The sequence below is a fragment of the Paroedura picta genome, chromosome 1 (genome assembly GCF_049243985.1).
Source record: "Paroedura picta isolate Pp20150507F chromosome 1, Ppicta_v3.0, whole genome shotgun sequence".
Lineage (NCBI taxonomy): Eukaryota > Metazoa > Chordata > Lepidosauria > Squamata > Gekkonidae > Paroedura > Paroedura picta.
In genome coordinates this window covers 203,691,621-204,835,162 of record NC_135369.1, presented here as the reverse complement: position 1 = coordinate 204,835,162, position 1,143,542 = coordinate 203,691,621, and the positions used below count along the sequence as shown (strand labels likewise).

The 1,143,542-nt window shown below is 45.9% G+C and overlaps 5 protein-coding genes and 2 long non-coding RNA genes across 26 annotated transcripts; 2 read left to right on the top strand and 5 right to left on the bottom strand.

The window, feature by feature from the left end:
• Positions 1 to 45,498: 45,498 nt before the first annotated feature.
• Positions 45,499 to 70,328, bottom strand: LOC143823160 (uncharacterized). Its single transcript, XR_013226402.1, has 5 exons — positions 70,131 to 70,328; positions 69,409 to 69,454; positions 69,075 to 69,189; positions 46,154 to 46,299; positions 45,499 to 46,026 (listed from the first exon to the last, which is right to left on the bottom strand). It is a non-coding gene; the product is annotated as an uncharacterized LOC143823160 (long non-coding RNA).
• A 145,034-nt stretch (positions 70,329 to 215,362) lies between these two features.
• SUPT3H (SPT3 homolog, SAGA and STAGA complex component) lies at positions 215,363 to 586,052 on the bottom strand. Of its 6 annotated transcripts, none has more exons than XM_077317634.1 (12): positions 585,951 to 586,052; positions 560,322 to 560,426; positions 374,904 to 374,988; positions 336,776 to 336,862; positions 330,793 to 330,883; positions 326,966 to 327,111; positions 295,966 to 296,041; positions 290,819 to 290,931; positions 288,952 to 289,059; positions 285,452 to 285,637; positions 281,731 to 281,841; positions 215,363 to 215,545 (listed from the first exon to the last, which is right to left on the bottom strand). In XM_077317634.1, exons 2-12 carry the CDS (start codon positions 560,399 to 560,401, stop codon positions 215,504 to 215,506), a joined length of 1,125 nt encoding a protein of 374 aa, XP_077173749.1. In that variant the 5' UTR covers positions 560,402 to 560,426; positions 585,951 to 586,052; the 3' UTR covers positions 215,363 to 215,503. The 6 variants fall into 6 exon arrangements, with proteins under 6 accessions (XP_077173749.1, XP_077173732.1, XP_077173740.1 ...); XM_077317617.1 differs by lacking the exon at positions 215,363 to 215,545 and adding an exon at positions 241,442 to 242,244; XM_077317625.1 differs by lacking the exons at positions 215,363 to 215,545; positions 585,951 to 586,052 and adding exons at positions 241,442 to 242,244; positions 585,775 to 585,873.
• On the top strand, positions 515,741 to 832,818 carry RUNX2 (RUNX family transcription factor 2). 8 transcript variants are annotated; one of them, XM_077317537.1, is made up of 8 exons: positions 515,741 to 515,869; positions 516,117 to 516,240; positions 613,868 to 614,175; positions 629,362 to 629,518; positions 647,067 to 647,171; positions 706,406 to 706,579; positions 727,140 to 727,301; positions 831,706 to 832,818. In XM_077317537.1, exons 1-8 carry the CDS (start codon positions 515,825 to 515,827, stop codon positions 832,407 to 832,409), a joined length of 1,779 nt encoding a protein of 592 aa, XP_077173652.1. In that variant the 5' UTR covers positions 515,741 to 515,824; the 3' UTR covers positions 832,410 to 832,818. The 8 variants fall into 8 exon arrangements, with proteins under 8 accessions (XP_077173652.1, XP_077173667.1, XP_077173660.1 ...); XM_077317552.1 differs by having other exon boundaries at positions 515,748 to 515,873; XM_077317545.1 differs by lacking the exon at positions 706,406 to 706,579 and having other exon boundaries at positions 515,856 to 515,873.
• Positions 832,819 to 969,847: 137,029 nt separating this feature from the next.
• On the bottom strand, positions 969,848 to 980,163 carry LOC143827638 (uncharacterized). Its single transcript, XR_013227370.1, has 2 exons — positions 974,903 to 980,163; positions 969,848 to 974,493 (listed from the first exon to the last, which is right to left on the bottom strand). It is a non-coding gene; the product is annotated as an uncharacterized LOC143827638 (long non-coding RNA).
• A 480-nt stretch (positions 980,164 to 980,643) lies between these two features.
• Positions 980,644 to 1,094,678, bottom strand: CLIC5 (chloride intracellular channel 5). 4 transcript variants are annotated; one of them, XM_077317322.1, is made up of 7 exons: positions 1,060,627 to 1,060,764; positions 1,060,058 to 1,060,296; positions 1,025,349 to 1,025,458; positions 1,023,661 to 1,023,786; positions 1,020,460 to 1,020,566; positions 989,739 to 989,920; positions 980,644 to 984,498 (listed from the first exon to the last, which is right to left on the bottom strand). In XM_077317322.1, exons 2-7 carry the CDS (start codon positions 1,060,220 to 1,060,222, stop codon positions 984,331 to 984,333), a joined length of 858 nt encoding a protein of 285 aa, XP_077173437.1. In that variant the 5' UTR covers positions 1,060,223 to 1,060,296; positions 1,060,627 to 1,060,764; the 3' UTR covers positions 980,644 to 984,330. The 4 variants fall into 4 exon arrangements, with proteins under 4 accessions (XP_077173437.1, XP_077173455.1, XP_077173427.1 ...); XM_077317340.1 differs by having other exon boundaries at positions 1,060,583 to 1,060,679; XM_077317312.1 differs by lacking the exons at positions 1,060,058 to 1,060,296; positions 1,060,627 to 1,060,764 and adding an exon at positions 1,094,099 to 1,094,678.
• Positions 1,094,679 to 1,109,227: 14,549 nt separating this feature from the next.
• ENPP4 (ectonucleotide pyrophosphatase/phosphodiesterase 4) lies at positions 1,109,228 to 1,121,821 on the top strand. 2 transcript variants are annotated; one of them, XM_077317274.1, is made up of 5 exons: positions 1,109,228 to 1,109,346; positions 1,111,231 to 1,111,365; positions 1,114,529 to 1,115,391; positions 1,115,910 to 1,116,080; positions 1,119,111 to 1,121,821. In XM_077317274.1, exons 3-5 carry the CDS (start codon positions 1,114,569 to 1,114,571, stop codon positions 1,119,476 to 1,119,478), a joined length of 1,362 nt encoding a protein of 453 aa, XP_077173389.1. In that variant the 5' UTR covers positions 1,109,228 to 1,109,346; positions 1,111,231 to 1,111,365; positions 1,114,529 to 1,114,568; the 3' UTR covers positions 1,119,479 to 1,121,821. The 2 variants fall into 2 exon arrangements, with proteins under 2 accessions (XP_077173389.1, XP_077173379.1); XM_077317264.1 differs by lacking the exon at positions 1,109,228 to 1,109,346 and adding an exon at positions 1,109,400 to 1,109,521.
• A 6,347-nt stretch (positions 1,121,822 to 1,128,168) lies between these two features.
• On the bottom strand, positions 1,128,169 to 1,138,028 carry ENPP5 (ectonucleotide pyrophosphatase/phosphodiesterase family member 5). 4 transcript variants are annotated; one of them, XM_077317243.1, is made up of 4 exons: positions 1,137,883 to 1,138,028; positions 1,133,197 to 1,134,063; positions 1,130,852 to 1,131,028; positions 1,128,169 to 1,129,550 (listed from the first exon to the last, which is right to left on the bottom strand). In XM_077317243.1, exons 2-4 carry the CDS (start codon positions 1,134,023 to 1,134,025, stop codon positions 1,129,168 to 1,129,170), a joined length of 1,389 nt encoding a protein of 462 aa, XP_077173358.1. In that variant the 5' UTR covers positions 1,134,026 to 1,134,063; positions 1,137,883 to 1,138,028; the 3' UTR covers positions 1,128,169 to 1,129,167. The 4 variants fall into 4 exon arrangements, with proteins under 4 accessions (XP_077173358.1, XP_077173350.1, XP_077173351.1 ...); XM_077317235.1 differs by having other exon boundaries at positions 1,137,859 to 1,138,005; XM_077317236.1 differs by having other exon boundaries at positions 1,137,870 to 1,137,988.
• Between the last annotated feature and the right edge of the window lie 5,514 nt (positions 1,138,029 to 1,143,542).

Below are 1,143,542 nucleotides of genomic sequence, written 5' to 3'. Positions count from 1 at the left end.
TCCCTGAATTGGTGGGAATTAATTTTTAATATACTTAAGATTGTTAAACGTTTATTAGGTGATATGACCATGTATGGTCATGTCTACCCCCCTTCTTCCAAAATAGCCAATGATGGGCCAGGAGGGGAGGAGCCCCATGTCCACAGCTCTGCTTCCTAACCATATTCTGCACGATCGTGTCACTTCTGGGGTTTGTCAAAGCCTGAAGAACATTTCAGGGGGTTTTCAACAGTAAAAAAGCTGAGAAAAGCTGTTATAGAGCATCTGTGGTATCACTTCCTGGTTTTACCAAAAGTGGCCCGAGTGTGCCAGTGCAATATCTGGTGCCCTCTCCAAATCTCTCCAGTTTCCCATTCATCCCTTTCTCCTCCATTTCTGCCAGGCTCAATCCCAGACTTTGAAGGTATCTGAGGGGAAATTTACTGCAAGATCCAAGGCCTTTGAGGCCTGAAGGTCATTCTGTGAACCAGCCTGGAGACTTGGCAAGGGGCGGAAGCCTATCATTAGTGACTCAGGGACCCAATTCATGACAAGGGAGAATGCAAGGCCTTGCTTCATGCCTTTACCAGATATTATAGTGCTGGCAGGCTCTGCTTTGCTAATGTACCATTTGTCAAGCTTTCCTTCCAGGCCTTTAGACAGCCCACTGTGGTGTGCAACTGCATCTACGCATCTTCAAATTTTTTGGAATGCCTTCCAGGAGTCAAAGGAGAAAAGGGAAACTCAGACCATACATTTTGTTCTCTGGGACTCTAGAACAGCAATTCCGTTGCCTCTTGAGTTTTCCAGGGGCACTCTCACTGGTGGCCAACAGGAACCCAGCAACTATAGCCTTAGGGATGCCAGCTCCAGCCTCAGTGCCCATCAACGGAGGAACTTGGGGAAGGATTACATATAGAATCTATGATACACCGTAATGCCTGCCCTCTGAAGCTGCCACCTTCAGACTCATGTCTGTAGCCTGGAGATGTGTTGACCGTTCAGGAGTCCCTCAGACCCCAGCAGGAGGCTGACATGCTAAATGCACACAAGCTGACGGTACAAAACTTCCCTTTTAGTTTGCAAGGCACCTTAAGATTAATGGATGAATGATGCTTAGTGCAGTCAGACTTCGGACGCCCTTGGCAATATAAAGATGGACTTACATCCAGCTATAATCTATCCTTTTTCTGGAGTAAATCTTCAGATGAATGAAATTAGATGGTTCCTAATAAATGACAGCAGCGTTTTCAGCTAAGCAATGAGCAATAGGTGATGGGGGGCGGGGGGGATCACCTGCATCTGATTTAGCCAAACTTTAGCATAAGGGCACCCCTTTTTCTTCCCCTTCCCCATGATTTTTAAAGCATGCAGCTTTGTAGAAGTTTGCAGGAATCTCTTTCAGGCTAAAGTCAAAGGTTCAGGGTATATCGATTTAGACAGGGCCTGCCTCATTAGATCATTCTAATGCCTGCAGGTTAGAAGGAAAGATTCTGATATATTCAAATTACTTAAAGATCCCTCACAAGAGTCAGAAATAGTTCTTTTAAATCGCTTTGTCCATCTCTAGCATTTATGAATTGTGATGTCTGGGACTGGAGACAATATTTCTTATTGATTCAGTTCGTATGGTATGTGGAATCCCTGCCAAAAAACGCTTCAGGTAAATGCTTCACGGGGCCTTGGGTCAGTGTTCGTTCTTCTCCCTGACGCTCCCCCTCCTGCCAGCCCATGCACATGTGGGACATATTCTGTATCCCCATTGTTCTGGTAACCATCATTTAGTACAGGGGTAGTCAAACTGCGGCCCTCCAGATGTCCATGGACTACAATTCCCATGAACATGGGAATTGTAGTCCATGGACATCTGGAGGGCCGCAGTTTGACTACCCCTGCCTGTACTGTACTGTATCAGACCCTTGGTCTAGCAAAGTCAGTATTGACTCAACCCAGATGGACACTGACTCTCTAAAGTCTTAAGGGGAAGGCTTTCACACCATCTCCTGCCTGATCCTTTATGTGGAGATGTTGGAGATCGAACCAGGGATCTTCTGCATGCCAAGCAGATTCTCTATCACTGAGCCATAGTCATGCTGATTGAGTGGGACTGTCAGAGCCTGTGGGGCCAAGGCATTCAAGGTTCTGCCTGAGCTCCTGTTTTTACTGAAACAGAATATGGACAAATATGGACAACATCAGGGGAAGAAATCTAGTTAGGACCAATTGTATAATAGGCAATTTCTCAGCGCTACCGGAAGAGGGAGATTGGCATTTCCTTGGCTTCACCTCTCATGCCAGGTCTATTTTTATGTACATTTGTAGCTGGTTAGATGGCCTTGCTTTCTACTTCCTTCTAACATCCTCAGATGCTTTTGCTCATGATGCCAAAATGCATTTAAAGCACAAGAGCAAACTGTTTCCAGCTGGAAGCAGAGATAGACACTCAGCGGCCAGGATGGCCACTGCCAAAATTTTATTCCCAGTTCTGTAGAGATTTCAAAGCAGGCAACAGGTTCACGCCAAGCCTCTTGTGTTTCCTCAGCAGTCGCTGGAGCTTCACCAGATGCCCTGTAGAATAGGCTATAGTCGAGGAATGTTTCACCTCTCTGTGTCAGAATAAATCAGCAGAGAACAGTAATCGACAACAACGTTTGTTCTCTTGGCTTCTGCACCAACCCCTTGCAATGTTGCTGTAGCCAACACTAGGCCACACGTGCTATTGTCATGTTCCCACCAACTTCTCAATGAAACAGTCTTGGCATAGCAGCAAAAGGTAGTTTATTGAAACAGTGAGGGACAATCCATGAGGCTTCTTGTTGAAACTGATTCGCTAGCTATACATCATCCCAAATACCCCCAGTCACCCCCCAGTGACCGTCTATGAAATTGCATGTTGGGACCTCAAAAGAGGGAGGGCCTGTCTCTGCCCACTGTTTGCCACGAAAATTACTCGGAGATAATGCAAGACATTTATATTAACGACTGGGTCAGCTAACCTCTGCATCAAGGTCCCAGATAAAGGAATGCACTTTTTGTTCTGTAAACATTCTGCCATTTCCAGCAGTTAACATAACTCTTAGTAATTCTTGCAATATCTTGGAGGTAATATGCCATTTAAAAAATATTGTATACCAATTTTCTTTTAACATCTGACGTTCAATAAATTTCAGCTCGTTAATCCACAATCCTTCCCATTTTGTCTATATTCGCTCCAATATTTTGAGCCCGTTTTATCATATCATCTTTAACTTGTTCTGTTTCAAAGTCCTACTGTCATACTGCAATAGCACTTTGCAGATTTTACCTAACAAGTGTTTTATATCACCCGTTTTCAATATTTCATAGGCATTTTTTTTCTGGTGCCATTCTGTTAACATAACACCATCAATTCCTCTACGCAGCAGTTCTAAGGCACCAGAGAGAAGATTACACAGAGAATGTCTCTAGTCCTCCTTGGTAGCCAGGCCCAGTATGGTCACTGTAACAGGGTGACCTAGATCAGCCGTATGGCATGAGGTGTCTCGGGAGTGACCAGTCACTGTCTGAGCAATTCAAAGTAGCTCTTTCATGCAAAGCAAAGAGTAGACAATCTCCTTCCATTGGATGGCAACCCAGAGACATAATGTCAATCTACTTTTGAGAAAAGCCTAGGCCAGGGGTAGTCAAACTGCGGCCCTCCAGATGTCCATGGACTACAATTCCCATGAGCCCCTGCTGGCAGGGGCTCATGGGAATTGTAATCCACGGACATCTGGAGGGCCGCAGTTTGACTACCCCTGGCCTAGGTAAACTAAATAACACACACAAAGGACAATTTGGGCTACCTGTGGAAATTATGCAAAGAACGCAGACTCGGCTACGTCCATGATTCCACCCACGGCCTTCAAGGATCTCTTTGCAAACATAAAGCATCACAAGTTTTAGTTTTTAGGGATGCCAACCTCCAGATGGCTGAGGCAAAAGGAAGCAAAATATGTCAGTGTTTTATGAGTCGTTAGAAAAAACGATATTCTTCTGCAAAAAAGAGTATTTGACAAATCTATAATTTCATGAAAGATAATAAATGCCAACGACAATGAAGAGTCAGTCTAATGACCTCTGGTAATAGTCATTTTGGCCTTGATCAAGGCTTCACCAGGACTTGTGTGTCACTGCTTCCGTAGAAAATGTTCTTCTCAGGACCTACCAATTTATTTTTCTTCTTTTTTCTGCAAATGGTTTTTCCATGGCTTCACCTGCACCATTTGGCCCCTTTTTTCTTACAACCTCCAGGTGGTGGCTGGAGATCATGATTGATCTCCGGGCAATAGAGATCTCTTCACCTGGAGAAAATGGCTTCTTTGGAAGATGGTCTCTCTGGGTAATGCCATAGAGAAGATGGTCTGTTGTGGGGGGAGGAATGGGAAGGCCACTGTAAGCCGCTTTGAGACTCCTTTGGGTAGGGAAAAGCAGCATATAAGAACCAACTCTTCTTCAGTAATATCAGGGCTCTCAGCTTCACCCACCCCACAGGGTGTCTGTTGTGGGGAGAGGAATGTGAAGGCCACTGTAAGCCGCTTTGAGACTCCTTCGGGTAGGGGAAAGCGGCATATAAGAACCAACTCTTCTTCTTCAGTAATATCAGGGCTCTCTCAGCCTCACCCACCCCATAGGGTGTCTGTTGTGGGGAGAGGAATGGGAAGGCGATTGTAAGCCGCTTTGAGCCTCCTTCGGGTAGGGAAAAGTGGCATATAAGAACCAACTCTTCTTCTTCTTCTTCTTCTTCTTCTTCTTCTTCTTCTTCTTCTTCTTCTTCTTCTTCTTCTTCTTCTTCTTCTTCTTCTTCTTCTTCTTCTTTATAACCTATTGAAGTCCCTCCCCTCCCCAAACATCAGATGGATGCTTATCATTGTGGGTTTCCATCCCTTTGATGATTCCCTCCAACTATGAGGACTGGCATTGCAGTTGTTGGTGCCGTTCGATGTCGCATCTTCCCACAGACCCTCCAGTCTTCAGCAATGACAGCCACTGACATCGGTACGATGTTGGGGGCTCAGAGGCACCATTGGAACCAAACATTATGGAGGACAGAGACTCTGATGGGGATTCAGATGCATCTACTTTAACCGCTGCTGAAGACATTCTGGGAGAGCCCACAACACCCTCACCAACGGATGATTTGCGATTGTATTTGGAGCAGTTGAATAGAATGGATAAGGCCCTTAAGTTAGATTACTTCACCGCAGATCCACAAATTGATGATCCAATAATGGATATTCTCCAGGTTCTGGTCCGGTTTCCCTACCATTTATTAAAGGGATTCAGAAGGTTATTCTCCCCATATGGGAGTCACCCACCTCTGTACCAGCCTCCTCGAGGAAACTGGAGGCCATGTATAAAGTGCAGGATCAGGCCCAAGGCAAATTCCAGGGGCTTTCCGCACCGGGTTCCTTATAGCAAATTGTTTGCTGAACGAAAAATCGCCATTTAAAATAGTGGAATTCGTCATTATGCATACCTGACTTTGTAGTGGAATCCAGTTGTGTTTCCATCGTTTCCCACAAGCTTCCGGTCTCAGCAAAAATCGCTAGAAAGGAAGCGCTATTGCCAAGCTCGTCCCGCCCCTGGCTGTCAAGCAGCCAATGGGCAGCCGTTAGCATGCTCCCAAACAGCCCCTTTCCCTTTAAGAAAGGTTTTTTTTTTAAACATACCCATTGCAACGAATATGTGTTGATTCGTTGCAACGGAGAGACCCATCCAGCTGGCAGGTGTGTTTGATCTGTCGTTTCATCGTTGCCACGCTCCTCCCGAGTGAAAAAAAAATCCCCCCCCCTCACGGGCCCGATTTTCGGCCGAAAACAGTGTAAAAAATAAAGGGAAAATACATGAGCAAACGGGCTTCTCTGTTGTTTGTGCTTAGTGACTAAACAGCTCTGGGGAGGGACTGAAGCCGGGGAAGCCTCTAAACAGAGGCTCACTGGTGGGCTGAACTCCGCTCGCTCGGAGAAAAAAAAATGGCGATCGCTTCGCCGGAAGATCAGAGGAGAGAGCCAGGGGGAGGGACTTTGTAGAAACCACAACAATGGTAACGCACAGAACTTTCCCGCTAGTGTTGCAGATTGGTTGCAGGAGTGTAGCGCTTTCCGGAGGGTGAATCCACTTTTGGGGATTTCCCTGAAAGCGCTACAAGGAAGCGCTTTTTGCGGATCGGTTTCAGGTGTGTGGCAGATTGTCAACGACGTTGTGCATAATGGCAAATCAGTAGCGTTTTCAATTGGCAACCATTGTGCGATTTTGAAGGCGTGCGAAAAGCCCCCCATTGTTCCAACAGTCCTCCTGTCCATGGGACAAGCACCAGTGCATTTCTCACCTCAAGACAAGGAGGGAAGACAAATTGATCTGATAGCAAAGAAGGTGTATTCTTCTACTGCCATGGGGCTCCAGGTAGCTAATTATGAAGCTATTATGAGCCAGTACTATACTTTCTTATGGGAACGCATGACTCCCTTATTGGATTTGTTACCAGATACTCATAGATTTCAGGCTAAAGTGGTTATCAATGAGGCTTTACGATTGACGAAGCAGCAGTTGAACGCGGCCCAACACCAGGCAGACTGCCATGCCAGCTATGGCATCCGCTATAGTGCTCCACCGCCATGCTTGGGTTAGGTCTTCTACCCTCCAGAACGACACTAGGGCATGGGCAGAAAATCTTCCATTTGAAGGAAAGGAACTGTTTAGTTCCGAGACGGATGATACTTTACATACCATGAGAAAATACACCCTGACAGCTAAAACTCTGGGTATTAATTCTGGGTCCACTCAAAAACCTAACACTAAATATGGCCACTCACAGCATAAATATTTGGGGTATAAGCCATACCAATATTCGGACCGCAGACAATCTTTTCAACCAGTATCCTCAAGATGTTTCTCCAATAGGGGCCGGTGGTAGACCTCATAATGAAGGGTTCACCCCTAGAGGATACCAGGGAGGTTCTGCCTTGCAATGACTAGTTTCCTCTCCATTGTTTTGGAATAAATTGAGTTTGTTCTACACAGTTTGGTGTTTGATAGCTTCGAGTTCTTGGGTGATGGAAATAATAAAAGTTGGCTATTACATTGAGTTCCTTTCTCATCCAGGCTTTAATACCCTGCCAAGGAGAGGGGAACAACCTTCACCATCTCTGAATCAGGAGGTTTATTCTCTGATATTGAAGGGAGCAGTGTCTGACCTGGGGTATTCTCTTTCATCCCGAGGATACTAGTCCAAGTATTTTGCCATTGACAAAAAAGGGGGTGGAAAATGCCCTATTCTGGACCTCAGGGGCACTGAATAAATCAGTTAAGACACCTAAGTTCAGAATGCTGTCCATACAAGAGTACCAGTCTTAAACAGGAGTGCATGGTTTGCAACCTTAGACTTGAGGGATGCGTAGTTCCATATTTCTGTTCATCCTTCTCAGAGATTCCTTCATTTCACATATGTCTCTAGACATTTTGAGTATAATGTATTACCTTTTGGTTTGGTGTTTGTCAAGTGCACAGGTGTTGTAATAGCACATTTGAGAGCCATGGGTTATATGGTCTACCCACATCTTGATGACTAGTTGTTCGTGGGGGGACTCTCCTGCCCAGCTGCAGGATAATCTATATTTTGCCATGGGTCTCTCGGACAGGTTGGGGTTCATAGTTAATTTGGACAAGTCCAATCTCTGTCCCTCTAGGACAGTACAGTTTCTTGGGACACTCCTGGACTTTGAGAGATCAGCGGCCTTTCTTGCTCAAGATAGAGCGCATAGATTGGCCCGTATGCACTAGATACAGTGAGATCTCGTTCACAAAATCTTATAGTACAAGCAAATACAGACAAAAGGGATGGTTTGTAGTGTCCACAATCAAAAAGAGAGAAAAAAACCAATCCCAAGGCAATTAACTGTATTTTCAAAATTTATACCGAATAAAGAAAAGCAAAGTAAAAAGTCACTTCTTTCTATGTTGTTTTATTGTAGATCCAACTAGAATGGTTTCTAGATATCTCTCTTTTTCAAAGGGTAATTTTCCTCAGTGGGTGTCCTAAACATAAATGCTCAAAATTAATACCTTTTAACATTGAAATAAATTATACATCCTTCTCCATGGTTCTTCTATATATTTGTGAAACAGCCTGGGGGGTGGGACGTGCCCAGCTTTCCAAGTTGGAATAGGGCCAATCAGGGTGCAGCCAGCAATGCTAGCTGCACCCTGATTGGCCCTGCCCCTACAGCTCCGGCTCTCCCTCCCTGGATGCTAGCCACGTTCTTCTCAAACGCGCCAGAGACAGACACACAGACCCTTGCCAGACTGAACACGAGCCCTCATTCCTCCTATCACTTCTGCTGCGAGGGAGGCAGAGAGAGCTGCCCCAAGCTGCTGACAGAGACACAGAGAGAGCCAGCCGCTCCTGCTGCGACAGAGGGAGAGAGAGACAGAGAGAGCTGCCCCGAATTGCACACCAGCCTTTCTTCCCTCTTACAAACCAGCTGATTACCTGCTATTACCTGAGCTGTGAGGCACACCGAGGCACACAGCAGCAAGAGGGAGAGGGATAGAGAGACACAGAGAGAGCTGCCCCAAGCTGCTGACGGAGACACAGAGAGAGCCGCTCCTGCTGCGACAGAGGCAGAGAGAGACAGACAGAGAGAGCTGTCCCGAATTGCACACAAGCCCTCCTTCCTTCCTACAAACCAGCTGATTACCAGCTATTACCTGAGGCACACAGCAGCAAGAGGGAGAGGGATAGAGAGACACAGAGAGAGAAATCTGCACCTCCTGGTGTCCCCTGTGTCCTAGCGCCATTGCATTCCTGCTTGCAATGGGCGTTCTTGCTAGTATATAAATAAAGATATACTCTACCTCTCATTTGTAAGTAAATTGGTAATATAATAGAATGCTCCTAAATCTTGTATATACCTTACCTCAATTAAACCTATTAAATTGTTTAAAGTATACCCCGGCCTTTGACTCTACACTGTAGGGATGCTAGTGATCCAACTGCCCCTGATCATACCCTATCACCCTAGTAGTTTTATACATTCATTGTTAACACCTGCCTGCATGTGCCAACTCCTACTTACAGTTCCTGTTAAAGTTACAGTGAATTATATGTACTTAGAATTCCTCATAAGGTTACAATTGCTATCCAACAGGTATAGTTCACATTTCAGTTTATAAGAAGCAAGAAAAGACCAAGGTTGTGTTCAAACCTCTAGGGCTCATAGACTCCAATAAATTAATGTAAAAACATTCTCCTTGTCTGGGCAGTCTATTAAGGTCCGTTCTTTGGTGAGGCTGCTGTTGTAACTGTCCGAGGCCAAAACATTGAAGTTGATCCGATGTACATCCTGCTTCAATAAAATGACTGACAAGAGGACCATCTGGGACATGAAATCTGAGGCGGGACATATGCTCCTGGATTCTGGCCCTCAACTGGTGGCTGCTGATTCCAATGTACAATTTGTCACATGCACATCTAGTGCAGTAGATTACATTTTTACTTAGACAGTTTATATAGCTGTTAAACTTGACCTGAAATCCATTGTTAGGTTCTGTACATTCTTTGATAGTAATAAGTATTTACAAACAACACAAGCACCACACCTATAATTCCCTTTTGGGGGGTAGGATAGGTTTTTTCTCACAAAATCTTATGATAGAAAAAAATTGGGGTAGTGTATAATGTGTCTGAACACTCCTGCTTAAAACATAGTGATCCACGTTTTAGTGGCTCATAGTCTATTGATGAATATTTGCATGTCATTGTTTGTTGAAATAGGGATTACACTGAGATAGCCTCTCAAACACCTGTCATATTTAAAGAACCTGATTTACAGTCTTTATCATTGACCTACATGGCCCAGGTTAGCCCCATCTTGTCAGACCTTGGAAGGTAAGTTGGGTTGACCCCAGTTAGTACATGGTTGGGAGACCACTAAGGAAATCCAGGGGTTGCTACATGGAGGCAGGCAATGGTAAAACCACCTGTGATCATCTCTTGCCTTGAAAACCCTACAGCAGGGGTAGTCAAACGGCGGCCCTCCAGGTGTCCATGGACTACAATTCCCAGGAGCCCCTGCCAGCGTTTGCTGGCAGGGGCTCCTGGGAATTGTAGTCCATGGACATCTGGAGGGCCGCCGTTTGACTACCCCTGCCCTACAGGGTTGCCATAAATAAGCTGCAACTCAATGGCACGTTCCACCACCATCCAATGGTGAGGGGAAAGTTAAGATTTATTTATTGTATAGCTTATGTGGAATATAGCCAGGAAATCCAAGGATTGTCTGGCAGCTGGGCAAGGGTTGTTGGGAGGTGATTTGTTATTGCCTGCATCTTCATCATGATGCCTAGAGCTCCTTTATAGAAACTACCATCCAGGTCCTTGGAGGTCTCCCATCCCAATACGAACCAGGGTCAGCCTTGCTTAGCTTCTGAGATCTGATAGAATCGTCTGGGCGATCCAGATTAGGTTAACAAGAACACCTTTCTTCCTCTCACCTTTGTGACATGTGGTCATGAATGAAACAACCTAGGTTAGTTTCTGAGCAGCCTGGATAGCTTAGTCTATCAGAAGCTAAGCAGGGTCAGTTGTGCTTACTATGTGAACGTGGGACCACCAATGAATGCCTGGGTTGCTATGCAGAGGAATACAAGGGCAGACCACCTCTGCTAATCTCTTGCCCCGAACACCCCTTGAGGAGTTACCATGAATCAATTGTGAGTTGACAGCTATTTTTTTTAATTATTATTATTTATGATTTATTATCAGGATCATCAGGATCATCATTCTTTCAATCCATTCAGTGAATTTTGATCCATTTCCAAAACTTGGTCATTCTTTTGATGTGAAGCTTGTATGAGGTCATCGGCCCAGTATCATAAGGACCATCTACTCTAGAAAGTTAGGGAGCCTCTTGTGGCGCAGAGTGGTAAGGCAGCCGTCTGAAAGCTTTGCCCATGAGGCTGGGAGTTCAATCCCAGCAGCCGGCTCAAGGTTGACTCAGCCTTCCATCCTTCCGAGGTCGGTAAAATGAGTACCCAGCTTGCTGGGGGGTAAACGGTAATGACTGGGGAAGGCACTGGCAAACCACCCCGTATTGAGTCTGCCATGAAAACGCTGGAGGGCGTCACCCCAAGGGTCAGACATGACTCGGTGCTTGCACAGGGGATACCTTTACCTTTACCTTTTACTCTAGAAAGTTAGTGTGTTTCTTGGAACCACAATGATATTTACAGTCACAGTATACTACGTGTCTGCAGGTGGTGAGACTGAACCTTCCAAAGAAGGAAAAGGCACGTGTGTCCAGTCACCAGGTAGAAGAGTCTGGTCATAGTGGTGTGGTCATAATGCATATTGTAATGCTTACACAAGAGCCTCTTGTGGCGCAGAGTGGTAAGGCAGCTGTCTGAAAGCTTTGCCCATGAGGTTGGGAGTTCGATCCCAGCAGCCGGCTCAAGGTTGACTCAGCCTTCCATCCTTCTGAGGTCGGTAAAATGAGTACCCAGCTTGCTGGGGGGTAAACGGTAATGACTGGGGAAGGCACTGGCAAACCACCCCGCATTGAGTCTGCCATGAAAACGCTAGAGGGCGTCACCCCAAGGGTCAGACATGACTAGGTGCTTGCACAGGGGATACCTTTACCTTTACCTTTAATGCTTACACAAACATTCTTGGCAGTAGAGACATTGCTTCTCTATTCACACCATTGTATTTCGAGAGGGGGGAACCCTCCAGTGCAGGAGGAAGAACACCTCCTGCTGAATCGCTTGGCATGTGACATCCACAGCTAGTCTTCCTTTCCGTTCTCCCATCAAAGCACTGGATGGGCCAGGATCCCCTGCAAGATCCCCCAGAGGTCCCAGCGGAAGGCGGTACGGCCACAATGTGGAACTGTGCTGTAGGAGGCCATGACTAATTCATGATCAACTCATCTCCTCTCATAAAAGATGGCTTTTGACTGCTGTTCGATGCTCCGAGCACGCGGACCACAGCACTACAGTGATTTATTTTTATAACAGGGTTTGAACTGGTTTCAAACATTTTGAAGTTTGCATTTTTAAATATCCATTTCCTTGCCAAGGGTATATCCACATATTTGCTCAGCATACACTCTAGCTGTGACTTTGATTGATGACTGCCCCTCCCTTCCAAATCCACATTCAGAAAATGGCCCAGGACTTGGAGTTGGTTAAGCAAAATTCTCTGGTGGGGAGCAGTTCACTTGTTCACACACTATTGCCTTATTTTCCCCCCTACTCCAGTATTTCTTGAGTGGTTGTGGGAGGCCTGGTGAGAAACATACCAGCCTTTCATACACCAACACACATAAAGAGCTGGTGTGAAAAGGGGAAACCACAAAGCTTCTCTTGCCTTAGGAAGTTACACATGTCTGGATGTGTGTCTTCTACCCCCCCACCCCACCCTATTTCCATCTAGTTCCCTACAACTTACTGTACTTCCGCTCCCTACAAAGGACACTGCCATGCTTACTGAATTAGTTATATCAAATACCAGACCTCCCTGTTGATTCTGGGAAGGGGTGGGGAATACCCCATACCATCTCACGGAAGATCTGCAATGCAGACTGTGGAACATTTGGTGTCTGATCAGGAGATCATTAGGAGTAGGGCAGTGATTCTTAGTGCCTTGAAAGTAGGGTTGCTAGACATTGTCTTGACAACCAGAGGGAAATGGGGGGAGGCCAGGGAGAGCTAGCAGCACCAGGATGAAGTGATATCACACCACTCTAGGATTTACCAGAAACTCTATAGTAATAGAGCCTCTTGTGGCGCAGAGTGGTAAGGCAGCAGACATGCAGTCTGAAAGCTCTGCCCATGAGGCTGGGAGTTTGATCCCAGCAGCTGGCTCAAAGTTGACTCAGTCTTCCATCATTCCGAGGTCGGTACAATGAGTACCCAGCTTGCTCGGGGATAAATGGTCATGACTGGGGAAGGCACTGGCAAACCACCCCGTATTGAGTCTGCCATGAAAACGCTGGAGGGCGTCACCCCAAGGGTCAGACATGACTCTGAGCTTGCACAGGGGAAACCCTTACCTTTTACTATAGTAATATCATAGAGATCCCAACGATTCCTAGAAAGGACTGCGGTTTCTGGGTATTTGGGGGGTGAAAAAGGATAATATAATAAATAACTAAATAAGTAAATAAATAAGTAAATAAATAAGTAAATAAATAAATAAATAAATAAATAAATAAATAAATAATGTACATTTTAACAAAAATAAATGATGCTCAGGATGGCCTTTTTGGTTGTTAAAAACCAGTTGGATCCAACCCTATGACGTATGAAGGCTCCAGAGAGATTCACGTATCTCTATGCAGGGGGTACTACAGGTGGGGAAACAGCTAGCTACAAGTCCCTTTCTCAAGATTATGGATTCTCCCGTCCCCACAGCCACCTTTTGCCTCCCCTGCAATAACAGAGAAATATTTCTCAGACAGTCTTTACTTGTATGGCGGACTTGTTTCCTTAGAGCTTACTTCAACCTTTGATTATCTGGACAATCCCCACTCCCCCCCCTCCCCCAGCCTACTATATCCATAAATCACACAGTTAATGGCTGATATCCAACCATATGTTTTCCCCAACGAAACAGCATTCCTGTTGGCGAAAAGGGGCGGTGGCAGCAATTTCTGCCCATTTCTCCTCCCAATGTGGACTTCAAATGTGCTGTCCCCGAAGGACATCAGGCCCCCCCCCCTCCTCTGGACAAAACAGAGTGGGCTTAGTGGGGCAGGACAGAAGGGAGAAGAAGGAAAGTCCTGCTCCGGGAAGGCTGCAGATGGTTGGCTCTTTGCCAATCCCTTTGAATCTCCCCTTCAGTTTGCATATCTGTCTCCGATATCTACCTCCTGTTTACATATTCCGTCCATCTGGCAACACCTCGATCAAAGTCCCCGCTCCAAGGAACTCAAATAATTCTTTTCTTTCTGTCACATTTTATTTCCCTTGTTTCTTATTCTTTTACTGTCTTTAATCAGGCTCCTGAGGAGCCTCCCAGGCTGAAATTCATCCATTCTCCGCTATGTGATGCCCCCCCCCAATAATTCAGAGAGAAGGCCTTTTTAAATAAGGCCCTGCACCCCGAGATTCCAACCCCGTCCCCCCCCCCAACCACGGAAAGGGAATTTCACTTCAGGAGCCTGCCTGGAGTTTTGTAGCTGCCTTAGGAAAGAACATTCATTATACTGCATTTATAATGAGAAAATTATTCTCGATTGCCTTGGGGAACGGATGTGATTAGACTATTTGCCTCAACTTCCTCTCCTAAATTAAGCATCCCCCCCCCCCCGAAGAAAAAAAAAACCCAACCTGGAATGCAGTCAGAAAAGGATTTGGTAAATTCTCCAAGCGACTGGGGTGGAGGGGGTGGATAGGGAAGGAATTTTCGTTTTAAACCCATGGATCGAACACTTTTGGGCCATCACTTGATGCCAAGTTTGCGAGGGGCGTCGGAGGAGGAAGCGTTCTGTGGGGGCCTGCAAGTTCGTCGCTCCTTGGAAAGGCCTGCTTGGCGTTAATTGTGCCTATCTTGGCAGGGGCCTCAAACTCTTCCCTGTCAAGCTTAGGCGAGGCGTCAGAGGTCTGTCTCTTCAAGTAGACTGTGTTTCACGGGGTGGGGATGGGGTGGGTGGGTGGGGGATGCCCAGAGTCTCCTTCCCAATCTTCTACAGAATTCTTAATCCTTTTGAACTTTCCAGGCACAAACATGGCCAAGACGTTGAAATGCGATCCGGCCTCTTTCGTTGAATCGTTTTCATGCCCCCCGCATGCAAAGCAACATCTCATTCCAGCCTCTTTGGGGGCAAATGACCCCAAAATTGTCATCTAGGGTGCGCGGCTGAGTTTTTTGTCTTTAGAGGCGCCTCGTAATCTGAGCAGGGTTGCCAGCTCTGGGTTCGGAAATCCCTGGGGACTTTGGGGGCGGAGGTGGGAGCGGGTGGGTTTTGGGGTGGGGGAGGGACCTCAGTGGAGGATAATGCCCCTCCAAAGCAGCCCTTTTCTCCAGGGGAACTGATCTCTCTTGCCTGGAGAGGAGCGAATGCTGGCAGGGGCTCGTGGGAATTGTAGTCCATGGACATCTGGAGGGCCGCAGTTTGACTACCCCTGTTCTAGCGGATCCCCAAGTCCTACACGGAGGCTGACTTCCCCATTTGCCTGTAGGGTTGCCAGCTCTGAGTTGGGAAACACCTGCAGACTTTGGGGGTGGAGCCAGGCATGGGTAGGTTTTGGGACGTAGGGGGGGACCTCAGTGGAGCATAATGCTAAGGAGTCCACCTCCCAACGCAGCTATTTTCTCGAGGAGAAAGTCAAAGAGACCTGACAGACGGGCTACATCAGGGGTAGTCAAACTGCGGCCCTCCAGAGGTCCACGGACTACAATTCCCATGAGCCACGGGCATCTGGCGGGCCGCAGTTTGACTACCCCTGGGCTACATGGTAATGGAAAGAATAAATGTCTTTCATCCATATTGGTACTTGAAGCCAAAACGTGGACTGGTTAAAAACACATTTTCATACCTCTCCTTGGTGTCTTAATTATATAATTGCAATTTTTACACGGAACTGTCGAATACCTCTAGGTATAATCTATGATCTCTAAGAAGGAACAGTTACATTCAGAAAATCTTTTGAAAAGACTGAGTACGGTGACAGCCTACAAAGAACTTCCATTCTTCTTTCCCAGTGTATTTTAATGACCCCTCTTCTGCTCTGGGCTTGGGCTTTTTCTGTGTGAGGACCCCTGTCCCTGAGAGAGCTTGCGTAGTATGGTTCTTAAAAGCAGCGTCTACTAATCTGGATAGCCGGGTTTGATTCTGCACTCCTCCTCCTTTTGCAGCCAGCTGGGTGACCTTGGGCCAGTCACAGTCGCGTAAGAGCGATTCCCACAGAGCAATTCCTCTCAGAGCTCCTTCAGCCTCACCTCCCTCTCAGGGCGTCTGTTGTGGGGAGAGGAAGGGGAAGTGATTGTTGGCTGCTTTGAGACTCCTTCGGGCAGTAAAAAGCGGGATATAAAAATCAACCCTTCTTCTTCTTTGCTTCTTCTCCTGCTACTGCCATTTTTGTGGCTGCATCCACAGGCTCCAAACGTTGGGGATCCTTGCCCTAAACTGTAGTTCACTTACAGATACCTTGTATATTAATCCAGCTGAGAACCCTGGTGGGAAAACCCCCAGTGCAGAATCTTTGAGCCATGACCAGGTTTTAACATTGGTAAAGGGGGACACCATTGACCGGGGGAGGGTCTTGATTAAAATGTGGTCTATATCAGGGGTAGTCAACCTGTGGTCCTCCAGATGTCCATAGACTACAATTCCCACGAGCATTTTCTGACAGGGACTCATGGGAATTGTAGTCCATGGACATCTGGAGGACCACAGGTTGACTACCCCTGGTCTATATGGAGCAACAAAAAGTTTCATAGAACACATAGAACGCAAAAATAGTATTGTAATATATATTTTGTTAATTTCAACATAAGTCCAATTTGCCAGGTGCCCCTAGATGTCCCTCCAAAAATGGGACGATCTGGTCATCTTACTAGATCCCTGTTTCCTCCCAGCACTACTATTTTGCCCTCTTGCTTTTCTCCCATTCTCCTGAACTCCAGTGTGACTCAGGCTCTTCATCTTCTACTTTGTGACCTGAATGGGGCTTGGGACTTATGCAGAACAGTTAAGGACATACCATTGGGGACTTGCCTGCTTTGACTCTTGAAAGATTGCACCTGGAAAATCTTGTTTGTTTCTAGGGTGGTACTGGATTTAATTCTTTAAGTTATTGGATGAATTGTTCTTTTGCAGACCAACGTGGCTACTCTCTGAAACTTTACCATTAGGGAGACCAGTGGCAACAGTCCTGTGCCTTCACTGGCAAACCTATCAGCCATCTTAGGATTTTCAGTTACCCCTTGGTGACCAGTGGGGGAAGAAGAAGAGTTTTCTCTATCAGAAGAAGGAGTCCCAAAGTGGTTTATAATTGCCTTCCCATCCTCTCCCACAACAGACATCCTGTGAGGTTGGTGGGGCTGAGAGAACTGCTCTTTGAGAACAACACTATTAGGGCTGTGAGAAGACCAAGGTAACCAAGAAGAAGAAGAAGAAGAAGAAGAAGAAGAAGAAGAAGAAGAAGAAGAAGAAGAAGAAGAAGAAGAAGAAGAGTTGGTTCTTATATGCTGCTGTTCTCTACCCGAAGGAAGCTCAAAGCGGCTTATAGTCGCCTTCCCTTTCCTCTCCCACAACAGACACTCTGTGAGGTGGGTGAGGCTGAGAGAGCTCTGATATTACTGCTCGGTTAGAACAGTTTTATCAGTGCCGTGGCGAGCCCAAGGTCACCCAGCTGGCTGCATGTGTAGAGAATCAAACCCGGCATGCCAAATTAGAAGTCCGCACTCCTAACCACTACACCAAACTGGCTCTCTCCAAGCAGGCCGCATGTGGAGGAGTGGGGAATCAAACCCAGCTCACTGGATTAGAAGCCGTCACTCTTAACTGCTACACCAGGTGGTGCTGCCTACTGCTACACTGTAAGCAAACTGAGGCCTAGAAACCATTTTTACCATAGAGCTTTTGCCCAAATACCAGAGCGTCCCCATGCCACCAGCAATGTGATGAAGTCAGTTCTGACATATGCCAGAACTGACATCAGTGCATGGTCATGGCTTCAGCTTGCTGCCAGTCAATCCCCTCTCCCCATTATCTAGCTGATGCTGGATGAGGGTCCCCTAAGGAGGGGGGCCCCCACTCCGAGTAAAGGCCTGGGAACCCTAAAGGTTGCCCAGTAGAATTTTTCCTATAATGGAAGTGTTAGAAAGTGTTAGAAAGTTTCATCTGGACAATTTCTACATACCAGGTGTCTAAAAAGATTTGGAGCAGGAGAATCTAATTAGGAGTAGGGCCCTGTTTCCAAGCTACAAAATGCAGCATGGCTTCCCTCTCGCTTACAAAGCCAGGCTTAGAGTGTTGGCCTAGTTCTGCAGAGCCCTGGCTCAAATGCCCCCTTGGATATGAAGCTCTCTGGGTAGCCTTTGGCCGGAAGCCATCACTCGTCTTAAGCTGCCGTAGAAATGTAAGGGGCAATAGATACACTCTGGTGGACCTGAGCTCCTTTGCGTTGGAATAGGTACTGCACACAGAAGAAGTGAAGCCAATCCTGTAGGGCGGGGGTCGTCAACCCCCGGGTCGCTGCCCGGTAACGGGCCGTGAAGCCCTCAGTAATGGCCACACCTGCCTTTCCCCCCCACAGCGAGAAGCTCACCAGGCCACGAGAGAAGCGGCCGCCAAAGCAGCCGCTTCACTCGTGGCCTGGCTAGCTTCTTGCTGCTGGGGGGGGGGGGGAGAGGCAGCTCCGTGCATGCGCGTTTTCACCACCAGGAGGCGCTAATGCGCATGCGCAGCGCCCCCGCTTGCCGGCTCATCCTCACCCCCGGCTCCTCTGATTGGGCAGACGGACGAGAAGGACAGGGGAGCAAGCTGGCCTCTGTTTCTTTTCACGTTGGTCACTGAAGGCAGCGGGCAGGGACCTCGTTGCCGCGGAGTTGTGTGGGCTGCCCTGATCCTGACACCTGGGAATAAGGCGCTCCTGGACATGAGATGAGGGAGCCCTAGTCACAGCAGGAATGGAGAAGGGGAGCTTTGTGACCTGGACTTCTGCAAAGTTGGGTCGACGTTAGTGGGCTGAAGCACCTAACATCTTAGACAGAGCTGCGGCCCGGTACCGACTGATCTACGGACTGGTACTGGTCTCCAAACCAGAGGTTGGGGATCACTGAGCAATACAATGGAGTGGGGGAGAAGAAGCATAGCAATACCTGAGTCAGGCGGTACCTGTGATTCCCAACCTAGTGAAGGACAAGCTGAAGAAGGGGGTCCAAGATGGAGTCAGTCTCTAGCACTGTCGTGTCAGATTTTTACAGGGTCCGGCTTTGGCACAAGCCTAGACTATTGAGCAGTACTACTGGTTGTGGAAAAACAGTGTGCCAACCTGACCGTTTATGCACTGGGAACTTCACTGCTCCACCCTCCTATCAGGAGCACAGATAGGGGGTGGATGAGGTGCACTAGGCCAAATGCTCCCCCATGTGGGTGCAGGAAGAGGTAGGGCAACCTGCCATGACTAAAACTCCAGCCTGCAGCCCGGCATAAAACCTCCAGTGCATAAACGGTCCCTGTGAGGCAGGGGTTCTGTTGTACATAACAGTACACAATATGGACCCTATGGGCTGAATTTCTGGCTCAGTACAAGGCGACTTCATGTGTCCAAGGTGCTAGGAGGCAACATTAAGAGAAATATTTGACATCTATGCCACTTTCGTTGGCCAAGAAGAAGAGTTGGTTTTTATACCCCACTTTTCACTACTCAAAGCAGTTTACAATCGCCACCCCTTCCTCTCCCCACAACAGACACCCTGTGAGGTAGGTGGCCAGAGAGAGCTCTGAGAGAACTGTGACTGGCCCAAGGTCACCCAGCTGGCTGCATGTGGAGGAGGAGTGGGGAATCAAACCTGGCTCTCCAGATTATAGGCCACCACCCTTAACCACTACCCCAAGGACCATGGGGCTCTTCTTATGTTCTGAGATTTCATTTCTTGCTTCTAACTACCTTCCGATAATATGGGAAACACCCCCAGTGGTGTTTTGGCAGCTGAAGCCGCACAGATACTTCAAATGGATATGCAGGAATTTTGCTTTATCATTCCCTTGCCATCCCAGAATAAAGCCATGGATTTCACAGAAAAGGAAACATTTCTCTTAGATGAGCATCCCGGAGTTATATTAGCAAAATAACTTCCTTGCATGACAGGTGCATATAAAACCTGCAAAGATGGTCCTTGAATCACTGAGCCCTTGAGCTGAACCATTCTGACCTCACTTTGACAGGAGTACATTTGAAGCCGACCCTCCAGTGAAGCCTAAAGTCAGTGATTTCTTCTCTAACTAAGCTGGAAGGCTATATGATTCTTAGCTACTGGTCAGCCTGATCACGTCTGCCAAAAAGCTTTCAGAGAATTTTCTCACCATGTAACAAATTTTATGAGTCATATGCAAAACTGGGAAGTGGTTCAAGCAGCTGCCTCGAGTTGACTCGAAGACTTTTACAACACCTTCGTGCCCCATTGCTGATGGAAGCCTGCAGAATGGGTCCTTGTAACATCAGATGGGTCTCGCTCCAAGGACGCCTCTCCTCCTTCAAAACAGCAGCAAAACGTTCTCGACGCCAGCCAATACAAGCGCCAGCCACTACAGGTACGGGGAGCAAAAAAGGACAAAGAGAGCAACCGCATCTCTTCTGTCTGAATGCTGTGGTGTTGCTGGTTATTCGTAATAGGTATCGGCTGAGGGCCACAGCCCTAGAATCATAGAATCATAGAATCATAGAATCATAGAATCATAGAGTTGGAAGGGGCCACACAGGCCATCTAGTCCAACCCCCTGCTCAACGCAGAATCAGCCCTAAGCATCAAAGCATGCAAGAAAAGTGTGTATCCAACCTTTGCTTGAAGACTGCCAGTGAGGGGGAGCTCACCACCTCCTTAGGCAGCCTATTCCACTGCTGAACTACTCTGACTGTGAAAATTGTATTCCTGATATCTAGCCTATATCGTTGTACTTGTACTTTAAACCCATTACTGCGTGTCCTCTCCTCTGCAGCCAGCAGAAACAGCATCCTGCCCTCCTCCAAGTGACAACCTTTCAAATACTTAAAGAGGGCTATCACGTCCCCTGTCAACCTCCTTTTCTCCAGGCTGAACATTCCCAAGTCCCTCAACGTATCTTCATAGGGCTTGGTCCCTTGGCCCCAGATCATCTTCATCGCTCTCCTCTGTACCCTTTCAATTTTATCTACGTCCTTCTTGAAGTGAGGCCTCCAGAACTGAGCATATCAAAACATGGCCAGAGTGGGCCATTATTGGATTCATGAGGGCTACAAAGAGCCAGCTGTGAGAAATTCCGAACCCTCTCAATAACCAGACTTCATCTGAGTGGTTTATTGAAGAGAAACAATTAGCTCATCACAGGATCTTTGCCAAGACTGGGGATCCCTGAGCAAGGACCTCCTTAATAGCCCAGAGTGTTCAGCCCCTCCCAGCACCAAACAGTTCAGACCTGAAAACATATGTCAACGAATTAGTTCAATTCAAGGACCAAAAGAGATAGTAACCCTAGAAACAGGGCTAGAGCCTGGCTTTTCACACCCAGGGGCTGACTCAGGAAGAGACCATTTGTATTCCAGAGACGCAACTTCTGAAGAGCATCAGTCTACAAGGCAGTTATACTAAACAGGGTGCCCTAAAACTGATGACAAAGCAGAGGCATGGCAAACATCTAACATGCTTTTGACACCAGCGTGGTGCAGTGGTTAAAGTGTCAGACTAGGATCCGGGAGCGCCAGGTTGGAATCCCTATCTGCCATGGAAGCTTGCCGGAAGACTGTGGGCCAGTCAAATGCCTTCAGCTTAACCTACCTCACAGAATCATTGTGAGGATAAAATGGAGGAGAGGAGAAGGCTGTAAGCCACTTTGAGTCTCCATCGGGGAGAAAGATAAGGATATAAATACAGTAAGCAAACAAATAAAACAAACTTTTCTGGGCAGGAGGTGGAGACTCAACATCCATGCTTGGAATCCAGAAAGTGCAGAAAGTATCCCGAAGTTTCACTTGATCTGAGGCAGGTTGCCCACCACCATCTTTCCTGGTCCCTGCCATGTGATTAGACAGTGGGCAGGGCCAGGTGGGACATTTTCCCAGCAAGACTTCCCTGGCTGGCCATTGGAGATTTGATTCTGGGCAGATTTTTTTCAAAATGTTGATTTGGCAGCAGCTGCTACCACCATATGAAGCTGCTACCACCAGACAAGGGTTTTCACTGTATGGCTGAAAGTAAGTTGCGGCGGCCATGTTGTGGCTGGCTCCAGAGCCTGCAGCAGCCATTTTATGCCTGGGCCCATCACACTATGTCAGAATTCCATAGGCTCAAAAGGTTTGTGGGGTCCTGGTCCACGGCTTTAAGAGACTTGTGGAGTGCAAGGACAGCAGATGTCCGGGGAAATGAAAGATGGGTGGGAGGTAGCTGTCAATGACCCACAGTTCATATGAAGAGAGCTTTAGATAAGCACCACTAAGGATGAAGTCTGTAGTTGTTCAAACGCTTACCAGTTCAGCTCACACCCTGTTCACTGGTCACAAGTGAAGAACTGAGACATCATTGAGCAGTTCAGCCGCTTGTGAACAGTTTGAGCCTGTTTATTGGGTTAATTTTTACATAATAGTATAGTACAGCACACCCAAACTTGGATGGTCCAGGCTAGCCCGATCCTGCCAGATTTCAGAAGCTAAGCAGGGTCAGTCCTGGTCAGTACTTGGATGGGAGACCATCAGGGAAGTCCAGTGATGCTACGCAGAGCCAGGCAATGACAAGCCACCTCTGTTTAATTACTTGCCTTGAAAGCACTACAGCAAGAGTGGCCAAACGGTGACTCTCCAGATGTCATAGAATCATAGGGCCTTTTCGCACAGGGATCTTTGTTGCAAATTGTTTGCGGAATGAAAAATCGCCATTTAAAATAGTGGAATTCGTCGTTATGCATACCTGCCTTTGTAGTGGAATCAGTTGCGTTTTTTAGCGTTTCCCACAGGCTTCCGGTCTCGGCAGAAATCGCTAGAAAGGAAGCGCTATTGCCAAGCTCGTCCCGCCCCTGGCCGTCAAGCAGCCAATGGGCAGCCGTTAGCATGCTCCCAAACAGCCCCTTTCCCTTTAAGAAAGGTTTTTTTAAAAAAAAGACCCATAGCAACGAATCTAGGTAGATTCGTTGCTACGGAGAGACCCATCCAGCTGCCTAATGTGAGCTGTCGTTTGATTGTATGATCGTTTGCACGCTGCCTCGAGTGATAAACCCCCCCCCCCTCTCACGGGCCCGATTTTCGGCTGAATTTATTTGTAAAAAATAAAGGGACTTTATTTCAGCAAACGGGCTTTTCAGTGGTTTGTGCTTAGTGACTAAAGGTGAAGGACTGAAGCCAGGGAAGCCTCTAAACAGAAAGAGGCTCACCGGTGCGTTTATCCCCGCTCGCTCGGAGAAAAAAAAATGGCGATCGCTTCGCCGGAAGTTTGGAGGAGAGAGCCAGGGGGAGGGACTTTGAAGAACCAGCAACAATGGTAACGCACAGGTCTTTAGCGCTACTGTTGCAGATTGGTTGCAGGAGTGTATCGCTATCCGGAGGGTGAATCCACTTTTCTGGATTCCCCTGAAAGCGCCACAACGAAGCGCTTTTTGCTGATTGGTTTCAGGATTGTTGCAGATTGTCTACGACGTCGTGGGTTATGGCAAATTAGTAGCGTTTCCAAATAGCAACCATTGTGCTACTTTGAAGCCGTGCGAAATGGCCCATAGAGTTGGAAGGGGCCATACAGGCCATCTAGTCCAACCCCCTGCTCAATGCAGGATCAGCCCATAGACTATGTCCATAGACGATGATTCCCATGAGCCCCTGCCAACCTCTGGAGAGCCAGAGTTTGGCCGCTCCTGCCCTGCAGGGTCACTAGAAGTTGGCTGCAACTTGACAACACTTGACACACACATTGTGTAGTGCAGCTGGCGGCATTTCACACATGAGCATTCTCATGCTGCCAGATGAGTGTCTTGTTTTCTTCCTCCACTTCCCCCGGATACCTCATGTGGCCGCATGTTGCTTGGCAGCCAATGGTATTAAAAGAGGGCAAGTAGGGTTGGGTGCTTTGGCGCCCAAAGTGGCCATTCACTCCCACCGCAGCCAGCGCCGCACCGTGTGTGTGTGTGGGGGGGAGGTGCAGGCGCCAGCGAGCACACACACGCAGGCACCTGCATGTGTGCACCCACCGGTGTGCTGATGCCTGCGCCTCCTCCCCTCCCCCTGCGGTGCAGTGTGGCGCTGGCTGCGGTGGGAGCGAACGGCTGCTTCGGGCGCCGAAGCGCCCAACCCTGGTTCATAGCCAGCAATGAAAAATAAACTGTATTTCATTTAAGCCTTAACATTTGATTATCATTATTAACATTTGATTATGTTATTATGGGCATGCTCATGGTCATTTAGGCTTCTGGAAGACAGTCGGCCCTTCCTGTGTGACTCATGTGACCATGCCAGGACACTGGGAAGAATCCCCAACTTTTTTGGCTGTCAAGTCCCCGCTGACTTATGGCGGCCCCGTGGGGTTTTCAAGGCAAGAGCCATCCAGAGGTGGTTCGCCTGGGGATTTGGCTAGGGGAGGCACCTCAGCAGGGGACAATCACATGCAGTCCCCCTTCTAAAACAGCCATTTCTTCCAGGGGAACTGATATCTGTTGTTTGTAGGCCAGGTATAATTTTAAGAGATCTCCAACTATCACCTGGCAGTTGGAAATCCTAACAGCTGGTGCACCTAGGGTTGACGGACCTGGTGGGGACAGGGGTCATCCACTGCCAAGCCCCACCTCCCCACCACCAATCAACTAGCCTGCCCACCTCCCCTGAAAATGAGGGAGAACCATTGGACTTGCAGCAACATCTAGTGGACAAGTTGCTAAAAGCAGCAAAACCAGCTACCTGCTCTCTAGATCCATGTCCATCATGGCTGCTGAAAACATCCCACACTAGAGTAGTAGCCCCCTTCCGGGAAATAATCAACCTCTCCCTTTCAACAGGAGAATTCCCGGAGGATCTAAAAGAGGTAATGGTTCGCCTGATACTAAAAAAAACCTTCTCTAGATCCATGACAGCCATCCAACTGTTGCCCTGCCTTGCACTTAGCATTTCTGGGGAAATGCTTGAAAAAGCAGTCATGGACTTCGGTCCTATACTCATTCCAGTCTGGTTTCCAGCCAGGCAATGGGGTAGAAACAGTGCTGGTCGCCCTGATGGACAACCTCCGTCGCCGTTTGGACTGGGGCGGATCAGCGCTGCTTATATTATTTGATCTCTCAGCAGCATTCGACACAGTAGACTATGAGCTTCTAGCCCACCGCCTCGCTGATGCCGGGATCAGAGGGACTGCCCTTCAGTGGCTGATCTCCTTTCTCCAGAATTATGGACAGAGGGTAGTATTAGGAGAGAGCTCATCAAGCCGTCACCAACTGGCTTGCGGAGTCCCCCAGGAGGCAATACTCTCTCGAACTTTATTTAACATCTTTATGCGCCCTCTTGCCCAACTGGTGTGGAGGTTTGGGCTGGGTTGCCACCAATATGCTGATGACACCCAGCTCTTCCTCCTGATGGATGGCTACCCTGACTCTCCCCCTGAAACATTAGCCAGCTGCCTGGAAGCAGTGACAGGATGGCTTAAGCAGAGTCATCTGACGCTCAACCCTGCAAAGACGGAGGTCCTGTGGCTGGGCAGGAAAGGTCCAAGCGAGGAAGTGCGCCTTCCCAATCTGGATGGAGTGCAGCTAACAGTGACCCACTCCGCCAGGAATCTGGGAGTGATACTTGATGCCTCCTTCTTAATGGAGGCTCAGATCATGATGGTAGCGCGGCTGGCATTTTACCCCCTCCGCCAAGCCAAACTATTAGCACCGTACTTGGCCCTGGAACTCCTAGGTACAGTGATCCATGCAATGGTCACCTCTAGACTGGACTTCTGTAACTCACTCTATGCTGGCCTGCCCTTATCCTTGATCTGGAAACTGCGACTGGTCCAGAATGCAGCTGCCAGGGTCCTCAGAGCAACACCTCAGAGGTCCCACATCCAGCCCATCCTCCAGCAGCTGCGCTGGTTCCCGATTGAATTCCGGATAAGGTTTAAGGTTTTGGTTATCACCTTCAAAGCCTGGGCCCAGTATACCTGAGGGATCGCCTCTCTTTGCCTACACCCCTCAAAGAGCCTTGCGCTCTACCACCTCCAACCTCCTGATGGTCCCTGGCCCCAAGGAAGCCCGCTTGACCTCAACCAGGGCCAGAGCCTTTTCTATTCTGGTGGATTCTCGTTCCACCTGGTGGCACGAGCTCTCAGAGGAGATCAGGGCCCTGACAGAACTAAAGCAGTTCCACAGGGCCTGCAAAAGGGAGCTCCTCCACCAGGCATTTGGTTGAGGTCGACCTATCCATAGCTTCCAATTGGCCTCCCAAGCCTCCTCCCTCCTACCATGACTGTTAACAAATCCACCCAACCCCTGGGTCTCAGTACGAGTTGGGCTAAGGCTTTTTGCAGTTTCACCTTCCTTTAATATTATTGTTGTTATTGTTATTATGCTAATGTTACTGTTACCAGAATGATGTTACCTGTACCATTTTGTTGTTTTATGTAAACTGCCCTGAGCCTTCGGGGAGGGTGGTATATAAATTCAATAAAAATCAATCATTCAATCAATCAATCAATCAAAATCAAATAAACATGTCTATATCCCTGCCCTTGGGATCAAGATTGCAGGGAGAAATATCAACAACCTCAGATATGCAGATGATACCACTCTAATGGCAGAAAGTGAAGAGGAACTAAAGAGCCTGTTGATGCGGGTGAAGGAGGAGAGTGTAAAAGTTGGCTTGAAACTCAACATCAAGAAAACAAAGATCATGGCATCCGGCCCTCTCAATTCATGGCAAATGAATTGGAGAAGAAGAAATGGAGATAGTGACAGATTTTATTTTCCTGGGCTCCAAAATCACTGCAGATGGGGACTGCAGCAAAGAAATTAAAAGACGCTTGCTCCTGGGGAGGAAAGCTATGGCAAATCTAGACAGCATCCTAAAAAGCAGAGACATCACCCTGCCAACAAAAGTGCGTTTAGTCAAGGCTATGGTATTCCCAGTTGCAATGTATGGCTGCGAAAGTTGGACCATAAGGAAAGCTGAGCGTCAAAGAATTGAGGCTTTTGAACTCTGGTGCTGAAGAAGACTCTTGCGAGTCCCTTGGACTGCAAGGCGAACAAACCGGTTAGTCCTAGAGGAGATCAGCCCTGACTGCTCTTTAGAAGGCCAGATCCTGAAGATGAAACTCAAATACTTTGGCCACCTCATGAGAAGGAAGGACTCCCTGGAGAAGAGCCTAATGCTGGGAGCGATCGAGGGCAAAAGAAGAAGGGGGTGACAGAGAATGAGGTGGCTGGATGGAGTCACTGAAGCAGTAGGTGCTAACTTAAATGGACTCCGGGGAATGGTAGAGGACAGGAAGGCCTGGAGGATCATTGTCCATGGGGTCACGATGGGTCGGACACGACTTCGCACATAACAACATCAACATATCCCTGCCCACGTAACCTAAAAGTGTAATCATCACTTTTAAAATGTCAGGGAAATGCTCTGGAATTTTGGGGGAGAAGCTCTATGGTAGAAGCCAGATTTACCATAGAGGTTTAGCCCAAACTCTAGGTGTATCTGGTTTTTAAAAACATTAATCCCAAATGTTTGGTGGTCGATGGAGCCTGATGGATTTATAGGAAGGAGAAACCCACATGGCACTCCTGCCAGAAAATGTGCTTAGAATACTTTAATTTCCATATTCTGGTATATGTGAAGTTCTCAAAGGTTTAATGATATGGACCAGAACTGAAAGCCATTCCTTTTTTATTGGAGCAGAGGTGCTCTTCTGGAAGGCAGAACTTTAGAATGTGTGAAATCTCTGGTTATTTTTGTTGGAATCTTCTAGACCTGCAAAGTGTATAATTGAGCATAATATAAAGGGTGTCTTGAAAGGCATATCGGAGGGGAGCTATATTTAGCATAGACAGGATAGGAACTTCTCGATGTTTTCAAATTATCTCCTCCACAGTCTTGAATGGTTCAACAGGGGACTTCTTGCTTTTTGAGCACACAGCTGTTGAACAGAAAAATGACTGCAGACAACAGCTAGCTAATTCCCCTTTCTACTTTTTCTACTATTTTATTCTTTAAGCAGCCTGGTGCTCCACCCTTTCTGAAAATTCACATGTTGCCAACAATTTTAATGAATAAGAAGCAGTTTTTAAATGCACTGAGATTTTTTCTGTCATTGTGTTATAAACTATAATAGAATCATAGAATAATAGAGCTGAAAGGGACCGAATGGGTCATCTAGTCCAACCCCCTGCACTATGCAGGACACTCAGAACCCTATTGCTCATCCACTGTAACCTGCCACCCCTTTGCCCTCACAGAATCAGCCTCTCCGTCAGATGGCTCTCCAGCCTCTGTTTAAAAATCTCCAAAGATGGAGAACCCACCACCTCCCAAGGAAGCCTGTTCCCCCGAGAAACTACTCTAACCGTCAGGAACTTCTTCCGGATGTTTACACAGAATTTCTTTTGCATTAATTTCATGCCATTGGTTCTGGTCTGTCCCTCCGGGGCAAGAGAGAACAATTGTGCTGCATCCTCTATATGGCACCCTTTTAAATACTTGAAGATAGTTAGAAGAAGAAGTACATTTGGCAATTATTTTTCAAACATCTAACAGACGGGCCCAGACTGGCAAATACTCCCTGATCTTTGGCCTTCTCAAGTTAGGACACCAAAATGATGTTTTAATGTCTATTTCACCAGACGAAAGACAATATGCTATAGCCGTTTTAATGTCGGACTAGGGTAGGAAAAAAAACAAGTTCAACTTTTCAGTCTGCTATGGAAATTCACTGGATGACCTTGGGCTAGACCACAGCCTGATCAGGCCTTACAGGATTGATGTGGTGATAAAATGGAGGAAAGGAGAGTGATGTAAGTGTTCCCCAACCCCCGGACTGCGCCCGGTACTGGGCCGTAGAGCCCTCGGTACCGGGCCATGGCGGGGGGGGGGGAGGCTGCTGTCATTTCTGGGTTTTTCATGGCGGTGATGTCACATCACACTATTTACCGTATTTGCCGGCGTATAAGACTGGGCGTATAAGATGACCCCCCAACTTTTCCACTCAAAATATTGAGTTTGTTACATTACATTACAGTACCTGTCATTGTCACCATTGTACGGCCGCAGCGCAACCACAGCGCTTCCGGCCCGCCCCTGCCTCTCCCTGTGACCGGCACTAGTGCGCATGTGCGAGCTCTGCGTAGACAAGGGGCGGGCCGGAGCGCCGCTGCTTCCTGCCGAGCAGAACTGGCAGGTCACGCCAAAAAGGCTGGCTCCCCGTCTCGCTGCTGATGCTCCCCCCAGCCACGCTGATGACCCATCGCGGCCGCGCTGGATACTGCGCGATACTGGATGGTATCTAGAATGAGGTGGGCGGGCATCGGGAGGCCATTTTGGGTGGGCATCAGGAGGCCACTATGGGCAGTTATGTCTATCCCAACTGAAGTGCACCCGGCGTATAGGACGACCCCCCCCACTTGGAGGCATGTTTTTCAGGGGGGGAAAGTAGTCTTATACGCCAGCAAATACTGTAGTTTAATTTTCTCCTGTTGGCTGCAGCAGTGGCAACAGGAGCCAAGCAACCCCGGGGAATGTATACCTTCCCCTGTGGACTGATCTGTTTAACTTTGCAGTAAGGAATTGTTCTGCAACACAGGGAAAGAGAAACAACAACAGTGGCAGGGGCTACTAAAATCTCTGTTTGCGAGATTATTATTAGAATTAACAGTGGAGAAATAGACAGAAGTACTCCTGCCTAAAGAATATATGGTCCCATCTGTTCCTGCTTTGTTTATTTTATTTTTTTTGTGAATTCAGACATTGGCTAGGTCAGGGGGGGGAACAACCCCCCCCCCCGAACTTGAGATATCATTTTCATGCTGTCTGTAAACTCCATGAGGTTTTTGGCTAGACACTGGACTATACATGCCAACACATTGTGTGAAAGCTGTTATTGCAACAATTCTGGCTCAGCAGAAATCAGGAAGTACTAAAACTTTCAAAACAACCTCATCCAAAGCAATGTCCAGCATCGTTTTGCAGATGAAAAGAGCTGGGAAGAACGTCCGTGCTTATTTATGGGCATAAACTCTATATCCAACGGGGCCGCTCGTCCATAATTTCAAAGCCCTGACATAAAGAGTGAGGTGTTTTTTTTTGAGAGAGAGAGAGAGAGAGAGAGAGAATGAGAGAGAGAGAGACTATATAGGTCATGGGCGGAAATAATGCTTGGCAGTAGAGGAAAGAAACGACATTTATGAATGGGATCTCTGCTTCCACAAAATCCATGGCATACTACTCTGACGGAAGCCACCAGATGGTGCAAGAAGGCACACAAATGCTCTCAGTTGGCTGAGCACATGTTTTCTCTTTGAACAAAATGCTGGATTTCAGCCCATCCTTCCCCAGTAATGAAAAGAGTAACAAGAGACCTGTCCTAAAGGCACTAACTGGAGCTGAAGATTTATTCACTATCCATAGCTGCTTCTGTACACGTACTGTGTGGCCAATAATATGAAGGATCAGGCTTCCTTGGGAGGTGGTGGGTTCTCCTTCTTTGGAAGTTTTTAAGCAGAGGCTGGGTAGCCGCCGTCTGACGGAGAGGCTGATTCAGTGAACTCAGGCAGATTGTGAGTGGGTGGGCAGAAGGGACTGTCTCTGTGCTTGGGCTTGTGGTCCTTTCTGGCATGCCCTGGGAAATGTCGATCGCCATTTTGGGGTCAGCAGCCGAATTTCCTCCAGGCCAGACTAGCCAGGGATTCTGTTATTTGAGGGACGGGGAGTCAGTTGGACATGGAATTAGAGTCATTGTGGTTGGGCAGGTAGTTGTGAATTTCCAGCATTCTACAGGTGGTTGGACCTGATGAGCCTGGAAGTCCCTTCTAACCTTATGACTCTATGATTTTATGAGTACACATTTGTGCAGTCATCATGGGGAGGCTGCAGCATCAAGTGATAACATGCATATTTGACTATGTAATGACAGGCCCAGCCACACTCACAGCTTCAGGCGTGAACTGGAAGGTAAAATAGCTCTGGAATAAGGCAGGCAGGCTGGGACTTGCTGAATTAGAAACCAATGCTGCAAGGCCACACAGCTCAATGGTGCCACCTACAGACTGGTGGCAGCACAGGAGGAGGCAATGGGAGAGTTGACAGTGAATGATGCTTTCACTGGAAGGGACAAGCTAAATGGCCCCATTTGTCTGGGCTTGTTCCTCGCCTTCCTTGGCCCTCCAGGTCAATGGCCTACCAGGAAGTTTCCCTGTTAGTTCCATGGCCAGTCCGCCATTGTAGAACGTTCACATTACATCATGCACGATGCTTTTTAGTGAGGGCACATGTTCAGGTGTGAGACAGCAAAACTGTGTCTCCATGGAAGAGCCTCTGCTCCACATGAAGAAGGTCCCAGGTTCAATCCCTGGCATTGCCATTTTAAAGGACTAGGCAGTAGGTGATGTGAAATATCATTGCATATGATCTGAAGAGCTGTTTATTGTTAGTATTATTAATTCTATTTTTAGGCTCTCCTTCCCTGAAGGCACAGGGTGGGTAACAAGGTTAAACTTGGAAAGGAGACCACCATGAAAGACTCTCCAGAGGAAAGCAATAGCAAGCCATCTCTGCCTCTCATTTGCTTTGAAAACCCCTTTCTGGAGTCTCCAAAATTGGCTGCAACTTAATGGTATTTTACAAGCACAGAAAGAGAGTGTAGATAGATAAAATGTTTTCTTCCTCTCCCAAAATACTACTTAAGGACATCCAATGAAGTTGACAGACAGTAGATTCAGGATGGACAGAAGGCAATACTTCTTTTCTTGTTCTATTGTAACAGCCTTTTGCCAAATATAATAAATTTCTACCTGCCTACTCTCATCTGGTAGGATGATAATGCCAGGATGCCATAATCTTGCTCCCCCATGATGTGCTTTTCTACATTCTCATTTTTTTCAGGTATATTCCTGTTGCTGCAGGGTTTTTCCTTTTCAGCACACATTTTGTTCCCCCTAGTGGTCAATTCGATATTACACCTTTAACTGCTCCTGCAGTATTAAATAAAAGGGTAAGGCCACCTGGGGAGGAGTTAGGGCGGGCCCTGTCCAGGATAAAAACTCAGAGGGCCCAATCAGGGGGCCTTCTGAGTGTCCATCTAGGTACAAAAATCTGTTCTTCTAAGGCGCAACCATGAAAGAAGCATGTGGGCACATAACATTTTACCAACAGTGAAAACATGGGAGACAGAAGAAACAGGGTGGACACCTGTGTACTGTGACTACTCCATGTGTATTATGGCAGAGGGTCATTTCGGTGAATGTGGCCTAATTCACACAAGAAGGCAAATGACGCAGAACTGGGAGGAATTGGTTGCCATGTAATCTTCCCCTAAGAAGAGTCTCCAGTCTGATTTTCCCTTCACATATCTGAGGACATGGCTCTGGAAAGCTCATCTGTAACCACTATGCCAAAATTCCCAAAGCTCAGTCCTTTCCCACACTCAACGAACATTCCACACCACAGGTTCTTGACACCCATATCTCCACACTCATACCCTCATTTGCCACCATGCCACCACAACCTCCCACACAACACACACATTCAACCCCATGCCCTTACAGACTGGACAACTCCTCCCCTTCCTCTTCCCACTGCCAAGCTCTAGCGCCCGTTGTATTCTTGGATACAACGGGCTTTGCCCCTAGTTGCTTTATATCTGGCACAAAAACCTGCTGTTTAAATCTGCCCTTTGCCTCCACTGACTTCTGATGACCTATGTAGCAGCAAGAAAAATCATGGGGAAGAAAGTGATGTCATGTGTTGCTCCAATACTCTAGCAGCCCTCTAAAACTCTATGGTAAAACTAAAGAGATTTGGGGGATTGCCAGAGGACTGCATGATGCCTGACTTTACTACTGAAAGCTCCTGGTCATTCCCTTCTCTTTTTATCCTTAATCATTCATGCAAGGCAAGCTAAGGTGCCAAGATCCTCTTCCCCAGCATGTCTGCCAAGTACCTCCTGCAGCACAGATCAAAACATCCTGCCAATAGCTTTGTCAGTCGACAAGTGTTTTCACCTCAGAGAGAGGATGACTGAGAATATATGCCAATGCGCCTGCCATTCTTTCATGTTGCAGAGCTGAAACAGATGTTCAAAGATCATCCTCTAGCACTGGGGAAGTGTCTGTGAAGACCTGGACATGAGTCTTCTTGGCACACCCTTTTCAGATGGACTTGAGGGTTCTGTTGGGTGATCAGTTGCTGTCAGTTTGCAGAACAAATTTTGAGTTCAGTGGCACCTTTAAGACCAATAAATTTTTATTCAAGGTATAAGCTTTCATGTATGCGCACATGATGTCAGCTTGCAAACACTTAATGTTGTAGACTAGGCTTGAGGTGTACAAGTGAGCTCATGTAAGGGATATTATTTGCTAAGGCTTATTGTTGGTTGTGGCTGGAGGACCTGGTCTCTTTTGGGATTAGGGTTGCTTGACAGTTCTAACAGAAGCCTAGGGCAGGGGTAGTCAACCTGCAAGCAAAAGCTGGCAGGGGCTCATGGGAATTGTAGTCTGTGGACATCTGGAGGACCACAGGTTGACTACCCCTGGCCTAGAATCTTAAAAGTTATTTCTTACAAGGACACCTTAAGTGGGTCAGGATTAATGTTCTGATTAAGTAGTATTTCTAGAACAAAAACATTTTGCATTCCTTCAGTAGTTTGTCCAGCTATACTCAGGATGAAACTGAGGAGGTTCCATTGCAAATTTCACTGGTGGAGAAATCTATCAGCAGTTCAAGATCCACTCCCATTGGCCACTGTTTTCGAAATTTTTTCGAAAAGGTCTTGGTAACCACTTTTAAGGCCATATGCAGTCTGGGTCCAGTGTATCTGAGGGAATGCCTCACTGTCTATTCCTCCTATGTCCAACTGGCTGGTGATCCCTGGCCAGAGATTTGTCTGTCCTGGTCCCCACCTGGTGGAATAAGCTTTTCTTGGATGCTTTAGGATGCTTTGGGCTGATCCTGAGTTGAGCAGGGGGTTGGACTAGATGGCTTGTGTGGCCCCTTCCAGCTCTATGTTTCTATGATTCTAAGGCCGAGAGGTACCTCATTAGCAGGCCCTCCACCACGCCCCTATGCCCAGGGCCTTCTCCCCATACCTGCTGCTGACTCCAGGCACTGAGGCGCATCTGAGAGCAAAGAGGCTAGAGTCCAGGGATGTAGGGTGGGAGCTGCAGGGCCAGGGCCTATTCAAACTCGGACACCCAGGACACATTCCACCCCCTAGGCTGTTTCACAAATATTAAGAAGAACAATGGATAAGGATATGTTTATGTTATATCAGTTATGAATTATTATGCAACCAATGTTATTACTGTTGTTTATTTGATATTACTCTGAATTAGAATGTACTTACTTGTTTTCTATGTTATATATAAACCGCCCTGGCACTGCCAGTGCAGAATTGGTCTCTATTTTTATAAGGGCTGATTGTGTCAGAGTGATTGTTTTAAAGTTTTTAAAAACTATGTTCATTTTATGGATGTGACCTGAGCATCTCGAAGGTCAGGCTACATATCATCATCATCATCATCATCATCATCATCTTCTTCTTCTTCTTCTTCTTCTTCTTCTTCTTCTTCTTCTTCTTCTTCTTCTTCTTCTTCTTCTTCTTCTTCTTCCATTGATACAGATGAGAAATTCTTTGTGTGTCATTAATGGCACACAAAATTTGCAGGCCAAGGAAGCTGGTTTCTCTTCATGGTTTCTCTTGCTAGGACCATTCCTGGCCCCTCTGTGACCATCCATGTTAAGAACTAGAATGCAAGGCTCACCTGCTACGTTTGAGTCTCACTTCCTTTTTGTGGAAAGAAGTTTAAGATGTGTGTTTGGAGACTTACCATTCTTTGGAATCCCAGCGAGCTCATGAGAGAGCCACACAGGCCGAACTGTGGAACTTATCATTATCACAACATTACTCCCCTCGCTAATTGTGCTGTGGTGTTGTGCTTGGATGGGAATCAGCTCCACTTCAAGAACGGGCAGCCAAAAAAGCATGGAGGGGGGAAGTGTTTGTGGCCATCTACCCCATATGTTAATCATGAAATTAAACAGATGGCCCGTTCACTCATCAGTGAAAGTCCACTGGGGGTTGTAAGAGAGAAAGGGGATTTCCTATGCAACATAACAATTTGGACATCACAAGGTGTCCAGTTACAAGCTTTTCTTTATCCTCCACCTGAAACTTTTAAAGGATGGCACCAGGGAATTGCATCTGATCTTGGGATACTAATCTTGTTTTATGCCATTTTGATCAGTCTGTTAGGAGTTGGCAGCTCGCACAGGAGAGAATGCATCCTGAGCAACAGATGGACCATTCCTGTTTGGTGACATGGATCCATTGGGAGCTCACAAATCTTCCGTGTCCAGCGAAAGCCTTGCTTAGGAGCATCTCAGGGGGAAAAATAGATTCCTAAACTCTGCACTTGGTGTATCTATCATGCCACAGAACAATGTGGGCCGTGAACAAACAACAAAAGGAAGGGAAAACAAAAAACCCAACCTGAAAAACAGGTGAGGCCCAAAGAAGCTGAGAGACACAAAAGTATAAACATATATTAAATAAACAATTTGTTTGACAGCACTCAAGGTAATTATAAATATTTTAAAAACCATAAAATGGGAACATTTCCTTTCCCTACAGTTTAACATGTAGACCAAAAGTACAAATAAACTTTGGTGTAACACATTTCGATCTGTGAGATCTTCATCTTTCAACTAGGGAGCGTTATTTACTGGTTTGCCTGTTGAAATGAATAGGCTTCATTTTCTGACCAAGACCTCTTGGATAGGGTGGTAAGGGTGGCACATTGCAGATATTTTTGCCCAGGCTCCAAAAATCCCTGGCATTCACTCTACCCAAGATCCAGCAGATTATGGACGGTGGGGACAGGCTGTGTCTCAATGGCAGAACATCTGTTTGGATCTGACAGTAGATGACATGAAAGACCTCTGCCTGAGACCCTGGAGAGCTGCTGTCTATCTGAGTAGATTGATTGATTGACATTGATTTAGATTTCTATGCCACCCGTCCACATGGCTCTGGGTGGTATACTGACTTTTATGGACCAAGATTCAGTAAGAAGTGTTCATGTGGCACCACATGATCTCTAGAACCGCTATGAGCATCTGTGAACCCATATAAATACCTGGAATACAGTTCAATGGCTCCGAGAAACCCTGGAAGTGGCATGACCATGCAGAAAATGGTTGGGAAGCAGCGCTGTGTACTTGCCCACCTGGGGCCCCTCCCCTTCCCAGCCCCTCCAGGGCCATCAGTGGCCATTTTGGGACGAGGGAGGGGCAGGTCAGCATGACCATATACGGTCATATCACCCAATGCATGTTTAATTAACTCTCACCCATTTGGGAAATCCTTCTGTGGCCATCAACCCCAAAGTTTCATGAGATCCTAGTGGAGAAAGCCTGAGCTAGATCACTTCCGGGGAGCATGCTAGGGAGGCACGGCCAACTGAACATCACTTCTGGGGCTCCTCGAAACCTGGAAAAAAATGTCCATGGTTCAAAAAATTGGAAAAGGCTGACCAGCAGCCTGAAACTCTTGTTGTTCTCAGTGGTGCTACTGGGCTCAAATCGAGCTGTTCTACTGAAGAGCATCATGGCTGAAACTAGCACACAGTTGGTAGATGTATAGAATAAATTCACAGCTCTGATCTCATTTGGGCAACAAGTAGAAGTCTATTTCAGTGACCTGTTCCAAGCAACATATGGACTTAGTAATATTGATGGAACGTCAAGAGGCTTTCAATTGTTGTCACTCAGTGGATTTCATTCATTTTCATTTTCACACCCTACCTTTGAAAATCGACCAGTGACTGCACACTCTCAGGTAATGGAGACAGGAAACAGCTGTCGCACCTCCAGCACCACACATGAACCTTTATGTCACCATGGATCATCTTTGACACAGCCTTTTCCAGTGGAGTTCATACATTCAACTGGAAGTCATCAAGCAAGGGTAAAGTGGAGTCCAAACCCTTGCAAATCAGCCTTAATCTTGCTGCTCCAGAGATGCTGGCTTTCAGAAGCTGGAGAACAGGTTTGCTTATGTTGGCGGAAATGGCCTTCTTAGTGGCTTTGCCACCGCTGCCCCTCCCCCCCAAATCTTCTCATGGAAGCCTGAAAAGTGCTTCTCACTTTGCTCTGCAACTCTAATGACGTTGGGATAAATGGTGGGGATTATCCACCATCTGTGAGGATAGCAAACAGCTCACATGACAGCTGAGAAACATTAACTCCAACTGGCCATTAATCCCCAGAAACTGCCATGTACCAAGGGCATTATTGTTGGCAAAGGCTAAAATATATATATATATCGATTGCAAGATAAAATAGATGATGCTCCAATCTCTTTGTGTTCATCTCGCAGCAAGAAAATCACCCTTGGCAATTGCTTCTCTGCGTTTCTGAGAATACATCGGAATACATCACAGCCAACCAGCCGAGAGGAAGACATCCTGAGACACCCTGAACTTAACAGGAGCCTCATCAGGTTTTAAGAGTCAAATTGCGGCCCTCCAGATGTCCATGGACTACAATTCCCATGAGCCCCTGCCAGTAAAAGCTGGCAGGGGCTCATGGGAATTGTAGTCCATGGGCATCTGGAGGGCTGCAGTTTGCCTACCCCTGGGCTAAATCTTGCGATAAGACAGATAACATTACACTCTGCCAAGTTTGAGACTCCCTCTTTTTAGGGCAGTCAGTTATATTCATATATCTGCATGCTAGCAAAATCTGGATGCAAATGTCTTTTTGAAATACATAGAGTGGGGATTTCCGCATGGCGGCCAAAATGGCAGGACGCTTCCCGCCTGCAACAGCATGATAATTAATCACGCGATTCCCCCCTCCACACATTACACTCTCCCTAGGGCCCTTCAGATGTCCACGGACTACAATTCCTATGAACCCCTGCCAGTGCTGGCAGGGGCTCATGGGAATTGTAGTCTATGGACATCTGGAAAGTCACAGTTTAGCCACCCAGAATCTATTCTAGAGCATGTTCTTCTGAACTGCCCCTTTTATGCTAAGGCCTAAGCTAGGTTCATCTTCCCTCTGTCTGCATTTGGATCAGGGCAAATAGCAGTAAACAACACAGCCATAGTGTCCATCCAAGGCCAAGTGGCCAATGGGGAGCCGCGCTTTGCGCGGCTCCCCATTGGCCGCTTGCCCAAGCCTCGCTTGCCCTGGCTGGGGAGTCACCAGACAGAAGACGCTGCCTGCCTGGTGAGTCCTCCAGCCGCCCTCCTCCCACTAGGGAACAAACCGTTGTGTGATTAATCACTGGCAGTTACCAAATCAATAGTCTGTTGGGTAGTTTCTGTTGGGTAGTTCAGGGGTAGTCATTCTGTGGTCCTCCAGATGTTCATGGACTACAATTCCAGATGTTCATGGACTACAGTTCCCATGAGCCCCTGCCTTATGAAGGCTTCTATGTGAGACTTCTGCTGGACCATATGGACCACTGGTCTGATCCAGCAGGGCTCTTCTTAAAGGATGCTCTTGCAGCTGCAACCACAGCTGGAGGCAGAAGGCTTCCACGGCGATTATCCGCGGAGCGCAGCAGCCCAGGCATGGTGGCTGGAAATGGAAAAGAGAAAAACGTGCAAGTCATAAAGCTCAACGAAGAGGCTCTGCAAGCTATTAGATCATTAAGGGGAGTGAAAAATCCAAAGGCCTGCTTGCTGCTTCCAGGACGGGACTGGGCACGCTTCACTTTGGAAGCCTGATTGGATAAAGTATTTTTTTTTTATTAACTTCACATTTTGTTCCTCGTTTTCTTCTCCCTGCTTTTAATATCGCTGGGTTTGGAATTCCTCTGCGCCTGAAAGTGATGTTTATTAGTCATGGCAGTGGCAACACCCCTGCAGGCTTCCCACAGACAAATCCCAGTGTGCAGACCACAAAACCAGAGGAGCCTCATCTGTTGCTCTTGCTGGGAAATGGTTTCCCTTGTCATTTTGTCATTCGGTTCATCTGTGCACGGCGTGTCCCTGCCTCCAGAAGAACCCAGGTGACCTGCAGACATGCTCTCTGAGCATCGCAGATGCCGTCAGAAATCGAACGACAGGCAAAGCCCCCCCCTGGTTTTGTTGCTGCAAACAGCTCAGTCTTAACAAACGTTCGCAGAGTAGTTGTGAGAGAATCCTCTGCAACTCATATTGTTGGCTGCTAACCCTCAGCAAACGGCCCTCACGTTTTACACTGCCTTCAACTTTGCATCTATTCATGGTCCGAGCTCTGGATGCCGATCTCACAATTCAGAAAGTTCCACGCCAAAGCTTCTTCACCACTCAGGGACGCTCCTGAGCCTGGAGATCAAAATGCTCGGTCTGCCCTGAACAGTATTCTGAACGTGTTGGAAAAGGCACTTTCAATGTGCTTGTGCAGCTGGATTTCTCTGTGCGAAACAGGAAAATCTACTTCCAAAGTGCATTGAAAGTGCATTATTCAATATGTGCGGAATGGGTGTGAGAATCGTGTTGGGGAACATTGCATAATGCACTTTCGTTTTCTACTTCTAGCCGGAGCTTTCGGTGTTCCACAGGGCTTCCAAGACAGAGCTCTTCCGCCAACTCTACGGTTGAGGCCGGGGCATGGGAAGATCAGACGGGCTCCTTAGAAGGAATCACCACCGGGCCAGACCATCAATGCTGGTCTCCCATGGCAGCGGTAGTCAACGGGTGGTCCTCCAGATGTCCATGGACTACAATTCCCATGAGCCCCTGCCAGAAGTTGCTGGCTGGGGCTCATGGGAATTGTAGTCCATGGACATCTGGAGGACCACACATTGACTACCCCTGTCCTATGGCGCACGGAGAGGCAGCCTGCAATGTCCGTGGGGGTGGGAGATAGTTTTGCTGCCAGGATATATATTTTAATGGGGGTATTATATATGTGGGGTTTTATTGTGTAACCCGCCACAAGATGGCTTGCTGAGAGTGGTGGGAAATAAATCAAATAATTAATCAATCAATGTGCAGAAATGACACTGTGAGCCTAGGTAATCCTTGTGCTTGTTGGACAACTTGGGGAATGCTGTGAAGTTGTGTAGTCCTTGAGCTTGCCTGATCAAACTGAGGAATGCTCTCTGACCTCAAAGAGCTGCAGTTGATTACTCTAGCTCTGACCTCAGCCTCTTGGTGAAAGGCAACTTTTAGTCCCATGGACTCAGAGCAGACAAACCTTTGAGGCAATTCAGTGAGCCCTAGAAAGTAACCCGGTCAGCCTGAATGGTGTGCTGGGATGCATGTTCAGAATCTCATTTCATGTTCCAAGCTGGAGAGGAACGTCTCATAAAGAAGGGTTCTTGATTTATGAAATGAGCCAAACATATTTGTATACCAAAGCAAGAAAACCATATTTGTATTCCAGACCTCTGACATTGCTCGCCAAGCTTACACTGAGGTCATTTCTGCATTTGAGACATACCTTGCTTTAGCTGTGCTTTACATTACCATTGGATGTTGTGAGCTGACTCTTTGCTTTCTGCATTTGGGCTTTCCTTCCCTCATTTCCCAGGCTGAAATTTGCCGTATGTTTTCTGCATTGAGAGCTGGAAGGAGGCTGCCTCCCATGATGCTTTGCTCCCTTCCCCATTTCGAAAGTTTTGTTGTTGTTGTCACAAAAATGGTGCCTGATTGTATCTTTCTTAATTCCACCATTCTCCTCCTCCTTGATCTCCTCCATTGATCTCCTCCTCCTCGCCCCCCCCCCATTATATGGGATATGATTTTTTAAAAATAAGTTATCACATTACAACGCTGCCGCCTAATAAGCAAGACTGCCATTAGAAACAGCACCGTAATTTTGGGGACATAGGAAGGGAGATGTTGTAAGTAGACATCTAAACCATAATATGTGAATATGAGCAAGCTGTGTTGGCAAACATGTTTGCCAGGCAAATGCATGAGCACACTTGAAAGATAGCCCAAACTGGGAAAATGTAGAAGGGAATCAATACAAGTGGATAACATTTTAACAACAGGCAAACACTCCAGATGCCATGGGTGTACCTTGATTGCTTAAATCCGTTGTGTCCTCAAAATATTTCTGCTACATTATGCCTCAGTCTAGCCCAAAACCCCCATGGGCTGATAGCAGCTGTGATTCACAGCGCTGCTTTGCATGCCGAAGGTCCAGGGTTCAGCCCCCAACCAAATACCTGCAACAGGAAAGGGAAGAGAAGCTCAGCTTCGAATCTTACGCAGCTGGGCCCCACATTGGGAGAGGGCCAGCTGCCCATGGCTTCCCTCCTGAAGGGGAAGAAGAAGAGACCTGCTATGGTGAGGACCAGCCCTTGTTTGGCCCTGGTGGGATCTGGGTGGCAGGGGCCAGTCCTTCTGGGGCCATATTTGGAACTCTTGCTCAGTTCCAGGTTCACTAAGACTGCCCCTAGTGGTGATAGTCGATGGTGTTGCCCGAATTCATTCTTCTGACTCCCTTTTGCCTTGCAACTGTCCCATTAACACCTGCACTCTGCTTTTTTAATCTAAGTGTCTCTGAATATTGCAACGGAGAAGAAAGAATGTTTAACTTTGACTTCTAAAAAACGAGATGGCTGTCATTTTGGTTACCCTTGCCGGTGACCCAGCAGTATTGGGCAACAACTATAACAGGGGTGGCCAAATGATGGCTCTCCAGATGTCCCTGGACTACAATTCCCATGAAATCCTGCCAATTTGTGCTGTCAGGGACTCATGGGAATTGTACCCCATGGATATCCGGGGAGGCACAGTTTGTCCACCCCTGAACTATAATTGATTTCAGACTGGTCTTACTGTGGGGCGCAAAGACTGTCCCTGTGTTAGGGACATATACCTGCAAAAGGAAAGGGAAAAGAAGCTCAGCCTTTGACATTAAGACCGTTTACGCACTGGGAACTTCACTGCCCTAGCTTCTGTGCAGGATCACAGATTGGGGGCAGATGAGGGGCACTGGGCCAAATGCTTCCCAGTGTAGGTGCAGGAAGAGGTGAAGCAACCTGCCATGGCTAAAACTCCGGCCTGCAGCCCGCAATGAAACTCCAGTGCATAAACGGTCTAAGAGAGGCTTGTCACCTCCTCACGTGGGAACCATCTCACCCTGGAAACTTCTCAGGGTCATGGCAGCACATCCATCCAGTTATTCTTCAGCTCAGGGTGACGGCTGGAGCAGCTGCAGCAATTTGTTTGTCCTCAGCTGCCGTGGAGATCAATGCAGCACCAAGTCTCTGGTGGATTTTAAAGATGAGCAGACTGTCTGGCCGTGTCAGAAACACCAAACATCTGTTCAGGGGGGTGTTATAAGCTAGAGGTCGGTAGCATTTCCAGAGATTGGCAGCTACCTTCTCCCTTAACCAGCTTGGACCGCCTTTGACCAGTAGCTGAGTTTGCATCCACACAGCTTAACAGCTCAGAATGGTGTCGAATTAAACACAGGCATAATTATAGTCACTTATACCAAGGGTAGTCAACCTGTGGTCCTCCAGATGTCCATGGACTACAATTCCCATAAGCCCCTGCCAGCAAATGCTGGCAGGGGCTCATGGGAATTGTAGTCCATGGACATCTGGAGGACCACAGGTTGACTACTCCTGACTTATACCTACCTACCAAGTAGGGATGTGCAATTTGATTCAGATAAGCCTGAAAAAACTCAAAATCAATGCCTGTTGGGTGACTTGGGACGGTCACTGTTCTCTCAGAGCTCTCTCAGCCTCACTTGCCTCGCTTGTCTGTTGTGAGGAGAGGAACGGTAGGCAATTGCAAGCCACTTTGAGACTCCTTTGGGCAGTGAAAGGAGGGGTACAAAAAAAGGGTTCTTCTTCAGGGCTGTTCTGCTCCCTGCCCAGCCTACGCTGAGTTTTGTATTTGTCACCTTGTCATGCTCCAAAATCCGCCCTGCTGATGCACGGTCTGAGTTTGCATCTGTTTTCCCTTTGCCTCCGTCTCTCTTGCCTGGCTATTTACTTTTGTAAGCGAGCCGATGTTTTCCTTCCATTCCCCTTGGGGGTTTGCCCAGATTTCTTAGTGTTTTTCATATCTCTCAAGCTGCCCCCTTCTTTTAGTTACCTTCCATCCCGTAGCACCGTCTGGGGCCTGTTTCTAATTAGGGATGTTTTGTCTTGTTTACTAGAGGCCGCTTCCCCCATGCACTGGATGGCAGCTGCTTTTTCAGCTGGGTGGAGCTGACAGAAGCCAGAAAGGCCGAAAACATTTTCTACCATTTATGTCTTTTTAAGCCACTTGCTTATTTCTCTTTGCTCCTGAAACAGTCAGCGGCTACTCAGGCCTGTGAAACATTTAGTCAGGAATCTCCCTGATCTGGGGTCTAGGTAGGCTATGGAGAGGGATGCCAGTCTCCAGGTGGGACCTGGGGATCTCCTGGAATTACAGTTCGCCTCCAGACTACAGAGATCAGTTCCCTTGAAGAAAAGGGCTGCTTTGGCGGGTGGACTTCATGTCATTGTACTCCACCGAGGGCCCTGTTCTCCGCAGGCTCCAGCCCCAAATCTCCAGGAGTTTCCCAGGCTGCATCTGGCCACCTTAACCCCCACCTCCACCAGTAATACATTGCCCTGCCCCATACACCCTCCAGAGCAGCTTTTCTCAGCTTTTTTAAACATTGAGAACCCCTGAAACATTCTTCAGGCCTTGAGAAACCTCAGAAGTGGCGTGATTGTGCAGAATGTTGCTGAGAAGCAGAGCTGTGTACATGCCCACCCATGGTCAGTGGCCATTTTGGGAGAGGAGAGTGAGTCAACATGACCATATATATTCATATCACCCAATAAATGTTTAATATTTTTTTTAAAAAAATACATAAAAATTAATTAGCTTCCACCCATTTGTGAAACCCTTCCTGGACTGTCAAGAAACTCCAGGGTTCCATAAACCCCTGCTGGAGAAAGGATGCTCCAGAGTGTAACAGCACAGATGGCCTAAAGACACAGGATTAAGAACAAGGTCTAAGAGGTTCTTATAGTTTTATTTTTTTAATCATTTTTTCAGAGTTTATATTTATGGAAAAATTTTAAAATGTTGTACACTTTCCTAAGTCTGTTAGGGAGGAGCACCTTATAAATTTAATTAATTAACAACAACAACAACAACAACAACAACAACAACAACAACAACAATACTTTTCACACAAGGTCACATTATTTAAATTGCAGATCCAAGATAGCAATCTCTCTCTCTTTCTCTCTCTCTCCCCCCAACCCCTCCCCCCGAATTTTGAATGTTTGCAATGCCAATGCTATCTTAATGGATAGCTGAAACTTGTTCTCTCCTGGGTTATGTTACTAAAGAGTAAGAAGGTAAATGGATGTGACTTTCACAAATGCAAACTCTGGAATCTGTTTATGGAATCTTCTTTAGCATATGTATAAACAGGCATGTTTGAATGTGATGTCCTGGCAAGGAAGAGGAGGCAAATCAAACAATCAAGTTGGTTTTGTTGATGGCAAATTCATAAAATTAAAAGTTCATTTCAGGAGCAGCAGTGATACTTATTTGAATGTCTAGGTTTGCCAGCTACGGATGGGGAAATCCTTGGAGATTTAGCATTGGAGTCTGGAGAAGGTGGATTTCAGGGCAGGCGAGGGACCTCAGCAGAGTAGAATGCCTCAGAGGCAACAAAGAAGAATTGTTTTTTGTATGCCGCTTTTCTAAAGTGGCTTAATAAATAATAATAAACTTTACTCTTAAACCTCGCCCTTCCCTGGTAGGCTCGGGATGGGTAACAAAACAATCAAAATGTTGAAATACATTACTCCAATAAATAAACAAACATAAAATATAATCAAATAAATCTAACTGGCTTTTAAAAATTAATCAAATGAATTAATATCCGACTCTCCTTACCCTTAAAAGTCTTTTGAGGGGAAGGGCTTCTCCAAGGATCTGTCCTGGGGCCTGTGTTGTTCAACATATTTATAAATGATTTGGATGAGGGTTTAAGAGGGGGTAAAGCCGCCATGGGTAAAGCCGCCACGCATGGGACGCAAACAGGCATGCGTGGCAGGTCCGTGCCTGCATGTGTGTGCGGGGCTGCCGCGCATGCGCAGGACCCCGGGTCGCCCTCTCCCCCCACCCCTTGGCAATGGGCTTCAACCTGAAAAAGGTTGTGGACCGCTGTCCTACATAGTGCAGGGGGTTGGACTGGATGACCCAGGAGGTACCTTCCAACTCTATGATTCTATGATTCCTCTAGGATTGTGTGGGGAGAGGCAAAAAGAGCAAAACTTTTCCTCCTAGGGTATCCATCTCTGGATTAGGAAATTCCTGGAGATTTGGGGCTGGAGTTTGAGGAAGGTGGAGTTTTAGAAGAGGAAGGGTCAGGGCATAATGCCATGGAAAGCATAGCCTAAAAGCATCCATTTTCTGATCTCCATACTCTGGCAATCAGCTGTAATTTCAGGAGATTTCTGGGCCTCACCTGAAGTTTGCAAACTTATTTTCTTTTTGGAAATGGCATTCCACCTTTATTTGCTTTTACACTGCATTTTCCCCTTCCTTCCTTCCTTCCTTCCTTCCTTCCTTCCTTCCTTCCTTCCTTCCTTCCTTCCTTCCTTCCTTCCTTCCTTCCTTCCTTCCTTCCTTCCAACTCCCTGCCCCTACTACTTATATAAGTAGGAACATAAGAAGAGCTCTACTGGATCAGCCCGATGGTCCATCTATAGTCCAGCATCCTGTCTGGCACAGTAGCCAGCCAGTTCTTCTAAACGGCCCACAACAAGGCATGGCAGCTGAGGCCTTCCCCTGATAAGATCCCTCCTGGATCAGTCCAGCGGTCCATCTAGTCCAGCCTCCTGTCTCACACAATGGCTAGCCAGTTCCTCTGGAGGACCAACAACAGGGCCGAGAGGACAGGGCCTACCCCCTGATGTTGCTGCCTCACACTGATTCAGAGGCTGGCTGCCTCTGAACATGGAGGTTCCCTTTAATCTCCATGATTAGAAGCCATTGCTAGACCAAACTCCATCAATCTTTCTAATCCCCTGCCTAATTCAAAGCTGCCTATGCCTGTGGCTATCACTACAGCAAATTCCACATTTTAATCACTCTCTGTGCATAAAAGTATTTCCTTTTGCCCATCCTGAATCTACTGCCCATCAGCTTCCTTGGAAGTCAAGTTCTCCACATCTGACTCCTGGTTAAGGCGACTGGATAAGACTGGAAGACAGCCCTGTGGCAAAGAAGAAGAATTGTAATTATGATGATGCAACTCTGCTACCAATGTGAAGGGATCAGCCCATATGTGGAATTATCGACAAAAAAATGCAGTAATTGCTACTTTCCAAACCACACCTGACCTTTGACTCTGCTTCAGAGGTGGCCAAGGACGACGGCATCAGCAAATCGAGTGCACCGGACTTCCAGGCACTGCCCGTGGGAATTGCGTTGGAGAAGCATGTTGAGCCAGTGGCAGAAGGAAATGGAGACACATTTATAAAAAGATCTGAAAATAAAATGGATATGCCTCAGGAATGTTCTGACCATGGCAGAAGAGAGGACACACGCCAGTCAGGGAAACGTAGACCAACACACTGCGGATTTGACAATGGGAAATGACATCGTCGTGGCTTGGCAAGCTGCATGTGAAGATGACAGAGAATGAACTCCAACCGATATACAAAGCAAAAAGGGGAAAATCAATTTAATTATGACATTACATATAGGTTGAGCCTCTTGTGGCGCAGAGTGGTAAGGCAGCCGTCTGAAAGCTTTGCCCATGAGGCTGGGAGTTCAATCCCAGCAGCCGGCTCAAGGTTGACTCAGCCTTCCATCCTTCCAAGGTCGGTAAAATGAGTACCCAGCTTGCTGCTGGGGGGTAAACGGTAATGACTGGGGAAGGCACTGGCAAACCACCCCGTATTGAGTCTGCCATGAAAACGCTGGAGGGCGTCACCCCAAGGGTCAGACATGACTCGGTGCTTGCACAGGGGATACCTTTACCTTTACATATAGGTTATGGATATATTAACAGCGTTTTCCTGCATTAGAATGGCCCATAATAAAGACTGAGTATCAAACTGAAAGGTATTTAATTCATTTAAAATTATCTATATCTGTCTGTCACAGGTAACTGACAACATATACAGACAGCACAAAACATACTATTAAAATGACATTGCTGGGGCATAGTGGTTTGGTGAAAGCACCTATATTTTGCGTGCAGAACATCTCAGGCTAGCAACCCCAGGTGGGTCTTGGTCCCTTTACTGCCCACTTGACAAAAAATAATTGCCCTTCTTAATAAAAAAAACAATTCTGACTATGGGCCAGTTGGGTTGGTATTAAGTCTGCAAGTTTGGTAGACACAGACTCCACAGCTCTTTGAAAACACAGCCTTTTATTGAAGCAAACACCAACCAACACCGACAATACCAAACGAGGGACAGTGGGAAACCATACACTATAATTGGCCCACCAAAACTGGCCCTTAACGAAACCCTTTGAGGTTCTAGTCTATGATTAGTTGACTATCAAACCTTGATTTGCATAGTGGTTTGTATTAGCACTATTCTGTCGCCTCAAAGTAGAGTTGAAATTTTGGCTTTAAGCAGATATTATTGATCCCGTGAAGTCTGCCTAATGAACAGTCCCAGTTGTAACTGTATGGCTTTATGTGTCATGATTATAAACTGGCTGTAAACATGGCTTCCCAGCAGGAACAATAGCCTTATCCACCCAATTCAGAATCTTTTTGCTGCTATTCGCAAAGTTGAGAATTGAGTCGTGCCTTTCCGTGGCTCATGTCAGATCAAAATTCCAAGCAATATGTCACAATCAACACACGTGAAGAACCATTCAAATATCGTCATTGACCCCTTCAAACATTTTCTCCACCAGCTGTCTCTCAAAGGACTGTGAAATGACTGATTCAGGGGACCCCTAATATAACAGTGTAATTTGATGACATATCAGAGTCCACTTTCAAAATTAAGCAAGGAGATTAAAGGAGGAGGATGAAAGAAAGACAAAGCCTATTTGTTATTGAAGATAGACATTAGTCACACATGACATCCTCTGATGGGCAGAAGGAAAGCAATTTGAGAAAATGTGTGCCTAAGATTCTCTCTGAACTGAAAGTTTACCCACAGTTGTTAAATTAGTACAAGTTTTGCCTAACACTGATAGTGCTCTAAACTCTTAGCTTAAGAAAGTTTAAAAGTATCAAAGAAAAAGACAACAGGATTCTAAATTGGGGCTTCCAAGAACCATTGAAATCTTATAGACAAAGGCTCTGTATTGCTTGATGTTTGCTGATTACGCAACACCAGACAAAATAGGGTTACCTACCTTGAATGCAAACATTACACAAATGTAACGAAGTTTGAGTCCGGTGGTACTTTTAATACCAACAAAGTTTTATTCAAGGCCTTTGTGCATCTTAAAAGTACCACTGGACTTAAACTTAGTTCTGTTGCTTCAGTTCAACCTGGTAACCCACCTGAATTTATACAGGGAGTGCGAGTATCACCCTCTCTGATCTACCAACAAATTGCACTTCTAATATACTATGTATATGTCACCCAGCATCATAGCTGGTTTGAATTACAGAGGTGTGAACCATTTGGAGGGCTGGGTCGCTCTTCCTCCTGTTCCCAAAAACACATTCTCAGGGATTCATGTCTGATACAACTCCCCAGGAACTTTCACTGCTTTTGAAAAGCCCCAATGAACACTGATCAGAGAATACAACAGAAGATAAAACAGAACTCAGGAGTATATAATTTCCTCTGATCTTTGTCAAGAGGAGCGGAAGCCTACCAATAGTTCCTGAATTCTTGATGGAAGAGTCATTATTTTATTTATTTATTTATTTATTTATTTATTTATTTATTTATTTATTTATTTATTTATTTATTTATTTATTTATTTGATTTCTATACCGCCCTTCCATATGGCTCAGGGCGGTTTACATACCTCCCACCTGGTTTACCTCCCACCTGGTGGAATGAGTTCCTGGGAGAGCTGCGGGCCCTGAGGGACCTTTCAACGTTCCGCAGGGCCTGCAAGACGGAGCTATTCCACCAGGTCTATGGTTGAGGCTGGGGCTGCTGGGGTACATCGACTGCTCTCCCCCGGGCTTCTTCTTGAACATCGGTGACCTCCTTCTCCTCCACCCCCCCTTTTTTTTTGGGAAGGGGGGTAGGAAGGGGATCTTATTATTGTGCCACTATGCTGTGACATTTTAAAGTCTTTTAATGGGAGTTTTAATGGGGTTTTAAGACACTGTAACCCGCCACGAGCCATTTGGGAGTGGCGGGAAATAAATTGAAATAATAATAATAATAATAATAATAATAATAATAATAATAATAATAATAATAATAATAATAATAATAATAATAATAATAATACATGGGAGATACATGGAATGAATTATTACATAACATAACCTTAGTACATTAGGCAATATGCCTACATGGAAATCTGCTAGAGCTCTCCACTTGCTTATTTGCAAGAAGGGAGGTGAGACAGCTAGAGCGATTGTGGAGAAGACTTGCAATGAAGCGGCAAGAACATCTTATCGCACGCTTATGAGGGTGCATGAAATGGTGGTTAAGGCAGCTAAATGAGAGTTTGATGCTGCCTAAATCACATCTGTAAGCTCTCACCCAGCCCAGTTATTTAGGGTAGTGTAATCTTTGATCACCCTGAAGGAGGGGTACCAAAATACTAGTCAATTGGCACTTGGCTGTGAGGGATTAACAGGCTTTTTTGTGGATAAAGTCTTGTAGCTCCGCTGGGACTTTCCTGCCACTCTTGGTACAGAAAGGGAACTAGAGGCCCCTTGGCCGTCCCAGTGGGATACATTTGATGGCTTCAGGCAGCTCTTGGAAACTGGACAAATTTCTGGGGTTAGCAAGGGCAACCACCTGCGCCCTTGATCCCTGTCTGTCTTGGTTGCTCAAAACGAGGGACCGAATCTATCCAGTGGCTTAATTAAGCATAAGAAGATAAGGCTGTGAGCTCACATGACTCTTAACTGCAAACAAAGAGGGAGTGAGCAAGCAAGCGGAGGGCTGCGCGCCGGGCTGGCTGCGTGTGCTCTCTTCCTGACTCTCCATGATACAGGAGCATTTGCCTCATTATATTCAAATATTAACAAGGACGGACTCATTGCCACTGACGAAAGCCAGACTGAAAATGGAAAATAAATGAATCTAGAGACCGTTTTGGCAGAGTCAAAGCCTAAATAAATAACATAAGAGACTTTTTATCTTCTTATGCTTAATTAAGCCACTGGATAGATTCTGCTCTCCTTTGTCACTATTTTGGAATCGTCCATTTTTTCCATGCAAAACGAGGGACCAGCAGATTGGAGGCCCTCTGAGACATATTGTCAACCTCTCCCTGTCTACTGGGGAGTTCCCAGATGTGCTAAGGGAGGCGGTGATCCAACCCTTATTTTAAAAAGACCCATCGCTGGACCTGTAGGATCTGTTTTCACATCTTGCATTCCTGGGCAAGGTGCTTGAAAGGACCAGCTCCTGGCATACTTACCGTATTTACCGGCGTATAAGATGACTTTTGACCCCTAAAAAACTTGACTCCAAGTGGGGGGTCGTCTTATACGCCAGGTGCACTTCAGTAGCTGCCCATAGTGGCCTCCCGATGCTCGCCCAGTGCCCATAGTTTAAGGCAGGGGTAGTCAAACTGCGGCCCTCCAGATGTCCATGGACTACAATTTCCAGAAGCCCCTGCCAGCATGCAGGGGCTTCTGGGAATTGTAGTCCATGGACATCTGGAGGGCCGCAGTTTGACTACCCCTGGTTTAAGGTGACCAGAATTAAGGGACGCCGAGGCGGCGGTGGCGGCACTTCCCCCCCACTGGGTTCACCAACTCTGCTGCTGTCTTGTGAACTCCTCCCGGCTCGGAACTCGCTGGGCCCGCCAAACTTGTGCCTGCGTGCACGCCCCACCTCGCTACTGCAGCGACGGGCTCTCCCTCCCACAAAATACTCTGAAGCGGGAGGGGGGGGAGAGAGAGAGCTTCCGATGGGCCGGCCGGGTGAGCCAGTGGGAAAGGAGTGGAAAGGAGGAGGATGCTGGGGAGGGGGAGAGGTGCCAGCCTCTGCTCCCCTCCCACGGTTTCTGGTGTTTTGAAGCCGCCCTCATTCAGGAAGAGAGCACACGCAGCCAGCCCGGCGCGCAGCCCTCCGCTCGCTTGCTCACTCCCTCTTTGTTTGCAGTCAAGCTGTTTCAGTTCAGTGCACAGAGGCGCTGCCTCTGAGAGAGAGAGATGACCCTCCCTTTTTTTGGGGGGGAAGGGAGGTAATCACTAATCCGAACATAGTTTCTTGCTTTCTTTCATTTTTTTATGGCTCTCTCTCTTTCTCCCTCTCTCCTCCACTCCCCCCTTCTGATGCATTTTATTTGGTGTGTAGAAGAGGGGGTAGTCTTATACGTCGAGTATATAACAAACTCTATATTTTGAGTGGAAATGTTGGGGGGTGGTCTTATACGCCCAGTCGTCTTATATGCCGGCAAATACAGTAGATGAAACTTCGGGGCTCAACTCATATCAGTCAGGCTTCCATCCTGGCCACAAGGTAGAGACAGTGTGGGTTAACTTGATGGACAACCTCCCACCCGAGTTGGTTTGAGGCAATTTAGCCATACTCATGTTGCTTGATTTGTTGGCTGCGTTTGACATGGTTGACCATGAGTTGTTGGCTCACCAGCCCACTGGGGCCAGAATTTGGGGGACAGCCCTCAAATGGCTGCACTCCTTTCTCCAGAACCAGATACACAGGGTGCCTGTGGGGAGGAATTGTGAGGTCCAACAGGGAGCGGTACTCTCACCCACATTATTTGACATCTTTATGCGCCATCTGGCTCAACCGGTTGGGACTTACAGGCTGGGTTATTACCAGTATGTGGATGATACCCAGCTCTATCTCCTCATGGACAGCCACCCAGACTCCTCTTGGATACATTTGCCAGATGTTTGGAAGCAGTTGCTGGATGGTTAGTGCAGAGTTGCTTAAAACCCCTCCATGATGGAGGTCTTGTGGCTGAGCAGAAAGTTGGCAAAACAGGAAGCTCACTTACCCACCTTGGCTGGGGTGCAGCTTAACATTGCTCCCTCGGCCATGAATTCTGGATACCTCCATTTCAGTGGAGGCCCAGGACACAGATGTAGCCCGCACAGCATTCTACCACCTTCACCAGGCAAGGCAATTATGCCCTACCTGCCCTCGGACTGTCTGGCTACAGAGATCTATGCAACGGTCACCTCTAGATTAGACTTCTGTAACTTGCTCTACATGGGCCTACCTTTGTCTTTGACCCAGAAATTACAGCTGGTTCAAAATGCAGCTGCTAGGGTCCTCATAGGCACATCTTGGAGGGCCCATATCCAGGATGTACTGAGGCAGCTGCATTGGTTGCTAGTTGTAGCCCAGATCAGATTCAAGGTGTTGGTATTAACCTTCAAGGCCACACACGGCTTGGACCCTATGCCTATCTGAAGGACCATTTGTCTCCTTACACCCCTTGCAGGGCTCTCTGCTCTGTGGGTGCTAATCTGCTCATGGTCCCTGGCCCCCAAGAAGTACACCTGCCCTTGACCCAGGGCAGGGCCTTCTTATTTTATTTATTTATTATATTTTATCCCGCCACTCCCACAAGGCTTGTGGCGGCTAACAGCAAACATAAAAACCCCAATAAAACCCATTAGACAATTTAAAACAGTCGAAAAACCAACCAATCAACCTTAAAAACCTCCAGTGCTCAGCGGCAAGAAACCCAATTCTACTAATAAACCTCAGGGAGGACAGAGGGGCTGATCTTCTTTAATCTGCCCCCAGTAGCCAAATAGGCTTAATGGCAGGGTGGGGGGGGGGGTTCCAGATCTTCTTCTGTGTGCCGGCCTCAACCATAAACCTGGTGGAAGAACTCCATCTTGCAGGCCCTGCAGAACGCAGAAAGCTCCTGCAGGACGCATAGCTCTTCCGGGAGCTCATTCCACCAGGTGGGGGCCAGAACCGAAAAGGCCCTGGCCCTGGTTGAGGTCAGGTGCACTTCCCAGGGGCTGGAAATGACCAACAAATTTGTGCCCGCAGAGCGTAGGGCTCTGCGGGGGGCATAGGGCAAAAGGCAGTCCCTCAGGTATGTGGGTCCCAGACCGCGGACTGCCTTAAAGGTAAAAACCAGTACCTTAAATCAGATCTGGGCAGCAACCTGGCCACGACCTGGTGAAATGAGCTCCTGGAAGAGCTGAAGGCCCTAGCAGAGCTTTCTAAGTTCTGCAGGCCCTGCAAAATGGAGATCTTCCACCAAGTCTTTGGTTGAGGCCAGGATCAGGAACAACTGGGGCCCCTCCTCCCGACAAAGTTCTACATCAGGGGTAGTCAAACTGCGTCCCTCCAGATGTCCATGGACTACAATTCCCATGAGCCCCTACATCATACAAACCCCACTGATTTGGCTGACGATGGGGGAGGGTGGATGGGGATTATGCCGCCTTCTTATGTTTGTTTAATTGTAAGTCTAATTTTAAATTTGTTTTATATAATAACAAATTTAGACGGACAAAGTATCTATGATACGTGTGACTCTTAAACAACTTCACGTGCTTCTGGACCAAGGTGATGATCACACTTACCAGTGGACAATTAACAGACTATTAATGGTTCATAGTTGCCTGACTCAACCTGCTTTTCCCTACAAATATGAAAGGGTAGAGCTGCCAGCCTCCAGATGGGATCTGGGGATCCTTCAGACAGGTCCCTGCCCTTCCCAGGTGCCATCTCCAAAGTATCAGGAGTTTCCCAGCTTGGAGTTGGGAACCCTACTGATGGAGTTGGGGTTAAAACAATATTTTCTTAATTATTGTTTTGTAAAGAGAAGCTTGGTGTACCAGACTGTTTCATAACAGAAGGCCCAGAAACTTGTTCTTGACTGTATTTTGAAATGTTATCAAGGCTGATATTTTCTGTTCTCAAAACTGGATGCAATTGCTTATATTAACAAGAGAACTTTTGTAACCTTTTCCCGGTGACTTAGCATAATGGCAATGGGGGAGTCCTGTGGGATGTGCAAGAGGTGGAGACCCCAGGCTATTGGTTTGACCCAAAAAGCATCATCTTTCCCCGCCTTCAATGGAACATTATAAAGTCTCATGCAATCCTTTGTTCTGTACACAGTCTCTTTTGGGACAAACCCGCCTGTGTCTTTTTGTTCTTCTGCAGTTGAATAAAATCATAAAAGGTTTTCTAGCCTAGTGGTCACTCTATTTGGGTACTGCACACTAGGCAAATGATCCCAAAATGCCCAGACCAGGCCCTGGGCTATCACTACTCCCCCTTCCCTGGTGGCCAGCGAATATCTGGGAACCCTAGTTGTGACTCAGTAGACGAATCCTCTTTTTTTGCATGCAGAAGGTTCTAGGTTTCATTGCTGGCATATCCAGGCAGTAGTCATGGAAAAGACCTCTACCAGAACCCTGGAGAGCCACTGCCAGTGTAAACAGACAATGTTCACCTTAGTGGACCAATGGTCTGATTCAGTACAAGGCGGTGCCATGAGTGTATGTGAAGTAGATGAGCCATGATGTGTGTTGTAGGACTGTTTACAAGACAAGCCACAATCTTTCCACCACCAGCCCACTCCCCAACATCCCATCGTTGCAATGTACAAAAAGAAGGACCTCGTAAACTGGCCCTGTGGATGATGTGCAATGCTACCTTGACGGCCTCCAAGGAGGCACACAATCAGTTGACAAAGGAGACCTTTTCATTACAAAAAAAGAAGCTTGCTCTGTACCTCCAATATGGCTCTGCCATTAGGTACCTCTGGGGTGATTGTTTCTCCAGCGACAGGGAAAAGACTGGTTCATAGAATTTTGTAAGAATTCCTAAATCAGCTCAACAGGCCAAAAGACTCAAGTTGCTTATATCTAGTGCCCAATCTGGAACTCCCATTCCCAGACGTCTTATCCTTTATTTCAACAACAGCAAAAACTGGCAATGGAGTGAGGGGTAGGGGAGGAATCCTTTATAATTTTCTCATCAAAACAGAATATTATATTTTCTTTGTGCAGTTCTTTATTCTGATGAAGCCTCATTTTTTAGGGGTGGGGGAAAAAAAAAACCTTGGGTTGCAATAATGTGGATGCCCTTTGGATTTTTTTTTCTTTTTAAGACTGAAAAGACCACAATGCTAATGCAGCATGGCATGCATAATCTACACCATAGAGCTTCAGTTGAGGGAATTCATGGACCCCTGGCTCCAAGAGTCTTGAAGATAAGGAGGAATTCCATGCTGATTTAAAGCATTTGCCCACGTCGCATAATGGAACTGCTTCTGATTTGGAGGCATGAAAGAGAGATGAGGATCAGTTGCATGGATCCTGCCCTTGATGGATCTTTTAAGAGAGGAAGATCAGCAAGAATTGAAACAGACAAGTCCTTGGGAGGAGGAAGGGAGATGCAAAGATAATAGAGGCTGATTAAGATCCAAGGATGTTAAATATGGGTTAAAGCAAAGATTTCAGGGAGGATCTATAGAACGAGAGAGAGAGAGAGAGAGAGAGAGAGAGAGAGAGAGAGAGAGAGAGAGAGAGAGAGAGAGAGAGAGAGAGAGAGAGAGACATCATGCAAATGTTCTAAGAGGAAGTTCCAGGCATAAGGGAGATTGTGTAGAGATGTACTCTTGTTTTGTCTTATAACACAATGGGCTGTAATGCAATGGGCACTAGGTAGAGATTTGGCTTGTGTTCACAGGATAAGTAAAGTGTGGAGGAGGATTTGAACGGAGCATCCAAGGTGCCTAACTGCTGTTAGGTGCCCTGCCTGCTCCCTTTAAATGCTTGCCTCACCTTCGTAGGCAGCTTTGCTTGCAAAGGTGGAAGAAAGGGGTTTAAAGGGAGCAGGTGGCTGCCTAAGAATGACAGCTGTGCCGCCTACTCTCAGCTGGGGAGGAATTTAAAGGGAGTGTGTGGCATGGCTGTTATTGTCAGCTATTAGGTGGCCACCCATTCCTTTTAAATGTGTTCGTCTACATTCACAGACAACTGTGCTTTGGCTGGCTTGCTAAAGATTCCAAGCTTCCTCATGTTGGTAGGGCTTTTTCTAGAGGCTTTGGAACCTTCAGTATGTCTTTGTACACGAACCCCTTTATAGTATGGTATATATTATTACAGCCTCTTGTGGCACAGAGTGGTAAGGCAGCAGACATGCTGTCTGAAGCTGTCTGTCCATGAGGTTGGAAGTTCGATCCCAGCAGCCGGCTCAAGGTTGACTCAGCCTTCCATCCTTCCGAGGTCGGTAAAATGAGTACCCAGCTTGCTGGGGGGTAAACGGTAATGACTGGGGAAGGCACTGGCAAACCACCCCGTATTGAGTCTGCCAAGAAAACGCTAGAGGGCGTCACCCAAGGGTCTGGCATGACCTGGTGATTGCACAGGGGATACCTTTACCTTTACCTTTATATATTATTATCATTATTACTACTACTACTACTACTAATACTAAAGGAAGAGACTTGTAGAAGGCTGGGGATAAGATAGTTCAGAGGTCTCCGATACTGTGCCTGTGGGTGTCATAACACCCGCTGACACTGTTCCTGAGTGCTTTCAGAAAGTGGGTGGGATCAGGTGGGACTCTTGTTCCGCTTTTGATTGGCCCTTGGAGCTGTGCAGATTAATACAACCCTGCTTTGGTTCCATCTGCCACTACAGTGTTCTTATTCTCTTCCGTTGCTTTTGCTCAGTGTATTTTTTTTAATCGCCCCTCTCCTGCCCTACTCTTGCATGTTGGGGCGGGGATGTCTCCACCTTCTGTGGCAGCTATTTTTCTAGCTGCATCCTCCCGATTACGTCAAAAGTTCTCACAGCCTCAAAAAGGGTGAAGACCAATGGGATAGCTGAAGGAGTTAAATTTATAGCTATACAGGTCAATGACAGCAGAGAGGAATAGATGCCCTCAGTAGCAAAAAGTATATAGAATTACACTACAACGAGGCACTTCTTTGTTGTTGTTGTTGTTACCAGGTTTCAAATGGTACAATTCCGCTGTTTTCTGTTGTCTCTGCAGAACTCGTCACAGCCTCTCTACCAAGATTAGAACAGAAAACTCAGCCTGACCCTCTCAATGTTAACATTCAGTGGGGTGGGGGGAGAATCCACCCCATAGCTACAGTTTCTATCAACAATGTTCTGGAATGGTTTTGTTGATTGGAGATGATAGCTGAAGATTCAGAAGGAAAATTAAAGTCAAGCACAAGTATACTTAAGCATAATTACCTTAAAAAACCAAATAGGCAGTAATACAATCTGTGTTTTTGTTAGAAATGAAATGGTCCAGAAGACTGACTCCAGCGGGGAGACTGCAAAAGACACTGGAAACTCATTCAGAGTCCATGTGGACTTGATCCAGCCCAGCTGAAGCATTTTTCTAAGAATCAGACATGTCAATGGGGGAGTTACCTATTTAGATAGTTAAACCCCACTGAGATTGTCTACAAGTCAAAATGCTTAATTTTAGATGGATTATGCTCAGCATTGTTTGGACATTCTTGAAGATCAGAGAACCACAAGAATAAGGAGAACTTTAGGAACTGTTCTAGCATGGACCCTACCACTCATATTGGAAATATAAGTCTTGGATAATTCCATACAAATATATAAACCATCTTCCACTTAAAAATGTATCCGTTAAAACAAAAAACATGCTCCATGACTAAGGATCTAGGGATAGAGTGATTAACACCCAGTTTGGGGTGTGTATGGAGAAGGCAGAGGATCCCCTTTAGATGTCAGAGTATTGGCCTTGGTCTCAGCCATAAGCCCAGTGGAACAGTGCTGTTTTACAAGCCTTTTGGAACTTTGCTAGTTCTGAAGGTGCCCAGATATCTGTTGGAAACTCACTCCACCAGTGTCATATCCCGTCTCCTGGGTGGCTCAGGAAGGCTGGCTTAGGGCACAGTTGGGTCAGTTTGACCCCTGCTTCAACCTCCCTCCCCACCTGCACATTCTTGGTTCCCTTTCATCTGCAGTTTACAACAAGCTAACCCCATATTCCCATTCCCCCCAATGGGAACTCTGTCTTATCTATCAGTGTCCTTGGTTCACAGAGAGGTGACAAAACAGCCAGCTGTGGGCCATCTGGAATCCAGGGAAGGAGACTAGATGTCTTGAGAGTTTGCACCTAAAAGATCAAAGGCCTCCCCAGTGTGAACCCCTGTTCCCACTTGAACTCCCAGACCTATATAAGACTGGGGAGATCATGGTTCCATGTCTCTGTCCATGACTCCTGTACATATCTCTGTGTGTTCTGCTCTGCTCTGTGGATCCTCTTAATAAAGACTGCTTTCCTTAACACCCCATGGGGTCGTGTAGGATTTTTGTCTGAGAGAGGGTCTTTTCCATGCACCAGAATCCTTGGTTTGTGACAGTTTGACAGAGACTATAAACCCCCCGATTGCCCTCTGAAAAGTGTACGCCAGGGGTAGTCAAACTGCGGCCCTCCAGATGTCCATGGACTACAATTCCCAGGAGCCCCCTGCCAGCGAATGCTGGCAGGGGGCTCCTGGGAATTGTAATCCATGGACATCTGGAGGGCCGCAGTTTGACTACCCCTGGTGTACGCCTACCAACCATGGCAGCAGTGACAGGGCCTACCATCCCACCCGAGGGAAGCAACGACAGTGAATCTGTGGGTTCGAAGTTGCTCCCCAAGCAACCCTCAGTGCCCAAAGATTAAGTGGTTGAGGGATGCGTCCTGGTAGAAGGAAGTGCCGGACTAGTGTCCAGGCAAAAATGACAAACTGGGAGGGGTAGGACCCAGGTAATGAGGCACTGGGATACCAAGGTGGCAGTGCTGGAAGGCGAGGAGCAGGGCCCTGATGTGGAATCAGTATACCACTCATCGTCCAGCAGAGTGGAGGCCAGAAGCTCAGAACAGGAGCAAGAGAGCCCAGCACTGGACTGCGGGATCCAGATGGACTTTGATCTCGAGTGGAATGACTCCCTGGAATGGAGTAACTGGACCTTGCCCAGAGGGGGCATATGTCACAAAAACAGAGGACGATCCCGACTTTTCACCAAAGGTCCCGTATTCTGCCCATTGACAGAATGTTCCACGGCATCCGCCACCGCACTCAGAGGGCGACGGTGAGTCGGGGAGGGAGGGGGGAGACATCGTGCTGCTGCCGCGCTTGGAAGGCGATGGTGAGCCGGGGAGGGAGGGAAGGGAAGGAGGGGGCGCCGGCACCATGCTCAGAAGGTGATGGTGAGCCGGGGAGGAAGGGAGGGAAGGGAGGGGGTGCCGCTGCCACACTTGGGAGGCAACGGTGAGCTGGGGAGGGAGGGAGAGAAGGGCGGGGGGAGGAGGGGCGCTGCCATGCCACTGTCACACTCGAAAGGCATGGCAGTGCTTCAGGCAACGGTGAGGGGTGAGCGACGGTGAGCTGGGGAAGGAGTGAGGGAAGAGAGGGGGGAGGGGGCGGAGCTGCACCACCGCTTCCACACTCATGAGGCGACGGTGAGCCAGGGAGGGAGGGAGGGAAGGGAGGGGGAGGGGGGCGCCACCCTGCTGCAGCTGCAGCGATAGGGAGGGAGAGAGGGAAGGGAGGGGGTGCTGCTGCGGTGGTGGCGCATCCCGCTTTACCTCCCTCCAACTCTGGTCACTTCAGTATAAGTGTTAAGTTAAAGTTAAAAAGTTAAAGTTAAAAAGTTAAAGTTAAAGTTAAAGTTAAAGTTAAAGTTAAAGTTAAAGTTAAAGTTAAAGTTAAAGTTAAAGTTAAAGTTAAAGTTCCCTTCATCAAATACACATCCATAGAAAAGTTTGAAATGTATCTGACAAACGGATCTTTAACACTTGAAGGTTTATCCCAGCCCTTTTCAACTTTTTGAGAAACCATTGAAAAACCCCTTCAGGCTTCGTGAAACCCCAGAAGGGGCTCAATCATGCAGAATATTGTGGGGATGCAGAGCTGTGAACACACCCACCCGGGGCCCCTCCCCTTCCCACCGTCTGCAGGCTTATCATTGGCCGTTTTGGGAGGGGGATGGGGCAGGTTGACATGTCCATATATGGTCATATAACCCAATAAATATTTAATACATTTAAAGAATATATTTTAAAAATAATTAACTTGAATAAATCTTTGTTCGTCTTAAAGATGCTACTGGACTGTAGATAGATACATTTATTTCGGTCAACGACCAGTACAAAATACAAAACAGTAAAACACTATATAAGATTGATTAAAAGTTCATGTATTCAATACTGGACTCAGATTTTGTTTTGCTACTCCAGACCAACACGGCTGCCCCCTGAAAATCTTGTTGGACTTTGAGGTGCCCCTGGATTTGAGTCGAGTTCTGGTTGTTCTGTTGCAGACAAACTCAGCTGCCCCCTGATCCTTCAGCTTACAGGGAGTGCAGGGCCTATTCTGCATACAATAGATAATGCACTTTCAATGCACTTTAGAAGTACATTTTCCTGTTCCGCACAGGAAAATCCAGCTGCCAAAGCACATTGAAAGTGCATTATCCTATGTGTGAGGAATGGGTCGTGATTCCTCCCAAGGTATCTGAGTTCACTTCTTTTACAGCCGTCTCCCACACACAACACAACATTGAGTAAACTTTGTAACCCATATCACTGGAAGGGAAATAGTTACCAAAAATATGCAATGTTTGTTTTATGTATTATAAATATTTTCAGTTTGCTGTGATTTCACAGGAAATAAATCTTAAAAATACTTTGGGGAAAATCCTCTTTAACCCCAAAATGAATCAATGGATTGCATGAAAAATCACTGAATCATATTAGCTCCCATCACAAAATATTGTTTGTATTACACTAATGACTGTTCATGGTTATTTTATAAGTTGACAAAGCTTTTACTGACGTATTATGATTGTGGCTATCACTGACTTTTTGCTTTAGGCACCAACAATAAATTTGTTTTTAAAAGTTATTTAAAATATTGATACCCTGAGTAATCACATCAGACTCAATACTCAAAACGAATCTCTAGTATTACTAAGAGACCCTGACCTGGATTGCCCAGGACCACCCAATCTCATCAGATCTTGCTTAGTACTTGGATGGGAGACCATCAGGGAGCCATTACGTGGAGGCATATAATGGCAAACCAACCCTGCTCATCTCTTACCTTGAAAACCCCATTGGGATTGCTATCTATCAATGGCAATCTGATGGCACTTTCCACCACTCCTAAAGTTAGGATTAGCACCTTTCATAGGATCATAAGATCTTAGGGTTGGAAGGGACCTCTAGGGTCATCTAGTCCAACCCCCTGCACAATGCAGGAACTCACAACTACCTGCCCGCTCACAATGGCCCCAATGTCATGCCCAAATGTTTCAACCCACACACACACACACGCACCACAAATCTCCAAAATCCAGCCTGGCATGAAGGGAATTCACTTACCATCCCCCAGTGGCGATCAGCAATTTCCTGGGTATGCAAGGAAGGGCCACAAGAGACAAACACCGACACATCTCTTCCTACCCACCCACTGCTCTCAGATTTCCTTCTGCTCTCCGATTTTTCAGGGATCTGTGTAGCCCATCTGGTGTTTGAAAAGTGTTTAAGTAAACACTGATTATTCTTTTTCAACTGGGCACACACACCCCAATCCCAGAAGGCCAGGCTTGTCACGTCACACCCAACCAAATCTGCACAAGATTCTACACAGGAGACAGCCAAAGATCTCCAGATAATGGCCCAAAACATCTTTTTCTCCCCTTTTTCCTTTGAACAACCATCCCAATTAGGGTTGTGTGCGTCGGCGTCCGATTTGGCCATTCCAGGCCGACGCAGCCAGCTCTCCGCGGCGCGATGCTGCCTGTGTCAGCCTGGAACGGCTGATTTGGACGCCACCACACACAACCCTAAATTGAAAACTTCTGGAAAGCTCACACTTAGGGTTGCAGATCCAGGCTGGGAAATACCTGGATTAGGGGGGCATGGAGCCTGAGATGGGTAGGGTTTGGGGAAGGGAGTATAATTAAGGGGTATAATTAAGGATGACAGAGCCTGGAGAGTGGAGAAAGGACTGGGTTTGGGCAGGGGAGGGACCTTGGTAGAGCATGATGCCACAGAGTCTTCCTTCCAAAGTGTCCATTGTCATCAGGGGCCCAGGCCTCATCCTACTAGAAGGCTCTAGCAAATGAGATCACAGCCCAGCAGGCCTGGTTCAAATGGAGCTGTTCTGCAGGCGTAGGGTTCAGGACAAAATAACATCTGGAAGGACTGGCCTCCTGGCCGGAAATCCACCAAATTTACTCCAGCTAAAGGGTCATGACCCTCCCCCCGCCCCTTTTTTGTAGGGTAGTGAAAAATAGATTACAGTTGGTAGTGGTTTTGATTAACTCATTTAATTAAGTTTTAATATTGGGTTTCATTCTATTTGTATATTCGTGCTTTGTGGTAGCCCACCCTGAGATGCAGGAGAGAGGGCGGGTCATAAAAACAATACAAATACACCAGCGTAGTATAGCGACTTCTAATCTGGCATGCCGGGTTCGATTCTGTACTCCCTCACATGCAGCCAGATGGGTGACCTTGGGCTTGCTATGGCACTGATAAAGCTGTTTTCACCGAGTAGGAATATCAGGGCTGTCTCAGCCTCACCTCCCTCCCGGGGTGTCTGTTGCGGGGAGAGGAAAGGAAAGGTGATTGTAAGCTGCTTTGGGTAGAGAAAAGCAGCATATAAGAACCAACTCTTCTTCTTCTGTTCTGACCAAGCAGTGACATCAGGGCTGTCTCAGCCTCACCTCCCTCACAGGGTGTCTGTTGTGGGGAGAGAAAAGGGAAGGTGAATGTAAGCCTCTTTGAGACTCCTTTGGGTAGAGAAAAGCGGCATATAAGTACCAACTCTTCTTCTTCAGTAATCTCAGGGCTCTCTCAGCTTCACCTCCCTCACAGGGTGTCTGTTGTGGAGAGAGGAAAGGGAAGGCAATTGGAAACCGTTTTGAGAATCCTGTAGTGAAAAGTGGGATATGATAAACAACTCTTATATTAATCATCATCATTTCTTTTACCTGAAAATTGGATGTAATCCCCAGAGATCTCCAGCCACCACCTAAAGGTTGGCAAGTGTACTGCCTGTCGTGTGTCAGTCTGGCAATAACAGGCATTATGTGGCTTCGTTTTTTTCATTTCCCTCAATTTTGCGACATCTCGTTAACCCTCCTTTCTGTACTCACGTCCCCATGCAGATTTGGGGCTGGTGAACTGACTCTCACCGGGCCATAGACTAATGTTGTCCATTTCTTTTGCATTCCTCCTCAAACTGGAAACCTTCTTGGCACACCCACCTGTAAGCAGGCCTGGGCCTTGCCAGCAATTAATTGAGCGTAACCAGTTAATCAGGACCGAGGCTGAGTAATCAGAGGAAGACTTCCCCCCAAGCAGCCAGGCTTTCCCGAATGGCTCATTCAATTGCTCTTCACCACATTTGTGGGAAGCCAACTCTGAGCAATTCCATCTGGAACGCCCCTGGTCTGCACTAATTTCTTGGTGATGGTTGTTGTTAAGGTTTAATAGCCTCAATTAGGAATGCATAGCATCACTAGCCCGGTAAAGAGTATTCTTAACAACTTACAGTCTCTCTCCTCCCTTGATGGTATAGATGTCATAGTTTATTAATTTCCTGCAGGGGAATACTGAGTGGTCCACGTTTTTCTGCTTTGATACCAACAAGAGGGGGGAATGGAAGGAATGCCTTACTTCTCCGGAGCCACGATGCCGCGTGCTTGACGGTTGGAATCCAGACAGGAAAAGCCAAATTCCAACCCAATAAAATCTATCACCTGCTTGAGGATTACGAGACTAACCAGGAATGGTTCAGGCAAGGACAATGCATCCCGTCAGCAAATAAAAAGGGAGGACGGGAGAACAGGGTATGCTGTGTCTCTTCAGCGTATGTACACGCTTCGTGCCAGACAGACCTCAAGACAGACCACAATAATCCATGTATCTGCAGATTAGATACAGAAAAGGAAGCAGAATCTCCCTTTCGCCTTTTTATTTTTAACAGGCTGCTCGAAACCGCAGCCTGTTCCGCCGCTGACCCCTCCAGGAGCCAAATTTCCAGACCTCAGCATTAGCGTTATTTCCCACACAAAGGGAAGTCGGTTAGGCTACTTCAGGGCTCCGTTGACAGCAGACGCAGCTCTTCGCTTCAGGCCAGAGACGTCGGTGACTCAGTTTGCTTGAAAGGCCAATAGGGGCAACTTTAAAAAACAACAACAACTGGCTAAGGTTTTATTCTCCATGTTGAATACACACACTGGATCCACCCCAAATGAATGAGGATGGGGAGCAAAACCTATCCATGCACGCTGGGTTACTGATTCTGTGTCAGTTTTCTGGAGATTTGGAGGTGGAGCTTGGGGCAGGCAAGATTTGGAGAAAGGAAGGACCCTAGAGCAGGGGTAGTCAACCTGTGGTCCTCCAGATGTTCGTGGACTACAATTCCCATGAGCCCCTGCCAGCATATGCTGGCAGGGGCTAATGGGAATTGTAGTCCATGGACATCTGGAGGACCACAGGTTGACTATCCCTGCCCTAGAAGGAGTATAATGGCATAGATTCAACCTTCCAAAGCAGCCATTTTCTCCAAGGGAACTGATCTCTATAACAGACTTTCTCAACTTTTTTTACCATTGAGAAACCCCTGAAACATTCTTCAGGCTTGGAGAAACCCCAGAAGTGGCAGGATTGTGCAGAATGTCATTGGGGAGCATAGCTATGTACACACCCACCTCGGGCCCCTCTCCTTTCCACCCCCTCCAGGCCCATCATTGGCCAATTGGGGGGTGGGCAGGTTGACATGACCTTATATGGTCATCTCACCTGATAAATAGTTAACAATTTTTAAAAAAAATTATATTTAAATTTAAATAAATTTTAATTTAAATACATTCAGGACATTCTTCCTGGGACATCAAGAAACCTCAAGGTTTCAGAAAACCCTGCTTGAAAATGCCTACTCTATAGGCTAGAGATGAGTTATAATTCTAGAAGACCTCCAAGTTGATTAAAATTTGGTCTGTATGGAGCAACAAAAAAATATGGGGGCACCGGCAAATTGTACCTATGTTGAAATTAAAAAAATATATATTACAATACTATTTTTGCGTTCTATCCATTCTATGAAAATTTTTGTTGCTCCATATAGACCAAATTTTAATCAAGAACGCCCCTCCCCCAGTCAATGGTGTCCCGCTTTACCAATATTAAAATCTGGTCACCTTAATCTATAACCTTTTCAATTGGGGGCAGAGTGCCCCCCCCCCTAGTTTGGAGCCTTTCTCCCTATTTTAAGGTCTAAAACTGGGGGAATTTACCAGATGTGTGTGTGTGTGGGGGTGGGGACCAGGAAATAACCATGATGTCCATGTATTTCCCAGAAGTGATATAGGGGTGTTGGTAACATCAGGTGGAAGCTCTGGGTTTTGGGCAAAACTCTATGGTAAGAAGCTAATTCTACCATAGAGGTTTTGCCCACAAACCGGAATATTGCCCCTGACAACTGCAATGTGCTACATCACTTCCAGGTGATGCAAGGATACTGTGTTTACTTCCTAGTTCTTGCCTTCTGGCTCCAAGTAGGTTTCACCCAATCCCCTGCTGGCTGGTCCAACCAACCTGGCAACACCACCCTGAGCAATATTGGGAGGGCGGTATATATATTTAATAAATAATAATAACTCTTCAGATGCTCCAACATCACCTAAGATGCAGATAGGTTTGAAGGCAATACTAGAAGAGTGTGCATAGGACATGGACATTCCTGGAGATATGGGGGGGGGGGAGAGACTGGAGAGGGAGAGGCCTGAGTGAGATTTATTGCCTTAAAGTCCACCCTCCATGTCCACACTCTTCAGGAGAACTGACGTCTGAAATCTGGAGCTCAAATGTAATTCCATGAGCTCTCCAGCTCCCACCTGGAAGTGGGCAGCTCTATTACATCTACTGCTTCCCCCCCACACCCCTTCAGTCTTGTTTCTGATGAAATGGAAGGAAGGGCCATGGCTCAGTACTAAAGCATCTGCTTGGCTTGCTGAAGGATGCCAGATTCAGTCCCAAGCATCTATCGATAAAAAGGACCTGGTAGTAAATTATGTAGAAGACCTGCTTTGAAGACCCTGGAGAGCTAATGCCAGTCTGAATAGACAACACTGACTTGGACAGACCAAGGGTCTTATTCAGTAGAAGACATTTTCAGGTGATTATGTACATGTATTGCTATTTGGACTGGGATTCATTTGCTGTTCTTCAGCCATTTTGTTCCTGGAAACGCTCTGACATTTCCAACAATAATTTTTTAATGTATTGTTTTGTGTCTGGCCTATAACAAAAATATTGAGCATCAAATACAAACAAGCACCATCAAATATCAAGGTGGCTCTAATTTGACACGCAATCGCAACAACACAAACTTATCAAGGCACAAAATGCCTCACATTACACTCACATCGGACAAAGTATCTATGACACAAGGATGCACCAGTGCCTTGTCAGCCTGTGGAGCCCAACGATATGAAGAAGGAAGAGTCCCATGACTTACATCAGGGGTAGTTAAACTGCAGCCCTATATTGGATGCTCAGCGTTTTTCAACACCGTTCCACTGTATTTTGGCTTATGTACTATAACAAAAATATGTCAGCTTTCCTGAACTGCTGTGAATGTTTCCATGAAGGGGGAGAAAAATCAGTCCTCAACTTCCAGGCTGGTCTGCCCATAATAGCGCCCCCCCCCTTTGGTTCCCAGCCTACTCTAAGAAGCTGGATTGGGTTCAGATTGGGCCTTCTGCCTGAAAGGGACAGAGCCCTACAATTTATGATAGAGCAGAAGTATGGAAGGCCAAACAGCACACATTTGGGGTGCAATCTCTCTTCACTAGCAGCTGGCAGGAGACTGGAGAAGTAGGGACACAGAGGTGTCATCCCTCTGGTGATAGGACATCACTTCTGAAGAAGAGCTGGTGTTTATAGTCTGCTTTTCACTACTTGAAGAAGTCTCAAAGTGGTTTACAATTGCCTAACCAGGGTCAATGGAGACATTGGGGGTATTAATATGTGGATGACACCCAGCTATATCTGTTGATGGACAGCGACCCATCCCACCATCCAGAGTTTCTGGCCAGGCATCTGGAGGCCATGGTGGACTGATTCAAGCAGAGTTGGCTAAAGTTAAATCCAGCCAAATCGGAAATACTCTGGCTAAGCCAGCATGCCCCAAGTGAGACAGTGCTATCCCTGACTCTTGACAGGGTCCAATTAGCAACTTCGGTGACTGTCAGGAGTCTGGGAGATATTCCAAAAATGCCTCCTTATCCGTGGAGGCCCAGGTCTCCAGTGGTGCTTACCAGCACATGTCCTCAGGGGCGGGGGTCCTCAATCCCTGGTCCGCAGCCCGGTACCGGGCCATGAAGGCCATAGTGCCGGGCCGCCAGCGGCCGCACCTGCCTCCCCCCCGCAGTGAGAGGGGGGAAAAGAGGTAGGCGCGGCCTCCGGCATGCCAGCAACGCAAACGCGCATGCGTGGAGCTGCCGCACATGTGTGTTTGCGCCCCCTCCTGGCGAAAATGCGCACGTGCGGCAGCTCTGCGCATGCACATTAGCACCACCTAGTGGCGAAAACACGCATGCGCGGAAACTGCGCGTGCGCGTTTATGTGCAGCTGCGGCGGCCGGGCCACCGGCTCTCTCCCACCCTCAGAAGCGGTCCCCAACTACAAGAAGGTTGGGGATCGCTACTCAGGGGAACCCAACGGAGAGCACATATTCTACCACTGCTCTCCCAGCCGCACTGGCTCCAGATTGAAGACCAAATCACATCCAAGATTCTGGTTTTAACCTTTAAGGGCTGCCATATCTGCAGGAGATATCTGCAGTTCCTTAATCAGTTTCACAGGGCCTGTAAAATGGGGCCTCCCAGCCTGACCCCATCTAGTCAACTCAATTTGAGAGTTAACACCCCTATAAATTGTCCCACCTCTCTCCTCAGACAAAATGCCGAACTGAACAAGATGCAAAATCGGTTCAAGCAATGTCACATTTTATACCGTTGTAAAGTTTATACTTTATATTTTTAAAAGTTATGTATGATTTTATATGTCACTAGGGCCACTAGATTGGGTGGGGTGGGGTGGGGTAGAAGAACTCTGCAGATGGCCTCTCCCTCCCCCCAGGATCTGGAAAGGCTGCAGGCTGCAGGGTGCAGGGAATGTGCTGGCAGGCCTCTAAGCCTCGGAGGGAAGTGGAAGTAGGAGAGGGTGGTCAGGGGTGTGGGACGGAAGGCAATTGGCTGGCTGCTGGACAGGCAGGCATGCTGGTTGGAGGAGGAGGCACTCAGGGGAGGGAAATTAATTTGCATCTCTCTGACCATTTCCACATGGGGGGCTTTGCACTGGGCTGCACGCTGGAGGGCAGGTTGCTCCGCCTCTCCCTGCTCCCACACAGTGGAGCATTTGGCTTGCCCCAAATTTTTGCTCCCACACAGGAGTTATGGCATTTCATTTCCCAGTGTGGAAATGAACTCTGTATCAGTAGCATTGGGTTTATTAATTTTGCACATAGATAAAATGTTTTTTTCTCCCAATGCCTCCAACATTTCTGAAAACTTGACATTACTACTTTTGCTCCAACCAGCTATATGCATTCTATCAGTCAGATATGGTAGCCCACCAACGAAACTGGGATTTTCTGGGGTTTATCAATTTCCTGGAACTCCAGGTGAGGAGAATCATCAGGTACCTCACAGACCACAGTACAGGCCACATTCAGGTCATTTGGGAACCTTCCCTGGGTCTTTCCCATCATTTTGTAGAGAATGAAGCTCGCTTGCATGTGCTCTTCTTGCTTTGGAACCTCGTGACTGTGATGTGAAGGTGAAGATATCCCCTGTGCAAGCACCGGGTCATGTCTGACCCTTGGGGTGACGCCCTCCAGCGTTTTCATGGCAGACTCAATACGGGGTGGTTTGCCAGTGCCTTCCCCAGTCATGACCGTTTACCCCCCAGCAAGCTGGGTACTCATTTTACCGACCTCGGAAGGATGGAAGGCTGAGTCAACCTTGAGCCGGCTGCTGGGATCGAATTCCCAGCCTCATGGGCAGAGCTTTCAGACTGCATGTCGCTGCCTTACCACTCTGTGCCACAAGAGGCACAAGAGGCACAGAGTGACTGTGATGTGGCCCCTTCCCAAGTCACACTTCTGCTTTTGACTCACCTTCCAAGAGGGTTTGCAATTCCACGTGAGCGCATAATCACAGTTGTCTCCATAATCATCGAAGACTTTAAAAATATCTCACTGGACTCTTTATGTTCTTTGCCTCAATTATTTCCTGTGGGAGGGAATTCCTCAGGTTGATTATATGCCTCAAACACAAGTTATTTCCTCACATCCATTTTAAATTTGCTGCCTGTCAAACTGACTGGAACTTTGCCCCTTTAGTTCCTGGCTGATGGGGCAGAGTAAAAAGGAGCATCCGGTTGGTTTTTCTACAAACCAATCATTATAGTGGATTCCAGCTTTATAGGAAGGGGGGGGGAGGCCCACTTACGTAAACACAAGCATCCAAGAGGGCACCCAGCATCTTGGCTTCTCATCTGAAACAAAACAAATATCAACAGAAGTAGTTTTGCCAAATCAGCAGGTTCCTGAGTAACCAAAATGGCCACCTCATTCTCTTTGTGTCCTCAGAACGCAAATAGATTTTCCTAGGAGCCTGCATCCTGGGCCTTTTGGTGAGAGCCAGTTTGGTGTAGTGGTTAGGAGTGCGGACTTCTAATTTGGCATGCCAGGTTTGATTCTGCGCTCCCCCACATGCAGCCAGCTGGGTGACCTTGGGCTCGCCACGGCACTGATAGAACTGTTCTGACCGAGCAGTGATATCAGGGCTCTCTCAGCCTCACCCACCCCACAGGGTGTCTGTTGTGGGGAGAGGAAAGGGAAGGCGACTGTAAGCCCCTTTGAGCCTCCTTCGGGTAGGGAAAAGCGGCATATAAGAACCAACGCTTCTTCTTCTTCTTCTTCTTCTTCTTCTTCTTCTTCTTCTTCTTCTTCTTCTTCTTCTTCTTCTTCTTCTTCTTCTTCTTCTTCTTCTTCTTCTTTCCCAAATGGAAAGAAATTTCTTCCTCCCCTCCTCCCCACATGTCCTGTACCCTCTTGGAAATGGACTGAAATCCAGTGGAAATATTCTCCTGATGGGATTTCATTCTGGGGAAAAAGTCTGAATCAAGTTTGGAGGCATCTATCCTTACGACTTAAAAAAAAAAAACCCACCTTTCAAAAGGGACATATGTCTCCACCCAGTGTGCACTGTAATGTCTAGTCAGGTATTGTTGTTTTTTTGCCATCAGTAAGCTTGAGTGAATATTCAGCACACTGAAAGGACTGCGCCAGTCTCAGGTTTGCCCCAAGCACCCTTCAGCAAAGACATGACAACAGTTTGGGTTTATGCAAATGGCTCTGCATCATAATTAAAAAGGCAAACATGGGTTGTGCTAAGCAACCTGCCTGTGCATGCCTTCTTTGTTGGCAGTCACACTCTGACTGCCAACAAAGAGCAGGGGGTTGGACTAGATGGCCTGAATGGCCCCTTCCAACTCTATGATTCTATGATTCTATGGCTCCAAAGAGCTAACATCTTCTGCTGGGCTTGCTGATCGTCACCTGCACATTTTTCAACCTTTTGACCAGGGAGGAACCCCTGAAATATTTTTTTTCAGGCTTTGAGGAACCCTGGAAAGGGTGACGTTCCCCTTCAGAGAAGCAGGCACAGAGGTAAGATGCTGGAGCCAGCCAATCAGTCAATGTCATTTACTGTTTCCATTGTGGGGGTAGAGAAGAGGCCTGTAGAGTAACAGGGGAATTGGGCTCCAGTGACATTTAGTGATGTTGGTGGCCTTCTGAACTTCTGGAAAAGGCCACGTAACCCCTGAAGAGCTCTCACACCTGCACACAAGGTGCTGAGAGGTGTCCAACAGGAGCCCCTTGCCTGATGTGCCAACAGCCATTACCAGGTTTTGAAAGATGTTGCTCAGTTCTTCCAAGCTGCACCTGCCACACAGTCAAAGATGTGCTGTTTCAGGCATGCCGTCAACCCTTTGGATGGCTCCAAGTGCTCCTGATCAGCCCAGCCAATCCCTGCCAAATTAGTTATGGCCTAACCAGCCAACAATCAGGCCTATTTAACCAGCCTCAAGCATAGCAAAGGAGGCAAAAACAGTCACCCCAACTCGAGGAAACACTGTTGGTCCCAGTGACCAGCTAATCAAGGTCAGCTGGGTCAAATCCTGCTTGTGGGAGGGCTGGCTAGAATGTAACCTGGGCCTTTGTGCCTTTCTATTGGCTGCCACTCTTTTAAACACCCAATGGGGCCTTGAGCCTTCTTTGAATTTCCATTGGGCCGTTGCAAATGGCATTAATGCCAGGAATTCTACTTTTCCATAGGGATTCCCACATGTGAAAAATTCTTGGCAGGTAAATCACATCCACGGACAAAACTACTTCCATTGGGGGGAAAAACCCTAGGCAAAAGCACGATACGCCTCTGTGGTACACCAAGGTCGATTCTGCAGTTGTCTATATTCTCTGGAGCTTTCTCGTATTGGTCTCTGTGCAGGCAATTCGATTTTGCATCTTGCTGTCCACAATACTTGCCTCCAAAGGCAAATTCTGCAGATAGGCTTCGGTTCTTGCCCTTGGTATTGACCCTGGATGGGCGGTCCTCCTGGAGCCGCAGGAATGCTATCCCCGCCCCTTTTTTCTCTGCGCATGTGCACTAACGATTGATCTATCACAAATAATGGAAGGCAGAAGGAAAAGAGTTGCAAAGAAAGCATGGAATGGATTTTCTATTTCAATAAGACAGACTATTCAGGGCCTGGAATTACAGGTCCCGGAGTGGAATGGCAGCCTCTAGGAGTACCATGGGGGATCTAGGAATGGAATGACAGGCCCCAGGGTGGTAGTCCCAGAGGCTATCATTCCACTCTGAGGCCTGCCCTAAGTAGTCTGTCTTATGGTAATGGAACATCCATTCCATATTTTCTTTGCAACTCTTTTCCTACTGTAATATATTTCAATGTAGCCCACGCAAGTAAATTGGCATTTGTGCCTCCCATTATTTCCAGTGGGTCTTCCAGCGTCTCCCATTGTTTCCAATGGGCAATTTTGTCATTTGTTTAATTACATCTCATGAGGGCGGGAGATCTGTTTTTAAATCTTCAATGGAGCTTGGAAGCATGCATGTGTTGAGAACAAGTCAGGGCTTGTTTTTAAAAACAGGGTTCTGTTTATTATTATTATTATTATTATTATTAGAATTAGAATTAGAATTAGAATTAGAATTAGAATTAGAATTAGAATTAGAATTAGAATTAGAATTTATTTCCTGCTACTCTGGGCAGAGCTGGCTCGTGGCAGGTTACAAGATAAAAAATAAAGATACAAAGTCTCCTAAAAACCCAGCTAAAATTACAACAATTAAAAGATACAGATTCCAATAACAAGTGTGGCGGCAAACCAACCCCCCACCTACCCCTGCTGGGGACTGGGGGAGAATTGTTGGCCACCACTGTTAAAATGTGGTGGAATACCTTCCTTTGGGGGGCCCACAGATCTTCTCTCTGCACTGGCCTCAACCATAGACCAGGTGGAAGAGCTCCATCTTACAGGCCCTGGGAAAGGTTGAAAGCTTCCGCAGGACCCATAGCTCCTCTGGGAGCTCATTCCACCAGGTAGGAGCCAGAACCGAAAAGGCCCTGGCCCTGGTTGAGGCCAGGTGAGCTTCTTTGGGGCTGGGAACGACCAATACGTTGGAACCCGCAGAGTACAAATCCCTGTGGGGGACATAGGGCAACAGGCACCCACAGATATGTGGGTCCTAGACCGCGTAAGAAAACATTGCCACAAGATTGATCGATCTATCGCAGAGGTGAAAAGTTGAAGGTGATTATTCAAAGAACGGTGTCATCAATCCTATTCCCCATCACCCACAAATCTACGTAAGTAAAAGGATTTCCACAGCATATGAATGGTCCTTTGTTTCAAGCTCAGAAACCAGGAAGGGAAGAACTTTTGGTTTTATTGTGCGTTTTTTTTTTTTTAAGACTCAACCCCATCACAGGGAAGCGAGGGGGGAGGGGAATCTGTTTTAAAACCTTTGGGTTAGCAGTCTGATTAGCGACCGTTCATCCTAGCACAAAACGAAAAATGTTTTTTTTTAAAAAGGCATAAAGCTGGAGGAGCTTGGCGGACTTGCGCTTCAAAGGCAAGGCTGGGGAGAGAAGAGGAAAGCAAATTCAAATGCAGACCAAACTCAATGGATTGCCACAAATTGCCTCCCCAGTAGGGGAGACAATTCTTGTTTTTTTCCAGCTGCAAACAATGGTGAGAGAGCTCCTGATGGCTGGCAGTATTTTTGTCGGATCTGCGCCTGAGGAGCCCGATTAATATGCGGAGATGGATCATTTCTGCACTACTGAAAGAGCGCTGCCACAAAATCATCTGTCTCTGTGGAATCACTCTAACAAAAGCAAGCCTGTGGAATACAACAACAACAACAGCTACAACAACAACAACAACAACAACAACAACAACAACAAATTATTAATAATAATAATAATAATAATAATAATAATAATAATAATAATAATAATAATAATAATAATAATAATAATAATAATAATAATAATAATATGTTTGTAGCCTACCCTTCTTCTCAGTTGACTCAGGATGGGTAACATCAGAATAGATAGATATTATTACATAACAATTAAATTAAATGCTTAAATTACGAAAATATTAAAACTGCCTATTTTACCTTTTCAGATTTTCTGAGGGTCACAGATTAGATGGTTCGCAAGCAGGGTTGCCAGCTCCGAGTTGGAGAACTCCTGGAGATTTGAGGGGGCAGAGCTGGGGGGTGGGTTGGCTTTGGGGAGAGGAGGATGGCAATAGTATGTGATGCCACCAAATCCACCTTCCAGAGCAGCCATTCCCTCTAGAGCAGGGGTGGCCAAACTGTAGTTCTCTAGAGGCAGGGCCTCATGGGAATTGTAGTCCATGGACATCTGGAGAGGCACAGCTTGGCCACCCCTGCTCTAGAGGAACAGATCTCTGTAGCCTGGGGTGCAGTTCCAATTGCAGGAGGCCTCCAGGCCCCATCTGTAGGTTGGCATTCCTACTTTGTAATCACCACTCTAGGGGGGCATGATGCCCCAGAGCAAGTAGGAATGCTTGAACTGGTCAGTGGCTCCATAGGGTTTCTCTGTGGGCTGGTGGTAAGACAAACTGAGTCGGCTTGATGTAGTGGTTAAGAGCGGTAGTTTCTAATCTGGCAAGCCGGGTTTGATTCCCCATTCTTCCACTTTAGGCCAGTCACAGTTTTCTCAGAAATGACTCCTAGACAGAAGCAGAGGGTTTAAGGAGCCCAAGCTCTTTTCTCATGCAGGTCATTCACTGCAGTGTGATGTGGCAGTTAAGGCATCAGTCCAAATTTGGGAGACCCAGGTATGAATCCCTGTACTTTCATGAAGCCTGTTTGGAGACGTTGGGCCAATCAGCCTAGCCAATGTCCAAGGGTTGTTGTGAGATCAAATGGGATTGGGAAATAAACAGTCTGCACTAGCTACACCGAGACAGTTTGGTGTGTAGTAGTAAAGAGCAGTGGGCCTCTAATCTGGAGAGCCACTCCTCCTCCACAGGCAGCCAGCCGGGTGACCTTGGGCCAGTCCCAGTTCTCTCAGAGCTCTCTCAACCTCACCTACCTCACAGGGTGTCAGCTGTGGAAACAGGACGGGAAGCCGCTTTGAGACGCCTTCAGGAAGTGGGGAACAAAAAAGAGCTATTCTTCTCTTGAAGCATTTGGAGCAGGTTTTCTCAACCAGGGGTTCATGAGACCTTGGGGCTTCTTCGTGGCCCTGGAAGGGTTTCCCGAATGGATGGGAGTTAATTTTTAACAGACTTTTAAAATTTGTGAAACACTTTTCAGGTGATATGACCATATCTGGTCATGTCAGGCCCCCCTCCCCAGATGATCAGTGATGGGCCTAGAGGGGATGGGAAGAGAAGGGGCCCCAAGTGGGCATGTCCACAGCTGTGCTTCCCAACTATATTCTGCATGATCGCATGACGTCTGGGGATTCTCAAAGCCTGAAAAAATGTTTCAGGGGTTTCTCAACAGTGAAAAAGTGGAGAAAGGCTGCCTTGGAGGGAGAATGGGCTTTTAAAAAACGTGCTAGGCAAATAAATGCACATCAGATTAAGGAAATCTCACCAGGAATAGACCTGAAACCCATAATATCTGGGAGTTCTTTTGCAATGTGCCTATTTGCAATGCAAGATCTGAATCATGTCCAGATGAGGCAGAAGATCTCCTGGAATTACAGCTGATTTCTGGGTGAAAAGAGACCACTGCCCCTGCAGAAAAAGCCTGCTTCAGAAGGTCGGCTCTATGGAACCGTATCCTGCTGAGGTCCATCCTTCCCTCCCTCAAACCCCGCCCTCCCAAGTCTCCACCCCAAATCTCCAGCAATTCCCCAACACAGAGATGGCAATCACCTTCTCGGGAAGAAGAGTCCGGCAATTCCAAATGGGAAGGTTCTGCATCCTTTTAGCAACAGGAAGTCGGTGCCCTGCTTCTTGATCCTCTTGCCTTTAGTCCATAACTTCCATTTTTAAAAATTCCTACACTTACTCCCGGTAGGGGTCTGAACTGAACAAGAATTCTTCAGTGCTCTGAAGACACCTCTCGAACGCCCGATGCTGCGTCGTGTTCCCTTTGAGACGGTAAAGCTCCGGGCAGGCCACCGTCCCCCTTTTGATACGGACCATCATCAAGATATATGTCTTTAATCAAACTCTTGACAGGTAAAGACTGTGAAAAGAGGACAGCTTGTTCTCCCGAGCTGTTCCGCAGCTAAGCCCCCTGTTTATTTTGGAAGGGAATGAATAACATTGTGCTGGGAACGGAAATTAAAAAAGCAGAGTTGTAATTTACAGTAGAAAGGAGAACAGATTTAAGGGCTTTTTAATTTTCTCTCTCTCTCTCTCTCTCTCTCTCTCTCTCCTCTCATCTTTTCCCCACCTCTCTTCAACTGCTCTGGTTCCTAAGCTAAGCTTCCCGACATGTTACTGCCGAAAGAGAGTTCAAGCCTTCATTTACTGCTGGCGACAAAGAAGAAGGGGGAATTCACGATTGGCAGGCTCCATATGGCTGCCAAAGGAATGAACTGCTTCAAGGCAAAAAAGGGAAGAAAAAAAATCTCCAATCTACTTTTATCAAAACCAAATGCCACTGGAAATCAGGATGCTATAAAACTCGGTTCAAGATGTACACTGAGACGTATCCCAAGTGATGCCGAGAAAGGGGAGGGGAGGATTCTCTAATATCATATTTAAAATAAAACAATTGCACAGCAGCTAGGAATTCTTGTCTCTCTGGTTTTTATAAAACATTCTAAATTCTTTTTTTGTCCATAAGAAAACTCCCAGCCGTTTCCTTTGAAAACAGATACTGGCTGGGCCCCTGTCTTCCAAATGGCTCCGCGTTCTTCTAATGAGATGTGATGGGTGGTTTGGAGCAGAAGCCGATCCGAGCAAATGGGGCTACAGCTTCATTCTGCGTTTGTTTTTCTTCAGCAGTCTGGGCACTTCCTCGTCGCTACTTTTTGTAAGCCTTCTGTGGCGTCTTCCCAGCAAATGCTAGAAACCTAAGGCTGGCTTCCCTGAAAAGGCCTGAAAATTATCATGAAGAGTAATGCTTAGGTCAGCCTTGGATAGGCTAGGCTAGCCAGGGCCCATTCTGCACACAGAGGATAATGCACTTTCAATGTGCTTTGGCAGCTGGATTTTCCTGTGCAGAACAGGAAAATCTACTTCTAAAGTGCATTGAAAGTGCATTATCTATTGTGTGCAGAATAGGCCCTGATCTCATCAGGCTTCAGAAACTAAGCAGGGCCTTTCCTTGTTAATATTTGGATGGGAGAACTCCAAGGAGGACCATGGTCACAGTGCAGAGGCAAGCAAAGTTCATCTCTTGCCCTGACCGGGAAGGCCCAAGCTAGACTGATATCATCAGATCACACAAGTGAAGCAGGGTTGATTAGTACTTGGATGGGAGGCCACCAAGGAATCCAGGGTGGCGATGCAGAAGCAGGCGCTGGGAAACCAGCTCTGAGTGCCTCTTGGATAGCCATAAGTTCACAGAATCATAGAGTTGGAAGGGACCTCCAAGGTCATCTTTACTCCACCTTTCAAACTGACCCTGACTTCTTTGACAACAGAAGGCCACCTGTGCAGCACGTGGGCTAGAAACGAAAAGGAGAACACACACAAACACACAGGCAGGCTGTCAGGCATCCTGTTTTATTGTCATTTAAACTGGCTCCCTCAGCCTAGCAGCAGCAAGGTCTTTTCCCTGCCAGTAATAACAGCATTTCCATGATCCACACCTTGGAGACACGCTGGGGAGGAGAAGAAAGAGGCCAGTGCAACAGGTCCAGGATGTTTTCCTCTGGCCGTTCCCCTCTTCTCACTTCCTCGCCGGTCTGGTGATTCACAGGGGCACCGGCTCCAAGTAACATCTATCAATGTCCCCTGCAATCAAGCCTTCCAGACTACCACCTTAGAAAGTATGAGGCGAATGTTCTGGCCCGGGAGGTGGTGAGAGAACTTGTTCAGCCTGGAAATTCTCATGTCATTGGCCAAATAAGTAACGAAACTGCCAGAGTATCTGTTGTGGGGAGAGGAAGGGAAGGCAGTTGTAAACCTCTTGGAGAATCCTACAGGTAGTAAAAAGCAGGGCATAAAAACCAACTCTTCTACAACTAGTTAAGAACAGCAGTCTCTAATTTGGGGGACTGGGTTTGATTCCCCACTTTTTCAGAGCTCTCTCAGCCCCACCTGCCTCTCAGGGTGTCTGTTGTGGGGAGAGGAAAGGGAAGGCGATTGGAAGCCACTTTGAGACTCCTTCAGGGAGTGAAAAGCGGCATATAAGAACCAACACTTCTTCTTCTAGTAGTTAAGATCAGCTGCCTCTAGTCTGGAGAACTGGGTTTGATTTCCCTTTCTTTCGTATGTTCAGTCTGGGAATTCCTATATCATTGGCCAGAAAAGAAACGACGCTGCTCAAGTGTCGTGGGGAGAGGAAGGGAAGACAAGTGTACGTTTCTTGGAGACTCCTTCAGGTAGTGAAAAGCAGGGTATAGAGACCAAGTCTTCTTCTCTCACCTCTCCGCCTAGCTGGCTTTCTTCTGGCTTCTCCTTGCAGGGAAGTCAGAGAGTAGGATCTACTTCCCAGTCCTTTCGGACCAGGCCTGCAGTGGCAGGGAGAAATATAGCCTTCTGGGATGCTGTGGAGAGGTACGAATGGTATAGGGCAGGGGTGGTCAAACTGCGGCCCTCCAGATGTCCATGGACTACAATTCTCATGAGCCCCTGCCAGCATTCTCTGGCAGGGGCTCATGGGAATTGTAGTCCATGGACATCTGGAGGGCCGCAGTTTGACCACCCCTGGTATAGGGCTGCCAGCTCTGGGTTGAGAAATACCTGGAGACTTTGGGGGTGGAGCCAGGAGTGGGCAGGATTTAGGGCAGGGAGGGACTCAGTGGCGTGTTATACTATGGATTCCGCCCTCCAAAGCAACAGTTTTCTCCAGGGGAACTGATCTCTCTTGCCTGGAGAGGATCTCCCCCCCACCCCCCCTCAGAATTCAATCAATAAGCCACCCCCCTCAGAATCCCATCAACAAGCCCTGGACCTGTTTGTATTACGATTGTTTACTGTTATACTGTGTTGTGTTTGGTTGCAATTGTTGGTTATCGATGTACATGTTCTACAGTGTTCTATGTATGGTTCTCTGTTATAATGTAAACCGCCCTGAGCCTCCGGGGAGGGCGGTATAGAAGTATGATAAATAAACAAACAAACAAACAAACAAACAAACAAATAAATAAATAAATAAATAAATAAATAAATAATAAATAAATTTGTAATTCCAGGGGATCCCCATATCCTAGCTGGAGGCTGACATCCCTAGTTCAATGTTGCCACATCAGGACATGGCTGTCAAAGCATGTTTTCACAAAGAATGTATTTGGGGGGGGGGCTTCCTTTTTGTGGGTAGAATTGCTCGATCCCCCTGGATGTTGAGGGGCTGGGGTTGCCAGTTCCAGGTTGGGGAACTCCCGGTGTTTTAGGGATGGAGCCTTAGCAGGGAATAAAGCCATGGAGTTTACCCTCCAAATCAGCCAATTCCCCAGTTGGACCTGGTGGGAATATCCTTTTGTCTGCGCATGTATATAAGTTGGGATTTTTTTTGGGGGGGGGGAGTGATTTTCGGTTCAGTTTTGTCTCTTGTACCATCCTGTTGGAGCTGATTGAACTCCCTGTGTCCTGGCTTCCTTTGAATCCATGGATCTAACAGAATCTACCCTCCAGAGCAGCCATTTTCTCTAGGGCAACTGATCTCTGTAGTCCTTGTTGTGTATGCGAGGTAGCAGAGGGCTGAGCTTGGGGTCTGGAGCAGGATCCAAGAAGCCAATGAACTGCCAGGTTCCCAACTGCAGGGTCCAATGAGTTTAACTCAATCAGGCTCTGCTAATCCAATCAAGGCTCAGCCAAGGGGGTGACCACGCCTGCCCATGCGTATATATTTGGGGGCTTGTCCAGGCAAGTCCCCAGTCAGTCAGTGAACCTGGAATCACTTTAAGAAATAAAAGAGCTGTAATGCACGACTGTGCCTTGCTTATTCCCTATTGAAACCACTATACCCGGGGTAGTCAACCTGTGGTCCTCCAGATGTTCATGAACTACAGTTCCCATGAGCCCCTGCCAGCAAATGCTGGCAGGGGCTCATGGGAACTTTAGTTCATGAACATCTGGAGGACCACAGGTTGACTACCCCTGCACTATACAACAATCGTGAGATGAATTCTGAAGGATTCCCAGATTCTACCTGGGTGCAGTATGTATGTGTTGCCATACTGGATAGAATGTGTTTAATTACTTGAAAGCATTGAAATCCCGCATCCTCTCCAGAGATTCCAGGCAGCCCCATGTTTTAAGGATGCAAAAACAAAATGAGACCATAAAAGCCACAAGGTAGAAACACACAAAATCAAACAACCCATGCAAATTAAATCTAGGCATTGCTCTCACCTTGTAATAGCTAATTGAAGCATGCATTTTACTTTTTATTTAAAATGGGGCATTTTACACCTAAATGTCTTATTTCTTACAAAAGAAAGCACTGCCCAATTTGTCTCTCCAAGAATGATTGTGTTCTTGGCCAATCAAAGCCACTTTAAGGTAGGTGAGGCTGAGAGTGCTCTGGGGGAACTGCGACTAGCCCATGGTCACCCAGCTGGCTGCATGAGGATGAGAAGTAGGAAATCAAACCTGGTTCTCCAGCGTAGAGGCTGCCGATCTTAACCGCTGCATTAAACTGGCTCTCAAAGGGCAAGATATTTTTTTCCTGGTCTGGTGGCAGCCTCAGCAGTGTATAATTCCCAGCAGTGTATAATTCTCAGCAGTGTATAATTTCCTGGTCTGTTGGCAGCCTCAGCAGTGTAGAATTCCCACTCTACCATTTCCTTGATACATTGCCTTCCCTCTTGTACAAATTCCCACCTCTTCACTGACGTCAACAGACCCATCTCATCTATTTTCTTTAAACTAAAAGGTAAAGCTAAAGGTAAAGGTATCCCCCGTGCAAGCACTGAGTCATGTCTGACCCTTGGGGTGACGCCCTCTGGCGTTTTCATGGCAGACTCAATACGGGGTGGTTTGACAGTGCCTTCCCCAGTCATTACCGTTTTACCCCCAGCAAGCTGGGTACTCATTTACCGACCTCGGAAGGATGGAAGGCTGAGTTCAATCCCAGCCGGCTGCTGGGATTGAACTCCCAGCCTCATGGGCGGAGCTTTCAAACTGCATGTCTGCTACCTTACCACTCTTTGCCACAAGAGGCTCTTCTTCTTTAAACTAGAAGTGTTATATCCGTGGGTTCATGGAAGAGATGCCAGGACTAATGGCCAAGTGAACAGCTCTTTATTAGTGATCTCAGCAATGCATACATTGCTAAGCTAAGCAGGTGACAACAAGACCAAAGAACCCCCATGAAAACCCCAACATATATAAATGTGGCATACAAAAGAACCTCCCATGGGCACACATGATTGGCTAGACCAAACTTGATTGAGTTGAACTGATTGGATCCAGCAGATGGGATCCTTGCCACACACTGGCCAATTCCTTGTCTGCCTGGATCCTGCCTTGGACCTCAAGCTCAGTCCTCAGCAGATCCACGGACACAACAATAAGTACCTGAGATTTAGTGTCTGGAGAGCCATGGTTTAATTCTGTTCTGCTTTTAAAGGTAAAGGTATCCCCTGTGCAAGCACCGAGTCATGTCTGACCCTTGGGGTGACGCCCTCTAGCGTTTTCATGGCAGACTCAATACGGGGTGGTTTGCCAGTGCCTTCCCCAGTCATTACCGTTTACCCCCCAGCAGCAAGCTGGGTACTCATTTTACCGACCTCAGAAGGATGGAAGGCTGAGTCAACCTTGAGCCTGCTGCTGGGATCGAACTCACAGCCTCATGGGCAGAGCTTTCAGACGGCTGCCTTACCACTCTGCGCCACAAGAGGCTCATTGTTCTGCTTTTACAGGAAAGTAAATATGAGCATCTCAAACCTGCCCAGAGCTGCCTATTATGTTGGGGGAAATGCAAGTGTTTCCCTTGAACAACTTTGAGTAAAGCTGTCCTGTGGACTTGGTGTCGGATTGCAACATTAGATACCGTTGGACAAGATATTCTGTACATGACTGCGGAACAGCATCAGTTGGGTATAGTGGTCTGCACAATAGGTGATAATTATTCATGCAGACTTGCAAAATAGCTGGCTTGGACTCCAAGAACAGGGCAGGGACCTCTAAGCCTGCTCTGAACGGTGCTGGAGACAGCATTTGTCTACACCAATAGGTGGTGCTAGGACTCCATCTTGTGTGCAAGAACACTTTGTTGTTTGCTAGGGGGTTAGTTTTGTTCTGTTGTTTGTCCCACCATGTAACAGCACCTTGGTCCATGATTCAAGAGGTACAGCGCTTCTTGGGAACTCGGCTATCTTAAGAATGAGCTTTGTTCTAGGGATAACATCAATCCATCAAATTCCACTGGGGACAGAATTAGGTTTGTATGGTTCTTGAAGTTAAGGGTTGTTGTATTTTTTGAGAGGGGGTGTCTGTTTCTTCGTTTTAATTTCCTCTACAATAACAGAAGCAGCACCTGTGCCTTTAAGAAATGAATGCCCTCTACAGTGGCCATGGTGAGGGTTGCTAGGTAACCACAACAGTATTGGCAGCCTTCAACCTGGGTTTCTGCCAGTTAGAGGCAGAGAAAGTGATCTATGCTGGAATTGTTGGTACTGCCATTAGCAATGTATGGGGTAGATAAGGGTGGGGCTGTTGATACATGGAGCGAACTGCCCAAGAGGTTCATGCAGTACTGTAACTGAACATGAGGTGACGGACGTCACTCCTTGAGATTGTCTCCATGGCCCAGATCCATACCCAGCTGACCTTTCAAGGCTGCTATTACTGCAGGGGCTTCTTGAACACCAGTGGCTGTTTTAGGGTCCCAAATCCAGGGGAAGTAGGAAGAAGACAGGCTAGTTGAGGGGAAACAAAATCAGCCACTTGCAGCCTATTCCTCTTTTCAGTTCTTTCCCCAGCCTAGAGATCCTAGTTTGCCATGTCATTCATCTCCAAGCCTTGGCTCCAAGGAAAATTAGTGTTTAGCCTGTGTGAGGAGGACTGGGGGGGGGAGGTGAGTGAAAGGAGATGGTTTGAGGAAGAAGTGGGCATTCAGGCTCCGCTCCTACCCAGGTGCCAAGGCTGAAGTGTCCCTACTTCCTTCCTCCCTCTACGATAGGGGTAGTCAACCTGTGGTCCTCCAGATGTCCATGGACTACAATTCCCATGAGCCCCTGCCAGCAAACGCCAGCAAATGCTGGCAGGGGCTCATGGGAATTCTAGTCCATGGACATCTGGAGGACCACAGGTTGACTACCCCTGCTCTACGGTGTCACCATCTAATAGAGGCAAAACTTTGTTACTTGCCAGGCTGGGCGGCAGGTGATGATAAAGGGAGGGGGGAAAGGAGGAGGCTCTGCCGTCTCCTAGGCATCAGGGAGCCCTTGGTGATTTCTCATGACGCACAGGAGCTCCGGGGAGGAGCCCCAGTTGATAATCCCTGATATAGACTCTTATCTTGGATCAGTAAATCAGCTTGGGTTATATTACTGAGACTTAGGCCTAGTCTGCACACACAGGATAATGCACTTTCAATGTGCTTTGGCAGCTGGATTTTCCTGTGTGGAACAGGAAAATCTACTTCGAAAGTGCATTGAAAGTGCATTATCTATTGTGTGCAGACTAGGTCCTGATTGGGGTTAATCTGTTCCAAAGGTTCCCCTCTAAGGCTCTTATTTCAATAAGGGCTGCGACTAAGTATGTGGAAAGGTCATCAAAGTCTGTTCTATCTCCTTTTCCAGGTACCCAGTTGAGGAAATCTCCAAATGCTGACTGTTTGTGGCTAATATCCGGACTGGGGAAATACAAGGTGGTTTCTCTTGGTGTGCTGTCCATCTTACTTCAGGTGGGGTGGAAATAGTCTCACAGATGATATTGAGAGACACATACCCTGATATTCTTGGGAAGGCAACATCTATATCAAAGCCCCCGTTCTTTGTTCCTTAGGATGTATGACAACTTTGTATCTAGACCAGCTTTTGTCTATTCCAATATCAGGGGTAGGCCGTATATTCTGGGCAGAAAAATGTACGGGTGTGTACCAGGGGAAGTACTGACATGTGCCAGAGACAGTATGGGTGGGCACCACCATGGAGAACCCTGTTTTAATCAATTTCCATCTGTTACAAAGACCTCTTGGCAACTGCAGTTTCTTTTTCACTGTTGTTTTTCCCCTGCTGTACAAAGCGTGATGCTTCTACTTGGAAAGAGGATGTTTTGTGGTAGGGATGGGAATTTGGCTGGTGAATCTTGCCTTACAGCAGCCTTCCTCAACTTTTTTGCCATTGAGAAACCCCTAAAACATTTCCCATTGAGAAACCCCAGAAGGGGCGGAATTGTGCAGAACTTGGTTGGGAAGCATAGCTGTGGACATGCCCACTAGGGGACCCCTCCCCTTCATACCTCCTCGAGGCCCATCACTGGTCATTTTGGGAGGGAGCATGGCCATATATGATCATATCGCCCAATAAATGTTTAACGAAAAATTTTAAAATATATAAAAATTAATTAACTCCCACCCATTCAGGAAACCCTTCCAGGGCCATTCCCACCCATTCAAGAAACCCCAGGGTTTCATGAAACCCTGGTCAAGACTGCCTCCCTTACAGGATGGAATAGGTGATCCTCAGACCCTTTCCTAGCAATTGAATATTTGAATAAACCTAACTAGAGAGATCACTATTTTAAGAAAGCTAAATCTAGCTCGTTTGTTTGTTGTATTTAGTGAAATCAGGTTCAGGTGAGTGAACATTTGGAGACGTCACCACATCAAACCCTCCGGGCCATTTTGGTCTGATGTGTTCAAACAAACATCAACAAACCCTTGGCAAGGAATCCAGGTAAAAGATGCACAGTGACTTTGCCTTTGGAACTTGGATAGGCAGCTGGCTACTAAGTTCAAGATGTCGAGAGCATGCTGGACTTGCTCAGAAGTCTTTGCCAAGAGAGGGGACAGATGCCTTTTGGAATGATCAGCTACGCATCCATGCTCTTTATTTTTAAACCTTACTGTTTACACACCATCACACTTTGGGGTCCAGTAACCATGTCCAGCCTCTCATAAATCTGTCAGAACATAGAGACCAAAACAGCACAAATCCCAAAAGGTGGCGGGGGATGGCACAGTGTTGTGGTGTTTCTCCATAGCTATGGGGAAGTGTTAATTTCTTATTAAAATGCTTTAACGTTGTTGCTTTACCACATAGCAACGCGGAAGTGCACTTTTTAAAAAAACTGGGTCTCGGGGTTGAATTTGGAGTCCCTGAGACAACCATTGTGCTGTGATTGGTGGCTTGCTGTGATTGACAAGCTGAGGATCGTGGTGTGGGGGGAGAAGTTTTGACTTGTTTTCCCTTATCACCTCGTTGGAAGGCAAAAAGCTGCCATGAGGCAGTGGGAAAACACCGGAAGGGTCTCCTGTCAGGAAGCTTGCAAACACATGGCTTACAACCATGCATCTGCAAGCAGGAGGTAGCGCGAGTTTTGTGCCTCCATGGGGAATCGATCTGTGTCACACAATGGCCCAAACCCAGGTGTCATCAGGAGGTCAGAACTCAGGAATTCCTCCCACTGTTGCTTCCCAAACACCAAGAGTAGCATCACTGCCCCAGACAGTGTCCCAGCTATACCTTGTAGCTAATAACCCTCTGCTCAGTATGTTTCCTCAATGACCTCAGAAGAACATAAGACAAGCCATGTTGGACCAGCCCAATGGCCCATCCAGTCCAACACTCTGTGTCACCAAGTGGCCAAAAACCAGGTGCCATCAGGAGGTCCACCAGGAGGTCCAGAACTCCAGAGGCCCTACCAAGCACCAAGAATGCAGAGCATCACTGCCCCAGTCAGAAGACTAAATCAAGGAAGCTATTCCCTTCATTTTGTAAGGCCTGAGCAAAGCTGTCCACAGTAAGATGTTTTGGAGGTCATTAATTCAGAAGTGACTTGATGACTGTTAACACACACTTTGCTGCTTTTAATCCTCTCAAACCCCCAAAGTGCCAGATGTTTTCAGCTTGCCTCACAGGGCAGAGGGTTTCCAATCTCTTTGGTTGCCCTTTTCTGCATTTAGCCCCAGAGAAAACATCTCACTGCTGGGATTCTCACCTGGTGCTCATGAAACACAGTGAGCGTTAATCTATACACGCCCTTGGGCTGTTTGGCGTGATGCTCTCAGTGAGAAAAATCAGACCACATTTAGGGGATGAAGCTGTAAAAGGCAAAAAACGAGGTGATCCTCAGGGGTTAAAAGAAGATGGATGACATTGCATTTATGTGGAGTTGTAAAATTAGAAACTTGAAAAACAAAAGGGGAAAAAACCAACCCCTGCATCAACTCTGCAGATTATATACTAACCGGGCGAAGAATGTATACACTGCGGTCCTATAAGAGAAACGCATTTCGCTAACTCGGTTTTCCAGGGAGCATGTGGATTGGCATTTGGAGCATGCTGCGTGGAGGAGATTGAGGCTTGATTGTGGTTTCATATCTAGCATTCCTGAGTAAGTTGAGAACTGCAGGCCTTATTCATAATCATTGGGGGCTCCAAGTGGGGAGGGGGAGATGCTTCCAGTCAAACTCAATCTTCAATGGAGTTCTAAGGGATATTTTCCCTCCTGCTCATTAACCCTTTTAAAGCTGCCTCCTAATTGGACTATGCCACCATTGTGCCACGCAGCACGGTTGGGGATACATGAAAAGAGTATTATACATGACTGCACCAAAACAACAATCTTAGGAGTCTCGTTCATTTCATATATGCGTAGCTTTAAATACCCACATTTTTCATTGTCATTTTGGCAGCCCTTCGAATCTGTTTCCTTCTTTGCCATCCAAGGCTGGGACTCCCAGCACGGTTTCCCAAGAAGTTGGGCAGTGTTACCTGGAGTCTAAAAGAGCCATTTTGAATCCTCAAGCAGTTTCGGTGCAGTTTCGGAACTGATCCGTCCAGCCCAAACCAAGGAAGTCTCTCTAGCTCTGGGCTGAAGGGTTTTGTGCAGTTTTTGAATTAGTCCACAAAGACCTCGTTTGGGATGGGACTGAGTGAAATCTTGGGAAAGGACTTGGCACACTTCCTGACCACGGGGTTGTCTTAATGCATGGGCAAGCTGGGCAGTTGCCCAGGGGTTAGGGACAAGCATAGGGACCCCATGCTAGTCTATGTATGTATTGATAGTTTGTGATATGTGAAGGGACAAGCCATTGAAATTTTAACTTTTCAAGTTCAAGGCTCATGTTATATTGTCCAAAAGTATGTGTTGATATCACTGTACAGGATGGTTTTTAATGTTTAAACCTTGATTGTATTGGAGGTACTAATAAATAAAAGTTTAATATTATCGATAATTTATTGGTTTTATTTCAGTGAGTGGCTGTGTCGTCAGGGCCTCACTGTACCGCTTTGCCTGGGGGCCTATAATGCTGTTAAGACAGCCCTGCATGTCCACCAGCCCATATAGCCAAGCACAGGGCCAGGGGTAGAGCTGTGTAACCAAGGATGGATGTCAACTTTCCATCAAGTAGTCTTTGACTCTGGCAGCATAACACTGTGGCTAGGCCTTCAATGGCTGTTTTCTAACTCAGTTGCTGGCTTCAGATTGGGAAATAATTTGGACAGTTTGAGGGTGGAGCTTGAGGAGAGCGGGGTTCAGAGAGGGAGGGAGGGACTTCAATGGGATATAATGTCATTTACAGTCTACCTTTCAAAGTGGCTGTTTTCTGCAGGTGAGCCGATCCTTTACCTGGAGATCAGTTGTATTTCCAGAAGATCTCCAGGTGACAGATCCAGTTGAAGGCATGGAAATGGGCAACCTTCCTTCTAAGAACTGAGCCAAAACTTTGCACTCAGGTTCGGTACGTGAATTCAGAAGTCATACAGAATTGCATGTGTCATAAAGGGCAGCTGCTTTGAGCCCTTTGAGCCCCATTGATCAAGTAAAGGTGCCTCCAACTTGCTCGTAGTGACCTCCAGAAGCAGGGTGTTCTGGGCAAAAGACAAGCAGAGGCAGTTTGCCGCTGCCTTCCTCCATGTAGCTCCCCATTCTTCTTTGGTGGCCTCCCATCCAAGAGCTAGCTTTGGCCAACCCTGCTTAGTTTTGAAACTCTGATGAGCTCAGGCTAAGTTGGACTATTGGGATAGCGGGCCAAAGAAAAGGAAGATACATTAAAAAAAGGGGGTTAATAAACTATATTTTAACAATTGACCTTATCCAAGCCCATGTAGCCAAGAAAAGGCAGACCCCATGCTGGTCCGTACTTCAAAAGAAAAGAAAGCTGCCGACTCCTTGGACTGCTCTTCACATGAACCCTTGAACCTGCCTCCTACTGAATTAGATCCTTGGGCCATCAAAATCAGTATTGTCTACTCAGACTGGCAGGTGCTCTCCAGAGTCTAAGGCAGAACTCTTTCCCTCCACCTTCTACCAGATCTTTTCTTAACTGGAGATCCCATGGATCAGAGCAGGGAAGCAGATGCTTCACCATCCAGGCACAGACCCTTCATATCTTATCTTGATCCAAGATTTTATCTATACAATTGTGTATGTGGACTTTTCTGTGCTATGTAGAGCAGGCGGTAGTCAACCTGTGGTCCTCCAGATGTCCATGGACTACAATTCCCATGAGCCCCTGCCAGCAAACGCTGGCAGGGGCTCATGGGAATTGTAGTCCATGGACATCTGGAGGATCACAGGTTGACTACCCCTGAGCACTGTTTTATTCCACCTATGGAAAGGTTGATCTAATCTTATTTTGATCCAACAAGACATTTCTTAGTTTCTCATAGATTCCCCGGTGATCGGTTTTCAGGGCAATGAGACTGGCTGGCTTTCCTTTTGGTGTCATCTCGGTGACACAAACGCAAATGTGGAGCTTCGACAACCTCCAAAGAAAATTCCCGACTGAGCAATTGCCCAATTTGAATGTGAATCCAGGCAAATGTCTTCAGGGTTCAGGCTGGGATTTTGCATTTTTCAGAAGGCATTTCTGTGGGTGTTCAAAAATTCAAATCCAATTACTTTTAATCTGAATTGGTTTTTCTCACATCAGGCTCAGCTGCAATAATACTTTTCTCAGCAAGGCTTATGGTATTACAAGCTGATGCAAGTCACATGAGAGGAACTTAGTGCTTCCACAAGAACATTTAAAGGGAACCAAGGCACCCTATCGGCCATTATCCTGTGAACTTAGGCAGATTGCGAGTGAGTGAGCAGAAGGGTTGTGTCAGTGCTTGGCTCTTGTGGCCCTTTCTTGCATGCCCAGGAAATGTCCATAGCCACTTTTGGGGTGAGGAGATTAATTTCCTCCAGGCCACACTGACCAGGGATTCTGGTTTTGGGGGGGCAAGCATCATCTGAGCATGGACTTGGGGTCACTGTGGGTGGGCAGGTACTTGTGAGTTTCCTGCACTATGATGGGGTTGGACTAGATGATCCTGGGGGTACCTTCCAATTCTATGATTAACCTCTGCCCTTAAAGAAGGTTCACTAAGAAACTGGCCTATCACTCTTTTTATAAACATATATTAAAAATACATAGATTATTATATTATATTATATTATATTATATTATATTATATTATATTATATTATATTATATTATATTATATTATATTATATTATATTATATTATATTATATTATATTATATTATATTATATTATATTATATTATATTATATAATTTGGTGTTTGTAATAGTACTGTCATGCTGTCTCCTGTTTTACCCGGGAGCTCTGACGTACCCCTCTTGATTCTTGAGCCCTGTTGCTGCTTTCAGAAATTCCTTTGAAGCCCCCCCCCCCCACTTATCTGTCATCCTTGGAAGTGTGAATTTCATCTGGATTTATGCTGGGGAGTGCAGACTTTTAGTCTCTGGTTTTATGTTCTCAGTTTGATCAAAAGGGAATGTATGGGAACTGTGTTTTCCTGTGTTTTTCGTATGAGACATAAGCTCTGTCCCCCTCTTTGTTCCCTATCTTTGCCAATTTCTGTGCTCCGTGTAACTCCTGAAGATGTTTGCTCTGCTGTTATCCTCCGAATAAAGACTGTGCTACTTTTGACTGCATAGATTCGTGGTCTTACAAGGAGATTTGTCTGCGGACTGCCTTCCTACGATCCATGACAGTTTGGCAAATGCCCTTCTCTCCCTGTTAGCCTCTTTCCACCTGTCAGCCTCCCAACCATGTCAGTGGCTGCAGGAGCAGTCTCAGAGGAATATTTTATCCTTATGACTGATGGCCATGGTTCCCTGTGGTGCGAAGACTCACAGTGGCTTTGGAGTTTGTGGGGGGCTTGGACTCTGAGATTGCACTGCATGAAGTCCCCCCCCCCCGACACACAAACTCAGAGAATGGAATGTGGGTCTTTGGATTCTAAAGCTAGGTTGGGTGAACATACGAAAATGCAAAACGCTGTTTTAAAGAAGCAAACAGAATCTCCATTGAAGATAGCAGAAGTGTAGACTTTTCAGGATCTACCAAGAAGTGTATTAAGAAAGAGGAAAACCTTTGATTTCATGATCCTGCAAGCGACCTATTAGGCATGTCAGCAGCTACACTGGGCCGCCACTGTTCCGTTGTGGTAGGGCAAAAAGCCCCACCATTTCCCGTGTATGCATGAGGGAGGGACTCTCCTTCGCATGCTGGTTGCCCTGATGCAACGGCCCCGTGCATACAATGCGGGGCCAGAAGTGCTGGGAGCACTCTGCCACTGCAGAAGTGGGGATTGGGAGCATGGGACCCCCACTGCATGATGGTGGGGAACAGCATGCTGCTCTCCCACCATGGTGGGGTGGGGGTACGCCCCACCAGCTCTACAAAGCCAGCTGTGGGGTTGCCGTGTGGGGATGCCGTAGGTCAGGGGAGGAGCCGGGCCCGAAAGCCCAGCTCCTTTAATTATGCACAGGGCTAGCCCAGCCCATAGAAGAATCTGTGTTTTTTTAACGCAGTTCTTCTGAGGGCCTGGGTCGGGCTAGGGCTCATACGGCAGCGACATCATGCATAATCGGCGATTTTCCCTGAAGCCCTTTCGCCACCATCGCGGCCGTTCCAGTGCATAATCAATCAGAGAAGGGAATAAGATACTGTCCAGTCAAGAGACAAGTGGAATAAAAGTATTTTAGATGCAGCAATAATAGAAGGGCCTTTGTCATCTCCAAAAGGACATGAAACTTCTGTTGGTGAAACAGTGATCTGACACTGAGGCGAATCTTTTCCAAATCCAACAGAGTGCCCACAGAAATGATGACTTTGATAATCATGCAGAAGTGGAAGGCACGAGGGAGAGAAACCTTGTTTTGGAAAATAAGAAAAGAAACAAATTGGAGATCTTACTGAAACTAGGGAGACGGATGTGAGTGTTACTGTTACAAATGGGCTTCTCTCCTCCCACACAGAACATCTCAAAAGTGAAAAACATGTGTTTTTCCAAGAGGATGATGAGACGCATTGTCCTAATTAGAGAGTGAAAGTCTTCTCTTAAACCCTTAAAAGGGAGACTGTAATTCCAATCAAGGATTTTAATTCTAGAACATTGCAGAAAACAAAAACATCTGTGAAAAGGGGCACGTTAACAAAACCTCTGAAGTTGTTAAACTGAACGTCAAGGAGTTGGGGGGGGGGAGATTTTGCTGCATTTTGAAGATGGCAGATTGTCCTCAGGTCTTCATGTTGCATTCCTCGTTCCCTCGGAGTGGCTGTTTTGGGGTTTTTCAGGAGGATCCCGGCTTTCCACAGCAATCAGAGGGCTTTAGGAAGTGACAGAGGTGCTGACATCCCAAACGTTAGCCACCTGAAAGCCAGATGTTGGTGGAATGCTGATCCCATTGATTGCAGAGGCTATGAACATGTTAGCAGCATGTGCCTGAAGACAGTATCATGTTCTACCAGTGATGGTAGTTTCGGAAGCCAGTGAGACCTGGGCCTAGTCTGCACGCAATAGATAATGCACTTTCAGACTTTAGAAGTACTGCACAGGAAAATCCAGCTGCCAAAGCACATTGAAAGTGCATTATCCTATGTGTGCAGACTAGGCCCTGGTCACTCTTCTATGAGGCACTCACCTGTTATTTCGCTACTGGGGATGTGGTACAAAGGGCTGGCGAGGGAACTGAGCATGGGTGGTGAGAGGGCTTGCAAGCAGGCGAAGGATGTTTGGGGAGATGGGAGGCATACAAGTGGTGGGCAGAGGGAAAATAAGGCATAAGGGAGGCCCTGGTGGTGGCCAGAGGGGGGGGCATTGGGCTCTCTCCGACAAGGGCTTCCTCCAAACCTGGAACCGACCCTGGGTTCATATAGTGTGTCATGAGACAGATTGTGTAAGGAGAAAAATGAGACAGAACAAGCAGACTGATACTATTTATTGTTTCATATTGATGAGCTGTGTTTTAAATTGATATGAATGAATTTTAAATTTTACTTTTTAGATCTATCTTTAACCATGATAATACTTGATCTGCATGCAAATTGACGCACACCCTACCGGATTGGCCCTGAATGGGGGATATGTCACCATAGGGAGAGGCCACACCCCCACTGAGACCCAATCAACAGTCTTTCCTGCCTGCCCCTCCTCTTCCTCCTCCTCCTTTTCCTCTCTCCCACTTCTGGACACTTTGGAGGAGGAAGAGCCAGCAGAGGGGGGATGGGACTGGCCCAAAGGCTCAGCCCCCATGGCTAAGCCACTGCACCCCCTGGTCTCATTTTATGTCAATAAAGGTTTTCTGAATCTGAATGACTCCCAGGTTTCCTGGCTGCTGGTGAGCAGGGCAGGCTGCTGGTCTTTCTCCTCCATGTGTGCAGCTCCAGCCCTGCTGGCTCAGCCCCTGTGGCTGGGCTACCACACTCCCAGGCCTCTGGTTGCTGAGGAACAGGGGAAGCCACTGGCTGCACTCCACTGCAGGTGCGGCACTGACTGTGGTGTCCAAGCCCCAGTGGCTGGGCTGCCACACGCCCAGGTCTCCCGGCCACTGTGGAGAGGGGGAGGGTCGCCAGCTGTGTTCTGTGGTACCAGTTGCCCTCTCTGGGTGCCCTCCTGCCCGCCACCCCCTTCAAAACCTGTTTTTAAAATGGGCTTTAATACTAATTTCTACACATTGATGGTATGGTGTTTAAAATGTGTATGCCACCCTGAGTCTCCAAGGAAGAGCAGCATACAAGTACAAAAATAAATAAATGAAATATATAAATAGTAGAAAGGAGCAAGAGTCCAGTAGTACCTTAAAAATAACAAACTTTGAGGCAGCATCTGAGCTTTTATGAACCACTTCTTCAGATGTAGCTAGAATGGGAGTCCATCTGTCCTTATATCTTGAAAAGTGGGGAGGGGGGTTCAGATGCCAAATGACAATAGGAGTTAAATGCCAACAGCAGGTAAATGACAATAGCGGGCATTATTGAAGTAGGAATTTCAAAGGGAAATTAGAAAAAGAGACTGCTCAACTGCAACTGATGATGATGCTCAAGACAACGCATCCTCCCGGACTGAGTTGAGATCTTGGTTTCCTCTCTCATTACCAGTGCTTATGTCTCCATGCCTACTATCCCTCTGTATATCACAACAAATCCAATCCCACCTCCTATTGTCATTCATTTGCTATTGTCCTTTGCCTGCTGTCGTCATTTGGTATCTAAAATCACTCCACTCTTCAAGATATAAGGACAGAGAGACTCACATTCTAGTTGTATCTGAAGAAGTGAGCTGTGACTCATAAAAGTTCCTCCCCTGCCAGTGTTTAAGGTGCTCCTGAACGCTTGCTCTTTTCTGCTGCTACAGATAGACTAACCTGGCGGCCTATCTGAAGAAGAGTTGGTTCTTATATGCCGCTTTTCTCTATCAGGAGTCTCAAAGCGGCTTACAATCCCCTTCCCTTTCCTCTCCCTACAACAGACACCCTGTGAGGGAGGTGAGGCTGAGGGAGTCCTGATATTACTGCTCAGTCAGAACAGCTTTATCAGTACTGTGGTGAGCCCAAGGTCACCCAGCTGGCTGCATATGGCGGAGAGGAGCAGGGAATCAAACCCACCTCACCAGATTAGATGCTACTAACCAAAGCACCACGCTGGCTCTCAAAAGATCTTTTGGCTTCACAGAGAGTCAGATTCTTGTGTTCCAGTTTGGCTGTGGAAGTGGAAAGAAAGACAGCAGGATGGGCAATCATTTTTGTTCTCTGTTGACTGAAAGATATTTTAATTAACACTAGCAAAACTTGTGAGCAGCACAATGAGTGAAACCATGCTCCTCTTCCACAGCACCCCTGATGTTGCCTTCTTTTGTCACAAGCTCCCAGAAGTGTGCCACTGTCAAGGTGACACGGGTAGAAATGTATAACATAAAGGAGGTGTTATTCTACTGCAAACCTTTCTAATGCATTCAGTTTCTTTTGACATCCCAGAACCCTGATATAATTGAACCAGTTGCAAAGTTTTTATATCTTGCCATGAGAAATCGTGAATGTATCATGTCTTCCTCTAAAGCATGATCTTTGCCTTTGTTCTCACTAGCAGTGGATCCCTTTGCACTTTCCCTTCCTATATTGTACTTTTATATGCTATTAAAGGCTTGCTGTTGTTGTTGTTAATGCATTTTTATCCCACAATTCTTCTGAGTTCGGTATACCAGATTTGATGTCAGCTCATTTTGTACTCACAAGGACCCTGAGAGGTAGGTTATACTGAGAGAGAAGGGCCAGCCTAAGACAACCAAGAAAGCTTTGTGGCAGAGTGAGGATTTGAACCCAATTTTCCTAGGTCCCAGTTTGACTTACTAAACACTATGCCATATATGGGTTGGTACATCATGACTCATAATGAATTTAGGCAGATTGTAAGAGGGAGGGTAAGAAAGAATGAGCCAGAGTAATGCCAATCACCACTTTGGGGACAGGAAAGAATTTATCTCCAGGCCAAATTAGCCCAGGAATCCTGGAGTTTTTTTGTCTTTCTATGGGCATAGATCAGGAGGCATGGAGGTTACTGTGAATTACCTGCTGTGACATACTGCATTTTTAAAAGCTAAGAAAGGCTGTACAAACAGCTGAAGGACTGTGAAGGGTTATTTCTTCACAGAAACAGACAGCCTTGAGGGACATGCTGCTCCAAGCAATCTGACTGCTTAGCATGAGTTGAGCAGAGAGAAACTTAAAGCTGAATGCTGAGGAGGAAAATTCATTCAGAATTCAGCCCTGACCAAAAGCAGTTTAACACAGACAGGAGAACCGGGGAAAGTTGGCAAGGACAAGTGGGTAGTTAGACAGGGACTCCCATTTGGGCCAAGGAAAGGGGATAAAAATATTCCCTGCCCTGTCAAATAGGGAGTTAGCTCTAAAGGGTGCAGAGATCCTTGATCTGGTATGGTTAGAAAGTTCCTTTGGAGACCTTAGGAATCAGTTAAAAATTTAAGAGGAGTCACAGTGCTTCAAGAGAAGGGGTTTCGGTATGGGAAAGAGTATACCAGCCTTCTGAGAACTAAAAGAGTCACAGACTACTCAAAGATGGTGTGCTGGAGTGTTTGGAAAAAACTGTAACCAAAGACTTTCAACATAAAGATTTTAAGTAATTATGGATAGCACTAGGGGCCAAGCCCGGTGCATTCAGGAATACAATAGGTGCTAGATTGGGGGGGTGGAGTGGAAGAACTCTGCCGATAGCTTCCCCCTCCCCCCAGGACCTGGAAAGGCTGCAGGCAGCTGTTAGGGAATTCACTGGTAGGGGCAGCGCTCATGCAGCAGGGATCTGCAGCCTCCGAGCCTCAGAGGAAAGTGGAAGGAGGAGGGGTGGTCAGGGCTGGGGGACAGAAGGCTGGCCGCTGGACAGAGTAAATTAATCTGCAGGGGCAGGCAGGAGGAAGAGGCACTCAGGGGTGGGACAGCCGTCCTGAATGGGTGTTAAGCGCTGAGTGGCAATTAAGCCATGAGGCATGCTCCTCTTCCAAGGCCTTACCAGAAATATCTAGTGGAACAGATAAGAAACAATCATTAATCTGAAATACAAGAACTAAAATCTGTGCATGTACTGATTTTACCTGAGTTATCTATATTGTTACCACAGGAAATTTACCCTTGATTACTCTTTACCTTTCTCTTCTATATTCCCTGATATTCTATTTTGTTAATTTGGACATCTTGAGTCATATAAGTTAATGAGGGCTCCCATTGCTTCCTGCAGGTTCCTGGGCTGAGCAAACAGCCAAAATATTGTACTATGACAGGATGGGACAGTCAAAATTCTTCAAAAAGGGGAAAACAGATAACTAGGGCAGTTGAGACACAGAAGGAAAAGATAAACAGAGAGAAAACCTTGCCTTTGAGGGAGGTAAGTGAGTACAGGCCATCATACCTGCCTTGTTCAGGGAGTTGGACTAGATGACCCCTGTTTTCCCTTCCAGCTCTAGGGGGTTCCGTGTTTCTATGTATACTTGAGGTCTGCTGGGGCAGTTTGTCTGTATCTGGTCAGCCAAAGTGGACCACAGGATTGCACTGTTAATTCCCATAGTCCTAGAAGAATGTAGAAGCACTTCCATTGGGCTGCATCAAATTTAAAATGACACTGCTGTAATTGAAGAACAAGGCTGCCACATTTAGACTGAAATCCAGATTCACATGTGTACTATAAAGGCAATTTTCAGTTCCGGCTAGAAAAAAGAAGACAGTTGTAATGTCAGCTTGGATATATTCAGACACTACTCAGCAAGGCATTAGGGGGGAATTGTTGGTGTTGGGTCCACCTTCTTTTCTCCTGGTTTTCAGCAAGGCAGGGAAACCAAAATGGCTCACCCCAAGCACAGTTCCTGAGTGCATTGGCAGCTGTACGTTTGCATCCCCATGGCAGTGCCTAGTCCAAAACTGAGGAAGGCAGAGGGGTGGAAAACCAAACATTTTCAACCCCATAGAAAGTTTCAAGTTCGGTTCAGAACCTGGGTGCCAAATTTTGATCGACTCAGATTTGATGCAAACCGGAGTGCCCATCTGAACGGCAGCAGAGCATCTGGAAACGCTACAGTGAGGGCCTTGCCAGAGCTTTCATTATATAAACTGTCCTGTATGGAGGGTTTTGTAACTTTTCCTGAAAAAACAGAGGTGGGGGGGGGAGCTAAGAGCATAAGGACTGAAACTTAATCTCAAGGTTCTTAGCTAGGGAGCAATTTTCTCTGTGTTGCAATTTTGGAAGGAAATCAAATCAAGCCAGCGTTTTAAAATTACATGAGAATAAAAACAGCAGGCACAATCCAACCCAAGGCCAATGATGGGAAGCAATGAGTGACTCCAAGGTAAGTTCACTTGGATCAATGGCCTTTTACTAGAAGAAGAAGAAGAGTTGGTTCTTATATGCCGCTTTTCCCTACCCGAAGGAGGCTCAAAGCGGCTTACAGTTGCCTTCCCATTCCTCTCCCCACAACAGAGGCTGAGAGAGCCCTGCTATTCCTGCTCGGTCAGAACAGTTTTATCAGTGTTGTGGCGAGCCCAAGGTCACCCAGATAGTTGCATGTGGGGGAGCGCAGAATCGAACCCGGCATGCCAGATTAGAAGTCCACACTCCTAACCACTACACAAACTAGAGAGTAACTAGGGGTAGAATTGTACTATAATTACAATAGTTCAGTGGGTTTGTCCTTAACTCATGAGGAATTGTCTAACTTAAAATAATGCAATTCAAAAATGTTTAATTTTTACTTGCATTTTATTCCATCTATGGAGAGGAACCAATTTGATTTGAAGACGAGTTGGCTTTTATACCCCACTTTTCACTACCAGAAGGAGACTCAAAGCGGCTTGCAATCACCTTCCCTTCTTCTTTCCACAAGACACCCTGTGAAGTAGGTGAGGTCGAGAGAGATCTGAAAGAACTGCCGCGTGAGAACAGCTCTAACACGACTGTGACTAGCCCAGGGTCACCCAGCAGGCTGCATGTGGAGGAGTGGGGAATCAAACCAGGTTCTCCAGATTAGTGGCTGCTTATCTTAAACACTACAGTAATAAAACACACAAATCAGTTGTCTCTCCAAACACTATAAAGGGGAACAAATGTGAGATTAAAAGCCATTCATGTCACACACACACAAGGGAGGGCATTTTCTTAAATCAAAAATCATGTAAGTCAGGATGGGGGGAAAACACCTGTTTGAAAAAGCTTTATAGATGGAATACCTAAGCTATACAAACATCTATCATTTTAGTTGTAGCATAATCAGATATTAAATTTCGCGTTGAGGGGCACACCAATATATGAGGGGAGGAGCTGTGGGTCAGTGGAAGAGCCTCTACTTTGTATACTATAAGGTCCTAGGTTCAAATCCTCCAGTTTAAAGGATTAGATGGTAGATGTGAAAGACCTCTGCCTGAGATTCCAGAGAACTGCTGCGAGTCTGTGCTGGCAGTACTTAATAGACCAATGGTCTGATTCATTAAAAGTTAGTTTCATGTGGGCAATCATAATTAAACTAAGATGATATCTACAATAATATATTTTTTAAAAACTAAAATTTCCATTTGGTCAATTTGCCCCATGCTTTTAGACCATTATGTTCCTCATCAGTATCTTCAGATGGACAAGGCTTTCTAAACATAAATAAATAGAGCCTAGTTACTCAGATAATGAATTTATCCTGAATAACAAATAGAACAGATCTCCTACATTGATGCCTTTGGGGTGGGGAAGGTTGTCTCAACACCTTCATCAAATAGGGTTTAAAGTATTGTGGGGAATGTCAGTCAAAAAACATTCCCCTTTACAGAGCCGGTGGCCTATCTATATATAAAAATTGTTTGATAAGAGTATAAGGAATCAACCACTGAAGAAAAACTGTGACAACGGAGTATATCTACTCCGTTTTGGTTGGTCCTTAAAAAATTATCGATACATAAAATTTATTGTACCAATTGCCTTGGAAAGGTTCTGTTTTTCTCTGTATATGGTTTGAACCTTTCTTCCTTTTTCGTATTGAATATAGTTCAAAGCTGACTCCCCAAAGTTACCTTCGGGTGGGTAAATATGTTGGTCTGCAGTAAGACAAGAAGATTCAAATCCTACAACACTTAAGGACGAATCAGATTTCCAGGGAGAGTCAAAGCTCCCTTTGTCAGATTGGAATCATAGAATCATGGAGTAGGAAGAGGCCATATTTAGTCCCACCCCCCGCTCAAAGGATCAGCCTAAAGCATCAATGAGGAGGATCTGTCCAGCCATTGCTTAAAGACCTCCAGTGTGGGGGAGCTCACCACCTCCTTGGGCAGCCTGCTTATGGGGGTACTTATTAAATTTGCAGACGATACTAAACTTGAAGGGGTAGCAAACACAACCAAAGACAGAATCAGAATACAGGATGATCTTGAGAGTCTTGAGAAGTGGGCTAAACTGAATAAAATGAAGTTCTATAGGGACAAATGTAAAGTTCTGCATTTAGGTAGGAAAAACCATTTACACCAATATAGGATGGGGGAGACTTGTCTTGGCAGTAGCACGTGCCTCCCAACTCTATTATTCTGATTCTCTGATTCACTGCGGAATTACTCTGACTGTGACCATTTGCCCCCAGATATCTAGCTGGTACCATTCCATACATAGTTTAAACCCCTTACTGTAAGTCCTATCCTCTGCTGCCAACAGGAACCACTCCCTACCCTCTTACAGGTGATAACTTTTCAAATACTTAAAGAAAGTAAACACTTGCCCGCTCGACCTCTTCTCCAGACTGAACATTCCCAAGTCTCTGTCGTTCCTTGCAGGGCTTGGTCCCCAGGCCCCGAATCCTCCTCCTCTGAATCCTCTCTATTTTGTCCGCATCTTTTTTGAAATGAGACCTCCAGAACTGCATACAGGACTCCAGTTGTAGTCTGATCATAGAGCTGGACAATGTAAGAAAGGTCATGCCATCCAACCTCTGATCAATGCAGGATCAGCGCAAAGCATCCAGGATATGTATCTGTCCAGCTGCTGCTTAAGGACTTCCAATGAGGGGGAGCTCCCCACCTCCTTAGGCAGCCCATCCTACTGCTGAACTAGACTCACAGAATCCTAGAGTTGGAGTTGGGGAACACTACTCTAAAGTGTTCCTGGACTTGAATCTAACTGAATTTTTAAATAATTAAATTATACAAAACGACATTAATACTTGACAGTGCAACTCTCAACATACTCTTCTAAGCCTATTCGATTCAAGGGGCTGAGTAGGATCTGAATCAGTTTAGGACTGCACTGTGAGTGTCTTAACTGATCAGCCCTAGTCATGTTTGCTCACAAGCAAGTCCCATAGGCCTTATTCCCATGCATAGCTTCAAGGGCATAGCTTCAAGGGCAATGCATGCATAGCTTCAAGGGCATAGCTTCAAGGGCAATGAATGCATAGCTTCAAGGGCAATGGAGAACTGCAGAAGCTTGAACCTCTCTACCTACCTTTGACTGAGTTGTGCATGTTTGGAATACCAGAAGAAATGGTCTGGTTCGATGGCTAGACAATTAAAGAACCAAATCCACCTCAGCCTTGGGCTAGATGCCATATTTAAAATCTTGACGGCAGCCGTGAGAGAGTTTAATCAAGGCCGCACTCCTACACATTTGCTCCATTCAGGAAAAAGGGGTTGAAGAACATGGGAGGGCTGGCAACTGCATGCAACAAGTCCGGCTTCTGCTCTGTACATAATCGCCTTCCTATGATCTGACCTGTCCCCTATTAGCATTGCAGTCTGCTCCTAATCACCATCTGCATCCCGGGTTCATTCAAAGGAGGTGTCTTACACAATGCTTTCCAGGTCCGCCTACGCCATGATATGTATCAGGTCACCGTCTGATAGATTGCCAAATACCTTTGTGAAACCTGAGGAATTACTCTCAACATGTCACCCTTTTGTCGGTACTCTTCTTTATGTCCTCCAAAATTTCCATCAGATTTGTCAAAGAAGAGTTTTCCTTCCAGAAACCATGCCGGCTACTTTCTATCAGCTCATATTTTTCCAGATGTTTTGTGATCTCATCCCTCACTAATGACTCCAAGACCTTGCCTACTGTCAAAAGCAAACTGTATGGCAGATCTGCAATTCCTTGACATCATCTCAGTCCTTGTCTTATGGCATGGACTGCATTTACTTTATTCCAGTCCCTTGGCTCCTCTTTTCTTTCAAAGAAACTATTAAGGCTTCTCTACTGAACTGGTATAGATTCCATCTTCTCTTTGGAGAGACCTGGGGCTTTGAGAGCGACTAGCCAAGTTCAAAAGCTCACTCATTCTATTAAAAAACGAAAGAAACTCCCCAGAACCCTTAACTGTAATTTCTGCCATTATAAATTGGTTTGTTCTGATGAGCTCTCCGAGATCTACTTATCTAAGGTTCAGGGGAGGGGGGTGGGTAGCAGAAGGATTCAGTCCAGGCACTAAAAGAGGTCACGGATCTAATCTCCCGAGATTTGTATTTATTTATCATTATACTTATAGACTGACACTCTCAGCCTGGCCGGCTTGTGGCAGTTAACATTAAAACCTAAATTTAAAAACATAGGTCCCAATAAAACCCACAATACATCCAAATGGTGGCAGCAATCAACAATCTAAGATTCCCCTCCTCCCATACCCACACTCAACCATTCCACTAACATTCACCGTTACCCTGGTAGATGTTCTCAGGGAATGGTTAGTCTAGGGGGCCACAGGTATGAAGGCTGCCAAGGCTACAGAGGGAGGGACTCGATCTTACTACCCTGGACTCAACCAAATGCCTGGCAGAAGAGCTCCACCTTACAGGTCCTGTGGAACCCAGAGAGCTCCATCAGGGCCCTCAGCTCTCCCAGGAGCTCATCCTACCAGGTTAGGGCAAGGGCCGAAAAGGTCCTGGCCCTGTTCAAGGCCAGGCAAAGTTCCCGTGGGCCCAGAACCACCAGCAGACTCATACCCACAGAGTGAAGAGCCCTGCAGGGGGCATAAGGAGATAAGCAATCCCTCAGATAGGCAGGACCCAGGCTGCATATAACCTTAAAGGTTAAGACCAGTACCTTGAACCTGAGCTGGGAGCCAACCAGTAACCAAGGCAGCTGTCTCAGCATAGGCTGCACATGGGCCTTCCAAGATGACCTAGAAACAGCAGTCTATATCATATTCATATAGATTTTATTGTTTATAGCCAAAGGCCATCCTTATCCATGGTTCCTATATATATTTGTGAAACAGCCTGGGGGGTGGAATGTGTCCAGCTGTCCAAGTTGGAATAGGGCCGAGTTGGGTTGGCCCTGCCCCTGCAGCCCTCCGTCCCTGGACTAGCCTCTTTGCTCTCAGATGTGCCTCAGTGTCTGGAGCCAGCAGCAGGTAAGGGGAGAGGGCCCTGGGGAAAGGGTGGTGGTAGAGGGCATGCTAACAAAGGCCTCTTGGTCTGCTAAGCAGGGCCTGCTAAAGAGGGCCTCTTGGCCTGCTAGTCTGGGCCTGCTAACAAGGGCCTCCCGGCCTGCTGACTGTCTGCTAAGGAGTTCTGTTCCAGGCCTGCTAAAAAGCTGGCCAGCCCCCGCCCGCCCCACTTGAGCCGACTGTGAGATGGCAGCGGTGAACGGTGGGTGGCAGAGGTGAGTGGAGGCGGGCAGAGCCATGGCAATGGCCGCCTCAACGATACCTTGTTTGTTGTGCGCATGCATGTGCACTCACACACATGCACGCCACAACTGCTGCCACCAAAGTTGGGGTCGCCAGAAAGGTAAGGGTGAGAACCGCTGGTATAGGCTTAAGCCAAAGCCAAGACACTACTAAAGTCTGCCAGGCCAGGCCAGACCCCATCTTAGAAATCTTGCCCTCTGCCTTAGGTTCTGAATGACAGCCCCTGCCTGATCCAGGTGCCTCCTAGCTCAAAACTTGCTCTCCCCTCTACCCACGCCTCCCACTCCATTGTATTGATCGATGGACTGGATCCATCCTGTTTGCCCAGGGGCTCCTAGGCAAACTTCTTTGTCTTGTAACATTATCCATACTTGGCGCTTCTGCCAGGGGAAATCTCTTCCCTAAATGCTAGCTGCTAGACCTATTGAGACATGATGGCTCTCTTTCATAGACGCTAACACCTTTTTTAAGCCCATCTCCGGCCATCTCCAGACCCAGCCAGGGCATTGCCCAACATCCTGAGCCATAGAAAGTTCCATCATGTGCTCGCCTCACAGCCCTCTCCCCAAAATCCCATATAAACTGTGGCTTCACACAGCCACCCTGAGTGCCTTCCAACTCAGTACCCATTGGAACCTCGCTACACGTTGGATTGTGTTGCTTTGCTCTGACTCTCCATTCTTTGGATAGGTAAATATAACAAGCCTTCTCTTCCACCCTTCTCTCTCTTCTCTATACAACTGCTTGTTAGGTGTGTTAGCTGTTTTTATGCTTTCATTGTTTTATTTGCAATAAAGCCTATACTTATTGTTTGACCATTTACCAACGTGTCTGCCTTGAGTTCCCACGGGTGTAATCGACCCCGTAAACACAGGCAAATTGATCCTTTAATACTCATTACCCAAAGCTCTCGTAAATTTGGCTAATTTCCCTACAGTTCCAACATATGTGTTCCAGGACATGTGCAAGTGCAATTTGGGTAACACCAGATCCAGATTGGGAAGCTCCTAGAGATTTGGAGATGGGTCCTGTGGAGTACAGAGGTTTTATTGAGGTACAATGCCATAGGATCCACCCTCCAGTTTGCTGTAGTGGTTAGGAGTGTGGACTTTTAATCTGGCATGTCTGGTTCGATTCTGCACTTCCCCACATTCAGCCAGCTGGGTGACCTTGGGCTCACCACAACATTGATAAAACGGTTCTGACTGAGCAGTGGTATCAGGGCTCTCTCAGCCTCACCCACCTCACAGGGTGTCTGTTGTGGGGAGAGGAAAAGGAAGGAGATTGGAAGCCGCTTTGAGACTCCTTCGGGTAGAGAAAAGTGGCATATAAGAACCAATTCTTCTTCTTCTTCTTCTTCTTCTTCTTGTTCTTCTTCTTGTTCTTCTTCTTCTTGTTCTTCTTCTTCTTCTTCTTCTTCTTCTTCTTCTTCTCCTCCAGTGCATCTATTTTGTCCAGGGAAACTGATCACTGTAGTCTGGAGCTGTAATTCTGGGGGATTCCCAGGTTCTACCTGAACGCTGCCATCCTTAAGCATGGTTGCCACCCTAATTTGGAGTTGCAGTGAAGAAAAGCCTAGTGAACATTGACATTTTGGAGGCCTTCCTCCTGCCTTCCTGTATTATTTTACTGACCATGCAATTTAAGTGAGTCGCTTATGTAAGTTCTGGATTTTCACTATCCAATTTTCTCTGCCGCTTGTTCCTTCTTATGGGGCCACCCGAAGAATTGTTATGTTACACTTAGCATAATTGTGTCTTGAAAAGTCATTCCTAATGTTTAAAGGCATCGTTAAAGGAGAAACATGACAGCAACATACTGTTCTAACCAGCAAGAATGGTGCATATGCCAAAGATTGCCCAGAAGTGAGGGGAGGGGCTGAGGCTCATTGCGAGAGCCTCTGCTTGACTCACAGAAGGTCCCAGCTTCAATCCCCAGTAATTCCAGTTTAAAGGATGAGGCAGCAGGTGATGAAAAAAGCCAGAGACCATGGAGAGCTGCTACCAGTCTGAGTAGACAATACTGACCTTGATGGACCAATGATCTGCTTCGGAATAAGAGATCTGAAGACAGAGGTGGGCAAACTGTGGCCCTCCAGATGTCAATGGACTACAATTCTGGAGGGCCACGTTTTGCCCACCCCTGTCTTAAGGTGTCCAAAGTGAAATAGGGTACTACCACTATCACAGAGAAATAAGTTCCCGTTGTATCATAATAATAAAGACTGTAGCCAAAGACGTGGTGGTTGGTGTTAGACCTCTGAGACCAGGGTTCAGATCCCTACTCACCCTGGTGCCAGTCAGCCTGACCCACCGTACAGGGTTGTTTGGGAGGAGAAAGACCTATGGATGCTGCTTAAGGTTGCCGTTTCTGGGTTGGGAAATTCCTGGAGACTTGAGGAATGGAAAGGACAGGGGCCTCAGTGGGGTATAATGCCATAGAGTCCAGCCTCCAAAGCATCTATGGTATCTACGGGAACATAACCCTGCTGCCTGGAGGTTGATTATAACTCTGGTAGATTTTTGGGCCTCACCTGGAAGTTAGCAGCCCTAAATGCTGCCCCAAGCTTCTTGGTGAATATGGATGGATGGATCGACGGAAAATATAGTGACCGATTCCTCACTATATCGCAATTCCGCACTGACTTGTGATGCCTCCTGCTTGCAAACGTGAGGTTGTAAGCTACACTTTTGCAAGCTTCCTGACAGGAGACCCCTCCCGTGTTTCCCCCCTGCCTCATTGCAGCTTTTTGCTTCCTGATGAGGCAGCAAGGGAAAACAAGTCAAACTTCTTCCCCCCCCCCCACTCCTCGGCTAGTCAATCACAGCAAGCCACCAATCACAGCAAGTGGTTGTCTTGGGGACTTAAACGTCTGTCTCCCCCACCCCCAAATTCCCAAATTATTTTTTTATGTGCACTTCTACATTGGTATGTGGTAGTGCCACAATGTTAAAGCATTTTTAGTAAAAAAAATTAACATTTCCCATTGCTATAAAGAAATGCCACAACGATAAAGCATCCCCCTCCCCTTTTTGGGATTTTTGTTGTTTTAGTCTCTATGTTCTGGTAGATTTGTGAGAGGCTGGACATGGTAACTGGAACCCAAAGAAGTCCAGTAGCACCTTTAAGACCAACAAACAAAGGTGCTACTGGACTCTGATTTTATTGTTTTGGCAATTTCCCTCATCTTGAGGCAAATCTGCCTAAAATTCAAGGACAGCCTCAGGTTGCTGACAATGACATGTGGAAGCAGCACTAAACCTACCAGCAACCACCAGAGGCTGTCCAGAAACAGATTCCTCATGCAGAATCAGTCAGTGTTTCAATGAAAAGAGGTATAAGCATCTCAGACTGACCAGCTATGTTTGATCAGGAGTGTGAATGCTGGACTAGTGGGAGATAGGGCCAAATCTTCTTCAATGCTGTGATGCAATGGCATGCTCTTAAAAGTGATTGAGCTATGAAAAGATGACCACAACATTGATCCCTCCCAGTGTAGCAGTAGGAAGTCACCAACAGGACTGTCAACAGAAGTTCATTGGTTGAGTTTTTGTATCTTGCCAAGTTCTTTGCAGGCATTTCAATAAGCTTTTGGTTTTACCACAAAAGAAGCCACAGAGAGGTTAAATGGGGATAGCTAATTATTAGCAACTATTAGGTCTCTGGAGCCTGACCACAAACATATGAGGAATGAATTCTTGTGACAACAGTGCATGCTCCATTCATGCCATGCATATGTTCCCCCTGTAGAGAAAGTTGCACAGCAAAATTAACTATAAGAGCATTTCAGAAGAATCTCCCTGTTCTTCTAGGAGCTTTCGGTAGGTTTCCACTGACTTTCTCTTCGTATTTCAGCTTCCTGCAATGAGTAGAACAAGAACCTGTACCGAGAGCTCCTGCTGAAAATGGAATCCTTCTGCAAGTTTCCCTTCCTTTCCCTTATGACATGTAGCAATGGAAACCTGTGTTGTAAACTTGTTCATTTCACCCTACAAATGACTTCCCACAACATAGTGTGTCCGTGTGTAAAGTGTCGTCAAGTCAAAGCTGACCCCTGTGATGTCAGAGGTAGTTTGCCATTTTTAGCCTCTACATAGCAACCCTAGAGAGCCTCTTGTGGCGCAGAATGGTAAGGCAGCAGAAATGCTGTTTGAAGCTGTCTGCCCATGAGGTTGGGAGTTCGATCCCAGCAGCCGGCTCAAGGTTGACTCAGCCTTCCATCCTTCCGAGGTTGGTAAAATGAGTACCCAGCTTGCTGCTGGGGGGTAAACGGCAATGACTGGGGAAGGCACTGGCAAACCACCCCGTATTGAGTCTGCCATGAAAACGCTGGAGGGTGTCACCCCAAGGGTCAGACATGACTCGGTGCTTGCACAGGGGATACCTTTACCTTTTTAGCAACCCTAGACTTCTTTGGTGGTCTCCCATCCAAGCACTAACCAGGGCTGACTTGGCTTAGCTTCTGAGCTCTGATGCCACAGAGTCCACCCTTCATAGGAGCCATTTTCTCCAGGGGAATTGATCTCTGTCATCTGGAGATAAGTTGTAGAAGGTGGCTAGCTTGTTCAGAATCAGGTCCAGTTTTGCCAAAAAGAATTCTCGAGGGAAAATCGGGCCATGTTTGATAGTAGCATATACTGGGTGTTCAAGGGAAGATCCCAGTGTGATATACTGTTTAAGAGTGATGGACGTAGAGATTTGACTCCTTCACATGCAGCAGTTGGGGGACATTGAGTTAATCGCAGCTCCTTTTTATTTTGAAGGATGCAGTGGTCCCTAAAATTAAAACTGAAATGGCCCGTGCCACCCTGCAGTTTGGCAGAACCTTGATATCCCAGCTGCCTAGTATGGGGGCACATTAGGGTTGGGCGCTTCGGGCACCGAAGCGGCCGTTCCATCCCGAATCAGCCAGCACCGCAACGCTGGCTGCTTTGGGCTGGAACGGCCACTTTGGCGGCTGAAGCACCTAACCATAGCACAAATCTTGGGCAGGCTAGGTGCAGTGGGCCAAATGCTCCCCCATACAGAAGCAGGAAGCTTCAGGGCAACCTGCCCCGAACCTGAAGCCCAGCGGCAGTGCAGCGCACACCTCTGGTGTGGAATAACTAAGAGTGAGATACTTGGCCAAACAGACCAAACACATGGCAACTGATGGCAAAAACAGGCATGGATTTGACAAACAGGCCTTAGAGTATAATAGAGTTTGTACCTGGCAAGATAGCAAGATGACACACCCAATGCTTTCCACACCTGTTTAAGGAAGAGGGACAAGCCATGCAAACCTTCCTGAGGGCAGGAGAATTGTCAGCCACACAGAGATGTGGCACGAAACAGGGCAGGCTGCAGCCTCTTATGAAAGAATGCTAGTGACCATAAGACCATTAACCGGAACAGAGTTGTGGCTCATGTATATAATTCAAATTTCCACTCTGAAAGGTAAGGGTGTATAAGGGGAGGTGTTTAGGTTTCTTTCTTCTAAGAGGTTTCCTGTTCCCAGTCATCAAACTTTTGTTCTTTTCCCAGCAGTGTAATGCAAAGCTCAGAAGGTCAGCCCATGAAAACCTTTGTGGTCAGCCATGAAGGGTAATTAAAGGGGATTGTGGTAAAACCAGCAACTGAAAGCCCCATTAACAATTAATCACAGCTCTGGGTGGTTGTTCATTAACCATTACAGCTAATCCCAGAGTCTCAATAGAGAGATGGAGATATTGCTTACCTGTAACCGCTCTGCAGAAGCGATATAAATAAAACAATAAGGGAAAGGGGGCGGGCAGAGTCCGGGATGGGGAACGGAGCCCATTGGCCCCTTGCCCTGGCCTGACAAACAGAAGGCCCAATCGGCAGGCACAAAGTGAAATGCCTGCCGATTGGGCCCTCTGCTTGTCAGTCTGGGGACAAGGGGCCAATCAGTTGCTGATTGGCCCCTTGACCCCAGCCGGACGAGTTGGGAGGCGTGCAGCACCTCCCAACCCGCCCACCCACCAACCTTGGCCGCCTTCGGGCCACTACCGCCATTACGCTGCTGCCCACCGACACGCCAGGTAGGCATCCACCCAGGGCACTGTGATGCCGGCCGCGGCCCTGGGGGGCCTGCCTTCCCACCACGAAAAAGAGCCAGAGCATGCCGCGGGACATGGGAGGGGCTGGGGGGGCGAGGGCTGAGCCTTCCTGCCGGGGAAATGTGTCCTCCTCGTGGCCCGGCTCCGTATTCCCACTGCCAGAACTCCCAGCATCGCTGTGGGAGCCGCCCTTGCATCCCTGCCCTCTGCATCGCCTTCCCTTGCCCCTCTGATGCTGCCCCAGGAGCGGCCACCCCTGCCACAGACCCTTCCAGCCCCCTTAAAAGTGCAATGGGCTATATTTCTAGTTCAAAATAAAAAAGGTAATGAGAAAGCCCTAAAGACACAGAATTGTATAGCAATGCTTCTAAATCTCTGCAGACCTCTGCAGTGAAGCCATTTTTGAAAGGAATTGCATTCCAACTAGGTTTGCTGACTCCAGTTTGGGAAATTCTTGATTTTTTTGGGGGGGGGGTGTATGTGTGTGTGTGCGCGTTTGTATAGCTTGGGGGATGTTGGGTTTTAGGGAGGGGAGGGACATTATCAAAGTAAGCCAAAGAATACACCCTCAAAAGTAGCCATTTTCTCTTGATCCCTGTCATCTGGAGATCAGTTGCAGAATGTGGACCTGTCCAATCCTTATGGTGGCTCCTTGACATTGGTCTCTTGATGACTTCAATAAGGGATGTAATCCCATAGCTGAAACAGTTTTGTTGGATTCTAGCATTTTCCACTGAACCTGATTTCTGTGTGCAGTTGCTAGGTCAAAGGCTAATTTACACAATTAAAGATCAATGAAAGAGGGCAGAAGGTACCCAGAAGGCCTAGGGTGGAATTAAGGGCAGGTCTACCTTGCGTATGATTGCTGGGCCATTTGAGAGTTTTAGGGGCAGGGATAGATGGGCCCGATGTCCTGTATAGCAGGAAGCAGCAACAAGTAGCTCTAGGCATTGCTGGAATCACTAGAGAGTTTCTGGTCATTTCTAGAGTGACTCCCCCCCCCCCCAGGTCAAAATAAGGAAAATGTGCTCAAGCCTCTATAGCAGTGATCCCCAACCCCTGGTCCAGGGACCAGGACCAGTCCGTGGATCATTTGGTACTGGGCCGCGGCTCCTCATTGCCCTCCTCCCCAGCTGCTGCCTCGGGGGCTGCCCTGCCACTCTGCCGCTGGATCACATTTGGTGCTCTCCAGCAGCCACCATGGCTGGGGCTCACCCTCAGTGTGGCACTGCGCAGCTGCTGCTGGTAGCGCCCCTCCAGCAGATGGCAGGAAGTCAGGGGCGCCGGCAGTAAAGCAAGTGGAGCAGGGGCTCAGGCGGCGGCAAAGTCCCTCAGCAAAAGACTACCCCCCCCCCCCGGGCCTCAATAAAATGATCAAGCGTTGACTGGTCCGCAGTAATAAAAAGGTTGGGAACTACTGCTCTACAGGGTAGGACATGATGTAAAACTGAATATTAATATTTATTAAATTAAAAACCCAAGGCTTAAAGTATAACCCCATTAAAATCCATGTTTACAGTTTGGTGTAGTGCTTAGGAGTGCAGACTTCTAATCTGGCAAGCCGGGTTCGATTCTGCACTTCCCCACATGCAACCAGCTGGGTGACCTTGAGCTCGCCACAGCACTGATAAAGCTGTTCTGACCGGGCAGGAATATCAGGGCTCTCTCAGCCTCACCCACCTCACAGGGTGTCTGTTGTGGGGAAAGGAAAGGGAAGGAGATTGTAAGCTGCTTTGAGGCTCCTTTGGGTAGAGAAAAGCGGCATATAAGAACCAACTCTTCTTCTTCCTCAGTAATATCAGGGCTCTCTCAGCCTCACCCACCTCACAGGGTGTCTGTTGTGGGGAGAGGAAAGGGAAGGCGACTGTAAGCCGCTTTGAAACTCCTTCGGGTAGGGAAAAGCGGCATCTAAGAACCAACTCTTCTTCTTCCTCAGTAATATCAGGGCTCTCTCAGCCTCACCTCCCTCACAGGGTGTTTGTTGTGGAAACGATGGACACAGCTGCGGTGGCCAAGGATAAGAGCATGCTGAGTCCGTCTGGCGGCAGCAGCAGCTTCCAGGTGTACCGGCAGCGCTGGCTGGTGCTAGCCGCTGTCTACCTGCTCAGCTGGCACGGTAAGTGCCGGGGTGGGCGCCGTTTCCTATTGCGCATGCAGCCCTCTGCCGAGGCGAGGCCAGGGAATACAGCTCATCCTGTGCATGCCTCGGCCAAGGGCCATCTGCAACAGGTTTGCACTGGAGTTGTAAAGGATTGCAGGCTGCTCGGTTGCTGAAATCAGTGGAGGTCCTCTGGGAAATGTCTGGTGGTGCTCGCGTTGGCTGGGGATCAGAAGGGGCAGTGTCCACTCTGGCCAGCCCCTCCCCTGGACACCAAAGTGTCCCACTTTACAAATCTTAAAATCTGGTCGCCTGACTTTAGAAGTGTACATATGCAATTAATATTAGTTCTCATTCTTGTTTGGGGCTTGTCATGAATTGCCCTAGTCTGGATCAGGCTGAATGTCATACCCTCAATTGATCTATAGCCCATTCCGCACATGTTGGATAATGCACTTTTCAAAGTCCTTTTGCAGCCGGATTTTCCTCATTCTACGCACATTGGATAATGCACTTTTAATGCACTTTAGAAGTAGATTTTCCTGTTTCATACAGGAAACAGAGTTTCATACATGAACCCTATGTTTTCTGTGACGGGAATAAAACCCACATAATTGCAGGTCAGATTTTGGAACGGTATTTCTGACCTATCCAAGATATAGAGAGGCTGAAACTTCACAATCTTTGTTTCGATCCTGAGCACCAAAAGGTATGCCTGAAATACTGGCAAATGTAATTGTCTGTATGTGCTCTTCTTTTCCTCTTTGAAGATGATCAGGTGTATGAGAGAGCCAGTAAGGCCCACCAGAAATGTGTCTGACTTTTTTGGTTAGTTAATAACTTATTGTGGTCAAGGCAAGGGCACATTTCCCCAAACCCTTGTCCTCTAGCCAGTCAAGCATATTTTAAGCAGGGGTGGAGCAACTACTTCTGGGAGATTCAGCTACAGTTACTATACTTACTATCTACATCTTTGACTTTCAGAACAAACTGCTGTTAACTTGTATAAATGGTATTCCTGTCCCTTTCCCTCAAGTATTTCTAAAATACACCTATCTCCTTAGTATCTGAATGCTGAAGTTGGCTTGGAGGACAGTACAGTATTCATAATATCCAACTTCCATGACCGTATATTTTCTTAATTTCAACCCTGAATATAAAGATCTCACTTTCCATTTGGAATATTTTGAAACAATTTTTTTTTGTAGCTATGCTGCTTATCAAACTGCTTGGGACGGGGGAAGAAGGAATAACAAACCAGTATCCTTCCCAAGTTCCTCCACGCCTGCAAAAGTCCTTAAACAGGGATCAGCATAAACTGCATTTTGCAGTTCATTTTGATTCATGCTTTTTAGCCAAACCATGAACCTAACCACAAGCTAATATGAACTAGGACCTTGCTTTGCAAACTGGTTTGTATCAGTTTGTGAGCCCTACTTTTTCTTAGGAGCAGAAAGCAGGGGGGTTGAATGGCTCCGAGGTATTTAATCCCCTGCTTTCTGCTCCCTGCCACTCGGCTGGTTGTTTTGAAGAGCAGAAAGCAGGGGTTTAAATGATTCAGAGCCATTTAATCCCTGCTTTCTGCTCTTTACAAACTGCTACGAGCCACTGCAAACTGCCTTAAAATTCTTGGAAGTCTGTGGAGGCACTTCAGTTCACGAACTTCAGTTCATAAACCATGAACTGGCCCAAATCCATCATGAACTTTAGTCTGGTCCATGCAGGCTGACATTGTTTCATGTCTTTTTCTCGTATTGTTCTCTGTGTCAGCTTGAAACTGCATGCACCCAAGGTGGTTGAGACAATAGGGAAATGGGTGTTGATGGGCCTAGATGATGGCTCTGGATGGCTGTTAATGGCTTTGAAGAAAGGAAGCCATTGGGGCACAATGCCAGGGGAAGGTTCCAGTGGTTTCTAGAAGCTAGTTGGCAGGATGGGGGACAAGATGCCCTCCCTCCAGTTTGGCCATAGTGATGGGTAGCCATGTTGGTATGAAGCAGCAGAACATGGTTCTGGTTTTGACCTTTAAGGCCCTCCACAGTCTGGAACCCACATATCTGTGGGAATACATCTCACCTTATGCCCCTCGCAGAGTTTTATGCACTGTGGGTACCAACTTATCAGCCATCCCTGGCCCCAGGGAGGCATGCCGGGCCTCAACTAGGAACAGGGCCTTCTAGGTCCTGGGCCCTACATGGTGGAATGAGCTCCCAGAGGAACTGTGGACCCTGCGGAAACTTCCGTCATTCTGCAGGGCCTGCAAAATGGAGCTCTTCCGCCAGGTTTATGGTTGAGGATGGCGCGGCAAGGAAGATCTGATGGGCCTCCGGGTGCTAAGAGGGTACGTGATCTATGCTCCCTCTTTCCACTCCTCTGTGTAGATTTTTTTTGGGGGGGGTAGGGGGGTTGTATATCACCATGTGTGTTTTTAGGAGTCTGATTATGCTGTATGTTTATGTCCAGAGTTTTAATGGGGTTTTATATGGACAAATTGTACCCCGCCATGAGCCAGTTCCAGGAATGGCGGGTAATAAATCTAATGAATGAACGAACGAATGAACGAATGGTGTCTGGCTTGCCATGAGCCAGACTGATGGGAGATGCCACGGGTCATTGGGCACTGTGTGCCAGTCCAATGATAAGGGATTCCATCACACATAACAAAAATCACATAGAAGTCTTTAGCCTTTCCTCATAGAGAAGGTTCTCCAACTCCTTAATCATCTTACTCTCCCTTGTGAATATCTTTCCCAGCTCTGCAGCACCTTTTGGAGCGGTGTAGATGACATGATCATCCCTGCCAAAGCAATGCTCACCCCAGTACAATCTCAAATGGAGTTACACCGTCCTAAGGCCATTGTCTTCAATGGACTGAAAAGAGCATAGCTCACCTTAGGATTGTACTATATATCACCACCCTTTCCTACTTAACTTCCCCATTTAAACATAGCAGGAGTGGAGCTATGATTTTTTTACAACAAAGCACACGTTTGCCACAGTCCTCTGTCAGGCACATCATTTTCTTGCCCCGGAAAAGATCCTGCATTTCTTCTGACCGGGGAAAAATAGAGGTCCTCTTCTGGCCATGCCAGGGTATGACAAGAATTCCCTGACCCTTCAACTCCCTTCTTAGCCAGCTTGGTGTAGTGGTTAAGAGTGGCAGCTTCTAATCTGGCAAGCTGGGTTGGATTCCCTGCTCCTCCACATGCAGCCAGCTGGGTGACCTGAGGCTAGTCATTGTTCTGATAGTGCAGTTCTCACAGAGCAGTCCTGTCAAAGCTTTCTCAGCCCCACCCACCTCACAGGGTGTCTGTTGTGGGGAGAGGAAGGGAAGGTGACTTTAAGTTGCTTTGAGACTCCTTCAGGTAGTAAAAAGCAGGATATAAAAACCAATTCTTCTAACACAGTGGTTCTCAACCTGGGGGTTGGGACCCCTTTGGGGGTCAAACGACCTTTTCACAGAGGTCGTGGCAGGACTTGGCCGGGGTGTGTGTGATCTACACAACAGCCTTGTGGGGTAGATCGAGATAGTTCAAGGTAGTTTGTCTGTCTGGAGTAGTGGGAAAGAGCGATATTTGATTTTTTAAAATTGATACATCACAAATGACCGGGGAAGAAATTAACCAGCACCTCTAAAACCATTTAACCATCTACAGAGGGAGATGCAAAAAAACAGAACATTTAAATATCGCCAGTGTGTGCTCTCTGCCTTCCTATTCAACAATCCCATTTGGGAGAAACAAAAACTCTATTAAAAAAAACTGTCTTTGTGCTGGAAAAAAATGGATTTTTGCTGTATTTGTTGGAATAAACTTGGAAACTTCCGCAGAACGAAATGAAGAAAAAAAAATCTTATTGTACACTTATAGCAAGCCAAGTTCACAATTTCCTATTTTATTTTTTTTAGATTGCTCTCTCTCTCTCTCTCTCTCTCTCTCTCTATATATATATATATATATATATATATATAGTTATAGTTATAGTTATAGTTATAGTTATAGTTATAGTTATATATATAGTTATATATATATAGTTATATATATATATAGTTATATATATAGTTATATATATAGTTATATAGTTATTTTAACTTCTAATTTATGTCCTTCCTGACAACAGGTAGTCACAGTCGCATTCTTGAGGGAGGGGGGGGGAATTAAAAAGCATAGATGCAGGAAATAAAATTAATTTTAAAATATACGAAAACATTTATTCTGTGCATCGGCCCGAGAGAACAAACGGGGCTCTGACTGATACCCACCACAGGCTGCCGTTTCTTGAATTGATTGATTAATAGGACAGAAATGAGGAGGTGTGAATTTATTTTGGACTTGAACGGGGTTGAAAAAGGTTTGGCAAACTCAGTTGAGCTTCATCTGCATTTTGAAGCCTCTGAACTATGACCACCCGCCTGGCACCTTCTGGTGTGTCCAACCCCTGACAGAAAGGAAACATTCTGCTCTCAGGCCTCCTTTTGGCTCAGCCACCTCGATTTCTGAAGGGACTAAGATGGCAAAAACAAGACCATTTCCAATGAACAAACCACCCCTTCCTTCTGCCGGACTGGTTGAAAGGTATACCGGGGGGGGGGGGGGGAGACGAAATGGTCAAAGGGAAGTGGAAGGGAACAGGAACAATTCCCCATTGTTGATGCCGAACTTTTATGCTCCCTGAATATTTCTTCTCACTTCTAAAATAAAAAAAAAAAAATCTAATTCCACAGGGGTGCCTTTCACATGAAATGCAAGCTGCTCTTTGAACTGGGTTTTTAAAAAGGCAGCAAAGGGACAATAAATAACTTTTTTGGGGGGGTAGGGAAGAGGAAAATGCTGATACCTAGTGAATTTTATCTGCTCTGAGCTAAAAAAAAAAAAAAGAACAGCATCCAAGATCCAAAAAAGATCCTCGTATATTCTATAGTGAGGTTAATTAAAAACAACCTTTTCAAAACAACCCAGTTCTCTCTACCCAGTCTTTCCTTCGGTGCAAGAAGATATAAAATAATTGTAACTAGTAAAGACATATTCTCAGGGAAATTTTGACTCATAGTTTACTGCTTCAAATGCATTTTGCGAGGAAGACGTCCCACACCCAGGACAAGTCGGGAATTCATCGTTTTAGTGGTCATTTATCTTGTGATTATTTTTACAGCATCTACAATTAAATGCAGTTTTTTTTCCCCGTCAGCTCCCTGATTTTGACCGGATGGAAGACTTCGTGGCGGGGGGGGGGGGGTACACACACCGGGGGGGGGGAACTGTTTCCCTCAGAAATTATTATTTCCAGTCAAATTCATGCTGCCTGCCTTCTTTCTGTCTCTGTGATCACGACTGGCATTTTACTCACAGATCTCTGGATCATGTTTGCAAAAGAGAACAAAAATAAACGTGTTAAGGCAGTCTTGTTTTAACAAAGATAATACAATTTTTTGGCAAGGGAAACATTTCTCTCACACACACACACACACATGGAGCCATTTCCAGCCATAAATTACTACATGACCAACATGTCTAGAAACTCTGAGGATTTAATATTTTTTCAAACTGAATATGTAATGGTGATGCTTCCCTCGTGGTCTGCCCTACAGGTCTCATTCTAGCCTCCTTTGATGGAAAAAGCCATCAAGTCATGGCCCAATTATGGTGACCCCACTGCGTTTTCTTTCAAGAAATGAGAGGAACCAAGGTGGTTTGACATTGCCCGCCTCATGGTTGCAACCTTGGACCTCCTTGGTGGTCTCTCCTGCTAGTACTAAAAGGTATCCCCTGTGCAAGCACCGAGTCATGTCTGACCCTTGGGGTGACGCCCTCTAGCGTTTTCATGGCAGACTCAATACGGGGTGGTTTGCCAGTGCCTTCCCCAGTCATTACCGTTTACCCCCCAGCAAGCAAGCTGGGTACTCATTTTACCGACCTCGGAAGGATGGAAGGCTGAGTCAACCTTGAGCCGGCTGCTGGGATTGAACTCCCAGCCTCATGAGCAAAGTTTTCAGACGGCTGCCTTACCACTCTGCGCCACAAGAGGCCCCTGCTAGTACTAACTGAGGCTAAATCTGCTTAGCTTCTGAAGTAGCCAAGATCTCCTTATTCCTTCCACTGCAGTCAAACGACTTGGCCATGTAGTCTTGAACTGCCTCTAAATGCCAGGTCACTTGGGCAGCCTCAGATTTATTTTAAATGGCATGCTACCTTCTAATTGTGTGTTGCATGCTGCGTTTTTGTCAGTTCTGCCTTATGCAGCTGAGGCAATGACTAAAAGTCAAGTGGATCCAACTAATCTTCAAGAAGCTGTCTTCTGGCCCAGTGAGTCTTTCTCCACCTTGCCATTCAAGTTGAAGGAAGGCTTCTGGTCAGTGGTGTGGGTCTACCTCAGATTATGGAATCCTTTACCTCCCTTTATAGGCCACTGTCAGGACACTCCCGAGCCTCCTGGGCTTCCAGAGACCTTCTTGGATTCTGGGAGCTCCCAGGAGTTGTCCAACCCAACCCAAGTGGGGAGGGGCCAACAAAAGGAGAAAGGCCCACAGAGCAGTTTGGAACAGAGGAGCCCAATGAACTGAGCCTGATCCGTCCCCGGCCTTTCCCAGCATTTCGGGGTGCGGAGGAGGGCCAGAGCAAGGACAACGCGACCCGCAAAGGCTCCCCCGCCAGCCTCAACGTTGATACAGTTGCCGTGGTTGAGGCAAGAGCCTGAGGAAGAGACGCGGAGGTCTAAAAGATGATGCAACCTGCAAAGTCTCCCCCGTTGGCCCTGTCATCAGTGCCGTTGCCTCAGCAATCAAGCAGGACAACCTGGGCCAAGGGAGCAGGCAGCCAGGTGGGACCTCGGAGGGGGCTGCAGGGGAAGCACCATATCAGGGGAAAGGAAACAGGGGAGGCCAGAAGAGGGAGAGGACCAGGGAGAACCCGAACAAGGAGACTCCTCAGAGCCCTATACTTACCTGTTAAAGTACCCATGGGAGAGGCTCCATTAAGGTAGCTCTCGGTCGGGAGAGGGACCAGCCTGGGGGCAGCCCTGGGAAGGGAGCCTGGGGAGGCAGTGTCAGGAACCTCTGGTGTGGCTAACAAGGTGGGAGGAGACAAAGAGAGGAAGAGTGTAAAAAGGAGAGAAGGAAGGAAAATGGTTGGTGGTGAGATTGTGCTGATTGCGTAAGGCTATAAGAGAGAACCAGAAGGAGGAGGGCAGAGTAACACATACACACACACACACAAACACCCTGGGTGACTGCAGCAGTGGAGGGGAACCTTGGAGGAGGAAGACAGCTCAGAGAAATCCTCTTCAACCTCTTCTGGGAGTTCAACAGGGAGTGTCCAGTTCCAGCCTGATAAAAGACCTGCTGAGACTTTGCCAGTACCACTAAAAATAAAGGAAGACCCTTGGAGAAGATTCTCTAAGCCTATTCTGCATCTGTCTTTGTTTGTGGTTGGAGGAAGACAGGCCATTCAACCCGGAGGGGTTCAGTCAGCCCCTTACAGCTACTGGAAACACAAATTATGGAGAGGCAACCCAAGAATTAAATTCGGCTAAATCCAAACATTTGAGCAGATTCGGGACGGTGCTAGTGATCATACCCAAAGGGTTGACAAAATATGGGACATTCCACTGGCAATTTCAAAATGGCTGAGGAAGAGGAGAAAACACCACAGAGTGGGAGGTTTGCATATAGACCACTGGCAAATGGGAAGACAGAAGGATATGCATTCAAGAAAGAGCAGAATGAATCCTTCACAGAGCTGTCTGCAGCCACTCACCAGCCCAACCCAACATCCATGGCTGCATGATGTTGCTGATTCTGGATTGGGGGATTCTTGGATATTTGGGGAGTGGAGCTTGGGAATGGCAGAGGTTGGGGCAGGAAGGGACCTCAGCAGGGTACAATGCCATAAAGCAAGGATAGTCAAACTGCAGCCCTCCAGATGTCCATGGACTACAATTTCCATGAGCCCCTGCCAGCGTTTGCTGGCAGGGGCTCATGGGAATTGTAGTCCATGGACATCTGGAGGGCCGCAGTTTGACTACCCATGCCAAAAAGTGACAGGCCTTCCCTGGCCGCTGCGGGGAGGGGGGGATGGGATAAGATGGCCAGATCCAATTTCGGAAACTCATGGAGATTCGGGAAGGGAGCCTGGGGAGGACAGGGACTTGGGGGGGGGGGAATGCCATTGAATCCACCCTTCAAAGTGTTTATTTTGTCTATGGTGACTGATCTCTTTAGTCCGGAGGTGAGCTGTAATTCCAGAGGAAGACCAGGTCCCACTTGAAGTGAGTTCTGACAGGACTGCTCTGTGAGAACTGCACTATCAGGACTATAACAAGCCCAAGGTCCCCCAGCTGGCTGCATGTAGAGGGGATGGGAATCAAACCTAAAGCTGCTGCTCTTAACCACTACAGCAAGTCAGAAATATAGGATTGACAGACAGATAAAAGTATAGGCTAGAATATGGACAGGGAGGTCAGCTGGAATTATGATGTCCTTCATGCCTCAACCACAGGCTCTGTCTTACAGGCCCTTACAGTAACTGTTTAATGCCCTGCAGGACCCTTATATCACCAGGCATAGTATTCCACCAGAACAGTGATCCCCTCTAGGATTTCTGGTTCGTCTATAATCTCTGGCAGGCTTTTCCAGCTGGGTGACTGTAAGCCGCTTTGATCCTCCTTTGGGTAGAGAAGAGCGGCATATAAGAACCAACTCTTCTTCTTCTTCTTCTTCTTCTTCTTCTTCTTCTTCTAAACCAGGGATTTATGAAACCCTTCCAGGTCTTGACAGACCTGGAAGGATTTCCTAGATGAGTGGGAGTTAATTTTTAAATATTTTTTTATGCATTAAACATTTATTGGGTGATATGACCATATATGGTGATGTTGACCTGCCTTCCCCAAAAATAGCCAGTGATGGGCCTGGAGGGGTTGGGACTGGGAGGGGCCCTGGGTGGTTGTGTAGAGAGCTATGCTTCCCAACCATATTCTGCACAATTGCACCACTATTGTGGTTTCTCATGAATGGCTTTAAAGGTCAGTACCAGAACCTTGATCCGGAACATCACCAGTACCCAATGCAGCTCTTTCAGCACTGGCTGAATATGGGTCCTCCAAGAGGGCCGACGAGGACCCTCACACCACATCCAAGCAGGGGAGCTGGGTTCAATTCTGCACTCCTCCACAGGCAGCCAGCTGCGTGACCTTGGGCTCACCACAACACTGATAAAACTGTTCTGATTGAGCAGTGATATCAGGGCTTTCTCAGCCTCACCCACCTCACAGGGTGTCTCTTGTGGGGAAAGGAAAGTGAAGGTGAATGTAAGCCGCTTTGAACCTCCTTCGGGTAGATCAAGCAGCATATGACCGTTTATGCACTGGGAACTTTGCTGCCCCAGCTCCCATGCAGGAGCACAAATTGGGGGCAGATGAGGCACACCAGGCCAAATGCTCCCCCGGGTGGGTGAAAGAAGAGGTGGGGCAATTTGCCCTGACTAAAACTCTAGCCTGCAGCCTGGCATGAAACCTCCAGTGCGTAAACGGTCATATAAGAACCAACTCTTCTTCTTCTTCTTCTTCTTCCTGATCTGACCCTTTCCTTCCCAGCCACAAGACTTCCATCTTTTTGTTCTATCTCCTATGTGTTATTGTTGGTTCTGTATTTGCTGTATTATACAGTACAGACAATTGGGATTTTATTAACATTTTAAACTTTTATTATGTGCACAAATATTTTAATCAATATTTGTATTTGAAACAAAACAGTTGCTTTGCAGCTCAACCTTTAGGTTCCTAATGAACCCTCAAGTGACGCCATGATTTCCATATAGTGCCTGTATCTGATGAGGGGAGTTTTGACTCTCAACTTTCACCTAGTCTTTGGTTGGGGCCAATGACCTCATAACATTTATGGGCCCTCCCCGGCAAAACACTCCCCCCCCCCAATAGAGACACCCAGCCTGGAAAGATCCGCAGGTACTGACCAACAAACTGATGCAGCTACCGTTTCTAAAGGTTGCTAGTTTGCTAATAGGTTTTACATTGTTTAATGCTTAATGCTTTATTAAACTGATTTTAGATATTTGTTATTGATTGTATGATGTACAATGATGAGCCAGTTTCAGGAGGGCAGTATAGAAATTCAATACATAATAATAATGGCTTATATCCTAAAAGCCTTGTTGGTCTCTAATGAACTACTCAAATCTAGCTGTTCAAAAATGTCACCCATAAAATCTGGTTCCAATACACAGAGGAATACAGTGCCTTCCAGTGTCCAAATATTCTGAGTTGTCTATTTCAACATTTACCTGGTAAGTTATAAGTCCAGTCCATGCCTGACTGGTCGGCCAGTGTTCACCCAGGGTAGATCTTGTTTTCAGGAATCCCAGGAATGTTTAAAGCTTGCAATTTGTCCTCCCTGCAGTGGACACCCATAGCCTTAGCCAGAATCCCTAGCCCTTGAGATATCGAGGAACAGGAAATGGTGACACTCTAGGATTTTCCCAATTACTCCATGGTCTTTATCATAGAGATCAGAGAGATTTTCTAGAACATCACTTCAAAATGACATCACATCCTCCCAGAATCCCCCCCCCACTTCATCAGGCACCACTGTCAAAATATCCAAACATATGTCAAGGCAGTGTTTGCAACCGTAGAGGATGAGCTAATGCAGAAGAGCTCGTGAACATGGGCCACCGATTAATCACCCATAAGACTACACACCACAAATAAAAACTTTCAGGGAAGAGTTTGTATCTCTCAGGCACACGTGAATCTGGCACATTTCTTTCCAGAAGTGGGTAACTAATTGGAGATAATCCCTCTGAACACCTTCTGGTAGAAAAACATGGTCAGTGTAGCTAACTACATGAAGAAGAAGAAGGATGCTTAGGGCTGATCCTGCATAGAGCAGGGGGTTGGACTAGATGGCCTGTATGGCCCCTTCCAACTCTATGATTCTACTAGTAGTAGAGCCCGCTGAAACCAAAATTCAGTGGGCGCTAGGGGCCTGGGGAGCTTCCCCCCCCCCAATCTTGAAAAAAGCTCTCCAGACCCCGGGGAAGGCGATCCGCGGCTCGCAGAGCCACGTATTGCCTTCCCCGGGGCTTGGGGAGCTTTTTTCCTCCCCCCCCCGATCTGGAAAAAAGCTGTCATTTTGGGGACTGTATCCCAAGACTAAGAGCCTCTTGTGGCGCAGAGTGGTAAGACAGCCGTCTGAAAGCTTTGCCCATGAGGCTGGGAGTTCAATCCCAGCAGCCGGCTCAAGGTTGACTCAGCCTTCCATCCTTCCGAGGTCGGTAAAATGAGTACCCAGCTTGCTGGGGGGTAAACGGTAATGACTGGGGAAGGCACTGGCAAACCACCCCGTATTTAGTCTGCCATGAAAATGCTGGAGGGCGTCACCCCAAGGGTCAGACATGACTCGGTGCTTGCACAGGGGATACCTTTACCTTTTTTTATCCCAAGACTGCTTTTCCTACTCTCTTATTGATTATGAAGGCTACTCCATTTCTTCTGCGAGATTCTTGTCCACAGTAGTATACCTGATGGTCATCTGAATTTAATTCACCCATTCCTTTCCATTTTAGTTCACTGATTCCTAAAATGTCGATGTTCAGTCTTGTCATCTCTTGTTTGACCACGTCCAGCTTGCCTTGATTCATGGATCTGACGTTCCAGGTTCCTATGGAATAAAAATCTTTACAGCATCGGACTGTCTTTTCACCACCAGTTACTTCCACAACTGAGCGTCCTTTTGGCTTTGGCCCAGCCGCTTCATTCATTCTGGCACTACTCGTACTAGCCGTCTGCTCATCCCCAGTAGCATATTGGACACCTTCCGACCTGAGGGGCTCATCTTCCGGCGTCATATCGTTTTGCCTTTTGGAACTGTCCATTGGGTTTTCATGGCAAAGATACTGGAGTGGTTTGCCATTTCCTTCTCCAGTGGATCACCTTTTGTCAGAGCTCTCCGCTATAATCTGTCCGTCTTGGGTGGCCCTGCACGGCATAGCTCATAGCTTCACTGAGCTACGCAAGCCCCCTTGCCACAACAAGGCAGCGATCCTTGAAGGGGGACTGGATAAATATCACTTGGTAATTAACACTAGCTTCTGAGTTGCACAGATAGATCAAGATTTCAGAGTGTTCAGATGCTGAATGACAATAGCAGGCAAAGGACAATAGTTCTAGTCTCCGAGATAATAAAGACAGACGGACTCACATTCTAGCTGTATCTGAAGAAGGGAGCCGTTACACATGAAAGCTCCTACCCTGCCACAAATATTGTTAGTCTTTAAGATGATCCTGGACTCTTCCTCTTTTCTAGGACTCCACATGGAAGCTGATGGTGCATCTCCCACCCCGCCTCCCTCCCGGCACAGCACAGCCATTCCTTTTCTGGATCCTTGGAAAGCATCAACACAATCCACTGCTTTAAGAAGGAAGGAAGGGGGGGACAGCCGCATTGGTGCTTGTGCCACAAGGTGGCAACAGAGTTTTAGATCTGGGAGCAGGCTCCAAGGAACAGGGCTAGTTCACTACAAGCCCAAATCCCCTTTGGCATGCAGTCCATGCAAGAAAAACTATGCTCCTTTTCACCTTGTTATGTTTTCTAAACAAGCGATTTGTGTTTCTTTGAATTTTTAAAGAAAATGCTGCCAACTGCATATATCAGCACCATCACAAAGCACAAAGCACTTTAATGCACAAGAGGGTTTTACAGCTATTTCTGTTGCTTCTATTTAGCACAACTAGACCCAAAACATTGCATTCGATGCTGAGGGTTTTTTAGGTTCCTGATTTTGGTTCATGTCTCCTGGCTCAGATTGGACTCGACTTCTGAGCAATGTTACCAGAGTCAGGCCCCATCTTTTACTTATAGAGTTATGTGGTTCAGGTTGCAATTTATGCTTTTCTTGTTTAAAAATATATGATTGCTGGTTTCTTGTTTGGATCTTTGGTAGGGTTTGACCTTGGCCAATAGCAGCAAAGCCAGGGTTCAAATTGGAAGGGGGGTCCTCAAATCCTATATGTTTTGCCATAGACTCTTGAGAAGCTACGGTTGCCAACCGTAAGATAGAATCCTAGAATCATCACCACTACTCCAGGGAATTATACCCTATGGATCTCCTGAATGGAGAGGTGCCACCTCTTAGAATCATAGAATCATAGAGTTGGAAGGGACCTCCTGGGTCATCTAGTCCAACCCCAGTGCAGTATGCAGGACACTCACAACCCTATCGCTCATCCGCTGTAACCTGCCACCCCCTTGAGCTTTCACAGATTCAGCCTCTCTGTCAGATGGCTATCCAGCCTCTGTTTAAAAATCTCCAAAGATGGAGAACCCACCACCTCCCGAGGGAGCCTGTTCCACTGAGAAACCGTTCTAACTGTCAGGAACTTCTTCCTGAAGTTTAGACAGAATTTCTTTTAAATTAATTTCATCCCATTGGCTCTGGTCCGTCCCTCCAGGGCAAGAGAGAACAACTCTGCTCTGTACTGCAGCTTTTTAAATACTTGAAGATGGTTATCAGATCCCCTCTCAGTCACCTCCTCTACTAGGTGTTTATGGACTGCCCCCACAATGATCCTAGGCCACCATTCCCATCCCCCTGTTGTGATACGTTTTTGCCACATTGAACACTATTTCCCTCACAAGAGAAAACTGAAGAGAAATAAGAGTTAAACAGTTCAGCTCTCTCTTCATCATCTGTTATAATTTCACTTTCTTGTCCTCACAGTGGTCCTACAGAGTCCATTTCCTAAATGCCTCTGTTTTTATTCCTCAGATCCAGCTGCTTATGGAGCCACCTTGGTTTCCATCTTTTCTTCTCAAGGGAATTGTTTGAGCCTTCAGTATTACACTTTTAAGGAACTCCCAGCTCTCTTTGACTCCCATCTCTTTAAGTCTTTCTGACCCCGAGACTCTACCCAACATACTTTTAAGTCTGTTAAAACTTGCTTTCCTGAGTCTATATTCCAACTACGTAAAGATTGACTCTTTCCCACAACTGAAAATTCCAAAATCACATGGTCACTACTACCAAGTGAGGTTACTACTTCCACCTCATCTAGTAGTTCTTCCCTATTGATGAGAATCAAGTCTAAACTAGCAACCCCCCTGGTTCCTCTCTCTACTTTCTGGGGAAAGAACCTTCGGCAAGACAAGTTAAGAAGTTAATGGAGTTTGTATTTTTAGCAGAGTTGGTCTTCCAACAGATATTCAGGTAATTGAAGTCTCCCATGACCACTGTTTCCCCCCTCTTTGAGAATTGTGTAATTTGGTCTAGAAGTATCTCATCTAAGTCCTCTGACTGGCTTGGTAGTCTATAACAGACCCCCACAATAATAGCATTCTCATTTCCTACTCCTTTTATATTTACCCCAAAACACTCGACTGAACTTTCTTCACAAGTATAAAGATTCTTAACATATATTGCTACACCTCCCGTCTTCTTTACTTGTCTGTCCCTTTTGAATATATTGTACTCCTCAATTCTAATATTCCAGTTGTATTATACCACCAAGTTTCTGTGATTCCTATTAGGTCATAATCCCCTTCCTCTATTTGTACTAGTTCCTCCTGCTTGTTTCCCATACTCTGTACATTAGTGCAGAGACATCGCAATCCATCCTTTCTGTGCCCCGTGGTTTTGGTTTCTGAACTTTCTTGCAAGTTAGTAGTTCCCTGCCTATGTGCCATTCCCTCTAGATTTTCAGAAGAAGAAGAAGAGTTGGTTCTTATATGCCACTTTTCCCTACCCGAAGGAGGCTCAAAGCGGCTAACAGTCGCCTTCCCTTTCCCCTCCCCACGACACCCTGTGGCGTGGGTGAGGCCGAGAGAGCCCTGATATCACTGCCTGGTCAGAACAGTTTTATCATGCCATGGCAAGCCCAAGGTCACCCAGCTGGCTGCATGTGGGGAGTGCAGAATCGAACCTGGCATGCCAGATTAGAAGTCCACACTCCTAACCACTACATTAAACTGGCTCTCAATCTTCTCATCTTCATTTCTTGCCATCACACCAGGTTCTGAATTTACATCTCACTCCCCCTTTGGATATAGTTTAAAGCTCTCTTCACCAGGTGTGCAACGGTTCTCTAAAAAATACTTTTTCCATCCCTTGTGAGGTGCACACCATCTCACAATAACACTAACACTAACACTAACACTAACAAACACTAACACTAACAACCCCTCATATTGACATCGTAGATCATGATCCAGAAATCCAAATCTTTCCCGATGACAGATGAGGCTGTTATGTGGATGGTGCCCCCCCGGCGCCCCCCCAGCCAAGCTGCTTGCCCTGCCGCAACCCCCGTGAAAGGGCCATTCGACCCCCAAGGGGGTCCCAACCCCCAGGTTGAGAACCACTGCTCTAGAAAAAAGGTTTCCATTTCACAATAGACATTGAGGGGCCCATGCTGTTTTCCACTTATCCATGAATCAATGGGTATCCTTATGTTCAATATCTCCCTGCTTAATCCGTGTTTTTTCGTACAGTCAAGAGAAATTATATATTTTGGCAGCCCCTGAGCTTGTGGGAAAGACACGCATATAAACAGGATTCCTAAAACACATTTGTTTCAAAGCAGTCGTCCTTACATTGTTTATGATGCACCAAAGACATCCCTGCTTTCACTGAGGTATTTCTTGTTTTCTACAAAGTTGGTTCAGGCAACTTACATATCCACTATGGAGTTCTTTGAAATAACAGTACACACCTGCTGCAGGTGGTAGAAGAACTAAAGAAGATTTGGTTTTTATACCCCGCTTTTCTCTACCAGAAGGAGCCTCAAAGCGCCTGTATCTTCCACTGTCATAGATAGCTCTGAAAAGTAAGAGAACAAAGTTTGAGTCTAGTGGAACCCTTAAGACCAACAAGGTTTTACCTAAGTTATAAGCTTTTGGATGTGTTCACAGTTCTTCTGTCTCAAAGGTGCCATTGGATTCAAACTTTGTTCTGCTGCTTTGGACCAAAGCCTGAATCTTAAAAGCATCACCCAGATTTCCAAAGAATGTTCGTTCAGAATGTCGAGTTTTGCAGCATATAATCCATGCTATGGACTCCTAAACAGAGCTGCACACTTTAAAGCCCATTGACATCAATGCTATATTGCTTACAAATGGACTTTCTTTCACTCAAATAGGCACTCATAGCTTTGGAGATTTTTAAGGTTGGTTCACCAGTGCACAGCACCTGCTATTCCCAGGTGGTCTCCCACCAAGGACTAACCAAGCACTTGCTTTGTTTATTCCATTGTGGATTCTGCTGAATTCAGATTGATTTGAACTCAGGTCTTCCTCTATCCCCGCCCCCAACTGAAACAGAAAAGTGTTCTGCACATGATTACAGAAGCTCAGAAGGGGGGGGGGCAATTGCAGTAGGAGCCTCTTTCTTTTCTTGAATGGGTGTGGGGGGGGGGAGGATTGGAGACAGCAGAGGAGGGAAATAAATCCAAGAGGAAAATCTCTGCCGAGAGAAGTTAGGGCTTCTGGAGCTTCTTCTGAGAGAAGTTAGGGCTTCCCCTTTAAGGGAAACCTTGTAGCCTGGGAACGAGGAAGCCTTTGAACTGATGCTCTGGCCAATCAGGGCTTTTCTACAGCGTTGGAGGCTCCAGGCAGCAAGTTAGTTTGGAACAAGCAGAGAGTTGCTCCTTAACTCATGCCGATTTTTCCAAATATCGAGGGTAATATCTACTCCAGGATATCACAGGGAAAAGGTAGGGTCACTCCACTTGTTGCAGAAAGAAAATTTAAATTGGCCAAAATCGAAATGGAAATTGCATTCAGTGTGGACAGCAGGTACAGAATCGACCTGGGATTGGAATAAAAGCTCTGGGCAGATTCAGCCCAGGCCTGATGCTGGTTAGCTTCTGAGATCAGACAAGATCAGGCATGTTCAAGGTGGTATGGTATGAAAAGCCTCAGGTCTTTTTGCAGATGGTGAAACTCTGTGTGTTTGTGATTCAAACTCGTCAAAAGGACAAGAAATATATTGAAAAATCTGGAATTCTGAACTTTTACTCTCTTAAACTTTTAATTTTTTCTCTCTGTTAATTTCTCATAATGATATCGTTTAGTTCAGTCTTATATTAATACCTCCATAAATAGTTCTAAATGCTTGAGTATCAAAAGCATTCTGTTTTTTATGTTTTTGTATCTTGGTCTGATACTTTATAAATAAGTATGTGAACGCTGGCAGGGGCTCATGGGAATTGTAGTACATGGACATCTGGAGGGCCTCAGTTTGACTACCCCTGAAATAAATAAATGAAACCTAGGGAATGGTTCACCAGCCTGCCTGACACCAGTGCAAGTAGAAACCAGGTGGTTCTGGAGTGAAAAAATGTGCTCATGAAACAAATAAGGTGCCTACAACTTTGTGTTATCTCAGTTCCTGAATGCTGTTCAGCTGGGCAGCTATAGGCTTTCCTGCGTAGCTTTTTCAGCATCTCCTTTCTTCCGAATAAATTCACACATGAACGTACGTGAAGCTGCCTTATACTGAATCAGGCTCTTAGTCCATCAAGGTCAGTATTGTCCACTCAGGCAGGCAGCTGCTCTTCAGGTTCTCAGGTTGAAGGTCTTTCCCATTGCCTACTGCCTGGTCCTTTTAACTGGATATGTTGAGTATTGAAGTGGGGACCTCCTACATGCCAAGTAGATGCTCTATCACTGAGCCATGGCTCTTGTCCCATGGTCCCATGGCCACCAATATTTTAAAAAAAATAGACAAACATAAATTTGTATAAAGAGTTCTAGTACTGCAGCCATACAAATTATGGAATCACTCCCTATCATAATACATTCTTGTGGAAACTTAGATCATTGCAGATGATAATGGAATCTCAGACTTGTCAAGCTTAGCTAGTCATATCTGTTATTTTGGGTCCCACAGAAGCCTCCTTGGGTGAAACAACAAAAAGGCTCGTGGAAAAATTGCATCTAGATATCGTAGGATAGCAATTGGAGCTGGGGTCCCCAACCTTTTTGAGCCTGTGGGGTACCTTTGGCATTCTGACACAGTGTAGTGAGGCACAGCTGCAAAATGGCTGCCACAGCCTACCTACCATTATGCGATGAAGATCCCTGTGCTGGGACGGCAACGGCTGTCAAAGCAATGTATTTCTCAAAATCTACACAACTAACCACACTTCCAATCAGAAGCCTTGGCAGACAAAAGCCTCAACTGGCCACACCCACTTTATAAAAACACTTGGTCAACCCTCTAGAGGGCGCCGTGATTCCCATAGTTCCATGAGTTGGACGGTTGACCTAGGACTGGAGAACTCCAGCCAAGAAGTTCACTGGATGACCCTGGGCCACTCTCTCCAAATTATGTTGTGAGAATGAAATGGTAGATGGGAGGATCATGTCCCGCCTTGTCTAGAAAGGGCAGGATAAAAATGTCTTCTGTCTTATAATGACGTCACCGCTGTTATACACGGGAAGAATGAAAATACACAAAAATTCTATAGTATGTTATGAAAGATTAGGGGCCAGACTGGGAATACAAGTAGACTTTTGCCCTGTTTACTACACTAGGAACAGAGATTCTTTTTCTAGACTGCCAAAGACGCAGTCCTCTTTCACTTGGGGAAGTCAATAAATATCTCTTTTAGTCCATTATGGATTTGGATAAACAGGGAAGTCTTATCTGCTTTTAAAATTAAAACGGCAGGCTGGGCTCCTTTTCAATGGAAACAGCAGTAGGAATGGACCCTAAATTCACTTCTTGGCTGATCTGTCAGTCACTGTGTTGCATTTGTAAAGAAAAATGACTTATTACTATTATAATAATAAACTCCTTCCTTTTATGCTTCAAATCAAAATGAAAATCTGGTCTGTGGAAAGGCCGTTTCCCACTCCTCCTTCTCCTTCTCTTCTTCCTTTAAAACTGGTCTTCAAAACACAGGATCCAGATGCAAGCTGTTTTTCCTTGCCCGAAGGATCTAGCTTCTTGGCACATCTCCTCCAGCAGTTGTGTGGGTGGCTTAAGACTTCCCTCTGGGTCTGTCATGTGGTTAGAGCTTGTCTCGGCTGCTTTGAACTTCTGGACACCATTTTCCTTTGATTTTTTTTCGAAGAATTAAGTCAGGATTGTGCCTGTTTCCGCAGGACTGGGTGACAACATGCATCCTACCCAGGGGTTCATGCTGATTATCTGCCCATCGATGATCTCTCACTGCTCTCACTCTCTTCCCCATGAGATAACGCCTGCCAACAGTCTTTGAGTCTTTTCCAGCTAGGCAATGAAAAATGCATTGTCAAGTGTTCTTGGCCAAGGACGACTCAGCATCTTGTTTGACAAGGCCTCCCACCATACCTGGACTGAAGTCCAGCTTTCCTTTCTATTTGGCAGGAAGACTCTTTGAGATCCTAGAAGAAACTATCTTCCGATGAGCTGGCCCTGAATTTTTTGGCTGATATCCCTCTTCAGCTTCCAGTCACAGGAAAAAAAAATGTTAACTGTATCCTGTTTCCACAAAGGGGGATAGCACGATCTGAGCAGGGAAAGAATACGGAGAGGGACCCTAGTCAGGGCATGTGTATGTAGGAATTCTCAAATGATCTAGGGAAGAGGCTTTTCTGCACCACAATGACCTCCTTCTGCCTTCCACCACACCCACATATCACTTCTGGTAAAAAGTTGGAAGTGACATAGGATAGCTCTAGGAATCACTTGAAACTCTATGGTTTTACCACTAAGTTTCCAGTGGTTCCTAGAGCTACCTATGCTACTTTTTTACAGGAAGTAAAATGGTTAGGGTTGCAAGCCTCTAGACGGAGAATGCAACCTGTCAATGTTGCGGACAGACACACGAGGTCTGCAGGCTGAGTCCACAACTACTTGGTCCCCCAGATAATGATGTACTAAAGCTTATTAACTTCTGCGTAATTTCTTTTCAACTAAGACCACAATGCATACAGTTCTGTGTGAGTGAGAGACACTGCAACTTATTTTCTTATTTGATGACATTTATGCCACTGAAGAAAATCTCACTGAAAGCCTGTATTAACCGGTCTACATTTTGGCATGACATATCAACTGGAATAAAGATGAATCATTTGTAGGACTTCCAATAGTCCTGCGGTCCGTTTCCCTGGCTTTCAGCCTCTAGATCAGGGGTAGTCAAACTGTGGCCCTCCAGATGTCCATGGACTACAATTCCCATAATCCCCTGCCGGTGAATTGCTGCAGGGGCTCATGGGACTTGTAGTCCATTGACATCTGGAGAGCCGCAGTTTGACTACCCCTTCTCTAGATGGGTCCTTGAGATCTCCCAGAATTCCAAGTGATCTCCAGGCAACAGAAATCAATGCCCCTGGAGAAAATATGTATGTGTATGGTTTTATACTCTTCTGAGATATAATGCTCGGCATGATGTATTGGTTAAGAGTGACAGACTCTAGTCTAGAGAGTCGGGTTTGATTTCCCATTCCTTCTCCACATGAAGCTTGCTTATGATCTTGGGCCAGTCACCATTCTGTCTCTCTTCGAATTCTCAGCCTCACTTACCTCATGATGTGTCCTGTTGTAGGGAGAGGAAGGAAGGATGATTTTAAGCTGCTTTGAGGCAGCTTAGTGAAAAGCAGGGTATAAAGCTCAACTTTTCCTTTTTACATGAAGGTTCTTTGGTGACCCTTGGGCAGTCACTGCTCTGTTAGAACTTCTATTCCCATCTACCTCACAAGGTGCATCTTGGAGATGAGGAAGGGAGGTGAGGAAGCCACTTTGAGACTTCTTAGGGCCGACCAAAGGAGGGCATAACCTCCTTCTTCTACTCCTAATTCACTTGGTTCACACAATGAAGGAAAAAGAAATGCCCCTGGGCTATGAGCCCATGAAAAACTCCTGCACACAGTTGGGTGACTTTTCAAGGGTATTTACATAACCCTGAAGATACCATGTATTACAACCCAAATCTAACCTCATAGAAATTGGTTGGAGCATTCCTTCTAATATCTTCAATTGGCTTTAGTTCAAGAGCTTAAATAGTCTGTTGATTACATTCTGGAGAAGAAAACTTGCCCATGCTCATAAAAGGTAGGGTTGTCAGGTCCAGGTTGAGAAATTCCTGGAGATTTGGGAGTGGAGCTGGGATTTGCGAAAAGGGTGGGCCCTCAGTTGAGTATAATGCCATATAGCAGGGGTAGTCAACCTGTGGTCCTCCAGATGTTCATGGACTACAATTGTACAATAGACCACAGGTTGACTACCCTTGCCATAGAGTCCTCCCTCCAAAGCAGCCAAAGCATTTTCTCTGGGACATCTCTAGGTCCCACATGTAAGTTGGCAACCTCATTTTCAAATAGGCATAATTCCCCCCCCCTCCTTTGTGTGTGTGTGAGAGAGAGTGTGTGTTTGTGTGTGACCTTTCTCTCTCCCCTTTCAGGATGCCATAGAGATGTGGCATAAGACACTCAGTTAGGGCTGACAACTACCCCTTCCCACTCAGAGAATTCAACAAAGAAATAGATCCTTTTCTTGAAGTTTTACTTGAAGGTCTGATGATTTATGTTTACATTTTTTTGTTCGCTTGAATGATGTAAGAAGAAGTGACTCCGCAGCAGAAGTCAGTGAGCAAATGAAAGCATTTCCCCCTTGATCCAGTTTTGACATAATAACAAACAGCTCTCCAAAAGGCACTTAGACTTATGGACAGTTTATAAATTCATAGACGCTGATTTACAGATGTTGGCTTGGTCCAATATAAATATGATTTCTTTGCTATTAAAAATGCCCCTGTAGTAGATCAAGTTTTTTTTTTAAATATGCAGATGTTACAACTATGTTTGAGCTGTCCCCATGGCCTAGCAAACAGGGGATTCCACCCAGATTCGCAGGGGGTCCCTGGTTTGTTTAGGGAAGAACTGACATGGTTGGGTAGAATGCTGCAAGCCTTGGTTCAAATCCCCATGCCATGATGGGTGACCTGGGGCCCACCACTATCAGCCTAACCTTCCCTACAGGGATGTTGTGAGAATAAAACGGAAAGAGGAAGAAAGAATAATATGTTGTTATTGTTGTTAGGTGCGAAGTCGTGTCCGACCCATCGCGACCCGATGGACAATGATCCTCCAGGCCTTCCTGTCCTCTACCATTCCCCGGAGTCCATTTAAGCTCGCACCCATAGGTCCATTTATGCATGTCACATGCATGTCCAACTTTCATGTTATGTACTGTTAAGTCCTTCAATGATGCTCATGTGACTACCTTTCAAAGACATCTACACAAACTCCAAATGTTACATCAGAAACTAGTCTGATGAAGAGTGCTTGCACTCAAAAGCTCACACCTTTGAGTCCACCCTCCAAGCAGTCATTTTCTCCAGGGGATCTGATCTCTGTTGCTTGGAGATGAGCTGTATAAGCGAGGGGTTGCCAAGTCCCAACAGGGGACTGGCATCCCTAAGTAAGCTAGTATCTTACTCACAAGCCGTGCTCTGTCTGCTCTCACTTGCAGAGGTAAGACGTGGCAGAGACACATGTTGGAAAATGCACTTTCAGTGTGCTTTTGCAGCTGGATTTCCCTGTGTGAAACAGAAAAATCAATTTCTGAAGTGCATTATCCAATCTTTGTGAATACAGCCTTCCACATGATATTCATGTTGAAAAGTTGGTAAAATGTGGTATGGATCCTAATTCTGTCAGGTAGATGGATTATTGGTTGACAGATCATACCCAAAGGGTGCTTGTTAATGATTCAGAGTCCTCTTGGAGAAGAGTGTCAAGTGGAGTGCCCCAGGGATCTGTCCTAGGGCCTATATTGTCCAATGAGTTACTGGCATGATGCATTGGAGACACAGGGATCGGAGGAATGGCAGCAAAGATGATGATGAGTTTGGAGACCAAGACGTATGAGGAAAGATTGGGGGAGCTTGGTCTGTTTAGCCTGAAGAGGAGATGACTGAGAGGGGATTTGATAACCATCTTCAAGTATTTAAAAGGCTGGCTTTTAAGGGGATGGAGCAGAGTTGTTCTCTCTTGTCCCAGAGGGACGGACCAGAACCAATTGGATGAATTTAATGCTGAAGAAATTCTTTCTAAACATCCGGAAGAAGTTCCTGACAATGAGAGCGGTTCCTCAGTGGAACAGGCTTCCTTGGGAGGTGGTGGGTTCTCCATCGTTGGGAATTTCTAAGCAGAGGCTGGATAGCCATCTGATGGAGAAGCTGGTTCTGTGAAGTTTCAAGGGGTTGTCAGGTTACAGTGGATGAGCAATAGGGTTGTGAGTGTCCTGCATGGTGCAGGGGGTTGAACTAGATGACCCAGGAGGTCCCTTCCAACTCTATGGCACCTCTTGTGGAATACCCTTGAGGACATTCAGGACATCCCTAGGGTATAACGCCCTAGAGTAGGAGTGGCAGAAATGTAGCTCTCCTGATATGGGTGTACTACAATTACCATGAGCCCCTGCCAGCATGGCCAATTGGCAGGGGCTCATGGGAATTGTAGTCCATGTATATCTGAAGAGCCACAGTTTCACCAGCCCTCCAAAGCAGCCATTTTCTAACGGGGTACTGTTCTTTGTCATCTCAAGATAACTTGTAATTCCAAAAGATCTTTAGGTAAAGGTAAAGGTATCCCCTGTGCAAGCACCGAGTGATGTCTGACCCTTGGGGTGACGCCCTCCAGCGTTTTCATGGCAGACTCAATACGGGGTGGTTTGCCTGTGCCTTCCCCAGTCATTACCGTTTACCCCCCAGCAAGCTGGGTACTCATTTTACCAACCTCGGAAGGATGGAAGGCTGAGTCAACCTTGAGCCGGCTGCTGGGATCGAACTCCCAGCCTCATGGGCAGAGCTTTCAGACGGCTGCCTTACCACTCTGCACCATAAGAGGCTCTTAAAAGGTCTTTAGCCTCACCTAAAGGTTGGGAACTCTAATTACGTTGCCTCCTTTTAAGCTGTTCATTGTTGGATGCCATTCTGATATTCTGACTTTTAAAATGATTATCAATTTTTATGCTTTGATTTTGTAAGCTGCAGCTTCTCTGGAGTGGTGGTATAGAAATTCGCTAAAACAAACAATGGAGCCATAGGTTGAAATGGGGGGTCTGCATGCTCTGTTTCCCTCAGCCCAAAAGTATCTCTAAAGATGCCCTGTACTGACCCTTCTACATTGTTCATACTTTGCCTCCATAGATAAGGTTTCCAGCTCCAGGTTTCAAAAGGCCTGAAGATTTTGGGTGTGGAGGCTGAGGAATGTGGGTTTCGGGGAACGGAGGAGATCAGTAGGGCATAAAGCCACTGAATCTGTGACAAAAGAAAACCAGAAGTGGAACAAGTTGTAACTTCTTCAACAAAATTATTTGTTTCACTCCCTTTTGTAGCGAAAATGTAAGAGGAAAAGCCAGAAGATTTAAGTTTTTGACCAATAACTGGAATAGTTTTACTTTAAAAGCAAAGCTAACTTTTACACACAAGACTCTTCTCCCCTCTACCCTATCTTTTCTCCCTCTTTAGAATATCATTGGTGAAATGGATTTGAAAGGGGGGGGGACTCCTTCCCAAAACACGTGTTTCATTCCCCCCCCCCGACATTCATGTTCCAAATTTCAGCCTAGGGCCTTTCCCCCTTCAGAGCCAAATTATACACCCCGAAGGGGGAAAAAAAAGAGGCCTATACTATAATCATAACACTGAGAGTCCTTCTCCTGATCGTAATATGAATGGAAAGGGACATACACTAATAATGTCCAGAGACACAGCCGCAGTAGCGAAAAGTGAAGGGGCCCTTACTCAGCATGAGAAATTCTATATATCTTGGAAGCCTTTCTCCAACCTAAACATTATTGCTAAGAAAGGAATAAACAGTTTAAACTGCTATTGCTATTCATCCCCAGGCTCACACACCAAGGGATACACAAAGCTGCCCTCTGAAAGCTGGAGTGAAATATTCCAGACATAATTCTTTCTTACTTGGAGCTGGAAAGACTGCCGAACAGCTATTTGAAGAGCAGTTAGAGAATCCCCCACCCCACCCCTTCTGTTTTGGGAGGAGGTTTCAAAAGTGATGTGATTGGGTATGTTCCTCCACACATAACACAAACACAGTTGAATTTTGTAGTCACAACTACTCTCTTGTAGAGTCAGCATTATTATTCTGGTCAGATGCAGTTGTAAAAAAAATTTACAAGGCAAAAGGGAGCAAGCGGGCTGACAGGTACATCTGGTTTCCTCTACTTTAGATCCAGACTAAGGATGCTATTGATATCCTTATATCTAATGGCCAAGAACTGACCCCTGTGTGGATCAAAAAATCCATAGAAGAGGACAGCTGCTGTGTCTACAGTTCGGCAGAAAAAATCCAGTTGGGTACATAGAGACAGGACGCCCCCTACTTTCTTTTAAGAGTGATGTCTGCACATGTGCATGGAAAGCAAAGAGGGGCATGGTTTTCAAAGTCTCAAAGACTCGTGGCGGTTTACAATAAAAGAATCTGTAACCGCTCCCGCAGTATTAAATAAAAAGGTAAGGGCAATGTGGGAGGAGAAAGGGCGGGCTCTGTCCGGGATAAAAACTCGGAGGGCCGAATCAGGACCGCCTGGCCCGGCTGGGGAGTCACCACGCAGACACTGAGGGATGGCCGCATAGTGAGTCCTCTGCCCAAGTTCTCCTCCCACTGGGGAAAGGAGCAGGGACGCCGCGTCGAGGATGCAGCCTCCCTGCTCCTTTCCCACCCCAGGGCCCTTGCTCAGCAGCCTTCTGACGGCCCCAGGCCACCTTCGCAGCGTCCAGGACACTGCAAGGGTGCCCCTGGGACCACCAGAAGGCCGCCCTGCCCCCCACCGCCACATAGAGCCTTCTGCCAGGCCCAGCCACTTTCTCGCAGTGTCCTTGATGCTGCTAGGGAGCTACAGGGCCCGGCAGAAGACCACGCTGCCCCCCCCCCCCGCCCAAGAACCTTCTCCTGCCCCTCCCCCCAACTCCCCATCCCAAATCGCCCCCTCTCACGACTCTCCCCCTCACAGACTCTTCAAATACCCCCCTCCTTTTCCCCCACTCCCCTCCAAGTCCACCTACCTCCCTGGCTGCCTTCCTTCCTCCCTTGCTTCCTCTATCTCTTTATCTCTTCCCCCCAACTCCCCCTCCCAATTTGCACCCCCCTTCGTGACTCCCCCCTGTGCCCTCCAAGTCCACCTACCTCCATGGCTGCCTTCCTTCTTACTTCTTTCCTTCCTGACTTCCTCTACTTCTCTATCTACTTCCTGCCTATCTCTTTCTCCCTCTCACTTGCTCTCTAACACACTTCCTGCCTTCCTTCCTCTATTCCTTCTATTCATCCCTTCACCCACCCCTTTCCCTCCTTTCTCAATCCCATCCCTCCTTCCCTTTCTCAATCCCATCCCTCCTTCCCTCTGTTGTGGGGAGAGGAATGGGAAGGCGACTGTAAGCCACTTTGAGCCTCCTTCGGGTAGGGAAAAGTGGCATATAAGAACCAACTCTTCTTCTTCTTCTTCTTCTTCTTCTTCTTCTTCTTCTTCTTCTTCTTCAACCTTCCTTTCCTCCCTTATTCTTCCCTATGCTCTCAAGCACGGGTAGTCAACCTGTGGTCTTCCAGATGCCCATGGACTAACATTCCCATTAGCCCCTGCCAGCATTTGGAGGACCACAGCTTGACTACCCCTGCTCTAGCGCCTGCTGTATTTCAGCAACAGCAGGCTTAATTTCTAGTAAAACAATAACCCTTAAAAATCCCCAGACATAAAAGACAGCAATTCATTAAAATTTAATCCCCCTTCTCCTCCTGTGTCCACCATGCTGTCCTGAGCTCTTTCATTAGGAGCAAGGGTCCTGATCGCATTGGTTCTTGGGGATCCCCTGATGGTAGTTCCAGGACCACGGCCCGGACTCAACCATATGGCTGGCAGAAGAGCTCCATCTTACAGGCCTTGCAGAAAGCTGGTAACTCCAGCAGGGCCCTTAGCTCTTCTGGGAGCTAATTCCACTAGGTTGGGGCCAGGGCTGAAAAGGCCCTGTCCCTGGTTGAGGCCAGGCGAATTTCCTGGGGGCCCGGGACCACCAGCAGATTCATACCCGCAGAGCGGAGTGTCCTGCGGGGGGCATAGGCAAGCAGTCCTGCAGATAGGCCAGGCCCACGCTGTGTATAGCCTTAAAGTATAGTGACCAGACGCCCAGAAAACACTGGGATGGTCCCAGGTTTTCTCCCAATGTCCCACGTCCCGTGCCATTGGCAGAATATCCCATGGCATCCCATAGTGACCTGGGCTGAGCCAGGTCCTCTGTAGCCTGCTGCTCCCTGACCCGCTCGCTCTGTCCCCCCTGTGAGCCCGAGCACCGGCACAGCCGCCTCCACAGCCCGAGTCTCGCAGTCCAATCACCTTCCTTTCAAGCCTCCAACGCCTCCTCCCCCCCACCAGCACCGCTGCCATCTTAGGTCCGGGTTCCGGCCTGCCCATAGCCCAGCAGCCCTTGTGGCAGCTTCCTCAGCCGCTCTCCCCTCCCCTCCAGTGGACTGCGAGCCCAAGCAATGGCACAGCTGCCTGCCGCCTCCACAGCCGCCTGCCGGCACAGCCATGCCTCATCTCCAGCACAGGAGGAGGCATCGGGAGGCGACGGTGAGCTGAGGGGGGAGGGGGAGGGGCCATCGCCATGGTGGCGGCACGTCCCGCCTTCCCTATCTAAAAATCTGGTCACTTTACCTTAAAGGTTAAAACCAATACCTTAAACTTGATCTGGAAACAGACTGGTAACCAGTGCAGATGATGCAATGCCAGCTGAACGTGGGCCCTCCAAGCTGTACGAGTGAGGACCCTAGCAGCCTCATTTTGTACCAGCTATAACTTCTGTGTCAAAGCTAAGGGTAGGCTGTGCAGAGCAAGTTACAGTAGTCTAGCCTGGGTATGTTTGATGCTACAGTAGTTACAATAGTTTGATGCTACAGCATCTACAGTTAGGGTTGCTAAACTCTAGATAGGGTCCTCACCTGCTGGGGGCAGGAGATTTCCCTCCAACAGCTGTTGTCCACCAGGGAGAAAATAAACTGTCTTTGGTGTGACGGCACTTTTGATAAAACCCCAGAAATGACACCAGGAGCTGCATGGCGTTACCAGTTTCCTGCAATTCCAGCCTCCAAAGCAGCCCTTTCCTCCATATTCTAGAGCAGTGATCCCCAGCCCCCAGTCCGGTGACTGGTGCCGGTCCGTCAATCAGTCGGTACCAGGCCGCGGCTCCTCCTTGTCCTCCTCCCTGGCTGCTGCCTTTGGTGCTCTCTGGCGGCTGCCATGGCTGGGGCTCCCCCTCGTAGCTGCAGCTGGCAGCGCCCCCCAGCGGGGGGCGGGAAGTCAGGGGCACCGGTAGGAAAGCAAGTGGAGCAGGGGCTTAGGCGGCAGCGGCGACGTCGATCAGCAAAAGACTACCCCCCCCCCTCCGGGCCTCAGTAAAATTGTCAAGCATTGACCGGTCCCCGATGATAAAAAGGTTGGGGACCACTGGTCTGGAGTTCATCCATCCATCCATTCATTTGTTTTCTATACCACCCTTCCCAGGGGCTCAAGGTGGTTTACATCATATACATACATTGGATAAAGCATTTTCAGTCATAATCAGATAATACAGTTAAGTTTAAATTATTTAAATTATTTAAAACATTATTAAAAACAGTATGGGGCATTCCATTCTATATCAGAGGGTAGGGATGGTTGTTTGTTTATTAACATTGATACATATCTATTTGCACACATTTTATAGGCTTGTCTACATAGGTCAGACAGTTCCATTGGTGGTCTATGGCAGCGGTCCCCAACCTTTCTGAGATCAGGGACCGCCTCCGGGGGTAAGGGGAGAGCCAACGGCCTGGGTGCCGCGGACACGCGCAGCAGCTGCGTGCACATGCGCACGCGCAGTTGCCGCGTATACGCGTTTTTGCCACCAGGTGGCACTAACGTACATGCGCGCAGTTGCCGCTCGTGCACATATTCCCCACCAGGGGCGCAAATGCGCATGCGTGACAACTGCACACATTTGCATCGCTGGCGTGCCGGCGGCCGCACCTCCCTCTTCCCTTCCTTCTCGCTGTGTGTGGGGGGGGGGAGGCAGGCGCGGCTACTGGCTGCCCAGTACTGTGGCGGACCGGGGGTTGATGACCCCCAGTCTATGGGCCTCACAACAAAAAGGAGAATTTTAAAAATCCGAGCAGGAGTCCAGGAACCAAATAAGATTAACAAAAAGAGACATGTCTGTAGGCCTACTGGGAGTATACCATAAAGTTTTCAAAAATGGCTAAACTGGGCTGGGGCCTTGACCTCTGAGAGATATCCTCCTCAATTTCTGATTTCTTAAATAGCAATTTAAGGCTTGGGATTTGGATGGGAGAGCACCAAGGAAGGCTCTGCAGAGGACAGCAATGGCCAACTGCCTCTGCTTCTCACTGGCCTTGAAAGCCCCTTGCTGTGATCACTGTAAGTCAGTTGCATCTTGAGAGCACTTACATATGTACCTACAAAATGCCTAAAAATTATTCCACAGCAATGTATGTCTATTGTAGCCTCCACTACTCCATTGAGCAGAATTTATAGGCTGAAATTGGAATTCTTGCCAACGATCTGTAATCCAAGAGTTTGAAATGTCGAGGGCACAGCCCCAAAAAATTCACCAAGGATTAGCTGGGGGAGAATGAAGCCCAAATTTCCCTCCTGCTTCCTGAATTCAACCGCCGGGATATAAGCAGAGATCAAAGGGAATAAATGACTGGATATAGGCCTCTAATAATTATAGGATTTTCAGCTTCTGTACTATGATGTCATATAAAATTAGAGTGGTCTTGTAGGGGACAAAAATAGATCTTCCTTGCTTTTCATCCTAAAAAGTCTCTTTGGGCCTTCCCATACAATTTTAAAGACATCTACTTTCCTTTATGTTCTGCATTTTGTCCTGATTAGGTTTGAATTGTATATAATTGGACCTGCCTTAAAGCGGGGACTGAGGAGGGCAGAATGTGGGGGTGTCAAGGTGTTCAGCAGGGATATGATACCATGCAGCCCACCCTGTACAAAAGGCACCGTGTGAGGGAGGTGGGACTGAGAGAGCTCTGACAGAATAGTGACTAGCCCAAGGTCACCCAGCTGGTCACCCACCATGTGGAGGAGGAACGGGGAATCAAACCTGGGCCCATTCTGCACACAGAGGATAATGCACTTTCAATGGGCTTTGGCAGCTGGATTTTCCTGTGCAGAACAGGAAAATATACTTCTGAAGTGCATTGAAACTGCATTACCTATTGTGTGCAGACTAGGCCCAGGTTCTCCAGATTAGAAGTCACCATTCTTACCCACTACCCCACAACTGTCCGAAGGTGGGAAACAAGAACTCTACCAATATAAGATCCTACATTTCTTCTTTCTTCCACCTTTACTGGAAAAAAGAGGTTAATGTTTTCCGTGAAGCCTGCTGCTTGAAGAACACACAGCTAAGGGGGGTGGGGGGAAGATGAGTTTTAAGAAAGGGATTTGAAAGAAGGCAATGGCAAATCTATCATTGCCTCCCTAAGTGGAGGAACTTCATAAATCGGTTGCGATTCAGAGACACTTTACTCACAGAATGGATTTACGTCCCCTCTTCATGCCCAAAAGGAGACATATCAACTCAGCTTCAGCTTCTCCCACAAATGCTTGGCAGCGGTCTTCCCCTCCAGTTCTTCCACGGAATCTGAAGCAGAGAAATAGGAGGGAAAAGTAACCCCCTTCCAACTCACTCTTCAGTGTTGCCATATCCAGGAGAAATCAAGCGGCACTGTGAAGCTACTGGAAAAAATGACCCTGGCCTTAATTTCCACAGTTCAGTAATAAATTAAGGTTCAGTTTCAGACACTACATTCCCTTCCTCCATAGAATGCCTTCCCCCGTCCTCTTCTAAAGGCAACTCCTAGCCCCATTCTCAAAAGTTATTCTTGACACCGTCTGCAAGGACTGGAGGGGAGAGGAGCATAAATGTTCCGTCTCTGGCGACTTTATTTAACTTTCAGGAACAAACTCCAGGGGTAGTCAAACTGCGGCCCTCCAGATGTCCATGGACTACAATTCCCATGAGCCCCTGCCAGCAGGGGCTCATGGGAATTGTAGTCCATGGACATCTGGACAGCCGCAGGTTGACTACCCCTGAACTAGACAATTCTAGCCCAATGTGAACCAAAAGGCAAAGCCCCTTACAGTTCAAATGTTTTCCTTCCCTGCAGATTCCCACTAATTTTCTGGAATTGGACCACAATACGTTCTTTTGTTGATTTCACCATTCACACGTCTAGCGGTTTTCTGCAAAATGGCAGGAGAGAGAGGATGCATTTCTCTCTCTTCCTTGCCTCAAAACAGTTTTCCAAAGGCTGCATGCTTGTTATTGTGTATGGTGGGACCGAAAATCAATCCACGGGAGGGTGTTTGTAGCGGGTCTGAATCCACATCTTTGGCCTGATCTATTCGGAATGACCCATTCAGCTTGGAAGCTTTCCTTTTTTTAATTGCCTTTCGATTCCTTCTGTTTTAGCAAACTAGTTGCAGATGTACATTTTGCAAGGTAAAGCTCTTTCCCCTGAACACTTTTTCTTTGAGGGGGAGAGAAGTCTTTTTCCACCCCGAAATGCCCTTCAGCTTCTCAAGGCACCTGTTTTTAAAGGAACAGTACCAGCATTTTATTATATTTTTCTTTGTCCAGTCGCAATGCAGGGGAGTGGTGAATTGAGGGGGGGGGTGCAGGAGAGAAGAAGAGTGTTGTTATTTGTATAGAAGGGAGGGGGGTCTGGTTCTTGTCAACATGAGAGACACCCAGGTGTTTTCAAAGCAGCTCTGGCTCTGGGCCCATTTTGGAGCCGGTCCTGTTTGCCAAACTATGCTTTCAAGAGGTGTCAGGTACCGGGAAGGGTTTCTAGATGCCAAAGCAAGCATCAGAGGAGGGAATAAGGGGGAGGAAAGTCTGTGGAAAAGAGTGAGGGTAAAGTTCCTCTTGGATGTAAAAAAAGTCGTTCCAACTGGGTTCTTTCTTTCTTCCCTTTTTTTTTGAAATGATTAGTGTATAAAAACAGGTAAGTCTGTTCGATGTGGCGGAGACCTGGCAATTACACACACACACACACACACACTTTCCTTCCTCGTTTCAGTAAAAAAATTTGTGAACTATTAGTTCACAGGACAAGGGGGAGGAATTGTATCACGGTGACCCAGCTTGTAAGGTAAGCCATAATTTTTAAAACCAACATGACCCCTCAGTTAACCCTTTCACTCTAACCTTTACAAAAGCAGAGAGAGAGAGGCATGTTTACAAAACCGCTAGGATGGGAAGGGGGGGGGGGAGCTACCTGGCAAAATCTCCAGTTCTTCCCACACTGGTTTCCCCCTCAGCCATATGCAAACTGCTTGCTACGTTGACTGAATGTGGAGGCTCTTGGCTGGAGGGGAGGGCTGACTTCTTCATGAGTCACAAGATGATAAAAACTACAACTGTTCTAAGATGGGAAACAAAAGCCCGTAGAGCGCGTGCGTTCGGGGATTAGCAGACATTATAGGAATTCAACACTCCAGTTTTCGGAGCCGCCGTTCCTATAGTAACCGTAAAAATGCCCTCCCCCCCAATGATATTGTTGGAAACCCCCATTTCCTCTCAGTATGCCTCTCTTTCCTTGCCAGGAGGCCTCCGAATTCTTTCATTCAGCAGAGATGTTGAAGTTAAAGCCAGTTTAAATCCACTTCCTGCCGCAGCACTTCTGTAACCCTTCTTGGGGGCTACAAGCAAAGCACTTGAGTCAAAGGAAGGCGAAGGCCAACCCTTCCGCATAGGGCTGCCCTTCGCATCCCCTGAGGTGGCACAGCTGCCTAGGTCAGGCTTTCTCAGCCAGGGTTTCGTGAAACCCTGGGGTTTCTCTATGGCCCTGGAAAAGTTTCCCAAATGGGTGGGAGTTCATTCATGGTTCATACATTTTTAAATTTTGTTAAACATTTATTGGGTGATATGACCATCTATGGCCATGTTGACCCACCCACCACTCCCGAAATGGCCAATGATGGGTTTGGAGGGAGTGGGAAAGGGAGGTGCCCTTGGTGGTCGTATACGCAGCTATGCTTCCCAACCACATTCGGCACAATCGTGCCACTTCTGGGGTTTCTCAAAGCTTGAAGAATGTTTCAGGGGGTTCTCAGTGGTAAGAAAGGGGTCACTGCCACTGAGAAAGGGGTCCACTTGCCCTGCGGCCAACCTCCTGGGAGTAGCTGGAGATTCCCCCTTTATTACAACTGATCTCCAGGCAACAGAGATCAGTTCAGATGGAGAAACGTGTCTGTGGTGGAGAGACACCTCCAAGGGGACAAATACTTCTCTGCCGGCATTTGTACATAAATGGAGAGCCACCTAAGAAACCAATTCCCCAGCTAAGAAACAAGGGCACAGCTTCAGATGTTACGGCAAGGCAGAGAAAAACCTATCCATCCATCAGAAAGAAAGAACTGATTTGAAAATGCATCCTACTTTTGTGTTTGCATGGATTAATGTCAATAAAGAGGAGGTTAAGCAGTACTAAAGGGGGGCTGCACAGCCCCTGAGGCAGGCAAGGACAACACCCTCCCCACGCCACTGCTTCTCAAATATCCCAGTCCCCTCCTTCTCAGTTGGTCTCTGCAAAAGACAACAGTGCTTGGGAAAATTGAAGGGAACAGGAAAAGAGGCAGACCCAACACAAGAAGGATTGACTCAGTGAAGGGAGCCACGGAGCTCAATTTGCAAGACCTGCGCAGAGCTATAAACAAAAGGACGCTTTGGGTCACCATAAGTCGGAAGTGGCTTGATGGCGCTTAACACACCCAGTTTGATCTCCTCAGCTCTGGAACTTGCTGCATCACGGAGAGATGTTTGGCATCATTTTAAAACCCGACATGAGGACATGCTTCTCCTGTGGCATGATGAGAAAACAAACTTGTTTGATCAACTCCGAGACACAAAAGGAACTCAGAGAGCAGTGAGCCCCTTCATTCTGCTCTTTCTGCATCAGGAATATCCAAATAAGTGCCATATGTAGAGCCCCATGTTGGAAAGTTCCCTTTGCCACAGCACACTTAGGAGAATGGCTCCTTACGCCTATGACCCAGGGCATGAAGACTAGACATAAGCATTCGGAATCAGACCCCTCAAAGCATTGACCCAGCCTTCCTCAACTTTTCTACCATTGAGAAACTGCTGAAACATTCTCCATTATTTGAGAAAGCCCAGTAGTGCAGAATATGGCTGAAGATCATGGCTGTGTACATTCCCACTCTAGGCCCTTTCCTCCAGGCCCATCATTGGCCATTTTGGGAGGGGGGGGGGTAGGGTCAACAAAAAACCCTGATCGAGAAAGCCTGATTTAACCCTATAAAGCATTAACCCCCAAAGGGGAATTCATCTAAATGAGATTTCCTGTGACATTTGGAATCATTCTATGAAGGCCTGTTTCACACCAGGCTCGCTGATTCTATTTCAGTTCAGGGTGAAGGGCAGGAGAATAAGAAGAAAAACAGCATTGTCCAGAAGTTCTTGAACTAGACAAGATGCAGAAGGATGCAGATTTTGTGCTGAATGCATTTCACTGTCCAAAGTGCCATGTTCATATAAGACCACCTTGGATTGCTTGGTCTGATTATTTGGCCTTGGATAAATCAAACCTCTGCCAGAACATATGAACGTATGAAGGCGTTTTATACTGAAGCAGAACATTGGTCCATCAAGGGCAGGATTGTCTAATCAGACCGGCAGGTCTTTTCCAGGCTCTCCGGCTCTCCAGGGCAGAGTCTGCACTTACTTTCTTTATTCCATTGTCAATCCTGTTGAATTCAGATCGCTTTGAACTCGGATCTTCCTCTTCCCCCCCCCCATTGAAACAGGAAAGTCTTCTGCACATGGTTTAAGGTAGTTCAGAAGGCGGGGGGAGGGGGAGCCAAGCCTTTTTCTTTCTTTTCTTGAAGGGTGGGGGGAGAGAGCCTCTTTCTTTTCTTGGAGGGGGTGGGGGAGAAGATCAAAAAAGGCAGAGGAGGGAAGAAAAATCCAGGACCAACAGAAGTTGAGAGAAATTAGGGGCTTCTCCTTTAAGGCAAGCATGTCACATGACCAGGTATGGCCTATCAGAGGTTCTCTACCATGGAGTTTGCTTTCCCAATCCAGATTTTAAAATATATTGAGCATTAAAAGCAGTCTGAGATATCGCACAATAAAGGTAAGGTCACTCTGGATCAATCCTTCTTGCTGCAGAAGGAAATTTTAAATCGCCCCAAATGCAAACGGAAATCGCATTCTGTGTAGAGGGCAGGGACTGAATCAATCTGGGGTTGGAATAAAAGCTCCGTGCAGTTTACACCCTGGTCTCAGAGTCTACTGCCTGGCCCTGTTATCTCAGACTTTTCTCAACCAGGTTTTATTATTATTGTTGTTGTTATATTTGATTTATTTCCCGCCACTTCCGATACTGGCTTGTGGCGGCTGGCTTGTCTAGGGTTGGGTGCTTCAGCACCTGAAGCGGCCGGTCTCTCCCAGCGCAACCAGTGCGGGTGCGGGGGGAGGCATGGGCTCATGGATGCTTGAGGGGAAAACACAAAAGAATGAGCACCTTAGAATCCTTGAGTTGGAAGGGGCCATACAGGTCATCTAGTCCAACCCCCTACTCCATGTAAGATCGTCCTAAAGCATCCGTGAGAAGTATCATCTGTCTAGCCACTGCTTGAAGACTGCCAGTGAGGGGAATAACTCTGACTGTGAACATTTTTTGCTTGATATCTAGCTGATAGTGTTCTATGTGTAATTTAAATTCATTACTCCAGGTCCTATCCGCTGCTGCCTACAGGAACCTTTCTCTGCCCTCCTCTAAGTGACAACCCTTTAAAATACTTAAAGAGCAGTCATGTTCCTTCTCAAGTTTCTTACTGCAATGTATGCTAGTTAGGTGAACTGACTTCTGAGCTACGGTGAGAGGAAGGGGTGCAGGGGGAGATATCTCCTTTGCTGTGTGCAAAAAAGGAGAGTTTTGAGGCCAGCAAATAATATAACCACGTGAAGTTACCACCACATACCAAATCAGATATAGAAATATCTTTAAATGTGCAGTAGTACCACGAAATTGATGTGTGGTAGTGTAAAATAGCATATACTTTCTAAGCAAGATATCAATTACTTCTTTTAAGAGCTTTTTCACAGTGGGTTTAATATACATTGAAGCAGGCCATTGGTCCATCAGGGTCAGTACTATATCTACCCAGGCAGGCAGTGGCTCTCCAAGGTTTCAGGTGGAGGTCTTTCCCATCATCTGCTGCCTGGAGATGCCAAGGACTGAACCTGGGACCTTCTGCATGCCAAGCAGGAGCTCTGCCTCTGAGCCAGAGCCCCTCCCCTCCCCACAGGTATATAGATTCCAAGTAACTCTTGCAATGAATTTTAGAGGCTATTGAAGTTCCCTGAAATTTCCACCACCAAGAGCCTTCCAAGCTGCCATTTCAGGACAGCTTTGTCCCCCAACAACAAGATGCTGGTCACCACCAGTGGCATGATTCAGTGTTCACACTCCTGCTTTGGGTTTGTGCTGGCTTTCAGGCAGACCTTACATCAGCCGTTTAACTCAAAATTGCCAACAGATGACTAGATGACTGACTTGGAACTACAGTCAATCATGACATCACTCTTGTACCGAAATCCTGATGTTGGGCTCGAGGTCTGCATTCACATCCACGGCTGCCTGGTTTGGCTCCGAAACGACTGAGCTTACTCAGTTTCTCTGTCTTACCTAACAGGAGCAATTTTTACCGACATCCTCAGACTCTAAGATCAGCCGAAAGACTGACCATTCCAACATACTCATTCGTAATTGCAGGAATCCTCACGGTTCTCATCCAAAGGAAGGAGAGGAAAATCATTTTCTTCAAAGTGTTGGCAGCTCAAACCAGGTTAAAGAGATGTCTGGTTTTATTTCCTTTGCTGCTTAGGAAGCATTTTGTTAAGTGGTTTGTATGTGTGGCTGACCCCAGATGCATAACTCACAGTTTCAGTAGGATAACCGTGCTGGTTTGCAGTTGGAGAGCAAGATGTGAGGCCAGGAGTGCCGTAAGACAGGGGTAGTCAACCTGTGGTCCTCCAGATGTCCATGGACTACAATTCCCATGAGCCCCTGCCAGCATTTGCTGGCAGGGGCTCATGGGAATTGTAGTCCATGGGCATCTGGAGGACCACAGGTTGACTACCCCTGCCTTAAGAGACCAACAAGATATTGAGATTATAAGCTTTCAAGAGTCAACGTTGATAGCCCCAGAATCTTGTTGGTCTCTTTCATACCAGGCTTGATTATAACCCACTAAATCCATTAACTTCAGTAGGTTTGGAAAGATGGAAACCTGCCTAGGATTGCTCCGGAGTCAGACTCAGTCCATGGAAAATCATTATTAGGACCAACCCAATGAAAAACAGGGAGGGAAGTCGGCATAGTGTAGCTTGATCTCGTCAGATCTCAGAAGCAGGGTCAGCAGTACTTCGAGGGCAGACTACAAAGGAAGACTCTGAAGAGGAAGGAAATGGCCAACCACCTCTGCTTCTTACAGGCCTTGCTGGGATCTCCAGCAGTACTTGAATGGGAGACCACCCAGGAAGGCTCTGCAGAGGAAGGCAACGACATATCACCTCTGCTTCTCACTTGTCTTCAAAGTCCCTTGCTGGGGTCACCATAAGTTGGTTGCAACTTGATACGACTTTACACACACCCAGTGACCCATAACACTGTGCAAACCTTTGAGTTCCCCAGAACACTACATCAGGTCAGGCATCGCCAACTTTAAAAAAGAGGAAAGAAGATTCTTAGATGATTTTTCAGATCAAGGTGTTGAGAAGGCCTCATCTGTCTGTCTGTCTGTCTGTCTGTCTGTCTGTCTGTCTATCTCCCGCCACTCTCACAAGACTCGTGGCAGCTTACAATTATAAATTTTCATAAATCAATAAAGCCCCAATAAAACCACCAAGAAACCCTCCAAGATTGGTAGCTAAAATACCCCCTACCTCCCAAGCAGACTAAGCTAGGGGTGGGGTGCAGAGATATAATGCCCAGCCTGAGTAGGGATCATGTTGGTCTTGGCCCTGGATTCAACCCAGGATCTGGTGGAAGAGCTCCATTTTGCAGGCCCTGAAGAACTGTGATAGTTCCATCAAGGCCCTCAGCTCTCCCAGGAGCTCATTCCACCAGGTTGGGGCCAGGACTGAAAAAGCCCTGGCCCTAGTCGAGGCCAGGCATACTTCCCTAGAGCCAGGAACCTCCAACAGATTAGCTCTGCAGGGAGCATAAGGAGACAAGCAGTTCCTCAGATAGGTTGGGCCCAAGCTACAAATGGCCTTAAAGATCAATACCAAAATCTTGAACATGATCCAGGCCAGAACTGGCAACCAATGCTACTGCCTCAGCACAAGCTGGATATGGGCCCTCCACAGTGTCCTAGTAAGGATCCTGGCAGCTGCATTCTGTATCAGCTGGAGCTTCTGGGTCAAGGACAAGGGCAGGCCTGTGTAGAGTGAGTTGCAGAAGTCCAATCTAGACATGACCGTTGCATGGATCACTGTGGCCAAATCTCATCAGGTCTCAGAAGCTCAAAAGAGTCAGCCCTGGATTCCCCCCGCTCTCCCTGCCTCACCTTCAGTTTGCCCCGTCGCAGTGCCGCAGGGACCTTCGGGAGGCGGTAGGGGCAAGGGGAGAACAAGGCTGCCTTTCCTTCCTTCCTTCCTTCCTTCCTTCCTTCCTTCCTTCCTTCCTTCCTTCCTTCCTTCCTTCCTTCCTTCCTTCCTTCCTGTACCTGTTTCTTCTTTCTTCCTTCTTTCCCCCCTTCCTTCCCCCTCTTCCCTTCCTTCCTTCTTTCTCCCTGAACCTGTTTCTCCTTCCTTCCTTCCTTCCTTCCTTCCCTCCTTCCTTCCTTCCTTCCTTCCTTCCTTCCTTCCTTCCTTCCTTCCTTCCTTCCTTCCTTCCTTCCTTCTGTCTGCTTGTCTCCCCCCTACACTACCCCACTAATTCCTGACTGCAACGGGCTTTTTTTTTTACTAGTCCTCATATAATAGTGACACCTTAGTAGAATTTATGTTAAGGGATAAAGTTTCAACTACCTCTCATGTGTAGCAAAATTTCTTTATTTCTCCCCTGGAATAAAACTGGCAAGAATGCCTGAATGACAGTAGACTCAAGACTCAAAACCCTATTGATTATTCGAGTGAACAATCAGATCTCCTATTTCTGTAGTTATTACTTTATTTTCCTCTCCATATAGTATCCATTTTCTTTAATAGTGAATAAAGGGTCAGACATGACTCGGTGCTTGCACAGGGGATACCTTTATCTTTACCTTTAATATATTCTTTTTTTTTTTTTTTTTTTTAATAATGATTTTTTTTATTTTCATAAAGATAGAAATATAATCATCATTTAAGAATATACGACCCCACATTGACTCCACAGTGATATAAACTTTTGCCCAAAACTCTAAGAGCCATGAGTCTAAGAGCCATCCACATTTCCACTACATTAAAAAAAAGGCCTGTTTAGATATACAAAAGAAAAGTTATTATTAATCAACTTACTTGTGAGATCGTAGACCTCACATTAACTGCTTGATACAATCTAAGAGCTATCCTAGCAGATATTTCTAGGTTTGAGTTAGATGCTTAACATTAAACATTTCTTATAGCACAGTATGAGTTTTGGCCCTGTATCAATACCCTGATGAAGGGAGAGGAAAGTAGGGCTTTGCCTTAAAGATGTACAAAGAAAAAAATTACAAAAGGATTTCATAATTTCTCCTTATCCTTAATACAGATACATCTACAAACCATTTATACTTGACCCATTCTAAGAGCCATCCTGACAGGTATAAGTTGAGAGCTTTGCATTTTCTACAGATCAATATGAGCTTTGGCCCTGTAACAATACACCAATAAAAAAAAAATAATAATAAGGGGGGAAAGCCCCATTTTATATTTCCAACGCTAACGATTATATTACCTATATGCCTACTAAGAAAAAGAAACAAGAGAGAAAAAAGGCACTGCTTCCCCTTTTTCATAAAAATAGCAATGTAGGATACAGTATATGTTGTTAATACAGAGAATAATAAGATTTCCAGGTTTAGATTAAATGCTTAACATTAAACATAGAACAATATAAGCTTTCAGTCTTCTATAGCTTCTCCTTATCCTTGGTTCTGATACATCTACAAAACAATTTATGCTTGACCCATTCTAAGAACCATCCTGACAGATATATTTTCGGATTTAAGTTGAAAGCTTAACATTAAACATTTTCTACAAGTCAGTGTAGGCTTTAGTCCTAGGACAATACCCTAATAGAAGAAAGAAAAAATAAGGGGGGGAACCCCATTTTACATTTTCAGCACTAATGATTATATTACCTATATGCCTACAAAAGAAAAGAGACAAAAAAAAAAACAAGAGAGAAAGAGACACTGCTTCCCCTTTTTCATAAAAATGGAAATATAGAATACAGTATAACATTAAACATAAAACAATATGAGCTTTCGGTCTTCTTAAGGGGGTCTCATCTCGAGGCTTGCTACATCTTGTCGTTCCCGTAAAATTATATTCTGTCCCATTGGCCTTTGGCGTAGAAAGTGCAGTTGTACTCTTTCCCGCAGAATATGCATCGATAAATCTTGAGGCCGTTGCACCTCCTGGACTCCAGTATCAATACAATTTTCCCCCCAGAGAGATCCTTTAAATCGGTTACTTTCACTGCAGATCCATATTTCTTTTGATTGATTTTTGTACACTGTTGCTTTGAGATGGCTGTATGTCTTTTTAAAAAGGGTGTCCTTATCTGGGCTGCAGAACTCCGGCATCCCATTTTCCGTCTCCAGAATTTCAGATTTCTCTTCTACTGTTGGTTTTCCACCTTGTTTAGAGCTGTCATCAGCCACTGTTATTGATCCATTATTCCTGTTAAAGACGTCTTCCTTGGCATCTTGGATCTCCTTGAAGATATGAATTTCAGATTTCTCTTCTGCTGTTGGTTTTCCACCTTGTTTAAAGCTGTCATCAGTCACTGTTATTGATCCATCATTCCTATTGAAGACTTCTTCCTTGCCATCTTGGATCTCCTTGGAGATATTTTTGATCAATCCATCTAAAAATACTTTGTAATCTTGGGTTTGTATCTCTATTAGATGAGCCAATCTTTTTAACATAGACATGATTTTGACTTTAAAAAAAACCGGCCCCAAACAATTTTACAAGTGGCCAGTAGAGGTCCTCTGTTTTATCCTCTAATGTTCCGGCACAGGCATGTGACGTATTGAAGGCAGAGATTCTCGTGCTGGCACAGAGTTCTCGTGAGATTTTCCCATTCACAGCTTATCTTATCTTCGAAAACCAAAACAATTACAATAAGAGCTTTTGCCAATTAATTCGAGTTGATTTGAGTCCTTCTTCTACTTAGTTAGGAGAATTAGCCTGCCTCTTAACGAGGTGGCTTCGGGCAGAGCAGAGTAAGAGGAGGGGGGAAACAAAGGGCTTTGATGCAGGAAGAGAGACGGAGAAAAAAAAAGCGAGAGATACTTGCAGTAAATGATGTTTTGGAACTCAGCCGATGTCCTCCCCTCAGTTCAAAGCGTTCATTTGTGGTAAATCATCATGTAGGGTTGAAGCAGATACTTTAAGATTAAAGAAAGAAAAGAAAGTCCGAGGTAGAAAATGGCAGTCGTCCTCTGGACCTGGAACGCTGACAGCCTATAATCCAGGGAGATATACTCCCTAAAGGATTGGAGACGGCCCCAAGAACTTCCTGGGTAGAAAGGTGAGGTGGGGTTTGCGTACCCCTCCTCTTTTCTGCCAATTGCTTGCACAATTGACCCCTGTCAGGCTTCAGAGATAGCAGAGCAGATGCCCTGCCACCCTCTCAGGACGACATCTTTAGCCACACCTCTTTACCTTTAATATATTCTTAATTTTGGTCTCTGTTTTTAATATTCACATCTTGAACTGATTCGTGATGTTTTTATCTTACCATTTTTAAAAATGGTTTGCTAAATAACCTCACTGGTCTTAGTCCTTGTGTAAATATCAATTGCATGAGTCAAATGACTGAATAAATGAACTTGATTTGACAGGGGTAGTCAAACTGCGGCCCTCCAGATGTCCATGGACTACAATTCCCACGAGCCCCTGCCAGCATTCGCTGGCAGGGGCTCGTGGGAATTGTATTCCATGGACATCTGGAGGGCTGCAGTTTGACTACCCCTGGATGACAGCATGAGATGGTGTAACCTGTTGCATCTCTGAAACAAAGAGATTTGACTTCCCTCCCATTAAAGAGATGGCCTCAGCAATGTGAGCTACAGTGAAGTCAGTCTACTATGGTCATGAAGCTAGGGAGGAGTTTTATTCTGTCGCCATATTTCTTTTCTTTCTCTCTCTGTGATAGCCCAGCACCAACATCGTTTTGCATTATATTCCCTAAGCTGTCTATACAATCCACATTCCAGGTTTTTTTTTTAAATACAGATTTTAGGAATGATTTGATGTGGCTTGGAACAGGGACATGCTTATACATTTATAAGAAATCTGTTTTAAAAAGAGGAGGGAGGGAGAGGAGGGGGAAAAAATCTCCGCATGCACCCCTCCCATATTTCACTCTTTCTTCATTTCCAGCACATGAAATCATTTACTGGTCATTTTGGAACCCACAATGTCAAATTGTGGTTGTCCCAGAGGGAGGAAAAAAGACAGTTCAGCTCCACATTTCCTTCAAGTCAACGACTCTAAAGCAATCTTGACTAAGCTGAATGTAAAAACAAAAAAATGATGAGCTTTTAGCTTTGTTCCAGGAATGATAGGAGGGGGAAATGTGTCAGGAGCTTCATTGGCCATTCTTGAAAATGCCTCCTTCCCTGGCCAAGAATTGTACCAAAGTCAGAACTAAAAGAGGATGCCATTACAGCTCCTTTATTCCAATCAGGCAAAGTTGCGGTTTTCTCCCCCATTTTTAGAACTTGCAATTAGCTTGGTCTCCCAGCCCAGTCATCCCTGGTTTCGTTGGCAAGGATACTAAAGAGAGTGCCAGAAATTGCAATGAGACCTCTAATTCATTTCATATGAACTACCGTTGGGAGCTGCCAGGGCTAGAACCAGGGACCTTTGGATTTATGGTCTGCCACTTTTGTGGTAAGGCACTAAGGGCTGTAGATTGGAGAGCTCCCCAGGCTATGCTACCTTCCAAGTCTCCAGAGTGCCTTTACCTAGCTGGGGAACTCACTCTGGATGCTCCAGGTCCAAGTTTCAATCCCTGATATTCAGGAGAGCTGCTTAGGAAACCTAATCCGTAGAGCAGGGGTAATCAACCTGTGGTCCTCCAGATGTTCATAGACTACAATTCCCATGAGCCCCTGCCAGCAAACGCTATTTCATTATTCCATTGGAAACAATAAGGGGTGGGGGACCATGGAATTCTACCCCCAGTAGAGGAGAGCTGCCAGCATTTATGCTGCAAATCTGGTGTCTCTACCTCAATAAACAAGACCCTCCAGTCTCCCAAACAGATTTCCCACTGAGTACCATGGTCCCCATAATGGAGCCCAGGGGAAATCAGGATTCCTGAAAAATCCCAAATCTGAATACTAAACCAGTACTGGGATTTGAGATTGCTGGAAAATACCAATATTTCCCGGTCTAGTGCACCTGAACATTTTAAAAATGATTTTTTTTTGCAAAGTGCACAAGAGGGTTTACTTGTCTAAAGAAGAAGAAGAAGAAGAAGAAGAAGAAGAAGAAGAAGAAGAAGAAGAAGAAGAAGAAGAAGAAGAAGAAGAAGAAGAGTTGGTTCTTATATGCTGCTTTTCTCTACCCAAAGGAGGCTTACAGTTGCCTTCCCTTTCCTCTCCCCACAACAGACACCCTGTGAGGGAGGTGGGGCTGAGAGAGCCCTGATATCATTTCTCAGTCTGAACAGCTTTATCAATGCTGTGACGAGCCCAAGGTCACCCAGCTGGCTGCATGTGGGGGAGTGCAGAACCAAACCCGGCTCACCAGACTAAAGTCCACACCACTCCTCACCATTACACCAAACTGGTTCTCTTACAAGACAAGTAAGTGAGGACATGATAGAGGGTTATACAGTTATGCATGAAGGGGAGAACATGAATAGAGAAAACTTTTTCTTGCTCACATAATACTAGAACTTGCAAGCACCCAGTGGCAGTAACATTTAAAACTATCATGACGTGGGTATTATGTGTTGTACCTGCCCTCAGAACTCAAAGGTTAGGTGGCAACTGAATTGCCTTCAACCAACCCCAAACAGAGAATGAAATAAAAACGGAGGATGAGTCCAAATAGATTATGAATTATCAACTGAGTTTATGTATGAAAGATAAAATTTTATAGTCATCTTTTTTTTTTAAAACCCTACATTTTGATCAACAAACTATCGCTGTTGGTGAACTCACTTGGAAGCCATTCTGTAGGGCAGGAGTGGACAAACTGTGGCTTGCCAGATGTCCAAGGACAACAATCCCTATGATCCCCTGCCAGCACATGGGCTCATGAGAATTGTAACCCATGGACATCTGGAGACTCACAGTTTGGCCACCCCTGCTGCAGGGTATCTCAGTGTAAAAAAATGTCTAGTGTGAATTATTCTTTAGAGCTGGGGTAGTCAAACTGTGGCCCTCCAGATGTCCATGGACTACAATTTCCAGGAGCCCCTGCCAGCAAATGCTGGCAGGGGCTCCTGGGAATTGTAGTCCATGGACATCTGGAGGGCCACAGTTTGATTACCCCTGCTTTAGAGAGAGAGAGACAAAGACAGAGAGAGACAGAGAGGGAGACAGAGAGGGAGAGAGAGAGAGAGAGAGAGAGAGAGAGAGAGAGAGAGAGAGAGATGGGTGGGTGGATTTAGATGGATGGATGGGCGGGTGGGTGGATGGATGTGATCTTATACACTAATGGGTCATCCCTGTGATTTTCAGAACCACATTTGTTTCCATGACTTTAAAAAGTCTATTTAATGATCAAATAGTAACTTATTATCACCGATTAAGGTTTAACAGCCCAAAGCAAGTTTTGTGGGAGAATATAAAAGATGCATGTGTGCCATCAACTCTCTTCCAACTTAACAGTGGCCCTTTGAATTAATGACATATCATTAAAAGCCTTGCTCATGTCTTGCAAAGGTTGTGGCTTCCGTGACTGAGCCAATCATCTGTCAGGTCTTCCTCTTTTCCTGCTGCCTTCAACTTTTTCTAGCATTATTGCTTTTTCTGGTGAATCTCTTCTTCTTCTCATGTATGAGAAGCCTAAGTTTAGTTATTTTTTAGCTTCTGGGGCAGCCTTTTTCAACCTTTTGACCATGGAGGAGCTCCAAAAATAATTTTTCAGGCTTTGAGGACCCCCAGGTTTTTCAGGCTTTGAGGACCTCCCTGCCATGTCCCTGGAAGTTACATGCCATCAGAGGCGACATCACTCCCCACATTAACAGGCAGGCTCATTAACAGGCAGGAGGACTGGGGGGGGGGGAGAGAGAGGAGGTAGTTTAAGGCAGGAGTAGTCATGCAGTCTCTGCCCCATCCTAGGCCCAGGCAGAGAAACTGCAAGAGAACTCACTCATGCTCAGGAGGGGGAGAGGGGAAGCAGTGGAAGTGACTGGTTCCCTAGGTCAGGGGTAGTCAACCTGTGGTCCTCCAGATGCTCATGAACTACAATTCCCATGAGCCCCTGCCAGCAAACGCTGGCAGGGGCTCCTGGGAATTGTAGTTCATGAACATCTGGAGGACCACAGGTTGACTACCCCTGCCCTAGGTTGTGGCCAAGTCCATTAATGCAGGTGGGGAAAGGCCACAGATTCCCTCCAGAGCTCCTGTGGAACCCCAGGGTCTACAGACCCCCAGTTGGGAATCCCTGTTCTAGGGAGAGTTCAGGCTGGATTTGGTCTAGAACCCACTTTGTCTTTTTGGCAATCCATAGTATCCAGACAATTCTCTTCCAGCACCGCATTTCAAATCAATCGACTTTTGTTCTGTTAGCTTTCTTCACCGGCCACATAGAAAAGATACCTGTGATCAAACTAACAGAAGCTTTATGCCCTCTCTGTTTCTTCATCTTGTGCTCAAAAGCTGATGGTACACAAAGCTGCTTAATTTATCCCCCCAGCCAAACTAATGATCTCTTCAAGCAGAATTCAGCTATGCCTTAGTCAGACAGACTCCTTCGTTCATGGGGTCCCTGTAGGACACAAACTAGTTCCTGACTCGATAATCCTTTTCAGCCCTTCGTAAGTCAACAGCCACAGGCAGGTGGGAAGACAAGCTGGAAAGATAACATTGCCCCATACATACTCTTGGAAGGGGAGGGCTTACATACAAACCCCCAAAGACATTCCCAGTTGCCATAAAAGTGCTGTCACCTTCCACAAGATGGCTCCCCAGTGTCCTTCCCCTCCCCAGAAGGTCATGAGACCATGGTGTCATTTTCAGCACAAGAAAGATTTCTATTCTTCAGAACCTCACCTAAGACAGTGGCCACCGTGTCACTCTTGGGCAGGGTTTGCAGTTCTTCTACCTACAGAATTATGAAACCACATGGTTTCATTTTGATTTGTCAAGACATACCATAAATGCAGAAAATTATATGCCAAAAATATGTTATTTTAATCTGTGACATATGCAGGTCTTTTCAGATGGACACGGAGATAGGACACGGATATGTTAGCGTTCATATTTCTTTAACAGATTTCAAACGCTACCAATTCCACTTGTGCTTCAAAGTGTTTAGCAAAATCCACATATATGATAAACAATAGCAAAATAAAAAGCCACATAGTAGAGCAACAAACTTCAGCATTGATCTTGCAGAAATACAACCAATCTCCATATGACAGAGATTAGTTCCCATGAAAAAAATGGCTGTTCTGGGGGGAGGGTATACTCTATAGCAGGGGTAGTCAACCTGTGGTCCTCCAGATGCCCATGGACTACAATTCCCATGAGCCCCTGCCAGAAAATGCTGGCAAGGGTTCATGGGAATTGTAGTCCATGGGCATCTGGAGGACCACAGGTTGACTAACCCTGCTCTATGGCGTTATATCCCACTGGGATCAATCCCCTCATCAAAACCCACGTTCCCAGGCTGTACTCCCAAATCTCCAGAAAATTTCCAACCTGAAGCTGGCAACACTAAGCAGGGAGGTTCAGTTCCAGAACATCAGTTTTGTATGCAGAACATCCTGGCTTCAGTCCCAGGCATGGCCTCCTCTGCGGGTGATGTCGAAGACCTCTGCTTTGTACCCTGGTAGAGCTGCTATAAAAGAAGAAGAAGGAGAGTTGGTTCTTATATGCCGCTTTTCTCTATCTGGATGAGTCTCAAAGAGGCTTACAGTCGCGTTCCCTTTCCTCTCCCCACAACAGACACCCTGTGAGGGAGGGGAGGTTGAGAGAGCTCTGATATTACTGCTTGGTCAGAACAACTTTCTCAGTGCTGTAGCAAGCCCAAGGTCACCCAGCTTGTTACATGTGGAGGAGGAGTGGGGAATCAAACCCGGCTCACCAGATTAGAAGTCCACACTCCTAACCACTACACCAAGCTGGCTCTACACCAAGCTGTCAGTCAGAGTGGACAATGCTAACCTTGATAGACCAATAGTCAGTAGAAGGCAGCTTTGACTATGTTCAGATGACTATGGTTTGTCACATTTGTGTCCAAAATACACAAAACTGTAATTCCAGAATTTATTCATTTTTTAATGTATCACCTAAACCAGGGGTAGTCAAACTGTGGCCCTCCAGATGTCCATGGACTACAATTCCCAGGAGCCCCTGCCAGCGAATGCTGGCAGGGGCTCCTGGAAATTGTAGTCCATGGACATCTGGAGGGCCACAGTTTGACTACCCCTGACCTAAACTGTGCAACATGATTCTCTATAAATGCCACATTTCTCATAACCATTTTATACCAGGCTGAAGTTGTTGTTAATAATTGTTATGTGCCTAGTCTCTCACACCATGAAGCTTTAGTAAGACAACAACAGCCATTCAGCCCTTTTGAATATAACGTTACACAGAATGAGTAGAACTCTTATCATTCCTTCTGGTCGACCAACAACTCCCAACTTCTAATATAGAATACATATTCAAGTGACACCTGCAATGCATTATACCTCTAACCTGAATCTACTTGTGATGATGGATGGATGGATGGATGGATAGATGGATAGATGGATAGATGGATAGATGGATAGATGGATAGATGGATAGATGGATAGATAGATAGATAATGTATAAAAATTCTTGCAGTCTTGCATTTCAATCTGGCCCTGAAATTTGTGGGGTCCCAGAAACACCTGCCCTCTTTTTTTCTTTACTTTCTGGTGTTTAAAAATTCAAAAAACTGAAATTACTAACTGCTGGCGGCCGGGAGGGGCCAGGAGGGGGAGCCGCGGCCGCTGCGTACGCGGCAGTCCACGCATGCGAGTTTGTGCTGGGGCGCCGCGTGTGCGCGGGCCCCCAGGCCCCCCTCTCCCCCCACTCCGGAGCAGCGGTCCGCAGCAGCCGAAAGGTTGCGGACCGCTGCTCTAGAGGCAGGGTGGGGTAATATTCTGCCATGTTTCTCACTTTTTACTGTGATGGCATTTTGAGTTATCGTCCTTTTAATGGGGGTTTTAATGGCTTTTATGGGACTTCTGTAACCCACCACAAGCTGGCTCCAGGAGTGGTGGGGAATAACAACAACAACAATTATTATTATTATTGTCCTTATCCATTGTTGTTCCTCTACATATTTATGAAACAGCCTAGGAGGTGGGACGTGTCTGGCTGTCCAAGTTAAACTAGGGCCAATCAGGGTGCAGCCAGCTGTGCCCGGATTTGCCCTGCCCCTGCAGCTCCTGCCCTCTGTCCCTGGACTCTAGCCTCTTTGCTCTCAGACGCCTCAGTGCCTGGAGTCAGCAGCAGGTAAGGGGAGAGGGTCCTGGGCAAAGGGTCGTGGTGGAGGGCCTCTTGGCCTGCTGACAAAGACATCCCAACCTGCTGACTGCCTGCTAAGGAGCTCTGTCCTGGCCCTGCTAACGAGCTGCCCAGCCCCCGCCCACCCCATTTGATCTGGCTGCGAGCTGCAGCCCAAAACCACCTTAGGAACAGGCTTTGAAGCTAATAATGATAATGATAATGATAATGATAAAGAAAAATGGCATTTTGGGGGTATATCGGACCTAAAAAGCATCAATATTTGCCAGTATTTGACAGAGAGCTTGGTGTAATGATTAAGAGTGTATTGGCCCTTTTTGATGTGAAACATCAATTAGCGGGGAGGCAGGGGGAGGGAACAGGTAAAGAGCCAGCAGGGTGGGGGTGGGGGTGGAGGAGAGGAGAGGAGGGAGGGGGCAGGGAACAAAGATTCTCTCTCCTTGTGTAGATGTTTTACATAAGGGGTGAGAATCTTTGTCAGTAGATTTTTTTGTATTGGCCCTCTAACACTGCAGGTGGAAGCACGGAGCACCTTGCAGGAGTAAATGTCCTCCTATGACAAGATATGCTGCTGGATTTGAATATATTTCCTACTTGGGGGTATCCAAAATTCAGGAGATCTAGATAGATCTAATTGGTGCTCTATATCATTAAACCTTTGTTTAATTATTTGCCTTGCTTGATCTTTGCCCAGCTCAAGTACAGATACAACAGAGAACCCAAGACTCACAATTTTATTTTCTGTAAGTTGCTGCCATCTAGATTTAAAGCTGTCACAAATAATTAGTGGTAGCAATCCATTCATGAAGAAAGGAGCCTTTAGCCAGACCATAATAGACAACAAACCAATTCTGGCTTTGATCTTTGTTATGCCTAATTTCAGGCGACCCAGGTGTCTGTTGTGGGGGGATTAAAGTGGCTCACCATGTTGGTCTGAAGCAGCAGAACAAATTTAGAGTCCAGTAGCCCCACAACAGACACCTGGCATGATCTTTTGTGTGCACACACACATCTTCAGATGCAATGTCATTGTTGTGGGGAAAGGAAGGGCAGGCAATCGAAAGACACACTGGGACTCCTCCAGGTAGTAAAAAGCAGGGTACAAAAGCCCAGGTCTTCTTCTATCTCTGAATACCAATTACAGTATTCGGATTCGGGAATACTGAATGTAGTTTTTCCTTCATCATATCCTATGGGGCCATTAAAATCACTGGCAAATCTAGCGTGAGTCTCTTCAGTGGTCTGGTGGGGGCGGGGGGGGGGGTTGTGGCAGAGGCACCACATTTATAGTTTAGCTGCTGGAACTGCTCCTCAAATGAACCCCCAAGTTTCAAAAACAGTAGATAACAGGGTCCAGTTTTATGTGTGCCCAAAGAAGGCACACCCATAGTCCGTTGTTTCCAAAGGGGGGAAATATTTAGGTAGCAGTACAAGCCCAGTAGAATGTCCCAGAGATAATCTGCAGTGAAAATAAAGGGGCGGGAGCATTTTTGCAGCAGAAATAGTCAAAGATGCTCAGCAGAACCAGTGCCGCTGTGGATGTTGTTATTTGTTGTTAGGTGCGAAGTCGTGTCCAACCCATCATGACCCCATGGACAATGATCCTCCAGGCCTTCCTGTTCTCTACCATTCCCCGGAGTCCATTAAAGTTTGCACCTACTGCTTCAGTGACTCCATCCAGCCACCTCATTCTCTGTCATCCCCTTCTTCTTTTGCCCTCAATCTCTCCCAGCATTAGGCTCTTCTCCAGGGAGTCCTTCCTTCTCATGAGGTGGCCAAAATATTAGAGTTTCATCTTCAGGATCTGGCCTTCTAAGGAGCAGTCAGGGCTGATCTCCTCTAGGACTGACCGGTTTGTTCACCACTGTGGATAGACCAGTTGAAATGGCTGGCAGCCATTTTAGGCATCCATTTAGCTTCTCCCCCCCCCCCCTTATAAACAGAGGGAAGCAAAAAAGACTGTTGGAATATCTTGCAGCCGTCGGCTGAGGCTCAAGTTTTGGATCCCCCTCTTGGTCCGACATCTCGGCACAAGGAGGACGGTTGTGAGAACTGACTAACTGTCAAGGGCAGACCGACTAACAACGATACTCCTGGATTAATAGAAAGTTTTATTGCTAGCAGGTCAAGACACCTGAACGTTCATAGTCGATTCTGATCAATACACAGACAGCAAGCACTTTTACTGATTCTCTTTCCCGCCCAAAGCTGTGCAGTTTCCCAGAGAGCAAAAGCCCCCCTCCCATAGGTGCCAGCCTGGGCTCACTTCCAAGCAATAACCGGGCTTGGCTTTGGGTGCTAGACAATTCCTCTCCTCCACATAACACAGTCTAGTGAAAAATATTTGCAAACCTAAATCACAGCGCAAAGCAGACTGTTCAGGGTTACACAGAGGCTCTTACAATATCACACATTGATTCAAGATGGAGTCACTCAGGTCAAATACAAATCATGTTAGAGATCAGGGTGTCCGATCCTGACATTAGCAGGCATGGGGTGTGAAAAACAAGGTGCAAATGGCTGCCAGCCACTTAAGTGGCTGGCAGCCATTTACACCTTGCTTTTCACTCCCCATGCCAACTGCTGATGGGTTAAGCTTAAGCTGTTAAGTTTAAATGGCTGGCAGCTATTCCAGTGATCCCTTTCACTCCCTCCTGCTTCGAAGTATTGGAGGGGGTGTGTGAATTAAATATACAGCTGATCAGTATAGCTGTATATGCCCAAATAAAAGCTGGAAAAATTCTGCTTTTATTTGGGTCAGCTATATTGGTATCTGAAACAGATTAGAGAATCTGTATGCAGCTTAGCAGTACAAAAATAAATATTGGCAAATTATTCTTTTGGTATGTTGGGGGGTTTGAGTGAACCAAATGCACATGCCTAATCAGAAAGTGTGAGCTTTCCTACTCCAACAAACAGTACCAAGATGGTGGCTTCATTTTTCACTAGTTTCCAATGATACTTTGTCTGGAAACCTCTCACATATGCTACATCCTTCAGCTTCAGTGTAAATATGGAAATGTCCTTAAACCTGAGAAAGTTTTTGGTAGTATTCATTGCAAGAAGTATAACCAATTAGTGGATTTAATGCTGAGTCCAAATAGAATGATTAGAATCTCATCGAGGTAGTGTGACATAGTGGTTAAGATTGTTTGTCTAGGACAGGCTTTCTCAACTAGGGTTTGGTGAAACCCTGGGGTTTCTTGATGGCCCTGGAAGGTTTCCCGAATGAGTGGAAGTTAATGTTCTATATACATTTTAAATTTATTAAACATTTATTGGGTAATATGTCAACTCCTCCCAAAATGGCCAATGATGGGCCTGGATGAAGTGGGAAAGGGAGGGTCCCCAGATGGGTGAATCCACAACTATGCTTCCCCACCATATTCTGCACGATCACTCCTCTTCTGGGGTTTCTTGACACCTGAAGAATGTTCCAGAGGTTTCTCAATAGTAAACAAGTTGAGAAAGGCTGGTCTAGGATCTCGGTTACTGAAGCTCAAACCCTCCCACTGCCATGAAGTTTCCTGGATGATCCAGTACAAGTCTCTCATTCAGCCTCATCTAACACACAGGTGTATTGTGAAGAAAAATGAGTTCCATTTTGGGATCCCTGGGGGAAGGAAAGGATAAAAAACATACTAGAGTGATAGATAGCTTGTTGGAAATGTATGCTATTTTTTAGGTTGGGGTCGTAAGACTTTTTCACTTGGGCGTTTAGAATTCTTCAAAGCCGGAGCCGTTAAAGGACTGAAGCAGGTGCCCGCAAGATGAATAATCACATACCTCTAAAACTAGCACAGTGGGAATAATGGCAAATTTCCTCCCAAATGTACTTTCTCTCGATGGCTTTCCACAGCATGGTATCTTGTCACCACACATGGGAGGCAAATTTATTGAAGCCATTCATCCTCTGCTAATGTGGTTACCATCAATGCATTTCACTAGTGAAAAATAAACAGGCTGGAGAAACAGCATGTGAAGATGCTGCGGGAGATCAGCTTGGCAATTTTATTGCTACCTGGGAAGAATCATATCTCACAGTCATTCCTGCTTGCTAGTGATGTAAGCCTGTCCTCTTTCGCATTTCCTCAGCTATACAATCGCAAAAGCTGAGAAAGAGTCCATTGGCGCTATGGATATACTTTCTGCATGTGCCGGCAGTAATTGAAGGGATGGGGGAAATGCATCTTTTCCTGCCCACCTGTACTGGGATTAGTGCAATCACATTTGTATGGCTAGGCTGAAAAGTGCAACCCTTTTCAGGGCAAGGATTCCTGTTTCAATTTTGCTCACTGTGACAGTGTACCTCCTTCTGGGATGGCCCAGGAGTGGTTTAAGGATTCACACTGAGTACAATTAGAGCAGGAGCAGCCAGACTGGGGGTGGAGGACCCCCACACAATGGAAGGTGGTGTCACTCCAAATGTCTTTAAAGAGGGCCTACAGCCCTGATCCACATGAGGAGGCACCACTCAGGGCCACTAGAAGCATGGGGGCCATAGCACATGCAACTGGTCCTGGGATGGCCTACTTTGTGTATACCTGAGGTCAAAACATAAGGAATATGATTATGATTCCTTAACACATCTGCTAAAAATTAATGTTTATGTCTCCACAATTGGTGCCAAGTAAGTATCTGGACTTCTTTAGCCAAGGATGGATTGGACATTTTACTTACAAGGAAATTTCCCATTGGGCCCACTGCATTACAAAAAGCAGAGCCAAACCCCAGCAACTCCACCAGAGACTCAGGGGCCACTCAGGTTCAGACCTTCCACAGGCGATTAACTAGTCGCATGTCACCCCTGGCCTCCTCCCTCACCGCTGCCAGTTTGCAAAAGGAACCAACAGGTGCACCAGTGTTGGCTGCGATTGTCACAGAACTGCGTTCAGATTCCCAGGATATGCATGTGTAAACAACTCAAACAGTTAATATACCTAATCAAGGCATTTTAGGAAAGTCACAATGCAGAAATGACAGCATGACAAAATGACAAACTAGTTAACTGGGTTTGCCCAACTGGTCTACTTTCTATGTTATCTACGAGTTAGTTGGCTCCGATCTTCCCATTGTGGTCATGATTCCACCTCTTGGGATGCAGGTGCCGCCATCCAAGCAAAAGGGCATTTCCCCAACCCTCCCAGAAACTGACCAGATGACCGTATGGAACCAATGGAAAAAGCCAGAACCCAAATTGTACGCTTCTGCACCATCCGTCCTATCTTCAATGGCAACCCACCCAGCTGCTTTATGGCCTTGAATTGAGGTTTTGATGCCTCCCACATCTGGAGATGACCATAACACTCCCATAACACCATAACAAATAGTTGATTTCCATACCTAACAGCTTGCATTCCAAAGGAAGGGAGCAAAGATTTAAAAATTAATGTTAAATCCAAATGGCAGCCAAAAAAGTAATTTCTTTACAGCAACACTGAGCAGTCGGCAGTACTGTCTTGAAGAATGGTGGGGTAGGGAGACTCTACTCCTGGTCTTCCTTACTACTATCCACCAGCCCACTGAGAGCAAGTTGGAGAAATGGGTTTTGAAAATATCACCATGTTCCTTATTGTGACTACCCAGAAGTAATGTCACAACACCAGCATGATGTTGTTGTGACACTCTAGGATTTGGGCAAAACACAGAGAGTTTTGCCAAAATCCTAGAACATTGAATCAACATCATATTGGTGATGTGATGTTACTTCTGGGTATTTGCTGGAAGTTACATCCCATTGGTGCTATGACATCATCCCCCATGGTCCACACCCTTCCTGCCCTTGGCTGTAAACTCTAATTTAAAGGTCCACTCAGCCTTGCTTGCTCCAGGGCCATTTTCTCCTGATTTTAGTATCAGAAATGCAAAAGCTTGTTTGCCAACAAGTAGCAAATAGAAAGTGAGATGAAGTTTGGTTTCCAGCAAAATCTGTGGAGAGATTCATGTAATGTTTTGTTTTATTTTTAATCCAGCATGATTTATTTGTGTGTCTGTGTGTGTGTGTAGATTGAAGCTTGTTTCAGAAATCTCCACCTAAAACCCAACATTTCTAAAATAAAAGAAGTCTCAAAACTTGCCTCAGACCAGGTAGAGATGTTTTAACCATATCAGGATTTCATCAGTAGAAGCCACCGAGTTGAAAATTTAGACATATAGTACACCATGTTGGAATTTTAAAAATAGCATTACGCCAGCGAAATGGCTAAAAATAATTGCACCTCCGGCCATTCCTCACCTTCTGGCACTCTCACTTTTGTCTCCCACCTTCTTGCACTCCGTACACTCCACATGCCTGACTGAAATGGCAGAAGAGGGCAACATGCTTTACATGCAACTCTCTTCTGTCTGTCAATCAAGCTACGCAGCCAATCTCCTTTCACCATGCTTTAAAGGGCCCGTGGTGCCAGCTATTTTTTTTAAAGTAAGACTTCTCCATTGAAATGCCTATGAATCTAATCATAGTGCTTTTTATAATCCCACCCCTTATGGAATCACAAGTCTCTAATCTTTAAAAAATTAATCTCATTCCTGATTTTGGGGTGGGGGACTTTAGAGAGGCATATTTTGTTTTTAAACTGTGGGGGAATTTTTTTTTTGCTTTGCCTGCACGATTGAATGCCTATTTGTTGCTCCAGGCAGTTTGCTTAAAAAAAAGAAAAGTCCCCTGGAGAAGGGAGAGGGAGGCGAGTGCGCGGGAGGAACATTGGAGACGGAGATAGCTCTTCTTTGCCTCCACACATTTCTTTAGTGTGTGGCTTGCTGGGGAAGCCACTTTATGCGATTCCCCAGCTATCACTTTAAAATGGAGGATGTAGCTACCAGTTTGCTGCTTGGACTCAGAAAACCAGGTGTCTGCCTGTTTTCTGGGAAAGTAGGATCTTCTTCCATGGATGTCTTATATTCCATTTCTTTACCTCAGTGCCCTGCAATTACATGTACCTTTTCTCTTCATTCAGCTATTTGAAATAGTTCTTTGATGTAGAAGGATGCCTCTCCTTAATATTTGTTTACAAATATGTAAGGTTGCCACCATTTAGACCATGAATACAGCTAACCCCACTACAACACAGTCCTTCCCCCCACTCATCCATCATGTGGGGACAGGATATTATGCTACCGACTTTGGATTTGTCTCTAGTGCAAGTAGAACTTAAAGGAAAACAACCAGGTGTTTCCTGTCACCTGGAAAAGCCCCAGCCCCAACAGCTACATTAGAGAAGAACCTGGACTTGTACGACTGTTGAGTTCCTCATGCTCCCATAAGACCTGTTTCTTATAATGTGTGGATTGGCTCTAGAGAGATAACTTTTCAGATGTGAACGAGACTCCTGAGAATGTTCCATTCAAATAAGGCCATGAAAAGTTGCTCCCTGCCACCAAGGTGCTGTGCTGGGGCAGAACCAAAGTCCCTCCATGACATCACCAAGAGACCTGATGCTGTGACCGCAGGGGGCTGCTGTTTCTGCCTGAAGTCTCGATATCAACCCAGCTGTAATTGTTTCCGGCATATTTACAGTGAGATTAATTTCACAAAGAGCATAATTGCAGACACATTGACCCCACTGGTGCATTTGATCATGGACTTCTCTATCCATTTTGCTCCCTGGGTTTATGGGTTGGAATGAGTTATGTCTGCTGTACCTTGCATCTTGCCCAAAGCTCTTTAGCTGTCCAGCTCATCATGGAAAAGTCCCCCAAGAAAGATCCCTAGATGAAAAGCAATGGACGCTGCAATTTAACGCTCACTGCCATGTGCGGTAATTTATCAACGACACTTCTTCTGTAGAAGCCAGTGCACAGATCAGTTACAAGCTGCAGAGCTGGTAACCTGACCTGCCAGCCAGATAGATGGAGATCCCCACGGAGATTAAACAGACTGCACAAGAGAGAATAGACAGTCCTCTAGTGTTACGGCCAAGAAGAAGGACCCTGCCTTTGGGGTTTCGATTCAGACCAAGCTTAACAGAGACACACTTCCCTCCATCGGCAATATAATTTTTGTTAGGCCACCTTCCTTGAAACAATGATGTAAACAATCTATTAAAAATAACCTTAGGATGCTTGCTATTTCATCTGAACGGTCAAGTGGTGATAGCCATTGCTCCCACGGCCAACTTTTCAACAAGGAAAATGTGCCGGGTTCTTATACACACAGCATCTGCTCAGGAGAAGTAAATAGCCCAGGTCCACCCTTCACTGTGGCTGGTGAAAGGCCCCAAGTCCTGCACTTGAGGACATCCACCTGTTGCATCGACTGTGCCAATTTATATTACGTGTCGCTTCTCCTCAAAGGCCGATTTTATTCCAGGATGAAATACATTCTTCATCGGTGGCAGGCCAAATGTTTTATTGTGTTTGGGTCATGGCAAATCCTTGGTTTCCTACCCAGGTCTCTCTTCTCCTTATACTCCCACATCCCCCCAGCCTTCTATCTGTACCCCATGATTTTTGTAAGGTGAGATGCTGGCATAACGGTAAAGGTAAAGGTAAGCACTAGGTCATGTCTGACCCTTGGGGTGACGCCCTCCAGCGTTTTCATGGCAGACTCAATACGGGGTGGTTTGCCAGTGCCTTCCCCAGTCATTACCGTTTTACCCCCCAGCATTTTACCGACCTTGGAAGGATGGAAGGCTGAGTCAACCGTGAGCCAGCTGCTGGGATCAAACTCCCAGCCTTATGGGCAGAGTTTTCAGACTGCACGTCTGCTGCCTTACCACCCTGCGCCACAAGAGGCTCTTGAGATGCTGGCATAGAGCACATTAAAAGAATGCATACAAGAAGGCTAAAATTCACATGGGACACAAGACTGAGGTCTCATTCCCAAATTATTACTCAAATCTAGGTTTCCGGCACCAGTTTTGAGCAGCTTCATACAGTGAAAATGGAGCTTATATTTATTTATGTGTTTTTAAGTGCCGGTGGAAACGATTGTTTTATTATACCTCAGTTATTTCTAACATCCAATTCAGAATGAGAGGGTCTTAATGTACATCCTCTCAAATACTCTTTAGATGTAACAAGGGGCTGCAAAGTCATTTTGACAGAGAGGAAACAGAAGTTTTTTTTGGCAGGAAATTTGCTTGTCAGTCTTGCTACTTGGGGCCATCTTCCACAATGATTCATATGTAAGATTATTCTCCATACTCGTGGGGGGTGGGAGCAATTTATACAAGCAAGAAAATACAATGGTGTAAGCTTTCCTCAATAGGATTATGATAAGGTGCAGGTGGGGAAGGGATGGGTTTTTCAAATGCACCCTCATACGATAAGCACCGCAGACATACCCGCTATGCTTGTCAAGGGAAATAGTGCCCCTTGGTGTTTTCACAGTAGTGGTGGAACATGCCAGTAAGTTGCAAGCAACTTACAACAATCCTGTTGGGTTATCAAGGTAAGAGATTAATGGAGGTGGTATGTCATTGCCGGCCTCTGCACAGCAACTCTGGACGTCCTTGCACTGAGAACGAACCCTACTTAGTTTCCAAGAACTTTTGAGTTTGGGCAAGTCTGAGCCATCCAGGACAGGGCAAGAGAGGAAAAGAGGTGGTTTCTGTTACCAGATTCTGTAGAACACACCTGGACTTTCTTGCAGAGTTCCCCTCCAAGTATTAATCTAGGCTGATCCTGCTTAGCTTCTGATGTGAGTAGGGTAGCCTGGGCAATCCATGTCATTGCATGGATATGCTTTATTTTCAAGGTTCGCCCCCTTTAAATGTGGGACCTCCTACATGTCCAGGGAAATTGATCACTTGATTTTGCTAAATGCCTAAAGTGACCCTAAATGCATGTTTGGGAAGACTACCATCCATTAAAAAAAATCTCATTAATGTTGCTGAGGGTTGTAGTATAGGTTTCCTTAATGAAGGTCAACAGGCAAGTAGCAGGCTGTATCTCATGAGGGCTGGGGTCGGTTTTGTGTTTTGTGTTTGCATTTTGTGTTTGGCAAAAGACTGGTCTGGGACCCACATACTTGAGGGACCGCCCAGCGCCCTATGCCCCCCGCAGGGCCTTACGCTCTGCGGGGACAAATTTGTCAGTGATTCCCAGCCCCTGGGAGGCACGCCTGGCCTCAACCAGGGCCAGGGCCTTCTCAGTCCTGGCCCTTAACTGGTGGAATGAGCTCCCGGAAGAGCTATGGGTCTTGCGGGATTTACCATCTTTCCATGGGACCTGTAAAACGGAGCTCTTCTACCAGGCCTATGGTTTAGGCCGGCGCCTCCTTGTAAGGTCGGGCCCCCCTTCCCCTCTCAGGGCTATATATGCAGTGCTTCCTGGTCCCCTCCCTGGGAATGCCGCCGCTGTCGGGTTGGTTGGGTTGGACGGCGTATTTGTTTTTGTAGGATGTTTTTATGTATTAGGGGTTTTATGGGTTTTTATATGTTGTTACCCGCCACTCTCCTAAGGCTCGTGGCGGGCTATGAATCAAAGCAATAAATAAATAAATAAATAAATAAATACATAAATACATACATACATACATACATACATACATACATACATAAATACATGAATAAATAAATAAATAAATAAATAAATAAATAAATAAATAAATAAATAAATAAATAAATAAATAAATAAATGAAATTGGAAAACTTGATCCAGAGGAATTCAAACCAGGTCTTGCGGTGGCTGCCTTCTGTGGATTGGGAAATTCCTGGAGGTTCCAGAGTGTATCCTGGGAAGGGACTCAGTGGGGTATAATGCTATAGAGTTTACCTTTGAAAGTAGCCATTTTCTCCAGGGTAACTGATCTCTGTGGTCCAGAGTTCTCCAAGTCCCATAATATCTAGGGATGGGCACAAGTTGGGAAAATATAGTTTGTTTTGATTCATGGGTGTCTGGTTTGTGAGCTCTGAACCTTGAGAGCCCTAGAATCATAACCCTGTTTGGTTTGTAAGGTTCAAGACACACCTGAATGCCCCCCCCCAAAAAAAATTGTGCTAGAGATCACTTGGGATCTCTGGCTTACCTTTCTCTACCTGCTCTCCAAGTGTGATGAGGACTAGATTTATGGAGTCCAAGTTATAGACCCCTAAAGAAGGTGTATCTGCCATTGTTTCTAATGGAAAGGGGGAAAGCAAGGGCAAAAGAAGCCCAGCAGAACATAATCAAATTTCAAGAAAATGTCTGCAGTAAAAACTGAAGGGGGACATTTTACTAGCCCAGCAGAACCAATTCAATGAGCCCAACAGAAGCAGTCCCACTGTGGCAATGCAAACCTTACAGAGCTAACGTCAAACCAGAGAATCTCTCCAGTAGAAACCTCGGGGACATTTTTGCAAGCCCAGCAGAAGCAATGCCATACCAGTCCAATCACATATTTGCCAGCAGAACCCAATTAGTACCTTAAAACACTGAAAAACATATACATATATGAATAAAGCTATACTCTACCTCTCACTTGTAAATAAATTGGTACTTCAATACCTGAAAAGGATATAATCGTAAATCATTGAATGTTCTCTCACATAATATGCTGAAATGCTCCCAAATCTTGTATATATCTTACCTCTATGAAAATAAATTATTTAAAGTATACCCCGGCCTTTGACTCTGCACTGTAGGGATGCTAGTAATCCAACTGGCCCCGACCACACCCTGTCACCCTAGTAGTTTTATACATTCATTGTTAAAACCTGCCTGCATGTGCCAACTCCTACTTGCAGTTCCTGTTAAAGTTACAGTGAAAGATATGTACTATATAATTCCACTAAGGTTACAATTGTTGTCCAACAGGTATAGTTCACATTTCTATTTATAAAAAGCAAGAAAAGCCTAAGGTTGTGTTCAAACCTCTGGGGCTCATAGACTCCAATGAATGAATGTAAAAACATTCTCCTTGTCTGGGCAGTCTATTAAAGTCCATTCTTTGGTGAGGCTGCGGTTGTAACTGTCCGAGGCCAAAACATTGAAGTTGATCCGATGTATGTCCTGCTTCAATGAAATGACCGACAAGAGGAGCATCTGAGTCAGGACATATACCGGATCAACTCCAATTTTTTGGCATCAAACAGCTACAAGGAAGTAGGATTTTGCAAGCACAGTGCAAGAAAATGCGAAGTGAACACAAATATTCAAGACATATGAAGAAAGGTTGGGGGAGCTTGGTCTGTTTATCCTAGAGTGGAGATGACTGAGAGGGGATCTGATAAATATCTTCGAGTATTTAAAAGGCTGCCGTATAGAGGATGGAGCAGAGTTGTTCTCTCTTGCCTCGGAGGGACAGACCAGTTCCAATGGGATGAAATTAAAGGAAATTCGGTCTAAACATCCGGAAGAAGTTCCTGACAATTAGAGCGGTTTCTCAGTGGAACAGGCTTCCTCGGGAGGTGGTGGGTTCTCCATCTTTGGAAATTTTTAAACAGAGGCTAGATCACCATCTGACAGAGAGCCTGATTCTGTGAAGGCAAAGGGGTGGCAGGTTACAGTAGGTGAGCAATTGGGATGTTATTGTCCTGCATAGAGCAGGGGGTTGGACTAGATGACCCATATAGTCCCTTCCAACTCTATTATTCTATTACTAGAAATTAAGCCATCTGTAGCTGAAATACAGAAGGCGCTAGAGCAGGGGTAGTCAACCTGTGGTCCTCCAGATGTTCATGGACTACAATTCCCATGAGCCCCTGCAAGCAAACTCTAAGTGTGTTAGAGAGGAAGGGGGAAAGAGAGTAAGTGAGAGGGAGAAAGAGATAGGCAGGAAGTAGATGGAGAAGTAGAGGAAGTCAGGAAGGAAAGAAGGAAGGAAAGAAGGAAGGAAGGCAGGGAGGTAGGTGGACGGAGGGGACAGGGGTGTGTGTGAAGGGGGGGAATGGCGAGGGGGGGCGAATTGGGAGGGGGGAAGAAATCGAGAAATAGAGGAATGAAGGGAGAAGGTGGTCTGGGGCCGGCAGAAGGCTCCTGAGCAAGGGACGTCGAAGATGCGGTCTCCCTGTTCCTTTCCCTAGTGGAAGGAGAACCCGGGCGGAGGACTGATCGCGTGGCCATCCTCCTGTGTCTGCGTGGTGACTCCCCAGCTGGGCCAGGCGAAGCTGGGCCAAGCATTGGCTGCTTGGCCCTGGATGGACACACGGAGGGCCCAATCAGGCGGCTTCGCGGCTCCTGATTGGGCCCTCCGAGTTTTTATCCCGGACAGAGCCCGCCCTCTCTCCTCCCACATTGCCCTTACCCTTTTATTTAATACCGCATTACAGATTCTATGATTCTATGATTCTTAAAACTGACAAGACTAGTCTGAAACTGACAACAGTTTTTCTAAGGCTGGGGAATCCCCCTGCCCTGCTCAGCTGGATCACGAGCATCCCTACAGTGCAGAGCCAAAGTCCGGTGTATACTTTTAATAATTTAATAGAGGTATTGAAGTATCTATTTGGATTACCAATTTACTTAAAAGTGAGAGGACAACCACTGAGGAAAATTACCCTCTGAAAACGGGACATATCTAGAAACTGTTCTGGTTGGATCCCACAATAAAGAAACATAGAATGAAGAGACTTTTTACTTTACTTTATTCTGTACAAATTTTGAAAATACTATTAGTAACCTAGGGATAGGTTTCCCCCCCTCCTCTTCCTGCTTTGAAGTTTGGCAAACATTTTGTTTCAGCAGAGACTGTCTGGAAATCTATCCATTCCCCAACTTCCACGAACTTCTTGAAAGTTCATGGAAAATTTGTGCTGGTTGATCTGCCACGAATTTCAGTTCTTGAATCACAAACTGGACAAAATTCACCACAAACTTTAGTTTATTAGCCAGTTCATGCCAATCATGAATAATATCCATGATGTTGATGTTCAGTAATGGTCAGACTATGGGCAACAATCAAAATGAGTTTGAACTATGTAAACATAGATAGTAAACATGCGGGTAAGAATCTGCTGATGATCCCAGGACCCCGGGAGGCACGCCTGGCCTCGACAAGGGCCAGGGCCTTTTCGGTCCTGGCCCCTACCTGGTGGAATGAGCTCCCTGAAGAGCTGCGGGCCCTGTCGGAGCTCTCTGAGTTCCGCAGAGCCTGCAAAACGGAGCTCTTCCGCCAGGCGTTTGTCTAAGGCCGGGTGATGGCCCGGGGCTAAGATCGGACCCCTCTCCCCGGAGGGGGGAGGCCAGTACTAGACTGACCTGGTTCCCCAGAGTGTTCCATCCTATGCCCAATTATCCTCCGTTCCTTTCTGCTCATCCAGCGGGCCTGTATGGGAATAGTTTTTTTTTTTTTTTTAATCGCCATCATTGTGACTTAGTCATTGTTTTAATGGGGTTTTAATGGGGTTTTAATGGGGAATTTTTAATGGTTAATATATTGTATTTGTATTAAAATATTGTGAACCGCCGCGAGCCGGTTTCCGAGAGCGGCGGTCATACAAATCAAATAAATAAATAAATAAATAAATAAACTATAATTTTTTGGGATGACTCCGGTGCTTGGAATGTAGCAACTGAAGGACAGTCTCAACAGAGAAAGAAGCATCACATGTCAAAGGGGAGCATCATATGTTAAAAGTATGTACACCTGCAAAGCAATCGAAGGAAGTGAGGACAGCAACCTGGTGAAGAGCACCTGGATATATATAAATTATGAAAGACATAAAAACTGAGATTGTAATTGGTATCTACTACAGACTTCCAGAACCAAGGAGAGGATATGGCTGATGCTTCCCTTAAACAAATCACAGATGTTTTAAGGAAGCAAGGATTAGCAATAATGGGAGACTTCATCTTCCTTAATATCTTTTAGGAGACGTGCTACTAAGCATCAAGTGTCCACTGAATTCATGGCCAGCTGAACTTCCTGTTTCAGATGGATGAAGGAAAAGTGAGCAAATTGACTGTCCTTAACTTAATGCTGACCAATAAGGAAGACCAAGACCGTTTATGCACTGGGAACTTCACTGCCCCATCCCCCTATCAGGGGCAGGAAGAGGTGGGGCAACCTGCCATGACTAAAACTCCAGCCTGCAGCCCAGCATGAAACCTCCAGTGCATAAACGGTCCAAAAGATCAATAAAAAGCCTAACCATGACCTGAAAGTAAAAAAAAAATGGACCCAAGAAATGGAGAGACAAATATCTTGTGATATCTTTAGACAAGTTACCCTGGTGTTATGGGATTGTGAGCTAAAGCTGGCAGTGGTTGCTGAGAACAATAAAAGGGCTTTCTCAAGTATGTTTAAAAGAAGTGAAAAGGAAATGTATGCCTCTGCTCAGGGGAAGTGTGAAATCATAGTGGCTGAGGAGGGGAATGGCTCAAGTCCTCTTTTGCCACAATTTTCCCTGCAGAAGAGAATTCTGTGCAACTTCACAAAGCAGTGTGAATCCTGAGGGCAAGGATTTCAGCTCCAAGTTGATCAACTATGGTGTAAGGCAGGGGTAGTCAACCTGTGGTCCTCCAGATGTCCATGGACTACAATTCCCATGAGCCCCTGCCAGCAAATGCTGGCAGGGGCTCAAGGGAATTGTAGTCCATGGACATCTGGAGGACCACAGGTTGACTACCCCTGGTGTAAGGTACTAAAGGAACTTGCTGATGTACACTCAGAGCTTCTTTCTGCCATCTTGGAGAAACCCGGGAGGATGGGTGAGGATTTATGAGACTGGAGACAGGCAAATGTTGTCCCAGCCTTCAAAAGTAGCAAAAAGGAGGAACTAGAAATTTGTAGCCCTGTTACAATTGCACTGTACTATCAGGGAAAACAGAAAAAGAAGTTGGATTTTATACTCCACTTTTCACTACCCAAAGGAGTCTCAAAGCAGTTTACAATCACCTTCCCTTCTTCTCCCTCCCTGTGAGGTTGGTGGGGCTGAGAGATCTCTGATGGAACTGCTCTGTAAGAACAGCTCTAGCGGAACGCTGGTTCGCCCAAGGTCACCCAGATGCACGTGGAAGAGGAGGGGAGAATCAAACCCAGCTCTCGAGATAAGAGGCCTCCATTCTTAACCACTACACCAAGCTAGCTCTAGAACGGATTATAAAATAGTCAATCTGGTGAACCTCTCCGAAACAATGCAATGATTAATGAAAATTAACATTGTCTATTAACAGCTGCTGCCAGACAAATTCACATTACCATGGCTTTTCTCTACAGCTACATGCTTGGGATGGGGGGAGCTGACTAAATTGAGACCACGGCACAGGGTCAGGAGGGGGCTGAGAAAAAATGACAGACCTAAGGTCCCCTAAAGCAGTGGTCCCCAAACCCCGGTCTGGGGACCGGTACCAGTCCGTAGATCAGTCAGTACTGGGCCGCGGCTCCTCCTCGTCCTCCTTCCCAGCTGCTGCCTCAGGGGCTGTCCAGGGCCACCATGGCTGGGGCTCCCCCTCGGTGTGACACTGCACAGCTGCTGCTGGCAGCGCCCCCCAGCCGGCGGCGGGAAGTCAGGGGCGCCGGTGGGAAAGCAAGCGGAGCAGGGGCTCAGGCAGCGGCAACGACATTCCTCGGCAAAAGACTATCCCCCCCCCCCCCGGGCCTCAGTAAAATTGTCAAGCGTTGACAGGGATAAAAAGGTTGGGGACCACTGCCCTCCAGGATGTCATGTCAAAGTGGAGGTTTCCCCGTCAGTCTCCTGCCAGCTTCCAATCAAACCACCCAGGGCGAAGTTCCTGCTTTAAAATAATAAATACATCATTTTTATAACCCACTCTTCCTATGTAGTTCAGAGTGGGTGACAGCATTGTTAAAAACATAAAACCATCCTACAGTGTTTGGACACCATCGGGATGGACCCTGGCCAGGACACTGCACAGCTGAGGAAGGATCGGATATTACAGCGACAGACAAGATCCAGTAATACCTGATTTGGTATTCCTGCCCACCCCATTTATAACACCAGCAGATGCTTACCTCTGAATCTACCACTATATAGTTCTACCTGTCTCCTCCCCAAGAGATCCTTTACTTCATCCTCAAATCTTCTTGGTCTCAAATCTAGCAGTTCACATTTCCTTTGCCCTATGGCCATCATTTCACACTGTCACTCACCCACAAGGGAGGAGCTGCAATTGCATTTTCAGCAGTTTGCTTTATGGGAGACCACCAGTTGTGCTTTATGGCAGGCTTGCCCCACCCTGATTCCCGAACTTTCACCTAGCTTTGCTTTTAGGCAGCAGCTGCTCCTACAGTTGTTTAATTTTTTTTTTAGACTCGGAGGACGTGGGAAGGGGTCGAATTGATTGTGTTCCTGTACAGAGCCTGAAATATTATAGGTGCTTTTATAAATAATAAATAACAACAGTGCCTCAAAGATGAGCTGCGTTCAATGATGAGCAGAACGTTTAGCTATTTGGTTACATCAGTTTTGCTCTGAAACTTTCAGAGAGTTCTTGCAAATATTTCATTCCTGGCTATGCAGAGCTGGTTCATGTTGCGTCTGATTTTCAGAGTGCAATGGGGTGGGGGATCCTCCTACAGTAACTTCCCAAGAACATCAGAAGAGCCCTGCTGAATCAGACCAGTGGTCCAATAACCCGAGCATTTGTCAGAATCCATGGTATTTTGCCATGTGGTCTGTAACTGATTGCTGTGATTTATGTCTGAAGCTGTCTGTCCTGCCTGCCTTGGTTTGCACCTCAAGGCCGCATTCTCTAGCTTGCATTTTATGGCTTGAGCATCCCACAACAATGCTGCACTGAGATACCATCCTCCCTTTGACTCCCTTGGCCGCCTGCGCCTAGCACACCTACAGACTGTTTTATGTATTGTTCTCTGTTATGATGTAAACCGCCCTGAGCCTCCGGGGAGGGCGGTATATAAGTATGATAAATAAATAAATAAATAAATAAATAAATAAATAAATAAATAAATAAATAAATAAATAGCACCCTAGTCATCACCTTCCCATAGGAGGGAGGAAGCATTCTTCCATTGCTGACCATTTGCAATTCAAGATATAGCATTATCTTGTGGGGCTGGCAATCCAAAGCACAATATAGGACCAGAGCTGGGGACCCAACCCCAGTTCAAGCAAAGAGTGTGGTCATTTCTGCCTCAATGCAGATTTTGCAATCATGAGTCCCATTAGTACCTATGAGGAGCAATCCTTACAGGTGCCAAGGAAGTATGCACGACACTATGGTCTCAGGGCATAGAAAGGCACGTATCCTATGCAGTGCTTTAATTTAATGGCCTAACCATGCTTCCATTTGAGCACAAGCATAGTTGCATAGGTGAAATCACTTGCAAATATATTTATTTATTTATTCACATGGCATGCATGTAGTCTAACCAGGAGATCCTAGAATTGTCTGGCAGCCAGGCAAGGGATGTTTGAAGGTGGTTTGCTATTGCCTGCCCTCACGTCATGGCCCCTAGTGTTCCTTGGAGGTCTCCCATTCAAATATTAGCCAGGGCCAACTCTGCTTAGAAGAAGAATTGGTTTATATGCCTCACTTTTCACTACCCAAGGGAGTCTCCTAGCGGCTTACAATTGCTTTCCCTTCCTCTCCCCACAACAGACATCCAGTGAGGGAGGTGGGGCTGAGAGAATCCTGACAAGGTCTATGATGAGCCCAAGGTCCTCCAGCTGTCTGCATGTGGAGGAGCAGGGAGTCAAACCTAGCTCGCCAGATTAGAAGTTGCCGATCTTAACCATGACACCAAATTGGCTCCAAGATGTGTCTAGATCTGGCTTGCCTGGGCTACCCGGGTTTCATTCTCTCTTAGTGAAAGTTGCCACTGCCTTCACCACTTCTGAAATCACTAGCATGTATGGGGAACAGGCCCCGAACACAAAATCCTGTAAGCCGGGGGACCTCGGGCTTTTTGACCCAGTTAGCATTTTTAGGCATTCTAACACAATATGATGTGTACAGCCACAAAATGTCTATCACAGGAAGTGAAACCAGTCACAAAATGGCTGCCTTGTACTGAGGCGGCAGCTGCTGCCAAAATGATGTTTTCAAAAATCTGCACAGCCAGTAAAATCTCCATTGGCTGATCAGAAGCCATGCTTGCTTTATAAAAATATTTAGTGGGTGCTAGGGAAGGTGTCCATGGGTGCCATGACTCTCATGGGAACCACATTGGTGACCCTTGTGCTAAGCTCTTCAGCAGGGGTGGCCAAACTGAGGCTTTCCAGATGCTCATGGACTACAATTCCCAGGAGCCCCTGCTCTTGAGGGCTCCGACAATGAAAACCTGCTTGCACCAGGAGTCAGGGCGAAGCAGAACATTGCCCTAGGGACTAAGCCATAGAACTGCACACTGAAAGCCACTCTGCAGGGCCCAATAAGCACCACAGATATTCAACAAATGGTCAGTCAGAAGGCAACAGCTGTGAATGTGGGGGGGGGGGAGGTGAGGAGACATGTGACAGTGAGCCAACAGCATTGGGCTGCTCAGCTATTAATTCCCCATGGGAAGAAAGGCCATCTCCTGCCAGTCAAAAGAAACAATGAGTCAGGAGACTTGTAGACAAGCATAAGCTAAGCGGCATCCGACCACTTTGCCTTCTCTGTTATTGATTTTGCTTGTTTTGAAGCTAAGCGTATCCATAAAAGTGCTCCATCCCTCCTGGAGGCCAATCTCATAAGTTATATTTAAAAAAGAAAAGAAAAGAAGAGATTCTTTGGCAGCAATTACAATCTCAAATAACCTGCCTGGCGTTGAGACAGCGAGCCAGCAGCCACGGCAGAAATAGCTTCCATTCGGGATGTTTATTTTCCTATGCATTGTTTGACACTTCACTGCTGTGGAGGGGTGTTCGAACTGTCAAGTTCCATTAGATGCTGCGTCAGCTGCTTCCTGTTCTAGGCATGGGACGCCAGCGATTGCCCATCTCCCCGTCATCATATACGGTTTCTCCCACTGGTGCAAGAGGAAGACAACAAAGGCAAGCCTCTGCAGGGCTTGTGATGAGCTTCAACTGAGCTCCTTTCCACAAGCACTCCTCCACCCCAAATGAGGGGGTCGAACTTGTCCTGGCTGATTCACAGGCTTATGCAACTGAGCTTGGCCCTCACACTGCAAGGTTTACAGTATGTATCACCGATCACAGCCTACTCTGGGTTGGAAAATTACTGGAGATTTTGGGGTGCAACCTGGGGAGGCCAGGGTTTGAGGAAGGACCTTAGCTGGGTATAATGACAAAGAGCCCCCAGGCTCTCGATGGCCCGGGCAAACCCAATCTCATCACATCTCTGAAGTTAAGCAGGGTCGGCTTCGGTCAGTACTTGGTTGGGATATCATTAATGAAGTCCAGGGTTGCTAGGCAGAAGCAGACAATGGTACCTTCTCTTGCTTTGAAAATCCTACAGAGTTGCCATAAATCAGATGTGAGTTCATTGCAAAAATAAAGTCCTTGCCAGGGCTGGGTCCCTTTGGAGTGGAGAATATTGGAAATTTGTGGCATTTTTTATACATATAGTCATGTAGATAAAGCACAAGTGGATGCAAAGAGGCATATCTTCCACCTCACATCAAGTCAAACAGAAAGACAGATTTTGCACCCTAAAACATTTCAGTCACTTGGAAACAGAGTTTGGCCTTTTATGCACTGGTGTTTTCTTGTGCTTTTGCTGTGCATATCTGTTGAGTTTTCTTTTGTGTTTTTATCTCCCCTTGCTTTTAGTGCACTCATCCATTGGGTTTTCTTGTTTGTTCAGCATTGATTTTCCTCCCTTCATTTACATTGGGAAGGGGATTGACAAGCAGTATTAGTCTAGCGATATAACTTTATCACTAAACTTTGATTGCCGGGGTTGGTTTGCTGGAATTATTGACAAGGAAAGTTTTAAAGGTTTTGCAAGAGGTCGCATTGCCTTGCAATTCTTTGGTTACATGTGCCTCATATCCCTGTGCCTCGTATTTTTTGCAGTCTCTGAAATGGTGGAGGGAGGGGGAGGATCAAGACTGAACAGTCAAGTCCAGCAGAGAGTGTAGTGGCTGCCAGCCCTCAGCTATATGTGTATGTTTGAGTGCATGTGGCCACATACAAGACAAGCTAGCTTTCCAACAATATATGGTATTATTCTCCCTCCCATCTCAGCAACCCTCAGAAATCCCCCTCCCACCACTGATCCCCACAACTATCAACCATTAGTAAGTATCCAAAACATCAAATCACAATAATCACAGTGAAGACAGACGGAACCAACCAGTCTCAAGAATTTAGTTTGCAGCATAAGCCAATCAAAACAATATTGAAAATTCACACGTACAAATACATAATTTGAAGTTTCAAATCAATCGCCTACGGAATCTTATAAAAACGAAAACAAGGCCAGGTCACTATTAAGCCAGGAGCAGCTGAACAATCTAAAACAGGGGTAGTCAAACTGCGGCCCTCCAGATGTCGATGGACTACAATTCCCATGAGCCCCTGCCAGCGAACGCTGGCAGGGGCTCATGGGGATTGTAGTCCATGGACATCTGGAGGGCCGCAGTTTGACTACGCCTGATCTAAAACCTGGGGCCAGATTGCAAAAATCTTTCTGGTAGTATTACAATGAAAACAGAAGGACAAACCAATGTCAAGCCAGGTCCGGTCGAGCAATCCAACAATTGGAGCTGGGTTGCAAATCCCCTCCCAGTAAGTTGTTATAACAAGCGTAAAAACTAACACAGGAGGTCAGGTCGATGTCAAGCCAGGGCCAGTTGAGCAGCCCAAAACCTGGGGCCAGGTTGTAAAAATTCTCCTGGCGAGTTGTTTTTAAAAGACAGACAACTACAGTCCGCTTGGACTCCTGAAGCTTGTAATAAGTTGCAGAAACTGCCCCGAAGGTCTCCCAGGAGAAAGTGAAATAGCCTGCTGTGTAACAAGATCTATCACTCTATCATTTCACTGTTTCCTTTTTTTTCTTGGGGTGTGTGTGTGTGTGTGTGTGTGTGTGTGTGTGTGTGTGTGTGTGCGGAATAAGTAAATAAAATCCCACCACAGCCTGGCTGTACTTGCACCCATTCACTGAATAGAAGGGTTGAGTTTGGATTCCAGTATGCCCCCCTCCCCCCCACTCCCAACGCGGGGAAGTCGAATGATTAACTGATTTCCATCATCGTCTTGCACAGAAGTAGCAGCCCAGGCCGCTGTTTCAAGTTCTCGTCGACAAAGATTTCATTATACAAGGTCATAATTTTTAAGCGGGCTTGAGCAAAAAACGGTTTCGTCTCCAACGAGAATGAGGGCCATATGTTTTCGTGAAGGCACCACGAGGGAAGGGAGCTGGAGAGTGGGTCTATTTCAGGGGCTGAATAAACTCCCACCCACATCAGAGCACAAAGACACTCTGAACCGGGCTCCTTAACCCCTTATCTAAACAAAATAAATCAGAAAGGCTAGTTTTGATTGATGCCAAAGGATTTGCTTTCTTAGCCTGAAAGGCAATTTCAGACTCCTGGCCAGAGGAAAGCTCTCTTTTTTTTTTTACAGTCTTTGACTTCCAAGGCAGTTCGGCTCAGCTTCTCTGGCCCACCCCAATAAAATCACAATCGCTGGTAAAGTTTGCAGAGGTATTGGTTGAACGTGGAACAAACGTACGCTGCTACACAGAATTCTGAGCCAGGAGAAGAGTGTGATCTATCCTGCCTTTCCTGCAAGAAGGCTGAAACATACATGTGCTTCCTTGCCTTTATTTTATCCTCACGACAATCCTGAGAAGTAGGCTGAGCTGCAAGAGTGGCCTGTGGCAACCCAGGAAGTTTCATGAGAAAAGGAGGATTTGAACCAGGACTCCCAGATCCTAGTCCAGCACTTTAAGCCCTGCACCAAAAGTTGGCTTTCAGGAGATGCCCACAATGAAGGAGATGGACTGGGCAGAGTTATCCCCATTTTACCATGAAGAACCAGGACTGATTCTGCACTTACTTTGTTAATTCCGCTGTGAATCCTGTTAAATTCAGATCGATTTGAACTTGGATCTTCTTCCTCCCCCGTCCCCATTGGAACAGAAAAGTGTTCTGAACGTGATTAGGGAAACTCAGAAGGGGGTGGGGGAGACAAGTGCAGCAAGAGCCTCTTTCTTTCTTTTCTTAAAGGGTGGGGGGAGGAATGAAGACAGAAGAGGAGGGGGGAACCAAGAGGCAAATCTCTGCCGAGAGAAGTTAGGGCTTCTGGAACTTCTGCCGAGAGAAGTTGCAACCTGGGAACAAGGAAGCCTTTGACCTGACACCCTGGCCAATCAGGGCTTTTCTACAACGTTGGAGGCTCAGCAGCAAGTTAGTTAGGGAAAAACAGAGAGTTGCAACTTTACTCATGTCGATTTTTCAAACATTGATGGTTTGAATGTTTGAATGCTCCAGGATATCATGGGAGAGAGGTAGGGTCATTCCGGACTAATCATGCTTGTTGCAGATGAAGAATTTAAATTGCCCAAAATCAAAATGGAAATCACATTCAGTGTAGATGGCAGTGATTGACTCGACCTGGGATTGGAATAAAAGCTCCGTGTAGATTCCGCCCCGCCCCTCATGACCCCCCTTACCCAAGCCCAGATGGCCTGCCCTTCTCCTCTCCCTTTCCGTCCCCGGCAGGGCCACCGCTGCCACCACGCTTGCCACTTCCTTCCCTTCCCTGCACGCTCTCAACTGGCTTGCCGCCTGGCACCCAGCCTGCCTGTACCTCGCCTTGTGTCCCCTTGCCTGCCCTCCCCAGCTGGCCCTTGCTCACTGCCTGGCTGTCGAGCATGCAGCCGCCAGGCCACACAGTCATGCCGCCCTGCCCGCAGGGATCCCTGCGTCCGCTCGCCTGCCAATGAGAGCCACCACCCGGGCCTGCCCAGTCCACACCAGCCGGCAGAGCCCACCAGTCAGCCCCAGCCTCACAAGCCTGCTGGCCATGCTGCACCAATGCCTCCAAACACCTGCACATTTTCTGGGCCTTGGGGCTCCCCGGTGGGAGGGGGGACCGGATGGAGGGAGAGGTCTGAGGCCCTGATCCCCCCCCACCACCGACCTTGCCCACTAGAATCTTCCACTTCTCACTCACACCTGATAAGGAAGTAAGGAGAGATTACCTCCTCGACTGTGCCCTGACCAGCAGCACCCTCCCCCCTCCCCAAGCCAGATCCCTGCCTCCTCTGCTGTTCAGGGCCTGCCTGCCTGCCTCCCCCCCCTCCCCAGCACCCATTGCACCCCTCAATGCAACAGGCTTGCAGGCTACTAATTCAATAATTCTCTCCTGCATCGGAAGGCCATCTTTGTATGCACAAACAGCCAGAGAGGGGCTCCAAGATGCACTAAACAGTGTGCATTGTCCATACCTTCTTAATGGTCCAAATTGACATCCGCTATGAATAGAAGAGCTGTTTTTTGTACCCCACTTTGTACTACCTAAAGGACTCAAAGTGGCTTACAATTGCCTTCCCTTCCTCTCCCTAGAACAGACACCCTGTGAAACAGGTGAGGCTGGGAGAACTCTAAGAGCACTGTGACTGGCCCAAGGTCATCCAGCTAGCTTCCTGCGGAGGAGGAATGGGGAATCAAACCTGGTTCTCTAGATATGAGGCCATCGCTCTTAACCATGACACCAAGCTGGCTTCCAATGAGGCTCCAACATCAGGCTAGCCATGCAGATCCCTCAGGGTGAAATTGTGCTTAGGATGAAATTTGACTCCAGTAACACCTTAAAAACCAACACAATTTTTCAGGCTGTGGGTCAAAACTCTTTTTGTACATATTTCTCATTTGTATCCGAGAAAAGTGAGCTATGACTCACTGAAAAAACCCATTGTTGTGAAATTTGGCCCTTTTTCAAGTTGTTACTGGACTTGGAAATTTGTTCTAATACCAGAGTTTAAAATGGAAACTTGTCCTAAACTATGCTTCAGATAGTTTCAGAGGTTAGTCAAGTTGGTTTGCAGTAGAACTGCTAGACACAAGCCCAGCAGCACCATAGAGACCGACAAAATGTACGGTCCATGAGCTTTCTTTTGGCTCAAATCTGGCTCTGCTTTAGTTGGGCACGCAACGCGGATCGAATCATAGAATCATAGAATCATAGAATCATAGAGTTGGAAGGGGCCATACAGGCCATCTAGTCCAGCCCCCTGCTCAACGCAGGATCAGCCCAAAGCATCCTAAAGCATCCAAGAAAAGTGTGTATCCAACCTTTGCTTGAAGACTGCCAGTGAGGGGGAGCTCACCACCTCCTTAGGCAGCCTATGAATCAGATCAAAGTAGATCAGCAATGCCGATTCTGTGACTCCCTGTGAATTTTGTTAGAGCCAAGTTCAAGTCCAGCAGCACCAAGTTTTATTCAAGGGTATATATAAACCTTTGTGTGTATGCACACTTTTAGAGATGCTGTGCTTCCCGTGCATATTTAGGTAGACAGTGAGAGAAAGGGGTAAGCTAGTGCTTGGCTCTTGTGGCTCTTTCCCGAATCTTCTTCCAGGCTGGATTAGGTTTATCAGTGCTGGGCTGGAGAAGACCTGGAGGCTTTGGGGGTGGAGCTGGGAGTGGGTGGGATTTGGGGTAGAGAGGGATTTCAGTGCTAGGGAGTCCCCCCTTCAAAGCAGCCCTTTTCTCCAGGGGAGCTGATATCTTTAGTCTGGAGATGGGCGATAATTCCAGGGGATCCCCAGGTCCCACCTGAGGAATGGCATCCCTTGGCCAGATGAGTCCTAAGATCCTGGAAGCATTTTTGCCTTCCTCTGGCCATTGGACAGGGGATCCCTAGGGAAAGGAGTAGCGGTGAATTTCCAGCATTGTGCAGTGAGCGGGACTAGATGGCCATCAGGGTGCCTTCCAGCGCTACGTTTCTGTATCTACCACAGCCGTGACCCCCAATGCTTCCCGTCCTGGCCATCACAAGCTTGTTCTGCCAAGGCCGAATGGCCAACCCGCTTGCTGAACTGGAGGACACGTCTGCTGGGAACTCAACTCGCAGCCCTTTGTCGTAGGAAGACGCAGTCTTGCCAAAGCCTGACTCAAAGCACCATCTCCTCTGCCCTCATTCCCCAGCCCAGCCAGAGGAGCTGGATTTCCCATTATTAGTATTGGGTTGCAGCGTAAAATGACGAAAATGTAAAACACGGGAAAAAACATATTGCAAATCGCTTATTGGCAGGTCGGTTACCTCATTCTGACACAGAGAGATGTTCAAGCTCTTTGGAATTCCCAAAATTATAGCTCCCAGGACTTCGCTGAAGATAGACATTTTCTGCTGGCACGGGAGTATGTAAGTTAAACATCGGATGTAATGTTTATGCAGGCCCCGAGTCCAAACGGTAATAAAATTCCCCGTCGAATGATTTCTGTAAATGTGTGTCATTTTCCCCTTTGTCTTTTGGAAAAGCGATACGTGCAGGGAAGCCGAGGCCTTTCACTTTTCATTTGCATCACTGGTACGTTTATAATGGAAGAATCGAGATTACCGTGAACCCAAACAGAGTGACCACATCCTGGCATATTAGACATTGTTCTCGTTCCGCCGTTGAAGAGGCTCTTTGTAGAATCAAAGAGTTTGGAAGGGACCTCCTGGGTCATCTAGTCTAACCCCCTGCACTATGCAGGACACTCACATCCCTGTCGTTCATCTAACCTGCCACCCCCTTAAGCCTTTATAGAATCAGCCTCTCTGTCAGATGGCTATCCAGCCTCTGTTTAAAAATTTCCAAAACATGGAGAACCCACCACCTCCCGAGGAAGCCTGTTCCACTGGGAAACCACTCTAACTGTCAGGAACTTCTTCCGGATGTTTAGACAGAATGTATTTTGAATTAATTTCATCCCATTGGTTCTGGTCCCTCCCACTGGGGAAAGAGAGAACAATTCTGCTCCATCGTCTATATGACAGCTTTTTAAATACTTGAAGATGGTTATCAGATCCCCTCTGTCTTCTCTCTAGGCTAAACAGACCAAGCTCCCCCAACCTTTTCTTATAAGTCTTGGTCTCCAAACCCCTCACCATCTTTGTTGCCATCCTCTGGACATGCTCCAGTTTGTCTACATCCCTCTTCAACTGTGGTGCCCAAAACTGAACACAGTACTCCAAGTGGGGCCGAACCAGAGAAGAACAAAGAGGTACCATCACCTCCCATGATCTGGACATGATACTCCGTTTGATACAGCCCCAAATTCCATTTGCCTTTTTAGCCACCGAGTCATACTACTGACTCATGTTCAATGTATGGTCTACTAAGACTCCTAGATCCTTTTCACACATGCTACTGCCAAGACAAATCTCCCCCATCCTGTACTGGTGTAAATGTTTTTTTTCCTACCTAAAGGCATTTGTCCCTATTGAATTTCATCTGATTCAGTTTAGCCCACTTCTTGAGCCTATCAAGATCATCTTGTATTCTGATTCTGTCTTCTGTTGTGTTTGCTACCCCTCTCAGTTTAGTATTGTCTGTAAATTTAATAAGTATCCCCTCTAATCCCTCATCCAAATCATTTATATATTGAACAACACAGGCCCCAGGACAGATCCCTGGGGAACTCCACTTGTCACTCTTCTCCAAGAGGATGCTGAACCATTTACAAGCACCCTTTAGGTACAATATGTCAACCAGTTACCAATCCACCTGACAGAATTAGGATCCATATTGCATTTTACTAACTTGTCAACAAGAATATCATGTGGAACCTTATCAAATGCTTTACTGAAATCCAGATAAACTATGTCCACAGCATTCTCCTGATCCAGCAAGGTAGTCATTTTCTCAAAAAAAGAGTTAAGATTGCTCTGATATTCCTTGTTCTTGCAAAACCCATGCTGAGTCCTGGAAATCACAGCTCTCTGTTCCAGCTGCTCAAGGACTGACTGTTTGATGATTTGTTCCAAAATGTTGCTAGCTACAGATGTCAAGCTGACGGGTCGGTAGTTACCCAGATCCTCCTTTTTCCCTTTCTTGAAGATGGGGACAACATTCGTGCACCTCCAATCATCCGGCACCTCCAAGAAGTGTCAAAAATAATGGACAGAGGTTCAGAGATGACATCTGTAAGTTCTTTTAGTACCCTTGGATGCAATTAATCTGGCCCAGAAGACTTTGTTTCATTTAAAGAAACTAGGTGTTTATGGGCTGTGGCTCTCATTAGGACGAGCTGATTGTTAAGGATAGGGTAGAAGAATGATAATTTGTAATTGTATGTGTGTGTGTGTATGCATGAGTATGTGTATGCAGTGGAATTCAGTTTAGAAGAAGAGTTGTTTTTTATATCCAGCTTTTCACTGTCCAAAGGTGGCTCAAAGCACCTTACAGTTGCTTTCCCTCTGTCTCCCCACAACAGATACCCTGTGAGGTAGGTGAGGCTGAGAGAGCTCCAGAAGAACTGCTTTGTGAGAACAGCTCTAACAGAACTGACTAGCCCAAGATCACCCAACTGGCTGCATGGGGAGAAGTGGGGAGTCCAACCTGGCTCTTCAGATTAGAGGCCACTGTTCTTAAACACTACACCAAGCTGGCTCTAATAGTCTGCATAATTAGAGATAATTATCTCCTGCTGTGTTTCTGAAGGCGCTTAGTTAATTCGCATTCAGCTCTAGATAGATTCATACAGGGCTGATTCCAGGCTTTGGTGGCCTCTGGCCAGGCAGTGCCAAGAACTCCCTCTCTGCCCACCACTGGGACCCCCCTTGCACCTTCTTTTCACCCCCACACCTGCTTGTGCCTCCTTCTTCCAATTGCAAGTTGATCCACTGTTCATGTTCAATTCCCTGCACCATCTGCACAGTTTTTAAAATAATTTTGCTTTTGCATCTATTGGTCAATGACTGTGACTAAACCATTGATTGACTGATAAAAAAAATTAAAAATCAGTTCATTCTTTTTTGCTTTCCTTGGGTTTAACTTAAGTATGTTTGTCCAAACACTTCTTAACTTTGATGCTTACACCAAAGGTTTATCTCAGAATCTCTCTCCTAATTCACAAGTGTTTTTGCTGGTATAATGTAATCACACTGGAGTTTAGCTGCAGCATTTCAGAGGTCCCCCAACTTGTTTAACATTAAGGATACTGAGGATTTCACCATGGATATGTTTGAGAGTTGACTTGCCATGTTCAAAGGTGTCAGTCAGATGTAAGTCAATCACCCCATCGATTTGGTTCATGCTGAACAGCTGTGATGCCTGCTGAAATAGTTTGCACCAGGTTTTTGAAATGCCGGGCATGTGCAACAATGCATGATCAGGGGCCGTTAGCATCAATAAGGCCAAATTAACAAACTAAAACATACATAATAAAATCAGATTTTAACCCCCCCACACACACACACAAAGAACACACATCATTAAAACAGTTAAAAGCATATAGTAAAACATAAAAATAATAATAATACAATTTAAAACAGAGCTAAAACATTCCCCAAAGTCAAAAAATAGCAATACATTGGCAAATAAGGTAGATTCATTGAGGGAATGCCAAATAAACTGAAGAAATCTTCACCTGCCGGCAGAAAGTGGCAACAGAATCTCCTTGGGAAGAGAGTTCGAATTTCGGCGCCACAATCAAGGACACCCTTTTCCAGGATGTCACCCGCCTAATCTTAGAAGGCGAAGGCACCTGTAGCACAGCCAATGAAGATGACAGAGTAGCAGTCCTTCATTTGTGTTGCTTCCAAATCATATAGGGTTTTTAAGGTCCACAACACCGTGGCCAAGATTGGTGCTCAGAAGCAAACTGAAATGCAGCACTGGCGTATGACTGATTGATGATATCTGATTTGTGAGGGATCTAATTGTCTTTTGAAACAATTGGCTGGGGAGTGGAGGGGAGAAGCCACCTTTTGAGTATCTTTAGAATCTTTCACATTCAGAACATACTTCGTGTTTTGCCACAAGTACCAGTTTGCAGCTCTAGTCAACACAGGCAGGTGATGGCCTTTCTTTCATTTCTCAACACCCCCCCCCCTTACCAGGTGTACGGAGGTGAAGGAGGTCACAATCTCCTATACATCTGCCATCCTCTGAATATCCACCATCCTCCCAGAACTCCAAGATCACGATATTCATTTGTCTACATCAGTTTATGGAGCTGCTACAAAGAATTGTCTTTTTAAAAAAAACAATTTCAAAGTGCTCCTGAAATCTATCTCTCCGCTGCCTCATCGATTTATTAGCATTTGGTAGTATTTCCCTGCCTTCGCTTGCTAAAAGCCAGCTCCAGCTCTCCGAGCACCAGCTATACAGAGCTCTGAAACCGCATGTTTATTTTCCCCTGCTATAAAAAGTTTATAAGGGTAGCTGGTATTCTTATGAGCCACTGTACAGTGATTTGCTACTGCATTCCACTCGAATACAGAAAGGCCTGTGTGTTCCAGACCAGAGGGAAATCCTTGAGATATGGGGCTGTGCAGCAGCCAACTAGAGTACAGACACCTCTGAAATTCTGATTCCACCCCCCACAAACTGATCTATGAAACAGGAGAAAACTTTCCTTTTATGAGGAATCAATCAGGCTGAGGAGACCCAACTATATTTGTGGGTAGCAGGTGATATCATAATACATTTCTCTTTCTCTAACAGGTCAATGTGAGTGCGCTAAAAGTTGTGGTGAAAACCGACCCTGGTGCACCTTGCATCCTGTGGCTGATCATTTGCTATTACAAATTTGTCCAAGTTCCTTTTTGTATCGGCGCTGCTATACGAGGACCTATTCTGCAGGGCAGCAGCCGCAGTGGAAATTGCATCAGGACAGCATGCTCCGGCGCTTTCTGCATATGCATGGGGGAAGGAATCCCCTGGTGTAGCACGCGCTTATGCAAAATACTGTGGCTGGAAATCCCAGTATGCTGCCTGGGGGGGGGCAGCAGTGAGGGGGGAGCGAGGAGCATGGGGCCCCCACTGCAAGATGGGGGAGAGCGGCATGCCGTTCTCCCACCAAGGTGGGGGTGGGGTGGGCTCCCTGGCCAGCTCTGCAGCTCCGCAGAGCTGACAGGGGCATGCAATGTCCCTGCAGGGATACCATAGGTCAGGGGAAGAGGTGAGCCCAAAGGCCCAGCTCTGCCGATTATGCACAGTGCTGGCCTGACGTAGCCGCCACTAGCGCCCTCAGCATCCCAGGGGATGAGGGAAATTCCGCATCCCCTTACTGCGGGTCTTCTGGGGCTCTGTGCTGGATTAGGGCTGGGATGGTGGCACTGTTGTGCACAACTGGGGCTGCCCTGCTGCCGCCACCACCCCGGATTTCATGCCCTGTCAATAAGTTCACCCTTCAAGATGAGGGGACTTCTTCAGTGAACCACAGCAGAGGGAAATCTCAAACTGAAGATATCACACCAAGTTGCCCACAGGGCAAATAACTCAAGGACTCATGCAAGGGAACCAAGGCAGCCTTTCTCAGCGTTTTTACCCTTGAGAAGCCCCTGAAACATTATTCAGGCTTTAAGAAACCCCAGGATTAGCATGATCTTGCAGAATATGGTTGGGGAGCAGAGTTGTCTAGAAGCCCACCTGGGGCCCCTCCCTTTCCCCACCCCCTCCAGGCCCATCATTGGCCATTTTGGGAGGGGGGGGACTGACATGAGCCTATGTGGTCATATCACCCATATCACAGAGCAGTGCTCTGTGCCTGTGTGTGTGTGCGCTGGTTGGCGCATCGAAGCCTGTGCCTCCTCTCTCCCCCCCTACGATGTTGCGCTGGTTGAATCGCGTGTGAGCAGCTGTTTTGGACGCCGAAGTGGCCCGCCCTACTGGAGATTAATCAAAAGGTTTTTTATGGCAATTGTTGTATTTTATTCTTTTACCTTGATGTGAGATGCCTCAGGCCGACTACGTCGGGAGGGGTGGGGCATAAATTGAAATATAAATAAATTAGTAAAAAAGTCTGCTGCAATCAGGAATGCAGTGGGCACTAGTGGGGTTGTGGAGGGGGAGACAGACAGACAGAAAGAATGGCAGAAAGAAATACAGATAGAGAGAGAGAAAGACAGCCTCTGTCCTCCCCCTGGCCTCCCACAGGACCAAAAATGGTGCCGCAGCTGGGATCCAGGCCATGGCGCCATTCTAAAGTGACACGGAAAGCCGGGGGGAGGAGGGTTTGGTCCAAAGTCCTGAGTGGGCGTGACCTGTCTAAGGCAGGGCCCAATCGGGACATTCGACATGCAGTCTCCGCCCCCCCACCCTTTAGGCTGTTATTTTAATACGAGGTGCTTTTAAAGATAAATAAATAAAGCCAAATAAGCTCTTGGAACACGAGGACAACCTGGGCTCAGAGATTCATGAAGCTTTAGTAATTCATTTTGCTGAGCAATTAGAAATTGTATCCTCGGTACACAGTGTGTATACATTTACTTGCTCCCTGACTCTTCGAATGGAGAGCATTTCTGGTGACACTACTATTTGGATTAGTTCCTTTAGGGGAACTGAACATCACAGACACTGAACACCACAGCATTTCTCTTTCTGTATAATTGCTTTCTGTATAATTCTATGAGTAGGACTTCAGTAGAGGCAAACAGGTCCTCCAGCAAGACACCAGGAGAGAGAGATCCACCATTCTCAGCCATCTCACCGTCATCTGACCTGTTTCCTTTTCAGCCTTTCCCCAACAGAAACTTGCTCTTCCTTCACACACATTCCACCATGACCTTCGAGGGTCAGCCAAACTCTGATGGTAGCAGTTCTGGGAGCCCAGACTAGCCCAATCTCAGCTTAGCAAGGTTGATACTTGGTTAGGAGGCCATCAAGGAAGACCTCTGCTGCTCTCTTGCCCAAGAGTTGGAACTCCATGGGAACACCATGAGTTGGTTGAAATTTGGCAGCATGCTTGATCTTTTAAAACACTGATGGGTATCTGACAGAGGTCCCAGGAGACTATATCCTGAGAACAATTCCCTGCTCTGACATGCTCGACTGTACCACCTCCCCTCAAATGATGGCAGTCATGAGAGGTGGGGAGGGGAGGACTGGTGTGAGCATGGTTGAGATTTCTGGGAGTTGAATTGTTGTTATTGTAACGGTTGTTTTATTCCTAGGATATGTTTAAATGCTTGATTTATACGTCTTTGTATTGTTGGACATTTGTACACTGCCAAGAGCCTCTTGTGGCGCAGAGTGGTAAGGCAGCCAACACGCTGTCTGAAGCTCTGCAAGTTAGGCTGGGAGTTCGATCCCAGCAGCTGGCTCAGCCTTCCATCCTTCCGAAGTCGGTGAAATGAGTACCCAGCTTGCTGGGGGGTAAACGGTAATGACTGGGGAAGGCACTGGCAAACCACCCCGTATTGAGTCTGCCATGAAAACGCTAGAGGGCGTCATCCCAAGGGTCAGACATGACTCGGTGCTTGCACAGGGGATACCTTTACCTTTTTTATGTATGCATATATATTTTGATATATTTTAAAGGAGATACCTTTACCTTTCCCATTACACTGCCATGATTTGCTGGATTATGGTTTTGAGAGTTGTATGGATTGCGTAGCTGGCTTGGAGCCGTATTTTAATAAATCTGATCTACTATAATATGTAGCAAATGGCTGCGAGCCATCAGGCCAGGAGCAGCAGCCCAAAAATTGAACTAATATATATAAAAAATTAAAATAAAACGTACTATCCACTAAGCAGCATCAGAGCTCTTTTGTCAAAATTTTTTAGTTTCTACGCCATGTGACACTTTGGTTCCATAATAAGAGACCTGTTCCTGGTGATGTGACAGCAAAGCCACAAAGAGAAAGAAGAGAGGCCCTTATATCACATGGGAGCTTCTGGTCCTAGAACCAATATTTCAAAGAAAAGGACATTCTCTCTAATTCCGGCAGCATGCGCATTCCGCAATAATGTTTAACACATGGAAGTTCTATCAGCATGCATGCTGGCTTGTCATCTGCTGCTCTCCCCAGATGAAAGGCAGCCTTTGCCGAATGCAACACATCAGGCAAATTGTCGGTCTGTGGTGTAGGATGTAGCCCCATGCTAATATATGATTTTTTTTATTTTTTAGAAAAAGAGCTCCATTGGATTGTTTGACTTGAAGCATAAACATGTGTTTAAGGAAGACAAGCTTGACAGCCCAGGGACCTAATCTTTTCATTAGCAGCCTTCAGTGTCTATTAGCCTGTCTCCCTAGATTTCCTTTCGTGCCACGTCTCGAAACAACTTTTGCAACCGAACAAACAGGCATGTACAGAAATCTGCATTCGAGATATTTAAAAATGCTTCAAGATGTAGAAGCACAGGGGCGGCTTTCTCATACAGGGGGATCCCTGGGCTAATCAGCTCCTGCTCACAGTCAATTGCTAAGTGCCATGTCCTTCTGTCACTTAGATTTCGGTCTGCTCACAGGGCGATTCGGATCACAGGAGAAAGTTTGAGTACAATGGTACTGCATTCTTTCAAAGGCAAGGGAAGACACTCCCAAGAGTCGGCAAGTGAAGGCAGGGAAATGATTCCCATGACTATGGCAGGGATGTTCAAACGGTGGCTCTCCATATAACCATGGACTAGAAATACCATGAGCCCCTGGCAGTGGGACTGAAAGATCGCAATTGAAATAAGACATTTATGTTTGTTTTCTTTCAAAAACTGATAATATAATAAAAGGTAACAATGTTTTGCTGGTGACTCTTATGGCCGTCCGTTGTTTCTCCCTGATTCCTTCATTTTCTTCCATTAGTAGATTCTACCCAATGATTTCCCCCCTTATTTTAAATTCAGCAATATAATATTTGGTGCCCTTTTGGAAACAATCTTGTGAAGATGTAGGTTGTTTTGGAATCAATTGCTCAATCTGCTTTCCTTGGAAAAGTCCCTCCATCTGGATCCAACCCAAACCTAAAAACATACTTACATTTTCATCCAAAGTCTAGACCAGGGGTAGTCAAACTGCGGCCCTCCAGATGTCCATGGACTACATTCCCATGAGCCCTTGCCAGCAAAACCTAACAGAGGTAACTTGTGATGAACTCATAACTGAGCAAAAGTAAGGATCACAAGGGGCAGCATCATAATTAGCAAATAACTAATGGCTCCTCCAATGAAGCAACTAAGTGAATTCAGTCATGACCGATCACCTAGATCAGGGGTAGTCAACCTGTGGTCCTCCAGATGTCCATGGACTACAATTCCCATGAGCCCCTGCCAGCGTTTGCTGGCAGGGGCTCATGGGAATTGTAGTCCATGGACATCTGGAGGACCACAGGTTGACTACCCCTGACCTAGATCCTCACCCCTGATAGATCCTCACAAAGCAATTTGGCCAGTTTAATAAAAGAGCCTGTGAGGGGGGAAGACAGCACGCCAAACAGCTGATGTCATGCTCAGCTGCTTGGCGTGCCCTTTAAAGACCTCCCCCATCATCTCAGGCACTGGAAACACTCTCTGCTGCATAAGGAGACTGGGGAGGGGAGCATTTTGAAGGGTGCATCAAGCAGCTGATCATGACATTAGCTGTTTGACTCCCCCTTTAAATCCCCTGCACTTTCTCAGTCTGCGATGCTCTCAGCTGCCTGGGAAGGCAAAGGGGGCAGGGGCATGTACGCAGGCAAAAACACAGCACTTTTGGGATCTGGCTGAATCGGATCGGCAGAATCCAAACTAGTGAAGGGCGATTTGGATTTGGACTGATTCAATTTGAGCCAAATCCAGAACAGTCCAACCCCCTCCCCGTGCACATGCCTACTGGCACGGTTGGATCTATGAACATGGTAATGTCTAGTACAGGGGTAGTCAAACTGCGGCCCTCCAGATGTCCATGGACTACAATTCCCATGAGCCCCTGCCAGTGGATGCATTCGCTGGCAGGGGCTCATGGGAATTGTAGTCCATGGACATCTGGAGGGCTGCAGTTTGACTACTCCTGGTCTAAAGGGAAAGGTAAAGGTATCCCCTGTGCAAGCACCGAGTCATGTCTGACCCTTGGGGTGACGCCCTCCAGCGTTTTCATGGCAGACTCAATACGGGGTGGTTTGCCAGTGCCTTCCCCAGTCATTACCGTTTTCCCCCCAGCAGGCTGGGTACTCATTTTATCAACCTCGGAAGGATGGAAGGCTGAGTCAACCTTGAGCCGGCTGCTGGGATCGAACTCCCAGCCTCATGGGCAAAGCTTTCAGACTGTACGTCTGCTGCCTTACCACTCTGCGCCACAAGAGGCTCATACCCCTGGTCTAGTGTGTCCCTAAGATACAGGCAATTAGGGATGTTTGGGGGAAACACGTTATCTCTTCTCAAAGCCCGTTGTAATTATATTTGCAATTCCAGCTTCATTTGTGAGCCAGTTTGGTGTAGTGGTTAGGAGTGCGGACTTCTAATCTGGCATGCCGGGTTCGATTCTGCGCTCCCCCACATGCAGCCAGCTGGGTGACCTTGGGCTCGCCACGGCACTGATAAAACTGTTCCAACTGGGCAGTGATATCAGCGCTCTCTCAGCCTCACCCACATCACAGGGTGTCTGTTGTGGGGAGAGGAATGGGAAGGCGACTGTAAGCCGCTTTGAGCCTCCTTAAGGTAGGGAAAAGCGGCATATGAGAACCGACTTCTTCTTCTTCTTCTTGTGATATGCAGTTTCCTTTATAGAGCTTAGTGAGATATAAATCAGCCCTTAGTGAGATATAAATCAGATCCTGGATAGCCCAGGATCACCCAGTCTTGGAAGCTAACCAGGGTCAGCCCTGCTTAGTACTTGGATGGGAGACCACCAAGGAAGTCAAAGGCTGCTCCTCAGAGGCAGGCAATGGAAAACCACTTGCTTTGAAAAACCATATGGTTTTGCCATAGATCATATGCCATTTGATGGCCAAAATGTGGGAAAATCTAGTCTCTCTAAGACCAATTATGCATGGGACGGAATGCCCGTGATGGCGGTGACAAGGCTTCGGTGAAAATCCTCGATTATGCTTGACATTGCCGCCATCCAAAGCCTGGCCCGACCCAGACCCTCGGAAGACCCACGCTATCGAAATGCAGATCCTTCTGCAGGCCTGGGATCGCCGCAGGTGCAGGCGAGGGCTAGGTCGGCCTAGCCCTGTGCATAATTGGCGGAGCCAGGCTTTGAGGCCTGGCTCCTCCCCTAACCTACAACGTTCCTGCAGAGCTGGCAGGGAGATGACAGGGCATCCCCTCACCCCTACCATGATGGGAAAGCAGCATGCGGCTCCCAACCATTGGGCAGTGGGGGCCCCCGATCCCTCCCACCACCACCGCCACTTCGGAGCGCTCGGCACTTCCAGCTCCGTGTTGTGTGCACAGGGCCATTGTGCCGGGGCAGCCGGCATGTGCCAGGGGAGCTCTGCCCCCATGCATACCCGGGAGACAGCAGGGCTTTTTGCCCCGCCGCAACAGAATGGTGGCAGCCTGGTGAGACTGCCACCATGGATAATGAGTCTAAATCTAGAATCTGAAGTACTCACCCACACAAAACCTTGCAGTCAAAACAGAGGCCTCATAAATCTCTGAATACGTTTTAGGACGTGGAGTAATATCACTGCAAGAACCATGGTCTTACAAAAAACTCAGTGAAACAATTGAGGTTTTTCTGTTTAAATGATACAATGGAAGTTCATAAAGACAAGGGATTATGGACTGGCAATCTTGCTGCAGAGAGAGAGAGAGAGAGAGAGAGAGAGAGAGAGAGAGAGAGAGAGAGAGTCAATTTTCCTATGTTACTAAAAATGTTCTGAAGCTCAATAACCAAAACTATGCCCAGTATTAGGAGGGTTTTTTTGTGTTCCGAATTTATGAAGTGACATTATGATACAGATTCTGCATTAGGTTCCTTTCGACTAATGCATTCTAACACACTGCTAGTCTTTTTATATGCCACCGTATAATTTTTTTTGTTGATAGTGTCTCAGAGTTCTCTTTCGTAAGTAGTAATGGCCAAAAGAGAAGCCAGAATTATAAATATAGAAAGTGCATTTCCCCCTCTAATGGGTAGCACTTTGCTTCTAAAATTAATTTCCTTCTGTCATCTTCATGTTTTGAAGGTCCCAGTATCAAATGAAAGACAATACTCTGTCTCCCAACTAGAAATTTAAAAATATACAGATGATTGTAAGTCAAATATTCTGTAGATTTGTTTCTATGGTGAATGCAGAGACCATAGTCTTCTTTCCCAGGATAAGCATGCAGTATATGGATAGAGAAAAACACAGCATGTTCTTGGCCCTCTCCTCCCCTTGAACGGACTTTTTATTCTGAAAATCTTACTTCTCTTTGGCCTATTATGTATGGGTGCTTTCCATCACCTTCAACATGCATTGGGTTTTCTTTGTCATTCTATATTGATTTCCCGCCCTTCAGCACTCAGTTTGCTTTCTGGTCATTGTTTCCCTGGGTTTTCTGATAGTTCTTTTGTACCAGTTTTCTCCTAGTTTCACTTCGAAGCCAAAGGTAATTCAAAAGTATACAGATACCCTTGGATCCCCCCCTTGAAAGTCACTTTCCTGCCTAGAATCAAAGGCCACTTCCCCATCTACATTCGGGCTCGATCTGCCCATTCTGCACCTTCTGCCACCCTCACACCTTCATTGGTGTACAAGCTCAATTTCCCTTAATTTTAGATTTTAATGTTTTTACAAGCAGCATGAGTCTAGTGATATTAGACTATTGCTACTACCAGATTGCTGAATTAAAAATTTAAACAACAGGACAAAAGTTTAAAAGGGGCTGCATGAGGTTTAGTTCCCTGCTAGTATTGACTTAAAAGGGGGATCAGTCAAACTGCGGTTTTCCCAATGGGGAAAAGAAAAAGATTTCAGTGCTGTGTGCAAACAAAATAAAGGGGAGGGGAATTATCAGCACATAATGAAATTGTCATGACATATAAAGAGAGAGAGATAGATTTCATTCTATTACCCTGAATGGGTTTACTAAGGCAAAATGGCACAATTCCTTTTTTGGACATTTTAAATGGTATAAAGAGGTCAACAATGGTGACAAGTCATATCTATCCTGCAGTGCAAGCCCAGCTATGTTTCCTCAAAACTAAACTTCTATGAGACTTACTCACTGCTAGCATTGCAGCCTGACCCCATACATTCTCAGAATTAAGGGCCATTCTGCACCTGATATATATAGTGAAATGTTTACCTTATGAAGACACCATATTTTTGGTGTTTTGTACAACGTCGCCAACATCCATAATCCAAGCAGCAAACAGGCAGCTACACCTTCCATTTTAAAGCGCTAGCTGGTGAATCGCATAAAGTGGATTCCCCAAAGCAAACTGCCTGGAGCAATGAATAGGTGTTCAATAATGCAGGCAAAGCAAAAAAAAAAAAAAATCCCTGCAGTCTAAACACAAAGCATGCCTCTGTAAAGCCCCCCCCAAAAGGAACAAGATTAATTATTTAAAGATTACAGACTCGTGATTCCATAAGGAGTGGCATTATAAAAAGCACTATGCATCTATGATTAGATGCATAGGCGTTTCCATGGAGAAGTCTTACTTAAAAAAAATAGCTGGCACCTCAGGCCCTTTAAAGCATGGAGAAAGGGTATTGGCTGCCTGGTTTGAATGACAGGCGGAAGAGAGTCACGTATAAAGCATGTTGATCTCTTCCGCCATTTCAAGCAGGCATGCGGTGTGTAAGGAGTGCAAGGAGGTGGCAGACGAAAGCAAGAGAGCCAGAAGATGAGGAATGGCTGGAGGCGTGATAATTTTTAGCGCTACGCCATTTTACTGGCGTAACTCTATTTTTTAAATGTGCGGAATTGCCCTAAGCTCCCCAGAGTTCAGTGTGACTAATGTGCATTGGACCACAGCATTCATTGTGCACGTGAGGATTTATGGGGAGGATTGTGCAAGAGACATGCCACTGTCAAGCAAACAACTGCCTGACGATTGACTAAGCTGCAATTCAGCCTCTTGGAGCCAGTGCCATGTTTTTAAAAATACTTTACCACTTGGTTCCAAACGATTTTGTTTACTTTTTAAAAGCCTTCTGTTAATGCTCTCCTGGGCCTTGCCAAAGTATAGGGAGACGAGGCCACAGACACAACTTATTTCAAGAACAAGTAAGATATCGTCGATGACACTTCTGACAAGGAAGTAAACAGGAAGTTCACTTGGGCTCCAGGAAGAGTGAGGAGAAAGGCTCCATTTACAGAATGGGAGAGGACCAAGTGGGTATAGAAGAGTCAACTTTATTTCCAGCTTTGCTGAGGAGGGAAACAACAAATGAAAATATAATTTTGAATTCACTTCTGTGCCTCCAATACAGCTCGAGAACTGTATGGTATTGGATTCATCTTGTACTGTGTGAACTTACAGGCTCTTTCCACCAGTTAATACAGCAATGGTCTACATTATCCTTTGGGAGCTAAAAGGTACCTGCCAAGTCAGCAAGTCAAGAACGCAAAAGGTTTCACTACGGCCCTTCTCTTTGGTTAACTAAGGGTGGATCGGGTCCCCCACTGTCTGCTCTGGCATTAGGTGATCCGAGATCAAGTATGGGGCTTTCTCCCACTGCGGGGAAATTCCAACTCGTACAGGTATCACCGAACCAGGTTCTACATCGTGGTCCTAGCGTGATGCTTGTAGGAACCATGGTCCCCAAGAGTTGTGTTTAGAAAGAGGACAGGCTTCTTCTAATTAGCTTCTAGTTAGCCATGGGAGGCCTGATTGGCAAGGCAGATTAAAATAGCATTGTTTCAGTGGCCGCTGCCCCCAGAGTGGTTTCATTCTCTCTCCTCTTTCCTGATATATTTTAAAATCCCTCCCTTCTCCCCTACACTTGGGTTTCCTTTGTATGTATGGCTCTCCCTCACGTGGCGGCCATTTTGTGGTTGTGCCTACCATCCCGTGTCAGAATCCCATCCCGTGTCAGAATTCCAAGGGTGCTCATAGGCTCAAAAAGGTCGGGGCCTCCTGATATGCATATTTAAGATTGTTTACCACATTTGCAAATCCATCTGCTGCTGTTGTGATAATGTTAGCCATTCAGTTGAGTACGACTCTTTTCAATCCTATAGCTTGTGTCCACTTCGATTCTATCCGACCGCTGTGTTCTTTGTTGGCCTGCTTTCCTCTTACCACTGACCAGTCCTAGTATAATTGCTTTCCCCATTGAGTTGGATCAGAAGAAGAAGAAGAAGAAGAGTTGGTTCTTATATGCCGCTTTTCCCTACCCGAAGGAGGCTCAAAGCGGCTTACAGTCGCCTTCCCATTCCTCTCCCCACAACAGACACCCGGTGGGGTGGGTGAGGCTGAGAGAGCCCTGATATCACTGCCCGGTCAGAACAGTTTTATCAGTGCCATGGCGAGCCCAAGGTCACCCAGCTGGCTGCATGTGGGGGAGCGCAGAATCGAACCTGGCATGCCAGATTAGAAGTCTGCACTCCTAACCACTACACCAAACTGGCTCACGTGGTATGGCCAAAGTAAGTGAGACGGAGTTTTGTGATTTTGCCTACCAGTGATTTACTGGGTTTTATACACTGTAGTATGGGCTCTTGTGGCGCAGAGTGGTAAGGCAGCCGTCTGAAAGCTTTGCCCATGAGGCTGGGAGTTCAATCCCAGCAGCCGGCTCAAGGTTGACTCAGCCTTCCATCCTTCCGAGGTCGGTAAAATGAGTACCCAGCTTGCTGGGGGGTAAACGGTAATGACTGGGGAAGGCACTGGCAAACCACCCCGTATTGAGTTTGCCATGATAACGCTAGAGGGCGTCACCCCAAGGGTCAGACATGACCCGGTGCTTGTACAGGGGATACCTTTACCTTTATACACTGTAGTATTTCCTTCTAGTATTTCCTGCTAGAAGCCGAAATTCAAAAGGAATCTTCCAGGACACATTTAAATCTGCTGTTTAAACAAATGCCTTTTTCCGCTTTAGCCAGATACTGCAAACAACAGCAATGACAACAACTAAAAAACCCACAAAACCAGGGGAGAATCTCACTATCCCTTGGAATCTGTATTGCGCTGCCACATCACTTTACAACTGGTGGTGCCTTGGCTGTGGGCAATAATTGCAGGATATGGAGATTTGCCACCAAAAGAAGCATAGACTCACTGGGGGGGGGGGGAGGATTATGGTCATTGCTCCCACTGATAATCAGGCCTCCAACCTGAAAGCAGGATCAGACCCTGAAGCCACTTTGATTGAAATGGCCACATGGATAAAAAAAAAAAATGTCACCCTGCAAGATGGAATGTACAAATGACTTGCAAAATATGAGAACAAAGTTTGAGTCCATTGCCACCTTTAAGACCAACAAAGTTTACTCAAGGTACAAGCTTTTGCGCTGCATGTACATCTTCAGATACACGGAGATGTGATGATGAGAATCATAGAATCATAGAATCATAGAGTTTGAAGGGACCCCATGGGTCATCTAGTCCAACCCCCTGCACTATGCAGGACACTCACATCCCTCTCGCTCATTTACTGTAACCGGCAACCCCCTTGAGCCTTCACAGAATCAGCCTCTCCGTCAGATGGCTATCCAGCCTCTGTTTAAAAATTCCCAAAGGTGGAGAACCCACCACCTCCCGAGGAAGCCTGTTCCACTGAGAAACTGCTCTAACTGTCAGGAACTTCTTCCGGATATTTAGACAGAATTTCTTTTGAATTCCAGTTTGTCTGTTAGCCATTCAGTTGACTCTGACTCTTGATGTTCGTATGGCTCAACTGGAGCATGTCCAGAGGAGGGCAACAAAGAGGGTGAGGGGTTTGGAGACCAAGACGTATGAAGAAAGGTTGGGGGAGCTTGGTCTGTTTAGCCTGGAGAGGAGACGACTGAGAGGGGATCTGATAACCATCTTCAAGGATTTAAATGGCTGCCATATAGAGGATTAAGCAGAGTTGTTCTCTCTTGTCCCAGAGGGACGGATTAGAACCAATGGGATAAAATTAATTCAAAAGAAATTCTGTCTAAACATCTGGAAGAAGTTCCTGACAGTTAGAGAGGTTTCTTAGTGGAACAGGCTTCCTTGTTTCTTCATCTTTGGGGATTTTCAAGCAGAGGCTAGATAGCCATCTGATGGAGAGGCTGATTCTGTGAAGGTTCAAGGGGGTGGCAGGTGACACTGGATTAGCGATAGGGTTGTGAGAGTCCTGCAAAGTTCAGGGGGTTGGACTAGATGACCCAGGAGATCCCTTCCAACTCTATTATTCTATGCTTCTATGAACTGTCACCACGATTTTCAATCTAGCACTGTTTCTTTTAGTTGTATGCCTTCTGGCCTGAGGTCCCCACATAGAAATAGTTTGAAAGCCAGAGGATTTTATCAGCAAAACTTTTAAGAGGTAGGTTGCCAGGTCTTTCCTTAACGCTACGCATTTATCTGGATTAGGGGCATGGCGATGTGCATGCACCCAAAAGCTTATGCCTTGAATAAAACATCATTGGTCTTAAAGGTGCCACTGGACCCAAACTGGTGCCACGCTGATTCAGACCAACGTGGCTACCCACGTGAATCCATCTTGCATAATATGAGTACAATTCAGTCAAATTGCCTGTGATGGTGGAACATGCCATCAAGTTTAAGTTGACCTATGGTGACCCTGTAGGGTTTCAAGACAAGAGACATTCAGGGGTGGTTTGCCAGAGCCTGCCTCTGCATAGTGACCCTGGATTTCCTTGGTGGCCTCCCACCCAAGCACTACCCATGTTTGACACTGCTTAGTTTCCAAGATCTGGTGAGATCAGGCTAGCCTGGGTCATTGGTACCCTTTCAGCCCGAGATCCATGAGTATTGAAAATTCTGATATTCTGTTGGTCTAACTGATCTGTTTAGAAAGCAGGCCTAAGCAGGTCATGATGATATCCTCTACACCAGGGGTGGGCAAACGGTGGCCCTCCAGATGTCCATGGACTACAATTCCCATGAGCCCCTGCCAACTGGCAGGGGCTCATGGGAATTGTAGTCCATGGACATCTGGAGGGCCACCGTTTGCCCATCCCTGCTCTACACATTTCCCCTCCCCGCAGCAAATTTTCCCTCTAAAAAGAAACTTTTGGGAGCACGTAGAGCCTTCTTCTCTTAAACCCCTGACAAAGAATGGCACTGAGGCATTTCTGAAAACAAACCAAAGATTTTATTTTATAGAAAGGAATAGAGTTGTTGGAAGGAGGAATCCAGTTTTTGCTACAAATCAGTTATTTTGCAGTTCCAAGTTCTTAGGTTACAGGCTTTTGCAATGTTCAGATTACTTTTAGACTGAGAGGTTTCATTATGGTGTTTATCCTAAAACACATATGTTTTTCTTTTATCTTGCTGAGTTCCACTGAACTTCACGGGCTCCTAGAAATTGGGTACTATTTCTTTGTACCACCACTTTCTCCCTTCCAAGATGAGCCAATATCCCACTGCCTACTGAGGAGTCTGATGCCCTTTCTCACATGCACAAATCTGAAGATTTCCTCTTTCTTCTGTAGGCAGGAATCCTCCTCTCCTTAGAAGGATATTCCTTCCAATTTGGCCTAATTTGGGAGAACACCTCACTGTCCAAATTACTACTGCCAAATACCTGCCCTAGTTGTCCAGACACTGTGTGTATCACTTAATAGTGGTAAACTCAGTCCTCTAACTACAGTAGATCAGAGTAGATGATGAGCTAAGATTCTGACAGAAATAGAATGAAACTCTCACCAGCACACAGTCACCCATCAATTCCCGCTCAGGTGTTTCTGGCCAATCACAGCCACACATCAATTCCCTCTCAGGTGTTTCTGGCCAATCACAGCCACACATCAATTCCCTCTCAGGTGTTTCTGGCCAATCACAGCCACACATCAATTCCCTCTCAGGTGTTTCTGGCCAATCACAGCCACACATCAATTTCCTCTCAGGTGTTTCTGGCCAATCACAGCCACACATCAATTTCCTCTCAGGTGTTTCTGGCCAATCACAGCCACACATCAATTCCCTCTCAGGTGTTTCTGGCCAATCACAGACACACATCAATTCCCTCTCAGGTGTTTCTGGCCAATCACAGCCACACATCAATTCCCTCTCAGGTGTTTCTGTCCAATCACAGACACACATCAATTTCCTCTCAGGTGTTTCTGTCCAATCACAGTCACACATCAATTTCCTCAGGTGTTTCTGTCCAATCACAGCCACACATCAATGTCCTCTCAGGTGTTTCTGTCCAATCACAGCCACACATCAATTCCCTCTGAGGTGTTTCTGGCCAATCACAGCCACACATCAATTCCCTCTCAGGTGTTTCTGGCCAATCACAGCCACACATCAATTTCCTCTCAGGTGTTTCTGGCCAATCACAGACACACATCAATTTCCTCAGGTGTTTCTGTCCAATCACAGCCACATATCAATGTCCTCTCAGGTGTTTCTGGCCAATCACAGCCACACATCAATTCCCTCTCAGGTGTTTCTGACCAATCACAGCCACACATCAATTCACTCTCAGGTGTTTCTGGCCAATCACAGCCACACATCAATTTCCTCTCAGGTGTTTCTGTCCAATCACAGCCACACATCAATTTCTTCAGGTGTTTCTGGCCAATCACAGCCACACATCAATTTCTTCTCAGGTGTTTCTGTCCAATCACAGCCACACATCAATTCCCTCTCAGGTGTTTCTGGCCAATCACAGACACACGTCAATTCCCTCTCAGGTGTTTCTGGCCAATCACAGCCACACATCAATTCCCTCTCAGGTGTTTCTGTCGAATCACAGCCACACATCAATTCCCTCTCAGGTATTTCTGGCCAATCAGAGAGTTCAGAGCAGCCTGTCACTATGGCTCACTCTGCCTAGTGAAGATTTTAAACTTGCAATAACAGTTGCTTTAACTTCAGCACTTGGAACCTTATTTTCCAAGTGCTGTCGATCCCACAGGTCTACTTAGAAATCTCTTCAATTCTCTTTAGTGGGACTTACTCCCAGGAAAACTGTTCTTAGGATGGGAAGCTAGAGCTCGCCTTTACAGGGCACCTGGATCTCAAAGTCTTCAATGTCCATCAATTTCAGGGTGTTCCTTGGTAAAATAATGTTGAATCGTAAAAGAGGAGGGTGGTAAGGAGGTCAGGAATAGCCTAACCATATGAAAACAATAATCAAGTAATATTTATTGTCTGGGATTGAAATGTTTCAAGTAACTCGATGTAATAAAATGTCAGGAAAAAGCTAGACTTCCTGATGCTAAACAGCAATAAATTTCTTTGTTCGTCAGGCACTAGGTAGGAAAAAGGGAGAGATATTTTATGATAAGCAAAAAATAAGAATAAAATAAAAATATCTAAATTAAAGCAGTACAGAACCCTCAGAGGGCACAACAGACTTACCTTTGGGAGTCTAAAGGAAGCAGATGGCAGCCAAGAGCACAATCCATGTCTAATAAACTACTAGGAAGTCTCAAATATAATTTCAGCAAGCTACGAGACATTTCTTCAGCATAAAACAACCTTTCTTTTCAGTATCGATGTCATAAAAATACCAACAGTTGCCCTAACTACATAAACCAGCAAATCTTTCCCAAATAAGTTCATATCTTTGATATCAAACAATTTTTATTCCTTTAAATACACCTCCATTTTTGGGAAATTTCTTTAATACTATAGGGTAGCCTCAATCCTTAAAACATACACAATACTGTGAAAGGAATCATTACACTATACAACATCCCTCAAGCAACAACTGTGAGTATATTATTTGGGTCGCCCAGCTTGGGACTTACGTAAAGACCATGGCTGTGACAGATTTGCTGAAAGTATGTCACAGGTTTGTCTTGGTGCAACCAGGACAATTGATATGTTTGCGTCTTGGATGGTCCATATTCTGTGGGTTACTCTAGTCATTTGGAGAACGGAGTTTCAAATATTATCTAGACCTGTTTAATCCTCCAAGAAATCACTGGCCTCAATAGAGAAAGAATTAAGTAATTCCCCCCCAGTAATTCCTTAAATCATCAGTAAGAATAGAACCCCAATATGAAAAATTTCCCTGCATTCAAACAAAGAACTGGAGAACTACAAAACAGAGAGCCAGCCAGGGGGAGGCAGGCGGCCAGAAATCTGTGCTTACGAGATAATTGGAACAAGACACTTAGTAAACCTATAGCAGACAGGGTTGCTAAGTCCTGTGTGCTGGTTGAGTTTCTGCAGAAACACAACAATATATGTGTTGTCTTTTCTTCAACTATGGTGTAGTTTTGAGGCACTGAATCATATATTCTCAGAAGTTTGGATGGACACTGAGGTCACTAGACATCACTGGAGCCCACTTCCCCTGTTGTTCTACAGGCCTAGTCTCTTGCTCCAGAATGGAAACAGTCAGTGGATTGATTGGCTGGCTCCTGAATGTTACTTCCGTGCTCACTTCTCTAAAGGGGCATGTCACCACTTCTGGGGGTCCTCAAAGCCTGTGCAAGCAGGAATGTAATGGGCTCTAGGACCCAGGGGATACTGGGAACTGTAGATCTTTCTCTGTGTGTCTCTCTCCCCCTCTTCCTCTTGCTGTGTGTGCCTCGCAGCAGGAGGCATAGCAGGTAATCAGGGCTGGTTTGTAGGAGGGAAGGAGGGCTGATGTGCAGTTTGGGGCAGCTCTCTCTGTCTCTCTCTCTCTCCCTCCGTCACAGCAGGGGTGGCTCTCTCTATGTCTCTGTAAGCAGCTTGGGGCAGTCTCTCTGTATCTTTCTCTGCCTCGCTTGCAGTAGGAGCAATAGAAGGGAATGAGGGCTCGTGTTCAGTCTGGCAGGGCTCTGTGTGTCTCTCTCTGTCTCTGGTGTGTCTGAGAGGAATGTGGCTAATGTCCAGGGAGGGAGGGAGGGAGCTATAGGGGCAGGGCCAATCAGGGTGCAGCCAGTTGGCCCTATTCCAACTCTGACAGCCGGACACGTTCCACCCCCCAGGCTGTTTCACAAATATATAGAACAACCATGGATGGCTAAGGATATATAAAATTTCCACTTATAGTTATAGTAAAGCATCACAGAACTGAAAACAGCACTTCCAACAACATCGCAATATAACCTTCCCTGTTACCCAGCCGTAATCTTGCCTTGCTATACAGAGAAAACTATTGATGTTCACTCCTTTTGGATAATACCATCCCTAGGAATTAGATGACACTATGGCTTTCTCCGAAAACGGAGTCCTCTGCCTTTTTAAAGCTTGCTTCCAATGCCAACACATCAATGATTGATGAACATTCAAGTATCTAATTCTTGCCTTTCCACTAGATCTATGTTTTTTAAAAGCATCATCTTAAGAAAAGCATTTAAAAAGTTGCATTAGAAGAGCTGACCTGAAAAAAACAAAAACAACCCCTCCCTCCCAAAAAAAACGCCGAACTATCCTCATTGGCTTTAAAAGCCATCTGGCCTTACTTAAACCACCAAACGTACATTCAATTCCCCCAGGGATGGTTTTGTTGCATAATGCTGGCTTGCTGCCCTCTGAAAGAAGTCAAGGCTTTAATGCATGCCCTCAAGTTTCCCTCGCTGTACTTCTGTTCTATGCAGATATACTGGTGGAGTTTTAAAAGCCTAACCTGGTTCTCAGACTTTGGGGGGGGGGGGAGGAACCCGATACCCCTAAGAAGATTCACTTAGGCAGTAAACTGTAATAGAATAGTCTTCATCTTGGGGCAAGACCCGCGACAAATGTCACTATCTATTTATCCTTAAATTATCTGTGGAAGTGTTTATGTACTATGAAACATTCCGCATGAGCTAGACAGGAAGCTGTAAAATATTTTATGAGACCTGCACATGGGCTTGACGGCAGAGGTTTAATGCAAACGTGGTCCCATCTAAATCTGAGCAGTGCCAGAAAAGAATTCTTTCCACGGCGATCCTGCTTTGACCCAAGGCACCCGCTTTCCAAAGAAATCACTCCCGGGGCCCAGCCATGCAAGCTGCCAGTTGCCTCCAGAGAACTTTGAAGTGCCATCCCCTCCGACGGCCTGAAAGGAGAGAAGATGGCGTGCTTTCCATCCAGCAGGGAGAGAAACGAAGCCGATGTCCCACGGACGCAGGAAAGTTCCGTCTAGGAGTTATACTGGCTGCTGTCTGTTTGAGCTCTTGAGCATGCCTAAAGCCCCAGTCAAATGAAAAACAGCATCTCGTAAGCATGGTCAGGATCCCACATTTGAAACATAACTAACATAGGGAGCACAGGTCCATCTGTGGCTAGTAGCCACAAGGTATAGATGGAACAGTGCGTCTGAGGCAGCGATGGCCTAGGCCAGCCTTTCTCAACTCTTTTGCTGTTGAGAACCCCCTTAAACATTCTAGTTATATGCCTGAGGAGGAATACGACAGAAAAGGTATGAAGAAAATACAACCAGAGTGGGATCTCCTGAAAGATTGAAAAAACAAAACAAAACAAAACAGAATTTTAAGATTTTAAGAGAGCACTAGAGCACTGTAAATGAGTAGCTGGTTTGAATCAGGGAGACCCAGGTTCAATGTCTAGCTCAGGGGTAGTCAAACTGCGGCCCTCCAGATGTCCATGGACTACAATTCCCAGGAGCCCCTGCCAGCATTTGCTGGCAGGGGCTCATGGGAATTGTAGTCCATGGACATCTGGAGGGCCGCAGCTTGACTACCCCTGGTCTAGCTCATGCATGAAAGTTTCATAGACATGTTGTTTCATTGGACTGTTAGGAGGATAAAGCAGGATAATTCTATGAGATGCATTAGACAGATGACTGGATACATCAGGCTTTCTCAACTTTTCCCCCCTTCAGCCTTCAAGAAACCCCAGAAGTGGCACGATCGTGCAGAATATGGTTGGGAAGCAGAACTATGGACACACCCACTCAAGGCCCTTCCCACCTCCTCCAGGCCCATCATTGGGCATGGCGGGGGGGGGGGCAGGTTGACATGACTATATATGGTCATATCACCCGATGGATGTTTAACAAATTAAAAAACTCTAGAGATAATTAAGTGCCAATCATTCTAGGGCTATCAAGAAATCCCAGGGTTTCAGAGAACCCTGACTGAGAAAGTCTGCTCTAGATTCTTGGTGCTTGGGGGGCTTGGCATCTGGTTTTTGGCCCCTGTGTGACATAGAATGTTGGATTGGGCAGGCCAGTGGCCTAACCCAACATGTCTTCTCTTATGTACTTAAACGGGCAGATGAACTACTATTTTCCAAGAGAGGACCGTGTCCAAATAAACTCTGGCAGGACCACTAGAACAGAATCCATGACAAAACTGAGTCTGTTCACGCCAGACATGTTGACTGTGCAAGAATGCTGCCTTCTTCTTCTCCGTGCACATGGGATGTATGTATGTATGTATGTATGTATGTATGTATGTATGTATGCATGCATGCATGCATATATATTTTGATTTATAGGCCTCCCCTCTCCAAGTGGTCTCCAGGCGGCTCACAACAATGGGACCCAGGGATATCCTTCTTTGGGAAGCCTTCAATGAAATTCCTGCTTGCTGCAAGTATCTGGGGGGGGGCAATGGTTTTGTCTTCCAGTCCACAAGCTGGGACTTCAAGCTACAATTTAATTCTGGTTTTCTGATGCTGTCAAGCCAAAGGTGACCCATGATGATCCCATGGAATTTCAAGGTGAGACATTCAGAGCTGGTTTGCTGTTGCCCACCTCTGTGTGTGGCCTTGTTCTTCACTGGTAGCCTTCCATCAAAATGCTAACCAGGGACAACCCTGCACACCTTCTGAGATCTCACGAGACTCGGCTAGCCTGGTCTATGGAGGCCAGGGGGATTTTGGTTTAGGATCCTGGTTTCTGGGAAGGAAACAAATTAGAACTTGCCCAAGTGCTGGGCATCCTGGCAACCTGGACTTCTTCTCAAACAAGAAATGTTGAGGCAAACAGGAATATGGAATGTTGTATCTGTAGACCTTCCAAGGACTGGGCTTGAGATCCCAGGCAGGATCGTAATCCTGAGCACGTGACTGGCCAGCGCGAGGTCGAATTCTGTCTGTCGGATCCAGTCCGTTCATAGTGAAATTGACCGACAGCGTGTGCTGGCGGGAAGATACTTTTATTCTGCCATGTGCATAACTTCAGGGTTTGTGTGGGTCTACTAGTTCATTTTCGGTCCTCTGTACCTTAGAGGCGGGGTCACAATAAAGGGCTGCAATGAACTGGTCTCTGAACCCATGGCTCTAACAAGGAGCATACAGCCTTAACAAAAAGAGCTGCACTCATGTATGCTACACACCAAGGACTCTCATGATTTCTGAGTGTGGACGGTGGTGTTTTGGGTTGTCACCTCCGTCAACCACAAGCAAGAGACTTGCATTATCGACCTTCCTCCGACCCTTTTCTCATTTATCTCCTTGCCATGTAGAAGGTTCCAGGTTCAATCTCCCGGCATCTCCGGTTATAAGGACCTGGTATGTGAAAAACCTTTACCCAAGACCCTGGAGAGCTGGTAGACCCAGTCTGAGCGGACAATACTGACCTTGATGGACCAATGGTTTGATTCAGTAGAAAGCAGCTCCATTATGTACATATATTTAAATATATTATGTGGCAGCGAGTCCCAAAACAATTTTTCTTATTCCAGCCCATCGACATTTAAAGGATCTGGGGATACGGATAAAGGTTTGTGATGAGGTGATATAGCAAAAGTGAAAGGTTCAAAGAATGTTCCATTCACCTATTATGCAAATATATACCGGCTGCTCCACGATACAGAGACAAAGCACTGCTTGTTTTCCTTATAACTTTTTGCTTCTTGGCTTATGGAGAGAAGAGAAAGGTTATTATACGGGTTTACTGGGCAAACCTAGATTTTATAAATAATTGCCTGTCAGAATGTTCGAGATAGACAAATATACAGGAGACCAACAAAAACATAATCTGTCACATTTCGGAGAGAAATATATATTGAGTCTTCATTCTTTGGGACTGGAAGTGTAGGAGCAAAAAGAAATTGCCAGAGTGTTTCCTGCTGATGCATTTTTTAAAATATATATATATATATATTTAATCTGGGAGAGACAGCTGAGAAAGATTTTTTTATTCCCGTTCTTCTGCCCGATGTGCCTGCAGATCGAAACCAAATACAATAAATGCTGGTGTCCTTTTTGAAAGTCTGGATGTTTACGGCAAGCATATAATTTCCCATCGTTACAGATGCCAAGGGAAATAAGAAATGATGATAAAAAGAAAACTTTAATCATACATTTCAATGAGCACAGACAGGTCCAAAAAGCTTCTCTCTATTTTCAATATGCCGTATTTCCACACAATATTTTTATTTCATTAACATGCAGATGAGCTCCAGGAGAACGGCATGCCAAAATACATTTCCTGAAGTTGAAGAAAGCCACTACGGACAGTAGAACATCGTTGAAGAGACTGATGGCCATGTTTCACAAGAACGAGAGCCACAATTTCACTTTGGAAGGTTGTCCAGTATGGATGTGGGAGAATACACAATAACGTGCACCATGAATGTCAACTCATTTGATTGTAAATGTCTTGGGCTGCATTCTTTATGCTTGGAACCTAGGTTATGAATTCTACTGCAGAAAAATTTGTAAAGTATAGTTGGCTTGTGCATATTGCAATTTTTATGTTACTCGCAGGGGATCTTATGGCTTAGGGATGAGATGAGATTGGTTCTATGTATTTGTATTATTTTTATATGAATCGGTATTATTGGATATTTTATTAATTTTGTATGTATTTTATACAAGTAGAAAGCTGGCTGTAGGGTGAAAAGCAGCGGGCGCTAGCGGGACGGCAATTTGTGGGGGGGAGGCAGCAATGGCGAGGGGTGGAGAGGGCTGGTGCCTCCTGCCGCCTCCCAAGGTGGGGGGGGGAGCGCGGGTCAGCCTTTGGGCTGGCGGGCCCTGGGCCGGCTGGTGCTACCTACCCAATTACCTTTAGTGAGGTGCCTCCCCCGCCGTGACGTCCCCTGTGGTGTGGTCAGAGACTCCTCAAAGGCTCTTGATCTCGGCTGTGTGCTCTGCGTGGCCTTGTATGGGATCTCTGTGCCACCATTGGCTCCCCAGTGGCTCTGCAACCACCTCCTCGTCTTCCCCGTAGCCGCCTCCTCCGTGCCGCCGCTGCTGGTGCCTCCTCCTGGCCACTGCCACAGCCTGGCCGCTACCGCCTCCTCCTCCTGGTGGCCACCGCTGCCCAGGTGGAGGACTGTACACGCGCCAGCCACGGCAAGTGGCCGCCTAGGTAGGGTGGTCTCTGTAGGGGGCGGCCCAATCAGCAAAGCTGGCTGCACCCTGATTGGCCCGGATTCAAGTAAGGACAGTTTCCGCGGGCTAGACACACTCCACCCACCAGGGCGTTTCAGAAATATACATAGGCATCATGGATAAGGATGATTTGATATGAAGATGTATCTGTTTAAATTGATAGATTCAAGTGAATAGCCATGATGGTCTGAAGCAGCAGAATATCTATATTTCTTTCCTTCTCTATGTTTCCCCTTGGAATTAAACCCAAACAAATGGTGACCATATAAACCGAGCTTGTTATTTCAGTTTTGCTCTTGCATTTGTTAGATAACTTTATTGTGCCATGTGCTCATTTGCTCACCCTTTACCTGTTATGGCTTGGTAACTTCCACTTAATTGTATCTGAAGAAGTCTGTGAGGCTAAAAACATTATACCTTGAATGAAACTTTGCTGGTCTTAAAGGTGCCACTGGACTTTATTCTGTTTTAAATGACGTAACTGTTTATTCTGTAAACCACTTTGAGCTCTTAAGAGAAGAGATGTTGGGAAGGAAAGAAGGAAGCTATAGAATGGAAAGAAGGAAAGAAGATAAAGGAAGGAAAAAGAAAGAATGGAATGGAAGGAAGAAAAGGGAGGGAGGGAGGGAGGGAGGGAGGGATGGAGGAGGGAATGTGGGAGGAAGTAAGGTCTTAGCTGAGAGAAGAGGTATAAAAATAAAATTAATTTGTTCATTGCTGCTCTGGCGAGGGGGGTGCAAGAGTCGCAGAGTGACAGCCACTCTGTTCCCCACAGAACTTGTGCTCAGCCTTGCTGTAAATAAAGAGAACCCAGCAGGGATAATACAAATACGACAGAAGAAAAGGTGATGCATGAGATGGGCCAGGAAGGAGACTGGCTAGCACCAACTGAAAAGATATGAATATGTGGGCCTTCAGTACAGCATGAGTGGGATGGGATGGAGGTTTGATTTAATGATGTAGTGCAGTGTTCCCCAACCACCAGGCTGCAGACCGGTACTGGGCCGTAGAGGCCTCGGTACCAGGCCACGACGGGGGTGGGGGGAGGTGCGCCTGCTGGTGCACGGGCACCTGCACCTCCCTCCCCCCCGCTGTGACGGGTGCTTGCTGCACCAGGAGCGATCACCGCCTCCCAGCGCAGCGAGCGCCGCGCAGCAGAGGGGAGGCGTGGGCGCCGGCATGTGTTTGCAAATGCGCAGGTGTGGACCTGCTGCACCTGTGTGTTTGCGGGTGCTGGTGTGCCTCCCTCTCCCTCCCCCAGCCGATCGCTCCCAGCGCAGTGAATGCTGTACCGCAGGGGGCGGGGGGAGAGGGAGGCGCCTGCTAGTTTGTGGGCACCGGCACACTTCCCTCTCCCCCCCCCGGTCCCTGGGCCTCCCTCTCCCCCCCGTCCCCAGCCCGGAAAAGGTTGGGGGCCACTGATGTAGTGAAAGCACAAAAGTAATGTTTCAACAAATTTAACCCGTTTCATTTACTACTTAGATATGACTGTTCCCAGTTATGGAGTTCTTCATGAAGTCTTAAATTTGAATGTTGGTCGGCCTTGTTTATTTCATGTTTAAAACAAAACAAAACATGAGTTAGCTGATCCAGGGTGTGGTTCAAATGCCCACAATTCCGGCACCACGGGGCACAGCCCAAACATTTGGGGTAGTGCTGGTGTGCGTGGTTCTCGGTGGTATACATTCACACATTCTTCTGAGAGCAAAGCACCATTTTTTCCCATGTTAAAATGGGAAGCATGATTCAGCCTTGTGGCTGGAAAGGATTACTGGAAATGCAAAAGGGTACGAGTCAAGCTACAAAGCATGTTGGAATTTTGTCACTAGAACTCCTGATCTGTCATTGGGGCCCCAAAAGGACTTAAGAGAAAGTGTGGATGTGGGAGGGGGGAGACTGAGGGAGGCCATGGTGCTGGGGAACATTTTTTTTTCTTTTTCCTCTTCTTCTCCGCACTATTTTCCCAATTAAAATGCCCCACTCTTGCTCCTTAAATTCCAGGATAAAAAAAGGCAAGCATGCCTCTTGCGTCTTTTTCCTCTTCTGTGGCTTAAATAAGCAGAGAGGCATTTCTGTCTTGGGAAATGGCACAGGTTACCTGCACTCACACAGATACAAGGCAGGTAAATCTGCTGTTTCCTGGCTTCAGGTGTAGTGACCCACTGTGGAGTGATGCTTTGGGCTCATCGCAAAAGAAGAAGAAGAAGAAGAAGAAGAGTTGGTTCTTAGATGCCGCTTTTCCCTACCCGAAGGAGGCTCAAAGCGGCTTACAGTCACCTTCCCATTCCTCTCCCCACAACAGACACCCTGTGGGGTGGGTGAGGCTGAGAGAGTCCTGATATTACTGCCTGGTCAGAACAGTTTTATCAGCACCATGGCGAGCCCAAGGTCACCCAGCTGGTTGCATGTGGGGGAGCGCAGAATCGAACCCAGTATGCCAGATTAGAAGTCCGCATTCCTAACCACTACACCAAACTGGCTCTCTACACCACTACACTAAAAAGGCTGCCCAGCAAATTCACACCTGGGCTGACATTTTATTTAGCACTTTATTTAGCACCTTCTGAGGTTCCTCCCCTCCCCAAATCCCACCCCCCCAAATGTCCCAACCCAGAGTTGACAACTTTATTTCTTAGTCTGGTCTAAACAGGAAACATGCTAATCAACAAGTCTCCCCCCACCCCAAATTCTTCCATGATTGGAAAAAAACAAGCAAGGCAATTGATTTCACAAACACGACAAATAACAACCAGGATTTTTACTCGTACTCTCTCTCTCTCTCTCTGTGTGTGTGTGTGTGTGTGTATGTGTGTTTGTGTGTCCTAAATATGCCTTATGAAAGGACATGTAGCAATGAGCTAAAATTAACCAAAAAAAGGCACATAAGTTGAAATGTGTGGGCAGCCAGCAATAAATCAAGTGGAAATTTTGAAATCTTGTGACCTGCATTCTCATCCACCTACACAATATCCCAAACTCCCTGCCATTAATTAGCCTAGTGTTCCATCCAAAAAACACGCATCGTCACCAAGTGGGCTGGGAAAAAGATGGGAGTCAGCCAGTCGACAGTCACCAAAGACCAAAACAAAAACACACACACACACGCAGGAAGTGGAGGCTTTTAAAAAAAATTATTATTATTTATTTTCATCCCTCTGTGAAGGGGACAGAGAGAGAGAGAGAGAGAGAGAGAGGGGAGAAAAAACACCTTAATATAACTCTTGTCTTTCCGGTTCCTCTGGCCACATCCACGTTAGCAAGCAAGAAAAGTCATCCCGCTCCTGGGGTAGGCACTCTGTCAAAGAAACAGGAAAAAAAAAAGAGTCTGTAATGAATTATCACATCGATTTAAACAAGGAAAGGGGGCAGAGAGCAGAGCGAGGCTTTGCTTCCTGTTTTGGAGACTCTGCTGGCTGCCGTCTAATAGCCAGCTTAATGGGAACATTTCTGGTAGGGAAGTATTAGGCAACCGCTTTTACTATTAAAAGATCCGTGTGGTTAAGCCAGTGGCTGGTGATTCTATTTCAAGATGTGCAAATATACGACTTCCTATTTTGTTAATTACCTAATATATATATAAAGGGGGGAGAGGGTTAAATTGCTGTTATTGTAATTTGAAAACCCATGCAGTATCTCTGCTATACACGAGATTCACTTCCGCCCGAAGCTGCTGGGGTATTTTAGATTTCTCGCGCCGTCATTTCACAACCTGGGCTAATAGAACGGTTATAGATATAGGGTTGCCAGTCTCCAGGTGGCACCTGGAGATATTCCACTATTCCACTGAACGCCAGAGAACAGAGATCAATTCCCCTGGTGAAAAGTGGTCTTTAGGGCATTTTACCCATACCAGTCTCGCCCTCCCCACGCTCTACCTCCCAAATATCCAGGTCAGCCTTTTTTGAACATGGAAGAACCCCTGAAATATTTTTCAGGCTTCAAGGAACCCCAGGAGTTGTGGCATGTCAGAGAAGTGGGCGCGGAAGCAAGACGCGGAAGCCAACTAATCCATTGGTCCATCATTTACTGTTTCCACTGTGGAGAAAGAGACTGGACCTGTAGAGTAGCGATCCCCAACCTGTGGGCCGCAGACCACATGTGGTCCGTTGACTAATTGGAGGTGGGCCGCGAAGGACGCCTTCTCCCCCCCCCCCGGCCCTTTACAACACACTTCGGGTGTCATTGTCTCCCATCACTCCCAGATGGGAGTATCTCTTTGCAGAGAAACAAGCTCAGGGTTCCCACTGATTTGTTATTGTCATGAGTTAAAATTTCCATGAAAATAAAATGTTCCTTATGTTCGTTGTTGTGGCGTGTCTGTATCTAATTTTGAAGGGATGTTTAAACATGACCATAGCGATCAGAGAGCGTTAGGGCAGTGGTTGAGAGTAGAGGAGTAAACTACCCCTACCCACCGGGCCTCAGTAAAATTGTCAAGCGTTGAATGGTCCCTGGTGATAAAAAGGTTGGGGACCACTGCTGTAGAGCACCAGTGACGTCTAGTGATGCAAGTGGCCATCCAAACCTTAAGAAAGGCCTTGTAACTATTGTGTATGTATGTGTATGTATGTGTATACACACACACACACACACACACACACACACATACCCCTGTGTGTATATGTGTGTGTGTGTTTATATACACACAGCCATGAAGTCACTTATCACAGTTAACAAATGTGACTGGACAATGCCACAATGACAATGTGAGAAATACACAAAACGTATAACTTAATGAACTATATTAGAGGAATACTTTGCTTAGTGGAAACCTCATTTGAACAAAACTGAACGTGTTTTCATCCATACTGAATAATGAACTTTCAATCAATTTTCAATGCACTTGACTCCTTCTGCAAACAATAGCTAAAGTGCATTGAAAATAGATTTAATGAACTATATTAGTTCATTTCTAATGGCAATCTTTTTACTGCTGGGAAAGACATTCTGAGCTATTATATTACCATCAAGTGGCATTCCAATGATATCGCTGAGAAATGCTGTGGGAATAACCCATACTACAACACAGCGTCTGACAGCAAATTAGCACAGGGTCTTACATCCTTGTATCACGGCCCTCTGCTAGGCCAAGCTTGACGCTTTCCTCTAGCCCAAAGAACCGTTCTCCAATGTAAGAGGCTCTTCCCAAATGCTTTTCCTGTTGGTGGAATGCTCACGTGAAGTGAAGGTCTCCAGATGTGAGCGAATGAAGTGGTGAGAGACAAGCCATAAGAACCTAAGAAGAGCCCTGCTGGATTAGACTAGTGAAGGTCCATCTAGTGCAGCATCTTGTCTCACACAGACCGATTATGCACGGCAGCAGCCACACCAGGCTACTGCTGGGTCCTTGTGGTGGGGTGGCATGCCTCGCAGCTTCCCATGTATGCATGGGAGGGAATCCCCCAGCATACGTGAACTGCCCCGGTGCACAAGCACACATAACGCCAGGGCTGGGAGAGCCAGGTGTGCTGCGTGACCACAACATCAGCAAGGGGGAAGCGGGGTATATGGTGCCCCCACTGTACAATACATACACACATACATATATATTAATTAATTAATTAATTACCTCCCACCCATTTGGGAAACCCTTCCAGGGATGTCAAGAAACCCCCTGGGTTTCCAAACCCTCTGGTTGAGAAAGCCTTATCTAGCTAGACTAAGTATTAATTGTTATGTGGTAAAGCATATAAACTGGAACATACAGGGCACTTAAAAAAAAAATTTTTTTTTAAGGAGATAATGTCATAAAACAAGGTTTTATAGCCCAAAGAGAAATATTCAAAGTTAGGTCAGACATTAACCATATAAAAGAGATCCACTCCACCACAACAACCACAAGTCCAAAGATGCCTGCCCAAGCTATTAGAGCTCACATTTTGAATTTCATACAAAAATAATGCATTTACCTTCTTGACCTTGGGAATTTAACAGTTTTATAACCACAGCAACAACCTTTAAAACACAAATGCAGCATGTTTAAAACTACTGTGCCGTTTCTATTGAGATAAATGGACCCTGAGCATAAACTTGGATTCAGATTAAAGGTAAATAGTTGCATTCTCCCCTGCTTAGGACTGGATTTTTGGCTCCAACGTACATTCTAGTTTGATTCAGGTCATCTAGGAAACAATCAACTCTGCTTCTTTAATATTTGAAACTCTGTAGCTTGTCTTTTTAGGGGTTGGGAGTGGAGTTTTTTCCGCCATGTTGGGGTTTTTTTATGTCTTTTAATGGGGGTTTTAATGGGGATTTTATAAGACATTGTAACCCGCCTCGAGCCGGTCTCAGAAGTGGCAGGGAATAAATCGAAAAATAATGATGGTGATGATGATGATGATGATGATGATGATGATGATGATGATGATGCTAGGTGAGGGAAACCGCTACATAAGTCATTCTGTTTTATTGTACTCCCCCTCCCCCCCTCCAATTCCTGCTTTGGTAACACTTAAACACCACTATTCTGATGATAGACTGATGATGGTATTTCTGAAGAAGTGCTAGATTCTGGAAGTCATCTAAATTGGGTCTGCAAGCTAATGGCAAGCACACAAGTGTTTGTCATGGTGAAGCAAAACATGGCCATGGGTACTGTCCCCAAAGAAGGGGCACCCCCCCCCACACACACACACACTTCTTCATGGCAACAGGCATCACTAACAGGCCTGGCCTAGCCACACCCTGCCAAGAGCACACCAGTTTGTGACTCCTGGAGCGCCACTGCTAAGCGTTCACCTGCATTCCACATCAGAACACCACAGGGAGTCCTGTGGCATAGGGTTGGGTGCTTCGGTGCCCGAAGCAGCCGGTCTCTCCCGGCACAGCCAGCGCTGCGCCGCATGGGGGAGGGGAGGCATGGGCGTCATCGCGCTGCCACAAACTGGTTCCTTCTTTGAAGCTCAACCCTTTCAAAGACAGAGGTCCTATGGCTTGGCAGGAAGGGTCCAAGTGAGGAAGCACAACAGCCATCCTGGACGGGGAACAACTATCTGTGGCGGAGTTGCCAGGAACCTGGACATGATTCTGGATGCTTCCCTCTCTATGGAGGGGCAGATCACAGGAGTAGCACAGCTGGCATTTTACCACCTGTACCAAGCAAAATTACTAGCGCCCTACCTGGCCCCGGAACACCTAGCCATAGTGATCCATGCGACAGTCACATCTGGGCTGGATTTCTGTAACTCGCTCTACGCGGGCCTACCCTTATCTCAGAGCTGGAAGCTACAGTTGGTTCAGAATGCAGTGGCCAGTTCTCACTGGAACCCCGCGGAGGACCCACATCCTGCCCATCCTCCAGCAACTGAATTCCATATCAGTCTTAACGTTTTGGTAATCACCTTCAAGGCCATATGTCAACTGGGCCCAGTGTACCTGAGAAACTGCCTCCTTGCCTGTGCCCCTCAAAGAGCACTACACACAGCCAATACTAACTGGCTGATGATCCCTGGCCCTGAAGAAGCACATTTGGTCTCAACCAGGGCTAGATCATTTTCTGTCTCGGCTCCCACCTGGTGTGGCCCTGTCAGAGCCCTGTCAGAGCTAGTACAGTTCTGCAGAGCCTGGAAAACAGAGCTCTTCCGCCAGGCATTTGGTTGAGGTCAATTGAACCAACAACATCTCCTGGACCTCCATTAAAGACATCAAGGGGCAACTGATCAATCTATGGGGTTACAGTTGATACATTAACATTTCTATTATTACTGTTGTTATTATTACTTATGACTATTACTGTTACAACTGTTACTGCCTATCACCACCTATACTGGCCATTATTGAATTTATATTGCACCTCTTCATGTTCTCTGTAAACTGCCCTGAGTTGCAAGGGGAGGGCAGAATATAATATAATACAATATAATATAAATAATACAATACAATACAACAGTGGTCCCCAACCCCTGGTCCGGGGACCGGTGCCGGTCTGTAGATCAGTCGGTACTGGGCCACGGCTCCTCCTCGTCCTCCTCCCCATCTGCTGCCTCGGGGGCTGCCCTGCCTCTCTGCTGCTGGCTCACCTTTGGTGCTCTCCAGCGGCTGCCATGGCTGGGGCTCCCCCTCGGCATGGCACTGCGCAGCTGCTGCTGGCAGGGTCGCCCGCAGGAAAGCAAGTGGAGCAGGGGCTCAGCCGGTGGTGGTGGCAGTGACATCCTTTGGCAAAAGACTACCCCCCCCCCAGGCCTCAGTAAAATTGTCAAGTGTTGACCGGTCCCCAGTGATAAAAAGGTTGGGGACCGCTGCAATACAATACAATACCATACAATATGATACAATAGAAGGAAGGAAGGAAGGAAGGAAGGAAGGAAGGAAGGAAGGAAGGAAGGAAGGAAGGAAGGAAGGAAGGAAGGAAGGAAGGAAGGAAGGAAGGAATCGGGAGACTGCAGACAACTGATTTTTTTGCCAAAGCAAGGGAGTTTCTGGTGTACAGAACAACTTAATATATAATGTAAGAGGACATCAAAGTATCTGAAGGTTTTAACCTGTTCAATAATTCTCCCATCAACTTCCCAGTAGAAACGTTTCCATGCCTTGGAAGAAAACAAGATTTGTGTTTTCTCAGAGTTGATGGATAGGGAATTCTGGTTACAGTAAGAAAGAAATGACGCTAGAAGGTGTTTTAAGCATACTTTTGAACATGAAAGAAGTAAGGCAACATCTGCATAACAAGGGCACAGGCTGAGAATCTAGTTTAGGAGCGTGGCCATCAATCCTGAGCATAGAATTAGGTAAATCTGATAGGACCAGATTAAAAAGGAAAGGGGCTAATAGGCAACCTTGCCTGACACCCTTATTCATAGGTATCCCCTGGGTTAAAGAACCTTTCTCATCATGTCTAATTTGGCAAGCATTTGAAGAATGGAATTTACACAGAAGAAAATGCAATCGCTCCTCCATGCCTAAGTTGTGATAGTTTCTCCCACAACATTTGTCTATTGGTGGAATCAAACGATCAATAATAGCAGCATAGAGTTTCCCTTCTGAATGACTCATATAATTCTCAGCAAGAAAAGCCAATGTAATACAATGATCTAAAGTAGAGTGACCTATGCTGAAGCCAATTTGTTCTTTCCCTGGTAGATTTCGCAGAGTCATCCAATCCGTTAATTTCCCTAAAGAAATGTGTAGCAGAATTTTTAGCCGTCATATTTTGAGAAAGGACATGTACTTTTAGGGAACTGGATGTTTTGTTTTCTAATGGCAAGTGAGAGAACACTTAAACATCTGGGGTATTATGGTCATTATGGATAGTAAGTTTGTGCCAAGTGAAGTTTTAAATTCAAATTCTTATTCCTGTTCATTTATTTTGCTTTACACACCTTGTAGCTTAACCTCATGTAGCATTTTGTATGCCAGTAATGGTTTATTGTATTTTATTGTATTGTTTTATAAGCAACCTTAGGGGGAGAAAATTAAACTGAAGACATTTTCCAATGAGATACGAGCAGACAGGGGAATGGATGTTGCTCTCGATAACATTCATTCCACTCCAAAAACAATAGAACCTATCAAATGTGCTCATCTTCTTAGACATTAAATGCCCACGCCTCACTGTTTCTTTCCATTTTACTTTGGAACACCAACTCTAAAATTTCATAATCCCTCTTAATATCCAATCAGTTATTTTGGACAGATTCATTGCCTCCGCGTACATATGGCATGTCATCTTTCTCTCCCAAAAGCAATTAATAGGTTACCACTATTACTTCCCCCAGTCTTCTTGGTCAAACCACATTCAAGAAGTGTCAATTTATGGTGTAACGAAGCTAGATTTCAGTGGAATGGTGACCAAGAATAAGCAGCATTGTTCTGAAAGGAAGTGCGATTCGGCATTTTGAGGCTTCTGCATGAAACAAAATAAATATACTTTAATTGAGATTATGGTGAACAGAAATATCTCGGATTTCAGTAGTCTTTCTCCTTCTGTTGCATTGATTTTCTTGTAAGAAGAGCAACAAGGTACACATTCCAGATTTTCATAGAAAGAATAATAGAGTTGGAAGGGACCTCATGGGTCATCTAGTCCAACCCCCTGCACTATGCAGGACACTCACATCCCTATCACTCATCTACTGTAACCTGCTACCCCTTGAGCCTTCACAGAATCAGCTTCTCTGTCAGATGGCTATCTAGCCTCTGTTAAAAAATTTCCAAAGATGGAGAACCCACCACCTCCCGAGGAAGCCTTTTCCACTGAGGAACCGTTCTAACTGTCAGGAACTTCTTCCGGATGTTTAGATGGAATTTCTGTTGAATTAATTTCATCCCGTTGGTTCTGGTCCCTCCCCCTGGGGCAAGAGAGGACAACTCTGCTCCATCCTCTATATGGCAGCCTTTTAAATACTTGAAGATGGTTATCAGATCCCCTCTCAGTTGTCTCTTCTCTAGGCTAAACAGACCAAGCTCTCCCAAACTTTCTTCATATGTCTTGGTCTCCAAACCCCTCACCATCTTTGTTGCGCACCTCTGGACACGCTCCAATTGGTCTACATCCCTCTTCAACTGGGGTGCCCAAAACTGAACACAGTACTCCAGGTGAGGCCGAACCAGAGCAGAGTACAGCGGTACTATCACCTCCCATGATCTGGACACGATACTCAGTTTGATACAGCCCAAAATGCCATTTGACTTCTTAGCCATCTGTGATCAGTCTTGATCACCTCAGAGCCTTCATGCTTGCTAGGTTTAATATCCTATCATCAATCATGATGGTTAGGAGATTCCAGAAAATTCCATACACAAGCAGATACTACCCATGTAAACAAGGCTGCACAGAAACTATACAGTATATTTTTCTATAATTCCTGATGTATAATGATGCAATTTCTCAATGAACTTCCAATTAAATGGAATGGTTTCTCCAATACCCACTTTTTCTCTCCTATAAGGATCCTGATATTATTATTATTAATTTAATCTGCATATATTTTACATGCCAGTGTTGTTGTTGTGATCAGTCTATAGCAGGGATCCCCAACCACAGTTCTGGGGAACCCTGGGGCTACATGAGAGCTTCTCAGCATTTCCCAGAAGTTCAGGGGGACACTGACATCACTAGACATCATGAGCCTGCTTCCCCTGTTGCTGTATAGGCCTAGTTGCTCCACAATGAAAATGGTAAATAACTGATTGATTGATTGACTGGCCCCTGAATCTTACTTCCATGTCCACTTCTCTGAAGGGGAATGTTGTCATTTCTGGGGTTCTTTGAAGGTTGAAAAATATTTCATGGGTTACTCCATGGTCAAAAGTTTGAAAAAGGCTGGTCTATAGAAATCCCTGCCAGTGAGGAAAGAGCAGAGTGCCAAAGGGCCCTGCTAGGAAAAACAGGCTGCTTTCCATTCTGGAGAGGGATTTGAAGCAGAGGTCCATGGTTCAGGAGGTACTTAATGCCTTCACTCTGGGCTGCTGCCCTCCCCCAACTGCTGTTCCCTGCAATATTTACATGTGCGCTTTGCCACCACAACACTTTTTTTTCTTTGCTGTCAAGTCACAGCTGACTTACGGTGACCTCATACAGTTTTCAATACAAGAGGTGGTTTGCCATTGTCCACTTTTGCATAGCAAGCCTGGACCTCCCTAGTGGTCTCCCACCCAAGTATTAATTTGGTTTATTTATTTATTTGTTGTACGACACATGTATATTATGGCCACGAGATCTTAAGATTGCCAGGTAAGAGACGTTTGGAAGTGGCTTGCCACTGCCTGCTCCAGTGGGTTCAGAGACCAGGATGTATTATGCATCATGGAAAACACACAAAAAGACTGCCAAAAATGCTATCTTATTTTAACATTCTGAACGTGGCACCATTGTCTCAGCGTGAAACCCAACGTGCTATTTTTTGTTTTTCCATTGCAAATGCTAGCCACAGTTTCAGCAGAATTTTATCAGCAAGGCTTCTGAAACTAGCTTTACGGCAACTTTTCTTGTGTTACGGCACTGAGAACAGTCTTTTTTTGATGCATACATGTTAGCGTGTTTTTGGTCTCCTCCCCTTTTTTGCTCGCAGTCCCTCGTCTACCAATGAGAGCTCAAGCACCTGCCAATGATACTCTGCATTTTTCAGCAATCACATGAACACGCCATTTGCCCTGGAGACCCAGCCGACTTCATTGTTATGTAAATTAGTAGAAATTATTCTGTGGTATGCATTTCCTCTACAGCCTTCCATGAACGCTCCTGAGACTACAAAGCTCTACCTCCTATCAGTGTCCATGGGGTGGGGGGAGCTCGATTTATGTTTCCTCAGCAATCAGGTGAACATACAATTTGATTCAGTTTCCCATTTCCCGTAATAGCCCGAGGACAGCCTGAGTGTTCTGTGTAGAAAGGAAGTGTAGAAGGAAGTGTAGAAAGGAAGTGGCTTTGCCTTAACTCCAGGTAGCTCTCTGCTAGCCAGTTTAGAGTTATTTCCCCCAGAAATCAGTCCTTGGTAGCTTGATTTCCTTAGACCAAGGCTCTCTGTCTTATACTGGCTACAATTGAAATGCTAATTGCAGACAATGTTAGTTGGAATGTGAATGATGTTGCCTAGCAATGAAATTCCCTCCTCAAAGTCTCATCCCCCTCCCAGAGTTACTGTAGAAACGTTTTAAGGTGCATAATCACTGGGGAAAACCCAACGCAGTATTACAACTCATGCATAAATGGGATTGTTTTTGGAACCTTTTAAAAAAGGAAGATTTAATAGGGTCGGTGAACTGAACGTGCTGAAAACTGATACATGTATAAAAGGCCCAGGAAACAGGGAGTTCATTTCAGCTCTTTATCATGACCCCAGCATGATGGTACAAGAGGCAAACCCTGAACTAAAACTGAACTGGAGAAACCGCATGAAAACCCCCACTCATATACAACCACAGAGCAAAAGATCTTCCCACAAGTGTGTGCTCTTGGGCAGTTTCACTTTGAACTGACTGGATTCGGCGGATGGGATCCGACCATGCACTGGCCAATTGCGTTCCCAGAATTATGATCCTTCCTCGGAACTCAAACACAGTCCTCAACAGGTCTACAGACACCACAGTAACTATTTCTTCTGCTCAACCATAAGACAACCTCTGGACTCAGTCAGCCCTTGGGTATTACGCGTGGCTTCAGAGCGAGCCTAACATAATTCTGCTTCCTGATCCTCAGCTTCCCTCGCCTGGCACTGCATCAAATGCCTTTCCCAAAGGCTGTTCCCAGCGCTTGGGTCTGATATCATCATGAAAAAGAAAAACAAACCAACAGGACCATGGCATCTGCTCCAGTCAAAACCCAAAATGCGGGAAGAGAACCTCCACTTTTGCCAAAAGGAGAGAGAAGCAAACAGGGAGGGAAAGAATCATCAGTTGAAAGTTTCTCAGGGGCTACTGTAAACTATGGCAAGGGAGTCTAAATAAAAAAGAAGAAGAAATGGAGCTATAAAACAATACTTGGCAGTTGCTTCTGCAAAACAAACAGACTGATGCAAAATTCTTCCCACCACTGCCACAAATTTTAATAGACTTATTTTTCTGAGGAGAAAGACTTCTGGAAATACAGTTAAGCTGGAAGCCTTAAGGGAGACATCCAGAGAAAGAACGTGACGGCCAGGTTGCGTTTTATTCAAGGATCAGGGCAGAGTGTAGAAATTCAGACATGGACCCCACTAATGCAAGACCTCCCACTGAGTATCGCCAAAGATTATTAGCACAGCATGGCGTGGGCCTGATTTTCGTGGAGTTTACAAACATTTATTTGGGGTCGCTCCTCCAGCCAGGCCAGACAAATGGATTTGTGTCCTCCATGTTGTTATTCCTGACAAATTTGGCGGAATGCTTTAGGGCAATTGGCTTGGAAAAGAAAGAGTGTGGTTCAGAAAAACAAGCCGGGGAAAGGAAAGGGGCCAGCAACAGCCCCCCAAATGCCGGGATTTAACATTCGCTTCGTTGCTCCAGCGTGCTGTGTGGCCTCCGAAAGACCACTTACCCCTGGATGATAGTTCCGTTTCCCTGTCTTTAAAACAGTGATACTGTTACTTCCCCAGGGCGTTTCGACAGATTACAAGACGAATGTTTGTTTAATGCTTTCAAAAGACAGCATGTCGCGTAACGATTATTTTGGGCTGCGTCTCTCTCCTCCATTGTTGCTTATGGCCGGCTACCAGGATTACTGAAGTGGATGTTGAAACAGGCAGCTACTGGGCTGCAGAAGTGGAAATTCTCATGTAAGCAACTGAAAGAAGCTGGGGAAAATAAATTCCCTTCCATCTGATGCTGCAGCTTACTGGGGCAAAGATTTTTTTATTCTCTTTTCTATCATCACAGCATTCATATGGACATTAGAGCCAATACTGCGGGGCCGTGGCTCAGTGGAAGAGCCTCTGTTCTGAACACAGAAGGTCCAAGGTTAAGTCCCCGTCATCTCTAGTTAAAAGGATCAAGGTTGTAGGGGATGTGAAAGACCTTTCTACCTGTGCCCCTGGAGACTTGCTGCTAGACAACAATAACTTTGATGAACCAAGGGTTTGGTTCAGTATAGCAAGGGTAGTCAACCTTTGGTCCTCCAGATGTTCATGGACTACAAGTCCCATGAGCCCCTGCCAGCATTTGCCAGTTTGGTGTAGTGCCAGTTTGGTGTAGTGGTTAGGAGTGCGGACCTCTAATCTGGCATGCCGGGTTTGATTCTGCGCTCTCCCACATGCAGCCAGCTGGATGACCGTGGGCTCACCACGGCACTGATAAAACTGTTCTGACCGAGCAGTGATATCAGGGCTCTCTCAGCCTCACCCACCCCACAGGGTGTCTGTTGTGGGGGGAGGAAAGGGAAGGCGACTGTAAGCCGCTTTGAGCCTCCTTCTAGTAGGGAAAAGCGGCATATAAGAACCAACTCTTCTTCTTCTAGTCCACGAACATCTGGAGGACCACAGGTTGACTACTGCTGCAGTATAGGAAAACTTCACACGTGTTTATTACGTATATAATTCTTGGGATTTTCTGGTTTCATATTTTTATTGATTTCATTATTTGAGTTTTACATCGCCCCTACCTGCAAGGGGGTTGGGGTAATTTAAAACAATAAACAAAGATATTTAAAAACCTGTCCCCTGCCCCTGCCCTCTTTCATCTCATCTGCCAGCTAACCGTATTAGATGGTATAGGTACACGGGGATCCAAGGAGAGGGGGGAGGCCCTTATGACTTCAGGCCACAATGGCCTCAACCAGTAGCCTGGCGGAAGAGTGCCCTTATGCAGGCCCTGCAGAACACTAACAGCTCCATCAGGGCCCAGATCTCGGAGGGCAACTCATTCCACCAGGTTGGGGCCAGGGCTGAAAAGCCCCTGGTGCTGGTGGAGACCAGGTGGACATCTTTAGGGCCAGGGATTACCAACGAGGTATTAGCAGACTGCAATGCTCTCCGGGGAACATACTGGGAGAGGCGGTCCCTCAGAGATACAGGGCCTTTTAAGAAAAGGTGGCCTCACTTTATTGTACATTTATCCTTATTTTCCCTTTAAATCTGAGAAATCTCGAATGTCAAGAACAGAAAACCCCTTCCAAGACCGCAGGAATAGAAAGCAGAAAGTAGAAATTTTCCTAGGCTTAGCAGACCTTCCCTGGCTAAGGCTGCGGGTGTGACCAGTTCTATCACTGACCGATGTGCTCAGTTTCCAGTCCGACCCTTGTTCTCCAAAGCAGGGGTAGTCAACCTGTGGTCCTCCAGATGTCCATGGACTTCAATTCCCATAAGCCCCTGCCAGCATTTGCTGGCAGGGGCTTATGGGAATTGTAGTCCATGGACATCTGGAGGACCACAGGTTGACTACCCCTGCACCAAAGCACTGGGAAGCAAGAGGAGTTAAGGTAATGAATCACTGGTTGCCAGTGGCAGAGAGGGGAAGGATCTTATTATTATTTTTTTTAAAGCAAAAGGAATATACAATTTCAATCAAAGTCTGAAATTTGTAGAAGTGGTTTTGGTCTCAACATAGAAAAAATATTTATCCAAGAAACTCCTACTCGGGTGCGAACATCCTACTCCGAGTGGGATTTTATTTGGCAAAGGACTGGGAAGGAGTGGAAGCAAACACAGAACATGTCTATAAACAAACATATTTATTTAGGACAGATTGACACATTCGCAGGACTATTGCTGTGCTTATAAGCGTAAAAGTGTTTCCGAGACTGATTTCCTTTTGTGATTCTTCGGATTTGCTCAATCCACCCCATTTATTTTTTCATGCATTGAGGCTTAGGGACCTGCTTCAGTGCTGGCGATGCACAGGGCTTGATGGCTCACCATGTGCCCCTTCCTCCCACCCCACCATCCCTGCTTTTGAGAACCGCCTTCTGATCAAGTAACTTTCACTTCCTGAAAAGCACGGCGGGGTTGAATGGCTCAGAGGGACCTTTTTTCCGGGGAGGGAAATGCTCCCTGGATGATGCAGGGAATGCTCTCCTGGTCTGGGTGAAAACAGGAGACTCAGCCAAGCAGGCTATTTCAGGGATTTATGTTGAATCTTTGAGACTGTTTTTAAAATCTGCTGCTTACTGGTGCTCTGACATATAGAAGATGGAGCTGAGTTGTTTTCTGTTGCCCCTGAGGATCGGACCGGAACCAATGGGTTGAAATTAATTCAAAAGAAATGTGGGGTAAACATTCGGAAGAAGTTCCTGACAGAGCGGTTTCTCAGTGGAACAGGCTTCCTCGGGAGGTAGTGAGTTCTCCCTCTTTGGAAGTTTTTAAGAAGAGGCTACATAGCCATCTGACGGAAATGCTGATTTTATTAACTTAGGCAGATTGTGAATGGATGGGCAGGAAGGGATGTTCCAGTGTCTCTTGTGGCCCTTCCTTGCATACCCACGGAACTGCTGATTGCCGCTGTGTGTAGGTGAATTTCCTGCAGGCCAGGCTGGATTCTGGAGATTTTTGGTGGAGGGATCACTTGGGCGTATAACTTGGGTCACCATGTGTGGACAGGTAGTTTTGAGTTCCTGCATAGTGCAGCGGGTTGGACTAGATGACACTGGAGGCCCCTTCCAACTCTATGATTCTATGAGACTGCATCAAAAATGCATCAACCGGGCTTGATTCCAAATGGGCAATTCTTTTCCTACATCTAAAAGAACACAAAGAAGAAGAGAAGAAGAAGAAGAGTTGGTTCTTATATGTCGCTTTTCCCTACCCGAAGGAGGCTCAAAGCGGCTTACAGTCGCCTTCCCATTCCTCTCCCCACAACAGACACCCTGTGGGGTGGGTGAGGCTGAGAGAGCCCTGATATCACTGCCCGGTCAGAACAGTTTTATCAGTGCCGTGGCGAGCCCAAGGTCACCCAGCTGGCTGCATGTGGGGGAGCGCAAAATCGAACCCGGCATGCCAGATTAGAAGTCCACACTCCTAACCACTACACCAAACTGGCTCTCAGTTTGAAATCAACTAATGCTACGACTGAAAAGAACTCAAATATTGGACTGAATAATAGTCACACATCCCAAGCATGCTCTGTAACAAACATCAATCCCAAATCTTCTCTGCTCTCATCTGCTAAAGCAGGGGTAGTCAAACTGCGCCCCTCCAGAGGTCCACGGACTACAGTTCCCATGAGCCCCTGCAAGCGAATGCTGGCAGGGGCTCATGGGACTTGTAGTCCACGAACATCTGGAGGACCAAAGGTTGACTACCCCTGAGCCAAAGCATACAAGGCTCAAATGGAACTAGGCCCCCCTGGAACCACTACAACAGCATCCATCCGGTTCTAAGACGCCGCTCCCCTCTTGTTCATTTGCTTTTGATTGCAAAAGTCGTTTGCGGTAAAGTCGTGCCTGTTGAGTTCGTATTTTTAGCCCTACAGTAGCTCCCGAACTGCCGTGGGTTTGTGGGTTTTAAAACAGGCTCTTAACATCCCTGATGTGGCATTTCATTTTGGGTAATTGATATTAATATTCAGGTTGTGCCTGTCGGCTTGACTCTGAAGAACTCTCCAAGGACCGCTGCTCAAAGGCCCACAATAAAACACTGGAGGATCATTTTGTTTCCTTTCATTCGAGGAAGGGGGGGGGGAAAGTGGGAATTTAAGCTGCCATGGACTTTCCCAGTTTACTCTTGCATTCCATTTTGCCCCAGCACAATGCAAAGCGTTAACGTCTGTCTGGCTGAAACAATTATTCGGACATTTCGGGCATTTCGGCAAGTGGCCGAGGTCTGGGAACCTGGTGATGATCAACAGCTCCACAAACTCAACTTGATACATCGGACCTGTATTACACACTTTAAAGTGACTATGAAAACAGCAGCACATTTATTTATGGGGAGACGCTATGCCAACAAAAGATGCTTTCCATATGTAGAGCAGAAGGCAGCCCCTCCACCATTGTTCTCACTGCAGAAAGCATCCAGGGAGAGCCCCCTCCCCTCCCGTTGTGCAGCAGTGGGGCTAACTGGTTCTCATTGAAGGAGTTGGAAAACACACATGTGCAGCATATTCATACTGGCATTTCCAGGTTTTTTTAAAAAGAAGTCACAAGCTATGTTTAGAAGTGCGGAAAGACACATAGAAATCAGATTCAGGTGGGTAAGCGTGTTGGTCTGGAGCAGCAGAACAAAATTTGTGTCCAATCGGCGGCACAGGTTTTATTCAAGGTATGAGCTTTTGGGTGCGTGCACTTTCACTGTAGCTGAAGAAGGGTGCATGCACACGGAAGCTTAAACTTTGAATAAAAGCTTGAATAAAACAGTTCCAAAGGGTCAGCAAGACAGAGAAGCTCTGCCAGGCCTATGGTTGAGGCCCATGGAATTGGTCTCCGTATACAGCAATTACATAGGAGATGACATTGTTTTTAATAATTTATATGTTTTAATTCAGGGGTAGTCAACCTGTGGTAACAACTATACAAGAGCGAGCTTAACATCCCTGATGACCACGGTGGGGTAGTTACTGACCTGCAGCCAGACATCCTGGAATGCCCAAAACCCAAGTACCATCGGGAAGCCCATCCCTGGAGGAAATCCCGCTTTGGAGGCGGGATTCATGATAGACTATAGAGCAGGGATAGTCAAACTGCGGCCCTCCAGATGTCCATGGACCACAATTCCCAGAAGCCCCTGCCAGCAAATGCTGGCAGGGGCTTCTGGGAATTGTAGTCCATGGACATCTGGAGGGCCGCAGTTTGACTACCCCTGCTCTAAGAGAAAGCCACAGATTTGAAGACTGTGTTTTCTACCCTGAAAAGTGCTGAAATCATTATCATCTTGTGCCTAGTGGCTCTTCAGCATTAGAGCAGCAAAGTAGAAGCAATCCAACCAGTTTACAAACAATTTAAGGGGGGGGGGAATCTATGTTTCATGGTTTCTTTATCATCTATCCCAAACAAGTGATATTTTGCTGCTATTTTGGTCAAGACCGATAGGGAGAACCTTGGCTCGGTTTCCAAAAAACCTATGCAGTTTGGAACAAGGACTGAGATACCGCGAAATTTCAGAATGTAAACAAGGGCAGGAGAAGCATGCCCACAGACACAATTAAAACATTCTTAGACATGATATATTTGTTACTGTACTGGGCATACTCACAGAAAAGCAAGAACAGCCTTGTTTGGCTAGGGAGGAAAACGGGGGAGGGGAGGGGGGCGAGGGGGGAACGGATCCTGCAAGCAAAGCTCAATAATTTTTTTGTGCTAGGAAAAACTTGCTTTGGTGGTTATATAAATGACTTGCGGACAGTTAGTTTGTTTTATGTTTGTTTGAAAATTTTCTAGCACTCCTGGACCAAGAGTGTGACTTTGTTATAAGAACAAAAGTAATTCACAAATCATGCATAAATTGCAATAATCTATTTCTGTGGAGGGTTTTTTTTGGAGGGGGGCTGATTCAGTATCATTAAACCGTCTGTGCCATTTCCCCTCGTTCTGACTGATGTAAGTCAAAGGCTATAGTCTAAACATGATAGACTTGTCTCCAAGGAAATACTTTTAACTTTGGGGAATGAAGTCAACAGAATGGTCCTCATGAATCAGGACTGGACATGTGACAGGTGAAATCCACCTATGAGAAGATCGCAAGGACAGCAATTCTAAGAAGCGTCAAAGGCTTTTGCGGCTGGACCCAATTGGTCATTGTGGGTTTGCGGGCTGTATGGCCGTGCTCTGGTAGGTTTAGTCCCTGACGTTTTGCCAGTAACTGCAGCTGGAATTTTCAAAGGGAGGACATGCCAGCCACGGTTACTAGCAAAGCAGCAGGGACTAAAGCTACCAGACCATGGCCACCCAGCCTCGAAAACCCACCACAGCCCATTATAAAGAAGGACTGCTAGAGGCCAATTCAGGCCTATTCAATATGGGCTGCTCCCAGGAATGTGTTCTTTTGAGTTGCGCTGCAAATTGAGAAGGGGGGACCTTAGTCCAAATCTAGGATTCCATAACAGTAAAGTGCCAAGATCTTATATAAATATATAAATTGAGTTTCTGACGTACATGAAGCACTGATCAGAGAAGCGGAGGAAACATTCTGATTGCGCCAGAAAAACCCCTGTTTTGCCACAGTTTCTTTAGTTTGTGAGTCTGGAAAGTCTGCAAGTGTCGGGAAGATTAAAGTTTGGTAGCAATACTTCTAGAAAGGACAACCCCAATCTGCTTATTCCGTTTTTCTTCTTTTCCTTAAATTGGTCCACTCACTTGACCAAGGGCGTCAAGTCAGGCCGTACAAAATAATTCCAAAATCGTTTCAAAGGGATAGCCACATTAGCCTGCGGCAGCAAAACAAAAGAGTAGCCATGCCTCCCCTTAAACACAAAGCAGGCGAGCTCCATAAAAACTTGCTGCTCCTTGAACCAGCTTGGTGTAACCGTTCGAAACAGCGGCCTCTAATCTGGAGAAGTGTTTGATTCCTCACCCCTCCTCTACATGCAGCCAGCTGAGTGACTTTGGGTGTCAGTTGTGGGAAACTGCTCTGAGACTCATTTGGGTACAAAATCTAGCTTCTCTTTCTTCCTGATTCAAGATTCCTGGAAGCTGACTCCTGACCCCAAGAGTTCAGGTTTACTTCAGCTTTTTTTCCCTTTGTTCCAAATAGGATAATTGTGCATGCTGAACTACACAGAAGACCTGGCCCATGGCTGCCAGGTCCACTAATTCAGGGGTAGTCAACCTGTGGTCCTCCAGATGTTTATGGACTACAATTCCCATGAGCCCCTGCCAGCAAATGCTGGCAGGGGCTCCTGGGAATTGTAGTCCATGAACATCTGGAGGACCACAGGCTGACTACCCCTGCATTAATGTACATCATGCCACAAGCAAGTTAAGAGCCACAGAAAACAGACAAGGCTATAACCATCCTTCCCTCTCTTGGTGGGGCTGCTGGTGGGGTTTCCAAGCAAGAAATGGAAAATCAGTCATTTCCTGACAATGACAGATTGTTCCATAATTGTATGGCCATAATTTGTGTATATCTCAGCATCCATGAATAGCTCGTGTCAGAAATGAGTACATTGAATAAGAACATTTATTTTTAAGTTTTGGAGACTTTTACCTACTTACCGTGAACACATTCCTTAAAGACAGATCAAGATGGATTGCCATGTTAGTTGGTCTGCAGAAGCGGAAAAGAGAAAAGAATCCAGTAGCACTTTAAAGTAACACAATTTGTAGGAGCTTGTGTGAGTCACTGCTCACTTCTTCAGACAAGAAGTACAAGGTGCCATTGGATTCTTGCTCTTTTCTCCTGCTACATTCCTTAAAACAGACTTTCTCAACCAGGTTTTCATGAAACCCTGGAGTTTCTTGATAGTTCTGGAAGGACTTCCCGAATGGGTATGAGTTAATGGATGTCTTATATATTTTAAATTTGTTAAACCTTTATTGGGTGATTATGACTATATATGGTCATGTTGACTTGCACCATCCTCTCAAAATGGCTGACGATGGGCCTGGAGGGGGTGATAAGGGGAGGGGCCCTGTTGGGCCTGTGAACAATTCTGCTTCCCAACCGTATTCTTATGACTGTACTACGTCTGGACGTTCTCGAAGCCCAAAGAATTTTTCCAAGGTTCCTCAATGGTAAAAAAGTTGAGAAAGGCTGGCTTGCATTATAGATTAGGAATGGGGGAGTGTTATCTGTGCAGGTTCTGGAGTTAAGCTATTGTTTTAATGTGGGACATTGTTTATCATGAAATATATATCATTATGAACATGTATGGCAGGTACTTAAAAGTGAAAAGGGTTATATGGGGGCATTGAAATAACAAGAACTCATGTGTATGTGTGTGTGTGTGGGATGGGGGGGGGTCAGGTTCCAGTATATAATGGAATTAAACTTTTGGAGTAACCAGAACTTGTGATTCTCTTCCTTTTCACTTGAGAGGAGTATATTTTCCAAGATTCCTACCCTTCGAGTTATTCCTTACCCATTTTAAGCACTGTTCAATACATAGAATCATAGTACCTAAAAGAAACCTTCATAACACGAGGAAAGGTCATTACTAAAATCAACATCATCCATGAATGAGCTCGGAAAATTACTTATTTTCTGGGCGTTTGGCAGAGGATTAGGGGTATCTTAAAGTGGTGAAATCCTGAAAAAGATCTGGCCTCTAAATTATAGCTTCTTTCCTCTGGCATACTTAGTACCACAGTAGCTAGCTAAAAGGTTATTTTTTTTCCCCAAGTTGTGAAGCTGCCTTATACTGACATTGACTCTATTTGGACTGGCAGCTGCTCTTGGGGGGGCAGGGGGAGGTCTCAGGTAGAGCTTCTTACCTGATCTTTTCAAAGGGAGATGCTACAGATTGAACCTGGAACCCTTTGCATGCCAAGCATAATGTTCTACTTCTGATCCTGGCCCCTTAGTGAGTCAGGGGGGACCTTGGGTGAAAAGAGCTGGGTGGAGTGTGGAATACTGCTCCTCTGGGGATTTCCACCGGTATTTTTAGCTTGAAATTGTCCCATTCTGTAAACAGGCCTGCATTCCTTAAATGGAAACCGACATGTCGCAGATTCTCAGGCGGTTTGGAGCAGTGACTCAGATTGGCTGGAATCACTTGCCTGTCCTAGTTATACACCTCAGGAGGAAGACAACAGAAAAGGTATGAAGAAAATGCAGCCAGAGTGGGTTCTCCTGATAGATCAAAAAGAAAAACAAAATGGAATGTTAAGATTTTAAGAGAGCACTAGCGCACTGTAAATGAGAGAGTGGCTGGTTTGAATCAGGGAGACCCAGGTTCAATGTCTAGCTCATGCGTGAAAGTCACTGAGTTGCCATAGGCCATGCACTGTCTCACAGACATGTTGTATCATTGCACTATTAGGAGGATAAAGCAGGATAACTCTGTGAGATTCATTTGACAGATGATTGGATACATCAGGCTTTCTCAACTTTTTATTGTTGAGAAACCCACAACATTCTTCAGATTGAGAAACCTAAGAAGTGGCGCCATTGTGCAGAAAATGGCTGGGAAGCATAGCTGTGTACACTTCCACCTGGGGCCCTTCCCACCCCCGCCAGGACCATAATTGGCTATTTTGGGGAGAGGTGGGTTGACATGACCATATATAAATGTTTACCAAATTTTTAAAAATATATATTTTAATTAACTTCCAACCATTCAGGAAACCTTTCCAGGGCAGAGTCTGCACTTACTTTCTTCCGTTGTCAATCCTGTTGAATTCAGATCGCTTTGAACTCGGATCTTCCTCTCCCCCCCCCCTTCCCCATTGAAACAGGAAACTCTTCTGCACATGGTTAGGGAGGCTCACAAGGGGGGAGCAAAGCCTCTTTCTTTCTTTTCTTGAAGGGGGGGGAGAAGCCAAGCAGGGAGCCTCTTTCTTTTCTTGGAGGGGTGGGGGAGAGGATCGAAAAAGGCAGAGGAGGGAGGAAAAATCCAGGACCGACAGAAGTTGAGAGAAATTAGGGGCTTCTCCTTTATGGCAAGCGTGTCACATGACCAGGTGTAGCCTATCAGAGGTTCTCTACCACGGAGCTTTCTTTCCCAATCTGGATATTGAGGCACTCTAAGACAATAAAGGTAGGGTCACTCCGGATCAATCCTTCTTGCTGCAGAAGGGAAATTTAAATCACCCAAAATCCAAATGGAAATCGCATTCTGTGTAGAGGGCAGGGACTGAATCGATCTGGGGTTGGAATAAAAGCTCCGTGCAGTTTACACCCAGGATTATCAATAAACCCTGGTTGAGAAAGCCTGAGATATATGAAGGTCCTTAAAGGCATTTATTAAATATTGACATAGTTCAGTAACTGAAAAACAAAAAGGGAAGAAAAACCCAACCTGAGAAATCAAGTCCGAAACCTGGAGGTTGAGCAACAAAATAGATCAAAATTAAAATACAAATATTTTTATAAAGTGCACATTAATATTAAAAATATTAATACTGAAGAATCTGAATCTGTGCAATATTGCACCTATTGTTTCAATGGCTACACATGGTATGAATATCAAATGCCTTTCAACTCAGAGGGTCTTCATCAGTCGTCAAATAAAATATATGCACACATATAATGATACAATCCTTATCCATGGTTCCTCTATATATTTGTGAAACAGCCTGGGGGGTGGGATGTGTCCAGCTGTTCAAGTTGGAATAGGGCCAATTATGGTGCAGTCTGGCTGCACCCTGATTGGCCCTGCCCCTGCAGCTTCCTCCCTCCATCCCTGGACTCTAGCCTCTTTGCTCTCAGATGTGCCCCAGTGCCTGGAGACAGCAGCAGGTAAGGGGAAAGGGCCCTGGGCAAAGGGTCATGGTGGAGGGCTTGCTAATGAGGGCATCTTGGCCAGCTAAGCAGGGCCTGCTAACGAGGGCCTCCCAGCCTGCTGATTGCCTGCTAAGGAGCCCTGTCCCAGCCCTGCTAACAAGCTGTCCAGCCCCCGCCCACCCCCGCCCACCTTAAGCTGCCTGGTGAGGGGCCAGGGGAGGGGGCCCTTTCAAGGCCCGTTCTTAGGAACGGGCTTTGAAGCTAGTATTAAAATAATCCAATAAGACCTGGCTGGTGGTATAAAAATCCTGAAATGAATAAAAAATATTTTTGAAGAACTTTAAAAAATGTTTAGGAACTTATTGAGGAATATTTTAATAATTTTTAATTTTATCCCGTGGTGAGAAAAATTTAGGGAGATGGAAGTCCAAGAAGGCTGGGAGTTTCTCAAAAGCGAAATAATGAAAGCACAATTACAGACTGTTTCCTAGAGAAGGAACATGGGGAGGAACCTAAAGAAACCAGGATGGCTCCATAAACAGCTTTCAAAATAATTGAATACTAAAACAGAATCATTTAGGAAATGCAAGGAGGACCTAATAGCCAAGGAGGAATACAAACAAATAACGAATGATTGTAGGGAATGTATTAGAACAGGGGTAGTCAAACTGCGGCCCTCCAGATGTCCATGGACTACATTTCTCGCTGGCAGGGGCTCATGGGAATTGTAGTCCATGGACATCTGGAGGGCCGCAGTTTGACTACCCCTGTATTAGAAAAACGAAAGCTGAGAATGAGCTTAGGCTAGTGAGAAACGCTAAACGCTAAAGAACCCAAAATGGTTCTTTAGTTCTAGTCAAAGGAAGGAAAAGAATAGGGACATAGTAGGTCCATTGCGGGCACCAGAAAGTGACATTGTAACAGGTGATGAAGAGAAGGCTGAATTGCTCAATTCCTACTTCTCCTCAGTCTTCTTAGTCCAGTGGCACCTTTAAGAACAACAAAGATTTATTCAAGGTGTGAGCTTTCGAGTGCAAGCACTCTTTCTTGAAAGCGCTTGCACTCGAAAGCTGACGCCTTGAATAAATCTTTGTTGGTCTTAAAGGTCACACTGGACTCTGATTTTGGTTTGTTGTGCTGCTTCAGACCAACACGGCTACCATCTTGTGAGGGGAATAGTACCCAACATGCCAAAATCATTTAATGTGATGAGGGATCAGAGTTATTGCCTAGGATCTTTATGAAACCAAATCTGGGCCAGATGAATTGCCTCCCAGGGTACTAAAAGAATTTGCAGATGGGATTTCTGAGCATCTGTCCATTATTATTGACAATTCTTGGAGAACACATGAAATGCCAGAAGACTGGAAGTAGGCAAATGTTATCTCTATCTTTAAGAAGGGGAAAAAGAAGGATCTGGGTAACTACCAACCCATCAGGTTGACTCTATAGCTGGCAAAATTTTAAAACAAATAAACAGTGGGTCCTTGAGCAGCTAGAGCAGATGGTTGTAATTACTAAGAGTCAGCATGGTTTTCTCAAAACCGCCCAGAGCTGGAAAGAAATGGGTGGTATAGAAATCTATAAATAAATCTATAAATCTATAAATAAATAAATAAATAAACAAGTCATATCAGATTAATCTTATCCCTTTTTTTTTGAGAAAGTTACTACCTTGCTAGATCAGGGGAATGCTGTGGACATTGTTTACCTTGATTTCAGTAAGTCTTTTTGATAAGGTTTCCCATGATATTCATATTGGCAAGTTGGTAAAATGCAGTATGGATCCTATTACTGTTAGGTGGATCGAAAACTGGTCGACAGATCGCACCCAAAGGGACCCAAATCGCGACCCAGATCGCACCCAAAGGGAGCTTGTAAATGGTTCATCATCCTCTTGGAGAGGAGTGATGAGTGGAGTGCCTGTCATGGGTCTGTCCCTGGGCCCTGCGTTGTTCAACATATTCATAAATGCTTTGGATGAAGAAGTAGAGGGGGTGCTTATTAAATCTGCAGATGATACTAAACTGGGTCGGGTAGCAAACACAACAGAAGACAGAATCAGGATACAGGATGATCCTGACGTGCACCAGAGCCAGCTTTAGGATTTGCGGGACCCTAGCAGAGTACAACTGCAGGGCGAGCAGCCAGACGGGTTGGCAGAGAGCCCCCCCCCCAGTGGAAAGGGGTGTCACTCCAAGTGTCCTCAAAGAGGGAAAACGGGGGAGCATGTTCCCCTTTCAACAGTACATTCTCCATTTCACACCTGCAATCAATTTTGGAAGCTCTTACAGCCAGTTTCAAAAAAATTATGTCACCATTCCATATAGCAAGGTGGCTCTCCAGATGTCCATGGACTACAATTCTCACGAGCCCCTGGCAGAGACTGATGGGAATTACACTTCATGGACAATTGGAGTATGGGAGGAATGTTGCTATTTGAAAAATGTCATTTCAAAGTTGTCTTTGAGGCACAGAATGAGCCGGGGGGTTCTCTGCATATGCAGGCTACTGTCTGCCACAGGGCTGCCCCACATGATGCCTGCTGCCACCTTTTCTGGCACCCGCCAAGTGTTTTAATTAAGTGGGTGGGGCTGTTGCCCACAAGACTTCTGATGAACTACTGGAGAGTTGATTGGCCGTGGAGATTTAAATGAAAAATATTGGCTTGGCAGCAGCATAAGGACAACTGATCCTAAGCTGTGGCAGCCATTTTGTGGATGCGCCTGCCCTGCTGTGCTAGAATTACACAGAAGTCTTCAGGCTAAAATAAAAAAAAGATTGGAGACCCCTAGCCTAGAGCACAAGATGCAGGGCTACCCTTCTCTCTGATTTGGAAACTTCAGCTGGTACAGAAAACAGCTGCCTGGATCCGTACATGAACCAGGTGGAGAGAGCATATTCGACCAATGCTCTTCCAGGTGCGTTAGGTCCAGATTGACGACTGAATCAAGTTCGAGATGCTGATTCTTATCTTTAAGGCCCTAAATGGTCTAGGACAGTGGTCCCCAACCCCCGGTCCGGGGACCGGGACCGGTCCGTGGATCAATCGGTACCGGGCCGCAGCTCCTCCTTGTCCTCCTCCCTGGCTGCTGCCTCAGGGGCTGCCCTGCCTCTCTGCTGCCGGCTCACGTTTGGTGCTCTCCAGCGGCTGCCATGGCTGGGGCTCCCCCTCGGCCTTGCACTGCGCAGCTGCTGCTGGCAGCGCCCCCCAGCGGACGGTGGGAAGTCAGGGGCGCCAGCACAAAAACAAATGGAACAGTGGCTCAGGTCGCGGCGATGTCCCTTGGCAAAAGACTACCCCCCACCGGGCCTCAGTAAAATTGTCAAGCATTGACCGGTCCCCAGTGATCAAAAGGTTGGGGACCACTGGTCTAGGAACTTCATACCTGTGGGACTGCCTCTCCCTGATGAACCCAGCAGAGAAAACTGCCATCGAGCACATAAAAGAAAATCTCAAGATCCCTGTCCCCAGAAAAATCAAATGGACCTCAACCAATTGGTTCTCTGCCCTGCTGCCAGCCTGATGGAGAGCTCTCCCAAGTGAGATCAGGGCCCTGTGGACTGGGGCCCCTAGAACTCCATAAATAAGCTGGCCTCCCTACATAGATGACAACCACCCATACATCACTCAGTTCAGGGGTGGCCAAACTGTGGCTAACCAGATGTCCCCTGAGCCTTTGGGGAAGGTTAGCATATAAATCAGAAATAATTTTTGTTTAATGAAAAGAATGTTGGACTAGATGACCCAGGAGGTCCCTTCCAACACTCTGATTCTGATTCTATGACTGTAAAATTCCAAAACTCACATATGTGAAGATTCAATTCAGAAGATATTTGTACTATTCCAGAAATAAATTCACTTGCTGGGGAATCTGCATAGCTCTTCATAAGTTTGGTAAATTTCATTGTTACTGTTTCAAGAGTATAAATACCCCAGGCGCAGCTATGCCAACACCAAGGCACCAAGTCAGTTCTACTTTCTGGCTCTGTGCTGGCTTAACTTTTTCTTTTGTTGTTTGTTTTATCCCCCCCCCCCCCCGCAACCTCCATCAAGGGCACATATGGTTGCCCAAAAGCAGGAAAGGACTTCTGCCAAAATTATTCTCCTTTAGTAACAAGACCGCAAAAGGCTGAAACATACAACTCTGTCAGCCACCACCCTGTTCTAGATGATTTTATTTTAATAGCTACAATAAAAGCCATGCAAGGAAATTATATTCTACATATTTCACTCTCCGGGGCAGAATAAGGACGATCCCCTTAGGAAAGTGGGTCTTAGATATATCTGCTACTTTATGACTCAAACAGGAAGCTCCATTCCCCTTTCCACTGTACTTTTTCACTTCTGAAAGTCTGCCCCAGAGTTTCAAGTTCAAGTTCGTGTCAAGAAGCCAAAGTGGGTTTTTTTTTTCTTGCTCTGATCTGTAGAATGAGGAACAAAACCCACGGTTTCTACGCAATTGTCCTTTGCTTCCATAGTTCGAATCGCAGACAAAGAAGCAGAAAGAGGAACACAAAAACGATGATTCTTTAAAATATATATATATATAATAATAATCGTAATGTGAATAAGTGAAAAAGGATGACGGTCCTCTGTAACAAAAATCACAATGTTCTAGCAGAACCAGGCTTAGCAACTGCATCTTGAAGATAGATAGTCTCCTCTCAGGGAGACGACAAGCTAATTATAGCGTTCCCGCCAGAGGGAACTCACACATGCAAACGATTATGTAAAATATAAGGGTGTTTTTTTCCCCCCTTCAAGAATGCTCAAGATCATTAGACACGGTTTTCTCAACGCTAGAAAATCAAGCCAAAAATGAAAATAAACAGTTTCAAGTATATGCAACATAATTTCCTCAACATTTATGGAAATACAGTAAAAAATAAAATAAAATAAGAGGAGTCCTGCCCTCCGAAATGTGGCTTGACATTTCATGAGTTTCTGCATTTTTCACCTCTGCTCGCAACGTAGGTCTTCTTGTCCTGTAACCTTTCCAATTTATTTCTGTTTAACAGAGGGGGTGGGGTGGGGATGGCTGTTCGGTGGCCGATCTTTCAGCCCAATCTCGGCTAACGAGCAGCGTGGAAACCAGAACTGGCAACTGCCGATGGAAATGAAACTCCTTGTAAATGAGAATCGGTATACTCTGAAAAAGGCACATGGTGCAAGGACAAGGAATCAACAACGATGCTTCCTTTAATGTTGAGCTATGATCACCAAATAGAAGGGGGATGGACCTGTTGACCAAACAGCTCAGCATGCGAAATCTCATAAGTTCTGCTGCAAGTTATGAGTGAGCGAATACCAAGCTGTCTGTATAAGCAGCTGCAGGAAAAAAAAAGATATTTGGATTCAGCAAATATGGTAATCAAAAATGTAAAAATCGTATCAGCGGAAAGTACAGATGGACTTTCAAGTAACTCAGTGTGATCCACATCTCAAAAGCACCTCAAAATAGAATAAGAAGCTGGTTCTTGTATGCCGCTTTTCTCTACCTGAAGGAGTCTCAAAGCGGCTTACAGTCGCCTTCCCTTTCCTCTCTCCACAACAGACCCCCTGTGAGGGAGGTGAGGCTGAGAGAGCCCTGAGATTACTGAAGAAGAGTTGGTTCTTATATGCCGCTTTTCTCTACCTGAAGGAGTCTCAAAGCGGCTTACAGTCGCCTTCCCTTTCCTCTCTCCACAACAGGCACCCTGTGAGGTGGGTGAGGCTGAGAGAGCCCTGAGATTACTGAAGAAGAAAAGTTGGTTCTAGGCTTTTATCCCCAGCACGACTCCCCGAGCCCTTAACTACTTGGAACTTAAAAACCGAAACCAAGCACAACCTGACTGGGAAGTCACAAGGCTACCGATGCCGGGTCTGGTTTGACCCTAACATCATTGTCTTTGCTGCTGAATGCTGGTGCCCTTCCCACAAGGACAGCGCTGTAACCAGCAAGCAACTCCCCACCCCGGCTCTCCCTGCCAAACTATCATTCATCAAGCGGGCCTGCTGCTCAGGATGCCTTTGGTGAGAGGATCTAATCCAAAAGGAAATAACAGTCATCTCGCTGAATTTATTCTCAGCTTCAGCTGGGAAAGGATTCAGTCGAGCGGCACTTCCCAGGCCGGACTTGTTACTTTAAGCCCCACGTGGAAAGGATGTGCCATCGGGCTGGGACGCAAGGATTACGTTACTTCAACGGTGAATTCAACACTGCCATGATTGCTTTCACAAAGCGTACGACAGATGCCCACGTTCCCTCTTCAGACAATACGCCTCTGCATAGTTGGCACCTTCCGGCAGGCGTAGGCTGACAGCTCCAAGCAGTCCTTCAACCCAGGGGTAGTCAACCTGTGGTCCTCCAGATGTTCATGGACTACAATTCCCATGAGCCCCCTGCCAGCAAACTATGTCATTCTAGACTTCAGTTTCTCCTAGACTCTATAGTCTATCATGAATCCCGCCTCCAAAGCTGCCATTTCCTCCAGGGATGGGCTTCCCGATGGTACTTGGGTTTTGGGCACAGTGTGACACTGAGGGTTGGACTGGATGGGCCACTGGCCTGATCCAACATGGCTTCTCTCATGTTCTTCTGTCTGGGCGATCAGAGGTTGGTAAGCCCAGAAGGGAATGCAGAATGTACCACTGTCTTCATCAACACACCAGGGAGGCAGACCTGCTTCCCACAAAGCTCAAGAAGCTGTCAGGGGTTCTGGAGACACTGGGGAAGGGAGGCAAAGGCAAGCTGAAGGTTTGCCATTCCCTCTTTCTTCGTGAACCCCCAGCTATAGTATAAAGAAGGCTGTTGTTGGGGGGAGGGGCTGGAAAGAAATAGGGTGGGGTATTTTCAAGGCATTTGAAAGAGGGGCAAGGAACACCTGGATCCATGCTTCCCAGACTGTTGAAGCAGACCTGGGAAATTTCCCATATTTGTGATGGCAGATTGCTGCATCAAAACGGTTACTTGAGAACTAAACTAAATCATTAAGCATTGCTTTGCTAAATGACAAACAGTCCACTAATTTTGAGGGAAAAGAATACAGGAAGGGAAATTAAATTTACATTTTTTCAATGAACATGCTTAAATGACTAACCTAGTCATCCTACCCCTCTAGATTGGAGGTGTACTATCTATCTTTCAATGTCACTTTTATATGGCCTTCAGAGTGATTGGCTTTGCTCTTCCTTGCCCATGCTAACTTCACAACAGGTCTGTGGGGCAAGCTGGGTTGTGGGAGGGTCAAAGTCTCCAGACAACTTCATTACTTGAGTTGAGATTTGAACCCACGTTTCACATAACTTAACTCAAACACTATACCCCACTGACCTACTGAGGAAAGTTGAGGATTGTTAATTGCTCTGATTAGGATATGTGTTCTATAGCTTACTAAGTTTTAAATGTTTGATATTTTATTTATTTTTCTTCATTTGTACCCAGCTTTCCTCTCCAGTAGGAACCCAGTAGGAAGTGGTTTATAAATTTCTCCCCTATCTTCCTTTCATTCTAACAACAATCTTGTGAGGTAGGTTAGGCTAAGAGTGTGTGAGTAGCCCAAGGTCACCCAGCCAGCTTCCATAGCAGAGAGGAAACTTGAACCCGGGTCTCCCAGATTATAGTCTGGCACTCTATCCATTAGACCAGGGGTGGTCAACCTGTGGTCCTCCAAATGTTCAGACTACAATTCCCATGAGCCCCTGCCAGTGAATGCTGTCAGGGGCTCGTGGGAATTGTAGTCCCCAAACATCTGGAGGACCACAGGGTGACTACCCCTGATTTAGACCACCCTGCCTCTCCACAGTGGCAACATTTAATGTCACTCTGACCCTTATGTGAAAAGCAGGTTCTAATTCCTTAATAAATGAATAATTTTAAGTCAGATCCACACAAGAGAATAAAAATCAGACTGTCTTAAAAAAAAAACGTCCTGCGATAATATTTTCAGCTACAGCGGGAGTCAGAAAAGGTTATACGCAGTTACAGCTAGGTTTTTACTTGGTTTTAACTCAGATGTGATGACATAAAGCTTAGGGGAAAAAACCAGTTCAGAGTCGAAAACGATTTCCATTTGCCAACGTTGAGCGTTTCTGGACGCGCGCCAGGCTTAATTTGGATGTTGGCATTTCGAAGTTTAAACAACTCTAACTTTAACCTGCTGCCACCTAGAAGAGTGGACAGGCTAATAGATGTGAAAATATTCCACAGAAATCCAGGACAACCGGCGGTCTGTTCCCAAGATAGCCAAGTGCGGAACGAGAAGGCTTTGGTTGTCTCACCCCAGGCGAAGGTGGTGGCAGTACTGTGACACTCTGAGGAGGAGGAGGACCGCTGACAAAAATACTGGAGGGGCCTGAAGATTCAGCCCCAGATAATGAAAGTAATAGGGAACAGGGCTGGTTTTCGGGCAGAGAACATTTATACCAGGGGTAGTCAAACTGCGGCCCTCCAGATGTCCATGGACTACAATTCCCATGAGCCCCTGCCAGCGTTCACTGGCAGGGGCTCATGGGAATAGTGGTCCATGGACATCTGGAGGGCCGCAGTTTGACTGCCCCTGGTTTATACCATTGTGCCTGTAATTCCTATTTGCAGCTCTCCAAAGTTGGCCATTTTCCTCCCTCCACTCCCCACCCCTCCTGCCTCCACAAACTTTTCGATGGAAACCTGAGGTAGATGGTGACTAAGCCTGGCCCCCCAGGAGAGGGATTTTGAACCACGGGGGCTCTTTGTGGTGAAGTCTCTGCACTCAGTGAAAAAACGAAGGGGTCAGTGAGAGAGCCACATCAAGGCCTTCAAATCTAGGAACACGTTCGGATAACCACGTTCATCAGGGACACCAGTGGGCCTCTTGGGATTCAGGACTGAAAATCAGGTTAATTTAGTAGGGCAGTCATGATGGCTAACAAACTACTCCCCCCTTGCACCCCACTACAATCATTCAGTGTCCTGTCATGCTCAATAGCAAATAGAATTCAAGGACACAAACCAACAGGAGATAATGTTGTTTTAAGAACTTCGCAGACTTGACATGAAGTTTATCATTTGGACTGTGAGGCGTACACCAGTGGCCCCCAACCCCCGGTCCTGGGACCAGGACCGGTCCGGAGATCAGTCGGTACCGGGCTGCAGCTCCTCCTCGTCCTCCTCCCCGGGTGCTGCCTCGGGGACTGCCCTGCCACTCTGCTGGCAGCTCACCTTTGGTGCTCTCCAGCGGTTGCCATGGCTGGGGCTCCCCTTCGGCGTGGCACTGCACGGCTGCTGCTGGCAGCGTCCTCCAGCGGGTGGTTAAACAGAGCAACTAAGGCTGCCCAAGAGAGGCAACTCGCAGGAGGAATGCTGGGGGGACATGGGGCATGTGACGCTGGACAGAAGTAGCAGAGGGTAGAATTCAGTTTACTAGCAGCCCAAAACTGTGTTTAAAAAAAAATTATTTTAGAGGGTTTAAAAAAAAATGTATTCTGTTTCATGTATTTTGTAAGCTGCCTTGATCCCCATAAGGAAGAATCATAGAATCATAGTGTTGGAAGGGACCTCCTGGGTCATCTAGTCCAACTCCCTGCACTATGCAGGACACTCACAACTAAGCTTGTGCGATTCGGCCATTCCCTCTGGGCACAGCCAGCACCGCGCCACGGAGAGGGGAGGGTGGTGCCGGCAGCGGCCGAATTGCACAAGCCTACTCACAACCCTATCACTCATCCATTGTAGCCTGCCACCCCGCCCCACCCCAAGAAAGGCGGTTATTATAAGAAAGGCATTTTTATGTTGCTATATGCTTTAGAGCAGGGGTAGTCAAACTGCGGCCTTCCAGATGTCCATGGACTACAATTCCCAGAAGCCCCTGCCAGCATTCGCTGGCAGGGGCTCCTGGGAATTGTAGTCCATGGACATCTGGAGGGCCGCAGTTTGACTACCTCTGCTTTAGAGTGATGTTACTAGCCTTGAACAACACCAAGGGGTGGGCTAAAAGTAAATTTTTATTACTATTATTATTTAAAATTTTTTAAATAAACCGCTCTAGGAATCACTGGAGACTCTATGAAAAAGCCATAGAGTTTCTGGTGATTCCTAGAGTTACCCTCTGTGACCTCCCCTTCCCAAAGTTCCATAGAGACACATCTTGTCTTTTCCCCCCTCTAGGGCTGCCCCTTGGAGTTGCAATGGAACCCTGGGGGACTGGCAACCATTCCCTTCAGCAGAAGAAACTACACAAGAGGGTGCCCGTGAGGACTGTGTATTTTCTGATTAAACTTGGAATAGTACACTAGGCCAGTAGTTTAAAGGTCTTAAAGGCCATCACAAGGGTAGACATCTGCCTAGCATTAGAAAATTTCAGCAGACCAAATCTAGCTGTCTGCAAATGAATATAGCTTATAGTCATACTCTTGTCTTCCTACCTCCATGCCCTAATCTAGAGATTTTTCCAAAGGGCAGTGGCAATGCTGTTGTGTAGGGGAAGACACGCTGGCTGCACAAGCTTTCAGTTAATTTCAATGCCGTCACCCAACCAGCAAATCCAACCACATCTGAATCAGTAAAGGGAGTGGCTGTAGCTCAGCCGCAGAGTATCTTTTTGGTATGCACAAGTTCTGAGGTTCGATTCATAGCATCTCCACTTAAAAGGGTCAGGGAACAGGTAAAGTGCCTGAGACTTGAGAGCTACTGCCAGTCTGAGTAGACAGTACTGACCCTGATGGACCAAGGGATTGATTCAATATAAGGCAGCTTCATGCGTTCATTGACAAAAATAAACAGGAAGACCATACGTGCAAAAGCAGTAACAAGGACAGCCCTACTTGGATAGGAGGCTACCAAGGAAGTCCAGGGTTGCTAGGCTCACAGAATCACAGAATCATAGAGTTGGAAGGGGCCATACAGGCCATCTAGTCCAACCCCCTGCTCAACGCAGGATCAGCCCAAATCATCCTAAAGCATCCAAGAAAAGTGTGTATCCAACCTTTGCTTGAAGACTGCCAATGAGGGGGAGCTCACCACCTCCTTAGGCAGCCTATTCCACTGCTGAACTTCTCTGACTGTGAAATTTCCCTCCCTGATATCTAGCCTATATTGTTGTAGTTTAAACCCATTACAGTGCGTCCTTTCCTCTGCAGCCAATGGGAACAGCCTCCTGCCCTCTTCCAAATGACAACCTTTCAAATACTTAAAGAGGGCTATCATGTCCCCTCTCAACCTCCTTTTCTCCAGGCTGAACATTCCCAAGTCCCTCAACCTATCTTCATAGGGCTTGTTCTCTTGGCCCCAGATCATCCTCTTCTCTTCACTTTTAAAATCCCATGAGTGGTCACTGTAAGTCAATTGTGTCTTGTCGGCATTGAATAAAGAGTTAGTTTTCACTGCGACCGTTTACGCACTGGAGGTTTCATGTCCAGCTGCAGGCTGGAGTTTTAGTCGTGGCAGGTTGCCCCACCTCTTCCTGCACCCACATGAGGGAGCATTTGGCCTGGTGCACCTCATCCGCCCCCTATTTGTGCTCCTGCATGGGAGGTGGGGCAGTGAAGTTCCCAGTGAATAAACGGTTTGCATGATGCCTCCTGGCACTGGGATTCAGAGGTGAATGTGAATGTGGAGGTTAAGCTAATATTGGGCTTATCTCACCGTTGTGAGATATTAGGACTCCAGAGTCTCCATTCTGACTTGTATCCAACAATGTCAAACGCTTGCTGACTTCTGGGTTCCTGAATGTTTGTCTAGGATTCATGTTGGTACATTTGGAAGATCTGCTGAGAGGTTCCTTGCGGTGTGCCCATCAAAAAACCCTGTAATGGGGTGTGCATTAAATGATAGGGTGCAAAAGAGAAAAGAGAATGAAGAAAAGAAGGTTGTCAGAATGTTCCATCAATGGGGGACTGGTACTCGTGTCCACAGACATGGAGAACGATTAAGGAGAAAGAGGAAGTGGACAGGCAAGGCAATTTGTTCAGTCTTGAATATATTTTGAGTTTCAGACAATCCAAGAGGATCCAGTGGGACAAGCAGCTGAAAGGATGAGAAATGGGCTGCAGTAGACAAGTATTGCAAAACGTTTTCATTAGCATTCACATGGATTGTTGTGGAGAACTATGATTTTATAAGCGGAGGGAAAAGTGAGAAGATAGGCCACAATGGTGCATCCAGCCCCATCACTGGCTGAATCAAGCCCATCTAAACAGCCCCATCGGTGTGCTGCTGCTTGGCTATGTACCACCCATGTCATGGTGGGTAAGGGATTGAGAACCTGTTGGAGATCGTTTCAGCGAACAGCCATGGTGGTCTGTGGTAGAGCAGCTAGATTCGATCCCAGGAACACCATAGTGACCAAGATTTTGGGAGTATAAGCATTCAAGACTCAACATTTCCTTCATCACATACAAGCTGGAATCCCAGGAAGGTCTCAGTTTTTATGCCCTGTTGTTGAGCCTCCAGCGGAACTGGTTGGCCACTGCATGACCCAGAATGCTGGAGTAGATGGGCTACTGATCTGATCCAACAGGACTTTTCTTATGTTATTATTATTTAAAAGAAAAAGAAGAGTAGTTTTTTTAATACCCTGCTCTTCACTACCCAAAGGAGTCTCAAAGTGGTCTACAATGTCCCTCCCTTCCTCTCCTCACCTCAGACACTCTGTGAGGTGGGGCTGAGAGAGCTCTGAGAGAATGGCTGCATGTGGAGGAGTGGGGAATCAAACCCGATGCTCCAGCTTAGAGGACGTTGCTCTGAACCATGACACTGAGCTGGTGCTTAAGACCTTGTTAGTAACACAGCTGAATTTCAAACCAGCACTAGAAGTCAAGGTGACAGTTTCACTGAAGCTGGAAACAGAGAAAATCCTTATCTGCTTGGCAAGTAAAACTGAGGATTTTAGAAGTCTTCAAAACTTTGGTAAAACAGTACCATCCAAGTTAAAACAAATTTAAGTAAATCCAATTTAGTGCCTGGATTTTTTTTTTTTTATTCCATGTTTGGATCCATAGGGGGGGGGGGAACCCCTCGCAAGACAACAAAATTTTTCATGAGAAAAATATCTCAAAGATGACCTTGAAGCTGGGAGGAGGGCTGTTTACTATTTCTCTCTTTCCCTCTTTGCGCAGATTTTTGTTATAATCTCAGAAAGTTATTTTAAGAAATGAGCTTTGGAAAGGAGTGACCCATGAGATACCTTATCACATGGAGATGAAGCAATAGAAATAATCGGTAAAAGACTTGTATCCATGATATTCCTTCAGAGAAAAACAATTCATATCCCCTTTAAAAAAAATTGTACAACAGTCAGTAACAGCCTGAATAGCCCACGCTAGCCCTAAACCTGGCAGGGCTTGGAAGCGAAGCAGGCTCAATCTAGGGTCACTTCAGAAGAGATGGGGTCAGCCCTAGCTAGATCTAGTAATAGGAGATCACTAAGGAAGTCCAGGGTCAAACCTCTTCTGTTCCTCGCTTGTCCGTCCTGGATGGCCCAGGTTAGTCCGAACTTAACCGATCTCACCAGCTATACAGGGTCAGCCCTAGCTAGTACTACTAGTAGTAGGAGACCATCAAGGAAGTCTAGGGTTGGTAAGCCAAGACAGGCAAAACTATCCTCATCTATTGATTTGAAAACCCTGTGAGTGGTCACTGGAAGTCAGTTGTGACTTACTGGCACTTAATTAATGATAAAAGTCCAAGAGTCAGTCTTTATTACATCATTGAATGAGCCATTGCAATGACAGGACCACAGTAGGTTGATACAACATTGTTCTTTTCATAGTATACAGCAACTTATCTTGTGAGGGCTTTTAAAAATTCCGATATTGGTCCTTGATTATTGAGGTGAGGTGTTCACATTGGTGATCTTCTTTTGGCATTCATGAAATGCACATCGGGCAGTTCATGATTATTCCGAGCAAGCCCCTCTCTATCATTTGGAAAAAAAATATGGGGGAGGGCGTTTAGGGCACAGAGTAGATCCAGCAAACAAAGAAGGGGACGACAGAGAATGAGGTGGCTGGATGGAGTCACTGAAGCAGCTTAAATGGACTCCGGGAAATGGTAGAGGACCGGAAGGCCTGGAGGATCATTGTCCATGGGGTCGCGATGGGTCGGACACAACTTCACACCTAACAACAACAACAACAACAACAAGATCCAGCACCTTGGGTGTATCCAAATTGGTGCATTCCAGGAATGTTCTCACAATAGAGAGGAGGCCAAGGAAAGCTCTCTAGAAGTCCAGCATGAAGAAACAGGATTGCTTTCCGGGGTGGACCAGAGGCAGAATAGCGTATGAGTGCTGAAAGGTTTGTGCTGACTGTTTGCTTCCATACGACTTCTTTATGCACTGGGCGCTTCACTGCCCCAGCTCTTATGCAGGAGCACAAATTGGGGGTAGATGAGGTGCACTGAGCCAAATGCTCCTTCATGTGGGTGCAGGAAGAGGTGGGGCAATCTGCCACGACTAAAACTCCAGCCTGCAGCCCAGTATGAAACCTCCAGTGCATAAACGGTCTACCTGAGGCAAAATGCTAGTCTTGACCTCTAACTCCCTGTATAGCCTGAGATCTGAGTATGTTAAGGTCTGCCCAGTCACCCTTTATCCAAGCCCCTCCTCCAGGACCTCCCCCTTTCTGAAGTGAGGTAGGTGGCCATGACAGGGGGTGCCTTTCTGAAGGCTAATGCCTCCTCCCTGAGGCTGGCACCCCTGTCCTCTATCTTTTAGTTCCAAACCAAGAAATATTTCAGTTTAATTGATGGACCAATGTTTGCTCTTTGATGTCGGTTTTAATTTGGTTTGAAGTGGCTTCTATGGCTTTTGTTTTGATTCCTTTTCATTGGCTGTTGTAGAATTTTGTTAATTATGGCTGTTTTAGTTGCTGTTTTAGGTTGTTTATTGTTTATTTGGGGGGATTTGTTATGCTTTTAAGGCTGCAGGGATTGTATTGCTTTTGGAGATGGATTGTGTCAACCGCTTCAAGCACAAGGGTGGAGAGGCAGGATAAAAATACTTTAAATAAAACAATGGAAACACATGTACGAAGGCGGGGAAGAGAATAACTTTGTGCCTGTTTGGTATGTTAAAATTCACCAAGTAAATCCAGAGAACCAATGATTCGACTTGATTGCATACCACTATACAAGCAGACAACCTGGAGCGTGTCCAGAGGAGGACAACAAAGACAGTGAGAGGTTTGGAGGCCAAGACGTATGAGGAAAGGTTGGGGGAGCTTGGTCTGTTTAGCCAAGGAGACGACTGAGAGGGGATCTGATAACCATTTTCAAGTACTTAAAGGGGTGCCATATGGAGGATGGAGCAGAGTTGTCCTCTCTTGCCCCAGAGGACCAGAACCAATGGGATGAAATTAATGCAAAAGAAATTCCGTCTAAACTTTTGGAAGAAGTTCCTGACAGAGCGGTTTCTCAGTGGAACAGGCTTCCTCAGGACATGGTGGGTTCTCTATCTTTAGAGATTTTTAAACAGAGGCTGGATAGCCATTTGATAGAGAGGCTGATTCTGTGAGGGTTCAAGGAAGTGGCAGGTGACAGCGGATGAGCGATAGGGTTGTGGGTGTCCTGCACAGTGCAGGGGGTTGGACTAGATGACCCAGGAGGTCCCTTCCAACTCTATGATTCTATGATTCTAAAATTTAAAATGGGCAACTGATGTAATGCTGGGTTGAGTCTCCAGCTGTTTCTGTTGCAGAGCTGTGCCTTTCCTGCTATTTCCACAACCAAGGAGTTAGAGCAACCTTTCTTGAATTTTTACCCTTGAGAAACCCCTGAAACATTCTTCAGACTTCGAGAAACCACAGAAGTGGCACGATTGTGCAGGATATGGCTGGGGAGCACATCTGTGCACATGCCCACCTGGGGCCCCTCCCCTTCCCAGCCCCTCCAGGCCCATCATTGGCCATTTTGGGAGGAAGAGAGGTCGACATGACCATATATGGTCGTATCACTTGGTAAATGTTTAACAAATTTAAAAAATATATATAAAAATAACACCCACCCATTCAGGCAACCCTTACAGGGTCCTCCAGAAACCCCAGGGTTTCACAAAAACCTGGTTGAAAACCCTGAGTTAGTGAGACTTAATGAAGTCTCTTTCCTTAATGACTTTCCTTCATTAAGCTTAGGATTTAGAGAACCTGGCATACATATGGCTTAGATGTAATGATATTCTATTGCTGATTTTTTTTTTAAGTTTCTCTGGGATGACGGGGGGAAATGGCCATTGTGACAGCCAAACCTCATGGAAGTCGAGAAGCCCATCAGGCTGAGAAGTGGGGCTCTGCTTCCTCCAGTGCCAGCAGTGGGGAGAAGCTTCTAGCAGTGATGCTGGCATGGTCTGCAAGGGGCTGCACTAGATGACCTTGGATACCCCTTCCAACCCTTCAAGGGCTGGCTTTCTCCCTTTCCCTCTTCTGCTGTCACTGGAGAGGAAAAAAAATAATAATGACCCCAAACATTCAGGACCTTGAAAAAAAAACAAAAAACTAAATGTAACAACATTTCCCAAAAATCAGGATCATGAACACACAACACTGGATCCAAAATTATTACGAAATTTCTTGGAATTGCATCCGGGATTGCTGACTTATATGCCTTTCTCCAACTACTTGTCAGAACCAGATATTTCAGATTCTCCTTTATTCCATTGTTCATCTGTTTGCTGTTTTGATAGCTTAAAAGTTCTTGGCAAATGTAGACAACTTGACACCATGCATAAAATCTTCCTGGAAGCCGAACGGTCATCCCTTCAGTTTGGGCTTAATTACCGCTCACGGCCTGCACCACATTTTGCCCTCTTGGAGACATTTTTGCACGGGCTCCAATGCAAGTTGAATAGGACAACAGAAGAAGCCGGACAAACAAGGCTATTGAGAAAGGTGCTGGAGAGGAATTAGTGTGAAATCCCAAACTGTCGTCAGTTTGTTTGAGTACACAGTCCAATAAGTAAAGCAAATAAAAAGGGGACCAGAATATCACCCTGTAAAACAGTGGTAGCCATAGTGAAAGTAATAAAAAAAGCACTGTATGGGCGACTTGGCCACGTTGATCAATCACCTCCATTGCTGGGTCCCCCAGCGTTGAAATAACCAGCCATCGCCATGAATATGGATGCATCGCACAGAGCACATAATTATTTTAATTATATAAACTGTCCACAATTTATTAAGCATGGCCAATGGGCAAATCAGGTTAGCACCCCATCAGTGGACACGCCATTAAACAAAAATCCTAAAAATATTTACTTTTGCCAAATTAGAATATCCCAAGTTTTTAAAGCTTGACTCCAAAGCAGGAAACGGAGCCAAAGAGCAGGCATTCTACACTGAGCAATGCTGCAGTTTATACAATCAGAGACAGTATGATAGACATACTCCGTTCAGTCAAGTGTGATGTTCTGCTCTGGCCCTTAGCCAAGTTCCATTGGCCACGTACCACTGGAAGAGGCTCTTCCAAGACCATTCCATTGGACAAAGGCTCCTTGGGCAGCAGCAAGACTCGAGGTCTGGCAGAGTGGAATGGCAAGGAGCCTTTGTCCAATGCATTGGACTTGGAAGAGTCTCTTCCATTTGGCCAGTGTTCTTTAAGATAACTGAAGAGAGCATGGCGGCATTCTGACTTTTGGCTTAGACATGTGTTCTGTTTATCCTGTCATGTCTGAGCAAACAGATTTCACAGGTTTATGATGCACTAACTAAAACCTGTAAGACCAGCAAGTAGAGACTATAATGGGCAGCATTGCAACCCCAGTGTTGTGTTGTGTGTGTGTGTGTGAGGGAATCTTGCCAGTCTCCAGCTTCTCCTACAGCCACCTGGTTAAAACATTTGAGGGGTTTGCTTCCATACCTAAGGCAAACTGCTGGTCTTGACCTCTATGTCCCTATATGGCCTGAGACCTGAGCATGTAAAGATCTTCCTGGTTCCACATTGTCCTCCACCCTTTATCGGAGACACTCCTCCAGGCCCCCACCCCACGCCTTCTGAAGTGAGGCGGGTGACGGTGGCAGGGGGTGCCTATGTCCATGAGGCCTCTCGCATGTCTTGCCACCTCCCATGGGGTTCCAGCGGGCTCAGATGGGAGAAAGGATCGCTTGATTGCTGCAGCAGGCAGTGCTGGGAACAGCCCCCATCAAGCAGCTGTTTCAGGGGTTTCTCAATGGTAAAAACACTGAGAAGGGCTGTAGTAGCTTGGGGGATGCAGAGCCGGGGGGGGGGGATGGAGGTCAAGAAAGGGAATGCTGACCAGCCTGCAATGCAGGCCAGGTTGAGAAAGGAGAGGCCAGTGGGCCTGCAGGCCCATCAGCCCCCATGTTGCATGGGAGCTGAGCCAGGAAGCAGGGCCAAGCCAATGTCTATCTAAGTGGCCGCACATCAACCCCCAGAGCTAGCAAGCCCCCCACCCTCTTTTAACGGTTTTAAATGAGTGTTCTTTAACAATTCTATGGTAATGACATAAGCTACGAAGTAACGACACATCAGCATCTGACTTAGCTTTTGTCATTAATCAGAAGAGACTATCATCACAACTGATGCTTATGACACGGATGGTGGGTGACAGGCCACAATGGCACACCTAGACGGGGGGCAGCCAGGGCTTTGCATTTCCAGGTAGCAGGGGGGAGCCATGCAGAGACCTATGTCCACAAGGTCTCTCCCATAACCTGCTACCTCCCATGGGGTTCCAGCGGGCTTCCTGGAATGGGAGCTTAGGTGGGAGAAAGGATTGCTTGGTTGCTCCAACTGTTAGTACTGGGAACAGCCCCCATCAAGCAGCTGGACAACCACTCAAGGGTGGAATCCACCCCATTCTGCGCTGAATCTCCTTGCCATGGGCACGTATATAATAAAGCTGTGGTCAAATTTATTCACTAAAAGATGTGTGGCTGTGTCTTTCTTTGGGGGCTTCACGTCCACCTGTTGACCAGGTGCTTCCAGGGTCCATGTAAGAAGCAAACCATACAAAGATGAAGAGCAGATAGCCGCAGAGCAAATAACAAACTCTCTGTCTCTGGCTACATGTTTTGTAAACACTGATTTAACTGGTTTATGTAGCTGAATTAGCAGGGACAGCTCACGTACGTGACTATTATTGTGATGTTTGTGAAGTTGGAGAAGATCTATTCTGCCGTCTCCTTCTACTAGCCCAGACTTTCTCAACTAGGGTTTCATGAAGGGTTTCCCAAATGGGTGGGAGTTAATTAATTTTTATGTACATTTTTATATTTGTTAAATATTTATTGGCTGATAGGATCATATATGGTCATGCTGATTCACCTCCTCCTCCAAAAATGGCCAATGATGGGCCTGGAGGGGGTGGGAAGGGAAAAGGCCCCAGGTGGGCATGTATACAGCTGTTTTCAAACTATATTCTGCATGATTGCGCCACTTCTGGGGTTTCTCAAAGTCATAAGAATATTTCAGGGGTTTCTCAATGGTCCAAAAGTTGAGAAAGGCGGTGGTAGCCTCTTTGCGGCAGCCATTCTTTAAAAAAATGTCAGCAAAAGATATGCCAGACTAAAAAAATAACAAAGTGTCCCCCATCCATTGCTACCTCCCATGGGGTTCCAGTGGGCTTGCTGGAATCCATATGCTGCAAAAAGCTACTTCCCCAACCACCCAAGAAAGCATGGGGCTTCTATGCAGGTAGGCAATAACAACCCCCTCAGCTCACCTCTTGCCCTTGAATTCCCAAGGCCCCGGGGTTACCATGAGTCAGTGGTGATTTCATGGTGCACCACGATTATTAAACCAAGGCAAACCATGACAGCCATTTTAAAGGGGAGGAGGTTCCTCTGTGCTTGTGACACTGTTCCTGGACACCTTAATTCTTAAATACAAAGATGATGATGATGATGATGATGATGATGATGATTTTCAGTTTATTTCCCGCCACACCCTAAGTGGCTCGTGGCGGGTCACAATGTCTTAAAAACCCCATTAAAACTCCCATTAAAAGACATAAAACCATCACAACATCTCGACCAGGGCCAGAGCATTCTCTGTTCTGGCCCCTACCTGGTGGAACGAGCTCCCAGAGGAGATCAGGGCCCTGACGGAGCTTAAACAGTTCCGCAGGGCCTGCAAAAAGGAGCTCCTCCACCAGGCATTTGGCCGAGACCAGACGTAATCTACAGCGACCAAGGGCCCCTGCTCCCCCCCCCCTCAGAATTCAATCAATAAGCCACCCCCCTCAGAATCCCATCAACAAGCCCTGGACCTGTTTGTATTACGATTGTTTACTGTTATACTGTGTTTGGTTGCAATTGTTGGTTATTGATGTACATGTTCTACAGACTGTTTTATGTATGGTTCTCTGTTATAATGTAAACCGCCCTGAGCCTCCGGGGAGGGCGGTATAGAAGAATGATAGATAAATAAATAAAATAAACATGGCGGACGCAAAAAGAACCCCTTCCTACCTCCATTTCTAAGATTCTGGCCTGATTGCATTGCTGGTTATGGGGCAGGGTACTAGTGTTGGGTGCTTTGGCGCCTGAAGTGGCTGTTCGCTCCTGACGCAGCCAGCGCCACGCTGTGGGGGGGGGGAGGGGAGGTGCCGGTGCGCCGGGCGGTGCACCAACGGCTTTCCCCTCCCCCGCTGCATGGCTGCATAAGTTGAAGGACTGCAATCTGGATTTTCAGATAGTTAGGTGGATAGGGAATTGGTTAGAGAACTGCGCTCAAAGAGTTGTTGTCAATGGTGTTTCATCAGACTGGAGAGAGGTGAGTAGCGGGGTACCTCAGGGCTCGGTGCTTGGCCCGGTACTTTTTAACATATTTATTAATGATCTAGATGAGGGGGTGGAGGGACTACTCATCAAGTTTGCAGATGACACCAAATTGGGAGGACTGGCAAATACTCCGGAAGATAGAGACAGAGTTCAACGAGATCTGAACACAATGGGAAAATGGGCAAATGAGAACAAGATGCAATTTAATAAAGATAAGTGTAAAGTTTTGCATCTGGGTCAGAAAAATGAAAAGCATGCCTACTGGATGGGGGATACGCTTCTAGGTAACACTGTGTGTGAACGAGACCTTGGGGTACTTGTGGACTGTAAACTAAACATGAGCAGGCAGTGTGATGCAGCGGTAAAAAAGGCAAATGCCATTTTGGGCTGTATCAACAGGGGCATCACATCAAAATCACAAGATGTCATAGTCCCATTGTATACGGCACTGGTCAGACCACACCTGGAGTACTGTGTGCAGTTCTGGAGGCCTCACTTCAAGAAGGACGTCGATAAAATTGAAAGGGTACAGAGGAGAGTGACGAAGATGATCTGGGGCCAAGGGACCAAGCCCTATGAAGATAGGTTGAGGGACTTGGGAATGTTCAGCCTGGAGAAAAGGAGGTTGAGAGGGGACATGATAGCCCTCTTTAAGTATTTGAAAGGTTGTCACTTGCTTCGAAGATAAGAGAGATTAGAGCCGTGGAATCTCGCGAGAACGAAGCTTTAGAGACATTCCTTTAATTAAAAACAGACTGTTGCTTTCGTTAGGACTCTGTAGGACCTCTACTGGCTATTTGCAAAATTGCAAATATATTTTGGAAACAACATATGCATAATTGATTTAGTCTAACAAAATTCCAAACTTGGAACATGTTTTCGTTTAAAAAATTTGCATATCTTCTAGACAAACAAACACAAGACCTGAAAGAATCTTTAAATGGTTCACTTAAAAATATGCTTATGGAGTTCAAAGGCATTAAGGAAGAAGTCTCTAACAGGAATGATGAACCAATAGTAGTGGCTGATGATAGCTCTAAACAAGATGGAAAATTACCAGCAGAAGAGGAATCTGAAATTATGGAGATGGAAAAGGGGATGTCAGAGTCTTGCAGCTCAGATAAGGACACCCTACCTGAGAAGATATACAGCCACTCCAAAGCAACAATACACAAGAAAGACATATGGATCTGCGGTGAAAGCAATCGATTGAAAGGAGCTTCATGGAAAAACATCTGTACTGATATTGGAGTCCAGGAGGTACAACTGCTTCAAGATTTATCGATGTATACTCCGAGGGAAAGACTACAACTATACTTTCCCAGCCAAAGACCAATAGGACAGAACATTAGTCAATGGGAGCCACAAGACGTAATAAGCCTCGAAATGAGACCTCCCTAAGAAGCTTGGGGAATGGAAATGCAATACAGTGGTCGAAATTCCTTTCCTCTTTTACCTCCTTTATGTAGTCATATAGGCATTATAACTAGTTAAGAAGTTAATCTGGGATCTAAGATCTTTTAAGTAAGCTGAATTTGTATTATTAAACCTAATTTCGCAGTGGCTACCAGCCCAAAATCAAAGCATAACTAAAAGGAGACACCTAATGGAATGGGCTTACATTATAGTGTGGGGTTTTAGATTTCCTATGATAGCTGAATTTGAATTATCTAGCATATCTGTGTAGTGACTTTTAGCTTAAATTTAAAGCATAACTAAAGGAAGGTTTCTAGCTGAGGAGGTGTATATATAACTAACGAAAAATCTTTTTTATTAATTAATGAAGACTCCATTTTATTATTTTTGGTATTAACAATGTATACTTATATATATTTGTTTCTCTTCTTTCCGTACAACTAAGTAGGCTTATTTTTTTTTTTTCTCCTTTTTCCCCTTTTCTAGTGAAAATGTGGAGGGCTCTAGGACTATGTTAAGTATAAGCTGTTTATGATTGTTAAAATTATCAGAAACTATGCAAACAAATGTTGAAATGATGGTAACAAAGTAGACTTCTCTTTTTAAATGTGGTGCAAACGTGAAAAAGTCTATAAAAAGTCTGTAAGCTTTGGGTAAAAGTCCATAATATTGTAGCCAGTCTATAATCTTAAATGGAGAGAAGAGGGTTTGTAAGATTGAAACAGGGAACCAAAATGTTTTTCCACAGTGCTTCCTAACCCACATACAGAGCTTCTTCTACTATGCGACGACGGCAACAAAACTAGAATTGGCCAAGAAATGGAAAACGTAAGAACTAACTCCGACAGAAGACTGGGTGAATAAACTAGCTGATCTTACCAAGATAGCCAAACTGACACTAAGAGGCCTTTCAAGAATAATGGGGCCCTTACCTGAACTATTTACAAAAGGGATTAAAAATGGGGAACCAAGTGTATCAAATGAAGAGTATAGCTCTCCTTTTCTGTATTAACAATGTAGATTGCATGTATCTCACTGTTTTTAACTCTGGAAAATAAAATAAAAACTTTCTATTAAAAAAAAAAAAAAAGGTTGTCACTTGGAGGAGGGCAGGATGCTGTTTCTGCTGGCTGCAGAGGAGAGAACACGCAGTAATGGGTTTAAACTTCAAGTACAACGATATAGGCTAGATATCAGGAAAAAATTTTCACAGTCAGAGTAGTTCAGCAGTGGAATAGGCTGCCTAAGGAGGTGGTGAGCTCCCCCTTACTGGCAGTCTTCAAGCAAAGGTTGGATACACACTTTTCTTGGATGCTTGAGGATGCTTAGGGATGATCCTGCATTGAGCAGGGGGTTGGACTAGATGGCCTGTATGGCCTCTTCCAACTGTATGATTCTGTGATTCTATGGCACTGGCTGCGTCAGCAGCGAACAGCTACTTTGGGCACCAAAGCGCTCAACCCTACGGAGAGTACGTGTCATTTGCATGTCTGGACATGTGTTTAAAGAGCATATGCACTGCAGACAGTAGAGACTAAGGCGCTACTCAAGACCTGCAACACACATGCTACCAGCACATTGAACCCAGACTTCCCGACAGCTACATGTTTTAACAGACATAATTCCATACCTGAATAATAATAAAGTGTATTAGTTTTTTCCAAATTAGGCATTTATGAGCCAATTTAGGAAAGTATTATATCTTTATTGCTTTTAACAGAGCAGTTTTGATAAATAAGCAGCGTCAACGGTAACAAGCTCTGTTGGCGTAATTTTTTTTTAAAGAAGGGTATAAAATAATAATCCATTTCATAACCTTTCAAAACAATGTGAAGTATTAAAATTGATATTTTAAAAAGTTGCCTAGGCTCTCTTTTATTTTATTTTTCCATTATGCAAAGCTTTGGTAGTTGCTGGATTAGCATTAACTAAGTTTAACGGTGGGGAGACTTGGAAATGAGCCAAGGACATCTCAAGAGAGAGCTTGTTTTAAGAAACAGCATGATCTACAACACTTTAGCTGTGGATGCGATTGTTGTCTACGCGAGACAGCAAACCGAATGAAAACTGAAGCGGCCAATAACGATGGCGTGTTTTTTTGGTTGCACACTTTCCCTCCCAGTTTATTTGTTCCCTAAATATTATGCCTTTTCTGTTAAATTTTCCGAATCTTAATATAGGCAATTGTTGCAATTATTTATATGCAGGAGAAAAAAAGAAAAAGAAAAAGGATTTCAGTATATTTAATAGTCATCTCAAGAAAATATTTTCACAGCTGTATAGGAATATAAAGGGGGGGGGGAAGGCCACAAAAATACCAGCATCAGCATTTCTCTGAAATGAAGCATAGGATTAAATGGTGACAACTGCTTATAGAAGAAATTAATACAAATGCATGTCTCGGGCCGGGGAGCAGCACCAAGGAAACATGCACCCCAAGCCCATATCTGGAGCAAAACCTATCCATTTTAAAGGAGAAGGGCCTTGCCGTTCCTGTAGCCCTGGGGTCCTCAACCCCCGGTCTGCGACCGGGCCGCAAAGGCCATAGTACCGGGCCGCCAGGGGCCGCACCTGCCTCCCCCCCCAGCAGCGAGAGGGGGGGGGAAAGAGGCAGGCACGGCTGCCGGCACGCCAGCGATGCAAACACGCATGCGAGGAGCATGCACATTTACGCGCAGCTGCGGCGGCTGGGCTGCGGGCTCTTCCCCTCCCCCGGAGGCGGTCTCCAACCACAAGAAGTTTGGGGACCGCTACAGTAGCCTATTGGAAGGAAAAGAAAGCAGGTCTTCCAAACCAGCATTGGGGGTCACATAATGTCACCACTTGGGGAAACAGCTCCAGAGGAGTAGTCGTAAAGCGTTTCTGTAGGTGGCATTTCAAGATTGGTTTTCTGAGCCCTACACAGGATGCCAGCTCAGAAGGAGGGGCATCTTCCTTCTGCAGTGGAGGGACAGGCTAGACATGGGGCTGTGGTTCAGTGGCAGAGCATCTGCGTGGCATGCAGAAGGCCCCAGGGTCAATCCCTGACACCTCCATTTAAAATGATCAGATAGTAGATGACTTGGAAATGCCGTTGCCTAAAGAGTCACTAGTAGTCTATGTAGACAATATCTTGACATAGGTGGGTTAGGCTGAGAGAGTGTGATTGGCCCACGGTCACCCAGCGAACTCAGATCTGACTTTCCCAGATCCTAGTCCAACCCCACATCCCATTGTCTCAGTACTCCTCATGGTTTTCCTGAAGATTGCCAGTGAGTGGGAGCTCACCACTTCCCTAGGCAGCTGGTTCCAGTGCTGAACTATTCCTACCAAAATACTGGAGGGCACTTAATGCACACAAAAACAGGTCCAGCCTGCAGCTACAATGTGCAGTTCTGCAAACACAGGGGAATATCAGGTTGGCACAAAAATCCAATTTGGTTAAAAATTGGGGAGGATGAATGTGTAAGAGCAGATGCACACACAGAAAAATGCGGATTAGATTTCGGGATACAGATGGAAGAGTCGCTTCAGCTAGCCAGGCCTCAGTGGGAAAAGGGACATTAGTTCAACTGTGAATCCCTGAGAGCCAGGGGGACTAGTAAAGAAAGGTAAAGGTCTCATGTCTGACCCTTGGGGTGACTCCCTCTAGCATTGCCATGGCAGACTCAATACGGGGTGGTTTCCCATTCCCTTCCCCAGTCATTACCGTTTTACCCCCCAGCAAGCTGGGTACTCATTTTACCGACCTCGGAAGGATGGAAGGCTGAGTCAACCTTGAGCTGACTGCTGGGATGGAACTCCCAGGCTCATGGTCAGAGTTTCAGACAGCATGTTGGCTACCTTACCACCCTGCATCACAAGAGGGGGACTAGTAGGCCGGAGGACATCTGGCCTGTCGACTCAGCAGAAACTGGTTGGAGAGAAGAGGGGATGCTACTAGATCCTATTGACTAAGATGCCAAAACTTCTAAGCCCCTTCCATGGAGAACAATGACTGCCTTCTTTCACAACAAAGAGTCTCCTGCTTTTCCATAATTGCCCCAGTGGCTAACAAGATTCTGAGCCCTCTCATATTTTTTTCATTTCCCCCCCTGTTTGTGACTTTACTATCGCATATGGAAGTATGCCATGTGTTTCTTTATTAACTTCATTGATACCTCCACTCTTTCCCCCAGTGGGGACTGAGAGCGGCTTACACTGTTCTCCTCTCTTCCACTTCATCCTCACAGTAACCTTGTGGGGTAGGTTAGGCTGAGAGTGTGTGACCGGCCCAAGGTCACCCAGCAAACTCGCATGGAAGAGGATTCAAATCTGGTTTTCGCAGATCCTAGTCTGACCCACTACACTACACTACATTTTCTCGGCATTCTTCCTCGTGGTTTTCTGGTCACTTCCTGCTTCCTCTTCCTCACAGCGCAGGCTTGGATTCTTTGTGTTCTTCAGTGATGCTACATTTGCACAGTTGGTTTACCAGGCACTAGTGCCTTCCCATTGCTTTCATTTGCTGTGTCAAAAGGGCTCTGAGACAGACACTGTAAACAGAAGCAAATGGGCAGGTGGGTTCAATTGGTGTGCACAGGTTCAGCAGTCTAAATGCGACCTTTAACTAGACTGGTAGCCTTAATGCAATTATAAAGGGAGAGGTCTATATCAACAAAGATGGACTACTGTCCAGGCTGATCAGTGGAGCAGCTAGATTCCAGTCCAGTAATGCCTTAGAGCAGCCTTTCTCAACTTCTGAACTGTTAAGAACCCCCTGAAATATTCTTCAGGCTTCGAATAAGCCCCAGAAGTGCCGTGATTGGGCAGAATATGCTTGGGAAACATAGCTGTGTATAAGGCGGCCTGGGGCTCCTCTCCTTCCCATTCCCTCTAGGGCCATCACTGGCCATTTGGGGGGGGGGGCAGGTCAACATGAGTTGCTGTGAGGAGTGGGGACTCATCCCATATCTGATTGGCTGTCCATCCAATGAATGGCCAATCAGGTAGGCTGTCCCACCTCTGGCTGCATCCCCCTCCAACTTCTTCCATGTGGAAGAAGTGCCAGCCTGCTCTACTGGGCTGATGGCGACAGGTAAGCCAGCCAGTGAGTGTGAGCTGGGAGGGAGGGAGGGAGGCAGGGAGGGAGGGAGGGGGGCCTGGAACTACAGTTGGGGGGAGGGCGGTTGCCCAGCCAGCAACTCTGGTGTGGGAGGGTGGGAGGGAGGGCAGCCCTGGCCTCACTGCTACATGGTTGCTTTCTACCATGACGTTGGGTGGTCAGCAGGCAGGAGTTGGGAGGGAGGGGGGGGGAACAAGCCCTGCAGGGGGCAGCCACAGCAGGGAGGCAGGGAGGAGGGCATGGGTGGAAGCGGTACGGCATGACATGAGGCCTTGCCACTGCCTGCCCATCTGCTCGCACGTGGCCAGCGCCTGACTGCAAGTCATGAGCTTGGGTAGCTGCGCAGGCCAGCCAGGCCTTGCCTGCCCCCATGTGGATGGCCAGGAGTTGGGGGAAAATAAGCCCCAGCCTATGCACCACAGGGAGGGAGGCGAGAACACCCCACCAGCGCTCCCCTCCAGCCCCAAGCAGCCGCCCTGTGGCCTTGCACGAGCCAGCCGGGGGGGGGGGGGGGAGCTAGAGCCCATTGTATTTTTTTTGCAAACAGCTTTTCTGCTACTTACCCGATAAATGTTTACATTTTACATTAAACACATTTTTAAAATATATTAAAAATTAATTATCTTCCTCCTATGCAGGAAACCTTTCCAAGTCCTTCAAGAAACCCCAGGGTTTCAAGAAACCTTGGTTGTGAAAGCCTGCCTAACTGGTATGACTGGTATGAGCTTTCAAGAGTCAAAGCTCCCTTTGTCACACATGTCAGAATGGAGAACTCTGAGTCCCTCTTTGACACACTCCTTCCATCTTCTGACTGGGAGAGGACTCCGCAGTCTCCATTCTAACACCTTTCTGAGAGCCAGCTTGGTGTAGTTGTTAGGAATACCAGCTTCTAATCTGGTGAGCCAGGTTTGATTCCCCACTCCCCGACATGCACTGATAAAGCTGTTCTGACCGAGCAGTGATATCAGCCTCACCAGTGCGTAAATGGTCAGGGAGAGGAAAGGGTAAGCTACTTTGAGATGCCTTCAGGTAGAGAAAATTGGCATGTAAGAACCAACTCTCTTCTTCTTCAGTAATCTCAGGGCTCTCTCAGCCTCAGCTCCCTCACAGGGTGTCAGTTGTGGGGAGAGGAAAGTGAAAGTGATTGTAAACCACTTTGAGACTCCTGGTGGAGAAACAGCAGCATATAAGAACCAACTCTTCTTTTAAAAAGAAGAAGAAAAGAACTAACTCTTCATCTTCTTACATCTGATGAAGGGAGCTTTGATTCTCAAAAGCTCAGTCTGATTATCTTGTTGGCCTCTAAAGTACAATGGTACCCTAATCTAGCTGTTCCATTGAAGTCCAACATGGTTACCCTCTGAAACTATTATTATTGCAAGGTTTTTATATCCAAAGGCTATCCAAATATTTTTCAAGTGTCAATGACTATCACTACAGTTCACAGTTCTCTATGGAAACCAGCTAACAGTTTTCTGATTTTAAACAGGAGCGTTGTAAAATCAGGGTCCCCAATGAAAGGACACAAATTTGGAAGTCACTTTTAATTTTAATGTTCCTGTGAACATGTGCAGAGTGGTTTCTTTTTTACATTTCTGTATAATCACAGCGGGTCCCATCCTATCTAGGATTGATTGCAAGTAATTACTCCCCCAAAAAAGCTTTAGAGCAGGGGTAGTCAAACTGTGGCCCTCCAGATGTCCATGGACTACAATTCCCATGAGCCCCTGCCAGGGCCTCCTGGGAATTGTAGTCCATGGACATCTGGAGGGCCGCAATTTGACTACCCCTGCTTTAGAGACTGCAACTCCCAGCCAGGCCTTACCCCAAGGAACTTAGAATCCTAGAGTTGGAAGGGGCCATACAGGCCATCTAGTCCAACCCCCTGCTCAACGCAGGATTAGCCCTAAGCATCCTAAAGCATCCCAGAAAAGTGTGCATCCAACCTTTGCTTGAAGACTGCCAGTGAGGGGAGCTCACCACCTCCTTAGGCAGCCTATTCCACTGCTGAACTACTCTGACTGTGAAAAACTTTTTCCTGATATCTAGCCTATATCGTTGTACTTGAAGTTTAAACCCATTACTGCGTGTCCTCTCCTCTGCAGCCAACAGAAACAGCATCCTGCCCTCCTCCAAGTGACAACCTTTCAAATACTTAAAGAGGGCTATCATGTCCCCTCTCAACCTCCTTTTCTCCAGGCTGAACATTCCCAACCTATCTTCATAGGGCTTGGTCTCTTGGCCCCAGATCATCTTCATCGCTCTCCTCTTTTAAGTTGGGAAGTCAGGCTATCAATATCTCTTACTCACGTTTCTTAATCAGCGCCTTTATTCTAATTGTTTTCATTAGTAGTGTCTTGTTGAGGACTAGTGTGATTCCCAACAGAGACTGTTGGAATCCACAGCATAAAGCCAAAGAGCATTTCTAAAAGCCAGTAAGCTAGTGGGAACCCAGCACAAAAGAATATATTTTCCCAGGCAAGCTTAAACAATGTAGACTTAAATGAACTGGGGATGGTTATAGGTAGGGCCTGGGGCTGTCCCAGAATTACAGCTCATCCCTAGACTACAGAGATCAATCCCCTTGGAGAAGATGAGTGGTTTCACTGTACCCCTAGACTACAGAGATCAATCCCCTTGGAGAAGATGGGTGGTTTCATTGTACCCCTAGACTACAGAGATCAATCCCCTTGGAGAAGATGAGTGGTTTCATTGTACCCCTAGACTACAGAGATCAATCCCCTTGGAGAAGATGAGTGGTTTCATTGTACCCCTAGACTACAGAGATCAATCCCCTTGGAGAAGATGGGTGGTTTCATTGTACCCCTAGACTACAGAGATCAATCCCCTTGGAGAAGATGGGTGATTTCATTGTACCCCTAGACTACAGAGATCAATCCCCTTGGAGAAGATGAGTGGTTTCATTGTACCCCTAGACTACAGAGATCAATCCCCTTGGAGAAGATGGGTGGTTTCATTGTACCCCTAGACTACAGAGATCAATCCCCTTGGAGAAGATGGGTGGTTTCATTGTACCCCTAGACTACAGAGATCAATCCCCTTGGAGAAGATGAGTGGTTTCATTGTACCCCTAGACTACAGAGACCAATCCCCTTGGAGAAGATGAGTGGTTTCATTGTACCCCTAGACTACAGAGATCAATCCCCCTGGAGAAGATGGGTGGTTTAATTGTACCCCACCGAGGTCTCTATTAGGGTCGTGTGCGGTGCCGTCCAAATTGATCGTAAGTCGGTGCCGGTGTGTAAGTTGGCACACACACAGGTGCTGATTGTGTGTTGACCTGGGACGGCTGATTCGGCCGCCGCCGCACACAACCCTATTCCCAACCTGGAGATGGCAACTGTACCCCACCCTCACCCCCCACTGGTGGTCAGAGAGGAGGACCTGGACATTCCAGGTCTAACACTACAGAAACCCATTGAAACGATGATCCCAAACTGGTGTGGTTTAACATTAAGCCACCTGTTTTTCCAAGTCATTCTTGTAAAAATGAAAAAAATTAATCTAACTATTAAAAAAAATTAAGTTTGATGAGACTGCCTAGTTCATAAAACTGTCTCCCGCCTCCCAGCATTTAAAATGCTGATAAAATATTTTGCTGAATTGTAATTCTATTATTTTTCAAACTAACATATGTACAAAGAGGCTTTTGAACTCTGGTGCTGGAGAAGACTCTTGCGAGTCCCTTGGACTGGAAGGCGAACAAACCGGTCAGTCCTAGAGGAGATCAGCCCGGACTGCTCCTTAGAAGGCCAGATCCTCAAGATGAAACTCAAATACTTTGGCCAACTCATGAGAAGGAAGGACTCCCTGGAGAAGAGTCTAATGCTGGGAGTGATCGAGGGCAAAAGAAGAAGAAGGAGAAGAAGAAGAAGAAGAAGAAGAAGAAGAAGAAGAAGAAGAAGAAGAAGAAGAAGAAGAAGAAGAAGAGTTGGTTCTTATATGCCGCTTTTCTCTACCCAAAGGAGGCTCAAAGCGGCTTACAGTCGCCTTCCCATTCCTCTCCCCACAAGAGACACCCTGTGGGGTGGGTGAGGCTGAGAGAGCCCTGATATCACTGCTTGGTCAGAACAGTTTTATCAGTGCTGTGGCGAGCCCAAGGTCACCCAGATAGTTGTATGTGGGGGAGTGCAGAATCGAACCTGGCATGCCAGATTAGAAGTCCGCACTCCTAACCACTACACCAAACTACACCAAAGAAGGGGACGACAGAGAATGAGGTGGCTGGATGGAGTCACTGAAGCAGTCGGTGCAAACTTAAATGGACTCCGGGGAATGGTAGAGGACAGAAAGGCCTGGAGGATCATCGTCCATGGGGTCGCGATGGGCCGGACACGACTTCGCACCTAACAACAACAACAACAACAACAATGTACAAAGTGGACTTCTAAGACTGACCTGCTAAGCAGAGCTGCCCCTTCTAAATCCACTGAAGTCAATGGGCTTAGAAGGGTGAAACTCTTCCTAGAATCACGCTATTAATCTGTTTTTCCAAGAAGGGCTTAGCATCAGTTTCAAGGCAGCTTCACTCCACAAACTTCTCTTTTTAATATTCATCTTTCAGGTTCCCGTTTTCTGATAACGCCACCTCTTTCTCGAGGTAATGAGCAGAAGGAAGCAGCTGCGGTACAGAGAATTCCAAATAAGTACCAAACCTGTATCATATACCCTTTCCCGGCTGGTCGAATTCTGCTTAGTTTTGTCTCTAGAGTTGAACGACTGTGTTTGAAACAAAGCAGGAGACAATCTGAATGTTCTCATCTGATAGTTTTGCCAAAATGGTTTCGAGGCGAGCCTGGTAAGGACAAGCAGTAGGAATGTGTTTCTTATCCACAGGCCGCCAAAAATGTACCATCTCATCTTGGAATAATTTACCCGACGAGATGATTTAGGGGACAGTTTAGTGGCACCGGTTCTGTACGGCAAAAGTGGAGGGGAAGGGGATATAAATCCGAGTTGACTGGCAGGTAAAGGATATATGCAGCAATCAGCCAAGCCATGTGCACCCTGGCATCAATTCAACACGATCATTTATAAAAATTTTAAGTCAGGAATACACTAAAGGGGGGTCTGGTGCTAACTAAATCCACAGATAGATTACACGCCACTGAAATAAACACTTCCAGATGCTGGTGTACAAAAACCTTTCACAGAAAGAAATGTTTTCTTTCATAAATTTGAAGGGAGGAACCTTGGGCAAAAGGGGGGGGGGGAGGACTCCGTAGGAGACTCAACTTCCTACTGCTTTTTTACAGAATCTGTGTTATTTTTCCACCCTGAAATACAAAGCATAACGTACGAAAAGACAGTATCCTGAAATACAACACTAACCATGTAACCTTTTTAATATAATCATGTTTAGGGAGTGAAAAGAACTCCTAGAGGGTGTTTTTATGAAGCACTTAAAAATGAGGTAGCCCCACTGACTTCAGGCCTGGCTTGCAGGGATTTTTGACACAAGGAGAAACCAGAACCCCCTGAGGGGTTTTCTCCATCTTTGGCCACAAATGGCCCGATGAGCCAATTCATAAATTATGCAAATTGCACACTCAGGAATCAATTGGCCAGCCTGCTCAAACAGGGTGCTGTGTACTGCAGCCCTTAACCACCTTTTAGCCAAGAGGGAACCTCAAAATTCACACTCCCTTTCAAATTAATGAGGTTGATTGTCAAGAGACGAGGGGAAAGAGTATTATTTTAATCTGATGAGGCCTTTTTATTCCTACTTGTGTGTGGTTCACTTCCCCCTACACCCTTTCTTACACCTTCATCAATCAAGGAAGCCAAGGGCTCTCCTTTTGCAAGACCTGAGCAAGGCTATCAACAGTAGATTGATAATTATTAGTGAAAACGATAACATTTATTTAAAAAAAACAGGATGGGGGAGGGTCACTCATTCATAGGGTTGCCATAAGTTGGAAGCAATCTGATGGTGCATAACACACCTTGGCAAGCAGTTTCCTTATAAATGGACAGAGACAATAGGCAAGGTAGCCTTCATGCTCTTGTTAGCCTCTTGATGCAAGCACACAAGTTCCTGATGTGAATGTGTGTCCTCTCTTTGCTCAAGGTATCTTGCATGCACTTACAACAGCTCATTGTGAGCTAGAGACAGGTGTGATCTGGGCCCGAACATAACATAGTTTAGCAAGCTGGTTTGCACATTTTACTCAGGATATCATTTTTGCTCGGAGCAAGCCCTCCCACCATGACAGAGACAGTAGTTCATGGGTCTTTGTCAGAGCAACACGTGCGTCTCCTGCGGCCACCTAGCATGTCGTCAACTCTCTCTCTCTGCAACCCAAATTCATAAGCATCCAAAGGTCCGATCAGGTTTGTCCTGTCCTTTGGAAGTCTCCAGATTTGCTTCAGCAAGTCGTGCGCTAAAGACCAGCCTGGTTTGGTTCAGCATGCCAAAAACACACAGTGAGTCCTAAAGGGGAATTCCTGGACAGTTGTGGCCTACAAGGGAACAGTTTGGGAAGGACTCTTTGTTTTTCTGGCCATATGCTGAGCGTACAATATCATTTAAGACTTAAAAGTAAGCTGGTAAGTGAATTAACATTGCAACTCCATACTCCCTGCCAAGATCACCATTAGAATATAGACTCTGCGCTGGGAGACATGGTCTAAAAATGTGAGAATCGTCGTTCTAAGTGAATGTTCGACATAAAGAAAAAAACCCATGGCAACCTGGGAGCCTAACGGAGCCCTGGGAAGCAGACCTGGTTTCCCACTTTCCGTACATACATTATATATATATATATGTCTTGATGCATTTGTAAGAGAGCCAGGAACTTATAATATTGGCAGCTGGACGGCAAGAGAGAATGATTTACCACAAAGAAGGTGAAGGAAAAGAAAAGAGTTACGGGCAAAAGTTGGCCAAAGAGCGGGAGAACTTAGTACATTCTTCTATATCCACAGGGCAGAGAGAACTTCCGCTTTTAAGGCCTTACTGGAAACATTTAATTCAGTGCTGGAATGGGCATGTCAAATTATATTAGAGTGTCTTACCATAGTAATCTGCACTCTAAATTTACTTGAGGTACCCCCCCCCCAAAAAAAAACACACCAGGGAATTTCTGGTTTGGAGTCTTTGTGGTTGTAAATATTGCATTCTCATTTATGAACTCTGGTCTATAAATGACCAAGGCTAGTGTTACCATAGATTACCATGAATGCAAGTCCTTCCTGTAGTAATTTACATATGGCAATTAATTTCAATTTGATATATCTGAACCAGGCACCTGTAGAAAGGTGAGCCATTACTGATGCCTAAGAGCCTCTTGTGGCGCAGACTGGTAAGGCAGCAGACATGCAGTCTGAAGCTCTGTCCATGAGGCTGGGAGTTCGATCCCAGCAGCCAGCTCAAGGTCGACTCAGCCTTCCATCCTTCCGAGGTCGGTAAAATGAGTACCCAGCTTGCTGGGGGGTAAATGGTAATGACTGGGGAAGGCACTGGCAAACCACCCCATATTGAGTCTGCCATGAAAACACTAGAGGGCGTCACCCCAAGGGTCAGACATGACCCGGTGCTTGCACAGGGGATACCTTTACCTTTTTAAAGAGAATATAAACCAAGAAGAACTGGCTTCGCTAAAAATATCCTTCCGTCAAGGGTCGGATCCCACAGTCTGTGGTATTCCCAGTTCTCCCCTCCTCATGACAGCCATTTCTGGCCCTGGGGAAGTTTATTCCTAGGATTGCAAGATTGCGTAGAGGTCAGGAGGGTACTGGGGAGGGGGGGGGGGAGCAAAATGACTCCTTCCTGCCTGTTGCGTGAGCAGAGTTCTGCTGGTGGAAGAGGCAGAAGGGAACATTTTGTCTACTTGCTATGAAAGCCATCCTTCATGTGGGTCTCAGTCAGCATGGTGCAGTGGTTAAAAGCAGTGGCTTCTAATATGGCAAGCCAGAATTGATTCCTCGCTCCTTCGCATGCAGCCAGCTGGGTGACCTTGGGCTTGTCACAGCCCTGATACTGTTGCTCTGACCAATATGTAACCTCAGAGGTCTCAGCCTCACCAACCTCACAGGTTGTCTGTTGTGAAGAGAGGAAGGGAAGAGGATTGTAAGGTGCCTTGAGACTCCTTTGGGCAGTGAAAAGTGGGGTATAAAAAGCAACTCTTCTCCTCCTCCTCCTCCTTCCTGGGAATGAACTTTTCTGAGCTTGGAAATAGCTCCTGAGAGCTAGGGAGACCAGAGAAACTTGGGTGGATGGACTGAAGGTTTAAATCTTTCCTCTTACAAGGGTGCTGAATGGAGGAGATGGGCAAGAGCTCTGGGATTCCGAAAGCAACCCATAAACATTACTCCCATAGGACGAGTAGCCAGGAAAGAGAAACTGCTAATTCCCAGGAACTTGTCTATGGATTCCGCAATCCTAAATTATTCCCTCATCCTTGTGGGGATAGAGCAATAGCAGACAGGCATATGGGAGTAGACCTCCACGTGGAAATCTGAACACAAGAAATCACACAGCTCTTATGTAGCAACTTCATATAACTTGGTCTGAATGACTATAATAAAGTTTGATTGATTGATTGAAATCACACAGCTCCTGCCCTAGGAAAGTACCCTGAACAGCAAGATCTGCAGTCTCCTGTTGCATCCTCTCTGTCCAGCAAGCCCTGCATAACCCAAATGCAATGCTCAGAAGCCAGGAGGACCATGTTCATTTTCACGGGGTGAAAAAGGAATATTGTTGTTATGTTACTAGCTTCAAAGCCCGTTCGTAAGAACGGGCCTTGAAAGGGCCCCCTCCCCTGGCCCCTGGCCAGGCAGCTCAAGGTGGCTTTGGGCCACAGCTCGCAGCCGGATCATGTGGGGTGGGCAGGGCTGGGCAGCTCGTTAGCAGGGCCGGAACATAGTTCCTTACCAGGCAGTCAGCAGGCTGGGAGGCCCTCGTCAGCAGGCCCAGCATAGCAGGCCAATAGGCCCTTGTTAGCAAGCCTTCTACCACGACCCTTTGCCCAGGGCCCTCTCCCCATACATGCTGCTGGCTCCAGGCACTGCGGCGTCTGAGAGCAAAGAGGCTAGAGTCCAGGGACAGAGGGCGGGAGCTGCAGGGGCAGGGCCAATCAGGACAAAGCTGGCTGCACCTTGATTGGCCCTATTCTAACTTGGACAGCCGGACATGTCCCACCCCCCAGGTTGTTTCATAAATATATAGAGGAACAACAATGGATAAGGATTGCTGTTATCACATGTTACCGTATGTTATCTGTATCTTTTTCCTGTTTCCGGTAAACCGCCCTGAGCCTCCAGGAAGGGCGGTATATACATATATTAATTAATTAATTAATTAAATAAATCAACTTGGTAACTGAATGTTGGGACAAGGAGAAGGCCTTTAGGGGAAGGGGTGCTCCAATGCTATAAGGTAGAAAAGAGAGATCAAAGTGTGAATTTCATTCTACGTTCACAGGGAAGGAGAAAATCCTGGTTCAGGAATGAGATGTTTTCTCCCACCAAAATATGCAAAAATGGTAACAAGAAGATCAGTTCTCTACTATCTAAATTGCCCCTAAACCATAATTACAACAGAAATCCCTCTCCCCACTGCCCTGCCAAATTTGTTTGGTACTGCTGAGGTGCACCAAACCACCTTCAATTTCCAGGAAGAAAAAAGGAATTTTGGAAGGCCAGTTGACAGAAGGCCAGAGAGCCTATTATGTTGTGCTGTCATGAAGATACAGCTACCATATAAACTCGAATATAAGCCGATCCACATATAAGCCAAGGAATCTAATTTTACCACAAAATCTGGGCAAACGTACTGACTCGCATATAAGCCGAAGGTGAGAAATGTTCCATCATTACAGGCTCTCCCATCCAGCCCCCCCCCCCCAACAAATACAGAAAAGTCAAGAGGATGAATAGCTGATCATCATTCAGCTCTGCTGGATCAGGCCAGTGTTTCAGCTAGTCCAGTCTCCTTATAGAGTTGGCTGCTTCGGCCACTGAAATGGCCATTCCAGCCCGAAGCAGCCAGCGCTACGGCGCGGGGGGGGGGGGGGGGGGGCGCCAGTGCTAGCGACAACCAATTCCTCTGAAGGACCAACAGTAGGGCAGAAAGACCCTTCACATGGTGGTCAGTGGAAGTTCCATGAAACCTACCCTCCCCGAGATCCCTTCTCCATGCATATGTACAGAAACAATCCTTGGAAGAATGGGACAAAACATGAGTCCAGAGACCTGAAGAAGTGTGCATGCACATGAAAGCTTATACCCAGAATTACATTTTGTTGGTCTTAAAGCTGCCGCTGGACGAAAACGTCATTCTCTTGCTCCAGACCAACATGGCTGTTCATCTGAATCAATCTTCTTGGAAGAATGGTTTGTGCTTCCCTGGAACGCCACTAAAACCACAGACTCTTGTAAGCAGCCATGGGCTGAAAGGCAGGATCTCCCTTCCAAAATACACATTACCTGGAAATGCATGTAATGATACTCCAGCTGCATTCTAGATGAAAAGAAGTTGCGAGGGTGAAGGGGGAGGGGATTTTACGTTTTCCCAGTGTCTCTGCTCCGAATAGCTCCCAAGAGTAGATTCTAACCTCATTGGGAAAAGGAAATCAACAGCGAATGTGGGGAAAACCATGGCCTACTGTCTTCCTCAACGATCAATAATTCCAAGATACGTCATTGCCTGGTCCATACCTCACAAGATTTTACGTTTTCCCAGTGTCATTCGTCTCTGCTCCGAATTGCTCCCAAGAGTAGATTCTAACCTCATTGGGAAAAGGAAATCAACAGCGAATGTGGGGAAAACCATGACCGACTGTGATCCTCAACGATCAATAATTCCAAGATACATCATTGCCTGGTCCATACCTGACAAGAATGTCACCTGTCCTGTTCCAGTGATGTGACTTCATGTGTCTTTTAAAACACAGCTTGCCTCAAGCAAAGAAGCTGCACCATGGATATTTCCTCCGAATGGAAGAGCAGGCCATGTCATTTCACTGCGGAATGTTAACGGTAGTGGTGTTTTGACTGCCGTGGTGTTTTGACTGATAGCGAGGAGCCTCAAATGTGTGGAGGGATATTTGCAGCCGCGGAATTCGTAGGGTGTCCTTGGGAGAGATGCCCACAGAGCAAATGCAAAAAAAAAATAAAAAATAAAAATCTGGATTTCCTTACCTCCTAGGCAATGATTTCTCATATTATTACTGCTTTTCTGGGAGTTCTAACATGCTAAAGCAGGGGTAGTCAAACTGCGGCCCTCCAGATGTCCATGGACTACAATTCCCATGAGCCCCTGCCAGCATTCGCTGGCAGGGGCTCATGGGAATTGTAGTCCATGGACATCTGGAGGGCCGCAGTTTGACTACCCCTGTGCTAAAGGATCACAAAGTATTGTGTATATCGGAACAATCGTTATCCACCTCTCCTTTCTCTTTCATCTGCCCGCCTCCCAAAACAAGAGATTGTGATAGTGAAGTCCTGCCAATTGCAGCCATTTGTTTTGCATCTGTTAATTGTTGGGAAGCCTAGTATTAATCAACTGATCAATCGATCAATCAATCTTGCTTGGGGAGGTTGGCAACGACAGGTTGTTCGTAGCTAGGGCACGATGCAGTGCCTTACAAAATTACTGTTTGGTTTCAACACAGGGAAATTAGTCGGAGTACGCTGCAGCCCCCCGGTCACAACTCACAAAGAGCAGCTCTCAAGGGACTTTCCCTTTTAGCTGCTGGCCCCGGAAAATTCCCACATTGCAGTCTGGACATGAAGACTGGAGAACTGTTTAAAGGGAAAGCGCAGCTGATACACTACAGCTTAACAAAAAATGAGATTCGAGGATGAGGCAGGGCTCAGTTAAAAATCACTACTGTTGGATCAGATCCGACCTCTCCCCAGGGAGATTCTACTGTCTCCCCTTTTCTTGCTGTCTTCCACCAATGGAAGATCCCAGTGCTGCAATCCCAGGAGACAGCAGACTAGAAGAGAAGACCACAAATGCCAAGACCTACAGAGTGCCTCTGGTAGAAGAGGGGTATCAATGTGCCAGCTGTCATTGGAACCTTTGGAGCAGTGCCTAGAAGCCTCAACAAACACCTGGACATTCTGCGCTTTAAGCAAATAACACCAGTTCAGCTCCAGAAGATGGTGTGGCTTAGAAGAGCAAGAATCCTGCAAAGAAACACCTGCAATAACCAAGCAGGTGGCTAGATCTCAGATTGCAGAATACCATCCACCAGTCAAGTAACTGACTGTGACAATTAATAATAATAATAATAATAGTATCAGCATATTTCATTGTCAGAAGGGTTCTTTTGCTAAAGGGAGATGAGATCACCCTTACTGCTGCCATGTGGACTGTCTTGGCCAGGGGTAGTCAAACTGCAGCCCTCCAGATGTCCATGGACTACAATTCCCATGAGCCCCTGCCAGCAAATGTCATAGTGCCATTGTATACGGCACTGGTCAGACCACACCTGGAATACTGTGTGCAGTTCTGGAGGCCTCACTTCAAGAAGGACGTAGATAAAATTGAAAGGGTACAGAGGAGAGCGACGAAGATGATCTGGGGCCAAGGGACCAAGCCCTATGAAGATAGGTTGAGGGATTTGGGAATGTTCAGCCTGGAGAAAAGGAGGTTGAGAGGGGACATGATAGCCCTCTTTAAGTATTTGAAAGGTTGTCACTTGGAGGAGGGCAGGATGCTGTTTCCGTTGGCTGCGGAGGAGAGGACACGCAGTAATGGGTTTAAACTACAAGTACAACGATATAGGCTAGATATCAAGAAAAAAATTTTCACAGTCAGAGTAGTTCAGCAGTGGAATAGGCTGCCTAAGGAGGTGGTGAGCTCCCCCTCACTGGCAGTCTTCAAGCAAAGGTTGGATACACACTTTTCTTGGATGCTTTAGGATGCTTAGGGCTGATCCTACATTGAGCAGGGGGTTGGACTAGATGGCCTGCATGGCCCCTTCCAACTCTATGATTCTATGACATCTGGAGGGCCGTAGTTTGACTACCCCAGGTCTTGGCTGTCCCCCTGAACAGATTCATATAGCAGCAGCATCTACAAGGCAAGAATTTGTGTGTGTGTGTGTGTGCGCGCGCGCATGCGTGCACGCATCTTGCATTCTGGAGTCCTCAGGTAGCTTTGCCAAAATAACCTAATGCGTATTGAGAATGCACATGGCCAGCCCTAATTAGAGACAGGGAAGTCAGAGGGTAATTGAGTGCGCTCGCTGAGCTGTAGCTGCATTGTGCGCCTCGAACCACTGATTTCCTCTTCTGTACTGAAGCCTGTGCTAAACTGATATGAAATCTAAACTCAGGCAAATGGCCAAGAAGGAAAATACTTTGCAAGCACAGAAGTCTATCTATTTCCTTTAAAAAATGATTTCCATCCCGTAGCAATAACTTATTCCCAGTAGAAAATGCCAACTTATTTTTCATTTAGAAGATTATTTTTCATTTAGTTAAAGACACTTTTTGGCCGTGGGCCATCACAGCTTCACCTGAGGTGCTCAATAATCTCTCCGAAATTCACAGCCTGTCATATTTTAATGCTTCGGCATAAAACAACACTGTCTTTTGAATGACTATATTGTCAACGCATGTGGATTAATCTTAAATCAGCAGCACATATGAGAGGCAACGGGATAAAAAAAAAAGAAATCCCCTCTCTTTAAACTGCAAATGATTCAATCCACTTTTAAATGAATAGAGATTTAGAACTAAAATACGCTACAAGTGAAACATTCATTTAAAACTAAGGCTGCCAGCTAATCAAATATATGTTGGCTCTTGACTGATTGATTAAGATCAAATATATTTTCAAAACATTAATAAAAGGCTGGTTTTAATGCTTTGGGATTTAATTCTTGCTAGTTTTAGTGTCATCGCTTAATTCATGTACTTTAATACTGTAGCTTTATGCTGTTTTCACCAGTGTTGTGTGGATATTTGAAGCTACCTCTGCCACTGCAAGGTATGTTCCAAAATTCTGTGACAACATCCAATGGGATGAAATTAATTTAAAAGAAATTCCGTCTAAACATCCGGAAGAAGTTCCTGATAGAGCGGTTTCTCAGTGGAACATGCATCCTCGGGAGGTGGTGGGTTTGGAAATTTTTTAACAGAGGCTGGATAGCCATCTGACAGAGAGGCTGATTCTGTGAAGATGCAAGGGGGTGGCAGGTTACAGTGGATGAGCAATAGGGTTGTGGGGGTCCTGCAAAGTGGATGGACTGGATGACCCAGAAGGTACCTTCCAACTCTATAGTTCTATGATTCTCAACATTCTTTGAAAATTCAGGTTTGTCACCTTTGGGCAAAAACTGCAGCTGTCTTTCCCCCCGCATTCTATTCAGAAAACAGAGGAGGGATGTTGTACTGTTAAAATGTATACTTTTTTTACCAACTGCATCTACATGGCATTTAGGTAAAGGTAAAGGTATCCCCTGTGCAAGCACCGAGTCATGTCTGACCCTTGGGGTGACGCCCTCTAGCGTTTTCTTGGCAGATTCAATACGGGGTGGTTTGCCAGTGCCTTCCCCAGTCATTACCGTTTACCCCCCAGCAAGCTGGGTACTCGTTTTACCGACCTCGGAAGGATGGAAGGCTGAGTCAACCTTGAGCCGGCTGCTGGGATTGAACTCCCAACCTCATGGGCAGACAGCTCCAGACAGCATATCGCTGCCTTACCACTCTGCGCCACAAGAGGCTCATTTAGACATCATTTAGACATGGCATTTAGACATCATCAAAGAAACAAAAACAGAACAAAAATGTGCTTCTCCCATAAGCACAAACAACAACAAATCTTTTTATGTATCTTTAGCTAACACGCTGAGACTAGGGGACATTAATTTTAAGTAAATAAGAAAGCCGGATTCTCTGGAAATCTTCAAGGCAGTTGAGCCACTGATGGCTAGGGAATCTGGCTGTCATCTGAAAGGTTCATATCTCCTCTCTGCTTCTATCCTGTATCTGCAATATGGGGCTAATAATACCAGCCTGGCTTCCTGAACGCTTTCATCAAATTCAGTCACTTAAGAAAGAAAACCGAGAAAATAGCAATCGGGTCCTGGCAGAGGGTATCTTGACTATGATGCTGCAGCTTCCAATCCCTCCCGTGGAAAACAATGGCTAAGTTTACCTTACAACGAACAGCCACTACAGGAATGCACCACCGCTATCACTGTTAATCTTGGTAAGCACTATTTTATTTGCAGACACAAATCTCATTCATTTCCATAATTGTCACAGAGGCTGTTATCTCAGTGCTCGCATAATATTTCCAGGACAGTCCACTGTTTGTAACCTTTATATTGCATATGAAACTACCTTATGCTACCTGTTTATTTATGAATTACATTTATACCCACATTTATACGGGAAATGGTAGAGGACAGGAAGGCCTGGAGGATCATGGGTTCGCGATGGGTCGGACACAACTTTGCAACTAACGACAATACCCACATCTTTCCCCTACAATGGGAACCCACATTTTGCTCTCCTCTTTCTATCTGCACACAGAAGAAGAAGAAGAAGAAAAAGAAGAAGAAGAAGAAGAAGAGTTGGTTCTTATATGCCGCTTTTCTCTACCCGAAGGAGGCTCAAAGCGGCTTGCAGTCGCCTTCCCTTTCCTCTCCCCACAACAGACACCCTGTGAGGTGGGTGAGGCTGAGAGAACCCTGATATTTCTGCTCAGTCAGAAAAGCTTTATCAGTGCTGTGGCAAGCTCAAGGTCACCCAGCTGGCTGCATGTGGGGAAGTGCAGAATCGAACCCGGTTTACCAGATTAGAAGTCTGCACTCCTAACCACTACACCAAACTGGCTCTCCACTGACCCTGTGGGGTAGGTCAAGCCGGTGAGCTTGCATAGCAGTGAGAGGATTTGAACTTGGGTTTCCCACATTCTGGTCCAACACTCTAACCATTACACTGTGCTGCCCATTTCTGTGTTAACTGAGATAAGTTAACTGTAGACACCGTGACCTGAACCAAGGATAAGCCGCATGCTTAGCATGTCCTCTACCCCTGAGTTATGGTATCTTTAATGACTGCTTCTTTATTAAAGATGCAGGCCTCTTCTCATGTCTGTCCCAACAAATTGCCCTTCCTGCAGGGAAAAAAGCATGTAAAGTTATTGAAAGGGAGGCACCAAGATATGAGTCTCATAATAGTTTTCGTAAGCAAACATTTCAATAATGTTTCTAAACTCTAAAAAAAAAAAATAGACAAGTGACTAGGACGTAGACTCGGTCATCAATTTGTTTTCAAAAGCAGAGAACCAACATAGAAGACGAGTCCTGAAGTACACCAATGAGTCTGCCTACATTTCACCTTTTCCCAACTACTACTGGGAGGCAGGACCTGCCGGCCTGATTAACCATGTCCTGCCTCCTAGTAGTAGTTGGGGAAAGGGTGAAAACTAGGCTGACCACTCGGGGTTCTTCAGGACCCGTCTTCTATGTTGGTTCTCTGTTGTTTTTTTTAACAAAGTAATTGATGACTAAGTAATTGATGTCCACGGGGTCGTGATGGTTCGGACACGACTTCGCACCTAAGAACAACAACAACAATTGATGACTAAGTAGGGAAACACCTGGAGGTTTAGCATCCATTCATTCAGAGACAGGGACTCATGGCGAAGACTTTCCTATAGAATCGCCGAGGGTCGGACATGACTGAACGGATAACATCATCATCATCAACATCAACGTCAACACATCCTTTTGATTTTTATGAGTCATTGGGAACACCTTTCTTCTTCTGCTTTCTCTTTTCTTTCCCTCCCCTTTCTGTGTATCAAGTTATTAGGTGCTGTAATGCATGTAATGATTACAATAAAATAGTTACAATGAAACACTGACCCTGCAAAAGATGAAGGCGAGGAAGAAAAGAGAGCACTAAGATTACATGATCAGAATTTGCTCAGGAAATAAAACAGGCCTCGACGAGGGCCAGGCCTCTCTCAGCCTTGGTCCCAGCCTCACATGGAAGCTTAATTGGTGACCTTGGGCCAGCCCCACACTCTCAGCCTACCCTACCTTGCAGGGTTGTTGTGAGGAGAAAACAGAGGAAAAGATAGCATTGTAAGCTGTTTTGGGTCCCTACTGGAGAGAAAGGTGGGATAAGTAAGTAAATAAGATCCAAAACCCAATCCGTTTTAGCACAATGCAACCCTTCAGAGTATGGCAACACCTGAAATTTTAAGCACACCCAGAAACCAGGGCCCATTCTGCACACATAGGATAATGCACTTTCAGTGTGCTTTGGCAGCTGGATTTTCCAGTGCGGAACAGGAAAATCTACTTCTAAAGTGCATTGAAAGTGCATTATCTATTGTGTGCAGACTAGGCCCAGGAATAAAAATGGGGGCGGGGGGGGGAGAAATCATTTAAAATGGAAAGGAAATAATATTTACCCCCCAAAAAACCCTCTTTCCAAAAAGAGACAAGAAAAATACTGTCTTATTTCCCAAGGGGATTATGCCATATTTTTTTCCTAACGAAAAATTATAACTGCCGCAAATTGCTCTCCACAATGCCAACGTTTCTCCATTGACCACTTGAAAAAAAAATCAAAGTTCCTTAAGATTATAAATATAGCTCTCGTATGGCTCTGTGATTACGTACCGTGAACGGGGAAAGGGGGCCAATCTTGTGGCTGTAGCGCCGAATGGCCTCTCTAATGTGGGTTGGCTGGATGGCGTTGCTGGGAGCCTCAGCACCACAAGCGGCAGCGCTCTGCAATGGGGAAACACAGACACCGGGGGCTAAATCAAAAACACACAACAAGCAGACAAGGCGCTCATGAGGCAAAGCAAGGGACTGGTGGCCTTCCCAGGGGACGCAAGCATGGTCACGGCTTTTTTTTTTTTTTTTTTAAAGCTATTAACCGGAGGGGATTTTTATATGACCACTTCTCGAAGGGTCAGGAGAATGCCCTTAATGGCGTACTGAATATCTTTGCTGATCAAGAAAAAAATGCCAAGATTTGAACGGACAAATTCTTAAAAATCAGAGGACATTTTTTTGGAGAGGGAGAGAGGGAGGAGCTTATTGCTAAAACCAAAGAAGAGCTCTCTTCCTGCCCAGTTTCTAGCATGCTTCCAGATATTGCAGCGAGGGTCCTCACTAGGAACATCCTGGAGGGGCAATATTCAGCCGGCACTACGCCGTCTGTGCTGATTACCAGTCTGTTTCTGGATCCAGTTTAAGGTTTTGGTTTTAACCTTTAAGGCTTTACACGGCCTGGGTCCTACCTATCTGCAGGACCGCTTATGCCCCCTGTGGGGTTCTTCGCTTTGCAGGTATGAATTTGTTGGTTGTCCTGGGCCCCCGGAATATACACTTTGGCCTCAACCAGGGGTTGAGGTCAACTAGGTTCCTTGCTCCCTAGGTTCCTCGCACCCATGCTGAATGGGGGAATGGGCTGGTATTTTATTGTCCGCCATCTTGTTATGTTATTATTATCACTATATTGTATTGTATTAATGGGGTATTTTAGGGCAGTGGTCCCCAACCTTTTTATCACCGGGGACCTATCAACGCTTGAAAATTTTACTGAGGCCCGGGGGGGTAGACTTTTGCTGAGGGTCGTCGCCGCCTGAGCCCCTGCTCCACTTGCTTTCCTGCCGGTGCCCCTGATTTCCTGCCGCCCACTGGGGGGGGCGCTGCCAGCAGCATCTGTGCAGTGCCATGCCGACGGGGAGCCCCAGCCATGGTGGTCACTGGAGAGCACCAAAGGTGAGCCGGTGGCAGAGTGGCATGGCAGCCCCCGAGGAGGACAAGGAGGAGCCACGGCCCGGTACCGACTGATCCACGGACCGGTACTGGTCTCCGGACCGGGGGTTGGGAACCACTGTTTTAGGGGATTGTATTGATTTTATTGATCTTGTAAACTGCCATGAGACTTTCGAGGGTGGCGGCATATAAATATAAACATAAATAAATAACAGGGCACAGAAACCAAGGCTTTCTCCTCATGTTGCCTCCTGGCATAGCTAGTCAAAGGTGTACTGCCTCTGAATGTGGTGGTTCCTTTTACTCGCTATGTCGAGTAGCTCCTAACAGACCAATGGCCCATGAACCTGGCTAATCCCCTCCTAGGGGTGATCATGACTGTAGCCATCACTACATCCTCTGGCAGCAAATCCCACGTTTTAATCACTCGCTGTGTAAAGATTTCCTTTTGTCCATCCTGAATCCACTGCCCCTCAGCTTCCTTGGATGTCCTCGAGTTCTACAGTTCGGGGAGAGGGAGAACATTTCATCCCTCTGCATGATGTTTGCAAAAGTCCCTCAGTATCTGAATCCACGTTTCTAGAAACTCATTGTGACGAGAAAGATCTAAGAATCCACGCTATTTAGATCCTCCAGAAACACGATGCTCTTATTTTTAAAAAGCAAAGAGCTGAAACCCACAAATTACATGCTGGAGGGTGACATATTTCCTATTCCCGAGAGAGCTGTGACTCTTGAAAGCTTATACCCCCAAAATTCTTATTGCCCCTTCGGCGGTTACTCAATTCAAACTCAAATTGTATAGCGTCTTGCTCAGAGATAAACGGTGCTTCGTTGGTGCTATGCAAACATTTAGTACCTGATAAGAATAATTTTGATAAAGCCATGAGGCTGACAGAACTTGGCGGTGTGGCAGAGCCCTTAATAACTTGGCCAGGCAGATCATAGGGGAAAATTCCCACCACAAAGTTCTGTTCCTTTTCCCCTATCTGCCCAGGGGCTCTCCGCTTTTGATCATTTTTCCTCATTTTTTATTTGATTCTCTCAGGTGAGTATTAGGGGGGGGGTGTTTTATTTTGCAGGGGGAGGGAGATTTTCCAAAGATTTCTTCATTCCCTTTTACAAATCTGCCCTGGGCCCCCTGCTTCCTTATTATTGTTTCTCTCAGGTGAGAATTGGGGGGGGGGGTTTGCAGCAGAGGTGGGGAGGGGAGATTTTTCCAAGGTTTCTTTTTTTCTTTCCATTCCTTTTTATACAGTTGGGAAAGTCCAGTCTGCCCTTCCGTCTTAAAACACAAACCAAGAGTTGGAGCTTACATTCAGCCTGACTTCCCATTTCAATATTTCCACTAAACTTTTAACCTGAATGTGCTTTTTTAAAAAAAGAAAGAAAGAAAGAAAAAGAAACCCCAGATGCTTATGAACAGCTGTACCATTTTGCTTAACTGATCTTCCGCTAACAGTCAAGGTGTTGAGACAGCCGCGATGGCTCGATGAAGAATGCTATTCATAGCCCCTTTCGGGGCTCTGGCCAGTGGAAAATGTTTGGGCGGCACATTCCCTTTGTGGACTTTCAGTCAGCAAAGGCAGAAGTCCTCCGCGACATTACTCCTGGATGGAAGTAGCATGTGTAGACATTTCCAAGCTCTGAATGTTCCTCCCTTTAAAAATAAAAAAAGGTCTTTAGCCAGGGCTGGCTCTGCAGTGTCAGCACAGAAAGCCTGTGGCCACTCCCTCCTGTCTCAGGGCCGATGTTTTCACTGGTACGCAGGAAAGTATTCTGAAGTCAGGTGTAAAAACACCGCTTTCTCCATCCATTTCGGTGACAGACCGATTGCAGTGCGGTGCTGGGTGTTAAGCCTTGGATCTCAGGGCTCGAGTGAACAGTTCTGAGGGCCAGCGGTTAAGAATGGCCAACTCTAATCTGGAGGATCAGCTTTGATTCCCTGATCCTCTACTACAGGGGTCGTCAAACTGCGGCCCTCCAGATGCCCATGGACTACAATCCCCATGAGCCCCTGCCAGCATGTGCTGGCAGGGACTCATGGGGATTGTAGTCCATGGATATCTGGAGGGCCGCAGTTTGACGACCCCTGCTCTACCACATGAAGCTTGCTGGGTGACTTTGGGCCAGTCACGGTTCTTTCAAACCACTGTCAGTCCTTCCTGGGAAGAGGAAGGGAAAGACAATTCAAAGCCACTTTAGGACTCCTTAAGGTAGAGCAGGCTATCTCAACCAGGGTTTCATGAAACCCTAGGGTTTATTGATGGCCCTGGAAGGGTTTCCTGAACGGGTGGGATTCAATTTATGTTTTATATATTATTAAAACTTGTTAAACATTTATTGGGTCATATATATAGTCAGATTGACCTGCCCCCCTCAAGTGGTCAATGATGGGCCTGGAGGGGGTGGGAAGGGGAGGGGTCCCAGGTGGGCTCTGCTTCCCAAACATTTTCTGCACAATTCCACCAGTTCTGGAGCTTCTCAAAGCCTGAAGAATGTTTCAGGGGTTTCTCAATGGTAAAAAAAAGCTGAGAAAGGCTGACTTAGAGAAAAGCAGGGTATGAATCTTTCCTCCTGACAGGAGACCTGCACTGTCATTGAAACTCACCTTCTTCCTCTTTCTTTGTCTCGCTTTGGACGAGTCTTGAGGAATGTTGCCATTCCCCATGGCTCCGGACTGTGTCTTCCCAAGGTGCTGTGGGCCAGAGGCAGGAGGCGTAGGTGTAGCTGGGGGGGTGTTCTCGGGAGAATCTGGGCTGCTCTTCATACTTGCAGTCTGCCCCAAAGCATGCATCTAAACAGCCACAAAACAGAGACCATCATTGCTTAAGCCATTCGGGTGATACCCAAGCCTATACTCTTAGCACTGGCAAGTTTGGGGACTCCATTGAAGGCATGAACCTAGAATGCTCTAGAACAGGGGTAGTCAACCTGTGGTCCTCCAGATGTTCATGGACTACAATTTCCATGAGCCCCTGCCAGCGTTTTCTGGCAGGGGCTCATGGGAATTGTAGTCCATGAACATCTGGAGGGCCACAGGTTGACTACTCCTGCTCTAGAACATAGAAGCCCAGGCATTCGAAGTAAAAGAACAGCAGTGCAATGCTTCTTTCTCAAGGAACCTACTTGGCAAATGAGGGGAACCCACATGTTCAGAATCACTAAGCATCTCATCCCAGAACTAAGAGCCAACATCAGGGGAAGGCTTGATGCCCTGCTGTTAGCCCTCCAGAGGAACTGGCCGGCCATTGTATGAGACACGATGCTGTACTACACGGACCAATGGTCTGGTCTGATTCATCAGTGCTCTTCTTATGTTCTTATGTTATCTGTGCCCTGGGTATGGCCGATGGCAGGATCTAATTTGGATAGTGTTTGCCCTTCACAGGAAGCTTAAGGAACTATCCTCCATGCAATTACTTGGACCTTCAGGGGATGGTCCAGGAAGAAGAACGTGTTCTCGTTTGCATGGGTCTTTTCCAACCCACTACTTGAGCTTCTCAGGAAAGGAGTCTGTTCTTCCTGTTTTTGTCTGAAGTGAAAGCTGTTAAGTACTACAGGAGTAGCCAAACTGTGGCTCTCCAGATGTCTATGGACTACAAGTACCAAGAGTCCCTGCCAGCAAGGCCAATTGGCTGGGGCTCATTGCAATTGTAGTTCTCAGTTGAGCCACCCCAGTCCTACTAACATATGACATTACATTTGTGTTCCATCCTTCACGGAAATCAGGGTGGTAAACATGGGGCCATTATGTTTCTTGAAAAAGCAAACAAGTTTGTTTGTTTTTTTAAATGAGGAAGGCAGAGACAATTACTAGCCTCAAAGTAAATCATGGCTGAGAAGGGATCTGAATCCACCTCTCCTCTCCCCTCCCCTCCCCTCCGCTCCGCCTACTATATCACACTTTATTCAAGAACTTGACTTCTCCTTATAACAGTCACTCTATGTCAGTGGTCCCCAACCTTTTTATCACCGGGGACCACTCAACGCTTGATAATTTTACTGAGGCCCACTGCCCTAACACTCTCTGACTCTGGTCACTATGGTAATGTTTAAACATCCCTTCAAAATAAGATACAGACACGCCACAACAATGAACATAAGGAACATTTTATTTTCATGGAACTTTTAACTCATGACAATGACAAATCAATGGGAACCCTGAGCTTGTTTCTCTGCAACGAGATAGTCCCATCTGGGAGTGATGGGAGACAATGACACCCAAAGTGTGTTGTAAAGGCCGGGGAGGGGGGGGGAGAAGGCGTCCTTCGCGGCCCACCTCCAATTAGTCGATGGACCACATGTGGTCCGCAGCCCACAGGTTGGGGATCGCTACTCTACGTGACTCTGCTAACAAGCCTTCGGATAGAGTGGCCAGCTCTGGGTTGGGAAATCCCTGAAGACTTTGGGGTAGAGCCAGGAGTGGGTGGGGTTTCAGGCAGGGAGGGACCTCAGTGGGGCACAATGCTATCGAGCCCACCCTCCAAAGTAGTCATTTCCTCAAGGGGAGTTGATCTCTTTAGTCTGGAAAAGAGCTATAATTCCAGGGGATCTCCAGTTCCCACCTGTGGACAGCCATCCCTACCTTCAGATCATGCTATACTTCAGGACTACCTGGTGTGACTGGGAACTGAGCCACCATCTCAAGAGATTCTGGCCTACTGTGTCACAGTTTACAGCGGGCTGCCTTAGAAACCATCCAAAAACTAAAACTGGTTCAAAACATGGCTACCTTCTTAATGAGAAAGGGACACCTCACAACTAAGCTCTTGCAGGGCTACTGGTTGCCTGTACATACCTGGACACAGACCAAGGGGCTGGTTTTGATGACTACAGGCTGAGAGAACTTGAGAATGGAGTACAGGAAGTGTCAACTCCTCTCCAACCATCCTGCTCCTTGAGATTTACAGAGCAGGCCCTGTTCAAGATACTATCCCATGTGGATGCTAGACTGCCATGTGTGAGGAGCAAGGCATTTTGGGTAACCCCTCCAAAGCTACAAAGATGTTTCTTTTCCAGTTGGCCATTTTGAGGATAACTGTTAGAATATTTCCACTTTTTTTCCCCTGCTGCTTAGCGTACAATATCATGTATTTAACTCCAGCTTGCTATCATGAACCATTCTGGATTTTTTTAAAGTTGTAAAATGATATACAAACATGCTAAACAAACAAACAGCACTAAGAGGCATAAGCCAAACTCAACATGTCTCTTAACTTTTCTGGGAAGAAAATGCCTTCAGAAGAGACAAGCACAACAATGACCAAAGAATTTTTTTCCTACCACCTGTTGGAATGAGTTGCAGGCTAATGTGCAAGACCTTACAAATCTGTGTAAGTTCCAGAGGGCTTGCAAAACAGCACTCTTCCACCAGGCATTTGGTTGAGGCCAAAGACCTCCATTTCCATCAAGTTGGGACCTCCAGACAAAGGTCTTACTATCCTCCATTTTGTGTCAATGGATGAGCGGTAACCATCTTATTCCCAGGCATCCTGGGAGTGCAGGAGCAATTGTCTTAAATGTATTTTAAAACCTAAATCTATAGTATGGGTTTTAAGTTACTGGGTAAGCCACCTATAAACTGAAATATGAAGAAGAAGAAGAAGAAGAAGACGAAGAAGAAGAAGAAGAAGAAGAAGAAGAAGAAGAAGAAGAAGAAGAAGAAGAAGAAGAAGAAGAAGAAGCAGCAGCAGCTGGTTTTCATACCTTGCTTTTCACTGCAAGGAGACTCAAAGTGGCTTACAATCACCATCCTTTCGTCTCCCCCATAGACACCCTGTGAAGTAGGCGGGGCTGAGAGAGAGCTTCTGACAGGACTGCTCTGTGAGAACAGGACCATCAGGGCTGTGACAAGCCCAAGGTCACCCAGCTGGCTGCATGTGGAGGAGTGGCCCAGAGGCAGGAGGCATAGGTGTAGTTTGGGGGGGGGGGTGTTCTTGGGCTTGCCAGATTGGAAACTGTCACTCTTAACCACTAATTCATTGATTAGAGGGGGGAAAAGGGGCAATCGGGCTGATAAACAGCCCTGCAGAATGTCCCCCCTATCTATTCAGTACCCTCTTTCTATTCCGATGAGAAAACAAATAGAAGACAGAAGGACGTATTTACCTCAGTGGGGTTGTGATACTGAATGAACGTCGCCGATATTGCGTGGCTGAAAGGATCGCCCGCTTTGGGGGCCATGTCCTGCTTGACCAACAGGGCCAGATCCACCAGCTGAGGAAACAATGGAAAGAAGAGAAAAGTTTAAACATCTAGGTCTAGCACAGAGCTATCTTAAACACAGTCGCACCCTTCCGTAACGTCAACTCTGCTAAGGTTACCACTGTCAGTAACTTTACTCACAAGGCTCTGATATGACAAAGGAAATGATTTAGGTACCAAGTTTAGGCTTGGGCAATAGAATCATAGAATCATAGAACCATAGAGTTGGAAGGGGCCATACATACATCTAGTCCAACCCCCTGCTCAACGCAGGATCAGCCCTAGGCATCCTAAAGCATCCAAGAAAAGTGTGTATCCAACCTTTGCTTGAAGACTGCCAGTGAGGGGGAGCTCACCACCTCCTTAGGCAGCCTATTCCACTGCTGAACTACTCTGACTGTGAAATATCTAGCCTATATCATTGTTCTTGAAGTTTAAACCCATTACTGCGTGTCCTCTCCTCTGCAGCCAATGGGAACTGCATCCTGCCCTCCTCCAAGTGACAACCTTTCAAATACTTAACGAGGGCTATCATGTCCCCTCTCAACCTCCTTTTCTCCAGGCTGAACATTCCCAAGTCCCTCAACCTATCTTCATAGGGCTTGGTCCCTTGGCCCCAGATCATCCTCATCGCTCTCCTCTGTACCCTTTCAATTTTATCTACATCCTTCTTGAAGTGAGGACTCCAGAACTGCACACAGTACTCCAGGTGTGGTCTGACTATTGTAGTTAGGATCTTTACATCTTATAGTGCAAGGAAGGCAGCAGGAAAAGAGCAAGACACAATATAAGACAAGGATTTCTCAACCACGGATCTGTGAAACCCTGAGGTTTCTTGACAACCCTGGAAGGGTTTCCCCAATGAGTGGGAGTTAATAAATTGTTTAAATTTGTTAAACATTTATTGGATAACATGACCATATTTGGTAATGTTGGCCCACCCCTCTCAACGTGGCCAATGATGGATCTGGAGGGGTGGGCATGTACACAGCTATGCTTCAAAGCCTGTAGAAATTTTCAGGGGTTTCTCAACAGTAAAAAAAGTTGAGAAAGGCAGGCAGTAAAGGAAGCCATGGTTCTCCATTTGCAAGACCAGAGTTAGGCTGTGAATGATAGGCTGTTTTGGAAGTCACTAATTCACAGGTTTGCCTAAGTTGCACAGTACTTGGCTTGCACAAATATACAAATACACAACACACAAACACACACACAGAGTTGGCCTTCAAAAAATCTGCAGGATGGGGTCAGCCCCCAGCTGGAAATGACAGTTCTCGAAACACCAGGTTTACACAAAATTCTAATCCGGCAAAGGAGAGGGGGGAAGCATAAGAGCAGATACGCAAACACACACAGACAATGCAAAATTCAGACAGAACCCCAATACGGAGAGGTAAAGAGGGCGTGAGACAGGGCTGAAGGGAGAGAAAGTAGAAATGCAGCTAGCACGGAGGGAGGGGTATAAAGTAGCCACTGGGGAGGAGCCTGGGAACTGGCATGGCAGAAGGGGGGCCAGAACAGTCGGAGGTAGACCTCCCCTCCCCTGAAAGCTCCTGTGGGTCCCCTTTTTGTATACCTGAAGAGATCTGAGCCTCCTCGTGTGAGCTGATCCAGCTGGATTTTCCACTTATAACACACGGCCAAAAATAGCTGGTAAATGGAACTGATATTGCATCCTAAGTCGTAGCTATCACACCATAGTACCACTTTACACTCCACAGGAAACAACACAGCACAGAAAGAAAGCCCAGGAAAAAAACTCCCATTTGCTTACCTGTGCGACAGTCTCATAGGCTAAATAAGCCAAGATCTCCATAGCAATGGTGTTTGGCTTTATTTCCATGCTGCTGCAGTCCAACCAGTCTCGGAACTTGGAAGCTTTCTTAGCTGGGCAGATAAAACACAAGAGAGGCATAAGGTGGATTTTTTGGGGGTGGGAGGGGGAAGGTTCTGGTTTTGGCATGAAAAGAGCAAAAGCCATAAATGACTCTCCGGATCCTGAATGAACTGGCAGTCTTCCAACACAATCAGTCTCACAAATCATGTACGAGTGCAGGGCAATCAGTATCATGTACTAGTGCAAATAATTAATGTTAGGGCCAAAATAAATGTGATGGCAATCATTAAATTTCTAGGCTACCTCTCTCCCAATATGGGCACAAGGCAGACTGCATCATACCTGGATCATTTTCTTGTTTCATGTAAACCGCCCTAGGTCTTTGGGGAGGGCAGCATATGAATGAATGAATGAATGAATGAATGAATGAATGAATGAATGAATGAATGAATGAATGACACGGATATAGAATCAATTAAAATTAAACTAGCTCTCTGACTAGCGACTACTATAATTAAGGACTACCCCTTCCATATTCATTTATTATTTATAATATTTATATACGCCCTCCCCGGAGGCTCAGGGCAGTTCACGTAAAACATAGAAACAATACAAGAAACAATCCATAACATACAAATAACCATAACATTAATACGGATAATTGTAATGGTGATAACAGTGCAAACAGGTCCAGGAGCAGAGCGGACTGATGGAGTCCTGGGAGGGAGGGAGCAGGGGCCCTGCAGATGTTGCTGGTCATGCCTGGTCTTAACCAAATGCCTGGCGGAAGAGCTCCCTTTTGCAGGCCCTGCGGAACTGTTTTACCTCCAGCCATCTGTCCTTTTCCCACCTGTTGGATATGGTGGCATCTCTGTCAGTCACATGGAAAGGGGGGGGGACACCTGAAAGGGGTGGAGGGAGGCCCACATGTATTAGATTGCTCTGGCCTCAACCACAGGCCTGGCGGGAGAGTTGCCATTTTACAGGCCCCGAGGAACTATAGCAGCTCTGTCAGGACCCTGGTCTCGGCCAGCAAATTCCACAAGGCTGGAGCCAGGGCTGAAAAGGCCCTGGCCCTTATTGAGGCCAGAAGGATGTCTCTGGGGCCAAAGACTATCATGTTAATGGAGTGCTCTCCAGGGAATATATGGGGAGGTGATCCCTCAGGGGTGCAGGTCCCAGACCACTTAGGGCTCTGAAGTTCAGTACCAACACGCTGAATTTGATCCAGAATTCCACTGTGCCCTGAAACTGTGCCCTCCATGAGGTCAGGACCCAAGCAACGGTTTCCTCATAGCCGGATTGTAAACTAAACATGAGCAGGGAGTGTGATGCAGCGGTAAAAAAGGCAAATGCCATTTTCGGCTGTATCAACAGGGGCATCACATCAAAATCACAAGATGTCATAGTCCCATTGTATACGGCACTGGTCAGACCACACCTGGAGTACTGTGTGCAGTTCTGGAGGCCTCACTTCAAGAAGGACGTAGATAAAATTGAAAGGGTACAGAGGAGAGCGAAGAGGATGATCTGGGGCCAAAGGACCAAGCCCTATGAAGATAGGTTGAGGGACTTGGGAATGTTAAAGGAGGTTGAGAGGGGACATGATAGCCCTCTTTAAGTATTTGAAAGGTTGTCACTTGGAGGAGGGCAGGATGCTGTTCCCATTGGCTGCAGAGGAAAAGACGCGCAGTAATGGGTTTAAACTACAAGTACAACGATATAGGCTAGATATTAGGAAAAAAAATTTCACAGTCAGAGTAGTTCAGCAGTGGAATAGGCTGCCTAAGGAGGTGGTGAGCTCCCCCTCACTGGCAGTCTTTGAGCAAAGGTTGGATACACACTTTTCTTGGATGCTTTAGGATGCTCTGGGCTGATCCTGCATTGAGCAGGGGGTTGGACTACATGGCTTGTATGGCCCCTTCCAACTCTATGATTCTATGACGTGCAAATGTTGCTGACGTTTCAGTCATTTAAGGAATACTGTGTGGCCCTGATCATGTCCATAGAGTAGCCAGCTGAGGGGCTAAGTACCAGTATGGCCGCACCTTGCAGCTTTCAAAAAGTCCCGAGAGAGAAGGGGGACCCAATCAGGATGGGTCCCATGCAGCATTTCTGAATGACCTTTAAAATGCCAGTGATATCTTTGTGGTGGCCACGAGGATTCTGCCATTACATTTAGTTTGGCCCTTAGGTTGTGCATAATGACAAAAAATGAGACCCTGAGTCAAATCTTACGTTTGACACCAACGAATGAAGGGGACTGAGGAAAGTGGTACCTTGATCCTCATTGGCAATAGGAAAAGAGTCCCACTGAAGCACCTGGCAAGGCTTGTTAACAAGAGGAGGCCTTTGGATCATCTGATCAGTTTGCACCTTGGTGTACTGGTTAAGAGTGGTGGTTTCTAAGCAGGAGCACCAGGGCTGATCCCCCAATCCTCCTCCACATGCAGCCAGCTGAATGACCTTGGGCCAATCCCGATTCTCTCAGCCTCACTTACCTCACAGAGTGCCTGTTTTGGGGAGGGGAAGGGAAAGCTATTGTAAGCCGTTTTGAGACTTCTTCAGGTAGTGGAAAGTGGTGTACAAAAAACAGGTCTTCTTCTTCAATTGCACATCCATATTAATATCTACAACTACGGTGGCCTAATTAGGAGAGTTGGTTTTTTATGCCACTTTTCTCTACCCGAAGGAGTCTCAAAGCGTCTTACAATCACTTTCCCTTTCCTCTCCCCACAACACACACCTTGTGAGGGAGGTGAGGCTGAGAGAGGCCTGAGATTACTTCTCGGTCAGAACAGAAGAAGAAGAAGAACTGTTCTCACAGAGCTCTCTCAGCCCCACCTACCTCACAAGGGTGTCTGTTGTGGGGAGAGGAAACATAAGGCCCATTCCGCACAAGTTAAATGTAGCAGGAATGTGGCAAATTGTAAACGCTACTAATTTGCAGTTATGCACGACGTCGCACACAATCTGCCACACTCCTGAAACTGATCCGCAAAGAGTGATTCGTTGTAGTGCTTAAAGGGGAATCCAGAAAAGTGGATTCACCCTCCGAAAAGCGCTACACTCTTGCAACCAATCAGCAACACTAGCGAAAAAGTTCTGTGCGTTCCCATTGTTGCGGTTTCAGCAAAGTTCTTCCCCCTGGCTCCCTCCTCTGAACTTCCGTCGAAGCGATCACCATTTTTTTTTCTCGGAGCGAGCAGAGAGCAACGAGTCGGCGAGCCTTCATTCACCCAGTGAGGCTTCTCCGGCTGCAGTCCCTGCCCATGGGCTGCTTTAAAGCTCCCCTCAAGTCACCAAGCACAACACAGCCCTGTTTGCAAGTTCCCTTTATTTTCGGCTGAAAATCGCACCCGTGCACGGGGGGGGGGATTTTTTTTTTCACTCGGGGGAGCCTGGCAACGATGAATCAGCAGCTCACACGCCAGCTGCCAGCTAGATGGGTCTCTATGTTAGGAGGAAGCAAGGAATCAAGGCATATTCGTTGCAACGTGTGTTTTTCTTTTTTTTAAAAAAAACTGTTCTTAAAGGGAAAGGGGCTTTTCTGGAGCATGATAACAACCGCCCATTGGCTGTTCGTTTGATTGATGGCCAGGGGCGGGACAAAGCACAGAAAGAATTGCTTCCTTTCTAGCGATTTTTGGCGAGACCGGAAACCTGTGGGAAATGATTGAAACGCTACTGGATTCCACTACAAAGGCAGGTATGCGTTACGCTGAATTCCACTATTTTAAATTCCGTTATTTCTTTCTGCAAGCAATTTGCCACATTGATCCTTGTGCGGAATGGGCCTAAGGTTTGCAATCTACTTCGAGTCTCCTTCAGGAAGTGAAAAGAAGGGTGTAAAAAACCAACTTTTCTTCTCTTAAAAGCCTGTCAGTATGAGTCAAATGTGGAGTGTGCATCCCCTTGCCTCAAACCATTGTAGAATGACAGGAAAATCTATTTGCAGAGGTTGTCATGTCTGGCTTAACTCCCCACCACTTTAACCCAGCCCGCTTTAACAGGCTCCTCTGCACAAATCCTTAATTCTTTATTTGCAGAGTTTGTACAGCTCTTCTCCTATCAGCATGTTTGCAATCTGCTTGTGAAAACCTAGCCACTATTCTCTCCCCCTTCCCCCGTCCTTTGGGAGATTGCTGCTACCAAGCTGTTGCGGGGGTCTCCAAGACTGCCGTGCCCATATGTTTAAAAAATGCTTCTCGGGTTTTGAGAGTCTCCCATTCTATTTATCTGTCTGTTGCAGCTTTATATCGGTGGGGTCTTGATTATAATTATTAGGTGCAAAAATTTGACTTCATTGCAAGCCTCTCAGATGTTGAAATGAATTTAATCTGAAGCATCGTCTGCTTAACCACTTGCAGATGTCAGGCTTTGGCCTAAGAGAGCTTTCTCAAAAGAAACGGGGGAAGCACGAACCAAACTGACAAAAAGACCACTTCCCAAACCACAGTCGTTTGACAGAGGACACTGTACTGGGTGTGCCACTGATCTTGCACTTTGTGATTCGCAAGGGAATCCAGTTATTTCTCCAAATCAAAAGCTTGTTAGAGACAGAAAGACTGATGCCTTTCATTTAAAGACGCTGTTGGGCTTTTATATATTATTGTGATGTGATGTGATGGTGATGCAATATCTTGCTTAATTTTTTTGGTGCTTTTTGAAGGACTTTTCACTGCCCTCTTGTTCCCTTCCCAATTTCTAACCTTATCCATCTGTTTTGATCCACCTTTTCCAACTTTTTGACTGTGGAGGAACCCCAGAAGTGATGACAAGTCCCTTTAGAAAAGAGACTAGGCTTCAGAAGTGGGCTCCAGTGATGTCTAGTGAGGTCAGCAATCAGCTGAAACTCTGAGAAAGGTCATGTGACCCCTGGGGACCTCTCCCGTAAACCCAGGGTCCCCCGGAACTCCGGTTGGGAACCCCTGGTTTAGATGCTTCCGGGACGATTTCTTTTTAACTTTGTCCTATGAAGCAGTCAATTCAGATTTTCAGAATTCTGACCATGCTGCCCACTTGCCTCTTTCGGAAATAAGTTTTGAAAGGAAAACTCCACCGAGGCCCAAGAGAACACTTACAAAAGCTCAGCTGACGGCTTTCACAAAATTCAGTGTATTGTGCCGAGTCCATCATTCGGGTTTGCCGTTCTGCTCTCTGGAAAAACGATACGGGTTTGTTACTCAAATGCAATGCAAAATAAATGGAATCTACAAAAACTTTATGCTCACAGGCGACCCGACGACAAACAAATGCAGTGAAATTTAAGGGGACGATTCTGGGCTGATCGCTTTCCCTCAACGTTTCTGAACTTACCTGGGCAGGGTTGTGTTTGCAGATCTGATGCGGACCGAGGTTGGGGTCCCAGCAGGATCCAAGTGGGCAAGGTAACTGACCAGTGCGTGGTTGGATCCCATCTGCCAGATCTAGTCAGTTTAAACCTGAAACTCACTGATCGTGTGAATTGGCAGGAAGTTCCATTGTCTGTTTACGAATACAAGTTGAGGGTTTTCAGGGGGAAGGGGTGGGTTTCTCCGTTCAGTTTTGCCTCTTATGCCATCATGCCGAGATCACAATAAAGAGCTGATTGAAACCCCAGTGTCCTGGCTTCCTTCGAAACCATGGATTTAACAGGCACCCTCCTCTTTCTCCAAGAAGTTTAAGGTGGTTTTTATTCCTTCTAGTGACAACTGATTTAATAGGCACTACATCAGGGGTAGTCAAACTGCGGCCCTCCAGATGTCCATGGACTACAATTCCCATGAGCCCCTGCCAGCGTTCGCTGCCCTTAAACCGGAGCAAGGCAGTCCAGAGGTGATTTGCAATTGCCTGGCTATGTGTGGCAATCCTGCACTTCCTTGGGGGGGGGGGTCTCCCATCCAAAGACCAACCAGGGCCAGTACTGCTGAACTTCTGAGATCTGACGAGATCAGGCTAGCTTGGGCTACCTCACTCCCACCGTTAGACCGGTAGGAAGGTTGGCCTCTAAAAAGGCTGGACAAGGCGGTGAGACATTTAGGGTCTTTTTCGCCTACCGCCTTAGTAGTAATAGTGCTTGCTGCTTGTAATAAGGGAAGTTTTATGGGCGTTTAATGTCTTTTACTCTTTTATCCTTGTAAACCGCTGTGAGTTCACCAGGGAACGGTGGTCTATAAATCCACATATAAATAAATAAAGTCAGGGTGTTAAAATATGTGCAAAACATAAAAGTGCTTCAGAAGCAAGGATGACTGAGAATTGAACCATGAAACAAGGGAGTCTTTATCACTGGTGGAAGACAACATGGCCGCCTCGACGATCACTGAAGCCTGAGGTGGCGCGGAGGAGGCCAGCTGCCCCTCCTCTCCATGCCCTGGTGCTGGCCTCCTATGCGCTGCCTCGGGCTTTGGTGATCGCCAAGGTGGCCGCGCCATGCCGAAGCACACATCCCTAGAGGTTAGTATTTTAGAAGAGGTTAATTTTATTTTTACTTCCCTCTGAACACATAATCTATGGCTATAACTCTGGGAGACCCACGGATTAGGATACTACGAGGTTCATTCTGGTAAATATTTCTGATAAAAGAAAAATCCTAAAATTGGGGGGAGAGGGGTTTTCCATAGAGGCAACCTTTCCTCCAAGAATGCATCCTTCCATTCACTCCTTGGGCTTTATGAGGCAAGGCCAACATATGAGTTTGCTCAAGTTTTCTTCGAATTGGCAACTTTCCAGATTCCTGACACACAAAAGTCACCGGAGAACCCCAGCAGGAAAAAGAAAGTGGGAAAGCAGATAAGCAGAAATGCTCTGGAACAGGGATAGTCAAACTGCGGCCCTCCAGATGTCCATGGACTACAATTCCCACGAGCCCCTGCCAGCATTTGCTGGCAGGGGCTCCTGGGAATTGTAGTCCATGGACATCTGGAGGGCCGCAGTTTGACTACCCCTGCTCTGGAAAGAGGGAAATAGAACCAAGAATATGCACAGAATATGGGGGGTGAAGGTTTAACTCGCCATTGGTTTGATGCCATGCCCTCCATCACCTCAAAAATCACAGCTGGTTCTTAGAACTACTTCCCAGTTACTTTCCTTTCACTCTCCTTGGCATTATGTACCTAAACTGCTATTTAATCCACCGGCCATGACTAGTCATGCAATCTTGTTCACAGAAACCAATGCATGAGAACCTCAGGAAAACCGGTTGCATGTAAAGCAATGCCAGTGTTGTGACAGGGGACTCCCATTGTTCACTCCTTTTGTTGCTTGAGCTGGGCAAAGACCAAGTGGGCAAATCATTTAGCAAAGGTTTAATGGCACACAGTGACAATTAGATCTGTCTAGGACTCCTGAGTTTATGGCACCCCCAAGGAGTAAATAGAAAGCCAGCAGCGTATCTGTCCTTTATGGAAATGAAGAATCCTAGGAGGGCATTTACCCTTGAAAGGTGTTCTGCCCTACCTTGTGTAATGTTACAGGGGCGTTGCAAAAAAGATTCAGAATACTGAGAGAACATGTGTGTGTGGGTCAAGGGAATTAGAGACCCTTGGACATGTCTTCTTTAGGTGCCCACTTTATGCGGTATACTGTAATAAGACCATTGCTCCACTTCTGCGTGAGTCTCCTGGAGCATCAGAAGAAGGAAAAAATTAAGTATATCTCCACAGTGCCTCCCAGCCCAAACTTAAAGCTTAACTAAAAGGGGACACTTAATGGAGGGGGTTTAAGTGTAACAAATGAAGACTATATTTTATTGTTCTTTGTATTAACAACTTATACTATCTGTCTTATTTCTATATTTCTATCTTTATTAAAATATAAAGATAGAAATATATACATACATACACATACACATACATACATACACATACACACACACACACACATATATATATATATATATATATACACACACACATACACATACACATACACACACACACACACATATATATATATATACACACACACACACACACATACACACACACACATATATACACACATACACACATACATACATACATACATACATACATACATACATACATACATACATACATACATACATACATATATATATATATATATATATGAAGGAAAAAATCAAAATGCTCGTCTCAGGAAAAACACTGACATCTCTCAACAGGTAGCTAAATATTGTGCTGTAGTTTACAAGTTAAGTCAAATAGATGTTAGAACTGGAAAGTCGGTATGAATTTTGGCAATTTAGTTTTCTTTTTAAACTACTCCTGTTTCATATTATTTTAAATTCCCTATTTTTACAACTACTTACTGGTTTACAATATATTTTGTAATAATGACAGTGTTCTTCTGGGTTTTTAAGTCTTTTTGCACCTGGCTTGGACCCATATATCAATAAATCTCTCTCCTTTTGCCATAGCCCACTGAGTCCCCCTATCAGTTCTACCCGTGGGGAAGGGGGGCCCATCAGGAACAGTATGGGGGAGGGGGTAAGAGCAGGGAACTGGCAGAAGTCATACCTGCTTTGTTAGCTTTGAGAAGGCTTGAACAGAAGGAAGGGGAGATTGCCTAAGGCAGGGGTAGTCAACCTGTGGTCCTCCAGATGTTCATGGACTACAATTCCCATGAGCCCCTGCCAGCATTGACCAAGGGTGGCCATGTTTAGCTTCCGAGCTCTGATGAGATCAAGCTAATGAGGGCCATCCAGGTCAGGACTCTCGTGTCCTACTGGCAAGTACCCCAAATGTGCTGGAATACCCTGTCAAATTAAAGAATGAGGTCCGTGTTAAAAAGAGGGTCTCTTAAAAAACACCACCATCATCTGACCTGGAACAGAAGTTCCTGATGAAGAAATACTGTGCCCCAAGCAGCAATGGAAATCTCTTTCATCCAGACGATTCATTCCAACAGAAAGCTAAAGACCTTTCCATACCCCGTTATAAAAACATCTTTTTGGACAGGGCCATGCTGAACAAATGGGAAGGGCATGCTTTTAAACCACAGGTCAACAAATCTTGTTTAGAAATCTTGCCCCGATTCACTGAGTGATGAGAGACTGTACCAATAGCTCAGCTAAAGGGGTGGGGGTGAAGATCTCACTATGGTGCCTGTCTTCTCAATGCCATTTTCACCCATTCTAAGTGCTGAAATACCTGCATTATGCAGCTTAGATACTTTACCCCATTTTGAAAGATGCAATAGAGTGACAGCATAACATCTCTAGCATTCAAATGCAATGTCCATTGTATCTTTCTTTGAGAGCCAGCTTGGCGTAGAGCAGGGGCCTCTAATCTGGAGAACTGTGTGTGATTCCTCACTCTTTCTCCTCAGGCAGTCAGTTGGGTGACCTTGGGCCAGTCATCGTTCTTTCAGGGCTCTCTCAGCCTCTGGAATTGCGGACAGTGGGCAGCTTTAGGAGAGAGCTCATCATGCCGTCACCAACTGGCTTGTAGAGTCCCCCAAGGGGCAGTTCTCTCTCCAATTCTATTTAACATCTTTAGGTGCCCTCTTGCCCAACTGGTGCGGAGGTTTGGGCTGGGTTGCCACCAACATGATGACCCAGGAGGTCCCTTCCAACTCTATGATTCTATGGACATGATTTTGACACCCAGCTCTTCCTCCTGATGGATGACTGTCCTGGCTCTCCAACAGAAACATTAGCCAGCTGCCTGGAAGCAGTGACGAAGTGACTCAAGTAGAGTCATCTGAAGCTAACCCTTCAAAGACAGAGATCCTGTGGCTGGGCAGGAAGGGTCCAAGTGAGGAAGCGCATCTCCCCAACCTGGATGGAGTGCAGCTATCAGTGGCCCACTCTGCCAGGAACATGGGGGTGATTCTTGATGCCTCCCTTTCAATGGAGGCTCAGATCACGTTGGTAGGACAGCTGGCATTTTACCACCTTTGCCAAGCCAAACTACTAGAGACCTACTTTGGTCCTGGAATACCTAGCCACAGTGATCCATGCGACATGCACCTCTAGACTGGACTTCTGCAACTCGCTCTACGCTGGCCTGCCCTTAGCCTCGATCCGGAAATTACAACTGGTCCAGAACACAGCTGCCAGGGGCATTACAGCAACACCTTGGAGGTCCCACATCCAGTCCATCCTTCAGCAGCTGAACTGGCTCCCGGTTGAATTCCGGATCAGGCTTAAGGTTTTGGTTATCACCTTTAAGGCCACATGCGGTCTGGGCCCAGTATACCTGAGGGATCGCCTCTCCACCTACACCCCTCAAAGAGCCTTGCACTCTACCAACTCCAACCTCCTGGTGATCCCCACTTGAGACCTCAACCAGGGCCAGAGCTTTCTCCATCCTGGTTCCCACCTGATGGAAGGAGCTCCCAGAGGAGATCAGGGCCCTGGCGGAACTTGAACAGTTCTGCAGGGCCTGCAAAAGGGAGCTCCTCCGCCAGGCATTTGGTTGAGGTCAACCTGAATCAATCACCTTCCATTGGCCCTCAAGCCTCCCTCCTACGACAACCACTACAAATTTGCCCAATCCACTGGGCCTCAGTGTGAGTTGAATTAATGCTCTTTGTTGTTATTATGTTATTGTTATTATCACCTCGTTATTACTATAAATTGAGTTACCCTGTAGTGTTTCTTGTTTCATGTAAACCGCCCTGAGCCTTCGGGAAGGTCGGTATATAAATAAATAAATAAATAAATAAATAAATAAATAAATAAATAAATAAATGAATGAATGAATGAATGAATGAATGAATGAATGAATGAATGAATGAATGAATGAATGAATAAATGAATAAATGAATAAATGAATAAATGAATGAACTTTTCAGGTACGTGATTGTAAGCTGTATTGTGACTCCTTCAGGTAGAAAAAAGCAGGTTACAAAAGAACAGCTCTTCTCTTAATGTGGGACACTGAAAAAGACAACCAGAACAAGGCCTGCTTCCCAGTGGGAACAAAACAAAACAACTTTGGTTCCCTCTGATATCCTTCACCCTTGACAAACAAGGTTCTTCATGCAAGAGGAAAGTGAAAGATCAAAGGTGACCGGAATCAAATCCAACACTTAGAAGACCTAAGCTAGCTTCTGAACAGACGTTGGACCTGCAGCATCCCTCACAGTCTGCCTGTAACATTCACCGGCTTTTAATTCCATACGCATTCATTATGGAGTGCATTCAAATGACCCATAATAAAAAACATGAACAGCTTGAATGACCCAGACTAACTGTCAAGTAGCTAAACACTCTTTCCATGACTAGAATCATAGGAGTTGGAAGGGACCATACAGGCCATCTAGTGCAACCCCCTGCTCAATGCAGGATCAGCCTAAGGCATCCAGGATAAGTATCTGCCCAGTCGCTGCTTGAAGACTGCCTGTGAGACGGAGCTCTCTACCTTAGGCAGTCAATTCCACTGCTGAAGTACTCAGACCGTGAAATTTTTTCCACTTATATCTAGCCGATACCATCCCACATGTAGTTTAAACCCATTAACTGCAGGTCTCTGCTCTCTTTCCCTGCCTTCCTCTAAATGATACCTTTCAGATACTTCAAGAGAGCCATCATGTCCCCTCTCAACCTCCTCTTCCCCAGGCTGAACATTCCCAAATCCCTCAGCCTTTCCTCATAAGGCTTGGTCTCCAGACTAATGTGACTCCATTTTGTCTGTCTTTGCTTTTAGTGTTTGCCTGGGTCTGTAGTGGGTGGAATGGGTTCACCTAGGGTTCAGAAGGTGGAGGGTATGGGGTTGGTATCTGCCGCTTCTGCCATTCCATCAGGAGGGGCAGGTCGTAAATCTGCTTAGTGACTGGGGCTTGGGTTATCTCCATGTCCTTTGAGCCCAGTCAGGGATGCCATGTCTGGCACTAGTTTTGTTTCAGCACAAGAAGCAACGGGAGGGGGGTCGTTGGAAGTTTCCATGGTGGAAGTTGGAATCAGTGGTGGAGGGTTTTTTGGAGATAGAGGCTCACTTGTGTAGCCATGCTTCAGTCTTGGCAAAAAACTGGAGAAGCCTTGCTTTGCTTGTTCCTGAATAAAGAGATTTTCTTCAACTAAGTCTGCTGATTGGGAATATCAACAGAAGCTTTACGGGTTGCCCAAGATTGTCAGAGTTGAGAAGCTAAAGCAGGGTTGGCCATGGGCCAGCACTTGGATGGGAGACCACCAAATAACTCCAGGGTTACTGTGCAGAAAAAGGCAGCGGCAAATCACCTCTGCTCATCCCTTGCCCTGAAAACCTCATGAGGGGTCACCATAAGCCAGCTGCTACTTGACAGCATGGCATAGTGGATAAGAGTGGCGGTTTCTAATCTGGTGAGCCGAGTTTGGTTCCCCGCTTCTCCACCTGCAGCCAGCTGGGTGACCTTTGGCCAGGCATAGTCCTGACCAAGCTGCCCTATCAGAAGCTCTCTCAGCCTCACCTCCCTCACAGGTTGTCTGTTGTGGGGAGAGGAGGGGAAGGCACCTGTAAGCCGCTTTGAGACTCCTTCCGGCAGTGAAAAGCATGGTGTAAAAGCCAAGTCTTCTTCTTCTTGTTATTATTAGTATTATTAAGAAAAAAATGAAGCAACATGGCCAATCCAGCCATACAAGTTGTTGATATGCTGTACACATTCGCAAACCTCTCAAACAGCCTCTCAAACATTGCCACAGCATCACTTATTTTCAATGACATGTTTACGAGAGATGGGCAAATGCAGACACAGAGGGACATCAGTGCTCACAATGATCACTGCTACGCATCCCCTCCCTTGGCTAGGCACAAACACCACCTCTGGGTCATATACAATAGCGAGCCCCAGCCTGTGGGCCGCGGACCACATGTGGTCCGTCGACTAATTGGAGGTGGGCCGCGAAGGATGCCTTCTCCCCCCCCCCGGCCCTTTACTTCATCCCCCCCAGCCCTTTACAACACACTTCGGGTGTCATTGTCTCCCATCACTCCCAGATGGGACTATCTCGTTGCAGAGAAACAAGCTCAGGGTTCCCATTGATTTGTCATTGTCATAAGTTAAAATTTCCATGAAAATAAAATGTTCCTTATGTTCATTGTTGTGGCGTGTCTGTATCTTATTTTGAAGGGATGTTTAAACATGACCATAGCGATCAGAGAGCGTTAGGGCAGTGGTTGAGAGTAGAGGAGTAAACTACCCCCCCCCACCGGGCCTCAGTAAAATTGTCAAGCGTTGAGTGGTCCCCGGTGATAAAAAGGTTGGGGACCACTGATATACAACATAAGGAATCATGCCAACCAAGGCAAATGCTAGGAACTGTTTCTTAGAATTCTAGAACCTCCACATTCTGAGCTTACACACAGCCTGTTGAGGGGCCTTTGTGGCATCCCTATTCCCACCAGGAGGGGTTTAAGGATTTGTGTGGCCTGTATCCCCAGAACCAATTTAAGGATTCACGGTGCCCTGGTAAAGTACAATTTTGGTGGGAGCAATCAGACTTAGGGCAGAGGACCCACAAAGGAGAAAGGGGGTGTCACTCTAGTGTCCTTAAAGAGGGAAAAGAGGGGAGGAGAGAAGCTTTGGCCCTGATCCATGGCGGGGAAGGCATTGTGCAGGGCCCTTGGAAGCACGGAGCCTGTGGCATGTGCTACATGTGCTGCAGGGATAAACCAGCCCTGGTTCCCACCAGTTTCCCACTGTGACCTGATCTGCTTTTAATAGACAGGAAAACAAAAGGACAAAATTGCAAATTGTTGCAAATTCCATCAAAAATCCTAGTAGTCTTAAGTCTTATCTTGGCACTTCCATTATACGTTTTAACTGACTCGGGTCTTCTTAAATTCACTTTTAACTTTTAAGCGGTGGCCGAAACGAGGGGCGGGGCGGGGGGAGGAATGCTATGAGCACATAATCCACCTTAAAGATTAAACACCCTTTGGGCCTTTGGCTGAGGCCCACAGAACATTTTGTGTCAGATTGATGGATGTTGTGATAAAAGAGCAGATCTGTCCGTAAAGCACAGATTCACAGGGGATCCTTTGTTATCTTGCTGAGCCTTGCCTTACAAAGCAGGCCGTTCATTTCTCTCCTTTCCATTAGCTTGAATGAGGAGGTAAGACTCAGCAGACTTTGATGTCGTGCCGCTGGTGGATGCCCCCACATTGTCCTGAATCCTTCCCCCATAACCAGGAAGCCTCATTCCTGCTAAGACTGGTTTGGATTCTCAACTCAAAAGGGCCTCCAGAGAAAGCTGGAATACCCGTTCATCTCCCAGAACTGTCTCAGCCTTATCTACCTCGTAGGGGTGTCTATTTTGGGGAGAGGGAGGCAGGGTGGGTGATTGAAAGCCACCCTGAGTCTCCTTCAGGTCAGTGCTGTCTATTCAGACTAGCCGTGGAGCTCCAGTTTATATGGATCCCTTCTTTAAAACAAAAAAAGTGACTTGGGGTAGGAATAAGAAGGAACCAGATCCAGACAAGACAAAGGTGCTTCCAGCTGGCAAGGGTGATAAACTGGTGGGGGGCATCTGACAGTTTGGGATGGGGTAAAATTACTTTTGACAAATCTTTATGAACATAGAGGGGTTTTTTTTCTCTTGACCCCAACATTGCTGATGGATCTCCCTGGACAATGTAGACCTGCCCGTTCTGAGTCACGCCTGGTATGTTCCGCACTGGCTTACTGAAATGCACTGCACACGAGGCTAACCTTAAAGAGGACTCAGGTCCTAGTACAAATCCCAGCAGCCTGACAATTTCCAGGTCAAGATATTTTAAACTCACATCCGTTCTCCAACAGCTCTGCTGGTTATCTACTTGTTTGTGAGCCCAGTTCTTATTCTGACTCTCATGACCTGGACCCTCTCAACACCATGTACCAGCTATGTCAGGGGTAGTCAAACTGCGGCCCTCCAGATGTCCTTGGACTACAATTCCCATGAGCCCCTGCCAGCAGTCGCTGGCAGGGGCTCATGGGAACTGTAGTCCAAGGACATCTGGAGGGCCACAGTTTGACCACCCCTGAGATGTCCTTCGAACTGTTTCCTATTCACTGTGCTGTTTTCACATACTGATCCCCTCCTCTTTGGCCCATTCTGGGGGACTCCTTGGCACGGCAAAAGTGTTGTGGAATGATCTACCTGAAGTAGTTCAAAGGTGACTTTCAACTTTACGTTTTAAGAAAGTTTGGTAAAAGTCTTCTGGAAAGCTGGCCAGCTTGGGTGGGAGAGTCTTCCTGATCTTCTTACGATAACTGCTTTAGGCTGTTTTAATGCTGATTGGTATTAATGGCATCTGTTTAATTATAATTTGTACCCGAAATACCTTGTTAATAGCCCTAGAGACAGGGAGGACAAATGTATTTTAATTCCGTGATTAACGTTTTTACATTTTGCAATTTGACAGCTATTACAGGAGCAGTATGCCCATGCACGACCTATGAAACAATTTAAAGAGAGAGTTCTCGCAGTGGTAACGCTGGCAGAGTACAGTACGGTGTACGCCATACGGCACAGAGCCATGGTCTCCACCCGTACGTAAATAAGCCTTTTCCTCCCCATCATAAATTGGCCTTTCCTCCTTAATATAAATTTTGGGGAGGTGTGGATTACAGGCCCACTGTCCATCTTCATTTTCCATTTCAGCCCTAAAGCCATCAAGTGAGCTGGCCCCGAGGCCTGATCTGACCACATGAGAAGAGACTCATATTGGCAGTCCTTAAGAAATCCCCCCCTTTTTTTTTCCAGAGGCCAAATCTTTCTGTTGACAGTGTCCCTGTGATACATAAATGCTGTAAACCTTATCTACACTGTTAATTCCTGATGTTAAATCACCAGTGCCGTAATTCATCTAGCCGTCCGCCTGTTTCGTGGCATTCTGGGCGCTGCTGTTTCAAACACTGCCTTGTGAGAGGTACCGGGGGATGCCAGTCTCACACAATCTCCCAAAGAGGCTTCGCAGAGCATGCAAGGTTGCTTTTTCCCAGGTTGCCTTTGGGTGATCTGCCAAGCAGATGGCAAATTCTGTTTGGCTTCGCCATTCACGCATCCTACCCTGCTTGATAGTGGATAGATTTTATCCAGGATAGATTTTTTAAAAGTTTTAGAATCACAGAACCATAGAGTTGGAGGGGGCCATACAGGCCATCTAGGCCAGGGGTAGTCAACCTGTGGTTCTCCAGGTGTTCATGGACTACAATTCCCATGAGCCCCTGCCAGCAAACGCTGGCAAGGGCTCATGGGAACTGTAGTCCATGGACATCTGGAGGAGCACATGTTGACTACCCCTGATCTAGGCCATCCCCAGACTCAATGCAGGATCAGCCTCAATCAAGCATCCTTGATAAGTATCTTTCCTGCTGCTGCTTAAAGACTGTCGGTGAGGGGGAGCTCCCCACCACCTTAGGCAGCCAATTCCACTGCTGAACTACTCAGACTGTGAGCATTTTTTCCCTGATTTCTAGCCGATATCGTTCTACACAGAGCTTAAACCCATTCCTGCGGGTTCTAGCCGCTGCTGCCAACAGGAACCTTTCTCTGCCTTCCTCTAAGTAGCAACCTTTCAAATACTTCAAGCAAATATGTCAAGCAATTGCGTGCATGCTGGTTTGCATGCTCTTTGTAGCTCTTCTGCACATTAGGAGCAGGAGAAGAAGAGTGCACTTTTATACCCTGCTTTTCACTACTCACAGAGCAGCTTACAACTGCCTTTCCTTCCTCTCCCCACGACACAACCCCTGTGAGTAGGTGGGGTTGAGAGAGCTCTGACAGAAGCGCTCTACAAGAACAGCTCCAGCGTTGTGAGTAGCCCAAGGTCCCCCAGCTGCGTGCATGTGAAAGAGCAGGGAATCAAACCTGGCTCTCCAGATTAGAGGCCGCCGCATACTCACGAGAAAGAGCATGAACTTTGCACAAGTTGTGCTCCATCCTAAGTGAGATGCCAAGTCTATGAAAGGTCCTCTGGGGGAATTCTTTGCCACACCAGCACCACTTTCAAATCAAACGTACCGGCCAGTACGCATATATGATAAAGTTCTTGCGGCTGCCAAGAAGACTTACAAAATTCCATGCAACTCCGGTGTGCGTGGGGCCCAAATCGGATCAGGACAATGGCGCACATGAAAAGGGGGAGTAAGCCTTCTTGTCTCTAGGTCCCTTTTCCTGATCTGAAGTGGCCCCAGGAATCTGGTCCTCCCATCAGAATTCCTAAATGATCGAAGACTCCTCTTTCATTGCACTGCAAAGATAACTATTTTCAAACCAGCAAACTTGTTTTGGTTTTGCTGAAAATTCCCATTCAAACCAAGTTACCTGAAGATATTTACTCAATCCAATGGTTTTGGTGAGTTCTTCTCACCCCATAGAATTGTAACTCCAAGCATCTGTGAGAGAAATTCCCAAGTTGGGAGAAAATGATTGTTGGGGTGAGGTTGGAGAATACTAATTTTGAGGGTTTGTTCAAAGCTGAAATGCAAAGTGGAAACCACTGAAAAACAAACCTGTGCAAACCAGAAACCAAGAAGAAAGCTGTACAGTCCTACTGTGTCCATAATTGTCCTGCCTCCTTCCCAAAGTCTCTGAAACAACTCTGCCCTGTCCTTGAAGTTGGCAATTCTGAAAACAACCAAGGAACCTTTCTGGATTTGAGGGGATTTCCACACCCTTTAAATGTAACATCATGCCAGTCAAACGCAAACTGAATATTCCGGCCCCTTCACATGACGTCACCCACTTCCAGCATCTGGCCCGCTGACAGCTCACCACATTCTCCATTTTAAAGCACTTCTCTGGGAATCCCAAAAAGTGGCTTCACCACCCGAGCAACCAGAAAGCAACCAGCAGGCAACCATCGGAAGGAAGGTATGGAGGCTCAAACATGCAAAAGTAGTCTGTAGTGTTCTGCCTTTGCTCCTGCCTCCATCTCCCTTGTTCCCGGGGATGAGCATTTTTTTTTTAATGGCAAACTTCCTGGAGCAACGAATATGCGGACATGCATGTAGGCGATGTCATAAATAAGAGAATATTTCATTCAACAAAGTGAGCATCTTGACAGTTTTTTCCTCCCTCCAAAAATCAGGAACAATATTAATTTACTCATTTTTCAAAGGACTCAGCTGCTTTGCCTTCAGCACCCATGGAAGTCGTCTCCATTGGATATAATGGAGGGATGGGGCACCCTCTTCGGGAGCTCCTAGATGTGGACCCCTTGGACCAATCATTTTGAAATGTGGAGGGGAGTCAGGAAAGAGCCTCCTGGAGCTACCCTGAAAGTTTGGAGGCTGTACATCAAACCCACACGCCCCAGGGCCCTGGAAAAGGTGGGAACGCTGACATTCCCATTATAGTCTATGACGCCATTGATTTTCATAGGCGCCAAAACAGAAGCAGCCAAATCAGGCCCTTCATGCATAAGCCTACTGATGATCCCATAAGGACTGGCATTCAAAAGCACTATGCACAGGAGAAGTATGTTTAAAAAAAAATTAGCAGGCACTTTGGGACCTTTAAACTGTGTCAGAATATGGAGGAAGGGGATTGGTTGCCTGAATTAACTAACAGGCATAAGCTCGACATGTATAAGGTGCGTTGCTCTCTTCCGTATTCTTCCAGCAGCAGTTGAGGAGGGTAAGATGCGCAAAAAGAAGGCAGACAAAGGCGAGACAGCAAAAAGATGAGGAGGGCCGGAGTGGGGCATGATATAATGTCATGTTTTGCCATTACGCGGGCATGATGCTATTTTTACTAATGTGTGGAAATGCCCTGAAAGGCCACAGAAGCATCCCCTCCCACTTTTAGCAAATATTTCACACTCAAAGTATAACACCAATTTTAAACACGAATAAGAGTTGTTTGGAAGCCAGACCAGCCCAATCTCTTCAGATCTCGTCGGGGTCAGCCATAGTGAGCATTTGCTATGCAGGGTTGCCATGCAGAGGAAAGCAATGGCAAACCACCACAGCTCATCTCTTGCCTGGAATGCCCCTTGGATGGGGCTGCCATGAGTTGGCTGCAACTCGACTTGGTATGTTAACTGACCAGGGTTGTTTTGAATGTGGGTTTTGTGAAACCCTGGGGTCTCTTGATAGTCCGGGAAGGGCTTCCCAAATGGGTGGGAGTTAATTCATTTTTAACATATATTAAAAATGTAATACATTCATTGGGTGATATGACTATATAGGGTCATGTTGACTGCCTTCCCAATGGCCAATGATGGGCCTGGAGGGGTGGAAAGGGGAGTGGCCCCGGGTGGGCCTGTGCACAGCTATACTTCCCAAACATAGTCTGGGGTTTCTCGAAGCCTGAAGAATATTTCAGGGTTTTCTCAATGTAAAAAAGTTGAGACCTAATTATAAGCCTAATAATAAATAATAAGCCTAATAAATAATAAGCCTAATAAATAATAATATATTATTATTATCGTTATTATCGTTATTATCATCATTATTATTATAAGAGCTGTTTGGAGGGAGTAATATAGTTGAGATAATGGTGCAATAGAGGACTGCCTGGTTGCTTCTTTCTCTCTAGCTTGGTGTAGTGGTCAGGAGTGAGGACTTCTAATCTGGTGAGCCGGGCTTGATTCCCCGCTCCTCCACATGCAACCAGCTGGATGGCCTTGGGTCAGTCATAGTCCTGTTAGAGCTCTTCTGACAAAGGAGTTCTGTCGAGCTCTTTCAGCCCTACCTACCTCACAGATTGTCTGTGGTGGGGAGAGGAAGAGAAGGCAACTGTAAGTCACTTTGAGACTCCTTTGGGCAGTGAAAAGCGGGGCATGAAAACCAACTCTTCCATCTGACTTGAGGCATGGCGATGGAAGAGCCACTGGATTGTGTTGGAGGCGGTCCGCCTTTTCTGCCTGAGCTCAGGTCTGGAAATTATATAAATCTTCGCTTTATATAGTTTTAAGTGAAGATTCGTATATAGGTAAAACAACACAGTAGCCCTACGATGTAGGGGGGAACCCAACGGGACGGAGGTGGGGAGGGCGAAGACTGTGAACTATATGTGGATTCATTAGCATGAGCTTTACTGATAATTTATCCTGTTTCCTAATGAAAGAAAAAAAAATCCCACCGTGTCTCTATTAAAAAGCAATCAGATTTGGTATGTTGGTGACACTTTAAAGAGCACATTATGTGGGAAAACAAAATAAACATTTACCCTGGCAAAGGAAAGTAGGCTTGGGGTTTTGACATACTTGGCAGGCAGGCAGAATTATAGTCACATCAAGCATACAGAAAAGCTAATTTAATATTTAAATATTTGCTTAAGTAATATACTATTTTAAACCAGCACATTAAAAGAGACATTTTTGTCAAGATGGTTTAAAGATTCGAGTGAAAACACACTTCACAGGAGCAATGCATTTGAGGTGAGATCATGGATTTGGGTCCTCTTTGTGATGCATGCCACTTTGCTGTCCGGAAGATGAGACCGTTTTCTCAAGAGCAACTACGGCTGCAGCAAAGAATATTTCCACGCCACTTTCCAACTTTCTACGGAAGCAAATTCCCTGAAGCCCAGTGTTAAAATGTTGTTATGTTGCGATGCATTGACCACGTTAATGCAACAATCCTATGCTCACCAGCAAGTCCTACATGGACCAAATTCCATAATCCGTTGCGTTTGTTGTTCCTCAATTTCAGACACAGTCGATTCGAGCTGAAAATAAGGGTATTCTCTGATGTCGAGGAACTGATAACTCAAGCACAGGCTGCCGCGGATTAAGTTCCAAGATGTTAGTGTTTGGATCCTATGAGTGGCAAGGGCCAGAACAGGCTGCAATATCCGCTTGCACCTTTGGTCTTTGCTGCAATCACAAGGTATAGCGGTAGCAGTCTTTAAATCACAGACCAATGGGGATTACAAGGATAGCCTTTTGGCCCAAACAAAACAGCCGATATCGTTCTACACAGAGCTTAAACCCATTCCTGCGGGTTCTAGCCACTGCTGCCAACAGGAACCTTTCTCTGCCTTCCTCTAAGTGGCAACCTTTCAAATACTTCAAGCAAATACGTCAAGCAATTGTGTGCATGCTGGTTTGCATGCTCTTTGTAGCTCTTCTGCACATTAGGAGTAGGAGAAGAATTCACTTTTGTACCCTGCTTTTCACTGCCCTAAGGAATCTCAAAGCAACTTACAACTGCCTTTCCTTCCTCTTTTATCTGCCAGCTCCACCCATGGATTGAGATTGCTCTCTCCCATGATGGCCTCACTGGATCCTCCAGAGATCAGGATTCCTCTTCCCACCTTTCCAGGCTCCCCGCTTTCCAGACTGTAATCAGAATATTCAGTTTGGGTTTTAATGGTGTTTATTGCTTTTATGCTCTGTGTGTGTTTTAGCGCTGGTTTTAATCATTTTAATGACATACTTGCTTGTTTTAATAATTTGATAATGTTATTTTATTCTGTGCATTTTAATTTCTTTGATCGCTTGATGGCCCTTATGAGAGGAGAAAGATGGGATATAAATTCTGCGAAATAAAAATAAAGCGATATTTCTGAAATGTTTCTGTAAAAACAGAATATTGTACTTTAATATATTGCCTATCTGCTGTAAGGCTGGCATAGATACAAGCCCTTACAGCATTCCCTTTGGCTTCCCTGCATTTGGAAGGGAGTAAGTGTAAAAAAGGAACCTCTTGTGGCGCAGGGTGGTAAGGCAGCCAACATGCTGTCTGAAGCTCTGCCCATGAGGCTGGGAGTTCAATCCCAGCAACCGGCTCAAGGTTGACTCAGCCTTCCATCCTTCCGAGGTCAGTAAAATGAGTACCCAGCTTGCTGCTGGGGGGTAAAATGGTAATGACTGGGGAAGGCATTGGCAAACCCCCCCGTATTGAGTCTGCCAAGAAAACGTTGGAGGGCGTCACCCCAAGGGTCAGACATGACCCAGTGCTTGCACAGGGGATACCTTTACCTTTAAGTGCAAAAAACCCTCCATTTTGCTTCCCGTCTCTTGGAAGGGAGCGAGCGAAATAGATATCTAATCAGTATAGCTGAATATGCCCAAATAAAAGCTGGGAAATTTCGCCTTTAATTCGGCCAGGTATAAGGTAAAGGTAAAGGTATCCCCTGTGCAAGCACCGAGTCATGTCTGACTCGGTGATATTTTTTATGGTTTTTATGGTGTCACCAGGGTCTCAGGGAGAGGTTATCCACATCACCTACTGCTTGGTCATAAGAACAGCCCCTGTCATATAGTGATCAAAACCCAGGTACCATCAGGAGGTCCACCAGCAGGGCCAGAATTCCAGAAGTCCTCCCACTGTCGCCCTTCTAGCACTAATACAGAGAATTATTGCCCCAGACACAGAGTGCCATCTACACCTTGTGCTCCATGCTTATCCTATCACCTCTTGGAGTTGTCTATGCAGTGAATTCCACATGTTAATTGCTGTCTTAAATGGAGATGCTGGGGATTGAACCTGGGACCTTTTGCATGCCAAGCAGATGCCATAAGCCAGGGGTAGTCAACCTGTGGTCCTCCAGATGTTCATGGACTATATTTCCCATGAGCCCCTGCCAGCATTTGCTGGCAGGGGCTCATGGGAATTGTAGTCCATGAACATCTGGAGGACCACAGGTTGACTACCCCTGCCATAAGCCACTGGCCCTTCTGAGCCACTAAGTAACACTGATCCAAAACGACGATATATGGACGAAAGTGCTATCTAGTTGCTGCCAACGTATGGCTCATGGGAATTGTAGTCCATGGACATCTGGAGGGCCACATTTTGCCCACCCCTGAGCTTTCAAGGCAAGAGACATTAGAGGTGGTTTGCCATTGCATAGCTCTGCATAGTAACCTGGACTTCCTTGTGGTCTCTCATCCAAGCACTAGCCAGTCCCAAACGTCCTTAGCTTCCAAGAGTTGATGAGATTCGGATAGTCTGGACAGGGTATAATTCACATACATCTTAATACACACACACACACACACACACACACACACACAAAATACATTGGAACCTGCCTAATTACAATGTCCCATAAGATAGGCATTAAAATTATTGGATGTTGTTTCACAGCGGATGTCCTTTGGCTTCCCCCCCCCCCCCAACATTGTTTGATTTGGTTTTTTGGCAGGGTTTGGAACCCATTAGGCGATGCTGTGAGTAGCACAATGTTTTCTCTACAGATGTCTGCAGCCTGTGAGAACCCACGGTGCTTTGAGTCGCACCCCCACTCCAGCGGTCCTCTTGTCATCGGTGCTGTATATTACAGCACATGAATCCCACACAAGTGGATGAACAGACTTTAAATAATACCATCTGACAGCGATAGTGGGGGGGGGGGGAGGGGAGGGATAAGTTAGAAGCCTTACAAAGTCCTGGAAATGGTCGTTAGCCTTGGGAAATAGAACCCAGGCCACGGAAAACGGCGCATCCTCCTTTCGTTTGATCAGATCAAAACTCGACTAGCCCTTCCTGCAGTTCACAGAAAACGGTTTTACATGGGGATACTCCCTGAGATGTTACAGTTTATCATTTTTTTAAAATAAAGGCTTAAAAAAATCAGCTGCCTCCCACTGGACAGTGTTTCAAGCATTGAGGAGGACATCTTAAAAACAGTTATGTGAGGCACTTACTCCTGCTAGTGCAAGAAAGTAACAGCAAATAAAACAGGGGGTCGCACAGTGTGTGACGGTAACACAATAGACCAGGAATCACTGTGCTAGACAGCCCTGTATAATCAATCCATATACATTCAATAAAACATTTTTACAAAATTATTATATTCAGTTTTTCTAAGGGTTTTAGTTCACAAGGCACATAACGTTATTATAAATGAGGTCCTAAATATCATACTGTAATGCAGTGGTCCCCAACCTTTTTATCACCAGGGACCGGTCAACACTTGACAATTTTACTGGGGCCCAGGGGGGGTGGTAGTCTTTTGCCGAGGGACGTTGCCATTGCCGCCTGAGCCCCTTCTCCGCTTGCTTTCCTGCTGGCGCCCCTGACTTTCCACCACCCACTGGGGGGCGCTGCCAGCAGCAGCTGCACAGTGCCAGGCCGAGGAGGAGCCCCAGCCATGGCAGCCGCTGGAAAGCATCAAAGGTGAGCCGGCAGCAGAGTGGCAGGGCAGTCCCCGAGGCAGCAGTAGGGGAGGAGGACGAGAAGGAACCGTGGCCCGGTACTGACTGATCCACGGACCGCTCCCGGTCTCCGGACCGGGGGTTGGGGACCACTGCTGTAATGCACACGAAGGTCCTGTATACTTCCTTTGGCTACTTCAGGGGACTCAGGGAACCAAATAGGAACAATGTCTGAATGGTGTCCAAAAGAAAGGACTGGGAGAGTCTGAAAATCTCCAATGTCCTGGGAGAATTTTTCATAATATTCAACTAGTTTGTGGCTCAAAAGATCATCTTTCCTCCTAAACGCTTAGGAACGACCCCCTGAAGAAGCATAATATAATATTTTTGCTAAAAACAATGTTTTGAACATTTATAAATAGGGTTCTCTAGCACAGTGATTCCTGGTACAAGAAAGTAAAGTGGCATATATCGACATCTTAGTACACAAAAAGAGAAAATGTCAGAATCATTAACAGATGGACCAAAATCCAGTATACTTCAAGATAAGTAATCCAAGGCTCGGCAATTGAAAAAGGAAGCTGTCTGAATTAACCACGAATTTCCATTCTTGGTAACTCTGAAGTAGAGCTGCCTGATACTTCTGGGAAAACCTTGCCTATCATTCTAAGGATACCCGCCCCTCACATGTGGCAAGGATTTCCCTGCCAGTCCCCAGACTGCAAGCGGCACTCTGGAAGGTAACACTAAACACAGTGACCAACCCTGCACTGGGCCAACTGGGCAGACACATCCCATCAGACTCAGAACACCAAAGCATGCAAAGACACTCATGGGCTAAAAAGCACCTTGATGTTCTCAATCCTAATGTATCGAACTATGATAAGAAAGGGGGAGGGGATACGTCTGCACCCTGGATCCACCCAGCATGGGATCTCATGTTTTCTGCCACTTCTTGGGGTAGCGATTTTAACATGGCGACTCCTTGGTGATTGATACAAGCTTCACACATCTGTTCTTTTTCTGCTGGTTCTTCTTGGAAGGCCAACAATCTCCAGTTAGGTAGCCCAGACTCATGGAGGATACATCTACCAGTGGCTATGGTGCCTAAAGGGAACCTCCACCTTCACAGTCAGTGAACTTCTGAATATTAGTGCCAGGAGGCAATATCAGGGGGAAGGCCTTGGCTTAAAGGCTAAATGATCTACAGCAGGGGTGGCCCAACTGTAGCTCTTCAGATGTCCATGAACTACAATTCCCATAAGCCCCTGCCTAAACCTGCTGGGTATGAGCCTCTTGTGGCACAGAGTGGTAAGGCAGCCGTCTGAAAGCTTTGCCCATGAGGCTGGGAGTTCGATCCCAGCAGCCGGCTCAAGGTTGACTCAGCCTTCCATCCTTCCGAGGTCGGTAAAATGAGTACCCAGCTTGCTGGGGGGTAAACGGTAATGACTGGGGAAGGCACTGGCAAACCACCCCGTATTGAGTCTGCCATGAAAACGCTAGAGGGCGTCACCCCAAGGGTCAGACATGACTCGGTGCTTGCACAGGGGATACCTTTACCTTTACCTTTAAACCTGCTGGATGGGGCTCATGGGAATTATAGTCCATGGACATCCAAAGAACTGCAGTCTGGCTACCCTTGGGTACTTCTCAGTTTAAAAAAGAGACGACGAAGGGAGGACATAATAGAGGTTTATAAAATAATAATGCATGGGATGGAGAGAGTTGACAAAGTAAATTTTTCTCTTTCTCCCAAAATACTAGAATTCAGAGGCAGCCAATGAAGCTGATGATCAGTAGGTTCAAGATGGACACAAAGAAATATTATTTTACAAAGAGAGTGAATAAAAGGTAGAATTTTGCTGATAGAGGATGAAATGACAGCCAGAGGAATAAACAGTTTTAAAAAAATTAAAGAGATTTGTAGAGGATATGTATCAATGGCTACTAGGCATGGTAACTGAAGAGAACCCTCACATTCCGAGGCACTAATTCTCTGAATCCCAGAGCCAGGAAGCAACATCAAGGAAATGTCTCAGCCTCTATGCCCTGTTGTTGGCCATCCAGAGAAACTGGCTGGCCACTGTTTGACACAGGCTGCTGCAATGGATGGCCACTGGCCTGATCTCACAGGGCTGTTCTTATTTCTTAGATGGCTGTTAATCTGGGTTCTGATCTCTACTTTGGTGTGTGACAATGTCATGTTCATTTGAGACTCCAGCTGAATGATTCAGAAGAGGACCGTGGTATCTCTTTCTCATAGTTAGCTCCAGAGTTTTCTGAAATGGTACAACCTGGACACAGATTTTCAGACTCAATGAGAACTAGACCGTGGGGAGTTGCCCCTGGTGGAAACAAATGGTGAGAGCAACTGGAGCTATCTTTTGGGTTCCAACTTCCTTGCTTCCTCCATTTGCCCTGACATGGATGTTCCTGGACGGAGATCTCATCAGACCTCAGAAGCTAAGGAGGGCTAGTCCTGGACCGTTTATGCACTGGGAACTTCACTGCTCCAGCTCTTGTACAGGAGCAAAAATCGGGGGCAGATGAGGCACACTGGGCGAAATGCTCCCCCATGTGGGTGCAGGAAGAGGTGGGGCAACCTGCCGTGACTAAAACTCCAGCCTGCAGCCCAGCATGAAACCTCCAGTGCATAAACGGTCCTGGATAGGAAAGCATCAGAGAAGCCTAGCATGACACAGAGGCAGGTAATGCCAAACCACCTTTTTGTCTCTTGGCTTGAAAATCCTAAGGGGTCAATATAAGCCAACATCAACTTGGTTGCAGGAAGAACAACACCTACTATCTAGGTTTCTGGTGGTGGAAAGTATAAAGGGAGATTATTAAAACATGTATCAGTATAACTGTGTGAAATACTACATTCCTGTTCACCATAACAGAATAAATATTTATTCAACCAAGACATTTTGCGGTAATTTGGGAATGCTTCTTTCATTCAGGGCATCTTAACATTTTAGAATCATAAAATCATAGAGTTGGAAGGGGCCACACAGGCCATCTAGTCCAACCCCCTGCTCAACGCAGGATCAGCCCAAAGCATCCTAAAGCATCCAAGAAAAGTGTGTATCCAACCTTTGCTTGAAGACTGCCAGTGAGGGGGAGCTCACCACCTCCTTAGGCAGCCTATTCCACTGCTGAACTACTCTGACTGTGAAATTTTTTTTCCTGATATCTAGCCTATATCGTTGTACTTGTAGTTTAAACCCATTACAGCGTGTCCTTTCTTCTGCAGCCAATGGGAACAGCATCCTGCCCTCCTCCAAATGACAACCTTTTAAATACTTAAAGAGGGCTATCATGTCCCTCTCAACCTCCTTTTCTCCAGGCTGAACATTCCCAAGTCCCTCAACCTATCTTCATAGGGCTTGGTCCCTTTCACAGGGCTTCTTCATTTCATACTTGGAATATTCTGTCCATTCAGAACCCATCATAACCAAGATATGGAATACATCTCACTTATTTTAATGACTGTGTAATCGAACATTGACAAATCAGTATTGCTCCTATTACCATTGCATTAAGACATACTGTAGCATCAGTGCAATGCCATGCAATACATTTAGTGAAGGATCTTCTTTTTAAAAAAAGAACATGAAGACTTTACCCGTGTTACTTGATATCTGGCCATTTGTCATTTCGGAGAATACTATATTCCAACAAACTCTCCTGCTTTCCAAAAGTATGGCACTTAAAATGCAGTCATCAGGGCAACAAAAATGCCGAACGTAAGAGCACAGATTTGTCTTGAATTTCCCCCCCTCAATGTAAGGATTGTTAAAAATATGTCCAAAGTCACTTAGAGGAGAAAAAGCCAACTAGGCCCCTCATCACTGCAGTTTTCCAACATGCGCCATCTTAACCCAATATCTATATGGGAGAGCCAAGCAACTGGTAAAGAAAAGAAACCAAAGGAGTCTACAGTTTAGGGATCTCCATTCTGTCTACAGAAGAGTCCCCTTCCCCAGTGCTAAGTGCAGAAGCTCTGACAAACCTGGATTCCACCTCTTATTGCTAATGTTAGCAGAACTTGAAATCCCAATGAGCTTCAGGGCTCCTTTACAGCCAGCCTGAACTGACAATACTGACCTTGATGGTCTCATTCAGAATAAGGCAGCTTCATGCATAGGGCCTGGCTATGAACCACAGTTACTGCTGTTAGCTCAACTTTTTAGAAGCCTAGCTAAGAGTATATGATGGCATAAAGCATCTCATCAGCCAAGGCAATTGTCCTTTGTAGCAGTGGTCCCCAAACTTTTTATCACCAGGGACCAGTCAATGCTTGACAATTTTGCTGAGGCCCTGTGGGGGGGGGTAGTCTTTGACCGAGGAATTGTCACCGCCGCCTAAGCCCCTGCTCTACTTGCTTTCCCGCTGGTGCCCCTGACTTCCCGGTGCCCACTGGGGGGCGCTACCACCAGCAGCTGCGCAGTGTCACACCGAGGGGGAGCCCCAGCCATGGTGGCTGCTGGAGAGCACCAAAGGTGAGCCAGCGGCAGAGTGGCAGGGCAGCCCCCGAGGCAGCAGCCGGGGAGGAGGAGGAGCTGCGGCCCGGTACCGACTGATCCACAGACCGGTCCCGGTCCCCGGACTGGGGGTTGGAGACCACTGCCTTGGAGCAGCACAACTTTCAAATCCAACAAGCAATCCATATATTTCACTTTGTTTGTGTCCTTAGCAGAAGAGGGGCCTTCAGGTAAAGAGCTTATAATCCATTCTCATGGCGAAGTTTGCAGGATGATGCCTTTTAAGAAGTTGCACATTTTTGTCATCTGACTATGCCCAAGTGGAATGGAGGGCCAACTTTGTCTGGCATGTAGCCTATTGGGGAAGAGGGGTGGGTGCTGCCCTCTTCTCTTCAGGTTACTGTTTATTCAAACATGAAATCTACTATGAAAGCATTATGGTGCCTGTTGCTGCTGAATTATTGCCGTGTAACACCCAAGAGTTGGAAATATATCCCTAAACTAGCAGACAGAGTGACAGATGAATGGTGTTCCTTATAATCCATTGGGAACAACAACTGAAATGCAGCATTCACAGAGTGCAATAGTGTTTGCATTCCAGTTTAGATTTCTGATGGAAAGGCCTTTTCTCCCTGTGGTGGGAGGGATGGAGCGAAGGGGTGGAGAAGGATCCCCATTCTGAAACAAATGACAGCAAGTAGTTTATATAAAGGAAGGGAAGAAACGTTGGAGACTTTCTACAGTAAAGCACATTTGTGAAACGGTTCTTCTCCCCTTCCCCAAACACTTTAACTCATAATATAGGGTTTTAAAATATTTTTTCTTGATCGCATCGTAACGCAGAAATCTTATGTTGGACAAAGAACCCTTTATATGAAAATGCTACGTTAGGACTATACACTGGAGGATCTTGGTGACGTTTAAGGAGACTTTGTGTATTAACACACTAGGGCCGCCTAAGGCTTCTATGGACTGTAATAATTGTGCCTTGCTATGTCCAGCTAACCCAACCAAACCAATGCACAACACAGCAGCATATGATGCATGTCTTCATGTGCCTGAAGGGGACTTTGACCTGAGTGGACAGCTGCTAAGGCAGACGTTCTCAACTTTTGACTGTTGAGAAACCCCTGAAAAATTCTTCAGGCTTCGGGAAGCCCCCAAAGTGGCTTTCATACAGAATATGGTTGGGAAGTATAGCTGTGGTCACGCCCACCTGGGGCCCCTCCCCTTCCCACCCACTCTAGGCTCATCATATATCAGGGGTGATCGCCGAGGCGGCTGAACCGAGCTGAAGAGCACATCCTTAGCACAGACTTTCTGCCGCCGAAGAATATGCAGGGCTGCACAAAAGAGGAGTGTGGTTGTGACACCAGTTCACATGCACAGCGCGTTCTTGTATTGCTTATCATTTTATGCATGAACTCACTCCATCGATCAATGAGGAAATCTGAGAGTTTGGTCTCTGGGGGCTAATTTCCAATTTCTCATTGCCACATGCAAATCAACAAGGAGGATTATTTATTTTTATTAATTATTTGATTTTCATACCGCCCCCTGTTGTTATTGTGGCTGCTGCCATCAAGTCACAGCTGACTTTATTTTATTTTATTAATTACATTTATATTCCGCCCTTCTCAGCACGGCTGGCTCATGGTGGATCGAAACAATCATAAACACCCAGTAAAACAGTTTAAAATCCACTTTGGCTAATGAAAGACTGTTGAAGCCATCCAGCTGAACCTGACATGGCGGCCAAGGGGTCTCCGGTTCCCTTCTGTATAAAGCAAAGCCTCGCAACTCAACTCTAATTCACTACTATTTTGTTGCCCTCCATCAAGGGTGGTAAGAGACAAAGTTATGACAACTCTGTGCATGTATGGCCAAACTGTGGCTCTCCAGATGTCAATGGACTACAATTCCCATGAGCCCATCAGCACCCTGCTGACAGGGAGTCATGGGAATTGTAGTCCATAGATATCTGGAGAGCCACAGTTTGTGGGGTTTTGAAGGCAAGGAACATTCAGAGGTGGTCTGCCATTGCCTGCCTCTCTGTAGAGCTCCTGGAATTCTTTTGTGGCCTCACATCCAGACATTAACCAGGGGTGATCCTGCTTAGCCTCTGAGATCTGATGAGATTGTCCTGGACTCTGATTTTAATATGATAGCAAAGTTGGCATGTTGGTTTTCTTGCAGGCCTTGTGGCCAGAGCAAGTGGCTGTTAAGTGGGTGTTAAGTTCATCATTGTGGGCGACAAGTTGTTTTAGGCTAAAAGACAACCTCCCCCCCCCCCCAGTGACTGTGTGAGGGAAGTATCACTATCTGGCCGTCACCTACAGCTCACAACTCAAGCCGGGTCACCATTTTATTAACCTGTCAGTGAATTCTGCACAACTGGCTAGGCATATGTAAGGACTAAGCTTTGCATAAAAAGACTGTCTTAACTCATTTCAACAGATTTGGCTTCTCTGTTTATTTTAATGCTCTTCTGAGCCGAGACGTTGTTAAAAGCAGAAGCAGGCGAAAGTTCAGAACGCACTTTCCGGCTGCCGAGAGTCACGAAGTATCTGGCATATTTTGTTGCTGATACATTTTTGGTTAGCAGCTGAGCCCAGCGTTAGAGATCATGAGGACTTCTGGCTTGGAACCGCAAGGCATTTGTCAGGCTGCTAAGCCAGATTTCATTGTGGTACACACACCCCCTCCCTCAATGCCGCTTATTGCTGGTATTTAAAATGTAAATCAATAGGACATCAAACCAAACTAAGCACGAGATCTTAAATCAACACGAAATGTCTGCTGTTGTTCTTGATGGCTTTTATAGCTCAGAATGCTACCGTTGTTTGAATTTTGTTTATTCCCATAGAGATCTTCATCCCTGTGTCAAGCAAATCTCCTTAATCTTAGATGAAAGCTAACAGTAATGTATCCTGTCCCATGTACCCCAATGGGCTGCGGAGATATTTTTCAATCCAAATATGTTCTTCTGTTTTGCTAATACTTTAGAGTCGTCATGGCCACTTTTCAGCTTGCCGGCCATGCAACTACATGATGTATTTTGTAGACGCCAAAATACATCATTCGGTTTTAACTACAATTTAAAGAAATTTATTACTTCGGCCCCCCTCGCGAAAAAAAGGTTTTAAAGAAATACAGGGCAAACAATATTTGCTTTCTGTATAATTCATTATAAGTGAAACCATACCACTAAACAATCATATCCTGTTTAGGCCATAATGACATCAGAAATACATGTTTATCATCTGCTTTGGACAACTTAGCATGTTTTTGGCCCTGGGCAAAGTGGAACTGAAACCATTTGCAGTTGGCCAAACCAAGATAACCACACGTTTCTGCGGTAATTGATACCTAAAAGGAATATAGCCTTTAGATCACAGTTCATGATTTAAGCACACTAATTCTTTAAAGAAGGTTGTTAAAGATTTTAAAGAGCACACTGGACTTCCTCCAAAACGTAGCATGCAGAAACTATATTCTACTAAACAGGGTAAATAAGATATTCTATACTACCATATATACTATCACCTCCCATTTGGGGAACGGAATGAATTTCGTGAAATGTTTTCAAGTCCTGATTTCTTTTGGAAGATCCTAGGTCAAAGAAACTGTTCTTAAAAAAAGGAAAGAAAAGAATTACTGTAATGGAACCTCTTCTTGACCAACCAACTTTTGAGAAAAGTACAGCCCACACTTTCGATTTTTGCAGCCGCTTGTAGATTCCCAACTTTATTCTTCCCTTTAAGAAGAATCAACAGCATATGTACTTTGGAAAATGAAATACCTATGTTTGCTTGCCAACTAGGAAGCATGGTGACTAGATTAGATCAGATAGCAAACAACTACATGCATCTATTGCATCAATACAGAGTCCATTCGATACTCAAAAGATACTGAAATACAAGAGGTAGCTTGAATCCAAACCCTTCTTTTGTCTCTGCTTCGGTACAGATACAACACTAGTGAACTCATAACCATAATTAAGAACTCAGAGAATTAGGTCTTGCATGTTTCCTTCTCTGGTACAACATCCCCGACCCCTGGCATTTTCCCTTCGGTAATTTTCAAAAGTATTGGAACCGAGTACCGCAAGAGATTTGAAAACCTGGTAAACAGGGAGCTTTGCTAGGGTTCATCAAAACTTGCATTAGAACAGACGTAACACGATACCCTTGGTTTAGACCAGCCTTCCTCAACTTTTTGAGAACCCCCTGAAGCATTCGTCACGCTTCGAGAAACCCCAGAACTGACCCAATCATGCAGAATATAGTTGGGAAGCAAAGCTCGGTTCATGTCCACCCGGGGCCCTTCGTCTTCCCACCCCCTCCAGGCCCATCACTGGCTACTGGGGGAGGGCACCCGACCATATAAAGTCATATCACCCAATAAATGTTTAACAATTAATTAAAAAGACATATATAAAAAATTGATTAATTCCCAAACATTTGGAAAACCCTTCTGGAGCTGTCAAGAAACCCCACAAAACTCTGGTTGACCGTTTATGCACTGGGAACTTCACTGCCCCACCCCCCTGTCAGGAGCACAGATCAGGGGCTGATGAAGTGCACCAGGCCAAATGCTCCCCCATGTGGGTGCAGGAAGAGGTGGGGCAACCTGCCATGACTAAAACTCCAGCCTGCAGCCCAGCATGAAACCTCCAGTGCATAAACGGTCGTTGAGAAAGCCTGGTTTAGACCAAGAAGGGGAGTAGGGTTATCCATTCTGGGTTAGGAAACATTTGGAGAGTTTGGGAGAGTTGAGTTTGGGGAGGGGAGAAATCTCAGCGGGGTATAATGCCATAAAACCTACCTTCCAATTTGGCCGTTTTCTCCAATAAAATGTATCTCTGTTGCCTGTTGTAATAGTGGGAAATTTGCAATCCTCTGGCAAGAACATCCTACTGCATGCTTACGAAGGGGTATGAGATGTCGGTGAAAGTGGCAAAATGGGAATTTTTTGCCACTGAAATCGTATCTGCTAGCTCTCACCCAGCACAATTATTTAGGGTAGTTTGATCTCTTACCGCCCTTGCAGCAGGGTGCCAAAATAGTAGCAAATTGGATTTGTGCTGTGAGGCATTCGCGAGCTTTTTTGCAGATAAAGTCTTGTCGCTCTGCCTGGACCTTCCTGCCACATTTGGACTGGAAGCTCCGTGGCCGTCATGGGAGGTGAAGTTTGATGGCTTCAGATGGCTCTCTTAAACCGGAGTGGACAAGTTGCTGGGGCCGGTGAAGGCAGCCACTTGCCACCTGGATCCCTCTCCATCATGGTTGCTCAAACTGGGTGACTGACAGATAGGAGGCCCTTTAAGGCAGTGGTCCCCAACCTTTTTAGCACCGGGGACCACTCAACGCTTGACAATATTACTGAGGCCCGGTGGGGGGGGGGTAGTTTACTCCTCTACTCTCAACCACTGCCCTAGCGCTCTCTGATCGCTATGGTCATGTTTAAACATCCCTTCAAAATAAGATACAGACACACCACAACAATGAACATAAGGAACATGTTATTTTCATGGACATTTTAACTCATGACAATGACAAATCAATGGGAACCCTGAGCTTGTTTCTCTGCAACGAGATAGTCCCATCTGGGAGTGATGGGAGACAATGACACCCGAAGTGTGTTGTAAAGGGCTGGGGGGGATGAAGTAAAGGGCCGTGGGGGGGAGAGAAGGCGTCCTTCGGGGCCCGCCTCCAATTAGTCGACGGACCACATGTGGTCCGCAGCCCACAGGTTGGGGATCACTACTTTAAGGGATATTGTTAACCTTTCTCTGACATCGGGAGAGTTCCCCGAAGGACTGAAGAAGGCTCCCAAAAGTCGGGAAGCTCAAATACAAAGCTTCTTATCTTATGAACTGTCTTTATCACATGCCAATATAATTCAAAGCAATAAGTATACAGACAAGCGTGAGAAGTCAAAGCTAAATGGCTGGTAGAACAAGAGAGTGAATTGCTCATCTTGCTGAGAGTCTCACTGAAATGATCAAGAGCTCAAAATGAACTAGGGAAAATGGTAACCAACAGAACAATAATGCATCCAAGTTATTTCTACTCCATGGAAGATATACAAAGATTTTAGGAAGTGTTAAAGAAGAAGTCCATCCAAAACATTTGGTAGGAGGTAACTAAAACATGAAATGCTTGGATACATTTACATTGCCTGTCTGGAAATTTGAGTGGTGGCTAGAATTTAAGGTTCTAATATTCCTATTTTATACACCCAGAAAAATACTCCAGAATGGGTATTCCCTAAAAAATCTCCTGCTTTTAATTCTACTGGCAATCTTGCTATCATTTTAACTCTTTCCTAAATCAAAAGGACACTTTATTTAGAGTAGGAGACAAAAAAGGTAAAGGTAAAGGTATCCCCTGTGCAAGCACCGGGTCATGTCTGACCCTTGGGGTGACACCCTCTAGCGTTTTCATGGCAGACTCAATACGGGGTGGTTTGACAGTGCCTTCCCCGGTCATTACCGTTTACCCCCCAGCAAGTTGGGTACTCATTTTACTGACCTCAGAAGGATGGAAGGCTGAATCAACCTTGAGCCGACTGCTGGGATTGAACTCCCAGCCTCATGGGCAGAGCTTCAGACTGCATGTCTGCTGCCTTACCACTCTGTGCCACAAGAAGCTCAGACCCCAAAATAAAGAATTTTTTAAAACCCCACACACGTTGGGAGTTGCATGATGCATGGCATGAGAATACTGAAATACCAGCAAAGACAAGGATGAAAATACAAAAGAATGTCTAATTTGGCAATTTTCGGCCTGTTTGCTAATTTCAGCTTCTTAAGTGCAATTCACAAAAAAATTATCAGAACATACAATATAACATTTTAAAAATGGAGGGATTTTTTTTAAAGCAGGTACATTAAGGTACAAGAATATGCATGGCCTGAAGTTCTGCAGTCCTCTGGGTCAATATGATCCCACTTTGTGGTTAAGGGTTTTAAAATTAGGTACTCATCCTATATGCAAGGAAACGGGTAGGTTTTAATTAAACGATATAAGAACATAATGCAGGCATCAATGATTTCCTTCTTGCCACAAGGGATTTCCTAGATACCTGCCTAATCTTAGGACAACAACCCTATCGGGAAGTAGAACAAGGCACTAAGGGATGCATTGGCTTAATTTATACTTCCTTTGTTTGTTTTTTAAAAAAATGTTATTTTTTTAACATGCAACAGCAATGGGAGAAAATGCCTTTGTTCATAATAAGAGTTAGATGATTCTATTTAAAATCTAACTTTTCAATCAGTGTTTTAGGTTGATTTGTACATGTAAATCCAAGCTGATTATGGTTACCAGCCTCTGGCTGGGAAATAGCTGAAGATTTTGGGGGTGGGGCCTCCAGAAGTGGGGTGGGACCTCAGTAGGTATAATGCCATAAAGGTCACCCTCCAAAGCAGCCATTTTTTTCCCAGGGGAATTAATTTTAGCAATCTGGAAATCAACGGTAATGTCAAGAGATTTCTCAGTGTGACCTGCAGGCTGGCAACCCTTAGGTTGGTATATGTCTTCATGTTGGAACTGGGCTATTTCAACTTTCACAGAGCAGGAAAATGGAGGTGAATGACCTCTGGTCAATTATATGATGTCAATTTTTCTCTGTTCTCTCTACATGCATGTAGGACAAAGTCCAAAATATACCTCCATTCTCGCTTGCTTTACATCATCAACTTCATCGTCTTCAAACAAGGACAAGAGCTCTCCAGTCTGATCAATGGAAATAAGAAAGTCTTGAGCAATCTTCTGGCGCTTGTTGATGCTGCCGCTGCTGCCACCACCGAGTTTGTCTGAAAGGACCGGAAAAGAAAGCAATCATTGATGGGATTTTGGTGCGACTGCTAAAAATGCCATTATCAAGTATAAATGAATATTGCAGACCAAAATATCTACCTATAGCAGGGGTAGTTGAACTGTGGTCCTCCAGATGTCCATGGACTACAATTCCCATGAGCCCCTGCCAGTGACCGTTCGCTCCTATTCTGATATTTTATCCAATTTTAACCAGATTTGGAGTAGGAGTTGGAGTAGGGATCTCCAGGGACTTCTAGTCTAGGGGTAGTCAACCTGTGGTTCTCCAGATGTTCATGGACTACAATTCCCATGAGCCCCATGCCAGCAAACATTGGCAGGGGCTCATGGGAACTGTAGTCCATGGACATCTGGAGGGCCGCAGTTTGACTACCCCTGACTTATAGCTTCTGTGCCTATAAAATAAAACAGGAGCAGGGACATTTTAAGATGTGGAACATCCTCAATTCTGTTATTAACTTGGGGTGATATTGTACTGATCACTCAGATCCTATTTTCTCTTCAAGAAGTGGCTTTCTTGGCAATCACTTCATGGCAGAGATTCACAAGGACAATATTTGTATTTATTCATTCATTCATTCATTCATTCATTCATTCATTCATTCATTCATTCATACATTCAACTTTTACCCTGCCATTCCCGGCAAGGCTGGCTTTTGACAACTTACAAGTTTAAAATAATACACAGATATTAAAACCATCAAAAAAAAATTAAAACAGCCTAATAACCCAACAGAGAGCATAACACGAATTAAACATACTCTGTTATCCCCTAGCCAGTGGAGGGGCATCTTCCCTCAAAGGAGGCATCCTGGCCTCAACCAAGCACCTGGCAGAAGAGCTCCATCCTGCAGGCCCTGTGGAACTGAGTCAGCTGTGTCAGGGCCCTTAGCTCTTCTGGGACCTCATTCCACCTGGTAGGGGCCAGGACTGAAGAGGCCCTGGCCCTGGTTGAGCCCAGGCAGACTTCCTTTGGGCTGGGGACAACCAACTTGTTGGTGTCCCAAGAGCGTCCTCTGGGGGGCGTAAGCAGACAGACAGTTCTTCACATACACTGGACCCAGACCGCAAACGGCCTTAAAGGTTAAAACCAATACCTTGAACTGGATCTGAAATTCAACCAGTAACCAGTGCAGCTGCCTCAGCACTGGCTGGATATGGGCTCTCCAAGATGTTCTTGTGATAACGCATTTTGTACCAGTTGCCATTTCTGGGTCAGAGATAAGGGTAGGCCTGCGTAGAGCAAACTACAGAAGCCTAGTCTGGATGTGACCACTGTATGGATAACTGTGGCTGGGTGCCCCGGCGCCAAATAGGGTGCTAGTAGCCTAACTTGGCGAAGGTGGAAAAACACCTTTTGAGCTACTCTAGTGACCTGCACTTCCATTGAAAGGGAAGTGTCGAAGATCACACCCATATTCCTGCTGGATTGTGCAACCTGGAGTCGTGCACCATCCAGGCAGGGCGAGCATGCTTTCAAATCTGGTCCCTTCCTACCCAACCACAGGACCTCCTCCTTGGAAGGGCAGAGTTTCAGGTGACTCTCCTTGAGTGAGTGGTCCCCTTGTACCACCAACCACTACATTCTAGTCAGCTATTCTGATTGGGATAGTAGGACGCATCATGGTACGAATGGGATTTGGCCCCAAAGTGATTAACTGGAAAACACAGCTGCACAAATCGGTTTGTGACAAAAATCAGAGTCCAAAGTCAGAGGTACTGAACTTGAATCTGTTTATCTGAAGTGCTGTCAAGTCACATCCGACTTATGGTGACTGCACTGGATTCAAGGCAAGAGATGTTCAGTGGTGGTTTGCTGCTGTCTGCCTCTCCGCAGCAACCCTGTACTTCCTTCCTTCAAACATGGTGGAGTAGTTAAGAGCAGTGGCCTCTAGTCTGGAGAACTGGGTTTGATGCCCAATTCCTCTTCCAAAGGAAGATAGCTGGGTGACCTTGGGCCAATCACAGTTCTTAGACCATTCTCAGCCCCACCTCCCTCACAGGGTGTCTGTTGTGGGGAGTGGAAGGCGATTGTAAATCACTTTGAGACTCCTTGGGGTATAAAAAGCAGGTATAAAGCCCAAGTCTTTTTCTTTCTTACTAATCAGGGCTGATCCTGCTTCGTTTCTGAGATCTGACAAGACCGGACTAGCCTGAGTCATCCAGGTCAGGGCTAGCTGAACCAATACTGCTAACATATTGGCTTTATAGCAGCTTACATGGTGGCTTTTCCCAAAGAACATCAGGAACCGTAACATGTTAAACTGGAAAGAATTGAACACACCTGAACCAGGCCATCACAGTCAGCACTGCCTATTGATACTGGCAGCAGCTCTCCAGGGTCTTAGGCAGAAGTCTTCCACATCACTTGCTGGCAGGTTCTTTAGCTGGAGAACCTGGGGATTGAACCTGGGGCCTTCCGTATGAAGATAGCTTCTCATAGGACTAAAATCCCCAGGTGGAATGAATAATGAACCAGCTCACAGGAATGGGATTTGTGCTTATTTCTCATCCAATGCCATTTTGGTGTAGTGAGCCAGTTTGGTGTAGTGGAATCTGGCAAGCCAGGTTCGATTCTGCACTCCCCCACATGCAGCCAGCTGGGTGGCCTTGGGCTCGACACGGCACTGATAAAGCTGTTCTGACCGAGCAGGAATATCAGGGCTCTCTCAGCCTCACTCACCCCACAGGGTGTCTGTTGTGCGGAGAGGAATGGGAAGGCGACTGTAAGCCGCTTTGAGCCTCCTTCGGGTGGGGAAAAGCGGCATATAAGAACCAACTCTTCTTCTTGTTCTTCATTGACCACAAGTCATTTTAAAATCCTCACAACGCATTTCAAGTTACTGAACCTATCGGCAGTGTCACAATTTTAACCTGCCCTGTTTCCGAGAAGCTCATGCTTTCGGTGAAAATAAACTTCGAAGAGAAAGTAAGTTATCTTCTTTTATGTAAGCAGATCAAGCACAGACAAATGGCATCATTTGAAGCGTATGGGGAGATCTGCTCTTGAGACTACGGATCCTGACTGACTCGTAAAAGGGAAGGAAGAAAGATAGGGGCTTTCAATATACACTGGCTGCTTTAAAATTTAGACACTTCCTGCCCGTATATCAGAATTAAGTGACCGTAGATTACATAGACTCCATAAAATATGTCCGATAATAAATTAACAAAATGTCTTTTCGAATGAATTCTGAAGCAAAACACCTCCTCTCCACACACCCCACCCAGGTAGGCATAGCCTGTCTCACATAAATTACACATGCTGAAAACAATTCCAGGGGTAGTCAAACTGCAGCCCTCCAGATGTCCATGGACTACAATTCCCACACGCTGGCAGGGGCTCATGGGAATTGTAGTCCATGGACATCTGGAGGGCCGCAGTTTGACTACCCCTGAATTAAACCTTATAATCAACCCCAGCTCCCTACTTCAACAAAGTTCTTGAGGTTAAGCCGCTCTAATTATCGCTACGTTTCTGGACTGAAGCTCTACTCTATGAGCAATCAGGATGGGAAAGCATGAGGTTATATGGAGTTCTCAATTAAGTCAATATTTTTCAATATCGAAATTATCTGCCTGTGGAATATATTTTCCATTTGGTCTGCACATGTAGAACATTCCCCATAGAAAGGCAAATTATTTCAAAGCTTCTCTACCTTCCAGAAGATCATCTTCTTCAATGCCTTTGACGATTTTAGATTTGTAGTCTCGGAAAAACATATATTTGAGTAGCCTCCTGAGTTTTTTCTAGGAGCAGAACAGAGAATATAGACATCAATTAGAATTTATTGCCATACAGCCTGAAGCACAGTTTCAGGAACCTGAAGGGTTTCGTTTTTTTAGAGTATAAACACAATTATGTACAGACACACACTTTCAAAGACAAGATTGCAACATTCAAGTCCAGTTGGAGTTAATAAATCACCAAATTAAGGCTGTCAATAAACAGGAAAAAAAAAATCAGACAACCCCCCCTCCCCCACCATGCATATATTATTTTAATTCCAGTCTTCAATTATGCATTGCATACTGTTTTTGCAGCTGGAATTTCCTTTGCTTTGTGCTCTAGGTGGAAAGTAGCCAGTAAAGCAATCAAGGCTGTGCAATGAGGAATTCCTCTTTTTACTGCAGAAGCAGGCAGGTGAGTGGATATAGTAGGATACCAAAGAGAATGGTTCATGTGCTGGGTTATGCAAACTTCATTCCTCCTTGAAAACTGTGCGATAGCCTTGCTCTGATTGCAGAGCCAGATAATTGCCCCAAAGCATTTTGGCACCGATTTTATTCAAGCAAAGAGCTTTGTACAAAGCTGTGATTTTTACAGTTTAGAAAATATACTAAATAACCTTCCCTGTGTTTTCTTTAAAGTCTGTTATTGTAAGTCCCTTCACCGAATATCATTATACATGTCAACATTCATGCAACAAGGTGACACCTGCCAATCAGTTTTAAATGATTGTAGAGCCAGTTTGGTGTAGTGGTTAGGAGTGCGGACCTAATCTGGTGAGCCAGGTTTGATTCTTCACTCCCCCACATGCTGCCAGCTGGGTGACCTTGGACTTGACATGGCGCTGATAAAGCTATTCTGACCAAGCAGTGATATCAGGGCTCTCTCAGCTTCACCCACCTTACAGGGTGTCTGTTGTGGGGACAGGAAAGGGAAGGCGGTTGTAAGTTGCTTTGAGACTCCTTCAAGCAGAGAAAAGTGGCATATAAGAACCAACTCTTCTTCTTCTTCTAGACCAGTGGTTCTCAACCTTCCTAATGCCGTGACTCTTTAATACAATTCCACATGTTGTGGTGACCCTCCAACCATAACATTATGCAAGGGTTCTTTCACAGAAATGAAACTGAAACTGACCAATGGCATGAAGATTCACTGTTCATGATTGTATATAAATTGTTCCCCCCCCCCCGGGGTTTCTCAGTTCAGTTCTGCCTCTTGTCCCACCATGTCGATCTCACTCTTTTCTGCTGCTCCCATTAGACACCTGCAGAAGGAGCGGCAAAAGTGGTGGTGTCCTCCTGGCCAAGCTGCTCGCCCTGCCACGTCCCCTGTGAAAGGGTCATTCAACCCCCAAAGGGGTCCCAACCCCCAGATTGAGAACCAGTGTTCTAAACAGAGGAACCAGACACCAGTTGGTCATAAATTTGATTCCATTGGGTCCCACATTTGCCTCCAACAGAGCAGCAGTTTAGGGTTCTTCCAGTATTATCAAGATCTAGGCTAGTGGTGGCCAAACTATGGCTCTCCAGATGTCCATGGGCTATATCATGAGCTCCCCCCCCATTATAGTCCATGGATATCTGGAGTTTGACCACCCTTCTCTAGACTTTCTAGGGTCTTATCTGCACTGGGCTTTTTATCCTCTTTCAGCTTGACTTTAAAAAAGCATTTTGCACCTGATCCAGTCTGATGTCAATTGACTTTATTATTCCATCTGCAACGTTCTGGCTCCACTCTAGAGTCACACCACCTTCTCCCTGGGATATCTGAGAGTGGAGATTATCCTCTTAATTTGAGAAAAGCAAAAACCAACAGCCTATACTTCCATGTACAGACATTTTCTGGTTCTGACTTTCTTTCCCTCCCTCCTCCTCCTTGTCCAGCTGTGCCTCCATGGTTCTCACTGAGGTTGCAGCCTCCACTTCCTCCCTCCCCCGTTCACTCTGGCTACAGATCCGGTCAGGAAAACAAAAATCAACAAGCCGCCTCATGTTCCTCCTTCAGTACTTCCCCCTCCCCCAGCTTGAGTTGGGGGACAAAAGACTGGAAATAAAGCCCTCTCCAGCCTCCTGCTCCTTCAAAGCCAGATGAAGCATCAAATAACCCCCACTTCCCCCCCTGTACTCTAGCTTCAGAGCTGGCCTGTTAGGGAGGTCAAAGTGTACATGGCCTCCCCCCCCCCCGATCAAGCAGGAAAGAGAGAGGAGACTGACAATTGCGACAATTCAAGTGCAGAAGACAGCATCTGAGTGAAAGCTGTTTTGAGTCAGGAAAAAAGAATGCTGCACATCTGTTGCAAGATCCAGGTTCAGACTGATCAGAATTTAGCAGGATCGAGAGCAGAAAAATAATGTGAGTGCAGATAGTACCAAGTCAGGCAGGAGAAGATAAAACATGAGTATGGAAACAAACATGTCTTCTCTTTGTTCTAGCAAATGAGGGAATCCCTACTGTTCTGCCTTTCCCTTCTTATAACCAATAGAAAAAGAGTTGGTTTTTATACCTTGCTTTTCACTACCCAAAGCCACTACACAAAGCGGCTTATAAATGAACCTTTGAGAGAAACTACTCTGTATCAACAGCTCTAACAGGGCTGTGACTAGCCCACGGTCACCCAGCTGGCTGTATGTAGGAGGAGTGGAGAATGAAACCCAGCTCTCCATATTAGTAGCTGCCACCATTAACCACTACACCAGTCTGGCTCTCTAGAAGTTGGGACTGTGATTGACAGGTCCAGCAGCAGCCACTGGCAGCTTCATTTCTGTTTTCTGTTTATTAGGCTTTAACTGCCTTCTATAAATAAATCATTTGATGGAAAATAATCCCATGCCATACTGGCTCATGGTAACTGTAGTCCATAGGCATCTGGAAAGCCACAGTTTGGACACCGGCTAGTCTAGATGGTTTCTAACAAGAGTTAGATATGTCAGACCAGAATATGCTCAATAAACTTTCAGAAAATGAAGTCTGTCTTCCAGACTAAGATTTAAGATTTAACATTTGTCTTTTTATTTGGCGCTCTGCACTCCTCAGGATCAAGACAGGTAATAAATGTAAAACATACATCATAAAAACTCATCTTAAATACCATTAGAACCAACAAAAACGCAATCAAACAATTCAAACCAAGCTAAAATATACTCATATACCAATAAAATGTATACATAAAAAGACCAATTAAAAACAGGACAGGAAAGAGGGATCCCTGAAAGAACAGCAAATGAAACAAATGCATGCACATTATTTATTTGGAATATTTCTATGCTGTTCATTTAGGCTTCTGTTCAAGGCAGTGTACAATGAAAAGATTACAATAATACAAAAGCCACAGAAAACAAGCCCTTTTATTATTTATTTAAAATAAAATGTTTATTAACCACCTTTCTCCCTTGAGGAACTCAAGTTAGCTCGCAATATATGTTTATGTCCACTGGACCCAAACAGGATTGCCAAGCAACAGGTGGCAAGTGAGTGTGGGAAATTACCAGAAGTAAACTTAGGTCTAGGCCTCTTTCTCCTATGATGTTTAGACATCATTTCTGGCAGACACTGGAAGTGACGTCAACGCATCACCGGTAACATGGGAATGCTCTGGTAGTTGGGCAGAAACTCTACAGCAGAAGCTGTTTTTACCAGAGTTTACCCAAACCCTAGAGCAATGGTCCCCAAGTACTGGGCCGCAGACCGGTGCTGGGCCACGAAGGCCTTGTCACCAGGCCGCAGCTCCCTCTCCCCGCCCCCCCTGCAGTGAGAAACTTCCCAGACCGCAAGCAAATCGACTGCCAAAGCGGCCAATTAGCTTGCGGCCCGGCAAGCTTCTTTCTGTGGGAGGGGGGGAGAGGGAAGCACGACCACCGGCGCAAAGGCGCATGCACAGCAGGTCTGCGCATGCATGTACGGCAGTTTCGCACATGCGTGTGCTTTACATGTGTGTTTGCGGCCGCGCATGGCACAAATGTGCATGCGTGGACCCGACGAGCATGTGCACATGCGTGAAATTGCCATGAATGTGCGTTTGCAGCTGCACATGGCACAAACGTGCATGCGCAGACCTGCCACACATGAGCGTTTGCACATGGGCAGCTGCGCATGCGCGGCGCCAGGATTGCCCTCCCCCCCACCAGTCCGCAGCTTGAAAAAGTTGCGGACCACTGCCCTAGAGCAGCGGTCCGCAAGCTTTCTCTTGCTGCGGACCGCTGCGTCGTATTGGAAGGAGAGGGCGGCCCGGGGGCCTGCGCACGCGCGGCAGCCCCAGCGCAAATGCGCGTGCACGGCAGTCCGCGCAGGCACGTTTGCGCTGCCGCCATGCCGGCGGCCTCGGCTCTCCCTCCCGGCCCCTCCGGGCCGCGAGCTAAAGCGGCCGATTAGCTTGCGGCTCGGCAAGCTTCTCTTGGTTGCTTTGGCGGCCGATTTGCTCGCGGCCTGGCGAGCTTCTCGCTTCGGGGGGGAGGGAAGAAGGAGCTGCGGCCCGGCACCGAGGCCTTTTCGGCCCGGCACCGGGCCGCAGCCCGCGGGTTGGGGACCACTGCCCTAGGGCATCTACACACAGCCAGCAAAATAATCACTTCTGGTCTTGCTGCTGACAAAGGCCTAGGCCTCAGCCCAGGTAAGTCCTCCCAACGACCAGCAAAAAAGTGCTGTGGGGAGGGGCACCAAAGCTGTGGCTCTTCTCCCCGAGGTGTGGGGTCTGAGAACTCTGAACATAAACAGCATAAAACTATCCACAGAACAGACCTCACACCAGAAACAGATCATTAATAAAGGTGGTTAAGACAAAGCCCCTAACTAAAAACCTCTGGGAAACATTGTGCTTTGGTCTGGTGCCTAAAAGCAAACAAAGCGGGGGCCAGGTGAGTCTGAAGAGGGAAGGCATTCCAGAGGCAATGTGCCAAACCAGAAAAGGATCTAGCTTATTTATTCATTTCATTTTTATACCGCCCTCCCTTGTGGCTCAGGGCGGTTCACAGCATAGCTTAATGTACATGCTCCAGTGTAATATGAGATACAATACATTCCAAAAATGAAACTCGTAACTTGCATCAACTTTACTGAACATTTAAACTGTTAACCATTTAACACATAACCATTACTTGGCTGGACTGAAGACTGCCTTGTGATGTATGCAGTGGGCATATCAGATTGGGGGGCGGGGAGATCTGGAGGGCCCAGTAGATGTTATCAGCTCACTGACGCCAGCCAAAAGTTTGGTGGGAGAGCTCCGTTTTACAGACCCTATGGGACTGTGCAGTGCCCGGATCTTCTCTGTCAGCACATTCCACCTGTGTCACCTCTGAAAGCACCGAGAGCAGGGCTGGAAAGGCAGATCACAACTGGCAGGCTGGATAGTGTGGGAGGAGACATTAATAGTAAATCTGTAGCATGAAGAATCAGAAGCTGAAGAAGTAGTTCTAACAAAACAGTGTTTTTGATGATAGTTGACTTTAAAAAAAAACTAGGATTATATAACTTGCAGAAGTTGAGTTGGTTACATAACCTACAACAGTGGTCCCCAACCCCCCGTCCGGGGACCGGACCGGTCCGTAGATCAGTCGGTACCGGGCCGCGGCTCCTCCTCGTCCTCCACCCTGGCTGTTGCCTCGGGGGCTGCCCTGCCACTCTGCCGCTGGATCACCTTTGATGCTCTCCAGCGGCCGCCATGGCTGGGGCTACCCCTTGGCGTGGCACTGCACAGCTGCTGCTGACAATGGCCCCAGGGGGCAGCGGGAAGTCAGGGGCTCCAGCGGGAAAGCAAGTGGAGCAGGGGCTCAGGCAGCGGCCGCAACGTCCCTCAGAGAAAGACTACCCCCCCCCCGGGCTTCAGTAAAATTGTCAAGCGTTGACCGGTCCCCGGTGATAAAAAGGTTGGGGACCACTGACCTACAGAATATGGGATGTACACTTTATGGCCGTACCTTATCTTTCCGCATCAAGAAAAGAATATCCTCTGCAGAAATAACTCTGGCTCCTCTCATCTGAGAGACCTCAGAAGCTTGCTGCAGCTGTAAACACAGAAGAATAGGGAGCTGCTTGGTGCCCATAGGAAGGTGGTCTTTTTACACATCCATCAAAAATCATTGCAATAGGGAAGAAGAACACTTTGGAAGAACATAAACATTCCAGGCAACAATACTGTTAATCAAGAGAATTCTGGAAGATAAGCATTAAAAGATTACCAACCTCTGATGTCACTACCCAATCTAGGATTGTCTGTTTCGCTAACCACATTTTGGCAGCTGCAGCAGCAAAAGCCCTTACCTTTGCCACTTAAAATGGTGCGTCATTTATAAGGAATTGTGGCATGCTTTCCTGAATTAGAGGCAAAAACTTGGCATTCACATCTAGATTGCAAACAATTGTGGGGGGATATTCAACAGCCCGCAGTTCACAATTGTAGTACTGTAAAGGTAAAGGCAAAGGTATCCCCTGTGCAAGGACCAAGTGATGTCTGACCCTTGAGGTGACGCCCTCTAGCGTTTTCATGGCAGACTCAATATGGGGTGGTTTGCCATTCCCTTCCCCAGTCATTACCGTTTACCCCCCAGCAAGCTGGGTACTCATTTTACCAACCTCGGAAGGATGGAAGGCTGAGTCAACCTTGAGCCGGCTGCTGGGATGGAACTCCCAGCCTCATGGGCAAAGCTTTCAGATGGCTGCCTTACCACTCTGCGCCACACGAGGCTCTTTCTAGTACTGTGACTGAAGGCTAATTTCCCAGTATATCCCTTCTAGCGGTCTGGTCAGAACTACTTGAAATTTTAGGGTGGGAAAAGAGCCATATGTTAGAGTGCTGGGATATGTTTCAAATTCATGCAGTTCTTCAAATATCTTAGAGCAGCCTTTCTCAACTTTTTTACCATTGAGAAGCCCCTGAAACATTCTTCAGGCTACGAGAATCCCCAGTAGTGGTGTGATCTGGTTGGGAAGCATAGCTGTGCACACGCCCACCTTGGGGCCCCTCCCCTTCCCACCCCTCCAGGCTCATCATTAGCCATTTTGGGAGGGGTTAACATGACCATATAAGCTCAATAAATGTTGACATTTTTAAAAAAGATTTATAAAAAATTAATTAACCCATTCAGGAAACCCTTCGAGGATAGTCAAGAAACCCGTTTCACAAAACCCTGGGTGAGAAAGCCTGCCTTAGACCAGAGGAGAAGCTGGTTCAATAAACCAGCACTGCTTCTTGGTTTTCCAGTCCTGCTACCACACCTTTCCTCTTCTCATTAGTATTAAAACTTTTTAATGCTGCCCTTTCCACCCTCTTATGGTGATGATGATGATGATGAACACTACAAATGCATTCACAGAGGTGGGTCCAAATATTGCTCTGCATTCCTAGCATGGGCTGAGAACTGCTCAGGACTTTGACTCTGGCTAAACCACCTCTCTCTTTCCAAGCTAGATACATTCATTCCAGGCAATTTAAGACTGCCAACTCCAACTTGGGAAATTGCCAAAGGGGGTTATTGCTTGGGCAACCCTAAGGATGCCAACATTGCGCTGGGAAATTCCCAAAGCTTGAAGTGCAGAGCCTAAGGAAGGTGGTGTCTGGAGGGGTAGATATAATGCTCAGCAGATATAATGCCATAGAGCTCCCCCTCCAAAGCAGAGGTACTGATCTCCATTGTCTGGAGACCAGCTGTAATTCTGAGAGATCTCCACGCCCTACCTGGAGGCTGGCAACTCCAGGAAGGGCAGAGTTTGAGATCGAGGAAACTGGGAGCTCAGCAGAAATGTGATACCACGGAGCCTCCAGGAACCTCCAGGATAACTGAGATTTCTAAGTTCATTTCCAATTTCACGCCTCCCGGCCACACCAGGAGATTGGCAACCCTAGCAGCCCTGGATTCCAAGCCTCCACTAAATACAAGACAAAGCAAAGAGACAAATCACACAGCCAGCCAACTCTGCTTGTGGTCATCTGTATTGTTTGCCAAAAACAGAATTTGTGGCTTTCCACACCCCAGAATTTGGAGTGCCTGAAAAGTCATACAACAATGCTGTCTTCTGTTCATAGTGATCCCCCTAGACAGGGGTAGTCAAACTGCGGCCCTCCAGATGTCCATGGACCACAATTGCCATGAGCCCCTGCCAGCGTTCGCTCTAGACAGCCTTCTTATTAAAAGGATAGGGAAGGATTTGAGTCAACATCTTTTATCCGCCCCTAGATTCGGGATGCCAAAGGTGGACTCGAGACATGTCCTCACTAGCTAGTTTTCAGGAGATTCGCATCCCTTCCTCAAAAGTGCCAGAGACGCCTGTAAAAGCTAGGGCTCTGATTCAGCTAGCTCCCATGATGCTTAACTGCACAGATGTTTCACACACAGAGTTCATAATCTTCTCCTCACCCTGGAAAGTTCATAGAAATTTGGGAGTGAAGTCTGGAATACATGAAATCTGCAAAAAGGAGCCACCCCAATGGTGTATGCAGTCATTAAATACACACACACCCGTCCTGCCCCCAAGCTGCCCTTTCCTGCAAAATCACCTTTTTCTCCAGGGTAACTAGCCTTTCCCTGCTTTTTCACCAGGGTAACTCATCTTTTTCTGCTTTTTCTCCTGGGTAACTAATCTCTATAGTAGAGTCTCCAATCTTTTTGAGACTGTGGGCAATTTTGGAATTTGAAGACAGTGCGTTGGGGACAACGACAAAAGGGCTGCCACAAAATGGCAGCGGCAGGAGGTGGAGCTAACCACAAAATGGCCACAGTCACACAGTCTGCTACTTCAAAGCCCAGAGAAAAGACCTGGTAGAGAAAATTCCCTCAATTAGCAAACAACTGTTCAATATTTCAGTGATAAATCAGGCAGCCAGGGGGAAAAAACAAACAAGCAAGGTCTTCAAGGGATCACTTAGAGTTCCTCTGCCGCCGCCATCTTATCAGCCATCCAGCAGTCACCCAGTAAGGATCCCTGTGCTGTGCTGGCAGCTGCTGCCAATCGAATCACCGATGACCAATTGTATGACTTGCTCCAGAGCAAAAGCCCCACCTGGCCATGTCCGTTGCAGAACACATGTAGTGGGTGCCATGGCACCCACAGGGACTACTTTAGAAGTTTAGAAGTTTTTTTTAGGAAGGGGAGTAGGAAGGGGATTTTATTATTTATGCCGCCATGCTGTGATATTTTTAAGTCTTTTAATGGGAGTTTAAATGGGGTTTTAAGACACTGTAACCCGCCACGAACCATTTGGGAGTGGCGGGAAATAAATCGAAATAATAATAATTATTATTTCTCTCCTCTGTACCCTTTCAATTTTATCTATGTCCTTCTTGAAGTGAGGCCTCCAGAACTGCACACAGTACTCCAGGTGTGGTCTGACCAGTGCCATATACAATGGGACTATGACATCTTGTGATTTTGATGTAATGCCCAAAATGGCATTTACCTTTTTTACTGCTGCATCACACTGCCTGCTCATGTTTATCTTACAATCCACAAGTACCCCAAGGTCTCGTTCACACCCACAAGTATCCCAAGGTCTCGTTCACACATCTTTCCCATGATCTGCTCTATCAGACATAAGTCTAGAACAGACTAAATCTCTGTTGGAGAACATAGAGCTAAGGAAGTGATGCATGGAATCTTGTTGCATGGGAAAACATCACGTTTGCATTATGCATATACGAACCCTGAGTTTCCTTGATAACTCAGAAGCAGTTTCTGCCAGTCAGGACTCTGCATCTCTCCAAACCATTCACACAACAATATTTGATGTAATACCGTCATATTGACCTGGATGGCCCAGGCTAACCCAGTCTGGTCAGATTTTACTGGCAGTTCGAGGGAGGGAACAAGGAACAGAGGGGGTCAAGACTGGCATTTTAAAAATGGGCTTTGATAGGGGCAGCGGGCAGGAGGGCATGAGAGGGTGGCCGCGGCTCCCTTTGGCCCGCAAAGTGGGCTAAAGGGAGTGGAAAGCCTCCCCCCAGCCATGGCGACTGGGCTTTGCAGCCCGCAAGGAGGTTGCAAACTCCCCCCCCCAGCTCCCTCCCAGCAGGAGCATACCTGTGGGCCGCAAAGCCCTGTCGCTGCCTCTCTCCACATGGGTGACAATGGAGGCCGCGGCCACAAGGCTTCTAGCAGGCAAGGAGGGAGGGTGGGAGCTGGAGGGGGAGGGCCAATCAGGGTGGACCTGGACAGACAGGGCCCCGGACAGTCTCCTCCCAGGAGGCTGTTTCCCAAATATATAAGGGAGTGAAATAGTGTTAAGGATTAACACCTTGACTTCCCAATGCAAGAGCATTTTCTTTTCCAGGGCAGGCCGAGGAAAGGGAACCTGGTGGGAAGTGTAGGCTAGCCAGAAGCACTTTATCCTCCTAGTAGATGTGCCATGGGCACCGTGGGTCCAGGGTCCCCATAGTGCTGTATGGTTATGGGACCTTCACAATGTGATTATTAAGGGATATTCATATTTATGTGGCTTGTGAACTCCAAGAATGAAAAAGGGCACTACACATGCTCTACTAGTAACTGAGCATGTGCATCACTTACAGTGCATGTGTGAAGACCACAAGCCAGATAAGTGTGAAGGTCCCCCTTGATATTGTGGCTTTGCGCTTGCTCATCCCAGCAAGGGTCGAAAAGGGTTTTCAGCAAAGTGAAGCTGTCAGCTGCTTCCAAAGTTCCAGCTATCCCTGGGAAGGGAGCCCCCCCCCCCCTGCAGTGCCGGCCCACCCCCCCCCCCCCACAGTGCCAGCTGTTTTCTGCTAAGGCCCCACAAACTGGCTCTGGTGCTTACAGGCCCTGTGAATCCTTAAGCCAGGCCTCAGGCTAGCAGTATTACAGGACTTATTCTTTACTGCAGAACACCCACTGAACAAATGACAAAGTGTTCAAAGTTGTGGGGAAAGTTATCACATTTTCCAGTCATTCTGCCAAGTTATGGAAGATGTGTAAATTAATTGCCGCTTGTCATGGTTAACTGACAACCAGCCTCTGAGCTGATGCCCTGCAATTCAGCCTGGTGCCCTGGGGGTCTGCCCAATTTTCCCACCCCTAAGGATGGCCCCTGGCTTATATATAGGATTGGGTTATGTGCAGCTTAACTTAGGACAAGAAAGCCACCAGCTATTAAAGCATCTGGTATTCTTTTAAAACAATACATGCAATTCTCATGCTCTTTAAGGCATTGGTCCTAAATTTGTGCAATTTTAATAAAGTAGGTTTGGTGCTGCCTGGACGCAACCAAGTCTTCGAGCACACTGGTTTCAGTGTGTTCAACTCTATGTTGGATTGTGGCCATAGTATGTTAAATTTTATTACCTCCCACTCAGCAGAGGCTTATATTACACTATCTCTTGAACACAAAGGCATCTGCCATTCTCCATGAAATCTGAAAAAGATGTATTATCAGCATACTCACATCAATTTTCTAAGCACTTATTCAGTGTATTGGGTGAGCGCATGCTGGATATAGCTCTGCTGGGTTTGTCCAAATTGTACCAATGAAGTATTCATCCTGTTCTTTGTATTATAATTTCACCCAGCTTTTCCATATTTTATGCTGGAAATACAAGTACCTTGTGTATCCTTAAACTAATCAGAATAAGAAGCCACTCGGCCTGTGCCAAAGAAATAGAACGATCATTTTTCACATTCTTATACTTTCCAGTTCAGTTTCAAGTAAGATTATGTTACTGTGATTTCTGGATTCCTGAACGTTCTCATTGTATTTGTAGCTAGAAAGACCCGATCTTTTCAAAGGGACTTTTTCATGCCGTATGTTTTGTATTGCACATGTCACAGTTAACATTTTGTGGGGTGTGATTAGGATAGGGAAAAAAATTAATGCAGTCCAGTATTATGATTTATTGACTGAACCTTCCCCCTTCCCCTTCTGAATACTTGCCAAAACTGAAAATTCCCCCCCCCCTCCGCGCACATTAGAAACAGCTACTGTTTTTGTTGATCTTTTTAACTCCTGAATAGTCCTATTTCAAGGCCTACCAGCATGGGCTCTCTCAGATTAATAATATGCTTATTTAGCCAGCACTACAGAGTAAAACCGCCAGTTGTATGCACATGGAGGCTAGGTTTTCTTCAAATCATTTTCAGGTGCATTTGTGAAAGCAGAGTAAGAAAACGTTCAAAGATTTTCTGGTTTTGCATAGAGTATAATCGGATTTCTTTTTTGTCTTCTCGCGTTCTGAAAATAAGTGAGTTTTTATGCGAGTTGATTTTTTTTTTTTTGCAAGCCAATATCTTCACCAGTCTTTCATGTTCATGTGTTTAACTCTTTGTTTATGCCTTCCTCCTCTCCCAGTTAGTGGATATTTTTTTTCCCTATAGGGGAGAGTTCTTTAAATAGTTAATGCAGTGCACCTAAGGCTGCCAGCCTCTATGTGGGTATTAAGTCGGCTGGTTTGGTAGATATGAAGTTCAAAGTTCTTCAGAGACTACAGCTCTTTTATTTCAAGTAGCACCAACCAACACCAACAATGCTGAACAGGGAATGTAGGAACAACACAGACGTATGCACAGGTTGGGTTGCCTGCCAAAGAACCTGATTGGTCCTTAGCGGTAGCAGACATTGGCCCATATGTTCATGAAATTGGCTGAGTTACAATCCTTCATTTGCATTAGGGACAGTAGCAGCACTATTGAGTCTACATACATAACAGTGGGGACTACCAAACTCCTAGAAATACCACTGGGTATAGAGCAGGAACTTTATTATTATTATTATTATTATTATTATTATTATTATTATTATTATTATTATTATTATTATTATTATTATTATTATTATTATTACCTTAGGCTCATGTTTCTCTGTGTCTGTTGTGGGGTGAGGAAAGGGAAGGCGACTGTAAGTCGCTTTGAGCCTCCTTCGGGTAGGGAAAAGCGGAATATAAGAACCAACTCTTCTTCTTCTTCTTCTTCTTCTTCATATTTATTAAGGCTAGAAAATTGCTAACTGCTGCAGGAAAGAGCAAAAACATAGTCCCTCAAATTCATTCCCTTTAAAATGCTCTCACTGATATTCTTACTCTCATCCTTTAAGGTCTATTGAGGGGGGTTGGTTTGTATTTTGCTTTTTTTTTTTAAAATGTAAAAGTTCTAGAATTAACTATGAACAGGGAATATCCACTAAAAACGTCTAGAATCAGCACAAAGCTGCATCAAGGGCTGAAATGACAGGAAGCATTTATATTTATCAGACATGGAGAAATATTAACATTTCCCCTTTGTACTCTCTTTCCATTCCCTAAAAGCAGGATACATAATACCCCCGTACTGCCTTTTTAGGACTGATAAAAGGCCTTAATCTGTCCCAATAATTCAGTATTTGTTTAACAGTACCTTGAAAGTCCAAATTGTTAAATGTCAGCATTTTTATGGCTGGAAATTGAGATATTAGGATATTATGCAATTCGAGCAAATCTGGTTTGTGACTCCTAATTATGTCTGTGGACTTTGTTAAATTTAAGGGAGACAGTGTCGGTGAATTTTAAAACTTCCTCCCTTCCCCCCAAATCAGAGATTGAAGAAGGATTTCAAAATAGCACAAGCATTTCAAGCAGACCATGGAGAGGGGCTATTCAAACCTCCGCTCCCTACTGGAAACTGCATACTGGAAGTTTGCGTTGAGATTGATGCTACTGGTACACCCCTGAGGATTTAAACATCAACCCCATAGCAGATGCTTGATTATCCCTAAAATGAAGGCAGAGTTAAGGTTAGAATAAAGGAAATATGGGAAGTTTTACATTCTCACATAGTTATTGCATAGTTCTCTCTGCATAGAATCACAGAGTTGTCAGGGGCCTCCAGGGTCATCTAGTCCAACCCCCTGCACAATGGAAGAGATTCACAACAATCTGTCTTCCTACAGCGACCCCAATTCCATGCCCAAATGATGCCCCCTCCAAGTACTATTATCAAGCATCTGGCATATTTTCCTTTGATTTTACCGATGCCCTTTTGTACAGATGCCCTCTCAGTGGTTGTCATCTTGGGGTGGTGAACAACATGACCAGCAATCAGCGCAGTAAAATTCTTCAACAATTCTTGCGACAAAAACCCACAAAAGTTCTTTTTGAAAGGCCCTGCAACAGGTTTTGTACACTTTGTGACCCATCAAGATGAACATGTTATGACTTATTCCAGGGGTAGTCAAACTGCGGTCCTCCAGATATCCATGGACTACAATTCCCATGAGCCCCTGCCAGCAAATGCAGCGGCGGTGACGTCCCTTAGCAAAAGACTACCTCCCCTGGGCCTCAGTAAAATTGTCAAACGTTGACCGGTCCCCGGTGATAAAAAGGTTGGGGACCACTGTTCTATCAGATCCCAAAATCCAACCAGATCATCAAAAAGCTGTATAAAAGTACTTATTTACCATTTAATGGTGCTGCGTATATTAATGTCAGCAGCACAATTTTTAGCAATATAGATAGTTGTATGGCTTCCTCCATCACTTTATTTCCCTTGTTGACAGGTTTGAATATTTATCTAGAATAGGTTGTAATAGTTTGCCTGAAATCATAAGTGGCACAATAAAGCAAGAAGTGCACTCTTGCTTCCTATCCACTATTATAAGAACACAGTCTGATGTAGAGGGTTTTTTTTTTCTTGTAACAACCTTCCAAAACAGCTGTGGCATGGCAGAGCATCTGGCCAACATAAAAGCTCAGACAGAGAACAGAACCAGCCATAAATGAGAGAGTGAGATGTGTGGCATAACAGATGTTAACTGAGGGCAAATGGCAAAGACAGGCTTGGTTCTGACACAGCGAACCATCAGGTTGCATAAAGAATAAAATAGTTTTAATTATGAAACAAGATAACAATGGAGAGAGAGAGAGAGAGAAGAGACTTAACTATCTAGCCAGCTGTTGTCTGCAATCATTCTTCTGTTGTACAACTGTTCTGGAGGCAAGCAAGGAAGAAGAGGACTCAAAAAGGCAGTAAGCCTCCAAAGAGCCAATCAGGACACTTGGAGGAGACTATCTTTAACTGCTCCTGCGGAGCGGATTATATAATCGGGTAAGGGCACCTAAGGAGGGCCCTGTCCGTGATGAGGAAGGGTGCCGATAGGCCCCCTTACTCATGACTGACAATCGGAGGGCCCAATTGGCAGGCGCTTTGCGCCTGCCGATTGGACCCTCTGATTGTCAGTCCGGCGGCAAAGGACCAATCACGAGCCGTGCTGCATGCGGCTCACAATTGGTCCCTTGCCGCTGGACTGACGAATCTCACCCGATGCTCGCCGCCGCCATTCCTGCACACGCCGCCGAACAGCCATCTCCCCGCCGCCCTCACCATGCCGCCGGCCGAGCGCCCGTCGCCCCACCGCCACCTGCCGCCACCCCGCGCTTCAAGGCACCTCCAGGAGGTGCCTACACGCACCCGCCAACGCACTCCTGGCCGCCGCCCCGCGCTAACACTGCCACCCCCCAACTGGCCTCCGCCGGCAACAAGCCCCAACCCGCACGCCATACGCACCTCGCCCGCCCCGCCAGACCTCCACTGCCGACAGACCCATACAGGCCCTCAGGTAGGCTGCAACCCGCTGCCCGCCACTCAGCGCCACTTCAGCCACCGCTCCCTGCCCGCCCCGGCCCCACTGCGCCGCGACACTGCTGCGCCCCGCTAGCACCCGCTGTCTTTGTTACAGCGGGCTCTCTTTCTAGTCTGAAAATAATCAGGAAGTTCCCAATCTAACTAAGATAAACAGATATCTCCTCTGACTCCCCTACAAGACATTATATTCTGCTTAATCGTGTGTACTGCAGATCTTGCATATTCCAACATTACTATTATAATTGGTATTTATTACATTTGTAGACCACCACTCTCTGCAAACGGCCTTGGATCAATTCATAACAAAATTCAGTTTAAAACACAATAAAAAGAATAAAGCAATCAATACGCCATGCTCCGTTTTCAATTTTTTTTCTCCATGTATTCAGTGGTGGGATCTTCTGGAGAGGGAAGGAAGGACACCAATATGATTTTATTTACCCATTTTATAGGTTCTGTCCCGGTGTCATGCATAAGCGGGGATTAGCTCCACTGGCATGAAGGTGCCGGTCTGCCTTTACTGGCCTGTGCATAATCAGTCACAGCCCAACATCCATTTCCAGCAGTAGCCGATCAAACACATTTTACTGACTACACTTCATATAATAACTTATTGGTGCATTATTATGATCTATTATTTGCTTAACAAACGATTAAACCGGTGTGTCCTGCCTCTGATATTACAGCCTTATGCTGGCTGGCAATGAGGCAACATTAACCACAATGAAATGATAGGGCTGGCTCTTTGTCTGCTTGTTTCCCAGAAACATGAGCCTAAGGTAAGTAATTTCTGAATGATTTTTTTCTGAAGGACAAATACAACATTGACGCTGGTGGACTCGTGTGGCTGTAGGTATAACTGGGCAAGCGGATTCAAGAACGTAACCTTATAGAAACAAAACAGCATGCAAGAACAGTAATCTATTTGGGACCCTTTATAATGCTTCAAGAACGTTGGCTTGTATCTGTCTCACAGTTCAAGTAAAATACCACAGTGACAATTATTATAGCACTAGCTTCAAAGCTCATTCCTAAGAATGGGCCTTGAAAGAGCCCCCTCCCCTGGCCCCTGGCCAGGCAGCTTAAGATGGCTTTGGGCTGCAGCTCACAGCTGGATCAAGTGGGGTGGGAGAAGGTTGGGCAGCTCGTTAACAGGCCCAGGACAGAGCTCCTTAGCAGGCAGGCAGCAGGCCAGGAGGCCCTCTTCAGCAGGCCCAGCCTAGCAGGCCAAGAGGCCCTCGTTAGCAAGGCCTCCACTATGACCCTTTGACCAGGGCCCTCTCCCCTTACCTGCTGCTGGCTCTAGGCACTGAGGCACGTCTGAGACCAAAGAAGCTAGAGTCCAGGGATGGAGGGCGGGAGCTGCAGGGGCAGGGCCAATCAGGGCAAAGCTGGCAGCACCCTGATTGGCCCTATTCTAACTTGGACAGCCGGACACGTGCCACCCCCTAGGCTATTTCACAAATATATAGAGAAACAACAATGGATAAGGATGTGACATCTTGTTTCTTTGTGAAGTATGTTGAAACATCTCAGGAAGGCATCATGTTCAGCCATATTGAGTAGAAAGCCATCAGCCTCATAAAAACAATAACAATCTTCCACAGGTGACAAGTGACTGAATTTGAAGACTTGATTATATCACAAAAGCTTTGCACATGTACAATTTACCCAATAATACTACAAAAAAATTAAGAAGATTGCCAGATTAAATGGAATGAGAAAACGGTGATATTTTGGACAAACGGAAGCGGCATTCTATTTTCATAAAAGGTTTAAATTTTACAACAAGTTTAAAATGTACAGAAAACTTTTCAAAGATGGTATACATGTAGCATCAAGTCTCGCTCATAAAATACAAAAATGGTTTGAACTGAAAGCAGAGGAAAGTAGATGTTGGTTTTGAAGAGAAGAAGGACAAATTTTTGCCATATGTGGTAGGATTGTATTAGAGCTAAGATCTATTGGGAGAAAAAAAATCATGTTGATAAGTTTAGGAAAAAAGAGTCATATGAAACCAGAAACAGTTTTATTAAACTATCTTCCTGAACTGAAAAGAGGTATGTCTATCTGTGGTCCCCCATAGGTTAACAGCTAAAGTTTGGAAGATTAAGAAATCACTCAGTTTGAATACTTGGGGCAATATGGTTAAAGAAACACATACCTTGATTAAATTGACACTATATCAGAAGAATAAAAATGCAGAGAGATTTGATAGGGTATCCACTGTGTTAAGAATGGAGAATGTATTAATCCATTAGATTTTGATGATAGGAATGTATCTAACTAGGGCTGGACTTGTTCTTAAATATGCTTTTAAAACATTGTTTCATTCTTGTAAATTTTGGAATCTTGTACGGACTACCTATTTGTTATTTTGATGTATATGGAAAGCTGTTCTTAATTTTAAAAATTAAAGGGAAAAAAAAGAACAATCTTGCACTGGTACAAACTTTTACTACCTTCTGATCTACTTGCATCTTTCTTATAATTGAAGAAGGGTGTTTTGATTTTCAAAAGTTCATGCTCTGAAAACTCTCTAGGGTGCTACAATCTCATTATATTTTCTGACCCAGATATAAGGGATCCTCAATGTGCATCCACATTTCGTATCTGATGAAGTGAGGTCTGATTCTCTAATGCTCACATTCTGAAACTCTTGTTGTTCTCTATGGTGCTACTGGTCTCAAATCTAGCTGTAGGTTCTGACCTGGGCTGATTCTACACTTACTTTTTTAATGTTGTAGATCCTGCTGAATTCAGATTTGAACTTGGGTCTTCCTCTATTCCCCCCCCCCATTGAAACAGAAAGTGTCCTGTACTTGATTGGGAAGCTAAGAGCAGGGAGGGAAGCCAAGTGCAGCAGGAGCCTTTTTCTTTTCTTGAACAAGGGGCGGGGAGTATTGGAGACAGCAGAGGAGGGGGAAATGAATCCAAGAGGCAAATATCTGCTGAGAGAAGTTAGGGCTTTAAGAGAAGGCTTGCAACCAATCAGGGAAGACTGCTTTGCTACGAGGCATGGAGAAGGAAGTTAATTTGGAAAAAGCAGAACTCTGCACACTTACTAATGGCGTTCAAATACTAAGGCTTATATCCACTTCTGGATATCACGGGGGAAAGGTAAGATCACTCTGGATCAATCACGCATGTTGCAGAGGGAAAATGTAAAGCACCCAAAATCAAATTTGAAATCACATTCAGTGTAGACAAGAGGGATTTATTCAAGCTGGGAGTGGGTAAAAAGCACCATGGAGACTACACCCTGGATTAGGCTAATGGGTCATCAACCTCATTTGTAGCTGATGAAGTAAGCTTTGAATCATGAAAGGTTATAACTGGGAAAAATCTGCTGATCTACTGGATTCAAATTCTGTTCCACCCAAACAGGTTTTTGATGTCATGCTTAATCTCATTCTCAGCTGACTGTCTCCCCAATCTGCAAACCACTCAGTGCCCTTTGTTGCCTAGCAAAACATAATTGTCTTCAGTCCCAGAGGCATGAAAATTAAGCAGGGAAACAGTGTGGAAAAGAGGTAGGCAAAAGCCTGTCTGAAAAATAGGACACAAAGTCAACAATTTGCAAGTATCTAAAAGAGTCCTTCGGGCCCCTGGGGTGGCTTCAACCATCTTCTGAGGATACTTCCTCCAATGGAAGAACTATTTAAATTGCTCAGCAGAGCGCTTGGATCTGTCCCGCTAAAACTAGTGTAATTTTCCCTCCTACCAAAGGCAGCTTGCTTTCTCAGCTGCTAGAATGTTCATAAACACTCCGTGTAATCACACCTGAGTCTGTGCTTGCAAGAGAAGCAAGGGTAACAGCCAGGGCCATTTCGCACGGCTTCAAAGTAGCACAATGGTTGCTATTTGGAAACGCTACTAATTTGCCATAACCCACGACGTCGTAGACAATCTGCAACAATCCTGAAACCAATCAGCAAAAAGCGCTTCGTTGTGGCGCTTTCAGGGGAATCCAGAAAAGTGGATTCACCCTCCGGATAGCGATACACTCCTGCAACCAATCTGCAACAGTAGCGCTAAAGACCTGTGCGTTACCATTGTTGCTGGTTCTTCAAAGTCCCTCCCCCTGGCTCTCTCCTCCAAACTTCCGGCGAAGCGATCGCCATTTTTTTTTCTCCAAGCGAGCGGGGATAAACGCACCAGCGAGCCTCTTTCTGTTTAGAGGCTTCCCTGGCTTCAGTCCTTCACCTTTAGTCACTAAGCACAAACCACTGAAAAGCCCGTTTGCTGAAATAAAGTCCCTTTATTTTTTACAAATAAATCCAGCCGAAAATCAGGCCCGTGAGAGGGGGGGGGGGGTTTATCACTCGAGGCAGTGTGCAAACGATCATACAATCAAACGACAGCTCACATTAGGCAGCTGGATGGGTCTCTCCGTAGCAACGAATCTACCTAGATTCGTTGCTATGGGTCGTTTTTTTTTTTAAAAACCTTTCTTAAAGGGAAAGGGGCTGTTTGGGAGCATGCTAACGGCTGCCCATTGGCTGCTTGACGGCCAGGGGCGGGACGAGCTTGGCAATAGCGCTTCCTTTCTAGCGATTTCTGCCGAGACCGGAAGCCTGTGGGAAACGCTAAAAAACGCAACTGATTCCACTACAAAGGCAGGTATGCATAACGACGAATTCCACTATTTTAAATGGCGATTTTTCATTCCGCAAACAATTTGCAACAAAGATCCCTGTGCGAAAAGGCCCCCAGTTTTTGGCTTACTTCCTTCCATAATTGTTTCTCTTCTAATCTTCCATTTTCAAGCTTTTACGGGATTCTAATTACATCGTGCTCTTTCACTCTTGCTAATACATGAAGTTCTGACCAGAAAGACATGTGACTCCACAAACAGCAATCAAAACTGCCGGAGTGTTCAAGGGCAAAAAAGGCAGCATCTAAAAGCTTATTCACGCCTTAAGTGCTCTAAGTAAGTACTATTGCAACATTTCGAGTCCACTAATGAGCCCACTTATCAAAGCTGAAACATGCAGCCCCTGAGAGCACCAGAAGATAAACTGTTGTAAATCTCACTTCTATGGTACAGCATGTCTTGTTAGTTCTCAGATGATAGACCAGGCTGGCTGCCTCATGAACACGTACATAAGATACCCTATCTGACTAGCCGGGTTAGCTTACTAATTGACCAAATAAAAAAGCCGCCTTGTTTCAGTGTTTTGAAATTTATTCTCGGGCTATATCGTAGATGTTTGAATTGTGCCGGGCAAACCAGACTGTTTATTTTATCTAAATTGGAGGCTTCAGCAAAACACACCAGGGGAAAAAACACAGTAAAATGAATGAGAATTTATTCAGGGTGTGTGTGTGTGCAATGCGAGGCATATATCAGTGAAGAGAAATGCCCTTGGCTGTTTGTCTTTTGCGGTGCTCAAAAGCAAGATTTGGCTTCCTCAAGAGGAGAACGGCTACAACAGACAAACAATGCTAATTGTTCTCTAAGCCAGTGATCTCCAACCTTTTTATCACCAGGGACCGGTCAATGCTTGACAATTTTACTGAGGCCGGGGGGGGGCAGTCTTTTGCCGAGGGACGCCACCGCCTGAGCCCCTGCTCCACTTGCTTTCCCACCAGCATCCCTGACTTCCTGCTGCCCGCTGGGGTGCACTGCCAGCAGCAGCTCCACAGTGCCATGCTGAGGGGGAGCCCCAGCTATGGCGGCCGCCGGAGAGCACCAAAGATGAGCTGGTGGCAGAATGGCAGGGCAGCCCCGATGCAGCAGCCGGGGAGGAGAACAGGGAGGAGCCACGGCCTGGTACCGACTACGCGACGGACCGGTGTCGGTCCCCGGACCCGGGGTTGGGGACCACTGCTCTAAGCATCTTCTGAACTCCAACATATTTTGCTTTGAGGATTATGTTTAGCACTCACTACTTTGAGAGATAAGAGGTTCGTTGTTGCTGCTATTAAAGAAAAGTCACAAGTACTTAAAGGTTTCCACCGATTTCCACCAATTCTCTGCTCAGGACTTGGGAAAGCCCCCCCAAAAAGGTCCTGATAGTACTTCGGAGTAGTGGCGGAAAGTGTTGTCAAGTTGCAGCTGACTTACGGCAAGGCTGTGGGGTTTTCAAAGCAAGAAACAAACCGGATGGGTTTGCTCTGCACCACAGCCTGACTATCCCTCTGAGATAGTCCTTCTCAAACAGGGTTACTGGTGATCTCCGGATTACTCCAGAGTCCCGGATTGGATACTCCAGTTGGAGGGGGGTTAACTACCCCAGAGAGGTGTCAGGAGGCCAGAGTGGCTTTCTGCTCATCTGTCCGGTCTGCAAAGGAATGAGAGGGAAGAGCTGATTCTGCTGCACTTCCCCCATTGGCTCCTCCCATTTCCCCCCTCCCAGAATTTGTTTTCAGAGTCCCACCGGCAGAAGATGGCTGGAGGAAGGGTGTTGCAAGTAAAAGGATTCAGATATACAAACAGGAGAGGATGGTGTCCATTGCCACAAAGTCTACCCTTCAAAGCTACCATTTCCTCCAGAGATACTGATCTCTGTAGCTTGGAGATGAGCTGTAATTCCACCTGGAGGCTGGCATCCTTAGCGGAGGACTGTACACAGTCTGCACAAGGATTCCTTTCTTTCCAGGCTTCCCCTTGCCCTGGCAGCCATTTCCAACTTGGGGAAAAATATATTCTCACGGCATGCCAGGTTGGCCAACCTCCTGGAGGTGTCTGGAAATCTCCCAAAGTTACATGTGATCTCCAAATCACACAGATCATTTTCCCCAAGGACTGCTGACCCTGCTCAGCTTATGATATCTGACAAGATCAGCCTGGCATAAGCCATCCAGGGAAGGGCTATTTCTGAGTACCGTCACATGCACTGTGCATCCACTGTGCAGGATGTGAAGGCAGGAATGGCAAACTATCGCTGAACATTTCTTGCCTACAGAGTCCCCAGAAATCAGCTGTGACTTGATGGCTTTATTTGTTTGCTACAATTTTATCTCATCTTATTGCACCCACAGGAATGCTAAGGCAGCTAGCAAATTAAAATCTCTTCTTAAAAGCCATTAAAACGAACCAGCAAGCCCATCACTAAACCAAGCTAAAAGCATAACTTAAAATAAAAACAATTATAAGCTGGGAAAGAAGGAGGAACGGCAAGTGAAACAAACAAACAAAAAGAGTACAACAAAATTTGAGTCCAATGGCACCTTCAAGACCAATATAGATTTATTCATGGTGTGAGCTTTCGGGTGCATGTCTGAGGAAGTGTGCATGCACACGAAAGCTCACGCCCTGAATAAATCTTTGTCCGTCTTTAAAGGTGCTACTGGACACAGATTTTGTTGTGCTACTTCAGACCAGCATGGCGACCCACTTGAATCAAACAAAAAGAGTCTACACCCGCTGGCAGAAGATGGCAATGAAAGAGGACAGGCAAATCTCCCTAGGGAGAGAGTCTGTGAGTTTTGGAGTCATTACTGAGAAGGCTGCAAGAAGAGTGGCAGCTTCAAGCATAGGCAGCTTCAAGAGAGAATTGGATAAACATTTATTTGTTTGTTTGTTTTACTTTACTTACTTTATTTGATTTCTATACCGCCCTTCCATATGGCTCAAGGCGGTTTACATACAACATGGGGGGATACATGGAACAAATTAATATATAACATAAACCAATACAACAACAATAATCTAAATAATACAATTTCAGTGATCTTAAACAACAATATAACAGGAGTAGGAACTTAGCTAAGGCCCTTAGAGAGGACAGACTGGTTCAGGCCATGGAGGGGATGTCTAAGAGGGACCTGTTGTCAGTCTCAGGCAAATGCCTGGTGGAGGAGCTCCCTCTTGCAGGCCCTGCAGAATTTTGAGAGTTCGGACAGGACCCTGATCTCTTCAGGGAGCTCATTACACCAGGTGGGGGCCAGGACAGAAAAAGCTATGGCCCTCGTTGAGAACTGACGTGCTTCTTTAGGGCCAGTTGGCGGTGGCAGAGTGTAATGCTCTTTTGGGGATATAGACGGAGAGACAGCCTCTTAGGTACAGTGAGCCCAGACCGCGTGTGGCCTTGAAGGTAAGAACCAAAACCTTAAGCCTGATCCGGAAGTCAATTGGAAGCCAGTTGAGTTGCTGAAGTATAGGCCAGATGTGAGATCTCCACGGTGTGTTGGTGAGAATCCTGGCCGCTGCGTTCTGCACCAATTACAGTTTCTGGATAAAGGATAGGGGTAGGCCTGCATAGAGCGAGTTGCAGAAGTCCAGTCTAGAGGTGACCATTGCATAGATCACTGTAGCTAGGTGCTCTGGGGCCAAGTAGGGCACTAGTAGCTGGACTTGGCATAGGTGGTAGAAGGCCTACCACACTACTCTTGTGACCTGCGCCTCCATGGAAAGGGAGGTGCCGAGGATCACCCCAGGTTTCTGGTGGAGTGGGCTACTGTGGAGTGGGATACTGGTCGAGTGGGCTACTGCGTCCAGGCTGGGTAGGCATACTTCCTCGTTTTGTCCCTTCTTAGTCAGCCATAGGACCTCCGTCTTTGAAGGGCTGAGCTTCAGACGACTCTGCTTGAGCCATTTCATCACTTCTTCCAGGCATCTAGTTAAGGTCTCTGGTGGGGGGGGGGGGAATTGGGAAAGTCATGCATCAGGAGGGAGAGCTGGGTGTCCTCTGCATATTGGCGGCAACCCAGCCCAAACCTCTGTACCAGCCGAGCAAGAGGGCACATGAAGATGTTAAATAAAATTGGAGGACTGCTCCCTGTGGGACTCCAGATGTGAGCTGATGACGGTTGGATACTCTCTCTCCTATTTCAACCCTCTGTCCATGACCCTGGAAGAAGGAGATCAGCCATTTGAGAACTGTCCCCCGTATCCTGGCATTGGCAAGGCGGTGAGCTAGGAGCTCATGATCTACAGTGTCAAACGCTGCTGACAGAGCAAATAGTATAAGCAGCGCTGACCCGCCTCGATCTACCTGGCAACTGAGGTCATCCATCAGGGCGACTAGCACTGTTTCCACCCCAAGGCTAGGCCGGAAACCTGACTGAAAGGGGTCAAGGGCTGAAGTTTCCTCCAGGAATGCTGCTATGCTACAGCCCTTTCAGCTAATTTCCCCAGGAATGAATTTATGCGAGGCTTATAAGTCTCAGGCTTCTGTGGGTCAAGGGATGTTTTTTTGAGCAGCAAGCATACTACTGCTTCTTTCAGTCCTTCCGGGAATTCTCCCTTTGCTAGAGAGAGGTTGATTATTTCCCGGAGGGGGGCCCCAATTCTTATGTCTGTTGTTTTTAGGAGCCACGATTGGCATGGGTCTAGTGAGCAAGTGGTTGGCCTCGCTGCTGTTAGCATCCTGTCCACTTCAGTTTTTGAGACTCAACAGCAACAACAATAATAATAATAATCCATTGTTGTTCCTCTATATATTTCTGAAATAGCCTAGGACGTGGGACGTGTCCGGCTGTCCAATCTGGGTGCAGCCAGCTTTGCCCTGATTGGCCCTGCCCCTGCGGCTCCCGCACTCTGGCCCTCAACTCTAGCCTCTTTGCTCTCAGACATGCCTCAGTGCCTGGAGACAGCAGCAGGTAAGGGGAGAGGGCCCTGGGTAAAGGGTCATGGTGGAGGGCTTGCTAACAAGGGCCTCTTGGCCTGCTAGACTGGGCCTGCTCATGAGGGCCTCCTTGCCTGCTGAGTGCCTGCTAAAGAGCTCTGTCTCGGCCCTGCTAAAGAGCTGCCCAGCTCACACCTGCCCCACTTGATTTGACTGCAAACTGCGGCCCAAAGCCACCTTCAGCTGCCTGGCCGAGGGCCAGGGGAGAGGACCCTTTCAAGGACTGTTCTTAGGAACGGGCTTTGAAAATCATCATCATCATCATCATCATCAGGTGAGCAACAGTTTGGTCACCCTAGTTTATCACATAATCTCTGCTAATGGGTGTCAGAAGACAAAGCTGAAAAAGACTTCCCTCAATCTCTGAGAGACAATCTATGAACCAAAGATCTGACTGGACATAAGGCAGCTTTGTGTAGGGTTGGGCACTTTGACGCCCTAAGCAGCCGGTCTCTCCTGGCGCAGCCAACGCCGCACTGTGGGAGGGAGGGTTGGCACGGCACAGGCTGACGCCCGCGCCCCCCCTCCCACCCCCCGTGATGTGGCACCAGCTGCGCCAGGAGAGACCGCTGGCTTCGGGCACCAAAACGCCCAACCGTAGCTTAGAGTTTGTTTGTCCTCATGTTTGAAGGCAAGGATTTATTGGGCACACCCACGGACAATAAACAAATATCCAGACATAACTGCGTGACATTTCTGTGCATTACTTTCTCGTGCTACCTCTCCTCTACTCAGTTTTGTCCTCACAACAACTCAGTGAGGTAGGTTAGGCTGAGCATGTGTGAGTGGTCCAAGGTCCTCCTGCAACCTTCCATGGGGGAGTGGAGATTCAAACTGGGGTTTTCCCAGTCTGTAGTCTGACACTGTAACCAACACAACACATTTGTGGTTGCATCTAAAAGGTGCGTATTGCAGGCCACTGCATCAATAAAGGAACAATTGTTTCTCATTGGGGTGTAAAAGCCATAGGGAGGTCAGCAGCGTTCAATTCCTTTGCCAAGTTGGGAATCAGATACATTTAAGGTAAAGGTATCCCCTGTGCAAGCACCGAGTCATGTCTGACCCTTGGGGTGACGCCCTCTAGCGTTTTCATGGCAGACTCAATACGGGGTGGTTTGCCAGTGCCTTCCCCAGTCATTACCGTTTACCCCCCAGCAAGCTGGGTACTCATTTTACCGACCTCGGAAGGATGGAAGGCTGAGTCAACCTTGAGCCGGCTACATTTAGTTCAACTTAAAAAAAAAAAACCCTATCGATATTATCCTAATTTTACTAAAGGGAAAGATTTACTTTATTTTTACTCCAGACACTTGCATGTGCTAGGTAACTCAATACCCACTGTAAAAATATGAACAATGAAAATGTTTTGCAGCTGGCTTTAATCAGCTTCCTTTGTTTAACATTAGAAGCTAACCTTCAGAAGACATATACGAGCTGCACATCCTTCAGGTAATAGCCTCCAGATGTGATGCTCTCATTGAACATCATGCCCAATATCATAAAGAATATACTGTGAAACAAGCACCTTGGCGTAGGCCTGGATGCCTGCTTAGGCTGTGTAACACTACAGGTCTGCAATTCTGGACTACGTGGAAACAATGTGGAAAACTCCCCATGCATAGGGCAAAGGGTGGGTCAGGATTCCAGGGGTAGTCAATTCCCGTGAGCCCCTGCCAGCAAAGGGTCTATGGACATCTGGAGGGCCACAGTTTGACTACCCTTGATTCAAATCAGGGGTAGTCAAACTGCGGCCCTCCAGATGTCCATGGACTACAATTCCCAGGAGCCCTCGCTGGCGAATGCTGGCAAGGACTCCTGGGAATTGTAGTCCATGGACATCTGGAGGGCCGCAGTTTGACTACCCCTGATTTAAATGGTTTGCTTTCAATGGCAAATATTTAATTCCTAATGATGTCTTGATTGTTCTAGGGGGAAAAAGGTTTTGATGTTAGAGGTCTTCAACACTGCTGCACCTTAGGTTAAAAGATCATGTGAATCTTCTCAAATATCAGATATTTTTTGGGATCCATTCAGCTTTTCAGTAAGGTTCTGGGAGCAAGACATCATTGTGGATCCTGATTGCCAGCCCTCTTTGACTGAAGACAGGAGGGAGAACCACATGGTCTTCCTAGACCTGCCTCTGGAGCTTGATCAGCATGCTGACAATTTTATTTTATTATATTCACATATCGCCCTCCCTTTGAGCTCAGGGTGGTTTACATTGGACACTTTCATAAAACAATGCAATGCAATATAATAAACATCTTGACTTAAATATATAACATCTTTAACAATGAGAACTTGTATTGAATAAAGCAGGTTATTATTTAAACTTCAACAATCAGCAGCTGTTTTTTTTTTCTTCTTCTATTAGTGCAGTTGATGTTGTGGCGGGGGGGGGGGCTTGGCTTTGGTTGGTGGTTGATGGCTTGTACACTTGCCTTGACTGAAAGCCTGGTGGAAGAGCTCCCTTTGGCAGGCACTGCAGAACTGTTTTAGCTCTGGCAGGGTCATGGTGTTATCTGGGACCTTGGTCCACCAGGTAGGGGCCAAGACTAAGAAAGCCCCAGCTCTAGTTAGTGACAGACGAGCTTCCCTGGGGCCAGGGATCACCCATTCGTTGGTGTTGATGAATCAGAGTGCTCTTCTGGGGGCACAGGCGGTTTCTCAGATAGGACCCAGACTGCGTATGGCCTTGAAGGTGATTACCATAACCTTAAGCTTGATCCGGTAGTCAACAAGCGGCCGGTGCAACTGTTGGAGTGTGGGCTGGATGTGGCCCTTCAAGTTATTCCTGTAAGAACCCTGGCTGCTGCATTCTGCATCAGTTTCCATATCAGGGATAAGGGTAGACCTGTGTAGAGCGAGTTGCAGAAGTCCAGCCTAGAGGTGACTGTCACCTGGATCACCATGGCTAGGTGTTCTGGGGCCAGGTTTAGCCTGGCACAATTTCCTGGCAGTTTCGGCCACTGAATCAATACCTGGGGATAAACCATGGGCTGAATGAGTATTCACATTCTAACATTGGAATGACATAAGACAGAGGTTCTAAGAGATAAACCAGACTGTGCGGGGCAGGAAAACTGGCCTGGTCTATATAGGATCATACCTTCCCTGAAAAAGAAGGTTCACGGAGTATGACCATTCATGGATACTGCTTCCGTAGATCTGTCTTTCTAGCAATCCTGTGTGCCTTTTACCAGTATCATCTGCTTTGCTGGCAGCAAGTCATTGAGGGTTCCTAATCATTCAAGTGGTCCTGATTTCCCTAGGTTGACGCTCTGGGGGAAAGGAGCTTAAGACAGTAGAGCAGATAAAGGTAGGTTAGATTTTGGGTGGGAAGGAGAGAAGGAATCAGGAAATGGGGAGAGGCTATAGGGGCTTTCAGGCAAGAGAAAGAGGAAATAGTAGTGGTGGAATGTATTGGAGTGGAATGTATTGCTCCTCCCCCAAGTTGTAAATTCTAACAGTCAACTGTGGCCCCATCTGCGGATACTAAAATCCATGGATTAGGCCCACATTGACAGAAGGGGAAAATCTGAAACTGAAAAAAAAAAAAACCAGAACAGCTGCCTATGCTTGAGAAGGCAACTATCTCCTGGAAGGCTCCTTCTTCTGCATGCTGCTCTGGCTACCTCCTTGGAAACTTGCAAATAGGTGAGGGGGGCATTAATAACACGGAACAAGGAATAGGGGAGAAGGGGGAATGAGATATCCCTTTCCCCATGAATTCCTTTTGTGTCTCCACTCAATTTAAAAGGCCAAAATAGCCTGGTCCCAGCATAGTTAGGAGGGAACTTTCATACAAACAATTACCACCATTGCTAAGAAATCCCAGTAAAACTTTTGCTTTGTATTTCATCTGTTCTGGATATCGGCTGTTAGGGTCACAGCACCCACTTTTTGGAATCACATTCTATTTCAGGTCATTGTGTATGTTTGACTTTACTGTAAGACGTATTAAAAAATGAACGAATGGGAGAGATGAATAATAAACCGAACAGAATTAAATGTTATTTGTGTGGGGGATGCAAATTCCTGTTTAATAAACTCCTGCCTTTAGAATATTAGTTACGTAAAAACATATATGGGGACCGTAAATAATGCTAATCTAGAGATTGTGATTCTTAGTTCTGCATGGACTAAAGATATAAGAGCAGGGAATGAAGTGAAGCAACAATGGAGGATGTTACCAACAATGTGTGAGAATAGAGGATCACAACGGGGAAAAAATTGGGACAATTCTTACAACGGGATCACAAACTGTAATTGCAGTATGGAAATGAAACGTCGAATTGCTCTGGGTCACTCAACAATGACGAGCTTGAACCAAACATGGAAGAGCAAGGACATAAGCCTGATTACCAAATGTAGATTAGTTATATCTATTTTATTTCCAATAGCCACTTATGGGCGATGAAGAACTTGGTCAGGAGGAGAGTTGATTTATTTGAATTCCGGTGCTGGAGAAGGCTTCTGTGGGTTCCATGGATTGCAAAAGTCACAAATAAGCAAGTACTACAGCACATAAAGCCCAATTATCACTGGTAGGCAAAATCACAAAACTCCGTTTCACTTACTTTGGCCATATCATACAATCCAGCTCAGTGGAGAGAGCAATTATGCTAGGACAGGTCAGTGGTAAAAGGAAAGCAAGCCAACAAAGAACACAGTGGCTAGATACAATCAAAATGGACACCAACCAGAAGGTTATACAACTAAAAGAAGTGTTGCAAGATTAAGGTCAGCCAGTATCTTTCCACCGTCATATTTTGTTAAGGGGTAAGTGGGCGGAGAATGGGCGGGAATGGGCCATATGAGGGGCCAATCGGAAGGCACAAAGCGCCTTCCGATTGGCCCCTCACCAGGACAGACAGAAGTTCTAGCCAATCGGGTGAGGGCACAATCGCCCCACAAGGCTGGACTTCGGGAAACATGCTTTCCCTCCGCCCAGCCACTGCCCTTACCGCCATCGCCGCGAACCCCCCTCCACGGCCAATGCCGCCCGCCTCCTTCACACCCCCACCCCCAACCAATGTCCCCGGCTGGCCCACGCTGCACCCTTCCCACCCCGCGACCGAATGCCCATCCCCATCCCTCCCCCCACGCCTACAACTTACACCTCGCCAATGCCACCAGCCCCGGTCTGTCCCCGGCCTTCCAGGCCGCCGCTGCCCCTACTACACCGAGCCTCTGCGCCGCGAACCCCGCACCTGCCCTGATGCTGCTGGCCCGCCGCCGCTGGCCCGTGCCGCTGGCCCTGCAGCACCTGGCCCGCCGGCCCTGCAGCGTCTGGCCCGCCACGACTGTGGAGCTGCGGCCATGCCGCGCCGCAGCTCTGCTCGCCCCCGACGTCCACTCTCCGTCGCCGCCATCGCCCCGACCCCCGGCTGGCCTTCTAGACTGGCCAGCCCACAGGAGATACCCCACAATGGCTGCCGCCGATCCCGGAGAGCCTCTGCCAGGTACATCTATCCGGCACACACCGGAGGCTGCGGCAACGCCGCCCACGCCTGGCCAACAATTCCCCACGCCCCTAATTTTCCCTCCGCTAGCGCCCATTTTATCTCCAGGTAAAATGGGCTTTAAATCTAGTATTAACATATTTAACTTAAATGGACTCCGGGGAATGGTAGAGAACAGGAAGGCCTGGAGGATCATTGTCCATGGGGTTGCGATGGGTCGGACACGACTTCGCAACTAACAACAACAATTAACATTTAGATTCCATGTCAGAGATGGAAAAGCAAAAGTGCACCTTTGTTTCCTACTGTCGGCAGAGTTGCTTACAATTCCACACTATCCTAATCATACGGCAAATGTTTGTAAAAAATCAAGCAAGGAACAGAGCTAAGCTGTTTTATCTTAATGGCCTATGTCTCAGCCAATAAGAATTTTATTTGACAGTCTGAAAGTGTAATAATTGCTTTATAGTGAAAGGAAGAAAAATATTAAAGCTAATAAATAAGGAAGGGTCTTCCGGGAGAAGTTGTGGAACACATCCTGTGCTCCCGAGGATACACTGGTTTAATTGTGCCCCCTCAATTTGAGACACTGATTTGGCTGAATCGACAAGTGGCCATCTTTTTCAAAGAAGAAATCAGGATAACATTTCAAATAACTTGGCTAATCTCTTTTGGCTGTCAAAGAAAACTTTTGCGGGTATTGAATTTTATTGCATTCTCGGCATTTATAAATTGACTGGCTGCTCGTTTACCTTAATCGTCGGTTCTAGTTAGGGCCCTCCATGCAACAGCAGAAGGACGATGCATTGAACTTGACGTATCACAAGGGAAAGGAAGTTCACGGAGCTGAGAGCCAACCTTCCCTTCCCCCACCAAGAGGTCCAGGTGCAAAAGCCAGCTAAATTCTGCTGCGGCAGGCAGATTTTAAAGCCCTTTCAGGTTCAGGACTTTATCGAGCCCACGAGTAAAATATTCCGAAAGTGACGGCAGTTTCACAGATGCACTTTTGCAGTCCGGAGCTTGGAATTTTTTCTTTTTAAGTGGCTGAACCTCAATGCAGTTGTTCAATAATGGGCAGTAGAATGTTTCGGAGCATGTGAAATATGTTCATGCTCCAGCGGTGGACCGCAGCCTTGCCCCTCTACTTCAGTGGACTCAACCACAAGCTAGGGAATTGGCTGCTTCCATTGCTTCCCCTTCACCCTGTCACAGAATCATAGAATCATAGAGTTGGAAGGGGCCATACAGGCCATCTAGTCCAACCCCCTGCTCAATGCAGGATCAGCCCTAACCATCCTAAAGCATCCAAGAAAAGTGTGTATCCAGCCTTTGCTTGAAGACTGCCAGTGAGGGGGAGCTCACCACCTCCTTAGGCAGCCTATTCCACTGCTGAACTACTCTGACTGAAATTTTTTTTCCTGATATCTAGCCTATATCGTTGTACTTGAAGTTTAAACCCATTACTGCATGTCCTCTCCTCTGCAGCCAACAGAAACAGCATCCTGCCCTCCTCCAAGTGACAACCTTTCAAATACTTAAAAAGGGCTATCATGTCCCCTCTCAACCTCCTTTTCTCCAGGCTGAACATTCCCAAGTCCCTCAACCTATCTTCATAGGGCTTGGTCCCTGTCCTGAGCGAGAGTTCTCCTGTGCTTTCTGTGCCTGGGAGGGGGCAGAGCCTATATGCCTAATGCTGCCTTAAACTGCCTCCTGTCTCTCCCTCTCTCATCCCTCCATGAGCCTACCTGTTAACACGGGTGGTGATGTCACTTCCAGGGAATGTGGCAGGGAGGCATGGCCATCTGACTTTTCTTCTGGGGCTCCTTGAAGCCTGAAAAATTATTTCAGCCCCCCCCCCCCCCCCAAGGTTAAACGTTGAAAAAGGCTGGTCTAATGTTTTGCCTTACCAAGTAACATCTCTCTATGAATAATGAAAGCTAGCCACCACCTCCCAAGCACCTGTGTTCGTGAGAGGGGATCTTCATGGGGCTCATTGGAACTCTTTAATTACTCCTCTACTTGTAGCCCTCAGAGAGGCACACAGGGTTGGATCCAACCATCACCAAAGCACCTTCCTCCAACTTGTGGATCTTCCTCCAATGGAATGGCCACTTAAGTTGGAAGTGGGCTCCTTAGGCAGGAGGGAAACTTCCAACTTCTCCCAGCAGAGCTGTAGGAGTGTGCTAAAATCCACCTCAGGGTGTAGAATGCAATGAAATGGGTCCCACCATTATCTGGGATGGGAGGCCTGGGCCTGTTTTCCAGGGAGTAACTCGGCAGTCTCATTCACATTCAAGGACATACAAGCCGTGATCCTGTATGCAGCTGGCCAACTATGGGTGAGTTTGGGAAGCTCAAAGGAATCCAGTAAGTCCTACCAAACCAGCAGATCTTCCTCACCAACCACTTCTCCTCATGCACGGAGCTAGGATAGCCTCATAAATTAATGAAAGATGGGGATGTTTACTGTATGTGAATAGAGGGGAAATCAGGAAGAATCAGCCCCCCTTCTCCCTTGCACAAGCAGAAATCCCTCAACTTCAAAGGCACATGGGGCAGGGAAAGATCCTTCCATTATACAACTCATTGATTTTTACACAGAAGCACATTAACTGGAAGGTATTCTCAGCAGTTTGGCTACCTGGAGGAGAGAGTTTAATAGAGTCAAAGACTTGCTTTATTTGCATGAAGAGATTTGAAGCCTAGCTCAGAGGTGTTTTGAATTATGGCGATTTGCTTCAAATAATTAATAAGGAACACAATATTAGAATCACGAGTTAACCGTTTGCTACATCTGTTCTTCATATAACAAGTAGTCAGACTTCTTTACCTCACTTTCTTCTCAAACGAAGACCACCATCCACTGTACTCTTTTTTTGAATGAAGAAAATTTCAATTCCTTTAATATTTTGCAATGCAATCCCAAACCCTTTTAAGACCACTGACTAAGTCAGAGTGTAACCCTTAGGGCCAATCACTGTTAATGGCTTGTTTCAGCAATTCTCCCTACATACCCCAAATCAGGAATTCCCATCCAGGGAATGCACATGAGCTCCTGAGGGGCCACACAGCCTTTCCCAGAAATTCGGACGGCCACTGACATCACTAGACATTACTGGAGCCCCTGTTGTTCTGCAGGCCTCGTCTCTTTCAGTTTGGTGTAGTGGTTAGGAGTGCGGACTTCTAATCTGGCATGCCAGGTTCGATTCTGCACTCCCCCACATGCAGCCAGCTGGGTGACCTTGGGCTTGCCACGGCACTGATAAAATTGTTCTGACTGAGCAATAATATCAGGGCTCTCTCAGCCTCACCCACCTCACAGGGTGTCTGTTGTGGGGAGAGGAAAGGGAAGGCGACTGTAAGCTGCTTTGAGCCCCCTTCGGGTAGGGAAAAGCGGAATATAAGAACCAACTCTTCTTCCTCTTCTTCTTCCCCCACAATGGAAAAACAATAAATGATTGATTGGCTGGCTCCCACATCTTACTTCCACGCCCACTTCTCTGAAGGGGCCTGTCACCACTTCCGGGGTCCCTCAAAGCCTGAGGGGTTTTCTCCATGGTCTAAAAGTTGAAAAAGGCTGCCTTAAATCATGCGATCAGAACTGTGCCCTGCATTCTCAACGTAGTTTCTTCAAAGATTCTCTCTACAGCGTTACAAACCTTTGCTGTTTCGTTTTAATTCTTTCATGATTCAGGTGACAGACAACAGCCGTGCACCCACTTTCAGATAATATGTCCACCCGGGGAGAGTGCCAGAAAGCACCGCAACAGAACAAAGGTGAAATTGCACGGACGAGAATAATTAAGAAGACAGTAGCACATTTCTTCTTGAAGGAGTTATTTCGAAACCACCACACACTCAGTGGGCATCCTAGGGGGTTGCTTGTGCAAAACCATGTGACCCGATTACCTCATATCCCATCAGTGACTATCACGGTGACAAAATCTCTGTAGATGAAGCCGCCTTATATTGATTCAGAGCTAGGGTTGGGTGCTTCGGCGCCCGGTCTCTCCTGGTGCAGCCAGTGCCATGCCGTGGGGGGGAGGCGTGGGCGTCCGCGCGCCAGCGGGCGCCCACGTGTGGGGGGGAGGGGAGGCACTGGCTGCGCCGGGAGAGACCGGCCACTTCGGGTGCCAAAGCGCCCAACCCTAATTCAGACCACTGGACTAGCGATCCCCAACCTGTGGGCCGCGGACCACATGTGGTCCTTCGACTAATTGGAGATGGGCCCTGAAGGATGCCTTCTCTCCCCCCCCCCCCGGCCCTTTACTTCATCCCCCCCGGCCCTTTACAACACACTTTGGGTGTCATTGTCTCCCATCACTCCCAGATGGGACTATCTCGTTGCAGAGATACAAGCTCAGGGTTCCCATTGATTTGTCATTGTCATGAGTTAAAATTTCCATGAAAATAAAATGTTCCTTATGTTCATTGTTGTGGCGTGTCTGTATCTTATTTTGAAGGGATGCTTAAACATGACCATAGCGATCAGAGAGCGTTAGGGCAGTAGTTGAGAGTAGAGGAGTAAACTACCCCCCCCACCGGGCCTCAGTAAAAGGCGTTGAGTGGTCCTCGGTGAGTGGTCCCTGGCATTGAGTGGTCCCCGGTGATAAAAAGGTTGGGGACCACTGCACTACACTGGACCACTGCACTGGACCATCAAGGTCATTATAGTTTACTCATACTGGCAGCTGCTCCTCACTTTCAGGTAGACTTTTTTGGGAGAGGAGTAGGTTTTAGATAGAGGGGTTTAGGTAGAGGTCTCTCGTGTTAAGTCTGTGGGTTTGGCAGATATAGGCACGGAGTTCTTCAAAAACAACAGCTCTTCATTAAACACCAACTCCAACAAGTATTGAATGGCAGACACTGGAACCCATTAAACTTATATACAATTCAAGAGGCCCCCACCAGGTAACCTGATTGGCCCTTAATGGAACCCAGCAATTGGTTCATTCCTAGAGTCTTTTAACAATCGGCAATTGGCTGCTTTACAATCCTTAATTTTCATTTGACTGCACGACACTACAACCGCGTTCTTTTAATGGGCGATGCCAGGAGTTGGATCCAGGGCCTCCTGTATGCAAAGCAGATGACCAACCAAAAGCCACAAGCCCTCCAGAGGTTGTTAGGTTTGTAACTTGACGAAAGAGGAGAAATGTTCAAACATTAATTTTTTCCCCCCAAAACCATTCTTTTCTAAAGCTTTCTTGATCGGAATAGGAAACTTTAAAAAAGAATATAACATTTTTCAAGCCGTAAGAGGTCTAAGCATGGCATGTTCAGGGCCATTTTTTTTAAGCGTACAGGTACTGCTGCAAGAAAGGTGTCACATTGTCTTTGCCAGCAACTTATTAATAATGAAATTAAGTATTAGAAGACCGCAGAAACAGTGAACACTAGGTGTCAGTCTAAGAAGTGGAAAAATATCAAAAAACCTGTTGTTTCCAATCAGGTGGATAAGCTACAAAACCAGAACCAGCTGTGACCACATTCGCTTGTAACTGCATAACACTGTTAACAAGCCAGGAAAAAAAAAAAACTGATTCCCAACCCATCAGGTTCAGCTGAAATCAGATAAGTTGACTATTAGAGGCAACAATGACTTCTCTCTATTAAATGCCCCTGAAGTGGTTTAGAAAAGGCATCCAAAGTACCTGACAACATTGGGCATTAATTTAACATGTCAATACCTGTCAAAGCAGCATGCAAATGGCACCTGCCCTCTGCAACTACAGTATTAAACAGGAACAGGGAAGGGGTGGAGGAGAGTACCCCTGGGAAGAGCCATCTGGCTCAGGGATTTAAGGCTACTGTTGCCAATTTGGAATGGGCTACGGGGGGCTGATCCCGCTAGTCCACTGGATTGCCAGCGACTTCACAAGGATCTCTGATGTTCAATGAGCTGACAAAGCATTCCTGTCTTGGCCACACAAAACCAATTGTATGAATAATGCTCCTTTATTTTTTTTTTCTAAAGTAAAAGATTTTGAAAGCTTATGGAAGAGGGAGGGATGAAAGATCTGTTTCACATCTGGGTGCAGTTCTTCAGACCCAAACTTCATGTTTTATAAAGGCATCACGTCCACTACCGCTTCCTCCTATTCTTATCCTATTCTATCCTATTCTGCTATCTTAGCCAATTTTAACCAGATTTGTAGTAGGATTTTAGTTTTTCCCAAATTTGTTCTGCACCAAGACAGGTGTGCCATGAGTTTGTCGCAGTTAGAATCATAGAATTGGAAGGGAACTCCAGGGTCTTCTAGTCTAGGGGAAGTCAACCTGTGGTCCTCCAGATGTTCATGGACTACAATTCCCATGAGCCCCTGCCAGCAAATGCTGGCAGGGGCTCATGGAAATTGTAGTCCATGAACATCTGGAGGACCACAGGTTGACTACCCCTGCTCTAGTCCAACTCCATGCACAATGCAGGACACTCTCAACTACCTACACACCCACAGTTGTCCCAATTTCATGCCCAAGTGATCTCTCGACCAAAAATCTCTAGAATCCTGCCTGGCCTGGAGGAAATTCACCTACCACCCCACAGTGGCTATCAGAAATTCCCTGGGTATGCAAGGACCACAAGAGACAAACACTGGCACATCCTGTCCTGCCCACCGACTCACAATCTGCCTACATTCAGAAAATCAGCATTTCTGTCAGATGACTATCTAGTCTCTGCTTTAAAACTTCCAAAGGAGGACCCATCACCTCCTGAGGAAGCCTGTTCCACTGAGGAACCACTCTAACTGACAGGAACTTCTTCTGGAAGTTTAGCTGAAAATTCTTTTGACTTAGAGCCAGTTTGATGTAGTGGTTAGGAGTGAGGGCTTCTAACCTGGCATGCCAGGTTCGATTCTGTGCTCCCCCACATGCAACCAGCTGGGTGACCTTGGGCTCGCCACGGCACTGATAAAACTGTTCTGACCGGGCAGTGATATCAGGGCTCTCTCAGCCTCACCCACCCCACAGGGTGTCTGTTGTGGGGAGAGGAATGGGAAGGCGACTGTAAGCCGCTTTGAGACTCCTTCGGGTAGGGAAAAGCGGCATATAAGAACCAACTCTTCTTTTTCTTCTTAATTTCAACCCATTGATTCTGGTCCAACCATCTGGGGTAACAGAAAATGCTCCATCTTCTGATAGCCCTTCAAGGATTTGAAGATGGTTATCATATCACCCCTTACATTCAAATGGTCCATGTTGGTCTGAAGTAGCACAATAAAATCCAGTAGCACCTTTAATAGTTTCAAAGTATGAGGAAGAGTGTTTGCACTCGAAAGCTCACGCCTTGAATATATCTTTGTTGGTCTTTTAGCCAAATCATGTTCAGTGTATGGTCTACTAAGACCCCCAGATCCTTTTCACACAAGACGAGTCTCGCCCATCCTATCGTGATGCTTATGACTTTCCTATCTAAATGAAGAACTTTACATTTATGACTACTGAAATTCATTTTATTCATTTTAGCCTAGTTTTCTAGCCAGCCAAGATCACCTTGTATTCTGATTCTGTCTTCTGGTGTGTTTGCTACAGCTCTCATTTTAGTGTCATCTGCAAATGTAATAAGTACCCCTTCTATTCCTTCATCCAAATAATTTATAAATGTGCTGAACAATACAGGGCCCAGGACAGATCTCTGAGGCACTCCACTTATCACTCTTCTCCCAAGATGATGAACCATTGGGTGAACTCTTTGGGTGCGATCTGTCAACCAGTTCTCGATCCACCTAACAGTAATAGGATCCATTTCATATTTTACCAACTTGTCAATAAGAATATCATGTGGAATCTTATCAAAAGCCTTACTGAAATCAAGGTAAACTATGTCCACAGCATTCCCCTGATCTAGCAAGGTAGATTTCAAAAAAGGGATAAGGTTAGTCTACATGACCTTCTTGAGAAACCTGTGCTGACTCTTAGTAATCACAGCTATCTTATCTAGCTGCTAAAGGAACGACTGATGATTTGCTCTAAAAAATGGACAGCAATAGATGTCAAGCTGATGGGTTACCCTGATCCTCCTTTTTCCCATTCTCGAAGATGGGAACAATATTTGCCCACCTCAACTCTTCTGGCAGATAGGTTGTTGCAGATAGCTTGTTTAACTAAATCTATTGTATGAACAGAATGAATGCTACAATGATTTCTCCAGATGGGGTTATTGATTCACATAAATACAAAATACATTCTTGGCCCATTCCGCACACATAGGATAATGCACATTCAATGTGGCAGCTGGAGTTTCCTGTGCAGAACAGGAAAATCTACTTCTAAAGTCCATTGGAAGTGCATTGTCTATTGTGTGCAGAATAGGCCCTGGTTTGCCTCCAAGCACTGAATTTTTTAATGATTTTTTTAATGCAACAGGGGAAAAGACAAAAACATTTTCTTTTCACCATCTATAACCATACCTGGATGCAGTCCAATTGTGTGCCACCCAGAGACTGTTTTCCAAGAGGTACTGCTTCAAAATTTCACTAATATATATATATATAATATTCCTCTTAGAATTATGCATAAGGATCTCAATTGAAATTGCCCACCCCCCAATCCCTCCTTTAACCATTTTATGTAATATTGCGCTTTCTAGATCTATTATCAATTGCTTCTACACTATCCCATTCTCCTATCTATCCATATTAATTATATTTCCCTCTGATCAATCTGTCAGTTATTTCACTTTGTCAGGTCAAATGTCTTAAATGTTTTAATGTCCACTAATGTTGAAAAGTGTTCATCTCCCATTGATGCAATTTATTTTCTCATCTGTCCCTTATTTCATCTGAGAAATATGTGCAAGTATGAATAGTGTTCTATAAAGACTGCAAAAGAAAAAGGTGAATTCATTAGTAGTAGTACAGCAGCACTGTTTTACTCTTATATGTTTGGAGCTCTAAAGGGGAAAGTTACTAAGACAGTTAGATTTTGTTATGATGCACAGGGGTGCTATTGTATACAATACACGACAGTCCCCCCCCAACCCCTATTATTATTTTTAAAGCTTCTTTTATGAGACTTACTTTTTCTTATTTTTTTAAATTAAGCACTCCAGAAATATAACTGGAAATATCCCAGATTCTGACAAACAGTTTGCTCTCACAAAGATATCCAAGTAATAGGGACTCTCAAAAATCCGGGGATATAATATAATATATACCATGAACAATGCAAACAGTCTGCAGGAACCTTGACTAGAGACACTCTGAAAAACATTCATTTAAAGTCATTTAAGAAAAACCTGCTGGATATTTAACAGTCTGCAGAGCCCAAGGACATACAACTTTAGAATTCTTTGCTCTTAGTAATAAGATATATAAAATTGTTTTGGCCTTGGGCACGTCATTACCTTTACAATTCAACAAAATACGATTTCCTATAGAGTAGCATTTTATTATTTGCTCTCTTTTAATTCTGCTTCTACTTGATTTAGAAGAGAATTCAAACAACTATGTCCTCAGAATGCTTTTAAATATATAACTTCCTAATTTTAATTATCATGGCCAAAATCAGCACTAGCCAGCAAGGTGTAGTGGTTAAAAAATCTGGAGAACCAGGTTTGATTCTCCACTCCTCCGCATGCAGCCAACTGGGTGACCTTGGGCCAGTCACAGTTCTCTCTGAGCTCTCTCAGCCTCACCGACCCTACATGGTGTCTGTTGTGGGGAGACGAAGGGAAAGCGATTATAAGATGCTTTGAAACTCCTTTGGATAGTGAAAAGTGGGGTATAAAACCCAACTCCTCTTCTAGTAATATATAGGACTGGCAAATATGAACAAAAGTGGGAAATCTGAGGGGAAGGTGGCCCCCCTTCCCAGTCTTCAATGGTCTTGTAACTACTAAACCTCATCAGTATGCCCCCAGTCCCTTTAGCTTGGCAGCTGCTGCTGGCTCTCTGATGCTAGTTCTCTTTCCCTCCGTCATGCCAGCCTGACTTTCTCTCTTCCTCCTACCTCAATGCCTGAAATGTTGTAATATTAACATATCACGTGTGCTGACATATGTCAATTCCCCAGGGTGGTTTATTGTACTTATTAAAAAAACTTATATCCTGCCTTTCCCATAATCAGCGAAGGCTCAAAGCAGCAGAACAAGGCACACCCACACTGTACCAATTCATAGAATCATAGAATCATAGAGTTGGAAGGGGCCACACAGGCCATCTAGTCCAACCCCCTGCTCAACGCAGGATCAGCCCAAAGCATCCTAAAGCATCCAAGAAAAGTGTGTATCCAACCTTTGCTTGAAGACTGCCAGTGAGGGGGAGCTCACCACCTCCTTAGGCAGCCTATTCCACTGCTGAACTACTCTGACTGTGAAAACATTTTTCCTGATATCTAGCCTATATCGTTGTACTTGTAATTTAAAACTTTCACTGCGTGTCCTCTCCTCTGCAGCCAACGGAAACAGCATCCTGCCCTCCTCCAAGTGACAACCTTTCAAATACTTAAAGAGGGCTATCGTGTCCCCTCTCAACCTCCTTTTTTCCACGCTGAACATTCCCAAGTCCCTCAACCTATCTTCATAGGGCTTGGCCCCAGATCATCTTCGTCACTCTCCTCTGTACCCTTTCGATTTTATCTACGTCCTTCTTGAAGTGAGGCCTCCAGAACTGCACACAGTACTCCAGGTGTGGTCTGACCAGTGCCGTATACAATGGGACTATGACATCTTGTGATTTTGATGTGATGCCCCTGTTGATGCAGCCCAAAATGGCATTTGCCTTTTTTACCGCTGCATCACACTGCCTGCTCATGTTTAGTTTACAATCCACAAGAACCCCAAGGTCTCGTTCACACACAGTGTTACCTAGAAGCGTATCCCCCATCCAGTAGGCATGCTTTTCATTTTTCTGACCCAGATGCAGAACTTTACACTTATCTTTATTAAATTGCATCTTGTTCTCATTTGCCCATTTTCCCATTGTGTTCAGATCTCGTGCCCATTTTTCCATTGTGTTCACTCTCATATGACAAGCAGTAGATAAAACTACTTAGAGCAGGGGTGGCCAAACTGTGGCTCTCCCCTGATTACAATTCCCATGAGCCCCTGCCAGGACTGTAGTCCATGGATATCTGGAGAACAATATTTTGGCCACCCTGACTTAGAGCTTAGACCATTACACTGAGTAAGGTGATGTTGTGCGATAGGAGCTTTAGGAACCATTTAATCTTATTTCTGTCCAGGGCCACTGAAGTAGAATGCACCTATATAATTTGGGGTGGAGGAAGGGAAATACATACCAGATAAAAGCTGGGCCCACTGCAGTACATTACACACTAAATGTACCTGGCTAAGCATGAACCAGTTAAGGAAGTTAAAAAAGAATCCACGGAGCCCTGTAAAGAGTCCTGTTGACTTGGTATAGTATGCCAATGTAAAAATCAGTTTGGCGGAACCTATGCATATGCAAGTGGTAATTCCAAAAAATTATCTTTCCTGTCCAACCACTTTTGTTCCTGTGGGATCCGAACTGATCTATTACTTGTAGAGATTAATCTCAGTACTGAGACCATGGGAAAAATAGAAGGCTCAGAAGGAAGCCAAGATGCAAGGGGGAGGAGAGGAAGAACCTCATGTAAGTTTTTTTCCCCACTCACACATCACTCACTCATGTGTATTAACTAGAACAACCTTTCTCAACTTCTTTACCACTGAGAAACCCCTGAAACATTCTTCAGGCTTTGAGAAAACCCAGAAGTGGCACAATCATGCAGAATATGATTGGGAAGCATAGCAGTGTACACATCACCTGGGGCACCTCCCCTTCCCACCCCTCCAGGCTCATCATTGGTCATATCATCCAATAAATGTGTGTGTGTGTGTGTGTATACATTGAGAGCGAGGGTCTTGATCTAACTAATGTTAAGGGATCCACCAATGGTAACTCCAGGACCCTACCATGGCCTCAACCATAAGCAGAAGAGCTCCATATATATATCACGACACTGCAAGATGGAGCTCTTCTGCTTATGGCTGAGGCCATGGTAGGGTCCTGGAGTTACCATTGTTGGATCCCTTAACATTAGTTAGATCAAGACCCTCGCTCTCAATGCCTTGGCCTCAGTCGGACAGTGGGAGAGGTGGGGGGGGGTTTAAAACTCTGTATCGCTATCTTTTAATTGTAATATTAACTGTATAGTTTTAAGGGGTTTTAGGGGATTGGTTTTTAATATTTTATTGTAAACCGCCACGAGACCAAATAGAGTGCAGCGGTATATAAGTACAAAAATAAATAAATAAACTAGAAGGACTCCAAGTAGTTCTGAAACCTGGAATAGTTTAATTTTTATACTCCCTCTTTCTTACTCCTGACCTGGATAGCTCAGATACGCAGATCTCATCAGATCTCAGAAGCTAACCAGGATTCTCCCTGGTTAGTATTTAGATGGGAGACCACCAAGAAAACCCATGTTCATCACACAAAGGCAAGGCAATGGAAATCCACCTATGAACATCTCTTGCCTTGAAAACCCTGTGGAATTACTGGAGGACAGCTGTGACTTAATGCCAAAAAAGTCCTTTTTACCAGTGGGCACCCTCCTGGCTTCTTTAAAAATGCCATTCCAAGATGATTGCAATCACAGCCAAATATGTAACAAATTTCATAGTCCTGAAGGAGGGGATGGTCAGAAGAGAGCTCTGTGAAGATCTAAGTTGGTGCATGTGCTCATACCAAGAGACATGGTCCTTCAGACCTCATCAGGCCCTTTGTGGAAACTACTTCCACTGAGCAGAAGAAAGATGAATGTCCTAATGTTCTAAAAATTGCAGGGGAAACCTACAAGAGCAGCAGTGAGGGAAGTGGGTGAGTGAGAACTGTTCTCTGGTTGAATGGCTATGGATTCAAAATACTCACTTAAAGTTGACAGTATATGGGAGGTATACCTGTTGTCAACATTTGCTGAGTTATTTAGGAAGTAATCGTTATCCCTTCCAATGTGGAATTTGATTTAACAATGCATATTTGTCAAAGACCTAGCTTGTACTACCTCCACCAGCATAGACATAGATGAGCTTCATGAAGTTGAAGAAAGGAGTCTTGGACCTCATAAATCTTTCTAAAATTAATCTGTGCATGAACAGGGGCTTATGTCAAAAGGATAGCAGAACGTTATAGTGCAAAAATCACCAATCCAACACAGCATTGGTTTAGAAATCGGTACCCAATACAAATAAAATGAATTCGTTCTCCCCATACTGAAGATACTAAAAAGGCCTACTATGCTGTACCAAAAAGGCTGTTCTGGGCATTTGACAAATCTTGCAAAACCAGTTTGCCATCTCTTTTGTTATTTTGTCATGACAGCAAAACCCAGCATCTTCCTCTACTTCATTCTCACACCTGCAGGTTGTCAGGCTACCTTTACCAGCTCCTCTTTTGATTGTGGTTGTCAACCTGCCCCTCCATGCTGTCACTGGGTCTTGGAATAAAATTCTAGGACACAATATTTTGGTGAAAACTTTTCCTTACCAAATTAATCAGCTGAGTGTGGACAATGTCTTCTACCAATACGGCGGATTCATGGAGAGGCCTGCGAGCATCCCCTAAGGAAAACCTGAAAGGCAATTATTTTGAAAAAAATTACTGAGTATCAAATCTCATTGAGAGAAAAGGCAGGAATAATTCCATAAAGAAGCAGAATTTCATTAAAAAGTGCAAATGAATCATAAGAATAATTACATTACAAATGTAATTTAAACATAACAACACAATCTATAATTCTTGAATTTATAGCCCATAATCTCCCTCAATGAGTATTCCTACAGTTGCCAGCTGCAGTTCCAGGACCGTTTATGCACTAGGAAATTCACTGCCCCAGCTCCTGTGCAGGAGCACAAATCAGGGGTGGACGACGTGCACCAGGCCAAGTGCTCCCCCATGTGGGTGCAGGAAGAGGTGGGACAACCGGCCATGACTAAAACTCCATCCTGCAACCCGGCATAAAACCTCCAGTGCATAAACGGTCCAGGGGAGACCCAGGTCTCTCCTGGAGGCTGGCATCCTTTTTTTACTTTTCCCCCTACCCTGAACAGAACTGTTAATGTTTTCTTCAAGTGGGGAAATCATTATAATGTGTTTTGGCAGAGTGTTCTACAGAAGTGCACAGTCACCTTGCTGTAAAAAACAGAAGCCCAAGCCCATACTTGCCCATACCTTTACGCTAAGTGGATATTTGTGTAGAAAAAGGCACAGAAATGCAAGTGGCTTCCAAAGAAGCCTTCCCCTGTATCCCCTTTAAATTAGCAGCCCAATGTCAAGGGGCGGGAGAGTGTGCAAGGGAGAGGAAGGCAGAGCAGAGCCAAACAAGGAATTTCTCATTGGCTGGATTTTTTTTGCCAATTAGAAGTCCGCACTCCTAACCACTACACCAAACTGGCTCTCAGCTTAAAGTGGCAGGAAAGAGGACATCTCAGCATGGAATGGATTCACTCAACAAAGGAAAGCCACTGCCCTCATTTTGCAAGATCTGAGCCAGACTGTCAGTGAGGACATAGAACCACAGAGTCATAGAGTAAGGCCGCAAAAGCCTCAGCAGCGGGCTGTGGGGCCCGCGCCTCCCTCTCCCCGCCCCCCCAGCAGTGAGAAGCTCGCCAAGCCGCAAGCAAATCGGCCACCAAAACGGCCGATTAGCTTGCGGCCCAGTGAGCTTCTCACTGTAGAGGGGGAGAGTGAGGCATGGCCGCCGGTACACCAGCGGGCACAAATGAGCGTACGCAGAGCTCTCACGCATGTGCAGAGCTGCAGTGCATGCGCGTTTGTGCCCACGCCGGGAGCGGAAACGTGCGTGCGCAGCAGCTCCGCGCAGGTGCAGCACCCCAGGTCGCTCCCTCCCCCACATCCCTGCTAGCGGTCCGCAAACAGGAGAAGACCGCTGTGTTAGATCATACACCGTTCCAAATGCTGCAATGTACCTTTCTGCTCCCCACTGGTTTTATGTACATCGCCCCAAGATGTCACACTAAAGGGCGGGATAGAAATCGAATGAATAAATGAACAGACACACAGAAGCAGAGTAAAAAAAGAAAAAGAAACCTAAACTATTTGTTTAAGGATCACATAGGAATCTGGGTTGTTAAAAGAGAAAGATAACTGGACCCAAAGGCTGATTAGAACTACTGGTCAGAATAAAGCTACAACAGTGCCTAAAAAAACGGACCCAAACAAAATAAAGAATATCCTATTGGATTAAAGATGATGGTGACTGCAAATGAATACTGGAAGCCTCCCTAGGACCGTTTAAGCACTGGAGGTTTCATGCCGAGCTGCAGGCTGGAGTTTTAGTCATGGCAGGTTGCCCCACCTCTTCCTGCATCCACATGGGGCAGCATTTGGCCCGGTGCTCCTCATCTGCCCCTGATTTTTGCTCCTGCACGGGAGCTGAGGCAGTGAAGTTCCCAGTGCATAAATGGTCTAGAAGAGAAAGTCTGATTGTACAGATAAGCACTGTTTGAAGAACACTGAGGATGGCCAGGCACCAACAGCAAAATGCAACTGGAAAAAAGTGCATTTCAGGTCAGGGAATCCAGTCTTAGCGGCTGAAATGGAATGAATAACTTAAGAGATCATCACTGCTTCTGAATGTACTTAGAGTAGTTACTTCCACACTCCCGTCATAGTACTTTGTAGAATGGTTGTTTTTCTCTTCTGTATACAAACCAATGTGCCAGCATTTAAATTTCTTTACATTTAATCAAAATGTTTGTGTTATTGTCTTTTTAGCTCTAAAAAGCTTCCAGATGGAACTCTTCTAGAGGCCCTTCCTAGGCATCTGTGAAATGAAACACGAAACACGTTTTCTACAGTATGTTATATTTTCACACCCTCCCGCTGTTCCGTCATACAAAAGTACGGTTTTGACAGCGACATTGCAACATGATTATTACAAAGGGTGGAACACCATTTTGCCAGCTGCACCAACTGTTTTTCTCAAGCATAAAACATGGCAGAGAAATAAAAGCCGAAATATACAGATACTGACAGTCTAGTTAGGAACAGGTACTTGGTAGTAAGGGGGTTTCTCTCTGGCCCCTGATGATTTCCATTTGGCCCACACCTTAGCACTGGTGAAGGTTAGGTTACCAGCTCCAAGTTGGACAATTCTTGGGAATTTGGAGGTGAAGCCTGGGAGGACAATGGGGTACAATGTCAAGTCAAGCCAAGTAATTTCATACGATGTCATAGAGCAGGGGTAGTCAAACTGCGGCTCTCCAGATATCCATGGACTACAATTCCCGTGAGCCTCTGCCAGCAAATGCTGGCAGGGGCTCATGGGAATTGTAGTCCATGGACATCTGGAGGGCCACAGTTTGACTACCCCTGTCATAGAGTCTACCTTTCAAAGCATCCAGTTTCTCCAGGGGAAGATGTAATTCTGAGAGATCCCCAGGGCCCACCTGGAGATCGGCATCCCTACTCATGGCACAGCCTCCCCTCCTGGCCAATATAACAATAACAACAACAATGATACATTTATATCCTGACCTTCCATATTACTCAGGGCAGCTAACAACAGTAAAAATATACAGCGTTAAAATTTAACAATTCTTACACCCACACCCCCAACTAAGATTCCCATACAAGGAAGTTCTCAGGCAAGAGCTGATCTTCCAGCTCTCCTCCTCCTCCCAGTGGTGAGACCAGCATTTTTGGGTGGATGTTACCTTGGCTCTCAACCTGGTAGAATACCTGTGTTTTAGGGTCCCTGCAGAACTGCTTTATGTCCCTCGGGGACCTGATTTCTTCCAGAAGCTCATTCTACCAGGCCAGAGGCCAGAGCTTTTGGGTCACATGGACTCAGTCGTATGCGCTCACTGTAAGCTTGCAGCACAATACACAGAGATCAAGGACCGAAGCTTGCTAGTAAGCTATACCAGAGTTTAACACACCCAGCTGCGGGACTACAAGAAGCTGTGACCTGATGCACAAACAAAATCTTGAGCCTTATCACTTTCCTCAAGTGATACATTCAGAAGGCAAAGTCTGGAAATCTGAACATCACCTTTAAAATAATGTGCCTTTAAATCAGGCAAGGATTTTCGTTTCTCTCTTCTGCTTTTCCCACATTACTTTGCCAGCCCCTTCCCTGGACTCAGCATAACTGGCAGAGATGCACCGAAAACTATGACACGTAACCACAGCCACTGTTTCCTCTTCTGCAATATATGCTGATTGTTAAGCTTTTAATAAATGAGAAACAATAGCTGAATCTTCTGCCTTGCTTTTCTCTGATGGAATCTTCCTGCTTGAAAATTTGAAATCTGACCTCTTGTTAACCAGTGGACTGATCCCAAGAAATGTAAGATTCTTGCCAAGTACTTTGGCCAAGTAGCTACTATATGGAGAGCCAGCTTGGTGCAATGGTTAAGAGCGGTAAACTCTGATCTGGAGAACCCAGATTTGATTTCCCACTCCTCCTCTACGATGTCATATCCGTTCACCTGTCGGAGCTCATTGAGCTCCACCCCTCGCTCCCCTGGTGAAATTCCAGACATTTCTCTGAACCTTCTCTTACCTCCGTGGCCAGATTTTATTGCTCTGAGAGGCTTTCTCTTCCCCGCTGTGAGAACTCGCTCTTATCTCCCAGTGTCCTCAGTCTATTTGGGAGATGCTGGAAATTTACTGCTGAGAACAACAGTAAGGGCTGACCAAATGTTTCCAACTATTTGCGCCTTTTTAGATCAATAGCCTTTTCCTATGTGAACCCCTCTTTCCACCTAAATTACCCCCTATAAATACCCCTACGGGGGCTACCCATCCTTGTCTCTGTCAATGCATCATCTGTGCTTACCATGCTCATCATGTTTCACCTTATGGAACCTTTTCTGAATGAAGACTGAATTATTTGTGTCTGGAGAGGCTTTGTAAGAAGGGTTCTTTTCTGGTTGAGCAGGACAGCCCACAGTTCGTGACACACATGAAGCCTGCTAGGTGATCTTGGTCCGGTCATGGTTCTCTCAGAACTTTCTCAGCCCCACCTACCACACCTACCTGTGGGTGTTGTAACCTGCAAGATCTGCAGTATGCATGACTGAACAGAATATGAGCAATCCTACAGGGGGCATCATAGGAGATGTGTCTTTAGCATGATTAGCTTAGGAAATTCCTGATGTTTTTCATATCATAGAATCATAGAATCATAGAGTTGGAAGGGGCCATACAGGCCATCTAGTCCAACCCCCATCTAGTCCAAGCAGAGACATCACCCTGCCAACAAAAGTGCATTTAGTCAAGGCTATGGTATTCCCAGTTGCAATGTATGGCTGCGAAAGTTGGACCATGAGGAAGGCCGAGCGTCAAAGAATTGAGGCTTTTGAACTCTGGTGCTGGAGAAGACTCTTGCGAGTCCCTTGGACTGCAAGGCGAACAAACCGGTCAGTCCTAGAGGAGATCAACTCTGACTGCTCCTTAGAAGGCCAGATCCTCAAGATGAAACTCAAATACTTTGGCCACCTCATGAGAAGGAAGGACTCCCTGGAGAAGAGCCTAATGCTGGGAGCGATCGAGGGAAAGAGAAGAAGGGGACGACAGAGAATGAGGTGGATGGATGGAGTCACTGAAGCAGTAGGTGCAAACTTAAATGGACTCCGGGGAATGGCAGAGGACAGGAAGGCCTGGAGGATCATTGTCCATGGGGTTGCGATGGGTCGGACACGACTTCGCACATAACAACAACAACAAGTCCAACCCCCTGCTCAACGCATGATCAGCCCTAAGCATCCTAAAGCATCCAAGAAAAGTGTGTATCCAACCTTTGCTTGAAGACTGCCAGTAAGGGGGAGCTCACCACCTCCTTAGGCAGCCTATTCCACTGCTGAACTACTCTGACTGTGAAAATGTTTTTCCTGATATCTAGCCTATATCGTTGTACTTGAAGTTTAAACCCATTACTGCGTGTCCTCTCCTCTGCAGCCAACAGAAACAGCATCCTGCCCTCCTCCAAGTGACAACCTTTCAAATACTTAAAGAGGGCTATTATGTCCCCTCTCAACCTCCTTTTCTCCAGGCTGAACATTCCCAAGTCCCTCAACCTATCTTCATAGGGCTTGGTCCCTTGGCCCCAGATCATCTTCGTCGCTCTCCTCTGTACCCTTTCAATTTTATCTACGTCCTTCTTGAAGTGAGGCCTCCAGAACTGCACACAGTACTCTTCATTTGCCCAGTTGGAGACTTCCTGCTCCCTTGAGCACACTTAATCCATGCTTACCTCCACAACAGACAGGATGAATAATGTAAGAGCTAGACTACAAGGACTGCATGTGCGCTCTTTCTTTTCCAAGTAATTTCTCTTCTAAATAAATCTATTTTATTCTTTCAAGCACCCTAGTGATTTGCCCTCTGCATATTTAAACACTGCCTGGGGTAGGGTGAAGAAGGGAAAGGTGTTTGTAAGCCACTTTGAGACTTCCTGGGGTTGATAAAAGTGGGATATAAGAAACAACTCTTCTTCACATTACACTTGCTGGGTGACCTTGGTCCAGTCGCTTTTCTCCCAGAACTCTCTCAGCCCACATACCTCACAAGGTGCCTGTGGTGGGAAGAGGAAGGAAAAGGCAATTGCAAGCTACTTTGAGACTTCTTAGGGAAGAGAAAAGTGAGCTCTAAAAACTTTCTTCTATACCAAAAAAAAAAACACCCCACCATTCTAATCTACTCAAAAACTACCCGCTAAGAATTTATTTCTGAGAATATACAAAAGGGTCTTATGGGGATTCTTGGATCTTCAAAACGGGTAATTATAGTATGCTGTGAAGAGTATCAGATACTTTTCACTTTTTTTCAAATGCAATTTGTGACTGAACACGTTTTTACCACCACGGGTCACAAATACACTTAGGGGTTAGTAGAGAGAGAATTACAGTAGTTAGTAGTTATGCCTGAACACCTGCCGGTTTGGCTCATTTCCTGTTCGCTGTCTGCGAGTGCGGAGCCAGGAGTTCAGCAAGCTGTTCAGGTGCGTTGGCATGAATTCAACTGTGCCTGCTTGCAGGTCCATGACTGTTTGCAGAAAAGATTAGCCTCTTCCCTGGACTTAAAAATGTCTAGAAATTTTACACCTAAGAGTCCCCACCCTCACTAATTTAAACTGCTCCCCCTGTTTTTTTTAATTATACAGTCCTAATTCTTTCTTATCCCCAACGCAAAATGCTTCTCTCATATTTTAGCTTTATCGCTCATAACCACCAGATCAACCATATATTGTTTCATAAGAAGGGTCACCCCTAGTTAGTCCATGGATGGAAGACTTCCAAGGAGATCCAGAGTTGCAGGTGAAAGGAAAGCACCTCTCTGTTCACCTCTTGCCTTGAAAACCCTGTGGGGTCACCATGTCAGCTGGGACATGATTACACGTTCTAGTACCAATGTTTCAACAAATCTCATTTTTCTTTTATTTATGTCACTGTTTAAACCACATTTCTTTACAGTTCCTTGGTAAAATACATTTAACAGATTCTAAAACTGAACACATTGCTCCTTCTAATTCTGGTTCTGAAGACTGGGTGTGAACCAAATTCTCCCATGAAAATGCCCTAGTTTGTGCCCCTTAAACATTCCTGGACCTTTGTCTGGTTCAGTTTGGAGGTTCAGCTGGAAGCAGATGGGTGTGCCCATCCTGCTATCAGACTAAAAATGGCTGCAAGCCAATTTCAGTGCTCAATCTCACTCTGTCCCATGCAGAAGAGGGGGGGGGGGGAGCAAAACAGACTGCTAAAATAGCTGCTAGATGAGTGCACCTGTCAGCTATTACCGTTATTTATTTATTTATCTCTATTTATAATTTAATTTGTATACCACTGCTCCCAGCAAGCTGGCTCGCAGAGGTTCACAACACACACATATAATAAAAACATCTGTACATAAAAACAACCATACAACAATAAACATCTTAAAAATTACAATCCCCAGTTTACTACATCAATTTACTATATCAAGATGGCAGTATAATATAGTATTTAATACAGTGTATAATATAGTATTTAAATGTCTGGCAGCCCTTTAAAACAAGGGTAGTCAACCTGTGGTCCTCCAGATTTTCATGGACTACAATTCCCATGAGTACCTGCCAGCATTGGCAGGGGCTCATGGGAATTGTAGTCCAGGAACATCTGGAGGACCACAGGTTGACCATCCCTGCTTTAAACCATCTGTTTCACTTTCCCCAGCCCTGCCAACCATTTAAAGCTAACACATAACAGGCACACCGAAAATGTCAGCCTAAAATGCCTACAATAAGAGAAAGAATCTATCCCCAAAATTATACAGAATAAAGTAAAGTAAAAAGTCTCTTCATTCTTTGTTTCTTTATTGTTGCGTAGAATCCAACCAAAACGGGTTCTAGATATATCCCGTTTTCAAAGGGTAATTTTCCTCAGTGGTTGTCCTCTCACTTGCATGTAAGTATGATAATAATCCAAATGGATAATTCAACACCTCCATTAAATAGTTTAAAAGCATACACTGGTCTTTGGCTCTGCACTGTAGAACCATGAACATTGGTTACCTAAAGAATTCATCCCATTAAGCAAGGAAGACTTCAAATGAAGAATTTGCTTCTAACCAATTTCTATAAATATCTTCTTTCACCTGAGATACTACAGACAAAGTGATTCATGTAAAAAAAGGAGTATAGCAAGAAGAAGAAGTTGTTTTTATATGCCAATCAAAGCAGTTTACAATCGCCTTCCCTTTCCTCTCTCAATAACAGGCACCCTGATACTACTGTGCCATCAGAACAGCTCTATCAGTGCTGTGACTAGCCCAAGGTCACCCAGCTGGCTGCATGTGGGAGAGTGTGGAATCAATAGTGTGGAATCAAGGGACCAAGCCCTATGAAGATAGATTGAGGGACTTGGGAATGTTCAGCCTAGAGAAAAGGAGATTGAGAGGGGACATGATAGCCCTCTTTAAGTATTTGAAAGGTTGTCACTTGGAGGAGGGCAGGATGCTGTTTCCGTTGGCTGCAGAGGAAAGGACACGCAGTAATGGGTTTAAACTACAAGTACAACGACATAGGCTAGATATCAGGAAAACATTTTTCACAGTCAGAGTAGTTCAGCAGTGGAATAGGCTGCCTAAGGAGGTGGTCAGCTCCCCCTCACTGGCAGTCTTCAAGTAAAGGTTGGATACACACTTTTCTTGGATGCTTTAGGATGCTTAGGGCTGATCCTGCATTGAGCAGGGGGTTGGACTAGATGGCCTGTATGGCCCCTTCCAACTCTATGATTCTATGATTCTGTGATTCAAACCCTACTTGCCATATTAAAAACTGCTACTCTTAACCACTATACCAAGCTGGCTCTACAGTGCTTTTATGGTGAATTTTTAAATTAATTATGCTTTTCCAGAGTCTGTCGGATAACTAAAGACATAAAGGACACTAGAATTTCACAATTCCATACTTGCAGTTTAATCGTCTTTTTGTGGCTAGTATCCTGCTGCTGCAGAGATCCCTATCTAAACGCTGTTATCTTTTGCCAAACACTCCTACCAAACCAACTTCAGTTATGCTCATGTCAAATAACTCCAGTTGCTCAGTTTTGGTTTACACCAACATAAAACAGGAGCAGGCAGTAACTCAGTTGCTCCTCAAATTGTTACATTTCAAGTTAAGCACTTTCAGTGTAAATTAACTGTATAAATTGTCTGATTGATAAAAAAAGAGAGAGAAAGAAACATATAACTTAATTCAAGCCAGTTGTTACGGCCTAATGTGTTCCATTTGGCACAGAGAGCTTCAGTCTGGATCAAGAAAGAAATGAGACAACAGTCTCATAGAATATACAAACTGGACCGGGATCAATCATTTCTTGCGCTTGGTAAAAGAAGGAATAAGTTTGTTCTCAGTCTCAACAATACCATCCAATGATAAAAGGAATGCAGCAAAGGACTGGAAGAGATGAATATTCATAGGCCCCTCCCAGAGGACTAGGATAAAAAAAGTGGTGAAGAGAAGCGTAAGTCAAAACATAATACCACTGTATATATACACAGTAAGTGTTAACTAAACGTGGAAATCCCTGGCTATTTTCAATTTAAATTAAAACCACAAGGCAATTTCAAATCATCTGAATGCTACAATGGGCAAGGTTTTCTGAACTGTCAGTGCAAGTCACTGTCAAAGATAGTTTGAGCTTATCTCAAAACTTTTATTCCCGTGGACTCCGGCTGTCCCCACTTGCCTGTTTTCTACAGCCTCTCCCTGACAAACCGTTCTCCCTGTTTTGCCTTTTTCAGAGGCCTTGCTCTGTTGATTTGCTATGAATTAGCATAGTATTCTCATTTCTCAGCATTCATCCCTCTCTGCACAAATTCTAAAACAGGGGTGGCCAGACTGGCTCTCCAGATGGTCATGGACACCTGGAGAGCCACAGTTTGGCCACCCCTGCTCTAGTTTAAATCTTTGAGTGGACAATGTCTGCCTCTGCAGCACACATTCATTTGATTGCGCACACATGAGCAGTAAGGCTTAGAGTTCCCAGCATCCACGATCCCCAACTATTACAACTGAGCTCCAGAATTCCCAGTTCCCCGGGACAAAATGGTTGCTCTGGAGGGAGGAGTCTGCAGCATTATGCCCGATGAGGTCCCTCTCTAGGCTCCACCCTCAGAATCCCCAGGTATTTCCCAACCAGGGCTAGTAACCCTACTAAAGGCACCATGCCACGCACAGGCTGCAAGTTGGTCCATCGCACTGCATCTGCTGTTCTATTCTTTGAAATGATAAGAAAATATATCATTTTTTTCCTAGTATACCTAGATTTTTTATATTTTATCTAGTATACTGATTTTTTTCCTAGTATACCTTCAGCCAAAAGAGCCATTCTCTGAATAAAGGAATTATCGGGCAATATGACCATATATGGTCCTATCGATACACTCACCCCTACCAAGATGGCAAATGACGGGCTTGAAGGAGATGGGAGGGTCAGGGACTTCATAACTATATTCTGCATGATCGTGCCACTACTGGGGTTTCTCAAAGCCTGAACAATTTTTCAGTGGTTTCTTGAGGGTAAAAAAGTTGAGAAAGGCTGGCATAAGCCTTTGAGGGTCAAAGCTTCCTTCATCAGATATTCAGGCTTTGCCTCTTACCCTGGAAATCTTGTTGGTCTAAGGTGCTATTAGACTCGAATCTTCCTACAGGAAAGATGCATATAGTAAGCTGTGACCCAGTGAAGAGTATTCAATAACACCTTAAAAGCAGAAGGTATAACATTTGCAAAGGTCCAAGAACAGGGGCTATACTATGTTTTCATCTATGAAACTTCAGAGGGTATCAGTTCAAATATTTGTCTTTTCTATAAATCTCTGGCATTTCTTTATGAATCAAGGACCAAGAGGTAAATGTGGATTTTCAGACCATAACCTCATTCACACATGTATTAAAGAGTTCCAACACCCCAAAAGTAGGTACCAGAATTTCCAGAAGCCACATCAAGCATTAGCTATACCTTATTCCCACATCAGTACATGCTAAATTAATGGCTTTAAAGTTAACAAATACATAGGAAGCTTAGTACATATCTTGAAGGGCACATATGATTAAGTTTGTTTGCTAAGATCCCACCAGCAGGCAATCTATTCATTTCCATATATATGAATATCAATATATTTTATTGGAGTGGCGTGCATAGGCAACTATTATGATTATGATTGTGATTATGATTGTGATTATGATTTCTAGCCCGCCACTCCCAAAATGGCTCATGGTGGGTTACAACATACATAAAAGCCCCAATAAAACTCCCATAAAACACCCGAACTACCGTATATACTCACATATAAGCCAAGTTTTTGAATTCTTTTTTAAAGCTGAAAAAGTCCTCCTCGGCTTATATGAGGGTATACATATAAAAAAAGTTGCTAGACAAGACAGGGGGGCAGGGGTGGGAGGCAAGCATACTTATCTGAAAAAGCAGATGCAGGAAGAAGCAGAGACGCAGCAATCCCAGGAGGGACAGTGGGAGGGAAGAGCAGTCTCCACCTCCCCCCCTGAGTACCTTAATGAGGCTAGCATGAGGCTAGTACGTGCTGCTGCTGCTGCTGCAGGAAGCTCTGAAGCCTCTGTCTCAAAGGGAGAGCAGAGAGCAGAAGGAGGAAACGCCCCTAGAGGAAGGAATGGAAAATGGAGGTAACAGAACACTGAGCTAAGAAGAAGGGAATGGGATAAGAAGAAGGATTGGATATAAAAAGGTAAGAGGGGTCAGGGGGAAAGAGGGAGGTGGAGGGTGGGAAGAAAAGGGAAAAAAAGATCCTGCCCAAAAGGGAAGGGAAGGGAAGGGGAGGGGAAGGGAGGGGAGGGGAGGGGGGAAAACCACCAGCCTCAGATTATATACGAGTCCATAAGATTTTCCAGCATTTTGTGGTGAAATTAGGTGTCTGGGCTTATATGCGAGTATGTACAGTACTCAACAAAATACACAAAAACAATACACAAGATGTCTAGAAGTGATGGAAACTGCATATAACTGAACCTAACCCACTCTCAACCATGGGGACATGAAAAAGGGGTTGCTGACCATTAACCCGCCATAAGAGTAACCCAGCTGCATTACTATACTATACTATACTATACTATACTATACTATACTATACTATACTATACTATACTATACTATACTATACTATACTATACTATACTATACTATACTATACTATACTATACTACGTACCGTATTCAATTGCTTTTTGTATTGTTCTGGTTTAATAAACCATAATCAATATATACAAGGGTGAAACAGCGAAAACTAGCTGAAGGTCCTGCCACTGGGCAGAACCTTCCCAAACTATCCACTCCAGTCTTCTGAGGATTCGGTTCAGTTTGTTCTCCCTTGTTCAGGGTGCAAGAGAGAGTCTGTGCTTCAATTCACTTGGGCCTTTCCCTTTGGAAAGCACACTGTGTGTTTGTTATGCTTGTAAATGCTGTCAGTTACTTTGACTCAGCAGATCTGGCATCACAGACTCAAGAATGACATAGACTAAGGTGACTAGATTGTCCCACTTTTGGAGGGACATCTGGGGGCACCTGGCGAATTGTACTTACGTTGCAAGTAAAAATATATATATTACACTACTATTTTTGCGTCCTATGCATTCTATGCAAATTTTTGTTGCTCCATACAGACCAAATTTTTAATCAAGCCCCCCCCCCCCCCCCGGTCAATGGTGTCCCACTTTACCAATGTTAAAATCTGGTCACCTTAACATAGACAGTTTTGCATGCTTTAGCCTAAGTTTACTGCTTTTTTCAACCTCTTGATTGTGAATGCTTCAAGGAACCCCAGAAACAGTGTCAGCTGGCCACACCTTCTGGAAGAGACGTGTCACATGGCAGTAACCTGTGTTAACAGGCAGGCTCAAGGAGAACAGGAGGCAGTTTAAAGTGAGAGTACGCATGTATGCTCCACTCCCTCCCAGCTGCAGAAACCAGGAAAGAACTCACACATGGGGGGGGGGGGGAGAGAGGAATGGAAGCAGCTGGTTCTCTAGCTTGTGGTTGAGGCCATTAAGGCAGAAGGGGAAAGGTCACGAACCCCCTCTGGAGTTCCCATGGACACCTGGTTGGGAATCTCTGGCTTAGAAACAACAGGGTAAGAGAATATAGTTTTCTTACCCATACTAATAATTTCAAAACACAGCAGGAGACAATCAAGAGGCCTTAAACAGAAGAGTCATATAGGTCTTTACAAGCAACCTATCTAGTATGAGATAGACCCTACAGATGGGGATGGCTAGCTTTTACATTTCAGAAAACAAGTCAGCCACTACTGACTTGTGAAATATGTTCTGCTACTCCCACTAACAACTGCTAACTTACTATGCACCAAAGGTATAAGTTTACACCAACATTAACTGGTTCATGTGGAGGAAAATGCTCTTAGGATGGCAAGTCAGCATCACACTTTTCTGTTTAGTAATTTAAAGACATAGAGTAACACATTCAGATGTCACAACAAACTTGAGTTTGCTCATGACAAACATTAATGCAGCTTATTGTTGTACCTTGTTGTACCCTCCTGTTGTACCTTTTACCCTCCTGCCACACAAACAGTACAACTGACCAATTCCAAGTTCCCAAGCTTGTGCATTCTCAGAATTACTGCCCCATAAAGGTAAAGGTAAAGGTATTCCCTGTGCAAGCAAGGGTCATGTCTGACCCTTGGGGTGATACCCTCTAGCATTTTCATGGCAGACTCAATACGGGGTGGTTTGCCAGTGCCTTCCCCAGTCATTACCGTTTACCCCCCAACAAGTTGGGTACTCATTTTACCAACCTCGGAAGGATGGAAGGCTGAGTCAACCTTGAGTCGGCTGCTGGGATTGAACTCCCAGCCTCATGGTAAGAGCTTCAGATAGCATGTCACTGCCTTACCACTCTGCACCACAAGAGGCTCATCTGCCCCATAGGTCTTCTAAATATACTTGCAAAACTATATAGTAAATATCTATCAGCCCGCTGGAAGGACTGGGAAGCTCACAAGAGTTCCCCTGCTGGCCAAAGACAATGATTTGGGGGAGGGAGGGATGACAGATTTATCTCCCTGGGGAGGGAATTACATGATTTTGCTGCTAAGACCAAGAAAGCCCTTTCTTAGGTTGCCACCCATCTAGCTTCAGATGGTAAGGGTACTCGAAAAAGGTTTGGTTTGGTAGGTTCGTGTGGGACTAGGTGGTCTTTAAACCATACTTTCAACCGTGTTATGTATGATATTCCTATCAACATTTCCAATAAGCAGACTTTTGGTAAAGAAAATCTCTTTATATAGGAACAAGCAAAACAGGACTCCAATTTCTTGCTAAGACTAATGAATGCCTATACAAGCACCCCTCTATCTCCAAAAACCCTTCCTGCCTGCGATTCCAAGTTTGTATGCGAAAACACCTCCTGTTTCTTCTCATGCTTCCCAGAAACAAAACTACCTACCAGACACAGTATCTGTGCCTGGGCAATACCCCCCAAACTTAGGCATCAACACGTTTACTACCTGCCGCTCCCGAGGCAGCAAAGACCAAACCCACACCTCCCCTTTCTGAGCCCTAGTTGGCCCATTCCACTACAGAGCTAAGCATCACTAAAAATAAAGACATACAAAATAGAGTCACAGTAGTTATGGCAAGCGTATGTAGATACATTAGGGAAGTGAGATGGGAGCATGTACGCATAACTACATGCTATATTCACAGTGGCCTGTCATGTTACACAAAGTAGTAACAGGGAGCACAGTATGATTTCCCCCTTGTATCTTGCCAAAATTCCACTTTCCAGCAGCTTTCACTGAGAGCAGCAGATGGAAGAAAGGCAGAAGAAAGCCCTTCCATAAGTTGCACCGGGCCCCAGCTCAATTCAACAGTGCCCTGGCTCGGTTTACAGTGTTTTGGTTACCATGTGCAAATATTTAAGACTATTTATGCTGGAAAATGGTTTATAAATATAATAAAAAGTAAAGAAATAATGCCACTACACAATATATCAGGCTTTGTCATCAAGGATTTTGTGAAACCCAGGGGTTTCTTGATGGCTCTAGAAGGGTTTCTTAAAATTTGTTAAACGTTTATTGAATGACTAGATATTAAGCCCACTGTGGCCAAAATACAGCGGGCTCCAGCATGGTGGGTGGGTGGAGGGATAGGGCAAAGGAAGGAGGAAAGGGAAGAGAGACAGAGAGGAAGACAGAAAAAAGGGAGGAAGACAGAGACAGAAGAAGAGGGAGAGAAACAGATAGTGAGAAAGAGGCAGATAGGAGAGAGGGAGGGAGGGAGGGAGGGAGGGAGGAAGGAAGGAAGGAAGGAAGGAAGGAAGGAAGGAAGGAAGGAAGGAAGGAAGGAAGGAAGGAAGGAAGGAAGGGACGGACGGACGGACAAAGAAAATGCTGGGAGGAAGGGAAGGATAAAGGGAATGCTGGGAGGAAGGCAGGGTCAGGTAGGTGGCCCGAAAGGGGACTTTGCAGCCTTCTGCCGGGCCCAGGGGCAGGCGAGCCTGGCCTAGGGCCCGGCAGAAGGCTCGGGACGGCGGTGGCAGGCTTTGCGGCCTTCTGCCAGGCCCAGGGGCAGGCGAGCCGGGCGGAGGACTTACTGCTGGGGAAGGCTTCTTCCTCTGAGCGGTGACTCCCTGGCCGGCCCAGGCGAGGCCGGGCCAAGCAGCCAATGAGGAGCCGTGCTTTGTGCATCTCCCCATTGGCTGCTTGGCCCTGAGTGACACTCAGAGGGCCCAATCCTCCTCCCAAAATGGCCAATGATGGGCCTGGAGGGGGTGGGAAGGGGAAGGGCCCCAGGTGAACACAGCTGGCTTCTCAACGATGTTTTGCACAATCGCACCAATTCTGGGGTTTCTCGAAGCCCGAAGAACGTTTCAGGGGTTTCTCAATGGTAAAAAAGGTTGAGAAAGGCTGGAATAGGTGAAAAGAGACTTCTAACAATAGCCCCACATTATCTGTATGACAGTGCCAGTGCATGTTTATACCACACTATAATCCTTACTTTTGTAGGAACTGTGATCCATAGGAGTGGGTCTGTAAAATTACATCACTTGGGTGTAATCCTTTAGCAGCGCAACACAGTAGGATAAGTTGACAATACACCCAACTCTCTCTGAATATGCATTTTATGTACTCAGCTCGCTTCTTTAATGAAAGAACCTGAAATATGACATGATAAGATCTCTTCAAGAAGAACCAGTTTATTTTCACATTAATACGCTACAATCCTTTCTTCAGCTTTCAAACAGAATACTTAAATGTTTAAAAATGTTATAGCCCACAATAATCTGTTCCAGGCCCCAAAGAAGGAGGATAATAATAAAAAAAATACAGAAGTCAAGATGTCGCCTGGAAGCACTTTATGGCAAGCATTATAAAGATAACAGAGCAGAGAAGTTCTAGCTCAATCCATTATAAATACCTCATTCTTCTTAAAATCACAAAAAACATATTTATAGTTAAGAACTCAAACATGCTTCCCCTTAGAAGACTTCATTTAAGTGCAATTTGGCAGGATTTTTGGAACAGGAAAAGAAGAATTTTTATAAAATATTGATGTTTTAAAGTCACTCAAGTTTTGATCCATTTGCTACAAAAACAAAGGCAGCATCTACAACCATTAATTACATTTTGGTTACTCAGTCCAAAAAAACCTCAGCAGCCATACCCAGTATTAACCCTGAAGCACCAAAAGAAAATTAGTTTGAACACACACACAAAATAAGCAAGATGGATGAAAATCTCCTGGTGGCTGGCTAAACAGAAATTAGACACACACACCCCAAATGGCTTTTCACAATCCAATTAGCTGAAATACTATACCAAAGCTTCTAAAAAGTGGTTGGTGTATGAGGACTATAATCATCTTCTGTCTCACCATGACATACACAGAATATCTGCCCGCCCATCTCAGAAATAGAAAAGTGTGCTATCTGGGAAGTGCTTTGGTAGACCATGCTAGTTTAGCAGGGTTCGAAAAGAATTTGTATTTCGCTTGCCACTTTCCTCACCGCGATCTTGTCTCCTTCTACCCGTGGTGCAATTTCTATCTAAAACAGCTCCAAGGTGACATTAGTTGAAAAGCAAGCCAGGGATTGATTGATTGATTGATTGATTGATTGATTGATGTACCGCCCTTCCCAAGGGCTCAGGGCAGTTTACAGAAAACAGGGAGGATACAATTAACACATGGTAACAGGGAACAGTAACAGCAGTAATATTATAACAATAATAATTTAACATGATAATAACAATAATACCATAAAATAGAAATTGTAAGAGCCTCAGCTCAACTCTTAATGTAGGCATTCCTGCAAAAATTCCAGTGGTGTTCCTTTTCCCACACACATGCACACTCTAGTGTTACCTGTCGTATCTCTGTGTGTGACCCCTGATCAGTCATTCTTCATGTGACCAAACAGTGACCTCATCCACATATGCATACAGAAGCTCAGGCATTATTAGAGCACCGGTGTGGTGTGGGGGTTATAGTCTCAAAGACATGGGAAGACCATGTTGAAATCTGCACTCAGCCACCAAGCTGCCTTGGCCCAGTCTCTCCCTACCTCAAAGGGTTACTGTAAGAACAAAATGGGGGTGTAAGTATACATATTCCACTCTGGAGCCTTGGAGCCCCTCCAAGGAAGGATGGGATAAAAATATTGTCCGTACCAGTTTTTCTCAACTATAGTTTTTCTCAACTATAGAGGAACCCCTGAAACATTCCTCAGGCTTTGAGAAACCCCAGAAGTAGCCTAATCGTACAGAATACGGTTGGGAAGCACAGCTGTGTACACGCCCACCTGGGGCCCCTCCCCTTCCCATCCCCTCCAGGCCCAACATTGGCCATTTTGGGAAGGGGGGGGAACAGGTCCATATGATCCGATAAATGTTTAACAAATTTAAAAATATATATTAAGAATTATTTAACTCCCACCCTGTCGTAAAACCCTACCAGAGTCATCATGAAGACCTGGTTGAGAAAGCCTGATCTATACAGACATCAGAAAGAAATTGGAATCCTGTCACAGAAAGTACAGGACAGATAAATCATGGGTCTCAAGAATTTATCAGAGCACAAATACAGGGAAATTTAGGAATATTGATCATTTTGCATACTCACCTTGTTTCCCCATCTGGAACAGCCTGGCCTGGAGAAAACCACATCCTAAGCCACAAACTGCAGACACCTGGACTTGCTCTTCACGCAGAATGACACTGGCTTTTTATCTTTCATACTGTCAGGTGTGTATCCTCAATATTTGTATAGTGCTTTTTAAACAAACAAAATTGCTACATCCTTCCTGAATCGCATTGTCATGACCTGTTAAATGCAAAAATTTCAGGGGCGGGGGGGGGAGGTTGTTGTTATTCTGTTGCATTAAAATTGGTGATTTAAGACAGGGGAAACACCAGATCTTTATCCATCTCTGTATGTTCTTTAATAAACGTCTCATAGTTCCTCAAGTCCTATTTACAATAGGGGTACCTATTATTTCTACTTACTAGGGTTAGAATCATAGAATCATAGAGTTGGAAGGGGCCATACAGGCCATCTAGTCCAACCCCCTGCTCAACGCAGGATCAGCCCAAAGCATCCCAAACCCAATCTGGGGAGTCAGAGAAATGGCACAGGAAGAAAGGGCTGATCCTTCCACCTTGAGCTCTGTAGACCTAAGCCATATTTCCAGGGACACACTGGGATGTTAAAGCAGCCCAAATGTGAAATGGGACTGGTGACTCATGCATTGCAGGGGCCATATGCTTCCGCTTCTTCTAGGCTACCAGTGGGCACCAGGAATTTCCCCCCTAAGCTAAAGGGCCAGTCTATTTTTATTAATTTTCCCATCAAATTGCAGCCACCTTATAGTGATCCCACAGGTTTTTCAAGGCAAAAGATGTTCAGATGTTGTTTGACATTGCCCGCCTCTGTCAACCGACCCTGAAATTCCCTAGTGGTCTCCCATCCACATACTGACTAGAACCACCTTGCTTAGCTTCCAAGATCTGATGTGTTCAGTACTATCTGAAATCTTGATTATCCACAAATGAGAGACTCAATCACAAATTCTTCAACAAAGTTTTACAGGTGGCATTTTTTACATGTACACCTAAGATAATTAAAATATATACCTAAAAAAATAACATATAAAGATGAACAAGTGCTTGCAAGTGTGTTAACTACACCAGCGCACACATCACGATGCTGCTTCCTACTCAGTGGCTATTATGCTACTACATCATATACGGAACTAGAGGCAAGTCCATTGGACGCAAGGGAATCAATGGGTGCTAGGATGCACACCTGCACTGTGGCCTTCCAAGGCTGGCCACATGGCAAAAGCTCCTGCCCACCCCTGGACTCTTGAGGCCCCACCTCCTAACCTCAAGAAACATTCCTGAACTAGGGATTACCAACCTACAGGTGTGGCCTGGAAATCTCCAGGAATTTGTGGTCATCTGCAGACTATAGAGCAGTAGTCCCCAACCACCGGGTCACGGCCCAGTGCCGGGCTGCAAAGGCCTCAGCACCGGGCAGCGGCTCCCTCTCCCCGCCACCCCCCCCCCCCCACAGTGAGAAACTTCCCAGGCCACAAGCAAATCGGCCGTCAAAGCAGCCGATTAGCTTGCGGCCCAGCAAGCTTCTTTCTGCGGGAGGGGGGAGGAGAGGGAAGTGCGGACGCCGGCGCAAACTTGCATGCGTAGCAGGTCCATGCATGCATGCGCAGCAAGTCCATGCGCAGATCTACATATTAGTTTCAGTGTATAACACAAGAGCCTTTTTGATAAGATCTATAAATCACAAAGTTTGCATTTGTGACCCTACATGGGTCCTTTTAGAGTTCGAGGAGTGTCAGCTTTCTCCACCATCACGTTCAATTGCACCAACCAGCATCCCTCAATGCAGTAGCCAGAGCAACTAATGTTCTTCCTAAGGGGCAACCAAAGGAATAGGGGTGGGGAATTATCTTGATACACCTTTTTCCTTTCCTTAGTTCTAAGACCTTGGTCAGAGAAATGGAAGTCTGTCTAAATCTCCTAGATCAGGGGTAGTCAAACTGCGGCCCTCCAGATGTCCATGGACTACAATTCCCATGAGTACCTGCCAGCATCGTCAGGGGCTCATGGGAACTGTAGTCCATGGAAATCTGGAGGGCCGCAGTTTGACTACCAGTCCTAGATAGCCTTAACTGACTCTGCTGTTTTTCACCAGAACTTTGAAAATGAGCTCATCAGGATTACAAATACCATTACATAAATATGATATTTTAACATTCTAATTAAACAGCGCATGACATCGGTGCTTAAACCATACTTCTGAAATCTAAGAAACATCTTTCGATTCTTGCCTCCTGTTATTTCAAACTTGCAGGGAACAAATGATCAACATTGTAGTAATGTCTAGACTCTTAATGCTCTTAATGTTATTGGCTGCTTGCAGAGAGCGGCAGCAGGCAAATGGGGTTCCTCCGAATACAGTAATTTGCATTTTCAGTACTTTGCTTCAAGGAACCTACTCAAGAGGTTCAAAGTTTCAACTCACTCACAGTGTTACCAGAATGTTTGGGTTTTGCCAGGGCACAGGGAGTTCCTTCGAGTCAGTCCCTTGTTTGCATCTCCCCAATTTTCTGGCATGCAAGGGAAGGACAGAGATTCTACCTTGAGAGCCAGTAGTAATTAAGAGCGGCAGCCTCTAATTTGGAGAACCAAGTTTGAGCCCCACTCCTCCACAAGTAGCCAGCCGGGTGACTTGGGGCCAGTCCCAATTCTCTCAGAGCTCTCTCAGTCTCATGTACTTCACAGGGTATCTGCTATGGGGAGAGGAAGGGTAGGTGATTACAAACCGCTCTGAGACTCCTTTGAGTGGTAAAAAGCAGGGGAGAGAAAACCAGCTTTTCTTCTTTGCTCTGCTATTGAAAGGCCTGATTAAGAAGAAGAGATGCACTGTTTTCTGAAACCCCCTCTCAACTACTTTGTTTTTGATCTCCGGAGAGCTAAAGGGCTACTGTATAAGGCAGGGGTAGTCAAACTGCGGCCCTCCAGATGTCCATGGACTACAATTCCCAGGAGCCCCTGCCACCTCCCCCAACCAGTCAGGTACCACTCTTCCCACACTGTCTCCTGTTCCATTGACCACACATCTAAAGAACTAGCAAAACTAATGGTATATGCTGGTAATAAGAGATCAATCAACAGAAATTTCTTATTGCATATTATTTGAAATGTTTTTTTTAATTCTGTTAATAATAGGGGTGGGTAGACTGGCCAATGTGAATGTCGCTTGCGAGGATGGCCATCAATTCAAATTCAGTGGTCATAGTACACCATGGATGTCTCCATTCCTTCTTGGGGCTGGGTGCTTTTGCAGTTTGTCTGCTTAGTAAAAGAAGGAGTTGGTTCTTATATGCTGCTTTTCTCTATCAGAATGAGTCTCAAGGAGACCCTTCCCTCTCCCTACCCTGTGAGGCAGGTGAGGCTGAGAGAACTCTGATATTACTGCCTGTTGCCTTATGCGGGTACCAACTTGCTGGTCATTCCAGGCTCCAGAGAAGCTCGCTTGGCCTGGCCCCTACCTGGTGGAATGACTTCCCAGAAGAGCTGAAGGCCCTGCAGGAGCTTTCAGCATTCTGCAGGTCCAGCAAGATGGCACTCTTCCGCCAGTTCTATGGAGGAGACCAGGGTAGAGAGATCTGTTGAGCCCGTCCCCTTCAAGAAGAAGATATGACCACTTGAACATCTTGGTGGCAATTAGTTATGGCACCCTTTCACCACCCCTGTTGGTAGTTGAGTTGGTGTGGGGGGGGGATATATGAGTTACACCACCATGTTGTACTTTATGTGTTTGTATTGTTATTTTAATGGGATTTTATTGGGGGGTGTATTGTATATGGATTGATATTGTAACCTACCACGAACCGGCTTGCCGGGAGTGGTGGGAAATAAATTGAACTAATAATGACGATAATAATGATGATGGATCAGAACAGCTCTATCAGTGCTGTGGTGAGCCCAAGGAGTGGAGAACCAAACCCAGCTCACCAGATTAGAAGTCCATGCTCCTAACCACTACACCAAGCTTACCAGCTCTACTTTCTTTATTAAAGGGCAACTCCCTCATACTGGGTAAAAAGAAGAATCTCTGGATCAAACTCCATTTCCCCACCTAGTGGCCCTCTAGTAATCTGAGGGAGGAGAGACACTGACTTTCTGGAAATACCATGATTTTGGATCCTGACGTTTGCCCTAGAAGCCAGAAAGGTTCCCAATTTCAGCAAACACGTCATGCCACGTCATGCACTCCTCAACACTTCTTGCTTCTTCTCAGAGTCCAGAAGAACATCTGCTACGTTTACAGTCATTTGGGAAACTTTTCCTACTGGCTGATTACTCTTGCTGGACTGGGTAAGACTACTGCTATGTTGATTCAAAGAACATTTTACTGGACACCAAGGCACTATCTGAAAGAGGCTATTTGAATTTAGTTAAATGCAAAGAATATCAAATATGGAAACATAAATGCAAATGTTTTCCATTAATATGAATGGAAGATAATGGATTTTTGCAAGTATAGGCAAACTAGAAAATAAAAATATCGTGTTAGCTTGTGAAAACAAAGTATTTTTTCACAAGTAGGTGGATCACGGTGGGTGACCCCATTGCCCCGAATCCAGATTTTTACAAGGAAGCAGAAAATAATACTGCATGGATGTGTGTCATTTCTCAAAGAAAGCGGAGGACTAAGAAAGAAAATTATTCTGGTGCGTAATACTAGGACAGCCTTAAGAATAATTTTTAAATTAATATTTTGAGATACAAAAAAAAGCATGAAGTACACAGGAAAGAAATAATTCAAATAGGAAAAAGTTAGTTCAATAATTATTAGAGCAGTTAAACGTAAAATGTTTACATGAAATTGCAACCTTATGTATGTATGTATGTATGTATGTATGTAGGTACATATGCACATATTTATTTATTACATTTATATACTGCCCTCCCTTGCAGTTCAGGGCGATTTACAATGAAGATTTGTAGTACCCATATAAAGAAAACATCATGATAATGAACTTATAACATTTATAACAGTAGAGGCACTTATGGACTTATTACATTTCTAACTATGTAACTATTAACTCCACAACTGCAACCAGGGTTTAGTGACAGCCCTGGAAGGGTCTCCCAAATGTGTGGGAATTTATATATTTATATATTAATTGTTAAGCTTATATTGGGTGATAGCCCATCCACCCAACTGCCCAGCCAACCATTCGCCCAGGGACCCACCTCACCACAGATTATCGCAATCCAGAGCCCGCTGCTGCTGGTGCAGCCACTGGAAAAACAGCTATGACCTGCTGACCAACGCCACCAATGCAACCAAGAAGAAATTTATTTATTTTATTTTATTTATTCATATTTATATACCGCCCTCTCTGAAGGCTCAGAGCAGTGCCCAACTGCAGCCCCCAGACACAAAGGATGAAGCCCAGCAATCAACAACTCATACCAGGAAGTACTTTGGAAAGTCGGTGGGGGGGGGGAACTGGGAGGAATGGGAGGAGGGATGCAGAGGAAGATCAAAGGAAGAGCACAAGAGGGAATAAAGAAGACCTCAAGAGTGAATGAGACAGTGGGAGAGTGAAGAAAGTCCAAATAGAAGAAAGGAGAAAAGAACACAAGACCCCCCCCCCCAAATTAGACCAGGCCTCCATCTTGCAAGGTTTTAAGGGCTGGGGCACGAAAACTTGGCACGTGCACAAAAAGAGACCATGAGCAGGAAAGCACAAACCAATTCCACCCATAACCATTCAGATTCCATGCAATGCAACTCAAAGCACCTAATTAATTAATTAATGTAATGACCCAATATCCCCCCTAATTAATTTTAAAATCGACTGGCAATAATCTATCTCCCAATTTGATACAGTATACGACCCAATTAATCAAAAATCAAATTAGCTATAAAGTCTGATTAAACACACTCCCCCCAATTAATTCGAATCAACTTCAAATGCCCAAATTTACTCCACTGAAACCCAAAATGAAATGCAATCTATGTATGTACCCATCCTAACCACCACCACATCTAAACTGGACTGGCCAGCCCTGAGATGTCACATATGACGATTGGGGCTATTCCCTCCAGAAAAAACGAACCCATCACCAACCTAATCTAAACTAACCCTAGAAAATAGAAAGTAATTTGCAGACCCAGAAGGTCCTAAAATATCAAACATGGAAAGCCCAGAGAAACTGGCAAAAATAGGGGATTAACAACAACAACAACAACAGGTGCCCAAGGGGGTCAGGGATCCCGGTGGTGGTGGGTGGTGGGAGGTGGTGGTGGGAGGAGGTGGGACAAGAGAAGGGATTTGAGATATAGTCATGGTTGAACCCCTTCAAACCTCCGTCCCATCACTTGTGTCACTAAGCTGGAGGCTGATGCTATGCAAGACTCAGACTCAGAAAACCTTTATTGGCACACAGAATCACAATCCAAGGAAAGAAAATGGGTTAGACAAGATGAATTCTCAGCCAATATTTGAAGTTCAATAGCCAAGCATTCAAAGCCAGGTGTTGCTGACCTAATTCAATATGGATGGTTCATTTGTGACATTTTTGGGTACCTCAAGTAAAGATCTTAAAACATGGAATGTAGAGCAATTCATTATTAAGGTCAAAGATCCAGATTGGAACGCCGTATAAAATTTGTGGGATGAATTTCATAGAATAATTTTTTTACGCAGCTGGAATATTTTTATTCCCCTTTTGATGGTAGAATTTAGTAAGGAGAGTTAGCGATGTTTTCATGGTTTTGGCTAGCTGCTTACCATGATGTACCTATCTGTTGTTAAAAAAGAAGTTGAGACTAAGGTATTTGAAATGGGACATTTGTTCAATACTGTGCTCCATGAACATTTATAGCAGGTTCTTGCAAAAACTAAGATCTTAGTTTTCTCAAAGTTTATTTCCAATTGATTGTTGTGGCAATAGACCATAAAGCCATACATGTAGCGTTGGAGACCTACACGCGATCTAGACAGGATGACGGTGTTGTCAGCAAATAAAAGCAAAGGGGTTGGTCTTTTCCCCAAAATAGAGGGATGACCACTTATGGATTGCTATACAATGCCAGGTCGGTCAACAACCAAGCCTCTACCTTGCAAACCTACTTTGCAGAGCACAAAGTAGACCTGGCTTGACAGAAACTTGGGTCAGAGAAGGTGAGACAGTTGCCCTGAAAAACTAGCCACTCCCGGGTATCTTCCATCAGTCGCAAACCGCAGGCCAGGGAGGAGGGGTGGCAATCCTAATCCATGAGGATTTCTCCTTCAGAGCCCCTCCTGAACTGTCAATTCCAGGAATTCAATGTGTCGATCTTGGGAGAGACGCAACCGAACACATGGCCAATGCACCACTGGATGCCCTGATAGACTGCATTATGATTTTAAAGTTTTCTATAAACCACCCTGAGCTGTGAAGGTGAAATAAAGAAATATGAGAAATGAATGAATGAATAAATAAATATGGTCATGTTGACCAGTCCTCCCCCCGCAATTGGCCATTGATGAGGCTGGGGGGGGGGGGGGGGACATGTACATAACTGTTTTCCAACCATATTCTGCATGATTAAGCCATTTCTGGGGTTTCTCAAAGCCCGAGAAAGGCTGGCTTGTGCAGTACACAGCACTCAAATTATTCTTACTCAGTCACAAATGTATAGAGCTAATTTCCCATTTTTCTGCTGCAATCCAGTGTTATTAAGACAGGATTATAAATACAGAAGTGTTCTCTCTCTTCCCTGTCTTACTGAGTTCGACATAGGCACATAACCCAATGAAGATGCAGGAAGAATGGCATGTCCAAAGGACTCTGAGGAAGAGTGCTTGCACGCAACAGCGCACGCCTGGAATAAACCTTTGTTGGTCTTAAAGGTGCCACTGGACTCTGATTTTGTTGTGCTACTCGAGAAAAGGTTTGCCAACTTCAAATCCACCCCTTGGGATCTGAATACAGATTTCTCAGACTTGTCATGTCTTCTTTTTATTATTATTGATTTTGACTGCCTTCAGCCACAGGGGCTTAAAGTACCCCCTTTTTGTGTTTCAAATCTAGGCCAGCTGTTTCAGAGCTGCTCCTGATCGCAACGTGTACACAAGCAGAACTGTCATGGAACAGCAGATTATCAGGCATAACTTAAAGAAAATGTTTAGATGCTACAATCAGGGGTAGTCAAACTGCGGCCCTCCAGATGTCCGTGGACTACAATTCCCAGGAGCCCCTGCCAGCGAATGCTGGCAGGGGCTCCTGGGAATTGTAGTCCACGGACATCTGGAGGGCCGCAGTTTGATTACCCCTGTACATGATTGAAAATTGGTACAGGGATATGGGCAGAAGACATCCGTTGCACAGCAAGAACGGTAACACAAAACAAAAACCGTCAGTGTGTGGAACTGGCTCACAGCCATACGCAGTGTAAACACTATATAGACTGTGAATAAGCAGCGGGAAATTTGTTTGAACTCAGCTAGAATTGCTAGACGCAGTCTACAAAAATGGGCAATCCTGTAGTTGCTACCAACAAACAGCAGTAGAAACATATACAGTTAATACAAATAATGAAGTGCATTAAGTTGCAACTAACTTACAGCGACCCCTTGGGGGGGGGGGTTCGAGGTAAGAGAGAAGCCGAGGTGGTTGGCCATTGCCTGCCTCTGCATAGCGATCCTTGACTTCCTTGGTGGTCTCCCACCCAAATACCAATCCTGGCTGACCCTGCTTAGCTTTCAAACTCTAATAAACTCACATTAGTCTGGGCTACTCAGCCTGCTTCTGCTAATTTAGGTCATAAAACAGGCAATATGTAGAAGTTAACTTGAAAATATATTATGATTCCGCATGCACGCTTCGTAGCACTTTCAGAGTTGTAAAGCACTTTCAAAACTGTTTCTCTCTAGTCCTTACAGCTTTTTAAGGTACGTCAACATACAACCCCATACTGAAGGTGGAGGGGAAAGAGCAAGTTGTAGGCTAAAAGAGACGTGAGAAAATTTTAAAAACAAACTTCGGGAGGGGGGTATCTCTGAATAGACAGGAAGTAAATATAATGAACAGTCCTGTATTTTATGTATGCAGAACAGAAATGGCTCATGAGTTTAGTGAGTAAAGGCATTTAACATTAAATGGCTCACCTGAGTATTTTTATTTTTGTGCTAGGAAAAGTTTTAACACTGTGAAATAAGACAAGGCAGAGTGTAGGAATACCATTTAGATCAAGCACTACTTGGGATGGGGGGGGGGGGTTAATGGAAAGAAATCTATAATCATTTGTCTAATTTGTGGTTATCAGGTTGCACCTTAAATTAAGAAGGAAAAGCCCTTTTATAATCTCTGAACAGTAATCTAGCACCCCATCCAAGCTTTTGATTAACCATTGAAAGAAACGTGGGTGTTTTGTTTTGTTTTTTCATTTTAAAAAGTTGTGTGCTTTTTTAAAAGGAAGCCTGTAGCTTTTCTTTTTGGGGGGAAAGGTAGGAATGAGGTCTCCCTTTCAAACCCTCAAGCGTAGACCACACAAAGACACTTTAACTGGTCAAAGCTCAGAAATTCCAAGAGGAAGTCCTGTGGACCAAAGAAAACAGCAGTTTTTCCAGGAGAAACTATTTGTGGGACAAACCTAACTAAGGTTCTTAGAGCTCAAACCCTTCCAAAAGTGATCCGTCTAAATTGATTATCCCAGCACATAATTCCTTCACATAAATGGATATTTACACGTATTTTTATTTTTAAAATTTTTAGTGGTAACACATTTGTTGATCTCTCAGAACACCTACTATGCAGTAAAATAAAGACTCAGACAATGTAATTCCCCTTTAAGCAAGTAGCAATTATGGTTAACTGATGGACAAATCACCACCCCTACACCTTAGCCAAGTTAAATAAACCTAACAACTCTACCTTTTTGATATATGAAGAAAGAAATTCTATAAATCATGGGACTATAAGCACAAACAAGATCCACTTTCATACCAGACTGATTTATTGATGTTTCCAAACTTTTCTCAGCAACCAACCAATTACAAGCCTTAGGTTAAAGAGAAGGAAGGTAAGAAATCTTCCGTTATCCTACATACAAAAAAATCAACCAGAGTCATAGAGACTTCTGTGAAGTATGTAATCTAACATCTACAGATATAAAGACAATCCTTATATCATAAACTTGGAAAAGAGAGAACTTATTCTGAAGCGGGCCCATGTGGATGCTAGAGATAGCAATGACATAACATACAAAAAATAAAGTATTCACTTATCCAACAGAAACCCCATTACTTTATTTTTATACATTATTTTTTATTGAAAGTACAGAACAAAAACAATTTTTTGAAATGCAAACTACAAAACAACAATTATATAAGCTTGAAATTAATTTCTAGGCACTGTAGTCATTTAGTACTTTAACTACAGCCTGCAAAACACCAATTCCATGGGCTTGCAGTTGGCTTCTGAATATAATATGAAGATGCTAGCTGAATTGAAGGCTGCTGGGAGAAATATCTTACTATGCTTACTATGGAGCACTTATTCTGTTTGAGGGAGGTGGACTACACATGGAATAGCTAGATCAGGAGTAGTCAAACTGCGGCCCACCAGATGTCCATGGACTACAATTCCCAGGAGCCCCTGCCAGCAAACGCTGGCAGGGGCTTCTGGGAACTGTAGTCCATGGACATCTGGCGGGCCGCAGTTTGACTACCCCTGAGCTAGATGGTTAAGGGCTTATGAGTTGAAATTGACAAAGAGTTTTCTAAGGTCTCACAAAAGGGTTGAATCAAGATGGGTAGCCATCTTTATCTGACTATAGTGGTAAAAAAAGCAAGCATTCAGTAGTACCTTAAAAATTAACAAAATTTGCAGCAGGGGATAAACTACTGTGAGTAACTGCTTACTTCTTCAGAGCTGAAGACACTTTATGGTGAAACCTAGTTGAGGGAAAGACACTCCTTAGAACAGGCTTTCTCAACCAAAGTTTCATGAAACCGTGGGACTTCTTGATAGCTCTGGAAGGGTTTCCCAAATGGGTGGGAGTTAATTAATATTTTATATATTTTTAAAAAATTGTTAAACATTTATTGGGTGATAAAACCATATGAGAAGGCAACCTCATGAGAAGGAAAGACTCCCTGGAGAAGAGTCTAAGGCTGGGAGTGATTGAGGGCAAAAGAAGAAGGGGACGACAGAGAATGAGGTGGCTGGATGGAGTCACTGAAGCAGTTGGTGCGAACTTAAATGGACTCCGGGGAATGGTAGAGGACAGGAAGGCCCGGAGGATCATTGTCCATGGGGTCGCGATGGGTCGGACACGACTTCGCACCTAACAACAGCAACAAAACCATATACAGTCCTGTCAACCTACCCACCCCTCCCAAAGTGGCCAGTGATAGGTCTGGAGTGGGTGGGAAGGTCTGGATGGTTCTGTACATAGCTGTACTTCCGCAACCATATTCTGCACAATTCCGCCACTTCTGGGGTTTCTCGAAGCCTGAAGAGTTTCATGAGTTACTCAATGGTAAAACAGTTGACAAAGGCTGCCGTAGAAAGAGAGTCACATTATTTACCCAACTTGTCAGAACTTGGAGGTCAAGTAGGGTTGATACTAGGCTTGTGTGATTCAGCCGCTTTGGCAGCCGTTCCCTCTGGACGCAGCCAGTGCTGCGCCGTGGGGGGGAGGGTGGCGCATGCGGCGGCGCAACAGCGGGCACAACCACGCAGGTGTGGAAGTCCACACCCGGAGGGAATAGCCGCTTCAGCAGTCAAATTGTGCAAGCCTAGTTGGTACTCCGATGGGAGACTATAAAGGAACACGCCAAAGAGGAAGGCAATGCAAATCACCTCGGCTCCTCACTTGCCTTGAAAGCCCTTGGCGGGAGTCCCCATAAATTAGATGTGACTAGCCAGCACTTATTCACATGTCTGCTAACAATCCTAATAATGCGGAGCACAACACAGGGATGTTTTCATGCACAAGATTTAAACATATACACCACTCTCATATTTCCATATTACAAACTGCTTTTGAAGTGCAATTCCAAAATGATTGGCAAGGAAAACAGCTGTTTGAGATGTTCAGGAACCTAAGGCTGATAAAAACAGTGAGAATTCTTTTTATCGGAGCCACCGGTTTGTAAGTAATCTTCTTTTCTTTCAAGGCTTTCATCTAAATGTCTGTAGACCAGGACCTATTCTGCACACAATAGATAATGCACTTTCGAAGTAGATTTTCCTGTTCCGCACAGGAAAATCCAGCTGCCAAAGCACATTGAAAGTGCATTATCCTGTGTGTGCAGACTAGGCCCAGGTGTCGCAAATGTGGGACTGACTAGTACATTTTAAAGAAGACGAATATCTTGCCAACGGGAATTCAGAGCTTATGATATGATATACATATACATAAAATGAGCAGACAAGATATTCTTGTATTACTTGAGGCAGCTAAAAGAACAACAAGAAAAGCACTGATTTAGGAACCCACCTAAAGCCATATAGCCATTTTTAGTGGCAATAAGATGGACTTCAAACTTTCCCCCGGCAACAACGACCTCACACGCCAAGGCAAGATCATCAACTAAAGCAAGGCTATAATTTGGAGAGCATTTAGTTTAAATCTACACCCTTGAAAAAAACACACACACACTCCTGTTTGAGTCAAAAAGCATCATAGAATATAATGACTCCTCCTGAAAATAACTACTCAAAAGTATGATCCTTCCCCGCGCATAAAATGTTATTTTAAAAATAGCTGCCAAAAAAACATTCCTGAAAGGTGAGACTAGTTTATTTACACGAGTTTTTGAAATGGATTTGTCCCTGACAACATTAGGAAATGATTTCATTACCTATGAAGGTTTGTCAAAATGTTTATCAGCATCAGAAGCAATTGCCGTAGCTTCGATAATCGCTAAGGCACGGAGTATGGGAAACAAGCAGGAGGAACTAATAGTATTAATAGGAATCACAGAAACTTGGTGGGATAAAACTCAAATTGAATACTAGAATTGAGGGGTACAATCTATTCAACAGGGACAGACAAGTAAAGAAGGGGGGAGGTGTAGAAATAAGAATCTTTACACTTGTGAAGAAATACATGTACCTGAGCATGAAAGTTCAGTTGACTGTATTTGGGTAAATATAACAGGAGTAGGAAATGAGAATGCTGTTATTGTGGGGGTTTCCTATAGACCACCAAGCCAGTCAGAGGACTTGGATGAGATACTCTAAGACCAAATTTCACAATTCTCAAAAAGGTCATGAAAGACTTCAATTACCTGGATATCTGTTGGAAGACCAACTCTGCTAAAAATACAAACTCCATTAACTTGGCTTGCTGACAGCTTCATTTCCCAGAAAGTAGAGAGGGGAACCAGGGGCTCTGGTAGTTTAGACTTGATTCTCATCAATAGGGAAGAACTGGTAGATGAGGTGGAAGTAGTGGGCACACTTGGTAGTAGTGACCATGTGATTTTGGAATTTTCTTTCTGGGAAAGAGAAAACTTTTATGTAGTTGGACATATAGACTGGACTTCAGAAAGCAGATTTTAACAGACTTAAAGTATGTTGGGTAGAGTCCCATGGTCAGAAAGGCTTAAAGAGATTGTAGTCCAAGAGGGCTGGGAGTTTTTTAAAAGTGAAATTCTGAAAGCTCAAACAATTCCCCTGAGAAGAAAAGATGGAAAGAGCATAAGGAAGCCAAGGTGGCTCCATAAGCAGTCGTCAAAAGATTTGAGGAATAAAAAAGAGTAATTTAGGAAATAGAAGGAAGGCCTTATTACTAAGGATGAATATAAAAAACTAATGTAACATTGTAGGGAGAGTGTTAGAAAACCTAAGCTCAATATGAGCTTAGGTTAGCAAGAAGTGCTAAACATAGCATAAAAGGCTTCTTTAGTTAAATTTTAAGTAAGAAAAAGAGTAGGGATTCTGTGAGACCATTGCTAGGAAAAGAAAGTGAAATTATGATGAAGAAGAAGAAGAAGAAGAAGAAGAAGAAGAAGAAGAAGAAGAAGAAGAAGAAGAAGAAGAAGAAGAGAGGGCTGAATGACTTAACTCCTATTTCTCCTCAGTCTTCTCTTGTGAGGGAAATAGTGATCAATGTGGCAAAAACGTAACACAAACCAGGGGATGGGAATAGTGGCCTAGGATCACTGTTGGGGCAGTCCACAAATACCTAGTTTCTTTAAATGAAACAAAGCCTTCTGGGCCAGATGAACTGCATCCAAGGGTACTAAAAGAACTTACAGAGGTAGTCTCTGAACCTCTGTCCATTATTTTTGACATTCTTGGAGAACCAGTGAGGTGCCAGATGATTTATTTATTTTATTTATTTGATTTTTATTTATTAGATTTTTATACTTCCCTTTTATCCGGCTCAGGGTTGTTTACATATAACAACACGGGGGAGATACATGGAAAAAACAGTTGGTCCGTGAGCATCTGGAACAGAGAGCTGAGATTTCTAAGACTCAGCATGGGTTTCGCAAGAACAAGTCATGTCAGACCAACCTTATTTCTTCTTTTGAGAAAGTGACTACCTTGCTGGTTCATGGGAATGCTGTAGACATAGTTTATCTGGATTTCAGTAAAGCTTTTGATAAGTTTTCACATTATATTCTTGTTGACAAGTTGGTAAAATGCGGTATGGATCCTAATTCTGTCAGGTGGATGGATAACTGATTGACAGATCATACCCAAAAGGTACTTGTTAATAGTTCAGCATCCTTTTGGAGAAGAGAGATAGGTGGAGTGCCCCAGGAATATATCCTGGGGCCTGTGTTGTTCAACATATTTATAAATGACTGGGAGGAAGAATTTATTTATTTATTAAATTTGCAGACAATACTAAATTGGGAGGGGTAGCAAACACAACAGAAGACAGAATCAGAATACAGGATGATCTTGATAGGTTCGAGAACTGGTCTAAATGGAATAAAATGAAATTCAATAGGGACACATGTAAAGTTCTGCATTTAAGTAGGAAAGACCATATATACTAATATAGGATGGGGAGAGTTGTCTTGGTAATAGTATGTGTGAAAAGGATCTAAGAGTCTCAGTAGAGCATACATTGAACATAAATCAGCAGTGTGACTCGGTGGCTAAACAGGCAAATAGGATTTGGGGCTGAATCAAACGCCGTATCGTGTCCAGATCATGGGAGGTGATGGTACCACTTTGCTCTGGTTTGGCCTCACTTGGAGTACTGTGTTCAGCTTTGGGCACCACAGTTGAAGAGGAATCTAGACAAACTGGAGCTTGTCCAGAGGAAGACAACAAAGATGGTAAGGGGTTTGGAGACGTATGAAGAAAGGTTGGGGGAGCTTGGTGTGTTTAGCCTGGAGAGGAGACGACTGAGAGGGGATTTGATAACCATATTCAAGAATTTAAAAGGCTGCTATATATGGAGCAGAGTTGTTCTCTCTTGCCCCGGAGGGATGGACCAGAACCAATGGGATGAAGGGAGGGCGGTATAAAAATGAAATGAATGAATGAATAAATAAATAATGCACTAGAAATTCCGTCTAAATAACTGGAAGAAATTCCTGACATTTAGAGCAGTTTCTCAGTGGAACAAGCTTCCTTGGGAGGTGGTGGGTTCTCCATATTTGGAAACTTTTCAACAGAGTCTGGATAGCCATCTGATGGAGAAACTGATTCTGTGAAGGTTTAAGGGGGTGGCAGGTTACAGTGGATGAGAGATAGCATTGTAAGTGTCCTTCACAGTTCAGGGGGTTGGACTAGATAACCCAGAAGACCTTTCCAACTCTATTATTTGATGATTCTGCGAAGGCCTCCTTCCTGGATATCTTATTTTCATCATGTTATATCATTGCAGAAAACATCTTTTCATTACTTTTGCAATTAATTATACATTTTTGAAGTTACACTGATTTGCAGGATTTGTTTCTTTAAAATGTTTAAAATGTTTTAGGAATAAATATACACTACAATTCTGGGTCAAACAAACACACATAATTAACATTTTTTTAAAAATGAGAACAACAAATTTGGAGTCCACTGGCACCATTAAGTTCAAATTTTGTTGTACTAGTTCATCCCAACAGAGCCTCTTGTGGCGCAGAGTGGTAAGGCAGCAGTCTGAAAGCTTTGCCCATGAGGCTGGGAGTTCAATCCCAGCTGCCGGCTCAAGGTTGACTCAGCCTTCCATCCTTCCGAGGTCGGTCAAATGAGTACCCAGCTTGCTGGGGGGGAAATGGTAATGACTGGGGAAGGCACCGGCAAATCACCCCATATTGAGTCTGTCATGAAAACGCTGGAGGGCGTCACCCCAAGGGTCAAACATGACTTGGTGCTTGCACAGGGGATACCTTTACCTTTTAGTTCATACCAACATGGCTCCCTACTTGAATCTTGAAGAAACTAGTGTTTGTTTTGTAGGCTTCCTTGCCATTTTCCCACTGCCAGCTTGTTCACGCTATCTTATCATGATGGCAAAATAAATAACAAACTTTACCTCAACACAGGAAGTCCAGTTTGCAGATGTGTGCATGTGGTCATTTTCAGTGGTAATTTCACCTTTCATCATGTATACAGGTCAAAGGTTTATGGGTATATTATTGGATAGTATCAATTAAAATGAATTTACCTCTGCTAAGGAAAATTATTTCATTATCTATGAATGTTTGTCAAAGAACTAAATTTAGTAATTCATGATATCATACTTTGATAACCACTTTAATAAAATGCATCATAATAGCTTCACTTAAGTTTGTTTTTAAATAATGTATTGTCATTTTTTCTGCATTACTAAATGCATTGGCAGCTCATTATTCAGTTAATGGACAGTCCATCAACCGCTGTTGTCATTCTGATTTAATTAGCATAAGATTATTGAAATATCAATTACATATCTTTTATTGATAATTGAAATACTTATTACAAAAATCAAAGGCAATCAGTGACAACAACAAAAGCTAAGCAGTGAAACTATGTCCCAATTTTAGTATATGTGCTACTGAAGCGAGCACGGGAAATTATGTTAAGATCAAAGATGTGCAGAACACTTCTATTAACAAGATACTGTTGAACAGTAACCTAAGTAGAAAGGCAGACTGATAACTTCAAAGTATTAATAATTCAAAATACAAATTGGATTACCTTCAGGACTATGGACAAGGTTTAGTGATGTGGATTTTCAAGAGACTTTTGAACTGGAAAATTTTCCAGAAAATTATCCAATGCAAATCGATTGGCATCTGATTTAGCACGCTTTTTAACCTGACTTTAAATTTTTATAAGGACACTACAGAAATTTTGCATGCTGAGTAGCTGAAAACCTTTTCCCAAGAGTGGTTAAATTGTTCAAGGAAAAATAATTATAAAGTGCATTTTAAATAGGGTTAAATCAGGGTGCGTGGGAGATGTTTACCAAATATGCTTCTTAAGGATTCTCACCTGAAAATAACTCACCACAACTTTGAATCTGTCCAGTTTGACTGGTACTTTCACCAACTGATTTTATGGGGTGGGGGGGGGGGAGAGGTTAAACTAGAAACATTTCTGCAGAAAAATAGGGTAATGGAAAATGTTCCAGCTCACTGGCTTCGAAGATATAGTTTGAAGTGATGGTTTAGCCTTGCTTAAAAATGTATGGCAGAAATATGCCATTTGGGTAATTTCCACATGACATTCTGATCAATGAGGTCCCATATAAAGTATAAAATTATAATAATAATTAATTGTGATCAACTGGGAAGGGCAGGATATAAAAATTAAGTTGTTATTATCGTTGTTCTTATTAGCAATCAAATTTTGGTAACTCCTCAAAGGGTTTTCAAAACCAGAGATGAGCAGTTATGGCTTGCCATTGCCTTACCTCTGTGAAACAACTTTGGTGGTCTCCCACCCAAGTACTGACCATGGGCACCCTTGCTTAGGTTCTAGACCAGACTTTCTCAATGAGGGTTTTGTGAAGCCCTGGGGTTTCTTGACGATCCTGGAAGTGTATCCCAAATGGGTGAGAGTTCATTAATTTTTAATATTACACATTTGTTGTGTCATATGATCATATACCGTCATGTTGACCCATCCTTCACCACAAAATGACCAATCATAGGCCTGGATGGGGTGGGAAGAGGAGGGGTCCCAGGTGGGCATGTACACAACTATGCTTCCCAACCATATTGTGCACAATCACGCAACGTCTGCGGTTTCTCAAGGCCTGAAGAATGTTTTACAGGTTTCTCAATGATAAAAAAGTTGAGAACGGTTGAATCTACACTATGACAATCTCAGACTAGTTTTGGCTATAGAAGCTGCTACATAAAGTGACACACAGGAACAAAAAAATACTACCTTCACATACAGATTGAGTATAAACTGAGGACGACCATTCAAGAAAGAGGTTTGGTGAACTGCTCAATGAAAACACCAAGTTGGGGGCTGGCCAGTAGTGAAAGGGCAAATTTTATGATAGAGACTGAAAATAAAATTGCTAATGTAACGCTGTTATATAAATCTGTGGTGCTGCTACCATTGGCTAGGAATCTGAAGGTAAAGCAATAAATATATATTAAAATACAAATACAAATATTTATCATTAAGTGCACATTAAGAAGATTAAAAACAACATTAAAATATAAGATATAGTGTGCAATATTGCATGTACAATCTCAGTGGTTGCACATGGTATGACCATCAACCAAAAGTGTCACAACCCAGAGAGTCTTCATCAGTGATTAAATAAGCTATATGCACACATATAATAGTATAGAATTACAATGAGACCTGGCTTTTCCAAAAACACAGAAAGTAATTTAAAGATATTTTAATAAATTTAGAAGACATAGAGGTGGTGGTGGTGTTCAGGATTCTTATGTCACCAACCATATCTTATCCATTTGGTGCCTCTTAATAATTGTGAAACAGCCTTGGGGGACGAACGGTCCGGCCTCTCCAGGGCCAATCAGGGTGCAGCCAGTGTCTCGCAGAGGCACCATGTGTGCTTACCAGGCCCCCAGGAGCCGCTCCCTCTCCCCTACTCCCCCTAGCCCTCAGTGCATCCTAGTGGCCTGGAAAGCATGGGGAGTACCCTTTCAAAGCCCGTTCTTATGAACGGGCTTTGAAGCTGGTCTCATTATAATTCCATACTATTATATGTATGCATATAGTTTATTTGATCACTGATGAAAACCTTCTGTGTTGAATTGCATTTGTTCTATGGTCACACCATGTGTGACCACTGAGATTGTATATTAATTATTGCATACAGACTGTATACAGACTGGATCTTATGTTTTAATGTTGTTTTAATATTGTAAATAAATAAAGTGCACTTAATAATTTTTTGTATTTCAATTTTAATATATATATATTTGCTGATCAAGAAGTTCCTGACTTGTTTTCTCAGGCTGGGTTTTTGTTGCCTTACATTTGACATGTTGCTACCATTGGAATAACACGAAATATACTAGTCAATCCAACTTAAAAAATAGTGTCATAGAACTGACCAGAGGGATGGACCATTTGCCGCACAAGAAATGGTTAAATTGTCTGCCATTTGCTTATTAAAGATTTTATAGCAACCTTTCATTCCGCTTCAGTGAGAACAGCAATAGATAGGTGAGTAGTGAACAGGACAATAGATTCTTCTAGCATCCTGATCATAATATAGTCACTAAAATTTCCCATCCAATAGGAGGGCAGGGCATGATGAGGCTTAAAGATTGCAAAATGTCTGGAGAAAATCCCAGGGACAGAAGTTCTGGGAAGCAATGAGGTCTGTTTTTGATGTGGAACACATCTACTGATGCAGTCCATGTAACGGAAATGATAACAGACATGATATCTGTTGTCCCGCTTCAGGGAGTGCTAATAGATGGCCCATGGCGATGACGGGCGGTCCCTGAGGGCGGGACCGCTTGGCAACACGGGTGCCACTGTGGTAAAGTACCAAGCCCCAGTACTGAGGTCCACTCATTGCTCTGGTACACTAAAAATACATTATATGTCATCTGATAGTGGCCAGCCTGCCCCACATAAAAATCCTGGCGTTGGTACACAGTTCTGACAGCTGTGATTGTTCCATAACTATCTTCCTATTTCCATATAATTGCATATTTAAAATGCTGCACAACGCGTTGGTGTAGTTCAGACTGTCCTCAAACCGTAGTTAGAAGGCCTGTAAACGAGAAGCAGGCTTGTGAGCTTTCTCTTCCCCTCTTACACACAGTTTCCTCTCCATATCCCATTTACCACTAACTAGTTTACTAAAATGGCCAAATCAGCAAGTGTACTAATTACAACATATGTTTCTATATTCTAACTCTTTCTATTAGCTAGCATTCTCAATATGCTTTCTAAGCTACCTGGCGATGAGAAGGGAAAGTGGGAAATAAAAGCTGTCAAATACAGTCACGATTGGAATCCCCCACAAGCATGGATCCTACCATTCGGGACATGGAATGCAGAGCTTTCCTGTATTCCTCTCTGATGCCACAGGGTCACAGGACGCCAGTGCTGTCTTAACATGGGGGGGCCCATGCTAATCTATGTACGCATCGATAGTTTGTGATTTGTGAATGGACAAGCTGTTGATTTAAGATCACCTTATAAGCAATTCTCTGCAAAGAATGTTTGCAAATGTTTGTGTCGAACACTTGATTAATAATAATAAACAATCCATAATAATTTTATACTGTGCCATCTCCACCTGTAGGATTTACGAAGTACCATTTATACGTGGAAATGTTTTTCAAGTTCAAGTCTCATATTCTCCAAATGTTTGTGCTGATTAATCTTTGCTGTACAGCATGTTTTTTTAACGTTTAAACACTCATTTTGTTGGAAGTACCTATAAATATAAGTCTGATTTTATTCTCAAGTTACGTTACTATTCCTCTGAGTGGTTGCGGAGCTATGGCTCCAGGGCACTGCTTTGCCCGGAGGCCTATAATGCTGTTGAGAAGGCCCTGAAGAAGGGGATATTGGAATGAGGAAGGGCAAAAAGGTGAAATTGCTTGTCCTTTCTTTTCCACAAGCACAGATTTACTGAGGAAAGGGGTTGCTATCATCCCCTTATCCCTCCTCGCTTTTTACAAGTGACCCGCACAACTTATCTACTACAGAGATTCCACTGGATGATCCTTCTGGCTTTAAGAAATGAACACAGGAAAATACCTACATGGCTGTTTGGCTAAAAAACCATTGTCTGGAAGCCGGAAGGAAGAGGAAGAGAAGCATGTAAGTCTGCAGTTCGTTTGTCTGAACTGAGCCAGATACCGAATAAATTATGGCAATAGAGAAAAAATGTATGCCATTCTATGTATCCACTGTATCCATTTCTGTAATTCATATGAAAACCATTGGATTTTTCTTAGCGCAAACAGGCTTTCCATGCAGCTGACTAACGCAAATATCAGAATTATGAATTTAAACTGACATTTGCTATTTTAAACTTTCTTTACGCAACTGGTCAGAGTGTATGCAATCTGAGAAAAGGAAAGGGCAGCGTATGGCTATAAAAAGGATCTTTGAAGCATAAATCATTCCGCAAGTGCAGGGGTAGTCAAACTGCGGCCCTCCAGATGTCCATGGACTACAATTCCCAGGAGCCCCCTGCCAGCAAATGCTGGCAGGGGGCTCCTGGGAATTGTAGTCCATGGACATCTGGAGGGCCGCAGTTTGACTACCCCTGCGCAAGTGAATGGTATCTCTTATAGCAAAGCACACTGGAGGGCGGGAAAACTTGAGCAGAACATTACAAACCTTGGACACAAGGGCAGTCTCCAAAAGTATTACCGTCCATTGGCTAATAATCATTAACAAATCGGAACAGAGAACTTTAAGGATTCTGGAATTCTACCTCTCGGATTTTCACTGGATAGCTCTGCTGCACTTACAGGCCTGGTTACCACTCTTTCTTTATAGGGACTCCTACCATTCTAAAAATACTGTCCCACAGCTGTTTAAAATTTATTTTTTTAGACCATAGCACCACTGTTTGGTTGTTTCCAATTTCTAAAACCACAAATAGTAAAAGTGTACTCAGTCTACTGCAAACATAAATAGCAAATGCACGCTTCAGCACTTTTAAAAGGATATGGAAATTGGCAACAAAAGTGCAGTTCATGTTGAAAATTTACGAGGGCCTTGCCATATTTCTTCAGAAATACAATCAGGTAAAATTAGGAAGACCTCTGCTAGCTGGGTGGCATTTTTGCATATATGCGTTATTTTTTTTTAAATGAAAGACATTCATTATGCAATTTCTGGCACTTGATAAAATAACAGCAATGGTACCTTTGCTAAAACCACACTTTCTCCAGTTATGTTTAGCATTACACAAATATCTTTCACCTTAGATATCCTCTAGCATTAATGCGTTTTATCAAAATTCTCCCACTCTGCTTTTGATTTCAAAATTATTCCTGCTATGAAGCTTACAGTTGTCATGCTAGCACAGATTGCCTCTGGAGCAATATAGCAAACATATTTTCAACCAAGCTAATTCCATAGTCAAGGTCATTTATATTGCTGCAATTCTATTTAACTTTTTCCAATATTAATAGGTACCACCTTTACGTTCCAAAAGCTGTTGACTGTTATCATAGAATCATAGAGTTGGAAGGGGCCATACAGGCCATCTAGTCCAACCCCCTGCTCAACGCAGGATCAGCCTAAAGCATCCTAAAGTAGCGATCCCCAACCTGTGTGCCGCGGGCCACATCTGGTCCGTCGACTAATTGGAGGTGGGCCCCAAAGGACACCTTCTCCCCCCCCCCCGGCCCTTTACTTCATCCCCCCCGGCCCTTTACAACACACTTTGGGTGTCATTGTCTCCCATCACTCCCAGATGGGACTATCTCGTTGCAGAGAAACAAGCTCAGGGTTCCCATTGATTTGTCATTGTCATGAGTTAAAATTTCCATGAAAATAAAATGTTCCTTATGTTCATTGTTGTGGCGTGTCTGTATCTTATTTTGAAGAGATGTTTAAACATTACCATAGCGACCAGAGTCAGAGAGTGTTAGGGCAGTGGGCCTCAGTAAAATTGTCAAGCGTTGAGTGGTCCCCGGTGATAAAAAGGTTGGGGACCACTGATCTACTACAAGGAAATGCTTCTCCCTATGTACCTATCCCCACAATGAAGAGGCATCTGACAGGACAGAGGCTGATGTGATCACGATGAGAACAGAACTGGGCTTCAGGCAAACTCAGAATGAGAAGATTGTGGGATGCGCTGAGGCTCCACAGCTCTCAAGGATACACCAGCAGCCTTTTGAGGATCCTCTCACCCAAGGGAGTCCAGGGAACGAGCAGGCAACCTCTTATTGACCTGGCACTGGCCTCCCAAGGGTTCGTCTATCATGATGGTGGAAAATACCATTAGGTTATGGCCAGCCCCACAGTTTTCAAGGCAAGGGAGTAGCAGGACTGGTTTGCCTTGGTGGATTCCTTGGTTATCTCCCATTCAAGTACTAACCAATGCTGATCCCTGTGCAGCTTCTGAGATCTGATGAGATTCAGGTCAGGTTAGCACAGGTCTTGATAAAACATGAATTTCAGAAGCCACAATACAACACGATGGCCTTCACCCATGCAAATCTGTACATTCATTTACTCAAATCATCTAAGCCAGGCTTTCTCAGCCAGGGTTATGTGAAACATTTATTGAGTGATATTACCATACATACTGAGCCTCTTGTGGCGCAGAGTGGTAAGGCAGCCGTCTGAAAGCTTTGCCCATGAGGCTGGCGGTTCGATCCCAGCAGCCGGCTCAAGGTTGACTCAGCCTTCCATCCTTCCGAGGTCGGTAAAATGAGTACCCAGCTCGCTGGGGGGTAAACGGTAATGACTGGGGAAGGCACTGGCAAACCACCCCATATTGAGTCTGCCATGAAAACGCTGGAGGGCGTCACCCCAAGGGTCAGACATGACTCGGTGCTTGCACAGGGGATACCTTTACCTTTACCTTTTATTACCATACATGGTCATGTTGACCCCTCCAATGGCCAATGATGGAACTGGAGGGGGTGATATGGGGAGGGGCTCCAGGTGGGCATGTACACAGCTATGCTTCCCAACCATATTTGTCACGATCACCCCACACTGGGGTTCCTCAAAGCTCGAAGAATGCTTCAGGGGTTTCTCAGTACTAAAAAAGTTGAGAAAGACTGATCTAAGCTTTGCGCTACATGTCCCTATAAGGTAAGGCAGGTAGTGATTAAAGACAGATCAATTATAATGATGGCATCAAAACTTTGAAACATCCTACTCAGAGATGTCTTCTCTTGCAGAGATTCCACACCAGTGGCGCCATTCCGGGCTGTCGCTGGTACACTGCTGCAGAGCTGCATACTCCACAGCATATTGTGTCCTCATGGTGTCCTACTGAAAGGAGTCCCCCGGATAAATGCAGTGGTGGTATGTTCCACCATGTGTAGGCGGGGGTGTTGTAGTTTTCTGGACAGTGGGATTGTGTTCTAAACTAAACAAACAATGCCCTGGGCTGCACTGCGGCAGCATGAAACACCGCAAAGTCATCTAGGACATTGATTGTCCCCTGCAGGCCTCTGTAGGGGAGGGGCCTGCTGTGGGACAAGCCCCATTGGTCCCCGCAGATTCTTCCTTGTTCTCTTAGTATGGAGCTTCTGGGGCCCGATCCAAGCCAGACCCGGGATGGCGGGGACCTAGCAGTGGCATATCAACACAGGGATTAGACCCGGGTCCATACAGATGCTACCCCAGCCATTACCATTTGTGTGGAATTGACCTTGGTAATACTTCTATGGTTACTCAGTGAAATCTGGTTTTACGTCCGGATATTTACTCAATGGTCACTATTATTTTTGGCTGATTTTGCTATCATTTCTAGTTTCATTTTGTCCAGTCTAGGAGGGTGGGTATATTTTTACTATTTATTTTAAGTTTTTCTATTGCAAGCTTGCTTGTTTATGTACCACCAAAATCTGACAGTAGGCTCAAAACATTTTAAATAAATAAAAATAGATATTGAAAAAAATATATTATTTAAAATAAATTTCAGAAGAGCTATTAAGTTGTATTTGATGAAATAGGCATCAAATTATGGAAGAAAAATTAGAATAAATTTTTAGTAGCACCTTTAAGACCAACTTTTTATTCAAGGTATGAGCTTCTGTCTACAGAAAAAAATGTCTTTATTGGTTTTCAACATCCCATAGCATTTTTTTGCAGTTTTTAAAAGCTACCAACACGACTAAACACTTTACTAGATGCCTTTACTCACAAGAAAAGGGTAAATATTTCAATTATTTGAAATTAAAGGCATTGGGACTGGATTCTCAAGCTTCATTCCTGCTAATTCCTTCTTCTTTATGCAGACTATCCATACCACATATCAGAAAATTGATAGCCCTCTTTAAGTATTTGAAAGGTTGTCACTTGGAGGAGGGCAGAATGCTGATTCTGTTGGCTGCAGAGGAGAGGACACACAGTAAAGGGTTTAAACTACAAGTACAACGATATAGGCTAGATATCGGGGGGGGGGGGGAATTCACAGTCAAGAGTAGTTCAGCAGTGGAATAGGCTGCCTAAGGAGGTGGTGAGCTCCCCCTCACTGGCAGTCTTTGAGCAAAGGCTGGATACATACTTTTATTGGATGCTTTAGAATGCTTAGGGCTAATCCTGTGTTGAGCAGGAGGTTGGACTAGATGGCCTGTATGGCCCCTTCCAACTCTATGATTCTATTATTCTATTCTATAAAATTCCTATGGTCTCCCATGTCTCAAGTGCGGCAGTTCAGGGTACAGAACAGAACAGAAAGGAGAGGGGGGGAAAGATCTTGTTTACAGATACAACATTTATCTAAAAGCACTGTAACTTATTCACTGTAATGTCATTTTTCTTTGATTTGTAAAAGGTTATTCTGGCTATAGAGCCTCTTGTGGCGCAGAGTGGTAAGGCAGCAGAAATGCAGTCTGATAGCTCTGTCCATGAGGCTGGGAGTTGGATCCCAGCAGCCGGCTCAAGGTTGACTCAGCCTTCCATCCTTCCGAGGTCGGTAAAATGAGTACCCAGCTTGCTGGGGGGTAAACGGTAATGACTGGGGAAGGCACTGGCAAACCACCCCGTATTGAGTCTGCCATGAAAACGCTGGAGGGCGTCACCCCAAGGGTCAGACATGACTCGGTGCTTGCACAGGGGATACCTTTACCTTTTTTATTCTGGCTATAGCGGTGTATGTCTTTATTACGCTTTCTCATTCTTCATTTTGCTCTCTCATTCTTCAGTTTTGTGAAAGCCAGCTCCCCTCCAACATTTGGCATAAAGAACCATTACAGTAGAACTCTCTATAGTGTATGTAAGTTTTGTATCATAAATAATATGTGTGTGTGTGTGTGTGTTTGTGTATACATATACATACTAGGGTTGGACGCTTCGACACCTGAAGCGTCTGGTCGCTCCCAACGCAGCCAGCACCGTGCTGCAGGGGTGGAGGAGGGGAGGAGCAGGCGTCAACTCTGCGCCAACATGTTTGCGCCCGCCAGTTCTCTGACGCCCGCATTTCTCCTTGCCCCCGCGGCGTGGCACTGGCTGCGTCGGGAGCAACCGGTCGCTTCGGGCGCCAAAGCACCCAACCCTAATACATACATACATACATACATACATACCTACATACATACATACATACATACATACATACATACATACATACATACATCTCCTACCTCTGCTAATCGCCTTCCCTTCCAACTTCTTCCATTTGGAAGAAATGCCAACCCAGTAAGCAGGAGCTGGGAGGGAGGACGGAGGGATTGGGACTGCATGCAGGTGCAGCTGCGGGGGGAAAGAGGGAGGGAATCCCTGCCAGCGTTAGCCCCTGGCTGAAGCAGCCCTGGCCACAGCATTGCCAGGCCTTGGTGACGCTGCCAGGGTGGTGGGAACAGGACCGGAATGCCCTCCGACCCCCAAAGCCCTGCCGTGGCCTGCAAAGACCTCAACGCGCTTTTTGCTTGCGAGTCGACTAAACTCACTACCCAGCAGTGACTCCACCCCCACCCCAAAGAGGCCCGCTGGAGTCTGCATGGTTGTCAGCAGACCTTTTTAGGGCAACTGGGGGGGGGGAACGAACTGCCCAACACCAATTTGCCTGTCCCTACAAGTCTCACCACGGCCTGTGCAGCCCTCACCCTGCCTTTTGGGAGCAGGGGGACTCAAAAACGAACTGCCTGTCGGCAACTCCCCCACCCCACCCCCAAAAGCTTTGCCCCTAGTATATACATAAAATCATGACCGTACACTCTGACAAAATACTGAAGGTTCCGAAGCCTCCTAGTGGTGGAATCTCCCCCACTCTGGCCCAATTGCTGCTCTTGTTGAAGATTCCATACCCACACTCTTCCCTTCAGACCTGCTGTGAAGGAAGCCTCTAACAGCCCCTGAATGAGGAGAGAGACATGTTTCCAAGAATAATGCAGAGGAGTCTGTGGCCATGGGCATGCTTTCCTTTTAAGAGGGCAAAGCTTTCCCCTTCTGCCTAACCACTGGCTGACAAGGAGGCCACAGAAAAGCCCCGTCTCACTTACTGCTTTGGCCGGCCTTGCTGCTGGAGGGAAGACACAGCCAAGCCATGCGTGTCTTTTCTCCACCACACTGTGAACATTTAAGGGCTACTATATAAGGTTTTTGTGCAGATAAAACTGGATACCGTGCAGGGGTTATTTTGCCTCCTTTTCATCTGTACAACCACCCTGTACAGTAGACCTCAAGTGTTTCATCTCCACACCAACTTGCGTGGGAGGCTCAAATGTTTCTTTTGTCTACCCTCCGAAGCAGCCCTTTCTGCCTGGAGAGCTGATCTTTATAACCTGGAGATGAGCTGTAATTCCAGGAGCTTTCCAGGCCCCACCTGGAAGTTGGCTACCCCTCGGTGGGAAATATTCCTTGAGGTTTGGAGGTGGGGCCTCAAAAGGTGGACCTTCAGAGTCCCACCCTCCTGCAGAGGAGGATTTTTTGCCTGCAGGGCTGATCATAATAGAGACAAGCAGCAATAGTAGAGACAATGGTAGAGGCATCCCTTATCAGCAACAGTTTGTATTTTTTGGTGCAGACAAACAGACCAACTGATAGTACAGACAATGGTACAGGCTTGCAGGCTGAGGATGGGGTAGAGTGGGGCAAGTATGTCCCTCCTGGGCTGCAGGCTCTGGCCAGCCTTTACTAGCAAGTTGGGGGGGGGGGGGTGCAAACAGATAGATCAGCAAGAATGTGAGTGTGGAAAGTGCAGGAAAATATAAATAAGATAAATAAACTGTAAACGCTGAAGAAGCAACTGGCTGGAGAGACATTGCTCAAGCCTGGCCTGATAAATTAAAAACAGAATCTGCCATGAAGGTCCTATGAATTAAATGGCATCTGGTCCGGAATTTCAAGTGGCGTTAGCTTGAGCATTCACATACAAAGGGTTTACAGGAAAGTAGACATTGAGATTTTGGGAGGTAACTAGGTTTTTCCAGTTTTATTAGGCAACGATTTGGCTTTGTGGACAACAACAGGTGAAGAAAACAAGTAAAGTTGCCAGATAGATGCAAGAGCAGCACGCCCCACATGGCACCTCTTCCCAATGGAAGGGAGGAAGTGCTAAGCTGCCTCCCAGCCCATTGGCCTAAGAGCTATCACATGTGGGAGAGGCTTCTATGCAGCCTCCTGGTCCTATGCCACATTGCAGCCGCTAGAGGTCTCCATCCCGTCTGCCCACCAGTGTGCGAAGCAGCAAGGCTGGGGCACCCCCGAAGCTTCTGTGTGCCCTCATGGTTCCATGCGGAGCCGTGCTCACCAGAGGCCTCCACCCACCTCTCCACCTGCCTTCCCATGGTGCACAGAATGGTGATCCCAGGGTGCCAGGGATACTTGAGGCTTCTGCACAGTTTCCCAGTCCCGCACAGAGCCAGGGCCCCCAGACGCTTCCAGCCCAGTGGCTTGCTTGCATCCCCGCTGTGTACGGAGCAGCAAGGCCAGACTGCTGCAGAAACTGGAGGCTTCTCCATGGATCTAGGGCTGCCAGGGGCACTGGTCCGCCTCACTGTCATCTTCCCCCCTGAGACAAGGGGCCATGCCACGCCTCCCCTCAAAGCACACCCATCTGACCCCCGGGGCATAGGGTGAGTGTGGAGGGGCCTACAATGGCTGCCAGGATGGCCGCAGGCCTAACTCCAGCTTTTGCCTTGCTGCCACTAGTGCTGGCAGCATGAGGTTCTCCTTCCTGCCCGCTTTTTAAGCGGGCTTAACGACTAGTAGGTTAATAAAATATTGAAGACTCAGCCATAGGTCTGAAACAGAATTTCTTTTGATTGCATTATTTTTCTTAACCTAATACATCTTACTATGTGGACAAGGCCGCTACATAGGAGAAAAAGGTTCTTGTTTCTTCTTTTGCATTTCCAGCATAATTCATTATGTATAATCACTAAGGCATTATATAGATCGTAGTTGTAATCTTGCAACAATGAAATACCTATGCAATTCAGGGGTTGCCAAATTTCTCGGGCTGCTGCCCCTTTGGCTTCCCAGCCACATTGCTAGTGCCCCCCGATACACATACATGCAAACACACATCTCATTCCTGGTGTTACGCCTACTACAAATTCAAACACGTTGTATTGCTTGCACTTCCTTGTTGGTTGTTGTAGAAAAAATATATGTTCCTTGTCAAAGTCATCTGTAAAAGCTACCTTGGGTCCTTATTGGGGGGAAAGATAGACAGACAGACAGACAGACAGACAGGGAGAGAGAGAGGGAGAGAGAGAGAGAGAGAGAGAGAGAGAGAGAGAGAAGCAAGCAATGGGAAATCCCATGGCCAGCAGCAAGCAGGAGAAGGCTTTTCCAGCCTCCTAAAGATGGGGACTTTTGGGGAAGGGTTGCTAACCCTGGGTTAAGAAATTCCTGAAGATCTGCGATGGAACCTGGGAAGGACAGAGTCTCAGGAGGGGAACGAGTTCAACAGGAATATGATCTCATCCACCACATTTTCTGAAGCTGTTGTTCAGAAAGCTGCCTAACCAGAGGCAGGCAATGGCAAGCCACTTCGGTTTATCTCTCACTGGGAAAATGCAGCTGCAGAAGGGAAAGGACCATAAGCATTGTACTTCTGATAACCCAACAAGACCTACATTGCTGAAACTTTTATAGACTGTTCTTAACATGTTGTATTGTACTGTATCCCTTTACAGATGGCAGTTAATTTTTACATGCTTCCAATTCATGACTTACTCAATTATTCATTTATCCTGAACCATTGTACTGTTATTTTCATTGAAAGAGCAGCTATTATCTCTGAGTTCTCACACCAGGTCTTTCTTTCCTCAGCTCCCCCCTCCCCCTGCTGTCTCAAGCCCCTTCTACAAGGTCCTTAAAATGAAGCAAACTACCATCTTTCCCATGTTATCTGAGAAAGTGAACTCTGACTTACAAAAAACTCATACTGGAATATAGGTTGTTAGTGTTTATGGTGCCACTGGGCTTTGTGTTAAGGTAGCAGCAGCCTCTATGAAATTATCCCCCACCCCACCCCCCAAGAATCCAGCAACACAGGCAGGCCCAATCTCATCTTAACTGGGAAGCTAATTAGGTTTGGCCCCGAAATGGGAGATCATCAAGGAAGTCCAGTGTTGCTCTGCAGAGGCAGGCAATGATAAATCACCTCTGAAAACCTTACAGGGTCATCATAAGTCGGTTGCAACTTGATGGTAAAAAAAAGGAGCCAGCAGACAAAATGACTCTGTGAAAGACAGTATTGTGGTCTACGAGCCTGCAGACATCCTATCCTATTCCTGGGAACTCCAGAGGGAGGTCTAATATGGCTATGACTTCTCTAGAGTCTTCCTAACCTGGAAGTTCCTTTCATTCATTGGTGGGAAGCTAGCTTTGCTTAAACCTCTCAGTCAATATGATTGTCCTAGATTAAGTGTATCTGGCATGGCACCTTTTGCTGTTGGGATAGTATCTGGACAAGTTATGAAAATGTGCATGCACAGCTTTCACCCTGCATAGATTTGGGACAGATAGGGGATTCTTCTAACTTTCATTCATTTTCTGTATTATTTGTGGGCTCCCTCCTGCTCTACCCCCCCCCCAATTAATGCACTCAGATCCATTAATAACAAGCCTTGATCTGAGAATGTTTGTGAGCTACTTTTTTCTTTCTGGAAGGCAGTGTGCTCATAGAAACTTCATCCTCTTTCGCCTGTTTGGCACTAGGAGATGAACTGAAGTACTTTCATTTAAAAAAAAAAACAGATTTTCCCCAAGTACATATGAAAAGTTAACACAATCACTAATATTTACCTTTTTACTGTATCGTAATTTTTTAAATCCAAAAGAAACTACATGGAATTTATCCTATTAAGTAAATTTGCCTTGCAAAATATTAGCTTTAAGTTACGGCCATAAAGTCGGCAAACCAAGACGAAGCCTTGCACTCCAATTTAAATAACTGAAGTAATCGTGCTTTATTTATCTTGATGAGTTCATTCATTTAACACAATCATTTTAGGTCAGCATTTCAGCTCCGCTCATGTCTTTGCTGATTGGTGTGCTTATTGCCTTAATTACAGACATAGATGGACTGCCTGACTTTGACATGATGCTTTGTTATGGAAAAAGCATGCCAAAAACTCATTAGAAGAAAAATATTGGTTTACATTTTAAAGCTGTTTGCAAAGGATAATTTTAAGTAGGAAAAATCCTGTTGTAAATATGTGAGCTTTAATATGTGGTTTCCACTTGGTAGCCGACACAGACGATGGCATAATTTGGACTCAGCACCATGGATCTCGTTCAGTACTGGAGGACAAAAATTGTGCAATGCCAGTTTTTAGCTTCATTTTACATCACTTTACTTTTCTGTTTTTGCCAAAGTAAGACTATGCATAGATTTGTATACGCGCCTCTTCCATTTCACCAACAAAGAAGTTTGCACAGCTATAAAAAAATGCTGTTTTGCTAGACAGAAGTTTAAGCTATGCAGACAAAATGTTTGCGACACTCCAGAAAGAACAGGAGAATGAGAAAGGTTACATAATAGGTTTTCCTCCTATGTGAACCTTATCTTACCGCAGACATGGAAATGAGGTAGATATACCTATTATCTGCGGAAAACAGAGATTCAAGCTAAGCAGCATTTGAAATCACATTTATTCAAGGTCGTAGTTCAAAAAAAGGTTAAAAAAAATTAATCCAGCTGGCTGTTTTAAAACTGGAAATCTTTCATACCACTGGACTGCATGTCCTGAATTACTCGATGCTGCATTACTCAATAGACTTAGGAGTAATGTTGCATAAGGCTGCATTCAAATTGCAATCGGTAGAACGTGGGGGAAAGGGAAGAAAATGTGCAGAAGATAATTCTGAGCAGGAAAAAAAAGAAATAAACAGAAGGTAACAGGTTAAGTAGACCCTCTCCCATCTAGCCTTCCATTCCGGACTGCCGTTCCCATCAGCTGCTTTTCGTTTGTAAAAATATGGTGCAAAATTACTATACTCACACCTATGGATAACATAAATATTTGTCTCTCAACTTTTGCTCAGTTCAGTATTTCCTCCATTTTCAATTATCCTAGTTTTGAACCAGTCTAGTCCTCAGTTAATATCAATGGCAGCAGGGAGAAAGTTAAGCATGTACCTAACCTCTCCAGTTGAAATATGCTTAACTTTAGCTTGACAATTCCTCACAACCGAGAACCTTTCAAGCATATATGATCGTTCCTGAAGATTATAGTAATCAGGCTATAATCATATTCAGTGCTAATTATCCTGCTATCAGTGAAGATATTCTTCCTCTGCATGCTTTTGTATGCCCCTAGCCTCATCTTTCTCAATCCTTCCATTTTGTTTTAAATAATTCCTATTTAGGGGAGATCCTCCCAAGATAATCCTTTCCATGGCCGTTTCCAAAACAAGCTCATCGCCGCAGTGCATACAGGCTCAGTAGCAACCTAAACAAAATGCCGTTTCAAATGCCACAAACCCAATCCAATGTGCAATTAAAATAAAATTAAAAACAGGAGGAGGAACTATGGAGAAACAAGATAAGAGCTCATGTGGAAAGTTATGAGAGCACAAGTAACAGTCCTCTATAAAATATAACGTCTAATATAAAGAAACTATAAAGTTATGAGGTAAATGCGAGGTGATTTTACTTCTGAGGGAAGTAAAGCTATGAAGCATGCAGGCCCCTGGGCAGACGGCCAAGCGGTAGAGCTGATACCCTAGCTACTGTTGCCCAGGGAGTAGTTTCTAAGGTTTTCAATAATTCTCCCGCATATTTATTTGGGACAGAAGGATTCAAAATGGGTTATTTTTAACTGGTCAGATTTACCATTGATCTTTCAGTGGGTGATTTGACCACTTTCTTTGGTCCTTCACTCGCAGCGGATTGGACGAGGACCCGAGACTTAATGCGATTTAATTGGTTAAAGATTCTGACAGAAGAGAATTTAAAAAAAGGTCAGACTGGTTAGGGGGAGTTTAAGGTAAGATTTAGAGTCGGTGAGGTGCTCAGGGAGCGTGAAGAACAAAGCGTCAATGGTTTCTGCTGGAGGCAACTGAAATAAAAAGCTAAGAGAACAGCATAGGAAGACTTATCCGAAGGAAAAAGCAGGCAATCTGTTAGGGCAGGGGTAGTCAACCTGTGGCCCTCCAGATGTCCATGGACTACAATTCCCATGAGCCCCTGCCAGCGTTTGCTGGCAGGGGCTCATGGGGATTGTAGTCCATGGACATCTGGAGGACCACAGGTTGACTACCCCTGTGTTAGGGGAACTGAGGTGGAGGAGGAGCTGGTTTTCATACCCCGCTTTTCATTACCCAAAGGATTCTCAATGCAGTTTATAATTGCCTTCCCTTCCAGTTAGAGTTTCCAGAGCAGTCTCAAGACAAGCCCTGCATAGAGCGAGTTGCATAAATCCGATATAGAGGTACATGAATCACCTTGGCTAGGTTCAGTGCAGGGAGACAGAGTACAAGCTGCTGTGCCTGGCGAAGACAGAAACATGCCTGTTGAGTGACTTTTGATCTGGGCCTCCATTGAAAAGGAGGTATCCGGAATCACATCCAGACTCCTGACAGAAGACACCGGTGTTAACTGAGTCCCATCAAGAGCCGGGAGGTGTCTTTCTGTTTACCAACCCAACCAGAGGACCTCCATCTTGGTTGGATTCAACTTCAGCTGATTCCACTTGAGCCAGTCCAAGCATCTGGCCAGACAGTCTGGTGGCAATCGTTAACGGGAACAGCTGGGAGGTGTCAACATATTGGTGACAACCCCGCCCCAACCTCCAGATCAACTGGGCAAGGGGATGCATAAAGATGTTAAATAGCACTGGGGAGAGTACTGCTCCCTGAGGGACCCCATAAGTGAGGGTCTGACACTGGGAGGTGCTCCCTCCTGATGTCACCCTCTGTCCCTGGATGTTGGATAAAGGACTACAGCCATTTAAGGGCTGTGCCTCAAATCCCTGTGTAGTTTTTGACTATATTGAATGCTGACACCAGGTCTAACGAGAACAGCAGCACTGATCCGCAAATCTACATAGAACTGCAGTGTAAGAATCATTGCATGTGCTACTTTATGAAAATACAGAACTAGATTTAAGAAGGAGAAAGTTGAAGGTATTTATTAAGGCAAGTAATGCTATTTAAACAAGGGCATCAACCACAATCCCGTGCATAGTTACACTCTCCGATGGACCACTGAAATACTGTTCTAGACTAATATTGTGCTAGATTATGGACATAGAATGTAACTAATTTTTGCATACTAATAGAAGAAAAACAAAAAACACCAATTTATGATTCAAACAATCTAGTTTCTTTTGGCCACATAACAGATATTACCTTTTATTTTACAGAATTTTTGGAAAGTTTCCTAACAATTTATATCATTATACATTTATAATATATGTATTATATTAATTCACGAATAGTACAAAAAATAAAGATACAAGTACATTTATTTTAGGGGCACATGACATGATCAAGAACTTTGCCATCTCACAGAAATTTATGCTTGTATCCCTTAAATACAGTTTGGTGTAGTGGTTAGGAGTGCGGACTTCTAATCTGGCATGCCAGGTTCGATTCTGTGCTCCCCCACATGCAGCCAGCTGGGTGGCCTTGGGCTCGCCACGGCACTGATAAAACTGTTCTGACCGGGCAGTGATATCAGGGCTCTCTCAGCCTCACCCACCCCACAGGGTGTCTGTTGTGGGGAGAGGAATGGGAAGGTGACTGTAAGCCACTTTGTGCCTCCTTCGGGTAGGGAAAAGCGGCATATAAGAACCAACTCTTCTTCTTCTTCTTCTTCTTAAATATTATGATTGAGTTTCCACTTCATAGCCTTAGATGGATAAAATGGAATGTTCTAGAAAAATATTTTTTTATCTGAAATTCAAGACTGAACACATCTATTTTGTAAGTCTGTCAGACAGGTTTTTCTATTTCAAAGTGTAACTTCCAGTGACAGAACCTTCCTAAAAAAAGTGCAGGAACCGGGCCATTCATGCAATAAGAAATCTGGAAGGAATGTGCTGAAAGGAGAAACAGAAATTTCATTTTGATATGCTCCCAATGATGTCTCAACAGAATTCTCAATGACACCCCAACTGACAGATTATCCATACTTTTCTAACCACTATCTTTGCTTATATTTTAAATTGCAATGAAAGCTATCATAAAAATGCAAGGGCTGCCCCGTTTACACTAGATTTCTGTACCAATAATCAACTTTTCCTTTCCAATTTATGTTATACCTTAAGCTTAAAAAATAACTTGGCATTATTAATTTTTACAGGGTTCACAGATTTATCTATTTATACATTTAAGCAAAATATCTCTATGATTCAAATAAAGGTGTGAAAGTAATTTCACACAATCACAATTACTTTCAAAATGACTGGTGTACTACAGCAAAGTCAGCAACTATTTTTAAATTTATTTTTCTCTAACATAAACACTTCTGAATTCTGCTAAAGGAAACAAATTCATTCTTGCCTGTTCAGCCTAGAAAGCAAAAAAAATCTCAATAAACTACTACTAATAAAAAAGAAAATATTTTCAAGGCATATAAAATCTTCAACTGTACAAATACTTTATCCTGATGTATAAAACAATGTTTAGATTCTGTAGGTTGGTACTTTGGAAAAGTTAAGTATAGATTTTTATTCAGTAGCAGTACTACAGTAGCAATTCGTTTTAATTGCCTCGGGAGTCGAAAAAAATATATACTTTCCTTTTTCATTGAATTAGGAGTGTTTTGTTAAATTAAATTCAGGAAGTTGCGCCAATACTGAAATGTGATTGTCTTTAACTTGTAGCTACAAATTAGCTCTAATTCACATGCATGTATCTGGCAAAAACATGAACAGCAATAGTCTCATCAGTCGTACATTTTTCATGAATGTTTCTATACATAGCTAGCTAAAACAGAAGGGAATACATCATCACTGTAATTTTATACCATACATAATAATTTTCACAGAATTTTCTATTCTGCAGTATGGAGCGGATTAGAGGATATTTAATTCACACATGCTGTTTCTCATTCAGAGGGCACTACAGACTAGGGATGCGGAACACTTCTAGACAAATCTTCATCCAGACCCAAATATCACGGACGCCACTGTAATTGAGAAACATTCACAACCAGATAGCTGTAGACTTCTCTCTCTCTCTCTCTCTCTTTCTCTGTTTAAAGTAATTCTTCTTCTACACCAGTTCCAAGTAAAACATTAATGTTCTCAAAGCTTTTACCAAGCTGCCTAGAGCTGAATTTCCAGTAGATTACAACTTCTTGTTTTAATTTACAGTCTTCTTTTATATAAAAAAGGGGGGGGGGGTGGCTCAAATCTTAACTATGGAGCTACTTTCTTATTTAACGAAAACTTAAAAAGTTTTTCCCTCTTCCTCTCAAAGTTGTATAACACTGTCCATAACTAATTACCCCTCTGCCTTCAGAACTCTACTTGTCTTTTGAATTATCTGGCATTTCACAGTGGAAAACTAATTATACATCCCTTCACAGTGGTAGGAGCAATTTACCATATAAGCTATTTGAGTTTACTATGGCACAGCCTTGCAGTTCTTATGATACTTACCATGTCCATGGATCTAAATTAGAGAAAGACATGGTAGAATAATGGTTAGAAAGTTAAGTTAGGATTGGGAAGCCAAAGTTGAAATCTCTACCCTGCCATAAAGTTCACAGGGTGACCCTGGGCCACCCAGCTTAACTTACCTTTACAGAGTTGCCCTGCCGGTCCCCAGCCTCGAAAAGGTTGGGGACCACTGATCAAGGGGACTTGCAATATAAAAAACATAGCACAATAAAACAAAATCATACATGCTGGGGTAGATTTATTCAGCCACTCTGATTAAGAACATTTAAAGGCTTTCCCCAACTTAAAAAGAAAAAGAGGTGTTTTTTTTTAATCCCACGTTTCCCTGGTTTAAGGGCTGATTCTGCATGGGCATAAAGGCCAGGAGGGCACTCATATGGAAGCGAGCCTAATCCCTGCTTCCCCATGATGTCGACAGTGGGCTGGCCCCCTCCAGGGCCTGGCGTGTGTTAAGATGCCATTGCCCCGCTTTAAGGGAATATGTGCTCCAGGGACCAAAAATTCTGCACCCGGTTCCACCAACTGGGGAGGGGGCAGCAGGCTTTTTGTTCGATTGCTCGTTTTGCAGTAAAGTGGGATTACATGAGAATGCAATTCCATGAGTATTTAATCCCACCGTCCTACAACACTTCCACCCCCGCGTTGTATGCATGGGACTGTTACCTCAGGACAACCGGCGTGCACTGGGGGAGCACCTGCATTGTGCATATGCGAGAAACGTCAGGGCTTTTTGCCCCGCCGCAACAGAACGGCGGTAGCCCGGCGTAGCTGCCGCAGTGCATAATAAGTCTTGGATAGGTTTGCCTGGCTATGTCTGGAAACAAGTGAGAAGGTTGGCATATAAGGGGGCTGCAACATTGGGCTATCTCACTTCTGGTTTTCTCCCTAGGAATGTAGAGTAGCTCTGGAAAGTCTATGAGAAACTAGGAGATAGTTTCAGTAGACATAACCTATCTGATACAGATTTTTAAAAGCTCACTGGTGGCAGAAAGAAATGGTGGTCATGGGGCAGGAAAAGGCTGAAACTAGGAAAGTGCAGGAAAACTTGTTATATGAATGTTTTGCTGCCCCCACAAATGCCTTTGCAGTCATAACAACGACAAGAGGTATGCGGAATATCATAGAATCATAGAGTTGGAAGGGGCCATACAGGCCATCTAATCCAACCCCCTGCTCTACGCAGGATCAGCCCTAAGCATTCTAAAGCATCATCAACACATCAAAAACTCAGTGTCTGTTTCCTTTGACCTATGAACTTCTTTAAAAAAGTATAAATTGGGGTTATCATGAAACTTCTGCTCTACTCAAAATCCTTGAGGCCAGAAGAAAATCAGTCATTTGACATAAACAGTATTCAGAGTCTCTGGATTAAGAGAGTCTTACGATTTCTTTTTATGGTTCCATAGAAAATATTCTTTATTGCAAAATGTACTAATATCTCCTATTTGCTTACCCTGGAAGAAAAAAAAACCCGATAGTTATATTCAGGAATAGCAGAATTGACAAAATGCAACTCAAACCTGTAGTTCTAATATACATGAAGGATTTTAAATTGCACATGGAATTTTAATTCACTGTTGGAGAAATACTGCATGCCATGAAGATGCATTCAAGATAGGCACATAGGGGCAAGCATTATAGCATATGGATCACAATAAGTACATATACACACAAGGCTATGTCACAACCGTGACCCTTGAGAAAGGATTGCATCCCCATATTTGAGCCCATTCATGTTTGCTGCAATGTGGTCTACAAAAATTACTCATAGACACTGCAGGTTAAATAAGTTAAATATAAGTTGCATAATTTAAGTAAAGTGCAGTGTGATCTCTACAGCGGTGCCTTTGAAATCAGTTTGAAAGTTTCAGTTGGAGCAAAATGACGGACTGCTCACCGGTATTAGTTAAAGACCCCCAGCATGGATATCCCAAGCTAGCATGATCTCATCATATCTCTCAAGCTCAGCAGGGTCAGCCCTGAATGGTATTTGGATGGGAAACAACCAAGGAAGACCAGGGTTATGATGCAGAGTCAGGCAATGTCAAATATTCCTCTGCTCGTCTCTGGCCATGAAAACTCTATGGCAGGGGTAGCCAAATTGTGGCTCTCCAAATGTCCAGGGACTATAATGCCCATGAGCATGCTGGCAGGGTCTCGTGGGAATTGTAGTCCATGGACATCTGGAGAGCCACAGTTCGGCCACCTCTGCCCTGCAGGGCCACCATGAGTCGGCTGCAACCTGACGGCACTTCCCACCACCATCACTTACAGGAAACGTCTCTTTGCTTCTACCTGTTTGCTTCCAGGCTTAATTCAAAGTGCTGATTTAACGCACCCAAAAACTTTGGAGCAGGATACTCGCTACCCTGAATGCATCTGCACCTGAAAACTCTGTGCCACTTCCTGCTTTATTTGGCAACAAGGTGGGCTCTCACAAGAAATCAGGCCTTCACAGTTATGGCTCCGGCAACTGCAGCATCCTAAAATATTCTCCTGGAAGCAAGTTTTGTGAATGTTAGGCATCATCTGAACATTTGTTTTCTTTGATTATTTGGATCTGTCTTTTTCTTTTCTTTTCAGGAATATGTTTTTTTTAATTTGCTGCTGTTGTGACCTGACTACATTAGCAAATATATGCATGTATAAAGGTAAAGGTAACCCCTGTGCAAGCACCAGGTCATGTCTGACCCTTGGGGTGACGCCCTCTAGCGTTTTCATGGCAGACTCAGTACGGGGTGGTTTGCCAGTGCCTTCCCCAGTCATTACTGTTTACCCCCCAGCAAGCTGGGTACTCATTTTACCGACCTTGGAAGGATGGAAGGCTGAGTCAACCTTGAGCCGGCTGCTGGGATTGAACTCCCAGCCTCATGGGCAAAGCTTTCAGACGTCTGCCTTACCACTCTGCGCCACAAGAGGCTCATTATGCATGTATACATTAGCAAATATACATTAGCAAATATATGCACCATTTAAAACATTTTTTTAAAACTGCTATATTTTGAAAAATATTTTACATGTTTGATGGTTTTAACATTTCATTTGTGTTTATTTTTCTACACATTTCCCTGTGTTTGATTGCTTTAACTCTTTCTAAACAGTCCCAAGAACCTCTAAGGTTAAGAGGGGTAGGGTAGAAACAGAAAATTAATCCAAGAAAGAAGCAGACTCCACTGCAAATTCATGTAGTTCCGCTATTATAGATAAACATGTACCATTTATAGTGACTTCTATAGTTGTATAGTTTAAACTAGGACAAAAAGTGGAAGACTTGGAAGAGAAAGCACATAATTCTGTTTGTTCAGAAAAAAAAACTTCACTTAACACTTTACCGATTTAAATGTCTCAATAAATTCTATCACAGTGTTGACATTATGTAGTCCAAGGCCTTCATAAACCTGAAAACTAAACTTTATAAAACTGGGGGGGGGGGAAGTCTATATAATGAGAGCAATTAAGTGCAGGAAGAGATTTTAAACAATAAAGCTATATATACATGAATGAGTGTAGCTCACAGTTACAGTACCAAGCCAGTGACCACCCACATACTGAAAAAAAAATCAGAAGTAATATGCTTCCTATAATAAATTAAAGAACATCTTTGTGGCCACACACAAAAATGCTGCAACTGAGAGTATTAAGAAAAATGGAGTGATATATATATAGATATTTAAATATTTTCAAAAACTTATGTATGTCTTGATTGCGATTAAATATATTCTATAAATCTAAATATACTAGCCTTCTGCATTGTTAATCTTCATTTTCACGCACAAGGCCATGGGTTTTAACTGTGCAGAGTTGTTTTGTGATTTTTGTGTGTATTACAGAGCATTTATGGCCCATAGTTGTACCTTATTTACAGCATTTGTACCTTATTTACAGCATCGAACATGTAACAAACAAAAAAACCCTCAAAGCAGATAATAAAGATGCTTAAAAGTGACTAATGATAATGAATCTACAATATTTTAAACTAAATACAATTTTTAATATAGCGTAGGAATAGAGGTGTCCTCTTCTACCTACATCCTAGTAACTTTGCACCTGGATCTTATTTTAACATCTTATTTAAAATCTTCATGTGACCTCCTGCTCAACTGGTGCAGAGGTTTGGGCTGTGATGTGATCAATATGCAAATAATACCCAGCTCTTCCTCCTGATGGATGGCCGCCCAGATTCTCCCCAAGAAGCATTAGCCAGATGTCTGGAAGCAGTGACAAGGTGGCTCAAGCTGAGTCATCTGAAGCTCAACCCTACAAAGATGTAGGTCCTGTGGGTGGCTAGGAAGGGTCCAAGCGAGGAAGTCTGCTTCCCCAACCTGGATGGTGTACAACTATCAATGGCTCGTTCCACCAGAAATGTGGATATGACCCTCAGCACCACCCTCTCTATGGAGGCACAGGACACAAGAGTACCATGGCTGGCATTCTACCACCTGCACCAAGGCAAACCTCTGTCTGTCTGTCTGTCTGTCTGTCTGTCTGTCTGTCTGTCTGTCGTACTTCTATACCGCCCTCCCATAAAGCCAGGGCAGATTACACAAAACATGGAGGATATGCATCATAATTAACATAACAACAACCATAACATTGGGTTTCGGAAATGAACAATGTAATTATAACAGTTCACATTATAACAGTATTGTCTAAACCAAACCCATAGGGAGGATAGTTTGGATTTGGGTCTTGAAGGGGGTGTCTGGAGGACTAGCGGATGTTGTTGAGTCAGTCAGCCTCACCAAATGCCTGGTGGAGGAGCTCCCTTTGACAGGCCCTGAAGAATTTTGGGAATTCAGGAAGGGCCCTGATGTCTTCAGGGAGCTCATTCCACCAGGTGAGGTCAGGCCAGAGAAGGCCCTGGACCTAGTTGAGGCCCGACATTCTTCTTTGGGGCCAGGGATCACCAGCCATTTGGAGGTGACAGAGCATAGAGCTCTTTGGGGGGTATAGGCAAAGAGGCAGTCCCTCAGATACACTGGAACCAAATCGTGTATGGCCTTAATGGTGATTACCAGAACCTTAAGCCTGATTCAGAATTCAAATGGGAGCCAGTGGAGTTATTGGAGAGAAGGCTGGATGTGGGACCTCTATGGTGTATTTGTAAGGATCCTGGCCACGGCATTCTGGACCATTTGCAGTTTGCAAATCGAGATTAAGGGAAGGCCTGCATAAAGTGAGCTGCAGAAGTCTAGTCTAGAGGTGACCATTGCATGGGTCACTGTGGCTAGGTGTTCTGGGACCAAGTACAGTGCTAGTAGCTTGGCTTGGCATAGATGGTAGAAAGCCTGCGGTGCTACTCTCATGACTTATTACTCCTTGGAAAGGGAGTCATCGAGAATCACACCCAAGTTTCTGGCAGAGTGAGCTACCTATAGCTGCACTCCACACAGGCTGGTTAGTAGTGTTTCCTCACTTGGACCCTTCCTGCCCAGCCACAGGACCTTCAACTTTGTAGGGTTGAGCTTCAGATGACTCTGCCTGAGCCACCTCATTACTGCTTCCAGGCATTTGGCTAAAGATTTAGGGAATCAGGGTGGCCATCGATCAGAAGGAAGAGCTGAGTGTCATCCGCATATTGATACTGGCGCCCTACTTGGCCCCGGAACACCTGGTCACAGTGATCCATGTGGCTGTCACCTCTAGACTGGACAACTGTAACTCGCTCTACACAGGCCTACCCTTAACCTTGATCCAGAAACTACAGCTGGTCCAGAATGCAGCAGCTAGGGTCCTTACAGCAACACCAGGGAGGTCCCATATTTGGCCCATTTTCCAATAACTACACTGGCTGCCAGTCGAATTCCAGATCAGGCTTAAGATTTTGGTAGCCACTTTTAAGGCCATACACGGTCTGGGCCCAGTGTACCTGAGGGCCAGTGTACATGAGGGTCCAGTGTACCTGAGGGACCACCTCTATGCATACACCAACTGGCTGGTGATATATCTGTAAAACTTTATAAAGCGGAAAGGGGAAAAGGGGAGGAGAGAGGTCGGGGCGAGTCCGTGATAAAAACTCGGAGGGGCTAGTCAGGAGCCACGAAGCTGCTTCTGATTGGCCCCTCCGAGTGTCACTCGAGTGTCACTCCGGCTGGGCTGGCCGGGGAGTCGCCGCGCCGAGGGAGCTGCCTTCCCCGCGGGTAAGTCTTCCAGCCGGCTTACCCTCACCCTTGGGAAAGGAGCAGGGACGCCGTGTCGAAGCCGCTCACGGCCTCCAGCCACGAGACCGCCACGCCCCGGGAAGCCTTCGCCCGGCGAAGGCTTCACCGGGGAGGGGGCCTAGCGCCCATTTTATTTTAAAATAAAATGGGCTTTCCCCCTAGTAATAAATAAATGAATAAATAATAAAACTGTTTATATGTGTTTCCGAGTCTTGCTTGGATGCGTATAGACCATACACACGGCCTTATACAGTTTGGGACTGCCCACTCCCATACAAATCTACCCAATCATTATGATCATTTTCTGAGGCCCTACTTTGGTGCCCCCCCCCCCTTTCCGGCTTCTGAGGTTAGACTACTGGTAACTAAGTGAAGGCCTTCTCGGAACTGGTGCCATGATTATGGAACTCACTCCCTTGGGATATTTCCTTGTCCTCCTTCAATCACTGAAGACTTTTTGTTGTTGTTGTTTCAGCTCAAGTTCTCTCAACAATCCTTCCTTCCTGTTCTATGTTTTTAATGGACGTTTGTTCTTTTTTAATACATGTGTTTTAGTTTTAGTTTATATTTTATGTTTTGATACTTCTCTGTTATTAGCTGTTAGCCACGGCGGACCTGGCTGGGCTAAATGGCGGAATATAAATCTTATAGACAATAAATATAAAATGACAGAACATAGGTGGACAAGGGGGTAAAATGATTATATGAGTGGGTGAATTCAAAATGACAATAATGGATAATATTTGGCTTTAGTCCAATACTAAACTATATTGAACAGCAGAAATTGAGATGAAAAGGAACAAGCAGTCTTCAGTCTGTATATGCTAACTATAGAAAATGCAGTCTGTGGTCTGTTACATTAAGGTGATGGAAAGGAACAAGGCATGTATCATTAAATGAATAAATCTAAGATTTATATACAGTATTTGCTGGCGTATAAGACTACTTTCCCCCCCTGAAAACATGTCTCCAAGTGGGGGGGGGGGTCGTCCTATACGCCGGGTGCACTTCAGTTGGGATAGACATAGCTGCCCATAGTGGCCTCCTGATGCCCACCTGGTGCCCAAAATGGCCTCCCGATGCCCGCCCACCTCATTCTACATACCATCCAGTATCGCGCGGTATCCAGTGCAGCCGCGGCAGGTCATCAGCGTGGCTGCAGCGAGCATCAACAGCGAGACGGGGGTGCCAGCCTTTTCGGTGTGACTGGCCTGTTCTGCTCGGCAGGAAGCAGCGGCGCTCCGGCCCGCCCCTTGTCTACGCAGAGCTTGCACATGCGCACATGCGCACTAGTGCCGGTCACAGGGAGATGCAAGGGCGGGCCAGAGGCTCTGCGGTCGCGCTGCGGCCATACAATGGTGGCAATGACAGGTACTGTAATGTAATGTAACAAACTCTATATTTTGAGTGGAAATGTTGGGGGGTTGTCTTATACGTCCAGTCGTCTTATACGCCAGCAAATACAGTATATCCTTTTTCTAAATAGCAGTTTTGTAGTATATAATATCTAGTATTTTAAAGACGTGCTGGTGCAGCAGTTTTCAGGCACTGTAAGGGTACACACAAGAGTACTGTACCGTGCGCAAAAAGCAGGTAGGGAATTCCTTAAACCTCATCTCAAAGGCTGCCAGAGTGACTCAGAATAACCTGTCCACACAACCACTATGAACACTTCTCCTTTTCTCTTCTTGAAATTTAAGCTGTTTCGGATGGATTTTAAATTCAAATGGAGCAAAGCACTAACACAGCCAAGATACATTTCAGGTGCAGAAGTGCAAGCCAGAGATTGAGCCATCCCATTTGAGGTAACCTACAAGGTCAGGTGGTTGTAAAGCTGTTCAGACGTTGCTACTGAAGTGGAACAAAAACACTGAAAACTCATGATATGTACTCGAGAATTCCCTCCACTCACTTGGTTCTTAGTTCAAATGACCCATACAGCTTAGACAACTTTTCTTTCCACTCAAAAACACACGTTCTGCACAATGCTTAGTTTAGAATATTAAAACAACACACACACACACACACACACACACACACACACACAAATAGAGATTTAAAAGATATAAACATTGTAAGTTTTCTGAGGAAATGAATCCTCTAATACAGGGGTAGTCAAACTGCGGCCCTCCAGATGTCCATGGACTACAATTCCCAGGAGCCCCTGCCAGCGAATGCTGGCAGGGGCTTCTGGGAATTGTAGTTCATGGACATCTGGAGGGCCGCAGTTTGACTACCCCTGCTCTAATATGTACTATCTGCAGAAATACTCCCTGGACTCTACAAAGTTGTCTGCAACCTAGCCACAATTTCTAATCATTTCCTTGGAGCAGACCCTGAAGCATTCCAGCAGGAAACGTCTTGTTGAAATTAAGATGTCTGTGAACTGCAGTGAGTGGACCAAGTCTATATTTTTCTGTGTGGTGGAGATTAGGAAAGGAACCTGAGCTCATGCATATTCTACCCCAATTTCCATACCTCCCTGCCCCAGGTGGGTGACCAGGAAAAAAAAACATCTGTCATATATGCGCACAAGAAAAATGACCACATGGAAAATTGCTCCCATGGAAAACTGCCCACATGGAAAAATACACACATCAGAAAATCCTGTGTGTAGGAAGCGCGCCTAGCCTCGATCAGGGCCAGGGCCTTTTCTGTCCTGGCCCCTAGCAGGTGGAATGAGCTCCCGGGGTGATCTGCGGGCTCTGCGGGATTTGTCAGCTTTCCGCAGGGCCTGTAAAACGGAGCTCTTCCACCAGGTCTATGGTTGAGGCTGGGGTCAGCGAATCAGGGACATCGCTCCCCCCCCACAGGAGTTGGAGTGTACGCTACTCCCCTATCCTTTCCTCTTCACCTCTTTGATAATTCGGGGAGGGATGGGATGTTTAGCCATCATGTTAGTAGATTGATGTTTTAATGGGAAATTTAATGGGGTTAGTTGTTGTGACCCACCTCGAGCCTGTCAAACCAATCAAAGCATCCAGTCAATTACAAATAAATAAATAAATAAATAAATAAATAAATAATATATAATAATAATAATAATATATTATAATTCTAAAGCGCCACTATGGGCAGGGCGCTATCCAGGACACATCCGGTGTCCAGCCTGTGCTTCCGCCTGCACGGACCAATCTGGGCGCAGCAAAGATGGCTGCATCCGGATCGGGCCGGCCCCTGGAGCACCCGCCTCCAGAAGCCGACCGCGACGTGCTCACACAGCCTTTCGGCAAGCTGCTGGCTGGCTGCCAAGGAGGGGGCTCCCGCACGCGACAGGCTAAACGGCTGCAGGGCCGTTGGCCCAGCCGTCAATGTCCTCGCCAGCCCAGCCGGCTGCGTGTCTATTGCTCCACCACACACCGGTACTGGCCGCTCGGGCACAGCATAGCATGGCAACAGGCTCTGGAGCCATTGGCCCCGCAGCCAGCAGGAGCACCAGGTTAAGTGGCAGCAGTGCTGTCATGAGAAGCCCACCGTAGCGCCCATTGCATTCCTGGATGCAATGGGCTTTCAGTCTAGTACAGGAAATAAAAGTTAATAGTGGCAGAGTTTTAAGATACAAAAACAGTGAAATGGTTAACTATCTAATAAGATAACTTTATTTTTAATGTTTGATTTCTATGACCACTGCTTTTCCTTCTCAATAAAGTTGGATTTTTAAAAAGATGTTCAGTTTTATTTCCTGTATTTCTGATGTGCATATTTTTGTGTGTGGGCATTTTTCTGTGAGGGCAATTTTCCCTGGAACATTTTTATTGTGCACATTTATGTGTTCTTTTCTGGTCACAATTTCCCTGTGGGTTTTTCTCCTTTGCGTTTTTTCTTAGAACCACCCAGATGAACATCCTCTATCAACTAGGAGATGTTATGTTTACAGAAGTGTAAGGTCTTACTGAGAGCCAGCTTGGTGTAGTGCTTAGGAGTGCGGACTTCTAATCTGGTCAGCCGAGTTTGATTCCGTGCTCCCCCACATGCAGCCAGCTAGGTTACTTTGGGCTCGCCACAGCACTGATAAAGCTGTTCTGATCGAGGGCTCTCTCAGCCTCACCTCCCTCACAGGGTGTCTGTTGTGCGGAGAGGAAAGGGAAGGCAGTTGTTACCCCCTTTGAGACTCCTTCTGGTAGAGAAAAGTGGCATATAAGAACCAATTCTTTTTCTTCTTCTTATCCAGTACTATATGTTTTATTATTTATAATTGACTGGATGCTTTGATTTGATTTGATTTTGTTATTACCTGCCCGGAACCTGTAGGAAAGGGCAGCTTACAAGAATAAAGTTTTTTTTATTATTGTTGTTGTTGTTGTTGTTATACTATCACCCTGTGAAATGGGAGGTGAGCAAGAGTGCAAACCTGAGGCCAGCTATAGATTTCTTCTGGGATGGAAGTCTGTAGCTAAGTATCGCTAAAGTAGGAGTCCCCAGCCTCTTTCAATCTGGAGGCCCCCTTGGAAATATGACACTGGGCAACAGACACAGATCACAAAATGGCTGCTGGAGGAGGTGGAACCAACCATAAAACGTTAAGAAGCAAGGTTATATATAACTCTAATCGTAACAGTTTGACATTTTAAAAAAGAAGTTCTAATAGGATGCCTTTTAATCTGCACAGCCAATCAAACACCCTACGGGGCAAATGTCCCACATAGCCCCATCCACTTTCTAAAAGCATTTGATGAATACTAGGAAAGGTGTCAGCAGGCACCATGGCAACCATAGAAACCATACTCATGACCACTGGCCTAAACAACCCACTGAAATTAATTATTACTTCGGTCTGGACTGGAATAACACTGCATGAGTTGCACAGTGAATGCAGTAAGTGAAGAGGAAGGAAGGAAGGTAGGAAGGTAGGAAGGAAGGAAGGTTGAAATTACAAATGTAGGGTAACAACTGCAAAAACATTTGAGTATAAAGTTTGATGTATCCTTGGTATCTCTGTTATTTAATTTGTATATCAATAATCTAAGCTCTTATATTTCCAGAGATGGATTCATCTGCCTTCTTGCTCATGTAAAGTTGTCATGTCTTTTGCATGTGGATGGGATACAGCTCTTCTCTCAACAACCATGATTGGCTTACATAAACTGATAACCTCTTCCTCAGAATATTGCTCCAAAGAGGGCCAAGTATTAATGAGAATAAACAAACAAACAAACATTTTCTAAACTGAAGGTTCTTCTCTTTTGTAAAAAATGACAGATGAGATATTATAAGTGGGTAGTAGCAGGTAAGTCTATGGAGCAGGTACGGTAATTTAACTATTTAGGAGTTAAATTTCAAGCAAATCTGCCTTGAAAAATACATCTGAACTCTGTGACGATGAACAACATGCTCCTGCAGCTGCTAAAGTATTAAATGTTAAAATCTCTGGGCAGTTATAGTGCGTTTGGGTTAGTAGTAGTAGGCAATACTGATGGACCATTACTAGAATTTTTACACAATATTCTGGGGACTCCAAGATGTATGGCAAAAATAGGTTTGAGAGCTGAGATTGTAGAGATGATGAGGCTAGATGAAGACCATTCATTCTAAAAATTAGGACGTTGAAATTGAATCTACAATTAGGTCTTTTAAAAAAGAAAGTAATTATATTAAACTTCAATGAAGTACCGCAAATTAAAAAACCCTCCAAAAAAGAAAAGAATAACAGTGGAATTCATAAATTATGTTTAAAAATAATAACTTCTGACTGCATTTGTAGATGAATACAAAAGTTTCATTGAGTTTCCTATTCAGAATTTCCAAACAAAATCTCTTTTTCCATTATAAATCAAAGATCATCATTCCATAATTTTGCCTTTTCCTAATATCCAAAGATTCCATTTTATCTTCAAGTCCAATATTGGTTTGTCTTCCATGTACCTAATCCTGTGTTGAGCAGGGGGTTGGACTAGATGGCCTGTATGGCCCCTTCCAACTCTATGATTCTATACCTTGTCAATTTTGTCATCTAGGTAAGATCTGCCAGTCAAATATAGTATCTCCTTTAGTTTCCACTTCTTTTCCCACACAATCCTCACAGCCATCACCAAGTACCTAAAAATTTATCCATATTTTTTATCTAACTCCTTACCCCAAAATATTAAAAGATAGGCTTCTAGGCATAATGCTAAAGTGTCCTTAAGGATTTTTGAGATTTCTTTGTCAATTGTCTTGCTTGTTTACAGGTCTGCCACAAGTGAAACATCGTTCCCCTTCCCCATATTTCCAACATCTATCTGATATGCTTTTATTTTTGATCATTTTTCATCATTTATCAGCAATAATCTCAAGCCTTTACTCCACATTTTTGCCAAGTTTCCAACAAAAGGTTGTGGCCAATATTTCTTGCCCATGTAATCATAAAGTCTTTTATCACCTTGGTGTCCAATAATAAACATAATTCATACAATTTATTCATCAAATGATTATAATCTTTACATCAATATATCTCTACTTGTGATTTTTCCAATTCAAATCCCCACACCTTCCTGTCCCTTTGGAATCTGTCCTTAATCTGTCTTTAAAGCCACCAAGCTAAACACTTTAGCTTGTATTTTTGTTTTAGTTTCTTGTAAGATTTAATTCTAAAGTATGCTATCCATTTGGGAGGGATATGTCTCAATAACCAACTGCTTTCTATTGCTACTTGCCCCCTGAATAAGGCTTCCCGTTGAGATAATCATGAAGGAAGTTTAATTTCGTACTCAATTCCATACCTTAAACCAGGGGTAGTCAAACTGCGGCCCTCCAGATGTCCATGGACTACAATTCCCAGGAGCCCCCTGCCAGCAAATGCTGGCAGGGGCTTCTGGGAATTGTAGTTCATGGACATCTGGAGGGCTGCAGTTTGACTACCCCTGCCTTAAACAAAGTGGCAGCTGGTCAGCTGTTTAACAGGCACTTTCTGCTGCCTGGGAAGGGGGGAAGCCACACCCAAAACTTTTCACATTCGACCCAGTCTGAAAAAGTGAAAGGTGCTTTGATTGGTTCAGATTTGAGACGAACTAGTTTGGGCCAAATCTGAAACAGTCCGGGTTTTTGTACATGTGTGCATATGCCTACCTCCTTGTGTCAATGGCTATGGGAAGCCATAGTTTGGATCCAATCCTGCATGTTTTGCTTAAATTTGCTGAAATCAGTTGCACAGTCGTATGCCTTTTATGCCTTTACGTGTCAGTTTTAAAGGGCTTAGTAAACATAATGTTGAAAGTCTGGATGTTGAAATTGCTCTCCTGGATGATTTTTTTTTTAATGAGACACATGTCCACAATTTTATATATCTGTGGTTATCAAGAGATATTATAAATATTTGACTTCTTTTTTTAGCAGACATAAAAGTGCCCAACTTGAAAGAAATCCTCTTAGAAATGAATTCCTTTTTAAGGTGTAAGAGCTAAATGCAAGCGAGTAATCTTTTGAAGGAGATTTTCAAGGAGTGCTAGGTGCTAAAGATGCAGTCTGAAGAGGAGGAAAATGCTCCACTTTGGAGAACTGTTTTGCAGATCAGCCTTTCTCAACTTTTTTTACCCTTGAGAAACCCCTGAAACATTCTGCAGGCTTTGAGAAACCCCAGAAGTGACACAATCGTACAGAATATATAGTATAGCTGTGTACATGCCCAAGTGGGGCCCCTCCCCTTCCCAACCTCTCCAGGACCATCACTGGCCATTTGGGGGGGGGGGGGGAAGGTAAGTCAACATGAACACATATGGTCATATCACCTGATAAATGCTTAACAAAATTTAAAAAACAAATAGATAAAAACTTAGGGCCATTCCGCACGACTTAAATGTAGCCAAAGGTTTACCTTTCATGAACGCTATTAATTTAACGTTCCACATGACGTCGTAAGCAAACCGCAAAACTCCCGCCGAACTCCTGCAACAATTGGAATTTTATAGCGCTTAGGGGGAAATCCAGAAAAGTGGATTCCCCCTGGAAAAACCGCTATACTTCTGAGCACAAGCTGCAACACATCAGCAAAAGACATGTGCATTCTCAAAACAGCGGTAGAAAGAATGTCCCTCCCTCACTCTCGCCCCCGAGCTTCCGGAGAAGCGATCACCATTTTTTTTCCTTAGACCAGCGAAAGCAATGAACGTGCGAGGCTTCTCCGGCTAAAGTCCCTCCACAGAAGTGATTAACAGTAAAACAAAGCGCCCTACTGCAAGTGTCTTTAAAGTTCCCAAGCACAATACAGCCCCCTGTTCAACTGCCTGTAATTTCGGCCACAAATCACGCCCAGGGGGGGGGGGGATTTCTTTTTTCTACTTGAACAGCGTGTAAACGATTAAGCGCCAGGTCCCACGCCAGCGAAAACGTCTTTCTGAGACAATGATTGAACAAATATTCATTGCAACTGCGTGTTTAAAAAACAGTTTTTAAAGGCAAAGGGGCTTTTTGGGAGCATCAACACAACAGTCCATTGGCTGTTCTCTTTGATTGACGGCCAGGGGTGGGAAGAAGCACAGAAAAATATCGCTTCCTTTGTTGTGACTCTGGCGAGACCGGAAACCTGTGGGGAATGAATACAACGCTACTGGGATTTCAATATTCCACTAAAATTAAAGGTATGCGGAATGACGAAATTCCACTATTAAATATAGCATTTCTGCATAGTGAAAACATTTGGCAACATTGGTCCTTGTGCGGAAAGGCCCTTAATTAACTTTCACTCATTCAGGAAACACTTCCAGGGCCATTGAGAAACTCCAGGGTTTCATGAAGCCCTGGTTGAGAAAGCCTGACATAAACCATGGGCGGAGCAGAATCAAGGAGGAGGCAGCAAGACTGGTGGGATAGAATCATACAATCATAGAATCATAGAGTTGGAAGGGGTCACACAAGCCATCTAGTCCAGGATGGCTACGTTGAGAAAGCCTGCTGTGGACCTTTGGATCATTCTGAAAAGATAGGTTATTATAAAATTGTGGTTTACTGTACTTATAGACAGAAAGTGGCTCATGAATTTATTTTTACTAGTTGACTTATTTTTATTAGTTTACTGGTGTTTCAGAAAGGAATATAAGTCAAATTCTCTCACATAGAACTACAGGCATAGCAACAAAATGACTGCTTTCTTCATTGTACTTTCATGTATGGACTTTTGAATCTTTAAACAAAAGAGACTAGAGACTTGTGGTGGTAAAAATGTGCCAGCTAGCCTAAGGTGACCAGATTTTAACATTGGTAAAGCAGGACACCATTGACTGGAGGGGTTCTTGATTAAAAATTTGGTCTATATGGAGCAACAAAAAGTTTCATAGAACTTACAGAATGCAAAAATAGTTTTGTAATATATATATATATATATATATATATATATATATATATATATATATATATATATATATATATATATATATATATATATATATATATATATATATATATATATATATATATATATATATATATATATACGCACGCACACACACACACACACACATACACACATATATATTTAATTTCAACATAAGTACAATTTACCAGGTGCCCCCAAGTGTCCCTCCAAAAGTGGGACAATCTGGTCACCTTAAGCTAGTCACCTCCAATGTATGGAGACCCCATAGATTTTTCAAGGTAAGAGACATATAGAGCTGTTTTGCCATTGTCTACCTCTGCATCACAACCCTGGACTTCCTTGGTGGTCTTCCATCTGCATTCTAATGAGGGCCGACCCTGCTCAGTACAAGAGACTTACTTTAAAAACTTACTTTGAAAAAAATAAAAACCGGGAATTCAGAAAACTTGCTACACAAATTACAATATAATATATATAATAATAGAGTGATATTCAATTGCTGTGTGTGTTTTTTTTAATCATAGAATCACAGAGTTGGAAGGGGCCATACAGGCCATCTAGTCCAATGTCATCCTCCCTGATATGAGGGTGAAGGTGGCCACTGCATGGGGGAAAGGGGTAGGAAAAATGGCTGTCGTGGCTGGAGCAGTAAAATCCAAACTTTCCTGTCCACAGACCTATGACAAATGATCTATCAACAGGGAAATCATCATTGGTGTAAGGGGCAGCGAAAGGTGTGTATTGTATTGTGGGTATTTTTAATCTTGGAATTAGTCAGAGTTCCTTTATTGGCATAAATGTATTGGAATTATAAACCACCATGAAGCACAGGGGAAGGGTGGGATATAAATACTTTAATTAATTAATGAATACACGAAGGCTTTAATTAAACTACATAGGGTATCCTCAAGTATACTTTGATTTATACACATTGATATCACAAAGTTATACAGTGCAGGGTTAATTACTTCTTCATTAGTTATATAAGCCATTTTAAAAATTACAAATTATGAAGCAAACTAAGAAAGGGAGAAAAAACAGAAGAAAAATGCACACTTTCTCTAAGAGTTCAATGGTTTGTTTACAACTAGTGGCTGAAGGCTATTGTGACCTCTCTCTGATGATTATATTAGATTTGGGTTTCTCATCCAGGGTTTTGTGAAACCCTGGGGTTTCTTGATGACCCTGGAAGGGTTTCCTTAATAGGTAGAAGTTAATTTTTAATATTTAAAAAAATGTGTTAAACATTTATCTAATGCTATGACCATATCTGGTCATTTTTACCCACCTTCCTCCAAAAATGGCTAAAGATGGACCTGGAGGGGGTGGGAAGGGGAGGAGCTTCTCAACCATATTCTGCACAATTGCAACAGTACTGGGGTTTCTTGAAGGATGAAGTACATTCAGGGGGTTCTCAATGCTTAAAATGTTGAGAAAGGGTGGATTAGAATCTAATCTGTAATTCATGAGAATCTAGAAAGATCCTTTGAGATTCCACAACAACTACTACAACAAATAAAATGTTCAATAGGGACAAATGTAAAGTTCTGCATTTAGGTAGGAAAAACCAAATACACCAATATAAGATGGGGGAGACTTGTCTTGGTAGTAGCATGTGTGAAAAGGATCTAGGAGTCTTAGTAGACCATACATTGAACATGAGTCAGCAGGGTGACTCAGTGGCTAAGAAGGCAAATGGGATTTGGGGCTGTATCAAACCGAGTATTGTGTCCAGATCATGGGAGGTGATGGTACCGCTGTACTCTGCTCTGGTTTGGCCTCACTTGGAGTACTATGTTCAATTTTGGGCACTGCAGTTGAAGAGGGATGCTGACAAACTGGAACGTGTCCAAAGGAGGGCAACAAAGTGGGTGAGGGGATTGGAGACCAAGACATAAGAAGAAAGGTTGGGGAAGCTTGGTCTGTTTAGCCTAGAGAGGAGATGACTGAGAGGGAATCTGATAACCATCTTCAAGTATTTAAAAGGTTGCCATATGGAGGATGGAGCAGAGTTGTTCTCTCTTGCCCTGGAGAGACAGACCAGAATAAATGGGATGAAATTAATTCAAAAGAAATTCCATCTAAGAAGTTCCTGACAGAGCGGTTTCTCAGTGGAACAGGCTTCCTCGGTAGGTGGTTTGGAAATTTTTAAACAGAGGCTAGATAGCCATCGGACGGAGAGGCTGATTCTGTGAAGGCAAAGGGGTGGCAGGTTACAGCAGATGTCCCTTCCAACTCTATTATTCTATGATTCTATGATTCTAAATGATCCCAGCTGGTTGTCAAGGAACTGGTCAAGCTTTATTTCAGAATCTGAATCACACAGAACTGGAAGAAGCTACAATAGGCCATCCAGTCCAGCCCCCTACCTTCTCGGGAACTTAAAAAGCACATACTCCTGAAAGGTGTTCATCCAATCTCCTCCTGAAAACTTCCAACAGAGACTCTACCACCCTATGGGGCAGCACATTCCATCTACGAACAGCCTTCACCATCAGAAAATGCCTTCCAAAATTAAGTGCAGCCTCCTTTCTTGTCATTTGAACAAACTGCTCCTAATCCTTGTTTTTAAAGCTGCAGTAAACAAGTTGGCCTTCTTTTCAACATGATTAAACACAACTATTATCTCACCCTTTGCCCTCCTCTTCTCCAAGCTTCACATACTCAATTCTTTCAACCTCTACTATTAAGGCATGGATTCCAAGCGCTCAGCCGGACTCCTTGCCCTTCTCTAAACATGTTCCAACTTGTCAATATCCTTCTTGAACTGCAGCAATTTGGGCTTAGGGGCCTTGACAGCACCAACTCCAGCAGCCATCTTAAATACTATAACCCGCTTCTTCTCAGACACCGCTAGGAGGGAGACAGCCACTTCTCCAAACAGAGACTCTTCCGTAATTGTCAGCCTTTATAATTCTTTACAATAAAAACTGTTCCTTCTATATGCTGCCTGGATATGCTACTAACTATATCTAAACAGCATACACTTTTCTGCCTGCTCCTTTTCATAGAAAGCTCTGAAAGCTCTTAAATTTTGTTCAAAAGCTTCTCAGTTGCAGGAACTCCTGGATAATTCATAGGAGAAGGGACCTAAGAGTTCTGCTTCCTATTGGAAGACAAATTCCAAATGATACTGGTGTATTGTAAAAGTGTGAATTATGATAAGTTCAGAAAGACTCATTTTCTTCTTCTTCTTCTTGTTCTTCTCATCTTCATCATCATTATTTAATTTATTACGCACCACTCCTGAGAGGCTCATGGCGGGTTACAGAAGCCCAGCTAAAACCCCATTAAAATGGACAATCAACAACACAATAACAGCATAGCAACAACAACATGGCGGAACCCCCAACCCCTCCCCCATCCTACTTACAGAGGGAGGAGGAAGGAGAGACAAGAATCACAGATGGCATTTAACATCACGGGGACCCCGACTGACCTTCCTTCACTGCCCCAGCTTCAACCATAGACCTGGCGGAAGAGCTCCTTACAGTAGCTAACTTACAAGAGCTACTTACAGTAGCCAACTGCCCCTCCCCAAATCTGCTCCAGTTGTAAAGGGGTCAAGGGACTTCCCATAACAGCACAGAAGCTAAAGTGGAAAATAGAAATTGGCAAAACAATGTCTCTCCACCCTTGCTGTATCTGCCATTACCTCAACAGAATGATACTTTCAGATAGAACCCTGAGATTATATTTATTTATATAACAGTGATATTTCACTGAAGTGTTACACTATAACGTAAGCAAAACAAAAAAACTCCTCAATTTCTTCAATGAGCTCATAGTTGGAACTGAGGATAGGTAGAAGGTAACAATGCAAAATAGTGAGCCGAATAAGAGTGAAGGAATATGGCAGAATGTCTAACAAATAAAAATAATTGTATAGAATAACTGAGAAGAATTTTTGCCTTTTTCTGAAACCCAGAAAAAGCAAGATGTGTTTCGGCATTCAATAACCATGCATTTCTAGAGTGTCTGAACAAACTTGTGGGAAAATGCTACCCTAGGCCCTTTAAAGTTTTGAAAAAGTGCTAAAATGCAACTGTACAGTCCTTAAGTAAAACGCTTACCAGATTTAGTGATGTGTGCTTAGTTGTGGTTTTCAAGAGAAAGCTAAATGAGCAGTGTGCATTTTAAAGATTAATACAGGAGAAATAATAAGTACGGCACATCAAGTTTGTCAACAACTCATTTTTCCACAAAGAATTAATTTGCACATTATTGGCCTCATTTATTGAAATAACCCGCTTCCAAACAATGGGGCAGCCGCACCTCCCTACAGTCTGTGATTTTATGATTCATTCTTTAATTCAAACATGACAGGACCCATTTAAAATGAGTACAGTTACACCTTTCTTCTTCACAGGACGGGGGGGGGGGGGTATGTGACACGTCTTGCCCAGCTGTACATGCAGCCAGCAATAATGTCACACCAGCTCTCTGCTCATGGCTGTTCACAAATCAGGAGCCAGGTTTGAGATTCTTCACCTCTCCACGCCACTACCAGCCAACTCCTTCTCCCACCCAATCATGGTTACAGAATTTCTCAGCTTTGAAGGTAACCACTCTTAGGGCATACCAGCATTCCTCTAATCCAGTACCCAGCCCACTTCTAAACCACAGTATCTTTACTGGTTCAAGAGGAAAGCTGGTTAAACTTAATCGTGGTTAGAGCAGTTGTCGATGAAACGTTTAACAAGCATTAAGAAATTCAAGGAAGAATTAATATGTTCCAGGGAGAGCAGGAACACACATTTCAAAACCTGGCTTGGGTTCTGTCTTGGAAGCATAGGAGTCCACATAACCTGGGCTAGCCCACAATGAGAGAAACAAAATGAGAGAAATAACTAGCAATGGGCAAAACCCTTACAGCTTGGCACAAGATGGGTTGCGTCTTCTTAATTCCCAATCGTCTTAAAGAATTGCTGGGAGAAGGCTGAGATTTTTTTTTTCTTATGCCAGTTTTCATCTCCCTACTCTTATTTTGATATATTTTATTTATTTATATATATAATGCTCTCCCTTTCAGCTCAGGGCAGTTGACATGGAAATACTAGTTATTCGTTCGTTTATGAACCCACAACATATATATATAGCTTGCAACTTACAACTATTTTGCCATTAAAAAAACGTTATAACTTTAAAGAATCCCCATAACTACATAACTACTAACTGTGGTGACTGAAGTTTTCCAGACTTTGGGAGTGTTTTTAGATTCCACTTACTGCAGGCTGGTGGAGGGAGGGAGCCCGGGTCTTTAGTTTTGTTTTTCACTGGCCCCGACCAAAGGCTTGGTGGAAGAGCTCCATTTTACAGGCCCTGAGGAATTGTTGCAGCTCTGGCAGGGCCCTGATCTCCTCCAGGAACTCGTTCCATGAAGTAGAGGCCAAGACCAAAAAAAGCCCTGGCTCTGGTCAAGACCAGACGGGCTTCTCTGGAGCCAGGGATCACCAGTTTGTTGGTATTAGTGGAGCGAAACATTCTCTGGGGGGTGCAGGTGGCGAGGCGGTTCCTAAGGTTCTCAGGGCACAGACCATGCATGGCCTTAAAGGTGATTATTAAATAGTAACTTTTGAGCAAGGGCTGTATGTGTGCCCTCCAGGGTGTTCCCATGAGGACCCTGGCTGTTGCATTCTGCACCAGTTGTAGCTTCTGGGTCAGGGATGAGGGTAGGCTGGTGTAGAGTGTGTTGTAGAAATCCAGCCTAGCGGTGACCATCGCTGAGATCACTGCGGCTAGGTGTTCTGGGGCCAGGTGGGGCTCTAATAGCTTAGCTTGGCACAGGTGGAAGAACACGAGCCTTGCTACTTTCATGACATGTCCCTCCTGGGAGAAGGAGGCATCAAGGATCACTTCCAGGTTCCTGGCTGAGTGTGCTACAAGTAGCTGCACCCCTTCCAGGCAGGGCAGTCACTCTTCCTTGCAGGTCCCCTCCTACCAAACCACAGGACCTCTGTCGTTGCAGAACTGAGTTTCAGACAGCTCTGCTTAAGCCAACCCAACTCTATTACTGCAATATCAATGTTGCAAAGGATGGGTTTAAAGTGGTGGTTAAGAGGGCTTGTAAATGCCAAAGTCTCAATATACTGGGGACAGTAGGGTTTCCCCCTCCCTCTGAAGATTTCTTTGTTGAGTCTGAAGATTTCTTTGTTGAGTCTGATGTGTAGCAATCCCATAGGGCTTTCAAGGCAAGAGACATTCAGAGGTGGTTTGCCTTTCCCTGCATTTGCCGGACAACCTTGGTATTCCTTCATGATCTCCCATCCAAGTACTAACCAGAGCTGACCTTCATTAGGTTCTGAGATCTAATGAGATCATGCTAGCCTGTGCTATCGAGGTACCCCATACAAAAAGAAAATTAGCATAGAAGTAAGGAGGAAAGTCCTAGTCACCCTCTTTTATGGATCTGCTTGGGGGTGGGACTCAAGTCCAACGATTCTCACAAACCAAACTTCAATGGAGTGACCGATCCTCACAGACAAAACTTCAGCCAAATGCACCAACAGGGTGAAAATAATACTGCCACAGCAGATTACACAAATGGGTGAGAGAGAAAGGCTACAGCAGATGTTCTCAATCTTTTTATAGTTCAGAAACCCCTGAAACATTCTCCAGCCTTTGAGAAACCTCAGAAGTGGCATGATCGTGCAGAATATAGTTGGGAAGCATAGCTATGTATACAACCACCAAGGGCCCCTCACCTCACCACCCCCTCCAGGCCCATCATTGGCCATTTTGGGAGGGAGCATGGATTGATGTGACCATATATGGTCATACTACCGGATAAATGTTTAACAAGTTTTTTAAAATGTATACAAAATTAATTAATTCCCAGCCATTCAGGAAACCCTTCCAGGGCCATCAAGAAACCCCAGGGTTTCATGAAACTTTGGTTGAGAAACCCTGGTCTACAGAATAGCCAAAAACACATACCGCCCACCCAAAAGCTGAAGGGATCCTCCATTAACCATCTCAAATCAATCATGGGGGTGCTAGTAATATGACTACTAATAGTATGACTACTATCAGGTGGAGGTCTGTAAAATGTCTTGATGTTAAAAAAGGGGTCCTCATATTCAAAAAGGTTGTGAATCACTGGTTAAGACTAAAATGTGATGGGTATATACTTGGAATGGATCACGTGGATAAGCCATTTTTTTAGTAGATGCCCCTAAAGCTTGTCTACACCAAAATCCATTTCAGCTCTTCCTTTGATCCAAATAATATCTTTTTAATTGCAAGCATTTTTCAAAGTAGACATAGTACACACTGTTGATATTCTCTGTACAAGGAATTAACATTTCTAGACAGGGTGGGAAGGAATCACTTACATGAACAATGAAGTTGTGTAACACTTTCATATATTTGCAACTTCCAGCAACAACAACAACAACAAAAATTTTTTTTTAACCTTACAAGCTTTGCTTCCAATTAAGTTTCATGACAGCTCACTTAAGAAGACCAAAAACACTCTTGCACAGACGCAGTGTCTTGATGGTATTTCAGCAATATCTCCATATTTTGATGTTTTGTTTTTAATTGTTACTGCTCAACATCCTGATAACTAGACAGTACCTGACCACAAGCCAGCCAAAGTGGTACAATTATTCATACTATTGGTAATAATCACGTCTGCATAGCTGGTGAAGAAACCTGTAATTACACAGCCAGGATTTCCTCCAGGCTTGGGAAACAATGTTAGCTTTACAATATGAATTTAACAAGCTGAAACTTATACATGGCTGAGAAAGCTTTTTTTTACAAAAAACTTGAATCTTGCCAAATTTAGAATTAAAAAAAACAACTCAAAAATACTCAAGAGTGAGTTCAAAATTATTTTTGATTTCACTTGGAGAAGAACAATAATCAATTAAGTTTACAGTCGAAAGGGAATTTTTAAAATAATGAATAATTTCTTTCTTTTCAATCCATACAAATGGTGTTTAAGTTGTCGAACGAGGTAACTAGATGTAAGCTCTCTGAAGAAGTGTGCATGTACACAAAACTTATACCCAGAATAAAACTTTGTTGGTTTTAAAGGTGCTACCAAACTCAAACTTTGTTTTCTTGCTTCAGACCAACACAGCTATCCCTCTGAAGATTTAAGCCAAGGTGACCAGATTTTAACATTGGTAAAGTGGGACACCATTGACGGGGGGGGGGGGGGTTCTTGATTAAAAATTTGGTCTATATGGAACAACAAAAAGTTTAATAGAACACATAGAACGCAAAAATAGTATTGTAATATATATATATTAATTTCAACGTAAGTACAATTTGCCAGGTACCCCCAGATGTCCCTCCAAAAGTGGGACAATCTTGTCAGCTTAATTTAAACTAGTAGGGGGATTTGTCCTATTGGGATATTCAAGTGTTGTGACTAAAAACGTTTGTTATTTTTATTTATATTCAACAGAAAAAATCCAGCAGTTGCTATAAGATAAATAGACCACAGTAATCAAATATAAACAAATCCCATGACTCACCATTAATATTTCAGGCAGAGGTAACTCAAAAATAAAAGGTGAACTTAGTATTTATTCATTGCACATAAGAACAGAGAACTGACTAGGACAATATTTTGAGGGCTGCAGAAGGGACCAGTTAGAGTTCTGCTAGTTAATCCATATCAGTAGTCATAGTTGGAGGAGAATGAAAATTCTGAAAGGTTCCCTTCAGATAATAAAACAGAACAAGAATATGAAGTTGCAGCTTCAGTCATATCCTACTTATAAGTATAAAGGTAAAGATATCCCCTGTACAAGCACCATGTCTGACCCTTGGGGTGATGCCCTCTAGTGTTTTCATGGCAGACTCAATACGGGGTGGTTTGCCAGTGCCTTCCCCAGTCATTACCGTTTTACCCCCCAGCAAGCTGGGTACTCATTTTACCGACCTCGGAAGGATGGAAGGCTGAGTCCACCCTGAGCCGGCTGCTGGGATCGAACTCCCAGCCTCATGGGCAGAGCTTTCATTTCTGCTGCCTTACCACTCTGCGCAATAAGAGGCTCTTCTTATAAATATACCATTGAGTAAATAAGCTACTCAGCAACTTCAAATAAGGGGACTGCCTTTTTGAGGATTCCTGATACCAGGTTCCTCTCAAGTTAAAGGATCTTGGTTAGCAGGTATTGTAAAAGACCTGAGATTCTGGAGAGTCACTGGCAAGTAAACCAAGCCAAGCACTGAGTGTGATGTTTCAAAGACCTGACTTGAGAAAAACAGCTCTGCAATGATGCCATCAATTGGAAAGAGATTTAGAACATTTGAGAGATTGCTACAGTGGCAAAGGATCAGAGCTCTTCTGCTGCTATGACTCCATATAAAATGATTCTTAACACCAAGTTGAGAGCCAGCCTGGAAGATACAAACTCTGAAGGCTTGAGTTCAGTCCATAAGAACATTAGAGGAACCCTGCTGGGTCAGGCCAGTGGTCCATGTAGTCCAGCATCCTGTCTCACACCATGGCCAACACATGATTCTGGAGGTCCAACAGCAGGGCATATAGAAGAAGAAGAAGAGTTGGTTCTTTTAGGCCGCTTTTCTCTACCCAAAGGAGTCTCAAAGTGGCTTACAGTCGCCTTCCCTTTCCTGTCCCCACAACAGACACCCTGTGAGGGAGGTGAGGCCGAGAGAGCCCTGATATCACTGCTCCATCAGAAAAGAAGAAGAAGAAGAAGAAGAAGAAGAAGAAGAAGAAGAAGAAGAAGAAGAAGAAGAAGAAGAAGAAGAAGAAGAAGAAGAATCGGTTCTTAAAGCGGCTTGCAGTTGCCTTCCCTTTCCTCTCCCCACAACAGACACCCTGTGGGGTGGGTGAGGCTGAGAGAGCGCTGATATCACTGCTTGGTCAGAACAGCTTTATCAGTGCTGTGGCGAGCCCAAGGTCACCCAGCTGGTTGCATGTGAGGGAGCGTGGAATCAAACACAGCTTGCCAGATTATTAGTCCGTACTCCTAACCACTACACCAAGCCTTCCCCTGATGTTACCTCCTGGCACTAGTATTAAGAGGTTTACTTCCTTTGAATTTGGAGGCTCTCTTTAGACCCCATGGCTAGTATCCCCTGAGAGAAATAACTCTAATGAATCTGTCTAATCCTCTTTTAATCTATGCCTGTGGCCATCATTATATCTACTGGGAGTGAATTCCACATTTTAATCACTCAATTCCTTTGTTCTCAATCTACAGCCCATCATCTTAACTGGATGCCTCTGAGTTCTAGTTATTCAGGAAATGGAGAAAAGGGTATCTCTTTCCAATCCTGCTACCTCATGCACAATTCCATAAACCTCTATCATGCCCCCCTCCCATCATCTCTTCTTTTAACTGAAAAATCCCAGACTGTTCAGCCTTTTCCCAGATACGATGATCACAGTTACACACAATATTTCAAATGAAGCCACACCATAGATCTATTTTGTTGTTGTTAGGTGCAAAGTCGTGTCCGACCCATGGACAATGATCCTCCAGGCCTTCCTGTCCTCTACCATTCCCCGGAGTCCATTTAAGTTCTCACCAACTGCTTCAGTTACTCCATCCAGCCACCTCATTCTCTGTCGTCCCCTTCTTCTTTGGCCCTCAATCGCTCCCAGCATTAGGCTCTTCTCCAGGGAATCCTTCCTTCTCATGAGGTGGCCAAAGTATTTGAGCTTCATCTTCAGGATCTGGCCTTCTAAGGAGCAGTCCGGACTGATCTTCTCTAGGACTGACCGGTTTGTTCGCCTTGCAGTCCAAGGGACTCGCAAGAGTCTTCTCCAGCACCAGAGTTCAAAAGCCTAAATCCTTTGACGCTCGCCCTTCCTTATGGTCCAACTTTCGCAGCCATACATTGCAACTGGGAAGACCATAGCCTTGACTAGACGCAATTTTGTTGGCAGGGTGATGTCTCTGCTTTTTAGGATGCTGTCTAGATTTGCCACAGCTTTCCTCCCTAGGAGCAAGCGTCTTTTAATTTCTTTGCTGCAGTCCCCATCTGCAGTGATCTTAGAGCCCAGGAAAATAAAATCTCTCACTATCTCCATTTCTTCCCCATCTATACATAGATCTATACAGGGGCATAATAATACTGGTTGTTTTATTTTTAGTGTCTTCTCAAGGGATTTCCTGCACAGGGATGACATGTTCATTGTGCTGCCACTATGACCCCAAGGTCCCTTTTCACAATTAACCCTGAAAAATGCTAGGTCTCGTGCCACAGAGCTGTTGTGAGGTTCAGATTCAATGACCTCATCTTCACCAGCTTTGGTTCTGCAAGGGGACAGCTATGAAATATGTAAATAACAATTTACACATTACCAAATCTGCATTGTTTCACATTTGGTGGCTGTTCAAAACTGAGAAAGAATCCTGGTCACCACAATAATTAGACATATGGATTTTCTCGTTTTCTTTTAAACCTTCTGTACATGTTTCTCTGCTCTCCCTCAAAGTAATAATTGACAAGGCATGAAACATCTGCCTGTAGTACTCAACTTTAATAAGCACTCTGCTAAGAACTGGAAAATTAGTGCTTCAATTTTCGAGCCATGGAAGATGCTCACTAAACATACTATTCCAGATTGTAATTTCACCAAAACATGCAATTTTATATTAAAGGATTAAGCAAAAATATGAACACAAACAAAATAATTCTTTAATAGGATCACACCTTCCCAAACAGTCCTGATGGGAGCTGGATAAACTGAAGGTGGGAATATCACAAACTACCCGAATGTTACACTCTCAGAAATGTCATTTTGAATATTTTTGTAAAGTGATAACCAAGGCTGAGTGTACGCTCTGCATACCAACACAAGCACAGATTGTACGGCTGGACACAGAATTAGACTTCCTTACAATTTCATCTTTTCAGTGATTATCTGGTGGTACACAGGGAAATGCTTGCAGGAATTTCAGAAGCCAGAAAGGTTGCCAGTAAGATTTCCAGTGTCTGGTCGTCCCCCTTGCCTCTTTCTCAATCTAGGAGTTTAGATCAGTGGTCCCCAACCCGTGGGACGCGGCCTGGTGCCGGGCTGCGAAGGCCTTGGCGCCGGGCCGCGGCTCCTTCTTCCCTCCCCCCCCGAAGCGAGAAGCTCGCCAGGCCGCGAGCAAATCGGCTGCCAAAGCGGCCGATTAGCTAGCGGCCCGGCAAACTGCTTGTTTCGGGAGGGGAGGGAAGAGAAGCTTGCCGAGCCGCAAGCTAATCGGCTGATTTGCTGGCGGCCCGGAGGGGCTGGGAGAGGAGCCGCGGTCGCCAGCATGGCGGCGGCGCAAACGCACATGCGCGGACTGTGTGGGCGGCAGTCCACGCGTGCGCGTTTGCGCTGGGGCTGCCGTGCGTGCGCGGGCCCCCAGGCCGCCCTCTCCCCCCACTCCGGAGCAGCGGTCCGCAGCGGCCGAAAGGTTGCGGACCGCTGGTTTAGATCACACAGCATAGCCTATTCTGCAAAATGACAACTTACAGAAAGTGGCTTGATTTTCATAATTTATATATGCTATGTCATTTGCCTTTACCTGGATGGCCCAGGCTAACTTCATCTAGTCAGAAGCTTGGCATAAGCTCTGGTTAGTATTTGGATGGGGCACCACCAGAGACGTCTAGGGTTGATATGCAGAGTCAGGCAATGGCAATGACACCTCCATGTGTCACTTCCTATGAAATCCCCCATAAATCAGCTGTGACCTTTCTACCACCATCAAGCTTGGTTGGGTTGGCTGATGATCCAGTCCCTTAACTGCTTACTAAAGCATTGCAACTAAACTCTGCCATGGAGAGGCCAGGCTAGCTCAATTTAACCTGAACTTGGGTAGGGTTGGGTGCTTTGGCCACAGAAACAGCCGTTCCAGTCTGAAGCATACATACATACAGTTTTATTACGGTCATAGACCAGCATAAGAAACATCCATTAAAACCAGGAATTAAAACATCTTAAAATATAGAGAATACAAAAGGTAGAAAATACAAAAGGTAGATAGACACAGCTGTCCAGATTCATTTAAAACAGACCATTCTATTGCGAATTTTGATCGCTGCTGCGCAGAACTTAGCAACTCTATAAGTTGTGTTGTTTTCTATATCTGCAAGCAGCAGAGAAATGTAAAATTCTCCTGAGCGCCCTGGGAATCTGCCTAGCAACGGAAGAATTAGACTAGTCTGAAGCATCCAGCTCCACGGCATGGGGGGGTGAGGGGCGGGGCCAGTGCCGATCCACTAGTTGGTGTACGCACGCAGGCGCAAAGCTCTGCTCTGCCAAAGCGCCCAACCCTACTTGGAAGCTAAGAAATGTTGGCTTTTGGCTAGGATTCAGAGGGGAGTCTAAATTGCCACTTGCCTTGAAGACCACATAGCTAAAAACTGGCTGTGTCTTAATGGTACTTTCCACCACCATCATATATGTTACCAAATGCAACTTTCCTTGGCATACATTTTTCACATACATAGCAAAAGAGAGAACAAGCACACACAAGAATGGCCTGGCCATGCTCAGTTACAGGCAAGAGATGCTCCGAGAGGCTTTCCCATTCCTTTCTTTGTGTGGCAACCGAGAACTTCCTTGGTCATCTCCCAAAGGCCAACCCTTCTTCACTCCTGAGATCTTCCTTCTCATTAAAAAATAGACCTTTTATGCACAGTAGCGGCTGCATTGGGCTTCTGCCAGAGTGTTGAGGTGGAACAGCATACTCCACCGTCAATTGTGTTCCCACGGGGGACGCATTTCAGTGACACAAGCTGGTGCACCTCTTTCTGCACCCCCGTGGGGGACACACTTCGGTGACAGACCAGCTCCACACCAAAATGCCTCCTCCCAGGGATCGCAGCCACAGCGGAAATGTTCTGCTGCATGGGGGTTATTTTATACAAAGTTGGGATTGGCACCTTCCTGCAAAATAATCAAACAAAACCCATTTGAACCCGTGGCACTGTGAAACACTCCAGAGCCGAGTGGGGCAGTTTTGGTCCCCTTCCAGCCACCGTAGCGCCAGGAGAAACCAGGCCTCTTCATTAGTGCATGGGCCTGGCCTGGCCCAGCTGCCGATGGTAGCCGTGGGCCATCTGAGGCCCTAAAGCAGGCCACGGCTAGGCCGGGCTGGTGGCCAGGTTGTGCATAAGCGGAGATTTGCCCTGCTGCCATGCTGCTGCCAGCCCAGCCTTTCCTTCCAGCCTGTCATACTGGAGCTCCATATTAAAAGGTAAAGGTAAAGGTATCCCCTGTGCAAGCACCGAGTCATGTCTGACCCTTGGGGTGACGCCCTCTAGCGTTTTCTTGGCAGACTCAATACGGGGTGGTTTGCCAGTGCCTTCCCCAGTCATTACCGTTTACCCCCCAGCAGCAAGCTGGGTACTCATTTTACCGACCTCGGAAGGATGGAAGGCTGAGAGCTCCATATTAGATATGTCATAAAACAAATGATTAATTTTTATAACACACCCTCCTCAACTAAATGCTTAACGCACATAAGATGTTAACCATTGGGCTAAGCAGTCTACAATGCATGTGATTTTTTAAAGAATTCTTCTTCTAGCACAGCCTCATGCACTCTTTTCCTTAACTTCAAGAACAGCCTGAGAAGCCATGGCGGATGTGGGAATGAGACGTCTCACCTGGACGTATCCCAAAGTGTTCGGGCATCCATGAGAACCTTTGGACTCCTTCCTTGTTAATTATAACACTTTAAAAATCTTCCAAAGGTTTTCGATTAATAAATGCAGAGAGCTTCAAAAGGCCTGTCTTACAGATTGGTTGTTCCTTATGTCTACGATACAATTTTTTTAATGGTCCTGGTCACTACCCAATTCAATAAATTGCTAGGAATAGTGGTTAACTAGACATAAAGCCCCTCTTATTAAAGATGGAAATACTCAAATAGACTTGGCGTCTTGCAAAGCTGTGCCCTAAACTCCATAAAGTGAAAATTCCTCTCTTGGGATTTTTAAAAAAGATATGGAGTTTTTAAAAATCATAGAAACACCTTTTGACAGAGAGGAGGGAAAAGACCCTGAAACGTTAACCTGTTTAAAAAAAATCTTTGGATAAACATTTAATAAGCAGCTGATCAAAATCTTTTAAATAAGCAGAAAATTGTAGATTTATTAAAGAAGGGGAAAAATTAAAAAATAAAAGTATATTTCAGAAAGCCTCAAGGTAAGTATTAAAGATTTTACAAGGCCACCAACCTTTCTCTGTAAGGCAGCTATGTGTGAGAGGAAGAGATGGGCATCTATGGAAATTTAATGGCTTGATGCCACCTTGTAAATATTTGTTGACAATTTTCAGTGTCTAAAAAGTTGAGATTGTTGATGCAGGCATGGAAAAAAAAATCCGCTCATGGATTGGAACCATGATCAAAAGGCTTTGAGAATAAATGTAAATATTATATACTGCCTTCCTCAAAGGAGCGACTTGTCCCACACAAGCTCTCTGATACAGTTTTCAAGTCACAGTTAATCTGATAGGCAGATGCTTAAAACTGGAAATGGAAAACTCCAAGAACCCAGAAACGTCCAATGATAAATATAGGATTTAACTAATAAGGAACCATGATGAAGGGAGTTTTAACTCCCAAAAGCTTATACTCCTCTCCTCCCTAAAAACTCTTGCTGGTTCCTAAGGTGCTACTGCACTTGGATCTAGCTGAAGGAACCATGAACCAAGGAATGGCGGAAACAAGGAAGGAGGTAAGTTATACAGATCCAAGTCTCAGTGAGAATCTCCTTCCTGAGTACCTTTTTTGCTACAAGCCTGCATCTGTTTAAAAAGATATGATGATGATGTTAGCCATGAGTCTGACTCTTGGCGATCCTATGGTTTTATTGTCGCCACAATGTTCAATCTCGTACTGCTTATTTTAGTTGTGCAATGTTCTGGTCGTTGTCCATTTTGATGGTATCCAGCCACCGTGTTCTTTGTTGGCCTGGTTTCCTTTTTCCACTGACCAATCCTTATCCATGGTTCCTCTATATATCTGTGAAACAGCCTAGGGGAGGGGGTGGAACGTGTCCAGCTGTCCAAGTTGGAATAAGGCCAATCAGGGCTCTACCCCTACAGTTCCCGCCCGCCATCCCTGGACTCTAGCCTCTTTGCTGTCAGACGAAGTGACTGGAGCCAGCAGCAGGTAAGGAGAGAGGGCCCTGAGCAAAGGATCATGGTGGAGGGCTTGCTAATGAGGGCATCTTGGCCTGCTAAGCAGGGTCTGCTAACGAGGGACTCTTGGCCTGCTAGGCTGGGCCTTCTAACGAGGGACTCTTGGCCTGCTAGGCTGGGCCTGCTAACGAGGGCCTCCCGGCCTGCTGACTGCCTGCTAAGGAGCTTTGTTCCGGCCCTGCTAACGTGCTGGCCAACCCCCACTCACCCCACTTGATCCGGCTGCGAGCTGCTTTTCAGTGTTCAGTTCAAGCTCATCATTACTGAACAACGCAGAGCAACCCAGAGTTTTATTTCCATACTGCAATCACCACTCTCAAAAACCTATTGATACTGATACGAATCAGCAGGGGTATCAGAACCAAGTTTGAGTCCACCTTTAAGACTGGCCATGTTTTATTCAAAGAACTAGTTTCAAAGCCCCTTTATAAAAAGGGGTTTTGAAAGGGGAGAAGGCGTCAGACCGGCAGGGAGGGAAGCCCCAGCAGCCGCGCTTCGCGCGACTGCTGGGGGTTCCCTCGGGCAGCGGTCTGACGCTGCGCGAGGCGCTTCGCGCCTCTCGCCGCGTCAGTCCGGGAGCAACTGCGAGCCGCGCGCAGCGCGGCTCACAGTTGCTCAGGCTGGGAATCGGAGGGACCAATCGGCAGGCGCGATTGGTCCCTCCGATTGTCTGTCGTGAGGAAGGGTCCAACCCGGACCCTTCCTCATCACGGACAAAGCCCACCTCTAGGGGGCTTAACGAATTATTTAGTCCGTGGCGCCCGTGACGCCACGGGCTGTTTAAAGATAAGGTTTTGTGGACACACACACTTTGTCAGATACCATTTCAGTATTCTCAGTATTGTTTTGAGAGATTCTCTGGGGTTGTAAACGAGATTAAAAACATTGACAGATGAACAATTTTTTAAAAACAACTTCTGCAGAAAAACTGGCAGAGGCCCATGGTAATTGTAGTCCATGGACATCTGGAGAACCACAGTTTGGCCACCCCTGCTCCAGTGTCTATTAAATCAAATTGTCAAAAATAAGGGAATTCTTTTTAAAATGTAGATACTTAATATCTCACGCAATGGATTTGATTCAGTTTCACAACTCTGAGCAGTGTCTCACTAATGGCAATAGCCATGTTGGAGAATCCTCTACAACTTGAAGATCCAGTAAGAAGTAGCTACACAAAGACTACAATACAACTTGTTGGCATTACTGTAGTGTCTGGTGCAGCAACCTACCGCACTCTAGTGCAGCAAAGCACAAAAGACGATCATCTTCAACAATGTCACTGACACTCCTCCCAAAAGGAGCGTCCTTCTTTTGCTGAGATCCACCCAGAACATTGGACTACATCTTAACTTGGTGAGATTTTGAGGAGTCTCCATTACTCCGCATCAATCTGTGGTCTGCACGGTTTATGGTGTCTGATGACATCTGGTGGTCCAGATTTATGTGGAGCACATTTCTCGTAATGCATACTACACTGACCCCCCCAAACTGTACTCCAAATGTTTAAGCAATTAGATGTTACAAAACTTTATTTCATCGGAAGCTAGTGCCTGTACCCTGGAAGTTTAAACTGGTACACATCATTGTTTCTAATGTCTGTCTTTCTTTACCCCATGAGCAAGAGGTCTACACCTCTCTTTGTGCTCTGAACATCTAGTCCAATGCATACTCTGATGTACATGAAACATTCTGATCAGTTAGTAAATGTTCCTTTGCCCATCTCTGCTGGCTCTTCGTGTAAATAAATATGACTAGCTTACTGCATGATACAACAGCAGATTTTTCTCCAGCCTTGTATTCTTGAGTGCAGAAATGCACGTCTTCACCGGATAGAAAGGCTTTCCCATATTTTCCACATGGCTGGATGGTAATCTATATCAATAATTGGTGGCTTGTGACCTTGAACGGGGAAGCTGTTCATGGATATAGTCTTCTAAGAAACAGCTCATCTTCCTGGCTTATTGCACAAGTTTTGAGTAATGCCAGATCAATCTTTGAAAGGTTATATACTCACAACTGGGGGTTATTTTTTTTAATTTTCATTTCATTGATGTTCTTCTCCTTAGTAAGAAGCTATACCCTGGTTTCTATAAGGTAAAGTATGGTGATGTTGGGGGGACTATATATGCATCATTTTCATTTTAATGCACAAGGTGCCCTTTTTTCACTGAATGAAGACAAGGAGCATGTGTGCATCTAAATCCCATATACAATGGATTGTCCTTAAGGCAGCTTAAGGTGGCTTTGGGCTGCAGCTTTCAGCCAAATCAAGTGGGGCGGGCAAGAGCTGGGCAGCTCGTTAGGAGGCGTGGGACAGAGCTCCTTAGCAGGCAGTCAGCAGGCTGGGAGGCCCTCATCAACAGGCCCAGCCTAGCAGGCCAGGAAGCCCTCATTAGCAAGCCCTCCACCACGACCCTTTGCCCAGGGCCCTCTCACCATACATTCAGCTGGCTCCAGGCACTAAGACAGGGGTAGTCAAACTGCGGCCCTCCAGATGTCCATGGACTACAATTCCCAGGAGCCCTTGCCAGCATTCGCCAGCGAATGCTGGCAGGGGCTCCTGGGAATTGTAGTCCATGGACATCTGGAGGGCCGCAGTTTGACTACCCCTGCACTAAGACCTCTGAGAGCAAAGAGGCTAGAGTCCAGGTACAGAGGGCGGGAACTGCAGGTGCAGGGCCAATCATAGCAAAGTTGGCTGCACCCTGATTGACTCTATTCCAACTTGAACAGCCAGACTAGGCTGTTTCATAAATATATAGAGGAACAACAATGGATAAGAATAACCATGGATAAGAATACACACACACACACATATATATGTATATATATATATGAATTAGAAAGAATGAAAGAAATATGAGAGAGAGAGAGAGAGAGAGAGAGAGAGAGAGAGAGAGAGAGAGAGAGAGAAAGAAAGAAAGAAAGAAAGAAAGAAAGAAAGAAAGAAAGAAAGAAAGAAAGAAAGAAAGAAAGAAAGAAAGAAAGAAAGAACCCATTGCAGACCTAATCAGTATCAACCTTTCAATAGCATTTTAAAACAGCTTAAAATTGACCGTGGGAACCTCAGAGGTACCATGACATCTTATTTAGCCTTTATACCAGGCTTTCTCAACCAGGGTTTCGTGAAACCCTGGGGTTTCTTGACAGCCCTGGAAAGGTTTCCCAAATGGGTGGGAGTTAATTAGTGTGTGTGTATTATATAATTTGCTATATGACAAAATATGGTCATGTCGCCCTGCCCCCCTCTCCCCAAAAATGGGTGTGAACACAGCTCTGCTTCCCAACCATATTTTGCAGGATCGCACCCCTTCTGAGGTTTCTTGAAGCCTGAAGAATGGTTCAGGAGTTTCTCACGTATAAAAAAGTTGAGAAGGGCTGCCTGAGATGGATTATATTAATGATGCTTTGGGGGCTATGGAGATTTTTAAAAGTCTGAAATTGGCCATACTGTGGGGAGAGGAGAACAAGATCCAACCATACCCCAGTCACCCCAGTCAGGCATCCCTTTGGGATGCACATCTCCCTTTTCCCCCAGTAACTAATAATATTTAGCTATAGCCTACTTAAGAGCCTCTTGTGGCGCAGAGTGATAAGGCAGCAGACATGCAGTCTGAAAGCTCTGCCCATGAGGCTGGGAGTTCAATCCCAGAAGCCGGCTCAAAGTTGACTTGGCCTTCCATCCTTCCGAGGTCGGTAAAATGAGGACCCAGCTTGCTGGGGGGTAAAACGGTAATGACTGGGGAAGGCACTGGCAAACCACCCCGTATTGAGTCTGCCATGAAAACGCTAGAGGGCGTCACCCCAAGGGTCAGACTTGACTTGGTGCTTGCACAGGGGATACCTTTACCTTTACCTTTATAGCCTACTTGGCTCTAATGTTTTAAGCCCCTTTCTTTTACACTCACGAGCCAGTCTTTTTTTATTCTCATGCAAGATGTGCATGGCATTAGTTTAATAATCAATTCATCAATTAAAATGCATGTGCTTATTGACTGGTTTAAGTCATGGAGACCCTTCTATGAACCTTCTGGATAAATGCTCTCTTTTGCTAAGTAGCGCACGGACCACAGTTGTGGTTTACAGATGCCACAGCAAGATTATCACCACAGCAACACAAGAAGGCAAAGTCAAGGCAGAAAGGCTGGTCACTTGAGGCTGTACTGGGTAAGATTGTTGCCCTAACTAATAAAATCTCATTTTTACTGAAGGGATAGCTGATTCCCCTATTTGCCAGGGGAAAAGGCTACTGCTCAAGCAATGAAAACAAGCTGCATCAGGATATTGCAGGGGGAAGGAGAGGGGGGGGGGAGAAGGCTGGATTGAAGAGATAGATTTTTGTTGCTGTTTTTGTTTTGATTTTTTGTCCATTCGTACTATTAACCCCCCCCCCGTATATCAGATTAGTAGAATAGCTGCTCATGAGCATAAGAAAAATGGAAATACAGAAAATAGAATGACTCCTGGTAGGTTTGGAACTCACAATATTTTGTTAATTAGCTAACGAGGCAGTCAAAACCACATCAAGTGATTTAATTCGGAGCACAATGAAAAAGCTGCCTGACAGGCCTCAGTCGTTTCCTAAGGTATCCGTCTTAAAAGGCTTGCAAGGATATTGGACAAGAGTAAGACGAATACCTGTGGCCCGCTGGTATGTTATGCAGATCCTTGTCTCTCAAAGACACCTTCTGAAGTAAAAGAAAAGTTTGAAGGGAGTGTATAATGGGGGAGAGAATGGCAAAATGTAAAGGCTGTTGGATGCTAATACCTTAATTAATTTCATAATATTTTTAAGGTTGTATAATATTTTAGAGTACTTTTAAATATTTTATATTTTATAATTATCTTAAAACAGCCCCGCGGCGCCGACTAAATAAAAGAGTAAGGGCCCTGAAGGCGGGCCCTGTCCGGGATGAGGAAGGGTGCCGATAGGCCCCTTCCCCTGGACTGACCAGCGGAGGGCCCAATCAGGCCTCCCAATTGGCCCCTCCGCTGGTCAGTCCACCCCCAAGCGTGGCTGCTGATTGGCTGCTTGCCCGGCCAACAACCAATTGGGAGGTGCAAAGCGCCTCCCAACCCGCCCCACCACCCACCAGAGCTTTCCTTCGCTCCACGGCGGCCATTACTTTGCTGGCCGCCGAGAGCGAAGGTAGGCTCCCTGGCCCCCGCCCCTTAAAAGGCTCCCCAAGCCCCGGGGAAGGCGATCCGCAGCTCAGGGAGCCGCGGATCGCCTTCCCCGGGGCTTGGAGAGCGTTTTAAAACCTGCACGCTGCCTAAAAACACTCCCCAAGCCCCGGGGCCTGGAGAGCGTTTTCCTACATGAGGGGGAGGGGAAGCAAACCCTCCCCTAGGGCCTGCTGTATTTTTTGGACAGCGGGCTCTACTGCTAGTATTATAATATTTTAAAATGTTGCACTGGCTCCAGATTGTGGGCTGAATCAGGTTCAAGCCTGGGTTACTCAAAGTAACTATTTCTTACAAGAGGGAAAATGCAGTTTTGTTCCCAGGGTATGGTACTGGCTACCCCCAAACTCCTTCCCCTTCCCAAGCAAAAGGTCCTGTAGTCAGTGTCCCAGAACTACAGTTTTCCTGCTGAAGCCATTCCAGCCACTGTCTCACTGAAGAAGGCCTCCAGTGGGAAGGGAAGTTTTCCGGGCCTCCCTCCTCACCATCCGAGAGAAGAAATCCTCTTCAGTTCAAAGACAGAAGTCCTGGGGGCTCACCTCCTCCACAAGAAGTGATTTCAGTCAAGGACCGGTAGCTGTGAATTTCCTGCATTCTGCAACGGGTTGGGACTAGGATTGGGTGCTTTTGCGTCTGAAGCGGACGTTCCCACCCAAAGCAGCCAGCGGCGTAGCGTGGGGGGGAGGGGAGGCGCGGGCACTGGCATGCTGGTCGGTGCACACAACGCTGGCAAATTGGGTGGGAACAGCTGCTTCGCACGCCAAAGCACCCAACCCTACTTGGAGCTAGATGACCCTGGAGGTCCTGTCCAACTTTATGGTTCTATGATTCTAAGGGAGTGTCCGCACCAGACAAAAGTTTCTTCACCTGAGGCCTTTTTTATTGATGTGTGACACATCTTCTGGTGCACCTCATCAAATGGAAATGTAGACGGACAGACGGCACAAAGCGTGCCAGAAGATGGAGGGCCCAGCCAGGGAGAGTACTCGGAGAGAAGAACCAACCAGGCCTCATGCTCTTCCCCAGTCCCTAGCTACCTACACTGCTCCTAATGTGCCAAATCAGTAGTTGCATTGCCCCCCCCCCAACAGCTTATATCTCCACAGCTCTACATAATTGCATAAATGCAACCACACACTCTGGTTCTAGAAAGCAGAAATTCGGCGCTAGAGAATCGAGAAGAACGGACTGTTTTCACTCAGGCTAACCGTCCAAACCCACGGCCCACTCAACCAGCTGAACAATGCAGACTGTTCAAAGTCCAGGAACAAGGCTGCTAGCCTTCAGAATTTATAGGAAGAAAAGCACCGAGACCTCCCAATTTCCTACAACCTTTCACCATTTTACTAAACACATAACGAGCCTGCCAAAATGAGGCAGCAGGAATGTTCTGTTTAATGATATGCCATAAATTCTGCATAAAGGCAGGCTATTTCAATCAATGACAGGGTTAGGAACACAAACAAACAATGCTGGCTTTCCAGAAAATTAATATCTTCACATGCTCTAAGGCTCAGCAGCCTACCCTTATCAGGGGGCATTACGGTCACCCTATCTTGCAAGGAGATTTGAAGACAAGCGTGGCCAGAGGGAACATTTACGGACACATTCTGGGGATGGAAGTTCCATCGTATTTAAGTTTGCAGTAAGGCAAAGTAAGGCCAGGAGAAGGATGCTTTTATGTTTACAAGTTCTATGTGTCATTAAGCGAAAAAACCCAAATGGCACAAGGTTTGCAGAGGCACTTGATGTTGGTAAGACCAGCTAGATGGGGTAGTCAAACTGCGGCCCTCCAGATGTCCATGGACTACAATTCCCAGGAGCCCCCTGCCAGCGAATGCTGGCAGGGGGCTCCTGGGAATTGTAGTCCATGGACATCTGGAGGGCCGCAGTTTGATTACCCCTGAGCTAGAATCTCAGGCAATGCACAGTTATGCTGGAAGTACAGTGGGAAAAGGCCAATACAGCTCCACACCTGCGTGTGCGCCAAGTTAGCGATCACCAACCTGTGGGCCGTGGACCACATGTGGTCCTTCGACTAATTGGAGGTGGGCCCCGAAGGACGACATCTCCCCCCCCCCCCCGGCCCTTTACTTCATCCCCCCCAGCCCTTTACAAGACACTTCATTGTTGTGGCGTGTCTGTATCTTATTTTGAAGGGATGTTTAAACATTACCATAGCGATCAGAGAGTGTTAGGGCAGTGGTTGAGAGTAGAGGAGTAAACTACCCCCCCCCACCAGACCTTGAGTGGTCCCCGGTGAGTGATCCCCGGCATTGAGTGGTCCCTGGTGATAAAAAGGTTGGGGACCACTGCGCCAAGTTACGTACTGGTATCCATGCCTCCCCTTCTCCCCTCCCACCACTGCGCGGCACTGGCTGCATCGCGCCGGGAACGGCCGATTCGGATGCTGCCGCACACAACCTTAGTTGGGACCTTCAAAGGTTTAATCTCTGTATTATTGTTAAAATTATATTACTTTTATTATGCACAATTTTTTAGAACAACTTTAGGAAATAAAAATATACATTCAGTCTTGACACGTTTTGGCCCTTATAGGGCCTTCTTTAAGTGTGTTTTAACACACACAACTTCTTAACACATAAAATATGTATAGAAGCCGATAAAGGCTGTGAAGAGCTGTGTATAATTCTATCTAACATATAATAAATATCTAACATATAATAAATAAGTAATTAAAATGTCCACATCACCGTTCTAAACCCTTGCTTTGCAGGTGGGGGGGGGGCGGGGTGTGATTACTGAAAGGGTATGCAGGTTTCCTAGAGCCCATTGTGCTTTCATGTGCAATGGTCTTTACAGTTAGTGTATTAGATAAAAGATCTCGATACTGTGTTTACAGTAAAGCAAAATAATAATAAAATCTAACAAACAGTAAAAAAAAGTATATGATAATAAAAAACAAAAATAAAAAATTGTTCTGATAGTCTGATTCTCAGAGGGTATGTGGGAAACATACCTACTCTGGAGTGACTTTGTCAGGGCCCCCTCCCTCCCTCCATCCCTCCCCCACTTACCTGCTCCTCTGCTTCTGCCTCGGTGCATGCGCGTGCACACTCACTCACTCCCCCCTCCTGCTTACCTGCTCCGCCGCCACTGCCTCAACCCTTGCGGGTCACAGATCAGCTGTCCAGGGCCCAGGGGGCAATGCAGCTGCTGTAGATGCCTTGAGAGTGGGGCAGCTGCTGCCTCGCCTGGAGGCTGGCTCAGCCCCCGCACATCGCACAAAGGCTGCCTTGGCCTTGGGGGCAGGGCAGCCGCTGCCTCAGCGCCCGTGGGTCACACACCAGCTGCTCAGGCGCCAGGGGCCGGCGCAGCCCCTGGCTGGGCCCTCCATCTTCTGGCACGCTTTGTGCCGTCTGTCCATCTACATTTCCATTTGATGAGGCGCACCAGAAGATGTGTCACACATCAATAAAAAAGTTTCATGCTCCTTAAGGATGAAACACGGTTTGTCTCTGAAGGAAAACAGATTTGTTCACACACCTTAAGGATAAAACCCACTATGGTTTCTGAAGGGAATTAAATGTTTTTTAAGGGTTTCACACAACTTAAGGATAAAACCCTGTCCTCCCACAGTTAATTAAGCTTTAATCCAGGTTTCCTTCAACCTGATTTGATTGTTGCTGGGCTTTATCCTTCACCCCCTCTACCTCTCCTCGCCCCCTCTACTATACACACACACACACACACACACCACACTTGAATGATTTTTGTGACTCTTGGGCTTCTGCTCCAGCTGACAGACTTGGCACCAAATTGTTCCCAGAATCTCTTAACAGACCTGGGGTTCCTTGTTTTTGTTTCCCCAAAAAAGCAGTTCTGAAGGGGGGGGGGGTTCTTTTTCACCCGGCATTGCTAGGGGTCTTCTGTTTGTTCTGGGGCAAAGCCAGGGCACTAATAAACACAGGTGGATTGGAGCCATCAAACTTGGAAGAAAACGGAAGTGGGACACGCTCTTCTGGGTGCCTGCAAACTGCAGCTCTGTCCCTCACATTGGCCCCTGTGCCACTGGCTTTTCTGCATTCAGCTCCATCACAACACCTGGGACGGGATGGGGCGGGAACCACCATAACCAAGACCCCGCGATCCATCCCCAGACCAAGAACCAAAGCTCAAGCCTGGTCTGGCTTTTTTCTCTCCCTGAGAGCTCTCAGCACATGAAAAAATCTCCTGTAAAAGACAAACTTCGTCAAGGAGACATCTGGCAGTATGCAGCTCTGGAAACCAGTCCCAGCACTCTTGTAATTTCACACCCAGAGTCCTCCTCATAAACCAAGTCGCACTCAATTTGTTCTATAAGTCTCCAGCTCCAAACCCTGATGCAGGATTCACTCTGTTGGTCCAAAGGGATGGCGTAGTTTATTTCAACGTGCATTTTGTGCAGTGTCAAAAAAAATTGTCCAGGGAGCAATTTTTGTTCATGTCCAACTGGGAATGTGGGACAAAGAACATGGTTGTTTCTTCAAAATAAATACATTTTTAAAATCAGGGAGGGGGATGCAGAGAATGATCTTCGTCCAGTTTACTATTGGAGGAAATGGAAGCTTCGGATGGTGGGCTCTACGGCATCACATGACCAGACTCTGCCTTATCCAGTCATGCACACCCTGAATCACAAGGAACTTCTCAACCTGAAGTAGCCAACATTAGCTTTGTTGTTCAGCAGAACTCTGCTTTAGGAGCACTTTTATGTTTCTCTCTTCAAAATGTCTGCTTGTGAGGGAAGTCACAAACTGGACCCGCAACTCCTTCAAGGCAGCTCTGTCCTAGCTCCTTGATTGTACTTCTGTCTTCTTCTTTTCAATACAACAGTAGCTGGCATACAACATAGATCATTACTTCCTGGAGAGTTGTGGTGTCACTTCCTGTTTCGGGTATGAAACGATATCTGGAAGCTCTAGGAATTTCCAAAACCGTGGAGATTTGAAAAGACCACGGGCATTGTGGCATCACTTCCTGTTCTTATTTTATTTATTGATTGATTGATTGATCTATCCCTGCCACACCCGGAACCAGTCTGGCTTGTGGCGGTTTACAGTAAAAGAATAAAATACAATATGACATAATAAAAATACAATATGACCCCTCAACAATAATAATAGATGGCGGAAAAACAATCTAAAAACCCACCCCCTCTAAAACAGCCAGTAACACCCCAGAAGTTGTTCTGTTCCCAAAGACTGTCAAATGTAGTTCTGGATCTTACTGAAGATAGTAGTTCTGGATCTTACTGAAATGTAGTTCTGGATCTTACTGAAGATAGTGCTGTCAAAAAAATACAGGGTCCTCATTGCAGCCAACAGTACAAAATTTTGGAGGACCCATTATCCCCTAGTGCAGTGGTTCTCAACCTGGGGGTCGGGAGCCCTTTGGGGGTCGAATGACCCTTTCATAGGGGTCGTGGCAAGGCGAGCATCTTGGCTGGGGGGGCACCGCCACTGTTGCCACTTCTCCTGAAAGTGCCCATCAATTTATATACAATTTATAAGCGAATGCTGGCAGGGGCTCTGGGAATTGTAGTCCATGGACATCTGGAGGGCCGCAGTTTGACTACCCCTGATCTAGGGACTTGCCAACCTTCACTGCATTGCTTCACAGAGATGGAAGCAAGCTGCTTCTGCGGTGGCAAAAGACTGCAGAACAATGACAGAAAGCCCCAAGTTTATCCCACAGGATTATTGTGACGATGACTAAAATAAGGACTTAGCTCACTGAGCATACTCTTATTTCTGCTAACGCTCTTACTCTAAGGAGAAGGCACACGATTTTTTGAGGTTTGGTTCGCTAATGAAGCATTTTGTAGCATTTATGCTGGAAGGAAGGAAAGGTCAGATCTGGGAGATAGATGGTTTCCAAGCACATTTGCTTCTGCTTAGCAGCAGATCCACACTGGCTGCATTTTGAGTTATTCAAATAGAGAAATGCCCCAACTGGCTGAGGACAAAGCTTACAGCGCTCTAATTCCAGACTTCTTCTCTCTACATGAGAGGCAGCATCTCTATTACACACTTCTATTAAATATCTCTTCTTATATTTCATATCATATATCTCATTTATTCAGACCCTACATTGTTCCACAGTGGGGACACAAGGTTAAGGTGACCAGATTTTAACATTGGTAAAGTGGGAAACCATTGATCGGGGGGGGGGGGTTCTTGATTAAAAATTTGGTCTATATGAAGCAACAAAAAGTTTCATAGAATGCATAGAATGCAAAAATAGTATTGTGATATATATATATTTAATTTCAACATAAGTAGGATGCTTTAGGATGCTTAGGGCTGATCCTGCGTTGAGCAGGGGGTTGGACAAGATGGCCTGTATGGCCCCTTATAACTCTATGATTCTATGATTCTAAGTACAATTTGCCAGGTACCCCCAGATGTCCCTCCAAAAGTGGGACAATCTGGTCACCTTACACAAAGTCGATGACCACATTGTTCTCCCTTCCTCCCCCCCCCCCTTTCACAACAACACTTCTGTGAGATAAATTAGGCTGAGAGAGAATGACGGGCCACAAGTCACCCAGCAAGCTTCCATGGTGGACTGGGAATCCAACCCAGCTCATTCAGGAACCACTGTAAACTGCCCTGAGCCACAAGGCAGGGTGGTATATAAATGCAATAATTTAAATCTTAACACAGCCCACAGCACCGCGGACTAAATAAAGCCGCAAGGGCTTTGTGGGAGGAGTTAGGGCGGGCTCTGTCCGGGATGAGGAAGCATGGCGGGGGCTCCCTGCGGGGAGAGGCTAGCGCCCATTGTATTTACACATACAATGGGCTTTGCCTCTAGTAAATAAATAAATAAATTTCAACACTAAACAAAGGGGCCTCAGCATGGCACCTATGGGTGTCTCCTGGTGTTTCCAGAAAGTGTGAGGGACCTGATGGGGCTTTGCCCAGCAGAGCTTTTGACTGGCCATTTGACAGATATTGTCAGAGTAGCTAGTTCGATATGCTTGTTTTTAGCTAGCTCGATACATATAGATAGCTTGTGTGGGGGCAAGACAGATCTTTCCAATTGTATAAAGGTTTATTGTTGAAGCAACAGCCATGACAACCAAATTAAAATGTAAAAATCCACATCACACTGTGACAAGTAACCACAGTCTCTTTTTGTCTATAATACATGGTGAGAATAAAAGTGAAATAAGTAAGAATAGAAAATGACCAAAAATTACTGTCGCAAAATGAAATAAATACCAGCTAAACATGTGATAAATAAATAAAAGAAGTAACTACAAAATAAAAAAGAATTACAAATAAGCAACAATGATGACTCCTCAGTAATACTAGAGACAAACCTCATCCTAATAATTATAGATGAAGAGAAAATTATAGATGATAAGATTTATTTAGTGCAGGGAATATAGCTGCCAGAAGAATTATTATTTTACTTTTGCCAGAACCAGAAACAGTAGTCAATATTGTGTTCAATGTAATTAGAATGGCATCATATAAGAGCAGATCTTGCTACAAAACTGAAAAATCTGAAATTAATAACAACAGCACATTGGTGAGGTTTAAAAAACCACAACATGATAAAAGGAACCCTTATAACTTTAAAGAAATTATGTCCTCAGTGAGAGTTGCAAGGTAGCCATAAGAATTTTGTCAGCATTCCATGCTTGGTTTCTGTCAGGGGAGGGCAACAGGATTTTTTCAGGGCCGCTTGGACCTTTGAGGGAGGATTCAATGGTGCCCAGCTTAGCAGCAGCCACTGGACAACCTGATATTATACTTGCGTGACTCCCCCAGTCCTGATTGCTTAACAATGTTAAACAACAACCACTCCATGAAAGCCAACACTGTGTATTGGTCAGCACTTCAGACTAAGATCTGGGAGACCAAAGTTCAAATTCTCACTCAGTCATGGAATCTTGCTAGGCAATTTTGAGCTAGTCACAAGTTAGAATCATAGAATCATGGAATAACAGAGTTGGAAGGAACCTCCTGGGTCATCTAGTCTAACCCCCTGCACTATGCAGGACAGTCACAACCCTATTGCTTATCCACTGTAACCTGCCATCCCCTTGAATATTCAGAGAATCAGCCTCTCCATCAGATGGCTATCTAGCCTCGGTTTAAAGATCTCCAAAGATGAAGAACCCACCACCTCCCAAGGAAGCCTGTTCCACTGAGAAACCGCTCTTTCAAGAACATCTTCCAGATGTTTAGACATAATTTCTTTTGAATTAATTTAATTTCATTGGTTCTAGTCCATCACCCCGGGGCAAGAGAGAACAACTCTACTTTTAAATACTTGAAGATGGTTATCAGATCCCCTTTCTTTCATCTCCTCTCCAGGATTAACAGGCTAAGCTCCCACAACCTTTGCTCATACGTCTTGGTCTCCAAACCCCCCACCATCTTTGTTGCCTTCCTCTAGACCCGCTCCACTTTGTCTACATCCCTCTTCAACTGGGGTGCCCAAAACTGAACACAGTACTCCGAGTGAGGCCGAACCAGAGCAGGGTAAAGCGGTACCATCACCTCCCATGATCTGGACACGATACTCCGTTTGATACAGCCCAAAATTCCATTTGCCTTTTTAGCTACTGAGTCACCCTGCTGACTCATGTTCAATGTATGGTCTACTAAGACTCCAAGACTCTTTTCGCACATACTACTGCCAAGACAAGTCTCCCCTATCCTATATTGGTGTCTCTGGCTTTTCCTATCTAAATGCAAAACTTTATATTTGTCCCTAATGAATTTCATTTTATTCAGTTTAGCCCATTTCTCGAGCCTATCAAGATCATCCTGTGTTCTGTTGCTGTCTTCAGTTGTGTTTGCTACTCCTCCCAGTTTAGTATCGTCTGCAAATTTAATCAGTATCCCCTCTAATCCCTCATTCAAATCATTTATAAATATGTTGAACAAAACAGGCCCCAGGACAGATCCCTGGGGCACTCCACTTGTCACTCTTCTCCAAGAGGATGCTGAACCATTTACAAGCACCCTTGGTGTCAACCAATCAATCCACCTGACAGAATTAGGATCCACACCACATTTTACCAACTTGTTCTTAGAGTAATCTACCTCACAGGATCATTGTGAAGATAAAATGGAAGATTATTATGTACGTTGCTTTGGGTTTCCACTGTAGAGAAAGGTGTCGCACAGATGTAGCAAACAAATAATCAATACCAGTTGAAGAAGAGGGGCATATTGGGACAGATTGGCAGGAAGGAAGAAGAGAATAAAGCAAAATGAGGATATGTTAATTTTAGAATGCATCTTTTCTGTCTTCCGATAAAGCAGAGGTAGGTGGGGAAATAGATTCCTTTTCATGATACTGTTCACTACCATTTCAAGCATAGCTCTTCCGGGTCTGTGCGTTACGTGAACTTAAAGATGAGCATTTGATACATACACAGAAACTCCTGGAAATTACAAGTATAAAGGTAAAGGTAAAGGTATCCCTTGTGCAAGCACCGAGTCATGTCTGACCCTTGGGGTGATGCCCTCCAGCGTTTTCTTGGCAGACTCAATACGGGGTGGTTTGCCAGTGCCTTCCCCAGTCATTACCGTTTACCCCCCAGCAAGCTGGGTACTCATTTTACCGACCTCGGAAGGATGGAAGGCTGAGTCGACCTTGAGCCGGCTGCTGGGATCGAACTCCCAGCCTCATGGGCAAAGCTTTCAGACTGCATGACTGCTGCCTTACCACTCTGCACCACAAGAGGATCTCCTAATTACAAGTGTAGGGGGGTATAATAATATCTTCAATAATATTGCTGCAATTTACTGAGTCTCACTTTGGAGTGTATTGTATTGCATTTTATATCAGAGAATGTATATTGAACTATGTTGTGAAGCACCCTGAGCCGCAAGGGAGGGCAGCATAAAAATGTCATGAACAAACAAACACCATCTTTTCTCATGAACACAAAACAACAGTTGACTAAAACTGCAAGAGCATTGTTCATTGTTTTGTCTTCTGCAATCCATTCCCACCTCTCCTGATTAACTTCCAACATAATAACACTGAAGACAAAAAGGACCGCGAAGAGGGGAAATCTGTCAGTTCAGAGGCATACTCAGGGGTAGTCAAATTGCGGCCCTCCAGATGTCCATGGACTACAATTCCCAGGAGCCCCTGCCAGCGAATGCCGTTACTTACTCGTATACACAATTGCATGGAGAAATTTGGCAGGTCCATGGCTGAAGAATGTTTGCCAGGGATTAAGGTTTAAACCAGGGGTAGTCAAACTGCGGCCCTCCAGATGTCCATGGACTACAATTCCCATGAGCGCCTGCCAGCGAATGCCGTTACTTACTCGTATACACAATTGCATGGAGAAATTTGGCAGGTCCATGGCTGAAGAATGTTTGCCAGGGATTAAGGTGTAAACCAGGGGTAGTCAAACTGCGGCCCTCCAGATGTCCATGGACCACAATTCCCAGGAGCCCCTGCCAGCTGGCAGGGGCTCCTGGGAATTGTAGTCCATGGACATCTGGAGGGCCGCAGTTTGACTACCCCTGGTCATACTGGTCCAGTCACAGACTTGAAAATAACAAGCAGAAATCAAGAACTAAAGGACATGGAAGCCGATGTCTGCAGATGGGAATAGTAATGGGACAAGCCACTCCCTAAACAAAGAAGCACCATGTGACGCTGACATCATTTTAGCAGACAATGGTTCTATTAACAACGGAGGGCAACTGACACACAGTAATTAAGGGCCCAGCCCAAAGTTAGTCAGCGAATTCACAGCAGACGATTTCTACAGAGGATTTCTATCTGTTTTCGTTATTTACAGTCCTCCTTTCTCACTGAGACTCAAGGAAGGTTATGCAAAGGAAGTGAATGCAATTAATAAAGGTCCTCTGGAAATACGCTAAGCGCTCTGGGCTCACCATCCTGCAATTGCAATGTCTCTTCTTTCCCCCGCCGTTTCAAATTAAGAAGATGGCTTAACTGTGATGGCTTCTCTCCAACAACCAATTAAACCCAGCATCTCGCTAGAAATTAAGCCCCGATTCCTCACATTGGTGTGGAACTCTTATCAAATATCACGTTTGTTCTGTTCCCCACCAAAAGCAACACATTCCTTATTCGATATCTTCCAGCCCACAAGTGTTCAAAAAACAGGGTGTTTTTTTGTCTAGAATCCCCCCTCCCTGGAATAATTTTTCTCCTCTCTTCTTCCTCCTCACACCTTCATTGTTTATGTCCGTGCTTCACCACCAGTCAGCCCAGGAATGTAATTTCAATTCCAGAGCTGTACTCTGGAATGGAGAAAGAAGAGCATCACTGAGCACATGCACTTTTCATTCACTAATCGACAATGGCAATCTCACTGCACACTGAACAGGTTAGTTCTGTTGTACTCAAAACCCCTTTCCTAAGCATGTTCCATGCTGAACCCCGAATCCTTTCCCCTTCACATCACACACTTTTGTCCCTTTTTTCATGTTCTAGTAGCCCAGGGATTCCCAATCAGGGATTTGTGGACCCCCAGGATTCCGCAGGAGTTCCAGAGGGGGACTTCCCACCTGCCTTAATGGACTGGCTGCAAGCTAGGAAACCAGCTGCTTCCATTGACCACCCCACCCCCCTGGGCGTGAGTCCTCTCATGGTTTGTGTGTCTGGCAGTGGTTGGACCTGCACACCTGCAACCACCTTAAACCACCTCCTGTCTCTCCCCTCCAGTCCTCCTTGAGGCATGACAAGGAAACGTGGCCAGTTGACATCATTTCTGGGGCACCTTGAGACCTCAAAAATTATTTCAGGGGATCCTCCATGGTCAAAAAGTTTAAAAATCCTGCAGTAGCCTAACAGAGTTTTTCTTTTCTTTTTTAATTAAACACAACCTGGTAGAAGGTACTTCACTTTGATCCAGGTTATCACCATATTAAGATGTGACACAAATGATGAAAGCTCTTCCCTTTCCCAAACTCCTGTGTACTGCTCCTTCCCATTACCAAAAGGGTTGGGAAACCTGAGAAAACAGTATACATGTAATGTGTCAAGTCACAGTCAATTTATGGCGCCCCTTTCAAGGGGATTATTCAAGGCAAAAAACGTTCAGAGGTGGTTGGCCATTGTCTGCCTCTACATAGTAACCCTGGACTACCTTGGTGGTCTCCAAGTCAAATGATAACCAGGGAGGACCCTGCTTAGCTTCCGAGAACTGACAAGACTGGGCTAGCCACGCCTATCCAGGTCTGGACATAGAAAGCTGATTGACAAGAAAAATACCCCAAGTGCTTAGGTTTTGGTTGACAGGGGCAGGGGGGAGAAGTTTAACAACAATAACACTAAAACAAACATTTTTTAGGTCTTTTTCTTTACTCATCTCAGTGATAATGCACAGGTATGTACGATGTTAAAGGTTTGGGCATAATCTTAATCTAAAGATATACATCACATTTGAGTAGATTCTTGGAGAATATGAGATGTGTTTTCTGCATAGTTCATACAATAAGTAGATTGTAGAAGAGTCCTAATTCTCAGGCCCTTGGGTATAATCTCCAGGTTTATACATTTTGTAAGAAAGGAAAAATTAGCATGCATCTGCAAAAGTTTCTTGATGAAGTTGAAGGATTTTTATTCCAGGTGGCTGAATGCAATACCTTCATGGCCATCTGTTAATATGGAGAGCCAAAAATAGGGCATAGAGTCTGACGCCTCCTCCCAAATTGAATTTCACTTAGAGATCTGAAGACTGGGGGAGGTGCGAAATATGGCTGGGCACCCAGCTCAGTTCAAACACTTCCCGTGGGAAATGTTTTCTGGCTCTCCTGATGGAGGGGGGGGGGGTCTACTCATCTTTAACTGCTCCGCGGGAGCGGTATAAATAAAGCAGTAAGGGGGGTTGAGGTGGGCCCAGTCCGGGATGGGGAAGAGTGCCCATTGCCCTGGACTGACAAGCGGAGGGCCCAATCGGCAGGCAAAAAGCGCCTGTCAATTGGGCCCTCCGCTTGTCAGTCCGGTGCAAAAGGGCCAAGCGCGCGGCTGCTGATTGGCCCCTTGGCCCCGCCGACATGGCAGGTAGGCAGCCAGCCGGCCCCACGTGCCCTGCGGGCCTCGGCCAGGGAGCAGGCGGGAGGGGGCGCTTCGGGGAAAATTTTTTCCAGTTAAAAAACTGGGAAATTAGGGACTGATTTCTAAAAAAAAACATAAATGATTCTAACAATTAGTATTGCCGGCCCCGAAGCTCAAAGTCGGGGGGGGGAGGGCAGGGGGGAGGATCTTTGGCTCCGCCAAAGGCTGGGAAAGGAGCAGGGACCCTGATCCTATCCCTAGGCCGGGGATCCTAGGACCCGCTGTATTTCGCATAGAGCGGGCTTGCTTTCTAGTGTGCCTATAAAACCTGGGTCCGATCTAAGAGCTTGGTTGCTGTCAAAGTGTCACGAACTCAGAAAATAGTGCAGTTACGGAACCCTTCCTCAATATCCCAACTCAGTGACTACCAACGCCCAGCATTTCACCAGTAAGTTAGTTTTATTGAAGAGAGGACACACAGACGAACACTCAGCTAAGGCAATAAGGAGAACAGGAAGATTAACTGCGACCATGCTCTTAGATCGAACCCAGGTTTTATAAGCACATGAGTAGACCCTCAGCTAAATGCTGGAGCCGAGCAGGCTGGACCGACTGCTCATGCTTTTACCATTTCAAAGTGGAGCACCAGATCCCACCGCTCAGAGAGAGGAAGGAAAGGGGGGAAGGAAGGTAGTGATCAGGGCGACTTATGTTTTTAACACCTCCCGCCTGGAGAGAGGGAGAAAAGGGGGGGGGGGAGAAACAGGAAGCTCAGAATCAAGTAAGAGATTTCTCTGGCCCTGACAGAAGGACAATCAGAAACACTCTACTATGGAAAAAAACACAATTTCATTTTCTGCGACCACCTGAAGGATGAGTTGAACAATGGAGTATTCTCCTGACTTCCTGTGGGAAAGACAGCAGCAGTAACTTTTAGGACAGGACCAATATATGAAGGGAACTGACTTTATATCATCTAAGACAACAATAGAATATATCCTTATAATAGATTATACTCTCATATGTATCAGCAACTACTTTGCTAAGAAAGATGGTAATAACTCCTAGATCAGGATTAATATGCGATGGGAATTGAATATGTATGTCAATATGTATGCTAAAAGAGGATGACAAACCATATTTCATAGGCATTAACAAGACGGCAGTAGTAACTCTTGGGTCAGGGCCAATTTATGAAGGGGACTGACCTAATATCATTTAAGATAATAACAGAATGTATTCTTATAACAGATCATACTCTCATATGTATTAACAATCACTTGGCTAAGAAAAATGGTAAAAACTCCTAGATTAGGAATAATAGGTGATGGGAACTGAATATCTAAGTTAAAAGAGATGGCAAACCATATCAGCTGGTTGCTTTTTCTTCTTAATTTTTCTGTAAATGCTTTATATAATAATAAACAAAATTATGATAAAAAAAAGGTTACTTTTATTTACAACACATTTTTCTACCTTGAAATTTATTTTTTCTACCTTTCAGATGTAAAACATTTAAGGTACATATGCTGGCAGGTCAAAAGTGGCGGTAAACAAATCAATTTAATAATAATTAATAAAAATAGATTGCAGTAGTCTGCAAATAAAAATAAATAAAACTCTTTCAAAAATAATGAGGGCTTTTTTTGCACATGATAAATATAGTAAAATACTTACCTTGTGAAGACGCTATATTCCGGCCTCTCTCCGTGACGTTGCCAACCTCCTGCCTCTGGCCAACAAACAAAAGCTATATCTGCCATTTTAAAGCGCTAGTTGGGGAATCGCATAAAGTGTATTCACCTTCCTAAAAAGCGCTGTCCCCCAGCAGACAACCAACAGGCCAGCAGCAAAAGAAAGGTATGGAGGTAAAGAAGCACTATCTCCACCTCCAACGTCCCGCACTCGCACCCGCCTCCCTCTTCCTTGTTTCCGGGTAGGGAATTAAAAAAAAAAAAAAGGACAATAGCCTGGAGCAATGAATAGGCGGACAACTGTGCAGGTGATGCCAGAAATTTCCCCAAAAAAGTTGTGACACAAAGCATGCCTCTCTAAAGTCCCCCACCCCCAAAATCAGGAACGAGATTAATTTTAAAAAGAATCAAGAAGAAGCAGAAGAATTGTCGTCGTTCCGCAGGGGCTGCAAGATGGAGCTCTTCCGCCAGGTCTATGGTTGAGGCCAGCGTGCTAAAGAAGAACTGGACCCCTTCTTCTTCTTTTTCTTTAACATCTTATTGACGGCTGGAGATCTATTCTGCCATATCCTCCCCCAGAGGTCTTGGCTAGGTGGGATTTTTTAGTTGTTTTAATGCCACATTGTACCTTGGATCTTTGGATGGGTATTGTGTAATTTATATTGTTTTAGGGAAATTTTATTGGGTTTTTTAAATGTAACCTGCCACAAGCCTCTTGGGAGGGCCGGCTAAAAATCGAATAAATAAATAATAAAATAAGAAAAGTAGGTTCTTATATACCGCTTTTCTCTACCCAAAGGAGTTGCAAAACAGCTTACAGTCGTCTTCCCTTTCCTCTCCCCACAACAGACACCCTGTGAGGGAGGTGAGGCTGAGGGAGCCCTGATATTACTGCTCAGTCAAAACAACTTTATCTAGTTGCATGTGGGGGAGCACAGAATCAAACCTCAGGGCTCGGGGCTCGGTCCGGTACTTTTAACATATTTATTAATTATCTAGATGAGGGGGTGGAGGGACTACTCATCAAGTTTGCAGATGACACCAAATTGGGAGGACTGGCAAATACTCGGGAAGATAGAGACAGAGTTCAATGAGATCTGAACACAATGGAAATATGGGCAAATGAGAACAAGATGCAATTTAATAAAGATAAGTGTAAAGTTCTGCATCTGGGTCAGAAAAATGAAAAGCATGCCTACTGGATGGGGGATACGCTTCTAGGTAACACTGTGTGTGAACAAGACCTTGGGGTACTTGTGGATTGTAAGCTAAACATGAGCAGGCAGTGTGATGCAGTGGTAAAAAAAGCGAATGCCATTTTGGGCTGTATCAACAGGGGCATCACATCAAAATCACAAGATGTCATAGTCCCATTGTATACGGCACTGGTCAGACCACACCTGGAGTACTGTGTGCAGTTCTGGAGGCCTCACTTCAAGACGGACGTAGATAAAATTGAAAGGGTACAGAGGAGAGCAACGAGGATGATCTGGGGCCAAGGGACCAAGCCTTATGAAGATAGGTTGAGGGACTTGGGAATGTTCAGCCTGGAGAAAAGGAGGTTGAGAGGGGACATGCTAGCCCTCTTTAAGTATCTCTAAGGTTGTCACTTGGAGGAGGGCAGGAAGCTGTTCCCGTTGGCTGAAGAGAAAATGACGCGCAGTAATGGGTTTAAACTACAAGTACAACGATATAGGCTAGATATCAGGGGGAAAAATTTCACAGTCAGAGTAGTTCAGCAGTGGAATAGGCTGCCTAAGGAGGTGGTGAGCTCCCCCTCACTGGCAGTCTTCAAGCAAAGGTTGGATACACACTTTTCTTGGATGCTTTAGGATGCTTTGGGCTGATCCTGCGTTGAGCAGGGGGTTGGACTAGATGGCCTGTATGGCCCCTTCCAACTCTATGATTCTATGGATACACACTTTTCTTGGATGCTTTAGGATGCTTAGGGCTGATCCTGCGTTGAGTAGGGGGTTGACCTAGATGGCCTGTATGGCCCCTTCCAACTCTTTGATTCTATGATTCTATGAATGATTGACAGGCAGAAGAGAGTCGTATACAAAGAATGTTGTTCTCTTCCGCCATTTCCAACAGCACTTGGGGAGCGTAAGAAGCATGCAAAGGCGGGAGACAAGAGCGAGACAGCAAAAAGGTGCGGAGTAGCCGGGAGGCGCGATAATATTTTGCTCTACACCATTCAGCTGGTGTGACACTATTTTTCCCGATGTGCGGAAATGCCCTGAGAATACTTACAATTTTCTTACAGAAAAAGAACATTGTATTTTTAATTCCATAAATAAACTGAACGATTCCATATGCTAATTTAAATTACAAATTATGTGTGTTATGTTATTCAGTCAGTAAAAGTAATTGAAATTTGGTAAGTATTGCATATATTTTATTCCCCCCTCCCAATTTATACATTTTTCAAAAACAAAAACGAAACATTTTGCTATGGCTTCAAATTTTCTTAAAATATTACGTATCTGTTCACAGTACTGGCATTCAGAGGTTTTCTGCCTCTAATATGCAGGATGATTATACAAGCAACTTTTGACATCCTCCCAAGATGGACATATACCTTTCCAGCCTTCCCCAGGCTGTGGAAAACTCTGCCAGAGGAGATCAGGGCCCTCCAGGATCTCACAAAATTACAGAGGGCCTGCAAAACCAAACTGTTCCGTCAGGCCTATGGTTGCGGCCAGGCAAAGACACCAAGAAATACTTCCCTTCCCACATGAAACATCTACCAATGGAGACCCCTCCAAGCTCTGAAAGGGAAGTTAATATTAGGAGGGAGGTTCCATTTGATTTAATCAAGCACTTTGATCAGACAAACTGATTGATATATACAAGAGAAAAGCACAAGCATTCTCTTTAAACAAAAGATTCTTAAAATTTAAAATTGGGAGTTAAAAATTAAATTTTGATTATAAGCCTCCTCTACATCACCGTTTGTATAACTTTAACTGTCTGTCACTTACACTGAATACATGAGCACAGTATAAAAGGAGAGTTTTAATTGCAAGACTGTTATTTATTGTTATGATTTTATTATGTACTAGGGGCAAAGCCCGTTGTCTCCAAGAATACAACGGGCGCTAGAGCTTGGCAGTGGGAAGAGGAAGGGGAGGAGTTGTCCAGTCTGTAAGGGCATGGGATTGTCATGTGTGTTGTGTGGGAGGTTGTGGTGGCATGGTGGCAAATGAGGCCATGGGTGTGGAGATATGGGTGTCAAGAACCTGTGGTGTGGAATGTTCGTTGATTGTGGGAGAGGACTGGCCTTTGGGAATTGTGGCATAGTGGTTACAGATGAGCTTTCCAGAGCCATGTGTTCAGATATGTGAAGGGAAAATCAGACTGAAGACTCTTCTTAGGGGAAGATTACAAGGCAACCAATTCCCCCCAGTTCTGCGTCATTTCCCATCTTGTGTGAATTAGGCCACATTCACTGAAATGCCCCTCTGCCCTAATACACATAGGGTAGTCACAGTACACAGGTGTGTCCACCCTGTTCCTTCTGTCTCCCATATTTTCACAGTTGGTAAAATGTTATGTGCCCACATGCTTCTTTCATGGTTGCTCCTTAGAAGAACGGATTTTTGTACCCTATTGCTTACTACCCAAAGGAGTCTCAAAGCGGTTTACAAACACCTTTTCCATTTGTCTCTCCACAATAGTCAACCTGTGAGGTATGTAGGGTTGTGAGAGATCTGAGAGAACTGGGAATGGGCCGCAGTGACCCAGCAGGCCTCAGGTGTCTCAAAGCATTTTCCAATCGTCTTCCCCTTCTTTCCCCATAGCAGACTCCCCATGAGGGAGGTGGGGTAGCGAGCCTCACAGGGAAGCTGGCAACCCTAAGAGGAAGACTGTCTGTGCACAGCAGTCTTGACCTTAGTAAGGTTTTTAATACTGTTTTTTTTATTTGCCAGGGCAAGGTTATTTGCCAGTTACTATTTCAGTTACTTTGTGTCTCCAGACATTTACTTGTTCTCTATTTAGTTTCAGGCTGTAAATATTTATTTAGATCTTCCTGCTCTTTCCAGACTCACAGGACTGATGCTTGTCTGCCTGTCTGCGCCCCAGAATACAAACAGTTGCTGATAAGGGCTGGCCATAACCCATAGGCCAGGAGGGACACTCCTGCACCACTCCCTACTAACTGCAGGCAAAAATGGCTCATTTGAAGGCTGGACTCTGAGGCATTGTACGATTTTGAAGTCCCACCTCCAAACCTCCAGGAATATTTCCAACCCAGGGGTAGCCAACCTACAGGTGTGGCCTGGAGAGCTCCTGGAATTACAGCTCACCTGCAGAGTATAAAGATCAGCTCCCCAGGCAGAAAGGGCTACTTTGGACAGGGTTGTGGTAGAGAAGAAACATTTAAGGCTTCCCACACAGGTTGTTGTTGAATTGAAAGACTTGAGGCCTACTGCACAGGGTTGTTGTGCAGATGAAACAGGAGACAAAAGAGCCAGCTTCCTCTGCAGAATAATGCTGTGCAGTGCCCTCAAATCTGCAGAGAGTTGCAAAGAAGAAAGACACATGGCTTGGCTGTGTCTAACCCCCGGCCAGAGCAGTATTTTAAGTGAGAAGGGGCTTTTCTGTGGCCTCCCTGTCAGGCAACTGTTTGGCAGAAGGGGACATCCCCCCCCCCTCAAAAGGAAGGCCCTCAGGCTCCCCTGCGTTGCTCTTGGAAAGGCCTCCTCCCCTCAGTCAGGGGCTGTCAGAGGCTTCTTCGCAGCAGGCCTGAAGGGAGGGAGGGGGAGCACTCTGCAGCCTCCTGCCAGCTCTGTCAGGGTTCTGAGGCAATTTGCAGTTGGACATGACAGTTAGGACAGCCTTGGGGTGAAAAGGGTTGGCGCAGCCTGTCCAAGCCTCTGTTCTCATCCCCCTCGGCAGCCCTACTGACCTCTTCTCCCTGCGGTGGTCAGGAGCAGACTGGCAGCCAGACTGGGCTGGGTGAATGTAATTTTGGTCTGTCCTGGTGAGGGGCCAATCGGAAGGCACTTTGCGCACCTCCCCATTGGCTGCTTGGCCCTGGATGGACACTCGGAGGGCCCAATCAGGAGCCGCTTCGCGGCTCCTGATTGGGCCCTCTGAGTTTTTATCCTGGACAGGGCCCGCCCTAACTCCTCCCCAGGTGGCCTTACTCTTTTATTTAATAGGACCCTGTCCTATTTAAAGATGGTTTTATAAGGTTGTTAGCTTCCCCGAGTTGACAGAGTGGGGCGATACACAAAAATATTTCATTATTATTTATTTATTTAGATACATATTAACCACCCTGTATAAGTAGCTGATTTCAGTTTGTCTGCAGAGAAAAATGTATAGTATAATATAGTATATTATTCGTCTCATTCTAAAATTCCAATTGTTGCATCTTATTGGGTTAAATGATTCCGTGAAATAATTCCATCATTACTTTTCACTTACGTTAAATATCATCTACTACTTAAGGTACAAAGTTTGAGTCCAGTGGCACCTTTAAGACCAACTAAGTTTTATTCAAGGTATAAGCCAGGGGTAGTCCATGGACTACAATTCCCATGAGCCCCTGACAGCGTTCGCTGTTTGACTAGCCCTGGATAAGCTTTTGTTTATAGTCAGAATTAAATTTTGTTGGTCTTAAGACTTGCCTCTGGTCTCCAACCATGATCTGCTGTTTCAGACCCACATGGCTCCACATCTTCTCTATTTATATGAAGAAAAATTTCCAAATATATCTTGAATACTAATGCCCCCAAAATTGTAACTAATATCTGCCTTTACCTAGAGGTTTTATCACATATCTATGATGCTGATCATTTTAAAAATCCAAAACCATCTTCAGCGTTTTTTGGGGTTTTTTTTAGAGAGCTAGGCAAAGTTATTTAAAAGAAAAAATCAAACATATGTGCTTTTTTTCTGTTTATGTCTTCGGAAAGAACATTCTGTATAATGAAAAACATGACCAAATTTTTCACAGTACATCACTATAAAACCCTGTAATTGACTTCTGGGGTTGGTTTACTCTATGTCTATTTTTGTCTACATAGAAAACAGAAATGATGTGGTGAAAAGATCAAAATGTAGGTCCCATAGCAGGATAAGGCTCCATCCTGATTAGCAAAGTAGTATCATGTTTTCTCTGGGAAGCATGCCCATTGCGTAGAACGAAATTCAGTCCACATAAACCTCCTTTAAAAAAAAAAAATCGGCTCCATGGACTTCATCTGTAAATTCAAGCCGGCAAAACCGTGAGCTCCGCTTTGCTTGGAACGAGAATGGATCTGCTGAGCCCTTCCACTGTATGGAATGTAACTCCATCCATGACTTTTATTAGAAATTAAACTGATATATGAATTTCCAGCTATTCACAGGTCCTTTTTTTCCTCCAAGGTACAGGCAAGCATTAAGCTGCTTTTCTTTATTATTTATTTAGTTTAACCTGAAATGACCCAGCGTTTAACAAATAGTATTTCCTTTGCTATTTTAGATTAAATATGATTTTTCTACAGTTCATCCAAAAGCTTGGAAGGAATGTCTTAGAGGAATTTTATGATTTACTGTTTCAAATTTATTCTAAACACTGTTCCTATTGTGTTGTTCATATGTATATAGTTCTTTAAAACCCCTCTCTTTCATTCCCTACATTATTACTGCCCTGCCCGCGCTCCCTGAAATACCAAAAAAAAAAAAAAACAGCATTGCCAGCTGCCACCAGGAGAGCACTTCCTGATAAACTGAGTTGCATGTTTAGCACTCTGTACCTGTGCTACTGTTAAAAGCTCTACCTAGTTGCTCTGCCTGCCCGCATCATTTCACAAGCTACCCTTGGGGCAAACTTGAAATCTGAGCTGCTGCACTCCAGAAATGGTGAGTTGACTTCCCCCACTGTTTTGCTAACAAAACCAAATAATAGACGTAAATTGGGGTTTTTATGGGGATTTTATTGTGTTTTAACTGTTCATGTTGTAAACCGCCCTGAGACCTATTTGGAGAAGGGCGGTCTAAAAATTAAATAATAATAATAATAATAATAATAATAATAATAATAATAATAATAATAATAATAATAATAATAATAATAATAATAAAAAAATGTATTTGTTTTATTAATAATTATACTTGTTTTCCGCCCTATCTTCGGAGACTCAAGGCGGATGGCACTGCCTGCTTGCTGCCAGATATTAGGCCAAAAAGTATTTAGGATACAGGGAAGTAATAAAAGAAAAAGAAAAAAAAATCCAAAGTGATGGATGTAGCCGTGAAATTAAATGGCGAATAATACTGGGCCAGAACGCAATGGTAAGCATGAACTGAATATGGAAAAATAAAGATATCAGCCTTAATACAAAGTGCCAGCTACTCAACCCCATTGTCCGAGCCCCGGTCTGAAGCCGGGGGAGAGGGGAGGATGGGGGCGGCCGGGGCAGGCTTCAGCGCAGGGCTTGGAGCAGGCCCACCACGTCCCAGATGCAGTGGGTCTGCTCCAAGCCCCGCACTGAAGCCAGGACTCAGGGAGAAGGGGGTGGGCAGGGAAGGTCAGGGGGCCTCCCGCACCCATCCACTGCCCGCTAGTGCCTGCTGTATTTTGCTCACAGCGGGCATAAATTCTAGTCTATTGATAAAAGCAGTTTTAAAATTTTGCTGCCTTCGAGACCCAAAGTTGGGTGGAAAAGGTGGCAAGTATTTGAAATGAATGAATGAATGAATGAATGAATGAATGAATGAATGAATGAATGAATGAATGAATGAAATGAGCAAATTTTTATCCCACCTTTTGCCAAAGGGATTATTGTAGGGTACATAATTCTTCCTTCCTCATTTTATTATCCTTGCAAGTCTGGTGAAGCTGTGAGGGAGGAAATGGTCACCAATTGAGCTCCATGGGAACAGGGAAATGTGCTGTAAAATTTGACTTAAAGATCACAAACCTCACTATAGATTATATCCTTTCTATCCTTTCATGAAATAGGGGGAGATAAAGCACGATACATTAAGAGCATGAAGCTGACATAAGGTTGACCAAAAGATCAAGCTAAGAAATAACAGGCCATTAAATACAAGAGAATAAAACAGGACTTAACCATTTTCAAGAAAGTTTTGTAGCTACATAGGGTCAACATTATCCAGCTACAGCCTGATTCAGATGTCACATGTAACTACAGTTCAAGAATAATATACCAAAACAAGGCTTATGCATGCATATTGTTGGTCCCTCTTTGGACCAAGAATTGTGGTTAAGCATTGACTCTGGCAAACTGATGGAATTATTGTCTCCTGTTTCCCCCAACAGTCAGAATCCTAAACCTGGGACAAATTAAATCTTGGTTAGGCTACCTGCTAGCAGTGAAACAAAGAAACTCATGTTAACCCCCATGTGTGCTTTTGCATGTTACAGGTAGTCAAATATATGGCTTAACACTGATTCTTGGCATGAGGATAGTTTCAGGGGATAGCCAGACAGGTCTGCAACAGAATGGCTCGATCCGAATCCAGTAGCACTTTAAAAACCAAAAAGATTTTTGGGGTAGGAGCTTTAGAGAGTCAAAGCTTCTCTTATCAAATATGACAAAAGGGTCTCAAACTCTCAAAAGCTCCTGACCCTCAAATTTTGTTAGTCTCTAAGCTGCTACTGTAACTAGATAGTTAATTAGTTAAGAAATTGTTATTGTATTAGCCATTGCTCATCACAATCATACTGGGACTAAAATCTAGCTGTTTTTGGCATAAGGGCAGGGACGGTTTATCCATGTAGCACATGCTACAGGCCCAGCACTTCCAGGTGCCCCGCACAATGCCACCCCCCCCCCCATCAGGGCTGTAGTCTCTCTCATCCCCCCTTTTCCCTCTTTAAGTACTCTTGGAGTGACACACCTTTCCACTGGGGGGGGGCCTGCACCCCCAGTCTGGCTGTTCCCACTGCAACTGTACTCTGCTAGGATGAATTCTTAAACCAGCTCTGGTGCTACAGATGCCATGAATCCTTAAACCACTCCTGCATAAGAGGGGAGATGCAAGCTGGGCCACAAGTTAAGTTTGCCCACATTTTTTCTGATACGGGATATCTGAATACACCTTATATTCGTGTACCCACTAAAGAAAAGCCAGGAGTCAGCATTAGATATTTCACTTTTTAAATTACAGTATACTATATATATTTTTACAGACTGGAGAAACTCGTATGAAAAAATAGATAAAACACTTGTGTTAATTTTAAATACATTTGATCTATATTGTTATGGAATAATTCTAAAGAATAGAGTTCCTAGTTAATTCTAATGCACATGCAGTTCACTTCCATTATGAAAAAATCTAAAATTTAAGCTTGTATAAAGCTAAAAATACATCAAAATTCTCAGACGCTAGTTGTTCTTCCAGATAATGCTTTGACAGGCAAACTTACTCAATAAGGGTATTGTCATGTCAAGCTATGTAAGACAACAGTTTTGACTTCACCAAAAATGAGCTAAACTTGAACTATATGACAAAAACACATTAATGATGGTGGGGAGGGCTCCTTCTCAGACATTTGGTTTCAGAATTACTGTGAAGGACTGTCTTTTCAGAAAGAACTATGGGGCAGATGACATCAACTTATTTTGGCAACTGAGCTCAGTGTGCCAGCTAGCTGACAAATTAGCTTCCAGAAACCACTAACAGTAGCTTACAGAGTCACAGCTGTTGCTCCATTTCTAACAACAAAATGTTGATCTCAGTTGAAATGTCTTGTTTTCTGTTAGATCTCAAAGTGCTCTTCAAGGCTGCTCCTTTTACAAGGCAATAAAGTTCAATGAGTACACAGCACAAAGGGCTATCCTGTGATGAGGCTTGTAAAGGTCCTATGGGCAATGTTTAGGAAATAGAATTAAAACCAATATATTGTATCCTGAAAAACATCAGTTTAAGGCACGGCAGAAGTTTTATTCAATGTATTCAAGGGCCAAACAATCTAAAATTCCTAATAAAAAAATGCTCGACTCCTGTGGCAGCTTTATGACCAACTAAGTTTAATTCTGTGTATAACAGGCTTTCTCAACCAGGGTTTCATGAAATCCTGGGGCTTCTTGACAGCTCTGGAAAGGTTTCCCGAATGGATGGGAGTTAATTATTTTTATATATTTTTAAAAAAAATTGTTAAACTTTTATTGGGTGATAGAACTATATATAGTCAAGTCGGCCCACTCCCCACCCCTGAAAAAGGCCAACGATGGACCAGGATGGGGTGGGAAGGGGAGGTACCCAACTAGGCTTGTACACAACTAGGCTTCCCAACCATATTGTGTATGATCAGTGCCACTTCTGGGGTTTCTTGAAGCCTGAGGAATTTTTCAGGGGTTTCTCAATGGTAAAAAAATTGAGAAAGGCTGGTGTATATGCCTTCAAACTTCGTTCAATAGCTTCAGAGTAACACGGCTACCCACCTGACTCAATCCAAAAGTACTTGGGCCAACTCAAAAAACAAAATCCCTCAGCATTGGAACCATTCAAGACTCCTTATACACGAGCAAGCTACCCGGAGGTGAGCTCTCTTTCTCTGAGGGAGTTTGGTCTGCAAAGTGCTGAGAGATCCAGATTTGCGTGTGTCACAGATTAAAAAGGCCGATGGCACGGGCTCAAGTGTCTAAACACTTCTTGTATGTTAAAACTCATTGTCCATTGAGGGAATGCAAATACAAGAAATCAATTATTCTTTCATTAACCTTTATTGGCATACCAAAGTGAAATAAAATAGAGAAGCAGTACCCAAAGATAAAGCTGGTGAACCGTTTTCAGTCCATAAGGTGTATACTGTCACCTGAATCTAGCCATGAGCCTAGACCAGGGGCATCAAACATGAACCAGAACTGGGCCATTCAGGGCTCTTCTCCAGTTTATGAGCAACTGGTCATTACTAGAGGGAGGTACAGTTCAGCTCTCAAAGCTTTCTGAATCCACAAAATGCAAAGGTTCGTGGGCTGTGAACTGGCATTTGCGAAGCCACATTCCCTACGATTGCACTGACCCCACATGAGTTTTTAGGCCCCGAGGGCTCGGTGGTTTGTGGGGGTATAGGGGCAGGGCTTTTCCTTTGTATGTTCCTCTGCATATTGCACAGGAGAGCTTGCAAAAGTCGGCATGCCGGCAGGTGTGCGGCTTTTAAAAGTTCTCCTGCACCACCACTGGAATTCATTGGTGGCCCAGAGAAGCATTTCAGAGTTGTACATCAACCCCGATAGGGCCAGCATGCAGCCTTAAAAAAAACCCTCCACACATCCTGAGAGGGAAATCATGACCTCCTGTTCCATCTCCCTTGTCCCCCTTGTCCCCCCTCCCTCCTTCCTTCTCCCCCTTCCTCCCTCTTTCTTCCTTCCCTTTTTCCTGTCTTCTTGCCTGTTGCTTTCCTTCCTTCCTTCCTTCCTTCCTTCCTTCCTTCCTTCCTTCCTTCCTTCCTTCCTTCCTTCCTTCCTTCCTTCCTTCCTTCCTTCCTTCCTCTTGCTTGCATGCCTTCCTCCCTCCGTCCTTTTTCTCTTCCTCCCTTCCATTTTCCATGTCTTCCTGCCTCTTGCTTTCTTGCTTTCCTTCTCCCCCCCTCCCTTCCTTCCATGGCAGGCAGAAGTGAGCAACATTTCAACAGGGGCCAGCAGGCAACCTTTAAACTAGCGATCCCCAACCTGTGGGGTGCGGACCACATGTGGTCCGTTGACTAACTGGAGGTGGGCCACAAAGGATGCCTTCTCCTCCCCTCCCCCCCCCGGCCCTTTACTTCATCCATGGGTCACATGGGACTATCTTGTTGCAGAGAAACAAGCTCAGGGTTCCCACTGATTTGTCATTGTCATGAGTTAAAATTTCCATAAAAATAAAATGTTCCTTATGTTCATTGTTGTGGCGTGTCTGTATCTTATGTTTAAACATTACCATAGCGATCAGAGAGCGTTAGGGCAGTGGTTGAGAGTAGAGGAGTAAACTACTCCCCCCCCCCCACTGGGCCTCAGTAAAATTGTCAAGCGTTGAGTGGTCCCCGGTGATAAAAAGGTTGGGGACCACTGCTTTAAACCATCCTCCACATGACCACCCAACTCGGGTGTGAAGGGGAAATAGCAGCCCACCCACTGGGCTTGTGCTCCCGGGAGCGCTACGAGGAGATCGGGATGCTGGAGCAAGCCGAGGTTTCGGGCTCAAGGAGAAAAATGCCAGTCTGTGCGACTGTGCGACCATTAGGGTGGCTCTGCAAAGTAGCTATGTCAGGTGCTTGGCGCTGCAGGGGAGCTGGGGAGGCAGTGCTGCTCTTGAGATAGCGTCTGGCCTGGAGCAAGTGAGGAGGGCAGCACGCCCTTTAGAAGTCGCTGGCAGGGGCTCATGGGAATTGTAGTCCATGGACATCTGGAGGGCTGCTGTTTGACTGTTGTAGTTGAATGACAGAAACCTTTTCCTCTTCCCCTTCCTCCCCTGAGCCTCCGGGGAGGGCGGTATATAAGTATGATGGATGGATGGATGGATGGATGGATGGATGGATGGATGGATGGATGGATGGATGGATGGATGGATGGATGGATGGATGGATGGATAGAGAGAGAGAGAGAGAGAGAGAGAGAGAGAGAGAGAGAGAGAGAGAGAGATTTTAAAAACACAAAAATCCAGCACTTCTCTGCCCAGTGCAGTGAAATTGCTCTGCAGGGTGAGAGATCCTGAGAGTCTAGAATTAGAAGGGCCTGGATCTGAATGGAAGGAAAGGCAGTACGTGGGAAAAAACAGTTTTCAAGGTTGCACCAATACTTTGGAACACAAGTTGCATTGGCAGAAATGGCTTTAAGAAGTTTAGGCTGCTAGAAGAAGTGAAGAAAAAAATTACTTCTGTCTCTAGAATTTAGGATCACAGCGTAGGATATACAGGATAATTTTAAAGTGTATATATAATTAATTTCATTTCATGAAATATTAGCATCCTACCTTTTCCTGCAGATTCATGGCTAAGAAGGGCTAACAGACACAAAATACAATACATTCTGGGTTGGAGGGGGGGGGGGGTTGCAATAAAAACAAGACCCAGACTGGGAGCAATACAATAAAGTGCTATGTTAATTCCAACATTCCCAAGCAATTTCATCAAGCCACAGTTGCCAAGATGAAGAACCTCATGAAGAAGGCCAATTTACACACCCTTCTAGAAATGGGGAGTCTCTTTGAGCCTCTTCTGGAAGACTGTTCCATACAGTTGTCCCAGTGACCAAGTAGTGAACGAGTTTGACATCTCTGGCGTAGGCTGTATTCACTTTCACTGAAGGGAAGGAGTGTTGTGCTCTTAAAAGAAGTGAAAACTGCTGTGCATAGTGAGATCCTGGTGCTGGAGTAAGCCAAGGACCGGGCTTGAGGCAGAAGGTCTCTGATGTTCACAAAAGGAAGAAAGGAACGGAGTAGGTTCAGTTGGCTAAGAATCGCAGAGTGATCGAGCAGACCATGCCCCATATACTGCCTGGCCCCACCAGTTGAAGGGATCTGGTGGGCACAACCAGGCACACCCTCTTTCACCTTACCTTGCATAGGGCTCAGGCCACCAAGGAGCAGCTTCCCCTCTGGTGGCCTGGGCTTGGACAGATGGGCCAGGCTCAACACTTTCCCCCCCTCATAACTCGTGTGGGAGGGGGGGAAAGCTATCAGTCCATCAAGGGGCATCCCTGTGCTCTTAATAGCCCATCCAGTCCTACACATCCACTCCTGAAATTCTATAGACCAGTGGTCCCCAACCCCCGGGTTGGGGACCGGGACCGGTCCGTCGATCAGTTGGTACCGGGCTGTGGCTCCTCCTCGTCCTCCTCCCTGGCAGCTGCTTCGGGGGCTGCCCTGCCACTCTGCCACTGGCTTACCTTTGGTGCTCTCCTGTGGCCACCATGGCTGGGGCTCCCCCTCGGCGTGGCACTGCGCAGCTGCTGCTGGCAGTACCCCCCAGCAGGTGGCGGGAAGTCAGGGGCACAGGAGGAAAAGCAAGTGGAGCAGAGGCTCAGGCAGCAGTTATGTTCCTCGGCAAAAGACTACCCCCCCCCCTGGACCTCAGTAAAATTGTCAAGTGTTGACCGGTCCCCGGTGATAAAAAGGTTGGGGACCACTGCTATAGACAACCCCCTCCACCCAAAAAACCTGTATGTTAATGGAATGTGTAAATGGCCTGAGGCTGCCGCCTGAGTTTCCATGGCAGAATGGCCATTCAAGGTTCTAGTCTGAAATCCTAACCACTACACTATGAGGCATTCATGAGGGGGCTATTGTTGAATGGAAGCAAGCATTGAAGGGAAGGCTTGTCCCCAGGTTCAAACCCTAGCATCCCTGGTAGACACTAATAAAGTTGATGGGCCAGGGATCTGTTCTGATTCAATATAACAAAATTTAATGTGTGTAACTTAATTATGACACCTGACCTTTTTAACAAATAAAATCTTACTCACACAACTGATCTATCAAAAAATAAAATAAAAAGATTGCTCCAAGTACTCTGATTGGCCTGCACCAGCTGTGAAAGAAGTAATATGAGAGCTGTATGATTAGAGAATTTGAGTTTTTTTTCTGACAGAGACCTGTGTCGAGAGAAGACCAGTTTGAGTCTCAGCTGTTAAAACATCTACTCTGAGGGAAATTGTCAGAAGACACAGCTTTGACTAATTAGAGTCTGAATTCAGCCTAAGCTGTAAGCAGTTCTGCACAGACAAGAGAACTGGGAATAGTGTTTGGCAGAGTGAATTGGAGGGAGTATTGAAACTCCCAATCAGGACAAAACAAAAGAGAGAAATCTTCTAGGGAAAGAAGAGAATTCCCTGCCCAGTTAAATGGGAAAATTAACTTGTCTGGTTTGAAAAGACTGTTGAGGACATCTCAGGAGTCAGAGAGAAAATGATGTTTCTAAGGAAGGGACATTATGGTACTGACAGAGGGCACCAGCCTTCAAAAAAACAGGGGCGGTCAAAGGAACACAAAAGAAAAATACTGAAACATAGAAAACATAGAAAGTTAGAAAAACATAGAAACAAAAGCCTCTATCCACTTGTATCTCTCATTAGTAAGAATGAAGAAACCATGGAAGGCCTGTACCTAAGATTTGAAAACTGTACAACTACTGAATTACCTACAACAAAGTTTTAACTCTACATTCCACTTCACTTTTTCTTGTCTCGAGTGGGTTCCAACATTTTCCCTTTTTTTTTCCAGTGCTGAGTTAAAAGCCAAATTATCAATCACTGACAGGATGGGACAACCAGCATTATTTTATTATCCACAATAAAAATCATATTACTTGGGCAGCTGTTAGTGAAGGAACAGAACTATATTTTTGGAAGGGAAAATTTTATTTTAGTGTCAGGATGTGCTATAATTTATCTGTTCCACTTCATATTTTCGGTAAGGGATTGGAGGATGAGATGGTCTCATTGCTTAAGTGCCACTCAGCATGCAACATCCACTCAGGTCAGCTGACCCGCCCCTGAGTGTCTCCTCCTCTAATCGGCTTGCTTGTCTGACCAGTGGACAGCCAATCGCCTTCCATCTCCCAACCCTGACCACCCCCTTCTCTTTCCACTTCCCTCCAAGGCTCAGGGGCTGCAGATCCCTGCCGTGTGAGAGCTGCCCCTGCCAGTGAGTTCCTTGCCCCGGAGGCCTCCAGCCTGCAGCCTTTCCAGGCCCTGGGGGGAGGGAGAGGCCACCCACAGAGTACATCCATCCCACTCCCCAATCTAGTGCCCATTGTATTCCTGAATGCAACAGGTTTGGCTCCTAGAACATACATAAGTAAGAAGATTGTCTTCTACATACCCGGGTGGGAGGGGCTCTTGTAAATTAAGCTAATTCCTGAAATTCTATAGACAACCCCCTCCACGCAAAAGAACTGTATGTTAAATGACTGGTCCATTCTTTCCTTGCCCAAAGCCAAACCCCCTCAGTGATTATTTTTTTGCAATTTGTCTGAACAAGAGCCAAATTAGGTATTCCTCATAGCTCTTTCATCAATATATGTTTAACTTGTAAAGATGCCACTAATTTGTGTTTCATTTTTCAAAAATCTGGTATCCTTTTTCTTGAAACTGAACTATAAACAATAGCAACCCCATCTTAAACAAAATTTGGCTCCACAAAGTAAAATCATATTTAACTTTTCTTAATATCATTTAAATGAAGGAAGAAACAAGAAACAGACCGAAATAGAGGAAAAGAAGAAAAAAGCCAATTGTCCTTTTGCCTGATATAACACAACTATATCTCATCACAGTATTGAAAGTATACATTGTATTAAAAGGACAATTTCTCACAGACCTGTATGAACCCTTAATGGTTACATTTTTTAAACTCCATTCATCATTCTAAGGTCTGGTATGAAGACATTTCCTCCCATATGCCCATTTTTGAAATTCTGTCCCATACTAGATCATTCTGATGACAAAAGTTGTAAATTTCAGAACGGCATAGACTCTATTCAAGAATCTATCACTGTAGGCTATAGAGAAGCGTATAGCCTAAGGTGGCCAAGGTGGAAATATTCCCTAATATATATGCAGATCATAACCCTCTTCGAGTAGAACAAAATTTAGATTAAAAATTGTATGTTTTAGTAGATGCAGAACTTAAATCATAATGTTTGTCTTGAGGAACTGGAGCAGCTTTAGGGGGAAACTATAAAATTTACGAAATGTCACTTATTAAGAGAAAATTAGTATAAAATGTTCTATAGGTAGTTGTTGTTGTTGTTAGGTGCGAAGTCGTGTCTGACCCATCGCGGCCCCATGGACAATGATCCTCCAAGCCTTCCTGTCCTCTACCATTCCCCGGAGTCCATTTAAGTTCGCGCCGACTGCTTCAGTGACTCCATCCATTCACCTCAAAGTATTTGAGTTTCATCTTCAGGATCTGGCCTTCTAAAGAGCAGTCAGGGTTGATCTCCTCTAGGACTGACCGGTTTGTTCGCTTTGCAGTCCAAGGGACTCGCATGAGTCTTCTCCAGCACCAGAGTTTAAAAAGCCTCAATTCTTTGACGCTCGGTCTTCCTTATGGTCCAGCTTTCACAGCCATATATTGCAACTGGGAAGACCATAGCCTTGACTAGACGCACTTTAGTTGGCAGGGTGATGTCTCTGCTTTTTACGATGCTGTCTAGATTTGCCATAGCTTTCATGATGGCAAATGTTGGAGATGTTATCAAAAAGTTTATTGTTTTTACCATATATGGTGGAACTGCAAGAAGGTCGGGAAATTATGGATTAAATCTCATGCAATACTAGAAAAAATGTTGAATCCCAAATTTCCTATGCATTTGATTATATGTTGTTAAGCTTTATTCCTCCGAACTTCCCTCGTAACACTGATTAACTTTTTTTTTCAGGTTACAGCGGTGGCAAGAACTGTAATTGTCCAGCATTGGAAACGCCCAGAGCTACCCAAAGTGACAGATTGGTTTGATAAATTTGGAGAGTTGTGCAAAATGGCTAAACTGATGAACTTAGTAAACAGGAAACCTGAAATATTTCAAGATCACTGGTACTTTGATGTAGTTTATTATTTATTTATTATTTATTTATTTTACCACCCTTCCATATGGATCTGGGCAGTTTACATAAAACGTCGTATGGTAATTACATGGAACATCATAACATAACTATCATAACATATATCACCTAGAACGGGGGTCATCAACCCCCGGGCAGCGGCCCCATACCGAGCCGCGAAGGCCACGGTTCCAGGGCACCGGCAGCCGCGCCTGCTTCCCCCCCCCCCACAGCGAAAAGGAAGGGAAGAGGTAGGCGCGACGGCCGGCACGCCGGCGATGCAAACTTGCATGCGTGCAGTTGCTGTGCATGCGCATTGCGCCCCCTGGTGGCAAAAACGTGCATGTGTGGCAACTGCGCATGCAGTTGACGCGCATGTGTGCGGCACCCAGGCCGTCGGCTCTACCCTCACCCCCGGAGGGGGTCCCTGACCTCAGAAAGGTTGGGGACCGCTGACCTAGAATATTTCAACAGAAACATGGTTTAACAGAGACAGTAACTTTAATGGAACCCTTAGGTAGGTCGGATTCAGTTGTGTACGGGGGTGTCAAGGGGGTGTTGTTGAGTTGGTTGGCCTCAAGCAAATGCCTGGTGGAGAAGCTCCCTTTTGCTGGCTCTACAGGATCTGGCCCTTGGTGAGATCTGACATGCCTCTTTGGGGCTAGGGTTCACCAGCCAGTTGGATGTGGTGGAGTGTAGGGCTCTGTTGGGGGTGTAGGCAGAGAGATGGTCTCTCAGGTTGGCAATCCTAGGACCTGAAAAAGGATGCTTTGGATGGGGTCTGATCTGTTTAACTCAGATCAGACCCCACCGAAACTAGGGGTCACAGTGGCCCATTCCGCGCACGTTGGATAATGCACTTTCAATGCACTTTAGAAGCAGATTTTCCTGTTCCGCACAGGAAAATCCAGGTGCAAAAGCACATTGGAAGTGCATTATCCAACGTGTCCAGAATGGGCTAATGTGATGACATGACAATGCTACATGGGTAGGAGTTGAAGGGGTTGAGGTTTTTATGTATTTTTAAAATTTTTACTCTATGTGTTGTGTTGTTATCCGCCACAAGACAGCAGGTCCAGGAGTGGCGGACTAGAATTATAATTTATAAAATAAATTACATCATTAAAATAGGTAATCCAACATTTTCTTTAAAAATCTGTAGGGGCACTTACCTATACAGAGGAAATGTTCAAAGAGTACTTTGAGATCAGACCTAGACAGAAGTATGGAAATTCCAAACTCTGCTTTTTTTTCTTCCCCAGCTTTCCAGCTGGGATCAATTTGTGTGTTAAATTACCCCTTTGGTTCCAAACAGTAACCAAAAATGCTTTTGTTTGATTCAAACACCCAAACAAAACAAACCCCTTTCACACTATCACCAGTAGTACCTGGAAAAAAAAATCTATTTTTCCCCTTTAAAATATGGTTTCCCTTACTAGGTCCAAGCAGTATAAGGGTGGGCTACTATTAAAAGATGGACTGAGACACTTCTTTTGCAAGCCAAACAAAAAAGCACACCATTTTCCTTTGCATCGATGAGTAATTTTCTAAGAAATCACTTCATTTTTTAAGTTTTAAAAATCTACAGGCCAAAAAAAGCTTCCTGGTTTACACTTAGATTCTTCTGTCCACATTTACGTTTTATTCTTATTTATATCCTACTTTTCTCCCCAAGGAGACTCAAAGTGGTTTACAACAACAAAGACAGCACAGATAAAGCTGAAGCCCAAAATCAACAAGAGCAAAATTATGCCTTGAGTGGGCTGGGAATCAATCGCTCATTCATCCACAGGTACAGCCTGCAAGCCACAGGCTGTGAGACCTTTGTCCAGGGCAGTGGTTCTCCACCTTCCTAATGCCGCGACCCTTTAATACAGTTCCTCATGTTGGGGTGACCCCCCAACCATAACATTATGCACATGTTCTTTCACAGAAATTAAACCAAAACTGACCAATGGCATGAAGATCCATTGTTCATGAGTGTATATAAATTGTTTGTTTTTTTTCCCGGGGTTTCTCAGTTTTCCGCTGTTCCACACAGACGAACGCTCTATCTCGATCTACCCCGCAAGGCTGTTGTGTGGATGGTGCCCCTGTGAAAGGGTCATTTGACCCCCAAAGGGGTCCCGACCTCCAGGTTGAGAACCAGTGGTCTAGGGCCAGGGTCTTCTGTCTCTGGCCAAGCCCAAACGTTATCAGACCTGCAGGAAACAGGAAGGCAGTTCAGTTCAACAAGATAGCAAGAGCTTCCTCCCACACCTAGGGTTGCCATCCTCCAGGTGGTGGCTGGAGATGACCCAGATTTACAACTGATCTCCAGGCTGCAGTGATAAATCCCTCAGAAGAAAATGGGTGATTTAGAAACTGGATTTATTGAAATTCGACACCACTGAGGTCCTTCCTGTCCCCAGGCTCCACCCCCCAAATCTCCAGGGATTTCCCAACTTTGATCCCCCTCCCCAGCCCACTCTCTTAGGCTGGTTCTATTCAGTTTCCCCATTTGGATACTTTATGTTCCTACAGAGCAGGGGTAGTCAAACTGTGCTGTCGCTGGCAGCATTTGCTGGCAGGGGCTCATGGGAATTGTAGTCCATGGACATCTGGAGGGCCGCAGTTTGACTACCCCTGCACCAGAGTGCCCTTGGTTTCCCTAAAAAGCTGTAGACAAACCATGAGGACTAATCATTTTGGCAGTATATTTCTTAGGCCAAGACAGTTCTAGAGCCGAGCCATTCAACCCTTGTTTTTAATGTCCAAAAACAACCCCTGAGGGCTTATACTAGCAATGGAAGAGAAAGGGGGGGGGGGAAAGCAAAAAGTGGATGCTGCAACACAACTTTTTATTTGATTACTGGATCAGGTTCATACTTGACACCATTCTGGTGCTGCAAGATCTGCAGAGTTCTATCTAGTGCAGAAAACACTGGGTATTATGCACAGAACTTGAAACACTAAAGGATGCTGCTGAAGATAGACACATGAACAAAGCTTGAGTGCATAAATAGAATAAAGAAGCATCAGAAAATACAGTCATGGCAAGACATTAAGCAAGATCAAGCCACAGCTACTGGGACACTTCATAACATATAGCTTTGCTTAAAAGGTAAAGGTAAAGGTATCCCCTGTGCAAGCACCAGGTCATGTCTGACCCTTGGGGTGACGCCCTCTAGCGTTTTCTTGGCAGACTCAATACGGGGTGGTTTGCCAGTGCCTTCCCCAGTCATTACCGTTTACCCCCCAGCAAGCTGGGTACTCATTTTACCGACCTCGGAAGGATGGAAGGCTGAGTCAACCGTGAACCGGCTGCTGGGATCGAACTCCCAGCCTCATGGGCAGAGCTTTCAGACGGCTGCCTTACCACTCTGCGCCACAAGAGGCTCTAGCAATGTAGGTACCAGATACCAACTCCCTGCTTTCCTCCAGAACTTACATAATGAATGCCCAACCGAACTGGACACGTAGGTCTCCCTCCCTCCTCTTTCTCTACAAAGTTTGTTTCTCCTTACAATAAAATTATTTTATTCTTTTAATCAGCTTGGTGCTGCACCCCCCCCTTTTACATATTTAAATTCTGCCAACATAAAGTACACGTGTGAAACTATCGTATACTGAACTAAGTCCATCAAGGTCAGTATTGACTACTCCAGGGGTAGTCAAACTGCGGCCCTCCAGATGTCCGCGGACTACAATTCCCATGAGCCTCTGCCAGCGAATGCTGGCAGGGGCTCATGGGAATTGTAGTCCGTGGACATCTGGAGGGCCGCAGTTTGACTACCCCTGGAGTAGTCAATCTGGCAGCAGCTCTCCAGGATCTCAGGCAGAGATCTTTCACGTCACCTCCTTAACTGGAGTTGCTAGGAAATGAATCCAAGACTAGACTTGTGCACTTCAGCCGCTTCAGCGGCCATTCAAGCCTGAAGCGGCCAGTGGGTGGTGCTGGCACCGGCGCACCAACTGGCACGTGCACACAGGTGCGGGCACTGTGTTGCACGTTGCACTGGCAGCGCCACTCCTCTCCCCCGTGCTGCAGCGCTGGCCACGTCAGGCTTGAATGGCTGTCCAATCAGCCGAAGCGAACCAGCCTATCTAAGACTTTCTGCATACTCTATCAGTGAGCCATGGCCCCCAATGTAGAACATTTAATTATGGATGCTGAAAGCATCTACCTCTTAAGCATCTACCTCTTCAAAGTGAGCAGCTCTGGTCTGCTGAGTAATTAGATCAGCCCTTTTCACTTTTTTGTACAGTTACGAAACATGCTTCAGTCTTCAAGAAAGCCCAGAAATTGTGCAATCATGTAGATAGAATATGGTTGGGAAGCATAGCTGTGTGCATGTCCACCTGGGGCCCCTCCTTTCCCCACCCCCTCCAGGCCCCTCATTGGCCGGGTAGGGAAGATCAACATGACCATATATGGCCATATCAATGTTTAACAAAATTTTAAAAAAATTATTTAAAATTAATTTAACTCCCACCCATTCAGGAAACCCTTCCAGAGCCATCAAGAAACCCCAGGATTTCAATAAATCCTGGTTGAGAAAGCCTGAATTAGATGGACAGGTCCCAGGTTGGGGTTCCCTATATATATAGACTTTGCTGTTGATCACATACCCACTCCTGCTCAGAATTAACTGGTTTCAGAATAGCAGCTTTACGAAGCCTAATGGCTGTGAGCAAGAGGAGAGCGACAGAGTACAGAGGAGAGCGACGAAGATGATCTGGGGCCAAGGGACCAAGCCCTATGAAGATAGGTTGAGGGACTTGGGAATGTTCAGCCTGGAGAAAAGGAGGTTGAGAGGGGACATGCTAGCCCTCTTTAAGTATTTGTATGTCACTTGGAGGAGGGCAGCGAGCCTCTTGTGGCGCAGAGTGGTAAGGCAGCCGTCTGAAAGTTTTGCCCATGAGGCTGGGAGTTCAATCCCAGCAGCCGGCTCAAGGTTGACTCAGCCTTCCATCCTTCCGAGGTCGGTAAAATGAGGACCCAGCTTGCTGCTGGGTGGTAAACGGTAATGACTGGGGAAGGCACTGGCAAACCACCCTGGATTGAGTCTGCCATGAAAACGCTAGAGGGCGTCACCCCAAGGGTCAGACATGCCTCGGTGCTTGCACAGGGGATACCTTTACCTTTACCTTTTTATGGAGGGCAGGATGCTGTTTCTATTGGCTGCAGAGGAGAGGACACGCAATAATGGGTTTAAACTACAAGTACAATGATATAGGCTAGATATCAGGAAAAGAAATTCATAGTCAGCAGTGGAATAGGCTACCTAAGGAGGTGGTGAGCTCCCCCTCACTGGCAGTCTTCAAGCAAAGGTTGGATACACACTTTTCTTGGAAGCTTTAGGATGCTTAGGGCTGATCCTGCGTTGAGCAGGGGGTTGGACTAGATGGCCTCTATGGCCCCTTCCAACTCTATGATTCTATGATTCTAAGTTATGGATCATTCTACACACATTCTACATACAGCACTCCAACAACTCGGCTGGCTCCCAATTGAATTCCAGATTAAGCTTAAGGTTTTGGTAATCACCTTCAAGGTCACATGCGGACTGGGCCCAGTGTATCTCCCTGCCTATACCCCGAAAAAAGCCTTACACTCTGCTAGCTCCAACTGGCTGCAGATCCCTGGCCCCAGAGAAGCACATCGGACATCAACAAGGGCCAGAGCCTTTTCCACCTGGTGGAACGAGCTCCCTGAAGAGATCAGGGCCCTGCCTGAACTTCCACAATTCCTCGGGGCCTGCAAAAGGGAGCTCCTCCACCAGGCCGACTGACTCAAAACATCTGTTGGTTCCCCCTCCCCCAGACACCCTTCCACGATGGAACAATCTGACCTGCCCAGGGATTGTCACTGTTATTGTTCTGTTAATACTGTTCTGGTTGTGATGTGATGTTACGATTATGTTATGCCATGGTATGTTATGATTGTTATTTATTGCATTGTTATAATATTCTGTGTAACCATTCCACATTGTTGAATGTAAACCACCCAGAGCCATATGGAAGGGTGCTTTCTTGTTGTTTGGTGCTTAGTCGTGTCCAACCCATCGCGACCCCATGGACAATGATCCTCCAGGCCTTCCTGTCCTCTGCCATTCCCCGGGGTCCATTTCAGTTTGCACCTACTGCTTCGGTGACCCCATCCAGCCATCTCATTCTCTGTCGTCCCCTTCTTCTGTTGCCCTCGATCGCTCCCAGCATTAGGCTCTTCTCCAGGGAGTCCTTCCTTCTCATGAGGTGGCCAAAGTATTTGAGTTTCATCTTCAGGATCTGGCCTTCTAAGGAGCAGTCAGGGCTGATATCTAGGACTGAGGAGAAGGGTGCTATCGACATATAAATAAATAATGAAGTAATCATGAAGAATGGCCTTTTATAATAAAGCAGGCTACGAACAGATTAGCATCTTCATCACGACTGACGCCTTTAAGCTGCTTTTTCTGTTCAATCTGATTTCTTAAAGAAATTTTACTTGCTTACAGTTTAAGAGCAAAGACAGGCACTGTCCTAATGCAAAACGGAAGGACAGAGCTGAAACAAATCCTGTCTTTTCTTCAGGAGAAATATAGACCAGCTCACTCAGTTTGTTTCTTTAAGTATGAGAGACAATAAAAGTCCACAGGGCACTTGTGGAAGGTTAAAAAAAAAACAAAACTCTGTTTAAGAAGAGCAACATTCAAAAACCAGCTAAGTCTCCAGGGTATAAAGCTTTTGAGAGTCAATGCTCCCTTCTTCACATCTGACAAAGAGATCTTTGACTCTCAAAATCTTGTTTTTTAAACTGCTACTGGACTCCAATCATCTTCTATTGTAAATCAGCTCTGCTACCCACCTGAAATTATCAGTATGGAGAAGTGTCCCGTGCTCAAGGATGTTCGAAAAAGAATGACAGCTCTCAAAATAATATTAAAGCAATTGCCTTAGCATCTGATGAGCCTAAAATTTTGCATCAGTAAGTTCCCCACACAATCACTGTTGGTGGCCAAGTGCCCCAGCACAATCATACACAATTGCACATCATTGAAGCAAATTAAACATGCTTCACTTGGGGGGGGGGGGAATGCTCACAGGTTATTCAGATGCTGTCATGATTCAAGGACCAAAAGATAAAGAGCCCCCCCCCAAAAAAAAAAAAGTTTGGTGGTCTAATCTACAGTGGCTAGATCCGTTCTATGCCAAATGGCTTATGCTCTAATTCAGGGGTCGTCAAACTGCGGCCCTCCAGATATCCATGGACTACAATTCCCATGAGCCCCTGCCAGCAAATGCTGAATTGTAGTCCATGGACATCTGGAGCATCGCAGTTTGACTACCCCTGCTCTAATTTCTCAAAATTGCATTAAAGTTCTTTGGGGGATTTTTAAAGTATGCTTTAAAAACCTGTTCTTGGCGTCTGCCAAAACACCTACTAGGTGGAGCACATCTACTCTGTCTCTATGTATAGAAGACATTTAAAATAAATGGCAACTAGTAAATATGAGTCCAAAAAGCAGCGCCTTGTGACCCTTCGTTGTCTGCCACTAGAACACTTTAAAATGCAATTAGTCCTGCGGAGTACATTTAAAGCGTCAATCTGCATAGCGCCTCCTGCACCAGAAGCACGGGGAACAAGCATAAATGCAAACAGGAACCGATGTTCACTGCTTAACGGTACCTCTGAAAATAAGGCTCTGAACTTTAAAGCCCTGATGTAAAAACTTCAGATAGAATGTGCACGTTTCAGCCTGCATCTCAATCGGGGCTTTAAAAGAACGCTTTCCCCCAGTGCAAGCCCTGTAAGGTAGCTTTCCAAACACAGATTGAAATCTGCAATTGCAATTACTCAAATAAATGAAGAAGAAAAAACCCATAAGTGGCAGCGAAACCGGCCTACGAGCTGAAAAACTGTCAAAACGCATATTGTCTAAAAATAAGTCTTACAATGACTATTTTAAAGGCTGTGTGTGGTCCTACCCATATATTTTGGCAAGATGCACTTTCTCCAACCACAGCTAGAGACATCCAAAAGCAGTGGCACTGGAGAGTCTCTGTCTCACCTGTCAAAGTTGAAGAACGTTGTTCAGCGGACCACCGTGAGTCCGTGGAGAAGATCCACAGCTCTGCAGCAGCTGTTCTTGATAAGGTTTCCCTAACTATAGAGGAAACACTGCAAAATCCTTCCATAAGGGAATCACCCTTAGAACGTGTGCCTCGGGAAGGAAAAAATAAATGCACACCGTGAAAGAGTTTCTGCCATTTCTAAAAGTAGGTTCTCTGAATAGCTGCAGACTTATAATCACTGAGGTCACTAGCAGAGCGAATGTTTCAGAATCACCGTTAACAGAGCTGCGTCAGCCACCTCTTTAGGATCGTCCAGGTGAAGAATCAGATGAGGACAAGGGGGTACAGGGGAGTGTATTCTGGGTTTTTTTTAAAATAGGTTGTTTTTCTTTTTTTTATACCCAGCATAAAACCTATTTTGTGCTCAGATTTTCAGAATCCGTTGTAGCTGAAAGGGAATCGGTTGCATGTGACAAACATATAAACCCCAAATACTTGCACAATAAAACTTAAAATGCATGCGAGTGTTCAAACGTTCGCGTTGCTCGTACCGTGGCTCGCCCCCTCCCCAAATTAGGCACTTGAACTAGGCGCATAAAAGAGCTGTTGAGCTTCTGCAAAGCGCGCAGAATTTTTTTCTAGGGATGTGAAAATTGCCTAAAAATAGTTCAGGCTGCCAGCCTACTGAGAGCTTCTGTACTTTAATTACTGGCAGTAGTCTATCCACCAGGCAAAAAGGCTCTAGAGAGATTACTTTCACTTTTCCCAAGATATATTTAGAGTACTAACTAGCATAGTTTGGATATTATTTTTCTTTGGTTTTGTCAGTAGCATGTTTGAAATAAATTTTATTAAGTGGTAGTGTATGTAACATTGCATTGTGGGTAGCCGTTTCCTGCTTTAACGTAGCCACATCCTCAGCTGTTATACGAGACAACTTTCCCATATTTTGTGCATAGTTAAGTGTTGTTTTTTCCCCCCCTGAAAGGAAAACAGAACTGGAGGATAAACCGAGACAAAGATAATGGTTTGGCCTAACTGCTTGCAGGAGGGATACAGTTACGTCAAACCGTAAATTAACGTGGCCCACCAATTCTGAGACACAGCAGCACAGAAAAAAATGACAACAGCCGAGAAATCGTCTGGAGCCTGACCATTGTTTCCCCACCACGTTACAATTCCCCGCCATCCTCTTCATTCTCAGAGTGATGTGTCCTGCATAGTGTCCTGCATAGTGCAGGGGGTTGGACTAGATGACCCATGAGGTCCCTTCCAACTCTATTATTCTATGATTCTATGACCCTTTGAGGTGGATCGTTTACAGCAGGGGTAGTCAAGCTGCGGCCCTCCAGATGTCCATGGACTACAATTCCCATGAGCCCCTGCCAGGAAATGCTGGCAGGGGCTCATGGGAATTGTAGTCCATGGACATCTGGAGGGCTGCAGCTTGACTACCCCTCGGGTTGAGGACTGAGGCAAAGGAGAAAAGAGTGTGCAACGAGCACCATATTGGCCCATTATGCACACATTGGATAATGCACTTTCAAAGCACTTTAGAAACAGATTATCCTGCTCCACACAGGAAAATCCAGCTGCAAAAGTACACTGAAAGTGCATTATCCAACATGTGCATAATGGGCCATTAAGACACAACTACAGTTCCTGGGTCCCAGTCCAGCACAGGCAAACTCCAGGTTGCCTACAAGCAGTGGGGAGGGGAACTTGATTGAGGAACCATTGAGAAGGAGAAGAGAAGAGCCTCCCTACCATCACCACCACTGATCTCTCACATAATTTGCCAGTCCCAATGCTTCAGCCACTCAGAGAAACCAAGCCTAAAGCTGGATATAACCCCACACAGACCATTTATGCACTGGAAGTTTCATGCTGGGCTGCAGGCTGGAGTTTTAGTTGTGGCAGCCTCTTCCTGCACCCACATGGGGGAGCATTTGGCCTGGTGCACCTCATCCGCCCCCATTCTGTGCTCCTGACAGGGGGGTGGGGCAGTGAAGGTCCCAGTGCATAAACGGTCACACACACACACACACACACAAACACACACACACACATATTCTGGCTGGAGAGCATCAACAGTTTAGCTGAAAGAAAACTCAGATGTCCATAGCATGGCTGGAGTTTTCTAGAACCGAGCCAAACTGCTCTTCCCTTCTAGCACAAGGTCGGCTTCACTCCTTCAAGATATGGGGTGAGAAAGAATGCTTTGCCTATGCTGCAGCCAAGACTGACTGATGGAAGAGTACAAGTTGGAAACCTCCTCCAAGCCTTCCCTTTTTCCTACTAGGGTTCTGGTTGCGGGGGGAGAGGGGGATCACAGAGTGCCCAGCCACAGCCATCCTTAAGACTTCCTCCTCACTTCTGCACTCTTTCCTAATGGACGGTGTTCAGAGGACCCAGGCGCTTATGTCGGCTGCCTCCCAACCACATTCCCGGTAGGAAGGGGAAAGAGACAGTGCAAGTTTTCTCAGCCTCTCAGCTTAATGGCGACATCTTCCCTTACACTCTCCCAGCCACATTTAGAGAGGTGTGTCCTTCGGCAAAAGGAAGAATCTCCCTTCCAGTGATTCCTTTGGCGTCCTGGACAAAACCCTGAGCAAAGAATCAGTCCTGGCTTTTCTCCAACCTCACTAGTGCAGGAGAGCCATCAAAAAACATGGACATGACCTTTATGAGGGATCAGTGGCCTCCCCCATGGGAGCAAGCTTGGGTTGAAACCTTACATCAGTGGTCCCCAACCTTTTTATCACCGGGGACCACTCAATGCCGAGGACCACTCACCGGGGACCACTCAACGCCTTTTACTGAGGCCCGGTAGGGGGGGGGTAGTTTACTCCTCTACTCTCAACCACTGCCCTAACGCTCTCTGATCGCTATGGTAATGTTTAAACATCCCTTCAAAATAAGATACAGACACGCCACAACAATGAACATAAGGAACATGTTATTTTCATGGAAATTTTAACTCATGACAATGACAAATCAATGGGAACCCTGAGCTTGTTTCTCTGCAACGAGATAGTCCCATCTGGGAGTGATGGGAGACAAGGACACCCAAAGTGTGTTGTAAAGGGCCGGGGGAGGATGAAGTAAAGGGCCGGGGGGTGGGGAGAAGGCGCCCTTCGGGGCCCACCTCCAATTAGTCGAAGACCACATGTGGCCCGCAGCCCACAGGTTGGGGATCGCTACCTTACAGCACCTGCTGAGTGGTCCCTCCACTCCATGGTGGCCATTTTATGATGGCTCTCCAATCCCAAAATCCCAAAAAAAACAAAAGAGACACAAGGACCCATTATCCATGGCAGCAGCTGTGTGGAGCTTCCCATGTACTCATGGGGAAGGGAATCCTCCAGCGTATTTGGCTGCCCCAGCATAGCGCACGCATGCGCGCAAAACTCCAGGGCTGGAAAGCCCAGCATGCTGCCTGAAGCAGCAGCATCGGGGAGGGGAGTAGGGGGAATGGGGGCCCTACTGTACAATGGTGGGGAGCAGCATGCCGCTCTCCCTCAAAGGTGGGGGTGGGGGAGTCCCCAGGCAGCTCTGCAACTCGGTGGAGCTGACAGGAGTGTGTGATGTCCCTGCAGGGAGACCATAGGTTGGAGGAAGGGTCAGGCCCAAAGGCCCGGTTCTGCCAATTATGCACAGCGCTGACCCAACCCAGCCCCTGCTGACGCCCACAGCATCCCAGGGAATGTGGAAAATTCTGTGCCAGGCCAGGGCTGGGATGGCGGCACCATGCATAATCGGGGCTGTCCTGCTGCCACCATCCCAGGGTTCCTGCCCTGTGCATAATCGGTCAGGGTCAGCATGACTGGGACCTTTTATGCATGGCAACAGCTACTCCGCGCTGCCACCGTGCCATGGGACAGGATGCCCTCCCCATTCCCCGTGAACGCACAGGAGCGGGGCGTGTGGGGCTGCCCTGGTGTAGCATGCGCACACGCACTTTGCGCCGGGGACAGCGGGGTAAGCGGCAGCGGCCAGTGGGGGGGAGGAGATGGGGAGGGGCTGGGGGAGTGGGGGCGGGCCCCCTCCACATGCTTTGACAGGGGCAGGAGGATGCCCCTGCCAGCTCTATGGTTCCGCGGAGCCCACAGGTGTGTACAGTGTCCCTACAGGGACACCATAGATCGTGGCCAGGTGGGCCTAAAGGCCTGTGCTGGCAATTATGCACAGTGCCAGCCCACTGCAGCCCCTGCAGACACCTGCAGCATCCAGGAAGCTGCGGAAGTTCCCACATTGCTATAACGAGGGCCTTCCATGGCCCTGCACCAGGCCATTCTGGCCCGTGCATAATGGGTCTGGGAATCGCTGTATGAACTGCAGTGCACACCTTTACTTGTAAACAGATGGTAGACCTGGTAGAACAAAGAAAACATAATGGCTTGTACCCCACTACTCTACTCAGCAACTTCTTCCTGCTTGGGTAACCCATTGAATTCCTCTAAGGTCTCCCATTTTTTAAGTTCTTTTAATGCCAGAAAGAAGAGTGTGGCATAATAGGAAAGCCACTGCAGAGCTCTTGAAAGAGGGATATGTGTGGGTCTCTTTCCTGGGTTTCAAAGCTCAACACGTGCTCTCTGGACAATCAAATTTCCCTCATGGAGTTGCTGAGCGGGTAAACTGAACAGATTTAATATAACCTTCAAACTGACTTCCTTAATGGAGGGGGGAATCAAAGGAAAACTATCCATGTATTTAGTAACTTACAGATTTGTACAGACTAATGAGTTAGATGGAGAGAAAAGCGTAAAAGAAATAAAGATACCGCAGACAAATGACTGTATGTTTGCTGAAATACCGTACCATCAAAATTGGTCAGCAATGTAACAATAATCCTAATGACACTGTTGATCCAGGCAGGTAGATGTAACAAAATATTCCAAAAAGCTGCTTAACCATTTGGCTAGAGTAAGGTTTCTCTCCCTCTCTCTAACTGGCTAACACCACGGATGATATCTAACCTATTTCAAATTGGAAGTTCAAGTCTAGGCATAGAAACACGTCGGTGCAAAATGTAGAAATGCCATAATTATATACTGTATGTTGAAATGATATGCTAAAAACGTTTGGGGAGACAATTATAAGATAAAATGTATCTTTTGCTGAGAATTCTACAATACCAAAAAGAATGATATAAAGGTAATCTGTGGAACTCCGAAGTCATGACAAAGGGGGTTTAAGGGCCGTTAAAAATAATGCAAAAGTTGACATAGAGTCAGAGCTAAAACAGAAATGTCCACAAATTGGTGAAAAGGTTCAGAAGCTAGCCTGTAATCACGCTATACAAGTCCACTCCATTTGTTGTGGCAAAACTGGAAACAATCTGAACATTATTAACCCAAGACATTCTTGGAGAAGCCAATAGAACGTTTAGAGCTGTTATAAAAACAAACGTTTTCCGTACAAATAAACTTTCTAAAATGTACCGTTCAGAATGTATATGCTGTTTAAAGTGAAAAAAAAGCATAAATGTTTAGGTATCATGGAAAAAGTGCAGATTATAGGCTTTCTAAACAAATGGTGACGGGGGGGGGGAGGGTTCAACTAAAAATGAAATTGAAAAAAAAAAAAGGTTTATAGAGACAACAACATGTCCAGAAGGGTAAGTATTACCCCTGTACTTTTGCTTTTAATATCTAATAGATTAAGATCTCCTGCACAGCCTGCTGGAATACTAAACAGCTACACAGCTACACACATCCAAGGTCTTACCCACATCCATAGACAGAGCTACCTTGTGATCAGTTCAATTAAGAAAACCCAAAATTCACTATCCGGCAAAGAAAAAACCCTACCGAACAAGTCACTGGAATTGCAATGGCTGCTATTAAACCAGAAATTTCTGGAGAGCAATTTCTGGAGAGTCAGCATGTATTGTTTTGTTGGGAAAGCATTATCAGCATCATTTTGATAATAAAGAATTTAAAACATTGTTTGAAATAAGATAATAGATCTCTTATATACCTTTTGTATGCAGTAAATGTTTTTGAAAATGAAAATGTTTTCAAACAAGGACTTGTTTCTTTTCCTTGCAAAGCCATATAAACAATCAAATCCAACTTACATTTGACTATATATAAGAATTCTCTTTTAATTTAATTTACATCCATCATACTCTCTCCCATAACTAACTGATGGGATTTCAGTTTCAAATGATCAAATATCAACCCAATTCATTTTCTTTTCACTCTGATACATCTCACCTCCCCCAGCAATGGACTTCAGGCAAGCCAATTTTATGTGGAATTATCACTACCCAGGAAAATAACTCAGTAGATTTTCAATGCTGCAATATTAGTTAATATACGTAAAAGAAATTATCAAGAAATGCACTAATACTATAATATGGTAGTATTGTAAAGAAATTAATGCCGAATTCATATTAAGAAGTCATTTAAAGTTATAAAACTAGGTTGCTATGAGAACTGCACAAGTTGACAATCAATCAAGGGAGAGCTTAGTCTGTACGTAAACCTACAATTTTTCATAAATTAAACTCTGTATTTAATGTAACAAAAATATCAGTACATTAAAAGGAAAATGAATGTGCTTAGCCGTTTCAGATCAAGAATTAGGAATGCAGATATAATGATGTTCATAAATAAAATCTGTTCGTTTGGACTGAAGTTCTACATACACCTCTTTAGGGGTTTATTTCCAAGTTATTATCATACGTGGGATCCAGCTGTAAATATCTAAACAAAATTTTATTATATTAAAATTCAAGAACATCCAAGGTCAGTGTAATGTGCAGGTAAAAAATAACTAAGAAGAGCAACTAACAACTGTTTATTTTAATTATGTCATTTGCATCAATATCGCCATTTAAATGATATGTCCTTTCAGGGGGATTCCTTGTGCACGCCAGTTCAGGCATCAGACTTTAATGATGAAGAAAAGCACGAACATACCAATAGAAATTCTTCAAGTCAGTGTAGCTTATTCTAAAGGAGGATGATAATGGTTCATAAAGAGACAGAGGGGATAGTCACTGTAATTTATTAAGAACTAAAGTCCTTTCACTCCAATTTGCACTGATTTTGCCCTTTCCTGGAGCCTTATCCATTAGCATTCCAGCACCCAGGTGCGTCAAAATTCCACATGTATCACTGGGCAACACAGTTCTGATATTTCTATATATTCTTCCCATTTGGGGGGCAAATAAAAGAGAAAATGCATCTCAAAAAAGGAAGGTACAAAAGCGCTAGAATGTTGCTGAAACCACTCAGTCCTCTTGTCATGCCAATGAAGCTATAAATCTAAAATAACAATGCTGTACAACTAATGAAAGGCAATCTACACACGTACATACACACCTACTCATTTATGCACAGTTATGAACAAACATCTGAATGGCCAGGGATCACACAGTTTCATGAGGATATTTCAGCTTTCTCCTGAACACAAAGAAAATTGGGAATGGACATGTACACAATGGATACGTCCATTACTCTTTATTCTCTATAGCCTTTTACAGTTTTCTTCGAAACCCAAATTATAGGTAGAACACAGCCTTCCTTTCCAACTTGTTATACGCTAACATAGCAAAACCTAATGATGAATAACTGTACTGCGACACGTTTAAAATTCGGTATAAATTCACACGCCGCGAGAACAACACGTACGCATCATGTCTGCGTTTTGCCTTCAAAGCAGGCACGCCCATTGAATGCTAAAATTTGTTTACAGAAAGTTCATTTTTGGAAAGTGAATGAAGCACCATTCTCCCCCCCACCCCCTGATGCATTAAACATATCACTATCGGATCTCCTATGCATTGCACCCTTGCTGCCTCCATTTTTAAATGCCTAAGTCATGATACGCAGATGACAGGCTGCGCATGAAGCGGAGAAGTCTGACGTATAATTGCACTTAATGCTCATTACGTAAAGCTGCCAACTTGCCTTGGGAACAGTGAACCTAGACAGACATGATTTAAGGTTTGTGAAGGAATCCCCAGACTAACACTTCTGGGGCGGCCAATTACTGCCCGAAACACACAGCCCTGGCAAGGAGTCCGTTGCTAGGACCTGAGGAAAGGTACCGTTGCTTACAATGAGTTACAGATCTGCAAGTAGAGAAAGACAGGAAGAAAAAAAAAAGAAAAAACAGAAGGAACCTAGCTACCCGGCAAATACGAAGCAGACCCCAAATTCGTGATACAATCCAAAGATGTAAATTATTGTAAATCATCACTGTTGTTCAGAATTTCACACAGACATTTGTGCCAATTCTGGCATCCTTCTGCACAGACACAATAAGGAAGTAGAAAAGTGAGGGGGGGGAGGCAGAGAAACTGGGAGAGCACAAATGAAGTTCTGCTGTCCATATGCTTTCACTGCACAGGAGTTTGGGCTATTTCAGCATTTTGTACTCCCTCCAAATCCTCATGAGTCACAAAAATTAAAAAGCTATATGCCTTCTGGATGCCAGGAAGGGCCTTACCACGGGGGCCTTTTGTCAGACTTTAAAACGGGGGGGGGGGGGGGGAGAGAGAAAGAAGAGAGGAAAGGAAAAAGCCACAGTGTTGGGCAGTCCCTTCTTCACTTTGACTACTATGATGTCACACACCACATGATTCTGTCTCTCCAGTAACAGTGCTTGCAAAAAAAAGGAGTTTTAAAAGCTTTTGCTTTTTTGAATTGTGTGAATGTTTCATTCGCCTCACAAACAACCACAGAACCACAAGTGCGGTGCAAACTTTCTCCAGGAGGACACAGCTCGAAGCCTCTGGTTTTTAAATGGTTAATCTCCACAGGTCACCAGCAGCCACTGAGACCAACAAAGTCAGTAAGTGCTCTCAAACCACAGTCTGTTCAGTAATAGTCGGTCCTTCAAATATTTGCTTCGTTTCTTTTTGTTTCCTTGCTTTTTTGTATGTCACTGGTACTCCTGGTGGTGGTGGTGTTTTGTTTTTGTTTTTTGCAGAGGGAGGAAATATATAATAAATATATATATTATAGAGAGAGAATCTATGCCTTCCTGGCGCGCAGCAAAACTCAAACAAAGTGTGGCCATGGTTTGTGATTTCAGTATAAGGCTTCAAGCAGTCTTTGCACCCGAAGAGACACAGTCTGTGTGACAAGGGAGAGGAGAGCCATGGCATCCAACAGCCTCTTCAGCTCGGTGACCCCGTGTCAGCAAAACTTCTTCTGGGGTAAGTGCTCGTGTTTCCAAATACTTTGCAGTATTGATAACGGTCATCATGAGATGCTTGCCATTTGTGCTCTGCACTTTTAAAAACTGTATGCGTGTGGGGGGAGAGATGTTTGAATCAAGTTAACAAAAATCAAAAAGCTACCACGAAGTAGCAAATGTTCAACCGGAAAACGGTGCTGAAGTTTTTGGAGGGGAAAGAAATGATTCTAGCGTACCCACTAATTCTCAGACAAGCAGGTGTGCTCATCTTTTCCTGCCTGTGATTCTAGGTAGTTGTGCATGCCTATGGAAAGAGCCCAGCTATATAATCTAGCAGATTAAAATTCTAGAAGGAATATGCTGACCGTTATACTGAACGTATCATGTAACATACCTGGAAGTAAAAGGCAAATGGGACTGATTCACATAGTCCTTGATACTTGGTAGAAATTAATAAAAGAACAATTAGCCCTACACAGTTTTTCATTCACACACAAACGGGCATTCTAACCCTGGCTCTGTTAAATAGATGCAAACCTCACGACTTTCAAAAGGAACTGGCTTCTAAATGTGTAATTAGGATCAGTCTTTGCCGGATTTTATTCAAAAACCAAAACCTTGTGCATATTTTCCCCGCTCTTCCTAGGAAAAGAAAGTGCTTAAACAATGCCCTCCCCAAAATTACAGAAACAAGACGGTGACGTTCTAAAGAAACATACATTCAATCCAATAAGACCACCGGCATCAAAACGCCGATGATAAAGCAAAACAGGACAAAGATACAGATTAGCCGGATTCTAAAACTGTAGAAACATGTTTAAAGAAGCCACACGCGTCATACCTGTAAAAATAGAAATCTTAAAAATATCATCATGAGAGTACAAGTTAGCTCTGCAAATATACTCCACCTATTTGAATGAGAGCTCAAAAGTTGGAAAAGAGCACTTTGATCTTTTCCTATCTTCAGATCCATTTTTTGAAATTATGTCTGTACACATAGACGAATGCCACATGAAATAAAATGCTGTCCTCTCTTTTTTGTCTTTAATAATGCAATAATGCTCTTTAGTGACTTCACTAGCTTCCTTGGCGTTTTGCAATGCAGTTGAGATTAGTTTTCAAAAATGTGGCAAAAGGCTGCTTCTAAACCCAGAAGTTATTTGTAGGCTTTTAAACCAGTAGTCAGAGAGAGAAAGGGGGAGAGAGAGAGAGAGAGAGAGAGTTTTCTTCTGAGTTGTTACAGATGTTTAAAAGTATCTGAAGGATTGATAAAAACATCACACAGAGGGGGGTAAAAAACAACCAAGCACTTACAATATTTTCTTAATGCTGTCCATCACGGTTCAAAACTATCCAGGGGATGTTTTCTTCCCCTTGGAAGTGTGAGGGGGAAAATCTGATTGATGCTTGAAGCTCTTTCAGAGCATGCACCTACATTGAGCATGCATTGTATCCAGCTGATGGCTGGAATTCCCTTTTACCCCTCCTACTTCGCACATTTCAACTGGCTCTCATTTAAGCACATGAAGCCACTGCGTATCTCTGGATACAATTGGGACACGAAGCCCGCAGAACAGAGGGACCCTATTAAATTTCTGATAAACAAAAGACATCTGAGGAGTTACACAGAACGTTACTTCAAAAAAAAACCCCTTCGAAACCTAGTCACCATCGGTTAACGCTGTAATTAGGCGGCCTGCTAAACTATGCACCAAAAAGGCCTTTTTAAAATGACAGGTAATTCTCTCCCCCCCCCCCCCGCCCCACCATCCAAACTGCTGTTTTAATGAAGCACAAGCCAAGTTTTGTCAGACCACATTATCTGGGTGTTTACAACAGGAAACACAGTTTACATGTATAGGGACTTTCTTTTTTGCTTTTACTTCCAGAAAACAGATTACAAGAAATATACTTGGCTAATGTTATCATAACATACAGCACTGACTGATTAATTCATCTGACTTGGGTCATTCTTTTAAACTACCTGAAGGGTCCTGGGACATAGGCAAAGCATCCTTCCAAATGCACCAGATTTAAATAAGAGCAGTCAGGTGAATACGCCCTCAGAGACAAGTTAAAATGATTTTTTTTTTCCAGGGAGGAAAAAAAGGTAATTTAGCAGTGGTAATACTTAGACTGATTACAGTTGTTGTTTTCTATTCCATGATTTCTTCTAATAGAGCAATAGAGGCACATTCTTAGTTATACATCCCTTAGTTATTGGGCTTGGGGGGGAGGGTGGTTTTTGGTCCGTGTGCGTGTATTTTTAAACAGCTGATGTGTGTTAATTAAGGGGTTTGGTTCATATGGAGAATATCATTTGCGTTATCATATGGTCCTGTATTTAGGCTTCTAGTATTTAATTCAGTAATTTATCCTTTATAATCAGTTGAAGTTTTGCTAATCTGACGTCACATTAACTACCTGTTTAAAAGGAACAAAAGCTGATATTGGTGTGGAGCAAGAGAGGAACCATCTGATTAACCCCCATTCACATCTCATGAAACGTCCATGTAATATTAAAAACATATTTAACGGTGTCAGGGGAGGAGTTTGGAATTTACCAATAACTGCATTCTATACTCTTAATATGTGTTTGCTGATTTCATGGAATTGCAGGCAAAGAACAAATGAGGTTAGGTACCTAACTTCCTTCAACAGTTATGTTGTACAATCCTTCACCATTTTTACAGAAACTGTTGAAAATACAACATGCAAGGATAGGCCAACTCACCAGCAATTTCAACATCTCTAAGAGATGTTAGGAATATGTCATGTAGTGATATCCTCAACATGCTTTACACATTTTGAAACATTAATAGATAAGTTACCTAGTGACTATAATCCACATTATTTACCACAGTGCATTTTTATCAATCTGAAATATGTTGTCACAGTGGGGAGGGGGGATATATTTCTACATTATGGAAAAAATAATAATTTGATGCAATAAGCCTGAAATTCCAATCACTGATGGGTCCTAAAAAGAAACTCTTTTAGAATCTAGATCTTGATACCTGAAACTATAATAGTTATGAAGAAAACAGACATGCCAACACCAAAGGCAGGGTGGAGGGGACAACAGAAGTGGGAATCCATGGGATCTTTCCAGGCAGAACACAGGTCTATTCCTTTTTTGTATCCATGTAAAATGCATAAAATATAAAATATTTGTGAAATCTGGGGATGCAACAGAAGGGGGGAAACTGGTTTAATTATTTCCTCAGCATTAGGCATTGATAGTTCCTTATTGCTTATACCACCGCCCCCCCCCCATCCAACATAAATTTTCCTTTAAAAAAAAAAAGAGACCTTGGTTAGTTCAAAGGACACAAAAATATGTGACAGACAAATGAGTAAGTGCTAAAGAAAAAAGAGAAGGGAAAAAAAAAGAACACCCCGGATTCATCGGCAGGGTAAAGATTTTATCAGGCATACAGGATTAATCTTTATTGAATAGAACCATTCACAAATCAAAACTTACTCTACTTCAATACTTTCATACAGTGCTAATCAATTACAAACCTTTTCTAGTGATTCAAAAATCCATGTGCTTTTAATTTTATACACTGGTGGTCTAAAATATAGAAATGAGGCTGAGCTAAGTCAGCCTGTATTGAAACTTTTTGCTTTTTTTCCAATAAATATTCATCTAGAGGTTTTCTCAGAGAAAGCTGCTCATATGAAGACTGTGGTAATATTTTTATACTGTACCTCCTTGTTGAAGTAAAAGGTTAGGGGTTACCAAAATACCTCAACTGTATATACAAAAAAAGGGAAAAGGTAAGTATTCACATGAAAAATCCAAGGGAACTATATTATTTATTTTTGCATTTCCTATGATTAATGATGCACCAGTGCATACTTGAAGCTGAAGTAAAAATAGGGATAACACCTCAAATTCCTTTATAAAACAGACAAGCATCGAACTTGGTAGGCTGTATTAACCTAGCCAATCAGAAATACTTTGCTGCTCCAGTTTAAAACAGTAGAGCAGCACTGAATATCCCACACGTGCAGTGATTTCTTCAGAGGTGGTCTAATAATGGCTTTTAAATGCATTTAATAGAGTGCTTAATTTTGTTTCTCCAGAGGGATTGGCTTTATGTTTAAACACACACACACACAAACACAGAGACCAATACCACTGCAAGAATTCAATAGCTACAACTCATATAAGCTAATCAAATAAACAACTCTTAATGCTTTCATGGGTCCACATAGTCAACATTTTACCCATCAAACAACCACCGGGAAAAAAGCTACCTACAGGAACCCCGGAAAACGGACCGTTCAGGCTGCCCTTTCAAAAGCCCTAAACTTCTAATAGTCTATTCGTTTTCAGGCATCTCTGTCAAACAACAGGAGGTGGAAACACACAAATAATAGCCTTGCTACAGGTATCCAGTTAATTCTAACTCTTGAGCATTGCAGGTGATGGAAGGGGTTCCGAAAACTCGTTAAATACACACAATTAATAAAGCATTACAGTAAACTGCCCCATTTAGTATGCCCTGGAGTATAAAAACCTGGGCCTGAGGAGGATCAAGGGAACAGCAATTGCAGGATGGGAGCATTTTAAGCTTGCTGCTCAGAACCAATGTTTCCCAGGGCAATTTAATAAAGCACACACATGCATATATCCACAGTACCCTGCTTGTATTTCCCCTGCTTTTTCTCAGGAGGAGAAAAACAAGCACATTTGTGCTCATCAAAACATTTGGGAGGTTCCAAGAATGGGGGGGGGTTACTTTCGAGTAAATAGGCAGGGACAAAAAACAAAACAAAAAACAAAATAGGAAATGCATTTTCTGTAGAAGAACGTTTAAAAAAACATAGCTTGATCAGACTTGAGATTTGATGGCACTCAGAGAGCACAAGAGGGTATAGCAGGGGCAGTCGAACTGCGGCCCTCCAGAGGTCCACGGACTACAATTCCCATGAGCCCCTGCCAGCAAACGCTGGCAGGGGCTCATGGGAATTGTAGTCCGTGGACCTCTGGAGGGCCGCAGTTCGACTGCTCCTGGGGTATAGCAACGAGGCAACCGGCCTTCTTCCCCCCCCCCAAAAAAAGGCTGCTAGAAACCTACTGAAAGTTAGAAAATGCAGCTATCCATATGATCCTATGCAGAGCTATGCTCTCCTCAGCCCCCTGACACACATGGGCTACATAGGGCATCGCTGTCCTTAAGGCGGCACTGTGGGTATAGGCTTGACGGCTAAAAGTCCAGTTTCGTCGGCGTGCCTCCTTCCAAAGGAGGCTTGGATTTTACATTTCTTTCATTCATCAATTTTATAATCCTGGCTAGAGTTAGGCACTAGTAAATCCACCGAATACAGTGGCCTTGGGCCTGCTTTACTCTGTGCTGGATTTCAGGGAAGGTCGCACTTCAAAGATGAGCATCAGGTAAAATGTCTTTTTTTTTGCACTCTAGTTACTACATAATAAAGCTGTTTAGCACTTCAAGTAAAAAAAAAAGGGGGGGGGAGAAAAGGGTATCCATTATTCATGCATCTGTTTCCTGCATATAAATATATATATTATTCTACTTGTCAGCATTCAGCTTAGTGCTCTAGGCTTCAACATGTAGCTATAAGCTTTCTATTTCATTACAAACTTGCCCTGGAGAATTGGAGAAAGGGCGACAGGAGGAAGGGAAGGAGGAAGGAAAGGTAGGAATTATGTACTGACTACTAACCTACTCCAATAGGGTAACTAAATTTTTAAAAATCCTTTCTAACATAGGGGGAGGGGGGAGGGGGGAATCTACCTTTTATTCTAGTTCAACTCTGTGTTTAAAACAGTTTATATAGCTGAAATCAAGCCTCCCGATCCTACAACTATGCGACACAACCAAAAACATTTTGATTTCTATCTACAGCTGACTTACAGCGCAATCCTAAACAGAGATATAGCTTTCTAGTGTCAGGTCACCTACTGACTTCAGCAGGCTTAAGAAAGAGCCCAACTTAGCTTATGACTGCTTTGTTAGTTACTCTTCCATTAGGTCAGATGCTGAGTTATATGTAGCTCAAAAGTTTGCGTCCTTTAACATGAGCTATTTTAAGAGACATTATTAGCACAATATACTTCTGCCAAAAACAGGTAGTTTGTCCATTTATTTATTTTGGGGGGGGGTCCTTTTGAAATCTCAAGAAGTCAGGTTTCCTGTATTTCTATCAGTCTGTCAACAATATGTCCTACCCCCCAAAACCATCATTAAAGTGACGGCTATAAGCCCATGATTTCATCTACTGTGTGATGTGAATGAGTGATACAGTCATTAAAGACTGGCGGTCTTGAAATTAACAATATCTTTAACTTTTAACATGTTTTAGATCTTTGCCCGTGGCAAAGATGTTTTGGCAGAAGTTCAGTAAGATGGAATTTGTTGCTGTATATTTTTGATAGGCACAAACTGAGTCATTTCAACACTAGTTCCAATGAAATCAACGGGACTTGTTTTTTGGCTCATGGTTTCAGGGGCACTTCTGGAAACCCCCCGTCCGAACTGCATTACTTGGAAGTAAGCCCAACTGATAAGTATCGGCATGGAGGCCAGCAAACACAACACAACTGGCAATTCTGATCACTATGCCAGTGGCTTCTAATGTGGACAAAAATGTTTTTGAACAACATTATAAAAATATGATTTGTCTTTAGGAGTGGAATGTTACATGGGACTGCATATGCACCGTAATATTTCTCCTATACTATTTAAATAAGGATGCCAGTATATTCTTTTAAATTGGCAGTCTTCCTGCATTTATTTAGGGGCAGAGATCACAAAGTTATCTGTTTTTCAGAACAATAAAACACATTAAGAATTATATAAAGCAGACACTAATGCCCACACTGGTTCACACATCAGCTTGATGTAGTGGTTAAGAGCGGCGCCCACTAATCTGGAGACGCAGGTTTGATTCCCCACTCCATATGCAGCCAGCTGGGTGACCTTGGCCCAGTCATGGTTGTCTCAGCCCCACCTACTTCACAGAGTGTCTGTTATGGGGAGAGGAAAGGAAGGTGGTTTGAAAGCCGCTTTGAGACTCCAGGTAGTAAAAAGGGGGGTACAAGCCAGCTATTTATATGCCAAGTATATTAGCATAATATGCATATAATCAAAATAAGGATATCCACATTCTTAGGGCCTCCAGGGTAGGTTTTGGTTTGTTTATATGTTTCAAGAAATCTCTGAATAAAATAGAAAAACTATAAGGTACAATTTGCACATTTTAATACCTCCCTGTGTATTACCGTAACGTGATAATTTCACTACAAACGTAATATTTTATAGTCAAATTTGCCTGTATTTATATTTATCACCCCCTTCGACTGTTTTACAGAGTTTATAAATAACTGCTGTAAGATACTTCTGCACAAAAGATTTATACTGAATAGGTCCTTCGTCATAGATTTCAAATTTGAAAATCATTTTTAAACATGCTGAGGTGTTTGTTTGGAGAGGATTTCTGAGTGTAACAAGAAAAAGAGTTCCATTGAAAGCATAAGTTTAATGGTCTCTCATTTGCTTTTTACTGTAAACTGTCAATTGTTACAATGTGTGTGCCACTTTTATAGGATTTTGTTTTTGGGAGAATATTGTATGGAAATCTGACATAGCTCTGTTGCATTTACTATTTGGTGATCAACAGTTAGTTGATCACACTTAAGTTATTTTCACCTGGAAAGGAAATGTCAGTCACATATAAGTTTCAATGCATTTTATCATGGCTGACACATATCAGATGAGGACATTCAAATCAAGGAAGATCATTAAAAAAATTGTCATGGGACATTTTTTTTTAAAATACCACTTTTCATGATGTCTAGGAGTTGATTTATCAAGAAATAAGCGCTTTCTGATATCTAATTCAGAAATGATAGTGGTTCACATATATTCAAAGGAACACCAATGAAATAATCTATCAACAGAGCCTTAAAAACACGCACAAACACTTTTTCATAGTATGTACTTCTTTTTTACTAAGGAATCGTTTTGGGTTATATATAAAAATTCCAAAAGCAACTAGAACATTGCTTCCTTATTATATCAGCATTTCTAAAATATGATTTTAGAACCGCTAAGAAATAAGTAACAATATGGTTTTAATGACACACCATGCAAAACACATCATTTTGCAATACGTGAGAGTAGTGTGCTTGCACTGTGTTTATTCCCTAAAATAATCAGGGCTGCTTGCTTTCCTTAAAGCCAAACTTCACTAAATTATATTTACAAAAAAGGATACTGTGTCTTCCCAGTTCTGTAGTAAGCAATACCAAAAAACTCAACTCAAACGTCCTTTCAAACCAAGTTGATTGAGAAATGTACTAATGGCAACAATGAATAACTTCTTTAAAGTGACAAGGCCCCCAAAACGCGGACTGTTTACTCAGTCAGCATAACCCAGTATATATCAGTAGAAGGTCTGTCTTTTTCCCTCAAGGATTTTGTACATAAAGGGCATTCACTTCATTTCACTTCCTTTCCAAACCACTCCCATACGACTTCTGAGGTCAGGGTGGGGTGCCGTGTTTTTGTTGCCGTTGTTATTCTGTGTAGGTGTCGTCGTCCCCCCCCCCCCGTTAGATTGTGTATAGATCCTGTCAGATTGACTCACCTAACGGTAAACTGATGCCTTTACATTAAGAACTCAAGACAAGAAGTAGGTTTGCTGGCATTTTATTATAGTTTTTAAAGTAATTCAGAAAGAAAGGAAAAAGATTCAAATGTATAACAACATACTGCATGCGTTTTAATCAGCAAAGAGCCAATCACTGAGGAAAGACGTCCGAGTCTAGCAAACGGCAATTGGTTTTAACATTAAACTGACCAGTCAAACCATCACTTATTACAAAGACATCACTTATTACAATTACTTGCAGCACCTATCAGACTGTGAATTGTTACAATAAATAGACTACAAAAGTCTCAGTATGGCTCAGCCTTGATACACAGTACGCTAAACAGATTTTCTAATCATATTTCTACATAATGAGTTGGCACACACGAAGGCGAAAGATGTCATTTACACAGAACATACATTTCCATGAATACAAAACTCAGTGTGCTCATTTATATTGGTAAATTATAGAACTGACAAAATTCCCTAATAACTTGAGGCAAATCTGCAATGCAAACAGAAATAGGGATACTCTTTTTGCTTACATTGGAGAGGTGCTATTCCAATTCTGAAAAAAAAAGTTCAACAACAAAACCCTCACAGCTCTTTCACAGCTCTTTCATTTGTCACACGCTGCATCCTCTGAGAATGATTCTCCTAAGCCCCAGATTTCCAAAAGGATCTAAAAAGAAATTCCAACCAGTTCCTGTGCTCATCCTTACACAAAATGTTTCTTTTAAACATGTAGGAGCCCGGATCTAGAACATTTTAAACAGAGTACACTCTAGGCACTGATAGTTTACAAATGAGCCTTTGAACCTAGGATAGATAAAAACACAAAATTAATATACTAGCCTCGTCACAACAGATGAGGACAGCAGCCACTAAACTTAAGACTAAAAAAAACCTCCAAGCTGTGTAAATTAACTAAAATTAACTTTAAAACAGTCCATCAAAACACAAACACTGTTCATAGAGCTCCCAAGACATACCGGGCATGCACGGCTAAATGGCAGCTGTACGATGTCACACAGAGAAGACGAAAAATATATGAATGTATTTGGGCTCTGATAAAAAGCGACAGCTTCTCCTTGCTCTCCTCAATATATCTTTTAAGGCTCCTTTTGGGTTGTTTTGGCTTTCTCTCCCTCTCCCTGCTGATTGAGGTCCTTCACATACCTGGTTCTTATCAATTATTGAAGTGTCTTCATCTTCCCGGTTGCTAAAAGTCCTTTACAAAACTTACAGACAGCACAATACAATGCATACATGTTACACGCTAGAGTCTGAAGATAACATTTCAAGCAGCCGCCGTGATCTGACATTTTCAGGCCGATGATATCCTAGAAGAAATACAGAATGCCTGCATGCCTCGAGCAAACCCTTTCTGCTGTGCCATAGTGATCTGATCCAAAAACTCAAGGGTACCTTAAAACAACGGGCTACCTGTTCTAGCCACGCTTAGGAATGTGGCCAAATCATTTTTATTGATTTAACCTTTACAGGAATGCTACATATCCTCAGAGCAAAACATTTCTAATGTATTTATAATACGATACATCTCTGAGAAGTCTATTTTTTCCCCCTTTAAAGATCTAAAGGGTCTAAGGCTGACCCACCTTGCACTTTGTGATTATTTTCATTTTTCAAGATGTTGATTAACAAGCTTTTGTTATTTTTTCAAGCCTCCGTTTAGTCGGCTGAGGGGGGGGGGCAGGAGGTTTAATGCAATGAGCACTCCTCCTGCAACATGCCCTATTGATGTAGGCAGCGGAAGAAGCAGAAGCAGAGCCTGGTGGATTGTTCATGAAGCCAGGCTTTAAAATCCTTCCTCAAAATAATCGCAGCTATTAATCTATCCCAGGCACGCCTCCGTGGCCCAGGAGCATGGCCCTAATGCCACTCAGAAGTTGATGGTGGATCGTGGCCAAGCACTTGAGCTACCCCTCCCTGCAGGTTTCAAAGTCCCTGACAAGTGACAAAAGTAAACCAACACAGAGAAGGAGAGCCCTGAGGTTTTATCAAGCAGCTGGCAGGTCATGATGCGTAGCAGCATGCATATATGTCTTCCTGGAGCACAAATTCACAATGTAACGGAGAGAGTACAAATATTCATTTTCTGGTGGTGAGGGCTGTTTGGAGAAGAAATTTGCTGCCTCCGAGGATGGTGGAGTCTCCACTGGAACTTTGTAGGAGGAGATTGAATGAGCACCTGCCAGGAGGGTATGATTTCTAAGTCCTCAAGAAGGTGGGAGGCTGGACTGGATGGCCCAGCTCTGTGTGATTCTGAGATGAAGGTGGTGGAGGGCACCTCTCTTGGTGGGTGACATATCGTGCGGGTCTGTGGTTAATTGTTTCCCTTTTAGAAAATGTAGACAGCTGCGAATAGTTGGATGCCACAGATCCATTCCACAAAGGTTGGTGTCCCTCAATACAAGGAGGGGTCCCCCTGTTGTTGGAGGAAAGAGCCAGTGTTTAAGGAATGGATCTATGGGATCCAGTCCAGTTAACCCATCAAGTAAGAATGCCTAATATTGCAGACAGGTATACCTACTTTCATTGCTGTGGTGTTTAAATGCATCTACTTTCACCCTAAGTCTAGATATGTAAGGGAGAACAGCAGGATATACATTTGCTGTGGGCAGGAGGCAAACGGCATTTTTATGCTCTTCAACAACATTCACTCGCGTTTCATAATAGTTTATACTCTGGAAAACCATAGCTTAAAATGCTAAAGCTGAGCAATTGGCAGATCGCCTTTGATCACATTCCATACGCCATTAATTGTGTTAACTACTTTCTCAAAGCTGCTACTTCTGCTTCATCACGGACAGCTATAAAAGACACCCCTTTATCCCTAAAAATGAAGCTCCTCTCATTCTAAGCTGTTGGGAGTTTTATAAAGTTAAAGAAGCATAACCAAATAAGGCGAGAGCGAAAATATGCCCGACCACCGCCATACCACCAAAAACAGACCATCTCACTGTCTGTCAAACTCATGAATGGGATGGTCTGTTCACCTCTACCTGGGCTTCCTAAATTCTGATGCCAAGAGGAGGCCACCAAGATGCTGAAAGTAGGGTTAAGTGGCACAACATCACAGAGGAAGGGAACGGTACTTCCCACATGGCTGGCATTCCGGCTGCTCCTCGTCAAAGGCATATGAAGCATTTTCCAAACATTTCTTAAAGCCCTACATGGCTTTTTCACATACACTCAGGGGGGCCCAGAAATTGAGATCACAAGGAGAGAGCTTCCTGGCTGCCCCATCAATCATTTAAGCCACACACAAAAACGAGGGCCTTCTCAGTGGCAGCTTCACCATTACAAAACAATCTCCCCAGAGAGGTATGTCTGGCCCCTTTAGTTTAAATCAGGGGTAGTCAAACTGCGGCCCTCCAGATGTCCATGGACTACAATTCCCAGGAACCCTTGCCAGCGAATGCTGGCAGGGGGCTCCTGGGAATTGTAGTCCATGGACATCTGGAGGGCCGCAGTTTGACTACCCCTGGTTTAAATATTCAGGAGAAGTTTAAGATGATTTTATTTAGGACTGTATTCGGTTGAGTTTACCAACGGTCTTGAGTGGTGACTTTAAATTTGGCATATATGTTTTTTAATGCATTTTATTCTAGGTGTTTTATCTCTATTGTACACTGCAGTTGAGCTGCGTAAAGGAAGAAAGGCAGCTAGCAAATATTTTAAATACAGTATTTGCTGGCGTATAAGACTACTTTCCCCCCCTGAAAAACATGCCTCCAAGTGGGGGGGGTCGTCCTATACGCCGGGTGCACTTCAGTTGGGATAGACATAGCTGCCCATAGTGGCCCATAGTACTGTAATGTAATGTAACAAACTCTATATTTTGAGTGGAAATGTTGGGGCGGCGTCTTATACGCCCAGTCGTCTTATACGCTGGCAAATACGGTAAATACACTCTTTGGACTGATCCATATACGCACCAAGTTAGCATGCAGTACTTCTTTAGGCGGAACCATTTCAGTCTGCAGTTATGGGAAATAGCATGCCTGATGCTCCCCACATGATACGGGAGTCCCTGAATGTCGACAGACAGCATGCCAAGGGAAAGCCTAGTTGAAACCTGCCACTAACACCAGAAATCAGTTGAGCATTCGATTTCCTTCCTGCCGTCTGAAGTATTGCAGCCCAAGAATCATCATCTGACATTCTATGAACTGAGCTGCTTTCCCTCTTAACGTCACCCATTCTACAGAAGAAATGGATGAGTAGTTGGGATACACAGCGTGGAATGTGACCCATCTGTCAAGTATGCATGTGAATGGGGGTTCCCACAAGAAGTGGTACACCTTAAAACAGGGGTAGTCAAACTGCGGCCCTCCAGATGTCCATGGACTACAATTCCCAAGAGCCCCCTGCCAGCGAATGCTGGCAGGGGGCTCCTGGGAATTGTAGTCCATGGACATCTGGAGGGCCGCAGTTTGACTACCCCTGCCTTAAAACATTTTAAGCTGGCCACAGGAAGCCTAGTGAGGCCTTTAGTTTGTTCCATGCAATTTCTATGCATTTCTCGGCAACTTATGCTGTGTTTCTTTCACGTATAATTCCCCCCGCCTGGCTGCTGTTATATACCACTTACAACGTTAAGTACGTTCCACCATACTGGCCCAAAGGGGAAAGGGGCTTGGCGTGCGCCCAGGTTCAGTTCCTGGCATCTCTGTCTGGTAGAAGGGGATGTGAAAGACCTCAGACTGAGACTCTGAAGAGCCAATGCTAGTTTGAGTAGACAGTCCCGATCTGGACAGACCAATGGTGTGATTCAGTATAAGGCAAATGCAGGTGTGTTTAGAAAGACAGAGTACAGTATGAGTTACTTCTATGGGAGAGTACGGAGGCTGGGATTCAGCAAAGTCAGTAGTAAAAGCCTCCCAATGCACGGACCGACTGTGTCGCAGAGGGACAGACATAAAAGGAAGCCCCCCCCCACCCAAAAAGAACCCTATAGCAGAGACAAAATTAGCTGTACCTGTCAGTTACCCAACGATAAATCGGTATCGCTGATGCTTCCACAAAATTGCCTTGCATGGCCATTTGCACGCTTTTGCCGGTATGCACGTGTGATTCATTTGTACGAGTCATGTTTGACGGAGGTATCACTTTCCGGCATAACAAGACTTAGTCTGCCCAAGGAGATCCCGACGCTGCTGTCAAAGTGATGCCAAAGGACCACACATTTCATGGGGCACAAAATCCAAAGGAAAATGGGTCCTCAGACCGCACCATAGTCAAGGAAGCTTTAAAAGGCACTGCATATGACTAATTTTTAATACACAAACCAACTCCCACTGTGAGTCTGTAGTCTTAAAACTCAAATAAACACATGTGCACGCGTGCGCGCGCGCACACACACACACACAGTTACGTATATGCTCGAACAGGTGGAACAGTTCACAAAAGTTTTAAACCCAAGAGACCATCTGCAGTTTTATGATTCACCGTAAACTAGCACCAGTGTCTCAAATTCTCTAAGACAGAAAGGGAAATAACCAATACATTATGAATGCCAGAGAAATAAAAATGTTACAGAGATTGCCCATGTCATACTGTAAAAAGATACCGAGTGTTCTTGATACCTGTCTGTTTGCATTTCTATAAAATATCACAGTTGTATAGTCAAATGGCAAAAGGCCAGGTGCTTCGAAGAGTTTTATTTAAAACGATTAATAATAAAAAAAGAATCTACTCAACAGTATTGTATCAAAGACAATAGCTGTATTACGAGAAGGGGAAAAAAGCAAAGGCAAGCTGAAATTAGTATCAAGAGCCAGCTTAGTGTAGTGGTTAAGAGTGCAGACTTCTAATCTGGCGAACTAGTTTGATTGCTCGCTCTTCCCCACATACAGCCAGCTGGGTGACCTTGGGCTAGTCACAGCACTGATAGAGCTGTTCTGACCGAGCAGTGATATTAGGGCTCTCTCAGCCCCACCTCCCTCGCAGAGTGTCTGTTGTGGAGAGAGGAAAGGGAAGGCGATTGGAAGCCACTTTGAGACTCCTTCGGGTAGAGAAAAGTGGCATATAAGAACCAACTCTTCTTCTTCAGTAATATCAGGGCTCTCTCAGCCCCACCTCCCTCGCAGAGTGTCTGTTGTGGGGAGAGGAAAGGGAAGGCGATTGGAAGCCACTTTGAGACTCCTTCGGGTGGAGAAAAGCGGCATATAAGAACCAATTCTTTTTTATTTTAAAAGTGAGGTGAATTGGGGTTGAAAATCCTCACTCACTTTAAAAGGGAAAGAATTGAAAATTTAGATCATGAAAGTGCTTGTGGAGATGGATGGACTATAAACAAAATAATGAAAAAATAATTAATACAGTAAAAACTAAATGCAGAGGCTAGTCCGATCTTGTGAGAGCCAGTTTGGTGTAGTGGTTAGGAGTGCAGACTTCTAATCTGGCATGCCAGGTTCGATTCTGCGCTCCCCCACATGCAACCAGCTGGGTGAACTTGGGCTCAACACAGCACTGATAAAGCTGTTCTGACCGAGCAGTGATATCAGGGCTCTCTCAGCCTCACCCACCCCACAGGGTGTCTGTTGTGGGGAGAGGAAGGGAAGGCGACTGTAGGCCGCTTTGAGACTCCTCCAGGTAGGGAAAAGCGGCATATAAGAACCAACTATTCTTCTTCTTCTTCTTCTTCTTCTTCTTCTTCTTCTTCTTCTTCTTCTTCTTCTTCTTCTTCTTCTTCTTCTTCTTCTTCTTCTTCTTGTCAGATCTTGGAAGCTAAGGAGCCCCAGCCAATATTAAAATGGGGGACCAGTAAGGAATACCGGGGTCGTGGCATGGAGGCACACAATGGCAAAACACCTGACAGGCTCTTGCCTTGAAAACCCCTCCGGGTTGCCACTAGTCAGCTGTGACCTGACGGCACTTTCCACCACTACTGAATGCAGAGGCTTGCTAGCCAAAGAATGCCAGCTGCTGAAACAGTTGCGACTCAAGTATATTGGCTAGGATCCAACAAGGACCACGCACTGGTGGTCAACATTCTATTTGCAGGGCAGCCCCTTGTGGATTGCTGCTCTGAGGGGTGCGCTGACCCTCATAGAGTGGGCAGAAAGATGTGTGCCTGGTTGGAATGAGCTAAAACTATAATTCAGGGTCCCACAAGGTTGCATTCTGTCTTTCAGACCTTTTCCGCACAAGGTATTTTGTACGGCTCAGGGCTTGTCCCGTCGCAGGGCTAATTCCCACTTCCCGAAAATGCTGGCACCAGTCTATAGTGGTCCCAGGCCCACAAGCCAACCAAGGACCTGTGTCATGCCAGGCCTGGGACCATCCTGGACCGGCGCCATTGTTGTTCAGAGGTGGGAATTAGCCCAGCAACCGGACAAGCACTGGGCCAGGACGAATTCTTCGTGCAGAAAAGGTCTCTGACTGATTAATATAAACATGAAGTTGCTGGGAGCACTCACCCAGGGCAGCCTTTCTCAACTTTTTTACCATTGAGAAAACCTGAACCATTCTTCAGCCTTTAAGTGATGCAATCGTGAAGAATATGGTTGGGAAGCATAGCTGTGTACAAGCCCACCCAGGGTCCCTCACTTTCCCACACCCTCCAGGCCCATCATGGGCCATTTTGGAAGGGTCATATCACCCGATAAGTGTAATATACAAAAATATATACAAAACTTCCACCTATTTGGGATACCATTCCAGTTAGGGTTGCATGATGCGGCCGCCGAAGCAGCTGCTCCCATCCGTCGCAGCCAGCGCTGCATGGAGGAGGCGTGGGCGTCGACTGGTGCGTCCACGCCTCCCCCCCACCGGCAGCGTGGCACTGCTTGCAATGGGCGGGAACTGCTGCTTCGGCGGCCAAATCACACAACCCTACATGGTGTCAAGAAACCCCTGGCTGAGAAAGCCTGATCCAGAGATTTAAAGCCAAGTGTGATCAGTATGACGCGCTGCTCTACTTTACCTGACTCAGGTGAGGAAGTGGATATTTTGAGCTGTTATTTAAGCTCAGTAATGAGCCAGCTAAGGACAATAAAGCTAAACTCAACCCAGACATGACTGATCTATTGTTCACCAACCCTACTGCTGACTGTGGCTTAAAGAGCCAGCTTGTTCTGGAGGGCGTGGCACTCTCCACTTGAAGCAGTAGGTTCACTGCCTGAAGTTCCCATTACAACAGTTCCTAACCATGGAGGCACAGATCCCTTTCACATTATGCAGTGGAGTGCCAGCTGCTGCCCTTCTTTGATCCACAGGATTCTGGGCATGTGGTCTGATATTTGGACTGGACTCCTACAAAGCACTCTACATAGATCTCCCTTTGAAGACAGTTCAAAAAGCTGCAGCTACACTACAGACAGGTACAAGCCATTAGGATCACGCATTCCTGATACAGGAAAAAATTTACACTGGCTATATATTCCTTTCCAGGCACAATTCCAAGCACTGCTTAATACCTTTAAAACCCAATATAGGCCAGGAACAAAGTGCCTGAATGACTTTCAGCTCCTATATGTGCCTACCTGTCCATTTATATCATCTGCTGAGGTACTTATTTCTGTAATATGTTGTGGGCACCATAGAGAGGAGGCTTTTCCATGGGAGCATCACCTTATCTATTCCTCTGGTCACCAAAATTATTAGTTTCATAGTATCATAGAATCATAGAGTTGGAAGGGGCCATACAGGCCATCTAGTCCAACCCCCTGCTCAACGCAGGATCAGCCCTAAGCATCCTAAAGCATCCAAGAAAAGTGTGCATCCAACCTTTGCTTGAAGACTGCCAGTGAGGGGGAGCTTACCACCTCCTTAGGTAGCCTATTCCACTGCTGAACTGCTCTGACTGTGAAATGTTTTCCCTGATATCTAGCCTATATCGTTGTACTTGTAGTTTAAACCCATTACTGTGTGTCCTCTCCTCTGCAGCCAACGGGAACAGCATCCTGCCCTCCTCCAAGTGACAACCTTTCAAATACTTAAAGAGGGCTATCATGTCCCTTCTCAACTTCCTTTTCTCCAGGCTGAACATTCCCAAGTCCCTCAACCTATCTTCATAGGGCTTGGTCCCTTGGTTTCTGGCCTCGGACTAAATCACACCTAGGCATGCTGAACAATTTGGTTGAATGTGCGATGTTGCTGAATCTATCCCACATTTATGCTGTAAAAAGTGTTTATTGAAGGGGGAGGCATGGCATTTAACTTGCTTGCCTGAGTTTAGTGGTGGTATTTTCATCTGCTGTTGTGTTTTTAACCAACTATAATTATTGTGAGCGTACAGTTCTACTCTTATTTTGTACGCGTTGTTCACTGCTTTTCGAAACCAGTTTTGGCCTCACAACAGGGAACAACCTTCATGTTGTTCTCATTGACCGTTTATGCGCTGGGAACTTCACTGCCCCAGCTCTCGTGCAGGAGCAAAAATCGGGGGCAGATGAGGTGCACCAGGCCAAATGCTCCCCCGTGTGGGTGCAGGAAGAGGTGGGGCAACCTGCCGTGTCTAAAACTCCAGCCTGCAGCCCTGCATGAAACCTTCAGTGCATAAACAGTCATTGTGAATTTCCCAAGTCTGTTTGACCATTGCTGGTGACACAGCACAGCATCTAGATCAGGGCTTCCCAGCAAGGGCTCCCTGGAAGCTCCCCGGCCTTTCCCCTACATCCTACCTTAATGGACTCAGAACCAGTCACTCCATGCCTGAGGAAGCGGGCAGAGCCTGGACACCTACTCCTGCCTCAGACCACCACCTTTCTCTCCCTCACTCCTTGGGCGTGGCAGGGAGGTGTGGCCAACTAACATCACTTCTAGCCGAGTTCTGGGGCCCCTCAAAGCTTGACAAATATTTCAGTGGCTCTTCCATGGTCAAAAGACTGAAACGGGCTGATCTAGATGCAATCTAGATTTTGCACTGCATTTGCAACCAATGAAACTTTGGTTTTGTTGACATTTTAAGTGAACTGGAGAAATTCTGAGAAAATTGCTCTTGTGTTTGGCAAGAAGCAATCTGGATTTCATACAGGCACTCCCTTCTGTCCTTTAATCTTCCATCATAAGCAGCATGACTACTCTCAATATGATCTCTCCCCTGCTCTTGAATTTCAGACCTCTTATTGTTCTCTCTGTTAGCAGTTTTTCTAAAAGCTAAGCTTGAGATCCACTTCAACAATTTATAACTTTCGCATTTGGGGAAACAAAAATCCTTATAGATGAGTTGTTACTACATCTAAGGATCAGTTGCACGTAAGATTTTTAAAGCGTTACACAGGAGGTACATTTTTAATAAGCAATGGCTATGTCAGAGGTAGCAAAGTACCTAATTTTACCCTGAAAAAGTCAATTTAAAAAGTAAAAAAAAAACACCCCTGCAAATACTGCCTTTTGAACATGGAGACTATTTAGAAAAGACTGGACAATCTTTAAAAAATGTGTTTATTAAACTAATGGGAGATTCAGTGAGACAGTCACTTGACAAAAGAAAAAATAATCAGAGATTCAGTTAGGCAATCATTTGACAAGACAAATCCCCTTGAGGTTAGTGGTAGAAGAAGGGAGAGAAAGAACTATGGTGTCATCGCAGTTGTGCACATACCCTCTTTGTCTCCTTGGAGGCCATAAAAAAACAGCACATGCTGCCAGGGCACAGAGCTACGAAGCTGTTTCCCAGTATGCTTCCACACAAACACATTCAAGGAAACAGATTCAGTTGGTCTGAAACAGCAGAACAAAGTTTGAATCCAGTAGCACCGCTAAGACCGATAAGGTTTAATTCTAGGTATAGGCTTATACCCAGAATTAAACATTGTCGTAAAGGTGCCCCTGGACTCAGTCATTCATGGGAAGTCAGAAGTAATGACATCCTTATCCATAGTTCCTTTATAAAATTGGGAAACTGCCCTGGGGGTGGGGCGTATCCAGCCCCACAACAGTGTCCGGGCTTGAATCAGGGCCATTCAGGGTGCTGATTGGGCCGGCCCCTAAGCCACCCGTCCTCCCTGACTGCCCGCTCGCCTCTCACCCACACACACACCGTGCCTCCACAGAGCTGGACCCGATGCCTCTAGTAGCCATGACGCCCAGAGCAGGCCACTGGTGGCCACCAACACAAGATAAACTATCACATATCAGTTTGTACCCTACCATCCCCCTTAGGCCAAGTCTGATGGCCCCTTCCAGCCTTCCTCTTATTTAGAATTGATTTTATTTACAAATTCATTTATATATCACCATTCCCAGAAATCCTGGGAAGAGGCCTCTTCTATCAGAGGAAGGCACCAGAATTGTATACCACACATACAGATTGGATGCAGTTAAGCATATGGCTATTAAAAGTAGAATTAAAGGCTCACTTTTCTTGAAATATTTATGATGCTTTTTGACCAAACTACAAATAGAGACAGAAACCTTCTCATTTATCAGAAGAAGAGTTGGTTTTGATATGCTGCTATTCTCTACCAGAAAGAGTCTCAAAGCGGCTTATAGTCGCCTTCCCTTCCCTATCCTCACAACAGACACCCTGTGAGGAAGGTGAGGCTGAGGGAGCCCTGAGATTATTACTCAGTCAGAACAGCTCTATCAGGGCTGTGATGAGCCCAAAGTCACCCAGCTGGCTGAATGTGGAGGAGGAGCAGGGAATCAAACATGGCTCACCAGATTAGAAGTTGGTGCTCCAAACCACTACACCAGGCTGGCTCTCCATTTCTACATGCCACTGAAATTGGCAGTACTTTGAATGACACCATGGATGGCACAGTGCTGAGCCTTCAGGCTATCTTTTAAAGTTGCTATTGCCGCAGCTGCCATCACACCACGGTAATCTTCACTCTGTGACTAAAGGTAAGTGGCAGCGGCCATTTTGTTCTGGCGCTGCCTCTGGGGTTGCCAGGTCCGTCAGAGCTACCAGAGAGGGATGGGGGGGGGGCATTTTCCAGCAACAACATGACATGCCAATGTCACCTGGAAGTGACATCAGAGGGACACGCTCTGACTTTTGGGCAGACATCTATGGTAGAATTTGCTTCTAACCATAGTGATTTGCTCCAAAACCAGGATGTCAACCTCGCAATGACCCCAATGTGCCAATGTCACTTCCAGCTGATGTCAGCATGTCACATAAAAATGTTGCCTTCTTCCAGTTTGGGGTAAGTTAGGAAAGGCAAATTTGGGAGTTTGAGGTGTGTCCAAAAAGCAGGAGGACCTGCCCGGACCAGTGGAGCTGGCAACCCTACCTGCTCTTCCTCAGCAGGCATTTTGCGGCAGCCATGATATGTAAGAATTCCAAATGTACCCACCAGTTCAGAAAGGTTGAGGACTCCTGGAGTACGCAGTGAGCAGGGCAGATTCCTTCATTACTGACTTGCTATCTCTGTTCATCCAGTCTTGTGTACAGACTCTCCGATCTAGTGCCAACTATCTTAACAATTATCCTTTCTTGTTGGGCATGTGATTCATCATTCCCCTGACTTGAATGTGTCAAAAACATCAGCATTCGTGAATAACAGCTCCTCAAAACAGGCATGACTCTCCACTTTGCGTAGACCATGGAGATTACAAAAGATTACAGAAGCTCAGTTATCTACTTGACAACAACAAGCACATTTCTAGAAGTGTTTTTGCGCTCCTTGAAGCCTTTTACTGCATCACTCTAGCAATGTTGCTTCATGACTGATAAGACAGATAATATGGTACAGCTTCCCATTCTAAATACAGCAGGCGTTCCTATCAGACTTTAGGGACTGAACAGGAGATGTGAGGAATCTTGCCCTGTTGCACAGGGCTACAAGCTGGCTTATACAAATTATATTTATATATTAGGATCACCCTTCTAGCCCTGAAGAGCTAAAGGCCCTGTGGAAGCTGACACAGTTCTGCATGGCCTGCAAGACGGAGTTCTTCCTTTTGGTTGAGGCCAGACTGATAGACCTTGACCCTCCTCCAAAAGCGCTCCCCTCTAACAACATTGAGGCAGGTTGCAAGCGGGGTAAAGGGTGGGGGGTTGTTATAATTGTTCGGACTGGGATCGTGGGAGATTTTTGTATTTTTACTGTATTGTTTTTATCTGTTGTTAACCGCTGCTAACAGCAGCCTGAAAGTATAGTTATAAAATAAGTAAATAAATAAATGAAGCCTGGGAGGGAGTCATAGCAGATTTAAAAACAAGCACCAGAAGATCAAAGCAGGAGTGGGTTCAAAGTTACCAAACAGCAAGCAGCGACAAATTGAAGCTACCAACGTCATAAAAGGTTCTGGTAATTACCTTCAATGCCGTACACCAGGGGTAGTCAAACTGCGGCCCTCCAGATGTCCATGGACTGCAATTCCCAGGAGCCCCTGCCAGCATTCGCTGGCAGGGGCTCCTGGGAATTGTAGTCCATGGACATCTGGAGGGCCGCAGTTTGATTACCCCTGCCATACACAGTCAGGGCCCAGTGTACCTGTGGAACCGCCTCCCTGCCTATGCCCCTTGAAGAGTTCTACGCTCTGCCACCACCAACCGGCTAATGATCCCTGGTCCTAAAGAAGCCCACCTGGCCTCAACCAGGGCCGGACACTTCTCTGTCTTGGTCCCCACCTGGTGGAACGAGCTCCTGGAGGAGATCAGAGCCCTGACAGAGCTAGAACAATTCCACAGGGCCTGCAGAAGGGAGCTCTTCCGCCAGGCATTTAGTCGGGGCCAGTTATTGGGATCATGTGAACTTAATGAGACATCAATTACACCCAACACAGTTTGGGACCAAGATATCTGACGGACCATCTTCTCCCATATGCTCCAAGGGGTGTGCATGCCTGTCCGTGGCAATGCACTCCATTTTGCTTCCTCCAGTGTGTAAGGATGGGAAAGCAAAATGGACCAGCTCAAATCCAGACAGTTTGTTTGTGTTCTGAACCAGGAATGAACTGGAATTTTCTGATTCGTGCCCATCCCTAATTGCCAGCTTCATAATTCCACATACCATTAAGGAGAACATAAAGAAGCATCCCATGTGACTGACCCACAGTGTGTGCCCTTCTTCTCTGGAGTAGAAGAAGAAAGTCACAAGCTGGCGATGGCGAAGTGATTTAATGTTCAAAAAATCACAATGTTCAAAACACTTTCAAAATGAATTCCCAGGTATAGTCCGTTTTCGCGATCTTCATCAGTGAATTCTCACAGTGAATTCTTCATCAGTGAATTCTCTACAGACTAGATGGCCTGTATGGCCCCTTCCAACTCTATGATTCTATGATTCTAGATTCTAGTCCGTTTTCGCGATCTTCATCAGTGAATAACTCAATCTTCTCTAATAATGTTTGTTGGAAATAACTTATTCTTTTATAATGTGTTGGGTATATAGTTCAATCCCAAACTGGTTGCATAAATTCAAATTTGCAGGGGTCTACTAATATTAACATCACTATGGAAGAGCTGGACGGTGAAATGTAGTGAAATGATTAATGACCCCTTTGCCCTCTGGACTGTGGGCGAGTTGGGTTAGGTTGTGTATGTTCTGCTGCCACTTGATTTCGTGTGTTAGGTTTTTTAATTTTTTAAAAATATTTTATTGTATTAGGGGAATTTTTATTGAGAATTATATGGGTTGTGGCCCACCACGCACCTTTCGGGAGTGGCGGGCTAGAAATCCAATAATAATAATAATAATAATAATAATAATAATAATAATAATAATAATAGTTCCTCTATAGTGACTACATGTGACATATAGTGATGTTAATATTAGTAGACCCTTACAAATTTGAATTGGGATTGAACTATATACCCAAGACATTATAAGAGACTAAGTTATTTCCAACAAACATTATTAGAGAAGATTGAGTTAGTACAATATTGAGAAGTCACTGATGAAGATAGTGAAAACGGATTGTAAACTAAAACATGTGGATTGTAAACTAAACATGAGCAGGCAGTGTGATGCAGCGGTAAAAAAGGCAAATGCCATTTTGGGCTGTATCAACAGGAGCATCACATCAAAATCACAAGATGTCATAGTCCCATTGTATATGGCACTGGTCAGACCACACCTGGAGTACTGTGTGCAGTTCTGGATGCCTCACTTCAAGAAGGACTTAGATAAAATTGAAAGGGTACAGAGGAGAGCGACGAGGATGATCTGGGGCCAAGGGACCAAGCCCTATGAAGATAGGTTGAGGGACTTGGGAATGTTCAGCCTGGAGAAAAGGAGGTTGAGAGGGGACATGATAGTCCTCTTTAAGTATTTGAAAGGTTGTCACTTGGAGGAGGGCAGGATGCTGTTTCTGTTGGCTGCAGAGGAGAGGACACGCAGTAATGGGTTTAAACTTCAAGTACAACGATATAGGCTAGATATCAGGAAAAAGATTTTCACAGTCAGAGTAGCTCAGCAGTGGAATAGGCTGCCTAAGGAGGTGGTGAGCTCCCCCTCACTGGCAGTCTTCAAGCAAAGGTTGGATACACACTTTTCTTGGATGCTTAGGGCTGTACCCCAAGTACCCCACAAGTACCCCAAGGTCTCGTTCACACAGTGTTACCTAGAAGCGTATCCCCCATCCAGTAGGCATGCTTTTCATTTTTCTGTCCCTGCAGGACCTTAAACAGTTTTGCGGGGCATGTAAAACATTCCAAGGTTAAGGCCTTGGAATCACATCTAAAAATACACTTGCCTCTCTATCCAAGTTCATTTAACTGATTTGCATATCAGGGACTATCTCCCCCCCCCCCTTTCCTCTTTTTTAGTTGTTAAGGCTGTGGCATTCAAGGAATATTAGTTTTTGAATAAAATAAATAAATTTTAAATTATGGAAACGTTTAATGTATTTTTAAATGTTGTAATCTGCCCTGAGTCTTCAGGAAAGGGTAGGCTACAAATGTGATGAATAAATAATAATAATACATTAGTATTTTTATCCCGTCCTTCCATATCACTTAGGGAGAGTTACAACATTAACGGCACCATATAGAGGTTAAAAATTAGAACATTTACAGTATTACTAATGATGATGATGATGTTATCCATTCAGTCATGTCCAACCCTCGGCGATTCTATAGGAAAGTTTCCGCCATGCGCCTTGTCAATGACTGTTTCTATTAGTTGGTTCCTGGTCATCCCTGTATCAGTTTTGATCGTGTTGAGACCACGTTTCCTTTTGCCGCTGACTAATGATTTTTCTAGCAAGTTTGATCGCATGATGTGTCCGAACTAAGTGAGCTTCAGCCGTAATATCTTCCCTTCTAATGACATAGTTGGTTTGCTCCTCTCTAAAACTATTTTGTTGGTAACTTTGGCTGTCCATGGGATTCGCAGCATTCGTCTCCAACACCATAATGCAAAAATTACTAATGCCCTTCAGTTAAAATTCCCAGATTGGGGAGAGGGGTTGGCAGGAGTAGATCTTCAGACTCTTCTAACTCCCTCCTCCAAGCAGTGAGGCTAGCCTTTCCTAGCTATGGCCCAGGCCAATTTCACTTACTTCAGGCCAGGGATCCTGAGCGGATGTTGATCTGAAGATCTTAATGCTCTTGGAGCACTAAGGAAGGAAAAGGCGGTCGCACAGTACAGTGGTCCCAGGTTGTTCAGGGCTTTAAAGGTTAATACCAGGACCTTGAACCTGGTTCAGTCTTCAGTCAGAAGCCAATGCAGTGGAAGAGCATTGGTGTTATATGTGCTTTCCATTGGATCCCTGTCAGGACTCATGCAATGGCATTTTGGACCAGTTGGCATTTCCAGAGCAGTCTTAAGTGCAGCCCTGCGTAAAGTGAGTTGCAGAAGTCTAGTCTAGAGGTGACCATCGCATGGATCACTCTGGCTGGGTCCAGCTCCAAGAGATAAAGTGCAAACTACCTCCCCTAGCACAGATGGGAAAATGCCAGCTGGGCTGTCTTTGTGATTTGGGCTTCCATTAGTAAGGAGGGAGTCCTAAATCATGTCAAAACTCTTGGCGGCAGGCACCAGTGTTAACTGCACCCTGTCAAGTTTTGGGATCTGGATCACCTGGATCACTACATGCCAGCCTAACCAGAGGACCTCTAACTTGGCTGAATTCAACTTCAGATGATTCTGCTTGAGCCAGTCCACCACGGCTCCCAGACACCTGGCCAGGTTGTCTGGGGATGTTGACAGATGGTCATCCATTAACAGAAATAGCTGGGTGTCATTCGCATACTGATGACAACCCAGTCTGAAACTCAGAATCAGCTGAGCAAGGGGCACATATAGATATTAAATAGCACTGGGGAAAGAATAGCTCCCTTGAGGATGCCACAGTTCAGAGCCCTATGCTGGGACATACTTTCCCCTTCTGTCCCCAACTTTGGAGAAAGGACTCCAGCTATTTCAGGGCTGTGTCTCTCTCCTGTCTCAGCTAGGCAGTGGGTCAATAGTTTGTAACCTAATCTAATAAGAGCAGCAGCACCGACCCACCTAGATCCAGCTTTCTCTGGAGATTGTCTCTCAGGGCAACCAGAGCCATCTCTATCCCATGGCCAAGCCAGCAGCCAAACTGAAGTTCAAATGCTGAAATTTCTTCCAAGAATCCCTGGCATTGTTCTGCCACCACCCGTCCAATCACCTTGCCCAGGAACGCTAGATGCAAAATTGGGCGGTAATTGGCCAGGTCAGGAGGAACCAGATATTGTTTTTTCAATAAAGGCTGCACCACTGCCTCTTTCAATCTCTCCTGGAATGTCAATAAAGTCAGAGGCAGATTGATAGTGTTCCAGAGAGGACTCTGGATCTCCTCAGAGCTGGCTTTGACATGAGGGATATGGGTCAAGAGGGCTCCAAGGTTCTTGTCTATTTCAGCCAAGGAGAGTGAACAAGTAGTCCAAAGTAGGACTCTGATGGTCAAGGGGCCTCTAGTTCACTTCATGCATCAAACCTAGAGGAAAAGTCCTGATGAAGCTGCAAAACAGTTCACAAAAACCTCACATCAGACCTCCAATTTAGATCTTTGGGATGATCCTAAAAATATCAATGATCTAATCGTTTTGAACAATTGTGCCAGGCATGAGAACCACAATTCAGGGGGACAAAGAAATGGAAGTTACCTCCCTCTAATATAACTCTTCTTGCTCTGCTTAACATTCTAGCCATGGCCGAGTTTGGTGTAGTGGTTATCCAGTTGGTGTAGTGGAGAGCCAGTTTGGTGTAGTGGTTAGGAGTGCGGACTTCTAATCTGGCATGCCAGGTTCGATTCTGCGCTCCCCCACATGCAACCAGCTGGGTAACCTTGGGCTCGCCACGGCACTGATAAAACTATTCTGACTGGGCAGTGATATCAGCGCTCTCTCAGCCTCACCTACCCCACAGGGTGTCTGTTGTGGGGAGAGGAATGGGAAGGTGACCGTAAGCCGTTTTGAGCCTCCTTCGGGTAGGGTAAAGAGGCATATAAGAACCAACTCTTCTTCTTCTTCTTCAGTGCATTTTATCAACATTTTGATTGTGGAGGCACACCTGAACATTTTTTCAGCCTTCGGGGCATACCAGAAGTGCTGCCAGCGGATCACACCTCCCTGGTCATACCCCAACCTCACTCAACTCCAGCCATCACCAACAACACAGGTCAACAAAGTGGCAGGAGCCTCAGCCAACAAAGTTTTGATTTGCCAAGATCCCTCCCCTTCCCAGCCCCTCCAGGCCCATCATTGGTGGGTTGACCTGCCCATATAAGGGAGGGCTTAAACAAATTAAATAAAAAATTCCAACATGCCATGGCACACCTTGGGTGCACCAACAGCACACCAGTGTGCCCCAGCACACTGGGTGAGAATCCCTGGCCCTGTGTATGCTTGGCTTGGATTGAAATCTTTACTCAGCTGCAAATGACCTGTTGCAAATGGCTAAATGAGTCCCCATCTACATAATGGGAACAGTTAACTATCTGTCTTTGGAGGCAGTCATGACATTAATTAAATGAAACATGCAGAACATTCTAAATACTAGAAGGGCTATAGAATATTGACATTTTATAAAGTCATTAGCATGCAATTTGTGTTAAAAACAACAAAAGCATTGTATCCTGAAATTTAAGTCACCCAGTTACTCATAAGTACAAACATTCATGCTTCTATTAAACACGCTGCTGACACTATATTCAAAACATAACAAATACAGATTGATTCATAACTAATTGCATTAAAAGAAGGCTTTTATGTCATCCTCCAGCTTTGTTTCATAGAGCACTTCAAAGTATTTTTACCAATGACTCTGAATCATAATCAGGGGAGAGACAATGGGACATCTGTTAACAATGCAAGTATGATTCAACAAAATGATTATATAAATGTCCCCTTCTCCGGACAACCCCACAGTCTTCAAGGGTCAGCACTATTTTCTTTTACGAAGAACTATTTTTAAAACAAGAAAGTCAGTAACTGTCTCATCCCAATTCAGTCGGGGGAGAGTGGGAGGAAACAGCGGAATGAGGGGAAATGATGACTATGCTAATTTTTAACACTATTAAAAAATCATATTATTTGGAAAAGGACAGCCGGCGATAAAGTTAAAGAGAAACGGTTTCACTCAGAACAGGGAACATTAGGTAAGCTAAAGCTCTACACCAGGGGTAGTCAAACTGCGGCCCTCCAGATGTCCGTGGACTACAATTCCCAGGAGCCCCTGCCAGCTCCTGGGAATTGTAGTCCACGGACATCTGGAGGGCCGCAGTTTGACTACCCCTGCTCTACACCCTTCTGTTTTGCCAAAAACTCTGTTATCCAACCCAGTGTTCCACTGAGTGGGAAAATCATTCATATCTTCATTACAGTGATAATTTTAAATCCTTTTCCTCATGAGCATTGCCACGTGAGCACATGCTCAAACCCGTACATGCCTCTACTCATTGTGGATCTCATGCTATTTGAGAAGCTATTCATGGATACTTGGGAAGACAGCTCTACAGATAAGGCAATAACATTACATGACTGGGCAAATGCAAAATATTGTGGGAACAGTGCGAAGTACACAGTGCCTCCCTCCGTGGTCACCCACAATAGCCTGGCAAGAGTAGAAGGGCAACCTTTTCCCTCAAATTAAGCATAAGGCGCCATAAGACTGATCCGAGAGTGCAAGCTCTTCTCCAGTGGGCACCAACAAGAAAATTATTGGTGTGTTCTCTTCCAGCCCCAAACTTGCTTGATTGTATGGGTACAAAATGCAAAGACAATTTTTATTTATTCATTCCTTCATTTGTTCGATTTTTATACCACCCCTCATTTGGTGTCTCAGGACAGCGTACATGGAAAGTAGAACATGAAAAATACACTGTAACATTAATAACATTTGTAAAACAATTGAAAGAGGAGCCATGACTGATATAACAAATAACAGATCACAGAGAGCGGCCTAACCTATGGAGACAATTGGTTGTTGGTGTTGCAGTTTCCTGGCAGTTGGGTCAGCTCTGTGTCCCCATCATATCCAAAAGTCTGAAGAACTCCATTCTGCAGGCCCTGTGGAACTGTTCCAATAGGGTCTTGATTAGGCTTGTGCGATTCGGCCGGCAAAGCGGCCGTTCCCTCCGGGGGGGGCGATGTCGGCAGCGGCGTGACAGCGGGCGCAACCATGCAGGGGCGGAATTCCGCACCTGCGTGGTTGTGCCCGCTGTCACGCCGCTGCCGGCACCGCCCTCCCCCCCCCGTGGCGCGGCGCTGGCTGTGCCCGGAGGGAACGGCCGCCGAAGCAGCCGAATCGCGCAAGCCTAGCCTTGCTCTCTTTGGGGAGCTCATTCCACCAGGCTGGGGCCAGGGAGGAGAAGGCTCAGGCTCTGGTTGAGGCCAAATGGATTTCTTTGGGGCCAGGGATTACCAGGTTGTTTGAATATATAGAGCAAGTTGCTCATCAGGGGTACAGGCATACAGGCAGTCCTTGAGGTACACAGGAACCTGACTACATAAGGCTTTGAATACAAGATGTGATTCAGGATGCTGAACAGAGATCAACAGCCAGGGTCATCTGTTTTTGCCGTATCGGGGACTGCAGGAACAAGAGATTTGGCAAGCGGGCAACAGCGTTCAGTTTGGCATGTCACAAATTAAGCAGGCCTTGGCTTGTTTTCTTCACGGGTGATGTGCCAGTATCACCGCAGCAAGTATTTGTGCTAGCCACAAAATATCTTGCCTCTGTGTTCAGTGAAGATGAGTGGGAAACAGTGCTCGGTTCCAGGGCTTCTTGCTCTCCTTACACCAAGGACCTTCGCTCTAATTTTCATTGCGGAACGGACGGAGAACGCAAAGTGATGTCCCTGTCTAATCATGGTCCCGGTCATGGTTTTCTGTTCTTTATGGGTTCAGTAACATTCCACATCAAGAAGGTACTAAAACAGAACAGTCTCTACTGTCACGTCAGACGTTACCAAAACAAAAAGACCCAGATAACGCTAGTGATGCAAGCAGGCAGCAACCAACTCCAGGCACTATCAGGGCTGTAAACATTCTGTATCTCCAGCTTCAGATCCAGCCTGCCTTGTGTTAGTGTACCATATTTAAAGAAGAAAAAGGTATCAGGTTACTTTTGAGTTGCAAATTCTCCCATGGACCAACACAACTACCTACAAACATTGCTTGCCTTAAGTACTAGAACCAATACAGACCTTATATTATAAATCAAGCTATATAACCAAACGTTTCCCCACATTTTCAACACAGGCGCACCTTCTCTTAAATTATTCTGCTAGGAACAGCAGTGCCGTTTCAGATTGGGGCAGAGAGAATTTAGGCAGAGGAGGTCAAGATTCTCAGTAAGGCATCAAAACTCTTGCTCTTGAATATAAACTTTAAACCGAAAGAGAGCTGAAAGTGATAAACAGCTATTTTGGAAGACGGTATTGTGACTATTCTTTAACCTCATATCAGCTATAACAATATCATAGAATCATAGAGTTGGAAGAGGCCATACAGGCCATCTAGTCCAACCCTCTGTTCAATGCAGGATCAGAAGCAGTCCCTTTCTTTTAAAGCTAAAGCTCTGTGTTGTTCCTGAAAGCCCACTGGAATGTAAGAGAAGCCATGTTGGATTAGGCCAATAACCCATCCAGTCCAACACTTTGTGTCACACAGTGGCCAAAACCCAGATGCCATCAGGAGGTCCACCAGCCCGAACCCCAAAAGCCCTCCCACTTTTGCCTCCCAAGCCCAAAGAATGCAGAGTGTTCCATCTATACCTTGTGGCTAATAGCCACTGAAGGACCTCTTGAAGCTGTCTGTACCCGTAGTCGCCACCACTACCTGTGGCAGTGAATCTCACACGTAAAATTTCAGAGAGCTAAGACAACTGGAAGAAGGAAGCAAAGAATGTTGCCACACACAATTAAGAAAATTTAAAGGCAACTTCAGATTTCTAAAAAAAAAACTACTTTGACCATCCCAATTCCTGGAGAGTTAACGTGGCTCAGTAGAACATGCAGAACAGCTTTTCTCAAGTTTTTACCATTGAGAAATCCCTGAATCATTCTTCAGGCTTCAAGAAACCCCAGAAGGGGTACAATCATGCAGAATATGGTTGGGAAGCAGAGCTGTGGACATGCCCATTGGAGGCCCCTCCCCTTCCTACTCCCTTCAGGCCCATCATTAGCCATTTTGGGAGGGGGGGTAGGTTGACATGACTATATAAGATCATATCATGATAAATACTTTATATTAGGAATTAACCCAACCATTCAGGAAACCCTTCCAAGGCTGTCAAGAAACCCCAGATGTCATGAAACTCTGGCTTAAGAAAGCCTGATGTAGAAGATCCCATGGTCAAACCCCAGAAGTGCCAGAGAAAGAATTTCAAGCGGCTAGGGAATCTCCGCCAGAGACCATAGAAAGCTGCTGCTACCCACTGTAACCAATCCTGAGCCAGACCTGTGGGTACAACTCCATAAAAGGTAGCTTCACGTTGTTGTATTATTCAATGCACAATATGCTCGTTATTAAATGTATGGCAAGAGTAAACTTGCAGCAAAGACGAACCACCAGTATGACAGCTCTCCAGGGTACACACATGACCCACAAAAAATTTACACAATACACAACATTAGCCTTGCCTCACAACCTTTTACTAAAACCCAGGCAGATCTGAATGGAATGAACCTGGTGACGTCCATATGCGAGACCATGCAGGCACTAAATGAAAAGACTAGGAGGGGAGTTGTTTTGTAGAAAGGCTGAGGGGGAGCAGAAGGGTTCCCACAGAGCAGGGTGGACCAGCCCAGTGAGGCAGGTCATCTGGGCCGGCACTGTGGAACAGGCTCAGACATCTTCTTCTGGTCTCCTGGCAGCCAGGAGGCTGGAGCATGCTCACAGTAGAGTGCACCCAGTTGGCTACCCAACTCCCTCGGTGGCTAGAAGGCCTGGGAGAACAATGCAGCCATGGCGGAACAGGCTTGGATGACCTCCCTTGCCTCCCAGTGGTCAGGAGGGTGGGGAGCTCAGTGTGCCCAGACAGCCTCCCCCACTCTTCCGGCTTACCTCCTGTCAGTTCTTCCTCCTCATGCCAAGTGCCAGGAACTGGCATGGCGGATAGGGGCAGGAGAGAGACTCTGACTGGCCTTCAGTGTGGGGGTGCCGTCTCCATCCAGCGGGCATGCCTTCCAGAGAGGGATGGAGACTTGGCATGTTGTCAGGTAGTATGCACAATCAATTACTATATAGATAGTATCAATCCTGGAAACAATTTTTTAGACATCACCTGACATTGTATTTGAACAATGTGTGTGTAAATTCTGAGCCTATGAGTACTTTTTCACACAGGATGAATAATGCACTATCAATCCACTTGGCATCTGGATTATAGCGGTGGGCTATAAATACAATAAATAAACAAATAAATAAATAAACTAATTTAACTACTAAGCAATGTGATTTTCCCCTCATTATTATTCTTATTTGTTTCTTTTGCATAATGTTCTTTCCCAGAGAAGCTAATTCTTGCCACAGTGACAAGCTTCTGGGGGCATTGCAGCATATTGTATAATGATTGTAGTAAACTGAAAGGCAACACGCTTGAACATGCAGGGCTGCTGCTTATCTTTTGGATATACTTATGGGATGGGAGAAACTCATGGAGATTACAGTGATACAAACAAGTTTACTTCTCCACTTCCCTTTTACATAAGCAAGAAAGCTGAAGTCACAAATAAGTCATTCAGACGAAACGTTTAAAGTTCAACTTGCCAAACTGGTTATTTTTGGACAATGCAGTCTCGGCGAAGCTTCTGGGTTCAAATGCAGTAAACAAGGATTGAATGGAGCAGAGTAATCCTGGGCAGCCTCAGTTTGGTTAAACATCATACTCACGGGCACGATCATTACCACCATTTCTTCCCAATATTATCCAAAATTAACTCTCTAGAGCAGGGGTAGTCAAACTGCGGCCTTCCAGATGTCCATGGACCTCAATTCCCAGGAGCCCCTGCCAGCGAACGCTGGCAGAGGCTCATGGGAATTGTAGTCCATAGACATCTGGAGGGCCGCAGTTTGACTACCCCTGCTCTAGAGTCAGAGAAGATTTTACTGATGATGGCCATGAAAACAAAGCAAAAAAAGCAAATTTGAAAGGGTGACTGTTTAGGCCTAATAACAAAGTATATCAAATCTCAAGCAAAGGGTGCTCTTTCTAGCACCAGTCAGAATGTCAGCAATCTAGATGACAGGTATGACCAATCTCTATATTTTCATCGGCTGTATCATTTAGGGATGCCAGTCCCCAGGTGGGACCTGGGGATCCCTTGGAATTCCCGCTCAACAAAGGTTTTTTGTTTGTTTTTGCTGTTGAAAAGCTCATGTTTTAAAAATGGCAGTACCATGAGATCTTCTGATGGGCATCTTACTAACTGAGCTATACAATCTACACCGTAGTTTGAAAAGTCAATGTACAAAGGAAATGCAATGCTTCATTAGATTAATTTTTTTTAAACAAAAACCCGATTATCGCCTCTTCCCAGAGGGAAGGGGGTTAGAATAGTGTGCCAGTTTGATGTATTGGTTAGGAGTGCAGACTTCTAATCTGGTGAGCCAGGTTCGATTCTGCACTCCCCCATAGGCAGCCAGCTGGGTGACCTTGGGCTTTCCACAGTGCTAATAAAGCTGTTCTGACCAAGCAGCGATATCAGGGCTCTCTCAGCCTCACCCACCTCACAGGGCGTCTGTTGTGGGGAGAGAAAAGGGAAGGCAACTGTAAGCCGCTTTGAGACTCCTTCAGGTAGAGAAAAGCGGCATATAAGAACCAGCTCTTCTTCTTCTAGATTTGAAATGCATTCTCCAACTAACTTAAATGGAATAGGTGAGCATAAGGAACCACTAACGTGGTGCCTCCACTATGGAATTCTCCCTACTACAGATGGCTTGATATAGTAAACCTGCTGAATGTTAAACACCAGATGGAAATATTACTTTCCAACTAAGTATGTTTCCATTCTTATTCTTCTCCCATCACCCTATGTTCACCTCAGAAAGAGAGAATTTTAATTATCTGATCTCAAGTCATATTTCTCTATTTAGATTTTATTCATCTTTGTTGGTTGGTTCAGAGGGTGGCCATGTAATTATGCAGTAGAAGATCGAGACTGTAATCCAGTTACATCTGAGAAATGACAAGATTTTAGCTTTCAAAAGTCAAAACTCCCTTTATCAGCTACTAAATGAAGGGAGATTTTGACTCTCAAAAGCTTATAGCCTAAACCAGGCTTTCTCAACCAAGGTTTCATGAAACCCTGGGGTTTGGCAATGGCCCTAGAAGGGTGTCACTGTTTGAATGGAAGATAATTTTTAATACATTATTTTAAAAAATTAAAAATCAGGTTATATGACCATATATGGCCATGTTGACCCCTCCTCCCTCCCAAATAGTCAGTGATGGCCTGGAGGGGTTAAGAAGGGGAGAGTCTCTGGCCATACAAATCTCTGCTGGCCCAGACTTTTTGCATGGGGTAGCAATTGGAGTCCAAAGAGGTAAGTACTCTCATTTTAACTTACCTGGCGGGGGGGGCGATAGTGTTGGTCTGTTCTGGCTCTGTTTCTGGCACTGGAGCGGGGGCGACAGAGAAGCATAGGCCTGCCTCCGTCCTGTTTATGCCGGGTCCCACTGTAGGCTCCCTTGGGTGAAAAAGAGCAAACTGGTAGCCAGCCCAGAGTGCAGGTGATATGTGACTTTCAGAAGTGTGGCAGGGAGGTGTGACCTGGTGACATCACTTCTGGATTTCTCGAAGCCTGAAGAATGTTTCAGGGTTTTCTCAGTGGTAAAAATATTGAGAAAGGTGAACTAACTACATGACTGAGCTCTTGCCAATGTGCATAAAGATACAGTGATACTTAAAGTGTACCAGCTTGTTCCGCCGTGCGCACAGGCATAGGACAAACATCATTGTAGTCTTTGGATATTAGGTTTTTGGATAGTAGGTTGGTGGCAGAATTGTGTGGCCTGCTGACCTCACGTCCAGGGGTTCTCAAGGCCTGAAGAACGTTTCAGGGGTTTCTCAACGGTAAAAAGGTTGAAAGGCTGACCTAAACTCATGTTGGTTTCTAAGGTGCTACTGGATCTAGCTCTTATTGGTTGTTTTTTATTGATCTTCGCTGACAGTAAACTAATTGTTTTGTTACATATATATTTTACTCTGCTGACTTTGTGGGTCTGTTTTTGTGTAGCTCCTTATTTAACTTTTCTATGCCACTGTTTTATATATTCATTTTTCATTTTTGGCGATAATTTATTTTGACGCAAATGAGAAACTGCCTTGGAAGCATTCTGCTGATGAAATAAGTTTTGTAAACAAAGTAATAAATAAAATACACAGTGAGAAAGTTTTCACAGGCCCGAAATAAATGTACCCATACAAAAGGAGTATTACATACCTATTGAAATATTTAAAACATGGGCCTTTTCTGAATTTCACTGCTTTTTTTTTCCTAACATAGCCAAAGTTTTTATTATAACTTGATCCAAATTTGGTAAGACCTGATGAAATTATTTACCTTCAACATCAAGGTGTCAAGGTATCCCTTCATTTGCTATGCAACTATTCAGTTAGAAACTCTTGCAAAAGAAAGATTACTGGTTGGAAAATCCACATTCCAGTTTGATTTTTTTTTTCCTGGCATTCTGCCCTCCTTGAGAAAGGTGTTAACAATCCCAGCCTGCAAAGGACCTGAGCTCTTATGATGGGCTTTCACCAGCCACAGTGGGCAAGGATCCAACTAGCATATAACCCGGTATCAATTTAAAATCCTCATCAGACCAGCAATAATTTGAGAGACAGAGAGAGAGAGACCCCAATGCGTGCAAAATATTGCCGCATTCTTAATCATTTCAAACCTGGGCCTTTCACGTGTGTGAAAACACTTTCCATTTTTAAAAAAATTTACAAACTTTTAAACTCATTTTTAAAATGAATAGTATCTATATCTATTTCCCTATCTATTGAGTATATACCTATTATCTCCATCTTTAAAAAATGAGTACAATAAAAACCAATAACTATTTTTTTTTAGATTTAGAAGCTTATTGTCTTCAAAGACAATCTGACAACGTACACTTTCAAATTATGGCAATAGTAAAATAAAAAAGGTAAAGGTATCCCCTGTGCAAGCACCGGGTCATGTCTGACCCTTAGGGAGATGCCCTCTAGCGTTTTCATGGCAGACTCAATACAGGGTGGTTTACCATTCCCTTCCCCAGTCATTACCATTTACCCCCCAGCAAGCTGGGTACTCATTTTACCGACCTTGGAAGGATGGAAGGCTGAGTCAACCTTGAACCGGCTGCTGGGATTGAACTCCCAGCCTCATGGGCAGAGCTTCAGACTGCATGTCTGCTGCCTTACCGCTCTGCACCACAAGAGGCTCTAATAGTAAAACATCTCCCCACAATAGTGAGACACAGACATAGGGCAGCCCAGTAGCACCATGAAGACTTAACAAAATTTATTCCAGAGGGAGTTAGGAGCCCCAGACTGACAATTATGTTGACGAAAGGCTTATCTTGAATGTTTTGTTTCAACTGCATGTTCATATTCACAACTAAGGACTGAACTTTCGGAAATATCTGCGGACTATAGATGGAAGAGGGAAAGGATAAGTTTTGATAAGCAAATTATGTTTATTCTTGGAGAGAGACACCAATTTTCCTGTGAGCTTCTTTTGTTCTCACTTGAAATTGTAGATGTGTTGTAATAAGGCTTGTTCTCTTGTCTGCGCTCAATATTTAGCAGAGTTTAAAAACAGAGCACTGGACTTTAGTTCCAGAGACCTGGCTTAGAGCCGGCTTCTCGACATTATCGTTTCAGTGCTACAATAGGTGTGTGGGAGGAAGATTGTATTTGCACAGATCCTAAGCATCGTTTGTGGATGCATCCCCTAGGCCCATTATGCACGGAGTGGAAGGTCCGCATTCGGGGTGGAATGGCGGTGGCTAAAATCACCAATTATGCACGCTGCAGGGGACAACCAGGTGCAGAGTCGCATTAGCGAGATGCGGAAGAAAGTGGAGCTTCCCGGGACCAGGGCACAACCAGAAGCGGCTCCGGATTAGCCGCGTGCATAATCGGATACTCTGGGCTTTGCCGCCGTTGCGTTCCATCCCGTGTGTAAGCAGTTTGCTTTGCTTCTTCCTCCTCTGCGTTCTCCATGCCGCCGTTTCAGCGGCCATGCATAATAGGCCCTAGTCACACTTTAAATTGCCATTCAATGCTCCTAGTGGTGGTGGTGAAAAGTGCCATCGTGTCCCAGCCAATTTATGGCAGCCCTAGGATTTCAAAGGCAAGAGACAAACACAGGTGGTTTGTCATTGCCTGCTTCTCGATTTCCTTAGCTTCCAAAATCTGACAACAGCAGGCTACCCCAGGCCATCCAGGTTAGGGATCAATGTCTCCTACAACTCCCAAATGTACATGTTTACTAACATCTGTAATGCTCCAGTGTAGGAGTTCAAATACACTTACATAGAAGACGCTGCAAAAACAAGTGTTAGAACTGACAAAGTTTGGGTAGGGAAACTAGTATGAGGTGGCTACCTCTAATAATATGCACAGCTGAGTGTTCAAGTAGCAAGTCTGGCAGCCAACATGTCTGTAATCCACCAAGGGCCAGCCCACAAAACTGATTTTTTTTAAAGAACAATAACAGCTTCCCAAGGACATTAGGATGGAGAAGTTCCATTGAAATTCAATCCCCTCCAAATGTGCTTGAGGAGTAGAGTGCAAATAACATATGTGTGTGTCTTTTAAAATCCTACCAGAATCTAGAGCAGTTCTTTTTAACGAGTGGCAACTCGTTGCAAGGCAGGTGCCAAAAGAAACAATTTTAACATTTCTGTCCACAGTCTATTCCTGTCATATAATTATTTTTCTGCTAATAATAATTTTTTTTTCAAAAAAAACACATGCACATCTACTGGAAGGGTCCCATCAGCACCAGCGAAGTCAACAGAACAGTGGGTGAAAAGTATCGCAGAATCAAAGTCGACATGTTTGGATAGCTTTTAAAGCAGTCCTGCAGCAGACCTAAAACAGAATGAAGACGTCCAGGTCTTCCGCTCACACGGCCAACAATAACTTCTACGTTGACAGGAATTGTGTGTGTAGTGGCGGGGAGGGGAGGTTTCAAAAATGCTTAATCAGGAAGTCCACAATTATATAAAAATAGAGTCTCCTCAGCTACTTACCCAAAGGTTCCCCCTGGCCTCTCATAGCTCCCCAGACTCGTGCCCTTACTTTGATTCCAGAGCGCAAGTTGTGTTCTGTTAGATTTCCTCCCAGACCAGAGAACAAAATATGTATTAAACTAGCGATCCCCAACCTGTGGTCCTACGACTAATTGGAGGTGGGCCCCGAAGGACACCTTCTTCCCCCCCCCCGGCCCTTTACTTCATCCCCCCCCCAGCCCTTTACAACACATTTCATTGTTGTGGCGTGTCTGTATCTTATTTTGAAGGGATGTTTAAACATGACCATAGCGATCAGAGAGGGCTAGGGCAGTGGTTGAGAGTAGAGGAGTAAACTACCCCCCCCACCGGGCCTCAGTAAAAGGCGTTGAGTGGTCCCCGGTGTTGAGTGGTCCCCGGTGATAAAAAGGTTGGGGACCACTGTATTAAACAATTTAGATAAAAATTGTTTTCCTAAAGCCAAAAGCTTAGGAGCCGGTGGATAGCCAAAGGAAAGAGAACCTAGTCAAAAGGTGCATTTGAAATGAAACATGATACTAGGATTTCCAAGCAGGGAGTAGGAGCCACTTCAAGGTCACAGGTTTTGTGGGTGGAACTCCCAAGATTGTGGATAGTGCTTCCCGCTGCCATATTGCGCTGCTGCATATTCCAATGTAGAACGGAACTCACGATTTAACGGTACCCAATGCCTAAAGAAGAAGGTGCAGGTCAGATCACTGAGGGTAAGTGTTTGAGATCTCCATTACACTTACCCATGCCAGTGTTCCCCAACCCCTGGGCTGCGGACCGGTACCGGTACCCGCGCCTCCCTCTCCTCCCTGGTCCCCAGCCCAAAAAAGGTTGGGGACCACTGTCTAAGCTATCCTGTTCTTGTCAGATCCCATGAAGCTAAGCAGAGTTGGCTGTGGTTAGCACCTGCATGGGAGATCACCAAGGAAATCTAGGGTTGCTACCCAGGGGCAGGAAATGGTAAGCCTCCTCTGTTCATCTTGTGCCTTAGAAACCCAAGAGGGGCTGTCGTGAGCCATTTGTGACTTGATAGTACATTTTTTATTGTTATTATTATACTACAGCAGTAGTCCAGGCTTAATTTTAATAATATTATTATTTTATTTGTATAGCTTACCCTTTCTTGCTGGCTCAATGCAGGTAACAAGAAGTAGTATTTTGTTACATGGATACCAACTTTTAAATGCTTTGAATAATACTAACTAAATTATAACATTAAATCATCTCCTTAAAAACCTTCCAAAGGGGAATTTATGTCTGTTGGGCAGTTGGTGTTATGGATGGAGCACTGCTGTTTTATGAGCAAGGAGGCCAGCATTTTCTGTTTTCTGTTAAACAGCAATCTGAATAAGCCAGAATACCTGTGATTCATTTATCTATATGAATAATTCTTCCCTAATTAAATAGCATAATTAAACAAGTTTATGGATGGATGGCTTTCCTGATTCACATCCAGAAGCCTTAGCCAGATGTCTGGAAGCAGTGACAAGGTGGTTCAAGCAGAGTCATCTGAAGCTCAGCCCTTTAAACATGGAGGTCCTATTCCACCAGGAACATGGGCGTGATCCTGGACACCTCTCTCTCTATGGAAGCACAGAATACAAGTGTAGTGTGGCTGGCATTCTACCAACTGCGCCAAGCCAAATTACTAGCACCCTACTTGGCCCTGGAACATCTAGTTACAGTGATAGATGCGATGGTCACCTCTAGACTGGATTTCAACAACTCTCTCTAGATAGGCCTACCCCTAACCTTGATCTGGAAACTAGCTGGTCCAAAACGCAGAGGACAGGGTCCTCACAGGAACATCATGGATGTCCCACATCCGGCCCACTCTCCAACAACTGCACTGGCTTCCAGTCCATACTTAAGGTCTTGGTAATCAAATTTAAGGCCATACATGGTCTGGATCCAGTGTACCTGAAGGACCGCCTTGCTGTCTATACCCCCAAAGAGCCCTATGCTCCATCACTTTCAACTAGCTGGTGATCCCTGGCCCCAAGGAAGCATGTATGAACTCAACCAGGGCTACCACCTGCCCTGGCCACCACCTGGTAGAATGACCTCCCAGAAGAGACCAGGGCCCTGCCAGAGGTAGCACAATTCTGCAGGGCCTGCAAAATGGAGATCTTCCGCCAGGCATTTGGTTGAGTTCGACTGAACTAATAACATCTTTTGCCCCCCCCCCCCCACAAACCCTCCTCATGAACTGAATCCTGAACCAACCAACCTATGGGACCATGTTGTTACCACTAGTTGGCATGTTACTGAAACAGTTACTACTGTTGTTTTATCTGACATTATTACTGAATTATACTGTACTATATTCCTATGTTCTCCCATGTTCTATGTAAACCTCCCTAAGCCACAAGAGACGGTTGTATAGAAATATAAGAAAATATATAATTGATAATTAGTAAAACAAGTCTAGGTTTTGAGTTATGTTGCAAGCAATTCTTTATAAGAATACTTTGGTACTCTCTGAAAACTCATCTTAAAGATGGGCATAAGTATTCCTTCTGGTAACGACGCTACAAAATTAACATTAATTCAAGAAACTACTGAGCATAGCTGCCCTAAAAGTACATCTGCCGACAGCAATTTTTTACAAAGGCCAATTATTACTGCTAAGACTACGATTTTAGGTGATATATTCATAATAACACCCTTCAAAAATGCTGAAAATGTATGATACAAAAAAACGTTAAAAATGAACTTTACTCTCCGTCCGCAATTCTAAAACAGGGATAAAGTCTTGCGCTGGAAATTCTTTTAATGGCTTGATAGAAAATGATGATCGCCATGGAGAAAGAGCCGATTGGCTTAAGTTCTCCCCACTTCCTGCACATCAATGTGCCTTGGATCTGTATAAAAAAGAAAACGGCATGTGTTGGCAGGCCAGCCAGCGTTTCTGATTACTTGGTTGCCTTCCACCAAATCAAGATTTGTAGCCCATCCCATTGCAATAGGCAACTAATCAAGTTCTTAGTACGAAATCTTCTGGATTTCCGGGGGGAGAAGTTGTTGTTGCTGTTTTAAAATGAACTGTGTAGCTTTAAAAAAATCTAGAAGGTATTCTGAGTGAAATAAAAATATTTTCCAAGCTCATCACAAAGCAAAATTAAGCCAGGTTTCCAGGCTCCCCACACCACTTAACGATATCTCAACTTTTCTTTGTGATGATTATACTTATTGGCAAGAGCAAGGCACACTCAGTTCCAACTGGCCCATGCATGTTTACTTGGTCACAACCTTCTTTCAGCGAGTATCATGACTTTCAGAGTACAGGCAGACTACTATGCAACAAGTTTTCCAAATTGGGAGGGGAGGGAATTGGTCTTTGTTATGCTAATTTCTAAAAATATTTTAAAAGGTTTTAAGATAGAAAATAGGTGATAGACGATAAATACAGCGAACAAATAATTCAACATTCTACTTCATGTCATAACAACTAACAAGTATTTTAAAGCAGTGGTCCCCAACCTTTTAATCTCCAGGGACCGGTCAATTCTTGACAATTTTACTGAGGCCCAGGGGGGGTAGTTTTTGCCGAGGGACATTGCCACCGCCGCCTGAGCTCCTGCTCCGCTTGCTTTCCCGCCAGCACCCCTGACTTCCCGCCGCTCACTGAGGTGCACTGCCAGCAGCAGCTGCACAGTGCCACACTGAGGGGGGCCCCAGCCATGGCGGCCACCAGAGAGCACCAAAGGTGAGCCAGTGGCAAAGCAGCCCCCGAGGCAGCTGCCAGGGAGGAGGAGCCGCAGCCCGGTAGTGACTGATCTACGGACCGCTACCGGTCCCCAGACCGGGGGTTGGGGACCACTGTTTTAAAGTCTATGAAGGGGGTATAGTTCACATTTTTAGGGTTTTTTACAATTTCTATGCCGCCTTTCCACCCAACTGAGTGTTTCCAAGGCAGCAAATATTTTGACGTTTCAAACAGGTTTTAAAATGCAAATGTTTATGACTATACATGTATATTTAATTAAACAGAACACACCAATGCTTACACTCTCATAAACATACAACCAGAGAGATGGGCAAATAACAGTTAGGAAGGGAACGCCAGGCAAAACGTTCTTCACTCACAAAACAGTCTTCACTCACAACAACAGAGGGACACATGTGAATCATCCTGAGGAGGGAGCCTAACATTTCGGCAACACTACCAAGAAGGTTCTCTCTTGAGTTGCCACCCGTCTAGCCTCAGATGGCAGAAGCACACAAGGCAAGACCTCTGAAAAGAACATAACAAGCCAGCCTGGAGACCCTCAAGCCTGGATACCCCCAGGATTAACACTAGGGTTTGGGAACCCTGACTTGCAGACGAAATAGCACAAGCAAGCTGTAGCTTGCTGTTCACAATTACAACTTGCCAAGAAAGCCAAAATGTTTGATTTTTGAGCCATGTGAAAGGGAGGGAGGAAGAGCACACAAACCAAGCAGATCCCAAGCCCTTTCCGGTAATGACCAACAGTGGCTTGTCATTATTTTATGTGAATTTCGCCAAAGGCTTCCTCCTATGTTAGTTAATATTTCTTGAAAACCATTTCTAATTTTGCAAAATTATGTCATTTGTATACAGTGGGGAAATGCATTCTATCCTCATGCACTTTGTTTCGTGTTTTATACTGAACGTATATAAACAAACAAACCAGGAATAATCTGGTCTAGAATCTTAAGCCAAAGCATCAGCCCCTACTTCAGTATGTATAGATGCATATAGAATAGCTCAACACCCCAAAATACTTCATATTGTTTGGCTGCTTTTCTTCAGGGGTGTTTAAATACAATACCCTTTCAACATTTCAGAAATGAATATAGGGGCACACTAAATAATACCTTTTGAAAGACCAAAGCCTATACCAGACTTTCACAACTTTTTTACCATTAAGAAATCCTTGAAATATTCTTTAGGCTTCAAGAAACCCCAGAAGTGGCGTGATCATGCAGAATTTCGTTGAGAAGCAAAGCTTTGGACATGCCCACCCGGGGCCCCTCACCTCTCCAGGCCCATCACTGGCCATTTTGGGAAGGGAATGACATGACTATATATGGTCATATCAACTGATAAATGTTTTACACCACACCTCCACCAGCATTTATTCTCTTCTCTCCATATTCTGAGCTGCTTCCTGTACCTTCTTGGCTATGAAAGCATCCATCCACTATCTCTCTTAAATGGTCTTAATCTAAGTCTGGCAAGTCCTGTCTGCACTGTTGACGGGCAAAGGAAGACGTAGCTCAGCATCACAACAGCAGAACAGCTGTGGCGGGAAACACTGGGGGAGCTGCTGCTAGTTTGGGCCTTACACATATACACCCATACATAGCTAACAGCCTGGTGCTAGGAGCTAGTAGTATAGATTATGGTATCCTAACCACAGTACCATGGTACCATATAGGCCCCTCAATGTTGTCAAGGGTTTTCAAAATGGTGGCTAGGGTGACACCTCCCACCCTAAGCCTGCCATTTTTTATTTGGCAGGTTGACCCACCCCCTTCCAAAGTGGCTGGTGGGCCTGGAGGGAGTGGGAGAGGGCCATTTAAACTTTTGTTGCTTGAGGCTCCTCTCACCTGGGGGTGCATGGCAGAGAGGCATGGCCAGCTGACATCACTTCCTGGAACCTTGAAGCCTGGAAAATATTTCAGCAGTACTTCCATGGTCAAAAGGTTGAAAAGCCTTCTTCCAGCCCAAGGAGTCTTCTGCCAATTTAAGTGGCTTTTCTAATGGACAAAGCCATTTAAATTGGACAAAGCCTACTTGGAGAATGGCTGGATCCACCCCAGTATATAATCATATTAATGGGTGCCCCAAAATTGCCCAGCCTGGATGAACAGTACAAGATAAGTAAACAGAATTACTTACATCATGCTTTGCAGTTCTGGGGTGAAGTTGGTTGATCTCCCAACCCCCTTTCCACTGCTTGATGGGGTAACAGAAGACATTTGGGCTAACACCAGTACCACTCACCTGGTGAAGAGAAAACCCAGTGTTTGTTATTTATTTAGAACATTTTTGTGCTGCCTCTCTGGGGACCTGCCCATGGCAGTTCATAAAATATTTTAATATTAAAAACATTTAGCAATATAAATGTAGCCTTAAAAGATCCAATCCTCATAAAGACAAATAGAAAACAGACAGCTTAAAATGATGATTTTGAACCAAAATATCATTTGTCAGGGACCCAAGCATAGGTCCCCCTAGGTCAATGCTGCTTTAAAGGTTTAAAAAAATCACTATGTAATACAGTGTTAGAACAGTTAGCTCCTTTATTTTCTTAGGTGCTATAGAAACTAAGAAAATAAAGAAGTTAACTGTTCTATCTAGCACACTGAATACCTGGTATTAGAAGACATATCTTCTTGCAATGTAAGACTATAAGCTGTAGCATAAAAGCATTCTGTACATTGTAGACCATCATGATGATGCATAAAACATCAAAGGATACTAGCAGAGCATAAAGTTTGCATACTTTCCACACTCCAGGGTTAAGGAAAGCCCAACGCTGTACTCTCGTATTCATGGCACCCAGGAATGCTCTTCTTGGTGCCTTGTGCCAAGGTGGGATCCTGACAAGCAGGGCTTGTAACATTGTGTTGGTTTTGTCCTCTCTCACACTCCTCTTTCCTAGTGCAGTTTTAAAAATCACTGATCTTTGGCTTCCTCTGTGTGTGGTTATACCTCCCATAGCAGTTATTGGTGGTTGGGTCCACCTCCCATGGTGGTCATTTTGTGGTTTCACCTAGCAACTTACATCCAAACTGTAAAGGTACCACAGGCTCAAAAGTATTGGGAACCCTTGGTGTAGAGCTTTCCAGTAGTCAGGACACTCGGCAAATAGGAGTACCAAAACCATGTAATTTATGCAGTGCCGATAGCTTAGTTGCCAATACTTTGTAAGTACAAATTAAAAGCAAGCTCTTGTTGCTAAAAAAAAGAAAAAAGAAAAACAACCCAGAAGTTCACATCCCAAACACATTCAAATTAAATAAAAATTGTCAAATTTTCCAATTAATTGACATGTCAAAGCCTATATCTAAATACATATAGGTCCTTTGGTATCTCAGTTCAATCATCAAATAACATTTAGATATTCTATTAGAATTATGATTATGCAGTAGGCAAAAGTTACTGCTGGTTCCCTTCTACTAATCTGCCTGACTTGCAAAGACCTTCATTTATCCAAGGTCTGCTCACGTCTTACATTATTCTTAGCAGCAATAGTCGAGATAACCAATAACAGATGTTAGTCTCATTTCGTTAAAGCCAACAATTTTAAACATAAGCAACATAGCTCCCAATCATTTTACCTTTCACTTAAGCATATTTTCCAAAGCAGGGGTAGTCAACCTGTGGTCCTCCAGATGTCCCTGGACTACAATTCCCATGAGCCCCTGGCAGTGTTTGCTGGCAGGGGCTCATGGGAAATGTAGTCCATGGCCATCTGGAGGACCACAGGTTGACTACTCCTAAAGCATAAAATCATTGTAAAATGTTCAGTAACCACACCGAGCAACTAATAACTAACATTGTATTTCCTGGGTGAGCTGCGGGCCCTGCGGGATTTACCAGCTTTCCGCAGGGCCTGCAAGACGGAGCTCTTCCATTAGGTTTTTGGTTGAGGCCAGGGTCAGCAAATGAGTGCCAGCATTCCCCCCCCGGACCTAGTAAGTTAGATCTCCTCCCCACCCTCCCTGCCGCTCTGATAGCAGGGGGTAGGAATAATACGACCTTCCGCCATGTTGGGATTGTTTTTAAAGTCTTTTAATGGGTATTTTAATGGGAATGAGACTGTTGTGACCCGCCATGGGCCTATGGGGAGTGGCGGGAAATAAATCTAATTAATAACAATAACAATAACAATACATTATATTTATTAACAAGTTTGATATTATTGTTGTTGTTGTTATTCTTTAATTTATATCCCGCCTCCCCCCGGAGGCTCGAAAGGCTTTTAAAATGTGTCATTAAATAATGTGAATGACCAAGGAGAGCTGCTGACTTTCCATAATTCAAGATACTTTATGTTATTTTTCCTTTTTTAACCAAAAGGAAAGTAGATGAAGAGAATAAACAAACAAAGCATTGGGTCATAAAGTGAGACTTCACTGTGAAATTCTTTTATTTCTCAAGTGGACTTTGAGAATTAAACCCGATTACAATGGCCATATATGTCCAAATCCCAAAAAAGTTCTAATTTTAAAGTTTCCACTGCCTCCCAACAAGCAAACTGTACACTTTGTATACCAAGTCCCAAATGTCTTAAAATATCTTTTGGGGAGTCTCTCTCTCTCTCTAAAATATCACTCCTCCAATGGCCATACGCTAAGCATCTCCTTTTGCCCCAAATTCTGTTTGCCTTACAGCTGGAATTTAAAAGTTAGATGCTACCTCCAATGGGGATATGCCCAAGCTAGATGTTTTGTCCAACCTTGATGTGAATGAATAATGTTCCATTACCCAAATGATTTTTCACTACGCAAAGGAGTCTTGAAGCAGCTTACTACCTAAAGCAGTGGTCCCCAACCCGCAGGTGCGGCCTGGTGCCGGGCCGCGGCTCCCTCTCCCCGCCCCCCCTGTAGTAAAAAACTTCCCAGGCCGCAAGCTTGCGGCCCGGGAAGCTTCTTACTGCAGGAGGGGGAGAGAGGGAATCAGGGCTGCGCCCGCGCATAGTGCATGCATGGCGGGCCGCACAAGCGCCATGCGCGGCCAAAATAGAGCATGTGCGGCACGTTTGCACATTCACGCATGCGCAGCACGTTTGCGCGTTTGCGCATTCGCGAAAGTGCCATACATGCGAGATCTCGGCCACGCATGCGCAATGCGCGGGCGCACATGCACAGCATGCGCGGTTGGGAAGTTGCCCTCAAAAAGGTTGGGGACCACTGACCTAAAGGACTCTCAAAGCAGCTTACAATTGCCTTCCCTTCCTTTCCCCACAATAGGTACCCTGTGAGGTAGAGGGACTGAGAGTAGTCTAAGACAGGGGTAGTCAACCTGTGGCCCTCCAGATGTCCATGGACTACAATTCCTATGAGCCCCTGCCAGCGTTTGCAGGACCACAGGTTGACTACCCCTGCTCTAAGAGAACTGTGACTGGCCTAAGGTAATTCAGCTGGCTGCATATGGAAGAGCGGGAAATCAAAGCCATTTTTCCTGATTAGTCCACAGCTTTTTTATTTTTTTATTATTATTATTATTATTATTATTATTATTATTATTATTATTATTATTATTATTATAAAAAATTTTCCCGCCTCTCCCAACAGGCTCGAGGCAGGTCACAACAACTAACCCCATTAAAATTCCCATTAAAACATCAATCTACTAATATGACGGCTAAAAATCCCATCCCTCCCCCAATTATCAAAGAGGTGAAGAAGAAAGGATAGGGGAGTAGCGTACACTCCAACTCCTGGGGGGTGGGGAGCGATGTCCCTGATTCACTGACCCCAGCCTCAACCATAGACCTGGTGGAAGAGCTCCGTTTTATAGGCCCTGCGGAAAGCTGACAAATCCCACAGGGACCGCAGATCACCCGGGAGCTCATTCCACCAGGTAGGGGCCAGGACCGAAAAGGCCCTGGCCCTGGTCAAGGCTAGGCGTGCTTCCATACTCTATATGGCCGGGGAAGACCAACAGGTTCTCACCCGCAGAGCGTAAGGCCCTGCGGGGGGCACAGAGCAGGAGGCCGTCCCTCAGGTATGTGGGTCCCAACCCGCGTATGGCCTTGAAGGTTAAAACCAAAACCTTGAACCGGATCCAGGCAGCAATTGGCAGCCAATGCAGCTTTTATTTATTTACTTACTTACTTATTACATTTATATGCCACCCTCCCCTGAGGCTCAGGTCCGCGCATGCGCATTTGCGCTCGGTAGACACAAGCAAGCCTTATCTTAAAGATATCCACATAAGCCCTTGATAACCTTTAAGAGCATTCAGACTTCAGAAGTATTACAGAATCATGCAGAATATGGTTGGGAAGCAGAGCTGTGGTCATGCCCATTTGACATCACTCCCCTTTGCACCCCCTGCAGTCCTATCAGTAGCCATTTTGGGAGGATTGGGTGGGTAGATATATAGCCGTATCGCCCAATAAATGTTTAACCAATTTTTGAAATTTATAAAAAATTAATTAACTCCCACCCATTCAGGAAACCCTTCCAGGGCCATCCAGAAACCCCGGGGCTTCACAAAACCCTGCTTGAGCAAGCCTGAAATACACAATCAGACAAAAAAGGCTTTTAGAGGCAGCCACTGTTTGCTGCAGTTAGGACCTTTCAGCTATGCTTTAAGTCAGGGGTAGTCAAACTGCGGCCCTCCAGATGTCCATGGACTACAATTCCCAGGAGCCCCCTGCCAGCGAATGCTGGCAGGGGGCTCCTGGGAATTGTAGTCCGTGGACATCTGGAGGGCCGCAGTTTGACTACCCCTGCTTTAAGTTGTTTAACTTGCAAACTAAACAGGTGCATGGATGGCATTTTAAGCATGTGAACCCAACAGTTCATCAGACCACCCTGCTCCCTTCAAATAATTACTTCCCTGGCCCAGATTTGTTAGAAGTTTTAGATAATTAATTTATTTACACATCAAAGTCACATTACATGCATGTCCTATTTCCTTTCTTCCGGACATTATAAAAAAAGAAAAGCCAAGAGCAGATGCAATCAAATCAATTTTCTACAATAAATCCGACTAACGTAGAACTGAAACCCTACTGTAATATTCAACGGGTCAATGTACTGCAGTTGTTTTTGCTTTGAATTTAAATGCAGCTGCATGCCATATTCGACAAAATGAATTCAGATGTTCAGATGGGAGGGCAGATTATTTCAACATGCTTTCATTTATATATGAACCCCCGTAAAAAGAGGATAACATTTGATTAACACTTTTTAAAACTAGTAATTATGAGGTTCTAGCTGAATCTATATTTGCCAAATTCTTTTCCTCTGAAAAAGCTAGTATTCATAAAAATTGAAAGGAAAGGAAAAAACATTTCATTTAATAAAAAGTATGCTATTTATAGCCTTGTGCGCGCAAGCTATCACACAGAGTCAGCAATTTAACCCTAGTTTCTTTGCACCCTGATGAGCAAGGAGCTTCTACCCCAGCCCAAATCAGAAAGCAAATGTGTATAAATAAAATTAATCGCAGTTTACAAATGGCTAGAGCCGATTCTTTTATAATTCCATCTGGGAAAAGGATGGTCCTGAATGCCACCAGTAAACACGGCTTACTGGCATTGTGCAATACAAGAAACGAGGCCTGTAGTGCATTATATTATTTAAATCATTATGCCTCACTCTTCTTCCCAACGACAACCAAAAGTGGCTTACTGCATTATTCTGTCTCGTCCATTTTATCCTCACACCAACCCTAAGAAGTAGGCTAGGCTAAGAGTGTACAACTGGCCCAAGCTCACCCATTCAGCCTTCATGGCAGAATGGGGATTTGACACTAGATCTCCTAGGTCAGGGGTGGTCAAACTGCGGCCTGAATGCTGGCAGGGGCTCATGAGAACTGTAGTCCATGGACATCTGGAGGGCCACAGTTTGACTATCCCTGTGACCTAGGTCCTAAATCTGCACTCTAACCACTACACCACAGTGGCTCTCAATAGCTACCTTACTTTTTTTAACTGCAGAGGCATTACATTTGGAAAGCAAACCTCAAGTTGAACCTGTCCCCAGCTCTAGTCAACTTTCACTAACTATATATTAGGAAACTGGATACAGAACTGCTCATTTTCAAAGTTATGCTATCTACAGCATCTGAAGAAGTCTGCCTGAACACCAATGCTTATACCTTGAATAGGACTTTCATAGAATCATGGAATCATAGACTTGGAAGGGACTTTATGGGTATAGTCTAACCCCCTGCACAATGCAGGACACTCACAACCCTATCACTCATCCACTGTAACCTGCCACCCCCTTGAGCCTTCACAGAATCAGCCTCTCTGTCAGATGGCTATCAAGCCTCTGTTTAAAAATCTCAAAAGATGGAGAATCCACCACCTCCCGAGGAAGCCTGTCCCACTGAGAAACCACTCTTTCTTTTGAATTAATTTCATCCCATTGGTTCTGGTCTGTCCCTCTGGAGCAAGAGAGAACAACTCTGCTCGATCCTCTATATCAGTGGTCCGCAACTTTTTTCAGGTTGCGGCCTGTTGCCAAGGGGTGGGGGGAGAGGGTGACCCCTGCAGTTTCCTCTGAAAAAGCTAGTATTCATAAAAATTGAAAGGAAAGGAGAAAACATTTCATTTGATAAAAAGTATGCTATTTATAGCCCTGTGCACGCAAGCTATCACACAGAGTCAGCAATTTAACCCTAGTTTCTTTGCACCTTGATGAGTAAGGTGCATGCACGAAACGGCCGTGTGTACGCGTTTGGACCCCCATCGGGTGCAAACGCGCATGTGCAGCAGATCCAAAAATGTGTATTTGCACCGCTGGCATGCCGGCAGCCGCGCTTCCCTTTCTCCCCCCCCCCCTTTCTGCAGCAAGAAGCTTGCCAGGCCGCAAGCTAATCGGCTGCAGCCCGCTGCCGAAGCTCTCGCGGCCCGGAACTGGGCCGCAGACCGGGGTTTAGGGACCACTACTCTATATGGCAGCCCTTTAAATACTAGAAGATGGTTATAAGATCCCCTCACTAGAGAAGACTGAGGAGAAATTGGAGTTAAGCAGTTCAGCCCTCTCTTTATCATCATCTGTTATAATTTCACTTTCTTTTCCTCGCAGTGGTCCTACAGAGTCCCTACTCTGTTTCATACTTGAACTATAACTAAAAAAATACATTTTTTGCTATGTTTAGCACTTCTTGCTAGCCTAAGCTTGTATTGTGCTTTAGCTTTTCTAACACTCTCCCTACAATCATTGGGTATTTGTTTATCCCCATCCTTGGTAATAAGGCCTTCCCTTCCATTTCCTAAATGACTCTTTTTTATTATTCCTCAAATCATTTGACAGCTGCTTATGGAGCCACCTTGGCTTCCTTAGTCACCTTCCATCTTTTCTTCTCAAGGATCTTTGTTGGGCTTAAAGGTCCTGTGGACACAAACTTGGTTCTATAGCAAATGACATGAAAGAACCAGTCTTTAAAATGGAATCAAAGTTTTCCCAGTTGGAGAGCAGGCAATATTGTTGCTGTTCAAAGCAGAGGATGTCATCAGCTAATCGGAGCTATCTCTTCCATTAATTTGGAAATACTCTATAGAGAAACATATGATAGTGATAAAAACTCGTCCTAGGAAAGAATGGCGCATTCCCTGCATGTTCTTGGTTCCTCTGCTAAGTTCTTAATGTTCAGCCCTCATGCTCTCTAACTGAGCCAGGAGGAAGAGTGTTGCCTCTTCCAAATCATGTCTGCCCTTTTTGTCTAGTGTTAATACAGAAGTATCTGGTGTTAATACAGAAATATTTTTTTAAAAAAATCAGAGACTGACTCTGCTTCAGGCTGCCTATAGCAGTGAAAATCTATCTAATCAACACAAGGATGATAATTCAGGCAACATACAAGTCTCTAGCACAGGGGTTCCCAACAAGGGCAACATTTCTCCTCCTACCTTAATGGATTGGCCAAACCTAGAAAACTGGCCACTTCCATTGCTTCCTCTTCCCCCCACTCCCAAGTGTGTATGATTCCTAGAATCATAGAATCATAGAGTTGGAAGGGGCCATACAGGCCATCTAGTCCAACCCCCTGCTCAATGCAGGATCAGCCCAAAGCATCCTAAAGCATCCAAGAAAAGTGTGTATCCAACCTTTGCTCTTGTGGTTTCTTCATGTGGGAGGGGGCAGAGCTGCACACCTACTCCTGTTTTAAATCACCTTCTGCCTCTCTCCCCCAGTCCTCCTTGAGCCGGCCTGGCAATGTGGGTTGTTATGTCACTTCCAGTGACATGTCACTTACGGGGGGGCATGGCGCGGAGAAGTGGATAGCTGACATCACTTCCACAGCTCCTTGAAGTCTGAAAAATTATGATCAAAAGATTGAAAAAGACTCCTCTAGCAAGAGCCCAGTGAGGGCTGCCCAAGCATGTTTTGGTCGCTACGCAGTCAGCCTCATTCGCTCCACTGGCAGCACTGCCTGCTTGTCGAGAAGTTACATGTTCATTGTGCAAACGGCCAGCTCACTCACCACAGTAGCCAGGCGCATCAGCAGCTCACCATTGATCTGAAGACCATTACTCTGTACAAAGAGTTAAAGCAGATGTTATAAGAGTACTATTATGAAGGGTTGGGGGGGGAATTCTACGAAGATGCCAGATAGAGCTATACCTATCCTTGTGCATAGTCTCTCCTTTCAGAGCTACTTATTTATTTAATGCCCTGGCCTGGGTAGCTCAAGCTAGCCAGATCTCATTGGACCTTGAAAGCTAAGGTAGGCCTTGGAGGAAAACCACAAAGAAAGTCCATGGTCGCTATACAGGAGACAATACTAAACCACCTCTGTTCAACTCTTGCCTCGAAAACCCTACAACAGCCTTTCTCACCTTTTTACCATTGAGAAACCCTTGAAACATTTTTCAGGCTTCAAGAATCCCCAGAAGTGGCAGACTCATGCAGAATATGGTTGGGAGGCAGAGCTGTGTATATGCCCATGTAAGGCCCTTCCCCTACCCACCCCCTCCAGGCCCATCACTGACTATTGGGGGGAGGCAGGTTGCCATGACCATATATGCTCATACCATCTGATAAATGTTTAACAATTTTTTAAAAAATTAAAATTAATTAACTCCCAACAAATTGGCGAAACCCCTCCAGGGCCTTCAAGAAACCCCAGGGCCTTCACAAAACCCTTGTTGAGAAAGCCTGCCCTAAGGGATTTCCGTAAGTCAGCTGAGATTTGATGGCAAGAAAAGAAGAGCAAGAACCTTCGCAGAGGCAGAATTTTGATGTTAATGTTGTACCCTAACATAGCAATCCCCAACCTATGGGCTGCGGACCACATCCTTTGACTAATTGGAGGTGGGCCCCCAAGGACGCCTTTCCCCCCCCCCCCCGGCCCTTTACAACACACTTTGGGTGTCATTGTCTCCCATCACTCCCAGATGGGACTATCTCGTTGCAGAGGAACAAGCTCAGGGTTCCCATTGGTTTGTCATTGTCATGAGTTAAAATTTCCATGAAAATAAAATGTTCCTTATGTTCATTGTTGTGGCGTGTCTGTATCTTATTTTGAAGGGATGTTTAAACATGACCATAGCGATCAGAGAGCGCTAGAGCAGTGGTTGAGAGTAGAGGACTAAACTACCCCCCTCCCCACCGGGCCTCAGTAAAAGGCGTTGAGTGGTCCCCGGTGACAAAAATGTTGGGGACCACTGCCCTAACCCATATAGTAAATTATACCCGATAGGTCCCATGTTCTATATAACGATATCATTTTTTTTTGTGGGTTGAGTGTATAAGAGAAGATTCTTTACACAGAAGATGTGACTCTCTTAGAAGCAACCAATCAAGTCAATTTTGTCATTGACAATGCAAATAAGAAGCAATTACTTCCTCTTACAGGACCAGCCTAAGCAGAGTAAAACCCATCCTTTGAAGTCAATGGGTTTAGAAAGGTGTAAATCTGCTTGGGACTGCAGTGTTAGTTTCCACCTTCTTCCCAAGCAAATACAGCTTATTTTAACAATATGCAGAAGTTGTATTCCTTGTGAAGTACCAACGTTTAGGAAGGACATTTCAGAATACTTAAAAAAAAATTATTCACTAACCTCCTCCTAGCAAGCCGAGGCCACAATTTACACAAGAGAGGACGAAATGGACAACACTTGGTTGAAAATGAGTCTGTGTGTGGTATAAAAAAAACCCAGTAAATTAATGGACCAAAATCACCAAACAAACATTCCTTGAATTCCACAGCTCCATCAGCTTTTCAAACATGTGTTTGTAGAAGCTTTATAAATATGGCTTATCAACAGCTATATATGTTTACATGTGTGTGGTCTCTCTTTTTCACCTAGCCTCTGGCATTTTCTAACGCGGCAGGAGAACTGTGTATGGAGCTTTTCTCAAGTGTTCTTGGTTTTTATATCTAAACCCCCCCCCCCCAAAAAAAGCAGGTGACAAATCAGAAAACTCCCGTTGTAAGTAATGCATTTTTACAACTGAGAAGCATAAGACAAGTATGCTTTGGTACAAACAAGAAAGGCTCAGAACTAATTTAATGGTGAATCAAACCACGGCCCAGTACCAAAAGCTTCACGAAAGTCATTTCTTTGATGCCGAGTTCACACATGTCTGTTATGGAACAGACATGAGCCACAGGCTGAGTTTTCATGTTGCATGACTCCAAACACTTAAAGCCAAAATCCAGAGGACTACTTCAGGCATCCTGAAGGTTTGGACATGCTGAACTGGCTTTTAAATTTGTTTTTTCTTCTTTTGAACAGAAAAAAATCTCAACTAAAGTCACAAGCAGCTTTTGAAAGCACACTCAAGAACTATCCAGCTGGTTAGCCATAATCTGGAGCAGGGGTGGCCAAATGGTGGCTCTCCAGATGTCCATGGACTACAATTACCCAGCTAGCAGGGGCTCATGGTAATTGTAGTCCATGGACATCTGATGGATGGATCCAGATGGATAGTTCTTTGAACATAGGCCAATATATTTCATATGGTCAAAAGTCCTGCCTTGAGTTGTTAAGCGGTACAGGATCAGTGCCCTGACCTGGATGGCCAAGGCTAGCCTAATTGTGTCAGATCTCAGAAGCCAAGCAGGGTCAGCAATGCCCCATATTTGAATGAGATATTCCCAAAGATGTCCAGGGTCACTCCACAGAGGTAGGAGATGGCAAACAGTCCCTGAAATCTCCTGCCTTCCTACAGGGTCACCATAAGATGGCACTTTCCACCACCAGCACTACCACCACTACTGAGGTCCCAGTGAGATGTGGGGGTGAAACTCCAATGTTCCCATTGGGTCCTCCCTAGACCGACCAATGTACATGGTGAGTTCAGCTTCCAGAGAGTGTCTGATTTGGATCAGGACCACAGAACACAGGGAGAGGAAGCTTTAACTTTCCCACACACAGACACGCTGTTTTCCCCCACCTAAAACAGAGCACTCCTTCTGTCCCACCATAGGCTGCATGTAAAACAGGGGTAGTCAAACTGCGGCCCTCCAGATGTCCATGGGCAACAATTCCCATGACCCCCTGCCAGCATTCGCTGGCAGGGGCTCATGGAAATTATAGTCCATGGACATCTGGAGGGCCACAGTTTGACTACCCCTAGTGTAAAATATCCTTCAAGGGCTGCTTCAGATCAAAAAAGAAATGTGCAGGGGAGCTGCTGTCTGGGAACTGAATTCCAAGCACAGAACTCACAGGGCACGCTTTAGCACCGGGAGACAGAGAGAACATGAGAAACATTTCGTTAGGTCCATTGTTTCCACTCTATTCAAACATCAGTTCATAACTGAAAGCCACTCTTTCAGTTCCAAATGTACAGGCTTACGATGATTTATTCTGTTCTTTGACTCATCTGTCTGCCCTGGAGTCTCTGGACCAAGAGACAATCCCAAAATAACCTGCCTTGTCCAACTCCTGCCCAAGAGACACCATTGGTACAGCTGCATCATCATTGGCTGGTGGCAACAAAGACCTGCCTGATTGGATACTCAACATTTTGTGCTGCTCCCACTCATTTCACTGAGTTCCTAGAGCTCATTAGTGGAAGCGGGTGCCAGATATGTCAGGGTCGGCTTGATGACGCAATAATGGGCATACAGAACTGCTCCACCAGCAAGACAAAAGCCCCACTCCGTGTTACATCAAGACTACAATACATAGACATAGCAAGATATCTGCAGGGAAATAAAGGGGTAAGGATTCAGAGTGTCCCAAAACTAAACTAGATTAAGAACAACATAAGAAAACCTATGAGAATTTTCTGATCCGAGCCAATCTAGAAAGGTAATATACCAGAAGGAACTTTAAGGAACTTAAAATTCCTCAAATATTCCAAATTTCGTCTGTCTAGTTCTTCCTTCTGAAACAATCCAACATATGCAAGGTTCCATAACAAGCAGCACAGAAAGCATTTCTGGCCCAAATATGACATCCTGATTCTACAGGAAGCTGAAACAGCATGGAATAGCTAGCAATCACACAGCTACAGGATTGTCATGCACAAACAATGTAAATTATATGTTACTTAAAGGGAAAATAAAATATTGTCCTTCCTTTTTATGTAGAAACCAAAAGTTGCAGGGGGAAAAATTAGGCTGATGCCAATGTGAAATTTGGTATACATTATGGTTTGGGCCCATCCCAGCATGTGGAAATTCTGAGACGACATTAGAAACAAAACTGTAGAGAAAAGAAGTGGTGGGCTTTTATTGTGAGACATGATGGGTAATTAAAACCTCGTCTTAAAAAATACTGTATCCTACAAACGTTAGAAAGCCCTTCGGGTCCCTAAAGAAACAGTATAATTCCACTGCAGTAAAGACCACCAGTGGCCTCTTGAGTTGTGTGGAAGGAATTGTTTACACGTGGCATATTTTCATATCAACACGGCTCACTCAAAATCTTACAATGAAGCTACCCCAACTAACACAGAGGTGCTGCCATTTTCAAGGGCATTCTGGTTTGGGTAGCTGGCATTCTAAACCAGATCTCAACAACTCCATGCTAATTCCTAAGGTGCCAGTATTGGTTAACCCATCCAGAACATTCCTGTTTTTTAGGTACCATTTACTGGTATCTGAGTGTCCCATGAGCCTGGGATTTTTCCAGTCATGCCCACAGTGGTACATGATTATCTGCCCAACAAATTGCATTCTGGGAAACCTTAATGAATTCAGCTTTCCCATTCAGAGCCTGGACCGTTCAGCTCCTTCCTAAACATAACCAGTTCCAATATCCTGCCTTCTTGGTAAATCATGCAAATTGTATCTGTGGCTTGATGCAGAGAAGCATTACCTTACAAAACCAAAAGTTACTAGGGCATTCATATAGCATGCTCACAAATATACCTGGAAACTAGCTACAGCAGGGGTAGTCAAACCAGCCCTCCAGATGTCCATGGACTACAATTCCCATGGGAATTGTAGTCCATGGACATCTGGAGGGCCGCAGTTTGACTACCCCTGAGCTACAGTGACAATCCTGTACTTTAACTGGATTGAATTCACGGAATAGCAATTGCTGTAGAAAGCAGGAGTGGTAGGGAAGGCCACAAATTTCAGAAATATCAAGGTCTAAATGCATGCAGATGTGAATTTTTACCCAATACACCTATTTGGGTGGTACAGTGGCATGGAAATGCAATAAATAAATAGTTACATAATACACACACACATACATATACACACATAAAATATTAGGTCTCGGGTTCACCCCTACTCAAATCCATCATGGCTTCTTTCCACTCATATCTGTACCATATAACAGCATCATGCGATTTGACATCTGCCAGCACAGAAACACATTCACAACTGCATTGCTTGTTGTGACACCAGCCTAAAAGTGCTGATGCTCAAACACAGAGGGGGCACGATTGCTCTCTTGATATATCTGAAAAGCTGTCAATAGGAGGAGGGCAGGGAGCGGTTCCTGTTGGCAGCAAAATTTAAGACCTGCAGTAATGGGTTTAAACTACCTGTAGGCTAGATATCACCCCCAAAAAATCAGAATAGTTTAGCAGTGAAATCGGCTGCCTAGGGAGATGGTGAGCTCCCCCTCACTGGCAATCTTCAAGCAGCAGCTGGACAGATACTTATCCTGGATGCTTATATTGAGCAGGGGGCTGGCCCCTTCCAACTCTATGATGCTACAGTTTTGCCACAGTCACAGTTCATAGAATTGGTTCCATTTTTGGAAAAGTACATAAAGCATATAACATTAAATAGCTCATTACTGACTTCCCCAAAATATCGGATACCAAGATTTTGCAAGGACAACTTGAAGCACTTTTCGTGCATCAAGATTGACAGTTTTCCACCACCTCTACTACTTACATACTTCTCCCAATCCTTTCTTGTTTGCTTAAACCTTTAAGGGTGACAGCTGTTATTACTTCTACTTTCCACTGTGCTGAGCACAAGGAAGGGTTCTAATCCGGGGTTCAGAGCGAACCCCAGACACGGTGCGAAATACAGAGTCTTCGTTTTTACCAAGTTTATTGTTACCAGATGAGAATTTTTAAAATAAGTGGGCTGAAACTAGGACGTGGGGTGGAACTGTGATTTTTCTGAAATAAGTTTCATGCCTTAAGAAAAGGGACCTCTGGAAACATCAAGCAGACCCGGTCACTGTTCTGTCAGTAATCTGTGCCAAAATAGCTTTAAAATAAATATTATAAATATTTAAAATGCATTTTTAAAAAATGCATTTAAAAAAATGCCCTAACAGGTTGATGGAAACTGAACAGCATTAGTGTTCAATCATTCATTTCTAATAGTATTGGACAAATGAATCCAAAACTTCTACATTGTTTATAACAGAATAACCAACTAATCACATTCATCTTTCTCTCAAAGTGGGGGGGTGCATTTTGGAAACAAGATTAAATATTATAAATATTATAAATCAAAGACACGGCTGATTCACAAATGAATTCTATGCTACATTCAGATGCGTAGCTATGTGGGTCTAAAGCGGCAGAATTTAAAAGTCCAGTGTTCTGTAATTCTTTGTTCTGTAATTCTATACAGCAGTGGCATCATATGAAGAAGCACGAAGCAAAGCCAAAAGAACCATGGCTGTGCCATAACATTGTCACGGTAGAACAGAATAACTTCAGTTCCAGTTCCCTTCACTGGTGCATGGACTAAAAGTCTAAGACCATGGCCTCTTCATTTTGTTTTTTGTCGCATGGCTAAATGTTAATATTATTAAATAAAAACTATATACAGAACGTCAAGGGCATACACCAGCAGCATGTGAAGAGATAGCCAATGTGTACATGCTTCCTAATTAAAGAACACCCCGAATTCCACAGACTCCTCCTAATTTTACCGCCAAGGCACAGGAGCCATTACTACACATATTTTGTACAACATCAGACGCCCCAAATCACATGGAAAGAACCTGTAGTGTAGCTCTTTGACCGTTTATGCTTCACTGCCCCAGATCCTGGGCAGGAGCGAAAATCAGGGGCAGATGAGGCGCACTGGGCCAAATGCTCCCCGGTTTGGGTGCGGGAAGAGGTGGAGCAACCTGCCACAAATAAAACTCCAGCCTGCAGCCTGGCATGAAACCTCCAGTGCATAAACGGTCTTTCTGACACCAGTGTAGCCCTGGTTTCCCTGAAGGGCAACTCTGGGATGAAGTCACGGAAAACTGTTGTGCCATGGCCCCAGAGCTTCTCATGTTGGTTTTCCAACACGGGACGGACAATATTGCTGTTCTCCCCTGTTGCAAAAGTAACAAAAGATGGAACCCTGAGATTAACCCAGACAAGGAATTGCAGAGCAAAGAAGCATACCGGGGGCAATTAAAGAAACATACCGGGGGCAATTAAAGCCAGTATTATACATTTTCCTCTTTTCTCAATGAGCATGTAGCGGTCCTGCTATACTGTTCTAGGAAGTTAAGTTGTGCCATGACAAGTTTCCCACCAGTTTAGACTTATATTCCAATTTTCAATTAGTTCCTCAAAGTGGCTTATAACATTTCTTCTCTTCCATATAGGAAGGTATGAATATATGGATCAAAAGATGTAAACCTGGGGGTGGTTCTAGGTCTTCACACCTACACCACATCACATGGAATTCCCACCGTGTGAAGAAAGGACACACACAGGGAGCTGTCACATGAGGCAAGCATACAAAAACTTTCCAAAACACACCATCTGTCCAAGTAGATCAGCCTTCTTTGAAGCAGCTCTAAAAAAAAAAAAAAAAAAATGATACTCCTTTTTGAGCCTCTAAGAAGAACCACTAAAAATATCAATGATAAATTATATTTGTTGGGTTTTTTTTTGGGGGGGGGGTGGGAAGGTCATTGTATTTCTTTGAAGTCTACAGGAACAAGGAGAACATTATCTGTTGGCTTCACTTGAAGAAAATTATCTAGCACAATCTGCTGGCTTCACTTTATCTAGCACAATCTTGAGACAAGCCAAATGAGTTGCAACATGACTATTTTGAGGAATAAAATAAATTGACAGAGTATTCCAAAATCAATTTAAGATTCCTGAACAAGGCCACTATCTTTATCGCATCAGCAAAACACGGCACAAGGGGAAGCACTATTTTTCTTCCCCTTCATCATCATTATATATATATTATATATTTCTCAAAGCAACATACATTCCTCCCTATTAATTTCCAGGGACTTATCACACTTCTTGAGCTTGGCCTTATGCCTTAATATGCCCCCTAGGGATACACAGAAACACCTGGGAACGCACTCACTGGCATCTCTAATTGCTTTATGAGATCATGCAGAAATGCCATTAGCCCCAAACCCATCATCACGGCCAAGGATTATTGTGCTAACATAATTGCTAAAACATATGTAAGTTTGCTAAATTGCCGTTTACTGCATGTTAACATGCAACTAGCTGTCTAATCTGATTTCAGACAGTTCGTCCCTGTTTCAAAAAGCCCACGAAAGCCGTTGTTCAGATTTTGACACCAATCTGAAAATAAAGCAGGGAGATGTGAATCTCATGGAAACCTTTAGCAACAACAACAGAGAATCCTCTCCAACGCCGGCTTGCAAATGAAAAGTCTGGCCCGAAACACTGGGAAATGAATGCAAGGGCAGGCTGATACGGAGAGGCTGATGGCTGAATAAAACACACTCTTCACATTAAAGCCCAATATAAAAAAAGAAAGCAGAGGCAAACTTCACAAAAAAACTTCTATTGGGAGGAGGCATTCAAATGTAAAAGTAAGACAATGCTCAAAACAGGGAGGAAGGGAGCCGGGTAGTCTTGTGGGGGGATTTCAAACAAGGTATTCCATAAAACACCTCATCAACTACATCCATTGCCAGTTTCCATTAAATTCAAGTTGTAAACCACCAAGCAAGTTCACTCCTGGAAACGTTCTGAAATCAAATGCCCTTAACAATGCACCCTTAATATTTCAACATTTGGGCTTTAACACATTCTCAAATGTTTCCTTCTGGAATGCATCATGCTTTACACATACACCGTTTTTTATTATTCGTAAATTATGTTTATGTAACTTGTATCGTCCCAAATATACATAAACTACTGGGTGGAGTTCAAGCACATGGAGGGGGAGAGCAATCTCGGGAACTTCCTCACCTTCTCCTTTTAAAACTCAGTGACATTATTTACATAGATACTTGCGATGTGCCAATCTTTTCAAAATCCATAACTTTCATACCCTCAGTGCTTCTGTTTTACAAACAATGTTGAGAGAGAAAGTCCCCCCAAGCTATCCTAAATTCACAGCTATGCAGGGAGCTGAATCCAAAGACTCTGATCTTTTCAGCCCTGGCCCCAACCAGGTAGAATGAGTTGCCAGTTGAAATCCAGGCCCAGACAGAACTATCAAGAGTTACACAGGGTCTGTAAAATAGCACTCTTCTCAGAGTTCAGGCCATGACTGTCTAGAAACTAATCAGGCCTCCATCCTTCTCTTTGGCTCACCCCACCCCACCCCCAAGTTTTAGACCAGTGGTCCCCAACCTTTCTGAGGCTGGGGACCGGCAGGGCAACTGCCCCGCCCGCGCATCACACATGCACTGGCTGCACCGTGCATGCGCGCATGCGCCATGTGAGGCCAAAATCGCGCATGCACTGCACGTTCGCGCATGCGCAAAAGTGCAGCGCATGCGCGATTCCGGCCATGCATGGCGCATGTGCGTTTGCGCGGCCCTGATTCCCTCTCCCCGCCCTCCCACAGTAAGAAGCTTCCCGGGCCGCAAGCTTGCGGCCTGGGAAGTTTTTTACTGCGGGGGGGCGGGGAGAGGGAGCCGCGGCCCGGCACCATGGCCTTCGCGGCCCGGCACCGGGCCGCAGCCCGCAGGTTGGGGACCATTGTTTTAGACCATCCACAGTCCAATTAGCCTGGCAAAAATATTTAAGAGGGTGAGGGAAGGGTACAGGTTTTAACTATTTTATTATTATTGTAAACCGCCCTGCGTCTATTTGCAGGGAGGGGTGATATAGAAATTTAATAAATTCATAAACTTTTCCCCACACGTCACAATAAAGGCACTTTTGAGAGCTCTTTGTGTTTATGCATACAGACATGTCAAGGATCTGGTGAACATCATTAAACTGATGGGTATCATTTCACATGAATTCTGGCAAAAACTGCAAGTCAAACATAATAATAAATGCTGTCTGTCTGGGATGCACAGCACAAGACATTTTTCAAATAAGTGCTTTTTAAAAACCATGTATGTACATTCCAGCACATTTTACATTTGAACTACGGATACCTAATATGCAAACAGGATTTTGCTTCATTTGTGAAAATGCCCTAGCACACTACTAACTATGCCAAATCAGCTCAAGTTCAATATAAATATTATGAACCGTTTAATTATGGCAAAAATACATGTCTCTTGATCTTCGACTTGGTCTTTGCTCATCATGAAGTCAAGGAAAACTGATTTAAGAAATGCTAGTTGAATGCGCCTCTTGTGGCGCAGAGTGGTAAGGCAGCAGACATGCAGTTTGAAGCTTTGCCCATGAGGCTGGGAGTTCAATTCCAGCAGCTGGCTCAAGGTTGACTCAGCCTTCCATCCTTCTGAGGTGGGTAAAATGAGTACTCAGCTTGCTGGGGGGTAAATGGTAATGACTGGGGAAGGCACTGGCCAGGTCACCCCATATTGAGTCTGCCATGAAAACCCTAGAGGGCGTCACCACAAGGGTCAGACATGACTCGGTGCTTGCACAGAGGATACCTTTACCTTTACCTAGTTGAATGGGGTGGCCAAACTGTGGACATCCAGATGTCCATGGACTACAATTCCCATGAGCCCCTGCCAGCATGTATGCTGGGGCTCATTGGAATTGTAGTCCATGGACATCTGGACGTCCACAGTTTGCTGCCCCTGCATAATAATATCAGCTGGATTTCAAGTCCAGCAGCACCTCAAGAGACCAACAAGATTTTCCGGTCTGACAAAGGAAGCTTTACCTCTTGAAAGGTTATACCCCCAAAATCTGTTGGTCTCTTAAGGAGCTACTGGACTTTGTGGGACCTCAAAAGCCAACTTGACCAAAGACAGTATTAACTACTAACAGAAGCCATGATCTTAGAGCTCACAAATCATGTAGACAGCAGAAAGTGCAGGAGAAGGAGGGGGGGGGGGGCAGGGATCTACTTTTGAAGGCCATGAGAAAAAAGCCTATGAAGGAAGATTTGTCTTAGTCTGTTCGAACCTGCTTTATACGCATGCTCTCTGAAACTAATGGTGCCCTATAGATAGGAACCAATTAACATGTGATACGATACATCCTATGTGGCCGTCAGGAGCCATTAGAAAGTGCCAATTTGGAGACAAAGGACAGGAAGTGTTATATAAACCTGTGCCAGCATTGCTGGACAGAAATCAGTAAAAGCCATGTGGCTGTGGGCTCTCTGTTTGTGCAAATAAATATATTGTGCTTCATCCTCGATCTCTCACATCTGATTCTTGGGATTTGGTGTTGGATTAGAGAAGGCATTTGGTCTAACAACTTGAATCTAGCTGTCATACGTTACTAAGGATGGTCCAAGAGTGGCTCTCCAAATGTCTACTGGTCTAGTACCATAATAATAAAGACTCGACTTGACTTGGCTCTCCAAATGTCCACGGACTACAATTCCCATGAGTCCCTGCCAGCAAGTGTTGGCAGGGACTCAAGGGAATTGTAGTCTGTGGACATCTAGAGAGCCACAGTTGGGCCACTCCTGGTTTAGACCAACATGGCTACCCACCCCACAGGGTGTCTGTTGTGGGGAGAGGAAAGGGAAGGCGACTATAAGCCGCTTTGAGACTCCTTTGGGTAGGGAAAAGCGGCATATAAGAACCAACTCTTCTTCTTCTTCTTCTTACACTAAGTGTATAGCGCTAAATTTATATAGCATTTCTATTAGGCATGACCACTTTTGTGGAGACTCTTGTGATGGAAATATTTGGTATATTCCAAATTGCTGTGACTAATCGTTTTAAGTTATGCGGTTGAGCTCTGTACATAAAGATTTCAGAGTATTCCCATTTCTTCTTGCCCAATTCAAAGACACAGAAAATAGGCAGGACCACCACAGTGTGCAGGATTAAAGTCCATAGACTCTGACTTTATTAATCAGGATAATGATGGTTTCATCTGGAAACTTACGGGAGAGGAGAGCAAGAGCTTTCGCCTTATTTTAATGTGTCTTCAATACCCAGCAATATTAAATTGCTAGACAACCTGTTCCTATAAAACAAAACCATTTTATGAAGACCAACCATAATGACCAAGCTTTTGAATTCTCCAGAGCTCTTTGCCAGGCTGGAGGCCTAGTTTGCTAGGTTGGCTCTCATAAATGGCATGAAGGGGCATTTGCCATGGACCATTGCATAAGAATATTAAAATGTATGAAGAACCTTGCTAGAACAGATCAGTGATCCAGCTGGACCTGCATCTTGTCTCACACAGTGGCCAACCAACTGCCCCGGAGGGCCAATAAACAGGGCACAGATGCTAAGGCTTTCCTTGAATTGATTCAATGTATTTATTTACTTACTTACTTCTAGATCAATAGTCAGTGAATTCCACAGATCACATTTAATTACATAAAGTTTCCCCCCCCCTTTTATCTGTACTTTTATCTATTGCTATCAACTTCATGGGGCACCCCCAAATTACAGTATCATGGGAGAGGGAGTGAAAGCTCCATCAATTTTTTCCACCTTGTGCATAATTTTAGAAACCTCTTATCATGCCCCCCCCCCCTTAACTAAACTAGTCCAGACTCTCCAGCCTTTCTTTAAAGTGCTCCAACCTCTTGGCCATCATGATTTCCTTCTGTACTTTTCCTAGCTCTACAATATCTTTTGTGAGATACGGTGACCAGAACCTTACAGTTTTCCAAATGATGCCGCACCATTGCTCTACCAACCCTTTTCTTAATAGCCCACAATCTGGGAGTCAGCCTTCTTTACTACGGTTGTACAATGCATCAATATTGACATTGAGCTTCCACTGTAACCCCCAAGACCTTTTCCAATTTTGGACTCAGTTTAGAACTCAAGGGCATAGATTTAAAACTGGGATTCACCTTAATAAGCACTAAATATCCTTTGCCACACTGTTACCTGCTCACCCCTATGGCAGGGGTGGCCAAACTGTGACTCTCCATATATCCATGGACATCCATGGCCCTATGGCTAGATCCTCCAGTAGCACTTCACAATCAACTTTCATTTTTACTATTACTATGCTGAATAATTGGGTGATCATATGAAAAAATGGCCCCTACTCTGCTCTATCTTCTTTTAGGGGTGATTGCCGACGCGGCCAAACCGTGCCAAAGAGCTCACCCCTCTTCCTCTTTCTATTCCAAAAATATTACTCATTTGTAGAAAACAAGGAGAAATCAGAGATATACATGAAACTAGTAAACAAGCCCGCTGTAATAAAAATACAGCGGGCGCTGGGCAAGGGAGCCCCCGGCAGTCGCGCGGAGAGAGGCGCTTCGGCCGCAGCGAGAGGCGCTTCGGCCGCCAGCAAGGGAGCAACTGCGAGCCGCGCTCTGCGCAGCTCACAGATGCTCCCTTGTCGCCAGGGCGGGAATCGGCCAATGGTCTGTCTGGAGGAAGGGGCCAATCGGCACCCTTCCTCATCCCGGACAGAGCCCGCCCTAACTCCTCCCCCTAAGCCCTTACGGCTTTATTTAGTCAGTGGCGCCCGTGGCACCGCGGGCTGTGTTAAGATGATCCCTATGACTAAACGCATGCCGAGCAAACCCAAGTCAACTCAAGAGCCAGTGTGCTGTAGGATTCGAGCTAGAGTTGTGCCCACAGTGCCCTTTCCTGGTGCCCACCAAAGGTTTTAAGAACAAGGGCAGAGCCAGGCTCATGATCTCTATGGCTTCTGACTGGCTGTGCATATTAAAAGGCCACTGTTGAGAAGAAAAGCTGGGGGTTTTGTGAGGTAGGTGCGGCTGAGAAAACTGTGAAAGGCTCAAGGTCACCCAGCTGGCTGAATGGGGAATCAGACCCAGTTCCCCAAATTAGAGGCTGCTTCTCTTGACCACTCCTCCAAGCTGGCGTCAACCTGTGGTCCTCCAGATGTCCATGGACTACAATTCCCATGAACCCCTGCCAGCAAACGCTGGCAGGGGCTCATGGGAATTATAGTCCATGGACATCTGGAGGTCCACAGGTTGACTACCCCTGCTTTAGAGAATGTCTGCTTTAAATGTTGAAGAGTTACCATGGGATTTACGCATGACTTTGCTCCTTGGTTTGTTCTGCCTTGTACCCACCACCCTGCCTCAGAATGCCAAAGAGGAGCTGAAGATCAAAAAGGTTGGGGACCCTTAGGGAAGAGTGTTGTACCTGAATCAGGTGCAAATCCCTGTTTTGCCATAGAAACACTAAGGGAAATCTTACACTAGTCACAATTATAGCCTAACCTGCCTCACAGAGTTGTTGGGAGAAGGGAACAGGCCTGACTGGTGAAAAGGTAGCATAAACATGTTTAAAATAAATAAAATATAACAAATGACGTAAGTCACTGTGGGTCCCCACTGGGGGAAACAGCGAATAAGAAATAAAGGCAATCAACAAATACATGTGCCCCAGATAAGTTGGGTGCAAGGATTTGAGCCTGGCTGCAAGTAGGGTTATCCAACTCTTCCCCCCCCCTGCTGCCGGCTGGGAATAAGGGCTGCCAATCCAGGTTGAGAAACTCCTGGAGATCTGGGGGTGGGGCTTGGGGTGCCTGCCAGTGGGGTGCAATGCCAAAGAGTCCACCCTTCAAAGCATCCATTTCCCCCAGGGGGACTGATCCTCCTAGGTCCCAGCTGGAGGTTGGCATCCAGCCTTGAGAGCTCCCTTGCTCAGCCATGAGCATGGCACTGACAGGCTAACCTCATAGGGCAGCTCTGTTCTCCAAGCAACAACAGGTTTCCGCATTTCCATGTTTACCCTGCCAAAACATCACCGTGAGAGGCGGTATATAAATTGAATGAATGAAACAAGGAACAAACAGAGAGAACAGCTGCAATGTGGAGAAAAGCCTGCCAACAGGCACTGCCTTGCAGCAGGAGAAGCATCTTTGAGCCACCAGTCCCACCCCAAATCCCAGTGTTATTTTGACTCAGAGCCTTGAATGGAGGCTAATGCCGAAGCCGTAACTATGGATGGAAACCTCCAGGGGGGACCTGGGGAAGCCCCCAGTTTTATAGTTCATCTCCAGATTAGTTCCCGTGGAGAAAAGGGCTGCTTGGGAAGGTGCACTAGGGATGCCAGCCTCCAGGTGGGTCCTAGGGATCCCCTGGAATTACAGCTCCAGACTAAAGAGATCAGTCCCCCTGGAGAAAAGGGTTCTTGGGAGGGTGGACTAGGGATGCCAACCTCCAGGTGGGGCCTAGGGATCCCTTGGAATTACAGCTCTTCTCCAGGCAATAGAGATCAGTCCCCCTGGAGAAAAGGGCTGCTTGAGAGGGTGGACTAGGGATGCCAACCTCCAGGTGGGGCCTAGGGATCCCCTGGAATTACAGCTTTTCTCCAGACTAAAGAGATCAGTCCCCCTGGAGAAAAGGGCTGCTTGGGAGGGTGGACTAGGGATGCCAGCCTCCAGGTGGGTCCTAGGGATCCCCTGGAATTACAGCTCCAGACTAAAGAGATCAGTCCCCCTGGAGAAAAGGGCTGCTTGAGAGGGTGGACTAGGGATGCCAACCTCCAGGTGGGGCCTAGGGATCCCCTGGAATTACAGCTTTTCTCCAGACTAAAGAGATCAGTCCCCCTGGAGAAAAGGGTTCTTGGGAGGGTGCACTAGGGATGCCAGCCTCCAGGTGGGTCCTAGGGATCCCCTGAAATTACTGCTCCAGACTAAAGAGATCAGTCCCCCTGGAGAAAAGGGCTGCTTGGGAGGGTGGACTAGGGATGCCAACCTCCAGGTGGGGCCTAGGGATCCCCTGGAATTACAGCTCTTCTCCAGGCAATAGAGATCAGTCCCCCAGGAAAAAAGGGCTGCTTGGGAGGGTGGACTAGGGATGCCAACCTCCAGGTGGGGCCTAGGGATCCCTTGGAATTACAGCTCTTCTCCAGGCAATAGAGATCAGTCCCCCAGGAAAAAAGGGCTGCTTGGGAGGGTGGACTAGGGATGCCAACCTCCAGGTGGGTCCTAGGGATCCCCTGTTATTGCAGCTCCAGACTAAAGAGATCAGTCCCCCAGGAAAAAAGGGCTGCTTGGGAGGGTGGACTAGGGATGCCAACCTCCAGGTGGGTCCTAGGGACCCCCTGTTATTGCAGCTCCAGACTAAAGAGATCAGTCCCCCTGGAGAAAAGGGTTCTTGGGAGGGTGCACTAGGGATGCCAACCTCCAGGTGGGGCCTAGGGATCCCCTGGAATTACAGCTCTTCTCCAGGCAATAGAGATCAGTCCCCCTGGAGAAAAGGGCTGCTTGGGAGGGTGGACTAGGGATGCCAACCTCCAGGTGCGGCCTAGGGATTCCCTGGAATTGCAGCTCTCTCCGGGCAATAGAGATCAGTCCCCCAGGAGAAAAGGGCTGCTTGGGAGGGTGGACTAGGGATGCCAACCTCCAGGTGGGGCCTAGGGATCCCTTGGAATTACAGCTCTTCTCCAGGCAATAGAGATCAGTCCCCCAGGAAAAAAGGGCTGCTTGGGAGGGTGGACTAGGGATGCCAACCTCCAGGTGGGTCCTAGGGACCCCCTGTTATTGCAGCTCCAGACTAAAGAGATCAGTCCCCCTGGAGAAAAGGGTTCTTGGGAGGGTGCACTAGGGATGCCAACCTCCAGGTGGGGCCTAGGGATCCCCTGGAATTGCAGCTCTTCTCCAGGCAATAGAGATCAGTCCCCCTGGAGAAAGGGGCTGATTGGGAGGATAGACTAGGGATGCCAACCTCCAGGCGGGGCCTAGGGATCCCCTGTTATTGCAGCTCTCTCCGGGCAATAGAGATCAGCCCCCCAGGAAAAAAGGGCTGCTTGGGAGGGTGGATCCCATAGCACTCCACTCCACTGAGGTCCCTCCCCGCCCCAAGTCCCCCCCCCATTCCTGGCTCCACCCCCAAATCTTCCAGGTATCCCCCAGCCCTACGGCCAAGCAAAAGGGGCGCATCGCATCCTTGTGCCGGGCGGGTTTTTCTCCCCTGGGGGGCTCCCAAAGGCGCTCCGTCAACCTCCCCCCCCCCTTCCTCTCCTCGGTCAGGGACTCACGCAGAGGCTGCAGCACACCGCGGGCGCTGCGCGGAGGGGGTCGAGGGGAGGAAGGGGGAGGCGGAGACCGGGCGGCCCTTCGGGAAGAAAGGGGGGGGGGGCGGTCACTTTTTTCTTTACTTTGCTTTTTTTTGTTTCTTTGCTCCCCCCTCCCCCGGTAAGAGAAAGAAAAGTACCCGGCTGAGGCGGCGAGCGCGGCGCGCGGCGGCCGAGAAGGGAAGGCGGAGCGGGCAAAACCCCCCCCCCGCCCCTCCGCGCGCTCCCGTCGCCCTTCTTCCGCCACGCTCGCGCGCGCAGACGACAGCCATCTTAGGTGTGGCGAGGCCCGGCGTTTTGGCGGGAAGGCGCCGCCTCGGCCCTGAGGCTGAGGGGAAGCCTGAGGAGAGAGCGCGAGGGGGGTGGCGCCATCTCAGACGGAAAAAAGAAGCCGCTGGGAGTGTCGTCGGCGCGACGTTTGAGACCACTGGCACCTTTAAGGCCAACAGGGTCCAATTCGGGGTTTAAGCTTTGCATGATTTGGATTGGAAGAAGTGTGCATGCTCACCAATGCTCACCAAAGCCTATACCCAGAACCAGCCCTTGTTGGGCATGCATGTATCTGAAGAAGTGTGCATGCACATGAAAGCATAGTCCCATCAATAAATTAGATTGGTATATATCAGGGGTAGTCGAACTGCGGCGCTCCAGATGTCCATGGACTACAATTCCCATGAGCCCCTGTCAGGGGCTCATGGGAATTGTAGTCCATGGACATCTGGAGCGCCGCAGTTTGACTACCCCTGGTATATATTATTAAATCCATGGGCTCAGGGGGACAGGGACACTGGAAGTGACTGAAGCTCTTTGTGAGGACCCCCAACAGAAGGACAAGGAACCTTTCCGAGGAAATATACTTGTGGTGATGTATATATTGGATTCCGATACAATTTCTTTTATATAGAAGGAGAAACAACCCTAATGGTTTCTAGATCATTAACGTTTTCAGTGACTTCTTCAGTGGTGGAGTCCTAAATTTGAAATGTACAAATTGCTATCAATACCATGTTAGTCGAGTTAAACAATGAAACAATGAATATACTGCAAATACACATCCCTCCAATATCAGTTTGTTGTAACAAAAGTGGGAAAATCCTACCCCCTTTCCTACAAAATTAACGTCAGTATGTAACTCATCTTCTATATATCAATAGGAAACTTTGTGAGGACCCCAGCATGGCATAACAGAATAGCAGAACTGAACAAGAACCCCACAACCAACCCCAGTTTATATACACAAGCCCCACAACAGATCTTCCCCAGTGGGCACTATGGGTCAGTTTCACGTTAAAGGGACTGGATCCAGCAGATGGGATCTAGGTCAATTGCAGGGCGTCTAGGCCAGGAGTAGTCAAACTGCAGCCCTCCAGATGTCCATGAACTATAATTTCCATGAGCCCCTGCCAGCGAATGCCAGGAGTAGTCAAACTGCAGCCCTCCAGACGTCCATGGACTATAATTCCCATTAGCCCCTGCTAGCGAATGCTGGCAGGGGCTCATGGGAATTGTAGTCCATGGACATCTGGAGGGCCCTAGTTTGACTATCCCTGGTCTAGGCATTGGTCAGTTACAAGGCAGGCTGAGGATCCTGCCTCGGACCTCAAGCTTGGTACTGGGCAGAACTACAGGCACAACATATATGAATTTGAAGAAGTATGCTTGCACACAAAAGCTTACACCCAGAATTAGATTTTGTTCGTCATATGTGTTTCTGAGGAAATGCACGCACAAAAGCGTGTCTCCAGAACGAGACTTTGTTGGTTATGTGTGTAACTGGAGAAGTGTGCATGCACATGACAGCCTACACCTAGACTTTGTTGGTCGTATGAGTATGTGCAGATATGTGGGTGCACACAAAAGCTTATACCCAGAATGAGACTTAGTCTTAAAGTGCCATTGAATTCAAAGTTTGTTCTGTTACTTCCGACCAACACCTGAATCTATCATTTTCACAGTAGCAGAGGATTTTTTTTTCCTCCCTTTCCTTTGGGCAAATAATAATCGCGGAAGGTGAGGTGTTACAGTAGTGGCAGCAAAATTAAACAAGAGTCTTGGGGCACCTCAAAGTTGGGAAGGCAAAAAAAGACCAATGTTTCCCAGAAATCCATATGTGCTAATTTACATTAAAGAGGGTTTTTTTTTAAACAACAGAAGGATAGGGAAGGGGGGGGGGAAACTCAAAATGTAACAAAAAGAAAAAAGTAGAAAGTAGAAACTAAATTATAGCAACCAGGGTGAGTATACATGTGTCCTAACAAGTATCTGTAAATGGTTTCCAAATATCTACAAAATTATTTATATATACCAATATAAAGTTCTAAGTTCCTCAATGCATGAATTCATAGGAGGTGGGAATTTGTCTCTCCAGTGTTGTAGTATGAGCCTTTTAGCTGCAGTAAGGGCACAAAGAGTCAGTTTTCATTAACCACTGCTTAGCAGGGGTAGTCAAACTGCGGCCCTCCAATTCCTATTTGGTTGCAGGGGCTCATGGGAATTGTAGTCCATGGACATCTGGAGGGCCGCAGTTTGACTACTCCTACCCTAAAGAGACGGCCTGGAGATAAAATTTGATATACAATTGCTATTTATTACTAAAGTAGTGAAACGCAACTCATAGCACCACCTTGGACCATAGCAGTGGGGAAGGCAGAGCACAGCCCTCACTCAAAAAAGATTACAAAAAAGATTCTTCCCTGTTAGGGTTAACTTCCAGGTGGCACCTTGAGATCTACCACCATCTCCATGTAGACAAAAACAGCTCCCTTGGAAGAAATGGCTGCCTTGGAGGGTGGACTCTGTGGCATTATATCCTGCTGAGATCCCCACCTGCCCCAGGCTCCATCCCCAAAATCTCCAGGTATTTCCCAACTCAGAGCTGGCAACCCTGTTTCCCACACACACACATCACGGTATAGCCCAATCTCATCAAATCTAGGAAGATAAGTAGGGTCCCTACTTGGATGCGAGATCATCAAGGAGGACTCTGCAGAGGACCACAATGGGAAACCAACTGTGCTTCTCACTGGTCTTGAATACCCCTTGTGACTTGAGGATATCTGGCCAACCTCTGTTAGAGAGACTGAACATATTTTTTTATTCAAGCATATCCTTTCATGGACTCCTGGTTTCATCAGATTCCGGTCTTCACTAGGTCGACATTTATAGATGAAGTTACTTATTAAGGAGAAATTATATTTCATGGCCCTTTGACCCAGCTGTTTTTTTATTATTATGGTACCCAGCTATACCTGTTGATGGATGGCCATCTGTCAACACTCCCAGACTCTGGCCAGATGTTTGGAAGCAGATTGGCTCAAGCGGAGCCAGCTGATGTTTCAGCCCGCTTGGCTGCTGCTTCAGCTTGGGTGATAGAGTAAGGTTTTACCAACTTTGCCCCTTTCAGCATGCCTGTGATCCTTCCTTAGGATGAGCCTATGCTCCTCAAATTGGACTACAGCTGATCTGGAAACCACCATTAAGATGGGTTTAATAAGAGGAGTTATTTTAGTGCCAGCAAGAGTGCAATGTTCTATTTGCATGGCACATTTAAATATGTTTCAAAACCCTTATTCCAACAAGAAACTCAAGGGATGGTCATTTAAGCAACCCCATAGGTGGGGTTTTTAAAGTTCACATTCAGAGGTGATTTGCCATTGCCTGCCTCTCCCTCAGGCTTTCTCAGCTTTCTGACCATTGAAAAACCCCTGACCCATCCTTCAGGCTTTGACAACCCCCAGAAGTGGTGAAACTATGCAGAATATTGTTGGGAAGTGGAGCTGTGTGCACGCCCACCTGTTGCCCCTCCCCTTCCCACTCCCTCCAGGCTCATCATTGGCCATTGGGGGGGGGGCAGGTTGACATGACCATATATGTTTAAAAGATTGTAAAAATATATTAAAAATTAACTTCTACCCATTCAGGAAACTCATCAAGAAACCCCAGGGTTTCTCAAAACGCTGATTGAAAAAGCCTATTCTGTATAGTGACCCTGGTATTCCTCAGAGGTCTTCCATCCAAGTATTAACCACAGCCAGCCCTGCTTAGCTTTCAAGAAATGGTGAGATCAGGCTGTCCTGGGCTGCCTAGTCAGCATAAAAAGCACCTTCCTAAAATTATGATCCCCAAGGCAGTTTGCAGACTGTCCATGAAAAGTACAGTGAAATTCAAACCACTTTAAATGTGATGCCAAGGTATTTGGACATTGAAATCCCAAGCAAGCCAAGAAGGATTCCAAAAAGATTTCCCTGAACTGTGTGAATGGGCTGTACAACTGACAGCTGAGATGGACGGTAAATACGTGCAAAGCAGCCTAACTTCACTTCCATACTGACGGGCATGTAAATTGGCTGTGACTTCCAGCAAAGTAAGCATGAGGCTTGTGGTGGGGACCTTGTAGAAAATATCAGCAGCGTGTTCCGTAGCAATGAAACAGGCAAATTCAATTATAGGAACTATTAGGGAAAGGTTTGGAAGTGAAACCGTGTATCGTAATAGTCTGTGGTGCAGCCACATTTGGGAGAGAGTGTGCTGTTCTAGTTGTTCCACCTCCGAAAGAATAACAGAGCTGCGAAAGCCATAGTAGGAGGATGGCTGAAAAAATCAAGGGGACGGAGTACCTTTCCTATACGGAAATGCTCTAAAGTCTGGGAAAGACCACTGGGGGAAATAGATTAAAATCACCAAAGTATATAGAGAGGGGATATATTATTTCATTTATTTCAAACATTTATTACCTACCTTTCTACTTTGCAGGAACTCAAGGTAGCTTTACAGTATAAATGGGAATAAATTAAAATAAAATGCATTCAAGCAGTGATCTAAAAACAAATTTTAAACTGCCAATAAACAAAACAACTACACCTAATCTAATTTATTTATTTAATGTCATCCTGAATAAAATTGCCAGTTGCATCTTCTTGGGGAGGTTGTTCCCGTAATTGTGAGGGTGCCCCCCCAAAAGGCCCTCTCTTGTGCGCCTTTCAGACAAGTTTCTCTGGTCAGTGGAAAAGTCAAAGGGGCTCTGATCTTCGTTCCCACACAGGAACGTATGGGAGAAGACGATCCTTTAGACACCCCACTCCCAAGCCTTGTACGACTTCAAAGGTCAAAACCAACACATTGAATTGAGCTCAGGAGGAGGGCAGAAGCCAATGAAATTGCTGTAATATTGAGGAGATATGACATGGATAACTAGCCTGACCAGCAGTCTAGCTACAGAATTCTGCAGTAGTTGAATCTTCTGAATACTCTTCAAGGGTATTCTAGTAGTCCAGTCTAGATACAGCGGAGCCTGGATCACTGTGGCGAGATCAAAATGAGCCAGGAACGGGAGTATCTGGTACACCCACTGCAGCTGGGTGAAAGCACCTTAACCCGCCATAGACACCAGGTTTTTTAGGTGATTGCTGAGTTGTTTAGCAAACTTTGTAACCCCATTCAAGACAAGGGAGTAGAACCCCATTAAAATCCATGAACTGCACTTCTACTAACCCAGATAGGGATGCCAGACCCCTGCTAGGACCTGGGGGTCACCCACTCTTCAAGGATTCAGTAAAGTGTGAGAAATCCCCCCTCTAATTCTCCCCACCCAAAACTTGCAAAGCCACCATTTGCGGTTCTGCCACTGCTGCATCCACATCCCCCTCCCAAATATTGTGAAACCACTCTTTGTGGCTCCACTGCAGAAACCACATGCCACCAGCAGCTTTGCAAGTTAGGGAGGGAGTGGGAGTGGGATGGGCATGACAGTGGCTGGTGGCAGGTGGTGTCTGCAGGCAGTGGAGTGACAAATGGAGGTTCCACAAGTTTTTTTGGGGGGGGGGGACAGGCAAGAGGTGCAGTGTCTGCTCTGGATTAAAATTCTACCATAGAGTTTTGTCCAAAAGCAAGTTTGAGGTGTGGCCTCCAACATGCTGACATCATTATCATGTGACCTTAGCACGTTGGAGAACTCCCGGACCAAGCCTCAAATCTCCCCAGGACCACCCCGATTCCACCTGGCAACCTTAAATCCAGAGCCTGGCTTGCCTGGATTAATTTTCAGCTTTTTGGCCCTCTTCTTACCCACTACTGACTTTGAGCCCCAGTTTAGCACATCAGTGGCTTCCTCAGAATTAGGTGGGAAAGAAAGACATATTGATGACACCACAGCCAAAATTTCCTCATACCCTTTCCCAGTGGCTTCACATCGATGTTAAATGGTATGGGGGATAAGATCAAACCCCACAGAACTCCACAGGCCAAAGGCCATGGGGCGCAGTGGGGATCTTGAGCACCGTCCTTGGAGTCTGCCCCTGACAGAGGACATCAGTCAGCATAATACAATGCCCCTTACTTCCCACAATGTGTGATGTCCCAGTCAACAGTATCAGAGGTCAAGGAGACTTACAGAAGTAGCAGGGTCACACACTGACTATCATGTTATCAGCAGAGGTCATCAGCCAAGGCAGCCCGAGCTTTTCCACATCCTGACCTAGAGACAGACTGAAGTGGGCTCCAAAATCAATATTTTCCCAGAGCTGCTGGAGCTGAGAAGGAGCAGCCTGCTCTAGCATCTTGCCCAAAGATTGGAGTCTCAATGGAAGTTCTCCAACTCAATGGGGCTCAGAGAGGGTGGCTTCAAAACAGGTCTGATCTGGAGTGGTTTATCCAAGAAGCACATGTAGCCCACACTATGGGGCCTCGCATTGCTTTATGGTTAGGGGCCCTTCGCACTGTGAGTATTAGAAGGTCTTCATACTTATGTGGCCTGTAGACTGGAGGAACCCAAGAACGGTGAAATGCTGTTAGTAATTGACCATGCACATCACTCATTGAGCGTGTGTGCAGACCATAAGACAATGCGGTTTAGTGGTCTAATCTGGTGAGCTGGGTTTGATTCCCCGCTCCTCCTCCACATGCAGCCAGCTAGGTGACCTTGAATTACTCACAGCACTGATAGCGCTGTTCTGACCAAGCAGTACTGTCAGAAGCTCCCGACCAAGAGACACATGTGCGTTCAGGTTTTTTTCTCTGCATAAATTCAAGCACACACCAAGGAATAGATTACATGATTTCTTTTCTTTCTCTTGACAAAGGTCAAACTTCCGAGCAATTAATAATGTCATATATGACAAAAAGGGTATTTCATTCGTTCATAAACCTTTCCTAAGAAGAACAGTTGGTTTTTATACCCCGCTTTTCACTACCTGAAGGGGTCTCAAAACGTTTTACACTCACCTTCCCTTCCTCTCCCCACAACAGACATCCTATAAGGTAGTTGAGGCCCACACTATGGGGCCTTGCAGTGCTCTGAGAGAAACTGTTCTGTCAGAACAGCTCTAACAGGACTGAGACTAGCCCGGCTGGCTAAATGTGGAGGAGCGGGATATCAAAGCCAGATTGCCAGATTAGAAACCACTGCTCTTAACCACTTCAGCAAGCTGGCTTCCCTTCTCACATTTTTTTAGCCTGCTGAATTTGAAATATGGCTCCACATTGAGAATGGCTCCCTTAAAGGACTTTTTAAAAATGACTTCTAGCGACTAAAGTTAAATAGAGCCTCCATTTTTAGAGGCAGTCTAGCTGAGGAGTGAGGCTGGGGAAAACTGTAGGCGGCTGTCCCCTCACTGCTGTGCTTGTGAGACTGAAGAATCCAGACTTACCAGTATTGAGGACAAGAACATCAGTCTGCTCTAAGAAAAGCAGTCCATTTGTGCTGTGCTTGCAGTGTGACCTAGAATCCTTTGGGCTCTCTAAACTTTATAGGGGATTTTTTTCCCGTTTAATAATGGCAGACTTTCATTACCCATCATAAAGCACCCAAAAAAAGGCCGCAGAAATTCTTTTCCCTCTGCAGGGTCACCTTCAAGATACTTAGGTCATCATGAGCCGTCTCTGAAATTTCCACACGTTGGAGTGCGCTCAAACCATAAATGCATACCAAATTTCACATTAGGGTGGGCCTGATTTTTCGCTGTCATTTGTTTCTACTTTTATTGCTCTGCAGAACGTTTTTGGGTTGTTGTTTTTTTTAAAGTGAAAAGGGAGATTTTGTTTTCCTGTTAGGCAGTATATAATTTACATCAATCATACTAGAATTTCAATACCGCTGAGGTATCACTTAAAAGGAGAGGCGAGATGGTAAATACAGCCTCTGTCTGAGGACAACAGCAACAGCATCACAGAGAGAGAGAGAGAGAGAGAGAGCTTCCAAAGCAGAGGAAAACTCCACAGGAGACTAGCCAAAATTCATCACACCACAAAAATATCCTCCTCTGCTCGACAGGGTCATTAAAAGAACACGGATCATTGTTACTTGAGAGGCTCAGATTCCTTTGGCGCCCTTGGTATTTTGCACACTTCGAGTGGAGAAAAAGCAGTTATGCACCCATGCTTTCAGAAAGAAAGGATCCTGTCTGCATAGGAGATTTTCTCTGCACTCTGACGATGCGGACACCTCTGTAAAGCCTGTCCCTATTAAGAAACTCTCTGCCAGGGGAGAAAAAGGACTGGTTTCCCTCCCCTCATAAGTTAAAGCAGAAGCTGATGTGAACATGTCATGTGAGCAGTCAACAAATTAGGACTTTTATCAAAATATTTCTGCTTCTTGCTGCTCTATGGGGGCCCTGTTTTTGTGCACAAAATGCTTATGTGCCTGTACCCAGATTCCTCCTACCTGGGGCTTTCTTTACTGTTGTTAACACTCAATGGGCATCAAAGGAACAATTGGGGAGGAATGTCAGAATCAGAAAGGATTTTCTCATTCAACTTTATTTAATTTTCTGGCCAAGTATCTAGATTTTAGGGAGTAGGGAATTTTGCCTATACAAATGCTCAGTTAATGTTCTAGATCTAGAATATATTGCCTCTCCTTGAAGGAATTCAACTTGAGGGACATTCTGCCCATCCTATAACCCCTTAAAACATGCACTGTATGGAAAAACTACAATTTCTTTAAAAGCAGATCTATTCTCAAAAATTGCAATGCCCCAGCCACTGATACTGGTGCATGGTAAACTTCTTTTTTATGTGTCATGAGAAAGACCCAGGGCTAAATTTGGAATTGGAAGGCCTTCCAGTTTGTTTTCAGATTTGTGAAACAACAAAATATCTGTCGGGTGCCTTCTACTAGGCCACCTCCTGCAACTGTGCATCATCACATTGTGGGACCTAAAATGCTGTCTCCCATGCCCTTGTTCAAATAGGACTGGCAAAAAAAGTAATCTCAGACCCATTTGTATCTGCCACCTTCCAACATGCTATCGCATTTGGGAGCCAGCTTGGTGCTGTGGTTAGGAGTGCAGACTTCTAATCTGGCATGCCAGGTTTGATTCTGCGCTCCCCCACATGCAGCCAGCTGGGTGACCTTGGGCTTGCCACAGCACTGAGAAAGCTGTTCTGACCGAGCAGTAATATCAGGGCTCTCTCAGCCTCACCTCTCTCACAGGGTGTCTGTTGTGGGCAGAGGAAAGGGAAGGAGATTGTAAGCTGCTTTGAGACTCCTTTGGGTAGAGAAAAGCAGCAAATAAGAACATACTCTTCTTCTCCTTCAGTAATATCAGGGCTCTCTCAGCCCCACCTCCCTCACAGGGTGTCTGTTGTGGGGAGAGGAAAGGGAAGGCGACTGTAAGCCGCTTTGAGACTCCTTTGGGTAGAGAAAAGCGGCACATATGAACCAATTCTTCTTCTTCTTCTTCTTCTAGTTAACATGCTGGAGACTCAGCATGCTGGAGACTCAAGGAGACCTGGGTTCAGATTCACTGAAGCATCAGTGAATGGCTTTGGGACAGTCTTTTTCAGATGGTGATGGTGGTAGTAGTAGTAGTAGTAGTAGTAGTAGTAGTAGTAGTAGTAGTAGTAGTAGTATACCCTACCCTTCCCTAGTGGCTCAGGGTGGGTAAAATAAAAATTTAAAACATACAATTTCAATAATTACAATACAATTTAGCCTTTCCTGCAGGGTTGTTGTGAGAGCAAAGAAAAGGCTGACTGATGCCATTTCCTGGGAGAAAAGAGAGGATAAAAATGTATTGTGTATATTTGGGAATAACTTGAGGGGTCAACTGTTTATCTGCATTTCTTCCATGTTTACTTTAAATGACTTTTCTCTTGTGCAAATTGTGCTGCCAGGGTCACTTCATCAAGAGAAGAGTTGCATGGGAAGAGGGGGACATTTAACCCTTTCTAGGCTAAAATATAAGCGCCTGTATGTTTCCTCCACGGGTAAATTTTCCCAGCAAAAGAATGGCATAGTTATATAGATTTTATTGCCTATAGTCAAAGACCATTGCAATATATTTATTTATTCATTCATTCAATCATTCAATTTACACAAGTCCCTCACGATAACATCTCGGGGCAGTGTACATAGAACCAGTAAAGTTGGAAACAAACATCAAACTATTTTTTAGCAGTGTAAAAACCAATCAAATCAAACGGTCCTAACAGTCATGACATCTACATCAAAAATGTCATTTGGAAACACTGGAGAGGAGGACCACGAGCATGGATCATGTGTTAGAAGAGCTGCCTGACAGAGATGGATCTGGTTGGATCTGGTCTCCCATTGCTGCCATTTAGCCGAAGGCCTGGGGGAAGACCTCCATCTTGCAGGCCCTACGGAAGTGTTTAAGTTCCATTAGGGCCTTGGTCTTATTGGGGATCTCATGCAACCGAGTTGGCGCCATCATCAAAAAAGCCCGGGCTCTTGTTGAGGCCAGGCAGACTCCTGGCCAGTTTGGTGTAGTGGTTAGGAGTGTGGACTTCTAATCTGGCATTCTGGGTTCGATTCTGCGCTCCCCCACATGCAACCAACTGGGTGACCTTGGGCTTGCCACAGCACTGATAAAGCTGTTCTGATCGGGCAGTGATATCAGGGCTCTCTCAGCCTCACCCACCTCACAGGGTGTCTGTTGTGGGGAGAGGAAAGGGAAGGCGACTGTAAGCCACTTTGAGCCTCCTTCGGGTAGAGAAAAGCGGCATCTAAGAACCAACTGTTCTTCTTCTTCTTCTTCTTTGGGGCCAGGGATCACCAATCTGTTTGAGAGGATAAATATATACAAAGTTTATTAAATATATATAGTTAAAATCAATATTTGATAAGACCATAAAACAGGGAGGAGGTATGGAAGTAAATCAAATCTCAGTCAATTAACTCTCTGGTATGGCTAGTTTGGATTGAATTTTCTTTGCAGACAGTGCAAACATTGACACATTGTATCTGATAATAGAAAGACCTGTCTCTGTGGAAAAATTTTGTCCCAATAGAACTCCTTGGTTCTATATATATATATATATATATAATATGTAGAGGACAATCTAAAACAGTCTTTCTCAACTTTTTAACTGTTGAGAAGACCCTGAAACATTCCGCAGGTTTCAAGGAACCCCAGAAGTGGGCTGGGAATACGGTTGGGAAGCACAGCTGTGGACACCCTACCTGGGGCCCCTCCCCTTCCACCCGCTCCAGCCATTATTGGCCATTTTGGGAGGGGTGGGTGAGTTGACATGACCATATACGGTCATATCACCTGATAAATGTTTAACAAATGTTAAAAATATTAAAAATCAATTAACCCACCCATTCGGGAATCCCTTCCAGGGTTGTCAAGAGATCTCAGGTTTTCAGGAATTCTAGGTTGAGAAAGCCTGATCTAAAACATAAGGACTCAGGGTTAGTCAAACCGCAGCCCTCCAGATGTCCATGGACTACAATTCCCATGAGACCCTGCATAAGGTCTTAGACAGCAGGTTCTCCAACAATACAAAGGGCTAAAGGTACATGGGAATAATGACCAGAAAGTAATGCTGATGGCATGGGTTGAAAAAGCCTTTGGGAGATTTTGTGATGTCTAAATCATTAGATCTGAAATGAACTTTAAAAAAATAGCTTAAATAATAATGGTAGGGAGAGCCTCCCCCCTCGAAGCCATTCTCCTCCTTGCTAAAGCACTTGTATCTGGGCAATTAAAACTGCAAGGAAAAAAATGGTGCCAGGAAATGAAAAAATAAGTTGGGAAAAGGCAGAATCATCAAAGGGGATGGGACGCTAAAGAACTGAACAAGCTTGAATTATCATTGCTGTTGGGAAGGACCAGGTTCAATTCCCAATCTAGTGGCATTCCTTATAAAACCATGTAAATTTTAGGGTTGCCAGCTCCAGGTTGAGAAAAACCTGGAGACTTCGGGGCTGCAGCCTATGGAGAATAGGGTTTGACGAGGAGTGGGACTTCATCTATAACCATGAGTATATAAATAAAAAAGGTAAGGGCTCCTGGGAGGAGTTTGGTGTTAACGGATATGGGCCAATCAGGTTGCTCATTGGAGCCTGTATACCTGATTGGCCATCCACCCAATCAAACTAGAACTCCCACCCCTAATTGTCTCTTCACAGTTCTGCCGCTTTGTCGAAGTCCCTGGCTGCTGGAGGCAGTGGGTGGGGGGAAACTCTGCCCTAAAATGGCCCACTGAGGCCTCCTTGGGACTTTTGGGGGTGGTGGAGTGATCTTCTGCCCCAGTGTTTTCCTCCCTGCCCCAAAAAGGCCCACCAAGGCCTCCCCAGGCCTTACCTGGCCTGCCCAGGGGTGGGGGGTGGGGTGGGGGGTGGCCTGTTGTATTCAGAAATACAATGGGCTTTCCTCCTAGTTGGGGTATAATGCCATACAGTCCACCTTCTATGCAGCCCTTTTCTCCAGGGGAATTGATCTCTGGAGATGCCTGGAGATGAGTTGTAATTCCAGAGGATGCCCTGGAGGCTGTCATCCCTATTTGGCATATAAGCGAGTGGGTATCTTCGCTTGTTCACTTTGGGCTGTGCCAACATCACTGTGTAGCATAATTCGAATTGAACCGGGTAACTGTGTATAAAGTTTTGCAAATCCAGATGCTCAGCACTAAGTTCATTTAGCAAACGTGTGCCTAAATTCACAATAAGATGTCAAATTTAAATTCTGTTGTTGGTGACTGACATTCCACTGCAATACAAAACTTGAGTCCTGTGGCACCCTTAAGACCAATAAAGTTTTATTCAAGCTGTGAGTTTTTTGAGCAGGCACGCTTCCTCAGACAATTAAACAGAAATAATCAGATATAAGGAGAGAGTAAATTAGTAGTAAATTATTAAATTGCATCATGAAGATAGCAGACAAACAGGCAGCATTTTACTGACAGACCGACAGACTGAAAGGTAAAATTATTTTGGCTGTTAAGATTTTAATTATATATTGTAGACAAGTGGTCCCCAACCTTTTTATCACCGGGGACCGGTCAACGCTTAACAATTTTACTGAGGCCCTGGGGTGGGTAGTCTTTTGCCGAGGGACGTCGCCGCTGTCTGAGCCCCTGCTCCACTTGCTTTCCCACTGGCACCCCTGACTTTCCGCCACCTGCTGGGGGGCGCTGCCAGCAGTGCTGTGCCACGCTGAGGGGGAGCCCCCAGGGCAGCAGCTGGGGAGGAGGACAAGCCGTGGCCCAGTACCAACTGATCCACGGACCGGTCCCGGTCCCCAGACCGGGGGTTTTTGACCACTGTTGTAGACTATATTTTTATCTGTCATAGGTTGTTTCATATAACCCACTCTGTAGAGAAAGTGTGGGTAACAAATAAAGTTAATAATACAGACAGGTGGAGGGAGGGAGGGAAGGACAGACAGACGCATGGATGGATAGAGAGAGAGAGAGATGACGGACGGACGGACGGACGGATGGACAGATACCACATTTTAAAAGGGGCAAGTGTGCTATAATTCATAAAGAGTGATAACTTTCCCAGTTAACATATATCTTGCTATTATACTTGCTAGTTGGAATAAAGAGGAAGAGCATACTAGAATTTCGAGGGGGTTCTGTGTATCTGTGTGTGATGCTAATTAGTGACAGGTGACACAACAATCCATTACTAAGTGAAGGCTGTGCAACCTCAATAACAGTTGTGTCATTGTTCTTCCTTGCTAGTATAGTGCTTGCAGTATTTGTGGAATCGCTCTAGGTGTAAATCAAGAAAGACATCAATCATATGGTGAAGGTGCCTTCTATTGAATCACCTTCAGATGGCAGGATTCATGAGCTCTTGAATGCAGAGGCTCAAGCTTAGAAAGAGAAGGGATTGGCACCAAAGTATTAAGGTTTTAAAAATGGTCAGAAGAGACCTTCTAAATCAGCCTCTTAACCTTTTTACGATTGAGAAACCCCTGAAACATTCTTCTGGCTATGAGAAACCCTGGAAGTGAAGTCAGCAGGCCACACCTTCCCGCCATGCCACGCCCCCATAAGTCACATGTAACCAGAAGTGACATCACCCAGTCATTCCTGTTGGATGTGACATCACCAGGTCAGCACGGATTTCTTTGGCCTGGGCCCTTTCCCTTCCTAGCCCCTGCAGGCCCATCATCTTGGGAAGGGGGGCAAGTCAACAGTTGGTCATATCACCCGATAATTGTTTTTAATTTAAGATATATATTAAAAATTAATTCACTCCCACCTAATGTGAGAAACCCTTCCAGGGCTGTCAGGAAATCCCAGGGTTTCGTGAGATAGCCTGCTCTAAATACTTCAGCAAGACTGCCCTCTTCTAGACTCTGCAGGGGCCATGGAGCACTCTGCTGCTTTATGCTTAAAGGCATAAGCAATGAACCAGGATTGCCAGCCTCCCATTGGAGCTGGGAGATATCCTGGAATTACAGCTGATCTCCAGACTACAGAGATTGACTCCCCTGGAGAAAATAGCCTCAGAAGGTGAATTTGATTGTAATGTGATGGTAATTTGATGGAACTGAGGTTCCTCCCCTCCAGAAATTTCCCAACCCAGAGTTGGCAAACCCTATTTAGTTCAAATAAGAGTAGGAATCAATTCAATGGCCTTTGGTAAATCACTGCTTCTCATAGTGCTTTCCTCCATCTCCATGGGGATAGTTCCTCACATGGGTGTTGTAAGGATTCATGAAATAATCACTTGGAATACTTTGAGGGGACAGTATGTAAAAAGAACAGGGAAAAATATGTTTATCTTCTACAAACTTCAGGTAGTATTAGAAAATGAAGAAACATTCTTGGTGGCAGTCCTACTCGGGGGGGGGGGTGACCTTAAACTTTGTGGGAATGTTGTGGAGGGCCCCAGAAAGCCACTAGTAACTTCTTACTCTTGGCCAAGTACATCCCTGAAGGTTCTTCAACCCAGAGGCCACTTGATTGGATTCAACGACAACTGGGTCCGGTGGCTACAATAGAAGTTTAGGAGTTGTCCCTTGAGAGACTTCTGTTCCTCCTAGATCAGGGTTGGTCAAACTGTGGCTTTCCAGATGTCTGTGGACTACAATGACCAACTGCCCCTGCCAGTTGGTAGTGGCTCATGGTCATTGTAGTCCATGGACATCTGGAGAGCCACAGTTTGGCAATCCCTGTCCTAGATCATGTAGTATACCATACAGCAGGGTTCTCCAACATTTCCATGCCTGCTGGTGCCTCTGGAACGCTGACTTACCATGGTAGGCAAAGCCACAGTGAAGAGTCTTGTGCTGTGGTGGCAGCTTCTGCAGAAGAAACTTAAAAAAAAAAATCTGCACAGCCAATCAAATCTCCCCTGGCCAATCAGAAGCCTTGCTGGGCAAAAGCCTGACCTGGCTCAACTCCACACCCTTTGTAAAAACACTTGGGTGCAAAGAAAGGTGTTGATAGGTAAGGGGAGACCCATGCCATAGAGCAAGGGAGGCCAAACTGTGGCTCTCCAGACTGCAATTCCCATGAGCCCTTGCAAGCATGTGAATTGTAGTCCATGGGCATCTGGAGAGCAACAGTTTTGCTACCCCTGTCATCTTCTCCAAGGCAGCTACTCTCTGTTGTCGGGAGACCTGTGGTCGTTCCAAAATAACTCCATCCCTGAAATGGATGTTAGCAAATCTACAAGCCCTGCAGTGACCACATTTGACTCTGTTCCCTCCAGGGCTGTCCTAACGTCTCGGGCCGCTTCCAGGCCCCACCTCTGGAAACTTCACTCTGAGACTCAACCTATTTTTCATTTTCAAAGACTCGAAAAAGACTTGTCAAGTTGTGTGTGTTTGGACTGGCTTCCGAAAGCGAAGGCTCAAGCCCGCCGTCTTGTTTATTTTAGCTCGCTTGGATTTAGTTTTTGTTTTCATTCTGCTTATATGAGCTTTAAGTGCCTTTCGTTTGTGACCCATCCTAAATCTACAGGATGAGGGGAGACATGGAGATAAATCAGGCAAATAGATAAAATTCATAAATAAATAACCGTCCGTGAAAAAAGCCAAGACCAATTTCCTCGGCCGTTTTGATGTGGTGGTAATTAGGTTAAGCCACTACAATTTGGCATTTTTTGAACACCAGCTGGGCCTGTTTTGATCTTGCGAGACTGATCTTTGCTTGAGAGTTCCATAATGCCAATAGGAGAGGAAGGAAGGATCCAGTTATGGATGCCAAAGATGTTTCCTAGGAGTCCTTAAACAAAAAAGTAAGGGCTTGGGCACTTTAAGTAGACCATTGTTTGGCATTTCAGGGAACATAAGAAGAGCTCCGTTGGATCAGATCGAAGGTCCATTTACTCTTGCATCCTGTTTCTCAAAATGGCTGACCTAGAAAGCCCACAAGAAGTGCAAGAATTTCCGGCCAAGTATGTAACCAAAGGTTCTTAGGCCACCCCAAGGGCTGCTTGATTTAGGCCAGCACCAACTGGGTTGTAGCATTATTCAACTGCATGCAGCCTCTGGACATGGAAATTCCATGTTCTTCATTTCCATCTAGCCTTGACCTTCGTGGCCCAGGTTAGTCTGATCTTGTCCGATCTCAGAAGATATGCATGGCTAGTATTTAGGTGGGAGACCACCAAGGAACTCCCAGGTCACTATACAGAGAGATGTGATGGCAAATCACCTCTGAACACCTCTTGCCTTGAAATCTCCATGGGGCCACCATAAGTTGGCTACAATTTGATGTCACTTACACACACACACTTCCAATTTATTCTTATCAATTGATCATCCCTTGGTACTGTAGGCCTTTTCTATTTCCTAGATTAAATTATTGTCCTCCCATTGTTTTGCTGTATAGATTCTGGGGGGCAATTTACTCACATAGTGTCTTTGTGGGTCTGATACAATGGAACCATCAGCTCATATATTCAAATGCAACCTTTGTAGGGTTGCCAACTCTAGGTTGTAAAATTCCTGGAGATTTTGGGGGTGGAGCATGGAGAGAAGAGGGGATGGACTATAATAGTGAGGTATAATGCCATATCACCTTCCAAAGTAGCCATTTTCACTGGGGGAACTGCTCTCTTTTACCTGGAGACCAGTTGTAATTCTGGGAGATTCCCAGGCACTACCTGGAGACCGGCAAGCCTATTCCTTTGAGAAATGTTTGTGTTCAGCCAGTGATTGCTTCTGGTGCTTCTTCTGTTTCCCTGCCATTTTTTCTTCTGGCTGATACCGAGTTGGGCACAACGCTTGCTGTGACATATTTTTTGGTTGTTAAGGCTTCAACACAAGAGTGGAATCATGTTGTTGTTGTTGTTAGGTGCAAAGTCGTGTCCGACTCATCGCGACCCCATGGACAATGATCCTCCAGATATTATGGACTGCATGGTACATGACAGAGAGTGTTGCAAAACTCCTGCTGGAATCCAGGGCTCTTCTGGAATTTCAATTGATCTCCGGACAATAGCGATCAGTGCCCCTGGAGAAAACAATTGCTTTGGAGGATGGACTCCATACTGCGTAGGCGGCCAAACTGTGGCTCTCCAGATGTCCGTGGACTACAGTTACCATGAGCCCCTGCCAGCACTGGAGACATCTGGAGAGCCACAGTTTGGCCACCCGTGTTCTATAGCATTACCATCCTATAGCATTACCATCATTCACTGGAATTGTAGTCCATAGACATCTGGAGGGTCGCAGTTTGACTACCCCTGCCTTACATAGTTGTTATATTCTGGCCCCTCCATATGATGTCGCCAACATCCAGCATCTGGACAGGAACCAACCGGCCGGCTACATCCTCCGTTTTAAAGTACTAGTTGGGGAATCACGTAAAGTGGATTCACCAACCTATTTGGTACTAGCTACTGGACAGCAAGCAGCAGGCAACCAGCAGAGGGAAGTTATGGAGGCTCAAACATGCTAAAAGCACCTGCTTTGTCCCACCCTTGCACCCGCCTCCTTCTCCCTTGTTCCCGGGTACGGAAATTTCTTTTAAAAATTGCTAACTTCCTGGAGCATCAAACAGGCCAACAAGCGTGCAGGCAATGCCAAAAATAAAAGATTTTTTTTCAAAGTTGTAACACAAAGCATGCCTCTCTAAAGTCCCCCCCCCCTCCAAATCAGGAATTTTTAAAAGACTCAAAGGACTTGTGATCCCATAAGGGTTGGTGTTAAAAAAAAAAAAGCACTATGCATCTATGATTCTATGCATAGGCATTTCAAGCGAGAAGTATGCATTTTAAAAAAAGAGCGGACATCGCAGGACCTTTAAAATATGGAGAAAGGGGGTTGATTGCCTACATTGATGGACAGGCGGAAGTGCAATGCGTATAAGGCACGCTGCTCTCTTCCACCATTTCCAGCAGCAGATGTGGAGGGTAAGACATGTGAAAATGTGGCAAAGGCAAGACACCAGAAAAGGTGAGGGGCTGGGAAGTGTGAAAAAAATATTGCTTTGCTATTCAGCTGGCATAACGCTTTTTAAACTGCTGTGTGGAAATGTCCTTGGTTTTTCCTTTGTGTCAGCTCAGAGGCTCCCTGGTTGTGCTGGCCTGCCCTCAAAGATGCTCTTCTACTGGGTTGTGTGTGTGTGTGTGTGTGTGTGTGTGTGTGTGTGTGTTGGGGGGAGCTGTAACAACCTCCTCTCTATATATTTATGTTCACTTTATGTGGCCTTGGCACACAAATGTCATATTTCGAACCCAGTCCAAAGGAACCCCAGAGTGCGGGGACATACAGGATGTCTCTTCGTCTCGTACAGGTTGTGCATTTTTGCTTCGGTCATAACTGGCGTTTTGAACGGCTGTGGGTAAAGTCATAGAGGAGCAGAGCAGAAGCTGTGCCACCCTATCCTGTATAAACATTTCTCCATATTTCCATGCTTTCTACTTTGTTCCTGCAATATATCACCTAGCTACAGAAATGATTCGCCTCCTGTGGAGGTTAAGATTGATTTCCTCTATCCAGTAGCTTCTGTGGGCAAAGCTCAGATCGGGCAGGAGGGTTTCCTGAGATTCTTCCATTTTGTGCAAACTTTGAAAACTCTCCAAGCATTACTCTTTAATAGATCTTTAAAAAATTACCAGCTTGGAGGGGGAAGCTCCAAACCTACAATCTAGGTTTGCCTGGTCCAGCATGAGAAATATTTGGGAACTAGGGACAAAGCCTGCTGCATTCAGGAATACAATGGCTGCTAGATTGGGGGTGGGGGTGGGGGTGGAAGAACCTGGAAAGGCTGCAGGCTGGAGGCCCCCAGGCAGGGAACTCACTGGCAGGGGCAGTTCTCACGCAGCAGGAATCTGCAGCCTCAGAGGGAATTGGAAGGAGGAAGGGGTGGTCAGGGCTAGGGGCCAGAAGGCAATTGGCTGCCTGTTGGACAGACAGGCAGGCAGTTGGAGGAGAAGGCACTCAGGCAGGACAGCTGCCCTGAGTGGGTGTTAAGTGCTGAACCATGAGACCAGCGCCTCCTCTTAGGCCTTACCAGAAATATTAAACGGAACAGATTTGTGGGGTGGAGCCTGAGGGAGTTAGGGGTTTGTGGAGGGGAACAACTTCAGCAAAACATTGCCAGAGTTCACCTTCCAACGCATCCATTTTCTCCCGGTGATCTGATCTCTGTTGTCCGTAGGTCAGTTGTACTTCCAGAGGGTCTCCAGACACCATCTGGAATTGGCAACCCAATCCCACCCCCAGAAATATACCAACTTAGACCCAGGAAGTATAGCTGTCATAAGAATGGTGCATATGCGCATGGACTTGTAGAAGAAGAAGAAGAGTTGGTTCTTATATGCCGCTTTTCTCTACCCGAAGGAGGCTCAAAGCAGCTTACAGTTGCCTTCCCATTCCTCTCCCTACAACAGACACCCTGTGAGGTGGGTGAGGCTGAGAGAGCCCTGATATCACTGCTCGGTCAGAACAGTTTTATAAGTGCCGTGGTGAGCCCAAGGCCACCCAGCTGGCTGCATGTAGGGGAGCGCAGAATCAAACCTGGCATGCCAGATTAGAAGTCCGCACTCGTAACCACTACACCAAACTGGCTCTCTACACCAAACTGGCTCAAACTGGCTCTCTCTTGTCAGTCTCTGTGCCTGACTCTAGGTGTCTCTTGTCCACAATCCATTTCCGGATACCAAGAAAACCCATCAAAGATCCTATCTGATGAATGCTACCTCCAATTTATTTGAAACTTTCCGTAGTATTCTATCCTGGCCTAAAGACAGGCATTAAAATGTCAAGATAAATTATTTCATTCTGGAAATTTAGTCAAGAATGGAAGAGGAGATACGTACTGGATGTATGCAGTTGTTTATCGTGCACCAGCATGCACAACAAGGACAGAAAATACCGTTTGCCAGCATTCCAAGGCATGCTGCAAAAGTATTCTATGCAGAAGTGTCAAACAAGTGGGAATTCAGGAGCCAAAAGGATGTTTCTTAAAAAATAAAATAAAATCTGGAAATGCTGATGAAAATAGAAGGGGGTGGCAAATTCTATACTTATTCCACTGCTTTAAGAAAATGAAATAGACCTTCATCATATATAAAAGTCATACTATGTTGGCATGTTTCTGAAAGCTGCACTCGAAACGCCTCTTACTGCAACAAACCAAAATGAAAATATAGCTAATACTAGCGAGCTTCCCGTTTGCACATGTATCTCAGTTTTTTCCCATTGGACAGGTTGGAAAGAATAAAAGCCGAAAATGGGAAATGCAGTTCTTGTAGCAAATGAAAGGACAGAAGCAGCTTGACATCATCACAATAAGGCCACCGGCAGTTTTGAATATTGTGTTTGTCACGTGGGATTCTATACTAGTCTTTGGTTGCATATCATTGTCGAACACGTACCTGTATATAGCCACCAACATGCTCTTGAAAAAATATATTGTCTGTATGATTCACAGGAATTGTCCTTACCCAATTCAGTTTTCCATGAATCATTTTACTCCACGTTTTGAATGAATAGACCCTTGTTTTTATAATGTACTTTATTCATTCCAGAAGAGAAAATATTTGTTCAATGCTACTCCAAGATCCGAGTCCAGCACTCTGAATGCTACACCATGTTGGACTTTCATGTGCGAACGAGAAAACTATGGAGATAAACTTAGTCCCGTTCCCAGTGTGGCCACTTCCGATTTCTCCACTCTGCAAGCTTTAGCCTTGTAGGATGATAAGAAATTGGGGTGAACGATCCTACTAAAACAAAGAGGATAGCATTGCTTAGAAAGTGGACTTAGAAAGGAGGAAGTCAGGTCCCCTTGATTTTAATGGCAAAGTTATGCACAAATTGGACTTAATCTTAATTCACTCATGAGCAGACATGAAGCTGTCAGTTTGACAGTGGCTTTCCAAGGTCTCAAGCAGAGATTTTTCACATCAGCTACTGCCTACCTAGTCTTTTTTTAACTGGAGACATCAGGGATTGAACCTGGGACCTTCCATGTGCCAAGCTGAAGTTGTTCCACTGAACTATGGCTCCTTCCCGGGACAGATTCAGGTAGATTGCAGTTTCCGCACTCAGGGACTGCTAGGGCAACACTGAGATTGTGAATTGTGAATTCACATGAAGGCAAAATGAAGGACTCTAAAACAGACTTCACTGCCTCAGGCCTTGGCCCAGGGAGAGAACTCTCAGGAAAGAGAACAGCTACACAAAAACAGTACTGAGAGTACAAATTCAGACATGGTAATCAGAGGTGCAAGATATTATCAGAAACATTAATTCCACAGTAATCGATGGTACAAAAATGAAGACCCGTGAAAGGCAAAATATAAATCCACATTTGAAGCACCACATTAAATCCACGTTGGGCTCTCTGGTTTCCGCACTTGGCTCTGTGACTGCAATGCAGTCCATCGCAAATCTCCTTTTCGATCAGTCACAGGAGAGCCAGTGCTGATAAGGGTGGACTTGAGCCTTGCGCAGGAGCAATATTGCTGCATGCTTTTGCCAGTTTGGTGTAGTGGTTAGGAGTGCGGACTTCTAATCGGGCATGCCAGGTTCGATTCTGCACTCCCCCACATGCAGCCAGCTGGGTGACCTTGGGCTCGCCACGGCACTGATAAAACTGTTCTGACCAGGCAGTGATATCAGCGCTCTCTCAGCCTCACCCACCTCACAGGGTGTCTGTTGTGGGGAGAGGAAAGGGAAGGCGACTGTAAGCCGCTTTGAGACTCCTTCGGGTAGGGAAAAGCGACATATAAGAACCAACTCTTCTTATTCTTCTTCTTTTTCTTCTTTTTACGGGACTTCATTTTTGTGTTATTATTCGGAGTTCATTTTTCTGATCATCTATGGCACCGTTGATTACCACACCCGAATTTTTATTCTCGGTTCTGTTCCTGCATTGCCCATCTTTGGGGGCAAGGCGAAAGTGGTTATGACCTCTTCTATCAAAGGCAGAATATTTTGTAACAATATTTGACAAATTGGTGAGATCCGGGTGTGTGCTGATAGCTGGACAAGTTGTCAACTCAAGGTAGAAGGGAGAGGCGTCATAAGGCACTGGCACCCAGAGAGGCTAGTAAAAGCAGTGGGTGTCGGACCACTTTCCTACACTTTGCAGTTTATGCCACACCTTGTGTGCATGTGATTAATGCGATCCAAGAGTCTTTCAAGTCAAGGGTCTTTCAAGGCAAAGGAGAAACAGGGGTGGTTTGTCATTGCATAGGGGTAGTCCACCTGTGGTCCTCCAGATTTCCATGGACTACAATTCCCATGAGCCCCTGCCAGCGTTTGCTGGCAGGAGCTCATGGGACTTGTAGTCCACGAACATCTGGAGGACCACAGGTTGACTACCCCTGCTTCCAAGATCTGACAACATCAAGCTATACCATGCCGAGTTCTCTCCTCTGTCTGGTCTTAGCCTGAATCAATGGCCCCAGAATGAATTAGAAATCTTTTGGTTCTATGGATGAGTTGTGGTGTTTCATTACAGCAGTGAGCAATGATTTGGTGCAAAAGGTTCAAAATGATACAACAGCAATAAGTAGTAGGCCACATAAAATAACCTTGTTTGTTGCTGAAGTTACGGTTGCCAGCTTCCAGCCGGGCCCTGAGCTCCAGAGATCCAGAGATCCACTGCCCTGGAGGGCTGCTTTGGAGGGTGGGCTCTTTGGAACTGATCCCTGGTGAAATCCCCCCTCCCCAGGGGTCTCCCAGCTCAAAGCAGCAACCCTTCACTGGAGCTTTATTTGTATTAGCAAAGAGCGAGCATACTTCGGCATTCCGCAGGGCCTGCAAGACGGAGCTCTTCCGCCAGGCCTATGGTTGAGGCCGGCACGCTGAGGAAGATCTAGAACCGCCCCCTTGGGTTACTCTATTGACGGATTGAGATCAGTACCCCCCACCGTCCACCCCTTGGGGGTGATATTGGGGGGTGGGTTTGGTTGTGATTTTTGCCGTTTATCTTGGGAGTTTTGTACGGATTGCTGTGCATTTTATAGACTAGCTGGATTGTTTTTAAGGGGTAATTTTACTGGGGGGTTTATGCACCTTTTGTAACCTGCCACAAGCATTTTGGGAGAGGCGGGAAAGAAATTTAAATAATAATAATAATAATAATAATAATAATAATAATAATAATAATAATAATAAAATACTTCACCATAAATACACGCTCAGCCTCTCTTCGATCATGAAGCAGTTGTGAAAATGATGTGTGGAACAGGCATTAGGCCTCTCTTCTTAAGAGTTTCACTATCACCGGCTTTTATTCATCGATATCATTGACCACTACAGAAACATCCCAGATATGAAGTTTTAAAAACCTCCCTCTGAAAATCCAGTTGCCGTTCCTTCTGGGGGCTCCAGACGTCTAAAACTCTTGTCCTTGTTGAAAGTCCCCTTCTCCTGAGTGCACTGAATCCCGCCTTCAGTCCCCGTGAGAAAAGCAGATTATAAAGAACCCCTACCAAGAGTGTAAATAAAACTGAGTCTAAAGAAGCTGCTGCTGTACACATTTTCACTGGGGACGGGATGGTGGTGGAAAGTGCAAGAGACTTTCAAGGCAAGAGACAATCAGACGTGGTTTGGCCTTACCTGCCTCTGCAGAACCACCCTGGACTACCCAGTTCTAACAAGGTCCAACCCTGCCTAGCTTCTGAGATCTGATGAAACCAAGCCAGGCTGGGGCCAGGCAGGTCAGGGCTGAGGTGGAATAATACCCATTATTGGCCAAACCCCCATATATGTTCCCCAGCTAGGTTAAAAAGGGTTCTGTCGGCTTGTGAACATGGTTTTATCAATGGGCCACTGACCTACCTAGGGCAGGGGTAGTGAACCTGTGGTCCTCCAGATGTTCATGGACTACAACTACCATGAGCCCCTGCCAAGCAAACACTGGCAGGGGCTCATGGGAATTGTAGTCCATGCACATCTGGAGAACCACAGGTTGACTACCCCTGACCTAGGGCACCATCTTGATCAGCGGGGCTCAGCTAAACCCATATTGATTGTGGAATCGGCTTCCTAAAGAGGTGGCGGGCTCCTGCTTTGTTGGTGGTCTTCAAGCAGCGGCTGGACAGATACAGATCCTGGATGCTTGATGCTGCTCCTGCACTAAACAGGGGGCGGGACTAGATGGCCTGCAGGTCCCCTTCCACCTCTACGATTCTGTGACTGGAACGAGAAGAGTTAAGCACTTGTCCCAGTCGTCCCCCCCCCCCACAAATCCACAGGATTTAGAAGCCATGCATTTTGCTCGGATCACACCTCCTTGTTTCCTTTTGAACACTTTCCCTTTAAATCATCCCAGCTCTTTGACATCTCCCGCCCCTCCTGTTCACTCCGGTGTTTTTAACGTGCAAGCCGGAATAAGCCAAAGGAAACACTTGCTGCCCCGGGTACTTCTCCGTGATATTTATGGTTTGGATTTTCCAGATCAGTAGCACACAATACATCTGCAAAATGCATACGGCCGTCACTCATCTCCATAAATATTATCGCTGCAGTCCTGAGCATGCTTAAAATGGAGAAGCCAACCCCCCTGAAATCAACTGAGATTTACTTCCCAGCAGAAGCGGTGAGGATCGAGAGTGCAGGTTCACTTTAAAACAGGGGTAGTCAACCTGTGGTCCTCCAGATGTCCATGGCCTACAATTCCCATGAGCCCCTGCCAGCATTTGCTGGCAGGGGCTCATGGGAATTGTAGGCCATGGACATCTGGAGGACCACAGGTTGACTACCCCTGCTTTAAAAGATGTTCCTAATGCTGAAGGACGAATGTCTTGCACTGTGGTCAGATCCCAGTTTCAGTAAGTGGCCGGCAAATGCGTAAAGCGTCCGGCAGAGAGATGTTTGTGCAAGGAGGGTCTTTGCCAAAAGTCAAGAACTTGGTGGAGGCATTTGGTGAGGGGGGGGGGGAAACAGTATTTCCACATTAGCACTGCCTCCGGACTATTTTAAGTGGGCCGACCAATGGGAGTTTCCAGGAGTATCTTCAGACTTCTGAAATCTTCTGTTCGGTTTGCAGCAAAGGCTTGTATATTGCTGTGTCCTTTGCTCAAAACCAGGGGGGTCCCTGTTGTTCTTTTAACCCCACCAGCAATCGTGTTAATTTTGCAAGTCTCCTTTGCCTTTGGGCTCAAGCCTCCTAAAGGAAAATCCAGTGGCCCAAATGGCAAATCAACCATTCAGTGGGACGGTAATAGTAAGAGAACCCTAAGAAGGTCGGAGCACAAATCCCGAAGGAATCAGCAGGGCTTTATTTCTCTCGGGTAACGATTTGGGGTTGAACAAATCCCAAATCCGAGGAATTCAACCTAGCAGAATGCGGTGTGTTTGAAGTTTGCAGACTTTTTCCATTTCCTTTTCCCCAAACCTGGGGCAGTTCTTGGGGGTCCACAGCCGGAGGGTTTACAAGTAAACAAAAAGGGGAACGGGACAGACAGCAGTTAAAATGCCCTTTGCACACTAGCCTGGTTTTGGGCTCCATCCACAACAGCACAGGTCCATGGAGGCGAGGAGGTTGGGGGGGGGGGTCATTATATGGCTAATTTCCTTTCAAAGCTGAGACCTGGAGCCTTTCACTGGAATCGAAAAGGGGAGGGATAAGACCAGCGGGTAAAGGGGAAAGCATGGGTGACCTCCTCCCCCTTATCAACCCTTGCTTGTACATCAGATGCCCAGGGCCAAGGGGGCAGAGGAGAATCATGCTTTGCTTGGCCCCTGTCGGGAAGTGGGAAAGATGGCAGGGCTACTCATGTGTCTACTCATGAGGAAGTCCCACCTTGGTAGATCTTGCCATTTCACACAGAGACACCCTGCGACACAAAATGTGTTTTGAGGGTCCCCAGAAGTTCTCCAGCTACAGTTAAGTTTCCCTCCATCTCCCCCCCCCCCAACCGCTGGACGCTGCTGACACGGAACTGACGGCGCGCCGGCATCCTATCCCAGGTGGGCTGCGCTCCTGCAGACCCCCGTCCTCGGCACGGAAGCGTCTCCGCGGCAAAGGCGGTCGGGCCGGTCCCCGGAGCAGGGGCCAAGGGCCTGGGCCAGGGGGGAGCGCCCCCTCCTCCCCCCCCCAAAACTGGCCAGGCAGGAGCGAGCGCCTCTGCCGTCCGGGGGTCCGCGAGGGAGGGGGTGGCCGCGGAGGCGTCCGTCGGTGCAAGATCGGAGGGGGCGCCGGGGGGGGGGCGGCCGGGGAAGAGCCCTCCTGCCCGGGCAGACCTCAGGGGCTCCTGGCCGGAGGGGAGGGGAGAGGAGGGGAGCGCTTCGAGGCACCACGTGCCGCCTCTGGGCCCCAGGAGCGCCTTCGCCAGCAGCCGACCGTCTATATAAACCACAAAAGCCCGACTCGTCGGAAGCCCCGGCCTCCCAGGCGGCCGCGTCGCACGGCTTGGCTTGGCGGGGCGGGGGAGCCCCACCCAGCCGGCCCCCTCCGGCGCCGCCCCCTCCTTCTCCCGCCCCCCCTCCCCCGTTCTCCCTCCAAGAAGTTTTTTTTTTTTTGGATTTTACAAAAGTTGCAACTTTTAATTGTCAAGGGCCCGCGCGTGTCCCTGAAGGGAGAGGCCTCCCCTTTTTTGGCAGCCCCCCCTCCCTCTCCCCCTCCCCCTCCCCCCAGCGCCGGATCCTCCCCGCCGCCGCCGCAGCCGCAGCCGCAGGATCGCGCCCAGCCCCGTCTCGCCTCGCCCGCGCCCGCTCCTGGACGCGCCGGGTCCCGCTCGCCCGTCGGAAGCGTCCCGCTCGGCCTCGCTCCGGCGCTGCCCTCCTGCACTTCTCGGCCTCCGGGGCCGGCCGCCTCCGGGCCGAAGGAGAGGACGAGGGCGACGCAGCTGTTGCGTCCGCGGCTCGCTGCCCTCCCCCAAGCGGCCCTCGGCGCGCACCTTCCCCGGCCCACGGGCGGCCGAGCCACCCCGTCCGCCCCGCAGAGACCTCGGCCCGCCCGCACGCCTCCGCGCAAGAAGCCGCCGCCGGAGTCAGAGGAGGAGGAGGAGGAGGAGGAGGAAGGGGGGACGGAAGGCGCTCCAGCAAGTCGGCGGAGAGCGAAGCGCCCAGCCCAGCCCAGCCCTTCCCGGCCCGCCCGCCCCAGACGCGCTCCAGCAAGCCAGCAGAAGCGGCGCTTGCGAGGACGGCGGGGAGGGCAAAGCCCGGCGCCGGCACACTCTGGGCAGCACGCAGCGCGCACCAAGCATCGCCCGCCCGCCCGCCGGCCGCACACGGGGACTCTTCGAGCGGCGGCGGCGGCGGCGGCGGCACCTACCCTTCGGCCGGCGGCTGTCCGGACCCCGCTTGCCCCGGTCCCCCCCCCACCACCCCAACCCCCTTCCTCTGCCCCCTCCGCTCCCGCGCCCTCCTCCTCCTCCTCCGCGCCTCCCCCCTGTGCGCGCCTCGCTAACTTGTGGCTGTTGTGATGCGTATTCCCGTAGATCCCAGCACGAGCCGGAGGTTCAGCCCCCCTTCCAGCAGCCTGCAGCCCGGCAAGATGAGCGACGTGAGCCCGGCGGCCGTGGTGGCGGCGGCCGCCCAGCAGCAGCAGCAGCAACAACAGCAACAGCAGCAGCAGCACCAGGAGGCGGCGGCGGTGCCCCGGCTGCGCCCGCACGACAACCGCACCATGGTGGAGATCATCGCCGACCACCCGGCCGAGCTGGTGCGCACCGACAGCCCCAACTTCCTCTGCTCCGTCCTGCCCTCGCACTGGCGCTGCAACAAGACGCTCCCCGTGGCCTTCAAGGTAAGCAGCCGACGGCGGGGTGCCGGGCGCCTCCTTGGCGGCCCCTTTTCAGGGCGAGCCCCCCCCCCCGAACCTTGCAGAAGCCGCTTTGCTTTTGCCCCCCCCCCCACGACTCCTTCTCCTCCTCCTAGAGTTTTCCTCATCTCTCTTTTTGATCCTCACAACAACCCTGTGGGGTAGGTTAGGCTGGGGAGGTGTGTGGCCGCCCGAGCTGGTGAGCTTCCAATGCAGGGGAAAATGTGGGTCCTAGACTGACACTTGACCTGTTACCACCCCCCCCCCGCACACACTGGTTTTCTGCTGCCCCTGTGGCTCCGGAGGCATCCCTTGTGGTGGTCCAGGGGTAGTCAAACTGCGGCCCTCCAGATGTCCATGGACTACAATTCCCAGGAGCCCCTGCCAGCATTTGCTCCTGGGAATTGTAGTCCATGGACATCTGGAGGGCCGCAGTTTGACTACCCCTGTGGTGGTCTCTAGGGCCTGAGGCCACCCCCCAGAGTGTGTTCCCCTCCTGGCATCTGCAGAAAGAGGGAGAGGGGGGGGCTACCATGGCCTCCTCCCCCCCCCCCCGCGCACACACACACACACACACACACTGTTGTGCGCCCTCTCCTTGACTTCCTTCTCCGTTTTGCTACCCCAGCCGAGCAGCTGCTGCTCCCCCCCCCCAAATCTCCACTCCTTCAGGTGGTTCCCACTAAAAGGATACAGGACTTTAGATTTGGACCAGTCGCCCTGGCCTTAAGTTTGCCCACTAAGAAAAGCAGCCCTCTGGGACTTGGTAGGTTCTAGGTGGGAAGCCAAATGCATTTGGTCCTAAGTGGACCTTTGGGGCTCTTGCATTGGGGTGAGTGGTTTGGGAATCCCCTTCAGTGCTTGGTGGGGGGGGGGGGGTTGGAATCCCTTTCAGTTACCCTCCATGTTCCTTTGTGGGCAGTGGCTCCCTTCAAGGGGTGGCCTTGTGCCCTAACAGGTGGTCAGAGAGCTCAGCCCAAGAGGATCATCTCAAAGCAAAAGGATCATATTCCATCATTATCCCCCCCCCCTCCATCCTGCCCCTCTAGTGGTGTGTGACATCTAGGGTGTGTGACATTTAGGGTTTCTCAGAGTGACATTAGACTTTCTGGACTCACAACACAAAGTGGCCAGTCCTTCCTGTGGAGTTTATTTTGGATGCTCTCGTGTTCCTAAAAGGGGGAAATCCAGCAAAAAAGTTTCCGGGTTCCTTGGGAGGGTGTTTTTTTTGTTTGTTTGTTTTTTTGGCCCTTGGGTGTGTTTCCCCTGGGTGCTAGTTGGAACGGATCTTTTTAGACGCCGTCTGGACATCCGTGTTTCCCAGAAAGGGGGCTTTGTTGACAGAGCAAAGGTGAAAAGCCCTTTGAACTGGGGAAAGAAAGGGTGGGCGATGTGGGGACCTGTGAGGGTCCCCTCCCCCCCCCTTCCAATTTGGAAGTTGTGCCGTACTCCTGCTGGGCAAATTTTTGGACTGATTTTGCCAGGGTTCTCAGAAGGCTCGTGCGTAATTTCAATACTACATCCCACCCAGGTTTAAAGAGGGGTTGCTGCTGTTAATTTGTCTGCCAACGTGTGAACCCCCCCCCCCAACGTTTGCGGTTCCATTTTCCGCTTCTTTGGTGGGGGGGGGTGTTGCCCCTCTCCTGCACTATTCCCAAACTTCTGCCTGTTCCCTTTGCCAGTGGATTGTCTGGAGGGCTAGTTGTCTTAGCGATGAGGAGTTTGGGTACCCACGGGGTACTGCTGAGACTAGTTCTTGCAGGCAGGAGACTTCTGAATGCCACGTTCTTCAATCATGTGTCGCACTAAATAAAAGCCATGTGGGGTCTGGAAGGGGAAACAAGATGTTACTAAGGTGTTATTTTTTTTGGGGGGGGGGTGAGCGGAGGGAAGTGGAGAATGTAGGCTCCAATCTCACCCCCAACCCCCACTTTCTAAATTTCTGAATTCTGGCTTAGGCAACAGTGATTCTTACATACCTCGGAGTTCTTTTGCTCCAACCGTTCTCAAGAGTCTGATGCATGAAGGGTTTGTGGAGTTTTGGACTAGCTCATTCTGTTTGGCTTTCTTGGTCCCTGTCATAACACGACAGAAACAATATTGGGGGGGGGGGGAGATCTTGAAAGCCTCAGTCCACTGACCTGGTTTCTTGAAAGCCTCAGTCCACTCTGTAATCATCCCTAAGGCAGCTGAGATCTGTGCCTTAAGAGGCAATTGTGATCAGCTTTCTTGCCTTGGCGTAGCACTGTAGAGGTTGCCGATAGCAGATGAAATCAGATGTATGGAGAACGAGCAAGTGTCTCTCTCTCTCTCTCTCTCTCTCTCTCTCTCTGTGTGTGTGTGTATATGCACTTGCAGTTTTGCATTCCCACCCCCACCCCAAGTTTTTGGTTAACTTGTCAGATGTACTCAAAAGCTGGGTGAGGTCAGAGGTGTGGAGATCCGAATTGATTGTCGTTTTCATCAGTGTTCTGCCGGGCAGGGGTAGTCAAACTGCGGCCCTCCAGATGTCCATGGACTACAATTCCCATGAGCCGGCAGGGGCTCATGGGAATTGTAGTCCATGGACATCTGGAGGGCCGCAGTTTGACTACCCCTGGATTAGAGCGATCGTGTGAGGAATGCAGTCTCTGAACCATATGAAAACACAGAAAGAGATGATATATTAGTTAGAATGTGTTTAGCTGGCTGGTAGATCAGAAGTAGCGCTTTAAGGTTTTCAGACCAGAGTGTCCACAAACATGGATTTATGTCCGCACAGCTGAACAGGGTGATTCCGGGCAGCCTTTACAGCTATAATCTATGACCAGGATGCATGCGTTGTATACAGCTATGTAGTGCAAAAAAATAAGGTAATCACAGGGGTGTCGAACCGGCTAACTTGTTTCACTGATATTCCTGTAATGTATGAATATTAGGGTTTTCTTGTGTAAAGTAACAGGGTAGGACAGTTTGCTTATTCCTTGGGTGGTGGACTCCCGATGAAATAAATGTACTATGGAGGGACATGCCCCCTCCAAGTAATAACGGGGATGGGGAGCCTTTGAGCTCATTTGGAAATCAGGTCTGTCAGCACTTATTTCTAGATCAGTGTGCTTAAGATGTAGACTGCCTCCCTAACATGTCTTATCTGGGCAACGTTTGCATGTTACAAACAGTGTTTGTTCTATCTTCATCTAGGGGGAGAAGTGTTGGTAAAACACGTTGGTTTTCATTGCTGAGACTGAACCCCTTTGCACAAAACTCTCCTGTAGCATCTGAATTTATCGAGGGGAATGGATTGAACTTTGACAGGCCACCCCTTTATTTTCAAAATCACAATCCCATGCAGCCATAGGCAAAAAATGCGCATTCGCTTAAGAGCAAGCCAGGTCACCCACTCCAGAGTGCTTTTTGCATTTGGGTGTAAATACGTTGGGGTTTCTCGAGACATTGAGAGCCCTGATTCGGAAGCAGCGTCTTAATACTACGATTGCTCTGTTGCAGTACAAAAGGGAGTCTGGAAATAGTGTTTTCTTAATCACACCTTTTAAAAAGTTGCGTAGGCCAAACGTGATAAGAGTGTTGGCGTCTGTGTTTTATAGGAGGAAGGTGGAGTTGTATCCGTGTGTCTGAATCTTCTTAAAATTCCGGCTTAATGACCCTAAAGGTCAGCTGGTTACAAAGCCACTTGCCCTGGATAACATGTGAGTAGTATTGTAACTGCAAGCAAATTTAAAAGGAAGGAATGTCAATAATTATATTAATTAACACGGAGTTTGCAGTGGTTTAGTAATACGTGTGTAGGAATGATGGGACTGAAATCCTCCCCAAAAAATTGCCTTCCAACAAATCCTATATCAGGTGGTGGGACTAGGACATCTAGACACTTGTTGTTTCCTTTTGGTGTTTTCTCATAAACCGATACATCCATTCCTTAGATCATATTGAACACAGTCGGAGTGTCCCACAATGAGTGCCGATTGTAGTCGCAGTTTTCAATTACAGAGACCTGGATGCTTTTTGCTGCATCAAGTGTCACAAACCAAAACTAGGGGAATTTAAGATGGTTTAATCAGCCCGAGAAAATCCTCGCGAACCCGTAAAGCCGTGCTCGGTAGCACCGCAAAGAGTTCAAGGTCTGTCAGCGTTTCCACTCTAAACCCTCGCTTCTCAAAGTTTATAACTCAGCTGGTTTAAATAGCCTCAAGCTGAAACTCGTATAAATCGTAAACGCAGACATGACCCCCCCCCCCTCCGATGAAGCGTCGTTCAAATCAGTGACTCATTTTTGAAATTACAAGCTGGCTTTAAATTTTAAATCAGTATTAACTAGACTTTTGGCAGTAGTAAGAGAAGTTATTTTTCATGGGGGGGGCCTTTACGGCAGTTAAATGGTGCGTAGATTTCACTCATCGTAATAGTGGATTTTGTTAGACAGTGTTACACCCTAAAAGAGGTTTTTAGTGTTTATCCAGGGTGTTTGTTCAACCAGTTTGTTTTTATATTATGCGGAGTTTTGTTGCCCGATACTATGAAGGAGTGTTTTCACTTCATGCTTGAACCTCCTGTCTTCCTGGTAAGCACCTTGGACACTTCACGTCCCTTCGGGCTGATCTGGGACAAATGGGTTGCTAACTTATCTTAAAACTGGTTTTAAAACAGTAAACTCAACATTTAATTGAAATGGTGAGCTTCATGGTATTTGTTTTCTCGAGCCACAGATGAAACACAAGTGATCAGAAAATGGCACCTTGGAAAGCTTAGCAGATGAAGGACAACGTAGATCAGAATCCAGCAATCTGCAACATTTCAGATGTTAGCTAAATATTGTGCCTCTTTTGTTTATGAGCTCTTTCTTTTGAAGATATTTTTGGACTGCAGACTCCCTAAGCTCCCGGTTCACTTTCTACTCCTAATCCTGCAAATGTCTTTCTTTATCCATCAAAAAGCCTTTCTTGAGGAGGGATAAATTTAGAGGGTTGGAAAAAGAAAGGGTTGGCACAATTTTGATAGGTAGAATTTAGCTTAAAGAAACATGAGTTGATGATATCAGGCTCATCATATGTGAACTAAATTAAACAAAAAAGTGTCCTTTCCGAGGTTTGTAGACTTTTTGCTCAAAGCCAATAACATTATATAGAAATTAAAGATTTGGTGGTGACTTTTCTTTTTTAAAAAAGTGTCTAAATGGCCACTGCATCTTTCCCAAGCTCAGTTCATATGAAACGTATGTATTTTCCATAAAATACATCCACCTTTACACCTGAACAATAGAACTGGAATTAACATCATTTTGAGAATTCAGTTTGTAGGTTGGCTTTGAATCCAGAGATAATATCCCTGGAAGATCATTTGTGAGGGGGCTTCTCTAGAAGTGGTATGGGGGGGGGGCTGTGTTTGTGTCACTTGACTTTTCAATTACAATTGCCAGATTAAGCAAATACTGCCAGATTAAAATTAAATGTCAATGATGTGCGAACCTGGTCTTTAATTTAGCTTGAAGCATGGCGTCATAAATGTTTACACTGGACGCAAATATCACTGAAGTGGGTGGTGCTTACAGTTTGCTTTCTCCTCTTGAGAACAGCTATTTGATTTCATTAAACAGCATTGTTTGTAGAAGACCTCTGTGCATTTTTGTGATTCTGTTGCTATTGGCGGCAACGGCTGCATAAATTTGATCTGACCCTTTCTCTGCAAAATAATTTGACTGATAGCATTAAAAACAGAATAAACAGTCCCTATATGTCTGCGTGGGGCTTTGTTGAGGGTTGCAGTATTAGTCAACCTGTGGCCAGATGTCCATGGACTACAATTCCCATGAGCGTATGCTGGCAGGGGCTCATGGGAATTGTAGTCCATGGACATCTGGAGGGCTGTAGGTTGACTACCCCTGGTTTAGAGGATTAGATGTTTGCTTTTCCATCAGAGCCTCTTGTTGCGCACAGTGGTAAGGCAGCAGACATGCAGTCTGAAAGCTCTGCCCATGAGGCTGGGAGTTCGATCCCAGCAGCCGGCTCAAGGTTGACTCAGCCTTCCATCCTTCCGAGGTCGGTAAAATGAGTACCCAGCTTGCTGGGGGGTAAACGGTAATGACTGGGGAAGGCACAGGCAAACCACCCCGTGTTGAGTCTGCCATGAAAACGCTAGAGGGCGTCACCCCAAGGGTCAGACATGACTCTGTGCCTGCACAGGGGATACCTTTACCTTTACCTTTATATTTTACATATCAGAGCATTGTAGGGAAGGGAAATGCATAGTTTTGCATATGTCTTAGCTTCTAGGACCAGAGTCAAGCTGAAATTACTTTGCTTTCCCTTTAGAGCAGGGATAGTCAACCTGTGGTCCTCCAGATGTTCATGGACTACAATTCCCATGAGCCCCTGCCAACGCTGGCAGGGGCTCATGGGAATTGTAGTTCATGAACATCTGGAGGACCACAGGTTGACTACCCCTGCTTTACAGGATCCTTGATTATTGACTTTTCCCCATTTGTCTGAGGTTCATGGGGTTAGAGGGGTATATCAGACTAATGGGGACCCCCCCCATGCCAAATTCCTGCCTTAATCCTGATTAAGTAGCTTGCCACTACCAATTCAAGGTTTGCTTAACTAAGGTTTTCATTTAACTAGATTCTGGGTTTCAAGCAGGTTTCAAATCCTGAGTGAAAATAAATGCTTATTAATTTGGAATGGCAGGTAATGTGCTTTTTGATGTACTTCTTAAACCTTGTTCAGCCTGTAGTGTGATGTAGTGGTTAAGAGCAGTGGCCTCTAATCAGGAGAACCGGGCTTGATTCCCCACTCTTCCTTCACATGCTGCCAGCTGGGTGACCTTGGGCCAGTCACAGTTCCTTCAGAGCTCTCTCAGCCTCACCTACCTCCCAGGGTGCCTGTTGTGGGGCAAGGAAGGGAAGGTGATTGTAAGCCACTTTGAGTCTCCTTGGAGTAGTGAAAAGCAGGGTGTAAAAACCAACTTGTTTTCTTCTTCCTCCTACTCCTACTCTTCCTGGAAAGGAAGATGCTGTAAGAAACACACAGACCCATTTTCTTCACTGTGGTTAAAAGGGACCCTAAGTTTCATCTGCACCAGCCAACAAAATTTGGTACCTAACACACACATACACACCCCTGCCATTTGTGCTGCTTTAGCTACAGAGTCACAAAACACTATTTGTCCGCTACGCCCTGGAGTGAAGGCAAGGGACACTGTGAAAGAAAGAAGGTCCACACCTTTATTAACTTTTCTATGGCTGATTGGCTATTAAGAAACAAACCTGTTCTTCCTTCAATCAGGGTGTCTTTGCTCCTGAAGGGAGAGCGAGGAGGTCATATCTCCAGATGTCTGCCTTACCTGGCCCTATCCTGACCTCTAAGCATTGGGACAGTGATTACAACCGATTACAACTTACCACTGGCCACATATCTTAGTGATGCACTACGGCGGCCCAGTCCATGTCTGTGGCCTTTAGTTCCGGTGAGGTGGTGGAAGACTTTCTCGCATTCCCTTCAAGTCGACAAGTCACAAGAACACCTCCTCCTCGTCGTTTCAGTGTTGCCGTGTTGCCGTGTTCCTGTACACAGTTCCACCAACCTATGGTGGTCAGTTGTCATCTAAACCAGGGGTCATCAAACCCCGGTCCGCGGCCCGGTGGCGGGCCGCAAAGGCCACACCTGCCTCCCCCCGCCGGCAGCAAGAAAGAAGGGAAGAGGCAGGCGCAGCCGCCGGCATGGCGGTGACGCAAACGCGCACGTGCGCGGTTGCCGCGCATGCGCATTAGCGCCCCCCCGTGGCGATAACGCGCACACGCAGTTGCCACGTGTGCACGTTAGCGCCACCTGGTGGCGAAAACACACATGCGCGGCAATTGCGCATGTGCGTTTTCGCAGCACCCGGGCCGTCGGCTCTTCCCTCACTCCGGAGGCGGTCCCTGACCTGAGAAAGGTTGGGGACCGCTAATCTAAACTGTTTATTGAGGCAGAGCGGACCGAATCAACACACTCTACCTTCCTCATTGGTGCAAAGCCCAATGGGAAGAAAGTTCAGCACCTCATGCCAAGCAAGAAAGCATAGCCTCCCCCCCCAAAAAGAATGCTTATTTGCCCCCAGCTGACCTGTGTCTCTAAGAGGTACCACCTTTTTGAAGAAGAAGGGGAGGGGGTGTTATGCCCTGCTTTTCTCTACACAAAGGAATCTCAAAGTGGCTTACAATCGCCTTCCCTTCCTCTCCCCACAACAGACACCCTGTGATGCAGGCAAGGCTAAGAGAGCTCTGAGAGAAATTATGGCTGGCCCAAGGTTATCCAGCAGGCTTCCTGTGGAGGAGGAATAAGGAATCAAACCATGTTCTTTCAGATTAGAGTTCACCACTCTTTATACCACGCTGGCTGCTTTTTATACATACCCCTTTACTGTACGGGCATTTTTGGTCCTGGTCACCACTAGGTGGAATGAGCTCCCGGAGGAGTTCCAGGCCCTCTCGGAATTGGTGCAGTTCTGCAGGGCCTGCAAGATGGGAGCTCTTCCCCCAGGATTTTGGTTGGGCCAGTGAGATCGCAACATGAGATCGCTACCCCCAATAGAAAACCTCCACGGAAAACATCAATTATGATTCTATGTCAGTAACCCTGACGAGACAGCTGAATGGAACTTAAATGAAAAATGTAATTTTAAAGGTTTTTAGTGTTAATTATTTGATTGTTGTTACCATTAATGTACACCGTCTTGAGCCTGCATGGGAGGGCGATATACACATTAAATAAATAAATCTTATGCCCAGAATTAAACTTTGTTGGTCTTAAGGGTGCCACTGGACTCAAACTTTGTTCTCCCTACCCACAGGCATCTTGTGAGGCAGGTGGGGCTGAGAAAGCTGTGAGAGAACTGGGCTGGCCCAAGGTTACCCAGCTGGCTACATGGGAAGGAGGAGTGGGGAATCCAACTTGGTTCTCCAGATTAGAGTTTGCCACTCTTAACCCCTATATCATGCTGGTTACATTTTGGTGACCTTGGTGTAGTGGTTAAAGCCAGCGGCCAGCCAGGTAATCTTGGGCCAGTCACAGTTCTCTCGGAGCTCTCTTGGCCTCACCTACCTCACATTGTGTCTGTTGCGGGGAGAAGAAGGGAAGGCGATTGTAAGCTACTCTGAGACGCCTTTGGGAAGTGAAAAGCAGGTACAAAAAGCAGCTCTTCTTTTTCTTGGGGGTGGTCATGCTGCACGAGGCCCTCAAAACTCTCCTTCTCCAGAGAAACAGTGACAAATTAATCCTCCTCCAATAACCAGATGTAGATTTGAGCAGGGGGTTGGACTAGATGGCCTGTATGGCCCCTTCCAACTCTATGACTCTATGATTTATTTATTTATTTTACTTACAACATTTTCCACCCTGTCCTGGTCCCAAAGTAGGTGAACATTAGAACACAAGAACAATTAGCAAGGACATTTAAAATGGTAAAATAATTCAGTAGAAACATATAAACAAGTAGCACATGGGATCAGGGAGAAGGACTGATAACTGTTACTGGGTGGGTCATCACTGGAGAACTGCAGCTGAATTGGCCACAGATTCAGTTTGCCTGACCTGCAAAAACTGATTTTTAAAGATTTAGTAGGCACCGCCCTTCTGGAACTTCTCCTGCTAGTTTGTGTATGCTCAATGTCTTCACTTTTTTATGGTTACAGATTTTATGTTTGCTAATTTATTTATTAGATTTATTTATTAGATAATCTAATAAATAGAGCCTCTTGTGGCGCAGAGTGGTAAGGCAGCCGTCTGAAAGCTTTGCCCATGAGGCTGGGAGTTCAATCCCAGCAGCCGGCTCAAGGTTGACTCAGCCTTCCATCCTTCCGAGGTCGGTAAAATGAGTACCCAGCTTGCTGGGGGGTCATGACTCGGGAAGGCATTGGCAAACCACCCCGTATTGAGTCTGCCATGAAAACGCTAGAGGGCGTCACCCCAAGGGTCAGACATGACTCGGTGCTTGCACAGGGGATACCTTTACCTTTTAATCTAATAAATGGCTCACAGCTATTAAAAGCCATATTATTCCAATAAAACAGCAATAAAACATAACTCTAAAGTACATAAAACAGCATTGGGTACTTATTTATTTATTTAGATGTATTAGTGATAATACATCTCCATGATGTTCTAGTGAGAATCCCGGCCGTAGCGTTCTGCATCAGTTTTAGTTTCCAGATCAAGTTTAAAGGCAGGCCTGCGTAGAGCGAGTTGCAGAAATCCAGTCTGGAGGTGATGGTCGCATGGATCACTGGCTAGGTGTTCTGGGGCCAGGTACGGCGCTAGTAGCTTGGCTTGGCAGAGGTGTTAAAATGTCAGCCGCACTACCTTTGTGATCTAGAATCATAGATCTGGGCTTCTGGCATCTGGGCTTCCATCATAAGGGAAGCATCCAAGATCACACCCAGATTCCTGGTGGAGTGAGTCACTGAGAGCTGCACACCGTCCAGGGGGGGGCAGAAGCGCTTCCTCCCATGATCCCCTCCTACCCTGCCACTTACCTATCCTGATAAATACATCTCAAACTCTTCAGCAACTCATCAGATTTTTCACAGAATCATAGAGTTGGAAGGGGCCATACAGGCCATCTAGTCCAACCCCTGCTCAATGCAGGATCAGCCCTAAGCATCCTAAAGCATCCAAGAAAAGTATGTATCCAACCTTTGCTTGAAGACTGCCAGTGAGGGGGAGCTCACCACCTCCTTAGGCAGCCTATTCCACTGCTGAACTACTCTGACTGTGAAAATTTTTTCCTGATATCTAGCCTATATCGTTGTGCTTGTAGTTTAAACCCATTACTGCGTGTCCTCTCCTCCGCAGCCAGCAGAAACAGCATCCTGCCCTCCTCCAAATGACAACCTTTCAAATACTTAAAGGGCTATCATGTCCCCTCTCAACCTCCTTTTCTCCAGGCTGAACATTCCCAAGTCCCTCAACCTATCTTCATAGGGCTTGGTCCCTTGGCCCCAGATCATCCCCATCGCTCTCCTCTGTACCCTTTCAATGGGGGGGGGTTTGCTAGAGGGTGGGTCATTAGACGGTAAACTCCTCCTGGCCTCAACTGAACGCTTGGCGGAATAGCTTCGTCTTACAGGCCCGGTGGAACTGAGCTAGTTCTGCCAGGGCCCTTAGCTCTTCTGGGACCTCATTCCACCAGTTAGGGGCCAGGACCGAAATCGCCCTGACTCTGGTTGAGACCAGGCGGTCTTCTGTTGGGTCAGGGACCACAATCCAGTTGGTGTTTGACAAGCAAAGAGCTCTCTGTGCTTTCATTTGTGGAGGTGTGAATTCTAAACAACCCACCTCTTCTTCAGTCAGTCAGACAGGAGTGCGTATTGTTCAGATGATGTCTTGCATGACAGTAGAAGCTTTGGCGTTAGCTGAGTTGATCCTTGGATGTCTCCTGTGGAATCAAGTGGGAATCGGCCATAGAAATACTGGATTATCAGAGGTTCTCTTGGAGTATGCTCTTACTGGAAACCATTGAGCTGAGAAAGCAGAGTTGGAAATGAAATTAGTTCCAGATACATTGATCTTCCTTTCACACATCCAGGAACATGCCGTTTCAGTCCACTAGAGTGACTGTTTGTAAGTAGATTTTGCCATTTCTCACAGTAAGATCCCGTTGCAAAGTAGATGGACTGTGGACTGAGAGTGCGCTATTTAGTATGTCTGAAAGCACCCTGAGTTTAGTAGTGTGAACCAAGTAGGGAATGCTGAGTCTGCAGAACTATCAAAATCTGGTTTTCAGTATGAGGTTGACAATTTCAGTGTCTGTGTGTTCTTGAACCCACGGATTTAACACTGGGAATCTCCTCCCCCTCCCCTGCCATTTGGACAGCAGGAAGCCCCCTCAGTAAGGGGAAATGACAACATAATTTTGTCTGCTTCCTGATTGCTTCCCTTTTCTTCTGTTCTGAGTAAATTGGCCGGTGAATCTGTCAATATTGATCATCTTTACCAAATTTAGGTATTTCCCCCTCTTTTCCTCTCTCGTGCTCATGATACACTAGGGCAGCGACAGCCAGACTGTGGCTCTCCATGGACTACAATTCCCATGAAGCCCTGCCAGGCCACCCTTACACTAGGGGAACTGTAAGCCATAAGAGAGACAGTGCGGTATAGTGGTACAGTGCGGTATAGTGGTAAGAGTGTCTGACTAGGGTCTGGGAGACCCAGGTTCTTATCCCCACTCGGCCCAGGAAACTCACTCAATGACCTTGGGCCAACCACACAATTTCAGACTCGCCTACCTAACAGGGGTGTTGTGAGGATAAAGTGGAGCAGAACATTATCAGCCGCTTTGGGTCACCCTTAGGGAGAAAGGTGAGGAATGAAGGAAGGAAATAAATAATGAATACAACTCAGAATACCATAACCTCAAGGCCACATTCTCAAACCTTTCATGCCATGTGCTTCTAGATTTATTTCTGTGATTGCAAATACTAGAACCAGGCTTTTTCATGATCCAGCAGGGGTAGTCAAACTACGGCCCTCCAGATGTCCATGGACTACAATTCCCATGAGCCCCTGTCAGCGAATGCTGGCAGGGGCTCATGGGAATTGTAGTCCATGGACATCTGGAGGGCCGCAGTTTGACTACCCCTGGTGTAGTGATTAAAAACAGCAAGCTCTAATCTGGAAGGCCAGGTTTGATTCCCCACTCCTTCTCCATGTGAAGCATGCTGGCTGATCTTGGGCCAGTCCCCAGTTCTCTCTCAGCATTATCTCAGCCCCACCTGCCTCACAAGGTCCCTGTTGTGGGGAGAGAAAGGGAAGGAGACTGCCAGCTGCTTTGAGGCTCCTTACATTAGAGGGGTATAAAAACCTAACCTTGAGAACCATCTTGGTGTAAAGAGTGGCGGATTCTAATCTGGAGAAATGGGTTTGCTTCCCTACTCCTTCCCACGTGCAGCCTGCTGGGTGACCTTAGGCCAGTCTCAGTTCTCTCAGAGCTCTCTCAGGCACACCTGCCTCGCAAGGTTCCTGTTGCTGGGAGGGGAACGGAAGGCGATTGGAAGCTGCTTTGAGGCTCCTTACGGTTGAGAAGAGTGGGGATAAAAACCTACTCTTCTTTCTTTTTTCTAAAGCAATAAAGTAAGAATCTCCTACATCCTGATCTTATTACAGTTCAGGGCACTGGTTCAAGAAGGCAATGATGTGTAGGCTTGAGACCCAACATGTGATGATGCTGCCACATCAGCACCAAATTTCTGAAAGTGCTTGATCTTCTAATGTGGGAAGTAGCCATGGTGTCCTGCTTTACCTGGGTCTAGATCAGGGGTAGTCAAACTGCGGCCCTCCAGATGTCCATGGACTACAATTCCAATGAGTCTTATGGGAATTGTAGTCCGTGCACATCTGGAGGGCTGCAGTTTGACTACCCCTGATCTAGATATACAGTGTGTTCCTATGGAGAGTTACTCATCAGGCTTAGCATGGAGTAACTCTGTGCTGTTTGACATTTTGGCCTGAGTGTAGCCACCCCAAACTATTTCCTATCCCACTCTGGTTGCCTGTCAGATGGCTTCCTTTATGACTTCTCAGAATCTACTGAAAGCTTTTCTATTAACAGCTGAGGTCACTCTTGTCAGAATCGTTGTATATGTTGGCTTGTGAGTACACCATCTGATTTGCTATTAAAAAGAGGTTTTTTGTGTGTATGATTCATGTGAATCGAACCATTGATTTGTTAAACTGTTAGGCAGAGAGCCAGGTTAACCCTCCCTGTTTTCACACAGAGGCCGATTCCTCATGGGCAGAAAAGGCCGAGAGAAGAGGGCTCATATGGACACGGGGCTAATCCCTTTTTATGAAGTTGCCACCATGCCAGCACCTTCCTGGGCCTGGCACAGATTGGGCCCGCAATAGTCCCGTGCTAAGGGAATGCAGATTCTTCTGTGTTCCTTTTTTGCACTGCAGGGGCCAACGGGGCCTGTCCTGTGGCAGGTCCGTGTGGATGGGAAGAGCCTGGCCTTCCCTGGCATAAGCGGACTGCCCTGGCGCAGTGCACACTACACCAAGAGTGGAAGAGCCTGGTGCACTGTGCTGCAATGTGGGGGGCAGTGGGGGGCAGTGGGCTCCCACTGCACAATGGCAGGGGAGTGGCATGCTGGTCTCTCACCAAGGTGGTGACAGGGGTGTGTGGTGCCCCTGCAGGGACACCATAGGTGGACCTCGTCCGATTATGCATGAGGCTGGTGCCGGAGGGCTGTGGATGGCACTTGCGGTATCACAGGGAATGTGGTAGTTTCCGCATGCGCATACCACGGGCCAACTGGGCCACTGGGGCAGGGCTGGGATGGTGGCAGCGTCATGCACAATCGGGAATTAGCCCCGCTGCCCTGTTGCCACCACCCCGGATTACCTGCCCCGTGCATAATCGGTCTTTGTTATAACAATATTCAGGTACTGTATTTTTTTAAAGGCCCTGGTGGTGGCTGGTGGTAGGAAATGGCGTCCAGGGGAACCAGGGCAAAGAAAATGGCTGGTGTGTGGGCAGGACCAGAACAATCTAGAATTGCCAATCTGCAGGTGGTGCCTAGGAATGTGCCAGAACTACAAGTGATCTTCAGCCTGAAGTTCCCCTGGAGAAAATAGGTGTTCAAGAGGGTATACTCCCACTGAGGTTCATCCCCTCTCCAAACTATCCTTCTAGGCTGTACCCCAAATCGACAGGAATTTTGCAACCCGAAACAGGCAATCTTAGGACTGTCTGAACTCCCACCCCCCACACACACATATGGCAGCCATCCAGTAGGTTTAGGAAAGATGGGTGAAAAGCAAGGAAAACCCCTGGGAAATGCATGAATCCTAATTTTTATTTATTTATTTATTATTGTATATTTATATACCGCCCTCCCCGAGAGCTCAGAGTGGTTTACAGGAAACAGGAAAAGATACAGATAACATATAGTAACAGGTGATAACGCTATGTGGGAACAGGGAAGAAAACCTACCAGTTTCCAACAGCATTGAAACCAGGGCAAATTGCCTGTGTGGAAATGAGAAGCCATCATGAGTGTTGTTTGTCCTTGTTTTCCTCTCGTCTGAATTGGGGTAACGAAGCTTCCATGTTGTCATGCCTTTTTTTTATTTTGGTCCTCACATTTGGAATGGAGAGCCACACGATTCAAAAGAGGCTGTTGTTGTGTCTTTACTGTTGCAGGTGGTGGCTTTGGGAGAAGTCCCCGATGGTACGGTGGTCACGGTCATGGCTGGGAATGACGAAAATTATTCCGCAGAGCTGAGGAACGCCTCTGCTGTCATGAAGAACCAGGTGGCGCGGTTTAACGACCTGCGATTCGTGGGCCGAAGCGGAAGAGGTAGATCTTTACCGTATGCTTTTTGAATTTAAAAAATTCACAAATAAAGGCAAACTCCATAGACCAAAAAAACTGATTCCACCTTAAAAATTGCTGATTAACCTATAAATAAACCATCTTCAACCTTTCATTTGCAGGATAAATATGGGGTTCCAAAATTCTGTTACTCATGCAAACATTGCCTGTTGTCCTAATGCACAAAGGGTTCCCTCCCCTTATTTATATTTTTCTTAGGCAATTTAAAGATCTAGCTTTTGGGGAAAATATTTACAGAAGAGCTAGCTTTTAAGTTGTTGATGGCAGTGAGTAGGCGGTAGTGGTCATGATGTTGAGGAATTGCAAAGAAGTAGTGTTGATTTACATGCAGGCAAAGTTCTCTGAACTGCATTTAATATATGATAATGATAAAAAGACTCATTTCTATGTTTCCCTCTCAGCCTGACCTTAAGCATGCTTTACTTGCAGGTAAACATTGGACAAAGTTCCTTGAATGAAACAGTGGCTAGCTTAGTTAGAGGCAAGTATTGTTCAGAACAGAAGGGAATCTCAATTTCTAGGTCCTGGAAGATTTTGCTTTTAAGTTGTCTCCTTCTGAAATGCTTTCCCTAGTCAGAAATTGAGTAACCCATCATAAAGAAGCATTTATAGGAATACTAAGACCGAAAAGAATTTCCTTTTAAAATTCCCGTTGCTGATTCAGAGTTGAAAGATAGCAAAGTGGCTTTTGCTGACAAGAGCAAAAAGGCTTGCTTTGGTTTTAATTAAGTCTTAAATCCTTGAATTTATTCTTTAATCAGCCCATCTTCTGCTATATTCATTGAATGAACGGCTCAGTCCCCATGCAATAGAATAAATTAATACAAGTGTGACATCTAACAAAACAAAATCAGAGTCCAGTGGCACCTTTAAGACCAACAAAGATTTATTCAAGGCGTTCGATTGGATTCTGATTTTGTTTTGTTGTGCTGCTTCAGACCAACACTTGAATCTGTCAAGATATCTAATTCATAGTGAATATGGCAGCCAAAGATGGAGCCCACCAATCGGGGTGGGTCTTCAGTAATTCAGGAGTTTTAACTATATTGAGTGAAAAATCCAAATGCTTGGCATCTCTTTGGACTCACTGGCCTTAGCACCTGCAACATCGTCGATATATAAAACGCAGAATATTAGATTTTGAATTTCAAATGCTGAATGAAGTGCTCTCTGCTTTTTTTAGGTATCTCTCCACCATGTGATAAATTAGTATTCTATTTCTCTCACCTTGTTATTCCCCAACTACGCAGGGGCTTTTATGCTAGCCAGATTTAACATCCTCCCATCAGCAGTTATGGCAGGGAGATTTCAGAAGATCCCTTACATACAGAGACACTGCCCATGTGGACAAGGTTCTATAGAAACCATACAGCATGTCTTTTTTTACTGCCCCATATACAGAGTTATGAACAGACAAGACATATGTTTCTGCAAACCTAAGAAAAGCTCCAGGTTTGCAGAAAAATTGGAAATCTTAAAAAGGGAACGCTAACCCTCCCATAAGAAAAGCAGCATCTGTGGCTTTAAGAATTAACTGACCCTGAGTTACTGTTGCTAGGTAACCACAGCAGCATTGCCCATTGAAGTCAATAAATTGAGGGGAGTGGGGTCCTTTCCAGGGCTTTTTTGACCTTTGAGAGAGAATCAGTTCCAGACCCAAGAGCAACCACCAGGAAATTTGATACCAAGCAAACTCCACCCCACAAAACCCAGTGTGGTATATTAGAACAGGGGTAGTCAAACTGCAGCCCTCCAGATGTCCATGGACTACAATTCCCATGAGCCCCTGCCAGCAAATGCTGGCAGGGGCTCATGGGAAATGTAGCCCATGGACATCTGGAGGGCTTCAGTTTGACCACCCCTGAGTCGGAGATTCAGATTAGGATTTAGGAGACCCAATTTCAGAGCCTCCCTCTGCCATGGAATCTTGCTGGATGATCTTGGCCTAGTAACACACTCTCAGCCAAATCTGTCTGACACAGTTAATGTGAATATAAAATGGAAGAAGATGATGCAAACTGTTTTGGGTCTCATTGGGAGAAAAGGTGGGATATGAAGCAGATTAATCATAAATGTTGCCAAGGATAACAGATCAGTAGGTGACTCGGAAGGAGAGAAGGAAGTGGGAAAAGGGGAGAGGCTATAAGAAGAATTGGTTCTTATGCGCCACTTTTCTCTACCTGGAGCAGTCTCAAAGTGGCTTACAGTCGCCTTCCCTTTCCTCTCCCCACCACAAACACCCTGTGAGGGAGGTGAGGCTGAGAGAGCCCTGATATTACTGAAGAAAAAGAAGAGTTGGTTCTTATATGATGCTTTTCTCTACTCAAAGGAGTCTCAAAGCGGCTTACAGTCGCCTTCCCTTTCCTCTCCCCACCACAGACACCCTGTGAGTGAGGGGAGGCTGAGAGAGCCCTGATATCACTGCTCGGTCAGAACAGCTTTATCAGTGCTGTGGCAGGCCCAAGGTCACCCAGATAGTTGCATGTGGGGAGCATGGAATCAAATCCAGCTCGCCAGATTAGAAGTCCACACTCCTCACCACTACATTACATAAGGACTTTCAGGGAAGGGAAAAAAGAAATAGTGGGGGAGGAAATTTAACTTTTCTTGTCCCCTTGGCTTAAACAGAGAGTTAGATTTCCGCACTCTAGTTGTTAAGAGCTCCGCAGTGGCCACCCATTTAGAGACACTTACTGACATTTCTTATCATGTGGCAATCCTATTACTATGTTGAGTCAGACTGTAATCCGTTACAGATATTAGTTCATTTTTGTATGGCTCACACTGCACCTTCCTTGATTAGACTGTGACCGTTTTCAAACTGCCTTTGCATTCCATTTTAGTAACTGGTTGCTAATGGATTTTTTCCTGTCATTGCAGACAGATGTGTTTTAATAACCAGCTGCTAGCAAAATGTATTTATGTGCCCATACAAACCCACTTGTGTCAGGTTAGCAAAGTGTCGTTTTCCTCCCCTTCGTGGTGCTTCGGAATCATCGTGATGCACAGTTTAAAATGCCTTCAAGGCACCTCAGTGACGGCGCTATAGCATTGAAGTGCCATATTTAATGTTCTAAATTGAGCTATAACGCTCAGCTTTGAACATTAAAAAAAGTCCGTGGGAGATTTTGTGGCAAAAAAGGACAGGGGGAAAGCATTATTGTTAGAAATGACCATAGCGCTTCAGAGACGGCTCATTAATGGAATCCAATTTGCTGTGTGAACCACCCGTCCCTGTATTGTTTTACTGAAAATCAGGTCAACAGCTAATAATATTTGGTTAATTACAGTAACGTGAAAATCTTCTGTATGTTTGACCCAACAACAACAATCTTCTGTATGTTTGACCCTCTTCTATGCTTATGAAGAGGGGCTGTTAATGGGTTTTGTTTTGATTAGATCTTTTTATAGTTCCACCCCAAGAGACACAGGGATCTGTGATCTCTTGTCTTTCATTGCATGCAACTAGTGGGACTATCCTGGCCCCTTACAGAGGTTCTCATACCTAGAGTTGCCAGCTCTGGGTTGGGAAATATCTAGAGATTTTGGAGGTGGAGCTTAAAGAGGGTGGAGTTTGGGGAGAGGAGTGGGGTATAATACCATAGAGTCCATCTCCTAGAGTGGCCATTTGCTCCAGGTGCATTAATTTCTGTTACTTCAAGATTGATTGTAATCCCAGGAGGTCTCCAGCCACCACTTAGAAGTTACCAAACTGAAAAAAGGCTGATGTAAGCAGCTGTGATTGTAACAAGACTCTTCTTTTATTACATCAAAAAGCTAGAACGAGGTCTGGACTTATTCTCATTTTCAGCTACTTTTCTCAGTAGTCCTTTCCTTATCCTTATCCATTGTTTCTCTTAATATTTGTGAAACAGCCTGGGGGGTAGAACGAGTTTGGAGTGTCCGAGTTGGAATAGGGCCAATCAGCTTTGCTGCCCACACCCTGATTGGCCCTGCCCCTACAGCTCCTGGCCTCCTTCCCTGGATGCTAGCCACTTAGTTCTCAAACACCTGAGAGAGACACAGAGAGACAGAGAGACCTGCCAAACCACAAACAACCCTGGATTACCTGCTATGGCTCCTGCTGTGAGGGAGAGAGAGAGAGAGAGAGAGACAGAGACAGCTGCCCCAAACTGCAAACCCGCCTTGCTTCCCTGCTATGAACAAGCCCTGATTACCTCCTATGGCTCCTGCTGAGAGAGAGAGAGAGAGAAAGAGAGAGAGATCTGCACCTGCCGGTGTCCCCTGGGTCTTAGCGCCCATTGCATGCCTGGTTGCAATGGGCTTTCTTGCTAGTTTTTCAATAAATCTTCTGAAATCCTCTCTCTTTATATTTTTGTATTATTGAATGCATTGGAATTATTAAACCATCCCCCCCCCCCCAATATCAACTAAGCCATAGGTTCAAACATTTAGTGGCAACATCTCTATTCTTTCAGAGATGCTGACTTTGAGAATAGAGATCTCTCTACTAAATATTTGAGCATATGATCTACTCTAGTCCATATTGGAAAAACCTGTGGTTCAAATGTCAGCTTTTTTCGGCTTGGTGATGTTCGTGGCTGACTGGTTGTCGATTTTTGCCCCACTCGGAAAATGGCAATCCTACTCATACCTGTATGATTTACAACAGGATTTAAAATTGGCTTAGGCTATAATACCCTCCTCTTCCTCCTGCTTTCAGATAGAGATTATATATATATTTTAAAAAGATTATTTACTCTATGAATCTGAAGGATTTTAAAAGCTCAGCAGGAGCTTCCTGTGCACAGTCCCTGTATAGAATCTACCCCAGTCTGAGGCCAAAGGCTAGAAGTCCTCTTTTTCTGAGCCCACCTTCTTGCTTATGCTGGTGCTCGGAGCTATGGACCTGATTTCATGTATTTTAGAATGAGGCACGAGGCCATAATGGCAAGTTCGTTTTGTTCTCCCCCAGCAAGACAATCTGCCAGCGGTCTCCAGGTTTTTTGAGCCAACCCTAGTGGGCATCTTGCCGGGTGGTAGGCAAAACTACAAAATGGCTGCTGCGGGAGCAGAGCCAACCACAAAATGTTAGAGAATGAGGTGGTGCTCAGCTGAACAGGATGTCTTTAAAATCAACATATTTAAAAATAATTTTCTCACATACGCACAGCTTACCTTTGGTCAGGCAGTGGTGGCTCTTGTGGTAGGACGCAGCTGCTGCAGAAGCAACCTTTTGAAAAATCTGCGCAGCCATTTAGTTCTCCAGCCCTGCCTACCTTCTAAAAATGCTACGTGGGATCCAGGAAGGGTGACCGTGGACATTGCGTGTCCACAGACGCCACCTTTGAACCCCCGTTTTATGCCTTCAGGTTGTTAAGCTTAAGCCTCCCAAATCTGGTTGGTCGCTGAGGTCCTAATGGACTCAGATCTAACTAGATCTAGCGCGATTTTGGCCGCGCATGGTGCATGTGCGCATGCGCGGCCCGGATGCCCATGCGCAATGCACGGGCGCGGCCCTGATTCCCTCTCCCCCCCCTCCCGCAGTAAGAAGCTTCCCGGGCCGCAACCGCAAGTTTTTTACTGCGGGGGGTGGGGAGAGGGAGCCGCGGCCCGGCATCGGGCCACGGCCCGCAGGTTGGGGACCACTGCTCCAGGTGACATTACCCCTGGAGGAAATGTGTACTTTTGAGAAGTGGACTCTATGAGATTGTACCCCAGTTAGGTCCCTGTCCTCCCCTGGCTCCATCCTCAAATCCCTAGAAGTTTCTCTGCTTGGATCTGGCCACGGTACTCCCCCATCACCTGCCAGGGTGGGGGTGGGAACCTGGTAACCCTATTTCCGCCCTTTACTTGACAAGTGTGGATCTGCAGAGAAAGTTTTATGTTTTGCTTTACAGTTAAACAAATGAATAAGCACTTTTGGATTCCTCTAGAGCAGGGGTAGTCAACCTGTGGTCCTCCAGATGTCCGTGGACTACAATTCCCATGAACCCCTGCCAGCAAATGCTGGCAGGGGCTCGTGGGAATTGTAGTCCACGGACATCTGGAGGACCACAGGTTGACTACCCCTGCTCTAGAGGCTTTTCCTTTTTTCTTTTAAGGACTAATGGATTCTCTTCTCTCTATCTGTACATGTCTCTTCTGTGACTGTGTAAGTGGGGACATCTAAGGGAACCTTTCTTTTTTCCAGGAATTCATAGTTGTGCTCAGTGTATACGGCCTGATTTTAGGAGCTAGAATCATTTTTAAAAATACAGCTAGGTAGGCCTGACGGAGATCAGAATGCTCTGAGGTACGCAGTTAAGAGACAGGAAAACCCGAGAAGCCAAGGCTGTGCCAGGGGGTTGTGAGAAAGACCAGAATCAAATTCTGACATACCATTTAGGTTGTGTGTGTGTGTGGGGGGGGGGGTGTCCATCGGTACTATTATAACGATTTGCTACAAAAGATTCAGCAAGGACTGTTCCCCGTGAATGTTTTCCTTCATTTTAGGAATGCAGCCAACAATGTACATTTTAAATGTCTTTTAATTATACATAATAAAGAACGACTCCTGTGCACAGGTAATTTGATATAAAATATTTGAATTCACTGCCCTCCAGGATAAGGTGTGAGCCCTGTATGCCATTTATCTTTCTGTTTTGCGAGCTTCCCTGGTATTTAAAGTTCATTTCTGCTTTGTCTTCATAGTGATTGATTAGGCTTGAAGGTTCTTTGGCTCCCATTTGTAGGCAGCCTACGAGGGAAATACAGTAGTGGCTCCCCATAACGAGTACAGAAAAAGAACAGAAATATGATGTAGCAGTTCATGTGCTCTGAAACTCATTTGAAACCTGCAATGCATTTTTTTTATTAAACAGTAGGAAACAAAGTACGTATCTAAAGGACCCCTGTGTGTCCCCCCCGCCTTCTTACTCCCCGCTCCCCATGGATGCGAAGCTTTCTCTGATCAATATGAGTCAAATCTCCGAAAAATGATAGTGTGCTTTACAAACTCCCAACATATTTATTTAAGAAACTTCAAAGGAAAACAAAGGGCGTGTGCACGGTTTTACTATATTGGCTTTCTCAGTTTTGGCTACCTTCCCAAATAGCAATTTTCATATTTTTTAAAAAAGGGAAGAAAAGACAGACTTAACTGCTTGCAGACTTTTCACGCATGGAAGATGAAGAAAGCTTCTTTTGATGAAGTGTAATTATGTCCAAACAGAGCTGACCCCCCCCTCCCCTATATTTCTTATGATCTTAACGGAAGAAAGTAGGGTTTTGCCTGGGAAGCAACGGGGATTGGGTAGAGGATCTGAAACGCTAGCTCCATACTTCTGCCAGAGGCGGGATGGAGAAATTGGCCCAGACTTGTCTCCCAGACACAGAGCAGAGAGTGAGAAAGAAAAACATTATTGTGAGTGATGGGTTTTTATATCACTGTTTTGAAAGAGCAAGAAAGGACACAGTTGCTGTAGACCAGCTTTTCTCAACTTTTTTACACCTGAGAAGCCCCTGAAACATTCTTCAGGTTTTGAGAAACCCCAGAAGTGGCACCATTATGTAGAACAGGGATAGTCAAACTGCGGCCCTCCAGATGTCCATGGACTACAATTCCCATGAGCCCCTGCCAGCCCCTGATGTAGAATATGGTTGGGAAGTATAGCCGACACAGGGCCCTTCCTCACCCCTCCCTCCAAGCCATCATTGACCATTTTGGGAGTGGAGTGGATCAACGTAACCATATATGGCCATATAACCCGATAAATGTTCAGCTAATTTAACAAATATTTGAAAAAATAATTGACTCCCGCCCATTCGGGAAACCCTTCCAGGGCTGTCAGCAAGCCCCAAGGTTTCATGAAAACCTGGTTGAGAAAGCGTGCTGTGGACAAAAACAACACATTCTTTAGTGTGAATTTTCTGGGCTAGGTGCACAGGTTTGTTTATTGGGGAGTCCCATCCCTGTGATGAATGGTGGGTTACAACATATTAAAAACCACGTAATATAAAGTAAATATTGATTTATTTACATTATTTACAGTCTGCCTTTCTCACGGGGACTCAAGGCAGATTACACACAGTGAGTCAGTAGAATCATTAAAATGGGACATTCAGTAATCAATGCATTAGGATTTTAGAAGTCTGAACCACCAGAAAGAACAGAAGCATTGTGTAAGTATTCACATGACACCTTTAGCCAGGTTTTCTCAACCAGGGTTTCGTTAAACATTGGGGTTTCGTGACGGCCCTAGAAGGGTTTCTCAAATGGGTGGGAGTTCTATATATAGCAGAAGAAGAGGAAGAGTTGGTTCTTAGATGCCGCTTTTCTCTACCCAAAGGAGTTTCAAAGCGGCTTACAGTCGCCTTCCCTTTCCTCTCCCCACAACAGACACCCTGTGAGGGAGGTGAGGCCGAGAGAGCCCGGATATTACTGAAGAATACAGGTGCCCGTTCCTGGTGATCAACAATGCTTTTAGAAAGTGGGTGGAGCTAGGTAGATCTTTAGCCCAGCAGGGCTTCTGATTGGCTCTTCAGACTAAAGGGAGTCCTGATAAACAGAGTTTCTGCTTGAAATGCTGCAGATGTACTATTAGAATTACAACCTCACTCCCTGTTATACCTACCTGATATACCCTTCCATATAGGAATTCCAAAAATGTCCTCAGGCTGAAAAAGGTGTGAGATCCTTGATCTAAATCAACTGTCCTCACAAGCCCTGTCCATCCACGTGATGATGCATGCCTTTATCATATCCCAAGACCCAAGGCATGGCTCTTCCATGTATCAATAACATTAAAACGATGCTTTAAAAAGAAGACTAAAGCTTATGCCCCAGCCAGCAGGGGCTGGGCTCAGACTGCCCCAAATTCTCTGGAACAGCTTTGTTTTGCAGCCTCACTGGGAAGCTAGGAGGGTGTGAGCCCATTGACTTCTGGGAAGCTAATCGGTATACAAGCCTGCAAGACCTTGCCAGCTACTGCCTCATCTTTCATCTTGCATTTTGGGGGAAGGTGGTTGAGTAGGAGGCAGTGGTCAAATTAAAAGCTTACATGGATGAAGTTTCAATATTGCACCCTTTCCAATCCATCTTCTGGCCCAGACATGGGGTGGAGACAATGCTGGTTGCTCTTTAATGACCTGCAAAGACAGTTGGACCAAGGTCAGTTGTGTAGCTTATATGCATGCAGTTTGGGTATTGGACCCTTTCCAATCCATCTTCTGGCCCAGTCACGGGGTGGAGACAGTGCTGGTTGCTCTGACAGATGACCTGCAAAGAAAGTTGGACCAAGGTGCTGATTCTTTTAAACATCTTTATGTGTCCTCTAATCTGGCTTATCCAGATGGATGGGCTAGGCTGTCACCAATATGCAGTTGACACCAAGCTCTCTCTGTTAAGGAATGGGTGGCTGAATATTCTACCTGAGTCGTTGGCCGAGTGTCTGGGAGCTGTGGTGGACTAGGTCTGACAAAGCTGACTGAAGCTCAACTCCTTGAAGGTGGAGGTCCTGTGGCTGGGGAGGAAGGGACCAGAGGAGGAAATCTATCTCTTATACCCAGGGACCTGTAGCTTGGGTAGGGTGATGGTTTGACAGGGTGATTATAGTGTGTAAAGTTATTCATTGTTGTAAACTGTACTGAGACCTTTTTGGAGAGGAGCACCCTAGAAATCTTAGGAAATAGAAACAAATAAAGTAGGTCACTACTGAACCAGCCTGAGCTCAGGCAGTGGCAGAATGGGCCAGTGGAGTTACTGAAAAGAGACCTTGGTGGAAATTTATTTATTTATTTAGATTTTTATACCACCCTTCCATATGGCTCTGGGTGGTTTACATAAAATGTCGTAGAATAGTTACATAGAACATGATAACAATATGGCAAATAACAATCATAACATAACACGACTGCCAGAACGGTATTTTAACAGGACAATAACACTGACCAATCCCTGGGTAGGTCAGATTGTTCAGTCATGGAAGGGGAGGACTAGCTGATGTTTTGAGTCGGTCGGCCAACTCAAATGGTGGGGCTGCCACACAGGAACACGCAGGGAAAAGCGGACCTTCGCTTATGTGGGCCACAGTTCACAAGGGGCATTCAATGTGCTTTTTGAAGTAAATCTATATGCAAAGTTCTTTCCAGGGAGTCAAAAACTAGTTGCAAGCAGGTGGCTAATTAGGACACAACCCACTGTTGATCCCTCACTAGAAAGGTTGCTGCTGATTTCAGATCTATGCTGCTAACGTCAGGCTGTATCTCCAGCTATTTCCCAGCACCCAGAGATCTGTAGCTCGGATAGGGAAGGGATCACCCAGGGATCTGTAGCTCTGGTGGGGGCAGAGAGCCCCCTTTATCAAGCTACAGTTCCTGGTATTCTTTGAAGGGAGTTACAGTAGTCCGAATCCCAGATAATTGTGTAGCTTGGACATGCCCTTAATTTTTTGGTTTAATGGACCTCATTAATTGCTTTGTAGACAAAGTTTTTGCCCTGCCACCAGTTAAGTGCTAGAAGCTGCTGCAGCAGCAAAGGAGGTTTTGTAACCTTGGGGTTGTGGGCGGATATATCATCAGTGCAAATATTTGAAATCAGGATGCTGGGCCCTTAAATTAATTACAACAGCATCTGGCTGCAAAATCTGTACCGTCTGGAGCGTGCCGTGTGTGCTTCCAGGGTAATTTCTCTCCACAACACATGTCAGTTCTGCCTGTTAGAACGTCAGCTCCACTCAGATGTGTTAATGACGAAGAATGCACAGTTTGGGGACGCCCGAAAGCCGTAATGCCAGATGACTCCTGACCTGGTGAGGTTCATAAAAAAAACAAGCACTAAAAATGAGTAATTAGCTACCAGAAGTAAATTTTAAGGTCACAGAGAAACTAGTAAAAAGAGCACGTGTGGGACTCAGCAGAGGGGAAAGGGGTCTGACCGCCCGGCAGCCGTTAGTGTGAAACACGCATTAGTGTGAAAAGTGTGTTTAACTCTGCCACCGAAGTCAGCGGTGCTGTCTTGAGCCACAATAAAAGGTGGGGAATAAATATTTAAATAAATGCATAAGATCGAGCTTAAAAGTGCTTAACTTCGGTAGGATTTTTTAGAGAGTAGCTGTGTTGCTCCACAGTAGAACAGCTAAATTGGAGTCCAGTAGCACCTCTAGATGTGCCTCTTGTGGTAAGGCAGCCGTCTGAAAGCTTTGCGCATGAGGCTGGGAGTTCAATCCCAGCAGCCGGCTCAAGGTTGACTCAGCCTTCCATCCTTCTGAGGTCGGTAAAATGAGTACCCAGCTTGCTGGGGGGTAAACGGTAATGACTGGGGAAGGCACTGGCAAACCACCCCGTATTGAGTCTGCCATGAAAACGCTGGAGGGCGTCACCCCAAGGGTCAGACATAACCCGGTGCTTGCACAGGGGATACCTTTACCTTTAGCACCTCTAGAGACCAAGAAGATTTTTGAAGTATATCCTTTTAAGAATCAAAGTGCCTCTCCTCAGATATGTCTGAGAGATATCTACTAGAGGGGACTGTGTGCTTTATCTTTTAGATACCCTCCATGCCTCCAGAAGGGACAGAAAACAACATTTTCCATGATAATAGAGAGCAATCCTTATCTTGTCTGTTTAGAAACTATTCACTGGAACTTAGACCCAGGAAAGTTTATTTTTTAGGAACGCAGCCCAGAATACCATACATACAGTTGGAAAACTGCTGCATGAGATTCATTAATACTGAGGTACATTTAACTTGTCACATTTATCCATCCATCATCTATCTGTCTGTCTGTCCGTCCATCTATCCATCCACCCACCCACCCACCGAGAGAGAGAGAGATTCTCCAGGAATTGTTCAAGGATGCCAATGTGTTCTGCTTGAGGCCTTGTTGGAGCCAACCCACTGGAAGGGTGGCATAAAAAAATACAAAGGTGATGGTGCCAGAATTTCCTGCTATGTTTTCTTCACATTGGTTGCTTGTTTTATTTGTTATTTGCCATTTGCCTGTGCCAGGATCATTGGCCAGATCCACTTTTCCGTCTCAAGTTTATTACCGATCCATTGGGATGGAATCCCATTATATCATATTAAAAGGAGCCCTGGCTGTTCTTCTCTGTTTGGTTTTTGTTGCGTGATCTTTGCCTACAAGCAGATCAAAACTGCAGGAGGTTCTTCAAGTCTTTGGTCTGCCTTGGTTGGCTGTAGTGTTCTAAAAAAATGAGGTTTTTGCAAGTTTGCCATTTATTTTTATTATATACTATACTATTATTATTGTGTCCCACAATAGAAACATCTTCCTTCTTTGTAAATGGGCCCAATTTGTGGAATTAAGTATCTGCAGATGGGCCCACCTTTCACTGTTAGATATAAGAACATCATCATCAACTTCAGAAGGGAACAGGGACATCTCATTGTGCTTCTTCAGTTTGTAACCCTAATCCAAATGCATATTGTAAAGCAGGGGTAGTCAAACTGCGGCCCTCCAGATGTCCATGGACTACAATTCCCAGGAGCCCCTGCCAGCATTTGCTGGCAGGGCCTCCTGGGAATTGTAGTCCATGGACATCTGGAGGGCCGCAGTTTGACTACCCCTGTTGTAAAGGGTCAAGTCTGCATTTGTTGTAACTTGACAGTGTTATCCGTGCCTACAGTCTTCTCTGCTATGCATTCCTGGGTGGGATAACATACCTTGGATATCATGCATTGTTTAGCTACTTAAATTTAAAATGACGATGTTTAGTGCTGATCATAGAATCATAGAATCATAGAATCCTAGATAGGTAGTCTAGGTGCCCATCTGAAGCTAGCTTTTAGTGGTTAAGAGAGGTGGCTTCTGATCTGGCAAGCCGGGTTTGATTCCTTGCTCCTCCTCCACATGCAGCCAGCTGGTTGACCTTGGGCTAGTCACAGTCCTGTTAGAGCTGTGGGCAGAGGGAGGGAAGGCAATCGTAAACTGCTTTGAGGCTCCTTCACGTAGTGAAAAGTAGGGTATAAAAACCAACTCTTCTTAAGTGCACAAGACAAATTTGGATTGTGGTTGAGGGCTGCCGTCTCTCATGCAGCTGTGCACACGCACAGGACTTGAGGGATCGTATGCTAGTGCGGGATTGTATCATCAAATAAATCAGTAATTGGTAGTTCTAAAGTGACTTGCTCTTGCCAGCAGGTGCCCATGGCCATTCCCAGCAGCACCTGGACACTGCTGCCTCTTGTGTGTTGGGGGCTCAAATGTCACCAGTCGATTTGTGCTCACAATACGTGGATTAAGTTCTATTCAGGCACAGGCAATAATGTATTAAACTGATCACACTCTTTATGTAGTCGCCTTGCATTGAATAAATAGGATTAGGACGAGATGACTAATTGTAGATATTGCTGGTGCAGTCAAATGGGCTGTTTCACAAGTAAGTGGATTAATGAAGGCCCCTTTGGAGCTGTTATTAAGACACATGCCTCTTAAAAGTACTTTCCCCCTGCAGCTCTTGTCTACAGTCTGACCAGAGTTTATCTTATTTAGCTCTGCAAATTCAGAAGGAGCATCCTTGCTATTAGAAGTTCTATGTATTGGTGGGATAAGGCTTCCAAGCTCCTGCCGTCCAGCTCTGCCATTGGCCAGTGGGGGGACTTACCAGCCATGGGAAGACTTGCCAGGCATGGCAGTGATGGTGTCAGTAGCATCATTTCTGTTGTGCACCAGAAGTGACTTTATCATGTCACCAACAATATGGGACACTCTGGTACTCGGACAAAAAACTCTATGGTAAAAATGGCTTCTACCATAGAGCTTTTGTTTCTCTCTTGTTATGTTTTCTGTAGTAGGAGAGCGCAAAGTGACATGTGAAAGTTACACAGCTATAACACTTGACCAAATTCATAAATAATCATAAACAATCTCCGCGGCATCCCAGAACAGCGGTCAGGAATAAGGCTCCCCATACCCAAGGCTTGTTAATTAAAACCACTGAGCAGTAAAGATGAAAATCAAAACAGTTCTGCCTCCAGCCTCATATTTATCAGAGGAGTCTGTACCAGCTGTCTTCTTTCTGTCTGCCTCCCTACTGAAATAACACAACGGGGGGGGGGGGAGCAGGGGACATTTCCACTGTTTCTCAGTATGCCATGTTTAAAATCATGGGTTTAATTGTAAATGCTAAGCCCTGTGCAGGGAGCCCAGTTGTGGAATTCAGCCTGTGCATAAAGCACACCTTCTGACCGTGGGACAGCCAGGTTCCCTCGAAAGGTTCACTCCCACAGCCTCTCGCTTTTGAAAAATATATATCCAAGATGGTCTGAAGCCACACGCCCCGATAATGAATGATGTGCGGCTTTAAAGCGGGTTCGGAGAGAGCTGGGATTGAAAAGAAAGGCCGGTTACGAGATTTGACAGCTCGGGACCTGTTCCCTATTAGATGTCTCTAACCTGTTCCGTATTACCCTTTGAAAGGGCTGTATTAAGTTTTATGCCGGTACATATTGTTTAAGATTTGGGGGGTTTGATTTAAAGCTCACAAGAGCTCGCTGGGGGGGGGGGGCGGCTGAGGGAAAAGAGTCGCCGGTTAAAGAGCAAGAGGGATTTAATTATTATTTTAAAAAAGAAAAGATTCTAGTAAAGAAAGAGCTTCGCTGAGGCCCAAGGCCCAAGACTGTGGCCTGCTTTATTGACTCACTGCCGCCCGCCCACCTCTTCCTGTCTTGAAACGGTTTGCAGTTGGGACTATCTGAGATGACTAACGGGCGCATATCTAAGCGATTAGAACTGTCAGTGACTGTGCGGAACAGAAGGACGCATTCTTCACAGCTCTCTCCTCTCTCAACCGTTCACGTCTCTCAGCTCTGTAACAGTCGCAGGCTTAACAGGCCATGCGTACGAAACGTGGAGGCTTTTTATGTGCTGACTTTTAGATTTATTATTTTTTTTTTAAGTTGGAACTTATTTTATGCCCGCAAAGCAACTTGACATAGCGAATAGGTATTTTTAAGGCCTTCGTAGACGGAACGTGGCTAAGTGAATTTAAAAACACACGTACAAAAAAAAAAAAAACACAAAAAAACCCCTCTCTCGTCTTTTCCGGTAACGATGATATCATCTTGTTACCATGGGTGTATTAAAATCCAGAGACACCGGCTCCCCAGTAAACGGTTCCCCAGAGCTATATATTATTCTTTCCCTGTCTCATTGTGGTAGAGTCAAACAAATTTAAATACCCAAACGACACGAGGTAAAATAGGAAAAGTGCAAATTCCTTTCGGTTGCGCAGCTTTACTGACAGGGCTTTTGCTCAAGCGAACAGTTTTTCGCTGGTATGAATAACTGAGTGGAATTTGGCTTTTCTGTTCAGAGAGAGGGATTGCCAGTTCTTCTGGGAACTTGCGAGCTGACAGGAAATAGGGTCCCGTGTTCCAGGCTCAGTTTAAGGGTTTTTTGGGGGGGAAGGGGCAGATGGCCAGTGCTCGTTCTGAGAAGACAAGAGTCACTGGAAAAAGATAATAATGCTAGGAATAGTTCAAGGCAGCAGGACGAGAGAAAGATCCACCATGAGCTGGGTTGACTCAATCAAGGAATCCGTGGCCCTCAGTTTGCAAGACTTGAACGCCGCTTTTAGTGATAGGGCAGTTTAGAGATTATTGGTTCGTCGGGTTGCTGTCATTTGAAAGTAACTTGATGGCATTTCACACGCACACAAGTGACTAGTGCAGGTTAGCTCCTGTGTTGGAAGAAGAGAGCTCCTCTGCTGAAGTTGATTGGTCTAAAAAATCCAGATGTTGCTTCTTCCTCTTAAAGTGAACCTTATGAGAAGAGAAGGGAAGGTGGGACATCCCACGTGTAGAGCTGAACCTCCTTGTGGAATATAAGGCAGCAGTTATTTATTTATTTTATATTCTGCTTTTCTCTCCAGTGGAGACCCAAAGCAGCTTACAACCTTGTTCTTTCATCCTTCATTTTGTTTCACAGTAACCATGTTGTAATGTAGGTTAGGCTGAGCAGAGAGAGAGAGAGAGAGAGAGAGAGGGCAATGGGCCCAGGGTCACCCAGCAAAGGGGGTATTTGAAGGCTGCGTCCTCCAGAGCAGACACTCCAAATGCTACACCATGCTGGTTATTTCCACTTGGCTTGCACCACAAAGATGTAAGGTCGCCTTTGCTGCTTACATAATATTAGCCTTAGAGCATCATTCACCCATCAGGAAAGAAGATTTACAGTCTGAGAAGTTTACAGTCTGGAACAGGGTGGCCAAACTGGTTCTGCAGATCTCCATGGACTAACCGTGAGCCCAGGAGCTCCAGATGTCTGTGCACTACAATTACCATGAGTCCCAAGGCGTATGGTTATTTTAGTCCATGGACATCTGGAGAGCCACATTTTGGGCACCTCTGGTCTAGAATTTGACCCATGTGAGATGGAGGGGGGGATGGGAATCAGGAGCTGTCAAAAGTCTGCCTGCAAAATGGTGCTCTTCTGCCAGGCGGCCAGTGCTAGCACTCGATGACTTCAAAACATCTTTCCCCATTCCAGCTGAATGCTGGGGATACAACCTGATAAATTTTGGATAATTTTAAGTGTTTTGTATATGACTTTATCTGATGTCACTGTCCCGAGGCTGCCGTCAGAGGGGGCAGCCTAAAAATCTATCAATCTGTCTATCTGTCTGTCTATGCCAGTGGTGGACAAACTGTGGCCCTCCAGATGTCCATGGACTACAATTCCCATGAGCCCCTGCCAGCATTTGCTGGCAGGGGCTCATGGGAATTGTAGTCCATGGACATCTGGAGGGCCACAGTTTGCCCACCACTGGTACAAACAAACAAACTCATTTATATCACATCTTCCTCCCCAGTGGGGACCCAAAGCATCTTACATCCCATTTGTTTCCTCTATTTAATCCCCAGAACAGCCCTGTGGGATAGGTTAGGCTGAGAGCATGTGACTGGCTCCAGGTCACCCAGCAAGCCTCCAAGACAGAGCGGAGAATTCCCAGGTCCCCGTCCAACACTTTAAGCGCTGGAAGGTAGACATGTTGAAGAGGGGGCCGACCTGTTTACAACAGCTTTAGAGACAAGGCCCAGGAGCAGTGGATTCAAATGACAGGAAAGGAGGTTCCCTTGAAATATTAGAAAGCACAGTTCTGATGGAGAAGGCTGGCTGAAAATGGAATATGCTGCCTCGGAGGGTGATGAAGCCTTTTTCGTTGGAAGTTTTAAGGAGACTGGATGAGCACCTATCAAGAGAGTGTGATTTTTATGTTCCAGAGAAGGTGGGCGGGCTGGACTGGATAGCCCTTTGTGGTCTCTTCCAGCTCTGTATGATTCTCATGTTCAGAGACAGTGTCTCTGTGGCACCGCTTCCTATTTCCCTGTCATTCTGTCATAATATAACCAGAAATGTTAAATTTGCAATTCACTGGCCAGTTTCCAAGCATTAGAATGAAGCAGAAGCAAATACACATGTGCCTGTGTTCCATTTGGGCTTAAAGCTTTGACTTTGAGGAGCAGGAGGGATTGCAGTTCTTTCTTTCTTACGAAAATGTGCAACTGTGTTCTCATAGCCTTTCCTCTTCTTTTCACCCTCCCTTATAGGGAAGAGCTTTACTCTGACGATAACCGTCCTTACAAATCCCCCCCAAGTCGCTACATATCACAGAGCTATCAAGGTGACAGTGGATGGACCACGGGAGCCAAGGAGTGAGTATTCTGTTCTCTGTTTGCAATCTAGAGCAGGGGTAGTCAAACTGCGGCCCTCCAGATGTCCATGGACTACAATTCCCAGGAGCCCCTGCCAGCGAATGCTGGCAGGGGCTCCTGGGGATTGTAGTCCATGGACATCTGGAGGGCTGCAGTTTGACTACCCCTGATCTAGAGTCTGGTGCTATTGATCTGTGGCAGTAAAGCATGTACAGATGTCTGATCCGATGTCTTCCCCAAATACCTGAGCCTGATTCTCACCTGTACCTTGACCCAACACAACGAGGCCTCTTGCTGAGTGAGTCAGGTTGTTCCAGTAGTAGGGTTTAGAAAAGGTTCTCAATAAATTAAGGGGACTTGGTAACCCCTGCTGATTCACTAGGTCCTAGTTCATGTAATACTTGAGCAGTTTGGTTATGGCTGGGGACCCTGTTTATCTGGGGCAGCTATCCACAAAAGCCCATGTAGCTCAGAACAATAATGACCCAGACAGGAGCCCCCAATCCCTAATTTTGTGTCCCCCCCCCCGTTGTGTGATTAAAATCTGATTAAGTGGACTAAGCTCCCAGTTTGCAAGACCTGAGCAAGGCTGCTAATGCTGGGACATTGTGGGGGTTCTGAAGAACTGCTTATCTGACTCTGCCCCCAGTAGAGTGCTTCCCTCTGCCGATACAAACCAGCTGGCGATCCCCAGTGCTATAGAGACGTATGTCTGACCTCAACCAGGGCCAGAGCCTTTTTGGTCTGGGCCCCTACCTGGTTGAAAGAGCTTCCGGAAGAGCTGAAGGCCTTAAAGGAACTTCCTCAGTTTTGGAGGGCCTGCAAAACGGAGTTCTTCTGCCAGGCTTTTGGTTAGGGTTAGTGAATGACAGAAAGCAATACCATTGTATGGGCCCTCTCTAAAGTCACCCACCATCCGAGGGAAGATGGAGAGGCAGAAACGAAGACTCACAGCTCATTCGGATAGTGCATTAATTGTTTTTATTGTTATTTATAATTATAGTTGTGTGTTGTGAACCGCCCCGAGTCAGTAAACTGGAAAGGGATGATATAGAAATCCAATTATAAATAAATAAAAATACAATAAATAAATAGGACTGCCATAAGTCATAAGTGACTTGATGGCACTTAACACATACGCACACTCAAGTGGCTGGGTTATTGTTTCATATAATGGACAGTCATGCAGAGGCATTCCCTATGATCTGTGGTACGAGGCTCACAAGTGAAGAGAGCTCTTAGATCAGCCCACATCAAAACTTCAAAGTTCCTTGACAGCTTTTTGTGGACCTGTCTGATAGTGCCGTCTTATACAGAATTAGGCTGTTCCTAGAGAGTAACTGTGCCTAGAGTTATAACTGTGACTTGACAAGGCCCTTTGTATGATGTGGTGAGAAATGCCATCAAGTTGTGACCAACCTATGGCGTCCCAGTGCAGTGTTCATAGCAAGAGACCAACAGAGGTGGATTACCATTGCCTGCCTCTGCGTAGCAACCCTGGCCTCTTGGTCTCCTTTCTAAGTGTTGACTTTGGCCAACCCTGCTTAGCTTCTATGCTCTGATGAGACTGGGCTAGCCTGAGCCTGAGCCAGGGCCCATTCCACACACATTCTGGATAATGCACTTCCAATGTACTTTTGCAGCTAGATTTTCCTGTGTGGAGCAGGACAATCTACTTCTAAAGTGCGTTATCCAACATGTGCGGAATGGACACAGGACAGGGCAACAGATGTTCAGAGGTGGTTTGCCATTGCCTGCCTCTGTGTAACAACCCTGGATTTCCTTGGTGGCCTGCCATCCAGGTCAGGACAGAACAATGGGATTCTTGTAATCAAGGAGGGCCAGAAATGTTGGCCAAGCTTCTCAAAGCTTTGTAGAACTTTGTGAGGACAGGAAGGCCCTGTTTTGCTTTGCACCTCATTAATGAGGTGTGAATTGCTTGGGATTAAGAGTCCCGTTACTCCTTAAGGGCAGCATTCACACTTCAGCATTACTACCCAAGGAACTGCCCCAAATGTGAAGAAGAAGCCTTTGGTGAACTCCTGGGTTTTAATAAAATGCGGATTTTAGCACTTAATCGTTTTCACCTTTGATTGTATTGGTTGCTCTGTGAGCTGCCCTGAGCTCTCAGGGAAGGATGGCATAAAAATTGGAAATGTAACAAATTATTTGTTTTTGTTTGTTAGGAAGTTACGTATTTTTAACCCGCCCTTCCTTGAAAGCTCAGGACAGGTAACAACATCAAAACATTCCACATTAAATTCTACTGTCAATAAAAATCTAAGTTTTTAGTTATTAAAATGCAGCCTCCTAAAAAAAATACAACAAAGTATAGGCAGATTGTCTGATGCCCTTCCTTTCTTGAGGAGGGGAGGATAGAAACAATATGAATATTGTTTATCTAGATCAGGGGTAGTCAAACTGCGGCCCTCCAGATGTCCATGGACTACAATTCCCAGAAGTCCCTGCCAACATTTGCTGGCAGGGGCTTATGGGAATTGTAGTCCATGGACATCTGGAGGGCCGCAGTTTGACTACCCCTGATCTAGATGGATTAAGGCAGGGAGAATTTTGATGTTCTTTCTAGACCTGGTGGAACAACACCATTTTACAGGCTCTGCGGAACTCCTTAAGATCTTGCAGGGGCTTGATTTCACTAGGCAGAGCATTCCACCATCTTAAAGACTTAATAAAATTTGTGGCGGGGTATAAACTTGCATGAGTGAAATGAGCAGATACTCATGAAAGCAGCTCCCCTGCCACAAATTGTGTTAGTCTTTAAGGTGCTGCTGGACTTTTGCTCTTTTCTATGGCTAAAAAGGTAAAGGTACAGATATCCCCTGTGCAAGCACCGGGTCATGTCTGACCCTTGGGGTGACGCCCTCTAGTGTTTTCATGGCAGACTCAATACGGGGTGGTTTGCCAGTGCCTTCCCCAGTCATTACCGTTTACCCCTCAGCAAGCTGGGTACTCATTTTACCGACCTCGGAAGGATGGAAGGCTGAGTCAACCTTGAGCCGGCTGCTAGGATTGAACTCCCAGCCTCATGGGCAGAGCTTGCAGACTGCATGTCTGCTGCCTTACTACTCTGCGTCACAAGAGGCTCTTTTCTATGGCTACAGATACACTAACATCGCTACCCATCTCGATCTATCACACTCAGGCTGTATTAGAATTGCTGGATAACTCCAGCCTTCATTTTATTTAAAAGAGAGAATAATAGAAATAAGAAAGAACAAAAGATTACAGTTCCATATTAAGTCAGTTCACCCTACTAACATATTTGTTAATACCTATACCTATCTGGATAAATATTAATACATATTTAGTTAATACATATATACCTATCTGGCTAAATATTGTGAGAAATACCCCCAATGTTCTTCAAATTCCTCATGGGAGTCTTTGGCCCACTCCACTCCTGTCTGCCCCAAACGTTGCTACCACGTGAGGTAGCCAATGGACACAAAGCGGAAATTTCCTGCTGTTTGCTTAACTCATCAATTATTGAGAGGTGGTGAAAACTCCACAATGACCTTCCAGCGCCATTTGAGCGCCCCCTCCCAAAGTCCAAAATATATATATATATTAGTTACCGGGATTGCATTGTAACACAAAACTGTTACAACACACACAAGGAGATTTTTCTTGCTGCTGTTTACACACACACACACACTGACCCCAATCTCACTAGAACCAAGTAAACCAAACCGGGGGCGTTGGGGGAGTAGTGTTTGCGATTTTGTTACTTTGGAATCTGGTTGCAACGTGATGGGCCTTGTTTGTTTGTTTGTTTGTTTGTTTTAAAGGGAACACAAAGAGGTCACTGTGACCTCTTCTGCACAAGGAATTAGCAGTGGCTCAGCGCTTGTTTGTTTGCGGGTCTAACTCCCACCTTCTGACAGAATCAGGTGTGATTCTGGAACATTTTCATTTGCTCCTCAGGGCTTTTTTGTTTTCCCTTGTGGGGAGGGGAGGCATATTTGTGGAACATCAGGCAATTGGTTTTCTTGCTCTATAAAACTGCTGCTTAATCATGTCACAGACAACGTTGGACTTTCTTAGCACAGACTCTTTTTCGACAGCAGAACCACCACAGAGCCCTCGGGAGTAAGCACCATGATTTACTGTAGAAGCACAGAGATGTCAGCAACATGTAATTGATGTCCTTCCCACGCCTAGAGAATGTGTTTTCTAAAGTTTTTGCTAGTCCGCTTTCCCTGATATTGTGGGGAAGCAGCCTTTATCTTTCCACCCAAAATTAGAAGGAGATTTTTCAGTCCTGGGGGAAGGTCTTGGTTTTAGAGACACGTCTGCATGGAATCCCATGGTCGGCCCACTTGGAAGGCCCACTGAAGCCAGCAGTCCTCAGAGTTTTCATAACTGAACCCACTTCTAAACTTTCTTGATTTTTCAGGGCTGAACTTGCAAAGTAACTCCGGGCTTGCCTCTCCCTCCCCAAACAAAAGAGGGAAGTCACGCCAGCTTGCACGGATGGCATTTGAATTCTATTTTCCGCTCTTTATGTTTATAAATAGATCCCAGTATTGAGCAACATGGCCATATTGGACTTTTTTGTTGTTGTCACCCTGTAGGGTGTTCAAGGCAAGAGGGCATTCAGAGGTGATTTACCATTGCCTGCCTCTGCTTATCAACCTTTGACTTTCTTGGTTGCTCCTGCTTAGCTTCTGGGATCTGCCAGGAGGGGGCTAGTCTGGGCCATTCAAGTCAGGGAATTTTGGACATTATGCAGAGGCAAATCCAAAGTTGCCATTGCACCTTCTCTCCAAGGTCCCTCCTGGCTTTCTTGTTCACCATTTGCACCACTTTTGTGTCCTGACATATAGTTGAGAACTGCTGGCTTAACAGGATAATCAGAATCGGACCTTGAAATGTAGCACGGTCAAAACTTGTCAAAGGCGAAGAGCTTTCCAAACTACATGAAAAGTTTCATTTGCAGTTTAGTCTACATTCATCCCTCAGGCTTCTGTAATTATCAAGTTGTGTGAGATAGGATGCTAGAATGACTACTGGCCTCACCCAGCAGGGCTCTTCCGATGTTCAAATGAAGGCCTCCACCTTCAAGACATACGAGGAAAGATTGGGGGAGCTTGGTCTGTTTAGCCTGGAGAGGAGACGACTGAGAGGGGATCTGATAACCATCAAGTATTTAAAAAGGTGCTATATAGAGGATGGAGCAGAATTGTTTTCTCTTGCCCCGGAGGGACAGACCAAAACAAATGGGATGAAATTAATTCAACAGAAATTCTGCCTAAACATCCGGAAGAAGTTCCTGACAGAGTGGTTTCTCAGTGGAACAGGTTTCCATCTTTGGAAATTTTTAAACAGAGGCTGGAGAGCCATCTGACGGAGAGGCTGATTCTGTGAAGGCTTACGGGGGTGGCAGGTGACAGTGGATGGGCGATAAGAGTTGTGAGTGTCCTACATTGTGCAGGGGGTTAGACTAGATGACCCAGGAGATCCCTTCCAACTCTATGATTCTATGACTCACTGGACTAGATGGACCACTGGTCTGATTCATCAGGGCTTTTCTTATGTTCTTATGGCCAAGAGAGACCGTTCTGGCTTCTCTTCCTGACTTTTCTGTCTCCTGAGTGCTGCCCCAGACAAAAGAGTCCTTGTAAAGCTGAGTGGCTCTCTGCTGGGTGTACCCTGGTGAGATCAGACCTGGTTTGCTGTCCTGATCACTATTCTCTTCCTGCTTCCTTCTGTGACTCGTTTATGCCACACCCCAGGCAGCCTGTTGCCCATGGCAGACCCACAGATTCTTTTTCCCCAGTGGGATGGTCATCGCTCAGGCAAACTCCCTAATTATCAGGGATCTATTTACAATGCCTGCTTTGTTAACAACAGTTGTGTTGGGTCATGTTCCAGTCACTGCTATAGATAGCACTTTTTTTTTTTAAGCGTACTCTCAGACCTGGCTAATCCATCTCGGTTTATCTGTCTGTCTGTGTCTCGCAGGCAGACTTAACTGTTAATCAATGCTCAACTACGGCAGGTATTCTCCGATGAGACAGTCCTCGGTTCCTCCACAGACGCCTTAATTAGAAACTGATTGCCATCAATGGAGAATGCCTGCGATTAAACAACATTTGCAGATTAAGGACCTTTGAGAGAATAACCACATTAATAAAAGTGTTAAGTCGGTCTGATGGGAATATCTTAGCTTTTTTGCTTGTCTCGTGATGCATAAATGGTGACGATGCCTTTGAGTCTTCCTAGAAGGATGTAAATCCAGTTGTTGCGGCTTTACACAGTGGAGTAGTTTGCCAAATGAGCTGGTACCTCGGGGCATTCTTGGAACGTTTGAGATTTCTTCTGCTGTGCTGACAATCTGCCTTCTCCTTGTTCCTCCGATTAGCAAGAGAGAACTACCGGGGACTCCATGGGTTCTTGGCGTTCCTCTTTCCGTCATGGGCTTCCCATGTTGCCCATTCATCCCAGCAAAATCAGGCACTTTTGGGTGCAAAGGGCTGTCCTCTTACCTGCCTCTGCAAGGGAGTAGCTCTGTTGAAGAAATACTGTCCGTCCCCTCCCCCGGGTGCGGCACTAACAAGTTTCCGCATCTGGAACCCATTTGGTCCTTCCCATTTGGAAGTCTGCATCCTTGTGCTGATGTGTCTTTGAGACCGGAAATGTCCAAGGCCAGGGCAGAGGAGAATGGATCATGCTGCAGAGTGAACACGCTTGTACCGGACTGCGGACATGAGCACAACACGCAGTAGACCTCTGCAAGATGCAAGCATTTCAGTAGAAAGCACTTCCACGTGGAAGAGCCTGCTAAGGGGTGATTTGGGCCAAGCAGGGATTGAGGAGAAACAAACCCCATGCATGTAGGAGGACTAGGGAGCCCCTTTATGGGCAGATTATAGGCAGGTGAGCTCTGTTGGCTGGGGATCCGGATCACAGCTTGGCCTGGTAGTTGGCTTTATATGCTGTGTGTGCAGAACCACGGGTGGGGAGGACAGTAGGAGTAGCAGACGTGCTTCTGATCCCCCACCTCTGTGCATGCATGGGGGTGAAATTGGTAGTCTTGTATAAACAGTTAGCTGGATAGCCAAGACTGACCTGATCTCCTCAAGTCTCAGGAACTAAGAAGGGCTGGTCCTGGTTAAAACTGGATGGGAGACTACCAAGGAGATACAGGGTCACTGTGCAGAGGCAGGCAGTGGCAAAACACCTCTGAATCTCTCTTGCTCTGTCCTGGATGGCCAAGGCTAGTCTGTTGTCATCAGATCTCAGAAGCTAAGCTAGGTCAGCCGTGGTTAGTGCTTGCATGGGAGAGCACCAAGGAGTTTCAGGGTTGCTACGGAATGGCAGGCAGTGGCCAAGGACCTCTGAATGTCTCTTGCCCTGCCCTACATGGCCTGGGCTAGTCCAGACCCATCAGATCTTAGAAACTAAACAGATTCAGCCCTTTGTCATATCTGTATGGGAGACCATCAGAGAAGTCCAAGGTTGCTGCCTGGAGGCAGGCAATAGGAATCCACTTCTGAATGGTCTCCTGCCTTGAAAATCCCACCTGGGTATGACAACCTAGACAGTATAAAAAAGGGTGGTGGTGGTGGTAATGTTATACATTTCTTATCTTCACACAGCAGGACTTTTTGTTATAGAAAGGGGGAAAGGGTCCCACTCACATGTGGTTTTTCCGCCCTCCTGTGATGGGAGACGACAAGATGCTTGATGTGTGGATATCAGGAGATCCTCTATCTTTTCCCTCTTTCATACCCCTGAGCCTTTTGCACTGTCTTTTGAGCCTTTTGAGCCAGTCAGAATTCAGAGCAAACCAGGATTCACTCTGCCCATGTCTTGAACAACAATGAAAACCAGTTGAGGACTGGGCTAAGGGGTGTCCTAACTGTGGCTCTCCAGGTGTCCATGGATTATAGTTCCCATGAGCCCCTGTCAACCTGAGAATGTTGTTCTAGAACAAAGCTGTTGACGGGGACTGTAAAGGATTGGCTTCAGGGGCTTGGCAATCGTGTGTTGCTTAGATTATTTTTATTTCTTTCATTATTTACTGCATTCATAACCTAACGGGGACATGAAGCAATTGACATTGTCCTCTTTTCCTCTGTTTTATCCTTCCATGAATCCTGCAAGGTAGGTTGGGGTGAGAGTTGTGTGGCTGGCTCATGGTTACCCAGTGAGTTTCCATGGAAGACTCGGGGTTTGAACCTGGGTCTCCCAGATCCTAGTCTAACCAATTACTACACTGAACTAGCTCTCAAAAGAGCCTCTTGTGGCGCAGAGTGGTAAGGCAGGAGACATGCAGTCTGAAAGCTCTTGCCCATGAGGCTGTGAGTTCAATCCCAGTAGCCGGCTCAAGGTTGACTCAGCCTTCCATCCTTCCGAGGTCGGTAAAATGAGTACCCAGCTTGCTGGGGAGTAAACGGTAATGACTGGGGAAGGGAATGGCAAACCACCCCGTATTGAGTCTGCCATGAAAACGCTAGAGGGCATCACCCCAAGGGTCAGACATGACCCGGTGCTTGCACAGGGGATACCTTTACCTTTACCTTACTAGCTCTCACACACTTAATCACAGCACTATGCTGGATGGTGCCACATAAGGGAAGATCTCCTACCCTGTCAGCAACATTGACGACATTTCATGAACCTAAAGTTGTAGACCAGAATTTGTGGATCCCCAGTATCACCGAAAATCATTTTCCATTATCTTACCCATTAAAAAAAAAATCATTTTTCTTTTTCAAAAGAGTGACCTGGCTGAAGCTAAACCCTGAAATCATGTTTGCTGTTTCAGTTAAATGTTGCCTCAATATTGTTTGCTCTGTCTTGAGTAAAGAAATAAGAACATAAGAGAAGTCATGTTGGACCATGCCAATGGCCCACCCAGTCCAACACTGTTTTACACAGTGGCCAAGCCCAGGTGCCCTCAGGAGGTCCATCAGCAGGGACAGAATTCCAGAAGCTCCCCACTGTGCTCCCCCTAAGCACCAAGAATGTCCCATACATAACATAAGAGAAGCCATGTTGGATCAGAGAACATAAGAGAACATAAAAGCCATGTTGGATCAGACTTTTGACCTATCCAGTTCAAAACTCTGTTTCACACAGTGGCCAAGCCCAGGTGCCCTCAGGAGGTCCACAGGCAGGGACAGAACCCCAGAAGCCCTCCCACTGCCCCCCCCCCCCAAGCATCAAGAAAACAGAGCCACTGCTCCAGACAGTCTTCCACCTATATCTTGTGTCTAATAGCCACTGAGGGACCTTTGCTCCATGTGTTTATCCAATCCCCTCCTGAAGTTTTATGCATTTATTTATTGGATTTTTATACCGCCCTCCCAGCAAGCCGGCTCAGGTTGTCAACGCTTGTAGCCACCACCACTACGTGCAGCAATGAATTCCATGTGTTAATTACTCTTTGGGTGAGGTCCTTCCTTTTATCTGTCCTAAGCCTACTGCTCATTAGTTTCGTTGAGTGCTCGAATTCTTGTATTGTGAGAAAAGGAGAAAAAGACTGCTTTCTCTACCATCTCTATCCCATAGAGTTCCACAGAAACCCGAGACCCTTTTTGACGCCTTCCCCTTTCCTCTAACTCTATTTGTGAGGAAGTAGTAGACCTCAGCAAGTGTCTCTGGCAGGCCCATCCCATTTTGTACAAGGAAACATGATAGCCGAAATGATAAACAAATAAGGGGAATTTTTGGCTTCATCTTTGGCTTTTGTTTTTGGTCTTCCCCCTCCCCTTTTAAATTCTAAAAACGATTTCCCTGTATAATAGGAGTACACTGTGATTTCATTTCCTCCTGCAAATTCCTGGACGAATTAATTGCTGTGATAAATTAGCTTGGCAGAACTTCAAGGAAGCCAGGTAGCTGAGGCTAATTCTGAAGCAAGAAACTCTGACAGACAGACGTGTGGCTTTTCTTCATAACAGCTCGGTATCAACAGAGAGTTCCCCTTCACTGCCAGGCCCTGTGTTTCTTTCACCGGAATGTCTGAAGCCTGGTATCGTGTCCTGTTCCGCGTTCTCTCTCGCTCTCTGTCTCTCTCTCTCTCTGGCGGCTGAAACAGGGGGCCTGTCACATCACAAACAACTTCTTAATACACACATCTGGCGTTGGCAGTTGGACCAACTTCATAAGACCACATGATCATCATTCATTACAAGATTAAAAAAAAATACCCCATGGCATCATTGATGTTTTTAAACTTTGATCTTTTGCCGTCGTGATTCATCTCCGTTATAAAACTCCTCTTTAAAGAGAACGCGGACGATGACTTATTAGAACCTTCATCCTAAGTAGCGTAAACATGAAATGGTGCACATCTCCTCCAGCACGGCAACTTGCTCGGGCTGCCAGCTTATCAGTTTAAGACGTGACATCATGCCGCGGATCCTGAATTTGTACGGCTTGTTTGTAGGCAAGGCCCTTTGACCTCCCCTTGGCAAGCAGAGCCGAGGGAGCGAAGGCAGCCCCGTTTTCATTGGCAAGCGGGAGCGGCAGGCTTACTCGCCCACGGATTTGAGTTTTGTGTTCGCAAGGGCTGACCTCCAGGTCACCTCGCTGGGAGTTTTGGCCACCATGGCTGAGAAAGCACTCCTGATTTTTTTCGAGGTTTCACGTAAACACTTAGGGCTGCGATTCAGTCTACTCCTGTGGGTGCCATGGTATTCACCGATACTTTTCCTGGTGCCCAGCAGCTATCATTCATTCATTCATTCATTCATTCATTCATTCATTCATTCATTCATTCATTCATTCATTCATTCATTCATTCATTCATTCATTCATCATACTTGTAGATCACCACTATTGGACCTGCTGCCTCGGGGCAGTTCACGTAATAATAGAATACACTCTCCAATATAATATAAAACATTTAAAAATCATTAACAGTTAAAGATGACCAAGCAGTTGTGATATCTTCACTGATCTTCGTTTGGGATAGACAGTTTGAGCTGTCTGATTTCCCTAGTAGCTTCAAGCTCTCCAAAGCATCTTCAAAGTTGGGATTTAGCTCTAAAACCTTCTCAAAGTCCTTCCTAGCTTCATCAAAGTGTCCCAGCCTATATAATATTGAACCCCTTTTTATGGGGGGGCAGGGGGGCTTTTATATTGTTGTTATTTTATTATAAGCTGCCCTTCCCGGGACAGCTCAGGATGGGTAACAACAAGCTTCACAAGCAATCAACACAAATGTATACAAAAACAATCATGAAATACATTCGATAAGTTTAGTTTTAAAATCTTAAAAAAAAAACCACTTGCCGCTCAATTAAAGTTGTATGCTCAGGGTTCAGACACTGTCAAAAATCTTTCCTTTGGGTGGATGGATTTGCAGGTAGGGAGGCCAGCATCTATTTGATCTTATTTCCTGGCCTCAGCCATAGGCCTAATGGAAAAGCTCTGGGCCCTCCGGAACTGTTTAAAGTTTCAAAGGGCCCTAATATCATCAGGAAGAGGGTTCAACCAGGCCAGTTTTACTTCTTTGGGACCCTAATTAGGTTTTGACTACTCAATTTTAATGCTCGTTGGGGAACCCGTGGGAAGAGTTGGTCCCGTAGATACAAGAGTCTGGTCCATTTAGGGCTTTGAAAGTCAGAATCAAAACCTTGAAAGTCAGCATCGAAACCTTTCACTAAGCAGGGCTTCTGATTAGCCATTGGAAATTTGGTTGGGAGATGCAGATTTTTTTTTTTTAAGTTGCTTTGGCAGCAGGTGGCTTCATAGCCAAAGGGTCTTCAGTGTGACGGAAAGTAAGTTGGCTTTTGTGGCTTCCTCCACTACACTGTGTCAGTGTTCCAGAGGTGCCCGCATTCTTATTTGTCATTAAGAAGGAAGAACTGGCCTGGAGATATCTGGAAATTGCAACTGATCTCAAGGTAATAAAGATCAGTTCCCCTGGAGAAAATAGGTGCCTTTGGAGGATGGACTCTATTTATTTATTTGTTTGTTTGTTTGTTTATCTATCGCCACTCACGACTGGTAGTCTTGTGGCGGTACACAGCATAAGCATTAAAATTATAATATAAAATCTCCATAAAACCCTGCACTACAACATATACAACAGCAACAGATGGTGGCTTAATTAAAATCTAAACCCAACTACATGCAACCCTGCTGTTCTAATCAGTGGACCCAGCCAAGGACCCTAGGTAAGATGACCCGGGGGACTTGATTGCTGAAAGTGAGAAATAGGGGTTGATCCACAGATCAAAATTCTGGTCACTACCCTGGCCTCAACCAAATGCCTATGCTCTCAGCTCATTGGGAGTTCATTCCACCAGGTTGGGGCCAAGGCCAAAAGGGCCCTTGCTCTGGTTGAGGCCAGGTGGACATCCTGAGGGCCTGGGACAACCAGTAAATTCATACCCACAGAGTGGAGAGCCCTGCTGGGGACATAAGCCGATCAGCAGTCCCTCAGGTGGGACACAGACCACGTATAGCCATAAAGGTTAAAACCAGAACCTTGAACTTGATCCAGAAGCAAACCAGTAACCAATGCAGGTGGTATAGCACTAGCTGGATATGGGCCCTCCAGGGTGGACCTCACAGTTGCATTTTGTACCAGCTGCAGTTTCTGGATCAAAGACCTCCGTAGAGCAATTTAGAGAAGTCTAATCTGGAAGTGATCGTTACATGAATCACTGTGGCCAATTGTTCAGAGGACAGGTAGGGTGCTAGTAGCTGAGCTTGACGAAGATGGGAAAATGCCATTTGGGCTATTTTTGTGATCTGAGCCTCCATTGACAAGGAGGCATCAAGGATCACCCCCAGGTTCCTAGCAGCAGGTGCAGATGTTAGTTGCATTCTGTACAGGCAGGGGAGATGCACTTTCTGATCCCACCCCCTTCTGCCCAACCACAGGACTTCCAACTTGGAGGGGTTGAGTTTCAGACGACTCTGTCTGAGCCGTCCAACCACTGCTTCCAAACAACTGGCAAATGTATCTGTAGGGGAGTCTGGCCAGATGTCCATTAGGAGGTAGAGCTGGATGTCATCTGCATACTGGTGAGAACATGTATGGCACATAAAGATGTTAAAATGTGTGGCAGAGAGTATCACCCCCCTGTGGTACTCCACAAAGGTATATGAAGTAGTCCGACATCTCATCCCCCACTGGGTACTATTCTGGGACTTACAATCTGTAACTGGGATGCTCTGCCCATTTTGAATCACACTTTCCCCCCCACTCTTTTTGCAGTGTAATTTATTTCATTAAAAAAAAAAACATTCTGAGTTTTTGTGCTATAGCAGTTCAATTGCCACTGAATGCTGGCAATATAGCATTGAATTGCTATATTGGGCTAACGCTATAGCGCAAATTGTTCGGCAAACATTTGAAACAGAATGTGCTGCAAAGAAATGTGGGGGGGGGGGAGTGGTACTTTCAGAAGTACCAGAGAGATTTCAACTGCTGCACTACAGCTGTTCAGAAGCACAAAGGACACTTGAAAACAGAAGAAAGGAGGTGTTTGGCTCAGCCCTGCTTTGTGAACAGGACACAGGCAGCCTTGTTTGAAAAGGTAAACAAAGTCCATTAGCAGCCAGGAGCCAAAACAGTTGAGTCTGAAATTACGCTAAATCCCTTAGAAACTAGCAGCTAAAACATTACAGAGACTCTCTCAAAGCCGGGGCCTCCATCTCTTTCTGCATCTGCCTTTCTCCCCAACTTCCTTCAGTACAGACAGATGGAGGGGTCAGCCTGATGGCTCATGGAATGCACGCAACAGCTTTAAATGTCCTCTTAGCTGTTTCTTTTTTTAATGCCTGCCTGTCAGGACTTGGGCCAAGCAGGAAATGACACATTGAGAGGCATTTGAGTTGTGCAACATTCTGTGAGTCTGATGCAAGAGGATACATTGCTTGTTTAAACAGCCTGTGCCTGACATTATGATAGCAATTTTATTCATTAGACGCATGCATAAAGCTGCAGAATGTCTCTAAGGAAGGAATCATCTCTGCAGTTGAAACAAGGCTGCACTTTCTTTGTTTGGTGCTCAGAAGCTGTTTTATCTCCCAACAGAAGCTTACATATCCCATTGTGAACTGATACAGTGTGTAGATATCAATATATGTAATTCTCAACATAATCCACCTAACTATGTATCTGTTTCTCAAGTATGGCCCCCATCTGCAGATATCTAAATCAATGGATTGAGGCCACAATGAAACTGAATAGATTTTCCTAAAAAATTGGGGGACCCTCCAAATTTCAGAGAAATCTGAACACTTAAAAAAAACAAACTAACTAAAATGCAGTATTTAACCCTCTCCAGGTGAGTATCGTGGGTCACCCCTGTGGACACTAAAACCTAAAAAATTGACCCATGAAGAGACAAGACAGAATATTCTACAAATATGAAAAAGCCCCAGGTTTGCAGAAATATCTGAAATATTTTTTTTTAATTACACTGGGAGGGATTTCAAAACTCCTAAAATAATACACACTGCACATGTAATAGTCCTTTAAGAACCCAATGTCCTCTGAATCGCCTTCCCTTTTCTCTCCCCACAATAGATACCCTGCGAGGTAGGTGGGGCTGAGAGAGCCCTGACAGGACTGTTCTTGAGAAAAGCATTATCAGAATTGTCACACGCCCAAGGCCACCCAGGTGGCTTCATGTGGAGGAGTGGGGAATGAAACCCAGCTCGCCAGATTAGAAGCTGCCCCTCTTAACCACTACACCACACTGGTACCAAGTTGGGTTGGAGCCTTTAATACTATAAAGCAAGGGTAGTCAAACTATGGCCCTCCGGATGTCCATGGACTACAATTTCCATGAGCCCCTGTAGTCCATGGACATCTGGAGGGCCGCAGTTTGACTACCCCTGCTATATAGCCTTACCTTCTGAAGAAGCTCTGTTTTCTCCAGGGGAACTGATTCCTATGGCCCGGGGATCAGGTGTAATTCCAGATATCTCCAGTTACTACCTGGAAGTTGGTACCTTGAGTAGAATGGGAAGAATGTGCCTCAAATTTGTGAAATGGCCAGTGCTTTTCACAATTCCAGCTCTCTCTTCACACTCTAGTCAAACCTGAAGTGAGGGGTCAATGTGTTTGTGGCCAGTTGGAACCCAGGAGAGGGCCTCCTTGCTTCCAGCAACTGAACTTGAGAACTCCCTCCCCAAGGAAATTCATCTGTCCCTCATCCATTGTTTCCTACTGCCAATGGGTGAAGGTCTTTTTGTTTTGTTTTTTGCTTAGTTTGGCAGCATTGATGCTCTCCACTGCCAGAAAAAGCTGGCAGTAGGCATTTAAAAGGCCTGCCAAGCAGCTGATCTTGATCTTGTAACATTAACTGCTTGACACCCTTTAAATGTGGTGCAGGGGGGGAGGCATTTAAAGAGCCCGCCAAACAGCTGATCGTGAAACATCAGCTGCTTTGTGCACCCTTTAAACGACTTCTCCGCTTTCTCAGGCAGTGGAGACACTCACTACTGCTTAGGAAGGTAAGCGGGTAGAGGCATGTACAAGGGAAACATTTGGACTGCTTCATATTAGACCCAATCGATTTGGTCAAATCTGATCCAGTGAAAGGTGGTTCTGCCCAAATTCAAAATGGTCTGAATATTTTCTCCCTGCTCATGCCTAATGGAAAGTGCTATCATCTTGCAGCTGGCTTAAAATTCAGGAGGGGTGGGGGATTCATAGCAAGAGATTAACCAGAGTGGTTTGCCTTTGCTTACCTCTGCAGAGGTCCTTGTATACCTTGATGGTCTCCCATCCGTGATACTAACCAACCCTGTTTAGCTTTTGAGAACTGATGAGAGCAGGCTAGTCTGGAGTATCTGGGTCAGGGCATGGGACATATTAGTGTTTTGCAGGTTAGAAAAAGGAACAAAACTGGATCGGATGTCAATGAGGTTAGCAGATAGTATGACTAATTTTATTGTCAAGCACTACTGAAAACAGTATTTTTGGACAGAGTGGGTATTTAGACTATGAGGTACAAAATGGAGAATCCCCTAACTTCTCCCCCTACAGTCAGCAAGAGTCTTCATTGTTTTTGCACAGTGGGTTGTGACAGGGTCCCTGCATTATCTGTGCTATAATTAGTTGGTTAACTCAATTTGAAACATTACTCCAGATAACTAATGCTTGAACTAAAAAGAGAGCAAAACTGAACGTCTTTGGTGGATCCCGTTTCCTTCTTAGAACATAAGAGCTAGGACAGCAGCAGAACGAATAGTCTGTACAAGCTGCTCCTTCAGTGTGAAGACGCATGCCTTGTTTTCCGGAGATGTGTGCAGAAATTGCATTTGATTTGAGTTTCTTTCTGTTTAATATTCTTTTTATTATTTCACATTTCTTTTCTTGCTTGTAAGCTGCCTCAAGCAGTTTACCTGGAGAGCTAGCTACCCACTACCTCTTTGACATGCTGTTTCTCCAAGGAGCTCAGAGCAGCCTAAGCGCTTCTTCCTTTCTTGTGTTGTCTTCACAACCACCTTGTGAGGTAGGTGGAACTGGGAGGGTGATTAGCCCAAGGGCACCTGGCACATTTCATGTCAGCGTGGAGATCTGAAACCAGCTCAAATTCTGAAGATCCTGTTGGTCTCGTGTTGGTATTTATCTGTTCCACTGCAGACCTACTCTGAAAACATCTCGAAGCCCAACTCTGGTGTCAGAAGTGAACTTGGCTGGGTCAAAAAATGCTAAAAGCACAAATGCAGGGAGGTAAGGGTTGGGGGCTAGGAATAACTCCTTGGCCACATGTGTATTTTTCCTTTAAAAATAGATGGCCACCTCCTTTTCTTACACATGAAGGGAGGTCACATACCTGGCTACCAACTCTCCCCTCCACAGAGGAGCTACAGTGATACCAAACTGACCGGATGGCGGCCACTGGGTATTGCTGGTCTTATGCTAAATTTAAAGGAGGTGGCAGAGACTGAAGTAAGGAAGCATTTCATGCCTGGCAGGGTTTCAAGCTGCAGCCTCCCAGTTCACTGGGGAGGATTTGTATTCAGTTTGAATACAAAAGAAGTTACACTTTTCAGCCCATCAGTTTATAGCACTATAAAAAGGCAGTTGGTCCTCATTTGCCACTCAGGATCCAGATGTCTTTCCTTAGGGAACCACCTTGGTTGCGGGGGATGGTGCAGTTGCTTCAGACCTCCGGGGTTTATTGCGGGGGAAATGTTCCCAGTCCAGATGTTAGCCACCACGACAAACAAATATGGCTGTCTGCATGTCTTGCAGGCAACTGGTGGATGGGGCCCGTGACAGCATCCCTTCACACAGCGGTGCCATCTTGGGAACATTTTCCTTTTGAAGCTCTGTCCCTGGTCCAGCTAAAGGACTGTACTAGGACAGGCAACGTGCGTCTCCCCCTCCCCCACAAGGGCCCAGCTGGCAGGGTGGTGTAATGGTTAAGAACAGCAAACTCTATTCTGGAGAGCCGGGTTTGATTCCTCTCCTCCACAGGCAGCCATTTGGGCGACCTTGGGCTAGTCCCAGTCCTGATAGAGCTGTTCTCCCAGAGCACTTCTGTCAATCTCTCAGCCTCACCTGCTTCACAGGGTGACTGTTGTGGCGAGAGGAAGGGAAGGTGATTGTAAGCTGAGACTCCTCATGCTAGAGAAAAGCAGCGTACAAAAACCTGGCTCTTCTAAATTCAGATAGCACAAAGTACTGCCTACTTGACCTGGCTGCTTACCTGTTTATTTAATTTCCCTGTTTATTTAATTTCCCTTGACAGTTGGGGGATCCCAGCCTAGGATTGTCAACTCTAGGTTGGGAAATTCCTGGAGATTTGGGGGTAGAAGATGAGGAGGCTGGGGGCTGGGGAGAAGGGGGTTCCTCAGCATCCTATAACGCCATTCAATAAGCCATCTCCTCTGGAGCAGCCTTTCTCAGCTTTTTTACCATTGAGAAACCCCTGGAACATTCTTCAGGTTTCAAGAAACCCCAGAAATGGTGCCATTGGGCAGAATTTGGATGGGAAGCATAACTTCCTTGTACACACTTCCCTGGCCGCTCCCCTTCCCACCCCTTCCAGGACCATCTTTGGCCATTGCGGGGGGGGGGGGGGGGGTCATGGAACTCTGGTAGAGAAAACCTGCTCCAGGGTGACAAAGATTGTTTGGAGACAATTCTTTAACTCTGAGAGATTTCCAGCTCCAACCTAGAGGTTGGCACCCTCTGTCCTGTGGGCTCTGGGCCTGTGTTAGAACACATGTAGCTTGGTTTACAGATAAAAAAAGGGCTAATCTCCTTAACCTGATGCCCGGCTTCTGCCACTATTGCAGGAAGACTCTGAGAATCTCTTAGGAGAGATGTTGGGTAAGGGTAAAACTTTAGAGCTGAAGAAGAAGAAGAATTGGTTTTTATATGCTGCTGTTCTCTGCCAGGAATCACAAAGAGGCTTACAATAAACATGTAAATGTGTTTAAGCAGCTAGGCCGAGTAGGCAAAATAATTACTTTGTGCTGTCTGAAATTAGAAGACCAGGTTTTTGTACACTGCTTTTCTTTAGCTTAAAGAGCCTCTTGTGGCGCAGAGTGGTAAGGCAGCCGTCTGAAAGCTTTGCCCATGAGGCTGGGAGTTCGATCCCAGCAGCCGGCTCAAGGTCGACTCAGCCTTCCATCCTTCCGAGGTCGGTAAAATGAGTACCCAGCTTGCTGGGGGGTAAACGGTAATGACTGGGGAAGGCACTGGCAAACCACCCCGTATTGAGTCTGCCATGAAAACGCTAGAGGGCGTCACCCCAAGGGTCAGACATGACTCGGTGCTTGCACAGGGGATACCTTTACCTTTACCTTTCTTTAGCTTAAGGAGTGTCAAAGAGGCTTCCAATCGCCTTCTCTTCCTCTCCCTACAACAGACCCCCTGTGAGGCAGGGTGAGGTGGGGTGATCTGTGGGAACAGCTCTATCAGGACTGTGACTATCCCAAGGTCACCCAGCTGGCTGCATGTGGCGGAGTGGAGAATCAAACCTGGCTCTCCAGATTAGATGCCTCTTTTAACCACTACATCAAGCTGGCTCTAGTACATGCCCTAGAACAGGGGTAGTCAAACTGCGGCCCTCCAGATGTCCATAGACTACAATTCCCATGAGCCCCTGCCAGCAACGCTGGCCATGGACATCTGGAGGGCCGCAGTTTGACTACCCCTGCCCTAGAATAAACTTGTTCATTCAGAAGCACAAAGGCAAAGCGGAAGCTGCCATTTGTGGGGATGTCCACTGTTTCTAGTTTCATAGATCTAAACCAGCATCTTTATTAGTCCACATGGCTACCAGGTGTGGGGCCAGCATGGGTTGGACAGCACGTATGGAGGACTTCCAGTATTTGGTGCAGTGTTGGCTTTTGGAGGGATGCTCTGGCACTTGTGTTTACTGCAGTTCTGAATCAGGAATGCCTCGTTAATGTTGACATCTCTAGTATCGTTACGATCTTCGAATACCGACACGTTGGTGGCCCCTGGCCAGAAAGAAGTATGGATGACCTGAACCAGAGCCAGGGCCTTTTTGGCCTTGGCTCCAAGCTGTTGCCAGTCGAGATCAGGGCCCTGATGGATGCGGGCTTTGCTGGCTGGATGCTTCTAGTAGGGCTAGGGTTACCAGTCTCATAGTGGGGCCTGGATATGTGCTGGAAGTGCAGCAGAACTCCAGAGATAAGTTTCCCTGGAGAAAATGGCTGTTTTGGAGGGTGGACTCTGTGGAATTATACCCTACTGAGATCCTCCCCCCCCCCCCAAACTCCACCCTCTAAATCTACAGGAATTTCCCAGCTCAGAGATGGCAGCTTTAAGCAGGCCAAAATTTGTCAGCTAACAGGATCTAGCCCAATCTTTTCCAACCTTCTGACTATGGAGGAGCTTCTGAAATATTTTCAGGCTTCTAGGAGCCCTGGAAATGGGCCAGAAGTGATGCCAGCTGGCCACACCTCCCTGCTGCGCTGAAGGAGTACCGGGAGGAGGGAGGAAGGCGGTTGGAGGCAGGAGTCCTGCAGGCTCCGCCCCCTATCTAAGGCGCAGTAAACCACGCAAGAAGCACAGCTTGAGGTTCACACATCTACATGACTGACTCTTTGAGGCCACATAGTTGGCTTTGCTTAGCTAAGCAGCTCCTTTCACACATGTTGTGCCCCAAATACAGGAGACTCCTTCAAGTGTTTTTCCCCTGATTGCTGGTTTCAACTTTATGAAATAGCCTTCCTGAAAGGGGAAAAGAAGTGGTAGGTTGGCTCAATTGTGGCATTAATGACTGCTGTAGTTTTTTGGTGTCTGGGCGCTTCCTGGGATCTTACATTTGCTTAAGGCAGTGGTCCCCAACCTTTTTCGGGCTGGGGACTGGGGGGGGGGAGAGGGAGGTGCACCAGCACCCGCAAAACAGCAGGCGAACCTCCTTCCCCCCCCACAGCGCAGTGAGCGCACACCATGGGAGGGGCGGGAGGTGTACCTTCTGGTGTTCTGGCGCCCGTGCCTCCCCCCCGCCACGGCCCAGTACCAAGGCCTCCACGGCCCAGTACTGGGCCACGGCCTGATGATTGGGGAACACTGGCTTAAGGGACTGAATGGCATGGTCTGCTGTGGTGTCCCCAGATGCAATAATACCACTACTAGGTTTACACAGGACATGAGTCTGTCCTGTCTCCCCCCCCCTTCCCCCCGATTTCTCCTGGCCTAACTGAGCTGTTGGAAGCAAGGAAGACACATATTTAAATAAACGAGTAAAACAACTTCTATAAAATCATTAGCCATTATGCAACCCATTTTTATTTTAACTTTAAGTGTGTTCCTTTATATTATGTTGTATGTTGCCTTTGGCACTCTTTCACTGGAGTGATGATTGATAAATACAATACATTAACGCAGGGTGAATCATTCCTGTGTTACTAATTCACTCATGCCATCTATGTTAGCGCGGACCACTGCCAAGGGGTGGGGGGAGAGGGTGACCAAGGGGTGGGGGAGAGGGCGCGGCCAAGGGGTGGGGGGAGAGGGCCCTGCCAAGGGGTGAGGGGAGAGGACAAAAGTACAGTAATAAAAAAAGGTCGGTCAATCCAGAACAGTAATTGTGTTGCTTTGTGCTAGCATAATAAATGCATACATATAAATACATACAAACATTCCTTATTTACAATAAGGAACAGCAAAAATAAACAAGTGTCGTATTGCACATTCAGGAATCACAGGTACATTTTTGTGGACTAGAGCCCACTTTGTCGCATGCATGTAGCTGGCCATGACTTGATAGACATTTATACGTAAGATTATAAAGAAAATATATTATTAACAACATGATCAAGGGGTCATGAAATATTTATTTATGCTTTGATTTATATACTGCCCCTCTCGGATGAGCCATCTCAGAGCGGTGAACATTAGCATATATACAACCATTTCAGTCATAAAAACAAGGCATCATCCTAAAATTAGGATGAAAAGAATTAAAATTGCTGGCTCCTTCTGCGCTTGTTGATGTTATATGATAAGTGTCTAATTCGGAAGGAGTGGCGGTAGAGAGGAAGGACGGGGGCGGGAAGCCCTTTTTGTGTGTCATGTAATTACTGATTTTTGGTTGCTACTTGTAGTAAAATCAGATAAATCTGTTCTTTCCTTTTGATTTCGTTTTGATTTCGTATTCCTGTCAATTCGTTCTGAAAGTGATGTACCCAAATATAGGTATTGGTTGGAATGTTCTTTGCTTTAAATTCCTTAAAGCAGTGGTCCCCAACCTTTCTGGGGACTGGCAGGACAACTGGCCACGCCCATGCATCGGGCCGCTCCCGCAGGCCACGCCCGCACATCGGGCTGCGCCTGCGCATTGCACATGCGCGGATGCGCGGCCCGGCCCTGATTCCCTCTCCCTGCCCTCCCGCAGTAAGAAGCTTCCTGGGCCGCAAGCTTGCAGCCTGGGAAGTTTTTTACTGCGGGGAGGGGGGCGGGGAGAGGGAGCCGCGGCCCGGCGCCATGGCCTTCGCGGCCCAGCACTGGGCTGCGGCCCGCAGGTTGGGGACTACTGCCTTAAAGAACCAGAAGTTTGGATATTTAGATTTGAATGAAAATTCTACTTGTTTTATTGGATAGATACAGAAACAGAAGCCTTCATTGGCATAATTGGAGTTGTTTCCAAGTCAGCAATGTTTCAGATAAAGGATTTTCCCCCCCCTGTAAATAAAGGGAAACAAAACTCTGTACTGAATACATGGATGCATCTGATTGAAGTAGGGATATCTGTTTTCCCACTGCAGCAAGAATATTCCTGCCGATATGCTGATGTCACGTCCGGAAATAATGTGTGGAATAATTTGCTTCCCCAGTTTCTCCCACTTCACTGCCAGCTAGGGCTGGCAAATGGCAACCCTCTAGAGCAGGGGTAGTCAAACTGCGGCCCTCCAGATGTCTATGGACTACAATTCCCAGGAGCCCCCTGCCAGCGTTCGCTGGCAGGGGGCTCCTGGGAATTGTAGTCCATGGACATCTGGAGGGCCGCAGTTTGACTACCCCTGCTCTAGAGCAAGGGTAGTCAACTTGTGGTCCTCCAGAAGTCCATGGACTACAGTTCCCATGAGCCCCTGCCAGCATTTGCTGGCAGGGGCTCATGGGAATTGTAGTCCATGGACCTCTGGAGGACCACAGGTTGACTACCACTGCTGGAGCAGCATTTCACAACTATTTTACCATTGAGAAACCCCTGAAACATTCTTCAGACTTCAAAAAACCCCAGAGGTGGTGGGATTTTGCAGAACGTGGTTGGGAAGCATAGCTGTGTACGCTTCCACCTGGGCCCCTCCTCTTCTCACCTCTTCCAGGCCCATTTTTCTTCCAGGCCCATCATTGGCCATTTTGGGAGGTGAGGGCAGGTCGATATGACCATTTACAGTCATATCACTCAATAAATGTTTAACAAATTTAAAAGATATATTAAATATTATTTAACTCCCACCCATTCAGGAAACCTTTCCATGGCCGTCAAGAAACCCCAGGGTTTCAAAATTAAAAAACAAAACAAAAACACATTGTTGAGAAAGCCCGCTCTAGAGAAACCAGCATGAAAGAGAAGTCTGCAAGGCCAAGGGAAAGAGACTGTGGCCATGCAATAGCCTTTAGTTTCAGTAAGCATGAAATGTACTCTCTAGATACTATAATCATCGGGTTAGCTAAGATCCCTAGCAAAATAAAAAGGCTATAACACACAGCTATAGACTTCAGGTACTTAGAGAATAATACATGTGGTATTTTCCATTTGACATCTGGGCCGACATTTTCATTTCCTGTAATGTTGCGGGAAAATTACAATATTGGGAGTACTTGAATTAACTAGCGACATCATTTAGGAGATCCACATGGTTGAAGCACTCTGTAAGCCATGAAAAATGCCAGTCTCATACAGAATTCAGTAGTTCAAATGCAGGGCTGCCCAGAACGACCATAGACCTTGGGGAAAATATTTGGTCTGGATTCTTCCCCCCCCCCCCAAATATATTTAAAAGACACAGTCAGGAGGTCCAGGCATGAAGGGAAATGAGGGATATCCACCATCTTTGTAGAAAGCTATAATAATGTGTTATAATTAACCTCCGCTTAGCTGAACCATATAACATTCACTATTAATTTGTGCTGAGCAAATGAGTATGGATTCCTAGAAGGGCTTCTAGCTGTTGCACAAGTCCTGAGATTACAGGCAGAAGAAAAGCTGGCAGGTAGATTGCCTGCCTTCCCCACGGGGCCTTGCAGAGCCACTTCTGGCTTCCTGGGTTTGGTGTCCCACTTTATTTTTATCATTTATTATATTATTTATAAGAAAATCAGAGTCCAGTGGCACCTTTAAGACCAACAAAGGTTTATTCAAGGCGTGAGCTTTCGAGTGCTTGCATAAATTTTTCGAGTGCTTGAATAAATCTTTGTTGGTCATAAAGGTGCTACAGAACTCTGATTTTACTGTGCTACTTCAGACCAACACGGATACCCATTTGAATCTATATTATTTATGTTTATATTTATAGACCGCCCCTATTGAGCCAGTCATCTTGGGGCAGCTCACAAAGATATATACATACAGTATATATTAAAACCAGGGGTAGTCAACCTGTGGTCCTCCAGATGTCCATGGACTACAATTCCCATGAGCGCCTGCCAGCAGTTGCTGGCAGGGGCTCATGGGAATTGTAGTCCATGGACATCTGGAGGACCACAGGTTGACTACCCCTGATTTAATACATTAACAGATTAAAAGCAGTAGAAGATAGCAGCACAGTTGTATTATGAATTCGTCTAAGAGCAGAGTCGGTACTAATTATCATCAGCTAGTGGGAAGAGAACCTCATAGTTGGCAGGGGGGCCCATATGATGTTATCGATCTTCTGGGCATACTGGCCTCAACCATATGCTTGGTGGAAGAGCTCCATCTTGTAGGCCCAGCAGAACTATGTCAGCTCCGTCAGGGACTTCATGTTCTCTGGGAGCTTATTCCACCACGGCTGGGCCGGGGTGAAAAAGCCCTAGCATGTCAATATTCCAGTTAACAGTATCTCTGGACAGCATTTGGAGCAGGTACAGGAGGAAACGCCCCAAAACTCTTTTCACCCAAGTCCTAATAGAGTTGCCAGCCTTACCTGGCAGTGCAGGGGAAGAAGAGGAGGGCAAGGGGGTGATAAGGTAGCTGTGTTTCATTGCATGAAAGGTAGGCATGTTGAAGAGGGGGCCATTTTCTGATTGTGAGGGCTGTTCATAGATGGAATATGCTACCTTGGAGGGTGGCAGGGGCACCTTTGTTGGAAGTTTTAGGAGATTGGATGAACACCTGTTCGGAGCGTGCAATTTTTAAGTCCCTGAGAAAGGTGGGGCGGACTGGACTGGATGACCCTTTGTGATCATTTCTAGTTCTGTGTGATTCTAATACCTAATACCTATGCTCCAGAGTAGACTGGCCGTGCCATTGTGTTGGGATTGGGCATGCCTGCTGGCTCTTTGGACAGATCCCTTCCCTCTCAAGTTGTAAGTGCGCCAGCTGCAGTGCCAGGGTTTTAAGCAGGCAACCCTTCTTTCCTTGCTGTTGAGCCCAGAGAATCCCTGGGAGTGCTGTCTTCCAGAGAAGATCGTAATCTGGCTGCAGCACATCAGAACCAGTGGGGTTCAGAGTCGCAAAAAGCGTGCTGAGGGGCCGGAATGCTCCTTTCCTAACTGCTCCCCAAACAGCCGTATAAGCGTAGCCCTTACAAGAGATTAAACTCCCCAGCTTCGACTCATAAATAAATTCCTATTAACCTCAGCCTGAAAGACCATTCTAAACGTGGCTGTTTCCCATTGTAAAGATTGCATTCTTAGCTTTTTGCCCTTTGCTAGCTCAGGGGAGTTAGCAGCGGCAGCTGAAGGCATGCCTTATGCACTGTGACAAGTGCTAATCTTCCAGGAAATTCATCCAATAACCCACCCATTAGGGGAATTTTATGTAACAATGGCATAATGTCTCTGCGAAGGTGTCTTTGACTGCGAGCGGACCACACAGATTGGGTTCCATTGGAAGCAAAAGAGTGGCTTTGACTGCGTAATTGTTCAGTTTGGATTGCAGAGTCTGCCCTGGCTTCAGGAAAGTAGTTTTGATTAAAACATACGGCGTTGGCCTCAAAGTGAGATGTGGTTCATAGAGCAGCTCCTTTCTTGTGCTGTTGGGCAAAAAGACATCATTCCCACTCCCCATATGAAAACGTTATTGTTTTGGCTTTTCCGTGTTTTAGCGAAACCCTGAGGTTTCTCGATGGCCCTGGAAGAGTATCCTGAATTTATTTATTTATTTTTATGCTTGTATACCGCCCTCCCCTGAGGCACTGTACGAAAAACAGTACATAGATCTTTGTTTCTACATATGAATGAACTACAGCAATAAAAACGTCAATATTAATAACAAGAATTGAGGATAAGAGTCTAAACCAGTGGTCCCTAATCCCTGGTCCGGGGACCGGTACCAGTCCATATATCAGTCGGACCCGGGCCGTGGCTCCTCCCCGGCTGCTGCCTCGGGGGCTGCCCTGCCACTCTGCTGCCGGCTCATCCTTGGTGCTCTCCAGCAGCCACCATGGCTGCGGCTCCCCCTCGGTGTGGCACTGCACAGCTGCTGCTGGCAGCGCCCCCCAGCAGGTGGCGGGAAGTCAGGGGCGCCGGCGGGAAAGCAAGTGGAGCAGGGGCTCAGGCAGCGGCAATGTCCCTTGGCAAAAGACTACTCCCCCCTCCGGCCTCACTAAAATTGCCAAGTGTTAACCGGTCCCCAGTGATAAAAAGGTTAGGGACCACTGGTCTAAACGATTCAAACAGTTCCAAGGTTCAGATCAAGTGTATGGATTCCTGGGAGGGATGTTCAGGGGCCCTGTAGGTGTTGCGAATTTCAGTGGGCCTCAACCAAATACCTTGCAGAAGAGCTCCCTTTTGCAGGCCTCGTGCAACTATTTTAGTTCCATCAGGGCCCTGATCTCCAGGAGCTCATTCCACCAGGTCGGGGTCAGTACAGAGAATGCTCTGGCCCTGGTTGAGGCCAAGCGGGCTTCTTTTGGGCTAGGGGCTGTTGGTGACAGCGGAGCGTAAAGCTCTTTGAGAGGCATAGGCAGGGAGGCGATTCCTCAGGTACATTGGGCCCCGACCTCGTATGGCCTTAAAGATAATTACCAGAACCTTTAGCCTGATCCAGAATTTGATTGGTAGCCATCGTAGTTGGTGGAGGATGGGCCAAATGTGGGACCTTCATGGTGTTACTGTAAGGACCCTGGCCGCTGTGTTTTGGACCAGTTGTAGTTTCCGAATCAAGGTTAAGGGCAGGCATGCGTAGAGCAAGTTGCAGAAGTCTAGCTTAGAGGTGACTGTTGCATGGATCACTGTGGCTAGGTGTTCCAGGGCCAGATAGGGCACTCGGTTGGGTTTAGGTTGGCGGAGGTGGTAAAATGCCAGCCTCTTCCTCTTCCTTGTTGTTGTTGGTTTTGTACAACCATTCTCCCATAATGAATGTTATGTGTTATAATAATAATAACAGTTGTAACTAGTAAAAATTCTGTCACAGCAGCTCCATTGTGGGACACCAAATTACACTCTGAAAGAATTGTGTTAGGTACATCGATACAGCCAGCATAAATGGTACTTCCTGCTCTCCCCTGACAGAGTCTGTGTCAAATGAAAGTTTGTTTTGAAAAGGGGTGCATGTTAGCTGAAGTTTGTTCCAGCTGTTAATATAGGTATACCAGTGGGGACCCATGAGAAGTGCATGGTAGGAACTTCCTGGCCATGGATAACTGGGTCCCTTCCATCACAAACAGTGCTGGCCACGAGGAGCAGGGGATGATGGGAAGGAGTGGGTGGAGGAAGGCAATAGCAGTGGTAGCAGCCCACACAACACAGTTCCAAATGCCCACCTTTCCTGGTTGTTGTCCTCTTTACCTCTTAGTAGTGAGGAGGAGGAGGAGCATGTGGGGGAAGAAGAACAAAAGATGATCATAACAGTCCCTAGCTAAAGCAACCCCTGCCCTCTAAATCTATCCAGCTTTTTCTTAACTACCTCATTCATTAGCCTCATTCAGCACTGCCCACCATAATATCTCAAGATCTCTTTCATCCATTATCTGTGTAAACCTTTATGGCACTTCTCTGCTTGTGGATTTTTTTCTAAAAAACCCTCCCTTTTTTTTGTTTTTAAGTTTTGTTTAGTTGTTGTTGTTTTTGGTAAACCTGGGTTTTTCTGCAAGTTTCTAGAATTTTACTTATTCAATTAATTCCTCAAATTTATATCCCACTTCTTCTCCCCTGAACAGGACTTGAGACGGGTAACGATATAAAATACACAAGATAAACCAGTACGAAATACATTAAATTTAAAAAATATTACACAACTTATCAAACAAGGGATTCTGAAGGCATGGATTCTGAAGACACAGCTGGAAGATAATTTACCAACTGCCTGGCAGATCACAATCACCAAAAGGTTGCCTGAAAAAGGGGAGCATTGAATGCTTCATTGAACCTAGGTAGGGTTGGGCGCTTTGGCGGCCAAAGCCCGAAGAAGCCAGTGGCATGGGGAGGGGAGGTGTGGGCTGTGTGCGCTGGCATGCCGGTGCCCGCACACCTCCCCCCCCGTGATGTGGCGCTGGCTGCTTCGGATGCCGAAGTGCCCAACACTACTAGGGAGGCCCTGCAAGGCACACACCTCATCAGGCAGCTGGTTCCACAAGACGGGCCACCACGTAATTCGTGGACCAGGGACCTTCAATACATTCTGTAGTGATAGAGAAGATCATGCTGGGAACGAGCTCCCTTTTCTGTATGGCACCTAGTCAGTGGATTTAATGATCTGCACTTAAGAGCCATGTTGAGAATTAGCTATGATGACTCTCTCTTTTTTTCTTTCTCCAGTGCCCATTTTGCTAAAAGACCTTAGATCAAGAACCTCCAGCTCTCATCCTGGATTAGGAAGTAGGGCATATTTCTTAGCTGACATCTTTAAAAGCAAAGTATCTTTTTACAAAACCCAAACCAACCTCATAAAATTTTTTTTGCATCATCATCTTTAAAGTAGAAAATATTTCCTCTTTACCCTTTTTTAAAGCTGTTAATGTGGAACAGTTTCCTTTAATAACATAAATGACATAACTTTTTGTAGCACTATAACTGCCAAAATGAGTCTTTTTTAAAGAGCGGCATAATTGATGGTGTCATTGAGAGTTCACTTAGTATAATTCCTGAGGCAAAAGGAAAAGAACATTTTAAAAAGTGTAATTTCTGTCAACTTGAGGATGGAATTTAATTCGGCTCAAGCTCTTACTTGCTCCTGGAAGGAGAAGTGTAGCAATTTGATTCCATTATATAGTTTCTTGTTTGAAGTTACCAGATATTGTGGCTTGTAAAATCCAAACTACAGAATCCATATGTAAATGCCATCAAGTCACACAACCTGCTTATGGTGACCGCAGCAAGGGGTTGTCAAGGCATTTGTGAAACACAGGTGGTTTTCCGTTACCCACCTCTTCAGATTCAAATGGGTATCCCTGTTGGTCTGAAGTAGCACAATAAAATCAGAGTCCAGTAGCACCTTTAAGACCAACAAAGATTTATTCAGGGCGTGAGCTTTCGAGTGCAAGAACTCTTCGTCAGACTGTGATCTTCTTACATGACAGGGAATATATAGCAAAAATCAATTCTGTTACATAGGATCATAGAATCATAGAGTTGGAAGGGGCCATACAGGCCATCTAGTCCAACCCCCTGCTCAACGCAGGATCATCCCTAAGCATCCTAAAGCATCCAAGAAAGGTGTGTATCCAACCTTTGCTTGAAGACTGCCAGTGAGGGGGAGCTCACCACCTCCTTAGGCAGCCTATTCCACTGCTGAACTACTCTGACTGTGAAAATTTTTTTCCTGATATCTAGCCTATATCGTTGTACTTGAAGTTTAAACCCATTACTGCGTGTCCTCTCCTCTGCAGCCAATAGGAACAGCATCCTGCCCTCCTCCAAGTGACAACCTTTCAAATACTTAAAGAGGGCTATCATGTCCCCTCTCAACCTCCTTTTCTCCAGGCTGAACATTCCCAAGTCCCTCAACCTATCTTCATAGGGCTTGGTCTCTTGGCCCCAGATCATCTTTGTCGCTCTCCTCTGTACCCTTTCAATTTTTTCTAAGTCCTTCTTGAAGTGAGGAGCTACCTTTTCAGAGACATTGTTGGTGGTCTCCCATCCAAATACTAACCCTACTTAGCTTCCAAGATGTGACACGGTCAGGCTATACTATGCTGCCTCCCCTCCCCCCAGTATACAGTGCAATATTATGCAAGGAGATTGAACATGAATGGTAAGCCCTCTAGGAAAGTGGATCAGGCACAGACTTCTCTTCCTCCTCTGGCTGGGACACAGGGGAAGGGGGTGAACTGGATCCTTGACTTATTGAGAAAGTTTCCCTTGGGATACTTCCCCTGGTATCCAGTAGCAAGTATTTTCCGAGTACTTCCCATGGTGCTGGTAGTCTGGATGGCAGACTGCAGCTACATTGACAACAGGTGCAAGATTTGGGAGACCCAGGTTCGATTTTCTATTTAGCACCGTGGAAGATTATTGGTTGACTTTGGCCCAATCAGATATTCAGTCTAATTTTGAGTACCTAATGGGGCTTTTGTGAGGGTAAAATGGGGACGGGATAACAATATGTGCCACCCTGATCTTATCAAAGGAACAATAGGATAAAGAACACTATGGCCATTTCTACATGAAGAAAATGTTCAGCCTTCGCATGTTGGAGGCATATACAGCCCCCTCCACATGACTTCATCAACATCCCAAGGCTGTCCAATAGCCGGATTGCAATTTGGCCATTTTTAACTCATTTCAGGAATTGAGAAAACTGGAGGCATTTCCGCACGTCGTTAAAAATAGTGTGACGCCACCTGAATAGCATAACACTAAATATAATCATGCCTCCCGGCCTTGCCTCACTTTTTTGCTATCTCGCTCTTCTCTGCTGCCATTTCACGCTTATCCCCCTCCACAAGTGCTGCTGGAAATGGCGGAAAAGAGCAATGCACTTTATACGTGACTTTCTTCCGCCTGTCAATCAATCTATACAATAAATAAATGAAAGCTCAGTCCTGATGTTTCACCTCAATATATCTGGGTGGCATGGGTGTTCTGGCATTTTGTCTGTGTGACCAGGCGTCAACTGTATGTCTGGCGGAATAGTGCCATTTTGTAGGCCCTGTGGAACCTTGATAGCTCTGTCAGGGCCCATGTCTCTGCTGGCAGTGTATTCCACCAGACTGGGACCAGGGCCAAAAAGGCCCTGGCTGAGGCCAGTTGCATTGCTTTAGGTCCAGGGACCACCAGCATATTTGCATCTGTAGATCTTAGTATTCATCTGGGGGTACATTAGGAGAGACACGCGGGCGCGGCTCGCGGGCGCGGCCGATGCGTGGGCGCGGCTCGCGGGCGCGGCCGATGCGTGGGCGTGGCCCGCGCGGGGCGCGCCCCGATGCCCTGTCAGTCCCCAACCTCAGAAAGGTTGGGGACCACTGCCTTAGATGCGTAGGGCTCAGACCTCACAAGGCTTTAATGGTTAGAACTAGCTCCTTGAATTTGATCCGGAATTCAACCAGCATCCAATGCACTGCTTGGAGGACTGGTCAAATATGTGTCTTCCACAGTGTCTTTGTGAGGATCTGTACAGCTACATTTTGTACCAGCTGCAGTTTCCGCGTCAAGGGTAAACCCATGTAGCGTAAGTCACAATAATCTAATCTAGAAGTGACCATTGTGTGAATCATTTTGATTAGGTTTTCTGGGGTCAAGTAGGGAACTAGTAGGTTTGTCTAGCAGAGGTGTAAGAATGTCTGAGGAGCTACCTTAGTGATCAGTGCTGCCATTATTAAAGAGATGTCAAAGATCACTCCCAAATTCCTGACCGAGTGTGAAATTGTTAATTGCACCCCTTCAAGGCAGGGGAAGCACACTTCCTCATCTGGCCCTTTCCTACCCAGCCACAAGACTTCTGTATTTCCAGGGTTTAGCTTTAAGCAGCCTCGCTGGAGTCACTCCACTACGGTCTCAGGGCATTTGGCCACTGTGTCTGGGGGTGAGTTCGGCCAGCCCTCCATAAGCAGATAGAGTTGGTTGTCATCAGCCTATTGGTGGCACCCAAGCCCAAACCTCCAGACCAGCTGTGCAAGAGTGTGCATAAAGATGCTGAATAACTTTGGGGAGAGCATCGCACCCTGTAGTATCCCACAATGGAGACCAGAGCAGCTCGATTGCAATATAAGTGCCCACTTTGCATACAATGCCCAATTAAGTTTTTAGTATGTAAAATCTCAGCCAGCAGGAAGACACAGCTCACAAATACAGCCTGCCCCCCGAGACATTTACAGCTTCTAATTTAATTCTACAATGTCTGTACGCTTTTCTTCTGTGTGGTTTTCAGTCAGTGTGAATTAATCTTCCGTTCAGTTTTGCTGCTAATCCTTTTCATATTTTTGTCAGTGGATTCTGTTGCTTCTCTCTGCTGGTTTTGTAGCTATGAGTGCACCACGTTGTGGTTTGCATAGGCAATTCATATGGATAATGGACGTAATTTATGCTTCTACAAATAATGCTAGTTTTTTGATGTACAGAATGCATCTATTTTACAAGGAAAGTATTTTACCACATCAAGAAGAGTCCAGGTCAGAACATTTTCTAGTTGAAGCAGTGAAGGCGAGAAACTTGAAATCATTCCTCTGTAGAACTGCTAGATATAAATCCAGTAGCATTGTTGTCCTCAACCATAAACTTGACAGAAGAGCTCTGCCTTGCAGGCCCTGTGGAATTTATTCATCCAGAGGGGGAGGGTTCGGTTGTTCTGAACTTGTAGACGAATTCAAGTTCAGACATCTTATGTTGTAATCTCTCTTTGAAGCTTCTCTGATTGAGGACTGCCACAGGTCAGCAATATAAGTTTAAAATGTGGTTTTTGAATGTTGTGGTTCTGAATGTCAGATTTATGCCTGTTTATTTTTTTGCGTAGCGAGTATCCTGTTCATCTGATGTGGAGAATGGAAGGACATTGGTGACATTTGATGCATGGACAACACTGGAATATGATCGAATTAATGAACCTGAGATAGTATGACTGATGTTAGGTCTGATGGTTGTGTTGTTAGAGTGAATATGGGGACAGAATGGGAATCTTGGTTTGTTGCAGGTCCCAGAGACCATGGCTGAATCTGCCCAGAGCTTTTATTCCAATCCCAGGTCAATTCAGTCCCTACCGTCTACACTGAATGTGTTTTCCATTTTGATTTTGGCCATTTAAAATGTTTCATCTGCAACAAGCAGGATTGATACAGAGTGACCCTATCTTTCCCCCGCAATATCCTGGAGTGGATATATTCCCCCTCTTCTGCTGTCTCCAATCTTCCCCCCCCCCCATTCAAGAAAAGAAAGAGGCTCCTGCTGCACTTGGCTCCCCCCCTTCTGAGCTTCCCTAATCACGTGCAGAACACTTTTCTGTTTCAATGGGGGGGGGGATAGAGGAAGATCCGAGTTCAAATCGATCTGAATTTAGCAGGATCCACAATGGAATAAACAAAGTGCAGAAACAGCCCATGTCTATGTTAGGAAGGGTATTGCTGTGGATTAGAAGTTGCTTAAGGTTAGGAGTTGTTGGTGGACAAGAAAAGGTTTGTCTCCCAATGTGCATGAGATAGGAGTATAATTACCTGCATACGTCAATTATGATGCATTGAACCACTTTGAGCTAACAATTATATGTGTTGTCCATGTTTCCGCACCCCCCTACAGAGATGGTGCCTATGTCTGAGACAATAGGAAGTCCTGGATTGCTGTGCATGTGTATTTTGGTCAGAAGAGACAAAATGCCTGGTTTAGGCTTTTGTGGTGCGTCCATATATATTCGTTCCTGTATGTGCGTGAGTAATTAATAGTAGTAATTCCTTCATAATCCCATCTAGTTCTTTTGGGTATTGGGCAGTCTGTATAATTGTCAGTAGGAAATGATGTCAGAGAATTGTCCTTTGGCATCCTGAATGTCATCTAGTTGGTCCATGATGACAGCTGCTCCTCCTCTGCCATCATCTTTATTAATGATGCCTGGATTGTTTTCTGAGGCCATTTGTTGCGTTGCGTTCTGTGTGAGAGAGACTGTGCTCTGCGAGATGATGACGTTTCTCGATCGTGTCGATTTGGACTCAGCAGTGAAGACATTCTGTGTAGAGATCTAGTGTGATATGTTGACCATGGGGATGGTCTGTATGAAGTCCTTTTTCCTGTTGTATTGGGTGGGTAGCTATTGGTAGTCAGTGGGTTGTGAGCAGCAGTTGTTCAGCAGTTGATTGTGAATTGCTATGTCAGGCATTCTCACTTCAGGAAGTTCTGACGTCACTGGAGCTATTAGTCCTTGTGTTCTGCCGCCATTAATTTCAAACAGGTAACCCCCCAATATGCTCGCAAATCCAGCTCCTGTGTATAACAGCCAAGCGCACACTGTAGGTTGTTAGCTTTTCTGTTGTGGGTAATGCTGCGATCCATTGGCTATTGGGTTGCCGCTTGGAGTCCGACCTTGGTACAAAGACCTAAAGTGTGTTTTGTCCTTTTTTTAAAGTCCATATAGATAAGCAAATCAAACCAAATAAACATGGAACTTGATGGCACCATTGTACACATGAGAGGGGAACAAATGTTTATTGTTGGACAGGTGGATGGTTTCATTGCAGGTGGTTTGTCATGAAAAAAGAATGGCTATTCCACTATGTAGTGGGCACCGTTTCATTGGACACCGTCGCCGTGCAAGAACAGCTCTTCTGTGTGCACATCCCCATAGAGTATTTTTTAAATTTTATTTTTATTTTATTATATTTAGGAGGGACAAGTGGAGCATGTACAGCTGGGACAGGCTTTTAATGTAGACCATAGATTCGATCTAGCCAGCCTGAGAGCCAGTATGGTGCAGTAGCTAATAATGGCAGGTTCTAATCTGGAGAACTGGGTTAGATTCCCCACTCTTCCACAGACATTGGGCTAGTTGCAGTTTTCTTACAGCTATTCTCACGGATCAGCTTTCTTAATGCTCTCTTAGCCCCACCCATCTCACAGGGTGTCTGTTGTGGGGAGAGGTATTTGTAAGCCACTTTGGAACTCCTTTGGGGTTGAGAAAAGTAGTTTATAAAAACCAAGCTCTTCTTTTCACTAAATCTCACCTAATTCCCTTCCTGATTATTGCCCTTGTCAGACCTGAGGAGAATTCTGTACATTGAAAAAAATAGAGTTACGCCAGCAAAATGGCAAAATGCTAAAAAAATAACCTCCAGCGATTCCTCACCTTCTGGCTGTCTCGCTTACATCTGCCGCCTTCTCGCGCTTCTTAGCACTCCACATGCCTGATTGAAATGGCAGAAGAGAGCAATGTGCTTTACACACGACTCTCCTCCGCCTTTCAATCAAGCCAGACAGCCAATCACCTTTCTCCATCCTTTAAAGGGCCTGTGATGAGAGCTATTTTTTAAAGCAAAACTTCTCCATTGAAATGCCTATGCATCTAATCATAGATGCATAGTGCTTTTTATAATGCCACCCCTTATGGAATCATGAGCCTTGAATCTTTTAAAAATTAATCTCATTCCTGATTTTTTTTTGGGGGGGGGGACTTTAGAGAGGCATGCTTTGTGTTTTAACTGGGGGGGGGGGTTGCTTTGCCTGCATGATTTAATGCCTATTCGTTGCTCCAGGCAGTTTGCTTTTAAAAAAACCTGTCCCCAGGAAAAGGGAGAGGGATGTGATTGCGAGGGCGAGGGCGGGAATTGTAAGCGGAGATAGAACTACTTCGGCTCCACATGTTGCCTAAGTTTGTGGCTTGCTGGTTGCTTTCCTCCTTGCACTTTTTAGTTGGGGGAATCCACTTTATGCGATTCCCCAGCTAGCGCTTTATAATGGAGGATGTAGCTACTGGTTTGCTGCTTGGATGCTGGATGTTGGCTACGTCATGCAAAACGCCAAAAACATGGCATCTGCATAAGGTGGGTATTTCATTATATTTATCAGTGGCGGAATGGTTCAGAGTGTTAACCATGTAGGCCCTATGATCCAGAGCATGGCTGTTTAGGTGGTCAAAGTGGTCTCCCTCTTCCCTTTTGCCATGCAGCAAAACATCTAGGGTTGCCAACTTCCAGGTGGGGCCTTGCAATCTTCCAGAATTGCAACTGAATTCCAGACAACAGAACCCCATGAGAAAATAGCTCTTTTGGAGAGTAGCCTCTATGTCTTTATACCCTTCTGAGGTCCCTTCCCTCCCCAAACCTCCCTTTCCCCATTATCCATTCCCAAAATCTCCAGGAATTTTCCCAAACCAGAGTTGGCAACCCTAAAACAAGTTGGCTGGATCCAACCCTGTATCTGATGTGGTTGTTGAAGTAATAAATTTAAGGCCACAGTTGAAGAAACCAATCAATTTATCGTTTACTGTTTCCACTGTGGAGAAAGAGACTAGGCCTATAGAGCAACAGGGGAAGTAGGATCCAGTGATGCCTAGTGATGTCAGCTGCCATCCCAACTTCTGGGGAAAGCTCCATAACCCCTGTGGAGCTCTCACGTAACCTCAGGGTTCCCTGGAACCCTGGTTGAGAATCCTTGGCCTAGACATACCAGAAACAAATGTTATCAAAACATTAGGGAACAGTTCCCTCTGTTGCACTATCCCTTTTCTGTTTGGGCTGCTAAACTCAATGCCCTAATCTCTCTCTGTCATTCCGATGCGCACCACCACCCACATGTGTGCCGACTATGCATGGTTTGTGCTGGGACCTGTTCTGTCTTTTTTCAGAGATCTCCTTCCCAAGCCCTCCCCTCTGTACATTCTCCGGGCTTTGTTGCATGCTGTTAGCCAAGCATCCAGCAGTCTTTGAAGGGGAGGAAAAGATTTATGCGGCACAAATCTATTCCCTCATTGTTTTCAAGTTCACAGGAGGCTCCCTGTTACTAAACAAACTTTACAACTTGTGGGCAGGAAAGGTCAAGGTGGCTGCCAAACAAGTGTTCCATCAAAGATCACGAATTGCTAGCAGTTACTCATCCTGCGTTTCTAAACCGTTGCCTGCGGGCCTGCTCTTTATGAGTTAATCATCAGGTTCAAATGTTTGTTGAGCCGGCTCAGGATATCCCTGATTGGCGGAGCATCTTTTCTTCACTAACTACTTTGCATATGTCCATGCTAATGCTTACAATGATTCTTGGGGCTCAAGCTATGATGGCTTAACTTCTGGTGGTGCAGTGCCGTAAAATGCAGGGGTGCAACATAAGAAATTGCCTGATGGCAGTTGCCCAAGGCTGAAGTCCTAAAACAGTTTACTCATTTGGTTGGATATGAGCTACTCAAGTAGCAGTCATTTGCAGTTGGGGTCCCAGCAGACTGGGGCTTTGCAGTTCCAAAAACAGATGACCAAGGGGGGACAAAATATAATAAGAGTTTTATAAAATTATGCACACGGTAGAGAAGGTGGATAGAACTTTTTCTTGTTTTCTTGTAATTACCAAGAAGAATAAAGACATAGCCAAAAGGAGTGTAACAGAATTAATAAAATAATTTTTTTTACAATGTCCTTCCTTCCTTTCCTTCTTTTTTCAGTTCAGTTTTTTTCAGTGTCCTGCATAGTGTGGGGGGTTGGACTAGTTGACCCAGGAAGTTCCTTCCAACTATATGATTCTGTGATTCTAAGAACTCTGGCGTTTCACTTCAGACCATCCTGCTTCTTGTCTTTGTGACTTCCTGCAATTACCGGCACTACAGGTCGCCCATGAAATTGATGGGTGATAGATTCAGGACAGAAAGAATGGAAATGTTAATGTACTCAGCAAGTAATTTAATTGTGGCATTCACTGTCAGTGAACAATAAGCATCGATGGATTTAAAAGATTCATAGAGGATGTTTCCATGAGTGACTTCTAGCTGTGGTGAACACAAGAACATATGAAGCCATCCTCCATTTAAGGATATGTGGGGCCCGTAACACCAGAGCCCGTTTAAGGGTTTGTGGGGTCTTAGCAAGGCGCAACTGATGCTGTTACTTGCACTATAACAGTGGGGCACCCGTATCAAGGATAGTTGGAACATCGGAAGCAACTGACAGCTTTTTTCCATTCTTGCGGTCCACAAGCCACCTAAGTATGAAGACCCCCCTAACCATCACAGTGTGAAGGCCACCTAACCATACAGAACTGTGGGCCCTTGGAACCACGGGGCCTTTACCATGTGCTGCATGTGTTAGTAGAATAAAGCACCTCTGAATGAAGCTGTCTTAGGTTGAGTCAGGCTCTTAGTCCATCAATATCAGTATGGCCCACTTGAACTGGCAGCAGCTCTCCATGGTCTCATGCGAACGGTATCTACTGGTCCCTTCAACTGGAGATGACGAGGATTGAACCTGGACCTTATGCATGCAAAGTAGATGCTCTGTTACTGTACTCTACTAATGAACTACGCTCATCGTCCACTTGCAATGAATTCCACAATTCAATTACTCATTGAGTAAATTGAGAGAGAGACCTTTAACAGCATTAAGAACCTGGAAAACACACAAGTTGAAATATACAATATAACATAATGACTAAAAACAATAACAAGAATTAAAGGTCCAAGCAAGAAAGCATGCCTACCCAACCTGGATGGAATACGGCTATCATTGGCCCACTCTGCCAGGAACCTAGGGGTGATTCTTGATGTCTCCCTATCTATGGAGGCTCAGATCACGATGGTAGAGCAACTACCACCTTCACCAAACCAAACTAATAGTGACTGACAAGGCCTTCAGTACTTTGACCTTTGAAATAACAATTGATAAGGACTCAGGAACCTGCTCGGTAATTTCATGGGACTTGCTAACAGAAAGCTAATAATCCTGCCGTCTGTAGCATTAACAGAAGGTTAAAGGTAAAATCAAAAGTTGGCATAGCTGGTCATAGTTAATACCATGTAAAATGATATGGTGAATTGAATCTGGTCCTTTACAGCAATAATCACAAATGCTTTCATTGCATGGAATACTCTTGGAGCTGCCCACAACCATAGTCGAATACAGAATCATAGAATCATAAAATAATAGAGTTGGAAGGGACCTCCTGGGTCATCTAGTCCAACCCCCTGCACTATGCAGGACACTCACAACCCTCCACTGTAATCTGCAAGTTCCTTGAATCTTCACAGAATCAGTCTCTCTGTGAGATGGCTCTCCAGCCTCTGTTTAAAAATCTCCAAAGATGGGGAACCCACCATCTCTTGAGGAACCCTGTTCCACTGGTGGGAGGCTAAACTGTAAATGGAGCCAGTATTTACTGGTAATAATCCACGCTTGGGGTTAACGAGGCATTGAGTAAATAAATATTTCCTTTTCTCTGTCCTGAATCTGTTTCCCATCAACTTCATTGGATTGCCGCAGAGTGCTGGTGACTAAAGGGGAATTCCATATTCACAAGCAGTTAGGAAGTCCTTGACTTCTATTCTCTGTTCATTGGGACCTTCAGGTCAACTGATCAGCTGTTATATCAAACAAGTTGTTGGACTAGATCAGGGGTAGTCAAACTGCATTCGCTGGCAGGGGCTCCTGGGAATTGTAGTCCATGGACATCTGGAGGGCCGCAGTTTGACTACCCCTGGACTAGATGAACCACTAGCACGATCCAGCAGAGCTCTTCTTATGTTCCTGCGTCTGAGAATGAAAGCCAAAGAGTCAATTGTGTTTATACGTAGGGGGTACCTTAGAATTTGATGTATTTTCTGGTTCAATGCAAACTTTGTTGCTTCAAATGGGGTCTTTTAAGCTGAGTGATGAAATGGTGGCTTTTGAATACATGTGAGTTACAGATGAACCTCAACAGGAAAAAAAAATGACAGCAAGCACCCCCAAGTTGCATCTCCACTAGCTTGATCTTTCATTACGCTGACAGAGCCCTCCAACCAGGACATAAACCGTCCTGAGCCTTATGGGAGGGCGGTATAAAAATCATCAAAATAAATAAAATAAGAAGAGCTCTAGGCTAGAAGAGGAGAATGGTTCAACTGTTGACTGTTCCTTCAACATCTTGGAAGTGTGCATCTTAAAGGAAAGCACTTTGCATTCAGCTTGGTATTTTGTACCGTTGAATTCGTTGTCACCAGCAAACTGCTGGCTGAATCTTACTCCATAGTCTCTGAGATTTCTTAGATGCATTTGATATGGGGAATTTTAGTGTACTACAACCAAGGAATCAGAAGGGGTGGGAGACTGGAAAGGGCAGCCATGATGGAGCTAGAACAGATTCTTAAGTGTAGTGATGGGTTGATGGGATCAAGTTCCTTCCTTTAATGGTTCACTCATTTGATCTGAGGTCTCAGATCAAGAACCAAGGTCGTCAATTCATATGACAATATTCCCCATTCAATGAATTAATTTGAATTATGGTGCCAGATGAAAGATTAATGGGTACTATGGACCACCCAAAAGATAAATAAGCAGGTTCTAGATCAAATAAAGCTCACCCTAGAAGCTAAAATGATTAAATTAAGGCTGTTGTACTTTGGTCACATGAGAAGAGTCACAGAAAAAGGCAACAATGCTAGGAAAAGTTGAAGACAGCAGGAAAAGAAGACCTAAAATAAAATGCCTGGACTCCATCAAGGAGGCCATGGGTCCTCAGTTTGCAAGACCTGAGCGAGGCTTTTAAGATAGGATGATTTAGAGCAGTGGTCCCCAACCTTTTTATCACCGGGGACCGGTCAACGCTTGACAATTTTACTGAGGCCCTGAGGGGGGGGAAGTAGTCTTTTGCCAAGGGACGTTCGCCACCACCGCCTGATCCCCGGCTCCACTTGCTTTCCCACTGGCACCCTTGACTTTCCGTCACCCGCTGGGGGGCGCGGCCAGCAGCAGCTCTGCAGTGCCACGCCGAGGGGGAGCCCCAGCCATAACGGCTGCTGGAGAGCACCAAAGGTGAGCCAGCAGCAGAGTGGCAGGGCAGCCCCCAAGGCAGCAGCCGGGAGGAGGATGAGGAGGAGCCGTGGCCCGGTACCGACTGATCCACGGACCGGGACCGGGGGTTGGGGACCACTGTTTTAGAGGACATTAATTCATAAGTTAGAAGGGGGTTGAAGGAACATAGAGATGTCTTAGAACAGCTTTTCATCTGAAAGGGGTGGCCAAACTGTGGCTCTTCAGATGTCCATGAACTCATGGGAATTGTAGTCCATGGACATCTGGAGAGCCACAGTTTGGCCACTCCCAAAACTTTTCATCAACTGCACTGTTCTGCTGCTCCTTCTTTTGTCATGCTGCTGACGTAGGGTGGATTGGCCAATATTTATTCATTGGCAGTACACTAGGAGATCAGAGTTGCTAGCATTCCAGAGTTTTGAAATCTTTTATACCAGAGAAAGCACTTGAGTCCGTTTGAGATTTTTGCACAGTTTTGCCCCAGAAAGGGTTTTAAAAGAGATTATACAGGCAGTTGACACATTACGGTCAACTGGAAAAATGGTAAACAGGCAAACACCAAGGGGAAAGCATTTCAAGAGAGTGTAGTGGCATTGTCCGACTCGGATTTTTAAGAAAAGAACTTGAAGGAAGCGTCAGGGCTCCCTGAACATTAAAAGAAAAAAGGAAAAGTGGCAGGTCCCTGCATGCCTACCTTTAATGAAGACCATCGTAACAGTTTTATGCTGACGGAACAGGCTTTATTCAGAAGCACAAAGCAAGTGATTCTGGCAGGCTCTAACGCCGTAGATTTCTTCCTGTTTTCAGCAGATTGTCCTTGTCCACATGATTTCTTCCTTACTTGCTGCCTAATTTTATTTCTATTTTTATATTTTCCTTCTGGGGCAGATTAGGGTTTTACAGTTGGCTTTGATTAGTTCCATTTAAATTATGCGCCTGTTAAGTCTCTGGCTTTGACAGCAAGTAGGAACAGAAGCTTCAGAGCTGCCACACAGTTGATTTTGTCCTTCTTGGAATGGACCAGCCTCAGTTGGTGATGTGTAACAAGAGACTGGGGGAATATGTAAGCAGTGGAGAGCCTCTGGGGCTTAATATGGTACACGTCCTACACTTCTGAGTAGCAGCCAAAGGGAGAAGGGTTGTATGTCCTTATCAGTGGCCGCTACTTTGGTGGAAGGCAAGTGGCGTTTTCAGTCTTGGTTGGGCTTGGGACTCTGCTTGGGAAGATGCTTGGCCGATCATGCCTGCTGGTGGTGGGAACTGCCATGAAATCGTAGCCGACTTACGGCAGCCCCTGTAGGGGTTTCAAGGCAAGAGATGTTCAGAGGTGGTTTGCCATTGCCTCCTTCTGTGTAACAACCTTGGACTTCCTTGGTGGTCTCCCATCCAAGTACTAATTAGGGCTGACCCTGATGAGGTCAGATTTGCCTGAGCCAACCAGATCTCTATTGTTTATTTGGAACTATCTGACTTTTCAGAGACAACCTAAATTAGCCTTTCTCAACCTTTTTACCGTTGAGAAACCCCTGAAACATTCTTAAAGCTTAGAGAAACCCCGGAAGTGATATCGGCAGTCCACACCTTACTGCCTTGCCCCTTGAAATCTGATGTTACCTGAAGAGACATTATCTAGACATTCCCGCCAGAAGTGGCATCACCAGGCTGCTCCCATAGCACAGGGACAGTACAGAAATATGTTCAGACTAGTAATCAAGCCCGTTGTAATTAAAATACAGTGGGCGCTAGGCAAGGGAGCCCCCGCCTCTCGCCGCGTCAGGCCGCCGGCAAGGGAGCAACTGCGAGCCGCGCTCCGCATTGCTTCCTTGTCGGCAGGGCGGGATTTGGCCGGGCCAATCGGCAGGCGCTTCACGCCTGCCAATTGGCCCGGCCGATGGTCTGTCCAGAGGAAGGGGCCAATCGGCACCCTTCCTCATCCCGGACAGAGCCCGCCCTAACTCCTCCCACTAAGCCCTTACGGCTTTATTTAGGCTGTGTTAAGATGATTTGTGAACAGAACCATAACTGCACTTTCGACTGGCTACCAGTTTGCTCTTCTTGATTTTAATACTACATTGTAGTTGAGTTTTTAAAACAGGAATTTCCGTATGAATGAGTGAGTCCAGTTAATTCATGGTTAGGTTCATTTGCCCTTGAATGCCAGGCATTCAAGCCCTAAACATTTCCAGATCATTGCTTCAAACTAACCAATGGAAACCCACACAAGGCCCTTTCATAGCTCATTTGTGTTACTTGTTACCTGTGTTGCACTGGCAGTCTGAGCACACGTTGTTCGGGAACACAATAGATTTATTGAATAAGAAGACAAGATGTGTAGGAAAGAGGTCGGATAGAAGCCTGCCTGTCTGCTGTAGCTGGAGAGAGGAAGAGAACAACTAACTTTTCTCAGAAGTGAAGGGAAAAACCTGAATGAGCTAATCAGAGGCAAGAAGGGGAACTCTTTGAAATCGGGGTGGTCCCTAATCTTGCTGTTCTAGCTAGCTGCCCCCTTTACTGCCCCTGCAGGTTGTCTCAGTCACTTCCTTGCATATATGCACAGTTGAACATCGTGGGGTCCCCATGATTCAGTGGCACAGTTCTGTGAAGTCCCATGCTGTCACAATACAGATGTTGGACACACTGGGGAACAGAGAAGTATGCAAGTCAAATCAATTTTGGCAAATCTAGTTTTATGTTTCTTAAGTCAGAATCGTTATTTTCTGTCTTAGCAAAAGCTTCAGGGATGCGAATCCAGGATTTCTCAATCTGGGGTTGCTTGACAGCCCCGAAAGGGTTTCCTGAATGTATGGGAGCTAATTAATTTTTAATTTTTTAAATTTGTTAAATATTTAGCAATGATATGACCATATATGGTTATGTCGACCTGGTCACGCACTCCCAAAATGGCCAATGATGAACCTGGAGGAGGTGGGAAGGGAAGGTGTGTCCACAGCTCTGCTTCCAACCAGACTCTGAACAATCGTGCCACTTCTGGGGTTTCTCAAAGCCTGAAGAATGTTTCAGGGGTTTCTCAATGGTAAAAAAACTGAGAGAAGTTAAATTGCAGCAAATATAAATTGCAGTCCAGAGGTGCTTTAAAGACTTTAAAAAAATGCATTGAGGGACTGGAGCCCACTTTTCAAGATGCAAGCTGTAAACCGATTTTTGATTCAGAGATGATACAAGCCCACATTCAGTCTACCTGGTTGCTTAGATCAGAACCAAATTCATCCTAGCTAAATGTTGGATAACCACCAGTTAAATATTATATTTGAATCAAGTCAGAAGCATAAGAAGTTACTGTTCTAAAGGATGGCAGATAAGAATGAACTTAGCTGAAGAGGTTTTTTAGCATGAAACCAAAGAATAAAGAGGCCTTTCATTCATGCAGCCAAAAGAGAATTTTATTAACCCTTCCCTTCTTTCCACCCACTAGTGGAATCTATGACATAGTTGCTGCCCTATTAAAGTCATATGTTACAAGGAGCACAGGGCTTTCATCATATTCTGGCCTTTTAAGCAGGCTTTGGGAAGTGTAAAGGCAAGAAGTGTGTTAAACTTCTTCCCCCCAGTAATTTTTACTGGGGAAACCACCAATTCTTTATATCTTTTGAAAGGAAGAAAGAGAGACATCTATCAAACTGTCAGTACAGATTAGATGCCGCAAACTTAAATCTGTGGAGCTGCCAGGAATCTGTAAACCTTTAAAAGCCATGTCTAATTTTGACTTTTTTAAAGGTGGTATAGATTTTTTGTAGGAAACACTAATGGGCCAATGGCTAAAAAGTATTTTATGCTCCTGGTGTGCTAGAGGTTCAGTCTTAAAACTCAGGTTAATTACTTTCTGCCTTATAACTGAGAACAAATACTCTCCCCATCCTATTAAACCGGTCCTGTAAAAGAGCTGCCTTTGATTTTCTTTCTTTCTAGGTGCACGTGGTTTTTCCCCCCTTCAATCAGCAGATGCCTTCTCCCTATACTTAGTCCCATTTTAGGTGCCCATTATGTTACAAAAATGTGATTCTATGCAAATTGGTTGGGGTTGATATCCCTGGCTTGGAATGCCATTGGAATGTGTTGCCATTGGAATGTGTTGGTCAAAGTGTGAGTAACTTAAGTCTTCCCTGGAATGAAAGGGAAGGTTTTTCAAGGTATGTGATATGGTATGTGCAGGCAAGAAGAATACAAGGATTACCCTAGGAGACTCTGCTTCTGACCCTTGGCTGGGCAAAGCAATTATCTGTCTATTAAGCCGGCACCACATTGAACTGCGCAACTGTCTTAACCCAGGCAGTAATGTGGCCATACTGTTCTGCTGCGGAGGTGCTGATACCTGAAGGAATCTGTCCATTTCTGTTTTCTTTTCAAGGATATTTCATAGTCATGCATAAACGGAAGGAGAATTTGTTTTTTTTTTTACTTCCAACAGTCTTTACACTTCAGAATTTTGTTAGCCATTTCTTTATTTTTAGGCTCTTCCGTTGTTTGAGAGGGTTTAAATAGCCTGCTTAAAACCTGTTCCGTGGGCATCATAAGCGCACTGCTCTTTTAATGCAGAGAAAGCTACTTGCTGAAAGATACAGACCATAGACCTGCATTCGGCCATGCCCCATTGCTTTACGGATATTCATCCTGCGCCCGAATTCTACTTTAACCACAGTTTTGGAGTTGTATTTTTTTTAAAAAAGAAAATAAAACACACCTTATTGATGTTTGACAAGCAAAAGAATCCCAAAGCAGTGTACAATTGGAGGGGTCTTAGACTAGATTAGAAATAAATCCCTTAAATCTGTTATAATGGCCGTGTTTACATTTCTCTCCCTTCCCTTCATTCAAAGTCCTTGGGTTTCGCAAGCATTACAAAACCCCATCTCATTCTGCTAGGAGTTGGCGTTCAAGGGGGAGGGGTTCCCCCACCCCTCACTTGCCTTCTTTTCTCCCATTTCTCCTTGTGATCTTTACTGCAATGGAGCGTCCCAAAGCTAAGCTAAGGACCTCGACAGGTACATTTCAAAGCAGTGGCTCTTTTTTTTTTTAATGAAAGTTTCCTCATGCTTGAGAAAGATTGGGTGATACTGATAAATTGATGAAGTCTGAACGACGAATCCTTGTGACCAGAAAATTATGCTGTGCCTTCTCCCCCTCCTCCAACTTGTGTATTAAAAAACGGAGGGGAGCATGGAGTGGAAGGGTTAAGAAAGATCACATCCTCCCATGTCAGAGCAATTCTGGAAATGCAGTGTCAGACTCTAGTTCAGGGGTAGTCAAACTGCGGCCCTCCAGATGTCCATGGACTACAATTCCCAGGAGCCCCTGCCAGCGAATGCTGGCAGGGGCTCCTGGGAATTGTAGTCCATGGACATCTGGAGGGCTGCAATTTGACCACCCCTGCTCTAGTTTGATAGCCCTGCTTTTGCAGTCTTTTAACATAGGTATTGTCAGTGTGTTCAGTGAGCCTCTTATTTGAAGAGAAAAATAAAAGAATTGACGGTTAAGAAACACAATCATGTGGGATATGTGTGTTTGCGCGTGCATATGTGTACATGTGTACATTAGGTGCCTTTTTCTTGTGAGAATTAACAGTTCCCTCCTAAGTTGAGCTACACCCTTCTAAGTGCATTGACGTCAATAAGCTTAGAAGGGTGTGACTCTGCTCTGAACTGTAAATGGGGTAACAATGCTTTATTAAGGAGCTGTATCCACATGAAAAAAAAAAAAGATCTCAGACTCTTCTTTCTGGTTTTGAGGGCTGCAGCTGACCCCCCCCCCCCCGCGGTATATCCTGAATTTGATTAACATAATATTTAAAAATACTTTTTGCTTGCCTGTCAAAAACATCTACTCAAAGAAGGTTCAAGGTTAATAAAACAAAAGCAATGCTGATAATACAATGAAACTGTCATAAGGTATTGCAAAAGCATCAAACATATCAAATGCCAGGCCACAGAGGCAAGCAACATTGGGCACCCTTGAACCAACCACGAGAGGAAGTTCTGTAGCTGAGGACACCGATGTTGGAATGGCTTTGCCACTGGGAGCCCTCAACTTCGAGCCAGTTTGGTGTCGTGGTTAAGAGTAGGGGCCTCTAATCAGGGGAACTGAGTTTGATTCCCCACTCCTCCTCCACGTGCAGCCAGTTGAATGACCTTGGATCACTCACAGTTCTCTCAGAGTTCTGTAGTTCAGTGGTTCTCAACCTTTTTATCACCGGGGACCAGTCAACGCTTGTCAATTTTACTGAGGCCCGGGGGGGGGGGTAGTCTTTTGCCATTGGACATCGCTCTTGCCAGCGCCACTGACTTCCCGCCGCCCGCTGGGGAGCACCAAAGGAAAGCTGGAGGTAGAGTGGCAGGGTAGCCCCCGAGGTAGCAGCCGGGGAGGAGAACGAGGAGGACCCGCGGCCCGGTACCGACCGGGGGTGCGGGACCACTGCTGTAATTCACTAGTGGAATGGGCTGCCTAAGGAGGTGGTGATCTCCTCTACACTGTTAGTATTTAAGCAGCAGGACAAATATCATGGAGGCTTTAGACCAGTGGTTGGGGACCACTGCTTTAGACTAATCCTGCATTGTGCAGGGAGTTGGATTAGACAGCCTGGATTAGACGGCCTGTATGGACACCTTCCAATTCAATGATTCTACCTTCCTCACAGGGTGCCTGTTGTGGGGAGAGGAAGGTTAGGTGATTGTAAGCTGCTTTGAGACTCTGGGTGGTAAAAAAAAAAACAGGGTAGAAAAAAACCAACTCTTCTTTTCTTCTTCAACAACCTCCAGAGATGGCAGCAGGGCTTCCAAAAGACTGGCGAGAACAAGGACATACATATGGGAGATGATGCCCCCACTGATTCCAGTCTACAGGCCGGAATGCTTGTTTGTTTTATTTTTTAATTTGATTTATTGTTTATTTATTATATTTATATGTACTTCTCTCCCCGGAGGCTCAGGGCGGTCTACATAGAACATAAGAACAATACATGAAACATCGAAACAGCAATTGAAAACTGACTAGGAAGGAGGGAAGACTGAGAAGGCCCCCTCTCACTTACCACCTACATAACTTCAGAAGGTGGGGACCCCCAAAGCAGGGCTTCCAAAGATGACCGTAGTTCAGGGGTAGTGCAGGGGAGAGTGCTGTCAGGGGCTCATGGGAATTATAGTCCATGGACATCTGGAGGGGCACAGTTTGACCGCCCTTGGGCTAGTGGTTGGTCAAGTTTGTAAGGAAGTGGGTGGTCCTTCTGATATGTTAGTCTCAAACCACGGAGAGCTTTGAAGGTCAAGGCCATCATGTTGAATCATGCCTGGAAATTGTACCAATGATGACTTTCCGCTGTTAGGTGCCTGTACAACAAAACAGACCCATGTGGTTTCTTTGCACCTTTTCCTATTGACAGTGGATTAATGTGCTCTAGTCTTTGAAGATTATCCCCTCCCTCCCCCCCCCTTCCCATTTCACTGATGTTGTTAAGCTACCAACCTTTCAAAAGTGGTGGAAAGAGAGACAGAGGAGATACTGGCAAAGCTGAATAACAAAGCAATCCCTTTCTTCTCAGTGAGAAACCTGGAGATTGATGGGGACGTGAACATGTTAGGTTAAAATGGTTATGCGCCTAAGCATGGGTAGTGACAGGACACATGTGCTGAATCAGTTTTAATGTTAGTTCCCATTGTAGCAAGGCATATGCGTATTACTGTGCATCATCCAGTATTACATCCAAAGGTATGTCCATTAGCAAGTAAATTGTATTATTATTTAAGCAAATAATAATATTTCCCCTGCACTGGGCATGGAGGGCAACTGTCGTTGAGGCAGAATGAGTACATTAGACTGAAGCAGGCTTTCTCAACCAGGGTTTAATGGAATCCTGGGGTTTCTTAATGGCCCTGTAAGAGTTTCGTGAGTTAATTAATTTTAATATATTTTTAAAAAAATTGTTACGGGTGAGATGACCATATATGGTCATGTCAACCCCTCCAGTGCCAGTGATAGGCCTGGAGGGGGTGGGAACTGGACAGGTCCTGGGTGGGCGTGTCCACAGCTATGCTTCCCATCTATATTCTGTAAAATCGTGCCACATTGGGGGTTTCTTAGACCTGAGGAATGTTTCAGGGGTTTCTCAATGGTAAAAAAGTTGAGAAAGGCTGGACTAGAAGGAAACATTAAACACCACAATGTGCTGTATTTGGGACTGCTTTTGAACATGGTTTGGACACTCCTAGTGGTTCAGCTAACAATGGCTTATTTGTGTCCATTAAATTGGTTTCCTGTTTGTTTCTGTCCCAGGTACCAGCTGTTGACCATTAGAGCCCTAAACAGCTTAGTTTTCTCCCCCTATAAATTTTAATATATAACCAGATACAAATTTCAAAAGTACATTTAAAAATATATATATCAGTTACCAAAAACGCTACATATTTATCAACTCAGGAGCATATCTTTCACATCCATTATAAACATACACCCAGATTATTACCAATTACCAGAATTACTCTTGACCAATGAAATTCTAGGCAATAAATGTCATGGTTGTTTTGGTAGGCCGCTATTTTCATTAAAGTATGTAATTCTTGAGTTTTAATTAATGAGTCTTGAATTTTTGGGACAGCTTTTTGCTTCCAAAATCTGGCATCAACAAGTCTGGCAGATGGAATCATCTGTAGGACAAAAATTCGTTTTTCATCAGAAACAGCTTAGTTTTGGGTATCTGTAGGCCTGTCTCCTCTCATACTTGCAGGCCTACGGGTTGAGATCAGCCAGAAGGGTCTGTGCTGTGAAATCACCAGTTGTGAACATTATGTCAGTGGGGACCTGCATGTTCATGGCACCCACCTCTGCTTGATGGAACTTAGTGATGGACGTGATTTCTTCACCTGAGGACTCCCAATGTCAGCTTTTAAGACCTTTAAAAAAAGAATTCTGGGGGGTCTTTATTAAAAAAATGGAATCCTTGTCCTTTATTTTTTAGCTCTTTGGTTTTAATTACTTGTTGTGCATCATGCTAAAGCTTTTGCAGGTGTTTCAGTATATTTTAAATAGAAAATTAGGCTAGAGGTATTCCAAATATTTTTTTAACCATCAAGTTACAGCTGATTGATAGTGATCCTATTGGATTTTTAGGGAAAGGGATGTTCAGAAGTGGTTTGCCATTGCCGTTCAAATACTAACCAGGGCCAACTCTGCTTAACTTCCAAGATCTGCTGAGATCCAGCTAGCTTGGGCTATCCAGTTCAGAACAATAAATTACGACCACAAGTAGCTCCAAAAGAAGAGAATATACATATGTATAGAGAAAGTGTATAATAGTTTTTTTTAGGATGTTTTTCCAACACTTCAAGGGTGTTCTTTTGGTTGGCTTGAGCTCGATCTTTAGGAGTTGGATAGGTTGAGAATACATCATAGTGAGGGGGTATATAAATTGAAACAGTCAATAAAAACATTTGGTGACATAATTGTTAGAATTGCAGCAGGAAGGACTGGTACACAGAATTACACATAACAGTTTATTTGCACTTGTTGTCTTAACTAATTTACAAGTGGTACTGATTTTATTCCAAATATATTAAGCCGTTTCCATTCTGAGGTGAACGTTTATGTCAAGAGCTGGCTTCATATGGTGGCTGTCCTCTTTTAGTACCTGTATTTCTTCTTGGTTGGCTTGAAACAACGAAAGAAGGGTATATGTGGGCATGCAATTTAGGGATAAAATACTTTTGTATATCTGTTGTGTAGAACTGTGGAGGATAGGTAAGAGGTGCAGAATGCAGTTTCAGTCCTCCTCCACTAGGAGTGTAATTGTTTAGGACAGGGGTAGTCAAACTGCGGCCCTCCTGATGTCCATGGACTACAATTCCCAGGAGCCCCCTGCCAGCGAATGCCCCCTGGTTTAGGACATGTATAGTCTTATAGCCAGCAGTTGGTAGGGAAGATGACATAATCCAAAATTGCAGGTAGCCTGACAGGCTTAATGTTATGGGGTTTTTTAATACATGAAAAAGTTAATGATCTGCAGATTATCATAATATTGAAAATAGGAACCAAATGTCAGAAGTCCCAGTGCCTTTGTATTTAATGGCTGGGACCTTGAAAATGGAGGCAAGTTTGCCTAGCAGTGAGAAGTAAATAAAATGTCAAATAAGCAAAAAGAGTTGGTTTTTTAAAAGTTTTCAGGTATGAATCTTGGAATATTCAGAAGGAACTCTGCCCTAAAAGGTCCTTCTATAGCTATAATCCTAGGTGTTCTGGGAACTAATATTAAAATAATGTATTCCACGCTTTCCAAACACTGTTACAATTCTGTGCGTGTTTCACCACTAGGAACGCTTCAGAAATGTTTTCATAAGTTAACTAGAGGTTATTTTCACCACCCCTGTCAGGAGAGAAGGGCCATTAGGGGCATATGCAAGGAACAATTGGAATCAGGTCTACTCAGAACCACCCCATGTTACTCAGTGGGGCTTGCTTCTAGGAGCATGACTTTAGAACTGTAGTTTCAGTGAGCAACAGGTTAAGATGGGTTTTTATATTATATTATATTATATTATATTATATTATATTATATTATATTATATTATATTATATTATATTATATTATATTATATTATATTATATTATATTATATTATATTATATTATATTATATTATATTATATTATATTATATTATATTATATTATATTATATTATATAAATTTGTATGCTGCCCTCTCCTGAGTCTCAGGGCAGTTCACATGGAACATAAACTTTGTTTCTTCATAACATCACATATAAATGGACTGTAACAATAATAACCATAACCATAGCAGCCATCACTGAAGGTAATAGTCTAATTCATAACAGTTCAAACAGGTCCATGGTTCAGGTGTATGGGTTCTTGGGAGGGAGGTTCAAGGGCCCTGCAGATGTTACTGATTCCGGTCAACCTTAACCAAATGCCTGGCGGAAGAGCTCCCTTCTGCAGGCCCTGTGGAATTGTTCTAGCTCTCTCAGGGCTCTGATCTCCTCCAGGAGCTTGTTCCATCAGGTGGGGGCCAAGACAGAGAAGGGTCTGGCCCTGGTTGAGGCCAAGCGAGCTTCTTTTGAGCCAGGGATCATTAGCCGGTTGGCGGTGGCAGAGCGTAGGGCTCGTTGGGGGTCCCTCAGGTACACTGGGCCGTGGCTGCATATAGCCTTAAAAGTAATCAGCCTGATCCAGAATTCAACTGGTAGTCACTGCAGAATGGCCGAATGTGGCAAGTTGTTGGTGGTTTGATGTTCTCTCTCCTATTGCTTCCCTCTGTCAGCGTCCCCGTAGGAAGGAGATCAGCCATTGAAGGGCTGTCCCCATATTCTGGCGTCAGCAAGGTGGAAGCTAAAAGCTTGTGGTCGACTGTGTTGAACGCTGCTGAGATCTAGAAATGTCAGCAGCACCGACCTGCCTTGGCCCGGCTGGGTTAGGTTAGGCTTTTTCAACCAGGGTCTCATGACAGCCCTGGAAGGGTTTCCTGAATGGGTGGGAGTTAATCAATTAATTTCCGCATTCCACAGGGCCTGCAAAACGTAGGTCTTCCATTGAGTCCGGAGTGACGAGAAAGATCTGTTGGCCCTCTCCAGGATAGTGTGTGTATGGCGGCTTGGTTTCATCTGCCCCCTCTTCCCACCTCCCATATGAGTTACTGGGAGAAGGGATAGGGTTTTTATATTTTTTCTGCTGTTCTTCTCTTTTACATTGCTCATTTGGATGGTGATGTTTTTATGTCTGGGGTTTTAATGGGGTTTTTAATGGGGTTTTATTCAGACTAATGTAACCCACCATGAGCCACTGGGAATGGCGGGTAATAAATCCAATAATAACAATAACAATAACAACAACAACAACAACAATAATAATAATAATAATAATAATATTTTAAATTTGTTAAACATTTATCAGGTGATATGAGACCATCAGGTGGTCTGTTGTGGGGAGAGGAATGGGAAGCCGCTTTGAGCCTCCTTCGGGTAGGGAAAAGCGGCATATAAGAACCAACTCTTCTTCTTCTTCTTCATATATGGTCATGTTGACACCCCCCCCCCAAATGGAGGGTCCCCTGGTGGGCATGTACACAGCTGTGCTTCCCAACCGTATTCTGCATGATCATGCCACTTCTGGGCATGATCCCCTGGCTTGAAGCCTGAAGAATGTTTCAGGGGGTTCTCAATGGGAAAAAGGTTGGAAAAGGTTGGGTTCAGTGTTACATGCCAGTGATAGTGTTTTAGGACCAAATGTGCCCCTACACACATCCTTTGTTTTTCCCTCTAGAAGGAGCCAGTCCAAGACACAAACTAGGGCCTCGGGCTATTTAAATAAACCAAGCATCTCCCCCCCACCCCACCCCCCCACCCTGCTCTCTGAGCAACTAAAAGTTACTGGGTCTATGCAGCTCCTTGTCTGGGGGAATTATAAGAACTTTTCTTCCATAGAGCCTAGTGCCTAATTATGTAATTATGTCTCTTGGGTAGATTATATATTTCTTCTCATAATTATGTCTACCCAAGAGACTGGAAGGACTCCAAGATTTCCGTTTTCTGGGATAAAAATGGTTTGGCTGTGTTTAGTTGCCTTTAAAATAAAAACAACCTTGAATTGTATGGCTCAGGCCAGAGGGGTTGCTTCAGAAAGCCATCAATGAAAGCAACAGTTTGTCACAAATATAAACATTTATATTAATATGGGTTTAGTTAACAGTAGCTCTTTTTTTCTTCCCCCGGCTTATTTCTGGAGCCTTGTCAGGGAAGCGCTAGCTAACCTACTCTTTGTTGATTGCAGTTGATTTATGATGCTCTTATTTTTCCCTAGATGGGTTGGCTTTCGGAGCTGACTCCGAAGGACATGATATATTGCCTGAAATTTAGGACAGTAAGATGAATTTCCCTGCCTGATGTGATGGAGATAATATCACTCTCTGGTAATCACACAAAAGTGGTACTGAAAATACCCTAGGCTTAGTTCTCTATAGATTTCTTGTAGGGACAGAGTACAGTCCTTTCACAAATCCATTGTGTCGTTTAGACCATTTATGCACTGGGAACTTCAGTGCCCCAGCTCCCATGCAGGAGCACAAATTGGAGGCGGATGAGGTGCCCCAGGCCAAGTGTTCCCCCATGTGGGTGCAGGAAGAGGTGGGGCAACCTGCTATGACTAAAACTCCAGCCTGCAGCCTGGCATGAAACCTCCAGTGCATAAATGGCCTTACAGGGACTCAAGTACCATTGTGTTTTTTACTGCTTACGTTTAGGTGTTTGTGGGCAGAAATATAACCGGAATCCCATTGACTAGTAGTGTAACCTTAAACAAAGTTACACCCTTCTACATTCATTGAAACCAGTGGGCTTAGAACAGGGATTCCCAACCAGGGTTCTGGGGTTACGCTGAGCTATTCGGCGGTTACATGGCCTTTCCCAGAAGTTTGGGTGGCTGCTGACATAACTAGATGTCACTGGAGGCAATTCTCTTATTGCTCTACAAGCCTAGTCTCTTTCTCCACAATGGAAATAGGATTTATTGATTGGCTGGCTTCTCTGAAGTGGCATGTAACCACTTATGGGGTTCCTCAAAGCCTGAAAATTATTTCAGAGGTTCCTCCATGGCAAAGGTTGAAAAATGCTGGCTTAGAAGGATGTACCGTATTTGCCGGCGTATAAGACGACTGGGCGTATAAGACGACTGGGCATATAAGACGACCCCCCAACATTTCCACTCAAAATATAGAGTTTGTTGCATTACATTACAGTACTATGGGCCACTATGGGCAGCTATGTCTATCCCAACTGAAGTGCACCCGGCATATAGGACGACCCCCCCCCCCACTTGGAGGCATGTTTTTCAGGGGGGAAAAGTAGTCTTATACGCCAGCAAATACTGTAACTATGTTTATGATCATAATGAAACATTGCTGCCTAAACAGACTGATTGAATCAGTTTTTCTCGCACTATGGTACTCCCTACTTGGTGTTGTCTTTTGGCTGAGAAACCAGATGATTATGGACCTCCTCAGAAAGTCCTTGTAGCAGATATTTCAACCCCTTTAATGACACTCTTATTCCTAATAAGTCATCCTTTCTACAGTAAGGGGTTGTTTAGTGGCATAAAGTGCTGTCAAGTGGCAACTGACATAGTTGTTTGTATTTATTTATTAAGAATTATATTTATATCCTGCCACTCCCACATAGTGGCTCATGGTGGGCAACAGTAATCATCATAAAATCCTCGTTAAAACCTATTAAAACTCATCCTTGATATAACCCCACCTTCTCCACTCACATACTATAATAATAGGAGAGTACACCTTGGTGGCTGATGATATGGCTAGCACAGGGAAAGGCCCAGTTCTTACTCGCCCTGCATTTGTGATAGTAGAGCTAGATTCAATTCCAATAGTAGCGATAGGCTTGTGCGATTCGGCCACCGAAGCAGCCATTCCCTCCGGGCGCAGCCAGCGCCGCGCCGTGGGGGGCGGTGTCGGCAGCGGCGTGACAGCGGGCGCAACCATGCAGGCGCGGAATTCTGCGCCTGCGTGGTTGCGCCCGCTGTCACGCCGCTGCAGGCACCGCCCTTCCCCCCCCCCCCGTGTGGCGCGGCCCTGGCTGTGCCCGGAGGGAACGGCCGCCGAAGCAGCCGAATCGCACAAGCCTACTTAGAGATCAATAAGACTGGGGGGTGATAAGCTTTCAAGAGTCAATGCTCCATTGGTCAGAGGCTGATCACACTCTCTCAGCCTAACCAACCTCACGGGGTTGTTATGAAATGGAGAGGGGGGGGAAAGGCAGGATGTAAAATAATCCATTGCTGCTCCGAAGAAATATTGCCTCTCTCAGGTTGCAATGCTTGTTTCGATATTTTTCAGGCCCCCCCAAAAGACAGAGAAATGTAGCTCTAATGCAGTCTTTCTCAACTTCTTGACCGTTGAGAAACCCTGAAACATTCTTCAGCCTTCAACAAACCCCAGAAGTGGTGCGATCGTGCAGAATATGGTTGGGAAGGAAAGCTGTATACACACCTACCCGGAGCCCCTCCCGTTCCGACCCCCTCCAGGCCCATCATTGGCCATTTTGGGAGGGGTGGGTCAACATGGCCATATATGGTCATATCACCCAATAAATGTTTAGCACATTTGAAAAATATACGAAAAACTAATTAACTCCCATCTTTGTGGGAAACCCTTCCAGGGCTGTCAAGAAACCCCAGGCTTTCACGAAACCCTGGTTGAGAAAGCCTGTTCTAAGCAGTGGCAGCATAAATGTACAGGGTGCTGCCGCTGACTCTATGTGTTGTTTTTGTGATTTGTTATTCTTTTTTTTTTTTGGACATTAATTTCACTTGGGGCATGGATTTAATTTCAGAAGCATGCAGTCGCCTGTGTGTCCGCATGCTCATGTTAGCTTTAATGAGATTGCCTCACGCGCTTTCAGAACAGACATTAAAGATAAAGAGTTAGTACCCGACTGGGGGAAAAACAGGCTGGAAAATAGCCAAGTGTGCTGCTAGAACTGAAAGTTGATATGAAGGAGCAGATTAAGGATCAACACATCTGTCCTAGGTGTTTGGAAAGAGGAGGGGGATACTGAATGGATTTAATTAAGATCTTTAGCAATTATTTAAGCTACTACCACAGCATCATTAGCAATCAGATGAGAACCCGTCCTCTTGTATCTGTGTTTCTTTCTGCCACTCGCCTCCACTTGCTTTGTGTTTGCATGCGTTTCTTTTCCTGCCTGCCTTTTCCTTTCTTTATTAATAGTGCCCTGGAGGGAGAAAAAACGGTTTATATTTGTAGCGAAATATGCTCAATAATTTAATTTTGCATACTTTCAAACAAAGGGCTTGCCTAACACGAGACTTTGCATTTCGTATAACCCACTTATAGTTTTCTAAAGAAACTATATCTAAAGAAACATCTAAAGCAGTGGTCCCCAACCTTTTTATCACCGGGGACCACTCACCGGGGACCACTCAACGCCTTTTACTGAGGCCCGGTTTACTCCTCTAGTCTCAACCACTGCCCTAGCGCTCTCTGATCGCTATGGTAATGTTTAAACACCCCTTCAAAATAAGATACAGACACGCCACAACAATGAAGTGTGTTGTAAAGGGCTGGGGAGGGGGGGAGAAGGCGTCCTTCAGGGCCCACCTCCAATTAGTCGAAGGACCACATGTAGTCCACGGCCCACAGGTTGGGGATCGCTAATCTAAAGAACGTTTCCTTAAAGACATTTCTCCCCCAGGACCGATACTAGGATGGCCAGGCTGGTTTCGTAATGAGCTGATCTCAGAGGCAGCCAGTTCAGTTAGTGAACTGACAGGTAGCAATCTCCGAGGCCACCAGTTATCTGCCTGTCCATCAACTGCTGTTCCAACCATTTGGCAGCTATTGTAAGGTTTCCCCTCCTTGCAAAGGACTCAGCAGCTAAAATGGTAACCAAACTTTTGTGAGATGAAGTAGTTTCTTGGGAGCTCAGAGAAACCAATAGCTTCCTAAGCTATTTTTTAAAGAGACCTGAGTAGCCTTTCTCAACTGTTGAACATTCTTCAGGCTCCGAGAACCCCCAAACGTGGTACAAATGCGCAGGATATGGTCGGGAAGCATGTATACATGTTCATCTAGGCCCCCCCCTTCCCCAGCCCCTTCAGACCCATTATTGGCTATTTCAGCGGGGGCAAACATGACCATATATGGTCATATATCACCCAATAAATGTTTTAACGATTTTTAAAAAATTAAATTAAAAAATACAAAGATCTATAAAAATTAATTAGTTCCCACCACAATTAATAATTTATTTTGTGATTTGGAGTATTTTTCATTTATTGAGGTAAAAAAATCTCCAGGTTGTCCAGAGGGACTGTCTCTAGAACAAATCGTTTCTTAATGAATATCCTCAGATTTTTTTTTTTACCCCAATATGTTAAATGAGTTTGAGGTTAGAAAACTAGGTTTATGGCAAAATACCTGATTTGTTGGGATTAAAAAAAAAACATGCGCTTTTTTTGTTTATGGAAAGGAAATTGTAAGTGGTAAAATGTGGAGAGACTGTTTAGGATTGAGCAGGTGGTAAGGTCTTGTCAAGAAATAGTTTCAGAGCCATTTTGAGTGTGTCTATGTATGTGGTTTATTCCCGCATGCCATCCATGGAGCAGGGATGGCCACACTGTGGCGCTCCAGATGTCCATGGACATCTGGAGAGCTACAGTTTGGCCACCCTCGACATAGAGCAAATACATAACATAAGCCTGTTCATATATCTCTCTGCCTGTTTAGCACTTATGCCTAGTGAAAGATCATGATTCTGCCTCCCTGCCCATTCCTGGCACACCTGCCTCAAGCCTTACTGATGGCCCAAGAGAATAAGAGATTAGAAGTGTGGATTCCATCTTGCAAAGTTCCAGCCGACTCATCTTTTCTCTTCACATTTAAGGGGCAAGGAGTGTGCAAATCAGGCCTGTGAATTAGATTATATGTAAATCAGCCTCATTTCAAATATCCAGACGCCTGGGAAGTCCAGTGACAGGGTAGACCGGGCTGTGGAGGGGGCATGGAGCATGCTTTTGGGGGCAGAACAATGCGTCACATAATATTGAGCAACAGTGCAACATAACTTCTGGTCGCAGAGCTGGAAGTAATGCTGTTCATCACTTCTGTAGGTTTGTGGGAGTGTTAGGGCACCACTGGAATGTGTGATGCAACATCACTCCCTCCCTACACACAAACACAGAATATCTCCCACAGCCCCCCTCCCCCCAGTGACCTAGGCCTAGTCTGCACACAATAGATAATGCACTTTCAATGCACTTTAGAAGTAGATTTTCCTGTTCTGCACTGGAAAATCCAGCTGCCAAAGCACATTGAAAGTGCATTATCCTCTGTGTGCAGACTAGGCCCTAGTCCCAGTAGGGTAGATGTATTTGGAGTGGGGGCATACATTCATTCTTCCCTGCAACCAAGTGTGAAGTGGTCTGAAGTGAAGCCCCCTAGGCCAACTCTTGAATGAGTTTGCCAGTGTTTTCTTTCAAATGAGCATGTTGTGGCATGTTTTCAAAGACAGGGCAGAATATAAATCCCATAATAAATAAAATAAACAAAACCTTGTTTATTAGGGGTACCTCAGGAAACGTCAGTTGAAATAAATTTATTGAATTTGGGACCGTGCCGGGACCCACCTGGGGCCTCAAGCTGGCCGTTGCCCGTTTCTGTTTTAAAGAAGAAAAAGTTTCAATATTTAGAACATGTCAAGAGAAATAAAGCCAGACAAACAAAGAATTAACAGCACAAAACAGAAGCAGGAAATTACCCCTGATGATGAGTGGTGAATAAACTGGGGGGGGAATTGGAGTCTGGAGGCATTTTAGTTACATAAATTGGTAACTTTTAAATTCTTCCTTGTGACAATATTCCCTCCTCTTTTTTCATGGAGTCTTGCCAGACCCTTTGCTAATTTTAATTTTGTAGAATTTAAAATCTGATATAAAGACAATAACAATGACAGAATGAGCAAACATTAGTTCTTTTTTTTTTTTAGAAAATTTTTTTACCGATAACCCGAACTGTCGAGGAAGAATGCCACAAAATTTCTGCCTTACTGATTGTCACATGTGGTGATTCCATGGCTTGTGTAAATCTCTGTGTTTTACACACGTCTGAGGATAATCCTAGAAACGGCGCTCTGTGAAGAAATACCTTTCCCTGCACCAACTCTAGGTTAAGCCTAAAACCTTCTTCGTCCTTGAGTGATAAACAGTTATTATTGAATAAGTACATTGTTCATTCATGCTAACGACACTTTTTATTTTATGATTTGCTGTTTCCAGGGCACAGACAGAAGCTTGATGACTCTAAACCTAGCTTGTTTTCTGAGCGCCTCAGTGATTTAGGTCGCATCCCCCATCCAAGTATGAGAGTAGGGGTCCCGACCCAGAGCCCACGGCCCTCCCTGAACTCTGCACCAAGCCCTTTTAATCCACAAGGACAGAGTCAGATTACAGGTAAGAGACAGAACCATAGGCTTGTTTTATATGGGCCATGGGAAGTGCGGATTGTAGGACTCTTTGTTTCAGAACGTAAGATTGTGGGGGGGGGGAAAGTATTCACAAATGTTAGTTTGGGGTAGATATTTTATGCAGTGTTATTGACTAGAATCGTTTAGAATTTTCTTATTTTTTTTACAAAAAAATCTTAATCTTTGGGATCATTATGTCAAGGGTCTATATGCACTGATTTAAAATATGTGTAAATACTCCAGCTGTGAATATTTATATAGGATTGCTTTTTAGGATAGTGTGCACGGCCAAAAGAAATACTACTTTACCCACATTTATTATTTCTCATTGTGGCCTCTTTCTGTCATCCGTATCTATATATCGTTATCTCAATAAACGAGGGATCAGCCTGCGCTGAGATTTGTGTACATTATGGTTGAAGCCGGGAGATGGATTTCCCTAGTCAAAACAGAATGCAGGGAGAGAATTCGGTAGTTTAGTTAGACCGGTGGTTACTTAGGGGAGGGGGGAAGTGAAGCGGATGGATTTTTCTTTTTCTTTCTTTATTATTATTTTATTTTATTTGCTTTCTACATTTGCATGCAAATCAACTTGAGGGGAGGGGGAATGCGGTTCTAATGATTTTTATGTTACAAAAAGAAGCTTCCAAGGGGTCTGAAATATTCCTCAGAGCCGCACACTTTTCCTGCTCCTAGTTGACACTGTTTGCAGCTCCAGTGCATGCCATGTCTTATCGCAGGGGTAGTCAACCTGTGGTCCTCCAGATGTTCATGGACTACAATTCCCATGAGCCCCTGCCAGCATGCTGGCAGGGGCTCATGGGAATTGTAGTCCATGAACATCTGGAGGACCACAGGTTGACTACCCCTGTCTTATCTGACAACAGCCCTTCCTTCTATTAGGAGTTACTTTACACAACTAGTCCAGCTGGATGGCTGAATGATACTGCTGAAGGCCCTTGAAGCTTGTTTGCCGCTTTGTCTGCCTTTAGCAACGTAGTTTCATCTGATTGGCTGCTTGAGAACGTCGCTCTTATTTGGAAATGAGAACAACCAATTATAACGCAGACAAATGGCTGTCAAGAGGCAGCTGATCAAAGACACAAAGCAGGGTGCAAACAGGGTGTTAAACAGCAGGCATGGATTTGAAAACTTGGGATGACATTACTTCTATCTGCAGTGCCCCTCCCCCATGAATAAATCAGCTGAAAAAAGGTTCCTAAGAAATGTGTGTAGGGTGAGAATGTTTCTGTAATACATACATAAGGCTTTATTGTTTCCAGCCATAGGCCATTACAATATCATATCAATCATAGGCGATCAATATCATATCAGTTGATATTATACCCTCCTTGACACTTTTGCTCAGTCCCAGTTTTTGATAAGTTTGATAAGTTCAGAATAGTAAGGCCAGACTCAACTATTTTGTTTAAATGTTTTGTGTCTTTAAAAAATGATATTTCCAGTCATTTTGTTAATGTGAGTCTAGGGGCCATTTTTTAACAATGCTCTGTGATCAAATTATTTTTGTTAAAATTCTGATTGACAAATTTTCAGGAGCTAAGGGGTGAAACCACCTCTGTTTGTCTTTTGCCTTGGAAACCCTAAGGGGTTGGCCATAAGTAGGTTGCTACTGGATGTAATTTTACACACAAACAAAAAGTTGTGACTTTCTTAAAACCATGTATTCAATCCAGGCCTTATTCAAAACTATCACTTCTGGCATGGGAGTTTCATCCATGTACTGAGATCTAATAGGGCTCCTGTGTAATTTGAATCTTTGAGCCATAGTGGTGGGGCCAGTTTAGGGTTGCTAACTCCAAGTTGGTAAATTTGGGGGATGGCACCGGGGGGGGGGGGAGAGGTTTGCGGGAGGGAAGGAGCTCAACAGTGTGTAATGCCATACAGTCCATCCTTCGAAGCAACTTTTTCCCCAGAGAAGACTGATCTCTGTCATTTGGAGATCTGTTATAATTCTGGGAGATCTCCAGGCCCTACCATGAGAAGGGCAAGTCTAGGCCAGTTCCAGGGTTCCTTCTCACTTGACTGTTTCTTGGCAGGAGGGTATGCTCAAATGAAAAGGACGCACATGCTTGGCCCTTGTGAATCTGATAGTCAGATGTATAACGCAGCAATTTTAACGTTGGCAAATGGCTTCCATTTCACTAGTAGGATGTGGGAACAGGGCCCCATACGTTTGCTTATTCTTGCCATTTCTTCCCTTCTTTTCCCGGGGATTTTGATGTTTTCTTGGGATGGCAGCTGCCAACGTACGTGTGCAAAGTGAAGTGCTCCCTGCATCAGTGATAAGTGTCTGAGGTCCACAAATGTGTCACTTGGAGCCTCTCGTTTTATTTTGCCGTGCAATGTTATCATCCCATGAGCCTTTGCCTCTTCTCTTCCCCAAACCCATCTGGCAGTCATTGTATATTGCTAAATAGATAGGCAGAAATGTCCCATGCTGCTTTTGTTGCGTTCAGATGCTTTTTGCAGAAAATGCACTGCTGAGTTTTGATTAACAACACACCACTTTTTGTCTTGTTCTGAATCGTCACCAGCATATTCAAATCCTGTAAACTGTAGATTTTGCTTAAGTGTATGTGACTGGTCCATGCTGTCCCTCCTTTCAGAGCTCACTTTTCCTTCTTTCTTGTTGGTATCTGGAAAATGATAAAGCCACTTCCCAAAGAGAGGATACCTGGAGAAGAAAGAGGTAGCCCTACTTAGCAGAACAGAGCAACGTCCTTGAAGTATCTTTTAATGGCAATGATTTCTTCCATGTTCTGATCACCTAGTTCAGCGTTCCTCAGCATGGGTGCCATTGTGCCCAACAATGTATTTTCTGGTGTCCACCTCCTTTGTTCCCAAAGCATATTTTCCTGAAAGCAAAGAGCGAATGTGCCCATGGGCCCAGTGTGCTTGAGGATTCCAGTCCACCTCCTAGCTAATTTGTTGTTGTTGTTGTTAGGTGTGAAGTCGTGTCCGGCCCATCGCGACCCCATGGACAATGATTCTCCAGGCCTTCCTGTCCTCTACCATTCCCCGGAGTCCATTTAAGTTTGCACCTACTGCTTCAGTGACTCCATCCAGCCACCTCATTCTCTGTCGTCCCCTTCTTCTTTTGCCCTCGATCGCTCCCAGCATTATTTGAGTTTCATCTTCAGGATCTGGCCTTCTAAGGAGCAGTCAGGGCTGATCTCCTCTAGGACGGACCGGTTTGTTTGCCTTGCAGTCCAAGGGACTTGCAAGATTCTTCTCCAGCACCAGAGTTCAAAAGCCTTAATTCTTTGATGCTCGGCCTTCTTTATGGTCCAACTTTCACAGCCATACATTGCAACTGGAAAGACCATAGCCTTGACTAAACGTACTTTTGTTGGCAGGGTGATGTCTCTGCTTTTTAGGATGCTGTCTAGATTTGCCATAGCTTTCCTCCCCAGGGGCAAGCGTCTTTTAATTTCTTTGCTGCAGTCCCCATCTGCAGTGATCTTGGAGCCCAGGAAAATAAAATATGCCACTATCTCCATCCTAGCTAATAACTTGCCCAAATCTGGCATGCCATTGTCATGCTATGTTCCAGTGCATTTTGTGATGAAGGACTAGTAAAAGAGGCATTCTGGAAGGGAGGGTAAGAGGAAGGTCTATATAGTGGTGCACTACCATCCCATTCATTTCCCCCCTAGCCCCCCCAAATTGCTGGAATAGGCAGATAGTCTCCAGTTTTAGAGTGCCATGAGAAGTATGTGAAGTGTCAGTCTAAACAGACTTATTCCCTTCTAAGGCAATGAAATGCTTAGAAAGTTATAACTCTGTGTAGGATTGCACTGTTCGTCTACTATGGCAAAGAGTACTTTCTTATGAGTGACCAAAGTAGTTTGGTGAAGCTAATCTGATTCAATGTGGACTTCATGTGATCCAGCATAGGTGTTCAGTTGGTAGGGCATATTGGTTTTTAAGGCTACCCAGGAAGGTGCCCAAGGAGTTGTTGGCCTGGGGGGGGGGGATTCCCTCTTGCTGGAGCCATCACAACCTGGGGACACCCAGGGCCCAAAGAGAGGCATGAGCAGGAGATGTGGAGAAGGAGGGCTTAACATGGTGAGGGATATATCCACCTGCCCCCCCAAAAGCCGAGGGACAGGATGCCCCTATCTGTGCAACCTCATTGTGGAGAGAGACGGAGCACACTGATCTGATGTTGCAGTGGTGTAGGACCGGCCAGGCAGACTCTCCTTCCCCCTTGGAGTGGAGTGATGTTTTAGAGATCTCTAGATGTCCTTGAAAGGTTATTTGGGGTTTCCAAATGGGAAGATCCATAAATGTGGGTAAGGCGTTTTCCCCAAAGGCCAGTTTGTACATTATTATTAATCATCTCTTGCAGTGGAAAATTGTTGGAAGGGTGTTCAGCTTCAGAACAACAACCCCCCTCCCCCAGTACACGAAATGTGCCCCCAATAGAATGCACTGAAGAATTGTCTGGAACGTTATGCGTTTCTGTTCTACTTAATTTTATGATAAAAATTCAGAACGTTTCTCTAGTCTCACTGGAAAATGAATGCTAATTAAGACTTGCTCATGGAAAAATAAATGCATATGAACATGGCTGCATATGGTGCTTTGTAATTACTGAGGGATCGTTATGAAGTCACCTGCTAGCGTAGGGGTCCCCAGCCTTTTAAAGCTGAAGGGGACCTTTGGAGCAGAGGGGGAGGCACAGCCGCCAAAATGGCTGCCACAGGAGGCAGCACCAGCTGCACAATGCCAGGAAGTGAGGTTTTGCATGACTCAGCAGCAGATCTCTAATATTTGAGGCACAAGCCCTGTTTAACAGCATGCCTTACCATGCTTAACATTTGTTGTATGCACAGCTTACCTTCAGTCACAGAGTGAAAATCCCCGCTGCATCCCCGCTGATCAAAAGTTCTATCCCGCCCTGCCCAAATTCTAAAAACACTTGGTGGGCTCCAGAAAAGGAGTTGGCAGGTGCCACCTTGGGAACCCTTGCCAGGGGTGGTCAAACTGTGGCCCTCCAGATGTCCATGGCAGGGGCTCATGGGAATCGTAGTCCATGGACATCTGGAGGGCCACAGTTTGACCGCCCTTGGGCTAGCCAATGAACACAGATGTGCTGATTGCTTCCTGTCACACCTCAGCCTTATCATTAGCGTACAGTTTTGGGAACTGTTGTGAAATGGAGTAGGAATGGATCTGTTCTGGATTCAGAGCTCCAAATATGGTCTTTTAGATGTTTCTGTATGAGTATACAGGCCAGAAATCCCCGGAGGTTTCTAAATCCCTCACTAGGACCTGGAAGCATGGCCTGGAAAGGTTGATCTCATGGTGCTTTACTGACTGCTGCACAGTTTCTTTGCAGAATGTGACACTAAACTGAGAAATTGCTCTGGCTCTGCCCTGCAGTGTCAGCAGAGCAACTACTTAGGACTGTGGCTTTAACGTGGTAATGCTTTGTCTGGCAAGCATCGGTTTCTAAAAACCAGAGGTGGACACAGCCATTTCCTTACTTAGGAACTGCACAGTCAGACGGCTTTTGTTTCATTCCAGCTGCGGTCTTGCATAATTAATGCACGATTAACCATAAATAGCATTTAGTAGCCCAGTCAAATCCCATCTGAGTAACAAAGAAGTAAGTAGCTGTTGATCTGAGTATTAAATTTCCTTTTCTTTCCAGATTGCATTTTTTAAATCCCTATTTTTCCCCCCTGTAGTATCGTTCGGCTTTTGTGTCTTCTCTCTCCATCTGTATGCACATGATCTCTCTTGCTCTTCCCCCCCCCTCTCTCTCCCACACACACAAACACACAAAATAATTTGAAACCCAGACCAGAATGTGGCCCTGCAAGGCATGCAAAGGCATGCAGATTAATAAAGAGGAGTTTTTATTCAACATGGCATTTTAACTAGCGTGCTGCAAAAGCAACACAGAAAGGTCATTAAAATACAAATCGCCCAATAAGCAGCTGTTTTTCCTGAGGAAGTACAGACCCAATTGGAACCCTGCATATTGCCCATAAATAAAGATTCTCGTCAATTCCCATTTTTTGGTGTGCTGATGTATTTGCTTGCCTCCCCCCCCCCCAAGGTTTCTGAAAACTCATATAACATGCTTGCAGAGATCAGGTTACTTTCCCATCTCTTTTAGACAGCGAACTTTTACACCTCCAGCAGACCTTTGCCAAAACACACACACACACACACATTTTTTCTTCTTCTTCGAAAATACAACCAACAAGGATTAGTATATATGAGACAGGAAAAGCCACAGGCGTAATGGTAAGAAAGAATGCGACCAGTGCGCACGGCAGAATTTCGATAGTGGAGGAGCTGTAGAAGCCAAAAGTGGGAGTTAAGTGAGGTTTCATGCTCCGTCACCACCAGGGCACCGTCTGATCTCTAGGCAATCTGTGACTTTGCTAACTGAACTAATAGCACACAAAGTTAAGTGGTTTGAACCGGAAGTGGATCCCTCCCCCCCTTTTACCTTCAGCAGCAGCACTTTCATTTCTCAGGGTTGGGGAAATTCCTGGTAACTCATTATGTAGATTAAAAAGGTGTCAGTCTCTGTGTTTCAGGCCTCGTGTGCATATTTTGCTCCCCGGGATGTTGGCCGGAGGGGACTCCGTCACTGGTGGTTTTGCACCTTGATGTGGAACATGCTCCCTGTTGACTCAGAGCTCGGTTTCAGCGTATCATGAACTGCGCCGATGTGGTTGCAGACATGAAGCCCCTGTGGAATGGCATGATGATACCGTTACCGGAATCACTGTGTAAATTTAAAACTGGACTAGTATCAAAGCCCATGTTACAAATGGGCTTTGAAAGGGGCAGCAGGCAGGAGAGCGTGAGAGGGTGGCCGCGGCTCCATTTGGTCTCAAAGTGGGCTAAAGAGAGTGGAAAGCCCCCCCCCCACCGGTGGCGACAGGGCTTTGCAGCCCACAGAGGGAGGCTGCATACTCCCCCCCCCCCCAGCTCCCTCCCAGCAGGAGCGTACCTGTGGGCTGCAAAGCCCTGTCGCTGCCTCTCTCCTCATGGGTGACAATGGAGGCCGCAGCCGCAAGGCTTCTAGCAGGCAAGGAGGGAGGGTGGGAGCTGGAGGGGAAGGGCCAATCAGGGTGGGCCTGGACAGACAGGGCCCCGGACAGTCTCCTCCCAGGAGGCTGTTTCCCAAATATATAAGGGAGCGATGCCCTCATGCCCAGCCTGTGCTTAACATCCTGCACTGCACAACATGCCAACCTGGACATAGCGTTGTGTTTCTGTTCCTTTTTCCCGGGGCACATCTCTGCTACAAAAAGCAGTTTAAATAAATAAAAGCAGTTCTGTAAAGTGGGGCTAGTGATCTCGGCGGAGAATCCCATGATACTTTGACGAGGGCATGAAACTGATATATAGTGCAGCGGGGGAAAGACTTGTTTTATTCAGTTATATGGATATGGATTTCAGTCTTTGGGGAGGCCTATACCAGTTTGTATTTAATTGGTACCTGCTACTAGGGCAGAGAAAGGCAGCTTGGCATTTATTTATTTAATTTGTATGCTGCCCCTCCCGGACCAGCCAGTTTGAGGTGGTTCATAGCAAACAAACAAAATGCCATAAAAATACCAGATACAAATCCCATAATGCGGGCACAATATCCTGTGCCCAACACTAAATCACCGATGGTGGCGACCATTCTCTGTATAGCCCAGTCTCATCAGATCTTGGAAGCTAAACAGGTCCTTGGCTGGATGACCAGCAAAGAAGGTTGTGCAGAGGAAGGCCACGGCAAGCCACTCTTGCTTGTCATTTGCTTTGGAAGCCACTTGATGGGATTGCGGTAATTTATTGATTTGATTTTTTTTAGTTGCTGCTCACTCGGTGGGTCTCTTGGCTACATTAAACATTAAAATATGTGGTTGTTGTGTCTAGTCTAATAAAACAGTCAATGTGGCAAGATCTGACCTAGACATATATGGGGCCAGCTGATGGGCCTTCCATAGATGTAAAACCTGAATGTGCCGCATAGTTAGTCTCTCCTTATTGGTCAGTTTTGGGCACTGTGGGATTTTGTTTGTTTGTTTGTTTATTTATTTATGAAATGGTATGTTTTCTTCCAGCTGCATATACCATTGCTGAATGTTTTGTGCTTCTCTCCCCTTCAGTATTGTTAGGCATGTAGTTCAGCAATATAATTAGCTGCCTATGGAGTTGGGGAGCTCCCCCTCACTGGCAGTCTTTAAGCAGTGGCTGGACAGATACTTATCCTGGATGCTTTAGGCCAGTGGTCCTCAACCCCCAGTCCAGGGACCGGGACCGGTCCATGGATCAGTTGGTACCGGTCCGTCACTCTTTCTCGTCCTCTTCCCCGGCTGCTGCCTCGGGGCTGCCCTGTCACTCTGCCACCGGCTCACCTTTGGTGCTCTGCAGTGGCCGCCATGGTTGGGGCTCCCCCTCAGCGTGGCACTGTGCAGCTGCTGCTGGCAGTGCCCTCCATCAGGCGGCGGGAAGTCAGGGGCGCCGGCAGGAAAGCAAGTGGAGCAGGGGCTCAGGTGTTGGCGATGTTCCTCGGCAAAAGACTAGCCCACCCCCCCCAGGCCTCAGTAAAATTGTCAAGCATTGACTGGTCCCCGGTGATAAAAAGGTTGGGGACCACTGGTCTAAACAATTCAAACAGTTCCAAAGGTTGGGGACCAATACTTTAGGCTGATCCTGCATTAAGCAAGGGATTGGACTAGATGCCCTGTATGGCCCCTTCCAACTCTATGATTCTCCGTTTTTTATTAATACAAGCTTGAGTGAAGTCTGTTGACCTAGTATTGCACTGTTAACATGCTCTTCATAGCGCAGGAGGGAGTCCCCTACCCAATGTTGATGATGCCTGGTTCAGGTGCTTTGCCACAGAGGTAAGGAAGAGTTCCATGCCAGCACTCTGCCAATCACTTTGCCTCGCCTCCCTCTCACCTGGAACTCACTCTCTGGAGTGCCATCCACTCGTGCTTCCCAACCATTGGACTATAGGCATTCTCCACCCAGATGACAGTGGTGCAAATTGGTGCTTCTTGCTTGTACTTAGGAACTTGCATGCGCATGGTGGGCTGCCAGCATGGAGCTCTTCCTTGCATCTATGGTGAAGCACTGGAACAGTTTCCCCCCCTTTCCCTGTGCCTATGTTGGTTTGTGTTGTCGGGGGGGCTGCTTCTCCCTGCTTCTGAAGTTCTGTTTTTAAAAATACAAGCTTGAATGAAGTCTACCAACCTAACACTGCATTTTTAAGGTAAAGGTATCCCCTGTGCAAGCACTGAGTCATGTCTGACCCTTGGGGTGACGCCCTCTAGCGTTTTCATGGCAGACTCAATACTGGGTGGTTTGCCAGTGCCTTCCCCAGTCATTACCGTTTACCCCCCAGCAAGCTGGGTACTCATTTTACCGACCTCGGAAGGATGGAAGGCTGAGTCAACCTTGAGCCGGCTGCTGGGATTGAACTCCCAGCCTCATGGGCAGAGCTTTCAGACTGCATGTCTGCTGCCATACCACTCTGTGCCACAAGAGGCTCTTACCTTTATTTTTAATGTAATCCCCCCCCCCAAAAAAAAAAATATAGTGCAGGAAGAAGACCCTCCAACAACAAAGAATTAGTTGTATTGTTCTGCCTTTGAAGACTGCTTGCCCTTTCTGTGGCTGTCCACCAATATTGCTCCCCTTTTCTAAGTTCCCAAAGTCTTTTGCCTTTCTTCCCTTGAGGCTTTGGACCATCTAGTGCCCCTCTATCAAGCCCATGCTTTCCCCCTGTCCAATGATGTCGCATTTTCCTGAGAATCTAGACCTTTGCAGGCTGGTTCTCCTTTTTTTGCCAACATTTAAATTATTTTCATGGATTTCTCTGCCAATGTTTTCTTCCTTAGCGATACAAGTTAGCATTCCATATCCTTTTTTGCTAGATCTACTAGCCTGATATAAAAAAAATATAAAACATTTAAAAGATAGGAAATTATAATAATCCGTGGGGGTTTGGTACAGCAATGAGGGGAGGATTATGGCGAAAGATACAGAGTGGGAGAACCAATCTCAATGTGGGTAGTGGAGGAATGGAGGATGGGGAAAGGGTGGGGACAAAAATTCAGTCAGAACCTTTGGAATTAACTTTGTCTTGGGGGTAAATAAGGGAGATTGGCCAGAAAAACCGTAATCAGAATACAAACTGAATCCTGAAGGTTGGGAAATCAGTGCAAAAGGGGAAAATATATATGGATGTCCACTTGGAAAGTGGGGTGAAATCCAGAAGGAGGGAGAAAAAAACCCTATGGGAATTCACTGTAAAAGCAAAGAAAAACACCAGTGCAGAAAAGCACAGAACTGCCTCATACTGATTCAGACCATCAAGGTCAGTATTATTAATTCAGATGGCCCAGAGCTCTCTGGGATCTCAGGCAATGGTTTGTCTTTATTATTTCCTACCCGAGCCTTTTAAATGGGAGATCCCAGGGATTGAACCTGGGGCCATTGGCAAGCCAAGGAGATGTTCTGCCTCTGGACAACAGCCCCTCCCAAGACAGACTTCCCTGAATAAGGGTGAACAGCAGGCATTGTGGCACTTAACTGGGGAATGAAAGTAGCATTTGATCTTTCTCTCTTTATGGAGATGCAGAGAGGAATGAACTGTTTGCCTTTCAGAGAAGGTTTTGTCCAGGGTAGCCCTTATTGCCTCTAGCCCTTGCGTAAAGTGAAGCAACAGGGTGCGTGACACGCCTGGCTGTAAGCGACTAGCTATGAAAGCAGCCTTCTTCTCCACGCCCCCAGCAGGGAGAAAAGAGATGTTGACAGAAGGAGGGCTGCTGTTAGTGATCACTCCAAAATATTTGCAAGGGCATTCTGCTCCATTCAGAAATCTGCAGCTCTCTCCACCCTTTTGTACTTCTGCCAGGCTTGTGTGCGTGTGAGGGATTTCTCCCCCTTGCCTACGTGCTCTTCCCCCTCTGCACTAGAAATTCCGCCGGGCAAAGCCTCTTTATGATTAAATGGCTTGGGGATGGCACATTCCCTTCATCTGGAACAGTTGGGAAAGCTTGCTCTGCCTGTCAGAACTCATGATGATTTGTGTGACAACTCAGAGCTTTCTGGCCCACTGAGACCCACACTCCATTGCTTCATCACCTGCCACATCCCACAGCCAGAAGTAACAAGGAAGTGTTTCTGTCTCAAAACAGAAGGCCCCTGAGAATGATTTCAGGGACCACCGCTTTGTTTACTTCACCCGTACAGCACTGAGTAAATGTGTCAGCATCCAAAAAGAACAAGTCTTAAAGAGGCTTACAATTGCCTTCCCATCCTCTCCCCACAACACGCATCCTGTGTGGTAGGTGGGGCTAAGAGAGTTCAGAGAGAACTGTGACCGGCCCAAGGTCACCCAGCTGGCTGCATGTGGAGGGGAATCAAACCCAGTTCTCCAGATTAAAGGCCGCTGCTCTTAACCAAGCTGGCTCTCGATATTCCTAAACATTGTACTATTCATTGTACTAAAAAATGCCTCCAAAACCCAGGTAAGCTGGGCCAGAGAGCAGGAGGTGAGAGAAGAAGAGCCAATCCCAGTCAGTAGCTCCGCAGTGGCGAGTGCAGCCTCTGTTGTGCCTTTCCGTTCTCCTGAGTGCACATGGGAGGAGGACAGCTGGCCCACTCACCTGCAGCAGCAAGTGCGGCTTGTGCTCAGCCCTTCCACTTGAGACCAGGGTGTAAACTGCACGGAGCTTTTATTCCACTCCCAGGTCGATTCAGTCCCAGCCGTCTACACAGAATGCGATTTCTGTTTTGATCTTGGGCGATTTTAATTTTCCCTCTGCACCAAGCAAGATTGATCCGGAGTCACCCTACCATTTCTTCGCCATATCCAGGAGTCCTTTTAATCCTCAATATCGGAATATTGCGGTTCAGAAAGCATGAGAAAGCACTCCCTCCATGGTAGAGCAGTTCTGATTGGCCAAACCTGCGAAGCCAGCCAAGGCTGGTAGCTTTTCTTAAAGAGGAAGCCCTAATTTTCTTTCTGTAGAAACTACAGAAGCCCTCTCTTCTGTGGATAGAGATTTGCCTCGTGGGTTTTTCCCCCTCCCTTCTCTGTTGTCTTCAATTCCCCACCCCCATTCAAGAAAAGAAAAGAAAGAAATAGGCTCTCTCTGGGCTTGGCTCCCCCCTCCCCTTCTGAGTTTTCCCAATCAAGTGCGGAACACTTTTCTGTTTCAATGGGGAGGGAGAGAAAGAGGAAGACCCGAGTTCAAATCTTGAATTCAGCAGGATCCACACCGAAAAAAACAAAGTAAGTGCAGATTCAGCCCAGGAAAGGGGGAGAAAGCCAGCCTGCTCACCAGCCCTGAGCAGGGAGCATGGCCTCTGCTCTGTCCCAGGCCTCCTGCCTCCTAGGGAGCAGGTGAAGGAGAGTTAGGCCCATTCCAGGGCACCACAGGAGCCAGCCCTGTTCACAGGCAGGGCCACTTTGTGGTCACCGCTAGCAGCCATTGCATTCCAGCATGCAACACGTTTTGTCTCTACTCCCTGAATATGTATCATGTAACTCAGGGGTAGTCAAACGCTGGCAGGGGCTCATGGGAATTGTAGTCCATGAACATCTGGAGGACCACAGGTTGACTACCTCTGATGTAACTGATTAACTGCAGAAGCAGACTCAAATGGGTAGCCATATTTCTCTGAAGCAGCACAATAAAATCAGAGTCCAGTAGCACCTTTAAGACCAGCAAAGATTTATTCAGAGCGTGAGCTTTCAAATGCAAGCACTCTTCGTCAGACTGGCAGCTCAAATAGTTAGCTTTGCTGAGCCTCATCTGAGCTCAGGAGTTGAGTTGGAAAGCACTTGAAGTTTGCTGGCAGGGGTTCATGGGAATTGTAGTCCATGGGCATCTGGAGGACCACAGTTTGACTACCCCTGACCTAAGCAGACAGAAATGATGCCTTGTACAGACACTTTCAACCACCCTAAATTACCAGTTACCAGCCCAGTTTTAGGGGTGCTGCACACCTGTGGTTTGAAAATGTAAACCGCAGTGCAGAGTCTACTTTGCAATGAAGAAAATGTTGCCAATTTTTAATGGAAAGGGTTTTAAAAAAAATGTTAATTGAGAATCAGACGTCATGCTTACGTAAGAATGTGCACAAAACTAGTTTGTGTGTTCCTGGGCTTGTATTTACACCTCACACCTTGTGCAGAAAATCACAGTGAAAAACTGGTTACGTATGTACTTGCATTAAACAGAGTTAGTTCTCCTTCTTGACCCTGCTTCTAAATCTGAATTATACTCAGCCTCCCTCCCTCCCTTTCTCCCTTCCTTCCCCCTCCTTTACCCCCTTTCCTTCCCTCCTTCCTTATCAGCTCCTTTACTCCCTTCCTTCCTTCCTTCCTTCCTTCCTTCCTTCCTTCCTTCCTTCCTTCCTTCCTTCCTTCCTTCCCTTTCCTTTCTTCCCCCTCCTTTACCTTCCTTCCCCCTCCTTTACCCTCTTCCTTCCTTCCTTCCTTCCTTCCTTCCTTCCTTCCTTCCTTCCTTCCTTCCTTCCTTCCTTCCTTCCTTCCTTCCTTCCTTCCTTCCTTCCTTCCTTTCCTTTCCTTTCCTTTCCTTTCCTTTCCTTTCCTTTCCTTTCTTCCCCCTCCTTTACCTTCCTTCCCCCTCCTTTACCCTCTTCCTTCCTTCCCTCCTTTACCCCCTTTCCTTCCTTCCTTCCTTCCTTCCTTCCTTCCTTCCTTCCTTCCTTCCCTTTCCTTTCTTCCCCCTCCTTTACCTTCCTTCCCCCTCCTTTACCCTCTTCCTTCCTTCCTTCCTTCCTTCCTTCCTTCCTTCCTTCCTTCCTTCCTTCCTTCCTTCCTTCCTTCCTTCCTTCCTTCCTTCCTTTCCTTTCCTTTCCTTTCCTTTCTTCCCCCTCCTTTACCTTCCTTCCCCCTCCTTTACCCTCTTCCTTCCTTCCCTCCTTTACCCCCTTTCCTTCCTTCCTTCCTTCCTTCCTTCCTTCCTTCCTTCCTTCCTTCCTTCCTTCCTTCCTTCCTTCCTTCCTTTCCTTTCCTTTCCTTTCCTTTCCTTCCTTCCCCCTCCTTTACCTTCCTTCCCCCTCCTTTACCCTCTTCCTTCCTTCCTTCCTTCCTTCCTTCCTTCCTTCCTTCCTTCCTTCCTTCCTTCCTTCCTTCCTTCCTTCCTTCCTTCCTTCCCAATCTTTTACTGATTTGGTTTCGGATTTTTCTTTTTATGTCTACTATAAGTGACTAGTAAGTGATAAAGAATATGAATTACCCATTCATGTCCTATCATAAGGTCAGATCAGGCTACACAGCATAGCCTTCTGAACTGTCTAGGATATTTCCCAGAACAAGAAAACACATGAAATATTTAGATAAACACGAACTCAGGAATCCTTTGTGGAGAGAGTAGCATACCAACAGATGTTTATTGGGGTGGGCACTTCCAAGGACAGAGATTCCACAATCTTCTTGGACAGTTTTCTCCATTTCTGAAAGCTCTTAGAAAGCGTTCTGTACTGCTTTAGTTAAAACTGCCTCCCAAGCGTTTTAAAGCAGTTTCTTCTCCCCCTATCTCCTGTGGCATAGGTGAGCCATTTGTTACCTGATAGTGATTTTTGATATGTAGTTGCTTGATGGGCTGTATTTAGAGGGGTGACATTGCAGGGAAACAATGGAAGAATTTTTTTGGGGGGAAACCCACCCCCACCCCCCACGCCCCAAGGCTTAAAAAATATTTTCCATTAGAAAAAAGTTGGGGAACAATGAAAAGAAACACTTGTTGAATTATTTTCTCTTTTAAACATGGACAATCCTTCTTGAGGATTTATCTTTCAGATTTTAAACGTGTAAAATGAGGACTGCTGACTTTTTTTTCCATTTTGGGGGGATAGCACAAGGGAGGATCATTCCAAATAGGCAGCATAAAAATGTCTGAGGACTTCATCAGTTTCCCCAAAGGAAAAGCACACTTTCTTTTGTTTGCTACCTTCAACTTTTATTTTTTCCTGCTTCTCACATGACAAAAATTTGAGATACATGCACGATGGTAGCATAGGGTGCAGTAGGTTGCAACTCTTTCTCAAACATTCAGTATAGTTGCAATTTTTTAATAGAAAATTAAGATATTTATACTTAATGATGTAAATATTCCAGAGAGTACCATTTTATTTTGTTGACTAAGGTTTAAATGATGTGCTGGATTTTGTTCAATTAGTAAATAAGGTTTTGTTTGATAAGAAAGCAATTAATATATTTTATTCTGCTCCCCCCCCTTTCAGTCCCCCAAAACACATCCCCCCCCATTACTTCAAAATTTCTGGAGATTTTATATCTCTAGCTTTATTTTTACAAATGTAATTTGTTCATATGGCTCAAAGGCTGGGGTTTTTGCCAAGTTATAAGGCTTCCATATATTTCCTACATGCTTGGATAGGTGTCTGTCATTTGTTTATGATGTTAATTGGGGAAACGTATTCCCCTGAGCTGGACACTTCCATGAAACTACAGATTTCCTTTCCTGTCTTTTCTCCATGATTTACAATGCCAAGTATTGTTTGTGTACGCTGGCAGGGGCTCATGGGAATTGTAGTCCAATGACTACAGTTTGACTACCCCTGCTTTAAATAGTTGATTTCATGAATCATAATTTTAATGTATTGGTTGGCAGTTTTGAGGGGGGGGGTTAATTGAGAAACTATATTCAGATATCTCTGAATTAGTGTTTTTTTGGGGGGATGAGGTTCTTCAGATATGTTCCCCCTCCCCCCTTTTACAGAAGTGGTCACACATATACCCATGAGTGCCCCCCAAAAAGTAAAATCCCTTGGAGTGGAGATGTAGATAATTTCAGTTACATGTGGAAATGCAAAACCAGTTCATGGAGACATTATTTATGACTTTTCATACATCCAAACACTTTGAGAATTGAGAAGAAAGGAACCTTATTGCTGGTTGATAAACAGGATCCTTGGTCAATATTCAATTTAGTTTATAGATGGGGAAGAACTTTCGTCAGCTTTTTAGTAACTTGACCCAAATACTGCAGCTGACCTCCAAACTCTCAGCATCCTTTGTGATGAGAAACGATTTTTGTGCTAACAAATAGTTAAAAGGAAAAGTTAAAATAAGACAGTCTGTTTTCATTTCCCTTTTGGTCGGGATGGCCAAGAGCACTGCATTTGGGATCTAGAATAATATTTGGGCTAGATTTCAGGAAGCATTGCCTAGCAGGGGTCCAGTATGAGCTCAATATGAGTAAAAATTATCTGATCAGCTGATTTTATTTCACCGTGTTGAACAGTATATAAACCCACAGTGATTTTCATTCTACATACTGGACTTTGGAGCAGAGGCTACCAGCTTTGTTTCCAGTTGAATTTCAGTTCTATACATTCTTGGTTTGAATGAATGAGGACTACCTTTGATTTTGTGATTGTTTTCCTTTTCAGTGTCTGTTGCGGGCCACTGATAATTCTCAAGTCGTGTTTGCAAAAAATTGGAGTCTTTTAAAAAGTCTGATTGCATAGTGATGAATATTACTGTAGCCCTGTGGAGGATTACCAGACAAGTCCATTGGTAGTACAGTCTGTACAACCTTGGCATTGTTAAAGCAAAAGTATATTGGATTAATAAGTAGCATTCCTTAAACTTGAGGGTGGTGTTATGTCCAGTGTTTCTATGACACAGCCTTAATGTAAAGGACAGAGGGAAGGAAAATCCTCACAAAACTAAAATGAAAGGGACTTGTGATATGTCTAATATGTAGTTAGCATTACTTCAAGGAAGTATCGATTTTCCAGACATCTCTCCAAACAAATAGTGTCTGAACAGCATAAACTGAAAAAGTAATAGCTAAAGCTATAGCCTTTTTGCTTTGTGGAATGGGAGAAAGAGGATTTTCTTATAACAAGACGAATTTCCTGTAAACGGGGGCGTTTCATTGCTGTATAGTGATCATATTTCTGTCAGCAGAGCAGAGACTTGAGATTCTGCTAACTTAATACAAAATCCTGAATCAAAGGTACAAATGGTTTGTTGCTTTACAGGTAGTAGAAAGAATCTGGAAAAGGATACTTGTTTTATATGCAAAGATTATTTGAGAGACAAGAAGACGTGTAGTATTCAGAAAGCAGATTTCTTACCAAGAAACTGCTTTGAGTTCTTGCCCAATCTAAAGGGGAAAAAACCCTAATGTTGTTGAGGAATTAGATGACTCCCTAGAAACTAATAAAATATGTTACATTTTTTCAGCGCATTTAGCAGTCTATACTGAAATTAAAAGGACATTTGTACGCGTGTGTTCATGTCTTGGGGGGGGTCGTGTTTTGGATGTCATATTATTTTTCAGACTTTACTGTAAATAATTGGGTTGGTATCCAGATGTGACTTGTGCCCAAATAAACATAAAGGTATTATTCATGGCACTTTTATGCTAGGAAATCATTTTTAAAAATTTATGTTGAAATTGGATAACAATTTGACAGAGGTTCCTTGCAGCTTTTCTTTTTTTTCCCCCACTCTTGAAAACAGGTTTAAGATTCAGCTTCAGTTCTTAAAAAGCAGATAAGACCCCGCTCTCCCAAAAAGGAAAATGACATGTGATGGGATACAGATATTAACAGAGTTTTAACAAGCAGCAGAGGAGTTAAGCCAGGGAGCAGATATTGTGAAATTGTAAATGTGCACTCAGGGTGGGAGAGAATTTTCCATGTAGCAAGGTTTGAGTCCCAATTTCAGCTTTAAGTTTTATGCAGGATGTAAGCTATCATGTCCCAGCAAACTTTGAATAAAACTTTGTTGGTTTTCAAGGTGCCCCTGGACTCAAACGTTGTTCTGGTACTTCTGATCAAAAGTTCTGTTGAAGAACTAAGCCACACATTAAAAAGGGAAAACAGTTTACTTCTTAAGTGAAAATGTCAAAGCAGCAGCTGATTGTCCACAGTTATCTATAGCCCTTGGGAGGGGGGGGGAGGTCATGAGCAATATACGTTTAGATTGTGCTTATTTCCTGGGGGGAAAAATCACTTCCGGAATATCTTGTGAATTTTTTCCCTTAAAATTTCACAGTATTTCATATTGCCACATGAGAAAAAGATCTTTGGAGGTTTTAGCACTGTTTGTCCATTTCAGAAACAGACATTGATTGTTGTTTGAATTTGCCTTATTTATTTATTTATTTATTTATTTATTTATTTATTTATTTAGTTATTTAGTTATTTATTTATTTATTTATTATTGGTTTTGTTTCCTGCTGCTTTTCACAAGCCGTCTCACGGCAGGTTGCACAATTCATCCCCATTAATGCTGTTCCAAAAAGAGCCTCTTGAGGCGCAGAGTGGTAAGGCAGCCGTCTGAAAGCTCTGCCCATGAGGCTGGGAGTTCGATCCCAGCAGCCGGCTCAAGGCTGACTCAGCCTTCCATCCTTCCGAGGTCGGTAAAATGAGTACCCAGCTTGCTGGGGGGTAAACGGTAATGACTGGGGAAGGCACTGGCAAACCACCCTGTATTGAGTCTGCCATGAAAACGCTAGAGGGCGTCACCCCAAGGGTCAGACATGACCCGGTGCTTGCACAGAGGATACCTTTACCTTTACCTTAATGCTGTTCCAAGATAGTGGGCTTTGTTGCTTATTTATTTCCCCTGGAAAGTTCTCTAGGCCAGGGGGAAGACGATGGATGAAAGCCTTCCTCCTGCACAGCATCTGTCATTTCTTTCCTGTCGCCCACATAAGGCACAGAGCTACCTGCCATCTTCCCAGTGTGCCCAGATAACTTGCAGGTGGAGATCATGTTTGAACTAAGCTGCGTTTTCTTGGATAGACGGCTATGGCTGGCTGGAAAGCAAAGACTCATTGTAGTTTATTTGCCTTCATCTGCAAGTTAGCAAAACACATATTTCTCTGCATTGTCAGACTTAATTCTGTCAGATGTCACGTGGTGCTGCTTTCATGGGGCATACAGAAGCCATGTTGGGGTTTGCAATAGTAAAGCTAACCAGGACGCTTTCCGCACTGATGACACCACACCATGCAGCTGCTGGGTGTTTGCCAGGAGAGGAAAGGGAAGGCGAATGTAAGCTGCTATGAGACTCCTTCGGGTAGAGAAAAGCGGCCTATAAGAACCTACTCTTCTTCTTCTCCTGTTCTGACTGAGCAGTGATATCAGAGCTCTCTCAGCCTCACCTCCCTCAAAGGGTGTCTGTTGTGGGGACAGGAAAGGGAAGGCGACTGTAAGCCACTTTGAGACTTCTTCAGGGAGAGAAAAGTGGCATATAAGAACCAACTCTTCTTCCTCTTCAGTAATATCAAGGCTCTCTCAGCCTCACCCACCTCACAGGGTGTCTGTTGTGGGGAGAGGAAAGGGAAGGCGACTGTAAGCCGCTTTAAGACTCTTTCAGGGAGAGAAAAGCGGCATATAAGAACCAATTCTTCTACTGCAGTAATATCAGGGCTCTCTCAGCCTCCCCTCCCTCACACGGTGTCTGTTGTGGGGAGAGGAAAGGGAAGGCCAATGTAAGCCGCTTAGAATCCTTCTGGTAGAGAAAAGCAGCATATAAGAACCAACTCTTCTTCTTCTTCTTCTTCTTCTTCTTCTTCTTCTTCTTCTTCTTCTTCTTCTTCTTCTTCTTCCCCATAGAGCCATAGAGCCAACTGGGTCATTTTTTGCCCCCTCCAGGACCCTGGGCTTGGACAGCCTGACTCTTCCCTTTCCATACGGGCCTGCCCCGATCTAGGCCCCACTGGTGCCTGGGGCAAAAAAGGGAATGTGGAGATATGGAGATATCCACGTTGCCTTGCCGTGGAGCAGTGCAGAGTCTGATTTGGAACAGGCCTTGGCTGTGCCAAAATCATCTGGAAGCAGGGATTCACCCTTCAACCAGATAAGCACCAGCCTGGGCCTAATTCCCCATGAGGAAGAGGTCCAGGAGGTCCAAAGCCTCCTTGAATGGATATGTGGAACTCTGAAACCCTTTGTCTCATTTTATGTTTACCCCTGCCATATCCCTCGAGTTTCCTGAGGTTCAAAAGACTTTTACATCAGATGTCCAAAACACCTGGCACATACTTCCTCTTCCCATTAACTCCATATGCAACCTTTGTCACTGAAGATTTAATGAAAGGTTAAAAGAACATCCGTATGCAGCCGCCTAAACTCTGATCAGGAGGGGGAAGTTGATCCCCTCCACTAATGGACTGCTTCATTCAATTATATTATTTTGACCTCTCTGGAGTCCAACTCTACTGTTTCTTTCAATTTTGCAACAGTGTAAGACAGTCTATTACAGGGGTGACCAAATTATGACTGCCCATGTGTCCATGGACTACAGGGGTAGGGGCTCATGGTAATTGTAGACCATGGACATATGGAGAACCACAATTTGGCCACCCCTGGTCTATGGGGTCATGAAGGAAAAGAGGCCCAGGGTCTTCCATCTCACCCCTTCTCGTCCTTTATTTTTAAAGGTGCCTAGGCTCTAGCTCCATCAGCTGGTCCTGTCTGCAAGACTTTTCGTTTTTAAATTATTTTTTCTCTTTTGTTTTTGTTTGTAGACCCCAGACAAGCACAGTCCTCCCCTCCATGGTCCTATGACCAGTCTTACCCATCATACTTGAGCCAGATGACTTCACCATCCATTCATTCCACAACTCCCCTGTCCTCCACACGAGGCACGGGGCTTCCTGCCATCACCGATGTGCCCAGACGGCTCTCAGGTAAAGACCGTGTTTGAACTCAAATCGCTATCTCAGAGGGAGACAGGGCAAGAGGCAGGGCCAGCAGTGGCTGTGTAGGACTTACTGCAACATATTGACTGTCACCTCCAGGCTGTCTAAAATAGATGGAGGATGGTCCATAAGCTAAGCCTTCGTGGTGTTAGTGTCTGAGATCACAAAATCTCAGGGCTTTAGTCTGCTCTGTTTTCAGCAAGGGATGCTTTCTTCTGTTTATTTTTATGGAAATAAAAACATTTTCCACCTTTTGGGGGGGGGCGATCACTCTTAAAATTGCTTGTTTCACACTAAAAAGACAGATTACGCATTACAACAAAGGACTACAGTAATAAGTGTAAGACTTAAAGGCATGCTTTTTAAAAACAAGAACTGATAGTTTGGAAAAACCTCTCTGCCCAGCCTCTGTGTACCTAAAATCCCTATCAGAGGCTGAGTCCTTTCAGGATATAATGCCTTCCTGGAATTGATGGGGCGACAGCTACATGAAACGATGAAGGGGGGGGGCAGGAAGTCTTTCTAGCAACACAAGATAATACCGACACAAATATCAGTCACATAGAGCACACAAAGTGACACCCCCCTCCCACAGGCACACCCACAAGTCCTCGAGGTGATCCATCTCTGAATAAAATGCAGCGTACAATTACAGACAGTCGTTCTCTGTATTCTGTCACATGAGGGGAATCCAAATAAAGGGCGGGGGGAGCTCTGCTAGAAAACCAACTCTCTAAAGAGACAGGTGTGGAAGTGAGTGACCTATCTGCCTGAAGTATGTGTAACATGAGGAAACCTTTATGATTCATTATTAAAGCGTGAAGGACTTTCACATCTTATATCAGCTCCCTTTATCCTCATGCTATTGTTACTGTCTCAGGCACTCTCATCCTGTACACCTGTTTGATTCCCAGCCAGGTGAACGTCTGTCTCAGTGGTTCCCCCCCCCTCCCCTCTCCCTTTCCTCCACAACCTCAGACATAGGACTGTATAAATGTTACTTCACTTCACTGCATCCCTGACAGGCTGAGCTGCAGCCAAGAGGCATGTTGGTTTTGATTACCTTTTAAAGACCCTTTTATTGCTCTCGTCTTAGTGGAGGGACATTTTTTCAAGTTCAGTACAAAAACTCAGGAAAAGCCTTTTTGGCCTCTGGTCTTCAGCATGTTCTTTAGAGATCTGGAGGCACCCAAAGTCATGTCCCAGTTGGGGGAACCCTGAATCATGGCTTTGTGGACACATCAGGTTTGTAAAATCTCTGCTGCTGGCCTCAACCCGGGCCAAATCATTGCCTTTAGTGGGCAGACCCTCTCTGCTTAGCTCAACTCTACTGACATCCGGGAGCTTTGAATTCGTCAGAGGAGTTATTTTTGTAGGTTTGCCGCCGGCAGTCCCTGTGGGGGGATGGCCGAGCTGGGACAGCACCAGCTGTGGAAGCTCCTTGCCCTGAAGCCCTTGCTTGTCGATGTGCATTCAGACATGAATGCCTGTCATGCAGAAGAGCACAAGTTCTCCCAAGTTTTAAAGTAACTTTTAATTGTATGTATGTAGGTATGTAGGTATGTATATAATTTAGCACCATGTTTTATCTCAGATGCATTGTATAATTTCCCCTGTTATATGCCTGGTGCAAACCGTAATAAAATCTCTATTCTATTCTATGAGCACAAGTGCTTAGAAATCCTGCCGAAACCATGCGGGGAACCATCAACCTTTCCTACCCCCATCTTCTACCTTTAGAGATGTGGTTGGTTCCTCCATTTTTTCTCTTAGTACTTTTCTTTTTGCTAAAGAAACAAGCTGGGCTGTTGAGTTTTGTGCTGCACCGTGCTGCGCTGTGCTTTCATAAACCAAAGAATCCGGCCCAAGTGGGAGTCATTTATCAAATCTGGAGAAGATACATCTTTCCAGAATAACAGGCTATGATACGGGACCTCATCCCTTTCTTTATTTTCTTATAACATGCCATCAACCCCTTTCTACATTAACTTAGTTGCACAGGAGTCACTGGGTTGGATCCAGAGCAGACTAAATTGGAATTTTTCTGCCGATTCCTCTTCACGTCATTTGGGGGTACACCAGGGGTAGAATTTTGTGGAGCTGCATCAGGATGAGAGAAGCAAGAAAATTCTGTCCTGACACTGGAAGATTTAGTTTGGGTCCAACCCACTGGTCTGTGTACCCTCCTCTGGGGCTGTTTCTCAGCTGAGACATATGAAGCTGTCTTATATTGAATCCGTGTTGTCTATTCAGAGCGGCAGCAGTTCTCCATGGTCTTAGGTGGATGTCCGTCACATCACCTTCTGCCTGATCCTTTTAGATGGAGGTGCTGAGTATTGAACCTGGAACCATCTGCACACATCAAATAGATGCTCTACTGCTGAGTCATTGCCCCTCCCTTGCTTGGGGCTGCAGAACAAGATGGGCACCAGTATACCACAGAAGCTCAGCTTGTTCCCAGCTGTCAGCAATGTGGGAATCCCTTGCTGGGCCTGCACTGCTATCAGCCAGATCCAAGGCTGGACCCAGTTGTTGAACCTAACTGTTGGTATCATGGGCCCATGAGGTAATGGACGTAAGGTGCTTGGGGTGACAAAACTCCCTAAACTGGCCCTATCACCCTCTCATCATGGCAGTAATTCAAAAGAGTAATGTTAATTGGACTAACATGGGAAGAACATATGTGGCCAACAACTCTTGTGTCAGTCAGGGGATATCAGAAGGTAGTGTTAGCAGAGGCCATAAGAGTTTTTCCAGGGTTCCATTCTTGAGTTAACAATCTTTGGCAGATAAATAGAGTTAGGTGCTTTAATCTGAATAGTGGGGATGGGGGGTGGGGGGAGGTGGCATTGTTTGTAGATGGAGAGAGACATATTCTCTTGAAATTTATTCAGAATTCTAGCCCTCTGGGCTTCCAGATATGTTATACTTTGCGAAGCAATCATGTGTACCAGCCCGATACTGATATTTGTCACAATGGCCAAAGTATGTGAAGGGGAAATGTGTAACCCTAAATAGTTATTTTATTTATGTACAAAATTTATATGCCACCTTTCTGCCCAGTCAAGGCCACTAATGCAGCTGAAAATCAAATACAAAGTATTATAAAAATATACCATAAACCCAGAGCCTCTTGTGGCGCAGAGTGGTAAGGCAGCCGTCTGAAAGCTCTGCCCATGAGGCTTGGGAGTTCAATCCCAGCAGCTGGCTCAAGGTTGACTCAGCCTTCCATCCTTCCGAGGTCGGTAAAATGAGTACCCAGCTTACTGCTGGGGGGGATAAACGGTAATGACTGGGGAAGGCACTGGCAAACTACCCCGTATTGAGTCTGCCATGAAAACACTAGAGGGCGTCACCCCAAGGGTCAGACATGACTCAGTGCTTGACCAGGGGATACCTTTACCTTTACCTTTTTACCATAAACCCAATTAAGACCAAAATGTAAGCATTTATATAGAACACAAAGGAAGGGCGGTGGCATAATTTTGGGGCCATTGTGAAGAAGACCCTCTCTTGAATTGTTACCCAACTAACCACAAAGAGAGGGGGCACCTGAAACAGGGCCTCAGTTTGTAGGAATCAAGTAGGTCAAATTATGCTTTAAAAATCAAAAACAGCTTCTTGACTCAAGAGTGGAGTGATATGATCCCTATGAGCCACTTGGAGATACATGCCAAGGAGCCCCTAATGGCCATTGCTTCCTAGCATGTGTGTACTGGAAATGATATTTCTCCCCTTTACATTTCACGTGTTTACTAGGCATAGGGTGGCATCCCACAGTGTCGTTAAGCTGCTGCATAAAATAGAAACATTCAGCCCTGGTTGTGGCTACTCAGCCCCACTGCCATGCCAGCTAGCTGGCCCAGGGATCACTTCCTTCACGTACGCCCCCACTCACAGCCTGCCCCCTCTCCTCATAGCTTCTTCTCGAGTCTCTCTCCATCTTCTGCCATCCTTAAGAAGTAGGAACATACTATAGGCCAGGCTTTCTCAACCAGGGTTTCTTGGCAGCCCTGGAAGAGTTTCCCAAATGGGTGGGAGTTAATCTTTAATGCATTTTTAAAATTTGTTAAACATTTATCAGGTGATATGACCATATATGGTTCTGTCGATCTGCCCATCCCTCCTGGAGGGGGTGGGAAGGGGAGGGGCCCTGGCTGGACATGTACACAGCTATGATTCCCAACAATATTCTGCGGGATCACGCCACTTCTGGTGTTTCTCAAATCTTGACGAGTGTCCCAGGGGTTTGTCAATGGTAAAAAATGTTGAGAAGGGCTGCTATAGACTGTAGTCTGCAAGGAAATTGTTTTTTGTAGATGGCAGATCCCTAGAAAATCCAGTTTTAAAAGAGTTGTCTTATTACCACGGCTGCTGTATCTTTAGCCAGGGTAAATTTGTTGTCAGACACATCTTCCTCTTACCCTTCAGAGTCAAAAGTGACAGTGAGATGCCTTTTCAGAACACAAAGACTTACATGTGCACCACCAATGTGCTCTAAATCTGCATATTAATTTTGTAAAATGAAGGAGGGGGGTATTGTTTAGAACTGCAGGAACATCAGGGTTCCAAAATAAGAGATACCGGCTTTGTTCTGTCGGGCTGTGATGTTCCGGTGTAAGACTGGAATCTTGAAAATAAAAGACATCTGGCAACCATAGGATGTATTTTATATACATGTCTATATTCTGTGTGTGAGAGAGCGAGGGAGAGAACAAACTATGAACTTACAGATACATGTGGACAATTAGAGCCCTTGTACATTTGTCGAGGAGGAAGTTTAGGGGAAATAATGGGATCCAGTCCATTGAAGAGCTGTAAGCAATTAAAACCAATGGAAGAATTTTGGCCCCATGGAAATCAGGGAGAGTTCTGCACTTGATTTTGGTGGAGCCAGGATGTCACCTAAAGTCAGTCTTTGGCAGTCAATCTCTTGCCCATTAGCCAGCTATTGAATATGACTGTGTGCTTGCAAAAGCCAGAAATCCTTCTGATAATGGCCCAAACAAAAAGCTAAGTTGTTCTTTAAAATGTTTTGAGGGTACATGAGTGAAATTATGTGCTGTGGATAGAACAGCACATGTGATTTTTCAGATCTAACGTCCGTGCTCAAATGGGCAGACATACGGAGATTTTGAGGTGGGGTTCACATGTATTTATCTATGATTTGATGATATTATGATTTTCAAAGGGAGAATAATCGTTGTTTAGCCCACTCAATCTCCTGTGGTCTCTTTAGCTTACTGCAGTAATTTAGTATATTGGCAACTCAATGCTTGAAAGTATGTGCCACTGCTTTCATTGGCACTTCCTTGTGAGTAGACGTAGTTAGGATTGCAAATGATATGTGGAAGTGGGTCCCATTGATGCCAGAATAAATCGTTGCCTGCACATTAAGTGCGCTTAGGATAGCAATCTGATCCATCAGCATTTATGTAAACCAGGGCTGATTCTGCGCAGAGCTTTTATTCCAGGTTGATTAAATCCCTGCCATCTAACTGAATGCGATTTCCATTTTGATTTTGGGCCATTTAAATTTTCCATCTGCAACCAATCTAATTGAGCCCTGGTGACCCTACCTTTCCCCCACGATACCCAAGAGCAGAGATCGAGCCGCTTTGAGAGCTCCCAGTATTAAAGTGTAGATCTGTGGTTTGCCGGAATAATTGTCCTCCCCGCTGAGGTAGAGAAGCAGTCTGTCCCTGATTGGCTGGGCGCCAGTTCAAAGACTTCCTAGTTCCTGGTTGCAACATTTTCCTCTCAAGATTTTTTTTTTAAGGTTTAAGGTGACTGTGCTCCAGAATCACAGAATTTTCTCAGCAGAGATTTGCCTCATTCACTGAGAGGCTGCTGGTGGCTCGTCTCGTTCCGCCCACCCGCCCTCTCTCTCGCTCACTCCTTTAGGAAAGGAAAGAGGTGAGCAGCCTCATGCTCAAGCGCAGAAGGGTTTCTGTTTCAAGTGTGTGTGTGTGTGGGGGGAGGGACAAAGCACAAAGACTTAAGTTCAAATCGATCTGAATTCAGCAGGATCGACGGCAGGGAAGAAAGTAAGTGCAGAATCAGCCCAGCTCTGGTAGGAAATAGCAACACTGAGCTCCCCCCAGGACTGGTCTGACAGCAAATGCAGAGAACTGTAAAGCACTTTGCAAAGTTTTAAAAAAAATATAGGGGCATAAGAGGCAGGAAAATCTCAGTGGCTCTGAACCATTCTGAAGCTTGCTATATAGTGTCCTCTGGAGGCCTCCTGCTGTAGTTGCCAACTTCCAGATGAATCCTTAAGATCTCCCAGAATTACAACTTACCGCCAGATAAAAGAAATTGAGTTCTCCTGGAGAAAATGGCTGCTTTGTTTCTGTTTATTTATTTGATTTATATACCACCCTCCCAGCAAGCCGACTCAGAGCAGTGAACAACAGTAGAAAATAACAATAATGTAAGTTCAAATTTAATATTATAACATAATTAAAAACCACACTCTATAACTAGCAGCAGCATCAGATTATATATATTTATAACACAGTCTCAAGTCAGTGATGTTTTCATGGGATTGGGAGGGTTATAGATGTTATTAGTTAATTTTTCTAAAATCATAAGTGGCCCTATTTTATTTCACCATTAATCAAATGATTTTTTTTTGCATTTTTCCAATTAGTGGCAATTATGATTCTGGCTGCTAAAATAAGGAAGTTCACCAATGCTTTCTGTTTACGTTGCTCATTTTCATTCAATAATAAATTCAGGAGATCTAATTGAACTGAGGGTTCTAATTTCTCTTTTCTATTTTAATTTCTAATTTCTAATTTCTCTATTTTTAAAATTTACCAAAATTCCATTATTATTGGACATTCCCACCACATGAATAAAGGATCCTACAAAGGCTGCTTTGTAAAGTGGACTCTGTGGCATTATATCCTGCTGAAGCCCCTCCCCTCCCTTCCCTCAACCCCACCCTTCCCAGACTCCCTCTCCAAAAGCAACAGGAATTTCACATTACAGAGTAGGCAATTGCACTTCCAGCAGTGGTAATGCATGTTTGGCTGCCCATCTCCTGCCTTCTCCCCCTCCAGAGCATGTACCTTACTTGTATCAGGACATTCAAAAATTCAGTGTTTCCCTACCTACATCACCGAGGTAGGAAATGCAAAACACTCTACAATCACAGCACAAAATCACTCCTACTAGACCAGCCTTTCTCAACTTTGCCATTGAGAAACCCCTGAAATGTTCTTCAGGCTTTGAGAAACCCCAGAAGAGGCCTGATCATGCAGAATATGGTTGAAGAGCAGAGCTGTGGTACCCCTCCCCTTCTCACCCCCTCCAGGCCTATCATTGGCCATTTTGGGAGGGAAGAGCCGGTCGACATGGCCATATATGGTCATATAATCCAATAAATGTTTAACAAATTTTTAAAAATTATTTTAAAATTATTAACGCCTGTCCATTTGGGAAACCCTTCCACGGCCATTAAAAAACTTGGAGTGGACGTTCTGGAGGAAGAAATAGAAGTAGAGGAGATAATTTTGGGTGGTAGTAGACGAATGTGCGCTGTAGCGTCTTGTCTAGCCCCTCGGTGCCATTTTTGCAGCCAACATCAAAGGGGTTTAGGAGCTTCCTCTGGGCAGAAAGTAGGATTTCATCACTCTGCAAACTTTCCTGTCTCTTGCCACATGCTACAAAACTCTTTTTTTGGCCATCAGGGGCTTAATCTCTCCTCTGCTGTTTGTGTTGCATTAGAACAGGAGGCACTTTCTAAAAATTGGACTCTTTATCTAACATGCCTACCGCAGCACACCCATGTTTAGTTTAACTGATATTCCTTGCCATCTTGGCACGGACAACATGACCATCAATAAGGGCTTCTCTTTCTACAGCGGAATCGTTCATTACGACCATTGTCCAAAGGCCATGAAGCATGATCGGTCTCCTGCCTCCAAAATACTGGGCCAGGATTTTCAGATGTGTGTGGTCTAAAATTAGGCCCTCACTTCCAGATTCATGCCCCAAAACAAATAGCCAGGATATTTTTAAGAAAACATGTTGACTTATTTTGATCTTATAATCCTTTCGTTCATTGAAAAACTGCTTTTGAGGGAGGAAGAAAACAGGAAAACCTTGACAGGAGAAAAAAAAAGAGTAGAGCGGTTCATACCCTCATTTGCAATTTGGGTTTAAAAACTGCGAGCAGAAGAAAAAGCTGCTGGATTTTTGGTAATGGAATATAGTTGTTGCTGGTACAAGCAGGAAACAGCGCACTGCAATCAGTGTGCGAGTGCATAGATATGTGCTTTATCTGAGCTTTTTTGTGCAATGTGTTTTGTATTTAGGGCACGTATCAGGATTTGCATCTGTTTTCAGAACTTACTGCTAACAGTTAGTAATGATGCCAAAAAATACTTGAGTTCCAGCTTGAGACCAAATGATACTGCCTTTTTTGTTATTCCTAATTTGAGGTCTGATCTTAATTAAGGACATTTTCCATAAGCACCATAGCCCCTTTCTGAAGTGCTCATTAAAATTATATTAACTTAAAACTGGAAGAAGGCCTCACAGCCTGAACGGCTATGGTAATGATTTATTCCTAACTGGCCTTCTTGACTTTTGAGTAAACAATATGCTAATTCTTAATAGGGACATCAAAATGTCTGATCCCAGACGTTTCAAAGGAACAAATCCTGCCGCCATACTTTCTGAAACTCAGATCATTGGGATTTTCGACATGGGGAGGGCCAGCCATTCGGGGCCTTTAGCAAGGCAGCAGGGATTTTAGTATTCGGATAGTTTTGTCCAGGAGGGTGAGATAAACTGACAAATAGAGAACAGTATTATAAGAAACCCAGGCCTAGTCTGCACACATAGGATAATGCACTTTCAATGTGCTTTGGCAGCTGGATTTTCCTGTGCAGAACAGGAAAATTACTTCTAAAGTGCATTGAAAGTGCATTATCTATTGTGTGCAGACTAGGCCCCAGGGTGAAATGAAATAGTATGCAACTCCTTTTTCTTGGCTGATTTTCTCTAGGGTTTTTTTTTTTTTTTTAGTTCTGAGGAGAGTCAGAGGTGATAAAGTGAACTTGCTAATGAACAAGCACTCAGCCCCTTTCTAACTCCAGCCTAGACAAAAAGACAAGATCTGTTATACATTTAAAACCCAAAAGACACCCCAGCGTGAGGATGTCAGGCTATTCGTTCCTCAGTAAACACGAGGCACTATAAATTAGAACTGAAATCCCTCTCTTAAATTCTCAAAAAAAGTTAATTTTAAGTTTTGAAAACAAATTCTCTGAAGCTCGATGCAAATATTTACTGAGTGAGTGATACATTTATTTGTATACAGCCATAGGCCTTTACAAAATATAAGATACAAATTTATGAACAGTAAAATAGAATAAAAAGAACTGTATAAAAATATAAAATTTAAGACCAAAGAACTGAAACAGCATACTACACTACAGAGTGCAAGAGTATTAAGAGCCTGCTTTAACGGTAATAACGTTGGCCCTTATTTTCCCTGCAGCCAAAGCAAAAACAGCGGTTTTATATGTTACTTTATCAACCTGGCCAGATAAAAGATAGATTGTCTTTTCAACAAGAGAGGGGAGGTTAGAGCCCCTTAAGATTTCATTGAGGAATTTGGCCCTGAGTTGAGCATAAAATAAGCAGTCAAATATGTAGTGGGGTAGATCCTCCAGAGCTTGTGCACCACAAATACAAAAACGCTGTTTTTTTGGCGTACAGCTAAAATGGCCAGCCAATACCTCTGTTGGCATCATTTCAAATTATTATTATGCTGCAAATATTTACTGAATGTGACTGATTTTAATTAGTGGAATGATAAATGCACTAACCTTTGGCCATACTCCTTGTTAAGAAAGGAGCTGAGTTGTAGGAGTGGTTATTTGATAAGATTTAACTGCTAATGTGTAGTGACAGTGGTCTAGAACTGCCAACCCACTGGTGAGAACAGGGATCGCCTGCCATCCAGTCCTGTTGCCCCCCACTGCTCTGAAGAGTGGCAGGAGAAAAATTGCAGAAGAGTGAGCATCCTCTTGCAATTACTGGAAGTTTATATGGTAAAGGACAAAGGTAACTCTAGGAATTGACAGAAACTCTGTGGTTTTATCATAAGACTTTCCGGTGATTTCTAGAACGACCGTTTTTCACTTCTTGTACCAGCTCCTGTTAAGTACATAAAGCTGAATAAAAATAAAACTCATCCACGATCTCCCCCCCCCCCAACAATGTTTCCACTCTACAGTGTACATTCACCCTCCTTCACTGGAGGGTGAAGGAAGAGGTTTTTATTGCTACTGCTGGGTTTTTAATGGGTTGCACTGGGTTTTAGCATTGGGCTTTATCAAGGATTTTATTATGTTGGTGTAGTGGTTAGGAGTGTGGATTTCTAATCTGGTGAGCCAGGTTTGATTCGGCACTCCCCCACATGCAACCAGCTGGATGTCCTTGGGCTTGCCACAGCACTGATAAAACTGTTCTGACCAAGCAGTAATATCAGGGCTCTCTCAGCCTCACCCACCTCACAGGGTGTCTGTTGTGGGGAGAGGAAAGGGAAGGCGACTGTAAGCCGCTTTGAGACTCCTTTGGGTAGAAAAAAGCGGCATATAACTCTTATTTTTAAAATAATATTTTTAAAAGAGAGAAAAGCAGCATATAAGAACCAACTCTTCTTCTTCTTCTTCTTCTTCTTCTTCCTCTTCCTCTTCTTCTTCTTCTTCCTCTTCCTCTTCCTCTTCTTCTTCTTCTTCTTCTTCTTCTTCTTCCTCTTCTTCTTCTATGTTTTGTGACCCGCCATAAGCTGTCTGGTAGTGGTGGTAAATACATACATACACACATACATACAAACATACATACATACATATTTGACAGCAGCAGACATATCATGGCTCTTTATATCTGATAGATTATATGCAGTGGAATTAATAAATTTGACACTTACTATTGATTTAGCAAATTAAAACTTGTTTTAGAAATCAAATTTGGGGGCAAATTATTCTTCAGAGACTGAAATTCAGTTTTTTTTTTTTTAACTTGGGATATTTTGAAATTTGCTAAAAATTCCAGTTCTAATGCATGCAGGCATTAAAAATCAAGATGATGCTATTGTTCCACACATATTAGCATTTGTAAAAACAAGAGACAACCCTAAATCTGTAACTACTTCCTCATTTTAAAATTCTGTCTGAATCCAGACGCACCAGAAACACTTTTTAAGCAAGAAACATTCAAGAGCATGCTTAACTCATTGTAATGTGGGGTGATAAAAATGCTTATCATTGGCTGGATCAAGCTCCTCAGGAAGGTACAATACAAGCTGTGTTCTGTATTTTTCCACCTCGTTTTGATTCTGTCATGGCAGGAGCAAGAACGTTTCCTCCCATGATAAGACTTGTAGGTCTCTGCTTCCTCTTGCGGCCTGAAAGATGCCTCAAAGTGTCTGTGCCGCATCTGACAGCCTCCTTCATGAATAAGAACATCAGGGATTTAAATAATGTAGCATGCACATATCCAGGCCTGGGATTTATTTTGATCTTTATTATGACTGCTGTTATTAAATTGATAGTGGCCAATAAGTATATAGGCATTATCTATGGGAAGTCTGGCAAAGTCAAGACCTTTGCTTTTCAGGACAGTCAGATATGAAATGCATATGATGTGCCTTTGTAGATGGTTCAGAATTCCTGATTTCCAGCAAATCCCAATTATTAACTGTGTCAGACTGAGCATTGCATTCAGACAAAAAAGCTGTTCTGATACTTCTATCAGACCGTGCCATCAGTTTAACTAGTTGAAAATATGCTAAAACTCCAGAATGCTTTGCATCTGTGGCTAAGGGTAAGTTGAAACTATTACATGTTTCGTGTCTGTCCTGCTCCCAGAATAGGGTTTTTGACAAATCAGGCATTTGATGAAAGGCGGTTTGGCTCACAAACACATCGTACAAATCTTGTTGGTCTCTCTAAGGCGACTGTACTAGAATCTTAAGTTTTTGACAAATATCCTTCATAGCTACTGTGGACTGAGCAATACATTGTTTTTTGTTTTGAGAAATGTGTTCTTCTGGGTATCTTGATCTTAATGACCTAGGTGGTTTGTAATAAATCTGTACAACTTATTACTCTTCCTTGCCATGGAGATTATTTACATCTAGTTGTAATTTACAAAAAAAGAACCCCTAACATTATGGCCTTCTATTTTCCTTCCTTGGCTGGGCATATGTTCCTGACTGACAACCAGTCTTGCAAGCCAGACTGAAGTTGGCTGAGGTGGTTGGATTGGGAGGTTTAATTTTAGGACGTTTTAAAAAGGTGACTATGAACATTGTCCCTGGAGCCCAAGATAACAATTTGTGCTAATAGTTGGCTTTAAATCAAGTTGCTCAGACCCCCATATGATCGGGAGGAAGATGCCAGATCACCCCCCCCCCCGGTCCCACCACCGGAAAACAGAAACGGGGCTGTATTTTGCCTGCCTGATCCCAAGAAGACCGTGGACACTTTAAAGATTTTATTTCACCTTGGATAATGTAGGTTTGCAGTTGCGCTGCAACATGGACCGCACCATTTAAAAAAAGAATTACATGGAGCAGGAAATTTTATTATTTATTTATTTGTTTGTTTGTTTGTTTATTTATTTATTCATTTATTTATAGGAAGGGCAGGAGTGAGGGCAGGACAAAGCTACAATCATGCATTTCCACCTCCATCTGGTCTTATCCCTGGTTGCTCACTGGTTGCTCACGGGTGGTTCGCACTATTTAGTGTGGTAAATCCAATTTTATGGATTCACAAAACAGTGATTTAAAAATGGCCAAATCACAACCCGGGTACTGGACTGCCTTGGGATGTTGGAAAAGTCATGTGGAGGGGGTGAAACAAGCGAAGGCAGCCAGGAACATTTTCCTCTTGCAGAAATGGCCGTGTTTTTGTTCTCTTCAGAAGATTTGTGGTAGCATAGGAGCCACAAGACTACAGAAACCACCTAATAATAAGAATGTGGCCAGCTTATGGATCACACTTAAGTGGCCACCATGCCATCATTATGCCAGTGTTCTCTAGATCTAGTTGGATAGTCCTTTAAATGTATTTTAAAACTCCAGGAGAGTGTGGCCTCACAGTCACCAAAGGAAATAGATTTATTTATTTCCCAGGAAATCTGGTTGTGTCCCTCCAGGAAGGTTTCACATTTTCATAGGTAGCTCCTGAGGCATTGCAGAAACCTAGGAAACCCAGTTTGCCAGGGACGGCAAGAAAATAAATATCTTTATTCACATAATGGGATGGAAAGATGAACACTCCCGTGTTTTTAAGTGAATCCCCGCTTAAAATGGATTAATGTGCCTTAAATAATTGGACCTACTGGGAAGAACAAAACAGTGTGTCATGTTTGGAACCCTAAAACTAAGTTATTTTTAAAAGCTGGAGGCAAGTATTTTGACTTCTTTAAAAAGAAGAGGAGAGAAAGTCATCTGTTAGATAAAAATAACTCCAGCAAATCTTCTCAGTGAAGAAGCTGCTTCCATGTTCTTGAGACCCGAATGAGGCACACTGATCATTGTCGCACTGAGAGAAGACAAAAGGGGACAGGTGGCAGGACAGAGATGAGGAGCAGAAGGTGGTGACTCAGAAGGTGCTTAGAACACTCTTGCAAGAGCTGTTGAGCGAGGCATGGAGGAAAAGGGGAAATCTTAGGAAAGAGGGTGATGACAAAGGACTGAAAAGGAATGAACAATCTGCAGTCAAAATGTGAAATAGTGGCATAAAACTTAAGTAAACAAGAATATCAAAGGCTGTTTTAGCAATTCTGGAAGTCAGGTGGAAGAATTCTGTTTCCGAACTGAGAAATGTTCCGATATCCTATAGTGAATAATTCTAGTAGTTATCAGGTGCACAAATAATGTATGTAAAATCACACTTGGAAAATGTCCTTTAAGTTTGGAATGTACGTTGGCTTCAGTTGAGTTTAAAGTGACTAAATGTTTTTCAACCAGTAAAACTGCAAGCCAAAGGTGGTTAGAACCATATTAAGTAGTGTTCCTAGATGCCAAAGTATCAGTTATAGGCTGTATCTGGAATGGGCTCTTCCTTGTCTTTCATAGAATCATAGAATTGTAGAATAAAAGAGTTGGAAGGCACCTCATGGGTCATCTATTCCAACCCCCTGCACTATGAAGGACACTCACAACACTCTGGAACGGTTGAAGGATCCTGATCTTGCCAGGGAAAGCATTCCACCAGGCCGGGGGAGGAGAGGGACTTCAGTGGGGTAAAATGCCAAAGACTCATCCTTCCATTGGCCATTTTTTTTCCAGGTGAACTAATTTGGCTATCCTGGAGATCATGTAGTCTCAAGAGACCTCCAGTCACTACCTGGAGGCAGGGCCAGTTTATCCATGTAATGCATATAGCACGTGCTATGGGCCCCACGCTTTCAGGGGCCCTGCATGGTGTCTTCCTCCTAGAGATCAGGGCTGTATCGCCTCTTTCCCTTCTTTAAGGACACTTGGAGTGACACCCCTTTCCACTGTGTGGAGGTCCCTCTGCCCCCTGTATAGCTGCTCCCATCACAATTGTACTCTGCTAGGCCCCCACAAATCCTTAAACCAGCTCTGGTGTATGGTCCCCGTGAATCCTTAATCCACTCCTGCCTGGAGGTTGGCAGGCCTAAATTTGGATAAGTGTTGCCCTCGTGTAGTCAGTACTGGAACCCGGGCCCCAAATCCCCTCGTGCTGAAGCCTTTGAGCCAGTTCTGCAGCACGGACAGCCGAGTGCAGGGTTAGCATATCGGTGTACATTTTGTTTCCTGTGTGAACAGACCATATTTGGTGTGACTCAACCAGCTTTAATGGGTCCTTCTGCTGATAATATTCAGATTCACTTTTCCTGTTCTATCGTTCAGTTCTTCTGTTCTTGCCAACCTCATTAGCTATTTGTTTATAATCTCATTTTGGATGTCTCCATGCAATCTGAGAATAGGGATAAAATGGGATTTCTTCTATTCCATGCAAATTCTTATCCTGGCATCCCAATTAATGCTTCGTCTGCACTTTGTGGGTTATTTAATTCTAGCGTGTTGTAAAAGCCTTGCCCTTATTTTTTGTTCAATGCACAAAAAAATTACCCATTAAAAAAATGATGTCACAAGAACGCTAGTTCAAATCCCAGTTATTTCTCACCTTTATTATTGCTGATAATATAAGGAGGACTGTAAAGCCTTTTTGGCAATTCCCTGGACTGATATTCCAGTAACAATGTTGAGTTTCCTCTGCTGTCTTAAGCAGTCGCCTTAGACCTGTTTGGATGTAAAATCAATTTGGCTAATGTTTTATTAGCTCACAGTAGGAGCCACAGATCCTGCCTGGCATTGATATACAGCTAAAATTTGCCATTGCCACAACCCTGCATCTCTCAGCATCCTACCGTTCAGAGTACCTCCAAAGTACCATAATGGTCTGTTGACCTCCTCCAAGAATTTGGTACGGTATTTTGCCTGCTCAAGCAAGGCACTGTACCCACTTTTACGTCTTAATTTATTTAAAATTAAATCTGTAATACTTGTGTATTCATTGTGAAGGGTCATAACTCCACAGTAAAACACATTTTTCTTGGCCCTTGTGAAAGAAATAGAATTTTGTGGCAACTCAGAGACTAAGAGGTTATTGTAGCATTTAAAAAATAGTCCAATTAGATGTTACTGTTCTAACCAGAGCTTAAACTGACACAGCTACAGCTATTGTGAATGATATCAGTTATCTTGTCCTTCGGTGTTTTGCATAGAAATAATCACCGAATATGCGTTTTGCATTTCAGGACCTTTCACTTCATATTTTCCCCTTTATTTCTGTTTATGCTGTCTTACTTACCAAATGGGAGATCACTTCAGTCACCTATAGCTGTGAAATATAATGCAACCATGGCTCATCAGATCCCTTTTTGGTTATGCCACGCCAGACTAATGGGGTCACCCCTATAGAATTTCTCTCTAGAGTTCATTTCTTCCAAGTCCTCTCCAGAGTTTACAGATATTGTTTTCGGTTGGAAGGAAAGATGCTTCTGAGCCGGCACAGTGTACATTTACCTTTCCTTTGAATAACTCCTGCTTCTGTCTCCCTACACATGTTATAATGAAAGAGCATAGGGGCTTAGGCAGGCTTTTCAAACACAAAGGGTGAGCTGATAGTGCTGTTGTCACAAAGCAGTAATCTCAGGGCTCTCTCAGCCCCACCAATTTCACTGGGTGCCTGTTGTGGGGAGAGGAAGGGAAGACGATAGGAAGCTGCTTTAAGACTCATCCTAGTAGAACAGCGGTTCTCAACCTGTGGGTCGGGACCGCATATGGGGTCGCCTGGCCCCTTCCCCGGGGTACTCAGGTTGCTGGCTGCAGCGGCATGTGGAGGTGTGTGGTGGTGACAGCAGGCGGAGGCGGCAGAGCCATGGCAGTGGCCGCCTCCATGCTGCCTCTAGTGTTTTGCATGCCTGCGCATGTGCACACTGCCCACCCCCATATGCATGCTGCCGCCGAAGCTGCCACTGAAGTTGGGGTCGCCGAGCATGTAAGATTGAGAACCTCTGTCGTAGAGAAAGTGGGATATATAAACCAACTCATCCTCATCTTCCTCTTTTTCTGCTGCTGCTGCTTCTTTATCATCTTTTCCCTGGGGAAAGTGAACTCATTTCATCTCCTTCCCTATTCATCAGCTCCTAACCATTTTTTTTAAATGGTTGTGTATTTTGTGAAATAGCAATTTTGTTTTTAAAACATTTGGTCTTTATGCTTTCTCAACAAATTATAATGTGTGTAGAAGTATGATCTAGTTTAAGGTAGTCTGGATCAAGTTTAAGGTATTGGTACTTACCCATAAGGCTATCCATGGTCCAGGTCCTTTATATCTGAGACCGCCTCACTGTCTATTCCTCCGTGAAGAGCATGTCGTTCTATGAACACCAACCAGTTAGTAGTCCCTAGCCCCAAAGAGGTACGTCTGGGCTCAACCAGGGATGGGACATTCTCCGTCCTGGCCTCTACATGGTGGAATGAGCTCCCAGAATGTATCTGGGCCTCGCCAGAACTGGCATAGTTCCCTAGGTCCTGCAAGACGGAGCTCTTCTGCCAGGCCTTTGGTTGGGGCCAAAGTTAACATCTACCCATTTATTTATCTATATAAGAAGTCCCAGATCTCAGCCTGGCCTCTGGGAGAATATCAACATATACTCTGTAAATGGGTTGTTGCTGTGTTGATTATTTTAAAACTGTGTTTATTATTTTAAAGACTAATTTTAAATTTTATCTTAATTTAATTATTGTGTTTCCGTATATCGCCCATAACCAGCTTCCTGGGAGGGCACGAAATCAAATAAATAAATCTGTTTCCTTCCTCTTCTTCTCCACTACAATCCTTAACCGACTTTATCAAGTTGACTTGGAAATGGTAAAACGCATTTGGTTTGCTTTGAACAAGGGAGAAAGGCTGACAGGTATAGTTATTTTGTATTATTTATTTATTAGATTTTTATACCACCCTCCCATATGGCTCAGGGTGGCTCACATAAAACATTGCAGGGGTAATATATAGAACAGTCTAAACACAATAATCCAGCAGTGGCTTCAAATAGAAAGACAATTTAGACAAAACCCCAAGGCTGCTTCAAGTCACGGAGGGACCGGTGGGTGTCGTTGGGTCAGTCGGACTCAAGCAAATGCCTGGTGGAGGCAAATTCATCCAGAAGTATTTATTGTTATTGTTATTAGATTTATTTCCCACCACTCCCTTGCGGCTCGTGACGGGTTACAGCATCCTAAAATCCCCATTAAAACACCATTAAAAGACAGTAATAACATTACCAACATTACCAGCATGGCGAAGATCGGCAACTCAACTTCCCCCCCTCCCACTACTGGCGGGTGGAGAGGAGGTCCTGATGATTTTTACTTCAGGTCCCAATCCAAATCCCAGATCCCGGGGGGGGGGGGGCGTAGATCTATATTATCAGCCCCAGCCTCAACCATAAACCTGGCGGAAGAGCTCCGTTTTGCAGGCCCTGCAGAACGTTGAAAGCTCATTCCCGCAGCTCTCCCGGGAGCTCATTCCACCAGGTCGGGGCCAGGACTGAAAAGGCCCTGGCCCTGGTTGAGGCCAGGCATGCTTCCCTAGGACCAGGAATGACCAGCAGATTTTCACCCGCAGAGTGCAAAGCCCTGCGAGGGGCATAGGGCGATAGGCGGTCCCTCAGGTATGTGGGTCCCAACTCGCGTAAAGCTTGTATGTATGTATGTATGTTATACATTTTTCTTTGCAAGTTTCCATAACTTTAATGGCTGGCAATTATGAAGAGAAAGGAGTTGAGCCAGTAATAATCTTAAATATTTCAATACTATTCATGAGTTATCATTATATGTATGACTCTTGGGTTCTCTTGTAGTCATAAGATTGATTAAGAACGATGGGCCCTCCCTCATAATACACTTTACCAACTAGCGACGCCATCCCCACCCCCTTGGGCGGCTGCAGGAGTGGGAGGGATTTAGCCATCTATCTTGGTTGGGGGGTTTGGCTGGTTATGGCGGGTGGGCGTTGTAACGGGCTTTTATATTTGATATAATCCACCTTGGATCTATGGAAAGAGGCGGGCTACAAATCCAATAAATGAATGAATGGATTGATAAATAAATAAATAACAATAGAGAAGTCCTCCACAGCTGCCCGAGTAGATAGCTCCCAATAAGTGGGAGGGAGGACAGGAGCATCAATTGGTAAGACTACTCTGCCTGCCTAATGCTGTGCCCATCTTGACATGGTGTTGACAATGACATGCCCACCTTCCCAACTCTGGATGAGGGGGTCTCGCTTGTGTCTTCAGGTCCAAAGCACAACAGGATTGTATGGATAGGCTGCTCCACAGCTCTGAAGAAGATCAGCCTTTCCAGAGTAGGAAGGGAGGAATATTTAGCATAGTGAAGAATTTGTGAATCCCTGACCAGCAATCCCTGTGATGGTTCAGTGAGACTGTTCTCTTTGCAGCAATGTCTTCAAGTTAAAATATACTGAGGATCTATACAAGTTCTTTAAAAACTCCAGACATGACCAGACTAAATGGGAAAGGGCAGACAGTGGATACACGAAAGAAAGGATCTTATAGACGTTCTAGCCTATCTTCTGCTTTGCTGAATCCTGTGACCAACAAAGCTTCATTCTGCGTACCAGATTTCAAAGCACAAACATTTCTTCAGATACTTTGGAACAGTAGTCCCCAAACATTATCAGTGAGGGTCAGGAATGTGTTTCCAGGAAGGGCCAATTAGAGCTGACATGCATAAATAACTGAGCAGTAATATAGCTAAGACTGGATGAAAGCGATTGGTAAGACCTGTGAATAGCAGCAAATTAGCATGCAATGTAATAAAGGAGTTTACAACAGTTACAAGAACCGAGTGACATTTGCATGTGTGGTGATATATGAAACCAATATCTCTATTAAGCCCTGTGGGTTCCATTGTCCTGAGTGTTGTAATAACTTGTAACTCAGCAATCTCTCATTCTGGTATGTTTCTGAAGTTCCTTTGCAATAAAATAGTATCTCTGAGGTCACCCACTGAAAGTACTGTCATCTGTAGCAGTGGTTCCCAGTCGCAACCCCATTTTGGGTTGCTTGGCCCCTTCCCCAGGGTCACCAAGTTGCCTGCCGCCACAGTCATGGGCTGCAGGCCACAGCGACGGGTAGCAGTGGCAGGCCATGGCGGGGGGTGGGGGCAGCGGGCAGAGGTGGGCGGAGCCGGTGCCCAGCGGAGGCAGCGGAGCCATGGCAATGGCTGCCTCCATGCCACCTTAATTGTTGCATCCCTGCGCATGCACCCGCACACATGCTGCCACCTCCACTGCAGCCGCCGCCGAGTTGGGGTCACCGAGCAGGTAAGGTTGAGAACCGCTGACATATAGGTTTGTCAGTTTTGTTATTCTTGATGTTAGATTTGCACCCATTTATCCTTTGGCCTTATGTAAGAACCAAAGGGTGTTGGCATTTAATGGCATATGTTAAAAGATGAGGATGTGAATGAACCTGAGATGGTGTAGATGATGTTGTTAGATCCCATGCTTGTGTTATCTGTGTTATCTAGTAGCCAAATTGATATCGGAGTTTATTGCAAGCTCTGGTACTGGTGTTCATGTTCAAATTAGATGTTTTATTGTTTTGGGTGAGGAGTTGTTTAAAACTGGGAGGGGCTGTCTCTGGGCAAGTAAAGGTTTATCCCCCAGTACTTGTGAAAAAGAACTATCATTATCCCCCTAGAGGTTGTAAGTCATTAATTATGTGATGAATTATTTTGAGAACTGTATGTGACCACTAGTGGTTTTCTCTTATTCTCTATTTTTGGTCTTACTTGCAACAGGTTTTCTCTGGGTAACATTATGGCTTTGTTAATCTGTCTCTTGACTTCATCAGGTGGATAGTTTCATTCTAAAAGCCCACAGGGCTTAACAGAGATATTGGTTTCTTCTCTCATTACACATGCTAACATTATTCAGTTCTCACATCTGCTGTAAACTCCCTTATTATGCTGCATGATAATTTGCTGCTATTCACAGGTCTTACCAAATGCTTTCATCCAATCTTAGCTATATTTACAGCTCAGTTATTTATGCATGCCAGCCTTAAGTGGCCCTTCCTGATACCCCCCTCTTCACCTTCTACATAATGTTTAGTGACTTCAGTTTCAGTGTATCTGAAGAAATCTGCATGCCCTTAAAAGCTGATACTCAGCATAAAACTTCGTTGGCCTTAAAGGTACCCCAGGACTCGAACATTTTCTGCCACTTCAGACCAACGTGGTTACCCATCTGAATCTATTTTGCTGGATCTTGTGATACATCTGGCAGTGTTATGGTGTTGAGGAGGTAGTGGTCCTTCAGTTGTTGGCCATGGCTGCCACCTCAAAATGGACTCATGATGTGACATGCTTTGTCCTCTTGCACCCTCTTCCAGCTGTGGATTTGGAACTCCTGTTGATTGTATTGGATGATCTTCCATGCTTTATTCTATTCAGAGTTCCCTTCTGTAGTGTTCAAAAATCGGAGGTAGAAGACAATGAGAGCATAACTTTGCCTTTACCATGGTGGTTTTGTTCTGTTTGACTGCTGGCTGTTTCTTTCCACAACTCTCTTTGGTACCATTTTTGCATGTGTGGGCATGCAACCGCCCCCCCCCCTCAGAATTCCATCAATAAGCCCTGGACCTGTTTGTACTGCTGTATTGTTATACCGTTATATTGTGCTGTTGTACTGTTATCTGGTTACAATTCTTAGTTGTTATTATTATTATAAGGTTATTCACATGCTTTTATAGACCGTTTTATGTATTGTTCCTTGTTATGGTGTAAACCGCCCTGAGCCTCCGTGGAGGGCAGTATATAAGTATGACAGATAGATAGATAGATAGATAGATAGATAGATAGATAGATAGATAGATAGATAGATAGATAGATAGATAGATAGATAGATAGATAGATAGATAGATAGATAGATAGATAGATAGATAGATAGATAGAGGGGGCTCTAATCTGCATGCAGGGATAAGGGGCTGGTAATCCATTTTTCTACTCAAATTGCTCCCTCGGAGCTACTCCCCGCTGGCTCCCCGGCAGCTGAAAAGATAACCCCCTCCTTCCCCATTGCCTTCCCAGGCTGCTTGTGGTTGGAAATAGATTTTGAAAGAAACCTCAGAGGAAGTCAGGCTACATCTCATTTGGGCATGCAGCGGAGGTCTCGGGACACATGTTCAGGGTAAGGCGCTGCTCGCTGCCACCCAGGACTCGTCCCCCCCCCTGCAGTAAGCACAATAGGCTGCAGTTTGGCATTTTTCATTTTACTGCGTCCCGGGAGCTACCGAGAAGCTCTGGGAGAAGGTTCCGGGCTCAAAGGTGTCCCATCTGAAGAGCATTTGATTCAGTTTTACACAAACGTCAATTCATCATTTTATTTGAAATTCTGAAAATGATTTTAATTGACCGCACATGTTGTTGGATAAAGGGGCCTTTCCCTACCTCCCAACCCACACACAACTGCACAAAGTGTGGGGAGGGGGGGGGGCTAATTAAACCACTGGCCGGCAGCTGCTGAGACATTAATGTCTCTTCCCTGATTTATGATAAGAACACTGATATTAAGGGCTGCTATTTTTAAGGCTGAAAGGTCTTTTTGGGGAGGGGGGTGACAGTATTTTGGTAGCCATGAGTTATGAACGTCTGCATTTGTGTGGGTTTAATGAAATTTAAATAACGGTTTGAAAGAGTGGATTTGTCCCTTCCCCCATCCGATCCCCCCCTCCCCCCGGCTAATCTGAAGCACGCCACCACATCTAAAGCCCCTTGGCTCATTACGGATTTCATGGAAACGGATTCTCTGAAAGTGTTTCCATATGTGTGTTCCCAATATATCCCCGTCCTCCTTGCTAAATAAGAGTACAAAATCGTGCACGGGGCTGGAAATGGCTTCAGGATGTGACAGAAGAGTCACGTGATCCCCCGTGCCACAGTGGGTGGCCTTCTCCAAAAGGAACGGTGCTCTGCAGACCGGCTTCTGTCCTGCAGCAGATTCAGTTTCAAAGAGGATCTTCTCTTCCCTTTGCTTAAAAAGTGTTTAATCAAGCTCTTAAAGCATCAAGGCCATTTTCTTTTCCAAAAAAACAGGAAGTGGGGGTGGGCTGGGCTGGGCTGGGCTGGGCTGGGGGGGGGGGGTCTGTTATCTGAATAGGATTGTGATGACAATAGTTTGTTCCCCTGCCTGCAGGGATCGAACAGTGGTATTTTGTTTTACAGAGTGATTTATAACCCTGGGAAGCAGTGCAATAATGGGCATTTCTCTGTAAAAATTAAGTCAACTTCTGCCCACAGGGTACACAATTTCTCATATCCTGCGTTTGTGTAGGAACTTCTGTGCACTGTGAGATGTTAATAGCAAGCTCGGTCTGTTCATATCTGCGTCTTTGAAATCCCAATGGAATTTGGCCGAAGATGGTGGAGGGATATCCTTAGATGTTCTCTTCATTATTCAGTAAAAAGAGCTGGTTCAGTTCTGTAGGGCCTGCAAGACTGAGCTCTTCTGCCAAGTTTTGGATTGGGGCCAATCATTTATAGCAGGAGTAGTCAATCTGTGGTCCTCCAGATGTCCATTGACTACAATTCCCATGAGCCCCTGCCAGTGCTGGGAATTGTAGTCCATGGACATCTGGAGGACCACAGGTTGACTACCCCTGATTTATAGCATCTAATAGCACAACCCCGCCCCCGAAACACCCCACAAAAACAACTGTGGGAAACAGGACTGTGCTACAATAATGCAGGGGTGGCCAAACTGTTCATGGACTACAATTGCATAATGCTGCATGATGTTGGCAAGGGCTCATGGGCATTGTAGTTCATGGAGACTGTGCATCCCTTAGCTCCATAATGTATAAACACTGTACATGCATACTGTGCTTTCCAGAACATCAGAGAAAATTGATATATTTTAATAACTAATCAAAAAGCCCATTGCATGAAAAAATGCAATGGGTGCTAGCGGCCCCCGGGAAGGAGAGCGGTTATGGGGGGGGGGAGGCAACATACGTGGGCGGCTGGATGGGACAGGGAGCGGCACAGGGAGCGGAACGACGGGGCAGAAAGGCTGGACTCGGCGGCATTCACTTGCAGACTCATCTTGGCTTTGGCAGGGGGGACTCCTGAAGAAAGACGTGCGGGCGGTGAAGTAAAACTCCTCAGACCAAGGGCCCCGAGGCGTCCCGTCCGCTGCCAGGACTCAGCCAGCAGGCAGTTCCGGGTGCTGTCGCAGCCTCCTCGGGGGCATGCCACAACCAGCGCGCTAGCGAGTTTCCTCAGAGCAGGGCGGTCCTGGCTCAGCCAGCACTGCCTCCTGCCCGGACGTCCCCTCCTACAAGCTTCCCTGGGCTGCCTCCTCTCAGTGACCTGCCAGGGGGCGCTCGCGTCTCTCATTCGTTTTGAAGGTGGAGTTTAACACCACCTCAGCAGGTCCGCACGAGCTGCCCTCCTTGCCGCCCAGGAATTGTCTGGGCGGATAGGCCCGCTGGAGCAGCGGAAGGGTGGACCACGGGTTCCGGTCCCGGACAGTGCCGCCCAGCTGGCACTTTCCTAAATATTAAAAGAACCTGTGGTGAGGATTGTTACTTGAATAGGAGGGGATTGTTTAAAGATCCTTTCATGCTGGATGTTTGTGATACCCTAAGGCAGGGGTATCCGGGGAATGGTAGAGGACAGGAAGGCCTGGAGGATCATTGTCCATGGGGTCGCGATGGGTCGGACACGACTTCGCACATAACAACAACAACAACAAAGGCAGGGGTAGTCAACCTGTGGTCCTCCAGATGTCCATGGACTACAATTCCCAGGAGCCCCTGCGAGAACAAGTTCAACAACAAGCACATCACCACCCTGCAGGCATATTTTCTAACAAAGAAACTAAATATTGGACGGAAAAGAGTCAACCTTGCAATATGGGATACAGCAGGTCAAGAAAGGTTTCATGCACTTGGTCCTATTTACTGGCAGGAGCTCATGGGAATTGTAGTCCATGGACATCTGGAGGACCACAGGTTGCCTACCCCTGCCCTAAGGAATCAGTTTTTGTAAACAGACAAATCCTAGCTGCAGTGGCTGAAAGTTATAAACGTATCTGGTAGTCTTCTTGAAAGTCCAAATCACTGGCCCATTCTGCACTTGTTGGATAATGCGCTTTCAATGCATTTTAGAAGTTGATTTTCCTGTTCCGCACAGGAAAATCTAGCCACAAAAGCACAGTGAAAGTGCATTATCCAATGTGTGCAGAATGGGCCACTGTCATTCATCGAAGTTAGTATATACAGAGTACATTGTTCTAACATGGCTGAATGTTGAGAGCCAAAGGGCTGACAGTCATGGGGCATTTTGTTGCATTGTTTTAAATAAACCACAAACGGAGCATTTAAAGTGAGAAAGCAGCGTCAGCCAGAATGCGTAGATTTCAGTGAAGAAATTAGCATGGCGCACTCTAAACTTTTTGATAAAATATTCAGACTTCTGCATCAAAAGAAGTACAGTTACGTGCAATTGTAATTTCTCAGCAGATTTTAAAAAATAATAATGGCATTTTGTACAGAGAGGAAATATATTAATGGGATATATTGCCTTTTCAGTGTAGAGCCAGTGTGGTTAGACTAGGATCTGGGAGACCAGGGTGTAAACTGCACGGAGCTTTTATTCCAACCCCAGGTCGATTCAGTCCCTGCCCTCTACACAGAATGCGATTTCCGTTTGGATTTGGGGCGATTTTAATTTTCCTTCTGCAGCAAGAAGGATTGATCCGGAGTGACCCTACCTTTATTGTCCGATATCTTGGAGTGCTTTTAATGCTCAATATATTATAAAATCGCATTGTTTTGAATCTGGGCTCTCCTCCGTGGTAGAGGACCCGTGATTGGCTACAGGTGGTCATGTGACAAGCCTGCCTCAAAGGAGAAGCCCCTAAATTCTCTCAACTTCTGTTGGCCTTGGATTTATTTTTGTGCCTTCTTCGTCCCCCCCCCCCCTTCAAGAAAAGAAAGGATTTTTTTCCTCCCTCCTCTGACTTCTTGGATCCTCTCCCCCCTTCAAGAAAACAAAGAAAGAGTCTCCATTTGCCTCCCCCCTCTCTTCTGAGCCTCCCTAACCACGTGCAGAAGACTTTCCTGTTTCAATGGGGAGGGAGGGGGGGAGAGAGGAAGACCCGAGTTCAAAGCGATCTGAATTCAACAGGATTGACAATGGAATAAACAAAGTTAGTGCAGACTCTGCCCTGGGTTCCAATCCCCACTCTGCAATGGAAGTTTGCTGGATAACCTTGGGCTAGTCACCCTCTTTCAGCCTAACCTCTCTCATAGGGTGGTTGTGGGGATAAAATGGAAGAAGAGGAGTTGGTTTTTATACCCAGCTTTTCACTACCTGAAGGCGTCTCCACTACCTAAAGCAGCCTACAAATGCCTTGCCTTTTCTCCTCACAACAGACACCCTGTGGGGTAGGTGGGGCTAAGAGAGCTCTCAGAGACTGGCCCCAGGGCACCCAGTTGGCTTCATGTGAAGGAATCGGGAATCAAACAGGATGAGAGTCCACTGCTCTTTATCCACTGCACCAAACTGGCCCTCGGTGGAACAGAGGAGAACATGTAAGCTGCTTTGGGTTCCTATTGAAGAGAAAGGTGGGTGTAAATAAAGAAAACAAATCTTTTTAGGTAGGGTAGAGCAGGAGTAGTCAAACGGCAGCCCTCCAGATGTCCATGGACTACAATTCCCAGGAGCCCCCTGCCAGCAAATGCTGGCAGGGGGCTCCTGGGAATTGTAGTCCATGGACATCTGGAAGGCCGCCGTTTGACTACCCCTGGGGTAGTGATCCAGTGATCAGTCCATTGCTTTAAGCTTTACACAACCATGGCTCTATACTTCAACCAGCTACAGAAACAGTACCAGGATGATGGGAAGAGCCCATGTAGGAGCACTAACCAGCATGCCCACTGTACGTCTTCTCTCTGGATTGCACAGCAAGCTGTGAACTATGGTTCAAAAGTCTCCCTCCCTCCCTTTTGCCAAGCAAAAAGGTAGTTGATTTCTGGCTTTTTAAAATTTTAGGCAAGGCATTCAGTCCCTTGACATTAGTGGTTAATCTGCAGTCAACAGTTATGATGCCGTTCATCGGTCACTCCAACACAAAAATCCAGCTGCAAAAGGACATTGAAAGTGCATTTTCCAATGTGTGCAGAATGGGCCCGGATAAAGCAGGACGATGTATGTTGGTTCAGCTTAGTTTGGCAGCAGTGTAAGGTACTTCAGCTTGATGTAGTGGTTAGGAATGCTCACTTCTAATCTGGCAAGCCGGGTTTGATTCCCCACTCCTCCACATGCAGCCAGCTAGGTGACTTTGGGCTTGCCACAACATTGATAGAACTGTTCTTACGAACCGTAATAATCAGGGTTCCCTCAGTCTCACCTGCCTCACAGGTTGTCTGTTGTGGGGAGGGGAAAGGGAAGGTGCTTTGCGATTCCTTCTGGTAGAGAAAAGCAGCATATAAGAACCAACTTGTCTTCACCTAACCTTAGGTTGCAGGCAGGACCGGTTTATCCATGTAGTAAATGTACTACAGGCTCCACATGGTGCACTCCCCCATGAATCAAGGGCATTCTTTTTCCTCTGTAGGGACACTTGGAGTAACACCCTTTTTCATGGGGGGGGGGCTCTGCTCCCCCCATAATTGTATTCTGCTAGGGGCCTACAAATCTTGAAATGGGCTTTGGTGCTATGGACCCAGCAAATCACTAACCATTGCTGGTTGCAGGGCATTGAGATAGACCACAAGTTTTCCTTGCACAGATATCCAATGCAATTATTTGACCATAGATAACCCGCTCTAGAGGGGAGGGAGACAGAGGGCGCTGTTGGCATTGGCTGCTGCTACTTAGTTTATTCCTGGGGGAGGGCAGATCTTCCTTGCAGCCCAGGCTCAACCAACAACCTGGCGGAAGAGCTCCGTTTTGCAGGCCCCCGCGGAACGCCGAAAGCTCCCACAGGGCCTGCAGCTCCTCCGGGGGTTCATTTAAACTGCAGCGGGCTTGGATACTACTATAATAAATAATACCAATCAAACAAAAAGAGCCTAATCTTTGTCGCTAAAGCATTGCTTTAGAGATGTGTCGTTTCCCCTTCATCTGTGCCAATGGTTAGTCACGAGAAAGATTGCTCAGGAAGGAGATATTTGGCAAAAACATGTTTCTTTAGAGATATGCCATCAAGGCAGAGAGGTCCCCAAATAAATGCTTCCCTTGCATCTGATAAGCTATCTCTGTGACATTGTCACAATGCAAGGAATGTTATTGTAAAAAGGCATCTTGTATGTGAGTAATGTTTCAACAGCTACATCAAAGAGCATCTCTAGGCAATAAAACTTCCTTCTCCATTTACAGTAAACACACTGTTTTGGTCAGAGAGGTAGGATGGTGTGTTTGTGATGATGAGGAATAAAAATAATTTATGGGTGCCACAACCAAGCCTATTCCTCTGGGTTGGGAAATTCCCAGAGACTTTGCGTTGGAGCTTGCAGAGGGCAGAGTTTGGAAAGGACAGAGACTTCAGCAGGATGTATTGCTGTATAGTTGTCTCTCAGGCAGAGGTGGCCAAACGTTGGCTCTCCAGATGACCATGGACTACAGTTCCCATGAGCCCCTGCCAGCACTGCCAGGGACTCATGGAAATTGTAGTCCATGGACATCTGAAGAGCCACCATTTGACCATCTCTACTTTTGGGAAACTGTTCACCATAGCCTTGAGATCTCTTGTCCTTCCAGATCTCCAGGCTGCACATGGAGGTTGGTAACCCCTCACCCCCAGGAAAGTTGTTGTAGCACTCCATGAGCATTTGGCTTGGATTCCAAAGAGCACTTCCACAGGGGGAATGATTTCTCAACGTGGAGCACAGTTATTTCACTGCTTCACCTCCAAATATCCCGAGCATTGTTTCAGCGGTTATTTTGGCCTGCAATGGTAGGGTAGAGGCAGAGAAGCCCTTCTGTCTGGGAAAATGATTGTGGCCTCCAGGCCCTTATGTGAACAATTTGTAGAATCAGACTTGGGTCATCAAACTGCTTGTTTGGGCCCATGGTAATTGTAGTCCACGGAGATACGGAGAGCCACCCTTTAGACACCCCTGAACCAGAGGCTGTTTTATACTAGCAGGGGCAGGGAGGATTTGTTTTTTGTCTTGTGTTTTTTGAAGGGGGAAGGCTTTTCTTCCTCAGGACACCTTAAAGCAGCCTCTAATTCTCTCTGGGGCTTCATGAATAACTTTGACCTCTTCCTCACCGGTTGCGCAGCGCTGCTGCTGGGCATCCACTCTGGAGCAGGTTGCCCCGATCCTTCTGGACTCCAGATGGGGGAGCATTTTCCTCACTGGACCCCGCCTGCCCTGGACCTGTGCCTCTGGATGTGGTAGCCAGGGACACGAGTTTCTGCTGCGCTGCCAGGCAGCGGGGGCCAGTTTTTGATTTTTAAGAATAGGATATTGTCTTACAATTTCTGAAGTTTTCTGAGATGGACCCTGGGGATGATGGGGTTTCAAGAGGGCAAGGACCCCAGCAAGGTAAAATCCACACAACCCACCCTCCAAAACGGTATATTTCCTACAGGAACTGATCTTTGGAGATCAGTTGTAATCCTCAACAATCTCTAGGTACACCTGGAAATTGGCAGTCCTTCTTCTTCCTGCATCTAGAAAAAGAAGAAGGTTTTTATACCCTGCTTTTCACTGCCCAAAGGACTCTCCAAGCAGTCTACAATCTCCTTCCCTTTCCTCTCCCCACAACAGACACCTTGTGAGGGAGGTGAGGCTGAGAGAGCCCTGACAGGGCTACTCAGTCAGAACAGCACTATCTGAGTTGTGACGAGCCCAAGGGCACCTAGCTGGTTGCATGTGGAGGAGGAGCAGGGAATCAAACCCAACTCGCCAGATTAGAAACGGCTGCTCTTAACCACTACACCAGGGGTAGTCAAACTGCGGCCCTCCAGATGCCCATGGACTACAATTCCCAGGAGCCCCTGCCAGCGTTCGCTGGCAGGGGCTCCTGGGAATTGTAGTCCATGGACATCTGGAGGGCCGCAGTTTGACTACCCCTGCACTACACCATGCTGGCTGTATACATCATCAGGACATCTAATTCTCATAGTGAGCATGATAGATACTTAAATCTAGAAGTTGTAAATACTTGACCCCAGAGCAAAATAAAAACATGAGGAAAAGACGGACGTTGGCTAAATATTACCCTAGGTTAGGATGGCGCCATTTCACAGTATAAGACTCCATAAGAGGAGTCAAGGATAGACTCCCCTGAGGAAAGGTTGCCTGCTTTGAGAGAGGCGTGGTTAAACAGTCACTGGGAGTTGACTGAACAAACAATCATTTTAATTGTGATGAGTGTATTGTTGTTGCTTTAAATGCATCCGCTAGTAAATGCGAGAGTGGTGACTGGATCAGTCTTTTGTTGTCTGTTTCACAAAATGCTTCTTGACCAATGAAATGCTCAGCCTTGCTGATCGCAGAACTGAACTTATTTCTTTGAAGCACGCAGCAGTCCTCTGGACCAGGGTTCCCAACCTTGCTCAGTTCCTTGTGGAACTATTTGGAATTACGACTCAGGATGGCAGAACGAGCTCCTAAGCGTCAAGGAGTGAACCTCAATAGCAAGTCTTCGACATTTGAGGCAGAAGTTGTATTTAACAATATGTTCATTTCCGGGTTAAAAATGAACATACCGTTTAAAAATATTTTCTTGCATGCATACAGCGTACCTTCAGTTATGCGGTCAAGAGACTTGTGCTGTGATGACAGTGGCTGTCAAATCAACTTTAAAAAAAAGTCTACACCAAGGGTAGTCAAACGGCGGCCCTCCAGATGTCCATGGACTACAGTTCCCATGAGCCCCTGCCAGCGAACGCTGGCAGGGGCTCATGGGAATTGTAGTCCATGGACATCTGGAGGGCCGCCGTTTGACTACCCCTGGTCTACACCAAGGGTAGTCAAACGGCGGCCCTCCAGATGTCCATGGACTGCAATTCCCATGAGCCCCTGCCAGCACATGCTGGCAGGGGCTCATGGGAACTGTAGCCCATGGGCATCTGGAAGGCCACAGTTTGGCCACCCTTGGTATAGGTATCGGGGAATTCAGTAGTGAAGGTGGGGGAAAAATAGGTGAATGTCACTATACTTGGACAGCCTGCAAAATTCTCATCTTGGAACTTAGACACAGCCTATCTGAGGTCATTATTCTGTTCAACTCTGTGAAATGATAGAGAAGATTCTCAGATTATGAAATGATAGAGAAGGAAAATGTTCACCGAGTATTTATGGAAGAAAAGCTACAAATAGATAGGAAGTAGTCAGTGCTTTTGTTGCGTTTCGCGTCATACCTTGAGTTTATTATGAAGCACTTTTCCTCCTCTTAATCTGCCTTGTCTCTTCCTCCCATTGGTCGGGTATAGAAATAACACTTCCCCATCCTTTAATGATGGTTAAGGAATCTCAAGTGAGCCAGTGATCATGGAGTCCTTCAGCCTAGACAATCCCCGAGTTTTCTCTTGTGCTTTAGCCAAGGTCACTGCTGTGTCTGCCTGATCTTAAGCCAAATTAAACCAGGGTGTGCTTCTAACCTGAGATTTATAACCAGCCTTAAATCAACAGACCCAGTAAGCACTAACCATACTTATTCTTGAAGCAGCCAAAACAGACCGAGGCAGGGAGGATGGCAAGGTAATTTGTTCTGGTGAATGTCCAGATTTCTTATCCTTTTAACTGATTAAACCACAGCTAGTTGAAAGCATTGTTTCAGTGCTTTGTAGCACATTAAATGGTTCATGTGTGTTTTTCACTATGCTTTTTCTTTTTCTCATGACTGAAGTGTTTCGTAAAAATCCACTTTACATTCTGTCCATGGGTTGGATCCCATGGTTCATCTCCAAAAAATGGAAGAGATTTCCATCAGTAGAACAACGCATTCTTGCCTCCCTACTGCTGCAGTAGTCCCAAAAGATCCCTGCACTATTCCTCGTTGGGGACAAGGGACCCCAGGGGAAAACATCAGGGAAGAACTGGAGATCTGCAGTAAGGAGAGAGATTGCAAAAAGCCACCCCCTTTCTCAGTAGTGGAAATCTTACACGGGATCCAACTTCAATTATGGATGAGCTTTGGCTCAGTGGCAGAGATTCTGCTGGGCATGCAGAAGACCCAGGTTCAATTCCCAGCACCCCCCAGTTAAAGGGATCATATTGCAGATGATGTGGAAGACCTCTGCCTGCGACTGGAAAGCTACTGCCAGCCTGTGTAGACAGTACTGAATGTGATGGTCCAGTAGTCTGACTCAGAATAAGGCCACTTCATGTATCCATGTAACCATCCATGTATACTGTCCAACACAAACAAAATTAGACTTACTTTTGTCCTCTGAACGTTCAAAATGTGTCCCTTCCCCCCTTCCCATAATGGATGATGAAATCATGTTAGGATACAAAATAAGATTCCCAGCCTACAGTGGGCTCATGCATATAAAAAACATGTACAGGACCACCTATAGAATATCTAGGCACCAGTGCGGTAGGGCAGTCCAGGTTTCTAGCAGAAGAAGGCTGGCTTCATATACTGCTGAAAAACCGAATGTCAAACAATCGGCTTCCGTTCCTATTGTTTTGGTAGGTATCAAAGCAAAACCTGTATGATTTTTTTTGTTGATCGATATGGAGGCTTGGGGTGGGTTAGGACCTAAAAAATAGGTATAGCTTCAAATGCCTATTCAGTGGTTTTAGCAGCCCCACCCCACCCCATATTTTGGTGGTTGTGGATTCTCTGAAGTTACATGGAGCCACCATTTCTATGGGGTACAATTCCACATGGTGTATATATAGTATGATTTGCTGTTCTTTTGGGGAACTAAAGAAATGGGTTTTTCTTTTCTTTTCTTTTTTTAAAAAAAGTTATATCATCACTTGTAAGCGAAAAATGGATATTTACAGAATTTTCCCCCCATCTTTTGTTACAATTTTTAGGTGCTTCCGAGCTGGGCCCATTTTCAGATCCCAGGCAGTTTACAAGCATTTCATCCCTCACTGAGAGCCGCTTCTCCAACCCACGAATGCACTATCCAGCTACCTTTACCTATACACCGCCAGTCACCTCAGGCATGTCATTGGGTATGTCGGCCACCACTCATTACCACACCTACTTACCGCCACCTTACCCAGGCTCGTCCCAAAATCAAAGTGGACCCTTCCAGACCAGCAGCACTCCATATCTCTACTATGGCACTTCATCAGGATCATACCAGTTCCCCATGGTGCCTGGGGGGGACCGCTCCCCCTCCAGAATGCTTCCTCCCTGTACCACCACGTCCAACGGCAGCACACTATTAAACCCTAACTTGCCTAACCAGAGTGACGGCGTGGAGGCTGACGGAAGTCACAGCAGCTCCCCAACAGTCTTGAATTCTAGCGGCCGAATGGATGAGTCTGTCTGGAGGCCATACTGAAATTTTATCCATGTGGCCTAACGTATGTGAGCAAAACAAAGAAAGAAAGGAAAGGAAAAGAAAGGGTTAGCTAATTATAAAGTGCCTGATTTTTAGTAGATTCTGTTGATACGTGCAACTGTGCAGCTGGGGATATTAACAGCTAATTGTATACGTATAGTATAAGAATCCTAGTTCCAGTCAATGTGGCACAAAGCACATGTTTTCTTCCCCCCCCCCCCCCTTCTCGGGAATGTTTGCCCAGGTTTTATATATTATAAAGTAACAATTCGCACACCAAAAAGTGTGTGCGTGTGAGTGTGAGGGGGTTATGGCCATTTTGTCCGCACTTGTAAAAAAAAAAAGAAAATTAGCGAGTTCTTTTGCCAAGCAAAGAGAAATGGACTCCTGCTAGTTATTAAGGCAAAGCCTGTGCTTTATTTGATTTTCAAAATAAAAATGCCTTGAGCTTCAGGTACGGTTGCAGCCTAGCAATGTATAGGAGCCCTATGCATGCACAGCGCAGTTTACAGCTTGTGTTTGTGCCCATAGGAGCACAGCTTCCATATCTTCCAATATCCTCAGAATTACAATAATTCAGTCTTACCAAAGCATTGCACCAGGTGAACTTTCTAAGGTGCACTACTTATTCTGCTTCGGAAGAGCATCCTACAAGCGATCAAGACAGCCTGGTCTGTTTTCTGTTATGCATTTATGTGACTGCTTTTGCCTTAGTCAACCAAAACAAAAACAAAAATCTTGGGTGTAACACATAAAATCACTCTTGAAAACCAAAACCTTATTTCTTATGCAAGAAAAAAAGAATGGCAATATATCTTACACTAAAACAGTATAGATAGTATGCGTGTTTGGCTATCTTGTTTTATTTTATTAAGTTATAAATGTGTAAAATTTGAGGCTGTTTGGGGGAAAATGAGTCCTCATATAATTTTAAAGAAATATTTATAATTATTTAATGATCTTTGGTCCCTTTAAAGTTTTCTTAATGTAATGATATACTGACTTTGGTCTCTAAAAAATGGTTGTTTTTAAATTGTGACAGTCTTTAGTGACACAATACTTCAAGACCATAGCTGAACTCTGAAAAGCAGTTGCAGTGATTTTTTTTCCTTAAAAAAGAAATGTTTAAAGGAATTTGGATGTAGCACATTGTCTTAATTTATGAAGGAGATCTTCTTTTGGATGCCTTTGGATGTTTGGTTGCTTCAACACAAATTTGCCTTTTTAATCAATCAAACATTCATTGGATATGAAGGCGAAAATTCGTCTTGGGAAATTTCACTTCAAAATTTAACAGGTAGGATCCAAACTGCTGTGAGCATTGTGTTCTGCTCACTTATGTTAGTTTTTCAACTGTGCTCCTCCTGCAATTGCACCCCCTCAAGAGTCCCACTTGAGGTCAGGTGTCCTGAGGAAGAGCAGCCTAAGGCATTGCCCTCTCCTCCATGCACTTAAGGAAACACTCATTTCTCACATTTTGATCGACATTCAGATCACTTGGGAACCTCCCTATAACACCAAAGAGGAGTTGTTCAAGGTCAGACTGCAAAATGTCATGGTTCCCCCCCCCCCTGAAAAAAAAAATGGCAAACCTCTTCCAGAAATTATACATCCCAATCATACAGCTCTTACCTAGCTAGCATCAAATGCAGAGTCAAGTTGATTCTTCATTTTTTTAAAAAAAAGTTTAACCTTTCAAGAGAGATGGCAATCATGTCAAAAAGGAATAAGCACAAGTAAACCACTGCATTGCGGATCTGCGGGCTCAGCATTCGGCAATATTTATCTGCTCAAGCTGGAATGCTGAACAAGAAAGTCACTTTAAGGCCTCTTTGCTAGTTGGTGATCCGCGAGCCCCTCTAAGACTCTGAATTCATCTGTCCACCACCCTCCAGCCTGTGTTGCCCAGAGGACAAGCTAGACTCATTGATGGTCAGCTGCCTGAAATTCAAAGCTTTCTTTAGAATTCTTTAGAATTTTATAGAGCGATAAGATCGCGTTATGCCTGGAGATTGGAATCTGCTTCTAGTCCTCATTTCAGGAGGACGTGGGGCTGGGGAAGAAACAGCCGGTTATAGCTTGATGGTTTTTAAAAAGAACTACCAACTTCCCAGCTTCCCTCTTCAACTCCTCTCCTCCTCCCTTTGCACTGCTTTGAGACCAAACTGCCTGCAGCAAACAGGACTGCAATGCTGCCGAAACAAACAATAATAATTCGAGGAGATGCGTCAGCCGCCACAACAATACGGAATGGCGGAGTTGCCAATGCAGTGTAGCATTTGGACAGTGCCACTCTCCTTGCCCATTCAGAGTCTCTAGTTTCCCACAGGGCCTTCCCATGATTGGGGGTGATTTAGGCATGTGCGCTTTGGCGCGGCACAGCCGCCTCGCCAATCACTGAAGCCCAAGGCCGCGCATAGGAAGCCAGTGCCACGGCGCAGAGAGGAGGCTGGCCTCCTACGAGCCGCCTCAGGCTTCGGTGATCTCCGAGGCAGCCGCGCGGCACCAAAGCACACATCCCTAGACTGATTTGGTTTTTTTTTTTAAATAGGAAAAAGGCTCTGCCTTCTAAAGGTTATGATGTACCAAGTGCGATTTGGGTTTTGTTTTTGTTTTGTTTTTTTTGTTATTGTGAGTCAAGAGACACTTTGTTGGTGGGTAGATTTTTCTTTCAAAGATGGAAGCGGCTATTGATTCTATTTATTTGTTGTGGTGGCTTGAAGTGTACCACGGTCCGTTGTATTTTGTTACCTGTAAAATAAGTTTATTCATTTCAGCAGCACTTAAGAAAGCCAGTGTCAGGTTACACATTTCAAGTTTTGCGAGGGGAGGGGGCGCGGCAATGTCGTTCGTTCAGCAGGAGAAAAAGAAAGTGAGCTGCCCGTGCAAAAGCTGTTGTGTATTTAATAAAAAGGGTACTATATTTGTACATTATTTTTTATTGCTGAAAAAGGGCTTTTTAAAGGTTTACTATGTGCATATTAAGTAATTTTTGTAAGGATGTTTTTGTGTTGTTACAGTGGCTGCAGGCAGCAACCCAAACACGTTTTAGAAAGAGTTTCTTGTAAAATTCAAGCACCGCTTTCTGTTCCTGAATCATTTTTTCCCCTTCTCTCTATTCTTGTGTACCAATGTTATAACCTTTCTGTGTCGTCCCATTTTAAAACTGGATACTTTTGGAATTAAAATTCTGAATTGCTCAGGTGTGCAGTTTTGCGTGTCCTAAAACATGTCCTATTTGTGCCCTGTTGTTATCACTGCACAGATAAAATGGTTCATTTTGCATATTTGACAGTTTTAAGCCCATTGACCTCGCAGGGCATAACTCTGTTTAGGACTGGGCTACAAGTCAACAACCAATAATAAGGAGAGACAAGAGAGACTAGCCAAAAACACTGCTAAGGAGAGCAAAGCCCTTTGCAATTTCTTCCATTGTTTTATCTGCAGATGCTTTTCTTTCTTTTTCTTTAGACTTCAGCTTTCAGCTGGGAACTATTTTATTCAGCCTTGGATTGTTCCTAATTCTTTGGTGACACCATAGAAATAAACGTGCTCAAAATGGCTTATGCTCCTACCTTTTTAACAGTTCTAACCAAATCTATCTCTACCAGTTGTTTTGAACTGGCAAACAATCATACCAGGACTGGTATATTTCCCCCGTTTTACCTGTACCACCCAATGTCTCTCTCCTCCATAGTACATTTTACCTTGATTCAGGAAGAGAATGCGTGAAGAGGTTAATACTACAGAATCAAATTATGGGCTCTGATAAATACCTTCAGGATGAGAATAGCTTCTTTGCCAGGGGGAAATGCTAGCCTGGTTTGTAGCTTCACTGATAAGAAATCCCATGTACAAATCTTTCAGAAACTGTACCAAAGATTTATTTCCAGGGGAATGAGTTAATTTCCTTAGATAAAAGGAAATTTCCTTAGATATAAACGCCAAATTTAATCCCTAAATCCTTACTTGTGTGAAGCAGGTCATTGGATTGGGTTTATGGTTGACCCAAGAGCATGGTTTAACACCATACATGAGGGTGCTCCACTGAGCTTTGAGCTCAAAGCAGGCAGTCCCTAGAGCTTGGATTTAGCAATCCCCCCCCCCCCATACTTTTTCAGGAGGGGAATATTTTGCACTGTCAAATTTACCGGAATATCGCTTCATCTTATTGCTGGAGCCCGCCATTTGAGTCCTGGTGAAGTAATGCATCAGGAGTCACAGAAAGAAAAGCCATGAACAAAAAGCAATAATTTAATGCTGTATAAATCTTGAGTAAAGATCAAAGGAAACCGAACCTCTTAAAGTCTCAGAGATACGTTTCATTTCAGCCTGTTCTACCTGACATTTTAGCTGTTTACAGATAATTTCCTGCTTTATTTTTTATTGCAATGCTTTTAAATAGATCAGCCAGAAATCATACTATTACAGTAATTTTATTTCATAGGTACAATGAGCAACATTCCATTTGGGTGTTTTTTTTGCGGGGGAGGGGTTCTGGTTGCTCTTGCTTTGTTAAATATGCTTCACCCATCTTGAATTTCTGCTGGAACAAAATATTTGTAGCATTTCCTGTAAATACAAGCTTTAATTTCTCTTATATTTTTCCAATTGCTGTTGCCCAAGAGTTGCTTTTCATGCACATATTGTACAAACACATTGTTTTTTTTTTCCCCCTTTGTGCTGCAGACAGCGATTGGGGAAGGGTTTACTTTATCTTCAAAGGGACTATTTGTATTGTATGTTGCAATTGTAAATTGAATTTGTTTGGCATTCTCTCATGATTGTAATATTAATTTTGAGGTTTGAATCTCATTTTCAATAAAAGTGGCTTTTTTGTTAAGACTGTTCCTTGCATCTTTGTCTTTTGCCGCATCTCCATAATTATTGGGTTTATGGTTGTAAATAGTTGAGAGCAGACTGGAGCCAGGGCGCACTTATGTATTAAACCAAACCATCCCCTAAGCTTAGAACTCCTTCAGTGTCTGTAACACTGAAATGACTATTTTTAACCATAACATAGAACTGACATGATCTTCACTGTATTTACTGACAACCCTAGTCATCCATTAATTGTGTGCACTCATTGGCTTGATTTCAGGCATAATGGAATATCAGGATTTATTTTAACCATGGTTAGGCCCTGAATCCAAGATTCAGTTGTGGAATAATCACTCCAGCCCTGATTTGCATCAACAAATTTAGACTTCATTGCATTTGCACAGTAGCCAGGAGAGTAGTGCTACGGAGTAATATGTTATATGAAACCATAGCTATTAAACTTATTAAAAGCAGGATTGCCAGGCCCCTGGTATTGGCAGGATCCCTGATTTCCACTTCCCACCACTGTTCAGAACAGCAGCAAGACAGAAATTCATTCATTCATTCATTCATTCATTCATTCATTCATTATATTTATATACCGCCCTCCCCGGAGGCTCATGGGAGGACTAAATTTATTTAAATGATCAGTGGGCCAACCATAAGCGGGCCCACAGTGTGATGTCACTTTCAAGGAAAATTCAGAAGGGATGTCATTTTTCTGCAGAAGCCACCAGAAACTCCAGTTTTACCATAGAGTTTCTGGTGATTCCCAGAGGGGACTCCTCTCCCCCATAAGTGACATTTCACCATTGGCCACCTCTCATGTCCCCTCTAGCATCCCCCCCCCATTTCAGGTCCTGCTTTGATAGCCCCCAACTAACAATAGTTAATGGATTGGCCTGCAGCCAGACAATGAACAAACCTTTCACAAATAAAGCACTTCTGTCTATTAAATGAAAGAATGAAAACGGTGAAATAGTTTTGGGGACAAGAGACATGTATCAGCCCTAATGCTGATGGTAGCCAGAGGCTGACAAAAATCGTCACCAGGCCTGCTTGCATGGGAGTTCCCTATGGTTGGGGCCGAGAACATATGGCCAGTTTTCAAAAAGAAGCAGAGTTATGAGAAAGCACACCATAACCATCACCACTGCTGCCTTGAGGCACATCCCACGATGTGCAAGGAGACTGGGGGACCCTCAGAGCATATTTGGAGGCTCGATCTACATGTTAAATTGGGCACCATCATTCTTGCCTTGGCATGTTTGTGGTGGCTTTTACGTTGACCAGTCTGGGTCCAGATGCATGAAAGTGAAAGGACAGATTGACTCTTCTGTCACTCAAATGCAACCCCAGCCAAGCTGCTTTTCATTCCGGGGGGGGGGGGGGGGAGATGCAGGGATCTCACAAGAAAATCCCTGCTGCCTCAGACGAAGCCCAACGTGCTGTTTCCCAAAGAGGCCAAACAAGAACCCCTTGAGAAGCCTGTCTCCTGGGCATGAGATCCCCTGTGGTCACAGTATTCAGTGGCAAAATGCCTGTAAATGTGGGAGTTCCAGTTGACTATCAAACTAACATATGGATGGGTGGATTGTCTCTGAATGCAGCTAACCTACTTTTAGACCACCTAAGCCAGGGGTAGTCAAACTGCGGCCCTCCAGATGTCCATGGACTACAATTCCCATGAGCCCCTGCCAGCATTCGCTGGCAGGGGCTCATGGAAATTGTAGTCCATGGACATCTGGAGGGTCGCAGTTTGACTACCCCTGACCTAAGCGAATAGCTATGTGTGAACAACACATGAAAGAACCACATACAATCAGCACCCTGGTCTAGCCAGGTCTGTTTTCTCTACTCTGATTGTCTACGGGTCTTCAAGGTTTCACATCACCATGTACTACCCTGTCCTTTTGAATGGAGGTGCATGGAATTGAATATTGGACCTACTGCATGCCTGGCGAATGCTCTACCATGCTCCCCTCCCGGAAACTTGTGGTAGTGAACCCTCTGAATAATCTTTTTTAAAATTCATCGACCCCTGGGGGGATTAGCCTGGGGGGGGGGGACATATAAATATAATAAATTAATAAAAATGATTTTGCACTGAAAATCAGCAGTTGGAAAACAGATCTAACTTTTTCCCATGTATTCTTCTACTTCAATTCTCTGGTGGCACATGAAATGGAGGAGGAACTCTATTTAATGTGCTGTTTGTCCCTGAATCTTCACATCTGGAAACTGAAGAGGCCCTGCTAAAGTCACTTTGCTAGAGCATTCAGTCTACAGCAACCCTTTGACCATGGAAGCACCCCTGAAAATTTTTTCAGGCTTTGAGGCACACTGGAAATTATATCAGCTGGCCATGACTTTCAAGCACATACCCCAGAAGTGCCATGCCTCACTGCCAGGCCCCTCTGCTGCCCCCAAGCCCTGGCTGTCACCATGGTCCTGGCTGGGGCTAGCAGCTGGCTGCCCAGTCAGGCCCCTCTGCCACTCCCCTACCCCAAGGTCCTGGAGATCACCAGGGACCTGGCTTAGCCTAGTGCTGGGTCGTGGCTGGGTACTAAGCTGAGCCAGGTCCCTCTGCTGTCCCCAAACCCCAGAGCTCCCCAGGGACTTGGCTGGAACAGTGTGCCATGGCGCACTGGTTGGGAATCCCTGGTCTACAGTGACATCCAAGCCAGACCCCCCTACCACTCACCTCCAAGCCCCAGAGCTCGCCAGGGGCCTTTTGCGGCCTATTGCCTGGTGAGCCATGGCTATGTACTAGGCCGAGCCAGGCCCCTCTGTCCCCCCACAACCCCAAGAGAACACCTCACTTGTTAAAATCGCACTGACCCAGGCCGACTTACAGTGAGAAGAGCTTCAACCGGCAAAGGTTTGAATGGCCAGGAGTCCTCCCTTTCCCTCCCCCTCTAGGCGCATCATTGGCCATCATTGGCAGAGGCAGGTCAACTTGGCCATATGAGTGGGAAATCTTTCTTTTAAAAATTAAAATAATAAAAAGTAAATCCCCCCCTTCCCAAAAACGTGGCACACCTTGGGGGTTCTGACAGCACACCCGGCACATCGGTTGGGAATCCCTGGTCTGTACTGGCATCCATATATCCCTTTATACTGCTTATTCCTCTAACACAGCGGTAGTCAAACTGCGGCCCTCCAGATGTCCATGGACTACAATTCCCATGAGCCCCTGCCAGCGTTCGTTTGACTACCCCTCCTCTAACATGTATATAAAATGAGGATCCAGCAACAAAGCATAATGCCAGCAAATTTTCTTTATCAAATGTCACTAGGCAGCAATTTAGGCTTTGGTTTATTATGTGTGAGAACAGGGTAAAATCCCCGCAACTGATTGAAAAGTTCTTTATTTAGTAATCCTAGTTGCATTTAGTAATCCTAGTTGCATTTAGCCCTAATTCAGGGACTGGTGAACCACATAGATAAGCAGACCGACACTTGCAGGTTGTCTTTTTGGGTCTGATCCTGAGGATGCCACAAAGTGGTGCAATAACACGGCATTCATACCGTGATAGTCAGCCATGTACGCCGCTAGTGTTCTTATTCCTGACCACCTGATCATCTGTTTTGAGCCTAACTGCTTCTGATCGTTCCATCACTGGACACCATCTGGACACCTATTTGATGGGGGAGATAGATGAGGATTAGGAATGGGGCCTGGAGTTCCACTGGAATTACAGCTCACCTCCAGCCTACAGGGCCGGATGTATTGTAGGGTGGATTCTATGGCATTGTACCTTATTGAGGTCCCTATCCTCCCCAGGGTCCACCCCCCAAAATCCAGAGTTTCCCAATTGGGATTTGGATACCCAAATTAAAATAGCTCACCATTGCATGGAGAGGCCTTCTGACTGAGCAAGTACTTGGAAGGACATCCCATGGATTTCAATAGAATTTATTTCCATGCCCTGACCTGGATGACCAGGCTAGTCCAATCTCATCAGATCTCAGAAGCTTAACAGCATTGGACCAGATGGGAGACCACCAAGGAAGTTCAGGATTGCTATGTAGAGGCAGGCAATGGCCAACCACCTCTGTTCACCTCTTGCCGTTTTCCAGATAGCCCAGGCTAGCCAATCTTGTCAGATCTTAGAAGGTAAGCAGGATTGATTCTGGGAAGTCCACGTTTGCTTCTCAGAGGTTCGTCTCTTGCCTTGAAAACCCTACGCGGTCACCGTTGATTGGCTGTGACTTGACGGCACTTTCCGACAAGTGTTAGAATGGTGACCTAAGGGTTGCTCTTCAGAAATGTTCCTGGGCATTCCAATAGCCGAGGTGTGTTCCTTACGACACTGAGGCCTGCAGACATAATGGACTTGTATCTAATGAAGCACTTGATGAAGGACAAGGTACAAGTTTCTCCTAAAAGATTATTTCTGAGTACATGGGACCCATATGGACGAGCAATTGTATGAGTTAGAGAGTTGCAGTGAGGAGAAGCAAGAAGATGAAATCTTTCTGGGGCAGTTGAGAGAGGAACGTGCCTGTTCCTTTGGTGATCTCTTGGATTCACACTTCTTTTTCCTAGTAGGGGTGCCAACCTCCCTACCTGAAGATGTGGGAGTGGAGCTTGGGTTTGGAGAGGTGGGACCACACAAAGGTATAGAGCAATGGGGTCCACTCTCCAAGGCAACCATTTTCTCCAGGGGAACTGATCGCAATCACCTAGAGACCAGTCATAACCCCAGAAGTTCTCCAGCCCCGACCTAGAGGCTGCCAACTCTGTTTCCTAGATCAACATTGTCTTTATAAATTACATGCTGGCAGAGGTTCATGGGAATTGTAGTCCATGAACATCTGGAGAGCCACAGTTTGACCATCCCTGCTGTAGAGTAACTCTAAATTTATTTCATGGTTCTTCCTTTTGAGTAAATGTCTATGGCAGGGGTAGTCAAACTGCGGCCCTCCAGATGTAGTACATGGACATCTGGAGGGCCGCAGTTTGACTACCCCTGGTCTATGGTATCAGTAAGTCATATCTGTCCCATCTGTCCCACATAATATATTTCTGGTAAGGCCTTGGAGGAGGAATGTGTCTCATGGCTTAAGTACCAGTCACCACTTAACACCCACTCAGGGCGGCTCTCCCACCCCTGAGTGCCTCCTCCTCCAACCAGCTTGCCTGTCTGTCCAGCAGCCAGCCAGTCACCTTCCATTCCCCAGCCCTGACCAACCCTCCTCCTTCCACTCCCCCCTGAGGCTCAGAGGCTGCAGATCCGTGATGTGTGAGAGCTGCCCCTGCCGGTGAGTTCCCTTCCCGGGGGCCTCCAGCCTGCAGCCCTTCCAGGACCTGGCGGGAGAGGCCATCCCCAGAGTTTTCCCATCCCACCCCACCCCACCCAGTCTAGCGCCCATTGTATTCCTGAATGCAACGGGCTTGGCCCCTAATTTCTGAATAACACTTGACTAATTCCTTGGCTGGGGGGTGAACGGTAATGACTGGGGAAGGCACTGGCAAACCACCCCGTATTGAGTCTGCCATGAAAACACTAGAGGGCGTCACCCCAAGGGTCAGACATGACTCGGTGCTTGCACTGGGGATACCTTTACCTTTACCTTTAATTCCTTGGCAGATAATTCTAAGTGTATTTTCAAATTGGGTTCAAAGACATGACATCTTTAAAAAGCAACAACAACTCAAAAAATGGAGTTTTGACTTTTTAGTTTTATTTTAGGAAAACACAAAGGCCTCAGAATTGAAATGAACATTTTAATGGTTTAATTGCAAACATCGCAGTTTTAAAATGTGCAGCTATGCAAATCATAACCTCCATGTTTGTGCCTTAAACTAGTTCCGGATAGTTTTCATCCTTTGACTTTTTTTTTTTTGAAGAGCAACTTGAAAGGCTAATGTCGTCCTAAGTTTTGTTTAATTTTTTCATTTCCGCAGTTGTTAGGGAAAGAAAAAAGAGAGTGAGAGAAAAAGGAAGAGAAAGGGCTCATCGGACTGCATTTAAAAAAAAAGATCAGATCTGCGTCTTTGCACAGTTTCTCCTGTGAAGAACAATATTTAAATACATGAAGCTGCCGTATACTGAATAAGGTTATTGGCCCACCCAGGTCGATATTGTCCTCTCAGATAGGGAAGAGCTCTCCAGTGTTTCAGGCAAGAAGTTTTTCACCTTAGAACTGGGGAAGTCAAACTGCGGCCCTCCAGATGTCCATGGACTACAATTCCCATGAGCCCCTGCCAGCATTCGCTGGCAGGGGCTCATGGGAATTGTAGTCCATGGACAGCTGGAGGGCCGCAGTTTGACTACTCCTGCCTTAGAACATAAGAGAAGCTATGGGAGATCCAGCCAATGGCCCATCCAGTCCAGCCCCCTGTGCCACATAGCGGCCGTGAGAAGGTCCACTGCTTCACCTCCCTTTTAACTGGAGACAACCAGGAACTGAACCGGAGATCTTCTGCGTGCAAAGCAAGAGTTCTACCACTGAACCACTGTGTCCCGTTCCCCCCTCCCCCCAACCATCCTTTCCCAGATTCCACTGAAAGGCCAGTTGCAAGCGAATTGAAAAGAGAGGGTGCCAGTAAGCTTCTTTGGTCTGATGCAAGGAAACGGGGGCGAGGCAGAGGCAGAGGCAGAGGCAGCGCTCGGGGCTTCCAGGCCGCTCCCGACAGCCGTGTCCTTTCAGTGCCAGTGGTGGTGTCCTCCCAACAGGGCAGGATGTTCTCTTTGTATTATAATAATAGTCGGACCAGATGCTAAACACTTTGTTTCTAAAGCCTGGGCAAGTGAGAAAGGGAAACAGCTGACTTGCGTTAGATGAACGCCGCGAAAATAAGCCAGAAAGTATGAGAACTCTCCAGAGGCCTTTGCTTTGTAAACCCCTGCTTGGCAGCAAGATCACAGTCTCGAGACTGGAAATCCACGCGGTACGTCTGTTCCTAGCCCTACTCAACGGGTTATTGAGTGCTTGGCTCTCCCTACCCATCCACCCCCTTGTACACCCAATTACACGGCTGGCTGTTTTCCTTTATAATTAAACATTTAATATACTCTTGAACCCTCATTTTTACAAGCCTGCCTGTACAGAGCATCACTTAGCGAGTAATAAGCCTACTACAGAAAACAATAAAAATCCTGAATAGGAGCCAGTGGGTTGGTCTGAATGGTCTGAAACAGGGGTAGTCAAACGGCGGCCCTCCAGATGTCCATGGACTACAATTCCCAGGAGCCCCTGCCAGTGAACGCTGGCAGGGGCTCATGGGAATTGTAGTCCATGGACATCTGGAGGGCCGCCGTTTGACTACCCCTGGTCTGAAAAGTAGCTGCTGATGCTGCTCCACAAAAGTTTGTGTTGGTCTTGCATGGGGTCCCCCAATTTGGGGCCTCTGGGGTACCGTGTTATATGCCAGCACTCTCTCTGGTTCCTGCTCAGCTTTGCAGAATGTAGGCAGGGCTATTGAAAAGCAGGGTCTGTTATAAGCTGTCCTCCTTCCAATGAAATGCAATAGCAGCTCCAACTACCAAAGGATACGGAAAATGGGTAAGCACGCAAGCTTGCGGTCCCATTGCTCCTTCGGGATTTCCGTCTTTGTATTCCCCCTTCCCTTTCTTTCTTCTCTCTCAAGGCTTTCCTTTATTTCGTTTTATTCCCATTCTGTGATTTTCTTTGCAAAACAAGGAAGGAGGTATTGTGTTTGGCTCCACCTCCTGCAGCAGCAATTTGCATTCGACCCGCCTTCTGGGGCAGCCATTTTGGAGTGCCACTCACTATCCAAGGGTAAGCTCAAAATAGGATTGGGACCCTGATCTAGTAAGTTCTTTCAAAGTTGTCATGCTTACAGAAGAGATTTTGCATTCTCTTTTGGAAGTGGGAGAACATTTTTGGCGATGGTTGGGCTGAGAGCACAAAAGAATCCAGAATACACCTTTTGCATGCAGATGAGCAGCCGTGAATCAGAACTTTTCACATTGCATCTTTCATCCTTTTCTCCCTTTTCTATCCTCTTTTGTTGTAGCTTTGTTTCGATTGAAGTGGAACTGGTATTGATTAAAGAGGAGGATGAAATTTCAGGAAGTAAGTGCTAACTTCTTGACTTCTGTCAATCCGGTTATTTCCAGAGTTCAGTTTCTGTATTATGGCCTGACAGTAGCAATGTGAGATCATCATAAAAATAAGATACCCTTTAAATGTACTGTAAGCCTTAGGTCCTTGAAAGAAAATGGTTGTAACTTCCTAGCTCAAGGTTCTTGTTTGACTTCAAATTCAATAGAATGCTGTACTTTTTGATATCACCCGTATTGCTAATCTATGAGACTTTAAAAATACTCCTAAGGTTTTTTATCTGTTTCAAAGAAATTACAGAAAATTCAGAAAAGATAAAGAAACTCGTTAATTGCCCATCTGGTTCAACATTTGTCTCAAATATCAACATTTTAAAAAGGTTTCCTTTCAAAGTAATCTATCAGTTCAGTCATACAAACATGTGTTTTAGTTTTTCCAACCATCCTTTTTTGACGCTCATAGCTTTCTATGGCTTGCAATTGTTTAAAAAGAGAGGTTTGCAGCATCAGTTATCTTGAACTATGGGGATGTACTGGTAAAGGAAATGAACCCCCCGGAACACTTGCATGGGGATTGATGTAAAAAACAGGTTAGACAAATGTCAAACCAAGAGCTGAGTCTCTGTAAGGATGTTCAAGCATCTCTTGACTGGGTGGAGAGAAACAGGTTCACTTCTGTCTTCTACTGTGCCAGAAATGGCTCCATGTGCCTCCTCTGGGGAACCATCTGTTTTGGAACCTGGCTTCTGGAGGATCCTGAGGTTCCTCAGAAGCCTGTTGACCTTTCTTGAAGGAGAACTTGAATAATGGCAGACCTGCATCTTCAGTGGAATCTGTGGTTTACGCTTGCTTTGCATTCCTCCTTGCTGAACAACTTGCTGAACCACAGTGCTGAAAAATGACTCGTCTCTCCCACAAATGTGTGAGTAAAGTAGTTCAGTTCAAAGTTTTCTGGGGACGCTCCAAAGTCACTGGGGATAGCAATGAGGGCAAAAAGAATACATCTCAGAATTTTCTGCAGTGTACACAGTTTATGTGGCAAAGATTCATGAGAACTTCAGAAGACCAATTAGTGTAGACAGGGTTCCTGGAAATATTATCAACATTGGCCTTTTTTTTTTTTTTTTTTTTTTTTTTTTTTTGCTTTTTAAAGTGAGAGGATTTGTGCCTTTGACATGCAAGTTTAGTACATAAACCCAGTTAGGACCTTGCTAAGAAAAACTGTCACAAGTGGGCCAAGACACAGAAGAGATACGAATGGAGGATGCCTCTCTAAATGGTTGGGCTGAATGTGATTAATTTGTTTGTTTGTCTATTTGCTTATTTGCTTATTTATTTATTTATTCATTCATTCATTCATTTATTCATTTTGCTTACATGTTGTCTGACTGACAACTGTATTTGAGGTCTGGATGGAGTTTTCCAGTGGCCAGTGACTCTCAGATTTTCTCCTTTAGTTAATGAACATGATTTATATTTATACTAGCTTCAAAGCACGTCCCTAGGAACAGACCTTGAAAGGGTCCCCTCCCCTGGCCTCTGGCCAGGCAGCTTAAGGTGGCTTTGGGCCACAGCTCGCAGTTGGATCAAGCGGGGGCTGGCCAGCTTGTTACCAGGGCCGGGACAGAGCTCTTTAGCAGGCAGTCAGCAGGCCGGGAGGCCCTCATTAGCAGGCTGGGAGGCCCTAGTTAGCAGGCCCAGCCTAGCAGGCCAAGAAGCCCTCAATAGCAGGCCTAGCCTAGCAGGCCGGGAGGCCCTAGTTAGCAGGCCCAGCCTAGCAGGCCGGGAGCCCCTAGTTAGCAGGCTCAACCTAGCAGGCCAGGAGGCCCTCATTAGCATGCCCTCCACCACGAGCCTTTGCCCAGGGCCCTCTCCCCTTATCTGCTGCTGGCTCCAGGCACTGAGGTGCGTCTAAGAGCAAAGAGGCTAGAGTCCAGGGACAGAGGACAGGAGCTGCAGGGGCAGGGCCAATCAGGGTGCAGCAAAGCTATTCCAACTTGGACAGCTGGACACGTTCCACCCCCCAGGCTGTTTCACAAATATATAGAGGAACCATGGATATATGAGCTACTTGTTTTATAAGCATTTTTCTACAGATGTCTGTACGGTGTAGGTTGAATTGTGGGTAGCTGGTGAATTGATGGGTACTGGCTTGCCATAGAAGGTTGGACTAGATGCTTTTCTGTGAATTGGTGGACTAAATTTGTTGGCGATGATAGTGGCGGAAAGCACTGTCAAGTCACACCAACTTAACATAGCCCCTTGGAATTTTCAATGCAAGAGACATACAGAGGTTGTTTGCCATTGTTTGCCTCTGGGTAGCAACCCTGGACATTATTGGTGGCCTCCCATCCAAATACTAACCTGGCCCAACCGTGCTTAGCTTTTGAGATCTTAGCTTTTGAGATCTAGCCTGGGCCATTCAGGTCAGACTGGGTCTGGCAGTCTGAATATCCTAAACTAGTCCAAGGTTGTCGAAGCTTCTAAGCTAATCAGGGTCAGCTGGATGGAACCTATGCAGAGGCAGGCAATGGCAAACCACTGCTGTTCACCCCTTGCCTTGAAAACTATGAGGGATCACTATGAGTCTCTTGTGGCATTTTGGTACAATTATTAAGGACGGCATATCCTGGAAAGTTCTGCTGCACGAACATTAGGGTTACCAAGTCCCAAGTGTGACCTAGAGTTCTCCTAGAATTACAGCTGATCTTCAGACTAATGACATCAGTTCACTAGTTTACCAAAAGAGGCAGTCACCTTGGAGGAAATTAGCTTAAAGGAGGTGTTGCAAGAGGGGGTAACTGGGTTCTCCACCAATTTTTATAAGGATTGTTTCTTCAGAGAGCTCTCGAAATAAACCTGTTGGATGTTGTCTGGAAAGGCTCTTATTAGGGGGAAATAAGGGGGTGCAACACACACAAAACACACAGAAAATACATATAAGGCTAGCTAAGAGGAAATTAGGGAGAAGAGGCGGGAGAGTATTTTTGGAAAAGGCAATATTTACCAATCTAAACAGGAAGAAGTCTGTGGAGTCAGCAGCAAAACAACCAGCATTTCACAGAAGGAAAGGAAGGAGCCCACACACAAGTGGGGGAGTAAGTGTGACACCAAGAACACATATAGCTATGGCACAGGGTTCTGTATTTTATAGGACAAAATGCTTCCCAAGGCTATACTGATGTATCTGCCCCCTAAACAATGACTTGATGAGTGTTCCAGAGTTAAACAAAGATTTGGGAGAAGCATGGTGAGATTTATCTAAGGTGAACCTTGGGCACTAATGGTTCTTGATAACCCTATGACTACCAGATGGATAAGCTATCAAGTTTAAGCAAAGTGTTATGTATTGTCTAATTATGATGATGAAATTGATGGGATTAGTTGCAAGTTCTTGGGAGACCCATTGTTCTAAAATCATACATCTCCCTGAGGTGGAGGAAGTTGCTGGTGGATCAGCTGATCTTATACATTCTAAACTACATTATTCTGGCTTCTCCATGAGGCTTGCCATGGCTGGCATCCATTTCTGGGTCCTGTTGGATCAGACAGTGTGTTTGCTCTTATGATCCAGCTTACGCCTATTTCTGTATCATTTTGGGGCAGGCAGTATACAATTTATGATGTCTGAAGATATTATATGACAGGCATTTATGGATTTCTGTCTATAAACTATGAGAGAAGGTGTCTGACTGTTAACACCTGGAGGACATGGTCTCCTCACATGGTTAACTTATCTCTGCTGAGCTCACTTCTCAGGCATTGTCCCCAATTCTCCAGGAATTTCCCAGTCTGGAGTTGACAGGTGTAATAAGCATTGACCTCACTGGAACATGTGCCTAAGCAGCTCTTGTGTGCCTCCATTTCACATGAGGAAGGTCTGTGCAAGAGTAATATTTGGTAGACAGTGTGGCCTCCAATCCTTGTCTTGGAGTAAAAGCCAATACCAGTAGCTGAATTGCCCATTTTCTTTTGTTCATTTCATTAGCCTAGAGGGCCTTAATTAGAGAGACGCTCTAGGAGACAAAGTTTTAGAACTTCACTAGCTAAATTATAACAGTCTTCCCAAACATAAATGAACATAACTGCTTGCACAGCACTCTGTGTGTGTGTGTGTGTGTGTGTGTGTATGGTTGCCTGGAGATCTCTAAAACTGCTTTTGAGTCAAAATCTGAACATTTACACATGTTTCCAATTATGAGCATATTTTATAAGATTATTTAACAGGGCACATTCAGTTTTTTCAAGGCAATATATTTCTTCATGAAATATATATTTTTACAGGGTATTCAGGTTAAGTCTGGCACTTGGCTGATTGTGGGCGTCTCGCCAGGGGCAGATCGCAGACTTATCGTGGAATATATAATACCAGCTTCAAACACAGTGACAGGGTGCAAGAATCTGTTTAAACCTGTGAAAAAGCACTAAATGGTTTGGCATCTCGGAGCAGAATGTACTATCATCTTCTGGAAGTCTGCAGGCGTGGGACTTGCTGTGTTGGGGCTGTTTATCGCAGTGAAGAAAGCCCAAAAGGGCCACAGCCTTTTGCTATGAAGCAAAACAAGAGTGTGCGGTAATCCTGGTTTATACTTGTTCACTATACTGTTCTGACATGATTATAATATCATACTAGATTCAAAGCCCGATCGGGAGAACGGGCTTTGAAAGGTGCTCCCTCTGCCCCACCGTGGCCGCCCAGCAAGCACATAGGCTGGCATTGCCCCCAGGTGTGGTGTTTCTGGACCCGAGGGGAAGGCCTGCTTCCTCCCCTCCCCCCGGTGGCAGCGCGGCCTTCCCCTCGGGCCTAGAAGCACACCCAGGGCCTCTTCTTCTAGGCCACAGTGTCCTGCCGCTACCCCGTCGCTTTCTGGCCTGTCCTGGAGAGGGCCTAGAAGCCTTTCTGGCCTGTCCTAGTGTGGGACTAGATTGTGCCCTCACCCGATTGGCTAGAACTGCTGTCTGTCCTGGTAAGGGGCCAATTGGAAGGCACTTCATGGGGCCAATTGGAAGGCGCTTCCCCATCATAGCCGTGGGGAGGAGACTGCACTGGTCACTTAGGGGGATGGTATCCGGCACCGGCTGGACTGAGGTGGGTCAGCCATTCTTGTACTTTTAGACCTGTCAGCTGTATTTGATGTGGTCAACCGTGAGTTGCTGGCCCACTACCTTGCTGGGACCAGGCCTAGAGGGACTGCGCTGCAATGACTGGTCTCCATTCTCCAGAACCAGACACAGAGGGTTGCTGTGGGGGATGAGATGTTGGACCCTCTTGGGCTCCCATATGGATTGCCACAGGAGTTGATTCTCCTACACTTTTTAACATCTATATGCACCCTCTAGCCCAGCTGGTCTGGGGCTATGGCCTGGGTTGTCACCAATATGCGGATGATACCCTCCTCTACTTCCTGATGGACAGATGGCTGGATTCCCCCCCAGATACATTTGCCAGATGTTTGGAAGCAGTGGCTGGATGGCTCAGGCAGAGTCGTCTGAAACTCAACTCCTCCAAGATGGAGGTCCTGTGGCTGGGTAGAAGGGGGCAGGATCAGGAAGCGAGCCTCCCATGCTTGGACAGGGTGCAATTAATACCTGCACCGATTGCCAGGAATTTGGGAGTAACCTTGGATGCCTCCCATTCTATGGAGGCTCAAGTCATGAAAGTAGCCCGGATGGCATTTTTTCATCTGTGCCAAGTGCAGCTACTAGGACCCTACCTGTCTTCAGAACACCTGGCCACAGTGATCCGTGCAATGGTCACTTCCAGGTTAGACTTCTATAACTCGCTGTAGGCAGATCTACCCTTGTTTTTGATCCGGAAGTTACAGCTGGTACAAAATGTGGCTGCCTCACTAGAACACCTTGGAGGGCCCATGTTCAGCCGGTACTGCGACATCTACACTGGTGACCAGTCTGCTTCCGGATCAAGTTCAAGGTATTGGTTTTGACTTTAAGACTATATGCAGCCTGGGTCCTGCCTACCTGTAGGACCACCTATCTGCTTATGCCCCCCACACAGTACTTTGCTCTGCAGGTATGAATCTGCTGGTTGTCCTGGGCCCCCGAGACATCTGTCTGGCCTCGACCAGGGCCAGGGCTTTTTTGGCCCTGGCTCCAACCTGGTGGAATGAGCTCCTGGAAGAGAAGGGCCCTGTTGGAGTTATCAGTATTCTATAGGGCCTGTAAGATGGAACTTTTCAGCCAGGCGTCTGGTTAAGGCCGGGGTGGGGTCTTGGTCCCTCAATGTCTATTAAGATCAGGACCCTCACTCCCAGCAAAAAGAGCTAATTGGACCCAGGTGCTGAAAGGGGGGTGGGAGATTGGAACTCCGATTGTAGCGCTGATTAATTTGTTAACAGTTTTTTTAGGGGGGTTATATTGTATTTTATTGTTTTATTGTAAATTGCCATGAGACAGTATTGAGAGCGGCAGTATAAAACCCCAAATATAGATAAGTAAATAAGTAAATAAGTAAGTAAGTGAATGAATGAATGAATGAATGAATGAATGAATGAATGAATGAATGAATGAATGAATGAATGATGTGGCAACTCCCCTGTGTCTACATTTCTTCTGCAGTAAAAAAATATAAAAGGTTTTTCTCTCAGTGTGATTAACTGAGGCAAAAGAACCCTAATTAGGCCTTTTGGGCACCAGTGGGGCAATACTTCAATAACAGGTTCAGGCAACACAGATGCGACATTCGGATTCCTTTGGTAAGATCATGATGCTAACATGGTTCGTGCTATTTTTCAAATATATGAGCAGAGCCTACCAGAAGAAAGCTGATCCATAAAAAGAGATTAGAAGCTTCGGATGAGAGACATACGTGCCCACAATTTTTTATTTAGATCTCTTTTTTTGCCCATTGTAGTTATTACATGTTTTGTTTTCTGTGTTTTGTTTTTAACTAAACTCAGTGGACTTCTGTGGGGAACACAGCTCCAGTAGGAATTCTTGTTACTGTGTCCAGCAAGGATTAAATTCTTGGGAGCTCTCAGCCAATGGAACTTTCCTGCTAACTCTTTGGGCAGGGAAGAGGCAGTATCTCCATCAGGTAATTAAAATGTTCACTAGAATAGCGTGTGCGAGGAGGCACTTGCTAGTGAAGGAAAGCAGGCAGTAAGCACAAGTGTGAAATAGGTGGGTTCCTGTGTATGATTCCACGCTTGTGTAAACAGGAACAGTGGTAGTAAACAAAACAAAAAATCAAGCACAGGGACAAGGTGAATTAAACAAGGTGAAATTCTACCTTCTTGCACTCTAGGGCTTCAAGCGTTTTTCTTCCCACCTTGCTGTGATACCAGGACATCACTGGGTCAGGCAACTAATGTTGAAGGAAACTGAGTTCATCAAAGTAAGGAGCAGGGACAGGTGGGATGGAGGTCCCCTGGCCAGGGAATTCCATTTGTTTTTTGTTTTAAAAATATATCCACCCACTGCAAAGTGAGAAACCAGGAGGATACCCATATGCGGCCTCTTGACATGCACACATCCCAACCCTGTATATGCAGGTGAAAGCCTGAGCCAGTATTGAAGGGGAAAGCATGACAAACAGAGACCTTTAACTAAATCTCTTTTTCCCATACTACAATGGACAGGAAGCCAATACAGGGGAGCAGATTTCAACATTGCAGTGTAGTCAACTCAAAGTCACAGAAAAGCAGGAATGAAGAGGAAAGCTATGAAGCAATTCCTAGTAGAAGCCTTTGCCTGATGTATTTGGCTACATGCAGCTCACCCATGAAGGTGGGTCTGCTGTCCCGGTGGTTGGAGGGGGGGCGGTTTACAGCAAAGGCTGAAAAGAGGGTCAAATCAACTGGGCAGACAGGGAAGAAGAAATGTGGAAGGGAAGAGAAGAGGAAAAAGGGACAAGATACCCAGGGGTTGATGAGCAGAAGAGAGGAGGGTCGTCTCTGGAGTGAACCTTGCAGGGGTTGCAGATATGGACCAAGAAAGCCAGAGGCAAGAATGTGAGAAAACAGGCTGACAGTGAGAACAGCTGGGGAACAAAAAAGCAAAAGGGAGAAAGGGAAGAAGAAGAGTTGTTTTTATATCCCGCTTTTCTCTACCCAAAGGAGTCTCAAAGTGGTTTACATTTGCCTTCCCTTTCCTCTCCCCACAACAGACACCCTGTGAGGTGGTTGGGTCTGAGGAAGCCCTGATATTACTGCTTTGTGAGAATAGCACTATCAGGGCTGTGACGAGCTCAAGGTCACCCAGCTGGCTGCTTGTAGAGGAGCAGGGAATCAAACCCGGCTTGCCAGATTAGCAGCCGCTGATCTTAACCACTACACCAAGGAGACAGAGACACTGATAGGTTCAGGTGGGAAGCCATGTTCATCTGAAGCAATAGGTCAAAGGTTGACTCCAGTGGCACCTTTAAGACGAACAAAGTGTTATTCTGGGTATAAGTTTTCACGTTCACACACGCTTCCTCAGAGAGGGGAAGAGAAAACTCCGTACCTTGACTGATCCTGCAATGTGTGGGCATTCCTGAGAGCTGTGGTGGTGGAAGGGGTAAAAGAATAAAATCTTGGGGTAAAAGAATAAAATATGCTGCACCCCAGATTTGTGTCCTTTTCCTGCCTGCAGTGGAAACTGGGTTCTTTTGTCGGCTGATTTACTCCAAGGAGGGTGACTTGGGATCAGAGACAAAGCTATGCTGCTGATTACTTAGGTCAGCCTTTTTCAAACTTTTGACCAAGGAGGAGCCCCTGAAATAATTTTTTAGACGTCGAGGAGCCTCAGAAGTAATGTCGGCTGGCCACGCCTCCCTGCTACGAACACCGGAAGTGGCATGTCACACATTGTGACCCCATGCTAACAGGCAGGCATGAGGAGAGCTGAAGCAGACAGAGAGAGAGAGAGGAGGTGGTTGAAGGTCGGAGGAGGCATGCAGACTCTGCCCCCTCCCAGGTCCAGAAACTACGAGACAACTCACGTTTGGGAGGGGGAGAGGAGGAGCAATAGAAGCAGCAACCTCTCTAGCTTGTGGCCAAGTCCACAGGAGGGATAAGGCCATGGACCCCCTCTGGAGCTCCTGCATACCCTTGGGGGTCCTCAGACCCCTGGTTAGGAATCCTGGATTTAGATTACTGAACAGTTCTCTATTATTTGAGGTGCTGTCTGAGGGGACTGTAGCATAAGGCTATTGTTCCACAATTGCTGATGGTTCAATATGGCGATGTCCCAAGATAAGCCATTGTTTAAGGCAGTGGTTCTCAACCTGGGGGTCGGGACCACTTTGGGGGTTGAATGACCCTTTCACAGGGGTCGTGGCAGGGCAAGCAGCTTGGCTGGGGTGGGGGAGGCACCATCCACACAACAGCCTTGTGGGGTAGATCGAGACAGAGGGCCTTTCCACACTAGGCTCAATGTTGCCAATTGGTTCCACAAAGCGGAAACGCTATTTTAAATAGTGGAATCTCGGCGTTCCGCATACCTGCATTTGTGTGGAATCCAGTAGCGTTTCATTCGTTCCCCACAGGTTTCCGGTCTCGCAAAAATCGCTAGAAAGGAAGCGATTTTTTCTGTGCTTGTTCCCGCCCCTGGCCGCCAATCAAACGAACAGCCAATGGGTTGTTATCATGCTCCAGAAAGGCCCCATTCCCTTTAAGCACAGGTTTTAAAAAAAAACACACACACACATGTTGCAACAAATATGTGTTGATTCTTCCTAATGTAAAGACCCATCTAGCTGGCGTGTGAGCTGGTGAGTCATCGTTACCACCACATAAAGGGAACTTGCAAACAGGGGGCTGTGTTGTGCTTGGGGACTTAGGGGAGCTTTTTTGCACTTCTGTGGAGGGACTGTAGCCGGAGAAGCCTCGCTGGGTGAATGAAGCCTCTCTGGTTCGTTGCTTTCCTCGCTTGCTTTGAGGGGGAAAAAATGGCTGTAAGCCGCTTTGAGCCTCCTTCGGGTAGAGAAAAGCGGCATAGAAGAACCAACTCTTCTTCTTCGGAAAATGCAAGGTAAAGGGCCATGAAATGCAGAAAAGAGGCAACATTTTGTGCAGACTCCTTCAGGTAGTGAAAAATGGGATAAAAAAACACACACAGCTCTTCTTTATCATCAAAGATTCTTCCCTGTTTTGATTGGTTTCATGACATGTCTACAAATCATGCAGCTCACACCTGGCTCCTGGAGAAGTACATAACACCCGGAAGCCAAATTCCATAGGCATGTTTTCTTTATGTGTACCGGAATGATGTGGGGAGAATGGCGTTGGAAAAGCAGGATCTCATTTCAGTGCTTTTGTGATGGAAATGGGCCACCCTCCACACAAGGAATCCAGTGGAGACCTCTCATTGCATTGACCTGGGCCTATTCTGCACACAATAGATAATGCACTTCCAATGCACTTTAGAAGTAGATTTTCCTGTTCCGCACAGGAAAATCCAGCTGCCAAAGCACATTGAAAGTGCATTATCCTATGTGTGTGGAATTAGCCCTAGTTCTGGAGTGGAGGAGTACATTCCCAGTGCTGCAGTCCCAACCCATATTCCAGGTAGTGTTGTCTTCTTTTAGAGAGCTAAATTACACACCGGTAATCTGGGAACAGTGTGAGTCAATGTGGTATTGTTAGACTTTGTCTTTTAGCAAGAGTCATCCACTTACTGTCAGTTAAAGGATTAAACTGTTTTATTTACACTTGTTGTTAGTGGAAACGGGCAGAGTGGGACATGTGGTCTGTTTATAGATATGCAAAATTGTTTAGGGGTCTTTGGCTACCTGCTTGTTTACCTTGCCTGCAACTTTAACAGGAAGCCTCAGGTGTCTCAAAGCGGTTTACAATTGCCTTCCCTTCCTCTCCCCATAACGACACCCCAGGTGAGGGAGGTGGCGCTGAGAGAACTGTGAGAGAACTGGCAGTGTCCCAAGGTCACCTGGCCAGCTGTCTGTGGGGAATCAAACCTGGCTCTCCAGGTTAGAGGCCACCATTCTTTAACTGTGACCCCTCAATGGTACTCAGAGACCAACACTAAAGTTGCTCTTCTCCCTTCCCCAGCTGTTTTGTCCTGACAAAAGAGGTCCAACATTAAAATCTTTGGCAAGGAATCTTCCAGTCACTCCCAACCAAAGGGATTTCTCCTCAGAATTCCCACAGCACGGGGAGGCATGGCCTTAGAGCAGGGGTAGTCAAACTGCGGCCCTCCAGATGTCCATGGACTACAATTCCCAGGAGCCCCTGCCAGCTTTCGCTGGCAGGGGCTCCTGGGAATTGTAGTCCATGGACATCTGGAGGGCCGCAGTTTGACTACCCCTGCCTTAGAGGGTTCATCTGGAGAGCCACAGTTTGACTACCCCTGGTATAAGCTTCTAATGTGTCTGATACCTGACAAAGGAGCCTGAATGCTCAGATTTCCTTCTTTCCATCAAGTGTACCAGTTGATTTTGAGCCATTCACACTCTCTCGACCTCATCTCCAGGCTTAATTTGAAGGCAGCATGGAAGAGGCAAGACCCATATACGCTGTCTTGAGACCTTTACAGGAAGGGTAGGACAAAACTGGTCGGCAAGATTGAAAACAGTGTGGGAGACACGGAGCAAAGGGAAAGACCAGAGCAGATAATTTCAGTCTGGGGAAAAAGGCAATTTCTTGACCAGGAGCCAAGAAAGAGAAGGTGAACAAGTGAATGATGGGAGATTATTTTGAAAATAAGATCCCTACAATATTATCCTAGCATCTAACTTAACCTGGCAAAGACCTGTTAGTCAATTTATATCTTCTCTTCCCAACCCATAACAAAATTGGCTCTGCTTCCTATAAGCCAGCTTTTTTTACTGATGAGAAGCTACTGAAACATTCTTCAGGCTTTGAAAACCACCAGAAGTGGCAGGATATGGTTGGGAAGCATAGCTGTGTTCACGCTCATCCAGGGCCCCTCCCTTTCCCACCTCCTCCACACCCACCATTGGCTATTTGGGGAGGGAGGGGGGCAAGTCAACATCATATATGGTCATCACCCAATAAATTTTTAACAAATTTTAAGAATATATTGAGAAATAATTAACTACCACCCATCCAGGAAAGCCTTCCGGGGCTCTCAAGAAACTCCAGGGTTTCACAAAACCCTTGGAGAGAGAACCTGATCGAACTTAACCTGGCAAAGACTTGTTAGTCCATTTATGTCTTCGGTGCCCATTCCATAACAAAACTGGCTCAGCTTCCTGTAAGCATTCAACAACACAATGTGATATGCAGGCTTCATGTGGTGTGTGCAATAAAAAAGACCTTCTTTTAAAAGATTTTCCTCTGGACATGAAAGCACATGAAATAACATTTGCCATCCATAAAATCCAGCTCCATCCACGTGAGAAGCATTACAGTCACAGTAGGGTTATTGAGTGTTGATACCTGAATGGCTGAGATACAGGAAAAGGGAAGTGTACAAAGGGAGGCATCATAAATTATTCCCTTTCTTTAAAAAAAACCCGGCTCTGAAAACAGTAGGGCTAGGATTATTGAGTGTAGTAAAGAAGAAATAAGGCAGCTATGGACAGGTTTTTTAAAAATCTATGTAACAGATAAAAAGGAAAGAGTGAATCAGTGCTTAATAATATTTCAATTTATACAGCATGTTTCATGGGTCTGGATTATATTATATATTTATTTACTGAATTTATATCTCACCTTTCTGCCCGCACCGAGGCAGATTAAAAACATACCTAATAAAAGCACATCTTAAAAAGCCATGTAAACCAAGTGAAAACATGCCAAACAATTATAACCAGGCTAAAATACACATGCAATACAATAAATTACACATACACAACTGAAAAATAATAAAATCTCCACACTGAGGTATGTTATGAATTTGCTACAATGCAATTTGTTAACTTTAAGTGACTTTAATAACAATGTGGGAGATCTTTCAGCATAGACGTGACAAGATCCGTAGACTGTAACCTGGCCAATCCTGGAAGTATTCAATCATATATTGCTGATCCACTAAAGTGCCGAGTATTTATGTGATCGGATTGGATAGGCATTATCCAATAACGTGGAGGCACCTGTTGATATTCCTGATTCTAATATTTCCACTCCTGATAATATTGGAATCAGACGTCACGTTGAGAAGGCAGAAGATCTGCTCCAAAAAATCTAACACCCCCCTCCCCATGGTGCTCTGGCGCCCGAAGTGGCTGGCGTCTCCCGGTGGCAGTGAGTGCCACACCATGGGGGGAGGGGAGGCGCAGGCATCAGCGTGCCGGTGGGCGCGCACACGCGGAGGTCCGACCCTATTTGGGGGTAACTGGGGCTCTGGGGCTCTGGTAAGTTGGTTTGATAACTTTATCTGAGTGCTGTTACCTGTCCTGGGCCACACAGGAAGGGCAAGTTATACAGATAAAGATTTATTTATTTAATGCGCACGTAAGAGGAGGGCCCATGCTCCAGTGGGGCCACAGCATATTGAACTGATTAACTTCAAAGAACCATTGTTTTCAGTGGAACATAATGCTCCTTTAAAGTTTGTTTATTTATTTGTTTGATTTATAGACCACCCCTACCTGTAAGCAGGCTCTGGGCAGTTCCAACACATATTTCATATACATCCTTATCTATTGTTGTTCCTCTATATATTTCTGAAACAGTCTAGGGGGTGGGACGGCTGTCCAAGTTGGAATAGGGCCAATCAGGGTGCAGCCAGCTTTGTCCTGATTGGCCCTGCCTTTGCGGCTCCCGCCCTCCGTCCCTGGACTCTAGCCTCTTTGCTCTCACACACGCCTCAGTGCCTAGAGCTAGCAGCAGGTAAGGGGAGAGGGCCCTGGGCAAAGGATAGTGGTGGAGGGCTAGCTAACGAGGGCCTCCCGGCCTGCTAGGCTGGGCCTGCTCATGAGGGCCTCCCGGCCTGCTGACTGCCTGCTAAGGAGCTCTGTCTTGACCCTGCTAACAAGCTGCCCAGCCCCTGCCCACCCCACTTGATCCGGCTGCAAGCTGCGGCCCAAAGCCACCTTAAACTGCCTGGCCAGGGGCCAGGGGAGGGGACTCTTTCAGGGCCCGTTCTTAGGAACAGGCTTTGAAGCTATATTATAAAATCGGTTAAAATACTAATAAAGCTTTTTAGTGCTCTGTTGTTCCTGCTTATTAGCTAGTCGATCCGCCTCCTAGTCCACTTTCATTTTACAGACAATATATAATATTCTTCAGTTTCCAGTTTGATGGAGAGACTAACTCAAAAATGACTGGAGGGAGGACTGTAGATTTTATTGGCTATATTACTTCATTACCTTGTTCCAGCCTCAACCAAAGGTTGGTGGAAGAGCACCATTTTGCAGGTCTTGCAGAACATCAGGGCTCAGGTCTCAACTGGCAGCTCATTGCAGTAGGCTGGGGCCATGGCCAAAAAGGCCCTGGCTCTGATTGAGGCCATGTGCACATCCTTTGGGCTGGGAACCACCAGCATGTTGATATCTTGAAGATCTTAAACTTCTGGAGGCATTCCAGAAGGCATTCCACCTATTTGGTAAACGTTTCCGGGACCATCAAGAAACCCCACGGATGAGAAAGCCTATTCTGTATTAAGGTCTCACATACTTGAAAAGAGTGCTAGAGTCAAAGAAGGTGGGGCAAAGGTATATGAGAAGGACAACTGGGGCTCTGTGACAGCTAGGGAAGCTGGGTAGTGCCCACCAACCACCATTGTTCCCACTTTGGAAACAAGCCTTTACGCCAGGGGTAGTCAAACTGCGACTCTCCAGATGTCCATGGACTACTATTCCCATGAGCCCCTGCCAGCATTTGCTGGCAGGGGCTCATGGGACTTGTAGTCCATGGACATCTGGAGGACCACAGTTTGACTACCCCTGCTTTACGCTCACGATGCTCTGAACATTGTGGCTAATTTAAAGAAGAAGAAGAGCTGAGAAAGGCTTCTGTTAGTGATGAATTCAGTTCCTGGCAATGGAGGGGCAATATGGTGAATGAGAACATACCTAAGTGATGCTCAGGGGGTTTTGTTTTGTTTTGTTTTTAATTGGAATGAATGTCAAGGGGCTTTTTTCTGCAAAACAGACGGCAAGTCTGTTCGGAAACTACATCCTTTAAGGTTTTATGGGCACCGGAGCAAGGAGCTCATTTTTTGGACTCACTCGTGATATTCTTGGCATATGCATAGCATGCCCCGGACCACAGAAAGGGCATCTTTTTGTCATGAGGTCTGTCTCTTCTCAGTGACAGACCCTCTCTCCAGTTCCCTTTTCGGCTCTGAATGAACAGGACTTCCTCTGAGGGGAGAATGTCCTATCCCCCCCCCCCACACACACACACACTGCTTCTGGTGTCCCACAGGATTCCTTTCCTTCCCCCCTCTCCTCTCTGTGCATCTGCCCAGATTCCACTTGCAGAGTTTCCCACCTCCTCTGACCTTTCTTCTTCTTCTTCTTCTCCTCATTGCTGCATCTTGGGTGTTCCACAGCACCACTCCGAGTCAATTAATTTTCCAAATTACAGCTAACTCAGCAAGCTGGTCACGAGCAGCCGAGCTGGAAGGAGACTTTGGCTGGAGAGGAAGGGTTTCCGTAGCTCTGTAATTTAGCTTATTGTGTGGCAAAGGCAAGCACTGGACCCGCCGGTGTGGCCCGCTTCACGTGCATGCGGCGACGCCTCCGATGACAGCTGACGGTCCAGTGCCACGTTCCGCAGTAAGGCAGCTTTAAAAATGGAACAAAGCGGCATGGCGGAAAAATCTGCGCTCTTTCTTTGGTCAACAAGACACCTCAAGAGAAGAATATCCTTGCAATTAACTTCCATCCATATGGGAAACCCTAACAGGGCTGTCAAGAAACCCCAGAGTTTCACGAAACCCTGGTTGAGAAAGCCTGCTTGAGGTTATAGAATCATAGAATCACAGAATCATAGAGTTGGAAGGGGCCATACAGTCCATCTAGTCCAACCCCCTGCTCAACGCAGGATCAGCCCCAAGCATCCTAAAGCATCCAAGAAAAGTGTGTATCCAACCTTTGCTTGAAGACTGCCAGTGAGGGGGAGCTCACCACCTCCTTAGGCAGCCTATTCCACTGCTGAACTTCTCTGACTGTGAAATTTTTTTCCTGATATCTAGCCTATATCGTTGTACTTTAAGTTTAAACCCATTACTGCGTGTCCTCTCCTCTGCAGCCAACGGAAACAGCATCCTGCCCTCCTCCAAGTGACAACCTTTCAAATACTTAAAGAGGGCTATCATGTCCCCTCTCAACCTCCTTTTCTCCAGGCTGAACATTCCCAAGTCCCAAAGTTAATCCTGCATTGAGCAGGGAGCTGGACTAGAAGGCCTGCATGGCCCCTTCCAGCTCTAGGATTCTAGAGCCCATTTGTGTGGTGCCAGCCACTGTGTGGTAGGCAAAGACATGTGCAGGTACATCACTTTTCCTTGTATCCCCTTCCACATTATTGTTCACTTTCCCTCCTTCTGACAGGCTCCGCATTTCCCTGCCTCTTTTTCTTCTTCTCAACCATTCCCCGCTCTGCCTTTTATCTGCTTCCCAACTTCAACTAAGTTTATTATTTATTGACTTCATTTATCCATCGCCTTTTTTCACAGTAGGGGACCAAAGCAACTTGCTTCATTCTTTTCTCCTTGTTATCCTCACAACAACCCTGTGAGGTGGATTAGGCTAAGCGTGTGCGGCTGACCCAAGGTGCCATAGCAAGTTTCCATGACAGATTGGGAAGCTGGGTTAATGTGTTCCTTTGCCCTTCTTCTTCTCATGGTTCTCCACAGTTCCAACCTCAATTTCCTTGTTTATATGTATCAAACTAGCTATTACCCTAGATCAGGGATTCCCAACCAGGGTTCTAGGACAGTGGTCCCCAACCTTTTTCGGGCCAGGGACTGGAGGGAGAGAAGGAGGCCGGGGGGGGGGGGGCAGGCGCGGGTGCCGTTGTGCTGGAGGGCGCAAAAGCACAGGTACAGCGGCTTTGCACCTGCACATCTGTGCCCGCCAGCACCCGCACCTCCCTCCCCCCTGCAGCGTGGCGCTCGCTGCACCGGGGCCCTGGAGCAGTGAGCGCCACGCTGGGGGAGAGGGAGGTGGGGCACCGGTGCGCTGGCAGGCGCAAACGTACAGGCAGTTCTACCTGCACCTCCCCCCCCCACGGCCTGATACCGAGGGCTCAACGGCACAGTACCGGTCTGTGGCCCAGGGGTTGGTGAAGACTGTATCTGGGGAATACTGGGGATATACAAGCCTCCCCAGGTGCTATGCATCCTTTCTCAGAAGTTCATGTGGCCACTGACATGTCACTAGAGCCCACTTCCCTTGCTACCTAACAGGTCTAGTCTCTTCCCCCACAAAGGAAATAGTAAATGAGATTGGCTGGCTCCCGCCTCTGACTTCCGCGCCCATGTCTCTGAAGGGCCCTGTCACCACTTCCAGGGTTCCTCGCTGAAAAATATGTCAAGGGTCTCTCCATGGTTGAAAGGCTGAAGAAAGCTACCCTAGATCAGTGGTCCCCAACCTTTTTATCACCGGGGACCACTCAACGCCTTTTACTGAGGCCCGGTGGGGGGTGGCGGTTTACTCCTCTACTCTCAACCAATGCCCTAATGCTCTCTGATCGCTATGGTAATGTTTAAACATCCCTTCAAAATAAGATACAGACACGCCACAACAATGAACATAAGGAACATTTTATTTTCATGGAAATTTTAACTCATGACAATGAAAAATCAACGGGAACCCTGAGCTTGTTTCTCTGCAACGAGATAGTCCCATCTGGGAGTGATGGGAGACAATGACACCCAAAGTGTGTTGTAAAGGGCCGGGGGGGATGAACTAAAGGGCTGGGGGGGGGGAGAAGGCGTCCTTTGCGACCCACTTCCAATTAGTCGAAGGACCACATGTGGTCCGCAGCCCACAGGTTGGGGATCGCTACCTTAGATGGACAACTGCACTTACTTTAGAGCCAGGATTGGAAACCATCGTTTGAACAAGCATCTCAGTTCTTGTTTAGAGGGTCAGCGCAAATCAGAGTTTGCCAGCTGGAACACCATAGCAAAATATGATTGTCATGGTTACCTGTGGGTGGAAATTGGAATAGATAAAGGAGCTGGAGAAGCACCACCAACCCAAAGTTCATTCACAGTCTACTTCCAGGTCAAGTTCAAGGTATTGGTTTTAACCTTTAAGTCTATATGCGCCTTAGGTCCCACTTATCTGCAGGACTGCTTATCTGCTTATGCCCCCCTGCAGGGCACTTCACTCGGCGGGTACAAATCTACTGGTTGTCCTGGGCCCCGGGGACATCCACCTGGTCTTGATCAGGACCAGGGCTTTTTCAGCCCTGGCCCCAACCTAATTGAATGAGCTGGAAGAGCTGAGGGACCTGTCAGAGTTGTCAGCATTCCGCAGGGCCTGCAAGACGGAGCTCTTCCGCCAGGCATCTGGTTGAGGCCAGGGCAAGGTCTCGGTGTTACCACTGGAGGTGCAGTGTATGTTAGATTAGGATCCTCGCTCCCGGTGAGAGAGAACGCTTTTTGACCCATGTGCTGAACAGGGGTGAGGGGTCGGAGGGAGATTGGAACTCTTATTGATCGCCATCTGGTTAATGTATTAAGGGGTGTTTTTAGGGGCTTTTACTGTGTTTTATTGCATTGTTGTAAACCGCCCTGAGACTTTTTGAGAGCAGCAGTATATAAATTTAAGAATAAAAGTAAATAAACAATGACCTGATCATCATTTTACCATTGTATGGAAAGCAGACAAGAGTCTGGTGAACAAGGAGCAAAGTCACGGTGGTACAAAAAAGACCCTCAGTGGGGCTGGGATGGAATTTGGTGGAAGAAGCAAGGTGAATCTGGAGTCTGCTAGCCTCTCAAAGCACAATACTGTTTACACCATTCAAATATGGTCCAGATGCTGACTTGGAGTTTTCTTTGCCATCTTGATATCAAGATGCTTACTGATGATTGACTTTTAAATAATAATAATAATAATAATAATAATAATAATAATAATAATAATAATAATAATAATAATAATAATAATAATAATGTATAGACTACTTTATCCTGGGCCCATTTGCCTCACATTGGATAATACACTTAAAATGCACTTTAGAAGTGGATTTTCCTTTTCCGCACAGGAAAATCCAGCTGCAAAAGCCCACTGAAAATGTCCTCCAGAAGGGAGCCAATCTTCTGATTTCTCCTCCTCCTCCTAGCGATGGGTCCAGCTGTTCGGTGGATGTTATTCTGGGCCTTGACCAGGAGCCTGGTGGAACAGCTCTGTCTTGCAGGCCGTGTCCCGCAGGGCCCTGATCTGCCCCGGGAGCTCGTTCCACCAGGTTGGAGCCAGGGCCTCACTTGGGCTGGGGACTCTGAGCAGATCCTGATCTGACGATAGTATTGCTCTTGGGGGATTATAAGAGGTATAAGGGAGGAGGCAACACCAAAGATACTTTATTGTCGGTCTTCCGCTGTCAACAGGAACTAGCTCCCTGCTCTTATCTGACCAGGGTCCACATCCAGGAGGTACAAGAGGCTCAGTCCCTAGGGGGACCCGCAAAAATGTTTGCAATTATTTTAAGTTCTGAAGGGGGAAAAAAGAAGAACATGGTTCCCCCTCTCCTACAGGTATTTACCATTCTGCGGATCTGAATCGTTGCGTCCTTTTTCAATCTCTGCAGCATGCCATCTGCCTCTTTAGCAAGCCCCTCTGAGCACTTGTGTACTTTACCTTGATTCTGTAGATGTTGCCTCGGGGTTTATCTTATGGTTAATTTGTGAAAAGGTTCCTCTGGGTGGCACAGTCTCAGAGGAATGTAATTTGATTTTTTTTTTTTTAAATCTCACATTTACCTTGCTCTTCTCACAAGTATGTTTCTTGGAGAACATGCTGCTGCATGAAGCTCTAATGCAAGGGTAGTCAAACTGCGGCCCTCCAGGTGTCCATGGACTACAACTCCCAGGAGCCCCCTGCCAGCGTTGCTGGCAGGGGGCTCCTGGGAATTGTAGTCCATGGACATCTGGAGGGCCGCAGTTTGACTACCCCTGCTCTAATGAGATCTGGAGATTTACTGTACATGGACAGAAAGGTGCACTATACGCTCGGCGGGGAAGAATCTCCTGATCATTCCTGATCATTCCTGGCCCTAGAGAAGCGCGCCTGGCCTCGACCAGGGCCAGGGCCTTTTCGGTCCTGGCCCCTACCTGGTGGAATGAGCTGCCGGGTGATCTGCGGGCCCTGCGGGATTTGCCAGCTTTCCGCAGGGCCTGCAAGACGGAGCTCTTCCGCCAGGTTTTTGGTTGAGGCCAGGGTCAGCAAATGAGTGCCAGCATTCCCCCCCCCCCCCCGGACCTAGTAAGTTAGATCTCTTCCCCACCCTCCCTGCCGCTCTGATAGCAGGGGTAGGAATAGTGAGAGCTTCCGCCATGTTGGGTTTGTCTTTTAATGGGTATTTTAATGGGGATGAGACTGTTGTGACCCGCCACGAGCCTACGAGGAGTGGCGGGAAATAAATCTAATTAATAATAATAATAATAATAATAATAATAATAATAATAATAATAATAATAATAATATATTGGGTACATTATCATAGAATCATAGAGTGGGAAGGGGCCATACAAGCCATCTAGTCCAACCCCCTGCTCAACACAGGATCAGGCCAAAGCATTATGGCCAAGAGTCTTTGATTTTGCCTTTCAGGATAAGTTTATCAGTGACTACTAACCATGGTGACTGGGAGGAACCTCCACATTCAGAAGCACTAAAATCTTGCGTTCCAGAGCCAGAAGGCAACATCAGGAAAAGGCCCTAGGCTCTATGCCCTCTTGTTGGCCATCCAAGGGAACTGGTTGGCCACTCATGAGCCAGGATACTGGACTATTGGTCTGATCCAGCAAGGGAACTGGTTGGCCACTCATGAGCCAGGATACTGGACTAGATGGACTATTGTTCTGATCCAGCAGGGTGTTTCTTATGTTCTTGTGATCCTTGATTATTCACCAAATGTTAACTGTCATTGATCCATCTCCCACCACTTACCTGGGAGTTTTCTTCATGAGAAAGCATGAAGGCATCCCCATCTAAACGACTTTGCCGTCCATCTCTGTTGCTCCTAGAAGAAGGATTATGGTTGCTGATTGGTTTACAGAGGCCAGGGGGGAAATGTCAAGCATCTTTTCTGACATGTTTGCTCACTGCTGACCTCATCGCTCCATCTGGCCAAACCCTCTGTGAGAAATCCAGAACTGGTACCGTGTCAGAGGTCTGTCTGTACAGAAGGCTAATTTTACAACTAAACCATTACTGGATAAGACTGATGTGAAAGGTTCAGAATTTCTTTTTTTCCGGGGGGGGGGGGATAAAATGGAAGTATGTCTGGGGTAAGAGGGAAGTGCCTTCTATTGGACTAATATGTTTTCTGTTAAGGAAGTATCGCCTTTCTTATTGAGTGAGTCATTCAGACTGGCACGGAGGCAGCGCATAATGCGCTGCAGTCTTCATGGAAATGAAGGGCAGCTCCCCATCCCACAGCCCAACACAAAGGGGAAATCTCTTCGTTCAACAGTTTCAGATTATACTCTGCACCACATTATTTCGCCGTAGCTGATCCTGAACATCCCTTACACTTTTAGAGGAGCGAAAAGAACAGCCAGCGGTACACGACCCCTCGGCTACGGACAGATCTGACCCCAAAAAGAATAGTCAAACATCCTAACAGGCCTGGGTAATTTTTTTTGGGGGGGTGGGGGTGTTCTGCATCTGATTTATGGCAGTAGCCGGCCAACCCGGCTGGTGAAATATTTGCTGCTGCTTGCGAGGAACCTTGAAAAATGAAGTGTGTATTTCTGAAGAGAGCAGGCAGCAGTTCCACGGTCACTAAACACTTCCAAGGAGTTGGCAGCAGAACAGAGCAGGGGCCTGAAAGATGAACCTCAAAGGAATACAGGCAGGCGGGGCAGGACTGTGCACAGTGTCAAAAAATATAACTTGCGCTTAAAGCTTTCCATACATTCATTATTATACTGAGAGGAGAAGGGGGTGTCAGTTCTGTTTATTTATTCTCTTTCCTCCCCCAACACACACCTTCTCTTTTTAACCTCTGCCCTTCTCTCTCGACAGACATTTCACCCAAAAGCAGAGAGTGAAATGAAGGACAGCACCAGGGGTCCGGGGGGGAGGTTCGAGCCCCGTAATACGATGGAGCCAGCCTTTTGCGACGTTTGTCACTCGCCGCGGGGGAAGATCGCAGCTTATTCTGGGCTGCCTTTTCTCTTGGCTGAGGCAGGCAGGGAAGGTGGAGGTTTCGTTTCCAGAGCGAGGGGATTTCTTAGAGGTGGAAAAAAGGGGGCGAAGATGCTTTAGAACAGGGGTAGTCAAACTGCGGCCCTCCAGATGTCCATGGACTACAATTCCCAGGAGCCCTTGCCAGCATTCGCTGGCGAATGCTGGCAAGGGCTCCTGGGAATTGTAGTCCATGGACATCTGGAGGGCCGCAGTTTGACTACCCCAGCTTTAGAATGTTCTTGGAACAGGCCCGAGTGCCACTCTGGCTGCCAGGTATAAAAGCACAGGCCCCGACGGCCTTTCAAGGAAATTAGCACTCATCTCCAGCTTCCATGCAGCCGCACGCCGGACGTCATCGATTCTTCCTTCCAAGTGACTCGTGTGTCCCATCCTAATTGGTAAATGTCAAAATGTGCCCACACAATTCCTCATTCATCAGCCACCCCACGCAGTCCATGAGCTTATGATTGAGACATATATACAGATGGACGTTTATGTGTCTCGCCGGCATTTTGCAAGCAGCAACTGGACAAACACTTCTCAGGGATGCTTTAATCTGACCCTGCATCGGGATTGGACTAGATGACCTCTATGGGTCCTTCTAACTCATTGATTCTCTATGTGCCAGTTCACTTACAAGTCAGCTAAGTTCTACAACTATACGTTTCCCCAGAGAAGGTGTGGAGGAACATCTGCTGACATTTTCTTTATTGACCTACTTCAGGGGTAGTCAAACTGCGGCTCTCCAGATGCCCATGGACTACAATTCCCATGAGCCCCTGCCAGCGAATGCTGGCACGCCGGCAGATGCAGATGTGCATGCGCGGAGCTGCCGCACATGCGCGCTTGCGCCCCTGTTGGCGCAAATGTGTATGTGCGGCAACTGCGCATGCGTGTTTGCATGCAGCTGCTGCGCGTGTACGGCCCCCAGGCCACCGGCTCTCCCCCACCCCTGGAGGCGGTCCTCAACCGCTTTTCTAGACCACTATCATGGTAGTACTTACATGGATTTTTATTGACTGGGTATGTTTTAGTGCAAAGGTACTCAAACTGCGGCCCTCCAGATATCCATGGACTACAATTCCCATGAGGCCTGCTGACATCTGGAGGGCCGCAGTTTGACTACCCCTGTTTTAGTGTCTCCATTGCTCAAATACTTTAGCACAGGGGTAGTCAAACTACGGCCCTCCAGATGTCCATGGACTACAATTCCCAGGAGCCCCTGCCAGCATTCGCTGGCAGGGGCTCCTGGGAATTGTAGTCCATGGACATCTGGAGGGCCGCAGTTTGACTACCCCTGCTTTAGCACCTCCAACCCTTTAATGTTATGCCTTCCATTTCTTGTGATGTCGTAATCAAGAGCTTTCCCATTTCAAAGGTGGAAACGACAAGAGCCGGCTTAGTTCCCTGCATGTCACGGGGTGACTTAGTAGGGTGGGCAGAGTCCCTATCTCCTTTGAGAAGCAGCTCCTAATCCTGTTCCTGATGATTCCTGATGATTCACACCCTTCTTTCTTATTTCCTGTCCATAAAAAGAAACTGAAACAGTATTTCCCCCCCCCCCCCCCCAGTAGAAACAATCCAAGTCCCATTGCTGTTCTGCCGGTAAAGCAGGATGTTAAAACACTTTCAAGGATCCCTCTCTTAATCTGAGGCAGGAGAGGGCGTACCCGTTAACAAAGGTTCACTTGTCAGAATTAGCAACTTGTCCTGACTCAAGACAATGAGGTGTACCCGACACGGTGTAGCAAAGATTTTTTTTTTTTAGCATTAAGTTGTTTCCAAATGAATGGTGCGAGTGGTATTAATGCATGAGAGAAAATATGTTGGAACAGTGCCTCTCTTTATCCTTCCTTGTTACATGAAACAGGGTTGGGTGGCAGATCTTTGTAGGTGTGCTTCTTTTTAAAGGTGGGGATTTAGGGATTCAAATCTCCATTCAGCTGTGTTAGGCTCACTGGGGGACCTTGGCTCTTTTCCTGGCTTGAATCCTACCACTCGGATCAGCCAAGTTTGGCCCCAGAGACTCGGTCTGATAGAGGAGATTATTTGGGCCTGGGGAGGACCACAACCTTTCCTGGCCCAGGTGAGGAATGGAAGCTGTTTGGTCTCTTGTCCAGGAAGGCCCTATGACTCTTAGGAGGAGGAGAGGGACGAGGAGGAGGAGGAGGAGGAGGAGGAGGAGGAGGAGGAGGAGGAGGAGAGTCTGTTCTTATATTACAGTTGTTTTGAGGTGCACAGGGGTAGTGTTGCCAGTCCCCACCTGGGGGCATGGAGTCCTTGGTTTGGAGTCACTCCCCATTTCAGGGCTCTCAGAAACCGGGGGAAATAACACACACACACACCCCTTACAGGCAAGAAGCTAGAAATAAACGTGACATTGCTACATCACCTGGCAGCGATGTAGGCATGTTGGTGAGGTCAGGGGACAGCGCTCTGGTTTTGGGGCAAAAAGCTAATTTTACCATTGGGTTTTTGCCAAAAACCAGAGTGCCCCCCCTCCAATAACCAATGTTCTATGTCATTTCCGGGTGATGTAGCAACACTGCATTGAATTCCGACTTCTTCCTTCCCCTCTCCTTGTAAGTTCTTCCCAACCACCCCAGTTGACCTTGCAACCCTATACAGGGGGCAGCTGAGGGGAGGCCAAACTGGGGCATATCTAGGGTTGTCAACCTCCAGGTGAGACTTAGAGACCTCCTATTTCAACTGGCATAGATCAGGGCTGAATCTGCACGGAGCTTTTATTCCAATCCCAGGTCGATTCAGTCCCTGCCGTCTCCACCGAATGTGATTTCCACTTTGATTGTGGGCGCTTTAAATTTTTCCCTCTGCAACAAGCATGCTTTATTTGAAATGACCCTACCTTTTCTCTGCAATATCCTAGAGTGGATATAACCCTCAATATTTGAAAAATCGGTGTGAGAAAGCATGAGAAAGCATGCAGAGCTCTGCCTGTTCCAAATTTGCTGCTGAGCTCCCTGGTAGAGAAGCCCTGATTGGCCAAGCTTAAGTTCCTCGTTCCAAGGCTGCAAGCTTCCCTTAAAGGGGAAGCTCTAACTTCTTTCGGCAGAAGCTCCAGAAGTCTTAACTTCTCTCAGTAGAGATTTGCCTCTTGGTTTTTTTCTCCCTCCCCTGCTGCCTCCAATCCTCTCCCCCCCCACACACACACACTTCAAGAAAAGAAAGAAAGAGGCTCCTGCTGTGCTTGGCTTCCCCTCCCCTTCTGAGCTTCCCTAACCACGTGCAGAACACTTTTCTGTTTCAATGGGGGGGGGGGAGGATAGAGGAAGACCTGAGTTCAAATTGATCTGGATTCAGGAGGCTCCACAATGGAATAAACAAAGTGAGAATTTTCTCCAAAAATGGTCACTATTGAGTGACCATTTGGCACTGTACCCTTCTAAAGCCCCTCACAGGGCTGGTTTATTCATATAGCATGTGCTACGGGCCCCACACTTTCAGAGGCCCCACATGATACTTTCTCCTCCCCCCTTTTCCCTCTTTAAGGACATTGGAGTGACACCCCTTTCCATTGTGGGGGGGGGGATTACCCCCTGTCTGGGTGCTCCTGCTGCAGTTGTTCTCTGCTAGGACGCCGTGAATCCTTAAACTGGCTCTGGTGCTACAGGGCCTGCGAATCCTTAAACTGCTCCTGTACTCTCCCCAGGCTCTACCACCAAAATCTCCAAGTATTTCTGAGCCCAAGGGCTAGCAACACTGGGCATATCTGCTGCCACTAACTCCTTCTGATTGCTGATGGCAGGATCCAGTTGTCGGTAAAAGACTATGAGAACATTCTTTTTATTTATTTATTGCATTTGTATACCGCCCTCCCGCAAAGGTTCAGGGCTGTTCACAAAGAATGTAACAGAACAGTACATTAAACTCCCTGATTACATGAATGAAAGGTAACAGCAATGGCACCAATAAACATTGACATTCAGCATAATGACATTCAGCTGACATTCAGCATAATGAACAATCTAACAGGCCCATGGTTGGTCTGGTCTGTCACATGGGTTCAGGGAGGGAGGATCGGGGCCCAGTACCTGTTATTTAGTTTTGGTTGACCTCAAGCAAATGCCAGGTGGAGACATTCCATTTTGCAGGCCCTGTGGATCTGTTTTAGCTCAATTTACTGTGTGGAACGTCTAGAAATTGCCAGTAAAATCAGAGTCCAGTAGCACCTTTAAGACCAACAAAGATTTATTCAGGGTGTGAGCTTTTGAGTGCAAGCACTCTTCGACAGACTAATTATTGTGCTACTTCAGACCAACACGGCTACCCATTTGAATCCTTTGGAAATTTCCAGGGAACTCAACTTGTTACGTCCATTGATTTCAGAGCACAAGTGAATTTGTCAGCTACTTTTAACTGTAAAGACTTTTTTTAACCTTAAGAACACGCCTGTAAAGAACTTACCTGCTGGGAAATAAGCTACCTGCTAACACAGAAAACATAACATGTGAGGCAGTCATGTACAGCCCCCATTGTCCACCTGAAGGAATTTACGGACTTACTTGATCATTATGAATATCTTTTGAGCCCCTACTTCAGGTGTCCTACCTTCTGAGCTTAGGTTGGCTTCATTTGTCCTCTTTTGTCTCTGTCTTATGCCGGGGGTTATTTTGTTTTGTCTAGCATCCCTTCAGCGCTTCTAACTTCATGGCCATTGTATTTTAGTATTGGTTTTGATTGTTTTAATGATGCATTTTTGTTTAATGTTGTTTGGTTTGGATTCAATTTTTTTTAATGGTTTGTATTATGTTATGCTTTTGGTGTAGTGGTTAGGAGTGCGGACTTCTAACCTGGCATGCCAGGTTCGATTCTGCACTCCCCCACATGCAACCAGCTGGGTGACCTTGGGCTCTCCACGGCACTGATAAAACTGTTCTGACCGAGCAGAGATATCAGGGCTCTCTCAGCCTCACCCACCCCACAGGGTGTCTGTTGTGGGGAGAGGAATGGGAAGGTGACTGTAAGCCGCTTTGAGCCTCCTTTGGGCAGGGAAAAGCGGCATATAAGAACCAACTCTTCTTCTTCTTCTTCTTCTTCTTCTTCCTCTTTTAACCTCTTGGCTACCTTGTTGGCCTTGATGAGAACGGAAAGATGAAATATAGCATGCAATTTTTTTTTTTTGCCCTTGATCAACAGTAAGATCCATTTGCAGGGTATTCGGGGGTGGGGTGTGAGTGTGTCTGTGAATGCTTACAGTAACGCAATAGCTAACAAGTTAACTGTTACTTCCCTCAGTGGAAATGATTGTAGAAAACCCATAATGGCCAGATAGTACTATCTGTAGGTTGGCAGGTCACATCCTACAACCGCAGGAAGCATTTGTGGGTGGGTCAGGTATGCTAGCATTGTGCCAGTATGCCGATGTAACTTCCAGTGAAAACAAAAAGTGATGTCATAGCCATAGTGTTTTTGGCAAATCCTAGAGTGCCATGACATCACTTCCTGTGTTTGCAGGAAGCTACATCATTGTGCTCATGCAATGCTAGCATTTCCCCCTCTTTCTTTCCACCAGCTTTTTAGGCTCCAACAGGTAATGACCAGATTTGCCAACAGGTTTCCAGAGAGGGAGACTTGTCAGCTGTAACTGTCTGCAAGACTTGTGTGCGAATCAGACTTTTCTTTTTGCCTGTATGCTTCTGGTCAACATCCTTCGACTGGAAAAATATAATTCGCAGTCTATATTTATTCATTTCAATCTACTGAAAGATAACTATTTTGTTTCCCTAAAACGTTCACTTAAAACTGGAAAACTCCAAGCACAGCATTTTGAAAGGAAGAATCTGATGACATAATCAACAATTTTTTAAACTATGTTTTCCTTTTGAGGGGGGGGGGGATTGTAACTGCTAATTTTGGGAAGTTATCCTTGCCAAAAAGGGTTTAAAGCAATCCTCTGCAAAGGAAAAATATTTTAAAAGTGGCATTAAATAAATAAATCAGTTCTCACACATTATTTTTCTCTTGCAAAGGGTGAAGATGGTATCCAGATAGAATCTGGCCTTAAAATAGGCTTGGGCCGTGTTTTTAACGGCGGTGAAGGCCAGTTTTCATCAAAATAATTTTAAACTGCTTTCCCCCTTCTCTGTATAGATAAACAGCTGACTGTGGACTTTTGCTGGGCAGACTAGGCCCCTCTGTGATGAAAGAAGGAAGCAGAAAGAAAGAGAGAGAAGGAGAGAATAAGCTGCTAAAGGGATGGACACCGCATGTGGAGAATCATCTCCATGCTGCCATCAGTCTCCAGTTAAGGATGCCAACCTCCAGACAGGACATACACAAACAAAAAGAGGCACAGTATTCATCAATAGTGTAGAATCAAACAGCCCATTCTGGGAATTGTAGTCCATGGACATCTGGAGGGCCGCAGTTTGACTACCCCTGCCCTAGACAGCCGGGAGAACCGCCCAGAATGTGGGTCTTCAAAAGACAAGCAACATGCCTGCTTGCATTGCCTGAGAGAGTAAAGCGTAACGGAAAATGAGAGGAGGAACACCGTTTTTCTTCTAACATTAGAACAGGAGTGGAAAAACAAGACTCTTAAGGAAATCCTAAACCAGGCTTTCTCAAACCCTGGGGTCTGTGAAACCCTGGGGTTTCTTGACAGCTCTGGAAGGCTTTCCCAAATGGGTGGAAGTTAATTTTAAAAAATATATATTTTTAATTTCTTAAACATTTATCAGGTGACATGATATGGTCATGTCGACCCCCCCCTCCAGTGGCCAAATGATGGGCCTGGAGGGGGTGGGAAGGGGAGGGGCCCCAGGTGGGCGTGTCCACAGCTCTGCTTCCCAACCATGTTATGCACCATCACGCCACTTCTGGGCTTTCTTGAAGCCTGAAGAATGTTTCAGGGGTTTCCCAGTGGTAAAATAGTTGAGAAAAGGCGGTCTAAATGAAATTATACCTTTCTTTTTTGTTTTTTTTACCCTTGAGGTGAATAAGACTAGAAGGGCATAACTGCCTAGGATGGCATGGGTTGTCACCCTCCAGATAAGGCATGGAATTTTCTATGAATTACAGCTGATCTCAAAATAGGTTTCTTGCCAACTTCCAGTTTGGGACTGGAGATCTCCTGGAATTACAACTGATCTCCAGCCAACAGAGACCAACTGTTAGCTTTTGGGGAGAGGGGTTAGATTTTATGGAATCGTATCCTTGTTCAGCTCCCTTCCCTTCCCCATTTCTGGCTTCCCTAGACTCCGTCCCCCGATCTCCAGGGATTTTCCAAACCGGAGCTGGCAACCAGGAGCAGGATTAGGCTTTGCTCCAGATTCCGAAAAACCTAACGCGTGTCTAGCCACATTCTGTAGCAATACGAGCCAAGAAGTCTTTCAAGATAGGTATGAAATGTGTCCAGGAAGCGAACTTCATAATTCAGAATACTAATTGCTTGAGAAGTCAAAATGTCGTGCACGTTTCAGCCCCCTTGCTTTTACCTAAAACTGCGGAAAATCTGATGAGTGAGTTTTTGTAAGGAAAAATATGCAACATGGAAACATACAATCAACGTGGAATTTTTGACTTCCTAGAGAATGACTGGAGGCACTAATTCACCCCACCGCATTTGCATCTAATATTTCAGTGTTTTACTGATAGATCGACATTAAACAAATATTTTATTTGAAGGGCCAAACTAGGGTGATGAATATGAATGATTTGGGGGCGGGCAGGCAGGCGGTAGAAATGGGACGGGCAGCAGGACTGAGTACCCTTCAGAGAGAGCTCCTAAATCAGCTTGAAAATATATGTATAACCATCTTCTTGATGTTAATCTGCCATTTGCTGGTTTGAGTCAAGAAAAGCAGAGACATGGCTCCGATTACTCCTGCGTGGTCAAGACGGTCTCCTTTTATCTCCTTGCACATCTCCCCGCGATGGAGCTGGTTTAGAATACATGATGAGTTAGTCCTTTTTGGTCCCCCTGATTTCAATCTGGGGCTCAAACCATTCAGGGATTTGTTTGAACAAGACCTTTGTGTTTTCTTTGGATGGGCTGGAAGGAAGCATAATTATAGGGCTGCAAATGGGATGCTCCGCTTAACCGTCCGTCAGCATTTCTACAAGAAACCTCTGTTTTGCAGGGGGTTCAAAACAGCGCCAGAAAAATAAGCAAATATGGGCGGTGGTCAGGGGGAGGGGGGAGTCGAGGAGGAGTCTAGAACTTTGCATTTGCTATCAAGAGGCTTGCATTATACAACATGGCATCCTGAACCGTTTCGTAAATAGAAGCCTTCTTGTGGTAAGGAAAGGGGGAGGGAAGGATCCAAACCATTGTCCCCACTTTGAAACTACTGCAGATGAAACGGTTCTAATCCAGCCTGCTGTGTCAAAGTGGCAGCCTGTCTCGAACTGTGCTCCAAGAATGTCTGAGATCCTGCTCTAGGCACTCACTCCCTGTGTGGCCTTGGGCAATACGCTTAACTCTCCAATGTCTCGACCTACGCAGTCGTTGGCTTCGTTCCCTTCTGTGCTCCGCTACACGTAAACAGCCCTGCCTGGCCGTAATGGCTCGACTCGCCCATCAGAGCTGAAATGCCTCCTTGTTAAGGCAGAGATGAGGCTGCCGCACTTCTCGTCCGGCCCAACGCTTGGATTTAACAGGCATGGGGAAGGACAGGCGCCGATCACTTGAAGTGTGCACTGTCAGAATGCATCGTAGGAGGGCCGATCTCTCTGCTGGGATCTTGTACCATCTGAAGCCAATTCAGGAAAACCGTTATCCTCCTCGGTTGGCAGATGCTCATACCCACATTTAGTGGTGTACCATCATTTCCCCCATGCGGCACAGCTCCAGTAGAAGAAATAAACCCCACTGGCTTTCTAAGATCACGATCCAAAAGTTGGGCAGGCTGAAAATATAGCCGGCTGCCGTGGAAGTATTGCCAGGCTGTCACGGGATATTGCACGGTTAGCAGTTGTGTGCAATGGGGTTTCCTTGGGTGCCCAAGGACTATTTCCACACTAGCAATATCGTTTGGTTTTGCGTTTTTAAAGGGTTGACTCTTTTGTGTTTCAGCACTAACATTTTCTTCTTCAGGCACAGTCCCGAATTGCCCCCTCACTTCCCCGCAGAACCCTCAGAGAACCGGATTTCTAATTCAGGGATGGCGGATTTCTAATTTAGGGATTGTGGAAATGCATGCCATCAGGTTTTCCGCTGTGTCTGCCATTTTGAGTCATTTGGGACCGCCCGTTTCCGCATCACTGTCCTCCCTCCCCCCTCCCTCCATTCTCCAAAAAACTGCTTTTACAAAAAAAAAGGGGGGGGTGATTGTGTTACAATGCTGTTTCTAAGGGTTTTTTTTTAAAAAAGCAGTTTGGCGATCTTGCACAGCATTGTTATAATGTTATAACAGGTGTTTGGGTTTTTTTAAAAATTATATTCAGGGCACTTTGGGGGGACGGCAATCAAGGGCACAGAATGTTGGGATTAAGGGGCAAGATGAAAACAAAGGTGCGAGCAGGCACCATTTTGCAAAACAAAACCCAACACATTTTTGGAAATGGGGAAGAGAACAAAGCATAATGGGAGGCTGCCTCCATTGGACTCAGTGCAGAAAGCATGACGTGAATTTCAGCCTGGGAAATAAGGGGAGGAAAGCCCAAATGTGGAAACGCTCGAATCGACTCGCAGAATCCAAAGGACATCCAAAGCAAGACTGAAAAAAGGTATGTCTGCTAATGCAGAAATGGTCAAGGTGCAACAAAGACTAGGGTGCAATAACAGTGCAATAGCCAGCAATGTGTTTATGTAGCCCTAGTATGATTTCAATGGAGACACTGGAGATAGAGAGTGACGCACATTTAACACAAAAGCAATGGCTTATTTTAACTATAGTTAGTTCCTGAACCAAGGATTTGGCTCACTTGTACCCTGCTTTGTTTCAACAAATGTTGCCTTTGTTGTCTGCTCAATTATAGCCTGGGATGGTGGATGACACCAGGGAACTAGCCATGACAAATACTAGGTGGAAGCCAGGATGCTTGTGTTTCAGGGATGCGGTGAACTTTGCAGCAAATGGGTTTGGTACATGAGCTTACCATCTATGTGGGGTGAAATTATGGTGAAGCAATCTCAGGATTAGCTTGTCGGTGCGACAGATGTCATGATGAACTCCTGGCTTTTTTGCTATTAGCCGTACTATTTGGTTGATCCCTAGGCATACCAGATAATTCCAGATCCTGGCAGGAGAGTGTGTGAAATGGAGACTCTGGAGGAGGGTAGGTCTTGGAGCAGACTTTCTCAACCAGGGTTTTATGAAACCCTGGTGTTTCTTAATGGCCCTGGAAGGGTTTTTCGAATGGGCGGGAGTTAATTAATTTTAACATGTTTTTAAAATGTGTTAAACATTTATTGCGTGATATGACCATGTCGGCCTAGCGAGCCCCCTCCCCCAATGGCCAATGGGAAGTGGAGGGGCCTCAGGTGGGTGTGTACACAACTATTTCCCGACGATATTCTGCATGATTGTGCCAGTTCTGGGGGTTTCTTGAAGCCTGAAGAATGTTTCAGGGGCTTCTCGATGGTAAAAAAGTTGAGAAAGGCTGTCTTGGAGGGCTATATGCTTTTTTTGTTTCCTGACAGGAAAGGGCCGTCAAGTCACCGCTGGCTTATGGTGACCCCAACAGGATTGAGAGCCACTCTGGGGCTTTGCTGTCTATTGCTGCCTGATGCATGATGATCTGGGTCCCCTGTCACTGAGCACAGGTCCCGATACTTCTACTTTCCCGTGCATTATGCAGGGCTCTGATTCTCTAAACCAGGAGTAGTCAAACTGCGGCCCTCCAGATGTCCATGGACTACAATTCCCAGGAGCCCCTGCCAGCATTCGCTGGCAGGGGCTCCTGGGAATTGTAGTCCATGAACATCTGGAGGGCCGCAGTTTGACTACCCCTGCTCTAAACAAAAGCTGCAAACCTGAAGGAAATCCTGGGGAAATTATTGCCTATTCATATGTATAAGCATTATGCCACAAACATTGCAACCTTGCCGGTTGGGTTTGATTCCATTATTACAGCCTTTCCCAACCTTCAGAGGAGTGGGTGTAGAAATAAGATGCAGGAGCCAGCCGGTCAATTGATCATTGTGGAGAAAGAGACTGGGCCTGTAGCACAACAGGGGAAGCAGGCTCCAATAACGTCTAGTAATTTCAGGGGTTATCTAAACTTCTAGGAAAGGCTGTGTAACCCCTGGGGAGCTCTCACATAACCCCCAGTGTTCCCCAGAACTCTTGTTGGGAATCCCTGCATTGTTATGTCATGTCTTAGCACTTCTTTGCTGTTAACATGCTCTAAGATTTTTTTTGCTTTCAGTTTTTAAAATTATTATTATTATTATTATTATTATTATTATTATTATTATTATTATTATTATTATCATCATCATCATCATCATCATCATCATCATCATCATCATCATCATCAGTAATGATTTATAAACAATACATATAATTTGATAAATTATTGCTGTTATTGCTAATATGGCTAATAATTTATTGATTCATTATTTATTTACTACTTGTATACGATCTGAAGCTCACCCAGCAAGCTTCCAGGGCACTGTGTGTATTTAAGCAAACAGAGAGGAACAGACCTATCCACTGGCAATATGATAAATAAAGAAAAATGTCCTACTTTGTGGTTTGCCTTGTTTCTTTATTCTTTGGGACTTCTGTCAAAACGAAATCCAGGCAATCTCCGTTTTCAGTTCTTTCATCAGTGACAAGTCCTTATATATATTAATAGTATAATACTGGCCACAGGCTCACACGGGTATGGGGATACCAGTCTGTATTGACACGTGTCAATACAGAAAGAATAAAGAAACAAGGAAAACCACTCTCTCTGTTTGCTTTAATTATTAGACCGTCTTTCTTATACTCTTGTATGATACATGGGGGGAGGGTGTATTTAAACCTGGGCCTCCTAGATTCTAGTCCAACACTCATTTGATTTCAAGCTTAACTTCTATGCAGATCCATTCTATCTGGATCAGTTCTCAACTGCCTCCCTGATTTAATCAGAGTAATTAAAGAGCACTTCTAATACATGCAATTTGGATTATTCTTAAGCCATCCAATAAAACTAAAAATCAAGGCTCAAGTAGAAGCAATACTGGACACCAGTGACTTGGTCTTCGGAGGTGTTTATTGTTGGCAAGCATCCATGGGGTGTGTGTGTGTGTGTGTGTGTGTGTGTGTGTGTTTAATTAATAAATAACATTATTAGAGGCTTTTCTTCCCTACAGAGGTCCAGGCGGCTTACAAAGGCAGATGGAAACCCATCAACTCAAGCCCACTGAAAACACTCAATCCAAATTTAAAATCACAATTTAGGACTGCCGTTAAGCATAACCAAGTGCAGTCCTAAATAAAACTGTCCTCCACTGCCTCTTAAATATCAAAAGTGAGGGGAACTGGATCAAAGGCACTAGGGTAGGAATTAGGACCCCTCCTTCTTTGCCAAACCCCAGGTACATATCACCTCCCCAAGAGGAAAAGACAGCCAATGAAAAGACACTTGGGGGAAGCAGTTTCAGTCTAGGATTTATGGCATGTGTGTGGTGAAGCCAAGAGATTGTAGGATTGTCTGAGAGCCAGGCAAGAGATGTTTGGAGGTAATTTGCCATTGCTTGCTTCATATCATGACCCCAGTGTTTCTTGGAGGTCTCCCATCCAAATGCTAACCATGGCTGACCCAGCATAGCTTCCAAAAAGATAGAGTGTACCTGGACTATTCAGATCTGTCTAGGAAGTGGTACAGGAAGAAGAGCAGACTGGTCCTCTTCTATGGCTGCAGACTTCATCCAAATCAGCCCACCTTTTCAGCTGCTGCTTTAATGGATCATTAATCTGTGGAGGATGGGAAAGGTCCATGCTTACCTCACAGTATTGGCTCTACTTTGCTTTTCAGGTTCTGATATAAATTGGGTTGTTAGCTTTCCTAGGGTCATAAACTTGAGTAACTACGGTATGGCAAGAAAGGTGCAGTGCAAATGATTCAGGTAATAAAATAATGATTTAAATATCGTATCGTATATAAAAATAAAATGTCTCTTAAGTGAGATCCACCTTTGATTACTGGTGCATTTATTTGCAAATGTTTGTTGATATCCTCCTGTTCTCCCCAGCTGGTGCTCAAAGAGTTTCAGAACATCCTTCTCCCCTCCTCCATTATCCAACAAGGACAAGCCTGTGAGGTAGCTCAGGTGAAGAGTATGGAAATTACATCATGCCAGTAGAGTCCTAAGTGACAAAGGGAGTTGGAGGCATATATCAGGGCTGAATCTGCACTTACTTTGTTTATTCCATTGTGGATCCTGCTGAATCCAGATCAATTTGAACTCATGTCTTCCTCTCCCCATGCCCCATTGAAACAGAAAAGTGTTCGGCACGTGGTTAGGGAAGCTCAGAAGGGGAGGGGGAGCCAAGTGCAGCAGGAGCCTCTTTCTTTTCCTGAAGGGGGGAGGGGGAAGAGGATTGGAGACAGCAGAGGAGGGGGGGGGAAAGAAGCAAATCTTGACTGAAAGAAGTTAGGGCTTCTGGAGCTTCTGCCGAGAGAAGTTAGGGCTTCCTCTTTAAGGCAAGCTTGCAGCCTGGGAACGAGGAAGCCTTTGAACTGAAGCCTTGGCCAATCAGGGCTTTTATTGACAATGGAGCTCGGAACCAGTAAAGAGCTGCATGCTTTCTCATGTTGATGATTCAAATATTGAGGGTTATAGCCACACTAGGACCTAGTCTGCACACAATAGATAATGCACTTTCAATGCACTTTTGAAGTAGATTTTCCTGTTCTGCACAGGAAAATCCAGCTGCCAAAACACATTGAAAGTGCATTATTCTGTGTGAGCAGACTAGGCCTAGGATATTGCAGGGAAAAGGTAGGGCCACTCCGGATTAATCATGCTTGTTGCAGAGGGAAAATTTTAATCACCCAAAATCAAAATGGAAATCGCATTCATTGTAGATGACAGGGACTGAATCAACCATGGGATTGGAATAAAAGCCCTATGCAGATTCAGCCCTGGATATGGCCAGGTACCAATGCAAATTGTTTTGCGTATCCTGGAATTCCTACCTTGACCTCAGTCTCGTTCTGACCCAGGGGAACACTCTAAATCTGCTTTGTCCAGGGAATCAAAAAGAAAAACTCTAGTGCTAAATACTGCCCCCTCCCAAGAGTCAACTGGATGTAGAAATGAAGGATGGGAAGTGTTTTTAATGTTGACATTTTAATGGCTTTTAACAGCTAAAAAAGAACTCAGAGATAGAGAAAGTGAAGCACAGAGGCAAAGGAACAGCTTCATTAAAATCTGTGGGGAAAATTCTCTTTGGTTTTAGCAAATCAGTGGTGGGGTTCTTTAGCATCATATTTAGGCAGCTGAGGGTAGCAGTGTTAACGCTCAACTTGAAAACATATTTATAATACATTGGCAGGGACTTTCAAAATATATTATGTTCTCCTCCCCAGATAGAAGTTGTAAACAGCTGTTTTGGCCCATACAAAATCCAGAATACAAAATAAAATCCCTGTAAATCTGCATTAAGTACTAGTAGTCAGGAGGGGAACGAGTAGGCAGATTTTCTGCTTATCCTTCAAATATAGCCAAATAGCTCATAGCAGAGAGCACTAGGCTGCATATGTAAAAGGTCACTGGTTCAGTTCCAGGTTTGGGTAAATGTTCTTCTCTTTGCATAATTTTTTTTCTTTCTACCCTGCTGAAATCTCCATACAAGTGCCCCTCCACGATGCTGCCAAGATGTTTGTATGGGGAAGAACACTGCCTGGCCTCCTCCCCTTCTGCAAGAAACCCCTCTTGCAAGAAGCATTCTCAGCAGAGGGAACACTCCTCTTTAAACAGCACACGTGTGCCCACTCCTTTAAGGATTTCCCAGGCAATTTTTTCTCTCCAGTGATCCTAGTCTTATAAGGAACTGATGCATCACTGATGCAAATATGTCCTTTCTTTTTTTAAAAAAATGAAAAAGGATGGGGAAAGTAAGCAATAATTTAATTTGGACCCCTGTGAAGCAAGGAGAACCACTATGTTCTGCTAAAACGGCTACCAGATAGTGAATCTTGTTTGAAGAACCTCTGCTTACAACTTCAAAAAACATACCCAGGGTGAAACTGACCAATCAGGAGAGACCAGGCACACTACACCTTGCGGATGTCAGAGGAGTGGCCTCCAGGAGGCAGGAAAAGGGCAAGGGAGAATCCGAAAAAATCGTCATACTTTTGAATTGCCTTTGCCTTCTGAGCAAAGCAAGGGGAAAAACCAAGGAAAATCCATTCTTTAGCAGCCCATAGAAACAGCAGAGGGAAATAAAAGTAAGCTCTGAAGGAAGAAAAATCCATGTAGCATGGAAAAGAAAGCTCAACAAACATGTGAGGTTTAAATGAGACGAAAAGCAGAATTAAAAAAAAAACCAAAATCATGATGGAAATGCAGAATGAAAGTGAAGGAAAATTTCAGTGCATAAAAGGCCACTGTCTTGTCAGCATGTGGTGTTAGTTGGATGCTGACAAGCTGGCAGTGTTAACTGCTATAGGTTTTAGATTACAACACTTGCATTCTGGCAAGAAGAAGCAAACAATTCAATAATGGGAGAAACTCTCTCTCTATTGCTCACTGGTTCACTGAGGGCCGGGGGGGGGGGACTGTTTAAAAAAGCAATATCCCTTCCAGAAAATATGGGAAACTCAAATCCTTTATGAACTTAACATAGAGTTCTCCAAATCCTAGAGTGTCATGTTAACAGAACTGCTGTGATGGGACATCACTTTGGACTATTCACCATAACATCTGTAGAAGTAGGGGTGAATGTGGGGGCAAGACACATGAACTGCTCTCAGGCCCCACAAGCCTGAGGGTCCCCAATGTCTTGATTCATATTTCCTAAGGTTGTGCCTGTTTGGCCTTCCACTATTGACGTTCAAGTCTACAGGCAAATAGGAATCCTGTTTAGCTATCTAGTTAATTAGAACTTATTGTTATTAGTGAATTTATCAACACTATACACTAAATTAGAACCCCTTGTGGCGCAAAGGCAGCAGACATGCAGTCTGAAAGCTCTGCCCATGAGGTTGGGAGTTCAATCCCAGCAGCCAGCTATAAATAAATAAATAAATAAATAAATAAATAAATAAATAAATAAATAAATAAATAAATAAAAGGTTGACTCAGCCTTCCATCCTTCCGAAGTCGGTAAAATGAGTACCCAGCTTGCTGGGGGGTAAACGGTAATGACTGGGGAAGGCACTGGCAAACCACCCCGTATTGAGTCTGCCATGAAAACGCTGGAGGGCGTCACCCCAAGGGTCAGACATGACCCGGTGCTTGCACAGGGGACACCTTTACCTTTATACACTAAATTATATAATACATTTATTTTGTTGGTGTTCCTGGTACTTATCTGCTGACAGTATTGGGGAGCGGGAATATAGAAAGAGGGTCCCAAAGCTATGATCTCCCAACCTGCCTACCTACTTACCTACTCATTACATTTATATCCCGCCCTTGTGGCGCAGAGTGGTAAGCGGCAGAAATGCTGTCTGAAGCTGTCTGCCCATGAGGCTGAGAGTTCGATCCCAGCAGCCGGCTCAAGGTTGACTCAGCCTTCCATCCTTCCGAGGCCGGTAAAATGAGTACCCAGCTTGCTGCTGGGGGGTAAAACGGTAATGACTGGGGAAGGCATTGGCAAACCACCCCGTATTGAGTCTGCCGTGAAAACGCTGGAGGGCATCACCCCAAGGGTCAGACATGACTCGGTGCTTGCACAGGGGATACCTTTACCTTTTATCCCACCCTAGGATTTGCTTTGGACTGTGAGTTACCTCCGAATGTACCTCCCCCAATGCCAGTTCAGGGAGTCTTTGGAGACTATATAAGTACCTTCCAAACCACAGTGGTAGAGCACACACTCTGCTCATGGAAAGTACTGTTCTCAACCACGAGCATCTTTAGTTGAATATCTAAGGAAAGCAGACTCTCTTCTCAAATACCAGATGGCAGTAGAGAAATATGGAAAGGGGGACCTATTTTCTTTTGATACTGGAATATGATGTGCATCAGTTATTTCAGGAAGAAGCCCAAAATATACTTCGGAGAGATGCTAAAACTGCAGATGAATCCACAGGTTTATTTTATTGGGTAATTGCAGTTCTGCCAAATATTTATAGTGTAAAGAAATCATAAAAATCTGCTGGTGGTCCGAGCCTGGTGGGTACTCCTCGCATATTTGAGGAAGTTGTAGGAACTGTGACAAGAATGTTTGATCTATTAGCTTAAAAACAAATTAGAGTCTTCAAGAGAAATAAATGAAATATAGATGGTAGAACTACATTTTCTCTTATCTCAGAGAGACCAGGAATTTTCGCTCGAGGGCTTTATTTGCCTTTAATTATCGTCGCTTGGATTTCCTTTGCTAGTTGCCTACTCATTCAGTCTGTCTGTGTTGTGAAATAGGTACCTGTTAATGATTATCATTGTCAGATAAAAGTATTCCGGTTACAAGCACAATGTAAAAATAATCAAGTTTGTTTCAGTCAATCTTCAAACGGCTTCCTGAGCCTGGTGCCTTATCTTCACTTTGTTTGGGGAATTTTTTTAAAAGTCTAGGATAAAAAATGGGCACCCACCAAAATGCTTAAAATATGCATCCAGGGGTGACAGTGGGACGAATTGATAAGCAACCTTCCAGACAGATAGAGAAGATAAGCCATGCTGTTTAGGCCAGGTCCTTTACAACTATCGGCTTGGCTTGGGACTTTCATGAGTGTTCATGGGTTTGGAGTTGGGGTGGAGATAAGCAGAGGAATAGTTTGAATCAATTTCAGTTCAGCTTTATTGTTCGGTCAACTGATACCCTTTGGCAGCACTGTATTGGTTATTTTAAAACTGCAGTATTCATACGTGTTTGGTTAATAGATTCTTTTTCTACATGTTGGAGTTGCTTTTGATTTTCTTGGGAACTGATCCATAAGCAGTGGAATTGGTTCAGGCAGGGTTCTTCCCCATGTCTGCCCCCTGTGCATTTTTACAGTTGTAGATTAAGTTTATTTTCTTCTGCAAATGGCTCAAATAATGAGGATTTTAAAAGGGAGGGTGCTGTCACCATAGGTGTTGTTATCAGTGGTGCCAGATCATTGCTTCATGAGGGAGGACAGACAGATGGACGGATGGACGGATGGAAGGAAGGAAGGAAGGAAGGAAGGAAGGAACTTCCTTATATTTCCATCAGGGGAGAGGATAGGGACTTACTTTTTAGAAAGAAAGCTGAGAATCCAGAGAACCTGCTTAAACTATCTTTATAACACTACAGCATTCTATCAGTATTTTAGGGTCTTTAAAAAAAAACTGGAATTGCTCATCTTGGGGGTGGGGTGGGGAGCGGTTTAACAAATAGTCCGATCATCAAAAAGTGGGCTGGAGGAGGGTGAGACAAAGAACTCCAATATAAACATTGTGCATTAGGAAAAAGCTGTTGCAAAATTGGCTACTAGAAAAAGATTGGGGTAAAAGGGATCTCAAAAGGGCTGGAGGGGAAATAGGGGGGTTGAAAACAAAAGGCACAAATATGCATGCGGAAATCAGAGGATAAACCAAAGCAGTCTGAGGTCAGAACTGACAACAAAAAGAAAATGTGAAAAAGCCTCTTGTCTTAGTGGCCAATCTCCTAAAACAGGGATAGTCAAACTGCAGCCTTCCAGATGTCCATGGACTACAATTCCCATGACTACTCCTGTAAAACCTCTTTGTTCCATATCCAGGAGAACCCTCTTTTGGAGTGGGTTGTTTTTGTTGTTGTCTCCTTCCTCTCAACCAGTCAGAGCTTTGGAAAGGTCTAGTTCAGGGGTAGTCAAACTGCGGCCCTCCAGATGTCCATGAACTACAATTCCCAGGAGCCCCCTGCCAGCATTCGCTGGCAGGGGGCTCCTGGGAATTGTAGTCCATGGACATCTGGAGGGCCGCAGTTTGACTACCCCTGGTCTAGTTGCTAGCACTGGAGAATATCTAACCAAGAAAGTTTATTTTGACTTTGCTATTTTAAAAATCCGCTGAATGAATTTAAAAACCTGCCAGCTGTAAAGCCATAAGAGTTCCACTTAAACACCTCATGCTTTTGGCAATAGCTGAAAAGACTCTGATGAATAAGACACATTATAAGGTGGATCCAGCAGGTACATGTCAAGTGCGGTACAGGTTTCCATGGTTGAAAAGTTCCCCTTGAATCACATCTAAATTACATGGACAACTTAGAATAAATCCATTGAACTGCCACAATGGGGAAAGTGCCAATTGGTTGGGCTGCAATTATATCAGCCGGTTTCAAGAAGGTCTCGAGATGATTTCTCTGGTATCTTCTCTGGCACCACCCACTGTGACCCATAACTTTCAGAAGGAGAACAGGAAGGATCTCATTGTGCAGGACGAAGGCCCTTTGACTTCACGGGCATGACCTGCTTTCACTTTAAAAGAAATTGGTGATGCAGAACAAAATGAGCAGCAACGACAAACACCCAGAAATGCATTGGCTCGTTGGGTTTAAGTTGAGAAGCCTGCTCAGAATGGAATGCTTTGACCAAAGATTTCTTTATGTGGTCTTCAATTAAACAAACCCAGGAATTCCCCTCTCTGGGCAGTCGCTGAGATGAATGATGCCTTTTATATACTGCCTTTTCATCTCCAGATATCAAAGCACCTTACAAACCCTGATCAGCCCGACTAATGTGTGTCCACAGGGCTGAGTCCACCTTTAAGGCGGGCGTAGGGTGCGGGCGCCATTGTGGCCAGTAGATCATAGGTCATCCAACCCATGGCAAATGTTTTTGCCCCTTTGGGATGCCTGCAGAGAAATGCCAACAAGGAAAATTCTACCAGGGGGCTCCTCCAAATGCCAAAAAAGGAATTAGGCGACCATGTTTGATGATTTATTTATGCGGCGCATATCAAAGAGACCAAAAGTTCCTTCAGACGCCGTGTCAACAGTCTGAATTCACATCCGGTCAACAGTTACTGAAAGGAGCTCAAAAGAAATGGGGCGGGGATCCTGGCCGCACGGACAGGTGTCTACAGCCACCTCGAAGAAAATCATCCAAATGGTAGAGTTAATCTCTATAGTCTGGAGAGGGCTTGTAATTCTGGGTGCTCTCCAGGTTCAACTGTAACCCTGAAGGTTAACAACTTGGTTAGTCCATCAACTTTCAGCAATAGGAAGCAATACACTTGAGTAGGGGTAGTCAACCTGTGGTCCTCCAGATGTCCATGGACTACAATTCCCATGAGCCCCTGCCAGCAAATGCTGGCAGGGGCTCATGGGAATTGTAGTCCATGGACATCTGGACGACCACAGGTTGACTACCCCTGCACTTGAGGGCCTTATATATGCATTTTCATCACTGTATTTGGGTTATGGGAGTACATAATGGTACTCTTCCATGACAAAACGCTACTACTTTGGGACTTTTTATGCTCTGGGAAGTTTTCCTTTTCATTGCCATGCATCTTTAAAATGCATGCAGAGAAGCAGGAATACATGCAATATCATAAAAACCTTTTTAAAGTGTTCAGCTTTGGAGCACCAGGCATGCATATTGGCACTGTGCACCACCTCCCATCAACAGCATGCAGTCGCCATTATGCGTGCATAGCGCACTCTGCATATCTTTCCATGTGGGTTCAGCTTTGATTCATAGAAACACATGCTGGACAATACATTGTGATAGAACTTTGGTGCCACTACTGAGAGAGTCTTCTCCTGGATTGTCCCCCGCCTAATCTCAGAAGGCGGGGGCACCACATGTAGGGCCTTTGAAGAATATCGTAGTGATCGGGCAAGGTCATAACAGAGCATTCGACTACGACAGTGGTTCTCATCCTTCCTAATACCACGACTCTTGAATACAGTTCCTCATGTTGTGGTGACCCCAACCCAAAAAATTATGCAAGTGTTTTTTCCCAGAACTTAAGCCAAAACTGACCAATGGCGTGAAGATCCATTGTTCATGATTGTATATAAATTGGTTTTTTCCAATTTAGTTTAGTTCTACCTCTTGTCCCGCCGAGCTATGCTGCCACCTGGAGCACCTGGCGGGAAACTGTGGTGCGCTCGAGGCACTGTTGGAGCGGCTGGCGGCCGAGCATAGGCACCTGCAGGAGGATCAGCAACAGCAGCAGCCCCCCCCCCCGGCCAAGCTGCTCATCCTGCCACAACCCCTGTGAAAGGGTCCCTTGACCCCCAAAGGGGTACTGACTTTGGGGTTGAGAATCACTGGACTAGGACCTGGGTTCAGTTTTCCGGTCACCCATGAAGCTCACTAGGTAAAATCTAGCCCAGGATTACAGAATTACTAATCACAGGATTAAAGGTAAAGGTCAAGGTATCCCCTGTGCAAGCACCGAGTCATGTCTGACCCTTGGGGTGACGCCCTCCAGCGTTTTCATGGCAGACTCAATACGGGGTGGTTTGCCAGTGCCTTCCCCAGTCATTACCGTTTACCCCCCAGCAAGCTGGATACTCATTTTACCGACCTCGGAAGGATGGAAGGCTGAGTCAACCTTGAGCCGGCTGCTGGGATTGAACTCCCAGCCTCATGGGCAAAGCTTTCAGACGGCTGCCTTACCACTCTGCGCCACAAGAGGCTCTATCACAGGATTACTAAGAAGCTAAAAACTGATGGAAGAGCCAGTACCCCATCCTGATTTTCTTGAGGAAAGACAAGATAAAAATGCATAGATCCTGAAGGAATTTGCTGAAGGAAACCATATTCCTTTGGCTTTCTCCAGACATTGTAGAGATGTGGATCTACAGCCATGTTACATCCACTTTAGTGATATGAATTTTTACAAAACATGTAATATGACAGATGGTTCTCTGGGAGTCACAAGAGTTCCCACAAAGTGTGTGTGTGTGGGGGAGCGATAACAGACAAGATCTGATGAGAAATCAGGATTCGCTTCATCTCACAAAACTCTAGATTATGCCATGTTGTGTTGCAAGCTTACCCCATGTTTTCAAAAATAATTCTGTCATGTTTTCATTCTTTGAGGTTTTTGTTGATGTTAATAACAGCCGATTACCCTCCGGCTTTCTTTCAAGTCATCGTAATTAGGAGGACTGGTCAGAAAATTTTCCAGCAAAACTTTGTTTTCAAAACTTGGAAGACATTATTTCTTCTTAAAATAGCTGAGTTGGACAACAGCTTAAAATAACAATCTGGAAAAACCATTGTTTGGGAAGTCTTGTTTGGGAGGACAATCTGGGCAGATGCCCGGCAGAGTTATGGAGAGTTGTCAACCTATTTTATACATTTTCACACCATTTTTTGTAATTTCTGTAGTCAGCATGGTGGGTGGAGACCTACTAGTCTTCCAGGTAATACCAGTATAAACCTCAAAGGTTTTAGGAGTGCAGCCTGGGGGGGGGGCAGGATTTGAAGAGGGAAGGGACCTCAGCTGAGTATAATAGGATTGTTGGGTCCCTCTGGCCAAGGACGGGTTCGGGGGGATTGGATTGCCAGATCGAAGCTGGGAAACTCCTGGAGATTTGGAGCTGGGAGGGGGGACAGGAACCTGGTGGGGGACCTGCCATAGAGTCCATCCTCCAAAACATCCAGTTTCTCCGGGGAATTGATCTCTGTAGTCTGGTGATGAGCTATAATTCTGGACGATCCCTATGTCCTGCCTGGAGGCTGGAGTCCCTACAATATCATGCCATAGCATCTACCCTCCAAAGCTGCCATTTTCTCCAGGGAAACAGATAGAGTCCTAGAGTGGGAAGGGGCCCTACAGTCCATCTGGTCCATCCCCCTGCTCAGTGCAGGATCAGCCTAAAGCATCCAGGAGAAGGATCTGTCCGGTTATTGCTTGAAGACTGCCAGCGAGGGGTGATGCATGTAGCCCAGAGGTACTGCAATTCTGAGAGATCTCCAGGCCTCACCTGGAGATTGGCAGCCCTAGTCATTCACCAACCAATGCACATGAGCCTGAACAGAAGCTTCTTTTTGTCCCTGAGGACAATACTTCCTTCTCCAAAGGCTCCACGCTGACCTCACTGGCCTGTTGACTCATGAACAGCATCTCGGAAAGCCGTACCTCAGTTCTTCCCCATTACCACACCGCCAGACTGTCTCTCCTCGCATTCCTGACCCTGGGAGTTCTCATCGTCTTGGGTTAGCAAAGAGTGCCCAGTTGGCCGAGTTCCCGATTCCCCGGCCTTGTTAAAGGCCAAAAGCTCTGCCTTTTTACAGCTCCACTCCGTTCCATGGGAGCTAATCAGACAGGCTTCCTCCTTTTTCAAGAGCGGTGACCCTTTGGTCTTCCCTCCTCCTGGCCCGCCGAACATTTCTGCTACTGCCAAGACGACACACACCCCACTCGTCTACAAGGCACCAAAAGGGAGCAGCGGAGCGTCTCATGTTCGAGCCAAGCTCAGCGGGGTGATGTGGACCCGGAGTGCCCTTGTAAAACAGCTTTAATCTCTCCCTGTGTCTCCAAGAAGCGGGATTGAGCCAGCCTCTCTCACTTCTCTTCAATAAACCCTTTTGAGAGGCACCCAGATCTGTGACCAGACATGTATGCAGAGTATGCAAACTCTCAGCCGTACATCTGGATTTTCCGTTTCGGTCGGATCTCCTTTTATTATTATTATTATATTTGTGAACTGCAAGAGTATTGCCCTCTGGTCGGCCAGAGAGTTGGCTGATATGACTCAGAGTATGTGGCAGAGTTAAAGCCGGGGTGGAACTTCACCTGAAAGGCAAATGGAAGGCCAGGCTTCATGGACAGTCAGAACACGCTTTCTTTTGTTAATAACTACCCCTCTCCCTGTAGGTGGGACAACTTCTGTACATTCGGTGGTGTAGTGGTCAAGGTGTTCAACTACGACAGTAGTGGCCAAACTGTGGCTCTCCAGACGTCCATGGACTACAATTCCCATGAGCCCCTGCCAGCACTGGCAGAGGTTCATGGGAATCGTAGTCCGTGGACATCTGGAGAACCATAGTTTGGCCACCTCTGGACTAGACTCTAAGACAGGGGTAGTCAAACTGCGGCCCTCCAGATGTCCATGGACTACAATTCCCAGGAGCCCCTGCCAGCGAATGCTGGCAGGGGGCTCCTGGGAATTGTAGTCCATGGACATCTGGAGGGCCGCAGTTTGACTACCCCTGCTCTAAGACAACCAGGTTCAAATCCCCAGTGTGCCATGGAAGGTTGCTTGGTGACCTTGGGCGAATCACGTACTCCCAGCCTAACCTACCTCACAGGGTTGTTGTTGTAAGGATAAAATAGAGGAGAAAAGAATTATGTGAGCCACCTTGGAACCTCATTGGAGACTTAGGCAACTTAAGTAAACAAATAATTAAAAAAAAAACAATTATCCTGCTTGACTTCAGCGTTCTTCTGAATAACTGAACAGACACAAGCTCTGAAACATTTCCATGTTGCAGTTAGTTGTTCTTTAAGTTTGAATCTTGGGTTTTGCTGATATGTCATCATTCTCAGTTAGGGTTACCAACCTTTGGGAGATGGCTGTAAATCTAGAATTACAGCTGGTCTCCAGGTTACAGAGATCATATTCCTTTGAAAAAATGGCTGCCTTGGAAGATAGACTCTATGGCAGGGGTGGCCAAGCTATGGTTCTCCAGATGTCCATGGTCTACAATTCCCATGAGCCCTTGCCTGCTGGTAATTGTAGTCCATGGACATCTGGAGAGACACAGTTTAGCCATTCCTGCTCTATAGCATTATACCTGAAAGAGGTCCTTCCTCTATCCAACCCCCTCCCCCCCCAATTTCCAGGGATTCCCCCAGCCCAGAGCTGGCAACCCAATTCTCAATGCCCATTAGGGATCCCCCGTTTTTAAAGCTCATCTCCAGGCAACAGAGATCAGCTCCCCTGGGGAAAAGGGCTGCTTCGGAGGGTGGAATCCCTAGCATTATACGTAAGGAGGGCAGCCTCTAGGTGGACCTGGGGACCCCATGGAATCTCGGCTCTTCTCCAGCCACCAGAAACAAGTTCCCCTGGAGAAAAGGGCTGCTTCGGAGGGTGGACTCCCTAGCATTATACTCCACAGAGGTTCCTCCATGTCCCCAATCCCGTCCACTCACCCACAGCTGGCAGCCCATGCGGAGGAGGGTTGCCAACCTTCCAGTGGTGACTGGAGTTCTAGGATCATAACAGATCTTCACATCCGGTCAACAGTTCCCCTAGGGTAGCGATCCCCAACCTGTGGGCCGCAAACCACATGTGGTCCTTCAACTAATTGGAGGTGGGCCCCAAAGGACGCCTTCTCTCCCCCCCCCAGCCCTTTACTTCATCCCCCCCGGCCCTTTACAACACACTTCGGGTGTCATTGTCTCCCATCACTCCCAGATGGGACTATCTCGTTGCAGAGAAACAAGCTCAGGGTTCCCATTGATTTGTCATTGTCATGAGTTAAAATGTCCATGAAAATAACATGTTCCTGATGTTCATTGTTGTGGCATGTCTGTATCTTATTTTGAAGGGATGTTTAAACATTGCCATAGCGATCAGAGAGCGTTAGGGCAGTGGTTGAGAGTAGAGGAGTAAACTACCCCCCCCCCACTGGGCCTCAGTAAAAGGCGTTGAGTGGTCCCCGGTGAGTGGTCCCCGGCGTTGAGTGGTCCCCGGTGATAAAAAGGTTGGGGACCGCTGCCCTAGGGAAAAAATGGCACATTTGGAGGAGAAACTGTATGGTACGTTATAGGTGAAACCCCTTCCATGGAAACCACTCCCAAGTTTCCAGGAATTTCCCAGACTGGAGATGGCAACCATAATGTTGAGTCACGCCAATTCCCATCCCACTTTCTTTTCAAACGATATAACACAATTTCGGCTCGGTTATTTTGTAAAGTTTTCCCAGGGATCATGCAGCAAAACGCTGCGGAGGCCGGACAGAGGCCTCAGGGAAGAATTCCGATAGGATTCTCAGGTGGTGTGCTGGCTTAAGGTGCAGTCCTCTTTCCATCAAGCAGCGGAGGCTCACCTTGCTTGAGATAATCCGGAGAAAATCAGGTATTTTTTATTGGCTTGAATGTCTTTGTTTGGGGGGGGGAGGGAAACATATAGCTAGAGCACGCTGAGGTAAAATGCATAGACAATTTCCGTTTCAATGGATCAAAAACAATTTGGGGCCAGCTTTCTCCACAAGAATGTGGATTTGCAGCGATTTATGCTCACACACATGGGTTGCCAATCTCCAGGTGGCACCTGGAGACCTCCTACAATTACAGTTGATCTCCATGTGTTTGAGACGTGGAGAAAACTGTTCCTTTGGGAGGTGGATTGTATGGCGCTATACTTGGCTAAGGTCTCTCCACTCCAGGCTTCACCCACGAAATCTCCAGGAATTTCCCAACCCAGAGCTGGCAACGCTAACAAACACAAACAAGTCTGAGTCAGACATGGAGGAGAGGAAAGTAGCAGTATGCATTGCGGGAGGGGATCCTTTTAAATTCTGGATTGTATCTAAGAAAGGGAAGATGTGTTGCCTTTATGAATGTTTAGAAGTGGTGTTGTATTATGAAGACCCATCCTGGTTCCATTTTTGTTTTTATTAGGATCAGCTCTGATTTCTGCCCTTTTTTTTTTTCTGCGACAGGTTTTCCTGAGTGGACGTTTTTTTACCAAATGACATCAACATTTCAGGGAGCTTAGCCCAACCTCTCTTCTAGGGATTCCCCATGTTTTCAAGTGGATTAGACACTGGGGGTATTATTTTACCATTCCTGGAATCCCCTCGGCATCATGGGAAAGGCAGGAAAATGGCCACCAGTTTTCTAGAGCAATTTCTAGAGCAATCCATCTAAATCAGGAGCAGTCAAACTGCGGCCCTCCAGATGTCCATGCACTACAATTCCCATGAGCGCCTGCCAGTGTTTGCTGGCAGGTTGCTCATGGGAATTGTAGTCCATGGACATCTGGAGGACCGCAGTTTGACTACCCCTGGTATAAAGGCATAGAGCTCACCCTCCAATGTGGCTGTTTTCTCCAGGGGAACTGGCCTTGGCTATAAGATCTCCAGGTTCCACCTGGCAGTTGGAAACCGTATAATATACATAAAGCACCATAGTTTTTACGCAGTAGAAATTAAACACAAGAGGGTCAAAATTCCCCTTTCCTGTTTATGAACAAGCAGTCATGCATTTTCTGTGTGGACTGCTTCTCTTTCTATATCAGAGTTTCTCAGCCAGGGCTTTGTGAAACCTGGGGGGTTCTGATGGCTCTGGAAGGGTTTCCTGAATGGGTGGGAGTTAATGGGTGTTGGGTTGTCGGTTGCAACCCAGATGAAGTTCAAGGTTTTGGCACTGACCTTTAAGGCTATATGTGAACCTGGACCCACATATCTGAGAGACCGCTTGCCTCCTTATGTCCCCTGCAGCAGGGGTAGTCAACCTGTGGTCCTCCAGATGTTCATGGACTACAATTCCCATGAGCCCCTGCCAGCAAATGCTGGCAGGGGCTCATGGGAATTGTAGTCCATGAACATCTGGAGGACCACAGGTTGACTACCCCTGCCCTGCAGGGCTCTTCACTCTGCGGGTGCAAATCTACTGGTAGTCCCCAGCCTGAAGCCTGGCCTCGACCAGGGCCAGGGCCTTTTCAGTCCTGGCCCCGACCTGGTGGAATAAGCTCCTGGGAGAGCTAAGGGTCTTGATGGAGCTCTTGCAGTTCCACAGAGCCTGTAAAACAGAGCTCTTTTGCCTAGTCTTTGGTTGAGGTCTGGGCTAGGAAGATCTTGGAGCCCCTCCCCAGGCTGGCCTTAACATCTGGTCTATCCCTTTACCGCCGAGGCATTTATATATTGGGACCGAGGGTGGGGAAAGAGTTTTATCACCACCTATATATGTTATGTTTTACTGGGTTTTGCTGGGGGTTTTATTGGGCGTTTATTACTGATATTGTAATCAGCCATGAGCCATTTGGGAGTGGCGGGATAGAAATCCCAAAATAAATAAAATAAATAAAATAATTTCTAATATATTTTATTGGGTGATATAGCCATATATGGTTATATCAACCCACCCTCCCAAAATGGCCAATTATGGTCTTGGAGGGGGTGGGAAGGGGAGGGACCCCTGGTGGACGTGTACACAGCTGTGCTTCCCAACCGTATTCTGCATGATGGTGCCACTTCTGGGGTTTCTTGGCGCATCAAGAATGTTTCAGGAGGTTCTCAATGGTAAAAAAGTTGAGAAAGGCTGTTCTGTACCCTCCACAGACATGTCTGACTAGACAAAACTGACTTTGATGGACCAAGCATATGATTCAGCAGAAGGCAGGTTCATGGGCCCAGCAGTCCTCAGAGTAAAGGTAAAGGCATCCCCTGTGCAAGCACTGGGTCATGTCTGACCCTTGGGGTGATGCCCTCTAGCGTTTTCATGGCAGACTCAATACGGGGTGGTTTGCCAGTGCCTTCCCCAGTCATTACCGTTTACCCCCCAGCAGCAAGCTGGGTACTCATTTTACCGACCTCGGAAGGATGGAAGGCTGAGTCAACCTTGAGCCGGCTGCTGGGATTGAACTCCCAGCCTTATGGGCAGAGCTTTCAGACTGCATGTCTGCTGCCTTACCACTCTGTGACACAAGAGGCTCATATTTCCCTCTTAATATCTGGCTCTGCCCTCAGAGACATAATCTGCCTTTCAGTGTTCTCATGGATTAAGCTTGAGCCAAAAGAATGCTGGCTGTAGTATGAACCTGTGTACCAGTTCCATTTATTGGCACAAAGACTGCATTCCTACAGTGAAGTCCAGACAGTACCCCAGAGCTTTCTTGTTCATGGGGGTCAGTGCTCCAGAACAGATTGCTGGTGGAGATAAGAGCTCTTTTCGCCCTACCTCTTGTTGGAAGGCTAAACCAATTATTTTAAACAGGCTATTGTGGAAAATCTTGAGAGGAGTTTTTATTGTGGATCCCTGTCATTGCATATTCCTGGTTTTAGATGGCCATAGGGATATTGAACTACTATTCATTCATTTAATGGCATTTGTTTTTTGTAAGGTTGTTCTTGACCTGGATGGCCCAGGCTAGGCCAGTCTCATCAAATCTTGGATACTTAGCAGGGTCATCCCTGGTTGATATTTGGTTGGGAGACCACCAGGGAAGACCCAGATCACTACGCGGAGGCAAGCAGTGGTAAAGCACGTCTGAATATCTCTTGTCTTGTCCCGGCTAGCATGATCTCCTTGGGTCTTGGATGCTAAATGGGGTCACTCCTTGTTGGTACTTGGATGGGAGACCACCAAGAAAGTACAAGACTGCTACACAGATGCAGGCAATGGCAAACCACCTCTATGTGTCTCTTCCCCTGAAAAAATTACAGGGACACTATGAGTTGGCTGAGACTACCACACAAATGGAAATCAGCCTACCAGTCACACAGGACGGTGTGCTGGGTGTTCAGTGTACATGCATGCCAGAGAGAAAGAGAGAGAAAGCAACAAAAACAGTGATTTATGAAGGTTTTTATGGCACTAGTCTGGTGTCCAAGTTAGAAAATCCAAATGGCCCCTCCACATGATCATCATACAATTAAGAGCTCTGCAGTCAGCAAATTCTAACCTGCTGACAATCCCTGGACCTAAAGACGTTTGCCTGGCCTTGACCAGAGCCAGGTGGAATGAGCTGCGAGCAGAAACACGGGCCCTTACTGAACCCCCAAAATTCCAAAGGGTCTACAAAATGGCCCTCTTCCTTCAGACATTTGGGTGAGGTTCAGGCTGTACCCTAATCATCCATCTGTGCCTTCTGTTTCCCCCCATTCTGGCTCGTTGGAATGTTTTTGTCTAGACTGAAGCAGGATAGTAAGAGTTAAGGAATCTGGTTTATTCAACTTTTAGGATTTTACCCCGATATTTATGTATATTGGTATTTTTAATTCTTTTACTGTTGTACACCAGCCCGAGATGAATTTACAGTCAAACAAACAAAACACTTGATGCCCTTGTATAATGCCCCCAGGCCTGCTGTTTAAGGGAAGTTCCCTCACTCGGCTTAATAACTAACTTTGGCAGCCATATTGTCTAGAGCAGGGGTGGCCGAACTGTGGCTCTCCAGATATCTGTAGTCTACAATTCCTGTGAGCCGCTGCCAGCATGTAGTCCATGGACATCTGGAGACCCACAGTTTGGCCACCCCTGCTCTAGAGAGTTTCCTCAAACAGTCGAGTCATTACCTATTCAGGGCCATCCTGGAAGAGTCCTTTCTGCCCACAAAATTCCCTGAGCTCAAGGTTCAATTTAAACATTTCTAATGCTAAGTTTGGTGTGGAAAGCCAGCTTGATGTGGAGAGCATGGTATACTGGGTAGGAGCAGCAGCTCCTAATCCGGCGAGCCAGGTTTGATTCCCCACTCCTCCTTCACGTACTACCAGCGGGGTGACCTTGGCGTCACCACAACACTGATAAAACTGTTCTGACCAAGCAATAATCTCAGGGCTCTCTTAGCCTCACCTCCCTCACAGGGTGTCTTTTGTGGGGAAAGAAAAGAGAAGGCGACTGTAAGCCGCTTTGAGACTCCTTCGGGTAGAGAAAAGCGGCATATAAGAACCAATTCTTCTTCTTCTTCTTCTTCTTCTTCTTCTTCTTCTTCTTCTTCTTCCTCTTCTTCTTCTTCTTAGGATATTTTTAAAAGAACATTTATTTTAAAATCTCTATTTTCAGCTGCACACTTCTGAAACCTGCGCATAATTCTTCATCTCCTACATTTCGTTCCACTGAGGACTTTTGTAGGCCCCTATATGATCTCCATCAATAACTGCCACATTGTCCAAGCTATGAGAGTTGGAGGAGGAAGAGTTATCCAAACCTGTCCATTTGTGAAGTCAGCTGACACCCATGCACAATAACACAGGTTTGTAAGCCCAGATACAGAAAGGAAGCTTACCCAATAGTCTCTGCAGATGACATCAGGTGGTTACCATGTGTGTTAAGTTGCTTCTGACTCATGCTGACCCTATGGATGAATGATGACCAAGACACCTTTGTTAACAGCCTTGCAACCTGAAGGCCATGGCTTCCTTTATTGAGTCAATTTATCTCCTGCTGTGTCTTCCTTTTTTCCTGGTGCCTTCATTTTTTCATAGCAATATTGTCCCTTTCAGTGACTCTTCTCATTGACTTCTTCTATAACTAGGGGCAAAGCCCATTGTATCCAAGAATACAACGGGTGCTAGAGCTTGGCAGTGGGAAGAGGAAGGGGAGGAGTTGTCCAGTCTGTAAGGGCATGGGGTTGAATGTGTGTGTTGTGTGGGAGGTTGTAGTGGCATGGTGGCAAATTAGGGCATGGGTGTGGAGATATGGGTGTCAAGAACCTGTGGTGTGGAATGTTCGTTGAGTGTGGGAGAGGACTGACCTTTGGGAATTGTGGCATAGTGGTTACAGATGAGCTTTCCAGAGCCATGTCCTCAGATATGTGAAGGGAAAATCAGACTGGAGACTCTTCTTAGGGCAACCAATTCCTCCTAGTTCTGCGTCATTTCCCTTCTTGTGTGAATTAGGCCACATTCACCGAAATGCCCCTCTGCCCTAATACACATGCAGTAGTCACAGTACACGGGTGTCCAACCTGTTCCTTCTTCTCCATTTTTTCACTGTTGATAAAATGTTATGTGCCCACATGCTTCTTTAATTGTTGCTCCTTAGAAGAAGAACGGATTTTTGTACCCTGCTGTTTACTACCCAAAGGAGTCTCAAAGCGGTTTACAAACACCTTTTCCATTTGTCTCCCCACAATAATCAACCTGTAAAGGATGTGGGGTTGTGAGAGGTCTGAGAGAACTGGGAATGGGCCGCAGTGACCCAGCAGGCCTCAGGTGTCTCAAAGCATTTTCCAATCGTCTTCCCTTCCTCTTCCCATAGCAGACTCCCCATGAGGGTGGTGGGGTAGAGAGCCTCACATGGAAGAAAGACACATGGCTTGGCTGTGTCTAACCCCTGGCCAGAGCAGTATTTTAAGTGAGAAGGGGCTTTTCTGCGGCCTCCCTGTCAGGCAACTGTTTGGCAGAAGGTAAAAGTCCCCCCACCCTCAAAAGGAAGGCCCTCAGGCCCCCCTGCATTGCTCTTGAAAATGCCTCCCTCCCCTCAGTCAGGGCCTATCAGAGGCTCCTTCGCAGCAGGCCTGAAGGGGGGGAGGGGGAGCACTCTCCAGCCTCCTGCCAGCTCTGTCAGGGTTCTGAGGCAATTTACAGTTGGACATGCCAGTTAGGACAGCCTTGGGTGAAAAGGTCTGGCACAGCCTGTCCAAGCCTCTGTTCTCATCCCCCTTGGCAGCTCTACTGACCTCCTCTCCTTGCGGTAGGAAGGAGCAGACTGGCAGCCATGTCTCCTGATTGCCCCGGAACTCTGGTCTGTCCTGGTGAGGGCCTAATTGGACGACGCTTCGCACCTTCCGATTGGCCCCTCCGCTTGCCAGTCCGGGGCCAAGGGGCCAATCCAGGAGTTTTGATCCCGGACTCAGCCCACCCCAACCCTTCTTACTGTTTTATTTGTATTACCTCCTTCTGAAATCCCAATACTAATAGGAAATACAAGATGCTATTGAGAATATGAGTATTGTTCAGCCCAAATTTTCTCAACCAGGGTTTTGGTGATAGCATTGTGGAAGCGTTTCCCCAAATGGGTGGGAATTTACATATATATATGTGTGTGTGTGTGTGTATAAATTTATGTGTGTGTGTGTGTGTGCGTATAAATTTATATATATGAATTAAATATATATATATATATATATATATATATATATATATAATTCATATATATAAATTTATACGCACACACGCACACACACACACATATATATAAATTTACACACACACACACACACACATATATATATAAATTAAAGACTATAAATAGGTCTTTTTCCATATTGGTGGTGTTTTAAAAGGGAGGGCATTAGATTTTACAATTAACCTATCTAAGTATATGTTTTTTTTGTGCGTAGGTAGGGTTTATGAAGTTGCAGGAAAGCACCACAACTTTGTGATCTTTTGAAAAGTGGTAAAACTTAGTACCTCATTTCTTAGGGCAACTCATATTTTTGTGTGTCAGATCTTTAAATGTAATTTTTAAAGCAGCCTGAATTACTCATGATTAAGAAGCTCCCTTGCTTTGAATGTCTTAGGTTTAGTGACTCATTTGAACATTTGGCAGAGAGGACTTTTGTACAGATGTATTCCTACAAACTATCCAGTAAAGACATTACACAATTGTACATGTTCTGGAAGAGCCAAAATGGTCTTTGTAGGTTTCTTCAAACCTAAATGCCCTCAGAATTGCAACTGTGGTTTTTAATTAAAAAAAAAAACCCAACTAGCTTCTCTGCGAATGAATACATGGCAAAAATGAAGACATTGAATCCCAAAGTTTTCTCAAAGCATCCTGCTCTGCCCAAGCAAGCCCACTTGATAGGAACTGATCAGAGCAGGAGTTGAATTGACTTCAGGCTAGATAAAATGAATAATGCAACAAAAGCCAGCAGACTAAAACACTGACTCCCAGTGGATTAAAACAGACCATTACTTAAAAGACAGGCAGACGTTTGATCAAAATAGTCCCTGAAGAAGTGAGCAGTGACTCAGGGAAGCTCCTCCTCTGCCACAAATTTTATTAGTCTTTAAGGTGCTGCTGGATCTTGCTGAGACAGATATTTGCTTTAGTGATGGACGAACTAAATCCAACAGTCTGCATGGTTTACTTAACTTTTCTGCATTTGCAGTGCCCTGCCGGGCTGCTGCCAGGTGTTTGCAATGGGGCAGTTTGCCCCACCCCTTCCTGGATCCAGATGAGGGAGCATTTTCCCTGCCAGACCCCGGATTTGTGCCTCCAGGACCCATTATGCACCAGGGTAATAACGCACATTCGGGTGGAATGGCGGTGACTAAAATCACTGATAACGCACGGTGCCGGCTGCAACCGGCCTCAGCTTCGGTGCATGCCGCCGAAAAAGCCGTGTTAGCGAAACGCGAAAGAAAGCGCAGCTTCCAGGTGACCGGGGCGCAACCAGAAGCGGCGCCAGGATCGCTGCGTGCATAATCAGTTACTCTGGGTTTTGCCGCCGTCGCGCCCCGTCCTGTGCATAACCGGTGTGCTTCACATCTTCCCCCTCCGCGTTTTCCATGTGCCCCGAAATCGCCGTTTCGGCGGCCGTGCATAATGGGCCCAGATGAGGCACCCAGGGTGGAGAGGTTCCGCTGTGAAGTGGGGTGTTTTTTGTTTTGTTTTTTAATTTCAAAATTTAAACACTGTCTCTGCAGTGTTGTGTAGCACCACTGATGCCAGCCCCGGGCTGGGGCCGGGCCAGGGCCAACGTCATCTGGAAGTGGGGATTGGCCCCGCAACCAGATGGGTGCTAGCCCAAGCCTTAATCGTTGTGCGGAAAAGGTCTGTATGGATTATGTAACTCCAGGGGAGTCCAATGGAGCGGAGCAGCAAATGAAGCAAAAAAATAAAATGTTATGAAATGGCAGTTCAGGTGTGATATGCCCATTTGTTTGTTTGTTTGTTTGTTTGTTTATATATTTATGGATTTATATACGGCCACTCATGCCAATTGCCATCCCATGGCAGTTTAAAATATAAAAGCCATAAAAACCACAATAAAACCCTATAAAATTACAAAAGAATAAACAGAGCAATAAATGGTGGTTGGAAACCCACCAACTCTTATATTAAGGTGACCAGATTGTCCCACTTTTGGAGAGACATCTGGGGGCAGATACTATTTTTGCGTTCTATACGTTTTATGAAAATTTCTGTTGCTTCATGTAGACCAAATTTTCAATCAAGAACACTCCCCCCCCCCCCCCGGTCAATGGTGTGCTGCTTTACCAATGTTAAAATCTGGTCACCTTTACTTATATTGGGGGTATGTGCAGTTCCTGCTGCACATTGTTTCATTTAAATTAGGCTAGCAATCCCCAACCTGTGGGCTGCGGACCATATATGGTCCATCGACTAATTGGAGGTAGACTCCGAAGGACGCCTTCTCTCCCACCCCCCGGCCCTTTACTTCATCCCCCCCCCGGCCCTTTACAACACACTTCGGGTGTCATTGTCTCATATCTGGGAGTGATGGGACTATCTCGTTGCAGAGAAACAAGCTCAGGGTTCCCATTGATTTGTCATTGTCATGAGTTAAAATTTCCATGAAAATAAAATGTTCCTTATGTTCATTGTTGTGGCGTTTCTGTATCTTATTTTGAAGGGATTTTTAAACATTACCATAGTGATCAGAGAGCGTTAGGGCAGTGGTTGAGAGTAGAGGAGTAAACTACTCCCCCCCCCACCGGACCTCAGTAAAATTGTCAAGCGTTGAGTGGTCCCTGGTGATAAAAAGGTTGGGGACCACTGAATTAGGCCACACTTGAAAGGAAGATTCGCACACATGGAATATCCACACGCTGCCCAGCTCACACCCATGGACGTCCATGCATCATGGGGATGACAATGCTCCTGATACACAGGTGCCTAGTAAGCTCCAAGTTTGAATGGACATTACATGTGAAGTCCTGCATGGAGGCTGATAAAGCGTTGTGCTCCGAGTAGCACTAGGAGGAAGGCTGGCTCAGGGCCCTGTGCTTGTGGGTATAACTTCTGAATCAGCCATCTTCCACAGGAGAAGGGAGATTTCCCTGTCTGCTTCCCCTGGTGAACTTCTACAGCCATGTTTCACAAAGAAGAACATCTGCAGGCTACTGGGGCAGAGTTTTGAGAAACCTGCAATCTTTCACAGTTGTTGTTTTGGTTAACCTCAATAAAAGGGTGGCATAGCTTTTGGTTTGGGGGTTTGGAATTGAGCTGGATGGGCCAAGCTAGGCAGGGTCTGCTTGATTAGTACTCAGATGAGAGGCCACCGCGTAGGGCCAGGGTCACCATGAAGAAACAGGCCAACCACCTCTGAACATCTGCCTTGAAAACCTTACAGGGTCACAACGTCATCTGTGACCTGACATTAGAGAAAGCTGTTTAGGAAATGGAAACTGGAGGAGAAAAGAATATTTTACTTGCCATTTGAGGGAGGCAAGTAGAGTGACCCAGAAATGTTTGGCTCCTCATGGTCTACTTCAGTTGTTCTCTTAAATGTGCCTTGTATTGGTTTAGATTGTTTACATTCTGCTCCACTGATTGATGTCTGGAGTGATTCTTGTGGTTTCTCTTGCAGCCTCAGAGCCCAGCACCCCGGACACACCCTCTGCCACAGCCTCCCCATCATCATCTGAAGAGCCCACCCCTCTCACAGCCCCCTCCTCACCATCCCCCACTTATGACTGTGAAGCCCACACCTTTTCACCCCCGCTCTCCACCTGCACCATGGCCTTGAATCCCGAAATGCCACCACGGACATCGGCCTCTGCTGTCCCAAACCCCACATCAGTGTCCATCTCAGCTCTTCAGCCAGGGCTTCCTTCTGCTCTTCCGCCCACAGCTGCCACCACGGGGGGCATTTACTCACCTGCAGCAGCGGCCATCTCCCCCAGCCATGCGCCGCACCTTATTGACTGGCTTCCCTACCTTGCTTCTGTGATGACCACCACATTGCGGGGGAAAGAAGAAGAGCAGCCACTGACTGGGACGGGCCCCGCCGAAAGCATGAAGAGGTGTGGGAGCGCCTTCCTGCCCGCACCGAGTGAGGGGGTGAGCGTCCAAACCAGCTTCATCAAACAGCAGCCGCCGGAATCTGTTTGCTCCCCTCCGCCTTTCCCAGACATCCCTCCCCATTCTGAACAGGCCCCCGCAACTCTGGGGGACATCTTGGCTGAGCTGCAGACCATGAACGGCCACCTTGCGATCATCGCGAGGGCACTCAGCCACCTGGCCTCGACCTTAGCACCCCAGGCGGATTCCGCAAACACTCCGGGTTTGTAAGGGGCCGGCTCGTCTAGGTAGGGGTGCTGACCTTCTCGAGGAGCCGGGCGAGCTCTTGGAATTTCAACTGGTCTCCAGACTCCAGAGATCCATTCTCCCAGAGAAAATGGCGGCTTAGGTGGGTGGAGTCAATGGCATGTTGTGTTCCCTCCCCAAACCCCATCTTCCCCAGGCTCCACCCCGAAATTCCCCAGAAATGTCCCTCCCCAGAGTGGTCAGCCGTACCTCTTGGCCTTCTGCTTGAATAGCAACTTTAAGCAGACTGTTTCTTCAAGAAGAAGCCAATACGGAAGTGACAAATGGAACAAAGGGTTGAGGGAAGGCCGGGGAAAGGATTGTATTGGTTTCCCTGCCTTCTTTTTCTACTTCTGCTGAAATGCAGATTTGAAAACGGTCATTGCTGGTGTCAATAAAGTTGCTTATATTTCTTAGAAGTGTCCCATTTTCTTTTGCTTTGCAGTGCTTAAGAAGCTATAATCTCTTCTTTTCTTTTTTTTTTAATTGACTCAAGAGTTTCCACCATCAGGGATTTAATCAGTTAAAATTGGTTCTGGAGTTGGACTGTACTATAAATATATATGAGATTTGTTTTTAAAATCGTCATGTAGTGAGAAAGTTTTCTGTGTCACCATTGACTTCAACATTCACCCTACCCCTAGGGCAAAATCAGAAGTACGGGAAGAGTCCCTCTAACAAGCTGCCGATAGATTTCCAGGGAAGAATGTGGGGCTTTTTGCACGCCTTCAAAATCGCACAATGGTTGCCAATTGGAAACGCTATTGATTTGCCATAACGCACGACGTCGTAGACAATCTGCCACACACCTGAAACCAATCTGCAAAATCGCTTCCTTGTAGCGCTTTCAGGGGAATCCCAAAAAGTGGATTCACCCTCCGGAAAGCGCTACACTCTTGCAACCAATCTGCAATACTAGCGAAAAAGACCTGTGCGTTAACATTGTTGCGGTTTCTTCAAAGTCCCTCCTCCTGAGCCTGTCCTCCAAACTTCCGGCGAAGCGATCGCCATTTTTTTTTCTCAGAGCGAGCGGGGATAAACGCACCAGCGAGCCTCTTTCTGTTTAGAGGCTTCCCTGGCTTCAGTCCTTCACCTTTAGTCACTAAGCACAAACCACAGAAAAGCCCGTTTGCTGAAATAAAGTCCCTTTATTTTTTACACATTAATTCAGCCGAAAATCGGGCCCGTGAGAGGGGGGGGGGATTTTTTTTTTTTCACTCGAGGCAGCGTGGCAACGATCATACGATAAAACGACAGCTCACATTAGGCAGCTGGATGGGTCTCTCCGTTGCAACGAATCTACACAGATTCGTTACAATGGGTCTGTTTTTTTTAAAAAAAAACCTTTCTTAAAGGAAAAGGGGCTGTTTGGGAGCATGCTAACGGCTGCCCATTGGCTGCTTGACGGCCAGGGGCGGGACGAGCTTGGCAATAGCGCTTCCTTTCTAGCGATTTCTGCCGAGACCGGAAGCTGTGGGAAACGCTGCAAAACGCAACTGGATTCCACTACAAAGGCAGGTATGCATAACGACGAATTCCACTATTTTAAATGGCGATTTTTCATTCAGTGACCAATTTGCAACAAAGATCCCGGTGCGTAAAGCCCCTCAGTCTTCCAAGGTCACAGTTAGGGCTATGGGAGGTAGGTGGTAGTTTTCCCACCTGCAATGTCCTTCTCAGTCAAACATGTAGTCTGGGAACCAGGTCAGGATACACAGAGCTGCAAGGATTAAGGGCACTGAAAGAGCAGGCTTGGCAGCTACCCCGGCCTCCACTACCTACAAGAAGAGCTGGTTTTTGCACCCCATTTTTCTCTACCCCAAGAAGTCTCAAAGCTGCTTACAAACCCTTTCCCTACCTTGTGAGGTAGGTGGGGCTGAGAGAGCTCTGAGAGAACTGAGACTGGCCCAAGGTCCCCCAGCTAACCTGTTTTTCCAGTTTAAAGGCTGACATTCTTATCCACAACACCATGTTGGCTCTCAACCACTGCACCAAGCTGGCAGCTTCCCCAGCTGCTGTCCTGTACAGAAGGGCCTGTCATGATCCATTCTGTCTGACACTTGGGTGGTACAAGGGGTGGGGCAGCGGGGACACAACTGCCCTACAATTGAACATCTCTCCTTCCCCTGAGTGATTCTAGGATCCCAAGTTTTGCCCAAGACCCCAGAATCATTAAGACCTCCCCCCGTTTGCAGCCATTTTCATCTTCACAATATCAATAGCTGCCTCATGAAGACCCAACACCCAGATCTGGGCCCAATTCCACAAGAGCTTCTGCTAGAAATAAAACCGTCTTAGGCACTGACTACTCTTTATTCAGGTTGCAGTGGACTAATACAGCTACCTCTCTGGAATTACGGACCTGTAACAGCCAGGAAGTGGGAGATGTCAGCAAGTTTTATATTCTGCCATGTTTGTGCCATCAAAGGTTGCTTCCCACTTACGGTGACACTATGTGTTGATGACCTCCAAAACACCCTGTTGTTAGAATCATAGAATCATAGAGTTGGAAGGGGCCATACAGGCCATCTAGTCCAACCCCCTGCTCAATGCAGGATCAGCCCAAAGCATCCTAAAGCAGTGGTCCCCAACCATGGGGCCACGGCTCCCTCTCCCTGCCTCCCGGCCAAATCGGCCGATTAGCTTGCGGCCCGGCAAGCTTCTTTTTGCGGGAGGGGGGGAGAGGGAAGCACGGCTGCCCGTGCATGTGCGGCCGCCAGATCACCCTCCCCCAGACACCGGTCCGCATTCTAAAAAAGGTTGTGGACCACTGTCCTAAAGCATCCAAGAAAAGTGTGTATCCAACCTTTGCTTGAAGACTGCCAGTGAGGGGGAGCTCACCACCTCCTTAGGCAGCCTATTCCACTGCTGAACTACTCTGACTGTGAAAAAGTTTTTCCTGATATCTAGCCTATATCGTTGTACTTGTAGTTTAAACCCATTACTGCGCGTCCTCTCCTCTGCAGCCAACGGGAACAGTATCCTGCCCTCCTCCAAGTAACAACCTTTCAAATACATAAAGAGGGCTATCATGTCCCCTCTCAACCTCCTTTTCTCCAGGCTGAACATTCCCAAGTCCCTCAACCTATCTTCATAGGACTTGGTCCCTTAGCCCCAGATCATCCTCGTCGCTCTCCTCTGTACCCTTTCAATTTTATCTACGTCCTTCTTGAAATGAGGCTTCCAGAACTGCACACAGTACTCCAGGTGTGGTCTGACCAGTGCCGTATACAATGGGACTATGATTTTGTGATTTTGATGTGATGCCCCTGTTGATACAGCCCAAAATGCCGTTTACCGCTGCATCACACTGCCTGCTCATGTTTAGTTTACAATCCATAGGTACCCCTAAGGTCTTGCTCACACACAGTGTTACCTAGAAGCGTATCCCCCATCCAGTATGTATGCTTTTCATTTTTCTGACCCAGATGCAGAACTTTACACTTATCTTTATTAAATTGCATCTTCTTCTCATTTTCCCATTTTCCCATTGTGTTCAGATCTCATTGAACTCTGTCTCTATCTTTTGGAGTATTTGCCAGTCCTCCCAATTTGGTGTCATCTGCAAACTTGATGAGTAGTCCCTCCACCCCCTCATCTAGATCATTAATAAATATGTTAAAAAGTACCGGACCGAGCACCGAGCCCTGAGGTACCCCACTACTCACCTCCCTCCAGTCTGATGAAACACCATTGACAACAACTCTTTGAGTGTGGTTCTCTAACCAATTCCCTATCCACCTAACTATCTGAAAATCCAGATTGCAGTCCTTCAATTTATCTATCAGAACATCATGGGGAACCTTATCAAAAGCTTTACTAAAATCCAAGTAAACGATATCAACCGAATTTCCACGATCCAGCAAACCTGTTACTTGGTCAAAAAGGAAACCAGGTTGGTCTGACAGGACCTGTTGGAGACAAATCCATGCTGACTTCCTTGGATCACCAAATTGTCCTCCAGATGTTTGCAGATCGCTCCCTTTAATATCTGCTCCATTATCTTCCCCACAACAGAGGTCAGACTCACTGGTCTGTAGTTTCCCGGGTCATCCTTCCTCCCTTTTTTGAAGATCGGAATAACGTTTGCTCTCTTCCAGTCCTCCGGGACATCTCCTGTCCTTAAAGAGGTCCCGAAGATGATAGACAAGGGTTGTACAAGTTCTCCGGAAAGTTCTTTGAGCACTCTCGGGTGCATTTCATCCGGACCAGGGGATTTGAACTCATCCAGTGCAGCTAAATGCCTCTCCACAACCTCTCTGTCCATGTCAACCTGCCACCCAGACACTATCTCTTGGCTACTGCCATCTCTAGATGTGCCTAAACCCTTTGACCTGTGGGAAAAAACAGATGTAAAATAGGCGCTGAGCCTTTCTGCTTTCTCTGCATCCTCTGTTAGAGTTTGTCCATCCACACCCAACAGTGGGCCTATTGCCTCCTTTACATTACATTTGCTCCTCACATAACTGAAAAATCTTTTCTTGTTACAGTGGGCTTCCCAGGCCAATCTTAGCTCACTCTCAGCTTTGGCGTTTCTGATGATTGAATGTTACAAGCAGGAGTGGCCAAACTGTGGCTCTCCAGATGTCCATGGAGTACATGCTGGCAGTGGCTCATGGGAATTCAGGTCCTGCAGACTGAGGGTTGTGGTTTCCTTGATGGAGTCTATCCATCTCATGTTGGGTCTCTCTTTTCCTGCTGCCTTCAGCTTTTCCTGGTATCATTGACTTTTCTGGTGAGCCTTAAGCTGCACTGGAGGGATCGCATTATGTCCCTCCAAAAGTGGGACAATCTGGTCACCTTAAGCTGCACTGAAGCCCAAATGCAGAAAAACCCATAATGGAGGTTGCCCTGTCTGCCCTGGGCCCTGTCAGGTCAGAGGTATGCTGGGAGGTGTATGTGTAATGTGTGTCTGGGGGGGGGGAGGAGGGTCCCCATTTATATCCTTAAAATCTCTTGGTGGAAGTGGGTGGGTGGATCAGAAGTGCAGCTTGTGGGGAGAGGTGACTTAAGCCTGCCCCCCACAATGCCTTGGATGGCTTCAGGGAGCTGCTATTCCCCCCGGCTGGGGAAATTTCCTTACATGTAGCTTACCAGTCTATATCAATTTCTCCAAGAGAAGAAATCATAGCTCCTCAGGGATATTATTCAGGTGGGAAAAATAGAGGGGGGGGGAGGATTCATAAATGTGCTGAAGGTAAGCAGGCCGGATCTCACATGCCTTTCCCTACTTGTTCAGGATTCCTTTTTTGCAAGTCGACCCAAAGTTGCAGCCTTTTCATTTCATTTTAATTTTTCGCTTCATTTGCTGCTCAGCTCCTTTGGACTCCCCTGGAGCGGAGGTGCCCAGGGGCCTTATACGTGGCGGGTTCGATTGCAACTCAAGAAGGTGGTGAAAAAATTAAAAAATTCCAAAGTGTATACTCAACAGAATCTGGAAGAGAATTGGAGATGCATTCCTCCAGCATTAGATTTGCAGCGCACGGAGCCAGGAAGTGGGTTCATTACTTGGGATGTCTCTTCAGTGAGTTTGTGTCTGTGCAGCATAATGCAGGTATAGTCTGCAGATGTTCCCGCCGCGCCATCCCTGAGCCCACACAGTAATATGCCTCACATACCTTCAGACTCCCATCGGAACCCATGTTGCAGTATCTCCCAGGCTTAGTTGAGCTTCAGTTTCATTTCTTTCAAGGCTCTGAGAACTTGGTTAGACCACCCATGTGAGGCTATTGGCAGCCCCCACATCCATAGGGTCAAATTCTGAGTTTCATCCAGACCCAAGAGGAGGAGGAGGCATAGGTTTACGGAAGATTTCACAAAGGATTTCATTGCAGGTAGTGGAAGAGAAGAACGTGCTATATTTGTCTCCCCCAAAATATTAATTCATTTAATTTATCTATTATTGGATTTGTATGCTGCCCCCCCTGGCAAGCCAGCTAGGGGTGGTTAACAGCATAAAAAGAATTACAGGATAAAAACTATTTTGCAGTCATAATACTTAACTGGGCAAAACCAATGAGAAACAATTCCTTAAAATTCCATCGCCAATACTATCTAACAGTTGCCAGTCCATAATTACTCTGTTTCCTTTATCGTTTGCTGCTTGACCCACTTTAGTTCCTAAAGCCCAACAGGTCACCCTGGGGCACCTGGACATCTTCTGACACTCTTCCTTTTGTTTTTTGAAAGTGGGCATGTCCAGGCTCAGCTTTTCTCCAGCAAGGCTTCTGATTGGCTATGGAGATTTTTTTTTAATGTTCCTTTGGCAGAAGTTTTCCCTACAGAACAAAGATTTCTACTGCGTGACTGATGCTAAGCTGCAACAGCCATTTTGTGGTTGCTTCCGCCTCTTGTAGCAACCATTTTGTGGTTGCACCCACCACACTATAGGAGAATTCCAAAGGTGTCTGCAGGCTCAAAAAGATTGGGGGCCTCTGCTCTGGAGTAATGTCCTCTGCATCGTGGGTACCAACCATATTTTTGTTTTCCCCCTCCTGACTACAGCCACATGACTTTTTCTCATCCAGATCCCATGACCTTAAACATAGCCTTTATAGCTCTCTTTTTGACCAGTAGATAAGCTGGCTGGAAGGATCCCTAAGAGGACTGTGCACTGTGCACATGTGAGTACATTAATGATATCACATGCACAAATGTACATCTTGTTCATACAATATTATTGGGATTTCAGTCAGCAAGTAATTTGGTGAAGTCTGCCTTGATGGTCTGTTGTTAAGCTGTTTAAGCAGCTGAGCTGTACCTGTGTGCTCACCAGTGCATCAAGTGGTTGCAATGGAAAAACGCCAAGCACATGTTCCGGGGATTCCTTTGTTTAAGGTGGACTCCTGCCCACTTCCTCTTTCTTCACAAAGAAGAAGAGTAGCATGCCTCCTTTGCTGAAGCAAGGAACAGCGTCCTCCATTAAGGTCCACAGCTGATGTGTGAAATGTAGTCTGCTTGCAGCCTGGCCACAAGAGGCTTACAATGTATTTCTTTTGTAACTACTCTAAGCTTTTGGACTAGCTTTTCAGTAAGGAGATTGAAGTAGATGAGTATGATATATTTCTGTACATAATCATCCTGTAACGATTCTCTTTTTAAAACCTGAACATGCTGTGAGTCTAGATCTGTGCCTCATCCACAAAAGTAACTAACAACTTTATACTCTGCAGCTCTAATTTTATGAAGGGACCTAGGACCGAGTCTAGTCCAAAAGTTACAACAAATATGCCACGGGGCCCAATGTTTCAGCGGTCAGACTAGTGACTCCGTGCTGTTCAGCCAAAAGCAGCAAGTTCAGAGATTCCCAGGGCATTGCCGCCTAAACTTTGCAACCAGAAAATAAAAGTTTTGGGACTGGCATGCTTTGTGAAGCATGTGGCAGCTGAACCTACAGCCATTTTTGGTTCATTTTTCCCAGTGAAAGCGGGTACACAGTGTGTGGGTTGTCGGGTGTGTAGGGACAGCTTGTGTTTCGCTTTTCCCTGCTCTGTGTTCCTGTGCGTGTGTTTTCGCAGAGTATCCCATATTCCAGCATTATTAATTTTTCATTACCAATCCTTCCTGGGGGAACTGGCTAAGTCAACTGAGATGCAAGCTCAAATTGCTTTATATTTCCTAACATCCTATTGTTCAAAGATGTTGACATGTGGAATTTTAGTTGCTTTATAACTAGCCAGGCAGAGAAAGAATGGTCCTATTTTTTTTTTTGAAAAATCAGAAATTAGTATTAAAAATAAAGGCTTGCTTTCATCATACACCAAAACGGTACATAGAGACTGAATGTGAATCTTTCTTTCATGGCTTTTTAATAGCAGTGCATGCCAGCTTCCCTTTCAAAGGAATTCAGGACAACAAGTCAGTTGTTAGAAACGGATGTATGTCTATTAAAAATTAAGCGTATTTATAGATCATATGGCCTAACTGTAACGTCTTTACTCCCCAAGAACTAATTTCGATTTTATGGGTTATTGGGCAAATTCAGAAGGAACCACCCCCCTTCCCAAACTGGCACGTTCTATTAAATAGAAAGGGCTGTGATTTCTTACAACCAGCAGTGGAATTTTCTGTGGCAACCATTGCAAAGTTTTATTCAGAGCACAGGTATCTGGAGAGACAAAGTGTAATGTGTGAAACGACTCAAATTAGCAGCTCGAGTTAACCCAGCCCGGGGGGGGGGGGGGTGGAGGGAGGATTTTCCATTCCTGGGCCACCCACCCCGGCATTCCCTTACACCAGCTAAATTCTCCAGGCCCTTAAACAGCTATCAGGGGGCACATTTTGCAGGGCTGGTATGTATCTCATGCGTAGGTGCCATTTTACACCCGGTGTGATTTATTTTATTTTATTTTTGCAAATATGTTTAGAAATCATCTAGGATTAACGGGTGTCAGTTTAATGTGTGCAGAGGGAGAGCAGAAGTAGTCTCTCGTATGTGTGTTAGTAAATTTATTTAAATTTGCTATTTTTGCCAGGGCTTTTCCTGACACACCCAGCTATACAAAATGTGTCGTTGCGAACCAGATAAGCGTCGGTCCAGTGGGAATTTCATGTCACTTGGAATCAGCAGCCCAATGAAGACAATGAAATAAATCGAGAGAAGACAAATATTGTCTCCACATAGTCTTTTTCTCCTTAAAAAGGTAAAGGTATCCCCTGTGCAAACACCGGGTCATGTCTGACCCTTGGGGTGACGCCTTCTAGCGTTTTCATGGCAGACTCAATACGGGGTGGTTTGCCAGTGCCTTCCCCAGTCATTACCGTTTACCCCCCAGCAAGCTGGGTACTCATTTTACCAACCTCGGAAGGATGGAAGGCTGAGTTGACCTTGAGCCGGCTGCTGGGATCGAACTCCCAGCCTCATAGGCTGAGCTTTCACACTGCATGTCTGCTGCCTTACCACTCTGCGCCACTCCTTATGCCTCTGTAAAACCTCAAAATGTCTTGGCTTTCACCCTTTGCTAAGGATACCCGTTGCCCTGGCCCTCAGAAGTGTTCAGTCCAGATTCCCCTCAGGGATTTCAGAATTTACTTCAGGAAGGACATGACAGATGGCTCCCTGCCTTTCACCCTCTCAGATGTCTGAGGGAGGGAGTTGTATCAATCTATACAGATACAGATGACCTTTAATGGCATAAGCTCAAATGCATACTGGTGAACCCAACTCAAGTAGACATTCAAAGCAAATATACACAATAACACCAATGCACAATGTACGATTTTAACAAGAAGAGAGTAATTTAACAAGAAGAGAGTATTGCTCTTCAAGCAAAGGTTGGATACACACTTTTCTTCTTCAAGCAAAGGTTGGATACACACTTTTCTTGGATGCTTTAGGACAGTGGTCCCCAACCTTTTTATTACCGGGGACCGCTCAACGCTGGGGACCACTCACTGGGGACCACTCAACGCCTTTTACTGAGGCCCGGTGGGGGGGAGGGGTAGTTTACTCCTCTACTCTCAACCACTGCCCTAACGCTCTCTGATCGCTATGGTCATGTTTAAACATCCCTTCAAAATAAGATACAGACACGCCACAACAATGAAGTGTGTTGTAAAGGGCCGGGGGGGGGGTGAAGTAAAGGGCTGGGGGGGGGGAGAAGGCGTCCTTCGGGGCCCACCTCCAGTTAATCGAAGGACCACATGTGGTCCGCAGTCCACAGGTTGGGGATCGCTACTTTAGGATGCTTAGGGCTGATCCTGTGTTGAGCAGGGGGTTGGACTAGATGGCCTATATGGCCCCTTCCAACTCTATGATTCTGTGATTCTATGTTTCTATGATTCTATTAAATCTTAACACTGAACAGAGTACATTGGCAACTTTAGACCATAGAACATGATCTTACAATCCTGAATTAAGCTACGCTGACCAGAGAAGACAGGATAAACCAGAATAATGTGAGGACGGGTGTCAGGCAAAGTCTCTCCACTACCGGAATATGACAGAACCTGCCACGAGCCACACGAAGGAAAGACATTTAGGGCCTTTTTGCACGGGGATCTTTGTTGCAAATTGTTTGCGGAATGAAAAATCGCCATTTAAAATAGTGGAATTCGTCGTTATGCATACCTGCCTTTGTAGTGGAATCAGTTGCGTTTTTTAGCGTTTCCCACAGGCTTCCGGTCTCGGCAGAAATCGCTAGAAAGGAAGCGCTATTGCCAAGCTCGTCCCGCCCCTGGCCGTCAAGCAGCCAATGGGCAGCCGTTAGCATGCTCCCAAACAGCCCTTTTCCCTTTAAGGAAGGGTTTTTTAAAAAAAAAACAGACCCATTGTAACGAATCTGGGTAGATTCGTTGCAACGGAGAGACCCATCCAGCTGCCTGGGGTGTTTGAGCTGTCGTTTGATCGGTTGATCGTTAACACGCTGCCTCAGAGTGAAAAAAAAAAAATCCCCCCCCCCTCTCACGGGCCCGATTTTCGGCTGAATGGAATGTGTGAAATGTGTGTGTGAAATGTGTGTGTGAAATGTGTGTGTTTAGTGACTGAAGGGGAGGGACTGAAGCCGGGAAGCCTCTGTTTGAGCTGTCATTTGATCGTGGCCACGCTGCCTCGGAGTGGAAAAAAAATCCCCCCCCCCCTCACGGGCGCGATTTTCAGCCGAAACAGTGTGAAAAATAAAGGGAAAATACATCAGCAAACGGGCTTCTGCGGGCTTCTTGTGCTTAGTGACTGTAAACAGCTCTGAGGAGGGACTGCAGCCTCGGAAGCCTCACTGGCTAAACGGAGGCTCGCCGGTGCATTGATCTCCACTCGCTCGGGGAAAAAAAAATGGCGATCGCTTCGCCGGAAGTTTGGAGGACAGGCTCAGGAGGAGGGACTTTGAAGAACCCGCAACAATGGGAACGCACAGGTCTTTTTCGCTACTGTTGCAGATTGGTTGCAGGAGTGTATCGCTTTCCGGAGGGTGAATCCACTTTTTGGGATTCCCCTAAAAGCGCCACAACGAAGCGCTTTTTGCTGATTGGTTTCAGGAGTGTTGCAGATTGTCTACGACGTCGTGCGTTAAGGCAAATTAGTAGCGTTTTCAATTAGCAACCATTGTGCTATTTTGAAGCCGTGCAAAAAGCCCCTTAGTCTTGACAGGTGGAAGAGAGTCCTGTATAAACCGTGTTGCTCACTTCCGCCATTTCAAGCAGGTGATGTGGAGGGTGAGAAGCGTGAAAAGGCAGCAGAGAAGAAAGAGACTGGAAAAAGGAGAAGTGGGGACAGGAGGCATGATTATATTTAGTGTTACGCCATTCGGCTGGCATAACGCTATTTTTATAGAGGTGCGAAAATGCCCTCAGTTTCTGTGCCCAGACTGTTAAATTGCTGTCCCCATTGGGGGAAAACATTAGACTTTTGTTAGTGTGAGTGGCCAAAATGCATTGGTTCAGCAGCTTCCTGGAGTCTCTGTAGCCATACCAGAGTTAGACTGCAGATGCACTTTCCCATTTGACAAAAGCATCAGAAGAGTTAATGTCTAATAACCTGGGCCTAGTCTGCACACAGGATAATGCACTTTCAGTGTGCTTTGGCAGCTGGATTTTCCTGTGCGGAACAGGAAAATCTTTTTCGAAAGTGCATTGAAAGTGCATTATCTATTGCGTGCAGACTAGGTCCTGGTCTCCCTCCCCATGGATGGGGTCATCAGCAGCTGCATTGGCATTACAGTTGTTTTGGAGAGGAGCAAAAAGGGCACCTTTCCTCCAGTCCCGAGCTCTGTCATGTTCCCACACACCCCTTTTCCTTCTCCCACCCCCTGATCAATAAAAAAGATTTAGATATCTGCAGTTCCCAGAAGGACATTCTGTGTCTTTCAAGAGAAGGAATGTTCTGCCTTGTCCTAGGAATTTCGCCACATCTTGATGGATACACACTTTTCTTGGATGCTTTAGAATGCTTAGGGCTGATCCTGCGTTGAGCAGGGGGTTGGACTAGATGGCCTGTATGGCCCCTTCCAACTCTATGATTCTGTGAGATTAAAGGTATTCCTAGAGCATCATCTGGAAATGACCACATCCTCCCCAAATGCCACCTTCTCCTCACATTGCATTCAAAATCTGCCTGCATTTGCTAAGGCAGTGCTAGCAATTTGTCAGCTGGGCGGAATGTTGCCCATGCTTTCAGTGCAGGATACTTTCGTGGATGTGCTTATACCCCACCTTTCACTGCCCGGAAGTGTCTCCAAGCAGCTTAAAGACGCCTTCCCTTCCACTCCAAACAACAGACCCCCTGTGAGGTAGGCGGGACTGAGAGAGCACTGACAGGACTGTATGAGAACAGCACTGCCAGGGCTGTGACGAGCCCAAGGTCACCCAGCTGGCTGCATGTGGAGCAGGAAATCAAACCTGGCTCACCATATTAGAAGCCACTGGTGTTAACCGCTACAGCAAGGTGGTTCTCCTCCTTCTAGATTTCATGCAACTAACTCTACCCAACCACATGAAAACATATAGGCATGTTCTAGCTGCTCACAGAATGTGTGTCAATGAGTATCACACCCCACTGTGAGATTCCAAATTTTCCTTAGGGTAATTCCTTGAAAGACTTTGCATCCAAAGAACTGTAACCCAAGGGAAAAAGATAACCCAGTCGACCTCTAGGGGGTTACAGAGACATTTGAACCATGGCTATGAAATCATAGCTATCAAATATTGAATGTTCCTCAGTCTCCCCATTCAGCAAAATTGAAAAGGAGCCAAAGATCTTTTCGAAAGACTCATCTGGAGAGTCACAAGATTAGGATATTAAGTAGAATTTGCCACTGAAATCCTTTAATATATTTTGGAAGCAAAGTGTCCTGCATGCCGTTTTTTTAAAGTTTTATTTCTAAGGTTCCTCCAGCCCTTTGCTGATGGCATATAATAAAGGTAAAGGTATCCCCTGTGCAAGCACCGAGTCATGTCTGACCCTTGGGGTGACGCCCTCTAGCATTTTCATGGCAGAGTCAATACGGGGTGGTTTGCCAGTACCTTCCCCAGTCATTACCCTTTACCCCCCAGCAAGCTGGGTACTCATTTTACCGACCTCGGAAGGATGGAAGGCTGAGTCAACCTTGAGCCGGCTGCTGGGATTGAACGCCCAGCCTCATGGGCAGAGCTTTCAGACTGTTGCCTTACCACTCTGTGCCACAAGAGGCATATAATATCAGTCATCAAATGCTTGACTTCAGCTTAGGACTGGGGGTAAAAATCAAAACAAAACCAATCCCGTATACCTCACGAGCCTAAACCCAATATTAGAAAGAAAAAAAAAAGGAGGGGGGGGCAGTAAGCATTGCTAAGAAGATTATAATTCAATTCCAAGTCTATGCGGTCTGGTTTGCAGCTTTCTGTTCTACGGATGGAGAGATCGACAGATCTATCTATTATCACCCCTTAAACAACTAGCAAAGGTTCGAACTATACTGTCTTAGGTATTTATTCTTGGGAAACTATAGCCATTAAGGTCTTTTCTCCCTTCTCCTCTAGCCAATTCTAGAAGATGGTGCTGGGGGGGGGGGCATGTTGCTTGGCCCTCTGGTGTGTATACTGTGGGCAACCAGCTTGACTCCCATGCTCTTGAACATATGCATGAGCTCATGTATGTGTGGGAGAGACTGTCCAGTAAAATGTAGATTTTACTGTAAAATGTAGAATGTAGATTTCTAAATGTAGATTTCTAAAGTGCATTGAAAGTGCATTATCTATTGTGTGCAGAATAGGTCCTGGTCTCTGAACCCACAGATCTAACCGTCACCATAATCAGCCACAACATGCCAGCACAATCCATTGCCAGATACACCACAGTTTCTTACCATTTGCACAGGCACTGCCTGATTTTTCACCATCCTTTCAATCCCAATTGCACCAGAGTGTGCAGAAAAGGCATCCTCCTGGGCTACCGTAATTGGTTGCTGTGCGGAATTAACGAGCATAGGGAAATTAAGACCACCAAGAAGCACCCTGGATTTGTAGCACGTCCTTCTCTGCACACATGAAAGCTTCATTCATCATTACAAGCTGAGATGCCTGACATTATTTATTTGGAAGAGATCTGATAGGTCAGAATGCTGGCAAAGGAAAAGACAGCTGCCAATGAAAACGCAACAGCATCCTCCTTGCCATCTAGCATTTCCAGCATTTCCCCCACCATTTTTCACAGCCTTACACACAGAGAGAGAGAGAGAGAGAGAGAGAGAAGGAAATTTAAGAACCCCTCCCATTGAAAACCTGATTTGTAATTTACCATGATTTATAGCGGTACTAAAAACTCCCACAAATACAAATTAATACCCAGATGCTTTTTTCAGCACCTCCTTAAGAAAGAGGCTTTTGACTTGGAGCCAAGAAGTGAGAAGCAAGTTTCTTTTTAATGGGTGGCAAGTCCTGCAATAATATTTTGGCATCTGATTTGGTTGGAAGTTCTTCCTCCTTTCAAAGAGCTCTGGAAAGTTCAAATTCATGAATTAAAGGTAAAAATTCCCTGGATGGAATTATCAGGGATTCAGTGGTGTGGGTGTGTACATGTATGTGCGTGTGTGCATGCGTGCATGTGTGTGTGGAGAATTACATTTGGGATTGGCATATCTGCAGGACTGCCGCAAAGACCACTGAAGTCAGCTGACCAAAAACATGCTTAGGATCATCGTTCCCAAAAAGGTGAGACTGGTCTTGACAAGGACCAGGGTCTTTTTGGCTATGGCTAGTGGAATGCACTGCCAATAGAAATCAGGGCCCTGAGGGCCCTTGATCAGTTCCACGGGGCCTATAAGCCAGAGCTGGTCCCCCAGGCCTATGGTACAGACAGAATATCAGAGAAAACATCAAAAAGAGCTGGTCAAACTGTCAAAATAGAAGACCAATCCCTCCCCCAAAAGAAACAGCTGGAATTCCTCCAAGTTTTATCAAACTGAGACTGAATGTAAGGGATGATTTTACTACTTAATATTTATACTAGATTTTAAGAATGGAATGTTTTAGCATCTTGTGACTCTCCCTGAGCTAACAGGAAGGGCAGGAAATAAGAATGAAGATGTCCATTATATAGGGGGGGGGTTTCTGCCATTTTCTGTGATTTTATGTCTTTGAATGGGGGTTCTAATGGGTTTTATCGGACATTGTAACCCTCCACGAGCTGGCTTCGGGAGTGGTGGGAAATAAATCATATTAACAACGACAACGATAACAACAAACAACAACATGAGCCAGGGATGCCAGCCTCCAGGTGGGGTTTAGGGATCCCCCGGAATTAGAGTCCATCCTCAGACTACAGAGATCAGTTTCCCTGGAGGAAGGGGGTGCTTTGGAGGATGGGCTCTGTGAGATTGTGCCCCATTGAGGTCCCTGTCCTTGCCAGGCTCCATCCCCCCAAAATCCAGGAGTTTCTCTCAACCTGGATCTGCTAACCCCTCCCCCCCCCATGCCTCACCACTGGCCGTGAGGGCCTGGTAATACTATGCTAAATACTTGCTAAAGCCCGGTCTTGTCGAGTTGGCATGAGGCTGGGAGACCTCTGAGGAAGACAGCGAGATGCGGTGAGAAAGAAGACGAATGCAGTCTTGGGCGGTATCAACAGAGGCATCACATCAGCATCACAAGATGTCCTAGTCCCGCTGTATACCGCATTGGCCAGACCCCACCTGGAGGGGTCTCAAAAGGATGATGACACAATGGAGAGGGTGGAGAGGAGAGCAACGACCAAGCCCTGTGAGGACAGACTGAGGGAACTGAGGTGGAGAGGAGACAGGATAGCTCTCCTGGATTACTGGAAAGGCTGTCACTTGGAGGAGAACAGGGAAAGGTTTCTGTTGGCAGCAGGAGATAGGACCCTCACTGGCAGTCTTTAAGTAGCAGCTGGACAGAAACGTATCCTGGATGCTTGAGGCTGATCCCGCATTGAGCCTAGATGGCCTTCAGGGCCCCTTCAAACTCTACGATTCTATAAGACTCTGCAGAGGAAGGTGAAGGCATGCCACCTCTGAGTCCCCCTTGCCTTGGAAGCCCCTTGCTGTAGTGTCCAAAAGTCAGCTGTATCTTGACGGCACTTGACACGCACAAGCACAGAAGCCTTTCAAACTATTTTGGGCGTAAACTCTAATCCCCAGCCCTGCTTCGCTGCAGCTTAGTTTGCAAAGGTTTCAAAATACCAAGTGCTTTTCCTGTGCCTGTGTGCGCTCCTGCTGCATTCATATTACATTACTATTTAGATTCCAGCTAAATCCATCAGGTTTGTAATTAGAACCAAGGGAGACCTGGATTAGGGACAGGAGACGAAAAATGCAGAGGTCCCAATGAGGAAAATGTGGAGGAATTTGACATGGGAAGTGTTGCGTGAAATTGATTGGAACCCAGTAGAGGAGCAGAGGGTGGGAGGCCCAGAACGAATGGTAGGGTCTCCTGCACCCTCCCTCGCATTAGCAGAACAACAATCTTGGCAGGCCCAGGGATGGGGTGGGAGAATGCGATGTAGTCACAGTCGATTTATGGTGACCCCTCATGGGGTTTTCAAGGCAAGGGACATTCAGAAATGCTTTGTCATGTCCTGTATCTGCATAGCAATCCTGGGCTTCTTTGGTGGTCCCCTACCCAAATACTCACTGGGGCAAACCCTTCTTAGCTTCAGAGATCTGGTGAGATGAGCCCAGCCTGGGCCATCCAAAGCAAGGCAAGCACAAGAACAGGGGGAGCCAAAGCCCCACATTCCAGTTTCACAAAATCTGATCCAAATTCTCCAAAACATATGGTAGGTTACCCCCCCCCCCCCAGGATCAGAGAGAGCCGTTTCTGTTTCTGAGATAGTCTTGCCTGCTGCCATTTTTTGGAAGTTGGTTCAGAAATGGGCAGCCCAGCCTGGCAGTGCAGGGAGCTATCAAGTTGCAGCTGACTTATGGCAGCCACATGGGGTTTTCAAGGTCAGAGGCCATTGCCTGCTTCTGCATTGTGACCCTGGGCTTTCTTGGTGGTCTTCCACTCAAGTACTAAGAAGGGTCGACCCTGCTTAACTTCTGAGATCTGATGAGATCAGGCTAGTCTGTGCTATCCAGCTTTGGGTCCATCTGAAACAAATGCTGAGGGATCCTCTTCTCCACCAGTCCAACCCAGTGGCCCACTGTGACCCACGACAATGAACTCACTGGTCACATGCAACTTGTCCACAGGAATTTGTGGATGTGTTTCCTGTTTCCTGCTCTGCTTTCTTTTCACATTCTTTCCTTCTCCTTTCACAAATCTCCTTCATTGGTCTGTTCACACTCCCTTCTTTCTCTTCTTCTCACCTTCCTTCTTCTGTGTCCATCTTTCTCTCTTGGGTTTCACCCTTAACCCAGGCCACCTTTCCCAGGTGATTTGGAGCTGTGCTCAAGAAGATAGGATCAAGTTATTGCATTGGTGGAGAGAGGATTGCCCCAAGTGGCAATCCCAAGTTTATTCAGTCCCTGCCATCTACACTGAATGCAATTTCCATTTTGATTTTGGGCAATTTAAATTTTCCCTCTGAAACATGCATGATTGGTCCACAATATCCTGGAGTGGATATCCTGGAGTGGATACCTTTCCCCCGCAATATCCTGGAGTGGATATAACCCTTGATATTTGAAAAAAGTAAAGATACAGCTCTCTGCTTTTCATGAATCAACTTGCTGCCTCAAGCCTCCAACACTGTAGAAAAGCCCTGATTGGCCAGGGCGTCAGTTCAATGGGCGTCATTCCCAGGTTCCTCTTTCTCTCAACAGAAGCTCCATAAGCCCTAACTTCTCTCGGCAGAGATTTGCCTTTTGGATTTATTCCCCCTCCTCTGCTGTCTCCAATCCTCCTCCCACCCACCCCCGTTCAAGAAAAGAAAGACAGAGGCTCCTGTTGCACTTGGCTCCCTCCCTTCTGAGCTTCCCTAATCATGTGCAGAACACTTTGTTTCAATGGAGGGGGTGGAATAGAGGAAGACCCGAGTTCAAATTGATCTGAATTCAGCAGGATCCCTTCTTGAGAGCTTCCCAGAGATATCTTCCTGGCTGCAGTTTCAAATGATTCACTTGGGCAATTTTAATGCAATGAGAGGCATTGTGGTGTGGTGGTTAAGAGCGGCTGGCCTCTAATCTGGAGAGCTGGGTTTGATTCCCCACTCCTCCTCCACAGGCAGCTTTTGTTTCCCCAAGGGTGACCTTGGGCCAGACACAGTTATCTCAGATCTGTCTCAGCCCCACCTGCCTCATAAGGTGTCTATTTGTGGAGAGAGGAAGGAGAGGCAATGGTAAACCACTTTCTGATTCCTTATGGCAGGGGTACGAAAAACCAGTTCTTCTTTTCTTCTTCCGTAATTACATATGCACATGCTAGGGCTTATGGTGGTCCCAGCAAGGAGGCATGTGAGAAGCAGAGGTGGTGGGCCATGGCCTTCCTCTGCAGAGCTTCCCTTGGTGGTCTCCCATCCGTGTACCTACCCTGCGTAGCTTCCAAGATTATATACCCATGGCATCTCTTTGCCACACTCAATAACTTCAAGTTCTCAAAAGAATCATGTGAAGCCCACAGAGTGAAAGGGAATTTGTGAGGAGAAAGTTTCTCGGAAAAAATCTGCTTCTTGGATTTCCTGGGATCAGCATGAGCCTCTGACTACAGATGCACCGAGCAATAAAAGACAGATATTTTTGAAAAGCCAGCTTTCCTTTTGCTTGAGCAATCTGGCATCTCAGACTAGATCTTAAAATAGAAAGATACATATTTGTTTGCGGGCTCAGCTCATGTTATTGACTGTAAACATCTAAAGACCATTCCTGCTTGGGGCTGACACGTCTATGGGTGTAAATTTGTTTTTAAGGTTGCTTTTAAAGCCGCACACCCTCCGAAATGCCAGTGTGATCCTGGGGCTACAGACTGTGAAAGGTAGCTGATACCATCTAACCCAAAACGCCATTCTAAAAGGGGGTATCAGTTTTCAGCAGGTGCTGGGAAGGGCTTTTAAAGAAATTCCATACCAGGCAGTTTGGGAAGTTCCATGTCTTGTCGTTCATACCAGTTTGTACTTGACTCATTATCAGCTTCCCTTCCTTCTTCTTTCTGTATCTGCACTCAAAAGACCAGGCCTTTAAGCACAACAAAGAGAATGGTGAATGATGTTCCTAGCAGTGTGGAATGTCAAACGGTCGTAAATCAGGAGACAAGAGTTCTAGGCAGCAGAGATTCGGTAATTTGGTTCAAAGGAAAACACTTGGCTGTCAGCTTGGGATTCTCTGTTTGTTGCACTCTAGCTGTGCAGAACAGGGGTAGTCAAACTGCGGCCCTCCAGATGTCCATGGACTACAATTCCCAGGAACCCCTGCCAGCGTTCGCTGGCAGGGGCTCCTGGGAATTGTAGTCCATGGACATCTGGAGGGCCACAGTTTGACTACCCCTGGTGCAGAATGTTAACTTGCTGTTTATCAGGAGATAAGAGTTCTAGGCAACATGGACCTATTATACATAGGTGTTTCCCCTCGCTTTCACTGTGCACATCCATTGGGTTTTCTTTCTCATTCTGCATTGATTTTGCTCCCTTCAGCACTCAGTTTGATCTTGGGTGTCTGTTTCTCCGGGTTTTCTGAGTGCACTTTTGTGTCGAATTTTCCTTGTTTTGATTCCAAGCTGAAGGTAATTCAAAAGCATACAGATTCCTTTGAATGCCCCCTCTTTTGCCACCCCTCAAACCCCACTCCTCCACATTGAGGTTGTTCTGTCCCCTCTGCAGCTTCTACCATTCTCCCCCTTCATTGGCATACAAGCTCCATTGATAAATGTTCCCTTGTTTTAATTTATTTTTACAAGTGGTATGAATCTAGTGATATGAGACTATCACTAGTTTTGGATCACTGAATTAAAAAAAAATAAAACTATGGGGGGATCAGACAGTTGTGCAAGAGGATGAGGAACATCTTAGGCTTTTGTCTACAGTGCCAGAGATAGTTAGATGGGAGCTTAAAAGGAGCTACATAAGGTTTAATTCCCTACTGATATTTATATGAAAGGCACATTGAGGAGGAGGCAAACAGCAGCAGTGCAAAAATGGGATTTCAGTACTGCAGGCAAACAAAATAAAGGATAAATCATTGGCACAGAATGAAATTGACATGGGATGTGAAGAGTGAGAGAAAAGGTGAGAAAGAGAGAGAGGCTGGGACATTAAGCCTAGAACTTTGAAAACATTCCCCAACCTTTTTATCACCGGGGACCGGTCAACGCTTGACAATTTTACTGAGGTCCTAGGGGGGTAGTCTTTGGCCAAGGGACGTCACTGCTGCTGCCCAAGCCCACCGGGGCCCCTGATGTCCTGCCGCCCACTGGGGGGCGCTGCAACAGCAGCTGCGCAGTGCCACGCTGAGGGGGAGCCTCAGCCATGGCAGCCGCCAGAGAACACTAAAGGTGAGCCAGCAGCATAGTGTCAGGGCAGCCCCCAAGGCAGCAGCCGGGGAGGAGGACGAGAAGGATCCATGGCCTGGTAATGACTGATCTACGGACTGGTCCCGGGCTGCAGTCCGGGGGTTGGGGACATCTGCTTTAGTGAACAAAGCTTTTGGGGGATCCATTTGGCAGTCTCTGGAAGCTTAACATTAAAATGGCAGCCACATGGACCTTCTGCAAATCCCCCAAACTTAATAATCGCTTGATTTGTTTGGAGGAAAGACTACAATTGGCATTTAAAGAGTGCCCCCACTCTTTAAAATGTTTTTTTGTCTGTTATTTGTTCTGTGATTGGCAATGCAGATGTGGAGGCGAGAACAATTACTGACGATCTCACAAAACGAAGGACAGCCTTGGAAAAGAAAATGACTTCTGCTGTGTCCGTCGTCCTACTGAGGACCTGCGGTGTAATTCATTAATGTGCAGCAGGATCTTTACCGCCGGATTCAGCCAGTTTAAAAGGAAACTGACCAATCGAACACACTGGTGGAAAGATCTCATCTGGGCTTGTATATATAAGTTGAGGTCCGCCAGGAAAAGTGAAATATGAGGATCTTGTTTCAGGCTCAAAGCTATTTCTGCTCTTGTTTTAAAAATCCACTATGCATTTTATTACCAAGTTCTAAAGCTACTTTTAATTATGTGTGTGTGTGTGTGTGTGTGTGTGTGTATGTATGTATGTATTTTAACATCATGTTTTATCTGAGATGCACTGTATAATTTCCTCTGTTATATGTCTGGTGCAAACCGTAATAAAATTTCTATCTATATAAGTTGAGGTTGGTTGTGGGTTTCTTGGATCAGTTCTGCTTTCTCACTGGCAGTCTTCAAGCAAAGGTTGGATGCACACTTTTCTTGGATGCTTTAGGACGCTTAGGGCTGATCCTGCGTTGAGCAGGGGGTTGGACTAGATGGCCTGTATGGCCCCTTCCAACTCTATGATTCTATGATTCTCCTTGTATCATTCTGTGGTCCAAATAAAGAGCTCAAAGCACTTCCAGTGTACGTGTCCACCCTGAACTTATCGATCTAACAACTTCTATTGCAAAAAAATATATTATACATCCAGGGGAGAAAAGCGGTAGCTCAATTGTGTATGGGCGTAGTGTTCAGAATGTGTGTTTGGTTGTGGGTGTAAGAGAGAGGGAAAAGCACAAGTAATATTCTCTGTTCCCCACCCCCAGCCCCCTTGCTGATTTCAGTGGGAGTGGAAAATTGAGCTTAACTTCTACGGGGATTCATGCTATTTTAAAACAGGGAGGCACAAAGACCCCAAGCCGTCCGTGTCAATCCTGTCTGGAAACAATCGCTTCTTGTGAATCGCTTCCTGCAGAAAATTAGGGAAATAAATCTTCTATTATCACCACTCCTGCTAGACTTGAATAGGACTTGAGCACAGGAAGGTTCACCCGCCTGGTCCTCCAGAGGAATAAATCTTGCAAAATTAAGAGGCCTAAAATGCCAAGAGTCTGGGCTCAGAGCTAAAAAAAAAAAAAGAGAGAAGAAGGTTAATGACTTGGTGCTAGAACAGCCTGTCTGGGCTTCCAAACTGATCTAATCCCCAGTTTCCAAATGTTTGGTCCTGGGTTCTTTTTTATGGTGGAGCAGCTGTTTATCCCCCTCAGACAGTTGTAACTTGTGAGCTATTATTTTGCTAAAGAGGATGGAAGAATCTTGGTTTCAAATGAGACAGAGAAGATTATTTTGAATGGAAATTGTTAGATCTATGGGTTCGAAGGAAGCCAGGACACCAGTTCAACCGGCTCTGTATTGTGACTCCCCCATGATGGTACAAGAGTAAAAAAATGAACCAAAAATGCCCCCCAAAGTTCCAACATATACAAGCACGGACAAAAAAGATCTTCCCACCAGTGTGCACTATTGATCAGTTTCGCTGTAAACTGACTGGATCCTGCAGATGAGATCTAGCTGCGCATTGGCCAGTTGCAGGGCAGATTTTCGATCCTGCCTTGGACGTCAAAGCTCAGCCCCCGGGAGGTCTACAGACACAACAGAAATGGCTCTGAAATGGTTAGCAAGTTTCTATAGGCTCACTTTGGACTCTGACTGCTTAAAATGACCCAACTTTAACCCTCAGATATTGTGAGGAATACAATGAGGCTGGTAGCCACCATAATACTCGTTGCGATACCAAACTCATAATCTTCCACTGTCCCTCCCTTCCCCCCCCCCAAAAAAAATCGGTGTCACTGGAGGTAGAATTGCCTGGCATTGCTGAGCAACTAATGGGAGGCTGAGGGGGCAGGGATATGGGGAGGCTGTTGTTAATGTTGCTGCAGGATTGTCATGTCATCATGCCTCTCTAGGAATTGCTTGAGACTCTATAGAAGCCTTTCTCCACTTTTTTTTACTGTTGAGAAACCCCTGAAACATTCTTCAGACTTCAAGAAAACCCAGAAATGGCACACCCTCTCCAGGCCCATATTTGACCATTTAGAGGAGGGGGGGTTGACATGTATGGTCATTACACCTAATAAATGTTTAACACATAAATATAAATATAAATATAAATATAAATATAAATATAAATATAAATATAAATATAAATATAAATATAAATATAAATATAAATATAAATATAAATATAAATATAAATATCTCCCACCCATTCAGGAACCCCTCCAGGGCCATCAAGAAAGCCTGCTCTATAGTGAAACTACAGAGTTATTGGTGATTCCTAGAGAGGGCTGACATCACTTTTAAGTGGCCCCAGTCTCCTCTGGGAATCATCAAAAACACTATAGGCTTACCAGAGTTTCAGGCAATTCCTAGAGAGGAATGGCGCCATTTGGAAGGGCTGTATACAAATCTAAAATAAATACAAAAAATAAATAAAAAGATGTTGGCTAGTGCCCCTCTATGTCCCCACTCCCCTGGTCCTCTACGGCTTGCCAGGCCAGGCCTGAGAACCCTGGTTCCCTTGGAGGAAGGGCCAGCTTGGAAGGTCAGACTCTGTAGCATCACATCCCTACTAAGCTCTCTCCCCTTCTCTTCCTCAGGTATCACCCCCAAATTTTTAGAAGTTTCCCGAAGCAGATCTGGCAAACCTACACTGAATCTGAACAGAGATCTTGCAAAATGCTTGAATGTTCCCATCCGAGGAGGTTTATGATTCCGAACCTCAGTGTCCCACCAAGGTTAAAAACTGAACAGTGTGTTCATGTATTTTATAATTACAGCCCGCCCTCCTTGAACCAATCCTCTCGAGACAGCTCACGGCAAGTATACAAAAATAAAACCATCCAACAATCAATAACACATAAATACGTTTAAAATTAGTTAAAATGTAGTTATTAAAAAGTCCATAATAGAAATATTGATCAAAAGTACAATGAAAACATGCAACAATGAGAGGCCAAACTGTGGCTCTCCTGATGTTCATGGACTACAATTCCCATGAGCCCCTGCCAGCAGCATAAAAGTGTGGATGTGTTGGTGCCTTAAAAGTTGTATGATTACAGTGTTAGAAAGGATCTAGGATGGGGGTTGTCAACCCCCGGTCTGTGGCCCACTAGTGGGCCGCGAAGACCTCGGTGATGGGCCGCCACGCCTGCCTCTCCCCCCCCCCCCCCCGCAGAGAGAAGCTCACCAGGCTGCGAGAGAAGCTGCGGCCCGGCTAGTTTTCTGCTGTGAGAGCTGGGGGGGAAGACGCAGGCGCGGCTGCCGGCACGCTGGCGGGCACAAATGTGCATGTGCGGAACTTCCGTTAGCGCCCCTGGTGGTGAAAACGCGCATGTGCGGAGCTGTTGCACATGCACATTTTCACCTCCAGGGGCGCTAACGTACATGCGCGGCGCCTGGGCCGCCGGCTCTTCACCACCCCCGGAGGCGGTCCTCAACCTTAAAAAGATTGGGGACCGCTAATCTAGAAGGCACAGATTCAAATCACCATTCTACCCCCCTCCTAAGCATGAGTGACTTCTCTTGTGGTTTCTGAGAGGGGGTGAAGCCTGCATGTAAGGTGACCAGATTTTAACATTGGTAAAGCGGGACACCATTGACCAGGGGGATTCTTGATTAAAAATTTGATCTATATGGAGCAACAAAAAGTTTCATAGAACGCACAGAATGCAAAAATAGTATTGTAATATATATATTTTTTATTTCAACATAAGTACAATTTGCCAGGTACCCCCAGATGTCCCTCCAAAAGTGGGACAATCTGGTCACCTTACCTGCATGCCTACTCCTGCTTCAAACTGTTTCCCTTCTCTCAGCCTCACCTCCCTCACAGGGTGTCTGTTGTGGAGAGAGGAAGGGAAGGTGATTGGAAGCTGCTTTGGGACTCCTTCGGGTAGAAAAAGTGGCACATAAGAACCAACTCTTTTTCTTCTCCCCCCCCCCCTCAGTCCTCCTCAAGCCTGCCCGTTAACACAGTTGGCGATGCCACTTCTGGGGCATGGCACGGAGATGTGACCAGCTGGGTTCCACGAAGCCTGAAAAATTATTGCAGGGGCTCCTCCATGTCAAAAAGTCGAAAAAGTCTGGTCTAATGTAAAGCCCAGGGGCCCAAGATGCCAGACACCAGGTGGCAGTCTTGAGCCTCAGTAAATTTGTGAGGGTGAGGGTCTGTCCTATGGTTATATCTGGTTAAAAGAGGCTTCTGCCGTGCCTTAAAATCCTGATAAAGTTTGCTGGACCAGAGACAACAACAGAAGAAAAGACATGCCTGTGTAGTCTGCATTGATGAGTTCTGTTCCGCCAAGGAACTGCTCTCCACACAACAATGATCCTCAACCTGATGAGTAGTTCTAGAACAGGGGGTTGGACTAGATGGCCTGTATGGCCCCTTCCAACTCTATGATTCTGTGATTCCGTGATTCTATTATTCTAAGCACAGAAGCCATAGCAAGTTGAGCCAGCTCATGGAAATTGTCATCCATGGACATCTGTAGACCCACAGTTTGGCTACCCCTGCCCTAGAAGCACCATATCCCATTGAGCAAAATAGGTTCCCAGGCCTCAACAACAAACTGCAGAACTCTCAAGGAAACCTTTCCTTTCGGGGAAAGGTTATCCACTACAGGTTACGGGAGGGCCAAGCAGTCCCATATTAAAACAAGCACATACTTGGAGGTTTTTATATTTGATGTTTTTCGGAGGCAGGGACAAATTAATCCGTCTGAATTCATGATTTTTTTATTGTTATTATTTTTAGATACCTGCTAATATTATGTTTAACTTAATCCCCCTCCTGTGTTATTGTTGTTCTACTACATATTAATGTGGCGCTTCTGTAACCGAGAGGTGTATGGTTGAGTTACACTAACAAGCTACGGGGGGAAAGCACTGTGGTTTGGCTCACCCGTTCCTAGATACACACGCCGCACATCTGGACAGGAGATCATGTGACAAGCGTTTAAGCCAGCTACATATCCTGAATACAGTAAAAACGGGTTCTGTTAAATTAAAAAGGCTTTAAATATTGGCTCAGCTGGTTTATGTATTGCGCTTTTCTGCCCCCCCCCCTCACCCCCAACCTTTCGGAATGCATTGCGAGATTTGTGATCATTGAGATCTTGATTAAACGTTGCAAATCCATTGTGCCGTCATTTCGGTTTGTATCTCTGGCGCTTGCCAGCCCTCCGGTACTTTCGCAAGTCCAGAAAAAGCTCCTGACTCTAAATGGGAACATTCTGTCCTCATAAAAAATTTATATTATATATATATATATTAAAAAAAACCCTCCCTATACACATTAGAGGAAATCCAGTGTTGGCATGGGGTTCAAATGTTCTAGGAGATGATACCTTGTACAAATCTCCCCCGTCCTGAACTGATCGGTAGTTTTTAAAGTAGGTCACTGTATTCGTAGGCCAAGGTAATTGCTACATTTCATGTCTGGACTTTCTACAAAATAAAGATATTTGTTCTGGAAACACAATCTTCTGCCCCTGTTCGCCGCTCAGCTTTCTCCTTGAGTGACTCTAGAGGCGCCAGGTATCCCAATATTCTGAATTTTGTTTAGAAAGAGTGATCTGTTTTCCTTCTTGCCTTTTGGAAAAAAAAATAGTTCCCGTGAAACTGAGATAGTCCTCCTAGGAACAAAACGGCAATAAATTACCGCTGAAACATCCCTCAGGAAGCCGTCAGGACAGAAAATTCTGTCGTCTTCCTGGAGTACTGAGAGAGCAACCAAGTCCAGAAGAAATTATATTAGGCGTTTTACAGCGATGTTGAGGGTGTAACATATTGGAAGATCTCATAAGCCCAGGGAATTAAACGGCACCCAAGGGCCACTCTTCAAGACTACCTGAGGCAAAAGACTCGTCATCTCTTTGAAAGCATTATCATCTTTTGGTAATGCTTGCATGGTGCGTTGTATGCAACAATACAATTTCCTAGATACAACTCATTTCTGTGCTGTCTGGGAAGAATTTTGGCATAAAGATCTACTGTTTTTTTTAAAGCTCTTCTGATGCATTCTGAGGCACGTGTCAGGTGGTGGTGGTGGTGGAAAGCCCTATCAAATTATGGCCGACTTATGTCAACCGCATAAAGCAAAGGTAGCCAAACTGTTCCTCTCCAGATATTAGTGGACTACAATTCCCATAAGCCCCTGCCTGGAGCATGGCCATGGACATCTGGAGAGCCACCATTGGGCCACCCCTGCCAGACGTTTTTCTAGGCAAGAGATATTCAGAGGTGGCTCTCCATTGCCTGGCTCTGCATAGCAACCCTGGATTTCCTTGGTGGGTTCCCATTTAAGTACTAACCGGAGCTAGGCCCTGTGTAATGACCCTGGACTTCCTTGGTGGTCTCCCATCCAAGTACTAGTCAGGGATGACCCTGATCAGCTTCTGATCTGAGGTGATTGGGTTAAGTTGGGACATCCTGACCAGGAATTGTTTAGAGCAGGGGTAGTCAAACTGCGGCCCTCCAGATGTCCATGGACTACATTTCCCATGAGCCCCTGCCAGTGACCGCAGTTTGACTACCCCTGCTCGAGAGGTACAGCATCACAGAAGAATGAAACCATTTATCTAACACTGCATTTGGATTCCTATAAATCCCCGTGTTTTGTTCTTTATAGTCAGTGTGATCTTTATGATTGTGTAGAAAACATGAGGTGAGACATGCCCACTGAATACACTGAAGCCACACTGACCTTTGGAAGTACAGCCTCTTTGTTGCACTTCAATCCATTTTCCTCACTTTCCCTGTCTTCTAGTCCCCGTGCTTTTTATTGACATTATCACAAAATCACAGAGTCACAGAATCATAGAGTTGGAAGGGGCCATACAGGCCATCTAGTCCAACCCCCTGCTCAATGCAGGATCAGCCCAGAGCATCCTAAAGCATCCAAGAAAAGTGTGTATCCAACCTTTGCTTGAAGACTGCCAGTGAGGGGGAGCTCACCACCTCCTTAAGCAGCCTATTCCACTGCTGAACTACTCTGACTGTGAAAAATTTTTCCTGATATCTAGCCTATATCGTTGTACTTGAAGTTTAAACCCATTACTGCGTGTCCTCTCCTCTGCAGCCAGCAGAAACAGCATCCTGCCCTCCTCCAAGTGACAACCTTTCAAATACTTAAAGAGGGCTATCATGTCCCCTCTCAACCTCCTTTTCTCCAGGCTGAACATTCCCAAGTCCCTCAACCTATCTTCATAGGGCTTGGTCCCTTGGCCCCAGATCATCCTCATCGCTCTCCTCTGTACCCTTTCAATTTTATCTATGTCCTTCTTGAAGTGAGGCCTCCAGAACTGCACACAGTACTCCAGGTGTGGTCTGACCAGTGCCGTATACAATGGGACTATAACATCTTGTGATTTTGATCTGATGCCGCTGTTGATACAGCCCAAAATGGCATTTGCCTTTTTACCGCTGCATCACACTGCCTGCTCATGTTTAGTTTACAATCCACAAGTACCCCAAGGTCTCGTTCACACACAGTGCTACCTAGAAGCGTATCCCCCATCCAGTAGGCATGCTTTTCATTTTTCTGACCCAGATGCAGAACTTTACACTTATCTTTATTAAACTGCATCTTGTTCTCATTTGCCCATTTTTCCATTGTGTTCAGATCTCATTGAACTCTGTCTCTATCTTCCGGAGTATTTGCCAGTCCTCCCAATTTGGTGTCATCTGCAAACTTGATGAGTAGTCCCTCCACCCCCTCATCTAGATCATTAATAAATATGTTAAAAAGTACCGGGCCGAGCACCGATCCCTGAGGTACCCCGCTACTCACCTCCCTCCAGTCTGATGAAACACCATTGAAACACCATCTATTATTATTTATATCACAGGCATCCTGCCATTTTGAGCATACGGGTAGCTTTGGAGTTTTTGAAGGGGTAGTGAGTGCCATCTTAAAATGGCTGCCACAGGAGGAGGAGGAGCCCAACCCAAAAAATGGCAGGCGTGGGAAATAAAGCCAAATGGAACATCTCCCTGCTTACCTGAAGCAAAGTCTGAAGTGGGAATGGAACCACACAATGACCAGAGAAAGCCCATGTATTTAATAGTCCTCTTATTCCCTCATGGAAAATCTTTTCGTTTTACCAAAGGCAGTCAGTTATAAGCCTTGCCTTATAATAGTTCAGCCCACTTTGTGAAAAAATCAACAGGCATCAGGGGAGGGACTGGATGAAACAATGGTGCCCATCGATACCACACTGGAGATCCCTGATTTATATGCTGTGTGTCTGCAGTCACTGGAACGCTCTTATCCAGCCCCCAAGTAAACCCATTCATGCTTAGCTCCATCAAGGTTTCTGGACTTTGTGCCTTCCAACCATGTGTATCATTTGCAAAAAGTTTCCTGAAAACACCCACTGGATTCCAGTCGATTAAACCTAAATCAAAAAAGAGGTTCCTAACTGGGCAAAAAACATCTGAGGAATTTTGAGAGAAGTCAAACAAGTTTCAATAAGGTGAGTGAAATTTCTCCGGGGATTTCTGCTCATATTTCATATTCAAGCATGCCTATTTAATGTTTGCCCTGTACAGACAAGCCATCTCTGTGTTGACTGACAGTCTACGGTGGGAGAATGGGCATGGGTTGCATCAAGTCAGTCCACACAGAGCAAATGCTCAAGTGTCCACGCCTACTTGAGAGCCAGTTTGGTGTAGTAGTTAGGAGTGCGGACTTCTAATCTGGCATGCCAGGTTCGATTCTGGACTCCCCCACATGCAGCCAGCTGGGTGACCTTGGGCTTGCCACAGCACTGATGAAGATGTTCTGACCGAGCAATGATATCAGGGATCTCTCGGCCTCACCCACCTCCCAGGGTGTCTGTTGTGGGGAGAGGGAAGGGAAGGCGACTGTAAGCCACTTTGAGCATCCTTCGGGTAGAGAAAGGCGGCATATAAGAACCAACTCTTCTTCTTCATTTATTGGATTTATTACTCACCGCTCTCAATAAATGTCCTGCGGCAGGTTACAATGAGACTAAAAACCCCCAATACATACCATTAAAATCCAATAATCCATATTAAATAATACCCCAGTGGTGAGAAAACAAAGAGACCTACCCCCCAACTATCCTCCCCACTCTGAACCCCCCCCAGCACTTCAAGGGGAAGGAACTCTCCAGGGGTATCATAGAATCATAGAATCATAGAGTTGGAAGGGGTCACACAGGCCATCTAGTCCAACCCCCTGCTCAACGCAGGATCAGCCCTAAGCATCCTAAAGCATCCAAGAAAAGTGTGTATCTAACCTTTGCTTGAAGACTGCCAGTTAGGGGGAGCTCACCACCTCCTTAGGCAGCCTATTCCACTGCTGAACTAAGTTGATCAGTCAGAATCTCCTATTCTGTATAAAATGTTCCCTTCCCACGAAGGAGGAGCTGATGATTCTGCCTAGGCTTTTGCCATATTGAAAGCAGGTTCCCCTTGGGAACAGATTCTTGAAAACTGTTACAAGTGGCTTTGTAGGTGCTTCACCTGTCATCACTTTTGAGAATAAATGGACTGCTTTTTGAAGTATACTTCAGAGTCCATTAGGCCAGGGGTAGTCAACCTGTGGACCTCCAGATGTCCATGGACTACAATTCCCATGAGCCCTTGCCAGGTTGACTACCCCTACATTAGGGCCACTTTGGTTGTCTTTGCTCCTGATGAAAATGCCTCTGAAAGTGGTTGATATCCGGACGGTGCTTTGGTGAAGACTACAATAAATTTGAAAAAAGAATAAAAAGTCATTGATTAGGTTGTCCATCTTTATTGCACTCTTAACCTTTGTTCAGGCCATGGTGTGTTTTTGATCAGTAAGATTTAGAAAGCAGCGTCATTGGTCATGATAATAGATTTATTGTTGATTATTTATTGTATGGCACAGATGCAGAGTAGCCAGGAGTTCCTAGGATTGTCTGGCAGCCATGCAAGAGTCATTCAGAAGCACTTTGCCATAGCCTGCCTCTGTGTCATGGCCCCAGTGCTCCTTGGAGGTCTCCCATCCAAACATTAGCCAGGGGCAATCCTGCTTAGCTTCTGGGATCTGACAAGATCAGTTTGCCCAGTATATCAAGGCTATATGGACCAATCATCGGGGCTCTTAGCAGCTTCCCAGATTGTATATAAGTCCGTGTTTCCCCCCAGCTGTGGTTCGGTGTTTGATTGTTATTTGGATTCAATAAAAGAGCTATATTTTTAAGAACTTGTAGTCTGGGTCTACTGAACCCCCAGGCTTATTAGTATCCATGCAGACTCTTGCTCTGTTTGCTCCCTCCATGCAATCAACTGGGCAATGGATTGGGACCAGGATATTCACACAGTCAGTCAATGCACAAAATGCTCATCTGAACAGGGATGCTACCACCTTTTTGTGAATTAGCTTGCTGCCTCGTGCCTCCAACGCTGTAACAAAGCAGTTTTCCCTCATTGGCTAGGGCGTCAGTTCAAAGACTTCCTGGTTCCCGATTGTAAGGCTTGTCTTAAAGTGACTGTGCTCCAGAAGCCCTTACTTCTCTCAGCAAAGGTTTGCCTTTTGGATTTATTTTCCCCTCGTGGTTCATTGTGACGCTGCTATCTCCAATTCTCTCTCCCCCTCCCCGCTCTGAGCTTCCCCAATCAAGTGCAGAACCCCCTTGGTTTAATTTCGGGGGTGGGGGGAGGATGAAGACCTGAGTTCAAAAATCGATCTGAATTCAACAAAGTGGATGCAGAATCAGCCCTGGTCTCCAATCTGGAACCAATGCAGCTAGGACAACACTGGTGTTGTGTGCAGGCCAATTTAAATATTTGAGGGGCCCATAGCACCAGATCCAGAGGGGCCCTAGCTGAGCACAACTGGCGCTGTTCTTCGTGCAGCACAAGAAACAGCAGGGCACCCTTCTCAGGGATAATTTGGAACTTGGAAGGCAACTGATACTTTCACTTTGCTGAAAACATTTACTCGTATTGTCCTTAATGCTAAACTTCCTTAGCACAGAAAACAACCTAATTTTTAAAATATGAGTACACGCAGGGGCTGTCTGCAATTCCATTTCCAGAGCATTAATGTCTCTCCCAGGGATCTTTTTACATGTCCCAGCTACTCACTGCAGTTCAGAGGGTGTCCTCCTGCCTCAGCTGACACCAGCAGCTCCAAGCTGCCCACAGCCGCACACACACCCCTCCAGCTGCCTTCAGCTTTGCCCTCCAGAGGTTATTCCAGATGGGGAGGCTCTGGCATTCCCTTCAAGGTTTTTCTTCCAGGGGAGTCTGTTTCTTTGTGGGTGGGTTGCCTTGTCACTTGGCAGGCTGCAGTGGAGGCCATCAACTGCAGCACATGCTGCCCTCAGAGCAGGGGTAGTCAAACTGCGGCCCTCCAGATGTCCATGGACTACAATTCCCAGGAGCCCCTGCCAGCGAATGCTGGCAGGGGCTCCTGGGAATTGTAGTCCATGGACATCTGGAGGGCCGCAGTTTGACTACCCCTGCCCCAGAGCATCCCCTCCCCTTTCCTCTTGCTGTGCTTTGTGCCCGTGTGTGTGATTGTACTAAAATGGACAGCAAAGAGTTAATGATAGCAAGGCGATTAGGAGTGGAGGGAGACTCCACCCCCTGAACTTGTTCTTCTTCCTTAGCTTTTAGTGCCTATGTTAGTTGCAGTTGGGTTGCAATAAAGGAGTTGGGTTCTACAGCTCCTCTGAGTACATAGATTTATTGCCACCCTCCCTCCCATACAAAAGTGAACCTCTGGGATTCTTCTGGGATCTTAGCTGAAACCAGGCTTTCCTGCGGGGCTCCCTCCCCACGCTTTTACATTTGGAAGATTGAGCAACTTCATGGGCCTGACTTGGGCACGTGTTAAGAAGTATGGATGTTTTGTCTGTTTTGCAAGTCCTGGTGTTGCTGAGGTAAAAAGGGGGGGCACCCAAGATGGCGGAGGAGGACTTCTTGCAAAAGGAAAGGCTGCAATGCCCATCTCCTGCAACATTGCAATGAACAAATCCCTTCACAATATTTAACAGGATGGAATAAAAAAAACTGCCCCAGATCTGGCCAGCTGACTCACCCCCCACTGCTGCCTCCTCCTCTACAACACAATTGCTCTCCAACTCCTCTGCGGTCTGACAATCCAGACAATGAGTCTCCTTGCTTCAGTCAATCCCCTTAGGACAGAAGAGCTCCAGAAGTATGCGCATAAGCTCTCTGCATGTGCGCTCTCTGGCAAGCTGTCTGTCACTCAATTCAGCAGCTTTGCTGGCAAGGCAGGGGTGGGGCCCCTTGTACCATGGGGCCTGTAACACATGCTACAAGTGGTACATGAATAAACTGGTACTGGTTATGTGCACCCTCCACCGGGTCCCTGTGAAGACCTGAGCTGCCACATTCTGAGCCAGCTGGACTTGCCAGAGCAATCTCAAGGGAAGCCCTGTATAGAGTGAGTTGCAGAAGTCTAATCTAGAGGTGACTCTTGCATGGATCACCCTGGCTAAGGCTGGTGCAGAGCAGTAGGACAAAAGCTGTCATGACTGATGCAGGTGGGAAAATGCTGGGTGAGTGACATTGGTGATCTAGGCCTCCTTTGAAAGGCTCTTTGACAGAAGACACCGGTGTTAGTTGGGCCCCATCAAGAGCTGGGAGGGGTGCCGACAGCCTCTCTGCAGAGGACCTCTGTCTTGGCTGGATTCAACTTCTGCCAAATCTACTTGAGCCGGTCTCCCTATCACCTCTTCTGCACACAACAGATAATGCACTTTCAATGCACTTTAGACGAAGATTTTCCTGTTCCGCACAGGAAAATCCAGCTGCCAAAACACATTGAAAGTGCATTATCCTTTGTGTGCGGAATGGGCCCATGTGAACCCCAAATCTCCATGGGTGAAGAAACCAGCTTGAAGGGGGGGTGGGGAGCATAAGCCACTAGAACAAAGGTAGTCAAACTGTGGCCCTCCATATGTCCATGGATTGCAATTCCCATGAACCCCTGCCAGCGAAGGCTGGCAGGGACTCATGGGAATTGTAGTCCATGGACATATGGAGGGCCATAGTTTGACTACCCCTGCACTAGACTGATGAATACGGAACTTAATGGTCCCCCGCTCCATATTTCCATGCTAATGAAGTTCTCCTGCTTTATGTACAAAGCCGCACAGAATGCTGCGGAAAGAGTGCGCCGCGATGTTCATTTCCAGGCCCTTATTCTTTCAGCTTCAGTAGACAATGATTTATTTGAGACCAGCATAAAATATGTACCAGCTCAGCCAGTCCCAGAGAGGCTCTCAGCCTTGTTTGAGTGTCCTCATCAGACCATAAATCACGGAGGCAATAAAGTGTGTTAAAAAGCTTAACCAATCTCAATGAGGAGAGACACCAAACGGGGTTCGTTTAAATGCTCCCAGGACATTCGCCAAACACCAAATGTTTCCAGAGTTTCTCTATAGATGTCTGTTACGATGAAAGCATGAATCCCAAGAACGGTATTATTAAAGGCATGAACTAGTCTAGATCTTGTGCATAATATTTCATTCTATACATTTCGATTTGATCTTTTCTCTCAGTCTATATTAGAACAACTCTAGTTATCCCCATCTCACTATCCAAAGGAGTCTAAGCAGCTTACGAAGGCCTTCCCTTCCTCACAACAGACACCCTGTGAGATAGGTGGGGCTGAGAGAACTCTGAAAGAACTGTGACTGGTCCAAGGATATCCAGCAGGCTTCCTGTGGAGATGGAGTTGGGAATCAAACACAATTCTCCAGATTGGAGTCCACCACTCTTTAACGACTAAACTAAACTGGCTCTCATAGCGAGAGGAAGGGGTGATGTCTGACGTGGAAGTGATATAACTTTGATGTTATACTCGAGGACTCCTGATCTCTATAGCGTTTAACTATAAAAGAAGTTCCTGACAGAGCAGTTTCTCATTGGAACAGGCTTCCTCGGGTGGTGGTTGGTTCTCCATCTTTGGGAATTCTTAAACTGAGGCTGGAGAGCCATCTAACGGAGAGGCTGATTCTGTGAAGTCTCAAGGGGGTGGCAGGTTACAGTAGATGAGCGATAGGGATGTGAGTGTCCTGCATAGGGTAGGAGGTTGGACTAGATGACCCAAGAGACCCCTTCTGACTCTCTGATTCTATGATTCTATGTGGGGGAATTCCTAGGGCATCCTTTCTCAACTTTTTTATCATTGAGAAGACCCTGAAATGTTCCTCAGGATTCAAGAAACCCTAGAAGTAGCTTGATCATGAAGAATATGGTTGGGAAGCATAGTTGTGTTCATGCCCACTCGGGGCCCCTCCCCTTCCCACCCCTACAGGCTTGTCATTTGCTATTTTGAGAGGGGGGCAGGTTGACATGACCGTATCTGGTCATATAATCCAATAAATGCTTAATCATTTTTTAAAAAATGTAAAAAAAATTAATCAACACTCTAGGGCCTATTATGCACGGCCACTGAAACGGCGGCATGGAGAATGCGGAGGAGGAAGAACCGAAGCAAACCGGTTACACGCGGGACGGAACACAACGGCAGCAAAACCCAGAGTATCCGATTATGCACACGGCTACTCCGGAGTTGCTTCTGGTTACGCCCTGGTCTCGGGAAGCTCCACTTTCTTCCGCATCTCACTAACATGGCTTTTTCGGCGGCATACGTTGACTCTGCGCCCGGTTGCCGCCTGCAGCGTGCATAATTGGTGATTTTAGCCACTGCCATTTCACCCTGAATGCGGACCTTCCACTCCATGCATAATGGGCCTAGGAAAGGCTTCCTTAAACAGGGTTTCCTGACAGCCATTGAAGTAGGGTTGTGCGATTCGGCTGCCGAAGCAGGCATTCCCGCCTGTAGCGGCGCGGAGCTGGCTACTATGGGCAGGAACGGCCGCTTCAGCTGCCGAATCGCACAACCCTACTTCAATGGCTGTCAAGAAACCCTGTTTGAGGAAGCCTTTCCTAGAGTGTCATTTGAAGGAAGGTTCCTTCCAATTCAGCCATGACCCTCCTCAGACCCCACCCAAGAACCCTTCCTGGGATTGAGAGCATTGGCCAGGGAAACCAATTCGTCCCAATCAGTGATGCTTGAAATGTTACAGGAGTCAAACATGCTAAACGTTATTTTGCTGAGGTACAGGAATTTGTTGAACAAGTTCTGCTAAATTATAGCACACACTGCCAAGAGATCATAATTCAATGTATTTTTTTTTAATGTTCTCTTTGCTTCCAACTAATGGCGAGATTTGGGAACATCCGCATTGATAGGCACAGCAGCAGAACTCGCCTCAGACTTTTGGCATTTGCTCCTCTGTGGACTCAAAGCTCATTCTTGCTTACCCTATGTGAATTCTTATTGTCCTGTCACTTCTTGTTTAGATATCACTGCCACTATGCAGAAATGATCAGCAATATGGTTCACATCTACCCATAAAATGTCAACAAAAACACAGTCAAAAGAATACGAGTTGCAAACCTCCCAGAGTAACAAATTCAAATCCGGTGGATTTCAAAACAAGCAAATGTTGGCGTTTCATTGTGAATCCTAAAATTGCGGTTACAGTTATCCTCCGTGATCCCTCCCCCAGTCATTGTATCAAAACGACCCCTTCCTGAAATACAATCCGGTTTTACACTTCATTCAGTTAGACCAGAGGGAGGATGCATGTGGCTTGGAACATGGAAAATTAAGGAGAAGCAGAGAATGAGGACATGGCTGTGTGGCAACACTGCTGAGCACCATGCGCAAATCTCACTTCGGGAAGTCAGACACGAGGTGAGGCCTGGGGATCCCCTGGAATTACAGTGCATCTCCAGACAACTGAGATCAATTCCCCTGGAGGAAAGGGCTGCCTTGGAGGGTGAAGTCTATGATATGATGATGAAGAAGAAGGGCCTTTTCGCACGGGGATCTTTGTTGCAAATTGTTTGCGGAATGAAAAATCGCCATTTAAAATAGTGGAATTCGTCGTTATGCATACCTGCCTTTGTAGTGGAATCAGTTGCGTTTTTTAGCGTTTCCCACAGGCTTCCGGTCTCGGCAGAAATCGCTAGAAAGGAAGCGCTATTGCCAAGCTCGTCCCGCCCCTGGCCGTCAAGCAGCCAATGGGCAGCCGTTAGCATGCTCCCAAACAGCCCCTTTCCCTTTAAGAAAGGTTTAAAAAAAAAAAACAGACCCATAGCAACGAATCTAGGTAGATTCGTTGCTACGGAGAGACCCATCCAGCTGCCTAATGTGAGCTGTCGTTTGATTGTATGATCGTTGGCACGCTGCCTCGAGTGATTAAAAAAAAATCCCCCCCCCTCTCACGGGCCCGATTTTCGGCTGAATTTATGTGTAAAAAATAAAGGGACTTTATTTCAGCAAACGGGCTTTTATGTGGTTTGTGCTTAGTGACTAAAGGTGAAGGACTGAAGCCAGGGAAGCCTCTAAACAGAAAGAGGCTCGCTAGTGCGTTTATTCCCGCTCGCTCGGAGAAAAAAAAATGGCGATCGCTTTGCCGGAAGTTTGGAGGAGAGAGCCAGGGGGAGGGACTTTGAAGAACCAGCAACAATGGTAACGCACAGGTCTTTAGCGCTACTGTTGCAGATTGGTTGCAGGAGTGTATCGCTATCCGGAGGGTGAATCCACTTTTCTGGATTCCCCTGAAAGCGCTACAACGAAGCGCTTTTTGCGGGTCGGTTTCAGGATTGTTGCAGATTGTCTACGACGTCGTGGGTTATGGCAAATTAGTAGCGTTTCCAATTAGCAACCATTGTGCTATTTTGAAGCCGTGCGAAATGGCCCGAAGAGTTGGGTTTCATACTCTGCTTTTCACTAGAAGGACTCTCATAGCAGCTTACAATCCCCTTTCCTTCCTCTCCCAGACTCCCAGTGAGGTAGGTGAGGCTGAGAGAGCTCTGACAGGACTGCTCTGTGAGAACAGCTCTAATAGGCCAGGGACTGGCCCAAGGTCACCCAGCTGACTGCATGTGGAGGAGAGAGGAATCAAACCCAGTTTGCCAGATTAGAAGCCCCTGCACCTCTTAACCACTGCACCTCTATGACGCTGAGGTCTCTGTCCTTCAGGTAGTAAAAAACGGGGTACAAAAAATAGCTTTTTTCCATTACATTATTATTCTCCCCTCTTCTGTTTTATCATCACGGTAACAACCCTACAAGGTGTCTTAGCTGTGAGAAGCTGACTGGGCCAAGGTCCCCCCGAAAGCTTCCCTGGCATCAGTGGGGATTCAAGCCTGGATGTCTCAGAGTCCAGCAATCTAGCCACCCTGCCACAAGGGCACTTGTCCAAACATTGTGACTAGCTGTATATGGATAAGGAAGGACATTGTGTATCGAAGCAAGCATGGGAGTGTAACACTGCTGTGAAATGTCAAAAGAGTTAAATTCTCACTTGCTGACGTGTGGGGACAGAACACCCCAAGTTATGTTTTAGGCTCCTGAACACATGAAGAGCCAGCTTGGTGTAGTGGCTAAGGGTGGCGGCCTCTAATCTGGCAAGCTGGCTTCCTCCTCCATAGGCAGCCAGCTGGGTGACCTTGGGCTCGTCACAGCACTGATAGTGTTCTGACAAAGTTGTCCCCTGAGAAGCTCTCTCGGCCTCACCCACCTCGCAGGGTGCCTGTTGTGGGGAGAGGAAAGGGAAGGCGATTGGAAGCTGCTTTGAGATGCCTTCAGGCAGGGAAAAGCAGGGTATAAAAACCAACTCTTCTTCATCTGATACGGAATTGGATCACGGGTCCATCAAAGTCAGTATTGTTGATTTGAACTGGCAGGCTCTCGGGAAGATGTCTTCCACATCACTCACAACTTGAACCATTTAGCTAGGGATGCTGGAGATTCAACCTAGGACCTTCTGCGTCCCAAGCAGGATCATCCTGGGAGAATTCTTGCAACCCTTCAACTCTCCCGGGGGAGGGGGGAGGCGATTCACTAAAAAAAGTTAAAAATAAAACCATAGAAGAATGGAATAGAATAATAGAGTTGGAAGGGACCTCAAGGGTCATCTAGTCCAACCCCCTGCACTATGCAGGACACTCACAGCCCTATCGCTCATCCACTGTAACCTGCCACCCCCTTGAGCCTTCACAGAATCAGCCTCTCTGTCAGATGGCTCTCCAGCCTCTGCTTAAAAATCTCCAAAGATGGAGAACCCACCACCTCCCGAGGAAGCCTGTTCCACTGAGAAACCGCTCAAACTGTCAGGAATTTCTTCCAGATATTTAGATGGAATTTCTGTTGAATTAATTTCATCCCATTCATTCTGGTCTGTCCCTCTGGGGCAAGAGAGAACAATTCTGCTCCATCCTCCATATGGCACCCTTTTAAATACTTGAAGAAGACCAGGGGACTTTCTTCTTCCAACCACCATGTCGGTGCATTGTGTGAGTTTTTACCACCCACTTAAATCTTTGGGCATGAGAAGTAACTCCAAATCCCAGAAAGAGAGAGAGAGAGAGAGAGAGAGAGAGAGAGAGAGAGAGAGAGAGAGAGAGAGAGAGAGAGAGAGAGAGAGAACGGGGAGCCTCCAGCTTAGAGAGCAGCTTATTAAGCCAACCAGCAGCACAGTTGGCTCATTCATTAACAACCTCAAGAGGGGTAGAATCATAGAATCATAGAATCATAGAGTTGGAAGGGGCCAAACAGGCCATCTAGTCCAACCCCCTGCTCAATGCAGGATCAGCCCTAAGCATGCTAAAGCATCCAAGAAAAGTGTGTATCCAACCTTTGCTTGAAGACTTCCAGTGAGGGGGAGCTCACCACCTCCTTAGGCAGCCTATTCCACTGCTGAACTACTCTGCCTGTGAAAATTTTTTTCCTGATATCTAGCCTATAACGTTGTACTTGAAGTTTAAACCCATTACTGCGTGTCCTCTCCTCTGCAGCCGACAGAGACAACATCCTGCCCTCCTCCAAGTGACAACCTTTCAAATACTTAAAGAGGGCTATCATGTCCCCTCTCAACCTCATTTTCAACAGGCTGAACATAACCAAGTCCCTCAACCTATCTTCATAGGGCTTGGTCCCTTGGCCCCAGATCATCTTCGTCGCTCTCCTCTGTACCCTTTCAATTTTATCTACATCCTTCTTGAAGTGAGGCCTCCAGAACTGCACACAGTACTCCAGGTGTGGTCTGACCAGTGCCGTATACAATGGGACTCTGACATCTTGTGATTTTGATGTGATGCCTCTGTTGATACAACCCAAAATGGCATTTACCTTTTTTACCGCTGCATCACACTGCCTGCTCATGTTTAGTTTACAATCCACAAGTACCCCAAGGTCTCGTTCACACACAGTGTTACCTAGAAGCGCATCCCCCATCCAGTAGGCATGCTTTTCATTTTTCTGACCCAGATGCAGAACTTTGCACTTATCTTTATTAAATTGCATCTTGTTCTCATTTGCCCATTTTTCCATTGTGTTCAGATCTCGTTGAACTCTGTCTCTATCTTCCGGAGTATTTGCCAGTCCTCCCAATTTGGTGTCATCTGCAAACTTGATGAGTAGTCCCTCAACAAGGAATTGTTGTGGCCTTGATTCAGTGCCTGTTTGCCGACTGGTCCTCCAAAGGCTTCCGAACAAGAAGAGGGATCTCCACTGTCCATTTTACGGATGTCGTAAGAATTCTTTTCTTTCTACAGGATCCAACACAGACCAAGCCAGAATGGCAACAGCCAAGAGCTTTATCAAAGGGAGTGTCTCTTCCCGATTTAACCCCTCCGCTTCAAAGTTGTAACAAACGTAGGAAACCGAGGGAGGGAACTCGTCATCAGTCATGGCACGAGGATGGGGGGGGGGGGAAGGGATATGGAGCAGCTGCTGCAGCAGCCCCAAAACGTCCCGCAAGCTGTTTCTCGAAACAAGTTTTGGGGGAATTTTGGTGGGCTCTGACCTGCAGTTTTCACTTCCAAAATAACTTGACTTTTCTAAAGTGGTAATTTCATTTTCATGATAATGCTAAACGCAAGCCACATGTGCTTTAATTTAAAGCAGGACTCGGCCTGGAGAGCCTGCCAAGGAACAGTAGAGAAACATGCTTATTCTTCTAGTTTGCTTCAGGCGCTCAGCATTTTTGAATGCCCGGGCAGAAATGTAGCTCTGAAATGAGCCAAAGGGGAGCAAGGGGTGACGAGGGAAGGAAAAATCCTCACCAAACAAAATGGCCAATAGTTTTGATACCGTCTCTCTCGGAAAGATGTTAATTAGGAATTGCAAGACATCCGCTTCGGCTACCTCTTCTAAACAGCCATGGCACTGTATTAATTCACTATATCAATTTCCACTGCAGTGGATTCAGTGGGCATAGTGCAGAGGGAGGGGGCGTGGCTCAGTGGGAGAGCATCTGCTTGGCGTCCAGGTTCAATTCCTGGCATCTCCGGTTAAAAGGACCAGATAGTAGGTGAGGTGTGAGAACTCTGAGACCCTGAAGAGCTGCTGCCAGTCAGACTAGAAAAAAAGGAGCCATGGATTCCATTCGCTCTGGCACAAGTAAAAAGTCTGACAGAGTTTCAGTCACCGGGGACATCAGGGGGTGGGGTGGGGATGTGTCTTCTGCACTCCAGGAATTATGTCTCAATTACCAGAGCCACCAAGACCTTGGAAAATATCAGAGGAAGAAAAATGCCAAAACACCTCAACTTTTAAGACTCTTTTCGTGGCTTCCTTGACAACTGGGAATGTGGGGCCCAGTGGGGCATTTAATATTCCTGTGATTATAGCTGTTCCCACAGGTTATACATGTTGCTGTTGACCTAGATGTGCCCAGTAATGAGCAAGGGAAGCATGTGTTTATATCACTCCCTGTATAATATTAAAACACAGTGCAGAATCCATGATGGCCACCAGTTTTAAATTTTATAACACCTCACAAAAAAAAAACTGGGCTGAAGTTGGTCCTTGAGGAATTCTTTGCTTTATACTCATAAGTCCATGTGACCATATCTGCAATCACATTCAGTTTTTTAGCATATGCTTGCTAATATTGACATGTCAGGTTGCCCTGTGTCAGGTGTGTACAGGTGCTTTGGTATTTCTGGGAAAAGGATCTCTGTATATCTTTGGGGAAGATAATGTATGAACATACAGTCTCTTTGTTTCTAGAGGATCCAAGGATGGCCATATTTGTGTGAAGACTTGATGCAGAAGAGAAGATTTCCCAGAATTCTGGACATGTACCATGTGGTCCATGGTTGGTGAACAGGGTTGCAGAGAGCCAGTTTGGTGTAGTGGTTAGAAGTGGGGACTTCTAATCTGGCATGCCAGGTTCGATTCTGCGCTCCCCCACATGCAACCAGCTGGGTGACCTTGGACTCGCCACGGCACTGATAAAACTGTTCTGACCGGGCAGTGATATCAGCGCTCTCTCAGCCTCACCCACCTCACAGGGTGTCTGTTGTGGGGAGAGGAAAGGGAAGGTGACTGTAAGCTGCTTTGAGCCTCCTTCGGGTAGGGAAAAGCAGCATATAAGAACCAATTCTTCTTCTTCTTCATCTTCTTCTTCTTCTTCTTCTTCTTCTTCTTCTTCTTCTTCTTCTTCTTCTTCTTCTTCTTCTTCTTCTTAAGTCGCCTCCTGTTGTTCCAATTCCTGCCCTCCCTCTACAGAGTAACAGGAGGGGAGAATGCGGGGGAGGGGAACATCAGCGTGAACACTGTAACATCACTTCCAGCAGAGCAGCCAAAAAGTGATGTCTCTGCATCCATGATGCTCTGTGATTTCTCCAAAATGCCTTTGATGTTTACCATAGAGACTGAGGAAACTCCTAGTGTCACAACCACTCAACAGGAAGTGATGTCACAGCATTCATGACTCTCCCCCTCTCCAGATGCTAGCCAGAAAAAACTCTTAGGGACTACCAGAAGAGTCCTGGCAATTCTTTTTGCTCAGCATTCGGCATCATTAACAGTGAAATCACTGGAAGACGGATTGAAAAAACAAACCACAATACCTTATAAGAAACATGATTTAGTACTCAATTTGTTTGAGGAGTATATTTATAGCAGCTTTCATGAAAAGATGTAGAGGTACCTTGAAACTCAATTCTCTCTCATGGAATGTGCTCCTCTACTGTATGTGCTGTGATATCTCTTTTCTTCCAGTGCGGCTGAAATGTTTTTGTCTTGAGATGGCAGTCTTCAAGCCAAGGTTGGATACACACTTTTCTTGGATGCTTTAGGATGCTTAGGGCTGATCCTGCGTTGAGCAGGGGGTTGGACTAGATAGCCTCTATGGCCCCTTCCAACTCTATGATTCTATGATTCTATGAGATTAACTGAACTTTAAAAATCACTGAAAAGATGCTGAAATACAATTGATTTCCCCTTCATGTTGATTTACTCACTTTTTCAACCAGACTTGGCTTCCAGATTGTACAATCGTGTTTAATTTTCTCTTCCTTGTAAAGTAATTTATTTGATGATTATTTCTCCTGGTGGTTATTTTTCAAGAGACATTCGGCAGTGGTTTGGCATTGCCTGCCTCTACATAGTAATCCTGGTCTTTCTTGGTGCTCCCCCCTCCAAATATTAGCCAGGGCTTTCCCTACTTAGTTTCTGAGATTTCACAATCTCAGGCTAGTTGGAGCCAGTAAATTCAAGTTATAACACTCGAGACATACATAGGTGTTTGTTCTCCACAACTGTGAAGCTACAACTACTCCACAGCTACTACAAAATAGCACCAGCTTGCTGTAGGTACAAGAGGTGCTGCACTCCATGTCCACTCTATGGAGAACAGGATGACATAAAAAGAGCCCGTTAGATCAGGGCAGTGATCCAGCTGGTCCATTATCCTGTTTCACAAAAGAGTGAACCAAACAGTTGCCCCTGAGGGCCAATAGGCAGAGATACAAGGAAAACTGTGAATGGGGCAGTCTTGGAATTGCAATCAGCGGGCAATTTGGTGAAGTCAGCCTTGAAGGGCCGTTGTTAAGCTGTTTAAGCAGCTGAGATAAAGCTATGTGCTCACTAGCGACATCTAGTGGTTGCTCTGAGGTTGCAGGGAATTCTGAGCCTTGTGCTCTGAGGATTCCTTTTTTAAGGTGGGCTGCTGCCCACTTCCTGCTTCTTCAGGAAGAGCAGCTCAGTTTGTGCTTTTGCTGAAACAAGCAAGCAGCCACTATTAGGCTTAGCTCTCTCCATCTGCTGATGTGTGGCATAATGTCCTGCTTCCAGTCCAGCCATAGAAGCTTGAAATGTGCTGCTTTTGTAACCACTCTTAAACTTTGGTACTCTGTTTCAGCAAGGAGACTGAAGCAGTTGAATATCATATGTATTTTTAAATAATCTTTCTAGTAAAGATTCAAATGGGTAGCCATGTTGGTATGAACTGAACTCAAGGCTGTTTTCGCAAAGAATTATCATATGGCATCCATATGGCTAAATCTGGATGTTGTGACAGTTTTCTGATTTACAATAATTAGCTTTTGCCTTATATTTCCACTGTTATGATGATTGTTCATTTACCATAATTAGTTTTTTGCCTTATATTTCCACTGTTATGATGTTTGTTCATTAGTCTGAGAAAGAGTGCATGAACTCGAAAGCTCACTCCTTGAATAAATCTTTGTTGGTCATAAAGGTGCTATTGGACTCTAATTTTGTTGTGCTTTCTAGTAAAGATTCTCTCTTTTATACCTCAAAGTGCTGTGAGTCTGGATCTGTGCCTCATCCACCAAGGTAACTAATAACTGCATACTTTCTACATGCAGCTCTATTTCTCTAGTGGGACTTGGGACCAAGCCAAGTCCCAAAAGTCCTAACAGGCTGTCTATGCTTTTTGTTCTGTAGAAGTGAGGTATATGGAGTCATAATGCATACTAGGATTTTGGCACAAGGGAGGGAAGCTTTTTGCCTCCTATCACACCATTTTCCCATGCTGAAACATATCCAGGGATGTTTGCTGTCTTGGGATAAATGTCAGCACCTCACTTTCTCCTGTTATTGCTTGATAACTAGGAGGCCTGTTTGGGCTGACAAACAGGAAAGTGCTGTATCATGCTGCATCATGCGGGTTTTCAAGGCTGGAGTTTGCCATGGCTTGCCTCTGCCTAGCAACTCTGAACTTTCTTGATGGTCTTCCACCCAAGTCCTAACCAGAGCCCATCCTGCTTGGCTTCTGAGGTCTACTGTGATTGTGCTAGCTTGGGCTGACTCAGCACTTACTTTGTTTATTCCGTTGTGGATCTTGCTGAATCCTGATGGATTTGAACTCGGTCTTCCTCTCCCCCCCCCCCATTGAAACAGAAATGTGTTCTGCACATGCTTAAGGAGGCTCAGAAGGGAAGGGGAGAGCCAAGCACAGCAGGAGCCTCTTTCTTTCTTTCTTTCTTTCTTTCTTTCTTTCTTTCTTTCTTTCTTTCTTTCTTTCTTTCTTTCTTTCTTTCTTTCTTTCCTTGAAGCGGGGCTGGGGGGAGGAGAGCAGAGGAGGGAGAAAAAAACACACGAGGCAAGTCTCTACTTACAGAAGTTAGGGCTTGTTGAGAGAAAATTATGTCTTTCCCTTTAAAAAAAAGCTTACAACCTTGGCCAATCAGGGCTTCTCTACCACGGAGCTTCACAAACAAATGGGAAGCAGCTGGAGATCCACATGGTTTCTCATGCTTTCTCAATCTGATTCTGAAAATATTGAGGGTTATTTCCACTCCTAAATATTGCAGGATAAAGGTAGGGTCACTCCGGATCAGTCATGCTTGTTGCAGAGGGAAAATTTAAATCAGACAAAATCAAAATGGAAATTGCATTCAGTGGAGATGTCAGGGACTGAATCGACCTGGGATTGGAATGAAAGCTCTGTGCAGCCTCCACCTAGGTCAGATATGATACCAGCAGGCTATGGACAGATGAATCAGTCCATACTCAATATATATGATAGATACGATTTCAAAGCCCACAAAGAGCTTCCAAACAAGTAGTCAAGTTCTGGATGATCTAGTTATGGATCTACTTATCTGTGTTGCGGCTGTCTGAACTTTGTTTACCACTGCTTACTCCTGTTGGTGAAGTTTGAATATGCAGAGAGGGTGGAGCACTTAAAGAATAAAATGCTTAAAGAATAAAATAGTTTCATTTAGAATATTAAAAACTATGCAGAGAAAGAGAGAGAGAGAGAGAGAGAGAGAGACCTACAGTCTAACTAACTGTTGTCTGCAGCCATTCTTCTGTTGTTCAACAGCTTTTACGGAGGCAAGCATGGGGGAAGTGTGTTCGAGAAACAGGAAGTCTCCTGTTAAGCCAATCAGCACACTGGAAGACTCATCAGGAAGTTCCTATCCTGTCAATACTAAATATTGTCAAGTTCCTGTTCCTGTGGGCAGCGAAGGATAAGACTCAGAGTAATGGGTTTAAACTAAATGGAGAACAATATCAGCTAGATATCAGGGGGGGGGATTTTCACAATCAGAGTAGCTTGGCAGTGGGAATGACAGCCTAAGGAGGTGGTGAGCTCCTCCTCACTGGCAGTCTTCAAGCAGCAGCTGGACAGAGACTTATCCAGGGCCTCTTCTGCATGATGGATAAGCTGATGAAAACTCACTAAATACGTTGTTTTTCTGATCTCTGCATGGAAGAGTGAATTTACTACGCAAAACTGATTTTGCTCTGCATGGTGAACTGCCTCATTGGTGCTTTAAGCGTCTTTTAAGCATTGTTTCTGAAAGATGCTTTTCACCAATTAATTTCTCTCCTGCCTGCCTGAGACACTGTATTAGTCATGCAGAGAAGCTCCTTAGTTATGACTGCATTGGAGAACAAAGCGGAGTTGGCAAAACTACAGGGGGCAGGGCTATGAATTGTTTCATGCAGAGAGCATTGCAACGTAGTTTTTCAACAGACTATATTCAATGCAGAACAACGAATGTAATATAATAAAGCGGTCAAAACTGGTTGTTTTTTAAACTGTTTTATTTGGCTCCATGCAGAATACCTCCTGGATGCTTGAGTCTGATCCTGCCTTGAGCAGGGGGTTGCACTACATGGCCTGCACGGCCCCATCCAATTCTATGATTCTATGATGCTATCCATGCCTGTGTTTGCCATTTGCCATCAATTACCATCTGTCATTTTTATTGCTGGTTCTGTTCTCTATCTATGCAGTTGATTGTCTTAAAAGTCTTAGGTGTCTATCATCGCAGTAGAAAATTAGTTATAGGGACTCTCTGCTTGGCCCAATTATTATGACAATGCTATCTCCGGCCCTTGAAATGTGGCTAGTAGAAAAACACAATTCTTTGTACCCCAAAGGACTAGCAAAGGGAGAAGGGAGGTCAAAAGACAGCAAAAGTCACCTGACTTTAGTCTTAGCCAGGATTGTTGGGATTGAAGTATTGTTATACATTACAATAAAGAAGCTTTCCTACAAATGGAGTTTTCTTATTGAAAGCAATTTGATGCCCCTTGCAGGACTGCAGATCTTGCATAGCCCAACAGCTCCGGCAGCCTCTCAGGGCGAAAGGCCTAAAAACCACTGTTTTAAAAACATGTGTCTAATAAATTAGACTCCCTCACGCTCCTGTGCTTCTGGAAGACTTGAAACCGTAGGTCTGTGAAAGTTAAATAATTGATTTAACCTGATCCTTCCCTGACTCCTCTCTACCTTGTGGGATAACTCTGTTAAGCTTTTTGTAAACATAGTTACGGTGTGTGGGGTTTGCATTAATCTAATGTAAAACCACAAGCTGACACATATCGGGCTGTTTCCCTCCCTGACACCGCCCCACCCCAGAACCTGCCCATACTTGCAGCCGTTACAAAGCATTGGATTTATTTATATAGTCTGAGCTATTCACAAAACGGGATGGAAACTGATCCTTCTTGGTCTGTTTCAGTTTCTTGACAGTTCCAAAGAAGGTGTCTCACGGCTGACAATGCCATTGTGGTATTTTTTTTTTTAAGGAAAGACACCAACAGTCCTGTGATTCCTAAATGAGGGAAGCTCTAAGAGGGGTTTACCAGAGGCCTCGTGAGTCGATTTGAGAGAATCGGCCTCCCTGTGAACACCCCAGTTCTCTTTCCGCAAGCCGTACTGGTTTGGTTTACACGAGCCGTACTGGTTTGGTTTTGCTCAAAAACAAAATGGAGGCCTTGAAGTCCCCTGAAAGACGAACAAGATTTTCTTCCAACCTCACCTTCTGTGGGCTGCAGCACACTTTGTCGCGGTGCCTCGCTTGACAGACATTTATGAATGCGGTTATGAAAAGAAAAAGAAAAAAAACCAGCAGAATCAAGGAGCCATGGAATGCAGGAAGTATAAGGTGAAATGCAATTATGTAAAATTCAGGTTTCACGGTCCCTTGACCCAGCTGTTTGTTGTTTTTTATACCCTCATCGATATATGTCTGCTCCGTCTGGACCTCCCACATGCACGGGAGGAAGTGGACTCTGGTCCACCAAAGTTTTGGGTGGAACACAACCTGGCTAGTCAGTAAGGTGCCAGAAACCTCCTGCTTATTTTTGCTGCCGCAGACTAAGAAAGCGACTCCCTCCAGAATCAGTGAACAAAAGAAGGATTTACACAACGTCAAGTCACAAACAATGAGGGGGGAAATGTGCAAGGCCATTAAAGAATATTAGAAAGCAACAGTTGAATCCTTTGTTTCTTATTCGTTGCTTGAAGATTCTAAGAGTGTACGGAAGATCATGTTTCAGGCCATACGACCTTCATCAGTTCAGTAAATAATTTCATTCGACAAAATAATATTTCTCCTGTTTATATAGACAATACACTTCTCTGTATATAGATTGTTCATTAAACTAGGTATCGTACGTTTATTTTGTAGAATTAAATTATGTACTGAACTGATGATGAGCCTCTTGTGGCGCAGAGTGGTAAGGCAGCCGTCTGACAGCTTTGCCCATAAGGCTGGGAGTTCAATCCCAGCAGCCGGCTCAAGGTTGACTCAGCCTTCCATCCTTCCGAGGTCGGTAAAATGAGTACCCAGCTTGCTGGGGGGTAAACGGTAATGACTGGGGAAGGCACTGGCAAACCACCCCATATTGAGTCTGCCAAGAAAACGCTAGAGGGCGTCACCCTAAGGGTCAGACATGACCCGGTGCTTGCACAGGGGATACCTTTTACTGAACTGATGAAGGTCTTGTGGGCGGAAACGTTTTCTGCCATACACTCTTAGAATCTTCATGCAATAAATCAGAAATGAGAAATTCAGCTTCACCCTCTTTGTGGTCCTGCCACTCAATGCTGACGGTGACCGTGATTTACCTCACAATGGCTGTGGCATCTTTTGAGGCATAATTTTGGATCTGATAAAAGAAAATATCCCTGATTTACAGTTGCCAGTTATTCTTCACCGAACACTGTTCTTCAAGTGAACCATATTCTTAAAAGCCCTGTGGTACGTTGCTCTGGTAACATCTGGATTAGATTGCCGCAACGAGGTATAGGTGGGGCTCCCCTGGAAGACTGTCAGTAAGCTACAGTCGGTACAAAATGTTGTGGCCAGAGTGTTGAGTGGCGTGGGTTGTAGGGACAATATAACTCCTGTTTTGTACTATCTATGCTACCTTCTAATTTGCTTCCAAGATCAATTCAAGGTGATGATATTGACCTTTAGAGGCCTGTATTACCTGGGACCACCTTATCCAAATGAACCAATACTCTGGTCATCTTTGGACAGGTGGTTACCCAAGATAGGGCCTTCTCAGTCATGGTCCCTCAAATTTCGAACTTCCTCAGCACAGAAATTCATTTGTCTAGCTCTTTTGGCGTCTTTCCCGGTTGGTATAGACTTTTTTGTTTAGACCGGCATAGCCCCAATAACAGTTACTGATCCTCCTTCTAGCGGTTTTATGTGTTTTAATTAAATTATTTTATCCTTCTAATTGCATTGTTGTTTAAATGTTTAAATGTTTTTTTTTTATGTTTGCTGCTTTGTGATCTCTAATTGGATGGAAATTGGCACCAACTGATTCAGTGAATCCCTCCATGTGATTTCAAACAATGCCAACAGCTGTACAGAGTGGGCGATACCATAAAACACCAAAAGATAAATGCTTCTGTATTTGTGGAGCTTTAGTTCTGGAGGATCTCCCACATTACATTCTCACTTGCCCATTGTATACAGATCCTAGGGCCAAAGCGGTTTGTCCTGACTTGTCAAGAAGCAAAAACCTGGGACAAGACTGGGGGATAAAGCGAGAGGAGCCTCCTGTCAGGAAGACAGAAATCTTGTGGTAAGTGGACACAGATCGATAACCAGGAGGCAGCGTGCCTTGGCCGACTCCGTGTGGGAATGACCTCGGTGTGTTTTATTTGGGTCAGTAAAGATCTGAAATGAACTACTAGGGTCCTGACCTCTGAACTCGCGGATTTAACATTAAGGATCTTTTCTTGTTACTTCTTGACTATCCTTCCGAGGCTCGATCTTCTTCTGATTTCTCGGTTGCCTGTTCCCTTTTGGTTAATAAACTGTTTGTGACCATGGCCTTATTTCCTGTGATTGAGAAGTATTACTTTGCAGAAGGGTGATTCTCTGAGACCGACATTAGCCCTGCCCTATCGATCACCCTATGTTCTTAAGAGCTGACGGCATTTTTGGTTTATTTTTTCTAGCGACAGCTTCTGGAGCCAATAATGCAGGATGTCATTAAAAAAAAATCCTGCCCTGAAAAGACATGAAGAATGGTTCCAGGAAATAGAACGAGTGCCAGAACTTGGTTCTGCAGAACTTCAGCTTGGATCCTTTTCTCACTGAATGCATCCAAGCGAGGCTTGTATCTTTTGAAGTTAATTAACTCTGGCTCCCTAATAAATCATTATTAAAAAAGAGGCCTGCATTTGGCTCTTCATTGTTTAAACTGAACGTTTGCCTCGACAGATTGTCAGTGTAAGCATTTTTAGGGTTTATCAAGGCAATCAGTCGAAACCTTTCCATTTTTCAGGATAATCCTACAGTCCCAGTTCAACATCAGGAGGAGATCACGTCTACTGTCCAGGGCAGATGCAGGTACAAAGAGCAACGGCTGCACACTTGGCATACAACATAGGGAGTAACAGACTAGCTCAGGGTGGTATACAGCAGTGGTCCCCAACCCCCGGTCCGGGGACCGGGACCGGTCCGTGGATCGGTCAGTACCGGGCCACGGTTCCTTCTCGTCCTCCTCCCCTACTGCTGCCTCGGGGACTGCCCTGCCACTCTGCTGCCGGCTCACCTTTGGTGCTCTCCAGCAGCTGCCATGGCTGGGGCTCCTCCTCAGCCTGGCACTGTGCAGCTGCTGCTGGCAGTGCCCCCCAGCGGGTGGTGGAAAGTCAGGGGCGCCAGCAGGAAAGCAAGCGGAGAAGGGGCTCAGGCAGCAATGGCAACGTCCCTCGGCAAAAGACTACCCCCCCCGGGCCCCAGTAAAATTGTCAAGTGTTGACCGGTCCACGGTGATAAAAAGGTTGGGGACCATTGGTATACAGTATCCCAGGCTTCCTCAGTCAGGGTTTTGTGAAACCCCAGGGTTTCTTGGGCACCTTGGAAGGGTTTCTTGAATCGATGGGAGTTAATTAATTGTTACTATATTTTTAAAATTTGTGATATGACAATGCATGGTCATGCCAAAACACCCCCCCCATTGGCCAATGATCAGCCTGGAGGGGGTGGGAAGAAGGGGGGCCCTGGTTGGGCATAGGGATGTGCACTTTGGCACCGTTTGGCTGCCTTGGCGATCACCAAAGACTAAGGCGGCACATAGGAGGCCAGCGCCATGGAGCAAAGAGGCAGGGCGGTGCTGGCTGACCCCCTGCTGCCTCCCCTGCTCTTTGCTCCATGGCGCTGGCCTCCTATGTGCTGCCTCAGGCTTTGGTGATCGCCAAGGCAGCCAAACTGAGCCGAGACTTTCACTAGATGTAAGATTCATGTTTGATAGCAGGAGAACCCGAACTTTTTGCACCTGCAGGGACCTTTAGAATTCTGATATAGCCAGGTGGGTGGAGCCACAAAATGATTGCCACAAAATGGGTGCCACAAGAGGTGGATCCAGTCACAAAATGGCTGACATACCATACATAAATGCCCTTTTATTGGCATATCATGAGAGAGAAAATACAATTAATACAACCATTATATGCAATTTGTGAAAGTCAGGAATAAACAAATAGTGGTGTACTTTAATAAATATTCGTTATAATTTTTAATATTGTTCTACAGCTCCACGTTTGAGTTCCTGACTTTATTAAGGTTGGGTTTCCGTTCTCTTTGTGGTTTTACACAGCCCTTACCAGCAACAATTTAGAGTTTTTGTGGTGCAAACAGACCAGCAAGGGTCCTTTGGGTCCAGAAACTGCAAGAATAACTAAATAAGGACTGCATTTAGGTAGGAAAAGCCATGAACCAGGATGTCCCTTCCAACTCTATGATTCTACGCTTCTATACTTAGACCCAATACATGTAAATGGTAAACAAGCAACTGGCTAGGGAGACAGGGCCTGAAGTGACTTTGCTCAGGACTTGCCTGATAAATAAAAATCAGAATTTGCCATGAGGTTCCTTTGAAATAAAAGGCATATGGCACAAAATTTCAAGTGGAGTAAGCTTGGGAGTTTACATACAAAGGGTTTACTGGAAAGTAAACAGTGAGACTTTGGGGGGGGGACTAGATTTTCAAGTTTTATTAGGCAATGATTTAGCTGTACACACCCTAAATCTTACCCACGCCACCACAATCACCACAAAATGCCCCTGGTAACATCTGCAGTCACACAAAGAACACCACTCCACTCTACTCTCCTGCCCCAACGGCCTAGCACCCGTTGTATTCCTGGAAGCAATGGGCTTTGCCCCTAGTATCTACATAAAATGGGCAGTTCAATAAAACATGTAAAACAGATTCTCTACACTTTTGGCCACAGGGGCAAATTCTGCTAGCATAATGAATATTATGTAATCTTGTTAACAGGTACAGCCTAGCAGGCCAAGAGGCCCTTGTTAGCAGGCTTTTGCTGGCTGCACCCTGATTGGCCCTATTCCAACTTGTCCAGACAGCTGGACATGTTCCACCCTCCATGCTGTTTCACAAATATATAGAGGAACCATGGATAAGGATAGCATTACGGGGCAATTTGATCTCAGCAGGGCAGTATCCCTGTACTTAATGGAGAACATATTTTACTAGCTGCACTAATCAATTCCTGATATTCAGGTATGTAGAATTCTGTGCTTAAATTTTACAGCCAGTCAAATCCCCAATGGCCAATCAGAAACCTTGCTGGGTTAATCTCCATCCAGCCCTACTTACTTTCTAAAACTACCAATCCTATGTATATGTTTGACCACATTTTGTAGGAAAAAATCAGGAGACACACATGCTTCCTGTGTAAATTTGGAAACGGTAAATAACTGAAACCAAAGGCACAGCCATGCTAATCTTTGTACCACTCCAGTTTTAGTATATGTATTGCTGAAGCATATGAGATTTCTCTTCTGTGTGATTATAATAATAAACTGTGTTTGTCTAACCCGCCCTTCCCAGTTGGCTTTGTGATTGACTGAAGTGACCTTTGGCTGTATTGAGTAAATGCTGTCATATCTATCAAAAATAAAAGTTCATGAAATGGTCTGATGTTATTTAGGGAACTTATCTTTGTCATATCGTAGTTTTGAGATAGCAGAACAGGAACTTGAGCAGTGGAAACTGTCATTATTTTTTGAAGGAATAATTAAACAACCCTTTTAAAAATGCCAACAAAATGGCGGAGACGTCTAGTGTACTAATGATCCCGGCACTATCCAGTAGATCAGGGGTAGTCAAACTGCGGCCCTCCAGATATCCATGGACTACAATTCCCAGGAGCCCCTGCCAGCGAATGCTGGCAGGGGCTCCTGGGAATTGTAGTCCATGGACATCTGGAGGGCCGCAGTTTGACTACCCCTGCAGTAGATGCTTGTCTAGTAGACATCCCCATACTGTACAGGAGGCTGGGCTAAATTTGAGGAAGAATTTCCTGATGACGAGGTGTGTTCAGCAGTGGAACAGCCTTCCTCACGAGGTGGTGGATTCTTCATCATTGGAGATTGTAAAGTATAAATGAATGAATATTTTATTTCTATACTGCCCCATCCTATCAGCTCAGGGTGGTTACAGTATAAAATCATACATTAAAAAATATAATAGAAACCATTAAAACCTGACTCCTAGAACTGAATTTCCTATAGCAGTGGTTCTCAGCCTTGGGGTCCCGACCCCATTCGGGGTTGCCTGGCCCCATCCGCGGGGTCCCCAGGTTGGTGGCCACCGTGGCGACCGCAGTTGGTGGTAGTGGTAGGAAGTGGCAGTGGTGGTAGCAGGTGGCAGGCGGCAGTGGTGGGCAGAGGAGGCTGGAAGTGAGCAGAGGCGGGCAGAGGTGAGCGAAGGTGGGCGGAGGTGGCAAAGCCATGGCACTGGCCGCCTCCACACCGCTTCCTGATTGTTGTGCGCATGCCCACACCCACACACCCAAGCACACTGCCCCATGTGTGCTCGTGCCGCCCCTACCGCTGCCGCAGTTGGGGTCGCGGCAGGGCAAAGGTTGAGAACCACTGTCCTATAGGGCAGGGGTAGTCAACCTGTGGTCCTCCAGATGTCCATGGACTACAATTCCCATGAGCCCCTGCCAGTGTTTGCTGGCAGGGGCTCATGGGAATTGTAGTCCATGGACATCTGGGGGACCACAGGTTGACTACCCCTGCTATAGGGTCCCTCAGAGTTTGGAGGGGTCTCCATTAGTGGCTGCTTCATGTGGGGAGGCTAGTTTTTCTCGGTATTGTTTCTTGGCCTCAAACATAGGTCTGGTGGAACAGCTTGGTTTTGGAGGCCCTCTGGAATTATGCGAGATCCCAGAGGGCCCTGATTTCCTCCAGCAGAGCATTCAACCAGGCTGAGGCCAAGGCTGATAAGGTACTGACCTTTATTGAGGTCAGTTTTAAATCTCTAGGACCTAAGCAGATTGCCTGATTATAATACTTTTGGGAGCGATATAAGGGAGGAGGTGGTCCTGAAGATACAGGGGTCCCAGACCATATAAGGCAGGGGTAGTCAAACTGCGTCCCTCCAGATGTCCATGGACTACAATCCCCATGAGCCCCTGCCAGCAATTGCTGGCAGGGGCTCATGGGAATTGTAGTCCATGGACATCTGGAGGGACGCAGTTTGACTACCCCTGATTTAGGGCCTTGAACATCAAAGTAAAAACCTTGATCTGGTTTCCAATCTGGAGCCAGAGAAGCTGGGAGAGCACTGGAGTGATATATGTTCTCCTTTGGGTATCAATTGTATACTGACTTGCCCAGGATGATTATAGTTAGCATTAGATGTTCACAACGTAACCTTCTATCTCTGAGCTGGTCAGACTTTCTCAACCAGGGTTTTGTGAAACCCTGGGTTTTCTCGGCAGCCCTGGAAGGGTTTCCCAAGTAGGTGGGTGTTAATTATGTTTTAAAATATTAATTTGTTTGTTTGTTTGTTTACTTATTTATTTCTATACGGTCACTTTCGGTTGACTTGCGGCAGTTTACAATAAAATGATAAAACACAGTTAAATCCCTAAAAACACCCCTTAATACAATTAACAATTAACAAGATGGCAGTCCATAGGAACTCCAAAACAAACTCCACCACCACCCCTTGTTCAACACATTTAAAATGTATTAAACATTAATAGGGTGCTATGACCATACATGGTCATGTCAAACTGTCCCCCCTCCAAAACGGCCAATAATGGGCCTGGAGGGGGTGGGAAGGGGAGGGGCCCCGGGTGGGCGTGTCCACAGCTCTGCTCCCCAGCCCTATTCTGCACAATCGCGCCACTTCTGGGGTTTCTCGAAGCATGAAGAATATTTCAGAGCTTTCTCAATGGTGAAAAAGTTGAGAAAGGCTGGCTTAGGTAGATAAAATATAAGCAATCTCAATTACAACTGATGCTTTAACTTCAGGGGGAAATAAATGACATTTGCCAAATGCCTTCTCCCTACATCAGGATTTCATATTTCCATAAAGGCAGCTGGATTATCCACGACAAGTGAGTGACAGCTGCACTGGCCCACTGTAAATAAGGAAAGGCCCTTTGTTTGAATGCCCTGCAACAAGTCCTCTCAAGACAAAACAGTCATTTGTTAATACTTATGTGTGGCTGGTTTGTTCCAGTGTGCAAGAGTGAAAAATAAATGACATTGGCCCTGCCTTGTATAAACCAGACTACAAACCCTGCAATAATATTGCCGTGCCCTTGGCCTGCTTCAAGAGTCTTCATGTTTCCTTATTCAGGGGTGGCCAAACTGTGGTTCTCCTGATGTCCATGGACTACAATTCCCATAAGCCCCTGCCAGAATTCACCATTGTAGAATAACTATCACTATTGGAGATTCAAACAGCAGCAGTGGCTGAAACCCAACCAAGGTGACTTACGATGCTAACCAGTTGTGCATGAATGAAGAAACATCTCGGCAAAATGATTGTGAGAGCAAGATCCTTCTCTTTCTAAACACCTGCTTGATTTATTCTGAAGGACTGGACTGATCCTGCCAGATCTGAGAAGCTCATCATAGTTGGCCTGGTTCATACTTGGATGGGAGATTGCCGAGGAAGTCCAGGGTCACAATGCAGAGACAGCGGGGACAACCACCTCTGAACTTCTCTTGCCTTGAAAAGCCAACATGGTCACCATAAGGCTTGACAACGCTTCCCACCAACTGTGTGAGTGCATGGCAGGCAGCAGTGTGTGACGTCTCCGGCAGGGTCTGACCTGCCACTGCTCTCCCCAGGCTCCATTCCGCACAGCCTTCCCGCTCCTGCCAATGCTTGCAGACGTCAGCCCGGCTGAGCGACCCAAGCCAGCCAATTGTTTCCCGGGCCAGGGATAAGGTGACCAGATTGTCCCACTTGGAGGGACATCTAGGGGTACCTGGCAACTTGTACTTATGTTGAAATGTTAAAAATATATTTTACAATACTATTTTTGCGTTCTATGCGTTCTATGAAACTTTTTGTTGCTCCATATAGACCAAATTTTTAATCAAGAACCCAACCCCCCCCCCCCCCGGTCAATGGTGTCCCGCTTTACCAATGTTAAAATCTGGTCACCTTAGCCAGGGAAAACGTGACCTCTGGGGTCAGACCTCTTGCAGACCTCTTGCAGGCTGACTCAGTGAACTCTGTGCTCGGGAAATGATGCGTGTGCCCACAGAGAGGGCTTTGAGTGCCACCTCTGGCATGCATGCCATAGGTTCACCACTATGGCTCTAGGGCAGAGGTCCCCAACCTTTTTATCACCGGGGACCAGTCAACACTTGACAATTTTACTGAGGCCCGGGGGGGGGATAATCTTTTGCCGAGGGACATCGCTGCCGCCGCCTGAGTCCTTGCTCCACTTATTTTCCCACCGGGGCCCCTGACTTCCCGCTGCCCGCTGGAGGACGCTGCCAGCAGCAGCTGCGCAGTGCCACGCCGAGGAGGAGCCCCAGCCATGATGGCCGCTAGAGAGCACCAAAGGTGAGCCAGCAGCAGAGTGGCAGGGCAGCCCCTAAAGCAGCAGCCGGGGAGGAGGACGAGGAAGAGCCGTGGTCCGGTGCCGACTGATCCACGAACCGGTCCCGGTCCCCGACCTGGGGGTTGGGGACCGCCGCTCTAGCGGATTGACATTTGGATAAGAAGTCAGACCTATCATAAACCAAATATTCTACAATGAGTCCATCTGCACTGCCTTGGATAGATGCCGTAATAGTCTCAGCATAGGATAAGAGGAAACCGATATGTTCAGCTTTCAGCCCGCAGACAGAAAACTCAAGGTAGAGTTAATGTATGGATTTAATCAAAGCCGACTCAAATTGGGGTCCTCGTTTGTTCCCCTTGATTCATGTGCTGCCAGTCCCATTCACTTTGATCACCACATCCCCTTTCGCTGCAATTTTGGGGAAATTGGGAGAAGGCGTACGAAACAGACTGGAAAATTTCACTGGAGCTTTCCTTTAGAACCATTTTCTTTTCTTTTTTTTTTCCTGTACGGATTCGACGTTCTGTGACCAAATAGATTTACAGGATTTCAACCAATACTAAATCGGAAGCCGAGACTAACCTGCCACTAAAAAGTAACATGTCAACTCGTGCCAAAGCTTGCAGTAGAACAGGGGTAGTCGAACTGCGGCCCTCCAGAGGTCCATGGACTACAATTCCCATGAGCCCCTGCCAGCATTCGCTGGCAGGGGCTCATGGGAATTGTAGTCCATGGACCTCTGGAGGGCCGCAGTTTGACTACCCCTGCCCTATATCTTGTTTGAGGTGCAGGGAGCAACCCCGTACAAAGTTCCAAATGAGACCGCAGCACGCATTTAATGCAGAGGCATTATAATACTGGCAGATTTGTTTTCAGTGCCCTTCCTAATAATCCCCAGCCTTTTTTTTTATTGCAGTCACACACTGAGCTGACATTTTCAATGAGCTACCTACCGTGACTCCAGGAACTCACTCCTCATCAGTTACAGCCAGTTCAGACCCCAGCAATGGGTATTTAGGGTTGGGATTTTTGGCTCCAGTGTGCACTGCTTTGCATTTGCCCATGTTGAACCCCATTCGCCATGCTGATGCCCAGTCACCCTGCCTTATCAGAGTGCCTCACTGCTCTCCCTGCTTTTCTCTGCCCTAAAACAACTTAGTGTCATCTGCAATTCCACCACTTCTTTGCTTACTGCCAACTCTAAATCATGAATGAACAAGTTCAAAAGCACCAGGACTAGAACAGAGCCCTGCAGTGGTCACTGCTTACCATCTTATACTGTGAAAACTGCCCCAAAATTCCTGCAGCATGCAAACTCTGTTTTTCTTTACGGTAGGGGAAAGAATATAAAGCTCTTCTTTATATATTTAAGAACATATACAGGTTTGCACAATTTGAGACCTGCTTGCTGTAGTGAGAATGGGTCATCAAGCAAGAGCTGGAAAATTTAATAATCTGAATATTTATGCCCTGCATGATTAATTATTTTAAGCATATATTCCTGTCCAGGGATTAAATTAACCAGCCAGAGGCACTCTTGAGTATCCTGTCAATCAAAGAGGCTCATTGGGTGAGTGCACGAGAGATGGCATTTTCAGGGGCAGCACCATGATCTCATAGAATCATAGAGTTGGAAGGAGTCTTCTGGGTCATCTAGTCCAACCCATCTAGTCCATTATGCAAGACACTCCCAACCGTATCGCTCATCCACTGTAAACTGCCACCCCCTTGAGCCTTCACAGAATCAGCCTCTCTGTCAGATGGCTATCCAGACTCTTTAAAATTTCCAAAGATGGAGAATCCACCACCTCCCGAGGAAGCCTGTTCCACTGATCAATTTTCATTCCCTTCCCTTCCTCTCCCCACAGCAGACACCCTGTGAGATAGGTGTGGCTGAGAAAGCTCAGAGTGGACCGGCCCAAGGTCACTCAGCTGGCTGCACGGGGAGGAGGAGTGGGGAATCCAACCCAGTTCTCCACATTAGAGGCTGCCGCTCCTAACTACTACACCAATCTTGTTTCATGTCTCTAAGAATCACAGATTGCTAATACTGTTCCTGGAACCCACTGTAACATCCTAAAACAGTTATTTTCATGTATATTTTTGGCTCAGGAACTCCATCATGCCCACCCCTGGTGGCTTTTCCATCATGTCAATGACCTTGACCAGGGGTAGTCAAACTGCGGCCTTCCAGACGCCCATGGACTACAATTCTCATGAGCCCCTGCCAGCGTTCGCTGGCAGGGGCTCATGGGAATTGTAGTCCATGGACATCTGGAGGGCCGCAGTTTGACTACCCCTGACCTTGATACTCAGCCCCCTATCCGAAGCAGAAGAGAACCCAAGATCAACGCTGGGCTATCCTAAGACAGCAGATCTGAACGATTCTACTGCCATTTTACAGCCGCCTTCCCACTTGTTACCTACAATGTGGCTTTTATTAACAGCTGTCACTGCTTCTGAAGAGCTTTGAAAAGTAAGCTTAATATGTTAAATATAGGGGCTTTATGCCTTAAGCTTTTAGTTATATCTCAGTATGCATTTAACCGTCAGAATTCCAGGCTCCTTATTGTATCATGAGCAGGTCCTTGCGTATCATTATTTGGGGGGGCTGTAAGAAAATTGTTGATATTTAAGCTTTTCATCTTCTGGCTCCCACTTTAATGTTACTCTAAAATCATGAGCCGGTTTAGGGGGAAAGCATTCGGCCAACTTTGCTCTGGTTTGGTGTGGGGGGGGGATGGTGAATTTGAGGCATGCATTTACTTATTTTTGACATGGCATGCATCTGTTTCTTCATCTGTCTTTCATTCAGGTATCATGTCTCTCAGGCGTCATGTAAATCTGTTGTGATGGATCAATGCATTTCAGACTTTCTTTTGGCTGTAAGACATTAGACAAGGTTTTGTGCCTGGGCATGTTATTACATAAAAACGTGATTTATTCATGGAAGGAGATTGCATGGTATCGTGGCTGCAGCACTGAACGCATGAAGCTGTCTTGCCCTGAGACAGACTACCTGTCCATCAAGGTATTTACTCAGTCTGGCAGCAGTGTCTAAAGCAGAGGCCTTTCACATTACCTACTGCTTGTTCCTTTTAGCTGGAATAGCCAGGGGATGGCCCTAGCACCTTCTGCATGCCTAGCAGATGCTCTGCCATGGAACGGCAAGCTTTGAGAATTAGTAGGAGGTCAAATTCCCAATCTCTATCCTTCATTATCATAGAATCCTAGAAGTGGAACGGGTCATACAGGCCATCTAGTCCCACCCCCTGATCAATGCTGGATCATCCTCTTTGAAAACAAATTTAGAGTCCGATCGCACCTTTAAGACCAACAAGGTTTTTTTCAAGGGATGAGCACACACAAAATGTCATGGAATGGAAGTCATCAGTCCATACCTACAGGCAAAGGGTGAGAGTATAAAGCAGGGGTAGTGAAACTGTGGCCCTCCAGATGTCCATGGACTACAATTCCCATGAGCCCCTGCCAGTGGGAATTGTAGTCCATGGACATCTGGAGGGCCGCAGTTTGACTACCCCTGGTATAAAGTAACACACAGCATAATGAAAATGGCTGATTCCAGAGAGAAATAGGAAAAAAGCATCAATTTGGATTTGTATGTGTTCACCTGAGATTGAATTGCAAAGAAAATATCTTGGGCTCAATAAATATGTCCACATTTAAGAGAATAATGGGAGACTAGCAAACGCTGGCAGGGGCTCATGGGAATTGTAGTCCATGGACATCTGGAGGGCCACAGTTTGACTACCCCTGCCCTAGATCATCCTCATTTTTCTCCTCTGCACCTCCTCAATTTTGTCCACGTCATTTCTGAAGTAAAGCCTCCAGAACTACATACTGCATGCCAGGTGGGGTCTGACCAATGCAGAATACAGTGTGACTATGACATCTTGCAATTTAGATGGGCTGCCTCTGGTGATACAGCCCAAGACTGCCTCTGCCTTCTTTAGAGCCACATCACACTGTCTGCTTATGTTTCGCTTACAGTTCGCAAGTACTCCGAGTTCAAATATTCCCTCTCTGTGGCTTGTCTGCAAAGACCAATTTCAGTATTTAAATGTACTTCATATTCCACCAGTTCCCACCTCTGGACTTGGGAGCACCCCAAAGAGATGCAGCTACTCCCTGTCAGTGAACATCGCCACACAAATCAAGCTCTGTTTAGAAGTCAGGAGAAAGACTGAAAAGAATCCAAGTAAGAATCTAAATAAATTGTGCAGCAGACTTACTTTGGTTTGGGAAGTTTGGAATGCTTAAAGCTCACATTTGGAGCATTTGGGTCAAGATCAAAGCATGCCATTCATTGTTTTTAAGCAAGTAATCGATCTTCAACTTTTCACCCATACAATAAGGGCAAATACAATTGTAAGACAATGTACATGGAGACAAAAAGTCCCAACTTCAAGGGTAGGATTTGTAAGGTTGACATCATGACCCTATGGGCCGTCTTCCAATTAGAATTATAGAAACATAGAATCATAGAGTTGGAAGGGGCCATACAGGCCATCTAGTCCAACCCCCTGCTCTACGCAGGATCAGCCCTAAGCATCCTAAAGCATCCAAGAAAAGTGTGTATCCAACCTTTGCTTGAAGACTGCCAATGAGGGGGAGCTCACCACCTCCTTAGGCAGCCTATTCCACTGCTGAACTACTCTGTGAAATTTTTTTTCCTGATATCTAGCCTATATCGATGTACTTGTAGTTTAAACCCATTACTGCGTGTCCTCTCCTCTGCAGCCAACAGAAACAGCATCCTGCCCTCCTCCAAATTACACCCTTTCAAATACTTAAAGAGGGCTATCATGTCCCCTCTCAACCTCCTCTTCTCCAGGCTGAACATTCCCAAATCCCTCAACCTATCTTCATAGGGCTTGGTCCCTTGGCCCCAGATCATCCTCGTCGCTCTCCTCTGTACCCTTTCAATTTTATCTACATCAGCTTCCTTATCACTTCCTTCCCACTCTTTCCCAAAAGGGGCTGAAGCCAATTAATCAGAGTGATTAACACAAATGCATCCATTGGAGTCACCAGTGACCATCTGCTTAACACAGGATCATTCATCCTGAATAATGTCTAGCATGGTGGTAGAATATGGCATCCAGGCCCAGCTTGTTTAGCGTGACCCTGTAAGGCAGGGATAACCTGTGGTCCTCCAGATGTCCATGGACTACAATTCCCATGAGCCCCTGCCTGCATTTGCTGGCTGGGGCTCATGGGAATTGTAGTCCATGAACATCTGGAGGGCCACAGGTTGACTACCCCTGCTGTAGGGTTTTCAAAACAAGAGAAGTTCAAAGGTGGCTTGCCATTGCCTGTCTCTGTGTAAAGGTAAAGGTAAAGGTTTCCCCTGTGCAAGCACCAAGTCATGTCTGACCCTTGGGGTGACGCCCTCTAGCGTTTTCATGGCAGACTCAATACGGGTGGTTTGACACTGCCTTCCCCAGTCATTACCGTTTACCCCCCAGCAAGCTGGGTACTCATTTTACCGACCTCGGAAGGATGGAAGGCTGAGTCAATCTTGAGCCGGCTGCTGGGATTGAACTCCCAGCCTCATGGGCAAAGCTTTCAGACGGCTGCCTTACCACTCTGCGCCACAAGAGGCCCTCTGTGTAGTGTTACCCAAAATGGATCCCTCAAAGGGAATTATGGGGAATTATGAATATTACAAGAGACTGGGTAACACAAGACCTATCTACCTATGTTCATGGGGTCCTTTCTCTGGGGGAAACCCTTCTTAAATAACAATGACCATTTAGCGTATGCTCAAGGAGATTTCTTTGGGGAAAGTCTCTTACACAAGCAGAAAATCCAAGCTCCAAAGAAATGACAGGAGGAAGATGGAGGAATATTGGTCAACATTTACCTGATCCAGAAGAGCAGCAGGAGGGAAGAGAGGTCCAGAGAGGCATCCTGTATTGCAGGCTGAGTTTCGTGGAACAAGAGAACAAACATGGAGGGGTTCTGATTGATCAGAACCACTACGCCAGTTTGGTGTAGTGGTTAGGAGTGCGGACTTCTAATCTGGCATGCCAGGCTCGATTCTGCGCTCCCCCACATGCAACCAGCTGGGTGACCTTGGGCTCGCCACGGCACTGATAAAACTGTTCTGACCGAGCAGTGATATCAGAGCTCTCTCAGCCTCACCCACCCCACAGGGTGTCTGTTGTGGGGAGAGGAATGGGAAGGCGACTGTAAGCCACTTTGAGCCTCCTTCGGGTAAGGAAAAGCGGCATATAAGAACCAACTCTTCTTCTTCTTCTTCTTCTTCTTCTTCTTCTTCTTCTTCTTCTTCTTCTTTATAGCAAATTCGTTTCTGCTGGGCACAGGATGGGGCAGGAAGCCCTGATACAATCCATCTACAGGATTAAGTGCAGAATTGTCAAAAAAGCCTATGGCACGTTAATGGGTGAAGCAGGCTCTGACAATTGAATTATGATAGGCTGATTAGGAGAAACGTCTAGAACTGGAAAGTTTCAGGTGATCTTAAGGTGTTGGCTGGATTTGCACACTGGCCAAGAGAAACTGTCAGAAATGGTATCAACAGAATCTTGATGCACCACAGATTCTGTGATTCCATCAGGAAAGGACATAAAGGTAAAAACGGCACAGGGTCCTTACAGGGAATAGCCTCTGAGTGTCCTTGCAGTCCTTTGTCTTGGGTAGGAAGGAGAGGAGACAGGCTTTGCCTTTCGTTGTACAAATTAGTTGTGTAGCTCTGGTGACTGCGAGGAATTTTCTTGCTGGAAACCTGACTTCATACACAGAGCCTGCTTTTTGGCTTATTTCTGACATGCAAAGCATTTTGGGTAAACAATCTTGTCTTGGACATACTTTGCTTATAGTGCGACAGAAATAAATTGGAGGTGTGCAGCCACACTGCCGCCTGACACAATGAAGGGCTTATCTGGGCTCATGTCAGCAGTGGCCCTGAACTTCCTTGGTGGTCTCTCATTCAAGTACTAGCCAGGGCTGACCCTACGGGTAGCTTCCATGAGCTGATGAGTTCAAACTAGCTTAGGTCATTTAAGTCAGGACCACCCTCTAGCATAGGGGTGACCAGACTGTGGCTCTCGAGATGTCCATGGACTACAATTACCAGTGTTGGCAGGGGCTTATGGGAATTGTAGTCCCTGGACATCTGGAGAGCAAAAGAACTGTTTTATTTTATTTTTATTTTATTTTTGTATTCTACTTTTTACTCCCAAAGGAGTCTCAAAACAGCTTCTTCTCCCACAACAGACACCCTGTGGAGCTCTGAGAGAACGGTGACTGACCCAAGGTCACCCAGCCAGCTGAATGTGGAGGACCGGGGAATCAAACCCAGTTCTCCAGATTAGAGACTGCCACTCTTAACTACTACACCAAGATGGCTCTCAAGAAATATTTTTAAAAAATCTTTTGGAAGCACCAGTCATGTTATCCATACTGCTGCACATTTGATGCCTTGAGATTATCCAGCCAGATCCAGGTTTGAGTCCTGAAGCCATGAAGCATCCTGGGTAATCATGGGCTGGGCGCCATCTCCCAGCTTAACTCTACCTCGCAGGGTTATTGTGAGGAGGAGGATAGATTGAGGAAGGAGGGAATAGGTACGCTTCCCTGAATTTCTTGACAAAATTGGAGGCCATTCTTGCAAGCCCGACAGAATTAGGGGTGAAAGAACATAACAGCTATTGTTCTTTAAAGGTGTGGTGTACCAAGAGTGGTTCAGTGGTTTACACTTAATATTGAAAGGGTTGTTTTAAAGAGTCTTAAAAAAAAAAAGAAATCCGTGTCCCAAGTCTTTAAAAAACAAATGACTGAAAAGGCCCTTTCTCCCACTTCCCTGTATTTTCCTGCACACTCTCAGCTAATTATGAACTCAATGAGTTTAGACAGAACAACCCTTGCGCATTAATATATACCAGTTTAACAGCTCATGCCCTGTTAATCTCTCTAACCTTGACCTGTGGTTCAGAACGACATCTGGCAGCTTTTCTGCTGTTGGAAGATTTAAAGAGCAGCTTTTGACTGGGCCAGGATGAGATTTCTGAATGGTTTGGGGAACCCTCTAGTGGCCGGACTCTTGTTTTTCCATCCGTTTCAGCTCTACAGTTAGGAAATGGGGATCTCCCCAGGACCCTGTAGACGTGAAAAGGTACAATAAAAATGAATTTTTTAGCAAAAGAGATAGTCAGAAAAAGGAAGAAGGAGGAACAAGGATATGAGCAAATGATGGCACATATCCTCTTTATGGTTGCCGGAGAAACCTGCAGAAAAAGTTCCGTCCTGTTAGTGGAAGCTTCATGTGTGAAAATGAGCAGTTGAAGTTTTTCATGGCATGGAGGTAAATAACATTGCGTTGTTGTTGTTGTTGTTGTTTTTTTGCAGTCCTATTGGCAGGGCTGCCAACCTCCAGGTGGCACCTGGAGATCTTCCTGTGTTACAATCACTCTCCAGGTGTCTGAGATCTTCTGGAGAAAATGGCTATTTGGGACAGTAGACTTTATGACATTGTACCTCCTGAGGTTCCTCTCCTCTGCAACTGAGCCCCCCCCCCCAATTGCTAGGTATTTGCCAACCAAGTCTGTTGACAATTCTACAATCTGAAATCAGTTGTAGCTAGGGATGGGCACGAACCATGAAAATGTGGTTCATTTAGATTTGTTGTCCAGTTTATGAGCCATGAACCATCATTTTTAAGAGCTAAAAGAACCTTTTCAGTTTCTCAGGTTTGTGATATAGTAGTATGCCCCCCAGTATGTTAGAGACTCTAGAGCAGGGGTAGTCAAACTGCGCCCCCCCAGATGTCCATGGACTACAATTCCCAGCATTTGCTGGCAGGGGCTCTTGGGAATTGTAGTCCATAGACACCTGGCGGGTTGCAGTTTGATTCCCATAGGGGATCTCCAGTTGACTACTTGACTACAAAGTATGGTGATGATTGCATTCATGAAATCCAAGTTACAGTCCCACAAAGAAGGTGCTCCCATCATTATTTCCAATAAAAAGGGAAAACTGTATGGGGGGTGGTGGTCAATAAGAGCCCAGCAGAATAGAATCAGTCTCAGAGAATCTCTGCAGTAGAAGCTGAAGGTGGAGAGTATTCTTGCAAGCCCAGCAGAACCAGTGCAATGCACCCATCAAAAAGAGTGCCATTGTAGCTCTGCAAAACCAACAGGATTAAGGTCAAGCCACAGAATGTCTATAGTAAAAACTAAAGGTGGGGGGGCATTTTTGCAAATCCAGCAGAACCCCTGCAGTATTCTAGGGCCCAAAATATCTCAGTGCCAAAGTGGCAATGCCAGCTCAATCACAATCAAAGCAGGTGAGTATTTTTTCAGGCTCAACAGAACCAGTACAAAGTACAGAGTACACAGTAATAGCAGTGTGCCCAGCAGAACCCAGTGCCACTGACACAGCAAGCTTAAAAAGACTATTTTCAAAGCACAGAGTCACAAATGCAAGTTTGGGAGTGTGTGAGAGAGATTTTGGAACCTCTGTGCGAGTAAATGGGAAGTGAACATAAAGGAAATAGAGCAAAGTGGCCTCCTTCTCTCCCCCCAGGTTATACCTGGTTGGTGTTGTCAACTCTGGGTTGGAAAATTCCTGAAGATTTCAAGTGTATCCTGGGAAGGGATTCAGTGGGGCCTAATGTCAAAAGCCCACCCTCCAAAGCTGCCATTTTCTCCAAGGGAACTGATCTCTGTATTCAGGAGATATCCAGGCCCCCTGGAGAAGAGCAACCCTTCAGTCACCAGTAGGAGTGTACTTGAGGCTTCCAAAATGGTAGCTGGACAGAACACTGGATATGACATCCTGAGAAGAGGACAGTTGTTTTTTGGGACCCTGCTTTTTACTACTCAGAGGAATCTCACAGCGGCTGACAATCACCTTTCCTTCCTTTCCCCACAACAGACACCCTGCAGGCTATTTTGTGTCAAAAGGGTCAAGCTGCAACAAACGAAAAATAAAATATTTATTTTACAGTGTGCACAATATGAAATTAAAAATGTTAGCGGTCTGGATGGTAGACTTCAATTGGGAAACATTCCTGGTGGATGAAAATGTCCTATGAACCACATAAAATCAGACGCATTCTGGCTTCTACAGCCTTCCTCGGTGGTTAAAAATACATTAAATGTACATATCACACATTCAGAGATTATTATATATTTTTCACAAGCAGGTGTTGTTCTCTCCTGTGCTGTGTGGTTAAGCAAAGGATGGCATGTGCTCTTCCTTATGGAGTCTATTCTCACACAACGTCAATCAGATATGGAATTTCCAAGAGTCCTGGACCAGACAGGTGACTACAGCTTGAAAGTTATTTGACTTTTTCTACGGGTTGATGTCACTCACATCCATTTGGATCGGCTTTATCCTACCCAATCATGACAGGGGCAGAGAGAAACTCAGTCTCCCCTTTAGGATTTTGACTGTCAATCTGACGGCTAGATTCTCTAGTTGTAATTTTCAGGTAAGGGATAATTTCTAAAGAAGAGAGAGGCTGGGACTTTAGTTGGTTTGAGAGGTATATCATATTCTATCAGTCTTATTTCTGTGTGGCTGTGGTTCAGGGAAGGAAACACAATAATTGTATGCAAAAGGTTCCAGGTTCAATCCCCAAAATTTCCAGTCGAAAGGTTGTACTATGTGATCTTTACATTGGTTAATGTATCGTATTAAGACATGCTTTGTTTCTGTTCTGTTTTTCAGATTTCTGGCTCGAGACTTCTACAATCCTAATCCTATTTCATTGCTTATTGATTTCCCATCCTGTTGGTGGCATTGACTCGTTCTGAGTAATCCACCTTAAATTACAGTGCGAAAGGAAATAAATAAATTTAAAATTTAAAAAATCAAATAAAACGAACTCTGTAAGCATGGCTTTACTCCTCCCCTCTTCTTTAACATTAGAAAGTTTCCCACTCCTAACAGGAAAATGGATCAATGGCCATGCATTGAATCTGTTCTGTCCTGATATGTACGGCTGGGAAGGGGGCATGTTGAAGGAAGAGACAAGCAGTCTCAGATTCTTTTTGGCGAAAAACGAGAAGCAGAACCTCAGTGCCAAAGTCCGTCAAATTGTTAAGAGGAGCATCACGTTCCTAAGCAAACGCAACAGACAGAGGCTTGCCAGACGCCAAACTGATTTTATTATGCCTCCAACTTTAGCATGAATAGGCAACTGTCAAAATACAGAATCTTGTCATTTGACAAACTGAAACTCCACCAAACTGAATTAAGTAGAACAGAAAGTCGTTTGTAGTTTTGACAGGGCTTTCCTTTCCCTTTCCCCAAATGTGGGCCTGTTTGGCAGAGGGCTCCGGCTCCAAATGAAAGAAATGTGTCGGGGAAAGAATGAAGGAAGAGCAGAGAGAGAGAGAGAGTCCTCAGCATGAACCTGATTAATTAAAACCTCCAGATATTGACAAGCCCAGCACAACAGTTCAAAACTCGTGGGCAAAGAGGGAGATATTTCTTCAATGACCTGTACCCATTGTTTTAGCAAGTACTGGGAGAAACTCAATGGGAAGTTTAGTCTTGAGGAGAGTCAGCTTTCTTGTATTGACTAACATACACAGTCCAAACATGATGGAAAGAAAAGAAATGGCCCTGGAAAAGTGCCCCATCCCTCACTCAGCCCTGGACCCACCTCCAGAGAAGGAATCAGGTAGAACAGGAGATGCCAAACCTTTTGAGCCTGGGGAAACCACTGGAATTCTGATACAATCTGGCAGACACAGCCATAAAATGGCTGCCACAGGAGGTGGAGCCAGCCACAAAATGGCTGCCACAGGAGGTGGAGCCAGCCACAAAATGGCTGCCACAGGAGGTGGAGCCAGCCACAAAATGGCTGCCACAGGAGGTGGAGCCAGCCACAAAATGGCTGCCACAGGAGGTGGAGCCAGCCACAAAATGGCTGCCACAGGAGGTGGAGCCAGCCACAAAATGCCCACCACAGCTTACCTTCTGTCACACTGTGAAGATCCTTTTGCTATGGTCACAGCTGCTGCCAGGCCAATATTTTTTAAAGCCAATCAAATCTCCAGCAGCCTGGAAAGTGCCCCACTTGATCCTGCCCACTTTCTAAAAACACTTGGTAAGCACCAGGAAAGGTTTGGGTGGGCACTCTGGTGCCTGCTGGCCCGACACTGGGGATTGCTGAGTGGGAAGGGCACTTCCTCGGCATCTCCACGCAAGCAAACTCTAGTTCAGCTTGACCAGGCACTGCCCTTCTCACCACGAGGCTAGCATGGCCCAGTGGGAGGGGAGAGTAGGCCAATGGCTGGGGTTGCCAACATTGGGTTGGGAAATACCTGGAGATTTGAAGCTGGAGACTGGGAAGAATGGGGTTTGGGGAGGGGAAGAACCTCAGAAAGGTTATATTGTATTCAGGCAGAGTAGTGTTGTTGTCAGAGCCAGGTAATCTGAATATGAAGGCTGTTTTGAAAAGGAAAACTGAGTTCAGAGATCTTTTCTCATCAGCAGCTGTGCTGATAAGAATAAGCAGACGTTGTCCTTTATTTAAAGTGATTCCGTGCCAGCTACAAAGTAACGATGGCTGCATTTGGGAGAACAACTCATTTTTGGAAGAGAAGCAAAAACTTGAAACATAAATGCCGAAGAGTGAAATTACAGTTAATCCTATAAACCTCGATGTGAAATCTGAAGAATTCTGAGATATTTATTGATACCTTATGGTCATCCAATGCACACGATCTTATAAACGTCACCATACATTAGGGTTATTGCATCAAACACCCCAAATAAAACTACCCAGCTGCAATAAATCTCGGCATAAATATATGTTTGTGCCGTTCATAAAAGTCGCAGGGTAGCACTCAAATTCCTCGGCTCCTCACTTGGCTGGACCCAGATGGCGGAGTTTAGTCAGCAAAATAATCTTTCATCTTTCACCTTTTTTTTATATTTTCCATGTGGATTCCCATTGATCTTTGGGACCCAATGACACCTTAAAAACTGCTGATGGACAAGCACAACGGCTCATGCTTTAATTTTTCAGGAAGAAAGGTGCCACGCACAAGACAACATAACCCTGGGTATAGGGATGCTGCAAGGACCTATGGCCTTGAGTGCCACTGCCAAATGGTTTCTTCTGTCATCCCAGTTCACTGACTGCTGTAAGCCTGAATTTTTGGAAACTACATTCTGGTGAGGAAGGAATGGAAATTTGACAGGAAAATGTTGAAGGAAAGGAGTCGAATTTGTCAGGGTGAGGGATTCTCCACTCCAAACTCCTGTTGTCCACCATTGCTACAAACCACAGTGGAGGAAAAAATCTAAAAACTCGCTGGTATCATGAGCCTGATGATGTCACTTCCCCGGAAACCCAGAAACGATAGTGGTAGCTCCAGGATTCACTGAAAACTCTGTGGTTTAATCAGGAAGTGATGTCATTGCTCTCATGACACTGCCTCAACATTTTGTCCCCCTCCCAACCTTCCTGCTCCTGGGCCTGTATCTCAATTCCTGTTTTTACGAATTGAATAATGTGTGATCAAACAAAACTATGTTGGTCTGCAACGGAACGTTAATTGTAAAGAAGTAGCTGTGCCAGCCTGTTATGCCAAAATAAAATAACAGTCCAATGGCAACAAAGACTAATTTTTAAAATAAATGTCTGTATTTAAAAGTGCCCTCGGACTCTTGTTTTATTTTAACTGAATGTTAGCCAGGTGACGGTGCCACTCTTTTAACGCAATGCAAAACCAAAAAGGGAAACCAAAACCCAACTTAACCAGAAAAGTTAGGAACTCAAAGGTTGAGCTGCAATAAGTGGAAACACTATGGTTTACTGGAAATGACATCATATTGTCAAGATGATGCTACCACATGACTCTGTCCCCATAGTCCCCTTCTAGGTGCCAGCCCTATTCACTTTTTTCCCCCACTATCACTTTTGACTAAGGTTTAGTCTAGATCAGGGGTAGCCAAACTGCGGCCCTCCAGATGTCCATGGACTACAGTTCCCATGAGCCCCTGCCAGCATTCGCTAGTAGGGGCTCATGGGAATTGTAGTCCATGGACATCTGGAGGGCCGCAGTTTGACTCCCCCTGGTCTAGATGAATCAGGCATCACTGGGAGACTTCTGTTTTCATGTAACGTATTTGTTCATTTTTAAGGCTTACCACAAGCATTGGGTATGAATTAAGAAAGTATCTATATTATGTCTCTGTCCCAAACCTCCATGTTGGTTCGCTCCCCCTCTTTTGGCCCACAGGATTTGTAAAGTTTACCTTAGTCTCCCAGAAATGGAAGCTTTCAGTGACAGCTGACTGTAGACTTCAACTTCCAAACTGTCTGGAAAAAAGAAGAAGAAGAAGAAACAGAGACTATCAGGTCATCTATTTGTAAGATGGCACAACTGAGGATCCCTTGGAATTATAGGTCATCTCTAGATTAAAGAGATCAGTTCCTCTGGGGAAAAGGGCTGCTTTGGAGGGTGGGCTCCATAGCATTATACCTAAGGATGCCAGCCTCCCAGTGGGACTTGGGGGGTCCCATTTAATTATACATCATAGCCAGGCAACAGAGATCAGTTCCACTGGAGAAAATGGCCAATGTGGAGGGTGGACTCCCCCGAGGGGTGGAGTGGACGGGTCCCTTCCCACTCTCAGTCCTGTCCACTCCTAGCTCTGCATCCAAAATCTCCATGTATTTCCCAACCCAGAGCTGGGAACCTTATCCTGCTTCCAAAGTGCTGCCTTCTATACCTTCCTTTAGGAAGCTGGCAACAACTTATGGGATAAGAAGCCTCCAGATTTTTTCTTAAATAACACCTTGACACTGCGCAACACAGATATCTATCTGCAAGAATCCACACTCACAGCAAGACACAAGACTCCGTTTAGCCTGAAAGGGGATCTGATAACCATCTTCAAGTATTTAAAAGGATATGGAGATGGAGGAAGGAGCAGAATTGCTCTCTCTTGTCCCAGAGGGACGGACCAGAACAAATGGGATGAAATTAATTTGAAAGAAATTCCATTTAAACATCCGGAAGAAGTTCCTGACAGTTAGAGCGGTTCCTCAGTGGAGGTGGTGGCTTCCTCGGGAGGTGGTGGGTTCTCCATCTTTGGAGATTTTTAAACAGAGTCTGGATAGCCATCTGACAGAGAGGCTGATTCTGTGAAGGCAAAGGGGTGGCAGGTTGCAGTAGATGAGCGATTGGGATGTGAGTGTCCTGCATAGTGCAGGGGGTTGGACTAGATGACCCAGGAGGTCCCTTCCAACTCTATTATTCTATGGCTCTACAGCACAGGGAATATAAGCACTTCTTTCTGTCCAAGGATAATGCTGCTTGCCCACCACTCCACTGGAGAAAGAGAAGGACTGCAGACAGATTATTGTGTGCAAGCCACAGACCAAGCCACCGTGGTGTGGAGCAGAGGGCTTGCACTGTAAGAATGACTCAAAGATAACATGAAAAGTCAGGGTCAATGAACCCACTAGCCTAATTGCTTCTTGTTAGTGCAATTTAAAGCCACCAACGGCAAGAGGAAAGTGGTTAAGATCTCAGTATAGGAATTAAACAAGATCTGTCATGGTTGTAGAGTGTAGACGATACACCACCCTCCTCTGGGTTGCTGTTTTTCTAAGCATTCCTTTGGCTAGCCAATGGGCTCTCCTTAGAGTTCTGAAAGTGGGTGAATTCCTGCCACTCTTTGCCTTGTGATGTGGCAGTCATTTATCTTAGAAAACCATCGACATCTCCCAACATTCCCTCGACAAACTACCCTGTAGCCTGCAGCAAATCTCGCCCTTTTCACCTATTCAAATTAGGGATATGGACCAATTAGTGTGTCAAGTATTATTTTATGAATGGTAAACACACATAAATTGACAATGGTACAACTGCATAAATAAATACATTGTTTAATACGTGCTTTGCTTAAGCTAAGGATGGGGAGGTTGGGTTGCCAGGGTGAAAAAGCTGGCTGCAGCCGACACAGAAAACTACTCTTACAGCTAAATCTTATGCCTGTTTGTTTCTATGGATTTAATGGTATGATTTACTCATCAAAAAGTTATGTTTAGGATGTTCAGATACAGCTGCACCTTTATACTTAAGGGCCCAATCAACTGAAGGACTAAGCAAATTGCTGGTGCTGTAATTCGCATGATGTATCTCTTAAATCAGGGGTCAAGTCTGCATGGAGCTTTTTATCCATTCCCAGTCTGAATAAATTCCTCCCGTCTACACTGAATTCAAATTCCATTTTGATTTTGGGTGCTTTAAATTTTCCCTCTGCAGCATGCGTGATTGATCCACAGCGCCCTACCTTTTTCCTGTGATATCCAGGAGTGGATATAATCCTCGATATTTGAAAAACCACAACCAGTATAAGTGTAGATTTCTCCTTCTTACGAATTAACTTACTGCTCCATGCCTCGTAGAAAAGCAGTCTTCCCTGATTGGCCAGGGTGTCAGTTCAAAGACTTCCTGGTTCCTGGTTGAAAGGCTTCCCTCCCTGTTTTAAAGTGACTGTGCTTCAGAAGGATAGATTCAAGTGGGTCGCCGTGTTGGTCTGAAGTAGCACAACAAAAACAGAGTCCAATACAACCTTTAAAACCAACAAAGATTTATTCAAAGCGTGAGCTTTTGCCTACACTTCTCTCAGCAGAGATTTGCCTCATTCTCTGAGAGGCCAGAAAGAAAGAAAGGAAGGAAGGAAGGAAGGAAGGAAGGAAGGAAAGAAAGAAAGAAAGAAAGAAAGAAAGAAAGAAAGAAAGAAAGAAAGAAAGAAAGAAAGAAAGAAAGAAAGAAAGAAAGAAAGAACTAATGCTGGCTGGAGTCACTTGCCCCCCACCCCCACCCATTCAGGAAAGGTAGTTCAGCTTCGGGACCACTGCTCCCCTCCCCCATCCCCACTCTGAGCTTGCCCAATCAAGTGCAGAAGGCTTTCTGTTTCAATTTAGGGAGAGGAAGGAGAAAGACCCAGGATCAAATCGATCTGAATTCAGCAGGATCCACAACGGGGGGAAAAAAGTAAGTGCAGAATCAGCCAGAGATTTCCAACCAGCAGTCCATGGCTGGGGGTCCACGGGAGCACTAGAGGGGTCCATGGCATTTCCCCATCTGCCTTGATGGACTCAACAACAAGCTAGGGAACCAACCACTTCCATTGCTCCCCAAGGATGAATTCTCTTGTGGTTTCTGTGCCTGGGAGATGGTGGAGCCTGAATGCCTATTCTTGCCTTAGAATGCCTCCTATCTCTCCCCTCTCAATCCTCCTCGAGTTTGCCTGTTTATGAGGATGTTGATGCCACTTCCAGAGACACGGCACTTCCAGTGGGCATGAAAGGGAGGCATGGCCAGCTCATGACATCTGGGGTTCCTCAAAGCCTGAAAAATTATTTCAGGGGTCATCCATGGTCAAAAGGTTGAAGAAGGCTGTCTTAAATATAAGCTTTGGGCCTGTTCAGTTATAGAATGCCAGCCATGGGACCTGGGGATCCCCTGGAATTACAGTTCATTTCCGTACTACAAAGAGGAGTTCCTCTGGAGAAAAGGGAGGGTAGACTCTATGGAATTGGAACCCACCAAGGTCCCTCTCCTCTCTGGGCTCCATCTCCAGTCTCAAGGAGTTTCCTGGTGGCCTTAAGAGAACAGACAACCCTGTTTGGTCTTTTGAGGGAGGAAGTAATTATTCATATCTCTTCTGTATCTGAATAGTCATTGATTTTATGGATGCCAAGGTACTTTTATCGTTTTAATTCTATTTTAATATTTTAGTTCTCTTTATATGCATATATCAGACTTTTTCCAACTTTTTTACTATTGAGAAACCCCTGAAACCTTCTTCAGGCTTCCAAAAACCCCAGAAGTGGCAGGATCCTGGTTGGGAAGCAGAACTGTGGACACACCCACCTGGGCTCTCCTCTTACCACCCCCTCCTGGCCCATCATTGGCCATTTTGATTTTATAATTTTATTATTTATTATTATATGAAGCATTTACAGAAAAGTAAAAGAGAAAAAAGCGACCAGCTGATATGGTTTGCCATCCTCTTTTAACATACATATTCAATTCCCATCACATATTAATCCTAATCTAGAAGTTTTTACCATCTTTCTTAGCGAAATGATTGTTAATACATATGAGAGTATGATCTGTTATAAGAATATATTCTATTATTATCTTAAGTGATATAAGGTCGGTCCCCTTCATATATTGGCCCTGACCTAAGAGTTACTGCTGCTGTCTTGTTAATACATATGAAGTATAGTTTGCCATCCTCTTTTAGCATACATATTGGCATACATATTCAGTTCCCATCACATATTGATCCTGATCTAGAAGTTATTACCATCTTTCTTAGCAGAGTAATTGTTGATACATATGAGAGTATAATCTATTATAAGAATATATTCTATTATTGTCTTAGATAATATAAAATCAGTTCCCTTCATATATTGGTTCTGACCTAAAAGTTACTGCTGCTGTCTTTCCCACAGGAAACCAGGAGAATGCTCCACTGTTCATCACATCCTTCAGGTGGTCGCAGAAAATGAAATTGTATTTTTTTCCATAGTAACGCCTGATGATTCCTACATAGAGTATTTCTGGTTGTCCTTCTGTCAGGGCCAAAGAAGTCTCTTGCTTGATTCTTGCTTGCAGTCGCCTTTAAGTAGGCTCTGTATACTTTATCAATCCCGATCTCTTCCTCTGGTCGCACAGAGATATCTCCTGATAGCTTCCTGCGTGCTGTCACCTTTGAATAGACTCTATTTATTTTGTTGATCCAAATCACTTCCTGCTCTGAATAGACTTCCAGGTTTTTGGTGCTTTCCTTCCTTAAATCTGTTTTCCCAAGTTCTTCCAAGGTGCTTTTGATTTTTACGTCCCTAGCTCTCTCCCCCTCCTGTTGATTAACTTCCAGACATTGAATTCTCGTTTGAAGTATTGTTGGCTGAGTTGTGTTTTCATCAGCTGTTTTTTCCAAACCGTCGGTTCTGTCTAAAAGCTCTTTCTTAGTCTTTCGGATTTCCTTTTACACCTTATTGACTGCTTTCAGTATCTTTGAGTTCCCTTTGCATAACAAATGGAGAAGCTGTGCCTTAGTTAATTTTTCCATAGTTCTAGGCAGTCACAAACTATAAACAGAAAGTCTCGTGAGGTCTCGCGGGAGCACGAGCGATCCAAAATTATCAGTTTGTCGATCTCCGTATCAAGTCAGCGTCCCCCACTGAACTCTCTCCAACAAAACTTTAAAGTCTCTCTTTTCTTTAAGTTCTCTCTTTGTTTGATTAGTGAGTATAATTAGCTGGGAGCCTCCCACTCGACAAAAGAATTCACTTGTAAATTGGTTGAGGGGGGGGAAGAGCTTGTGGGGAAGGAAAAGGAAAAGCCAGAAAACTCACAGTCTTTACTGTTGTAGACTTCGGCTCCTGTCAGTCTGGTAAAAGATGATCTGGGAAGAATGTAGGGTCAGCTGGTCGTTTCAGGCTTAGAAAGTTATTTACGACAAGGGCGCCATCATGACCTTGAGCACATGCCGCGGCGATCCGGAAAACTCAGTCTCCATGGATCTGTACGACCTTCAGGATGCCGTTCCCGGTTCCTGGGGCGACCGGCGAGCAAGATTTGCGTATCTGCCCAGGTCTGCCAGGTGCGGTTGCTCCTGACCCTCAGCATGGCTTAAGAGCCGGACAGAAGCCCAGCTAGTACGGCGCCATCTTCAGTCGTTTTCATCATTGGCCATTTTGAGAGTGGTGGGTGGGTCACCATGACCATATACGATCATTTGTTGTTGTTGTTAGGTGCGAAGTCGTGTCCGACCCAACGCGACCCCATGGACAAAGATCCTCCAGGCCTTTCTGTCCAATACCATTCCCCGGAGTCCATTTAAGTTTGCACCTACTGCTTCAGTGACTCCATCCAGCCACCTCATTCTCTGTCGCCCCCTTCTTCTTTTGCCCTCAATCGCTCCCAGCATTATGCTCTTCTCCAAGGAATCCTTCCTTCTCATGAGGTGGCCAAAGTATTTGAGTTTCATCTTCAGGATCTGGCCTTCTAAGGAGCAGTCCGGTCTGATCTCCTCTAGGACTGACCGGTTTGTTCGCCTTGCAGTCCAAGGGACTCACAGGAGTCTTCTCCTGCAACAAAATTCAAAAGCCTCAATTCTTTGATGCTTGGCCTTATGGTCCAACTTTCGCAGCCATACATTGCAACTGGGAAGACCATAGGCTCGACTAAACACACTTTAGTTGGCAGGGTGATGTCTCTGCTTTTTAGGATGCTGTCTAGATTTGCCATAGCTTTCCTCCCCAGGAGCAAGCGTCTTTTAATTTCTTTGCTGCAGTCCCCATCTGCAGTGATCTTGGAGCCCAGGAAAATAAAATCTGTCACTATCTCCATTTCTTCCCCATCTATTTGCCAGGAATGGAGAGGGCCGGATGCCATGACCTTTGTTTTCTTGATGTTGAGTTTCAAGCCAACTTTTGCACTCTCCTCCTTCACCCGCATCAACAGGCTCTTTAGTTCCTCTTCACTTTCTGCCATTAGAGTGCTATCATCTGCATATCTGAGGTTGTTGATATTTCTCCCTGCAATCTTGATCCCAATTTGTGACTCCTCTAATCCCGCCTTTCTCATGATGTGCTCCGCATACAAGTTAAGTAGGCAAGGCGACAATATACAGCCTTGCCGTACTCCTTTCTCACCTGATAAATGTTTAATAAATTTTAAAAATATAAAAAATAATTAACTCCCATCCATTCAGGAAACTCTTCCAAGGCAGCCAAGAAACCCCAGGGTTTCACAAAAAAGAGAAATCCTGGGATATATGATACTGTGCACCCCATGAGCTAGTCTATCAGGATGGGTGGTATAAAAATCAAATAAATTAGTTGCCTGACTCCTGGAGGCTAACTGATAGGCAAGGGAAATGCACCTTCTGTGCCCTAAAGGTAAAGGTATCCCCTGTGCAAGCACCGAGTCATGTCTGACCCTTGGGGTGACGCCCTCTAGCGTTTTCATGGCAGACTCAATACGGGGTGGTTTGCCAGTGCCTTCCCCAGTCATTACCGTTTACCCCCCAGCAAGCTGGGTACTCATTTTACCGACCTCGGAAGGATGGAAGGCTGAGCCAACCTTGATCCGGCTGCTGGGATTGAACTCATGGGCAAAGCTTTCAGACGGCTGCCTTACCACTCTGCGCCACAAGAGGCACAAGAGGCTCTGTGCCCTAACTGTTGCTAAAAGATAGATTCAGGTGGGTCACTGTATAAGTCTGAGGCAGCAGAACCATGAAGACCAACAAAGTTTAATTCTGGGTCGAAGCTTTCGTGTGCATGCCCACTTCTTCAGATACAATAGAAAGAAGTGTATGTGCCCATGAACACTTGTACCTTGAATAAAACTTCGATGGACTTAAAGGTGCCCCTGCACTCATTGTTCAGCCAATCTCCCCCAAATTCTATTTGCTTCCCTGTCAATTAACTCCAGGAGAGCCAATGTGGTACAGTGGTTAAGAGCAGCAGACTGAAGAACTGGGTTTGATTCCTTACTCCTCTACAGGCAGGCAGCTGGGTGACCTTGGGTGACCTTGAGCTTAACCCACTTCACAGGGTGTCCGTTGTAGGGAAAGGAAGGGAAGATGATTGTAAGCTGATCTGAGACTCAAGAGGCCTGCTGGGTAACCTTAGACCAGTCACAGTTCTCTCAGAGCTCTCTCGGCTTCACCTAATTCACAGGCTGTCTGTTGGGGGAAAGGAAGGCAATTGTAAGTCGCCTTGGGACTCATGAGACCTGCTGGGTGACCTTGGGCCAGTCACAGTTCTCTCAGGGTTCTCTCAGCTTCACCTACCTGACAGGGTGTCCGTTGTGGGGAGAAAAAAGAAAAGGCATTTGTAAGCCCCTTTGCCACTCCTTCAGGTAGTGAAAATATAAAAGCAGCTCTCCTTTTTCCAGTTGCTACTTGAACCTTCATGTGGAGGCCCACTGTCCTTTCAAGGAGTCAGCTTTTCCATAATGGTAAACCAGCCATATAGACAGACGTTAGCTGAAATGCATATACTTAAAGCGTTTGCCATTCCTTTAACTTCTGAGAAAAACAGAACAGTTCATATGATTGGGGGGGGGATGTCCCTTAAAAGGTAATGAACTTATTTAACCCAAGCTGCACATTCAACAGTATGTTTCTTTATACATGGAAAAAAGCCACTGGGATTCTACTGGACATCTGTAAACTAGTCTACAATACAGATACTGAGGAGTACAGTTAAGCCTGCTGCAGATAAAGGAAAGAAGCCCTGTTGGCTGTAGAAATGTCGTCTTCAACCCAAGTTCCTAATCTATGCCCTTCCCCAATATAAAATTCTTGGCTTGGGAATGCTGTCAAGAGGGCAATGATAAATGGGAGAGAAGGGGGTGTCTCAGTTGCTGTTTCCCATCTCCTGATTTGACCTGTGAACATGATAGGCTCGCATTTTAAAAAATCAGCTTACATTGCCAGAAATGATATTTCTTTCCCATATCGTGGATCGTAAGGTGTTCTGATGGGAAGGGAAGATGGCCTGGTACCATGGGGATATTTGGTAAATTTAGCCAAGTTTTGCCCTGTCGCAGACGCATGAGACTGAATGCAGTAAATAAACTTCCCAAGAAGAATATTGCAAAAATAGTAAACTTACATTTAAATGAAGAAGAAGAAGAGTTGGTTCTTTTATGCTGTTTTTCCCTACCCGAAGGAGTCTCAAAATGGCTTAGAGTCACCTTCCCTTTCCTTTCCCCACAACAGTGGGTGGGTGAGAATGAGAAAGCCTTGATATTCCTGCTTGGTCAGAACAGCTTTATCAGTGCTGTGCTGAGCCCAAGGTCACCCAGCTGGCTGCTTGCACATTCAGGTGGCAAAGGAAGAGAGAGGAGCCTAACCCTAAACTGAGGGGCTTTACGCACCGGGATCTTTGTAGCAAATTGGTCACTGAATGAAAAATCGCCATTTAAAATAGTGGAATTCGTCGTTATGCATACCTGCCTTTGTAGTGGAATCCAGTTGCGTTTTGTAGCGTTTCCCACAGGCTTCCGGTCTCGGCAGAAATCGCTAGAAAGGAAGCGCTATTGCCGAGCTCGTCCCGCCCCTGGCCATCAAGCAGCCAATGGGCAGCCGTTAGCATGCTCCCAAACAGCCCCTTTCCCTTTAAGAAAGGTTTAAAAAAAAAAAAACACCCATTGTAACGAATCTGTGTAGATTTGTTGCAACGGAGAGACCCATCCAGCTGCCTGGGGTGTTTGAGCTGTCGTTTGATCGTTGCCACGCTCCCTCTGAGTGAAAAAAAAAATCCCCCCCCCTCTCACGGGCCCGATTTTCGGCTGAATGAATGTGTAAAAAATAAAGGGAAAATACATCAGCAAACGGGCTTCTCTGTTCTTTGTGCTTAGTGACTGAAGGGGAGGGACTGAAGCCGGGGAAGCCTCTAAACTGAAAGAGGCTCGCTGGTGCGTTTATTCCCGCTCACTCGGAGAAAAAAAAATGGCGATCGCTTCGCCGGAAGATCAGAGAAGAGAGCCAGGGGGAGGGACTTTGTAGAAACCGCAACAATGTTAACGCACAGGTCTTTTTCGCTAGTGTTGCAGATTGGTTGCAGGAGTGTATCGCTTTCCGGAGGGTGAATCCACTTTTGGGGATTTCCCTGAAAGTGCTACAAGGAAGCGCTTTTTGCAGATTGGTTTCAGGTGTGTGGCAGATTGTTGACGACGTTGTGCATAACAGCAAATCAGTAGCATTTTCAATTAGCAACCATTGTGCTATTTTGAAGGCGTGCAAAAAGCCCCTGAGAATAAACCCAAATATAAATCTGTATATTTTTAGTATATTTGCATGTATCCGAAACCGCTGGGAGTGGTATTCATAATTGGTTAAGGCCTAAGTGGACGGAAAAGTGGGCGGGGCCCCTCACCTGGACTGACAGCCATTCGGGTGAGGGGCCAATCGGAAGGCGTGAAGCACCTTCCGATTGGCCCATTACCCGACCGGCTGGAATTTTTAAAAGAGGGGAATGGAGCAAAGCATGATGGGAGGACATCCAACTCAGTGGAGAAAGCATGTCATGAATTTCAGCCTGGGAAATAACGGGAGGAGAGCCCAAATGCAGAAATGCTAGAGTCGACTCCCAGCATCCTAAGAAAATCCAGTGCGAGGCTAAAACAAGGTATGTCTCCTAGTGTGGGAATGGTCTCATCAGTGGGGCTTTGAGTCTCAAGATCTCATGCTCTAGCTGTTCTAGCGCAGGCCAACCAAATCACTGATTGGTGGTCAATAGACAGGAATGGGTAGGAGATAGGAATGAGTCTACCGACACAGGAAAAATCTGCCCCAGATTGGCTTTGTGGGGCAGCCAATGCCAGGTCACCCATGAGAACGAAAGCTCCCGAGGTAGTCCATGAGCCTTGCATTGGAGGAAGCATCCAGAGCCTTTGGGCTTCATCCAGGCTGCTCAGGGTGGGCTTAACTCCTCCATACGATGACTCCATGATGCTTGGAAGCTTTTCCCCCAAGATACAAGATGCAGTCAGGAACATGCGGCGTTCCTGGAAGCTCGTGAGTCATTGAGGTAGTCACTGGTTTGGTTCCAACCAGCTTGTCTGCTAATGATTAAGGAAGGAAAAGTCCCTTTTGACCACCAAGAAAGACTTTGCTGGGGGTCCAAGGACAAAAACCACATGGGACAGGGGCTAAAGTGAAGAGGGGAATTGGGTGAGGCTGTAGGAAAAATGCCCGGCTGGATCCAACCCATTGAGTCACAGAGTTTAGGACTTGAAGCCTTCTATGTGGTCTGGTCAAAGACCTGCCAGTCACAGGCAATCCAACATGAGGATACCCAAAACACATGGCAATCCAGCCTCTGCTTGAAGACCTCCAATGAAGATGCGGCAGATAACTGAATCCGTTTTGGGGCTGAAAAAGGCCATTGAGTTATAACTGACATATGGCAACCCCATAGACTTTTCAATGCAAGGGATGTTCAGAGTTGGTTTGCCATTGCCTGCCCCTGCATAGCAACCCTGGACGTCCTTGAGTGTCTCCATCCAAGTACTAACCAGGGCCAACCCCAATCAGTTTCTGAGATCTGATTAGGCTAGCTTGGGCCATCCAGGTCAGAGGAAGAGATGAACAGAGGTGGTCTGCCCAATGCCTGCCTCTATGTAGCAACCCTGGACTTCCTTCCCATCCAAGTACTAACCAACCCTGGACTTCCTTAACCAACCCTGGACTACCTTCCCATCCAAGTACTAAACAGGGCCAACACTCCTTACCTTGGGATTCTTGACGGGATTGAGCTAGCCAGGTCAGGGCAAGAGATGAACAGAGGTAGTCTGCCCAATGTCTGCCCCTACGTAGCAACCCTGGACTTCCTTGGGTGTCTCCATCCAAGTACTAACCAGGGCCAACCCCAATCAGTTTCTGAGATCTGATTAGGCTAGCTTGGGCCATCCAGGTCAGAGGAAGAGATGAACAGAGGTGGTCTGCCCAATGCCTGTCTCTACGTAGCAACCCTGGACTTCCTTCCCATCCAAGTACTAACCAACCCTGGACTTCCTTAACCAACCCTGGACTACCTTCCCATCCAAGTATTAACCAACCCTGGACTTCCTTAACCAACCCTGGACTACCTTCCCATCCAAGTACTAACCAGGGCCAACACTCCTTACCTTGGGATTCTTGACGGGATTGAGCTAGCCAGGTCAGGGCAAGAGATTAACAGAGTTGGTCTGCCCAATGTCTGCCTCTATGTAGCAGCCCTGGACTTCCTTGGGTGTCTCCATCCAAGTACTAACCAGGCCCAACCCCAATCAGTTTCTGAGATCTGATGGAATTGGGCTAACTTGGGCTATCCAGGTCAGGCCTCCAGGAGCAGTACAGAAACCATAAGAAGGAGACACGTGATCCCTGAGATGTCCCAAGATTATGGAACATCTGTGCTCTGCAGAATTCGTCCTTGGAAGATCTGCTGAGGCCATCTACTGGCTGCCTGCAATGCATGAAGTTTACCCTGCGAGCCGTCCCTTGCCGTAAAAGCACACAGCTTGCAGATTCTTCCCCCAAGTCTCCATCGTTTTCTTTGAACACAATATGAATGCTACCGAGAACCGCAAAGGTTAATCCATTACAACACAGCAATTAGATTTAGTGACTGTTGGGAAGATAAAAGCGAGTGAGTCAGACTCAATCTGGAGCACCCAGACATGATAGATGTCTACAATTTCCTCTGACTTCATAGAGCTGAGTATGACAAAGCATGTTAAGGGTGGAATGGTTACAGTTTTGTGTCAGAAACGGAGGAGGGATTTTATTTTTATTAAACAAGTTACTTGTGAAAAAGCAGTCTCCCCCTCATCCCCAGATGGTTCCTTCATTAGGCGCCCCAGGTTTGACAGACACGGTTTGGGAAGCAGAGAAGGCCTGTTCCATGAGAGGGAAAGAGATTTTCTCTTTCTGGCCTGACTTATATGAAAACGTGTCCTGGAATTCTCGCTCGGTTCTGGCTGATGGGGTTAACAGCCTGGTGATCTTCTGGAATTATAACTGTTCTCGAGGCGATAATAATCGATTCTCCTGGAGAAAGTGGCTCTTTTGGAGGACGGACTCTGTGGCATTAAAGGCTGCTACAGTTGCCAGCTCCAGGTTGGGAAAATCCTGTGGGTTTTGGGGGTGGAGCCTGGAGAGGACACGGACCTCAAAGCCATAGAGTCCTCTCTCCAAAGCGTCCATTCACACCAAGTGAACTGATCTCTACAGTCTGGATATGAGCAGTAATTCTGGGAGTTCGCCAGGTGTCACCTGGAGATTGGCATGACTATATCCTACTGGGTGCCTTTTCCCCCACGCCTGCCCAGCCATCATCCCCAAATCTTTGTGAATTCTCCAACCTACCTCTTGTAACATGGCATTCATTCATTCATTCATTCATTCATTCATTCATTCATTCATTCATTCATTCATTCATTCATTCATTCATTAGCAAAAAAGCCCATTGCATTGAGAAATGCAATGGGCACTAGCAGGCCGTGTGAGTAAGAGCGTGCAGTGGGGAGGGGATGTACCTGAAGCGCTGGCTGCATTCAAGGCGTCGTGGCGGTGGGACGGATGCGTAGTTGGTGGGGGAGCACACGGGGGCAGTGGCGGCAGGGACATGGTGGCGGCAGGCGGCTGGCTGTCCAGCGGATGGGGTGGCCTCAGTGCGCAGCTGGAGGGGGCGGCATGGCATCGGAGGCAGTGGCCACTCAGATCTGCTGGCCGAGCAGCTTGGCGCAGTTTGGGGCAAGGTGGCTGCTGGCGGCAGGGTTGAGGTGCCACGGGCTGCCACAGCATGGAGGTGTGGTGGCACATGGGGCAGTGGCCGGGATTGCGCGCGAGCTGCACAGGACGCTGGCAGCTGGCCTCAGTGTCGGGTAGCGCAGCGAGGAGAGGGAGTGGCATCCTCAGTGCCCCGCCAGCCTGTGGCGTAGAAGCGGGGCGAGCACCTCGCTGGTGGGCCAGGTGGTGATGAGCAGGTGTAGCAGTGGCAGGTTGTCGGAGCCGCGGCGTGGGGTGAAGGCCTGGGCTGTGTGTGGGCCAGGTCAGCTGCTGGCGTTGGGTGCAGCTTCGGGGAAGGGCGCGAGCCATGGGAGTGCCCTTCTCGCTATCCAGGAAGCATCTGGTGGCAAGGAAGGGTGAGTGGCTCTCGCGCGGCTCATGGAGGTGGTTGCTCCAAGGGCTGGCCCAATCCGTCTTTCCTGGGCGAGTCTGGATTGGCCCGTTGGAGTGGAAGTGCAGGCCAGACATCGGGTTCTGCTGTCCAGGACTGTCCGGATGGCCGTTTCAGAAATATTAAGAGGAACTGTGGTAAGGATTTATCTGTCTGTCTGTCTGTCTAGATTTTTATACCACCCTTCCATACGGCTCAGGGCAGTTTACATATAACATCTCAGAGGGACACATGGAACGATCTAACATATAACACAGTCAAAAATAACTCTCTGGGAGCGGTATACATATTTGGTTAAGACCTAAGTGGGCCGAGAATGGGCGTGGCCAGTCCGGGTGGGGGCCCAATCAGGACACGCAAAGCGCATCCCAATTGGGCTCTCACCCAGACTGGCCACACCCACTCCCACCCACCCAGCTGGCCAGGGGCTCTCTGCCAACATTGTCGGCAATTTGCCCCAGATGCTCCCCAGGGTACCCCAGGACAAGACACTCTCCCATCCACCCTTTCTAGCGCCTGTTGTATTTACAAGTACAACGGGCTTTAAATCTAGTCATCAATAATCCAACAGTGGCTCTAAATCTTAATCAACAACAATATAACGGGATGTCTGAGGGGGGAAACATGTGGAAAAGCTGCTCCACAGAAGTCAGGATCATCCATTCGGTTCTGTCGCAGTGCTGCTCTCTCCTCCTTCTTCCATCACGGAATGAGAGGTTGCCTAGATGGGGCTGCTCATGGGAGGTTTCTCATCCAGGCCCTGAATGGACCCAGACTGGTCATCCCCAGCTAGGCCCCTCTATTCCTTGCTTCCCAGAGGCAGTGTGGGGGAAGCGACATCAACAAGAAGCACGTCTCCTCTTAAAAGGCAGAAGGCCAGTTTTCAGGGCCCTTTGCGCCTGCCCATTCAGGTTATTATGGAATGGAAGTCGGTATTGCTCCTGGGACTCCTTTGGGTAGTGAAAAGTAGGTACATCAGCCATTTTTAACGGGTGTCAGATGGCCCCCTAGTGGGCCTTTGAAGGGGGCCACAGACGGAACAGTGTGAGAAGGGGAGCCCAAAGATAACCAGACTGATGAAAGACCCTTTTCATTGCTAGAAAGTTTGACCTTCATCAATGGGTGGGGGGGAGAAATTTGTTCTTTTGTGTTTGCTTGAATGAATGCATTCAAGGTGGAGAATAGGTATATATAAGACAAGGTACCGTATATACTCACATATAAACCGACCCACATATAAGCCGAGACACTTAATTTTACCACAGAATCTGGGCAAACGTATTGACTCGCATATAAGCCAAGGGTGGGAAATGCAGCGGGCTACTGGTAAATTTACAGGGTGGCGTAAACGCTTAATCCATGCTCAATCATCACAGGCTTTCCCATCCAGCCTCCCTCCCAACAAATACAGAAAAGTCAAGAGGATGAATAGCTTCTTGTTTTTGCCCCTCAGGACAAAACACTGAAAGAACTGTAAAACTGAAAACTGAAAGAAAGAACTGAAAAAATCAATTTAAAAGAAACACAACCCCAAGAAGAAAAGGCAATCAATGCTGCCCCTCAGATAAAAGAAGCATTGAAAAAAACACCCCACTCACAGAAACCAAAAGAATAGTTTGGAAGAAGTGATTAGGAAAAGAAGGGGGGAAATATCAGAATCCCTCAGTCAAACCATTGATGTTCTACAAGCTGCCAGAGTAAGCTTTCAAGATATTTGCAGAAGACAATGAGAATTTGCAGAAGGCAATTAGCTCACTTGCAAAGAGCTTAGTTTTTAAGATCTTTGCAGAAGGCAAAGGTTAACTGGAGGCCACTAGCTCATTTGCAAAGAGCTTAGGTTGCAGATGCAATGCTGCGATTGGCTGGCTGGGGGCAGACTGTTAATCAATTACCCGCGTATAAGCCAAGGAGGTCTTTTAAGTGCTAAAAACTGTGCTGGAAAACTCGGCTTATATGTGAGTATATACGGTAAGTTGAGCATACTTAGTTCACCCTTACCTTAGGTCTTTTATTAGCCTCTCTCATTGCACAAGCAGCCAGTAGCCTATTACAGGGCCCCCTGAAACCCGAGAAGAGCTCCTAAAAGGGCAGTGGCCCAAAAAACATCGAGAATGGTTGTTCTAGAAATCTGTCTCACGTATCCATAAGTCAAGGTACACTGAGTTTAGTTATCTCACTCTTAGCCTAGGCCTTTTGTTGTCTATCTCATTGTGCAAGCTGCCAGCCTAACACAAGGGGCTTGGGAACTCGAGAAGAACTCCTAAAAGGACCATGGCCAAGAATGGCTGGGCTAGATGGCCTGTATGGCCCCTTCCAACTCTAGGATTCTATAAAATGAATCAGGAGATGAAAAATTTCCATGCCTTCTATGCCCTGTGGCTTCTCCTGGCTTCGACTCCCTCTAATGACTGGGGCTGGGCCTTGGGTTGGGGGAGAAGTAAACTGCGGGAGACATGCTGAAACGCCACGCCCTGTTTATCTTGAGTCATACATAAGTGACCCGTTTGACAATCGGCCCACATACCTGTGGTGATTGGGACGGTTCGCTTCCAATCACACATTCCTTTTCTGCGCATCACTCCATGGTTTTTCATTTCATTTAGGAGTATCGGAGCAGGATATGCACAGTAGGAAGGAATTCAAGCCACCGATATTATGAGCACTTGGTTGGGGCTCAGTCTTTCAGTGTCAGCTTTGCAATATTTAGGTTTTGATTAAACCCTCTGAGAATTGGGAGGGGGGCTTGCACAGATATTCGGTGGTGGTGGTGGTGGTGGTAGTGGAAAGTGTCCTTAAGTTACAGCAGACTTATGATGACCCTATAGATCAAGGATGATCAGCCTATGGATGTCCATGGACTACAATTACCATGAGCCCCTGACGGGGACTCATGGTAATTGCAGTCTGGATAGCGACAGTTTGGCCACCCCTGCTATAGGGTTTTCAAAGGAAGAGATGTTTGGAGGTGGTTTGCCATGGTCTGTCTCTATGTGACAACCTTTCTGGTGGTCCCCCATTCAAATACTGATCAGAGCCAACTTTGCTTAGCATCTGAGATTTGATGACATCGGGCTAGCCTGGGCTGTCCAGATCAAGACAGATATCCCATACCCTAAGCCTTATTTCTAGTGTCTCTCAGCATAATTATCTCACCGCATAATCAATCAGAAGTCCCATCTTCCAGTCATTGTTTTTGCTTTTGCCGGCAGGAGATTTCACGACTATGAGAGCCTGTTTCAAAGAGCCGGAGCATAGATATAAGAAATATTTACCTGGAAAACTAGTGAATGGTTATAAAACAGCTCACCTGTTCTGCACATTCTGCACAGGCTGGATCATGCACCTTCAATGCACTTTATAAGTAGATTTTCTGGTTTTGCACCGGGAAGTCCACTTGCAAAAACATATTGAAAGTGAGTGCTCACCAAAGGGGGGGATATTATGGATGGGTAGATCCCTCCATTCTATCCTGACAGGCATTCATTCTGTCTTCCCCCTGAGTTTTCTCTTCCACCATCTTCTACCGAACATTGTGAAAGTTGGAGTGCAGAACCTGAGGAACTAGCTAGGTGTCATGGTTAAGAGCGGCAGCTTCTAATCTAGCAAGCTGGGTTTGATTCCCACATGCAGCTAGCTGGGTGATTTGGGGCTAGCCACAGCCTTGATGGTGCTGTTCTTACATGGGCATGGGTAACTGAAGAAGTGGAATGAAACGAGTTTGTAACCGGTGTACTTGTACTCATATAAATGGTTTAAAAACTGGATGCAAAGGTGAAGAATATTTCAAGATGCACTTCGATCAATTTTGAGATTCTTCTTTATTGTACGGCCTATTCCAGACTCAGTTTTGTACCTCGTATTTAGTTCTGACTACTGGTACTGTGTATCTGTCAGAAGCCCCTGTGTATTTCTGCCATGATTGTATCTCTGCTGTGATTTAGTGTGTCCATCTAACCTGATGTATGCCCTGATGGAACCCAGATGCTTTCATCTGACACCTCAAGGTTGATTTCCTGCTGTTGTATTTTATGCATACCAACCTCCCCAAACATTTCTCACTTTCCCTTCCTTATTGCCCTCTATATCCCTCCCGGTCTGTATCCTTGGTTCCCATGTCTTCCTGTCCCTTGATACCTGGATTGTAATCTCCCTATTATGACTTCTTTGAACTGAGCCTGGATCGAGTTCCCAGGGGAGGGGGAAGCCCCCCCCTTGAGCCCCTATATTCCCTACCCTATGTTTTGTGGGTCAGTTCTGACTATGCCTTCAATGTAGATGCTTGCATTACTAATAAAGAAACTTTAATTGAAAGAGTTTGCTTATTTAGAATTTGAAGTCTCTCACAGTATCCTCTTTGTATTGTTGAAAACTCCACATTGCAGAATTGCTTTAAATGGCAGCACAGGCCTTTTGTGTATTTGCCGTCTCTGAGAGTTTAAAGATAGCTAGTGCCCCCCCCCACCACCACCATGCAACCATTTGCGATGGTGTCCAGTGCTGTGAGCACTGATGTGTACTTGCCACATAAACTGTGAATCAGCACGAACGTATTTGTTTGAATCCAGATGATTTCAGCTTTTCCACTGCTATAGCTGCAAGAGAAGTTTTGTTTTTTTCCGGGGGGGGGGGTGGATGTTTACATTGAGTACTCTAAGGCAGTGATTTCCAAATCATTCCTTGGAATGCAGACGTGAGCTGTCTGCTGAGAATGAATAGTAGGAGACAAGAAATTTTCAATTCCAGGTCATTGTTTGGAGAACGTAGGAGGGACCCTTTCTTGAGGCAGATGTCAGGGGAGGAAGGAGGATGGCTCATGTTTTTCTGCCCCGTCCTTTGTTTCTCCACTTCAAACTCTTTGAAAACTTGCAGGAACCAGGCGCCATGACAGAAGCAAAATGGATCTGAACTAAAGGAACTACAGCGATTCAAGCAGTCGGGACAGAGAGATTATTTGTAGGCGAAGCTGAATACAAGCACACTTAATGAAGGGCAAGAAAATGAGCAATGAACAAAACCTTGGAAGAGACACCAAGGAAAGAAATATCAACGTAGCATATTCCCCACCCAACCCCAACTAATATTGAATATATTGAACCAAATATATCTATTCTTTAGGTCAGGCTATAACTTAAAGAAAGAGCCTCTTGCGGCGCAGAGTGGTAAGGAAGCAGACATGCAGTTTGAAGCTCTGCCCATGAGGCTGGGAGTTCAATCCCAGCAGCCAGCTCAAGGTCGACTCAGCCTTCCATCCTTCCGAGGTCGGTAAAATGAGTACCCAGCTTGCTGGGGGGTTAAGGGTAATGACTGGGGAAGGGAATGGCAAACCACCCCGTATTGAGTCTGCCATGAAAACTAGAGGGAGTGACCCCAAGGGTCAGACATGATTCGGTGCTTGCACAGGGGATACCTTTACCTTTAATCTTTTGATGCTTTATTGAAAGTTGTTTTGATGTTATAGTCCGTATAATGTTCCATGTAAGTTATGTAATGTTCAGTGTAGACCACCCAGAGCTGCAAAGAAATAGGCGGTATAGAAATCTAAATAGATAAATAAACAAACAAAAAATAAAATCAGACCCATGGAGCACTGGGAGAAGAGGATGACACCTTTCCTGCACAATTATTCCAACCTTCCGGGAGCAATGTTTGCCACATATGTGTGCTGATGTGTCCTGATGGCTACAGATAAGCTTTCTTGGTGGGGGAGACAGTAAGCCATGGGGGCCGCTTTCAGGCCAGGAAAATGGCATAGGGCAAGGGGGGCTGAGATCCATTGTGATGTTGTGGTTAAGACTGGTGGACTCTAATCTGGAGAAACGGGTTTGACTCCTCATTCTTCTCATTCTTCCACATTAAGCCACCTGGGTGATCTTGGCGACAGTCACAGTGGTCTTGGAATTCTCTGAGCTAGGGAGGTCGGTCCCCCAGTGTTACAGCTCATCTTCAGGTGACAGAGATCAGTTCTCCTGGAGCAGGGGTAGTCAAACTGCATTCGCTGGCAGGGGGCTCCTGGGAATTGTAGTCCATGGACATCTGGAGGGCCGCAGTTTGACTACCCCTGTCCTGGAGAAACTGGCTGCTCTGAAGGGGGGCTCCATAACATTCGACTCCACTGAGGGCCCTCATCGTCCCAAAATTCTGCCCACTCTACTCCCAGAGTCTCCCAGGTTTTTCTCCTCACTCAGCCTCACTTACCTCACAGGGTATCTTTTGTGGGGCGAGGAAGGGAAGGTGATTGTAAGCCACTTTGAGAATCCTCTGGGTAGAGAAAAGTGGGTACAAAAAGCCTCCTCCTCCTCCTCCTTCTCTTCTTCTTCTTCTTCTTCTTCTTCTTCTTCTTCTTCTTCTTCTTCTTCTTCTTCTTCTTCTTCTTCTTCTTCTTCTTCTTCTGGCCAAGTGCAAGTAGCTATCACTCTTCAGGCAGCCAGAGAGTAGCTCCCATCAAAGGTGGGTGCCATCTCTCAGCCAGGACATTGAGTGGGCATCAATCCAAGTATCTGACGGAGAGAGCTCTAACCCACAAAGAACTTCTGGTCACTCCTTAAGTTGGTCTGAAACTTGGGTTGTCAAGGTCGGGAAATACCTGGAGCTTTTGAAAGGTAGAGGCTGAGGAGGGAAGGGTGTGGCTAGGGGAGGAACGTCAATGAGGCTATAATACATGGAGTCCACTGCCCAAAACAGCCAGGGGAACCTGTCTCTGACCTTGGGAGATCAGTTGTCATCCTAGGAATCACATGAAGCTTCCCAATATGAATAAACCGAAATAGCTATGAATAGAAAGGTATGCCGTTTCAGAGCCTCTTCCTTTGGTCAAATGACTCCGAGTTCAGCTCCAAATTATAGCCTCCATAGCGGGGAAACGGATTAAAAATGGAAATGGCAACATTATTATTTCCTCCGCGTTTCATTTGATACACTTCTCACTGCAGCCAATTCCCTCCGTCCTGCAGTTGTTGTTGTTTTAAACGGTTCCATACTTTCGAAACTATCCGAGGAATGCCAGGCACTTTCTCCGTGCAATGCTTCAGAAAGCCACTTTCTGCCTGAAAAGTGATCCGAGGTTCTCCTGATTTAGAGGTGTTACCTTGTAGATAGCTTCTGTAGAAGAAAAAGCAGGGGAAAGGGCAGGGGATGAAGTGAGTGGCCTATGGGCAGTATAGAATCATGGAATCATAGAGTTGGAAGGGACCTCCTGGGTCATCTACCCCCTGCACTAGGCAGGACACTCACAACCCTATCGCTCATCGACTGCTCTAATCAAGCTGATTACAATATGCATTGAAGTACCCTTACCAGCATTGTTTCCAGCAGCCCTCCCACCTTCTGAATGGGATATAAGGATTCGGAGATCTCCATTCCTATTCGTATCTGATGAAGGAAACTTTGATTCTTAAAAGCTCATCCCAGGAAAAACTCATTGCTGCTGGACTCCAATCAAACTGTTCTATGGAGCAACAGGACTCTGAAACAACTCTTCACAAAGCGAGCGATTATAATCTGAAACTCGCTGCCAGAGAATGACATAGTGGTCACTATCCGTGGCCAGCTACCAGCTACTGTGACTCAAGGAAACCTCCAACTTCAGAGGCAGTAGCTTCTGAATCCCAGAGCCAGGGAAAGGCCAAGGTCTCTAGTCTATGTCCTGTTGTTGGTCCTCCAGGACAGTGGTAGTCAACCTGTGGTCCTCCAGATGTCCATGGACTACAATTCCCATGAGCCCCTGCCAGTGTTTGTTGGCAGGGGCTCATGGGAATTGTAGTCCATGGACATCTGGAGGACCACAGGTTGACTACCCCTGCTCCAGGGGAACTAGTTGTCAACTGGGTGAGACAGGATGCTGGACTGGATAGACCACTGGTCTGATCCAGCAGGGCTTTTCTGATGTTCCTCTGTAAAGTGTATTTTCCTAGCAAATGTGACACTTCCCCTTCTGAAGGCCGGGGTTCCCTCGGTCCTTCCTTTGACCTATGTTGAATACTTACATGGTTTGAGTGTCCGCTCAAGCGCCCTCTCGCCATGCGCCGTCTCTAAGTCATGGCTCGCTGGGAGTGATGACTGTAATCTTCTCGTGACATCCCTGTGTTATTTAGTATTTTGAGGTTATTTGGAAGAGCGGGCATTCGTACTTAGCTACACATTTTGACTCACAACCAGTGTGATCACGCTAAGGCGGCGTGTTTTCTGCACGGTTAGTTTTCCCCCCAACAAACGAACGAACCTTGTGGCCACTGGGCGAGGTGCTCCAGCAAGGCAGTTGGTGAGAAAGGAATTGCTTATGGCTCTTTGAGAAACAGAGGCAAGACGCATGGCTCGTGCAGGGAGGGGGGAATCGTTTTGGCTCTCCCTTTCTCCTAAGAGTAGCCCCAAACATGTGCCTTCGATTCCCATACAACGATGATTCACGCGCCTGCCATCTGCGGTAGCCTGTGAAGTCCACCCTGTCATTATGTGCTTACCTCAATACATCGCTGTATTTTGCTGCAACGCAGCTTGAAACAAAACCTAAAATAGCCATGTGACGGAAGCTGCTATGGTTCCAGTAAAGTCAGGGTCAAGAACCCACCAGCCTATGACTTCTCCACAGGTTTTTTTAGAGAGCCATTTTGCTATCTGTACCGGGAGGGTTAGATCAAAGAACGATCCAGTGAAGGTGGATTGATCCCCCCTGCATTCCTCCCTCTCCTCGCAGCTCCTTTTAGAAGAAGAAGATGAAGAAGAAGAAGAAGAAGAAGAAGAAGAAGAAGAAGAAGAAGAAGAAGAAGAAGAAGAAGAAGAAGAAGAAGAAGAAGAAGAAGAAAAAGAGTTGGTTCTTATATGCCACTTTTCCCTACCCGAAGGAGGCTCAAAGCGGCTTACAGTCGCCTTCCCATTCCTCCCCCCACAACAGACACCCTGTGGGGTGAGTGAGGCTGAGAGAGCCCTGATATCACTGCTTGGTCAGAACAGCTTTATCAGTGCTGTGGCGAGCCCAAGGTCACCTAGCTGGTTGCATGTGGGCGAGTGCAGAATCAAACTCGGCATGCCAGATTAGAAGTCCGCACTCCTAACCACTACACCAAACTGGGTTCACATGTCCTCCCTGGCCTGGCAGAGAAGGAGAAGGATGCATGGGTGGACAGTGGTGGAGGGCCACACAGGGGACGGGCTGTGGCTCTGCTTGTCAGGCAGAAAGTCCCAGGTTCAGTCCCTGCCATTGCCTGTTAAAAGGATCAGGTGACCAGTGATGTTGACAGCCTGATATCCTCGAGAGCTATTGCCAAACTGTGTAGACAAGGGGTAGTCAAACTGCGGCCTTCCAGATGTCCATGGACTACAATTCCCATGAGCCCCTGCCAGCGTCTGCCGCAGTTTGACAACCCCTGGTGTAGACAATATAAGACAGCTTCATGTATGTTCACACAAATAGGTGGGTGGGAAAGGGTGGTATTGGGGGGTCAACACCAGAAAGGTGTACTGAGTACTTTCTGCCCGGGGCCTCCCAGTTCTTTGTTACTGGTTAACACTGAGATACTGGTATTACTTTATCAGTTTCTTATTTCCCAGTGGCCAAGAAGGAAGGAAACGGACTCCTTGAATCTGCATAGGTCAAATGAACACCTAAGCCGGTGCCAAATATTTAGGTATAGTACAAGCAAATATAGACAAAAGGGACGGTTTATAGCGTACACAACCAAAAAGAAAGAAAAACTTATCTCAGGGTTACTAGCAATGTTTGCAAACTTTATACAGAATAAAGAAATATAAGATAAAAGGTCTCTTCTTTCTGTGTGAGCTTTATTGCAGGATCCAACCACTCACTGCCGGAAACACGAGAACAGAGAGCAAGGCAATTTAGTCTTGTTTTGCTTTGTCCTGCCTACCACTCTCATCAACCAATCCCATTGCTTGGCTGATTGACACATGAACTTCTGGAGACCGCTGATTTTTTTTTAATAGACTTATTCATTTAAATGCCTATCCAAATTTTCATAGCGGCACAGATAATCACAGCCGATGTATGTGTCTGCCTATTTGTTGCTCCAGGTGGCTCTCCATTTTAAAAAACAACTTCCTGTCTCGGGAAGAGGAGAGAGGGAGGTGGGTGCGAGGGCGGGACATTGGGGGCGGATGTAGCTATTCTTCACCTCCATACATTTCTTTAGCTGCTGGCCTGCTGGTTGTCTGCCGGGGGATAGCCGTTTTTAGGTTGGTGAATCCACTTTTTGGGATTCACCAACTCGCGCTTTAAAATGGCGGATGTAGTTTGCTGGTGAGATGTGGGAGGTTGGCAACATCACGCGGAGTGGCCGGGATGTAGCATCTTCAGATAGTAAGCATGATGCTAAATTTATGGTGTGCAGAAACGCCCTGGTTATTTCACCTCTCAAGTTTTGATATTTTTAGAATTTTACAGGATCTCCAACTGAGCTAATCAGGAGATTATCTGGGGCCATCCGCACCCGATTAAAGAAGTGGGAGTTGTACCCTTTGCAAACACCATATTTTTGGCACTTTGCATGACATCGTAAACATCCAGCGTTACATCTGCAAACTGGGAGCTACATCCTCCATTTTAAAGCATTTGCAGGGGAATCCACAAAACTGGATTCCCCCTGCCATGTAACACTAGCAGGATGAAAGCAACCAGCAAGGCATTCGCACAAGACAAGTGCATTACCAAAGTGGCTGAAGTAGTGAGATTTCCACCTCCAAAACCTGCCCTTGAGCCTGTATCCCTCTCTCTTACCTTGAACGGGGCTTTCTTTTAAAAAACTGCCTGGAGCAACAAATAGACACACAATCGCCCAGGCAGAGCACAAAATAAACTTTCCCCCACCAGTTTGCCCATAATGCATGCCTCTTCCCCCCCCAAAAAAATTACCCCCCAAAAAATGTTTTTTTTTTAAGTTTCAAGGCTCCGGATTACTAGAGCGATTGCAGTAAAAGGAACCCTATACACCCATGAATAAACACATAAGCGTTTAAACGAATAAGTTTCATTAAAAAAAAAAAATAGCGGGCATCCCGGTCCCTTTAAAAGAGTGAGAAAGGTGATTGGCCCCCTGTCTTGATTGACAGGAGGAAGAGGAGAGGAGTGTGTCTAGTGCATTACCCTCTTCCGCCATTTCAAGTTGGCATGCAAAATGCCAGGAAGTGTGAGACGGCAGCAGAGGAGCCAGCAGGTCAGGAATTCCAGGAGGCCCGTTTTTTTTTAGCGTTACACTATTGTGCTGGCGTAAGGCTTTTTATTTCTGTGCGGAATGGCCCCTGAAAATGAAAGGAACCTGATCTAAATATGTGAACTACACATCTCCTCTGATGCCCCCTGTAGGGTATTCTTCATATCCTTTTGAATCATGCGAACCACAGATCTTGCAGATTCCAACAGCAAGTTCCCCACTTTCTCAAACTCTGCTACCCTGGAACCACCCTCCAAATCTCCAGAACTTTCCCAAGATGGAGTTGGCAACCCTGCATACTTGTTAAGAAACTATGTGAATTAATTACCTCCAACAGGTCTTGCAAACCAAGGCTTCCCTTGGAGAATCAATCCATCTCATGGTGGGTCTTCCTCTTGTCCTGCTGCCTTCAACCTTCCCTACCAAGATTGTCTTTTCTAGGGACCTTTTGTTGTCTCATAACTTGACTAAAGAACCAGGAGTGGCTTAAGAGTTGTGAGACCTGTAGCACCAGAGCCAGTTGAAGGATTTGAGGGCCCCTGGCACAGTACAAGGGGGAAAGTGAAGAGGATACAGGCCTGATCCATGAGAGGAAGGCACTGTGCAGGGCCCCTAGAAGTGCAGGGCCCACAGCACATGATACTTGTGCTACATGGATAAATTGGCCCTGTAAAGTACGACAGCCCCTGTGAAGTCATTTTAGCTTCCAGGCTTCATTTGATCTAGAACCTGTTGATTTGTCTTTTCGGTGGTCCATGGTATCTGTTCACAATCCTAGCAAAGGCAATGAGGCACTAGAAGAAGAAGAGTTGTGCTTTATACCCCACTTTTCACTACCCAAAGGAGTCTCAAAGCGACTTGCAATCGCCTTCCCCACAACAGATACCCTGGGAGATAGGGGGGCTGAGAGAGCACTGACAGCACTGCTCTGGGAGAACAGCTCTAGCCCAAGGTCACCCAACTGGCTGCCTGTGAAGGAGTGGGGAATCAAACCTGGTTCTCCAAATTAGAGGTCGCCGCTCTAAACCACTATACCAGTGGTGTCCAAACTGTGCTTCTCCAGCACTTGCTGGCAGGGGCTCATGGGAATTATAGTCCAAGAATGTCTTGAGAGCCACAGTTTGGCTACCCCTTCACTGCACCAAGCTGGCTTTCCTTCTCCTCCTCAATAATGCTAAAGGTTGGCAGGATTTCAGCAAAACAGTCAATCCATCCGTTATCAGGCACATGTAGGCATGGTAATCTATCCTTCCTGATTTATGAATCTAGAATTCAGAATGTGAAATGATCTAATGGTGGTTGCAGTGAACAGCTGTGTCTTGTCCTGAAGCAGAGTCCAAAAATACCTAAACCTTAGCCCAGTAAATCTCGCCACGATATTAATTTCCTTTCTGAACAGATTTACTCACTTCTGGATTTGGCATTCCGAAAAACCAGTGTCATCAGCTTTGTCAAAGTGAGATCAAGCCTAGTGTTGGACCAAAATGTTCTATAGACTAACTTGGCTCCATTAAATTCGGTGGGTTTGCCTGTTTAATAAGAAACCGGATTCCCTGACCCACTGTATTTAAATATTCATTTTGTTCTGACCCAAGAGGACCATGACCCGGGTGGCTCAGGCTAGCCCTATCTCATCAGATCTTCGAGACTCTGTAGGGTCGGGCCTGCACAGTACTTGGAAATCCTGGATCAGCTTATAGACTTGAAAGCGCTTTCTGCTGCCAAGGAAAGAGGGCAATATATCTTTTCCTTCATATTACGAAGAGCAGAGAGTTTGCATGTAGATCCTGACCCCACAGAGATATGCAGACTTGTTTTCCTGGAAACTTGTCTTGAACTTCTAATTCATCTTGGGTTACAACACGGCAGAGCCTGTCTTGGTTTGTATGTGTTGGCGAGAAATGAAGTAGATAGATAATTTGTTTACAGCAGGGGTAGTCAAACTGCGACCCTCCAGATGTCCATGGACTACAATTCCCATGAGCCCCTGCCAGCATTCTTATACCCCTGCTTCAGGGGTATAAGAAACTGGGGAACCTCCCCCCCCCAAAAAAAAAACAAGCAAGAAGGCTGGGGGGGGGAGCCATTTCTGGGTCACCTGGAAGTGATGTAGGGACATTGGTGATTTTAGGGGAGTGACACTCTGGTTTGAGGAATTCAAACTTCCTGCCTTCTTGGCTAACACATTGTTCAATATCTGTTGCTTTTGTCTGAACAGGCATGAAGTCAAGGGAGAAGCAACATTTACATACCAATAAACGAAATCACATGACCCGCTCTGCCTGTCTCCACTAGCAACCAGTGTCAACAAATAGTTAACCCTTTCCAGTTAACCCAGTTAACTGACTCTTGCTAAAGAGAAGGTCTACCAAACCCCTTCTCAAGAGTTAGCTGCTGACTTCAAGCCATCCTAGTTCATCTCTGAGGGCCGTTCCGCATTCGTCCAAAATAGCACAATGGTTACTAATTGAAAACGCCACAGTTTTGCCGTTATGCACAACGTCGTTGACAATCTGCAACACTCCTGAAACCGATCTGCAAAAAGCGCTTCGTTGTAGCGCTTTCAGGGAAATCCCAAAAAGTGGATTCACCCTCCGGAAAGCGCTACACTCCTGCAACCAATCTGCAACACTAGTGGGAAAGTTCTGTGCATTATCATTGTTGCGGTTTCTGCAAAGTCCCTCCCCCTGGCTCTCTCCTCTGATCTTCCGGCGAAGCGATCGCCATTTTTTTTCTCCAAGCGAGTGGAGATCAACGCACCGGCGAGCCTTCGTTTACCCAGTGAGGCTTCCCCGGCTACAGTCCCTCTGTTTAAAGTCACCAAGCACAAGCATCATAGAGGCCCGTTTGCTGGTTTTTTTTCACTTTATTTTTCACACTGTTTTCAGCTGAAAATCGCGCCCGTGAGGGGGGGGATTTTTTTTTTTCACTCGGGGGGAGCGTGGCAACGATGAAACGGCAGCTCAAACACCACCTGCTAGCTGGATGGGTCTCTCCGTTGCAACGAATCAACGCAGATTCGTTGCAACGGGTGTTTTTTTTTTTTTAATCCTTCCTTAAAGGGAAAGGGGCTGTTTGGGAGCATGCTAACGGCCGCCCATTGGCTGCTTGACGGCCAGGGGTGGGACACAGCTCAGCAATAGCGCTTCCTTTCTAGCGATTTTTGCCGAGACCGGAAGCCTGTGGGAAACGATAGAAACGCAACTGGATTCCACTACAAAGGCAGGTATGCATAACGACGAATTCCACTATTTAAAATGGCGATTTTTCGTTCAGCAAACAATTTGCTACATGGATCCCGGTGCGGAATGGCCCTGAGATTCTCAAATCTCTTTTTATCAGGTTCGGTCAGCACATCAGCAATCGTATTATCAGTAGGACAATACACAACACCCATGCGTCCTTCTTTAAACTCCTCTCTAGCAGTCTCGCCTTCCCTCTCAATGTGACATCGCTGTTCATGTGCTAGTGTGACATAATTGAGCAGGTCAGTGGTTATTGCAAGCTTTGCCCGTTCTTGGATTCCATTCGCAGCCCTTGAGCACGAGTCCTTCGCAGTTAGAATGATTCACTTATTAGGTAAAATAAACACCCAAATAATGTCAAATTAAAGCAAAACAAACCGGTGTGGATTGAAATTCAGACTGACGTTGCACAAACAACTTCGGCTGATATCATTATACCCTCTTTGAGCAAGCACGGACAGCGGAGTCGGGCTCCAGTTCGTTTCAGACTGGGGAATCTTAACCCTGCTGGTTCCCTGAAGACCAAAGCAAAATGCTAAAAAAACAGAGAGGGAGAGTACTTTTTGGAACGGCACCCTCGGCACAGTAAGGAAAGAACAGATGGGGTTCTGAGATGGGGCGGGGGAGAAGAACTGGTTTACGAAATAATATCTGCTAAACATTTTGTCGTTGTTATTCTTGGGGTCGATTGGGGAGATGTTAAGTCTCTTCTAAATAGATTATCTCTTGGGTCCTGCCTTTCTAATATTGACGGCTCTGAATTTAGAAGGGCATTTACATTATTGTGCTATAATGCTCTCCCTTCAGCATGGGTAGAGGGAAAATATAATAAGCTTCCACCCCAGGAACGAACTTGTTTATGCCAGGACGGTAACATTGAGAACACTGAACATGGGATTTTTGATTGCTGTATTTATAACCAATTGCGTCAGGAATTACTGTTTTCCATCTTTACTGACTTAAGGTCTACTTCAAGACAAGGAAAATTAAAGGAACTCTTTTTGCATAAAAATAAGAATTTATCCTATATTATTGCCAAATATGCAAGATTAGCAATTAAATGTAGAAGTGCCTGGCTAAATATGTATAAGGGTTAAAGGTAAAGGTAAAGGTATCCCCTGTGCAAGCACCGGGTCATGTCTGACCCTTGGGGTGACGCCCTCTAGCGTTTTCATGGCAGACTCAATATGGGGTGGTTTTCCAGTGCCTTCCCCAGTCATTACCGTTTACCCCCCAGCAAGCTGGGTACTCATTTTACCGACCTCGCAAGGTTGGAAGGCTGAGTCGATCTTGAGCCGGCTGCTGGGATTGAACTCCCAGCCTCATGGGCAGAGCTTTTAGACTGCATGTCTGCTGCCTTACCACTCAGGACGGATCTATTGAACACAGGAAATACTTGGGAACTTTTAATCAATTTTATATAGTGTTTTACTGTTTGGTATTTTGTACTGGTCATTGACTGAAACAAATGTATCTGTCTGAGATGTTAAGCACAATTTTCACTTCCAAATTTTTGAAACTTATTTTTCTTTTTTCTTAAAAAAAAAAAAACCTGTCTGAAAAAAAACTTTAACACATCTTTTTTTTTAAAGAGAAAAACAACATGTCAGAAAACAGGCAACAGGAACTTTCAGGTGCAACAGAATGCTAAAAAGGTAAACCGCTCAGTTAGACAGTATTCCGTTTTATCAGCAGTTCTCTCTCTCTCTCTCTCTCTCTCAACCACAGAGAGGTTAGGCCAGGGGTAGTCAAACTGCGGCCCTCCAGATGTCCATGGACTACAATTCCCATGAGCCCCTGCCACCATTCGCTGGTTCATGGGAATTGTAGTCCATGGACATCTGGAGGGCCGCAGTTTGACTACCCCTGGGTTAGTCCTTGGATGGGGGACGACCATGGAAGTCCAGGGTTGCGACACAGAGGCAGGCAATGGCCAACCACCTCTGTTCATCTCTCATCCTGTCTTGGGTGGCTCGGGCTAGCCTGATCTCATCAGACCTGGTAAGCTAAGCAGAGCCCACCCTCGTTAGGATTTGGGTGAGAAGATCACCACGGAAGTCCTGAGTTGCTACGCAGACGTAGGCAATGATGAACCACCTCTGTTCATCTCTTGGCCTGTCCTGCGTGGCCCAGGCTATCCTGATCTTGTAAGCTAAGCAGGATCCGTTCTAGTTAGTCCCTGGATGGGAGACCACCATGGAAGTCCACCATGGTGAATGTTTGGGTGGGAGACCACCAAGGAAGTCCAGGACTTCTGCAGAAAGGCCAGCAATGACCAACCCCTTCTGTTCATCTCTTGCCTCGAAATCCCTGTGAGTTACCCTGCCAAATGTCAGCTCCAACTTGATGGCACTTTCCGCCCCTCTGTATAGTTTCCTGCAGAATTAAATGCCTGCCGTCAACAAAATGTTTCAGTCTATCGGCTCCCCTTAAATGATGGGTCATTTGTGTTTAAAAATATTCCTTGGCCCTCGGATGAAAACACTGCCTGTTAACTCTAAATTTAATAGGTTTGGGCTAATATGAAAGAGAGAAGATGTAGCCAAAACCAGGTCTGCAGCTTGCCAAACCAGGGAGTGAGCTGGACACTCAGTGCCAGAGAACAGGCTCAGTAATTGAAGCTGTCTCCATCCAGAATAAGAAGAAAATTGAGCAATAACTCCCAATGCAAAATTACTGGAGAGCAAGTCGAACGGGAAGAGAGACTCTTTATGATGACAAACAAGAGCCAACATGGAGCAGCAGCCTTCCATCTGGAGAACTGAGTTTGTCCCACATGCAGCCAGTTGGGTGACCTCGAGCTAGTCACAGTTGTGTTAGAGCTGTTCTTGCAGAACAGTTCTCTTAGAGCTCTCAGCCCCACCTACCTCACAGGGGGTCGGTGGCGAGGAGAGGAAGGGAAAGGTACTTGTAAGATGCTTTGGGGCTCCTTTGAGTAGTGAAAAACAAGATATTTTAAAAAGTTCTTCTTTCCCCTTATACGCAATTGAGTATTCTGGAGTAGGCAAAATGGTCACCTTTGAGTGTGGTTGCCAACTTCCAGGTGTAACCTTGTGATCAGCCCTGTTGTTGACTGTCCCTGTTGTTGTCTGTCCCTGTTGTTGGCTGTCCAAAGGAACTGCCTGGCCCCTGTATGAGGCAGGATGCACCAATGGTCTGATCCAGCAGGGCTCAATATTATTGTGCTCTGTGTGTGCGTGTGCGTGTATGTGTGTGTGTGTGTAAGATGGCATCAAGTCACAGCTGACCTATGGAGACCTCACAGGTGTTTCAAGGCAAGACACATTTCCTTGGGGGCCCCCCATCCAAATACTGACTGGGGTTGATCCTGCTTAGATTCCAAGCCTTGATTAGGCTTTTGTGATATTAACCTCTCCCTATTTTGGAACAAATTTTGGAGCAAATCATCAAACAGTCAGTCCTCCAGCAGCTGGAACAGAGAGCTGAGATTTCTAAGACTCAGCACGGGTTTCACAAGAAAAAGTCATGTCAGACCAACCTTATCTCTTTTTTCGAGAAAGTGACTACCTCGCTGGATCAGGGGGATGCCGTGGACATAGTTTATCTGGATTTCAGTAAAGCTTTTGATAAGGTTCCACATGATATTCTTGTTGACAAGTTGGTAAAATGCAGTATGGATCCTAATTCTGTCAGGTGGATCAATAACTGGTTGACAGATTGTACCAAAGGTTACTTGTTAATGGTTCAGCATCCTCTTGGAGAAGAGTGACAAGTGGAGTACCCCAAGGATCTGTCCTGGGGCCTGTGTTGTTCAAAGTATTTATAAATGATTTGGATGAGGGAATAGAAGGGATACTTATTAAATTTGTAGACGATACTAAACAGAAGACAGAATTAGAATACAGGATGATCTTGGTAGGCTTGAGAAGTGGGCTAAACTGAATAAAATGAAGTTCAATCAGGACAAATGTAAAGTTCTGCATTTAGGTAGGAAAAACCAAATACATCAATTATTAGATGGGGAGACTTGTCTTGGCAGTAGCATGTGCAAAAAGGATCTAGGAGTCTTAGTAGAACATAAATTGAACATGAGTCAGCAGTGTGACTTGGTGGCTAAAAAGGCAAATGGGATTTGGGACTGTATCAAACGATCGTGTCCAGAGTACTGCTGTACTCTGTTCTGGTTCGGCCTCACTTGGAGTACTGTATTCAGTTTTGGTCACCCCAATTGAAGAGGGATGTAGACAAACTGGAGCATGTCCAGAGGAGGGCAACAAAGATGGTGAGAGGTTTGGAGACCAAGATGTATGAAGAAAGGTTGGGGGAGCTTGGTCTGTTTAGCCTAGAGAGGAGACGATGGAGAGGGGATTTGATAACCATCTTCAAGTATTTAAAAGGGTGCCATATAGAGGATGGAGTAGAGTTGTTCTCTCTTATCCCGGAAGGACAGACCAGAAACAAGGGAATGAAATTAATTCAAAGGAAATTCCGTCTAAACATCCGGAAGAAGTTCCTGACAGTTAGAGTGGTTTCTCAGTGGAATAGGCTTCCTCGAGAGATGGTAAGTTCTCCATCTTTGGACATTTTTAAACAGAGGCTAGATAGCCATCAGACGGAGAGGCTGATTCTGTGAAGGCTCAAGGGGGTGGCAGGTTACAGTAGGTGAGCGATAGGGATGTGAGTGTCCTGCATAGTGCTGGGGGTTGAACTAGATCAGTGGTCCCCAACCTGCGGGCCGCGGCCCGGTGCCGGGCCACGAAGGCCATGGCGCCGGGCCACGGCTCCCTCTCCCCGCCCCCCCCCCGCAGTAAAAAACACAAGCTTGCAGCCCGGGAAGCTTCTTACTGTGGGAGGGCGGGGAGAGGGAATCAGGGCCGCGCATGCACGGCCGGGCCGCACATGCGCCATGCGCTGCCAAAATTGCGCATGCTGGACTACTGGACTAGATGACGCTTCAAGTCCCTTCCAATTCTTATTATTCTATTTTATGTCAAGCGGCAGATTTTTTTGCTCAGGTGTCTTTCTTCTTCTAACTTACAAGCAGGGATGGGATTTTTTTTTTTACTACCAGTTGAATAGTTGATCAGTCCGTTGGTGGGCATTCGGCAGGCTGCCTCTTTACTAGCCCTGCAGCAGAGCACAACTGGCTTCTCACACATGCGCACTCTCACACACTCCAGTGGAGGCCCACTACATGCTCCGCTCCGTGCTGAGTATCTGCTCAACTCAGCAGGCATTTGTTTCAATAGGCAATTCGTCCACTCTCAAATCGTATTAATCGCTTGTTGAGAAACGCCATCCTTCACTACAAACCTACCCTTAAGTGTTAGACCAGGGGTAGTCAAACTGCGGCCCTCCAGATGTCCATGGACTACAATTCCCATGAGCCCCCTGCCAGTGAATGCTGGCAGGGGGCTCCTGGGAATTGTAGTCCATGGACATCTGGAGGGCCGCAGTTTGACTACCCCTGTGTTAGACTGAGTAGTCCTTACTGATGATAACGGCCATTGATCGGTTTGCATCGGCAGCATCTTTGGGCATGAGCAGTTTGGGGAAAGCTTGAAGCAAATTGGTTCATCAGGTTTTCTTGGCAGCTTGCTGCAAACCAAACAGACCAAATAATCATCTCACATCAGACTGCCCCCGTCAACCGTAATCGGTTCAAGAGATGAAGTAGTTTATGGCAAAATTTGCACCATCTCTGTACCTCATTCGTTCCAACTGCACTGCTTTCCATTCAGGGTTACCCAACCATGGTACTGTAGCACCACATGGCACCACAAAGTCCCCTCAAGGGTACCATGGCACAGCGGTTTTCAAAGAGGCGGTTGGAGAGCGCCCTTCTATCCTGGGCCTGCCGTTTCCGTCTCTGAGTGAAGAGGAAAGGAAAAGGTTTTTAGATTTTTACTAAAAATTCTACCTTTATTTGGGTAGATTGACGTGTCCCCTCCCAAAGTGGCCAGTGATGGGCCTAGAGGGGTGGGAAGGGGAGGAGCCCTGACCATTCGAACCCTTGATGCCTGGGTCTCTTCTCACTTCTGGGGGGCGTGGCATGGAGGCGTGGCCAGCTGACAGGCACCTTGAAGCCTGAAAAATATTTCATCAGTACCTCCAATAGTCAAAAAGGTTGAAAAAGACTTGCTCCTTTGTTCTTTTGGTATTTTTGTTTTCATACGTGGATGTAAACCCCTCATCCACTGCAAAACCTACACAGGAATAACATCCAGATCCAGAGGAGCAAGAACCAGAACATTCTTAGCGCAGAGTTGGTTTCATCTTGGAGTACAAATTGTCTTTGCAAGAGTCAAGCATGCACAGTTCCCACCGTCAGGCCACCGTCCAATCATTTCTGGAGCCAATCACAGCAGCACCAATGTTCTTTCCATAGCAGAACATGGCATTAGAACAGTTTGACTGGGCAAATGCCTCCGCTAAGCTTCCAAGCAATGCAGGAGAATCAGTAGACCTAAACCAGTGGGCCAGGCTCACTCAACCCTTGATTCTTTCACTCAACAGGAAGTCAGCATGAGACAAGATTTTATTTCAAAGACTTGGCTCTTCGAGTTTCTTTCTTCTTCTTCTTTTTTAGGGGAGAACATGGATAATAAAAACAAAAAATTGCACCAGAAAATACACCCGGTCTCTTCATATTATATTCTCTGTGAATCGATTCAAAGTTTATTTGATATTACAAAAGGCAGTGGAGCATGATGCACAGAACTGAGTCACTGCTGAATACGTATTCTGGGCATTCTGTGAGATCGGGAATAAGTCATGTTTTTCCTATATATGTGAGAGTCTTAGACACCAGGGATTCCTGGAACTTGGTGGCATTCCTTGTCATCTCTTTGATATATAAACTTTAAAAAATCCATGTTTCCAGTTGGGCAGTCATATCTCCTATCTCACAGAAACACATTTGAATCCAGATGGTCCCGTGCATCTGATGCCTAATTAGAGTGGGAAAAGTGGGTTGCATTTAGAGTTGCTAATTCCAGTTTGGAAAATTTCTGAATATTTGTGGGAGGGGCATGCCTGGGGAAGGAAGAGACTGGAGTGGGAGCTCAGTGGGAATGTGAGTTTGACTACTGAAGTTTCCATCTCCTCCAAGGAAACTGATCTCTGTAAATTGTAGAATCCCAGGAAAAAACCCAGCTCCACCCGGAGACTAACACAATGGACCAGAAATCACTGTACAAAGAAACCCTGTACGACAAACTCATACACATTTTTCCCCGTCCAAAAATATTATATGATTTTTTAGAAGTTTTAGTAAGAATGCACATAAAGTTGCAGAATTATTATTCATATCTTGTCTATTTATTTGTTTATTTCTTAGATTTTTTGCCCGCCACTCTCCAAAGACTCGTTTCAGATGTCACCCTGTTATCCACAAGAGGGGCCAGTAAACCCCCATTTCACCAGACTCCTGCTTCTTCAAGGGACCCAAGAAACCAAACAGAACAATCCCTAAATAAGATACCCTGAAAAAAAGGACTTACAAACATCCTAGAAGAATTCTTCATAATATTCAAACAGTATTTTCAGCTCAAAAGAATATATCTCCTTCTAAACATGCAGGGAGGACATGGGGTAGAAATTCAGCTCAAAAGAGATGTCCTGTAACTGAGTTCCAGGGTCTGTAGAACAGGGATTCCCAACTGGGGGTCTGCAGGAGCTCTAGTGGGGGTCCATGGCCTTTCCACTCCTACATTAATGTACTTGGCCAAAAGCTAAGGAACTGCCTGCCTCTGCCCAGAGGGCTTGGTGAGTAGCCCATGGGTGTAAAAATGAAAGGAGGGGGGAGTCGGTTGTGGCATGGCATCAGGGATATGTGTCTAGGCTGCATTCTCAGCTTCTGTCTTTCTTTCCAGTCTATATGAGGCAGAGTTGCCCTAGTAGTAGTAAACGTAGGGGAGGGAGTGAAAGGAAGGTGAAGGGTGCAGGGGGTGATGTTGCTTCTGGTGACATGTAACTCCTGAGGGACGTGACATAGAATCATAGAATCATAGAATTGGAAGGGGCCATAGAGTTGGAAGGGGCCATACAGGCCATCTAGTCCAACCCCCTGCTCTACGCAGGATCAGCCCTGACATGGAGACACGGCCAGCTGACATAACGTCCGGGGATTCTGACGTCTGAAAATTTATTTCAGGGGCTCTTCCACAGTCAAAAGGTTGGAAAAGGCTGCTGCATGAAGAGATGGGCTAGTATTCTGAGGGCTCATTCATGTTGTTTTGCCACCCCAAACAAGAAACAGCCACTGCCTCAAAGGCTTGTGCCAAAGCTTGCCATGACCAAGTCAATGCCCCAAAGCCTGGATAGAGCCATTTGCTATACAGGTCCAGGCAGTAGACAGTTAAGCCATGCTGTCAATGGCCATGAGGGTGATAAGACCTTGAATTGCATGGTTAATTTCCTTATTGTGCCTCCCAAACAGTTGTTTGGTCATCTTCTTTGGAGAACCAGTTTTGTGGTTGAACTAGGATCTTGGAGATCCAGGTTCAAATCTCAACTCTGCCTTGGAATCTCACCAGTCAAACCCTCAGCCTAATCTTCCTCCCATGGGTGTGAGACCAAAATGGCAGGGTGTTGAACAATGCTGTAAGGAGAGTTGCCAGCTCTGGGTTGGGAAATACCTGGGAACTTTGGGGGTGGAGCCAGGAATGGGAGGGATTTGGCATGGGGAGAGATCTGAGTGTTGGAGAACGTCATGGAGTCCCCTTCCAAGGCAGCCCTGTTCTCCAGGGAAACTGATCTCTTTAATCTAGAGATGATCTGTAATTCTGAGGGATCCCCAAGTCTGACCTGGGATTGGCATCCCTATAGCCCAGGGGTGGGCAAACTGGGCCCTCCAGATGTCCATGGACTACAATTCCCATGAGCCCTTGGGCTCATGGGAATTGTAGTCCATGGACATTTGGAGGGCCACAGTTTGCCCACCCCTGCTATAGCCTGTTCTTCTCTCAGTTGCAGAGAATTTAATCTATCTCAACCTACTTCTTAGTAAGCACTTTATTTTTTAAAAAGAAAATCATGTACATATTTTTAATGATTGAAATGTTGACTAAGAGTATTAGAAATGACATTTCTTTTCTTTGCAGTTCTTTCTGGTAGAATAAAATAAAATGCAAAGCCAAAATGGGTTTTTCTGCCAAACGGAGCATTCCAAACTAAACTTGGCATAATCAAGAGGTACAAATATTTCCAAGGCGTTCATGAAAATATAAAAACAATCCTGGAGGAAAACTTCTTTCGAATGAACAGTGTAACCAGTTCTCCTTTCAATGAATCTTTAACAAAATTAGGACCAGAAACGACATAACCAAAAGAACACATCTTCAGATGGGAGATGTTCAAACGCCGTATGTTCGCTTCTCTAGCTGGACATCCAATTCCCGTCCTGAAAAAACCAATCACACATTGTCCTCTTCTTCCTTTTTTGTGTCTGAAAGGAATTGGGGCACAGTTTTTGGTGTGTGTATCTCTCGTGCCCTGTTACAATTTTCACACTACAGGCATCGTGAAATATCGCTGGTAACTTCGAAGACCACCCATGTATATAAGGAAGGAAATGGTTGCAGTTTCTTAACCATTTTTTGCCTGAGTGCCTAGGGAGAGGCGTTTTGGATCCCAGAAGACAGAAAATGACTCTAATCTCCATTACAGGCATAGAAAAATGAGTCTGGGACAGGGGTAGTCAAAGTGCAGGCCCTCCAGATGTCCATGGACTACAATTCCCATGAGCCCCTGCCAGCATTTGCTGGCAGGGGCTCATGGGAATTGTAGTCCATGGGCATCTGGAGGGCTGCACTTTGACTACCCCTGGTCTGGAAGGAAGGTCATTGGTCTGATATTTGAGGGACAGAATGTGAGGCCAGGAACAGGCCTTTAGATAGGCACATTAATATAAAGACCAGGCATTCCCAATATAACGGCTGTGGAAGCTGTAATATCCATGCACACCTTTCTGAGTGGTTGCCACGTGTTTTTTTTAGCAAGTAGGATCAGGTGGGGCTTCTGCCAAGCAAGGTTTCTGATTGGTCACTGGAGATTTGATTGGCTGTACAGATTTTTTTTAACTGTTGCTTTGGCAACAGCTGCCACCACAGCACAAAGATCTTCACTGTTCCCGTTTCCGCACAACAACTAAAGGCCAGGCCAGCCCTCGTTGGGTAGCGGGGCTAATCCTTGCTTCCAGATGACATCCTCACTGGCCCAGCAGTGGCCCGGCCCTGGCCTGAATTCTTCCCACGTTCCCTTCTTTGCCACAAGCACCAACGGGTCCTATCTCAGGGCAGGATCGTCTAGAAGGGGAAGGAAGAGTTCGGCCTTCTAGGCTCAGAAAGGACAAAACAAAACAAAAAACAAAAAACCTCGCCCCAGTTGATGTACCAGAAGGGACAAAAATGCCCCAGTCAGTTCCGCAGTGCTTGGCAGCCATACAGAACTGACTGAGGCATTTATTTATTTAACAACATAATCCCACCTTCTTAAAATTGTTTACAAAAAAAATGCCATCCCAAAGCATAGTGGAACCTTTCCACCCTCGCTGCCTCATTTGGAGGAAGCACTCCCCCATGAGGACCCAGGAAAAGGTGGGGCAAATTACCCCGTTACAAAGAACCAGCAGCAGCTCGGTGCAGTGTCACTAGTGTGGAATGGGCCTGGGTTCACCTCCTGTGGCAGCCATTTTGTAGCTGGACCCATCTCCTGTGGCAGCCATTATGTAGCTACGCCCACTACCTCCCGTGGCAGCCATTTTGTAGTTGGGACCATCTCCTGTGGCAGCCATTTTGTAGCTATGCCCACTACCCGTATCGAAAATCCAAAGGTGTCTGCATGTTCAAAACTGTAGGGCACTTGTGATGTCAACCATCAAATAAAAGTAGTACTCATTGTCTCTTTCCCTGACCCACTTAATTTTAGCATGCCAGCTGGGGTCTGTTCTCTTGTATCATAAATGTCACGTCCATCTGTGCAACAACAGCGACCACAATAACAGTAAAAAGTGTCATGTTTTGAACCCCCCAACCCTTTAGATGGTCTCGGCTACCTACCTTCCCATCATCCAATAGGGCAATTTGCCCACAGGACTCAGAACTGGAAAGGAAGGGGCGTTCTTCCAACACCCAGGTCCTCTTCCTTCCCCAAACTAGTTCTCCACATGCTTTCTCTTTCTCTGCTCTGAGTTCAGTCTGTTGGTTCCTCCATGGCCAGGTGTGGTGCCTCCTCTTTTATGGGGTTCCTTGGCCCCACCCTCCTTCAGATTGGCTCTATCGTCCTTCCACCTGCCCCATGTGGGAGACTATTCAAGGAAAGGCAAGTGTTTCCTTCCTCTTTTCCCTCAAGGAGTGACTGCTTATCAAAGAATTCTCTGCCTGATGTGGATGAGTTGGAGTCCTGCCCCCGCAACAGGTGAACAAATGGGTCCCTAGGACTGGGGACATCGCCCTTGCTGCCTGTCTCCTTGTACTGCTCTTTCCCCTTCCTGCTCAAGGCTGCCTATTAATCACGCCTACTCTGGCCTTCCCCAACTCCAAACTTGGTCGTATCTTCTGCCCACATACCTCTCCGCCATTGTTTGGCTCCCTGCCTTATTCGCATCTATATCAGAGTGATCAGCCCTGTTCTGTCCTTCCACACATGTGAGTCTGGACTGCAGCTGTCCTCAGCTCTGGCCCTAGGAGGGGTGGGGGGGAGAGAGTGGCCCGGGGCGCCGAGCATGTGCAGCAGCCCCCATGAATGTGCGCATGTACGCATGCACGCAACTATCATGCGTGTGTGTTTGCACCTAGCGAGGCATAAATGCGCACGCACAACAGTTTCGTGCATGTGTGCATGCACAGGGCTGCCGTGCATGCGCATTTGCGCTCCGGCAAGGTGCAAACGTGCATGCGTATCAGTTCTATGCATGCACGCATGTGTGAAACTGCCCTGCATGCGCGTTTGCACCCCAGCGGGCAAAATCCTCATGCGCAGCAGCTCCGCGCATTCGCGTTTGCACCCACCGGTGTGCCGGCGGCCGCACCTACCTCTTCCCTCCCCTCCCACAGTGAGAAGCTTGCCGGGCCACAAGCTAATCACCCACTTTGGCGGCCTGCTGCGGGGGGCAGGGAGAGGGAGGCACGGCCCTTGCGGCCTGCGGCCAAGGCTTTCTCGGCCCGACAGCAGGCAGTAGCCCAGGGGTTGTTGACCCCCGGTCAAAGACATCTGTGCCCCACAGGGCTTGGACAATTATATTCTTGGACTCAAGTTGGAAATCTTGGTTCCCACAGTTGGCCAGTGTGTGAACAGCAGAGAGAGTCTATGTCGCACCCAGGTGCAACACAACACGGCCTGTTTACCTTCAAGCCAGGAAGAAGTGATGAGGCATTAACATAATGAGCCCCAACTCTACACTTCAGACCACTAGGAAAAGAACAGAGATACAAGCAGGGAGGGGCTGTTGCCAGGAGTACAACTCTAGTCCAGGGGTTTACTCCCAAGATTGTCATGGCACATGAAAGCTTCCTAACATGGTTGATGTAGGATGAAATAAGCCAGGGAGACTCTTGTCGGCGGTCCTGAGCAATAATCCAAAAGGTAAACCAAAGAGGAACAAGCAACAGGCCTACTGAGCACAGTGGAGCCCCTTATCTCAGGGCACCGAGCAAAAGAGAGCACACTCTGCACTTCCAAAAGATGGCTATAATTGGGAGAAAAGCATATTCAGGGCAATCAGCAGGAGCATAGTGCAAGAATGCTGAGCAATCTTGGGGGACAGATTCTGGATTCAGTTATATGCTTTGGAGACTGGATCAAAACAAAAGATCCCACCCTCACCCACCCCAGGCTTGGAGAAGGGGGAGACAAATCCATGGGAGATCACCAGTATGTTTCTTGATGGGCCAAAGATTAAAAGGAGGGAGTTCCTAAGTCCTCTGTCTCCAATTTCCTCCTTTCTTTGAAAACAGAATGTGTGTAAGGCTAAGACACGGCGCCAGTTGGCCCACCCTCCTTTCATCGCTAAGGATATCTGAGAAAGCAGACTCCTAGTTAGGGCTGAATCTGCACATGCGTGGCATGAGTGGGTGTGATTGTGCATGCATGCGCAAGCGCACAACAATTGAGGCGGCATGGAGGTGGCCATTGCCATGGCTCTGCCGCCTCTGCCCACCTCCGCCTCCTCCCAGAGAGCTAGTTTGGTGTAGTGGTTAGGAGTGTGGACTTCTAATCTGGCATGCCGGGTTCGATTCTGCGCTCCCCCACATGCAGCCTTCTGGGTGACCTTGGGCTCAACACAGCACTGATAAAACTGTTCTGACCGAGCAGTAATATCAGGGCTCTCTCAGCCTCACCCACCCTACAGGGTGTCTGTTGTGGGGAGAGGAATGGGAAGGCGACTGTAAGCCGCTTTGAGCCTCCTTTGGGTAGGGAAAAGCAGCATATAAGAACCAACTCTTCTTCTTCTCCCGCCGCCACCACCCGCCTTCACCCGCGGCAGCAGGCAACCTGCCGACCCTGGGGAAGGGGCCAAGCAACCCAAATGGGGTTCAGAACCACTGCCTTAAAGGGAAAGCCCTAACTTCTCTAGGCAGAAGCTCCAGAAGCCCTAACTTCTCTTGGCAGAGATTTGCCTCTTGGACTTATTCCCCCTCCTCTGCTGTCTCATCCTCTCCCCCCCCCCACTTCAATAAAAGAAAGAGGCTCCTGCTGTGCTTGGCTCCCCCCCCCTTCTGAGCTTCCCTAACCACGTATAGAACACTTTTCTGTTTCAGGGGGGGGGGAGAGGAAGTCCTGAGTTCAAATCGATCTGAATTCAGCAGGATCCACAACGGAATAAACAAATTAAGTGCAGAATCAGCCCTAGTTTGTATCTACTTTTTGAAATCAAGTCATCTTTCCGTATTGAAAAGAAAATATAATTTAACCATGTTTGGGCTTATTTAACCACTTTGGGCTTATCTTGTGCTTCAGTTCAGGAGGAACCTATGAAAGGTAGCCCCACTACTTGCTCCCAGTTAAAACTGCTGTCCCTTCTTGTCCCTTCTGCCTTATACCAAATCATACCCTTGGTTCATCAAGGTCAATACTGCCTACTCACAGTGGTGACTGAGTCTCTGGCAGAAGTCTTTCACATCACCAACTACCAGATCTTTTAAACTGGAGATGTCAGGGATTGAACCTGGGACCTTCTGCGTTCCAAACAGTCTGCTACTGAGCCATGGCCCTTCATTGTATAGACCCACTCCTCAGAAGTGTTTTTCAGTGTCCTCAGAATCAGGGTCCTTCAAAGATTAAACTGGCGTTAAGATGATTCAAAGGATGTTGATTTACAATTGCCACAAAACGGCCCAAAGTGGTGTCAATCGTTAAGGTAGAACATGTGAACATCATGGCACGAGAACGTTGCATTTAGGACATGGCTCCCCTCCCGTCTAATTCAAAAGGACCTTCGGCATTTCAATAGGGAAGATGTAATATCTTGATCAGTGGTCCCCAACCTTTTTATCACCGGGGACCGGTCAACGCTTGACAATTTTACTGAGGCCCGGGGGGAGTAGTCTTTTGCCGAGGGACGTCACCGCCACCGCCTGAGCCCCTGCTCCACTTGCTTTCCTGCTGGCGCCCCTAACTTCCCACCGCCCACTGGGGGGCGCTGCCAGTAGTAGCTGCACAGTGCCACGCCGAGGGGGAGCCCCAGCCATGGCGGCCACTGGAGAGCACCAAAGGTGAGCCAGCAGCAGAGTGGCAGGGCAGCCCCCAAGGCAGCAGCCAGGGAGGAGGACGAGGAGGAGCTGTGGCCTGGTACTGACTGATCCACGGACCGGTACTGGTCCCCAGACTGGGGGTTGGGGACCACTGATCTCGATTATGTATTCGGAATCTATCCGGAGAGGGTTCCTTCAAAATATCCCCGACCCCCAAAAAGTCACCCTAGAGACAGTGTTGAGAAGCTAGGGTGTCTTTGGCAGCTCGGTCTGCCACAGACTGATATTTGTGTGCCACTCTTCCCCACCCCACCCCACCCCCCATCCCAGAGGCACATATACATCTCTGTGCACACACTACCCCAGCCCTGGAAAGGGAACAATGGTCTGTGAGTTGACAGGAGAACGAGACATACAATTAGTTGCCAAACTCAAAACAGCTGGCGAAATATAATAGCTGTTATTCCGAGCACATGAACCTGAAAAGATACTGTTTATTTTATAAGACAAACAGCATTTGCCTGCCGTTTGATCTGCGAGAGCATCCACCGCTGGAAGTTGTCGGTTCCCATTTAGCCCCTCCGTCCCCGGAGCAGGCTGTGCAGAAGCTATAAACACAAGGCCGAGGATATCACTTCCCACGTTAATTTGACAGTAAACAGTACTAATTCGACTTTGCAGCTGTTTATTGATACCAAAATAATGCAATTCATTGCAGAGAACAGTAGCTGGCGGGACTGGGAGGGAACGGTTTACAAAACCCGAGGAGCCGGGCGAGCCCACAATCTCTCGTTTGAAAGAATTCGACGGGCGACATCACAGCCTTGTGGGTTTCACGGAGCAGCGCTAGGCGGGGTGGGGGAACACGGCTTGGAATCTGCAGTGGGGTTTTTCCTTCTCGGTCTCTTAAGGGGTTTGTTTGGGTTTCCATGTGCCAGCTCAATTCCACTCTCATCCGTGACAAAATGTGGTCCTCCAGATGTCCGTGGACTACAATTCCCATGAGCCCCTGCCAGCGTTTGCTGGCAGGGGCTCATGGGAATTGTAGTCCACGGACATCTGGAGGACCACAGGTTGGCTACCCCTCTCGTAAGCCATAAAACCCATCCCCCCCAAAAGTATGGTTGCAGTCATCTTAGATGCCACTTAGATGCCGCGTTTGCTGGCAGGGGCTCATGGGAATTGTAGTCCACGGACATCTGGAGGACCACAGGTTGGCTACCCCTCTCTCGTAAGCCGTAAAACCCATCCCCCAAAAAAGTATGGTTGCAGTCATCTTAGATGCCACTTAGATGCCGCGTTTGCTGGCAGGGGCTCATGGGAATTGTAGTCCACGGACATCTGGAGGACCACAGGTTGGCTACCCCTCTCGTAAGCCGTAAAACCCATCCCCCCAAAAAGTATGGTTGCCGTCATCTTAGATGCCACCTCTGAATTTAACCCTAAGATTCACTTTTTTGCATGATGAAGCAATGGCTTCTTTTGATGGGTCATGTTGCCCCATCTGGAGAGTTTCCACAGGTTTCCCTTTAGGATACGGATTCTGTGGCTGCAATCCACACTGTCCTTAGCCGCCAAGGGATGAATGGCAGCTACACCCTCAGGAAATTTATGGGCCTGGCTGTTGTACAATCAGGATGCGCTCCTGCCTCCCACACATGCGCACCTTCCACCCATCGGACGCCTTGCACCTGGTGCCGTAAGCTCAGAACCGCTGCTTTGCAAGAAAGGAGCCTCCTGAGCATACAGCTCAATCAGTTCAAGTGTGCGAGCCAAGCTATGTATTGCAAAGGAAAGCCACTGCCTCATTTCCTCTCTGCTGCCCAGCCGCTAGCCCATCTGACCTGGGGGGAAATGTCTTCCTACATCCCTTCAAGTGGGCAGCCATGTAGACAGATGTGCAGTCTCACAAGTGAGGTCTACTGAAGGAGTAGAACAAAGTTGGCATCCAGTGGCCCCTTTTATTCAGGGTGTGGGTTTTCATGTGCAGGTACACTTCCTCAGACAATTAAACGGAAACCACTAGCCTACATATTTAAGGAGAGAATAAATTGTCGGTAAATTGGCAAACGGCATCATGAAAATAGCCAACGAATATGCAGTATAATGAAGATGTTTAATTCAAAGGCCTTGCTAGAATATCCAGCTGAGCTTCTCAGGTTATCAGTCCTTGTAGAGCTATAGAGCAGAATAATTAAAACAGTCCTGTGAGAACAGGGCTCTTTTAATTACTGTGCTCTATAGCTGGGAATGCAGCAGGCATTATTCACTAATCTTGACATTTTTATTCCCTCTGTTATGTTTTTTCCACCTGGAGTTGGACCCAAAGGATTGATAACCTGGACTTCCTGTTTGAGTCCTTGCAGGTCCTGCCCTCATTCTCTGGTCTTGCCTATTTGAGGCTGAGGCACTGAATGCTCAGTCGGGGTGCAACTAGTGTAACTGCTGCCTCGCCCACACCCGTGCGCCTAGACTTCTGCCCAGCCTGATCTCCTGCCTGTTCCTGATTAGGGTTGACCACCGCCTTGATAGATTGCCACCTGCCTCGACCATGTTGCCTCACTACCTGCCTCCTGACCTTTGGACCAGACCCCGACCTGACTTCTGCCTGCTGTGAACAGACTGGGAAAAGGCTGCCTTGACTCTGGGTGTGTCTCGGCAGCTGGCTGGAGCTGTGCAAACTTCCCTTCACTGTGTTGCTGATCTCCAGCCAGGACTGCTAACCGCCCAGCTGGGACGTCTGCCAGCTGCCTTGGAGGCCAGCATGGCCCGTCCAGCCAGCGTCTCCCGGCCAGCCCAGGGCCTAGTCTGCACACAATAGATAATGCACTTTCAATGCACTTTAGAAGTAGATTTTCCTGTTCTGCACAGGAAAATCCAGCTGCCAAAGCACATTGAAAGTGCTTTATCCTATGTGTGCAGACTAGGCCCAGGAGACAGGCTGAGCTTCCAGTCCAGCTGGGGATGAGCCATCAAAGGTGGATGCTCTTGCAGATCAATGGCAGGCAAATGTGTTTACATGAGGGGCATTGAGCCTAATGGCGCTTACCTGTGAGGATTCAACAAGAGACAATCACTAGGTCTGTTCAGTACTGAATGACTTCTGTATCTGCCAAACAGGTTTGCAAAAATGCAGATGCGCCACAATGCTGCCAATCTGCTTGGGTCACTAAGTACTATGCCAGGGGTAGTCAAACTGTGGCCCTCCAGATGTCCATGCATTCGCTGGCAGGGGCTCATGGGAATTGTAGTCCATGGACATCTGGAGGGCCGCAGTTCGACTACCCCTGGACTATGCAGATGAGCACAGAACGGCAGGCTTTCAATACAACCCCTGCCATTATTAATGGCTGATTTCTATCATTGGTGATTGACCCGTCTATTGTCAAAAGATGCAGCAGTGCAGCAAGGCTGGGAGAAGTAGTACTTCCTTGTGAGCCTGTGTATACGTGGAAAGTTGAGGGAGCTGTACTGCACTGCTCAGAAGGAAAACACCGAAGCAACCTGATGAACAGCCATGAATGGGCCAAAAACACATACCACTATGTCATTGAAATATTGGTGGCCAGACTGCACCTGGGGAACTGGACACCTGCTGAACCAAGGAGTGACTGAGCATCCTCTGTGCCACCGCAGACAGGAATACCTTTTCAGGGCATAGCAAAGTTAGTAAGTGCACCATCAGCAACTCTCAATCCAAGGTGTAGTCCAGCTGGCTGCGGGGTGGGTCCCAGGAGGTGACATAAGCCATGCTAGTCATCTTCTCCCATGCTGCCAGCTTCTGAGGAGCTCTCCTCAATCCTTTGTGTGCCAAGCAAAATGGTGCGGGAAACGGCCACTCAGAAGGCGTTCGTGGCGTTTTCAGTTCCTGGTCTGCAGGCTGGGCTTTCAAATATCATATGAGACCTGGGTGTAAACTGCACGGAGCTTTTATTCCAACCCCAGGTTGATTCAGTCCCTGCCCTCTACACAGAATGCGATTTCTGTTTGGATTTGGGGCGATTTAAATTTTCCTTCTGCAGCAAGAAGGATTGATCCGGAGTGACCCTACTTTTATTGTGCGATATCTTGGAGTGCTTTTAATCCTCAATATATTTTAAAATCACATTGTTTTGAATCTGGGCTCTCCTCCGTGGTAGGGAACCCATGATTGGCCACAGGTTGTCATGTGACAAGCCTGCGTTAAAGGAGAAGCCCCTAATTTCTCTCAACTTCTGTTGGTCTTGGATTTTTTTTTCTGCCTTCTTCGATCCTCTTCGATCCCCCTTCAAGAAAAGAAAGGATTTTTTCCTCCCTCCTCTCTTCTTGGATCCTCTCCCCCCTTCAAGAAAACAAAGAGTCTCCATTTGCCTCCCCCCCCCCTTCTGAGCCTCCCTAACCATGTGCAGAAGACTTTCCTGTTTCAATGGGGAGGGGGGAGAGGAAGACTCAAAGCGCTCTGAATTCAACAGGATTGACAATGGAATAAACAAAGTAAGTGCAGACTCTGCCCAGGAATCATAATGTCACATCGGCAAGGCCTATCCGAATAAGGCAGGTCAGAATATCTCTCATATACAACTACCAAAAGGGCAGCATTTAGGCGTATGAGCCTAAATGCCCTGTGATAGCAAGGGACTGCCAAATTGCGACTATAAACTGGGACAGCTGAAGATGGAAGGATGCCAAAGACCTGGGTACTAGTAGCCAAACCGTCAATTCCTCCAAGTAATGAATGAAACCAAAAGGAGATCTGTAGGCTAAAGAAATTTTCTAAAGTATTTATTCATTTGTTTCCTCTTTGTTATGATTTCACAGTTTTAATCAACAAAAGTCCCAAGAGGTCTATTTCATATTTTTCCATCAACAATCAAAACGGTATCCCAGGTACTCTGCCCGTTTTCCTGTACTTTCATCAGTGATTGTTAATCTTAGGGCCATTCCACAAAGAAAAAAAAAACCATGCCTCCGGGAATTCCTCACCTGGGTGAGTTTAAAAAGCAACCAGTTTAGGCCGCTTTATTATATTACAATCGTTGTTCTGCATTGAATATAGTCTGTTGAAAAACTACGTTGCAATGCTCTCTGCATGAAGCAACTCATAGCCCTGCCCCCTGTAGTTTTGCCAACTCCGCTTTGTTCTCTAATGCAGTGACTAATCTGCATAACTAAAGAGCTTCTCTGCATGGCTAATAGTCTATCTCAGGCAGGCAGGAGAGAAATGAATCAGTGAAAAGCCTCTTTCAGAAACAACGCTTAAAAGTCGCTTAAAGCACCGAAGAGGCAGATCACCATGCAGAGCAAAATCAGTTTTGCGGAGTAAATTAACTCTTCTGTGCAGAGATCAGAAAACCCCCAATGTATTTAGTGAGTTTTCATCAGCTTTTCCATCATGCAGAAGAGGCCCTGCTTCCTTCTCTGCCTCCCTCTCGCACGTCCTGCCACTCTGCACGCCTGCTTGAAATGGCGTGTTTGTTGCCTTTTCTCTCCATAAAGGTCACCCATGGCAGCAAGGAGAGCCAGCACATCGAGAAATGCACAACTACAACCCTTGGTCTTGGTGGTGCGCAACGGCATGCATTGCACCATTCACGCCACTTGAGCGTCAGCGCTTTAAAAAAGAGCACTTTCATATTTTGCTTCCTGGTTAATGTCATCCGCCATACCTCTGCGATGAATCCTATCAAGCCGTTTCCCACAGCAAAGCAGGCACAGGGTGTTTCCCCCTTCCCTTTCCCCCTTTCTTCTCCAAATTCCGATGTTTTTAAAATTTGGATTTATCCAGAATCAACAGTGTTTTATCATTATTGTTTTTTTTTCCCCTCCAGGAGATTATACCCTTAAGAACAAAGAGGATGAAAGACATGTGGGGAAATCTCTTGCTGAAAATCTACCCACCGGCCCTTGTAGAAGACAAGGAAGAATGTAACAAATGTGATCAAAGGCCATCAAGACAGCCAGGCAATGTTTATTTTCCCCTCCCCATATGTTGGTGACTGACATTCTTTATGTTTTTATTACTTAAAAAAAATAGTTTAGACAAATGTGTCTGGGCCTAAGATAGAGAAACGTGACATTAATTAGGGATTGCTTCAGTGTAGATCTGATCATGAGGGCTGTTGCCAAATCAGAGGGATTAGAGCGATGGGAAACTGCCGCACGATATCCTGTCCGCGACACCAGTCCACGCCAGATGTTTCGGGTGGAAGGGCAAGATGCAGAAATAGAGTAATTATCGACCAAAACTGTTTCTGCTTTGTCCTGTCAGTTGGCTGGGAGGGGCAATGCATCATGGGGCTTGAACATGGAGCCTGCCAATCAAGTGCTGAGTTGGTGTTGGGAGGTGGGAAGTGCAGGCAAGGTCTTCACACTGTCCTTGAAGAAGAAGAAGGAGGAGGAGGAGGAGGAGGAGGAGGAGGAGGAGGAGGTTCTTATATGCTACTTTTCTCGACCCAAAGGAGTCTCAAAGCAGCTTACATTCGAAGAAGAAGAAGAAGAAGAAGAAGAAGAAGAAGAAGAAGAAGAAGAAGAAGAAGAAGAAGAAGAGGTTCTTATATGCCACTTTTCTCGACCCAAAGGAGTCTCAAAGCAGCTTACATTCGAAGAAGAAGAAGAAGAAGAAGAAGAAGAAGAAGAAGAAGAAGAAGAAGAAGAAGAGGTTCTTATATGCCACTTTTCTTGACCCAAAGGAGTCTCAAAGCAGCTTACATTCGAAGAAGAAGAAGAAGAAGAAGAAGAAGAGGTTCTTATATGCCACTTTTCTCGACCCAAAGGAGTCTCAAAGCAGCTTACATTAGAAGAAGAAGAAGAAGAAGAAGAAGAAGAAGAAGAAGAAGTTCTTATATGCCACTTTTCTCGACCCAAAGGAGTCTCAAAGTGGCTTACATTCGCCTTCCCTTTCCTCTCCCCACAACAGACACCCTCTGAGGAAGGTGAGGCTGAGAGAGCCCTGATATCACTGCCAGCTCTGAGTTGGCAAACGCCTGGAGATTTTGCAAGTGGAGGCAGGAGTAGGCAGGATTTGGGGCAGGAAGGGAACTCAGTAAAGTATAATACTATGGAGTCCTCCCTTCAAAGCAGCCATTTTCTCCATGTGGACTGATCTCTGTCACCTGAAAATGAGCTGTAAAACAGGGGGATCCTAAGGTCTCACAGGGGAATGGCATCCCTGTGGATGAGGTTCTAGTACTAGGAGAGAACTTCAGTGCCTCTGTTGCTACTGCTACTCAATTTTTTTTTAAGCTGTGGCTTTAAAATACCATCCTAGTCTCTCTGTTAGTCATTTATGCTACTAGCATTTTTAAAAAGGAAATATGTCCTAATTTATATTGATTTTTTTTCAACCATGGAACTCAGTGGCTTAAATATCAATGCAGGAGTCTTCATCCCATACAAGCAGTAAGCGCACCTGGACTTAACCTATTTTCAAACTCAGTAGCTGTATCATATGTCATCCAACCATGCCTTGGAATTTATTTATCAACATTCAGTGCTCATTTTTTAGAAGTTACAGGCATCAAAGTTTAGGCCTTTTTATACTCAAAAGCAACTTCTCCACATCTGTAGTACACAATAGAACAGGGGTAGTCAAACTGCGGCCCTCCAGATGTCCATGGACTACAATTCCCAGGAGCCCCTGCCAGCAAATGCTGGCAGGGGGCTCCTGGGAATTGTAGTCCATGGGCATCTGGAGGGCCGCAGTTTGACTACCCCTGCAATAGAAGAAGGATTCCCAACCAGGGGCCCATGGACCCCTAGGAGTCCACAGTAGTTCCAGAGTAAGTCCACGGCCTTTCCCCATCTTGCCTTTATGGTCTTGGCTACAAGCTAGGGAACGTTGTCTCCACCCGGAAGGTTTAGTGGGTATGTCATGAATGTAAAAAAAAACAGGAGGAAGGAGTTAGTTGTGGCATGGTATGGTAAGATCTGGATCGTCCTCTCAGTTCTTGCCCTTTCTGCCCTACATGAGGTGGAGCCACTGTACTAGTAGTAAAGGTCGGGGGGAGGAAGCAAAAAGAGGACAAAGGGTGTAGGTGGAGATGTCACTTCTGGGGGCCATGGCAGGAAGGCATGGCCAGGTGACGTCAATTCTGGAGGTCCTCCAAACCTGAACATTTGTTTCAGGGGTTCCTCTACTGTCTAAGGGAGTGGTCCTCAACACCCGGTCCGGGGACCGGTAGCGGTCCGTAGATCAGTCGGTGCTGGGCTGCGGCTCCTCCTCATCCTCCTCCCTGGCTGCTGCCTCGGGGTCTGCCCTGCCACTTTGCCACTGGCTCACCTTTGGGGCTCTCCGGCAGACACCATTGCTGGGGCCCCCCTCAGCGTGGCACTGCGCAGCTGCTCCTGGCAGCGCCCCTCAGCGGACGGCGGGAAGTCATGGGTGCCTGCGGGAAAGCAAGTGGAGCAGGGGCTCAGGTGATGGCGGCAGACGTCCTTCAGCAAAAGACTACCCCCCCCCCGGGCCTCAGTAAAATTGTCAAGCACTGACCGGTCCCCGGAGATAAAAAGGTTGGGGACCACTGGTCTAAAGAATGAAAAAGGTGGCAGTAGAAGAAGGATTGGCAAATGGGTTTGCTTCTTCCAACAAATGAAGTTTCAAATCCAGCAGAATATGGTAAATGTAGGGTGTCCAGACCCCTGTCCTGGTCTAGGTAGGAGTACCACACTGTCAGGCCCAACTCTCAGCCGGCTGGCTGGAGAGGGGGGCTTACCAGGAGAAAGGAGAAGGTCCAGGCCTCCTGGCTGGCATTGAACAGGAAATGATGCCATCATGCCTGTCATATCTAGTATTTGGGCAGAAACCCTATAGTCAAAACCCGTTTTACCATAGATTTTTACCCCACCCAAATACCAGAGCATAGTGCAGACATCGATGGCATGATGGGTGACTTCCTCTGAAGTGCCAGCCATGAGGCTGAGGCCTTTCTCTATTTTCTCACAAGTCCTCCCCATCTCTCATGGGTTGCCAGACAGCCCTAGTTAAATACTAGGCTTGGGTCTTTGGAGGAAGATGAAGTTGACTATCCTGTTTCTACAAGTGTACGGGCCCTTTCAAGGGTGATAGGAAGAATATCTAAAGGGAGCAACTTTCTGTTGAACCTGTGCAATAAGTTTCAGCTGAAAGTATCACTATTAAATGAGCTTGTTCCTTTGTAAAGGAACTGATGAAGGGGGAGGCAGGGGGAAGAATGTTAAAATATCAGAGGACCATCTTTTGCCACCCCGTCTGCGACTGTTTTTGCACAAGGCCGCAGCTATCTAGGACGTCAAGGCTCTTCATCACAGTGTTCGAGTGAAAACCACGGCAATAAACAAAAGCTACAGAGTACATCACTGGCAGCAAAGCCTATAATTTCCTCTGAGCAGAAATACTGCAAGAGTAGAAAAACAAACAAACGAATAGCGGGATTCCCGACAATCTAACATTGCTTTTTTTTTCCTTTCAGGAAGACATCCTATTATTTCAGTAAAGGCTGCTTTCAATTTTTTTAAAATCTGTAACCATTAGCATTATAATAAAGACGGTAAGGGGTTCTAGGAGGTGTTGGTCCTCACCGTTTACTGGCCAATCAGGTTGCCTGGACGGCTCCTAGCAATGGTCGCCTCTAGCCTGATTGGCCATCCGCCCAGGGGCCGCCCAATCAGCCTGACCCTCTCCTCACAGTTCTTTCATCTCACAGCTCTTTCAGTTAGAGTTTGTTGCCCAGTGTTTTAGCTGCCAGGGGCCTACTATGAAGGGAGCTTCTAACAGCCCCTGACTGAGGTGAGGGAGGCATTTCCAAGAGCAATGCAGGGGAGTCTGTCGATGTAATTCTGCTTTCCTTCTAAGTGGGTAAAGCCTAACCTGCCTAACCTCTGGCTGATAGGGAGGCCACAGTAAAGCCCTTTCTCATTTAAAATGCTGCTGTGGCCGGCCTTGCTGCTGGAGGGAAGACGCAGCCAAGCCATGTGTATTTCTTCTCCACAACTCTCTGTAGATTTGAGGCCTACCACACAGGGTTGTTGTGCAAATGAAACTGGATGCTGTTGCAAAGGTTCTTTTGTCTCCAGTTTCATCTGCACAACCACCCTCTTCAGTAGGCCTCAAGTGTTTCAACTCCACAACAACCTGTGTGGGAGACCTTAAATGTTTCTTCTGCACAACAACCCTGTCTAGCCTCCAAAGCAGCCGTTTTCACCTGGGAAGCTGATCTTTATGGTCTGGAGATGAGCTGTAATTCCAGGAGCGCTCCAGGCCCCACCTGGAGGTTGGCTTCCCCTGTGTCGGAAATATTCCTGAGTTTTGGAGGTGGGACTTCAAAATGGTACAATGCCTCAGAATCACCCTCCAAGTGTTATAAGTCTTTTTCACCATCAATTATTAATTACCTTTGCGGAAGAGGCACAGATCTCAGACTTACAGCACTTTGAGGTTTAAAAGAGAAAACTTTATTAGAAAAACTATACATAAAATATACCATATTCATCTCCTTCAGTATTCTTACTGAAGCAATGAACAAAAGTTTAAAAGTAGTTCCAAAGAAAACTTATTGCAAGCCTTTATGGCTGTGCTTCAAGCAGACTATATGCCCACACATCAGCAGATGGAGAGAGCTCAGAGCTTAATGGTGGTTACTTGCTTGATTCAGGAAAAGCACACTGAGCTTCTCATTCTGAAGAAGTAGGAAGTGGGTGGGAGTGGGTTGCCAGCCTCCAAGTGGCAGCTGGGAACTGCCTAGAATTACAAATGACCTCCATGTAGGGTTGTGGGGGGGAGAGGTTCCCCAATGACAGGTCCCACTTCCCAGCCACCAATCAGAGCCATCCAACATGCAGCAACATATCTGTGCTGCTGCTCATATGACCCAGAAGTGACACCATTGCTTCTGGGTATTAGGAGCCAGCCTGTGGAGGCTGGTGATAAGGCAGAGGAGGAGGAAGAGGAGCCTCAGCCAACCACCAGCTGGGAGGGCTGAAGGGAGCCTCTGGAGCAGGGGTAGTCAAACTGCGACCCTCCAGATGTCCATGGACTACAATTCCCAGGAGCCCTTGCCAGCATTCGCCGGCGAATGCTGGCAAGGGCTCCTGGGAATTGTAGTCCATGGACATCTGGAGGGCCGCAGTTTGACTACCCCTGCTCTGGAGCAATGAAGGTGAAGGCAGAGGCAAGGCCTACGTTGCCGAAGAAGGAGTGCCCAGCTGATTGCTCCATATCACCAAAGGCTGAAGGATGCATCTGATTCCCCTCAGGATGAGGGCTGAAAGACCTGAACGCCTTGCATAAGTCTTTGCAGCAGCTTTCCACATCCCCTGGCCATGCCTCCTTGAGGCTGGCACCAGAGCGCTCAGTCTGGGAGGAACTGTGGTCTTGTCTACATCTGTACACCTAGATTCCTGCCCAGCCTGGTCTTCTGACCATGCCTGGCTCCCAATTTACTGTGACCTTGACTCCTTGCTGCCTGCCTCGACCTCCTGGACCCTCTCTGGCTACTCTACGCCTGCCTTCTGGGCTGTGTACTGACTCACCTCTGGCTTACTGCTTAGACTCTGGTACCAGACTGCTTGTCTCTGTGTTTGTTTCCAGCAAGCTGGCCAGGACTTCATGAGACTCATTCTGCTGCTGGCTTCCTGCCAAGACTGATAACCACAGCTGGGAACACTTCCAGCTCCAAGGTTGGCACAGCTGAGCACAGCGAGCGTCTCCCAGCCCCACCAGGAGAAAGCCTAGAATTCAAGCCCAGCCGGGGACAGGCCACCGCCCTGGGATGTCAAGTTGACATTCTGGCATTTGGGAAAAAACTCTCTGGTAGAAGGTAAATTTCCCATAGAGTTTTTGTCCAAATACCAGAGCACCATCCCAGAGTCCTGGATATGATGACATCACTTCCAGGTCATGTGAGCAGTGACAGAGATATGTTGCTGTGGGTTGGCTGGGCCTTCCTGATGCTCCAGATAAGTACCCTACACACACACACACACACACACACACACACACACTGCTAGTTGACTGGAGGGTTCTGGCAACCCCATCTCCAAATGACATAAATGGCCGATTTATTTATTTTCTTTTTCCTCTTCCTCTTGAGCAGTGGTCCCCAACCTTTTTATCACCGGGGACCGGTCAAAGCTTGACAATTTTACTGAGGCCCGGGGGGGGGGGGTAGTCTTTTGCTGAGGGACTTTGCCGCCGCCTGAGCCCCTGCCCCACTTGCTTTCCTGCCAGCGCCCCTGACTTCCCGCTGCCTGCTGAGGGGTGCTTCCAGCAGCAGCTGCGCAATGCCATACCAAGGGGGAGCTCCAGCCGTGGCAGCTGCTGGAAAGCACCAAAGGTGAACTGGCGGCAGAGTGGCAGGGCAGCCCCAAAGCAGCAGCTGGGGAGGAGGACGAGGCAGAGCTGCGGCCCGGTATCGACTGACCCACGGACCGGTACCGGTCTCCAGACCAGGGGTTGGGGACCACTGCTCTAGAGAAAATGGCTGCTTTGAAAGGTGGACTGCATGGTATTATGTTCTACTGAGATCCCTCTCCTTCCTAAAACTCACTCTCCCAGGCTCCACCCTCATACTCCATGTATTTCTGAACCCGGAGTTAGAGTTTCCAGCTCCGGGTTGGGAAATCCCTGGGGCTTTGGGGGAGCCAGGCCTGGGTAGGATTTGGGGCAGGGATTGACCTCAGTGGACTATAACAGTCCACCCTCCAAAGCACCCCTTTCCTCCAAGGAAACCGATCTCTGCCACCAGAAGATGAGCTATAACTCCAGCAGGTTCAGTGCCTCAGATTGTTCCTGCCCCTTCCTTGATGTTTATCCAGGGTTTCCATGCACCTTCCTGACACAGGAGCAAATTTTTCATGCGGTAATGATGGCCCGGCTCCTTTTCGGCATGTTTTACGGCCCCACCGCCCAGATTCCACTTGAGCGCACCAGGCGTGTGCACGGCGTTTCCACGAGGCATCTGACGCATACCCTGGCCCTGCTGACAGCTTAATTGGGTGGCGAAGTTCAGTTTCTTTCTGTGTCGCAGGCCAGGAATCCAGCCGGGCTCGCTTTGACCGGGTCCTTTCCCAAACGGCAGGCAGTTTAGACAGACGCCTTGACAAATAACCTTTTCTTTGCCTGCTCAAATCCGTCAGCCTTAACCAGGTGCCACGTAGAGGCCACAAGCCACGGCTGAAATGTTAAATTGAGTGGCATGGCCATCGAAAGCTCCGAAAAGGGACATTTGTCTTGATTATGATTGTTATTAATAACCCAGAGATTGCTGCGGCGTAGCATTCCTGGCTATTTTTGCTGCACTAAATCACCGGGGTGCAGATCAGCAGCCTGGATAAATCACCCCAGAAACTCAAATTCAAGACAGCTGTCAGATTCAAGGCTACAGAAATGGACTGCAGAGCTTATGGGGCCAGGAGGGGGGGGAGGAAAGAGGTCAGCCAAGGACTGAGCAGACCTATAAGAATTTTTTAGCGGCGGAGGGGGGAGAACTAACCCTGGAAGGAAGGTGTCATGTCAGGAGATGAAGGGGTAGTCAAACTGCGGCCCTCCAGATGTCCATGGACTACAATTCCCAGGAGCCCCTGCCAGCATTGGCAGGGGCTCCTGGGAATTGTAGTCCATGGACATCTGGAGGGCCGCAGTTTGACTACACCCTGGTCTATACAGCGTGCTAAGATTGGCAACTTCCGGGTGGCATCTGGCCATCTGCTATTACAAGGGATCTCTGGACCAGTTCCCCCAGAGAAAATGGCTCCACATTCTGTGGAGGTCAACAGGCTTAGAAGGTTGTAATTCAGCAGAGGAGGGCACTATCTGCTGTGCAGTCCTTCACCCACCTGGAATTAGGGCCTCAGCTCCAAGCTGCACTATCAGGTGCTCCGGTTTCCTTTTGTGTGATGGGCAGGGGCTAGGGTTCCCAACCTCCCCAATGGTGGCTAGAGAACATCTCCAGGTGACAGACATCAGTCCACCTGGGGGAAAGGGCCACTTGAGAAGGTGGAGTCTATTGGACTGTGCCCTATGGAAGTCCCTCCCCCTCCCCCAAGGTCATACCCTCAGGTTCCACCCACAAATTTCCAGGTATTTCCCAACCAAGAACTGGCATCCCAAGCAGGGAAAGTGTTTCCAGCTCTGGGCTGGGAAATGTCTAGGGATTTCTCCCCAGGAAGGAGAGGTTTCGGAAAGGGGAGGGGCCTCCATAAGGTATCATTCCATGAAGTCCACTCTCAAAAGGAGCCCTTTTCTCCAGGGGAACTGATCTCTACCACTTGGAGAGGGGTTGTAACAACTCCAGGCCACACATTGAGGTTGGCGTACAGGAGAAATGTCTGTGTCTGGGAGGGTGGAGAAGATGCACACCAGGAGTTCAGATGATGCCTTTGAGTGTGGGTGTAGAGATGCCAACCTCCAGGTGGCAGCGAGGGACCTCCTGCTACTATACCTGCTCTCCAGATGAACAAGATCAGTTCCCCTGGAGGAAATGGCTGCTTTGGAGGGTGGGCTCTATCCTGCTGAAATCCTGTACTGCCCCAAATCCTGCCCGCTCATGGCTGCACCCCCAAAGTCTCCAGGTGTTTCCCAAACCAGAGCTCACAACCCTATGCGGGTGAGAGATCAGCACCCATGAGGAATACTCACATACAACTTGAAATTCGGATGTTACTGTCGATAGCCCTGACTCATCTTAAACAGCGTATAGGGTAGTGATCCCATGCCCACCTGAGGTATGCCTGGCCTCAACCAGTGGGGGACTTTCCGGTCCTGGCCCTATCTGGTGGAACAAGCTCCCAGAAGAGCTAAGGGCCCCGTTGGAGCTATTTGGTTGAGGCCAGGACAAGGAAGATCTACTGGGTCCCTCCTCTGTACACCTGAGCACCTATCTTGAGGCATTGGGCCACAGGGCGTCCATGGAGTTAGTTATGGGGTATTGTTTAGTTGAGGGAGGGGTACTGGGTGCTGGGTTTTATTGTTTTTTTTTCTATTGCTGTAAACTAGCGGTCCCCAACCTTTCTCAGGCCAGGGACCGCCTCCGGGGTGAGGGGAGAGCCGACGGCCTGGGTGCTGCCCAAAGAAGGACGCACAGTTGCCGCACATGTACGTTTTTGCCACTATGGGGCGCTAATGCACATGTGTGGCAACTGCGCACATGCGCGTTTGTGCCGCCGGTGTGCCAGCAGCTGCACCTGCCTCTTCCCTTCCTTCTCGCTGTGGGCAGGGGAGGCAGACTCTGCTGCTGCTGGCATGGTACCGTGGCCTTTGTGGCCCGGCACCGGGCCGCTGACCGGGGGTTGATGACCCCCACTGTAAACCACTGCAAACTGGCTGGGCCGAGAGAGGTGGCCAAGAAATATAATCCTTACCATTGTTCTCCTTAATATTTGGGAAAGGCCCCTGTGGGTGGAGCGCTGTCCGGGACACATCCGATGTCCAGACCACGCTTCCACCCGCATGGGCCAATCTGGCCACGCCCAGCAAAGCTGGGTGCAATCGGATTGGGCCGGCCCCTGGAGTGCCCGCCTCCAGAATCCGGCCGTGAAGCGCTCTAGCAGCCTCACGCCCAGACCCTGCCTTGCCGCTGAGGAGGACAGTCCTGCCCTGCCCTGCCTCACCTGCCAATTAATGTGGGTTCCGGCAGCCGCTGCAGGCCAACAACATGTACGGCAATCACCACAGCTGGCAGCACACCGTCCACCTTGCCCACCACACGCCAGGTCGACCAGCTGCGGGGCCGTCACCCCAGCAGCCAGTGGGAACACGAGGTTGCCTGGTGATGCTGGTGTCAGGGGCCACGAGATGCTCGGCCGGCCACGAGACACTCGCCACGCCACAGGGCCAGGCCCTGCGTCTCCGCTGAGGTGGCCGCTCCTGTGCTGCCGTGCCTCACCCACCCAAAGACCCACCAGCCATGCCACCTGGACCAGCTGCGCACCTGTCATGCTGGCCGACAACAGGCCCTCCAGCTCGATCACTGCCCGCCCGCTTGACTGCCTGTAGCCCCATCATCCCGCCTGATGGGGCATCAGCCCTCAGCGAGGTGGGGGGGGGAGCACCACTATTGCCCCTTGCATTCCTGGATGCAACAGGCTTTAAGGCTAGCAAATAATTAAAATGAAATTTCATTGATAACTCCAAGAGGAAAGGTTCTTATCAAACCCTTGGTATTTCTTTATATTTCATTCTAACCTCCCCCCCCCTTTCTTTCTCTCTCTCTCTTTCTGTGCCACTTTCTCTTTTTCTTCCCTACTTATCCCCCACCCCCATCAAAGACAAAAAAAGGGGGGGGGGGAATCCCGAAACCAAAGGCAGAACAAGGTTTGAATGTGAGCCAGCTGAATGGGCCAAGAGGCTACATATGGAACTAGCAAATCATAGAGCCGTGAAGGATGTTAGTGATTTAAAGCCATGTATGTCAAAGTCTGCCTCTTAAAAGGAATCCATAATGGTAAAAGGTAACTAAGGGAGAGGCTTAGCTGACAGCCAGCAGTGGGCTCGGTGTGTGTGCATGTCACCTTGTTAGGTTCCCACAGATTCCCCTCTTCCGGTCTGCACCCTGCCTCCTCTCCCCTTTCCGATGAATTCAATGGTCCAGAAGGGCCAAAGCCACCACTTTATTTACCAGGATAGAAACCCAGAGGCCATAAATATGAACGCCATTCCAGGCTGACAGAACTGTCAGTTTTGCTGGGGAATAGACCATGGGTAGTCAACCTGTGGTCCTCCAGATGTTCATGGACTACAATTCCCATGAGCCCCTGCCAGCGTTTGCTGGCAGGGGCTCATGGGAATTGTAGTCCATGAACATCTGGAGGACCACAGGTTGACGACTAGCCCTGGAATAGACGTTCCCTGGCGTATCCAGGCTCTCTCTCTCTCTCTCTCTCTCTCTCTCTCTCTCTCTCTCTCTCTCTCTCTCTCTCTCTCTCTCTCTCTCTCTCTTAGCCCAGGTTTTGAATTCTTCTAACAATGTAGGATGACAACTCTGAACTCTCACCTGCTAGTGATAAAATATTCCCTTGTTCCTAATGAGAGGCCCAGAAACTGCTACCAGGCAAGTAGGAACAGGGGGCGTGGGGCGGGAAGGTAGGGGGACAGTGGGAACCAAGTGGTACTGGGACAGGGTACATGGAGGGAAGCAATTCCTGGAAATACCAGCTGAAGACTGAAACATTGGACAGCAGCCGTTTTGAGATCTGTTGAAATCAGGGTCACAGAGAGCCAGCTTGGTGTAGTGGTGAGGAGTACGGACTTCTAATATGGCGAGCCGGGTTTGAATCCCCGCTCTTCCTCCACGTGCAGCCAGCTGGGTGACCTTGGGCTTGCCACAGCCCTGAGAAAGCTGTTCTGACCGAGCAGTAATATCAGGGCTCTCTCAGCCTCACCTCCCTCACAGGGTGTCTGTTGTGGGGAGAAGAAGGGAAGGTTATTGGAAGCAGCTTTGAGGCTCCTTCAGGTAGAGAACAGTGGCATATGAGAACCAACTCTTCTTTTAATGAAGTCTGGTTGTTCATGTTGTCTTCTGCAGATTTTACAAAATCTGCATCAAGTCTTACAGTATCTAGTTCAGAAAATGAAATAATATTTAAAAAGGACTTGCTGAACTTAGTAAGGTTGCTATAGCCCCCTTGGCTGCTGGCAGAGGGTGGTTGGGCAGAGATATGGTTGCCAGCTCAGGTCCTGGAGACTTGGGGATGACAGGGACCCCAATGGGATACACCCTTCAAAGCATCCAATTTCTCAACGGGAACTGATCTGTGTAGCCTGGAGATAAGCTTTCATTCTGGAGGATCCCTCGGCAACCTGCTGGGTGATCTTGGGCCAGTCACAGTTCTCTCAGAACTCTCTCATCCTTACCTACCTCACAGGTGTCTTTGGTGAGGAGTCTTTGGTGAGGAGTCTTTTGTGAGGAGTGGGTTTGTATGCCGCTATGTGACTCCTTCAGGTAGGGAAAAGGAAAAACAGCTCTTTTTCCTGGGAACGGTAGCTCATCACAGTAAATGCAAAAACATGTACCAGCATAGAGAAGCCTGCAAATGGGAGCATACCATCAAATGCTCAGGCAGAAATGTAGCACATGGCTTGGAGCATGAACATTCTCGTATCGTGGGTAAAAGGATGTCTGAACTCACCAAAGATGTAGCAGAATCAAAGCCAGCCAAGTACTATGCGTGGCAGAATTCACACTCCACTCTGCCCCCGTATGAACACAAAAATTCTGGAAATGCTGCTTGGTTTGGACTTTCAAGTAAAGCACAGGGGTGAGCATGCGAGGGGCTGGACTCGACAACAAACAGGTCAATGGCAGTGAAGTAAGTCCAGTTTTCCAAGGCTTGTTTTCTCAACATAGCACCATCTCTAGTTAAAATATAGATGACGGGAGGGTAGAACATCTGCTTGGCATGCAGAAGTTCCCACGTTCAATCCTTGGCAACTGCAGCTCAGGGTAGCAGGGGGGAGGGGATGTGAAAGGCCTCAGCTTGAAACCCCAAAGAGCTGCTGCCAGTCGGGTAGTCATTAGTAACCTTGATGGACCAGTGGCCGGGTTCAGTACAAGGCAGCTTCCTGTGTGTTCCAGGGCATTTTTGTATGTCAGGGGTAGTCAAACTGCGGCCCTCCAGATGTCCATGGACTACAATTCCCATGAGCCCCTGCCAGCAAACGCTGGCAGGGGCTCATGAGAATTGCAGTCCATGGACATCTGGAGGGCTGCAGTTTGGTTACCCCTGGTGTATGTTATCCTTCCCAGCAACGTGGTTCAATATTCCTGTGTCCAAAGCGATCTTCCATGGATGGATTTACGTGCCATTAAGTTGCAGCTGATTTATGGTGACCTCAGCGAGGGGCTTTTGAAGGAAGTAAGAAACAGAGTTTGTTTGCCATTGCCTTCCTCTGCAGAATCTTCCTTGATCATCCCCCATCCAAAGTGCCTGTTAAGGCCCTAAGATATCCTTCCCTATGCAAGGAGGAATGTGTCTGCAAACTTCCATCCTTATCCATGGTTCCTCTATATATTTGTGAAACAGCCTGGGGGGTAGAACGAGTCCAGGGTGTCTGAGTTGGAATAGGGCCAATTGGGGTGCAGCTGGCAAAGCTGGCCGCAGCCTGATTGGCCCTGCCCCTACAGCTCCCGCCCTCCTTCCCTGGACACTTGCCACTTTGCTCTCATATGCCTGAGAGAGAGATGCGGAGACATAGAGAGCCCTGTCAAACCACTAATGAGCCCTGATTACCTGCTATGGCTCCTGCTGCGAGGGAGAGAGACAGACGGAGACAGCTGCCCCATACTGCAAACCAGCCTTGATTCCCTGCTATGAAGGATTACCTACTATGGCTCCTGCTCTAAGGGGGAGAGAGAGAGAGAGAGATCTGTGCCTGCCGGTGTTCCCTTGGTCCTAGCGCCCTTTTCCTGGTTGCAATGGGCTTTCTTGCTAGTTGATTAATATTTCAGATACCCTTTAAGCAAGGATGGTTAGGCCAGACAGCCTACCTAGAAATCTTTGCATAGCAGAAATAGGCCAATGCTGGCTCTATGCCAGAATTTCTGGCTATCACAGGAGTGATGCTATTAGTCTGTACAAAGGAAGGGCTGGGCCATTTACTCTTTTCCTCATTCTGGAATGACAAGGACAAAGGAGCACAATAAAATCAGAGTCCAGTAGCATCTTTAAGACCAACAAAGATTTATTCAGGGCAAAGATGTATTCAGGACAAAGGAGGTGACTGTGTCTGGTAATCTCTCCAACGACCCTCCACACCTGAAAATATTGCTTCATTTCTTGTCTGTTCCCAAGGAAATCATCCTGTTGGATGTTTATTCCCCATCCTTAATTGATGGCACATCAAACTCCCATTAAGGTGCCCAAGGCACCCATTGAAGGCCTTAATGCAAAAGTGGTCAACACCTGCGGAACTCCCTTGACATTATGTCAAGACGATATTTCCCAATAAGCCAATTAAGGCTTCTTTGTCAAAGGCTGGCTCACCCATTAGCATCGCCTCCACAGCAACACATTGTCTAAAACACTAATTACCCAAACTTGGGCTCGGGATAGATTTTTGGCTATAACCCCCCCCCCCCATTGGCTCAGTCCAGTATGGTATTTTGGACCTGACCTTGACCTAGCATTGCATGCTGGCTCGTTCTTTGCTGCCTCTCCACACAGGCTTCAATTGGACTTCTGCACAAATCAGATGGTGGCTTCACACCTTTGCTGACCCAAAACCGTAATCCTCTGTCGAACCATCTCAACTCTTTATTTTTCTCTGCGTGATTGTGTAGTTTAAACCTTGTGAATATGTTAGGGACATTTAATTTGTTTTTCAGTTAGAATCCTTTTTAAAATTAACGTTCAAAGTCTACCTGTACCTGAGATATCTGGCTGGGTCCTCCCTCATGTCAACTGGTGGAGCATCTCACTTCTTACAGCCTCCTGCACAGCTTATTCTCCTAGAATAGCACATTCCATCATAAATTCAGGAGAAAGTCTATTTTAGTCTACATCAGGGGCTACATCACTGGCAGGGGCTCATGGGAATTGTAGTCCATGGACATCTGGAGGGCCGCAGTTTGACTACCCCTGGTCTACATGTTGACCCTAATTCTTCCAGGATCAAATGAGCTTCCCTATTAGTTTCCAACCTACTGTAACAGACAGACCAATGCAGCAAAGATTGTACCCCAAACACCTGTGTTCAACCTTATACACTCTTGTAAAAGCTTTTATATCAGGCCAATATTCTGACCACTTCTTCACGGACGTGGCAGACTATCCCCATAAGCCAATGGTGATGGATGGCGCCATCAAGTCAGAGTGACGTATGGTGACTCCATAGATTTTCCAAGGAGAGAGCTGTTCAAAGGTGACTTGCCTATTGCCTTCCTTGGCACAGCAACCCTGGACTTCTTAGGTGGGCCCTCATCCAAGTTCTCACCAGGACAGACCCTCCTTAGCTTTCAAGGAGGTCAGACTAGCCTGAGCTCTCCAGATCAGGGCTCCTAAGCCAATACTGATAGTTTAATGTTCCTACCCTCACATATGTTGGCTTCTAGAACTCGAAGGCAGTGGATAGAAGAAATGAAGTCCGTTCATTGGCACCAAACAGCATGTGCAAAACATAACTATCAGGAATAAATGTACTTGAGCTCTGTGCAACTTCAGGGGGACTCTCGACACAGCCTCTTTCTCCAGCATCTGCTTGAGATTTCTGTGCTTATCTAAAAGGGGAGGTAGGACTCTGCTCTTCCCAAAGCCAAGCTGGCTGCCAAGACATGTCATAACAGTGCCGGGCCCCTTCGTTTCATCTTTTGCCAAAGGGACTCGGAGTTTTTCCCGGTTCTTTTCTTTCTTTCTTTTTAAGCCCACAGAATGGTAGCTGGCAATTGAAGGCATCTGCTAAGATGGAGCAAAGATACAAAGTGTGGGTGATACCCCAAGCACAGGCTCTCGTGTACTACAGCTAGGGTTGCCAGCCTCTAGGTGGTATTTATTTATCATATGGCACGTGTAGTGTCGCCAAGAGAGCTGAGGATCATCTGGCAGCCAGGACAAGGGACATTCGAAGGCGGTTCGCCATTGCCTGCCTCATTGCCATGATCCCTAGCGTTCTTTGGAGGGACTACCACCCAAATCCTCCAAATTCTAGCCAGGGTCATCCCCGCTTAGCTTCTGAGATCTGACAGGATCAAGCTTGCCTGCCCTCTCCAGGTCAGGGCTCTCTAGATGGTGGCTGGAAATCTCCTGGAATTACAACTGGTCTTTCGGTTATGGGGATCAGTCCACTGGAGAAAACGGCTCCTTTGAAAGATGGACTCCCTACTGTCCTCAAGACCCACGCTCCTCAGGCTGCGCGTTCCAAAATCTCCAGGAATTTCCCAACCCAGAGGTGGCAACCCATAGTTAGTGAACTGTGAACTATAAAATTGATCTCGTTCCTATCTGTTTGACGCAGCACACAGATATTTTAAAAGGTGGGTTCCAATTAATGGAAGATACATGGTGGCTTGGATTGCCAAGTCCACTGCTCCAGGCAGAGTTTCCCCCACTTCTCAGATGCACCTCGCTCCCCCAACTCCCGAGGAAGCCTGTTCCACTGAGGAACCACTCTAACTGTCAGGAACTTCTTCCGGGTGTTTAGACAGAATTTCTTTTGCATAAATTTCATCCCATTGGTTCTGGTCCATCCCTCCGGGGCAATAGAGAACAACTCTGCTCCATCCTCAATATGGCAGCCTTTTAAATACATGAAGATGGTTATCAAATCCCCTCTCAGTCGTCTCCTCTCCAGGCTAAACAGACCAAGCTCCCCCAACCTTTCCTCATCCGTCTTGGTCTCTAAACCCCTCCCCATCTTTGTTGCCCTCCTCTGGACACGCTCCAGTTTATCTACATCCCTCTCCAACTGGGATGCCCAAAACTGAACCAAGTGAGGTGCAACCAGAGCAGAGCAAAGTGGTACCATTACCTCCCATAATGTACCATTACGGTACATTTTCTCATACATGTTTTCCCCAGGTAACATCAGCATGCTGTGTTACTTCTGGAAAGTGCCCCCTCATCCCCCACCAGCAGCACTGATGGACTCGGCAGCTGTAACGGTGGTAGTAGGAAACCTTACTAGCGCACGAGGAGGTGGTCGTCCCTTGCAGTCGACTCCATTGAACCCAAGCTAAACTTCAGCTCCCACGGATTTCCATGCAACCATAAGAAGTGGGGAAAGTAGGTTTACTTGCATGGTTGGAGCAGACAGAAGAGGCTCTTTTTGTGAAAGAGAATTGCAGTTAAATTTGCCAGCTCTGGTTTGGGAAATTCCCGGAGATTTGGGGGTAAAACTAGGAGAAAGAGGAGTTTGAGAAGAGGAGAAGAAGAAGAAGAAGAAGAGTTGGTTCTTATACGCCGCTTTTCCCTACCCGAAGGAGGCTCAAAGCAGTTTACAGTCGCCTTCCCTTTCCTCTCCCCACAACAGACACCCTGTGAGGTGGGTGAGGCTGAGAGAGCCCTGATATCACTGCTTGGTCAGAACAGTTTTATCAGTACCGTGGTGAGCCCAAGGTCACCCAGCTGGCTGCATGTTGGGGAGCGCAGAATCGAACCCGGCATGCCAGATTAGAAATCCGCACTCCTAACCACTACATCAAACTGGCACTACACCAAACTGAGAGACCTCAGAGGGGTATATGGCCAAAGACTCCACTCCACAGAGCAACCCTTTTCTCCAGAGGAACTGATCTCTGTGGTCCAAAGATGAGTTGTAATTCCAAGAGATCTCCAGGCCCCACTTGGAGGTTGGCAACTGTGTCTGCAGTGTTGTGAAAGAAGACATTGATTTTAAAGACTTGGGACAGCTCTTTCCTTCTTCATTTTTTAAGGTCCATGGAGAAGTACCCAAAATAACACCATTTGTACAACAAACTTTTAAATAAAGTCAGCACACGCTTAAGAAAGACAGATGCATGTTTGGTTAATATGAGAAAATAAACCCTCTTTAATTCAAATCATCAGATGCTAATCAAGAAAAGGAGAAAGTGTTATACAACAGCTCAGTTTGGGAAAAGTTCCGTGGCGTCTTTCAACACGTACAAATATTAATACTCTAAAAATAATCCCTCCTCTTTTACCCACAGCCTTTCCAAAAGAACAATTCGGCAGATTTTATTTTACATTTCAAAGTGGCATGAACGACTCAGCCGTATTAAAAACAAAAGTCCTGTTTTATTATCGAATTACTCGCTGTTTGTCGGGCACACTTTCTGAGATCCCGAGCCAATAGACTGCAAACATGGAGCGGTGATTTTAAGGGAACTCCTTCAAAATCTACTATTTCACTACCGCGTTGACGGATCAAACCGTCCGGCCGCAGAGTTGCATTCTGTGAAGGCCGGCACCACATTGGTATTCCGAAAGAAAAGTAGGTTTGCGACTAGACTGGATTTGGTTGTGTCTGTACTGAATTAGGGACCTACAAGCGAGTCGCAGCATGCTACTTTCTGGATCCTCGTTCACAAATAAACACGTATAGCATCCCGACACAGCATCCCATTTCATTCCTGCGCTGTTCGAAGCTTGCCAGTCCCAAGGCTAGGCCTTCATCTTCATGATGACCTGGGCAGAGTCTGCACTTACTTTGTTTATTCCATTGTCAATCCGGTTGAATTCAGATCGCTTTGAACTCGGGTCTTCCTCTCTCCCCCCATTGAGGGCCCCATTGAAACAGGGAAGTCTCTACCACGGAGCTTGGTTTCCCAATCCGGATTTGAAAAATATTGAGCGTTAAAAGCACTCTAAGATATCACACAAGAAAGGTAGGGTCACTCCGGATCAATCCTTCTTGCTGCAGAAGGAAAATTTAAATTGCCCCAAATCCAAACGGAAATCGTATTCTGTGTAGAGGGCAGGGACTGAATCGATCTGGGATTAGAATAAAAACTCTGTGCAGTTTACACCCTGGTGAGCTGACTTCTCATGAGGTTCAAGCAAGAAGATCAGGAGCCGTCTCTAAACCATAGAATCATGGAGTGGGAAGGGGCCATCCAGGCCATCTAGTCCCACCCCTTGCTCAATGTAGGGTCAGTCTAAAGCAACAAGGAGAAGTATCTGTTCAGCCGCTGCTTGAAGACCGCCAGTGAGGGAAGCTCACCACCTCCATTGACAGCCCATTCAACTGCTGGGCTACTTTGAGTGTGAACATCTTTTTCCTGATATCTAGCCAGTACCATTTTACACAAAGTTTAAACCCATTACTGCAGGTCCTCTCCACTGCTGCCAACAGGAACTGCTTCCTGCCCTCCTCCAAGTGACAACCTCTCAAATACTTCAAGAGATCCATCATGTCCCCTCTCAGCCTCCTCTTCTCCAGGCTGGGCATTCCCTCAGTCTTTCCTCCTAGGACTTGGTCATCATTGTTGCTATCCTCTACACCCTCTCAGTTTTGTCTACATCCTTTTTGAAGTGACGCCTCCAGAACTGCATAAAATACTCCAGATGTGGTCTGACCAATGCAGTATACAGTATACTGCATATTTGGTATGATGCCTCTATTGATACAGCCCAAGATTGCGAATGCTGGCAGGGGCTCATGGGAATTGTAGTCCATGGACATCTGGAGGGCCGGAGTTTGATTACCCCAATTATAGTCCATAAGTACCCAAAGATTTTACTGCTCTGTTGGAACTGTTTAGATGGATGGGAGACAACATTCTCACACCCCTACAGATGTTTACTTCCATGATTCTGCAATGGCTAGCAGTGGTAGGGGCCAAGCATCCAGTGAGAGCCAGCTTAGTGTAGTGGTTAAAGTGGTAGCTTCTAATCTGGAGAACTGGGTTTGATTCCCCACTCCCCACATGCAGCCAGCTGGATGACCTATTAGTGCTGCTCTCACAGAGCAGTTCTGTCAGAGTTCTCTCAGTCCCACCTACCTTGAAGGGTGTCAGTTGTGGAGAGAGGAAGGGAAGGCGAGCGTAAGCCACTTTGAGACTCCTTCGGGTACTGAAAAGCAGGGTACAGAACCCAACTCTTCTTTGAATTTGAACACTAAGAAGTTCTCGATTTGGCAAAGACTCCTACCACAGTCCCCCGCCCCCGTGGAGCAGTATTTTGCAGCTTAACACCTAGGAGTCACAGGTGGGGAAAAGAAGCCTGAACGTCATTTGCATCTGAGCAAGTCTTGTGCTGAGGATCAGCCCTGACTGCAAGCACCAAATTCCACGAATCAATGGAAATTCTGTCCATGCTTTCAGCAGGGTCTGGATTTTTTTTAATGGATAATTTAGAAACCTAATTTCCCCCCTCCTAACAGGCACTTAGCTGGGAGATTTGACTGATTTGGTACCTGTGGGTGGAACTGTAATGTGGCCTTTTGTGCCATGCCAAGTCTGCTGCCCCGGGTCAAATTCCAGCCCTCCTCCTGCGACACGTGGGCTACTGTAGAACGCTGTAAAATATCATTAGGAGATGCGGCACTGTTGATTGGCTCTCCGTGAGTCAGCGGCCATGGGCCTGTGGCACACCCTCCTAAATTGCCCTGACATCAGAAACCACAGGGTGAGAACACTGGCTCTGAAGTGAAGCCCCCCCCCTTTTTTTTAGGTCACCAGTCGTTTTCCATTTATAACTACAACAGCCCCCCCCCCCCCTTTACGACAACACAATTGGCCGCAACAGCAGCAAGCATTGTAGGCCGAAATCACAAGCAAATGTAAAAACGCTTAGCCTTTGGCCTCCTGCCGAAGGCACCCAGGCCGGGCCATTAAGCAATGGCAAGGCAGACCCTGTTGCATCTGACTCCACAATGTGCTGGAATGACAATTTAGACCATTTAGACAGAAACCATTTGCGAGTCAGTCGAGGAGCTACCCTGTTGTAGAAAACAGAAAGCTCTGTTTAGTGATCAGAAGTTAGGAGACTTTTAAAGTGGGGGTGCTTGGGGGAGAAGGGGAGAAAAATACATCAGCGGGGTATAACGCCACTGAATCCAAAGCAGCTCTTTTCTCCATGAGAAATTATCTCTGTAGCGTGGAGATGAGCTGTAATTCTGAGAGATCTCCAGCTGCCTCCTGGAGGATGGCAATCATATATCATGGGGGGGGTGTTAATGGTGGGGGGTGTTATAGGGGGTGTTAATGGCTGGGTCTGAAAACGGTGAGATACTTGGTAATTCCCCCCCCCCCACTTTGTCACCTCTCCCCTTCTGTAGTCCGTTGAGTTTTCACATTATTTGTTGGATGAAACAGGAGCAACTAAGCCAGTGATATTGGTGTAAATGTTTTGTTTTGAGCAATTCGTTTAAGCAGATTTATTGACAAGGAGGTGTCTGGGGTGATGCCAGCTGAGGCAGGGAAGAACGGTACTGAGGAAAGGTTCGGTTTTTGCTAGAACTTTCGGTGGCAAATAATTCCCCTCAGGCCATCAATTTGGGTGTCACGGATTTCCATTGCAGTCAGACACAAGGGTTCTTTCCGCGAACGAGTAATTCAGTAGCAGGGGTAGTCAAACTGCAGCCCTCCAGATGTCCATGGACTACAGTTCCCATGAGCCCCTGCCAGCGAGGGGCTCATGGGAACTGTAGTCCATGGACATCTGGAGGGCTGCAGTTTGACTACCCCTGAGAGAGTCAGTAAAGGGCAGAACAGAATCTAAGCCCAGTAGCGCCTTCCAGACCAACAAAATGTCCTGGGATCAACGCTCACTTCTTCAGACAGAAAGGAAGAGGAAGTTCCATCCGGCCTCATATCAGGGTCAAAAGGGGGTTTATGAAGAAAGGCACAGAGGCAGATGTACAGTGAAATGCCTCTCCTAATTTCTCACCTGGATAGAAAGGAAGAGAAGAGCTGGGTTTTTTATACGCCGCTTTTCACTGCCTGAAGGAATCCCAAGTGGATTTCAAACACCTCTCCCTTCCTCTCCCCACAACAGACACCCTGTGAGGTCGATGGAGAGCTCTAGAAGAACTGCCCTGTAAGAACATTCCTAACTAGCCCAAGGTCACTCAGCTGGTTGACTGTGGAGGAGGAGTTGAGGTTCAAACCCGGGTCTCCAGATTAGAGCCTGCTGTTCTTAACCACTACATCAAGCTGGCTATAAATAGGGATGCCAGCCTCCAGGTGGGACCTGGGGATCCCCCGAAATTGATCTTGTTTCCAAACTACAGAGATCAATTCCTCTGAAGAACATGGAAACTTTGGAGGGTAGAAAATATGGCATTGCCCCCCACTGAGGCCCCAGTCTTCTCCAGGCTCTACCCCTCAATCTCCAAACGTTTCCCAACCTGGAGTTGGCAACCAACCAACCCCCACTCTCACTCCCTGCCACTTGGGGCCTGGCAACCCTTGATATAAAGTCTGATGAATCTTCAGACTGATGAAGTTCGCCTCACAAAAGTCTCTAGCCTGGAAAGGCCCTTTGTAGCGTTGCCAGCTTCCAGGTGGTGGCTGGAGATCTGGAATCCGAACTGCTTTCCAGAAGACGGAGATCAATGCCCCATGGAGAAAATGGCTGCCTTGGAAGGTCACTCGTTCTGAGGTCACTCGCCTCCCTAAATCCCACTCTCTCCAGCTTCCACCCCCCAAATATCCAGAAATTTCCCAACCTGGAGCTGGCAACCCTGATGTCAGGATTGTAGAATCTCTGTCATAAATTAGCCTGAGTTCCTCCATGTCAGTTATATTGCTTTATTGGACCTGGCGCCTGCTTGCCCCAGGCCTTGTAGTTTTTCTAGCTATAAAAATGAATAGTGATGTTATGCTAACCTTATCTTGTTGTGGGCTCACGGGGTTGTTGTCACCTCCTCAAGGTTGTGTGAACGAAATCCTGTTTATGTTACACATATGTCTTTTCTCTTCTGCCCCCTCCCTTGGGAACTGTCAAGTTTTGGGCGGGAGAAATGTATTGATAAGCTGGGGCAAATCTGGCCTCGGGTCAGATTTGACTTCTCAGTCTCTTGCGTATAGTACTAATCAATAAAACTCTTTATTATTAAGAAGTTTGTTGTGAGTTTCCTGTACGTTTGACACCTACTTTAAGGTGCTACAGAGCTTCAAATTTGCTCTGCGACCACAGAATAAGGCAGCTACCCTCCTTCAAATAATTCGCAGCATTTTTCTACATTCAGCTGTGGCTTGAAACTCGAGGTTACATGCTAAAAAATCCAGTTCTTCATTTCATGGTAGCGTGATCATAAAGGCAAGCGAAAGAGGATTGTTTGCTTTTGCTTTATACAAAATGGCTGCTAACCCTGTTCTGTCCCCTCCAGATACCCACAACGTCAAAGATACAGAGTGCAATTTCATGACCAGGTACTTTTTGGGATTCTGCCATCAGTCTTAATCTAGGGTGTAAACTGCACGGAGCTTTTATTCCAACCCCAGATCGATTCAGTCCCTGCCCTCTACACAGAATGCGATTTCCGTTTGGATTTGGGGCGATTTTAATTTTCCTTCTGGAGCAAGGATTGATCTGGAGTGACCCTACCTTTCTTGTGCGATATCTCAGACTGCTTTTAATCCTGAATATCCAGCTTGAGAAAGAAAGCTCCGTAGTAGAGAACCTCTGATAGGCTACACCTGGTCATGTGACACGCTTGCCTTAAAGGAGAAGCCCCTAATTTCTCTCAACTTCTGTCGGTCCTGGATTTTTCCTCCCTCCTCTGCCTTTTTCGATCCTCTCCCCCACCCCTCCAAGAAAAGAAAGAGGCTCCCTGCCCCCCCCCCCAAGAAAAGAAAGAAAGAGGCTTGGCTCCTCCCCCCCCCCACCTTCTGAGCCTCCCTAACCACTTGCAGAAGACTTTCCTGTTTCAATGGGGAGAGTGGGGGAGAGGAAGACCCGAGTTCAAAGCGATCTGAACTCAACAGGATTGACAACGGAATAAAGAAAGTAAGTGCAGACTCTACCCAGGTTCCCTACAGGGGGAAAGGGCCGTTATCCAGACCAACCTGGAAGGAAAAGTTTCCACTTGATCAGAGTGAAAAGAAAAAGCCAGCTGCTTAACAAGATACTACAGCATCTGTCTAAGGCCTAGATTAGGGCTGCCAGACCCTGAAAGGGGAAGTGAATCCTCTGCCCCACTTCTTCTGGCCTGCCACCTCTAGATATGGTACTGGGAGAAAAAAAAAAAAAAGATAAACAAAGCTTTATTTACGTACAGGAAGTTCTCACCATCGAATTCCTGAAGACAGATTCAGATGGGTCATCAGATTGCTCTGAAGCTGCCAACAAGCCAGACATTCAAGGTGTGAGCTTTCATCTGACAAAATTTGCTAGCACGCAAAAGCTTATATCTTGAATAAAGCTTTGCTGGTCTGAAAGGTGCTCCTGGACTCAAAATTTATTCATAGAATTCCTGGATCTACCCAGAAGTGAAAAGGATAGCTCTAGGAATTGCCAGAAGCTCTATGGTAAGAACTTCTATTTTGACCATGAAGTTTCCAGAGATTTCTAGATCTATCCTTTGCCCTTTGAGGTATTTCTAGGAATTGCTATGAACTCTATGGTAAGAACGTTCCACTAGTAGACAAGGCCTTATTCTTCTTTTAAATTTTTTCTCCTGGAACACTGCTCTTGCCACAATACTTCCGCTGGTTGCCAGGTGCTATTTGGCAACTCAGCCCTAGATGAAGAAGCTCTAAAACTTTTGTTCCCATTAAAATTGTTATCAAACTCCTCCATGGCTATGCCTGCTGATTTCAGCGGAGGCAGCCAAAAAACAGAGCTACTCACGTCTTAATTTCTGTCTTGCATAGAACGTTTCTATCATGTTTCACCAGGTGGAAACAAAAATAAGGCGGGGCGGGGTGGGGAGGGGTGGGGTGGGATGGGGTGGGAGGGAATTAATTTCTGAGTGTAGAACCAGTGAACAAGGACCATAACTCAAGTTTGTGGTCAGTACTGAAGGATAGAAGACCCGTTTCTTTTATTTCTCAAAGATCCCTAAATTCAGCACATTCCTTGGGGGGGAGAGGATGTAGGTCAACATTATAGTGTAGCGATCCCCAACTTGTGGGCCTCGGACCACATGTGGTCCTTCGACTAATTGGAGGTGGGCCCAAAGGATGCTTTCTCCCCCCCTCCCTGGCCCTTTACTTCATTCCCCCCAGGCCTCTACAACACACTTCATTGTTGTGGCGTGTCTGTATCTTATTTTGAAGGGATGTTTAAACATTACCATAGTGATCAGAGAGCGTTAGGGCAGTGGTTGAGAGTAGAGGAGTAAACTACCCCCCCCACCCACCCCCCAACGGGCCTCAGTAAAAGGCGTTGAGTGGTCCCCGGTGATAAAAAGGTTGGGGACCACTGTTATAGTGGATAGGAAAGTTGATTGTCAAGAATAAGCCTTGCTATTTTCGATGAAGTAATTCCTACACTCAAAGAGACAAGTTGCTATTCTTGTCACAGTGAGAATTACAGGAAAGACCAAGCATTGGTTGGCATGAGCTTCCCAGTGATTCGTACATGTCCCTTGCTTGGATCTGGGCCTACAATTCTAGCTGCACCAAAGCCGAGTTAACCTTGCAAATGGGGCTAGAAGCCAACAACTTCTCCACTGGTGAAAAAGGAAGAAGAGGGTCTCCTCTGCCCATCTAAAAGGATATGCTCAGGATCATGGGATTCCCAAGAATTGGGTGAGACTGAATGGCTGGATCCAACCCGCAGGTTCAACCTCTTCCCTGGCGATGTGGGAAACAGGTTGAGTGCAGATCTTACAAAGAGGAAGACTGTTGACCTCCCCCAAATTTTGGCCACAGAAATCCACTGTTTTCACTCCCCGTGTCACAGCCGTGGTGGGAAATGAAATGTCCTGGGTCCCTCCTCCTTTGCTTCCTTGGTTTCTTTGTCATGTATGAATCAGCTCTGAGATGTTATTGCCTAGAGTTGCCTACCTTTTTCCACAATACAGCCACTGTAAGCAAAAGCGCCTGATATCTGGTAGCTATTTAAACCTCAGGACTGCCTGCTTAGGGGAAATCAACATCCTTAAAAGAGAACAGGTGTTTGCCACAGATTTTGTTTCAATTCTCCTTTGCTGCCTGGGCTTTATAGCTCAGCTCGATTGTCAACAGCTCGGGTACCCTATCAGGACGGTTGCCCTTCAGCAGTTTTTTAAATTAATATTAAGAGAGAGATCAATGTGTGTCCCAAATAGGAATGAAGTACTGCATGCCGTGAAGTACGGGTGTCTTTGAAACAAATATCTAAGAAATGTTTGGCTGCAATGGACAGCCCTACAGACATTTGGTCTGCATTTGCTGAAACGTGGATGATTAAACCCACATTGTAGGCTCCTTTCTCCCCTCTGATCTGCAACTTTCTTTACATCTTAAGAGAAATTTATGAACAAAGTTATTGTTAATCCGTACTGTCTGTCTTGTCATTTGGATTCTTTTCCAGAGCGCTCGCTTTGCCAATGTCGATAAATAAACTTCGGCGCGATTAACACGTTATTACTTCACGTTCAAAATGCAAAGGGAAGCAGCGAGGAGCTGAAGATCTGAAACCTGTCCAATGCTAACTGATAATGGACAACATTTTGGAAGTCTGCGCCCTTTCCCTGTGATTACCTGGGCCTTTGGGGGTCTACTGAATTAGGCAGCGTGTCTGAAAGAACCTCAGCCATATTAGTGGTAGATCTCTTTTAAAAAATCCTTCTGTACCAATTCAGGAGAAAAAATGGAGAAATATTAAATACTAGATTCAAAGCCCGTTCATGAGAACAGGCTTTGAAAGCCCCCCCCCCTGCCGTGGCCGCCCAGCCGACACATAGAGGCGGCATTGTCCCCGGGTGCGGCGTTTCTAGGCCCGAGGGAAAGATCTGTTTCCCCCCGTCCCCCCTGGCGACGGTGCGGCCTTCCCCCCCCCCTTTGTCCACCTCTTTTGTCATTAGGGTTTGCCATATCTTGAGGGTGGCCACTGTGGAGCAGGGATTTCACCTAGATTCTGTTGTCTACTGGAGTAGGCTTTCTCAACCAGGGTTTCATCAAACCCTGGGGTTTCTTGATGGCCCTGGAAGGGCCTGGAAGACCCATATGGGTCAGAGTTAATTTTTTATATATTTAAAAGAATTGTTAAACATTTATCGGGTGCTCTGTTGACCCGCCTCCCCTCCCAAAATGGCCAAAATGAGCCTGGAGGGGTGGGAAGGGGAGGGGCCCCGGGTGGGCATGTACACAGCTCTGCTTCCCAACCATATTCTGCACCATCACACCACTTCTGAGGTTTCTTGACACCTGAAGAATGTTTCAGGGGGTTCTCAGTGATTAAAATTTGAGAAAGGCTCAACTAGGTGTAAACTGCATGGAGCTTTTATTCCAACCCCAGATTGATTCAGTTCCCTGCCCTCTACACAGAATGCGATTTCCGTTTGGATTTGGGGCGATTAAAAATTTCCTTCTGCAACAAGAAGGATTGATCCGGAGTGACCCTACCTTTATTGTGCGATATCCTAGAGTGCTTTTAACGCTCAATATTTAAAGGCTGTTTTGAATCTGGGCTCTCCTCCATGGTAGAGGACCCATGATTGGCTACAGGTAGTCATGTGACAAACTTGCCTTAAAGGAGAAGCTCCTAATTTCTCTCAACTTCTGTCAGTCCTGGATTTTTTCTCCCTTCTCTTCCTTTTTCAATCATCTCCCCCTCCTTACTCCAAGAAAAGAAAGAGGCTCCCTGCCTGGCTCCTCTTCCCCCCACCTCAAGAAAAGAAAGAAAGAGGCTTGGCTCCCCCCCCCTTCTGAGCCTCCCTAACCACGTGCAGAAGACTTTCCTGTTTCAATGGGGAGGGGGGGAGAGGAAGATCCGAGTTCAAAGCAATCTGAATTCAACAGGATTGACAATGGAATAAACAAAGTAAGTGCAGATTCTGCCCTAGAGTCTGTCCTCTGAATCTGCCATTCCCTTCAGGGGACCTGATCTCTGCAGCTGACAGAGCAGTTGTAATTCCAGGAGAACTCCAGGAACCACCTGGAGTTTAGTAATTCTATTCATCACTGCAAATGCAATTTCATCTTTGAGCCTTGCCTAAAAATTCAGCAAGGGTTTTCTCCCAGAACTGCATGACTGACGTTCTCATTTTTTCTCTTTTGATAAATATTTAGTGCAGGGGTAGTCAAACTGCGGCCCTCCAGATGTCAATGGACTACAATTCCCATGAGCCCCTGCCAGCGATTTTCGATGAAGCAATTCCTACACTCAAAAGACAAGTTGCTAGTCTTGTCACAGTGAGAATTACAGGAATGACCTGACATCTGGAGGGCCGCAGTTTGACTACCCCTGATTTAGTGTGACAAAGGATTTGAGCAGGGGTAGTCAAACTGCGGCCCTCCAGATGTCCGTGGACTACAATTCCCAGGAGCCCCTGCCAGCGAATGCTGGCAGGGGCTCCTGGGAATTGTAGTCCACGGACATCTGGAGGGCCGCAGTTTGACTACCCCTGGATTTGAGATACAATTGGGAAATAATTGTATTCCTCAAGGATCCAAATGGCTAATTGGCAACTATATTCTGAGAGGCAATTTGAAAACTCTTAGTTATAGCTTCTGCAACTTCTTCCTGTGGTGTTTGGCCCAGCAAATTTTGTGGGGACAAAATGGGGAAGGGGATTATAATTGTAAGCCACTTTGGGTCTCCACTGGAGAGAAAAGCGGGATATAAATGCAGTCCATAAATAATTAAATTAAAATAATAGACACATGAAATATGGAAAACGGCAGAAACGTTTCGTATCACACTTTTTCAATTGTAATAATTTCACATCTACAACCTGTGATGACATTCAGATGGTTCTATGTAATTTTTTGTTTTTCATGCAGAAAAATGCATTGTGCTCACGCCATACAATTCCCAGGTCACTGGAATGACGGAAAACAGATACCAGGGCAAACATCTATCAAGGAAGTGAGCTCTGATAGTGAGGGAGAAGTAGGGAAACAGCTAGAAAGACAGGCAGTGAAAGATCCTGGGTCAAACCTGCTTTAATGATATACTCAAATTTTCCAAGGAAAAAAAAGGGCCAACCATGATAGATCACAGGGTCTCCTAAAAACAGCACTTACGGTTTTCATGCATGTTAGCAACAGACTGAGGAAAATATTCCAAGGCTGGATGAACATACCGACCTAGCCACATTCATCAGGACTGTAAAGTGTGGGTACAGGAAGTGCTAGGGATGCCATTCCCCAGGTGGGACCTGGGGATCCCCTGGTTTTACAGTGCATCTCCAGGCAACAGATATCAGTTCCCCTGGAGAAAACTACGACATCATTGTGCCTCGGGATTTCCTTTTTTCTTCTGAGTCCACGTTGAGGAATCCACGGTTCTCTATTGCTTTGGATTCCCTAGCATTATACTGAGCCACTGAGGTTCCCTCCCCGGCCCTAATCCCATCCATTCCCCAGAGTCTCCAGGTATTTCCCAACCCAGAGCTGGCAACCCTGTCTTTAACATCCAGCCCTCGCTCATAGCTGTTTTAAAGAGTTTAGTGCCACTGCAGGCTGCATGGGGGTGAAAGGAAGGACACCCTGCATAAAAACTAAAAACTAGTACTTTTATATATTTTGAAATATAAATTGTTCCGATCTGGTTATTTCATTTAGAAGCAAAGCTGTTTCTTTATTTTCCTTCCCTTTCCTACAAGTCCCCTGTGCCCGGATAGCTTTTTGTGATCTCATTGGGCTTTCTGGCTGCGACTCGTGCTGTCTGCGCCAGCTGATTTCTCTGCGGGTTTTTAAAGTGTGCAGGCCTTTGCTCTCAAATCTGGCCTGTGCTTAAATTGCTCACGCATAGGGGAAGCTTTGGAGTTCATGGACTTTTCTTGTGAGACACAGGAAAGCCGAGCACAAACTGAGTGTCCAGTGTGGCTTCCTTGTCCACGGCCAAGTATTTCTGTCCCCCTCCTCTCTCTGCAAATTAGTCCATGGCAGTCAATGGAAACTGATCCACCATCTAAGAGAAAAGTCTGAATGATCAGTGATTCCTCACCCTGTGTTCCCTGCCCAAGACTATTTGGGGTGCCTTCTGAAGTTACTTAATAAGGTTGCCAGCCTCCAGATGTACAGCTATACGTTTTCATAATGGATCTTCACTATCTCCAAGGGAACTGATCTCTGTCAACTGGAGTCCAGTTGTAATCCCAGAAGATCTCTAGCGACAAAATAGAGACGGGCAACTCTAGTGGTAGAGCACCTGCTTGGCATGCAGAAGGTCCCCGGTTCAATCCCCGCTATCTCCAGTTAAAATACCTGGCAGTAGGTGATAGGAAAGTCCCCTAGCCTCAGACTCTGGACAGCCATTGCTAGTCTGAGTAGACAGTATGCACCTGACAGACCAACGGTTTGATTTGGTATAAAGTAGCAATTTTACACTTGACCTGCGCTTCCACCAGCCTTCTAGGTTTCTCTGGAAGGCTGCACCTCAAGGAGGCTTGGGAAGGAATGGATTTCCACACCTTGTCTTCCGCATGGAACACATTTCTCCTCCCGGCCAAGATTTATCCTGCCTCCCCTCTCCCACCCCACCGGCAGGCTTTCAAATAGATATCTATATAGTTAGACAAGACGTTCAGTACTATTTTAATGCTATTGCAATATAAAAACAATGGACAGGGTTGGTGTGTGTGTGTTTTTAAAGCCTGCCAGTGGCATGAGGGGAAGGGGAAGGAAACAGGAGTGGCTGCTTCAAATGTCTTTATAGTCACAGCAGTAATTGGAGCAGAACGAGGAATTGTCCCCCCCAGGCAGCAGAAGCTGGAGAGAATGCCTGGGGCTGCTGGAGGGAGGGTCATGGCTGACTGTAGCTTTGATCTTGGGTCTCCCCAGTACGAGGGAGATCCCACAAATGATCTTCTGTGAAACAGCCTACCTTATAACCCGGGGTGGGGGGGTGGGAGGTCACAAATGGGACATTCGTCTGCTCTATAAAACACAGGCCTTGTTTGTTCCGAAGGTGTTCCTTAACACTCCCTAAAGACAACGATAAGGACGTTGGGGGGGTGTGATCAGCACTGAGGTCAAAGGAGCACTAAAATGGACAGAACTGAATTCTGTTATGTGCGATTCAGAGTGAAACTGGGTTTTTTTTAAAAGAGAATCAGAATGAAAATCTCGTGTGTGTTTGTGGGTGTGTGGGAATGTGGGTCAGTGTGTGTGTGTCAGAGAGAGAGAGAGAGACACTGGGGGGGGGGGAAAGAAATCAACACATCTGAAAGCAATAGTAGGGTAGCTGGATGTAGCAAAAATATATGCAATCAATTTCAGGAAATCGGTATGTGAGCACAATTAACCCGTCCAAGTACAAATCTGGAATGAGCCACCAGCCTTGAGAGGGCTCTTGTGTGCCTGTCGAGTTCCCAGGCAAGAAGTAGAAAACTGGCTAATTGAGGACATGTATACCATCTCCAGCGTTTTCAGAACAATACTGAAGGAGAGGAAAAAGAACTAGTATATATATAATATATATATTTAATCCCGGAATTCACGCAAGGCATTTAACTTCTATTGCACACCCCTCTTGCTTATCTAGGCGCTTAGAGATACATTGGCAAGGATTGGGTTCATGGTGCCTTTTCTGAGGAAGGGACCTGTGACCCCTGAAAGTTCATGCTCCAAAAATCTTGTGGGTCTCTAATCTAGTGCGTTAAATGCACTCCTCATTCAAATCTAGTCTTGATGAGCCCACTGTGACAATTTGTTTCCAGTGTTCCCAATCTCCATCAGCGTCGTGTCTGATCATCATCTTAACTTTTCTAGGGGATCTAGCCTTTCTCGTCACTGACATAGATCCTCCAAACATCCTTGAATCATGAATGTAAATATAAACCATTCATCATTTCCAGCCTTTGGGCCTTGCCTCGAGCAAAACTGGACCAACCTGCACTCACCGAAAGTCCAGTGTTAACACAGACTCTCGTTACAATGTTCTCCTAAGCCATCTGAGAATACGATGCACTTCCAGAGCGCTTTCTAAATCTGCCTCCTAAAGTGACACTCCTTTACGACAAAGGCCTCGTTCTTAATCCAGTTTCTTCTTCCCCATTCCCCACTCCATGCCAAGGGTACAAGAAACCCCAACCTAAATCATACGTTCACATTTCTGATCCACTTAACATTGAAAATTTCAGCTAAAGAATGTGCTTTTGAGCAGATGACTGTTAATCAGAGACAATTGTTCTAGATTTTTTTTTTTAAATACTGAAAATGAACTATAACATTTTGTTTCCAGCTTGTCGGCACAAGTTTTGGAAATGCTTTCTGCTCTGCCCTGTGATCGCCTTACTTTTTCTCCATGAAGAGGCACGTATATTTCTAGCTGTCAAAATCTGAACAGTAGAAATCAGAGATGCCACCCAGATAGTGTAATTATATTATATTATGCATTATATATTAGATGTATCTGAAGGCCTCACAAAGAAGAATATGAAATGGGACTCCTCCGGAGAATCAGGTCTTGTGGGGTTCAATTAGGATCTGCTGAGCCGTTTGGCTACATCCGCGTAGGCGATTTCAATTTCTTTGTCAGCGGCACAAGTGTTGATAAATTCATCCCGGGCGTAGGCATTCTTCAGGTATCGCCAAAGTCCTGTCATCTCTGCCGGGAACTCATAGTTTCGATATTTCTTGGTGACAATCTGGAATGAAGACCCAAACATCTCATTTCAATAGCCAACAAACACACCGTTGCAATCAATCGGCTTTGTTGCGCCCAAGAGTATGGGGAATCAAAAGGGGGCGGGGTTTCAGGGGTCCTCAAGCAATTAGAGTTCTGTAGAATCCAACCTCCAGCCATTTTCTACTGGGGTGGGGGGGGTGGGGGCTGATCTCAGTAGTCTGGAGATTGGTTGTAATTCAGGGAGATTTCTAGCACACACCGGGAGGTTGTCAACCCTAGACAATACAACTGAGGAATTAGTCCAAGATACATAAATTTCGCCGAGATAGCCAAGGGAGGAGAGGACCAAACACAAGCTTCACTCATCCACTGAAACAGTACTAAATATCTTGTAGCCACCCCTGCCAGAAATTTCTGCAGTCAGAAGGCATACACACTGGGTAGGATTGTATACACTAGTTTACTTTGTATAATACAGGGGTAGTCAAACTGCGGCCCTCCAGATGTCCATGGACTACAATTCCCATGAGCCCCTGCCAGCAAACGCTCATGGGAATTGTAGTCCATGGACACCTGGAGAGCCACAGTTTGACTACCCCTGGTATAATATATTCCATGCAGAGTTTGGAGGCTTGACGATTCCTTGTTGCATAACCTGGGCCTAGTCTGCACACAATAGATAATGTACTTTCAATGCACTTTAGAAGTAAACTTTCCTGTTCTGCACAGTAACATCCAGCTGCCAAAGCACATTGAAAGTGCATTATCCTATGTGTGCAGACTAGGCCCTGGACAGAATCTCTCTGTGCAGCACTGTTCTCACGCCGTGGATACTGGCTCAAGGCCCGATCGTAAGCATTTCGTATCTGCTGGCTTTTGGAACATATACACGGAGTTCAATTTATGGGTGCCTGTGACATGCAGCCAAATGATCAAAGCAGCATAAAAACAACAGTTAAAGGTTGCTGTAAAAAGATGGAGTTTGCCATTGACAAGAGGGGTGCGATTTCATTTCTACAACACATCGGCTGCCGCAGGAAGGAGCAGGAGAGAAGGGAGGATTTCAAAAATACATCGGGAACAAGGAGTTCGAGAAAATGAAACCGCTACCACTGAAACAATGTTATTTTAATCAAGGCTGGTTTATCTGTGTAGCAAGTCCTGCGGCACCGTGCTCCCAGGGCCCCAGCAGCGCCTTCCCCTCCATGGATCCCTCTTTAAAGATTCATAGAATCATAGAATCATAGAATCATAGAGTTGGAAGGGGCCACACAGGCCATCTTGTCCAACCCCCTGCTCAACGCAGGATCAGCCCTAAGCATCCTAAAGCATCCAAGAAAAGTGTGCATCCAACCTTTGCTAGAAGACTGCCAGTGAGGGGGAGCTCATCACCTCCTTAGGCAGCCTATTCCACTGCTGAACTACTCTGACTGTGAAAATTTTTTTCCTGATATCTAGCCTATATCGTTGTACTTGAAGTTTAAACCCATTACTGCGTGTCCTCTCCTCTGCAGCCAGCAGAAACAGCATCCTGCCTTCCTCCAAGTGACAACCTTTCAAATACTTAAAGAGGGCTATCATGTCCCCTCTCAACCTCCTTTTCTCCAGGCTGAACATTCCCAAGTCCCTCAACCTATCTTCATAGGGCTTGGTCCCTTGGCCCCAGATCATCTTCGTCGCTCTCCTCTGTACCCTTTCAATTTTATCTACATCCTTCTTGAAGTGAGGCCTCCAGAACTGCACACAGTACTCCAGGTGTGGTCTGACCAGTGCCGTATACAATGGGACTATGACATCTTGTGATTTTGATGTGAATGACACCCCTTTCCACTGTGGGAGGGGGGCCTCTATCTGAAGTCTGGCTGCTCCCACCGCAATTGTACTTTGAATTTGAATTTGGAAAGAAAAATTTTGCTGGGGACCCACAAATCTTTAAACTGGCTCTGATGCTACGGGCCCCACAAATCCTTAAACCACTCCCAATTTTAATCCGCATAAGCCAACCGGATCTTCAGTGGTGAATCCAAACCTCTGGGTGCAACCAATTAAAAAAAAAAACTCTTGGTAGGCACTGAGAAAGGTCTCAGCGGGCACTATGTTGGGGACTGGCTTACATGCTCATGCCAGCCTCCCGGTTGCTGCCGTTATGAATTGTTTCTTGGCTACTTCTTCAGCTTGGAACCGACTACCTGTCAGGGTAGTTCTGAGCCTAACCTCTGAGCATCCACAGAGTACAAACTCAACATTCACAATGCAAAGTGGAAATTTTTTACAGAGATACCTGGGTGAAGAGGCATGCCATCACAGCAAGAAAAAAAAAGTTCATACCACCAGGCAAAGTTCTTATATATTACAAGCACAGCATACAGGTCCGCCCTCCTAGTCTTGTCAGTTTATTAAGGAGATTACCGCTAATGACTCTGTCCTGCACTAATTGAGTAACTGTGCTGCTAGTTTTTATTGCGCTTTTAATGCATTATATACTGTTTGGCCTTATTTATACAGCGTGGTAAGCCACCCCAAGATGATTGGTTCAATAGGGATGGCCTATACAAAAATGCGTCTAGTCAAGGCTATGGTCTTCCCAGTTGCAATGTATGGCTGTGAAAGTTGGACCATAAGGAAGGCCGAGCATCAAAGAATTGAGGCTTTTGAACTCTGGTGCTGGAGAAGACTCTTGTGAGTCCCTTGGACTGCAAGGCGAACAAACCGGTCAGTCCTAGAGGAGATCAGCCCTGGCTGCTCCTTAGAAGGCCAGATCCTGAAGATGAAACTCAAATAAATAAGCCTATCTAAAGTAATTTTTGCAATAATGTCTTTGGTAACGAAAGCAAAACAATTACAGATAGGCACACCTCTCTTGTTGTAGCATTGACAAAATCCAAGGTAGCTCTTTACAAAAGTGGCCAACATTACAAGAAGGTGTCTTTATTGGACGCCAGTCGAAGCAGGAAGATTAATGTGACATGTGAAGGCATGTAAGCTGCAAAGAATCATCTGTGGCAGGGGCTCCCAACAAAATGCCACGGAGCCTACTAATACCTTTTCTGGCCATTTTTTTAGAGGTTGGGAGGAGCCAGGTGGGGCTTTTTCTCAGCAAGGCTTCTGATTGGCCACTGGAGATTTGATTGGCCAGGCCGATTAAAAAAAAACACTGCTCCGGCGGCAGCTGCCCCCCTCCTCCGCAGCCCGAGGAGTGTGACTGAATTTATGCTGCAGCCGCCATTCTGTGGCTGACTCCGCCCCCTTACGGCATCCATTTTCTGGCAGCCGTTTTGTGACTGCACCCACAGGCTCAGAAAGGGTGGAGACCCCTGATCTAAGGGCACAGAGCATTGTCCGAAAGCGCCTGGATCGGTCTGCGTTAGTGAAGGGTAGCATATCCCCTTCCAAGAACAGCAAGGAGAGTAGGAAAAAAGAATCACGTTGACTTGGCTATTTGCACAACATTCTGGGTTTTGCTTTCTCTTAGGTATGCCGTCAGTTCCCACGGTGCAGATCATAGCTGCCAGAGCCAAGTGAGACGCATGACTTGGCTCTCTTTTGCTACCTTTCGGGCTTGCCAGGGTCTATCAGGTGCCTGTTTTATTTCAGAGAAGGATGTAATCTGATAAATTGAATAAATACAGCACTTCAGAAGATGATCGACATCCTTTGCACATCCTAAGTGTGTACTCTGCATTTTAAATGACAGATCCTGGCATTCATGTGCATTTCCTAATTTTTCTCTGTCACATTGGAAAAGGGAGAAAGACTCCTCTTATGTTGGAATGGGCCTATTTTCTGCTGTTACATTACAGGCTACATCTTTTCCCTCCACTGCAAAATATTTTGTCTCTCGAAAGCCTCAATCCCAGAAATCTTGTTGGTCTCTAAGGTGCTACTGGATTCGAATCCAGCTCTTCTGAAACTGACTCTTGTTACTGAGTGAGAGACGGGTGTCATTGACACTTTTGTCCTTTCAGAGCATTTGGCTTAATATTTTTTTTGTCAAGGGTGTAGTCTGTAGGGGCTTTTTACCTAGTCCCAGTTCAAACGAATCCCTCCCATCTACACTGAATTCGATTTCCGTTTTGATTTGGGACGCTTTAAATTTTCCCTCTGCAACCTGCATGATTGATCCGGAGTGACCCTACATTTCCCCCACGATAACCAGAAATGGATATAACCCTTGATATTTGAAATACCAGCATCAGGAAGTGTGCAGATTTTTGCTTTTTTAAAAAATTAGCTCTCTTCTCCGTGCCTTGCAGCAAAGAAGTCTTCCCTGATTGGCCAGGGCATCAGTTCAAAGACTTCCTAGTTCCCAGTTGCAAGGTTTGTCTTAAGGTGATTGTGCTCCCTCAGCAGAGATTTGCCTCTTGGTTTTTCCCTCCTCCTCTGCTGTCTCCAATCCTCTCCCCACCTCTTTCAAGAAAAGAGCCTCCTGCTGCCCTCCCCCCACTCATTCTGAGCTTCCCAATCAAGTGCAGAATACTTTCTGCTTCAATTGGTGGGGATAGAGGAAGACTCGAGTTCAAATCGATCTGAATTCAGTGGGATCCACAACGGAATAATCAAAGTAAGTGCAGAATCAGCCCAGGAATGCAGAAAGATAATACTGGTGGCACTGCCTGGCACCCAATAATATATTTGATCTCCAGATCAGGGGTCCCCAACCCCCGGTCTGCGGCCCAGTAACGGGCCGCAAAGGCCATCACACCGGGCCGCCAGCGGCCATGCCTGCCTCCCCCCCCTGCAGCGAGAGGGGGGGAAGAGGCCGACGCGGCAGCTGGCACGTCAGCTACGCAAACGCGCACGCGCGGAACTGCCGCACATGCACGTTTGCGCCCATGGTGGCCAAAACGCGCATGTGCGGCAACTCTGCACATGCGTGTTAGCGCCACCTGGTGGCCAAAACGCGCATGCGCGGCAATTGGGCATGCGCGTTTAGGAGCAACTGCGGCAGCCGGGCCGCTGGCTCTCCCCCACCCCCGGAGGCGGTCCCCGACCAGAAGAAGGTTGGGGACCACTGATCCAGATGACCAAGATTAGTCCCCCTGGCGAAAATGGCTGCTTTGGAGGGTGGACGCTATGGCATTATACCCTGCTGATGTCTCTCCCCTCCCCAAACCTTCAGTATCTCCAGGTATCTCCCAACCCAGAGCCGGAAACCCTACCTGAGAGCTTGCTCTCGACACATGGGATCTAGGAGAGGACAGCCAATCAAGTACAGAGCAGAACCACACCATCGGAACTCTCTGGCTAAGACGGCCTCACCTTGACAACGTGCAGTTTGGGCAACAAGTTACAGTCCGCGAGAGTGAGCTCCTCCCCATCCAGGAACTTGCGCTTGGACACCTTCTCCTCCTCCGTGCTGCCGGCATCTATCTCTTCGGGCAAAGGATGTCTCAGGTAATCATCCAACTTCTTCAAAGCCTTGGTTAAGCCTCTCTCCAGACCTTTGTTGAATGAGGGGGAAAGAAAAGAACCAGTCATTGAAACAAACCTCCTGGTCTGGCATTGCCTGCAGCATTCACACCTTCTGTATTAAGGGCACCCAAAGAATTATGGTAGCCCCCTCCCCCCCGACCTTTCTGAGCTGACAGGCACCTTTGGAAATGTGACACAGGGTGATGGGTGCAAATGGCTGAAGCAGGGGTGTCCCCAGACACAAAATGAACGGTTTTCAAAAAATATCTCAAGGTACAAATATCTTCAACCATGGTGCTTAAGAGACCTCGCAAATATCTGAGGGGCCACCTGTCTGTCCCCCCCCCCCCCCCGCCCTGCCCGAAATCACCGAGCTCTTTGAATACCAACAGATTGGTTGTCCTCAGCCCAAGAGAAGTCCAGCTGGCCTCAACCAGGGCCAGGGCCCTTTCAGTCCTTGCGCCCTCCTGACCTACCCAGTGGGATGGTGGTCACTCCTGAGTTAGTGATAGACCTGTTGGCGGTAGGGAAGAGCGAATGGGAGGGCAGGATGAAGGAGGCCTAGCCAGAGTTAACTAAATAAATATCTGCTGGCCTCAACCATGGGCCAGCAACCAAAAGAGTGCCATCTTGCAGGTCCTGTAGAACTCACAGATATGTCATCATGCTCTGTTAGAAGGAGGAGGAGGAGGAGGAGAAGGTGGAGGAGGAGAAGGAGAAGGAGAGTTGGTTCTTATATACCACTTTTCTCGACCCTTTTATCAACCAGGAGGAGTTAAAGCAGCTTACAATCGCCTTCCCTTTCCTCCTCCACAACAGACCCCCTGTGAGATAGGTGAGGCTAAAAGAGCCCTAATATTACCGCTGGGTTAGAACAACTCTATCAGTACTGCGATGAGCCTAAGGTCACCCAGCTGGCTCTATGTGGAGGAGTGGAGAATCAAACCTGGCTGGCCAGATTAGAAGCTGCTGCTCTTAACCGCTACACCAAGCTGGCTATAGATAAAACATGTAAAACAGCTAGTTAAACTCCCATTGGTTGTCTCCAGGGTTACCAGGTCTTGGTTGGGAAATACCTGGAGATTTTGGGAGTGGAGCAAGGAGTGGGTGGGATTCGGGTTGGGAAGGGCAGAGGAGGGACCTCAATGGAGTATAATGGAGTATAATGGCTATGGAGTCCACCCTCTGATGCAACCATTTTCTCCAAGGGAGCTGGTCTCTTTAGCTTGGAGATGATTTATAATTCCAGGGAATCCCCAGGTCCCACCTGTGGATTTATACCCCCACTTGTCTCATCTCTTTATTTCAGGGGTATTTAGTTAATATAGCAGAGTTTTCCGGGTTCACAGAAGTGTGATATTGAGGGCAGTCCACAAGAGGCTCTTGCAAAATATTGCAAGAGCCTCTTGTGGCGCAGAGTGGTAAGGCAGCTGTCTGAAAGCTTTGCCCATGAGGCTGGGAGTTCAATCCCAGTGGCCGGCTCAAGGTTGACTCAGCCTTCCATCCTTCCGAGGTCGGTAAAATGAGTACCCAGCTTGCTGGGGGGTAAACGGTAATGACTGGGGAAGGCACTGGCAAACCACCCCGTATTGAGTCTGGCATGAAAACGCTAGAGGGCATCACCCCAAGGGTCAGACATGACTCGGTGCTTGCACAGGGGATACCTTTACCTTTACCTTTACCATAAATATATTGCCAAAAGGACAAATTTACATTTGTTCAAGCAGACCCAGTTCCCATTCAGGTTGCGGTCGGAAGGAGAGACAGAAGCCTGATCTAAAACAGGGCTAGTCAACCTGTGGTCCTCCAGATGTCCATGGACTACAATTCCCATGAGCCCCTGCCAGCATTCTCTGGCAGAGGTTCATGGGAATTGTAGTCCATGAACATCTGGAGGACCACAGGTTGACTAGCCCTGATCTAAAGAGGACTTTCTCCAGCACAAGTGGCCAGCTTGTCTGGCATCGCCTATGTGGAAGTATTGTTTCTACGGGAGAGGCTTGGAGACTCCATGGAAAGCCATGCAGAGAATGGGGGAGAACAATTCCTGGCCCCAGGGAAGCGCGCCTGGCCTCAACCAGGGCCAGGGCCTTTTCAGTCCTGGCCCCTGCCTGGTGGAATGAGCTCCCAGGTGAGCTGCGGACCCTGCAGGAGCTTTCAGCGTTCCACAGGTCCTGTAAAACGGAGCTCTTCCGCCAGGTCTATGGTTGAGGCTGGGGTCGGGGAGGTAGATCTACAGCCCCCCTGGGTCTCTGGGCCTCTGGGCCTCCGGGCTTGGAATTAACATCGTTGGACCTCCTTCTCCACACACCCCCTTAGTAATAGGGGTTAGGAATGGGGTTTTCCACAATGTTGGGAGTATTTTAAAGTCTTTTAATGGGTTTTTTTAGACATTGTGACCCACCACGAGCTGTTTAGGCATTGGCGGGAAATAAATCTAAATATAATAACAACAACAACAACAAAGCACACAGAGAGAGGCAGAGAGGAAGGGTCAGAGGGCAGCCCCCCCCCAATGTCCATCCATGTTGATTTGCTCACTCCAACACTTATTTGGGGGAGGGGGAAGGGCACCCGGGGAAACCAAAAGTTAATAGGGGAGGTGCAAAACTGTTGCTGGGCTAATATCTCACTGTTTTCTGAATGATATTAAACCTCGGTCTCCCTGGCACCGATCCAATATTCTGTCTACCCAGCCCTTGAGATGAGTGGGACACTTGAGACCTTCGTCTCGGGCTTCTTGTGTTATACGACGCGATCACACGAGAGGGACACGGCCTCTGTTCTCTGTCGCGATGTTAATCTTGGACAGCTCTCAAAATGCAGAAATGCCTTTCAGCTCCCCCGTTCCAACATTCCGCTTTCCTTCTAAAATATTACCGGTTCCAAAATGTTCTGTGTCATCTTTTAAAATAAATATATATAAATGTATAGAGGCGTCAGAATGCTGTTCTGGAGCCAGGAGCTTCATTGCATTCAAAACCACTTGAAGAAGAAGAGCGTGTATTAATGCCGGAATGGGAATCATCCGGTTAGATGCCAGGGCTTTTCCTTCCCAGCTCAGAAGATTGATTTGACAACAGCCGAGCGACAAGAAATGGCCGTGAAAGAGCTGTGACAGCCAGCTGTGTGATCCCCATTCCAGCGACAGAGAAATGATGGCCCAATCCTGCACTCAGCGGATTTTGAATGTGAAGTATTGGGACCTCTGGGCTCCACACTGACTATCAGCCAAAAGCTACAATCAGACCTACCGCAAACAGAGCGCCTCTGTTCGTTTCAGTGAGGACCTGGGCTTGGAAGAACTAAATACAAGATGCTCTCGCATGCAGCCAGAGACTAAAACACCCGTCATGCTTATATTTTGAACTGCACATCATATTCTGCACGCCCTCACTTAACTCTCTGCTAAAAAACAACAGATTGGTATTCTATCGACGTATTGAAGAATGTCTGTCTTGCGAACAGAGGAACTCCAAGTACACTGAGGCTTAAAGCTCCAGGAAATTCAGATGGCTTACCCTACAAATTTAAACTATTTAGCTCCAAGCTCCTTGCCCAATGGTTATATGAGGCACCTCTGAGCATTACCTCTAACATTTCCTAAATGAAGAGGCTGCAATTCGAGTTTTTAAGAATCAACCAGAATATCTAATGCTGCCATTCAGGTTGAGACAGGGATGGTCACAATGCAAATCCAAATGTGGATTACCACATTTTGGTATTGGTTAAAATTGTTTTTCCTTCCCGAGGGCTTATCTTGTTTATTATTGATAGATTCATTTGTGGCTCCATGGCTAATAGCTCTTAAAAGAAAACTATGCTCTTATGGCCATTTCCAACAACTGCTTCTGACTTTGGGTTATGCATGAAGCAAAGCTATGGTTAAATTAAGAGTGCTGGAGTTGGAAAGGCGAAACAGAATCTATCCAGTGGCTTAATTAATATAGGATAAAAAGTCTCTTATGTCATTTATTTAGTCTTTGACTCTTCCAAAACGGTCTCCAGATTCATTTGTTTTCCGTTTTCAGTCTGGTTTTCGTCACTGGCAATGAGTCCGTCCTTGTTAATGTTTGAATATAATGAGGCAAATGCTCTTGTATAATGGAGAGTCAAGGCTATGAGCTCTTGGTCGTGCAGCACTCGGAGTTGGAAAGATAGCATGTTCTAAAGAGGATCAAAACACCAATTTTTGATTGTCTCTTCTCTCTATTAGTTACTACTAATTAGTTACTACTAATGCCTTGCCTTTTCAAGTGGGTAGCCGTGTCAGTATGAAGTAGCACAACAAAATAAGAGTCCAATAGCACCTTTAAGACCAATGAAGATTTATTCAAGACGTGAGCACTCGAAAGCTGACACCTTGAATAAATCTTCGTTGGTCTTAAAGGTACTATTGGACTCTTATTTTGTTGCCTTTTCAACATTACCAATTTGGAATATAAGAGAGCATTTACTTTATTGAGTTACTAGAGTTTAAGCCCGTTGTTGGTGATACAACGGGCACTAGGATGGTGTGTGCGTGTGCGAAGCAGATGCGGTGAAACACTGACAACAAGTCGTGGAATTTCATCTCCAACCTGTGCCCCAGGAACCATTAACGGTCCTGCCCAGCGAAGCCTTGCTCTGTTTTACCCCAGCAAGGCTGCTGTAGTCCTTGTACATCCGAGAAGCACCTGTTGGTCCCAGGCAGACAATGGCAGTGGGCAAGTCGAGGTGTGGATTGTGGCAGACGTGATGGCGCCGGCAGCCGGGTGCATCTGTGAGTAAAGTGGCCAGCATTCAGCAATGGAGGGTGGCTGCTACTGGGGCCCGAGGGGGAAGGGGAAAAAACCCTCTCCCCCGTCACTGGCTCCCGCTGGCTCCAGCACCAGTGAGGGGCACAGAGGCTGCAGGAAGGCTGGAGGAGGCAGGTGGAGGCAGCGGGGAGATCCCCCCTCCCTCCCATGCCCACGAAGAGTATGCAACCTTCAGCCAGATTCTCCAGGCCCAGTGTGCCACTCTTCGTGGGCAGGGGAGGGAGGGGGGATCTCCCCGTTGCCTCCACCCACCTCCTCCAGCCTTCCTGCAGCCTCCCCCAAGGTGGAAGGGAAAGCCCCTCTCCACTCCGCAGGGTTCCAATTGGGCCAAGAAGCCCAAGGTGGTAGGGAAATCCCCCCTCCCTGGCCTCCTGATAGGCTGAGAAGCCTGCTCACCACCTCAGGTGGCAAGCTGGCTTCTCGACACAACGTGGAAGGGAAATCCCCCCCTGGCTTCCTGTTGGGCCAAGATGCCCGCTCACCACCTCGGCGAGCAGCACCTCAGCCCAATGGGAATGGAAGCCCCCAGGGCACTTGCATGTGTCCTGGGGAGCGTCCAGAGGCAAACTGCTGGCAATGCCAGCAGAGAGCCCCTGGCCAGCTGGGTGGGTGGGAGTAGGCGTGGCCTGTGCAAAGCAGGACTGCCCACTCTCCACCCATTTAGCCCTTAGTAAGTTATTATAACAGCGAGCTTGATGTTAAAGATAATGGTCTCCCATTGGCAATTTTAGAAGGGAAATTTTCAAATATCCCTTTAGAAGAACGTTCGTGTATCTGCCAAGATGAGAACAGAGATGGCAGAATATGTGATATTTGAATGCAAAATCAAATGCAGCAAGAATCATCTTGGCGTAGCAGTTAGGAGTGGCAGTTTCTAATCTGGCGAGCTGTGTTTGATTCCCCACTCCCCCACATGCAGCCATCTGGGTGACCTTGGGCTTGTCACAGTCCTGACGGTGCTGTTCTCACAGAGCAGTCCTGTCAGGAGCTCTCTCAACCCCACCTACTTCACAGGGGTCTGTTGTGGGAAGAGGAAAAGGGAGGCGATTGTAAGCCACTTCAGCCAGTGGAAAGCAGGGTAAGAAAACCAACTCTTCTTTTTCTTCTTTATAGCCCCCTGCTAGTCACAGAACTAGGGATGTGCAAAGGAAGAGAAATGTGGACTGTTTCAGATTTGGTCGAAAGCAATTCGGACCAAATCTGATTCATCCTAATAACCCTTTTTTTGGGGTGGGGGTGGGGGATTTGGTTGAATCGATTTGACCCAATCCAAATTGATTGTGTACCATTGAAAGTAATGGTACCATTGAAGCTTATAAGAATTTTTCCTTTTTGTATTTTCTTTTTCCCCCCTCATCATAGGATATAATGGAGTTCAGATGGGCCGACCTCTTTGAGTGCCCCTAGAATTGGACCCCCTTGGGATTCCTTTGAGGACAGTCTCCTGTAGCCACACTGCAAGTTTGCTATCTCTACCTCAAGCCCCATTCCCCAAGAGGCCAGAAAAGGCAACAAGGGGAACTTTGGGCGAGGGGAGGAACTCAATAAGGATGTGGTACCATAAATGTTTACCCTCCAACACTGCCATTTTCCCCTAGCGAATTGATCTCTGTAGTCCAGAGGTGATTTGCCATTCTAGGAGATTCCGGGACCCAACAGGGATCTGACACCTCTAGTTCCTACCATGACCAGTCTGGCTAAGTATAAAGAAGGGCACATCTGTCCCCTTAGGCCAGGGGTAGTCAAACTGCGGCCCTTCATATGTCCATGGACTACAATTCCCATGAGCCCCTGCCAGCATTCGCATTGTTGGAGCTACTTTGTTGTAGTTCATGGACATCTGGAGGGCCGCAGTTTGACTACCCCTGCCTTAGGCCCATATAGATAATTTCTATAATGCAGGAGAACAGCTTTCTGTATTTGGAAGTCTTATAAATACCTTGTCCAGAGATGCTTGAGGCCTGCTCAACTGGGAAGAAATAGGACCAATCTCCAGTGGTCAAATAAACAAACCATTCATGTAGGGTGAGAGTGACGTGTGCTCTGGTTGTACTTATGCACAAAAGCACCTGAACAGAAAAAAATCCCTGAGGCTTCTCTTTCGAGTCAATCAAAACTATTTACAGTGGCTCAGTAATCTGAATTATAGACCACCTGCTTGTCATGCAGACTTGGACAGCTGACGCAAGCAAGCTTCACTCAGTGAGGTTATTAGCAGGGAGATGACAGCATTTCAATTCCAGCTGCTAAGTACAGAATCATAGAGTTGGAGGGGGCCATACAGGCCACCTAGTCCAATATGGTGTCAAAAAGCACCATCAAGGCACTACCAGCATGGCGACCCAGGAGGGTTATCAAAGCCAGACGCGTTCAGAGGTGGCTTGCCATTGCCTTCCTCTGCGTAGTGACCCTGGACTTCCTTGGTGGTCTCGCATCCAAGTGCTAGGCAGGATTAGCCCAGCTTAGCTTCTGAGATCTGATGAGATCAAGCTAGTCTGGCCCACCCAGGATAGGGCTCAGTATCAAATGCAGACACACGAAACTAGATTGTTAGAATCCATACTCAGCCAGGCCTCCTGCTGTCCTGTTTCAAACCTAAGAGAACGGTATTCATCAGAGGCATCAGATTCAAGCCATTTCACTGAAGCTTCCCCCTGGAGAATGTCCTGGGATCCTCAACGCAACATCAGCAATTAAAACAGGACAGTTCCAGCTGAAACGGCAGGAGAGATTGAAGACGGTCGGATGTCAGTGGCTTGGATGGAGTGGCAGACCGAGGCCCAGTTGCTGGGGAAATTTCTCCAGCATACTCCACTTGGAAAATGCTCCGGAAATACCAGGCAAAAAATTGTATAATCTCGTTTCTGAAAGCGAGGGATGGGACGTGTTTGAAGTGCTGCCATTTCTCGAACGAAAATGTTACCATCCTTTATTCAATTCAGCTCCTAAATTTAATTTTGACACTGTCAGGTTCTGGCATTACTGGTCCTAATCTCCTTCAGCTGCCTTTTCATCCACACGCCACAGCGGAATGGAAATCAAGGCAGGGCATAGAAAGTGCCACTCATAGGGCTATGGGTTTTGACCTCTAGGACCTTCTTAACACCTCTCTCCACCCACCCGCCTTTTCTACTTCATCTAGTCCGCAACGAATACTGTTCTTTGAACACGACCTCACTATTGGAATCAAATGATTATTTAATCTAATATAACGCAATTGGATTCTCGAAATCTTGGCTCAATGCATGATTTCCTCCCCTTTCCCCCCTTCTGATAAGGCTTTTATCTGTACTCATCATCTGCTTCACATTTCCGAAAGGCAGAGAAGACAGAAACTTTAGAACAGGGCTTTGGATCTTACGTCCTAAAGTGGGGATGGTACATATTCTTGGGAACCTCTCTCTCGTCTACTGACGTTAGTTTGGAAACACAGAACTGGCAATGCAAAGAAGTCATTTTGCAGTTATATATTTAAATATTTGTGGCCCACTTTTTCCCCCAACGGCAAAGCCTGGCCCCAGAGAGGTGCACCTGGTCTTGACCAGAATCAGAGCCCTTTTGGCCCGGTAGAATGAGCTGGTAGCTCCAGCCTGGTAGAATGAGCTGCCGACAGAGTCATGGGCCCCTGCAGAGCTCCCAGCGTTCCAAAGGGTTCCCTTCGGGGAAGGGTGGTATATAAATATAAATTTTTGTTGTTGTTGTTGTTGTTGTTGTTATGTGCGAAGTCGTGTCCGACCCATCGTGACCCCATGGACAATGATCCTCCAGGCCTTCCTGTCCTCTACCATTCCCCGGAGTCCATTTAAGTTTGCACCAACTGCTTCAGTGACTCCATCCAGCCACCTCATTCTCTGTCGTCCCCTTCTTCTTTTGCCCTCGGTCGCTCCCAGCATTAGGCTCTTCTCCAGGGAGTCCTTCCTTCTCATGAGGTGGCCAAAGTATTTGAGTTTCATCTTCAGGATCTGGCCTTCTAAAGAGCAGTCAGGGCTGATCTCCTCTAGGACTGACTGGTTTGTTCGCCTTGCAGTCCAAGGGACTCGCAAGAGTCTTCTCCAGCACCAGAGTTCAAAAGCCTCAATTCTTTGATGCTCGGCCTTCCTTATGGTCCAACTTTCGCAGCCATACATTGCAACTGGGAATACCATAGCCTTGACTAAATGCACTTTTGTTGGCAGGGTGATGTCTCTGCTTTTTAGGATGCTGTCTAGATTTGCCATAGCTTTCCTCCCCAGGAGCGTCTTTTAATTTCTTTGCTGCAGTCCCCATCTGCAGTGATCTTGGAGCCCAGGAAAATAAAATCTGTCACTATCTCCATTTCTTCCCCATCTATTTGCCAGGAATTGAGAGGGCCGGATGCCATGATCTTTGTTTTCTTGATGTTGAGTTTCAAGCCAACTTTTGCACTCTCCTCCTTCACCCGCATCAACAGGCTCTTTAGTTCCTCTTCACTTTCTGCTATTAGAGTGGTATCATCTGCATATCTGAGGTTGTTGATATTTCTTCCTGCAATCTTGATCCCAATTTGTGACTCCTCTAATCCCGCATTTCTCATGATGTGCTCTGCATACAAGTTAAATAGGCAAGGCGACAGTATACAGCCTTGCCGAACTCCTTTCTCAATTTTGAACCAGTCAGTGATTCCATGTTCAGTTCTCACTGTTGCTTCTTGACCTGCATATAAATTTCTCAAGAGACAAATAAGATGCTCTGGTATTCCCATCTCTATAAGAACTTGCCACAATTTGTTGTGCTCCACACAATCAAAGGCTTTAGCATAATCAATGAAGCAGAAGTAGACGTTCTTCTGGTACTCCCTAGCTTTCTCCATGATCCAGCGTATGTTGGCAATTTGATCTCTAGTTCCTCTGCCTCTTCGAAATCCTGCCTGTACTTCTGGAAGTTCTCGGTCCACATATTGCGGGAGCCTAGCTTGTAGGATTTTGAGCATAGCTTTGCTAGCATGAGAAATTAGTGCAATGGTGCGGTAGTTTGAACATTCTTTGGCATTGCTCTTCTTTGGGATTGGAATGTAAACTGACCTTTTCCAATCCTGTGGCCATTGTTGAGTTTTCCAAATTTGCTGGCATATTGAGTGTAGCACTTTTACTGCATCGTCTTTTAAGATTTTGAATAGTTCAACTGGAATGCTGTCACCACCACTAGCTTTATTGTTGCTCAGACTTCCTAAGGCCCATTTGACTTCACATTCCAGGATGTCTGGCTCCAGGTCAGTAACTACCCCACTGTGGTCATCAGGGATGTTAAGCTCGCTCTTGTATAGTTGTTCTGTATAATTTTGCCACCTTTGTTTAATCTCTTCTGCTTCTGTGAGGTCCCTACCATTTTGGTCCCTTATCATACCCAACTTTGCATGAAACGTTCTCTTCATATCTTCAATTTTCTTGAAAAGATCTCTGGTCCTCCCCATTCTATTGTTTTCTTCTATTTGTTTGCACTGTTCATTTAAGAAGGCATTCTTATCTCTTCTAGCTTTTCTCTGGAATTCTGCATTCAATTGGGCGTATCTTTCTCTTTCTCCCTTGCCTTTCACTTCCCTTCTCTCCTTAGCTATTTGTAAAGCTTCCTCAGACAGCCATTTTGATTTCTTGCATTTCTTTTTCTTTGGGATGGTTTTAGTTGCTACCTCTTGTACAATGTTGCGAACCTCAGTCCATAGTTCTTCAGGGACTCTGTCTATCAGATCTAATTCCTTAAATCTATTTGTCACCTCTACTGTGTATTCGTCGGGGATATGATTTAGTTCATACCTGAGTGGCCTAGTGCTTTTCCCTACTTTCTTCAATTTAAGCCTAAATTTTGCAACAATATAAATATAAATATAAATATAAATATAAATATAAATATAAATATAAATATAAATATAAATATAAATATAAATATAAATATAAATATAAATATAAATATAAATATAAATATAAATATAAATATAAATATAAATATAAATATAAATATAAATATAGCAGTGTGGTTCCACCAGGCATTTGGTTGCGACCCAGGGCCACATCACTAACATCTAATTAGGGCCCTGCCTAACCCACATCTGGGTTCCCACCCGAATTGTTGGCTACTATTTATTTATTTATTTAATGTTAGACTTGTATGCCGCCATTCTCAAAGACTTGTGTTTGCTTGCAGGGGCTCATGGGAATTGTAGTCCATGAACAGCTGGAGGACCACAGATTGAGTACCCCTGCTCTAGAGGATCCCCTGATGGTAACACCGGGACCTCAACCTGGCCTCAACCTTACGCCTGTTGGAAGAGCTCCGTCTTGCAGGCCCTGTGGAAAGTTGATAGCTCCAACAAAGCCCTCAGCTCTTCCAGGAGCTCATTCCACCAGGTTGAGGCCAGGCGAATGTCCCAGGGGCCCAGGACAACCAGCAGATTCGTACCCACAGAGTGGAGTGCCCTGCAAGGGACATAGGTAGACATGTAGGGCCCAAGCCACGTATGGCCTTAAAGGTCAAAACCAAACCTTGAACTTGATCTGGAAGAAGACTGGTAACCAATGAAGATGACGCAATGCCACCAGCTGTTTACATTTTCCACATCTTCTGTGCCATTGGTCTCAAATTTGCTTTGTTGTGATGGTTTTGGAAGGACTGCAGCAAGACCAAGGTGGCATCCACATGGAAAGGGAAAGTCTACATCTTCCCAGTTCCACCCGCATCAGCAAATGCATTCCTCCCTTCTCAGATTGCAAATTGCAACCCTCACATGACTTACTCATGAGTAAACATTCCCAGGGCAGAGGCTTTTCCTGACTGCCCTGGGTCCCAGAGATCTGGCAGGGGGCATTTCTAGGGGCCATTCCGCACTCGTTCAAAATTGCACAATGGTTGCAAATTGAAATCACTACTGTTTTGCTGTTATGCACAACGGCATTGACAATCTGCAACACTCCTGAAACCGATCCGCAAAAAGCGCTTCGTTGTAGCGCTTTCAGGGAAATCCCAAAAAGTGGATTCACCCTCCGGAAAGCGCTACACTCTTGCAACCAATCTGCAACACTAGCAAAAACAGCACTGATAGTGCTGTTCTCAAAGAGCCGTTCTGTCGAGCTCTTTCAACCTCACCTACCTCACAAGATGATTGTAAGCCACTTTGAGACTCCTTCGGGTAGTAAAAAGTGGGGTATAAAAACAACTCTTTTTCTTCCCTATTGGTTTAGCTGTTTTTCTGTTGTCTGTTTATATTCTACCATATATATTTTGTAACATTCTGGAATGCCAATAAAGGCTGATGAAGGAATGGATATTTTTAATGTCCAGAACTGCAGGGCAGGGACAGCCAACCTGGCAGTCCTCTGGGCGCCCAAATTGTATTTTGCCATAATTTGTAGAACAAGCAGCTCTAAGATGGTGTTGGTGCCACCTAGTGGTAACAGCCAAAATGACGGCAGCAGTTCGCTGCTTTAGAATAGACACAAATTCCGTGACTTTTTACAGCAGAAGCTTTTGTGTACACATTCAAATGCGTACATTAATACAGAAACCAAAAAGAGCTTAAACGTGATTCTTGTTTCTTTACAAAGATTTACAATAAATCTTTGTTGGTCTTAAAGGTGCCATTGGACTCAGATTTTGGGGTGTCCCTTGTAATACCATAGACGTCCATGGGGATTCATACAAGTTACTGTGCTTCGAACTGCACTTGCCAGATGGTCCTAGCTCCCAGGGAGGGAGAAAATTATTGACCCATGCTGAACGGGGGAATGGGCTGGCGTTTTATTGTCCGCCATCTTATATTATTCTATTATGTTATATTGGGGCATTTTAGGGGATTTTATTGTATTTTACTGATTTTGTAAACCGCTGCAAGACATTCGAGAGCAGCGGTATATAAATGTAAACATAAATAAATAAATCTCGGATCTGCCCTAAGCCTGGCTATAGCAGAGTGGACTCCAGGAGGCTCTCTGGCCTCAGATCAGCTCTCAAACACTACCACCGCTACAGCTGAGCCTGAAGCCACACCAGGCTTGGTGACAGAGGGGGGATGGAATTCTCCCTTGCAAGCCCTGCAGTTCCCCCACTTCTACTTCCTCTTAATCCAAGAATTCTCTGTCTGAGAACGAATCCAAGCTCAGATGCAAACAGTATGATGCACCTTTACTTGTCAAAAGCTTTGCATGGTTTGGTGCAGGGGTGGTCAAACTGCGGCCCTCCAGATGTGCACAGACTACCCCTAGAATCATAGAATCATAGAATAATAGAGATGGAAGGGACCTCATGGGTCATCTAGTCCAACCCCCTGCACTATGCAGGACACTCACAACCCTATCGCTCATCCACTGTAACCTGCCACCCCCTTTTGCCTTCACAGAATCAGCCTCTCCGTCAGATGGCTCTCCAGCCTCTGTTTAAAAATTTCCAAAGATGGTTTGGTGCATGACATCAGCACATCAGTGAGCATCAGCACATACGCCCAGGAGTCCCAAGTCCCATACATCACAGAGTCGCTCTGTGTTCGTGTCGCGCTCACAGTTTCCTTCCAAGCATGGATAAACACGGGCGAGCGTTTTAGGTTGTCAGACAAGCCCACGGAAAGGTCTGATCTTGGCAACCGTAGAAACAAATTCTAATGAAGGTGAGCCGTTCCTGGCTGAGCGCTGGAGAAAGCCGCCGCGTATCGAGAGCACGGGGTGGGGGAAGTGAGTCCAGCCCACATGAGAGCAATGGAAACCCAAGTGACAAGGAGCCTTCAGAGGCGTCTAAAGGAAGCAACGGGTCTTCCTCCCAATCTGCCGCGCAAAACCACCCCAAAGCAACCCTAGGAAAGAGCCGAGCGGCTGACCGGTCATGTGCGGCCCATTTAACAAACTGCAACTTGTGTGCCGAAAAAGAATCGCGACAGCTTTGCCCCCGATGGATACCATTTCTTTTCACTGCTCTTTTCCACCCGCCCAAGATTTATCCCATAACACACACAAATTAACTGGATGAAATATGCAACCAGGGGAAAGGAGAAACTGGACATAAATATTCACGGTCTCATACAAACAACTTAAGATTTATTTTTCCTTTAAAAAAAAAAGAAAAAAAGTGACCAACCACCTTTCTTGATCACTTCCAGATTCATAGCATTTGATATTGCCTGAGACCTATTACAGTTTTCTGGTATGTGAGGATTAATGACTTGGAAACGGAAAAGGCAAGCTATGGAAACAGAACAGCGTGGCTGGCTAGCGTATCTTAAAGATGGGGTCTTCGTTAGAGCTGAACTGGTCACTGCAAGCAGGCACAGATTTCTGCGTCAAGGAACACCCCAATTCAAATTTCCACCCATTTAATTCCTTTATCCTTTCCAGTCCTGTAACAAAGAACTCATCACAGAGATCCAGAGCCCCTACAATTCCCGTAACCCAGCTGTGCTGTTTAAGAGGTAGTCTGAAAAAAGCCACATATTCTTGGGTTCGGCTTCATAATCTAAATCCAGGGGTGACCAAAACGTAGCTCTCCAGATGTCCAGGGACTACAGTTCCCACGAGCCTCTGCCAGCATGATTGTAGTCCGGGGACAGCATGATGTTGACAGGGGCTCTTGGGAATTGTAGTTCCTGGAGAGCCACAGTTTGGTCACCGCTGGTTTAAAAGGAAGAGTGTCAGCTCTGGATTCTACAAATACTAGAAGGAGACATGGGATTGGAATATTTTATTTACAACTTGAAACATGTCTAGATAGCTGGGTGGCCAATTTCTGCTCTGGAAACGGCTGGGGGTTGGAGATTGATGCTGGGGAAGCAGCGTTTGAGGCGAGGAAGATCTGTTTGACCCCCCCTCGGGACAAAGACATTGCTATTTGAATGGGGGACTTGGAGTTATCTGCCCTTCCTTGCCTTCTCTATGGGGACAGAATGGGGAACTAATGGTTTTGCCGCATCTTGTTATTCTTATCGGATGTATTTTTTTGTCTGTGGTTTTAAGAGGTATTTTATTGGGGGTTGTATACAAACATTTGTAACCCGCCACGAGCCATTCGGGTAAGAAGTCAAATAAACAAACAAACACAAAATAAGATAGATAGGTAGGTAGGTAGGTAGGTAGGTAGGTAGATAGATAGATAGATAGATAGATAGATAGATAGATAGATAGATAGATAGATAGATAGATAGATAGATAGATAGATAGATAGATAGATAGATAGATAGATAGATAGATAGATAGATAGATAGATAGATAGATAGATAGATAGATAGAGGCCAGGAATCATCTCTTTTCATCAGCTGGCAAGCTGGTAAGATCCAATGGAACTCCTCATCAGAATCAGCTTGTAGGGCCAGGTGCTAGTTTCTCTACGAAAGTTTGCCCTACGATTTTTCTGTATCGTATGACCAGTGTGGAAAATCCTAGAGGAAGGTGACTCAGCATGCCCAAACACGGGGGGGGGGGGGGGTCACTATATTGCTCTAGATGTGGAGCTGTGCTGCCTCTTTAACTAACGGGAGTCCGCTCTTGGTCTTGACCCGGAAGCTTCTCCCTGACTCCTCCCTCTCCTTCGGTGTGCCCTCTCCCCTTTTCCTCATTAGCCTATACGGAGCAGGACCAGGCTTGTCTATGCTTGGAGATTTGGAGGTGGACTCTGGGGAAGACATGGCTTGGGGCAGAGATGGGTCTCAGGGAGGAATCATGCCACAGATACCCCCCCCCCCTCCAAGACCGCTGTTTCCTCCAGGAGAACTGATCCCTGCTACCTGGAGATTGGTTGGACTTCCCGGAGATCTCCAGGTCCCACCTGGAGTCTGGCAGTCCTAAGCAGAATGTATCTACAGGCCTCTCCTCTAGAAGCCAGGACTTCTTGCTCACACATACATGATGCAGAGTAGCCCACCTCTTGTGAAAGGCTCTCATATTCTGCAAATTAGGCTTCTCTCTCTCCCTCTCTCCTTCCCACTGCAACATAGATGTGAATTGAATCAACCTCGGTAAATGCAAGTTTTACCTTTTTGCAATAGACCTCGTTGGAGTATGACCATGCCAAGTTTTAATGTAGCAACTTTGATTGGCCCAAAATTGCTACATTAACTAAAACACATGGCCTGATAGGGAGTTGGAACGGACTCCAGGGGAAAGCACTGCCCCAGATTTGACCTTCCTCATGTGCACTACCAAGCCCCACGATGGACCCCGATGCTCTCCAAGTGGAAGAAGAAGAAGAGTTGGTTCTTTTATGCTGCTTTTCTCTACTTACAATTGCCTTCCATTCTTCTCCCCACAACAGGTACTCTGTGAGGTAGGTGGGGCTGAGAGAGTCCTGATGTCACTTCTCTGTGAGAACAGCTCTAGCAGGACTGTGACTAAGAGAGCTTCAAACAGGACTGTTTGGTCAGAACGGCACTATCAGGGCTGTGACGAGTCCCCCAGCTGGCTGCATGTGGAGGAACGGGGAATCAAACCTGGCTCACCAGATGAGCGGCTGCCGCTCTGAACCACCACACCACATTGGCTCATGATGGAGACCAGGGCTATGTCTAACCCAGGGCAGAAATAGGTAAAGGTAAAGGTATCCCCTGTGCAAGCACCGAGTCATGTCTGACCCTTGGGGTGACGCCCTCCAGCATTTTCATGGCAGACTCAATACGGGGTGGTTTGCCAGTGCCTTCCCCAGTCATTACCATTTACCCCCCAGCAAGCTGGGTACTCATTTTACTGACCTCGGAAGGATGGGAGGCTGAGTCAACCTTGAGCCTGCTGCTGGGATGGAACTCCCAGCCTCATGGGCAGAGCTTCAGACAGCATGTCGGCTGCCTTACCATTCTGCGCCACAAGAGGCTCTTCAGGCCAGAAATGGAAAGGTGCAAAGGGAGAACAAGAGTCTTGAGTGAATCGCTGGTGCACTCTCAAAAGATAAGGAAAGTTTTTAGTCTTTTTTAAAGTAACGATGCTTAGTTTCCTGTATAAATATACCGTATCTAAAGAATGATAACTGTGTCTAATCACGTAAAACAGCCTTTCAGGTAAGAAGCCCCTGAAGTGATTCAATCATGCAGAATAAGGGTGGGACAAATAGATGGGTACATGTCACCCCCCCTCCAGGCCCATCATTGGCCATTTTGGGAGGGGTGGGGGGTCAGCACAACCATATATGGTCATATCATCCATTAAATGTGTAACAGATTTAAAAATATATTAAAACAGGGGTAGTCAAACTGCGGCCGTCCAGACGTCCATGGACTACAATTCCCATGAGCCCCTGCCAGCGAACGCTGGCAATAACTCCCACCCACCATAACTCCCACTCACCGGAGAAGCCCTTCCAGGGCCATCAAGAAATCCCAAGGTTTCATAAAAGCCTGGTTAGAAAGGTCGATGTAAAAGGTAAACGTGTTGAAAAAGGGGCCAACTTGTTTACTGCAGCTTTAGAGACAAGGACTAGGAGCCATGGGTTCAAATGACGGGAAAGGAAGTTCTACTTAAATATCAGAAAACATTTTCTGACAGTGCGGGTTGCTCGTAGATGGAATATGCAGCCTCAGAGGGGGGTGGAGTCGCCAATGGAAATTTTTAACAGGAGGGTTGGATGAGCATTTGTCAGGAGTGTGTGATTTTTAAGTCCCTGATAAGGTGGGGGGCCGGGCTGGATGGCCCTTTGGGGTCTCTTCCAGCTCTGTGTTTATCCTGACTCTGATATAGCGAGTAAGCCGGTCCTACAAAGAGCAATGCAGACACTTCTACCAGTAATGCCACCCGGCTTGCAAACCAGCAGCATTTCCAAAGCAAAAAAGATGATTGTGACTGCATTCCAAAGGACACCGCTGTGAATTTGGGCAGCCTGAGCAGTGGAATTGATACGGTCAAAAAACAACCAGAGGCAGCCGGCAACAAACAGCAGCTTCTCGTTTTGACTGGCGGCGTTTGAGCCGGATGGGTGCTGGCGTTGGCGGAACCGTCCCTCACGGTGCTTGGCTTAGACGACGGCACCCCCTTGTGCTTGAACACCAGAATGACAACAGAATGCTCCCTGATGGGGGCGAATGGCGGGTTCTCTTTTGGACATCATGAATCATGTTGATCCTTTATAATTACATGACAGTTTCTGTTAAGAGGTCTTCCAAAACTTAGAGACGGGGGTTACGTGGCTGGGGCACTGGGAATACTGGGAAATCACCAGATGGGCTCTGTTGGCCGCTTTCTTCTGCAAGTCATGGATTAACACACACACACAAGATTTCCGATGGGGAGAGATTTGAGAGATCTCCCCCCGCCCCCTGACAGGCCTTCACAATGGCAAACGCATACATCTAGAAAGCTTTATGCTTAAGATACAGAGTAAAGCACTAGTAAGTTCAGCATCTCCGAGTACACCAGTATGTCCTGCTTTAAGTACCACTGGTGTCTCTAGGGCAGTGGTAGTCAACCTGTGGTCCTCCAGATGTTCATGAACTACAATTCCCATGAGCCCCTGCCAGAGAATCTCCAGTAGTGATAGTTATTCTACAACGGGTGGCCAAACTGGGGCTCTCCAGATGTCCATGGACTACAATTCCCATGAGGCTCATGGGAATTGTAGTCCATGGACATCTGGAGGGCCACAGTTTGCCTACCCCTGGATTATCCTGTATAAGGTCATTCATTAGGTGTATTGGAATAATGACTAGGTCTATGTTGCTGTGTATAGCTTGACCCACTCTCTGGCAGGGGCTTAAGGGAATTGTAGTCCATGGACATCTGGAGAGCTACAGTTTGGCCACCCCTGCTCTAGGGCCTGCTTCTAATCTGCACCTGAATACTAAGAATCAAAATCTGCAAATTTCCAGACTAGAATTCCTTGTCGCTTTGTGGATCATGTGGCTCTTTCCCCCATTCTGTCTGGCTTACAAATGTCCTCATTTCATTTAAGCATTGCAAAAAACACGGAGTGAAAGAGCAAGAGAGCATTTAAGGACAATCTCTCCATGACGGGGGATCTGTTATACATGTTATTCAACCAAGTGTTCTTGGATTTTAGAGAATTCATTCCCCTTGTAAGGTTTACAAATGCCCCCTGAAAGGCCTTTCCAGACCAGATGATCACTGCTTAGTACACAAATCTGCAGGATGCCCTTCTGTTTTAGAAATGCCGCAACTGCCCAGCACTCAAGATATTGTATCCAGCGTGGCATTGTGGTTAACAGCAGCGGCCTCTAATCTGGAGAACCAGGTTTGATTCCCCACTCCTCCTCCACACGCAGCACGCTGGGCGAATTTGGGCTCGTCACAGTCCTATTAGAAGCTGTTCTCAGAGCAGTTCTCTCAGAGCTCTCTCAGCCCCACCTACCTTACAGGGTGTCTGTTGTGGGAGAGGAAGGGAGTGTGATTGAAGCCGCTTTCAGACACCTCCAGGCAGTGAAAAGTAGGGTACAAAAACAGCTCTTTTTTTTTTGTTGGGTTGTTTGTTTCTTTTTTACTTCTGAGCGGCTGGGTGCGGCTCCAGATCAACCACGGAGAGCTGCTGCCTGGGTGGACAAGACTGACTTTGACCTTTGCCACACAAGGATTTCGTCCTGGCCCAGTGCTCATCCAGTTACAGGGTTAATTGCCACTTCCGGACGACATTGGCGCTGGCACGAATCTGCGTCCTCTTGCAATGGGCTGAGTGAGGGCCAGAATTATACCAGGCCCGGGAATGCCCTGGGCTGGCGCCGACATCATCCCAAAACAGAAATCAGTGCCTGGATGAGCACTGGGTCAAGCCAAATTCCTGGTGCAGAAAAGGTCTTTGAGAGACCAGGTGCCTGATTCAGTATCAGGCAGCTCCATGCCTTGGGAGGGTGGGCTTGATGCATTCCCTCCCCGACCCCTTGCTAAGCTCTGCCTCCAAATCGTCAGGTGTTTCCCAGCCTGGAGTTGGCAACCCTTCCCTTGCATCGTGCCTGCCCAAATGTGGGGTGAACCTGTTCAAAACCTGCCTTTGCAAGCAGTTTGTTCGTTCCTAGCCTGGCCTACCCCGGAATCCGTATCCAAACCCTATCGAAGGCCACATTCCTAGGGAGTTACCCAAAACAGGCCCTAAGCTGGATGGTCCCGCCAGATCTTGGAAGCTAAGCAGAGCCAGCCCTGGTTGCTTTCTGGAAGGATGGACGCCAAGGAAATCCAGGGCTCCTGCACAGAGGCGGGCAAGGGCAACCCACCGCTGTCTGCCTCTTGACTCATGAAGGGGCTCGCCTCAATTTGTGGGCAACGTGAGGACACAGGGAAAACAAAGGGACAGAAACAACCACCACAAACCACTCTTTTGTGCTTGCGATTATGTCGTTTCTTTCCGCCTTCTCCGCCTTCCCTTTAAAATATTTGCATCTCGCAGGGGTGGCCGAACTGGGGCTCTCCCGATGTCCGTGGACTACAATTCCCACGAGCCCCTGCTAGGGGCTCGTGGGAATTGTAGTCCACGGACATCGGGAGAGCCAGAGTTTGGCCATCTCTGCATGATATACATACATTCTCGGACAAAACGACAGATTGAAAAGATAGGAGGGGAAACCCTGTCAAAGTCTCCACCCCCCACCCCGGCAGCTTGCTAGAATAAATTTCCACCTGCCACGGGAAGCAGTGGGTCGAATCCTTCCTAACCACCAAATCTCCTCAAAGGCACCTCGCCCGGCATCGTGACTCCACTTCCTCCCCGATAAGGACTCTGCTGGTTTTTGTGGTTGCAGCTTTTAAGCCACAAACAGCTCGGAAACTCCTTGGGATGCAGAGAGACGGAACACAGATTAAAAGACGCAGGCAGAGTCTCAACGGCTTCTTTCTTTTTTTAAACAAAGTTTGCATCCGGTGTCTCCTATAAGGCCGACAGAGTTGCATTCTGGGTATGCACACAAAAGCTTATACCAGAATTAAACTTTGTCGTTCTTAAAGGGGATGCCGGACACAAACTTTCTTGCATTGCTTCAATCTCACAGTTACCCACCTGAATCTTTTATCTTTAAAATTACGGTATGCTGAGGGGGAACAGTCAGCGCATTCTGCTTTCGGACAGCACAAAATGGCTTGGGATAGTGGTTAAGAGCAGGGGGCTCCCCGCTCTTCCTCCACGTGCAGCCAGCGGGGTGACCTTGGGCTAATCGCAGTCCTGTTAGTGCTGTTCTCACAGAGAACTCCTGTCAGAACACTCAGCCTCACCTACCTCACAGGGTGCCTGTTGTGGGGAGAGGAAGGGAAAGCGATTGGAAGCCGCTTTGAGACTCCTTCGGGATGTGAAAAGTGGGGTATGAAAACCAACTCTTCTTCTAAATGCTCACATGCCCCACGATGTGCCATTGAAGAAAGAGGGATCCGCAATCTCTGTCCTACGACCGGATTTGTCTTATGGCATATCCATTTATGGGAAATACCAGAGCTAACTCTTTGATCCAACTCTCACACATCTAACTCTTCTCTAGATTTTGCGCAAATGGGAAGTGACTTCAGAATCGCATCAGGACTACTGCGAGGAACAAGGAATGTGGAAACGGCCGAATTTTGCTTTTAGAATCGCGTGTGTGGAAATAAAGACTGCCTGCCCACTTCCTGGCTTTGCATCTGTGTCTTTTAGCAGCTGTCTGAAACACGCAGGTGCATCCCTGGGTAACCTCTGGATTGAATGACTTTCAGTACACTCTACTGTGGGGCAGCCCTTGAAGACTCTCTTTGTAGCTGCAGTTGATACAGAATTCCGCAGCCAGGGTGTTGACAGGAGTGGACTGAAACCAGGTCTCAACTCTGGTTTCCAGGTCTCAACTCAAAGTGTCCTTGTTTCTTCCTTTCTTATTTTTATTTTATTACATTTATGTACCACCCTCTCTTGCAGCCCAGGGTGATTGACAATGAAAATTCATGGAACAATATGTGGACATATAACATTTCTAACGGTAGAACTTGTAACACTTTTAGCATTTAGCATTTAACCTTTACTTTTAGAACATTCTGGCTTTACAGCTGTTTAACTGCTTACCGCACTGCAGTTCAGGTCTTTCATCTGCAGTGCGTAGTTCAGGGGTAGTCAAACTGCGGCCCTCCAGATGTCCATGGACTACAATTCCCTTGAGCCCCTGCCAGCAAACGCTGGCAGGGGCTCATGGGAATTGTAGCCCATGGACATCTGGAGGGCCGCAGTTTGACTACCCCTGGCCGTAGCTGGTGGTAGGAGGGACCTCTGGGGCTCTGGCTGGTTTCCTTGACTTTGGCTAAAAGGTTGATGGGACAGCTCCAATGTAGCATTCCTCTAGGTTTCTTCTTTTATTCCAACCGTAGTGTTGGCTTCTGTTCCCTCACTCATCTTATAAATCTAAAGAAGATGGTTGTGTTGTGATTCTCCGAAGGGTTCTTCTGCAGAAACAGCTCCCCCCAGAGGGAGTTTTGTGCTATAGCACAAAGCCGGAAGTAGGACAAGATTTAACCCCCGGGTTGCATCTCACTCTTTCTCTAGGATTGTCCCACCACAGCTGGCCCTGATCCTCCCCTTCCTCTCGTGCTGGGAATAGCACAGTCCTGCCATGCCTTGTGGTGGCCGGGCAGCCTCTGAATCACCATGTCTGATGCTCTTGTCTAGCTGCAGCCAAATCACTCTGTATATCTGAAGGCCAAAATGTAACGACGTCACAAAAGAACACTTGTGGGAGACTATTTGTACTCAGAAGACCAAATTTCAAAGAAGAAAATAAATCCCCTTTTCATATATATATATATTTAAGTTTCTTTTCATCAGAAATCAAACCGCCGGGTTCGGTAGTCTTTGTTTCTAGGGATGCAGGGTTCTTAAAAGTCTATTCCTTGGGGTGCAGCTCCCCCCCCCCCCGTGTGCTTCTGCGACAGGAGAAACTGTACCAGGAAGAATTCTCCCTCCCTCTCTGGCTGTTGCTTTAGTCACGGCTTCCTGTTTGCCTCAAATTGTCGAGAGGTAGCGTTTCATTCAGGAAACAGTGAAGAAGAAGGAGAAGGAGAAGGAGAAGGAGAAGGAGAAGGAGAAGGAGAAGGAGAAGGAGAAGGAGAAGGAGAAGGAGAAGGAGAAGGAGAAGGAGAAGGAGAAAAGAAGAAGGAGAAAGAGAAAAGAAGAAGGAGAAAAGAAGGAGAAAGAGAAGGAGAGAAGAACAAGAACAAGACGAAGAAGAAGAAGAAGAAGAAGAAGAAGAAGAAGAAGAAGAAGAAGAAGAAGAAGAAGAAGAAGAAAAGAAGGAGAAAAGAAGAAGGAGAAGGAGAAGGAGAAGGAGAAGGAGAAGGAGAAGGAGAAAAGAAGAAGAAGAAAAGAAGGAGAAGGAGAAGGAGAGAAGAACAAGAACAAGACGAAGAACAAGAAGAAGAAGAAGGGCTGGTTTACATACCCCAATTTTCACTGCACGTGGAGGAGCGAGATTAGAATCTGGAACACCAGATTAGAAGCTGCCACTCTTAACCACTACCCCATGCATATAACACAGCCTCCTCTCGCATGCCTGGCTAACGGAATAAAAAGAACAGAATTTATGTACATGTGCTAGGAATCATGTCCTTTTCTGGAGTCTTGCATATCCAACCAGCAGACATTTCTCACCTCACTGGCCTAACCGCAGGACATGTTGTGGCCACAGGGGGAGGGGGGGCAGACTTCATCAGATGTAAATTAATGATTTAGTGTTGTTTTTTTTAAAATTTGGGGAGGAGGGGGGGTCTTCATCTAACTGCAAGTCTTATTGGTGGATTTCTCTGGTCAAGGCAGCTGGAAATCCTGCCAGACGTAGCTGTGTCTCCAGGTGGTCTCCCGAGCTCAGCTACCGCTGGAGAGTAACACAGTGAAACACATTAATGAATGGGGCCACCCACACGGGGCATGAAGCGCACTCTTAAATATTCATCTCAATAACACATTTTTTTTCAATTAAAAAAAAGAAGAAAAAAAGCTTGGGAATCAAAGGGCTCATTCTCCAGGCCAAAGTAAGTACAACTCTAGGAAGGATTAGTCAGCTGCAAACAGACATGCCGCCCACCCCACTCCCCCACCCTGCCTTCAGTGGTGAACACGCAGTAATGAATTCAGCGCATTTCAGCCAATCAGTCTAGCCATAACTCTCCCAAGAGCCCTTAACTAGATGTTCTATCTCCCTTGGCTAGACCAGGGGTAGTCAAACTGCGGCCCTCCAGATGTCCATGGACTACAATTCCCAGGAGCCCTGCCAGCGAATGCTGGCAGGGGCTCCTGGGAATTGTAGTCCATGGACATCTGGAGGGCCGCAGTTTGACTACCCCTGGGCTAGACCCTTCATCTAAGATCTATCTGTGGGATCCTTTGCTTCGCCACCTCCCTGGATCGTGGATCGAGTGCTCAGAGAGATCTTTTGCCAATCAAATGATTCAAACGCCCAGGCCAGCAACTGGTTTTGCTGTGGAATTCACTGGAGGCTAATATTTCAAAAGCCTGTTTGGTTGAAGCTAAAAATTAGACGGTCAGCAACAGCTATTCTCTTTGATCCATCATTCACACTGCAAGTCAGTGATTGGTAGGGTTGCCAACCCCTGCCTGGATAATTCCCAGAGATTTGGGGGCAGGGGGCAGTGCCAGTGGAAAGGTGAATCTGGGGAAACGTTTCACCTAGCCCCGTTCCGCCCACATTGGATAATGCAGTTCCAGTGTGCTTTTGCAGTTGGATCGTCCTGTGCAAAACAGGAAAAGGTACTTGCAAAGAGCATTGCCACACAGGTAGAGAATGAGCCCTGAATCTATGGTAGGTCACAGAGTCTGCCTTCTGAAGCAGCCATTTTCTCCAGGGGAAGTGATCTTTGTAGCCTGGAAAAGAGCTGTCATTGTGGGAGACATCTAGCCCTGCCTGGAGGTTGTAAACCAGGGGTAGTCAAACTGCGGCCCTTCAGATGTCAATGGACTACATTTCCCATGAGCCCCTGCCAGCATTCGCTGGCAGGGGCTCATGGGAATTGTAGTCCATTGACATCTGGAGAGCCACTGTTTGGCCATGCCTGCCATAGGGTTTTCAAGGGACAATGTTTTTTATATTTAGCTGTTGTTAGTATGACCTTATACTCTGTCAAGAGATTTCTTTATAAAGTTGTAGTTGTTCCTTAAAAATAAAAACCATTGTCCCCTGAAGAAGTTATAAGGCAAAACGCGTCAGGACTTGTGTGAAATTATACTCCGGAAGATAGAGACAGAGTTCAACGAGATCTGAACACAATGGAAAAATGGGCAAATGAGAACAAGATGCAATTTAATAAAGATAAGTGTAAAGTTCTGCATCTGGGTCAGAAAAATGAAAAGCATGCCTACTGGATGGGGGATACGCTTCTAGGTAGCACTGTGTGTGAACGAGACCTTGGGGTACTTGTGGACTGTAAACTAAACATGAGCAAGCAGTGTGATGCAGCGGTAAAAAAGGCGAATGCCATTTTGGGCTGTATCAACAGGGGCATCGCATCAAAATCACAAGATGTCATAGTCCCATTGCATACGGTACTGGTCAGACCACACCTGGAGTACTGTGTGCAGTTCTGGAGGCCTCACTTCAAGAAGGACGTAGATAAAATTGAAAGGGTACAGAGGAGAACGACGAAGATGATCTGGGGCCAAGGGACCAAGCCCTATGAAGATAGGTTGAGGGACTTGAGAATGTTCAGCCTGGAGAAAAGGAGGTTGAGAGGGGACATGATAGCCCTCTTTAAGTATTTGAAAGGTTGTCACTTGGAGGAGGGCAGGATGCTGTTTCTGCTGGCTGCAGAGGAGAGGACACGCAGTAATGGGTTTAAACTACAAATACGACGATATAGGCTAGATATCAGGAAAAAAATGTTCACAGTCAGAGTAGTTCAGCAGTGGAATAGGCTGCCTAAGGAGGTGGTGAGCTCCCCCTCACTGGCAGTCTTCAAGCAAAGGTTGGATACACACTTTTCTTGGATGCTTTAGGATGATTAGGGCTGATCCTGCGTTGAACAGGGGATTGGAATTGATGGCCTGTATGGCCCCTTCTATGATTCTGTGATTCTATAAAGAATACAGAATTACTGAAGATAGAAGACTCCATATAAGTCCACTTGGGGTATTTTATTGCCATATTGGTTCCCCAGTGCATCTATATTTCTCTATATTGGTTTCTTCACTGGGACCCACCCCTCCCAGTTCATTAATTTTAATAATTTTTCAAGGCAAGAGGCATTCAGAGGTGGTTTACGGTTGCCCACCTGGACTTCCTTGGAGCTCTCTCATCCAAGCACTACCCAAGGCCAACCCTGCTTAGCTCCCTAGATTTGGCGAGATCCAGCTCAGCCTGGCCATCAAAATTAGAACAGTTTTATACCCCTTGGACACTCGTAGCTGACCCTAAAAATCTTGTTTCATTCTGAGTGCTTAGAATCCTACTTGACGGCACCATCAGGGAAATACAATTCCCAGGTTCTACAGAGAAAACAGGCATCTGTTAGGTGTAGTGTTTTTTGCTGTGTTATCTGGCTGTAGTGCTGTATTAAATAAATAAATAAATAAATAAGGTGTAGTGGTTAGGAGTTTGGTGTAGTGGTTAGGAGTGCGGACTTCTAATCTGGCATGCCAGGTTCGATTCTGCACTCCCCCACATGCAGCTAGCTGGGTGACCTTGGGCTCCCCACAGCACTGATGAAGCTGTTCTGACCAAGCAGGAATCTCAGGGCTCTCTCAGCCTCACCCACCTCGCAGGGTGTCTGTTGTGGGGAGAGGAAAGGGAAGGCAATTGGAAACTGCTTTGAGACTCCTTTGGGTAGAGAAAAGCAGCATATAAGAACCAACTGATTCTCTCGGCCTCACCTCCCTCACAGGGGGGTATGTTGTGGGAAAAGGGAATGTGAATGTAAGCCACTTTTAGACTTCTTCGAGTAGGGAAAAGCGGCATATAAGAACCAACTCCTCTCTTCTTCTTCTTCTTCTTCTTCTCCTTCTCCTTCTCCTTCTCCTTCTCCTTCTCCTTCTCCTTCTTCTCCTTCTCCTTCTCCTCCTTCTCCTCCTTCTCCTTCTCCTTCTCCTCCTTCTCCTTCTTCTCCTTCTTCTTCTTCTCCTCCTTCTCCTCCTTCTTCAGTCAATGAAGGCCTGTGGAGTTGATCTTGCTGAGATTTCCCTCCCAGTAGGAAATCCAAGGATCTAACGTTCTAAGGAGAGCTTCTAGGAAAGGGGCGTTGAGCTCATGCTTGGTGGCGTTTCCTTAGCGCTCCTCACTCTCACTTCTGAAGGGAGATGAAATTCTAGTTGTGCACTGACCACAGCACTGGAACATTGTAGAAAAGGTCTGAGCACAGAAAGGCAGAATCCCGTGAGGTGGTGAAAGCCCTGCTTTAGGGAAGCCTGTCATTAGGGAAGCCACGCGGGGTGGCGATGGAAGGAATCGAGGCGGCTGCAACCAAACCAGCTTGAAATAATAAATAGGCACTCTCTCTTTAAACTCAGCTCGCCACATCCTGAGGATCTGGAATCAATTCCTCCTCGTTCGAGATGCTTAAATTTGGAATGACTTTGATAGGGTGCAAACGCATTGGCTTCTGGGCTTACTGCTTTTGCTGTACTGTTCCAAATCTTTCAACACATACGTCTGTTTAGACCAGGGGTAGTCAAACTGCGGCCCTCCAGATGCCCATGGACTACAATTCCCATGAGCCCCTGCCAGCGAACGCTGGCAGGGGCTCATGGGAATTGTAGTCCATGGACATCTGGAGGGTCGTGGTTTGACCACCTCTGATATAGACAGCAAAGCTAGCTAAATAAAAGAGGGAAAAGGACTGAATCCTAGCGTCTGTAGCAATACTTTGCCAATGGCCAGCAAGGTCATAAAGTTATCATCACGGCCCAATAGAACGCAGAGGCACATAGAGAAAGGGGATGGGGACGGTGGTATTGCCCGTGTAGGCCACAGGCTTATGCGCTGGGTTGCCAGCCCCCAGATGAGACCTGGAGATCTCTCGGAATTACAACCATAATTACAGCTAATTAATGTGCAGAGGGGGATGGGGTTGAGATCGTCTCTCTGTTTTGGCAGTCTGATTTTACCCCCCTTTCCCCTTGCCACTGTAGCTTGCCCAACCTATGGGGATCATTCAACCATGCAGGTCCTCAAACTATGGAAATAAAATTTCCTGGGGCCAGGATGGGCCGGTGGGGAAGAAGAAAGAAAGAAAGAAAGAAAGAAAGAAAGAAAGAAAGAAAGAAAGAAAGAAAGAAAGAAAGAAAGAAAGAAAGAGTGGCGAAATTCATACAAGACAGCATATATTGTTCCACTGCCCTGCTTATGTAGACACGGGTACAAACAGGGACCATTCTCCCCCAAAGTGACTTTTAATATGCATTACGCCAGAGAAGGCGGGAATGAGTCACACAGTATAGGGCAGGGGTAGTCAAACTGCGGCCCTCCAGATGTCCATGGACTACAATTCCCATGATCCCCTGCCAGCATTTGGTAGGTCACAGAGTCTGCCTTCTGAAGCAGCCATTTTCTCCAGGGGAAGTGATCTTTGTAGCCTGGAAAAGAGCTGTCATTGTGGGAGACATCTAGCCCTGCCTGGAGGTTGTAAACCAGGGGTAGTCAAACTGCGGCCCTTCAGATGTCAATAGACTACATTTCCCATGAGCCCCTGCCAGCATTTGCTGGCAGGGGCTCATGGGAATTGTAGTCCATGGACATCTGGAGGGCCGCAGGTTGACTACCCCTGGGGGAAAGGGAGCACTTGGGCCCTTTTCCCACAAGAGAGGGAGGAAGGGAGGGGGATGAGAGCAAGACACAAGAACAAGCAGGAAGGGAATTCAGTGGACCAATCATTCCCAACATTTTGCAAGTGTGTTCCATTGAACTAGTGTTATTGTGCGCGCACCAAGAAAAATAAAAGAGAAGGAGATGGGACTTGCCACGCAAGTCTTAAAGAAAACTATGGGAGGTGGAACCGGCTGTCGGCACCTCCAGAGTAAATGTGAACGGCACCACACAAAACCAATCCTCAGTATTGCTGTTTGGAGACGTCATGTGCCGAGGGCAAATCTGATGTCAACTTCCAGAGACCAATGCGAAGGAAACCCGGAGAATACAGACAACTACGGAAAAAGAAGCAGACACGCAGCCATTTCTTGCCCTTCAAAGTGAGGAGTTAGTCCTCAGGTTGGTATCCATCAAACACCGACAGACACCGAGGGAATGCCTCAGAGGGCAGCCATGTTGGCCTGCAGTAGAAGAGCTTGATTCACGTCCAGGAGCAACTTAGAGACTAAGGAGACTTTCGGGGTATGAGCTTTTGAGAGTCAAATCCTGAAAATCAGGCTGGTCTCGAAGACTCGAAGACTCGAAGACTCGAAGACTCGAAGAAGAAGAAGAAGAAGAAGAAGAAGAAGAAGAAGAAGAAGAAGAAGAAGAAGAAGAAGAAGAAGAAGAAGAAAAAGAAGAAGAAGAAGAAGAAGAAGAAGAAGAAGAAGAAGAAGAAAACTTGGGGCCATTTCGCACGGCTTCAAAGTAGCACAATGGTTGCTAATTGGAAACGCTACTAATTTGCCATAACCCACGACGTCGTAGACAATCTGCAACAATCCTGAAACCGACCCGCAAAAAGCGCTTCGTTGTGGCGCTTTCAGGGGAATCCAGAAAAGTGGATTCACCCTCCGGATAGCGATACACTCCTGCAACCAATCTGCAACAGTAGCGCTAAAGACCTGTGCGTTACCATTGTTGCTGGTTCTTCAAAGTCCCTCCCCCTGGCTCTCTCCTCCAAACTTCCGGCGAAGCGATCGCCATTTTTTTTTCTCCGAGCGAGCGGGGATAAACGCACCGGCGAGCCTCTTTCTGTTTAGAGGCTTCCCTGGCTTCAGTCCTTCACCTTTAGTCACTAAGCACAAACCACTTAAAAGCCCGTTTGCTGAAATAAAGTCCCTTTATTTTTTACACATAAATTCAGCCGAAAATCGGGCCCGTGAGAAGGGGGGGGGGAATTTTTTTTTATCACTCGAGGCAGCGTGCAAACGATCATACAATCAAACGACAGCTCACATTAGGCAGCTGGATGGGTCTCTCCGTAGCAACGAATCTACCTAGATTCGTTGCTATGGGTCGGGTTTTTTTTAAAAAAACCTTTCTTAAAGGGAAAGGGGCTGTTTGGGAGCATGCTAACGGCTGCCCATTGGCTGCTTGACGGCCAGGGGCGGGACGAGCTTGGCAATAGCGCTTCCTTTCTAGCGATTTCTGCCGAGACCGGAAGCCTGTGGGAAACGCTAAAAAACGCAACTGATTCCACTACAAAGGCAGGTATGCATAACGACGAATTCCACTATTTTAAATGGCGATTTTTCATTCCGCAAATAATTTGCAACAAAGATCCCCGTGCGAAAAGGCCCTTGGTTTTTATATGCCACTTTTCTCTACCTGAAGAAGGCTTAAAATGGCTTACAATTGCTTTCCCTTTCCTCTCCCCACAACAGGCACCCTGTGAGAGAGATGAGGCTGAGAGAGCCCTGATATTACTGAAGAAGAGTTATTTCTTATATGCCGCTTTTCTCTACCCAAAGCAGTCTCAAAGCGGCTGACAATTGCCTTCCCTTTCCTCTCCCCACAACAGACACCCTGTGGGGTGGGTGAGGCTGAGAGAGCCCTGATATCACTGCTCGGTCAGAACAGCTTTCTCAGTGCTGTGGTGAGCCCAAGGTCACGCAGCTGGCTGCCTGTGCAGGAGCAGGGAATCAAACCCGGCATGCCAGATTAGAAGTCCGCACTCCTAACCACTGCACCAAGCTGGCTTCAAGTGAAAGGCTTGAAGACAACTGCTTGAACATGAGTTTGCAGTGGAAGAAGCCCTTCCGCCCTGCTCCCTGGAACTCACCGGCATTGTCCTGTTGCTTGGTATTTTTGATATATGCTGAGAATTTGGAGAAGATGTCGATCCCTGCAGTGTTGGATTCACGGTGCTTGGCCGCCAGCTTTGGATACCTGCGAAAAAGTAAAGAGAATTTCTAAAAAAAATATCCTGGCGGAAAACTAAAGTTCAGGGAAACAGGCAGAGAGCTGTAGATATACACACACCCATTACTCAAAACACAGCTCAGTTAAATTTATTGCATATAGCCAATGGCCCTTGCAAAAATTACAATAAGCAACTATACAGGCGACATACATGGAAATCATACATGGAGATCGTTAATACAGAATAACAATACCAGGATAAGTCAAATAAAACTATGCTTCAGAGATCTGTCACTCATTTTCCTTGCAGTTAAGGAAAATAAGGCTACTTTGTAGGTGATATGAGAGCCTATGTCTGCCAACAACATGCATGATACTTTATCCTCTGTAAGGCCATTACACATAAAATGCACCTCTTGCAATAATGGGCATCTTGGGTTAGGGATGTGCGCCTCGGCTCAGCTCGGCCGCCTTGGAGATCACTGAAGCCTCTGGCTTCAGTGATCTCCAAGGCGGCCGAGCTGAGCCGAGGTGCACATCCCTAATCTTGGTCCCAGGTAGAGAGAACAATGAAGTGCATCATAAACAAGGTCCTCCACAGCTGGGTCTCCACAGACACATATCCTTAGGGGCTTTCCGCACCGGGATCTTTGTAGCAAATTGGTTGCTGAATGAAAAATCGCCATTTAAAATAGTGGAATTCGTCATTATGCATACCTGACTTTGTAGTGGAATCCAGTTGCGTTTCCATTGTTTCCCACAAGCTTCCGGTCTCGGCAAAAATCGCTAGAAAGGAAGCGCTATTGCCAAGCTCGTCCCGCCCCTGGCTGTCAAGCAGCCAATGGGCAGCCGTTAGCATGCTCCCAAACAGCCCCTTTCCCTTTAAGAAAGTTTTTTTTAAAAAAAAACACACCCATTGCAACAAATCTGTGTTGATTCGTTGCAACGGAGAGACCCATACAGCTGGCAGGTGTGTTTGAGCTATCGTTTAATCGTTGCCACGCTCCCTCCGAGTGAAAAAAAAAATCCCCCCCCCCTCTCACGGGCCCGATTTTCGGCCGAAAACAGTGTAAAAAATAAAGGGAAAATACATCAGCAAACGGGCTTCTCTGTTGTTTGTGCTTAGTGACTGAAGGGGAGGGACTGAAGCCGGGGAAGCCTCTAAATAGAGGCTCGCTGGTGCATTTATCCCCGCTCACTCAGAGAAAAAAAAATGGCGATCGCTTCGCCGGAAGATCAGAGGAGAGAGCCAGGGTCAGGGACTTTGTAGAAACCGCAACAATGTTAACGCACAGGTCTTTTTCGCTAGTGTTGCAGATTGGTTGCAGGAGTGTATCGCTTTCCGGAAGGTGAATCCACTTTTGGGGATTTCCCTGAAAGCGCTACAACGAAGCGCTTTTTGCGGATCGGTTTCAGGTGTGTGGCAGATTGTCAACGACGTTGTGCATAACGGCAAATCAATAGCGTTTTCAATTGGCAACCATTGTGCGATTTTGAAGGCGTGCGAAAAGCCCCTTAGATCTACTGGTTTCTGGGAATACCTGTCTTCCAGATAGGCTGTAAGCATAGTCTGGAAATGCAGAGCAATAAAAGCCATTCTAATTTTAAAACTGATGTGACTTAGGTATGCCATACAATCGTGATCTTTTTAAAAAAAAATTCCATGCCATGGGGAAACAAAAGCCATTTCTGCTCCCTGGAAGTGCTATTCGGAAGGCACAGCATGAGTCTTGTTTGCTAATAACACGCGTGCGCATGTGCTTTTTAAAATCGTCACTTATCTCAGCAGGGGAACCTGGTAAACTGAGTTTCCCCACTGCCAAGGAAAGCCAAGTCTTTCGAAGTCGCAGGCGGATGGCTTTATGAGCAGGTTAATTGTGCCGGCACTTAAAGTGATGGGAACAGTGGCCTCCCATCAGAGCACGGCATCTCTTTACAAAAGGTGTGGAGGCGTCAGGCTAATGACAAGTGGCCAAGGGCTTAATTCCCCCTCAGGAAAAGGGATCCAAGGTATAATCACATTTCCCCCCTCAATTTGACAATAGGTAGAGCAGGCTGGAAGTGGGAGGGAGGAGCGCACTGAAGAAGGCGTGTGAGGAAAACGCTGCGCAACGCATGGAAATGCAATCAAAGGCTGATGCTGGCGCTCAAGGCTCATTGAAAGGTCCCTGTGGTTTTCGGTAGGCGGTGCATCAGAACCAAAAGGAACAGCTGGATCTCTCTAGAAGCAATGGCAGGTTTCCAGCTGAGATTTAGGGGCTTGCTAAACCGGCCAATTTTGCTGCTTGAAGTTGCTAAATGGGATGTGTGTGTGATAAGCATTGTATGCGCAGGCACACAGGCAGGAAGAAAAGTTGGGCTTTGCACCCCGCTTTTCCGTGCCTGAAGGAGTCTCATGTCGGCTCCCCTTCCTCTCCCACGACAGACACCGTGTGGGGTAGGTGGGGCTGAGAGAGCTCTGAGAGAAGTGTTCTGTGAGAACAGCTTTAAAAGGATTGTGACTAGCCCGTGGTCACCCAGCTGGCTGCATGTGGAGGAGTGGGGAATCAAATCTGGCTCACCAGATTAGAAATCGCCGCTCTGAACCACTACACTATGCTGCCCCGAACGTCTGGAAACATCTGGTGAAATGGGCACAGCTGGATGGGTCCCATGCTGCACTGGCCTGCTGCAGAAGGCAAAGTATATTTGCCTTCTGCATATATACTTCATATTTGTTGTATGTTGTGCTATTGAAAGTGCTGTTGCGCTACAGCTGCCTATAGCAGGGATAGTCAAACTGCGGCACTCCAGATGTCATAGAATAATAGAATAATAGAGTTTGAAGGGATCTCATGGGTCATCTAGTCCAACCCCCTGCACTATGCAGGGCACTCACATCCCAATCGCTCATCCACTGTAACCTGCCACCCCCTTGAGCCTTCACAGAATCAGCCTCTCCGTCAGATGGCTATCTAGCCTCTGTTTAAAAATTTTCAAAAATGTCCATGGACTACAATTCCCATGAGCCCCTGCCAGCGAATGATGTCCATGGACATCAGGAGGGCCGCAGTTTGACTACCCCTGGTCTAGAGCAAAGATTTTCCAGCCTTTTGACTATGGGGGAGCCTCTGATGCTTACTTGGGAGGTGAAAGGATCTCCTCTAAGAATTCCTCGATTTTGTTGATATCTGTCTTGACTTCTCCGTTAAAAGTCAGAAACGGTGGGTGGGTTCCAGGAGCCAAATTATGTAAATCTGCTGGCTTTCTGCAAAAACAAGAAAAATTGTCGCTGTTGTTTTAAGGTCATTAGTAGTGTTAAGCTTAGTAATCACTTGATTTTGCCAAGTTTACAATGTCCATTATTCAAGTTTATGTTTTAACTTTGTGCAGTATATTTCAAATTAGCCTGGTTTAATAACAGAAAAGCATTAGAGTATTGTGAGAAAATCAAGCCTCTTAAGAAGATATTCAAATAACATGCCATACAATATAGTGGGTTAGATCCAACTAGAATGCCCTTTCTCAACTTTTTTACTGTTTACAAACCCATGAAATATTTTTCAGCCTACGAGAAACCCCAGAAGTGGTGCCATCATGCAGAATGTGATTGGGAAGCAGAGCTGTGGACACACCCGCCTGGGGCCCCTCCCCTTTTCACCTCCTCCAGGCCCATCATTGGCCATGGGAGGAGGGCATTTGACACAACCATATAGGGTCATATCACTCGATAAATGTTTAACAATTTTTTAAAAAAAATTAGGAAATCCTTCCAGGGCCATCAAAAACAAACAAACAAACCCTGGTTGAGAAAGCTTGAACTAGAAGGAGGGTAGGTTTTATAACCCCCTTTTCCCTACCTTGAGGATTTCAGAGCAGCTTCGAATTTCCTTCCCTTCCTCTCCCCACAACAGGTACCTTGTGAGGCAGGAAGAGCTGACAGATTTCTGAGAGAACTGGGACTGGACCAAGTTCACCCAGCAGGCTTCATGTGGAAGAGGAATGGGGATTCAAACCACAGCTGGTTCTACACTTACTTTTTTCCCCCATTGTCGATCCTGCTGAATTCAGATAAATTTGAACCCAGGTCTTCCTCATTCTTTATTCCCAAATCGAAACAGACTGTGTTCTACACTTAATTGTGTGGCTGATCTCTCCTTCCTGCTTGATTGGGGAAGCTAAGAAGGGAGAGGGGAAGGGATGGAAGGGGTGCGGTTGGTTGCAAAGCTCCAGCCGGCATTGAAGGAGGACAAGGCTGGAGAGTGGCTTATTTCCTGCCATTAGTTTTCGGACTCTACAGCCATAGCAAGTGTGTGTGTATGCGGGGGGGTGGGGGTGGAGCACAAGGCAGCTTTTCTTTTCCTGAACAAGCGAGGGGGGGGGAGAGAACTATAGAAGAAAGACAATCCAAAATGCAAATCTCGACACATATAAGTGTGGGCTTGGAGCACAGTCACTTTAGAAGTGAGGGCAAAAATAAGTCTTGCTAGGGAATGTCAACCAGGAACCAGACAGTCTTTGAACTGACGCCCTGACCAATCAGCGACAGACTTCTTCACTATGTCCGCATTGGAGGCACACAGGAGGAGGAGGAAGTTAATCTGGCAAAATGCAGAACATCTACACTTAATACTGGGGCTTTCAGAGTGGTTTTCTCAAATGTAACGAACTATATCCACTCATGGATATTGCGGGGGAAAGGTAGTATCACTGTGATAGATGTTGCAGAGGGAAAATTTAAAGTGCTAAATATCAAAATTGAAATTGAATAACCAAAATTATGACCGCAGCTTTATCTTAAAATTTAATTTCATCAAGTTATTATTTTACCTTTTCAGGTCGACTGTGGTCACATTGAACACAACCCCTTTAAGCCACAGAATCATGAAGAGACGCTGAGAGAAAGGGCAGTTCCCAATGCTTTCTCCATCTACACCAGCCTAGGAGGAAAAAGAAAGGGTCACCTTGGAGTCTGAGGCCCTTTCCAAGTCATGTGTAATGGATTTCCGGAAGGCAATACTCCACCCCACGGGATTTTTCTGGTCCTAGTTTCCATTCCCACCCCACTGCTCCAGGGTTCCTATTAGGATTTTTTTAAAGATTTGAGAGGGAAATGGACAGGAACAAGATGGCTTCTTCTGAAATGCACAAGAACAAAGCTGATTCAGAAGGAAAAAGACAATTGAGGTAAATATTAACATTCAATAAGGTGTTATGGAAAGTTAACTTTTAAACAATACATGCCCAACTAAAAGCTCTCTTGGGAGATTCCTAAAATCAAAATATAATTTGAAGGGCAAATGGATGCACAAGAACAGCTGATGCAGAAAGAAATAGACAACTTAGGTAAATATTAGCAATCAATAAGGTGTTGTGGAAAGTTAGCTTTTAAGTGAGCTTTTAAACAATACAACAACTAAAAGCTCTCTCAGGAGATTCCTAAAATAAAAATTTGTGTTATGTGGCAACTATGTTATACCCCAGAGTGAAACTAGACCTATTCTTATGGCTACCACAAGGGACGGATTGACATTTTAAAGTGTATGAGTCTGAGGATCTCCAAGGGATCAAATATCAAGACAACAAGAAAGATGCACAGTATAAAATTATCAAATACAAAAGCAGAATCCAACATTGTGTTAGGCAAATTCAAAATCATTATATTAGGAACTAACAGTGGAACAGGCTTCCTCGGGAGGTGGTTCTCCATCTTTGGAAATTTTTAAACAGAGGCTGGAGAGCCATCTGACGGAGAGGCTGATTCTGTGAAGGTTCAAGGGGGTGGCAGGTGACGGTGGATGGGCGATGGGGTTGTGAGTGTCCTGCCTAGTGCAGGGGGTTGGACTAGATGCCCCAGGAGGTCCCTTCCAGCTCTATGATTCTATGATTCTATGATTCTATGCCTCATAATATGTCAGAGTTGTAAAACATTCCCCAGACTGCATTTTACATGACTGTCATAAGACAATTGGCTCCTCATAGTTCCTATGACAAAATATTTGGGTGTTACAAATATAGATAAAGAATGGCATCCAAAAAATAAAAGTTCTGAAAGGTGGAGTTCCGGATAAAAGTCCATTTCGATGACTCTTCTTCAGTCATCAGTTTTGATCACTCTTCAGTTTTGATTGTTATTCTTATAAGTGGCAAGGATAATTGGTGAAACTGGCAAACTGAAGAAGAGTCATTGAAACAGACTTTTATCCAGAACTTCATCTTTCTAAACTCTTGTCAAATATTAAAAAAAAACCCCACACCGTCCTACAGCTATTTCAGCACTTGGGGGACAACAAGACCGCCACATGGTGGGCCTGATTTTAAAATGGTGATGGTGTCCTCACGGCAGCCACAATGATACTGTCACATCTTGTTTGATCCTCAGTTTCCCAGATAGGGAAATTTAATCCAAGATCTGATCTCTGCACTGAACTTTAATTTACTCATCTGTTATATTGACTCTTCTCCCATCCTCACCCCCTATCTCCCAACCATTGAAATTTAACTGACTGACTTCCCCCTGCCAGATCGTAATCCAACTACAACAAGTACAACAGCTACCAAACTTGGAGAATGGACAACTCTAACTACAACTGCAGTGACCACCCCAGAACAAAACACTGAAAGAAAGAACTGTAAAAATCAACAATAACAACAACAACAATGCTTTGTTCTCTTCCCCTTTTCAAAAATGTTTTTTTGCAAAATGGCACCTGCTTGTACTGTTGCTTTTGTTGTGCCCCTTAACCCCACTATTCTGCACCCTTGATGGCCTCCCGCCTTCCCCTCAAAGTTTCCTGAATGTATTTTTTTAAAAAAACCAGTTGCTGCTGCAAGAGTGCTATTTTTTTAACTTAGAAATTGTTGTAACACCATCACCTTTTTTTAAAATATAAAGCAGATTTTTTTTGGAATGGAGGGAGGGGGAAGATGGAAGTGGGGAGGGAACAAGGAACAAGGAAAGGGGCGTTCCCAAACGACTCAAAATGGCAGGCACCGGAGAAACCCAACTGCATGTATTTTCGCATTGAGAAAGTCCAAATTAGACCCTGTTAGACCCTGCCTGAAAAGATGAAATCCAGTTTTCTGGGGATTCCTTAGCTGCAGGGCAAGTGAGGAGGCAATTCAGGACTGCATCTGAATAAGCAAATTTGAATGTGAAAATGGATGAAAAAGTCAACCCTTAAAAAATACAAAACTGAACGATATCTCTAGTGCAGAAACAGTCTATGACCGTTTATGCACTGGGAACTGCCCCAACTCCCGTGCAGGAGCACAAATCGGAGGCAGATGAGGCACACTGGGCCAAATGCTCCCCTGTGTGTGTGCAGGAAGAGGTGGGGCAACCTGCCACGACTAAAACTCCATCCTGCAGCCCAGCATGAAACCTCCAGTGCATAAACGGTCATTGTGCAGCAAAGCAAAGGGAAAGGGAAGCTTATTGTTGGGGGGGGGGGGTCCTTGCTAGTATCCAGTCAGTAACGAAGAAAAAGCAAGCTGACGAAACTGAATATTTTTCTATTGAACAGTTTTCTGTTTCCTTCGAGTATCACTTTGCCCTTTGGGGTCCAAATGTCAAAAGCAGTGTGCAGCGTAACGTGGACACAGCCTACTATCTCACCCTCCAGTCAGTATCCAGAGAGAGCAAAGTTAGCCAGAATCTAGCTTTGCCCTGGATAGCAACTGAATGCTTCCCGAGCAGCAAAACCCGAGGCAAAGAAAAGGATTTCTAGTCTTCAGCCAGCTCCTTTCCACGCGCGCGTGACAGTTCCTCCTTCCAAACAAAACTCCCATTACAACAGAGGCATTAATACAATTCATGGCTAGCCGCTATGTCACGTACTTAATCTTTCTGAGCAGCATCTGGCTGTCAAGGCTTGTGAGGCTGGGAGTTGAAGCTCTCGTTCAGAGTCTGCAAAGAGCCGCTCAGCACATCTAAAGAGTTTTCGTATCCAAAGGACAATTTCAGATACGGGGGGGGGGGGGGGAGTTAAGCTCCATGATTCCGCTTGATAGTCTATGCCAGGGGTAGTCAAACTGCGGCCATCCAGATGTCCATGGACTACAATTCCCAGGAGCCCCCTGCCAGCATTTGCTGGCAGGGGGCTCCTGGGAATTGTAGTCCATGGACATCTGGAGGGCCGCAGTTTGACTACCCGTGGTCTATGTAGTTCCTGACCCCATCCACAATTATTTCTAGATATTCCAGCTGGGTTAACTCCCAAGAAGGAAACTGATTTCTCTAAGGACAGAGCTGAAAGTCCTTTCCTCGTGCAAATTATTTGTTCTGCTATAGAGAAGGAAACCAGTGTTAAAACTCGCTTAAAACAGCATCCAAAGACAGCAACTGTGCTTTGCACAATTATGATGACGGAAGCCAAAGCTTTGAGGGCAATTACTGCTTTGATGGATAGCCATGACTGAGTGTGGTAAACCTCTGTGAGTCTGCAACATCTGTCCGATATCCAGGTGAGCCAAAAAAGCAGGACTGTGGATTATAAAACTGATTTATGTGCAGCACACTGGATGTTTAGAATAAAGCTGCTGGAAGAACCTCCCTCCCTCCCTTCTGCCCTCCTCTCTCTCTCTCTCTCTACCTCCTCGATCTGAAATGGTTCTCTGTGCTTCTAGTAACAGGCAATCACATCTAATATTTGACCAAGAACTTTAGAGCTAATGAGCTATCTGCTGTTCACTGAACTGGTCTCGGAAACATTCAGGTCTTTTCCTCACCCGTTAAATGAAGTGAAATGCTTACCTAATGTAGTCCTTATATTCCAGCCCCTCTAATGATGTCACCAACATCCAGCGTCTGGGCAGTAACCAGCTGGCTAATCGCACAAAGTGGATTCACCAACCTATTTGGCGCTTGCTACCGGAGAGCAACCAGCAGGCAACCAGCAGAGGGAAGGTCTGGAGGCTCAAATGGGCTAAAGTCGCCTGCTTTGTCCTGCCCTCACAACCACCTCCCTCTCCCTTTTTCCCGGGGATGGGAATTTCTTTTTTTAAATGGCTAACTTACTGGAGCAACAAATAGGCAGACAAGCGTGCAGGTGATGCCAGAAATGAAAGAATTCTTTTTTCAAAGTTATAACGCAAAACGTGTAAAGTTTTCTCCCCCCCCCCAAAAAAAATTAATTAGGACTCGTGATTCTGCATCTATGATTAGATGCACAGGTATTTAAACAGAGAAGTATGAATTTTTAAAAAAATTAGCAGGCACCATGGGACCTTTAAAACATGCTGAAAGGAGACTGGTTGCCTGAATTGATTGACAGGCAGAAGCATGAAGCGTTATAAGGCTCGTTGGTCTCTTCTGCCATTTCCAGCAGCAGATGTGGAGGGTTAGATGCATGCAAAGAAAGCAGACAAAGACGAGACTGCAAAAATGTAAGGAGAGGCTGGGAGTTGCGATATGATTTAGCGTTTTGCCATTCAGCTGGCGTAACGATATTTTTACTGATGTGCGGAAATTGCCTCAAAGCTATGCTTTGAACGACATAATCCTCAATAAGATTCAGCATTCAGAGCTCAGCAACAGAATTGTGTCTGTTGCTCAAGCAGTTCTGGACTTACAGAGCCAAATCCGCATTGGGTCTGTGGAAACTACTAGAAATACCTGATTGTTATTGCAGTATTCATCATGCATCACTCCCACAGGTGGTACAACCAGTACACTCATGGAGTGTTTGTCTAGGGCAGCTGTTCTCAACTTTTTTACTGTTAAGAAACCCCTAAATCATTCATCAGGTTTTGAAAAACCCAAGAAGTGGTACAAACTTGAAGAACATTATTGGGAAGCACAGCTGTGCACACGCCCATCCGGGACCCCTTCCCTTCCCACCCCCTCCAGGCCCATCATTGGCCATTTTGGGAGGGGGAGGCAAGTTAACATGACCATATATGGTCATATCACCCAATAAATGTTTAACAAATTTTAAAATATATAAAAAATTAATTAACTCCCACGCATTCAGGAAACCCTTCCAGGGCCTTCAAGAAACCTCATGGTTTCACAAAATCCTGTTTGAGAGAGCCTGGTCTAGGGAATGGATGGTCAAACTGTGGCTTTCCAAATGTCCATGGACTATGATTACCATGAGCCCCCACCAGCTGGGGGGGTCATTTTTTGAAGGTCCTCATTTTTTCTTCACTCATTTTTTGAAGGTGCTGCTTTGTAAACAGGAGATCACCTGAGGTCAAACTTTCCCAGAGTGGTCTGTGCCAGGCAGAACAGTCTACCTGATGAAGGGAGGAAACCTGACACACAGAAAGGCATTTCTTGAGCAACCCTGATCTTGTCAGCTAAGCATGGTCAGCACTGGCTCATACTGGGATAGGAGATCGCCAAGGAAGTCCAGTGTCACTATGCAGAGGGAGACAAAGACAAAACCTCTGTTTGTCTCTTACCTTGAAACCCTCCAGGGATGCCATTAAGTTGGCTGCAACTTGATGGTCCTTTATGGCTTAGGCTATCCAGACTGTTTCTGCATTAGGAGACATACCTTCTTTTAGCCTCACTTTGGATTTCCTTGGATGTTGCATGTTGACTCTTAGCGTTTCCACATTTGGGCTGTCCTCCCCTTATTTAGCAGGCTGAAATTCACAACATGCTTTCTGTAGTGAATCCAATGGAGGAAGCCTCCCATCATGCTTTGCTCCCTTCCCCTTTTAAAAAAAAAGGTGTTTTTTGTAAAATAGTGCCTGGTTACGCTTTGTTTCACCCCTTGATCCCACCATCCTATGCCCATGATCTTCCTTCCCCCAAAGTATTCTGAATATAATTTTTTTTAAACCTGGGTTATAACGTTATAACACTGCTGTGCAAGACTGCTTTTTAAAAAACTTAGAAACAGCCTTGTAATGCGATCACCTCATTTTTTTAAGTCAGATTTTTCTGAACAGAAGGAAGGGGAGGGGAGGAGGGAGGATGGTAATGAGGAAAGGGGCGGAAGCAGACAAAAAAGTCGACCCTTTAAAAATGCAAACCCAAACAATATTGCTAGTGCAGAAACGGTCTCATTAGATTTCAGAAGCTAAGAAGGGTCAGCCATGATTAGTCATTGGATGGGAGGCCACCAAGGAAATCCAGAGTTGCTATGCAGAGAGACAAAACGGCAAACCACCTCTTCTCTTCTCTTGCCTTGAAACCCCTCCAGAGCACTTCCCACTATGATTTCTTTGGAACGATACTGCTGAGATTTCCAAATGGCTTTAAAACGTTTGGTGTTGTATTTATTGCAGACTTTCATTTTTGCAACCCACCTTGAGCCTCCTTTGAGAGAGGCGCACTATAAATTGGGGGGGGGGATATACTTGGAGGATCAATAAAGAATAAAGCAGCTGCAAATCAAGCTGGTTGTTTTAAAAGACAACAGCTGGAGTAAGTAATAGCTCAGACAAACAGTTAACATCAGGGGTAGTCAAACTGCGGCCCTCCAGATATCCATGGACTACAAGCGTCCGCTGGCAGGGGCTCATGGGAATCGTAGTCCATGGACATCTGGAGGGCTGCAGTTTGACTACCCCTGGTTTACATAATGGCAGCAGCTAACAAATTCCGCTTTTGCATGTAGCAATCAAATGTGCAGCAGATGCAACTATCCACTTGATATCCCAGAGTCAGGGATGTCTTATAATCTGAGGCTCTCCCACTCATTCTCCAAATTGTTGTGCTGTTCCTAGAATTGGCTATACATTGTTTTTAATTTAATTAGCATTACCAAAAAGAGTGAGGGGGGGAAAGCAAATTTTGTTTCCCTTCACTCCCAGTCAGTACATGATATGTAGCTTCAAAATTAAAAACAACATTTCTTCCCAAAAGTAGCTAAACATCCCTCTTAAACCTTGTAGCTTAGCCATGGAAAAAGCTGACCCATCTGTAAAAAGGATGATGTTTTGAAATATTTTGCCCTTTTTTTCTAGATTTGAGCCCGGTAGCACCAAATAGACCAGACAATGTGGGGGGGGGGTGAGATTTTTAGAGTCACATCTCTGGTTAAAAGAACTTTGACTCTCAAAATCTCATCCCCCCCCCCCCCAAAACCATGTAGGTCACTATGACACTTCTGGACTTGAATCAGGTTCTTCTACTGCTGACCAACATGGCTGCCCTGTGGAACTGTTTTGCCCTGGGACCCTTCAACCCAATGTGGTAGTCCTTTCAGATGGCCTGGCAGTGAATACAGGTGTTTTTGACAATAGCAGCCTTTCTCAACCAGGATTTCGTGAAACCCTGGGGTTTCTTCATGACCATGGAAGGGTTTCCCAAATGGGTGAGAGTTAATTAATTTTCTATATTTCATAAAGAAATGTTAAACATTAGATCCTTTATGGTCACATCAGCCAATTTCCTTCCCTCCCAATGATGGGCCTGGAGGGAATGGGAAGGGGAGGGGCCCCAGGTGGGCATGTACCCAGCTCTGCTTCCCAACCATATTCTGCACCGTCATGCCACTCCTGGGGTCCCTTGAAGCCTGAAGAATGTTTCAGGGGTTTCTCAATGGTGAAAATATTGAGAAAGGCTGGGCTATAGGAATGGACCTTCTCCCTTTGAGTGCAGCTCACTCAATCTTAATTTCATGTTCTTCAAGGTAATGCTAGGTCCATCACACTGCAAAGGAGCCTGCCTGTTTGGTGTAGTGGTTAGGAGTGCGGACTTCTAATCTAGCAAGCCGGGTTTGATTCCACATTCCCCCACATGCAGCCAGCTGGGTGACCTTGGGCTCGCCACGGCACTGAGAAAACTGCTCTGACCAAGCAGTGATATCAGGGATTTCCCAGCCTCACAGGGTGTCTGTTGTGGGGAGAGGAAAGGGAAGGCGAATGTAAGCCGCTTTGAGCCTCCTTCGGGTAGAGAAAAGCGGCAGATAAGAACCAGCTCTTCTCCTTCTTTTATTGAAATCCAAAAAGGAAAGCAAAATCCAAACTCCTCGAAAAGTCAAGGAATATTCTGTTTCTGAAGTCCCCCCCCCCCCACATCTGCTTTAAGACTTATACCACACACAATAGCTGACATCAGCCTCTGAGAGGAACAAGCCATTCGCTGAAATCTGAGAGTGCTGTTCAGATGGTGAGGAGACTTCAGTGACAACGGGGTTTTTTTGTGTATCTTGGTTTCAGGCCTCTCTTCTTTCACAGTTATTGTTCGAACGTGAAAGCCAACAAGCTATTTCTGGAGTCTCCCCAACAGAGAGGAAAGCAGAAAACAGATTCTCAGCATGACTCAAAAACTAAAGCAGACACTGCCCACCCCACCCGCCTAGGAAGGGTCAGTCATGTGAAGATTCAGCACCACCAGCTGGCGCCAGATGGAATGTGGATTTCCAGTTTTTCCCTCCAGGAAGCAAGAAGACACCGGAAGGTGCAAACTATCATCAGTGTCATGGGTGAAGGGAACAAATGTTTTGCCCGGCACAAATCTCAAAGGTTCAGAGAAAAACCCCAGGTCCTGGTGTAGTGGTTAAGAGTGGTGGACTCATCTGGAGAGCTGGTTTTTATTCCCCACTCCTTTTCCACATGCAGCCAGCTTGGGCCAGTCACAGTCCTATTAGAGCTGTTCTCACAGACCAGTTCTATCACAGCTCTCTTAGCCCCACCTACCTCACAGGGTGACCGGGGAGAGGAAGGGAAAGCAATTGTAAGCCACTCTGAGACCTCTTCAGGTAGTGAAAATTGGGGTATAAAAAACTAAGTTCAACACTCTTTCCCAGGGGTCCTCAGCCTTTTGGACCCTATGACACCTTTGGACTTCTGACACAGGGTTGTGGGTGCAACCATAAAATGCCTGCCTTAAGAGGTGGAATCAGTCACAAAATGGCTACCACTGGAGGCGGAGCCAACCACCAATGTCAGGGACCAACCACCAATCTCTGTTTAACAGGATGCCTTTTTGTCTGGAGAGTCAATCAGATCTGCAGTGGCCAATCAGAAGCCACATACTTTCTGAAAACACTTGCATGGGTGCCATAATACCCACAATGCACCACATGGGGTACTCTTGTTCTAACCACTGCACCACACTTCTTCCAGAGGTAACCAAGGATGCGGAGAGCAGGCAATGAGCCATGAGCCATGAGCCATTTTTAGCATCACAGTTCATTTAGGAGTTAAGAATGCAATGTACAAATGCCTCTTTCAAACACAGTCCTACACCACCTTTCTGCATCTTTGTATCTTAGATGCTTATCTACTCTGGAGGAAAGAGACAGATAGCCCTATTTAGCAAGTCATACAGCATGCAAAGCTATTTACAACACCAGTGATCATACTGAATTGGATGAAACAGTTTTGTGGTCCAGGAAACAGAATGACTTAAAAACTGAATCTATCTGGTGGGGGGCAGAAGAAAGAGATATCATAACCAGATGAAAGAAGAAGCATGGGTAGTGGAAATCACAAGGAAATTATTAGGTCCCCCCCCCCCCATCTCCGGGAAGGATACAAGCACAGAAGCAGGAGCAATTTCTGGGAGAGAGATGTTGTCCTGTGACTGTGCTAACAGCTTCCCTTTGCTCCAGCAAAACTTTAGACATCAGTTTACAGTCACTTTGTAAAAAAGAAAAGAAAAAGCAAACTTGCGCACATCTGGAATTCCAATGAATGTTTAAAACTCTCCAGACACAGGACAACAATCTGGCTATGTGTGTATCCTTACACTTTTGGATGAATCTCTGCCAAATTTCCATACCTTTAAGCACAATATTGGGCTAGCAAAAATTAATAGCAGCCAGGTGCTGAAAGCTAACACCGAAAATGTAACCGGAACTGGGGAGGGGTGGGCGTCTGAATTATTTATTGAAATTCCATGACTTTGCTTGCACTATTAGAAGCCAGGCCAATTTGCAGGAGCGGCAAATACGACCAGAACATTTTGATGGGATCATGCAGGTTTATCATCCGACACACCAGTCCTCCACTTTTCCTCGAGAGCAAGTTGACTGACCGATTGTGTGGTGCGGGGATGTGAACCAGGGCAGAATAAGGACATAACTCCAATCTTAGATCTTTGGCAAAGAACTGGACACAGCTTTATCATCATGCAAATGAGCACAGGATCGGAGGATCCAGCCGTCTTACAGCCAGCAGACCACAAGGAAGCCACACTCCAGCAGCCAGACCCGGAGGCATATGGAAATGTGCATGTGCTAACACCCAGCCTAATGGAAGGTGTCAGGTGATAGAGAGTCCTGTAGGCGTTGGCCTCTACTAAGACCCCTGCCCTGCCAACCGGAAATAGGAGCCAGGCAACCAAACCCCACCCCCTACAGGGATGGCATTATAGCTCAACATCCACAGTCTCTTATGGAGGTCCCTAAAATGGGGGAGTCCGGCGTGCATATCTGGGAGCCCCCCAAAATGGATCTGCCCATTGCACCACAACTGCCAACTGTGACGAAGGAGCACTATCAATGTAATAAGATTTCGGTATGATCAATATAAGGCAGACAACTGCGTCAACCAAAAGCACCTGTTACAAGGGTGGGAAGGGTGGGATGCAGCGAGGTCATAGGAAGGAAGAAGAGGATGAGGGCAGCTGCACAGCCTTTTAAAGGGGGGTGCCTAGCTCAGCCTCGCTTCCCGACAGCCTATTAGCACAGAGCCCCTGTGCAAAACGGCGTAAAAAACAATCACCACCAGCCACAGGTCCATCTCCGGCCCGGCATCCCCATACGGCCTCAATCCGTGACCTGGGCTAGTGGCGGTCATGTTTCCAACCAATGGGATTTCAGTATTGTGATGCTTAGAACTGCAGGTCAAAATTCAGCCAAGCACACTGTTGCCATCACCATGGGGATTATAACAATATAGTAATAATATATTTTTATTTATATCCCACCCTTCCACTTCAGGTCAGGTAACAATATTTAAAACATACCGTTACAAATCTTTATAAAATGACTGTTTTCCTGATACCCCCCAGCTAAAATTTCTCCAGACAGAGGGGTTTTCTAAGGAGCCAATCTTGCAACTCACTCCTCTTCCCGCAGGGAGGCCAGCCTTTATTGGTGGGTGTTAATTTAATAGTAGTAGTAGTAGTAGTAGTAGTAGTAGTAGTAGTAGTAGTAGTAGTAGTAGTAGTAGTAGATTCAGATTCAGAGTACCTTTATTGGCATAAAATTGCAAAGCATAAAATGAAAATTTCAAACAGTTTCAGATGTAAAATCTATCGTAAAAGATTTTCATTTAAAATTGCCATTAAAAACTTTGCTACTTTTATAATAGCTGTATCCTTCACATTTAGTATCATTTTAATCCAGCTTTAATTTAAGCTCGTTAACACAGCTGAATTTCAATTTCTTCAGATAATTAGCTAACGGCCGACGAAATACTTCAAACTTAGGACACACCAGAGGTATATGGTACGACGTGTCGGGAGGAGTTCCAAGATGGCGGTGGAGTGAGAGCAACTCATTAACGCTCCTCCAATAAGTCTCCAAAAAGCCTCTACAAAGCCTCTAAAAAACCTTTTTGCAGCTGTTTTGAAAGTAGCAAAATATCTTTTTGACCTTGGCTGTTGCCACATTGTGAATTTTGCTAATTGCAGTTATCTGCAGCTGCTGGCTATATCACCGAACTGCTATAGTAGTAGTAGTAGTAGTAGTAGTAGTAAGTACTATTTATTTATATCCCAAGTTTCTAACACTCAGGCCTCAACCACAGGCCTGGCGGAACAATTCTGTCTTGCAGGCGATGCAGAACTGATCTTACTTGGGAGAACTTTCCACCAGGCTGGGGCCAGGCTGAAAAGGCCCCAGCCCTGGTAGAGGCCAACTTCTCCTCTTTTGGACTGGAGACCCTGAGCAGATTTGTGCCAGCCCTGCACAACTTCCAGCCATGGGTGGGAACAGCATTCCACTGCACACAGGCAAGAATCAGAAATCTACCTTTGTGTGAGTGTGTGGAGGGGGGGAGATCTTAGTGAGAGACAGGGCCATTCCGCATGCCATAAATTTAGTGTGCTACGTACCCCCAGAAAACCCCAGGTTATATACCCAGCCAAACAATGGATCTTCCTGCCAGTGTGTGCTATTGGTCAGTTTCAGTCTAAGCTGACTGGATCCGCCCAAAGGGATCTAGCCACACATTGGTCAATTACACTGGAAGCCCTGATCCTGCCTCAGACCTCAAGCTCAGTTCTCAGCAGGTCTACAGACACAACAAACATCAAGGGGAAACTCCCCCCTCCCCCAGGGATGGAGATGGAAACCTGCTATTCTTGACACTGCAGTCCAAAAATGTGGGAGGGCAGAGGGACAGAGCGAGGCAGTTTCTGGTTAGGGCTGGGAGCCATGAGAGACTGGGGGGGGGGGCAGAATAACAGAAAGAGCAGAGCTGTCATTTTACCCCCAGTAAACTGTTCATCTGTCGTTGCTGTTTCACGGCTGTGTGGAGTCGAAGCTGAACCGAAAACAGAATTAAAGAGCTCAAGGGGTGATGCCCTGAAAAAAAGAACAAGAGATGGGCAGACAAATACAGCAGCCACTCAGGGCTCCTGCAACCTGTGAGAATTTTCTACCGCTCAACCCTGCCCTATTCAGGTGTCAAATGACCACCCCCTGTCAACTGAACCACCCGATCGAGTCTGCTTGCACAATCAGTCTGCAAACAATGGCTCGTTACCCCAGTCACCGAAAATCGGTTTCCTCTCCCCGTATTCATCCACCTCTGTTTGAAGTCAGCTGCCCATTCAGCAGCCAAACGGAAAGAAAGAAGGGAAACGGTGGCACCACGCGCTTGTCGGCCATCACAAAGGGAACAGACATCTAGAAAAACACAAGGGACAATAGCCACCCTTTATCAAAGGCTGCCATATCGGAAGTACTGCTCACAGCACCCAGGAGGGGGCAGAAAGATCGCCCAGAGAGCATCTAGACGGCACGGAAAAAGAAGGGATGCTTTACGTCAGGGGTAGTCAACCTGTGGTCCTCCAGATGCCCATGGACTACAATTCCCATGAGCCCCTGCCAGCATTTGCTGGCAGGGGCTCATGGGAATTGTAGTCCACGGACATCTGGAGGACCACAGGTTGACTACCCCTGCTTTACGTAGTTATCCAGCGTATGCGGAACAGGCTAAGATCTGCGGGATAGCTTTCAAGGATCAAAGCTTCCCAGGAAGTGATCTTTGATTCCTGAATACAAAACTCTTGAGGGTCAATAAGGGGTTACTGAACTTGAATCTAGCTGTTTTGCAGACAAGGTGACAGCAGAACAGATCACAAACAAAGGTAGGGTGGTGTTAAAGGGTGGGAAAGCCAGATTCAATGCCCCAATCCTCTTCCACATGGCAGCCAGCTGGGTGAACTTTGGGAAGTCACAGTTCTCTCAGAGCCCTTTCAGCCTCACCTTCCTCACAGTGTGTCTGTTGTGGGAAGAGGAAGGATAAGCAAGTGTAAGACCCTTTGAGACTCATGAGTCTTCCCTTCCTCTCCCCACAGCAGACAGCCTGTGAGGTAGGTAAGGCTGAGAGAGCTCTGAGAGGAACTTCTTTGTGAGTACAGTTTCTAACAGGACCCTGGCTAGCCCAAGTCACCCAAGCATGTGGAGGAGCAAGGAATCAAATCCAGCTCACACATTAGAAGCCGCTGCTCTTAACCACTACGCAGAGCTGTAAAAACAACCATTTCCTTAAGGAGATGTAGCTAAAGCACAGGCAGAAAAAGCTCCTGCAGGAGGATGGTGTCGGTCTTTCGTTGACTTTTATGGGATTCTTTTCCTTTAAATTCCTTTACATTTGGAGCTTCTGGCCAATGGTTTCTCAGAGCAATCAAAGAAGTGAGACACTCAGGTATATCCTATATGGAGAGGGAGAAATGCTTTCGTCTTCTGTGACCTCTCTCTCTCAGTGTGTGTGTAGAGGAGAGTGCAACACAGCACTCTGTACCCATCCCAAGCAGCCCCTTTCCTCCAGGGGAACTGATCTCTGCAGTCTGGAGAGGAGCTTTCATTCTGGGGATTTTCCAGGTCCCACATGGCGGCTGGCACCCCTGAACAGTTGTGGGGATGCTAGCCTCCAGCTGGGACCTGAAGATCCCACTTGGGGTGTTTCTTGAAGCCAATGGTAAAAAAAGTTGAGAAAAGCTGACATAGACATAGTAATTGAGAAACCCTCTGTATGTTCTTTACCAACCAATGTTTTCATGTTTGATTGTAACATACAATTGTTTTTGATTTACTTTGATATTGAACTGAACTGAAGAAGGTACAGACTGAAAGGTCTTCAGTTCTTCAAGCAAATTATTAGCAATTACTGCCACACAGCATTTCTCTTTGTTTCCAACCTGGATCCTGACATTCCTGCACCTACATGGGATCCAAAGCCAGAGCTTTTCTCCAGGGGAACTGATCTCTGTTGCCTGGAAATGACCTGCAATTCCAGGAAATCCTGAGGTCCCAGCCTCTCCCATCCTGTAACCTCTTTCCCACAGCAATCCCAAGCAAGCCCTTTAATATCCTGCAGCCTGGACACAAGTTCTCATTGTAGAATTCCCCCCTCCCAAGCAGCCATTCTTCTCTAGGGAGCGGATCTCTATAGTCCAATTCAAGGAGATTTCCAGTCAATGAGTAAGTAAAAAAAGACTTACACCACCTCCTGCAACAGCTTCTTCTGCCTGAACTCTAGCTACATCTCTTTAAAGCAATGGCAACTTGTACCGCTTGGTGTAGCGGTTGGTGTAGTTCAGGGGTAGTCAAACTGTGGCCCTCCAGATGTCCATGGACCACAATTCCCAGAAGCCCCTGCCAGCAAATGCTGGCAGGGGCTTCTGGGAATTGTAGTCCATGGACATCTGGAGGGCCGCAGTTTGACTACCCCTGGTGTAGTGGGTCAGAGCAGTGGCTTCACAGATCTTAAATCCACAGTTGGATTTGATTCGCTGCTCCTCTTCATGCTGGGTGACCTTGGCCAGCTGGGTCAGCTTGGGCTAGTCACTGTCCTTTTAGAAACTGTTCTCACAGAGCAGTTTCTCTCAGAGCTCTCTCAGCCTCACCTACCTCAGGGTGTCTGCTGTGGGGAGAGGAAGGGTATTAAAAGCCACCCTCACACTCCTTTGGGCAGTGGAAAGGAGGGTATAAAAAACAATTTTTCTTTTACTGGGATGGTGTTACTGGGAAACAGCGTCTCTCCCCTCCACATGTCCCCATGGCCTCATGGTGCTTCTGTGCCCCATCTAGTGTCCCCTCCTTCCATGCCATTGGTCTCAAATCTACTTTGTTATGATGGAAAGATTGCAGCAAGACCAAGGTGGTACCCATATGGAAAGGGAAAGTCTACATCTTCTCACTTATATCAGCAGTATTTTCCCTGAAGCAATTTCCTGTGATAGCTATACCCAAAACATTCCTCCCTTTTCAAATTGCAAACCTCACATGACTTACTCATGAGTAAACATTCCCAGGGCAGAGACTTTTCCTAGCTGTCCTGGGTCCCAGAGGGCTGGCAGGGGGCATTTCTGGGCCTTCAACAGTCCCCCATCCAGATGGCGGAGATTGCATCAGGAGGCAGTTTGCTCCCATCCACCCCATGTCCTCCAAGTTGAAAGAGATCAGGAGGTGAGGGCAACTTATTGGCAGCATTGCATGCTCTGAGGCCAGCTCCTTTTTCACCCAGCAAACTTCTGAAACTGGCAGGAAGTTGGAGGTAGAGAGCTGACTCCTTATTAACCTTTCCTGGCTGCGAGCTTCCTCCTGATTTGGGCTACTTACTCATGAGTAAACATTCCTGGAGTAGATGATTTTCCTGGTTGTCTGCACATAAGTTGATATGATTGGCCCTCATTGGCAGATTTGAACTGATTGGTCCTCATTGGCAGAGTGCAATTTGAACTGATTGGCTTTTCCTATGAGTAAATATTCCCTGGGCAGAGGCTTTTCTTGGCTTCCCTGTGTCCCAGAGGGCCAGCTGGGGGCTGTTTCTGGGCCTTCCACAGTCCCCCATCCAAAAGGCATGCAGAGATGATGCCAAGTGGTGGCTCGCTCCCCCTCCCCATGTCCTCTGAGTTGAAAGAAGCCAGGAGGACAGAGCAACACTGTCAGCAGGGCATGCTCTTAGGCCAGCTCCTCTTCCACTTAGCACCTTCTGAAGCTTGCAGGACCAACGTTCTGTTCGAGAGCTTACTCCTTATTAGCCTTTCCTGGCTGAGAGTTCCCTCCTGATTGGGGCTAAACTACCCTGGCTGAGAGCCATGACTTACTTATTAGTAAACATTCCCTGGGTAGAGGCCATGAGTTACTCATGTGCAAACATTCCCAGGGTATAGGTTTTTTCTGGCAGTCTGCATGCAATTTGACCCGATTGGCCCTCATTGGCAGATCTGAACTGATTGGCCCTCATTGGCAGAGTGCAACTTGAACTGATTGGACCTCACTCATGAGTAAACATTCCCCGGGTAGAGGCCTTTCCTGGCTGTCTGCACACAATTTGTCCTGATTGGCCCTTATTGGCAGAGTGCAATTTGAACTGATTGGCCTTCATTGGCAGAATGCCCTCTCCCTATTTGTGGCATACCCCAAGGGAGAGCCAATCAGAGTGGGAGTGAGTTGGCTGCAAGTTCAATTTTATAATGTTTAGTGATGATAGGGATCTTTTGATCTGAAAGCATCAGAGAATGGTTATTAACTATAGAGAGTCCCTGATGTCCGTGTCTTCCCCAGGTTCCAACCCAAAGCCTGGGGGAGTTTCCTGGCCTGTGGCTGGGGGTGGGGGATGGGGGGTAATCCAGCAACTCAAATAACATCCGCTCAACTGTACAAGGATTTCAAGCTGTTCTGTCAGGAAAGTCACTTCTACAACACAGACAATCCGTGTAGTGCTCAATTTCTATCATTTTGTGATGGAACAAAAGATATTCCTGCTGCTTCTACATTTCCATTTGTTTTTCGGGCCCCCATATAACACTTATTTCAAGGTCCATACCCTTTGGCCTCTCAGCCCAATGAAATCTTGGCAGCTCCTTTGATGGCTATTTGCAATGCCGTCGTTCAGATCCGCTTACGTTACCACAATTAACTTTTCATGCGTTGTTCTCCCTTGAGTGTGGTTGACCCTCTTCTCGAAATAGGAACAGCTGTCATTTGCCTCCAGTGGCCAACCTCCAGGCGTGGCCTGGAGATCTTCTGGAATTACAAATGATCGCCAGACTACACGGATCCATGTAACATCCTTATAACATTTTAAAAACTTGGTGAAATTACATTTTATTAACAGTCTATGGAGTTATACAAGTTGAGAGATTTAAACCAGCACGATTGCACTGAAGAGTGTATAGCCACCGGCAAGGAAAACTCCTCAAAAAGAAGCATTTTATCCTGCAGCTTGTTTTGGCTTGGCTTTGGATTATTTTTAAAAAGTTGAACTTGATGCCTTGTCAGTATTTTTTTCTTCATTTCACTAAACTCCAGGTGTGGCCTGGAGGTCTGGAATTACAAATGATTGGCAGACTACATTGTATACGGCACTGGTCAGACCACACCTGGAGTACTGTGTGCAGTTCTGGAGGCCTCACTTCAAGAAGGACGTAGATAAAATTGAAAGGGTACAGAGGAGAGCGACGAGGGTGATCTGGGGCCAAGGGACCAAGCCCTATGAAGATAGGTTGAGGGACTTGGGAATGTTCAGCCTGGAGAAAAGGAGGTTGAGAGGGGACATGATAGCCCTCTTTAAGTATTTGAAAGGTTGTCACTTGGAGGAGGGCAGGATGCTGTTTCCGTTGGCTGCAGAGGAGAGGACACGCAGTAATGGGTTTAAACTACAAGTACAACGATATAGGCTAGATATCAGGAAAAAAATGTTCACAGTCAGAGTAGTTCAGCAGTGGAATAGGCTGCCTAAGGAGGTGGTGAGCTCCCCCTCACTGGCAGTCTTCAAGCAAAGGTTGGATACACACTTTTCTTGGATGCTTAGGGCTGATCCTGCGTTGAGCAGGGGGTTGGACTAGATGGCCTGTATGGCCCCTTCCAACTCTATGATTCTGTGATTCTATGATTCTACATGGAACTATTTCTCTGAAGAAAATTACTGCCTTGAAGAATGACATTATACCCTGCTGAAGCTGCTCCCATCGCCAACCTCCCATCCTGAGGTTCCGGTCTCAGCCCAACCTCCCTTGAAGGGCTGTTGTAAAGATAAAACAGAGGAGAGAAGAATGATGTAAACACACTTTGAGGTCCCACTTGGGTGAAATAAAGTATATAATGGGCACAAATCCCCACAAAGGCCAAGGGCCAAACATGTGAGATACACAGGAGATGAAAGATATAAAATGTTTTTAAATAAAAGAATCTAGGAGTCTTAGTAAGCCATACATTGAACATGAGTCAGCAGTGTGACTCGGTGGCTAAAAAGGCAAATGGGATTTTGGGCTGTATCAAATGGAGCATCGTATCCAGATCACGGGAGGTGATGGTACCACTTTACTCTGGTTCGGCCTCAATTGGAGTACTGTGTTCAATTTTGGGCACCCCAGTTGAAGAGGGATGTAGACAAACTGGAGCATGTCCAGAGGAGGGCAACAAAGAGGGTGAGGGGTTTGGAGACCAAGACGTATGAGGAAAGGTTGGGGGAGCTTGGTCTGTTTAGCCTGGAGAGGAGACCACTGAGGGGAGATCTGATAGCCTTCTTCAAGTATTTAAAAGGCTGCCATGTAGAGGATGGAGCAGAGTTGTTCTCTCTTGCTCCGGAGGGACAGGCCAGAACCAATGGGATGAAATTAAAGCAAAAGAAATTCCATCTAAACATCCAGAAGAAGCAGTTTTTCAGTGGAACAGGCTTCCTCGGGAAGTGGTGGGTACTCCATCTTTGGAAATTTTTAAACAGAGGCTGGCTAGGCATCTGACAGAGGGGCCTGCAATACGGAGCTCTTCCGACGGGCATTCAGTTGAGGCCAGGATGTGGTTACCATTCAATAGCCCTTCCTCTATATCAGGGGTAGTCAACCTGTGGTCCTCCAGATGTCCATGAACTACAATTCCCATGAGCCAGCAAATGCAGGCAGGGGCTCATGGGAACTGTAGTCCATGAACATCTGGAGGACCACGGGTTGACTATCCCTGCTCTATATAACAGCAACACCCTGCTACGAAGAAATCATACATGATGCTGGATACTGATATATATTTATTAGTATAAGCAATCAAAGTCCTATTTTTTACTGGAAATCAATGTTTTATTGGAATTGTTTTTATTGAGTGTACTGGTTTTTATTACTGTGAACCACAATGAGCCAACTATGCCAAGAGCAGCAGGATAAAAATCAAATAACTAAATAACTAAATAAATAAAATTGAAACAAAGAACCTTCTGACCTGTTTAATGCATCAGTGCAGAAATGACGGAGTCTGGGGGATGAGCTCTCCCTATGAGAAGTGAAAGCAAATCTCGGTAGTGTGGTTAGGAGCGGTGGCTTCAAATCTGGAGAGCTGGGTTTAATTTCCCGCTCCTCCACATGCAGCCAGCTGGGTGACCCTGGGCTCTTCACAGCACTAATAGTGCTGTTCTCACAAAGCGGTCCTGTCAGAAGCTCTCTCGGCCTCATCTACCTCACAGGGTGTCTGTTGTGGGGAGAGGAAAGCCTCTTTGAGACTCCTTCTGGTAGAGAAAAGTACCATATAAAAACCAATTCTCCTCCTCCTCCTCCTCTCTCTCAGAAACAGGTCTTTCACTCATTTCACTCAAAAATGGGGCTTTGAGAAAGCTACAGAATCTTCACGCTAGCCTGCTTCATTTGCCAAAACCATAATACAATGGTTGTGTTTGTGGTTTTGCCGAGGACCAAGCTTGAGTTCCAAAGCCCAGGGCCAGTTTATCTATGTAGCACATGCTTCCAGGGGCCCTATGCAGTGCCTCCCCCCCCCCATTGATCAGGGCTGTATCCTCTCTCCTCCCCCCCCCCATTTTCCCTCTTTAAGAACTCTTGGAGTGAGACCCCTTTCCACTGTGAGGGGCCCTCTGCACCAGTCTTGCTGCTCTGGCCATAACTGTACTCTGCTTGGGCCCTGTTGAATCCTTAAAACGGCTCTGGTTCTATGGGCCCCACAAATCCTTAAACCACTCCTCCTGAGGCAGGAGCAAAGCAGGCAATGTAACTGACCAATGTACAGCTAGATCCCAACTGTGGGATCCAGTCAGTTTAAACCGAAACCGACCAATAGCATATGTTGTCAGGAAAACCCATTGTTTGCTACTGTATATCTGTTGGGTTGTGCCAGGATTTCCTTGGTTCACTTCGGTCCAATTCAGTACTTCTTGTATCATACCGGGGTCATAATAAAGAGCTCAAATCACTTCCAGTGTCAATGTCCACCTCTGAACACACAGATCTCACAAAAATCACAGAGCCAGGCACCCTGCAGACCATCTAGTCCCACCCCCTACTCAATGCAGGGTCAGCCTAAGGCATCCAGGACCAGTGTCTGTCTAGTCGCTTCTTAAAGACCACCAGTGAGGGGGAGCTCCCCACCTCCTTAGGCAATCGATTCCAATGCTAACCTACTCTCACTGGGAAAAATTCAGACTTCCCAAGACTACGGAGACAGAAACTCTCCCAGTTAACGCTCCAGAGACGTAAGCCCTATCTCTATGCCTTTTCCAGCTGAGGTTGCAGAAACACAAGGGAAACTCCCAGGCCGGTTCCCTCCAGCCCCTCTTTCTCAGAAGGTTCGGCCTTTATCTAAGCTGGCAGAGTAACCAGCTTTTTTTTTTTTTAATTCTGCATTGTTGTGTATAACTATCCTGTGCTCTTGGCTCCCAAACTCCTATAAAAGCACACACTGAAAATGATTAAAACGTAGTGATATACATACTTGGACTCTAAATTCGAATACATCATGCACTGTAAACAAAATTGAAAGATTCTACATGGTAATTGGTCTTAATTATATTATGTGCTGTACAGCAGGGGTAGTCAACCTGTGGTCCTCCAGATGTCCATGGACTACAATTCCCATGAGCCCCTGCCAGCATTCGCTGGCAGGGGCTCATGGGAATTGTAGTCCATGGACATCTGGAGGACCACAGGTTGACTAACCCTGCTGTACAGTATAATAAATGTAATTTAATACTTTATCTCTTGAAGCAAAAAATCCATTAATAAATCCATCTACTATGACAGCAAGCATCCCCAAGGTGACTGACTCTTGCATTGCTCATGGGAGTAGAGTGTTCTAGCTTGGTGCCTCATCATTTTAAGAACTAAAAGGTAACCATGCTAACATCCTCCTATCAAGGTCATGAGCTTAATAGAACCAGGATTGGTGAGTGGCAGCCTCAGAAGAATAGCCTCGTGGAATTGTAGCTCTAGTAAATGAAATCATTTTGCACTCAACTAAGTAAGCCTAATGTTAAGAAAATACAGAGCTAAAGATAAATGGCAGAGTAACGGCTTTTGATCTCTCCCTCCCCCCTCCCTCCAAATTTGGCTTTTCTGGCCTTTCCAGAGATGTTGTTTAGCTGCTGGCAGCTCTCCTCGCCCACCACAAGCCATTGAAGGGGACTGGTGTGTTCCAGAAAGGGGCAGAACCTTTCCCACCCATCGCAACTACCACGGTTAATTCTTTTGGATTGATCCTGGCAGGCTCAGGTCATGAAATAATGACCTTGTAATATTTCTGGGTCTACAAAAGACATACTTTCTTGGCCCAAGCATTTTATTTAACTGAAACTGTATTGATATGTACATTTCCTACCTAAATGCAGAACTTTACATTTGTCCCTATTGAATTTCATTTTATTTAGTTTAGCCTAGCGATCCCCAACCTGTGGGCCGCAGACCACATGTGGTCCTTCGACTAATTGGAGGTGGACCCCGAAGGACGCCTTCTCCCCCCCCCCTGGCCCTTTACTTCATTCCCCCCCAGCCCTTTACAACACACTTCATTGTTGTGGCGTGTCTGTATCTTATTTTGAAGGGGTTTAAACATTACCATAGCGATCAGAGAGCGTTAGGGCAGTGGTTGAGAGTAGAGGAGTAAACTACCCCCCCCCCACCAGGCCTCAGTAAAAGGCGCTGAGTGGTCCCCGGTGATAAAAAGGTTGGGGGCCACTGGTTTAGCTCATTTCCTGAGCCTATAAAGATCATCCTGTATTCTGTTGCTGTCTTCAGTTATGTTTGCTACCCCTCCCAGTTTAGTATCATCTGCAAATTTAATGAGTACCCCCTCTAGTTCCTCATATGTTGAACAACACAGGCCCCAGGACAGATAGACATCACTCCTACTCCCATTCCAGTCTATAGACACAGCTCATAACTCTCTTCAGTAGATCAGACTGGGAATTAGAATGACTTGCAGCAAGCAATAATGGATCTTTCCATATTAAGCTTTGGGGGTGGGTTGTCATGCTGCTTCCCGAAACACCTGAAAGTGACACTGAATATCGGTTCCAGCAGAATCATAGAGACCCCTCCAGGGTCATCTAGTCCAACCCCCTTCAGAGTGCAGGAAATTCACAACTACCTGCCCATCCACCGTGACCCCAATTCCATGCCCAGATTATGCCCCCCCCACACACACACACACACGTACAAAAACACCAGAATCCATGGCTAGTCTGGCCTGGAGGAAATTTGCCTCCTGACCCCAAAGTGGCAATTGGCATTTCCCTGGGCATGCAAGAAAGGGCCACCTGAAAGTCGTGTCACTGCTAAATTTTTAATCTGATGCAGGTTGCACTTCAAGTTTTCCCAGATATCATGCCCTTCTGAATCTGTTTGTGAAGATAAAGCTGTTAACTTCAAGGCCCAGAAGGGATCGTTTCATAAACCTTAGGAGTAATACAGCTCAGGTAGATGTTTCTCCCCTCAGGCAAGGAAGGGCTGTTCTGCTTTCAACTTGGCCTGCCACAATTGGCATCAAAAGGGCTGAATTTTCTGGCATCAGTTAATAGTGCTTAGATCAGGGGCATACCTGGCGTAAGGATGGGTGGGGCATGATGATGCCAGGGTGGGGAATGGATGGGTGGTCCGGGGAATGGCACCTATTGGTGCCCACCCCACGCATCTTCTTTACCAGGCCTTCCTGCGCATGTCTGCTGGCCTCTTCGCCCCACGCATCTCCCTTCCTGACCAGCCCACATGCCATCAAGGGATCCAAGGGAGGGCCAACAGTCAGCCAGAGTCCTTATGTGCCCTCCCCAAGCGGTGTCAGGGCCTATGCCCCGGTCTTCATCCACTGGCTATGCTACCAGCTTAAATTAAAAAGCAAAGTTATCCCTGAGCACATCAATCATAACAGAAGTTCTGTCTTACTGGGGCCTGCCCCTGAGATTCAATTGTGTTATAATCCTACATTTCCAAGCAAACAGAAACTGGCATGTCTTCTGTCCACTTGCAACGGTCTTCCAGTATATTTTTGGATGCAGTGTGAAATGATCTCGATGACCTATTGCTTTGGACAATCTGCTTGCCCATGGACAGCCACCATGTCAATGACTGCAGTCAGGACAGAAGAACTTACCCTGCAGATTTACACGCCATTGTATCCTAGGCCTAGACTGCACACAAAGGATAATGCACTTTCAATGTGCTTTGGCAGCTGGATTTTCCAGTCCAGAACAGGAAAATCTACTTCTAAAGTGCATTGAAAGTGCATTATCTATTGTGTGCAGACTAGGCCCTAGACGGAGATATGCAGTGAGGAGGGCTACCAATTTAAGGTGACCAGATTATAACATTGGTAAAGCGGGACACCATTAACTGGGGTGGGGGGGGTCTTGATTGAAATTTGATCTATATGGAGCAACCAAAATTTTCATAGAATGCATAGAACGCAAAAATAGTATTGTAATATATATATTTTAAATTTCAACATAAGTACAATTTGCCAGGTGCCCCCAGATGTCCTTCCAAAGGTGGAACAATCTGGTCACCTTATAACCAATTCTCAACTGTGGTCGGAGACCTCCTGCCGATCTTCCTGCTGTTGCTCTGAACAATGTTGGGAGGAAAATGGTGATTTTTAAATCACCAATGGTGCATCCGGCATAATGTCACTTCCAGGGTGAACCCAGAAGTGACATGATGTTGCTCTAGGAGTCACTGGAAAATCTATAGTTTAAGCATAGAGTTTCTGGCAATTGTTAGAGCGACTTGACCTCACATCTGGTGTCCGCTGTAAGTGATGTCACGCCATGCACGACACTGGCACCCCTCTAAGTCCCCTCCCCTGTTTTCTGCTGGTTGCCAGCTGTCATCTGACATCCTTAGCAGTGAGGGGACCCAAAAGAGTCGCACTGAAGCTATGAGGTGAAAGAAGATGCAAGGCTGGCCCCTGAGGGCACCTAAAGGACAGGCAGAGCACATGTCTGCCAATATTAGTCTCCTTAGAAATAGAGACAAAAGTCAAGGCCTAGTCAAATATAGAGCCATGGGATGGGCATGGCAGGGGAAAGGCTAATAAAAGGTCAGAGAGGAGGAAAAGAGGGACGTGAGACCCACTAACTGACAAAGGCCATAAGCCAGTAAGCTGGCAAGGTCTGGAAGGTCAAGGGGGACCCAGCCCTTGCTCTCCTCACTGAGCGGAGAGGCGGCATTCATGGCCATGGAAGTAGAAAGTTGCTTTCTCTGGATCTCTGTAGTAACTTTAGCAGCACAGCAAGAAGAAGGGCATTCAAGGGAGGAACGGGAAATCTTTTCTGCCACTGAGGTCTGAGAGAGAAACTGACCTGAAACAACACTCTCAAAGTATTAAAATATTAAAGAGTCTCCTGCAGAGCACATACACACCTACAAACACATGACTCGTGCTTATTGGGGTTGATGCTCTAGGACAGGGGTAGTCAAACTGCGGCCCTCCAGATGTCCATGGACTACAATTCCCAGGAGCCCCTGCCAGCGAATGCTGGCAGGGGCTCCTGGGAATTGTAGTCCACGGACATCTGGAGGGCCGCAGTTTGACTACTACTGCTCTAGGAGGATGTAGTTGCAGATAGACAACTGTTGTCCACGGGACTGAATAGAGGCAATCTGATCTTGGCCTTCTGTTCTAAACCTCACAGCACAAAGATCTGAGCAGGCAACAATCTCCATGTGGCATAGAAAAGACTTTGAAAGAAAAGGAGAACTGCGCTGCCTCCACCTTCCACCTTCCATGCCAACTGCAGCCTGGGAAATTCCTAGAGATTTGGGGGGTGATGCCTGGGGGAGAAGGAGAGTTTGGGGAGGGAGCTGAGCAGGGCTGTGATGCTGTAAAGCAGGGGAGGCCAAACTGCGGCCCTGGACTACAATTCCCATGAGCCCCTGCCAACACCTGCTGGCAGAGGCTCATGGGAATTGTAGTCCATGGGCATCTGGAGAGCCACAGTTTGGTCACCCCTGCTAAAGCTTTCCCTCAGAAACTGCCATTTTCTCTGGGTGAACTGATCTCTGTCATGTGGCGATCGGGTGCCATTCTGAGAGCGCACAGACCCCACACAGATGTTGGAAGAAAGTGAAATGTTGGTGAGCTCCCCCTTACTGGCAGTCTTCAAGCAAAGGTTGGATGCACACTTTTCTTGGATGCTTTAGGATGGTTAGGGCTGATCCTGCGTTGAGCAGGGGGTGGGACTAGATGGCCTGTATGGCCCCTTCCAACTCTATGATTCTATGATTCTATGACTGCCAGGATCCTCTGTAATGCTGAAACTAAATGCTTTATTCCGTAAAGTGTAGAGTCAAAGCCAAAACGTGGGCCGATTAATGACCGGTTTTCAATAAGAATTTCCACAGCAGCAGAACAACTGAAATGAAAATAAATTACCATATTACAGTGTTTAGAGCAGGGGTAGTCAAACTGCGGCCCTCCAGATGTCCATGGACTACAATTCCCATGAGCCCCTGCCAGCAGGGGCTCATGGGAATTGTAGTCCATGGACATCTGGAGGGCCGCAGTTTGACTACCCCTGGGTTAGAGGTTCATGTAATACGTTGATGTCCAAAGAATGAGAAGATGTATATTGTGGCTGTGAATACAGTAAAGCAGACCTGCAGAGCAGGAAGTGCAATTCAAACAGCAGAGGCGTTTCACGGCATTGGCTAGCATGCAGGATCCGTCCCCACCCGGGGACTCAAATGGAGTCAATCACAGGCTTGCGCGGGAACCCTGGACCATACAGAAGTCCTGTAAGGTCCAGGGTTACTGAGTTCAGCTCTTGCGTATGATCCAATTCAAGAGCCAATGTTTCGGTCTCTGAGAGACTTCGCATCTTAATAGGCGTTACTTACATGAAATGGCTTCTATCGTTGATCGTTAATACTGGTAATGTCAATTTAAAAACCAAATAGCAAAACCCACAGTTATAGCAGTATGCAATGAATAGACATAAGTTTCAAATAATCCATAGCTGAAATCAACGTCAAGGTACTTGCCTTCGAAATGCTTTTGCCTACTCTAGCAGTTGCCCTTTTTCTCCAGAAGACAATCTGTTACAGCTTAGACTTATTCGGTTGCTGGGTTGCCAGCTCTGGGTTCGGAAATACCTGGACACTTTGGGGGTGGAGCCAGGAGTGAGCAGGATATGAGTTGGGGAGGGACCCCAGTGGAGTCTATCGCTATGGAGTCCACCCCCCAAAGCTGCCCTTTTCTCCAGGAGAATTACTGTCTTGAGTCTGGAAATGAGCTATAATTCCAGGGCCCCTTTGTTGCTGCCCCACCACTGTAGAACAGCCTCCTTGGGGGTCTGTCTGGGGAGCTTCCAGATGAGGCTGCCAAACAGGGGTATTTAAAACAGGCTGTGAAGATTATAGATATGGGCTCCATTTTATCCGTTTAAACCAGGTCTTTTAATAGGGTGATTCTTTTGTATTGTATTTGTCGCTGGCGCCCACTTTGGGGCTGACGGTGTCAGGGGGGGGGGGAAAGCCAGGGAAATAAATATATACTGCCGTCATTTTGGGAGGAGGAGTGATTCTACTGAGCAAAGGAAATTATCAGCCGCAAACAGCTTCCGCCGCTCATTGTATCTTAAGCCTGCACAAGCTGTGACCCGCCAAGCCAAATGCAGCCCAACCATTGTGCATTTTAACCTGCCATCTTCTTGACAGACATCCCCTGCATTCCTGGTGGGGTTCCATGCATCTCCTGTTGAGCTACATTTCGCTCGATGGGTCACCCATTGTGCCCTAGTCCTGTTTCATTAAAAGCCAAATATTGGAAACGTTCTTCTTGATGGTTTAGGGTGGGGTGGAGTTTTTTTTTTTTTGGGGGGGGGTGCTTTCAGGCCAGCTACCTGCAGACTTCCATTTTGTATCTTTATAAGAAACAATCAGGGATTTTGTTTTCACCCTGTATTAAAACGCTGCTTGCCAAAGCCCACACAAAAAGCTAAATGTATCCCCCATCAGGGGACCATTCGTGCAAAGTGGCTTTGCTTCTCCAGTGGAAGAGCTATACTCAAACACACAATATTGAATAAATTTCCAATATATTATTGACATTGGCGCTGCCTAAAGGTACCCCTCCCACTTCAGCATTTAGAGCAGCCTGGTTCTTCGTTTCCTTGTAGCACACAGCACTATTCCAAACGACGAAGAACGACGAAGATGATCTGGGGCCGAGGGACCAAGCCCTATGAAGATAGGTTGAGGGACTTGGGAATGTTCAGCCTGGAGAAAAGGAGGTTGAGAGGGGACATGATAGCCCTCTTTAAGTATTTGAAAGGTTGTCACTTGGAGGAGGGCAGGATGCTGTTTCAGTTGGCTGCAGAGGAGAGGACACGCAGTAATGGGTTTAAACTTCAAGTACAACGATATAGGCTAGATATCAGGAAAAATGTTTTCACAGTCAGAGTAGCTCAGCAGTGGAATAGGCTGCCTAATGAGGTGGTGAGCTCCCCCTCACTGGCAGTCTTCAAGCAAAGGTTGGATACACACTTTTCTTGGATGCTTTAGGATGCTTAGGGCTGATCCTGCGTTGAGCAGGGTGGTTGGACTAGATGGCCTCTATGGACCTTCCAACTCTATGATTCTAAACACGGACCTCTCTCTCTTTCTCCAGACTCCTCCATCTGCCTCCAAGCACAGAATACTCTTTCCATTGGGTCTGAGGAGGTCTTATCTTCATGGATGTAATCCGCTCTTCTGCACCAAACATCCAGAAACATCTATCATTGCCTCTCTATCTAGGTAAGTTAACACTCAACTACAAAGCATTAGAAGCTCAGCAGTTAAGAGAGGTGAGGAATGTTCTTTCGCTAGACAGCATGAGTAAACAGATTCCTCCCCCAGCTCAAAGGTAACTTGGTGTTTCTATCCCTATTTTCTTTATCTGACATAAATGTCTGTCATCCCCTTCCACGTAGAAACAAAGTGGCATAAAATTCAGTGGTGCTTTTAAGACCAACTAAATTTTGTTTAAGGTAAAAGTTTGTACAGTGTGTGTACTGTGCACATGAAAGCTTACACCAGGGGTAGTCAAACTGCGGCCCTCCAGATGCCCATGGACTACAATTCCCATGAGCCCCTGCCAGCGTTCGCCAGTTGAATTAAATGGGGGATCAAGGAAGCTATGAATATGCCTTTAATAATAATCAGATTTGTACATGACTGATTGATTTAACCCAGGGGTAGTCAAACTGCGGCCTTCCAGATGCCCATGGACTACAATTCCCATGAGCCCCTGCCAGCGTTCGCCAGTTGAATTAAATGGGGGCTCAAGGAAGCTATGAATATGCCTTTAATAATAATCAGATTTGTACATGACTGATTGATTTAAGCCAGGGGTAGTCAAACTGCGGCCCTCCAGATGTCCATGGACTACAATTCCCAGGAGCCCCCTGCCAGCATTCGCTGGCAGGGGCTCATGGGAATTGTAGTCCATGGGCATCTGGAGGGCCGCAGTTTGACTACCCCTGGCTTACACCATGAATAACACTTAGTTGGTCTAAAAGGTGCCCCTGGACTCAAAATTTGTTGTGTTACTTCAGACCAACATGGCTACCCACCTCTATCTCCAGACAAGATGGCTGCTTTAAAGGGTGGGATCTATGACTATTTCTCATGGCAGTCCGTCCCCCACCCCAGGCTCCGCCCCCCCAAATCTCCAAGAGTTTCTTAACCTGGGCCTAGTCTGCACACGATAGATAATGCACTTTCAATGCACTTTAGAAGTAGATTTTCCTAATCTGCACAGGAAAATCCAGCTGCCAAAGCACATTGAAAGTGCATTATCTACTGTGTGCAGACTAGGCCCTGGAGTTGGCAACCCTACTATATGCCTGGCAATTTCTCCTGGCAATTTCTCTGCTTAAAAGATATGCCTGCCAGTGTTCTATGAGTGCTGTGATGTTTACCCGATAAACATTGAATGAGTAATTTCCCCCTAGCTCGTGAAAAATGTGCATTCGGAGGCCGAAGAAGCAAAGTGTCAGATCTGTCTACATGCACACTGCACCCAGCAATGAAACAAAAGCTTGGGTTAATTGCTAATAAGAGAAGTGCGTCTCTTAAGTCAGCCTTTTTCAACCTTGCAACCTTGGGAGAACCCCTTATTTATTATTCAGGCTTCGAGGAGTGGTGACATGCCCCTTCAGAGAAGTGGGCGCGGAAATATAATGCGGGAGCCAGCCGATCAATCAGCTATATTTTCAGCCACAAATCTTTTTGCACCATAGACCAAGTTTTCTCAAAATGGCTCCATCCTGATGGCAGACATTGTTCACGCACAATCACTGTTCTTCAGAAACATTATTAGATGCTTCAGTCATGAAATCACACTCTTTGCATACATAGGGGCACGTTATTCTGGAAGCCCAGCATCAACAACATACTTGGTTTTCAATATGATGAAAGCTGTAGGTACTTAAATTCAGAGACTGCTACCATGAACAGACATGACAGTAAGTACAAACCTGAAAAGGTCCCAATTTGGAAGAAAAATCTGAAATCCTAAAAAAAGCCACAAAAACACAACAAAGCCTGCCCCCAAATTGGTTTGTACCCTGCCCCAATAATAGAAGCAGCACATGTAGCTTTAAGAAAAGAATGCCTTCTTAGTGGCTGCTGCTAGGCAACCACAACAGTATTACTAGCCTTCCTGCCTTGGTTTCTGTCAGGGTAAAAGACGGGAGAGGGCAAGCTCCTTTCTAGGATTAGAAAGGCCTTTGAGGGCCTGTGCTACTTCCATTGTGAAGAAAGAGACTAGGCCTGTACATAGTAATAGGGGAAGTGGGCTCCAGTGATGTCTAGTGAGGTTAGTTGCCATCTGAACTTCTGGGAAAGGCTGCGTAACCCCTGGGGAGGTCTCATGTAACACCAGGCTTCCCAGGAACCCTGGTTGGGAAGCCCTGCTCTAAGCTATGTTCCCTGACCTTGAAACACACACTGCCCCCTTTATGCCAGAGAGAAGCTGGCTGGCCTCTCTACTAAGAACCTAGGGTTGACAGCTCTGTGTTAAGAAATTCCCGGATATTTGGGAGTGAAGTTTAGGGAAGGTGAGGCCTGTGGTGGGAAGGGATCTCAGTGTGGTCCATTGCTAAAGAGTCCAATCTCCATGGCAGCCATTTTCTCCAAGAATATGGATCTGAAGGTCAGCTGTAATTCCAGGAGAACTCCAGGACTCCTTTGGAGGTTGGCAAACTTTTCAGAACCAGCCAACACTTTAGTATTAGGGCACCTTGCTCTACCCTAGGGATGGCCAAACTGTGGCTCTCCAGGGCAGAGTCTGCACACATAGGATAATGCACTTTCAATGTGCTTTGGCAGCTGGATTTTCCTGTGCAGAACAGGAAAATCTACTTCTAAAGTGCATTGAAAGTGCATTATCTATTGTGTGCAGAATCTACCCTGATTTACGTGGACCACAATTTCAATGAACCCATGTCCTACATATTACACATCACCTACAATCAAGTCTAGGGCAGATTCTGCACTTTGTTTATTCCATTGTCAATCCTGTTGAATTCAGATCGCTTTGAACTCGGGTCTTCCTCTCCCCTCCCCCCCCATTGAAAGGGAAAAGTCTTCTGCATGTGGTTAGGGTAGTTCAGAAGGGGGGAGAGCCAAGCCTCTGCCTTTCTTTTCTTGAAGGGGGGGGGAGGAGCCAAGCAGTGAGCCTCTTTCTTTTTTTGGAGGGGGGGGGAAAGAGGATCGAAAAAGGCAGAGAAGGGGGAAAAAATCCAGGACCGGCAGAAGTTGAGAGAAATTAGGGGCTTCTCCTTTAAGGCAAGCTTGTCACATGACCAGGTATGACCTATCAAAGGTTCTCTACCACGGAGCTTTCTTTCCCAATCTGGATTTGAAAAATATTGAGCATTAAAAGCACTCTAAGATATCACACTATAAAGGTAGGGTCATTCCGGATCAATCCTTCTTGCTGCAGAAGTAAACTTTAAATCGCCCCCAAATCCAAACGGAAATCGCATTCTGTGTAGGGGGCAGGGACTGAATCGACCTGGGATTGGAATAAAAGCTCCATGCAGTTTACACCCAGGTCTCACTAAGGTCATAAAACCGCCATGGCTGTACTAGTTCAGACTGAAGGTTCAGCCTCATATGACTGAACGATCATACATGTTAAAAGAAACCTCTCCAAAAGATCTGGAAACCCCAGTTCCATTAAATGGGGGCTCAAGGAAGCTATGAATATGCCTTTAATAATAATCAGATTTGTACATGACTGATTGATTTAACCCAGGGGTAGTCAAACTGCGGCCCTCCAGATGTCCATGGACTACAATTCGCTGGCAGGGGCTCATGGGAATTGTAGTCCATGAACATCTGGCGGGCCTCAGTTTGACTATCCCTGATTTAACCCATGTTCCTATCTGCCCTGAAATATCCAGGAAGGAAGGGCCAAAGAAAAAATATTTTTTTATTAAAAAAAAAAAAACCTCTACACAGAGAAAGACAAATGTCAGGAAGGTGAGTACTAGACCAGCCTTCTCCTGAGCATAATTGCTTTCTATGTGTGTGGGGGGGATTCTCTTTTGTATGGAGGAATGTTCAATCACAAGACCACCACCCCCCCACAAACACACACACACACAAATACCTGCATTCCAAAAGAATCCAACTCACAAGCCAGTCTACTGCCCGAATGAGAACTAGTTGTCACTTGTGAACACCACTTCTCTGTTTAGGTCAGCCTTTCTGAACCTTTTTGCCGTTAAGAAACCCATGAAACATTCTTCACGCTTCGAGGAACCCCAGAAGTGACGCAATCGTGCCAAATATGGTTGGGAAGCAGAGCTGTGGACACGCCCATCCAGGGCTCCGCCCCTTCCCACCCCCTCCAGGCCCATCACTGGCCATTTTGGAAGGGGATCGACATGACCATATATGGACGTTAATCACCTGATTAACGTTTAACAGATTAAAAAAAAAATCTGGCTTAGGTCTTGGCCTTTTTGATGAAAAGGCAGAAGCCAAATCTTGATCCTTTTACACTCTCTTGTCCACAGATGTGGCGAGAGAAATGACACCTGCGGATCTGATGCCTTGCCATTTGCGAGACTGATCCAACTCTGCTCCGGTGGGAGAGCTGCTCTTTCCCAGGGCCATGAGCCACCCACTGCTGGCCATTCACCTGTCCGTGTTGGTCGCCTTCCACCTCCTGCACTCCTTCGGCCCTCTCTCAAGCGCCAGGCCAGTTGTGCAGTTGCAGGGGCTATAAGGGGCACTGAATGACGGGGAAGGTGGCGGGTCAGGATGGCCCGCAGCCATCTGTGCCTCTGACACTTTCTCAAGAGGGTTGGGAGCTGCGAGCTGCCTCTGGTTGCTCTGGTATTTGGCCCTGACATTTCACGCCCCAGTCCCGTTGTGGCTGCTGGAGACACCAAAAACTCTTGACCCCACCCCCTTCGCCATTACTTTGGCCCGGGGACTGCCAATGTGGTACTCTCTTTCCCCGTATGCCAGATACGAATTTCCGGCATGGCCTGCTGGTTGCTAGATGGTCGGGCATATGGTCTGCCAGCTTCAGAGCCTCCACAGGCACACCCCTGTATTCCCACGCCCTGCCTGTCTCCTGCCCCCTTGTCACAAGCCCCACCCACCTGCATGGCCAGGGTGCCCAATTAACCACTTTTCCTTGTGGTTCAAAGCTGCTTGCCATAATAGCTAAAACATCCCCAACTAAAACCAAGAATAAAATAGCCACCCCTAAAGGATTGTTCTGTCACTCAAATATGACAACCAGGGTAAATGGATCATCCCAATTCCACCACAAAAAGCTTCCACTGCCCACCCAGCTTTCTATTCAGAGGGAACAAATTTCTGTTCTCATCAGCACACGGACTAATCGCATGCCACCGCAGAGGTTCTTCAGGATATTGTGGCTCACTACCCATCTTTGAACTGATCTACAGATTTATTTCTTATTTATTAAAACACTTATCGAATCATAGAATCGTAAAGTTGGAAGGGACCTCCAGGGTCATCTAGTCCAACCCCCTGTAGAATGTAGGAAACTCACAACTACCTGCCCACCGGCAGTCACCTCAGATCTGTGCACAGTTGATGCACCCTCCCACCCAAAAAACCCCCCAGAATCCCTGGTGAGTCTGGCCTGGAAGAAATTCGCCTCTTGACCCCAAAGTGGCGATGGGCATGCAATAAAGGGCCACAAGAGCTAAGCACCAACACAGTCACTTCTGCCCACCCACTCACAATCTGCCTAAGTTCACAGAACCAGCCTCTCTGTCAGATGGCTCTCCAGCCTCTGTTTAAAAATTTCCAAAGATGGAGAACCCACCACCTCCCGAGGAAGCCTGTTCCACTGAGAAACTGCTCTGTCAGAAACCTCTTCCAGATGTTTAGCCATTTAAAAAAATTAATTTCAAAAACTAATCTCAAAAATTAATTTCAAACATTAATTTTGGTCCAACCCTCTGGGGCAACAGAAAACAACTCTGCTCCATCTTTTACGTTACAGCCCCTCAAGTACTTGAAGATGGCTATCATATCATCTCTTCGTCATCTTCTCTCCAGAAACAGATTAAGTTCTCCCGCCCTTTCCTCATATGTCTTCGTTTATACCAACATCCCCAGCTAAAACCAAGAATAAAACAGCAATCCCCAAAAAGGATGTTGCATCGCTCAGTTATGGCAACGAGTGTGAACAGCTTGTCCTGCTTTCACCACAAAAAGCTTCCATTGTGTCTCACAACACCTCCAACACAACAGGCCCATGAACGCCTTGCACCAACAGCCTCCCTGCTGTCTTGAGTCACAATAAGGCTCATCATGATGGGAGAAAGTGTTGTTTTGCCATTTGTGCTTTTCAGGAGAGCTCAGTCACCTAACTTGCATGCTGAGGGCTGTGACACATGCAGCCCTGCCTTTTCTCAATCTTCTCAGCAGTTGGCTTTCTCTTCTCCAGACAGGACCCGGACAGAGAAGCGGTATGGGATTCCGTACGGCAACAAAGACTTAAGGTACACGCGCAAGCATACGAGAAAGAAAACTTCCCTAGTTTGCAATGCTGTCACATCATGCTCAGCTCCGGTTCCCAGGAGCAGTCACGGTGCAAGACTGGAAAGGTTCTCACAACAGACAGAGCCAGGCAGCCACTGAGTTTGGCACCTTCAATGCAAGACCAGCGGATGGGAGAGCTGAAGGACTTCCGTTCCTCACCTACCTTGACAAAGAGCTCAATGTCAGGATCCTTTTCTTCTCCGTTCGCAGGAGACGCCTCTGTCATTGTCGACCCCGCAGGCAGACACACAAGCCAGGAGACGTTCTCCTCAGACCGCAAAAGCAACAACCCAGGATCCGGCTCGGCAGTGCCAGCGCCTGCTTTCATAAAAAGGGGCCCGCAAAGTCTTCCGAGCCCCCTCCTTCAAACCATCCTTCTGCGGGCGTTCAAATCCCCCACCGCTGGAAAAAAGAATGAATTCCCTGCTTTTAAAAAGGAATCAGTGGAGAGGGAGGAAAGCCACGAAAAGAAAAAAGGAACCGGGGAGGAGAAGCTGTCACAAACTGCTTGCCGGAGCAACAAGTGCAGCCCAGCGGTGTGTTATGTTTCAGAGCGCTCGGCTGTCAAGAGTTCTGGCTCACGCTGCCAGCCCAAAATAGCCCCGAGGAAGAGAAGAGGGTGGGGTTAAGTCACAGGGGAGGAGAGAGCTCCTGGGTACCCAGGCCAGGGGAGCAGCCTCTTTCCCACCTCTCAGGGCCATCCGCCTGTCCCTGCCTTTCCCAACTCCTCACCCTTCTTTTCAGAGCCCTTGCCAAAGAGCGCCGGAGCTGACCCTGGAAGCTTCGCTGCACGCCCAGAAGCACACTGGCTTCTGCTCGGTGCATATCAGGTGACCTGCAAAAGGCTTTGGCCTCGTTCGAGGGCTGAATGTTTTTGCCGACTCTGAAAGATAAAAAGCCTCCGTCCTCGCCTGGCGAATAATGATAATTCTGGGAGAGCAATGAGAAATGGAGCCGTAACAAATTAACAGAGGTGTGAAAAGACAACACAGGCCGAAGCCGGAGAGTCGGGAAACACGCGCGCCATCGTGACTTGGCAGCTGGGAGTTTAAGACGGCCTCTCTCAACTTTTTGACCACTGAGAAACCCCTGAAACATTCTCCAGGCTTCTAGAAACCCCCGGAGTGGCGTGATGGTGCAGAATTTGGTTGGGAAGCAGAGCCGTGGACACGCCCCTCCCCATTCCACCCCCCTCCCCAGGTCTATCACTGGCTATTTTGGAAGGGGGAGGAAAACAGGTCAAAATGACCATATGTGGTCATATCCCACAATAAACGTTAGATATTAAAAAGTAATTAACTCCCACCCATTCAGAAAACCCTTCCAAAGCCATCACTGGTTGCCAAAGCTGCACTGGTTGCCAATTGCTGCCCGGATCCGGTTCAAGGTTCTGGTTCTAACCTTTAAGGCTATATGCAAGTTGGGACCCACATACCTGAGGGACCGCCTATCGCTCTATGCCCCCCGCATAGCCTTACGTTCTGCGGGTGAAAATCTGCTCGTTGTTCCCGGCCCTAGGGAAGCACGCCTGGCCTCGACCAGGGCCAGGGCCTTTTCAGTCCTGGCCCCTGCCTGGTGGAATGAGCTCCCGGGTGAGCTGCGGGCCCTGCGGGATCTTCCATCGTTCCGCAGGGCCTGCAAGACGGAGCTCTTCCGCCAGGTTTACGGTTGAGGCCAAGGCTAACATCTGTGCCCCCCCGGGACTTGGGATTGGGATTAGAGATGGGTACCACAAATATCCCCTCTCCACCTGCTAGTAGGGGAAAAGGGTAGTGGACTAGCCAATCTTGCCGGGTTAGCTTGCTAACTAATAATTGTGGGACTGTAGTTGTTTTAACTGGATTTTAATGGATTTTATGGGGTTTTAGAATGTTGTAACCCGCCACGAGCCGCAAGGGAGTGGCAGGCAATAAATCGAATAACAATAACAATAACAATAATCAAGAAACCCCAGGGTTTCACAAAACCTTGGTTGAGAAAGCCTAGTCTATAATAACTTGCAAGGCAATGAAGTAGCTAAACATTAAGAATAGGGGAGCGATATGGTTCTTAACGTTTTGTTTGTACCAGCTGACAGCCAGTTGCGCATATTAATAATTTCTAAGACTGATTAAAGTCTCTTCTAATAACTTCAGTGGCAGGGAATCCATCATGCTCATTCCCAGGAGGGTATTGTGATTAATAATAGTTCCAATTGCAATCTGATTTTCGACTGTGTAATCCTTGTATGAGCAGGCGCATAAACATCCTAGCTCAGAGCAGACATCAAGTGAGACTGTGGTGTCGTCAGCAATGGTTACTGTGGTCGTTTAAGAGCTGTGCCAGAGGATTTTCTTGGCAATTTTTTTAATGAGATATGTTGCCAGGTCTTTCCTTAACCTTCTCCATTTACCCAGGCTTAGGACCAGCTTGCTCAGGTGTGCATGGCTGGGTAGGCAAAATCACGAAACTCCGGCTCACTTACTTTGGCATATCATGCAATTCAACTCAGTGGAGAAAACAATTGTGCTAGCATTGGTCAGAGGAAAAAGGAAACCAGCCGTGAATCTGCAAAGAGGTTTTATTCCAATCCCAGGTCGATTCAGTCCCTGCTGTCTACACTGAATGTGATTTCCATTTTGATTTTGGGCGATTTAAATTTTCCCTCTGCAACAAGCAGGATTGATCTGGAGTGACCCTACCTTTTCCCCGCGATATCCTGGAGTGGATATAACCCTCGATATCTGAAAAATCGGCATGAGTAAAGGTGCAGCTCTATGCTTTTCCCAATAACTTGCTGCCTCAAGCCTCCAATGCTGTAGAAAAGCCCTGATTGGCCAGGGCTTCAGTTCAAAGGCTTCCTCGTTCCCAGGTTGCAAGGCTTCCCTTAAAGGGGAAGCCGTAACTTCTCTCACCAGAGGCTCCAGAAGCCCTAAGTTCTCTTGGCAGAGATTTTCCTCTTGGATTTATTCCCCCTCCTCTGCTGTTTCCAATCCCCCCCATTCAAGAAAAGAAAGAGGTTCCTACTGCTTTTGGCTCCTCCCCTTCTGAGCTTCCCTAATCACGTGCAGAACACATTTCTGTTTCAAGGGGGGGTGTAGAGGAAGACCCGAGTTCAAATTGATCTGTATTCAGCAGGATCCACAATGGAATAAACAAAGTAAGTGCAGAATCAGCCCAGGCCAACAAAGAGCATGGTGGTTAGATGTGATAGAGATGGACAGCGGCCAGAACATTGCACGGCTGAGGGAGGCGGGGCGGGATTGGGGATCACAGCGACAGCTGTGCCATGAGATTGCCAAGAGTTGGACTCGATTGAATGGCTGACAACAACAAATTGTATAGCCAAGCCATTAAACTGTGGATATTTAGGATCCATAAAATCTGGTTGGTTCCTTAACTAACGGTATTCCTAAAGGTTTTGAGTGATGCATGAATGGAGCTACACTGGCTGAATCTAGAGGCATCCAAGATTTCTGGGTGGAGCCAAGTAGAGGGTGGAGTTTAAGGAAGGGAGGGACTTCAGTAGGTTAGTATCACCACAGAGTCAGCACCCCAAACCTTAACTCCATGAGAGCTCCAGGCCCCAACTGGAGGCTATAATAGAAGAAAAAAGTCTCAAGCTGGTGATGGCAAAGTGATTTATTATTATTATTATTGTTGTTGTTGTTGTTGTTGTTGTTGTTAGATTTATTCCCCGCCACTCCCTACAGGCTCGTGGCAGGTAACAATAGTCTTAATGTTCAAAGCAATTTCAAAACAGATTCCCAGGTATATTCCGTTTTCGCTTCCCTCATCAGTGAATTCTCAATATGTAATAACTCAATCTTCTCTAATAATGTTTGTTGGAAATAACTTTAATTCTTATAGTTTCCTGGGTATATCATTCAATCCCAAACTGGTCGCATAAATTCAAGTTTGTAGGGGTCTACTAATATTAACATCACTATGTGTATTTCCTCTAGCAGTGACCAATCCGTTTTGAAATTGCTTTGAACATTTCGATACTTTGAACATTAAATCACTTTGCCATCACCAGCTTGAGACCTTTTTCTTCAGATGTATCACGGCTGACGGGTCTTCACCTGTCCCATCTGGAGGCTGGCAACTCTAACTCACATGCCTAGCAGCATATGGCGATTGAGCAGGGGTAGTCAAACTGCGGCCCTCCAGATGTCCATGGACTGCAATTCCCAGAAGCCCCTGCCAGCATCCGCTGGCAGGGGCTCCTGGGAATTGTAGTCCATGGACATCTGGAGGGCCGCAGTTTGACTACCCCTGCGATTGAGGATGGTTTGATTCAGTATCTCTTTCGACAAGCTGAGGTGAAGAGTTGTTTTTTTAAACCCCACTTTTCACTGCCTGAAGGCATTTCAAAGTGGCATACAATTGCCTTCCCCTCCTCTCCCCACAGCAAACCTCCTGTGAGGTAGGCGGGGCTGAGAGAGCCCTGACAGGACTGCTCTGTGAGAACAGCACTATCATGGCTGTGACGAGCCCAAGATCACCCAGCTGGCTGCATGTGGAGGAGTGGGGAATCAAACCTGGCTCACCAGAAGCTGCCACTCTTAATCGCTACACCACTGCCAAGTGGCAAGGAGGCGCTGACCACTAGATCAGAGGTGAAAACCAGAAGACCTTCTCCACACTTTGGTGATGGTGGAAACTGGGAAGTGCTTTCAAGACAAACACTGACTCATGGCAACCCCATAGCGTTTTCAAGGCAAGAGACATTCAGAGGTGGTTTGCCATGGCCTGTCTCTGTGGAGTACCTCTGATATTCCTTGGAGGTCTCCCATCCAAGTACTCCCCAGCGTTGTCCCTGCTTAGCTTTCAGATGAGATCAGATTAACCCGTACTCAACCCAGTTAAACTACCAGGATGCGCCATTCCTGGTTGAGGGCCATCTCCTATTGGAGGAATATTTCCAGGGGGATCAACCAGTTGGGGAGTGAGTTGTCAGCATGCAATTTGAACTGATTGGTCCTCACTGGCAGCGTGCAATTTGAACTGATTGGCCCTCACTGGCAGAGTGTTCTCTCTGTATTGGCAGCACTCCCCCAGGTATGGCCAATCAGGTATGGAGTGAGCTGTTAACTTGAGCTTTATTATGTTTTGTGACCTTTACTATTTTTGGGAGATTTATATATCGCTCCTCTCAGTGAAACCCATGCCTTTAACAAATCTTAAAAGGATTTATAACCAGTTTTAAACCCACAATTATCATTATCACATCAGCAAAAGCAATAACGACTCGTAGCCAATTAGATGTTTAAAGTGGATGAAAAATGGGGGAGGGTAGAGGGGAGGGAGGGAGGCCCGAGATTTGAGGCCTGATGGAAGAGCTCCATCTTGCAGGCCCCGAGGAAGTCAGAGAAGTTTCAGCAGGGCCCTGATCTTCCCCTGGGAGCTCATTCCGCCAGGCAGGAAACAGGGCTGAGAAGGCTACAATTGTGTTTTGCTACTATTGTGTTTTGAATTTAGGTTCTAATCACTTTTATGGCCATATTTTAAATCTTGATGTTTTGCGATATTTCCCCCGCTTGTTGAACCTCCTCTTGAAAACAACATGCAGTTGGCCTCATTATGAGACTTAAGATCTGAGCAAACGGGCATTAAAATTGGGCCGCATCAGCTACATGTAAGTTGCCAACTCCAGGTGGGGGAATTCCGACAGCTCTGATGGGTGGATCTCTGTAGTCTGGAGATCAGCCGTGATTCCCAGAGATCTGCTGCTGCGCCTGGAGTTTAGCAACCCTCGCTCTCTGCATCCCAAACTCTTTTGCGGGAGGGAAGTCAGGATGGCATTGCCTGATCTCATCAGAGCTCATTCACTAAGCAGGAAGGGTACTTTGATGGGAGAGCACCAAGGACGGCTCAGCAGAGGAAGGCCATGGCCAATCACCTCTGCTCCTCACTTGGCTGGAAAGCCCCTTGTTGGGGTCCCTCACCATATGTCAGCTGCAAACTTGGGTTGAGTTAGAGCAAGGGTAGTCAAACTGCAGCCCTCTAGAAGTCCATGGACTACAATTCCCATGAGCCCCTGCCAGCATTCGCTGGCAGGGGCTCATGGGAATTGTAGTCCATGGGCTTCTGGAGGGCCGCAGTTTGACTACCCCTGAGTTAGAGTGTTAGTTGCCAGGAAAGGTTAGTTAGAGCCCCTTGCTGGGGTCTCCATAAATCAGTACTTGGATGGGAGAGCACCAAGGAAGGCTCAGCAGAGGAAGGCCATGGCCAATCACCTCTGCTCTTCACTTGCCTTGAAACCTCCTTGCCATACATCAGCTGAAACCTCACGGCCCTTTGTACGCACAAACTCTTTCACAAAATGAAGCAATCCATTTGTTAAGGATGTGCTCTCAGACTAAACAACAAGTATTTCCAGCAAGGGAGCAGTAAAATTTCCTTAACAAATGGCCGGGCTTTAAGAGCAAGCATTATTTAAATAGGTAACAAATGATTATTTGTATTGTAACATCACCTAGGAAACAAAAGACCTGGAGTTGGTCCTGTGTAAACCTGCCAGCACCTTGGAGCCGGGGGAGTTTTCTATCTAAATATAAAACAGCCAAAAATAAGGTAATCATAGAATCACTGAATCACAGAATCATAGAGTTGGAAGGGGCCATCCAGGCCATCTACTCCAACCCCCTGCTCAACGCAGGATCAGCCCAAAGCATCCTAAAGCATCCAAGAAAAGTGTGCATCCAACCTTTGCGTGAAGACTGCCAGTGAGGGGGAGCTCACCACCTCCTTAGGCAGCCTATTCCAACTCTATGAAATGCAAGACAGTGGTATGTGGTAGATTCTTTCAATTTGTTAAAAATGCTTGCTTTGTAAGAGAGGGCAAGCAATCGTCAGGTGGGGCAGCAGGGCTGGCTTGGGGTGTTTTGTTAGAGAGGTTTGCCCAACAAATAGAGGAGGCTGCTTTAGGAACAAAGGCCACAGGAAGGTTGATGCTTTAAGAACGGAAGAGCAAGGTTTGAGTCCAGGGGCACCTTTAGGACCATCAAAGTTTAATTTGGGGTTCAAGGCTTCGGGGGCAGGCACGCCCCTTCAGAGACACTGGAACGGGAGTCACCAGTCATTGCAGGCAGGTAGAGAGGGGATGGGTTGCAGCATTAGTAGCCAGAAAAGGCTAGTTAGAGCCAAGGTGCTGTAAGGCAGCTGTCCGGGAACCGGACCGGGTCTGTAGACCAGTCAGTGCCAGGCCGTGGCTCCTCCTCGTCCTCCTCCTCCTCCCCGGCTGCTGCCTCGGGGGCTGCCCTGCCACTCTGCCCTGGCTCACCTTTGGTGCTCTCCGGCGGCCGCCATGGCTGGGGCTCCCCCTCGGCGTGGCACTGGGCAGCTGCTGCTGGCAGCACCCCCCAGCAGGCAGCAGGAAGTCAGGGGTGCCGGTGGGAAAGCAAGTGGAGCAGGGGCTCAGGCGATGGCAGCGACGTCCCTCAGCAAAAGACACCCCCCCCCCGGGGGCCTCAGTAAAATTGTCAAGCGTTGACCGGTCCCCGGTGACAAAAGGTTTGGGGACCACTGCTGTAAGGAACTGAGCAGGAAGCATAGCTAAGGCTGGGTTAAAGCAGTTGTGAATCCCGGCAAATTAGCATACAAATTCACAGACAGATGTGAGAACTACCTTTGAGTCCAGTGGCCCCTTGAAGACCGACAAAGTTTAATATTAGTTGCAGGAAGGACTAATTAGAGTCAAGATTAACAGTCCTCCCACGTATATGTAATGCTTGAGGAAGTCTGTTTTACTGTAGCCGAAGAAGCGTGTATCTCCACATGCTTTTTGTTCATTTGCTGCCCTCTGTAGGGGTGGAATATTTTTGTACACTTGACAGTGTACAGCTGTGCATTAATTTACTTCATTCACACCGGGGATAGCCAGACAGTGGACAATCCTGATGTCCACAAATTGACATCTGGAGATAAAAGGTTTGGCTACCTTTAATTTACACCGTGCTTTTCTCTCCAGTGGGGACCCAGAGGAGCTTACATCATTCTCCTCTCCTCCATTTTATCCTCACAACAACCCTAAAAGGTAGGTTAGGCTGACGGTCTGTAACTGGCTCAAGTAGAGGGCTTGATTACTGTCAGGAGATGGGAATTTCCAAGTGGGTAGGGGTATGATCGGCTTCCCTGATACAATGATGTCACTTCCAGCACGATCAGGAAATTACATAATTTGTGCAGGCCAGTGATGTCTAGCATTTACTCAAAACTCTATGGTTTAACCACAGAGGGTTAGGCAAATTCAATCTAGAGCAGCGGTCCCCAACCTTCATCTGGTCGGGGACCGCCTCCGGGGGTGGGGGAGAGCCGGTGGCCTGGCTGCCGCTGTTGCTCAAAAACGCGCACTCGCGGAACTGCCGCGCGTGCGCATTTTGGCCACCAGGTGGCACTAACATGCATGCGCAGAGTTGTCGCGCATGTGCGTTTTGGCCACCAGGGGGCGCAAACGTGCATGCGCGGCAGTTCCGCGCGTGCACGTTAGCGTCGCTGGCGCACCGGCTGCCGCGCCGGCTGCTGTGCCGGCCTCTTCCCACCCCTCTCGCTGCAGGGGAAGGGAGGCGGGTGCAGCCGCTGGCGACCCAGTACAATGGCCTTTGCGGCCCAGTACCGGGCCGCAGACCGGGGGTTGGGGACCCCTGATCTAGAGGGTCATCTAGCATGGCGACATCCATGGAATGGGATTATGTTGGGGGATGTTGATCATGCAGTTGTCCATTTTGACTAGCACTTCCTGCTACCCAGCTGCCCACCCTGAGGGATTTGGAAACCCTACGCCCAAGGCTACCCAGTTTGTTTCCATGGGACATTGGGAATTCAAACCTGGATCTCATAGACCCTCGTTTGGCACTCTAATTGGTACACCAACAGTACTCTTCCAACAGCACACCCTAAATCAGGGGTAGTCAAACTGTGGTCCTCCAGATGTCCATGGACTACAATTCCCATGAGCCCCTGCCAGCAAATGCTGGCAGGGGCTTCTGGGAATTGTAGTCCATGGACATCTGGAGGGCCGCAGTTTGACTACCCCTGCCTTAAATGCTTAGACTGCAACCTCCAAGCTAACCGAGGCTGCAAGAGAAGATCTCTCTTTATGTTTTTTCCCAAACAGCTAAAAGCACCTTGAACTAGACTGATGAAATGCTAGACAGATGGGCACTTAAGCCTTCCCTCCCACAGCTTTCCCTAACCCAAATGCCTCCCCAAACTGCTGTCTGCCGCAGGGGGTGGGCAATACAGAGGTAAGTTTCTCCAGAGTGAGATTCTGGGTGAAATTCCATCTCCAAATCGCCAGGAATTCCCAGGCAGGACTGGGCAACCCTTCACAGACTGCTGAAATGCTAAGTGAGCCATCTGACGCACATATAGCAACCAATTCCTCCTTTTGACTAATGGGAATAATGTAGCAGGAAAACATCGAAGGGCCTTCTCATCTTACCGCAACAAACAAGGCAGCTAAGCTTGGCCCGTTTGTTTTCTTACCAGCCCCGGACAACAAAGGCCTAGAACGATTCCATGATCCGTTTATAGACTATGAATGAATACGCTGCCAGGTGAGGGCTTCGGAATATCAATCCGATCGTGTCGGCCCATGAATAAAACAGGAAGGCAGCTCCAGAAACAGAGTCCTCCTTTTCTGTGCAAGAAGTCTTTATTGAACGTGTCTCGAAGGTGGGCTCGGGTTTCATAGGGTTGATCAAAGCAGCATTTCGCAGCAAAGATTGACTCGGAGGAGGTGAGCGTGAGGCCAAGCGGAACACACCAAAGGGCGTGCCAAAATCCTTCCTTTCTCTCTCACACACAAACCATATTTAACTTCTGGGAATTCTGCACTAGCTGCGGCCAAGCAGTGACTTGTACGCTTTCGGGGGAGGTGGGGGAGAGCTTGACAGAATGAATCACAGAATCCTAGAGTTGGAAGAGTCCATGCAGGCCATCTAGACCAGGGGTAGTCAACCTGTGGTCCTCCAGATGTTCATGGACTACAATTCCCATGAGCCCCTGCCAGCGTTTGCTGGCAGGTGCTCATGGGAATTGTAGTCCATGAACATCTGGAGGACCACAGGTTGACTACCCCTGATCTAGACTAATCCCCTGCTCAATCCAGGATCAGCCTAAAGCATCCATGAGAAGTATCTGCCCAGCCACTGCTTAAAGATCACCAATGCGGGGTAGCTCACAGCCCATTCCACTGGTGAACTACTGTGACTGTGAAAAATGTCTCCCTGATATCTAGCCGGTAGCGTTTTACACATGGTTTAAGCGCGTTACTGTGGGTTCTATCCTCTGCTGCCAACAGGAACCTTTCCCTGCCCTCTGGACCCTGGAGGTCCCTTCCAACTCTATGATTCTGTGATTCCTCCTCTAAGTAACAACCCTTCAAATACTTAAAAACAGCCATCATGTTCCCTCTCAGCCTCCTCTTCTCCAGGTTGAGCATTCCCAAGTCCATCATCCTTTCCTCACAGGGCTTGGCCCCCAGGCCCCAGATCATCCCCGTCGCTCTCCTCTGTATCCTCTCCATTTTGTCCATGTCCTTTTTGAACAGAGGCCTTCAGAACTACACACAGGACTCCAGATGGGGTCTGACCAATATGGTATACACCAGGACTATGACATCCTAGGATTGCGCATTTGCCTTCTTTACGACCACTTCGCACTGCATGCCCATATTTAGCTTATACTGCACAAGTACCCAAGATCCCGTTCACACACACTGCTACCCAGAAGCGTATCTCCCATCTAGTATGAGTGCTTCTCATTTTTGTGACCCAGATGTAGAGCTCTGCATTTCTCCTTCTTGAATTTCATCTTGTCCTCTCCCCGCCCCTGCCACCAATCCTTTTCTCTGTGTGTCTGTAAAACAGGAGAAAAGCCTGATAAAGTGACATTCCTCCTTAACTGGAAGCTTCGACTGCTATGAAGAGAAGAGGAACAAGAACAAAATTTGAGACCTGTGGCACCTTTAAAGACCAACCATGTTTTATTCTAGGTGTGAGCTTTCATGTGGAGGAACACTTCCTCAGACAATGAAATAGGAATCATCACAGTGCAGATGATAAGGACAGAGTAAATTAGCAGGAAATTAGTAAAGGTAAAGGTATCCCCTGTGCAAGCACCGAGTCATGTCTGACCCTTGGGGTGACGCCCTCCAGCGTTTTCATGGCAGACTCAATACGGGGTGGTTTGCCAGTGCCTTCCCCAGTCATTACCGTTTACCCCCCAGCAAGCTGGGTACTCATTTTACCAACCTCGGAAGGATGGAAGGCTGAGTCAACCTTGAGCCGGCTGCTGGGATCGAACTCCCAGCCTCATGGTCAGAGCTTCAGACAGAATGTCAGCTGCCTTACCACCCTGCACCACAAAAGGCTCTGAAATTAGTAAACAGCACAAATATGCAGCATGTCTGAATGGAAAGTAAATGATTCTGTGGTCTAAAAACCTGGCATTCAGCATTGCTGTTTGAACCATTATTGGCTGGGAAAGACACGTGAGTAATCATCTCCAAGCATCTGCTGTCTTGAGCATCACAAATCCTTCAGATGTATAGGACTACATCTCTATGTAAATACTTGGGGAAGGCTTCTTAGGAAACAGGGTTTTCATTATGAAAATAAGTATCTGGATCATCTATTACTCTTAGGATTGGTACTGGAGTTGTTCATTGAGGATATCCCTCTATCTCCAGGCCAGCCCTGGAGACCAAGGTGGAAGCTTTATGCTCACTATTTAAGATTGTTAATAGACTGCTGTTGAAGCTGTAATGGATGATTGCATTGTTACCCTACTAAAGAGCCACAGGGTTGCTGTCCATGTTTCTTCCAAGCATCTCCAAACATATACTTATCCAAACATATACTTATCCATGGTTCCTCTATATATTTGTGAAACAGCCTGGGGGGTGGAACGTGTCCGGCTGTCCAAGTTGGAATAGGGCCAATCAGGGCCAATGATTGGCCCTGCCCCTGCAGCTCCCGCCCTCCATCCCTGGACTCTAGCCTCTTTGCTCTCAGACGCACCTCAGTGCCTGGAGCCAGCAGCAGGTAAGGGGAGACGGCCCTGGGCAAAGAGTGGTAGTGGAGGGCTTGCTAATGAGGGCCTCTCAGCCTGCTAGGCTGGGCCTGCTAACGAGGGCCTGGCCTGCTGACTGCCTGTTACCCAGGGCAATCGAGGGCGAAAGAAGAAGGGGACGACAGAGAATGAGGTGGCTGGATGGAGTAACTGAAGCAGTAGGTGCAAACTTAAATGGGCTCCGGGGAATGGTAGAGGACAGGAAGGCCTGGAGGATCATTGTCCATGGGGTCTCGATGGGTCGGACACGACTTTGCACCTAACAACAACAACATCTAGAATTGGGTCCAGTGGCACCACCGAGTAAGATTTTGGGAGTTTGGACTCTCAAAAGCTTTTCCCCTGAAAATCTTACTGGTCTTTATGGTGCTGCTGGATTCAAAAGTTGGCCCGAGAGGAAGCAGTGCGGTTAAATCCTCGTAAAGCATATAAATCAACTTATTTAGTAAGGAAAAAACATTGTGTGTGTTTAGTGCTTAGAATGAGAAAACAAGCTTTTGCTAGGCTTGGTACCATGGAGAACTTTGTCACAATGCCAGGATTTGATTTCACAAAATGAGATTTGCTAGAGCTGAAACCAGGGCCATAATCCTGAACATGTTTGCAAGATTTAAAGAGAAGAAGAACTTTTCTCTTTTATACTCTGCTTTATACTACCCAAAGGAGTCCCAGAGAAGCTTGAACACCTTTCCATTCCTTCCCCCCATAACAGATAATGTGTGAGGTAGGTGGGGCTGAGAGAGCTCAGAGAGAACTGCTCTGCAAGAACAGCTCTAAGAGAACTGTAACAGGCCCATCGTCACCCAGCTGGCTGCATGTGGAGGACCGAGGGATCAGTTCTTCACATTACAGTCCACCGCCTTTTAGCCATGACAATCAAAGAGAAAAGCACCATGCTCAGCGGTACTGTCAGTTCTAGAATTTTACAAGTCTGGAGTAAAACCCTGACGATCCTTGACTCTTTTGCTGCTTTTCACATGTACAGCAGACTTTCACTGTGGGTAGATTTGTGACTCGTGGCTTAGCTTATTCACAGGCCATGATTGCTCACCATGCCATGCTCCCAATCAATGCATCATTGCATTTTTGCAGGAAACCTGGTTTTTCTGCCATCGGGAGGCAGCAGAACCCGCTACTTGCAGATTTTACCATTCAGTTGAGGCTTACTACAGGGGACTTATTCTCTCTCGTGACAAACTGATTGGTGAACAAAACAAAATCTCATGTTATATTCTGAAGAGCTCCAAGAACGGACACCTGAAGCTGCCTCATCCTGAATCAGACGCCTGGTCCTTCAACGTTTGAACAGAGACTGGCGGAAGCTCTCCAAGGTCTGAGTCAAGGGGTCTTTCGCATCACCTGCCAAAATGTACTTTGAATGAGAGTCAGGCAACACAGAGAGTGGTGGTTTTCAAACAATATTTCACCACGTGGGCTCTATAGTAGAGGCACCATATTAGACATCCTTATATACAATATACATATTAGTTGGAATTTCCTACCTGGTAGAATGGGCTCCCAAAGCACGTCAGGGCCCTGCTGTAGTTAGCACAATTTCACAAGGCCTGTAAGACAGCTCTTCCACCAGGCTTTTGTCTGGGGGCCAAAGCTAGCATCGACCCATCTAGTATTCATGGCCCCACCCACAGATCTATTCATTTATTTGTCCATCTATTTATGTTTTGGTCTACTCTGGGAGAACTCAGCATCACAACAAACATTTTATGGTAGTATTGTCGCTGTTTAACTTGTTTTAACCTGTCACTGGCCATTTAAATTCATTTTAAATTGAATTTTATCCGTTGTAATTGTGTATTTTACAGTTTTGTACACCACCCTGAGCTAGCTTGCTGGAAGAGCAGTCTAAAAATCTAATAAACTAAACTAGATTTTTTTACCACCTAGCAAGCCCTACTATTATATATTTCATTATTGTACAAGGGCATTTAAACGGATTTGACCACCGAGGAAGACTCCTTGGGGCTCCAAATGCTTCTGGTTTTTGTTCTTTCTGTCTTCCATTGTGTTAATGTTGGTTCTGTACCTGCTGTACTACACAGTATATACAATTGAGATTTTTTCGTGTGTTTTTTACTTATAATTATGTTCACATAATTATAATAAATGTTTGTATTTTAATGTTTATGTTAGCAGGGGGTTGGACTAGATGGCCTGTATGGCCCCTACCAACTCTATGATTCTATGATTCTATGATTTTATTCTTTTTGCTGATCCACCTTTAGGTTGTCTTGTCTTGTCAGGTTAGGGTTTAGTTTCCCTCTTTGGTTGTTTACTAGTACCTATACAGGCAGTCAGCCCGAACCTGTTAAAGACGGTCATAGGAGATTTCCACATGTGCATCGTCCTTTGGGATCTAGATTCCATGCACTAGATACTGCAGTGGTGGGGGGTAAGGTATGCCCCCCAATCGTCAGCGGTGTACAGTGCTAGATATACCCTCCATGCTTTCTTGTCCATTAGCACTGGTCAATTGTTGCCTGGATGCCCTTCCTTTTCGCAGCACCTTGCTTGTGCCAGTGATCTTTCTTCAGCTCTTGAAATTGTGCTTGAGAACTCTAGCTGGCCATTCAGTGCTTCATGATATTTGTACCTGCTGTGCAAGAGACACATTCCCAGCCCAGCAAACTAGGAATGGTATCTTTCTGTTTCCTCTCCAAAAAAAATCTCCTAAAAATAAGAACTGGGGGAGAATCTAAAGCTCAGTGGGGGGGGGGGTCAGAATGCTTTCAAAAGCAGCTATATTCTATCCTTTCAGATGTAAAATTATTTTCATTCATATCCCACCTTTCTCCCCACTGGGGACCTGAAGAGGCTTACATCACTTTCCTCTCCGTTTTATCCTCATAAATAACCAAGGGATGGGCAATTAAGTTCGGGTAACCTGAAAAGAGCCTCTTGTGGCACAGAGTGGTAAGGCAGCCATCTGAAAGCTTTGCCCATGAGGTTGGGAGTTCAATCCCAGCAGCCGGCTCAAGGTTGACTCAGCCTTCCATCCTTCCGAGGTCGGTAAAATGAGTACCCAGCTTGCTGGGGGGTAAACGGTAATGACTGGGGAAGGGAATGGGAAACCACCCCGTATTGAGTCTGCCATGAAAACGTTAGAGGGCGTCACCCCAAGGGTCAGACATGACTCAGTGCTTGCACAGGGGATACCTTTACCTTCACTTAACCTGAAAAGTATCCAGATCAGTGCCCAATCACTTTTCAGACCTATCCGAGTCAAATTGCCCATCCCTGTACTTTAAACTGGCCAAATCACCAGGATCTGAATTGCAATTTGGCCACGATTTGGCCTGTTTAAAGGAAGGGTCATGATCAGCTGTCATGATCAGCTGCTTGCCATGCTCTTTAAATGCCCCCCCCCAGGCAACAGCATGGGGATCTGACCTTGAATCTCTCAGTCCAACACTCTGACCACTACACTCCATGGGCCCTCAGCCTCATCCATTGGGTTTGTGTAGGGGAGCTTTTCTGGAAGCCATGGTGCATTTCTCTTTAGAATTTGTGTCTGTGTGTCTCAGGAAATTATAACTCGGAGTCAGAATGCCTGAACACCAAGATAGTGTATTGTCTTAACTTTTTTCCTTGCAGATTAACCTAATTTTCCCATTGCACATTAATCTTCTAATCTTATCCTGAATGGTGGTCTAGCTGCCACTGTGCTGGCAGGGCCGTGGGCCTTCTGTACCTGAATAATATCCTACCCGCTACCCTTGAACCTTGCCGTGGCTTGTATCACTCTCTTCCTTTCCCTCGGAGATCAAGCTTCATTCATTTTTAATGCCACGCCTTGATACTTTTGTGCTGACGTTTCCACAAAGTTTGCCAGTCTAATTAGCTCGTTTTATGCTCTCCTCCGAGCCATTCAAGGCAATCTGAAATGATTAATCCCCATTATGTTTGATTCAAAGGGCATTTTTATGCCTGGGCAAGCTGATTTATTTGTACTTCCCTCTATCGCTCTCGTTTCATACTTCAAAATAAAATCTTCGCTGTCCACAAACTCAGAAGGACTGCTTTATTCAGGGATGGGGTACTTACGCATCATGGACTTTCCAAGTCCATGTGGAATTGGATCTTACATCTCTAAGTGAACTACCAGACATATGTCTATGAGCGTCCCCACAGAAAAACGGCTACTAGTGTGGTAAGGTGAAGAGCCAGTGGGATGTATTGGTTAGGGCAGGAGTGTCAAACATACAGAAGGTTAGTTTTTATATTGTGTTATTCAGAACCACTGTTGGATTATTGTTGATGTATTGACTATGTTATATGTTAGGTCGTTCCCCGTGATATGTAAACCGCCCTGAGCCGTATGGAAGGGCGGTATAAAAATCTAATAAATAAATATCCCACTTTTCTCTACCAGGAGGAGTCTCAAGGCACTTTACAATCACCTTCCTTTCCTCTCCCCGCAACAGGAGCCCTGTGAGGTAGGTGGGGCTGAGATAGCCCTGACATTACTTCTCTGTGAGAAAAAGCTCTCTTAGGGCTGTGATGATCCCAAGCTGGCTGCATGTGGAAGAGTGGGGAATCAAACCTGGGTCACCAGATTAGAAGCCATTGTTTTTAACTGACCTCTCCATGGCTGCCAATTGAAACCCAGGCCCTGACCAAACTACCCAAGTTCCACAGGGCTGGCAAGACCTATGGTTCCACAAGGCCTATGGTTGCTAATATACCCAACAAAATCTACGAGCCTCATTCCATTCATCTCCGGTATTCCCACCACTAAACTGAAAGGTGAACTTAAAGGGAAAATTATAGGGCACTTATAAGTAGACTGACAGGCAGATGACCAACTTGAACGAGGGGCAAGAAAATGGAGCACTGCATGGTTTTATTATTGTTGTAACTGTAACTTTAATAATACACTGTATGTATGAGATATGGCATGAACTGCCCAAAGCCTGTTTCCAGGAAGGGGTGGTCTACAAAATCACTAATAAATGATTAATAAATAAATAATAAATATGCCTCAATTATGCACACTTTAAGACATGGCTGACTTGGACATTTTGGACCCCATATTAGGTTGTGAAACTGATATAAAAAGGCTGTCATTCTTTCTAATGCTTTCTGTCATAATAAACTAGCAAGAAACTGCATCCAGGAATGCAATGCACGCTAGGACCCAGGCACAGATCTCCCTCTCCCTCTCCCTCTCCCTCTCCCTCTCCCTCTCCCTCTCCCTCTCCCTCTCCCTCTCCCTCTCCCTCTCCCTCTCCCTCTCCCTCTCCCTTGCAGCAGGAGCCATAGGAGATAATCAGGGCTCATTTGTAACAGGGAATGAGAGCTCGTTTGGGGTGGCTCTCTCTTTCTCTCTCTCTCCCCCTTGCAGAGGGAGCCTTAGCAGGTAATCAGGGCTCATTTGTGGTTTGGCAGGGCTCTCTGTGTCTCTGTGTCTCTCTCTCCCACACTGGCTCCTGCAGCGTCTGAGAGCAAAGTGGCTAGCATCCAGGGAGGGAGGGAGGGAGCTGTAGGTGCAGGGCCAATCAGGGTGTGGCCAGCTTTGCTGGCTGCACCCTGATTGGCCCTATTGCAACTCAGACACCCTGGACACATTCTACCCCTAGGCTGTTTCATAAATATTAAGAGGAACAATGGATAAGGATGTCATAAGAGAGCTCTTGTTTGACAAATTATTTATTTGAAGTGTCTGGGTTCCAGAAAAAGGTAAAAAAGCTGATTTCCCGCAAAGTACAAGAAAGTTGAACTTTAGGTCAGAATGTTGGATCTGTCAGAAGTATTACTTTTTCCTTGTGAAAGATGCAGAACTCTGGCTTGACAGACTGAGCCCTAGTCTCTGAGACTTTTCTGGCCAAAGTAATGACCAATAAGAATATGGTCTTCATTTTCAAGAGCTTCAGTGAAATATCCTCGATGGATTCAAATGGAGGCTTAGTCAGCACAATAAGTACTGTGTTTAGTCTCCAGGTTGGGAACCTGTGGCTTTGAGGAGAATATTTTGAAGCGGCCCCTTTCAGAAAACTAGTGATATGGGTGTTTTGAGATGGAAACACTTTTAATACTAAGTATAATTGTAGCTAGAGCTACCCGACTGAGACTCATTGCTCTGAGGCCCCCTTGATGGAAGTCTAGAATATCTTTGATCCAGGATGACATGGGGTCTACCTTTCTTCTGCCAGTGGCTAGCGTCCAGGGAGGGAGGGCGGGAGCAGCAATTAACTTAAAACAGAGAAGCCCTCTCTGTCTCCATGCAAGACCCAGCTTGATGCAGGTTCTTCCTGCTGCCCCATTCCTCCCACCACTGTACCTCAGACACTTCTATTACTTGCCACCTTCTTCCATTCTTTTCTCCCCATGCTTCAGGTGCGCCCCCCCCCCTCCGCCTTTGGAAAACTATTTTCACGTGCCTGGTAATATTATCTAGTTCAATATTTGCCTAACGAATTAAAGAATAAATTAGCTTGAATAACAGCGCTTGAACAAATGGCTCTGCACAGCCCAGCTGGGGGAGAAAGCATAGCCATTGGATTCTCTCCTTAAGAGACGGTTCTGTGTTTATCCGCAATGGAAGAGTCGTTCCACAGAAGGCTGGCTATTCAAATTATACACAGCTTTATCCCAGCTTATTTGAGGACGGTTTGTTCACTCTAGATCCGGGCCTGGTGACTTTAAGTATGTCCCTTGTACTGCTGTGCTTGAAGCTTTTATACCACTGCTATTTTTAGCTACTATCAGCTATGGCGTATGGAGCCAATCAGCGCTTGAAGCCCGAAAGAAACTTTGCTCCCTGTCAAAGTGTCCTTCCCTTTGATTGTTGGAGCAAGTAGCCAAGACTCCAAGGATTATATCAGTTCAACGTTCAGTAATTAGATGTATCATTAATGTAAGTTGAAAAAGCAGGACAATGTTCAACAGGACAGATGGGGGAAAAACAACTCTTGCTAGAGAGATGAGATTAGTCACTCCTGATTAAAAAGCAATCAACCAACCATCTTAACAATTTCTATCAAACCTGCCTATTTGTAATCCACTAACCAGGGGTAGTCAACCTGTGGTCCTCCAGATGTTCATGGACTACAATTCCCATGAGCCCCTGCCAGCAAACACTGGCAGGGGCTCATGGGAATTGTAGTCCATGAACATCTGGAGGACCACAGGTTGACTACTGCCGCACTAAACGACCACACAACACTGCCAAAAAATGTGGCCTGCCACCCATCTGAACACCCTCTTCCCAGTCTTAAAGTCTCAGACAGGCTGCAGAAACAAGATGCAATTTAATAAAGATAAGTGTAAAGTTCTGCATCTGGGTTAGAAAAATGAAAAGCATGCCTACTGGATGGGGGATACGCTTCTAGGTAACACTGTGTGTGAACGAGACCTTGGGGTACTTGTGGATTGTAAACTAAACATGAGCAGCCAGTGTGATGCAGCGATAAAAAAGGCAAATGCCATTTTGGGCTGTATCAACAGAGGCATCACATCAAAATCACAAGATGTCATAGTCCCATTGTATACGGCACTGGTCAGACCACACCTGGAGTACTGTGTGCAGTTCTGGAGGCCTCACTTCAAGAAGGACATAGATAAAATTGAAAGGGTACAGAGGTACAAGTACTTGAAGATGGCTATCCTATCACCTCGTAGTTATCTTTTCTCCAGGTTAAACAGATGAAGCTGTTTCTGACAGTAAAAGAAACGTTTGACCCATTTGCTCTAAACAGGAATTAAAAAGCCTTTAGTTTCTTTTAAGAGTTCTTCCAAAGTCTTCGTGTTTCTTCAGACTGCAAAGTTCATTCAGTTTTGAGTCTTAAAAGCTCTTGAATATTGTTCTTGAGATAATCAGTATTCTGATGAACTACCGGAAGAGTCATCTTGTTTGCAGGTTTCCCCACCCACCCATCCACGCATGCGCATAGGCAGAAATAGACCTTCTGTGCGTGAAAACATATTAGACCAGCCTTTTCCAACCTTTTGACTAGGGATGTGCACCTCGGTTCAGCCGCCTCAGTGAACACCGAAGCCCGAGGCGGCGCATAGGAGGCCAGCGCGGAAAGGAGGGGGGGTGTCAGTGCACCGCTGCCACCCCCCCCCCACCTCTCTTCTCTGTGCTGTGGCACTGGCCTCCTACGCACCACCTTGTGCTTCAGTGATCGCCAAGGCAGCTGAGCCGAGGTGCACATCCCTACTTTTGACTATGAAGGAGCCCCTGAAACAATTTTTCAGGCTTTGAGGAGTGATGTCAGCTCTGGAAGTGATGTCAGCTGCCTCCCTGTCACCCCCACCCCCAGAAGTGCCATGTCACCGCAAGTGACATCATCACTCATGTTAACAGGCCGGCAGGACAGACCAGAAGCCCTACAAATCTTTGCTGGCCAAGGCTCATTGCATGTGGGAGTAACTGGAGGCCAGAGAGGTAAGTACTCTCATTTTTATTTCGTATGTGTGTGTGTGTGTGATGGAGTGGCATAGGCCTGCCCCTGTTTCTGGCATGGGGGGAGGAGGTGACAGAGCTGCATAGGCCTGCCCCAAGTCTATTTCTGCCAGCTCCCACTTCTACCTCCCTTTGACGAAGAAAAGCAAATTGGTAGGCAGCCCAAACTACATAAATACTTCTGTTCACAAATCATCTGAAAATGTTTTTGTGCTGTCACTTCCTGTGCTTTGGGAGAGGCCTGGTATTGTCTCAATGGAAAAAAAAGTTATGAAAGGCTGGCCTACATGTACAAATCTTTATATTGAATTGTTATTATTATATTTCTAAAACATCTTTCTCCTATAGTTTTGCTTCCTTGCTAGGTATCTATTCTGTTTATTGAAGCAGGGTGCTGATAGTTGTTCACACTACTTGGCTGTATTCCTAGATCGATACTTAGCCCTTGGTGAGTACCTTTCACTGATCCACATGTTCACTGTCCTCACTCATTTTATGCAGTCTTCAATTACAACTAAACATTTCCACTGAATCTGACACTGGATAAATGGAAGTAGCGGGGTGGTTTCTACATTATCCTCCCACACCACTGACCAAGGTTTGAAGCCTTCTTCCAACAAATTGAAGAACGTTTCCTTAAAAAGGTAAAGGTATCCCCTGTGCAAACACCGGGTCATGTCTGACCCTTGGGGTGACGCCCTCTAGCGTTTTCATGGCAGACTCAATACGGGGTGGTTTGCCAGTCATTACCAGTCATTACCATTTACCCCCCAGCAAGCTGGGTACTTATTTTACCGACCTCGGAAGGATGGAAGGCTGAGTCAACCTTGAGCCGGCTGCTGGGATTGAACTCCCAACCTCATGGGCAGACAGCTTCAGACAGCATTTCTGCTGCCTTACCACTCTGCACCACAAGAGGCTCTTAAAAAAAAGTTTCCTTATGTAGAAGGAAATTCCCTTAGAATATGGTTATTCTTTAACTGCAGTTGCTAAACTCCAGGGGGTAGCTGAGAAAATCCAGGAATTATAAATGATCTCAAGGTAACAAAAATCAGCTCACCTGGAGAAAAAAGTCACTTTGGAAGGTATATTCTATGGCGTTATATTCAATTGAAATCTCCTCCTTCTCCAAACCCTGCCATCCTCAGCTCCCCCCTTAAAAATTTCTGGTATTTCCTAGCTCAGGGCAGGCAACTCTACTCTATGGCAACAATCTGCAAGTTCCTCTACGTTTCTAGCTCCTCTCCTTTCAGAGATATAACTTTCCTCTTAATAAAAATGGACTAGAGAATTTTGTAAAAAGATGGCAGTGGGAAATTCAGAGGAACTTGTAGATTGTTATAGGGGATGAATTACAACAATGGCAATCTACCATAGGAGAGTCAGTGTATATAAGAGGTTAGAATATCAAAATGAGAACTGAGGACTTTTATGTACTGGTGTTTTCCTGTGCTTTCACTGTGCATAACCCTCGGGTTTTCTTTTTTTGTTCTGCATTTCCCCTTGCTTTCACCATGCACGTCCTTTGGGTTTCATTTTCCATTCTGCATTCATTTTCCTCCCTTCAGTGCTCAATTTCCTTTCCTACTCAGGTTTATCATCATGATGACCAATCCCTTTTGGGCACCAACTCCACAGATCTCCACAAAGCAGCAACCAACAGAAGAAGAAAAAAAAACCCTTGGACACATCCCCTGCACATCACAAGTAACTTCCATCCCAATTTTAAAAAGCTGTACTTTTTGGGTTGCAACTGCAGAATATAAACTCCAGAAGAAAAAAAATGGTGAATAAAGGCAGGCATCAAATTCAAAGGCCCTGCCCGAACTCCCACAGTTCCGCAGGGCCTGCAAAAGGGAGTTCTTCCACCAGGCATTTGCCGGAGACTGTCAACAGGTCCCCCCTCAGACATCCCTTCCATGGCCTGAAGCAGCCTGACCTCTCTAGGGGGTTTCGCTTGTTATGTTTATTGTTGGGATCACTGAAGTTGTATTGTTTAGAACCACTGTTTTATTGTTGTATATTGACTGTGTTGTATGTTGACTCGTTCCATGTATCCCCCTATAATGATGTATGTAAACCGTCCTGAGCCATATAGAAGGGCAGTATAGAAATCAAACAAACAAACAAATAAATAAATAAATAAATAAAAATCAAGCTTAAAGACTGCTGGGAAAATCTTCAGTAAGCTGTACAGCCAGAAATATACAGGTTGAGATCTGCCATGGAATTTATTTATTTATTTACGCCCACCTATTTACACCCACCTATTAGAAGAGCCTCTTGTGGCGCAGAGTGGTAAGGCAGCAGACATGCAGTCTGAAAGCTCTGCCCATGAGGCTGGGAGTTCAATCCCAGCAACCGGCTCAAGGTTGACTCAGCCTTCCATCCTTCCGAGGTCGGTAAAATGAGTACCCAGCTTGCTGGGGGGTAAACAGTAATGACTGGGGAAGGCACTGGCAAACCACCCCGTATTGAGTCTGCCAAGAAAATGCTAGAGGACGTCACCCCAAGGGTCAGACATGACTTGGTGCTTGCACACGGGATACCTTTACCTTTACCTATTCTTAGTGGGGATCCAAAGTGACTTACATTGTTCCATTGTTTAAAAGAGGCTATGCCAGCAAGGCAGAAGAACCTGAGATGGTACACAGAAGGCTTTCTGTGTTGACTAAACTGCCTCTGATTCCCTGGCGCAGCCCATTTTTAAGGGACTATGCCAGCAAGTCAGAGGCAGCTGAGCCAGCATGGAGAAGGTTCTCCATGCAAGTTCAGCTGTGTCTGCCTCCCAGGCTCCCTCCTGCACTATTTTAATTAACAATGAAATGATGGGTCGATAAACTTAACTTGTTTTCCTGTGCTTTCACTGTGCTTGACCTTGTATTAAACTTGACCTTGTATTAAAAATCAAACATTAAATGTCTAGCAGTATTGAAGGGGGGAGAAGCACTAAATGTTCAGCAAGATGGCTACCCAATAGTAAATGTAGCTGGAAGAATCTCTCTTTACAACTTCAAAACCATGCCCTATATGAAACTGAGCAAGAGATGAGACCTGCCATGCTGCACAATGTGGGAAGTGGAGGAGTAGCCTCTGAGCGGTGAAAAAGGGCAGAAGGGGAAAATCTAAACTTTGCCTTGGAACAAAGCAAGGGGAAAAACTGGAACAAAACTACTCTCTGAAAATGCAGGGAAACAGTAAATGGAAAGCAAATTGAGCTCTGAAGGGAGTAAAATCTATACAGAACAAAAAGAAAGCTTGGAAGGAATGCACAGTAAAAGCGAAAGAAAACACCAGTACATAAAAGGTCTAAGGAAGAGTTGGTGCTTTGCTTCTCAGACAAACATTCTGCTTATAACAAACACTCTGTGGAATGTTATCGGAATGAGCAGTTTGTTAACCTTCTCACTGAATTCAAAACTGTTCCCACAGACAATCAATCAAATAACGAAGGGAAGCGGGGTGAGCAACAGAAGTGAGTGATGTGAGTGTAGCTGAAGCCACTCACAAAGAGGGGTACAGCAGCTTCCTCAATTGAGACAGAGTGCTGGGAGGACATTAAAGATGAATACAATTCCCATCTGGGGTGAACAGATAACAGAAGCTGACTGCAACTTCAAAACACAGCCTTGCCATTCCCATGCTGGTCTGAACCTTATGTGGTCACCAACCAACAAATAGAGTTGATCTGTCTGAGCATGCCTTATTGTGTATTGTTGTCAGTTAAAATAAAAAGGAAACCAGTGACAGTTTCAAGTTTCGCAAAAAAAAAAACGTTGAGTGTAATTTTTCAAGAGTTATGGCTCACTTCATCAGATGCATGACATATTAATTGATTAGTATGCCCAGGGTTCCCATGTGTTCATGGGCACCATGGTTCCAGCTGGCACCTTTCCTAGTGCCCGCCAAGTTTTTTTAGAAAGTGAGTATGGCCCAATGGGCCTTTTCCTCAGGTTTCTGATCGGCCATCAGAGATTTGATTAGCTGGGGTGATTTTTAAAAATTTACTTTGGCAGAAGCTGTTACCACAGCACAAGTATCTTAACTGTGTTACGGTAAGGTGCAGCAGCCATTTTGTGGCTAGTTATGCCTACTGTAACAGAAATTTTGGGGCAGCCATATTGTGTCTGTACTCACCCCACTGTGTTAGAATTCCAAAGTTGCCTGCAGGCTCTCAAAATGAGATTTTTAGGGAAAACTTGATCCAGTTTAGGGTCCCCTTGTCTCTGCCACCACCATAAATGTTATAGTTAATGGAATTTCTCCAGTATAACTCTGGGAGAAATTCTCTCTTATCTACCTCATCTAGGTGAACATGTGAGAGAAGAGGTTGGGCTCACCTTCCCCACTTTCTTACTCCCCCCACCCCTCGGTGGAGTCAGGTCTGCCTATGTTATTGTGTGATTTGGGCCTGGGCATCCACTTTATGCCAGAATACACTCCTTTTGTGCATATTATATTGTCGGATTCCTTTTAAAGCAATTGATTGTGTTTAATTCTGTGGAAAATCGAGTCAATTGGAATTTCACTTGACTTGCTTTCCATGCTGGAGTAAGAACCAGCTTTAGCATCAGAGATGGTTGGATATTGAGAGACACTCTATTCATTAGCTAATAGGACATGTTTCCCAATTATATATGGCAGGCTTTTTCAACCAGGGTTTCTTGATGGCTCTGAAAGGGTTTCCTAAATGGGTGGGAGTTAATTAATGCCCAAATGAACACAAACAAATCCAAATTCTTGTTTCTTTCTATTTTTCTCTGGAATCTGTTACCCATTTTCATTATGCTGTATGTTACTTTATACTCTCACACTCTACTTGCAAGTTTGAACTGATTACTTCCATCCTATTATATTTCATCTGAAGAAGTGTGCATGCACACAAAAGCTCATTCCTTGAATAAAACTTTGTTGGTCTTAAAGGTGCCATTCTAAATTTGTTCTGCTGCTTCAGACCAACACGGTTACCCAGTGGGAGTTTATTTTATTTTCCCTCTAACTATGCTGAAGGGAGAGAGTCTTATAACAGAGTACAAAGCTCTGCACAAGTGTCCTGACTCAAAAACATCCAGGAATGTAGCAAAGGAAAACAGCACTCTTTAGAAGAGAGAGCCACGATAGGCTTGAGAAGTGGGCTAAACTGAATAAAATGAAGTTCAATAGGGACAAATGTAAAGTTCTGCATTTAGGTAGGAAAAACCAAATACACCAATATAGGATGGGGGAGACTTGTCTTGGCAATAGCATTTGAGAAAAGGATCTAGGAGTCTTAGTAGAGCATACATTGAACATGAGTCCGCAGTGTTACGCCTCTGTTTTGTAACATCTTTAGAAATTCAATAAGGAAGAGGAAAGTTTAGACCAGGGGTAGTCAAACTGCGGCAGCATTGCTGGCAGGGGCTCATGGGAATTGTAGTCCATGGACATCTGGAGGGGCGCAGTTTGACTACCCCTGGTTTAGACAGTGAGTTTCAACATAATCAACAACCAAAACAATACTAACAGCACAAGGTCCAAACCCCGTTACAGCTGCAGCACTTCGAACTGCAAAAGAATCTAGTGAAGGAGTGGTGGCTGGACACTCAGGAGAGATGGAGGCTACAGTTCCAGTGCAGGAAAGAGGCTGGTGAAACTACCAAAATTGTCAGCCGGAGTGAGAATTAGCAGATCTGTGCCAGAATAATGAAGGCAGTGAAAGCAACCATCCTTCTGTTCACTTTGCACAGGCCTTTTGATGAAACCAAACAACTAATAAGAGGGTTCTGTATCTTTGTAGCAAGAACAGACTTGCTGGACAAACAAACGTTTCCATGGGGAGTGCTCATACACAAGATTAGGGTAAACAGAAGTTACATGGTTGTTCTTCACTCACAGTTCCTATCTTATGTCAGCTCATATCTGTCCACTCTGCTCAGCCAGGTTGAAATTTTCCTCCAATGGAAGAGGAGTAAGGAAGAAAGGCAATTTGGGCCAGGGGAGTCTTCATACTTGTCTGAGCAGAGTGGTAAGTAGGGTTGAGAGCCAGTTTGGTGTAGTGGTTAGGAGTGCGGACTTCTAATCTGGCGAGCTGGGTTGGATTCCCTGCTCCCCCGCATGCAGCCAGCTGGGTGACCTTGGGGTCGCCACGGCACTGATAAAATTGTTCTGACCAAGCAGTGATATCAGGGCTCTCTCAGCCTCACCCACCTCACAGGGTTTCTGTTGTGGGGAGAGGGAAGGCAACTGTAAGCCACTTTGAGACTCCTTTGGGTAGAGAAAAGCGGCATATAAGAACCAAGTCTTCTTCTTCAGTAATCTCAGGGCTCTCTCAGCCTCACCCACCTCACAGGATGTCTGTTGTGGGGAGAGGAAAAAGAAAGTGACTTTGAGCCTCCTTCGGGTAAAGAAAAGTGGCATAGAAGAACCAACTCTTCTTCTTCTTCTAGGGTTGCCTAGTTGCAACTCCAGAATACAGTGATAAATTTCCCTGGAGAAAAGGGCTACTTTGGAGGATGCACTCTATGGCATTATATTCTTTTGAACTCCCTCCCCAGGGTCCACCCTCAGCTCAAGAACCTAAAAAGGTCAACACAAGGGAAATGAACTTAAGCCTATATTGGATGAAACATATATTTTTTAAATATAGTACCAGAATTTGTTAATCAAATTAAAAGCCAAAGGCTTTTTGCATCAATAAAAGTGATGCCCACATGTATTCTAGCACCCACACTGACCAGACGTGTTTTGGCGTTACCACCTTTACCAATGGTCAGGCATCAAATAAAGCCAGCATACGTAAAATAAACAATATATACAATAATGGTTACAGCCAGTAGGCTGCTTACATAAAAAGATATACTCAGGACACTCTGGACCTACAGTCAGTTTTGTGGCCCAGAAGGCCAGATGAAACCATTGGAAGCCTCTAATGCAGGGGTGGGCAAACTGTGGCCCTCCAGATGTCCATGGACTACAATTCCCATGAGCCCCTGCCAGCAACAGAACAAGCAATATAATTACTCAAGGTAAAGTTGATATAACTTTTAATTCTGAGTAACAAATCTGTATGTATCAATACCTTAATGGGGCAAGAAAGACATTGCACAGACGTCTCAGGATTGTTGGCGTGGGTTGTTCACAAAGAAAGCTATTTCACATTATTTGCATGAGAGCAATGTAACGACTCGTTCCAATTGAACCTTTGCAGGAAAGCAAGATGGCAGCAGTGCTTTTATATTTCACAGACCCTTGTTTACTTATGGATATTAAATTCACGGTGTACTTTGGGTGTACAAAGGCAAGTTTGCACTAGGCCATACTCATTCCAAAGGAGTACCAGCACCATGAAACCTGCCTCCTAAATCTCTTGGAAGCTCTGGCAACTGGCTCTCAACCACCAAAATATGCTGTCTGAAGCTCTGACCATGAGGCTGGGAGTTCGATCCCAGCAGCCAGCTCAAGGTTGACTCAGCCTTCCATCCTTCCGAGGTCGGTAAAATGAGTACCCAGCCTTCTGGGGGGTAAAACGGTAATGACTGGGGAAGGCACTGGCAAACCACCCCGTACTGAGTCTGCCATGAAAACGCTAGAGGGTGTCACCCCAAAGGTAGACATGACTCAGTGCTTGCACAGAGGATACCTTAACCTTTACCTTTACCTTTATCAACACTCTTGCATCCTACTTCATATTGGAGCAAGCCTTTATTTGTTTAAAATGATGATACCCTGACTTTCTCCCATCTACAGGACCAGATAGGATCCCTACAGATGGGCATAAGTTAACCATTTAATGTTGTGATCTATTGTACCACTAGTGCTGTAGTTGAAATCTGTTTTGAAGGTCTGAGCCATGTTCTGATATCTGTAGATAAAAGCCTGGTTTCAAAAAGCCAAACATCGTGTTTCATGACATCTGTCTAGATCAGCCTTTCTCAGCTACTGTTGAGAAGCCCCTGAAATATTCTTCAGGCCTCAAGAAACTCCAGAAATGGTGGGATCATGTAGAATATGGTTCGGAAGCAGAGCTGTGTTTGCAGTCACCTCGGGCTCCTCCCCTTCCCCTCCAGGCTCACCATTGGCCATGGGGGGGGGGGTCGACATGACCATATATGGTCTTATCACCCAATACATGTTTAATATATAAAACAATATATTAAAATTAATTAATTCAGGAAACCCTTGCAGAGCTCTCGAGAAACTCCAGGGTTTGATGAAACCCTGGTTGAGAAAGCCTTGTCTACACAAACCAGGTGTCTCTTTGTTTCATATGCAAAGGTCTTATAGACCCAAATGAAACAGTGAAAACCTATATTCAATTTTTCCATTCTCAGCATCAACTGCACACATTTGAGGGGAACACCCATGGGTTTTCATAACAGAGCTGAGAGACAATGTGAAGCGCTGGTTGCAGGCTGCTCTTGGGGATGTATCCTTGACTTCTGAGGACATGGAGGCAGAGCAGGCTCATAGAAATTATCCCATGACTATAGCTGAGGCAATGGATGCAGAAGAGATGGACCTCCACAGGGGAACCCCACCTGCTTCAAAGACTGGGGGCCATTCCGCACAGCGTTAATGTTGCTGAAGTCTTAGCATTGTGTAATGCTATTTTTAACGTTATGAACAACGTCGTACACAACCTGCAATACTCCTGCAACTCTCCCACAAAAATCGCTTCTTTGTAGTGCTTTTTGGGCAATCCACAAAAGTGGATTCCCCCTAAAAACACCACTAGACTCTTGAGAACAACTTGCAACACATCAGAAAAAGACATGAACGTTCTCAATATAGCGGTAGCAAGCATGTCCCTCACTAATCTCTCACACCCGAGTTTCCGGCATCACGATCGCCATTTTTTTCTCCTTAAACCAGCAAAAGCAATGAATAAGTGATGCTTCTTTGGCTGAAATCCCTCCACAAGCAATTGTTTGTAAAGTTTCCAAGCACAATACAACCCCCGGTTCGACACTGCCCATCGTTTCGGCCAGAAATTGCACGGGGAGGGGATTTTTTTTAACTTTAAGAGCATGTAAACGATTAAGCACCAGCTCCTACGCCAGCGAAAAAGGTCTTTCTGATACATCGAATGAACAAATAAGCGTTGCTACAGGTGTTTTCGGGTTTTTAAAAAACAGTTTTTAAAGGGAAGCACAAACACAACAGTTAATTGGCTGTTCTGTTTGATTGATGGCCAGAGGCGGGAGGAAGCGTGGGAAAAAATCGCCTCCTTTGTTGCGATTTCGGCAAGCCCGGAATCTTGTGCGTTACGAGAACAGCACTAGTGGGAGAACCTTTTTTCAATAGAAACAGCTGTGTGCATTACTGAGATCTGCCGCTATTGATTGCAGCGCTTTTCAATAGCGTACAGATTTAGCTACGTTGCCAGTTGTGCGGAAGGGTCCTGGGTTTCCATCTGCCCACCCTCCCCCTGCTGGAAGAAACAGAAAAGGTGGCCTCAGCCACTTTCTGAGACAACACTGAGAAACCCTTTCTGAAAGGGCATTCCAGTGGAGATGACCCCACTGTACCAGTGCCAAGTCCTGTCTCTGGGACCGTAACTGGATCTGGCCTGTTGTACCTGTGGACTGTTAGACCACTTTCTCAGGAAATGTCCACTGATCAGTGATGGAATGAGATGTGTCCCCGGCACAGGATCCTCAGAATTTCCCTTGCCCCTCTTCTTCACTGGGGATTCCTGAGTTTGCATCAGGGTGAACTTGTCTGGCTACTGAATATATAGTTGTAAAGCAATTCGCAGTATAGAGATGGTCACAGGTGCACTGGGAAAAATGTCGTATTTGATTCTGTTCTGTTCCTGAGACAATGCTCCCTTTTGAAAGGGCACTACAAAGACAGTTTACTCCCAAGAGATTCCCATTGCACTCAATTAAATAACTGTATTTTGAATTATGGTGCTGGAGATGAATGTTGCAAATCCCATGGACAGCCAAAGTTACCAACAAGACAGTTTTAGAGAGGAGCAAATCAACTATGTTAGCGGTCCACAACCTTCTTGTAGTCGGGGACCGCCTCCGAGGGTGGGAGAGAGCCGGCAGCCCGGCCACCACAGCTGCACGTAAACGTGCACACGTAGTTGCTGCACATGCACGTTTTCACCACTAGGCGGCGCTAACGCGCATGCGCAGAGCTGCTGTGTGTGCGCATTTTCGCCAGCAGGGGGCGCAAACACGCATGCGCAGCAGCTCTGCGCGTGCGCGTTTGCATCGCTGGCGTGCCAGTGGCCGTGCCTGCCTCTTTCCCCCCCTCTCACTGCGGGGGGGGGGAGGCAGGCGCGGCCGCTGGAGGCCCGGTATCATGGCCTTCACAGCCCGGTACCGGGCCGCTGACTGAGGGTTGAGGACCCCTGAACTATGTCATTAGACAGGAAGATATTACGGCTAAGGCTCACTTTGGACACATCATGCGATCAGACTCACTTGAAAAATCATTAATGCTCGGCATGGTCAGCAGCAAAAGGAAACGTGGTCGCCAAAGGATCCGCTGGCTCGACACGATCAAAGCCGATACAGGGACGACCAGGAACCAACTAAAAGAAGCAGTCAGAGACAGCGGCGCATGGCGGAGACTTTCCTATGGAATCACTGAGGTTTGGACACGATTGAACGGATAACAACAACAAATGACTGTATATTCTTCTAAGCAAAGTAGCTTTCAAATATATTCTTCTAAGCAAAGTAGCTTTCAAATGATCAGAAAAATCAGATTTTGTAATGTGGCTTTAATTTCTTTCAAGTATCGGCGTGCTGGAGAAGTTCATGACACAGACAGTTCTTCTCTACAGGACCTTTAAAGAACTTTTGAAACAAATCTTGGCAGCAGCTTAATGATGATTAAATGTTAATTTCTGTTGCATTTTTCATTGTATAATATGCTTTGCATTCCCCCCCCCCTTCTCTATCTTACCCACAAATGTGCAAGACAAATTAAGGCACCCTTCTGGCACCATTTTTACTACCCCTGTGGGCCAATTGGCTTCCAGTGTTTCACTGCAGCCAAGGAACTGTCAGAAAATCTAAACAGCTTTAGTTAGCAGAATGACTCTTCAGTGCTTTGATTATATGAATTTAGTTGGCTCTAAGAAAAACACCTGGCTAGCGTTGTGTGAGGAACGTGTGTTATTTTTGTTTTAAAATATTTCTAGCTAGGATAGGATGTAGGAACATGAGCAATACCTCATCAAGGGAAAGAAACACAGACAGTTCAATGCCTAATCGACAAGACTCACTTCAGTGAGAGTAACCTGAATCCGGCTTGCATTGGATACATTTCAATTGATTGCCATAATAAAGATGTGACATATGCTCCAAGTGCAAGCACGGTTCCCCCCCCCCACCTGACATCTGCATATTGTAGTAATGTTTGTTTCCCCAAATATAATTAGCATGACGCTTTAGTCAGTTCAGTGGCCATGAACTAAAAAAATGTAGCGATTTCATTTTTCTTTAACGGTACCCAAATTCAATAGGCGACAGCAGTCCCTTATCTGTAATTCTTATCTGTCTAGCACATTTTTATCCCATCCATCTTCCAAGGTATACTTGGTTCTCCCTTCCTTCCTCATTTGCACTGTACAACAATCCTGTGGGGAAGGTTAGGCTGACAGGAAATTACTGGCCTAGGTCATCCAATGAGCTGTAGGGCGCTTCCTGCTCACCCAGCTTTCTGCAAACTATGCAAAACCAAATTATTCAAGAGAGCTTTGCTACGCAGGCAATAGAACTGCACTGTACTACATGATTCAAAGTTACTTAGATAAAGTGTCTGTACCACTGTGTATCACTTGCTGTAGGATCCTTCTGCATCATTTTTGTTTCACTGAATGTTTCATGTTAATGCAAAAAGCACATACCGTTTAAAATGGAATGGAAGAAATTGTGCATTTTGCCTGAATGGAATCAAGTTTCTTCTTTAGCAGGTTAAGCCTGATACAAACAATGGTTTCTCTATCAATGTACCAACTATAGGGACAAAAATTGTGTCATTACGTAAACACTGAAAATATGTATGTTTTCAAATGTTTTAAGTCATTGCAAGACCACTTTGGGTGAGCAGCAACTAAAAAATCTAATCAATAAATAAATGCAGAGATTAACATCACATCTAAAAAACTAAACAAACAAACAAACAAAAATAAACTGTTAAATGATAGACAACTGTGAAGGTACAGACAGCCATTCTGAAAGCCCCTGGTGCCACTTTTACTGGTGATTGCAACCCCCTCGCCAAAAGGTATTTTTGGGGTTTGGTTATAATGAACCTGGATAATATCAGTATTTCCTGATTTGGTCAATATTCAGGAATGCTGAAGTTTTTTGGCTCCCTTATAGCCTACAGGGCCTATAATAGCCAATGATCCCCATAGGCTATAATAGATCATCAATCTAAGGTATCTTGGGTTGGATGGCCTTTTTTGAGGTAGAGGTACCAAATTTGCAGCATAGCTATTAGTGCCTCTCCTCAAAACACTCCCAAGTTTCAAAAAGATTGAATGAGGGGATCCAGTTTTATGGGCCGCCAAAGAAGGTGCCCCCATCCTCTATTATTTCAATGGAAGAAAGGCATGAAAACACTAAAGGGAATACTGAACTCCAAAGGCATTTAAAGGGTTCACAATCCCTTTAAATGCCTTAACCATGCTGAGGGTTCATACCAAAGTCATTTAAAGGGACAGAGTCCTTTAAATGCACTTCAACTGGGGCTATCCAATATTTAGTATTTTTCAGGCTAGCAGTTTTGGATAACTGAAATAGAATCATAGAATCATAGAGTTGGAAGGGGCCATACAGGCCATCTAGTCCAACCCCCTGCTCAACGCAGGATCAGCCCTAAGCATCCTAAAGCATCCAAGAAAAGTGTGTATCCAACCTTTGCTTGCAGACTGCCACTGAGGGGGAGCTCACCACCTCCTTAGGCAGCCTATTCCACTGCTGAACTACTCTGACTGTGAAAAATTTTTTTCCTGATATCTAGCCTATATCGTTGTACTTGTAGTTTAAACCCATTACTGCGCATCCTTTCCTCTGCAGCCAACGGGAACAGCATCCTGCCCTCCTCCAAGTGACAACCTTTCAAATACTTAAAATACATACATACATACATACATACATACATACATACATACATACATACATACATACATACATACATACATACATAATCTGGCTGAATTAATATTTGAAAAATACTGATAAGGTTTTTCTTTCTGAGATATTTTTTAAATTCAGGTTAGCCAAATGTACATGCTGGCTGCTGAAGCTAAGCAGGTCTTCCTGGCAATGGGAGCCTGAATGGGTCTGCTAGATATACTCTGCAGGCAGCCATGGGAATGAATACTAAAGATTTCGCCCTTTAACAGGAAAAAAAATTAGTCTCATAGTACTTTAAAACCTAACACACAAGTTATGGTGTTCATAGGTGCCTGTCTTACTTCAACGGGGATGATGCCGACTGCAGCTTTTGAAAGTTCATTCACGACAAGCAGAAAGTCTCCAACAGCACCACCCTGTACAGAATTACTCGAGCCTAATCCCAGTGACATCCATGGACTAGCTTTGCATAGGATTACACTGTCATAGTGATCCTTGATATTTTTGTATCACACCAAACTGCTACAGCTTTGGAGTTACCCAGAATCTTTCATCAGCTGCAATCAAAGGCGCCAGAAATCCCAAAGAATGCATTTTTTTTTTGCTTTTCACAGCTATGCTGGTCTGCACTTACTTTGATAATGAGGAAAATCTCATGATCCTCTTGCAATACGTTGCTTTCATCTGAGTTGTAGCGTGGACACTTGATGGCAGTGGAGAAGTTTTTCGACATACCTTGGAGCTTCTTTTGACTGGGATCAGCCAAAGTCGTAACTTTGTTTTCCGTTGCCAAACTTGCTGTACTTTGGTCATCCTCTCTTGAGCTCTGCAACTGAATATCCTCCTGATATAGTTGGTCTTCTAAAGCATCTTGCTGAGAAGAATCAGACTCTTCTCCCCCATCATACCCCTGCTGTGAGGAGACCGAGCTACAGTGGCTATTTTCCGGGGGTTTGGTACAATTTGCGTACACCCCATCTAGCATAGCAGTTGGAGAAGGGGACAGAGAGTCTTCTTCAGTTTGGTCATACACTTCTTCTCCCTTTGTGTCTCCCAAATTTGGGATTGCATGAAGTCTAGCATTCTCCACATTCTCATACATGTTGCTGGTCTCTCCACTTTCCATGCTGGACAGGGTGTTGAATCTGTTTATCTGGCCTCTGCAAATGAGAGTTTAAGTTGCTGATGGTGACTGATAAACACAGTTGGAGAGGAAGCAAGGCTGTGGCATGCTTTTTGAATGCCCTGTTCCACATGACAAGTTTCTAACAATCATTTACAGAGTGCTTTAAATCAACAAATGGCATTCCCACTGATGATTGACCGACTCCCTCTTAACCCTTGCACAGTTCAAAGTATCCAAACATATCTTCAAAAAGTTTAAATACCCCACTTTTTTTCCCCATTTATGACTGTCCCGGTCCCGGTACCACAGACAACGCTACACTTTGAAGTACAGATCTGTCAAACATATTTTCTTGGAAATATTTTGATAACTTGCCTTCAGAAGTTCAAAGCAGACTGATTTCCGATGCTTTTAATTCTGAAGCGGCATGTAGACTAATTGGCAGTACCTGCCTAAGCAGAAGTACACTTCTGACCTACCCGAGGGTTCTGTCAAAGTTACCGTTCCAGTTGAAATATTGTTCTAGTTGTTATGTTTGTTATATTTGTTGTAATGTTCTAATCCAGGGGTAGTCAAACTGTGGCCCTCCAGATGTTCGTGGACTACAATTCCCAGGAGCCCCTGCCAGCGAATGCTGGCAGGGGCTTCTGAGAATTGTAGTCCACGGACATCTGGAGGGCCGCAGTTTGACTACCCCTTTTCTAATCTATGTAACTACCCTATGACTTCTATGTAAACTACCCACAGCCATATGGAATGGGCAGTATAAATCCAAATCTTTCCCTTCTTCATAATTCGTTAAGGGCTAAGTACGCGGAGAGTGGGCGGGACCAGTCCAGCTGAGGAGCCAGTCGGAAGGCGCAAAGCAGTTCTAGCCAATCAGGTGAGGGCACAATCTAGGCCCTCACCAGGACAGGCCAGAAAGGGCCGGAAAAGGGGCAGGACACCGTGAGTAAAGAAGGAAGCCTTCACCTCAGGCCTAGAAGTGCACCCGGGTGTGCTTCTAGGCCTGTGGGGAAGGCTGCACCGCCCCCGGGGGGGGGAGGGAAGCAGGCCTTCCCACCAGGCCCAGAAACGCCGCACCCGGGGGCAATGTGTCTGCTGGGTGTCTGCTGGGTGGCCACGGTGGGGGCGGGGGGGGGGGGGTTTCAAAGCCTGTTCTCACAAACGGGCTTTGAATCTAGTAAATAAATAAAATAAATAAGCCAACTAAGTTAAGAAAGATTTAATTCTGTTTAGAATGGTCGTGTAAGTTTACCATAAGAGCTGGTAGAAGAATGTTTATCCATGCCTATGCAAAATAATGAAGTGAGGGAGCTTTGGTGAAATTTGGAAGAAAGGGGCAGCACTATTGGATTTTGTTACAATGCTATTTAAGGCCTGATTTAAATGTAATGCTGGCAGGAAGAAAGGACTTCCCTGTGAAATTTTGCACCCAGCATCTTGTTGGGGCTAGAGTGCATTCAAAGAAGTTACATGTGCAACACTAGCAGACCAGTGCAACACTTGCTCAGACTCTGGATCTCTGAAGTCCTGACCCTGCATATGTAGTAGTTGGCAGCCCACTTTCAATAATGCTGTTGTGAAGACGGCATTATGAAAAGAGAAAGAGGTGGAAATGCGACAGGACAGGGGTAGGAAAAAGGCAGCTGTCTTGTTCTGAGTATTAAAAAAAATGTGAAATGGCAACCTATGAAGATCTAATGGAAAACAAAAATAGGAGGTGGGGAGAGAGTGGAGATGCTGTTAAAATTGCAATCAGCAAGTAACTTGGTGGTCGATTTTTAAAGGTTGTTGTAAAGTTGTTAGACTACTAAGCTGGACCTATGTGTTCACTAGTGACATCAGATGGTCACGGCTGGGATTGCAGCAGAAGAATCCCAAGCACATGGCTTGAAAGAGCTCTTTATTTAAACTTGACCATTCAGGAAGAGAAAGGTCTTCTGTTTGCGGGGAGGAAGGAATCCTCCATTAAGCTCTCAGCTCTATCTGCTGAGGATGTAGTCCTGCTTGCAAAGCCAGCCATAAGGACTTTTAATGTATTTTCTTTGTAACTATTTTTAAGGAGACCGAAGCAGATGAATATATCTATTCTATATAATCCTTACAGTAAAGATTATTTCTTTTAAACCTCCAAGTACTTTGAGCCTGGATCTGTGCCTAATCCACAAAAGGTAATTTATAACTCCAAATGCTCTGTTACTCTGCAGCTCTATTTTTCTGGAGGGACCTAGGACCAAATCTAGTCCAAAAGTCCCCACAGATGCCAACTCTGGTTTGGGAAATTCTTGGAGAAAATAAGAGTTTGGGGAGGAAAAGTAGATTTTTGGGGGGATATGATACCATTCAGTTTACCCCCAAAAGTTGTCATTTCATCCAGGGTATCTGATCTCTGTAGTCTGGAATGATTTTAGGCCCCACCTGAAGGTTGGCAGCTTCTGGAGAAAGAGATCTGTACTTGGTCAGGCATACTCAGTGAGAGCTGCTAGCACCTCTGGGGCTCTCCTCAGTGCCTTGGGTGGGGAATTGGTCCTGCATTCCAAGCAAAATGGTCTAAATGTCAAACGTACAGAAAACTCACAACAGGCTTCTTGATAAAAGAAAGCTTTATTGGAAAGTACTATACGCTAAGGACTGAAAAGTCAAATCTGACCCGAGTTCAGATTTGCCTCTGCTTATCAATACAATTCTCCCGCCCAAAACTTGACAGTTCCCAAGGGAGGGGAGACAAGAGAAAAGACATATGTGTAAAGAAAACAGGAATACATTCTCACAACCTTGAGGAGGTGACAACAATCCCAAGAGCCCACAACATGTGATAAGGTTAACATAACAAACTATTCACTTTTATGGCTAGCAAGGATACAGGGCCTGGAGCAAGCAGGCGCCAAGCAATATAAAACAATATAACTGACATGGAAGAACTCAAGCTAATTTATGACAGAGATTCTACAATCCTGACATCCCTCCACACTAAGAGGACCTCCCCCACCCTAGCCTGCATCAACAGGGCGGGGGCAATCAGGGAATGCTCGGTGGAAAGCCCGGAGAAGGCGAGGTGCTTTCACATTCCCTGCCTCTACCCACTCCTTGTCCCCTGAAGGGAAATCCTTCCAATCAACCAAATATTGGAGGCGACCCTTGTGCACACGAGAGTCTAAAATCTGGTTGACTTCGTAGTGGGTGTCTTTATCGATGTAGGTTGGCACCGGCGTAGATAGTGGGGGGTGCCACACATCCGGAACAGGGGCTCTCCGCAGCAGGCTGGAATGAAAAACCGGATGTACATTCCTGTAAGTTTTTGGCAAAGATAGTTCTACAGTTACAGCATTGATAAGTTTCACAATAGGGAAGGGCCCCACATATTTAGGTCCAAGTTTCTTAGACTTTTGCTGGCAGCGCAGGTTTTTGGTGGACAAATAAGCCAGGTCCTCTACTTTCCACGCGGGCGCTGGTGCCCGTTTTTTGTCCGCCTGGGTTTTATAAGCTTGTTTAGCGTCCTTGAGGCTTGAAACGATTACAGGCCACCCGGCACTAATAGTCTCTGCCCATTTGGTGACTTCTGGGACCTCGGACGAACTTAGCTCCCATGTGGGGGCAGCCACCAAGTCAGTCCCATACACCACTTTAAAAGGTGACACACCCATGGATGCATGGGCCCCGTTGTTATAGGCAAACTCAGCTAGTGGCAACAGGGCAACCCAGTCATTTTGTTGATGGTTGATAAAACAGCGCAAGTATTGTTCAAGAATTTGGTTCACCCTTTCAGTCTGGCCATTTGATTCCGGATGGTAGCCCGATGTCAAAGCTTGCTCCACCCCTAACAGTCTCAGGAGCTCCCGCCAGAACTTGGCAACGAACTGGGGGCCCCGATCCGTGAGCAGGCGCCTCGGGATCCCATGTAGGCGTATTATGTGGGTCACAAACATCGAGGCCAATTTGGCCGCTGAAGGTAGGCCAGCACAAGGGATAAAGTGGGCTTGCTTGGAAAATGCATCCACTACTACCCAGATAACAGTTTTCCCCTGGCTGGGGGGTAAGTCCGTGATAAAATCCATGGTGACATCGGCCCACGGGCGGGAGGGAGTGGGCAGGGGCTGCAGCAACCCCCTTTTCTTCCCACCAGCAGGTTTGGAGACGATGCAGGTGGGGCAACCCTGCACGTACTTTTCCACATCAGAACGTAAAGTCGGCCACCAATAATGTCTCCTGACCAGGTGCAGAGTTTTTACAAACCCAAAATGTCCAGCGGTTTTAGCATCGTGGCAAAGTTTCAAAACGTCCCCGCGCGCCGCCGCCGGGACATAGAGACGCTCCCCCTTAAAAAACAGGCCCTCCTTCTCAGTTAAGTCGGGGCGGAGGGAACCAAATTCAGAGTCCTGTGACACCTCCTTCTGGACCCACCCTCCCGGGATTGAATTTCCCTGCTTGGTTTGGCTGCGCGTCACTGCGGCCATTCCCAGTTGGGCGGGGGTAAAAACTGTGTCCACCAATGGGTCGCGCTTGCTATTATACTGGGGCAAGCGAGAAAGAGCGTCCGCCAAAAAGTTCATTTTGCCCGGCAGATGCTTGAGAGAGAAGTTCAAGCGAGAGAAAAACTCCGCCCACCGCATTTGTTTCGCTGAGAGCGAGCGGGGCTGTTTGAGCGCCTGAAGATTTTTATGGTCTGTCCAAACTACAAAGGGGACGGCGGACCCTTCCAACCAATGTCTCCAGGTGGCTAAGGCCAATTTTACTGCAGCCGCCTCCTTTTCCCAAATCGCCCAGTTTCTTTCTGCCCCGGAGAATTTTTTTGACAAATAGGCCAACGGGTGCAATTTCCCATCCTCCCCCTCTTGTAGGATCACAGCCCCCATTGCCACATCCGAAGAATCTACTTGCACGGTGAATTGCTTAGCGGGGTCGGCATGGGCCAGCACCGGCTCAGAGGTAAACAACAGCTTCAGATTCTCAAAAGCTTCCTGACACTGGGGAGTCCACTGGAGTGGGGCGCCGGGGCGGCTCGCTGTCTTCCCCCCCTTTTTTGTTTTTAACAAGTCAGTGAGAGGCAGTGCCACTTTGGTGAAACTGGGGATGAAGGTTCTGTAAAAGTTTGCAAATCCCAAGAAACTTTGCAGCTGTCTCCGCGTGCGGGGTGGTTCCCAGGACAGCAAATCCCGCACCTTGCCTGGGTCCATCTCAATTCCCGCTTGAGAGACCCGGAAACCCAGAAATTCCACCGCATCCCGGTGAAACTCGCACTTTGAAAGTTTAGCAAACAACTGATGCTTCCGCAGGCGGCGGAGCACCTCGCGGACCAATTCAGTGTGCTTGCCTACCTCCTCAGAATACACCAAAATATCATCAATGTACACCAACACCCCCTGATACAATAAATCATGCATAATTTCATTTATCATGTTCATGAACACGCCCGGAGCGCCGGCGAGGCCGAACGGCATGACAGTGTACTCAAATTGGCCCAAGGGGGTGTTAAAAGCAGTCAAATATTCATGCCCCTTTTTTATCCGGACCCGGTAATAGGCTTCCCTCAAGTCCAATTTTGTAAAAATCCGTGCCTTCCCCAAGTGACCCAGCAAGTCTTTAATCAAAGGCAACGGGTAGGCATTGCAAGTGGAAACAGCATTCAGCCCTCGGTAGTCCGTGCAAAGGCGCAAAGACCCGTCTTTCTTTTTCACGAAAAGAACCGGGGCCGCCAGGGGCGAAGTGGAGGGTCTGATGAACCCCCGGGCTAGGTTTTTGTCCAAAAACTCCCTGAGTTCAGCCATCTCCCTCGGGCTCATTGAATAAAGTTTGGCTTTAGGGAGGGGCTCCCCTTTCTTTAACTCGATGGCACAGTCAGTTTTACGGTGGGGGGGAAGCTGGTTACACTCAGCCTCGGCGAACACATCTACAAAGTCTCGATACTCCTGTGGGAGAGCCGCTTCCCCTGTGGACCCCACCGCGGCCACGACTCGGTCGTTTAGGGAGGGCTGGGACCGAACGTGCTGCTTACAACTGGGCGAGGCAAACTTCACTGTTCCCTTTTTCCACTTCACCGTGGGATCATGCTTCCTCAACCAATCCAGCCCCAGGACACACGGGAATGCTGAGTGGGGTGCTACAAGGGGTTGAATCTGCTCCCAATGTTTCTCTACATCCAAATCCATCGGGCGCGTCTTTACGGTAGCCTCCCCCCCAGGAGCGCATTTCCCATCCAACTGGGTGATAGGTAGAGGCTCACCCAATGGCACTCTGCCCACCCCCAAAGCCTCGGCTAGTGCTGGGCTTACTAGAGTCTGGGTACACCCCGAGTCCACAATGCAGCGAACCCCCACTGTCTTCCCGGACTTGGGGTTGGTGAGAGTTGCAGGCAAGAGTATCAGAGGGGAATCACTCACCACTCGTTTGCCCCTGTCGGAGGCCTGCTGGCGGGGCGCCTTTACAGCAGACCGTCTTCGTTTCCCGACTGCTCCTCCGCTTGATCTTCTCCGTCCTGGCCACTGCCCTCCTCCGATTCCTCCACAATCGCTGCGGCACCGGCTGGGACCAGCAGAGACTTGGCACTTTTCTTCGGGACCGTCTTCTTGGCAGGTGAAGCTTTCGGGGGGGTACCTCCCGTCGCTTTAGCGCTGGTCACTGTCTTCGATGGGCATTGCGCGAGGAAGTGGCCAGCCTGACCACAACCCAAGCACAATCCCTTCTCCATGCGCCGAGTGCGCTCGTTCGGCTCCAGCTTCGCCTTCGGCTTGGCTTTCACGGGCGTAGAGGTTTTAGCCCCTGCCTTCCCTGCAATTCCTTGATACTCCGCAGCCCTTTCCAGGCGACTCTCCATTTCCCCAGCCAGCTGGACCCACCCGGCCACTGTGAAGGGGTCTTCCAGAAGGAGGCACTTGCTGGACAAGTCCCCAGAGAGGCCCCCCACAAACGCGTGCACACGTTGGGGCTCGGTCCAGTCCGGCACCGCTGAGGAAAGCTCCTTGAATTCTCTGGCATATTCATCCACCGTCAGTTTCCCTTGCTTCAGGGCCTTGAGTTTCTTCTCCGCCGTCTCCTTTTCGAACGGCTCCACGTACATCTGGCGCATGGTTCTCAGGAAGTGGTTGTAATTGCGGATGGCTCTTGGGTTGTAACGGTACAAGTCCATGAACCATTTTGCTGCCTTCCCTTCCAGGGACTCTCCCACGAAGCGCACGCGCTCGGCATCATCATGGAAGGTGAACCCCATGTCCATCATGTAGGCTTGGAGGTGCACCAGGAACGAAGGAAAGGTCGATGGGTCCCCCGAGAATTTAGCTTTGAATTTGTAGGTGCTTCGCATTTCCACTCCCCGGAGGTGGGGAGGCAGTCGTCCCTGGCCCCAATCCACCGGGGCCCTCGCTCCACGGCCCATGCCTCGACCGACTCCTGCCGCCGCCCGCGCCGCCGCCGCGGCTCGCGCCGCATCCGCGGCTCGCGCCGCCGCTGCCGCTGCCTCTTGCGCCGCCACTGCCGCCGCCGCCTCCGCTCCGGCAACGTCCGCTGCCGCCGCCGCCGCAGCCGCTCCCGCCGCTGCTCCAGCGCCTTCAGCCGCCCCGGCGCCTTCAGCCGCACCCGCACCACCTGCGCCCTCGAGTCCGCCTTCTTCTTCCTCCCGTCGTGCTCTCGCCAAGGCTGCGGCCTCGGCCTCGGCTGCCGCCTGCATTGCTGCTTCCTCGCGTTCTCGCAGGGTGGGCAGATCTCCCGATCTCCGACCACTGGGTTCGCGGGCGCCTCCGTGCACCTCCCCAGCAGGCGTCGCGTCTCGCGCTGCTCCTCTGGATCCAGCCGACCCGAGAGGTCCTGTAGCCAATTGGTCACCTTGTCCAACTTGTGCTGCAGGTCACGCGTCTCACCGGCGGGCTCCAACCCGTAGCTAGGCATTCCCAGCTGATCCAGCCACTGCTCATCCCCCGTCAGGCGGTCATACTTCGACAAACGCCTGCGCTCGGTGATGTGCCTTTCCAGGAATTCGGCAGGCCCAGGAGTCGCTCCCTCCACGGCTCTGAGCATGCCCGAGCTGTACGGACCCACACCGGCTCCATCGCTCTGGGAGAGGTCCCAATCCAGGCCCTCTCCCTGTTCTGTATAGGTGTTTCCTTCGTCCTGCATGTTGGCAGGCGAAAGGAGTTGTGAGATTTGACTTAATGTCAAACGTACAGAAAACTCACAACAGGCTTCTTGATAAAAGAAAGCTTTACTGGAAAGTACTATACGCTAAGGACTGAAAAGTCAAATCTGACCCGAGTTCAGATTTGCCTCTGCTTATCAATACAATTCTCCCGCCCAAAACATGACAGTTCCCAAGGGAGGGGAGACAAGAGAAAAGACATATGTGTAAAGAATACAGGAATACATTCTCACAACCTTGAGGAGGTGACAACAATCCCAAGAGCCCACAACATGTGATAAGGTTAACATAACAAACTATTCACTTTTATGGCTAGCAAGGATACAGGGCCTGGAGCAAGCAGGCGCCAAGCAATATAAAACAATATAACTGACATGGAAGAACTCAAGCTAATTTATGACAGAGATTCTACAATCCTGACATCAACATGCAAGGATGCATTCCTGGGATTGGCTACCATGATATTACGACACATTGCAAGAAAGCGATTCTATGTGGAAGGAGAACAGTCTCTAGTTCTGATTCTTTTGTATTGTTAGATTCAGACGAAATCTGTGGGATAAATTTACAAAGGCAGATATTTTTATGGGGGGTTGTTTTATATTGTTGATATTGCTGTTTTATGGATTGGATCTGTGTTTTACATATCTGTAAACCACCATGAGCCAGTTTGCTGAGAGCGCCGGTTATATAAATCCAAATAATAAAATAAATAAATAAATGCATTGGCATCTTGGTCCTAAGAAGAACAAATTATGATGTTTGATAGTCTGACTTTTATTGAGTAAATCCTCTCGGTAAACAACATTGACAGAAGGATCTGTGACCAAGTATATAAGAGCATTCCATAGAAGGTATCTGGAAAAGAATTTCTTGTGTGCCTCCCTATATTTATTGCTATCAACGACCCCCTACCTCATGGGAACGTCTGTATTTCTCTATCCCAGAGCTCTGGAGAAAATATTGAGTTTAATGTATATGTTTCCCTTAGCACTTGCTGGAGTAAGTATCCATCTGTCCAAATGCTTCCAGAAATACATTAGTCAATGATTCCATCAAATTCTCTAGAGGTTTCCCTTCCCTTGGCCATAAGACAAAGACCCAGGTTTGCAAGACAATAACCTTAGCTCCTAGCTTCATTCATTCATTCATTCATTCATTCATTCATTCATTCATTTCTATCCCACCACTATCCAGGGACTCATGGTGGTTACAAGATAAAGCTATAAAACCCCATAACAATGCCCCCCCTTCAGCAGCAGCAAGGTTGGCAATAAAATATTTCTCTGACTAACCTCCCACAGCCACCCCAGGGCACAGATGTAAGTGCAGGGATCTGATCCCACGGAGGGGCCCAGCCGATTACAAAGCCCTGGCCTCACCCAAAAACCTGGCACAAGAGCTCTGTCTTGCAGGCCCCGTGGAACTGTGAAAGCTCCAACAGGACCCCTCAGTTCTTCCAGGAGCTCATTCTTCCAGGTGGGGGCTAGGACCAAAAAGGCCTGGTCTGGGTGGAGGCCAGGCGAACCTCCTTAGGGCCAGGGACCTGCAGCAGATTAGCACCCACAGAGTGAAGAGCCCTGTGGAGGAAATAAGGAGATAAGCGATCCCTCAGGTAGGGCCCAAGCCGTGAATGGCCTTAAAGGTTAATTCCAAAACCTTGAACCTGATCCGGGTCAGAACTGGCAATCAAATGCAGCTGCCTCAGCACAGGCTGGATATGGGCCCTCAAAGGTGAGGACCCTAGCAGCTGCATTCTGCACCAGCTGGAGTTTCCAGGTCAACGACAAGGGCAGGCCTGTGTAGATTGAGTGGCAGAAATCCAATCCAAACAGTCCGGGGGCAGGTAGGGCGCTAGTAGCCTCGCCTGCAGGAGATGGAAAAATGCCATGCGCCTGCGGGCTACTTTCCCACAATACAAACTTCCTGAAATAATCATATAGTAAGGCAGGGCTGCCAGGCCAGTTTGGTGTAGTGGTTAGGAGTGCAGACTTGTAATCTGGCATGCCAGGTTTGAATCTGCACTCCCCCACATGCAGCCACCTGGGTGACCTTGGGCTCGCCACAGAACAGATAAAACTGTTCTGACTGAGCAGTGATATCAGCGCTCTCTCAGCCTCACCTACCTCACAGGGTGTCTGTTGTGGGGAGAGGAATGGGAAGGCGACTGTAAGCCGCTTTGAGACTTCTTCGGGTAGGAAAAAGCAGCATATAAGAACCAACTCTTCTTCTTCTTCCTCTTCTTCTGTTTTTGCTGACAACATGCTAACAATCCCTTATCCTCAGAAACCCAAACTTTTCTCCCGACATTTTCTTCACAATCAAAAGTTTAAACTGTCCCATGACAATGCAAGCCTGGATCCCAAGCCAAAGGGGTCTGGATCCTGATACTGCTCCAAACACAGTGCAACCCAAAGTTTACTATTGAAAGTTCAGGTTTTGAAGCTTCACTGCAATCCTACCAAGGATCCTAACTTTGGTACAAATTTGACTGTCCTCATAACTGGCCAAGTAAAACTAAGTGTATATAGAAGGCACCTCATGCTCTCCCTTTCTGTTGTTGATTCTGCACCTAGACCTCTTCCTCTCCTGCAATCTCAGTGACCCTTTCCTGAAGATGGCTTGGCACCTGGACTGTCTTTCCAATGTCACCTACATGAAAGCTCCAGACTTTTCTATGCAGGACGGGGGACATGATTTTTTTCTTTCCTCCATTTTCCAAGGCTCCATTTTTCTCAGGTTTTGGTTCTAGACTAGTATGCCCCACTGCAAACTGGTCTTCTCTGCCCCCCCCCCATCTCTCCCTGATTAGACATTTGTTCAAGTGTATACTGTTTTATTGATCTACCATATGTGCATTGTTGTGTTAAAATATTGTTTCATTTTCCTTTCCTCCTCTGTATCTTGACAGGGTAATAAAAATTGCTTGTTTATTAACTGTTATTAGCTATTGCCAAGAGCCTCTTGTGGTGCAGAGTGGTAAGGCAGCCGTCTGAAAGCTTTGCCCATGAGGCTGGGAGTTCAATCCCAGCAGCCGGCTCAAGGTTGACTCAGCTTTCCATCCTTCCAAGGCCAGTAAAATGAGTACCCAGCTTGCTGGGGGGTAAACGGTAATGACTGGGGAAGGCACTGGCAAACCACCCCGTATTGAGTCTGCCATGAAAACGCTGGAGGGCGTCACCCCAGGATCAGACATGACTCGGTGCTTGCACAGGGGATACCTTTACCTTTAGCTATTGCCTGTCTCCTGGTCTCTTCTTCCTGAATGGGACTACTGTGCCAGACTGGGCCTTGCATATATGTTAGACTGGATGAGATCTGTTTTTTATCCTGGAACACATCTAATTCTACACCTGTAGAGAGGACCATCTGGACATGATAGGCCTGACACAAGGACCAATCTGGAGAACACTATAAGGGTTGCACAATAAAATCAGTCCAGTAGCACCTTTAAGACCAGCAAAGATTTATTTAAGGCGTGAACTTTCCAATGCAAGCCCTCAGACTTAGAACTCCCTATGTGACAGTGGGAATATATAGCAAAAATTAATTCTGTTAAATTAGTAAACTGTGTCACACATCCAAATACAGCCATATGATAATTCTTTGCCAAAACAGCCAATCAATCCCCTGGAATTCAGTTGTAGTTCACAAGAACATAGGAGAAATAAAACTCTGTCAGTAATCAAAGGATCATGCCCCACCATTTGCTGTTTGCCCCATCTATCACCATGCAAGTGTGAAACATTCTTGTAAGGAATTGCTGGCAATTATCTCATCCCAATACCAGGGAGTTGAACTTAAAATTCCATTCCATTCCCATTACCTTACAGTCACATTATCACAAATAAAATAAATTGTGAGGAATATAGATACACGAGTTAGCATGAATACACGGTTAGCATGAATAGTGAGATAAAAAATCTATGTCCTTGTTGAGTCCAGGGTATGTCATAGTTTTGAGTGTTGTAATAACTTGCATTCTTGCAATCTCCCTTCCTAGCCTGTTCTTGAAGTTCCTTTGATATAAAACAGCGACTTTCAGGTCCCTTATTGATTGACCTGGAAGGTTGAAGTGTTCCCCTGCAGGTTTTTCAGTTTTGTGGTTTTTGATGTCAGACCTGTGTCCATTGATCCTTTGATGGAAGGTTTGACCTATTTGCCCTGTGTAGAGAACAGAGGGGCATTGTTGGCACTTGATGGCATATACAGTGTTGGAAGATGAACACGTGTATAAGCCTTTGATGGTGTAGGTGATGTTGTTAGGTCCAGTAATTGTGGCATTGGAGTGTATGTGGCAGCAAAGTTGGCATCTGGGTTTGTTGCAAGCTCTAGTACCAGTGTCCATCTTCACATTAGATGTTGCATTGTTGTGGGTGAGTTGTTTGAGATTGGGGGGCTGTCTGTGTGAAAGAAAAAGTTTACCCGTCAGTACTTGGGAAAGAGAACTGTCATTATCCAGTCATTATCTTGAGCTGAGATCTATATGTAACCACTAGTGGTGTTCTGTTGTTTTCTCTTTTGGGTCTGTCTTCTAACAGGTTCTATCTTGGTATCCTTCTGGCTTTGTTAATCTGTTCCTTGACCTCACTGGCTATTTTAGGAAATGTACAAGGAATTTTCTAGCATTGCAGCAGCTGCAAAGGTGAATTTTCAGAACAGATTTTTACAGTTCCGTAAGATGGAGACAACCCTGTGTTTTCTTACTTCTCCAGATAAAGTCAAATTTGAAGAACTTTGTCTTTCCTGCTTACAGTGGTTAGATTTAGGAAATCTGGAAATGGAACTCTCAGAATTTCAAGAAAGCTCTATCTGGAAAAATAAATTCTATGACCTGCGTGAAACACTTGAGAAGATAGAAGGGATGACAAAGGACAGCACAGTTAGTTCTGAAAATGAAATCCTGCCAAATAATTTTAAGTCAATGAAAGCACTTGGGATTGCTTTCCTTACTTTATTTAGATCATCTTGTGCTTGTGAGCAGCTCAGAAACAGACTAACAGATGAGTGCTGCATGTGTTGCTCTTAAACTTACGAAGTATGAGTCAAGGTTAGACAAATTATAAGCATGCATACAACAGCAGCACCTTTTCTGCACGCAGGGCCAAATCGCGTGATATCTCCTACCCACAATTGCAGGACAGTAAATTGCACTGTTTTTCCCCTCCACACTCTGCCTCCCCGTCTTGCATTTTCCCCTCCTCCTTAGCAGTGAAAAAGGCACCAGAGAGAGCAATGTGCTCTTTTATTCACCTCTCCTTGGCCTGTCAATAAATGGAGGCAACCAATCGGAGGTTTGTGGGTCTAGCACAGTGGTTCTCAACCTGGGGGGGTCGGGACCCCTTTGGGTGTTGAATGAGCCTTTGACAGGTGTCCTGGCAGAGCAACCAGTTTGGTGGGGGGCGCCATCCACACAACAGTCTTGTGGGGTAGATCAAGATAGAGCGTTAGTCTGTCTGGAACAGCAGAAAAGAGCGAGATGGGCATGGTGGGACAATAGGCAGAAACCCCGGCAAAAAAACAGTTTATATACCATCATGAACAATGGATCTTCATGCCATTGGCTAAATTTCTGTGAAAGAACACTTGCATAGTTTTATGGTTGGGGGTCACCACAACATGAGGAACTGTATTAAAGGCTCACGGCATGAGGAAGGTTGAGAACCACTGGTCTATCAATTAGTAATCCAACAGAAATGCTGATTTTACTAATTTAGGAAGATTGTGAGTTGGGTGGGCAGGAAGGAATGTGCCAGTGTTTGTTTCCCATGGCCCTTCCTGGCATACCCGGGGAATTGCTGATTGCCAATGGCCCAGGGGGATGGGGGATGGTTGGTGAAATCCCTCCAGGCCAGGCTGGATTATGGAGATTTTGGGTGTATGGGGCAGGGGGGGGGTGAGGAGTGCAGGGGTAGTCAACCTGTGGTCCTCTAGATGTTCATGGACTACAATTCCCATGAGCCCCTGCCAGCAAATGCTGGCAGGGGCTCATGGGAATTGCAGTCCATGAACATCTGTAGGACCACAGGTTGACATCCCAGACTAGCCTGGACCTTGGAAGCATAAACTAAGTCAATCCTGGTTAGACCACCAAGGATAACCAGGGTGGCCACGCATAGGCAGGCAATGGCAATGGGGGAGGGGGAATAACTTGAGCATGAAACTGGGATCACTGTGGGCAGGCAGAAAGCTGTGAGTTCCTGCATTGTGCAGGGGGGTTAGACTAGATGACTCTGGAGGTCCCTTCCAACTTTATGATTCTAAGATGAGCAGAAATCGAGCTCTGTTGCCTGGCGATCGGTTGTAACTCCACGAGAACTCCGGGCCACAACTGGAGGTCGGCAACCCTAGTTCCACCTTCACTTTCGAGCCTCCTCCTGGCCACAAAGGCTTCTTTTCCTCTGGCAGCGAGCGTCGAGCCGCAGCGAAGCCACCCTTCTTCCTCCTTCCCCTCCCGCCCATTTCCCACCGGCACCTGTTTCTTCACCGGCCTTGTCAAAAGCCGCAGCCTCGCCGACCAATCACATCGCAGGGGGGGGGGTGGCCTCTGACCAATCAGAGCGCGCGCATCTGCTCCTTGCTCCTCCTCCGGTTTCGCTCGCCGTTCCAGTCATCAGCTCAGTCGGAGGTACGTTTTTTTTTTCCGTTAGCGGCGGTTGCCGGGGGAGGGGGTGCGGGGGGGGGCAGGAGGCTGGTGCGCAGGCGCGCGCCGGTAGCCGAGGGGGTGACCTTGGCGGTTTCGGCCGCCTCCTGAGGAAAGTTGGGCAGGCGGGAAGTTAAAGAGAGAAGGAGATTTTCGTGAGGTAAACCGCGTCGCCTCCTTCCTGGTCCCCTCACGGGGGGGGGGGGGGAGAGAGAGAGAGAGAGGCCGCGCCACCTTCCTTGTTCGAGTATAATAATTTCCTGGGGGTGGATCTTTTCAGGAGCGGGTCCGAATCGCTCCCTCCGCGGCCCTGACTTGATATTCCAGGAAAGGAAAGTGAAAATGTCCTAGACGGGAGGCGAAGGAAGGATGGTGGCCGAGGGCTGACGCAGGGCCGTGTTGCGAAACTCAAACGGGAGCCTCAGGCTTATTCCGAGGGCTTTATTCTCCTCTAAACGTTATATGAACTGGGGCTCCTGGCAGGGTCTTCACTAGGCAGGGGCTATGAAACTCGGGGCGGGGGCAGAGATGCCAGGTCCCAGGGAAATACGGTAGTTTCTCGGTGATGGTGGCCAGAGCTGCCAAGCTGCAGCCACTTCTGCCAGGCCACGAAGGGATTTTGAAGCAAGAGATGAAGAGGGGGGGGGTGTCCACTGCCTGCTCCTGGACTTGCTTGGGAGTCTCCCAGGTAAAGGCTAACTCAGGGGTAGTCAATCTGCGGCCCTCCAGATGTCCATGGACTCCAATTCCCAGGAGCCCCTGCCAGCGAATGCTGGCAGGGGTTCGTGGGAATTGTAGTCCATGGACATCTGGAGGGCTGCAGTTTGACTACCCCTAACTAATCAAGGCCAACCCCGTTTAGCCTCCGTGGGCTGACGAGATTGGGTTAGTCCTGCCCTTCCAAGTCAGACCTAGTTGTTTCTTTTCTTTTAAACAAAACTAGATTTCTTGTAGGAATTGCAGTGGTATATAAAAAAGAGACTTGTATCAAATTGCTGCGTTAGGTTTAGTGACCCTCAGGAACAGTTCTGTTGGTCGCCAAGAAGAAGGAGTGCAGGGGTAGTCAACCTGTGGTCCTCCAGATGTTCATGGACTGCAATTCCCATGAGCCCCTGCCAGCGTTTGCTGGCTGGGGCTCATGGGAATTGCAGTCCATGAACATCTGGAGGACCACAGGTTGACAGCCCAGACTAGCCTGGATCTTGGAAGCATAAACTAAGTCAATCCTGGTTAGACCACCAAGGATAACCAGGGTGGCCACGCAGAGGCAGGCAATGGCAAACCACCTCTGAATGTCTCTTGCCTTAAAAACCCTTTGGGGTTGTCATAAATCAGCCATGACTTAAGGGTTAAAAAAACAGAAAGCGCAGAACTGTTGCCATGGATTTGGCAGTATATACTTAACCCATTCTGTAACTTTATGTAAATGTGAATGCTGAGTTCAAATCTGCATCCATAACTAAATGTCAAAAAGTTTTGCTCCCTTTAATTGTTGTGACTAGCTCTAAAATACTTTGGACATGTTTCTCCAGATGAGAAGTTGATAATCTATGAATTGTTGAAATTATTGAAATAGTTATATGCTAAGTTACTAGTGCAAGGGAGCTTAAATAAGAAAAGTTTTGCGGTGAAGTTTCTTGATTAAAATCAGATGAATATTAAGTATTGTAGAAATGTTTGTGACATGCTGGGAATGCAGATCTAAAAGTGTGAACATGTCCAAAGATGAAAACCAGGAAGTAAAAACTGGTTGTATCATAAACAAAGGGAAAAGTTACTAAAGAAGAAAATAGTTTGGTGTAAAATTAAGTAGTGTACCGGTGGCTACCTCTGAATAACAGTTTTCTTTTGCAATCGTCCTTTCTAAAGTTGTACATATCATAAAAGAGAAAGTACTCTGACCTCAAAATACAAGGACTGCTATCACTTCAGACGCTAAACTGACATCCTGCAGTTTTATTCATGCAAAGGACTTCTGCAAAAGAGCAAGCAAGGATATGAAAGGTAAAGCCAATCAGTAATAAAATATGTCCTGTCTTGTTTTTTCTTGCTTTAATTGGAAATGAAATGCCATCCTTTGTAAGAACAAAAAATCTGGGTGTCAGGGTTCGAGGGGTCCGCTCCTCTTCTTTGCTCCGCCACGGTGTCGGCAGACGGGAAGGCAGGTCGGAATAGCACATGAGGCAGATAGTCGACGTCTCAGAATGGAGTCCACCGGGAAACCCGGGCTAAAACTCCCGGGCTCGTGATAGTTTCTTGCACTATCCCGAACCCCACCTCCTCACTGACGCCGACCTCTCCCATTAAGTAGCTTCCTTCCCTTGCATCCCCCATCTACTGAACCCTTAAAGGAGAAGCTCCGGCGTCTTGCATCCATCGTTTCAATCTTGGGCGGCTCCTTGCCCGGCCAAGACCGCTCCTCACTCCTCTCCGGTCCTCCAAGTGTAAACACTGTTCCTTGTTGGGGATTCCCCCCACCGACGACTCCCCTAGACCCAGCTCTGCAGGGTTGGATAAAGGTCCAGGTGATACACCTCTCGTTGGTGGGTCCCCGGCTAGGAGCGGCGAAGTCAGAGAAACCCCGACACTGGGTTAATGGTAAACCCCTGTTTTCAACAACCCAAATATACCCAGTGATGACGATGGGAGATGGGTGGTTAGTCTTCTGTTTAGTTTTTTTTTTAATGGAAATTGATTGAAAGGAAGGGGTATGAATTCAATCGGTGCGATAAGCGTGTGTATTTGTGTGCAGGGGTATTAGCCTGCAGGTTTCTTTCAGATAAAATTGCTGCTACTCATATTTTCCTGCCTTTTGGGGAAAGGCTTAATGTTATTACATCTTTTCCCCAGGGCAGAGAAGTTTGGGAGGATTATTGTTTAATTTGGAAAGCAGAAAGCAGCTCATGGAGAGAGTTTTAAAGATATTCTGTTCCTTGCTACAGCTCTACCCAAGTTAGTAGCCCTCTGTAGCTTCATTTCAAATTATTTTTAAAAAATCAAGATACAAGTCATGGGTCTTCCAAGAAAATTATTATCGAAGCAAAGTTTAGCCGATTTCTTGTGAGTGATAGCTACAATGTCTTTGATTCTCCTCTGTGGCTGAGTTTATAACTCTGCCTGTTATTTCCACACATACCCTTCAACTTTGACACTAGAGTCTGCCTTCCTTAGAGGAGCAGATCACAGTATTTGGCATGCAGCATCTCTGCTCTAATTTATCTTTTCCAAAGATCCCCAATAAGCTTCAAAACAATATCAATATTTAGCGACTGTAACTCATACAATCTGTTCATACCCAAGCCCTCAAAAAGCTGTACCTGATACCAGCTCAAGGACAGACTGCTGATATAGTTACCAGCTAGACTTCTGTTGGTTAGTTTTGTGTGGCTGAGCAATTGCCAGTTTTGAAATTTTCAGAGGACCTAGAAGAAGATATGCCACATTAGCAAAAATGTAATAACTTCAGTTTAAAGTTTTATTTTACTTTGATAGTGTTTGTAATAGTGCTATATGTAGTCATCTTTAAAAAACAAACCTACATATATGGAATTATTGGATACTTAGAAAGTTTACATCAAATGTTAGTAATTTGTGACCTTCCTGAATAAGAATGCCACTTGTAGTCTTCAAAACATATCTTCAGAACCTACACTGTCAGCGCTCTATAACTAGTGTCATGGCATACACTGCAGCTCTACATAACAAATGTTATGATTATTAGGAAAAGTTGAATGATAAATAGAAAAAATGACAATGAGGTTAACGTGGAGCCTGCTTGGATATCCAGCCCTTAATTTATAACCAGTTGCTGATGTACTGGCTTTTTGTATCCTACTTTTTACTTCCTGAAGGACTCTTAAAGTGGCTTATAATTGCCTTCGTTCCCTACAACAGACACCCTGTGAGGTAGGTGAGGCTGAGAGAGTTCTGAGAGAACTGTGACTGGCTCAAGGTCACCTAGCTGGCTGCATCTAGAGAAGGAGTGGGGAATCAAACCCAGTTCTCTAGATTAGAGGCTGCCACTCTTAACCATTACACCAAGCTGGCTCTCAGGATATAATAGGAGGAAAATCTGTACATCAGATTTGAAATTTGAATTTGATCTGTACATCAAGTTAAAAAAATGGTAGTAGTCGCAGTTGGCTTATCTTTAAACCGCCCGTGGCGCCACGGGCGCCACGGACTAAATAAATGGTTAAGCCCTGTTGAGGTGGGCTTTGTCCTTGATGAGGAAGGGTCCGGGTTGGACCCTTCCTCAGGACAGACAATCGGAGGGACCAATTGGCAGGCGCGAAGCGCCTGCCAATTGGTCCCTCCGATTCCCAGCCCCAGCAACTGTGAGCCGCGCGCAGCGCGGCTCGCAGTTGCTCTTGGCTTGACGCGGCGAGAGGCGCGAAGCGCCTCTCGCCGCGTCAGCCGCCTACCCGAGGGAGTCCCCGGCAGCCGCGCACAGCGCGGCTGCCGAGGACTCCCTGCCCAGCGGCCTGACGCGGCAAGAGGCGCGAAGCGCCTCTCGCCGCGTCAGGCCGCTGCCCAAGGGAGCCTCACCTGAGAGGTCACGGTCGCCACCAGTTTGAAGAGATTCTTCTCGACTCCATCTCCGCTGGCGGGGGCGTCGGCAACCTCGGACTCGGTACGGAGCCGCTTGCAGGCCAGCAGCAGAGCTTCGCCCGGCGCCGACCCCCCGCGTTTCCGCTTCACGCGAAGCACCGCCGCACGCTCCATGGCAACCGGAGCAGGCCGCACTGCTCCCAATGGATTCTGGGAAGAGAAGGAGGGGCGAAGGCTCTGCCCCGCCCTCGAGTGGGATTCGCCGCCTCCTCCTGCCTCCGTGGCGTCACGCCGCTTCTCCCCCGCCCATCAGCTTTGTTCAAAGGGGCACAGTCGCGGCGTCTTTTCCACCAGACGACCGTGTTTCCATGCGATTAGTAGGAATCCTTGGGGCAGATGATGTAAGAGCGGCTCAGCGGTATAGGGGTCGCGCGGGACACCATCAAAGGTTAGTTTCTAGAGCCTGCTGTATGCCTTCTACAGCGGGCTATATTTCTAGTATGTTGAATAAAGTTTGATTGAAACTTTTGTTGAATGTCAAAATAATTCCTTAGGTTTAGTTGAAATGATACTTCTTATATAGCATTCTTAATTCTTTCTTGTTTTTTTCTCCTAGGTATATCTTCTGCTTCCCTATAAGTGAAATCCTGTCCACAATGAATGTAGTACTGGTTTTCCTCCTTAATGGAATAATTGCTTGCTGTGGTGGTAATTCTGCACATGAATCAACACCTAGGTTACTTCTGGTGTCTTTTGATGGTTTCAGGGCTGATTATCTAAATACATATGATCTTCCATATCTCCAAGATTTTATTAAAGATGGTGTGCTTGTGGAACACGTTACCAATGCTTTCATCACAAAAACTTTCCCAAATCATTACAGCATAGTCACAGGTTTGTATGAGGAAACACACGGCATTGTAGCAAACACCATGTTTGATGCTGCTACGAAGAAAAAGTTTTCGCCAGTCAATGACACAGATCCTTTCTGGTGGAACGGAGCAATTCCAATTTGGGTCACCAACCAGTGGCAAGAGAACAAAACAAGCGCTGCTGCCATGTGGCCTGGTACAGATGTCCGCATTCATAATACCACCCCCCATTTTTTCATGACATATGACCCTTCGGTAAGTTTCTTCAAAAGAACAGAAAGCATCATCAGTTGGCTGAACAGTTCGAACCTGCTTGTCACTTTTGCTACTCTCTATTGGGAAGAACCAGATGTAAGTGGGCACAGATATGGCCCAGAAGATACTAAAAACATGGCCAGAGTCTTACAGGAAGTGGATAAATATATTGGCCACCTTGTGAAGAGCCTAAAGGTCTCTAAACTGTGGGAAGAAATAAATGTTATAATTACTAGTGATCATGGCATGGCACAGTGTTCCCAGGACAGGTTAATCAAATTGGATCTCTGTATTGAGCCACAGGCATACACTCTGATAGACAAGAGCCCAGTTGCAGCCATACTGCCTCGTAGTAAGTATATTTTTGATCATACGGAATTTAAGTTGACTTTTTAAAATGAAATTATTAAAATTGTACCATTCTTGACCCTTGCTAATGTGAGACTTTGGTATTTTCTAAAGATTTGATTTGCACTAGGAACTTTGAAAATAAGCTTTTCATACATTAATATTTAAAGGCACTGAAAAACTGTTTTCTGAATGGTAGAAAGTGTGTTCTGCTTTCTTCATCCATCTATAAGATCTAAAAGCCAGTACATTAAAAATACTGAAATAAAGCTAAAAGATAGATTCAGGTAGTTAGCCTTGTTGAGTCCAAAGGCACCTTTAAGACCAATAAAGTTTTATGCAAGGTGTGAGCTTTTGTGTGCATGCACATTTCCTCAGACAAAGCTAAAAGATTCTATCCACGTTGAACTTGCATCTCGTAACGAGGCTATATTGTCTATGTTCAAAGCTGCTGTTCATGTTAAGGGAATAAATTGTTAAAAATGGTGTTCCTTTGAACTCACTGTCTAATTTTCTCTTCAGATGAAACATATGTATATGATAAATTGAAAAACTGCAATAATCATATGAAGGTTTATCGTAAAGAAGAAATTCCAGACCAATACCATTACCACTATAATCAGCGCATTCAGCCCATAATCCTGCTTGCGGATGAAGGCTGGACTATTGTGCACAACGAGACACTTCCCAGATGTAAGTACTTTCTTCCTGCATGTAACTGTTAGGTTGACTGGAGAAAATTATTAGCTTTCACATTGAAAGGGACATGTAGGCATCCGGGGCACAGGAGAGTCACCATCTGAATGCTGGAACCTTTGGAAAATCCTGCAAACATTCAATCTTGATTCTGCAACATGAAAACTGATTCCTGTGACTGACTGCTATCTGACAGTTTGAATCTAATTCCTTGCATAATTTGATGCATAACCAAGCAGGCTATCAGTCCTAATGGAAAATGATATAGACAGTGTCAAAGCTGCCTTTGACTTCCTAAACTAATTAGATCAAATTAGTGTGTCATTGGTGAACTGATAACAACTATTCCACTTAACAATACTAGCAGTGTAACCAATGTTGTGTTTTATATTGTTCTTTCCTATTATATCTTACTAGGGACCAAGCCCGTTGTACTTGTAAATACAACGGGTGCTAGGTATGCTTTTGGGGCCAGAGGGGCGGGAAGGCTTCCTCCCCCCCCCCCCCCCGGGCCCAGAAGCGCACCCACGGCCTCCTCGAAGGCTGGACTCTGAGGCATTGTACGATTTTGAATTCCCAACTTAAAAACCCAAGGAATATTTCCAACCCAGAGGTAGTTAACCTTCAGGTGGGGCCTGGAGAGCTCCTGGAATTACAACTCATCTTCAGAGTATAAAGATCAACCCCCCAGGCAGAAAAGGCTACTTTGGACAGGGTTGTGGTAGAGAAGAAAAATTTAAGGCCTCCCACACAGGTTGTTGTTGAATTGAAATACTTGAGGCCTACTGCACAGGGTTGTTGTGCAGATGAAATAGGAGACTGAAGAACCTCCACAACAGCATCCAGTTTCGTCTGCAGAATAACACTGTGCAGTGGCCTCAAATCTGCAGAGAGTTGCAAAGAAGAAATACACACAGCTTGGCCCCCGGCCAGAGCAGTATTTTAAATGAGAAGGGGCTTTTCCGTGGCCTCCCTGTCAACCGTTTGGCAGAAGGAGAAATTCCCCCCCAAAAGGAATGCCCACTCCCATGCCCTGAGGCTCCACTGCGTTGCTCTCAGAGATGCCTCAATCAGGGGTGGTTAAAGGCTCCTTTGCAGCAGGCCTGAAAGGAGGGGGAGGGAGTGCAATCACCAGCCTCCTGCCAGCTCTGTCAGGGTTCTGATGTAATTTACAGTTGGACATGACAGTTAAGACAGCCTTAGGGTGAAAAGGGCTGGTGCATCCTGTCCAAGCCTCTGTTCTCATCCCCCTTGGCAGCCCTACCAACCTCTTCTCCCTGCGGTGGTCAGGGACAGACTGGCAGCAATGTCTCCAGATTGCGCCTGGGTTGGCGGGTCGGGAGGTGTAAATGGAACTCTGGTCTGTCCTGGTGAGGGCCCAATCGGAAGGCACTTTGCACCTTCCGATTGGCCACTCACCTGACTGGCTGGAATTCAGTTTGGGACCAGGGGGCCAATCGTTGGCCCCTGTTCAGGGAGCTCATTCCACCAGGTAGGGACCAGGACTGAAAAGGCCCTGGCTCTTGTTAAGGCCAGGCGAGCTTCCTAGGGCCCCGGGATCATCAGCAGATTTGTACCCACAGAGAGGAGGGCCCTGCGGGGGGGCTTAAGGAGGCAAGCGGTCCTACAAGTAGGTAGGGCTTAAGCCACATATAGCCTTAAAGGTTAAAACCAAAACCTTGAACTTGATCCGGAAGCAGAGTAGCAACCAATGGAGCTGCCTCAGCAAAGGGTGGACATGAGTCCTCCAAGATGATTTAGTGAGGATTCATGCATCAGCATTTTGTACCAGCTGCAGTTTCCAAGTCAGGGACAAGGGTAGGCCCGCATAGAGTGAGTTGCAGTAGTCTAATCTGGAAGTGATGCTTGCATGGATCACCATGGCAAGGTGTTCGAAGGACAGGTAGGGCACTAGTAGCTGAGCCTGATGTACATGCAAGAACGCCACCTGCACTACCTTAGTGATCTGAGGCATCAAAGAGCACTCCCAAATTCCTGGCTAGGGGCACAGATGTTAGTTGCACCCCGTCCAGGCAGGGAAGATGCACTTCCTGCTCCTGCCCACTACGGCCCAGCCACAGGACCTCCGTTTTGGAGAGGTTGAGTTTCAGGCGACTCCTCCTGATCCATCCAGTCACTGCTTCCAAACAACTGGCAAATGACTCACGGGGAACATCCGGCCATCCATCCATCAGGAGATATAGCTGGGTGTCATCTGCATATTGATGACAGCCCAACCCATAGCTCTGAACCAACTGAGCAAGAGGGCGCATAAAGATGTTAAAGAGTGTAGGGGAGAGCACTGCTCCCTGTGGCACCCCGCAAGGCAGTACAAAGGAGTCAGATACATTCTCCCCCACTGCAACCCTCTGTAACCTGTTCTTCAGGAAGGAGGTTAGCCACTTAAGGGTTGTCCCTCCAATTCCTGCGTCAGTTAGGCGGCGGACCAGAATCTTGTAATCGACCACATCAAATGTGGACGATAGATCTATTAATATGAGAACGGCTGATCCTCCTCGATCCATTAGGGCAAGCGGTATGGTCTCCACCCCAGGGCCAAGATGGAGGCCAGACTGATATGTGTCTAGCACCAAAGCTTCTTCCAAAAATGCTAGGAGCTGGTCCACAGCCACCCAGGAACGCTAAATGTGATACCGGGCGGTAGCTCTGCAGGTCCAGCGATGGTTATATTGGCATATCACCTGATAATTTTAACTGCCACCCATTTGAGAAATCCTTTCAGGCCCCTCAGCAAACCTCAGGGTTTCACAAAACCCTAGTTAAAGCCTGCTTTAGGGAATACATTTATTTTATTAGTAGTGAGGAAGAGGGACATAGAACAGGAATAGTGATGTTGTGCCCAAATATATAAACAAACTATAAATATTAAACTCCACTGGTTGCGTTGGGTTATGAAACAGTCCTGGGGCACATGAGAGGCACATTTTTGTCTTTGGCAGAATTACCTGTTGTGGGGGAAGAACCAATAACTTAGATGTATGTCAGCTCTGGATTTCTTTTTTGCAGTAGGAGACCATGGCTATGATAATGCATTTCCAAGCATGCATCCATTCTTGGCCGCTCATGGGCCTGCTTTCCGCAAAGGCTACAGGCTGAAGACAATGAATACTGTGGACATTTATCCCATGATGTGTCACATCCTTGGCTTGACACCCCAGCCCAACAATGGAACCCTGAGCAATGCCAAGTGTTTGCTGGCTGACCAGTGGTGCATCAATGTTCCTGAAGCCACTGGGATAGTGATTGGTGTCTTGATGGTGTTAACTACTCTGACGTGCCTTATGATCATCATGAGGAACAGAACGCCTTCTCTGCGTCCTTTTTCACGCCTTCAGCTCCAGGAAGATGACGATGATGATCCCTTAATTGGATAATCTGATTAGCAACTTTGGCAGCACTCTACTGACTGTGTCTTGAAAACTTGAGATGATAGGAAAACATACACTGAAGAACCTCTTGTGATGCACTTTAAAATAAAGATCCACCCTGAATACTGCAGAAGTATACTGAGTGTCTCTGAGAAAGAACCACTAGGTCAGATGCCATAGAACCAAGAATGGACCACATTCAAAGAAGAGATTTTTACAACCTCTTCCTGCAGCCTCCTCCCTCGATATACATCTTGTCCTCCCCTTTAAATAATCCTGCCCCTTGGAAAAGATATTAATGATCTCAGCTCTTGAATTCAGGTAAAAAAAATTCTTCCAATAAATAACATTGTCTGGTATATGTTCGTTGGACTTGCTAAGAAGATTAATTTCCACAATGTTGTAAGATAGCTTTAGGAACAGGTTCTGCAAGGATGAAATTAAGTAAATTGGGCACTCCTAGCATGATTTTACAGTTCTAGCCCTTATCAGTGTGCTCTGTAACATTACCCTCCCCAAGCTGGACATACAGATTAGCCAGGCTTATTGGGATCTTGAAATGAATATAAATTCCAGCAGTTCTAAACTACAGTGAGTACAGAGGACAGAAGAAGTACAATGCCAAGCCAAAATCACAACATTGCCCAAAGCCATATATTTAGAGCTACTATTGGGAGTGCTTTCTCCCTCATCTGAAAACTGTATGAATACTACTGGGTACCTGTGGCTGCTTCTGCAATTTCTTCATCCTTTCAGATGATCCTTGTGGTGGGACTCTTGCATTTAAATACCTCTCTATATAAGCACTCACTCAAATGTGTGGAGCGTGTGTGTGAGATAGCCATTTGTCCTTAGCTTGAATCATAGTAAAAAAGCAACAACACTGTTGTTCCTTGCTGTGTTCGTAGTAACTTTGAAATCTTTTTTAGTATGTTTTAAAAGATGTATGTTCTGATTACTCAAAATGTTGAAAAAGCGTGTGAAGAACTGTATTTAGTTTTTTAGATGGCACTTATTAAACCAAGGGTATTTGATCTGAAGAAAAAAGATCTGCAAGAGAAGTGGGCGATCTAAACCTGATCTCCCAATTTTGTCATTAATTGCAAAAACTACACAGCTAATAAGTCGATAAAGATTCTCTGTTGCTGCAAGTGTAATGTTTTGGGAAAATTAAGGGGCCATGTGTCTTAATTTTTTTAAACATGGCCATAAAGTTGGTTAGAGTTGCTCTTAGTACTATATCAAGACAAGTTTTTGTTTGTGTATGTGTATTTTAATGCAGTGTGCTTGCCAGAGTTCTTACCCTTTGTCACATTCCACAAACTGTGACTTATCTTCTTGCATATTTTTAAACACTCTACTAATTGACATAGTGAGATTTGTTGAAGAGCTACATACCAAAGGGTGGGATTCAGCAAACTGGAGGCAGTGTCCCAAGGCCCTTTACAGCGTCCTTTTTGCATAAATACATTCTTCTGCCACTCAAAAGAATGCACTGACAATACCCTATTTGACTTAAAATGCTACTGCTAGAAGGAAATATATTTTGTTTGTGCATGAGTGAGAGGAATGTAACTGGATCAAAGCCATTGTGAATGTGTTTAAGCTGGGCTGAGCAGTGACCTTGCGTCACTCCCTGTGCACTCTGCCTTGCATTTGTTTCTGCCAGCATTCCTCCTACAGTCAGTTTGACTTTCTCTCTCAGCTAGAATGAAAGAGAAACTTTTGGAAATTGGTTCTGTCTGATATCATAGTGTACGTAAATGGAACTCAAGACAGTGGCGATATAATGGAAAATGGGGAAACACCAGATTTCCTATAAACATTTTCACATTAATTACCCAAATTATATTCAATAAGGATAGTTATGGCTGTATATTAAGAACTGGCTGTGGGTGTATAAGAAAACGTTGGCTGCTTCTTTTAGGCATGCCAATGAAAACTTGACCAACAGCCAGTGATAACAGTAGATCATGATTGATTTTTACCACAAGTTAGAAGTTATAAGAAATAAATTGTAGCCATCACATGTTTTCAAAAATGTAACAATCCTACTAGTTAAGACAGGCAGAGTAACCAAACACTTGAACAAATAAAACACATGGAATGTTTCTTACTGCCCTTTCAACTGCAGAGGGCCAGTAGTACTTTGGTGGGGGCGGCTAATCAATTCCCATTTATTGGGGTGCCTACATCTCAGGAGATGAGTGGAGGAAAGTTATATATATAAATTATATTTCAAAGTGTTTGCTTTAAAGGGGCAGTGCCTTAAGTGAATAAATATATATATGTATGACAAGGGTTTCTATGATGAAGTTTATATAAAATTTTTAAAAATCCTGTTGTAAACTTGGTTATTGTTTTGTTGTCAAGGTTTCTGCTTTGCTACATTTAGCTAGTTTTTAAACGCCACATTCATTTTTTGTAAATGGGAATTCTAATATTTCAATCAACATATTTTCCTTGACATTTCCTTTTTCAAGTGACTTTTTCCATATCGAAAATATAAGCAGGTACTGTATTTGGAAAAAATTGCTTTTGGAGAGCTGTTAAACCAGTGATGTGTACAAGTGAGTGTGAGCTGCCTTTCTCATCTGTGAAAAGTGGTGAAAAAAATGCTGTACACAGAGATAAAACTGAGCAGAGTCGTGTCCTTTCTGTGTGAAGAGAAGGCATTTGCATTTCCTCTTGCCTTATCTAACATGCACATTTCTGGACTTCAGAGTTACAGAACAAGTTCTAGTTATGCAGCAGCTGTAAAGAACAATGGAGTCATCCCTTCAGAAAAGCAAATTAGTTTAGAAAAGGAATGAACTCTGGCATGCTATTTGAGGTCATGTCAAACAACACTGAGCATATGAGTTTCCTGTACAAAAACTCAAAAGGAAGGTTATGGTACAACTTAGGCATCTGCCTAGGCTGGTTATACAGACGATTGGAGTGGGAGGTCACAATAAAACTTTCTTCTACACTGTTAACTTTTTGAAAGTTAGTTTGTGGTTATGGCGATGACAACCAAGGTTGCCTCTATATTTTCCAAGTCCAGCTCCTGGCATTCTTGGAAGAAACTTCAGCTTTTTATCCATACCAATCGGGCTTCTGTTCTGGCCAGAGGTCGGAGACTGCACTGGACACCATGGTGGTTGATCTCCAGCGCCAGCTGGATCGAGGAGGCTTGGCTATCCTTGTGCTTTTAGATCTGTCAGCAGCATTTGACATTGAACATGATTGGGGGACAGCCTTACAATGGCTGGTCTCCTTGGACATAGAGGATTGCAGTGGGGTGTCAAGATGTCAGACTTGTAAATAAAAAACACCTCTGTGTTTCAAGAAGGCTGTTTTATTCAAGCTGTTTTCTCAGGATGTTCTTAGATGAATCTGGCACCCAGATTCCAAACGGGTACTTATTCCCTCAGCTTTCCCGCACAGAAGCAAGCCATGCTATCTAAGGGTCCAGGTGCAATGTTGGGGAACTATGCCAAGAAGAGATAACTGGGCAGGGGAGCGTGCCTAAATCTAATAAGCAACATGATGACTGGGAAAGAACAAAATGGTTACAGAGCAGAACAAAGCGAATTGTTACAATCATGACAGAAATCAGAGGATTCTGACATGGGGGAAGAGTTGTCTAGCCCCTTTGCACACCCCTGTGGGATGACACAGGGAGCAGTACCTTTCCCCATGCTTTTTAACATCTATATATGCCTTCTTCCCTGATAACCATGAGGGGGTAGTTACTGACCTGGAGCCAGACATCCTGGAATGTGAAGTCAAATGGGCCTTAGGAAGTCTGGGCAACAATAAAGCTAGTGGAGGTGACAGCATTGCAGTTGAACTATTCAAAAAAGATGATGCAGTAAAAGTGCTACACTCAGTATGCCAGCAGATTTGGAAAGCTCAACAGTGGCCACAGGACTGGAAAAGGTCAGTTTACATTCCAATCCCAAAGAATGGCAATGCCAAAGAATGTTCAAACTACCGCACCATTGCACTCATTTCTCATGCTAGCAAAGTTATGTTCAAAATCCTACAAGCTAGGCTGCAGCAATATGTGGACCAAGAATTTCCAGAAGTACAGGCAGGATTTCGAAGAGGCAGAGGAACTAGAGAACAAATTGCCAACATACGCTGGATCATGGAGAAAGCTAGGGAGTTCCAGAAGAACATCTACTTCTGCTTCATTGACTATGCTAAAGCCTTTGATTGTGTGGAGCACAACAAATTGTGGCAAGTTCTTAAAGAGATGGGAATACCAGAGCATCTTATTTGTCTCTTGAGAAACTTATATGCAGGTCAAGAAGCAACAGTGAGAACTGAACATGGAATCACTGATTGGTTCAAAATTGAGAAAGGAGTTCGGCAAGGCTCATAGAATCATAGAGTTGGAAGGGGCCATACAGGCTGTCTAGTCCAATCCCCTGCTCAATGCAGGATCAGCCCTAAGCATCCAAGAAAAGTGTGTATCCAACCTTTGCTTGAACACTGCCAGTGAGGGGGAACTCACCACCTCCTTAGGCAGCCTATTCCACTGCTGAACTACTCTGTGAAATTTTTTTTCCTGATATCTAGCCTATATCGTTGTACTTGTAGTTTAAACCCTACTGCATGTCCTCTCCTCTGCAGCCAACGGAAACAGCATCCTGCCCTTCTCCAAGTGACAACTTTCAGATACTTAAAGAAGGCCATCATGTCCCCTCTCAACCTCCTTTTCTCCAGGCTGAACATTCCCAAGTCCCTCAACCTGTCTTCATAGGGCTTGGTCCCTTGGCCCCAAATCATCTTTGTTGCTCTCCTCTGTACCCTTTCAATTTTATCTACGTCCTTCTTGAAGTGAGGCCTCCAGAACTGCACACAGTACTCCAGGTGTGGTGTGACCAGTGCCATATACAATGGGACTATGACATCTTGTGATTTTGATGTGATGCCCCTGTTGATACAGCCCAAAATGGTGTTTAGTTTACAATCCACAAGTACCCCAAGGTCTCGTTCACACACAGTGTTACCTAGAAGCGTATCCCCCATTCAGTAGGCATGCTTTTCATTTTTCTGACCCAGATGCAGAACTTTACACTTGTCTTTATTAAATTGCATCTTGTTCTCATTTGCCCATTTTTCCAGATCTCGATGAACTCTGTCTCTATCTTCCGGAGTATTTTCCAGTCCTCCTAATTTGGTGTCATTTGCAAACATGACCCCCTCATCTAGATCATTAATAAATATGTTAAGAAGTACTGGGCCAAACACCGAGCCCTGAGGTACCCCACTACTCACCTCCCTCCAGTCTGATGAAACACCATTGACAGCAACTCTTTGAGTGCGGTTCTCTAACCAATTCCCTATCCACCTAAGTATCTGAAAATCCAGATTGCAGTCCTTCAATTTATCCATCAGAACATCATGGGGAACCTTATCAAAAGCTTTACTAAAATCCAAGTAAACGACATCAACCAAATTTCCACGATCCAGCAAACCTTACTTGGTCAAAAAAGGAAACCAGGTTGGTCTGACAGGACTTGTTGGAGACAAATCCATGCTGACTTCCTTGGATCACTAAATTGTCCTCCAGATGTTTGCAGATCGCTCCCTTTAATATCTGCTCTATTATCCTCCCCACAACAGAGGTCAGACTCACTGGTCTGTAGTTTCCCGGGTCATCCTTCCTCCCTTTTTTGAAGATCAGAATAACATTTGCTCTCTTCCAGTCCTCCGGGACATCTCCAGTCCTTAAAGAGGTCCCGAAGATGATGGACAAGGGTTCTGCAAGTTCTCCGGAAAGTTCTTTGATCACTCTCGGGTGCATTTCATCCGGCCCAGGGGATTTGAACTCATCCAGTGCAGCTAAATGCCTCTCGACAACCTCTCTATCCATGTCAACCTGCCACCCAGACACTATCCTTTGGCTACTGCCATCTCAAGATGTGCCTAAACCCTTTGACCTGTGGGGAAAAAAACAGATGTAAAATAGGCGCTAAGCCTTTCTGCTTTCTCTGCATCTTCCATTAGAATTTGTCCATCTGCACCCAACAGTGGGCCTATTGCCTCCTTTACTTTATGTTTGCTCCTCACATAACTGAAAAATCTTTTCTTGTTACAATGGGCTTCCCTGGCCAATCTTAGCTCAGTCTCAGCTTTGGCCTTTCTGATGATTGATCTACAGTGCCTAGTAACCTGTAGGTACTCTTCTTTAGAGCTCTGTCCTTCCCTCCATTTCCTGAACATTTTCCTTTTCTTTCTTAGTTCCTCTTGAAGTTCTCTGTTCATCCAAAAAGGCTTCTTAGAGCTCCTGCAGTGTTTTCTTCTTTCTGGGATAGTCATTGATTGAGCATGCAATAGCTCTTGTTTGAGTAGCGCCCAAAAAGTCCATACCATCCTGCTGTTTTCGTGACACATGGTCACTATAACTTGTCTCCTTATGCCCCGGTAAAGGCACATAAGTGAGCAAGTATTAAAGAGAAGGACATTCTGTATTTTTAAAAATGTTAGTTTATTGGATGCAGGTTCAAACTCTCATTCTCTGGTGAAGCTGATTGGATTACCTTGGCTTCTCCTGTAGCCTAATACTTAGCTAAACTGCAAAGGGGCAAGAGGCAATAGACTGGACTGAGGCCAAGACAGTTCTGGTGCATGATCCCAAGTTACAAATGGGTACAAGAAGTGCCTCTTGACAGGGCAGTGTCATTTGATGTGCCAGATTATCCGATTAGAACACTGTCCTTGAAAACACAAGTGGTCTGTGTGCTGCTGAGATTCATTTCTCTTTATCTTGTGCTCTAGTTTAATAACTTGTGGGAAATTAAGTTTTCCTGTTTAAGAGAGCAGACTATGTTTTAAACTCTTCCCAGCACACCAAGGGAAGGGGTGATGTAAATTGAGAAACTCTGCCCTATGTACATAGGGCAGTCTATGCTAGTTTCCCCAGATCACTGGTTATGTGGGTGGCTGGATTTAGTTTGGTGTGGTACTACCAAGAATATAATTGCACACATGGAAACCCAAGGTGACACTGTCCTTTCTTTTTTGAGAGCCAGTTTGCTGTAGTGGTCAGGAGTGTGGACTTCTAATCTGGTATGCTGGGTTCGATTCTGCACTCCCCCACATGCAGCCAGCTGGGTGACCTTGGGCTCGCCACGGCACTGATAAAGCTGTTCTGACCGAGCCGTGAAATCAGGGATCTCTCAGCCTCACCCACCTCACAGGGTGTCTGTTGTGGGGAGAGGAAAGGGAAGGAGACTGTAAGCAGCTTTGAACCTCCTTTGGGTAGAGAAAAGCGGCATATAAGAACCAACTCTTCTTCTTCCTCTCCATTCCATGTCAGTCTTACAATTAGCACTGCAATGTAGCTTATGCTGAGAAATAGTGGATGACCCAGAGTCACTGGGAAAGTATATACCAATGTGTGGATTTGAGTTCTACTCCATGATACAATTGCTGGATAAAAGGTCTTCATTGTAGCTTGGCTGAAAAGGTCAAGAGAGCCTGGAGGCAAGCTACTTCTGAGTCCAAAGCTCTACCACCAGAATCTAATTTGTGGCTTGCAACCTGCAGGTATGCATCAGTGATGACAGTTCTCTTCAGTAACTGATTCCAAGACCTGAAAAAGGATTACTTCTATAAACATCTATTATTCAATCAGCCTTGGGTAATTGTTCCAGAAAAACAAGGAGCTAGTAGTGCCCTGTATGAGCTGCAAGTTGTATTAAGAGCTGCCACAGCTTTGGGTTTCTATTGCTTCAGCATTTAGTCTGCATGTACCTTTATAAATGAGTTAAATCTATGGAAGTCAAATCAAATGATGCTAGCATATTGTAGCCTATGCTTGTCTTAACTGTTAAAAAAACAACACAAATTTGTGTTGGTTCGCTTCTAATTAAAAAGAAATCTTTGTTTTCAAAGATTCACTTTAATTAGAAGAGACAACACTAGGCATTTTAGCTACTCATATTTTTTATGTAACTGGTTCTGGTTCTTCACAGGCACACCCTTGATCTTTTTACATCAAGAAAGGCAGGGGAACATTTTGTAAAGTGCTCCACACTCACTTAAGCAGCAAGGAGAAAATCCGATAATTCAAGATTATAGATGCAAATTAAGACCAGCGGTGGAAGACGCTGCCATGCATCTATCCCATGGTCCCATCCAACCCAGCCTGGGATGGGAGGCCACAGCATGGAGGGGGGAAAGGAGGGACAGTGGGCGGGTTCCATGAAGGAAGCTGAGAATAAACTCCCCCAAGTTTGGAAGGAACTGCTGGGGAGATGGCAGGGACAGCAGCGGAGACCTCCGGGGTTTTTTGCTCACAAACTTGTGGAGCCAAGTTTCTTCTCTTGCCTTTAGCAGATTATAGTTGAACATCTGATGTTCTTTTTCTGCTGGTGATACCTCCAGAAGTCTCATTATACAATGCTGAGAAATAAATTATCCATTGAACTAATGGGAAAACCCAAAAGGCATATACTTGTAACAGAGAAGACATGTAAGGATCCTACAAACGTGCCTTGACATCAGCCATCAAAGCTTGCATTCAGATATATTGCTATGTGATTTATGTATAATCACATTTTGTTTTTGAGCCTTCTTGCCCTTCAAAATGTTGCATTACACTAAAGTGAATTTTTTATGTGTATGGAAGTTAATTTAGGAAAATTCTGTTCATTTAGAAGTTTGGAAGAGTTGGTTTAATACACACCACAGGGTGGCAAGGTTAACTGCTTTTATTGTGTCTGTGTTTGTGGGGGGGGGGGATGCCAACAGGTACATTTGATACAAAATAAGTAACTGGTATAGTCCAAGCTATAGCTGAACCTGCCCGTTACACCAGAAAACCTGAGACACACAATGGAAGCTGGCTTCTGGGAATTGGAGTCCATGGACATCTGGAGGGCCGCAGTTTGACTACCCCTGATCTGATCTGTACAGTTCTTAAGCAAATGATCCATGCATGAGCTTAAGAAGTCTTAAGTTCACCAATCTTTCCATTACTTAAACCAAGGCCAGATATTACAGTGCTTTCTAGGGTTGCATCTTCTAAGTCAACTAAAATCCATGCAGCTCGGCTTAGGATATTCCTGTAAAGTCTATTATTCCATAGTAATTTTATGTGCCAAGTTGTCTTACTGCCAAGTCAACTACTGATAAACCATGAACACAATTATTTTAAACTAAAATACAATTAATCTTATACCAAACATGTTTTTTTTACACATCTTCTACAGTTTAAGCTTCCCTTAATTTTCACTGAAATCCTATTAAAAGTCTGCATCTTGTACAACCACTACCACACTTGGCTTAGTATCAGGTCAAGCTGTTTCAGTAAGTTTATATATTAACAACTACCAGGGCACACTTCATTTTTTAAATCTGCAAAACAATATTAGCCATGATTCTGTCCAAGACAGTGATTTGATACAACGGAGATAGACGAATTCCAGAAAGTGCATTTAAGACAACGATTTTGTTCTCAAAATTTCTAGTAGTTCAGAATGGCACAAAAGTGTCAGATCAATAATTAGCGGCTAGCAGTTCTCCTTAAAAGGCTTAACACTTCAAAACAGTCTTTGTTAAAGAGCTCCCAATTCATAAACATACTTCCAGAACCTGATCAGGCCATCTACAGATTCTTGTGGATTTCCACTTAAACTGCCTCTGGAAAAGCTCTTAACTAAGAATATAAAGGCAATCCTTGTCTCAAAAACAAGTTAACTTTGTAGTAGTGGCTGAGTTATTTCGGTGTGTTGAACCCATGTAGCCGAGACCTGGCTGCGGGTTAAATGTTTGATGAACACTATAAGAAAACCAATGACAAGTATGCTGCCAAGTAAAACACCAAAGAAACTGGCATACGACTCTTGCCGACTTATATCCCGAGGCTCTTTTGAGGCTGTGCTAACAAGGAGATCTTTCACATTGTCGAGGGAACCATTGCTAGGCAGTGGATCAAGCCCCAACAGGTGGCACAACAGTGGATATAAGTCCGTGGAGTTCATAGCTTGCTTGCTGAAGTTCTTTCTAAAGGCTGGCCCATGGGCCAAGAAGATAGGGTGCATGTCCGGCAAGGTGTTGTCATATCCATGGTTGCCAACTGGAAAAAGAAGAGAAGTCTACAATTACTATTCACGTTCCTGTGTCAAGAGAATGACCGACTCTTCAGATGTTATTCTGGGGGATAAATCTGAGGTATGTGGCTTTCGGGACTGGGTCAAGAATGTTTGCACAGCTGGAGTCAGACACAACATACAGGGCTTGAGGAGTTGGGTACCTGGAATGATAAAGACAATTCATATAATCCAGTAATGATTGGGTTGGGCGCTTCAGCTGCCGAAGCGGCCATTCCAGCCCAAATCAGGAAGCCCCATGGCGTGGGGGAGAAGGGGCAGCGCTGGTGTCAGCGCATGCAGGTGCAGAGCTCTGCGCCTGTGTGCACAAGCTGACTGGTGCGCCGGCACCTCCCCTCCCCCTAGTAATGATGTTAGCTGTTCAATTGTGTCTGACTCCTGGCAATCCTATGGGTCAACTGTTGCCACGTTTTTCGATCTTGCACCACAAGAGCAGTATTTTAAGTGAGATGGGTCTTTTCTGTGGCCTCTGTCAGCCATTTAGCAGAAAGAAATCCCCCCCAAAAAAGAATGTCCACCCCCATGCCCTGAGGCTCCCGTGCATTGCTCTCAGAAATGCCTCCCTCGGGGCTGTCAGAGGCTCCTTCCCAGCAGGCCTGAAAGGAGGGAGAGGGAGCGCAACCACCAGCCTCCTGCCATCTCTGTCAGGGTTCTGAGGCAATTTACAGTTAGACATGACAGTTAGGACAGCCTTGAGGGGAAAAGGTTAGGAACAGACTGGCAGCAATGTCTCCAGATTGCCCCTGGCTGGGCTGGGTGGGCGGGTTGGGAGGCGCTTTGGATGGAACTCTGGTCTGTCCTGGTGAGGGCCCAATCAGAAGGCACGACTGGCCCCTTACCCGACTGGCTGGAATTCTTGTCAGTCCAGGGCCAAGGGGCCAATCGTTGGCCCCTGTTTCCTACCCTGGACTCAGCCCACCTCCCTTAGCCTTACTGTTTTATTTATACCGCTCCCTGAGCGGTTGGCAGATTATCAATGCATACCCAAAGGAAGAATACTTATTTTATGTCTCAACAGAAGGAGTATTTTGAAAACAGTTGTGGCTACATTCACATTTACCATCTTTTCTAGAGTACCTTTCTGCACCCAGCATGATGGAGTAGTTCTTTTCCTTGCAATACAAGAGGTTACTTAGAGCCAACTAGCAAGGCTGATTGGGCAAAAGGAATTTTAGCTTCTCCAAAAAAAAATCAGACATAACACTGGATCACACTGGCTCTTGTTAGATTATTTCCGGCAGTCCATAAGGTATGAAACAGTACTCACATTCAAAGAGGTCAGATTTGTTTTGCAAGATCTCCCATCCTTCATCAGCCACCGCTAAGATTGGCTGGATTCTACTGCTGTGTCTGTAGTGCAGCCTACTTGGAATGTCCTCCTTTTTATAGACAGTCATGTTGGGATGAGCTTTGACCAAAGCATTGTATATGTCATCAAGTTTGCCTTCAGATAAATTTAAAAAAAGGAAAGGTTTAATTACCAAATCCTGACAAATTTCTCCCTCTACAGATCATAGAATCATAGAGTTGGAAGGGACCTCATGGGTCATCTAGTCTAACTATGCAGAACACTCACATCCCTATCGCTCATCCACTCTAACATGCCACCCCCTTGAACCTTCACAGAATCAGCCTCTCCGTCAGATGGCTATCCTGCCTCTGTTTAAAAATCTCCAAAGATGGAGAACCCACCACCTCCCGAGGAAGCCTGTTCCACTGAGAAACCACTGTCAGGAACTTCTTCCTGATGTTTAGATGGAATTTATTTTGAATTAATTTCATCCCATTGGTTATGGTCCGTCCCTCCGGATCGCTCTCTCAAGTTAACCGTTTTAATTTGTTGCTCACCGTCTACCTTTATGTATGGACTGGTAACTTCCATTTCAATATATCTGAAGAAGTGTGCGTGCACATGAAAGCTTATATCTTGAGTAAAACTTTTCTGGTCTTAAAGGTGCCCCTGGACTTGAACTTTGCTCTGTTGCAATTCAGCATAACTTCATAACAGAATTAATACACTGAAAAGCCTTTGCTTAGAACCACATTATGTTGCTTATTAGTTAGCTATGTGGGTCTGACAACATGCCCTGTTTAAGAAGGGAACATGGACACCTTTGAGCCTAACTGTCTACAATCTCTTCTCAGTGAAGCTATTCAGAGGCAGTGGGAGTGAAGCACCTTGTCTTTAAACAGCATTGCAGCTACACAGTGCTTTTCAACTGCTAAGGAAAGTGCAGTGGGAAAAGGGCATTTCATGGCATGACTACTTACCACAATTTGGGCTTTTAGCAGACCCACAAAATATTTTATGTGTTGACTGTACACAGGACTCTGTTCAGCTCTTGAGTGCCATTATAGCTTCCCTCTAGCTGATTTACTGCTAGTACGTAAACACTGCAAACGGGAGGACAGGTACATGGATTGGAACCCTTTGACTGTGGGAACCCATGACCACAAAGTATTTACCTGCACAGTGTTCCACATCTCTAACATCTCATGAAGAAGTGAGGTTCAGTCATACAATTTACAGGGAGGAAGAGAGTAGCTGTGTGGCTGTGCGGCAGCAGCCCATCTCCCAATTACTACTGGGTGGGACCAGCCTGATCTTGTCAGATCTCAGATGCTAAGCATGGTCAGCCATGGTTAATATTTGGATGGGAGACCACCAAGGAAAGCCAGAGTTGGGATACAGAGGCAGGCCATGGCAAACCAGCTTTAAATATCTTTTGCCTTGGAAAGCCCACAAGGTTGCCATACGTCAGCTGTGACTTGATGTCAACCCCCCAAAACAACTGCTTAGGCAGATTTGGCTGTGTTTTTTTAATGTTTGTTTTTAATATATGCCAGGGATTCCCAATCGGGTCCGAGGACACCCAGGGGTCTGCGGGAACACCACCGGGGGTCTGTGGCCTTTTCCCTCCTAGCTTAATGGACTTGGCCACAAGCCAGGGAACTGGCTGCTTCCTTTCCTCCCCCTCCCGAATGTGAGTTGTCTCGTGGTTTCTGGACCTGGGAGGGAGCAGAGCCTGCATGCCTACCACTGCCTTCAATTACCTCCCGTCTCTCCCTCCCTCAGTTCTCAGTGTGGTGATGTCACTTCCTGTGGCATGTCATTTCTGAGGTGGATGGCAGGGCGGCATGGCCGGCCGACATCACTTCCAGGGCTCCTTGAAGCCTAAGTAATTATTTCAGGGGCTCCCTCCTTGGCCAAAAGGTTGAAAAATGCTGATCTAAGCGTTTGTTTTAACTTTTGTTTTCACCTTGATACCCTGCATACATTCTGGTTTTTCTTGCACCTTGCACCTTGTTGCTATATTTTTAGCTGCCTTGAATCCAAAGAGAGAAAGAGGGATATGTTTTTGTTTTTTTTAATAAACTCTTTGGGACAACCTAAAGATAACCAGCACCCTTGGTTTTTTTCTAGTTAAATGCCGTTTATGGAAGATTGCCATAAGTGTTTTCCTGTAATCTGAAAAACAAGCTTTAAAAGAATCTCGTCTTCTAATCTTGAACAAGGTAGCAATTGACAGGCCCTCTAATCCTCAAGCTTTTAAATGTAAATGGGTGTCAATGCTAAATTCTCCCTTCTAACAAAATCCAAATCTTTCTTACCTTCTGCTGGCAAAATTGCTACATCAGGCGAATGGTCAATCATTGTATACAAGTCACTGTCCACATACTGGTCAAGTTCTATGATCCTGTCTGTTGACAACTGTGCCATTCCATGGTCGCTTGTGATAATGACATTCAAAGTGTCCCACAAGTCTGCTCTCTTCAGCTCCCGCACAAGATGGCTCAGCAGATCATCAATCTCTGTAATGACCGACTCCATGCGAGGGTTATCTGGCCCCAAAATGTGTCCCATCTCATCTGGCTGTTCCCAATACAGCAGTCCGAGGTTTATGGGATCTTCTGCTGTGAACCATTCAATAAGCTTGGCAACACGTTCTTGAAACGAAACAGATTTATTGTAAGGCAGGTAGTGCGTGGGAAAGGCCCCATGTATCTTGACATCAGTTCCCGGCCACATTGCAGCTCCACTTCTATGTCCCTGGATCTGATTACTGACCCATACTGGAAAAGCGTGTTCCCAGAACTTTGAGTTATAGATTGTCATGTGGTTCATGGAGAAAGTTTCATTCAAAACTGGATCGTACATCTCATTGGCAACTATACCGTGGTTCTCTGCATAAAGACCCGTCACCATCGTGTAATGGTTAGGAAAAGTCTTGGTAATGAACACGTTTGTGACCTGTTCAACATGAATGCCACACTTGATTACCTCGTGGAAACTGGGAGTTGGGAATTTAAAGATATAATCCCATCTAAAGCCATCAAACGATACAAGTAATACTCGCTGTTGTTTCGGCAAAAAACTCTCCGTCCTTGGGAAAATCAGTGTACAGAACACCAGGAATCTGCAACAGCCATTCCAATTCATCCCTGCAGACAGCTTTGATCAGCACACAAGGTACGCATCTGTAAAGTCAAAAGGCATAAGAGGCAGCAAGGATTGGCAAATAAAAAGATTATTTACTTCATGTGTACCCTGCCCAGTGTGATATGGTTAAGAGTAGCGGCTTCTAATCTGGAGGATGGAGATCGAGTCCCCACTCCTCCTCTGCCTGCAGCCAGCTGGGTGACCTTGGGCCAATCACAGTTCTCAGCACTCTCTCAACCCCACCTACCTCCCAGGGTGTCTGTTGTGGGGAGAGGAAGGGAAGGCGATGCAAGCCACTTTGAGACTCCTTCGGGTAGTGAAAAATGGGGTATAAAAGCCATCATCTTTTCCCCCCCATAAAAATAACCCTGATAGGGTTGGATATTTTGGTGTCCGAAGCGCCCGTTCGCACCCAAAGTCGCAGATTAATTACATTGCTCTCTTCCACCATTTCTGGCAGCACTTTTGGAGGGTAAGAAGCTCGAAAAGGCGGCAGACCACAGTGAGACAGCAAGGAGATGAGAAATGGCCGGGAGGCGCAATAATATTTAGCACTATGCCATTCAGCTGGCGTAACACTATTTTTAGTGATCTGCGGAAATGCCCTAAGAGTTGGTTTTTATATGCTGCTTTTATCTACCAGGAGGAATCAAAACGGCTTACAATTGCCTTCCCTTTCCTCTCCCCACAACAGACACTCTGTGAGGTAAGTGAAGCTGAGAAGGACCTGATATTACTGCTCGGTCAGAACAGCTCTATCAAGGCTGTGATGAGTCCAAGATCACCCAGCTGGTGCATGTGGAGGAGGAGCGGGAAATCAAACCCAATTTGCCAGATTAGAAGCCGCCACTCTTAATTGCTACACCACACAATATTATCAGTGTCCACTGTGATATGATCTTCATGTACAGGAAAAGCTAAGCCTCTTAAGGTCAATGGATCTGTGACTGAGCACCCATATTTTAAAAAAGGGAATCCTACAGTGTCATAAGCAAAAGCCATTTGACAATTCCTTCCTAGTCTATCCAACATCCCTCTAGAGTGGTAATAAACCCACTTTGCAGAATCTGTCCTCAGCAGATTGGTTCAGGTGGTTAGCTCTGTTGGCCTGAAGCAACAGTACAAACTTTGAGTCCAGTGGCACCACTAAGACCCAGGGACACTGGGCTCAAGCTCTGTTCTCAGCAGAGTTCACTGTACTCCGAAGCGCCAGCTCAAAGTGGATGTCTAACCCAAGACTGGGATGTGTTTCAAAGCCTGAGGTTGACTTTTTCCTGAGCACAATGCCAATTCACCAATGCATGCTGTACAGCAGCAAGAAGTTGGCTGCGGACCATTTCTTTCACAGTAAAAATGGATAGCAGCTAAATATTGTGACTGATTCTGGATGGAATAACAGCCACACTACCCTCTCGCCCCGGCCCGTCTCAATCTGTACATGAAAACAAAGCCACAGAGCAGTCAGACTGACCAGCGCAGGAATGAAATGCAAGAAATGCTTGCTGGCTCACAGGTGTTCTGTTTTCCTGCAGACCTGACTGGGAGGGCCTAGAAGGGTGTACCTCTGCTCAGGATTTCACTGTATACGAAAGGGCTGAGATATTTAGGGAAGAATGAAAAATCACAAAACCAAGCAGAATTTCTTGGGCAGGCTCAATCTGGGGTTTCTCAACACGTGGAGTCCACAAGGAAAGGTCTAATACACAGTAGAGCTAAGGATTCATCTCTCTCGGAAATCATTGGCTTCAAGACTACATAGGATATTGCCCAGGGGTAGTCAAACTGCGGCCCTCCAGATGTCCATGAACTACAATTCCCAGGAGCCCCTGCCAGCGAACGCTGGCAGGGGCTCCTGGGAATTGTAGTCCATGGACATCTGGAGGGCCGCAGTTTGACTACCCCTGATATTGACTCACAGCTTGAAAGCATGAGGCACTGATCTCCAGGAAGACCCAGTCAGGTGACAGAACTTATTAAACTAAATAACTGCAGATTGCTCAGAACTGGAAAGGTTACTGGAGCAAGCAAGCAAGCGAGGATGAAAGAGAAACACACTCGACAAGCAAAAAATGCCCAGCATCATAGAACCTCTGGACAGAACAGAGGTCTGTTGTCTTCCATAGAGAAGGGGAAAAAGACATCAGCATGACACTGTGACCAATGGTGGATAGAGAAACAGCCAGAAATGGCTCTCTCACACAGACACCAGCTCTTTAACCCGCACAGTATTTGTCATTGACCAAACTTAGATCCTGCCTATTTGCCCCTCATCAGAGCAACCAAGCCAGCTTACAAAAAAAAACCAAACATGTATTAAACAGCATTACTAAACAGCAATACTACCCATGTATTAAACAGCATTAGTACCAAACCATCATTCCAATAAATAAAACCAAGTCAAAACCAAAGTGGTGTGTAAAGTGCCATCAAGTAACTGCTGGCTTACGTCAACCCTGCAGGGTTTTCAAGGCAAGAAACAAACACAGGTCGGCCATTGCCTGCCTCTGGGTAGCAACCATGGACTTCCTTGATGGTCTCCCATCCAAGGACTCACCAGGAATGATACTGCCTAGCAGCCAAGTTCTTACCAGACAGGGCTAGCCTGAGTCATCCAAGTCAGGGTCACCAAAGCAGCTGACAGATTTTAAAAAATGCACAGTAAATGGAGGGGGGGGGGAAGCTTAACCATCTCTAAAGGTAAAGGTATCCCCTGTGCAAGCACCGGGTCATGTCCGACCCTTGGGGTGACACCCTCTAGCGTTTTCATGGCAGACTCAATACGGGGTGGTTTGCCAGTGTCTTCCCCAGTCATTACCGTTTACCCACCAGCAAGCTGGGTACTCATTCTACCAACTTGGGAAGGATGAAAGGCTGAGTCAACCTTGAGCCGGCTGCTGGGATTGAACTCCCAGCTTCATGGGCAGAGCTTTCAGACTGCATGTCTGCTGCCTTACCACCTTGCGCCACAAGAGGCTCTTAACCATCTCTAGAACCAAACAAAAACGACTTGAAATGCATATATACAATAAATAAAACACGGAGCTAAAATGGCATTTAGGTAAGAGCTTTCCAGGAGAACGCATGGGAAGGTGGCAAAGCACCCCCCCCCCTTGAGGCATGAGAAAAGAGCAAGAGTCAAGGACCATCTTAAAGACTAAAAAAAATTGCGGCAGGTAGTTTTGGGAAGTCCCAGCTCACTTCTGCAGATCCAGCTGGGATGTGAGCCCCCCTGTCCTTATGCCTCGGAGTGCGGAGTGATTTCGGATGCAAGCGGCTGACGTAAGATATAAGGGCAGATAGGCTCCCATCCTTGCTGATACCTGGAGAACAGATTCAAATGGGTAGCCGTGTTGGTCTGAAGTCGCACAATAAAACCAAAGTCCAGTAGCACCTTTATGACCGACAAAGATTTATTCAGGGTGTGAGCTTTCGAGTGCAAGCAACACTTGCACTCGAAAGCTCACGCCCTGAATAAATCTTTGTCAGTCTTAAAGGTGCTACTGGACTCTGGTTTTATTGTGATACCTGAAGTGAGCCCTGGCTCAAGAAAGCCCCTCCCCTGCCGCACCTGCTGTTGGTCTTTCAGGTGCTGCTGGACTCCGGCTCTCTTCGCCTGCAGTAGGCAAACGCGGCCCCCCATCTTGATCTACTCAACACTGCGGGAGAGCCAACAGAGGTGTTCATGCCGGTGTCTTCCCCCCTCCCCCTGTCCAGCCTCAACGGGCGGGGTGGGGACGAGGACACACGAGGCCTGCAGCCCCTACACCCCCTGCCCCGCCCGCCCAGCTGAAGCAGCCTGGTGGAGAGAGGAGGAAAGGGGGCTTCAGCCGTACCTGAGCCGTACCTGCCCTGCGCACCTGTCCCCTCACGCGCCAATGCCAAGCGACCGGCCAGCAAGCCCCGCCTCCTCTATCGCAACCGCCCTATGGCGACTAAGCCACGCCCCTCCCGCGAGCGAGCCTGGGGCCCCGCGGCGTTCGCCGCCTGCGCAGAAGCCTTTGGCCGCCGGTCGGCGGTTGCGCCGCCTGGATGCGGCCGTTGTGTCACGTGACGAAAGCCAACTGGCAACGGGTGTGGGGGAGGGGCTGGCAGGATGAGGCGGGAAACACCGGACTGTTTTCCACATTCGCGCTCTTCCCTCCCCTGGAGAAAGTGGCATCGCACCCCGCTTAGGTCCTTGTCCTCCCCAGGCCCCGTCCCCAAATTTCCAAGTTTCCCAGCCTGGAGCTGGTGAATTCCCTACCAGTTAGCCGAGGGGGGCCTGGCCACCCTGTTATAAGACTTTTTGATTTTGATAGAAATTAAATAATTCAGTGGAATGACTGCTAACTCAGGACTGGTAATTTCCTGCAAGTTTGAGGGTGGAGCCAGCGGGGGGGGGAGGGGGTTGTAGTCTTGTAGACCAGGTTCTCAACTTCCAGCTGGGGCCTGGAGATTGTCTGTAATTACAATTTATCTCCAAGGCTACAGGGATCAATTCCTCTGGAGCAGTGGTCCCCAACCTTTCTGAGGCTGGGGACCGGCAGGGCAACTGCCCCGCGCATCGCGCGGCCGAAATCGCACATGCGTAGCACATGCGCAAAAGTGCCGCGCATGCGTGATTTCGGCCATGCGTGCGCGGCGCGGCCCTGATTTTCTCTCCCCGCCCTCCCGCAGTAAGAAGCTTCCCGGGCCGCAAGTTTTTTACTGCGGGGAGGGGGGTGGGGAGAGGGAGCTGCGGCCCGGTGCCATGGCCTTCGCGGCCCGGCACTGGGCCGCGGCCCGCAGGTTGGGGACCACTGCTCTGGAGGATGTAGCTGCCTTTATGGCATTATGCCTTCTTAGTGTCCCCCCTCGCCAAATCCCAGACTCCACCCCCAAATCTCTAGCATTTTCACAATCCAGTGGTGGTTCCAACTCTGCGAAAGAGTCCATCGCCCCAAAGCAGACATTCGGGGTCAAATTTTAGATTTTAGTCTGATGTCAATACGTGTTATATATTAGATTCAGTTCACTTCTCTGAGTCCCCCAAGATGAGAGTAGCTAATGCTGCCAGCAAGTGGGTAGACATGCCATTGTTTCTTCAACATATTGACCCTGGGATTTTCTCACTCTGCATTAACATAATTTTTTTCCAGAAGGAAATTTCTGTTTTTCCCCACCTCAAGATAGAAATATGTCACCGTAGAATAGAATGTGGTAGACTACAGCCAGCCAGCTTGGTGTAAGTGTTTGAGAGTGGTGGACTGTAAGCTGGGTTTGATTTCCCACTCCTCCACATGCTGGGTGACCCTGGGCCATTCACAGTTCTCTCAAAGTTCACAGCCCCACCTGCTTCACAAAAGTGCCTGTTGTGGGTAGAGGAAGGGAAGGTGATCGTAAGCCGCTTTGAGAGTCCTTCAGGTAGAGAAAAGCAGGGTATTAAAAGCTTCTCTGGCGACCCAGTGTGGGAGAGAGTGTGGAGAGGAAGGGAAAGGTGTTTATAAGCTGCTTTGGGCCAGTCACACACACTCAGCCTCACCTACCTAACAAGGTTATCGTGTGAATAAAACAGAGAAGAGTGAACAATGTAAGCTGCTTTGTTCTCCCTCTGGAGCAGAGGACATCTGCAGAGTGGGTTTTGCCACTGGCTTCTCAGAGAGGCAGAAGCAAAAAAGAAAAGCCTTCCCCCTTCCCCTTCCGGTCCTATGCTGTGGCATCTCCTCTCTCCCCAGTTGTTCTCCTACCTCAAGACAGGGAGACAGCATAGTGTGAGCTCTAATTTTAGCAAATTTATTCCTAATTACTGTATATATTCAACTATAAGCTGAGTTTTTCAGCACATTTTTTCATTGAAAAAGCCCCTCAGCTTATACTCTAGTATATACAGTAATTGAAATAAATTACCGTATTTGCCGGCGTATAAGACGACTGGGCGTATAAGACGACCCCCCAACATTTCCACTCAAAATATAGAGCTTGTTACATTACAGTACTATGGGCCACTATGGGCAGCTATGTCTATCCCAACTGAAGTGCACCCGGGATATAGGACAACCCCCCCACTTGGAGGCATGTTTTTCAGGGGGGGGGGGGAAGTAGTCTTATACGCCAGCAAATACTGTACTTTAAACAGATGCTGAAGCTAGCCAAATCATTGCAATGCTAAGGAAATTAGCCTACAGGAAGGCATGTTTTTGGGAAAAAAACATTTCCTGGCCAAGCATAGAAGGTTTTTCCTTTTTGAAAATCTTCTGTGTTTGGCCAGGAAAGTATATAAGACTCTTACCTGCCTTCTGTTGCTGGCATCCTGGTCCGTGCTGCTGTGTCTGGTAGATTCTTACAGTCTGACTCCCAAAGAGTGTGCTGCTGGCTGGCTGGCTACTGCGCTGAACATTGGAGGATTGTCACTGAAGAAGACATCAACGGTTTGACTGAGGGACTCTGATCTTTTTTCCTCTTGCCTTTGCTTGTCTTCTTCCTCTTCTTAATTACCTCTTCCAAACTATTATTTTGGTTACTGTGGAAGGAGGGGGGTGGCTTTGGGGGTGCTTTGGGATTCACTGTTTCTTTCTCCTAGTGTTTCTTCTTCTATCTGAGGGGCAGCATTGTTTGGCTTTTCTTCTTGGGGTTGTGTTCCTTTTAAAATATGATTTTTACAGTTCTTTCAGTGTTCAGTTTTACAGTTATTTATTTCAGTGTTTTGTTCTGGGGGGCACTGTTGTTGTAGTTAGAGTTGTCTATTCTCCCAGTTTGGTAGCTGTTGTACTTGTAGGTTGCCAACTTCGAGTACTGTTGTTCTGCTCTGGTTTTCTGGCCTGGAAGGCACTGTTTAGTTCTACTGCCAGAGCTGTTCTCACAGAGCAGTTCTGTCAGAGCTCTGGCAGGAGGAGAGGAAGGGAAGGCAATTGTAAGCCGCTTTGAGACTCTTTTGGTTAGTGAACAGCTTGTCTTTTAAAATAATGCTACATCCAGCCTGAAAATGAGTTCTGTTGAGCTCAAAAAAATAGAAGAGTTGATTTTTATACTCTGCTTTTCATTACCCAAAGAAGTCTCAAAGCAGCTTACAATTGCCTCCCTTCCTCTCCCCACAACAGACACCCTGTGAGGGAGATGAGGCTGAGGGAACCCTGATGTCACTGCTCGGTCAGAACAGCTTTATCAATGCTGTGGTGAGCCCAGTCTGCACTCCTAAGCACTATACCAAGCTGGCTTGTTATGATGACAAACCCTCTAGAACGGGGGTAATCAACCCCCGGGCTGCGGCCCAAAGGCCACGGTACTGGGCCGCCGGCAGCCGCACCTGCCTCCCCCCCCCCCCAGTGAGAAGGAAGGGAAGAGGCAGGCGTGGCTGCCGGGATGCCGGCGATACAAACGTGCATGCGTGCACTTGCCGTGCATGGGCGTTGCACCCCCTGGTGGCGGAAATGTGCATGTGCGGCAACTGCATGCGTGTGCGTTAGCACCACCTGGTGGTGAAAACGAGCATGCACTGCAACTGTGCGTTTGGCTCTCCCCTCACCCCTGGAGGCGGTCCCTGACCTCAGAAAGGTTGGGGACCGCTACTCTAGAATTCAAAAGCGACCGTTAGTTGCAAAGGCATTAATAGTAAAAGGCAGAGGACAACAGAGTAAAGACAAGGATGTCACTATTTCCACCAAATTTTAATAGATCAGATTTCCAATGAAATACAGAACGAACATGGAAATTTGTACAAAAGATATGGTTAAAAATAGTATTGATCTGTAATATGTACAGGTCCATCACATCTCTGTCATCAGTTCTGATACCTGAATGAGAAGAACGTGTTATTAGCGCATGGAACACAGAGGGACATGCACAAAGGCTTGAGCAGAACTCACCATAGATGGTCAACCTTGTCAAAATTCAAGGATTTGTAATTTCGAAGAAAAGTAAATCAAAAATGACATATTCCTTTAGGACATTTTGAAGCATGACCCCGCTCCCCTCTAAAATATATTCTAGTTGGATACTTTGTTTTCCTTGTGAAACAGATCAACAAACAGGAACACAACTTCAAGGAATTTAGAGACACGCTTGCTCACCAGCTATCCCAGTTTAACAATCTGTGGCTTTCGGCAGCTCTGCACATGACTGGCTGCAAAATATAGAGACACAAGAAGTTCATTTTGGATCCTGGCCAACTTATGCCCATTAGGGGAGGTCTTTGCAGAGTGCAAAGATGGAACATTGTCCACAGTTAAGTTGTGATTTACAATGGTGTGTGACATTTCAAGTCCACACGTGAGCACCCTGTGCATATCCAAGGCACCACCCAGAGGAGAAACTCTAAGAATACTCCTACATGGTCTTACATCCTACAGCACACTCACATGGATATCTTTTTTTACAAATGCAAACTTCACTTGCATTATTTCAGCCTCTGCCCCTTCCATTTCCCACTTGTTCACCCCTCAAATGTTTGCCTGGCCGCATGAACATTTAGAGAATCAAAGATGTGGAGCTTCTATGCTTAAAAGGCTACTATGAAAATCTAGCCAAAACACTTTGAACACTTAAAAAGCACTATATAAATTCTAAGTAATATAACATAGTGCTCTGGCACATTAAGGAAAAACCCTGTTATTTCTCTTCATCTTCAGTCATAGTTACAGCTGCTGGAGGCCACTATGTAGTACCTGCAGTGAGAGCTGGTGTCATGTATTAACTAATATACAAACCTGAAAGTTCCTGGTTCAAATCTCAGCTCCGTCCCAAATTTATTAACTGGGCTTGGCCTCAGTTCCCCATCTGCAATATGGGAATAATAATGGCCTACCTAACAGGGCTGGTATGAAAATTTAGAGCAGGTGGGGCCAAACTGTGAAATTGCAGATGTCCACAGACTACTATTACCATGAGCCCACGGACTACAATTACCATGAGAACAGTTACCACAGTTCGGCTACCCTTGATTTAGAGGAAGTACTTTGAATACTATGTAATGCTAGACAAATGCCAAGAATCATAAATCTTCACTGGTCGCATTGTGCCCAGACTTTAATCCAGGAGATTTGGAGGTACACACTGGGGAATCATTACTGAGCTGGATCCTACAGATCCAATATACCCAAGAGGTGAGAGAATATCAGGAGGACCTCATTGGTTTGACTGCAGCAAGTGCCACCATGGCTGAGTGGAATATGTTAAGGGACTGGCACTGGATGGCCTGTATGACCCCTTCCAACTCCAGGATTCCATGAGTCCTTCTAATACAGCACCTCCTGTTTGATCTCCCTCTCTAAGACGACATTATTAACTCATGATATAAGGCCTAACCTATTTTTATATCCACCGTCAGCATAGGAATTCTGCAAGACATCTTAAACATGGAGACACTGATGGTGTGACAAGAAGGGCAACAGAGATATCATGGAGAGTACAAAGTCTAGATTCAGGTGGGTAGCTGTGTTGGCCTTAAGCAACAGGACAAAATTTGAGTCCAGCTTTACCTTTAAGAGTGGCAAAGTTTTATTCTAAATATAAGCTTTTGTGGGCATGCGCTTCAGAAACAGTGAAATGGAAGCTACTAGTCCAT

What these genes read in the sequence shown, in the direction of transcription:
- RUNX2 (XM_077317537.1), top strand. Translation starts at nt 515,825, where the DNA reads ATGGTTAATCTCCACAGGTCACCAGCAGCCACTGAGACCAACAAA. An exon ending in TCAGCAAAACTTCTTCTGGG is followed by an intron (nt 516,241 to 613,867) that starts GTAAGTGCTCGT and finishes GTATTCCCGTAG; the next exon opens with ATCCCAGCACGAGCCGGAGG. An exon ending in TGGACCACGGGAGCCAAGGA is followed by an intron (nt 647,172 to 706,405) that starts GTGAGTATTCTG and finishes TGCTGTTTCCAG; the next exon opens with GGCACAGACAGAAGCTTGAT.
- SUPT3H (XM_077317617.1), bottom strand. Translation starts at nt 560,401, where the DNA reads ATGTCTTCTGTTACCCCATCAAGCAGTGGAAAGGGGGTTGGGAGATCA. An exon ending in TAAAGCAAGCGAGAATGGAG is followed by an intron (nt 296,042 to 326,965) that starts GTATATTTTGGA and finishes TCGTTTTTCCAG; the next exon opens with AGAGCAGAACGGCAAACCCG. An exon ending in GCCCCCTTTCCCCGTTCACG is followed by an intron (nt 242,245 to 281,730) that starts GTACGTAATCAC and finishes TTTTTCCTGCAG; the next exon opens with CTGCTTATACAGACAGCTTG.
- CLIC5 (XM_077317312.1), bottom strand. Translation starts at nt 1,094,590, where the DNA reads ATGGAAAGTGGAGAGACCAGCAACATGTATGAGAATGTGGAGAATGCT. An exon ending in GAGATCCTTTCACCTCCCAA is followed by an intron (nt 1,020,567 to 1,023,660) that starts GTAAGCATCAGA and finishes ACTTTTTCGCAG; the next exon opens with GTATCCAAAGCTGGCGGCCA. An exon ending in CAAGCAACAGGACAATGCCG is followed by an intron (nt 989,921 to 1,020,459) that starts GTGAGTTCCAGG and finishes CATTCAACAAAG; the next exon opens with GTCTGGAGAGAGGCTTAACC.
- ENPP4 (XM_077317274.1), top strand. Translation starts at nt 1,114,569, where the DNA reads ATGAATGTAGTACTGGTTTTCCTCCTTAATGGAATAATTGCTTGCTGT. An exon ending in TGCAGCCATACTGCCTCGTA is followed by an intron (nt 1,115,392 to 1,115,909) that starts GTAAGTATATTT and finishes TTTTCTCTTCAG; the next exon opens with ATGAAACATATGTATATGAT. An exon ending in CAACGAGACACTTCCCAGAT is followed by an intron (nt 1,116,081 to 1,119,110) that starts GTAAGTACTTTC and finishes TCTTTTTTGCAG; the next exon opens with TAGGAGACCATGGCTATGAT.
- ENPP5 (XM_077317243.1), bottom strand. Translation starts at nt 1,134,025, where the DNA reads ATGAATTGGAATGGCTGTTGCAGATTCCTGGTGTTCTGTACACTGATT. An exon ending in AGCAATTTTGCCAGCAGAAG is followed by an intron (nt 1,131,029 to 1,133,196) that starts GTAAGAAAGATT and finishes ATTTATCTGAAG; the next exon opens with GCAAACTTGATGACATATAC. An exon ending in CAAATCTGACCTCTTTGAAT is followed by an intron (nt 1,129,551 to 1,130,851) that starts GTGAGTACTGTT and finishes TTCTTTTTCCAG; the next exon opens with TTGGCAACCATGGATATGAC.